This window comes from Pristiophorus japonicus, chromosome 5, assembly GCF_044704955.1.
Source record: "Pristiophorus japonicus isolate sPriJap1 chromosome 5, sPriJap1.hap1, whole genome shotgun sequence".
Lineage (NCBI taxonomy): Eukaryota > Metazoa > Chordata > Chondrichthyes > Pristiophoridae > Pristiophorus > Pristiophorus japonicus.
In genome coordinates, this window is record NC_091981.1 from 239495853 (window position 1) to 240649285 (window position 1153433).

Sequence of the window (1153433 nt, forward strand, 5' to 3'; positions counted from 1 at the left end):
ATTATTTTCATAGTTAACAGATTAAATACAAGAGATTAGATCGATAGATCCACCATACTATTGCAGCACTTCCCCGCTTTTTTTCTCCTGAAAATGTGTAAAATACACACATAATGGAAACAATTACCATGATCTCACATTATTGTTGCCATCGGAACAGGAGTAGGCCATTCAGCCCCTTAAGCCTGTTCCATCGGTCAATTAGATCAGGGATGATTTATTTATTTAATTTACCTGCCTTTGCTCCATATCCCTTACTTACCAGGAATCTATCAATCTCAGTATTGAACATTTCAATCCACGGTCTTTTGGGAGGTAAGTTTCAGATTTCCATTAACCTTTGTATGAAAAAGTGCTTCCTGATTTCACATTCAAATGGCCTAGCTGTAATTTTCAGATAAAGCCCCCTAGTTCTGGATTCCCACCAGAGGAAATAGCTTCTGGTATATATCCTAAATCTCTTTATTATTTTAAACACCTCAGTTAGATCACCCAGCAACCTTCTAAACTCAAGGGTATACAAACCAAGTTTATGCAACACTGTCCTTATAATTTAACCCTTTAAGCCCAAGTAACATTCTGATGAATCCATGCTGTACCATTCCAAGGTCAATATATCTTTCCTAAGGTTCAGTGCCCAAAACTGAATACAGCACTCCAGATGGGGTCTGATTAAGTCTCCCCATAACTGAAACATAACTTTCTCCCCTTTGTATCCCAGCCCCCTTGAGATGAAGGCTAAGATTCCATTATCCCTTTTAATTATTTTGTATCTGTGCATTAGCTTATAGTGAATTGTGTACATGGACACCTAAATCACTTTACTTCTCCACAATTCCTAGGGCGAGAACTTCATTATAGCCCAGGAATGGGCGGTATCACGAGAAAAGTTTGAGAATTAGTGCCAGGTGCTAATGCTTTAGACTGCATGCAAAATTAATTCTCACTGCTCAAAGAAATGATTGGAGTGCTGAATCAAGTCTTAAAGGCCTAGCTCATTGGCGTTACACTTAAAGGATGGACCAATATCGGGTGCAGTCTAATCACAACTCATCATTGGCACAGGCTTTTCCCAGTACTTAAAGAGGAGGTTCATTAATACTACAATATCTCATTCTCAGCATTGCTGCAAGGGGAGCGCGAGCGCGAGCGCGAGCGCGAGCGCGAGCACCTGTACCAGACTTCATACACTGCCCAAAGCACCACACCCCCAGAGCTCACACCAACAATCTCGACCTACCAACACTTACACCCACATCTCACACCTTGCACACAATGACAGCTATTCAACTATGGAAGGAACAAAGGTCATTAGTTATTCGAATGAATGTGATGTTTATGCTTAAATGTATTAATGGAGTTTTCAATATTTTGTGGTCTCTCTCATTTTACCTTTGCTCCCAGGAAGATGCTGTGATATGGCATGACACAGGGATGGTATGATGGGCATGTGGTGAGCAAAATGGATCTGGGGTTTAAACCATCCTGGTGTGAGGCTGGAGGTCTGTTTGGAGGAGGTGGCAGAGTTCTGTGACCACCACCTTGGTGATGCGGAGTCATGTAATACACTGCTCCTCGCTTAATTGAAGATAGGAGAGGTGTTGTCAGAATACCCTCGGAGAGTAAGGCCTCATGGTGAGAGCCCTGATGTCCCTCCTCATCCCTCTGTGCACATGTTCCCATATTTCTCGCTGCCTACGCTCCCTTCACCATAGATGCTGGAGGGAAAGGTGGCATGTTAATACCGCCCCCATTAATGTTGCCAAGTGTAGCAGTTTCAATCTTGTAGTATAAATGTAGCTACTTTGTAGTTGACAAAAGACTGCTGATATAAAGGAATCTTAAAATGTCTCACAGGAACTGCTCTAGTGGATGAAACTGACAACAAACTATTGAAACTAACCTGCCCTGACAGCTGGGAGTGATTAATACTGATGCCTTGAAACAACGTCACTGAAATCAGCTTCCTGGAGCTGCACTCGAGCTCTCCCTATCGCTGTCTGGTCGAGGCGCTAAGGTAAGTGGCGACAATGAATTTTTCAGATTGGGCGGCCAGTGAGTGTTGCATGCTCACTGATTCCACGATCTGCCTGGCAGTGAAGTCCCCGGTGGTACTGTGTACCGGCGGTGCAAAGAGGGGGGGGCGGTGGTGGTGTTGCTGGACTTGGCTCACCCCCTCTACTGCATCAGCGACCCATTATTGCCATCTTCTGGCACTAATGGGAGGCGTTAAGGTACTGAATTTTTTTCCCCCATATCTCTCACCATTAAGAAAATATTTTGTTTTGTCTTTATTGGATCCAAAGTTGGTGACCTCACACTTCCCCACATTGATCTCCATCTGCCTACTCACTTAGTCTATGTACGTATGTATGTATGTATGTATCCCTAGTGACCACTGGTCACATCCCACTAATTCCCTTTATCCCTACTCTGTCTCTTACCTACCAACCCATGTCACAAGGTTACCTCCCATTCCATGCACTTTGATTTTTGCTAATAATCTCATGTGGCTCCTTATCAAATGTCTTTTTGTAAGTCCATATAGAAACATAGAAAATAGGTGCAGGAGTAGGCCATTCAGCCCTTCTAGCCTGCACCGCCATTCAATGAGTTCATGGCTGAACATTCAACTTCAGTACCCCATTCCTGCTTTCTCGCCATACCCCTTGATCCCCCTAGTAGTAAGGACTACATCTAACTCCTTTTTGAATATATTTAGTGAATTGGCCTCAACAACTTTCTGTGGTAGAAAATTCCACAGGTTCACCACTCTCTGGGTGAAGAAGTTCCTCCGCATCTCGGTCCTAAATGGCTTACCCCTTATCCTTAGACTGTGACCTCTGGTTCTGGACTTCCCCAACATTGGGAACATTCTTCCTGCATCTAACCTGTCTAACCCCGTCAGAATTTTAAATGTTTCTATGAGGTCCCCTCTCATTCTTCTGAACTCCAGTGAATACAAGCCCAGTTGATCCAGTCTTTCTTGATAGGTCAGTCCCGCCATCCCGGGAATCAGTCTGGTGAACCTTCGCTGCACTCCCTCAATAGCAAGAATGTCCTTCCTCAGGTTAGGAGACCAAAACTGTACACAATACTCCAGGTGTGGCCTCACCAATGCCCTGTACAACTGTAGCAACACCTCCCTGCCCCTGTACTCAAATCCCCTTGCTATGAAGGCCAACATGCCATTTGCTTTCTTAACCGCCTGCTGCACCTGCATGCCAACCTTCAATGACTGATGTACCATGACACCCTGGTCTCGTTGCACCTCCCCTTTTCCTAATCTGTCATCATTCAGATAATAGTCTGTCTCTCTGTTTTTACCACCAAAGTGGATAACCTCACATTTATCCACATTATACTTCATCTGCCATGCATTTGCCCACTCACCTAACCTATCCAAGTCGCTCTGCAGCCTCACAGCATCCTCCTCGCAGCTCACACTGCCACCCAACTTAGTGTCATCCGCAAATTTGGAGATACTACATTTAATCCCCTCATCTAAATCATTAATGTACAGTGTAAACAGCTGGGGCCCCAGCACAGAACCTTGCGGTACCCCACTAGTCACTGCCTGCCATTCTGAAAAGTACCCATTTACTCCTACTCTTTGCTTCCTGTCTGACAACCAGTTCTCAATCCATGTCAGTACACTACCCCCAATCCCATGTGCTCTAACTTTGCACATCAATCTCTTGTGTGGGACCTTGTCGAACGCCTTCTGAAAGTCCAAATATACCAGATCAACTGGTTCTCCCTTGTCCACTCTACTGGAAACATCCTCAAAAAATTCCAGAAGATTTGTCAAGCATGATTTCCCTTTCACAAATCCATGCTGACTTGGACCTATCATGTCACCTCTTTCCAAATGCACTTCTATGACATCATTAATAATTGATTCCATCATTTTACCCACAACCGATGTCAGGCTGACCGGTCTATAATTCCCTGTTTTCTCTCTCCCTCCTTTTTTAAAAAGTGGGGTTACATTGGCTACCCTCCACTCCATAGGAACTGATCCAGAGTCAATGGAATGTTGGAAAATGACTGTCAACGCATCCACTATTTCCAAGGCCACCTCCTTAAGTACTCTGGGATGCAGTCCATCAGGCCCTGGGGATTTATCGGCCTTCAATCCCATCAATTTCCCCAACACAATTTCCCGGCTAATGAGGATTTCCCTCAGTTCCTCCTCCTTACTAGACCCCCCGACCCCTTTTATAACCGGAAGGTTGTTCGTGTCCTCCTTCGTGAATACCGAACCAAAGTACTTGTTCAATTGGTCCGCCATTTCTTTGTTCCCCGTTATGACTTCCCCTGATTCTGACTGCAGGGGACCTACGTTTGTCTTTACTAACCTTTTTCTCTTTACATATCTATAGAAACTTTTGCAATCCGTCTTAATGTTCCCTGCAAGCTTCTTCTCATACTCCATTTTCCCTGCCCTAATAAACCCTTTGTCCTCCTCTGCTGAGTTCTAAATTTCTCCCAGTCCCCAGGTTCGCTGCTATTTCTGGCCAATTTGTATGCCACTTCCTTGGCTTTAATACTATCCCTGATTTCCCTTGATAGCCACGGTTGAGCCACCTTCCCTTTTTTATTTTTATGCCAGACAGGAATGTACAATTGTTGTAGTTCATCCATGCGGTCTCTAAATGTCTGCCATTGCCCATCCACAGTCAACCCCTTAAGTATCATTCACCAATTCATCCCAGCCAATTCACGCCTCATACCTTCAAAGTTAGCCTTCTTTAAGTTCTGGACCATGGTCTCTGAATTAATTGTTTCATTCTCCATCCCAATGCAGAATTCCACCATATTATGGTCACTCTTCCCCAAGGGGCCTCGCACAACGAGATTGCTAATTAATCCTCTCTCATTACATAACACCCAGTCTAAGATGGCCTCCCCCCTAGTTGGTTCCTCGACATATTGGTCTAAAAAACCATCCCTTATGCACTCCAGGAAATCCTCCTCCACCGTATTGCTTCCAGTTTGGTTAGCCCAATCTATGTGCATATTAAAGTCACCCAATATAACTGCTGCACCTTTATTGCACGCACCCCTAATTTCATGTTTGATGCCCTCCCCAACATCACTACTACTGTTTGGAGGTCTGTACACAACTCCCACTAACGTTTTTTGCCCTTTGGTGTTCTGCAGCTCTACCCATATAGATTCCACATCATCCAAGCTAATGTCCTTCCTAACTATTGCCTTAATCTCCTCCTTAACCAGCAATATATAGACAACATTCTTCGATATTTCTATATCCACCTCAAAAAATTGAACTAGATTAGTCCGACATTATCTACCCTTCACAAATCTATGCCAGCTCGCTCTGATCTGTTCATACATGTCCAAATTCGTAGTCATTCTTTCTCTGATGATAGATTCCAGTAATTTCTCTCCGACTGGTGTTATACTGGCAGGCCAGTCGGTACCACATTTCTCATTCCACCTCTTCTTAAATAATGGAGTGACATTTGCAATTTCCCAAACTAAAGGCACAATTCCTGAGCCTAGCGATCTTTGGAAAATAATGAGTAATGCATATAGAATTTCACGTATTTCTTTTAATACTCTGGGGTGGAAATCATCTGTTCCTGGAGATTCGTATCTTAATCCATTATTTTCTCCATGACTATTTGTAATTAATATAAATCCACTAAGTTCCTCCTATTCACTTATTTATAGGCTCCCTTGTACCTCTAGTATTTTGTCTTCTTCCACTGTGAAATTGAATACAAAGTACTCATTTAACAAGTCTGCCATTTCATTATTCTGAATTATGGTCTTGCCTACATCTGTACTTAGTGTGCCTGCATTCCCATTTACCACTTCGTTTCTCAATATATTTATAACAACTTGAGCTGTTAGCTTTGATTTCTTTTCAAGATTTTTTTCCAATATTCTCTATTTGCAGTTCTTTTTCTTAGTATTCCTTTTGCTCTTTTTTATCAGTGTAACTATTTGTACTGCACTTTTTTTGACAGACATATCTCTGTCCAGCTCCGCCCCCCCCCCCCTCCCGGCCCCGAATCATTCCCTCCATGTGGTGCCGACAGGCAGGACCTGAGGCCCGAGACTCCGCTGAAGCTCCGACTCTCTTCGCCTGCTCAGGCCCCGGCCCCTACTCTCTTCACCCGCTCAGGCCCTGGCAGCCGGGGTGCCATGTTAGTTTGTGGCTTTGTATGAGTGAGCTGGAGGAACATTCTTTCGCACTGATGTAAGTTGCTGCTCTGTAATTGTGTACCTGAGGCACCACAGCTAATCAGACAAAAAGTTTGGGGCTGAAAGGGGGGTGGAAGGGGGAGACTGGGAGAGGGGGAGGGAGGGAGGGAGAGACTGGGGGAGGGAGGGGGGGAGAGAGGGACTGGGGAAAGGAGGGAGACTGGGGGGGAGAGGGACTAGGGAGGGATAGAGGGAGAGACTGGGCAAGAAGGACTGGGGGAGAGAGGGAGAGGGAGAGACTGGAGGTGGGGGAGAGGTACTGGGGGAAGGAGATATTTGGGGGGGATGGAGGGAGAGACTGGGGGAGAGAGGGAGAGACTGGGGGAGAGGGACTGAGGGAGAGACTGGGTGAGAGGGACTGGGGGACTGGGGGAGTGAGAGGGACTGGGGGAGTGAGAGGGACTGGGGGAAGGGACTGGGCGAGGGAGGGGGAGACTGGGTGAGGGAAGGGGAGACTGGGGAGAGGGACTGGAGGAGGGAGAGAGAGGGAGTGACTGGGGGAGGGTGGGAGAGAGGGAGATTGGGGTTGAGGGACTGGAGGAGGGAGAGGGACTGGGGGAGAGAGAGGGTGAGGGAGAGACTGGGGGAGAGAAGGAGAGACTGGGGTAGAGGGACTGGGGAAAGGAGAGAAAGAGAGGGAGGGACTGGGGAGGGAGAGACTGGGGGAGAGGGACTGGGAACTGGGGGGGGAGAGGAAATGGGGGAGGGAGGGAGGGGGGGGACTGGAGGAGGGAGAGAGAGGGAGTGACTGGGGGAGGGTGGGAGAGAGGGAGATTGGGGTTGAGGGACTGGAGGAGGGAGAGGGACTGGGGGAGAGAGAGGGTGAGGGAGAGACTGGGGGAGAGAAGGAGAGACTGGGGTAGAGGGACTGGGGAAAGGAGAGAGAGAGGGAGGGACTGGGGAGGGAGAGACTGGGGGAGAGGGACTGGGAATTGGGGGGGGGAGAGGAAATGGGGGAGGGAGAGAGGGAGGGGGGGACTGGGAGAGGAAGAGACTGGGAGTGGAAGAGACGGAGAGGGAGGGAGTGAAAGGGAAAGACTGGGAGAGAGGGACTGAGGGAGGGACTGGGGGAGGGAAGGAGAGAGAAAGACTGGGGGAGAGGGAGAGAGACTGGGGGAGGTAGGAAGAGAGGCGGAGAGGTGGAGAGGGGGGAGGGAGAGGGAGGGAGAGACTGAGGGGACAGAAATGGGTGGGGGGGGGGAGAGATACAGGTGGGTGGTGGGGAGGATTGGAGGGGAGAGAGGGAACTTGGGGAAGATGGATCATGTTCTTCCAACCCCCTACAAGGGATATCATTGGAGTGGATGATATCCAGAAGTCATGACACTGTTTCACTTCATAGCCAATAAATTTGCTAACAATTCGTACACAATGCCCCATCTATGGTGGGGAGTGGAAGGAGGGGACTGAAAGGATGCACTTGCACTGGGGTAAGGTACTTTGACTAGGGGAGTGATGCACTTACACTGGGGTAAGTCAGTTTGGCTGGGGAAGGGATGCATTTGTGCTGGGATAAGGCACTTCGACTGGGGGAGTGATGCACTTATACTGGGGTAAGGCAGGTCGGCTGGGACTGATATGCATGTGCTGGGGTAAGGCACTTCGACTGGGGGAGGGATGCACTTACACTGGGGTAAGGCATTTCGGCTGGGGGAGAAATGTGCTTGGACTGGGGTAAGGCATTTTGGCTGGGCCTTGTTGTCTTCTGGGAAGCTCTGTTCTCTGTCGCTTCAAGAAGTCAAAGTGGATCGAGTTACAATTTGCAAAGTCAGTGAGACCTTGGGATGGGCAGTTCCAGTTACACATTCCAGTGAAACTTCAGGGTGTGGCTTATCCTCCAAAGGGACCAATCATAGATAAAGGGTGGAGTGCGGTGTCCATTTTTGCAGTACAAATAAGTGCATCCATTTTTTATAGCTCTCCCATTCCAATGGATAGCCATTAATTATCAGGATGAGGTAGCCATGACCTACGTTACAAAAGAGACAAGGGGGATATGGTGGTGGTGAAGAAAGAGGACTGGAAAAATACCTAAAACCTATACCATGTAATGCTCAATTACTGAAGACTAGTTAATCAGCTATTACATGCACTAGATTTATTTTTGCACTTGTAAATTCTTTATTGGTAATATTATCTGTCAATTTTTATTAAGCAATGCACATACCAACAATGACAGAGCCTGCTGTTTCCAAACTAGAGCAGAAAATAAAATATATAACACTAATCAACTATAGGCTACACAGTATTTTGTTCAAATGATAAAATGATTGCATCAAACGTATTTTGTTTAGCTTTCTGGTTAATTGTTTTTTTTCTTATTAAGGTGAAGAATGACAGTCTAGGGGTATGGGACCATTTCCTACACTTTTTTCACACAGTATCATTCTGGTTATCCTTGGCTCTGTTTCAAGTTTCTTAATTGCTCCATTTGAAAATATATTTTTACAAAAATATATAAGTCTTTCTATGAAGTAGTGGAGTACCAAGGGTCTAGTGAGAATGAGGAAATGAAAGAAATTAGTATTAGTAAAAATTAGTACTGGAGAAATTAATGGGACTGAAGGCCGATAAATCACCTGGACTTGATGGCCTACATCCTAGGGTTTGAAAGAGGTGGCTATAGAGATAGTGGTTGCATTGGTTGTCATCTTCCAAAATTCCATAGATTCTAGAATAGTTCCTGCCGATTTGGAAGGTAGCTAATGTAACCCCGCTATTGAAGAAAGGAGGGAGAGAGAAAACGGGGAACTACAGGCCAGTTAGCCTGATATCAGTAGTAGGGAAAATGCTAGAATCTATTATTAAGGATGTGGTAACAGGGCACTTCGAAAATAATATGATTGGGCAGAGACAACATGGATTTATGAAAGGGAAATCATGTTTGAAAAATCTGTTAGAGTTTTTTGAGGTTGTAACAAGTAGAATAGATAAGTAGATGTGGTGTATTTGGATTTTCAGAAGGCATTCGATAAGGTGACACACAAGAGATCATTGAATAAAATTAGGGCTCATGGAATTGGGGTTGATATACTAGCATGGGTTGAGGATTGGTTAACGGACAGAAAACAGAGAGTAGGAATAAATGGCTCATTTTCCAGTTGGCGGGCTATAACTATTGGGGTGCCACAAGGATCGGTATTTGGGCCCTGGTTATTCACAATCTATATCAATGATTTAGATGAGAGACCAAATATAATATGTCCAAATTTGCTGCTGATATAAAGCTAGGTGGGAATGTAAGTTGTGAGGAGGATGCAAAGAGACTTCAAGGGGATATAGACTGGCTAATTGAATGGGCAAGAATATGGCAAATGGAATATAATGTGAAAAAATGTGAGATTATCCACTTTGGTAGGAAAAATAGAGAAGCAAAGTATTTTTTAAATGATGAGAGATTGAGAAATGTTACTATTCAGAGGGACCACAAATCACTGAAAGTTGACACGCAAGTACAGCAAGCAATTAAGAAAGAACATAGTATGTTGGCCTTTATTACAAGAGGATTTGAGCACAAGAGTAAATATGTCTTACTGCAATTATATAGGGCCCTGATGAGATTACACCTGCAGTATTGTATGCTGTTTTGGTCTCCTTACCTAAGAATGTATATACTTGCCATAGAGGGAGTGCAACAAATGTTCACCAGATTGATTCCTGGGATAGGGAGATTGTCCTATGAGGAGAGATTGAGTAGACTAGGCCTATATTCTCTAGAGTTTAGAAGAATGAGAGGTGATCTCATTGAAACATACAAAATTCTTACAGGGCTTGACAGGATAGATGCAGAGAGGTTGTGTCCTCTGGCTGGGGAGTCTGGAACCGGGGGTCACAGTCTCAAAATAAGGGGTTGGCTATTTAGGACTGAGATGAGGAGAAACTTCTTCACTCAGAGGTTTGTGAATCTTTGGAATTCTCTACCCCAGAGAGCTGTAGAGGCTCAGTGAGTATATTCACGACTGAGATCGATAGATTTTTGGATATTAAGGGAATCAAGGGATATGGGGATAGTGCAGGAAATTGGAGTTGACGTAGATCAGCCATGATCTTTTTGAATGTCTGAGCCGGCTCGAGCAGGATCGAGGGGCCAAATGACCTACTCCTGCTCCAAATTCTTATGTTCATATGTTCTTAAATGGCTACTTCAATCAAGGGGGAAGCCAAAGGAGGTATATTTATTCATTTTTTAAAGTTTTGAATCATTTATTTATTTTGATACTTTCTTTTCTTTTAAAAAGAGGCCCAAGATGTTAAGAAGCAGCTCCAATATTCGGTAGCATGAGCTGGTATGGTATAGCTTGGTGCCACGATACACACAGGGAGTATATGTAATTAACTTTTAATTTACTTTTAAACTTTTAATCAACTTGAGAAACTTTTTAAATAATTTGGGAAAATTTTTAAACTTTTAAACAACTTGGAGAATTTTTCTTTTGAAACCGCCGGAGAAACTTTTAAAAAACTTTGGAAAACTTTGGAAGAAACTTTTAAAACATTCCTCGGAACTCCAGCAGACAAATGACCTTCCAAAGCCTGCCCCCAACCAAGCCTCAGGCCACCTACCATCAAGGGCGCTAATCAGCGCCGAGCTTGCGGCCAACATCTCGCTGTAGGCAACTAGTCTCATATAACAGTGCCAGGTCTCCAGTCATCTAGGACCCCCTTGCCACTGGACCAAGACCTAGCTCTGTCAAGCCTGTGTGGTTGCCATGTGCAGCAGCCATTCCACGTTAAAAGAGCTCACGCACAGGCATCTTCCACTTCATTAACATGAAGTTCAGAACCTGGAACATCAGGTCCCTCATGGACAACTCCAACAGCGACAGGCCAGAACGCCACACCACCATAGTCGCCCGGGAACTTGGACGCTTTGACATCGATATTGCCGCCCTAAGCGAGACCCGGCGGGCAGGGGAAGGCCAGCTGAAGGAACAAGGTGGAGATTACACCTTTTTCTGGAACAGAAAACCAGAGGAAGAACGCTACCTTCAGAGTCGACTTCGCCATCAAAAATGAGTTGGTCAACCGCCTCAAAGACTCCCCCTGCAGGGTTAACGAACGCCTCATGACTATCCGACTCACCCTATCCCGGAACCAATGCGCCACAGTCATCAGTGCGTACGCCCCAACACTCGATGCAATGGATGAGACCAAAGAGGGTTTTATTCCAACCTTGAAACATCCCTGTCCCGCGTCCCCGCAGGCGACAAATTGATCCTCCTAGGTGACTTCAACGCCAGGGTCGGCAAAGACACAGCTCTCTGGGGAGGCGTGATTGGCAGAGAGGGGGTAGGGAAACCCAACTCCAGCGGTACCCTACTCCTGACAAAATGTCTAGAACATGAACTCCTCATCACCCTGTTCCGCCAGAGGGACAAATACAAGGCATCGTGGCAACACTGACACCTGCTCAACTATGTCATCATCGGAGCTAGGGATCGCAAGGATGTGCGCACCACCCGTGCCATGGCAGGAGCTGACGACTGCTGGAGGGACCACCGCCTAATCCGATCCATCGTCGACATTAACATAGGTCCAAAGCAGAGGGGACAGCAGAAGCAATGCCACAAAAAAGTCAATGCCGGGGCACTTAAAGACCCAGCTAAGAGAACCCTATACAGCCAGCACCTCACAGTTAACCTGGCATGCCTTGATGACCCTGAGATGCTGAAAGCCCACAGCGCTTGGTCTGCATTCCAGGCCTCCATAACCAGTGACTATGAAGAGACACTTGGTCACTCAATCAGAAAACACCAGGGGCTAGAACCTCCACTTTTTTTGCCTGCTTAACGCCCACTTAACGCCCATTTTACCGCTGAAATGAAGTATAATGCCCATATATTGCACATTTTGGCACAAAATGGAAACTGCCGGGCATTTTTCGGAAACTTATCGCTGAGCATTACTTTCCCCTTGTGCTTAACACCGAGAAAAACTATTACCGCCCGCCCACTTTTTGGGGGCGGAATCAGCAGAATGGGTGAATTCAATGCCCGTAATATCGCCCAGCATTACTTTCCACACGGAATTAACGCTGAGATTCAATATTAATGCATGCCAATTGTTTTTTGTCGTAAAGAGCATATTTATATAGAAAATAGGTGCAGGAGTAGGCCATTTGACCCTTCGAGCCTGCACCACCATTCAATAAGATCATGGCTGATTATTCCCTCAGTACCCCTTTCCTGCTTTCTCTCCATACCCCTTGATCCCCTTAGCCGTAAGGGCCATATATAACTCCCTCTTGAATATATCCAATGAACTGGCATCAACAACTCTCTGCAGTAGGGAATTCCACAGGTTAACAACTCTCTGAGTGAAGAAGTTTCTCCTCATCTCAGTCCTAAATGGCCTACCACTTATCCTAAGACTGTGTCCCCTGGTTCTGGACTTCCCCAACATCGGGAACAATCTACCCTTATCTAACCTGTCCCGTCCCGTCAGAATCTTGTATGTTTCTATGAGATCTCCTCTCATCCTTCTAAACTCCAATGTATAAAGGCCCAGTTGATCCAGTCTCTCCTCATATGTCAGTCCAGCCATCCCGGGAATCAGTCAGGTGAACCTTCGCTGCACTCCCTCAATAGCAAGAATGTCCTTCCTCAGATTAGGAGACCAAAACTGAACACAATATTCCAGGTGAGACCTCACCAAGGCCCTGTACAACTGCAGGGAGACCTCACTGCTACTATACTCAAATCCCCTAGCAATGAAGGTCAACATACCATTTGTCTTCTTCACCACCTGCTGTACCTGTGTGCCAACTTTCAATGACTGATGAACCATGACACCCAGGTCTCGTTGCACCTCCCCTTTTCCCAATCTGCCACCATTCAGATAATATTCTGTCTTCGCGTTTTTGCCCCAAAATTGAATAACCTCACATTTATCCTGCATCTGCCATGTATTTGCCCACTCACCTAACCTGTCTAAGTCACCCTGCAGTCTTTTAGCGTCCCCCTCACAGCTCATACCGCCACCCAGTTTAGTGTCATCTGCAAACTTGGAGATATTACACTCAATTCCTTCATCCAAATCATTGATGTATCTTTTAAAGAGCTGGGGTCCCAGCACTGAGCCCTGTGGCACTCCACTAGTTACTGCCTGCCATTCTGAAAAGGCCCCGTTTATTCCGACTCTCTGCTTCCTGTCAGCCAACCAGTTCTCTATCCACATCAGTATATTACCCCCAATACCATGTGTTTTGATTTTGCACACCAATCTCTTGTGTGGGACCTTGTCAAAAGTCTTTTGAAAGTCTAAATGCACCACATCCACTGGTTCTCCCTTGTCCACTCCACTAGTTACATCCTCAAAAAATTCCAGAAGATTTGTCAAGCATGATTTCCCCTTCATAAATCCATGCTGACTTGGACTGATCCTGTCACTGCTTTCCAAATACGCTGCTATTTCATCCTTAATAATTGATACCAACATTTTTCCCACCACTGATGTCAGGCTAACCGGTCTATAATTACCCGCTTTCTCTCTCCCTCCCTTTTTAAAAAGTGGCGTTATATTAGCTACCCTCCAGTCCATAGGAACTCATCCCAAGTCGATAGACTGTTGGAAAATGATCACCAATGCATCCACTATTTCTAGGGCCACTTCCTTAAGTACTCTGGGGTGCAGACTATCAGGCCTTCAACCCCATCAATTCCCCTAACACAATTTCCAGCCTAATAAGGATATCCTTCAGTTCCTCCTTCTCACGAGACCCTCGGTCCCCTAATACTTCCGGAGTGTTATTTGTGTCTTCCTTCGTGAAGACAGAACCAAAGTATTTGTTCAATTGGTCTGCCATTTCTTTGTTCCCCATTATAAATTCACCTGAATCCGACTGCAAGGGACCTACATTTGTCTTCACTAATCTTTTTCTCTTCACATATCTGTAGAACCTTTTACAGTCAGTTTTTAAGTTCCCGGCAAGCTTCTTCTCGTACTCTATTTTCCTCCTCTTAATTAAACCCTTTGTCCTTCTCTGCTGAATTCTAAATTTCTCCCAGTCCTCAGGTTACTGCTTTTTTGGCCAATTCATATGCCTCTTCCTTGGATTCAACACTATCCTTAATTTCCCTTGTTAGCCACGGTTGAGCCACCTTCCCCGTTTTATTTTTATTCCAGACAGAGGTGTACAATTGCGGAAGTTCATCCATGTGATCTTTAAATGTTTGCCATTGCCTATCCACGGTCAACCCTTTAAGTATCATTTGCCAATCTACTCTAGCCAATTCACGCCTCAAACCATCAAAGTTACCTTTCCTTAAGTTCAGGACCCTCGTTTCTGAATTAACTGTGTCACTCTCCATCCTAATAAAGAATTCTACCATATTATGGTCACTCTTCCCCAAGGGGCCTCTCACAACAGGATTGCTAATTAGTCCTTTCTCATTATACATCATCCAGTCTAGGATGGCCAGCTCCCTGGTTGGTTCCTCGACATATTGGTCTAGAAAACCATCCCGAATACAGTCGAGGAAATCCTCCTCCACCGCATTGCTACCAGTTTGGTTAGCCCAATCATTATGCAGATTAAAGTCACCCATGATAACTGCTGTACCTTTATTGCATGCATCCCTAATTTCTTGTTTGATGCTGTCCCCAACCTCACTACTACTATTTGGTGGTCTGTGCACAACTCCCACTCGCGTTTTCTGCCCCTTGTTATTCCGCAGCTCCACCCATACCGATTCCACATCATCCTAGCTAATGTCCTGTCTTATTATTGCATTAATTTCCTCTTCAACCAGCAATGCCACCCCGCCTCCTTTTCTTTTCTCTCTATCCTTCCTAAATGTTGAATACCCAAACTAGTAGCCATGGAGATCATCAATTTCACCATCTCGCACATATTTCGCCCACAATATCGCTCGCTCAAAAAACTGCCCACAAAAAGTGGAACGAACCGGAACGAATCACAGCATTATGGACGCCGTGTTGTTGATCACATGTTGCGTCCTTTAAAAGGCTGTTGCGCTTCAACCTCGACGGAGTTCGGATGTACTCTGCAGGTCATTGGAGTTGATGTGAACATCTCTAAAAACATCTTGACCACACTATGACCGATTGGAATTGAAGCGGTGTGTTCATCGGGACATTCCTTGTTTGTGAGCAATTGGTGGAAAACAGTGAGTTACTGCAATGGGACCTGTCCTTTCTCACCCTCTTTTGGTGAGCAAATACATGCAGCAGACTCGACATTGCCGAAGGAACGCTCCACTGCATTATGTGCCCAATGTACAAAGTGACAGACAGATGAGGAGGACCAGACATTACACCCCCTGCAAGTACAAGGAGACGCATTCTTACCTTGACTTGCCCGACACCACCTGCCTTCTGAGACTGCACTTCCACAAAGAGGTTATCACTGAGGTATGCCAGCTGATAAGGATAGATCCGCAGCCTGCCAGCACCATCAGTACTGCACTGTCCGTCGAGATCTAGATCACCACGGCACTGTCGTTCTATGCCTTCTTTTCAGGCCACAGCTGGTGACAATTGCGGACTTTCTCAGCATGCCACACATTGCTGCATTAGACAGGTCACTGAAGCCATGTACGCATACAGGAGGGACTTTATCAGCTTCCTTATGATCAGGGAAGCACAGAGTGAGAGGGCTCTAGGATTCTCCAGAATTGCAAATATCCGCAAGGTGCAGGAATCAATAGACTGTACGCACATCGGGATGAGGGCACCTTTTCAGGATGTTGAGGTTTTCAGGAACTGTAAGGGATTCCACTCCCTGAATGTTCAGCTGGCTGTCGACCACCAGCAAATTATATTGGCAGTGAATGCTCAATTTCCAGGCAGCATCAATGATGCTCACATCCTGTGTGAGAGCACTGTATCTGACATGTTTAACAATGAGCCACAAGGTCAATGCTGGACGCTTGGGAACAAAGGATATGGCCTCACCACCTGGCTGATGACCCCGCTGCGTGACACCCACACCACGGCCGAGAGGCGATACAATGAGAGCCACAGAACAACTCGCAATATCATGGAGAAAACTATTGGAGTGCTGAAGCAGCGATTTAGATGCCTGGACCACTCAGGAGGCGAGCTCCAATACCATCCTGAACAGGTAGCTCAATTCATCGTGGTGTGCTCCATGCTACCAGCTCCAGGGCCTCCTCCATCCCTTCTATGTTATATCTTATTTGTTGGACAAAAACTCGGTGCCAACTATGTTCTTGGTGCTTAGTAAGCTTTTTGCTGCTGGTCCGTCGTTCCTCCCACAACAGCCAAACAAGCACACACCACAGCCACACACGCTTTCAGTGCTTCTGAGCTCCGTTTCTCTCTGTCTTCTCTTCTGTGCATGTCATGATGACCTTTGTTGTGTATTGTGCTGGTACATTAAATGTATGATAAGTACAATGGTGCACCACAGAGGGCGCTGTGGTGGAAGACCTGAAAGTACCTGCACGAGGCAGTATAAAAGGCTGCCCACCACACCTGTGGAGCACTCTGGAGCTGTTCAATAAAGGACTAAGGTCACAGCAGTTAGACTTACACCAGACCGTGTGGAGTCAGTGATTTATGTGCTACATACACCACATTGGTGACGAGGAAGCGGACGAACTCCACGCAACCATGGCTACTCTGGGCTCGCGAAAGGATCTTACAGTGGGCAATGATTGGGAGGCCTTTATGGAGAGGCTCGAGTACTACTTCACAGCAAATGTCCTGACAGAGGACATGAACGCACTGAGAGAGAAGCATAAGGCGATATTGCTTTCCAGTTGTGGCGATGAGGTTTACTGTCTCATCAGGGATTTGCTGGCACCCGGGAGCACCAGGGACAAGTCATACGAGGAGCTGGTCGCACTCATTCGTGACCAGTTGAAACCGAAGGAGAGCATCCTCACGGCCAGATACAAATTTTACCATCACTGCAGACCCGAGGGCCAGGATGTCACCAAATATGCTGCGGACCTCAGGAGACTCGCAGCGCGTGTGATTTTGGGGCACACCTTGACGAGGCGCTGCGGGACGTTTTCGTCATGGGGATTGGCCATGAGGGCCTCCTTCACAAGCTGCTAGCCACGGAACCCACAGTCACCCTGACAAAGGCCATCACCATCAGCTGGGCATATATGACCTCGACGTGCAGCACCAAGCAAATAATCCACACAGTCTCGAACCCGGCAGGCACTGTCCACAGGATAGCGCCCACCACGGACAAAACTGCAGAACTTGGCTCTGCCCGGGGCAGAGAGCATGGACCTCGGGGTCCTGGAACTCAGAGTCCGCCGAGGGGGGCCAATCAAGCAGCACCATGCTGGCGCTGCGGAGGAAGCTATGGGGCTCACCGGTGCAGGTTTGCGGAGTACACATGCAATACCTGCCACGTTAATGGCCACGTTCAGCGTATGTGTAAAAGAAATCGGACTCACCATGTGGCTGAGAAGATGGGGGATGATCCACTGTTCAGTGAGGAGCAGGCAGAAGAAGATGAGGTGCTTGGACTGTATACGTGCACCGACGATTCGCCCCCAGTGATAATGGAAGTAAAAATTGACGGGGTCCCAGTGAGTATGGCAGTGGATACGGGATCGGGTCCGTCATTGAGTCAGAGAACTTTTGATAAACTGTGGGGCACGACTCAAGCTGGTCCCGGTCATGGCAAAGCTGTGTACTTATACCAAGGAACTGATACCTGTTCTCGGCAGAGTGGATGTGCAGGTATCCGACGGGGGCGAGACGAATGGTTTACCTTTATGGGTCATTGCAGGCGATGGGCCGACACTCCTCGGCAGAAGATGGATGGGAAAGGTCCGTGGGAGCTGGGAAGACTTCTTCACTCCCCCACAGACTGCTGCTCCCCGGGTTTCCAAAGAGCAGCAGCAACCGAGCTGGAGCTGCAGCAGCAGCCCAGAACTCCTGGCCCCAGGCAATCCTGCAGCCTCAGCCTCCATTCAAGGCTACAGGTGCGGGCCCATTGCTGGGGTGCGGGCTGGCGGGGCGCTGCGGGTGAGAAGCGGGAGGCCCATCGATGGTCGGCAGACCCACGCAGCGGAACAGTCGGGCGGCGGCAGCGGCCGCGATGGTGGCAGCCACGGAGGCAGCAGGAGAGGCGGCCACGGCGGCCGCAGGAGGGGCGGCCACAGAGGGCGCGGCAGCAAGCAAACTGGCGCTGCCGCTGATGTTTTTTGTTCCTCTTTCTGTTAATGAAACGCCGCGCCGAGTTTGAGAGCACCAGCATCGAGAGGCGGAACGACGTGCAGAGAAGGCTGAGAATGAGGCAGTATTTCCAGCAGCACCAGAGGAAGATGATCTTGGACAAATGGAGAGTACTTTGTACTATAGTTGGCTGTACAACATGTGACCTGGGATTAATTGATTCTGGCATCGGGTGCCTGAAACATTTCCTGAAAACACTGCAAAATTCCCTTTCCCTCCTTCCTTGTTTCTTCTTCTTCTTTCTCGGCCAGCAGAACACCTAAGATGCTGGCGCCCAACGGAAGCCTCGTGGGAGCCACAAGATGGCATCTTAAAAGGGAAATACTCCCGGGAGTCTTAAAAAGGCCTCACACCACTGCGGTCCCCACATAAAGACTTTTGGACTTTTGTAGGGCTCGAGCGAGTCTCAGTGTGCTATGTGAATGTAGCATGATGGATTCATGACAAGAAATAATATTTTAATGCTGGGTGGTCACTGTGTTTAAAATAATGGACATGTATTACGAATTTCGACAAGAGTTAATATTTCAATGCTGAATAGTCACTGTGTTTAAATTCAGGGACGTGGATCCGTGACCAACAATACCAATGGGCTAATGCGTTTTTCGATTTAGGGGATTCAAGCAATGGCTTTTTGAACTGGGGGGGAACAGTGATGTTGTGCATTGTGCTGGTACATTAAATGTATGATAAGTACAATGGTGCACCACAGAGGGTGCTGTGGTGGGAGACCGGAAAGTACCTGCACGAAGCAGTATAAAAGGCTGCCCACCACACCTGTGGAGCACTCTGGAGCTGTTCAATAAAGGACTAAGGTCACAGCAGTTAGATCAACACCAGACCGTGTGGAGTCAGTGATTTGTGTGCTACATACACCACAACCTTTGACCTCCTGAATCGCGGGAATCGAGTGTTGCCATGTTGTTGCTAAGGATGGCCACACTTTACGGCAGAAGGTCAGAAAAATTTAACGTCACCGCTCATTTGATAGCACTCACGGTAACGCCCATTTTCAAAAATGTTAACTAGGTGTTTTGAGAATGGGCGAAAAGCCGGCGATCTGAAAATCCTTTTTTAATGTTCACGCCGGAAATAATGCCCATTTTTGGGTGATAAGCTCAAAGGTGGAGGTTCTAGCCCCAGGACTAGTTTGATGAAAATGATCAGGAGATCCAAGAGCTAATAGATCGCAAGCGCAAAGCATTTCTGAGCCTCAAGCAAAAACCCAACTTGGGCGCAGCAAAGCAACATTACAGATGGCTCAAGGCTGAGGTCCAACAAAAACCCGGGACCTAAAGAACAGGTGGTGGATGGAGAAAGCACAGGAGATACAACAACTGACCGACAGCCAGGATGTGCGAGGATTCTTCATCGCAGTCAAGGCCACCTACGGTCCAAACTCCCAAGGCCCCACCCCACTGCTGGCCAAGAATGGGGAAACACTCATCAAGCACACTGAGGCAGTCAGGGTCCGCTGGAAGGAGAATTTTGAAGATCTTCTCAATCGAGTGTTCTCGACTCCATCCCGCAGCATGCGACCCGCCACCACCTCAGTGAAACCCCAATGCTGCACGAGGTAGGAAAAGCCATAAAATAGCTCAAGAACAACAAGGCTATGGGAGCGGATGGAATTCCTGCTGAGGTACTTAAATATGGCGGAGAGGAGCTGTTGGCGCGAGTACATGACCTCATCTCTCTCATCTGGAGGGAGGAGAGCATGCTGGGAGATCTCAGAGATGCAGTGATCGTGACCATGTTTAAAAAAGGGGACAAGTCCGACTGCGGCAACTACAGGGGAATTCTCCCTGCGATCAACCACTGGGAAAGTTGTCGCTAGAGTTCTCCTCCCTGTGGCCGAGGAGCTCCTCCCGGAGTCACAGTGTGGATTTCGTTCCCTACGAGACACAACGGACATGATCTTTGCAGCGCGACAGCTGCAGGAAAAATGCAGGGAGCAGCGCTAGCCCTTATACGTGGCCTTCTTCGACCTTACAAAAGCCTTTGACACTGTCAACCGTGAGGTCTATGGAGCGTCCTTCTCCATTTTGAATGCCCCCAAAAGTTTGTCAAAATCCTTCACCTGATCCATGACGACATGCAGGCCGTGATCCTTACAAATGGATCCATTACAGACCCGGATCGGGGTCAAACAGGGCTGCATCATCGCTCCAATCCTCTTCTCAATCCTCCTTGCTACCATGCTCCTCCTCACAGTCAACAAGCTCCCCGCTGGAGTGGAACTAAACTACAGAACGAGTGGGAAGCTGTTTAACCTTGCCGTCTCCAGGCCAGGTCCAAGATTACCCCAACCTCTGTCGTTGAACTACAGTATGCAGACGACGCCTGCGTCTGCGCACTTTCTGAGGCTGAACTCCAGGATATAGTCGACATACTTACTGAGGCATACAAAAGCATGGGCCTTATGCTAAACATCCGTAAGACAAAGGTCCTCCACCACTATATCCTCGCCGCACAGCACTGCCCCCAGTCATCAAGATCTACGGCGCAGCCCTCGACAACATGGACCATTTCCCATATCTCGGGAGCCTCTTGTCAACAAAAGCAGACATTGATGCAGAGATTCAACACCGACTCCAATGCGCCAATGCAACCTTTGGCCGCCTGAGGAAAAGAGTGTTCGAAGACCAGGCCCTCAAATCTACCACCAAGCTCACCAGTCTACAGGGCTATAGTAAACCCACCCTCCTGTGTGGCTCAGAGGCGTGAACAATGTACAGGAGACACCTCACGTCACTGGAGAAATACCACCAACGATGTCTCCGCAAGATCCTGCAAATCCCCTGGGAGGACAAGCGCACCAACATCAGTGTCCTCGTCCAGGCTAACATCCCCAGCATTGAAGCGCTGACCACACTCAATCAGCTTCGCTGGGCAACCCACATAGTTCGCATGCCAGACACGAGACTCCCAAAGCAAGTGCTCTATGTGGAGCTCCTTCACGGCAAACGAGTCAAAGGTGGGCAGCAGAAACGTTACAAGGACACCCTCAAAGCCTCCCTGATAAAGTGCGACATCACCACTGACACCTGGGAGTCCCTGGCAAAGACCGCCCTAAGTGGAGAAAGTGCATCCGGGAGGGCGTTGAGCACTTCAAGTCTCAATGCCGAGAGCTTGCAGAGGTCAAGCGCAGGCAGCGGAAGGAGCATGCGGCAAACCAGTCCCGCCCACCCCTTCCCTCAACGATTATCTGTCCCACCTGTGACAGAGACTGTGGCTTTCATATTGGACTCTTCAGCCACCAAAGCACTCACTTCAGGAATGGAAGCAAGTCTTCCTTGATTTCGAGGGACTGCCTATGATGATGATGATGTGCCATCATGAGGAGCCACTAAAGAAAGGAAAATAATGTGCCAGATTTTGCTGTCAAAAATGATGGTGAGGCAAATAGCACTTGCCTTTATTTATGCACAAATGGTACAGCAACTTCAGGCGAGGGGCAGATGTATGATTACATGCAGAGATACAAAAGTTGCTGTCCAAGTTGCGTCGCTCCGCCGTTAGCTTTGCAAAAACGGCTGTCTGCTTCATCATTGAAATGAATTGAATGATCTGAAGTTGTATTTGGGCAGCAGATATGAACTAAACTCGCCATAGACAGTTACGTCAAGTCATTTCAACTCAATGTATCCTTTTAACAAGGTGATAAGTATTAATTACTGCCAATCAATCTCGCTGTTACTGAACATTAACTACTACAAGTATGGAGTCTCATTCCTTCAGGTATGAATTGTTGTTGCAGATTTTAAAAATGTTAAAAATAAATTTTTCCTTTCTGTCTCTTTTTTTCTATTTCTTAATTCAATTCCCTTTCTGTACCTGATTTTACATTGAATTCACCCACTCTAATGTAAACTTCCTGCTCAATCCATGCGCTGTTTAATTCATAATCCTTCAATCTAATTGGTTAACATAAGAACATAAGAAATAGGAGTAGGCCATTTGGCCCCTCGAACCTGCTCTGCCATTTAAGAAGATCATGGCTGATCTGATCTTGGGCTCAGCTCCATTTCCCTGCCCGCTTCACATAACCCTTCACACCCTTATCGTTCAAAAATCTGTCTATCTCCACCTTAATATATTCAATGACCCAGCCACTCTGGGGCAGAGAATTTCACAGATTTACGGCCATCTGAGAGAAGAAATTACTCCTCATCTCAGCTCTAAAAGGGCAACCCCTTAATCTTAAACTATGTCCCCTAGTTCTAGATTCCCCCAGGAGTGGAAACATCCTCTCTGCATCGACCTTGTCGAACCCTCTCAGTATCTTATATGTTTCAATAAGATCACCTCTCATTCTTCTAAACTCCAATGAGTATAGGCCCAACCTGCTCAACCTTTCTTCATAAGTCAACCCGTTCATCTCAGGAATCAACCTAGTGAACCTTCTCTGAACTGCCTCCAATGCAAGTGTATCCCTCCTTAAATAAGGAGACCAATACTGTACGCAGTACTCTAGATGTGGTCTCATCAACACCCTGTACAGTTGTAGCAGGACTTTCCTGCTTTTATGCTCCACTCCCCTTTGCAATAAAGGCCAACATTCCATTTTCTTTCTTGATTATTTGCTGTACCTGTATACTAACTTCTTGTGTTTCATGCACAAGGACCCCCAGGTCCCTCTGTACTGTAGCATTTTGTAAACTCTGTCCATTTAGAAACATAGAAATCTACAGCGCAGAAGGAGGCCACCTCGGCCCATCGTGTCCGCACCAGCCGACAAAGAGCCACATGGCCCTTAGTCAGCAGCCCTAAACGTTACATATAAACCTATGAACAATGATGGAAAGGCAAAGAACACAAAGCCCAACCAGTCCGCCTCACACAACTGCGACACTGCAAACTAAATCATTCTACACTCCACCCCAACCGGAGCCATATGATCTCCTGAGAGAGGCAAGAATCAGATAAAAACCCAGGCCAATTTAGGGAGAAGAAATTTGGGAAATTTCCTCTCCGACCCATCCAGGTGATAGAAACTATTCCAGGAGATCACCCTGGCTGTATTCTGTTCACTGCAGTACTTACCATTATATCTGCACCATCCAACAAAAGGTCATCCAGTCTAATCCCAATTACCAGCTCTAGGTCCGTAACCCTGCAGGTTACTGCACTTTAAATGCACATGTAACCATCTCTTAAAAGTGATGAGGGTTTCTGCATCCACCACTCTTCCAGGCAGCGAGTTCCCAGATCTGCACAACCCTCTGCGTAAAGAAGTCCCCTCTCAAATCCTCTCTAAACCTTCCACCAACCACCTTAAAACCAAGCCCCTTCATAATAGATCCCTCCACCAATGGAAATAGACCCTTATTATCCACTATGTCCAAGCCCCTCAATATTCTGTACACCTCGATGAGGTCTGCTCTCAACCTCCTCTGTTCCAATGAGAACAAAACCAGCCTATCCAATCTGTCCTCATAACTAAGATTCTCCATTCCAGGCATCATCCTAGTAAATCTCCTTTGCACCCTCTCTAGTGCAATCACGTCCTTCCAATAATACGGCGACCAGAACTGCATGCAGTACTCCAGCTGTGGCCTAACCAAAGCATTTTACAAGTTAAGCATAACCTCTCTGCTCTTATATTCTATGCCTCGGCCAATAAAGGCAAGCATTCCGTATGCATTCTGAACCACCTTATCCACCTGGCCTGTTACTTTCAGGGATCTGTGGACATGCCCAGGAGTAAATAATAATTTGTTTTTTTATTTTTCCAGCCAAAGTGTATAATCTCACACTTTCCCACATTATACTCCATCTGCCAAACGTTTTCCCACTCACTTAGCCTGTCAATATCCCTTTGCAGATTCTTTGTATCCTCCTCACAACTTGCTCTCCCACCCATCTTTTTAATCATCAGAAAAGTTGGCTACATTACAATCGGCCTCTTCATCCAAGTCATTAATATAGATTGGAAATAGTTGAGGCCCCAGCACCGATCCCTGTGGCACCTCACTAGTTACTGTTTCCCAATCGGAAAATGACCCATTTATCCCGACTCTCTGTTTTCTGTTAGTTAGCAAATCCTCTATCCATGTGAATATATTATCCCCAACCCCGTAAGCTCTTTATCTTGTGCAGTAACCTTTTATGTGGCACTTTATTGAAAGCTTTCTGGAAATCCAAATACACCACCTCAACTGGTTCCCCCTTATCCACCCTGCTCGTTACATCCTCAAAGAACTCTAGCAAATTTGTCAAACATGATTTCCCTTTCATAAAACCATGCTGACTCTGCTTGACTGTTTTATGCTTTTCCAAATGTCCTGCTACGACTTCCTTAATGATGGACTCCAGCATTTTCCCAATGACAGATATTAGGCTAACTGGTCTATAATTTCTAGCTTTCTGTTTCCCTCCTTTGTTAAATAGAGCCATTACATTTGCAGATTTCCAATCCGCTGGGATCTCCCCAGAATTCAGAGAATTTTGGTAGATTGCAACCAATGCATGCACTATCTCTGCAGCCAATTTTTTTAAGATCCTAGGATGCAGGTCGTAAGGTCCAAGGGACTTGTCCACTTTTAGTCCCGTTATTTTACTGAGTACTTTTAAGGAGATACACAGTTGCTTGCCCTGTTCACTCAGTTCCCAGATGCCCTATTTCCCTCGCTATGACATTATCAGCTCACACTTTCAGTAACTTGGCACGCAAAATGTTTAAATTTAAATCTAGAAGGGCAAGTAGAACTAATGGCAGACACCATTAGATTCCCGACTACAGCAAAATCTGGGCCAGTCAGACTGAGGTTTCTCTAGTACAGTCCACAGACTTCCAAGCTGCTGGTTTTGCCAGAGGCCTGGGAGATGTCATGGGAAATCCCTTGCCTAGGGAATGCCAGTAGCAAGGGATGCTTTAAGACACAGGCATTCAGTATCTGAACACATGATGTAAGCAGAACCTACCAGCACCGAAACATTGAGTTATGTCAGGAGCAATGTTCTAGCTGCTGCATACATGTGTCCTGGTTGCTCAATTGTAAACTATTTTTCACAAAGGAAACACCTGTTGTAAGCTGTTGAAACTGTTGATTTCTGGATTCTTTTATCTCAATCTGGTTCAGCAAAATTACTGAAACGAATACCGTTTGTGCTTTAAACAAAGCAAGCTTTTATTTAAAAAGCAAATCCCGATCGGGGACTTTATCAGACAGAAGGAATGCAAGTCTGTTCGAATGCACTCACTTCCTACGGACAAAGTGACGTTACATTGTAAAGGGATGATGGTTATACATTTTCGGCAAAAGATAACAAGATAGGGCCAGAGTGACATCCCAGCTCAGCCCATCTCTTTTGATTCCTCCTTCCCTTTGTCCACTCATAAGCCGACCCAAGCATGGTCCAACTTTAAACAAAGACCTTCTGTCAATGTTTCAGGCTAATAACATGATTTAATAAGACCTTGAGGTTTTTCTGCAAGCTGTGGGTTTTGTTTCAATATGTGTTAGTGTTGTAACATTTCGCAGTCTCGAGTCTGAGATGTCATGGCTATTCCTCCATGAATTCTTTGTTAGCTTATACTGTCCCTATACAATTCCCACGTTCTCAACTTCAATGTCTCTATACATTTTTAAACATTCACAAAACCAGCAGCTTGGAAGTCTGTGGACTGTACCAGAGAAATTTCCCCTCAAATTCCCTCTAAACCTTCTACCAATTATTTTAAATTTATGTCCCCTGTGGTCAACAACAGGACATAAATTTAAAGTATTTGGTAAGAAGGTTTAGAGGGGATTTGAAGGGAAATTTTTTCATGCGGAGGGTTATGGGGGTCTGGAACTCATTGCCTGAAAGGACGGTAGAAGCGGAAACCCTCACCACATTTAAAAAGTACCTGGATGGGCACTTGAAGTGCCGTAACCTGCAGGGTTATGGACCTAGAGCTGGAAAGTGGGATTAGGCTGGATAGCCTCTTGTTGGCCGGCACGGACATGATGGGCTGAAATGGCCTCCTTCCATGCTGTAAATTTCTATGTTTCTACAATTCTATGATAAGTGGAGTTCGCAAACAATTTGCAGTTAGACAGCATGAATGTAAATGGTGGCAGTGCCCAGTTATAAAATTCAATGTTCTGCTGGAACTAGTCTGCTTTTTTTATTCTTTCACAGGTTGTGGGCATCAAGGCATTTATTTCCCATCCATAATTGCCTTTGAGAAAGTGGTGGCGAGCCGCCTTCTTGAACCATTGCAGTCCATGTGGTGAAGGTACTCTCACAGGGAGTTAGGGAGGGAGTTCCAGGATTTTGACCTCGCGACGATGAAGGAATGACAAAATATTTCCAAGTCAGGATGGTGTGTAACTTGGAGGGGAACTTGGAAGTGGTGGTGTTCTCACTTGCCTGCTGCGCTTGTCCTTCTGGATGATAGAGGTTGTGGGTTTGAGAGATGCTGCTGAAGAAGCCTTGGTAAGTTGCTGCAGTGCATCTTGTAGATGTTACACACTGTAGTCACATTGTGCCAGTGGTGGAGGGAGTGAATGTTTAAAGTGATGTATAGGGTTGCTTTGTTCTGGATGTTGTTGAGCTTCTTGAGTGTTGAGCTTCTTGAGGGCTGTTATTACGAAGTATTACAATGTATTTACAGCACAGAAACAGGCCATTTGGCCAATAGATCCATGCCCGTTGGAGCTGCAATCATCCAGACAATTGGAGAGTGTTCTATCACACTTCTGACTTCTGCCTTGCAGGTGGTGGAAATACTTTGGGGAGTCAGTAGCTGAGTCACTCACCTCAGAACACACAGCCTTTGGCCTGCTCTTGAATCCACAGTAATTATGTAGGCTTGCATTTATATTATGCCTAGCAAGACCTCAGGACATTCCAAAGCGCCTTATAGCCAATGAAGTACTTTGGAAGTGTGGTCACTGTTGTAATGTAAGAATATTGCATGTTGTTATGTGGCTGGTCCAGTTAAGATTCTGGTCAATGGTGACCCCCAGGGTATTGATGCTGGTAAATTTGACGATGGTAATGCCAGTGTATGTAGAGGGTATCATGCTTATCATGAAGGGAAAGGAGGTGGGATAGCTCTGTTAATAAAGGATGATATCAGGGCAGTTGTGAAAGACGATATTGGCTCTAATGAACAAAATGTTGAATCATTGTGGATGGAGATTAGAGATAGTAAGGGGGAAAAGTCACTGGTGGGCGTAGTTTATAGGCCCCCAAATAATAACTTCATGGTGGGGCGGGCAATAATCAAGGGAATAATGGAGGCATGTGAAAAAGGAATGGCAGTAATCATGCGGGATTTTAACCTACATATCGATTGGTCAAATCAAATCGCACGGGGTAGCCTGGAAGAGGAATTCATAGAATGCATACGGGATTGTTTCTTAGAACAGTATGTTACAGAACCTACAAGGGAGCAAGCTATCTTCGATCTGGTCCTGTGTAATGAGACAGGAATAATAAACCATCTCCTAGTAAAAGATCCTCTCGGAATGAGTGATCACAGTATGGTTGAATTTGTAATACAGATTGAGGGTGAGGAAGTAGTGTCTCAAACGAGCGTACTATGCTTAAACGAAGGGGACTACAGTGGGATGAGGGCAGAGTTGGCTAAAGTAGACTGGAAACAGACTAAACAGTGGCACAATTGAGGAACAGTGGAGGACTTTTAAGGAGCTCTTTCATAGTGCTCAACAAAAATATATTCCAGTGAAAAAGAAGGGCGGTAAGAGAAGGGATAACCAGCCGTGGATAACCAAGGAAATAAAGGAGAGTATCAAATTAAAAACCAATGCAGATTGGGAAAATTTTAAACGACAGCAAAGAATGACTAAAAGCAATAAAGAAAGGAAAGATAGATTACGAAAGTAAACTTGCGCAAAACATAAAAACAGATAGTAAAAGCTATTACCGATATATGAAACGGAAAAGACTGACTAAAGTAAATGTTGGTCCCTTAGAAGATGAGAAGGGGGATTTAATAATGGGAAATGTGGAAATGGCTGAGATCTGAAACAATTATTTTGCTTCGGGCTTCACAGTGGAAGACACAAAAACCATGCCAAAAATTGCTGGTCACGGGAATGTGGGAAGGGAGGACCTTGAGATAATCACTATCACTAGGGGGGTAGTGCTGGACAGGCTAATGGGACTCAAGATAGACAAGTCCCCTAGTCCTGATGAAATGCATCCCAGGGTATTAATCTACCAAACTTCTCTAGACTCTGGGGAGGTACCAGCGGATTGGAAAGCAGCTAATGTAACGCCTCTGTTTAAAAAAGGGGGCAGACAAAAGGCAGGTAACTATAGGCCGGTTAGTTTAACATCTGTAGTGGGGAAAATGCTTGAAGCTATCATTAAGGAAGAAATAGCAGGACATCTAGATAGGAATAGTGCAATCAAGCAGACGCAACATGGATTCATGAAGGGGAAATCATGTTTAACAAATTTACTGGAATTCTTTGAGGATATAACGAGCATGGTGGATAGAGGTATACCGATGGATGTGGTATATTTAGATTTCCAAAAGGCATTCAATAAGGTGCCACACAAAAGGTTACTGCAGAAGATAAAGGTACGCAGAGTCAGAGGAAATGTGCTAGCATGGATAGAGAATTGGCTAGCTAACAGAAAGCAGAGAGTCGGGATAAATGGGTCCTTTTCGGGTTGGAAATCGGTGGTTAGTGGTGTGCCACAGGGATCGGTGCTGGGACCACAACTGTTTACAATATACATAGATGACCTGGAAGAGGGGACAGAGTGTAGTGTAACAAAATTTGCAGATGACACAAAGATTAGTGGGAAAGCGGGTTGTGTAGAGGACACAGAGAGGCTGCAAAGAGATTTAGATAGGTTAATTGAATGGGCGAAAGTTTGGCAGATGGAATACAATGTCGGAAAATATGAGGTCATCCACCTTGGAAAAAAAAACAGTAAAAGGGAATATTATTTGAACGGGGAGAAATTACAACATGCTACGGTGAAGAGGGACCTGGGGGTCCTTGTGCATGAATCCCAAAAAGTTAGTTTGCAGGTGCAGCAGGTAATCAGGAAGGCGAATGGAATGTTGGCCTTCATTGTGAGAGGGATGGAGTACAAAAGCAGGGAGGTCCTGCTGCAACTGTATAGGGTATTGGTGAGGCTACACCTGGAGTACTGCATGCAGTTTTGGTCACCTTTCTTAAGGAAGGATAGACTGGCTTTGGAGGGGGTACAGAGACGATTCACTAAGCTGATTCCGGAGATGAGGAGGTTACCTTATGATGATAGATTGAGTAGACTGGGTCTTTACTCGTTGGAGTTCAGAAGGATGAGGTGTGATCTTATAGAAACATTTAAAATAATGAAAGGGATAGACAAGATAGAGGCAGAGAGATTGTTTCCACTGGTCGGGGAGACTAGAACGAGGGGGCACAGTCTCAAAATACGGCGGAGCCAATTTAAAACCGAGTTGAGAAGGAATTTCTTCTCCCAGAGGGTTGTGAATCTGTGGAATTCTCTGCCCAAGGAAGCAGTTGAGGCTAGCTCATTGGATGTATTCAAATCACAGATAGATAGATTTTTAACCAATAAGGGTATTAAGGGTTATGGGGAGCGGGCTGGTAAGTGGAGCTGAGTCCACGGCCAGATCAGTCATGATCTTGTTGATTGGCGGAGCAGGCTCGAGGGGCTAGATGGCCTACTCCTGTTCCTAATTCTTGTTATGTTATGTTACCGGATGATGGGATGGGACATCTTGCATTTATCTTAATCTAGCTTTATAATAAGAGCTATTTCAAGGCTGAGTCAAATGCGGGATCAGTTTCTTTATACGATGTACCAAAAATGTTCTTTTCACCTCCAGCGACTGAAGAGCATCACATAACCTGCCACTTCGCAACACAAGATTTCAATCTTCACCGCCAGCCGTTCCCAGACGCTTTGAATGAGCATCCCAATTCGCCTCAAAACGTAGGAATTCTGTGCCCTGAACTGACGTTTACTGAGGAAATGAATGTCACTTATGGTACTTAACATACATTAGAGTGTTTAAAAAAAAACTTTTGCTATCCGCCTGGCTGCGCAAATTTCAGAAAATAAAAGCAGTGTTGTTTTGCAGCCTACATCCCCCAGCCTCTTTGGGATCAGATATGCATAACAGATGAATTCACCACTGTGGACATAAATTCCCAAATGGTTTTAATAAATAACTGTTGCTCAGTGTAATATTAAATCACATACGTGAACAAACTATAATGCTTTAATAATTAGCATGCTTTTCGTGACCATTTTGCAATGGCACTTTTTTCAAATGCACTACATAAATGTAATTAATCGAACTCAGTGTACCAAACGTGCATAGGAAAGTATATAATTTAGCTGAAACATGCCATCAGTTTAAAAGAAATGTCATTACGACTGATTTCCTATCACGGGGGAAGCAAAGTTAAATTTTTTAGGCAACCTGATGAATTTGAGTGTTCGCTTACGGTCGATATTTTCCATCTCTCTGAGCAGATTTGCTTCTGATTAGACAAGAAATGAGCAGCGCCAGACCTGTCACCTTTTTGTTGCAATGTTTGCACTTAGAGAAGATTTGCGATAAGGAGCTTTCCAGGTCACAAGTGAAGGCTCCGGATCGCGCTCGAAGCGCTGTTCTTTCAGCACCGAGCCAGGCAGCCAATGCAACAGCTCTGATAAGTTGCCGTTGGTCAGCGTTTCTTGGTGACAACCGACACAACTTGGTGCTTCAATTATTCCGGCTAATAACGCGCTGGTTGCATGTGTCAAACACTGCGAGGAACTGGTCTGGCTGCATTTTGGGGTTGTTTTTATAAAGAGTGAAAGAAGACGCTGGCATGGAAGGTTAGATCAAGCGCACGGAAGTGTGTGACTGGAAGGGCTAACCCAGGGCACGGGGAACGCTGCAGGGCACGCCTGCCCGCCACTGCCTCGACCTGTTACCGCAGCGTACATGAAGGCGGCAGACGCGCCCGCTCACATTGTCGGTGTGTGAGGGAGGGAGAGGGAGGGGGCGGAGTCAGCCGGCAGCCGCGAGCCAGCCCCGCCGCCCGGATGATTGACGGGCCGCCGCTGATTAACGGGCGCGTGCACCAATCGCAGGCCGGAAAGTGCCGAGCACGCCGCTCGCGACGTCGCTGGCAGCCAATCAGAGCGGCGGTGTGTGTGTGTGTGTGTGTGTGGGGCGGGGGGTGTTGGCGGAGCAGCGAGTTAGACTGTGGTTGTCTGTGCTCGGTCGTGGCGCCTGGCGGAGAGAGAGAGAGAGAGCGATTGAGAGGGAGAGGGAGAGGGTGGGTGGAGTTGTATTGTTGCGAAAAACAGAAAGTGTAGAATGAATGCCGCGTCCTGGCGTTAACCCCCCCCCTCTCTTCCTCACAGCCAGTGGCGAGCAGCACTTATTCCGAGCTGGCATTGCCTGCCCTGCTGCAAAGTCTTCTACAATTGATACTCCGGGAGACGATGGGGGGGAAAAGGAAAGAAAAAGTCACCAGCACGGAAACCACTTCTGCCCTGAGTCATTTCTTGCCGCGGAGATCTTTAGAAGCTAAAGACGAACATTAAAAAGCCGGCAAGGCAAGCGGTTGGGATGGAGACGTAAGCGGCTAACTATAGCATCAGTGAGAGATACAGGGTGACCTGACTGATCAGGTCCGCCGTGTGCGTATTTATAGACTTGAGCCAGTGTTGACATATCAGCGCGGGAGGATGCATTTATTTTGAACTATTTTGGGGAATCTATAGACAGATATATATGCCTTTTAATACCCGCTTTCAGATTCGTTTTGCCGCCATAAACTGACAACGGGAAAACGACTTGGCAGCCGAGATGGCTGGTTTCTTGCTTTCTTTGGTCCTACAGATCCAGATAGGATTCATCATTGGATCCAGCCACGGTTTGGACGGACGTTCCGCGCAACAGAGGGAGAAAGTGGGCAAATATGAGACGCAACCTATTTACAACAGACACACCAACACCCACGGATCCCCGAACCCATCAAATGCGATCAGATCTTCCGAGAGCGGCGGCAGCAGCACACATCAACAACATGACAGTCTGCCCACTCCTGTCTGGGCTTTCCTTCATACTGGGGATCCTTCCAAGCTTGGCTTTGCTAACTGTACAAAGAGGTACCAATTGTCAAATTTAAACGAGGTCTCTCACGCACTGGACATACACCCATCACTCCACAGTGCCATGGACACCGTTGTCCATGCCACCAATTTCTTAAATATGATTTTGCAAACCAACGGGGTGCGGGAGATGACCATTAAGGAGGATATTGAGTGGTATCATGCTCTGGTGAGAAGTATTCTGGAGGGCGACCCCAAAGTCCATCGAGCAGTAGTGACTTTCGATGTCCAGCCGTTCACCTCCCCTCCTCAGGTGTTTCTGCAGGCCACGAGGATAGACAACCAGATCTTCCTCCAAGATCTGTCCCACACCGCTCGTCACCTGGCCAACCTCACTGCCGAGACCGAGTGGTTCAACCGACTCAAGCAGCAGCGTTCGTCCACTTCCTACCTTCACAGGAGGTTGCTGAGGGATGATCTGAGATCGATGCATCCCTCCATGCGGAAGAAAGGCATGAGGTACCTGGTTGATAAAACTCACATCAAGTGGTCGGCGCCCTACTTGGAATGTGAACATGGGAAGTACAGCCCTCTGTGGCTACTGACTCTCTCCACCTCGTTTTATGGATTGAAGCCGGATTTCCAGCCCGAGTTTAGGTGAGCTATCACAACACAATCCACAGTCATTTCTCACAGAGGTTTGGCCATCTTTTCGGCATCAGCTGGTAACATCCCCAAACTTCTAAATCATGTAAACATTTAGCAAATATAACACGAATTCTCACCATATCAGATACCGCTGATCTAAGAATTTAACCAGAGATTTGATCTGATTGCTTTATTTTTCCGGTGGCGGGGCTCTTGTTAGTCAGAGATAGCAATTTCGGGAAAGTGAAAAAAGTTCGGGAAAGTGTTCCCTAAGTGAACTCCCCTTTTATACGTGAAATATAAGAGTGCAAATAAAAAGGAGATTTTTATACCGGAACAGATAGTATAGTAAGGTCTGATAGTAGAACGGCACCATCTCACACACTTGGACGCGTTTGCCTCAGCGATAATCTTGCTAAATAACAGAAGACAGATGCGTTCGTATGGGAGGGTCCGCAGGAAACGTCTTGGGGGTCATGACCGCTCCTTCACCTAATTTTTTTTTTAAAAACCTCTTTAAATTCACCTCAGCCGACTGTCTACCCAATTCAAGACGTGTCTGCGGGAACTGTAAAAGCTTGTATTTCACAGCAGAATGTCTCGGTTTATTCCATCTTAATTATATGCCAAATGTTGAACTTGCACGCTTTGGTCGATTGTTTACTATTTCTGCATTTTACAGATATGAATGGGCTCCATGAGGTGACGTAAACGCGGTTGAATCCATTAGCTGCCGATTTCCATTCTAGATGTGATCAGTATCAGTGGAACAATCTCATGTCCTTAGACACAGCCCAGACACAACCGGAGCCAGTGTAAAGGGGGTAATGCCCGATTAAATAAATGCGCCTTTGGTTTATTTCCAGGGTGCCGGCGGCTTCTTTTCTCGACAAAGTCGGCGTGTTTCCCCACACCGCCGGCTGACGTCAGTGTGATTGAGCCGTGTTCTCCCTGTAATGTGTTCTGATCCAACAGTCACAACACACTGATTCATCTTCACGTTGGCGCGTTTACCCGATTGCACAGCACACACAGCGCAGATAATACTCGCAGCTTCGGGATCGCTAAAGAAAAGGAGGAATTATTCAAAATGTGTTTTTTGAACGAAGAAATTTTTCGGCTCATTCTAGTTTGAAATCTGCAATTGATGCGGCTCCACTCGCCATTTCAGCTCCCGAAATGTTTAAACGGTTGTATCATGTGCATTGTAACAATCTCTCGATTGATTAGTAGAACGAGAGGTGAGGCTGGCTGGGTTCATCCTGAAACTGACGTGAAATTCCCCCAAATATATGCTTGGATAAAGCTCAAATGGAACCAGGAGCGTGTTTGTGAATGTTCTTGTGTCGCTTGTGTGATCCACAGATCGTGAGCATTTTTTGTTGCTAATTTGACGGGTGCTGCATTTTACACTTTAAAATATTCTTCAAGTGTAATTATCACCCGTGTTGCAATAAGATTTGAAGTTACCTCCCCAGTAGAATATGCGCCCAAAGTCTCATTGTAATATATGACCAGGGATTGGGCTGTTGGAAATGAGACAAGTGAAAGGTTAATGAAAACAGACTGTGGTAATTAGGGGCCCGCTGTGTATCGTGATGATGGTCATAACCTTGTAATTGACATCCTACCCCGTTTGCATAGTCCCTGGGAGTAAAATTGCAGTTACCTTCTTGGTTTTCGAATTGCTGATAATGCGTGCAAGTGACATTTTCAACAGATTAATTCTGAAATTATAACCTATTTGGAGTTTCAGAACCTTAATTATATTCAGTGACCCAGTTTCCTCAACAATCTGGGAAATTCTCTGTCCCACAGAGTTGTGCAGGCTGGGTCATTGAATATATTTAAGGCTGAGAGAGACAGACTTTTGAGCGATAAGGGAATAAAGGGTTATGGGGAGCGGACAGGGAATGGAGCTGAGTCCATGATCAGATCAGCCATGATCTTATTAAATGGCGGAGCAGGCTCAAGGGGCCAAATGGCCTACTCCTGTTCCTATTTCTTATGTTCTTATGTTCAGTATTGTATTGCGACTGCTTTTAACACAAGTTTAACATACTCTATTATTCCCTTCCAAAAAAAATCACATACTCCACGTACTCCACTGGATATGTCCTAACAAGAAAATAATGGGCAGTACAGTCTGGGCCTGAATAGTTCAGCTGCTGTGACTCTTTGCATAATCAAACTTACTTTTGAGGGGTAAATTTAATTTCACCCCAGGCAGTGGATGATTTATCTCCACAATGAGTTTCAAGAAAGTGATTTCATAGACATATAATAAGTGAGAAGTGCTTGACAAAAATCCCTAGTATCATAAACATTTTATTACTGATATTTCTTCACTACCTTCCTCCCTCTGCCTCTGCACAGAATCACTTCTCACCCTCGGTAATTACAACCTCCATCTCAATTCATCATGCTCTCAGTTCACTAGCCTCCTCTCCTCCCTTAATCTCTCCCTCCATGTAAATTCCCCAACCCTTATTCATGGCCACTCCCTCGATTTTGCCATCTCTATTCCCACCAAACTGCTGACCACCCAACTTCCTTTGCTGGCTCCCATATTAGCTCATATTATTAATGGTTCTCTCTCCTCAATTACTGTCTCTCTCTACCTTAAATCTTCCGTCATCACCCTTCTCAAAAAAACAACTCCCGACCTCTCTGTCCTTGAAAATTACCGCCCCATTTCCAATCTCTCTTTCCTCTCCAAAGTCCTTGAACGTATTGTCGCCTCCAAAATCTGTCCGCATCTTTCCCACAATTGCATGTTTCAATACCTCCAATCTGGTTTCCGCGCCTGGCACAGTACTGAAACGGCTCTCATCAAAGTCACAAATGACTTTGTGACTGTGACGAAGGCAGACTATCCCTCCTTGTCCTTCTTGACTTGTCTGCAGCCTTTGACACGGTTGATGACTCTATCCTTCTCCAACACCTCTCCACCATCGTCCCACTGGGTGAGACTGCACTCGCTTGGTTCCATTCTTATCTATCTAATCGTAGCCAGAGAATCAATCACCTGCAACGTCTTCTCTTCCAGCCTCTACTTCATTACCTTTGGTATCCCCCAAAGATCTATCCTTCGCCCCCTCCTATTTCTCATCTACATGTTGCCCCTTGGCGACATCATCTGAAAATACTGCGTCAGTTTCCACATGTACGCTGATGATACCCAGCTCTACCTCACCACCACCTCTCTTGACCCGTCCACGGTCTCCAAATTATCAGACTGCTTGTCTGATATCTAGTTCTGGATGAGCAGAAATGTTCTCCAATTGAATATTGGGAAGACCGAAGCCGTTATTTTCAGTCCCCGCCACGAACTCCATTCCCTAGCCACTGACTCCATCCCTCTCCCCAATTTCTATCTGAAGCTGAACCAGACTGTTCGCAACCTTGGTGTCATATTTGACCCTGAAATGAGCTTTCGTTCACACATCCACAGCATAACTAAGACCGCCTATTTCCAACTCCATAACATCACCCATCTCCACTTTTGCTTCAGCCCATCTGCTGCTGACGCCCTCATCCACGCTTGTTTTCAATTCCCTCCATGGCCTCGCCCCTACCTATGTCTGCAATCTCCTCCAGCCCCACAGCTCCCTAAGATATCTGCGCTCCTCTAATTCTGCCCTCTTGAGCAACCCTGATTATAATCGCTCAACCATTGATGGCCGTGCCTTCTGTTGCCTCGGCCCTAAGCTCTGGAATTCCCTGTCTAACCCTTTCCACCTCTCTACCTTGCCTTCCTCCTTCAGGATGCTCCTTAAAACTTACCTGTTTGACCAAGCTTTTGATCACCTGCCCTAATTTCTCCTTATGCGGCTCGGTGTCAAATTTTTAATCTCATAATATTCCTGTGAAGCACCTTGGGACATTTCACTATATTAAAGGCGCTATATAAATACAAGTTGTTGTTGTTGTAGTTGTTGAATATTATATAAATCCTGGCTTTTTCCATCGTATGTTCCTCGATAACAGCACTGGGATTTTTTGGGTGTCCTGTTTGTGTCTGTTGTAGATTAGTTGATAGAGATTGGTTGCTATGAGTAGCGAACAACTCCATCGCCATTATATCATGTGACATTCAGCATGGTAGTAGGTGAACTAGATGGACTTTGGTCTTTTTCATTTATCAATTCAACAACAACAATTTGCATTTATTTAGCACCTTTAACATAATAAAATGTTTCAAGTTGCTTCACAAGAATGATTATCAAACAAAATTTGACACTGAGCCGCACAAGAGATATCAGGATAGGTGGGTTTTAAGAAGCATCTTAACGGAAAAACATAGAAACATAGAAAATAGGTGCAGGAGTAGGCCATTCGGCCCTTCGAGCCTGCACCACCATTCAATAAGATCATGGCTGATCATTCACCTCAGTAACCCTTTCCTGCTTTCTCTCCATATCCCTTGATCCCTTTAGCCGAAAGGACCATATCTAACTCCCTCTTGAATATATCTAACGAACTGGCATCAACAACTCTCTGCAGTAGAGAATTCCACAGGTTCACAATTCTCTGAATGAAGAAGTTTCTCCTCATCACGATTCTAAATGGCTTACCCCTTATCCTTAGACTGTGACCCCTGGTTCTGGACTTCCCCAAAATCGGGAACATTCTTCCTGCATCAGCCCCGTCAGAATTTTATATGTTTCTATGAGATCCCCTCTCATTCTTCTAAACTCCAATGAATACAGGCCCAGTCGATCCAGTCTCTCCTCATATGTCAGTCCTGCCATCCCTGGAATTAGTCTGGTGAACCTTTGCTGCACTCACTCAATAGCAAGAAGGTCCTTCCTCAGATTAGTAGATCAAAACTGAACACAATATTCCAGGTGAGGCCTCACCAAGGCCCTGTACAACTGCAGTAAGACCTCCCTGCTCCTATACTCAAATTCCTTACCTATGAAGGCCAACATGCCATTTGCCTTCTTCAACGCCTGCTGTACCTGCATGCCAACTTTCAATGACTGATGTACCATGACACCCAGGTCTCATTGCACCTCCCCGTTTCCTAATCTGCCATTCAGATAATATTCTGCCTTCGTGTTTTTGCCACCAAAGTGAATAACCTCATATTTATCCACATTATACTGCATCTGCCATGCATTTGCCCACTCAACTGTCCAAGTCACCCTGCAGCCTCTTAGCATCCTCCTCACAGCTCACACTGCCACCCAGCTGAGTGTAATCTGCAAACTTGGAGATATAACACTCAATTCCTTCATCTAAATCATTGATGTATATTGCAAATAGCTGGGGTCCTAGCACTGAGCCCTGCAGCACCCCACTAGTCACTGCCTGCCTTTCTGAAAAGGATCCCGACTCTCTGCTACCTGTCTGCCAACGAGTTCTCTATCCACGTCAATACATTACCCCCAATACCATGTGTTTAATTTTACACACCAATCTCTAGTGTGGGACCTTGTCAAAAGCTTTTTGAAAGTCCAAATACACCACATCCACTGGTTCTCCCTTGTCCACTCTACTAGAAGAGAGAGGTTGAGAGGCAGAGATGTTTACGTAAGAACATAAGGAGTAAGAAATAGGAGCGGGAGAAGGAGTAGGCCTTCCTGCCCCTCGAGCCTGCTGATCATCGACCTCAACTCCACTTTCCTGCCCGATCTCCATATCCCTTGATTCCCCTAGAGTCAAATAATCTATCTATCTCCGCCTTGAATATACTCAGAGACTCAGCTTCCACAGCCCTCTGGGGCAGAGAATTCCAAAGATTCACAACCCTCTGAGTGAAGAAATTCCTCCTCATCTCTGCCTTAAATGGCCTACCTCTTAGACACTCCAGCCAGGAGAAACAACCTCTCAGCATCTACCCTGTCAATCCCCTTCAGTATCTTGTATGTTTCAATGAGATCACCTCTCATTCTTCTAAACTCCAGATCGTATAATACACAATCTCTCATCATAAGACAGCCCTCTCATCCCAGGAATCAATCTAGTGAACCTTTGTTGACTGCCTCCAAGGCAAGCATATCTTTCCTTAGCTAAAAAGAGTGGGAGAGCTATAGTGGTAGGAGATTCTATTGTAAGGGGAATAGATAGACGTTTCTGCGTCCACAATCGAGACTCCAGGATAAGATAAGAACATAAGAACATAAGAATTAGGAACAGGAGTAGGCCATCTAGCCCCTCGAGCCTGCTCCGCCATGCAACAAGATCATGGCTGATCTGGCCGTGGACTCAGCTCCACTTACCCGCCCGCTCCCCATAGCCCTTAATTCCCTTATTGGTTAAAAATCTATCTATCTGTGACTTGAATACATTCAATGAGCTAGCCTCAACTGCTTCCTTGGGCAGAGAATTCCACAGATTCACAACCCTCTGGGAGAAGAAATTCCTTCTCAACTCGGTTTCAAATTGACTCCCCCATATTTTGAGGCTGTGCCTCCTAGTTCTAGTCTCCCCGACCAGTGGAAACAACCTCTCTGCCTTTATCTTGTCTATCCCTTTCACTATTTTAAGTGTTTCTATACGATCACTCCTCATCCTTCTGAACTCCAACGAGTAAAGACCCAGTCTACTCAATCTATCATCATAAGGTAACCCCCTCATCTACGGGATGGTATGTTGCCTCCCTGGTGCAAGGGTCAAGGATGTCTCAGAGCAGGTGCAGATCATTTTGAAAAGGGAGGGTGAACAGCCAGTTGTCGTGGTGCATATAGGTACAATGATAAAGGTAAAAAACGGGATGAGGTCTTACAAGCTGAATTGAGGAAGCTTGGAGTTAAATTTAAAAAGTAGGTCCTCAAAGGTAGTAATCTCAGGATTGCTACGAGTGCCACGTGCTCGTCAGAGTAGGAATCGCAGGATAGCTCAGATAAATACGTGGCTTGAGGAGTGGTGCAGAAGAGAGGGATTCAAATTCCTGGGACATTGGAACCAGTTCTGGGGGAGGTGGGACCAGTACAAACCAGATGGTCTGCACCTGGGCAGGACCAGAACCAATGTCCTAAGGGGAGTGTTTGCTAGTGCTGTTGGGGAGGGCTTAAACTAATATGGCAGGGGGATGGGAACCTATGTAGGGAGACAGAGGGAAGTAAAATAGGGGCAGAAGCAAAACATAGAAAGGAGAAAAGTAAAATTGGAGGGCAGAGAAACCCAAGGCAAAAATCAAAAAGGGCCACATTACAGCAAAATTCTAAAGGGGCAAAGTGTGTTAAAAGGACAAGCCTGAAGTCTCTGTGCCTCAATGCGAGGAGTATTCATAATAAAGTGGATGAAATAACTGCACAGGTAGCATTTAATGAATATGATATAATTGGCATCACGGAGACATGGCTTCAGGGTGACCAAAGCTGGGAACTCAACATCCAGGGGTATTCAACATTCAGGAAGGATAGACACAAAGGAAAAGGAGATGGGATAGCGTTGCTGGTTAAAGAGGAAATTAACGCAATAGTAAGGAAGGACATTAGCTTGGATGATGTGGAATCTGTATAGGTAGAGCTGCGGAATACCAAAGGGCAGAAAACGCTAGTGGGAGTTGTGTACAGACCACCAAACAGTAGTAGTGAGATTTGGGACAGCATCAAATAAGAAATTAGGGATGCGTGCAATAAAGGTGCAGCAGTTATCATGGGCGACTTTAATCTACATATAGATTGGGCTAACCAAACTGGTAGCAATACGATGGAGGAGGATTTCCTGGAGTGTATTAGGGATGTTTTTCTAGACCAATATGTCGAGGAACCAACTAGAGAACTGGCCATCCTAGACTGGGTGATGTGTAATGAGAAAGGACTAATTAGCAATCTTGTTGTGCGAGGCCGCTTGGGGAAGAGTGACCATAATATGGTAGAATTCCTTATCAAGATGGAGAGTGACACAGTTAATTCAGAGACTAGGGTTCTGAACTTAAGGAAAGGTAACTTCGATGGTATGAGACGTGAATTGGACTAGAATAGACTGGCAAATGATACTTAGAGGGTTGACGGTGGATAGGCAATGGCAAACATTTAAAGATCACATGGATGAACTTCAACAATTGTACATCCCTGTCTGGAGTAAAAATAAAACGGGGAGGGTGGCTCAACCGTGGCTAACGAGGGAAATTAAGGATAGTGTTAAATCCAAGGAAGAGGCATATAAATTGGCCAGAAAAAGCAGCAAACCTGAGGACTGGGAGAAATTTAGAATTCAGCAGAGGAAGACAAAGGGTTTAATTAGGAGGGGGGAAATAGAGTATTAGAGGACGCTTGCCGGGAATATAAAAACTGACTGCAAAAGCTTCTATAGATATGTGAAGAAAAAAAAATTAGTGAAGACAAACATAGGTCCCTTGCAGTCAGATTCAGGTGAATTTATAACGGGGAACAAAGAAATGGCAGACCAGTTCAACAAATACTTTGGTTCTGTCTTCACAAAGGAAGACACAAATAACCTTCCGGTAGTACGAGGGGACCGAGGGTCTCGTGAGAAGGAGGAACTGAAGGATATCCTTATTAGGCAGGAAATTGTGTTAGGGAAATTGATGCGATTGAATCCCCGGGGCCTGATAGTCTGTATCCCAGAGTACTTAAGGAAGTGGCCCTAGAAATAGTGGATGCATTGGTGATCATTTTCCAACAATCTATCGACTCTGGATCAGTTCCTATAGACTGGAGGGTAGCTAATGTAACACCACTTTTTAAAAAGGGAGGGAGAGAGAAAACAGGTAATTATAGACAGGTTAGCCTGACATCAGTCGTGGGGAAAATGTTGGAATCAAATATTAAAGATGAAATAACAGCGCATTTGGAAAGCAGTGACAGGATCGGTCCAAGTCAACATAGATTTATGAAAGGGAAATCATGCTTGACAAATCTTCTGGAATTTGTTGAGGATGTAACTAGTAGAGTGGACAAGGGAGAACCAGTGGATGTGGTGTATTTGGATTTTCAAAAGGCTTTTGACAAGGTCCCACACAAGAGATTGGTGTGCAAAATTAAAGCACAAGGTATTGGAGGTAATGTACTGACGTGGATAGAGAACTAGTTGGCAGACAGGAAGCAGAGAGTCGGGATAAATGAGTCCTTTTAAGAATGGCAGGCAGTGATGAGTGCGGTGCCGCAGGGCTCAGTGCTGGGACCCCAGCTATTTACAATATACATTAATGATTTAGATGAAGGAATTGAGTGTAATATCTCCAAGTTTGCAGATGACACTAAACTGGGTGGCGGTGTGAGCTGTGAGGAGGACGCTAAGAGGCTGCAGGGTGACTTGGACAGGTTAGGTGAGTGGGCAAATGCATGGCAGATGCAGTATAATGTGGATAAATGTGAGGTTATCCACTTTGGAGGCAAAAACACGATGGCAGAATATTATCTGAATGGCGGCAGCTTAGGAAAAGGTGAGATGATGTCATGGTACATCAGTCATTGAAAGTTGGCATGCAGGTACAGCAGGCGGTGAATAAGGCAAATGGTATGTTGGCCTGCATAGCTAGGGGTTTTGAGTATAGGAGCAGGGAGGTCTTACTGCAGTTGTACAGGGCCTTGGTGAGGCCTCACCTGGAATATTGTGTTCAGTTTTGGTCTCCTAATCTGAGGAAGGATGTTCTTGCTATTGAGGGAGTGCATCAAAGGTTCACCAGACTGATTCCTGGAATGGCTGGACTGACATATGAGGAGAGACTGGATCGACTGGGCCTTTATTCACTGGAGTTTAGAAGGATGAGAGGGGATCTCATAGAAACATATTACATTCTGACGGGACTGGACAGGTTAGATACAGGAAGAATGTTCCCGATGTTGGGGAAGTCCAAAACCAGTAGACACAGTCTAAGCATAAGGGGTAAACCATTTAGGACTGAGATGAGGAGAAACTTCTTCACTCAGAGAGAGTTGTTTACCTGTGGAATTCCCTACTGCAGAGAGTTGTTGATGCCAGTTCATTGGATATATTTAAGAGGGAGTTAGCTGTGGCTCTTACGGCTAAAGGAATCAAGGAGTATGGAGAGAAAGCAGGAAAGGGGTACTGAGGTGAATGATCAGCCATGATCTTATTGAATGGTGGTGTAGGCTTGAAAGACCGAATGGCCTGCTCCTGCACCTATTTTCTATGTTTCTATGTTTCTATGAGACCAATACTGCGCACAGTACTCCAGGTGTGGTTTCACCAAGGCCCTGTACAATTGTAGCAAGAATTCCTTACTCTTGTACTCCAACCCCCATGCAATGAAGGACAGCATGCTATTTGCCTTCCTTATTGCTTGCTGTACCTGCATGCTGGCTTTCTGTGTTTCTTCAGGTCAGCCATGATCGTATTGAATGGCGGAGCAGACTTGAGGGTCCAAATGGCCCACTCCTGCTCTTATTTCTTATGTTCTTATGGCATGAGGACACCCAAATCTCTCTGAATACCAACATTTAAAAGTTTCTCACCAGTTAAAAAATATTCTGTTTCTCTATTCTTCCTACTAAAGTGACCTCACATTTCCCTACATGAAACTCCATCTGCCACCTTACTGCCCACTCACTTGGTCTATCTATGTCGCCTCACAGCTTACTGTCCCACCTAGCTTTGTATCAGCAGCAAACTTGAATACGTTACATTCAGTCCCTTCATCTAGGTCATTAATATAGATTGTAAATAGCTGAGGCCCCAGCACTGATCCTTGCGGAACCCCACTAGTTACAACCTGCCAACCCGATAAAGACCATTTATCCCTACTCTCTGTTTTCTCTCTGTTAACCAATCCTCTATCCATGTTAATACATGATCTCCAATCCCATGAGCCCTTATCTTGTGTAATAACCTTTTATGTGGCACCTTATCGAATGCATTTTAGAAATCCAAATATACTACATGCACTGATTCCCCTTGATCTACCATGCTAGTTACATCATCTCCCTTTCATAAAACTATGTTGACTCTGTCTAATCATGTTATGATTTTCTAAGTGCCCTGATATCACTTCCTTGTCAATGCATTCCAGTATAGTCCCGACAATTGATGTCAGGCTAACTGGTCTGTGGTTCGCTGTTTTCTTTCTCCCTCCTTTCTTGAATAGCAGGGTTACATTTGCTATCTTCCAATCTATTGGTACCGTTCTAGAATCTAGGAAATTTTGGAAGATCAAAACCAATGCATCCACTATCTCTGCAGCCATCTCTTTTAGAACCCCAGGATGTAGGCCATCATGTCCAGGGGATTTGTTGGCTTTTAGTCCCATTAGTTTCTCTACTTATATTAATTACATTAAGTTCCTCACCTTCATTAGACTCTTGGTTCCCCACCATTTTAGGTATGCTTTTTGTGTCTTCTACTGTGAAGACAGTTACAAAATATTTGTTTAACCTTTCTGCATTTCCTTTTTCCCAAAATAATTTCTCCTGTCTCAGCATCTAAGGACCAATGTTTATTTCTGCTACTCTCTTCCTTTTTACATACTTGTAGAAGCTCTTACAATCTGGTTTTATATTTCTTGCTAGTTTTCTCTCATTCTATTTTTTCCCATTTTATCAATTTTTTGGGTCATCCTTCGCTGGTTTCTGAAACTCTCCCGATCCTCAGGCTTACTACTATTCTTCGCAACATTACAAACTCCTTTCAATCTAATGCTATCCTTAACTTCTTTAGTTAGCCACGGATGGATCACTTTTCCTGTGGCGTTTTTGTTTCTCAATGGAATGTATTTTTGTTGAGAATTATGAAATATTTATTTAAATGCTATCCACTGCTTATCTTTATCGTGGCCGCCCCAACCTGTGTGAGAACACCATCGCAGGTCAGGGCTATAAATAGAGCTGGAGCACCAGGCCTTGGAACATCATGGCAGAGGTGCGGCGAATGAGGGTACCGGGCCCAGAAGAGCCGAGGGCCCAGGGGCAGCACGGAGCTGCCCAAGCTGCGATATGTGTGCGTACTAGGTCCGTGCAACAGAGCAGGTCTGCAGTCATCCTGGTTAATCCTTGCCACTGAATAAAGCCCGTATGGTGGCTGATGTGCAACGATCACCACACGTTAAAAAAAAATTCACGCACAGGCATCTTCCACCCTCTCAATTGGAGTTCAGGACTAGAACATCGGGTCCTTCATTGAAACATCTGTGAACTCTCGTGGAAGCAAGTCATCCTCGTTTGAGGGACCGCCTATGATGATGATTGCCATATCTTTTAATCTATTTTTCCAATCTACCTTAGCCAACTCGCCCTTCGTAACTATGTCATTGGTTTTATTTAAGTTTAAGACTAATTTCGGACTTAGGCAAGTCACTCTCAAACGTAATGTTAAATTCCTTCATATTATGATCACTCTGCCCAGAGGATCCCTTACTATGAGATTGCTCATTAACCCTTTCTCATTACACAAAAGAAGATCTAAAATAGCCTGTTCCCTGGTTGGTTCCATGGCGTATTATTCCAGGAAACTGTCCCGAATGCATTCCATGAACTCATCCTCCAGGCTACCTTTGCCAATTCATTTGTTGAGTCTATATGAAGATTAAAGTCCCCTACGATTATTGTATTACCTTTGTTACAAGCTCCTACTATTTCTTGATTAATATTCTGTCCAACAGTATAGCTACTGTTAGGGGGTCTATTTACTACTCCCACCAATGTTTTCTGTGCCTTATTCCTTATCTCCATCCACCATCCATACTGATTCTACTTCCTGATCTTCCGAGCCAGGATCCTTGATCTCTACTGTCCTTTATTATCAGGGCTACCCTCCACCCCCCGCCCCCCCCCACCGCCCCCATTTTCCATTCTGCCTGTCCTTTCGAAACATCAAGTAACCTGGAACATTCAGTTCCCAACCTTGGTCACTTTACAACCACGTCTCTGTAATGGCTATTAGATCAAAACCATGTATCTCTATTTGTGCTACTCGTTCGTCTTTTCTTGTTACGAATGTTTCGTGCATTCAGATAAAAAGCCTTTAATTTAATTTTTTTACCATTATTCCCTGACTGTACTGCTGCACTGCTACCGTTAAACTCTCTGTCCCTTCCTGTCAAATTCTGCTTATTTTTATCCAAATTGCTACACTGCTCTGTTGCATTGACCTTCCTTTTTAGATTTCTAAATTTCCCTTCACTGATCCCTCCGCCCACCCCATCTTTTAGCTTAAAGACCTATCTACAGCCCTAGTTATTCGACTTGCCAGGATGCTGGTCCCAGCCCGGTTTAAGTGGAGTCCACCCTAACGGAACAGCTCCCTCTTTCCCCAGGGAGGGAATTCCAAAACTTAGGGCCTAGGCAGCTGAAATCATGGCTGCCAATGGTGGAATGACTAAAATAAGGGATGCGCAATTCCTATGTTCCTAACAGGGCTGAATAGAGGATACTACAGCAGGGTGGATGGGAGGTAACTGTTGACCAGGAATATACCAGACAGGTTTGAACTACTTCGTAAATTTACTTTGTAAATTGCGGTAGCAGTGCTGTAACTTTTTGTTAGTAGCCTAATGCAAAGAATGATTTTCTGGGTATAATTTGCTGCTTGTTATTACACTAGCAGGATATTACACTAGCAGGATCTCTCATGGTGTTTTACAATTACAGTTGTGATATTTAGTTCCCTGTTTCTTCAAGACCACTGGTCTGACAGGAAATCCTGGTATTGTAGTTACTTATGCACTGCTGAGGCCAATCAGAGGATAGTTGGAACTGATTGTAGATTTTAGATTACAAGTCTATGACTGGTTTTCTTTTCCCAAAAAAGTGTTTTGCATCTGCAAACAAGTGTGACATCTGGTGCATGAATGATGTGCACTAGATGAGTGATATACATTTTATAATATATTAAATCCTATACATGTTCCATTGAAAACTTCCATGTAAATCAGTTCTATAAATCGAATTATAAAAGTATCGATATTTTTTACAAATACCTATGAACCCTGTAAGTGGCAGTGATAGGACTTTTAGTGTCTTATAAAACTGCTTTCTATGTAATATCCACTGATTTAGTGAGTGTTTGCAGGGCACTCATTATTTTTACTTCACAAATCATTCAAAATGCTTTCTGAAAAAAATCATCTGCCATTTTTTCCCCCTGTAACTGAAGTTTATATTGCACAAAATTATAAAAACATATATATATATATACATATTTCACAATATCATTAAATTTATCGATTGAATCATCTTTTATATCTTTTAAAGCCTTTATTAAAGCTTAAATTTGGAGGCTTCAGCCATCTCCTAAAAGCCTGGTCTTGGACTTGATATTTTTGCCCAGAGTTGTGAAGTGAGCATGTGCAGTGCACCTTATTTCCAAAAATGCATCAATACCATTGAGTCAACTTATTGATGGAATATTTTCCTTCATATTCTAGCAATATGTGCTCAGTTGTTTTTCAGAATAATTTGAAGCAAAGATAGAAGACCAATTTCAAAAGCCTTATTTAGGTAAACTCATTGAGTGTTTTTAAAAAAAAACAGGGAGTCTGTGTTTATGTAATATAAAAAGAAAAATGATAGTTGATTGCATACCAGTAGCACCTTTTGTTTTGTGTTCTATACATTTCAGAAAACATTAAGCTGAGAGAGAAAGAATCTTTGCTCGTTAATGCTAGCTCAATGTAAAATTTGAAAACACCAAATGAATTTTGAAGGTAACTAATTATCTCGCTTGTGTTTTGTTGACAGGAAAGGTAATCTCTAATTGTTTATGGCTGTGAGATAGTGATTCTCGTTGCTAATCCATAAGAGGGATAAAGAAAGAGTCAGACAGAGTGGCAGACTGACAAGAGTGTCTTTCCTTATTCTAATTTGCTTTACTTATAAAGGAACAATTATACTTGTACTAATGCTCATTTTCACATTTCTCGAGCAGTTCACAAGCAGGTTAATCACCAGTAGCTCTGAAAAAGCTGCATGCTCAGCTATGCAATGAGGAAATCTGAATATACATGCAGTGTCCATTTGCAACATCTGGAAACCAGTAGGTCGCTGTCTGAGATCTCACCCACCTTTCTTGATCACATACATAACAAACAAGATGCTGGTTTTGTGACCAGAAATCAATTAAGTTTAGGTCTAGGTTGTCTTGACCTGGATTATTGAATATATCAGCGTTGGCTCAGAAACACAAAGGGCATGGAAGGATATGGGGAAGACATAACCATGACTTGAGGATGGCTACCAAGGTAATGTGGACATTATGAAAACTGTGAATACAGTATAATCATCACAAGCTATTCTTAGCCCTGTACTGCCACATATATACTTGTATAAAGATGTTACAGTGAAGGTGACTTAAAAAAAAAAGGGTCTCAGAAGTAGTATGCCAGGGGTGCAAATGCAACATTCCATGAGTCTTGGTAACTGAATCCTACCAATAATATCTAAAGGTGGTCAACTACAGGGTCTGCAGTCTTACCGGGGGACGTGACAACCTAATCAAGGCCAAGACAACATATGAGCAAAGGATCTGAAGATAGTGGAAAGCACTCCTTTTGAGTTAGGAGGGAGTTGGCATGTTCTAACTTTATGCTACCTTCTCCTGAGAGGTGCAACAGTTAACATTGAATAGCCCAATGGTGTCACACTGAGAACATCAGTTTTCTGCATCATTACTTTCAAAGCAAAACGGTGAATGTCAGTATACTAATAGACTCATAATGTACCTTCTGCTCTTTACAGATGGTGTGCAGGAAACAGTGGGTACAGGGCAGCAAAGTACACCAGTGTTACCACTTGCACTTGCACTTGCACTGATTGGTAGCCCATACACTAGAATTTCAGCTTACAACAGATCTGGAGGGGCAGGAGAAGTATGGGATATTGTACCCCTAGCAAAAAGAAGTGCTTTAAGGGAATGCAGATCGTAGATTGGGGTACAGCACTGTGGTAGCCATTCACTTACCTGCCTACCCTTTGAGTGAGCATGTGGAATTGGTAAATTTACTTCAATATGCTCAGTAGGTTTTGGTACCGATTTATCAACATTAATTCCTCCGTGTCCTGAATCACATAGGTTAATTTCATTCCTGACAATAGCCATGAGCTGAGGTATGATAAAAATCATCCCTACAAGCAAAATAGACACAATTATACTCTTGTCTGAATGAAATTAGCAAGGGAAATTGAAAAGCAATGGAGGAGATAGAAACTGAGACTGACCCACATTAGCTGCTTACTGAAAACTATCCCCTGTGAATTGGTGACAGTAGTGTGATTAGTATACTCTACATACATAGGAATTTGATAAAATCCCTGAGACACATCCAGGAAAATTCCCTACACCACATGGAGCAGTAACTGCGACAATGCGCAGACATCAGGCACTTGTATTTAGGTGGCTGCATTTTGTGGTCTCCCTTTGAAAACTGAGAGAATTCCAGCATGAATCTCTGTTCTCTTGAATTTTTTCTATAGAACTTATATTTGCATTGTACTTGTCACTGCCCTGACCCACAGATATGACACAAACAGGTGGGACAGCCTGGGTTAAGGATACATTGCCTTTACCAGCATTCTAGAGAAAGGTAACATTTCTCCAGATTATAAGTATGCTGCTGCTGGAAATGTTATTTGATGCAGTTTTCTTTATTTTAACATGCAGATTTTGTCTCAAGTTCATATTAGTAATACTAACTCATGTCCTTCTCTCTGGTTATGTACATGATCCTCTAATTCTGCCCTGTTGAGCATCCCTGATTATAATCACTCAACCATTGGTGGCTGTGCCTTCTGTTGCCTAGGCCCCAAGCTCTGGAACTGCCTGCCTAAACCTCTCTGCCTCTCTACCTCTCTTTCCTCCTTCAAGGCGCTCCTCAAAACCTACCTCTTTGATCATGGTTTTGGTGACCTGCGTTAATTTCTACTTATGCGATTCGGTGTCAAATTTTTTATCTCCTAACACTTCTGTGAAGCACCTTGGGATGTTTCACTACGTTAAAGGTGCTATATAAATTCAAGTTGTTGTTGTTTGATTATACTATTGTTATACATTGTATGATATGTTTCATTACACTACCCATCCCTTCAAAATGAATGCTTCTTCACATCTAATGCAGCTATAGTTAACCAAATTTCTAGAGTTATGAACAATTCTGAACACTCAAACTAATTTATATAGAAGTATAAATTACAAAACCAATATAACAAAAATGCTTACATCTGACAATTCTAGAGGCCTCTTATAACTTTTTTGTTTCTAAACTGAGAGCGGTGACTGTGGAGATGAACAAGAACATACGCAGAGACAGATAATGCAAGGCACTGATAAAGTGGCAAGTAGTTGGTTTATTAGGATGCATATTTTCTATACTTATAATTCCCTACTCTTAAATGCACTGGTAGTGTGTTTCTGGCAATTGAGAATTGATCTGGTAATTATTTGATTTCTCTAGCTCAGTTGCCAGTTTAAGGGCCGAGAGCCTGGTCATAAGTGATTTTGTTATTTTCTTCTGCATCTCAAACTTTAGATCCATAACTCAAATAAATTATGTGTCTCAGGGTACATTTCTATATCATTTTGTAGGTTGTTTGTATGGGTGTCTGAACTTGCAACATTTATACTAACCCTTCCTTTTAAACAAGAGAATGTGTTCAAATGTACTTACTTATTGTTAACTATTGGCGTGATCTCCTCTCAGCAGCTCGCTCTCTGTTCTTTTTGACCACTCCAGAAAGCTGCCGGTGTACTTTCCTGCAGTGTTTACATATCTAGAAATACAGTAGTACAGGGCTAATTGTTCCCTACTGATGTATCTCTTGGGAATATTACCTTCTTGGAACTTGTGATGAAAGGATGAATCATGCCGAGACCTGAACAGCCGAACACCTGATCTGTATACTGTTAGGATGCATATTTTCTATACATATAATTCCCAACTCTCAAATGCACTCAAATGTAATATGGTTTCCATTATTCAGTCAGAGCACTCCATTAATTTATCAGACTGTGACTAATTGGATGTTGTGATTTGCCAAGATATGCACAAATGTCCTGGAACATATGGAACCTCAACTTTGCTGCTTATTCAGAATGCAGTACCCCAGGGGCTTGTATGATAATACATGCATTCACTACCAGTATCTTTGCTGCCGCCCTAGCTTTCTATGCTTACTCAGCATGCAAAATAGTATGGCATCATCAAGGTGTATTTGTTATAACATGTACTCAGGGGACCATTTGTTAACTGCGACTAGATTTTGGTCTGAATGCCTGAGATGTTGCAATTCTGTACTGGTTCCTTGTAGGGTATGAAAACCTTATTCTGACAACACTACATTCTATCAATTAACAGAGCAATACTGACTCTTCGGTGTCTGAGGTTGTTTTCCTACTGTCAAGTAGTGTTCCACTTTTTCATTACATATAAGGAATAGCTGGGATGTCTATGATGTGTGGACTACTGAGTGGCTTATTGCCTATTCTGTCACTTTATTTACTGTATTGTAACTCAGTATCCAGTCCCAGACTTCCAACATGGATTGCGTACCATCAACAACACAGACTGCATTCGGTTTTGGTTTCCATATTTACGAAAGGATATACTTACTTTGGAGGCAGTTCAGAGAAGGTTCAGTAGGCTGATTCTGGAGATGAGGGGGTTGACTTATGAGGAAAGGTTGAGTAGGTTGGGCCTCTACTCATTGTAATTCAGAAGAATGAGAGGTGATCTTATTGAAACGTATAAGATTATGAAGGGGTTTGACAAAGTGGATGCAGAGAGGATGTTTCCACTGATAGGGGAGACTAGAACGAAGGGGCATAATCTTAGAATAAGGGGCTGGCCATTTAAAACTGAGATGAGGAGGAATTTCTTCTCTCAGAGGGTTGTAAATCTGTGGAATTTGCTGCCTCAGAAAGCTGTGGAAGCTGGGTCATTGAATAAATTTAAGACAGAGATAGGCAGTTTCTTAACCGATAAGAGAATAAGGGGTTATGGGGAGCGGGTAGAGAAGTGGACCTGAGTCCAAGATCGGATCGGCCATGGTTGTTTTGGATGGCGGAGCAGGCTCAAGGGGCCGTATGGCCTACTCCTGCTCTTATTTCTTATATTCTTATGTTCTAACATGAGAATTAGACAAATTCTGCACTGGAAACCTACTGCAGATGTGGACATATGTACATATGTGGGTGGGGAGGGGGGGTGGGTGGGGCGGGGTGGTAAAAAAATAAGCCTGGTGTTTGCTCACTTCTGTGGTTCTGCTGTAGCAAGGATAAGCTTATAGCTTGAATTTTTGTCAGCATCATATTCTCTGAAGAAGGTTGCTGAGGCAGTAGAAGGCCAATAATATCATGTTTGCTTCCTGGCAATGTATCACATGATCGAAACTGTATAAGTTATTGAATTCTCTCATTTATTCTTATATATTAATCATCATCATCATCATAGGCAATCTCTTGGAGTCGAGGATGACTTGCTTCCACATTAAAAATGAGTTCTCAGATGTCCAGAACTACAGTCTCTGTCGCAGGTTGGACACACGGTGGTTGAAAGGACGTTGGTTGAAGTGCCGGTTTGTTGAAGTGCTTTGTTGTTGGGCGCTTCTCCCGTCATTTGTGCTTGGTCTCCACTTGCGCCCGGCGAAGAGACTCGAAGTGTTCAGCGCCTTGCCGGATTATTCTCTTCCACTTTGAGCGATCTTGTGCCAGGGATTCCCAGGTGTCGGTGGGGATGTTTAACTTCTTCAAGAAGGCCTTGAGAGTGTCCTTGAAGCGATTCCTCTGTCCACCTGGGGCTAGTTTGCCGTGTCGGAGCTCCGAGTAGAACGCTTGCTTTGGGAGTCTCGTATCCGGCATATGGACGATGTGGCCCGTCCATCGGAGCTGATCGAGCGTCGTCAATGCTGAGGATGTTGGCCTGGGCGAAAACACTGATGTTGGTGAGCCTATCCTGCCAATGGATTTGTATGATCTTCTGGAGGCAGTGTTGGTGGTATTTCTCCAGTGCTTTGATGTGCCTGCTGTATATAGTTCATGTCTCAGAAGCATATATGAGGGCAGGAATAAGTACTGCTCTGTGGACCATGAGCTTTGTGCCGGTTTTAAGGTTCTGGTCTTCAAACACTCTCTTCCTTGGGCGACCAAAGGCTGCGCTGGCACACTGAAGGCAGTGTTGGACCTTGTCATCGATGTCTGCCCTTGTTGACAGTAGGCATATAATTTCATATATATTTATATATTCATATCGAACAAGTGTCAGTGAAACAGTAGGACCCCTGAAGAATCCGAAGAGTGAAATATCAAGTGGTCAAGACATCCTAAATGACTTCTTTGTGCCATTATCAACTAGTCACTGATGTACAAACAGAGTACACAATGTGTTAGTGAACCATGTGGCTCACACTTCCCCCACCCCTCCACACATTTTAACTTTTAGTAAAGGATCCCATATCGTATTACTTTAGGCTGCCTGTTTCACAAACCCAAGATGATACCAAGAGATTTTATTTTATTAGGGCTGTTCCCCTATCTCTTAGTATGTGCTGGCAAATGGTTTCTCACAAAACTGCATTGGGGTCACTTTCTTCTCTTCCCTTCCCCAACCCCTGCAACTTCCAATAGTTAGATTTGCTTTAGACACTTGGGGCTAGAAATTCAGCAGCATTTCAGCCCGGTTTGTCGGCGGTATTCGTTTTCGGCAGAAAACCACCCGGCAGGAATTTCTTCCAAGAGTTCTGCCGGCGGTCTCGGAATTCTTCTGGGGAGCAGGCCGCTGGCGTGCACCGCCGAAAAAAATGCTACCGCCCAAGTTTGGTCACAGCGGTGACCCGTAGGTGAGTAGAAAAAAAACGCCCATGAGAAACCAGCCGCAGCTGGGCGGTAGGTACGAAGCCCTGCAAAAAAAGGTAAGTTACAGTTTAAAAAAAAATTATTTTACGCCGATTAAGTGGAAAAGGGCCCTGGGAATATTTTCTGGTTTAAAAAATTTTTTTTTGAAAAATATAGTTCTTGTGTTTTCGCCTCTCCCTAGGCCCAACCCACAGCCTCGGACTAAATTTTGAGTAAGTACCGCCCAATTTGCCCAGGATCGCGTTTACCGCCGAGAATCCGCATGGAAGACTCATTTTTCCCGCTGGGCAGAATTTTTTCCTTTTTTTTCACCAATTTTTTGCCGGCGTTAATTTAATAATCTTAACGTATTTTGGGGCGGCAATCCGGTGGTGGCAGATTTTGTGGAATCTTTAGCCCTTAGTTGCCATTACTGGTTGTTTATAATGTGTTTGTGTTAATATTCTGTGCACTATTTAAAAACAAAAGCATTAACCAGCACATTAAATGTAGCACATGGGGGGAATTTTTCTCCCTTACCAGTAAGTTGATACAAACTGATTTGCTTACAGGGTCTGCTGTGGCTCAGTCTTCTTCTTTCATTTGGCAGTAGCAAAGCAATTCAAATGTCAATATCCAAGTTGGATATCCAGGCCAATGCTTCTGGTGTAACAGTGTGGATATCTTGTAGGCTGCCTGCAAATTTCCTCTGAGGGCAGTGCTCAATGATGTGCTCCAGGGTCTGATTAAGAGCTTGACAGTCGCATGATGGGGATGATTTAATTTTCCACCTATGGAAAAGGTGGCAGCATCTACCATGACCAGTTCTGAGGTGGTTGATGATTGTCCACTGCTTGCGACAAAGATTTGATCCTTCAGGTACTGTGGAGTCCTCTATAAGAAATCGATTCCGTATGTCGCAGTTCTTCCAAGCATTTCGCCATCGGTCATCAAGGCTGAGAAGAGATCGCTGAAGGGCTTCGGCGACAGTCCAAAATGGGCTTCTAGATTTGAGATGGGTTGGTAGTAGGTTGTTCAAATCGGCCTGGATAGGCATGCCTTTGCTGGTGTAATGGTTGTATTTTCTGGAGACTGCATATTTGCGGCGTATGTATGGTGGTGCGATGTTTTTAAGTACAAGCAGCTAAGATGTTGGTGTTGATAAAAGCCTATGGGTGATAATTTACATATTAGAATTCAGCTGGACATCAACGGATTTGACATGCGGACTTGATAGCCATGCCAGAGAGCAGTATTCTGCTGTAGAGTACACCAGGGCGAGTGCTGCAGTACAGAGGGTTTGAGCGTCTGCTCCCCATGTGGATTAGACAAGTTTCTGGATCAAGTTGACCCTACTCTTTAGTTTCTTCCTAAGGTTCTGGAGATGTTCTCTATATGACAGGGTGCGATCAAGCAGGACTCCTAAATAGAAGGGTTTTTTGGCCTGGTTTACATAAGCACCGCAAAAGGAGACTTTCAAAGCTTGGTTTGCTTGATGAATGTCAAGGTAACGGTGTTTGCCGGTTTGGCTGGAGTCACCATCGGCAGAAGTGGGCTTCCATCCTCTGTAAATCACTGGTCAGGGTCTCTTCAGTGATGGACAGATTCATGGCCCAGTTGGTAGCACTCTCACCTCTGAGTCAGAAGGTTGTGGGTTCAAGTCCCACTCCAGGGGCTTGAACACAAAAATCTAGGCTAACACTCCCATGGGGGAGTGCTGCACGAGTGCTGCACTGTCGGAGGTGCCGTCTTTCGGATGTGTCCTTAAACTGAGGCCCCATCTACGCTCTCAGGTGGACGTGAAAAATCCCATAGCACTATTTTGAAGAAGAGCAGGGGAGTTATCCCCGTTGTCCTGGCCAATATTTCTCCCTCAATCAATATCACTAAAAACAGATTATCTGTTCAGTATCACATTGCTGTTTGTGGGAGCTTGCTGTGTGCAAACTAGCTGCTGCATTTTCTACATTACAACAGTGATTACACTCCAAAAAGTATTTAATTGGATATAAAGCACTTTGAGACATCTGGTGGTCATGAAAGTATCTATTTCAATGCAAGTCTTTTTCTTTTTCAGGCCCATCACTGCAAACATCGTAATTAATTGTACATGGTGATAGTGAAATTCTTTTACGACAGGTTAAGGTGCTGTCATGTATGTATGCTTGGGTTTACTAGCCACCAGGTGGCGCCACTGTCGGAGGTCATTGGGCTGTGCGCACGTGTGTGCGGCCCAGGTATAAAAGGCCAGCCATCTTGTAATGTGATCACTTCGGGCCCTAATAAAGTAGAGCCAGGTTTGTACCTGTTCGGAGTTTATAGTATTCAGTCTTTTGAGTTATTGCATACACAACATTTGCCGATGAGGTAACAAGAACGTTTGCATGCAAAAATGAGTGCAATTGGAATTCTGGAGTGATTCGTGGAGGGAGAAGATTGGGAAGACTTTGTAGCCCGCTTGAACCAGTACTTTGTGGCCAACAAAATGGAGAAAGAAGCAGACACAGTTCGGCGCCTGGCGGTCCTCCTCACGGTTTGCGGTCTGAAAATCTATGGACTCATAAAGAATCTCCTCTCGCCCTTAAGTCCAATGGACAGGACTATGAAACATTGTGTGCTCTGATACGTGACCATCTCAAACCAGATGAAGGCATTATCATCTCAAGATATCGATTCTATAAGCACATTCGTATGTATCGGAATTCGTTGCTGACCTAAGACATCTAGCTGGACCGTGTAAGTTCGAAACTGCGTTGGTAGACATGCTGCGAGACTTCTTTGAAATCGGCATCAACCACGAGGTGATCCTGCGTAAGCTACTGGTGACGGAGACGCTGGATTTGAGCAAGGCCATCACGATTGTCCAATCGTGCATGATGACAGACAAAAGCTTAAAGCAGATATCATTGAAAAATCGGAACTCTGCAAGTACTGTAAACAAGTTAGTATCGTCGTTTGGCAGAGCTGCATATGGCAGGGCCTATCCGACTGCATACGCAAAACCTGTGGCTGCTCAAAGTCCGCCAATGGGAATGAATCCAATATCACCATGTTGGCGTTGTGGGGGAAATCATCGGCATCATCTGTGTCGGTTTAAACAATATATTTGGAAAGGCTGTTCGAGAGTGGGGCATCTCCAGCGCATGTGTCCGCAACTGAGCAAGCGTGCTGCGACACACCACGTGGAGGATGATGACCAGTCTAGTGCTGATCCGGACATGCAATCTGAGATACCAGAGGAGGAAGTGTATGGACTGTATTCGTTGCTAACAAAGAGCCAACCGATAATGATTAATGTAAAACTTAATGGTGTGCCTGTATCGATGGAATTGGATACTGGTGCGAGTCAATCAATAATGAGCCAGAGGACATTCAACAGGCTGTGGGATACTAAGGCAGTGAGGCCTAAACTGAGTCCAGTCAATGCCAAGTTGCGTACATACACTAAAGAACTCATAACGGTGATTGGCAGTGCAGTAATAAAGGTGTCGTATGATGGTGGGGTTCACGATTTACCATTATGGATTGTTCCGGGCAATGGTCCAATGCTGTTCGGCAGGAACTGATTAGAAAAAATCAAATGTAACTGGAAGTAGATCAAAGCGCTGTCGTCGGAGGAGGATACTCCATGTGCTCAAGTGCTGAGCAAGTTCCCCTCGCTGTTTGAACCAGGCATCGGCAATTTCACGGGAGCCAAGGTGCAGATCCACATGGACTTGGATGCAAGACCTGTCCATCAGAAAGCTCAGGCAGTTCCGTATATGATGAGGGAGAAGGTCAAAATCGAACTGAACAGACTCCAGCGTGAAGGGATCATACCACCGGTCGAATTTAACGAATGGGCCAGCCCCATTGTTCCCGTGTTGAAAAGTGATGGCAATGTCAGGATTTGTGAAGACTACAAGGTTACGATCAACCGAGTTTCGAAACAGGATCACTACCCATTACCGAAGGCCGATGACCTGTTTGCAACGCTAGCCGGGGGGAAGTCATTCACAAAACTGGATCTGACGTCGGCCTACATGACACAGGAGCTGGTCGACACGTCGAAGAAACTTACGTGCATCAACACTGATAAAGAACTTGTTTATCTACAGCAGGTGCCCTTTTGGAATTCGCTCGGCTGCAGCCATATTTCAGAGGAACATGGAGAGTCTACTGAAATCTGTCCCCAGAACAGTCGTGTTCCAAGATGACATACTGGTCACAGGTCATGACTCCACCGAACATCTGAACAACCTGGAAGAGGTTCTACATCGTCTAGACAAAGTGGGACTCAGACGGAAACGCTCGAAGTGCATCTTCATGGCAACGGAAGTTGAATTCCTGGAGAAGAAAATTGCTGCTGACAGTATCAGGCCTACGGACTCGAAAACCAAGTCCATCAAAAATGCACCCAAGCCTCAGAATGTGACGAAGCTGCGTTCATTCCTTGGTCTACTCAACTATTTCAGTGATTTCTTACCTAGATTGAGCACCTTATTAGAGCCACTGCACATGCTGCCAAGAAAAGGCGACAACTGGGTTTGGGGTGCGTCTCAAGATAGAGCTTTTGAGAAAGCTACTAATCTGCTTTGCTCTAACAAGCTGCTGGTACATTATGATCCATGTAAGCTTCTAGTATTGGCCTGTGATGCTTTGTCATATGGAGTTGGTTGCATGCTCCAACAAGCTAATGAGTCGGGCAAATTACAGTCTGTTGCATATGCTTCAAAAAGTTTGTCAAAGACGGAAAGACCCTACAGCATGGTAGATAAAGAAGCACTAGCCTGTGTGTATGGGGTTAAAAAGATGCATCAGTACCGGTTTGGTCTTCGGTTTGAACTGGAAACAGATCACATGCCACTCATGTCACTGTCTTCGGAAAACAAAGATATCAATACCAATGCTTCGTCCCGCATCCAGAGGTGATGCTGACATTATCTGCCTATGATTATGTCATTCACCATAGAGCTGGCACTGAGAATTGAGTCGATGCATTGAGCCGTCTGCTGTTGCCCACACCGGAGGTAGAAACGCCACAACCGGCAGACTTACTGTTAATCATGGATGCTTTTGAAAGTGAAAGAACTCCTGTCATGGCCCAACAAGTTAAGACCTGGATCAGCCAGGACCTGATATTATTGGTTGTGAAATGCTGTATCCTAGTGGCGATTGGTCTGCCATGCCCAAGCAAATCTGTGAGGAGACCAAACCTTACATCCGTCGCAAAGACGAGCTATCCATTCAATCAGATTGTATACTGTGGGGTAATCGTGTTGATATGCCCAAGAATATGCCCAGATTGAAGTGTGGGACGGTTGATGAACAGTTGTGTACATTTAAAGAGATATTTCACAACTCTCAAGAAAAATATATTCCAGTAAGGAGGAAAGGGTGCAAGAGAAAAGAAAGCCATCCGTGGCGAACTAAAGAAATAAAGGACGGTATCTGATTAAAAACATAGGCATACAAAGTGGCCAAAACAAGTGTGAAGACAGAAGATTGGGAAGCTTTTAAAAGCCAGCAAAGAATAACTAAAAAAATGATTAAGAAAGGGAAGATAGACTATGAAAGTAAACTAGCACAAAATATAAAAACAGATAGTAAGAGTTTCTATAGGTATATAAAAAGAAAAAGAGTGGCTAAAGTAAATGTTGATCCCTTCGAGGATGAGACCGGGGAATTAGTAATGGGGAACATGGAGATGGCAGAAACTCTAAACAAGTATTTTGTATCAATCTTTATGGCAGAGGACATTAACAATATTCCAACAGTGGGTAGTCAAGGGGCTATAGGACGGGGAGGAACTTAACACAATTACAATCACTAAGGAGGCAGTGCTCAGTAAGATAATGGGACTTAAGGCAGATAAATCCCCTGGATTTGATGGCTTGCATCCTAGGGTCTTAAGAGAAGTAGCGGCAAGGACTGTGGATGCATTGGTTGTAATTTACTAAAATTCCCTGGATTCTGGGGAGGTCCCAGCAGATTGGAAAACTGCAAATGTAATGCCCCTATTCAAAAAAGGAGGCAGACAAAAAGCAAGAAACTATAGACCAGTTGGCCTAACGTCTGTGGTTGGGAAAATGTTGGAGTCCATTATTAAAGAAGCAATAACAAGACATTTGGAAAATAAAAATTTGGTCAGGCAAAGTCAGCATGGATTTATGAAGGAGAAGTCATGTTTGACAAATTTGCTGGAATTCTTTGAGGATGTAACGAACAGGGTGGATAAAGGGGAACCTGTGGATGTGGTGTATTTGAACTTCCAGAGGCATTTGACAAAGTGCCACACAAAAGATTACTGCACAAGATAAATGGTCACGGGGTTGGGAGTAATATATTAGCATGGATAGAAGATTGTTTTCTGTTTGTCAGCCAGAGAGTCGGGATAGAAACATAGAAAATAGGTGCAGGAGTAGGCCATTCGTCCCTTCGAGCCTGCACCACCATTCAATAAGATCATGGCTGATCATTCCCTCAGTACCCCTTTCCTGCTTTCTCTCCATACCCCTTGATCCCCTTAGCCATAAGGGCCATATCTAACTCCCTCTTGAATATATCCAATGAACTGGCATCAACAACTCTCTGCGGCAGGGAATTCCACAGGTTAACAACTCTCTGAGTGAAGAAGTTTCTCCTCATCTCAGTCCTACATGGCCTACCCCTTATCCTAAGACTGTGTCCCCTGGTTCTGGACTTCCCCAACATCGGGAACATTCTACCTGCATCTTACCTGTCCTGTCCCGTCAGAATCTTATATGTTTCTATGAGATCCCCTCTCATCCTTCTAAGCTCCAATGTATAAAGGCCCAGTTGATCCAGTCTCTCCTCATATGTCAGTCCAGCCATCCCGGGAATCAGTCTGATGAACTCCCTCAATAGCAAGAACGTCCTTCCTCAGATTAGGAGACCAAAACTAACACAATATTCCAGGTGAGGCCTCACCAAGGCCCTGTACAACTGCAGTAAGACCTCCCTGCTCCTATACTCAAATCCCCTAGCTATGAAGGCCAACATAGCATTTGCCTTCTTCACCGCCTGTTGTACCTGTATGCCAACTTTCAATGACTGATGAACAATGATACCCAGGTCTCGTTGCACCTCCCCTTTTCCTAATCTGCCACCATTCACATAATATTCTGTCTTCGCGTTTTTGCCCCCAAAGTGGATAACCTCTCATTTATCCACATTATACTGCATCTGCCATGCATTTGCCCACTCACCTAACCTGTCCAAGTCACCCTACAGCCTCTTAGCATCCCCCTCATTGCTCACACCGCCACCCAGTTTAGTGTCATCTGCAAACTTGGATAAATGGTTCATTCTCTGGTTGGCAACCAGTAACTAGTGGGGTGCCGCAGGGATCAGTGCTGGGACCCCAACTATTTACAATCTATATTTATGACTTGGAAGAGGGGACTGAGTGTAATGTAGTCAAGTTTGCTGATGATATAAAGATGGGAGGAAGGTCAATGTGTGAGGAGGAGATAAAGAGGCTGCAGGAGGACATAGACAGGATAAATGAGTGGGCAAGAATTTGGCAGATGGAGTATAATGTTGGAAAGTGTGAGGTCATGCACTTTGGCAGAAAAAAATCAAAGAGCAAGTTATTATTTAAATGGAGAAAGATTGCAAAGTGCTGCAGTACAGCGGGACCTGGGGGTACTTGTGCATGAAACACTAAAGGATAGTATGCAGGTACAGCAAGTGATCAGGAAGGCCAATGGAATCTTGGCCTTTATTGCAAAGGGGATGGAGTATAAAAGCGGGGAAGTCTTGTTACAGCTATACAAGGTATTGGTGAGGCCACACCTGGAACACTGCATGCAGTTTGGTTTCCATATTTACGAAAGGCTATACTTGCTGTGGAGACAGTTCAGAGAAGGTTCACTAGGTTGAACCCGGGGATGATGGGGTTGACTTATGAGGAAAGGTTGAGTAAGTTGGGCCTCTATTCATTGGAATTCAGAAGAATGAGAGGTGATCTTATCAAAATGTATAAGATTATGAAGGGGCTTGACAAGGTGGATGCAGAGAGAATATTTCCACTGGTGGGAGAAACTAGAACTAGAGGGCATGATCTTAGAATAAGGGGCCGCCCATTTAGAACTGTGTTGAGAAATTTCTTCTCTCAGAGGGTTGTGAATCCGTGGAATTTGCTGCCTCAGAAATAGACAGTTTCTTAAACGATAAGGGAATAAGGGGTTATGGGGAGCGGGCAGGGAAGTGGAGCTCATTCCATGATCAGATCAGCCATGATCTTATTGAATGGCGGAGTAGGCTCGAGGGGCCTTATGGCCTACTCCTGCTCCTATTTCTTATATTCTTATGTTCTTAAAGGCAGAGAGAAATTTATGCATGATCTACATAGCACGCATCCCGGTATTGTCATGATGAAAGCCATTGCCAGGTCTCATGTATGGTGGCCTGGAATTGACTCTGATCTGAAATCATGTGTGCATCAGTGCAACACTTGCATGCAGCTTAGTAAAGCACCAGCGGAATCGCCGCTGAGTCTGTGGCTGTGGCCATCTAAACCATGGTCCAGGATCCACATTGACTTTGCAGGTCCCTTCCTGGGAAAGATGTTCTTAGTTGTTGTGAATGCTTATTCCAAGTGGATAGAGTGTACAATCATGTCATGCAGCACATCCACAGCTACCATTGAGAGCCTTCGTGTCATGTATGCTATGCATGGTCTGCCTGACATCATTGTAAGCGACAATGGATCTTGCTTCACGAGTATGGAGTTTCAAGAGATCATAAAACTCAATGGTATCATACATGTGAGGTCAGCACCATTCAAACGTGCATCCAATGAACAAGCAGAGCATGCGGAGCAAACCATCAAGCAGAGTAACGTGTAACTCAAGGTTCACTGCAAACTCGCTTGTCAGGCATATTGCTTAGTTACAGGACAAGACCCCATACGCTTACCGGGGTCTCCCCTGTTGAACTATTGATAAAGAGAGGTCTCAAGACCAGGCTCTCTCTTGTCCACCCCGACTTGAATAATCGTGTCAAATACAGACATCAAAGTTAGCAAGGGTATCATAATCGCACTACTGTGTCACGCGATATTTCTATCAATGATCCTGTGTATGTACTGAATTATGGTCAAGGTCCCAAATGGATCGCTGGTACTGTTAAGGCCAAGAAGGGTAACAGAGTGTTTATCATTAAGCTCAAGAATGGGCAGACATGCAGAAAACACATCAGTCAGATAAAGCTGCGGCATATAGATGAACCGGAATAGTCTGAGGACGACACAATCAGTGACCAACCAATCTACCCTCAGTTATCAGAGAACTCCGCTGTCATCAATGAATCTGGACTTTCAATCACTGACATGGTCAATGAATCTGGACTTTCGATCCCTGACGTGGTCATTGCCACTCCCATCAGATCGGCTACCCAGCCCCCAGACTCAGAACGCTCCCCCAAGGCTGGAGTTGAACTAAGACGTTCAACTCGGGAGCTGAAAGCCCTGGACCGTTTCAATTTGCAAAAAAGACCGTTACTAATATCTTAAAGAGGGATATTGTCATGTATGTATGCTTGGGTTTACAAGCCATCAGGTGGCGCCAGTGTTGGAGGTCATTGGGCTGTGCGCGCATGTGTGTGGCCCAGGTAGAAAAGGCCAACCATCTTGTAATGTGATCACTTTGGGCCCTAATAACATAGAGCCAGGTTTGTACCTGTTCAGAGTTTACAGTATTCAGTCTTTTGAGTTATTGCATACATAACAGGTGCGATATAACTTGCACCTTCCGTAATCTTGAGCTCATCCAAAAACTCTACTGTCTGTATCCTAACTCACACCAAGTCTTGTTCACCCATCACCCCTATGCTTGCAGATCTACTTGGGCTCCCGGTCTGGCAATGCCTCAATTTTAAAATTCTCATCCTTGTTTTGAAAACGCTCCATGGCATTGCCCCTCCCTATCTCTGTAATCTCCTCCAGCCTACAACCCTGGAGATATCTCCGCTCCTCCAATTCGGGACTCTTGTGCATCCCTGATTTAAATTGCTCCACCATTGGTGGCCATATCTTCAGCTGCTTAGGCCCCAAGCTCTGGAATTCCCTCCCTAAATCTCTCCACCTCTCTCACTAGTAAGACGCTCCTTAAAACTGACTACGTTAAAGGTGCTATATAAATGCAAGTTGTTGTTATTAGTGCATACAACAACAACAACTTAGTGCCTTTAACGTAGCAAAACTTCCCAAAGCACTTCACAGGAGTATCATGAGACAAAAAATTTGACACCAAGCCGCATAAGAAATTAGGGCATGTGATAGGGGATTCAATTGTAAGGGGAATAGATAGACATTTCTGCGGCCGCAACCGAGACTCCAGGATGGTATGTTGCCTCCCTGGTGCAAGGCTCAAGGATGTCTCAGAGTGGGTGCAGGGCATTCTGAAAAGGGAGGGTGAACAGCCAGTTGTTGTGTGCCAGCGATATAGGTAAAATAAGGAATGAGGTCCTGCAAGATGAATTTAGGGAACTAGGAGCTAAATTAAAAAGTAGGACCTCAAAAGTAGTAATCTCAGGATTGCTACTAGTGCACGTGCTCGTCAGAGTAGGAATTGCAGGATAGCTCAGATGAATACGTGGCTTCAGGAGTGGTGCAGCAGGGAGGGATTCAAATTCCTGGGACATTGGAACCGGTTCTGGGGGAGGTGGGACCAGTACAAACCGGACGGTCTGCACCTGGGCAGGACCAGAACCAATGTCCTAGGGGAAGTGTTTGCTAATGCTGTTGGAGAGGAGTTAAACTAATATGGCAGGGGGATGGGAACCTATGTAGGGAGACAGAGTGAAGTAGAATGGGGGGCAGAAGCAAAAGATAGAAAGAAGAAAAGTAAAAGTGGAGGGCAGAGAAACCGAAGGCAAAAAGCAAAAAGGGCCAAATTACAGCAAAATTCTAAAGGGGCAAAGTGTGTTAGAAAGACAAGCCTTAAGGCTCTGTGCCTCAATGTGAGGAGTATTCGGAATAAGCTTGATGAATTAACTGCACAGATAGCAGTGAATGGGTATGATGTAATTGGCATCACGGAGACATGGCTCCAGGGTGACCAAGGCTGTGAACTCAACATCCAGGGGTATTCAATATTTCGGAAGGATAGACAGAAAGGAAAAGGAGGTGGGGTGGCATTGCTGGTTAAGGAGGAAATTAATGCAATAGTAAGAAAGGACATTAGCTTGGATGATGTGGAATCGGTATGGGTGGAGCTGCGGAATACCAAAGGGCACAAAACGATAGTGGGAGTTGTGAACAGACCACCAAACAGTAGTAGTAAGGTTGGGGACAGCATCAAACAAGAAATTAGGAATGCATGCAATAAAGATACATTATCATGGGCGACTTTAATCTACATATAGATTGGGCTAACCAAACTGGTAGCAATGCGGTGGAGGAGGATTTCTTGGAGTGTATTAGGGATGGATTCTAGACCAATATGTCAAGGAACCAACCAGGGAGTTGGCCATCCTAGACTGGGTGATGTGTAATGAGAAAGGACTAATTAGCAATCTTGTTGTGTGAGACCCCTTGGGGAAGAGTGACCATGATATGGTCGAATTCTTTATTAGGATGAGTGACACAGTTAATTCAGAAACTAGGGTCCTGAACTTAAGGAAAGGTAACTTCGATGGTTTGAGGCATGAATTGGCTAGAATAGACTGGCAAATAATACTGAAAGGGTTGACGGTGGATAGGCAATGGCAAACATTTAAAGATCACTTGGATGAACTCGAGCAATTGTACATCCTTGTCTGGAGCAAAAATAAAGTGGGGAAGGTGGCTCAACCGTGGCTAACAAGGGAAATTAAGGATAGTGTTAAATCCAAGGAAGAGGCATATAAATTGGCCAGAAAAGCAGCAGACCTGAGGACTGGGAGAAATTTAGAATTCAGCAGAGAAGGACAAAGGGTTTAATTAAGAGGGGGAAAATAGAGTACGAGAAGAAGCTTGCCGGGAACATAAAAACTGACTGCAAAAACTTCTATAGATATGTGAAGAGAAAAAGATTAGTGAAGACAAGCGTAGGTCCCTTGCAGTTGGACTCAGGTGAATTTATAATGGGGAACAAAGAAATGGCAGACCAATTGAACAAATATTTTGGTTCTGTCTTCACGAAGGAAGACACAAATAACCTTCCGGAAGTACTAGGGGACCAAGGGTCTTGTGAGAATGAGGAACTGAAGGTTATCCTTATCAGGCGTGAAATTGTGTTAGGGAAATTGATGGGATTGAAGGCTGATAAATCCCCAGGGCCTGATAGTCTGCATCCCAGAGTACTTAAGGAAGTGGCCCTAGAAATAGTGGATGCATTGGTGATCATTTTCCAACAGTCTATCGACTCTGGATCAGTTCCTATGGACTGGAGGGTAGCTAATGTAACACCACTTTTTGAAAAGGGAGGGAGAGAGAAAGCGGGTAATTATAGACCGGTTAACCTGACATCAGTGGTGGGGAAAATGTTGGAATCAATCATTAAGGATGAAATAGCAGCGCATTTGGAAAACAGTGACAGGATCGGTCCAAGTCAGCATGGATTTATGAAGGGGAAATCATGCTTGACAAATCTTCTGGAATTTTTTGAGGATGTAACTAGTAGAGTGGACAAGGGAGAACCAGTGGATGTGGTGTATTTGGACTTTCAAAAGGCTTTTGACAATGTCCCACACAAGAGATTGGTGTGCAAAATCAAAGCACATGGTATTGGGGGTAATATACTGACGTGGATAGAGAACTGGTTGGCAGACAGGAAGCAGAGAGTCGAGATAAACGGGTCCTTTTCAGAATGGCAGGCAGTGACTAGTGGAGTGCCGCAGGGCTCAGTGCTGGGACCCCAGCTCTTTACAATATACATCAATGATTTGGATGAAGGAATTGAGTGTAATATCTCCAAGTTTGCAGATGACACTAAACTGGGTGGCGGTGTGAGCTGTGAGGGGGACGCTAAGAGACTGCAGGGTGACTTAGGTTAGGTGAGTGGGCAAATGCATGGCAGATGTAGTATAATGTGGATAAATGTGAGGTTGTCCACTTTGGGGGCAAAAACGCAAAGACAAAATATTATCTGAATGGTGGCAGATAAGGAAAAGGGGAGGTGCAATGAGACCTGGGTATCATTGTTCATCAGTCATTGAAAGTTGGCATACAGGTACAGCAGGCGGTAAAGAAGGCAAATGGTATTTTGGCCTTCATAGGTAAGGGATTTGAGTATAGGAGCAGGGAGGTCTTACTGCAGTTGTACAGGGCCTTGGTGAGGCCTCACCTGGAATATTGTGTTCAGTTTTGGTCTTCTTATCTGAGGAAGGACATTCTTGCTATTGAGGGAGTGCAACGAAGGTTCACCAGACTGATTCCCGGGATGGCTGGACTGACATATGAAGAGAGACTGGATCAACTGGGCCTTTATACATTGGAGTTTAGAAGAATGAGAGGGGATCTCATAGAAACATAAAAGATTCTGACGGAACAAGACAGGTTAGATGCAGGTAGATTGTTCCCGATGTTGGGCAAGTCCAGAGCCAGGGGACACAGTCTTAGGATAAGGGGTAGGCCATTTAGGACTGAGATGAGGAGAAACCTCTTCACTCAGAGAGTTGTTAACCTGTGGAATTTCCTACCGCAGAGAGTTGTTGAGGCCAGTTCATTGGATATATTCAAGAGGGAGTTAGATGTGGCCCTTACGGCTAATGGGATCAAGAGGTATGGAGAGAAAGCAGGAAAGGGCTACTGAGGAAATGAACAGCCATGATCTTATTGAATGGTGATGCAGGCTCGAAGGGCTGAATGTCCTACTCCTACACCTATTTTCTAGGTGACCAAAAGCTTGGTCAAAGAGGTAGGTTTTTAGGAGCATCTTAAAGGAGGAAGAGAGGCAAAGAGGTTTATGCAGGGAATTCCAGAACTTGGGGCCGAAGCAACAGAAGGCATAGCCACCAATGGTTGAGCGATTATAATCAGGGATGCTCAACAAGGCAGAATTAGAGGAGTTATCTCGGGGTGTTGTGGGGCTGAAGGAGATTACAGAGATAGGGAGGAGCGAGGCCACGGAGAGATTTGAAAATATGGATGAGAATTTTGAAATCAAGGGGTTGCTTAACCGGCAGCCAATGTAGATCAGTGAGCACAGGGGTGATGATGAGCGAAACTTGGTGTGAGTTAAGACACGGGCAGAAGTATTTTGGATCATCTCAAGTTTATGTAGTGTAGAATGTGGGAGGCCAGCCACAAGTGTGTTGGAATAGTCAAGTCTAGAGACAACAAAGGTATAAGATGAGGTTTCAGCAGTGGATAATCTGAGGTAAGGACGGAAATGGGCGATGTTAAGAGATGGAAATAGGCAGTCTTAGTAACGCCGCGGAGATGTGGTCGAAAGCCCATTTCAGAGTCAAATATGATGCCAAGGTTGCGAACAGTCTGGTTCAGCCTCAGGCAGAGGTTCAGGAGAGGGATGGAGTCAGTGGCTAGTGAACATGGTTGTAGCGAGGATTGAAAACAATGGCTTTGGTCTTCCCAATATTTAATTGGAGAAAATTGCTGCTCATGCAGTACAGTATGTCGGACGAGCAGTCTGGCAATTTATCGACCATGGAGGGATTGAGAGAAGTGGTAATGAGGTAGAGCTGGGTGTCATCGGTGTACATATTGAAACTGACGCTGTGTTTTTAGATGATGTTGCCGAGGGGCAACATGTAGATGACTGCTTGTCCGACATACAGTACTGGAATAGGAGGGGGCCAAGGATACATCCTTGGGAGACACCAGAGGTAATGATGTGGGTGTGAGAAGAAAAGCCGTTGCAGCTGATTCTTTGGCTACAATTAGATAGATAAGAATGGAACCAGGTGAGTCCCACTCAGCTGAACAATGGTGGAAAGGCATTGGAGAAGGATGGAGTGGTCAACTGTGTCAAAGGTTGCAGAAATGTTGAGAAGGATGGAGGTATAGTTTGGCTTTGTCACAAAGTATGTCATTTGTGACTTTGATGAGAGCCATTTCGGTACTGTGACAGGAGCTGAAATCCGATTGGAGGGATTCAAATATGGAGTTACAGGATATCCTTGGTTACAATTGTCTCCAACTACACTCTGCCACTGAAGACAGACAAAAAAGCACAAGTGTTGGGGACACCCTTCATGTTTTCTATTAGAAATAAAGTTGAGAGCCATAGGTTAGAGACTCTTAATTTGCTAATCTGTCTGTGGGCCATAACTGTCTCACCCAGTTACCCTGGTGAAGTTGAATTTCTTCAGAAGATAGTCAAGCAATCAAACTGGTATATTTTCACCTTGCAATTTTCTAAAGATGCATTCCACCAATACATCATATTGATGTCTGGACTTTTAAGTTGTTCAATCAATGTACTGCACCAATAGGATTGTTGCAAATTTATGTTTCTTCTAAGCAGCTTTTTGTGTATCATGTGAAGTCTTCAGGCCTTTCTTGTTGACAGTACAGGTTAAAACACTCCCATTTTTTTAACCTCCTTTGTAATCTTTTCATGAACTCCATGCATAAGATATATCTGCTTAGCTAAATATGCCTAATGACTGCCTATCCACTTCTGCTGTTAGTGTGCAATCACATGATTATATTTCATCTTTTACTTTTTTTGTCTTCATAATCCTTGTGTATACTTAAGATAAAGACAATGCCACGATCATCTATGCAGACAGACTTTGTTGCCACATCTCTGCTAGAAATGGAATGCACTGTTGGATGCTTGATATATTTGTATTTTTTAATAATGATACAGAAGATGTCAGACCTCCGTCATTTGCTTTTAATAGCTTAAATGGCAGCTTCTATTCAGTGTCCAGGTCTCCCACACTAGCAGCACAAAGTATCAAATTGATAGTTAGCTTTGGTCTGACTTGTCAACACTTTGATTACTAATTTTCTCCTTCATGTCTCACAAGGCAATATAACATCAGACTTCATTCCAACAATCTCTCTAAACAGTCAGTTAACACAATGACTGATGGATGTTTCAATAACAGTCAATTCATTGGCTCCATGGGTCACTGCTTCATCACTCACATATTTTCCCCATTAGCCACAGTTCTTGATGTTTTTTATCACTATGGCTGCATTCATTTCCTTAACAGCATCTGATTGAATGGTTCTTCTTATCCATTGCATCTTCTACAAATCTTGTGTAACTACCTCATCAGAAACATCTCTAACTGGATAATCTCGATGGACTGGATGATGGAAAGGCTTTACAAATTCTTTGGGTGGTTCTGCCTATTTTCAAGTCTCGCATTAAAACTCAACTGGTTGCCAGTTACATTTTGTAGATGGATCAGGTTTGTCATCCAAGAGCTTAATAAGCCTGGAACACTTCAAGTATTTGATGCACTAAGCTGCCGTGCCAATTGTATAGGCAACGCAATTTTTAACTCTATCCATTAGTTAGGATCTGCTGTAATTTCAGATCCAATAAGATAGATTGCCTCTTATTTCTTGCCAGCAGTTTAAGAACTTGGCTTCAGGAATGTGCAAGTGAACACTATCGAAATAGGCTTCAGTGTTTTACTGTCATTCATGTGACCAGATGTACAAACCCTTTGGCCTCATTATTTTCCTGCAGAGATCATTCCTTTCACTTGTTTTCCTCCCTAATTCCTAGAACATCAAACAAGAAATGATAATTTGACTCCTCAAGCCTCCTCCACTGATATTTGTCAATAGAGCTTTTTGTACTTCACCAGTACTGAGGCTCCACACTTTTGTGAGATTGTTAATCTTGAATGTTTTGCAAATAATTATCACTACCCTTTTGGTGACCACGATGCTGATAAATTGATCTTGCACATTATTTTAGTGTTCACTGTTGTTTGTTCATGTTCACCGGTGGAGGTTTGGGAGGAGGTTGTCGCCAGTAAGAGAAGATATTATGGGCTATATTTTCTTCCAATGCTAATTTTATTGAAAAAAATAACAAGAATTAGGAGCAGGAATAGGCCATTCGACCCCTCGAGCCTGCTCCGTCATTCAATGAGATCATGGCTGCTCTTCTACCTCAACTCCACTTCCCTGTACTATCCCCATATCCCTTGATTCCCTTAATATCCAAAACTCTATCGATCTCTGTCTTGAATATACTCAAAGACTGAGCCTTCACAGCCCTTTGGGGCAGAGAATTCTAGAGATTCACCACACTCTGGGTGAAGAGGTTTCTCCTCATCTCAGTCCTAAATGGCTGACCCCTTATTCTGAAACTGTGACCCCTGGTTCTAGACTCCTCAGCCGGACAAAACATCCTCCCTGCATCTACCCTGTCAAGCCCTGTAAGAATTTTATATGTTTCAATGAGATCACCTCTCTTTCTTCTAAACTTTAGAGAATATAGATCTAGTCTACGTAATCTCTCCTCATCGGTGTAAGGGGTGGTCCTGGGGGTCAGGTTCACCTCTGACCTTCTTGAGCGGTTCGAATCGCTCCCACTCCCTTGGGTTCCAGACTCTGGATTTATTTAGGGGATGTGATAAAGTGCAAAGACCACTGGTTTGGTGCAAAAGAACTTTGATTTTATTAAGGATAAGAAAATACAATGTCACACTTATAATTACACTAATAAAGAACAGTACATCACACATTCAAAGGGATTGCAATGAAAATTACACCTCCCAAATACCTAATACTGGCTAGATTAGATTCCAGGGCAGACAGGGACTATGCTTACCAATCCTTTCTGGTCAGTTAGCAGTAGTTCGCGGTTTCAGGGTTTGTTGGATTCTGTAGGTTCTACTTGCCATACCTCGAACGTCGGAGAGGACTTCTTACTGCGCAATCTTCAGTTGGGTTGAGTCCGCTGATGTGGTGAGGCGTGTTTTTGATTTGTGGTGTAAGTACCCATTTTCTTTTGTTAGAAATAGGTTTCAAAGTCCTTTTAGGTAACGTTTTCACCTGTTGGTAGTCAGGCCTACATTGTAGAGTGGAAACTTTCGATTCTTTGGTTTCTTCCTTGTGAAGTTTTGTTTCAAGGTTGGTCGATCGCGGTGGTTTTAGTGGTACCACGTTGGCTGTGGTCGGTTGCTGCCGCGATGGTGATGTTCTTCCTTCCTTTTCGATTTCAGGACGTCGAGGCTGGAGAAGTTACTTTACAACTGTTGCGTTGGTTTCTCTCCCTTCTTGATGGCAGAGGCGTAGTATGGCACTAGCACTAGCACAAGCAGTGTCTCTCGAGGCAGTAGCATGAGCAGCAAAGCATAGCATAGCATAGCATGCTCTTTTTTTTAAAGCAGGGCTCAGTTATACATTTTGAGCTGTCCTAATCTTTGCGCCAAATCAGCCCAGAATTTTTTGTTTAATTTTGGCGGGCCCGAGAATTCTTTGTCATATTTTGGCAGGCTCATTAAATGTTAATATGTCTCGGGTGGGCTGATCTTCTAAATCTGTTTCTTGATGGAAATATTAGTTTGGTAATCGCAATGTTCTTTTGTGCTTGGTTTTTGCAGGCTAGAGTGGACCTTTTGTTTTTATGCATAGGCTGAAAATGACTTTCCAGGTTCAGGTTGATGGCTGGCCATCACTGAGTTAATTGTTGCAATGTTAATGTCTCTTGTGGAGAAGGGTTTTCGAGTATCCATTTTCCAGACAATTTACTTTAGTCTCAATGCCCCAGGCAGTTTCAATAATCAAACTGGCTTCTTTGAGAGATAGTTCCTTAGCCCTGCCCATACAGGTTCAATCTGCTTTGAAAAGTCCCAAATTGGATTAAAGTTCATAGTTTCTTTCATGTGCACTTTAGGATTTCAAACTTTCTGGTAGATAGTTCTAAATTAAATTTTATTTCCAATGAGTCCAAACACTCGTGGGGTTTCCCACAAATTTTGCGCTTCTACATAGGACAATCTCCGCCCCCCCCCCCCCCCCCCGGCCATCTCAGGAATCAGTCTGGTGAACCTTCGTTGCACTCCCCCAATGGCAAGTATATCCTTCCTCAGGTAAGGAGACCAAAACTGCACACAATAATCCTGATGGGGTCTCACCAGGGCCCTATATAATTTCAGTAAGACGTCTTTACGTCTTACATGAAAGGGAAATCATGTTTGACAAATTTGCTGGAGTTCTTTGAGGATGTAATGAGCAGGGTGGATAAAGAGTAACCAGTAGATGTCATGTATTTATATTTCCAGAAGGCGTTCGATAAGGCGCCACATAAAAGGTTACTGCACAAGATAAGAGCTTGCGGGGTTGGGGGTAATATATTAGCATGGATAGAGGATTGGTCAGCTAACAGAAAACAGAGAGACCGGATGAATGGGTCATTTTCAGGTTGGCAAACTAACTTGTGGGGTGCCACAGGAATCGGTGCTGGGGCCTCAACTATTTACAATCTATATTAATGTATTAATGACTTGGATGAAGGGGCCGAGTGTAATGTAGCCAAATTTGCTGATGATACAAAGATGGGTGGAAAGCAGGTTGTGAGGAGGATGCAAAGAATCGGCAAAGGGATATAGATAAGCTAAGTGAGTGGGTAAAAATTTGGCAGATGGAGTATAATGTGGGAAAATGTGAGGTTATCCACTTTGGCAGGAAAAATAAAAAAGCTGATTAAAATTTAATTGGGGGGAGATTACAAAATGCTGCGGTACAGAGGGATCTGAGGGTCCTTGTACATGAAACACAAAAAGTTAGTATGCAGGTACAGCAAGTAATTAAGAAGGCAAATGGAATTTTGGCCTTTATGGAAGGGGGCTGGAGTATAAAAGTAAGGAAGATCTGCTACAACAGTATAGATCATCGATGAAACCACACCTGCAGTACTGTGTACAGTTTTGGTCTCCTTATTTCAGGAGGGATATACTTGCATTGGAGGCAGTTCAGAGAAGGTTCATGAGGTTGATTCCTGAGATGAAGGGGTTGTATTCTGAAGAAAGGTTGAGCAGTTTGGGCCTATACTCATTGGAGTTTAGAAGAATGAGGGGTGATTGCAAAAGTTTCTATAGATATGTAAAGAGAAAAAGGTTAGTAAAGACAAACGTAGGTCCCCTGCAGTCAGAATCAGGGGAAGTCATAACGGGGAACAAAGAAATGGCAGACCAATTGAACAAGTAGTTTGGTTCGGTATTCACTAAGGAGGACACAAACAACCTTCCGGATATAAAAGGGGTCAGAGGGTCTAGTAAGGAAGAGGAACTGAGGGAAATCTTTATTAGTCAGGAAATTGTGTTGGGGAAATTGATGGGATTGAAGGCCAATAAATCCCCAGGGCCTGATGGACTGCATCCCAGAGTACTTAAGGAGGTGGCCTTGGAAATAGCGGATGCATTGACAGTCATTTTCGAAAATTCCATTGACTCTGGATCAGTTCCTATCGAGTGGAGGGTAGCCATTGTAACCCCACTTTTTAAAAAAGGAGGGAGAGAGAAAACAGGGAATTATAGACCGGTCAGCCTGACCTCAGTAGTGGGTAAAATGATGGAATCAATTATTAAGGATGTCATAGCAGCACATTTGGAAAGAGGTGACATGATAGGTCCAAGTCAGCATGGATTTGTGAAAGGGAAATCATGCTTGACAAATCTTCTGGAATTTTTTGAGGATGTTTCCAGTAGGGTGGACAAGGGAGAACCAGTTGATGTGGTGTATTTGGACTTTCAGAAGACTTTCGACAAGGTCCCACACAAGAGATTAATGTGCAAAGTTAAAGCACATGGGATTGGGGGTAGTGTGCTGACGTGGATTGAGAACTGGTTGTCAGACAGGAAGCAAAGAGCAGGAGTAAATGGGTACTTTTCAGAATGGCAGGTAGTGACTAGTGGGGTACCGCAAGGTTCTGTGCTGGGGCCCCAGCTGTTTACATTGTACATTAATGATTTAGACGAGGGGATTAAATGTAGTATCTCCAAATTTGCGGATGACACTAAGTTGGGTGGCAGTGTGAGCTGCGAGGAGGATGCTATGAGGCTGCAGACTGACTTGGATAGGTTAGGTGAGTGGGCAAATGCATGGCAGATGAAGTATAATGTGGATAAATGTGAGGTTATCCACTTTGGTGGTAAAAACAGAGAGACAGACTATTATCTGAATGGTGACAGATTAGGAAAAGGGGAGGTGCAACGAGACCTGGGTGTCATGGTACATCAGTCATTGAAAGTTGGCATGCAGGTACAGCAGGCGGTTAAGAAAGCAAATGGCATGTTGGCCTTAATAGCGAGGGGATTTGAGTATAGGGGCAGGGAGGTGTTGCTACAGTTGTACAGGGCCTTGGTGAGGCCACACCTGGAGTATTGTGTACAGTCCTAACTTGAGGAAGGACATTCTTGCTATTGAGGGAGTGCAGCGAAGATTCACCAGACTGATTCCCGGGATGGTGGGACTGACCTTTCAAGAAAGACTGGATCAACTGGGCTTGTATTCACTGGAGTTCAGAAGAATGAGAGGGGTCCTCATAGAAACGTTTAAAATTCTGACAGGTCTTGACAGGTTAGATGCAGGAAGAATGTTCCCAATGTTGGGGAAGTCGAGACCATGGGTCACAGTCTAAGGATAAGGAGTAAGCCATTTAGGACCAAGATGAGGAGAAACTTCTTCACCCAGAGAGTGGTGAACCTGTCGAATTCTCTACCACAGAAAGTAGTTGAGGCCAATTCACTAAATATATTCAAAAGGGAGTTAGATGAAGTCCTTACTACTAGGGGGTTCAAGGGGTATGGCGAGAAAGCAGGAAGGGGGTACTGAAGTTGCATGTTCAGCTATGAACTCATTGAATGGCAGTGCAGGTTAGAAGGGCTGAATGGCCTACTCCTGCACCTATTTTCTATGTTTCTATGTTTCTATCTTATTGAAACGTATAAGGTTCTGAGGGGGCTTGACAGGGTAGATGCAGAGAGGATGTTTCCCCTCATTGGGAAATCTAGAACTAGGTGGCATAGTTTAAGAATAAAATTTTGCCCATTTAAAATAGAAATGAGGAAGAATTTCTTAGAGGGTCATGAATCTTTGGAATTCTCTACCCCAGAGAGCTGTGGAGGCTGGGTCATTGAATATATTTAAGGTGGAGCTCGACAGACTTTTGAACGATAAAGGAGTCGAGGGTTATGGGGAGCGGACAGGGAAGTGTAATTGAGGCCAAACTTAGATCAGCTATGATCTTATTGAATGTCGGAGCAGGCTCGAGGGGTAAAATGGCCTACTCTGGCTCCTGTTTCTTATGTTGTTATATTTACTCTTTGTTGTGTATCCGTAAAGCATGCACTCCCATGTTCCGCCACCAGGGAGCGCACCCCTGAAGTCCCAAGGGATTCCAGCATCCCTTGGGAGCACTGTATATAAGCCGGCCCCTAAGGCCTGTTACTCACTCTGGAGTGTCTCAATAAAGACTGAGGTCACTGTTACTTTAACCTCCCTGTGTGCAGTCTCATCTGTGTTCGCAACACAACAACTGGCAATGAGTACACGAATCCGACGCAAAGATGCAGCAAACTGTGGGCATCCTGGCGAAGTTCTCGGAGGGTGAGGACTGGGAAGCCTATGTTGAACGGTTAGACCAGTACTTTGTAGCGAACGAACTGGACGGAGAAAGAAGCGCTGCAAAAAGGAGAGCGGTCCTCCTCACGGTCTGCGGGGCACCGACCTACAGCCTCATGAAGAATCTTCTGGCTCCAGTGAAACCCACAGATAAGTCGTATGAGGAGCTGTGTACACTGGTTCGGGAGCATATTTACCCAAGGGAGAGCATGCTGATGGCAAGGTATCGGTTCTATACGTACCAGCCATCTGAAGGTCAGGAAGTGGAGAGCTACATCGCCGAGCTAAGGCGACTTGCAGGACAATGTGAGTTTGATGGCTACCTGGAGCAAATGCTCAGAGACTTTTTTGTATTGGGCATTGGCCACGAGACCATCCTATGAAAACTTTTGACTGGAGAGACACCGACCCTAAGTAAGGCTATTGCGATAGCACAAGCTTTTATGTCCACCAGTGATAACACCAAACAAATCTCTCAACACACAAGTGCGAGCAATGTTCATAAATTAACTGGAACTGTGTTTGTGAGCAGAAATGTGCAGAGCAGAACCCACGAGTCTGCAACTGCCAGCAGGCCTCAGGTGACCCAGATGACGGATTCCTGGGATGGCGAGACTGACATATCAAGAAAGACTGGATCAACTGGGCTTGTATTCACTGGAGTTCAGAAGAATGAGAGGGGATCTCATAGAAACGTTTAAAATTCTGACGGGTTTAGACAGGTTAGATGCAGGAAGACCGTTCCCAATGTTGGGGAAGTCCAGAACCAGAGGTCACAGTCGAAGGATAAGGGGTAAGCCATTTAGGACCGAGATGAGGAGGACCTTCTTCACCCAGAGAGTGGTGAACCTGTGGAATTCTCTACCACAGAAAGTTGTTGAGGCCAATTCACTAAATATATTCAAAAAGGAGTTAGATGTAGTCCTTACTACTAGGGGGATCAAGGGGTATGGCGAGAAAGCAGGAATGCGGTACTGAAGTTGCATGTTCAGCCATGAACTCATTCAATGGTGGTGCAGGCTCGAAGGGCCAAATGTCCTACTCCTGCACCTACTTTCTATGTTTCTATGTTTCTATGACTCAGAGTCCCCAACAAAGGATGAATGCAAGGCAATTCACACCTTGTTGGCATTGTGGAGACTTCCATTCAGCCTATTCATGCTGCTTCAAAGGGTATGTTTGCAAGAGCTGTGGAACAATGGGGCACCTCCAACGAGCTTGCAGACGAGCTGCACGCTCTGCAAAACCTGCTAACCACCACGGAGCAGAGGAAGATTGGTCCATGGTGGATCAAAGCAATTTCAAGCCTCAGAGAGAGGAGGCAGATGCTTAAGTACATGGGGTGCACACATTTTCGACGCAATGTTCACCTATAATGCTAAACGTAAAATTGAAGGGCTTACCCTTAGCCATGGAACTGGACACTGGCGCTAGCCAATCCATCATGTTTGAGAGACTGTGGTGCAACAAGGCACTCAGACCAGCACTGAGCCCCATCCACACGAAACTGAGAACATACACCAAAGAGCTTATCACTGTCCTGGGCAGCGCCATGGTCAAGGTCACCTACGAGGGCACGGTGCAGGAACTGCCACTCTGGATTGTCCCGGGCGATGGCCCCACACTGCTTGGAAGGAGCTGGCTGGGCAAAATCCGCTGGAACTGGGATTACATCCGAGCGCTATCACATGTCGATGAGGCCTCATGTACCCAGGTTCTTAACAAATTTCCTTCCCTTTTTGAGCCAGGCATTGGAAACTTCCAGGGCGAAGGTGCGGATCCATTTTGTCCCAGAGGCATGACCCATTCACCACAAGGCGCGAGCGGTACCTCATATGATGAGGGAGAGAGTCGAAATTGAGCTGGACAGGCTGCAGCCCGAGGGCATCATCTCCCCAGTGGAATTCAGCGAGTGGGCCAGCCCGATTGTTCCAGTACTCAAAAGTGATGGCACGGTCAGGATTTGCGGCGATTATAAAGTAACTATTAATCGTTTCTCGCTACAGGACCAATACACGCTACCTAAGGCGGACGACCTAATTGCGACACTGGCAGGAGGCAAGAAGTTCACCAAGCTCAACCTGACTTCGGCCTACATGACGCAGGAGCTGGAGGAGTCTTCGAAGGACCTCACCTGCATCATCACGCTGAAGGGACTGTTCATCTACAACAGATGCCCGTTTGGAATTTGGTCAGCTACAACGGTCTTCCAGAGAAACATGGAGAGCCTACTCAAGTCGGTACCATGCACGGTAGTTTTTCAGGATGACATATTGGTCACAGGTCGGGACACCGTCGAGCACCTACAAAACCTGGAGGAGGTCCTCCAGTGACTGGATCGCGTAGGGCTGCGGCTGAAGAGGACGAAATGCGTCTTCATGGCAACAGAAGTGGAGTTTTTGGGGAGAAAGGTCGCGGCGGACGGCATTCGGCCCACAGACGCCATGACAGAGGCTATCAGGAACGCGCCCAGGCCACAGAACGTCACGGAGCTGCGGTCGTTCCTGGGACTCCTCAACTATTTTGGCAACTTCCTACCGGGGTTAAGCACCCTCTTAGAGCCCCTACATATGTTATTGCGTAAAGGTGAGAACTGGGTATGGGGATAAAAACCAAGTAATTGCTTTTGAGAAAGCCAGAAACATTTTATGCTCCAACAAGCTTCTTGTATTGTATAACCCATGTAAAAGACTTGTGCTAGCATGTGATGTGTCGTCGTATGGAGTCGGGTGTGTATTACAACAAGCTAACATTGCGGGGAAGTTGCAACCTGTCTCCTATGCCTCCAGGATCTTGTCTAAGGCCGAGAGGGCCTACAGCATGATTGAGAAAGAGGCATTAGCGTGTGTGTTCATAGCAAAGAAAATGCATCAGTGCCTGTTTGGCCTCAAATTTGAGCTGGAAACCGATCACAAGCCCCTCATATCCCTGTTCACTGAAAACAAGGGGATAAATACTAATGTCTCAGCCCGCATACAAAGGTGGGCACTCGCACTATCAGTGTATAATTATACCATCCGCCACAGGACAGGCACTGAGAACTGTGCGGATGCGCTCAGTCGGCTACCATTGCCCACCACGGGGGTGGAAATGGCGCAGCCTGCAAACTTGTTGATGGTGGCGCAGCCCGCAGACTTGTTGATGGTCATGGAAGCGTTTGAAAATGTCACGGCCCACCAGATTAGGACTTGGACCTAATCCTCTGCTGTCCCTAGTAAAGAACTGTGTACTGCATGCTAGCTGGGCCAGCATCCCCGTTGAAATGCAAGAACTAATCAAGCAGTTCCAGCGGCGAAAGGACGAGCTGTCCATTCAGGCAGACTGCCTGTTGTGGGGTAACCGCATAGTGCTACCCAAAAAGGGCAGGGAGACGTTCATCTCGGATCTCCACAGCACACACCCGAGTATAGTAATGATGAAAGCGTTAGCCAGATCCCACGTGTGGTGACCCGGTATCGACTCTGACTTCGAGTCCTGTGTATGGCAATGCAGCATATGTGCTCAGTTGAGCAACGTGCCCAGAGAGGCACCACTAAGTTTGTGGTCCTGGCCCTCCAGACCATGGTCAAGGATCCATGTCGACTATGCGGGCCCATTTCTCGGTAAAATGTTCCTGGTGGTGGTGGATGCTTTTTCAAAATGGATTGAATGTGAAATAATGTCAGGAAACACCACCACCGCCACCATTGAGGGCTATGTTTGCCACCCACGGCCTGCCTGACATACTGGTCAGTGACAACGGACCATGTTTCACCAGTGCCGAATTTAAAGAATTCATGACCCGCAATGGGATCAAACATGTCACCTCGGCCCCGTTTAAACCAGCATCCAATGAGCAGGCAGAGCGGGCAGTACAAACCATCAAACAGAGCCTTAAACGAATCACAGAAGGCTCACTCCAAACCCGCCTGTCCCGAGTACTGCTCAGCTACCGCACGAGACCCCACTCGCTCACAGGGGTGTCCCCGGCTGAGCTACTCATGAAAAGGACACTTAAAAGCAGACTCTCGCTGGTTCACCCCAACCTGCATGATCAGGTAGAGAGCAGGCAACAGCAACAAAATGTAAACGATAGTCGCGCCACTGTGTCATGGTAAATTGATCTGAATGACCGTGTATGTGCTAAACTATGGACATGGTCCCAAGTGGATCGCGGGCACGGTGATAGCTAAAGAAGGGAGTAGGGTGTTTACAGTCAAATTAGACAATGGACAAATTTGCAGAAAGCACCTGGACCAAACGAGACTGCGGTTCACAGACTGCCCTGAACAACCCACAGCAGACACCACCTTTTTCGAGCTCACAACACACACCCAAAGGATCAGTGACACCACCCTGGATCAGGAAATCAAAGCCATCACGCCCAACAGTCCAGCAAGGTCAGGCTCACCCAGCAGCCCTGCAGGGCCAACAACATGCCAGCCCAGCGAGGGCACAGCTAACACACCAGAACAGACATTTATACCGAGGCGGTCCACCAGGGAAAGAAAGGCTCCCGACCGTCTCACCTTGTAAATAGTTTTCACTTTGACTTTGGGGAGGAGTGATGTGTATCTGTAAAGCATGCACTCCCATGTTCCGCCACCAGGGAGCGCATCCCCTGAAGTCCGCAGGGATCCCAGCATCCCTTGGGAGCACTGTATATAAGCCGGCCCCTAAGGCCTGTTCCTCACTCTGGACTGAGGTCACTGTTACTTGTGTGCAGTCTCATCTGTGTTAGGAACACAACACTCTTATGCTCAAATCCTCTTGTAATATAGCCCAACATACCACTTGCTTTCTTAATTACTTGCTGTACCTGCATGTTAACTTTCAGTGACTCGAGTACAAGGACACTCAAGGTCCCTCTGAACACCAACATTTCCCAATCTCTCACCATTTAAAAAATACTCTGCTTTTCTATTTTTCCTACCAAAGTGGATAACTTCACATTTCTCCACACATTGGGCTCAAGTTTCCACATGATTTGCGCCTGATTTTTAGGAGCAACTGGTGGAGAACGGACTATCTTAGAAATCGCAATTCTCCACATTTTTTTTCCTGCAGTTCTAGTCAGGTAGAACAGTTCTAGTTTAGAACAGAATTTTGATTTGAAAGTTTCCACAGTGAAAACGTACTCCAAACTAAAGTAGAATGGAGCCAGTGAAGATTTTTGTAGAACTGAAAAAACCTGTTCTACACATTAAAAAATCAGGCGCAGGTTACAAATTAGGCGTCCAGAACGAGGTGGGGGGGGGGGGTAGGGGGGGGAAGGGAACTCATTAAATTCTACAATAAATCCTTATTTATACTTCTACAAATATTATACAAATAAATCCAACCTGAATAAACATTTATAAGCCAAGAAAAGATTAAATAAACCATCTTCCTACCTGTGTGAAAGTGCTTCAGGCAGGGAGAATTCTGCAGCCGTTCGTGCCGCTGAGCGAGAGAGGGGAGGGAGTGGGAGAGAGAGAGAGAGAGGGAGGGAGAGAGAGAGAGGGGGAGGGAGAGAGGGGGGAGGTCAGGTCGGATCAGATCCAGTCCGGGAGCGGGAGTCGGGTCCAGTGGGGGGGGGGGGGGGCGGGGCGGGAGCGCGGGTCGGGTTGGGTCAGTCGGGGGGGGGGGGGGGCGGGGCGGGAGCGCGGGTCGGGTTGGGTCAGTCGGGGGGGGGGGGCGGGGGGGGGGCGGGGCGGGAGCGCGGGTCGGGCCGGGTCTCGGGGCGGGGCGGGGCGGGGGAGCGGGTGTCGGGTCTGGTCGGCAGGAGCGGGTGTCCGGTCTGGTCCGGAGGCAGGGGGGGGAGCGGGTGTCGGGTCTGGTCGGGGGCGGGGGGGGGGGAGCAGGAGCTGGCCATGGGAGGAGCCTTATTCACGCAGCCCCAGTGAGGCCATTGGGCCAGGGCTAGGGGCTGCATGCTTCGGGCCCCTCCCACACAGTTCGGCGCCTGGAGCTACTGCACTTGCATGCCCACTGTAGCGCGCATGTGCAGAGGTCCCGGCACTGTTTTCAGCGCCGGGACCTGGCTCCGCCCCCCCCACAGCTCGTACTGGCTGCGCCGAGGGCCAGAGGACCTGCAAGTAGGTGGAGAATACCGAGGATTTTTTTAGGCGCCGTTTTAGGCGCGAAAGCGGGGCGCCCGTTTTTTTCTTGTGGAAACTTGGGCCCTATATTCCATCTGCTATGCTCTTGCCCACTCACTTAGCCTGTCTATATCCACTTGAAGTCTCTTTGCATCCTCCTCACAACTTACATTCCCACCTAGCTTTGCATCATCTACAAACCTGGATATATTACATTTGGTCCGCTCATCTAAATCATTGATATATATTGTGAATAGCTGAGGCCCCAGCACCGATCCTTGCGGTACCGCACTAGTTACAGTCTGCCAACCCGACAATGACCTGTTTATTCCTACTCTCTGTTTTCTGTCCGTTAACTAATCCTCAATCCATGCTAGTATATCACCCCCAATCCCGTGAGATCTATTTTTGTTCAATAACCTCTTGTGTGGCACCTTATTGAATGCCTTCTGAAAATCCAAAATTCACCACATCCACTAGTCCCCCCATTATCTATTCTACTAGTTACAACCTCAAAAAACTCAACAGATTTGTCAAACATGATTTCCCTTTCATAAATCCATGTTGACTCTGCCCAATCCTATTATTATTTTCTAAAGCCCTGTTACCACGTTGTTAATGGGGACCATTTTCCATACCTCGGGAGCTTACTATCAGCAAGGGCAGACATCGATGACGAGGTCCTATACCGCGCCTCCAGTGTGCCAGCACAGCCTTTGGTCGCCTGAGGAAGAGTGTTGGAAGACCAGGACCTCAAATCTGGCACTAAGCTTATGGTCTACAGGCCAGTAGTGATACCTGCCCTCCTATATGAATCAGAGATGTGGACCATATACAGTAGACACGTCGAAGCGCTGGAGAAGTAACACCAGCACTGCCTCTGCAAGATACTGCATAGCCACTGAGAGGATAAACGCACCAACGTCAGTGTTCTCGCTCAGGCCAACATCCCCAGCATCGAAGCACTGACCACACTCGACTAGCTCCAATGGGCGGTCCACATTGTCCGCATGCCCAACACTAGACTCCCAAAAGAAGCACTCTACTCAGAGCTCCGACACGGCACGCGAGCCCCAGGTGGGCAGAGAAAACATTTCAAGGACACCCTCAAAGCCTTCTTGATAAAGTGCAACATCCCCACCGGCACCTGGGAATCCCTGGCCCAATACTGCTCTACGTGGTGGAAGAGCATCTGGGAGGGCGTTGAGCACAGAGAGTCTCATCGCCGAGAGCATGCAGAAATCAAGCGCAGACAATGGAAGGAACATGTGGCAAACCAGACTCCCCAACCACCCTTTCCTTCAACCGCTGTCTGTCCCACCTGTGACAGCTACCTTCCAATCTGCAGGAACCATTCTAGAATCTATGGAATTTTGGAAGATGACAACCAATATAGCCATCTCTTTCAAAAACCAAGGATGTAGGCGATCAGCTCCAGGGGATTTATCAGCTTTCAGACCCATTAATTTCTCCAGTACTATTTTTTTTTATTAATTTCTTTCCGTTGCTCATTCTTGCTAGACCCGTGGTACTCCACTATTTCCGGGAAGTTTTTTGTGTCTTCTTCCATGAAGACAGACATAAAGTATGTGTTTCATTTCTCTGCCATTTCCTTATTCCCCTTTATAATTTCTCTTGTTTCAGCCTGTAGAGGACCCACAGCTTTTACAGTTTGTTTTTATGTCTCTCATTAGTTTACTCTCATTCAATTTTCCCTTTATTTATCAATTTCTTGGTCCTCCTTTGCTGAATTCTAAAATCCTCCCAATCCTCAGGCTTACTGCTCTTTTTGGCAACATTATAAGCCTGTTCCTTTAATCGAATACTATCTTTAACTTCTTTTGTTAACCACGATTTGACCACTTTTCCTGTGGGGTTTTTGTGCCTTAAAGGAATGTATGTTTGTTGTAAATTCTGTATTATTTAAATGCTAGCCATTGCTTGTCTACCGTCATACCTTTTAATGTAGTTTCCCAATCTACCTTAGCCAACTTGCCTCTCATACCTACCATTCCTTTGTTTAGATTTAAGACCCTAGTTTCGGATTTAACTAAATCCCTTTCAAACCTAATGTTGAATTCTATCATATCATGGTCACTCTTCCCTTTACTACAAGGTTATTAATTAACCTTTCTCATTGCACAATATAGATCTAAAATAGCCTGTTCTCCAGTTGGGTTCCTCAACATACTGATCTAGAAAACCATCTTGTATACAATCCAAGAATTTGTCCTCCACACTATTACTGTAAATTTGGTTTGCCCAATCTATAAGTATATTAAAGTCCCCGATGATTATTGTATTACCTTTGTTACATGCACCTCTAATTTCCTGATTTACACTGTGCCCTACTACAGTTTGGGGGCCTATAAACAACTCGCACCAATGCTTTCTGCCTCTTGCTGTTTCTCAGGTCCACCTAAACTGATTCTACTCCTTGATTTGCCGAGCTAAGATCCTTTTTCTCTACTGTCTTTATCCCATCCTCTATTATCAGGGCTACCCCTCCTCCATTTCCATTTTGCTTATCTCTTCAAAAGTTAATTATCCTGGAATATTTAAAATAGAGAACATTAAAATTAGCATAATACATGAGGGGAACCAGTGCAGAAAAAGTAATTATGATTGAAAAACAGTTCTTCTTTATCATCAGCTTTCAAATATGAGAAATGATTGATATTGCTAGAAAGAAATGAGGTATGTGATTTGGAAACTAAAAAGATAAAATATAATGCACAGTAGAATGAATAAAACAACTTCCAATGAAATACAATCTTCAAGCTTTAAATATGACAATATAAATGAGGAACCTTGTCATATTTGACACAGAATAGTACTTACAATTGTATTTTTAACAGGACGTAAACAGCTACATTTTTGTGCCTAGAATAGAAAAGGAGATTTAAAATGCTTACTTAAGATATAAGGGGCTTTTGTTCCAGGGGAACAGTTGCATTAGATAATGATAATGAGACACCATCATATTATCACTGGGGGAGAAATTCAACTCACAGCTGCCCATTTTTCCGGTGTAAAATTGGCATTAAATCTCTGAATTTCTGCCACACCCGAACTACGCCTGAATTGCATCTAATGCAATACTGACTTGGGCAACTTTTAGTCATCCAGGGCACCAGCTTGAAAACAGTGGGGACCTAATAAAGATGCATAATTAAGGACCCCTCTAAATTAATCTTTGGGGATGCTGCATTCGCTCATTCTAAAACCCGCCTACAAATCTTTGGCGGCAACAGTCAGGAAGGAGGCTACACCAGTTATTTAAAAAGATCCTCAGTTGCATTCTGTTAAGTCTTTAATTAAACGGCTTGTGCCAAGATTTTTAGACCTATTTCTGGCTGTGTTGGCTGCTCTAGCTGAGTTCAAAAATTGTAGAGAGTTATTGTTGGAGTTGCAGAACAATCTCTGCCCAGTGGCTGGTTCACTCTGCCAAGTTGGCAAAGTTGCAAAGGTAGCAATGTTGGCAAAGTTACTCTGCCAGCATGCTTGCTCTGCCATTGGGGCTGGAGGATGAGGAGGAGGGAAAGCAGCAAGTCAGAGTGTAGGGGAAGAGTGCAGCAGACCTTACACTAAGTGAGTGTACAAGACCAGAACATCTTAATTCCATTTAAGTGAGGAGCAGTTTGTCCTGTGGCTCCGCTTCACCAGAGAGGTTGTGACAGCTATGTCAGCTTCTGCTGCACAACTGCAGCCCAGCACCAAGTCACACACTTCATTGCCTGTGGCTTTAAAAATTACTGTGGTCCTGAATTTCCACAGCTCAGGGTCATTCTAGGCTGCAACAGGGGATATTGCTGCATGAAGCAGGTGATGGATGTGCCCTTCCCCATGGACACAGCGCAGCAGGAAGGCAGATATCTGGCTTTCTCTAGGATAACAGGCTTGCCCAGGTGCTGGACATAATTAACTGCACCCACGCTACATAGCCAAGTACGCTACTGCACCCACGCTACATAGTCAAGAACCCGGAGTACACATGGGACTGGAAATTCATCAACTACCACTGCCACTGATTTGCCGCCAAAAAGAACGCTATGACTCCGCTATGATTTGAGGTGGAAGATTCATGAAAAAATGGGAAAAAATCTGCCTGGCAGGAAAAATCAGCATTGCACGAGGATTTGCAGCGGAAACCGCGATCCTCGTCAACTTTAGCCCGAGTCCGATAACCGCTGTGAGTTGGGCCTCGGAAGGGGGGAAAACACAAAAAATATTTTTCCAAAAAAAATCACAAAGAATTCACAAGACCCCTTTCTAGCGAATCGCTGCAAAAGAATTTAAAAATAAAAACTTTAACTTACCTTTTTGCAGCGATTCGTACCTACCGCCATTCCAAGGGCTGCTCCGACAGGTTTTTTCTCTGCGTTTTTTTTCCCATCTACGGATCACCGCTGTGATCAAACTCGGGTGGAAGCGCTTTTTCCAGTCTTGCATGCCGGCAGTCCGCTCTGCAGTGGTATTTCAAAACCGCCAGTGGAAGACTTCAATGAATTTCCCGTTGCACTGTTTTCCGCCCAAAACGACAAAATACTGCCGAAAAACATGGCGGAAGGTTGATGGATTTCCAGCCCAAGGAATCATACAGCACAGAAGTGCCTGTGCCAGCTCTTTGAAAGAGCTATCCAATTAGTCCCATTACCCTGCTCGTTCCCCGTAGCCCTGCCAAATTTTCCCCTTCAGGTAATAGTCAAATTCCCTTTTGAAAGTTATTATTGAATTCGCCTCCACCACCCTTTCAGGCAGTGCATTCCAGATCATAACAACTTGCTCCTCATCTCGCCTCTAGTTCTTTTGCCAATTACTTTAAATTTGAGTCCTCTGGTTACCGAGCATTCTGCCACTGGAAACATTTTATTTATATATTTTCTCTCCTCATTCTTTCTACCAAAATGCAACACTTCACAGTTCTGTGTTAAATTGCATCTGCCATGTTTCTGCCCTGTTCACCAGTCTGTCTATGTCCTCCTGAAGTCTGTTACTTTTCTCCTCACTGTTTCCTACATTTCTGAATTTCGTGTCATCTGTAAACTTGGAAGTTATACTCTGTATACCCAGGTCTAGGTCATTAATATATTTCAAAAAAGGCAGTGGTTGTAATACTGACATTTGGGGAACACCACTGTATATTTCCCTCTAGTCTGAGAAACAACCATTCTCCACTACTTTCTTCTTTCTGTCTCTTGGCCAATTTTGTAACCATGCTGATACGGTCCCTTTCACGCCATGAGCTTTAATTTTGTTAACAAATCTATTATTTGGTACTTTATCAAACGTCTTTTGAAACATGATATACACAACACAAACCGCACTATCTTCATCCACCCTCTTCCAACAGGAAAGGCTTCCACTCACTCAATGTTCAGCTGCCATGCTTTCCTGGCCGTTGTCATGATGCCTTTATATTGTGGCAGTCCTCACCTCCGGAGGAACTTCTTCACCCAGAGAGTGGTGAACCTGTGGAATTCTCTACCACAGAAAGTTGTTGAGGCCAATTCACTAAATATATTCAAAAAGGAGTTAGATGAGGTCCTTACTACTAGGGGGATCAAGGGATATGGCGAGAAAGCAGGAATGGGGTACTGAAGTTGAATGTTCAGCCATGAACTCATTGAATGGCGGTGCAGGCTAGAAGGGCCGAATGGCCTACTCCTGCACCTATTTTCTATGTTTCTATGTTTCTATGTTTCCCCTACCCTTTCACTCTAACCGTCGGGTGTTAGGGCATTTGCTTGTGGACAAAGGGTATCCCCGAGCACAGACACACAGGAGGACTACAATCAAAGCTATGATTGAGAAAACCATCGGCATCCGGAAACAGAGTTCCATTTCATGGATAGTTCATGAGGGGTCCTACAATATGACCATGAAAAAGTCTCCAAATTCATTGACATTTGTTGCATGCTCCATAACTTTGCCCTGAAATAGGGGCAACCCTTAAAGCCACCTAGGGAGGAAGAAGTGGAGGCGTAGGAGCAGGAAGAACAGTAGGATGCCAAGGAAGAACAAGGACAATCAACCCTACCAGCTGGCAGAGCTGTAGACCAGCTGATAATTGGTGAATGTTTTGATTGAATCATCCTCTAACCCCCCCGCATCAACAGTTCATCCTACCATCAGATCTAGTCCTCTCACCTTCCAGATGAATGGCCTCAACTTCAACACCAGAATGGATATTTCTATCATCTCACTAGGCATGGTCAAATAAACACCAATCACGGATTTATTTTTAACCAGTCACATCATAGAACTGTAAGGTTTGATCAGATCATATCTATGATATGACTCAGTTAATCATTGTAAAGCATCAGACAGAAAGCCAGTACAAGCGATGCGGATTCAACAGCACCTTGATGGTATAACTTGTCCATGATGCAAGAAGGGTGTCAAATATGTTGAATGCAAAGATTTTTATTATAGACAGGCAGTGAGTTGGGAGGCTCAAAAGTGAGAGGCATTGCCTATCGGGTAACAATGTTTTCCTTGCATCTTTCTAGGAGCATAAGAGAGGTGGTAGCAGAGCTTGCTCAGATGTGTGAGCAGTATTAAAGGCTTGGACATAAAGTAGTTGAGGGGAAAGTCATTTCTAAATGTCGAAGAACTGGCTAAGGATCATTCCAAAATTCATTTTAATTTGGGCGTCAGAGGTGAAGGAGTTGTATATCAACAGATGAAGATTACTTTGCTACTTAGTGTCAGCTGTGGCTCAGTGGGTAGCACTCTTGCTTCCAAATCAGAAGGTTGTGGGTTCAAGTCCCACTCCAGGGACTTGAACATGAAAAATCTATGCTGACACTCCAGTGCAGTGCTGAGGGAGCGCTGCACTGTCAGATGGTGCTGTCTTTCGGATACAACATTAAACCGAGGCCCTGTCTGCTCTCTCAAGTGAATGTAAATGATCCCAAGGCACTATTTTGAAGAAGAACAGGGGAGTTATCCCTGGTGCCCTGGCCAATATTTATCCCTCAATCAACACAACAAAAACAGATTATCTGGTCATTATCACGTTGCTGTTTGTGGGAGCTTGCTTGTGTGCATAATTGGCTGCCATGTTTCCTACATTACAACAGTGACTACACTCCAAAAGTATTAACTGACTTAATTGGCTGTAAAGTGCTTTGAGGCATCCGGTGGTCATGAAAGGCGCTATATAAATCCAAGTCTTTCTTTTAGACTCTACTTCATTATTTTTCTCACAACAGTTATACTAATGAAGAAATTGACGGGGTGTTTCATTTGAAGTCAGAGGTGAGAGGTCAAAACATTTGATAGATGGAGATTCACTTATGGTAAAGCCCTCAAAAGGTAAAAGGTGGTAACTGCTGACTAGGTTTGAGTGAGATTAAAAAACGTTGATGAATTGCAAGAAACATGCCTCATTGAAGGACCTGGAGCTGAAGATATAGTGATTCAGACATTGTGCTGTGAGAATACTGGAGGTTGTGAGCACTGTAATGTGTGAACTGAAGGAAGCTGATGAATGTTGTGCAGAATCATGTCCAAAAGGGTAAATAGGATTGGATAATGAGTCCTTATGCTAACGAGGTCATTTATATGAAGAAGAACCAGCATGGGCAAGACAACAAAACCTTGGATAACCCTTAAGTTAATTGAAAATGAGTCAGAGGATGAGCCATCAATTTCAACATGAATGGAATAATTTGAGAGGAAATTAGATAGCTATGAATACAACTTTGGTGAAAGATCATATGACAGTAACCTGTTTAGAAATGCATGGTGCCAGGTGCAGTCAAGGACTATGGAGGTACAAGGTAATGACAAATGATTCATAAAGTGTTCAGGAGCAGAGTGTAATGTCAGCAGCAAGGTTTCCAGTGGAACGACCCTGCTGAAAACTTTGGAGATGATGGATAATTAGAAAATTAACAGCAACTTGCATTATTTTATAAAGGGTAAATGTAAGAGCAAAAGGGAGGTAGTTGGAATGGTAATAGAATAACAGGTAGTTTTTCGAGCTGGCACGATCAGCTCCACCTATACAGAACATGTAAGTTGAGGTCTGAAAATCAGGTGGGAAGCCCTTTCACATTCCCACTCAATAAACGCAATGCATAGCTTTCGACCAAACTTATTGGCTGGCTTAACGTGCTTATCTACAAAATGTACTGGAGTTTAATTTAAAAAGGAGAAGCAGCATTAATGTCATGATAAAGAGTGCTAACCCAATTGAACTCTTCTCCATGCAGCAAGTAAGACCGAGTGTGCCTCTTTAAGGCCATAAGGTGTCATGACCTTGCCAATTAATTGCTCATTGTTCTTGCGAAGATCTCAGGTCATTTAGAGGTCATTTTTTTATATGCTTTCTTTTCACAAGTGTGACTCCTGAAGTTAATTAAATATTTCATCTGTTGGTGTGGAAGTTTCTTTGGACATTTGAAATGAGTGGCATTCGTTCTCCTTTTTTACAGTATACAAAATAGGTGACCCACATGTGACACCTGACGTGTGACAGGGGCATCTCAAAAGCCTTTTACGTTTCTCTATCACATTATGAAACATAGAAACAGAGAAACATAGAAAATAGGTGCAGGAGTAGGCCATTCGGCCCTTCGAGCCTGCACCGCCATTCAATGAGTTCATGGCTGAACATGCAACTTCAGTACCCCATTCCTGCTTTCTCGCCATACCCCTTGATCCCCCTAGTAGTAAGGACTACATCTAACTCCTTTTTGAATATATTTAGTGAATTGACCTCAACAACTTTCTGTGGTAGAGAATTCGACAGGTTCCCCACTCTCTGGGTGAAGAAGTTTCTCCTCATCTCGGTCCTAAATGGCTTACCCCTTATCCTTAGACTGTGACCCCTGGTTCTGGACTTCCCCAACATTGGGAACATTCTTCCTGCATCTAACCTGTCTAAACCCGTCAGAATTTTAAACGTTTCTATGCGATCCCCTCTCATTCTTCTGAACTCCAGTGAATACAAGCCCAGTTGATCCAGTCTTTCTTGATATGTCAGTCCTGCCATCCCGGGAATCAGTCTGGTGAACCTTCGCTGCACTCCCTTAATAGCAAGAATGTCCTTCCTCAAGTTAGGAGACCAAAACTGTACACAATACTCCAGGTGTGGCCTCACCAAGGCCCTGTACAACTGTAGTAACACCTCCCTGCCCCTGTACTCAAATCCCCTCGCTATGAAGGCCAACATACCATTTGCTTTCTTAACCGCCTGCTGTACCTGCATGCCAACCTTCAATGACTGATGTATCATAACACCCAGATCTCATTGCACTTCCCCTTTTCCTAATCTGTCACCATTCAGATAATAGTCTGTCTCTCTGTTTTTACCACCAAAGTGGATAACCTCACATTTATCCAAATTATACTTCATCTGCCATGCATTTGCCCACTCACCTAACCTATCCAAGTCACTCTGCAGCCTCATAGCATCCTCCTCGCAGCTCACACTGCCACCCAACTTAGTGTCATCCGCAAATTTGGAGATACTACATTTAATCCCCTCATCTAAATCATTAATGTATAATGTAAACAGCTGGGGCCCCAGCACAGAACCTTGCGGTACCCCACTAGTCACTGCCTGCCATTCTGAAAAGTACCCATTTACTCCTACTCGTTGCTTCCTGTCTGCCAACCAGTTCTCAATCCACGTCAGCACACTACCCCCAATCCCATGTGCTTTAACTTTGCACATTAATCTCTTGTGTGGGACTTTGTCGAAAGCCTTCTGAAAGTCCAAATATACCACATCAACTGGTTCTCCCTTGTCCACTCTACTGAAATGTTATGCCTGCATGCACCTCCTGTCCATTGCACTTCTGGCATCACAATATTTAATGCAAACATCTGCAACACACTTAAAAAAAAAAATTTAAAGAAAGAAAGGCACTTGTTTGGAATGCACAGAAAAACAGTCCAGGAGCAGAAAATACTGGAGCCACAATGTCTGCAGGCTCTGAACTGACTTTCCCACAAACAAAGCAAGGATTCTGATTTCAATAGCAGCTTCCATTTATACAGCGCCTTCAACATAGTAAAACATCCCAAGGTGCTTGCTTTTCCAATCTGAATAGCAATTAACCTTTGGCTGACTCGCCCTGTATTTACTTAACATTAGTTAGATGTTGTAGCCTTAAAGGGCACATATTTAAATGTGTTGCCCTTTAAGGCTACAGAGAGTTGTTAACCTGTGGAACTCTCTGCCGCAGAGAGTTGTTGATGCCAGTTCATTGTTTATATTTAAGAGGGAGTTAGATATGGCCCTTACGGCTAAGGGGATCAAGGGGTATGGAGAAAAAGCAGGAAAGGGGTACTGAAGGAATGATTAGCCATGATCATTGAATGGCGGTGCAGGCTTGAAGGGCCGAATGGCCTAACCCTGCACCTATTTTCTATGTTTCTATGTTTCATGGCACTTCTCTAGTTCCTGTCTGTCGTACATCACAACTGTACATGAAGTTTTTGTGTTACATTTAAAAATTTATATATATGAAACAAAAGCAACCATTTGGATTATACCTCTCCAGAAATAGAAAAAAGAACTGGTCAGAATATCTGCTGCAAATTTAATTGAACTTGCCAGCAGTGGTGGTGGGACTTCTGCTCATCTGAGTGACCCACTGCTGGTCTTGCCAAGATTTCTAGAGTCAACATCATTTACATCTTTTGTCAGTAGTATTCTTACCTGCCCTTGGGAACTCACCACTGAGAGGGTATAAAATGGCTACTGCTGGGAGAATCAGATGCCTGCAATAGCTTAAAGCAATAAGCAACCTTGAAGGGGAAAAAAATTCTTCCTATAATAAAGTGCGTAAAAACCAGCAATGGAGACCGAGCAATCCATCTTTGTTGCATCGATTCCTGATTCTGCTATGGTGCCTTAACATTGTCTGACATTGCACCTCTCCTAGCATCGTCTGTTCTGGTGTTCCTAGCGTCCACTGTTGCTAAGGTGATAGTGAGGAAATGTGATATATGATGTCTCTCCATCATAAATGCTCACCTAATTTAGGAGGGTCTTTCTAGCATCTCGTGGGAGCAATGCTGAAAAACCAGAATAGGATCAAAAATGGGCGATCCAGTATAAGGGGCTCCTGCCACATTTTTCATTTTACTACCATTGATAAACTTGTGGAAAAGCGGAGAAAATGTTTACTTGTTGAAAAGCATGGACATTTTGTGCATAAAATGTCTGCTGTTTAGTTGTATTAATTGAGTAGTTGCCTTTATTCAACAGTTCCAGAGCATAAAGCAGAACATAAGACCATAAGAACATAAGAATCAGGAACAGGAGTTGGCCATCTAGCCCCTCGAGCCTGCTCCGCCATTCAACAAGATCATGCCTGATCTGGCCGTGGACTCAGCTCCACTAACCCGCCCGCTCCCCATAACCCTTAATTCCCTTATTGGTTAAAAATCTATCTATCTGTGATTTGAATACATTCAATGAGCTAGCCTCAACTGCTTCCTTGGGCAGAGAATTCCACAGATTCACAACCCTCTGGGAGAAGAAATTCCTTCTCAACTCGGTTTTAAATTGGCTCCCCCGTATTTTGAGGCTGTGCCCCCTCGTTCTAGTCTCCCCGACCAGTGGAAACAACCTCTCTGCCTCTATCTTGTCTATCCCTTTCATTATTTTAAATGTTTCTATAAGATCACCCCTCATCCTTCTGAACTCCAACGAGTAAAGACCCAGTCTACTCAATCTATCATCATAAGGTAACCCCCTCATCTCTGGAATCAGCCGTGTGAATCGTCTCTGTACCCCCTCCAAAGCTAGTATATCCTTCCTTAAGTAAAGTGACCAAAACTGCATGCAGTACTCCAGGTGCGGCCTCACCAATACCCTGTACAGTTGCAGCAGGACCTTCCTGCTTTTGTACTCCATCCCTCTCGCAATGAAGGCCAACATTCCATTCGCCTTCCTGATTACCTGCTGCACCTGCAAACTAACTTTTTGGGATTCATGCACAAGGAAGAGGTGGGCACCGGAGGGACTGGAGTGCATCATCACGCCCGGCAACCAAATTTTAATTTGATTTTACGTTTTTTAAGTTTAATTTGTTTTAATTGCCGGTGCTTTTAGTGTCCCCCTTCTATTTTATAGGGGGCACTGGGGAAAATTGTGAATTTAGTGCCCAAAAAAAAAAACCAAAAAAGAAAAACACAAAAAAAAACAAAAAAAAGGGGGGGAAAAAAAGGGCCTTGTAAATGTCTGGAGTGTCACCCAGGTCGGGTGGCACCGTTTAATGTTTTTATGTTTTGCAGGTAAACTTAAAAGAGTTTCATGCACAAGGAAGAGGTGGGCACCGGAGGGACTGGAGTGCATCATCACGCCCGGCAACCAAATTTTAATTTGATTTTACGTTTTAAAGTTTAATTTGTTTTAATTGCCGGCGCTTTTAGTGTCCCCCTCCCCTTTTATAGGGGGCACTTGGAAAAATGTGATTTTAGCGCCCAAAAAAAAACCCCCAAAAAAGGAAAAAAAAAAACCCACAAAAAAAGGAAAAAAAAAAGGGGCCTTGAAAATGTCTGCTGTGTCATCCAGGGCGGGTGGCACGGTTTAATGTTTATGTTTTTTTTTCAGGTAAACTCAAAAGAATTTCATGTACAAGGACCCCCAGGTCCCTCTGCACCGCAGCATGTTGTAATTTCTCCCCATTCAAATAATATTCCCTTTTACTGTTTTCTTTTTCCAAGGTGGATGACCTCACACTTTCCGACATTGTATTCTATCTGCCAAACCTTAGCCCATTCGCTTAACCTCTCTAAATCTCTTTGCAGCCTCTCTGTGTCCTCTACACAACCCGCTTTCCCACTAATCTTTGTGTCATCTGCAAATTTTGTTACACTACACTCTGTCCGCTCTTCCAGGTCATCGATGTATATTGTAAACAATTGTGGTCCCAGCACCGATCCCTGTGGCACACCACGAACCACCGATTTCCAACCCGAAAAGGACCCATTTATCCCAACTCTCTGCTTTCTGTTAGCCAGCCAATTCTCTATCTATGCTAATACATTTCCTCTGACTCCGCATACCTTTATCTTCTGCAGTAACTTTTTGTGTGGCACCTTATCGAATGCTTTTTGAAAATCTAAATACACCACATCCATCGGTACACCTCTATCCACCATGCTCGTTATATCCTCAAAGAATTCTAGTAAATTAGTTAAACATGATTTCCCCTTCATGAATCCATGTTGCGTCTGCTTGATTGCACTATTCCTATCTAGATGTCTCGCTATTTCTTCCTTAATGATAGCTTCAAGCGTTTTCCCCACTACACATGTTAAACTAACCGGCCTATAATTGCCTGCCTTTTGTCTGCCCCCATTTTTTAAACAGAGGCGTTACATTAGCTGCTTTCCAATCCTCTGGTACCTCCCCAGAGTCCAGAGAATTTTGGTAGATTATAACGAATGCATCTGCTATAACTACTGCCATCTCTTTTAATACCCTGGGATGCATTTCATCAGGACCAGGGGACTTGTCTATCTTGAGTCCCATTAGCATGTCCAGCAGTACCCCCCTAGTGATAGTGATTGTCTCAAGGTCTTCCCTTCCCACATTCCTGTGACCAGCAATTTTTGGCATGGTTTTTGTGTCTTCCACTGTGAAGCCCGAAGCAAAATAATTGTTTCAGATCTCAGCCATTTCCACATTTCCCATTATTAAATCCCCGTTCTCATCTTCTAAGGGACCAACATTTACTTTAGTCACTCTTTTCCCTTTTATATATCTGTAAAAGCTTTTACTATCTGTTTTTATGTTTTGCGCAAGTTTACTTTCGTAATCTATCTTTCCTTTCTTTATTGCTTTCTTAGTCATTCTTTGCTGTCGTTTAAAATGTTCCCAATCTTCTAGTTTCCCACTAACCTTGGCCACCTTATACGCATTGGTTTTTAATTTGATACTCTCCTTTATTTCCTTGGTTATCCACGGCTGGTTATCCCTTCTCTTACCGCCCTTCTTTTTCACTGGAATATATTTTTGTTTGAGCACTATGAAAGAGCTCCTTAAAAGTCCTCCACTGTTCCTCAATTGTGCCATCGTTTAGTCTGTGTTTCCAGTCTACTTTAGCCAACTCTGCCCTCATCCCACTATCGTCCCCTTTGTTTAAGCATAGTATGCTCGTTTGAGACACTACTTCTTCACCCTCAATCTGTATTACAAATTCAACCCTACTGTGATCACTCATTCCAAGAGGATCTTTTACTAGGAGATCGTTTATTATTCCTGCCTCATTACACAGGACCAGATCTAAGATAGCTTGCTCCCTTGTAGGTTCTGTAACATACTGTTCTAAGAAACAATCCCGTATGCATTCTATGAATTCCTTCTCAAGGCTACCCCGTGCGATTTGATTTGACCAATCGATATGTAGGTTTAAATCCCCCATGATTACTGCTGTTCCTTTTTCACATGCCTCCATTATTCCCTTGATTATTGCCCGCCCCACCGTGAAGTTATTATTTGGGGGCCTATAAACTACGCCCACCAATGACTTTTCCCCCTTACTATCTCTAATCTCCACCCACAATGATTCAACATTTTGTTCATTAGAGCCAATATCGTCTCTCACAACTGCCCTGATATCTTCCTTTATTAACAGAGCTACCCCACCTCCTTTCCCTTCTTGTCTATCTTTCCGAATTGTCAGATACCCCTGTATGTTTAATTCGCAGTCTTTGCCACCCTGCAACCATGTTTCTGTAATGACCACCAAATCATACCCATTTGTAATGATTTGTGCCGTCAACTCATTTACTTTATTTCGAATGCTGCATGCGTTTAGGTAGAGTGTTTTAATACTAGTTTTTAAACCATGATTTTTAGTTTTGACCCCTCCTGCAGCCCTTTTATATTCATACATATTGTCCCTTCCTATCACCTTGTGGTTTACACTTACCCCACTGCCACTCTGCTCTGTTACCTCCTGCCTTTTGCATTCTTTCTTGGGATCCTGTTCATCTGAGCTCTCATTCATTCTAACTACCTCAGAGTCCTCTCCTGTGTTCCGAATACTCCTTGCATTGAGGCACCGAGCTTTCATGCTTACCTTTTTATTACACTTTGTCCCTTTAGAATTTTGCTGTACAGTGGCCCTTTTTGTTTTTTGCCTTGAGTTTCTCTGCCCTCCACTTTTACTCATCTCCTTTCTGTCTTTTGCTTTTGTCTCCTTTTTGTTTCCCTCTGTCTCCCTGTGTTAGTTCCCATCCCCCTGCCATATTAGTTTAACTCCTCCCCAACAGCACTAGCAAACACTCCCCCTAGGACATTGGTTCCGGTCCTGCCCAGGTGCAGACCGTCCGGTTTGTACTGGACCCACCTCCCCCAGAACCGGTTCCAATGCCCCAGGAATTTGAACCCCTCCCTGCTGCACCACTGCTCAAGCCACGTATTCATCTGAGCTATCCTGCGATACAGAGTTTTACTGGTATCTCCGATTATTGTATTTAGAATTATGGAACAATTCATTGGAATGAATGTCTTTGGTTCCTGATTACTTCCTTATGTTGGCTTGGTAGTATTCTCATCTTTAAGTTAGAAAGTTGTGGTTTAAACCCAACTCCAGTTCTTGAGCACATAATACAGTAAGTCACAGCTAAAAGAACAGGATAAGACCATCAAGTCTGTCCCTTCGCAACATGGTGCAATCTATATTAACCTCTCTGCAGTCACGTAATCTCCTGACAGATCAAAAAAAGAGAGAAAAAAAATATTCGGGCAATTTCGGAAAAAACTCTGGGAAATTCCTTTCCGCTTCCCAAAGACAATCAAACTAGCATCAGGAAACTGCAGCAACTGACATGCCTTTCATATCTTGAAATGTCTTCCACGCGTAAGTATTCATTCAACTCTTGTTGAAGGCTTGCAGTGAATCCACACTCACTGCACATACTGACAACTTATTCCACAGGTCGATGACTCTGCAAAAAAAAGTGCTTCCTGGCAACTACCTAACTACACTTATGTAGCTTGCACTGACACCCCCAGTTCGCTCTTGTCTTATCAGCTCAATAACATGTCCAATTGGATAGAAGAGAATCCATTCATTATAATAAAGACCTCAATCAAAAATGCTTCAAGTCTATGCTTTTCCAGTTCCTTATGCCTATTCCTGATCATTAAGAGCCTTTAAACAATGGGAACGGTATTCTGGATATCACTGAATCCAAGTACAATGTACTTCTATTTTAATATTTAATTACACTTTAACACTCTATTCATTTTTGGAACAGTGTTGTGACATTGATCACAGGTCTTCAATGTTTCATGAACTGCAATACCCAGGTCCTTCTGCTATTCAGCAGTCTTCAGCTAGCAACACTACTAAATCTATATGCTTGGAATTACCTGGCCTAAATGCATCATGGTGCATTTTGCATTGAAAAATGTCTGCCACTCAGGGGTCCATTCCCCAATGCATCTACATATTGAATGACATAGAATGTACAGCACAGAAACAGGCCATTCAATCCAACTGGTCTGTTGGTGTTTATGCTCTACATGAGCCTCGTCCACCCCTCTTCATCTAACTCTATCAACATAACCTTCTATTTCTTACTGCCTCATGTGTTTATCTAGTTTCTCCTTAAATGCATCTAAGCTATTTGCTTCAACTACTCCTTGTGGTAGCGAGTTCCATATTCCTGCCACTTCTGCATTCCTTGTTGGATTTATTAGTGACTATCTTATATTTATGGCTCCTAGTTTTGTCTCCACCACAAGCGGAAATATCCTCCACAATCTCAAAGATCTCCATCAGGCCACCCCTCAGCCCATCCCCTTCCAGAGAAAAGAGCCCAGCCTGTACAGCCTTTCCGAGAAACATAGAAACATAGAAAATAGGTGCAGGAGTAGGCCATTTGGCCCTTCGAGCCTGCACCACCATTCAATAAGATCATGGCTGATCATTCACCTCAGAATCCCTTTCCTGCTTTCTCTCCATACCCCTCGATCCCTTTAGCTGTAAGGGCCATATCTAACTCCCTCTTGAATATATCCAATCAACTGGCATCAACAACTCTCTGCGGTAGGGAATTCCACAGGTTAACAACCAAAGTTGATAACCTCACATTTATCCACATTATACTGCATCTGCCATGCCTTTGCCCACTCACCTAACCTGTCCAAGTCACCCTGCAGACTCTTAGCATTCTCCTCACAGCTCACACCGCCACCCAGTTTAATGTCATCTGCAAACTTGGAGATATTACACTCAATTCCCTCATCCAAATCATTAATGTATATTGTAAATAGCTGGGGTCCCAGCACTGAGCCCCACGGCACCCCACTAGTCACTGCCTGCCATTCTGAAAAGGACCCGTTTATCCCGATTCTCTGCTTCCTGTCTGCCAACCAGTTCTCTATCCACGTCAGTACACTACCCCCAATACCATGTGCTTTGATTTTGCACACCAATCTCTTGTATGGGACCTTGTCAAAAGCCTTTTGAAAGTCCAAATACACCACATCCACTGGTTCTCCCTTGTCCACTCTACTAGTTACATCCACAAAACATTCTGGAAGATTTGTCAAGCAAGATTTCCCTTTCATAAATCCATGTTGACTTGGACCAATCCAGTCACTGCTTTTCAAATGTGCTGCTATTTGATCTTTAATAATTGATTCCAACATTTTCCCCACTACTGATGTCAGGCTAACCGGTCTATAATTACCCATTTTCTCTCTCCCTCCTTTCTTAAAAAGTGGTGTTACATTAGCTACCCTCCAGTCCATAGGAACTGATCCAGAGTCGATAGACTGTTGGAAAATGATCACCAATGCATCCACTATTTCTAGGGCTACTTCCTTAAGTACTCTGGGATGCGGACTATCAGGCCCCGGGGATTTATCGGCCTTCAATCCCATCAATTTCCCTAACACAATTTCCCGCCTAATAAGGATATCCTTCAGTTCCTCCTTCTCACGGGACCCTCGATCCCCTAGAATTTCCCGAAGGTTATTTGTGTCTTCCTTCCTGATGGGCATAGCCTCTCAGTTCTGGTATCATCCCTGTGAATATTTTTTGCACCCTCTCCAGTGTTTCTATATCCTTTTTATAATCAGGAGACTAGAACTGTGCATGCTATGAGAGTAATTTTAACCCCAAAAATGGGTGGGTTTAGGTTGCTTGGGAAGTTAACGTTTTTAAAATTTGAAACCCAAACCCAGCGAGCCTCAAACCCGCCCACTTCTGGTTTTAGTGGAAACGGGGCGGGGAGATGACCAACCTGCTCTCGGGGGGCGGATCCCTCATTTAAATATTTTAATGAGTTTCCAGGGTCTCGGGAAATCCAGCAGCTGAAGGGAGGCAAGGTCAGCTGGATGGAACAAGTAAATGCCTTTCTAGCACTGCTTGTGGGCTGGGAGGAGCAGGAATGATTCCCCCTGGCCATCTAAGCTACTCTGTTAACTTCCATGGTGATCGGAATTCTCCATCCTGGCAAATGGACACCCCCCGAGCTTTCCGACCCCTCATCTACCTCTCCGTCCCCTTCGATGTCTCAGACTGCACCAACCCAAGATCTCACTGGGTCCCGCCAACAATGACCCACGATCTCTCAGCCTCTCACTCTGCTGGCTGCGACTGGGAAACCGAGTTCAAAAATAGTAATCAGGTCCTGCCATTAAATTCGGCAGGACCTGAGGAAAACCAGTACTTCCAGGATTCCTGACTGCAAAACTGCCCCCTGCTCCATCCCTGCCTCCCAGTAAATATCAGGGCACAAGTGTGGTCCCACCAAGGCTTGATACAAGTCCAACATACTATAATGTATTTGCTTCATGGGTTCTTTGCTTAAGAGTTCATAGCAACACATTGCTTTAAGAACCAATTGCTTTATTAGCAAAGGTTTAACAATCACACTACACATTACCAGTTCATCCACCAGGCTCACAACCACCTGCCTCATCGTGGATCCCCTGAGCCCAACTGGTGGGGGTTTATTGAGTCTTGTGAATATCACGTGACTGGCTAAGCCACTCCCAACTCAACAGCTCTACAACTATTTTAAACAGAACTTAAAGCCGGGGACACTAGAACCGCCACATTAACAAATAAAACTTTACAGTGAACTTAAACCAATCAAATTAAAATTAGGTTGCCGGGGGTGATGATGCACTCCAGTCCCTCCGGTGCCCACCTCTCACGGAAGGCCGTGAGCGTACCGGTGGACACCGCGTGCTCCATCTCTAGGGACACCCTGGCGCTAACATAGCCGCGGCAGTAAGAGAGGCAGGCAGACGGGCTGAACAACCCCCTCGACCGCCCGCTGCCTGGACCGGTTGATGGCTCCCTTGGTCAGGGCCATGAGCAGTCCTATGAGGAGGCCTTCTGACCTGCCCGCACCGCTCTGAACAGAGTGCCCAAAGATCAGGAGCGTGGGACTGAAGTGCAGCCAAACATCGAGGAGCAGCCCCTTCAAATAGTGGAAGAGGGGCTGCAACCTTCAACAGCTCTACAACTACTTTGTTGTATATGTAAAACAATAAATCATTAAATCAAGTGCCCCCTGATTAAAGTGGGGGGGGGGCGCTAAAAGCGACAAACTTAAACAAATTAAACTTTAGATATTATGTGGTTCAAATTAAAATTTCGTTGCCGGGTGTGATGATGCACTCCAGTCCCTCCAGCACCCACTTCTCGCGGAAGGCCGCAAGTGTACCAATGGACACCGCGTGCTCCATCTCCAGGTACACGCTGGCTCGGATGTAACCGCGGAAGAGAGGCAGGCAGTTGGGCTGAACGACCCCCTCGACTGCCCGCTGCATGGACCGGTTGATGGCCCCCTTGGCCATACCCAGGAGCAGTCCTACGAGGAGGCATTCTGACCTGCCCGCTTCCCTCCGCACAGGATGCCCAAAGATCAGGAGTGTGGGACTGAAGTGCAACCAGAATTTGAGGAGCAGCTCCTTCAAATAGTTGAAGAGAGGCTGCAACCTTCAACAGTTCGACAACTATTTTGTGTAGAAACAATCAAGTGCCCCCTGATTAAAGGGGGGGGGGTCACACTCCAAGAACTTTTCAAGTGCCCTCTTTTTTTTGAGGGTACCAAAAAACACATTATACAAGTGCCCCCTGGCTAAAAGGCCGGGGGGGGGGGAACTAAAACACAAAGTTAAACAAATTAAACTTTAGACATGGCTCAAATTAAAATTTGGTTGCCGGGGGTGATGATGCACTCCAGTCCCTCCAGCGCCCACCTCTCGCGGAAGGCTGCGAGCGTACCGGTGGACACCACGTGCTCCATCTCCAGGGACACCCTGGCATGGATGTAACCGCGGAAGAGAGGCAGGCAGTCGGGCTGAATGACTGACAATTCAACAAACCTGTGAGCATACTCACAGGTGCATACATGACACATACCTTCCCTGCTTTTCAATTCCATCGCTCGAGAAATGAACCCCAGTGCTTCGTTTGCTTTTTTTATAGCCTTATTACTCTGCTCCACTACTTTTAGTGATTTGTGCTTCGCCTACAGACTATTTATTTCAGTTAATATTCTAGTGTCAGCTGTGGCTCAGTGGGTAGCACACTCCCCTCTGAGGTGCAGAAGGTTGTGGGTTCAAGTCCCACTCTAAGGACGTGAGCATATAAAAATCTAGGCTGACACTTCCAGTGTAGTGATGAAGGAATGTTGCACTGTCGGAGATGCTGTCTTTTGGATGAGATGTTAAACCAAGGTCTGCTCTCAAGTGGATGTAAAAGATCCCATGGCACTATTTTGAAGAAGAATAGGGGAGTTATCCCTGTGTTCTGTCTAATATTTATCCCTCAATCAACATAACAAAAACAGATTATCTGGTCATTATTACATTGCTGTTTTTGGGAGCTTGCTGTGTGCCGCGTTTCCCACATTATACCGGGGACTACACTCTAAAAGTACTTTATTGGTGGTAAAATGCTTTGAGACATCCAGTGGTCATGAAAGGCGCCGTGGAAATGCAAGTCTTTCTTTCTAAGTCCTGCACATATTTTCATGTCATTAGCTAAACTGTAGACTGGTTCTCCGATCCTGATCATTGATAATGATTCCGAACAGCAACAGACCTAACACTGATCCCAGTGGGACTCCACAAGTGACCGGACCTCAAGCAACATTATCATTACCACAACTAGCTATCCATTGTCTACCCTAGTGTAACCAATTCGTTAACCAAACAAACGTCTGCCTTCCAATTCCACACAATGCAACCGTAGCATTGTTTGTGCAGAATTTTATCGAAAACTTTTTCAAAATTATGATACACAATCTTAGAATCATAGAATCATTGAAATTTACAGCATAGAAGGAGGCCATTCACCCCATCGTGTCCGTGCCAGACGAAAAGTAGAAAAAGTACAATATCCCACTATCATCCACTAACTAAACTTCAAAACATTCGATCAATTTGATGAGACAAAACTTCCTTTTGCAGAATCCATGCTGGGAATCCCGAATAACCTCTTCTCTTTCTAGATATTCATAAAATACTTACCTACTTATAACTTGCGCCACTAGCCTCATTCACTGCTCAATTCACTACATCCCCATCACCCACCTACCAACATTATCAATCGGTACTCCACCCTACAATTAGAAACATAGAAACATAGAAAATAGGTGCAGGAGTAGGCCATTCGGCCCTTCGAGCCTGCACCGCCATTCAATGAGTTCATGGCTGAACATGCAACTTCAGTACCCCATTCCTGCTTTCTCGCCAAAACCCTTGATCCCCCTAGTAGTAAGGACTACATCTAACTCCTTTTTGGATACATTTAGTGAATTGGCCTCAACAACTTTCTGTGGTAGAGAATTCCACAGGTTCACCACTCTCTGGGTGAAGAAGTTTCTCCTCATCTCGGTCCTAAATGGCTTACCCCTTATCCTTAGACTGTGACCCCTGGTTCTGGACTTCCCCAACATTGGGAACATTCTTCCTGCATCTAACCTGTCTAAACCCGTCAGAATTTTAAACGTTTCTATGAGATCCCCTCTCATTCTTCTGAACTCCAGTGAATACAAGCCCAGTTGATCCAGTCTTTCTTGATATGTCAGTCCCGCCATCCCGGGAATCAGTCGGGTGAACCTTCGCCGCACTCCCTCAATAGCAAGAATGTCCTTCCTCAAGTTAGGAGACCAAAACTGTGCACAATACTCCAGGTGTGGCCTCACCAAGGCATTGTACAACTGTAGCAACACCTCCCTGCCCCTGTACTCAAATCCCCTCGTTATGAAGGCTAACATGCCATTTGCCTTCCCAACCGCCTGCTGTACCTGCATGCCAACCTTCAATGACTGATGTACCATGACACCCAGGTCTCGTTGCACCTCCCCTTTTCCTAATCTGTCACCATTCAGATAATAGTCTGTCTCTCTGTTTTTACCACAAAAGTGGATAACCTCACATTTATCCACATTATACTTCATCTGCCATGCATTTGCCCACTCACCTAACCTATCCAACCTATTAATATGCATAATCTCACCCTCACATACTTAGCACTGTTGCAAGCCTAGCACTCACAACTTACCGCTCACACATACTAGCAGCTATTCAACTATAGCAGCCACATCAGCCAAACATGTTGCATGAGACTCACTGACACACTTCCCTCCCTCTTGCAGAGAAGGTGGCGCCCAACAGGAGGCAGCAGCAAAGAACTGAAGGCCGACAAGCATGTCTGCATGCTTTAACCCCCATGGAGGAGACAGTGCTGGCCATCTTAGGAAGGGGCATCACTGAGGCTGTGGCTACTGGCAGGACTGAAGCCATCGATGATGAGAGTATCTGCATACCTAATCCTCCTTCTCTCATCCCTCAATCTAACCCGACTTAGAAGCTGCAGATGGTGTCAACACACATTTCTTACTTTCTCCTCTCCCCTAACCACAGCCCACCCTTTGTCCCTTTTTCATTTCAGATGCCCAAGTGCTACAGTGGCAGCTCAGACTGCTGCCATCATGGCTCTCAACACAACTGTTCAAAGGGATTTCCAAGGCGTCACAGCAGTCCATCAATCTGTTCTCCAACAGATCAGTAGGATTGCTGAGGTGCTTTCCTCTCTCAGGCTGACATAATTCCTGCTCCCACCCCTGGCACACCATCAGTGCCCTTGCTACTGTCTGTCAGCCACCAGCCCAGACTGCTGCAGCCCAGGCCAGAATGTTGCAGTCTGAAGCCGGACCTTCTAAGCTCAGAGCTACTTGATGTCGTCTTATAAGGCCATCTGCAGTCTCCTCAATTGGAGGTCAGCAGCCTTCCACCACCCATGCTGCAAACACTGGAGAAGCACCTTGTAGGAGTACTAGGAAAGGTAAAGGCATATGGAAGGCAGGCACTAAGGCAGGGGTGGGCAATTATTTCGGCTGGAGGGCCACTTAACAAGTTTTGGTGAGCTGTTGAGGGCCACACACCAATGTTCCCCCTAAGGCGCGTGGCTGCACGATTGCGCAACAATTACGTGGCTCGACGTAGGCCGCTCCCCAGCCACTGGAAGAGATACTGCGCATGTGCAGCTGCATAGTACCTGGCCGCGTAGCAAATTTAAAGGGACCGCACGCGAAAAAAAATTAGAAGGAACATTGTACAAATATAAATTCAGATGCGATCTATACAACATATATTGGATACTGCTTAGAAATGAATGAAAGATAAAAGTTGAAAATGTGGTGGTGTCTTCTTGTCTTTTTAAATCACTGCTGTGAAATAGAACTCTACCCTCTTTAGAGCCTGTGTCAGCATCAACTCCCCACCTCAGTCATCCTTATGCCATCTGCAAAGATTACTAATGCCGTCCCAGATGAGAACTCCCCTGCTGTTGTACTCTGGATACCGGGAGAGGGAAGATGCAGCGCCGGTCACTTTCTTCGGTAAAAGAGTTTTGGAGATGAGCAGCCATGAGGCCACTCTAACACGGATAGGGCATATTCGAGTATGCAGTGGATCCTGGGTATTGCCATTCGCCATTGGGGTCCAGTATCATGGAATAAATCCCGTTAAGATCAGGCCAGGCACAATCACTTTTGCGAATTATTAATTTGAATCAAGTACTACTATGATTTTTCCTTGGCTGCAGTTCGGGTCTATCTTTGACTCATGAGAAGTGAAAGTGGATAGACGAATATGCAGCGCGAGCTCCGGCTCACGTTCCTATCCAGTGGGCCTGGCGGGCCGGATATGGCCCGTGGGCCGTAGTTTGCCCACCACTGCACTAAGGGAATGCACAAGGGTGATTAGTTTATTTCTGTATGATTATGTCATGATAGAATTTATAAATTTGAATTGGACTTACATTTTCTGGTGGTTTTTATTTTTGTGTTGTCGGTAAGAGGATGATGTGATGGTCAGTGATAGAGAAAAGGTAAGGAGTCTGGGACTGCTGGTTAATAGGGAGATGTGATTGAGGGTACTGGTATCGCTCATTCATTATTTTATCATGTAGAGTCCGGGTGGAAAGGGGCTGTCTACGTTGTCGCCTCCCTTCCTCTTCTCATTCCTCTACTTCCTGTTGCAATTCCTCCTCCTCCTCATCCTCCTCGTGCTCCTGCTCCCACGCCTGAAAACTGATGGCAAGGGCTGTTCCCTCGTGATGGCAAGGTTGTGCATCAAGCAGCATACTAATCCTGATACCCGCTCAGTTGAGTACTGCAGGGCACCTCCAGAATGGTTGAGGAAGCAAAAGCATTGCTTGAGAATGCCGATGGTCTGCTCTATAATGTTCCTTGAGGACACATGGATCTCATTGTAAGCCTGATGTGCATGTGTGCATGAGTTCTGGACCGACATGAGCCATATCAGTGGATAACCCTTGTTGCCCAGTAGCTACCCTTGCCGTGCCGGGACAAATACAGGTGACACAGAGGATTGCCACAGAGTGAAAGAACTGTGACTACTGCCAGGATAATGGGCATTCACCTGCATGATGCCCTGCCTGTGGTCACATACCAGCTGCACATTGAGTGAGTGGAATCCCTTTCGATTCATGAAAATGATCATGTTAACATGGGGTGCATGCAAGGCAATGTGCGTGCAGTCAATGGCATTCTGCACCCCAGCACACAGAACAGCGTCGGCAGACCCGACCTGGGTCGAAGCAGCGGAGCAGGAGCGGAGATAAAGGAGGAGTGCCCCAGCACACAGAGCGACATCAGCGGAGCAGGAGGCAGCGACCACAGGAAGCAGCATGAGCCAGCTCGAGAGTGCGATGAAGGCAAAGCGGGCGACAATCTGGACATCACAGCATCCCAGGTAGCGGATTGGTTGGCAACTCTTGATGCAAGGTGGAGCCCAACGGTGGGGTCGGGGCCTAGAAGAGGTCGGGGGACAGCGGGAGATCGGAGGACAGCGGGAGGCCAAAGGTCGAGGACAGCGGGAGGTCGGAGGACAGCGGGAGCCCAGAGGTCGGGGGACAGCGGGAGTTCGGAGGACAGCGGGAGGTCGGAGGTCAGCGGGAACCCAGAGGTCGGGGGACAGTGGGAGGTCGGAGGACAGCGGGAGGTCGGAGGACAGCAGAAGGTTGGAGGACAATGGGAGATCGGAGTTCAGAGGACAGTGAGAGATCGGAGGACAGCAACAGGGTCATTGCCCAGGAGCAGCGCAGTGCAGACCAACAGCGGGGTCGTGGCCCAGGAGCAGTGCAGCACGGGCCAACAGCGAGTTCATGAGACCGCCATTGCGTCCTGCGAAACCCAGGGATAGAGGTCCTGTGGGAAGAAGGACAGTAGGAGTATGTGTGTGTGCATGAACTAGGCCTATACAGCAGAGCCTGGTCTCCAGTTGTCTTGGATCCCCTGTAAGGGGGTTGTCTCTCTGAGAGGGTCAGGTTCCCTTCTGGCCAACTTGAGCGGTTCGAATCGCTCCCACTCCCTTGGGTTCTAGACTCTGGATTTATTTGGGGGGGGGGGGGTGGTGACAAAAGTGCAAAGGGACACTGGTTTGATGCAAAAGAACTTTGATTTTATTACAGTCAAAAAATAATTACTCTGATAAGAAAGTACAATGTCAAAACTTATTCAAACTTATTAAAGAACAATACCTTACACACTCAGAGTGGGGTTACAATAACTTATAATGACTCTAATGGAGAACAACACATCACATTCAAAGGGGGTTGCAGTAAAGTTACACCTCCCACCTCCCAAAAACTAATTCTAACTAGGTTAGACTCCAGGGCGGGCAGGGACTATGCTTACTAATCCTTTCTGGTCAGTTAACGGTAGTTCACGATTTTGGGGTTCGTTGAAATCTGTAGGTTCTACTTCCCGTACCCTGAACGTCGGAGAAGACTTCTAGCTGCGCAATCTTCAGTTGGGTTGAGTCCGCCGATGCGGTAAGGCGCGTTTTGGATCTGTGGGCTCAGTACCCGTTTTCTTTGGCTAGAAATAGATTTCTATAGTCTTTTAGGTAATGTTTTATCCGTTGGTAGATCAGGATTAGATTGTAGCGTGGAAACTTTTCGATTCTTCGTTTTTTTTCCCGTTGGAGTTTTGTTTCGAGTTTGGTCGATCGCGATGGTTTTTCGTTGATACCACGTTGGCTGTGGTTGGTTGCTGCCGCGATGGTGATGTTCTTCCTTCCTTCAGGACTTCAGGACTTCGAGGCTGGAGAAGTTAGTTTACAACTGTCGCGTTGGTTTCTCTCCTTGTCTTGATGACACAAGTGTAGTATGGTACTAGGCGTAGTGTGGCATAGTATGTCATACTCTCTGTTGGAACAGGAGGCCAGTTATACGATTTCAGTGGTTCTAATCTCAGCGCCAAATCAGTTCAAAATCCTTTGTTTAAATTTGGCGGGCTTGACTCTTTGTAATATTTTGGCGGGCTCGTTAAAAGTTAATAAGTTTTGTGTGGGTCGATGTTCGAAAACTGTTTCCTGATGGAAATATTAGCTTGGTAATCGCAATGTCCTTTTGTACTTAGTTTTTCGCATACAGGCTGGATTCGGCCTCTTTGTGATGTATATGCTGAAATGGTTGTCCAGATTCAGGTTGATGGTTCGCTACCTCTGGGTCATTTTGTAATGTTAATGTCTCTTGTGGAGAAGGGTTCTCGAATACCCATTTCTCCAGACAGGTTACTTTAGTCCTCACAACCAGGTAGTCTCACTAATCAGGCTGTCTCCTGTCAGTTCTTTTAGGCCCGCCCACAGCCTTGAATTTGTCTTCTAAAAGTTCAAAATTCTATTAAAGTTCGTAGTTTCTTGCATAAGCACCTTAGGATTTCGAATTTTCGGTAGATAGTCCCAAATTAAATTTCCTTTCGAATGAGCCCAAACACTGGGGGGATCTTGTGAATTTTGTACCCTTCACCCCTTGCCACCGGACCAAGATCTTGCTCTGTCAAGCCCGTGTGATAGCTGGTGTGAAACGGCACCCCACGTTAAAAGAATTCACGCACAGGCATCTTCCACACTTTAAGATGAAATTTGGGACCTGGAACATCGGGACCTTCATGGACAACCCTAACAGGAACAGACCGGAATGCCGCACGGCTATCCTTGCCCGGGAACTCGGGGGCTTCGACATTGACATCGCCCCCTAAGCGAGACCCTGTGGGCAGGGGAAGGCCAGCTCAAAGAACAAGGTGGTGGCTACACCTTCTTCTGGAAAGAAAACCAGAAGCAGAACGCGGTCCCCAGGGGATTGACTTCGGCATAAAAAATGAATTAGTGGGCCATTTCAGAGACTATCCCTGTTGGATAAACAAATGCATCATGTCTCTTCCGTTCACCCTAGCCTGGAACCAGTGCGCTACGGTCTTCAGTGCATACACCCCAACACTGGAAGCTACAGACGAGACCAAAGAGGAATTCTACTCCAGCCTCGAGCAATCCCCGTCCCGAGTCCCAACGAGCGACAAGCTGATCCACCTTGGCGACTTCAACGCCAGAGTCGGAAAGGACACTGACCTCTAGGGAGGTGTAATTGGCAGGGAAGGGGTAGGGAACGCCAACTCCAACAGTACCCTCCTTCTGACGAAATGCTTAGAACACGGCCTTGTCATAACCAATACTCTATTCTGTCAGAAGGATAAATATAAAGCTTCATGGCAACACCCTTGCTCCAAGCACTGGCATCTGCTGGACTACGTCATCGTCCGAGCGATGGACCGCAAAGACATATGCATCACCCGCGTCATGACAGGAGCTGATGACTGCTGGACGGACCACCGACTAATTCGCTCTGTCATCACCATCAACACTGCCCCAAAACAGCGATGGCAACAGAAACAATGTCGCAGAAAAATCAACGCCAATGCACTCAAAGATCCTGCTAAGAAAGCCCTGTTCAGCCAGCGCCTTGCTACCAACCTGACAACTCCCAGTGACCAGAGACGCAGAGTGTCCACAGTGCCTGGTCAACTCTCAAGGCTTCCATAATCAGCACCTGTGAAGAGACGCTTGGTCACTCGACCAGGAAACACCAAGACTGGTTCGACGAGAACGACCAGGAGATCCAGGAGCTAATATGCTGCAAGCACAAGGCATTCTTGGACTGGAAGCAGCAACACACCTTGAGGGCAAGAAAGAAGCTCTACAGACGTTTGAAGGCCAAGAACGGAGCAGGCAGGGAAGTGGAGCTGAGTCCATGATCAGATCAGTCATGATCTTATTGAATGGCGGAGCGGGCTCGAGGGGCCAAATGGCCTACGCATGCTCCTATTTCTTATGTTCTTATGTTCTTAGGTGCTCAGGAAGGACAGAGAGGCAGTCAGTGCCCGCTGGGAGGAGCACTTCGAGGATCTCTTCAACAGAGACTCTGTCTTTGACGTGAGTGTCATCGACTCCATCCCACAGCATGCCACCCGCCACCATCTCAGCACAGCCCCAGCCTGGCACGAGGTTGGAAAGGCCATCCGACAACTAATAACAACAAGGCATCAGGAATCTCTGCCGAAGCACGAAAACATGGCGGAGAAGCACTACTGGTGTGGATCCATGACCTCATCTCTCTTATCTGGAAGGAGGAGATCATGCCAGGAGATCTCAGAGAAGCTGTAATCATGACCATTTTCAAGAAAGGTGACAAATCCGACTGCGGTAACTACAGAGGAATCTCCCTGCTGTCAATCACTGGGAAAGTCATCGCAAGAATATAGAAACATAGAAGAAACATAGAAAATAGGTGCAGGAGTAGGCCATTCGGCCCTTCTAGCCTGCACCGCCATTCAATGAGTTCATGGCTGAACATGCAACTTCACTACCCCATTTCTCCTTTCTCGCCATATCCCTTGATCCCCCTAGTAGTCAGGACTTCATCTAACTCCTTTTTGAATATATTTAGTGAATTGGCCTCAACAACTTTCTGTGGTAGAGAATTCGACAGGTTCACCACTCTCTGGGTGAAGAAGTTTCTCCTCATCTCGGTCCTAAATGGCTTACCCCTTATCCTTAGACTGTGTCCCCTGGTTCTGGACTTCCCCAACATTGGGAACATTCTTCCTGCATCTAACCTGTCTAAACCCATCAGAATTTTAAACGTTTCTATGAGGTCCCCTCTCATTCTTCTGAACTCCAATGAATACAAGCCCAGTTGATCCAGTCTTTCTTGATATGTCAGTCCCGCCATCCCGGGAATCAGTCTGGTGAACCTTCGCTGCACTCCCTCAATAGCAAGAATGTCCTTCCTCAAGTTAGGAGACCAAAACTGTACACAATACTCCAGGTGTGGCCTCACCAAGGCCCTGTACAACTGTAGCAACACCTCCCTGCCCCTGTACTCAAATCCCCTTGCTATGAAGGCCAACATGCCATTTGATTTCTTAACCGCCTGCTGTACCTGCATGCCAACCTTCAATAACTGATGTACCATGACACCCGGGTCCCCTTTTCCTAATCTGTCACCATTCAGATAATAGCCTGTCTCTCTTTTTACCACCAAAGTGGATAACCTCACATTTATCCACATTATACTTCATCTGCCATGCATTTGCCCACTCACCTAACCTATCCAAGTCGCTCTGCAGCCTCATAGCATCCTCCTCGCAGCTCACACTGCCACCCAACTTAGTGTCATCCGCAAATTTGGAGATACTATATTTAATCCCATCGTCTAAATCATTAATGTACAGTGTAAACAGCTGGGGCCCCAGCACAGAACCTTGCGGTACCCCACTAGTCACTGCCTGCCATTCTGAAAAGTACCCATTTACTCCTACTCTTTGCTTCCTGTCTGACAACCAGTTCTCAATCCATGTCAGCACACTACCCCCAATCCCATGTGCTTTAACTTTGCACATTAATCTCTTGTGTGGGAGCTTGTCGAAAGCCTTCTGAAAGTCCAAATATACCACATCAACTGGTTCTCCCTTGTCCACTCGACTGGAAACATCCTCAAAAAATTCCAGAAGATTTGTCAAGCATGATTTCCCTTTCACAAATCCATGCTGACTTGGACCTATCATGTCACCTCTTTCCTGATTCGCCCTCTTTCTGTGGCTGAAGAGCTCCTCCCAGAGACGCATTGCGGATTCTGTCACGAAGGGGCACAATGGACATCATCTTCACCGTGCGGCAGATATTAGAGAAATGCAGGGAGCAGCACCAACCGTTGTACATGGCCTTCTTTGGCCTCACAAAAGCCTTCAACACTGTGAGAGATTATGGAGCATCCTCCTCAGATTCGGCTGCCCTCAAAAGTTTGTCACCATTCTCCGCCTACTCCATGATGACATGCAAGCCGTGATCCTGACCAACGGATCCACCACAGACCCAGCACACGACCGGACCGGGGTCAAGCAAGGCTGTGTCATCGCACCAACGCTCTTCTCGATCTTCCTTGCTGCAATGTTCCATCTCACCCTCAGCAAGTCCCCTGCTGGAGTGGAGCTAAATTGCGGGACAAACGGAAATCTGTTTAACCTCCGCCACCTCCTGGCCAGATCCAAGGTATTCCCATCCTCCATCATCGAACTACAGTATGCAGACGATGCTTGCGTCTGCGCACACTCGGAGGCTGAACTCCAAGCCATCGTTAACATCTTCACCTAGGCGTATGAGAGCATGGACCTTACACTAAACATCCGTAAGACAAAGGTCCTCTACCAACCTGCCCCCACCACACAGCACTGCCCCCTGATTATCAAAATCCACGATGAGGCCTTGGACTACGTGGACCATTTTCCATACCTCGGGAACGTACTGTCAACAAGGGTAGACATCGACGACGAGGTCCAACACCGCCTTCAGTGTGCCAGTGCAGCCTTCGGTCACCAGAGGAAGAGAGTGTTTGAAGACCAGGTCCTCAAATCCGGCACCAAGCTCATGGTTTACAGAGCAGCGTGATTCCCGCCCTCCTATATGGCTCAGAGACATGCACTATGTACAGCAGGCATCTCAAAACACTGGAGAAGTACCACCAACGCTGCCTCTGCAAAATCCTGCCAATCCATTGGCAGGATAGACGCACCAACATCACTGTCTTCACTCAGGTCAATATCCCCAGCATCGAAGCACTAACCACGCTCGATCAGCTCCGCTGGACGGGTCATATCGTCTGTATGCCTGACACGAGACGGCCAAAACAAGCGCTCTACTCGGAGCTCCGACACAGCAAGTGAGCCCCAGGTGGACAGAGGAAATGCTTCAAGGACACCCTCAAAGCCTCCTTGAAAAAATTTAACATTCCCACCGAAATCTTGGAAGCCCTGGCCCAAGACAGTCCAAATTGGAGGAAAAGCATCCGGGAAGGCGCTGACCACCTCGAGTCTCTTTGCCGAGAGCACGCAGAAGCCAAGCGTCGACAGCGGAAGGAGCGCATTGCAACCCAGGCACCCCACTCACCTGTTCCTTCAACCACCATTTGCCCCACCTGTAAAAGGTTCTGTAGGTCCTGCATTGGCCTCTTCAGTCACCTGAGAACTCATTTCTAGTGCGGAAGCAAATCATCCTCGACTCTGAGGGACTGCCTATGATGATGATGCACCCTGGGGAAGCCATGGAAACTTTTGTACTCATTTCGCCTGCTCGTCTCTCTGGCAGGAGGGAATGAGATGAAACTGTCTCTCTTTGTACAGAGAGCCTCAGTGACCTCCTTTATGTAGCAGTGCATTGCAAACTATGAGATGTTGCTAATATCTAGCATCAGCCTGGAAGGAGCCCGATGCAAAAGCTCAGAGCCACAGTCATCTTGCCCTGCTTTAAGGTTGCAGTTATGGCTGCAGCAGTTGGCAGATTTCGGTCACAATCTCTCTAGTGAAGTGAAGGTGTCTTACGCATTGGTCCTCGCTGAAGGTGAGGTAAGAGAATTGCTCCCTAAAGACCATCGACAGATATGGCCTCCTGCTGAGAGCCCTTCTCCCCTTTCTCTTCCCTCTTCTAGCAGCTTGTCCTGCTCTGCATGGCCTCCCTTCATTCTCCTAGTCATGCTCAATGACAAGAAGAAAGCCTACCAGGCCACCCATGTCTCAAAGAAACTTGTTTCAGCACAAGTTTTTAAATGACCAGCATCAGCCAGACCACTCCCCGTAGACTAATGAAACTTTAGACAGCGATAAGAAACCTCCAAAAACACGCACTATTGCACCAGCAGCTGGATAAAATAACCTAGCAACTAATCTGTAAGTAGTTCATGATCGCTTTAAATAGCGCTGGAGAGGATCCTTCGTACTGTTTAATGTCGTGTTCTGCTGTGAGAGGTTAAGAGAGGGCATAGGCTGTAGCATGAAGCTGCAAAATGGCAGCGCTGGCGTCAAATTAGCGTTGCACATTGATTGATGCTGCTCTACATGGTCGTTAGGTGTACACGCGCAAACCCCTTTACCAAGATGGCATTCAGCGCCTTTCCTGTTGGACATCTTGGCATTAGGAAGCTGTGTAGTGACTAAATGAAAGGTGCTGGAGGGCCCAATTTCTCCTCCGTTAAACCAAGGTTCCTTCTGGATGTTGCATATTTCAAATCACTATTTGAAGAAGAGCAAGGAGTTCTCCCAGTATGCAGCCAGCTTTCTTCACTCAAACAACACCACCCAAAAATATAACTAGCAATTTATCTCCTTTTTGTGTAAAATGACTCTGTGTTTGCCTACATAACACATTGTCCCGAATTTTGCAGTAAGCTGTGAATGAACGGTGCTTGCTGTTCATTACTCTTGCTGCTGCCCATAGACTTTTCGTGGACATTTGCGCAGCAACTTATGGTAATTCGAGATCCAGTTCAGCGTGGCACCCTCTACAGGGGATCTGGGACCTGTGTGAACAGGGAAAACAACTGTGTGTCTCTTCAACCATTCAAATTGATGAATTCTCAATGAGGCATACAGAGTCTAACCTAGGAAGTGTAAGTTAGAATATTTAATTTAATGTAAAATCATGTACGGGAAATGTTAAATAGAGAGAAAGAAAGATGAGATTAAGAGAGAGATAAGAGACAGAAAGAAATTGAAAAAAAAAGTATTTTTAAAATCTCCAACAATAATTCAAATCTGAAGGAATGAAACTCCACACTTGCAAAAATAAATTTTCAGTGGCAGAGAGGTTATTTGGTCATACTTAAGACTTATCCCGCTGTTTAACATGACCTTACACTTAACTGGAACAGCCCTAACTTTCTTGTGGTTATCTAGTGGGTAAGTATCACAACTTCACACCCTTCCTGTTTTTTAAGCCGGGTTTCTAGTTGAGGTACTGGTGTAGCAGAGCTTGAGGAGAAGCAGGGCAAATCGGACAGATATTTCCTGATTTCTGCATTTAACTGCACATGTGCGGACGCCGTAAGTTGCTGTCCGATTTACACCTTTATAATGGTGCGCACTGATATCGCAAAACTGGGCCAATGTATTTCAAAGTAGCAAAGAAAGCATGGGCCTTACACTAAACATCCGTAAGACGAAGGTCCTCCACCAGCCTGTCTTCGCTGCACAGCACTGCCCCCCAGTCATCAAGATCCACGGCGCGGCCCTGGACAATGTGGACCATTTCCCATACCTCGGGGGCCTCTTATCAACAAGAGCAGACATTGACGACGAGATTCAACACCGCCTCCAGTGCGCCAGTGCAGCCTTTGGCCACCTGAGGAAAAGAATGTTTGAAGACCAGGCCCTCAAATCTGCCACCAAGCTCATGGTCTCCAGGGCTGTAGTAATACCCACCCTTTTGTATGGCTCAGAGACATGGACCATGTACAGTAGACACTTCAAGTTGCTGGAGAAATACCCCAACGATGTCTCCGCAAGATCCTACAATTCCCCTAGGAGGTTAGACGCACCAACATTAGGTCCTCGACTAGGCCAACATCCCCAGCATTGAAGCACTGACCACACTTGACCAGCTCCGCTGGACAGGCCACATTGTCCGCACACCAGACACAAGACTCCCAAAGCAAGTGCTCTACTTGGAACTCCTTCATGGCAAACGAGCCAAAGGTGAACAGAGGAAACCTTACAAGGACACCTTCAAAGCCTCCCTGATAAAATGCAACATCCCCACTGACACCTGGGAGACCCTGGCCAAAGACCGCCCTAAGTGGAGGAAGTTCATCCGGGAGGGCGCTGAGCACCTCATCGCCGAGAGCATGCAGAAACCAAGCCCAGGCAGTGGAAAGAGCATGCGGCAAACCAGCCCCACCCATCCTTTCCCTCAATGACTATCTGTCCCACCTGTGACAGGGACTGTGGTTCTCATATTGGACTATTCACCCACCTAAAGACTCATTTTTAGAGTGGAAGCAAGTCTCCCTCGATTCCGAGGGACTGCCTATGATGATGATGAAGCATGGAAAAGATTTTGAGACATTTCTGAAAGATCTGATATGGACAACTTGGTCTTTAAAACCTCACCATTAATTATTTAAGGTTGAAATTATGCTAATCAATAATAGCAGATTGTCATAGCATCATATATGGAATATAGAATTGGTTTTAGGATTTAAACTTGTTTGTTGTGTGACTATAAAAATCTTTGTTGTACAGATTGACTTCAGTGCTCAACTTAGCTTCTAATAATAAAAACTAAAGTAATGAAGAGTACTCTGTCAACTTCATATATTTAAATTCTTGCTATTTTAAAAAATAATCAGGTTAACACTTTCATAAAAATAGCAGGTGAAGGGATTTCACGCAAATGTAGCAAGTGTTTGCACATTGGTATCCCATGGCTTAATTTCAGGGCCTTATTGTAATGCTGCCAATTGGATTATGGATTAATTGAAATTCTGATTAAAATTCATGTGTAAAAGCAGGAACCTAAGTTGTTGCTATAAGTCAGCAGCATTTTGGATTAAATGGAATACATGCGAGTGAATTAATGTGCAATCAATTGCTTTAAATGCATGTTCCTGTTACCAACACCCCTATTTGTGAACAGCTGCATACTATTATTACTTTCTATTTATCAGCCAAAAATGTGACAATAAACACAAACAACAGGGCTCCATAAAGTCACTTCCTCTCAAAGAATGTTCAAAGAAATCCAAAAGTCTTCTACCGGCATGTAAATAGTAAGTGGGTAGTAAGAGGTGGGATGGGGCTATCAGGGACAAAGAAGGGGATATATCTTAGAGGTGCAGGGCAAGGCTATAATACTTAATGAGTACTTCGTATCGGTGTTTACTAAAGAAGAGGATGCTGACAAAATATCGGTTGAAGTAGAGATAGTCGAGGTAATGGATGGTGTGAAAATTGAAAGGCAGCATGTACTGAAAAGGTTGGCTATGCTTAGAGTGGATAAGTCGCCTGGTCCGGATGGCTTGCATCCCACATTGCTAAGGGAAGTGGGGGTGGAGATAGTGGAAGGGCTTGCCATAACCTTCCCTACATATGGGGGAGGTGCCAGAGGATTGTAAAGTGGCAAATGTGACACCCATGTCCAAGGATGTAAGGACATTCCTTTCCACCGGTACGCTCGCGGCCTTCCGTGAGAGGTGGGCACCGGAGGGACTGGAGTGCATTATTACCCCCGGCAACCAAATTTTAATTTGATTTTATATGTTTTAAAGTCTAATTTATTTTAAATGCTGGTTTTAGTGTCCCCCTCCCCTTTTATAGGGGGCACTTGAAAAAATTATGATTATAGTGCCCAAAAAAAAACAAATAAAACTACAAAAAAAATACAAAAAAGGGCCTTGAAAAATGTTTGGAGTGTCCCCCAGATCGGGGGGCACTTGATTTAATGTTTACTTTTTGTCCCCAAAAAGAGTTGTAAGGACATTCCTAGTAACTACAGGCCGGTCAATTTAAAATCAGTGGTGGGTAGGGTTTTAGAAACCATAATCAGGGAAAACTTAACAGGCACTTAGAGAGGTTTAAGTTAATTAAGGCGAGCCAGCACGGATTTGTAAAAGGCAGATTGTGTTTGACTAATCTAATTGAATTTTTTGGTGAAGTCATCGAGAGGGTTGATGAAGGGAATGCAGTGGATGTTTTCGATGTGGATTTTAGGAAGGCATTTGACAAACTGCAGCATAAAGACTGGTTAACAAAATTCAAGCTAATGGAATAGGAGGGTCAGTGTTGGCTTGGCTAAGAAATTGGCTTAAGGATAGAAAACAGTGAGTCGTGGTGAATGGTTGTTTTTCAGACTGGAGGAAGGTGGATAGTGGTGTTCCCCAGGGGTCAGTGTTGGGTCCACTGCTTTTTTGACATATATAAATAACTTGGATATTGAAATACAGAGTAACATTTCAAAATTTGCTGATGATACTAAACTTGGAGTTGTAGCAAACAATGAGGATGATACCAATCGACTGCAGCAGGACATAGATAGGCTGGCAGAATGGGCAGACAAGTGGCAGATGGAATTTAATACAGAGAAGTGTGAGATGATGCATTTTGACAGAAGGGATAGGGAGAGGCAATATAGACTTGATGGCATAGTTCTAAAGAGTGTGCAGGGACAGAGGGACCTGGGGGTTCATGTACATAGATCTTTGAAGGTGGCAGGACATATTGAGAGAGTAGTTAGCAATGCATATGGGATCCTGGGCTTCATAAATAGAGGTATTGAGTACAAAAGCAGGGAAGTTGTGCTGAACCTTTATAAAACTCTGGCTAGGCCACAACTGGAGTATTGCATCCATAAGAAAGAACATAGGTTCTGGTCACCACACTTCAGGAAGGATGTGAAGGTCTTTGTGAGGATGCAGAGGAAATTTACCAGAATGTTTCTAGGGATGAGGCATTTTAGTTACAAAGTTAGGTTGGAGAAGCTGGGGTTGTTCTCCTTGGAGTAAAGGAGGTTGAGGGGATATTTGATGGAGGTGTACAAGATTATGACAGGTTTAGATAAGGTAGACAAAGAAAAGCTGTTCTCATTAGCTTATAGTACAAGGACTAGGAGACACAGATTTAAGGTTTTGGGCAAGAGATACAAGAGGATGTGAGGAAGAACCTTTTTACGCAGCAAGTGGTAATGACCTGGAACTCGCTGCCAATGAGGGTGGTGGAAGCGGAGACGATCAATGATTTCAGAAGAATATTGGACACATACTTGAGGGATATAAACTTGCAGGACTACGGGGATAGAGCAGGGGAATAGGACTGACTGGATTTCTCTACTGAGAGCTGGCATGGACATGATGGCCTGAATGGCCTCCTTCTGTGTTGTAATGACTCTATATAGAGAGGATTCATGATCAGCTGTGGGATACAATTTATATCCCAGAGGAGGCCTGGTTTGAAAGCTCATGCTGAACTTCCACATGAATTATGATTATTCACAAGAAACAATGTGGCCATACTACATGGTTGCTCATCATTTTTTTTTATTCGTTCATGGGATGTGGGCGTCGCTTGCAAGGCCAGCACTTATTGCCCATCCCTAATTGCCCTTAAGAAAATGGTGGTGAGCTGCCGCCTTGAACCGCTGCAGTCCATATGGTGAAGCTACTGCCAAAGTGCTGTTAGGGAGGGAGTGCCAGGATTTTGACCCAGCGACGATGAAAGAACGGTGATATACTTCCAAGTCAGGATGGTGTGTGACTTGGAGGGGAACTTGCAGGTGTTCTGTTAATACCAAATGTTATGCAAGTAAAATTAAAATGATAAGCGATCATCTTAAATAGGAACTGCACTACTTTGAAGATTGTTATATCACTGCTTAAATCCTTCATCCATCATGTTGTTTCTTCAGTTGTGACCTCGGCCCTGAATTTCTATGGCCCTTCCGGCTTACTCCAGCTGTGTCTTTGAAACAAAGTGGAATTAAGAGATGAGTAAAAATGGAAAGCACTACATTAATATTTAATGCAATTTGACATGAACATAAGATGTATTTTTTATGACTTCCAGACTAATATAGAACTATTATAAAATGGCAAAGATTTAGATATGCAAATCGACTCCTAAGCAAAGGAAAAGAGGGATTTCGAATTTTATACAGCAGGATGGGTACACAAGTATGGCACGTATTTTTTTTTTAATCACAGTACTTTCATCTAATTTTGAGCTACACCACATCACACAGCTCCACCACACTGCTATCACAGTCCTCCAGAATCTAGCTTCAGGTTAAAAATAAAGAGACAAATCAATTGAGGTTATACATGTCAATACAGAAGGTTACTAACATGGAAACAGTTTATTGTGAATGTTAAAAAAGAAACCTCCAAAATAATGAAATAAAAAAAAACTGGCCACGATTTTACCAACCTCGGCAGGTCTGTGGCGGGTGATGTCGGTAGTGGGTCCCAACTCCGCTGCTGGCTCCATCCTGGTCTCTGAAATGAATTTCCTCTGATTGGGCTTGTTAAGCCGCCCAGCACGTGTCCGGGGCGGATCTGGTGACGCCATTTGATGACACGTCATCAGCTAGTTTCCTTAAAGGGACCGTGCCCAGCTTTATTTTGACATTTGTGCTGTCAGTGTTCTACAGCATTGAGGTGCTGCAAACACTGAAAAGCACAACTCAGAGGTGCAGGGCTGCAACCAGGCTTTCCCATGACTTCCTCCATATGCTTACGGAGGGAATCACAGCACTTGGGGAGATCCTCTTCCCTTCCCATGGGTGGAAGAGACCTCCCCAGGAGATCAACACAGTCTGGTTGCACATTGCACAAGAGGGCACAAGCAGGGACATGGTCAGGAGGACCAGGGTGCAGTGCCGCAAACATTTCAATGATCTCAGTAGATCATGAAACGTTAGTACAAAGCCACACTCAACCTCATCCTGCTGTGCCACTCATCACATCCCCATCACTCGGCCTTCCCTACCCTACTCCTGCACATCTTTACTCACACCAACATACCTGGCACCTCCACCCATCCCTCTCTATCTACATTATCACATCCCCATCTCACTAGCCACCCCTCAAACTCACCCTCATCCTTGTGCAATCAAACCAACTAATAACACACAAGGATAGACACTTGGGTATTTTATGCAATGTTCATGTAGAGTTTCTGTTAATGTGGTGTCGAACATTGAAACCTTAATTTTAAACACTTTGCGTTCTTCAGCAGATTTGTGTGTACCTTTGGAAGTGGCTTAGTGAGTTGTAGTGAATGTTGAGACATAACAGTATGGTGGCGAGTGTGAAAGGAATGTCTTGGGCTTTGTTTGGATGCTTTATGGTGTTGTGGTAGGGTGGTGCCAACCTGGTGCATCATGTGACAGCCAGGGTGTACGGCGCCAAGTGAAGTACATCTGGCCATAGTGAGACCATCCCTGTGCTCAGGTGCTGACGCCATCTATTCTGTGCAGCATCAGGTGATGGCAGAGAAGGTTAGTGGTGTTGGTGCTGCTGGTGTGCCTGGTGCTGCTAGTGTTATGGCTGATCATGGTGGGATTCTGAGGACCAAGGTGAGACAGTGTAAAGACACATGCTGATGGAATAGATGGCAGGTGAAGCAGAGGTGACAGAAATGATCTGTCAATGGTGAGAAAGGTAATGAGGTCAGACTAGATGGAGACTTGTGTAAAGACTTGCAGCATGGTTAATCTGTTGTGGAAATATAGCGAGGAAGAGTTTGTAGCCGAGGGAAGATATATCTAAGGTGGGAGCTTTTACTGTACATTTGAAGCTGTCAACTCAACAGCTGATTGGCCAATGAACTCCTGCCTCAGCTTGACCGATGTGGTGTACGACCAGTATGGAACCCGTCGGCAAGCAGTCAAATGCAGAAGGTGAGCTAAAATTCATTCTTAAGTGGCTCTAATCAAGCCACTAATTACTTGAATTGGGTCCCCCGCTGTGAACCCACTGCTGTGTGTCAGGTCTGCTCAGTGCTGACAGACTTGACGCCAGGGAAAGGTGCATCGCGGCGGGTTCACAGCCGGGGGGGAAAAAAAACATTTTCGCACCCGACCCGCCAACAATCGCAGCCGCTGACGCCCCGGAAAATCCAGTCTAGTATGTTTGTTGTATCGCTACCTTCAAATCCATGAAAATAGTGATAAATTTTCTGGCCGGTTGGTTATTTCTTGCCATGATGGTAAATCCAGCAATGATCACTGTTGCCAGATCTCTGACCAGTTAGCACATCGGTGGTGTTTTAGTATGGCCTAAAGCGATCTTGCATGAAACTGTCAGTTTCAATTGAAAATGCTAATCCCAGTTAATTGCTTATGGCGTGATTTCTCATTCACTTGGGACGGGATTACGCTGCACACTCTGCTCATTATCCGAAGTAGGTAAAAACAAAAATTGCATATGCTGAGGAAACTTTTGTTTAAAATGAGAAAGGCCTTTTTTAAAATTAGATTTGTTTTTCAGTGGATATTTAGAGATGGTATTCTTTTTTGTTTCATGTTCAGATTTTTAATTTGCTTTTTTCCCCTCAATTTCTTTGTTTTTTTTTTCGACATCAGAATGTGTTAACGAATTTCTATGAATTGGGTTGAGATAACTGGAAAAGAAGAGACCAAGGAATTTTAGCAATGAGTACTGAGATATAAGTTAAGTGTAGCATGCTTGGCAGGTGCCTTTGGACCTATGATTCCCAAAGCTTTCCAGCACTAGAGTTTTCTTCTACCAGGTCTATTGTCGACTAATTGATAGAGATTGGTTGCTCTAATTAGTCAACAACTCCATTATTGTTGTATCATGTGACTACCAGGATGGTAGAAGGCGAACTAGATGGACCTTGGCCTTCCTTCGTCTAGCTATTCCTATGTTCCTAGGAGGGCAAGAGAGCAAGTGAGGTGGCCAGAGTTAGAATAATATCTCGCCTCAGCGTTCTCATTTCCAGAGTGAATAATCCCAGGCTCTTCAACTTCTCATACTTCAGATGCCATCAGCAAACTCTCTGTTTGGTTGCCCTTTTCTGCACTGTCTCCAATTGCTGGTGACCAAAACTGTATGCAGTACTCCAGATGTTTCTGTGGCGTCATTCCGCTTCAGGGAGAAGCGCGAGCTGCGATGGCAGCGAAGATCCAGGTCGGTGATTGGAGTGTGGGCAGACACTGCAGGAGCGGCGAGATTGGGGTGAAGGAGCGGCGAGAGACTGTAGAGGGACGCGATCGGAGCCCAGGGGAGGCGTGAGTTCGGGGCCAGGGGCCCGGGGCAGCACGGGCCAGTCCACTCTGCAATATGTGTGCGCACTAGATCCGTGCAGAAGAGCAGGTCTCCAGTCATCTTGGATAACCCTTGCCACTGGAACAAGACCTAGCTCTGTCAAGCCCATGTGGTGCTGTGCAACGGTCACCACATGTTAAAAAAATCCACACACGGGCATCTTCCACCCTTCAACATTTAGTTCAGGACCTGGAATATTAGGTCCTTCATTGAAACACCTGTGAACTCATCCTTTTTTGGCATGGAAGCAAGTCATCCTCGTTTCGAGGGACTGCCTATGATGATGAGGGTTGCTGTGTGTCTTGTACAGATTCATTATTACCTACTGGGATTTGTGCTCTACCTCTCTCCTTCTGGCTATACATTTCTGAACCAATTAGACACTGTTGTTGGTTTCAGTCAGCTATGCATCAATGCCCCCAGATCTCCTCCTCTCTCCTTGTTTTGTAGCCTAGAGCCATTGAGTTTATTTTCCCTTATAAACCAACTAGATAACTGGCTCAAGGCAATTTTTCATGCGTTAATAGGTTTGGCTGTTAGTGGAGCTATAAATCATATTTTGCTGCTCTGTCCCCCTGCAGTGCTCTTTATTAATACTGTTGCATTAGCTTTTTGTCTTTTTTAATAAAAGTGGTTATGGATGTTCCTTTGACCTTTCTGGAATGACCATTCTTGATGTCATGTGACTGAGAGAAAGGTGGTGTACCATTATGGTGAAGGCACTTGGAACGTCATTGTACGATATGATGAGAAGGCAGAATATTCCAGGAACTGGTTGGCCTGTGCTCGCAATAATTCAGCAATTGGTTTCTAAACAGGGATATCATGCAACTCAGCTTACATTTTTGAAGAAAAATCTTGATTGGAGGCAAAATACTCTGGAAAGCCAGGGTGAGGTTCTGATTGAATAGTCATTGATATTTTCTGTCATAATTTGTAGTTGTTCCAAGATTGTTATCTGCCAGATAATGAGCAAAGCACTAGCCTAGATCTCACACTCAAGGTGGTAAGTTTCTGAGGAGTCACTTCACCATCTTTCTGACAGAAGTGACACAGAATGTACAATTGTCCACCTGTATATGGGCAGATGTATTGCTATAAAAATGACGGAAATACATCAACCGACATATCTTCCATCATTTGAACCATAGCAACGCTGAGCACAAGGGATATCTGCCAACCCCTGATGGTTACTGTCGCTACGGGCAGTGAGGGGATCCTTTTAAAATTTTAATGGCCAATAAAAGGCTCTGCAGTTTGTCAAAAAGTGATTGATTGCACAGCCTTTGGTAGCATTGAAAACATTTTTTCTTGGCCACTTTACAAGGCAGCAGAGAGGCCATCCAGGCCTGCTGCACTCAATCATTGCTTCCCCCTCCTCCACCTGCTGTTGAATTCCCCAGCAAAAGCTGGGCAATCCATCAAAAAAATATGAATGACCCCGAGACTTAAAGTGGCCGGGACAGTCGGTGTATCTTTGCAACGGGTGGAAGCCCCACCAATGGGGCACTCGGACTCCGCAAAAGAAGATCCCGTTACAGTCATCACATATTAATTGCTTTGGTTGCTTCTAAGCTATTCATTATCCGTAATTTGATTTCTATGAATGAAAGCTGTTAAATTGGGGGTCAAATGGCTATTGTCAATTATCTGAAGGCTGCAATCGAATTTATTTTTGTGAATAGCTGGAATGAGAAATTGTAAGGAATTCACAACCTGCTGCCTGCTAGTGATGTGGTGTAGCTTATAATTAGGTGAATTACCTGCCTTCGAAACATACAAGCCTAGATTTTCAACTTGGATGAAATCCCACGCAGATGTAGAGTGAAGTAGGCAGACTCCACCATACTTGCAGGGCTCAGCCCCATTAATAAATTGGCACAAACTTGGAGCATCTGGAATGCCTCTGATTTAGAATTGGCCTTTATGGGGGTCAGAAAGGGTGGTGACCAGCATTCTGTTGCAGGATTTAAAGGTCTGCAGCACCTTTAAATTGCAGCCACTCCCAGAGCTGATTTAGTAGCAGAGCAGAAAGTTCTCTACCCAAACAATGGGCTGGATTTTGCCGCCGCTCAGAGGTGGGTCCGCTGTCAAAATCTAAAAGATTGACGGTGGGGCGGTATCATGCTCTGAACCCATGTCAGTGTAAGTCCCGGGTCTGCCTGCGCTTTACAGACCCAGCACTAAGTGGTGGATGAGCCAATTGAGATAGTTAAGAGGGTCTTTAAAGGTAGTTGAACATCTCTTTTTATCATCTAAAAACTCATCCAAAAAATGACACCTACAACAATGCAGCACTTTTTCAGTATTGAGTCAGATTAGCATACAGAGTAACATGAAATTGTCATGATCTAAGTTGCAGTCGAACCCAATATTCCATCTGTTGTGTATCTGTAAAGAATGCACTCCCATGTTCCACCACCAGGGAGTGCATCCCCTGAAGTCCCAAGGGATCCCAGCATCCCTTGGGAGCACTGTATATAATCCGGCCTCCCACGCTGTACCAACACTCTGGAGTATCTTAATAAATACTGAGGTCACTGTTACTTTAACCTCCCTGCATGCAGTCTCATCTGTGTTAGGAACACAATAACTGATGATGAGTATACGAATCCAACGCAAAGATGCAGCAAACTGTGGGCATCCTGGAGAAGTTCTCGGAGGGTGAGGACTGGGAAGCCTATGTCGAACGGCTAGACCAGTACTTTGTAGCCAACGAGCTGGACGGAGAAGGAAGTGCTGCAAAAAGGAGAGCGATCCTCCTCACAGTCTGCGGGGTACCGACCTACAGCCTCATGAAGAATCTTCTGGCTCTGGTAAAACCCACAGATAAGTCGTATGAGGAGCTGTGTACACTGGTTCGGGAGCATCTTAACCCGGGGGAGAGCGGCTGATAGCGAGGTATCAGTTCTACGCGATCAAAAGGTCAGGAAGTGGCGAGTTACGCCGCCAAGCTAAGGCGACTTGCAGGACAATGTGTGTTTGATGGCTACCTGAAGCAAATGCTCAGACTTTTTTATACTGGGCATCGGCCACGAGACCATCCTACGAAAACTTTTGACTGTAAAGACACCGACCCTCAGTAAGGCCATTGCGATAGCACAGGCGTTTATGTCCACGAGTGATAACAACAAACAAATCTCTCAGCACATAACTGCTAGCAATGATCATAAATTAACTGGAACTGTGTTTGCGAGCAGAAATGTACAGGGCAGAAACCACGAGTCTGCAACTGCCAGCAGATCTCGGGTGACCCAGATGACTGAGAGTCCACAACAAAGGATGAATGCAAGGCAATTCACACCTTGGCATTGTGGAGGCTTCCATTCAGCCTATTCATGCTGCTTCAAAGGGTATTTTTGCAAGAGCTGTGGAACAATGGGGCACCTACAACGATGAGCTGCAAGCTCTGCAAAACCTGCTACCCACCAGGTGGCAGAGGAAGATCAGTCCATGGTGGATCAAAGCAATTTCAAGCCTCAGAGAGGAGGCAGATGCTGAAGTACACTGGGTGCACACATTTTCGATGAAATGTCCACCTATAATACTAAATGTAAAATTGAATGGCTTACCCGTAGCCATGGAACTGGAGACTGGCGCTAGCCAATCCATCATGAGTAAAAAAGATATTTGAGAGTCTGTGGTGCAACAAGGCACTCAGACCAGCCCTGAGCCCCATGCACACGAAACTAAGAATGTACACCAATGAGCTCATCACTGTCCTGGGCAACGCCATGGTCAAGGTCACCTATGAGGGCACGGTGCATGAACTGCCACTCTGGATTGTCCCGGGCGATGGCCCCACACTGCTTGGAAGGAGCTGGCTGGGCAAAATCTGCTGGAACTTGGATGACATCCGAGCGCTATCACATGTCGATGAGGCCTCATGTACCCAGGTTCTGAACAAATTTCCTTCCCTTTTTGAGCTAGGCATTGGAAACTTTTCCGGGGCGAAGGTGCGGATCCACTTGGCCCAGAGGCACGACCCATTCACCACAAGGCGTGAGCGGTACCTCACATGATGAGGGAGAGAGTGGAAATCGAGCTGGACAGGCTGCAACGCGAAAGCATCATCTCCCTAGTGGTATTCAACAAGTGGGCCAGCCCGATTGTTCCAGGACTCAAAAGTGATGGCACGGTCAGGATTTGCAGCGATTATAAAGTAACTATTAATCGTTTCTCGCTACAGGACCAATACCCGCTACCTAAGGCAGACGACCTATTTGTGACGTTGGCAGGAGGCAAGACGTTCTCCAAGCTCGACCTGACTTCGGCCTATATGACGTAGGAGCTGGAGGAGTCTTCGACGGACCTCACCTGCATCAACACGCACAAGGGACTGTTCATCTACAACAGATGCCTGTTTGGAATTTGGTCGGCTGCAGCGATCTTCCAGAGAAACATGGAGAGCCTACTCAAGTCTGTACCACGCACGGTGGTTTTTCAGGACAACATATTGGTCACGGGTCGGGACACCGTCGAGCACCTATGAAACCTGGAGGAGGTCCTCCAGCGACTGGATCGTGTAGGGCTGCAGCTGACGAGGTTGAAATGCGTCTTCTTGGCAACAGAATTGAAGTTTTTGGGGAGAAAGATCGCGGCGGACGGCATTCGGCCCACAAACGCCAAGACAGAGGCTATCAGGAACACACCCAGGCCACAGAACGTCACGGAGCTGTGGTCGTTCCTGGGACTCCTTAACTATTTTGGTAACTTCCTACTGGGGTTAAGCACCCTATTAAAGCCCCAACATGTGTTATTGCGTAAAGGTGAGAATTGGGTATGGGGAAAAAAAACAAGTAATTGCTTTTGAGAAAGCCAGAAACATTTTATGCTCCAACAAGCTGCTTTTATTGTATGACCCGTGTAAAAGACTTGTGGTAACATGTGATGCGTCGTCGTACGGATTCGGGTGTGTATTACAACAAGCTAATATTGCGGGGAAGTTGCAACCTGTCGCCTATGCCTCCAGGAGCTTGTCTAAGGCCGAGAGGGCTTACAGCATGATTGAGAAAGAGGCATTAGCGTGTGTGTTCGGGGTAAAGAAAATGCATCAGTGCCTGTTTGGCCTCAAATTTGAGCTGGAAACCGATCACCAGCCCCTCAGATCCCTGTTCGCTGAAAACAAGGGGATAAATACTAATGCCTCAGCCCGCATTCAAAGGTTGGCACTCGCGCTATCATCGTATAACTGTACCATCCGCCACAGGTCAGGCACCGAGAACTGTGCGGCTGCTCTCAGTCGACTACCATTGCCCACCACAGGGGTGGAAATGGCACAGCCTGCAAACTTGTTGATGGTGGCACAGCCTGCAGACTTGGTTGATGGTCTTGGAAACATTTGAAAATGATAAATCACCTGTCATGGCCCACCAGATTCGGACTTGGACCAGCCAAGATCTTCTGCTGTCCCGAGTTTAAAAAAAAAACTGTGTACTGCATGGGAGCTAGGCCAGCATCCCCGTTGAAATGCAAGAGCTAATCAAGCCATTGATGAGCTGTCCATTCAGGCAGACTGCCTGCCTGTTGTGGGGTAACCACGTAGTGCTACCCAAAAAGGGCAGGGAGACTTTCATCTCGGATCTCCACAGCACACACCCGGGTATAGTAATGATGAAAGCGATAGCCAGATCCCATGTGTGGTAGCCCGGTATCGACTCTGACTTCGAGTCCTGTGTACGGCAATGCAGCGTGTGTGCTCAGTTGAGCAACGCGCCCAGAGAGGCAGTAGTAAGATTGTGGTCCTGGCCCTCCAGACCATGGTCGAGGATCCATGTCGACTATGCGGGAAAGCTTCTTGGTAAAATATTCCTGATGGCGGTGGATGCTTTTTCAAAATGGATTGAATGTGAAATAATGTCGGGAAGCACCGCCACCGCCACCATTGAAAGCCTGAGGGCCATGTTTGCCACCCATGGCCTGCCTGACATACTGGTCAGTGACAACGGGCCATGTTTCACCAGTGCCGAATTTAAAGAATTCATGACCTACAATGGGATCAAACATGTCACCTCGGCCCCGTTTAAACCAGCCTCCAATGGGCAGGCAGAGCGGGCAGTACAAACAATCAAACAGAGCCTTAAACGAGTCACAGACGCTCACTCCAAACCCATCTGTTCCGAGTACTGCTCAGCTACCGCACGAGACCCCGCTTGCTCACAGGGGTGTCCCCGGCTGAGCTACTCATGAAAAGGACAGTTAAAACCAGATTCTCGCTGGTTCACCCCAACCTGAATGATCAGGTAGAGAGCAGGTGGCAGCAACAAAATGTAAATGATGGTCGCGTCACGAGAAATTGATCTGAATGACCGTGTATGTGCTAATCTATGGACATGGTCCCAAGTGGATCGAGGGCACGGTGATAGCTAAAGAAGGGAGTAGGGTGGTTGTAGTCAAACTAGACAATGGACAAATTTTGCCGAAAGCACCTAGACCAAACGAGCCTGCGGTTCACAGACTGCCCTGAACAACCCACAGCAGACACCACCTTTTTCGAGCCCACAACACACACCCAAAGGATCAACGACACCACCTTAACCAGGAAATCAAACCCATCACGCCCAACAGCCCAGCAAGGCCAGGCTCACCCAGCAGCCCTGCTGGGCCAACAACATGCCAGCCCAGCGAGGGCACAGCCAACACACCAGAACAGACATTTGTACCGAGGCGGTCCACCAGGGAAAGAAAGGCTCCTGACTGCCTCACCTTGTAAATAGTGTTCACTTTGACTTTTGGGGGGGGGGAGTGATGTTGTGTATCTGCAAAGCATGCACTCCTATGTTCCACCACCAGGGAGTGCATCCCCCGAAGTCCCAAGGGATCCCAGCATCCCTTGGGAGCACGGTATATAATCCGGCCTCCCACGCTGTACCAACACTCTGGAGTATCTTAATAAAGACTGAGGTCACTGTTACTTTAACCTCCCTGTGTGCAGTCTCATCTCTCATCTGTGTTAGGAACACAATACCATTAGTTGTATTACAGAAGAAAAAACCCCTGGAGCACAATGTTTGCTTTGGATTTAGAATAGGATTTAGCGGTGGATTTAGAAATTTCTGAAGGGGAAAACGAGCTCTGCTGATATAAAATTTACTTCTTGTGGGAGGACGAGGGTCACTCTTCTGGAAATTTTAACTTTTGACACTTCTTGGGTATTTCAAAAAGAATACATTTCGATTCAGCACTAAGGAGAGAGGGTCCCAGAGGAAGCTCAGCGACACCAAAGAGAAGGAGGTTCTGAGGTATTAGTAACACCAGGGAGAGGGAGACCAACATAATGCTTCATAACAGTAAGGGAAGGGAGATCCAGAGAGAACTCAGCGATGCAAAGAAGGGTCACGAGAAGCTGCCCGGTTTGCTCATGGTCTCTGGAGTCTGAGCTGTGCACACTCGTGTCTATGGATTCTGTGTCACTTAAGTAGATGCTGCTCCAGTGACAGTCGATACACAGCTTGTGTGAAAACATTTCCAAATTTGTGGCATGACTGTACTTCACAAAAGAGGCTTTTCACCCTTGCTCTGGGTGCTCTCAATAGTTTGGTTGTATGTATTTTCACAAGGAGTTTAGAAGGGTTGGTTTACACCTACAGGGTCAAAATGAAGGAAAGCAAAGGTTTCCAATTCTCAGTGACTTTATATCAGAACAGGCTACAAAAGCACGCAATAGCCAGTGGGTGTCAGTGACTAGTTTATCCTTACAATAAAATGTGGCAATATCCATCACAAAGCAGGAAATAATACTCAGCTGGACGGTACTCAACCAGACTGCAGTAAACAGAGTATCAGAAGGTATTTGAAAGAGTTTTCAATATCACTTAGAGTGCAGCCTCACCTCACACTCAATGCTAGTACAGACCTTTTGCTACATGGGAGTGGTGAATTAAAATAAATGATATGCTAATTGGTACCTGTGCAAGGTAGTAACTTATTGAGGAGTTTATGGTGACAAAGTACAAGAGTGAATCTCAAGCGGGTTACTGAAATCATTGAACTGGTTATTTTATAATCAAGCAGCACTTATGTGGTAGTCATTTTACATTTGTAACTATCACCGTTGTACAAAAATACAGTTGAGTTTCCTTCTGCTACAGCAATATCTCACCACATGAATTCAAACATTGTTCTCACACACACAAAAAAAAATGTTTCTTCAATGTATAGAGCAGAGGTCATTTTTGTCCGCACTGCTTGGGAGGTAAACCTGCTGGGCAAATTGCTCGCCTTTTATAGAAACGGCCCGATTTTCATTTCCAAGTACCTCGTCAGCTCCAAAAAATAATTGCTCCACTCTACCACGTGGGGTCTTCATTGATTATGTCAGGGTGGACTTTTACTTGTGCCTCTCAGTCTTTGCCGGTTCTTTTTGAAATATTATAGCTTTAACTTGTTCATCAAGTAGTCCCGCCACCTCAAAGATATTTCTAAGAATCATTATTGGAAATGTTTAGCTGTTATACTGGAGCCGAGACAATCTATTCAGATTGCTACCTCTTAATACATGGCCTGGTAATATGAGTTGTCATTTTCAAATGGAGCAGTTTCTCCTGTTGTTTTATTACCAGGGCCAGATTGATAGAACAACAAAAGATTGGAGCCATGGCTGGACTTGTTCCCCATTCATTCATGGTTCTACATTGAATGTCTACAGCCCATGGTCTACAGATTTCATTTGAATGTAAAATACTGTCGTTTCCGGATCTCGGGACTGATTAACTCATTATCTAATGTAATTTATGGTTTCTCTTCTGAGCACGCACTGAAACTTCACACATGTATAGCAGAGGAAATTCTCAACGTGTTATATGGGAATTTAAGGGCATTATGAAATGGCTTAGAATCGGTGCACTTTTTGAGGTCTGGTGCACCCATTGCGAACAGAGGACAAAGAAAGCAAATTGTTCTAAACATGAATGGTTGACAACTATGAGCGCGTGTCAGCTCCAGCACCCCAAGCATGGCAACGTAGTGCTGGAATTAGCTTAATGACCGTATCGGATCATACAAGGCAAGAGAGCCAGACACACCTTCCATGAATGTACAGTACAATAATCTCTCTCATACTGTGTTAGTGTTCGTATTGCTGGGCATCAATGCCCAGGAGGCAAGACAGGATCTTTCATACTCCAAGCCTTGAAGTAAGTGTTTCTTCACTCTCAAATTTGATACAATCACCATACTGAAAACATCCCATGGAATGCAATTGCTTCATGCATGGACCTGTCATCATCCCTATTAGTATATTGACACCTGGGCTTTACTTCATGCCACAGTACATAATAGTAATTCTTACTTTTTGGATTCTTTTTCAAGGACAAAACATTTCTGAACATGTGCAAGAGAACTGTGGCAGGCAGTGCCCTCCCCCCCAAGCTTCTGACCTCTCATTCCTACAAGTAAGAATCATTTCAACTGCTGGGAAAGGAGGCAGTACAGCAGATGGAGAAGTGAGAAGTCAGGTTCCAGCTGTGGGTTCATGATAGTCTGCTGCTTTCTTTCCCATCCTCCGGTACTCCACATCACCGGTCGGGAAACAATATCATGAAACCTTTATGTCACTCCTTCAATTGAAAGTGATATATGAACTCTGTTCTTCAGCAACCTCGCTTCCTCTTTCCCTTCTCTAGTTACGCCCAAAGAAAATGAACCAGATCCGATTAACTTCAACTGTGACACCTTCTCAGAGCTCAGGCCTTCAGTCACTATCTCCCTTGCAAACACAAGCCCAGAGGCATCCACTTTGGAAAATTAGAGTGAGTCTGAGAAGAGTACACTAAGTGACACACAGAGCATGAGTGAGCAGCAGTTGCTGGTGGCACATGAGGAAGAAGACTTTGCTGACTGAAGGGAGATAAAGGAAAGGTGGATAAAGCGATATGGGCACTGGATGGACATATGGGATTAGAACTCCTGCTCACAGAGGATAAAGATGAACATGGATTGGTTGGGCCAAACAGCCTGACTTTGTGTTGTAATTTTTATGTAATTTTATGGAGAGTCAAAATGTTTCACCTCTTGTTTGAAAAGCTTGGGGATCTAAATCTCTCTGCTATTCCTTTTAAAAGAAGGATGCTTGCAGAGCATCACACATTGTGCAGGTAGTAGAGACATGGCAGACAATGTCTGCAGATGGCCTTTTGAGTGGAGAGGCTCACTACCTGCATATATCATCATAGGCAGCCCCTCGAAATGAGGATGATTGCTTCCATGCTGAAAAGGGATGCGTTCACAGGTGTTTCAATGATATTCCAGGTCCCGAACTACATCTTGAAGGGTGGAAGATGCCTGTGCGTAGATTTTTTTTAACGTGTGGTGACCGTTGCACACCAGCCACCACACGGGCTTGACCGAGCTGGGTCTTGGTCCAGTGGCAAGGCTTAACCAAAACGACTGGAGACCAGCTCTGCTGCATGGACCTAGTGCGCGCACATATCGCAGTGTGGGCTGGCCTGTGCTGCCCCTGAGCCCTCTCCTCTCCTGGGCCCCGAACTCTCGCCTCTCCTGGGCCCCGAACTCTCGCCTCTCCTGGGCCCCGAACTCTCGCCTCTCTATGAACTCTTGCCGCTCCTGCATATATGGTATCATGCTGGATGGCAGCAGAGGTCCACTTGCTAGAAGTCCTCAGGGAAATCTATGCTCCTTCCATGGATGCTTAGACTGCTGTAATAGAGCTCTCCAGTGTCAAATTTGAGAGGGCTTCCCTTCTGATGTCGAGGTTTTTCAATCGGATAGAGAGAACTACGAGGGCAGGTTTCACTTGATCCCATTGGTACCATTAGGTCTTCTTGTTTGCAGATCATGGAGAAAGCAGAGGTAGTGCCCAGGGGCATGGCAGGAATGGGCAAGAATGATAGTGCCATTTCTCAAGAAGAGAGCAATGTGGATTCCATCATCAGCTCTTTCCAGTGCCTTTTTATGAGCTTAAAGGAGACTGGGCCAACCTGTCCATTTAGCAGCACAAAAGATGCAGCTTGCAGGATTTAGCTGCTATGAGACAAGAATCACCTCAGTCCCAGGAGGCTGTAATAGCAGCAGAGCACCTAGCCACCTGATGCATTCCCTCCACTGATGCATCACCAACCAGAAGCATCAGCTAGATTTAAGTGCACATACTTCATATAGGGAAACGCCTTTGATTAGATGCACTAGGTGTACACCCAATATAGTTTCTAATTAAAATTATGGTTGCACTAAAGTTGTGTGTGCAGACATTGTTCATGGCAAGATTTGGAAGGTGCTTTCATATGGGCTGTGTAAATCTATAGTTCGGTATATTTTATTCATTCACGGGATGTGGGTGTCGCTGGCAAGGCCTGCATTTGTTGCCCATCCCTAATTGCCCTTGATAAGGTGGTGATGGATCTTTTTGAACCGCTGCAGTTTGTGAGGTGAAGGTACTCCCACAGTGTTGTTAGGGTAGGGAGTTCCAGGATTTTGACCCAACGAAAATGAAGGAACGGCGATATACTTCCAGCAAGGTACTGTGTGACTTGGAGGGGAACTTGGAGGTATTGATGTTCCCATGTGCCTGCTGCGCTTGTCTTTCTTGGTGGTAGAGGTCATGGGTTTGCAAGGCGTTGCCGAAGAAGATGTAGTAGTTCAAATTATAGCTACAAACTATATATTTCTTTAACACATAATATGCAATTAAAGATATTAACTATATATTTCTTTATTTCTTTGCCATGTAAAATTTTAAAGCTGAATTTTCAATCATTTTACCATTTTTCTCTTTGCTTCTTTCAAGCATGAGCAAAGACAGAGATGCACTCCATCCTACCAGCACACTTACTTACTTCCAGTTTTCATCATTTTTAGTAACCTTTGATAACAAATAAACTGCATGAACATGCTTTTTCAAGACAGACACTGTCTCCTCGTGACACAACTGATTAGGTCATTCATGCACAATGATAAGCAAGATATCAAAGATATCCTTTTGAAAGATAATATTTTCCTATTATATCTCTTTTTTTTAATCTCTTTACACTATTTACGAATTAACTCCTTTGTAACCAGATTCTATGTCTATTCCTCAATCTCCTACATCCTGGAATTCTGCAGTTGGATACTACTGTACAAACGTGTAATGCTTTCATCTGAAATTTCTCTTTCCATTATTTCAGCCCCCAGTATTCCTATATAAGGCTCATTTTAAAATCTGCCTAGCATCCACATTTCTTGTCAAATCTCAGACGTTCTTTTGCATGAGCAATGCTATATTAACGTAAGTTGCTTGTTGTTGATTACCAACCCCACCTTCCCGTATCCACCTTTTCTTAAACTGTTCATTCTCCAGAAAAGTATCTGGCGCTTGAAGCAGTTTTTACGATCTGCTTCATTGGCCTTCTCAGTAAGTTACTCCACAACTCCATTACTCCTTGAGTAATAAAGTTCCACCTGACTTCCCTTCTTGTCTTAACTTTTCAACTTTTACCTTGCATCCTCTGGTATTTGAACCCTTCATTATTGTAAACAATTTGTCTGGATATATTTTTCCAATTCTCTTTGTAATTTTAAATGCCACAATTGAATTGCGTCCGTATTTTTTCTTCCAAAAATTACAAGCACAGCTTTCTTAATATTTCTGCACACTATGAATTCCTGATATCTAGAATTATTTTTGTTGCTTACCTATGTATCCTCTCAAAGATAATAACGTGCTTTCTATGATTAGGTGACCAGAACTGTACATAGATTTCCATTGTGATCTGGCCCAATGCCTTATAAAGCAATTTTTTTATTGCAGGTAATGGATTAATAGATGTGCCCACTCTAGCTCCTAGATCACTTTCCTCATTCGCATAATGTATGAGTGTTCCTTAGAATAGGGAAGGCTAGGAGGACATTTCACGGAGGTGTTTAAAATCATGAAGGGTTTAGTTAGCGTAAATAAAGAGACAATTCCCAATGGCTGAAGGTTCAATAACAATAGGGCACAGATTTGCAAAAAAAACAGAGGCGACATGAGGAAAAAATTTTTAACACAACGAATGGTTAGGATTTGTAATGCACTGGTGGATACTGATTCAATAGTAGCCTTCAAAAGGGAATTGGATAAATACTTGAAGGAGAAAAAATTGCTCGGGATATGGGGAAGAGGTATGGGACTAACTGGATTCATCTTCGAAAGAGACGGTGCAGCCTTGATGGGCCGAATGGCCTCCTTCTGTGCTGTGATATTCAATGAATCTATGATACACTTTGGGCCATCCCGTGCTGTCAGTAGAGAGTGCTGGTGAGAGAATCAGAGATAGAAGCTCTATTACTATCCTGAGAGTAAGACTCCCTGCTGGGAGTGCAGAATCATGTTAGCAGCTGTGCTTTCAGCTGCCTAAGCTCCAAGCTCCGGAATTCCCTCCCTAAACTTCTCTACCTCTCTCATTTCCTTTGAGACATTTATTAAAACTCACTTCTTTGATCAAGCTTTTGGTCACCTATCTTAATATCTCTTTATGTGGCTCGGTGTCAAGTTGTATTGGATAACGCTCCTGTGAAGCACCTTAGGACATTTTACTACATTAAAGGCACTTTATAATTCCAAGTTGTTGTTGTTTACCCTCATTCTTTCTTTTTGTTTTTTGTTCGTATATTGATTATTTTAACTTATCCGTATTAAATTGCATTTGCTACTAATTGCTCAATCCCCTAAACAATCTCATTCCTTTTGAATCTGCTTATGCTATTTCTCATTTTGTTCTTTTGCCTCCTATTGCGTTATTATCTGCAACCTTGAAGATTTTGTTTACCCTCGTCAAGCTTTTGTTCAGCTTTTATCAAGCGCTTGTCTGTTGCCTCACATCGTTCAAACGTGACACGCTTCAGAGCGCCACATATTCACACAGAGCAAAAATTTGTGATTGACAAAAATGGGGTCTTATCTGTTAAGTCGCCAATCAAATATCCAATTAACTACATGTGAATAAATGAAAAGCATTTTGATTCAGTCAGTGAATACCAAGGGAGGAATTAGGACACAGTCGAAAACTGAACAATCAATTGTTTTTGGTTTTAGTTTTGAAAGTTACCAATCCCTAACTGACCAGTGGCAGGAACTGACTAATCAAATTGCTTCAAAGCATTTGTCACATTGGTTTGAGCTAGCATCTTACAAACAGACAAAAGGGAAGGTTGAAAAGGGAATTGTTGCAATGTTTTGTACCACCTTCCCCTGTTTTACACCACACCAGATTTTCTTTTCCATTGACTTTAATGGAAAAGGATTTGTTTGCTGTATAAAACAGGCTGTCAATTTGCTACGAACCAGTTTTGTGACCAATTTTACTCCCTTTATCTCTCTAGCCAATGGGTCGTGAGAGCAATTGTAGGAAGCCCTAACTGAGTTGCTAACTTGCCACAGAGTTTCCTGGTCTGTATGGCTCAAGACCACACCATGCAGTGCATTTACCCATTTGTTTTTTATTTTATTTTCCAACTCTTTCCATGTGTCCTCCTTCCACTGGGAAGAAACATGGATAGGACACAAAATCTTCTTCATCTTAGGTGGCTAATAGCTCTTGTTTAACCAACCAAAGGTATCCATGTTGCTTTACAATACAAACAATCTTGGCTTTACTCCAAGCTTAAATGCTCCACTGTCTTCAAGATGTTCGACCGAGTAGAAGCAATCCCACAGTACTGAATACATATGCTATGCAATTGATTTAAATAGAAATCCACATCAAACTTCAAATCCATGACAACAAGATATGTACCTTAACCATTAGCCATGTGTATCAGTGCACCATTTCAGGAATTTTGATTTTTAGTCTGACCTGCAAGGTTTGGGTACTGTTGTAACTTAATGTAATCTTATAGCACAGTTGGCTAATGGAGTAGCACTTCAAGAACCTACTTGTGGTTATATTTACAATTGGGCTCCAGCATCCTTGGAGGCTCCCCCCAGCATATCTGGGACACAAAGAATCACGGAGGAAGCTATGACATTAAGTCCCAGTCTAATTTTCACACCAGTCCTGATGCAGGCAACTAAAGCAACAGAGCAAATTCACACTCCTTCCACTGCAGATGGTTACTATGGCAATACTCCCTTTTTAACTTCTGTCAGCAGCTTCAATGTGCAATCATATAACCACCTTATCGCAGCATGTAGCAACAGCTTTTTGGCTGCCAAAGCATTTAGTGATGGTTGCTGCTTTTTCTAAAATTATATATTTTTTTCTCTTGTGTTCTACTATTGGCTAATTTACTTTGGTACATTTTTTCTCGAGTGAGGCAGAGTCTAAACGGTCACAGGAGTTGCTCTTTCAGATGGATGAAATAGAAAATAGTAGTTTGCTCTCCCCCCCCCCCGCAGCCCTCCTAATTGAATAAACACTGAAGCAATTAATTGACATTCTAGTAAACAATCTGAAAACTGGGATTGCTACTTGGATTAGTTGATAACAATGACATATTAGTCTTACATTTAACGAGCAGCAATTCATTTGAATTTATAGCCAGTTAACTGTTGCTTTGACTATACAATTGCAGACAACGGTATGAATCTGCACTTCTCTTGGGTTTCATCAGTGCTTACTTTATTTTATTGGGGATAGTTGAGAGTGATGCTTACATTATAGACTTACATAAGCATGGATTGGTCATCATTAGTTAGTAAAACAGTTCGGATTGAAATCTGGAAGCACTTTTTCATGAAAAGAGTAGTGAAAACCTGGAAATCTCTTCCCAAAAGACTATGGATACTGAGTCAGTTGAAAATTAAAAAACTTGAGATTGATAGAATTTTGTTAGGTAAGGGCATCAAGGGATATTATGAAAAGGTTGGTAAATGGAGTTAAGGTACAGATCAGCCATGATCTAACTGAATGACAGAACAAGCGTGATAGGCTGAATGGCCGACTCCTGATCCTACTCAGCAAGTCTTACTCACTTTGAAAAACCGATCCATAGAAGTTTACAGTGCAGAGGAGACCATTCAGCCCATCATGTCTGTGCTATATCTATGATGGAGCAGTCAAAAACTAATCCCACTACATTGCTCGCTTCCCATAGCCCTGTATCTTCCCCTGCTTCAAATATTTATCCCATTTTCCCTTATAAAATGCAATGGTCTCGACTTAACCATTCCCCATGGAAAAGCATTCTATCAAGCCTCTCCAACAAGCCACTGCATGATGAAATTTCTCCTAATCTCTCTCTTCACTTTCTTGGGACAATTTTAAATTGATGACTCCTTGGGGGTAATTTTACCTGTGGATGATTGAGTAAGATGGGCGCTATTGAATATGCCAACAATTAGACACCAAGCCCAGCTGAATTCAATACCAAGAAACATCTGGCATTGTATAATCGGGGGCTAATTCAATATCAACTTTTTTACACTATTTTCCAAAGTTTAAAATTAACTTCCTTATCACTGACTCCCCAAATACGCCTTCCCTTTTCAATCTATCAAAACCTTCATAATTTTAAAGACCTCTAATAAATCTCCTCATAGTTTTCTCTGTTCCAATGGAAGCTCCCAATATCAGAGTTAGTGATCTGACTCATTCATTCTTGATCATAAATCCCAATTCTAATATTTTCCTGATGTGGTTCTCACGCTCCGTGTCATTTACTTGCTCATCTTCAACATAAAAATGGACCCACAGTAAATAACGTTGACCCTTAAATTATGCTGTGGGATACTATTTTAGCATATCTATGTGAATATCCCATTGCATAATTTCAGGACCATAACATTTATAGGTTGTTAATGATTGTATTTCAGGTAAAACTGGAGAAATCCTGAGCCATTGGCACCGATATGAACTCCGAGGCACGTTCACCGTGGGGGGTGGAGGAGAGGGGTTCTGATATCACTTGGGATACCTGGAATGAATTTCAGCGCATGTGTCTGTGGCATTTTAATGTCGCCACCTCATTTATAATTTTACTTGTGGGTTTGGCATCATCAATTCTCTGCATAAATCCATTCCCAGTGGTAGGTAAGAAAGCACTGAGTATTTATTGCAGTATTCACCTGACTTTTAATTAGCCCCATAAACTGCTGTTTTGTTCTCATCTTGGTTTCAGAGATTGAGTTTTAGGAAGCTTGGGAAACCTGCGGATGCACTGTTAAATTCAAACGTTTCAATGAGATCACCTCATTCTTTTAAAGTCTGGGGAATATAGGCTTAGTCTACTCAATCTCTCCTCATAGGGCAATCCCCCCATCCCAGGAATCAGCCTAGTGAACCTTCGTTGCACTCCCTCTAAGGCAACTGTATATTTCCTTCAGTAATGTTTTTTGGATACTAACTGTGTGCAGTTCTGATCACCACATTACAGGAAAGATGTGATTGCATTTGAAAAGGTGCAGAGAAGATTTACAAGAATGTTGCCCGGACTGGAGAATTTTTGTTAAGAGGAAAGATTGGAGATGCTGGGTCTGTTTTCTTTGGAACAGAGGAGGCTGAGGGAGACCTGATTGAGGTGTATAAAATTATGAGGGGCCTGGATAGAGTGGATAGGAAGGACCTGTTTCCCTTGGCAGAGGGGCAACAACCAGGGGCATAGATTTTAAGTAATTAGGGGGAGGTTTAGAGAAGATATATGGGGAAATTTCTTCACCCAGAGGGTGGTGGGTGTCTGGAACTCATTGCCTGAAAGGGTGGTGGAGGCAGAAACCCTCACTACATTTAAAAAATACTTGGATGTGCACTTAGAGGTCAAGTTTTGGCCGCCCGCTAGAACGGCGCACATCGGAGAGGCCCGCCTAATTTATGGAACAAAAATTGCGCCGAATACTTACCTCGCGATTCTCCGAAAGCTGTAGGCCCATTTCCACCTCGGCGCTGTGCAGCAGGAGCTGCTAGGGGCGGAGCTACAGCCCTGCGCCAAAAACAGTGCCGGCAGCTGCGCGCGTGTGCAGTAGCTCCCGGCGTCCTGTCTCCGGGGCGACGACCGAAGGTATATCGCCCCTATCCCAGGCCAAGTGGCCTGTGCATCTTACCTTGGTGACAGGGCCTGCCCGCCGGGCCTCTCGCTGGGGGTGGCATCACCCGAAGTCCTCCTGGGAGCCCGGCGTAGGCGTCGGTGGTGGGGCCCGCCTGCCCCGCATCACGCTGAGGCGGGCCCTGCCCGAAGAGTCGGCGACGGCGGCAGCCCAGCATTGGCTGCTTGCGGGCCTCGGCCGGGCCCGGCTTTGTCGTCGGTGGTGGGGCCCGCCTGCCCTGCATCTCGCTGAGGCTGGCCCTGCCCGAAGAAACATTGGCGGCCCGGCATCGGCTGCTTGCGGGCCCCACCCGAAGTCCTTGGCGAGGCCTGGCTTTGTCGTCGTCGGCGGGGCCCGCCTGCTCCGCATCTCGCTGAGGCGGGCCCCGCCTGAAGGGCCGGCGGCGGCAGCCCGGCATTGTCGCCTTCTTCTCTTTTTTCCCCCCCCCCCCACCCCCATCTTTTTCTCTTCCCCCCCCCTTCTCCCCGGTGCTGCAGTAGGTGAGTAGAAATAATGTTTTATTTATTGAGTGATTTTTAATTTTTTAATATTTTTGGATTGATTAATTGGTTTATTTATTGCTTTATTTATCATTTATTATTGATGATGGCTCTTTATTTGTAAAAGTGAAGTGTTTAATGTTTGTAAACCCCCCCTCACCCCTCGCCCCCCCTCCCCATCATTCGTTCCCTACGCCTAATTTCTAAGTGTAGGCAAAGTTTGTCTGAGCGTACAAAAATCTACACTTACTCCATTCTAAGTTAGTTTGGAGTAAGTTTTCGCTGCCTAAACTTGCAAAACAGGCGTAAGTGGCCGGACACGCCCCCTTTTGAAAAAAAAAAAATCTGTTCTAAAATTAAACTGTTTTAACTGACTTCTAGAACTGGAGCAAATTAAAGGCCGAGAATTTCAATTTCTAAGATACTCCATTCTAAACTAGTTGCTCCATAAAATTAGGAGCAACTCAGGCCGAAACTTGACCCCAAAGTGCCAAAACCAACAGGGCTACGGATCAAGAGCTGGAACGTGGGATTAGGCTGGATAGCTCTTGGTCGGCTGGCGCGGACACGATGGGCTGAAATGGTCTCCTTCCATGCTGTAAATTTCTATAATTCTATGATTCAATGAAAGTGCGGAAAGGTGGAGTTGAGGTTGACGATCAACCATCATCATCATCATCATAGGCAGTCCCTCGAAATCGAGGAAGACTTGCTTCCACTCTAAAGATGAGTTCTTGGGTAACTGAAAAGTTCAATACGGGAATTATAGTCTCTGTCACAGGTGGGACAGACAGTTGTTGGAGGGAAGGGTGGTTGGGACTGGTTTTCCGCACGCTCCTTCCGCTGCCTGCGCTGGCTTCTGCATGCACTCGACGATGAGACTCGAGGTGCTCAGCGACCTCCCGGATGCACTTTCTCCACTTAGAGTGGTCTTCGGCCAGGGACTCCCAGGTGTCGGTGGGGATATTGCATTTTATCAAGGAGGCTTTGAGGGTGTCCTTGAAACGTTTCCTCTGCCCATCTTGGGCTCGCTTGCCGTGTAGGAGTTCCGAGTAGAGCGCTTGCTTTGGGAGTCTTGTGTCAGGCATTGCGAACATTGTGGCCCGCCCAGCAGAGCTGGTCGAGTGTGGTCAGTGCTTCGATGCTGGGGATGTTGGCCTGGTCAAGGATGCTAATAACGTTGGTGCATCTGTCCTCCCAGGGGATTTGCAGGACCTTGCGGAAAATCGTGGTATTTCTCCAGCGATTTGATCTTGCTGAATGGCGGAACAGGCTTGAAGGGCTGAATGGCTGACTCCTGATCCTATCTCTCATGTTCTTATTTTCGTATGTGGGGAGGAGCCATCACAAACAATTTGCTGTTGCCGGCACACGTACATTTTCCAGCAGGTGCCCTTATTTAGTGATTTTTTTTCTATTATTTTTCTTCCCTCCCTGATCTGAGGGTGTGGAGCTTAATTTTAAGCTCTCAAAACTGGAAGTTCAACTTTCTGTACCATATTTAGGCTGGGATTGCTCCTAACTCGGTGGTGTGAGAAGTCGGTGGCGGGTCCCAACTTTGCTGCTGGCTCCAGTCCACTGTCCAAAATTATTTTACGTTTATTCGGCTTGTTATGCCCGCCCAGCGCATTTCCTGGGCCAATTGAAGGAAGTGGGCCTGATAATGTTATTTGATGGTGTGTCATCAGCCAGTTTCCTTAAAGGGTCGATGCGTAAATTTAGTTTAACAGTTGCGCTGTCAGTGTTCTAAGGCATTGAGGTACAGCAAACACTGACAAGCACTGCACAGTCAGGCTCTCCCATGACTCCCTCCATAAGCATTGCAAGCAGGGAGGTTCTCTTACCTTCCCATGGGTGGAAGAGACCTCCCCTGGAGTCCAATACAGCCTGGTTGCACATTGCACAGGAGGGTACAAGCAGGGATGTTATACCTTGCACCTCCACCCTTCCCTCTCTATCTACATTATCATTTCCCCATCTCCGTAGCCACCCCTCACACTCACCGTCATCCTAGTCCAATCATACCAACTAACAACATACAAGGGAAGGCACTTGGGTGTTTATGCAATATTCATGTCAAGTTTCTGTTAATGTGGTGTGAAACATTGATATCTTAATTTTCAACACTTTGCATTCTTGGACCGATCTGTGTGCACCTTTGGAAGCGGTGTAGTGAGTTGTAATGAATGTTGAAACATAACAGTGTGGTAGTGAGTGTGAAAGGAATATTTTGGTCATTGTTTGGATGCTTTATGGTGTTGTGGTGGGGTGGTGCCAACCTGGCGCATCATGTGGCAGCCAGGCTGTACAGCGCCAAGTGAAGTACATCTGGTCATGGTGAGGCCATTCCTGGCATCCCGGGCAGCAATGCGGTCAGGTGCTGATGTCCTGTGCAGCATCAGGTGATTGCGGAGAAGGTTGGTGTTGTTGTTGGTACTGCTGGTGTGCCTGGTGCTGCTGCTGTTGGGGCTCACCGTGATGGGATTCTGTTAACTAAGGTGGATAGTTTGGAGGGCAACGATGCTGATGTAATAGATGACAGAAGCGATCTGTTAATGGTGAGAGAGGTTGTTCCAATGAGGTAACACCAGATAGAGAATTTACGCCAAACACTTGCAACCTGTATAAAGTGCAATCTGACTTCCAAATGCAATAAGCTACAGCTTCTGAATTTGGAAAGTGAACACCTGTGAGATGGGAGCTTTTATAGCACATTTGTAGCTGTCAAGTACTGAGATGAATGCATGGTCACACAACTCCCGACCTCCTTACTTGATGTGATCCCCGAGCTACGTGGACCCTGTGGCCAACTTCATAAAATGTTAAGGTGAGCTCAAAATACTTTTTAAGTGGCTCTTAACAAGATCATAATGATCTGAATTACCTCCCCCATCGCTACGTGGTAGGTCTGTTCTGCGCTGACAGATCCGACATCTGGAAAAGGCATGTGACGGAGGGTTGACAGCGTGGTCCCAACCTGCTGTGAAAAAAAAAATTCCCACCCGACCCACCACCAAATGTGCCCATTGACCCCCCCCCCTGCCCCCCCCCCCCGCAAAAACTTCCCCCCCTTACAAACTGAGCTATCTGGGCACAGACTGATTATATTTATTTCTCTTTTTCTTTTGTTCTCTTCACAATCCCAACCATTCTGGAATTCGCAAGTAAGTTCTCTAGTAAGCCAGATTCTGCCTATCCTGCTTACTGTCAGTAACATACTCCCCTTCCTGTACTTGTATCTCTCTACAAGGCCAGAATGCTCCATGTGTTCTGGAGTAAACTATTGAGATATTCCTCCCGTTTCCTTATGTGTTGGTGTCCTCAGCTCAACAACTCTGCAATTCCAAATCCTATGGTATACATTATACAATGCCAATCAATCTCTCCGGTCCTGAAAGGGAACAGTTTGAACCGTTGAGTCTCATTCCTGCATATAGTAAATTGTTCTTAGAGATTTACAAAATTTAAAACCTTTTTTTTAACATTTCCTTTCTATCTCTTAATCCAATCTTTCTTTCCCTCTATTTATTTATTTCTCTTTCTGTACCTGATTGACTCTAATTCACCCTCCTTCTCCATCATTCCTCTGTTTCTTTCTCAATCTTTAAATCCCATTCGTTTGGGAGATAGACTGTTGATCCCATCATTAACTGAGGTCCCAGATGCCCAATATCCTTGGCATGCATTATCAGCTTGCATCTCTAGCAAGTTATGGCGCAAAACAATTTTGATTTGAAGTGCGGTAAAAGTCTAATTAACAGTACACACCGTGAGTTGCCCCGCTCCAGCAAGGTTGGGCCCATTGTTATCTAATGGGGAAAAAAAGGCATAGATAAATTACAGTATTTCACAGCACAGCCAAAAAAAAACATGTTTGCTTTGTGACACTGATTATTTTTTTCTCGAGAGGATTGAATGACACTGTGTTTACCTCTGAACGTATAAACTTGTTTGACAGAAATATGGAGTTATTATTCTGAAGTGGCTTAGGACAGCCTCAGTGGTGATTCACTGAATGCTAGATTAAGTGACTGCTTTGAAGGCAAGTTAGTCAGGAGAGTGACAGCTGAAATTACAGAAGTTTGCAATGCGCGATGTTTCTTATCATGCAAAGTTTAAAAAAAATTCCTCAATTTTTTTTTTTCTGAACAAATGTGGTTTAAATTAAGTTTATGAACTCACATATACACTGGTTTACTTTGGGTACTGGTGATTTGAGAGCATTTTGAATGCCAGGTCAATGTTTGAGAAGCATTGTGCACTTTATCATCCACCTCATATAGCAAGTACTCTGTGTTAACACCAACACGCCTGATATAAACAGTGGGGATTTGCCACCTGTAAAATGGCTCAATGCAATACCTACGATAAAGACATACAAAATATTTATTCCCGCTCTTGCATGCAGTACTTAAAATATTATAGGATTGGAAGTAATTAGAGTATCTTTCATTTGTAACTGTTCCTGACTGACTGTTTGGGATACTGTAGAAATGGTTTCAAATAAACAGATGTAACTAATTCATAAAAAGCTGAATTATTCTTTACTAAAGCTGTAACTGAGTTGTATCTACTACAAAATGATAATGCTGAAGTAATCAGAAGTGACCGAAACATTGCAATAGACAAGGTACATGCATAGAAAGCCAAAGCTGTGATAGAGAACTGGCGATGAGAAGATCTGATTGGACGAGTGTTGTTGGGTCGATAGAATGAGTTGGCAGAGGGTGCTGTGTGATAATGACCTTTTGTGACCTCTAGTGCTAGTTTAGTTATGATGGCTGGCTGAGGGGCATTTAGTACATATTATGTGCTCGTCCCAATAAATGTTTGCGTGCGATGAACAAAGAAATGGATGGTTACTCAAAAAATCTCCCATAAGGAGTCACTTCCAGTTTTTGGTAAGGTTTCTTTTTGAAGATATATTAGATTAGACTGTATGCTGTGCTGCAGTGGGGTCAGACTTAAAATATCTGCTGCTGTAACTAGTTCATAGTAACTAGTAACTAGGCGGCGGCAGTTGGTGAGGCGCGAGTCTGGGGTCGGAGGCCTATAAAAGGCCCAGCGGCAGCGAGAGGCGGCGGCAGTTGGTGAGGCGCGAGTCCGGGGTTGGAGGCCTATAAAAGGCCCAGCGGCAGCGAGAGGCGTACTTGTGCAGCTACAGGGAGAAGGCAAAAAAGAAGTAGAAAGAAACAGAAAGGTGACGTCACAGCCAAGGGGGTAAGTGATTGGCTGGTGATTGGTGAGTAGTTTTTCTTTTTTCTCTTCTACAACAGTGAGTAAACTTTAACATTGTTGTTGCCTATCTAAGGGTTAAGTCATGACAGGACAGCTCGGTCGATGTTATGCTCCTCCTGTACCATGTGGGAACTCAAGGACACTTCCGGTGTTCCTGACGACTACGTGTGCGGGAAGTGTATCCGCCTCCAGCTCCTGACGGACCGCGTTGCGGAGTTGGAGCTGAGGGTGAATTCACTCTGGAGCATCCACGATGCTGAGAATGACATGAGTTAGCACGTGTAGCGAGTTGGTCTTACCGCAGGTGAAGGGTCCACAGCCAGATAGCGAATGGAAGACCAGCAGGAAGAACAGTGCAAGAAAGGTAGTGCAAGGGTCCCCTGTGGTCATTCCCCTGCAAAACAGATACACTACTTTGAGTACTGTTGAGGGGGATGACTCATCAGGGAAGGGCAGCAGCAGCCAAGTTCATGGCACCGTGGCTGGCTCTGCTGCACAGGAAGGCAGAAAAAAAGAGTGGGAGAGCGATAGTGATAGGGGATTCAATTGTAAGGGGAATAGATAGGCGTTTCTGCGGCCGCAACTGAGACTCCAGGATGGTATGTTGCCTCCCTAGTGCAAGGGTCAAGGATGTCTCTGAGCGGGTGCAGGACATTCTAAAAAAGGAGGGAGAACAGCCAGTTGTCGTGGTGCACATTGGTACCAACGACATAGGTAAAAAAAGGGATGAGGTCCTACGAAACGAATTTAAGGAGCTAGGAGCTAAATTTAAAAAGTAGGACCTCAAAAGTAGTAATCTCGGGATTGCTATCAGTGCCATGTGCTAGTCAGAGTAGGAATCGCAGGATAGCGCAGATGAATACATGGCTTGAGCAGTGGTGCAGCAGGGAGGGATTCAAATTCCTGGGGCATTGGAACCGGTTCTGGGGAAGGTGGGACCATTACAAAGCGGACGGTCTGCACCTGGGCAGGACCGGAACCAATGTCCTTGGGGGAGTGTTTGCTAGTGCTGTTGGGGAGGAGTTAAACTAATATGGCAGGGGGATGGGAATCAATGCAGGGAGACAGAGGGAAACAAAAAGGAGACAAAAGCAAAAGACAGAAAGGAGATGAGGAAAAGTGGAGGGCAGAGAAATCCAAGACAAAAAAACAAAAAGGGCCACTGTACAGCAAAATTCTAAAAGGAAAAAGGGTGTTAAAAAAAATAAGCCTGAAGGCTTTGTGTCTTAATGCAAGGAGTATCCATAATAAGGTGGATGAATTAACTGTGCAAATAGATGTTAACAAATATGATGTGATTGGGATTACGGAGACATGGCTCCAGGATGCTCAGGGCTGGGAACTCAACATCCAGGGGTATTCAACATTCAGGAAGGATAGAATAAAAGGAAAAGGAGGTGAGGTAGCATTGCTGGTTAAAGAAGAGATTAATGCAATAGTTAGAATTGACATTAGCTTCGATGATGTGGAATCTACATGGGTAGAACTACAGAACACCAAAGGGCAAAAAACGTTAGTGGGAGTTATGTACAGACCTCCAAACAGTAGTAGTAATGTTGGGGAGGGCATCAAACAGGAAATTAGGGGTGCATGCTATAAGGGTGCAGCATTATAATGGGTGACTTTAATATGGACATAGATTGGGCTAACCAAACTGGAAGCAATACGGTGGAGGAGGATTTCCTGGAGTGCATAAGGTATGGTTTTCTAGACCAATATGTCGAGGAACCAACTAGGGGGGAGGCCATCTTAGACTGGGTGTTGTGTAATGAGAGAGGATTAATTAGCAATACCGTTGTGCGAGGCCCTTGGGGAAGAGTGACCATAATATGGTGGAATTCTGCATTAGGATGGAGAATGAAACAGTTAATTCAGCGACCATGGTCCAGAACTTAAAGAAGGGTAACTTTGAAGGTATGAGGCGTGATTTAGCTAGGATTGATTGGCGAATGATACTTAAGGGGTTGACTGTGGATGGGCAATGGCAGACATTTAGAGACCGCATGGATGAACTACAACAATTGTACATTCCTGTCTGTCGTAAAAATAAAAAAGGGAAGGTGGATCAACTGTGGCTATCAAGGGAAATCAGGGATAGTATTAAAGCCAAGGAAGTGGCATACAAATTGGCCAGAAATAGCAGTAAACCCGGAGACTGGGAGAAATTTAGAACTCAGCAGAGGAGGACAAAGGGTTTGATTAGGGCAGGGGAAATGGAGTACGAGAAGAAGCTTGCAGGGAACATTAAGACGGATTGCAAAAGTTTCCATAGATATGTAAAGAGAAAAAGGTTAGTAAAGACAAACGTAGGTCCCCTGCAGTCAGAATCAGGGGAAGTCATAACGGGGAACAAAGAAATGGCGGACTAATTGAACAAGTACTTTGGTTCGGTATTCACTAAGGAGGACACTAACAACCTTCTGGATATAAGAGGGGTCAGAGGGTCTAGTAAGGAGGAGGAACTGAGGGAAATCCTTATTAGTCGAGAAATTGTGTTGGGGAAATTAATGGGATTGAAGGCCGATAAATCCCCAGGGCCTGATGGACTGCATCCCATGGCCTTGGAAATAGCGGATGCATTGACAGTCATTTTCCAACATTCCATTGACTGGATCAGTTCCTATCAAGTGGAGGGTAGCCAATGTAACCCCACTTTTTTAAAAAGGAGGGAGAGAGAAAACACGGAATTATAGACCGGTAAGCCTGACATCGGTAGTGGGTAAGATGATTGAATCAATTATTAAGGATGTCATAGCAGCGCATTTGGAAAGAGGTGACATGATAGGTCCAAGTCAACATGGATTTGTGAAAGGGAAATCATGCTTGACAAATCTTCTCGAATTTTTTGAGGATGTTTCCAGTAGAGTGGACAAGGGAGAACCAGTTGATGTGGTATATTTGGACTTTCAGAAGGCTTTTGACAAGGTCCCACACAAAAGATTAATGTGCAAAGTTAAAGCACATGGGATTGGGGGTAGTGTGCTGACATGGATTGAGAACTGGTTGTCAGACAGGAAGCAAAGAGTAGGAGTAAATGGGTACTTTTCAGAATGGCAGGCGGTGACTAGTGGGGTACCGCAAGGTTCTGTGCTGGGGCCCCAGCTGTTTACACTGTACATTAATGATTTAGACGAGGGGATTAAATGTAGTATCTCCAAATTTGCGGATGACACTAAGTTGGGTGGCAGTGTGAGCTGCGAGGAGGATGCTATGAGGCTGCAGAGTGACTTGGATAGGTTAGTTGAGTGGGCAAATGCATGGCAGATGAAGTATAATGTGGATAAATATGAGGTTATCCACTTTGGTGGTAAAAACAGAGAGACAGACTATTATCTGAATGGTGACAGATTAGGAAAAGGGGAGGTGCAACGAGACCTGGGTGTCATGGTACATCAGTCATTGAAGGTTGGCATGCAGGTACAGCAGGCGATTAAGAAAGCAAATGGCATGTTGGCCTTCATAGCGAGGGGATTTGAGTACAGGGGCAGGGAGGTGTTGCTACAGTTGTACAGGGCATTGGTGAGGCCACACCTGGAGTATTGTGTACAGTTTTGGTCTCCTAACCTGAGGGAGTGCAGCGAAGGTTCATCAGACTGATTCCCGGGATGGCGGGACTGACATATCAAGAAAGACTGGATCAACTGGGCTTGTATTCACTGGAGTTCAGAAGAATGAGAGGGGACCTCATAGAAACGTTTAAAATTCTGATGGGTTTAGACAGGTTAGATGCAGGAAGAATGTTCCCAATGTTGGGGAAGTTCAGAACCAGGGGTCACAGTCTAAGGATAAGGGGTAAGCCACTTAGGACCGAGATGAGGAGGAACTTCTTCACCCAGAGAGTGGTGAACCTGTCGAATTCTCTACCACAGAAAGTTGTTGAGGCCAATTCACTAAACATATTCAAAAAAGAGTTAGATGTAGTCCTTACTACTAAGGGGATCAAGAGGTATGATGAGAAAGCAGGAATGGGGTACTGAAGTTGCATGTTCAGCCATGAACTCATTGAATGGCGGTGCAGGCTAGAAGGGCCGAATGGCTTACTCCTGCACCTATTTTCTTTGTTTCTATGTTTCTATATTTTGTGGAACTGCAGTGGGCGTAACTAAAGTACAAATGACTTTGACATAATCTTCAGCATAGAGAAGAGTAGGAAATGCTACTAGAAAGATGGCATAAAAGTCTTTGTGAACAAGAATTGTCTGTACTTATGACCTCTTGGCATCGACACAAAAAATAAAAACAAAAGAGTAAAATAGGCAGCAGTGAGTTGCAAGACTACAATTCAGACTAATAGCTCTGTTATTGTGATACATCACAAGAGCAAAGTAAGAACAGTTTATCATCCTTATCAGAATTTGGAGATTACATTAGTCTTAATTCTATGACTTCCAGTTGTTAATGTGCATTAAATGTAATAGATTTTGAAAAGTTTGTTTTATATTTTCAAAATCAATACACGTGCATGGTTATATGTTAGAGCTTACAGCAGATGGGTGAAAGAGCTCATCGCGACATTGAACGTGAAGCTATATGTTACAGCATGACAGGTACAGTATTAAATAAACTATTCAGTCTGCATTCTAGAAGATAACGGATGGCTCGGGGTCGATTCCAAGGATTCAGGTGAAAACATCAGCCATGGCTACCATCTGAACACCATGATCGGATTACTGCAGTAAATCTCCTGTGATCTATATATTATTGTTCTTATTATAAACACAGTTGTAAATTCTTTTTTTTTATCAGTACGGTGCTGTGCTTCCACTTGGAGATGCTGTGCAAGGCAGGACTGGACGGTGGATCAATTTTATGACACAGGACCTGAAGGTTTATTGGATTTGTGACTTGCGACCAAATCACTAAGTTATTTTTCTGGTCAATTACTGGATGATTGTCTCCATTTATCATCAAGATATCATATAAATAATGGCCATTAATTATTAAGGATTTAATGTGTAAGAAACACTACTAATCTCAGTTTGTATCAGTTAGAATTTATTGGACTTACATATTTAAGAGATGAACATTATAATTAACCATCACTGACAGATTACTGATTCATTACTTGTTTTGAAACCCCAGTTTGTACCTCTGATATTGGTGCATAGACTGCTGAGTTTATGTATGCAGCGGTAAGTTATCTGATATACTATTTATCCCACATGAGAGAGGGGTATCTGCAATCTGCATAACTCTCACACGCCTACAGTGTTCGGGAATTATTTGATGCCTCTTACTCACGATTTTGTATTCACTGGCTTCCTCTTGAGTATTATCTGTTTATCTCTTAATGAAGCAGACCAAATATGTTACAAGTACCGGATCTGCCTTTTCAGATGCTAGTTCTGAGGGCACTGAATTGGATTCAAATCACAGTTGCAATGAATGACCAACAAAATGTGTTTGCATAAAATTAATTGTAGAGGACACAGTGCAAAGGGGCAAATAATCTCTTTGTGAGTGGAAAACCCTCATGGTCCATTTCTAGTAAAATTACAAATGTGTTCGGAAAATTTTACTCATAACTGGAATAAATTTGGTATTTTATTGTATAATTCTTTCCAACAGTATACACCAGAACTGAAAACTTGATCTAAAAATTAGCATTGTATCCTGCATCAGCTACCTCTCCTAGGCGGAGAGAGTGTGAAGGTGACATGCCCCTCCTGATATGCGCAGGAGGTGCCTGCAGTTTCTACCCTCCTTCTCTATAGGTAAATGGTTGGTTGCCATTCAGATGTTAATTGCAGCCGACTGGCGTAAATGGCGGTAGCAGTCTGAAAATGCCATCGGGTAAATTATCACCTAATTTATGCTGGTGTCATAGTGCCACTAACTTGGTAGGGGCATTTGGATGAGCAGCCAGAGCACCACTCTCTTTCAGGCAGGAGATCACTTTTAACATGAAAATCGGGGTCCTATAAGAACATAAGAAATAGGAGCAGAAGTAGGCCATACGGCCCCGCGAACCTGCTCCACCATTTAATACGATCATGGTTGATCCAATCATGGATGCAGATCCACTTCCTTGCCCGCTCTCCATAACCCCTTATTCCCTTATTGTTTAAGAAACTCTCCACAGCTCTCTGAGGCAGTAAATTCCACAGATTTGCAACCCTCTGAGAGAAAACATTTCTCCTCATCTCAGTTTTAAATGGGCGGCCCCTTATTCTAAGATTATGCCCTCTAGTTCTAGTCTCCCCTATCCGTGGAAACATCCTCTCTGCATCCACCCAGTCACGCTCCCTCATACTCTTATACGTTTCGATAAGGTCACCTCTCATTCTTCTGAATTCCAATGAGTAGAGGCCCAACCTACTCAACCTTTCCTCATAACTCAACCCCCTCATCTCTGGAATCAACCTTGTGAACCTTCTCTGAACTGCTTCCAAAGCAAGTATATCCTTTCATAAATATGGAAATGAAAACTGCACGCAGTATTCCAAGTGTGGCCTCACCAATACCCTGTATAACTGTAGCAAGACTTCTCTGCTTTTATCCTCCATCCCCTTTGCAATAAAGGCCAAGATTCCATTGGGCCTTCCTGATCACTTGCTGGACCTGCATACTAACCTTTTGTGTTTCGTGCACAAGTACGCCCAGGTCTGCTCTACTGCAGCACTTTGCAATCTTTCGCCATTTAAATAATAACTTGCTCTTTAATTTTTTCTGCCTAAGTGCATGACCTCACACTTTCCAACATTATACTCCATCTGCCAAATTTTTGCCCACTCACTTAGCCTGTCTATGTCCTTTTGTATAGAACCTCCAATTGTAATTTTGATGCAGAAATAACTGGACCATGTGCCACGTACTATAGCGATGTTGAGCAGCCTAAGCAGTGGTCCTTAAAGGGACTGCTCGAGGCCACTCATAAAATGACCCCAAACCATATTCGTCTTTTATTTTTGTGGCCCCACTGTGTGGGGAATTTGCAAGCATGAGTATTTCTTGTTACAGCACACTATACTGCGGCATAGTTGTTATATATACACAGGAAGATCTTGAAGAACTATATTAATGGCTTCAGTTACATAGGCCCCGAAATTCATCGAAATTCCGCCCGCTGCCACCGAAGTTCTGCCGGAAATGGCCGTTTTCTGGGCGATTCCTCTGGAACCGCCCATGTCCCGTCGAGGATCCGCCCGGCGGAAGATTGGTGGGGAAGGGTTCCGCCCACGTCGCAGTGTCCTGCCCGCCCATGTCGGAAGTCAGATAATCCCCAATTTGATTACTTTTGCTGCACCCCCGCCGACCTGCCACCCGCCAGAAGGACCGCTCTGGAAAAGCAGGTCTGAGCTGGGCAGCAGTGGACCAGCAATCGCACATTGGGTGGGAGGCAGCTTAATTAGCGGCTTAAATCAGGAGGGAGGCAGCAATATTTCGGCATCAATCGGGAGGGAGGGAGGGAGGCAGCAGTGTGAGCGGGCAGCAATTGCACATCGGCTGGGAGGAAGGAAGGAAGAGATGGAGTGCAATGGGGCAGCTCTGGCACATTGGCTGGGTGGGGGTGCTGGTGGCCATCACATCACGGCAGCCAGTTGGATTCTGCACCATATCAGTGGGACTGCTGGAAAGAAGTTAGGTCAATGTTGCATTACTTTCTTGCTGATGGTGATGTTTAATTTGGATGTGATAAAACTGACTGAAATGTCTCTAAGCTAATGGAGGCTTTTTTGTTGCACCTTGTTGAAAGTCCTTTATTGAGAAGGCCACTGGCAAAGGGAAAATTATGAGTGACTGACAAGTGTTCAGCATCTCACATGTTGTACTTTCAAAGTGATTCATTAATTGCCACGCACAATGTACTGCAATGTAACTGATGACCATGTCATCTCAGGGGTGGCACTTCTCCATCTTTGGCCTCGCAAAAAGAGGGTTGAAGTGCAAGCCTTAAAGTCTGCCCTGCAACTTGGTAAACTAGAGTAACTGAATGGTAGCCTTCCTGCATTCATTGTCGTCTTGCGATGGCCTAATGACAGGACCCATTATACACTGCAGTCAGATGTTGATGGGAAGATATTCCTAATGAAGCAGATGACCTGAGGGACAGATGTGTGGTTGGCACAATGCACCATACATGTGATGTTAAAATGACATGCGCACAAACAGAGGGTCAACAATGTGAGTGTATTTACAAGTGCACAATGACAAATGTTACATAACATTCTGACATACACAGACATTTACACAAGGAAGCAACACCCACCCCTCTACCCGGTACCACCATCTCTCTTCCCCCCCCCCCCTTGCAGCGATGCCCGAGTTCCTCTTCCTCCCCATGCCTACATGATGGAGTGGCCCTCCACTGCCCCTCACTGCCTCTGGTTGAGGAGGTTGTGCAGGAGGACAGGGCGTCTCAGTGACAACGTAGGGCGTGGGACCGAAGGTGCCGAGGTCTCCTGCTCCTTCACATCTGTCTTCCTTGAGGGTGTGGGATCGGGGGCTTGCAACACGCGTGCAGAAGCCATCTCCTGCCTTATGGCCTCGACGCTTTCTGTTGTGTGCTCCAACACTGTGAGGAGGCGCTCCATCCTTTCATCGTGCTGCTGACTGATTGTGGCGATGCTGGCAACTATCCCAGCCATAGTCTGCTGCATCTCGCGACCTACCTCCACGCTGGTGATTGAGAGTTGGACCATCTAGCTCAATAGAGCGAGCCATCCCGCATCTGCAGGTGGTTGCTCGCTGCTGCTGGGAGGTGGGGCCCTGCTTCCCTTCGAGCCACGGCCTCTGCGCTTGCTTGAGCTTGCTTCAGTTGAGTCTGTTGGAAACCCCAGGAAATCAGAGCCCAACGCCGAGGTTCTGCGGACATTTGACTGACTTGGCAGGAGGCTGATGTCAGCTGCTTCTGGATGCTCCAGGTGAAGGGGCACAAATATGGGCCCTTCTCCCTTCTCTCTCTCCGGGTCTTCCTGGTCCTGGGTGGCGGAGGTGGGAGTAGTGGACATGGGTGATGTGGGCTGGGGGTGCAGGAAGGATCCGGTGTCCTCTGGTGTGGAGAACGTCTGGGTGGGAGATGCTGGGTTTAGATGGCTTCTGTGAAGGCCAGAGGTCAATGGTCTCTCCAGATCCGTGGTGTCTGAGTCAGCATCTGCAAGTAGAGGACAACATTTCAGTCTGTAGGTGAGGGGGTTGTTGGAGGGGGGTGGGTGCTGGTGGTGGTGCAAGTGAGATGTGAGCCGTTCCATCTCACATTATGCCAGCATGGAGTCCCATCTCTACATGTCCACACCAATAATGGGCGACAAAGTCTGCGAGTGCGTTAACATTGCCTGTACTGTCATGCCATGACCGTTGCCAACACCAGAGCTGAGTGTAGCCTTACCCTGCGGTAGCACCGGATCTGCAGAAATGTTTGTGCTTGGAATGTGACGATGTCCCACCAAGGCCAACACACGCTCCTGCAGCCTGGGCAATTCCACCACATCTTGTGGGCCCCCTCCGGTCACACTCAGGCTTGCCTGTTTGGCTGCTTGTTTTCTCTGCACAAAGAAACATTGCACCCTTTACCCCCCTTTGCTCCTGCCCCCACACACACTCCCACACACACAAATCATGCGCACACAACCTTTTTGGCCTTGGACAGGAGGGGCTGAATAAATTTGTGCTCACTTTTTGGCTGCCATCACCAAAACGTTCCACCGTTTGCGGTATTGGTCCCTATCCCGCGCCACGTTGCCCATTGCACTGACCTCTGACCTATGTCCATCCAAAGACATCGGTATTGGCTGATGGAGGCTTGCCACGCCCATCCCGGGTGAGTTCACCGTACCTGCGCTCCACCTCTGTCACTAGCCCCTCCAACTCCTGTTCATTGAACCATGGAGCTGTGGGCCTGGTTCTGGCAGTCTTCATTGATGCTTTCTGGCCACTCATCCTCTATGATGAGAGGAATGGCTGCTGAGCAGTCTGGTTATAAATTTGTCACACTGCCCCTCTCCAATGCCATCTCTGCTCTCTAACCTCCAACTCTCTCCTCTCTCTCTCTCCTCTCTCTCTCCTGTCCTCTCTCCTTCCTCTCCCCTTCCTCTCTCTCTCCTCTCTCCTCTGTATTCTCCTCTCTCCTTCCCCTCTCTCTCCTCTCTCCTTTATATTCTCGCTCCTCTGTCTCTCCGCTCTCCTCTCCTCTATTCCTCTCCTCTCCTCTCCTCTCCTCTCCTCTCCTCTCCTCTCCTCTCCTCTCCTCTCCTCTCCTCTCCTCTCCTCTCCTCTCCTTTCTTCCCGCCAAGAAATGGGTGGCCATGAATTTCAGGCCCTATAGTTCTTTGGTTTAAGGTATCGGATTAATAAATCCTTTGCAGGAGGTGAAAATTACCCACTGGAGAATGGTTCAAACCTTGTAAATGAATTACTCTTTCTGGGCTCTGATTACAGTCATCTTGATTGGTCAGTTATGTGCTAACCAGTAACTCTCCCCATCTACTTGTGATGACTAATAGTTTTAATTTTTCTTCCAGGGGTGTGGTTAGAGTTGACATAAATCTGCAGAATGTGGACATTGACCAGTGTTCAACTGAAGGATGGTTTGGAGGAACACACAAATGCAGGCTCGACAGCACTAAGGTAAAGCCAAACACAGTCATTGACAGGCTGGTACAGGAATTATTTGTATATTTGTGGAGTTTTTTTCGATGTACAATAATGTACAATGATGACTGAAAAAAATCATTTACTTTATTGTTGCTCTTTTGGTAGAACTTTTATACATCAAATGTATAAATGTTGTTATTCTCTATAGAGCACTTAAAAACATGCATGAATGAGCAGTCTTCCCTTACAGGTCCAAGGAAATGATATCGATGATCTATAAAACACACATGATATCACATATAGGGTACAGTCTCCAGTCATGGCCATTTTGCTTATTATTAGGGCATGGAAAATATTGATGCCCCTCTTTACACTACAAGGTTGCCTCGAATGGCAAGAGCACAATTGGAGTTGACCCTGTATAATAAATAACATAGTGCCATTGCTGTTGAAGATTGTGCTGGGCATCAGATGGGAAGCGTAGGCAATGGCAAAGCGGATCAGCTTCTTCCAACGTGACGGAGCCTCAGATCTGCCATCTTGGAATTTAGAGAGATGAGATCCAGGCTGAGTTTTCTTTTTCATTGTTGTGAACTGCGAAGCAGTCAATGCGAACCTGAGGTGGCTGTAAACAATGTGAATTCTCACCTCCTTTACGTCTGCCTCAAGTATTCCCGAGAGTCGAACTGAAGCAGATTTACACAACATACCTTGGGATGTGTCTCAAAAAGAACAAAACAGTGAGGGGGAAGTGAGGAGTGACACAGATTCTGGATTCTCGCAAATCTTTTTTCCTTTCTCACTTCCAGTTTTAAAAAAAAAAACTCTTCCATACCTGCTTTTTGACTCTGGAAAAATTAGATCATTATTTCCCTCTTTTTAGAATCGAGGATTAATTGTCATTTTTCATTGATTTCGAAGGATGGAAATCAAAATAATGGGTTTGCACTATTTTTCTTCTGATAGACTGGTAAGGCATAAAGTTATCAGCAGGCAGGAAAGAAAACTCGCCAATTATGATGCAAATGTATTCCTGCTCATTTCATACTTAAAATTACCACTTAACAAGTGTACATGACAAATATTTGTTCATTCGGCTGTGGAATCTGCAAAGTACCACATTTAAAACTGAGGAAAGAACATTTTACTGGTCAGGAAATGACATATTAACAACACATTTGAAAACTGTGATGAACTATTGGGTTGGAGTGTTAGTCTGCCACAAACTTGCATCGGACACAAGAGCAAGGCAGCACGTCGCAGTTTTGGTTAACCATTGTGAAGACCTGGGAGGACATCCGGTATCATGACTTTGTAAGAATATCACTGTCTTACATAGAGATGAAGGACGTAAGATTAAATTTGAGTTGCTAAAGACACCAGACCGTGGGTGAAGCAGACTTGATAAGGTGATTAGCTCTTTCTTAATCTGGATTCTCTTATATTCTTATCAATAACAAAAAAGAAACATTCATACAGACAAAATTGTATTCTTTTTAGTATGGAGCTGAAGGATATCTCTGGGCCTGATGTTAAAGGTGGAGTTGTTTTGCACTTATATGTGAGAGAAAACCTCAGAGTGTTGAAAGTAGAAAAGTCCATTACTGTTTTCTAATGGTCTTGCTGATATTTACCCGTATCTATGCTTTCGTTAAGATTAATACACAGAAGAAAATATTCCCCGACATCATTTAACTTATTTTGAAACTAAAACTAGATATTGTAATTCAAAGCAATTACTATTGGAATTTTGCATTATTTTCAAATTCATTTGTTGCATTCTGAGGGGAAGGCATTTGTTTCAGTAACCCTCTGTGAATCTGATTCTTGTACAATAAATGCATCTAACAGAGAGCAGTGCTGCAGGTTGAATTATTCATGAGATTCTGTGGCTTCTTGAATAACAAAACACATGGCCCTTGGAATTTGGACAAACTGAGTAATTAGTTACGATCTGAGGTGTTTTCGTGTCCATCTCATGAGGCTAACCATTTCTGTAGCTATTCAATAGCTGTTACCAGTTGTCTGCCAATGGAACAAAATGAAAACTGTTTTTTTGGCAAAGACGAAGGAATAATCGAAAGCCTGCTGCTTTCTTAGACTGCTAGCAGGGAATTAAATCAGTGAGATTTTCCAAATGATCTTTAAAGCCAATGAACAGTGCTTAAGCTTATTATGCCACTATGTAGAAGTACAATTTTACATTTATTACATAATAGTCATAAAAGGAATTGGATGCTGATTTTTTGTTCTTGATAAGATTAATTTTGTAAATAAGACAATTGCGGGGTTATTCCGCTTGAATTGATGCAGCGATGCACGCTGTGATGAAATACAAGTTCATTCTGTTGAGTTCCTAATCTAAGTTGGACAAATGCGGGGAGGTTCCAAGCAGATGCAATCTGTGTGGGTTGAAAATGGATAAGTTAGGAGGAGAGAAAAAAAATCAGATGTATTTCTCGGCTGCTATAATGCAGTTTCTAGTGTTTGGCTAAGAACAGCTCTGGAGGGGAAGGGGCTTGAGGGTAGGTCACCCACTTGCTCTCTGGGCTGCACAAGGCATATAGTTGGGATGGCCAAGGAGGACTGAGGAAAAATAATAAAATGCTAATCTCCACATGGCTTCAGATTTATGATTGTATTATGGTTCTGAAGCTACCAGTATTGCTAAAATTTGAATGCACTATGTCGGATATTGACGGTTTATAATGCACTTAGTCATTAATGTCGCTCTGCAGTAAAGTTCATTGACTATGCGAGATACAACTTGTGGATGAGTACACTATTTTGAATGAGAAAGTTTGAATCAGTTGTGCTGTTTTTACAGGTAAGAAAATTCACTGTAAATAAGGCTGTAATGAATATCTTTCAGACAACTTTTCACGATTAACTCTTGATGCTACATAACATAATTATATTCAAAAAGAAGTTAGATGAAGTCCTTACTACTAGGGGGATCAACGGATATGGCGAGAAAGCAGGAATGGGGTACTGAAGTTGCATGTTCAGCCATAAACTCATTGAATGGTGGTGCAGGCTAGAAGGGCCGAATGGCCTACTCCTGCACCTATTTTTTATGTTTCTATGTTTCTAATATCCAATGTAACAACAACAACATGTGTGTACATATACATATATAATATATATATATATAGTGCCAGTGAAATGTCCAAAGGCGCATCACAGGAGTATTATGAGACAAAACAAAATTGACTCCGAGCCATATAAGGAAAAATTAGGGCAGGTGACCAAAAGCTTGGTCAAATTGGTAGGTTTTAAGAAGCGTCTTGAAGGAGGAAGGAGAGGTTTAGGCAGGGAATTCCAGAGCTTAGGGCATAGGCAACAGAAGGCACTGCTGCCGATGGTTGAGCGATTATAATCAGGGATGCTCAAGGGGGCAGAATTAGAGGAACGCAGAGATCTCGGGGGGGGTTTGTGGGGCTGAAGGAGATTACAGAGATAGGGAGGGGTGAGGCTGTGGAGGGATTTGAAAACAAGGGTGAGAATTTTGAAATTGAGGCATTGCTTAACCGGGAGCCAATGTAGGTTAGCGAGCACAGGGATGATGGGTAAGTGGGACACTGCGAATTAGGGCACGGGCAGCCGAGTTTTGTGTCACCTCTCGTTTATGTAGGGTAGAATGTGGGAAGCCATCCAGGAGTGCGTCGGAATAGTCAAATCTAGAGGCAACAAAGGCATGGACGAGGGCTTCAGCAATGGGTGAGCTGAGGCAATGGTGGAGACAGGCAATGTTACGGAAGTGGAAATAAGCGGTCTTAAACAACAAAGATATTTGAAAAATAAATTTAAAACATTTTAAGTAATGCCAGTCCAGCTGAACTGGCTTTGACAGATTATTCTGTTTACAGAATTATTCATTAATGATGCTTCTTATTATCCAGACTTAAGTAGCATCTTGAGTCCCAATTTCAGGGCAGGGATTGGGCAGGCAGGGGGCAAAGCAAGCAAGAAGCCCTCTTGACTTCAGCAGCGTGAGTCTGGCCCATTTTAACTCCTGAGCCCATTTTAATATGATTGATGAGCTGCCATCCTGATCGCATCAGGAAATAAGCAGTCCATGCATTATCTACGCGCAATGTTTGGCAGGCCTCCCGATGCCTGGTTAAAGCATAAATGACAGTTAACATTCACTGCTTTCACATTTCACTTTTACACTGCTGAAACGAGAGGAATCTCTGAAATGAGTCACAGGGCCCCAGGTTTTCAGATGCCACCCTGGAGGTCTCAGGACAAGGAGGGAGGTGTCTGCAGGAGCATCACTAGGGCCACTGACCGGCTGACAGAATCAGTGCCAGCATCATCCCCAGGACCTGTGGTCAGTGTAGGAAGAGGTTCAATGATCTTACAAAGGCAGCAAGGGTGAGTACAGCTCTTCATCTCTCCACCTCTCTCAACAACCCTCCTTTCAACCCCTCGCCGACAACTCTCAACAATTTCCTCACTTCCATCACATCCTTCAGGATACAATCACAATAGCACACTGCAACTTTATCACTTAAAGCACACTCACCTCTTCTTTTGCGCTCTCCACACCACAACACTAACCGCATTCTCTTATCATATCCTAGCATTTACACAACCACCAACTCCTCGCAGCACTCCTTCCTCACTTCACATTGCACACACTTGGTTTACATTCATCACCTCTCCATCCTCATTCTACCTTGCTTTGTCTCCAGCTCTCAGCGCATGGACCATTACACAAGCCCTGCACATCTCCACTTGCTTGCTTATCAGCCACTCATTAACTCGCACCCTGTCTTTCTGAAGGACAAAATAGCACATAATACGAGGGAACGGACCAAGATCCGGGGAGAACTACGCAACATCATAGCCCACACCCAAGCTGAATATGATATTCTGACGGTTAGTGGCACAGGCAAATTCATGATCATCAGGAAGGCCTATCAGAACAGGTTATTTGTATGTTACTTCTCACCTTTCATTTACCTCAGAAAAGCTTCACAACTTGAAGCTACATTCTCAAAACTGCTACCTGCTAATGTCCTTCCTCCAGTGTTATTCGAACACTGTCCCTTTTCTCTTTCCTCTAAGTCCTTCTCAGCACCTGGATGCTGCAGAAGGAGGCACCTTGGAGGAGGACAAACCTCCTGAGTGCACCGTCACATGCTCCATCCCTCCCAAGCACCAGCATAGACATTGGCACCTCACATGGGTCAGATAGCGACCCATGGTCATCTGTATGTGATGAAACACTCGTCATGAGCGAGCAGCTGCAGGCGCTGTGGCAGGGACAGCCCAGAAGTTGGCTTGCTGAGCAGGACAGAGATGAGGACTTTCAGCCATGAAAAGCAAACTGCTTGCTTCTCAGAAGCAGGTATACTAGATATTGGAAGGCCTGTGAAGCAGTTTCAGCACAATGGCTGAAAGTATGGAGGAGTTGCTTCCAGCCTGTGTGGTGTCATCCTGCACTCTGCAGTCTACTTTGGAGATTGTGGCCATCTCCATGGTGGTTGCAGTTGGGCTCTCTCAAAATGAGTCAATGTCACCATCCTTTGCAGCTTTGCTGGAAGATCAAACAGCTGCCATGCAGGCTCTGGGCTCTGCCTTCGAAGTGCACTCCTTGGATAGATTGGTGACACGAATAGACAGGGGCTTTGGAGGAGTCACTCAATATCTACAGTCTGCTCTCCTACCAATCAGTGCTTTTATTTCAGACGCGCTGGATATTAATGGCGTGTTAGCCTTTCCTATTAACGAATGCTGCTGGCTGTTCTGATGCCCTGAGGTCAGCGTGCGTGGTGTCATTGTCGCTCCGGACACAAGGGAAGCCAGCCACTGCTGCAAATCCCTGCGCTCTCTCATGTTGACTGCTGAGGTCAATTGGGAATGTGATGTACTGCTCAGCCCTGGCAAACAGGGTATTGGTGAGCTGCTTAATACAGGTGTGCACTGCAGACTGGGAGATGTGGCTGATGTAGCCTGGAAGGAGCCAGTGGTAAAGAAGTTACGGGCTGTGGCTATTTGACAGCCATGGCCAAAGTATGACCCCTGGTCCATCAGGTAGCAGGACTTGTTACAGGAGGCTGCAGAGCTCTGCAACTGTTCCTCTATCCAAATGAAACTGGCAATAATAACATCCATGATAAGCAGATAGAGCTAACTGCGGGTAGGTGAAGGAAAAAATCTCAGAAAGAAGCGATCTGCAAGCTGGAAACTTCCCTGGCAATGCAAAGATCACAATAGCTCACTGCTCCTGTGATCCAATTACTTGCAGGTGAGTGCCCCTTTAAATAATGCTTCAGTAGTTCTGAATATTTTATTGGCGGGTTGTTGCTGGGCAGGGCTTCTGTGACTTTGTGTTAAAATGGTGTCATTGGACCCTGATTTGCATGTATTCATGAGGCCTTGCCTAGCTCTGGCAGGCGTCTCGGCCGACTTAAGAAATGGTTGCTGGCAGGTTGGTGCAGTAAGTACTCCACTGTGCTTGTAATTGTCCACTTGCCTGGTTCCCGGACTTTCTTGATGCTCATTTCTATGGTAACCAATATAATTGGGTGTGCAAGGCCTCTCGTTTAGTGGGGGCTGCCTGAGTATGAGCCAGGTATCTTGCCCAAGTGCTTGTTTATGTTTGATCTTTGACAACGCAATACAGGCTGTGTAATGGTGGAATGTATTAGATGTGGAATGCACATTTTATCCTTTTATATCTATCTTCGTACAAAACTAGACACCTCATTACACATGGAAGGGGAAAGAGGTGAGGAGAGAAGAGGAACAGAACAAATCGGAAGTGTACAAGAGAAGTGCAAGTTGTTCTTGCAGAAGGGTAAAAATAAGTCGAATCTCGTCGTCAATGTCTGCTGTTGTTGATAAGAGGCTCCCGAGTTATGGGAAGTGGTCCACGTTGTCCATGGCCACGCCATGGATCTTGATGACTGGGGGACAGTGCAGTATGCTTGTACACTTCCGATTTGTTCTGTTCCTCTTCTCTCCTCACCTCTTTCCCCTTCCATGTGTAATGAGGTGTCTAGTTTTGTACGAAGATAGATGTAAAAGGATAAAATGTGCATTCCACATCTAATACATTCCACCATTACACAGTCTGTATTGCGTTGTCAAAGATCAAACATAAACAAGCACTTGGGCAAGATACCTGGCTCATACTCAGGCAGTGCTGTGAGGACAGGCTGGTGGAGGACCTTGAGCTTTGTCTTACGGAAGTTTAGCGTAAGGCACATGCTTTCGTACGCCTCAATAAATACGTCGACTGTGTCCTGGAGATCAGCCTCTGTATGTCCGCAGATGCAGGTATCGTCCGCGTAGCCTTTGGCCGCCTGAGGAAAAGAGTGTTTGAAGACCAGGCCCTCAAAACTGCCACCAAGCTCATGGTCTACAGGGCTGTAGTAATACCTGCCCTCCTGTATGGCTCAGAGGCATGGACCATGTACAGAAGACACCAAGTCGCTGGAGATATATCACCAACGATGTCTCCGCAAGATCCTACAAATCCCCTGGGAGGACAGGTGCACCAACATCAGTGTCCTCACCCAGGCTAACATCCCCAGTATTGAAGCACTGACCACACTCGATCAGCTTCGCTGGGCAGGCCACACAGTTCGCATGCCAGACACGAGACTCCCTAAGCAATTGCTCTATGCGGAGCTCCATCACGGCAAACGAGCCAAAGGTGGACAGCGGAAACGTTACAAGGACACCCTCAATGCCTCCCTGGTAAAGTGCGACATCACCACTGACACCTGGGAGACCCTGGCCAAAGATCGCCCTAAGTGGAGGAAGTGCATCCGGGAGGGCGCTGAGCACCTTGAGTCTCATCGCCGAGAGCATGCAGAAATCAAGTGCAGGCAGTGGAAAGAGCGTGCAGCAAACCTGTCCCACCCACCCTTTCCCTCAACAACTATCTGTCCCACCTGTGACAGAGACTGTGGCTCTCGTATTGGACTGTTCAGCCACCTAAGGACTCATTGTAAGAGTGAAAGCAAGTCTTCCTCGATTCCGAGGGACTGCCTATGATGATGATGATGAAAAATAGGTCACTCATCCACCTGCTCAGCTGCACAGGTGTGTTGTCAGGAGGACTATAGGAACTGGAGAGAAAATAGGGGGAATTGACACTATCATAACCATGACAAAAGGTAATTAATTCCAATAAATAGGAATAAGGTTTTATTCTGATGCCAGTGTTCCTTGTCCCATAGGATTTCAATGTGGTACACTCCACTTATATTTCCATTCCAGTCACTAATGGATTGTGTCAGCACTCATTTTAATGATGTAATAAAGTATTTGGTAAATGATGGCAAGCCCTCTTTACAGTTGCTCACTTAGAAGTAAGTTGAGCTCATGGGAATGTAAATTGTGAGGAAGATGCAAAGAGGCTTCAAGGGGATATAGACAGGATAAATGAGCGGGCAAGAACATGGCAAATGGAATATAATGTGGAGAAAGTTATCCACTTTTGTAGGAAAAATAGAAAAGCAGAATATTTTTTACAATGAGAGATTTTGAAATGTTGGTGCTCAGAGAGACCTGGGTGTCCTTGTACATAAATCACTGAAAGCTAATATGCAGGTACAGCAAGCAATTAAGAAAGCAAATGTTATGTTGGCCTTTATTACAAGAGGACTTGCGTATAGAAATCTTACTGCAATTATATAGGGTCCTGGTGAGACCGCACCTGGAGTATTGTGCATAGTTTTGATTTCCTTACCTAAGGAACGATATACTTGCCATGGAGGGAGTGCAACGAAGGTTCACCAGGCTGATTCCTGGGATGGGGGGATTGACCTATGAGGAGAGATTGAGTAGACGAGGCCTGTATTCTTTAGAGTTTAGAAGAATGAGAGGTGATTTCATTGTAACATACAAAATTCTTACAGGGCTTGACAGGGTAGATGCAGGGAGGATGTTTCCCCAGCTGGGGAGTCTAGTATTATGTATAGAAGAACTCCACGGGGCTGAGTGCTGTGAGCTAAACTTAGTGTGACCTTGGTCTTCTTTATTACAACTCCAGATTGCCTAAACAACATGGCAGCCAACCTTTTATACTGGCCATGCACGTTAGGACTCCAACAGTCACGCCCTCTGGTGGCAAGTATTACATAGTTACATACATAACATCACTCTTTCTCCCCCCCCCCCCCCCAAAGTCTTCGGTACAAGTTATTTACAAGTTGAGGCGATCCGGAGCCCTTCGCTCCCTGGTTGATCGTCGAAGTTCAAACCCTGGCGTGTGTGAGTTGGCTGGACCATTGCTGCACTGCATCGCGGCTGGTCTGACCGGACTGGCAGGAACGATGGGTTCATCCTCATAATTGACAGTGAGGTCGATTGCTGGTTGGGTGTGTGTTGGTGGATCATCGATAGTGATGTCCTCCTCTTCAAGTTGTTCCTGATTGGCAGTAAATCGCAATTTGGTCTGACCTAAATGCTTTCTTCACGTTTGGCCATTTAACAGTTTGATTATAAACACCCTATTCCCTTCCTTGGCCAAAACAGTGCGAGCAACCACTTGGGACCGTGACCGTAACTAAGAACAAACACAGGGTCGTTAACATCAATGTCACGTGAAACAGCCGCGTGATCGTGGTACATGTTCTGCCGGTGTCGCCGTTTCCACGTGATCATTGAGATCCGGGTGGACTAGGGAGAGCCTGGTTTTGAGGGCTCTCTTCATTAACAATTCTGCCAGGGGAACCCCGGTGAGCGAGTGGGGTCGCGTCCGGTAACTGAGCAGAATGCGAGACAAGCGGCTCTGCAAGGAGCCGTCCGTCATTCGTTTCAAGCTCGGCTTGATTGTTTGGACTGCCCGCTCCGCTTGACCATTAGACGCGGGCTTAACCGAAGCAGACCTGACATGCTTGATGCCATTGCGGGTCATAAACTCTTTGAATTCCGAGCTGGTGAAACACAGTCCATTGTCGCTGACAAGGACGTCGGGCAAGCCATGGGTGGCGAACATGGCCCGGAGGCTTTCAATGGTGGCTGTGGATGTGCTGGATGACATGATTACGCATTCAATCCATTTGGAGTAAGCATCCACTACTACTAAAAACATCTTTCCTAGAAAGGGGCCGGCAAAATCTACGTGGATCCCGGACCACGGTTTGGCCATGACCACAGACTCACTGGAGCCTCCCTTGGTGCATTGCTCAGTTGTGAGCAAGTGTTGCACTGATGCACGCATGACTCCAAGTCCGAGTCAATGCCGGGCCACCAAACGTGCGACTCGGCAATTGCCTTCATCCTGACAATGCCTGGGTGGGTACTGTGTAGGTCGTGTATAAACGTTTCCCTGCCTTTTTTTGGCAAAACCACGCGATTACCCCATAAGAGACAATCCGACTGGATGGACATTTCATCTTTACGTCAGTGAAAGGCTTATTTTCATCTTGTATTTCCCTGGGAACGGCTGACCAGTTCCCATTTAGAACGCAACTCTTTACTAATGATAGCACAGGATCCTGGCTGGTCCAGGTCCTGATCTGGCGAGCTGTGACGGGTAACTCCTCGCTCTCAAAAGCATCCATGACCAGTCGCAAGTCTGTGGGCTGCGCCATTTCAATCCCGGTGGTGGGTAATGGTAGCCGACTGAGAGCATTGGCACAGTTTTCAGTGCTTGGTCTGTGGTGGATAACGTTGGTGCCCATCTTTGGATGCGGGACGAAGCATTGGTGTTTATACCTTTGCTCTCTGAAAACAGCGAAATGAGTGGCTTGTGGCCAGTTTCAAACTCAAACCGAAGTCCAAATAGGTATTGGTGCATTTTCTTAACTCTATATACATATGCTAATGCCTCTTTCTTGACCATACTATCAACTCTCTCAGTCTTAGACAGACTTCTAGATGCATATGCAACCAGTTGGAGGTTACCCGATACATTGGCTTGCTGTAACACACAGCCGACTCCATACGATGAGGTGTCACAAGCTAGCACTAAACGATTACATGGGTCATAGTGTACAAGTAACTTATTTGAACATAGCAGATTCCTGGCTTTCTTGAAGGCTGTGTCTTGAGATTTGCCCCAAACCCAGTCGTCACCCTTATGTAACAATATGTGCAAAGGCTCTAACAACGTGCTCAACCCGGGTAGAAAGTTACCGAAATAGTTGAGGAGTCCCAGGAACGAACGCAGCTTCATCACATTCTGTGGTCTGGGTGCATTCTTGATGGCCTGATGCCATCTGCTGCAATCTTTCTCCCCAAAAATTTGACTTCTGGCACCAGGAAACCACACTTGGAGCATTTCGGCCTGAGTCCCAATCTGTCTAGGTGACTTAGAACCTCTTCCAGGTTGTGTAGGTATTCGATGGTTTCACGACCGGTGATCAGGATGTTATCTTGAAACACAAAGGTGTGCGGAACAGATTTCAGCAAACTGTCCATATTTCTCTGGAAAATGGCTGCAGCCGAGCCAATCCTGAAACGGCACCTGTGGTGTATAAACAGTCCTTTGTGTGTGTTGATGCACGCCAGTCTTTTTGAAGATTCAACCAGCTCCTGTGTCATGTAGGCGGAGGTTAGGTCCAACTTGGTGAACGACTTTCCCCCCCCAACCCCCGCTAACATTGCGAACAGATGATCTGCCTTGCTCAGCGGGTACTGGTCCTGTAATGAGACTCGGTTCATCGTTACCTTGTAGTCTCTGCAGATTCTGACCGTGCCATCGCTTTTCAACACCGGAACAATTGGGCTGGTCCACTCGTTGAACTCGACTGGCGATATGATTCCTTCGCGTTGGAGTCTGTCCAGTTCGATCACAATGTTCTCCCTCATCATGTACGGAACCGCCCGAGCCTTGTGATAGACGGGGTCTAGATGGATCTGTACCTTGGCATCTGTGAAGTTGCCGATACGTGGCTTGAATAGCGAGGAAAACTTGCTCAGCACTTGAGCAGACGAGGTGTGCTTTGATGTTGTTCCAATTCCCTCTAATCTTTTCTAGCCAGCTTCTGTCGAACAGCGTTGGGCCATTGCCTGGAACAATCCACAATGATAGGTCATGCACAGCTCCATCATACGATACCTTCCCTGCCGCACTTCCAATGACTGGTATAAGCTCTTTGGTGTAGGTACGCAGCTTTGCATTAATCGGGCTCAGTTTGGGCCTTTGTGCCTTATTGCCCCACAGTTTCTCGAAAGCCTCTGGCTCATTATTGACTGACCTTGTACCTGTGTCCAACTCCATGGATACTGGAACTCCATTTCTTTTGACTTTCAGCATTATAGGAGGGCTCTTGGTGGTGAAGGTATGTACCCCATACACTTCTTCCTTGGGTTGAGTTGCCTGTACTGTGTGATTCACGCCGGATCGATCATCCTCTGCCACGTGGTATGTCGCAGCACGTTTGCACATTCGTTGGAGGTGCCCCATTGTTGCGCAGCCTTTGCACACGTAGTGCTTGAATCAACATTGATGGGTCCGATGATTACCCCCGCAGTGCCAACACGGTGCTAATGGATTCACATTCACCCCTGATGGCGGACTGTGAGTCATCACAGGTCTTGCAGCCACAGATGTATAGGCCCTGCCATATGCAGTTCGGCCTGCTAGCGACGTCATTTTATGCACAATACTTGCCGGTGAGCTTCGATGTTGAGAAGATATCTGTTTGGTGTTATCGTCCGTGGCCATGCATGCCTGGGTGATCGCGATGGCCCTGCTCAGGTCTAGGGTTTCGGCAGCCAGCAGCTTTCAAAGAATGACCTCGTGGCTGATGCCCAGTACAAAAATGTCCCGCAGCATTTCCCCCAACGCAGCTCCAAAATCGCAAAGTCCCGCGTGACGTCTCAGGTTGGTGACATAATCCACCACGTCCTGGCCCCCGGAGCGATAGTGCGTGTAAAAATGATACCTGGCCATGAGGATACTCTCCTTCGGCTTGAGGTGGTCCCGAACCAGCGTGCACAACTCTGTATATTCCTTTTCTGTTGGTTTTGTCGGTGTGAGCAGATTCTTGATGAGGCCGTATATTTTAGGCCCACAAATGGTGAGGAGAACCGCCCTGCACTTGGCCGCGTTAGTGTCTCCGTCCAGCTCGTTGGCCACGAAGTACTGGTTGAGACGCTCGACGAAGGCTTCCCAATCATCACCCTCTACAAATCTCTCTAATATTCCAACAGCAGTCATGGTTGTGTGAAGGTCGCTAATTATTATGTATAGAAGAACTCCTCGAGGCTGAGTGCTGTGAGCTAAACTTAGTGTGACCTTAGTCTTCTTTATTACAACTCCAGAGTGCCTAAACAATATGACAGCCAACCTTTTATACTGGCCCTGCACGTGTGTGCAGGTGATCATTAGGACTCCAACAGTCGCGCCCTCTGGTGGCAAGTATTACATAGTTACATGCATAACATCTAGAACCAGGAGTCACAGTCTCAGAATAAGGGTCGGCCATTTAGAACTGAGATGAGAAGAAATTTCTTCACTTAGAGGGTGATGAATCTTCGGAATTCTCTACCCAAGGGTTGTGGATGCTCAGTCATTGAGTATATTCAAGACAGAGATCAATAGATTTTTGGATATTAAGGAAATCAAGGGATATGGGAATAGTGCAGGAAAGTGGAGTTGAGGTCGAAGATCAGCCATGATCTCATTGAATGGCGGGGTAGGCTCATGGGGCCAAATGGCCTGCTCCTGCTCCTAATTATTATTTTAAATCCTTTGGCTCTCTTGGTGATCCTTACACATAACATGAATCAGCGGTTTGGTCCAAGCATCTTGCAGAGATTTGTGTGAGAAAGGAGACATTGGCTAATGTCAATTAGTCCCTGTACATTTAAGGCAGTTTCCCAGGAATTTCCTCTGGGATTCGCCTGCTCCACCACCGCAACTTTGGGAGAAATCCCGTTTATGCACAGTATCAGTTTACGCCGAACGCTCAGCAAAGTTACCCTTGTGAAGCGGGAGAAGCCCCATGGGAAATTCCCGGCATTTATTCCTGCTCCTTTCTTTGTGTGTTGAGCAATTGGCAGTACCTTGCCTTTGAGCAATCTTCTGGGAAGTCACAATAGAGATTTTAAAAATAGATATGATTATATAAATATTCCATCAGCATGCCAGCCGTTTTAAAGGAGAATGTGAGACTGAAATACTGATATTTTTCATTTGGTGCAAAAGACGAGTTTGGCAGAGAGGACAGAAGTCAGATATGCCAGAGTTATACCTATTATAACTGTACTAAAATACACTCTAAATTCTGGTAGAATTGGCCACTGGCAGAAGATATGCCCTCTTCCCACCCGGTGCATGTCTGCAAATGACAGGATAACAAGGGCCAAAAGCGACAAATCCATCATTTGCAACAGGATTGCACCTGACTTAAAAACCTGTAAGAAAGGTTAGCTGCATGAATTATCAAACCAGAAAGTGCATAGGCTCATAAACTTGTTGCAACCAAGAAAAGATTCTGCAAGCGACCTCTCAGCAATTTCATGCTTCTCTATTGGGGTCATTAAACTTCTTCTTGCACTGCAAAGACACTCACTGTCACAGACACTTCCCTCCATAATGTGCGTGTCACATTCTTTGGGGCCGAAATTGCCCCATTTAGCGCCGCCACTAGATTTCGCCCAGACGCGGCAAGAAAATCGGCCAGCGCGGAATTGGGCAGTGGTTTTGTGGAGGCGCTATGAGGTGGCACCTTGCTCCTGGCGCAAGCTGCCCTCTCAGCGTGTGTGCCAATGATAATGTCATTGCTGTGTGCATTGCCCCCTTATCGCCTTGGAAGTGAAATTGCACCGCGCAACCGATTTTAGTGTCTGGTGATGACAATGACAGCTTGAGCTGTCGAGATGCAGTCAGGAAGGAACCAGATGCACCAGTGCAATTTAAAGGCGCCATCTTGCAACATTTTTTTTTGTTAGGCCATTACCTATTTCTGGTTTGCAACAGTCAGTCAGTGTGCCTGCTGGACAGAACTCAGTGATTTTTTTGCTCAGCCATTGTTCTGTCTCCTGTGCTGCTCATGGCACTGTCATAGAAACATAGAAACATAGAAAATAGATGCAGGAGCAAGCTATTCGGCACTTCGAGTCTGCACCACCATTCAATATGATCATGGCTGATCATGCAACTTCAGTACCCCAGCCCTGACTTCTCTCCATACCTTTGATCCCTTTAGCTGTAAGGGCCACATCTAACTCCCTCTTGAATATATCCAACGAACTGGACTCAACAACTTTCTGTGGTAGAGAATTCCACAGGTTCACCACTCACTGGGTGAAAATGTTTCTCCTCATCTTGGTCCTATATGGCTTATCCCTTATCCTTAGACTGTGATTCAACATTCTGGACTTCCCCAACATTGGGAACATTCTTCCTGCATCTAACCTGCCTAGTCCTGCCATAATTTTATATGTTTCTATGAGATCCCCTCTCATTCATGAAGGGGAAATTATGTTTAACTAATTTACTGGAATTCTTTGAGGATATAACGAGCATCGTGGATAGAGGTGTACCGATGGATGTGGTGTATTTAGATTTCCAAAAGGCATTCGACAAGGTGCCACACAAAAGGTTACTGCAGAAGATAAAGGTACGCGGAGTCAGAGGAAATGTATTAGCATGGATAGAGAATTGGCTGGTGAACAGAAAGCAGAGAGTCGGGATAAATGGGTCCTTTTCGGGTTGGAAATCGGTGGTTAGTGGTGTGCCACAGGGATCGGTGCTGAGACCACAACTGTTTACAATATACATAGATGACCTGGAAGAAGGGACAGAGTGTAGTGTAACAAAATTTGCAGATGACACAAAGATTAGTGGGAAAGCGGGTTGTGTAGAGGACACAGAAAGGCTGCAAAGAGATTTGGATAGGTTAAGCGAATGGGCTAAGGTTTGGCAGATGGAATACAATGACGGAAAGTGTGAGGTCATCCACCTTGGGGAAAAAAAACAGTAAAAGGGAATATTATTTGAATGGGGAGAAATTACAACATGCTGAGGTGCAGAGGGACCTGGGGGTCCTTGTGCATGAAACTCTTTTAGAGTCTACCTGCAAAACATAAAACATGTATCCGTGCCACCTGACCTGGATGACACACACAAGACATTTACAAGGCCCTTTTTTGTTTTTTTTGGGGTTTTTTTTTGTGGTTTTTTTTTTTTTGGGCACTAAAATCAAATTTTTCCTTTTTCCAGTGCCCCCTATAAAAGGAGAGGGGGACACTAAAAGCACCGGCAATTAAAACAAATTAAACTTTAAAACGTAAAATCAAATTAAAATTTGGTTGCCGGGCGTGATGATGCACTCCAGTCCCTCCGGTGCCCACCTCTCGCGGAAGGCCGCGAGCGTACCGGTGGACACCGCGTGCTCCATCTCCAAGGACACCCTGGACCGGATGTAAGAGCGGAAGAGAGGCAGGCAGTCAGGTTGAACGACCCCCTCGACCGCCCGCTGCCTGGACCGGCTGATGGCACCCTTGGCCGTGCCCAGGAGCAGTCCTACGAGGAGGCCCTCGGACCTACCCGCTCCCCTCCGCACAGGGTGCCCAAAGATCAGGAGAGTGGGACTGAAGTGCAGACAGAATTTCAGGAGCAGCCCCTTCAAATAATGGAACAGGGGCTGCAACCTTGTGCACTCAATAAAAACATGGAACACGGACTCCTCCAGACCGCAGAAATTGCAGGCGGCCTGGGAGTCCGTGAACCGGCTTAAAAATTTGTTGCACGGCACTGCTCCGTGCACCACCCTCCAGGCCAAGTCCCCGATGAATAGTGGGAGGACCCCTGCGTAGAGTGCCCTCCATCGGGGACCCCCGCCTCCTCCGGACGGCAAGATGGTACGCCATGGCGTGTCCGGACGGCCAGCGAGGATGGCAAAGTTGAGGGTGTGCAGGAGCAGCCCGTACAGGAAACCCCTCCGCGCGGAACTGAAAGGCACGGAGGGGATTTCCCCGAGGCGGCTCAAGTTGTGAGGCGCCGGCCCCCGAGGGAGGTTCCGGGGTTTGGCGCCGATGAGGAATTCCGTCCGGACGGGGGTCAGTTCGGACGGGACCTCCCCACGTGCTTGAGCCTCCTTGATGCACCTAACGGAGTCAGGGCCCAGAGCTGTTTTTAGCGACTCGATGGCATCGGCCGCGTGGCGGACGTTGGCAGAATTTAGGCGCCGCGCCAGCGTGTCTGGCGCCATCCAGCCCGCTCCTCTGCCATCGAGCAGGTCCCTGACCCTGGTCACCTCACCAGCCACAGCCCTCTCTTCCGACCGCCACATAAAACCTCGGCCGTGGAGGTACGGATTCCCGAGCAGCGGTTCCTGCAGGACGGCCGCCACTCCAGCCGGCGGAGAGCTGCGCTTGGTGGAGACTTTGTTCCAGACCCTGATGAGTTCCCTGTAAAAGACAGGCAGCTCCCGGAGGGCGGTCCTGGCACCCCCCAAGTTCACAAACAGGAGCTGCGTGTCATAATTGAGGTCGAGCTGCTGGCGGAAGAAATACCTCACCAGAGCACACCACCTAGGAGGGGGCTCGACGTAAAGGTATCTCTGCAGGGTCTGAAGACGGAAAGTCGCGAGCTGGGCGCTGACGCACACCAACGACTGACCGCCCTCCTCAAGCGGGAGACTCAGGACCGCGGCAGAGACCCAGTGCTTCCTGTTGTTCCAGAAGAAGTCCACCAGCTTCTTCTGTATCTTGGCGACAAACGCAGGGGGAGGGGTCAAAGTGACCAGCCGGTACCACAACATTGCGGCCACCAGCTGGTTTATGACAAGCGCTCGACCCCTGTAGGACAGCACTCGGAGCAGTCCTGTCCAGCGCCCCAGGCGAGCGGCGACCTTGGCCTCCAGCTCCTGCCAGTTCGCCGGCCAGGCTCCCTCGTCGGGGCTAAGGTAGACTCCCAGATAGAGGAGATGGGTCGTGCTCCAGGCAAAAGGCCTGAGCTCCTCCGGCAGGGAGTCCACCCGCCACTGACCCACCAGGAGTCCGGAACATTTCTCCCAGTTGATCCTGGCGGAGGACGCGGCCGAGTAAATCTCCTGGCACTCACGCATCCTCCGCAGGTCAGCGGGATCCTCTACCGCGAGGAGCACGTCATCGGCGTAAGCCGAGAGGACGACCTCCACGCCCGGCCCTTGCAGAGCCAGTCCCGTCAACCTCGTCCGCAAGAGGCGCAGGAAAGGCTCCACGCAAACAGCATATAACTGGCCGGACATGGGGCATCCCTGGCGCACCCCTCTCCTAAAGCGAAGGGGCGCCGTCAAGGACCCGTTAACCTTAATCAGACACTCCGCGGCGGCGTACAAAAGTCGGATCCGGGCGACGAAATGCGTCCCGAACCCGAAAGCGCGCAGAGTTCCAAGCAGATAGTCGTGATCCACCCTGTCGAACGCCTTCTCTTGGTCGAGGGATAGGAAGGCGACCGACAGACCAGCCTCCTGGGAACAATGGATGAGGTCCCGGACCAGATGGATGTTATCGTGGATTGTCCGGCCCGGGACCGTGTAGGACTGGTCGGGGTGGATCATGTGGTCCAGCACGGCATCAAGGCGAGCAGACATCGCCCTGGTGAAGATTTTGTAGTCCGTGCTGAGGAGGGAGACCGGGCGCCAGTTCTTAAGGAGGTGGAGATCGCCCTTCTTAGGCAGCAGGACGATGACTGCCCTACGCCAAGAGAGGGGCATCTCCCCGGTCGCCAGACTTTCCCCCAGGACCCGCGCGTAGTCGCTCCCCAGGACGTCCCAGAACGCCCTGTGGAACTCCACGGTCAGCCCGTCCAGCCCCGGGGATTTTCCCCTCGACAGCCGGGCGAGGGCACCGGTCAGCTCCGCCAGGCTTAGCGGAGCTTCCAGATTTTCGGCGCCCTCCGGGCTGACCTTCGGCAGGTCCTCCCACAAAACTCTACGCGCTTCCTCGCTGGACGGATCCGGAGAGAACAGAGCCCCGTAATATTCACGGACCCTGTTGTTGACGCCCTCCGGATCCGAGACGAGAGAGCCGTCGTCGGCCAGCAGCGTCAAGAGCTGCTTACGGACACTCTGCCTTTTTTCCAGCGAGTAGAAGAAGGGGGAGCCGCGGTCCAGATCCCGCAGGAACCGGATCCGCGACCTCACGAACGCGCCTCGGGACCCGACGAGCTGCAGGTCCTTCAGCGCGGCCTTCTTCGCTTCGTACACCGTCCGCAGGGCCGGGTCCTGGACGACTTGACCGAGACGGGCTTCCAGGTCGAGCACCTCTTTTTCTAGGCGCCCGACTCTGGCCGCCCGCCTCTTGGTCGACCCCCTCGCGTACTCTTGACAGAAGACGCGGACGTGAGCCTTGCCCACGTCCCACCATAGCCTCAAGGAGGGGAAGCCCCCCTGCTTCCTTCTCCAGTCGGACCAGAATCGACGGAACGAGTCCTGGAACCGCACGTCCTCCAGCAGCCGGTTGTTAAAGTGCCAGTACGCGGACCCCGTCCTCGCGCGGAGCGAAGCGAGCTCCGCCCACACCAGGTGGTGGTCCGAACACGGCACCGGCCGCATGGAGGCCGCCGGGACGCAGGAAACGTACGCCCGAGACACGTAAAGGCGGTCGACTCTAGACCATCCTACTCCAGGCCTCACCCAAGTAAAGGCGCTGGAGTCGGGGTGGAGATTTCGCCAGACGTCCACCAAGTCGAAGGACCCGACCAGGTCCCTCAACTTCTCCATCGCCGTCATGCACTGCGGGGCACCGGAGCGGTCCCTCGCCTCGAGGGTGCAGTTAAAATCCCCCCCGAGGACAATGCAGTCGCCGACGTCGACGGAGCCAAGAAGAGCGGACACCTCTTCAAAGAAGCGCGTTTGCTGCGGGCCGGGCTGAGGGGCGTACACGTTCACGAGATGGAGCGGCACGTCCCCCAGGCGAACCGTTACGTGCAGCAAGCGGCCTGGCACGGGCTCCTCGACCCCCAAGATCTCCGGCTGAAAATGCGGGCCCAGCAAGATGGCCACCCCACTAGAAATGGCGGTGAGGTGGCTCATGCGGACCTCTCCTTGCCATTCCAGGAGCCACGTGGCTTCGTCTCCCGGAACGGTGTGGGTTTCTTGCAGGAAGCACACCGCATATTTCCCCTCCCGCAGGAGCGAAAAATTGTCAAATCTACGGCGTGCCCCTCTGCCGCCGTTGATGTTGAGGCTGGCTATGGTTATCTTCATGGCAAAAGCATAGTGCAACCTCTACCTTAACCTATTGTGGGGGAGGGAGCGGAGTCTTTTGTTGAACTCCGCTCCCTCCGCAGCCCAGCGAGGAGTCCCTCGAGCTCTCGCAGCTCAAGGTGTTGCGCCTTTGTCAAAGGCCCGCCTGCGGCCAAGGTTTTGACGGCGGCGCGGACGGACGCCTTGATTAGCTCTGGCTCGGACCATTTTTCCAGGGCCAGTCGGGCTTGGTTGCAGCGACCCCGGCTCTGGGCCAAAAAGTCCCGGAGTTCCTTTGCAGGAATGAGGATGGTCTCGGCGGCGGCCGCGAGCAGATCCACCGCCTCGCTGGCGGTGGTCTCTAGTTCTTCTCCCGCGTCCCCCACCGAGTCCCCATCCTCCTCCGGGAGGTGGCCGCCAGCAGCCGGCCCATCGACCGCACAAGGTACGGCAAATGAACCGGCCGCTCCAACCGGCCCTGGCTCTGCCCCGATCCCACCCCCAGGATCGTCGGCAGAGGAGTCCCCACTGGGCTCTTTTAAAAATGGTGCTGGGTCGGGAAATGACAGCGGAAGGGGTTCCCCCTCCGCCCCAGGAACCGGGGAACAAGGAGAGACCCGGCCATATGAAATCCCCAGGCCCTCCAAGTGCACCAGCTCCAAAGTAAGAGGCGAGGGTGGGTGTTCCTCCCCCTCCCCGCTGCCACCCCCCGGCCCAGCATCTACAGTGTCATTAAAATCACTAAATTGTGTTTCTGCCGGGTCGAGCGACTCCCGGGGGAAGTTGGGTATTGGCTGGGCGGGCTCAGGTTCGGCCTTTTCGGCCTCGCCCGCCTCAGTCCCCGGGACGCCCGGCCCGGCGGCTACGCATTCCTCCGCGGTCCCCACGCCCCCCACGACAGGCAGATCTTCCATGCCCTCCCCAGGAGGCAGCGGCTGGGCAGCCTCGACTGCCTCACCCTCCCCGGGGAAAGACTCCTCGCGCCTGCAGCGCAATTTGGGGGCGCTGGTGGGGGACGCGGGACACGCGGCGGGCACCGACTCCTCCGCGGAGGGATGTTGTTCCCCCTCCGCCTCATTGGGGCGGTGCCTCTTTTTGTTCCTGGGGGCGCGCGGAGTCAGGGAGACCTCCATGTCTGCCGAGGCCTCCCGCTCCGCCCCCCCCTTTTCATTTTCTTGCCCGCGCCCGGGCCCCTCTGTGGTGTTGTTCAAGGGCTCGGGCACGGGCTCGGGGCACCCCGCGCTCGCCGGTGACGGGGTTGGGCTGAGCGCGGTGGTCAAATCATCTGGCGCACTGAGGGGACCCGCCTCTTGATGTTTTGCCTTCTTCCGCGCCTTCTTTCCGGTCGGACGCTCTCCCTCCCCCCTGCCGGAGGCCCTGAAAACAAAGGCCTCCGACGATGCCCGCGCACCTACGGCTCCCGGCACGCGGACGCAACTAGGGGGAGGGGTGGCGGCGGCGCCAGCCTTGGCCGCCTTCGGTGGTTTGGCGGCCTTGGAGGCGGGGCAGTTCTTACGAACGTGCCCCACCTCCCTGCAGGCATGGCACCGCACGCCGTCCGACGTCCAAAAGACGCGGTAGGCAGTCCCCTCGTGCACCACATTAAATGATCCCTCCGTCGTCTCCTCCCGCGCCAGCCGGACAAAGAGCTGGCGGCGGAAGGAGAACACGTGGCGCAGGCTGCTCTCCCTGAGGCCGAGCGGTATGGGGTTGATCCCCGACCTTACCTCCCCCAGTTGGTGTAGGTGAGGGAGGAGGAGCTCAGCGGGAACAAAGGGCGGGACGTTCGATATGATGACCCTCTGCGCGGTGGCCTCGAGAGGGTCCACCGGCAGGAACGTCCCGCCCACCGTGAGCCCCTTTTCAAGGTCCAGGGACACCGCCCGCTCCGACCCCAGGAAGAACACGGCCTTCCCAGACATCTTGGAGGCTGCGACAATGGCCGAGGGGCCGACTACCCCAGCCATCGCCCGCACGCACTCCTCGATGCTCATTGTGGGGTGAGTGTAGCTCTTGACCCCGTGTTTCCTGGTTATAAGTGTAAAAGGTGGCAGGGCAGCGGGTGGCGCAGGAGGTGCCGTGGATGTGGACACCGCCTGCGCATACGTCCTTGCTGGCCCTGCCACCGGCGTGGATGGGATCGCCATCACGGGGTCCCTTTAAGGGCTACACCCACCCCAAAGTCACAGGCCTTAATGGTCTTAATGGTCTTAATTAGGCCTCGTATATTAAACTGAGCAGAGGAGCCCTTAATGAGGCACCTCTCCCCTAGTTGGTAATTGGGGAGGGGCCTTGCTCCCTCTGCTCAGTTGTCTTAATTGGTTTTTTTTAAATTAATTTGGAAGAAAGAGGCCTCAGAGAGAGAGGGGAGAAACAGAGTAGCAGAGAAAGAGAGAGGGGGGTGGGAAGGGGGGGACGACTGCGAGGGCAGGTCTCCCCTCGCAGCTGTGGGTGGGTGCACTCCCCAGATGGCAAAACACACAAGCACAGTCTTTGGGTTGGTCTTCAGGTGGGGGGAGAAGACGTCTTCACCTGGGGTAGCTAGAGCCACCAGGCACACACTCCTAATGATGTTAATTGGTGATTTAAACAATCTTCAGGCTGGTAGCTCCAGCTATCCCAGGCTAGGCAAATGTGGGGGGGTGGGGGGGGTTCCAATTGTGGGGGGGGCCTAGTTGTAAGCACGGCCCCCACGCACACTACCACACACACACACACCCCCCGCGATGTTCCGGCCCTCAGTGGTCTTCTTTCCTCCCCCCAGCGATACAACAAAGTCTTTTTGGGAAATGCACCCACACCCACCTGTAGAATGTAGAGTCTCCCTCCTTCCACACTGGATGTTGTTGGTTTTTCCCCCTCTCTCCAACTCCTTGCAGAAATGGTAAAGTTGTTAAAGTTTTCTGTTCTCCTCCTCTCCCTCTGGATAAAAGTTGAAGGTGAAGCCCCTTCCTTCCTTCTCTTCCTGGGCTGGTCTCAGGGCTCTCCAGGCAGGAGCACAAGTTGCTAGCTCCTTCTCTCACTGCTCACAGCTCCAACTGAGCAGGACACGCCTCCACTGCTCTACGATTGGTTCCTTGTGCATGAAACTCTTTTGAGTTAACCTGCAAAACATAAAACATGTATCCGTGCCACCCGACCTGGATGACACACACAAGACATTTACAAGGCCCTTTTTTGTTTTTTTTGGTTTTTTTTGTGGGTTTTTTTTTGGGCACTAAAATCAAATTTTTCCTTTTTTCCAGTGCCCCCTATAAAAGGAGAGGGGGAAAAGCCTACTGCACCTGGTATTCCCAGGCAGTCTCCCATCCAAGTACTAACCAGGCCTGACTCTGCTTAGCTTCCGAGATCAGACGAGATCGGGCGTTTTCAGACAAGGATAGTTTGCAGGTGCAGCAGGTAATCAGGAAGGCGAATGGAATGTTGGCCTTCATTGCGAGAGGGATGGAGTACAAAAGCAGGGAGGTCCTGCTGCAACTGTATAAGGTATTGTTAAGGCCGCACCTGGAGTACAGCGTGCAGTTTTGGTCATCTTACTAAGGAAGGATATACTGGCTTTGGAGGGGGTACAGAGACGATTCACGTGGCTGATTCCAGAGATGAGGGGGTTACCTTATGATGATAGATTGAGTAGACTGGGTCTTTACTCGTTGGAGTTCAGAAGGATGAGGGGTGATCTTATAGAAACATTTAAAATAATGAAATGGATAGACAAGATAGAGGCAGAGAGATTGTTTCCACTGGTCGGGGAGACTAGAACTAGGGGGCACAGCCTCAAAATACGGGGGAGCCAATTTAAAACCGAGTTGAGAAGGAATTTTTTCTCCCAGAGGGTTGTGAATCTGTGGAATTCTCTGCCCAAGGAAGCAGCTGAGGCTAGCTCATTGAATGTATTCAAGTCACAGACAGATTTTTAACCAATAAGGGAATTAAGGGTTACGGGGAGCGGGCGGGTAAGTGGAGCTGAGTCCACGGCCAGATCAGCCATGATCTTATTGAATGGCGGAGCAGGCTCGAGGGGCTAGATGGCCTACTCCTGTTCCTAATTCTTATGTTCTTATGTTCTTATGTTCTTCTTCTTCTAAATTCCAGTGAATATAAGCCTAGTCGATCAAGTCTTTCTTCATATGTCAATCCTGCCATCCCGGGAATTAGTCTGGTGACCCTTCACTGCAATCCCTCAATGGCAAGCATGTCCTTCCTCAGATTAGGAGACTTAAACTGCACACAATACTCAAGGTGTGGTCTCACCAAGGCCCTGTACAACTGCAGTAAGACCTCCCTGCTCCTACATTCAAATCCTCTCGCTATGAAGGCCAGAATGCCATTTACTTTCTTTACTGCCTGCCGTACCTGCATGCCTACCTTCAGTGACTGATGTACCATGACACCCTGCTCTCATTGCACTTCCCCTTTTCCTAATCTGTCAACCATTCAGATAATAATCTGCCTTCCTGTTTTTGCCACCAAAGTGGATAACCTCACATTTATCTACATTATACTGCATCTGCCATGCATTTGCCCATTCACCTAACCTGTCCAAGTCACCCTGCAGCCGCTTGCATCCTCCTCACAGCTTACACCGCCACCCAGCTTAGTGTCATCTGCAAACTTGGAGATATTACATTCAATTCCTTCGTCTAAATTATTAATGCATATTGTAAATAGCTGGGGTCCCAGCACTGAACCCTGCGGTACCCCACTAGTCACTGCCTGCCATTCTGAAAAGGACCCGTTTATTCCCATTCTTTGCTTCCTGTCTGCCAGCCAGTTCTCTATCCACGTCAGTACACCACATTCACTGGTTCTCCCTTATCCACTCTACCAGTTACATCCTCAAAAAACCCTAGAAGTTTTGTCAAACATGATTTCCCTTTCATAAATCCATGCTGACTTGGACCGATCCTGTCACTGCTTTCCAAATGCGCTGCTATTACATCTTTAATAAATTATTCCAACATTTTCCCCCCCACCGATGTCAGGCTAACCGATCTATAATTCCCTGTTTTCTCTCTCCCTCCTTTTTTAAAAAGTGGAGTTACATTAGCTACCCTCCAATCCATAGGTACTGATGCAGAGTCCATGGAATTTTTGAAAATGACCACCAATGCATCTACTATTTCTAGGACCACTTCCTTAAGTACACACCTTGAGTATTGTGTGCAGTTTTCGACGTTGTACCATTTCTGTCACTTCATTGGGGCTGTGCTGGCACTCGGCCGCCTGCTCCGATTTCACCGTCAGAGAATGCTTCGCCGAAGACAATGGCGCTGCCAATTGCAGAGGGAAAAGCATCAAGAGAGGGAGCGAGAAAAGCTACGACTAAGAGAGATCCTAGCACAGGGAGAGGCCCATGGAGCAGGTCACAGGGAGAGACACAGAAAAAGGCACAGCGAGAGGGAAAGGGAGAGTCACAGAGAAGCACAGGGAGAAGCACATCAAGATGTTGCCAGAGGAAGGAGGCACCATTGGGGTGACAACAGAAGGCCTTGATCTCCCCGGTTATTCCGGCAGCAGTTCTCCTACATCAATTTCACTGAAGAGCAGTGTGTGCGAACGCTGCGTTTCAGGAAGGACGTGGTCACAGAACTCTGCCATCTGCTGCAACCAGGAACATCATTGAGCAGACCATCGGAGTGCTGAAGCAACAGTTCCGCTGCCTTGACCGCTCGGGAGGAGTCCTCCAGTACTTGCCTGAGCGGCTGTCCCTATTCGGCGTCATCTGCTACATAATGCATAACTTGGCCATCATGAAGGCACAGCCATTGCCACCAGGCATAGCCGCACCACCTCAGGAGGAGGACCAAGAAGAGGAGCAACAGCAGGAGGATGAGGAGGAGCTGCAGCAGCAACATCCATGACGGAAGAGGCAGCAAGTCCATCGCAATCCTGCAAGGGAGGTCTGTGGCCAGCTCATCAGAGCTCGTTTCCACTGATTTACATCCCACTTCCCGGTTCTTGTGGATGTCCCAATCACCACATCAATTTGCCCTTCCATACCAAATCCCCAGCACTGTAATGAGAGACAACAGCAAACATTAAACATTCCAATGACCATTTATGAAACAATAAAATGTATAACAGTGTATTTAGTCATCACCCTTGTGCATTTCCTTATAGCCCCTTTTTCATCCAGCTACTCTACTACTTCTCCGCAGTGTCTTCCTTGTGGCTGCAGCATATCTGGTGCAAGGCTGCTGTGTGTCAGGGCCAGAGACTACAGATGATCTTGTAGGACGCCCTCGACCAGTGCTCGGCCTGGAAGGCCCGGCTGCAGACTGCATCACCTCAGGGTTGGGTGGCGGCAGTCTGGTCTGGCTGGATGACAGGCAATGACAAGTGCAATGGCGGAATGGCAGTGGTGGGATCAGGAATGCTGTCATCCTGAGAGACGACAGCAGGGCCAGGCTCCACTGACGTGCAATGATGGGTTCCATGGTGTGCGCAGAGCTGTCTACAATATGGGAGCCGGACTCCACGCTCCTTACCACTTGCGACAGGCTCTTGGGCACCCTTGCCATTGCACCTATCATGTCGGCGTGCATAGCCATCACCCTTTGTGTGAACGCCTCTCCATCGACATCTTCATCTGAGTCCTGTCCAGCAGAACTCATGTGCAAACTCACCCTCTGGGGCAATGGCTCCCGAGCTTCCCTTTCCCCTTGTCCCTGCTGCAGCCTGCTAGGCCCCGGTGCACCACCCAGTGCATACGCATCTACTAAACTATCCTCTAATAACCGCGTAGTGCCAGTATCTGAGTTGGTGTCTGCAGGCGAGAGAAGCAGTGATGCAGTGCTTAGCTCCTCCTCCTCCTCCCCCCCCTGTTCTTCTCCCTCGTGACTGGGTTGGGGGGTCGGGGGGAGGGGGGTGGCACTCAGGCATGAGCTGCTCATCTGCTGGCTCATTATCTGAAAGCATAAATGGCACAAGAGTCGCGTTAAGGTGAGGGCAGAGGGGCAGGAATGGAGCAAGGAAGTCAGGCAGAATGAGGAGGTGGAAAGTGATAAGGACTTCTGGTTGAAGGGAGAAGTGAGATGAGAAGAGGGGATTAAGATACATTGCTGCCCACAGTGGGCTCAACGTCTCCAACAGTCATGGGGATCACCTCCTGCGGGCCAATGAGCCCCAGCACTCGCTCCTCTAGGTCGGAAAGCTGGCGCAGTTCAGCTTCCCTCCCCCCGCCCCTCCAGTCTGCTGTGTATCCTGTTGTGTGCCATCTTGGCCTGCAAAAGAAAGGAAACTTTGTGAATAAGAGTCCAGTTATGTATGTGGAAGATATGCCTGCCATGGTTAAATAGCTGTGAATTTAGGCAAGGCATGAAATGAGGCTGTGAGTGTGAGTAGATGGTTGCCTGCTGGGTTAAGTGCTGGTTTGCAGAGTGCACAGACAGAGGCTCAGAGGCTGGTATGTAAGAGTTGTGAAAACCATGTACTCACTTTGACCAGCCAAGTGAGGTAATTGAATTTATTGCGACACTGTGTGGGTGTTCTATCCACCTCATCATCATCATCATAGGCAGTCCCTCGGAATCGAGGAAGACTTGCTTCCACTCTTAGAATGAGTCCTTAGGTGGCTGAACAGTCCAATACGAGAGCCACAGTCCCTGCCACAGGTGGGACAGACGGTCGTTGTGGGTAAGGGAGGGAGGGACAGGTTTGCCGCACGTTCTTTCCGCTGCCTGCGCTTGTTTTCTGCATGCAATCTGTGATGAGACGCGAGGCACTCAGCGCCCTTCCGGATGCACTTCCTCCACTTAGGGCGGTCTTTGGCCAGGGACTCCCAGGTGTCAGTGGGGATATTGCACTTTATCAGGGAGGCTTTGAGGGTGTCCTTGTAACGTTTCCTCTGCCCACCATTGGCTCGTTTGCCATGAAGGCAACACCTCCTCCAGTGTGCCAGCGCAGCCTTTGACCACCTGAGGAAAAGAGTGTTCGAAGACCAGGCCCTCAAATCTACCACCAAGCTCATGGTCTACGGGGCTGTAGTAATACCCGCCCTCCTGTATAGCTCAGAGACATGGACCATACACAGTAGACACCTCAAGTCGCTGGAGAAATACCATCAATGATGTCTCCGCAAGATCCTACAAATCCCCTGGGAGGATAGACGCACCAACATTAGTGCCCTCGACCAGTCCAACATCCCCAGCATTGAAGCACTGACCACACTTGATCAGCTCCACTGGGCAGGCCACATTGTCCGCATGCTGGATACGAGACACCAAAAGCTATCCACCACTGTGCTGCCCGACATCTACACAGCCATCTCTGCCCACATGGCCCTAAAAGCCTGTGGAGTAGGCCATCTCACAAACGGAGGGAACAGTGCCTCCCTGCTTCCCTCGACTGCCCCCACCAATGTCTCTAACGCCAGGTTGCTAAACCGAGTGCTGCTTGCATAACGCCTTGCAAAAGCCATCGCACATCTTCCTTGTAGGTCAGTCAACTGAAAAAATGATGAGAATGACCAAGTGCTGCCTAAAAGACATCCCCTTTAAGAACTGGAATGAACAGCAGTCTCTATCAGTGAATGTAAATCAGGTGAAATTAGGTGCAGCCCCGGTAATAGCGCTCCTGCAGCGCCCCACTGAAGTCATTAGCACCTCAGATACCGCCTTGCTGCATTTGAGGGAAAAGTGTCCAATTTCCCACAATTTTGCAGGCCATCTCACAAAATGGCCATCTTGTAAAAGTTATCGTCCCAAATGAGGTGCTACTGAATTTTGGTCCCTTTGTCTCCAGTCCCCTGACCCCAAAGAAGCCAGCCCTTCTGTCCGTTAAGAGGAGATGCTGTCAGGTTGCCTGCTTCCTCCAGTACTCCTTTAAACAACAGAAGAAGATTTTATATCCTGCTGCTACACCATGTTTCAGTCTCCCTCCCAAGTATTTTATAGCTGCCTTCCCCTCATGCCCCACCTACTCTTCACCCTCACTTTCCCATGCCCAAGCCTCTCTTCCCTCACCAGCTAGTTTCTGCCCCGTGTTTCTGTCTAATTCTTACTAATTTGGGGCCTACATCCTTCCCCATCATTTTCTCCACCGTCCCCATCCCTGCATATCTTGGGTGTCGCTTTTACACAGTCGTCAAACCTCAGCCTACTTGAATTGGTGGAGTCCACAATTTATACCGCAGTCAGTGCCATTGGTCCTTCTAGCCTACCTGGCTTAGTATTATACCACCCACAAAGCAGGCAGAGGTCAGTACTGACAGAATTTCAGACCATACTTCTGAACTTTGATGGGGTGTAAAACGCAGTGGCGGATTGGCCCCCTGTTAGGCACCCATCCAATGTTTCATTCTATGGAATCAATGGAAGGGAAAATCAGATGGGGTGTTTAACAGGGCGGGGGCCAATCTACCACTTGCCGTTTTATGCTCCAACCAACATTCAAAGTTCCATCCCTTATGTCTCCCACATCCTCAGTTTTTCAAGTCATTATCAGACTTGGAAGTGATGCAGAGAAGGGCTGTGAGGCTTGCTAGTTGTCAGAGGACTGGCTTATAAGGAAAGGTTAGAAAAGCTCTTCAACCTCGAAAGAAGATGAGACAGGGACCTTATGATCTGGAATATTACGTGAAATAGAGCCGGTTAACCCAGAGCACTATTTTAAATTAAAACAAAACTACAGAACATGGATATAAACTACTAAAAAGCAACTTCAGGACTATGTCACAAAGTTCCTCTTAACACAATGGGTGATTAATACCCAAAAAGGTTCTGGAATGCAAAAAAAACTTAAATCATTCAAGGGCACATCCTTTTTGAAGGAAGAAGTCTAGAACTTGAACAGTACTCCAAGTCAGATCTGACTCATGATTCGTAAAGTCTTAACCTATCTCTGTCGACTTCTGTCAATCCCAGAATTTTATTAGATATTTTTAAATTACTAAACAACATTGTCTAGATGTGGACATTTATTACTCTTGGGTCCACTTGCCAGTTCCTCTTTGTTCATTCTATATGTATGCGGCACATTTCTTTGACAAATAAATGACTTTATTGTGATTAGACATGCTTTGGGTGGAAGGAATTTATTGTCCTACGTGTGATGCTCGGAGTTCAGTTTTTGTTATTTAGATAACATTGGCTACAATAAAGAGAAAGCTATTTTCACCTGTATGTGTTCTTAGTATTTATGGTAAATCCCATTTATTTTGGTAAAACTAACAAACAAGAGAAGGAACAAACGAACATGCATTTATATGGCTTCCTTCTATGCAATATGATTCTTACCCAATGGAGAGCTCCCAGAGGTGCTCGATCCGGGTAGATTTCGAACCTGGCATGTCCTTCTCAACGCAAGCCACATTATGCTCGGTCAACAACTGAGAGGGCACATTCCATTTCACCCAGTATGACCTATTTTGCCAACTTCCAATTTAAACGTATCGTGGAAAATCAGGGTGGTGGGGGGCGCGGGGCCAACATTTCTTCAACAGTTGGAGAAGTAAAAATAAGAGCAGGGAATGCAACCACTCTTTAAGAGATGCATTTCCACTGTAAATAAGCCTTGGAGGCCACACTGGAAATTATACGGCACACACGGGCGAGCTGCCCGATTCCTGACACGAGCACGTGAGCAGCCCGTTAGTTAAATGGACAAGAGGCTAGCAGTTAAAACTCCCCAGGGCACACACTGACAACATCATGGGGGCTTGCTACCTGCCTCAGCGGCTACCTAAAACAAGTGTTAGATCCCTTACATGTGTAAAACGGAGTTAGATGTGACCCTTACGGCTAAAGGGATCAAGGGGTATGGAGAGAAAGCAGGAATGGGGTACTAAAGTTGCATGATCAGCCATGATCATATTGAATGGTGGTGCAGGCTCAAAGGGCCGAATGACAGACCCCCGCACCTATTTTCTATGTTTCTAAATGTTAACGCCTGTTTTAGGGACCCTCTGACAAATTGGGCAACACTGTGCGGAGCAGGCATCGGGTATGCTTCATTGGAGATTCTTCAACGGCTGCAATTTCACTGCACCCACCCCCCGCCGCCCTCCCCCCAAAGTGTGCTCCCCTTTTTTTAATTGACCAGCAGGTATTTTGTAGATTAAATAGAGAATTGACTAAAAATCATGAAACACAATATTTCCAACCTAGTGCTAAGACCTTGACGGCAGTAATTTGACTGCAACAAATCACACCGTCGAAGTCATTATTAAACTACTGTTTTTCTATGAAACAAAACACTATTTTGATGTTGAGCCCTGGTGAACCACAATTAGAGGAGCCAATAATGCGTTGAAAAGCCTGAGCCCTGTAATATTACATGCTTAAGCCTACAGAGGAAATCCCGAGCCTGCAACCTTGGTACGCTCCCAGCGTGTCGTGTGCTCTGCACTGCCAGTTTTATCTAAATGTGCAAATGAGCTGACCTTGCATCATGGGTAGAGGTCAGCTTATAGCTCCCAATGCCACTGTGCCAGGATCACATTATTGGTGCATAGTGTGCTGAAGACCTTGTAGAATCAACTATTCCCGAGATAGATTTGTGCTGCACAGTCAAAAGCAGTCCCTTTTCAAGGACTTGCTAAATGTCACATGCAATGCTGTGTTTGCTTAAGATTTTACACTGCCTTTTTTTTCCACAATGTTATGTCAATCCTGGAAGATTTGTAGATAATGGAGGGAGGAGACACTCATTACATTCTCCAGAGTCTAGCTGTAGCTGAATAACAGATTTTAAAGGGTAATTGTGTGTCTTGCATTCAGTGACTGGTTACAGCAGCATCTTACTTAAGTGTAGTGAAGGGGATTACAGTCAGCGAACTGTTAAAAAGATTGTATACCTTTTGCTTGACCTGCACAGTCTTACTTGTAAATCTAACACAATTCTTAAATGCAGCTCCGTAACACATTTCAATCGATTATAAAGAACTTCAGGTGCTTTCTTGCTATTATTGTACCTTGTCATTGCCTCCTGATGTTTTTTTCCCCCTCACACCATTCATTGACTGAGAGCATGAGCAGCTGACTTGCTTGCAGTCCACTTCCGACTGCTGTTCTTGAAGCAGCTGTTCCAGGCAGGATATACTTGCAAAGAGGGAGTGCAACAAAGGTTCACCAGACTAATTCCAGAGATGGGGGGATTGTCCTATGAGGAGAGATTGAGTAGACTAGGCCTATATTCTCTAGCATTTAAAAGAATGTGAGGTGATCTCTTTGAAACATACAACATTCTCACAGGGAGGATGTTTCCCCAGGCTGAGGAGTCTAGAAATGGGTCACAGTCTCAGAATAAGGGGTCAGCCATTTAGGACTGAGATGAGGAAAAATATCTTCACTGAGGGTGGTCAATCTTTGGAATTCTCTACCCCAGAGGGCTGTGGAGGCTGAGTTGTTGAGTATATTTAAGACATAGATTGCTAGATTTTTTGGATATTGAGGGAATCGAGGGATACGGGGATAGTGCAGGAAAGTGGAGTTGAGGTAGAAAATCAGCCATGATCTTATTGAATGGCGGAGCAGGCTCAAGGGGCCGAATGGTCGGCTCCTGCTCATATTTCTTACGTTCTTTCTTAAAAACAGTCTCTTTAACCAAACTTTTGGTAACTCTTCCTAACCTCTTCTTCTTTTGGGTGCACTGGGAACTATGATTCCATTGTTCGGGCCCGGTGACTGCTAATGTGGGATGAGCCTGCCATCCTATTACCAGCTACATAAATGCTATCAAAGTGGGGCAAAGTGCGTTGAAAATGTAATTTATTAATTTTCTTTTTAAACTTTCCTTTTTTTCACATCCCACTGTAAAACACCTTGTGGATGTGTTTCTATGTTAAGGCTCTAGATAATTGCTAACTGTTATTGTTGTGTTATTTGTCCAATAACTTTGTAATTGGAATCATATTGCCTGAATTTCTATGGAATCACAGGAATTACTGCACTTAAGGAAGTCCTTGGGCTCATTACGCTTCTGCTGATGCTGTAGTGAATCTTTGGAATTCTCTATCCCAGAGGGCTGTGGAGGCTCAGTCGTTGAGTATATTCAAGACAAAGATCGATAGATTTTTGGATATTAAGTCATTGCAAGAATCCTCCTCAATCGCCTTCTCCCTATGGCTGAAGAGCTCCTCCCAGAGTTGCAATGTGGATTTCGCCCACTAAGGGGCACAATGGACATGATCTTCACCGCGCATCAAATTCAAGAGAAATGCAGGGAACAGCACCAACCTCTGTACATGGCCGCCTTTGACCTCACAAAGGTCTCCGACACTATCAACCGTGAGGGATTATACAGCATCCTCAAATTTGGTTGCCCTCAAAAGTTTGTCACCATCCTCTGCTTGCTTCACGATGGCATACAAGCCGTGATTCTGACCAATGGATCCACTACAGACCCAATTCACGTACAGACCGCGGTCAAGCAAGGCTGTGTCATTGCACCAACATTCTTCCCGATCTTCCTTGCTGCAATGCTCCATCTCACCCTCAGTAAGCTCCTCGCTGGAGTGGAGCTAATCTACAGAACAAACGGGAAACTTTTCATCCTCCGTTGCCTCCAGTCCAGTTCCAAGGTCATCCCATCCTCTGTCCTTGAATTACAGAATGCAGACGATGCTAGCGTCTGCGCAAACTCGGAGGCTGAGCTCCAAACCATCGTCAACATCTTCTCCGAAGCGTACGAGAGCATGGGCCTTACGCTAAACATCCGTAAGACAAAGGTCCTCTACCAACCTGCCCCGACCACACAGTACTGCCCCCCAATTATCAAAATCCATGATGAGGCCTTGGACAATGTCGACCATTTTCCATACCTCGGGAGCCTACTGTCAACAAGGGCAGACATCGACGACGAGGTCCAACACTGCCTTCAGTGTGCCAGCGCAGCCTTCGGTCGCCTGAGGAAGAGAGCCCAGGACCTCAAACCTGGCACCAAGCTTATGATCTACAGAGCAGTAGTGATACCCACCTACCTATATGCTTCAGAGACATGGACTATGTACAGAAGGCACCTCAAAGCACTGGAGAAGTACCACCAATGCTGCCTCCGTAAAATCCTGCAAATCCATTGGCAGGATAGGTGCATCATCGTCAGTGTTCTTGCTCAGGCTAATATCCCCAGCATCGAAGCATTGACCACGCTCGATCAGCTCCGATGGATGGACGACATCGTCCGCATGCCTGATACAAGACTCCCAAAACAAGTGCTCTACTCTGAGCTCTGGCACGTCAAGCGAGCCCCCGGTGGGCAGAGTAAATGCTTCAAGGACAACCTCAAAGCCTCCTTGAAAAAGTGCAACATCCCCACCAATACCTGGGAATCCCTGGCCCAAGACCGCTCAAAGTGGAGGAGAAGCATCCGGGAAGGCGCCGAACACCTCGAGTCTCTTTGTCAGGAGCAAGCGGAGACCAAGCACAAACAGTGGTAGGAACGCACGACAACTCAAGCACCCCATGCACCCATCCCTTCAACCGATGTCCCTTCAACCACCTATCTGCCCCACCTGTGACAGAGACTATAGGTCCCGCATCGGACTCATCAGTCACCTGAGAACTCATTTTTAGTTTGGAAGCAAGTCATCCTTGACTGCGAGAGACTGCCTAAGAAGGAGGGAGTCAACCGAAATGGGGTAGTGCAGGAAAGTGGAGCTGAGGTAGAAGATCAGCCGTGATCTTATTCTTATTGAATGGCAGAGCAGACTCAAGGGACTGAATGGCCTTCTCCTGCTCCTATTTTTTTATGTTCTTTGTTCTGAGAGCAGTACAGGTAGATGTTCTCTCAGATTTTCCTCTGGGTGTTTCTGACCTTTGGATCAGAACTACACATTTCAGAAAGAATGTGTTAACCAGTGAAGTACCAATTTGTAGTCCAGCTCGATTGTCTCTCCCATTGTGATTTTTCTACCTCAGAAAAAAAACACACCAACTGCACTACTGAATTATTTTTCCATTTCACACATCCCTGCAGCTTATCTGACTGAGAAAGTCAATGCAGTGTAAGCTTTCTAATATAATGCCCCACATTGTTGGTAGAGGGACGGGATTATGCTGAATCTGGACCTATTAGGGTAGATTTCCCAAGTCTTCACTTGTGGCGAGGTACCTCACCCACTGTCACTATGTCTGAAAATATTGCAGTTGAGCACTCGGAAAGTATATCCTGTGATATTTGATCAGGAATTGTTTGCTGGTGAAACAGGATGTCCTCAATTACAGTACGTCCTACCACTACCTTCATTATTGCAACAAGAAACACCAAGAATTAAAATCTTCTATTTCCAGGACATCATGTTGATTACTTTATTGAAATTAGATAATATGAACACATTACAGTTTGCAATTAATATGATATTGTCCGTTTTGAAATTCCCAGTCAATGCCATACATGCAGGCTCACAATATTTTATAGAGCAATATTAAGCTTTAATTAGGATATTGTTTACATTGTTGTTTAGATTTTACTTTCGCACATTATATGATTATTACAATTTTACAACTCCATATTTTCATTTTTTGTTTCCATTTGTATTTCTTGTGTTGACTCCTTGATAGGGTATGGTTCCCCTGATACCAATTACTATCTGGTGCTTTGAACAGCTGACCATTCACATGTGAGCCCTAACATTGAGCATCAACAGGCTGTTTTACCTTGGGGGGCATCACAACTCAGCCTGATTCTATCCTGGTGTCCAGACATGTGTACTACCAGCCGGGGTTGCTGAATAGCTGTCAGGAATGGGAGCCTGATGGTTTTGGCACTAACCTAGGTATGTTGAAGCCAATTTTTGCATATGTATGGCCACCTGGTTGAGAAGACTTTTAACTGTCATTGGGATAGAAATTACTATGCATTTTTCAGGTGTAAAATGGGTGCAACGCTGAGAAATTTAGCAGTGGGACTCCGTATGTTTGGGCCATTGCTAAATTCATCAGTCCTATTTCTTAGGTGTTCCGGGCAGCCGCCTAAAACAGGCGTTAGTCCTTTTGCAAATGTTAATGAGGAGCCTAATGTCTATTTTTTTTTTTCATTTGTTCACGGGATATGGGCGCCACTGGCAAGGCCAGCATTTATTGCCCATCTCCCGAATTGCTCTTGAGAAGGTACTTCCTTGAACAACTGCATTCCCACAGCGAAGGTACTCCCACAGTGCTGTTATACTTCTTTGTAGTGGTTTGGTACAACTGAGTGGCTTGCTAGGCTAGGGCACTTAAGAGTCAACCACATTGCTGTGGATCTGGAGTCACATATAGACCAGACCGGGTAAGGACGGTAGATTTCCTTCCCTAAAGGATATTAGTGAACAAGATGGGTTTTTACGACAATCCGGTAGTTTCATGGTCACCATTACTGATACTAGCCTCCGGATTATCAGTTCAGTAACATAAACACAATTTAAAGACCCCTCTGGGAAATTTCAGTGAGTGGCGCTGTACCCGAAGCATTGGTGCCAACAAAAGGTAAGATTTACATAAAATAATCTTTTTTTTTTAAATGAACATTCCTTTGGAGTCAGGAGAAGAAGGAAAACAACCGATTCCCCAGTCATTGCTCCAACCAGGGCTTCTCTTCGGGTTGTTGCCAGCAAGGCAAGCAGCCTGAGATTTGCCCTCTTCAAATGCACGAGGTGCCTGGGGAAGAGTGACAGGTTCCAGAAGCTCGTGCAAAAAATGTTAATGAGCCCTGAGGATCAATTTCAGAGCTACCTCCCAATTGGGGCGAGTGCTGTTGGAGACCCGCTGCCTGTGCACCCAAAAACGGGCCAGAACCAATTTCCCTCCAATTAGTTCAATTATACCAAACTATGCAACTTGGGATTTATGGTTTAGTCATGAAAAAATTGTTATAATATACCAGTAGATCATTAACAACGCAATCAGAAAATGAGTGCAAAACCCTAAGCACCACTTGACATTCAAACTCAAGTACCTTCAATATGCAATAAAACAAAAGATGCTGGAAAAAGTCAGCAGTCAGCATCAGCATCTGTGGAGAGAGAAACGAAGTTAACATTTCAGGTCAATGACCTTCGTTAGAAATGGAAAAAGTTAGAGATGTAACAAGTTTTAAGCAAGTGCAGAGGTCGGAAAAAGAGGGAGGGGAGGAAAGAACAAAAGAGAAGGTCTGTGATAGGGTGGAAAGCCAAAAGGGATCAAGGGGCAAGGCAAAAGGAGATGGTAATGGGACAAGTAAAGAAACAAAATGTGCATCCAGAGAAGGTGTAACTCGGACCAGCAAAATCATCAACAGCTCCTGTCCGAAAAAATGGAGGCAGAGGCTATGATCTGAAATTGTAGAACTCAGTGTTGAGTCCGGAAGGCTGTAAAGTGCCTAATCAAAAGATGTGCTGTTCCTCGAGCTTACGTTGAGCTTCATTGGAACATTGTAGGAGGCCAAGGGCAGAGAGGTCAGAGCGAGAGTGGAGCGGAGAATTAAAGTGACAGGCAACTGGAAGCTCGGGGTCACGTTTGTGGACTGAACGGAGGTGTTCCGTAAAGCATTGGGTCTCCCCAATGTAGAGGAGACCACATTATGAGCAGCAAATACAGAAAAATAAATTGAAAGTACAACAAGTAAATCGTTGTTTCACCTGAAGAAGCATTTGGTGCCATGGACGGTGAGAAGGGAGGAGGCAAAGGGCAGGTGTTGCATCTCTTGTGCATGCGACACAAAGTGCCCTGAGACAGGCAGTGGGTGCTGGAGGTGAATGAGCAAATATGCAGCTGTTGCTAGTTTGCGATTGGGCTCTTAGACTGGTGGCAATGGTGGGAGAATGAAAGCTGGTAGGATCAGTTCCGCCCCTTGTGGAAGTTGGTCATTTATGGAGCAGTATTGGAAGCGGATGTGACTTATCATTCACTGTTTCTCCTCAGCCAAAGAAATGTGGTAGCAGGAGGCAGTACTGACGGCCTAAATGGAAAAATGTACATAAATAAATAAATCCTATTGATTTTGTGTATAAATGCTATCTACATAAAACTTATACAGGAAAGCAATAGAACTGTCAGTACGGTATAGCACACAACACCTATAATGGACAATTTGGCCAGCTCCCAAGTACTGGATTATAGAGAGGCTCAGATGTACAAATGTATCTCATGTCTTCTATAGGTTATTCTCTTACACATACATTATATTAAAGTTATAATTTTCAAATATTTGATATGAAATATTGTTCTCTTTGACTAGCTGGAGAAATGCTTCGGTTCTTAAGGGGTTAAAGATTTTCTAAGCCATAACCTTCATTATCAGCTTGTTGATGCTGCTAAGGTTCTTCATTCACCATCGTATATTTTTGGCCATATTTGAAATGCCTTAATTCAGCAGTGATATGAAAGACAATGTCATGTCCGTAAATAAAATCCCTATAGTGCTATAATCTTGCGCTTATATGATAATGGCAAATGAAACCAGCTCAGAGAATTGACATGAAACACAACTGGCCTTTCATATATACTCGGATCCGAGAAAGACAAATCAGAATATTTTCTTAATGGTGAGAGACTGGGAGCTGTAGAGGAGCAAAGGGATTCGGGTGTCAAAGTACACAAATCACTAAAAGCTAGTAGACAGGTACAAAAAGCAATCAGAAAGTCTAATGGAACATTGCCCTTTATTTCAAGGGAGTTGGAATACAAAAGTGAAGTAGCTCTGATTCGATTGCACAGCCTTGGTCAGAACCCATCTGGAGTACTGCATTCAGTTTTGGGCACTGCACCTCAGGAAGGATATATTGGCCTTGGAGGGCATACAGTGCAGCTTCATCAGATTAAAAGGATTAGATTATGAGGACAGTAGGCATAAACTTGATTTGTATTCTCTTGAATTTGGAAGGTTGAGGGGTGATCTAATTGAGGTGTCCAAAATGATGAACGGATTCAACAGATTAGATACAGATAAACTATTTCCTCTGGTGGGAATCCAGAACACGGGGGTACAATCTGAAAATTAAAGTTAGGCCATTTAGGAATGAAATCAGGAAGCAGTTTTTCACTGTGGCTGTGGGTGCTGGATCTTAGATTGCTAGATTTTTGTTAGTTAAGGGTATTGAGGGATATAAGCAAAGGCGGATTGAGGTACAGATCAGCCATGATCTAACTGAATGATGGAGCAGGTTATCTTCCTATGTTCCTCCCTCTCTCTCGGTATATATTACATACATGTATATGTGTAGTCACAGAACACACTACCAGATCTCTTGGGGTGTTTCACACAGTGAGCAAGGGGATACAGTTGGAGTATCATCCTATGTAGTGTAGAATATATGTAAAGTAGTGACCTTTATTATTATAGATTCCTTTACTTATGCATTTATTGTTTTTACTTCACATCTTGTTAAAGCCCAAGTTACACAGCAGGATGCTTGGCCATATTTATCAGATTGGAGGAGGTATGTGGGATTTAGCAATTGTGAGGATGGGTGGATTGTAAGGTTTTGCAGCAGTTGCACTAATGGAAGATCATTGGCTCTGGTAGCTTTTATGGAATGATCCTAGGTGTAGCAGTACTATGAATGGCTTTCGATAAGGTGCCACGGGTTTGAGGGTAATGTAATGTAGAGCTCCCCCTACTGGACTGCTGCTCTGTCTAGTGGACTACTGTGGTCATGCAACTGCTGATGTATATAATAAAAGCATCATGTGACAAGGTTACATGACAAGTTCCTGTAGAGCCATCTTGTGCGCAGTGTGCTTAGTGATGTCGTAAAGAATATATCACATTGGCGACATAGGATCAGATAATCGGATTCCCTAGCTGAAATTTGTGTTGGTGGATGATTCCTACCAAACAAGAAGAGACTTTGAGAGGTTCTTTGTTTTGCAGCGCAGCTAAAAATCCAAGGTAAATTACAAGTACACTTGGCTGAACCATCAGAGTCCAGATCACTGTGCCTATGGGAATAATAAGGCGCTTGGGTGAGTTCCATCATGACAGAGACTTTTGGAGCATATGTGGAGCGGTTAGAAGTGTTGTTCACTGCAAATAGTATCGTCGAAGTCCCCGATGATGAAAACCATAACCGGGTGGAGTTAGAAAGAAAACAGGCTATTTTCATGACTGAAGCAGGCTCCGAGGTGTATGAAACCCTGAAAAATGTGCTAGATCCTGTTAAACCAAAGGACATGCCACTGACAGAGATTACAACACTACAGTCCTGAGCCCTTGGAAATTGCTGAAAGTTATTGTTTTGGAATACGAGATCAATTACATGACAAGAGTATCAGTGAGTACATTGTAGCTTTAATAAAGCTATCCATCCACGAACATTTTGGAAACTTTCAGGACCAAGCATTACATGACTGCTTTGTCTGTGGAATGAAAAATGAAGCAATCAGAAGAAAGTTGTTGACAATCCCTAACTTCACTTTTGATTTAGCTTGTCAGACAGCTATGTCGATGGATATGGCCGACCAATACTCCCAAGAATTTTTTGCCATTTACAGTCATCAGACAAACGAAGTGAATCACCTTCAGGTTAAAAGTAAAAGGCCAAGGCCTCAGCAACTGGCCAAGGTAACAATACATTGAAGTTGTGCTATCGGTGTCTGGGACAACACATTGCCTTTCTATAGGGACAGGTTTGAGCAGAGTGTTTCTACCACAAGAAAACTGGGCATCTTGCGAAGGTGTGCCGACTAAAGAATAAACCAATGTTCATTGCGAGAAGTAGAAATCACCAGAGACTACATAGCATTGAAGAGAAGCAACAGGATGAGGAGGTTCTGGAGATACACGTCATCAGGTGCACAAGGGTACCTAACAACGATTTGTGAAGTATCGTCATCCAAGTAGATGTTGCATGAACCAGCATACCCATGGAAATCGATACTGCTGCATCCGTGAACATAGTACCGGAATTGCTATATCTCAACAAGTTGAGTGATTTTCCATTGCAGAAGTCGAAGATAGAGCTGCGAGGTTAATCAGGAGAGTAAATTCCTGTTGTAGGACGTATCACCGTACCGGTGAAATACAAGGATCAGTTTCAGAGCTTACCTCTCTTAGTAGCGTCAGGGGACAAGCCTGCCTCAATAGGTAGAAATTGGTTGGGATCACTGAAGCTGGATTGGAATGAGATTTTTCATGTTGAAACAAGATTTGCATTGAAGGATGATGTCATCAAACAGTATCCGAAGGTGTTCCGTGAAACAGGCAGTCCGATCCAAGGCTTCAATGCGAGTGTCCGGGTACAGAAGGACGCTAGACCAGTTTACTGCAAGCCATGTCCTGTACCATACGCACTCAAGGAGAAAGTTGAGCAAGAATTCAAAAAACTAGAAACTGAGAACATTATCTCTAAGGTAGAAGAAGAGTTCTATTTTTCATATATTGATGAACTGCCAGTCACCGCTGAAGAGATTGGTAGAGCAACCAAATATGACCCAGTTATGTCAAAGGTGTATGATTACATAGCAAATGGCTGGCCAAACCAGTTATCAGAGAAATATATTCATCCATACTTCATTCATAGGAATGAATTGTCAGTGGATAAAGATTGTATCATGTGGGCTGCAAGAGTAGTTATTCCAAGTAAGTTCAGCTCCAAATTGTTCGGAGATCTTCATGACCAGCACCTGGGAATGTGCTTGACCAAAAGTTTTACATGCAGTTACTTATGGTGGCCAGGTTTAGATAAAGATATTGAGTACATTGTTAGTCAGTGTACAACATGTCAATCGGTAAGCAAGAAACCACCATCACAACCTTGGAAATGGCCTCCCAAAGTGTGACAAAGATCACGTAGATTTTGCTGAGCTGAAGGACAACAATTGTTCATTGTGATTGGCAGCCATTTAAAGTGGATAAAGGTGTTTCCGATGCGGAAAATAACGACGAGTAAAACACTAGACAATTTGCGAAGATTGTTTTCTTCATATGGCCTCCCAAAAGGAACTGATGGGCCGCAATTTTTTTCAGAAGAATTCGCACAGTTGTAAGGGGTGGTCCCAGAGGTCAGGTTCACCTCTGACCTACTTGAGCGGTTCGAATCGCTCCCACACCCTTGGGTTCTAGACTCTGGGTTTATTTGGGGGGTGTGATAAAGTGCAAAGGACAACTGGTTTGATGCAAAAGAACTTTGATTTTATTACAGACAAGAAAATACAATGCCAAACTTATAATCACTCCAATAAAGGACAATACATTACACATTCAAAGGGGGTTACAGTAAAATTACACCTCCCACCACCTAATTCTAGCTAGGTTAGACTCCAGGGCAGGCAGGGACTATGCTTACCAATCCTTTCTGGTCAGTTAGCGGTAGTTCGCAGTTTCGGGGTTCATTGAATTCTGTAGGTTCTGCTTGCTGTACTCTGAACATCGGAGAAGACTTCTTACTGTGCAATCTTCAGTTGGGTTGAGACCGCTGATGCGGTAAGGTGCGTTTTGGATCTATGGGGTAAGTGCCCGGTTTTCTTCGTTAGAAATAGATTCAAAGTCTCTTTAGGTAATGTTTTCACCTGTTGGTAGTCAGGCTTTAGATTGTTGAATGGAAACTTTCGATTCTTCGGTTTCTTCCTTGTGGAGTTGCATTTTGAAATTGGTCGATCACGGTGATTTTCGATGGTGCCAAGTTGGCTGTGGTCGGTTGCTGCCACGATGGTGATGTTCTTCCTTCCTTTTGGACGTCTGGAGAAGTTAGTTTTCAACTGTTGCTTTGGTTTCTCTCCCTTCTTGATGACAGAGGCGCAGTATGGCACACGCGTAGTATGGCAACTGGTGTAGTATGGCATACCCGCTGTTAAAACAGGAGGCCGGTTATATGGTTTGAGTTGTCCTAATCTTCACACCAAATCAGTCCAGAACTCTTTGTTTAAATTTGGCGGGCTTGACATTTCTTTGTAATATTTTGGCAGGCTCGTTAAAAGTTAACATGTCTTGAGTAGGTTGCTCTTCTAATCTGTTTCCTGATGGAAATATTAACTTGGTAATCGCAATGTCCTTTTGTGCTTGGTTTTTGCATACAGGCTGTAGTGGGCCCCTTTGTTCTTATTCATGTTGAAGATGGCTTTTCTCGGTTCAGCTCGATGGCTGGCCATCTGTGAGTTATTGTTGTAATGTTAATGTCTCTTGTGGAGAAGAGTTTTCGAGTATCCATTTCTCCAGAGAATTTACCTTAGTCCCAACACCCAGACAGCTCCAATAATCAAGTTGGCTTCTTTAACACGAGAACATAAGAACATAAGAATTAGGAACAGGAGTAGGCCACCAAGCCCCTCGAGCCTGCTCCACCATTCAACAAGATCATGGCTGATCTGGCCGTGGACTCAGCTCCACTTACCCGCCCGCTCCCCGTAACCCTTAATTCCCTTATTGGTTAAAAATCTATCTATCTGTGACTTGAATACATTCAATGAGCTAGCCTCAATTGCTTCCTTGGGCAGAGAATTCCACAGATTCACAACCCTCTGGGAGAAGAAATTCCTTCTCAACTCGGTTTTAAATTGGCTCCCTCGTATTTTGAGGCTGTGCCCCCTAGTTCTAGTCTCCCCGACCAATGGAAACAACCTCTCTGCCTCTATCTTGTCTATCCCTTTCATTATTTTAAATGTTTCTAGAAGATCACCCCTCATCCTTCTGAACTCCAACAAGTAAAGACCCAGTCTACTCAATCTATCATCATAAGGTAACCCCCTCATCTCCGGAATCAGTCTAGTGAATTGTCTCTGTACCCCCTCCAAAGCTAGTATATCCTTCCTTAAGTAAGGTGACCAAAACTGCACGCAGTACTCCAGGTGCGGCCTCACCAATACCCTATACAGTTGCAGCAGGACATCCCTGCTTTTGTACTCCATCCCTCTCGCAATGAAGGCCAACATTCTATTTGCCTTCCTGATTACCTGCTGCACCTGCAAACTAACTTTTTGGGATTCATGCACAAGGACCCCCAGGTCCCTCTGCACCGCAGCATGTTGTAATTTCTCCCCATTCAAATAATATTCCCTTTTACTGTGTTTTTTCCCGCCCTTTGTTCCCGCTGAGCTCCTCCTCCCTCACCTACACCAACTGGGGGAGGTAAGGTCGGGGATCAACCCCATACCGCTCGGCCTCAGGGAGAGCAGCCTGCGCCACGTGTTCTCCTTCCGCCGCCAGCTCTTTGTCCGGCTGGCGCGGGAGGAGACGACGGAGGGGAACTTTAATGTGGTGCACGAGGGGACTGCCTACCGCGTCTTTTGGATGTCGGACGGCGTGCGGTGCCATGCCTGCAGGGAGGTGGGGCACGTTCGCAAGAACTGCCCCGCCTCCAAGGCCGCCAAACCACCGAAGGCGGCCAAGGCTGGCGCCGCCGCCACCCCTCCCCCTAGTTGCGTCCGCATGCCGGGAGCCATGGGTGCGCGGGCATCGTCGGGGGCCTTTGTTTTCACGGCCTCCGGCGGGGGGGAGGGAGAGCGTCCGACCGAAAAGAAGGCGCGGAAGAAGGCAAAACATCAAGAGGCGGGTCCCCTCAGTGCGCCAGATAATTTGACCACCGCGCTCAGCCCAACCCCGTCACCGGCGAGCGCGGGGTGCCCCGAGCCCGTGCCCGAGCCCTTGAACAATACCGCAGAGGGGCTCGGGCGCGGGCAAGAAAAGGAAAAGGGGGGGGCGGAGCGGGAGGCCTCGGCAGACATGGAGGTCCCCCTGCCTCCGCGCACCCCCAGGAACAAAAGGAGGCGCCGCTCCGTTGAGGCGGAGGGGGAACAACATCCCTCCGCGGAGGAGTCGGTGCCCGCCGCGTGTCCCGCGTCCCCCACCAGCGCCCCCAAGCAGCGCCGTAGGCGGGAAGAGTTTGTCCCCGGGGAGGGTGAGACAGTTGAGGCTGCCCAGCCTCAGCCTCCCGGGGATGGCGTGGAAGATCTGCCTGTCGTGGGGGGCGTGGGGACCGCGGAGGAATGCGTAGCCGCCGGGCCGGTCGTCCCGGGGACTGAGGCGGGCGGGGCCGAAAAGGCCGAACCTGAGCCCGCCCAGCCAATACCCAACTTCCCCCGGGAGTCGCTCGACCCGGCAGAAATACAAACTATTAAGAAATTTAATGACACTGTAGATGCTGGGCCGGGGGGTGGCAGCGGGGAGGGGGAGGAACACCCACCCTCGCCCCTTACTTTGGAGCTGGTGCACTTGGGGAGCCTGGGGATTTCCTATGGCCGGGTCTCTCCTTGTTCCCCAGTTCCTGGGGCGGAGGGGGAACCCCTTCCGCTGTCATTTCCCGACCCAGCACCATTTTTAAAAGAGCCCAGTGGGGACTCCTCTGCCGACGATCCTGGGGGTGGGATCGGGGCAGAGCCAGGGCCGGTTGGAGCGGCCGGTTCATTTGCCGTACCTTGTGCGGTCGATGGGCCGGCTGCTGGCGGCCACCTCCCGGAGGAGGACGGGGACTCGGTGGGGGACGCGGGTGAAGACCTAGAGACCACCGCCAGCGAGGCGGTGGATCTGCTCGCAGCCGCCGCCGAGACCATCCTCATTCCTGCAAAGGAACTCCGGGACTTTTTGGCCCAGAGCCGGGGTCGCTGCGACCAAGCCCGACTGGCCCTGGAAAAATGGTCCGAGCCAGAGCTGATCAAGGGGTCCGTCCGCGCCGCCGTCAAAACCTTGGCCGCGGGCGGGCCCTTGACAAAGGCGCAACACCTTGAGCTGCGCGAGCTCGAGGGACTCCTCGCTGGGCTGCGGAGGGAGCGGAGTTCAACAAAAGACTCCGCTCCCTCCCCCACAATAGGTTAAGGTAGAGGTTGCACTATGCTTTTGCCATGAAGATAACCATAGCCAGCCTCAACATCAACGGCGGCAGAGGGGCACGCCGTAGATTTGACAATTTTTTGCTCCTGCGGGAGGGGAAATATGCGGTGTGCTTCCTGCAAGAAACCCACACCGTTCCGGGAGACGAAGCCACGTGGCTCCTGGAATGGCAAGGAGAGGTCCGCATGAGCCACCTCACCGCCATTTCTAGTGGGGTGGCCATCTTGCTGGGCCCGCATTTTCAGCCGGAGATCTTGGGGGTCAAGGAGCCCGTGCCAGGCCGCTTGCTGCACGTAACGGTTCGCCTGGGGGATGTGCCGCTCCATCTCGTGAACGTGTACGCCCCTCAGCCCGGCCCGCAGCAAACGCGCTTCTTTGAAGAGGTGTCCGCTCTTCTTGGCTCCGTCGACGTCGGCGACTGCATTGTCCTCGGGGGGGATTTTAACTGCACCCTCGAGGCGAGGGACCGCTCCGGTGCCTCGCAGTGCATGACGGCGATGGAGAAGTTGAGGGACCTGGTCGGGTCCTTCGACTTGGTGGACGTCTGGCGAAATCTCCACCCCGACTCCAGCGCCTTTACTTGGGTGAGGCCTGGAGTTGGATGGTCTAGAGTCGACCGCCTTTACGTGTCTCGGGCGTACGTTTCCTGCGTCCCGGCGGCCTCCATGCGGCCGGTGCCATGTTCGGACCACCACCTGGTGTGGGCGGAGCTCGCTTCGCTCCGCGCGAGGACGGGGTCCGCGTACTGGCACTTTAACAACCGGCTGCTGGAGGACGTGCGCTTCCAGAACTCGTTCCGTCGATTCTGGTCCGACTGGAGAAGGAAGCAGGGGGGCTTCCCCTCCTTGAGGCTATGGTGGGACGTGGGCAAGGCTCACGTCCGCGTCTTCTGTCAAGAGTACGCGAGGGGGTCGACCAAGAGGCGGGCGGCCAGAGTCGGGCGCCTAGAAAAAGAGGTGCTCGACCTGGAAGCCCGTCTCGGTCAAGTCGTCCAGGACCCGGCCCTGCGACGGTGTACGAAGCGAAGAAGGCCGCGCTGAAGGATCTGCAGCTCGTCGGGTCCCGAGGCGCGTTCGTGAGGTCGCAGATCCGGTTCCTGCGGGATCTGGACCGCGGCTCCCCCTTCTTCTACTCGCTGGAAAAAAGGCAGAGTGTCCGTAAGCAGCTCTTGACGCTGCTGGCCGACGACGGCTCTCTCGTCTCGGATCCGGAGGGCGTCAACAACAGGGCCCGTGAATATTACGGGGCTCTGTTCTCTCCGGATCCGTCCAGCGAGGAAGCGCGTAGAGTTTTGTGGGAGGACCTGCCGAAGGTCAGCCCGGAGGGCGCCGAAAATCTGGAAGCTCCGCTAAGCCTGGCGGAGCTGACCGGTGCCCTCGCCTGGCTCTCGAGGGGAAAATCCCCGGGGCTGGACGGGCTGACCGTGGAGTTCCACAGGGCGTTCTGGGACGTCCTGGGGGGCGACTACGCGCGGGTCCTGGGGGAAAGTCTGGCGACCGGGGAGATGCCCCTCTCTTGGCGCAGGGCAGTCATCGTCCTGCTGCCTAAGAAGGGCGATCTCCGCCTCCTTAAGAACTGGCACCCGGTCTCCCTCCTCAGCACGGACTACAAAATCTTCGCTAGGGCGATGTCTGCTCGCCTTGGTGCCGTGCTGGACCACATGATCCACCCCGACCAGTCATACACGGTCCCGGGCCGGACAATCCACGATAACATCCATCTGGTCCGGGACCTCATCCATTGTTCCCAGGAGGCTGGTCTGTCGGTCGCCTTCCTATCCCTCGACCAAGAGAAGGCGTTCGACAGGGTGGATCACGACTATCTGCTCGGAACTCTGCGCGCTTTCGGGTTCGGGACGCATTTCGTCGCCCGGATCCGACTTTTGTACGCCGCCGCGAAGTGTCTGATTAAGGTTAACGGGTCCTTGACGGCGCCCCTTCGCTTTAGGAGAGGGGTGCGCCAGGGATGCCCCATGTCCGGCCAGTTATACGCCGTTTGCGTGGAGCCTTTCCTGCGCCTCTTGCGGACGAGGTTGACGGGACTGGCTCTGCAAGGGCCGGGCGTGGAGGTCGTCCTCTCGGCTTACGCCGATGACGTGCTCCTCGCGATAGAGGATCCCGCTGACCTGCGGAGGATGCGTGAGTGCCAGGAGATTTACTCGGCCGCGTCCTCCGCCAGGATCAACTGGGAGAAATGTTCCGGACTCCTGGTGGGTCAGTGGCGGGTGGACTCCCTGCCGGAGGAGCTCAGGCCTTTTGCCTGGAGCACGACCCATCTCCTCTATCTGGGAGTCTACCTTAGCCCCGACGAGGGAGCCTGGCCGGCGAACTGGCAGGAGCTGGAGGCCAAGGTCGCCGCTCGCCTAGGGCGCTGGACAGGACTGCTCCGAGTGCTGTCCTACAGGGGTCGAGCGCTAGTCATAAACCAGCTGGTGGCCGCAATGCTGTGGTACCGGCTGGTCACTTTGACCCCTCCCCCTGCGTTTGTCGCCAAGATACAGAAGAAGCTGGTGGACTTTTTCTGGAACAACAGGAAGCACTGGGTCTCTGCCGCGGTCTTGAGTCTCCCGCTTGAGGAGGGCAGTCAGTCGTTGGTGTGCGTCAGCGCCCAGCTCGCGACTTTCCGTCTTCAGACCCTGCAGAGATACCTTTACGTCGAGCCCCCTCCTAGGTGGTGCGCTCTGGCGAGGTATTTCTTCCGCCAGCAGCTCGACCTCAATTATGACACGCAGCTCCTGTTTGTGAACTTGGGGGGTGCCAGGACCGCCCTCCGGGAGCTGCCTGTCTTTTACAGGGAACTCATCAGGGTCTGGAACAAAGTCTCCACCAAGCGCAGCTCTCCGCCGGCTGGAGTGGCGGCCCTCCTGCAGGAACCGCTGCTCGGGAATCCGTACCTCCACGGCCGAGGTTTTATGTGGCGGTCGGAAGAGAGGGCTGTGGCTGGTGAGGTGACCAGGGTCAGGGACCTGCTCGATGGCGGAGGAGCGGGCTGGATGGCGCCAGACACGCTGGCGCGGCGCCTAAATTCTGCCAACGTCCGCCACGCGGCCGATGCCATCGAGTCGCAAAAAACAGCTCTGGGCCCTGACTCCGTTAGGTGCATCGAGGAGGCTCAAGCACGTGGGGAGATCCCGTCCGAACTGACCCCCGTCCGGACGGAATTCCTCATCGGCGCCAAACCCCGGAACCTCCCTCGGGGGCCGGCGCCTCACAACTTGAGCCGCCTCGGGGAAATCCCCTCCATGCCTTTCAGTTCCGCGCGGAGGGGTTTCCTGTACGGGCTGCTCCTGCACACCCTCAACTTTGCCATCCTCGCCGGCCGTCCGGACACGCCATGGCGTACCATCTTGCCGTCCGGAGGAGGCGGGGGTCCCCGATGGAGGGCACTCTACGCAGGGGTCCTCCCACTATTCATCGGGGACTTGGCCTGGAGGGTGGTGCACGGAGCAGTGCCGTGCAACAAATTTTTAAGCCGGTTCACGGACTCCCAGGCCGCCTGCAATTTCTGCGGTCTGGAGGAGTCCGTGTTCCATGTTTTTATTGAGTGCACAAGGTTGCAGCCCCTGTTCCATTATTTGAAGGGGCTGCTCCTGAAATTCTGGCTGCACTTCAGTCCCACTCTCCTGATCTTTTGGCACCCTGTGCGGAGGGGAGCGGGTAGGTCCGAGGGCCTCCTCGTAGGACTGCTCCTGGGCACGGCCAAGGGTGCCATCAGCCGGTCCAGGCAGCGGGCGGTCGAGGGGGTCGTTCAACCTGACTGCCTGCCTCTCTTCCGCTCTTACATCCGGTCCAGGGTGTCCTTGGAGATGGAGCACGCGGTGTCCACCGGTACGCTCGCGGCCTTCCGCGAGAGGTGGGCACCGGAGGGACTGGAGTGCATCATCACGCCCGGCAACCAAATTTTAATTTGATTTTACGTTTTTAAGTTTAATTTGTTTTAATTGCCGGTGCTTTTAGTGTCCCCCTTCCCTTTTATAGGGGGCACTGGGGAAAATTGTGATTCTAGTGCCCAAAAAAAAACCAAAAAAAGAAAAACACAAAAAAAAAAGGGGGGGGTAAAAAAAAAGGGCCTTGTAAATGTCTGGAGTGTCACCCAGGTCGGGTGGCACCGTTTAATGTTTTATGTTTTCGCAGGTAAACTCAAAAGAGTTTCATGCACAAGGACCCCCAGGTCCCTCTGCACCGCAGCATGTTGTAATTTCTCCCCATTCAAATAATATTCCCTTTTACTGTGTTTTTTCCCAAGGTGGATGACCTTAGTTACTTAGGCCCACCCACAGACTTGAATTTGTCTTGTAAAAGTCCCAAGTTCGATTAAAGTTCTTAGTTTCTTCCATAAGCACTTTACGATTTCAAACTTTCCGGTAGATAGTCCCAAATTAAATTTCCTTTTCAATGAGCCCAAACACTGGGTGGGGACAGTGCGGGGGTGGGGGGTGGGGGGAGGCGGTGCGGGTGTGGGGGGGGCGGTGGTGGTTCTCGTGAATTTTGACCTTTCACAGTTCATGAGCAGAAACTGTGTGAAACATACCAAGGTTCCACCGTCCCATTCTGTTTCAAATGGTGCAGCAGAGCGCACAGTACAAATTATAAAACGTGCCCTCATCAAGCAAATGTTGGATCCAAGGAAACGGCAGTTGTCGTTGGATCACAAACTAGCAAATGTTCTAATTACTTATCGTAATGCTCCTCATACAACTACTGGTAGAACACCAGCAGAGTTGTTTCTCAAACGACAGCCATGAACCAGGTTCTTGTTGTTAAAGCCAAATTTGGCACAGTGAGTAGAAGAGACACAATTAAGACAGAAAGAAAATCATGATAGAGATAGAGTAAGAGAGAGAAGTGTGAAATTGAATCAGAAGGTGAGAGTGAAGAACCATCACCATAAATAGTTAAAGTGGTTACCAGGAAGAGTAGTGAAGATATATGGCCCTCACATATATTTGGTCAAGATGTTTGATCATGGAATGGTTAGGTTTGTTCACATTGATCAAATTTTATCTACAGATGTGGAAGGAGTTGAAAGTTAGAATGATTCAATTATTTCTGATGAGTCAGATAATCTTGTTACAAGTACAGTACTAGTAGCATATCCTACATCAAATGTACTCGAAACTGGTCCAAGAGAAAGTCAGAATTTAAGTCTGAGTCGAGTCAGGCAGACAAACAGTCTGAAGTTGCAGAGAGTCAACATTTAAATCAAGGGTTGCCCTTGGAGAAAAACTCTCAGCCTACAATGACTCTAAGTTCGACACCATGTTTGGAAGGTTCTGTTCGAGAGCAAAGGTATCCTCTTCGAAACAGAAAACCAGTGGTTAAATTTGTTTTGTAAATATGGCAAAATAAGTTCATAAGCCCGAAATTGGTGGACATACTGCTCGCAGACCGCCGACATATCGCCAAAAATCGCGAAATTGATAGAAAAATACCAACATACCGCCCATATACCGCCAGGGGAGAAATTTATCAGCGACGGTATGCATACCATCCGCCCATGCACACCGCCGACATACTGTTCAAAATTGCCAAATTGATGAATTACCACCGACACACCGCCGACCCTGCAGACTGCCCTGGAAAAGGTGGTTTTAAGTCGATCTTCAGTTGGCGGTATGCATCTTCACCTGTGAATTTTTTTTATTTGTCACCCCCCCCCCCAGTCTCTCCCACCCCCCAATCTCTCCCCAACCCCACAGCAATGTGTCCGCCCCCCCACAGCGATCTCCCGCCAAGAAGCAATCTCCCCCCCAAATAGCGATCTCCCCTCAAGAAGCAATCTCCCCCCCCAAATAGCGATCTCCCCCCAAGAAGCAATCTTTCCCCACAACTAGCGATCCTCCCGCTCCCCCCGCAACTAGCGATATCCTCCTCCCCCCGCAAGTAGCGATATCCCCCACAAATAGCAACCTTCCCACAAGAAGCAATCTTCCCCCCCAAGAAGCGACCCCCCCCCCACCCCACCCCACTTACCTGCACATCGCTCTCAGGCTGGCAGTCTCTGTTGATTCTGGTCTGTGTCTCTCGGGGGGTGGAGCTTTGCAGCAGCAAGCGTGTGCGCAGAACTCGGGACCCGAAGATTCCTGAGTGAAAAGGGCTCACCGCCGGCTGCACTCCGTTTCGCTCACTGCATTCCGCTCAGCATACCGCCAAGAAAAAACTGATGAAAATCGCGCACGCTCTGCCCCAGCGGCACCCGGCAGTATGAAATGACATACCACCGGTATACCACCGAGAAATGGGTGGACGACCAATTTCAGCCCCCATATCTTTTGTTGTGTATAATCATGCAAGTTATGTATAAAGATTATTTTGTTATGATTACTTTTTCATTAAAGAGGGAGGTGTAATCTCGAGCTCCACCTAGTGGACTACTGCTCCACCTAGTGGACTACTGCCGTAATGCAACTGCTGATGTACATAATAAAAGCATCATGTGACAAGGTCACATGACAAGTTTCTGTAGAGCCATCTTGTGTGTAGTGTGCTTAGTAATGTCGTAATATATTAGCATAGATAGAGGATTGATTAACGGACAGAAAACAGAGAGTAGGGGTAAACAGCTCATTTTCTGGTTACCCGGCTTTAACTAGTGGAGTTCCGCAAGGATCCAGTGCTGGAGCCTCAGCTATTTACAATATATGTATGTTAATGACTTAAATGAAGGAACCGAGTGCAATGTATCCAAATTTGCTGATAATACAAAGCTAGGTGAGAAAGTAAATTGAGAGGAGGACACAAAGAGCCTGCAAAGGGATATAGACAGGTTAAATGAGTGGGCAATAAGGTCTCAGATGGAGTATAATGTGGGGAAATGTGAGGTTATTCACTTTGGAAGGAGGAGTAGAAAAACAGAATTTGTTTATAATGTTGAGAATTTATACAATGTTGGAGTTTGGAGAGATTTGGGTGTCCTAGTACAGGAAACACATAAAGATAACATGCAGATATAGCAAGCAACTAGGAAGGCAAATGGCCTTTATTGCAAGGGGGTTGGAGTACAAGAGTAAGGAAGTCTTACTACAATTGTACAGGGCTTTGGTGAGACCACACCTGGAGTACTGTGCACAGTTTTGGTCTCCTTATCTGAGAAAGGACATACATGCCTCAGATGCAGTGCAACGAAGGCTCACTAGATTGATCCCTGGGATGAGAGGGCTGTTCTACGAGGAGAGATTGAGTAGATTGGGTCGATACCCTCTGAAGTTTAAAAGAATGATTTCATTGAAACTTATATGATTCTGAGGGGGATTGACAGAGTAGATGCTGAGAGATTGTTTTCCCCAGCTGGTGAGTCTAGAACTAGGGGGCATAGTCTCAGGATAAGTTGCTGGCTTTTTAAGACTGAGATGAGGAGGAATTTGGAATTTTCTACACCAAAGGGCTGTGGATGCTGAGTCGTGGAGTATATTCAAGGCTGAGATAGATAGATTTTTGGACTCTAGGGGAATCAAGAGATTTGGGGATCGGGCGGGAAACTGGAATTGAGGTCGACGATCAACCATAATCTCATTGAGTGGCGGAGCCGGTTCGAAGAGCCAAATGGTCTACTCCTGCTCCTAATTCTTTTGTTCTATAGAAACATAGAAAATAGGTGCAGGAGTAGGCCATTCGGCCCTTCTAGCCTGCACCGCCATTCAATGAGTTCATGGCTGAACATGCAACTTCAGTACCCCATTCCTGCTTTCTCACCATACCCCTTGATTCCCCTAGTAGTAAGGACTTCATCTATATGTTCTTATGGGGCTGAAATGTGGGATTTATGGCGAGATTGCTAAAGCTTCAAAATATATATGTATATATTTGTCAGTTTCCAGTGGCTTTGCACTTGGGGAGTTAAGACCAAGTGTTATTAAACTTATCTACAGAATTGTCTTACATGTCATTGTGTCAGCTGAAGAGAGTTAATAGGCTAATTCCCAGCATGCGACAATTTGGATGTGTGTACTGTGGAGTAATCTACCAGCATGAATCTCTTTGGTAATTGTTCATAGTAACCCAAAGCATGTCTTTCCTTGGGTAACAACAGTAATTATCCGTTGTTTGTATTTGCAAATAATTTTCAAGCACACCGACACATATAGGACGGTTTTTGAGGTAATTTTTGATCGGAAAACTATTTGCATATGCTTATTTCTTTTTGGAGGAAGAGGCTGAGAAAAATAGAAGCTAGCTGCGAGGGTGAGACGCTGAGGGACAACTAGGCTGTGCGAAAGGGAAAGAGAGAGGGACTGAGAAACAGAGACAAAGGAGTCGATTTTAAATGAAATTTGATGCAGCAGATTGCCTGCCCATTTTACACCAAGCCCAATTTTAATTTCCAATGACCCACTGCCACCCATTTCCTGCCTGACAAGAACAGTTAAAGAGAGAGAAAGAAATAGACAAGCAGTGAGAATCACGGAGACAGACAGGGAGTGGAATTGTTACATTTTGTAATGTATTTTAAATGGTTACAGCACCTGACTTTTTTTTTTGTTTACCTCAAGCAGTATCCTTATAAGAAAACGCTACGTTAGCAGAGAAACATTGCGACTAAACTACCCGTGAGTAATGTCATGGGAAATTTGCTAATTATATATAAAATTTATGATAGCATCCGTGATACTTCAGACTTCAAAATGTCAGGAATATAAAAGGGAAAAAATGATTAGTCATTCCATGCTCAGGTCAACTACAAGCTATTTACTGCTCATTTTGCAGATTAGCCTGGAATTGGACATTTTCCAATCTCTCTCAGTAATGGCAATTGTGCTCTAACTGACCTCAGGCTTGTGCTTACTTACAAAAAATATACTTTGTGGCCAAAACAAGACAGCACAGATTAAATGCAGTTTCTTCTCAACAGCAAATAATGTACATTGTGAGGTATAATTTTCCTACTTTTCTAAAAAGTATAACATCTGAATTATGGTAAACAGTATCATAGAAGAATTGCTCGCATCATAGAGAGCAGAATATAGAATACATTGAAAAAACTCTGAGGTAGGAGCTGAAATATTAGTGATACACTGCTTTACTTCAACAAATGGAGGGATTGAGAGGGACAGTGTAGTAGTGTCCCTTGTGTCTGGGGCCTGGGTTTGAATCTCCTCCAGCTGTAAGGATCCTATGTAAGATAGGACTGACTGTCTCAGTATAATTCCTAGTAGGTGTGTGACCATGTCACAAAGCTAGTCATAACTTGCACAAAATTGTAATCTTACTTAGAGAAGCTGTAGTGATAACTGGAGCTGGACATGGGAAATTTACACTGGCAGTAGAAGAGGCTAAGATCAAACCGCAATACACTGGTGTGGTAGAGCATAGCAAGGCTGTGTTTTGCACTGCAATTGGTAATTGGGTAATTGATACTGACACTGGGGGCCAAACTTCCACAGGATTCTGCATGTCCACCACCATACCTAGGATTTTCTGACTGCCTTTTAAGGGACAGGACCTCTGTCTACCTTTCCAAGGCAAATGATAGCCGAAGGTTGCGGGTGGGGAGAACCCAGGGTTGAGGATTCCCTAAGCTGGGAAAGTTTCCGCTCCTGGAGCTGGAAGGAGATCCAGCTGTTAGTGGCAGCCAGTAGGGTGAAGGAGAAGAAGCCAAATTGCCTTCACAAGGGTGTATGTGGGCCCCACTGGTGGAGTTCAGGCAAGTCTCATGGGGCCGATAGGACCATGGCTGGGGTCGGGGAAAGAGTTGGGGGTGGGGTGAACAGTAATTCCCCACCCAACTGGTGGGTGGGCACTGGTGTTTCTGGTCAATGGTTGCTAGATGTGCCCGAAGTGACGCTGGTGCCTGCCCGACTGTCCCATGCGAATGAGATGTCCTCCAAGAGATGCCTCAAGCTCCAATGGGGTCAGCAGTGGAGATCACCCTCGGGTGTAATCTAGAATTTCAAGGTCTAGATCCCCAAATGTGAATAAAATAAACTAATCCCAGGCACTGTTACCCCTCACTTTTATGAGCAAATAATTTACCATAAACAAATATATATATATACATACCTCGAAGGAATTTTGAAATGTATCAGTGTTGATGTTGAAGACAATTTAAATGTAACTGAGCTTACGTGACATTTTCTTCATTGAAGTAGAATGAAGAACAATATTGTCTAGAAAATCCTGGACAAAGGTTACAACGTTAACATTCTCTTGTGTTTTCAGACTTATAAGTATTTTACCTTATACATTAACATAAAATATAGATTCCCTTTACCCTTGAGATTCTTCCAACTGATGAACACTGGCTCAGATACAAAGCAATCAGTTCTTGTCTCAGCTGCTTTGTTAGCTTATTGGTTTAAGCAGCCAGTCTTAAAACCATGGTTACAGGTTTCTGGTGTCCCCTCTGAGCCAAGGTCAAAAAGGGAGAATAAAATCTAAATATGTGCACCACAAATGTTGAATGTGTATTTAGTAAAAGCGTAGACAGAGCCTTTTAATTCCAAAAGAACAATTCACTTGATTGAATTAATGGGGTAGAGGAAGAGAACTGCGCTGCATTCTAGGTATCATAAACCTCTTCTTTATAAATGACCGTACAATTTTAGTATACCCGGTGCACACAGTAAGTCTTCTCCCAAGGTTCATTAATGTGGAATAAATGGGTTGTTTCACACATACAGATTGGACATTCAAATAACCGTGTGAAATGTTTCATTTGCTTCATTTTCATGTTCAAACACATGCCTTGTATACTCCAGTACTTTGACATTAACAAAATAGAGGTTCCAGACAGGCTTAATAAGAATTGAGAACTTATAAAGCCTCTGGGACAGATAAATTATACGTTAGGGTATTTAGAGAGAAAAGAGAGGAGTGTAATACCATGCACACAAATTGCAGAGATGGGGTCATTTCCATAGTCAGGGCAGACAATCCATGCCTGTATGCGTGCATCAGAAGTGTCTGCCCCAACACCTAGCACTTGTGGGTTTCACCCCAAGTTGCACTCGTCACCATGCACAATCCACTTACCTTGTGTCCTCACTTATCATCAGAATTTTCCACCCGAGGACTCTCCTCTTTCTTTCAAAGCTTTACCATTTAGTATATATTTTCACTCCTTATTCTTCCTCCCAAAATGGACCACTTCACATTTCCCTATATTGAACTTCAACTGACATCTCTGTCTAATCTGTTAACCTGACTATGACCTCCTGAAGTCACTTACAACCTTCTCCTCAGTTAACCATGCTCAAGATGTTTGTGTTCTCTGCAAATTTTAATGCTGTTCGCCCCATATCCTAGTCCAAACCATTTATATATTGAGTAGTAAGAAAGAATTTAAATTTATATAGTGCATTTCGCAACCTCAGGACTTCCTAAAGTATTTTACAGCCAATTAAGTACTTTTGAATTGTTGTCACTGTTGTAATGTAGGGAAACGTGACAGCCACTTTGCACAAAGCTAGGTCCCATAAACTGAAATGAAATGAATCACCAGATAATCTGTTTTTTGTGATGATAGATGAGGGATAAACATTATCCATGACACTCTCCCGATTCTTCTTCAAATAGCACCACGGGATCTTGCACATCCACCTGAGAGGGCAGACAGGATCTCATTAAACAGCTCATACAAAAGACAGAAGGGGCGAAATAACCTTGTGCCCTGAATAGGGGCGGTAACCTTCTGGGGCTGGGACTTTTAGCACCCGGCATGGAAGTCCCACTCCCGCTGCGAAATTCCCTTACCGTCCCGAAATGAAGTGGAGCGCAATCTTCCGTGCTCCACTTCCTTTGGGGTGGTAACCGGGGCGCTACTGGGGCAGGGAGTCAATCGCTATGCAGATGCTTTGCGTAGCGCTGACGCTCTTCGACGCCCCTCCCCTTCACTTAAAGGGGAGGACCGAAGCACACTCTGAACGTCCTCTGATGGCCACCAGGGCAGCGTGCGACCGAGCTTGCAGACTGACACCCAAGATGGAGTGCAGCGTTGCACGACGGCGGCCCGGACCACGCTAGGGCCACCATCGTTGAGCTGACCCGAGAGTAGGCCGACAAAAAAACGATGCCGGTCTGCAGCGCTGGCACCCTCCCCTTTTAAGTACTGCCCCAAGAGCGAATGCTGGCCAGCTTTGCAACCCACGAAGCTGGCATTGACATCCATTCGCGCTAGTCTCGTGGCACGCGGGGCAATTTTCCCACGAGGTGGTAAGGGATCGGTGAGGAGTCGGTGCAGGTGGTACACACTGCAGCCATGATGTGCCAGTGTTGGAGAGAGTGAATGTTTAAGGCGCTGGATGGAGTGCCAATCAAGCGGGCTGCTTTGTCCTGGATGGTGTTGAGCTTCTTGAGTCTTGTTATTACAAAGCATTACAAAGTATTTACAGCACAGACACAAGCCATTCAGCCAATAGATCCATTCTCTACATAAGCTTCCTCCCACCATTATTCATCTAACCCCATCAACATATCTTTCTATTCCTTTCTACCTCCCGGACGGTCTGCACCTGGGCAGGACCGGAACCAATGTCCGAGGGGGAGTGTTTGCTAGTGCTGTTGGGGAGGGGTTAAAATAATATGGCAGGGGGATGGGAACCTATGCAGGGAGATAGAGGGAAGTAGAATGGGGGCAGAAGCAAAAGATAGCAAGAAGAAAAGTAAAAGTAGAAGGCAGAGAAACACAAGCCAAAATCAAAGAGGGCCACATTACAGCAAAGTTCTAAAGGGACAAAGTGTGTTAAAAAGACAAGCCTGAAGGCTCTGTGCCTCAATGCGAGGAGTATTCGTAATAAGGTGGATGAATTAACTGCACAGGTAGCAATTAATGATTATAATATAATTGGCATCACGGAGACATGGCTCCAGGGTGACCAAGGCTGGGAACTCAACATCCAGGGGTATTCAACATTCAGGAAGCATGGACAGAAAGGAAAAGGAGGCGGGGTAGCGTTGCGAGTTAAAGAGGAAATTAACGCAATAGTAAGGAAGGACATTAGCGTGGATGATGTAGAATCGGTATGGGTGGAGCTGCGGAATACCAAAGGGCAGAAAACGCTAGTGGGAGTTGTGTACAGACCACCAAACAGTAGTAGTGAGGTTGGGGACAGCATCAAACAAGAAATTAGGGATGCGTGCAATAAAGGTATAGCAGTTATCATGGGCGACTTTAATCTACATATAGATTGGGCTAACCAAACTGGTAGCAATACGGTGGAGGAGAATTGCCTGGAGTGTATTAGGAATGGTTTTCTAGACCAATATGTCGAGGAACCAACTAGAGGACTGGGCATTCTAGACTGGATGATGTGTAATGAGAAAGGACTAATTAGCAATCTTGTTGTGCAAGGCCCCTTGGGGAAGAGTGACTATAATATGGTAGAATTCTTTATTAAGATGGAGAGTGACACAGTTAATTCAGAGACTAGGGTCCTGAACTTAAGGAAAGGTAACTTCGACGGTATGAGGCGTGAATTATCTAGAATAGACTGGCGAATTATACTTAAAGATTTGATGGTGGATAGGCAATGGCAAACAGTTAAAGATCACATGAATGAACTTCAACAATTGTGCATCCCTGCCTGGAGTAAAAATAAAACAGGGAAGGTGGTTCAACCGTGGCTAACAAGGGAAATTGAGGATAGTGTTAAATCCAAGGAAGAGGCATATAAATTGTCCAGAAAAAGCAGCAAACCTGAGGACTGGGAGAAATTTAGAATTCAGCAGAGGAGGACAAAGAGTTTAATTAGGGGGGCGGGGGGGATAATAGAGTATGAGAGGAAGCTTGCTGGAAAAATAAAAACTGACTGCAAAAGGTTCTATAGATATGTGAAGAGAAAAAGATTAACGAAGACAAACGTAGGTTCCTTGCAATCAGATTCAGGTGAATTTTTTTTATAATGGGAAACAAAGAAATGGCAGACCAGTTGAACAAATACTTTGGTTCTGTCTTCACGAAGGAAGACACAAGTAACCTTCCGGAAATACTAGGGGACCGAGGGTCTTGTGAGAAGGAGGAACTGAAGGAAATCCTTATTAAGTGGGAAATTGTGTTAGGGAAATTGATGGGATTGAAGGCCGATAAATTCCCGGGTCCTGATAGTCTGCATCCCAGAGTACTGAAGGAAGTGGCCCTAGAAATAGTGGATACATTGGTGATTATTTTCCAACAGTTTATCGACTCTGGATCAGTTCCTATGGACTGAGGGTAGCTAATGTAACACCACTTTTTAAAAAAGGAGGGAGAGAGAAAACTGGTAATTATAGATTGGTTAGCCTGACATCAGTAGTGGGGAAAATGTTGGAATCAATTATTGAAGATGAAATAGCAGCGCATTTGGAAAGCAGTGACAGGATCGGTCCAAGTCAGCATGGACTTATGAAAGGGAAATCATGCTTGACAAATCTTCGGGAATTTTTTGAGGATGTAACTAGTAGAGTGGACAAGGGAGAACCAGTGGATGTGGTGTATTTGAACTTTCAAAAGGCTTTTGACAAGGTCCCACACAAGAGATTGGTGTGCTAAATTAAAGCACATGGTATTGGGGGTAATGTACTGACGTAGATAGAGAACTGGTTGGCAGACAGGAAACAGAGAGTCGGGATAAATGGGTCCTTTTCAGAATGGCAGGCAGTGACTAGTGGGGTTGTCACAGGGCTCAGTGCTCAGACCCCAGTTATTTATAATATACATTAATGATTTAGATGAAGGAATTGAGTGTAATATCAACAAGTTTGTGGATGACACTAAACTGGATGGCAATGTGAGCTGCGAGGAGGATGCTAAGAAGCTGCAGGGTGACTTGGACAGGTTAGGTGAGTGGGCAAATGCATGGCAGATGCAGTATAATGTGGATAAATGTGAGGTTATCCACTTTGGGGGCAAAAACATAAAGGCTGAATATTATCTGCATGGTGACAGATTAGGAAAAGGGGGAGGTGCAACGAGACCTGGGTGTCATGGTACATGAGTCATTGAAAGTTGGCATGCAGGTACAGCAGGCGGTGAAGAAGACAAATGGTATGTTGGCCTTCATAGCAAGGGGATTTGAGTATAGGAGCAGGGAGGTCTTACTGCAGTTGCACAGGGCCTTGGTGAGGCCTCACCTGGAATATTATGTTCAGTTTTGCTCTCCTAATCTGAGGAAGGACGTTCTTGCTATTGAGGGAGTGCAGCGAAGGTTCACCAGACTGATTCCCGGGATGGCAGGACTGACATATGAGGAGAAACTGGATCGACTGGGGTCTCTATTCACTGGAGTTTAGAAGGATGAGAGGGGATCTCATAGAAACATATAAAATTCTGACGAGACTGGACAGGTTAGATGCAGAAAGAATGTTCCCGATGTTTGGGAAGTCCAGAACCAGGGGACACAGTCTAAGGATAAGTGGTAAGCCATTTAGGTCTGAGATGAGGAGAAACTTCTTCACTCAGAGAGTTGTTAACCTGTGGAATTCCCTACCGCAGAGAGTTGTTGATGCCAGTTCATTGGATATATTCAAGAGGGAGTTAGATTTGGCCCTTATGGCTAAAGGCATCAAGGGGTTTGGAACGAAAGCAGGAAAGGGGTACTGAGGTGAATGATCAGCCATGATCTTATTGAATGGTGGTGTGGGCTCGAGGGGCCGAATGGCCTACTCCTGCACCTATTTTTTATGTTTCTATGTCTATGTTTCTATGTGCTTCTCCAGCTTGCCCCTAAGTGCATCTCTGCTATTTGCCTCAACTACTCCTTGTGGTAATGATTTCCACATTCTAGCCACTCTCTGGTAGTGAAGTTTCTCCTGAATTTCCTATTGGATTTACTAGTTGTTACCTGCTGGCCTTTCTTCATACTCTACAGGGGCGAGAAGGACACTCGCTGGAAGCCAGCATGGTCCTTCTTTAAGTGTGCAGATTGAGGTCTGATGACATCATCAGGGTCTGACTGTTATTCTAACCAGCTGGACAAATTTAGGATTGACCTGCGGAAATAATTCTTTAAATAGAACATAGTCAACAACGGGAATGGGTTGCTTGCAAGAATGGATGAGACCAGAATGATCGACTCTTGTAAGGAACTACCAGTTGTTGCAATGGGAATTGACATTCTGGAAGGCTAAGACCAATTGGGCTATTTAAACCCATTTGAAGATGTTGCAATTTTGTGATTGTGTTTTATTTCAATATTGATGCATTCTAAATTGTTCTAATGAATGATAGAATTGTTAAGCATTGTCTGTGCAGTCAGGATTTACAAGCATTAAAAAGCAATTTGCTGTGCTAATCAGATAGTATAAATCATCCAAAATCCTGACTTTAAAAAACAAGTTACAAATTGTAAAGTTTTTCAGTTCACCAGTTCATTCTGAGTTCTAGAAGTTGGTCAGATGGAAGTATCCACAGGGGAGATTGTCCGAGGTGTGTACTCAGGAGCACTGGTCCACCTCAGTGTAGTGAAGATTGGAAAATTAATTTAAATGAATGGAGGAACACTAACAGATTCCATTACAGGTCTGCACTCTGAACCACCTGATTTGCAGCACCCAGACAATACATGGCGCCAGGGCAGAGATTCAGGAACATCTCCCCTCATTACTTATATATATCACATTTCCATTCCAATTGGCAGAAGATGATCCTATTGAGTTCACCTCGCCGGTAATCAAGGCTTCTGTTTTTCAAATCATAGCATACATTTGTATAGAAATGATTGAAAAATGCAATTATCTCAATATTGACTTTGGTCATTATATTTATGATTAAAATTGTATTCAATAGTCTTTGCCAAATTATTTTGTGCTTTATATGTTCATTTACTTGCAAATAAACATATTGGTTACTTTAGTCAAAAAATAGATCTGGTTTGTGTGTAATATTAGCCTATTTGGAAAAATATATAGTGTAGCATCAGAGTAGGTACATAGAAATACATAGAAATTACAACAGACACAAGACCCTGTCCATGTTAGCATTTACCCTCCATGCAAGAAAAAGTTTTAATCATATTTACCCACCCTGTTCCATTGAATCCTTTTTCCTTCTGTTTTTGTATGACCAAGGGTCATTTTACTGCTTGGGGTCATGCACCTCTGCGGGGGCTTTGGGGGAAAAAAAGGATAAGATCCATTCCTGAATGTGCTGTGAAATTCGTGAAGGAGAGAACTGTCCTGTTAAAAAAAAATCTGAAATTGGAACGATGTGTTTCAAGGATTGCTGAGGAGAAAGCCAACAGTGAGAGGGATAAATACTGTTTGGGTAGGTGGCAGTTTCTCTAGATCTAGGTGCTTCCAGCTGGTTAACTGATGAACTGAGAATCCAAACCCTCCTCCCAGCGGTATAGATATGTGCAGTAATTGGGATAAATGGAAAGAAAAACATGTGAAGTCATCCGAGGATTTATTTGGAAAGGGGCCGCTGTAACTTTGGTTAATGCAGTTGCTGCTTTTTGTGATTAATGGGCCAAACCCTTGGATGTTGTGTTAAATTACTGAGTGTGACTCATCTGTTCATTGTTTGCTTCAGAGAGGTTTGAGTGGTAACAACAGAAAATTAAACTTCCCCGTAGAGAGAAAACATTGTGACAGGCCATTGTTGCTGCACCATAGCATCTGAGCAAATGACACTATATATATAATATATATATATATATAGAAAACATCCTTTGGAAGAATTATAATTACTACATGTGTAAAACAGAAGTGTCAAGCTCCACACAAGTACAACACATGGCAGTTAGCTCAATGGTAACAGTTGCCATATCACCATATATTCCCCAGTAGAAGAATGATTAGCAATTTACTCTGATGTGAGAAACTCTTGGGTTGATCACACGATCTGGCATCACTGCACACAGTTTAGGTTAGTTGGTAGTATATGTCAAGCTGTCCTTCAAAGGCAATGAAAGATCATATTAGGGTTTTTTTGTAAATGAGATTCAGAGGCATGACACAGTAAAGAGCCATACAATTTGCCTATAATTCTCGGCTCAGAAGATTTCAGTTTATATCCTTAACTATAAGTTTGCATTCTTGCACATTGGTTTTAGGAACAAAGGATTGCCGTACATAATAGGAGCTTGACTTTGCATTTTTAGGATGCATATGTTGACACCAAAATGGCTAAATAAGTTGCTAAGTCATTAATATTTATTGAATTTAATAGGAGTGGTTGAATTGCTTATGTTGTCCATAAAAGATAAGCGGCTGGACTTTTGGTTGGAGGCTTCTTCTAATAGCAGCAGGGTGGTACATTTTGCGCCAGGAAATGGTTTGCGTTGGCATCCACAAAATTCAGCAGCTGGACCCTGAGTGTGGAGTGGAGCACTAAGGGAAGCGTTTCACATCTCTCTTAGGCTACTCGGCTGGGTGAGCAACTGAAAATCCGCTGCGAAAGAGCTGGCTTCGGAGCACCCTAAGAGAGGCCTCCCTGCAATAACAAAAAAAATCAGGACACAAAACACAGAAAACATCCCCAATATATTACCAACCCGAAATAAAGATAAATCGCAAAAAGAAAACAAAAAAACCAATCACACTTACCTCATGCAGTCATTCCTTCCCTCACCGCCGCCGGAACAGCTCAGACCGCCCGCTTTCCCTGGCGATCTCACTAAGGGGCGCTACGGGTGATGCTCCAATCAAATTTCCCAACGCTCTCGAAACCAGGGGCGTTGTATGCCAGCGTGACACTCCATGGAGGTACTGCTTAGCACTGCTACAAAGCTGCCACCAAATGGGGCGCTGGTAGCTGGCTGCCCGGGTGCTAACAGAGGCAGAATCAAAATGAAAATCCAGCCCAAAGGATTTTATTTAAGCAGCAAAGTATATTGTCAAGTGGGCTAGTTTATATTGACGAGTATTAGTTAAATGCTGTTGATTTTATCTTGTGATGGTGGAAGAAGGTGACAGACAGTATCGTACTTAATTTAGATTGATTGCTGGTCAAATTAAAGAAAATGTTTCTGTGTATATTTCATTTCAAGTTTAGAAATTACTGTTGCGAATAACAGGTAAATGCTCAACACATTTGTATGACATTCCTCCGTCTGTTATTTTAATGCAGGCATTAGTCCATTTAAATTAAATTTATAACATCTCTTCAAAATTAGAGGACAAGAAAATGCCATATGAATATGCTCAGCATTGACCTGCCATTGTCGCCAGTAGTAACTCCCAGGCTGTGCTTGAGTGCAAGTGATATGTATCACACCATGAGGCTATTTACGAGGAATTATCATTGATCACAAAATGTTGCAGTGCTTCGCAGTGTGTGACTTCAAAAATTCTAATGAAAAAAATCTTCTACAGGGGCTCCCACGTATTCACATCCCTTACACATATTGCTCTGTGAAATTGTCTATTTTGAAACTGTATCACGTAGTTCACTCCAGATATTCTAGTCACACAGATAGGCAATGTGACAGCAGCAGAATTTAGAAACTTGCAAAGACCGTTTCCTACTGGGCTTTAATTAAGCGGTCTACTGCATCTTGCGCACAGGAGTGTTTGCAGCCATTTCATGCCTTAGCCTCATTAAGACCCAAATTTCATACAAAAGCAGCACCGTTTTGTGGGATGTATGCCGCCTTTGCTTTCCTTATATGTCCTTTTGGAATTGGATGAAAAGATGCTCCATGGACCAAAGAGCTCATAAAATGACACAAGTTGTGTATGCTTTTTTTCCCGGTGGTTAGGGTGGGGAAGATTTGCAGGCTACCCGTTGAGCAGAAACTGAGTGGTGGTACACGGAAAATGGTGGGGTATGACATACCGCCCTGATTCTCACCAATTGTGTGACTGATGCTACCTTCCCAAAGGCCTACTGCTTGCCGACCAGAGCACCTGCCTGACCATTTCAATGCGAAAATTGGAGTCCCATGATATACATAGTGTGGTGTATGTAGTAACCTTTAGTAATGACTCCACGAGGCAGGGTATGGTGCTTTGACTGTGCAGATCTGCAGTCTTTTATTAGCAGCTTCTGAGTGCTGACAACAAGCTGTGAGTTCCTTTTTATACTGGGTTACCTGCCGTGTGCAGGCAACACCTGGGTCTCCAGCAACAGCACCCTCTAGTGTACCGGTAAGGTGTGTATAGTACAAGGGTACATTCAATGTTGCATACAGTGTTACAGATATCACACAGCGAACAGGCATGCCTACACAACAATACTCCCCCCTGAGCATTTTTCATATCCTAGTTGTCATGACCAGGGGAGGTGATCAGTGGTGGGCTATGGGAGGTTGTGGTGAGGGTTGTGTGGTTGCCAGGTGTGACCCCTGTGCTTGAGGCTGGCCTCATACGTTTCCCCTCCCTCACACACAAACCAAGTGGGTGTCATTGTTGTGGGATCCCTCGGGGAGGTAGCCACTGCAGCAGTGGGTGGTGTGTATACACTGTGATGTGGGGTGATGAGCAGGGCCACAAGATTGGGTGGGCTCCTTGTCCACCAATTGGGATGAGGGTCAGGTCATCCCAGGGTTTGCCAGGGAAGCTGGAGGGTATTGGCCTTATACTTCTGGTGTTGGCCCTGGTGGCTAGGTGCTGTAGGGCTGGTCTGGTGCCAGTTGCCATTGGTGGTGGCTGGGCTGCCCATTGACCACTCTCTCTGTAGTGGGTCTGCTCCCACTGCATGTGTGTGTGTCCTGCAAGGGGCATCACATTCGTTCCAAAGGTCCAGGCTATATGGTCAGGTAGCCTGCTGGACCTGGGGGTCTCCTACAGGGGAATTCCATTGGCATTAGCATGGTCCCTGTAGGACCCAATGTCCTTTGGCAGTGTTCTACCGGTATACATGACACCTTGGCTCTGATCACACATAGTCGAGCCTGCATTATACATTCTAGCACTTGCATCACTTTTGGGTGTCCTTGTTTCAACAGACATGGTTACATTAGGCATTACAAAATCTCTATCATTATTGTCAAGCTTAATAAACTTGTTCTTAACCTTACTGACACCTGCATTCATCTCATTAATCACATTAGTTAAACCAGCATCACAATCCATGCTTACATTGCATACATTTTTATACTTGCACATTTTAATTGCATCTTTAGCTTTAAAGTCCATGTACTCAAATAGTTGGAACTTCCCCTTTAAATTTTTTTGGTTATCGGTCTCCTTCGGGAGCTTTCAAAACCGATTGGCCGCTCGATGTCACATGATGCTCCTCCATGTTGACTCGCATTTTGAATGCAGGTCTTCTGCTTGGTGTGTTGCAGCCATTCTGTGGTGCTCTTTTCTTCCACGTTCTTGTGGTGCTGCAGCCATTTTGTGGTCTTGTTGCAGGCAGGCTGTGGTGCTCTTTTCTTCCACATGCTTGTGATGCTGCAGTCATTCTGTGGTCTTGCTGCAGGCAGGCTGTGGTGCTCTTTTCTTCCACAGCACTACTTCGCCTGATGTGGACCCAGTTCATTCAATTCGTGTCCAGTAGCGTGGGACAGTCGCCGGCTACAATCCACAGGGGGAGTTTGTGCAACACGCCGCCCTGGGAGACCTGGACGTCTACACTGCCAACGATTTGGATTTTACCTTTGGTATAGGTGAGCAGCTTTGCCTGGATAGGAGACAGTTTTGGTCAAGTGGCAGGATTCCTCCAAATTTTTTCAAAGGTCTTTTGGCTCATCACAGACTGGCTCGTCCCTGTGTCGATCTCCATGGAGACTCTGACCCCGTCGATATCTACTTCCATCATCCACGGAGAACTTCCATTGGAGCAGGTAAAGATTCCATACTCTTCTCCCAGGGTTAGAGCAGCTTCATCTTCATCTGTGTCAGAGCCCCAGTAATTAGCCAACTCATCAGAGACACAGTGAGTACAGCCTTTTTTGCACATTCTCTGAAGGTGCCCTTTTTCTTTGCAGCCTTTACATGCATAGTCTTTGTAGCAGCACTGGTGGGCCCTGTGGTTTCCTCCACAGCGCCAGCACTGGGTCATCCGGTTTGCCCCATGTGGCGGACTCAGGATTGCGAGACTCGGGGCAGCATTTCTGCCTTTAGAAGTGTCCATGCGGTGCACTGCGCTCGCCAGTTTAGAGTCCTGGGTCAGTATTCGCCTGGAGTCGCTGGCCGAAACCATGTAGGCCTGGCTCACTTGAATTGCTTTCTGCAGGGTGACCGTGATGTCAGCCGAGAGCAATTTGTGTAGGAGGCCTTTGTGGCCGATTCCGATGACAAATATGTCCCTTAGTGCATCATTAAGGTGGTTGCCAAACTCACACGGTGCAGCCAGGCTTCTGAAGTGTAAGCATACTTGGCAATTTCTTGGCCCTCAGGTCGCCGGTAAGTGTAGAACCGGTGCCTGGCTGTGAGGATGCTTTCTTTCGGTTTTAGTTGTTCCTGTATGATTGTTACAAGTTGCTCATAGCTCTTGGTGGTTGTTTTCTCCGGGGCTAGTAAGTCCCTGACGAGACCGTAGATGGTGGGCCCACACCTGCTAAGCAGGATGGCCCTGTGTTTGTTCGGTTGTGTAGCTGGTGTGTCTCCGTCCAGGTCATTGGCTATAAAGAAGAGTTCCAATCTTTCTACAAAAGATTCCCAATCTTCCCCCTCTGTAAATTGCTGAAAGTGCTGAGGTTAGACATGTTGAGCGTGTAGTTTGTGATCCCGTATTCCCGTCGCCAATTGTGGTGTATATAGGCACCTTTAGTAATGACTCCACGAGGCAGGGTATGGTGCATTGATTGTACAGACCTGCAGTCTTTTATTAGCAGCTCCTGAGTGCTGACAACAAGCTGTGTGTTCCTTTTTATACTGGGTTACCTGCCGTGTGCAGGCAACCCCTGGGTCTCCAGCAACAGCACCCTCTAGTATACCAATAAGGTGTATACAGTACAAGGGTACATTCAATGTTGCAAGACACTGTTACAGACATCACACAGTGAACAGGCATGCCTACACAACACATAGGACCTGAATTGCTATTTTAGCACTCAACAGCACAGCCTATGCTCCATTTAGTTTCAGATGGTGGTGCAGCTGAAGAGGAGCCCACAAGGTAAGTGTTGCTTTATTTTTGTGGGACTGTGAAGAACAGGAGTGCTCATAAAAATGGGTGGTAGTGGATCGGCCGCCTGTTACACACCTCGTCCGATTTTTCTTTCGATTGGTTTCAAGGGAGAGGAAAATTTGGGCGGGTTGTGTAACGGTCAGCCGTACCGCTACCACCCATTTTGTGCCCCCGCCAACTTTGAATTTTGCATGCACCATCTCTGTTTGCTGACTTCACACGTTATTAAATCTGTCTGCATACTTAATTCCCATTGGTCTCAGTTAATGACTGATCCAAATTAAGCAGTGTAATTTAAATAGGAGAAATCAGCTTGCTTTCCAGAGACTTAAAAGACCTGAGGTGTGATTATTAACACCAGTCTAATTAATTTTAGCAGCATAACACTTATAGGAACAATGCCCGCGTTTCTCCTACCTCGGTGGGTCCGGTGCCTTTGGGTCATTGGCGGGTCGTGACCTTGCTGCTGGTTCTAACCCGCTGTGTAGAATGATTTTACGTTGGTTGGGCTTGTTAAGCCTGCCCAGCGTGTTTCCCGAGCCAATTGAAGGAAGCGGGTCTGATGACGTCACTTGATGAAGTATCATCTGCCGGTTTCCTTAAAGGGACCATGCTCAAATTAATTTTGACAGTTGTGCTGTCCGTATTCTACAATATTGAGGTGCTGCAAACACTGGCAAGCACTGCACAGTGGTGCACGGCTGCACTCAGGCTCTCCCATGACTCCCTCCTTATGCTTATGAAGGGAGTTACAGCACGCAGGGAACTGGGCGGAAGAGACCTCCCCAGGAGACTAACGCCTGGGTGCACATTGCACAGGAGGACACAAGCAGGGATGTTGTTCGGTGGATCTGGCTGCAGTGGCGCAAACTTTTCAATGATCTCAGTGGATCACAAAACATTACTGCAAAGCTACATCCAACCTCATCCTCCTGTGCCATTCATCACATCCACAACACTTTGCCTTCCCTACCCTACTCCTGCACATCCTTACACCAACTTACCTTAAACCTCCACCCATCCCTCTCTATCTACATTATCACTTCCCCATCTCATTAGCCATTCCTCATACTCATGCTCATTCGAGTCCAATCACACCAACTAACAACACAAAAGGGCACATGGATGTTTTAACCAATGTTCCGATGAACTTTCTGTCAATGTGCTGTCAAACTTTAAAATCTTTATTTTCAACATGTTACGTTCTTACAGATTTGTGTGCACCTTTGGAAGTGAGTTAGTGAGTTGCAGTGAATGGTGAACCATAACGGAACTCTCGCAATGGTGAGAAGTGTGAAATGAATTGCTTGGGCATTGTAGGGATGCTTTATGGTATTGGTGTGGGGTGGTGCCAACCTAGCACATCATGTGGCAACTAGGGTGTACAGCGTCAAGTGAAGTAAATCTGGCTATGGTGAGGCCATCCCTGGCCTCCCGGGCAGCAATGTGGTCGAGTGCTGATGCCCCGTATCCCGTGCAGCATCAGTTGATTGTGGAGAAGGTTGATGCTGCTGGTGTGCCTGGTGCTGCTGGTGTTGGGGCTGATCGTGGTGAGATTCTGAGGCCAATGTGAGATAGTTTCAAGGGCCCCGATGCTGATGTGTCAGATGGCAGGTGAACTTGAGATGACAGAAGTGATCTATCACTGGTGAGAGAGGTTGTTCCAATGAGGTTGTTCCAATGAAGTTACACTGGATACAGAGTTTGCTCCAAACACTTGCAACTTGCATAAAGCTCAGTCGGTCTTCCAAATGCAGTAAGCAGCAGTCTCTGAGCTTGGAAAGTGAACAGCTGGGAGATGGGAGCTTCTGTAGCACATTTGCAGCTGTTAAGTAAAGAGATGATTTAATTGTCACACAACTCCCGACCTCCTTACCTGCCATGATCCCCGAACTGCGTGGACACCATGGGAAACCTCAAAATGTAAAGGTGAGCTCAAAATATTTTCAAAGTGGCTGTTAACAAGGTCTTAATGACCTGAGTTGCCTTCCCTGCCGCTGCCCGTCAGGTCTGTTCAGCACTGACAGACCTGACATCTGTGAAAGGCGTGTGGTGGCGGGTTGACAGTGGGATCCCAACTTGTGCCCGCTGACCCCACGAAAACTTCCCCTCAATATGTTCTTAGTGCAAAAAAAAACAATGGCCTGCTCAGGTGCACATCTGGTTCCTTTGGAGCTTCAATTCTGATCCAAATGTCTAGTGAACAATTGAACATGAATAATGAATGGGTCATATAAGGCAAAGATCACATTATTGCAGCTGCAGATATAGTGATCCCCAGTTCTGTATTTCTGTAAGACAGAGAAACTATAACCTGTTTCAACATTCCCCGCTCTTTGAAAATGGAGAGAGTTCTCTCTCTCTTTCTCCTTTCCTCACACGCCATAAGTTTGAATGTACCTGCTCATGTCTGTGTGTGGAGAGAAAGAGGTAGGCTTGTCTTTGCTCATGAAATTCTAACTCCAGCTGCTGTGAAAATGTTTTCTTGACCAATTTGTGACCAGACAGCTGCTCACCGTTGCAGGTTATTTCGAACTCCCAGCTGGTTACCGTCGGGAAGCTGCGCGAGTCCGTTAGTTTCCTGCCCAACCATGGCAGCATGAAACCTTGGTGATTTTACCTGCTGAGCCTCTTTAGAATGTCACCGATCTACTTTCAGTCCATTAGAAATGAGTATGAAGTGGCTGTCAGCTTTGCGAAAACTGGGAGGCCCATGGCAACCCATCAGCGTACAGGTAGGTTTGAAAAGTGAAGAACTTGCCTTTCAGGTCCCTTCACGTCCCAGTCATTTTATGACTTGCTTCAGCCTGGCAGGAAAGTCTGAGTTAAAATGACATTGAAATCCAATTGATGATATCTGACCCCCTAGTAGCATATTTAAAGAAGGACCCCAGCCGACTTTAGGCGGGTGCCTTTGTTGCCTGCTGAGTACAGCTGGTTAAAATCGGACAGCAGGATCCAGTCAGTTTTCTGGTGAGTAACTAACCCAATGCACTTTAGCTGCTCACCTGTCTGGATTATGGGTAGAATTAAAAACCTCCCAAGAGAAGTTGGACTGATGGCAGTCTGTGCCAAACACTATCCTTGAAATTTCATTCACATTCTCCTGCTCACTCCTTGGAAATAATTTAGACTTTGGGTGATAGTGTGAAATGGGCACTATCGATTCACGTGGCCTTTATGCATCTGATTTTCATTTCTATTGAATTCAATGGTGAGGAGGCGAGAGTCCGTTGCAGCGTCCGAGGCCTATAAAAGGCCCAGTCGGTGAGTCGAGGAGGCAGTCGAAGAGGTGGGAGTCCGGAGCAGCGTCTGAGGCCTGTAACAGGCCCAGTCGGTGAGTCGAGGAGGCAGTCGAGGAGGCGGGAGTCCGGGGCAGTGTCCGAGGCCTATAAAAGGCCCAGTCGGTGAGTCGGAGAGGCAGTCGAGGAGGCGGGAGTCCGGGGCAGCGTCCGAGGCCAATAAAAGGCCCAGTCGGTGCAGCTGCAGTGGGGAGACAAAAAAGAAGTAGAAAGAAATTGAAAGGTGACGTCACAACCAAGGGGGTAAATGATTGGCTGGTGACTGGTAAGTAGTTTTTCTTTTTCTTTTCTATATCAGTATGTAACTTTTAGCATTGTTGTTGCCAAATTAAGTAATATAAGGGTTAAGTCATTGCAGGACAGCTCGGACACGTGTTATGCTCCTCCTATACTATGTGGGAAGTCAGGGACGCTTCCGGTATCCCTGATGACTACGTGTGCGGGAAGTGTATCCACCTCCAGCTCCTGACGGACCGCATTGCGGCACGGGAGCTGCGGGTGGATGAACTCTGGAGCATCCACGATGCTGAGAATCACGTGAATAGCACGTTTAGCGAGTTGGTCTTACTGCAGGAAAAGGGTACACAGCCAGATAGTAAATGGGTGACCAACAGGAAGAGCAGTGCAAGGAAGGTAGTGCAGGGGTCCCCTGCAGTCATCTCCCTGCAAAACAGATACACCGCTTTGAGTACTGTTGAGAGGGATGACTCATCAGGGGGGAGCAGCAGCAGCCAAATTCATGGCACCATGGGTGACTCTGCTGCACAGGAGGGCAGGAAAAAGAGTGGGAGAGCAATAGTGATAGGGGATTCAATTGTAAGGGGCCGCAACTGAGACTCCAGGATGGTATATTGCCTCCCTGGTGCAAGGGTCAAGGATGTCTCGGAGCGGGTGCAGGACATTCTGAAAAAGGAGTGTGAACAGCCAGTTGTCGTGGTAATATAAGTACTAATGATATAGGTAAAAAATGGGCTGAGGTCCTACGAGATGACTTTAGGGAGCTAGGAATTAAATTAAGAAGTAGGACCTCAAAGGTAGTAATCTCAGGATTGCTACCAGTGCCACGTGCTAGTCAGAGTAGGAATCACAGGATAGCTCGGATGAATACGTGGCTTGAGGAGTGGTGCAGAAGGGAGGGATTCAAATTCCTGGGACATTGGAACCGGTTCTGGGGGAGGTGGGACCAGTACAAACTGGACGGTCTACACCTGGGCAGGACCGGAACCAATGTCCAAGGAGGAGTGTTTGCTAGTGCTATTGGGGAGGAGTTAAACTAATATGGCAGGGGGATGAGAACCTATGCAGAGAGACAGAGGGAAATAAAATGGAGGCAGAAGCAAAAGATAGAAAGGAGAATAGTAAAAGTGGAGGGCAGAGAAACCCAAGGCAAAAAACAAAAAGGGCCACATTACAGCAAAATTCTAAAGGGGCAAAGTATGTTAAAAAGACAAGCCTGAAGGCTCTGTGCCTCAATGCGAGGAGTATTCGGAATAAGGTGGACGAATTAACTGCGCAGATGTCAGTTAACGGATATGATGTAATTGGCATCACGGAGACATAGCTCCAGGGTGACCAGGGCTGGGAACTCAACATCCAGGGGTATTCAACATTCAGGAAAAGGAGGCGGGGTGGCATTGCTTGTTAAAGAAGAAATTAATGCAATAGTAAGAAAGGACATTAGCTTGGATGATGTGGAATCGGTATGGATGGAGCTACAGAATTCCAAAGGGCAGGAAACGCTGGTGGGAATTGTGTACAGACCACCAAACAGTAGTGGTGAGGTTGGGGACAGCATCAAACAAGAAATAAGGGATGTGTGCAATAAAGGTACAGCAGTTATCAAGGGCGACTTTAATCTACATATTGATTGGGCTAACCAAACTGGTAGCAATGCGGTGGAGGAGGATTTCCTGGAGTGTATTAGGGATGGTTTTCTAGACTAAATATGTCGAAGAACCATCCAGAGGGCAGGTCATCCTGGGTGATGTGTAATGAGAAGGGACCAATTAGCAATCTTGTTGTGCGAAGCCCCTTGGGGAAGAGTGACCATAATATGGTAGAATTCTTTATTAAGATGGAGAGTGACACAGTTAATTCGGAAACTAGGGTCCTGAACTTAAGGAAAGGTAACTTCGACGGTATGAGACGTGAATTGGCTAGAATAGACTGGCAAAGGATACTTAAAGGGTTGACGGTGAATAAGCAATGGCAAACATTTAAAGATCACATGGATGAACTTCAGCAATTGTATATCCCTGTCTGGAGTAAAAATAAAACGGGGAAGGTGGCTCAACCGTGGCTAACAAGGGAAATTAAGGATAGTGTTAAAGCCAAGGGAGAGGCATATAAATTGGCTAGAAAAAGCATCAAATCTGAGGACTGGGAGAAATTTAGAATTCAACAGAGGAGGACTAAGGGTTTAATTAAGAGGGGGAAAATAGAGTACGAGAGGAAGCTTGCAGGGAACATAAAAACTGACTGCAAAAGCTTCTATAAATATGTGAAGAGAAAAAGATTAGTGAAGACAAACGTAGATCCCTTGCAGTCAGATTCAGGTAAATTTATAATGGGGAACAAAGAAATGGCAGACCAATTGAACCAATACTTCGGTTCTGTCTTCACGAAAGAAGACACAAATAACCTTCCGAATGTAGCTAATGTAATGCCACTTTTTAAAAAAGGAGGGAGAGTGAAAATGGGTAATTATCGACCAGTTAGCCTGACATCAGTAGTGGGGAAAATGTTGGAATCAATCATTAAGGATGAAATAGTAGCGCATTTGGAAAGCAGTGACGGGATCGGACCAAGTCAGCATGGATTTATGAAAGGGAAATCATGCTTGACGAATCTTCTGGAATTTTTTGAGGACGTATCTAGCAGAGTGGACAAGGGAGAACCAGTGGATGTGGTGTATTTGGACTTTCAAAAGGCTTTTGACAAGGTCCCGCACAAGAGATTGGTATGCAAAATCAAAGTGCATGGTATTGGGGGTAATGTACTGACGTGGATAGAGAACTAGTTGGCAGACAGGAAGCAGAGAGTCGGGATAAATGGGTCCTTTTCAGAATGGCAGGCAGTGACTAGTGGAGTGCCGCAGGGCTTAGTGTTGAGACCCCAGCTCTTTACAATATATATTAACGATTTAGAAGAAGGAATTGAGTGTAATATCTCCAAGTTTGCAGACACTAAACTGGGTGGCGGTGTGAGCTGTGAGGAGGATGCTAAGTGGCTGCAGGGTGACTTGGACAGGTTAGGTGAGTGGGCAAATGCATGGCAGATGCAGTATAATGTGGATAAATGTGAGGTTATCCATTTTGGGGGCAAAAACACGAAGGCAGAATATTATCTGAATGGTAGCAGATTAGGAAAAGGGGAGGTGCAACGAGACCTGGGTGTCATGGTTCATCAGTCACTGAAAGTGGGCATGCAGGTACAGCAGGCGGTGAAGAAGGGAATTGGTATGATGGCCTTCCTAGTTAGGGGGTTTGAATATAGGAGCAGGGAGGTCTTGCTGCAGTTGTACAGGGCCTTAGTGAGGCCTCACCTGGAATATTGTGTTCAGTTTTGGAGTCCTAATCTGAGGAAGGACATTCTTGCTATTGAGGGAGTGCAGCGAAGGTTCACCAGACTGTTTCCAGGGATGGCTGGACTGTCATATGAGGAGAGACTGGATCAACTGGGCCTTTATTCACTGGAGTTTAGAAGGATGAGATGGGATCTCACAGAACTGGACAGGTTAGATGCGGGAAGAATGTTCCCGATGTTGGGAAAGTCCAGAACCAGGAGACATAGCCTTAGGATAAGGAGTAGGCCATTTAGGACTGAGATGAGGAGAAACTTCTTCACAAAGAGAGTTGTTAACCTATGGAATTTTTAACAAATAAGGGAATTAAGAGTTACGGGGAGCTGCCGGGTAAGTGGAGCTGAGTCCACGGCCAGATCAGCCATGATCTTATTGAATGGCGGAGCAGGCTTGAGGGGCTAGATGGCCTACTCCTGTTCCTAATTCTTATGTTCTTATGTTATGGAATTCCTACCGCAGAGAGTTGTTAATGCCAGTTCATTGGATATATTCAAGAGGGAGTTAGATATGGCCCTTATGGCTGAGGGGATCAAGGGGTATGGAGAGAAAGAAGGAAATGGGTACTGAGGGAATGATCAGCCATGATCTTATTGAATGGCGGTGCAGGCTCGAAGGGTCGAATGGCCTACTCCTGCACCTATTTTCTATGTTTCTATGTGACCGCTATTCCACTTTAAAGTTCCTCTTATCAGGAGAAATTAAAACCAATGGTTAAGGCCATTATTTCAGATTGATAGGCCTTCCATCCCCATAACCCAAGAATTTGGCAGATGCAGTATAATGTGGGAAAATGTGAGGTCATTCACTTTGGCAGGAAAAATAGAAAAGCAAATTATAATTTTAAATGGAGAAAAATTGCAAAGTTCAGAGCGACCTAGGGATCCTTGTGCATGAAACACAAAGAGCTAGTATGCAGGTACAGCAAGTAATCAGGAAGGCAAATGGAATGTTGGCCTTTATTGCAAGGGGGATAGAGTATAAAAGCAGAGAAGTCCTACTCCAACTGTACACGGTATTGGTGAGGGCACACCTGGAGTACTGTGTACAGTTTTGGTCTCCATATTTAAGGAAGGATATACTTGCATTAGAGGCTGTCCAGAGAAGGTTCACTAGGTTGATTCCGGAGATGAGGGGATTGACTTATGAAGATAGGTTGAGTAGTTTGGGCCTATTCTCAATGGAGTTCAGAAGAATGAACTTATTGAAATATATATAAGATAATGAGGGGGCTCGACAAAGTGGATGCAGAGAGGATATTTCCACTCATAGGGAAAACTAAAACTAGGGGACATCGTCTCAGAATAAGGAGCTGCCCATTCAAAACTGAGATGAGGAAGAATTTCTTCTTTCAGAGGGTTGTAAATCTGTGGAGGCAGAGTCATTGAATATATTTAAGGCAGAGATAGACAGATTTTTGAGCGATAAGAGAGTAAAGGGTTATGGGGAGAGGGCAGGGAAGTGGAACTGAGTCCATGATCAGATCAGCCATGATCTTATTCAATGGCGGAGCAGGTTCGAGGGGCCGAATGGCCGGCTCCTGCTCCGATTTCTTATGTTTTTATGTTCTTATAACATTGTTCGCTTTTAATATATAAGTTATTTAACACTATTACAGAAATGATGATGGGTGGACTTGTGCAGCTCAGTATGGAATCTTGGGAGGGGAGTTTCCACCGGATTCTTCTGATCATCCTCCGTAACTTTGGTGGAAGAGCAGCGGGAATCCTGGAAAAATGCCACTTCATTGACTCTTCTGTCAAAGTTACAGGAGACAAAAAGAAGATCCTTTCTCAGCAATTCACTCTCTTGGCTTAAAGAGAAATTGTTCATGGATATGGGCAACACTGGCATAGCAGTATTCATTGCAGATCCCTGAGTGTATTAAGAATGAACCACATAGTGTAGGATTAGGTTCACGTGTGAGTCGGAGCAGGTAGGGGTGGCGTTTTCCCTTCTTTGAAGGATATTCGTGAACTAGTTGGATTTTTACAACAATTTGGCATCTTTAATGCTCAGTATTTGGTGCCAGTCTATAAGTTAACAAATTTATTGAATTCAATATTCTGAGTTAGTATTCCAATAATATAGCCATTAGACAATCAAACTTTATTCAGGATAGAATTTAAATTTGGTAATCAACAATGTAGATAATCTTGTGCCCTTCAAGACCTATTTCTAGTTGTGATTTAGAATGAATTCTAATTTACATGTTTAAATACAAGTACAGATGTTAAACAAAAGGGAACAGAAATAAAACAAAATTGTGCTTTAGTTATTTTTAATTGTTCTACATCTGCCATTAATGTATCATGATTAATTCATGAATTTAAAAATTGCAATCATATTCCCTGAATTTGTGGAGAATATACAGTACACCTTCTGCCACACTACTGTCTCCTGATGTCACAGGAGTTATATATGTATTTGTCAGAGGCACTGACAGCTGATCACAACAAACTGTCAAATCTGCTCACTTTGAAAATCGATAAAGAAAAAGAAGACTTGAAAAGTGTCCTACTCCAACGACTAGGAATTGCCTAAACTTAACGATATGAAAGGGAATCGAGCCAGATTAATTGGCTGGAAAAAAAATTAAGACTAAATAATAGGCCAAAAATAGAAGATATTTAAATACGAGATGGATGAGGTGGAGGTTAAATACATTGCAAGAAGGAGTAAAGGTGATGTGTCAAAAGTTGGAGTTTCATGGATAAATGAGATTAGAGCAAATATGAGATTTTTACATACCATTTGCTTTCTTAATTGCTTGCTGTACCTGCATGTTAACTTTCAGTGATTCAGGTACAAGAACACTCAGGTCCATCTGAACACCAACATTTCCCAATCTCTCACCATTTAAAAAAAATACTCTGCTTTTCTATTTTTCCTACCAAAGTGGATAACTTCACACTTCTTATTATATTCCATTTGCCATGTTCTTGCCCACTCACTTAGCCTGTCTATATCCCCTTGAAGCCTCTTTGCAGATGTTATGTATGTAAACATTGCAACTGTGTAAGACTTGCCACCAGAGGGCGCAACTGTTGGAGGCCCAAGGGTCACCTGCACACCTCGTGCAAGGGAGTATAAAAGATTGTCTGCCATGCTACTTAGGCACTCTGGAGTTGTATTAAAGAGACTAAGGTCACATCAGTTTTAGCTCACAGTACTCAGTCGTGTGGAGTTCTTCCATACTTAACAACATCCACCTCACAACTTACATTCCCACCTAGCTTTGTATCATCAGCAAACTTGGATATATTACATTTGGTCCCCTCATCCAAATCATTGATATAGATTGTGAATAGCTGAGGTCCAAGCACTGATCCTTGCAGTACCCCACTGGTTACAGCCTGCCAATCCGACAATGATCTGTTTATTCCTACTCTCTGTTTTCTGTCCATTAACCAATCCTCAATACATGCTAGTATATTACCCCAATCCCATGCAGCCTATTTTTGTTCAATAACCTCTTGTGTGGCACCTTCTGAATCCAAATACACCACATTCACTGGTTCCCCCTTATGTCTTAGGAAAGGTTGGTGCAAGGATTTGAAGCAGGAATTCCAATGCTTTGGTGGCTAAAAGTTTTTTTTCCCTAATGGTGGGTGAAGGGAAGGACAAGTGCAAGAAGCCAGAGTCAGAAAAACAGGGAGATTGGGGGGAGGAATGTAGAGCTGTGAGGTACACAACAATAGGGAGAGGTAATGCCATGAAAAGAGTTAAAGGCAAGGAACTATAAATACCTATTCCATCAGAGTGGAACCCATGCTCACTCTTGTACAAGACTGGGTCAATGATGTCTGCAAAGACGCATCAGTAGTGGCTGCCCAGCTAGAGTTGATTTGCCCTTCCAAGGTAAAACAGAAACCTCTAGAGGTCTAAATGAGCCAAATAAATATTTTTTGATATAACTCTTTGACTCCCATTGAAGCCAATCCAAATACAGAAGGTAACCAGTTGAGGATGGATTACCTTACTCTAGTAAAGGTTTGGGGCCTTCAGAAGGCCTCAGAGGGATTTGCTCAAGATTTCCACTGGCATGAATTCCACTGAGTCCCTTTAAGGGAGTAAAGGCAGGAATTTCCTAGGGAAGCCCAGGTGCTCCCACAACATGCCCCGTTGTCACATCTCCCTGACTGGAATTTCAAGGTGCAGTCAAAATGTGGCAGAATTCCGGCAGAGCCTGGATCAGGCCCATATTCTGTGCAACTCCCCCTCCCCCAAACTTAATTTCAGGACCTAGGACAATTATATTACTGAACCATTAAAGTTGCGGGGTGCCTAATGAGCCTAATGCACAACTTGGGCACTGGCTCTTAGCCACATTTGCGTTGTTTGAGTACCATGCACTAGGTACCATTGTGTGCACTCTGTGACTGATAATGATATGTCCTTACTATACAGTATAAATGACCACGAGGCCCATACTTGAGAGAAGGTCACTCTGTGACCAGTTACCTTTATTACCAAGACCCCAAGTGATGAAGGTGGGTGGAGCTTCCCCTTTTATACCTGAAAGTCCCTTGTGGTCAATGTTCTCAAGGTGTACAACTTAGGTCAGCTTATACATGGGTTACAATGATAGTTGAATACATGACATGACCTGCCCCCCAAAGTCTTATTGGGATCACAAGTTAAGTCTCTCCAGTGGTTTACGCTCCCTTGTAAAGCGCCTGAGTTGGGGCTCCGGTTGTTGGATGCTGGCCTGAGTGTCTGCTGTTTGCGGTGCCTCAGGCCTGTCCGGACTGCCCACAGTGACTGGGCTCTCCTCCACTTGGTTCCGGTGTTCGGTCACCTGTGGTGGAGTAAACTCTACGTCGTGTTCTTCCTCTGCTTCTTCTATGGGTTTGCTGAACCTCCTTTTAGTTTGATCCACGTGTTTGCGGCAGATATGTCCATTGGTAAGTTTAACTATCAAAACCCTATATCCCTCTTTGGCAATCACAGTGCCTGCAAGCCATTTGGGCCCTGCAGCGTAATTAAGGACAAAAACAGGGTCATTGACATCAATACATCGCGCCCTCGAATTCCTGTTGTGGTAGTCACATTGTGACTGATGCCTGCTCTCAACAATTTCTTTCATAGTAGAGTGTATAAGGGATAACCTGGTTTTGAGCGTCCTTTTCATTAGCAGCTCTGCGGGTGGAACCCCTGTGAGCGAGTGTGGTTTGGGATCTATTGGCCAACAGGAGGCGTGATAAGCGGCTTTGTAGAGAACCCCCTTGGATTCTGAGCATCCACTGTTTGATTATCTGCACTGCTCGTTCCGCCTGGCCATTTGAGGCCGGCTTGAACGGTGCCGTTCTGACATGGTTGATTCCATTGCCTGCCATGAAGTCCTGGAATTCAGTGCTTGTGAAGCACGGGCCATTGTCGCTGACCAAGACATCCGGTAGACCATGGGCGGCGAACATTGTCCCTAGACTTTCTACCGTAGCAGAGGATGTGCTTGAATTTAAAATGGCACACTCAATCCATTTGGAGTAGGTGTCTACTACAACCAAAAACATTTTTCCCCATGAAAGGACCTGCGTAGTCCGCATGGATGCATGACCATGGCTTGGCGGGCCAGGACCAGGGACTAAGGGGGGCTTCCCTGGGTGCGTTGCCCAGCTGAGAACACATGTTGCACCTGCGAACACAACGTTCCAGGTCTGCATCTATCCCTGGCCACCAAATATGTGACCTGGCAATTGCCTTCATCATGATAATGCCCGGATGCTCATTGTGAAGTTCTCTGATTAACACTTATCTGCCCATCTGGGGCATGACTACTCGGTTTCCCTACAGTAGGCAATCGGCCTGAATCGAGGGTTCATCCTTGCGCCTATGAAACGGTTTAAATTCCTCAGGGCATGCCCCGTATGTGGCTGCCCAGTCCCCATTCAGGACACATTTCTTAACTAAAGACAGTAGCGGGTCTTTATTTGTCCAGACTTTAATCTGACGGGCTGTCACGGGTGAGCCTTCGCTTTCGAAAGCTTCAACAGCCATGACCATCTCAGCATCATGCTCAGTTCCCTCAGTGGTGGCTAGTGGGAGCCTGCTGAGTGCATCGGCGCAGTTTTCAGTGCCCGGTCTGTGCCAAATTGTGTAGTCATAGATGGCTAATGTAAGTGCCCACCTCTGTATGTGGGCCGATGCATTCGCATTTATGGCCTTGTTGTCGGCCAAAAGGGACGTTAGAGGTTTGTGATCTGTCTCCAGCTCAAATTTCCTGCCAAACAGGTACTGGTGCATTTTTTTTACTGCATACACACATGCTAGCGCTTCCTTTTCTACCATCCCATATCCCCTTTCTGACTGGGACAGACTTCTGGAGGCATAAGCTACCGGCTGTAACTGATCATTGGCATTCACATGCTGCAACACACACCCGACCCCATAGGACAACGCATCGCACGTTAAAACAAGTTTCTTACACGGGTCATATAACGTTAACAGTTTGTTAGAGCACGCAATTTGTTATGCTCCATCAAAAGCCCTTTCCTGGCTGTCCCCCCAGACCCAATTGCGACCTTTGCGTAGGAGCACGTGTAGCAGCTCAAACAACATGCTCAATTTGGGAAGAAAGTTACCAAAATAGTTCAGGAGCCCCAGGAACGAACGCAGCTCCATCGTGTTACGGGGTCTGGGCGCTCTCTCGATCACTTCCGTTTTAGATGCAGTGGGTGTGATCCCGTCTGTTGCTACCCTCCTCCTCAGGAATTCTACCTCTGGAACTAAGAAGACGCATTTCATCTTTTTCAGTCGCAGCCCTACCCGGTCCAGTCTGCGTAGCACCTCTTCCAGGTTGTGGAGGTGTTCTTCAGTATCGTGACCCGTGATGAGGATGTTGTCTTGAAAAGCCGCCGTCCTTGGAATTGACTTGAGGGGGCTTTCCATATTTCGCTGAAATATCGCAGCGGTGGAACGAATCCCGAACGGACATCTGTTATACTCAAACAACCCCTTGTGTGTCGTGATGGTGGTCAGCTTCTTCGACTCACTCGCCAACTCCTGGATCATGTAAGCTGAGGTCAGGTCCAATTTTGAAAAAGGTTTGCCACCGGATAGCGTCGCAAAGAGGTCCTCCGCTCTCGGTAGCGGGTACTGGTCTTGGAGTCACGTCCGATTGATGGTGGCCTTGTAATCACCACATATCCTGACCGACCCATCCGCCTTGAGCACCTGCACGATCGGGCTCGCCCAGTCACTGAATTCGACTGGCGAGATGGTGCCTTCCCTTAGCAGGCAGTCCAATTCGCCTTCTATCTTTTCCCGCATCATATACGGCACCGCTCTGGCCTTGTGGTGTACTGGCCTGGCGTCCGGGTTTATGTGAATCACTACCTTGGTCTCCATGAAAGTGCCGATGCCGGGTTGAAATAATGAGTCAAATTTGTCCAGGACTTGTGACCATGATACTCGCTCCACAGAAGAAATTACATTGACATCGCCCCATTTCCAGTTCATGACAGCAAGCCAACTCCTCCCCAGTAGTGCGGAATCATCCCCCGGGACAATCCAGAGTGACAACCTGTTCTCCGAATCTTTGTGGGCCATGACTACCGTGGCGCTGCCTAGCACTGGAATGATCTCCTTTGTGTATGTCCATAGCTGTGCGACAATCGCCAATAATTTTGGCCTCCTGGCCTTGGACACCCACAACCTTTCGAACTGTTTGATACTCATCAGGGACTGGCTGGCCCCTGTGTCTAGCTCCATTAATACTGCGATGCCATTGAGGAACACTTTCATCATTATCGGTGGCGTCCTGGTATTTGAACTGTATATGTGCTCCACATGAACTCGCTGAACTTCAGCTTCCAGCGATTCCCCCCAGTATTCATTTGGCCTCGTAGGGCTTACATCAGGCCCCTCCTCCTCGTAAATCAACCTGGCTGCAGGCTTCCTGCACAAACGCGCCGTGACCGCTGACGTTGCAGTTTCTGCATGTATATTGCTGATACCTGCAAGCTCTGGCTGGGTGTTTGCCTCCACACCTCCAGCATGAGCTGGAGGTCCCATTGTTGGAAACAAAAGGTCCATTACCAGTCGATCGTCTCTGACTGTCTCTGTAACTGTCCTTAAGCGCACCATTAACAGGTGTTGATGGCCCCATTACTGGTCGCATTCTCCCTTGCGATGGCATGAATCGCCGCTCAGCTAGCCATTGTCTCTATTGAAATCCCCCTCTGGGTTTGACTACATGCTGGGGCATGTCCGATTGCCCTTGTCTGCCGAGAGAACTGTGTGCCGCATTAACAATGTTGACTCCCTGGTCGTTTGCTGCATTTGAGCCAAGATTTTTGTTATACATTATTCTGGTCTCTTCCTCCCCTGAGATAAATGTCTGGGCTATCAGAGCCGCCGCTTCCAAGGTCAAGTCTTTGGTCTCAATCAGTTTCCTGAAAACCCCAGCGCGTTCGATGCCCTCAATACAAAAGTCTCGCAGCATCTCCTCTCTGCATGCATCTGTAAACTTACATAGGCTCGCCAGTCGCTGGAGATCTGAAACGAAGTCTGTAACGCTTTGCCCTTCCCGCCGCCGGTGCGTATAAAGCCGATGTCTCGCCATGTGCATGCTGCTCGCCGGTTTAAGGTGTTCCCGATCAACTTGCTGAGCTCTTTGAATGTCTTGTCCGCCGGCTTCTCTGGCGCTAGAATGTCCTTCATCAGGGAGTACGTTGTGGATCCACAAACCGTCAGGAGATGAGCCCTGTGTTTGTCGGCCGATTCCTGTCCCAACCATTCCTTAGTGACAAAACTTTGCTGTAGTCTCTCAATAAAGTCATCCCAATCATCACCAACACAGTACCTCTCTTCTGCGCTGCTAGTGTCCATGCTCGCGTGGTTTAAATCCCAGTTTCTCGTCGCCAATGATATGTCCTTACTATACAGTATAAATGCACACGAGGCCCATACTTGAGAGAAGGTCACTCTGTGACCAGTTATCTTTATTACCAAGACCACAGGTGATGAAAGTGGGTGGAGCTTTCCCTTTTATACCTGAAAGTCCAGGTCAGGAGTGTCCCCCACAAGTTCGCCCCTTGTGGTCAATGTACTCAAGGTGTACAACTTAGGTCAGCTTATACATGGTTACAATGATGTGCAGCTTGTGCAGTACTGATTGCTTTTTTGCAGACAGGACCGATCAAAGCAGCGACCCTCTCTTCTAAGGGTGTCAGTGGGTGCAGATTTGCCGGGCCTCCTTCTGTTCGAGTTCTTTCCCTTTTATTATGTGCTGCTTTCCTCTGCAAAGATAAAAATGCAACTTTTTAGAGAGGGTGTTTTTCTGCTGGATGGGACATATACAGCTGGTCACATTTACAATTGCAATTGCAATTCCATGGAATAAATGAAAATATTACTCACACTAACTACTTGACCAAGGTCCTGCCATTTCTTTTTACACTGGCCTCCAGATCTCGTGGTGGTCACCACTGCGCAGTAATCTTCTGCAACTTGGTCCCAGCTTTTCTTCATTTCTTTGGATGGAACCTTTATGTGACCTCTGTTGGTGTCCAGCTCCTGCCATCTGTTCTCAACCACAGTAACTAGTGCCTCCACTTCTCCCTGTAAGAAATTCTTGGTCCTTGCACTGCGCTGTATCTTGTATTGCTCCAGCTATGATTTTCACACTGCTCCCATAGCACTCCTTCACACACACACACACACACACACACACACACACACAACTGGCTCTTTAAAAATGCCGATTGCCAAATCCGAGCTGTACTGAGCATGCGTATCCATTGGAACAACGACAAAAATTGAACTTTTTTTTGCGTGTGCATGCGCAGAAGGTGCAGCTTTGTTTTTCGGCACAGACAGCAGGCTCCACCGCCCCCCGAGGTGACTGGACACGCTGCGCGGCGCCAAATTCAAATTATACATCGGGGAAACTTTGGCAAAATATTTCTGGCGCATTTCTGCCCTAGAAAAACGGGCGTAACTCTGACAATACGCCAGAAAATGGGCTTGGGGAAAATTGAGCCCATTATCTTTACTTACTCGATAATGTAACGGGAAGATGGTAGGATTGGGATTCTGAAGGGGTGAGATTAAATCACCAATGCCAAAAGTTATTCTAGGTTTTGTGGCTGGCCATTTAAAGCCAGTTATTGTGAATGGGGAATTTAACAACCAGCTACAGCCAAAATCATGTGCCATGTGAAATTCGATATAATGTTTTAAGCTTCATTGGTTCACAGGCATTCGTAACTCCTCCGATAATGAAGCAGACCATGTCCGCATGCAGAAAGACCTGGACAGCATTCAGGCTTGTGCTGATAAAGGTCTAGTAACAAGTGCCAGGTAATGACCATCTCCAACAAGAGAGAGTCTAGCCACCTCCCCTTGTCATTCAAAGGGATTACAATCGCTGAAACTCACAACCATCAAAAACCATTGACCAGAAACTTAACTGGACCAGCCACATTAATACTGTGGCTACAAGAGAAGGTCAGAGACTGGGTATTCTATGGCAAGAGACTCACCTCCTGACTCTCCCCAAAGCCTTTCCATGATCTATAAGGCACAGGTCAGGAGTGTGATGGAATAGTCTCCACTTGCTTGGATGAGTACAGCTCAAATAACACTCCAGAAGGTCAACACCATCCAGGCCAAAACAGCCCACTTGATTGGCACCCCATCCACCACCTTAAACATTCACACCTTCCACCAATGGCGCACCGTGGCTGCAGTGTGTACCACCTGCTTGATGCACTGCAACAACTCGCCAAGGCTTCTTTGGCAGCACATCCCAAACCCACGACCTCTACCATCTACCATGGTTTTATGAAAGGGAAATCATGTTTGACAAATTTGCTGAAGTTCTTTGAGGATGTAACGAGCAGGGTGGATAAGGAGGAACCAGTGGATGTGGTGTATTTGGATTTCTAGAAGGCATTCGATAAGGTTCCACGTAAAAGGTTCCTGCGTGAGAACACCAGCGGCAGGTCGGAGCCATAAAAGGAGCGGCAAGCGGCCTCGAGCGCAGCGTGGAGGCATACTACTTCAGGGGGCAGCACGAGCTGGTGCAGGAGGGCGATGGCAGCGAAGAGTGACACCATCAAGGTCCAGGTCGGTGATTGGAGTGTGGGCAGGTGCAGCAGGAGCGGCGAGAGAATGTAGAGGGATGTGATCAGGACCTGGGAGAGGCGTGAGTTCGGGGCCAGAAGAGGCGAGGGCCCAGGGGCAGCACGGGCCAGCCCACACTGCGATATGTGTGCGCACTAGGCCCATGCAGCAGAGCAGGTCTCCAGTCGTCTTGGGTAATCCTTGCACTGGACCGAGACCTAGCTCTGTCAAGCCCGTGTGGTGGCTGGTATGCAACGGTCACCATAAGTTTTAAAAAAAAAGATGTAGTTCGGGTCCTTCATTGAAACACCTGTGAACTCATCCCTTTTTGGCATGGAAGCAAGTCATCCTCATTTCGAGGGACTGCCTATGATGATGCCATAAAAGGTTATTGCACAAGATAAAAGTTCACGGGGTTGGGGGTAATATATTAGCATGGATAGAGGATTTACTTATGAACAGAAAACAGAGAGTCGGGATAAATGGGATATTTTCAGGTTGGCAAACAGTGACTAGTGGGGTGCCGCAGGGATTGGTGCTGGGACCTCAACTATTTGCAATCTATATTAATGGCTTGGATGAAGGGACCGAGTGTAATGTAGCCAAGTTTACTGATGATACAAAGATGGGTGGGAAAGTAAATTGTGAGGAGGACACAAACAATCTGCAAAGGGATATAGACAGGCTAAGTGAGTGGCAAAAATTTGGCAGATGGAGTATAATGTGGGAAAATGTGAGGTTATCCACTTTGGCAGAAAAAATAGAAAAGCAAATTATAATTTAAATGGAGAAAAATTGCAAAGTCCTGCAGTACAGAGGGACCTGGGGATCCTTGTGCATGAAACACAAAAAGTTAGTGTTATGTTTAGAATAACTCCCCAAGACTGTATATCTTAAGCTCAAACTGTTGTGACCTTGGTCTCTTTATTGTAACTCCAGAGTGAAGAGGCAGCATGGTAGACTGCCTTTTATACCTGCTTCCCCAGAGTGTGCAGGTGACCCTTGGATCTCACAAAGGTGTGTCCCCTGGTGGCAAGTCTTAAACATTGGTAATGTTTACATACATAACATCATTCCCCCCAAAGTCTTAGATACAAGTTATTTGCAAGTTGAGGCGATCCGGGGCTCTGCGTTCCCGGGTTGATCACCTGAGTTGAAGTCTTGGCATGCGTGAGTCGGTCGGAACATTGCTGCGCAGCGGTGTGGCTGGTCTGATCGGACTGTCGGTGGGTTCATCGTCGTGGTTGACCATGAGGTCGATTGCTGGTTGGGTGTCTGTGGGTGGATCACTGTTCTTGGTTGTCAGTGAACCACAGTTTGGTCTGATCCAAGTGCTTTCTGCACGTTTATCCATTCAAAAGTTTGACAACAAACACTATTCCCTTCCTTGGCTAACACAGTGCCAGCAACCCATTTGGGACCATGACCATAATTAAGAACAAACACAGAGTCATTAACCTCAATGTCACACGATACAGACGCGCGATCATGGTACATGTTACGCCGGTGACACCGGGTTTCTACATGATCATTGAGATCCGGGTGGACTAAGGAGAGCCTGGTTTTGAGTGCTCTCTTCATTAGCAATTCTGCGGGGGGAGCCCCGGTAAGCGAGTGAAGTCGAGTGCGGTAACTGAGCAGAATCCGAGATAGCCGGGTCTGCAGCGAACCGTCCATCACGCATTTCAAGCTCTGCTTGATAGTTTGGACTGCCCGTTCCACTTGACTATTGGATGTGGGCTTAAACGACGCAGACCTGACATGCTTGATGCCATTGCAGGTCATGAACTCATTGAATTCCGAGCAGGTGAAAGATTGTCCATTGTCGCTAACAAGGATGTCGGGCAAACCATGGGTGGTGAACATGGCCCGGAGGCTTTCAATGAAGGCAGTGGATGTACATGGTGACATTATTATACATTCAATCTATTTAGAGTCAGCATCCACTGTACTAGGAACATCTTTCCTAGAAAGGGGCCAGCGAAATCTACGTGGATCCTTGACCACGGTTTGGAGGGCCATGACCACAGACTCAGTGGGACCTCCCTTGGTGCATTGCTCAACTGTGAGCAAGTGTTGCACTGGTGTACGCATGACTCGAATTCTGAGTCAATGTCGGGCCACCAAACGTGCGACCTGGCGATAGCCTTCATCATGACTATGTCTGGGTTGGTACTGTGAAGGTCACGTATAAACGTTTCCCTGCCTTTTTTTGGCAAAATTACACAATTCCCCCATAGGAGGCAATCCGACAATCCGAATGGATGGATATTTCGTCCTTGCTTCGGTGGAACGGCTTAATTTTGTCTTGCATTTCCCCTGGGGCCGCCGACCAGCTCCCATTGAGGACACAGCTTTTTACTAGTGATAGCACAGGGTCCTGGCTAGTCCAGGTCCTGATCTGGCGAGCCGTGACGGGTGACCCCTTGCTCTCAAAAGCATCCATTACCAGAAGCAAGTCTGCGGGTTGCGCCATTTCCACCCCGGTGGTGGGCAATAGTAGCCGACTGAGGGCATCCGCACAGTTCTCAGTGCCTGGTCTGTGGCGGATTACATGATCATACGCAGATAACGTTAGTGCCCATCTTTGGATGCGGGATGAAGCATTGGTGTTTATACCTTTGCTTTCTGAGAACAACGAAATGAGCGACTTGTGGTCGGTTTCGAGTTCGAACCGGAGCCCAAATAGGTATTGGTGCGTTTTCTTAACCCTGTATACGCATGCTAATGCTTCTTTTTCACCATATTGTAGGCTCTTTCAGCCTTAGATAAGCTTCTGGACACATATGCAACAGGTTGCAGTTTGCCTGACCCATTGATTTGCTGTAACGCACAACCGACTCCGTACAAAGCTGCATCACAAACTAGTACTAAACGTTTACACGGGTCATACAATACAAGTAACTTGTTAGAACATAGCAGGTTTCTGGCCTTGTTAAAGGTTGTCTCTTGAGCTTTACCCCAAACCCAGTCATCACCCTTGCATAGAAATAAATGCAATGGTTCCAGCAAAGTGCTCAACACCGGTCGAAAGTTGCCAAAATAGTTGAGGAACCCCAGGAACGAACGCAGCTCCATCACATTCTGTGGTCTAGGTATATTCTTGATGGCCTCCGTCTTTGAGTCCATGGGTCTGATGCCGTCCGCCGCAATCTTTCTCCCTAGAATTTCAACCACTGGCGCTAGGAAAACACACTTGGAGCATTTCAACCTGAGTCCCACTCTGTACAGTCGCTTGAGAACCTCTTCCAGATTGTGCAAGTGTTCGGTGGTGTTGCAACAAATGATCAAGATGTCGTCTTGGAACACCACGGTGCGCGGAACCGATTCCAGCAGACTCTCTATGTTCCTCTGGAAGATGGCCGCCGCTGAACGAATCCCAAAGGGGTATCTGTGGTATATGAAATTCCTCTGTGCGTGTTGATGCACATCAATTTTTCCGAAGGTTCAGCCAGCTCCTGTGTCATGTAAGCAGAGGTTAGATCTAGCTTGGTGAACGACTTCCCCTCTGCTAGTGTTGCAAACAGGTCATCCGCTTTGGGTAGTGGGTACTGGTCCTGTAATGAGACTTGCTTGATCATTACCTTGTAGTTCCCGCAGATTCTGACCATCCCATCGCTCTTCAATACTGGAACAATTGGACTGGCCCACTCGTTGAACTCGACTGGCGATATGATCCCCCCTCGTTGAAGTCTGTCCAGCTCGATCTCGACTTTCTCTCGCATTATGTATGGAACCACTCAGGCCTTGTGATGAACGGGTCGTGCATCAAGGTCGAGATGGATCTGCAACTTTGGCTTCTGTGAAGTTGCCGATGCCTGGCTCGAATAACGCTGGGAATTTGTTTAGCACTTGGGCGCACGAGGCATCATCCTCCGAAGTCAGTGCTTTGATGTTGTCCCAGTTCCATCGGATCTTTCCTAGCCAGCTTCTGCCAAACAACATTGGGCCATCGCTTGGTACAACCCATTGTGGTAAATCATGCACAGCTCCACCATATAATACCTTCACTGCTGCACTGCCAATGACTGGTATGAGTTCTTTGGTGTAAGTGTGCAGCTTGGTGTGGATCGGACTTTGTTTTGGCCTTTGTGCCTTGTTGCCCCACAGTTTCTCAAAAGCCTTCTGGCTCATAATTGACTGACTCGCCCCCGTGTCCAATTCCATGGAAACTGGAATGTCGTTTAATTTGACTTTTAACATTATCGGAGGGCTTTTGGTGGTGAAGGTGTGTACCCCATACACTTCCTCTTCAGCCTCGGGTTGAGTTGCCTCTCTTACTCGTTCAGCATGATCCACGCCGGATCTGTCATCTTCTGCCGACTCTGCCACTTGGTGAGTCGCAGCACGCCTGCACATTCGCTGGAGGTGCCCCATTGTGCCACAGCCCTTGCACACGTAGTGCTTGAATCGACATTGATGGGCTCGATGATTATCTCCGCAGCGCCAACATGGTGCTAATGTATTCACCTTCACGCCCCACGGCGAACTCGGAGTCATCCTAGGTCTGGCCTCTGCAGGCGTGTAGGCCCTGCCATGTACAGTTCTGCCTGCTGAAGGCGTTATTTTATACACAGTTCCGATTCTGCAATGATATCTGTTTAGTGTTATTGTTCGTGGACATAAAAGCTGGGCTATCATGATGGCCTTGCTCAGATCTAGGGATTCGGCAAACAGCAGGTTGCGAAGAATGACCTCGTGGCCAATGAAAAAGTTCCGCAACACTTCCCCCTAAAATCCAGCAAATACGCATAGTCCCTCAAGGCTTCTTAGGTCGGTGATATAACTCGCCACGTCCTGGCCCTCGGAGCGGTGGTGTGTATAAAAGCGATATCTGGCCATTAAGACGCTCTCCTTCGGCTTGAGGTGTTCCCGAACCAGCGTACACAACTCTGCATATGTCTTGTCCATTGGTTTCATCGGTGCTAGCAGATTTTTGATGAGGCCATATATCGTGGACCCGCAAACAGTGAGGAGAATCGCCCTGCGCATGATCGCGATTTCTTCCTTTTCCAGCTCGTTGGCCACAATGTACTGGTCAAGATGCTCAACGAAGGCTTCCCAATCATCACCCTCAACAAATCTCTCAAGAATGCCAACAGCAGCTGTAACTGTGTGAAAGTTTGTGATCTGTTACTCGTCGCCAATTGTTACGTTTAGAATAACTCCCCAAGACTGTATATCTTAAGCTCAAACTGTTGTGACTTTGGTCTCTTTACTGTAACTCCAGACTGAGGAGGCAGCATGTTAGACTGTCTTTTATACCTGCTTCCCCAGGGTGTGCAGGTGACCCTTGGGTCTCCTACAGGTGCGCCCCCTGCTGGCAAGTTTTACACATTGGTAATGTTTACATATCTAACAGTTAGTATGCAGGTACAGCAAGTAATCAGGAAGGCAAAGGAATGTTGGCCTTTATTGCAAGGGGGTCGGAGTATAAAACCAGAGAAGTCTGTTCTCTGTTACAACTGTACAGGGTATTGGTGAGGCCACATCTAGAATACGGCGTACAGTTTTGGTCTCCATATTTAAGGAAGGATATACTTGCATTGGAGGTTGTTCAGAGAAGGTTCACTAGGTTGATTCCGGAGATGAGGGGGTTGTCTTATGAAGATGGGTTGAGTAGGTTGGGCCGACACTCCTTGGAGTTCAGAAGGATGAAAGGTGATCTTATCGCAACATATAAGATAATGAGGGGGCTTGACAAGGTGGATGCAGAGAGGATATTTCCACTCATAGGTGAAACTAGAACTAGGGGGCATAGTTTCAGAATAAGGGGCTGCCCATTCAAAACTGAGATGAGGAAGAATTTCTTCTCTCATAGGTTTGTAAATCTGTGGAATTCTCTGCCCCAGAGAGCTGTGGAGGCTGGGTCATTAAATATATTTAAGGAGGAGATAGACAGATTTTTGAGCGATAAGGTAATAAAGGGTTATGGGGAGTGGGCAGGGAAGTGGAGCTGAGTCCATTACCATATTAAAATGGCGGAGCAGGCTCGAGGGACCAGATGGCCTACTCCTGCTCCTATTTCCTACGTTCTTATATAGAAGGACAAGGGGAGTAGGTGCATGGGAACACCATCACCTGCAAGATCCCCTCCAAGTTACACAGCATCCTGACTTGGAAATATATTGCCGTTCCTTCATCATCATTGGATCAAAATCCTGGAACTCCCTCCCTAACAGCACTGTGGGAGTACCTTCATCACATGGACTGCAATGGTTCAAGAAAGTAGCTCACCCCCACCATCTTTTCAAGGGCAATTAGGGATGGGCAATAAATACTGACCTTGCTAGTGACTCCCACATCCTAGGAACGAATAAAAAAAAATTGAAACATTGTTGTGCGATTGGTTCAATTTATTTACCTAGCAGTTCCTTTTTGCATTTGAGGTGTTCAATATTCCAATTCCAGGACGTCATGGTAACTCACGGGATATAAAAAAAGGATTGTTCGTTAAACCTGAGGCAGTTGGAAATTCTCAGGAGAGGAGGCAGTTTGAAATCTCCAAGAAGGAATCAGTCACTACCAGTCAGTTTAATGTTCTTTAAAGATATGAGAAACACTGCATGTATTTAAGTTATTTACACATTATGGGTTGAAGTTTCCCCAGGAGTTGCTCCTTTTGTTTTGGAGCAACTTGATTTTTCTGGACTATCTTTTTAGTTGCAATTCTGGCCATTTAATTTGCGCTAGTGTAAGTGAGTTAGGTTTTCTTTTAGTTCAGTTTTTTTTTCAAAAGTGGGTGTTCCCAGCCACTTACCACTGTTTTAGGCGTTTGGCCAGCAAATAGTTGCTCTAAACTAACTTAGACCAATGTAGGTTGCCACTTCTGTCCGCACAGAAAAACCTTACCTAGAGTTAAGGAATCGGCGCAAGTAACCACATTTAAAGCACCACCAAGCACCAAACAAAGCACAAAAAATAATAAGCAATTCATTAACAATTAAAATAGAAGCACCAAGACCAAAGTAATAAGCAATCAATAAAGGGGCAAAAAGGGGTTGCCGCGCACGGCATCGCCGGAGGCGCAGCACGGCATCACCAGAGGCGCAGCGGCCCTGGGTGTGACTGCATCCGTCCTTCTGCTAACTCCTGCGCAATTTCGTGGGAGCCAGTAGCGACTCCCCTCTTCCCAACCCCTGGATGAAAACACTTACGCGCCCTATTTAGGCAAAAGCAAATTGCCCAGGAATTATGGAGGTGCTGCCATGGCAGCGGCGCACCCCGTGGTTAGCGCCCGGGGCTGCCGCACAACCGGCGATGGCCCCTCACTGCCCCACACCGACCCCTCACTGCCCCACACCGACCCCTCACTGCCCCACACCGACCCTTCACTGCCCCACACCGACCCTTCACTGCCCCACACCGACCCCTCACTGCCCCACACCGACCCCTCACTGCCCCACACCGACCCTTCACTGCCCCACACCGACCCTTCACTGCCTCACACCGACCCCTCACTGCCCCACACCGACCCCTCACTGCCTCACACCGACCCCTCACTGCCCCACACCGACCCTTCACTGCCTCACACCGACCCCTCACTGCCCCACACCGACCCCTCACTGCCCCACACCAACCCCTCACTGCCCCACACCGACCCTTCACTGCCCCACACCGACCCTTCACTGCCCCACACCGACCCTTCACTGCCTCACACCGACCCCTCACTGCCCCACACCGACCCCTCACTGCCTCACACCGACCCCTCACTGCCCCACACCGACCCTTCACTGCCTCACACCGACCCCTCACTGCCCCACACCGACCCCTCACTGCCCCACACCGACCCTTCACTGCCCCACACCGACCCCTCACTGCCCCACACCGACCCCTCACTGCCCCACACCGACCCCTCACTGCCCCGGAGCCATCCCCTTAACGCCCTGTGCCGACCCCTTTAACGTCCCATGGGGGAAATTGCCCCTGTGGGCTGCAAGGCTGGCTCGAGCGGATGTTATCGCCAGTTTTACGGGTCATAAAGCTGCCGGACATCCGTTTTCGGGACATTTCTTAATGGGGAGGGTGCCAGCAGCCTGGGCCACCATCTTTTTTTGGTGGCCAGTGAGAAGGAAAGACTTTTAAGAGAAGGGAGAACCATCCATGGCTAACTAAGGAAGTAAAGGATGGTATCAAAACAATGGCATACAAAGTGACCAAGATTAGTGGGAGGCCAGAGGATTGGGAAACTTTTAAAAACCAGCAAAGGAAGACTAAAAAAATAATAAATAGAGAGAAGATGGATTATGAGAGTAAACTAGCAAGAAATATAAAAACGGATAGTAAGAGCTTAAACAGGTACATAAAAAGGAAGAGAGTAGCTAAAGTAAACGTTGGTCCCTCAGAGGTTGAGACTGGGGAAATAATAATGGGAAATGGCAGAGACTTTGAACAAATATTTTGCTTCGGGCTTCACAGTAGAAGACACTAAAAATATCCCAATAATAGATGTACAGAGGGGGGATCTTAAAACAATCACTATCACTAAAGAAAAAGTACTCAATAAAATAATGGGACTAAAGGTGGACAAGTCCCCTGGACCTGATGGCCTGCATCCAAGAGTCTTAAAAGAAATGACTACAGAGATAGTGGATGCATTGGTTGCAATCTACCAAAATTCCCTGGATTCTGGAGAGGCCCAGCGGATTGGAAAACCGCAAATGTAACATCCCTATTTAAAAAAGGAGGGAGACAGAAAGCAGGAAACTATAAACCAGTTAGCCTAATGTCTGTCATTGGGAAATTACTAGAGTCCATTCTTAAGGAAGCAGTAGCAGGACATTTGGAAAAGCATAATATAGTCGAGCAGAATCAGCATGGTTTTATGAAAAGGAAATCGTGTTTGACAAATTTGCAGGAATTCTTTGAGAATGTGATGAGCAGGGTGGATAAGGGGGAACCAGTGGATGTGGTGTATTTGGATTTCCAGAAGGCATTCGATAAGGTGCCACATAAAAGGTTATTGCACAAGATAAAAGCTCATGTGGTTGGAGGTAATATATTAGCATGGATAGAGGATTGGCTAACTAACAGAAAACCGAGAGTTGGGATAAATGGGCAATTTTCTGGTTGGCAAATGGTAACTAGTGGGGTGCACAGGGATTGATGCTGGGGCCTCAACTATTTACAATCTATATTAATGACTTGAATGAAAGGACCCAGTAGTGCTCCAGTAGCGTTCCAGTTACCGCCCACAAAGGAAATGGAGCGCGGGAGATTGTGCTCCACTTTCTTTGTGGGGCGGTAAAGGCAATTCCGTGGCAGGGCTGGGACTTCTGGGCTGGGCGCTAAAGGTCCCGGCCCCGGAAAGTTACTACCTCCAATCGGGGTGCAGGGCAATTTCGCCCCCAACGTTTCAAGTCAGTGACCTTTCATAAGGTAAGTAGTCGCTAAAAACAATGATCAGATAGCGGTTCATTCACTTGAACAGATTACCAAACGTTTGTGAAGGACTCAAGACATTTTAAAAGGTATGGAACTTGGGCCACATCCATGAGGTTGGTCTAAGATACAAGATCTAAACTATTCTAGGGTAAGATGGGTAGAAAAGTTCCCAAGGGATGGAAAATATCCAAAGGGGTAGAATTGGTATACATTGCGCAATTATTCAGGATTGAAGCAGGCGCAAAGCATACTCAGTAGTGGGACTTCACTCTAGGGTATGCTCCAACTCCCTCCTCCAGGGACGTACCTGAGGGCCACTGTTGGTGAGGCCGGTGATCTGAAATCTTGATTCAGACACCTGCTCATGTGGAAACAGGCCCAGACTAATTTCTACCCCAAAATGTAACAGGTCTGTTGGATCTTCTTCGCCTAAACCTGCCTTGTTGCTGTGCCAAGGGTTATGTTATGGATTTTTTTTTTACAAAGCAAGAAAGTTTATTTTAAACTAGATTTTGTGCTTATGAGACAAGTTGGCTACACAATTGTTCAAATTTATTTTTGGAATAAATGAATCATCCAGTCCAAGGGGAATGAAAATTGTTGTGCTGCAAAATGCTGTGTAAATAATAACAGATATAACCGACATAACAAGAGACAATATGGAGCTGATTCATAGCTGAGCCCACTGCTCGCTAAAATACTGAGTGGTTCTCGAGAACCTGACAGTCTGTGGTGTAAGCATGATGTATGTTGGTTAATAATATTAGCCTGTTTACTTTTTGATGAATTGGATGTCATTCAGTGCTTTAGCACAGTGCTCCCTGATGACATGCCCAGAATCTTCTCCGCACTGAGAAAGAGAAAATCAGAACAAATTAATCTGATTGCAACAAAATAATAATAGTCAATCCATTTCATTCTTTCCCATTTATTAACCTTCATAGGTCAGCAATCTGATCACTAGGGATACGTTTGTTGAGGGCATTTAGCACCAGAACCGCATTACTTTCATCTTCCTGTGAAAAACACCCCCACATGGCTATTTCCAATTAATTTTCTCTTGTCTCTGAGAGTGAGTGATTAAATCTCTTCACTGTACTGCTGTGTCAATTTTGGTGAGACTTATTGTTCGGTGAAGATTTTCCGTTTGTTTTAAAGATTTAGTGTAAATTTGAAGTCTGTCTTGTTCTGCCTTCAAAGAATACAGGAGATCTTTAAATGACCACAAACAGTAGTTGCAGTGTGCATTTGTTGATCATGACTTTACATTATGTTGGCTTTATGAAGGGGTTTGATAGGGTAAACATAGGGAGGGTGTCTCCATTTGTGTGGTGGTCACTAATAAATCCAATAAGGAATTCAGGAGAAACCTAATTACCCAGAGCATAGTTAGAATGTGGAACCCACTACCACATAGAGTAGTTGAGGTGAATAGTATAGATGCATTTAAGGGGAAGCTAGATAAGTAGATGAGGGAGAAAGGAATAGAAGGCTATGCTGATAGGGTGAGATGAAGTAGGGTGGGATGAGGCTCGTGTGGAGCATAATATCCAGCATAGACCAGTGGCCCGAATGGCCTTTATCTGTGCTGTAAATTCTGTGTAATTCAATGTAAAATGAAATTTTGGCCATTTGAGCAGCTGTTTTGAGTGGCTGATACAGCGATACTTTGATTAAAGACAAGCAAACACTGTGTGGTCTCCTTTCAAGCACAACTAAACAGACCGAAAGCTGGCCAAGAAATTTGATGACAATTAAACATCTGAGCCTGAAGTTCCTCTGCATTTGCATCCAGATACACCCATAATCTGGACGCAAACAAATTACATAGCTTAAAAGATCACAGAACTTTGGGCGTAAATGAGCTATGTGTCTAACTCCTGTATGCCTAAGTCTCTTCGATCTATTATGTCCATCTATCAAACCTTCTGTCTGACGGATCTCTGCCCACAAAACACTCAAATGTGAGCATACTCCAATTTTGCTTGTTTGGGATGGGGGTGTGGAGTCTCTCAATATTGCATGAATGATGGTTAAATGAGTTGAAAGAAGAAATATCCTGCTGTTGAGTCCTTCTTGGGTCTCGATTGTTTCTGCTGATTTGTGGCCATTTACGCCCATTTTAAGTATGGGCATAATCCAATGAGATCGGGAAGATGCTTGGGCGTGATTTGATGTCGTCAAAATTGGCGCAGCTTCGGGCACAATTTTGGGTGCAACTTCCGGGTTGTGCCCATGAAGGAAACTTTATGTCCAGTTTTGGTGGAGGATGGGATTGGTGAATTTAACCTTTGATCTTTTGCAAGTGCTTATCTGCTGACATTTTTAATGTTTGATGTTAATGTCAACTTAGTATTTGCGAAAAATCCAAGGTTAAGTTAACTAATCCTGCACTGCTAATGAGGAGCCGCACGCAAATGAAATGAGGGTCGGAGAATCAGTGTGACATTGCTGTAACCCTTTTATCGATTCATGAACCCTTTGAGTGCAGGCTTCTCACTGGGAGCTTGGAATCAGTGAATTTACCCTCAAATGGTTTAAGGAAGGTACTGGTCCCCATTTTAGATTGCCATCTCCAAGCAAACTTTTGAACATACCAGGAGGAGATTCTTTACTACAGATTGGGTTTACAATGTTGTTACATCAAGCTTACACAGAGTGTCTTAACTGGACTGTTTTATTTGGGAATTTGGAAAGAGTGGGAATTCAGAGAAGAGGGGGAAGGACCTAATTGGAAGGGGTATCAACGGCGGTAGAACCTTCGGCGATTTCCAAAAAAAACAAGGACAGCTGGTAGATGATTGGTGAGTAATAAGATTTTTTCCCTCTCTTTTCTCACTAACCTAGGACTGTGGTTTAAATAGATGCAGGAAACTATAAAATACTGTATTAAACTTATAGCTTAACTAGTTAAAACAATGAATATAATGGTAAATAATCATTGAATAAAGACTTTAACTAATTAAATAAATAAAATAAGGCTAGACTGAGATATGTTAGAGCAGTATGTGAGAGTTTGTGGGCAGCGAGACTGTCCTGAGCAAACATGTCTGCAGGAGATGTCTCCATCTTGAATCTCTCCGGCTCAGGGTCATTGAACTGGAGTGCGAGTTGGATACACTCTGACATGTAAGGAAGGGAGAGGAATTTCTGGACAGTGTTATCCAGAATACAATCACACCCCAGAGGAAAGCACAAGTTCAAGAAAGGGAAGGTATGACTGTTAGAGAGCCAGGTAGTGGGGATTTAGAACAGGTTGAGAAGGAGGTCCTGCGAACACTGGTCCTGTTCAACAGGTACGATGTACTCACGACCTGTGAGGACAAGGAGAAAGACTGCAAGAAGGACAGCCACAATGCAGACCAAGGGACCATGGCTCAGAAGGCTGTACAAGGTGGGGGGGGGAGGGGGGAGAGAGAGCAGAATAAAAATGTGGTAGTGATAAGGGACTCTATAATTAGGGTCAAGAACGAGAATCCCGAAGAGTGTGGTGCCAGGTTAAGGGATATCTCATGGCGGCTGGAGAGTAATTTGGAAAGGGAGGAGGTAAATCCAGTTGTCATTGTCCATGTTGGAACAAATGACATAGGTAGGTACAGGGAGGAGGTCCTGCTGGAGCAGTATCAGGAGTTAGGCTCTAAATTAAAAAGCAGGACTTCGAGGGTAATAATCTCTGGAGCCACATGAAAATTGATATAGAAGCAGAAGGATGAGGAGAATTAACACGTGGCTAAAGAGTTGGTGTGCGAAAGAGGGGTTCCTTTTCATAGGACACTGGCACCAGTTCTGGGACAAGAAGTATCTGTGCCAATGGGACGGGCTCCACCCGAACAGGGATAAGTATATTTTAAATAAAAAGAGGGGATATATTAAATAAATGAATCAAGCTCAAAGAGGATAAAACCCCTGAATGGATTGTATCCACACATATTAAAATAATCTAGGGAAGAGATAGCAGAGGTATTATTAAACATATTTAATAATTCGTTAGATAAAGGTGTAGTGCCAGAGGACTGGCGGATAGCTAACGTAATACCTATACTTAAAAGGGATAGAACATGTCCTGGGAATTACAGACCAGGCAGCTTAATATCAGTGGTAGGAAAAATAATGGAATCCTTACTAAAGGAGAAAATAAAAGAACATCTAGAAAACAATAATATAATAATGAATAATCAGCATGGATTTCAAAAGGGAAAGTCTTGCTTGACCAACCTCATTGCATTTTTTGAAGAGGTAACAGAGAAAATAGACAATGGTAATGCAGTATATGTAATTTATCTAAATTTTCAAAAGGCCTTCGATAAGGTACGCCATAATAGACTGATGAACAAGGTCAGAGAATAGCTAGCTGGCTTCAAGACAGAAAGCAGAGAGTAGGGGTAAAAGGTAACTATTCACAGTGGTAGAAGGTGGGTGGTGGTGTTCCACAAGGACCACTGTTGTTCACAATTTATATTAACAATTTAGACCTTGGAATCAAAAATACAATTTCTAAATTTGCAGATGACACCAAATAGTCAATACTGAGGAGGACTGCAACAAATTACAGGAGGACATTAATAAATTTGCAGAATGGGCATATAATTGGCAAATGAAGTTCAACACAGATAAATGTGAGGTATTACATTTTGGTAGGAAGAAGAGGGAGGTCACTTATTACTTGGAGGGTGCGAGTCTCGGTGAGGTAGAGCAACAAAGTGATCTCGGAGTACAAATACACAAATCACGAAAAGTTGCGACACAGGTTAGCAAGGCCATAAAAAAGCAAACTAAGCACTAGGGTTTATTTCTAGAGGTATAGAATTGAAAAGTAGGGAAGTTATGCTAAACCTGTATCGGACCTTGGTTAGACACACTTAGAGTACTGTGTACAGTTCTGGTCGCCATACTATAAAAAGTATATAGAGGTACTGTAGAGGTTGCAGTAAAGATTTACGAGGATGATACCAGAAATGTGAGGGTATATATATCAGGAAAGAATAAAAAGGCTGGGTCTCTTTTCTCTTGAAAGAAGAAGGCTGAGGGGTGACCTAATAGAGGTCTTTAAAATTCTGAAAGATTTTGATAGAGCGGATGCAGAGAGAATGTTTCCACTTGTGGGGAAGAGCATAACTAGGGGTCATCAATATAAGACAATCACCAAGAAATCCAATAGGCGATTCAGAAGAAAATTCTTTACCCAAAGAGTGGTAAGAATGTGGAATGGATGAAGCGAATAGTATAGATGAATTTAAGGGGCGGTTAGATAAGCATATGAGAGAGAAGGGAATAGAAGGTTATGCTGATAGATTTAGATGAGGAAAGATGGGAGGAGGCTCGAGTGGAGCATAAATTCAGTATCAAACATTAATATCTGTGATTCTTAGCACTGGGAGAAACAAAAACAAACATTCACTTTCTTCCTTTAAGGAAATTAGCTGTACGGCTATTTGATTAAAGAGCATATGCAACATCCTTAAAAGCATAATTGATCATTTATAATTCACCATTTTTATGACTGGAGAGGTTTGGTTGTTAAATGTTTGAATTCATAAGAACATAAGAACATAAGAATTAGGAACAGGAGTAGGCCATCTAGCCCCTCGAGCCTGCTCCGCCATTCAACAAGATCATGGCTGATCTGGCCGTGGACTCGGCTCCACTTACCCGCCCGCTCCCCATAACCCTTAATTCCCTTATTGGTTAAAAATCTATCCATCTGTGACTTGAATACATTCAATGAGCTAGCATCAACTGCTTCCTTGGGCAGAGAATTCCACAGATTCATAACCTGCTGGGAGAAGAAATTCCTTCTCAACTCAGTTTTAAATTAGCTCCCCTGTATTTTGAGGCTGTGCCCCCTAGTTCTAGTCTCCCCGACCTGTGGAAACAACCTCTCCGCCTCTATCTTGTCTATCCCTTTCATTATTTTAAATGTTTCTATAAGATCACCCCTCATCCTTCTGAACTCCAACGAGTAAAGACCCAGTCTACTCAATCTATCATCATAAGGTAACCCCCTCATCTCCGGAATCAGCCGAGTGAATCGTCTCTGTACCCCCTCCAAAGCTAGTATATCCTTCCTTAAGTAAGGTGACCAAAACTGCACGCAGTACTCCAGGTGCGGCCTCACCAATACCCTATACAGTTGCAGCAGGACCTCCCTGCTTTTGTACTCCATCCTTCTCGCAATAAAGGCCAACATTCCATTCGCCTTCCTGATTACCGGCTGTACCTGAAAACTAACTTTTTGGGATTCATGCACAAGGACCCCCAGGTCCCTCTGCATCGCAGCATGTTGTAATTTCTCCCCATTCAAATAATATTCCCTTTTACTGTTTTTTTTCCCAAGGTGGATGACCTCACACTTTCCGACATTGTATTCCATCTGCCAAACCTTAGCCCATTCGCATAACCTATCCAGATCTCTTTGCAGCCTCTCTGTGTCCTCTACACAATCCGCTTTCCCACTAATCTTTGTGTCATCTGCAAATTTTGTTACACTACACTCTATCCCCTCTTTCAGGTCATCTATGTATATTGTAAACAGTTGTGGTCCCAGCACCGATCCCTGTGGCACACCACTAACCACCGATTTCCAACCCGAAAAGGACCCATTTATCCCGACTCTCTGCTTTCTGTTAGCCAGCCAATTCTCTATCCATGCGAATACATTTCCACTGACTCCGCATACCTTTATCTTCTGCAGTAAAATTTTGTGTGACACCTTATCGAATGCCTTTTGAAAATCTAAATACACCACATCCATCGGTACACCTCTATCCACCATGCTCATTATATCCTCAAAGAATTCCAGTAAATTAGTTGAACATGATTTCCCCTTCATGAATCCATGCTGCGTCTGCTTGATTGCACTATTCCTATCTAGATGTCGCACTATTTCTTCCTTAATGATAGTTTCAAGCATTTTCCCCACTACAGATGTTAAACTAACCGGCCTATAGTTACCTGCCTTTTGCCTGCCCCCTTTTTTTAAACAGAGGCGTTACATTAGCTGCTTTCCAATCCGCTGGTACCTCCCCAGAGTCCAGAGATTTTTGGTAGATTATAACGAATGCATCTGCTATAACTTCTGCCATCTCTTTTAATACCCTGGGATGCATTTCATCAGGACCAGGGGACTTGTCTACCTTGAGTCCCATTAGCCTGTCCAGCACTACCCCCCTAGTGATAGTGATTGTCTAAAGGTCCTCCCTTCCCACATTCCTGTGACCAGCAATTTCTGGCATGGTTTCTGTGTCTTCCACTGTGAAGACCGAAGCAAAATAATTGTTTAAAGTCTCAGCCATTTCCACATTTCCCATTATTAAATCCCCCTTCTCATCTTCTAAGGGACCAACATTTACTTTAGTCACTCTTTTCCGTTTTATATATGTGTAAAAGCTTTTACTATCCGTTTTTATGTTTTGCGCAAGTTTACCTTCGTAATCTATCTTTCCTTTCTTTATTGCTTTCTTAGTCATTCTTTGCTGTCGTTTAAAATTTTCCCAATCTTCTATTTTCCCACTAACCTTGGCCACCTTATACGCATTGGTTTTTAATTTGATACTCTCCTTTATTTCCTTGGTTATCCATGGCTGGTTATCCCTTCTCTTTTTCACTGGAATATATTTTTGTTGAGCACTATGAAAGAGCTCCTTAAAAGTCCTCCACTGTTCCTCAATTGTGCCACCGTTTAGTCTGTGTTTCCAGTCTACTTTAGCCAACTCTGCCCTCATCCCACTGTAGTCCCCTTTGTTTAAGCATAATATGCTTGTTTGAGAACTACTTCCTCACCCTCAATCTGTATTACAAATTCAACCATACTGTGATCACCCATTCCGAGAGGATCTTTTACTAGGAGATCGTTTATTATTCCTGTCTCATTACACAGGACCAGATCTCAGATGGCTTGCTCCCTTGTAGGTTCTGTAACATACTGTTCTAAGAAACAATCCCATATGCATTCTATGAATTCCTCCTCCAGACTACCCCGTGCGATTTGATTTGACCAATCGATATGTAGGTTAAAATCTCCCATGATTACTGCCGTTCCTTTTTCACGTGCCTCCATTATTCCCTTGATTATTGCCCGCCCCACCGTGAAGTTATTATTTGGGGGCCTATAAACTACGCCCACCAGTGACTTTTTCCCCTTACTATCTCTAATCTCCACCCACAATGATTCAACATTTTGTTCATTAGAGCCAATATCATCTCTCACAACTGCCCTGATATTCACACCTGAATTCTCTAGCATGGACTGGTTGGGCCGAATGGCCTGTTTTATTGCCGTATATCCTATGTAATCCTACATAAGCCCACAGATGGAGATGTGGTCTTGGAAAAAAGCTGCATCCATGGACATCTGTGCAACACAGTTTTCTTTTTTTAGAGACACTAATGCATAAGTTACTGCTGAAGCTGCTGCATCAAGCCTGGATCTTTACTGAAGAGCAAGAACCGGATATTCCTTTGTCTTTGGAGAAGTTGCAATCAGTGTAGCTGGAGGCTCTCCTTCTGAACACTGGCCAACAGTTTGGCTGTCATGAGCAACAGCAATTTATAGGATAACATCTGAAGTCACGTATGTTAAGCGACCCTTTAACATTGAAATGGTTAGTGAATTCCTCTGCTCAAGCTCTCTGTAATAAAAGATAGCTGATCGAGAAACATAAACAATCTTTCAATCTATTCATGCTGCCAATTAGGGTTCCAAGATGGCAGCTTTCCAAGGTAACACTCACTGTTGCATCTCCATCGGTGATAGCATTTCATAGAATGGTTACAGCACAGAAGAAGGCCATTTGGCCAGTTGAGCCTGTGCTGGCTCTTTGCAAAAGCACGTCAGCTAGTCCCATACCTCCGCCCTTTCCCCAGAGCCCTGCAAATTTTATTTCCTTCAGCTACTGTCCAAGTAATCTAATTTGCTCACTTTTAAATGACTTTGCGTCCAGTGATGGGAAAGGAAGATTTTTAAGTGCTGTTGACAGAAATTACCAGGTCTCTCAGCCAACTTCAATCTGTCGAATGTGCTTTAAAGAAGTATCCTTTTTGAAAGCCACAAGAGGGCAAAAGCAGTAGGAAACATTGATTTCATAGTCCTACTGTCCTAGATGTGGGCTTGATAAAGCAAGAGATCACAAGGAGGGGAAGGGCATCGCAAAGCACCAGGTTGAAATAACTTATTCTCGTAAATTATTTAATGAGTTGAATGCTCGACGAGAATTCCAAAGATAATTTGGAGGGAAGGCAAGTGCCACAAAGCTGATACTTGACAGCTTAACAAAAGCAAAATCTGCAGATGTTGGAAATCTGAAATAAAAACAGAAAATGCTGGAAGTACTCTGCAGGTCAGGCAGCATCTGTGGAGAGGGAAACAGAGTGAATTTTTCAGGTCGATGACCTCTCGTCAGAACTGTGACAGCTTGAATTGTGACAGTCACTAACTCTTTTGGTAAATATGGTAAATCTGTGACATTTGCAGTCATTTCTCAACATATGCAGTTTATAGGTCGGTAAGTGTCAGGGATAATAGTGAAGTAGTAAAACAATTCATCATATGCGTTATAACAATGATCTGTTGGTAGCAATTAGAGAAAAAAAAATGCTATATGGATATAGGCTCTTTCCCATAGCAGTGGAAGTTGTAATTCATGGAGGAAAAAATACAGTTTACATGTGATAAAAGAAAAGGACGGGTTGCTGCCAATTTAAAAGTTCATAAGTGATGTCATTAGCTTTTGCTTTAAGCAAAACAAGATTAAGGCTAGACTAGCATTGATTGAACAAGCTGATTGAATGGGTAGGAATGAATTTTAAGTTGAAGAACCATAATTGGTTTCTTGTCAATGGTTGAAGTTGCCAAGCAGACTTTGTTATTATTTTACTAGTGTTGCTTTGTTTAGCATATTTAACCAATAATATGCTACAATCATAGGCAGTCCCTCGGATTCGAGGAAGACATGCTTCCACTCTTAGCCTGAGTTCTTAGGTGGCTGTACAGTCCAATACGAGAACCACAGTCTCTGTCACAGGTAGGACAGACAGTGGTTGAAGGGAAGGGTAGGCGGGGAGCCTGGTTTGTCGCACGCTCTTTCCGCTGCCTGCGCTTGATTTCTGCACGATGATACTCGAGGAGCTCAGCGCTCTCCCGGAGGCACTTCCTCCACTTAGGGTGGTCTTTGGCCAGGGACTCCCAGGTGTCAGTGGGGATGTTGCACTTTATCAAGGAGGATTTGAGGGTGTCCTTGTAACGTTTCCTCTGCCCACCCCGGCTTGTTTGTCATGGACGAGTTCTGAGTAGAGCGCTTGCTTTGGGAGTCTTGTGTCTGGCATGCGAACTATGTGGCCTGCCCAGCGGAGCTGATCAAGTGCGGTCAGTGCTTCAATGCTGGGGATGTTAGCCTGGAAGAGGACGCTGATGTTGCTGCGTCTGTCCTCCCAGGGGATTTGTAGGATCTTGCAGAGACATCGTTGGTGATATTTCTCCAGCGACGTGAGGTGTCTATTGTACATGGACCATGTCTCTGAGCGATACAGGAGGGCGGGTATTACTACGGCTCTGTAGACTATGAGCTTGGTGACAGTTTTGAGGGCCTGGTCTTCAAACACTCTTTTTCTCAGGCGGCCGAAGGCTGCACTGGCGCACTGGAGGCGGTGTTGGATCTCGTCGTCAATGCCTGCTCTTGTTGATCGGAGGCTCTCGAGATAAGGGAAGTGGTCCACGTTGTCCAGGGCCGCGCCGTGGATCTTGATGTCTGGGGGGCAGTGCTGTGTGGCGAGGACAGGCTGGTAGAGGACCTTTGTCTTAGTGATGTTTAGCGCAAGGCCCATGCTTTCATACGCCTTGGTAAATACGTTGACTATGTCCTGGAGTTCAGCCTCTGTGTGTGCTCAGATTCAGGCGTCATCTGCGTATTGTAGCTCGACGACAGAGGTTGGAGTGATCTTGGACCTGGCCTGGAGACGGCGAAGGTAGAACAGCTTCCCACTGGTTCTGTAGTTTAGTTCCACTCCAGCGGGGAGCTTGTCAACTGTGAGGTGGAACATGGCAGCGAGGAAGACTCCTCAATTGAGACTCTGCCTTTGACTCGAGTGCTCTCTACTCCATTCCGCAGCATGCTACCCGCCACCACCTCAGAGACCCCAACACTGCACGAGGTAGAAAAAGCCATAAGACAACAACAAGGTTATGGGAGCGGATGGAATCCCCGCTGAGGCACTGAAGTATGGCTGAGAGGCATTGCTGGCGTGAATACACGACCTCATCTCTCTTATCTGGAGGGAGGAGAGCATGCCGGGAGATCTTCGAGATGCAGTAATCCTGATCATCTTTAAAAAAGGGGACAAGTCTGACTGCGGCAACTACAGAGGAATCTCCCTGCTATCAGCCACTGGGAAATTCGTTGGTAGAGTCCTCCTCAACCGTCTTCTCCCCATGGCCGAGGAGCTCCTCCTGGAGTCACAGTGCAGATTTCGTCCCCTCCGGGACACAACGGACATGATTTTTGCAGCGTGACAGCTGCAGGAAAAATGCAGAGAACAGCGCCAGTCCTTATACATGGCCTTCTTTGACCTTACAAAGGCCTTTGACACTGTCAACCGCGAGGGTCTATGGACCGTCCTCCTCCGTTTCGGATGCCCCAAAAGTTCGTCACCATCCTCCGCCTACTCCACGACGATATGCAGGCCGTGATCCTTACCAACGGATCCATCACAGACCCAATCCACGTCCGAACCGGGGTCAAACAGGGCTGCATCATCGCCCCAACCCTCTTCTCATGCTACAATGGAATATGATTGAATGACACTTAAAAACAGGATATTAATTAATAATCATTCTTCATCCACTGTGGAATTGTTTTCTAAATCTTGCACTCACAGGTCAGAGATTTTCACTACAATGTTATAGTCTTATCTCCAATCCGCACTCCTTTCAAGCATGTCTTCTCCACTGGGAGTGCAGAAACGTAACATTGACACATATTTTTTCCTATCCACTAACCAAGCTTTCCATAGGTTTTGTGGACAGAATAATTGTTAATGGGCATCTTCATGCCCAACATCAGTACCATACTTCTATTGATCCAAGAATGGTCTGTGAAGTGCCTCTTCTGGGTATTTCTCTTTTCCTAACAAATATGCATGTTTACTGGAGAAATTTGCCTTCTAGGAGAAATCTGAAACCAATGCAAGTGTGGGATGTCTCCCAACTGAGATTCCTATGGTATAATGTTGCAGCGCACAGATTGTCAAAATTAATAATTACCGTTCTGATCCTGTGCAATCCATTCGTGGGTTTTATCCTCTCTAGGTTTGATTAGTTTATCAACTACATCCCCCTTTTCTGTCTTAAATGTCTTTATACCTTTTTTGATCTTTTCTTCCAATGTCATGTCCACCATGTTAGTCTCCATGGTAAAATTAATAACGGTAATCATTAATAAAGAGAAGAACTATAGTGAGCCATTGTTACATAGAGTATGAATATTGTCTTACTGATTTAAAGCATTGACTGAATTAGAGTAATAGTTTCGAAGTGCAGATATTAGATTTATATTTGTTAAATACAGATTCATCTGTCTTTGGGCAATTATATTACAAGGGAATACACATTAAATGATAGGACACTGAAATGTGTAGAGGAACAAAGGGACCTTGGATTGCAGGTCCACAGATCCCTGAAGGTAGCAGGCCAGGTAGATAAGGTGGTTAAGAAGGCATATGGAATACTCGCCTTTATTAGCCGAGGCATAGAATACAAGAGCAGGGACGTTATGCTTGAACTGTATAAAACACTAGTTGGGCCACAGCTAGAGTACTGCGTGCAGTTCTGGTCACCACATCACAGGAAAGATGTGATTGCACTAGAGAGGGTACAGCGGAGATTTACGAGGATGTTGCCTGGACTGGAGAATTTTAGCGATGAGGAAAGATTGGATAGACTGGGGTTGTTTCCTTTGGAACAGAGGAGGCTGAGGGGAGACCTTAATGAGGTGTATAAAATTATGAGGGACCTAGATAGAGTGGATAGGACGGACCTATTTCCCTTAGCAGAGGGGTCAACAACCAGGGGGCATAGATTTAAAGTAATTGGTAGAAGGTTTAGAGGGGATTTGAGACGAAATTTCTTCACCAAGAGGGTAGTGGGTGTATGGAACTCACTGCTTGAAAGGGTTGTGGAGGCCAAAACCTTCACCACATTTAAAAAGTACTTGGATATGCACTTGAAGTGCCATAACCTACAGGGCTACAGACCAAGAGCTGGAAAGTGGGATTAGACTGGATAGCTCATTGCTGGCCGGCATGGACACGATGGGCCGAAATGGGCCTCCTTCCGTGCTTTAACTTTCTATGATTCTACATGAATATTGCCTGTCTAAATTATATAAAATTTGTTTGGTTTACAACTGTATACTACTTGGCAATATTATTATCCTTCGGTGAGGATTTGTTTTTTTGAAAGCAACAATGGAGACTGTTTTAGTAGATACCTGAAGTAATTGTAGCATTCCAGTATAATTCCTAACTTTGGTAATTAGTTAAAGGTTCAACTGCATCATTACATAAAGGAAACACTCATTTTCACAAGAAATTAGTTTGTTTTGATATTTGCCCAGAATTTGCTGAAAGAAATAACGGTGTGTGAATGATGCGTGCCGTTATTAATGTTAGTCTCCCTGGTAAATACCGAGGAAAAGTAATTATTTAATATTTCTGCCATTACGCTGTCATTACATGTGAGTTTATTGTGTGCATCCCTGAGTGGCACTATCCTTATCCTGATTTGTCTTTTGTTATTTATCTGTCTGTAGAAAATATTACTATTTCTATTTATATTCCTTGATAACTTAATTTTGTAGTTTCTTTTTGCCTTCCTAATTGTTTTCTTGACTTCTTTCTTAATCTTTTCATAGAAACATAGAAAATAGGTGCAGGAGTAGGCCATTCGTCCCTTCGAGCCTGCACCGCCATTCAATAAGATCATGACTGATCATTCCTTCAGTACCCCTTTCCTGCTTTCTCTCTATACCCCTTGATCCCCTTAACCGTAAGGGCCATATTTAACTCCCTCTTGAATATATCCAATGAACTGGCATCAACAACTCTCTGCGGCAGGGAATTCCACAGGTCAACAACTCTGAGTGAAGAAGTTTCTCCTCATCTCAGTCCGAAATGGCCTACCCCTTATCCTAAGACTATGTCCCCTAGTTCTGGACTTCCCCAACATCGTGAACATTCTTCCCGCATCTAACCTGTCCAGCCCCGTCAGGATCTTATATGTTTCTATGGGATCCCCTTTCATCCTTCTAAACGCCAGTGAATAAAGGCCCAGTTGATCCAGTCTCTCCTCATATGACAGCCCAGCCATCCCTGGAATCAGTCTGGTGAACCTTCGCTGCACTCCCTCAATAGCAAGAACGTCCTTCCTCAGACTAGGAGACCAAAACTGAACACAATATTCCAGGTGAGGCCTCACCAAGGCCCTATACAACTGCAGTAAGACCTCCCTGCTCCTATATTCAAATCCCCTAGCTATGAAGGCCAACATACCATTTGCTTTCTTTACCGCCTGCTGTATCTACGTGCCCATTTTCAGTGACTGATGAACCATGACACCCAGGTCTCGTTGCACTTCCCCTTTTTCTAGTCTGCCGCCATTCAGATAATATTCTGCCTTCGTGTTTTTGCCCCCAAAATGGATAACCTCACATTTATCCACATTATACTGCATCTGCCATGTATTTGCCCATTCACCTAATCTGTCCAAGTCACCCTGCAGCCTCTTAGCGTCCTCCTCACAGCTCACACCGCCACCCAGTTTAGTGTCATCCGCAAACTTGGAGATATTACACTCTATTCCTTCATCCAAATCGTTAATGTATATTGTAAAGAGCTGGGGTCCCAGCACTGAGCCCTGTGGCACCCCACTGGTAAACATAGAAACATAGAAAATAGGTGCAGGAGCAGGCCATTCAGCCCCTCCAGCCTGCACCGCCATTCAACGAGTTCATGGCTGAACATGAAACTTCAGTACCCCATTCCTGCTTTCTCGCCATAACCCTTGATCCCCCGAGTAGTAAGGACTTCATCTAACTCCCTTTTGAATATATTTAGTGAATTGGCCTCAACTACTTTCTGTGGTAGAGAATTCCACAGGTTCACCACTCTCTGGGTGAAGAAGTTTCTCCTCATCTCGGTCCTAAATGGCTTACCCCTTATCCTCAGACTGTGACCCCTGGTTCTGGACTTCCCCAACATTGGGAACATTCTTCCTGCATCTAACCTGTCTAAACCCGTCAGAATTTTAAACGTTTCTATGAGGTCCCCTCTCATTCTTCTGAACTCCAGTGAATACAAGCCCAGTTGATCCAGTCTTTCTTGATAGGTCAGTCCCGCCATCCCGGGAATCAGTCTGGTGAATCTTCGCTGCACTCCCTCAATAGCAAGAATGTCCTTCCTCAAGTTAGGAGACCAAAACTGTACACAATACTCCAGGTGTGGCCTCACCAATGCCCTGTACAACTGTAGCAACACCTCCCTGCCCCTGTATTCAAATCCCCTCGCTATGAAGGCCAACATGCCATTTGCTTTCTTAACCGCCTGCTGTACCTGCATGCTAACCTTCAATGACTGATGTACCATGACACCCAGGTCTCGTTGCACCTTCCCTTTTCCTAATCTGTCACCATTCAGATAATAGTCTGTCTCTCTGTTTTTACCACCAAAGTGGATAACCTCACATTTATCCACATTATACTTCATCTGCCATGCATTTGCCCACTCACCTAACCTATCCAAGTCACTCTGCAGCCTAATAGCATCCTCCTCGCAGCTCACACTGCCACCCAACTTAGTGTCATCCGCAAATTTGGAGATACTGCATTTAATCCCCTCGTCTAAATCATTAATGTACAATGTAAACAGCTGGGGCCCCAGCACAGAACCTTGCGGCACCCCACTAGTCACTGCCTGCCATTCTGAAAAGTACCCGTTTACTCCTACTCTTTGCTTCCTGTCTGACAACCAGTTCTCAATCCACGTCAGCACACTACCCCCAATCCCATGTGTTTTAACTTTGCACATTAATCTCTTGTGTGGGACCTTGTCGAAAGCCTTCTGAAAGTCCAAATATACCACATCAACTGGTTCTCCTTTGTCCACTTTACTGGAAACATCCTCAAAAAATTCCAGAAGATTTGTCAAGCATGATTTCCCTTTCACAAATCCATGCTGACTTGGACCTATCATGTTACCATTTTCCAGATGCACTGCTATGACATCCTTAATAATTGATTCCATCATTTTACCCACTACTGAGGTCAGACTGACCGGTCTATAATTCCCTGTTTTCTCTCTCCCTCCTTTTTTAAAAAGTGGGGTTACATTGGCTACCCTCCACTCCATAGGAACTGATCCAGAGTCAATGGAATGTTGGAAAATGACTGTCAATGCATCCGCTATTTCCAAGGCCACCTCCTTAAGTACTCTGGGATGCAGTCCATCAGGCCCTGGGGATTTATCGGCCTTCAATCCCATCAATTTCCCCAACACAATTTCCCGACTAATAAAGATTTCCCTCAGTTCCCCCTCCTTACTAGACCCTCTGACCCCTTTTATATCCGGAAGGTTGTTTGTATCCTCCTTAGTGAATACCGAACCAAAGTACTTGTTCAATTGGTCTGCCATTTCTTTGTTCCCCGTTATGACTTCCCCTGATTCTGACTGCAGGGGACCTACGTTTGTCTTTACTAACCTTTTTCTCTTTACATACCGATAGAAACTTTTGCAATCCACCTTAATGTTCCCTGCAAGCTTCTTCTCGTACTCCATTTTCCCTGCCCTAATCAAACCCTTTGTCCTCCTCTGCTGAGTTCTAAATTTCTCCCAGTCCCCAGGTTCGCTGCTATTTCTGGCCAATTTGTATGCCACTTCCTTGGCTTTAATACTATCCCTGATTTCCCTAGATAGCCACGGTTGAGCCACCTTCCCTTTTTTATTTTTACGCCAGACAGGAATGTACAATTGTTGTAATTCATCCATGCGGTCTCTAAATGTCTGCCATTGCCCATCCACAGTCAACCCCCTAAGTATCATTCGCCAATCTATCCTAGCCAATTCACGCCTCATACCTTCAAAGTTACCCTTCTTTAAGTTCTGGACCATGGTCTCTGAATTTACTGTTTCATTCTCCATCCTAATGCAGAAATCCACCATATTATGGTCACTCTTCCCCAAGGGGCCTCGCACAATGAGATTGCTAATTAATCCTCTCTCATTACACAACACCCAGTTTAAGATGGCCTCCCCCCTAGTTGGTTCCTCAACATATTGGTCTAGAAAACCATCCCTTATGCACTCCAGGAAATCCTCCTCCACCGTATTGCTTCCAGTTTGGCTAGCCCAATCTATGTGCATATTAAAGTCACCCATTATAACTGCTACACCTTTATTGCATGCACCCCTAATTTCCTGTTTGATGCCCTCCCCAACATCCCTATTACTGTACTGCAAGGTTCTGTGCTGGGGCCCCAGCTGTTTACACTGTACATTAATGATTTAGATGAGGGGATTAAATGTAGTATCTCCAAATTTGCGGATGACACTAAGTTGGGTGGCAGTGTGAGCTGCGAGGAGGATGCTGTGAGGCTGCAGAGCGACTTGGATAGGTTAGGTGAGTGGGCAAATGCATGGCAGATGAAGTATAATGTGGATAAATGTGAGGTTATCCACTTTGGTGGTAAAAACAGAGAGACAGACTATTATCTGAATGGTGACAGATTAGGAAAAGGGGAGGTGCAAAGAGACCTGGGTGTCATGGTACATCAGTCATTGAAGGTTGGCATGCAGGTGCAGCAGGCGGTTAAGAAAGCAAATGGCATGTTGGCCTTCATAGCAAGGGGATTTGAGTACAGGGGCAGGGAGGTGTTGCTACAGTTGTACAGGGCATTGGTGAGGCCACACCTGGAGTATTGTGTACAGTTTTGGTCTCCTAACCTGAGGAAGGACATTCTTGCTATTGAGGGAGTGCAGCGAAGGTTCACCAGACTGATTCCCGGGATGGCGGGACTGACCTATCAAGAAAGACTGGATCAACTGGGCTTGTATTCACTGGAGTTCAGAAGAATGAGAGGGGACCTCATAGAAACATATAAAATTCTGACGGGGTTAGACAGGTTAGATGCAGGAAGAATGTTCCCAATGTTGGGGAAGTCCAGAACCAGGGGTCACAGTCTAAGGATAAGGGGTAAGCCATTTAGGACCGAGATGCGGAGGAACTTCTTCACCCAGAGAGTGGTGAACCTGTGGAATTCTCTACCACAGAAAGTTGTTGAGGCCAATTCACTAAATATATTCAAAAAGGAGTTAGATGAGGTCCTTACTGCTAGGGGGATCAAGGGGTATGGCGAGAAAGCAGGAATGGGGTACTGAAGTTGAATGTTCAGCCATGAACTCATTGAATGGCGGTGCAGGCTAGAAGGGCCGAATGGCCTACTCCTGCACCTATTTTCTATGTTTCTATGTTTCTATGTTTGGAGGTCTGTACACAACTCCTACTAACGTTTTTTGCCCTTTGGTGTTCTGCAGCTCTACCCATATAGATTCCACATCATCCAAGCTAATGTCTTTCCTAACTATTGCATTAATCTCCTCTTTAACCAACAATGCCACCCCACCTCCTTTTCCTTTTATTCTATCCTTCCTGAATGTTGAATACCCCTGAATGTTGAGTTCCCAGCCCTGATCATCCTGGAGCCACGTCTCCGTAATCCCAATCACATCATATTTATTAACATCTATTTGCACAATTAATTCATCCACTTTATTGCGGATACTCCTTGCATTAAGACACAAAGCCTTCAGGCTTGTTTTTTTAACACCCTTTGTCCTGCCTGCCATTCTGAAAAGGACCCGTTAATCCCGACTCTCTGCTTCCTGTCTGCCAACCAGATCTCTATCCATGTCAGTACATTACCCCCAATACCATGCGCTTTGATTTTGTACACCAATCTCTTGTGTGGGACATTGTCAAAAGCCTTTTGAAAGTCCAAATACACCACATCCACTGGTTCTCCCTTGTCCACTCTGCTAGTTACATCCTCAGAAAATTCCAGAAGATTCGTCAAGCATGATTTTCCTTTCATAAATCCATGCTGACTCGGTTCGATCCTGTCACTGCTTTCCAAATGGGCTGCTATTTCATCCTTAATGATTGATTCCAACATTTTCCCCAGTACTGATGTCAGGCTAACTGGTCTATAATTACCCGCTTTCTCTCTCTCTCCTTTTTTAAAAAAGTGGCGTTACATTAGCTACCCCCCAGTCCATAGGAACTGATCTAGAGTCGATAGATTGTTGGAAAATGATCATCAATGCATCCTCTATTTCTAGGGCCACTTCCTTAAGTACTCTAGGATGCAGACTATCAGGACCCAGGGATTTATCGGCCTTTGATCCCATCAGGTTCCCTAACACAATTTCCCGCCTAATAAGGATATCTTTCAGTTCCTCATTCTCACTAGGCCCACTGTCCCCTAGTACATTCGGAAGGTTATTTGTATCTTCCTTTGTGAAGACAGAACCGAAGTATTGGTTCAATTGGTCTGCCATTTCTTTGTTCCACATTATAAATTCACCTGAATCTGACTGCAAGGGACCTACGTTTGTCTTTACTAATCTTTTTCTCTTCACTTATTTATAGAAGCTTTTGTAGTCAGTTTTTATGTTCCCTGCAAGCTTCCTCTCGTACTCTATTTTCCCCCTCTTAATTAAACCCTTTGTCCTCCTCTGTTGAATTCTAAATTTCTCCCAGTCCTCAGGTTTTCATATTCTTTTTGTCATCCTCTCCTTTGTTATCAATGTAAGTGTATGCCTTTTTCTTCAAAAGTTTCACTTTTGCCCTGATTTCTTTATTGATCCAAGGTGGGTGTGTCCTTACTGGCTAGTTTGTTTTTGGTTTTCAGTGGGATATATTCCCCTGGTCTCTCTTGATTACTGTTTGAAAGTTTCCCACTGCTGTTCTATTTCTTTGTTTGTCAGTAAATGTATCCAGTTTATTTTTCCCAGTTCCATTCTAATCCCCTTAAAATAAGTTTTTTCAAATTACTTACTTTGGTCTTTGTCTTACTTATGTCCTTCTCAAACTTTATCTTAAACCTTATTATGTTGTGATTGTTGTTGTCTAGATGTTTCCATACACTTACTTCCCTTGGGGCCGAAATTGCCCCTTTCTGGAAGACCCATGGACTGGCTGTCGAGTCTCCACGGAGGGGCCACCATTTTAGATATTGCCCTTCCTTAGTTTTGGAGCGGTGTAGGGCACCACTCTGCCCATTTTCCCGCTGCTGACCGTTTTCCGAAATTACGCTGCAGGAAATTGCCCCTTTAGAAAATTGCCCCGCGGGAGTGGCGCTGCCGCAGGTCGGTGCCCCTGACAGCCTTTTCTGTCGGTGGGCTTTCTGTGGCTTGGCGGTGTGGTCACCATTAAGGGGGAGGTGGCACTGCCGGTGACTCCATGTTTTTTTTTTGTCAGCCGACTGCCAGGTCGGGCTGATAATTATGGCCGCGGGTTTGGCCGGGCCGCGAACAGGCAACCTGGTACCCCCTTTTGGTGCCAGGCTGCTTGCCAGGCTGCTGGCCCAGCTGAAACCCTCCCTGGTGGTCCAGTGTTTGCCACTAAAGTGGCTGCAGAGTTCGCAGCGGCCCTCCCCTTTAACTGAAGGGGAGGGACGTTGTGACGCACCAGTGCGATGATGTCATCAGTGCGGCACTGATGACGTGTAGCGTCGGCAGCTACGACCCGCCCACTTCAAAAAAAAAAACTCAAAGTGCTGAATTTTTGCGGATTGTCCGCTCCGGCTGGAACACATTGAAAACTGTAGGTGCGACTCGTTTCAAGCAGTGGGCAATTTCGGTCCCCTTATCTGTTACATGAAATTGCTGCGTTTGCAAATTAATTGCCCATTAAATTCGCCACAGAAAGTCAAATCTAGTCATTAATAGCACAAGTACCCTTTTTACAATGTAATAATTGTTAATGACTGCCAATTAACCTCTCAGACCCAGAAACTGAGCAATTCCAAGTGTGGCATCTCTTTCCTCAGGTAGTGAATTATTGTTGGAGATTTTAAAAATGTCAAAAATTTAAATTGAATTCTTTTCTTCTTTTTATTTTCAGTCTTTTTTTTCTCTCTCTCTTAATCCAATCTTTCTTTATTTCTCTTTCTGTACCTGATTTGACATTGAATTCACTCATTCTAATTTATCCTCCTTCTCGGTCCTTCCTCTGTTTTTTTTTCTCAATGATTACATGTCATTGGTTATGGAGATACACTGTTTGTTCCATTGTTCCATTGTGCCATTGTTCCATTGTGCCATTGTTCACCAAGGTCCTAGATGCCCTGTTGTCTTTGTAACACTTTGAGCTGAAGGGTGCAGGAAAAAATCTAATTGAACATGCCCTCCTCTAGCAAATGTTGGCCCATTGAATTTGGCATTAAGAATGAAACTTTATTCGTAATTAATTTCTATACAGAAGTTTATTTTAAGAAGGAAATATAATATTGTAATCCAACTGTGAATTTTTGAGAAACCACGTTCATTGGAGTTAATTTAGGACAATGAAATGTTCAAGGGAGAATGCTACTGATCATTTCTACCCAATATTAGTATAACACGATTTCCAAGCCTTTTGTCTGTCATTTATTTCTTAGAGGGGCAGCCTACATTAAGGTACCATTATAAAGGACCGAGGTTCATAGCTGAATCATGAAAATGTTTAAAAAGATGTTTTAAATATAAGTATATATAGGTGCAAATTACATTAATCGAAGCTAGGAGACTGCGAATGAAATGTAAGAAAAATACTTGATACCTGTAGATAACATAAATAAATAAATTCTTGCATTTGTACAGCACGTTTCACAACCTCAGGACATCCCAAAGTGCTTTAGAGCCAATGTAGCCAGATAAATGTTGTATGATATCTGTGTGAATTTTCTACTGAAAGAGAAGTTGTCTTTGTGAACAATGAAAGGAGTACGTGTTATTGTTGAAACTGTCTCGCCAGTATGCTGTGCTGTGAATTACCAATCCCATCAGTGCCCTTGTAGAGAGGGAAGGCTAGGCACTTCTCTACAGAAAGTTTTGGGAATCGCCCTGGGGCAGTCTAATCTCCTCCTGGTAACTAACTGTAAATCATGTTGGAGGCTACTGACCTGTTCTCTCAACTATGATGGCACATGACATGAGAGGTCCAAAGATGGAGAGGAGATGGAAATATATCTCTAAATTTTAAACAAAAAGGGGCCCAGATCATATATTTTGATTAACTGGAGTAAATCATTTGCATCTACATGCTTTTCTACCATCCACTGATAAGCCTCCTTCTGGGGTAATTAGATTACCCTTCACATGAACAATACTCACCACAGTTCTCATACTGCTCAATGATAGGCAATCAAAAAGGAGTTCCATGATTTTCAAGATCAGTGCATTAGGATGATTACAGGAATTTTAGCGAGTATTTTGCAGTCTGCTATAAAACATCGAGATTAGTGAATAATTTTAACATCTCAGAGATATTTCCCACTGTCTGTACGAGTTATAAATACTGTAAACATGGCACTCGTTGCTCCTTCCCCATTGTTGTGTATTATCATGGAGGAACCCACCAGAAAAGACACAGCTAGACGTAGACTAGTCTTGCAGAATTTAGCTGGAAAGTTATTGTTTGAAGAGATTTCCCTTTCGTGAACATGAAAACTGTGTTCTGCATTTAAAGCTTCGTAATTGGGCGATCCAGGGACTCACTCGTCTTTAGATATCTGATTTATCTGAATATCTGAGAATACTCATTCCATTTATTCTTCTGTGGATCCGAAGAACCAGTGAAAAAGGGATAAACCCTCGGCCTGATCTTACCATTTCCTCCCCCCTCCCCCCTACCAGCAGGAACGGTGCGAGTAGGTGGTTAACGATGTAGAGGTTCGCTCCACTTTGCTTACATGTTCTGACGCCCCCCCATCTTAACTGGCCTGAATTTAGGCATGCAAACGCCATCCGCGCCAAAGGATTGGGGGACTAATTTAAATGGCAAAGTTGCGTCCAGATGGCATCACAAGGACACGCCAGCGAAAGCTGGCAGTAGATAGCATCCTGGCCACAGGAATGCTTCTGCTGGCCCCACAAGGATGCCTTGGGCCACCTTTGACCCGAACTTACCCATCTCCTCCAATCGTGAAATCCCCTCTTACATAAGAACATAAGAAATAGGAGCAGGAGTAGGCCATTTGGCCCCTCGAGCCTGTGCCGCCATTCAATAAGATCATGGTTGAACTGATCCTGGCCTCAACTCCACTTCCCTGCCTGCTCACCATAACCCTTGACTCCCTTATCCTTCAAAAATCTGTCTATCTCTACCTTAAATATATTCAATGATCCAGCCTCCACAGCTCTCTGGGGTAGGGAATTCCAAAGATTCACGACCCTCGAAAAGAAGAAATTCCTCCTCATTTCCGTTTTAAATGGGCAGCCTCTTATTCTGAAACTATGCCCCCAGTTCTAGATTCCCCCCACGAGGCGAAACATCTTCTCTGCATCTACCCTGTCAAGCATCCTCAGAATATTATACGTTTCAATAAGATCACCTCTCAGTCTTCTAAACTTCAATGAGTACAGGCCCAACCTGCTCAATCTTTCTTCATAAGTCAACCCCTTCATCTCAGGAGTCAACTTCGTAAACCTTCTCTGAACTGCCTCCAATGCAAGTATATCCCTCCAAGGAGACCAAAACTGTATGCAGTACACCAGGTGTGGTCTCGCCAATGACCTGTACAGTTGTAGCAGGACTTCCCTACTTTTATAGTTCATCCCCCTTGCAATAAAGGCCAACATTCCATTTGCCTTCCTTTTTAATGGCCGATATTTCCAGCATAGGCAGTAAATAAGGGTTTTCAGATCGCCGGCCTCCCCCCCCATTCTCAAAGTACCTAGTCTCTTTGAAAATGGGTGTTACTGCGAGCAATATGAAATGGGCATTAATGTAAAAAAATTTTTACCTTCTGCCGTAAAGTGTCACCATCCTTAGCAACGGCATGGAAACGCTCGATTCCCGTGATTCAGGAGGTCAAGGGTCATCATGACTGTTATATATGTAAACTTGTATTTACTCTGTACAGCCACCCGAGGGCTCATCCCCTGGAGTCCCAAGGGATCCCATAATCCCTTGGGAGCACAGGTATTTAAGGGGCCTCATAGGTTGGAGACGCACTCTGGAGACCTGCAATAAAAGACTAAGGTCACACTTGACTTTGAGCTCACAGTGTTCAGTCTGACTCTTTCTCCATACATAACAACTTGTGACGAGATACAGATAGCTAACCCAAAGATGCAGAGAACAGTGGGCATCCTGGTGAAATTCTCAGAGGGAGATGATTGGGAAACTTTTGTGGAGCGACTTGGCCAACGAGCTAGATGGGGAAGAGAACGCTGCCAAACGAAGGGCAATCCTCTACACCATCTGTGGGACACCAACGTAAGGTCTCATGAAGTTGTACGATGGTTTGTGCACACTAGTCCGAGAGCATTTGAACCCGAAGGGAAGTGTTCTGATGGCGAGGTACCGGTTCTACACCTACAAAAGGTCTGAAGGCCAGGAAGTGGTGAGTTATGTCACTGAGCTAAGACGTCTTGCAGGACATTGCGAATTTGAAGGACATTTGGAGCATATGCTCAGAGACTTTTTCGTACTTGGCATTGGCCACAAAACCGTACTTCGCAAACTTTTGACAGTAGAGACCCCAACCTTGAGTAAGGCCATAGCGATAGCCCAGGTGTCCATTACCACCAGTGACAATACTAAGAAAATCTCTCAGCACAAAAGTGCTGCTACAAGTACTGTGAACAAAGTGATGTTGTTTTCGAATCACAATGTAGAGGGCAGGTCACACATGCCTGCAGCTGCACATCCGCAGATATCTGAGTCCACCATCAAGGGTGATGAATGCATGGCCATTAACACCTTGTTGGCGCTGCGGGTGTGATCATCATTTCCATTCATGCCGATTCAAATGGTATGTTTGCAAGGCTGTGGAACAATGGGACACCTCCAACGTATGTGCAGGCAAGCTGCTAATCCTGTTAAACCTGCAAACAACCATGTTGCAGAGGACAGATCCACGGAGGATCACGATGAACCAGAGCCTCACACCGAGGAGGCAGAGGTACCTGGGGTGCACACATTCACCACGAATTGTCCCCCGATAATGCTGAATGTTGAACTAAATGGACTCCTGGTGTCAATGGAACTGGACACGGGTGCGAGCCAGTCCACCATGGGCAAAAAGACTTTCGAAAGACTGTGGTGAAACACGGCCTCAAGGCCAGTCTTAACTCCAATTCGTACGAAACTAAGAACTTACACTAAAGAACTGATTCCTGTAATTGGCAGTGCTACCGTAAAGGTCTCTCACAATGGAGCGGTGCACAAGCTACCACTCTGGGTGGTAACGGGCGATGGTCCCACGCTGCTCAGCAGGAGCTGGCTGGGAAAGATAAGCTGGAACTGGGATGACGTCTGAGTGCTATCGCCCTCTGATGACACTTCATGTGCCCAGGTCTTAAACAAGTTCCCTTTGCTTTTCGAACCAGGCATTGGGAAATTCCAAGGAGCAAAAGTGAGGATCCACCTAATTCCGGGGGCGTGACCCATCCATCACAAGGCGAGAGCAGTACCGTACATGATGAGAGAAAGGGTAGTGATTGAGCTAGACCGGCTGCAATGAGAGGGCATCATTTCACCGATCGAGTTCAACGAGTGGGCCAGCTCAATCATTCCTGTCCTCAAGGGAGATGGCACCGTCAGAATCTATGGCGATTACAAAGTAACTATCAATCGTTTCTCCCTGCAGGACCAATACCCACTACCAAAGGCTGATGACCTCTTTGCAACGCTGGTGAGAGGAAAGACGTTCACGAAGCTGGATCTGACTTCAGCCTATATGACACAGGAACTGGAGGAATCATCGAAGGGCCTCACCTGCATCAACATGCACAAAGGTCTTTTTATTTATAATAGATGCCTGTTCGGAATTCGATCAGCAGCGGCGATATTCCAGAGAAACATGGAAAGCTTACTGAAGTTGGTCCCGCACATCGTGGTTTTCCAGGACGACATCTTGGTCACAGGTCGGAACATAGCCGAGCATCTGCAGAACCTGGAGGAGGTTCTTAGTTGACTCAACCACGTGGGGCTCAGGTTAAAATGCTCGACGTGCGTTTTCCTGGCGCCTGAAGTGGAGTTCTTGGGAAGGAGAATTGCAGCGGATGGCATCAGGCCCACCAACGCGAAGACGGAGGCAATCGAGAACTGATGATTTCAGATCAATGTTCAGTTTAAATGTTTTTTATTTAACAAAACCTTGTAGCGCATTGGCTCAGATAGCTGCACTGTTACCTTTCATGTTAAGGAATCACCAGAGTGCATCATTACACTTAACTTCAATCAACTTAAACTTTAACTGTCACCAAGGTGATGCTCACCATTGATCTATGACCTGCACACCCAACAGTGTGTCAGCCTTGTAAATTACACCAATGTTCTTTCAGTCAAAGCGATCATTGATGAGCTTCTGATGTAAGGCTCTTACAGCTATCATGCCCTTTCATGTAATCTACAGGGGGCAGGAGGCATGGCTTCAGCCTCAGCCTGATTGTCTGGGCTGATGTCATTCTCCCCTTCCTCTCTCTGGTGAGGTGGACTGTCAGACACATCAGGCAATTCTTGTCCTCTCCTGATAGCCAAGTTGTGCAGCATGGATCACACCACCACGAATTGACTACTTGCTCAGGGTGGTATTGGAGCTCGCCTCCTGAGTGGTCCAGGTATCTAAAGTGCTGCTTCAGCACTCCAATGGTTTTCTCCACAATATTGCGAGTTGCTCTGTGGCTCTCGTTGTATCGTCTCTCGGCTTCGGTGTGGGTGTCATGCAGGGGGGTCATCAGCCAGGTGGCGAGGCCATATCCTTTGTCACCAAGCATCCAGCATTGACCTTGTGGCTGATTGTTAAACAAGTCAGCTACAGTGCTCTCACGCAGGATGTGAGCAGCATAGATGCTGCCCGGAAATTGAGCATTCACTGCCAGTATAATTTGCTGGTGGTCGATAACCAGTTGGACATTCAGGGAGTGGAATCCCTTGCGGTTCCTGAAAACCTCAGAATCCTGAAAAGGTGCCCGCATCGCGATGTGCATACAGTCTATTGCTCCCTGCACCTTTTGGAAGTTTGCAATTCTGGAGAAACCTAGAGCCCTCTCACTCTGTGTCTCCATGGTCATAGGGAAGCTGATCAAATCCCTCCTGCATGCATACAGGGCTTCAGTGACCTGTCTAATGCAATGATGTGTGGCATGCTGAAAAAGTCCGCAAATGTCTCCAGCTGTGGCCTGAAAAGAACCTGAGGCATCGACCGACAGTGCCCCGGTGACTTTGACCTCGATGGACAGTGCAGTACTGATGGTGCTGTCAGGCTGCAGATCTCCCCTTATCAGCTGGCATACCTCAATGATAAACTCTTTGTGGAAGCGCAGTCTCCGAAGGCAAGTGGTGTCAGGCAAGTCAAGGTAAGAATGCTTCTCCTTGTACTTGCTGGGGGTGTAATGTCTGGTCCTCCTCATTAGTCTGGCACTTCGTACATTGGGCACATAATGCTGTGGAGCGTACCTTCGGCCATCTCAAGTCTGCTGCATGTAATTGGTTACCAAGAGAGGGTGAGAAAGACAGGCCCCATTGCAGTAACTCTCTGTTTTCCATCGATTGGTCATAAACAATGAATGTCCCAATGAAGACACCTATTCAATTCCAATCAGTCACAATATGGTCAAGATGTTTGTAGAGATGTTCACATCAACTCCAACGACCTGCAGAATACATCCGAACACCACCGAGGTTGAAGCACAGCAGCCATTTAAAGGATGCGACATGTGATCTAGAACATGGCTTCCATAACGCTGTGAGTAGTTCCGGTTAGTTCCACTTTCTCTGGGCGTTTTTTTGGGCGAGCGATATTGTGGGCGATATGTGTGTGAGGTGGTGAAATTGATGATGGGCGATTGCATGGCCGTTAGTTTCGGTAAATATGATCTATACAACAAAAAAAAGTGCGCGGGCGGTATTAATGAATCACGGCATTAAATCAGTGCGGAAATTAACGCTGGGCGATATTATGGCCATTGATTTTGCCCATTCTGATGATTCCGCCCCAAAAAAGTGGGCGGGTGGTAATATTTTTTCCCGGCATTACACACATGAGGAAAGTAACGCTCGGCGATAAGTTTCCAAAAAATACCCGTCAGTTTCCATTTTGTGCCAAAATGGACGATATCTGGGCGTTATATGTAATTTCAGTGGTAAAATGGCCGTCAAGTGGGCGTTAAGCATACAAAAAAAGTGGTAGTTCCAGCCCTTTGTGTTTCATGTACAAAGACCCCCACGTCCCTCTGTGCCACAGCATTTTGTAATCTCTCCCCATTTAAATAATAATTTGCTTTTTTATTTTTCTACCAAAGTGGATAACCTCACATTTTCCCACATTATACTCCATCTGCCACTTCTTCATTTACCTTTCCAGGGAATGTTTCTGTGGGCCTCTGCTGACGGCTTGACTCCCCGCGTAGTTCAAGTTCCACACGCTGTCGGTGATGTCATCCGCGCCGGCTTCAGGCGGGCATAAGTGTCGGGCCATTTTAATGAGGCCTGGTAATTAAAATCACATGGGCTCCCGCTCCAGGGACCAGATGATTTGCCCCCCCGCCACAGCCCTGATTCCCACCCGAGTTAAAATCGGGGCTTCGGTATTAATCTTACTACTTTTTCATTTAACAGACACCCTAAAGGAAAATATTACTTCCTCATGTGAGAACGACCTATTTTTTAATATCATTTTAACAAAGATATCATTTGTTATGTCCCCGGATTCATATAAATCGACCATCAGTCTGCCTTATTACTCACCAGTTCATCATTTGCTATTTTATAAACCTTCCAGCAGCCTAATAAACAAAGTTTATTTTTAAAAAAAGTTAGTTTGCAGGTGCAGCAGGTAATCAGGAAGGCGAATGGAATGTTGGCCTTCATTGCGAGAGGGATGGAGTACAAAAGCAGGGAGGTCCTGTTGCATCTGTATAGGGTATTGGTGAGGCCGCACCTGGAGTACTGCGTGCCGTTTTGGTCACCTTACTTAAGGAAGGATATACTAGCTTTGGAGGGGGTACTACAGAGACGATTCACTAGGCTGATTCCGGAGATGAGGGGTTTACCTTATGATGATAGATTGAGTAGACTGGGTCTTTACTCGTTGGAGTTCAGAAGGATGAGGGGTGATCTTCTAGAAACATTTCAAATAATGAAAGGGATAGACAAGATAGAGGCGGAGAGGTTGTTTCCATTGGTCGGGGAGACTAGAACTAGGGGGCACAGCCTCAAAATACAGGGGAGCCAATTTAAAACCGAGTTGAGAAGGAATTTCTTCTCCCAGAGGATTGTGAATCTGTGGAATTCTCTGCCCAAGGAAGCAGTTGAGGCTAGCTCATTGAATGTATTCAAATCACAGATAGCTAGATTTTTAACCAATAAGGGAATTAAGGGTTACAGGGAGCGGGCGGGTAAGTGGAGCTGAGTCCACGGCCAGATCAGCCATGATCTTGTTGAATGGCGGAGCAGGCTCGAGGGGCTAGATGGCCTACTCCTGTTCCTAATTCTTATGTTATGTTATGTTCTCAGCCACCTTTTCAGGTGAACAGTTTAATCACAATTAGGGGCACAAAAGGAACAACTTGTCTCCTTCTTAATAATCTACTGAAAAAGTAATCAAACCCCTCACTATTCCCCCCACCATATTAACGTAGTGAAAACAATAAGCACATTATCTGGTCATATGACCTTCATAAGCCTTGAAATTGCTGTTTTTCAAAAAACAGGACCAGCTAGTTTTTCTTTCTAATGAAAAGGGCCACATTACAGCATAATTCTAAAAGGACAAAGACATTTAAAAAAAAAACAAGCCTGAAGGCTCTGAGTCTCAATGCGAGGAGCATTCATAATAAGGTGGGTGAATTGACTGCGCAGATAGCTGTTAACGGATATGATGTAATTGGGATTACGGTGACATAGCTCCAGGGTAACCAAGGCTGGGAACTCAACATCCAGGGGTATTCAATATGCAGGAAGGACAGACAGGAAGGAAAAGGAGATGGGGTAGCGTTACTGGTTAAAGAGGAGATTAACGCAATAGTAAGGAAGAACATTAGCTTGGATGATGTGGAATCTGTATTGGTAGAGCTCCTGAATACCAAAGGGCAGAAAACGTTAGTGGGAGTTGTGTACAGCCCACCAAACCGTAGTAGAGAGGTTGGGGACGACATCAAACAGGAAATTAGGGACGCGTGCAATAAGGGTACATCAGTTATTATGGGTGACTTTAATCTACATATTGATTGGGCTAACCAAACTGGTAGCAATGCTGTGGAGGAGGATTTCCTGGAGTGTATAAGGGATGGTTTTCTCGACCAATATGTCGAGGAACCAACTAGAGAGCAGGCCATCCTAGACTGGGTCTTGTGTAACGAGAGAGGATTCATGAGCAATCTGGTCGTGCGGGGCCCTTTGGGGAAGAGTGATCATAATATGGTAGAATTCCTCATTAAGATAGAAAGTGACACAGTTAATTCAGAGACTAGGGTCCTGAACTTAAAGAAAGGAAACTTCGATGGTATGAGTCGTGAATTGGCTAGGATAGACTGGCAAATGATACTTAAAGGGTTGATGGTGGATAGGCAATGGTATATATTTAAATAGCACATGGATGAACTGCAACAATTTTACATATCTGTGTGGCGTAAGAATAAAAAAGGGAAGGTGGCTCAACCGTGGCTAACAAGGGAAATTAGAGAAAGTGTTAAATCCAAGGAAGAGGCATATAAATTGGCCAGAAAAAGCAGCAAACCTAAGGACTGGGAGAAATTTAGAATTCAGCAGAGGAGGACAAAGGGTTTAATTAGGAGGGGGGCAATAGAGTATGAGAGTATGAGAGGAACATAAAAACTGACTGCAAAAGCATCTATAGATATGTTAAGATAAAAAGATTAGTGAAGACTAATGTAGGTCCCTTGCAGTCAGAATCAGGTGAATTCATAATAGCGAACAAAGAAATGGCAGACCAATTGAACAAATACTTCAGTTCTGTCTTCACTAAAGACACGAATAACGTCCAGAAAATACTAAGGGATCGAGGGTCTAGCGAGAAGGGGGAACTGAGGGAAATCCTTATTAATCAGGAAAAGGTGTTAGGGAAATTGAGGAGACTGAAAGCCGATAAATCCCCAGGGCCAGATAGTCTGCATCCCAGAGTACTAAAGGAAGTAGTCCTAGAAATAGTGGATGCATTGGTAGTCATTTTCCAACATTCCATGGACACTGGTTCAGTTCCTATGGTTTGGAGTGTAGCTAATGTAACCCCACTTTTTAAAAAAGGAGATTGAGAGAAAGGGAATTATAGATTGGTTAGCCTGACATCGGTGGTGGGGAAAATGCTGGAATCAATTCTTAAAGATGTAATAGCAATGCATTTGGAAAGCAGTGACAGGATCGGTTCAAGTCAGCATGGATTTATGAAAGGGAAATCATGCTTGACAAATCTTCAAGAATATTTTGAGGATGTAACTAATAGAGTGGACAAGGGAGAACCAGTGGATGTGGTGTATTTGGACTTTCAAAAGGCTTTTGCAAGGTCCCACACAAGAGTTTAATGTGCAAAATTAAGGCACATGGTACTGGGGGTAATGTATTAAAGTGGATAGAGAACTGGTTGGCAGACAGGAAGCAAAGAGTGGGAATAAATGGGTCCTTTTCAGAATGGCAGGCAGTGACTAATGGGGTGCCGTAGGGTTCAGTGCTGGGACCCCAGCCATTTACAATATACATTATTGATTAAATGAAGGAGTTGAATGTAATATCTCCAAGTTTGCAGATGAAACTAAACTGGATGGCAGTGCGAGCTGCGAGGAGGATGCTAGGAGACTGCAGAGGGACTTGGACAGGTTAGGTGAATGGGCAAATATGTTCGATGTATAATGTGGATAAGTGTGAGGTTATGCACTTTGGTGGCAAAAACAGGAAGACAGATTATTATCTGAATGGTGACAGATTATTAAAAGGGGAGGTGCAACGAGACCTAGTGTCATGATGCATCAGTCATTGAAAGTAGGCATGTAGGTACAGCAGGCAGTAAAGAAAGCTAATGGCATGCTGGCCTTCATAGCGAGAGGATTTGAGTATAGGAGCAGGCAGGTCTTACTGCAGCTGTACAGGGCCTTGGTGAGACCACACCTTGTGTATTGTGTGCAGTGTTGGTCTCCAAAGCTGAGGAAGGACATTCTTGTTATTGAGGGAGTGCAGCGAAGGTTCACCAGACTGATTACCGGGATGGCAGGACTGACATATGAAGAAAGACTGGATAGACTAGGCTTATATTCAGTGGAATTTGGAAGAATGAGAGGAGATCTCATAGAAACATATAAAATTCTGATGGGTTTGGACACATTAGATGCAGGAAGAATGTTCCCAATGTTGGGGAAGTCCAGAACCAGGGGTCACAGTCTAAGGATAAGGGGTAAGCCATTTAGGACCGAGATGAGGAGAAACTTTTTCACTCAGAGAATTGTGAACCTGTGGAATTCTCTAGCACAGAAAGTTGTTGAGGCCAATTTGTTTGATATATTCAAAAGGGAGTTAGATGTGGCCCTTATGGCTCAAGGAATCAAGGGCTATGAAGAGAAAGCAGTACTGAAAGGGTACTGAAGCTGCATGATCAGCCAGGATCAGATTGAATGGTGGTGCAGGCTCGAAGGGCCGAATGGCTTACTCCAGCACTTTTCTATGTTTCTATGTTTCACTTCAGTCAAGATGAAATGTAATGTTTCTTCTTCATTCTGTGGGTGAGTGATTGCCCTTCCCAGGACGGAGTTGAGAAATCTCGTACATTTTGCTGCTCATTATCCAAGCTAGCATGCTTTTAGCTGATATCCTTGTTAGCACTGCATGAATATAATTTTAGATGTAATTTTAGGTACTGGGGTGTTTTTAAACAAAATATGGGAGTGGAAGCCAGATACATGTCGGCACTACACGGATTCTTGTGAGTTACCACGACAGCCCTTTCTGAATTGCTTCTAGAAATTGTCATAATGTGTGTAATATTTGAACTGCTGGCTAATTACAAGAGTTCGCTGCATTCGTGCACTGAGGTTGATTTGGAGAGACAGCCTTGAAATGCACAAGGCTATAATGAATCACTTATACTTCCACAGTCAGCTGTTGTTTGAGCATCGGGTGGCAAGCAGTAAGCAAGATCGTTCTTAATCTGTTATTTCATCACCTGCAATTTTACCTTTTTTATACCGTGCAGATGCTTCTGAAACTTTCATTTTCACAGAGCAATTGAAATATTTCCAGAGCCTTTGAACCAAAGAGTATATGCTACTTAACTCTCCTTTTTTGTTTTGATGTGTGCAAGCTTTGCAGTCTCATATTCAGCAATAATTGAAGCCGCAGTAGCCTGTGAGAGTTTGTTTTATGTCAGTATTACCGACAAAATTAAATAGCATAAAAATTGAAATTTAGACCAATTTATATCTTGAGGTTTTAAAACTGAATCATTGGAGAATGAGATCTTGAACAGGTGGGTTTTTATTTCTGTTCCATTCACTCTCGTCCAGTTGTGACGCCATTACAATGTAAGTCTGCGATTGGAAATTATAGCCATGCTTTTAGAAACATAGGACCCAAATATGGCCTTCCCGTTTTTTTCGGCGCACTCATGTGAGATGCACCGACATCCTACGATCCAAACGGTGCCAAAAAGATGTCCCAGGATTGTGGCCCCTCTGCCGACTCTCCCGGGGTGTGGCGAGTTCATTGGGGGGCGGAGCTCGGGTCCTGTGCCTAAAAGAGTGCCGGCAGCTGTCCGCATGCGCAGAAGAGCGTTTGCGCATGCGCAGTAGCTCCTCCCATGACTGTGATGATGCGTGCCTGCAGCGTGGGACCCAACGCATCCCGCCCTATCCCGGGCCGAGTGGCTTGCCGCATAGACGGCTGCTGCCTTCCCGTGCTGAGGGCTACAAGAAACAAGTTGGTGCGGGGAAACTTTTGATGGGGGGGGTAAGAGTTTTGATTGGGGATGGGAAGGAGGAGAGTTTTGTCCTGGAGGGGAGGAGAGCGGAGAGTTTTGATGGGTTGATGGGGCGGGGGGGGAAGGTGGAGAGTTCTGATGGGGGGGGGGGTGCGGGGGAGAGAGGAGAGTTTTGATGGGGGGAGAGAAGAAAGGAGAGTTTTGATGGGGGATGGGAGAGATTTGGTGGGCGGGGGGTGGGCGGGATAACTGTGTAGCCAGTAATTTTAATGAGCTTACTCAAGACTTTCCTTAACCCTGTTGATGAAAATACTTTCCTACGAGCAGGAGGTACTTCTATTTTTTATTTGTATATTGGAAAAAATTATGTAAATATGTTTTGTCTCTTTACTTCTATTATTTTTGTAATTTAAGCTTCCATGAATGCTTCAGTTGTATACTAAATTAACTTTGCGAAGTTTGTCAGTCCTGTATAGTTGTTTGATCCTATTCACATACTTTAGTCAAGTCATTAAGTACCTACCTGCGCTGATTTCTTAACTCTCCACAAGGGTTTTCTGTGTGGCCACAAGTGGCCACATACGCTGGCCTAAGTTAGTTTGGAGCAACTGTTAGCTGTCCAAACTGGCTTAAATGGCCAAAGGTGGCTGGTAACGCCCCCTTTTTAAAAAGAAACAAAACTAAAAAAAATCCTAACTAACTTACACTGGAGCAAATTAAATGTGCAGAATGGGGATTTTTAAGATACTCCAGAAAAACCAAGTTGCTCCAAAAAAAACGGAGCAACGCCTGGGCAAATTTGGGCCCTTAGGCAATGATCTTGCCTTTTTGATTTATTTTGTGATGCCTGCAGGTGAGACCAGATTAATAAGTGGTTTCCCTGTTGGAGGGAAAATAAACTTAAATATAATGCAATCTTTCAAAACCATTACTGCTTTTTCTATATATCTTAAATATCAGCTTTGCGCGCTCTGGGGGTGAAATTTAACTTTGGCGCAAGCATAAATCAAGTGGTAATGGATCGGCTGTCTGTTATACACCTCGCCTGATTTTCCATTCCATTGACTTCACCCTTTTTACCTCTTTAAAATAAATATTGTCTAATTCCCCCTGTGATTTTCTCACTTCCCTTAATCCAATTTATTGGAACGATATTCAACAGGTGGGCCACCCTAATATGACCCTGCCTTACTTAACAACTATGGACGAATACACTTCCAGCAGTTCGGGTAACTGTAAAGTGATCAGGAACAGATACCCATTGCTTTGCTTTTTATTGAAACATTGGCCCCGATCTTAACTCCCCTTTCCTGGCAAAAACTGGGTGGGGGAGTTGGGGTGGCAGTTAAAATGAGGGCAGTCACCTACCCCGTCTGATCTCACTGCTTTCCCACCGTGTCACGACGTTAACCCGTTATTTTGACCTGGCAAACTCACAGGAAGGTAGCAAGGTCCTCTTTAAATATGCAGATTGGTCACAGATTATGTCATCAGGACCGGATCTGCAATTTTAATTGGAGACCTGAATGTGGTGAACAGTGACGCTTTCTCCATCAGGCTAGACTTGCCAGGAGCCAGATCGTGGAGCAGAAGAGGCCCAGGCAGGGAAGTAATTACATTTAATTTTAGGTTTCCTGTGGGCCAGGAGGGGCAGGAGCACTCCCCCAGGCCTCACAAGGAAGTCTTAGGCCTCCTTTGCCCCGAACTTTGACCTCCGGGACTGTACATTCTTCTGACTGCTCTTGTTGCACGTTCGTTGGCGGTAGTGTGAGCTCCATCTCATGGTCTTCTTCAGGTTCCTGTGTCCATGCTGAATCTTTTTTTTAACTTGGTCCAGATGCTTACGGCATATCTGGCCATTGTTGAGTTTTACCACGTTGACCCTATTCCCCTCTTTGCCAATTACAGTATCCTCAAGCCATTTGGGCCCCATGGCGTGATTGAGGATGAATACAGGATCATTTATTTCTATACATCTCCGCCTTGAATTACGGTCATGGTACTCGTTTTGTGACTTGCGCTTGCCCTCAACTATGTCGGTCAGGACTGGGTGGATGAGGGACAACTGAGTTTTGAGTGTCCGTTTCATGAGTAGCTCTGCGGGCGGGACCCCCGTGAGCAAGTGCGGGCGGGATCTATAGGCCAGCAGGAGGCGCGATAGGCGGCATTGCAGGGAGGGTCCTGAGAATACCTTGCTTAATGATTTGGACTGCCCGTTCCGCCTGGCCATTGGAGGCTGGCTTGAACGGTGCAGTCCTGACGTGGTTGATGCCATTGCCCGACATAAACTCCCGGAATTTATAGCTCGTGAAACACGGGCCATTATCACTAACAAGGATGTCCGGCAAGCCATGGGTTGCAAAGATCACACGTAGGCTTTCCACGGTGGTGGATGACGTGCATGAATTCAGGATGATGTACTCGATCCATTTCGAGTACGCATCTACGACAATGAGGAACATCTTCTCCATCAACGGGCCCACGTAGTCAACGTGAATGCGTGACCATGGCTTGGTGGGTCAGGGCCACGGGCTGAGCGGGGCCTCCCTGGGGGCATTACCCAGCTGGGCACAGGTCGTGCACCTGCGAACCCAGTGTTCCAGGTCGGAATCAATTGTGTGACCGGGCAATGACCTTCATCATCACAATGCCTGGGTACTCGCTGTGGAGTTTCCTGATGAATGCCTCTCTGCCTTTCTGAGGCATGACTACCTGGCTGCCCCATAGTAGGCAGTCGGCTTGGATGGAGAGCTCATCCATCCGCCTGTGGAATGGTCTGACCTCATCAGGGCATGCTCCGTGTGCGGGCGACCAATCCCCAGTCAGGACACATTTCTTAATCAAGGATAGGAGGGGATATTGGTCTTGTAGGGACACCCGATTGATGGTGGCCTTGTAGTTGCCACAGATCCTGACAGAGCCATCTGCTTTTAGAACGGGAACGATGGGGCTCGCCCAGTCGCTGAATTCAACAGGAGGGATGATGCCCTCTCGCAACAGCCGGTCCAATTCGCTCTCGATTTTTTCCCACATTACATACGGCACCGCTCTGGCTTTGTGATGCACTGGCCTGGCGTCCGGGGTGAGGTGTATCACTACTTTAGTGCCTTTGAAAGTCCCGACGCCCGGTTGGAATAGTGACTCGAATTGATGTAGGACTTGTGAGCACGAACTTCGCTCCACTGAGGACATTACGTAAACATCCCCCCATTTCCAGTTCATCTCAGCAAACCAGCTCCTCCCCAACAGTGCGGGACCATTGCCCGGGACAATCCAGAGTGGCAGCCGGTTCACTAACCCATTGTGTGTGACAGCCATCATTGCACTGCCTAGCATCGGAATGATTTCTTTGGTGTAAGTCCGTAATTGTGTCTCAATACATTCTAATTTGGGCCTACTGGCTTTGAGTGCCCATAGCTTCTCAAATTGCTGAACGCCCATGAGTGACTGTCTGGCCCCAGTGTCCAGCTCCATGCGTACTGGGATACCGTTCAACAAAACCCTCATCATTGGTGGCGTTCTGGTGTATGAACTGTGAATATTCGCCACATGGACCCGCTGAACCTCGGCATCCATCGATTTGCCCCAAAAGTCATCCTATCTCACAGAACCCTCTTCTGGTCCATCTGCCTCATATATTAGTCTGGTTGCAGGTTTTCTGCACATTCGAGCTAAATGGCCACTGAGGTTGCAGTTTCTGCAGACAAACTGTTGGAACCTTCAAGATCTGGCTGAGTGCTTCCCCCCACACCTCCAGCATGAGTTAAACTTTCCATTGTTGGGGCCAAAGGGACTATGGCCAGGAATTCCGCGCTGACTGTCCCTTTGACTGCTCTTAAGTACCCTATTAGTGGGTGTCAATGGCCCCATCCCGGGCCGCATTGTCCACTGTGATGGCGTGAACGTCCGTTCAGCCTGCCATTGTCTCTGTTGAGGTCCTGCTCTGAGGTCTATTGTTGCCTGGTAAATGACTGCCCCTGCCTGCCTCCGGGGTTCTGAGTAACATTGATGATGTTGACTCCCAGATCCATCGCCGCGTCAGAGGCAGAATTGTGCGCGTAAATCATTTTCGTCTCTTCCTCCCCCGCCATGAAAGTTTGAGCAAACAATGCTGCCGCTTCCAAGGTCAAATACTTGGTCTCAATTAACTTGTGAAAAATTCCTGCATGACCGATACCCACGATAAAGAAGTCCCTTAGCATTTCCCCCCCGCAGGCGTCTGTGAACTTACAGAGGCTGGCCAAACGCCGGAGGTCCGCTACAAAATCCGGTATGCTCTCTCCTTCACGACGTCGGTGGGTGTAGAATCTGTGTCGAGCTATGTGTATGCTGCTCGCCGGTTTGAGGTGCTCCCCGATTAATCTGCTAAGCTCTTCAAAGGTTTTGTCCAACGGCTTTTCGGGTGCAAGTAAGTCCTTCATGAGCACGTAAGTCTTTGGCCCGCAGCTGGTCAGGAGATGAGCCCGTCGCTTGTTGGCCGCTGCATCCCCCAGCCATTCTTTCGTAACGAAGCTTTGCTGAAGCCTCTCGATAAAATCGTCCCAGTCTTCCCCAGCATAGTACCATTCCTCTGTGCTACTGGTGGCCATTCTCATGGGTCGTGAATTCCTGTTTCTTGTCGCCAATGTAAAGTCCTTACTCTACAGCATGAAACCACACGAGGCACATTCCAGGGACAAGGCCACTCTGTGACCTTAACTCTGTATTACAGGACTCCAGAAGTGATGACCCTGCATGGGACCTTCCTTTATATACCTGTGTGATCAGGTAAGGAGTGTCTCCCACAAGTTCACCCACTGTGGTCAAGATGTGCATCTGAGTTGAGTGTATACAGTAATACAGTGGTGTTACATTGTAGTTACAAACATGACACCCCCCCCCATCACCACGTCCAGAACCTCCACTTACCTAGGTCCCCAGCTGTGACCACCAAATTACTGCTCCCGTCTGCTGGTCGGCTAATGGATCTGACTGGGTCAGCAGGAAGATTTATGCCGGCCTCCACATCCCCGAACTTCCTGGGTTCACAGTCCGCTTGACGACTCGTGCGCACTGTATCCTTCCCCTCCCACCCCCCCATCCCCCCCTTAAAATCGTCGCCTTTGTATCGAGTGATGCACAGATCGTTCCCTATCTCTTCCTTCTGATCCTGAGGTTTTTATGTGATTGACAGCTGCCACGTAGAATTAAAATTGTTCCACCATAAAGAACACATTTATTTAGTTGTGAAGTCTTTGTAAATTATTGTCGACTGGCATGTAAAAAAATGCTACAGCCTGGACAATGTTCACCCCTCTTTGCCCATGCCATATGATAGATGAATCTTCTAAATCACCACAGAATCAACGCTATTGCAATCACTATCGCTACTCACTACTCACTACCACTCAATATTGTTCAAATACTCACTGACCTATTGAGGAGGAGGGGCATCTTTTAAAATATTTTTGATGGGCAGCATGATCTTTGTGACACCTGTTGTAGTGCTATGAAGAGGAGGGAACCTATTTGAAAGGAACAGACATACCTTGAGGGAAATGGACATTTTTTTAATATGGTGAGTGGTCGGTAATATGTCCTCACTATACAGTATAAATGCACACGAGGCCCATTCTTGAGAGAAGGTCACTCTGTGACCAGTTACCTTTATTACCAAGACCACAAGAGAGCGAGGGTGGGTGGAGCTTCCCCTTTTATACCTGAAAGTCCAGGTTAGGAATGTCTCCCACAAGTTCGCCCCCTGTGGTCAATGTACTCAAGATGTACAACTTAGATCAGCTTATACATGGGTTACAATGATAGTTGAATACATGGCATCACCTCCCCCCAAATGACTTATTGGGGTCACAGATTAAGTCTCTCTTGTGGTTTACGCTCCCTTGGAGAGCGCCTGAGTTGGAGCTCCAGTTGTTGGGCGCTGGCCAGAGTGTCTGCTGTTTGCGGTGCCTCAGGCCTATCCGGATTGCCCAAAGTGACTGGGCTCTCCTCCACTTAGTTCCGGTGTTTGGTCACCTATGGTGGAGTAAACTCTATGTCGTGTTCTTCCTCTGCTTCTTCTATGGGGTTGCTGAACCTCCTTTTAGTTTGATCCACGTCTTTGCGGCAGATTTGTCCATTGGTAAGTTTAACTACCAAAACCCTATTCCTCTCTTTGGCAATCACAGTGCCTGCAAGCCATTTGGGCCCTGCAGCGTAATTAAGGACAAAAACAGGGTCATTGACATCAATACATTGCGCCCTCACATTCCTGTCATGGTAGTCACATTGTGACTGACGCCTGCTCTCAACAATTTCTTTCAAAGTAGGTTGTATAAGAGATAACCTGGTTTTGAGCATCCTTTTCATTAGCAGCTCTGCGGGTGGAACCCCTGTGAGCGAGTGTGGTCGGGATCTATTGGCCAACAGGAGGCGTGATAAGCGGCTTTGTAGGGAACTCCCTTGGATTCTGAGCATCCCCTGTTTGATTATCTGCACTGCTCGTTCCGTCTGGCCGTTTGAGGCCGGCTTGAATGGTGCCGTTCTGACTTGGTTGATTCTATTGCCTGCCATGAAGTCCTGGAATTCAGTGCTTGTGAAGCACGGGCCATTGTCGCTGACCAAGACATCCGGTAGACCATGGGCGGCGAACATTGTCCATAGACTTTCTACCGTAGCAGAGGATGTGCTTGAATTTAAAATGGCACATTCAATCCATTTGGAGTAGGTGTCTACTACAACCAAAAGCATTTTTCCCATGAAAGGACCTGCGTAGTCCGCATGGATGCATGACCATGGCTTGGCGGGCCAGGACCAGGGACTAAGGGGGGCTTCCCTGGGTGCGTTGCCCAGCTGAGCACACGTGTTGCACCTGCGAACACAAAGTTTCAGGTCTGCATCTATCCCTGGCCATCAAATGTGTGACCGAGCAATTGCCTTGATCATGACAATGCCCGGGTGCTCATTGTGAAGTTCTCTGATAAACACCTCTCTGCCCTTCTGGGGCATGACTACTCGGTTTCCCCACAGTAGGCAATCAGCCTGAATGGAGAGTTCATCCTTGCGCCTATGAAACGGTTTAAACTCTTCAGGGCATGCACCGTACGTGGCTGACCAGTCCCCATTCAGGACACTTTTATGAACTAAAGACAGTAGCAGGTCTTTATTTGTCCAGACTTTAATCTGACGGGCTGTCACAGGTGAGCCTTCACTTTCGAAAGCTTCAGCAGCCATGACCATCTCAGCATCATGCTCAGTTGCCCCCTCAGTGGTGGCTAGTGGGAGCCTGCTGAGTGTATCGGCACAGTTTTCAGTGCTTGGTCTGTGCCGAATTGTGTAGTCATAGGCGGCTAACGTAAGTGCCCACCTCTGTATGCAGGCTGATGCATTCGCATTTATGGCCTTGTTGTCGGCCAAAAGGGACGTTAGGGGTTTGTGATCTGTCTCCAGCTCAAACTTCCTGCCAAACAGGTACTGTGCATTTTTTTTTACTGCATATACACATGCTAGCGCTTCCTTTTCTACCATCCCATAGCTCCTTTCTGCCCGGGATAGACTTCTGGAGGTATTAGCTCCCGGCTGTAACTGAGCCTTGGCATTAACATGCTGCAACACACACCCGACCCCATAGGACAACACATCGCACGTTAAAACTAGTTTCTTATACGGGTCATATAACGTTAACAGTTTGTTAGAGCACGCAATTTGTTATGCTCCATAAAAATCCTTTCCTGGCTGTCCCCCCCAGACCCAATCGTGACCTTTGCGTAGGAGCACGTGTAGCGGCTCTAACAACGTGCTCAATTTGGGAAGAAAGTTGCTAAAATAGTTCAGGCGTCCCAGGAACGAACGCAGCTCTGTCGTGTTACGGGGTCTGGGTGCTCTCTGGATCGCTTCCGTTTTCCACGCAGTAGGTCTGATCCCGTCTGCTGCTACCCTCCTCCCCAGGAATTCTACCTCTGGAGCTAGGAAGACACACTTTGCCTTTTTCAGTCGCTGCCCTACCCGGTTCAGTCTGTGTAGCACCTCCTCCAGGTTGTGGAGGTGTTCTTCAGTATCACGACCCATGATGAGGATGTCGTCTTGAAACATTGCCGTCCTTGGAATTGACTTGAGGAGGCTTTCCATATTTCGCTGAAAGATCGCGGCGGCCGAACGAATCCCGAACAGACATCTGTTATACTCAAGCAACCCCTTGTGTCGTGATGGTGGTCAGCTTCTTCAACTCACTCGCCAGCTCCGAGGTCATGTAAGCTGTGGTCAGGTCCAATTTTGAAAAAGGTTTGCCACCGGACAGCGTCGTAAATATGTCCTCCGCTCTCGGTAGCGGGTACTGGTCTTGGAGTCACGCCCGATTGATGGTGGCCTTGTAATCGCCACAAATCCTGACCGACCCATCCGCCTTGAGCACCGGCACGATCAGGCTCACCCAATCACTGAATTTGACTGGCGAGATGATGCCTTCCCTCAGCAGGCGGTCCAATTTGCATTCTATCTTTTCCCGCATCACGTACGGCACTGCTCTGGCCTTGTGGTGTACTGGCCTGGCATCCGGGTTTATGTGAATCACTACCTTGGTCCCCATGAAAATGCCGATCCCGGGTTGAAATAATGAGTCAAATTTGTCTAGGACCTGTGAGCATGACACTCGCTCCACAGAAGAAATTGCATTGACATCACCCCATTTCCAGTTCATGACAGCAAGCCAAATCCTCCCCAGTAGTGCAGGACCGTCCCCCGGGACAATCCAGAGTGGCAACCTGTTCTCCGAATCTTTGTGGGTCACGACTACCGTGGCGCTGCCCAGCACCGAAATGATGTCCTTTGTATATGTCCGTAGCAGTGCATCAATCGGCAATAATTTTGGCCTCCTGGCCTTGGACACCCACAACCTTTTTAACTGTTTGATACTCATCAGGGACTGGCTGGCCCCCGTGTCTAGCTCCATTAATACTGGCATGCCATTGAGGAGCACTTTCATCATTATCGGTGGCGACCTGGTATATGAACTGTATATGTGCTCCACATGAACTCACTGAACTTCAGCTTCCTGCGATTTCCCCCAGTATTCATTTGGCCTCGTAGAGCTTACATATGGCCCGTCCTCCTCGTAAATCAATCTGGCTGCAGGCTTCCTGCACGTACGCGCCAAGTGACTGCTGACGTTGCAGTTTCTGCAGGTATATTGCTGATATCTGCAAGCTCTGGCTGGGTGTTTGCCTCCACACCTCCAACATAGAAACTTATAAACATAGAAAATAGGTGCAGGAGTAGGCCATTCGGCCCTTCAAGCCTGCAACGCCATTCAATGAGTTCATGGCTGAACATGCAACTTCAGTACCCCATTCCTGCTTTCTCACCATACCCCTTGATCCCCCGAGTAGTAAGGACTTCATCTAACTCCTTTTTGAATATATTTAGTGAATTGGCCTCAACAACTTTCTGTGGTAGAGAATTCCACAGGTTCACCACTCTCTGGGTGAAGAAGTTTCTCCTCATCTCGGTCCTAAATGGCTTACCCCTTATCCTTAGACTGTGACCCCTGGTTATCGACTTCCCCAACATTGGGAACATTCTTCCTGCATCTAACCTGTCTAAACCCGTCAGAATTTTAAACGTTACGATGAGATCCCCTCTCATTCTTCTGAACTCCAGTGAATACAAGCCCAGTTGATCCAGTCTTTCTTGATATGTCAGTCCCGCCATCCCGGGAATCAGTCTGGTGAACCTTCGCTGCACTCCCTCAATAGCAAGAATGTCCTTCCTCAAGTTAGGAGACCAAAACTGTATACAATACTCCAGGTGTGGCCTCACTAAGGCCCTATACAACTGTAGCAACACCTCCCTGCCCCTGTACTTTAATCCCCTCGCTATGAAGGCCAACATGCCATTTGCTTTCTTAACTGCCTGCTGTACCTGCATGCCAACCTTCAATGACTGATGTACCATGACACCCAGGTCTCGTTGCACTTCCCCTTTTCCTAATCTGTCACCATTCAAATAATAGTCTGTCTCTCTGTTTTTACCACCAAAGTGGATAACCTCACATTTATCCACATTATACTTCATCTGCCATGCATTTGCCCACTCACCTAACCTATCCAAGTCACTCTGCAGCCTCATAGCATCCTCCTTGCAGCTCACACTGCCACCCAACTTAGTGTCATCCGCAAATTTAATCCCCTTGTCTAAATCATTAATGTACAATGTCAACAGCTGGGGCCCCAGCACAGAACCTTGCGGTACCCCACTAGTCACTGCCTGCCATTCTGAAAAGTCCCCATTTACTCCTACTCTTTGCTTCCTGTCTGACAACCAGTTCTCAATCCACGTCAGCACACTACCCCCAATCCCATGTGCTTTAACTTTGCACATTAATCTCTTGTGTGGGACCTTGTCGAAAGCCTTCCGAAAGTCCAAATACACCACATCAACTGGTTCTCCCTTGTCCACTCGACTGGAAACATCCTCAAAAAATTCCAGAAGATTTGTCAAGCATGAATTCCCTTTCACAAATCCATGCTGACTTGGACCTATCATGTCACCTCTTTCCAAATGCGCTGCTATGACATCCTTAATAATTGATTCCATCATTTTACCCACTACCGATGTCAGGCTGACCGGTCTATAATTCCCTGTTTTTTTTTCTCTCTTTTTTTTTTAAAAGTGGGGTTACATTGGCTACCCTCCACTCCATAGGAACTGATCCAGAGTCTATGGAATGTTGGAAAATGACTGTCAATGCATCCGCTATTTCCAAGGCCACCTCCTTAAGTACTCTGGGATGCAGTCCATCAGGCCCTGGGGTTTATCGGCCTTCAATCCCATCAATTTCCCCAACACAATTTCCCGACTAAAAAGGATTTCCCTCAGATCCTCCTTCTTACTAGACCCTCTGACCCCTTTTATATCTGGAAGGTTGTTTGTGTCCTCCTTCGTGAATACCGAACCAAAGTACTTGTTCAATTGGTCTGCCATTTCTATGTTCCTGGTTATGATTTCCCCTGATTCTTACTGCAGGGGACCTACATTTGTCTTTACTAACCTTTTTCTCTTTACATATCTATAGAAACTTTTACAGTCCGTCCTAATGTTCCCTGTAAGCTTCCTCTCGTACTCTATTGCCCTAATCGAACCCTTTGTCCTCCTCTGCTGAGTTCTAAATTTCTCCCAGTCCCCTGGTTCGCTGCTATTTCTGGCCAATTTGTATGCCACTTCCTTGGCTTTAATACTATCCCTGATTTCCCTTGATAGCTACATGAGCTAGAGGTCCCATTGTTGGAAACAAAAGGTCCATTGCTAGTCGATCGTCTCTGACTGTCTCTGTAACTGTCCTTAAGCGCATTAACAGGTGTTGATGGCCCCATTACTGGCCGCATTGTCCATTGCGATGACATGAATCGCTGTTCAGCTAGCCATTGCCTCTGTTGAATTCCTCCTTTGGGTTCGACTACATGATAGGGCATTGTCCGATTGCCCTTGTCTGCCTCGAGAACTGTGTGCCGCATTAACAATGTTGACTCCCTGGTCGTTTGCCACATTTGAGCCAAGATTTTTGCCATAAACCATTCTGGTCTCTTCCTCCCCTGAGATAATTGTCTGGGCTATCAGCGCCGCCGCTTCCAAGGTGAAGTCTTTGGTCTCAATCAGTTTCCTGAAAACCCCAGCGTGCTTGATGCCCTCAATAAAAAAGTCTCGCAGCATCTCCGCTCTGCATGCATCTGTAAACTTACATAGGCTCGCCAGTCGCCGGAGGTCTGCCACAAAGTCTGGAACGCTTTGCCCTTCTCACCGTCGGTGCGTGTAAAACCAGTGTCTCGCCATGTGCATGCTGCTCGCTGGTTTAAGGTGTTCCCCGATCAACTTACTGAGCTCTTCGAACGTCTTGTCCGCCAGCTTTTCTGGCACTAGAAGGTCCTTCATCAGGGAGTACATTCTACATCCACAAACCGTCAGGAGATGAGCCCTGTATTTGTCGGCCGAATCCTGTCCCAACCATTCCTTAGTGACAAAACTTTGCTGTAGTCTCTCAATAAAGTCGTCCCAATCATCACCAACACAGTACCTCTCTTCTGTGCTGCTAGTGGCCATGCTCGTGTGGTTTAAATCCCAGTTTCTCGTCGCGAATAATATGTCCTTACTATACAGTATAAATGCACATGAGGCCCATAATTGAGAGAAGGTCACTCTGTGACCAGTTATCTTTATTACCAAGACCAGAAGAGGGCGAGGTGGGTGGAGCTTCCTCTTTTATACCATAGAGTCCAGGTTAGGAGTGTCTCCCACAAGTTTGCCCCCTGTGGTCAATATTCTCAAGGTGTACAACTTAGGTCAGCTTATACATGGGTTACAATGATAGTTGAATACATGACAGTCGGAGCCTTTAAGGAGGTAGTTGTGGCCACTACTAAGTCATCTCCCTCCAATTACTAAACTAGCAGTCCTTCCGCTGCTGGCTTATAAATATATATATAATATATGGTCTATTCCTGCTCCTATTTCTTATGTTCTTATATTGCCAACCCTCTCTGGGAGGTCTTTGGGTAAGCAGTAACAGCAGCGGAAGACAGTTAAATTGGGTGAATTTCTGGGTCTTGCTTCCCCACTGTCACTTGATTGGTGTAGAGCAGGAAAGTCCAGCCCTAGGTTTCTGTGATGCCAAACTAGGGGAATCTATTTAGGCAGCAGCAATTCAGTCAATCACAGTGCTTGCAATGGTTATTGTGTAAAAGTTAATATGTATTGCGCCTAGGGTTGCCAACTCTGATTGGATGTATTCCTGAAGATTTCATCACATGACCTATCGCCTCCAACTGTCCCGCCCCCCACATTCCCGTCATGTCAATCCTCACAGGCACTGCCTTCCCATGCTATTTGGAAAGCAGAGAATTTCTCTTGCCCGATTGGATGATTTTTGACTGTTAATCAAACAGCCTTTTTTCCATTATCAATATTTTTATAACTAATAAAGAAAAATATTCAAAGAAAATGGAAAAAAAACATAATATTGTTTAATGTCCCCATTAGACTGCTCGCCGCAATGTCCTGGTCATTAATCTTAAATTCCTGGAGACTCCAAGACAATGCTGGAGGGTGGGCAACCCTAATTGTGCCCTTTTTTGGGTGTAAAATGGGCACAAAACATACCAATTCAGCAGTGGGGTGGCCTTCACCCAATCTGTGTAGGCATTGATCCTACTGTTAAAATCCTGGTGTTATTTTTTAGACGTCCTGGACAGATGCCTAAACCTGGTATTCGGCCTCTTAAATATACATATTAGGAGCCTAACGCCTGTGTAAGGACCCAATTCAGAAATTAATTAGCATTGAGCAGGGCTGGCATTGGACCCGCCATCCTCTGGAATTTTCAGTGGCCGCCAACCAAAGATAGGGAGTGACTTTTTAAAAAAAAAAACATTCCAATTGAGCCGGAGGAGCAGGAATGCTCAGGTGTGCTGTTGAACCAAGAGGCTCCAAAACAGGCCCAGACCAAAATCTGCCTCTATAGGCCTTTGAACAGTTGCAAAGATGACCTCTCGATGGCATTTTTGAAACTCGTGAAAGCACTCTAGTTATATGAACACTGACAGAAATAGTAACCGCTGCCATGTTCAAAAACTCAAATTTGACTCTGGAGTTTTTGTCTTGAGAGACACATGAAGAGTAAATTTTAAGAAAGCAACTGTGAGGTCAGGCACCTCACATGCTGGTAGTTTCTAGCAACCTCAATGAGGTGGATGGATACAAGAATTAGGGGAAGCAGATCCATCAAAATATTACACGAGTGAATCCGATACCGCAAAGGAGGCATTTGTAAGTCAGATTCACTCTGAATTGAACTAATGAGCTCTCTTTTATTTAATGTATTTTAATTCAGAGCAGCTGTCAACTCCCTATAAATTCAAATTAGCAGCCCACACATAGATTTTTACAGTTATTACTGGGGGTGGGGTTGCTAAGTTCATGCTGCCTCCTGGTTTTACAATAAAGCCAATTAGTCAGAGTAGCGTTGTGAGACCTACAGGTACAGTATTGCTAAATATATGCTTCCCCAGATTGGACTGATAAATATTCATACTAGCTCACTGGGTTGAGAGCTATTGATATACATTACTTCATCCTGCAACAAAATACTTTCTAATAATATTTCAGGAAAAAAATCCTGTGTGTCAATGGGCCAGATTTTGCTGTCAAAATAACGGTGAGGCTAATGGTTCTCGTTGTTATTTATGGGTAAATGGTACAGCAATTTCAGGTGAGGAGCGGATACGCGGTTAAATGCGAATATCCAAAAGTTGCTGTCTGAGTTGTAGTGCTCCGCCATTCGCTTCATGAAAATGGCATCTCACTGTCTGCCTCAATAATGACATGCATTGAATGACGTGACGTTGCTGCATTTGCGAAGTCGGTACAAACAAAACTCGCCACAAAAAATGATGTCTGGTCATCACAAGGGTAAGAATCCTTTTAATGATGCATTAATGACTGCCAATCAACCTCTCTGGCACGGAAAATGAACTATCACAAGTGTGGAGTATCATTCCTTCAGGTATTGATGCCAAATTAAAAAAAAATCTTACTTTTCCTTTCTGTCTCTCTATTTTCTCTCTCTTCTAATTCAGTTATTCTGTCCCTCTCTTTGGCCCCGATATTTACTGGGGTGGGATGTGTAAGCGGGGACCTAGGGGAAGGGGGGGAGGGGAGGAGTTCTGGTCTGTGGACTCCACCACGTGCGTGTTGTTTTTAAAACAGGATTACCGCCTGGAAGCCAGCCTGATTGACAGGCTTGGCTCCCTGACGAACATGGAATGCTGCAGCAGAGGCTGCAGCCCAGGACCAGATAGATTGCACGGGGGTGAATACAGAGTGGCTTGTAAGATCGAGCGGTGATTGTGGGGGTTCGGGGACAGATGGAGGGCAGAGATGGGGGTTTGGTGATCACTGGGATGGATCAGATCATAGGGGGGGTCGGTGATCATGGGGGATCAGTGATTTTGGGGTTCCGATCGTGGGGGGGATTGGGTCGGTGATATCATGGAGGGGTGGGTCTGATCACAGGTAGAGGGATATTCGAGCTTTGGGGTAGGCGTCCAATCGCGGGGATAGAAGCAGGTTAGCTGGCGGACTAGGAGGAAGCACTCCTGTGACTCAACTCTTCCATGTAGCAGTCCTCGCCTCCCTTTAGCTGCCACGTTTCTCAAGGCCCTAATTGCCCTTCTCCTGGTCCTTCTCAGTCCTTCTGCTGTTTATTTCCAAATCCTTAAATCTCATTGGTTAAGGAGATACCCTGTCAGTTGCCCTGTTCACCAAGGTCCTAGATGCCCTGTTTCCTTTGCTTCACCATTATCAACTTGCACTTTCAACAGCTTTGTGGCCAAAAATATTTTGAGCTGAAGGATGCTGAGGCAAGTCTAACTAAGGGCAGATGCCATTACATAGTCTTGTTCCAGCAAAATCTGGTTTAGTGTTTTGAATGGAAAAAAAAATCAGGCAAAATTAGCTTGAGAAAATCTGTATAGTTTTTGGTCATTAAGAAATCTACACGTTAACGATTCAAAAACTTTGAAGGCAATTTTAACATGGTGGAGCAGGTGGGTTTGAGCACAGGTAGGCCTTTAAAGCCGGTGAAATTGACAGCGCACCGGGAAGCTGGCTCCAACCCGCCGATTTCTGGGTTCCACTCCAGAGCAGTAGGCTGCGTGCATGCATTCCCCTCGGGAGAGGTGAGTTGCCAATTAACATATGTCATTCACTCAATTAGAGCGATATTAACACAGATTTTTCATTTTAACGTGCGATTCATGGGTTTCTCGGGCTTCCTGAAATTCGGCAGTGACAACAAGGTGAGAACACAGTGACAATTGAGGTGGTCAATCAATCTCAGGAAAATATGGCACTACATTCTATGGCATTACCATCGGTGAATCCCCCACCATCAACATCCTGGGGGTCACCAATGACCAGAAACTTAAGTGGGCCAGCCACATAAATACTGTGGCTACGAGAGCTGGTCAGAGGCTGGGTATTCTGCGGCAAGTAACTCACCTCCCGACTCTCCAAAGCCTTTCCACCATCTGCAGGGCACAAGTCAGGAGTGCGATGGAATACTCCCCACCTGCCTGGACGAGTGCATCTTCAACAACACTCAAGAAGCTCGACACCATCCAGGACACAGCAGCCCACTTGATCGGTGCCCCATCCACCCCCTTAAACATTCACTCCCTTTACCACCGGCACACTGTGGCTGCAGTGTGTACCATCTAGAAGACGCACTGCAGCAACGCGTCGAGGCTTCTTCGACACCACCTCCCAAACCCCTGAAGGACAGGGACAGCATGTGCATGGGAACACCACCACCTCCAAGTTCCCCTCCAAGTCATACACGATCCTGACTTGGAACTATGTCGCTGTTCCTTCATCGTCGCTGTGTCAAATTCCTGGAACTTCCAACCTTACAGCACTGTGGGAGTAACTTCACCACATGGACTGAAGTGGTTCAAGAAAGCAGCTCACCACCACCTTCGCAAGGGCAGTTAGGGATGAGCAATAAATACTGGCCTTGCCGGCAATGTCCACATCCTGTGAATGAATAATAAAAAAATACTCAGTACTCACAGCTGTTTTCTTACCTGCTAGTGAGAAAGGATGTTCACAGTACTATTGCTGAGAGTTGACTTTCTACACTTTGGAGGTTTTATCTATCAGACCAGGATGGATGCCGCTTATGCTGCCTTAGATTGGACCTCAGATGAGGACCAAGATAACCATCAACAGCAGCAGCACCAGCAATCTGCTGGTTCCAAACCTGCAGCTGCACAGCAGAGCGGGGAGCGTCCGAGAGCAGGAAGCGTCCGAGAACAGAGCATCAAAGGGTGGAGCGGCAGAGAGTGGGGAGTGGCAGAGGGGTGCAGCTCACAGGAGGCACTACCTGCAAAACAAGGTCTACAGGCAGATGCTCAGTATCCTTGACATGTCTGAACAACAGTGGCTCAGGTTGTCACATCAGGTGGTGGCAAACATCTGCAGCCTCTTAGAGGAAGGCTAGAAGAGGAGGAGGAAGATGAAGATGAGGAAGCTGATGATGGCAATGCACCCTGAGCTGCTCACATTACTGCTTGGGATGCCGGGGATGCCCTGATTAAAGCAAGGTTCACTTAGGTTGCACCAGTGGATCCATGTCAAAACTACATGCAATGGCCACTCTTTCCGCCTCCCTCCATAATTCCACAGACACAAAGCAGTCCTGCAAACAAACGACCACCTCTTGCACATTTTCCCATTGGTGCCCATCAATTCATGTCTTCTCATTCATCACAAACAAGTTAAAAAGCAACTTACCACCCACCACCCAAGAATGGACAAGATGGGAATGCGCTCCAAAAGATTAATATTTATGTGACCTGACTAAAGAACAGAAACTTAACTACTTAATATTTTCTTATACATGTTATGGATGTAAACCTGTAAATACCATCTCCAACCACTAGAGGGCTTATCCCCTGGAGTCCCAAGGGATCCCACAATCCCTTGGGAGCACCTGTATATAAGGAGGCCTCACAGGCTGGAGAGGCACTCTGAGATCTGTAATAAAGGACTACGGTCACACCTTACTTTGAGCTTGCAGTATCTAGTCTGACTCTTCATTCAAGACATAACAATATACCCATTTGCAACAACAAAGCCTTACTTTTCATTTTCCTACTACTCCTATGTGGTGCAACCTGTGGCTTGAGCAGAGTTAGAGACAGGCTACTCACTGCCCTTCTCTGATTGCTGAGATGCTTTTGGCCGACAAATGCTGAGTTTTGGAGCCCGTGAGGGCCCTGCCAAAGATGCTCCGCCAGAACTTATGCAGGGGCAGACTTGGCCATTGGGAGATGGGGCTGCATGAGGCACTGAGCTCTGTGTAGGAACACCAAGACATGTCTCCATAGCAATACTCAACCATTCTGTGAAATGACAATGACGATTTGACAAATCTTCACAATTGGATATCCTGTCAGTTCACACGTTGTCTCAACCTTCTGTCGGTCCATAGGCTGATCTGACCGCCAATTGGTTTGCCCCCCTCTCCCACCCAACCTATTGGCAGCCTGCACCCAACATCACCTCCTATCAGCCCACAACCCAATTGGATTCAGCTTCCTGTTAGCTCGCATTTGACCCGGACTTCTGTTCGCCCACATCCCAACACATGTCAGCTCCCACCAAGACCTGATTTCTTCTCAGCTTGTACCCTAACCTGACTCTCTCTTCTGTCAGCCTGCACCTCAGCCCAAACTACTGACAGTTCATGCCCCAATCTAACCTCCTGGCAAATTGCACCCTGATACTTCTCAGTCACATGAATATTTAACATCATCTGTCAGTTGTGATTATGCCATGTGGCACTAACATCTATTTCTTGTGTAAATGAATTTGAATATTTTGTTTGATTAATAGATGACCTTTAAGCTCACTGCTGCATTTAAGGCTGAGGCAGTACCAAGACTTGGGAGTCAAAATTCGGTTTCGCCCGATTTGGAGGCAGTAACCGAGGCGAGGCAGGACTTGCTACATCCAGCGCTGAAGTCCTGGCCCAGCTGCGAAATTGGGGGCAGTGGAACGCAATGTTGGGCGCAAATCTTTCGGTGCTGCGCGGGTTCCTCCCCTTCTATTAAAGGGGAGGGCACGCTGCGAATTCTGCAGTGGGGCGAGGAGCCACCACTACACCACCAGGGATACGGAATGCCATGGCTGCAGCCCAGCACAGAAGTGGAGTGCCGGACTACACCATCACAGCACAGACCCCGCAAAATATACAACAAAAGACTGGACCGGTAGGTCAGCCGTGCAAAAACAATGGCCTCGCGCACCTCCCCGTTACTTTTGACCGCATGATCGGAGTGCGGCCCGGTTCGCAACCTGCGAGACTGGTGCTGATATCGGCCACAGTGTCCTCACGGGGCGCTGCCTAATTACCGCTGCTGGGTGGAAACGGGTTGCTGTGCACGGTGATGACATCATCACCGGCGCAACGGCCCAGGACTCTACCGGCGGTAGTGAGCCGCTGCTGGTTTTGCCCCTCTGCTAAACCCGGGCAATTTTGCGGGAGTCGATAGTCCCCTCCGCCCCTCCCACTCCCCGGACGAGAAATCGTTTGCGCCCCGGGGGCACTAATGGGAGGCGCAAACGATGCGAATTTCTCCCCCTTAATCTGCCTTGTATTACTGCTCCAAAGAGTGCGATGGAAAGTGCAATCGATGTGCACCTACTTCGTGATAATGAGCCCCAATAAGAAGGTTGGGCATGGAAGGTATTTGTGCAGCAGAGCACTAATTGTCTTGGCTGGCACTGCGAGAGGAAGATCTGCCTCCATATTTGTTACCTCATTACCCTCAGGGTAGTGAGTAATCATAAGCTGGCTTTTTCTGACTGAGAGTGCTTTTTAGTAATAGCACTGACCTCACCCATCAGTGCTAGGAGCAGGAGGAAGGATGCCTTGGGAACATGCAGAAGGCACATTGGAACAGCTAATTGAGTTAAAATAGCCCTTAGAGGCTGTCCCAGAGTACACCAACTCTCAAATATCACATCCCCTCTCCCTCCGCCGGCCGGAATTTTCTGGGGTCCGTAATCAGAGGTGGGTCAGATGGGAAGGTAGAGTGATAGGGATGTGATGAGAGGCCCAGCATGATGAAGTTGAGTGTGGCTTTGCACTCACGTTTCCTGATCTAGTGAGATCATTGAAACGTTTGCGACCCTGCACCCAGGTCCTCTTCACCACATCCCTGGTAATGAGGTTTGCTCATTAACGAGGACGGTTTTATTTTCATGAATACTAAACCAACCTTAATCTAAAGTTTAAAACGCTGTTGTCTTTGTGGATATTTAAGACATTTCAGCTTTGAAGATTTTAATGGGAATTTTTTTTTAAATGAACTCCTACAGGACATGTAAAGATTACCAATAATTGCATTCATTTAGCAAATTTGTGCTTTCTTTATCCAGGCTAGTAACAAGTTCAGGAAATGGCTACAGTGCAGATTCAGATACCTCTGAATGTGTGCAACAGGACCTGGTGGGTTTCACACAACTAAGGTCTGGAAGTGTCCATCAATAGAGGGTTTGTGACTGTTATACTGGCTTCTAATCACACTGTTTGCTAAGGTTATAAGTAGAGCTGTTTGTAGTTGTCACTAATACCACATGAAGACTGAGATGCAGTGCTGTAATCCAGGCTTACTGAAGTAGTGGATATTGCATTAGTGAGCTTGTCCTACTGATGCTCCATGTAACTACAGCTCCACTCCTAGGGCCCAAGTTTCCACATGATTTGCGCCTGATTTTTAGGAGCAACTGGTGGAAAACGGACTATCTTAGAAATCGCAATTCTCCAGACTTCTTTTTCTGCAGTTCTAGTCAGGTAGAACAGTTCCACTTTGGAACAGAATTTTTTCTTCAAAAGGGGGCGTGTCCGGCCACTGACGCCTGATTTGAAAGTTTCCACAGTGAAAACGTACTCCAAACTAACTTAGAATGGAGCAAGTGAAGATTTTTGTAGAACTGAAAAAACCTGTTCTACACATTAAAAAATCAGGCGCAGGTTACAAATTAGGCGTCCAGAATGAGGTGGGGGGGAAGGGAAGTCATTAAATTCTACAATAAATCCTTATTTATACATACAAATATTATACAAATAAATCCAACCTAAATAAAAATTTATAAGCAAAGAAAAGATAAAATAAACCATCTTCCTACCTGTGTGAAAGTGCTTCAGCCAGGGAGAATGCTGCAGCAAGCCTCACAAAACGAGGCAGCCGTTCCAGACGGCGGGTGGGAGGGAGGGAACCGACCAGGCGGGGGGGAGGGAGGGAACCGACCAACCGACCGAACGTGGGGGGCGGGGGGAGGAAGCCGTTCCAGACGGCGGGAGGGAGGGAGGGAACCGACTGACCGAATGCAGGGGGGGTGGGGGAAGGAAGCCGTTCCAGACGGCGGGCGGGAGGGAGGGAGGGGACTGACTGAACACAGGGAAGCCGTTCTAGATGGCGTGGAGGGACCCAACCGACCGAATGCAGGGAGGGGGAGCCGTTCCAGACGGCGAGCGGGCGGGAGGGACCCAACCGACCGAACGCAGCGGGGGGGGGGGGGGGGGGAGGAAGCCGTTCCAGACGGTGGGAGGGAGGGAAGGAGACACAAGGCTGCAGGAAGCCTCAGAAATTGAGGAGCCATTTCCCGACGGCAAAAGGGGGAGGTCGTCGGGAAACGGCTGCCTCAACTTTCTGAGGCTTCCTGCAGCCTTCTCAGTGCTGATGGCAATGTGCTTTTATTAAAAAATGTTCAAAAACTAAACAGCTACAAAGAACTACAAAAATGGCCGAGTGCCAATGTTTCCTTCACACTGCGCATGCGCGAACGCTCCAACGCGCACGCGCAGCGTTGCCGGCAGGAAAAAAACTAATTTAAATAGTACCCGCCCCCTCCCACTTTCAAAATCGGCGCGAGTGTAGGCTCCGCCCCCCTGGGCGCCGCGCCAAACAGACAAGGAGCTGCAGGGCTCTCCAGAATCGCGAGTTTTTTTTCCGGCGCCGTTTTAGGCGCGAAAAACGGGCGCCCAGCTCGGAGGGGCGCCCGTTTTTTTATCGTGTGGAAACTTGGGCCCAGAATGTTTACTTCTGTTTTTACTTCCACTGCATGTGTCTCTGAAGAAAGCAAGAGTTTTACTTTCTCTTCAAAAAAGAATTAAACTGAATGACCGCAATGCATCATAATGGCAATGGCCCACGGTATGAGGATGGGAAGAAGAGTACGTTATGGGGGGGGGATTGAAAGATCTAACGGGGGAGATTCAGTTGCTAGATTAACCTCATTTGCATTCAAAATTTGCGCAGAGGTCAAAAACGGCCCCTGAGCTGGGTTTAGTTCACTGTGCACCAACTCTGCGTGAGTTATTTGGCCAGAATATAATGGCCTAGAATTTGCTGCCAAAATAACGGCGAGTCTAATGCTGCTCGCCCTCATTAATGTGTAAATCATCCAGTAACTTGTGGTGAGGAAGAGATACCCCGTGAGTTGTGACTTGCCACAAGTTGCTGGACCATTTGCGCCACTCCGCCATTAGCTTCGCGAAAACAGCATCTCGCCCTTAACCTCCCCCATGAGTTTCATGAAGGTGCTGCATTTGCACATTAATTGCCCAGAAAGTTAGGGCTGGTAATTAATAGCGTAAATACCTTTGTAATGAGATTTATGTTGCTGCAATGCCGCTCAACCTCTCCAACACAGAAAGGGAACAATTTAAACTGTGGAGCCTCATTCCTACTGACCTCCCGCTCACTGAGCTCCCAGATTCCTGCGGGCGGGAGTCGACGGGACTCGGCGGCAGAACAGGGGGTGGACTGCTTGCTGCAGGCTGGTCTGTCCCCGATGGTAAGTTTGAAGAACCTGAAAAAAAGATAAGTGAACATTTAAAAAAAAAAAATTCAACAGCGACTTACCTGAAGGTCTTCGGATAGTTTTAAAACATTTTTTACAGTTGATTTTTTTTTTCAGGTCTTCGACCCTCTGTGGAGCCAACTTCATCCTCGCCGATGAATATCCTGCCCAGAGTACCGTCCGGTACCTCGGCGGCCATCGGCAGCACTTTGGGCAGTACTTGGGTGGGGAGAGGCCTTGCTGAAAATCGGCCCCCATGGTCTATTACACTGCTCGATTGCACGGGATCATGGTAGATTTTACTTTTGTGATTATGCAAATTGATTTTATTGGAAAGTATCTTGAACTGTAACCTAATCGGTGCAGTTTAGAGCACATATTGGATGCAATTTCCCGATTGCACCCAAAGTGGAAACTCTACCCCCTTATAGTTATGACCCCTAGTTTTGGACTCCCCACCAGTGGAAACATCTTCTCTACGTCCACCACATCAAAACCCTTCATAATTAACAAGACCTCTATTAGGTCACCGCTCAACCTTTGATAACCACTTTGGGCAGTTCCTCCCTGCATGTTGACTGGAGGTCAGTTATTCTATTAATTTGAAAAGGTCAGTGATTAAAATGAAACAAACTCCAGAGACCTTGAGCAACACTGGACTAGATTTAATGTGTTTCCATGCAGCACTGCACCTGCTCCATATAGGCAGCAATAATTTATAACTTAGAACAGAATAGCTTATGAAATCAGCAGCTGAAATGATGGATTGTATTATTACTCAGTTTGGATAACATGGCGAGCGACCTGTTTGTGTTTCTCACTTGCCTGTAGGGTGGGGGGAAGGAGAAATGGGGATTGTGTTGGTAGAATAAACAATTTCATTTTTTTCATTAATATCTAAGCAATCTTAGATTTTACGTATAAAACTTAGAGTATGCTAATGAAGCAGTGCATTAATTATTGCCAATATCACCTTAATTTGTATATGCATATTTTATTCATTTTGTTCCTCAGCATATCAAAGATTAAAAGTCTGATTTTTTTTTTGAAAGAACTTTTTAAGAGTATAAATAGTCCACTCATCTTATATTGGGGGATTGTGTACTATGTCTGGTTTTCAGTTATGAGTTTTCCATATCTTACCAAATTAATGCCATCTTTATCAACAACTTGCATAGGTGTAGCACCTTTAACGTAGGAAATATTATAGAAGGGGAGGAAAAATACAATGAAGTAGGTAAATGAGTAGACACTTAACAATGGTGGAAGGTAAGGTGACTGAAAACATGTTGAAAAAGATATATTTTGAGAAGGTTTCAAAAGGTGGAGAGAGAAGTAAAGATGTGGAGTGTTTCGGGAGTGAGTTCTAGACAGTAGACAAGTGAGCTGAGGGCTCTGCTAACAATCATGAGGCAAAGGAAGGGCGAGAAGCACCAAGGGCCAGAGTGAGAGGATTAAAGGGTACAGAAGGGTTGAAAGAAGTTGCAGAGATCGGCAATGGAGTAAGGCCATGGAGTGATTTAAGGACAGGGACGAGGAAATTCAATTCAAAGTGTTGAGGGAAAGGGAGCCATGTAGGTCAGGAAGGACAGGGTTGATGCATGAGGAGGGCAGTGTGGGATAGGATATGGGTGGCTGAGTTTTGGAGTTTGTGGAAGGAAGAGGATGGGAGACCAGGGATATATTAGAGAAATTAGCGAAGGAGTGGCGAGGTGCGGACGAAGGAGTGATGAGAGATCATGCAGCAACGTGATCGGGGCCCAGGAGAGACATGAGTTCGGGGCCCAGAAGAGACGAGGGCCCAGGGGCAGCACGGGCCAGCCCACAGTGCGATATTGTACGCACTAGGTCTGTGCAGCAGAGCTGGTCTCCAGTTGTCTTGGTTAATCCTTGCCACTGGACCAAAACCTAGCTCTGTCAAGCCCGTGTGGTAGTCTGTGTGCAATGGCCACCACACGTTAAAAGAATCCATGCACAGGCATCTTCCACCCTTCAGCATGTTGTTTGGAATCTGGAATATCAGGTCCTCATTGAAACACCGATAAATTCATCCCTTTTTGGCGTGGAAGCAAGTCATCCTCGATATGAGGGAGCACCTAAGAAGAAGATTAGAGAAATTGAATCTAGAAATGACAAAAGAGTTTTTAAAGTTTCAGTGGTGGCAGAGCTGAGGTAAAAGTGGAGGTGGGTGGTGCTGCAGAGATTTTAAATTTGGAAAGTTGTGACTAAAAGGGTGGGAGCTGATTGTTCCAGGAGGCTAAGGATTGAGGAAATACCAGGGACTAACTCTCCCATGTATTCAAAAGTAGGGTAACGAAAATGTGTATCTCTGCTGAGAAAATATGCGAGATATGAAAGATAGTGAGAGATTATGGGGTCAAAATTTGGTTGCTACCACCAGCTGATACTGTCTGACTGAGCCGGCGTGAATGGTTGGCCGACGGCGTTAGGCGTGGGTGCCGCCTTATGGGAAATTCGGTTGTCCTTTTTCAAGGGTGTAAAGAATTGCCACCCCACCGACTACCGCCATAGAAATCCTGACGTCAGGACGTGTGCAACGCATTCCTGGCGCCGGTCTCGCCAAATTCACTTTTGCCACCGCACTTAGCGGCTGGCGGCGATGACGCCTGAAAAAGTTGATATGCACAAACTGGGGAAACGAATCTGGGGAGTTATTTAAAGGGGAATTGCAGCCGGCCCAGAAAGCTCGCAGTTCGTGCTGCGTTGGATGCTCGGACAGTTCGAAGGTGCTGGCGTCCTGCGGCTACTGACTCCTGGGGAAAGGAGTCAGTAGCCGCAGGAATAGACAAAAAGGGAAAGGAGGTGGGGTAGCTCTGTTAATAAAGGATGATATCAGGACAATTGTGAGAGATGATATTGGCTCTAATGAACACAATGTTGAATCATTGTGAGTGGAGATTAGAGATAGTAAGGGGAAAAAGTCACTGGTGGGTGTAGTTTATAGGCCCCCAAATAATAACTTCACGGTGAGGCGGACAATAATCAAGGGAATAATGGAGACATGTGAAAAAGGAATGGCAGTAATCATGGAGGATTTTAACCTACATATCGATTGGTCAAATCAAATCGCACGAGGTAGCCTTGAGGAGGAATTCATAGAATGCATACGGGATTGTTTCTCAGAACAGTATGTTACAGAACCTACAAGGGAGCAAGCTATCTTAGATCTGGTCCTGTGTAATGAGATAGGAATAATAAACAATCCCCTAGTAAAAGATCCTCTCGGAATGAGTGATCACAGTATGGTTGAATTTGTAATACAGATTGAGGGTGAGGAAGTAGTATCTCAAACGAAGGGGATTACACTGGGATGAGGGCAGAGTTGCCTAAAGTAGACTGGGAACACAGACTAAACGGTGGCACAATTGAGGAATAGTGGAGGACTTTTAAGGAGCTCTTTCATAGTGCTCAACAAAAATATATTCCAGTGAAAAAGAAGGGCAGTAAGAGAAGGGATAACCAGCCATGGATAACCAAGGAAATAAAGGAGAGTATTAAATAAAAAACCAATGCGGCCAAGGTTAGTGGGGAACGAGAAGATTGGGAAAATTTTAAACGACAGCAAAGAATGGCTAAGAAAGCAATAAAGAAAGGAAAGATAGATTACGAAAGTAAACTTGCGCAAAACATAAAAACAAATAGTAAAAGGTTTTACCGATATATAAAACAGAAAAGAGTGACTAAATTAAATGTTGGTCCCTTAGAAGATGAGAAGAGGGATTTAATAATGGGAAATGTGGAAATGGCTGAGACCTTAAACAATTATTTTGCTTCGGTCTTCACAGTGGAAGACACAAAAACCATGCCAAAAATTGCTGGTCACGGGCATGTGGGAAGGGAGGACCTTGAGACAATCACTATCACTAGGGGGGTAGTGCTGGACAGGCTAATGGGACTCAAGGTAGACAAGTCCCCTGGTCCTGATGAAATGCATCCCAGAGTATTAAAAGAGATGGCGGAAGTTATACCAGATGCATTCATTATAATCTACCAAAATTCTCTGGACTCTGGGGAGGTACCAGCGGATTGGAAAGCAGCTAATGTAACGCCTCTGTTTAAAAAAGGGGGCAGACAAAAGGCAGGTAACTATAGGCCGGTTAGTTTAACATCTGTAGTGGGGAAAATGCTTGAAGCTATCATTAAGGAAGAAATAGCGGGACATCTAGATAGGAATAGTGCAATCAAGCAGACGCAACATGGATTCATGAAGGGGAAATCATGTTTAACTAATTTACTGGAATTCTTTGAGGATATAACGAGAATGGTGGATAGAGGTGTACTGATAGATGTGGTGTATTTAGATTGCCAAAAGGCATTCGACAAGGTGCCACACAAAAGGTTACTGCAGAAGATAAAAGTACGCGGAGTCAGAGGAAATGTATTAGCATGGATCAAGAATTGGCTGGCTAACAGAAAGCAGAGAGTCTGGATAAATGGGTTCTTTTCGGGTTGGAAATCGGTGGTTAGTGGTGTGCCACAGGGATCGGTGCTGGGACTGCAACTGTTTACAATATACATAGATGACCTGGAAGAGGGAACAGAATGTAGTGGAACAAAATTTGCAGATGACACAAAGATTAGTGGGAAAGCGGGTTGTGTAGAGGACACAGAGAGGCTGCAAAGAGATTTAGATAGGATAAGCGAATGGGCTAAGGTTGGGCAGATGGAATGTCGGAAAATGTGAGGTCATCCACCTTGGGGAAAAAAAAACAGTAAGGGAATATTATTTGAATGGGGAGAAATTACAACATGCTGCGGTGCAAAGGGACCTGGGGGTCCTTGTGCATAAATCCCAAAAAGTTAGTTTGCAGGTGCAGCAGGTAATCAGGAAGGCGAATGGAATGTTGGCCTTCATTGCAAGAGGGATGGAGTACAAAAGCAGGGAGGTCCTGCTGCAACTGTACAGGGTATTGGTGAGGCCGCACCTGGAGTACTGTGTGCAGTTTTGATCACCTTACTTAAGGAAGGATATACTAGCTTTGGAGGGGCTACAGAGACGATTCACTCGGCTGATTCCGGAGATGAGGGGGTTACCTTATGATGATAGATTGAGTAGACAGGGTCTTTGCTCGTTGGAGTTCGTTGGTGATCTTATAGAATTATTTAAAATAATGAAAGGGATAGACAAGATAGAGGCAGAGAGGTTGTTTCCACTGGTCGGGGAGACTAGAACTAGGGGGCACAGCCTTAAAACACGGGGGAGCCAATTTAAAACCGAGTTGAGAAGGAATTTCTTCTCCCAGAGGGTTGTGAATCTGTGGAATTCTCTGCCCAAGGAAGTAGTTGAGGCTAGCTCATTGAATGTATTCAAATCACAGATAGATACATTTTTAACCAAGAAGGGAATTAAGGGTTATGGGGAGCGGGCGGGTAAGTGGAGCTGAGTCCACGGCCAAATCAGCCACGATCTTGTTGAATGGCGGAGCAGGCTCGAGGGGCTAGATGGCCTATTCCTGTTCCTAATTCTTATGTTCTTATGTAAGCTTCAGTACTAGCATTTCGGAGACATTGGTGGGTTCAAGACCGGATAAATTTGGAACCAGCTTATCATTGTTATCTCTGCAAAGTTATGGGGGCAATGATCGCACACCATGTCGTCCTGCGGCAAAGACCTGAAAGGTGCCATCTGCAGAGACGGTTTATGGCAAATGTGGATCCTCATCAGAGGAGAGACCCCAGACGGCAGGGCAGGAGGCCGTACCGTCGCAGGGTTTGCCGTGCTGTTTATTCTTATCTTGAGATGTTCGCGGAGCTGTGCTTAAGAAGTCTTTGGTACCACAAGGATATGGTGACGGAGCTGTGCCACATCCTGCAGACATACCTGGCAGCTGACATTGGCACCAGGACCTTGCTGTCAGTGGCAGTGTAGGTGACGTAGCCCTCAATTTCTATGCTACTGTCTCCTTCCAGTCTCCTATAGGTGATATATGCAACATCTCACAGTTTGCAGTACATTGCTGCATTAACCAGGTGATTGACTCTCTACACCAAACGAATTGATTACATCAAATTCAGCATGTCCAAGGAAGACCTGGATGAGCACTCCCGTGGCTTTTCAGGATAGCGGGCTTCCCCAGCATTCAGGGAGCCATTGATTGCACGCATGTGGCATTGAGGTCCCCTGCCGAAGATGGAGAGCTGTTTCGGAATCGCAAAGGATACCACTCCCTCAACGTTCAGCTGGCCTGCAATCACAGGCAGATGATCCTCGCTGTCGATGCCTGCTATCCTGGCAGCTGCCACGATGCTTTCATCCTGCTGGAGACCACTGTGCCACGACTCTTCCAGCCACCGCATGAAGGCCGTGACTGGCTCCTCGACGACAAAGGATATGGTATTGCCACCTGGCTCATGACACTCCTCCGCAATCCCACCAGCCCTGCCGAGCAGCGCTATAACAGCAGCCATATCACAACCCGGGCCATTATAGAGCAAACTATCCTCCCATCGACACCTAGGAATCCCTGGCCCAAGACTGCACAAAGTGGAGGAAAAGCATCAAGAACAAGCTGAAGCCAAGCTTAAACAGCGGAAGGAGCGCACGGCAACTCAGCACCCTCCTTCAACCACCGTCTGCCCCACGGGATAGAGAGCTGAGGCCCTGCATTGGACTCATCAGTCACCTGAGAACTCATTTTTGGTGTGGAAGCAAGTCATCCTCGACTCCGAGGACTGCCTAAGAAGAAGAGAAGAGCAAACGATCGGTGTCATGAAGCATAGAAACTAGTTGCAGGAGTAGGCCATTCGGCCCTTCGAGCCTGCACCGTCATTCAGTAAGATCATGGCTGATTATTCACCTTATCACCCCTTTCCTGCTTTCTCTCCATACACCTTGATCTCTTTAGCCATAAGGGCCATATCTAACTCCCTCTTGAATATATCCAATGAACTGGCATCAACAACTCTCGGCGGTAGAGAATTCCACAGGTTAACAACTCTCTGAGTGAAGAAATTTCTCCTCATCTCGGTCCTAAATGGCTTACCCCTTATCCTTAGATTGCGTCCTCTGGTTCTGGACTTACCCAACATCGGGAAAATTCTTCCTGCATCTAACCTGTCCAGTCCCGTCAGAATTTTATATGTTTCTATGCGATCTCCTCTCATCCTTCTAAACTCCAGTGAATACAGGCCCAGTCGATCCAGTCTCTCCTCATATGTCAGTCCTCCCATCCCAGGAATCAGTCTGGTGAACCTTCGCTGCACTCCCTCAATAGCAAGAACGTCCTTCCTCAGATTAGGAGACCAAAACTGAACACAATATTCCAGGTGAGGCCTCAACAAGACCCTGTACAACTGCTGTAAGACCTCCCTGCTCCTGTACTCAAATCCCCTAGCTATGAAGGCCAACATGCCATTTGCCGCCTTCACTGCCTGCTGTACCTGCATGCCAACTTTCAATGACTGATGTACCATGACACCCAGGTCTCGTTGCACCTCCCCTTTTCCTAATCTGCCGCCATTCAGATAATATTCTGCCTTCGTGTTTTTGCCACCAAAGTGGATAACCTCACATTTATCCACATTATACTGCATCTGCCATGCATTTGCCCACTCACGTAACCTGCCCAAGTCACCCTGCAACCTCTTAGCATCCTCCTCACAGCTCACACTGCCACCCAGCTTAGTTTCATCTGCAAACTTGGAGATATTACACTCAATTCCTTCATCTAAATCATTGATGTATATTGTAAATAGCTGGGGTCCCAGCACTGGGCCCTGCGGCACCCCACTAGTCACTGCCTGCCATTCTGAAAAGGACCGCTTTATCCAGACTTTCTGCTTCCTGTCTGCCAACTAGTTCTCTATCCATGACAATACATTACCCCCAATACCATGTGCTTTAATTTTGCACACCAATCTCTTGTGTGGGACCTTGTCAAAAGCCTTTTGAAAGTCCAAATACACCACATCCCCTGGTTCTCCCTTGTCCACTCTACTGGTAACATCCTCAAAATATTCTCGAAGATTTGTCAAGCATGATTTCCCTTTCATAAATCCATGTTGACTTGGACCGATCCTGTCACTGCTTTCCAAATGCGCTGCTATTTCATCTTTAATAATTGATTCCAACATTTTCCCCACTACTGATGTCAGGCTAACCGGTCTATAATTCCCCGATTTTTCTCTCCTGCCTTTCTTAAAATGTGGTGTTACATTAGCTACCCTCCAGTCCATAGGAACTGATCGAGAGTCGATAGACTGCTGGAAAATGATCACCAATGCATCCACTATTTCTAGGGCCACTTCCTTAAGTATTCTTGGATGCAGACTATCAGGCCTGGGGATTTAATCCCATCATATTCCCTAACACAATTTCCTGACTAATAAGGATTTCCTTTAGTTCCTCCTTCTCACTAGATCCTCGGTCCCGAAGCATTTTCACTGTCTTGACCGCTCTGGAGGGGCATTTCAGTGCTCACCTGATAGAGGGGCCGAAATTGCCCCTTTCTATAAGGCCCGTGGGCACCTGAAACCGCCATTTTTGATTTTGGCCTCCTTTCCTTTTGGAGCGGTGTTGGTGACCGCACCGCCCATTTTCCCGCCACGCCATGCATATTCAGACCCTTTACCGACTGGCGGCAATACCTTTCTGAAATTGCCCCTTTCGGAAATTGCCTCGCAGGAGCGGTGTCACCGCCATTCGGTGCCCCCGACAGCTTTTTCTGTCGGTACCCTCTCTGTGGCTGGGCGGCGTGGCTGCCCTTAAAGGGGAAGTGGCTCTGCCGGCGACTCCATGTTATTTTCTTTTGTCGGCCAATTGCCAGGTCGGGCCAACAGTTATGCCCCCGGGTTTGGCCAGGTCACCAACAGGCAGCCTGGTACCCCCTCTTGAGCGGCAAGCTGCTGCCCCAGCCGAAACACTCCTTGGTGGCCCAGTGTCTGCCACTAAAGTGGCTGCAGAGTTCGCAGCGGCCCTCGCCTTTATCTGAAGGGGAGAGATGTTGTGACGCGTCAGCGCGATGACTGATGACTTGGAACATCGGCCATTCCTCCACCCTGCTAGTGGCGGCTACTCCCCACTCTGCCTCACTTCTGCCCCTCTCCCCACACCAACACCGCTCCAACCGGAAACATCAACCAAACAGCGAATTTCTCCGAATTGTCTGCTCCATGCATTGGGGCAGATGGAACACTTAAAAAGCAGTAGGTGCAACCCGTTTTGGGCAGAGGGTCACCGATATTGACCGCCTGCCTAGTTCTCGCTCCACTGCAGCCAATTTCCCTATCTTGTCACCTCTGTAGCACAATTGGAGGAGAATGTAGCAAAGAAGGAGACACTACGGGGACTGTGGCAGTGGGAAGCAGGAAGAATAATTGAAATAAAGGAAAGGTACACTCTCTGGCCACCTCTCTCTCTCCGAACTCCTCGGATGGACAACCTTCCTGCTGACAGGCTCACTCGGAGGCAGTTTAAATGTTTCGACGAACATTTTGGAGGCTTCTGCTTCCTTTTAAATGCTTTCTTTTTGTCCATTTCATTGCTCCACCTCAGCAGTGACAGCTTCACTCTGGAGAGCAGAGATATCACCGGGTGCCCATTCTGCATCTGTAATTGCATGAACCTGGGCCAGGATTATGGCTGTGTCAGACTGTGAGCAAAAGTTCTGCCCTGACTCCCTTCCAGTGATGGTCCCGTCCCTAAGGCAATCCACTCTGTACATTCTCCTGCTTTCAGTGTTAATGTCAGTGGATGCGCCTTCATTGATTTTCTCAGCAAAGGGACAGATGTTAATTATTTTAAATCTGCAGTAGTAAACCATTTATTGTTGGAGCTAAGTATATTTAAAATGCTTGATGCACAAAGCATCATGGATTTGCTATGTTTGTACACAACATACAAGTTGAAATTAGAAAAAGCATAAAATTGCATACATCTACTTTCTTGGTCAGTACAGACAGACTTACACCATAATTACAATGTGTTTGGAAGGTTGGACCAGACTGGGAGTCAGCTGAACTATGAACTTCAAACCATTTACCCAGATTTTGCTGGAGCGAAGCATTTTGCAGCATGCCCCATTCGTTAGATTTTTTTCCCTCGCCCTGCAGCTTAAATATTTTTTGCCCTGAAAGTTGCTGGAAGTGCGAGCTGATACTTGAGGGCAACAGAGCATCTGGGACCTAAGTGATCGATGGAACCAACAGTCCATTTCCTTAACCTGTGAGATTTAATGGTAAAGAAAGAAACAAGAACAATGAAGAAGCAAATATGGCGAATTAGAGTCAAATTAGGCACAAACAGAGAGAAATAAAGACAGGGAAAGAAAGATTGGATTAAGAGAGAGAGAGAGAAAAAAAGAGACAGAAAGGAAAAGTAAGAGAAAACATTTTTTTTCAATTTTAAAAACCTCAAGAACAATTTACTACCTGTAGGAATGCGATTCCACAGTTTCAGTTGTTCGATTTTGGGACTGGAGAGGTTGACTGGCATTGCCGGGACATAAGTCTCATCGTAGAAACTGTCCTTACTCTGTTAAGTATCAGCGCTACCTTACTGTGGTGAGTGTAATTTGTATTTACTGTGCAAACGCAGCAATTTCTTGAAAACGATGGTGAGGTTGACGGCGAGCTGTCATTTTTGCGAGGCAAATGACGGAGCAGCACAATTAATCCAGCAATATGTGGCGATTTGCAATTCATGGGGTATCTCTTCCTCGCTACAAATTGATGGACAATTTAAGACTAATCATGTCGCACGCAGTAAGCTCACCATTATTTTCCCAGCAAGTTCTGGGCCATTAAAACTAGCTCAGTGTTGTTGAAGGTCTCTGGAGTTGTTTCATTCCAACCACTGACCTTTTCAAATTAATAGAGTAACTGACCTCCAGTCAACATACAGGGAGGAACTGCTCAAAGTGGGCATAATTAGCATGTTGATTTTATAATGTATTGCCAGATAGAATGGTCCACTGCTGAGAATATTGCAATTTGTGTCCATGGTTTGGAGGTTAAACATAATTAGACTTAAATGTCGGTTTAAAATAGAAAACTTATTAAAATGCTAAAAAATCAACACTTCAGATGAAAACCCCCAATGCAATGATATTGCCAGCACATATTTTAACGTTGTTAACATTGTATTAGCCACCTGGTAATGAGATTTTTTTTGCATAACTTATGCAGCATTACCATTTCATTTAGTCACATAATGAATTTATAAATGATGTACTTTGATATTATTAGTATGAATACAATACACTTCTCCTCAGTATGTAAATGGCTCCCTGGTTTTTATATCTGCAGGATGTACACTGGAGCTGCCCTTTCAGAAACTGGTTTTGTCAGGTTTTTGCCTCTCCCAGGAGTTCACATGGCTCCGGTTGGGGTGGAGTGTCGAAGGTTTCAATATAAGGGGTGTCGCAGTTGTGTGAGGCGGACTGGTTGGGCTGGTGCTCTTTGCCTTTCTGTCATTGTTCATTATTCGTAGGTTTATATGTAACCTTCAGGGCCTGCTGAGCAAGGGCCGTGCGGCTCTTTGTCGGCCGGCGCAGACACGATGGGCCGAAATGGCCTCCTTCTGCGCTGCAAATTTCTATGTTTCTATGTTTCTAACTCTTGTGTGTCTCCTTATGACAGTCTGAAAAGTGACATTTCAGTCATTTGGCGGAGGAACATAAAAAGAGGAGAGAAAGTATTTTAGAAAAATAACTACGGAATGTGATAGACTTCCCTCTTGATGGCCCAATTGCTGGAGAAGCCAATGGGAAGTCCAAAGGAAGTTCAACATTTAAATGTATAAGGATCTCCCTTTTGGGGGCTCTTGGCTGCAGTGATTGTATTGCTAAGCTTATGTAGAAGTTAAATAGTTGGACAGATCACCTGAGCTAATATTTGCTGAATAACTTCCTTCCTGTTTGAAGGCTTGTCTCCACGTGAAAGTAAAGAGAGTTGGCCCAGATGCTCAAATACAGTGATGGTGTCAACCAGCCCTGCAGATGGCTGGTTTATAGATGTGCCAATTCAAAGTGTATAAAATGTATCTTGAGGTTTACAAGTTAGAGCTCACCAGGAAGTTTTGCACCAATAGAACAATGTTAATAGCAGGAGCGCAGTATTTCCGGCACAGACACGATGGGCCAAATAACCTCTTTTTGTGCTGCACATTCCTATGATTTCCACCAAGCTAAAATTCTCTTACTTAAAGGAGGTGAAGTCCATGGCTCCGCCAATCTCGAGCACATAAATCTAGGCTGACGCTCCAGTGCAGTGCTGAGGGAATGCAGCACTGTCAGAGGTGCTGTCTTTTGGATGAGACATTAAACCGAGACCTATCAGGTGGATGTAAAAAGATCCCATGGCACTATTTTGAAGAAGAGCAGGGGAGTTATCCCTGGTGTCCGGGCCAATATTTATCCCTGAATCAACATAACAAAAACAGATTACCTGGTCATTATCACATTGCTGTTTGTGGGAGCTTGCTGTGCACAAATTGGCTGCCGCATTTCCCACATTACAACAGTGACTACACTTCAAAAATACTTCATTGGCTGTAAAGCGCTTTGAGACGTCCGGTGGTCATGATAGGCGCTATATAAATGCAAGTCTTTTAAGAGGGGCAGTTGAAGATATAGAAGGTAAACAGTTCATTCTGTTGGCCTCCAACAAGAGGCTATCCCCTCATACAGGGGGAGTAAACGGGGGAGTGCGGCACTCAAAGGTTGCTGGCCTACACTTGACCACTGCTCTCCTTGAGCCACAATAGCTACATGAAGTTGTCTATTGAATCATTGGAAATTCTACCTTCATGAGTGATGACTTGGTCAACCTTTTCACTAGCATGAATCTGACCTCACTTACTCCCAACCCCTGCTTCAAACTGTGCCACCGAATGTTTTGGTGTCATCTGAAACCCATCAGACATAACATGCACCATTTAATATCACTTCTCTCACCCAAAGTCAATATTCTTATATTGCATTTATACGGTAGTATGAGAGAAACCTTTGAACTCTGTGATTGCAGGGCTCTCAATGAGCTCTAAGGCTAGGCAGGCGGCAGTCAGATTGTGCGAGAATTAACATTTATTGCGCATCAAGGAAAATGTAGTGATTATTGATGTCCTTGAAAATGGGCCTAACGTAGTAATGGTACTAAATTGTTGGTTTCCCCTTTGGTGTGTATAAAAACACCTTTGATGATTGTGTTGTGTTTCTTGCTGCCGACTGCCTTGTTTATACTGTAGCACAGATTCAGCAAAGCTTTGGAAAACGAGTATGTGCAGAGTTTGCCCCTCGACATGCTGTCAGGGGAAGTTTCATACGAGTTGACAATAATGAAAGTATGCATTACTGTCCCCTGAAGGGTGAGGCAGATTGGGCAGCAGTGGGGCAGAAGATTCATTTGCCTCCTGGTCCTACAAAAATCTCTAACTAAAATTGTACTTATCTTTTTATGAGTAGCTGGCAGAGCTACCATTAAGAAATGGGAACAGGATAGTTCCCATGATATTTGGGGCACTACTTTCGCATTCCTGTCAGACAGAGGCCCTTAAAATTGAGGCCTAGGTTTTAAGTCTTGGGGCAGGAATTTCGGTTTTGATGGTTTCGTGGCGGTAATGGCTGGGGGGCGGTAAAGTTTGTGCCCAGGAACAGTTTGCATTTCAGTCATCAAAATGGGGCAGCTGGGCCCTGAGTGTGGGACGCAGCGCTAAGGGAGGCATTGTACACCTCTCTTAGGGCATTAGTGCTGTGTTCATACACTATTTGTTGGTTACACGAACCCTCACTAGACAGGCATTAGGTCCCTGTGGGGCTATTCACGCCTGATGTAAACATGCTGGTTTTGGACAGCATTTTGAAAGTTGCTATAAAGGACACAGTTAGTTACACTACTCCTGTTTCAGTTAGCCTGTTTATTTATGTACACAACATAATTTGGCGATGAGGATAAATCAAATTAAACTCCCTATCCCCTGCCTTTCCTTTCCACACCCGGGGACCCTCCAATCCCGTGGCCGAGATGGATAAAAAGCTTTTCTACGTACATCACAACGAGTGGGTTAGACGGTGACAACGTAACACCAACTCGCCGCTGTGCAATACTTATCCACTGCCTCGGCACCGAAGGCCAATGCATCTTTGGCCAAATCAAAGACACGGAATCCTACGACAAAGTGGTCAGCGCCCTAGAAAAAAATTTTGGGCTAAAGAAAAGTATCATGGTGGAGAGATATAAATTTCATCAAAGGGGGCAAGGGAACGGTGAACCAATCAAACAGTACATTATTTCATCAACTGAACTAGCCGCTACGTGTAACTTTGGAGCACTCACAGAGGAAATGATCAGGGATCAAATTATTGAGAAAACAATGAGGATGACAAATTGATATTGGACAAAGCAGCGAATTTGGCCATTCAAATCGAATCAGCGCTTTCCAATTCAAAAGCGATCAGATCCCCTGCTCCCGCTGTGCAGCAGACTTCAGCTACAGCCCATGTGCAAGGCATCGTCCAAAGCGGAAATCACAGCAGAGAATCAGGGCTAGTAATAAGTCACCCACTACAGATCGTGGGCCTAACTTCCACTGCTTTAACTGTGGGGACAAATCACATTCAACAAAGAGACCTAACTGCCCTGCACGTGGGAAGAAATGCTGTGCATGTGGTAAAATGAACCATTTTGCTAGTGTCTGTCGCTCATCGCAGCAGATTCGACAGGGGGACAACCCCGATAGTGATGAACCCAGTCTGGTTTACACCATTAGTGACATTTTGCACATTGGTTTGGGCAAATTCAAGGACTGTGATGTAAACATTAACAGCACGCCCATTTGCCTCCTCATTGACCTCGGACCCAAAATCTCCATATTGAGCGAGGCTGTGTACAATACCCACTTCACGCACTCTCAACTGCAGCCCGCAACTTCCACTCTACATGTGTACTCCGATTCCAAAATTGACGTACTTGGAGTCATATCTGTCCCGCTATACTACAAGGACATAACATTGGAGAATTTTTCCTTTCACATCGCGAAAGGACGAAGCCTCATGGGTGTTGACCTTTTTGACAAGCTTGGGTTCAAAGTTTACAACCCAACTGGCACACGGTGGACTTTGACAAGCAGTATTCCTCAATCTTCACAGGGTTTGGAGTGACAACAAAATTCTGCCATCGTCCCCGCATTGACCCTTCAATCAAATCGGTTATGCAGCGACTTCACCATCTCCCATTTGCAGTTCGCGACTAAGTATCCCAGAATTAATGCGACTCGACTCTCGGAATCATTGAGAGCATTGACCTCACCCTGGATCTCAAACTTAGTCATTGCTTGGCATAAAAATGGGGAGATCCACCTATGCATTGACCTGAAAGAAGCCAACAAAGCCATCATCCCTGACAAGTACCCTCTTCCTACCATCGCGAATTGTCTTCAGAATTCCACAGCTCAATAGTTTTTACGAAACTCGACATGCGCCGCAGTTACCTGCAAATACCGCTAGCAGAGGACAGCAAGCTGCTCACGGCATTCACGAAGCATGTTGGTCTGTATCGATGCATGCCCTGTGGACTATCTTCTGCACCAAGTGCATTTCAGAAGATTGTCACTACTATGCTAGCAGGCATAGAGGGAGCCCTCAATCTGCTTGACAATATCGTCGTCCATGGACAGACAATGGAAGAACATGACCAGCGACTTCATACAGTTATGGCTAGACTTGCTACACATAACATTACACTTAATGCCGATAAGTGTACATTTTCTGCTGGAGAAATAAACTTGCTGGGTTACAGAGTCGCAGTACAAGATTGACGACATTAACGTGATCCAGCGAATGCAGGAGGTTACCAACGTCAAAGAACTTTCATCATTCCTCGGCATTTGCAACTTCTATCTGAAGTTCGTCCCGCACGACTCGCACGTTGCCGAACCACTTCACAAGTTGCTGCACAAGGACATCCCTTGGGAATTGACAGATTTCCAGGCTCGGGCATTAACCACGCTTAAGGAGAAAATTACATCCCCTCCTATCCTCGCGCACTTTGATCTGAATGTCACTACGTATGTCATCACAGATACATCAGGCACCGCCATGGCTGCTATGATCTCGCAATGGATTAGCCTGGAATGCCCAGTAGCCTTCGCCTCTCGCAGGCTTTCGTCTGCAGAATGTAAATACTCTACAGGGGAATACGGAGCACTCGCTTGCATCTACATATGTGAACGCTGGCACATCTACCTCTATGGCAGGAAATTTACCCTCCGTACGGATCACCAAACGCTAACTACGTTACTCACTACAACTGGACCTGGGCACAGAACATTACAAATCAGCTGATGGTCAGATCGTCTTCATCAGTATAACTTTGATGTATATCGCTGGCAGTCGCAACCATGTAGCTGACATGCTCAGCTGCTTGACATCTGCTTCAGACTCTGGTGCTGACTTGTTCACAGATTACGATACATATGTCACGTCGATCATCACTCAGTTCATCAGAAACCTTGTCTCCTGCGATGAACTCAAAACCGAATCACAGAGTGATGCTATGATCCAGTATGTGTGCCACTTCCTCCAGACTGAGTGGCCTAAGCAAATTCTGGAAGAGCTGAAAACCTTCCACAGACTTTGTGATGAATTTTCCATTTGGAACAATGGCTGCCTAGCTCGTGGTGATAGAGCAGTAATTCCCAAGTTGCTTCAACAGTGTGTTCTCTCATTGACACGCGATGAACACCCTGCCATTGTCCGCATGAAGCAGAGATGTTGCGATTCAATATGGTGGCCTGCGATTGACACTCGCATCAAGGAGTTTGTCTCACTGTGAAGCATGCAGTCTGAGCGAAAAAGCCACAAACATCCGACCAGCGCCAATGAAGCCCATTCCATGGTCACAAAAACCATGGCAACAACTTCAGTTGGATATCTTCGGTCCAGTTGAAGCAGCTCCACAGCACCAGCACTTCCTTGTTGTAGTACATGACCTGCATTCCAAATGGCCAGAAATCGCTACAAGTTCAGTAACCTCATCAACGATCGTCACTATTCTGCAGCATATGTTCACTAAGTGGGGCCTCCCAGAGGTCATAATCACTGACAATGGACCACAGTTTGTGTCCGACCAGCTCGCTGATTTCCTCACTCGTCATGCTAATGAGTATCACCTTACTGCTCAGTACAATCCTCAAAGCAACGGAGGTGTTGAGCGATTTAATCGCTTCATCGAGTGTTTGAAAGCCAACCTCGCAGCAGACCAAACATTCGATGAAGTGGTTCAAACCATTCTGCGCACATATCGTTCGACAAAGCACTCGCTAATGGGGAAGACACCCACTGAGCTCATGATTAGGTGGAATCTTCGCTGGCAATTGGACATTCTCAAACATCCAACCAAACCTAGCGCATCCCAGATTTCGGATCGCCAACGATAAGTGAAGTTGTACACTGACACAAAACAATGCGCTCAAAAGCCCCAACTGAAGAACAGAGATTGGGTCAGAGTTAAGCACCCAAACGGGAGTCATAAGCTCACATCTTCACTTTCACCTCCAAAACAGATCGGGTGAAAGTTCAGCCCTCATATCTACGAGCTCAATGATGGAACTCGATGGAACGCTCACACACTGATCCCAACTCACAGGCCAACAGACCAGCAGGATGGAACAGAGGCACCATTCTGTTTCTCAACCAAAAACCTCGATCAAACACCGCAAGCTCCACGTATCAGAACATGGCCTGGCTGTCTCAAAGACTTGGACTATTCATAGAGTGTGTTTTTCATAAGGGGGTAAATAGGAGGACCCTGCGGGGCTATTCACGCCTGCTGTAAACATGCTGGTTTTGGATGCCATTTTGAGAGTTGCATTAAACCTTCCCAATACATAGCCCGTGCCACCACAACATAAATCGCAAAAAAAATTAAATGAAAAAACAATCGTACTTATCTTTCATACCTCTCTGTAGTCAGTATAGGTTAGCCTGCCCATATTTACAGGCGGTCGCTGCAGGGTGCGCTGCGGGGCATACAGGTCAGGCGGGAGTCAAAAATCATGCCGGTATCACAAACAGGGGCCTTGCACACCAGCACAGCTCTTCTGGGAGGTGTTGCTCCGCACCGCCGCAAAACCGGCCCCGAAAACCCCGCGGGCCGCTGGAGGCTGACCACCCGCCCAGAAGACCTCACCGCCACCATTGCCGCTGCTCTGGGGTGCAAACGGAGCGCAAAAGATCGGAAAATCTGCCTCTGTGTTTCTCCCCTAGTTGCGCTCCATCGTAAAGTTGTACGCAAAGTTTCGCTTTGTGGAAAGAGAACTCAATGTGGGTGGTGGGGCACTTCTTTCACCCCATGTCAGTGCATGTATCCCGTGATCATGAAATCTGCAGGTGCACTGTCCCTTTACATCAACAGTTCTTGAAGACTCGCCGTATCCCTCGTGGTCGCCAAGCAAATTCAAAGAGTGGTTTTGAGTTGGTGCTTCACTGCTTCCAGAAGTTGTTTTATGCATAAATAAGTTTTCCAAGTGGTGACATTCAAGCAGCAGGAGAGGTAAGGAGGTGAGTGAAGGCTCTATCAGTAATACAGCATATGCAGTGGGAAAAGTACTTTGCCTTACCTTGGCCACCCTTCTGAGATCATTAAACACCTTCCTGAACGTGGGGCAATTCTTGGGATGGTGGAGGTTGCACTGACAACTTCAGCAATCTCCCTCCAGAATGCCTGAAACACCATTTTTTTAATTCATTCACAGGATGTGGGCGTTACAGGCAAGGCCAAGATTTATTGCCCATCCCTAACTGCCCTTGAGAGGATGGTGGTGAGCCATGTTTTTGACCCGCTGCAGTCCGTGTGGTGAAGGTACTCCCGTGGTGCTGTTAGGGAGGGAGTTCCAGGATTTTGACCTGGGGCGATGAAGGAACGACAATATATTTCCAGGTCAGGATGCTGTGTGCCTTGGAGGGGAACGTGGTGGTGGTGGTGTTCCCATGCGTCTGCTGCCCTTGTACTTCTAGGTGGTAGAGATAAGGGGGAGGTGCTGTCGAAGAAGCCTTGGGGAGTTGCTACAGTGTATCTTGTAGATGGTACACACTGCAGCCACAGTGCACCAATGGTGGATGGAGTGAATGTTTAAGGTGGTGGATGGGCTGCCAATCAAGTGGGCTGCTTTGTCCTGGATTGTGTAGAGTTTCTTGAATATTGTTGGAGTTGTACTCATCCAGGCAAGTGGAGAGTATTCCATCACACTCCTGACTTGTGCCTTGTAGATGATAGAAAGGCTTTGGGGAGTCGGGAGATGAGACACTCACCACAGAATATCCAGCCTCTGACCTGCTCTTGTTACCACAGTATTTATGTGGCTGATCCAGTTAAGTTTCTGGTCAATGGTGACCCCCCCAGGATGTTGATGGAATAGGATTCGGCGATGTTTATGCTGTTGAATGTCAAGGGGCGGTGGTCTCGCTTGTTGGAGATAGTCATTGCCTGGCACTTGTGTAGCGCGAATGTTACTTGTCACTTAACAGCCCAAGCTTGGATGTTGCTCCAAGTCTTGCTGCCTGCGGGCACGGATTGCTTTATTATCTGAAGATTTGCGAATGGAACTGAACATTGCAATCTTCAACGAATATCCCACTTCTGACCTTATGATGGTGGGAAGGACATTGATGAAGCAGCTGAAGATGGTTGGGCCTAGGACCTGAGGAACTCCTGCAGCAATGTCCTGGAGCTGAGATGATTGACCTCTAACAATCACATTCATCTTCCTTTGTGCTAGGTATGACTCCAGCCAGTGGAGAGTCTTCCACATGATTCCCATTGACTTCAATTTTACTAGGGCTCCTTGATGGCACACTCGGTCAAATGCTGCCTTGATGTCAAGGGCAATCACTCTTACCTCACCTCTGGAATTCAGTCCATTTGTCCATGTTTGGGCCAAGGCTGTAATGAGATCTGGAGCCGAGTGGTCTTGGCAGAACCCAAACTGAACAGCGGTGAGCAGATTATTGGTAAGTGCTGCTTGATAGCACTGTCGCGCTACCTTCCATCACTTTGCTGATGATTGAGAGTAGACTGATGGAGCCGTTATTGCCTGGATTGGATTTGTCCTGCTTTTTGTGGTCAGGACATACCTGGGCAGTGTTCCACATTGTCGGTTAGATGCCAGTGTTGTAGCTGCACTGGAACAGCTTGGTTAGAGCCACAGCGAGTTCTGGAGCACACGTGTTCAGCGCTGCAGCTGGGATTTTTTCATGGCCCATAGGTTTTGTTGTATCCAGTGCACTCAACTGTTTCATGATATCACATGGTATGAATCGAATTGGTTTTCGACTGGATTCTGTGATGGTGGGGATCTCAGGAAGAGGCCGATATGGATCATTCATTCGGCATTTCTGGCTGAAGATGGTTGCAAATGTTTCATTGGTGTCTTTTGCACTCACATGCTGGGCTCCACCATCATTGAGGATGATGATATTCATGGACCGACATCATCCCATTAGTTGTTTAATTGTTCACCATCATTCACAACTGGATGTGGCAGGACTAAAGAACTTTGATTTGATATGTTGGTTGTGGGATATCTTAGCTCTGTTTATAGCATGCTGCTTCCGCTGTTTAGCATGCATATAGTTGTAGCTTGTCACCTCATTTTCAGATACACCTGGTGCTGCTCCTGGCATGCTCCTCTACATTCCTAATTGAACCAGAATTGGTCCGCTGGCGTGATGGTAATGGTAGAGTGAGGAATATGCCGGGCCGTGAGGTTACAGATTGTGGTGGAATACAATTCTGCTGATGCTGAAGGCCCACAGTGTCTCATGAATGCCCAGTTTTGAGCTTCTAAATCTGTTCTGAAATTATCCCATTTAGCATGGTGGTAGTGCCACACAACACAATGGAGGGTGTCCTCAGTGTGAAGACAGGACTTTGTCTCCTGAACGACTGTGCGATGGTCACTTCTACCAATATTGTCATGGACAGATGCAACTGTGACAGGTAGATTGATGAGGTTAAGGTCAAGTTGGTTGTTTTTCCCTCGTGTTGGTTCTCTCACCACCTGCCACAGGCCCACTCTGGCAGCTATATCCTTCAGGACTTGGCCAGCTCGGTCAGTATTGGCGCTACCGAGCCACTCTTAGTGATAGACATTGAAGTCCCCCATCCAGAGTACATTCTGTGCCCATGCTACCCTTAGTGCTTCTTCCAAGTGGTGTTCAACATGGAGGAGTATTGATTCATCAACTGAGGGAGGGCAATAGGTGGTAATCAGCAAGAGATTTCCTTGCCCATGTTTGACCTGAAGCCTCGAGACTTCATGGGGTCCAGATTCAATGTTGAGGACTCCCAGGGCCACTCCCTCCCTCACATATATCACTGACCTGCCACCTCAGGTGGGTCTGTCCTGCTGGTGGGATGGATCATCATCATCATCATAGGCAGTTCCTCAAACGAGGATGATTTTCTTCCACTTGAGTTCACAGATGTTCCAGTCCTGAAGGACCCGATGGTCCAGTCCTGAACTCCAATTGAGGGGGTGGAAGATGCCTGTGCGTGGATTTTTTTAACGTGTGGTGAATGTTGCACACCAACCACCACACGGGCTTGACAGAGCTATGTCTTTATCCAGTGGCAAGGGACATACCCAGGGCTGAAGAAGGAGGAGACTTGGATGTTGGCTGAAAGGTTTGATTCTGTGAGTATGGCTATGTCAGGCTGTTGCTTGACTAGTCTGTGGGGCAGCTCTCCCAATATTGGCACAAGTCCCCAGATGTTAGTGAGGAGGGCTGGGTGTGTCTTTGTCGTGTCCACAGCCAGTGCCGAGGTCGATGCCGGGTGGTCCGTCCAATTTTATTATTCTTGTTTTTCGTAGCGGTTTGATACAACTGAGTGGCTTGCTAGGGCATTTCAGAGGGCAGCTAAAGTAAGAGGTAAAAACGTTATTTAATGCTTACCATATGGCAATTCAGTTATATCATTGTTTTTTACTGTTCAGTTTAACATGAACTGATAAGTACCTCATGATTATTTAAAGTGCAAGGAAAGATTGCTAATATTTATAGCATTTTTTAACATATTAATACAGGGATGCTATTTACGTTGGGATTTAATAGCATGCTGGGTGACTGTGAGCAGAATGTAAATTGTGTCTTTCTTCATACGCTATGATTTGAGGTCTGAATAACTTTGTGGCTCTTTGAGATTTGATGCACGTTAATTTACATAGCAAAATAAATTGACTTGGAAGCACATTTATTCGATCATATCCATGCTTTGTTAGATAATGTTACAGTTGATTTTATCCCGCTGTTCAAATGGTATTCGACACACGGGTGGATATTTGTCACAATTTCCTATAAAACTACCGACTCATGACCTTGGTGAAAGTGTACAATGACCAGTCAGCTCCGAACAATAAACAGCTGAAGTGCAACTGATAAATACCATGGGCTGTGTCCTTTTGAATCTTTTAGAAAGAAACCCAAATTCATCAATTAAGATCAATAAAAAATATTATCACTGGCCCAGTTAATGTTTTTACTTTGCGTGCTGAGCAGCCTCACCATCAGTGCTTGATATCAGTCTTTAATTGGTGTTTTGTTCACATTTCACTGAACACTGAAAGAAGGTTTCAGATCAACTTCCTTGGGCATTTTATCGCATTTCCCCAATTAGTTTCCCACTGTTTCCAGTGAGCATCATAAATATCCTGGCATCGAGAGTGAGATTGTGTAGGTTGCAGATTTCTCAGTAGCTATGATCGACCGATGGTGGGAGGTTATACACGGTGGAATTTGTTTCCACAAGTATATTTCTCCCCCCTCACTCATAACATAAGAACATAAGAATTAGGAACAGGAGTAGGCCATCTAGCCCCTCGAGCCTGCTCCGCCATTCAACAAGATCATGGCTGATCCGGCCATGGACTCAGCTCCACTCACCCGCCCGCTCCCCGTAACCCTTAATTACCTTATTGGTTAAAAATCTATCTATCTGTGATTTGAATACATTCAATGAGCTAGCCTCAACTGCTTCCTTGGGCAGAGAATTCCACAGATTCACAATCCTCTGGGAGAAGAAATTCCTTCTCAACTCGGTTTTAAATTGGCTCCCCTGTATTTTGAGGCTGTGCCCCCCTAGTTCTAGTCTCCCAGACCAGTGGAAACAACCTCTCTGCCTCTATCTTGTCTATCCCTTTCATTATTTGAAATGTTTCTATAAGATCACCCCTCATCCTTCTGAACTCCAACGAGTAAAGACCCAGTTTACTCAATCTATCATCATAAGGTAACCCCCTCAGCTCCAGAATCAGCCTAGTGAATCATCTCTGTACCCCCTCCAAAGCTAGTATATCCTTCCTTAAGTAAGGTGACCAAAACTGCACGCAGTACTCCTGGTGCGGCCTCACTAATACCCTGTACAGTTGCAGCAGGACCTCCCTGCTTTTGTACTCCATCCCTCTCGCAATGAAGGCCAACATTCCATTCGCCTTCCTGATTACCTGCTGCACCTGCAAACTAACTTTTTGGGATTCATGCACAAGGACCCCCAGGTCCCTCTGCACCGCAGCATGTTGTAATTTCTCCCCATTCAAATAATATTCCCTTTTACTGTTTTTTTTTCCAAGGTGGATGACCTCACATTTTCCGACATTGTATTCCATCTGCCAAACCTTAGCCCATTCGCTTAACCTATCTAAATCCCTTTACAGCCCCTCTATGTCCTCTACACAACCCGCTTTCCCACTAATCTTTGTGTCATCTGCAAATTTTGTTACACTACACTCTGTCCCCTCTTCCAGGTCATCTAAGTATATTGTAAACAGTTGTGGTCCCAGCACCGATCCCTGTGGCACACCACTAACCACCGATTTCCAACCCGAAAAGGACCCATTTATCCCGACTCTCTGCTTTCTGTTAGCCAGCCAATTCTCTATCCATGCTAATACATTTCCTCTGACTCCGCGTACCTTTATCTTCTGTAGTAACCTTTTGTGTGGCACCTTATCGAATGCCTTTTGGAAATCTAAATACACCACATCCATCGGTACACCTCTATCCAGCATGCTCGTTATATCCTCAAAGAATTCCAGTAAATTAGTTAAACATGATTTCCCCTTCATGAATCCATGTTGCGTCTGCTTGATTGCACTATTCCTATCTAGATGTCCCGCTATTTCTTCCTTAATGATAGCTTCAAGCATTTTCCCCACTACAGATGTTAAACTAACCGGCCTATAGTTACCTGCCTTTTGTCTGCCCCCTTTTTTAAACAGAGGCGTTACATTAGCTGCTTTCCAATCCGCTGGTACCTCCCCAGAGTCCAGAGAATTTTGGTAGATTATAATGAATGCATCTGGTATAACTTCCGCCATCTCTTTTAATACTCTGGGATGCATTTCATCAGGACCAGGGGACTTGTCTACCTTGAGTCCCATTAGCCTGTCCAGCACTACCCCCCTAGTGATAGTGATTGTCTCAAGGTCCTCCCTTCCCACATGCCCGTGACCAGCAATTTTTGGCATGGTTTTTGTATCTTCCACTGTGAAGACCGAAGCAAAATAATTGTTTACGGTCTCAGCCATTTCCACATTACTGCATAATTTATCCATTGTAATATAACTGAGCACTGCTGAAACTTGCCCTTTGTTTTTTGCGTCTCTGTAAAGTACTCAGTGTTCCTTTACTTTTACCCAGCCTGTACCATTGTTGAAACCACCCCAGTGGTAACAGTATAAATGCAGCATGAAAATCTTACCACAGCAATGGCTTTATATCACTTTGTGTTTGCTTCTACTTCTCTCTCACCCTTTGGTCGGCACCTTCCCAGCCCTGAGTGTGGGTTTGGAGGCAGGCCCACTGTCAAAATGGCTTTGATTGACAGCGGGTCGGGATCCCGCTCCAAACCCGCCTCTGTGTCATTTTCTAACCTGCCAGATCTGCATTCGGATAGAAGACCCGACACCAAGCGGCGGGACAGGTAATTAACATCATTAAAAGGTACTTAAATGCGAGTTAAGAGGCTTAAAGCGGGCAGTTACATAGAAACACAGAAACATAGAAAATAGGAGCAGTAGTAGGCCATTCGGTCCTTCAAGTCTGCACTGCCATTCAGTATGATCATGGCTGATCCTCTATCTCAATACCACAGTCCCACTTTTTCCCCATACCCCGATACCTTTTGTTTCAGAAATCTATCTATCTCCCTCTTAAATATATTCAGTAACTTGGCATCCACAGCCTTCTGTGGTAGAGAATTCCACAGGTTCACCACCCTCTGAGTGAAAAAATTTCTCCTCTTCTCAGTCCTAAATTTCTTACCCCGTATCCTGAGACTTTGACCCCTTGTTCTAGACTTCCCAGCCAGGGGAAACATCCTCCCGCATCCAGTCTATCCAACCCAGTCAGAATTTTATATGTTTCAATGAGATCCCCTCTCATTCTTCTAAACTCGAGTGGATACAGGCCTAGTCGACACCATCTCTCCTCATACGACAGTCCTGCCATCCCAGAAATCAGTCTGGTGAACCTTCGCTGCACTCCCTCTATGGCTAGTATATCCTTTCTTAGGTAAAGAGACCAAAACTGCACACAATACTCCAGGTGCGGTCTCACCAAGGCCCTGTATAACTGTAGTAAGACATCCTTGCTCCTGTACTCAAATCCTCTTGCAATGAAGGCCAACATACCATTTGTCTTCCTAACTGCTTGCTGCACCTGCATGTTTGCTTTCAATGACTGGTGTACAAGGACACCCAGGTCTCTCTGTACATCGACACTTCCCAAGTCATTACCATTTAAATAATACTTTGTCCTTATGTTTTTGCTATCAAATTGGATAACTTCACATTTATCCACGTTATATTGCATCTGCCATGTATTTGCCCACTCACTCAACCTATCTAAATTGCCTTGCAGCGTCTTTGCATCCTCCTCACAACTTACAATCCCACCTAGTTTTGTGTCGTCAGCAAAGTTGGAAATATTACATTTGGTTCCCTCATTCAAATCATTTATATATATTGTAACTAGCTGGGGCCCAAGTACTGATCCCACTAGTCACTGCCCACCACCCCGAAAAAGACCCATTTATTCCTACTCTCTCTTTCCTGTCAATTAACCAATTTTCAATCCATGCCAATACATTCCCCCAATCCTATGTGCTTTCATTTTGCACACTAACTTCTTATGTGGGACTTTATCAAAAGCCTGCTGAAAATCCAAATACACTACATCCACTGGTTCTCCCTTATCAGTTACCTCCTCAAAAACCTCCAGTTACAATTTTACCAACCTTTTGATGGCTTTACCGGCCCTCGGGAAACACGGCAGGTAAGTGGAGTCGGGTTCTCCATGACTCCATTAATTTTAATAGGTGACAGCTGCAAAAATGGTATAAAAGATACCATTTCACAGCTGTTCACTTTCCAAGCTGCAGACTTCAGTATTAGAAAGAGTATTGTGAGCCTCATACAGGTTGGAATTGTTTGTTGTGAACTCTGTTCACTGTAAGCTTTTAAGAAACTTTCTGACCAGTGCCAGATTGGTTCTGCCAAATCAACTGGATCTGGCAGAAGAACAACCAATATGGGCACAATTTATGTTCTCTCATCTTGGTCCTCTGAGTCTGATGAGGAACAGCCGCAGGAGCTGCAGAACCAGCCACACCAGCAACAGCAACAACAGGAGCACCAACCTTCTCCAGGGTGAAGGGCATCATCGCAGGGATGCACCGTGCCGGATGCAATACCCCCAGCGCAGGGTCTAAAGGCAGAGGTTGAACTACCTCAACATGACAGAGCTGCAGTGCCGAAGGAGACTCAGGCTATCGTGCCAGGTGGTTACCAACCTTTGCGCATTGCTGGAGGAAGACCTGCAGCCCAGAGGAAGGGAAGGGGTGGATACCCATTGCCAGTGACAGTCAAAGTTACCCTCAACTTCTTCACCTCAGGCTCCTTCCAGGCATCTGCCACAGACATTAGTGGCATTTCCCAGTCTGCCACGCATTGATGCATCGCACAGGTCACCGATGCCCTGTTTAACAAGTCTGGCAACTACATCAAGTTTGCCACTGATCAAGCCAGTGTGACCGGCTTTGATGCTCTGGCTGGCTTCCCACAGATGCAGGGAGTGATTGACTGCAATCATGTGGCCATCAGGGCATACCATCACAATCCGCGAGCTTTTGTGAACTGCAAGGGTTTCCACTCGCTAAACATTCAGCTGGTGTGCAACCACCATAAAATCATTCTGCATGTGTGCACCAAGTTCCCTGGCAGCTGCCGTGATTCATACATCCTGTGTCACTCCACCATCCCTCAGCTGTTCGAAGCGCCAACCAGTCTTTCAGGTTAGCTGCTTTGGGACATGAGTTATCCCCTGCAGACATGGCTGATGACACCCTTGAGGAGGCCAGCGAGCGAGGCTGCAGGAAGGTATAATCAGAGCCTCAGCAGCACCAGAACTATCATCGAGCAAACTATAGGGGTTGCATGGACAAATCTGAAGGGGCCCTTCAGTATGCAGCAGCCAGGGTCTCTAGAATAGTCGTGGTCTGCTGCGCCCTGCACAGCATCACACAGCAGCGAGGACTAGCGCTCGATGAGGACGATGCCGTAGAGCACAGCCTCATCGGAGGAGGAGGAGCATCACCATGATGTTGAGAGCGATGATGATGAACAACTGGAGGATCTAGCACCTCCTAGAAGACCAGTAGGTGACAACATTGCTGCCCGTGACGTCAGGGCCCTCATAGAAACATAGAAAATAGGTGCAGGAGTAGGCCAATCGGCTCTTCAAGCCTGCACCACCATTCAATATGATCATGGCTGATCATGCAACTTCAGTACCCCATTGATATTTTCTCTCCATACCCTTTGATCCCTTTCGCCGTAAGGGCCATATCTAATTCCCTTTTAAATATATCTAACGAACTGGCCTCAACAACTTTCTGTGGAAGAGAATTCCACAGGTTCACAATTCTCTGAGTGAAGAAGTTTCTCCTCATCTCGGTCCTAAATGGCTTACCCCTTATCCTTAGACTGTGACCCCTGGTTCTGGCCTTCCTCAACAAAGGGAACATTCTTCCTGCATCTAACCTGTCCAATCCCATCAGAATTTTATATGTTTCCATACGATCCCCTCTCATTCTTCTAAATTACAGTGAATATAAGCCTAGTCAATCCAGTCTTTCTTCATATGTCAGTCCTGCCATCTTGGGAATCAGTCTGGTGAACCTTCGCTGCACTCCCTCAATAGCAAGAACATCCTTCCTCAGATTAGGAGACCAAAACTGTACACAGTATTCAAGGTGTGGCCTCACCAAGACCCTTTACTACTGCAGAAACACCGCCCTGCTCCCAAATCCTCTCGCTATGAAGGCCAACATGCCACTTGCCTTCTTCACTGCCTGCTGTCCCTGCATGCCAACTTTCAGTGACTAATGTACCAGCACACCTAGGTCTCGTTGCACCTCCTCTTTTCCTAATCTGTCACCATTCAGATAATATTCTGCCTCCCTTTTTTTGCCACCAAAGTGGATATCCTCACATTTATCTACATTATATTGCATCTGCCATGCATTTGCCCACTCACCTAACCTGTCCAAGTCACCCTGCAACCTCTTAGCATCCTCCTCACAGCTCACACTGCCACCCAGCTTAGTTTCATCTGCAAACTTGGAGATATTACATTCAATTCCTTCGTCCAAATCATTAATGTATATTGTAAATAGCTGGGGGCCCAGCACTGAACCTTGCGGTACCTCACTAGTCACTGCCTGCCATTCTGAAAAGGACCCGTTTATTCCTACTCTCTGCTTCCTGTCTGCCAACCAGTTCTCTATCCATGTCAATACATTACTCCCAATACCATGTGCTTTAATTTTGCACACTAATCTCTTGTGTGGGACCCTGTCAAAAGCCTTTTGAAAGTCCAAATACACCACATTACTGGTTCTCCCTTGTCCAATCTATTAGTTATATCCTCAAAAAATTCCAGAAAATTTGTCAAGCATGATTTCCCTTTCATATATCCATACTGACGTGGACCGATCCTGTCACTGCTTTCCAAATGCGCTGCTATTACATCTTTAATAATTGATTCCAACATTTTCCCCACTACCGATGTCAGGATATAATTACCCGCTTTCTCTCTCCCTCCTTTTTCAAAAGTGGTGTTACATTAGCAACCCTCCAGTCCATAGGAACTGATCCAGAGTCAACAGAATGTTTGAAAATGATCACCAATGCATCCACTATTTCTCGGGCCACTTCCTTAAGTACTCTGGGATGCAGACTATCAGGCCCTGGGGATTTATCGGCCTTCAATCCCATCAATTTCTCTAACACAATTTCCTGACTAATAAGGATTTCCTTCAGTTCCTCCTTCTCGTTAGACCCTCGGTCGCCTCGTATTTCGGAAGGTTATGTAGTGTATGTAGCCACCTTTAGTAATGACTCCACGAGGCAGGGTGTTCTACTTAAACTGTGTAAACTGTAATCCTTTATTTGCAGCGCCTGAGTGATGACAACAAGCTGTGTGTTCCTTTTTATACTGGGTTACCTGCAGGTAGCCCTTAGGTCTCCAGCAGCAGCACCCTCTGGTGTACAAGCAAGGTGTGTACAGTGTAAGGGTACATTCAGTGTTGCATAACAGTGTTACAGACATCACACAGTAACAGGCATGCATACACAACAGGTTATTTGTGTCTTCCTCAGTGAAGACACAACCAAAGTATTTGTTCAATTGGTCTGCCATTTCTTTGTTCCCCATTATGCATTCACCTGCTTCTGACTGCAAGGGACCTACATTTGTCTTCCTCAATCGTTTTATCTTCACATACCTATTGACGCTTTTGCAGTCAGTTTTTATGTTCCCTGCAGGCTTACTCTCGCACTCTATTTTCCCCTTCCTAATTAAACCCTTTGTCCTCCTCTGCTGAATTCTAAATTTCTCTCAGTTCTCAGGTTTGTTGCTTTTCTGGCCAATTTATATGCCTCTTTCTTGGATTTAACACTATTCTTAATTTCCCTTGTTAGCCACAGTTGAGCCGCCTTCCTCATTTTATTTTTACGCCAGACAGGGATGTACAATTGTTGAAGTTCATCCATGTGATCTTTAAATGTCTGCCATTGCCTATCCTCCGTCAACCCTTTTAGTATCATTTGCCAGTCTATCCAAGCCAGTTCACGTCTCATACCATCGAAGTTACTTTTCTTTAAGTTCAGGACCTGAGTCTCTGAATTAACTGTGTCACTTTCTATCTTAATGAAGAATTCTACCATATTATGGTCACTCTTCCCCAAGGGGCCTCGCACAACAAGATTGCCAATTAATCCTCTCTCATTACACAAGACCCAGTCTAGGATGGCCTACTCTCTAGTTGGTTCCTCGACATATTGGTCTAGAAAATCATCCCTTATACACTCCAGGAAATCCTCCTCCACCATATTGCTACCAGTTTGGTTAGCCCAATCTATATGTAGATTAAAGTCGCCCATGATAACTGCTGTACCTTTATTGGACGCATCCCTAATTTCCTGTTTGATGTCATCCCCAACCTCACTACCACTATTTGGTGGTCTGTACACAACTCCCACCTGCGTTTTCAGCCCTTTGGTGTTACGCAGCTCTACCCATATAGATTCCACGTCATCCAAGCTAATGTCCTTCCTTACTATTGTGTTAATTTCCTCTTTAATCAGCAAAACCACCCCACCTCCTTTTCCTTTCTGTCTATCCTTCCTGAATGTTGAATACCCCTGGATGTTGAATTCCCAGCCTTGGTCACCCTGGAGCCATGTCTCCGTAATCCCAATTGCATCATATCCGTTAACAGCTATCTGCGCAGTTAGTTCGTCCATCTTATTACGAATGCTTGTTTTTTTTAAACATTCTTTGTCCTTTAGAATTGTGATGTAATGTGGCCCTTTTTGATTTTTGCCTTGGATTTCTCTGCTCTCCACCTTTCCTTATCTCCTTTCTACCTTTTGCTTCTGCCCCCCATTTTATTTCCAACTGTCTCCCTGCATAGATCCCCCTGCCGTATTAGTTTAAACCCTCCCCAACAGCACTAGCAAACACTCCCCCCTGGACATTGGTTCTGGTCCTGCCCAGGTGCAGACCGTCCGGTTTGTACTGGTCCCACCTCCCCCAGAACGGGTTCCAATGTCCCAGAAATTTGAATCCCTCCCTCTTGCACCATTCCTCAAGCCATGTATTCATCTTAACTATCCTGCTATTTCTACTCTGACTAACACGTGGTACTGGTAGCAATCCTGAGATTACTACCTTTGAGGTCCTACTTTTTAATTTAACTCCTAGCTCCCTAAATTCAGCTTGTAGGGCATCATCCCGTTTTTTACCTATTATCGTTGGTGCCTATATGCACCACGACAACTGGCTGTTCAGTCTCCCCCTCAAAAATGCCCTGCAGCTGCTCCAAGACATCCTTGACCCTTGCACCTGGGAGGCAACATACCATCCTGAAATGTCGATTGCGGCTGCACAAACGCCTATCTATTCCCCTTACAATAAAATCCCCTACCACTGTAGCTCTCCCACTCTTTTTCCTGCCCTCCTGTGCAGCAGAGCCACCCATGGTGCCATGAACTTGGCTGTTGCTCCCTTCCCTTGATGAGTCATCTCCCCAAAACGGTGTATCTGTTTTGGAGGGAGATGGCCACAGGGGACCCCCTGCACTACCTTCCTTTCACTGCTCTGCCTGATGATCACCCATTCCCTATCTGCCTGAGTAAACTTTACCTGCGGTGTGACCAACTCACTAAACATGCTATCCACGACACCCTCAGCATCACGGATGCTCCAGAGTGAATCCATGCCAGGTTGAACTAACTTTGTGAAGGTGAAACATTTGGCTGTGACAGGCGGTCCGCTGTTGCCGTGGCTCCACAGCAACATCATAAAGCAAAGAAACGCTGAATAGTCCCTTGTTTGCATCCTGACCAGCATTGCTTAATGTCAAATCAGCCCTGACTGACAACTCTGCCACCTCCATTCCATCAAACAGCGTTGTCTGCTACTGCAAGTGTGGTAAATAAATTATTTAATAACATTGGTGCATAAAGTACAAACATCATGGTAGTCATGATAAAAGCACCCAAGTGAATACCCTTGTGACTACTTGTGTGGGATCTTCTACGATGGTGCCACCCCTGTGGCTTCAGCAGAGGTAGAGGCAGCCTCCTCACCTTCCTGCTGTATCTGCTGAGACGCCTTTGCCGATCGTCCTCTGGGTTTGGGAGCTTGTGATGGCCTCGCCAGAGTCTGCTCCTCCTGCAACTGTGCAGGGGTAGTCTCGGCCGTCACTGTCCAGGGAGGCATTTGGAGCTCTGACTGAGAGGTTGGCAATGGGGTGGAAGTTGGAGCACTTCGAGAGGAGCTCCCACTTCCATGTGCGCTCCCACCATCATCCCTTTCATAGGCCACCCGAACTTCCCTGCTAGCAAGAAGCTGGAGAGCACCTTGCTGCACTTCAGTGAGGCCATGAGGGCCCATGTCTATACTGACATCCATTCTAGAAAGGACGTCTATTGAGCCTCTGGTTTCTCTCCTCTATAGATGCCCATCTATCCTCCATAGAAGCCCATCTATTCAGAAGTGAAACCATGTTGTCACTATAATGGCGCTGTGATTCCTCCATGCCAGTGTCTGCACCATGGTGGTGCTCATGTTGGAGATGGACTCCTCCGCTCTCTTCACACTCGTAGTCACCTCAGTCGCAAAACCAGTCAGAGCCTCCTGCACGTTCTTGCAGCTCCAGGGTCGCCCTTTTCTTGGATGGCCCACGAGGCTCAGGGTCTGCAAGCAGTCGAGCAGAGCTTGGAGACTCCAGCACCCTCTGACGAGATTCCACTGCCATCCCTGTCACCACCATCTGTTGTGGCTCAATTGTGATCTGTGAGAAACCAAGTGACAACACTGCTCTATGTTGCAACGGGCCCACCGAAGTGTGCATATCTGCGCTGGGGCTGGGTTGCACTGTCTGAGGTGATGCTGCTCCCTCAGAGGCAGAAAGCTCCTCTGAGGAGTCTTCTTGCTGTTCATCCTGGTCAGTGGGGGCAGTGGCGGCTCCAGATGCACCTGTGGGAGTGCAAAGACATGAGTTACATAAATGAGATGTCAAGTGCAGGCACACACCATCATACACATTGTGACCCTCACAGACACACAGAATCCAAAGATGGCTGTTAACTTCAGTAACTAGTCAGGTGACCTGACCTCTTTTTATTATGGTAAACAGCAATGGCTGCATTACCAGAGTAGTCCACTAGGAGGAGCTATATATGACACTTCTCTCTCCTTAATGAAGAAGTAATTATAACAAACAATCATCATACAAAACACTTCATAGTTATACATAACAAAAGATCTGGACTTATTTTGTCATATTTACAAATCAAACTTAACTACAGGTTTTCTGTGCCAAAGAGGATAATTTTGCTCTTGAACAGAACCTTCCAAACATGGTGTTGAACTTGGACTCATTCTAGGCTGTTCCTGAGGAAAGTTTTCCTCCAAGGGATGCCCTTGATTTTCATTTGAATTCGCTATAACTTCAGACTGTTTGTCCGCCCAACTCGGACCTAAATTCTCACTTTCTCTTGGACTTGTTTCTAGTACATTTGATGTAGGATATGCTACAGGTACTATACTTGTAATAAGACTATCTGATGAGTCAGAAATAATTGAAACCTTCTAACTTTCAACTCCTTCCACATCTGTAGGTAAATTATGATCAATGTGAACAAACCTAACCTGTCCATGATCAAATATCTTGACTAAATATGTGCAAGGACCACATATTTCTTCCTAGTAACCAGTTTAACCATTTATGGTGAGGGTTCTTCAGTCTCACCCTCTGATTTAATTTCACACTTCTCTCTCTAACTCTACCACTATCGTAATTCTCTTTAGATACGTCATAGTGAACTAACATGGTGCTCTTTACCAATTGGCTTTTAAACTCCTTGAATGCTGCATCGCATTCTTCTGACCACTTCCAATGGAACTGTTTTTTCAACAATTCATTCAGTGGCTGTAACACTGTAGCCAAATTTGGTAGGAACTTCCCATGATAGTTCAAAAGACCCAAAAATGATTGAAGTTCAGTGATATTCTTGGGAATGGTTACATTTCTAATTGCATCCAGCTTTCCCTTGGTTGGCTGTAAATCATCTTTGTCTACGCTATGCCCTAAGTATTCTACTGAGTTTTGAAATAACTCACATTTGTGAAAGGTCACTCGTACTCCGCGCTTCTTTAGTCGTTTGAGCACTTCATTCACTATGTTATTATGGATTTGCCTGTTTGTTGCTAAAATGAGTATGTCATCTAAATAACATACAACCCCTTCAATACCTTGCAAAATCTGGTTTATCACCCCTTGGAATATGGCGGGGGCAGAAGACACTCCAGATGGTAGCCTATTAAATTGATATCGGGCTAGATGGGTATGGGTATTTATAGTCAAGCATGACTTGGACTCCTCATCTAGTTCAAGATGTAAGTAGGCATTTGTGAGATCTAACTTTGAGAAAATCTGACCACCTGTCAGTGTTGTGAACAAATCTTCGACATTTGGCACTGTATTGGGGAGATTACCCTCTAGAACCTGGTTTACGGTTACTTTATAATCACCACACAACCTTACCTTACCATCGGACTTAGGTACAACAACAATGGGTGAAGCACAATTACATAGATCTATCATGGAGATAATGTTCTCAGTCTCCAGTCTTTTGAGTTCTGGCTCAACTTTCTCTTTGAGTGCATATGATACGGGACGTGGCTTGCAGTAAACTGGTTTTCATCATTGGCAGTCTCTCGGAGTTGAGGATCACTTGCTTACACACTAGAAATTAGTTATCAGATGACTGAAGAGTTCAATGCGGGACCTACAGTCTCTGTCACAGGTGGGGCAGACGATGGTTGAAGGAACGGGTGAGTAGGGTGCCTGGGTTGCCACGCGCTCCTTCCGCTGTTGACGCTTGGCTTCAGCTTGCTCTCAGCGAAGAGACTCAAGGTATTCAGCGCCTTCCCAGATGCTTTTCCTCCACTTTGGGCAGTCTTGGGCCATGGAATCCCAGGTGTTGGTGGGGACATTACATTTATTCAAGGAGGCTTTGAGGGTGTCCTTGAAGCATTTCCTCTGCCCACCTGGGGCTCGCTTGCCGTGTCAGAGCTCCGAGTAGAGTGCTTGTTTTGGGAGTTTTGTGTTAGGCATGCAGATGATGTGGCCCATCTAGTGAGCTGATCAAGCGTGGTCAGTGCTTCGATGCTGGGGATATTGGCCTGAGCGAGGACACTGACGTTGGTGCACCTATCCTGCCAATGGATTTGCAGGATCTCGCGGCGGCAGTGTTGGTGGTACTTCTCCAGGGTTTTGAGGTGCCTGCTGTATATAGTCCATGTCTCTGAGCCATGTAGGAGTGTGGGTATCACCACTGTTCTGCAGATCATGAACTTGGTGCCGGTTTAAGGTCCTGGTCTTCAAATACTTTCTTCCTCAGGCGATCAAAGGCTGCACTGGCACACAGGAGGCGGTGTTGGATCTCGTCGTCGATGTCTGCCCTTGTTGACATTAGGCTCCTGAGGTATGGAAAATGGTCCACGTTGTCCAAGGCCTCGTCATGGATTTTGATAGCCGGGGGGCAGTGATGTGTAGTGGGGGCAGGTTGGTAGATGATCTTTGTCTTCTGGATGTTTAGTGTAAGGCCTGTGCTCTTGTATGTCTCAGTGAAGGTGATGATGACGGAGTTCGGCCTCCAAGTGTGCGCAGGCGCAGGCATCCTCTGCACGCTGTAGTTCGATGACGGAGGATGGGACGATCTGTGATCTGGTCTGGAGGCAGCGGAGGTTGAACAGATTTCCGTTTGTCCCGTAATTTAGCTCCACTCCAACGGCGAGCTAGCTGAGGGTGAGATGGAGCATTGCAGCAAGGAAGATCGAGAAGAGTGTGTGATGACACAGCCTTGCTTAACCCCGGTCTGATCATGGAATGGGTCTGTGGTGGATCCGTTGGTCAGGATCATGGCTTGCATGTCATCGTGGAGCAGATGGAGAATGGTGACAAACTTTTGAGGACAGCTGAATCTGAGGGAGACACTCTATAATCCTTCACGGTTGACAGTATCGAAGGCTTTTGTGAGGTTGAAGAAGGCCATGTACAAGGGTTGGTGCTGTTCCCTGCATTTCTCTTGTATCTGCCGCGCAGTGGAAGATCATGTCCATTGTGCCCCTTAGTGGGGAATAGGCCATTGGTCCCTCAAGCCTGCTCCGCCTTTCAATAAGATCATGACTGATCTGATCATGGACACAGCTCCACTTCCCTGCCCGCTCCCTTTAACCCTTTATTCCCTTATTGCTCAAAAATCTGTCTATCTCCACCTTAAATATATTCACTGTCTCAGCCTCCACAGCTCTCTGGGGCAGAGAATTCCATAGAATTACAACCCTCTGAGAGAAGAAGTTCCTCTTCATCTCAATTTTAAATGGGCGGTCCCTTATTCTGAGACTACGTCCCCTAGTTTTATTTTCCCGTTAGTGATGTCATCCAGTGGGCAATGACCCCCTGGCGTCACCGTCACGATATTTGCTCTCCACTGCGGCCTTCCCGGCAGGCTTTCTTGCAGCCTAAAAAAAGTGCTGAATACATAGTGAATCGCGGGTGGAATCACCAGAGAGCAAGGTAAGTTTTTTTTCTTTATTTATTTCTGCATCTTTTCATTAGTTGGAACAGTGGGGAAATATTAGGTTTTTTTTTCTTCCCATTTTTTCACCTTGCATGCCGGCAGCCTCCTGTTGCGAAATTCAGTAGGCCTCCTACTGCCGCCCCGTTGGCTCCAAGGATCAGTGTGCAATGCTATTTTTTAGCGCTGCTCTCTCGGCTTTGGAGGTAAAAATTGAATTTGTCAGTTTGAGCCTGCACCTAGCCCCTGTCAGTAAAATCAGCACTCAGGCGGTGATACCGCCTCAAAAATGGCGGTACTGAGTTTTGACCCCAAGGACTTGCATTTATATAGCGCCTTTCATAACCTCAGGATGTCCAAAATACTTTACAGCCAATGAAGTATTTTTGAAATGTAGTCACTGTTGTAATGTAGGAAACGCAGCAGCCAATTTGCACACAGCAAGCTACCACATCAGCAACGTGATAATGATCAGATAATCTGTTTTATTGATGTTGATTGAGGGATAAATATTGGCCAGAATACCAGGGATAACTCCCCTGCACTCTTAAAAATAGTGCCATGGAATCTTTTACGTTCATCTGAGAGATCAGGTGGGCCTCGGTTTAATGTGTTATCTGAAAGACGGCACCTCTGACCGTGCAGCATCCCTCAGTACTGCACTAGAGTGCCAGACTAAGTTTTTGTGTTTAAGTTTCTGGAGTGGGACTTGAACCTACTACCAACTGAGCCATGGCTGACAGAATTTTAGTAGGCCATCAAAAGCTAATATACTTTTCCACTGACAAAATTCAATTAAAATCAAAGCAGAGCTGATGAGCCAGAACAAAATAAACAGATGCTGAGTTTGATGCTGGCTGGGAAATAAAATGGTAGCTGCATTTGAAGCTCTGCTAATCAGCATTGCAACTAGTCGTGCTCCATGATACACATCGCACAGTGTGCCTGACAATTTGGAGAATGGGTGTCTCCATGTTTCACAGACTGTTTCAGTGGGTGGAATGATGTGTTTGCAATCTCTAAGCAAAGTAAAAATTATTTTATCATCAAAGCTACCTTTCATGTGTGCAACTATATTAAAACTATCTCTGTGTAATACAATTCCAAAATTATTCTCTGATTTTTTCATAACAATTTTATATGAATTTCTTTCATTTATTCCCCAATCATTTCTTCTGCTATATCTTTCCCTTCCCCCTTTACAGATTTATGACAATGATTTTTAAACCCCAAAGGTTTTTTCCCAATTCTAAGGTTTTAATTAATTTACACAACTAAACATTTTCTTTCTTAAATTTCATTATTCTATAAACTCTCTGTTGTAGCTTTGTTTTTCCTTGTCCTTTTTATTCCAATTCCCCCACTTCACATTTCTCCTTTAGTTCGTCTCATCGTCTCCAGCACTGAAACAACACTTTCACCTCCTCCAGGCTTGCCATTACCAACGTTTTCCTCACTGGCTTCCTATGCTCCATCTTACATCTCCCATGCTCCATCCTACATCTCCCATGCTCCATCGTACATCTCCCATGCTCCATCGTACATCTCCCATGCTCCATCCTGCATCTCCCATGCTCCATCCTGCATCTCCCATGCTCCATCCTGCATCTCCCATGCTCCATCCTACATCTCCTGTGGTCTACCCTTATCTTGGTCAAAAGTTTGCTGATGGTGTTGTGTCAGCATCGAATGATTGACTAACCTGACAGCTGCAAATTGTCTTTGAAAGCTCCCATTTCATAGGTCTTCATTTTCCAAGTTTAGAGGCTGTTGCTTACTGCATTTAGAAGATAGATTGACCTTTATGCAGCTAGCAAATGTTTGGAGCAAACTCTCTTTCCAGTGTCACCTCATTGGTCCAATCTCTCTCACCATGGACAGATAGCTTCTGTCATCTCAACCTCACCTGCCATCTATTCCATCAGCATTGGTGCTCTTGAAAATATCTAACCTGGTCCTCAGATTCCCAACACGATCAGCCCCAACACCAACATCACTGGGCACACCAGCATCCACAGCAGCATCCACACCTTCTCGGCAATCATCTGATGCTGCACAGGACACAGGGCATCAGCACCCGACCACATTGCTGCCCGGGTGCCAGCGCTGGCCTCACCATGGCCAAGTTCTTGCTATTGAGGGAGTGCAGCAAAGGTTCACCAGACTGATTCCCGGGATGCCTGGACTGACATATGAGGAGAGACTGGATCATCTGGGCCTTTATACATTGGAGTTTAGAAGGATGAGAGGGGATCTCATAGAAACATATAAGATTCTGACGGGACGGGACAGGTTAGATGCGGGTGGAATGTTCCCGATGTTGGGGAAGTCCAGAACCAGGGGACACAGTCTGAGGATAAGGGGTAGGCCATTTAGGACTGAGATGAGGAGAAACTTCTTCACGCAGAGAGTTGTTAACCTGTGGAATTCCCTGCCGCAGAGTGTTGTTGATGCCAGTTCATTGGATATATTCAAGAGGGAGTTAGATACGGCCCTTACGGCGAAGGGGATCAAGGGGTATGGAGAGAAAGCAGGAAAGGGGTACTGAGGGAATGATCAGCCATGATCTTATTGAATCGTGTGAATGATGGTGTCAGCTCAAAGGACCGAATGGCGTACTCCTGCACCTATTTTCCATGTTTCTATGAGTGGCACAGGAGGATGAGGTTGAGTGTGGCTTTGCAGTAATGTTTCCTGATCTTCTGAGATCATTGAAAGGTTTGCGCCACCGCATCCAGGTCCTCCTGACGCCATCCCTGCTTGTGCCCCCCTGATCAATATGCAACCAGCCTGTGTTGATCTCCTGGGGAGGTCTCTTCCACCCAAAGGAAGGGAAGAGAACCTCCCTGCGTGTTGTGACGCCCTCCATAAGAATTTGGAGGGAGTCATGGGAGAGCCTGCGTGCAGCCCTGCACCTTTGTGCAAAGCTTGTCAGTGTTTGCAGCAGCTCAGTGCTGCAGAACACTGACAGCACAACTGTCAAAATGAATGAGGACATGGTCCCTTTAAAGAAACTGGCTGATGACTTATTTTTAATTGGCTGGGAGCCTCGCAGGACAAAATCACTTGGAGGAGGCGTGATGAAGATGGGATTGGGGTTTGAGGTTGCCCCAGACTTGCCATAGCTGGCAAAATCATGGCCCTCCTGTGCTTAATAGTACATCCTTTGCATTAAGTCCCACTTCACTATCGTTGCTGTCCTCAGTCGCAGGATATATCTAGCATACCACTGGGGTCATTGCAACAATGGCGGAGTGCAGTAAATGTACTTGAATACTTTGTGGAGATGGTAAATAACTCTGGAGATGATGTTTTGTGTGCAATAGAACTTGATTCTTATAGTGATGGACCTCATTAATCTGGGTACGAGTAATGTAGAAATCCTTTGGTTATGGATAAGAGACTTGAGGGGAAGGATACTTACTATATAATTCTGCTGCAGACTACGAGATTATGAGTAAGAACTGGACCAAGAACTTGAAATCAAATAAGCGCATAAATGGACAAGGATAGACGCAGTTGTTTTGGATGGTTTCAATTTACCAGGGATAGATTGCAAAATCAATAAAGTGTGTAATAATAATGAAACCTTGATCCTGGACACTTGATAATTAGAAGTAACAATTGGTCAAGCAACCAATGTGAACAAGGACAGTATTGCACTTGATATTAAATAACAAACATCAGATGATAGAACAGGTCAGAGACACTTGGACAACAGTAACCATAAATATGGTGTAATTTAAAGTTAGGCTGATGATGGAAAAGAGATTGAGCACAGTAGAATTGTGCAACTTTACAAAAGCAGGTTGAGGTGTGAGCTCAAGAAACTGCACAAGAGCATGTTCAAGTGGAAAAGCATGGAAGAAAAGTGGATTGTGTATAAAAATAATATACAAACAGTACAGAACAGACACAGAACCACCAGGGTGAAAGGGCATAGAAACATAGAAACAAAGAAATTAGGCGCAGCAGTAGGCCATTCGGCCAAGTCCAAATACACCACATACACTGGTTCTCCCTTGTCCACTCTACTAGTTACATCTTCAAAAAATTCCAGAAGATTTGTCAAGCATGATTTCCCTTTCATAAATCCATGCTGAATTGGACCGATCCTGTCACTGCTTTCCAAATGCGCTGCTATTTCACCTTTAACAATTGATTTCAACATTTTCCCCACCACCCATGTCAGGCTAACTGGTCTATAATTCCCTGTTTTCTCTCTCCCTCCTTTTTTAAAAAGTGGGGTTGCATTAGCTACCCTCCAATCCAATTTCCCAAACGCAATTTCCTGACTAATAAGGATTCCCTTCAGTTCCTCCTTCTCGCTAGATCCTCGGACCACTAGTATTTCCGGAAGGTTATTTGTGTCTTCTTTCATGAAGACAGAACCAAAGTATTTGTTCAATTGGTCTGCCATTTCTTTGTTCCCCATTACAAATTCACCTGATTCTGACTGCAAGGGACCTACGTTTGTCTTCACTAATCTTTTACTGTTCACATATCTATAGAAGCTTTTGCAGTCAGTTTTTATGTTCCCGGCAAGCTTCCTCTCATACTCTATTTTCCCCCTCCTAATTAAACTGTTTGTCCTCCTCTGCTGAATTCTAAATTTCTCCCAGTCCTCAGGTTTGCTGCTTTTTTTGGCCAATTTATATGCCTCTTCCTTGGATTTAACACAATCACTAATTTCCCTTGTTAGCCACGATTGAGCCACCTTCCCCATTTTATTTTTACTCCAGACAAGGATGTACAATTGAAGTTCATCCATGAGATCTATAAATATCTGCCATTGCCTATCCACCGTCAACCCTTTAAGTATCATTTGCCAGTCTATCCTAGCCAATTCACGTCTCATACCATCAAAGTTACCTTTCCTTAAGTTCAGGATCCCAGTAAGTTCAGGACTCAATCTTAAAAAAGAATTCCACCATATTATGGTCACTCTTCCCCTAGGGATCTCACACAACAAGATTGCTAATTCGTCCTCTCTCATTTCACAACACCCAGTCTAGGATGGCCAGTTCTCTAGTTGGTTCCTCGACATATTGGTCTAGAAAACCATCCCTAATACATTCCACAAAATCCTCCTCCACCGTATTGCTACCAGTTTGGTTAGCCCAATCTCTATGTAGATTAAAGTCGCCCATGATAACTGCTGTACCTTTATTGCAGGCATCCCTAATTTCTTGTTTGATGCCATCCTCAACCTCACTACTACTGTTTGGTGGTCTGCACCCAACTCCCACTAGCGTTTTCTGCCTTATGGTGTTCTGCAGCTCTACCCATACAGATTCCACATCATCCAAGCTAATGTCCTTCCTCTTTAACCAGCAATGCTACGCTTTTCCTTTCTGTCTATCTTTCCTGAATGTTGAATATCCCTGGATGTTGAGTTCCCAGTCTTGGTCACCCTGGAGCCATGTCTCCGTAAACCTAATTATATCATATTCGTTAATAATTGCCTGCGCAGTTAATTCATCCATCTTATTATGAATATTCCTTGCATTGAGACACAGAACCGTCAAGATTGTCTTTTTAACACTCTTTTTAACACTCTTTGTCCCTTTACAATTATGCTGTAATGTGGCCCTTTTTGATTTTTGCCTTGGATTTTTCTGCCCTCCACTTTTACTTTTCTCCATTCTATCTTTTGCTTCTGCCCCCATTTTACTTCCCCCTGTCTCCCTGCATAGATTCCCATCCCCCTGCCATATTAGTTTAACCCGTCCCCAACAGCACTAGCAAATACTCTCCCTAGGACATCAGTCCTGCCCAGGTGCAGACCATCCGTTTTGTACTGGTCCCACCTCCCCCAGAACTGGTTCCAATGTCCCAGGAATTTGAATCCCTCCTTCTTGCACCATTCCTCAAGCCACGTATTCATCTTAACTACCCTGCTATTTCTACTCTAACTAGCACGTGGCACTGTTAGCAATCCTGAGATTACTACCTTTGAGGTCCTGCTTTTTAATTTAACTCCTAGCTCCCTAAATTCAGCTTGTAGGACCTCATCCCGCTTTTTGCCTATGTCGTTGGTACCTAAATGCACTACGACAACTGGCTGTTCACCCTCCTCCTCCTGAATGCCCTGCAGCCGTTCCGAGATATCCATGACCCTTGCACCAGAGAGGCAACATACCATCCTGGAGTCTCAATTGCGACCGCAGAAACGCCTATCTATTCCCCTTACAATAGAATCCCTGACCACTATAGCTCTCCCACTCTTTTTCCTGCCCTCCTGTGCAGCAGAGCCAGCCATGGTGCCATGAACTTGGCTGCTGCTGCCTTCCCTGGATGAGCCATCTCCCCCAACAGTATCCAAAATGGTATATCTGTTTTGGAGAGAGGTGACCGCTGGGGACCCCTGCACTAGCTTCCTTTCACTGCTCTGCCTGATGGTCACCCATTCCCTATCTGCCTTTGTAACCTTTACCTGTGGTGTGACTAACTCACTAAACGTGCTATTCACGACATCCTCAGCATCGCTGATGCTCCAGAGTGAATCCATGCGCAGCTCCAGTGCCGCAATGCGGTCTGTCAGGAGCTACAGCTGGATACAGAGGGAAAGATCAAAGTGAGAAACAATAAAAATAAACTGGGGAATTAAGAGGAAAAATGAGATTGTTGCTAAAGAATAAATTGCAGCTAGCTTAATGGAGTGAAACAAATATGTAAACAAGGTAAAGGAGGTTAACAAACTGGTCAGAAGAGCGTTAACAAAAAATTAGCTTAGATTATCGGTAAATCTTGCCGGTTATGCTCAGGGAAGCCCAATTTTGCGAAGGGGGCCTCAAACAAATACAAAGGGCCTCATCATCATCATAGGCAGTCGCTCAAAATCAAGGAAGAATTGCTTCCACTCCTAAAGTGAGTTCTTTGGTGGCTGAACAGTCCAACACGAGAGCCACGGACCCTTTCACAGGTGGGACAGATATTCGTCGGGGGAAGGCGGGGGGGGGGCACTGATTTACCACACTCTCCTTCCGCTGCCTGCGCTTGACTGCTTCACAGTCGCAGTGTTAGATTTGAGGAGCTCAACACCCTCCCAGATGTACTTTCTCCACCTAGGGCGGTCTTCGGCCAGGGTCTCCCATTGTGTCAGTGGTGATGTCACACTTCACCAGGAAGGCTTTCAGGGTGTGCTTGTAATGTTTCCACTGCACACCTTTGGCTCATTTGCCATGAAGGAGCTCTGCGTAGAGCAACTGCTTAGGGAATCTCGAGTCTGGCATGCGATTTAAGTGGCCTGCCCAGTGAAGCTGATTGAGAGTGGTTAGTGCTTCAATGCTGGGGATGTTAGCCTGGGCGAGGACACTGATGTTGGTGCATCTGTCCTCCCAGGGAATTTGCAGGATCTTGCGGAGACATCGTTGATGAAATATCTCCAGTGACTTGATGTGTCTTCTGTACATCGTCCATGCCTCTGATCCATACAGGAGGGCGGTTATTACTACAGCCCGGTAGACCATGAGCTTGGTGGTAGGTTTGAGGGCCTGGTCTTTGAACACTCTTCCTCAGGCGGCTGAAGTTGCACTGGCGCACTGGAGGCGATGTTGAATCTCCGCGTTTGTTGACAAGAAGCTCCCGAGGTATGGGAAGTGGTCCACGCTGTCGAGGGCTGCGCAATGAATCTTGATGACTGGGGGGCAATGCTGTGCGGCGAGGACAGGCTGGTGGGGAACCTTTGTCTTACGGATGTTAAGCGTGAGGCCCATGCTTTCATATGCCTCGGTGAATACATCGACTATATCCTGGAGTTCAGCCTCAAAATGAGCGCAGACTCAGGCGTCGTCCACGTACTGCAGCTCAACGACAGAGGTTGGGGTGATCTTGGACCTGGCCTGGAGGCGGCGAAGGTTAAGCAGCTTCGCACTGGTTCTGTAGTTTAGTTCCATTCCAGCGGGGAGCTTGTCGACAGTGAGGTGGAGCGTGGCAGCGAGGAAGATTGAGAAGAGAGTTGAAGCGATGACGCAACCCTGTTTGACCCCGGTCCGGACATGAATTGGGTCTGTAACGGATCTGCTAATAAGGATCACGGCTAGCATGTCGTCGTGCAGCAGGCGAAGGATGTTGACAAACTTTTGGGGGCATCCAAAATGGAGGAATACGCTCCATAAGCCCTCTTTGACAGTGTCAAAGGCCTTTAGAAACATAGAAACATAGAAAATAGGTGCAGGATTCGGTCATTCAGCCCTTCGAGCCTGCACCACCATTCAATAAGATCATGGCTGATCATTCCCTCAGTACCCCTTTCCTGCTTTCTCTCCATACCCCTTGATGCCCTTAGCCGTAATGGCCATATCTAACTCCCTCTTGAATATATCCAATGAACTGGCATCAACAACTCTCTGCGGCAGGGAATTACACAGGTTAACAACTCTGAGTGAAGAAGTTTCTCCTCGTCTCAGTCCTAAATGGCCTACCCCTTATCCTTAGACTGTGTCCCCTGGTTCTGGAATTCCCCAACATTGGGAACATTCTACCCGCATCTAACCTGTCCTGTCCCATCAGAATCTTATATGTTTCTATGAGATCCCCCCTCATCCTTCTAAACTCCAATTTATAAAGGCCCAGTTAATCCAGTCTCTCCTCATATGTCAGTCCAGCCATCCCGGGATTCAGTCTGGTGAACCTTCGCTGCACTCCCTCAATAGCAAGAACGTCCTTCCTCAGATTAGGAGACCAAAACTGAACACAATATTCCAGGTGAGGCCTCACCAAGGTCCTGTACAACTGCAGTAAGACCTCCCTGCTCCTAGACTCAAATCCCCTAGCTATGAAGGCCAAAATACCATTTGCCGCCTTCACCGCCTGCTGTACCTGTGTGCCAACTTTCAATGACTGATGAACCATGACACCCAGGTCTCGTTGCACCTCCCCTTTTCCGAATCTGCCGCCATTCAGCAGATAATATTCTGTCTTTGCGTTTTTGCCCCCAAAGTGGATAACCTCACATTTATCCACATTATACTGTATCTGCCATGCATTTGCCGACTCACCTAACCTGTCCAAGTCACCCTGCAGCCTCTTTGCGTCCCCCTCACAGCTCAATCACCACCCAGTTTAGTGTCATCTGCAAACTTGGAGATATTATACTCAATTCCTTCATCCAAATTATTGATGTATATTGTAAATAGCTGGGGTCCCAGCACTGAGCCCTGCGGCACCCCACTAGTCACTGCCTGCCATTCTGAAAAGGACCCGTTTATCCTGACTCTCTGCTTCCTGTCTGCCAACCAGTTCTCTATCCACGTCAGTATATTACCCCCAATACCATGTGCTTTGATTTTGCACACCAATCTCTTGTGTGGGACCTTGTCAAAAGCCTTTTGAAAGTCCAAATACACCACATCCACCAGTTCTCCCTTGTCCACTCTACTGGTTACATCCTCAAAAAATTCCAGAAGATTTGTCAAGCATGATTTCACCTTCATAAATCCATGCTGACTTGGACTGATCCTGTCACTGCTTTCCAAATGCGCTGCTACTTCATCCTTAATAATTGATTCCAACATTTTCCCCACTACTGATGTCGGGCTAACCGGTCTATAATTACCCGTTTTCTCTCTCCCTCCCTTTTTAAAAAGTGGTGTTACATTAGCTACCCTCCAGTCCATAGGAACTGACCCATAGTTGATAGACTGTTGGAAAATGATCACCAATGCGTCCACTATTTCGAGGGCCACTTCCTTAAGTACTCTGGGATGGAGGCTATCAGACCTCGGGGATTTATTGGCCTTCAATCCCATCAATTTCCATAACACAATTTCCCGCCTGATAAGGATATCCTTCAGTTCCTCTTCCTTCGTGAAGACAGAACCAAAGTATTTGTTCAATTGGTCTGCCATTTCTTTGTTCCCCATTATAAATTCACTTGAATCCGACTGCAAGGGACCTAAATTTGTCTTCATTAATCTTTTTCTCTTCACATATCTATAGAAGGTATTGCAGTCAGCTTTTGTGTTCCCGGCAAGCTTCTTCTCGTACTCTATTTTCCCCCTCTTAATTAAATCCTTTGTCCTCCTCTGCTGAATTCTAAATTACTCCCAGTCCTCAGGTTTGTTGCTTTTTCTGGCCAATTTATATGCCTCTTCCTTGGATTCAACACTATCCTTAATTTTCTTTGTTAGCCACGGTTGAGCCACCTTCCCCATTTTATTTTTAATCCAGACAGTGATGTACAATTGCTGAAGTTCATCCATGTGATCTTTAAATGTTTGCCATTGCCTATCCACCGTCAACCCTTTAAGTATCATTTGCCAGTCTATTCTAGCCAATTCATGCCTCAAACCATCAAAGTTACCTTTCCTTAATTTCAGGACCTTAGTTTTTGAATTAACTGTGTCACTCTCCATCTTAATAAAGAATTCTACCATGTTATGGTCACTCTTCCCCAAGGGGCCTCGCACAACAAGATTGCTAATTAGTCCTTTCTCATTACACATCACCCAGTCTAGGATGGCCAGCTCCCTAGTTGGTTCCTCAAGATATTGGTCGAGAAAACCATTCCTAATACACTCCAGGAAATCTTCCTCCACCGCATTGCTACCAGTTTGGTTCACCCAATCAATATGTCGATTAAAGTCACCCATGATAACTGCTGTACCTTTATTGCATGCATCCCTAATTTCTTGTTTGATGCTGTCCCCAACCTCACTACTACTGTTTGGTGGTCTGTACACAAATCCCACCAGCATTTTTTACCCTTTGATATTCCGTAGCTCCATCCATACCAATTCCACATCATCCAAGCTAATGTCCTTTCTTACTATTGCATTAATTTCCTCTTTAACTAGCAATGCCACCTCATCTCCTTTTCCTTTCTGTCGATCCTTTCTAATTGTTGAATACCCCAGGATGTTGAGTTCCAAGCCTTGGTCACCCTGGAGCCATGTCTCCGTGATGCCGTTTACATCATATCTGTTAACTGCTATCTGTGCAGTTAATTTGTCCACCTTATTCTGAATACTCCTCGCATTGAGGCATAGAGCATTCAGGCTTGTCTTTCTAACACACTTTGCCCCTTAAGAATTTTGTTGTAATGTGGCCCTCTTTGCTTTTTGCCTTGGGTTTCTCTGCCCTCCACTTTTACTTTTCTCCTTTCTATCTTTTGCTTCTGCCCCCATTCTACTTCGCTCTGTCTTCCTGCATAGGTTCCCTTTCCCCTGTCATATTAGTTTAACTCCTCCCCAATAGCACTAGCAAACACTCCCTCTGGGACATTAATTCCGGTCCTGCCCAGATGCTGGTCCCACCTCCCCCAGAACCGGTTCCAATGTCCCAGGAATTTGAATCCCTCCCCTCCGCACCATTCCTCAAGCCACGTATTCATCTGAGCTATCCTGCAATTCCTACTCTGACTAGCACGTGACACTGGTAGCAATCCTGAGATTACTACTTTTGAGATCCTACTTTTTAATTTAACTCCTAGCTTCCTAAATTCATCTTGTAGGAGCTCATCCCATTTTTTACCTATATCGTTGGTACCTATACGCACCTCGACAACTGGCTGTTCACCTTCCCTTTTCAGAATGCCCTGCACCCGCTCCAAGACATCCTTGAGCCTTGCACCAGGGAGGCAACATACCATCCTGGCGTTTCGGTTGCGGCTGCAGAAACGCCTATCTATTCCCCTTACAATTGAATCCCCTATCACTATAGCTCTCCCAATCTTTTTCCTGCCCTCCTGTGCAGCAGAGCCCCCCACGGTGCCATGAACTTGGCTGCTGCTGCCCTGCCCTGATGAGTTATCCCCCCCAACAGTACCCAAAGCGGTGTATCTGTTTTGCAGGGAGATGACCGCAGGGGACCCCTGAACTACCTTCCTCGCACTGCTCTTCCTGTTGGTCATCCATTCCCTATCTGGCTGTATACCCTTTACCTGTGGTAAGACCAACTCACTAAACCTTTTATTCACGTCATTCTCAGCATCATGCATGCTCCAGAGTTCATCCACCCACAGCTCCAGTGCCGCAATGCGGTCCGTCAGGAGCTGCAGCCAATGCACTTCCCGCACACGTAGTCGTCAGGGACACCGGAAGCATCCCTGACTACCCACATAGTACAGGAGGAGCATAACACGTGTCCGAGCTCGCCTGCCATGACTTAACCCTTAGATAAACTAAATTTGGCAACAACATTGTTAGTTACTGATAAAAGAAAAGGAAAAACTACTTACCAATCACCAGCCAATCACTTACCCCCTTGGCTGTGACGTCACCTTTTGATTTCTTTCTACTTCTTTTTGCCTTCTCACCCTGCTGCAGCTGCACCAGCTGGCCTCTCCGACCATGAACTGCTGCCGGGCCTTTTATAGGCCTCTCACATACTGCCTCACGAATGACTGCTGCTCCCCGCTGGCCTCTCCAACCATGATTTGTAAGATCGAAAAAGGCCATGTATAAGGGCTGGCGCTGCTCCCTACATTTTTCCTGCAGTTGTCGTGCTGCAAAGATCATGTCCGTTGTTCCCCGTAGGGGATGAAATCCACACTGTGACTCCAGGAGGAGCTCCTCGGCCACAGGGAGAAGACGGTTGAGGAGAACTCTAGCGACAACCTTCCCAGTGGTTGATAGCAGGAAGATTCCCCTGTAGTTGCCGCAGTCGGATTTGTTCCCCTTTTTAAAAATGGACACGATCACTGCATCTCTGAGATCTCCCGGCATGCTCTCCTTTCTCCAAATGAGAGAGATGAGGTTGTTTATCCACGCCAGCAGCGCCTCTCCGCAATACTTTAGTGCCTCAGCAGGGATTCCATCTGCTCCCATAGCCTTGTTGTTCTTGAGCTGTTTTATGGCTTTTCCTACCTCGTGCAGTGTTGGGGTTTCACTGAGGTGGTGGCAAGTTACATGCTGCGGGATGGAGTTGAGAACACTCGAGTCAAAGGCAGAGTCTCGATTGAGGAGATCTTCAAAGTACTCCTTCCAGCGGGCCCTGACAGCCTCGGTGTCCTTGATGAGTGTTTCCCCGTTCTTGGCCAGGTGTGGTGTGGGGCCTTGGGAGTTTGGACCGTAGGTGGCCTTGACTGCAATGAAGAATCCTCGCGTGTCGTGGCTGTCGGCTAGTTGTTGTATCACCTGCGCTTTTTCCATCCACCACCTGTTCTTTAGGTGCTGGGTTTTTTGTTGGACTTCAGCCTTGAGCAGCCTGTAATATTGCTTTGTAGCTCCAGAGTTGGGTTGTTGCTTGAAGCTCAGAAATGCTCTGCACTTACGATCTATTAGCTCTTGGATCTCCTGATCATTTACATCAAACCAGTCCTGGTGTTTTCTGGTTGAGTAACCAAGTGTCTCTTCACAGACACTGGTTATGGAGGCTTGGAGGGCAGACCAAACGCTGTGGGCATTGAGCATCTCGGAGTCATCAAGGTACGCCAGAATGGCTGTGAGGCGCTGGCTACATAGGGCTCTCTTAGTTGGGTCTTTAAGTGCCCCAGTATTAACTTTTTTTCAGCACTGCTTCTGCTGTCCTCTCTGCTTTGGGGCTATGTTAATATTGATGACCGATTGGATTCGGCGATGGTCCATCCAGCAGTAGTCAGCTCCTGCCATGTCGCGGGTGATGCGCAAATCCTTGCGTTCCTGTCTCGAACGATGACATAGTCCAACAGGTGCCAGTGTTTGGAGCGAGGGTGTTGCCACGATGCCTTGTATTTGTCCCTCTGGCGGAACAGGGTGTTAGTGATGAGGAGTTCATGTTCTAGACATTTTGTCAGGAGTAGGGTGCCGTTGGAGTTGGATTTCCCTACCCCCTCTCTGCCAATCATGCCTCTCCAGAGGGCTGTGTCGTTGCCGACCCTGGAATTAAAGTCACCTAGGAGGATCAATTTGTCGCCCGTGGGGACGCCTATACTGGGCCTAACATCTATTTCAGGCGCGGGCCCTGAACGCCTATACTGTACCAATATGGCAGTTGATTCGCTATTGGCATAGAATGTGCACCTGTATGTCACTCACCATATTGGACACTTTAAATCATATTTTATGAATGTAAAAAAAGGCACAGCGTCAATACAGTTCGAGGCCAGGGTACCTCCCCCGAAAAGGGTGACACTACTAAAATGTCAGGGAGGGGCTGGCTCACCCAAACTGATTTTTAACAAAAATAACTAAATAATAAAAATTAATCAATATGGCCACATTGGATAAAATCAAAATTCCACATAGTGGCCATCGGTCGCAGGAAACACTCAGAATATATTCGGGCCTTTTTACTGGCATTGCTGGTGACTGGAGCTGGAGGATACTACGCTGCACTGTGGCCTGTGGTGGACTGCTGAGCCCTCTCACGGGTCTCTCCCGACTGTCCCTTTTGCGACAATGGTGAGTCCATGTTTCATCTCCATGTGCGGTGCAAGAGGTGCATGGCAAATAGGTGGGCAGATTCCCCGCTGGGTTTTCTCCTGGGCCTGGCTAAGTGTGTCACCCTCAGGGCTGGAACGTGTAGGATTGCTGGGCAGGTTTCCTCGGGCTACTTGCCTGATTTTTTATTTCTATTTCACGCATAATGATTAGCAAACATAGAAAAAGAAAAGGATTTGGAGACAAATAGTGGCCATTCATGAAAGTATCCAAAAATAACTGCACAGAAATTCAAATATAGAACTGCTAAATTGCACTTCAGTTTTTCTGCTTTGCTTTTCATGAGACCGCCGAAATAAACGCTGGTGTAACATTGTGTCAACCGCTCCCTTAAGGCTAAGTATTTGCGGTATTGCTCCCAGTCTCAAATGAAACGATGGCACTGCAGACGAGGATAAATATAATCTAGTCAATGTGAGTGAAGTGGCTTTGTTCAATGTGGCTCACTTAGATGGGTGTCCTTGATTTGGCAATGTCATAAGATTCTCATTGAGAAAACCATTCGAAAGAGTGAAGGTGCAGTCCTAGAATGGGGAAATGTTGTAACAGGACAGCTTTGAAGGACTCCTAGGCTAAATGTTCTGGACTTTATTTAGAAAAATTAAAAATCCCACCTGTTAATTGTTTAAGTTAAATTTCAAAGGATTTAAATTTTGAGTAATATTGCAAAAATAAGAAGGAAAACATGGCCCCGATTTTAACTCGGAGCGAGAAATGAGTGGGCAAAGCTGAGGTGATGGCCAAACTCCCCCTGATGTCAGCAGTATGAGGCCCAGACGATTACATCTCCTGAGCCTCTTCTGCATGCCCTCTGATCAACTGCACGCCCAAAGGGGACAGGAAGCACAGCTGGACAGCAGGGTGGCAGCAGAGTTTTGGGCAGCAGGAGGCCACCAGCCAACATCGAAGGAATGGTCGCCAGCTCTCAGGTGAGTCGCAGGGAGTTTCAGCAGAGGCTCATATTCAAGAAGTGGAGGTGTGGGGAGCCTGGAGGAGGCCTAAGCTTTCCTCGTGGTGCTCCGAGGTGCATTCCTGCTCCTCCTGGCCCCATGAGGACTTTAAAAGCAAAATTTAAAAACTTCTCCTGTTCAGGCCAGGAGTTAAAATTGCAATCGGATCCCATCATAGGCAGACCCTCGAGATCAAGGAAGACTTGCTTCCACTTTACCTACAAATCCTCTGGGTGGACAGGCACCTATCAGCAGGAGAACATCAGCGTCCTCATTCAGGCTAACATCCCCAGCATTGAAGCACTGACCACACACGATCAGCTCCGCTGGGCAGGCCATATAGTCTGCATGCCAGACACGAGACTCCCATAGCAAGTGCTCTACTTGGAGCTCTCTCACGGCAAACAAGCCAAAGGTGGGCAGAGGAAATGTTACAGAGACACCCTCAAAGCCTCCCTGAAAAAGTGCAACATTCCCACTGACACCTGGGAGTCCCTGGCCAAAGACCGCCCTAAGTGGAGGAAGTGCATCCGGGGGGGCACTGAGCACTTCGAGCCTCATTGCTGAGAGCATGCAGAAATCAAACGCAGGCAGCGGAAAGAGCATGCAGCAAACCTGTCCCATCCACCCTTTCATAGAAACATAGGTGCAGGATTAGGCCATTCGATCCTTCGAGCCTGCACCGCCATTCAATCATGGCTGATCATGCAACTTTAGTACCCCATTTCTGCCTTCTCTCCATATCCTTGATCTCTTTAGCTGTAAGAGCCACATCTAACTCCCTTTTGAATATATCTAACGAACTGGCCTCAACAACTTTCTGTGCTAGACAATTCCACAGGTTCACAATTCTCTGAGTGAAGAAGTTTCTCCTCATCTCGGTCCTAAATGGCTTACCCCTTATCCTTAGACTGTGACCCCTGGTTCTGGACTTCCCCAAAATTGGGAACATTCTTCCTGCATCTAACCTGTCCATCAGAATTTTATATATTTCTATGCGATTCCCTCTCATTCTTCTAAATTACAGTGAATATAAACCTTGTCGATCCAGTCTTTCTTCATATGTCAGTCCTGCCAGCCCGGGAATCAGTCTGGTGAACCTTCACTGCACTCCCTCAATAGCAAGAATGTCCTTTCTCAGATTAGGAGACCAAAACTGTACACAATATTCAAGGTGTGACCTCACCAAGGCCTTGTACAACTGCAGCAAGACCTCCCTGCCCCTATACTCAAATCTTCTCGTTATGAAGGCCAACATACCATTTGCCTTCTTCACCGCCTGCTGTACCTGCATGCCAACTTTCCGTGACTGATGTACCATGACACCTAGGTCTTGTTGCACCTCCCCTTTTCCTAATCTGTCACCATTCAGATAATATTTTGTCTTTGTGTTTTTGCCCCCAAAGTGGATAACCTCACATTTATCCACATTATCCTGCAATTGCCATGCATTTCCCCACTCACCTAACCTGTCCAAGGAACCCTGCAGCCTGTTAGCATCCTCCTCACAGCTCACACTGCCACCCAGCTTAGTGTCATCTGCAAACTTGGAGATATTACATTCAATTCCTTCGTCCAAATCATTAATGTATATTGTAAATAGCTGGGGTCCCAGCACTGAACCCTGCGGTACCCCACTAGTCACTGCCTGCCATTCTGAAAAGGACCCGTTTATTCCTCCTCTTTGCTTCCTGTCAGCCAACAAGTTCTCTATCCACGTCAGTATATTACCCCAAATATCATGTGCTTTAATTTTACACACTAATCTCTTGTGTGGGACCTTGTCAAAAGCCTTTTGAAAGTCCAAATACACCACATCCACCTGTTCTCCCTTGTCCACTCTACTAATTACATCCTCAAAAAATTCTAGAAGATTTGTTAAGCATGATTTCCCTTTCATAAATTCACTCAACAACTATCTGTCCCACCTGTGACAGGGACTGTGGTTCTCGTTCAGCCACCTAAGGACTCATTTTAAGAGTGGAAGCAAGTCTTCCTTGATTCCGAGGGACTGCCTATGATGATGATGATGATGAGTAGGATGATGCTTTTGTGCACCTCAGTGAAGATGTTGGCGATGGCTTGGAGTTCGGCCTCTGAATGTGCACAAACATAAGCATCGTCCGCGTACTGTAGTTCGACGACAGAGGTTGGGGTGTTCTTAGATCTGTCCTGGAGACGACGAATGTTGAACAGGTTCCCATTGGTTCTATAGTTTAGTTCTACTCCAGCGTGAGATGAAGCATTCCAGCAAGGAAGATCGAGAAGACCATTGATGCGATGACACAACCCTGCTTGACCCCGGTCCAGATGTGGCTTTGGTCTGTGGTGGATCCATTGGTCAGGATCACGGCTTGCATGTCGTCGTGGAGCAGGCGGAGGATGGTGACAAACTTTTGGGGGCAACCGAAATGGAGGATGATGCTCCAAAGTTCCTCACGGTTGACAGTGTCAAAGACCTTGGTGAGGTCAAATAAGGCCATGTACAAGGGTTGGTGCTGTTCCCTGAATTTCTCTGGTAGCTGTCGCGTGGTGAAGATCATGTCCGTTGTACCCCTTAGTGGACAGAATCCACATTGTGAATCTGGGAGGAGCTATTCAGACACGGAGAAGACGGTTGAGGAGAATTCTTGCGATGACTTTCCCAGTGGCCGACAGCAGAGAGATTCCTCTGTAGTTGCCGCAGTCGGACTTCACCCCCTTTTTAAAGATGGTCACGATTACGGCATCTCTGAGATCTCCCGGCACGCACTTCTCCTTCCAGATAAGAGAGATGAGGTCATGCATTCGTGCCGACAGTGCTTCTCCGCCAAGCTTTCGTGCCTCAGCGGGGATTCCATCTGCTCCTGATGCCTTGGTGTTCTTGAGCTGATGGATGGGCTTTTAACCTTGTGCATATCAAATCTAAGATGGTGGATGGGATGGCAGCTCCCTAGGGAGCTCTCACTGAACAAATTTCCTCCTGGCCATCTGCTGCCATCCTTCACTCTTCTCTTCCCCCAATCTCCCCTCTCCATTGTTTGAGCCCCCCCTGGCCCTAATAGTGGGTGCATTTCCTACCCTGATCTGCATATTTATCGAAGGACCCCGCCGGCTTCAGGTATTTGTCCTTGGTGGCTGCTCAGACGAGCAGGTTAAAATTCAAAACCGTGGGATCGCTATTGGACAACGGAAGATAAGTCACCCGATCAATGTTCGCTGCCGCCCAATTTCCACCGGGTTTAAATAATCTCTCATATTTCTGCTACTATTTGGATTCAAGAATATTATTTCCAATAAATGCTAAAATATGATGGATCAGTTTAAATTTTTGGTTAAATTGTTTCACCTAATGGTTGTATAAGCTTGAAATGAAAACCATAATTAACACAAGAAATACAGGCAAAAAAGAAGGGAGCATTGTATTTTATAGATACACCTACATTTACCTATGTTGCTCCATCTATCATTCACCCATCTGTAATTATCTCACTCAGCCATGGGACTCAGTATTGTCAGACTGTCCCAGCACTGTGACTCTAACCAGGTATCCAAAGCCACCAGCTGTACCAACAGCCTGCTCACAGCCTGCCATCCCTCATCACCAGAGCTCACACCAGCGACCTACCTGGTGTCCTATGTGCCCGTTCAGAACCCATTTATTTTGCCTGGAACCCTTCTTTCATTCTGAAGTGTGTTATGACTGTTTTGCAAATGCAATATCTAAAAACAACAGAAAGGCAGGAAGTTCTCCAAATGATGGGGAACTTGCTCCACATTTGGATTGTTTGTATTCATAACATATTTGAATTTAGATTACATGAGGGGGTGGGGATGGGGGGGGTGGCGTGGCAGCATCCTAAATTTGGAGCCTGAGTTGATCTGAATTCTTATCCCTGCTCAGCATCTCACTTTAGTATGCTGTTGTCTGGCTGGCCATCAGTCTTACTTTGATTCTGAATGCTTTTGCTAATGAAAAAGAAAATTGCTCGTATCTGTTAAGGCCAGCAGCAACTTTTTTTTTCCTCCAGTAAAAACAATTACATTTGTGAGATAAAAATAAAGACAGTGTACTGGGATTCAGAGGCACTATGTTGCAATCTGCACTAGCAGAATTAACCTTGCGGCCAGACTTCTGACCAGCTCAACCAAGATTCACAAGCATTTTCTCGTTCAGTAATTAAAGTTGCAAACCTTCATAGATTAGCATCCAGATTATCATTACTGAGATTACCATTGCAGTGACTTGTAGACAAATGTCAAATCAAAAATGAAGTGGTCTCACGCTACCCCTGACGACTGCTTTATTTGTAACTTAACTCTCCTAATTTGCCATTTTGAATGGAGCACCATCGGTTGTGTCAATTTGATTGCCTTGGTTGCCTACTGCAGAAATAGTGATTTTAACATGTAGATTTGTTCAAGTAAGATAGAGCTGATAAAAGGGAAGAAGGGCAGCTTTCAATGAGCAGGTTAATCTGAATAGCAAGAAGAATTGATACACCCAGGAGAAGGGAAGAATGAAACAGTCTGGATGGAGCCAAGAAATGGGCAAAGAACTAAATTAACAATTGAAGATGGTCAAGATCCTCAGGGCAGATAAAGGACTTTTGTTTTATCCATTCCGGGATGTTGGCGTCATTGGCAAGGCCAGCATTTATTGCCCATCCCTAATTGCCCTTGAGAAGGTGTTAGTGAGCCGCCTTCTTGAACTGCTGCATTCCTTGTGGTGAAGGTACTTCCACGGTGCTGTTATCAAGGGAGTTCTAGGTTTTGCCCCAGCAACGATGAAGGAACGGTGATATAGTTCCAAGTCAGGATGGTGTGTAACTTGGAGGGGAACTTGCAGGTGATGGTTCTCCTATGCGCTTGCTGCCATTGTCCTTCTAGGTGATAGAGGTCATGGGTTTGGGAGGTACTGCCGAAGGAGCTGTGGCAAGTTGCTATAGATGGGACACACTGCAGCCGCAGTGTGCCAGTGGTGGAGAGAGTGAATGTTTAATGTGGTGATGAGGTGCCAATTAAGCTGGCTGCTTTGTTCTGAATGGTGTCGAGCTTCTTGAGTGTAGTTGGAGCTGCCCTCATCCAGGCAAGTGGATTTGCTAGCATTTTATATGATGAGATTTGAAGTTTAAAGTATTATTGCAAAGGGTGACTTCTACCATCCCAATATTGACCGGAAATGTCCACATGGATGCATGGAAACACTGGTAAACTGCTTTGTGACACAATAATATAGAAATCCTGCTTGTGAAAGTGTTTACACTGGCAGAAGAAGGGCGAGCAGGATGGAACATCACAAGTTCCCAAAAATGACTGCTCCCAACCATTTCATACTGTGTGCCAATTTACTGGGCTGGTTGGTTCACCAACATTGCTTGGTGTCTCACTGAATTTCCGGGAGCTTCATTAGGCAGCTAGATTTTATTCACATAAGGGATTAATAATGAGGCAGGTTTTCCTGTTTCCTTGCCCAATTCCCACCCATGACTGATCAATTAAAGTGGGTATTAAAGGCCAGCAAGGTAATATTGCCTTTTGACTATTGGCTCAACTGTCACATAACAAGGGAATATTGAACTAATTTACAAATACACACAATTTTGATTCATAAAAAGCAATAGCTCGGTAGGTGAATTTTGACATACTGAGTTCATTAGGGCTTTAATTCTTTGTTCAATGTAGAAAAGAAAATCAGATGCTGTAATAAAAACAGCAGAGGAAATTTGAACCTCTCTAGGGTGGTGCGAGATAAAAAAATTAAAAAATAGGAAACCGCCCACTTCCGATTTAACGGAGGGAGGGGATCAACACATACTCAGGAGGCAGGTCGGTCACGGAAATATTTTAGGGAAGCTGCATGCCTCCATTTTAATGCTGCAGGCCGGGTTTCTCAGGCCTGGGGAAACACAGCATATAAAAGGAGACGGGTAGGCCCGGATCCATCAGGTAAGTTCTTTTACAGCACTGCTTGTGGGCCAGGAGGAGCAAGAGTGCTTCCTCCCACCCAACAAGCAAACTTGTTTAGCCCTCGGGATCGTTCCCCCGCAAACCAAACCCCGAAGACACCGATCACTCCCGACCCCCCCCAATCTGAATCATGATCTCTCCCCGACACCCCCCCATCCAAACCCCATTCTCTCCCCGACCCCCCCCATCCGAATCCCGATCTCTCCCCGACCCCCCCATCCGAACCCCGTTCTCTCCCCGATTCCCCAATCCATTATCCGAACTCTCCCTGACCCCCCCCCATCCAAACCCCGTTCTCTCCCTGATTCCCCAATCCATACCCCGATCTCTCCCCAACCCCCTCCATCCGAACCCCATTCTCTCCCCGACCCCCCCCATCCGAACCCCATTCTCTCCCCGAACCCCCCCATCCAAACCCCGTTCTCTCCCTGATTCCCCAATCCATACCCCGATCTCTCCCCGACCCCCCCCCATCCAAACCCCGTTCTCTCCCCGACCCCTTCAATCCAAACCCCGATCTTTCCCCAATTCCCCAATCCATACCCCGATCTCTTCCCGACCCCCGATCCGAACCCCGGCTTTTACTCCTGCTTTTATGTGTCGTATGAATTTCACGGGCAGAAGTTGAGCAAATAGCCCAACTCTCCACCTGTGAATACCCATTTCTGTTAGAGGATTCTTGACAGATCGCAAGTTCCGGGTTTAAGTGCACGCGCAGTGCATGCCTAAATCCGGAACTTGCGGGACATCTACGGCTGGGAATTCAGCCCCAGTGTTGTTGCCATGAGTGCTCATATCCAGAGGAAGAGAGCTCACTGAAAATAATAACTTTCATTAGCAGCTCAGCAAGACACAGAGAGCTGAGGGAGCAGTCAGAGATCAGTTTTAGTCTCTCTCTCTCTCTCTCTCTCTCTCTTTGGAGAAGTATTTCTTGGGCAGTTTGAGCCTGGAACAGTCAAAGAAAGACAGAGAGATTTTGCTTGTTTGTCAGCCAGAGGGACATTGGGAGGCCCCAGTTGAGGTATGAACATGTATTGCCTGTAAGATAAAGGCCAATTAATTGAGGGTCTACTGTTGCACGTGAATTTAGCCCATAACAGAGGTGTGGGATCAAATATTTCATTATTTTTCATGATATGACTCGTGACAAGGATTTGATCTATCTCACGGAAAACTGTATTCTGTTCATTCATGTATTCCATGTAAAATAAATATGTTTGTTGGTTCATGATTGGACTCATCTTGCTAGAGTGGTTTTTTGAAAAGATAGGAGAACACGTGATGTATGCAATGCACAAAATGAAGGGGTCTCGTTGTATTGATCCCTGGGTCATGCTATCATTTAACCAGATATCGAGTAGTAAAGGCATTATCCTGATCATAGAGGATGGGAGGTCCACATACAGGCATGATTACTGTTGCTAAACTTGAGAGAATATCTACTATAGACCCATAAATCGGTAACATGGTTCTTTAAAATTATTGGTCTGTGTTCATAAGCTGCCATGGGCATTGTGCAGACAGGAGCTCACCCTGACTGGAAAATGTATGTTGCTGTCCAATCTTTGGCAGATTCTCCAAAACTTTCCAAAATGTATAACTAGAGAAATAAAAATGGAAATTATGAAGAAAAAAAAACCTAAATAAAACTGCAGGACACATTGAAGGAAAGAACATAGCAAGGAATATAACAAAATGGTAAAACAGGTTAAAAATATCAGGCTGCAAAATGTGCACTAGGGAACAATATAGCAAGCAGTCTATAGCAAAATAGTAAAACTTCTTCCAATATTATACTAGTAAAGGAATGATTAGGGAGTAGGTTATATCTTTAAACGATAAAATTGCTGGAATAATTGAAGGGAGAATAACTGAATTAATTAAAGGTTATTTTTTAGAAGTGTTCACGAGGGATGTAAATGCAAGTTTTCTATTCAGCTATTGTGGCTCAATGAATATCATAGAAATGTTTGAAATCTGGAAGGAGAAAAAACTTGGGTCGTGCCCAAATTTGGGCGTGTCTTGGTGCAGCGGCTACTGCACCCGCTCGAAAGAGGTCAGGGGTTGGACTGCGGGACTTGGTCCGCCAGCCTCACTTATTTATTACCACTCTGGAACCTCCTGGCTCCACGTACAGCTAGGTATAAAATGATGTACTTACCGTTTTGGTGACATCCTCCAGTATGCCTTTTAAGGTGGTTTACTGCTGAGTGCCTGAGGAAACGAACCGCAGCATGCGCCAGTCACTATCCAAATTGGAAAAAATGACATGAAACGGACATTAGGTCTGCGATTTCCATAAGTAAATGCCCAAACCCCTGTTTCCGGACAACTACAGGGCACCCTGACTGATATGGCGTGCGTACTTCTGGTGCTGACTGAGTGCGCACATGCTGCACGCCATTTTGGATCTGTATCCCGCCCAAAAAACGGGGTCAGTGCAATTGAATTTCTAGGCCTTGTTATGTGAAAATGACTGAACACTAGCAGATTCCCAGGGTTAGATGCTGTGTGTCCATGGGTGTTGAAAGAGATTAGAGAAGCAATTTGTGGGGCACTAGCCATCACAATAAATGATTTATTGGGCACTAAAGAGCTTCTGCAATAATGGAAGCAAGCACCTATGATGCCTAAATTTAAAAAGGGGACAGATTTGATGTCAGTAACACCAGGTACAATATTGAAAGCCATACCAAGGAGTAGGTTGAAGAAGTACTTGTATAGTAATAGCTTCATATTTAATAGTCAATATGAAGTCAGGAGAGGGAGTCCATTTCAACAATTTTTTGGGATTCCTTTGAGGTTTTATGAATAAATTGAAAAAGATGGAGATAAGAGCACTAAGAATGATCCTAAATGTACTGGCGCTGAGTTACGAGGAGAAATTAGAGAAGCTGTAGAAGGTTAAGTGACAACCTCACTGTGTTATATAATATATTAAAAGTTATCGATTAAATAAATGAAGAATAGCACTTTTAAGGTTTGGTAGGCCAGTAGAACAAGTGGCCATAAATTTAAATTAGTCAAATGTAAACAAAAAAATGATGTTAGAAAGGCTTTATAAATTATAAACAATTTTGGATGAACTTAGATAATGGAATCCTAGATTTTAGGAAAACTTAAGATGTAGATGGATGTAGGATTGGTTGAGGTGAAACGCAAGAGGGATGAGCTCAATTGGGCGAATAGCCTTTTCTCACCTTGATATTTTAATCTGTTCCTATATGCAGTATGGGTGTTACAGTGGAAAAGAGACTGTAACATGGCAGATTCATGGACTGTTTGTGAATTAGAGATGCCATAAATCTTCATCTAGGAAAGTTCACAGATGCCTAGTAAGTGGGAAATACCACGCATTATTCCTTTCATTTTTGATATTTATTACTGGAACCCCGAAGGGATGTTCACCATTTAATTCAGGTCCTGTTGTTCCACAGCTCAGTTTTTGTGTTAATTTAGAGTATGCTGTACATTATTTCATCGTGTAAGATCAAGGGTATTTGTTTGGGCTGGACTATGATTCTTGCTGACTTGCCAACTCCAGATACTAGGGATTATATCTGAAGTGTCGAACTGACAAAATCTAGTCCTAATTATCCACTTTGTCAGAAAAACCCTGCTGTTTATTTAGGTTTGCAAAATGCAACTTGGATGGCGTTCTGACATTTAAAGAAGAAAGAAAGAAGGATTTGCATTTGTATAGCGCCTTTTTATATACCACCGGATGTCTCAAAGTGTTTTACAGCCAATTTAGTACTTTTCGAGTGTAGTCACTGTTGTAATGTGGGAAACGCGGCAGCCAACTTGTGCACAGAAAGCTCCCACAAACAGCAATGTGATAATGACCAGATAATCTGTTTTTGTTATGTTGATCGAGGGATAAATATTGGCCAGGACATAGGGGATCACTCTCCTGCTGTTCTTAAAAATAGTGCCATGGGATGTTTTACGTCAACCTGAGAGATCAGATGGGGCTGCGGTTTAACATCTCATCTGAAAGACGGCACCTCCGACTGTTACGTATTTAACCCTTTGCAACCTGTATCACCCCACCACCAAAGGGCCTACCTGTTGGAGTCCCAAGGGATCCCAGCATCCCTTGGGAGCACTGTATTTAAGCAGGCCACCCACAAGGTACCTGCACTCTGGAGTCTTATTAAAGGAGCTAAGGTCACACTTACTCATTGTTCACAGTACTCAGTTTCATCCTTTACTGTGAGCATATCAATTGGCGATGAGGTAACGAGCAACCGCGCGAAAATGCAAAGAACAGTTGGTATCCTGGAGAAGTTCTCAGAAGGGGATGATTGAGAGGTCTTCATGGAGAGACTCGACCAATACTTCGTGGCCAACGAGCTGGAAGGGGACAAGAACGCTGCCAAATGAAGGGCGATCCTCCTTACTGTCTGTGGGGCAACAACCTATGGCCTCATGAAGAACCTTCTAGCTCCGGTAAATCCAACAACAAAATCCCATGAAGACTGTGTACGCTGGTCCGGGAGCACCTAAATCCTAAAGAAAGCGTTCTGATGGCGAGGTATCGGTTCTACATGTGTCAACGGTCGGAGGGCCAGGAAGTGGCGAGCTACGTCGCCGAACTAAGGCGTCTCGCAGGACATTGCGAATTTGATGGATTCCTAGGACAAATGCTGAGAGACTTTTTTGTGCTTGGCATTGGCCATGAGGTAATCCTTCGCAAACTGTTGGAACTCCGAATCTGAGCAAAGCCATAATGATAGCCCAGGCATTTATGACCACCAGTGACAACACCAACAAATTTCGCAGCATAAAGAGGTTTCGGACAGTACTGTGCACAAAGTAACGTCGTTTTCGAGCAGGAATATACATGGCAGAACGTACACGCCGGCTGCTGCACGATCTCAGATGACCCAGAGTCCGCCATCAATCGTTAATGCGAGGCAGTTAACAACCTGTTGGCGTTGTGGAGGTGATCATCGGGCCCATCAATGCCGTTTCAAGCACTATGCATGCAACGGCTGCAGAACAATGGGACCCCTCCAGCTAATGTGCAGGCGAGCTGCAAACCCTGCAAACCACCATGTTGCAGAGGAAGATCGATCCACGGTGGATCAGGCTGAATTGGAGACTCGAACCGAGGAGACAGAAGTGTACGGGGTACACACATTCACCATGAAATGTCCACCAATAATGTTGAAAGTTGAACAGTATCCATGGAACTGGACACGGGTGCGAGTCAGTCCAGAATGAGCAAAAAGGCCTTCGACAGACTGTGGTGCAACAAGGCACACAGGCCCAAGCTCAGCCCCATTCACACCAAGCTAAGAAGTTATACCAAGGAACTGATCCCTGTAATTGGCAGTGCAGAAGTCAAAGTCTCTATGACGGAGCAGTGCACGAATTCCCGCTGTGGATTGTGCCAGGGGATGGCCCCACACTGTTTGGCAGAAGCTGGCTGGGAAAAATCCACTGGAACTGGGATGACATCCGAGCGCTTTCGTCCATTGACGACGCCTCATGTGCCCAGGTTCCGAGCAGATTTCCATCGTTGTTCGAACCAGGCATTGGAAGCTTCTCGGGGGTGAAACTGCAGATCCATTTGGTTCCCGGTACGCGACCCATCCACCACAAGGCACGGGAAGTACCATATATGATGCATGAGAAAGTGGAAATTGAGCTGGACAGGCTACAGCGAGAAGGCATCATCGCGCCGGTGGAATTCAACGAGTGGGTCAGTCCGATTGTCCCGGTACTTAGAGGACAGCACGGTCAGAATTTGTGGGGACTATAAAGTAACGATTAACCGTTTTTCTCTTCAGGACCAGTATTCACTACCCAAGGCAGTCGACCTATTTGCGACCCTGGCTGGAGGGAAGACGTTCACCAAGTTGGACCTGACCTCGGCCTACATGACGTAGGAGCTGGAGGAGTCTTCGAAAGGCCTCACCTGCATCAACAAGCATAAAGGTCTGTTCATCTATAACAGATGCCCGTTCGGGATTCGGTCGGCTGCAGCAATCTTCCAACGGAACATGGAGAGCCTGCTAAAGTCGGTTCCTCGCAATGTGGTTTTCCAAGATGACATACTCGGGACACCATTGAGCACTTAAAGAATCTGGACGAGGTTCTTAGTCGGTTGGGTCGCATGGGACTCAGGTTGAAATGCTCCAAGTGTGTTTTCCTGGCGCCGGAGGTCGAGTTCTTGGGAAGAAGAATCGCAGCAGATGGCATCAGACCCACCGACGCCAAGATGGAGGCCATCAAGAACGCGCCGAGACCACAGAACGTGAAAGAGCTGCGGTCGTTCCTCGGACTCCTCAACTATTTTGGTCATTTCCTACCCGGGTTAAGCACCTTGCTAGAACCCCTACATGTGCTACTGCGCAAGGAAGACGACTGGCTATGGGGGAATTCACAAGAGGCTGCCTTTGAGAAAGCCAGAAATCTGTTGTGTTCAAACAAACTGCTTGTCCTGTTTAACCCTTGTAAGTGATTAGTGCTAGCTTGCGATGCGTCGTCATACGGGGTCGGGTATGTGTTACGACAGGCTAACGAATCGGGGATTTTGCAACCGGTCGCTTATGCGTCCAGGAGTCTGTCGAAGGCTGAAAGGGCCTACAGCATGTTTGAAAAAGAGGTTCTGGCGTGTGTTTACGGGGTGAAAAAAATACACCAGGACTTGTTTGGCCTCAAGTTTGAGCTTGAAACTGACCACAAGCTGCTCATATCGCTATTTTCTGAGAGCAAAGGGATTAACACCAATGCCTCTGCCCGCATCCAAAGATGGGTGCTCACGCTGTCGGCATATAACTATGTAATCCACCACAGACCGGGCACAGAGAACTGCGATGATGCTCTCAGCCAGCTACCATTGCCCACCACCGGGGTGGAAATGGCACAGCCTGCGGACTCATGGATGCATTCGAAAATGAAAAGTCACCCGTTACAGCTTGCCAGATCAGGACCTGGACCAGCCAGGATCCTTTACTGTCCTTGGTTAAAAAAAAAACCTGTTTCCTCCATGGGAGATGGTCCAGCGTCCCAGCGGAAATGCAGGAGGCGATTAAGCCGTTCCACAGACGCAAAGACGAAATGTCCTTGCAGGCGGACTGTCTTTTGTGGGGTAATCGCGTAGTCTTGCCCAAGAAAGGCAGAGAAACGTTCATACGCGACCTACACAGCACCCACCCAGGCATTGTAATGATGAAAGCCATAGCCAGATCCCAAGTGTGGTGGCCTGGCATCGACTCAGATTTAGATTCATGCGTGCACCAGTACAACACTTGCTCTCAGCTGAGCAATGCACCCAGAGAGGCACCGCTAAGTTTGTGGTCATGGCCCTCCAAACAGTGGTCAAGGATGCACGAGGACTATGCGGGCCCATTTTTAGGCCAAATGTTCTTGGTTGTCGTAGATGCTTATTCAAAATGGATTGAGTGTGTAGTAATGTCTGTAAGTGTGTCCACGGCCACCATTGAAAGCCTACGAGCCATGTTTTCCATGCATGGCCTGCCTGATGTCCTAGTCAGCGACAATGGGCCGCGTTTCACCAGCGCTGAATTCAAAGAATTCATGACCCGCAATGGGATCAAGCACGTCACATCTGCCCTGTTCAAGCCCGCATCCAATGGCCAGGCAGAACGGGCAGTTCAGACCATCAAGCCAAGCTTGAAACATGTATCGGAAGGCTTCCTGCAGACCCAGCTGTCCCATGTGCTGCTCAGCTACCGCACCAGACCCCAGTTACTCACCAGGGTTCCCCCAGCTGAGCTGCTCATGAAAAGGGCGCTCAAAACAAGGCTCTCTCTTGTCCATCCTGATCTCCATGATCATGTGGAGGGCAGGCGGCATCAACAAAGTATGTACCATGACCGCGCAAATTTGTCATGCGATATTGAGGTCAATGATCCTGTGTTTGTACTCAATTATGGACATGGTCCCAAATGGCTCACTGGCACGGTCATAGCCAAAGAGGGGAGTAGGGTGTTTCAGTGAAATTGGCCAATGGACTAACGTGCAGAAAACATTTGGACCAAATCAAATTGCGGTTCACCAACAGCTACGAACAGTCCGAAGAAGACACCACCAATTTTGACCCTCCAACACACACACAAGTGGCAAGCGACATCATGGTTGACCATGAAGCTGAACTCACCATCCCCAGCAGCCCGACAAGGCCAGCTGCCCAGCAGCTCAGTGAAGAACTAACCAACTCACCCACACCCGCTTTTGTACCGAGACGATCGACAAGGAAGCGAAAAGCCCCAGATCGTCTCACCCTGTAAATAAATGTACTATTGACTTCAAGGGGGAGTGATGTTATGTATTTAACCCTTTGCAACCTGTATCACCCCACATCAGAGGGCCTACCTGTTGGAGTCCCAAGGGATCCCAGCATCCTTTGGGAGTACTGTATATAAGCAGGCCTCCCACGTGGTACTTGCACTCTGGAGTATTATTAAAAGAGCTAAGGTCACACTTACTCATTGCTCACAGTACTCAGTTTTATTCTTTATTATGAGTGTATCACTGCCTAGATTTATGTGCTCAACCACAACCTTCTGACTGAGAGGCAAGTGTGCTACCCGCTGAGCCACTGTTGTCAGACTTGATTTCTTTTGGAAATGCTGGGCCTTATCTTTTTGGAATCTGCAATATTTACATCAGCATTATGTCCTGTGAATGTAGATCCATATAAACAAGACAATTTAATAGGAATTTTAATCTCTTTCTTGTCATGTTTGGCTTGTAGGGAATAGGGCAAATCCACCTATGCGCTCCTTCCCTTCTGTATCTTTGTCTCCCCTGTTTTGATTATCTGTCTCTGTCCTGTTCTGCTCCTCTCTCTCTCTTGCCCTTCTGGTTCTCTCGGTCTGCTTTGTTCCTCCCCTGTCTCTGTCCTGTGCTGTCAGCTCGTGGATCTCTGCTCACGGGTGGGTGGCGAGGGGCGGAGAGCAGTCAGGTTCATAGGCTAGCAGCAGGGTGGGGATAAATCTGCCAGGACAGTAGCCTGGCAGTGTGGAATGGCTGCGATCTGGCCAGATTTGGCAGCGGGGAGCACAAGGGAATCAGTATGGGGGAATAAGACTGAGGTCAGATGGATGATGCTGTGGTGCATAGCGCCACCGTGCCGCCTACCTTGGAGATCTAATTCGGGAGCTAAAAGGACTGAGTGCTAAGTATATAGGGTGAGTATATGTGTAGGGTGAGCGTATATGTCCGGTGAGTATATGTGTAGGGTGAGTATATGTGTAGAAAACCAGCGCACTAACTTTTTTGTGCAGCTCTTCTTACTTACCGTTCAGGTAAGACCTGCCTCCACGTGACGTTTCTTCTGCTGCTGGAGCGGAGGACCGCCCAGAGGGAGTGGGCGGGAGGACCTTTGTCGGCATTGCACGCCAGCGGACGCTCCCCAGTGGTCTTCTCTCCCCGCCGATGTGAGGGCCTGACCAAATTCATTCGGCGGGGAGAACGCCCAAAAAACATGGAGACCGCTGAGAAAACTCTACCAAATTCGGGCCCTTTGGCCTTTTTGATGGGTTGCTTATTTTTCTAGAAGTTACAAGGTAATAAAGGTTTTGTGTGCATTAAAGGCAAAGTATTTAATTGGAACTTCTAATCACCTCATATACTTTAGGCCAACATAAGTTATCAGTTGTCTATTAGATACAGTGCTTATTATGACTTTTAAAAAATTTCTATTTTATGACTCAACAATTACTTTATTTTACTTTACTGGTGTTACTTTATTTTATTGATGTAAGCTCCCCTTTTAGTGAAAGCAAAAATGACTCATGACTTAGCTGATTCTACGTCTACCATTATGTTTGTGTGTTACTAGTGATCATTCAGCCAGTGTGCCCTGAACTTGTATATTAAGCAAATAATTAACTTAAAAACATACCACAATGAATAAAAAAATGAATGGTAGATATGCTTTTGATCATTTTCAGTTATTTTGAATCTGGTCAAAAGTTTACTATCTTTATAAACAGTACAATGCTGAGTAGAAGTGGCAACATAACTAGAAAATAGTGAGATAGCAAGGAGGCTGGAGAAAGAGCCAGGAATTGGAGGAAGGCAGTGCCAGATTTTATCAGAAGAGGGAGGCTGACTGCAGTTGACTGTAGTGAGACAGATGGAAAGAATACAACTAAGGGATGGAAGGGAAACGTTACAATTATATAAACCAGATTTAGAATGTGTTTTATCTTGTAAAGATTGCTCCACATAATGTACAAAATTCCTATAAGAAGCCATAAAATTTCTGAACAGGAAATGGAGTACGAGAAGAAGCTTGCAGGGAACATTAAGGCGGATTGCAAAAGTTTCTATAGGTATGTAAAGAGAAAAAGGTTAGTAAAGACAAACGTAGGTCCCCTGCAGTCAGAATCAGGGGAAGTCATAACGGGGAACAAAGAAATGGCAGACCAATTGAACAAGTACTTTGGTTCAGTATTCACTAAGGAGGACACAAACAACCTTCCGGATATAAAAATGGTCAGAGGGTCTATTAAGGAGGAGGAACTGAGGGAAATCTTTATTAGTCGGGAAATTGTGTTGGGGAAATTGATGGGATTGAAGGCCGATAAATCCCCAGGGCCTGATGGACTGCATCCCAGAGTACTTAAGGAGGTGGCCTTGGAAATAGCGGATGCATTGACAGTCATTTTCCAACATTCCATTGACTCTGGATCAGTTCCTATCGAGTGGAGGGTAGCCAATGTAACCCCACTTTTTAAAAAAGGAGGGAGAGAGAAAGCAGGGAATTATAGACCGGTCAGCCTGACCTCAGTAGTGGGTAAAATGATGGAATCAATTATTAAGGATGTCATAGCAGCGCATTTGGAAAATGGTGACATGATAGGTCCAAGTCAGCATGGATTTGTGAAAGGGAGATCATGCTTGACAAATCTTCTGGAATTTTTTGAGGATGTTTCCAATAAAGTGGACAAAGGAGTACCAGTTGATGTGGTATATTTGGACTTTCAGAAGGCTTTCGACAAGGTCCCACACAGGAGATTAATGTGCAAAGTTAAAGCACATGGGATTGGGGGTAGTGTGCTGACGTGGATTGAGAACTGGTTGTCAGACAGGAAGCAAAGAGTAGGAGTAAATGGGTACTTTTCGGAATGGCAGGCAGTGACTAGTGGGGTACCGCAGGGTTCTGTGCTGGGGCCCCAGCTGTTTACATTGTACATTAATGATTTAGACGAGGGGATTAAATGTAGTATCTCCAAATTTGCGGATGACACTAAGTTGGGTGGCAGTGTGAGCTGCGAGGAGGATGCTATGAGGCTACAGAGTGACTTGGATAGGTTAGGTGAGTGGGCAAATGCGTGGCAGATGAAGTATAATGTGGATAAATGTGAGGTTATCCACTTTGGTGGTAAAAACAGAGAGACAGACTATTATCTGAATGGTGACAGATTAGGAAAAGGGAAGGTGCAACGAGACCTGGGTGTCATGGTACATCAGTCATTGAAGGTTGGCATGCAGGTACAGCAGGCGGTTAAGAAAGCAAATGGCATGTTGGCCTTCATAGCGAGGGGATTTGAGTACAGGGGCAGGGAGGTGTTGCTACAGTTGTACAGGGCCTTGGTGAGGCCACACCTGGAGTATTGTGTACAGTTTTGGTCTCCTAACTTGAGGAAGGACATACTTGCTATTGAGGGAGTGCAGCGAAGATTCACCAGACTGATTCCCGGGATGGTGGGACTGACCTATCAAGAAAGACTGGATCAACTGGGCTTGTATTCACTGGAGTTCAGAAGAGTGAGAGGGGACCTCATAGAAATGTTTAAAATTCTGACGGGTTTGGACAGGTTGGATGCAGGAAGAATGTTCCCAATGTTGGGGAAGTCCAGAACCAGGGGTCACAGTCTAAGGATAAGGGGTAAGCCATTTAGGACCGAGATAAGGAGAAACTTCTTCACCCAGAGAGTGGTGAACCTGTGGAATTCTCTACCACAGGAAGTAGTTGAGGCCAATTCACTAAATATATTCAAAAGGGAGTTAGATGAAGTCCTTACTACTCGGGGGATCAAGGGGTATGGCGTGAAAGCAGGAAGTGGGTACTGAAGTTTCATGTTCAGCCATGAGCTCGTTGAATGGCGGTGCAGGCTAGAAGGGCTGAATGGCCTGCTCCTGCACCTATTTTCTATTGCTCCCTCTGTTACAAAACTGGTGATCATTCAGCCAGTCTGCCCTGCCTTCTGGAACGTCCTCCTTCGATCCTTCACTCTTGTCACATCACTCTTGGCTTTCATGAATCTCCTCAAGACTTTACTCAAGAGTTTGTGTTCAGCTTTCTGTTCTTGTCTCCAGTTTGGCTTCCATTGTTTTTCCTATTGCTTTTAAAGTGTTTGGAGAAGTTTCCTGTATGTGAGGAGTGCTATAGAAATATAGGCTGTTGACTAGTTTAGTGTAATCTAATTGTTACTAAAATAAAACATGAGGCATGATAAAATGTTGATTAACCTTCAATCTTGCCAACCCCACATTTTCAATTGGAGCTAAAATTAATTTCTCATTTTTAATAAAGAGCTTTTTATTACCAGCTTGTTCTTAGAAATGGTAGCACACTTAAAATGTATTGTTTGGACAACAAGTTAGTTGATTAAATATGGAAACCTGGTTTAATGTTAATTTGCAAATATTGGCAGATAAGAATCTGTTATTTCACACCTTTAATGTGCCAACAATTTTGTTGTGGCGGTGATTAAGATACCTTGCTCACATGCTGGTGTACTTGCAATGCATTCACAAACCGTGTAACTATAAACATTGCTAATTCTATAGAACAGAAAAACAAAGTTCAATATCCATTTGTATATATTCTGATTTAAGCAAAGTATTTGCTGTGGTTCAGCATTTCATCTTGAACTGTTATGATATGTGGTCCAAAGCACTAGTGTGTAAGCCCCTGTACTCCACATTGGCCTGTACCATTTTAATTGGTCAACTTGAGGTGCTTTCTCACAAGGAGAGAAATTTGGAGGGAAACTGCCTAAACTGCTCTTGCATACCACCTACTGGCTGATTTCAGAGTGACATTGATGGGGTCTGGGAAGAGGCCTGCTCTCTCAGCCAAAGGGTGACCTTGGTGTGGGTAACCCAAGAAAGCAAAAGTAGGATAACACCTTAAAAATAATTTTAGAAATTAAATTCACAGTTCAGCTTTCAGGATAATGTACAATTTAAAATGAACTGTCATGAAGGGCAAGATTCAGGGCTGAGGCCTTGTCTACACTGGATCTGCCAAACCCCATCAAAGTTGAGACTGAGCTACTCTGCATTTTCTCATGAATCTTTAACACTAACCATATTTCAGTCATTCAGCACTTCAACTACAGCACACTTCTCATCCCACAGCCCATCAATTTATCACTTTCATCTTATTAAAAGTAGTGCTCCATTTTTACGGATTGCCTTCCATGCCTGATTTAGGCTTCTCTGATATAGAAACATAGAAACATAGAAAATAGTTGCAGGAGTAGGCCAATCGGACCTTTGAGCCTGCACCACCATTCAATAAGATCATGGCTGATCATTCCCTCAGTACCCCTTTCCTGCTTTCTCTCCATACCCCTTGATCCCTTTAGCCATAAGGGCCATATCTAACTCCCTCGTGAATATATCCAATGAACTGGCATCAACAACTCTCTGCGGCAGGGAATTTCACAGTTTAACAACTCTCTGAGTGAAGAAGTTTCTCCTCATCTCAGTCCTAAATGGCCTACCCCTTATCCTAAAACTGTGTCCCCTGGTTCTGGACTTTCCCAACATTGGGAACATTCTTCCTGCATCTAACCTGTCCAGTCCCATCAGAATCTTATACATTTCTGAGATCCCCTCAGCCTTCTAAACTCCAATGTATAAAGGCCCAGTTGATCCAGTCTCTCCTCATATGTCAGTCCAGCCATCCCTGGAATCAGTCTGGTGAACCTTCGCTGCACTCCCTCAATAGCAAGAATGTCCTTCCTCAGATTAGGAGACCAAAACTGAACACAATATTCCAGGTGAGGTCTCACCAAGGCCTGTACAACTGCAGTAAGACCTCCCTGCTCCATCTTCAATCTCAAATCCTCTAGCTATGAAGGCCAACATACCATTTGCCGCCTTCACCGCCTGCTGTACCTGCATGCCAACTTTCAATGACTGATGAACCATGACACCCAGGTCTCATTGCACCTCCCCTTTTCCTAATCTGCCGCCATTCAGATAATATTCTGCCTTCGTGTTTTTGCCCCCAAAGTGGATAACCTCACATTTATCCACATTAAACTGCATCTGCCATGCATTTGCCCACTCCCCTAACCTGTCCAAGTCACCCTGCAGCCTCTTAGCGTCCTCCTCACAGCTCACACCGCCACCCAGTTTAGTGTCATCTGAAAACTTGGAGATATTACACTCAATTCCTTCATCTAAATCATTTATGTATATTGTAAAAAGCTGGGGTCCCAGCACTGAGCCCTGCAGCACTCCACTAGACACTGCCTGCCATTCTGAAAAGGATCCGTTTATCCCGACTCTCTGCTTCCTATCTGCCAATCAGTTCTCTATCCACTGACATATCCCAATTGTCCTCTGTTGGATGTCCCAGGGTCTCCTTCCCAATCTATCTGACCTATCCCAATTGTTCTCCGTTGGATGTCCCAGGGGCTCCTTCCCAATCTATCTGACCTATCCCAATTGTCCTCCGTTGGATGTCCCAGGGTCTCCTTCCCAATCTAAATCCTGCACCAATGTTCAATGCATTCCCTATCTAATATTCTTTTTAATTTGAAGCTCAAAACTTTAATCTAGATGAGCACTGATGGCTTCCTTCTTTGAATATTCAAGATCTCCCAGATGATGGTTAAGTGCTTCCTGGACAACAGTTTAAGGTCTCCTGGATGATGCAAGGCTCTCCCTCAATTCCATCTCAATCATTAATCTACCCTTTGCATCTTTCTTGTGCAAATATTTGGCTTTGCTTTGATCACTTCAAAAGTTTGCTACTGGCAAGGTAATTGCCATAGATTTTGCTATCCTGTGTTTTAATTAAAAGATCACTCTTAACTATTTTTAATAAAAATTGTTGCCAGCTGCATAATATTTATGTACCAAGATATGGGTGATATTGGTACATAGAAACATAGAAAATAGGAGCAATAGTAGGCCATTCGGCCCTTCGAGTCTGCAGCGCCATTCAATATGATCATGGCTGATTCTCTATCTCAACACCATATTCCCACTTTTTCCCCATACCCCTTAATGTCTTTTATGTCTAGAAATCTATCTATCTCCCTCTTAAATATATTCAGTGACTTGGCCTCCACAGTCTTCTGTGGTAGAAAATTCCACAGGTTCACCATCCTCTGAGTGAAAATATTTCTCCTCATCTTGGTCCTAAATTTCCTACCCCGTATCCTGAGACTGTGACCCCTTGTTCTAGACTTTCCAGCCAGGGGAAACATCCTCCCCACATCCAGTCTATGCAACCCAGTCAGAATTTTATACGTTTCAATGAGATCCCCTCTCATTTTTCTAAACTCTAGTGAATACAGGCCTAGTCGACCCAATCTCTCCTCATGACAGTCCTACCATCGTAGGAATCAGTCTGGTGAACCTTCGCTGCACTCCCTTTATGGCAAGTATATCTTTTCTTAGCTAAGGAGACCAAAACTGCACACAATACTCCAGGTGCGGTCTCACCAAGGCCCTGTATAACTGTAGTAAGACATCCTTGCTCCTGTACTCAAATCCTCTTGCAATGAAGGCCAACATACCATTTGTCTTCCTAACTGCTTGCTGCACCTGCATGTTTGCTTTCAATGAACAAGGACACTCAGGTCTATACATCGCCACTTCCCAAGCCATCACCATTTAAATAATACTTTGTCTTGATGTTTTTCCAATCAAAGTGGAAAACTTCACATTTATCCACATAATACTGCATCTGCCATGTGTTTGCTCACTCACTCAACCTATCTAAATCCTCCTCACAACTCACAATCCCACCTAGTTTTGTGTCGTCAGCAAACTTGGAAATATTACATTTGGTTCCCTCATCCAAATCATTTATATATATATATTGTGAATAGCTGGGGCCCAAGCACTGATCCCTGTTGTACCCCACTAGTCACTGCCCGTCACCCCAAAAAAGACCCATTTATTTCTACTCTGTTTCCTCAGTTAACCAATTTTCAATCCATTCCAATAGATTACCCCCAGTCCCACGTGCTTTAATTTTGCACAATAACCTCTTATGTGGGACTGTATCAAAGGCCTTCTGAAAATCCAAATACACTACATCCACTGGTTCTCCCTTATCTATTCTATCAGTTACGGCCTCAAAAAACTCCAGTAGATTTGTCAAACTTGATTTTACTTTCATAAATCCATGTTGACTGTTTAATCCCGTTGATATTATCTAAGTGTGCCATTATCACATCCTTTATAATAGACTCTAGCATTTTCCCTACTACTGATGTCAGGCTAACCGGCCTGTAGTTCACCGTTTTCTCTCTCCTTCCTTTTTTAAATAGTGGGGTTACATTTGCCACCCTCCAATCTGCAGGAACTGTTTCATAATCTATAGAATTTTGGAAGATGACAACCAATGCATCTACTATTTTCATGGCTACCTCTTTTAGTACTCTGGGATGCAAATCATCAGGCCCTGGGGATTCAGTCCCATTAGTTTCTTCAGCACTATTTTCTTACTGATAATCATTTCCTTTAATTCCTCTCGCTCGCTAGACCATTGGTTCCCTACCATTTCTGGGACGTTATTTGTGTCCTCTTCCGTGAAGACAGAACCGAAGTATTTATTTAATTGTTCTGCCATTTCCTTGTTCCCCATTACAAGTTCTCCCGTTTCTGCCTGTAAAGGACCTACATTTGTCTTCACTAATCTTTTTCTTTTTACGTACTTGTAGAAACTTTTGTAGTCGTTTTTTATGTGCCTTGCAAGTTTACTCTCATGCTCTATGTTTCCCCTCTTAATCAGTCTCTTGGTCCTTTTTTGCTGAGTTCGAAACTGCTCCCAATCCTCAGGCTTGCTACTTTTTCTGGCAACTTTGTATAACTCCTCTTTGGATCTAATACTATCCTTAATTTATTTTGTTAGCCATGGTTGTGCCACTTTTCCTTTTGTGTTTTTATGCCAGAAAGGAATTTAAAACTGTTGCAATTCATGCATTCGTTCCTTAAATATTAGCCATTGCCTATTCACCATCATGTCTTTTAATGAATCTTCCCAATCTATCATAGCCAATTCTTTCCTCATGCCTTTGTTTAGATTTAGGACACTAGTTTCAGATTGGACTACTTCATTTTCCATCTTAATAAAGAATTCAATCATGTTATGGTCACTCTTCCCTAAAGGACCCCGTAAAACAAGACTGTTAATTAACCCATTCTCATTACACAATACCCAATCTAGGATAGCCTGTTCCCTAGTAGGCTCCTCAACATACTGGTCTAAAAAACCATCTCGTACACACTCCAGGAATTCATCTGCCACAGTACTATTACTAATTTGGTTTGGCCAGTCTATATGTAGATTAAAGTCATCTACGATTACTGTAGAACCCTTGCTACATGCATCTTTAATTTCCTGTTTGATGCCATCCCCTACACTACCACTACTGTTTGGAGGCCTATAGACAACTCCTAGCAATGTTTTCTGCCCCTTGGTGCTCCTTAGCTCCACCCAGACTGATGCCAATATCCTTTCTCACTATTGCTCTGATTTCATCCTTTACTAACAACACCACACCACCCCCTCTTCCTTTTTGGGCCTGTTCTTCCTAAAAAGCGAATATCCTTGGATACTCAGTTCCCAACCCTGGTCACCCTGCAACCATGTCTACGTAATTGCAACTACATCGTATCCGTTTACTTCTATTTGCGCTGTTAATTTGTCTACCTTATTACAGATGCTTCGTGCATTTAGATACAATGCTTTTAAATTTGTCTTTTTAACATTAATGGACATCTTAACATTATTTTGTACTATAGCCCTATTTGTCTTATTGCTATTTTTTCTTATCTGGAGCCTATTTGTTAGTGCACTCTTGTGTTTGTGTGCTCTGTCCCTTCCTGACATAATCTGGTTATCCTTACCACAATCACTTTCCTGCATTGCTTCCTTTTCTTTTCTCTTTAGTATTCTAGATTGCTCTCTACTGCGACCGTCCTCTCCCCCCTCCCCCCACCCCCTTATTTAGTTTAAAGCCCTGTCTACTCCCTAGTTATTCAGTTCGCTAGAACTCTGGTCCCTGCATTGTTCAGGTGTAGTCCGTCCCCACGGAACAGCTCTCACTTTCCCGAGTATTGGTGCCAGTGCCCCACAAATTGAAACCCACTTCTCCCACACCAACCTCTGAGCCACGCATTCATCTCCCTGAGAGAGCTTAGCGAGTGGAGAACTGTAAGTGAAAATATGCATCCTACTGCTCCATGGCAATAATACTTCAGTTTTCTATCACACCACATCATTATGAGACTCAAAAAAAAACTTCTAAGTGATAAAGTTTGGTTATGATCCCCAGAGAACAAATTATTAATTCAGGTACATTTGGAATTTTGGCTCAGTTCCAGACACACATCAAATGCTCACTGCCCAAGATTGACTCGTGATTAATTTAAGAATTATAATCCATGGATAATATGAAGGAACTCGCACTTATATGGCGTCTTTCATGACCTCAGGAAGTTCCAAAGCGCTTTACAGCCAATTAACTGCCTTTGAAGTGTTGTAATGTAAGACACGTGGTAGCCAATTTGTGCACTGCCATTTTTAGACAGTCCTCGAGACTCCTGGTTTGGGCTCGCTATTTTGTTTTATGTTCCCTGATAATTCCTCTTTGCCTTCCTAATTGTTTTATGATGTCTCTCCTAATCTTTTTGTAATCTCCCTTATCATGCACTCCTCTGCTGTCTGTGTACTTAATGCCTCTTTCTTTACTCTCAATCGTTCCCTTATGGCTTTATTCATCCCTGGAGTGTCATTAAAGTTTAGTTTGTTCTTTTCTTTTGTGGAATATATTGTTCCTGCACTCTGTTGAACACCGTTTTAAATGTTTCCCATTGCTGTTCCACGTCAATTTTTGCCAATATTGTGGCCCATTTTATTTTCCCAAGTTCTATTCTCAGCCCCTCAAATCAGCTTTTTTCCAATCTATTACCCTGGTTTTCGTCATACTTGTTGTGTATCTGTAAAGCATGCACTCCCATGTTCCGCCACCAGGGAGTGCATCCCCTGAAGTCCCAAGGGATCCCAGCATCCCTTGGGAGCACTGTATATAAGCTGGCCCCTCAGGCCTGTTCCTCACTCTGGAGTGTCTTAATAAAGACTGAAGCCACTGTTACTTTAATCTCCCTGTGTGTAGTCTCATCTGTGTTAGGGACACAATAACTGGCGACGAGTATATGAATCCAACACAAAAATGCAGCAAACTGTGGGCATCCTGGATAAGTTCTTGGAGGGTGAGGACTGGGAAGCCTATGTTGAATGGCTAGACCAGTACTTAGTAGCCAACGAGCTGGACGGAGAAGGAAGCGCTACAAAAGGGAGAGCGGTCCTCCTCACGGTCTGCGGGGCACTGACCTACAGCCTCATGAAGAATCTTCTGGCTCCGGTGAAACCCACAGATAAGTCGTATGAGGAGCTGTGTACACTGGTTTGGGAACATCTTAACCCGAGGGAGAGTGTGCTGATGGTAAGGTATCGGTTCTACACGTGTCAGCGATCTGAAGGTCAGGAAGTGGCGAGCTACGTCGCCGAGCTAATGCGACTTGCAGGACAATGTGAGTTTGATGGCTACCTGGAGCAAATGCTCAGAGACTTTTTTGTACTGGGCATTGGTCACGAGACCATCCTACGAAAACTTTTGACTGTAGAGACACCGACCCTCAGTAAGGCCATTGCGATAGCACAGGCGTTTATGTCCACCAGTGATAACACCAAACAAATCTCTCAGCACACAACTGTTAGCAATGATCATAAATTAACTGGAACTGTGTTTGCGAGCAGAAATGTACAGGGCAGAAACCACGAGTCTGCAACTGCCAGCAGACCTCAGGTGACTCAGAGTCCGCAACAAAGGATGAATGCAAGGTAATTTACACCTTGTTGGCGTTGTGGAGGCTTCCATTCAGCCTATTCATGCCGCTTCAAAGAGTATGTTTGCAAGAGCTGTTAAACAATGGGGCACCTCCGACGAGCTTGCAGATCAGCTGCAAGCTCTGCAAAACCTGCAAACCACCACGTGGCAGAGGAAGACTGGCCCATGGTGGATCAAAGCAATTTCGAGCCTCAGAGAGGAGGCAAATGCTGAAGTACATGGGGTACACACATTTTCGACGAAATGTCCACCTATAATGCTAAATGTAAAATTGAATGGCTTACCTGTAGCCATGGAACTGAACACTGGCGCTCGCCAATCCATCATGGGTAAAAAGATGTTTGCGAGATGGTGGTGCAACAAGGCACTCAGACCAGCCCTGAGCCCCATCCACAAGAAACTAAGAACGTACACCAAAGAGCTTATCACTGTCCTGGGCAGCGCCATGGTCAAGGTCACCTACGAGGGCACGGTGCACGAACTGCCACTCTGGATTGTCCCGGGCGATGGCCCCACACTGCTTGGAAGGAGCTGGCTGGGCAAAATCCGCTTGAACTGGGATGACATCCAAGCGCTATCACATGTCGATGAGGCCTCATGTACCCAGGTTCTTAACAAATTTCCTTCCCTTTTTGAGCCAGGCATTGGAAACTTTTCCGGGGCGAAGGTGCGGATCCACTTGGTCCCAGAGGCATGACCCATTCACCACAAGGCGTGAGCGGTACCTCACATGATGAGGGAGAGAGTGGAAATCGAGCTGGACAGGCTGCAACGCGAGGTCATCATCTCCCCAGTGGAATTCAGCGAGTCGGCCAGCCTGATTGTTCCAGTACTCAAAAGTGATGGCACGGTCAGGATTTGCAGCATTTATAAAGTAACTATTAATCGTTTTTCGCTACAGGACCAACACCCGCTACCTAAGGCAGACGACCTATTTGCGACGCTGGCAGGAGGCAAGACGTTCACCAAGCTCGACCTGACTTCGGCCTACATGACGCAGGAGCTGGAGAAGTCTTCGAAGGGCCTTACCTGCATCAACACACACAAGGGACTGTGCTCAACATATGCCCGTTTGGAATTCGGTCAGCTGCAGCGATCTTCCAGAGAGACATGGAGAGCCTACTCAAGTCGGTACCACGCACGGTGGTTTTTCAGGACGACATATTGGTTACAGGTTGGGACACCGTCGAGCACCTACAAAACCTGTAGGAGGTCCTCCAGCGACTGGATCGCGTAGGGCTGCAGCTGATGAGGTTGAAATACATCTTCATGGCAACAGAAGTGGAGTTTTTTGGGAGAAAGATTGCAGCGGATGGCATTCGGCCCACAGAATCCAAGACAGAGGCTATCAGGAACACGCCCAGGCCACAGAATGTCACGGAGCTGCAGTCGTTTCTGGGACTCCTCAGCTATTTTGGTAACTTCCTACCGGGGTTAAGCACCCTCTTAGAGCCCCAACATGTGTTATTGCGTAAAGGTGAGAACTGGGTATGGGGAAAAAACAAGTAATTGCTTTTGAGAAAGCCAGAAACATTTTATGCTCCAACAAGCTGCTTGTATTGTATAACCCGTGTAAAAGACTTCTGCTAGCATGTGATGCATTGTTGTACGGAGTCGGGTGTGTATTACAACAAGCTAACGTTGCGGGGAAGTTGCAACCTGTCGCCTATGCCTCCAGGAGCTTGTCGAAGGCCAAGAGGGCCTTCAGCATGATTGAGAAAGAGGCATTAGCGTGTGTGTTCGGGGTAAAGAAAATGCATCAGTACCTGTTTGGCCTCAAATTTGAGCTGGAAACCGATCACAAGCCCCCCCATATCCCTGATCGCTGAAAACAAGGTGATAAATACTAATGTCTCAGCCCGCATACAAAGGTGGGCACTCGTGCTATCAGCGTATAACTATACCATCCGCCACAGGCCAGGCACCGAGAACTGTGCAGATGCTCTCAGTCGGCTACCATTGCCCACCACGGGGGTGGAAATGGCGCAGCCTGCAAACTTGTTGATGGTGGTGCAGCCCGCAGACTTGTTGATGGTAATGAAAGCGTTTGAAAATGATAAATCACCTGTCACGGCCCACCAGATTAGGACTTGGACCAGCCAAGATCCTCTGCTGTCCCTAGTAAAAAAAACTGTGTACTGCATGGGAGCTGGGCCAGCATCCCCGTTGAAATGCAAGAGCTAATCAAGCTGTTCCAGCAGCGAAAGGACGAGCTGTCCATTCGGGCAGACTGCCTGTTGTGGGGTAACTGTGTAGTGCTACCCAAAAAGGTCAGATAGACGTTCATCTCGGATCTCCACAGCACACACCCGGGTATAGTAATGATGAAAGTGATAGCCAGATTCCACATGTGGTAGCCTGGTATCGACTCTGACTTAGAGTCCTGTGTACGGCAATGCACGTGTGTGCTCAGTTGAGCAACGCGCCCAGAGAGGCACCACTAAGTTTGTGGTTCTGGCCCTCCAGACCATGGTCAAGGATCCATGTCGACTATGCGGGCCTGTTTCTCGATAAAATTTTCCTGGTGGTGGTGGATGCTTTTTCAAAATGGACTGAATGTGAAATAATGTCAGGAAGCACAGCCACAGCCACCATTGAAAGCCTGAGGGCCATATTTGCCATCCACGACCTGCCTGACATACTGGTCAGTGACAATGGGCCATGTTTCACCAGTGCCGAATTTAAAGAATTCATGACCCGCAATGGGATCAAACATGTCACCTCGGCCCCGTTTAAACCAGCCTCCAATGGGCAGGCAGAGCAGGCAGTACAAACAATCAAACAGAGCCTTAAACGAGTCACAGAAGGCTCACTTCAAACCCGCCTGTCCCGAGTACTGCTCAGCTACCACACGAGACCTCACTCGCTCACAGGGGTGCCCCCGGCTGAGCTACTCATGAAAAGGACACTTAAAACCAGACTCTCACTGGCACGGTGATAGCTAAAGAAGGGAGTAGAGTGTTTGTAGTTAAACTACACAATGGACAAATTTGCAGAAAGCACCTGGACCAAACGAGGCTGTGGTTCACAGACTGCCCTGAACAACCCACAGCAGACACCACCTTTTTCGAGCCCACAACACACACCCAAACAATCAACGACACCACCCTGGACCAGGAAATCAAACCCATCACACCCAACAGCCCAGCAAGGCCAGGCTCACCCAGCAGCCTTGCAGGGCCAACAACACACCAGCCCAGAAAAGGCACAGCCAACATACCAGAACAGACATTTGTACCAAGGTGGTCCACCGGGGAAAGAAAAGCTCCCGACCGCCTCACCTTGTAAATAGTTTTCACTTTGACTTTGCGGGGGAGTGATGTTGTGTATCTGTAAAGCATGCACTCCCATGTTCCGCCACCAGGGAGTGCATCCCCTGAAGTCCCAAGGGATCCCAGCATCCCTTAGGAGCACTGTATATAAGCCTGCCTCTAAGGCCTGTTCCTCACTCTGGAGTATCTTAATAAAGACTGAAGTCACTGTTACTTTAACTTCCCTGTGTGCAGTCTCATCTGTGTTAGGAACACAATAATACTTATGTCCTTCTCAAATACCACCTTAAAGCGTATTATATTATGGTCATTATTGCCTAGATGTACCCCTAATTTTACTTCTCTTATTCGCTCTGGTTCATTCCGCATTCCAAGATCCAATAGTAAATCCTCCCTTGTTTGGCTTTTTACATATTGAGTTAGAAAGGAGTCCTGTACACATTGTAGGAACTCTATTCCCTTTACCAACCTCTTCTATCCAATTAATATCAGGGTAGTTGAAATCGCCCATAATTATTATTCTATGTTTTTTACTAATTTCCCTAATTTGTCTACATATTTCTTCCTCCACCTCTCTTCCACTATTAGGTGGTCTGTAGACTGCACCTATTAGTGTGATTGATCCTTTATTATCTTTATCACTATCCATATGGATTCTATTTTTAGTCTTGCTAATAGCTGCGTCACTTTTTTCTACTGCCATTATGTTATCCCTAATAAGTACAGCTACTCCACCTTTCCTTTTTCCCTCTCTAGCTTTTCTAATTATGTTATACCCTGCATGTTTAATTCCCAGATCTCACTCTGCACATATTAGCAGGCATGTTTTTTACATTACACAAGTGACTATACTTGAAAAATATTTCATTATCTGTAAAGCGCTTTGGTACGCCCAGAGCTCGTGAAAGGTGCTATATAAACTCAATTTTCTTATTCCCTGGGAGGGTGGAATAGTGTTGGAATGGTTGACTGTTGAAGACTGTGGATTAGGATAAAGGCTTCCTGACAGCTGGCAGCCAAACTGACACAGACTTTCATGATCCTTTTGTGGTGGTCACAGAGCAGCTGGACATTAATGGAGTGAAAGCCCTTCCTATTGACGAAAGCTGCTGGCTCATCTTCTGGTGTCATGATGCATACAGGAGAGCAATCTATAACCCCCAGGACACCAGGGAAGTGAACCACTGCTACAAACCCCATCATTGTTTTGACTGTTGGTGCCAATAGGAAAGGTGGTATATTGGTTTACTCTGACAGAAAGGGCATTGGTGACTTTCTTGATACACTGATGTGCTGCAGGTTGGGAGATGCGGGAGATGTCCCCGAAAGACACCGGAACGAGCCTTCGCTGCCGCTTACAAAGCTCAGCACTGGCCGAGATCAGCGACAGTCTGCTTTGAGAAGCGCAGCCTCCTCATGCAGTGCTCCTCAGAGATACCCCGAAAAATCGCTCTGGGCCCATACAGGTGAGGTGAGGCCTTCCCTGAGCAGCTCCCCTCACCTCTTGCCTTCTAACAGGCCCACCTGCTTCTCATCCTGTTTGTTGAGGTTACTGCTGCCGCCGTTTCTGTTGCTGCTCCTCATCTTCCATCCAAAACAACGAAGCCGGCTCCCAATCATCAGCTGTTTTTATTCAGAGTAAGGCAAATAAAAATCAGAAACAAGAAAGACCCAAGCTCAAAATTCCCTTGGAAATCCAAAAAGCACAATAGTACACAGATCACAATGGTCTAAATGCCTGGACCTGAGTGCCCATTAAGTAGAGCTTCCAGTGGCCTTCTGAAACCAAATTCACTAGGCTTTACTTAGCAGGTTCGACGCTGGCCTATTTGCTATTAAAAGCATGTTTGGGGTCCCAATGACATAATCGAACTCTGATTTGCATGTATCCTCGAGGTGTCCGCCTGCTTCCAGCAGACCCTCGGCCATCTAAACAAAAGTTAAAATGGCAGCGAGTGGGAATCGAGCACCCAACTTCCTTTTCTGGCTCCCATGTTAGCCGACATTGTTAACGGTTCTCTCTCCTCAGGTATTGTCCCCCTCTCCCTCAAATCTACCGTCATTATCCCTCTCCTCAAAAAACCTACGCTTGAACCTTCCATCCTTGCAAATTAGTGCCCCATCTCCAACCTCCCTTTCCTCTCCACAGTCCTTGAGCGTATTTTATTTAATTTGTTGGCATCGCTGGCAAAGCCAGCATTAATTGCCCATCCCTAATTGCCCTAGAGAAGGTGGCCTTCTTGAATCGCTGCAGTCCTTGTGAAGGTACTCCCACAGAGCTGTTGGGAAGAGTGATTTTACCCAGAGATGATGAAGCAACGGCAATATATTTCCAAGTCAGGATGGTGTGTAACTTGGAGGAGAACTTGGAGGTGGTGGTGTTCCCATGCACCTGCTGCCCTTGTCCTTCTAGAGGGTAGAGCTCGTGGGTTTGGGGAATGCTGCCGAAGAAATCTTGGCGAGTTGCTGCATTGCATCTTGTAGATGGTACACACTGCAGCCACAGTGCGCCGGTGTTGGAAAGAATGAATGTTTAAGGTCGTGGGTGGAGTGCCAATCAAAGGGGCTGCTTTGTCCTGGATGGTGTCGAGCTTCTTGAGTGTTGGTGGAGCTGCACTAATCCAGGCAAGTGGAGAGTATTCCATCACACTCCTGACTTATGCCTTGTAGATGGTGGAAAGGCTTTGTGGAGTCAGGAGGTGAGACACTCGCTGCAGAATACCGAACATCTGTCCCGCTCTTGTTGCCATAATATTTATGTGGCTGGTCCAGTTAAATTTCTGGTCATTGGTAACCCCCAGGATGTTGATGGTGGATGATTCAGCGATGGCAATGCCGTTGAATATCAAGGGGGGTTGGTTAGACTTTCGCTTGTTGAAGATGGTCATTGCCTGGCACTTAAGTGGCAAGTAACAGTCACGCCACACTTCAGCCCAAGCCTGAATGTCGTCCAGGTCTTGCTGCATGTGGGCCTGGTCTGCTTCATTTTCTGAGGAGTTGCAAATGGAACTGGACACTGTGCAGTCATCAGTGAACATCCCCACTTCTGACCTTATGCTGCAGGGAAGGTCATTGTTGAAGCAGCTGAAGATGATTGGGCCAGGACACTGCCCTGAGGAATTCCTGCAGTGATGTCCTAGGGCTATGATGATTGACCTCCAACCACCACAACCATCTTCCTTTGTGCTAGGTATGACTCTAGCCAGTGGAGTGTCTTCCCCGTGATTCCCATTGACTTCAATTTTACTAGGGCTCCTTGATGCCACACTCGATCAAATGCTGCCTTGATGGCAAGGGCAGTCACTCTCACCTCACTTCTGGAATTTAGCTCTTTTGTCCATGTTTGGACCAAGGATGTAATAAGGTCTGGAGCCGAGTGGCCCTGGGGGAACCCAAACTGAGCATTGGTGAGTACGTTATTGGTGAGTCTTCTTCTTAGGCGGTCCCTCGTATTGAGGATGACTTGCTTCCACACCAAAAAGGGATGAGTTCACAGGTGTTTCAATGAGGGACCTGATATTCCAGGTCCCGAACTACATGTTGAAGGGTGGAAAATGCCTATGCGTGGATTTTTTTAACGTGGTGGCCATTGCACACCAGTCACCACACGGGTTTGACAGCGCTAGGTCTTGGTTCAGTGGCAAGGGTTAACCAAGACGACTGGAGACCAGCTCTGCTGCACGGACCTAGTGCGCACACATATCGCAGTGTGGGCTGATCTGTGCTGCCCCAGGGCCCTTGCCTCTGCTGTGCCCCGAACTCACGCCTCTCCTGGGCCCCGATCAAGTCGTTCCACGATCATTCGCCGCTCCTGTGCCCCAAAGGCACTGTGTTGGCCCCGACCTGCATGAGAACACCAGCGGCAGGTCAGGGCCATAAAAGGTGAATGGCGAGCGGCGGCCTGGGAGCAGCGTGGCAGCCCCGACCTGCGTGAGAACGCCAGCGGCAGGTCGGGGCCATAAAAGGTGAATGGCGAGCGGCGGCTTGGGAGCAGCGTGGCGGCCCCGACCTGCGTGAGAACGCCAGCGGCAGGTTGGGGCCATAAAAGGCGAGTGGTGAGTGGCCGCTGGACTTCAGGGAGCAGCACGAGCTAGTGCAGGAGAGCGACGGCAGTGAAGCAGGCAACTGGATTAAATGTCACCATAATCCAGGTCGCTGATTGGAGCATGGCAGATGGTGAGTAAGTGCCGCTTGATAGCATTGTCAAGGACATCTTCCATCACTTTGCCGATGATTGAGAGTAGACTGATGGGACGATAATTTTTTCTGGACAGAAGACACCTGGGCAGTTTTTCACATTGTCGGGTAGATGCCAGTCATGTAGCTATACTGGAACAGCTTGGCTAGAGATGCGGCTAGTTCTGGAGCATTCGTCTTCAGCATGACAGCGGGAATATTGTCGGAGTCCATTGCCTTTGCTCTATCCAGTGCGCCCAGCCATTTCTTGATATCACGTGGAATGAATTGAATTGGCTGAAGACATTCTGTGATGATGGGGACCTCAGGAGGAGGCCGATATGGATCATTCACTTGTGTGCTGGACTCCCCCGTCATTGAGGATGGCGATGTTCATACAGCCTCCTCCTGTTAGTTGTTTAATTATCCACCACCATTCATGACTGGGTGTGGCAGGACTACAGAGCTTTAATCTGATCCATTGGTTGTGGGATCGCTTCCCTCAGTCGCCTCCCAAGTCCATGCCCATCTTTCCCGCAACTCCATGTTTGAATCCCTCCAATCAGGTTTCTGCCCTGCCACAGTATTGAAACAACTCTCATCAAAGTCACAAATAACATCCTTTGACGATTCCTCCTCGATCTTCTTGACTTGTCTGCAGCCTTTTGCCACAGTTGACCATTGTATCCTCCAACGTCTCTCCAGCATCGTCCAGCTGGGTGGTACTGCACTCGCCGGGTTCCCTTCTTATCGATCTAAGGTAGCTGGAGAATCACCTGCAATGGCTTCTCTTCGCATTTTCACATCGTGACCTCTGGTCCCCCAAGGATCTTTCCTTGGCCCCCTCCTATTTCTCATCTACATGTTGCTCCTTGGCGACATCATCTGAAATCACAGCGTCAGTTTCCACATGTATGCTGATGACACCCAGCTCTACCTCACTACCACTTATCCTGACCCCCTCCACGATCTCTAAACTGTCAGACTGCTTGTCCGACATCCAGTTTGGATGAGCAGAAATTTTCTCCAACTAAATATTGGGAAGACCAAAGCCATTTTTTTCAGTCCCTGCCATAAAATCCATTCTGTAGCCACCGACTCCATCCCTCTCCCCAACATCTGTCCGAGGCTAAACCACACTGTTCGCAACCTTGGTGTCATATTTATCCTGAAATGAGCTATCCAGCACTTATCTGCGGCATAACTAAGACCGCCTATTTCCACCTCTGTAACATCTCCTGTCTCCGCCTTTGCTTCACCTCATCCGCTGCTGAAATCCTCATCCATGCCTTTCTTACCTTTTAGACTTGACTATTCCAACTCACTCCTGGCTGGCCTCCCACTTTCTACCCTATATAAACTTGAGGTGATCCAAAACTCGGCTGCCCGTGTCCCAGCTTGCACCAAGTCCCGCTCACTCATCTCTCCCCCTGTGCTCGCTGACCTCCATTGGCTCCCGGTTAATCAACACCTCGATTTCAAAATTCTCATCCTTGTTTTCAAATCCCTCCATGGCCTCACTCCTCCCTATCTCTGTAATCTCCTTCAGCCCACAACCACACCCCCCACCCCCCCCCCCCCACACCCGAGATGTCTGCGCTCCTCTAATTCTGCCCTTTTGAGCACCCCTGATTATAATCACTCAACCATTGGTGGCCGTGCCTTCTGTTGCCTAGGCCCTAAGCTCTGGAATTCCCTGCCTAAACCCTTCTGCCTCTCTACCTCTCTTTCCTCCTTTAAGACGCTCCTTAAAATCTACCTCTTTGACCCCCTGCCCAAATTTTGCCTTATGTGGCTCGGTGTCAAATATTTTGTCATAATACTGCTGTGAAGTGTCTTGGGATGTTTTACTACGTTAAAGGCGCTATATAAATACAAGTTGTTGTTGTTGTGGTTGTTACAGAAAAATCCCAGGGAAAGTTACTGCTCTTTGTATTCAAGCTTCCTTACCACCTGCTCATCCAGCCATTTTTATCAGAGGCTTTTCTCGGGTACAAAGTTAAGCTGAAGGTGATTTCTTACTAACACAAACACATGCTTTGCTGAGGGTTTTGTTAATTAATACATTTAAAGTGATACAGTTCCACCAGCAAACTCGACCAGAAAATATTACAGCAGGAAATATCTGGGCTGAAACGACCCATTCTTACGTTTAATTAAAATTCACTTCACTGATTACCTAGTGGGGTTTTAACTCATCAATATTCAAACAGATTCTAGTTACTAAACTGTTAACTTGTAGATATTTTGGCTTATGGTGCTGTGGGTTTCTGTTTTCCCAAATTGACATTTGTCTTTACTTTGAAGGATAAAAATCAATATCAACTCCGCTCTTGCAAGGCTAATCTCTGTACCACACCGCCGAACTCCAGTGGAGCGAAATATGTGTGAATACTTGTGATACTGGCTGAATGTCATTATTGGAAAAACTATGTGAGAGAGACATGAACTCTGCATTCTCCCAATTCTGGTCTCTTTTCCACCCACCACTTCTTTCCTCGCACCCCCGCCCCCCCCAAGCCCCCACAGCCATGTCTTCAGCCGTCTATGCCCCATGCTCTGGAATTCCCTCCCTAAACCCCGCCACCTCTTTCTCTTCCTTTAAGACACTGCTTAAAACTTACCTCTTTGACCAAGCTTTTGTTTACCTGTTCTAATGTATCCTTGTTTGACTAGGTGTCACTCTTTGTCTGACTATGTTCCTGTGAAGAGCCTTGGCACTACATAAATGCAAGATGGTGTTGTTGAGAGCCAGAGACAGAAATCATGGCTATTCATCAGCCAAATTAGGAACATAGTGACGTGCTTCCCTACATGGATTAATTTAGGATTAATCTGCCTGCAGGAATTACACGTGGCAATTTGCAGAGCAAAAAGTCAAATAGTAAATAACATTTTAAAACCTTATACCTGCAAAACTTAGGCTAAATTTTAAGCAGACAATAGTTTTATTAAATAACTGAAACGAAATTGCCTTGAGATGGCTGGTAATATTCTGCCATTTGTCCCTTAACTGAAACAGCATGTAAAGATGCTGCATTTCTTGAGCCCTCAAGCCCATTTGTGAGGCAGACTGATTTGCCATTAACTCTAAATCCTAATCCCGCTGTGCCAGGCACAGCTGTAAATATGCTATTTCACTGGTGCCTGGGATGCCTGTGACATTGTGATAAACTCTTTCAGATAAAAGCCATCAGTCTGCCACAAACTCCTGCAACTTTACTGACAACCAGTCAAACAGAAAATGAATGTGCCACCATAAATGAATGACAACTGTTCCCGTTGATATGATGAAGAATTACAGGCCGTGCTGGATTTATGTGAGTTAGGCTGGCAGTGGTAGTAGTGGAGCTCTCAGGATGAGAAACGAGCCTCACAGTAGTGTGGGCAGTGACATTTCCTCGGCCATTTTTAGAACCACTCACTTACCTTCGAATTCATCCTTTAATTACTAAGATGAGGAAATATGGTACAAGGTACAATGTTGTTCCTTTTAAAGACTTGTACAAAAATGTATTATTGTATTTATATTTCTCCCTTCCCTTGCTTGTTTTGATAGGCCAAACTCCTTTTCTTTTATGATCTATCAAACCCACTATTAACATAGACCACTTGCAATCTAACCTATCTTGGACTTTACCTGACCTATTTAAACTCCTGAGGGAATGTTAAGAATAATCACTCCCTGATCCCTAGAAGTAATCAAGTAAGACTCTAGAATATTCATCCATCACCACAAACCTCATGCATATCATTGGTGAGGCTACATTTGGATTAAATTGTCTGCAGCTTTAGCACCTTGCCTTCAAAAGGACGTTGATGCATTGGATGAGCTTCAAAGATGAGCAACATAGAAGATTCTGGGATTCTAAATTAAGAACAGAAATTATTTTCATGAGAGAAAAGAAGTCTGGGAAGAGGCAAGATAAGAGGCTAGATTTTTGAGTGTCTAGCGCCTCAGTTAGTGGCCAGAAGCGGCGTTAATGTGGGAGTAATAGCTTACCGGCCAGGTGCACAGCTTTTAGCGTCCCGACGGAAAATTAAATTGAGGTTTACTGGGGGCACAAAACGCTAGCGCCTGGCTGCTGACTATCAGTCTGATCATGATGTCAGTCCTGGTGCAATGCCCACGCTTGCGTCCCGCTCGCTAAATTAGGTGCGGCCGCGTCATTTAGCAACTGCCACTAATCACGTCTGACAAGCAGTCCGTACAGCCTTCCGGAGTCGTTAACTGGCGGCTACTTAAAAGGATGAGGAATCGCTTCCCTCGGAGGTCACAGTCAGTGCAACGTTAACACACAGCACGGTGCATGAACCTCCGAGTTTGTAGCGGCAGACAGACATAACAGTTCAGTTTGAGAAAAAGTAATTTTGAGAACTTTAATGGGTGCGTTACAATGCCGCCAGCATCGCATTCTATATGCTCTAGTAAAGAGGCATCAAGAGAGAAGGGCTGTTGGCCATGTTGGTGGCCGAAGGAAGAAAGTCCCTAGACGTCGAGGTGGGAGTCCTTACCCCCCACGGATATACCGGCGACAACGCTCATACCTGGACCGTCCGAGGAGCAGTGTGTCAGAAGGCTGCACTTTCGAAAGGAAGTCGTTACAGAGATATTCCATCTCCTGCAGGAAGACCTGCAGCCTCACATTGGCACCAGGACTGCGCTGTCCATCACAGTGAAGGTCACGGTGACAGTCACCTTCTATGCCACCGGCTCCTTCCAGGCTGCATCAGGGGACATATGCAGCGTCTCACAATTAGCAGCACATCGTTGCATCTGCAACGTCACACAGGCTCTCTACACACTCAGAATGGACTTCATTACCCACCCAATGACCAGGGGGAAACAGGATAAGCGCGCATGTGGGTTTGCCAGGATAGCGGCCTTCCTGACGGTGCAAGGAGCAATTGACTGCACGCTCATGGCCTTCGAGCACCATTCCAGAATGCAGGGGTATTCAGAAACAGAAAGGGATACCACTCCCTAAATGTGCAGCTGGTGTGCGACCACACGCAGCGCATCCTCACAGTCAATCCTCGCTATCCTGGAAGCGCGCATGATGCCTTTATCCTACGGGAGAGCACTGTTCCTCGACTGTTTCAGCCACCATGTGAAGGCCGAGGCTGGCTGCTCGGGGACAAGGGATACAGTCTGGCCACCTGGCTAATGACCCCCCTCCGCAACCCCACCACAGAGCTGGAGGAACGCTACAATGAGAGCCATGCCGCCACCCGCAACATCATAGAGCAGACATCATCGGCAGTCCCTTGAAATCGAGGAAGACTTGCTTCCACTCTAAAAGTGAGTTCTCAGGTGACTGTATAATCCCATATGGGAATTACAGTCTCTGTCATAAGTGGGACAGACAATGGTTGAAGGAAAGGGAGGGTTGGGAGTCTGGTTTGCCGCACGCTCCTTCTGCTGCCTGCGCTAGTTTTCTGCATGCTCTCGGCGACAAGACTTGAGGTGCTCAGCGCCCTCCCGGATGCTCTTCCTCCACTTAGGGCAGTCTAAGGCCAGAGATTCCCAGGTGTCGGTGGAGATGTTGCACTTTATCAAGGAGGCTTTGAGGGTGTCCTTGAAGCAGGCAATAATGCTGCTGAAGCAACGATTCTATTGCCTGGACCGCTCTGGCGGCAGCCTTCAATACTCCCCTCAACAGGTTTCACTATTCATTGTGGTGTGCTGCATGCTATACAACTTGGCCATCATGTGGGCCCAGGCCCTGCCAGTGGGGATCAATGGCCCTGCTCAGGAGAAGGGGGAGGAGGGGGAGGAGGAGGAGGAGGAGGAAGAGGAACAGGAACAGGAGACTGGCGATGCCCCGAATGTCTAGCAAGACAAGGACCAGCAGCAGCCATAGAGGAGGCAGCGTGCCAATGTTGGCGGTGGCAGAGCTATTCGGCGGCAGCTCATTAGGGATCGGTTTGCTTAAATGGAGGGAGCTGAGGGATGCAGCTAATAATGACCGTGCATTGTGCCACAATAATACCACATCTCCATCAGTCCACAGTCATACACCAGACGCTGAAGGAGAGGGCCAAAATAACAATTTATTTTTCAGACATCCCGCAAATAAAACAAAATGGAGCGCCTGCCCTTTCAAAGAACATAAAAGATCATTATAGCGCATAACATATGTTCAGAGGTCCCATGGGGACACATTTCCTCAGTGTGTCTTGTGCTGGTATTTCCCACCCCTCTGCCTCGCCCCCCCCCCCCCTTCCACGCCTCCTGCTCCTCCTCAATGTGGCCTCAGTGTCTGCAGCAAGGCCACTTGAGGGCTTGTGTCCGAGGGAGTCAGGACAGATGGCCTCTGATGACACCCTGGACCAGCTGTGTGTATGGAGGGCCCGACTGCTCACTGCACCGCCTCAGGATGGGCGGCAACAGTGTGGGATGGCTGGGGTGCAGGCCATGTCGGGTACAAAGGTGGATTGGCAGTGGCGGGAGCCGGAATGCTGCTATCGTGAGGAAGGACAGCACTTTCCATTTCCAGCGGCACACTGCCACTCCTCCGGGGCAGCGCCAGAGCATCAGGAGCAATTGCTGACCTGCTGCGGCACTGTCTGTTCCCCATCCGACTGTGGGGATGACAGAGAGAACAGCGGCAAGCACTGCTTGCGTGGCATCACTCTGAGACAGTATCAGCTTAGTCAACCATGGCACGTGCTATCACCTTCCCGATTGGGGGCAGCCGGATGGGCCGACCATTCCAAAATTGTCCCTGGGCTGGAAGCGGCAGGAACAGGTTTCTGCCCCGCCCGTTTTCCCTCCGTATTGGGCATATGCTTACCCCTGACTGACCGGTGGCGACCCCCTTTCTGACCCCTACAGGAAATAGCTCTGTGGGAGTGGCGCCGCCCATTAGTGCCACTGACAGCTTTTTCTGTCGGGACGCTGTGTGTGTCTGGGCGGCGCGTCCGCCCTTAAAGGGGGTCGCCATATTATTTTATATTGTCTGCCGATTGCCAGGTCAAAGGGCAATTTCGGCCCCAGTAAGATCGAGGCTTATCTCAGTGCTGCCGATCAGTTGGCATCTGGAACTAATTATTGTTAGATTGGTTATTTGATCACTCCTTATTTTCTAAAAGGGTAACAGCCACTCTCTGCCCACTTACTTGGGCCAGAACAAAAAAACAAATGTTGCAAGGGCTTTATGCAGGATTAATTAATCTTTAATTATATTAGTTACCAATATAATTAGGAAAAGGATCCCATGGCATCCAGATGGTCCAAATAACTAATGGATAAATGACAGATGGAAAGATATAATAAAAGAGAATCCTTTGGTCATCTGGTTAATTTTTTAGGCTCCGGCAGTAATAAAAATGTTTTGGCATGGTTATGAGTCTCATGACCCTGTTTAAACCCAGGATATATAACATAATTGAAATTACTTAATTATTTCGATAATAAATGACAAAATATTTAGACGATAATTAAAACACCTTATTTCCATTTGCTTACGGAGTATAAATCCCACAGGTACGATAGACACTATTACACAGAGACAAGTTTGCCCCTTCATAGGCTGTATTTCTAATTTGATTTGGGAGTCACATGTCGGGCATGCAGACGATGTGGCCCGTCCAGCAGAGCTGATCGAGCGTGGTCAGTGCTTCGATGTTGGGGATATTGGCCTGAGTGAGGACACTGATGTTGGTGCGCCTATTCTGCCAATGGATTTGCAGGATCTTGCAGGGGCAACGTTGGTGATACTTCTCCAGTGTTTTGAGGTACATAGTCCATGTCTCTGAGCCATATAGGAGGGCGGGTATCACACTGCTCTGTAAACCATGAGCTTGGTGCCGATTTGAGGTCCTGGTCTTCAAACACTCTCTCCTCAGGCAACCCAGAGCTCTGACACGGCAAGTGAGCCCCAGGTGGGCAGAGGAAACGCTTTAAGGACACCCTCAAAGCCTCCTTGAAAAAGTGCAACATCCCCATCGACACCTGGGAATCCCTGGTCCAAGACTGCCCAAAGTGGAAGAAAAGCATCCGGGAAGGCGCTGAACACCTCGAGTCTTTTCGTCGAGAGCAAGCTGAAACCAAGCGTCAATAGCGGAAGGAGCACGCGGCAAACCAGGCCCCCCCACCCTCCTGTTCCTCCAACCACCGTCTGCCCCACCTGTGACAGAGACTGTAGGTCCTGCATTGGACTCTTCAGTCACCTGAGAACTCATTTTTAGTGTGGTAGCAAGTCATCCCTGACTCTGAGGGACTGCCTAAGAAGAAGATTTTGAATTTAAAATAAACTTTTTTCACCAGACTCAAAACAGTTTTTAGTCTTTACTGTCACATATTTTTTTCTAAATTGGTTCTTCCCGAACAAACAAAGGGGAACTAAATATTCCAGAAGACAATGACCCTGTTTTTTCTCTTGTGGCTGCAGGAAGAAATATGTATTGAATATGCATTTAAACCTGTTATATAGGCCCCAAGTTTCGACATGATTTGCTCCTGATTTTTAGGAGCAACTGGTGTAGAACGGAGTATCTTAGAAATCGGAATTCTTGCCATTTAGTTTGCTCCAGTTCTAGTCAGGTAGAACAGTTTCACTTTGGAACAGAATTTTTTTTTCAAAAGGGGGCGTGTCCGGCCACTTACGCCTGTTTTCAAAGTTTCGTCAGTGAAAACTTACTCCAAACTAACTTAGAATGGAGGAAGTGAAGATTTTTGTACGCTTGAAAAAACCTTGTCTACACTTTAGAAAATCAGGCGTAGGTTACAAATTAGGCGTAGGGAACGAGGTGGTGGGGGGAGGGGGGGAAGGGAAGTCTTTAAATTCTACAATCAATCCTTAGTTATACTTATACAAATATTATACAAATAAATCAAACCTGAATAAAAATGTATAAGCAAAGAAAATATTAAATAAACCATCTTCCTACCTGTGTGAAACAGCAGCAGCATTTGAGCTGCTGTGCTTTAGGCAGGCCTTTCATGTTGGAGACAGGCAGGGGTGTGGCGTCAGTGTCTCGATGGCAGCGGTTAGCGGGAAGCAGCCTTCGAGCTGAGCTGCGGTGCTTGAGGCAGGCCTTCATTCCCCGCGAAGATGCAGCACCCGAACGGACTTGAGGCCATTCAGCCATGGGATTGCAGCGGCGTCAGTGGCTGGCCAGGAGCCGAAGAAAGAACACAGAACACAAGCAGCTGATTAAGATTCTTTAGGCCGTTCGGCCACGCTTATGGGGCGGCGTCAGTGGGTCCAAGAAACAAATCTTCACTTTTTCTGCAGTGCTTTTAAAAATGGCCGAGTGCCAATGTTTGTTTGAGACTGTGCATGCGCGCACACGCAGGGTTGCCGGCACCACGAAGGCTAATTTAAATTGTACCCACCCCCTGCTACTTAGAAAATCAGCGCGAGCGTTAGGCTCCGCCCCCGCTGCGAAGAGCGCGCCGCGCCAAGCAGACATCGAGCTCCAAGGGGCTCGAGAATATCGGACTTTTTTTAAGCGCAGTTTTCGGCGCGAAAAACAGGCACCCAGCTTGGAGGTGCGCCGTTTTCGCCACGGGACGAAACTTGGGGCCATAATTCGGAGGAACTGCCACAAAGTGCACCTAAATTGGTGAGCAGTGATGTCCCATAATTGACAGCATGTGGGGTGAAATACCACTTAAGGTTTGCACATCATTTAGGACAATGCTCTTGTGTGGTACGGAGTGAATGCTGCATTAGAAGTGATGGTCTTTGGATGATATGTTAAACCATGACCCCTTCTGCTTGATCCCATGGCATTATTTCATGGCTTGATCCCCTTGCATCATTCAAAGAAAAACAGTGAGTTTTTCCCATGGCCTGGGCAACATTCTTCCTCCAACAAAAATAAATTAGGTGGCCATTCAGCTCAATGCTGCTTGCTAAGTGCAGTTTAGCTGTTGTGTTTGCCTGAATAACTTCAAAACAATTTATTGCAGATGAAGTACTTTGGAAAATTTCTAACAGCTATGATAAGGTACTTCATAGCAAGTGCTTTCTGTTTTTTTTAATAATTGTGAAACCCTTCACATTCATGTGTTTGTCCTGTCATTCTTTTCTGTGGGCATATACTCTTCAATCAATAGCCCTGCCTGTTTGGATCCATTTTTACATGTCAAAAATTAACCACATCTACTGACATGGTCTTACCAATATTTGACATTTTATTGGTTTGAAAAAAGGCTTTTTCACCTAAATTTTAACCAATCAAATAGCCAATTTTCTTCAAGCTGCTTACACGCCTAAAATAAACAGTGCAAGTAGAAATGTAAACAGCACATCAGGTAAATTAGGCTCTAAATTTAACACCATTGTGGCCGTTTTATTAGCCTAAAATGGGTGCAACGATAACTCATTTTGCAATGCAGAGACTTGGACCTAATCTGCACAAGAGCTTAGGGCACAGCTAAATTGGACGTGTTTCTTTTTAAGTAGCCCTGCCGACTGCCTATAATGGGCGCAGATCTTATTTTAATATTGAAATGAGGTTCCTGTACTATATCCAGATCCAGACTCCTAAATTTATGTGCCCTAGTCAGAGCTTACGATGGCAAGCTCTGACTAGTATTTCTGAGTCTTGAGCAGCCTAACCAGCGGTCCTTAAAAAAAATACTGGTGGCCGCTGAACAAAAGGCCCCGAGGCTTTCAAAATGTTGTTTTTTCTGGAAGAAGCAGGAGTTCTCTTCTTGGCTCCACAAAACAACTGTGAGTTACTAACGGCACACCCTCGTTTATCCCCCCCTCCCCCACCCCCGATTCGCCCTCCCCACCCCCACCAATTCCCCCCCACCATTCTGGCCCCCCCACCTCGAGGCCCAACTCTTAAGGCCCAGCAGGTGAGCTGCTTTAGGGCATTTGATTTGCACCTGCAGCTCACCTGCTTTATTCTGATGAGGCACGAGAACAAATTTACTTTGGTCCACAGGCCTCTTCATTCTGGCACGTCATCGCTGCATGCTGATGGAATCGTCAGATTTATAAAATGAGAAAAAAATTGAGAGAATGAAGATAAGATACGTTACTTGGAGAACAGTGTTAAATCATATAAATACAATGAGGAGAGAATGTAGAAGAAGGCGAATTGGAGGAGATCCGCAATAAATTGAAAGTTAAATAAAGTCAAAAGGACCATCATGATGTCTCATGTCTCAGCCCCATTTTCATACAATACAGGGTCAGGGAGGTATTACTACAGTTGTACAGGGCCTTGGTGAGGCCACACCTGGAGTATTGTGTACAGTTTTGGTCTCCTAACTTGAGGAAGGACATTCTTGCTCTTGAGGGAGTGCAGCGAAGGTTCACCAGACTGATTCCCGGGATGGTGGGACTGACATATCAAGAAAGACTGGATCAACTGGGCTTGTATTCACTGGAGTTCAGAAGAATGAGAGGGGACCTCATAGAAATGTTTAAAATTCTGACGGGTTTAGACAGGTTAAATGCAGGAAGAATGTTCCCAATGTTGGGGAAGTCCAGAACCAAGGGTCACAGTCTAAGGATAAGGGGTAAGCCATTTAGGACCGAGATGAGGATAAACTTCTTCACCCAGAGAATGGTGAACCTGTGGAATTCTCTACCACAGAAAGTTGTTGAGGCCAATTCACTAAATATATTCAAAAAGGAGTTAGATGAAGTCCTTACTACTAGGGGGATCAAGGGGTATGGCGAGAAAGCAGGAATGGGGTACTGAAGTTGCATGTTCAGCCATGAACTCATTGAATGGCGGTGCAGGCTCGAAGGGCCGAATGGCCTACTCCTGCACCTATTTTCTATGTTTCTATGTTTTTATATCATAGATGTAAAATTCTCACATTTTATATCAACAAACAACTAAGGATCATTTAGTTTCCTAATGTCTGCCCAAACCCACATTATTAAGCATTGCCACTGATTTGTTTTACTCTTTGAAGTATCATGTACCCTCTGTTCACCATGATGGAGGTGAGGTCCCTGATATCATAGAATCTTACAGTACAGAAGGAGGCCATTCAGCCCATCTTGTCTGTGCTGGCTCTTTGGTAGAGCTATCCAATTAATCCCACTCCCCTGCTCTTCTCCCATAGCCCTGTATTTTTCTTTCCGTACTGAATGTGACCTCCCTTGGACTGGAAGATTTAACTTATGACAGAGACAGGAGTCATAGAAGTGTAAGTGTCATGAAGAGACATCTTCCACAAAGTTTTTTTCCTTTGTGTCCACATGGAGTACCTTGGGAAGTTTTACTATTTAGAAATGCTGTATAAATGCAAGTTGTTACGATCCTGAAAAAACTTCTGCCAGATAATTATATCAAGGGATAATGGAAGTTCCACTGCCTATTGACATGATAATGTCAATCTTAACATTCTTAAGACGACATTTATCCCTCGGCACCAAACCAGATTCGCTGGTCGTTTATCTCGGTACTGTTTGTATTTGTCTACGTAACAACAGTGATTACATTTCAAAAATAATTCACTGGCTGTGAAAGACTTTGGGAAATTTTGAGGATGCAAAAGGTACTATATAAAGGCAAGTTCTTTCTTTTGTTACCATCTGATAGATTGAAAGAAATGGCTACAGCAATTGCACAAAGCATAATGTGAGCATACTTTATACCAGGTAGTGACAAGGGTAGAAGGAGGTACAATGCAAATTATTTTTTATGGAAGTATGCATCCAGTCAAGTTTAACCCTTTCAACAAGCCATTGCCTTTGCTGAAAAGTCCTACTGAAGTAACCATTAAATTCACTCCAGATGTAAACAATCCCTGGATGTGTGCAGGTAAGTTTGTTATATTAGGTAATTTGTGCAAATGCTGAGTTTTGTGCTGAAATGGCTGTGGACTGCTGTCAGCACCAGCATTGCACCAATCTTGTTTGAATTGTGCATAAGAAAGAAAGAAAGACTTGCATTTATATATCACCTGTCATGACTACCGGATGTCCCAAAGCGCTTTGCAGCCAATGAAGTGCTTTTGAAATGCAGTCACTGATGTAATGCATGATCAGGAACTGATGAGACCACATTTGAAGTATACTGTCCAGTTTTGATTGCCTTCTCTTCAAAAAGACATGGGGGCCGAAATTGATGGCCTTACCGCACACTGCCGCCAACATTCCTCTGGTCAACTGCCCAGTGCCACTTTCAGCATGGCCTGGAGCGGGTGGGAGGGGAGAGCCACTGGGAAGCACCCGCCAATGTCAGCAGGTGGCTGATGTGCGTAAGTACACTCCCGCCCACCGAGATGCCAGATTGGTGCGGGCGAGAGCCGGCGGCAGGACGGCGGTGGACCGCTGAGCACAGGCAGCTCTGTCCTCAATGATAAGTGTGAAGATGCTGTAAAAAAAGCTTAGTGAAGTTTATTTAAATTATTTCTTTCCAGGTACTGACCTGGATGGGGTCTCCTGAATGGAGAGAGACAGATTTTTGAGCGATAAGGGAGTAAAGGGTTATGGGGAGCGGGCGGGGAAGTGGAGCTGAGTCCATGATCAGATCAGCCATGATCTTATTGAATGGCAGACCAGGCTCGAGAGACCAAATGGCCGACTCCTGCTCCTATTTCTTGTTATGTTATGAAGGTCGTCAGATTTTTGTTTTTGTTTTTGATGCTTTTTATTTTTAGATCTTCGACCCTCCGTGAGCCTGACTCCATCCTCGGCGGCACTTGGGCGGCAAGCACCTTTACTGCAGAGAATGAGAGCTCCCTCCCAGATTGGCACAATATGTCGCAGATTTGCCGCCCACCGACCTTCAAGGGGACTGGATGATGAAAACCCCGCCCAAAGAACCGTCGGAGACCTCGTCGGCCATCGGCGGTCCTTTGGACCGCAATTAGGCTGGCGGAGGCCTTCATCTAATTCGGGCCCATGGAAGCATGGGAAAGAATAGAAAGAAAAATGACTAAGATTCAAAAATGTAAAACATTACAGGGACAATTTTATAAGGCTCTAACTGACAAAGTGGATCTTTGCTGTAAGCATAGGACATGAAATCAGGTATGTGTCTGATTCGTACCATGATGAATTTTGCGATCTGGGACTTTGATGGGTGTAAAGATGCTGCGCTTCAAACAAGTGCAGGCCCAATTTAAATGGAATAATTATGTTAAGTAGCTCCCTTGTCAGATTTCATGAGTATTTGGCAAGCTCCCGCTCCCAGCACACCACTTGCTCAACTGCTTGAAGTTTAAAGTGAAAAGAGAAAACGCAGCAACATTCATCTCTGTTGGGATGTGAATGTCTGCATTATTATGAAATTGACATTGCCAGGGCCAAATATCCTGCACTCTTTTCATTTACTCCTGCATTACAAGTTGTAGTTAACAGTTTTGAGGATAGGATTCCCTTTGGCTATTCCAATAGTGGTGCAGGAATTGTATGAGGGGAACAATATCACCTCAGATGATGTGTGCACACCATGAATAACCATGAATAATACGGGTACAGACCTTCAGTTGCCGAGACCCTAAGCTCTGAAATTCCCTCCTTAAATCTTTCTACCTCTCTACCTTTCTCTCATTTAAGACGTTCCTTTAAAGCTACCTCTTTGACCAAGCTTTTGGTCACCTGTCCTAATCAGAATCATAGAAGTTTACAGCATGGAAGGAGGCCATTTTGGCTCATAGAAACATAGAAATTAGGTGCAGGAGCAGGCCATTCAGCCCTTCGAGCCTGCACAGCCATTTAGTAAGATCATGGCTGATCATTCAACCTCAGTACCCCTTTCCTGCTTTCTCTCCATACCCCTTGACCCCTTTGGCCGTAAGGGCCATATCTAACTCCCTTTTGAATATATCTAATGAACTGGCCTCAACAACTTTCTGCGGTCGAGAATTCCACAGGTTAACAACTCTCTGAGTGAAGAAGTTTCTCCTCATCTCGGTCCTAAATGGCTTACCCCTTATTCTTAGACTGTGACCCCGGGTTCTGGAACTCCCCAGCAATGGGAACATTCTTCCTGCCTCTAACCTGTCCAATCCCATCAGAACTTTACATGTTTCTATGAGATCCCCTCTCATTCTTCTCAACTCCAGTGGATACAAGCCCAGTTGATCCAGTCTCATTGTGTCCATGCCGGCCAACATGAGGCTATTCAGCCTAATCTCACTTTCCAGCTCTCGGTCCGTAATCCTGCAGCTTACGGCACTTCAGGTGCACATCCAAGTACTTTTTAAATGTGGTGAGGGTTTCAACCTCTACCACCCTTTCAGGCAGTGAGTTGCAAACCTCCACAACCCTCTGTGTGAAGAAATTTCCCCTCAAATACCCTCTAAACCTTCTACCAATTATTTTAAATTTATGGCCCCTGGTTGTTGACCCCTCTGCTAAGGGAAATAGGCCCTTTCTATCCACTATATCTAGGTCCCTCATAATTTTATGCACCTCAATGAGGTCTCCCCTCAGCCTCCTCTGTTCCAATGGAAACAAATCTAGCCTATCTAATCTGTCCTCATAGCTTAGATTCTCCACTCCCAGCAACATCCTCGTAAACCTCCACTGTACCCTCTCCAGTGCACTCACGTCCTTCCTGTAACACGGTGACCAGAACTGCACACAGTACTCCAGCTGTGGCCTCACCAGTGTTTTATACAGTTCAAGCATAACCCCCCTGCTCTTGTATTCTATGCCTCCGCTAATAAAGGCAAACATTCCGTATGCCTTCTTAACCACTTTATCTACCTGGCCTACTGTTCAAGGCTCCTTTGTTCCTCTACACTTCTCAGTTCCTACTATTTCATGTGTATTCCTTTTCCTTGTTAGCCCTCCCCAAATGCATTACCTCACATCTCTCTGGATTAAATTCCATTTGCCACGCTTCTGCCCACCTGACCAGTAGATTGATATCTTCCTGCAGTCCGCAGGTTTCTTCTTCATTATCAACCACACCGCCGATTTTAGTATCATCTGCAAACTTCTTAATCATACCTCCTATATTCAAATCTAAATCATTGATATATACCACAAAAAGCAATGGACCTAGTACTGAGCCCTGCGGAACCCCACTGGAAACATCCTTCCAGTCGCAAAAACACCCATCAATCATTACCCTTTGCTTCCTGTCTCTGAGCCAATTTTGGATCCAACTTGCCACTTTGCCCTGGATCCCATGGGCTTTTACTTTTGTGACCAGTCTGCCATGTGGTACCTTATCAAAAGCTTTTCTAAAATCCATATACACTACATCATATGCTTTGCCTTCATCGACCCTCTAATATCTCCTTTTGTGGCTCGGTTGTTTTGGTTATTTGATAATGCTCCTGTGAAGTGCCTTGGAACGTTTTACATCATTAAAGGTGCAATATAAATACAAGTTGTTGTTGTTGAGACCTATTTTGGTTCCTTCAGTTCATTGCCAATACAGTCTTTGAGCTATGCCATCTGCTGCAGACTGACATAAAGACAGCCACGAGGATTAGAATGGTTATATCCTTGGTGGTGAAGGTCACAATGGCAATAAATTTCTATACTATGGGATCCTTCCAGGCCACTGCAGGGGACTGATAGCTAAACCAGTCGACAACAGTTTCATACCTTTACCACTGGAAAGGGGAAGGGACAGAACTTTAGCTGGTTTTCCCAAGGGTCCAGGGTGTTTTCGATGTATGGCTTAAATCCTAGGGTCTTAAAAGAAGTGGCTCAGAGATAGTGGATGCATTGGTTGTAATCCACCATAATTTCTTGGGTTCTGGGCCTGTCCCAGCAGATTAGAAAACCGCAAATATAACGCCCCTATTTAAAAAAGGAAGCAGACAAAAAGCAGGAAACTATAGACCAGTTAGCCGAACATCTGTCGTTGGGAAAATGCTGGAGTCTATTATTAAGGAAGCAGTAACAGGACATTTGGAAAAGCATGATTCAATTAAGCAGAGTCAGCATGGTTTTGTGAAAGTGAAATCATGTTTGACAAATTTGCTGGAGTTCTTTGAGGATGTAACGAGCAGGGCGGATAAGGGGGAACCAGTGGATGTGGTGTATTTGGATTTCCAGAAGGCATTTGACAAGGTGCCACATAAAAGGTTACTGTACAAGATAAAAGTTCACGGGGTTGGGAGTAATATATTAGCATGGATATAGGATTGGCTAACGAACAGAAAACAGAGAGTCGGGACAAATGGGTCATTTACAGTTGGCAAACAGTGACTAATGAGACTCAGTGCTGGGTCCTCAACTATTTACAATCTATATTAATGACTTGGATGAAACATAGAAACATAGAAATTAGGTGCAGGAGCAGGCCATTTGGCCCTTCGAGCCTGCACCGCCATTCAATAAGATCATGGCTGATCATTCAACCTCAGTACCCCTTTCCTGCTTTCTCTTCCTATCCTTGATCCCTCTGGCCGTAAGGGCTATATCTAACTCCTTATTGAATATATCTAACGAACTGACCTCAGCAACACTCTGCGGTAGAGAATTCCACAGGTTAACCACTCTCTGAGTGAAGAAGTTTCTCCTCATCTCGGTCCTAAATGGCTTACCTCTTATTCTTAGACTGTGACCCCTGGTTCTGGAACTCCCCAGCAACGGGAACAATATTCCTGCCTCTAACCTGTCCACTCCCGTCAGAATTTTATATGTTTCTATGAGATCCCCTCTCATTCTTCTAAACTCCAGTGGATATAAGCCCATTTGATCCAGTCTCTCCTCATATGTCAGTCCTGCCATCCCGGGAATCAATCTGGTGAACCTACGCTGTACTCCCTCAATAGCAAGGACGTCCTTCCTCAGATTAGGAGACCAAAACTGAACACAATATTCCAGGCCTGGCCTCACCAAGGCTCTGTACAACTGCAGTAAGACCCCGCTGCTCCTATACTCAAATCCTCTCGCTATGAAGGCCAACATGCCATTTGCCGCCTTCACCGCCTGCTGTACCTGCATGCCAAACTTCAATAACTGATGTACCATGACACCCAGGTCTCATTGCACCTCCCATTTTCCTAATCTGTCACCATTCAGATAATATTCTGTCTTCCTGTTTTTGCCACCAAAGTGGATAACCTCATATTTATCCACATTATACTGCATCTGCCACGTCCGAGTGACCGAGTGTAATGTAGCCAAGTTTGCTGATACAAAGATGGGTGGGAAAGCAAATTGTGAGGAAGGACTCAAAAAATCTGCGAAGTGAGTTGGCAAAAATTAGGCAGATGGAGTACAATGTGGGAAAAATTGAGTTTATCCACTTTGGCAAAAAAAAAATCGAAAAGCAAATTATAATGTAAATGGAGAAAAATTGCAAAGTGCTGCAGTACTGTGGGACCTGGGGGTCCTTGTGAATGGAGCACAAAAAGTTAGTATGCAGGTACAGCAAGTAATCAGGAGGCAAATGGAATGTTGGTCTTTATTGCAGGGGAGATAAGAGTATGAAATCAGAGAAGTCCTGCTACAACTGTACAGGGTATTGGTGAGACCACACCTGGAGTACTGCGTTTAGTTTTGGTCTCCTTATTTAAGGGAGGATATACTTGCACTGGAGGCTGTTCAGAGAAGGTTCACTAGGTTGATTCCGGAGATGAGGGGGTTGACTTATGAAGATAGGTTGAGTAGGTTGGGCCTATATACATTGGAGTTCCGAAGAATGAGGGGTGATCTTATCGAAACATATAAGATAATGAGGGGGCTCAACAAGGTGGATGCAGAGAGGATATTTCCACTCATAGGGGAAACTAAAACTAGGGGACATAGGGCTAGAACCTCCACTTTTTTTGCATGCTTAACGCTCACTTAATGCCCATTTTACCGCTGAAATGACGTATAACGTCCATATATCGCCCATTTTGGCACAAATTGGAAACTGATGGGCTTTTTTAGGAGACTTATTGCCGAGCGTTATTTTTCCAATGGGCTTAATGCCAAGAAAAAATATTACCGCTCACCCACTTTTTTGCGGCAGAATCAGCAGAATGGGCGAATTCAACACCCATAATATCGCCCAGTATTACTTTCTACATGGAATTAACACCGTGATTCAATATTAACGTCCGCCCACTGATTTTTGTCGTAAAGGGCATATTTACCCAAACTAGCAGCCGTGGAGATCGTCCATCTTCAATTTCACCACCTCGCACACATTTCGCCCACAATATCGCTCGTTCAAAAAAGCGGCCACAAAAAGTGGAACTAACCGGAACGAACGGCAGCAGTGTGGCTGGCATTTGTTAAATCCCACTCTTACGTGAGGAGCTGATATTGGAAAGATTTTCCAGAAAGAGCACTGATGTGAGTGACAACGCTGATACACTGCTGTGTGTGTGCAGCTCAGACATCAATGGTGCCCATCACCTTGGTGCCAGTTAAAGTTTACGTTGATTGATGTTAAGTTGTATTTAACCCTTTCATGGTAAGGAATCACCAGTGTGTAACGGTCCAACTATCTGAGACAATGCGCAACAAGGTCAGTAACAAAAGTTTAATAACAACATTGGTCTGAAATTATAAGTATCACAGTCAATAACACCCAATCCCCACCCACATTCCACTTTTTCCACCATTGACATAAATCACATGTTCAACATGTCCAGCAAAACAGAATACAAAGGCAAAGCAGGAGCATGGTCCCCAGCCCCCATACATTGCAACAAATTGCATACACCCAGATGGAGATATAACACAGCCATCACCTGTGCACATGCACCTCTCTTTCCTTCCCCCTCTCCTTCTACCCACCTCTACCCTTCCCCCTCCTCGCTCCACGGTGCCTGGCCGAGGAGCTCCTCAGGTGATGCCTCAGTGGGGGGGATGAAGGCAGATGTGTTGGTTGCGCGGATACGGGAGTGGGGAGTGCTGAGGGGGCAACTTTTCTGAAACAGAAGCAGGATCTTGGTCCTTGCTCTCATGTGTCATTCGCAGTGGTGGTGCAGAACCTAGGGGTGGAGTGCCGCGTTCGAGGACCACTGGGAAGCCTGTGGCAGCAGTGTTCCTGGCTATCACTTCCAGGGACTCTGCCATGCGTGAAATGTAGTCGGTTATGGTGGCCAGCTGTCGGGATATGCCCCCCAATGCTTCGATGAGCTGGTCACCAATTTCTATAGTCCTCCTGGACAACTGTACCTCTCTCCGCTGTCTTGTGGCGCTCGTGGAACAGACCTGCCGTGTCCACGAGGCCTCCGCGGGGTCGGGGTCGGCGTCGTCCTGGGGACAAATGGGGTTCCCTGTGGAGAGGTGCTTGGGGCCGGCACCTGCAGAGTGGAGGCGGGAATGACCGGAGGACCACTAAATGGCCTTGGGGTGGAATGGGTTCTGGACCGTGGTGATGCAGGTTCTTCAAAGTCCGCACTCTCATCCGTCGAGAACAGACCCAGCGGATTGATGGGTGACAATCGGAGCTCGTCAGTACTAGATGTAGTAGGATCGTCTGCCGACTTCTGCCCTGCGCCCCCACCCTCTGGCCTCTGTGGCCTTGCCTAGGCTGAGCTGCTGGCTGAGCTGCAAGACACAAATGAGGTTATTAGAAGAGAAGGGGATGTTAGGATGACAAGGTGAGTCCAGCGCTACACACAGCATATGCACGACAAAAGCACTACTGCTCTCAAAATCGCAGACATCACATTTCATGACCATCAACACATTGTGCATTGCAATGATTTTCATGAGGCCAGCATAATTTCTAGGACACTTTTAGAAATCATCTATCATATATGATTGTTCGGATATGAGTTGGTGTGGCATCTATTGACTTTACATCACGCAATAGTGTAAGCTTTACTCACGTGGCATCACTTCAGGGTCTGCAGATGTGTCCGTGGTTGTCCGGGTGTGCTTCCCCACGAGTGCGAGCACCCGCTCCTCCATCTCTGTGATGTCGCTGGGGACTGATGGCCCTCCATCCGTTCGCCTCTGCATGGACCTAATTGTTGATAGCTTCTTCTGTAAAAGATGACAGGACAACATGGCATGAGATCATTGCATGACATCATTTCTAGGTACTGTCACAGAGACTGATACAACACATAACCTGCAGATGTAATCATGATTATTATCATTCTTTATCTAAAGACGTACACTGTGACCACAGGCTTTGAGTAAAACATTCTCAGTAAAAGTGGAAGACCTCACATCTGCTGATAGTCACTCATGATTGTTACAAATCAAATTATATAAATACATAAGTACATGTAAATCAATGTAATACTTACTCTTGCGGATCCCATAAGGTCGTTCCATCGTTTGCGGCATTGGTTGCCCTCACGCACCTTGTTGGTCGCCGACGAGACAACCTCTATCTCGGTCCATATCCTCAGGTAGGCCTTTAGGGTGGGCCTTCCATGCCCTCCTTGTGTCAAATCACTCCAGCGTGGAGGAAGGCATTTGCCTCGTCCGAGAACCTCCTGGCTCTTTTGTAGCCTCCAATGTGCCCCTCTCCCACCTCACTGCTCTCTCCAGCTTCACTCTCCACAGTATTCTGTGATGCCTCCTCCTCTCCTTCCATTATAGGGCAAATTCGGTCAAATATGTGGCTGGTAACAGCTACTTTTTGTTTGCCTACTTGCTGTGAAACTCTAAAGTCTCCCTCCTTCCTTTCAAAGCAGCCACACCACAGCCAGCCACGCCGTCAGTCCTTCTGAGCTCCCTCTCCCTCTTTCACCTCTTCTGCGCATGTCATGGTGACCCTTGACCTCCAGAAACGCGGGAATTGAGCATTGCCATGCCGTTGCCAAGGCCGGCCACACTTTACGGCAGAAGGTCAAAAAAATTTAACACTATCACCCATTTGATATCGCTCGTGGTAACGGCCATTTTCAAAAATGTAAACTAGGTGTTTTGAGAATGGGCGAGAAGCCGGTGATCTGAAAACCCTTTTTTACCGCCCATGTTGGAAATAACGGCCATTGTTGGGTGATAAGCACAAAAGTGGAGGTTCTAGCCCCTTGACTCAGAATTTAAAACTGAGATGAGGAGGAATTTCTTCTCTCAGAGGGTTGTAAATCTATGGAATTCTCTGCCCCAGAGAGCTGTGGAGACTGGATCATAAGAACATAAGAACATAAGAATTAGGAACAGGAGTAGGCCATCTAGCCCCTCGAGCCTGCTCCACCATTCAACAAGATCATGGCTGATCTGGCCGTGGACTCAGCTCCACTTACCCGCCCGCTCCCCATAACCCTTAATTCCCTTATTGGTTAAAAATCAATCTATCTGTGATTTGAATACATTTAATGAGCTAGCCTCAATTGCTTCCTTGGGCAGAGAATTCCACAGATTCACAACCCTCTGGGAGAAGAAATTCCTTCTCAACTCGGTTTTAAATTGGCTCCCCCGTATTTTGAGGCTGTGCCCCCTAGTTCTAGTCTCCCCGACCAGTGGAAACAACCTCTCTGCCTCTATCCTGTCTATCCCTTTCATTATTTTAAATGTTTCTATAAGATCACCCCTCATCCTTCTGAACTCCAAGGAGTAAAGACCCAGTCTACTTAATCTATCATCATAAGGTAACCCCCTCATCTCCGGAATCAGCCTAGTGAATCGTCTCTGTACCCCCTCATTGAATATATTCAAGGCGGAGATAGACAACAGATTTTTGAGCGATAAGGAAATAAAGGGTTATGGGGAGCGGGCACGGGTGTGGAACTGAATCCATGATCAGATCAGCCATGATATTAAATGGCGGAGCAGGCTCGAGGGGCCAAATGGCCTACTCCTGCTCCTATTTCTTATGTTCTTATGGATGCTTTACGATCATGAGAGTACAACTTGTCAATTTCAATATATACTTGAACAGGAAATGACTGCACTTCATAAATATCCAGCTGTTATTTGACTCCGAAATACAATACTGCATGTTAATATCTTCTAACTAGGGAACTCCAATGACGCTTTTATTCCGCTGCTGTCGACAATGTCTACTTTATTTCTGGGTCCTGAGAGAATGAAACAGTGGCTGTTGGGAGTCCAGGTATCCCTTTGCATCTAATGGATTCACTCAGGGACCTTTACACAGCAGCTGAGTGCAAATATAATGAGGCCCCTGCCACCATCCGAGTACTATGGAGCACACGAAAGGGATGCTGAAAAAAAAGCAGTTCCTTTGTTTGAACCACTCAGGCGGGGTGTTGCTATACAGTTCAGCCAGGGTCTTCAAATAATCGCATTCTGCTGAATGTTGCACAATTGGGCCAACAAAATGGGTGATGGACATGTAGCAGGAAGAGCAGGAACTCCAAGGGAGGGTCAAGAACACGCCTCCTACCTCATTTACATGGCAGGATCTGTTGTAGACACAGGAGGGTGGTTCTTCACACTATGCGATAGTGTAAAATGGGTAATAGCGAATTGGCCGGCTGTGTTTAATCTCTCCTGATTTTTATTTCATTTGAAGTTAATGGAAATAAAAATCGGGAGAGATGAAAAGCCGTTTTACACAAAGTCAAAATCTACCTGAGGCACTCCATTCCCATCCCCTCCTGGGAGGCTGAGCATTCCACAGAGGCACAGAAGAGAAATATAAAGACCAATTTGTTTTCACTGAATGCAAGAAGATTGAAGGCAATATGATTTAAACCTTTAACATAAATTTAAGTCGATTTTTTTTTAACCTTCAATTGTGGTCACAAGGTTAGAGGATTAGAACCTAAAGGTTCAGAGGAATATTTTTTCTCAAAAAAGTGATTGATGTGTGGAATAGACTTCCATCAGAGTTAATCAATGCGAATTCATTGATCTCCTTTAAGAAAAAGTTGCCCAATAATCTGGCAAGAGATAGGATTGAAGGTTAGAAGGATAGAATTAGTTATAGGTGATTAAGAAAATTAAGTACTTTATGGAACGTTTCGCAGTGTACCAGTACATGGCATCGAATATTTTGAAGAAGTGTATTTGTTTGGCTTTTTGGGGGAAAATGTTCACCTGGTTTAAATCACCTTTCTTAAGCATTCTGGAATGAAGGAAGAGTACATGATATAATAGTATGGGTAATCATACATGGTACTTTGGAGTGGCAGGGATCGATCCAATAGCCATCCCATGGTTTCTTATATCTTGTTCCTAAATGTCTCAGTTTCAATCCCTGCTTTTTGCTGAGTGTGCAGATCTCTGCCAGAGCACCAGTAAGGATGATATAATTAGCCTCAGTGCCCAAGATTGAGAGGGTACGAAGGGGAACATGCTCGGTTTATATTTCTGATTGCTACCCGGTGATCCCTGCTTGAATGTGTATATTTGGGGACATCAGGGGAGGACAAGATTGGGTTAGACTATGATGCTTCAGATGCTTGAATAGGCAGCCAAACCCCACTGTCTGGATTTATTTATAAAGAATGGGCCATGTGGCATCGCCTTCAGGAGTGGGAGGGGATATTTTCAGAAAGAACAGAAATGTTGATAAACTTGTGATAGATGCATCACCATATCACCATGTATTGCCACTGTCTGTGGTTATATACAAATCACTATCAGGATAAGAACGTAAGAATATAAGGAATCGGAGCCAGAGTAGGCCACATGGTCCTTTTGAGCCTAGTCCACCATTCAATAATATCAGCTGAATTTCTACATCAAGTCCGCTTTCCCGTCCTATCCCCATATCCCTTGATTTCCTTTCTGCCCAAAGATCTATTGATTTCACTCTGAATATACTCATCGACTGAACAATCACAGCCCTCTGGGGTAGAGAATTCCAAAGATAATCATGCTTCTTTAAAATTAGACACAAATATCCCTTCAATACAAGGAAAAACTATGACTCATTTAGGTACAGACCCCACCACTTAAACCACCAACGTTTAAATCGGACAATTGTTTAAATCGGGCAAACATTCCTAACCATTTTCCTTTTCCATTATTGTCAATTACAAAGTAACCGCTTACAGCGTGTTAAGAGTGGCAGGTATTTACAGGCAGAAGCAGGTGTTTAGAAAGTAGTTTTCAGCTCGTTAAGGTGCAATTACCTTGTATACTTTCTCTCCACATATGGGGCCCAAGTTTCCACACGCGCCTAGAACGACGCAGTCCCGACCTGGACGCCCGTTTTTCGTGACACAAAGTGCGCCTAAAAAATCCTCTGTATTCTCCACCTCCCTGCAGGTCCTCTGGCCCTCAGCGCAGCGCAGCACGAGCTGTAGGGGGCGGAGCCAGCTCCCTGTGCTGAAAACAGTGCCGGGACCTCTGCACATGCGCGCTACAGTGGGCACGCAAGTGCAGTACCTCCAGGTGCCGAACTGAATGGGAGGGGCCCCATGCACGCAGCCCCTAGCCCTGGCCGAATGGCCTCACTGGGGCTGCGTGAATAAGGCTCCTCCCACGGCCAGCTCCTGCTTTTCTCCCCCCCCCCCCCCAACCAGACCCGACACCCGCTCCCCACTCCCCGCCCCCCCCGCCTCCGGACCAGACCCGACACCCGCTTCCCGTCCCCGCCCCCCCCCCTCCCGCCTCCGGACCAGACCTGACACCCGCTCCCCACCCACCCCCCCGCCTCCGGACCAGACCCGACACCCGCTCCCCGCCCCCCCGCCTCCGGACCAGACCCGACACCCACTTCCCCCGACCCGACCCGACCCGCGCTCCTGTTCCCGCTCCCCGCCCACCCCCCCCCCCCGACTGGACCCGACTGGACCCGCGCTCCTGTTCCCGCTCCCCGCCCCCCCGACTGGACCCGACCCGACCCAACCCGACCCGCGCTCCTGTTCCCGCTCCCCGCCCCTCCGACTCGCCCCGACCCGCACTCCCGCCCCCCGACCCGACTCCCGCTCCAGGACTGGATCCGACCTGACCTCCCCCCCCCTCCCTCTCTCTCCCTCCCTCCCTCTCTCTCCCTCCCCCCTCTCTCTCCCCCCCCCTCTCGTTCCCCGACCCGACCCAACCCAACGCCACCTACCTGTAAACCTGGTGCTGGGGACGGGCCCTGCCCGAAGTCTCAGGCCGGCCCGTTCAGCCTTCGGTCCCGAAAGGCCTGCTTGAAGCACTTTCACACAGGTAGGAAGATGGTTTATTTAATCTCTTCTTTACTTATAAATGTTTATTCAGGTTGGATTTATTTGTATAATATTTGTATAAATATAAATAAGGATTTATTATAGAATTTAATGACTTCCCTTCCACACCCCCCCCCCCCACCACCACCTCATTTTGGACTCCTAATTTGTAACCTGCGCCTGATTTTTTTACGTGTAGAACAGGTTTTTTTAGTTCTACAAAAATCTTCACTTGCTCCATTCTACTTTAGATTGGAGTACGTTTTCACTGTGGAAACTTTCAAATCAGGCGTCAGTGGCCGGACACGCCCCCTGTTGAAGAAAAAATTCTGTTCCAAAGTGGAACTGTTCTACGTGACTAGAACTGCAGAAAAAAAAATGTGGAGAATTGCGATTTCTAAGATAGTCCGTTCTCCACCAGTTGCTCCTAAAAATCAGGCGCAAATCATGTGGAAACTTGGGCCCATGCTGCCTGATCTGCTGAGATTTCCAGCATTTTCTGTTTTTATACCTTGTATACTTATTCATCCCTAACGGGTGTCTGGCTATAGTTTACTGACCTACTGTTGATCTATAATTCCATATTATGTAGATCACTGTCACATTTTTATCATAAACATGTATAATAAAGAAGGGGGTTTATTGAAGCAATCAAGCTTGCCTGCTACCTTGAATGAGATTAAATTCATATAAAGAGTAAATGGGTAGTGAGGAGGGATGGTGCTGATTAGGGACCAAAAAGGAGAGCTACGCGTGAAGGAAGAGGGTATGGCTGAGATACTAAATGAGTATTTTGCATCTGTCTTCACCAAAGAAGATGCTGCCATAGACATAGTGAAGGAGGAGGTAGTGGAGATACTGGATGGGATAAGAATTAATAAAGACGAGGTACATAAGAACATAAGAAATAGGAGCAGGAGAAGGCCATACGGCCCCTCGAACCTGCTTCGCCATTTAATACGATCATGGCTGATTCGATCATGGACTCAGGTCCACTTCCCTGTCCGCTCTCCATAACACCTTATTCCCTTATCCGGTCCTGGTGACTTATCTACTTTAGGTACGAGTAAGGCTGGCTGTACCTAAAGTAGATAAGTCACCAGGACTGGATGGGATGCATCCTCGGAAGCTGAGGGAAGTAAAGGAAGAAATCGCAGGAGATACTGGCCATAATATTACAATCCTCCTTAGAAATGGGGCTGGTGCCAGAGGACTGGAGAATTGCAAATTTTACATTCTTGTTCAAAAAAGGGTGTAAAGATAAACCCAGCAACTACAGGTCAGTCAGTTTAATATCGGTAGAAACTTAGAAACAGAGAAAATAGGTGCAGGAGTAGGCCATTCGGCCCTTCGAGCCTGCACTGCCATTCAATGAGTTCATAGCTGAACATGCAACTTCAGTACCCCATTCCTGCTTTCTCGCCATACCCCTTGATCCCCCTAGTAGTAAGGGCTACATCTAACTCCTTTTTGAATATATTTAGTGAATTGGCCTCAACAACTTTCTGTGGCAGAGAATTCCACAGGTTCACCATTCTCTGGGTGAAGAAGTTTCTCCTCATCTCGGTCCTAAATGGCTTACCCCTTATCCTTAGACTGTGACCCCTGGTTCTGGACTTCCCCAACATTGGGAACATTCTTCCTGCATCTAACCTGTCTAAACCCGTCAGAATTTTAAATATTTCTATGAGGTCCCCTCTCATTCTTCTGAACTCCAGTGAATACAAGCCCAGTTGATCCAGTCTTTCTTGATATGTCAGTCCCGCCATCCCGGGAATCAATCTGGTGAACCTTCGCTACACTCTCTCAATAGCAAGAATGTCCTTCCTCAAATTAGGAGACCAAAACTGTACACAATACTCCAGGTGTGGCCTCACCAAGGCCCTGTACAACTGTAGTAACACCTCCCTGCCCCTGTACTCAAATCCCCTCACTATGAAGGCCAACATGCCATTTGCTTTCTTAACCGCCTGCTGTACCTGCATGCCAACCTTCAATGACTGATGTACCATGACACCCAGGTCTCGTTGCACCTCCCCTTTTCCTAATCTGTCACCATTCAGATAATAGTCTGTCTCTCTGTTTTTACCACCAAAGTGGATAATCTCACATTTATCCACATTATACTTCATCTGCCATGCATTTGCCCACTTACCTAACCTATCCAAGTCACTCTGCAGCGTCATAGCATCCTGCTCGCAGCTCACACTGCCACCCAGCTTAGTGTCATCCGCAAATTTGGAGATACTACATTTAATCCCCTCGTCTAAATCATTAACGTACTATGTAAACAGCTGGGGCCCCAGCACAGAACCTTGCGGTACCCCACTAGTCACTGCCTGCCATTCTGAAAAGTACCCATTTACTCCTACTCTTTGCTTTCTGTCTGACAACCAGTTCTCAATCCATGTCAGCACACTACCCCCAATCTCATGTGCTTTAACTTTGCACATTAATCTCTTGTGTGGGACCTTGTCGAAAGCCTTCTGAAAATCCAAATACACCACATCAACTGGTTCTCCCTTGTCCACTCGACTGGAAACATCCTCAAAAAATTCCAGAAGATTTGTCAAGCATGATTTCCCTTTCACAAATCCATGCTGACTTGGACCTATCATGTCACCTCTTTCCAAACGCGCTGCTACGACATCCTTAATAATTGATTCCATCATTTTACCCACTACCGATGTCAGGCTGACTGGTCTATAATTCCCTGTTTTCTCTCTCGCTCCTTTTTTAAAAAGTGGGGTTACATTGGCTACCCTCCACTCCATAGGAACTGATCCAGAGTCTATGGAATGTTGGAAAATGACTGTCAATGCATCCGCTATTTCCAAGGCCATCTCCTTAAGTACTCTGGGATGCAGTCCATCAGGCCCTGGGGATTTATCGGCCTTCAATCCCATCAATTTCTCCAACACAATTTCCCAACTAATAATCAGTTCCTCCTTCTTACTCGACCCTCTGACCCCTTTTATATCCGGAAGGTTGTTTGTGTCCTCCTTAGTGAATACCAAACCAAAGTACTTTTTCATTTGGTCTGCCATTTCTTTGTTCCCTATTATGACTTCCCCTTTGTCTGACTGCAGGGGACCGACATTTGTCTTTGCTAACCTTTTTCTCTTTACATATCTATCGAAGGTTTTGCAGTCTTTATTAATGTTCCCTGCAAGCTTCCTCTTGTACTCTATTTTCCCTGCCCTAATCAAACTCTTTGTCCTCCTCTGCTGAGTTCTAAATTTCTCCCAGTCCCCGGGTTCGCTGCTATTTCTGGCCAATTTGTATGCCACTCCCTTGGCTTTAATACTATCCCTGATTTCCCTTGATAGCCACGGTTGAGCCACCTTTCCGTTTTTATTTTTACACCAGACAGAGATGTACAATTGTTGTAGTTCATCCATGTGCTCTCTAAATGTCTACCATTGCCCATTCACAGTCAACCCCTTAAGTATCATTCGCCAATCTATCCTAGCCAATTCACGTCTCATACCTTCAAAGTTACCCTTCTTTAAGTTCTGGATCATGGTCTCTGAATTAACTGTTACATTCTCCATCCTAATGTAGAATTCCACCATATTATGGTCACTCATCCCCAAGGGGCCTTGCACAACAAGATTGCTAATTAATCCTCTCTCATTATACAACATCCAGTCTAAGATGGCCTCCCTCCTAGTTGGTTCCTTGACATATTGGTCTAGAAAACCATCCCTTACGCACCCTAGGAAATCCTCCTCCACCGTATTGCTTCCAGTTTGGTGAGCCCAATCTATATTTATATTAAAAGCACCCATGATAACTGCTGCACTTTTATTGCATGCAATTTCCTGTTTGATGCCCTCCCCAACATCACTACTACTGTTTGGAGGTCGGTACACAACTCCCACTAAAGTTTTTTGCCCTTTGGTGTTCTGCAGCTCTACCCATATAGATTCCACATCATCCAAGCTAATGTCCTTCCTAACTATTGCATTAATCTCCTCTTTAACCAGCAATGCTACCCCACCTCCTTTTCCTTTTATTCTATCCTCCCTGAATGTTGAATACCCATGGATGTTGAGTTCCCAGCCCTGATCATCCTGGAGCCACGTCTCTGTAATCCCAATCACATCATATCTGTTAACATCTATTTGCACAGTTAATTCATCCACCTTATTATGGATACTCCTTGCATTAAGACACAAAGCCTTCAGGCTTGTTTTTTTAACACCCTTTGTCCTTATAGAATTATGATATAGTGTGGCCCTTTTTGTTTCTTGCCTTTGTTTACTTGGCCTTCCACTATTGCTTTTTACCTTTCTACCATCTGTTTCTGACTCCATATTACTTCGTCCTGCCTCGCTGCATAGGTTCCCATCCCCCTGCTATATTAGTTTAAACACTCCCGAACTGCATTAGCAAATGTTGCCCCCAGGACATCAATTCCAGTCCTGCCCAAGTGCAAACCATCCCTTTTGTGCAGGTCCCACTTTCCCCAGAACTGGTTCCAATGTCCCAGGAATTTGAATCCCTCCCTCTTGCACCACTGCTCAAGCCACGTATTTATTCTAACTAGCCTGCTCCCTCTATTCTGATTAGCATGTGGCACTGGTAGCAATCCAGAGATTACTACCTTTGAGGTCCTACTTTTTAATTTAACTCCTAGCTCCCTAAATTCAGCTTGTAGGACCTCTTCCCGCTTCTTACCTATATCATTGGTACCTACATGTACCACGACAACTGGCTGTTTACCCTCCCTCTCCAGAATGCTCTGCAGCTGCTCCGAGACATCCTTGACCCTTGCCCCAGGGAGGCAACATACCATCCTGGAGTCTCGGTTGCGGCCGAGAAACTCCTATCTATTCCCCTTACAATAGAGTCCCCTATCACTATAGCTCTCCCACTCTTTTTCCCTCCATTCTGTGCAGCAGAGCCACTCATGGTGCCATGAACCTGGCTGCTGGTGCCTTCCCCTAACAGTATCCAAAACGGTATATCTGTTTTGGAGGGAGATGACCGCAGGGGACTCCTGCACTACCTTCCTGCTCTTGCCTTGTCTCTTGGTCACCCATTCACTATCTGTCCTAACCCTTACCTGCGGCGTGACCAACTCACTAAATGTGCTATCCACAACATTCTCAGCATCGCACATGATCCAGAGTGAGTCCATCCGCAGCTCCAGTGCCTAATGCAGTCTGTCAGGAGCTGCAGCTGGACACACTTCCCACACACATAGTAGTCAGGGACACCGGAAGTGTCCCTGATTTCCCACATAGCACAGGAGGAGCATGACATGGGTCCGAGCTCTCCTGCCATGACTTAACCCTTAAATTAATTTACTTACTAAAATTTATTTAAACACCAAACAGCTACTTAGTAGTTCACTGCCAATTAAACCAATCTAAAAGTCAGTCTAAAAGAGAGTTATACTTACCAGTCGAACAGCCAACCACTTACCAGCTTGGATGTGATGTCACCTCTCGATTTCGCACCCTTCTATCTTTGTCTGCAGCTGGTTGGGCTGGTCTGTGGGCCTCCGTCTCCTAATGGGAAAGCTTTTCGAAACCATAATCAGGCAAGTGTGCATTAAATAAGGAAAGTCAGCATGGAATTGTTAAAGGCAAATCGTGTTTAACCAACTTGATCGAATTTTTTGATGAGGTAACAGAGAGGGTTGATGAGGGCAAAGTGATTGATGTGGTGTCCATGGATTTGCAAAAGGCACTTAATAAAATACCACATAATAGGCTTGCCTGCAAAATTCAAGCCCATGGAATAAAAGGGATTGTGGCAGCATGGATACGAAATTGGTTAAGTGACAGGAAACAGAGAGTAGTGGTGGCTGGTTGTTTTTCGGACTGGAGGAAGATATACAGTGGTGTTTCCCAGGGGTCGATACTAGAACCACTGCTTTTCTTGATATATATTAATGACTTGGATGTGGGTGTCCATGTCTCTGAGCCGTGTACAGTAGACACCCCAAGTCGCTGGAGAAATATCACCAACGATGCCTCCGCAAGATCCTACAATCCCCTGGGAGGACAGGCGCACCAACACTAGCGTCCTCGACCAGGCCAACATCTCCAGCATTGAAGCACTGACCACGCTTGATCAGCTCCGCTGGGCAGGCCTCATCGTTTCCATGCCAGACACAAGACTCCCAAAGCAAGCGCTCTACTCGGAACTCCTTCATGGCAAACGAGCCAAAGGTGGGCAGAGGAAACATTACAGGGACACCCTCAAATCCTCCTTGAAAAAGTGCAACATCACCACTGACTCCTGGGAGTCCCTGGCCAAAGACCGCCCTAAGTGGAGGAAGTGCATCCGGGAGGGCGTTGAACACCTCGAGTCTTATCGCCGAGAGTATGCAGAAATCAAGCGCAGGCAGTGGAAAGAGCGTGCGGCAAACCTGTCCCACCCACCCTTTCCCTCAACGACTATCTGTCCCACCTGTGACAGAGACTGTGGTTCTCGTTTTGGACTGTTCAGCCACCTAAGGACTCATTTTAAAAGTGAAAGTAAGTCTTCCTCGATTCCAAGGTTCTGCCTATGAAAGGAAGGGTTGTGGGTGTACAGGGCACAATTTCAAAATTTGCAGATGACACAAAACTTGGAAGTATAGTGAATAGTGAGATGGATAGTGATAGTGATAGACTTCAAGATGACATAGATAGACTGGTGGAATGAGCGGACACGTGGCAGATGAAATTTAACGCAGATACATTTTGGTAGAAAGAATAAGGAGCGGAAATATAAACTAAAGGGTACAATCCTAAAGGGGGTGCATAAATCGAGAGACCTAGGGGTATATGTGCTCAAATCGTTGAAGGTAGCAGGGCAGGTTGAGAAAGCAGTTAAAAAAGCTTACAAGATCCCGAATTTTATCAATAGAGCTATCGAGATCGAAATTCATCACCTCACCGCCCGTTCCCGCCGACTGCCACCGACATTCCTCTTGCAGATCCGCCCAGTGCCACTTTGGAGGTGGACTGGAATGGCCTGGAGGGGAGAGCCACTGGGAACCGCCTGCTGACGTCAGCGGATGGCCGAGTGGCGCAACTGACCTCCCGCCTGCCGAGTTCCCATATTGATGCGGGCAGGAGTCGGCGGGACTCAGCGGCAGAACGTGGGTGGACCGCTGCGAGGAGGCTGGTCCGTCCCCGACTGTAAGTATGAAGATCATTGGAAAAAGTTCAGTGAACGTTTTTTTATTGGTTTTTCCACAGTGACTTACCTTGATGGGGTCCCCTGAAGGTCTTCCAATAGTTTTTTTATTTTTTGTTATTGATTTTTTTTTTTCAGGTCTTCGACCCTCCATGGGCCCAACTCCATCCTCAGCGGCACTTGGGTGGTAAGCACCTCTGCCGCCGAGAATGAGACTTCCTGCCTGCTGCCGCCCAGATTAGCGGTGTATGCTGTCCAATTGTCGCCTGCCGACCTTCGAAGGGCCACCTTCATGAATATCCCAGCCAAAGTACCGTCCGGTACCTCGACAGCCATTGGTGGCACTTTGGGCGGCACTTGGGCGGGCAAGGGCCTTGATGAAAATTGGCCCCATAGAGTACAAAAGTGAGTAAATGATGATGAACTTGTATAAAACACTGGTTCAGTCTCAACTGGAGCATTGTATCCAGTTCTGGGCACTGCTCTTTAGGAAGGATGTGAAGGCCTTAGAGAGGGTGCAGAAAAGATTTACAAGAATGATTCCAGGGATGACGTGGATAGACTGGAGAAGCTGAGGTTGTTCTCCTTAGAACAGAGAAGGTTGAGAGGAGATTTGATACAGGTGTTCAAAATCATGAGGGGTTTGGACAGAGTCGATAGAGAGAAACTGTTCCCATTGGCAGAGGGGTTGAGAACCAGAGGACACAGATTTAAGGTGATTGGCAAAATAACCAAAGGCGACATAAGAAAAAAACTTTTTTACACAGCGAGTGGTTAGGGTCTGGAATGCACCGCCTGAAGGGTGGTGGAGGCAGACTCAATCACGGCTTTCAAAAGGGAGTTGGATAAGTATCCAAAGGAGAGAAATTCGCATGGCTACGGGGTAAGGGCGGGGGAGTGGGACTAGCTGAAGCGCTCTTGCAGAGAGCCGGCACGGGCTGAATAGCCGCCTTCTGTGCTGTAACCATTCTATGATTCTATGAAACGGCCCAAGAAAGAAGATGAAAGGATGTTAAATATTTCCCACACTGAAGTATAATAATGTCAAGCCCAGAGCAAAACATTGCCAGACATGGGGTGGAGCATTAGCAATACCAATGGAAGAAGGTTAAGATATCTGGGCCTCAGCATTACCAGCACTGTAAGGTAGATACTGCACTGCATACAACCAATGAAACGTGTATAGCGGGCAAATTACATTAGCACCAACGTGCCATGATATGCGGTGGCGATTGTATTTCCAGAATTATTTAGGCATTCCCTCGGCTTTTATTACCTTAAAGGGCCAACTTTGAACCCGGGGCAGGGAGCGGGGTTGTGGGAGCCGAAGCGGATGATGAACTGTCCAGCCCCCATGCCGACCGTAAAGCCTTGTTCAGTTTCGACGGCGGGTGGGAGTCAGAATTGGTGCGGTGTTAAGGCTGCCATGAGGAACCCATGGAAAAGGTCCCCAGCAAGTTTAGTAATGATGGTGGGGGGGGCGGGGGCGGTGGTGGTGACAGCAAGTCTGCTATCAGGGGAAAGGTAGAAGCCCGAGAAAAGGATGGCCCAAGGTATCATAATTTTACAAATTAAGAAACACCACTTACCTGGGCCTCCTATGGCCAGGATACCTGTTGCCATCAGTGTTTGCTGGTGGATTAGCGTCTGTTGGTCCTTCCTTGGGCCTGCGGTTAAAATGCCATGTGCATTGAGATGATACTATTGGAACACAGCACTGCCATTTAAATTAGGCCTCCATTCCGGTAAAATTTGTAGTGGGCTGGAGTATGTTGGAAATGCAATGCAAAAATCTCCCTTTTCCATCTTAACCCCCAGTCCACATTGTTCCCAGCCCGGCGGGGTGGATTAAAATTGGCCCATACGTGTTAGTATGAGGAGAAGTCCCATTTGGAGTGTACTTATGTCTGGACTTAATGTACTCGGGAGCGGGGGTGGAAGGAGTGAGTTATCACAATAAATGGATATAAGGGATTGTTCATTTATTTCTGAAAATGAAATGGAATAATATTTGTCTCTTTACTCAATCAGTCCAGTACTTAACCCTTCCCATCATGCAGCTGGGTATGTCGGTGTATCGAATTGATATTTACATAGTTGTACATTTGTATATTGAAGTGTGCTGTGAGTCATCAATTAGTCACCGAAGATGGTGTGACAGACTTGATGAGATATTTGATAAAGCTGATTCACAGTGTTGGTGGAATTGAATTTTAGAATATATGATTTTAGTTATTTTGTATCTCTTTAAGCAAGCTTAATTTGGAAACGAATTAAGGCAATGCCAAAAGCGTGACGTTGTCTAAAGATTGTGGGTGGGTTGGTACAGCATTTAGTGTTCATTTTTAAATTGTACTTTGCCCAAAATATTGATCAGACTGTTCTTGTTAAATACCTAATTAAGATTTTCGTTTTGTTCAAAGATCCCCACAGGTATAACGATGCAATTATTTAAATCTACGGGGGTGGCTATCCTTGGGATGTTGTGTGATTGTGTAAGATGATCAGGATGTAATTAAAGTAGCTTCATTTATAAAGTTTTGCTGGCATTGAGCATTATCTGGTCATAAGCATAAACTATCCAACTGCATTTATTATATGTCAAACATAGAGTAACTCCGAGGAATCATGAGCCAGGCAGATTCCAAGAGTCAGCCTGATACCTTCTGGTCTGGGTCGAAGACAAGTGGGGTTAAGGACTGGCACAGTGTGAAGTCTCCACCCCCCCTGAGATTTTCTGCGCACCTCAAATTCTGCCCTTTTGAGCATCCCTGATTACAACTGCTCAACCATTGGTGGCTGTGCCTTCAGCTGCCTGGGCCCTAAGCACTGGAACTTCCTCCCTAAACCTCCCCGCCTCTCTACCTCTCTTTCCTCCTTTAAGACTCTCCTTAAAACCTACCTCTTTGACCATTGGTCATCTGCCGTAATTTCTTCTTTTGTGGCTCGGTGTCAAATTTATTTGTTTTGTCTTATAACACTGCTGTGAAGCACCTTGGGACGGACGTCTTACTACATTAAAGGCACTGTATAAATAAAAGTTGTTGTTGTTGAAAGCAGCATGCCTGCTGCCAAGATACCAGGCACAGACCTGCATTACTCGCTGTGTGGCCACTGTCCAGCTGAACATTCAACGAGTGGAACCCCTTCCTGTTATAAAACATGTCTGGTTCATGAAGTGAAGAATGCAGAGCAATGTGCATGCAGTCAGTAAGACCTTAGACCTGGGGAAATTCAGCAATACGGGAAAATCTGAGGGTTCTCTCTTCCTAATTAGCAGCCTCTTTGGGGAAGGTGATGTCTTGCTTGCTCCTTGCAAAGAGGATGTCCATCACTTGCTTGATGGCCGTGTGAATAGCAACTGACTAATGTTGCTGATGTCATGACCTTACCTGCTAGGGCACGCAAATTTAGGCCACTTCCTGCTGACTTTCTGCCTGGAATGGGCAGCAACTCAGTTGGCGGCATTTAAATGAGGCCTGGGAGTTAAAATAAATCAGGCCTCTTTTTCTGCAGCGGGAGATTATTGACCACCCCATTAAAATCCTCAATTATAAGATGTTAACTGAAGTAGACGAGCAGAACGATCTTGATGTGCCAAGACGCAGCTCATTAAAAGGTAGCAGCAAATAGATAAAGCCACATAAAGGCAAACAGATTCCTTGGTTCTGTACCTATTAGCAACAGCAAGGAGGTAATGGTAAACCGCTACAGGGTCTTAGTTAGGCTGCATTTGGAGTATTATGCACATTTTTGGGCATTCCATTAATGGGGGGATATAAAAACAGTAAAAAATGTACAATGTAGGTTCACTAACATGTTACCAGGGATGAGGAATTACAATTATGAAGAGAAACTTGAGAATTTAGCGCTTTCTTCACTAGAGATGAGAAGGTTAAGGGATGAGATGAAAGAGGTCTTTAAGGTTATGAAGAATTATGATACTGTAAATCGTGATAGATTATTCCCATTGATTGGCAAGATGGTAACGAGTAATCACACAAATAACTAAAGGGAAAGTTACAAACATTTCTTTACATAGAGATGTTTTTTGAATTTGTAATATTCTGCCACCAGACATTGTCAAAGCAGTGTCCATAAATTGTTTTAACATAGAATTAGATAGTTATTTGAAAATGAGAACTATTAGCGGTTATGAAGAATGAGTAGGAGAGTGGGATTAGAATAGGTGGCTCATGCAGACTTGATGGGTTATGAGGATTGTTTCTGTGCTGTAGTATTCTATGATTCTCTGATCCTAAACAGTTGATGGCAGCAGTAATCGTCTCCATTGTGTGGATGGTATCTATCAAGCTTACTCTCAATCAGTAGTTCTACTTCTAGTAAATAAACAGAAATAACATCTGGAATCAGCAGTTAAACAGGCTACTACCACCATTTTTGTTTTCCTTTTGGTTAAGCTGCAGTTCTGCAATAACCTGGACTTTTTTCCCCTCCAGTCTCCTCTCCTGCCCTGACTTTGCTGGGATATAGTTCCATGTATACTTGTAGCCCATTGACCCCTGACCCATGTGAATATTCTTCATATGTAAAGCTAAGCAGCTTACTTGAAGATAAACTGCATGACAACCGAGCCCAATCCTGTCCTGATCAAGTGCCAATGTGCACACACTTTCAGGCATGGTTTGCCAGTTAGCAATCAGGAACAGCTACCTTTCCATCTCTCAACCTAAGAGTGCTGCAGCCAACTTTAGTGTAGATCAGCTAACTACACCCAGAGCAGAGATGTAGCGTCCTGCTCAATATGGCTTGGTACCACACCACAGGCTTCATTTACCCATTAGGGTGCATTTACCCATTAAGCAATTGCAGAACAACTGATTTTTTTAAGCAGCATATTTCCTATTATCCATGTGAACTATTTGACTCTGGGCTTCGAAGTCTCACATGAAGAATATTGAATGGTCTTTATCAAGTGAGTGATTCTATCCAATCAATCAATTAATTCAGCGCATGTCCAATGCGGAGACTTTACCACTAGCTGTACAACTCTTTGGGGGGGGGGGAACAAAATAAACATTAGATCAAGTGCCCCCAGATCTGGGGGACACTCCAGGCACTTTTAACTGCCCCTTTATTTTTTTAAATGTTTTTTTTTTGTGTTTTCTTTTATTTTTTTGGGGGGGGCATTAAAACCATATATTTTACAAGTGCCCTCTATAAAAGGGGAGGGGGGGACACTAAAACCGGCAATTAAAACAAATTAAACTTTAAAACATATAAAATCAAATTAAAAATTTGGTTGCCGGGGGTAACGATGCACTCCAGTCCCCCACTAGCTGCACATTCAAAGCAGGAGTCCAACAGATTTGTTCAATTAAGTTACAAGCTGTATCAAATATAATTCACATTTTGTATTTGTTAGATGTAGAGAGTACAGCTGGTAATTGTTGACTGAAGGAAATGGAGGGGAGCGGGGTTTGCTCGTGCTGTTGGGAAGGATTTAAACTAGCTTAGCAGGGGGATAGGAACCTGAGAATAGATTCAGTAGGGAGGGGAGTAAAGCTGGAATTAGAAAGCAAAAATGTAGAAAGTGAGTTTGAAGGACAGAGGAAACAAGCAGGAAAAAAGGGTAAAGAAACAAATTTAAAAGCTCTTTGTCTAACTGCATGTAACATTCATAACAAAATAGATGAATTGACGGCACAAATAGATACAAATGGGTATGAGCTGATAGCCATTGGTTGCAAGGTGACCAGGACTGGGAACTAAATATTCAGGGGTACTTGACAATTCAGAAGGACAGCCAGAAAGGAAAAGGAGGTGGGGTAGCACTGTTAATAAAGGATGGGATCAGTATGTTAGTGAGAAACGATATTGGCTCAGAAGATCAAGATGTTGAATCAATTTGGGTAGAGATAAGGGGTAAAAGTTGCTGGTGGACATAGTCTATAGGCCCCCTAACAGTAGCTACACAGTTGGACAGAGTATAAATCAAGAAATAATGGAGGCTGTTAATAATGGAACGGCAATAATCATGGGTGATTTTTGTCATGTATCTCACACTACTGTATATAACTGTATCTTACCATGCTATACATGACTGTAACTGGATATGACCTGTAACCACATACATACTTTACCACCAGGGGTGCACTTGCAGGAGACACTGCATACCTGTTCCACACAGGTATATAAAGGCAGGTCTCAGGCAAGTGTGGCACTCGAGAGCTGTGAAATAAAGGTGCAGGTACAGAGTGACCTTGACTTCAGCATGTGCCTTGTGTAAGTCTGTACTGCAGGATCAGGACTTTACAGTGGCGACGAGTTACAGGATTACATAATCCACAGAATGGCTACCAACGGCTCAGATGAAAAATACAATGCTGGAGACAATTGGGAGGACTTTATAGAAAGGCTCCAGAAAAGCTTTGTAACCAAAGACTGGTTGGGCGACGATAAGGCAGACAAGCGAAGAGCCCATCTCTTGACCAGCTGTGGCTCGAAAACATACGCCTTAATGAAGGACCTGCTGGCACCCGAGAAACCAGCAAGCAAGTCGTTTGAGGAGTTGAGCACACTGGTGAGAGACCACCTGAAGCCAGCGAGCAGCCTACTCATGGCCAGACACAGTTCCTACAACTACAGACGCTGTGTGGGCCAGAGCATATCCGACTTTGTTGCGGAACTTTGGAGGCTGGCTAGTTTATGTGAGTTCTCCGGTGAACTAAGGAGAGAAGTACTGAGAGACTTTTTTTATTGAAGGAATAGGCCATGCAGGCATATTCCGAAAGCTTATAGAGACCAAGAACTTGACCCTAGAGGCAGCAGCACTGGTCGCACAGACATTCTTGGCAGGAGAAGAAGAAACGAGGTTGATCTATACCGCGGGCACGACAACTAACAAAATATCGGAACAAGGGGTTCACAGCGTGAAACAAGCCGCTACTCTCACACACAGACAAAGGCAGGAGAGCAGGCCTTCAACAGCAGGCAGTGGTGCCAGAAGCCATCAAGGGCCACATGAATAGCTGTTCACACCTCATCAACCCACAATGCGAGCAATCAACTACAGACTGAGAGAAGTTGAAGAGAGATCAGCCAGACGCAGCTCATCCTTCGGAAATAATGGAAGCGGTCTGTGCTGGAGATGTGGGGGAAGGCACTCATCAAGGGGGTGTCGATTTCAGCATGCTGTTTGCAGAAACTGCAACTATACAGGGCATCTGGCTCGCATGTGCAGAAAAACAGCAGCTCGGCGGGTATATGAATCGGAAGGGTCGGAAAGCGGACCAGAAGATGGTGGGGACAGTGCCCGGGACGCCGAGGTACAGCGGGTCAACACGATCAATGTCCACTGTTCTTACAACAAGACACCGCCAATAATGATGAGGGTCCTACTCAACGGGATACCCGTCAACATGGAACTGGACACGGGAGCTAGTCAATCTCTCGAGTGTCCAACAATTTGAACAGCTGTGACCGCACAAAAGCAACAGACCAAAACTCACAAGGATCGACACCAAACTAAGGACCTGTACCAAAGAAATCGTCCCAGTCCTTGGCAGCGCCATGCTCTCAGTCACACACAAAGGGACGGTGAACCGACTTCCCCTGTGGATTGTCCCCGGAGATCTCCCAGTACTGCTGGGGAGAAGCTGGCTGGCAAAACTAAATTGGAAATGGGATGATGTTCACGCCATGTCGTCAGAGGAACGGACCTCCTGCTCAACAGTTCTGAGTCGTTTTGAACATTTCTTTCAGCCAGGTGTGGGCACCTTGAAAGGGGCTAAAGTTAAAATCTACATCACACAGGATGCCAGACCAGTCCAATACAAGGCTAGAGCTGTGCCTTATGTGATGAGGGAAAAGATTGAACACGAATTGGACCGGCTTCTGCGGGAAGGCATTATCTCACCCGTGGAATTTAGCGACTGGGCAAGTCCCATCGTCCCCGTCATGAAGCCTGATGGATCCGTACGAATCTGTGGGGATTACAAGTCTACCATAAACAGAGTCTCCCTACAGGACCAATACCTGCTGCCCAGAGTGGAGGACCTATTTGCCACATTGGCTGGAGGAAAACTTTTCTCAAAACTAGATCTCACATCTGCGTATATGACGCAAGAACTGACCGACGAGTCTAAGCTACTCACCACCATCAACACACATTGAGGCCTTTTCACTTACAATCAATGCCCATTCGGCATCAGGTCGGCAGCTGCTATATTCTAGCACAACATGGAGAGTCTGCTCAAGTCCATCCCGGGGACGGTTGTGTTTCAAGATGACATACTCATCACGGGCAGGGACACCGACTCCCATCTCCGCAATTTAGAGGAAGTACTATGTCGATTGAATCAGGTAGGCCTAAGAGTTAAGAAATCCAAGTGTCTGTTTCTCGCGCCCGAGGTTAAATTTTTGGGCAGAAGGATTGCCGCTGATGGAAACCGCCCAACAGAATCCAAAACCGAAGGAATTCGTCTGGCACCCAGGCCCCAGAATGTCTTGGAACTGCGCGCCTTTCTCGGGCTACTCAATTACTTTGGGAACTTTATGCAGAACTTGAGCACGCTGCTGGAGCCTCTCCATGTGCTACTCAGAAAGGGGTGCGATTGGTTTTGGGGGGACGCCCAAGAACGCGCCTTCAATAAGGCACACAACCTTCTATGTTCCAACAGTGTTTTAGCCTTTTTTGACCCAGGTAAAAAGTTAATCCTTATGTGTGATGCGTCAGCATACGGGTCGAGTGCGTTTTTCAGCATGTCAATGATGCGGGTAAATTACAACCCATTGCTTATGCCTCCAGGTCACTTTCGCGGGCGGAGCGCGGGTACGGTATGGTTGAGAAGGAGGCGCTCGCGTGCGTGTACGGTGTCAAAAAGATGCACCAATACCTTTTCGGGGCCAAGTTTGCGTTAGAAACAGACCACAAACCCCTCACGTCCCTGCTATCCAAGTGCAAGGCAATAAACGGCAACGCCTCAGCGCACATTCAGCAGTGGGCACTCATGCTGCCGTCTTACGACTACACAATAAGGCACAGACCAGGCACAGACAACTGTGCCGACGCGCTTAGCAGGCTACCTCTGGCGACTACGGAAGGGTCCGACGAACCAGGACTGTGAGATGGTCATGGCAATCAATGCCTTTGAATCCACAGGTTCGCCCATGACGGCTCGCCAAATCAGAGCCTGGACGACCAGCGACCCCACGTTATCCTTAGTCAAAAGATGGTTTTTAACTGGTGACTGGGCAGCGGCTCGCGATGCCTGCCCCGAGGAGATCAAACCTTTCCATAGGCGCATGCATGAACTATCACTACAGGCAGACTGCCTGATGTGGGGCAGCTGAGTAGTTATGCCCTTGCGAGGCAGAGAGAAGTTTGTCCGGGAGCTCCACCGTGAGCACCCGGGGATCGTCCTTATGAAGGCCATAGCCAGATCCCACTTCTGGTGGCTTGGCATTGACACGGACTTGGAGCACTGCATCCGGCGGTGCACCATTTGTGCCCAACTCAGTAATGCCCCCAGGGAGGCCCCCCTAAGCCCCTGGCCCTGGCCCACCCAACCGTGGTCGCGGGTGCATGTAGACTATGCGGGCCCATTCATGAGTAAAATGTTCCTCGTAGTCGTCGATGCATTTTCAAAGTGGATCGAGTGCACCATTTTAAACTCGAGCACCACCTCCACCACTGTGGAGGGCCTTAGAACCATGTTTGCAACGCACGGAATTCCTGACATATTGGTCAGTGTTAATGGTCCATGCTTCACCAGCGCAGAATTTCAAGATTTTATGGTTGACCACGGCATAAATCACGTTAAGACGACACCGTTCAAGCCGGCCTCCAATGGCCAGGTGGAGCGAGCAGTGCAAATCGTTAAACAAGGCATGCTAAAAATCCAAGGTCCCACGCTGCAGAGCCACCTGTCGCGACTGCTGCTGGCATACAGATCTTGTCCGCATTCGTTGACTGGGGTTCCCCCCGCACAACTATTGATGAAACGGACCTTAAAGACTAGGTAGGCACTCGTTAATCCTCCCAGACATGCATGAAATCATTGAGGCAAAGCGCCGGAAGCTAACTGAGTACCATGACCAAAATTTGAGGGGGAGGTGGAATGAGATAGGGGACAAAGTGTTTGTGCTAAACTATGGCAGGGGTCCCAAATGGCTTGCAGGGACAGTAACAGGCAAGGAAGGAAACAGGCTACTGGTTGTACAAATGGACAATGGACAATCCTGCCGGAGGCATGTAGACCAAGTAAAAAGTAGATTCATCAACAACACTGCAGAACCAGAGGCAGACGACAATGTGGAACTCACACCACACCTGGTGGACAGACAGAGGGAACAACCTGAGGAAAGAGCAATCTCAACAGACAGCCCAGGCGAGATACCAGCAATCATACTGAACGAAACAGACAGCCCAGGCGAGATACCAGCAATCACACCGAAAGAAAAACAGGCACCAAGGCAAACAACTGAACCACAACTAAGATGCTCCACATGAGAGCGTAGACCACCTGAGAGACTGAATCTATAACGACAATAATACCTTGGGGAGGGTGATGTCATGTATCTCACACTACTGTATATAACTGTATCTTACCATGCTATACATGACTGTAACTAGATATGACCTGTAACCACAAGCATACTTTACCACCAGGGGTGCACTTGCAGGAGACACTGCATACCTGTTCCACACAGGTATATAAAGGCAGGTCTCAGACAAGTGTGGCACTCGAGAGCTGCGAAATAAAGGTGCAGGTCCAGAATGACCTTGACTTCAGCATGTGCCTCGTGTAAGTCTGTACTGCAGGGTCAAGACTTTACAATTTTAACCTTCATATTGATTGGACAAAGCAAATTGGCCAGGGTAGCTTTGAGGAAGAGTTCATATAGTGTATCCGGGATAGTTTCCTTGAACAGTACGTTGCGGAACCAACCAGGGAGCAGGCTATCTTAGATCTAGTACTGTGTAATGAGACAGGATTAATAAATGAACTCATAGTAAAAGATCCTCTAGGAATGAGTGACCATAACATGGCTGAATTTCAAATTCAGTTGGAGGGTGAGAAAGTTGGTTCTCAAACCAGGATCCTAAGCTTAAATAAAGGAGACTACAATGGTATGAAGGCAGAGTTGGCTAAAGTGGACTGGGAAAATAGACTGAAGTATGGGACGGTTCATGAGGAGCGGCAGACATTTAAGGAGATATTTCATAACTCTTAACAAAAATATATCCCAATGAGAAGGAAAGACTGTAAGAGAAGGGATAACCATCCGTGTCTAACTAAGGATATAAGGGAGGGTATCAAATTGAAAATAAAGGCATACAATGTGGCCAAGACTAGTGGGAGGCCAGAGGATTGGGAAATTTTTAAAAGCCAGCAGAGAACGACTAAAAAAATGATGAAGAGAGGGAAGATAGATGATGAAAGTAAACTAGCACGAAATATACAAACCGATAGTAAGAGTTTCTACAGGTACATGAAAAGGAAAAAAGAGTGGCTAAAGTAAATGTTGGTCCCCTGGAGGATGAGACTGGGGAATTAATAATGGAGAACAGGGAAATGGCAGAGATGTTGAACAAATATTTTGTCTCGGTCTTCATGGTAGAAGAAACTAAAAACATCCCTATAGTTGATAATCAAGGGGCTACATGGAGGGAGGAACTATCACTAATGAAGTAGAACTCGGTAAAATAATGGGACTAAAGGTGGACAAATCCCCTGGACCTGATGGTTTACATCCTAGGGTCTTGAGAAGTGGCTGCAGAGATACTGGATGTATTGGTTGTAATCTACCAAAATTCCCTGGATTCTGGAACGGTCCCAGCAGATTGGAAAACCGCAAATGAAACGCCCCTAATTAAAAAAGGAGGCAGACAAAAAGCAGGAAACTATAGACCAGTTAGCCTAACATCTGTCATTGGGAAAATGTTGGAGTGTATTGTTAAGGAAGCAGTAGCAAGACATTTGGAAAAGCATGATTCAATCAAGCAGAGTCAGCATGGTTTTATGAAAGGGAAATCATGTTTGACAAATTTGCTGGAGCTCTTTGAGGATGTAACGAACAGTGTGGATAGGAGGAACCAGTGGATGTGATGTATTTGGATTTCCAGAAGGCATTCGATAAGGTGCCACATAAGAGGTTACTGCACAAGATAAAAGCTCACAGGGTTGGAGGTAATATATTAGCATGGATAGAGGATTGGCTAACTAACAGAAAACAGAGAGTCAGGATACATGGGTCATTTTCCGGTTGGCAAACAGTGACTAGTGGGCTGCCGCAGGGATCGGTGCTGGGTCCCCAACTATTTACAATTTATATTAATGACTTGGATGAAGGGACCGAGTGTAATGTAGCCAAATTTGCTGATGATACAAAGATGGGTGAGAAAGGAAATTGTGTGGAGGACACAAAAAATCTGCACAGGCTAAATGAATGGAAAAATGTGAGGTTATCCACTTTGGCAGAAAAAAAATAGAAAAAGGAAAAAATTGCAAAGTGCTGTACTACAGATGGACCTGGCAGTCCTTGTGCATGAAACACAAAATGTTAGTATGCAGGTACAGCACGTAATCAGGAAAGCAAATGGAATGTTGGCCTTTGTTACAAGGGGGAATAGAGTATAAAAGCAGAGAAGTCCTGCTACAACTGTACAGGGTATTGGTGAGGCCAAAACTGGAATACTGTGTACAGTTTTGTTCTCCATATTTAAGGAAGGATATATTTGCATTAGAGGCTGTTCAGAGAAGGTTCACCAGGTTGATTCCAGAGATGAGGGGGTTGACTTATGAAGATAGGTTGAGTAGGTTGGGCTCATGCTCATTGGAGTTCAGAAGAATGAGAGGTGATCTTATTGAAACTTATAAGATAATGAAGGGGTTCGACAGGGTGGATGCAGAGAGAATATTTCCACTCATGGGGGAAACTAAAACTAGGGGACATAGTCTTAGAATAAGGTTTGCCCATTTGAACTGAATGAGGAGAAATTTCTTCTCTGAGGGTTGTAAATCTATGGAATTCTCTGCCCCAGAGAGCTGTGGAGGCTGGGTCATTGAATATATTTAAGGCGGAGATAGTTATGTATGTTAACTGGGTTTTACCTGCCACCGGAGGGCGCAACTGTCGGAGTCCTAATGGTCACTGGCAGACACGTGCAAGCCGTGTATATAATGTTGGCAGCCATGTTGAATCCTCACTTAGGGAATGAATAAACTGGAGTAAGGTCATGCCTGAACTAGCTCACCGTACTTAGCCTCATGAAGTTATTCAATACTTAACAATTGGTGACGAGTTAAAAATACAAACTTTCACGCAACCATGTCTGTTGGAATTTTGGAGAGCTTTGTGGAAGGGGAAGACTGAGAGGATTTCACTGATCACCTCGATCAGTACTTCGTAGCCAACGGATTGGAAGGAACCGATAACGCATTAAGCGCAGCTCGGTTCTCGTTACCATTTGTGGGTTAAACATTTATGGCCTTATCAAGAATTTACTCTCACCGACTCGACCAATGGATAAGACTTACAAAGAATTATGTACCCTGACTTGGAACCACTTTAAACCGAGGAAAGCATCATCATGGCGCGGTATCGTTTCTATACGCACAGTCACTCCGAGGGCCAGGACGTGGCGGAATTTGTCACCAACCTGAGACGTCTTGCTGGGCCGTGCAACTTAGGAGCTGCATTGGAGGAAATGCTGCTGGACTTTTTCGTGCTTGGCATTGGCCACGGGGTCATCCTTCAAAAGCTGCTGGCTGCTGAATCTCTCGACCTGAGCAGGGCCATCACGATTGCCCAGGTATGCATGTCCACAGACGAAAACTCAAAACAGATATCTTCCCAGCATCAAAACACACCGGCAAGTACTGTGCATAAAATAATATCGTCGGCAGGCAGAGCTGCACATGGCAGGGCCTACTCATCCGTGTTCATACAACCTGTAACTGCTCAAAATCCGCCAGTGTGGGTGAATCAAATCTCGCCTTGTTGGCATTGCGGGGGCTATCATCGGGCCCATCAATGCTGATTCAAGCAATATGTGTGCAAAGTCTGTGCAACAATGGTACACCTTCAGTGAATCTGTCCGCAACCGAGCAAGCGTGCTGAGACACACCGCGTGGCTGAGGATAATCGATCCAGTGTGGATCAAGCTGCACAGGCAACTCAACCTGAGGTACAGGATGAAGAAGCATATGGGGTACATTCTTTTACCAAAAGTCCTCCGATAATGCTGGAAGTTAAATTAAATGGTGTTCCAATATCCATGGAATTGTACACGGGTGTGAATCAGTCAATAATGAGCCAGAGGGCTTTGAAAAAGCTGTGGGACACTAAGGCAAAAAGACCCAAACTGAGCCCAATCAATGCAAAGCTTCATACCTACACCAAAGAGCTCATACCAGTCGTTGGCAGCGCAGCAGTAAAGGTATCGTACGATGGAGCTGTGCATGATTTATCGTTGTGGATCGTTCCAGGCAATGACCCAACGCTGTTCGGCAGGAGTTGGCTTGAGAAAATTAAATGGAACTGGAATGATATAAAATCCTTCTAATCAGTGGATGATGCTTCGTGTGCTCAAGTGCTGAGCAAGTTTCCCTCGTTGTTCGAACCAGGCATCGGCAACTTCACGGGAGCCAAGGTGCAGATCCACCTAGGCCCGGATGCAAGACCTGTCCATCACAAGGCTCGGGCGGTTCCGTACATGATGAGGGAGAAGGCCAAGATCGAACTGGACAGACTTCAACGGGCAGGAACTATGTCACCAGCCAAGTTCAGCGAATGGGCTAGTCCAATTGTCCCGGTGTTGAAAAGTGATGACAGGATCTGCGGCGACTACAAGGTAATGATCAATCGAGTCTCAATACAGGATCAGTACCCATTACCCAAGGCTGACAACCTGTTTGCAACGCTAGCGGAGGGGAAGTCGTTCACCAAATTGGATCTGACCTCCGCTTATATGACACAGGAGCTGGTTGAATTGTCAAAAAAAAATGATGTGCATCAACAGGCACAAAGGACTGTTTATATGCCACAGATGCCCTTTTGGAATTCGCTTGGCGGCAGCCATATTTCAGAGAAACATGGAGAGTTTGCTGAAGTCCGTCCCGAAAACCGCCGTGTTCCAAGATGACATCCTGATCACCGGTCGCGACGCCACCGAACACCCGCACAACCTGAAAGAGGTTCTACGTCGTCTGGACAGAGTGGGACTCAGGCTAAAATGCTCCAAGTGCGTTTTTATGGCACCAGAAGTCGAATTTCTGGGGAGAAAGATTACAGCAGATGGCATCAGACCTACAGACTCAAAGACAGAGGCAATCAAGAATGCACGCAGACCCCAGAGTGTGACGGAGCTGCATTCGTTCATGGGTCTTCTCAACTATTTCGATAACTTTCTACCTAGTTTGAGTGCATTGTTAGAGCCCTTGCACATGTTGCTGAGAAAGGGTAACGACTGGGTTAGTGGTAAATCTCAAGACAGAGCCTTTGAGAGGGCCAGGAACCTGCTATATTCCAATAAATTACTGGTACGCTATGACCCATGTAAGCAGTTAGTGCTGGCCTGCGACACCTCATCAAATGGGGTCAGTTGTGTGCTCCAGCAAGCCAATGTATCAGGCAAACACCAACCAGTTGCATACATGTCCAGAAGTCTGTCTAAGGCTGAAAGAGACTATAGTATGGTAGAGAAAGAGGCCTTAGCATGCGTACATGGGGTTAGGAAAATGCACCAATACCTGTTTGGGCTTCGGTTTGAGCTTGAAACAGACCACAAGCCACTCATTTCATTATTTTCTGAGAGCAAAGGTATAAACATCAATGCCTCGTCCCACATCCAAAGATGGGCACTGACATTATCCACTTATGATTAAGTCATCCGCCATAGACCAGGCACTGAAAACTGTTAATGCGCTTAGCCGGCTACCATTGCCCACAACCAGGGTGGAAATGCTGCAGCCCACAGATTTGCTGCTGGTCATGGATGCCTTTGAGAGCAAGGGGTCACCCATCACGGCTCGCCAAATTAGGGCCTGGACCAGCCAGGATCCTGTACTGTCAAGTGTAAAAAGTTGTGTCCTAAATGGAAATTGGTCTGCCATTCCCAGGGAAATACAGGATGAAATTAAGCCTTACAGCCACTGCGAAGATGAATTGTCTAGTCAGTCTGATTGTCTGTTATGGGGTAATCGTATTATGCCAAAAAAAGGCAGGGAAACTTCTGTGCGAGATTTACAGAGTGCCCACCCAGACATTGTCATGATCAAAGCCATTGCCAGGTCCACGTTTGATGGCCTGGCATTGACTCAGACTTGGAATCATGCATGCATCAGTGCAACACTCCGCTGAGTCTGTGGTCATGGCCATCCAAACCGTGGTCAAGGATCCACATGGCCTTTGCCTGTCCCTTTCTCAGCAAAATGTTTTTAGTGGTAGTGGACGCTTACTCCAAATGGATTGAATGCGTAATTCTTATCTTACAGAAACATTTAATATAATGAAAGGGATAGACAAGATAGAGGCAGAGAAGTTGTTTCCACTGGTAGGGGAGACTAGAACTAGGGGGCACAGCCTCAAAATACGGGGGAGCCAATTTAAAACCGAATTGAGAAGGAATTTCTTCTCCCAGAGGATTGTGAATCTGTGGAATTCTCTGCCCAAGGAAGCAGTTGAGGCTAGCTCATTGAATGTATTCAAGTCACAGATAGATAGATTTTTAACCAATAAGGGAATTAAAGGTTACGGGAGCGGGCGGGTAAGTGGAGCTGAGTCCACGGCCAAATCAGCCATGATCTTGTTGAATGGCGGAGCAGGCTCGAGGGGCTAGATGGCCTACTCCTGTTCCTAATTCTTATGTTCTTATGTTCATATGTAATCATGTCATCCAGCACATCCGCAGCCACTATTGAAAGCCTCCGGGCCATGTTCGCCACTCATGGCATGCCCGAAGTCCTTGTCAGTGACAATGGACCGTGTTTCATCAGTTCGGAGTTCCATGAGTTTAGGACCCGTAATAGCATCAAGATTGTCAGGTCTGCCCCTTTCAAACCCGTGTCTAACGGTCAAGCGGAACGAGCTGTCCAAACCATTAAGCAGAGCCTAAAACGCTTGACTCACGGCTCCCTACAGACCCGCTTGTCCCGCATTCTGCTCGGTTACCGGACGAGACCCCACTCGCTCATCGAGGTCCCTCCTGCTGAGCTGTAACTGAAGAGAGGCCTCAAAACCAGGCTCTCTCTTGTACATCCGGATCTCAATGATCATGTCGAAACCAGAAGGCAACGGCAGCAATGGTACCACGATCGCACGGCTGTGTCACGTGACATTGCTGTTCATTACCCTGTGTTTGTCCTGAATTATGGTCATTGTCCAAAGTAGGTTGCTGGCACGTTTTTGGCCAAGGAGAGGAACAGGGTGTTTGTAGTCAAACTGTTAAATGGCCAAATGTGCAAGAGGCACTTCGACCAAACCAAACTGCGATTCACAGATAACCCAGAACAAATTGAAGATGACATCATCATCGACCAACCAACACACATCCAACCATCAAGTAATTCTTGTGTCATTCACGAAGACGAGCTTACCATCCCCGACAGTACTGTCAGACCGACTGCTCCGCAATGCAGCAATGGTCCTACTAACTCACCTAAGCTTGGGTTCGAACTGAGAAGATCAACCAGGGAGCAGAAGGCCCCGGACCGTCTCAACTTGTAAATACAAGCTGTACCAAGGACTTTGGGGGGAATGATGTTATGTATGTTAACTAGGTTTTACCTGCCACTGGAGGGCGCGACTGTCGGAGTCCTAATGGTCACTGGCAGACACGTGCAAGCCGTGTATATAATGTTGGCAGCCATGTTGAATCCTCACTTTGAGAATGAATAAACTGGAGTAAGGTCATGCCTGAACTAGCTCACCGTACTTAGCCTTATAGAGTTATTCGATACGTAACAGACAGATTTTTGAGCGTTAAGGGAATAAAGGGTTATGGGGAGCGGGCGGGGAAGTGGAGCTGAGTCCATGATCAGTTCAGCCATGATCTTATTGAATGACGGAGCAGGCTCGAGGGGCCAAATGGCCTACTCCTGCTCCAATTTCTTATGTTCTTATGAAATGTGACAATATAATACCTGTACTGTGTATAAATGCCACAAGAAATCATTTGCTTTAGTGAAAATGTACTCTGATCTGTTATTGATGAGTCACTGTTTGCCTGGGAGATTACTTGCTGAAATGTTTGTGGAAATACACATTCCCATCGCCTTAGGTCACTTTAATTTATTTTTTTAATTAATTTTTAATTCATTTTTTAATGTTTGCCATTTGTGCTGGCAACCTGTCCACCCTTTGTGAAAATAAAAACAGTTCTGTTACAGTTTGAACTTTTAGCTGTACTGAAGTATTTGTTTGGGTTCTTATTTAACACATAGAAGGAATAGTCAAAATTGAGTGCACTCAAACATGTTGCCATTTTCATTCGCCGCATTCTTGGGATTTAAATATAAAGGATTTAATCTTTGAGTTTGAAACAAAACAATACAAACAACAGACGTGCCAGGGAGATGGAACAAAGGATGATTTCATGCAGCACCGTCGTCTCCATCCCTTTCATCGATCTCTGTTCAAATGAGAACAAATATTGGTATAGACAATCCTTCTCCAGCAAAATTGACTTTCTGCTGAAAAGTACCACAGGATTCTTCCAATACCAGTACATTATCTAGAGAAACAATTCCAGGACATTGAGTGTTCTCCGTGTTATTCTTGTCAAAACACAACACATAAATATAAATTTTGAGGTCTATTTTGGTGTAAAATTGTTGTACAAAATTATGAATACATATGAGTATCAAATGGTAAGTATTGAAAATGCTCACGTGATAATTGGTAGAATTGTCACATTATGTGGTCCACTGCAGTGAAGGTTGGTAAATATTATGACATTCTTGTTACATTGTCTTCTATGGAAGATTATAGGGAGACATGTAAGGCAGCAATATTATAGTATATCCATAGTGCAGTAGCACTACGATTACTTTAAATCGGAGGCAAAGGTACAGCCAGATCTCTCAGAGAACTGAAGGGACAAACAGTCCTGCTAAAAATCTCAAAACTGTTGTGCCAAGTAACCTTCGGAAAATCTAAAATGTTTATCTTAAAGCGTGGAATAACATAATGTCCCCTCAGCATGCTTCCACAGTAATTACTAATTAATTGTTGTATAGTTAAGAAATTATATCCGCTTACTCTATTGAATTATTTCCACTTAAAAGAGCATAGAATATGCAACATGTAATACCCTCACTAGAACAGAACATAATTGGTGTAGCTAAAATGAACATTGACTGTGTATATCATTCCACAAATATTAATCAACTTCCTCTATTTTTTTGTCATCTGGGTCTTTAACAGTGACAGAAGCCCATTAGTCTCCACCACTTATAATTGGTGTCAACACGATTTGCCTGCTACACGCAGTAGACGTTGTAGCCAAGAAATTTATAGAGTACTTTGGTGCAAAAGAGTCCTTCCAAAGCCCTGGGGAAAGCATCCTGGCCGGGGCCGGAGTCCGGAGTCATCGAGTACCTGACCACCGAGATCCTGGAGCTGGCAGGCAACATTGTGTGGGACGACAAGAAGTCGTACATCATCTGCCGCAATGCCAAGGAGTTCAACAACCTGGCAAGAAGGGCTTGCAAGAGGTCTAAGGATCCTTGGGGGGGGACTGGCGGAGGCAAGGCTGTTGCATATTTGACTGAGTACCAGCAGCTCCAATGACAGTCACTTGATTTGTATTGCCCTTAAATAATGGACCAGATCTTGCTGGAGTGGGGCAACTTGCATTGTGCCCCATTAGTTAGACTTTTTCGCTCATCCTTCAGCTCGAAAATGTTTTTCCCTTCAGGTTGCTGGAAGTGATTGCTGATAATGAAGTGTCGAGGGTATTGGAGTATCTGGCACCTTAGTGAATGACAGGACCGATAGTCTATGGGGCCGAAATTGCCCCTTTCTATAAAGCCGTTGGCCGCCTGAAAGCGACGGCCATGGTGCGGAATGGCTGGCAAGTCTCTGTGGAGGGGCCACCATTTTTTAAATTGTCCTTCTCAGGTTTGGAACGGTGTAGGGGACCGCTCTGCCCGTTTTCCCACCACGGCGTCCACGCACCGACCCCTTATCGACTGGCGGGGACCCCTTCCCAAAAGTGCCCCATGAAAAATTGTCCCTTTCCCGGAATTGCCCCGTGGGAGTGGTGGCGCCGCCGGTTGGTGCCACTGACAGCTTTTTCTGTTGGTACACTCTCTGTGGCTTGGCGGTATGGCCGCCCTCAAAGGGGAGGTGGCACTACCGGCGCCGCCATGTTATTTTTTTTTTGTCGGCCGGGCTGCCAGGCTGACACCCCCTCTTGGGTGCCAGGCCGCTGGCCCGGCTGAAACCCTCCCTGGTGGCCCACTGTCTGCCACTGAACTGGTTGCAGGGTTTGTAGTGGCCCTCCCCTTTTACTGAATGGGAGAGACGTTGTGAAACGTCAGCGCAACGCAGCACGTCCGCATCACGCTGACATCATCAGCGACGACTTCATCAGCGCAGTGCTGATGACTGGTCGGGGCGGCAGACCTGCAGCTGACGGAACACCACTCCAAGTCAAAACAAAATACAAAGATGTGACTTTTTCTGGTATCTCTGCCCCAAGGACTGGGGTGGAGAAAAACTTTCAATAATGCTCGGTGCCGTTTGGGGCAGAGCTCAATTTCAGCCCCTATCTCTTTAAGCAATGAGATTTAAGGATTGAGAAGGAAACAGAGGAACAGTGGAGAAAGAGGGTGAATTAAAGTCAAATCAGGTACCGAAAGAGAAATGAAGATAAGACATGAAATATTGGATTGAGAGAGAAAAAGAGAGACATAAAGGAAAAAGAAGAAATAAATATCAAGATTAAAAATTTAACAATCTTAAAATCTCTACATGTAGGAATGAGATTGAATGGTTTAAATTGTTCCCTTTCTCGGCCAGGGAGGTTATTTGGCATTACATTAACAATTCTGATATCATTAAAAAGGTACTGACACTGTTAAATTGCAGACTTAACTCTGCGGTGAGTTTAATGGTCATTTAATGTACACATGCAGCAAGTTCATTTAAATAATGGGGAGAATTTGGGCGAGATGCCGTTTGTGCAAAGCAAATGGTGGAGCGACATAAATTCCAGCAATTTCTGGAGATTTGCTACTCACCCCCTGAACTATCACATAATCCCCTGAACTTGCTGGCCGATTTGTGCAATAATAATGGCATCCAGCAAGATTCAGGCCAATGTAATGGTGAAAAGATCACCAAGAACCATGAAAGGGCTTTATGGTAATCATATTTTAACAAGCTGCGAACAGCGGAGGCAAAAAATTATTCTGCTTGAACTGCCTGAATAGTTGTATAAGCATAAGTGGAAGCAGAAGGAGGTGTAGTGAAGTGTACTCAAGTATAAGGCTTGTGAAGCAGAGAAAGGTAGGATTTCTAGTACTGGGGCTAAAATCTGGTGTTGCAGGGCTGTGTCGAGAGTAAGAGAGATGTGAAGAGGAGTCTTACCTTGCCAACTTGGTACGATCATTAAAAAATGTTCCTGCACTGTGGCCAGGTCTTAGGAGCTATGCTGCTGGCATTGACCTCATAGCCATCTCTCTTAACTGCATCTGACTAAATTGCTGGGGCACCCATGACCCATATGAAGAAAGAAGGATCCTTCTTCCTGGTCCTCGCTTGTTCCACAAGGACTTCTATGGCAGTATCTGGAAATCTGATGCCCTGGGCTCTTGTCATTCTGCTTGCCAGTCATCATCACCATACACTCCACATCCCCTTTAAGAGTTGCAGGCTGGCTTTAAGAAGGGACAGGCCCACAGGCCTTCTCACCCTCCCATATGACAAGCTGTCTATAAGCAGTGCAATTAGTGCTCTCAGCTTGCCTCCAGTATTTAAATGAGACCCAATCTGAAAATCGACTGGGCCTCTTGCCAATGTTATCAGGTGGGTGGAATAGCCGCCCCACCCACCCACCACCCACCCGATCTGCACCACAAATGAAAATCAGCCCCTCAGACTTCATTTGTGCTCTGATGAAGTAGATCATGTACATTTCTGCAGTGCCCTACATACCATGCAAACATCTATTGATTAACAGCCGTATTTTAATTTAAGGTCTGTTGTAACATTGGCCAAAATTTACAAATGGATTATAGGCAATAAAAAGTGCAAGGAAGCATGTCCTCCTGCTAAATTCCAACACGAAAAGTGTCATTAACTTTCCAAGTCTGATAGCATCTCCAAGTAACGCAATTGTCAAAAACTCCAGAACTTATGGAAGACAATGAGATATATATCTGACATTGGACTAACCCTGTTATCCCTCCTATTGAGGAAACCTGTCACTGCTCAGGGATAAAACAGAAATGTGACAGCTTGGTTTTGCTTTCAGGATACCAAGTGGTAGTTACATATTTGCTGATAACTTATTTAAGATCCAATGCCAGAAGTTTAATCAAAGTGAATCAAGATCCAGTACACGAAAGGTCTACATTTTTTCAAAACACGATTATGAAAAAGCTATTAGTTTTGCTGCCTAACTGTGGACTTTCAAAGCCCTGTGCCAAGAAGCCTTTTGTCCCTCCAGCCACCTTGTTTTAACTATCCATATCCAAGCTAAAAGCAGAAAACATCATACCCGTTCACAAGGAGATGACAGAGTTAAATCCAGACAACTACAGACCCTATGCAGAGCATGTCAAACCTCATTAAGGTTGGTAAATGAGAAGTTATTGCAACTTGATGAAGGCAAACACCTACTATCAGGTTTCCAATTTAATGCCGAGCAAACCAATTAATCTGAGACACTGAATCTTTTGATCCAGAAATGGGACAATGCTTTAAATGATCAGCAGAATTCAGAGCTAAAACTTTTTATATGTGCAGGGCATACACTAGGGAAAGGCAACTCCACCTCATTGAGAAACTTGTCTCGTCTGGCATATCAAGTGAAGTGTTGTAATGAACATGCAGCTTCTGCAAAGAATGGAAAGATTGGTTGATATTCATCTTATTGCATCATCTCCGTGATATGTTCTTGTCCAACATCTTCATCAGTGACCTGATGGAGGACATTAACATTGGCATCTTTTAGCTGATAGTACTTCCCCTTATTGAGGTGGTTGATGCTTTATCTAATAGGCAGAAATAAACAGCTGGTGGACAAATGGTATGATTACTTTCTGCATTGAGGAGACCCAATCGAGAAGACTGTGCATGATATTGTCTATCTATTTCTACTGTACAGCTCTTTGGTCACAAGTATTCAGCACACAAGCTTGGAAAGCACATTCAAACAGTTTAGGGCAACTAAGTATTAAAAGCGACCAGAAATCTCATGAAAGCTCAAGTCATCAGTCAACAATATTAGTTTTACACAAGGCCTATGTATGCCAATGATAATAAATTGTAGTCCTCTTCTGAAGGTTGTCGAGAAAACCCACCTCTAGCTCTTATTCGGTTCAGTCCAAAACCATTTGTTTCCTATCACTGTGACCTGGGGTTGTGACCCTAAGAGAGATAGGAGAGTTCAATTCCATCAGTCGGGTAAAATTGGCACTCACTAATTCTGTATTTATGAGAAGCAAAGGGGAAGGCAATAGCTTGGAATTTGTGGTGGGTAATGACATTCACCGTTATGCCCCTCTGAAACTGACCACAGCTTCAGGATGTAGCGGATGCACGCAGTACTCCAGATGTGGCTAACCAGTGTTTTATACAGTTCAAGCATAACCTCTCTGCTTTTGTATTCTATGCCTCAGCTAATAAAGCGAACATTCCGCATGCCTTCTTAACCACCTTATCCACCTGGCCTGCTACTTTCAGAGATCTGCGGACATGCAACCCAAGGTTCCTTTGTTCCTCTACACTTCTCAGTATCTTACCATTTAATGTGTATTCCCTTTCCTTGTTAGCCCTTCCCAAATGCATAACCTCATACTTCTCTGGATTAAATTCCATTTGCCACTATTCTGCCCACCTGACCAGTTGATTGATATCTTCCTGCAGTCCGCAGCTTTCTTCTTCATTATCAACCACACAGCCGATTTTTGTATCATCTGCAAACTTCTTAATCATACTCCCTATATTCAAGTCTAGATCATTGACATATATCACAAAAAGCAAGGGACCTAGTTCTGAATCCTCCAGAACCCCACTGGAAACATCCTTCCAGTTGCAAAAACACCCATCAATGTCGGAGAGGCGGAACGGCAGCATGGTGAGGCCTACAAGAGGCCCATCAGGTGTCAGGAGCCAGCGGGACATTGGAGAGGCGGAGCAGCAGCGTGGTGAGGCCTACAAGAGGCTCATCAGGCGTCGGGAGCCAGCGGGATGTCGGAGAGGCAGACCGGCAGCATGGTGAGGCCTACAAGAGCCCGATCAGGCGTCGGGCGCCATCGGGACTTCGGAGAGGCGGAGCGGTAGTGTGGTGAGGCCGACAAGAGGCCAGCTCATGCAGCTGCAACAGGGAGGTTAAAAAGTCGAACGAAATCGAAAGGTGACGTCACAGCCAAGGGGGTAAGTGATTTGTGAGTAGTTTTTCTTTTTCTTTTCTTTATCAGTAAGTAACCTTTTAGCATTGTTGTTGCCAAATTAAGTTATTCTAAGGGTTAAGTCATGGCAGGAGAGCTCGGACACTTGTTATGCTCCTCCTGTAATATGTGGGAAGTCAGGAACGCTTCCAGTGTCCCTGATGACTACATGTGCGGGAAGTGCATCTGACTGCAGCACCTGACAGACCGCATTGCGGCACTGGAGCTGCGGGTGGATTAACTCTGGAGCAACCACGATGCTGAGAATGACATGAATAGCACGTTTAGTGAGTTGGCCACAACGCAGCTAAAAGGTACACTGCCAGGTAGGGGATGGGTGACCAACAGGAAGAGCAGTGGAAGGAAGGTAATGCAGGGATCCCCTGCAGTCATCCCCCTGCGAAACAGATACATCGCATTGGGTACTGATGAAGAGGATGACTCATCAGGGGAGAGCAGCAGCAGCCAAGTTCATGGCACTGTGGGTGGCTCTGCTGCACAGGAGGGCAGGAAAAAGAGTAGGAGAGCTATAGTGGCAGGGGATTCAATTGTAAGGGGAATAGATAGATGCTTCTGTGGCTGCAACCGAGACTCCAGGATGGTATGTTGCCTCCCTGGTGCAAGGTTCAAGGATGTCTCGGAGCGGGTGCAGGACATTTTGAAGAGGGAGGGTGAACAGCCAGTTGTCCTGGTGCATATAGGTACCAACGATATAGGTAAAAAATGGGATGATGTCCTACAAGGTGAATTTAGGGAGCTAGGAGCTAAATTAAAAAGTAGGACCTCAAAAGTAGTAATCTCAGGATTGCTACCAGTGCCACGTGCTAGTCAGAGTAGGAATCGCAGGATAGCTCAGATGACTACGTGGCTTGAGGAGTGGTGCAGAAGGGAGGGATTCAAATTCCTGGGGCATTGGAAACGGTTCTGGGGGAGGTGGGACCAGTACAAACCGGATGGTCTGCACCTGGGCAGGACCGGAATCAATGTTCTCGGGGGAGTGTTTGCTAGTGCTGTTGGGGAGGAGTTAAACTAATATGGCAAGGGGGTGGGAACCTATGCAGGGAGACGGAGGGAAGTAGAATGGGGACAGAAGCAAAAGATAGAAAGGAGAAAAGTAAAAGTGGACAGCAGAGAAACCCAAGACAAAAAGCAAAAAGGGCCACATTACAGCAAAATTCTAAAGGGGCAAAGTGTGTTAAAAAGACAAGCCTGAAGGCTCTAGGCCTCAATGCGAGGAGTATTCGGAATAAGGTGGACGAATTAACTGCGCAGATAGCAGTTAACGGGTATGATGTAATTGGCATCAGGGAGACATGGCTCCAGGGTGACCAAGGCTGGGAACTCAACATCCAGGGGCATTCAACATTTAGGAAGGATAGGCAGAAAGGAAAAGGAGGTGGGGTGGCGTTGCTGGTTAAAGAGGAAATTAACGCAATAGTAAGGAAGGACATTAGCTTGGATGATGTGGAATCGGTATGGGTGGAGCTACGGAATACCAAAGGGCAGAAAACGCGAGTGGGAGTTGTGTACAGACCACCAAACAGTAGTAGTGAGGTTGGGGACAGCATCAAACAAGAAATTAGGGATGCAGCAGTTATCACGGGTGACTTTAATCTACATATTGATTGGACTAACCAAACTGGTAGCAAGGCGGTGGAGGAGGATTTCCTAGAATGTGTTGGGGATGGTTGTCTAGACCAATATGTCGAGGAACCAACTAGAGGACTGGCCATCCTAGACTGAGTGATGTGTAATGAGAAAGGACTAATTAGCAATCTTGTTGTGCGAGGCCCCTGACAGAAGAGTGACCATAATATGGTAGAATTCTTTACGAAGATGGAGAGTGACACAGTTACTTCAGAGACTAGGGTCCTGAACTTAAGGAAAGGTAACTTCGATGGTATGAGACGTGAATTGGCTAGAATAGACTGGCGAGTGATACTTAAAAGGGTTGACAGTGGATAGGCAATGGCAAACTTTTAAAGATCACATGGATGAACTTCAACAATTGTACATCCCTGTCTGGAGTAAAAAATAAAACCGGGGAAGGTGGTTCAAACATGGCTAACAAAGGAAATTAAGGATAGTGTTAAATCCAAGAAAGAGGCATATAAATTGGCCAGAAAAACCTGAGGACTGGGAACATTTTGTTATACAGCAGAGGAGGACAAAGGGTTTAAGGAGGAGGGGCAAAATAGAGTATGAGAGGAAGCTTACTGGGAACATAAAAACTGATTACAAAAGCTTTGATAGATATGTGAAAAGAAAAAGATTAGTGAAAACAAATGTAGGTCCCTTGCAGTCAGATTCAGATGAATTTATAATGGGGAACAAAGAAATGGCGGACCAGTTAAACAAGTACTTTGGTTCTGTCTTCACGAAGGAAGACATAAATAACCTTCCGGAAATACTAGGGGACCGAGGGTCGAGTGAGAAGGAGGAACTGAAGGAAATCCTTATTAGGCAGGAAATGGTGTTCGGGAAATTGATGGGATTCAACGCCGATAAATTACCGGGGCCTGATAGTCTGCATCCCAGAGTACTTAAGGAAGTAGTCCTAGAAATAGTGGATGCATTGGTGATCATTTTCCAACAGTCTATCGACTCTGGATCGGTTCCTATGGACTGGAAAGTAGCTAAAGTCACACCACTTTTTAAGAAAGGAGGGAGAGAGAAAATGGGTAATTATAGACCGGTTAGCCTGACATCTGTAGTGGGGAAAATGCTGGAATCAATTATTAAAGATGAAATAGCAGCACATTTGGAAAGCGGTGACAGGATCGAATCAAGTCAGCATGGATTTATGAAAGGGAAATCATGCTTGATAAATCGTCTTGAATTTTTTGAGGATGTAACTGGTGGAGTGGACAAGGGAGAACCAGTGGATGTGGTGTATTTGGACTTTCAAAAGGCTTTTGACAAGGTCCCACACAAGAGATTGGTGTGCAAAATTAAAGCACATGGTTTTGGGGGTAATGTACTGACGTGGATAAAGAACTGGTTGGCAGACAGGAAGCAGAGTGTCGGGGTAAACGGGTCCTTTTCAGAATGGCAGGCAGTGACTAGTGGAGTGCCGCAGGGCTCAGTGCTGGGACCCCAGCTATTTACAATATACATTAACGATTTGGATGAAGGAATAGAGTGTAATATCTCCAAGTTTGCAGATGACACTAAACTGGGTGGCAGTGTGAGCTGTGAGGAGGACACTAAAAGGCTGCAGGGTGACTTGCACAGGTTAGGTGAGTGGGCAAATGCATGGCAGATGCAGTATAATGTGGATAAATGTGAGGTTATCCATTTTGGGGGAAAAAACACGAAGGCAGAATATTATCTGAACGGCGGCAGACTAGGAAAAGGGGAGGTGCAACGAGACCTGGGTGTCATGGTACATCAGTCATTGAAAGTTGGCATGCAGGTTCAGCAGGCAGTGAAGAAGCAAATGGTATGTTGGCCTTCATAGCTAGGGGATTTGAGTATAGGAGCAGGGAGGTCTTACTGCAGTTGTACAGGGCCTTGGTGAGGCCTCACCTGGAATATTGTGTTAGTTTTGGTCTCCTAATCTGAGGAACGACGTTCCTGTAATTGAGGGAGTGCAGCGAAGGTTCACCAGACTGATTCCCGGGATAGCAAGACTGATATATGAGGAGAGACTCGATCGACTGGGCTTGTATTCACTGGAGTTTCGAAGGATGAGAGGGAATCTCATAAAAACATATAAAATTCTGACGGGACTGGACAGGTTAGATGCAGAAAGAATGTTCCCGATGTTGGGGAAGTCCAGAACCAGGGGACATAGTCTAAGGATAGGGGGTAAGCCATTTATGAGTGAGATGAGGAGAAACTTCTTCACTCAGAGAGTTGTTAACCTGTGGAATTCCCTACCGCAGAGAGTTGTTGATGCCAGTTCATTGGATATATTCAAGGGGGAGTTAGATATGGCTCTTATGGCTAAAGGGATCAAAGGGTATGGAGAGAAAGCAGGAAAGGGGTACTGAGGTGAATGATCAGCCATGATCTTATTGAATGGTGGTGCAGGCTCGAAGGGCCAAAGGACCGAATTGCCTACCCCTGCATCTATTTTCTATGTTTCTATGTTTCTATTACCCTTTGCTTCCTGTCTCTGAGCCAGTTTTGGATCCAACTTGCCACTTTGCCCTGGATCCCATGGGCTTTTACTTTTGTGACCAGTCTGCCACGTGGGACCTTATCAAAAGCCTTGCTAGAATCCATATACACTCCCAACATCAAACGTACTACCCTTATCAACCCTCCTTTTTACCTCCTCAAAAAATTCAATCAAGTTCGTCAGACACGACTTTCCCTTAACAAATCCATGCCCTCTGTCCTTGATTAATCCGTGTCTTAAATATCCCATTAAATGTTAAGTCTTGTTGGAATTGGTGTAATTAGGGTTTTAACAGCATATTGACTGCTAAACAAGTGTTTTGGCCCTGAAAAACTAATTTTTATATTTGTGGATGTCAAATTTCTCCATTATGATAAAAATTAAAAAATTTTTTTAACTTGAATTTTTTTTAGAGCTTGTTCATGATATTTCAGCTTCTACCTTATCCCCATGTGTAAGTCCCAATCTTTATTTCGCTCCTTTTAACATTTTTAAAAAGTCCAGATAAAAGCTAATTTTCATTTCCTGGTTTGCTGATGCCGCGAATTCTCCAATGTGATTGGCTGCTTAGACAACTTGTTGATGTCTCTGCAGCTCTTTGCTGGCAATCGCCATAACAGAGATCTCCGTGGGCAGCTTTCATCGAGGTCAGCGGCGATCGCCTTTGCTTGGCCGCTGATCGCAATTTACCGGCCCATTCAATGCTGGGCTTCCATTTGCTATTATATATAGCAATATTTTCAGGCATTCAGTTAGGTTTCCAGATATTGCGAATGACAGCCATGGATTTAACATTGCTTCCTACGCTGTGAGCAGTAGCAGCACCAACAAATTACATTGGTGTCAAATGACATTGCCACCAGAAGAGTGGCTAACTAAAACCATCCTGCTCTCTTGGTACATATATCACCGCAGCTTTGTTACAATTTCCTGGACTAGAACCATTTCCGTAAAGGGTTTAGAAGCAAACAGGTTTATTTTTTGGACGTGACATGCGCAGTTTCAGTGGGTTTTTTCGTTTGTTTTCCTCGGACTTCCCAAAATGAGGAATCAAGAAGCGAATTTAGAGAATTCTGTTGGAAGCGTTAAATTTAAATAAAATTCGAACTTTGAGTTTATTTTTTAAAGTTGTTGTTTGTCCTTCGAGACAACGGTTCTTAAAATGGAAAAATCACCAGTAACATTAACCCAACCGAGGAACATTAAAGAAACTTTATTTATGATGTGCTTCTGCACTTCTCAGATTCTCCGTCGGTTGTGCTGAACGTTATTTTTAAAATTTGGGACCTGACCGTTATGCTTCTGCGCAGCTTCCGGAAGCTTCCGGTTCATTGGGAAGAATCACTCCGTTATTTTAAATGAAAAAAACTGCACGCTTGTAAGCATTTGTACTCAAATGTGTGGATGCAGTGTTCTTGTGCATATCTCAGTCTTGTTTTTAAATAAGTTTTCTCCCCCCCAAGAAAATCTAATAAAAATAGTGTTTCAAGCAGTGAGTTGTTTTTAAATTATTAAGCAATTCTTGCAATTAAAAATATTATTGCTTTTTTTTACATTATGGCCTAGATTTTTGCAGACTTTGTGACAGGGTTTTCGCCGCGATTTTACTCTCGCCGGCGAAAACCCGGTTGGCGGGATGCTCGGTGACCTCTTTGCGGTGGCGCTTCCATGTACCGCTGGGGAGAGGAGCGCCAACGTGCAACGCCGCGAATTGCGTTTGTGTCGCACTTTCGGCTCTCTCGGGACCCGTGTACCACGCCAGAGTACCGTCAGGGTCAAACCTGTCAGTGCAGCCCTGCCAGCAGCAGTAAGTATGAAGACCTGCAAAAAGGTAAGTTAAAGTTTTTATTTTTTAAATTATTTCTCAGCGATTTAGTAGGTAAGGGTTTTTTGAATGTTTAGCGAATATTTTTTGAATTTTTTTTTGCAATTTTTTGCTTTTGTTTTTTCCCCCCTCCCAAGGCCTCTCTCGCAGCGCTATCGGCCCGAGACTAAAGTTGCCCAAACTCACAGTTTGCGCTGCGAATCCTCGCGCAACGCCAACTTTACCAATGCACAGAAAGTTAGGCCTCAAAACGGTAGCGCAGCAAAAGCGATAATTTTGGCATAAAACTAACTTTTTCACTGAAAACTGAAAATCTTGCCCGATAATACTTAGCATAAATGTTATTTTATCATAGATTGTAGCTTGTAGAAGAATTACATTGATTTCTTACCCAATGCATTAGTTAATAATAAATAAAGATGTTTTGTTTGTGCTGCATAACTAGATTACAACTGCATAACTAAAATTACAACTGCACCAAGCTGATTCTTATACTTCTCAATTTGCATTGGTTAAATCAGTTTAGCCTTGCGTTGATGTCAGTTCTCAAAGAGACCTGTTTTTAGCAGGTCTTCCCTGCCAGCAATGTGGCTGAGTCCAGGCAGTTCACTTGGTTCAAACAAAAGCAAAATACTGCGGAAGCTGGATTTTGAAATAATAACACAAAATGCTGGAAATCTCAGCAGGTCATACAGTATCTGTGGAGGGAAACAGAGTTAACGTTTCGGGTCGATCGGCACCAGCTCCCATACCAGCACTGCCAACAGTTCCAGCAGCAGCACCGGCACCAAGACTGGCACCAGCACCAACACCAGCTCCCTCACCAGCATCGGCACCAGATCTTTCACCAGCATCAACACCAGCTCCCTCACCAGCATCGGCACCAGATCTTTCACCAGCACCAACACCAGCTCCCTCACCAGCATCGGCACCAGATCCTTCACCAGCATCAACACCAGCTCCCTCACCAGCATCGGCACCAGATCTTTCACCAGCACCAACACCAGCTCCCTCACCAGCATCGGCACCAGATCTTTCACCAGCACCAACACCAGCTCCCTCACCAGCACCAACACCAGCTCCCTCACCAGCATCGGCACCAGATCTTTCACCAGCACCAACACCAGCTCCCTCACCAGCATCGGCACCAGATCCTTCACCAGCATCAACACCAGCTCCCTCACCAGCATCGGCACCAGATCCTTCACCAGCATCAACACCAGCTCCCTCACCAGCATCGGCACCAGATCTTTCACCAGCACCAACACCAGCTCCCTCACCAGCATCGGCACCAGATCTTTCACCAGCATCAACACCAGCTCCCTCACCAGCATCGGCACCAGATCCTTCACCAGCATCAACACCAGCTCCCTCACTGGCATCAGCTCCCTCACCAGCACCACCAACTCCCTCATGATAACCGGCACCAGCTTGCTCACCGTCACCGACATCGGCAATAGCTCCTGCACCAGCATGCACCTTGCACAATGTTCAGGCAGCTTTAGTTTCTTGGATGAAATGGACATTTGGAATAAGCAATCTTGCCATTTACCCCAGAGTTTCCGATGAAATACACAAATCAATGTTTAATAAATAATTCTCTTCCGAACATCCCTTAAAAATCCCATTAGAAACATTGACATAGAAAATAGATGCAGGAGTAGGCCATTCGGCCCTTCGAGCCTGCACCGCCATTCAATGAGTTCATGGCTGAACATGCAACTTCAGTATCCCATTCCTGCTTTCTCGCCATACCCCTTGATCCCCCTAGTAGTAAGGACTACATCTAACTCTTTTTTGAATATATTTAGTGAATTGGCCTCAACAACTTTCTGTGGTAGAGAATTCCACAGGTTCACCACTCTCTGGGTGAAGAAGTTTCTCCTCATCTCGGTCCTAAATGGCTTACCCCTTATCCTTAGACTGTGACCCCTGGTTCTGGACTTCCCCAACATTGGGAACATTCTTCCTGCATCTAATCTGTCTAAACCCGTCAGAATTTTAAACGTTTCTATGAGATCCCCTCTCATTCTTCTGAACTCTAGTGAATACAAGCCCAGTTGATCCAGTCTTTCTTGATATGTCAGTCCCGCCATCCCGGGAATCAGTCTGGCAAACTTTCGCTGCACTTCCTCAATAGCAAGAATGTCCTTCCTCAAGTTAGGTGACTAAAACTGTACACAATACTCCAGGTGTGGCCTCACCAAAGCTCTGCACAATGTAGTAACACCTCCCTGCCCCTGTACTCAAATCCCCTCACTATGAAGGCCAACATGCCATTTGCTTTCTTAACTGCCTGCTGTACCTGCATGCCAACCTTCAATGACTGATGTACCATGACACCCAGGTCTCGTTGCACCTCCCCTTTTCCTAATCTGTCACCATTCAGATAATAGTCTGTCTCTCTGTTTTTACCACCAAAGTGGATAACCTCACATTTATCCACATTATACTTCATCAGCCATGCATTTGCCCACTCACCTAACCTATCCAAGTCACTCTGCAGCCTCATAGCATCCTCCTCGCAGCTCACACTGCCACCCAACTTAGTGTCATCTGCAAATTTGGAGATATTACATTTAATCCCCTCGTCTAAATCATTAATGTATAATATAAACAGCTGGGGCCCCAGCACAGAACCTTGCAGTACCCCACTAGTCACTGCCTGCCATTCTGAAAAGTCCCCATTTACTCCTACTCTTTGCTTCCTGTCTGCCAACCAGTTCTCAATCCACGTCAGCACACTACCCCCAATCCCATGTGCTTTAACTTTGCACATTAATCTCTTGGGTGGGACCTTGTCGAAAGCCTTCTGAAAGTCCAAATACACCACATCAACTGGTTCTCCCTTGTCCACTCGACTGGAAACATCCTTAAAAAATTCCAGAAGATTTGTCAAGCATGATTTCCCTATCATGTCACCTCTTTCCAAATGCGCTGCTATGACATCCTTAATAATTGATTCCATCATTTTACCCACTACTGATGTCAGGCTGACTGGTCTATAATTCCCTGTTTTCTCTCTCCCTCCTTTCTTAAAAAGTGGGGTTACATTGGCTACCCTCCACTCCATAGAAACTGATCCAGAGCCTATGGAATGTTGGAAAATGACTGTCAATGCATCCGCTATTTTCAAGGCCACCTCCTTAAGTATTCTGGGATGCAGTCCATCAGGCCCTGGGAATTTATCGGCCTTCAATCCCATCAATTTCCCCAACACAATTTCCCGACTACTAAGGATTTCCCTCAGTTCCTCCTTCTTACTAGACCCTCTGACCCCTTTTACATCCGGAAGGTTGTTTGAGCCAAAGAGCACAGAAAGGTCTGCTCCCTATATACGCTTAATCCATTCGAAGATGAAAACAACAATACTGCTTTAATATATGACCATATTGTAGATTCTGCTGATTTTTATTGAAGAATTTAAAAAAAGGAGGGAGAGAAAAAATGGGTAATTATATATAGCTTGACATCAATTAAATATATAGCTTGACATCAGTAGTGGGGAAAATGTTGGAATCGATCATGAAGGACGAAATAGCAGCGCATTTGGAAAGCGGTGACAGGATCGGATCAAGTCAGCATGGATTTATGAAAGGGAAATCATGCTTGACGAATCTTCTGGAATTTTTTGAGGATGTAACTAGCAGAGTGGACAAGGGAGAACCAGTGGATGTGGTGTATTTGGACTTTCAGAAGGCTTTTGACAAGGTCCCGCACAAGAGATTGTTGTGCAAAATCAAAGCACATGGTATTGGGGGTAATATACTGACATGGATAGGAAACTGGTTGGCAGATAGGAAGCAGAGAGTCGGGGTAAATGGGTCCTTTTCAGAATGGCAGGCAGTGACTAGTGGAGTGCTGCAGGGCTCAGTGCTGGGACCCCAGCTCTTTACAATATACATTAACGATTTGGATGAAAGAATAGAGTGTAATATCTCCAAGTTTGCAGATGACACTAAACTGGGTGGTGGTGTGAGCTGTGAGGAGGACGCTAAGAGGCTGCAGGGTGACTTGGACAGGTTAGGTGAGTGGGCAAATGCATGGCAGATGCAGTATAATGTGGATAAATGTGAGGTTATCCATTTTGGGGGCAAAAACACGAAGGTAGAATATTATCTGAATGGCGGCAGACTAGGAAAAGGGGAGGTGCAATGAGATCTGGGTGTCATGGTTCATCAGTCACTGAAAGTAGGCACGCAGGTATAGCAGGTGGTGAAGAAGGCAAATGGTATGTTGGTCTTCATAGCTAGGGGATTTGAATATAGGAGCAGGGAGGTCTTACTGTAGTTGAACAGGGCCTTAGTGAGGCCTCACCTGGAATATTGTTTTCAGTTTTGGTCTCCTAGTCTGAGGAAGGACGTTCTTGCTATTGAGGGAGTGCAGCGAAGGTTCACCAGACTGATTCCAGGGATGGCTGGGCTGTCATGTGAGGAGAGACTGGATCAACTGGGCCTTTATTCATTGGAGTTTAGAAGGATGAGAGGGGATCTCATAGAAACATATAAGATTCTGACGGGACTGGACAGGTTAGATGCGGGATGTTGGAGAAATCCAGAACCAGGAGACATAGTCTTAGGATAAGGGGTAGGCCATTTAGGACTGAGATGAGGAGAAACTTCTTCACTCAGAGAGTTGTTAACCTGTGGAATTCCCTGCTGCAGAGAGTTGTTGATGCCAGTTCACTGGATATATTCAAGAGGGAGTTAGATATGGCTCTTACGGTTAAGGGGATCAAGAGGTATGGAGAGAAAACAGGAAAGGGGTACTGAAGGAATGATCAGCCATGATTTTATTGAATGGCAGTGCAGGCTCGAAGGGCCGAATGGCCTACTCCTGCACCTATTTTTCTTTGTTTCTATGTTTCTATGTAATACAGCTCATGAAGTTGTTCATGAGGAAGTAAATACCCATTAGGGAACACATTTGTTCATGCCCATAGTCAGCCTATATTTATTCATATTCATAACTTCATTCATTCACTTCTACGTTGACAGGTTTAAAAAAAGTTGAACTTTATTATTGATTTTGACAGTGTTCTTGACTCCAGCCAAAATCTTTGATTTAAAAACAATGGCGTCTTTCAGCGCAGCTTTGTGAATGTGAGCTGGTTTTCTTAAGTGCCCAGAAGGTTTTTCGGGAGTGGCCAGATACGCCGATCTAGGAGGAAAAAATGTTGGCCAAACTGCGAACAATTGAAAAAAACGGCGCAGACATGACGTATAAAAAAAACTGGCCTAGAAAAATCATAATTAAGTCAGTTACGCTTGCGCAGATCGCAGGGGGAAACTTTGAAAAAAATAATACGCAGCAAAAAATGGCGTAAATGACCAGGGAAAATTGAGCCCCAAGAAAGTGCATGATGAATCCTTATCTGAGGTCCAAGGTGGAACAGCCTAAGTAACATCCATGCTGATCTGATACAAGAACATAAGAAATAGGAGCAGGAGTAGGCCATTTGGCCTCCTCGAGCCTGCTCCGCCATTAAATATGATCATGGCTGATCCGATCATGGACTCAGGTCCACTTCCCCGCCCGCTCCCCATAATTCTTTATTCCATTATCGGTTAGGAAACTGTCTATCTCTGTCTTTAATTTATTCACTGTTCCAGCTTCCACAGCTCTCTGAGGCAGCCAATTCCACAGATGTACAACCCTCTGAGAGAAGAAATTCCTCATCTGAGTTTTAAATGGGCGGCCCCTTATTCTAAGATTATGCCCCCTAGTTCTAGTCTCCCCTATCAGTGGAAACATCCTCTCTGCATCCACTTTGTCAAGCCCCCTCATAATCTTATACGTTTCGATAAGATCACCTCTCATTCTTCTGAATTCCAATGAATAGAGGTCCAACCTACTCAACCTTTCTTCATAAGTCAACACCCTCATCTCCGGAATCAACCTAGTGAACCTCTGAACTGCCTCAAAAGCAAGTATATCCTTTCTTAAATATGGAAACCAAAACTGTATGCAGTAGTCTAGGTGTGGCCTCACCAACACCCTGTATAACAGTAGAAAGACTTTCCTGCTTTATATGACAGATTTAAACAGAAGATCTGATGCACCACCCTCAAAAGTAATGAGAGTGTCCTCCAATGTTGTGAAAGTCACCTCCAAAGTTGTAGAAATTACCTGCAAAATACTGAAAGCAAACTCTCAGAACAAGTGCTGTGAGCAAAAGCCTTTCACTTGGGCAAGTATGCAGGTGTGAGGTCTCAGTAATTATGGTGTTTTTTGCCTCTCAATTGCCATTCTGCTCTCACTTTACTTTCACTGGCGAGGTCCAGGAAGCCCGTGGAACCCATGGACCCACAGTGAAAGCTGAAAACCCCTGATAAAAAACCTGTTAACTAACTATTAATTGCATTCAATTGGTAAGCCGCCTCTCCCTCGGATGTTTCTCGCACGCTGCCAAACGCGCTCGTGAATTTGTGAAGGTTGGCAGGTTGGAGCCGGCTTCCTACTCGCTGTCAATTTCAGCGCATTTAACTACCTACCCACTCCCAAATCCACACACGCTTGATGTTAAAACTCTCCTCTCCCCCGCTCCCTGCCATTTTCCTAATATCTCTCCAGCCTCTCTAGGTCTATGACCCACAGTCACAGTCAGGAAAACAGCTTCTCTAATCTGTTCTATCCTTTGGTTATTGTGGGCAGCCCTACTGCACTGTAAAGAGTACATCTCCACACCCTTATGGTAACCACTATGATTGAAGATCATGTCAATCTGAGCTTACTCTGTTAATTTCTTTTCACTCTCCCTCCAATTTGCCAAGAAATTGTGCAACTCAACAACTGTATTGGACCACTGAGTTCGATTTATATGGGTTAAGTGGCTGCTCAGCTTGCTGAGCACCAATCTTACAGCTGTTTTTTGATTGGCTACTCAGCTGCATTTTAATGCCGTCTAACACCCCTGAGTTGTGCGTTGCTGAAAGTGCCCTAAAAAGGAAGGCAAATAATTTAATTCCCATTTAATGCTCCGACTGTGCACTTTAAGGACTTTCACTTTGCTCTCACGAGTCTCTCGATAGCTGAAGGTTTTTCCCATTCGTCAGGTTTAAGGTGCTGACTGAATTACTAAACATCAAATATGGACATGTGACCATATATTTAGCCTAAATGTCTCACAAAGTGAAAGTGACACTAAACTACTGAGCGTTACATTAGAAAACATGGAATGAGAAAAGAACATTCCTCCATCAATCTTGTTCCTTCCACGAACTGCAAGCAATTTGCACCATCGCATACTCTACCAAACTTAATATTCTGAGAGAATGTTCTATGAAATTTCTTTCCATCTCCAAAAGACAATCAAGCGAAACTTCAATTACCTACATAACCTTACAACCTATATTATGCATTCCTGCCCAGTTGCTTTCAGCACATAGCATTTCCATCGTCTCAATGACATTAACGGGTCAGTTGTGATCGGCTGTGTACTTGGAGAGCAGTGGAGCCACAGGCTCATGGAGATCACACAATAGGGAACGCAGATCTCCCTATTCCATGGCTCAGTTGATAGCATTTCTGCCTCGGAGTCAGAAGGTTGTGAGTTCAAGTTCCACTCCAGAGACTTGAGCACAAAAATCTAGGCTGACACACCTGGTGTCCTGCCTAATATTTATCCCTCAATCAACATCACAAAAAAAAAAGCAGATTATAAGAACATAAGAAATAGGAGCAGGAGTAGGCCATTTGGCCCCCTCGAGCCTGCTCCACCATTCAATAAGATCATGGCTGATCTGATCATGGACTCAGCTCCACTTTCCTGCTCGTTCCCCAAAACCCTTTATTCCATTATCGCTCAAAAATCTATCTCCACCTTAAATATATTCAATGACCCAGCCTCCACAGCTCTCTGGGACAGAGAATTCCACAGATTTGCAACCCTCTGAGAGAAGAAATTCCTCCTCATCTCAGTTTTAAATGGGCAGCCCCTTATTCTGAGACAATGCCCTCTAGTTTTAGTTTCCCTTATGAGTGGAAATATCCTCTCTGCATCTACCTTGTCAAGCCCCCTCATTATCTTATATGTTTCGATAAGACCACCTCTCATTCTTCTGAACTCTAATGAGTATAGGCCCAACCTACTCAACCGCCTCATCTCCGGAATCAACCTAGTGAACCTTCTCTGAACAGCCTCCAATGCAAGTACATCCTTCCTTAAATATGCAGACCAAAGCTGTACAGTTGTAGCAGGACTTCTCTGCTTTTATACCCTATCCCCCTTGCAATAAAGGCCAACATTCCATTTGCCTTCCTGATTAATTGCTGTACCTGCAGACTCACTTTTTGTGTTTCATGCACAAGGACCCCCAGGTCCCTCTTGTACTGCAGCACTTTGCAATTTTTCTGCATTTAAATTATAATTTGCTTTTCTATTTTTTCTGCCAAAGTGGATAACCTCACATTTTCCCAAATTATACTCCATCTGCCAAATTTTTGCTCAGTCATTTAGCCTGTCTATATCCCTTTGCAGATTTTTTGTTTCCTCACAATTTGCTCTCCCACCCATTTTTGTATCATCAGCAAACTTGGCTACATTACACTCAGTCCCTTCATCCAAGTCATTCATATAGATTGTAAATAGTTGAGGCCACAACGCTGATCCCTGCGGCACCCCACTAGTTACTGTTTGCCAACCAGAATTTGACCCGCTTATCCCGACTTTGTTTTCTTTTAGTTAGCCAATCCTCCATCTGTTATGTATTTAACCCCTTGCAATCTTGTAACCTGCATCACACCTGTCCACCAGAGGGACTACCTGTTGGAGTCCCAAGCGATCCCAGCATCCCTTGGGAGTACAGTATATAAGCAGGTCACCCACGAGGTACCTGCACTCTGGAACTACAATAAAGGAGCTAAGGTCAGACTTTCTCATTACACACAGTACTCGGTCTGACCATTTATTATGAGTATAAAACTATACATGCTAATATATTACCCCCAGCCCCGTGAACTTTTATCTTGTGCAGTAACCTTTTATGTGGCACCTTATCGAATGTCTTTTGGAAATCCAAATACACCACATCCACTGGTTCCCCCTTATCCACCCTGCTCGTTACATCCTCAAAGAACTCCAGCAAATTTGTCAAAAACAATTTCCCTTTCTTAAAACCATGCTGACTCTGCTTGATTGAATTATGCTTTTCCAAATGTCCCGCTACTGATTCCTTCATAATGGACTCCAGCATTTTCCCAACGACAGATGTTAGGCTAACTGGTCTATAGTTTCCTGCTTTCTGTCTGCCTCCTTTTTTACATAGGGGCATTACATTTGCGGTTTTCCAATCAGCTGGGACCTCTCCAGAATCCAGGGAATTTTAGTAGATTACAACCAATGCATCCACTATGTCTGCAGCCACTTCTTTTAGTACCCTCGGATGCAAGCGGTCAGGTCCAGGGGACTTGTCCACCTTTAGCCCCATTATTTTACCGAGTACTACTTCTTTAGTGATAGTGATTGTATTAAGTTCCTCTCGACCTACAGCCCCTTGATTATCCACTGTTGGGATGGTTTTAGTGTCTTCTACTGTGAAGACCGATACAAGATATTTGTTCAAAGTCTCTGCCATTTCCCTGTTGCCCATTATTAATTCTCCAGTCTCATCCTCCAGGGGACCAACATTTACTTTAGCCACACTTTTCCTTTTTATGTACCTGTAGAAACTCTTACTATCTGTTTTTATATTTCGTGCTAGTTTACTTTCATAATCTACCTTCCCTCTCTATTATTTTTTAGTCGTTTTTTGTTGGCTTTTAAAAGTTTCCCAATCCTCTGGCCTCCCACTAATCTTGGCCATATTGTATGCCCATGTTTTCAATTTGATACCATCCCTTCGTTAGCCATGGATGGTTATCCCTTCTCTTACAATCTTTCCTTCTCATTGGGATATATTTTTGTTGAGAGTTATGAAATATCTCCTTAAATGCCTGCGACTGCTCATCAACCGTCCCACACTTCAATCTATTTTCCCAGTCCACTTTCGCCAACTCTGCCTTCATACCTTTGTAGTCTCCTTTATTTAAGCTTAGGCCACTAGTTTGTGATACAACTTTCTCACCCTCCAACTGAATTTGAAATTCAACCATGTTATGGTCACATTGTTGTTTTTGGGAGCTAATTGGCTGCTACAGTTCTACATTACAACAGTGACTGCACTTCAAAAGTACTTTGTTGACTATAAAGCGCTTTGGGACATCTTGTTATCGTGAAAGACTTTATCACTTGAGCTCTCGCCAGTTACTTTTAGCATATGCCTGCCTCAGGAGCTACAATTCTGCAGTCTGTTGTATTCTGTGTGCTAGAGTAGTTAATGCATTAACCATGCAAAAAATATTGAATGGAGTACCATGAACAACGTAGGCATTGGCCTGGGTTTCCTGTTTTCCATTTGTGTGCCCACCTGGAAGCTCAATGGACAATGGAGCTCTTAAAGTAGAGGAGTCTTTTAAAAAAAATGTTGTAATATTTACAGTTACTCTTTTGTACAGCATTGCTTTTATTAGATTGCTCTGTAATTTTGAAATTTTTATTAATATATTTTGAGGGAATTATTCTTTTACTGCCTTATGGTCAATTTGTTTTTAAAGTACCCCTGTACAATTCAGTAGCCCTGAAATTCCGTAGGCTACGATCCCAGCACCCCCTGGAGAATGCTAATAAGAACATAAGTAATAGGAACAGGAGTAGGCCATTTGGCCCCTCGAGCCTGCTCTGCCATTTAATAAGATCATGGTTGATCTGATCATGGACTCAGCTCCACTTCCCTGCCCGCTCCCCATAACCCTTTATTCCCTTATCATTCATAAATCTGTCTATCTCTGCCTTAAATATACTCAATGACCCAACCTCCACAGCTCTCTGGGGCAGAGAATTCCACAGATTTACAACCCTCTTAGAGAAGAACTTCCTCCTCATCTCAGTTTTAAATGGCGGCCCCTTATTCGGAGACAATGCCCCCTAGTTTTAGTTTCCCTTATGAGTGGAAATATCCTCTCTGCATCCACCTTGTCGAGCCCCCTCATAAACTTATATGTTTCGATAAGATCATCTCTCATTCTTCTGAACTCCAATGAGTATAGGCCCAACCTGCTCAACCTATCTTTATAAGTCAACCCCCTCATCTCCAGAATCAACCTAGTGAATCTTCTCTGAATGAGAAAGCTGGTGAGAACTCAAGTCGTCTGTATACAGGCAGTGGGTACCTGCGCCAGTAGGGCTGCATCATTGGTGCCTACCTGACCCCGCCGGCTTGAAAATGTAGCCTTGATGTCCAGGTCAAGGAGGTGTTGGGCATTTCCCCAGAAACATTCACTGTGGAACCCACTTGTAAAGGAATGATGCAATGACGTCTTACATAGAATATAGAACACAGAAACAGGTCATTCAGCCTAGCTAGTCTATGCTGGTATTTATTTAGACCTTGGAATCAAAAGCACAATTTCTAAATTTGCGGATGACACCAAATTGGGGGTGATAGTCAATACTGAGGAGGACTGCAATAAATTATAGGAAGACCTTAATAAACTTGCAGCATCTGCATATAATTGGCAAATGAAGTTCAACACAGATAAATGTGAGGTATTACATTTTGGTAGGAAGAATAGGGAGATCACTTATTACTTGGAGGGTGAGCGTCTAGGTGGGGTAGAGGAGCAAAGGGATCTCGGAGTACAAATACACAAATCGCTAAAAGTTGTGACACAGGTTAGCAAGGCCATTTAAAAAAGCAAATCGAGCACTAGGGTTTATTTCTGGAGATATAGGGCCCGAACTTGCTGGCCTTATTGCCCACTGCCGCTGGCTGCCGCTGAGTTTTTTGGGCGGTCTCCCCTCGGTGCCAGTTTCCACTAGGCCTCCCGCCAGCGGGAGGGGAGTACCGCTGCCAACCGCCCGCGAATGGCCGCTAGCGTGCAAGGCGTGTAAGTGACCTCCCAGCTGCCGAGCTGCCAGAATCCTCCGGGCGGGAGTCGGCGGCAGCAGAGGGAAGGACCGCTGTGTGGAGGCAGGTCTAACCCCAACAGTAAGTATGAAGACCTGCAAAAAAAGGTGAGTAAACTTCTTACATTTTTTTTTGGCAGCGATTCAGCTGGATGGGATCCCCTGAATGTTTTCCAGTGGGGTTTTTTTGTGCAAATGTTTATTTTTTTGTGTTCCCCCTTCCCTGGGCCCGACTCAATCTTCGGCGGCACTTTGGCGAGGATCGTATTTGCCGCCGAGATTGGGAGCTCCTGCCGGCTGCCGCCCAGATTCACGGCGTAAGTCATTTATTTTGCCGCTGGGCTGCCCCCTTTAATCAGGGGGCACTTGATTTAATTGTTTTGCCATCTTTGCATATCTTTTGGAAGAATCTCCCTGCCAAAGTACCGCCTTAGCATTGACCAAGTTCGGGCCCATAGAATTGAAAAGTATCGAACCTTGGTTAGACCACACATAGAATACTGCGTACAGTTCTGGTTGCCGTATTATAAAAAGGATATGGAGGCACTGAAGAGGGTGTAGAGAAGATTTACAAGGATGATACCAGAAATGCGAGGGTATACATATCAGGAAAGGATGAACAGGCTGGGTCTCTTTTCTCTTGTAAAAAGGAGGCTGAGGGGTGACTTAATAGAGGTCTTTAAAATTATGAAAAGGTGTGATAGAGTGGATACAGAGAGAATATTTCCATGTGTGGGGAAGAGCATAACTAGAGGCCATCAATATAAGACAGTCACCAAGAAACTTCTTTATCCAAAGAGTGGTGAGAATGTGGAACTCGCCACCACAAGGAGTGGTTGAAGCGAATAGTATAGATGCATTTAAGGGTGTAATGTATACACCTGTGAGTATGCTCACAGGTTTGTACAAAATAGTTGTAGACCTGTTGCACGCCTATCATTTCTGCAGTCTGGAGGAGTCCGTGTTCCACATTTACGATGTATGTTGTGAGGTTGCAGCCCCTCTTCCAATATTTGAAGGGCTGCTCCTCAAATTCTGGTTGTTCCACGCTCCTGATCTTTGGGAACCCTGTGCGGAGGGGAGCGGGCAGGTCGGAAGGCCTCCTCGTAGTACTGCTCCTAGGCATGGCCAAGGTGGCCATCAACCGGTCCAGGCAGTGGGCGGTCGAGGGGGTATTTCAGCCTGACTGCCTCTCTTCCATGGTTACATCCGGGCCAGGATGTTCCTGGAGATGGAGCACGCAGTGTCCACCAGTACGCTCGCGGCCTTCCACGAGAGATGGGTGCTGGAGGGACTGGAGTGCATCATCACCCCCGGCAACCAAATTTTAATTTGATCCATTAATGTCCAAAGTTTAATTTGTTTATTGTGCCGGTTTTAGTGCCCCCCCTTTAAACAGGGGGACTTGATTTACTGTTCAACTTTAAAATAGTTGTAGAGCTGTCTTAGCCAGTCACATGATGTTCACAAGACTCAATAAAACCCCAATCAGTTGAATCTAGGTTATCCATGATGAAGAATGCAGTTGTGAGCCTTGTGGATGAACTAGTAATGTGTAGTTTGATTGTTGAACATGTGTTAATAAAAGAAAGACTTCTTGTAATATGTTGCATGTTTCCTCAGTGTTAGCTATAAGGCCCTCCTGCCCCCCCATCCCCCCAGTCTTCTTCATTTTTATTTAGCCCTGTGCATTCTCTGACCGTAACGCGTGGATCTCCTTTGTTGTTTTAGGTGCCTTATCCCAGAAATCATTCTTCTGCTGTCTGATGCACTAATACCTTGACCATGCATATTTATTCTGTCATACTCCAGACATTTTTTGTGCATATTAATTAATAAAAGTCGAGTCCCGTTGTCCATAATGGGGAATTGTTATTTTGGTTGCTGGCAATCTGAGAAGGAAGTGATTTAAACCACCCCACTCCACCTTTTTCAATTACATCAATAAACACCACTATATCACATCTTTCAATTCACTTTGTTCTTCAGTATGTACATGGCCATTCTTCAGGTAGCTTACCAGCAGTCCTGATGGTTCAAAGACCATTTCCTTTGGTCCCAGACGTATTCATTTATTTATGGGTTTCTTAGTGGAATTACCCTAGGGGTATTGATACTTTGATGCTAACGAAATGAGTGGGAGTCTCGATTACATTTCTTCACCCCTCCCTTTTAGTGCTTATTTTTATAATTTAATTTTCACTGGGTGGTTTTACTGGTCCCGTCTCCTGATAAAATAATTTGTATTTAGCACGCATGCGGTTATTTTTGATATGCAGAATTATGTTGACCTCTTGCACAGAATGAGGGAGGAAAATATTTGTCGAAATATATAAAATGTAAAATATGAAATGTATTCTCTGTAAAGCAGTCCAGATCCCTCCGGAATGCTGGTAATTGCACAGTAAATAGTCACCAGGAGAGGTACTGTCCAATAGGCTGGAAACCTGTCTTTTTCTCATTTACGATTCTGGTCTGTTTATACCAATCTCGAGGGTCCTACATATTTCTTTGATGTGTTATAAAGGACATTTTAGAATAAGAGGAATTGAAGAGATAGTGATAACAAGAAGTGAGGTAAGGGGGAAAGAAATAGACAAGTTATATGCTTGGGGAAGAAGGAAAAGAGAAATATGGACTAATACATACAGAAATGGATATGAATCAGTAGACATCCAAATCGTTGGTTGTTTGTATGCCCACCCTGATCGCTGAACCTTAAAGACAGATTGGCTTTTCAGTACTTTGAGCTTGCCATTTTTTGATATGATACAATAATACCAAAAGTATTAGTTCAATTTCCCGTTGCATGAAGATATTTAATGAAACAGCAACTTCAGAGCCGCCGATGTTATCTGAAGAATAGAAGGGTAGATTTATTGGAAATACAGTATTATTCCCTCACTGAGTGGAGCCAGATTAAGAATTCTTAGAGCTCTGGGCACCAAGAACATTCAGGGCTTCTCTGTACTCACCCCCTACAGATAAGAACATAAGAAATAGGAGTTGGTGTAGGCCATTTGGCCCTTCGAGCCTGCTCCACCATTTAACAAGATCATGGCTGATCTTCTACCTCAGCTCCACCTTCCCACACAATGCTCATATCCCTTTGTTCCCAAAAATGTATCAATTCCTGTCTTGAATATACTGAACGACTGAGCATCCACAGCTCTCAGGGGTAGAGAATTCCAAAGATTCACAATCCTTTGAGTGAAGAAATTTCTCCTCATCAGTCCTAAATGGCCGACCCTTTATTTTGAGACTGTGACCCCGTGTTCTAGATTCTCCAGCCAAGAGAAACTTTCTCAGCATTAACCCTGTCAAGCCCCTTAAGAATTTGATATGTTTCAACTAGATCACCTCTCATTCTTCTAAACTCTAGGGAATATAGTCCTAGTCTACTCAATCTCTCTTCATAGGACAATGCCCTCATTCCAGGAACCAGTCCAGTGAACCTTTGTTGCACTCCCTCTAAGACAAGTATGTCTTTCCTTAGGTAAGGAGACCAGAACAGTAACAGTATACAGTACTCCAGGTATGACCTCACCAATGCCCCCCCTCTCCCCACGCCCCCCCCCCAGCCGATCTATTGACTTCAATGGAAAAGAAAATTGGGCAGGGTGCAAAAGAAGATGCCGATTTGTCATTGCCTGTTCTGCGTTACTGCTGGCATTGAAATTTAACCCTTTTTGATTTCTTAGCAGCTTTATCAACTTTTTGCATGACCAACTTTGGCTTCAGATAAGAGTGAATTTTAATCCTGAGCGGGTTTCGGCCGGGCTTGGGGGTGTGTGGGTTAAGGTGGGCCTAGTATGAAACAAAACCTTCTGTCAGAAAGTTCAAGCCTGGTGTATTTTAACCCTTGGGCCTCATTTAGATGCTGCCCGTCAGCTACCCACCTAAAATGGGCAGCTGGCTAATGGGTGGTCTAGAAAGTTTGGACAATTGGAAGCCTCCCATCAGCACTAAAGGAAGGCATGTCGACATGCAGGCAAGTCGCGGGGGTGGGGGGGTGTGTTTGGCAGGGTCTCACGGGTAGATGGGTTGAGCCAGGGGCAAGAGAGGCCCAGACTTTCCATGTGGGCGCTGAAGAAGCATGCCTGCTCCTTCTGGCCCCACGAAGGAGTTTATTTTTACAGTCACCTTGGAGGGCTTCTTCTGTTTACAGACCAAGTGGAGACATACTTCTGCTTAGCGAGAAAGCCATGGCAGCTTCCTCACTCAGGTCCCATTAAAATGCCATTGGGGTCCCATTGAGGTCACAGGACCCTGATAAACATTTATGCCAGACCCTGGCACCGTCAAAACCAGCAGCGGTAACATTGCAAATGGTCAGGCACGGGAAATGGAATCGCACCATTTTAACTGGGCGCTCCCTTCCCGGCTGGTGGGGAGAGTTTTCCTCTCATTAACTGTGCTCGGCTATTATCTGTAGCCACAACTGAACTTGCTCTGTGATGCAATAGTGCAAGGAAAGTTTCCTCTTGTTTCAGATTCTTCTTTGCAGCTTTTTCAGCTCTCTCAGACCCTCCATAAGCTTTATGAGCAACAAGGCTAATAGTAGTACTATATACAAAGTCAGACTGAGTTCCAACTGCCTAAGCCTCTGTTCCATTGCTGCAGTGATTTAGCAACTTTTAGAAACATAGAAACATAGAAGATAGGTGCAGGAGTAGGCCATTCGGCCCTTCTAGCCTGCACCGCCATTCAATGAGTTCATGGCTGAACATGCAACTTCAGTACCCCATTCCTGCTTTCTCACCATACCCCTTGATCCCCCTAGCAGTAAGGACTTCATCTAACTCCTTTTTGAATATATTTAGTGAATTGGCCTCAACAACTTTCTGTGGTAGAGAATTCCACAGGTTCACCACTCTCTGGGTGAAGAAATTCCTCCTCATCTCGGTCCTAAATGGCTTCCCCCTTATCCTTAGACTGTGTCCCCTGGTTCTGGACTTCCCCAACATTGGGAACATTCTTCCTGCATCTAACCTGTCTAACCCCGTCAGAATTTTAAACGTTTCTATGAGGTCCCCTCTCATTCTTCTGAACTCCAGTGAATACAAGCCCAGTTGATCCAGTCTTTCTTGATAGGTCAGTCCCGCCATCCCGGGAATCAGTCTGGTGAACCTTCGCTGCACTCCCTCAATAGCAAGAATGTCCTTCCTCAGGTTAGGAGACCAAAACTGTGCACAATACTCCAGGTGTGGCCTCACCAAGGCCCTGTACAATTGTAGCAACACCTCCCTGCCCTTGTACTCAAATCCCCTCGCTATGAAGGCCAACATGCCATTTGCTTTCTTAACCGCCTGCTGTACCTGCATGCCAACCTTCAATGACTGATGTACCATGACACCCAGGTCTCTTTGCACCTGCCCTTTTCCTAATCTGTCACCATTCAGATAATAGTCTGTCTTGTCTCTCTGTTTTTACCACCAAAGTGGATAACCTCACATTTATCCACATTATACTTCATCTGCCATGCATTTGCCCACTCACCTAACCTATCCAAGTCGCTCTGCAGCCTCATAGAATCCTCCTTGCAGCTCACACTGCCACCCAACTTAGTGTCATCCGCAAATTTGGAGATACTACATTTAATCCCCTTGTCTAAATCATTAATGTACAGTGTAAACAGCTGGGGCCCCAGCACAGAACCTTGCGGTACCCCACTAGTCACTGCCTGCCATTCTGAAAAGTCCCCATTTACTCCTACTCTTTGCTTCCTGTCTGACAACCAGTTCTCAATCCATGTCAGCACACTACCCCCAATCCCATGTGCTTTAACTTTGCACATTAATCTCTTGTGTGGGACCTTGTCGAAAGCCTTCTGAAAGTCCAAATATACCACATCAACTGGTTCTCCCTTGTCCACTCTACTGGAAACATCCTCAAAAAATTCCAGAAGATTTGTCAAGCATGATTTCCCTTTCACAAATCCATGCTGACTTGGACCTATCATATTACCTCTTTCCAAATGCACTGCGATGACATCCTTAATAATTGATTCCATCATTTTACCCACTACCGATGTCAGGCTGACCGGTCTGTAATTCCCTGTTTTCTCTCTCCCTCCTTTTTTAAAAAGTGGGGTTACATTGGCTACCCTCCACTCCATAGGAACTGATCCAGAGTCAATGGAATGTTGGAAAATGACTGTCAATGCATCCACTATTTCCAAGGCCACCTCCTTAAGTACTCTGGGATGCAGTCCATCAGGCCTGGGGATTTATCGGCCTTCAATCCCATCAATTTCCCCAACACAATTTCCCGACTAATAAGGATTTCCCTCAGTTCCTCCTCCTTACTAGACCCTCCGACCCCTTTTATATCCGGAAGGTTGTTTGTGTCCTCCTCAGTGAATACCGAACCAAAGTACTTGTTCAATTGGTCCGCCATTTCTTTGTTCCCCGTTATGACTTCCCCTGATTCTGACTGCAGGGTACCTACGTTTGTCTTTACTAACCTTTTTCTCTTTACATATCTATAGAAACTTTTGCAATCTGTCTTAATGTTCCCTGCAAGCTTCTTCTCGTACTCCATTTTCCCTGCCCTAATCAAACCCTTTGTCCTCCTCTGCTGAGTTCTAAATTTCTCCCAGTCCCCGGGTTCTCTGCTATTTCTGGCCAATTTGTATGCCACTTCCTTGGCTTTAATGCTATCCCTGATTTCCCTTGATAGCCACGGTTGAGCCACCTTCCCTTTTTTATTTTTACGACAGACAGGAATGTACAATTGTTGTAGTTCATCCATGCGGTCTCTAAATGTCTGCCATTGCCCATCCACAGTCAACCCCTTCAGTATCATTCGCCAATCTATCCTAGCCAATTCACGCCTCATACCTTCAAAGTTACCCTTCTTTAAGTTCTGGACCATGGTCTCTGAATTAACTGTTTCATTCTCCATCCTAATGCAGAATTCCAGCATATTATGGTCACTCTTCCCCAAGGGGCCTCGCACAACGAGATTGCTAATTAATCCTCTCTCATTACACAACACCCAGTCTAAGATGGCCTCCCCCCTAGTTGGTTCCTCGACATATTGGTCTAAAAAACCATCCCTTATGCACTCCAGGAAATCCTCCTCTACCGTATTGCTTCCAGTTTGGTTAACCCAATCTATGTGCATATTAAAGTCACCCATTATAACTGCTGCGCCTTTATTGCACGCACCCCTAATTTCATGTTTGATGCCCTCCCCAACATCACTACTACTGTTTGGAGGTCTGTACTAACGTTTTTTGTCCTTTGGTATTCTGCAGCTCTACCCATATAGATTCCACATCATCCAAGCTAATGTCCTTCCGAACTATTGCCTTAATTTGCTCCTTAACCAGCAATGCTACCCCACCTCCTTTTCCTTTTATTCTATCTTTCCTGAATGTTGAATACCCCTGGATGTTGAGTTCCCAGCCCTGATCATCCTGGAGCCACGTCTCCGTAATCCCAATCACATCATATTTGTTAACATCTATTTGCACAGTTAATTCATCCACTTTATTGCGGATACTCCTTGCATTAAGACACAAAGCCTTCAGGCTTGTTCTTTTAACACCCTTTGTCCTTTTAGAATTTTGCTGTACAGTGGCCCTTTTTGTTCTTTGCCTTGGGTTTCTCTGCCCTCCACTTTTCCTCATCTCCTTTCTGTTTTTTGCTTTTGCCTCCTTTTTGTTTCCCTCTGTCTCCCTGCATTGGTTCCCATCCCCCTGCCATATCAGTTTAAATCCTCCCCAACAGCACTAGCAAACACTCCCCCTAGGACATTGGTTCCGGTCCTGCCCAGGTGCAGACCGTCCGGTTTGTACTGGTCCCACCTCCCCCAGAACCGGTTCCAATGCCCCAGGAATTTGAATCCCTCCCTGTTGCACCACTGCTCAAGCCACGTATTCATCTGCGCTATCCTGCGATTCCTACTCTGACTATCACGTGGCACTGGTAGCAATCCCGAGATTACTACTTTTGAGGTCCTACTTTTTAATTTAGCTCCTAGCTCCTTAAATTCGTTTCGAAGGACCTCATCCCTCTTTTTACCTATGTCGTTGGTACCAATGTGCACCACGACAACTGGCTGTTCTCCCTCCCTTTTTAGAATGTCCTGCACCCGCTCCGAGACATCCTTGACCCTTGCACCAGGGAGGCAACATACCATCCTGGAGTCTCGGTTGCGGCCGCAGAAACGCCTATCTATTCCCCTCACCATTGAATCCCCAATCACTATTGCTCTCCCACTCTTTTTCCTGCCCTCCTGTGCAGCAGAGCCAGCCACGGTGCCATGAACTTGGCTGCTGCTGCCCTCCCCTGATGAGTCATCCCCCTCAACAGTACCCAAAGCAGTGTATCTGTTTTGCAGGGGGATGACCACAGGGGACTCCTGCACTACCTTCCTTGCACTGCTCTTCCTGTTGGTCTTCCATTCCCTATCTGGCTGTGGACCCTTTCCCTGTGGTACGACCAACTCGCTACACATGATACTCACGTCATTCTCAGCATCGTGGATGCTCCAGAGTGAATCCACCCTCAGCTCCAACTCCGCAACACGGTCTGTCAGGAGCTGGAGGCGGATACACTTCCCGCACACGTAATCGTCAGGGACACCGGAAGTGTCCCTGAGTTCCCACATGGTACAGGAGGAGCATAACACCCGACCGAGCTCTCCTGCCATGACTTAACCCTTATATACACTTAAATTGGCAACAACAGTGTTAAAAGTTACTCACTGATATAGTAGAGAAAAAAGAAAAACTACTCACCAATCACCAGCCAATCACTTACCCTCTTGGCTGTGACGTCACCTTTTGATTTCTTTCTACTTCTTTTTTGCCTTCTCCCTGTAGCTGCAAGGTACAAAAACCTAATGGATGTTGTCAGTGCCCTTCTGCTCCACGGGAGGTTTCTGTCCTCCCTGAGCTCGCCTTAGGAATGTGCGTTACAGTGTGGCAGGTGTATAGAGATTAGGGGGCGACATTGCTCCTTTTTATAGCCTTGTTAGCATCTGCTGGGGTGTGCGAACAGGGTGCAATCGTGTTTTTGCCCAGGGAAGGGGGACGCTACCGCCTCCCGGGAAATTTTCCCAGAGGTTTAGGGACACTGTCCCAGAAGCGCTGCGCCCTGCGATTAAAACCCTGGGCCGACACACAGCTGGTCATGATATTATTGCCGTGCGTGCCGATCCTTTCTGCCACGCCGGTCACGAGGCTTGCATGGGCTGATGTCAATGCCAGCTTCGCGGGTTGCTATCTTTATTTGTCGGCCGACCCTCGTGTCGACCAAGCGGGTCGTTTTGGGTGCCTGGCTGTTGGCCCTGTTGAGCACGTCTCTGGTGGCCCACTGGCGGCCACCAAAGGGCCTGCAGAGTGAGCAGCGGCCCTCCCCTTTAATGGAAGGGCAGGGGCATTGTAGCGCATCAGTGCTACGCGGGTGCTCTGCGTAGCGCTGGCCTGCTCTGCGCGGCACTGGACCACTCAAAGGAAGACACGCTCCACTTCCTTTGAGGGGGCATGGCCCAATATCGCATCGGGGTCAGCAATTCCCAGCCCCGGAAGGTCATCACCCCCAATCGGGGCGAGGGGCAATTTCTAGCCCTTGATGTGTTACTGGACTGATCATTACCAAAGATGAAAGTTCACCGCTTTGTTGTTCACATTTCAGTGGGAACCTTCAATTAATGCCAGCAATTTAGATTTATTATCTATATTAATTATTAATATAATCATGATATAACTGTTAGCTTATTTTTTCTGGCAATTTACATATCTAGTCTTAAGCTACTTCAAGTTACTGTCTTTTGTTTCTCCTTTCCAGTGTATTTCACCTAAAGGCCGGGGTTTCATGCTGGGAGCCTATGACTGCCCTTGTAAATCAGGATTCTATCGTCCCAGAAGTGTCTCACAGAAAAGCTTTGATGGTAAGTGCCTGCTGCCTGGGAAGAAATGGGCCTGATTAATAATGCAGCCCTTTTTTAAAAATCTGTTCAGGGGCATGCACTTAATTTCCAAGGACCTTTGGGGCTGGGTTTATGTAAACATTTAAAAGTGATATCCCTTGTACCATCTAATCTGTAATTCACCCAAAGGTCAGGTAAAAATGTCTTCAAGATGTTTGATTTATATAACTAACTGAAATAACTGTCCTACATCTAGTTAATGTGGATTTTGTTACTGTAAACAGTGCTGGGAGCGAATCATAACAAGGTTATGCATATATTTATAGGTAATAATATTCAATCCCTTATTGCAGTTAATAAAAATGTATTTTGAAATAAATTCTGAGCTGAAGGGTGCAGGAAAAAGTCTAACTCCCCTAGTACTCCGGGAGATGCCCCACTCCAGCAAGACCTGACCCAGAAAATTATTATAAACATTTTAAAGATGTATTGGATTCGAAACAACAGTATCACTGCATTCATAAGAGATAAAAATAGAAGTTATTTTGACACACTTCAGGATAATAAAGGCTTTTCAGCCAAGACAGTATGACAAGCTTATTAAAGAAACATTACTAAATGCTCACATTGTAGAATCATGTGTATAACAATTACGATCACATCTTTCATTTTTATGATTTTTAAAATTTTACTGCAGTGGTTCTCAACCTTTTTCTATGTCATCCTCCTTTTATGAAATCAAGAAATGTTGTGATTTCCTTGCCTAACTAACTAACTATTAGAAACATAGAAACAATGGGCCCAAGTTTCCGCCCTCTGTAAAAACAGCGCACTTCCATAAGGTGTGCTGAGGTTCTGGAATAAAAAGGGCGCCTCCTCCTCCTCCCCTCTCCTCCTCCCCTCTCCTCCTCCTCCCCTCTCCTCCTCCCCTCCCCTCATCCCCTCTCCCTCTCCCTCTCCTCCTCCTCCTCTCTCCCCCATCTCCTCCTTCTCTCCCTCTCATCCTCCTCCCCTCTCCTCCTCCTCCCCTCTCCTTCCCTCTCCTCCTCTCTCCCCGCCTCCTCTCTCCCCCGCCTCCTCTCTCCCCCGCCTCCTCTCTTCCCCCCTCCTCCTCCTCTCTCCCCCCCTCCTCCTCCTCTCTCCCCCTCCTCCTCCTCTCCCCCCCTCCTCCTTCTCCCCCTCCTCCTTCTCCCCCTCCCCCTCCTCCCCTCTCCCCTCCCTCTCTCCCCTCCTCCTCCCCTCCTCCTCCTCCCCCTCCTCCTCCTCCCCCTCCTCCTCCTCCTCCCCCTCCTCCTCCCTCCTCCCTCCTCCTCCTCCTCCTCCCCTCCTCCTCCTCTCCTCCCCTCCCCCCTCCTCCTCCTCCTCCTCCTCCCCTCTCCCCCTCTCCCCCTCCTCCCCTTCCTCCTCCCCTCCTCCTCCTCTCCTCCCCTCCCTCCTCCCCTCCTCCTCCTCCCCCCCTCTCCCCCTCTCCCCCTCCTCCCCCTCCTCCTCCTCCCCTCTCCCCCTCCTCCTCCTCCTCCCCTCCTCCTCCTCCTCCCCTCCCCCCTCCTCCTCCTCCTCCTCCTCCTCCCCTCTCCCCCTCTTCCCCCTCCTCCTCCCCTCTGCCCCCCTCCTCCTCCTCCTCCCCCCTCCTCCTCCTCCCCTCTCCCCCCTCCTCCTCCTCCTCCCCACTCCCCCCTCCTCCCCTCTCCCCCCTCCTCCTCCTCCTCCTCTCTCCCCCCTCCTGCTCCTCTTCTCCTCTTTTTCCCCCTCTCCTCCTCCTCCTCCTCCTCCTCTTTTGCCCCCTCTCCTCTCCCTCCCACCCCTCGCTGTCAGAAACACAGAGAGACACTGGGGAGGCCCTGTCCCAGCACACTGCTGGAGGGCTCCCGGTGCTGCAGCAGGTGAGCAGAAACTGAACTTTTTATTTCTTGATTTTTATTATTTTTTTTATTTTAAATTTTTTTATTTTTTTTGATTGATTTATTGGTTGATTTATTGATTTATTTATCATTTATTATTGATGATGGCTCTTTATTTGTAAAAGAGAAGTGTTTAATGTTTGTAAACTTCCCTCCTCCCCACCATCTCTCGTTCCCTACGCCTGATTTATAAGTGGAGGCAAGGTTTTTCTCAGCGTACAAAAATCTGCACTTACTCCATTCTAAGTTAGTTTGGAGTAAGTTTTCGCTGCCTAAACTTGCAAAACAGGCGTAAGTGGCTGGATACGCCCCCTATTGAAAAAAAAATCTGTTCTAAAATGAAACTATTCTAACTCAATAGATCTGGAGCAAACTAAATGCAGAGAATTGCAATTTCTAAGATGCTCCATTCTAAACTAGTTGCTCAAAAAAAAAGGATCGACTCAGGCCGAAACTTGAGCCCATAGAAAATAGGTGCAGGAGCAGGCCATTCGGCCCTTCGAGCCTGTACCGCCATTCAATATGATCATGGCAACCTCAGTACCCTACCCCTGCCTTCTCTCCATACTCACTGCTCCCTTTACCCGTAGGGGCCACATCTAACTCCCTTTTGAATATGTCCAATGAACTGGACTCAATGAACTGTGGCAGAGAATTCCACAGGTTCACAACTCTCTGGGTGAAAAAGTTTCTCCTCATCTCTGTTCAACATGGCTTACCCCTTAGACTGTGACTCCTAGTTCTGGACTTTCCCAACATCAGAAACATTCTTCCTGCATCTAATCTGTCCAATCCCGTCAGAATTTTATATGTTTCTATGAGATCCCCTCTCATTCTTCTAAATTCTAGTAAATATAAGCCTAGCCGATCCAGTCTTTCCTCATATGTCAGTCCTGCCATCCCAGGAATCAGTCTGGTGAACCTTCGCTGCACTCCCTCAATAGCAAGCACGTCCTTCCTCAGATTAGGAGACCAACACTGTACACAATACTCAAGGTGAGGTCTCACCAAGGCCCTGTACAACTGCAGTAGGACCTCCCTGCTCCTATACTCAAATCCCCTTGCGATGAAGGCCAGTATGCCATTTGCTTTCTTTACTGCCTGCTGTACCTGCATGCCTATTTTCAATGTCTGATGTATCAGGACATCCAGGTTTCATTGCACCTCCCCTTTTACTAATTGGTCACCATTCAGACAATAACAATCTACCTTCCTGTTTTAGCCACCAAAGCGGATAACCGCACATTCATCCATATTATACTGCATCTGCCATGCATTTGCCCATTCACCTAACCTGTCCAAGTCACCCTGCAGCCTCTTAGCATCCTCCTCGCAGCTCGCACTGCCACCCAGCTTAGTGTCATCTGCAAACTTGGAGATAATACATTCAATTCCTTTGTCTAAATCATTAATGTATATTGTAAATAGCTGGGGTCCCAGCACTGAACCCTGCGGCACCCCACTAGTCACTGCCTGCCATTCTGAAAAGGACCCATTTATTCCCACTCTTTGCTTCCTGACTGCCAACCAATTCTCTATCCACATCAATACATTACCCCCAATACCATGTGCCTTAATTTTGCACACTAATCTCTTGTGTGGGACCTTGTCAAAAGCCTTTTGAAAGTCCAAATACACCACATCCACTGGTTCTCCCTTATCCACTCTACTAGTTACATCCTCAAAAAACTCTAGATTTGTCAAGCAGAATTTCCCTTTCACAAATCCATGCTGACTTGGACCAATCCTGTCACTGCTTTCAAAATGTGCTGCTATTACATCTTTAATAATTGATTCTAGCATTTTCCCCACCACCGATGTCAGGCTAACCGGTCTGTAATTCCCTGTTTTCTCTCTCCCTCCTTTTTTAAAAAGTGGGGTTACATTAGCTACCCTCCAATCCATAGAAACTGAACCAGAGTCCATGGAATGTTGGAAAATGACGACCAATGCATCTACTATTGCTAAGGCCACTTTCTTAAATACCCTGGGATGCAGACTATATCAGGCCCTGGGCATTTATCGGCCTGCAGTCCCTTCAATTTCCCGAACACTATTCCCTGACTAATAAGGATTTCCCTCAGTTCCCCCTTCTCGCTAGACCCTCAGTCCCCTAGTATTTTTGGGAGGTTATTTGGGTCTTCTTTAGTGAAGACAGAACCAAAGTATTTGTTCAATTGGTCTGCCATTTCCTTGTTCCCCATTATGAATTCACCTGATTCTGACTACAAGGGACCTACATTAGTCTTCACTAATCTTTTACTCCTCACATAGCTACAGAAGCTTTTGCAGTCAGTTTTTAATGTTCCCTGCAAGCTTACTCTCATACTCTATTTTCCCCCTCCTAATTAAACCCTTTGTCCTCCTCTGCTGAATTCTAAATTTCTCCCAGTCCTCAGGTTTGCTGCTTTTTCTGGCCAATTTATATGCCTTTCCCTAATTTCCCTTGTTAGCCACGGTTGAGCCACCTTCCTTTTTTATTCTTACGCCACACAGGGATGTACAATTGTTGTAGTTCATCCATGTGATATTTAAATTTCTGCTATTGCCTATCCACCGTCAACCCTTTAAATATCATTCTCCAGTCTATCCTAGCCAATTCACATCTGATCCTGTCAAAGTTTCCTTTCTATACGTTCAGGACCCTCGTCTCTGAATTAACTGTGACACTCTCCATCTTAATGAAGAATTCTACCATATTATGGTCATTCTTCCCCACGGGGCCCCGCACGACCAGATTGGTAATTAATCCTTGCTCGTTACACAAGATCCAGTCTAGGATGGTTCTAGTTGGCTCCACGACCTATTGGTCTAGAAAACCATCCCTTATATACTCCAGGAAATCCTCCTCCACAGTATTGCTACTAGTTTGGTTAGCCCAACCAATATGTCGATTAAAGTCACCCATGATAACTGCTGTAACCGTATTGCACGTGTCCCTAATTTCCTGTTTGATGCCATCCCCAACCTCCCAACTATTGTTTGGTGGTTTGTACACAACTCTCACTAATGTTTTCTGCCCTTTGTTGTTTCGCAGCTCTACCCATATAGATTCCACATCATCCACGCTAATGTCCTTCCTTACTATTGCGTTAATTTCCTCTTTAACCAGTAACGCTACCCCACCTCCTTTTCCTTCCTGTCTGTCCTTCCTCAATATTGAATACCCCTGGATGTTGAGTTCCCATGAGTTCCCAGTCTTGGTTACCTTGGAAACATGACTCCGTAATCCCAATGACATCATATCCGTTAAGGTGGATATCTGTAATAAAGTGGATAGCTGTTATTACGAATGCTCCTCGCATTTAGACTCAGAGCTTTCAGGCTTGTTTTTTTTTTAAAAACAGTCTTTGTCCTTTTAGAATTATGTTATAATGTGGCCCTTTTTGATTTTTGCCCTTGATTTCTCTGCCCTCCACTCTTGCTTTTTTTCTTTCTACCTTTTGCTTCTGCCCCCATTCTACTTCTCTCTGCCTCCCTGCATAGAATTCCATCCCCCTGCCATTTTAGTTTATACCCTCCCCAACAGCACTAGCAAACACTCCCCCTCGGACATCGGTTCTGGACCTGCCCAGGTGCAGACCGTCCGGTTTGTACTGGTCCCACCTCCCCCAGAACTGGTTCCAATGTCCCAGGAATTTGAATCCCCCCCTCCCCGCGCCCCATTTCTCAAGCCACGTATTCATCTGAGCTATCCCGCACTTCCTACTCTGACTAGCACGTGGCACTGGGAGCAATCCTGAGATTACTACCTTTGAGGTCCTACTTTTTATTTAACTCCTTGCTCCCTAAGTTCAGCTTATAGGACCGCATACCGTTTTTTACCTATATCGTTAGTACCTATATGTACCACTACAGTTGGCTGTTCACCCTCCCCCTCCAGAATGCGATGTAGCTACTCCGAGACATCCTTGACCCTTGCACCAGGGAGGCAACATACCATCCTGGAGTCTCATTTGCGGCCGCAGAAATGCCTATCTATTCCCCTTACAATTGAATCCCTTACCACTATAGCTCTCCCACTCTTTTTCCTGCCGTCCTGTGCAGCAGAGCCACCCCTGGTGCCATGGACTTGGCAGCTGCTGGTGCTGCCCCTTGTTGTTATGTATGGAGAAAGAATCAGACTGAACACTGAGCTCAAAGTAAAGTGTGACCTTAGTCTTTTATTGCAGGTCTCCAGAGTGCCTCTCCAACCTGAGGCCTCCTTAAATACCAATGCTCCCAAGGGATTATGGGATCCCTTAGGACTCCAGGGATGAGCTCTCTGGTGGTTGTACAGAGTAAATACAAATATATATATATATATATATATATTTCCAATGGGAGTCGATCTGGGGCCCTTCTTGCCCTGGTTGATTGTCTCGGTGTGAAAGCTGGTATTGATGAATCATTTGTTGGGTCCTCGCTAGCTGGCCTTGCTGGGCTGCCTGGTTTGTTGGGTCCTGGTGGGTTGCTGTGGATGATGGGTTCTGTTTCGTGGTCAACCGTGATGCCAGTTGCCACTGGTGTGTGTGTTGGGAATCAAAAAAGGTAGGGTCCAAGGTGGGTTGCTCAGGATAGTCCGTAAATCTGAGTTTGATTTGGTCCAAGTGTTTCAGGTGAATGAGTCCATTTGAAAGTTTGATCCAAAACACCTTGCTCCCCTCTTTGGCCACGACTGTTCCGGGAAGCCACTTGAGACCTTGTAAATAATTCAATACAAATACAGGATCATTGATTTCAATCTCACGTGATACATTTGCACTATCATGGTATGCACTTTGTTGAAGCCGCCTAGTCTCTACCTGTTCATGTAGATCAGGGTGAACTAACGAGAGCCTTGTCTTAAGTGCTCTTTTCATGAGCAGTTCAGCAGGTGGGATCCCAGTGAGTGAGTGGGGTCTTGTGCAGTAGCTAAGCAGGACTCGGGATAGGCAAGTCTGGAGTGAGCCTTCAGTTACCCTCTTCAAGCCTCGCTTGATGGTTTGCACTGCTCTCTCTGCCTGACCATTGGACACTGGTTTGAACGGGGCAGATGTGACATGTTTGATCCCATTATGTGTCATGAATTCTTTGAACTCAGCATTGGTAAATCATGGCCCGTTGTCGCTCACCAGGACATTGGGTTAGCCGTGAGTGGCAAACATTGCCCGCAGGCTTTCAGTAGTGGCAGCAGACGTGCTAGCCGACATTCTCACATTGAACATTTTACCCAAGAACGAGCCTGCCTAGTTGACGTGTACCCTAGACCAGGGTTTGGCGGGCCAAGACCATAATCTTAGCGGCACATCCCTGGGTACATTGCTTAACTGCGAGCATGTATTACATCAGTGAATGCAGGACTCTAAATCCACATTGATACCAGGCCATCACAAGCGGGATCTGGCTATCGCTTTCATCATTACGATGCCCGGGTAGATACTGTGGAGGTCATTGATGAAGGTGTCTCTGCCCTTCTTGGGGACCATTACTCGATTGCGTCACAGAAGACAATCTGCTTGTATAGATATTTCATCTTTGTGCCGCTGGAACGGCTTAGTTTCCTCTTGCATTTCCACTGGGACACTGGACCAGCTTCCCATGAAGCACACAGCTTTTGACGAGAGATAATAAGGGGTCCTGGCTTGTCCGGGTTTTGATCTGCCAGGCAGTGACAGGTGATTGCTCACACTCAAATGCTTCCATAACCATGGCTGGATCTGCGGGCTGTGCCATTTCTACCCCCATGGTGGGCAATGGCAGCCTACTGAGAGCATCGGCGCAGTTTTCTATGCCTGGCCTGTGGCGGATGGCGTAGTTGTATGCGGACGTGAGCGCCCATCTCTGGATGCGGGCCGATGCATTGGTATTTATCTCTTTGCTCTCGGAAAACAGGGATATAAGTGGCTTATGGTCAGTTTCCAATTCAAATTTTAGCCCAAACAGGTATTGATACATTTTCTTTATCCCATAGACACACGCTAACACTTCTTTCTCAATCATGCTGTAGGCTCTCTCAGCCTTAGACTCCTGGATGCATAAGCAACCGCTTGCAGTTTATCGAAATCATTAGCTTGTTGCAATACACACCTGACGCCATAGGACGATGCATCACATGCTCGTACCAAACGCTTACATGGATCATACAACACAAGCAATTTGTTTGAGCAGAACAATTTTCTCGCTTTTGCCCCAATCCCATTCGACCCCTTTTCGTAATAAAACATGCAGTGGCTCTAATAGTGTGGTAAGACCCACTACCAAAGTAGTTCAGGAGTCCCAGAAATGACCGCAGCTCCGTCACATTCTGTGGCCTCGGTGCGCTCTCGATTGCCTCTGTCTTCGTGTTAATGGGCCTATTGCCGTCTGCCGCAATCCTCCTTCCGAAATACTCCAGTTCAGGCGCCAGGAAAACACACTGCGAGTGTTTTAACCTGAGCCCGACGCGGTTGAGTCGACTAAGAGCCTCCTCCAGGTGCTGCAGATGCTCGACTGTGTTCCGACCTGTGACCAAGATGTCGTCCTGGAAGACCACGGTGTGCAGGACCGACTTCAGTAAACTTTCCATGTTTCTCTGGAATATCGCCGCTGTTGATCGGACTCCAAACGGGCATCTGTTATAAACAAAAAGACCTTAGTGCGTGTTGATGCAGGTGAGGGCCTTCAATGATTCCCCTAGTTCCTGCGTCATGTAGGCTGAAGTCAGATCCAGCTTCGTGAACGTCTTTCCTCCCGCCAGCATTGCAAAGAGGTCGTCGGCCTTTGGTAGTGGGTATTGGTCCTGCAGGGAGAAACGATTGATAGTTACTTAGTAATCGCCATATATATTCTGACGGTGCCGTCTCCCTTGAGGACAGGAATGATCGGACTGGCACACTCGTTGAACTTGATCGGTGAAATGATGCCCTCTCTTTGCAGCCGGTCTAGCTCGATCTCTACCCTTTCTCTCATCATGTACGGTACTGTTCTCGCCTTGTGATGGATGGGTCATGCCCCGGAATTAGGTGGATCTGCACTTTTGCTTCTTGGGATTTCCCAATGCCTGGTTCGAACAGCGAAGGAAATTTGTTTAAGACCTGGGCACATGAAGTGTCGTCAGCGGGCGATAATGCTCGGATGTCGTCCCAATTCCAGCGTATCTTTCCCAGCCAGCTCCTGGCGAGAAGCGTGGGACAATCGCCCGGTACCACCAAGTGGTAGCTTGTACACTGCTCCATCGTAGGAGACCTTTACGATAGCACTGCCGATTACAGGAATCAGTTCTTTAGTATAAGTTCTTAGTTTTGTGCGAACTGGAGTTAAGAGTGGCCTTGAGACCTTGTTGCACCACAATCTTTTGAAAGTCTTTTTGCCCATGATGGACTGGCTCGCGCCCGTGTCCAGCTCCATTGACACGGAGTCTATTTAGTTCAACATTCAGCATTATCGGGGGACAATTCGTAGTGAATGTGTGCACCTCATGTACCTCTGCCTCCTTGGTCTGAGGCTCTGGTTCGTTGTGGTTCTCCATGGATCTGTCCTACTCTGCAACATGCTGGTTTGCAGGATTAACAGGATTTGCAGCTCACCTGCACACTCATTGGTGTCCCAATGTTCCACAGCCCTTGCAAATGTACTCTTTGAATCGGCAAGAATGGAAACAATGATCACCCCCGCAGCGCCCAACAAGGTGTTAATGGCCTTGCATTCATCACCCTTGATGGTGGACTTGGAGACTTCTGCGGATGTGTAGCTGCAGGTATGTGTGACCTGCCCTGTACGTTACGAATCAAAAACAACATCACTTTGTTCACAGTACTTGTAGCAGCACTGGTGTGCTGAGAGATTTACTTCATATTGTCACTGGTGGCAATGAACGCTTGGGCTATAACTATGGCCTTACTCAAGGTTGGGGTCTCTGCAGTCAAAAGTTTGCGAAGTATGGTTTCGTGGCCAATGCCAAGTACGAAAAAGTCTGAGCACATGCTCCAAATTCACAATTCCTGCAAGGCGTCTTAACTCGGTGACATAACGCGCCACTTTCTGGCCTTCAGACCTTTTGTAGGTGTAGAACTGGTACCTCACCATCAGAATGTTTTCCTTTGGGTTCAAATGCTCTCGGACCAGTGTGCACAAATTGTCGTACGATTTCTCCGTGGGTTTTGCTGGAGTGAGCAGGTTTTTCATGAGGCCATACGTTGGTGCCCCACAGATGGTGAGGAGGATCGCCCTTCGTTTGGCAGCGTTCGCTTCCCCATCTAGCTCGTTGGCTACAAAGTATTGGTCAAGTCACTCCACAAAAGTTTCCCAATCATCTCTCTCCGAGAATTTCTCCAGGATGCCAACTGTTCTCTGCATCTTTGGGTTCGCTATCTGTATCTCGTCACCAGTTATGTATGGAGGAAGAGTCAGACTGAACACTGAGCTCAAAGTAAAAAGTATGACCTTAATCTTTTATTGCAGGTCTCCAGAGTGCCTCTCCAACCTGTGAGGCCTCCTTAACTACCTGTGCTCCCAAGGGATTATAGGATCCCTTGAGACTCCAGGGGATGAGCCCTCTGGTGGATGTACAGAGTAAATACAAGTTCACATATATAACACCCCTGATGAGCCATCGCCCCCAACAGTACCCAAGGTGGTGTATCTGTTTTGGAGGGAAATGACCACAGGGGACCCCTGCACTATCTTCCTTCCACTGCTCTTCCTGATGGTTACCCATTCCCTATCTGGCAATGTAACCTTTACCTGTGGTGTGACCAACTCACTAAATATGCTACTCACGACATCCTCAGCATTGCAGATGCTCCACAGTGAATCCATCGCAGCTCCAGTGCTGCAATGCAGTCTGTCAGGAGCTGCAGTTGGGTACACTTCCTGCACATGTAGTTGTCAGGACACTGGAAGTGTCCCCGATTTCCCACATAGCACAGGAGGAGCATGATATGGGTCTGGGCTCTCCTGCCATGATTTAACCCTTAAATTAACCTAATTGGTAACAATACTAAAGGTTTCTTACTGATAAGAAAAGAAAAATATAAAGAAAAAAGAAAAACTTCTCACCAATTGACCAGCCAATCACTTACCCGCTTGGCTGTGACGTCATTCTTTCTTTCTACTTCTTTTTTGCCTTTTGGACCTGAACCTGCTCTGCCTCTGTTGAGCTATTAAACAGCCCTCCCCCTTCAGAGACATCCTTCTTATTTACTCTCCATGTTTATAGGGACATTACATAGGAACAGGAGTAGACCATTTAGCCCCTCGAGCCTGTTCCGCCATTCAGTGAGGTCATGGCTGACCTGTGACATTCTTCCTTTGTGTTCCCAGTTCACAGATTGTACTGTTCTTCACCCCAGAGACACTCTCCCTCCCTGAACTGCTCTTCACTGCCAGTTATGGTTCTTGCCTGACAATCATGGCTCACTGACTCTCTGCTGCATGACGTCAGGAGGAATTTCTGGTGTTGTCGATGTTATGTATGTATGTAAACCTCACCAATATGCAAGACTTGCCACCAGGGGGCATACCGGTGGGAGACCCAAGGGTCACCTGTGCACCCTGGGCAAGCAGATATAAAAGGTAATCTACCATGCTGCTTCCTCACTCTGGAGTCACATTAGCGACACCAAGGTCACAACAGTTTGAGCTTACAATACAGTCTTGGAGTTATTCCGAACATAACAATTGGCGACGAGTAACGGATCACGAACTTTCACGTGGTAATGTCTGCCGTTGGTATTCGAGAGATTTGTTGAGGGTGATGTTTGGGAAGCCTTCGTTAAGCGTCTCGACCAATACTTCGTGGCCAACGAACTGTACATGGCTGAGACGGTGATCAAGCGCAGGGCGATTCTCCTCACTGTATGTGGGTCTTCGATATAGAGCCTCCTCAAAAATCTGCTGGCACCGGACAAACCAATGAACAGGACACACAAAGCTGTGCACACTGGTTCGGGAACACCTCAAGCCAAAGGAGAGCATCCTAATGGCCAGGTATCGCTTTTACACGCACCATCGCTCCGAGGCCAGAACATGGCGAGCTTTGTCGCTGACCAAAGACGCCTTGCAGGACAGTGCTAATTTGCCGGATCCTTGGAAATGTTGCGGGACTTTTTCGTGCTTGGAATTGGCCACAAAGTCATTCTTCGCAAACTGCTGTCTGCTGAATCCCTAGATCTGAGCATGGCCATCACGATAGCCCAGGCTTTCATATCCACGAGCGACAACACGAAACGGATATCATCACAGAATCGAACCTCACCGGCAAGTACTGTGCATAAAATAATGCTTTCAGCAGGCAGGACTATACATGGCAGGGCCTATATGACCGCAGAGGCCAGACTTAGGGTGACTCAGAATCCACTGTGGGGCGTGACTGCGTATCCATTAAAACCATGTTGGTGCTGCAGGGCTAGTCATAGAGCCCATCAATGTCGATTCAAGCACGATGTGTGCAAGGGCTGTGGAACAATGGGGCACCTCCAGCGAATGTGCAAGTGACCTGTGACTCACTACATGGCAGAGTCAGGAGAGGACGACCGATTCAGCGAGGAGCATGCTGAACGAGCAGGAGAGGCAACTCAACCGAGGATGAAGAGGAAGTATATGGGATACACACCTTCACCACCGAAAGCCCTCCGATAATGTTAAAAGTTAAACTACAGTCTCCATCGAATTGGATATGGGGGCGTGTCAATCAATAATGGGCCAGAAGGCATTCGAGAGGCTCTGGAGCGACAGAGCACAATGACCCAAGCTGATCCCGATTCAGGCAAAGCTGCGCATCTACACTAAGGAACTGATACCAGTTATTGGTAGTGTGGACATAAGAGTATTCCATGAGGGAGTGGCGCCAATTTACTACTGTGGATTGTTTCAGGTGATGGGCCAACGCTGCTTGGTAGAAGGTGGCTGGGGAAGATTCGATGGAACTGGGAAGACCTCTGTGTATCTTCTCCGGCGAACGACGTCTCCCTTGCTCAAAGGCTGAGCAAGCCCCCACCTTCAGCTGAACCAGGCATCGAAGTGCAGATCCATTTGCAGATCCCTGAGACACAAGTCGCTCATCACGACCACGAGAAGGTAAAGATCAACTGAGCAGCGGTACACCCAAAGCCGACGACCTCTTCACGATGATGGAAGAGATTCCAGGTCGACCAAGCAGAGTGGGACTCCGGCTGAAATGATCTGAATGCATCTTCCCGACAGCAGAGGCAAAATACCTGGGGAGGAAGATCACGGCAGTCGGCATCACGGATACGGACGAGAGCGCGTCCAGACCACGGGACGAGAGCGCGTCCAGACCACGGGACGAGAGCGCGTCCAGACCACGGGACGAGAGCGCGTCCAGACCACGGGACGAGAGCGCGTCCAGACCACGGGACGAGAGCGCGTCCAGACCACGGGACGAGAGCACTTCCAGACCATGGGATGTCTCCACAATGAAACAGAGGCATCTGTTGCCCAGCAAGGAAGACGACTGGGCTTGGGGCAAAGGTAAAGGGACGGCCGCTGAGAAGGCCAGGAACCCACTCCGTTCCAATAAGTTGTTTGCACTGTGTAACATCTGTAGTGGGGAAAATGCTTGAAACTATCATTAAGGAAGAAATAGCGGGACATCTAGATAGGAATAGTGCAATCAAGCAGACGCAGCATGGATTCATGAAGGGGAAATCATGTTTAACTAATTTACTGGAATTCTTTGAGGATATAACGAGCATGGTGGATAGAGGTGTATCGATGGATGTGGTGTATTTAGATTTCCAAAAGGCATTCGATAAGGTGCCACACAAAAGGTTACTGCAGAAGATAGAGGTACGCGGAGTCAGAGGAAATGTATTAGCATGGATAGAGAATTGGCTGGCGAACAGAAAGCAGAGAGTCGGGATAAATGGGTCCTTTTCGGGTTGGAAATCGGTGGTTAGTGGTGTGCCACAGGGATCGGTGCTGGGACCACAACTATTTACAATATACATAGATGACCTGGAAGAGGGGACAGAGTGTAGTGTAACAAAATTTGCAGATGACACAAAGATTCGTGGGAAATCGGGTTGTGTAGAGGACACAGAGAGGCTGCAAAGAGATTTGGATAGGTTAAGCGAATGGGCTAAGGTTTGGCAGATGGAATACAATGTCGGAAAGTGTGAGGTCATCCACCTTGGGAAAAAAAAACAGTAAAAGGGAATATTATTTGAATGGGGAGAAATTACAACATGCTGAGGTGCAGAGGGACCTGGGGGTCCTTGTGCATGAAACTCTTTTGAGTTTACCTGCAAAACATAAAAACATTAAACGGTGCCACCCGACCTGGGTGACACTCCAGACATTTACAAGGCCCTTTTTTTCCCCCCCCCTTTTTTTTTTGTTTTTTTTTTTGTGTTTTTCTTTTTTTTTTTTTGGGCACTAAAATCACAATTTTCCCCAGTGCCCCCTATAAAAGGGAAGGGGGACACTAAAAGCACCGGCAATTAAAACAAATTAAACTTAAAAAACGTAAAATCAAATTAAAATTTGGTTGCCGGGCGTGATGATGCACTCCAGTCCCTCCGGTGCCCACCTCTCGCGGAAGGCCGCGAGCGTACCGGTGGACACCGCGTGCTCCATCTCCAAGGACACCCTGGACCGGATGTAAGAGCGGAAGAGAGGCAGGCAGTCAGGTTGAACGACCCCCTCGACCGCCCGCTGCCTGGACCGGCTGATGGCACCCTTGGCCGTGCCCAGGAGCAGTCCTACGAGGAGGCCTTCGGACCTACCCGCTCCCCTCCGCACAGGGTGCCCAAAGATCAGGAGAGTGGGACTGAAGTGCAGCCAGAATTTCAGGAGCAGCCTCTTCAAATAGTGGAACAGAGGCTGCAACCTTGTGCATCCAATAAAAACATGGAACACGGACTCTTCCAGACCGCAGAAATTGCAGGCGGCCTGGGAGTCCGTGAACCGGCTTAAAAATTTATTGCACGGCACTGCTCCGTGCACCACCCTCCAGGCCAAGTCCCCGATGAATAGTGGGAGGACCCCTGCGTAGAGTGCCCTCCATCGGGGACCCCCGCCTCCTCCGGACGGCAAGATGGTACGCCATGGCGTGTCCGGACGGCCGGCGAGGATGGCAAAGTTGAGGGTGTGCAGGAGCAGCCCGTACAGGAAACCCCTCCGCGCGGAACTGAAAGGCACGGAGGGGATTTCCCCGAGGCGGCTCAAGTTGTGAGGCGCCGGCCCCCGAGGGAGGTTCCGGGGTTTGGCGCCGATGAGGAATCCTGTCCGGACGGGGGTCAGTTCGGACGGGATCTCCCCACGTGCTTGAGCCTCCTCGATGCACCTAACGGAGTCAGGGCCCAGAGCTGTTTTTAGCGACTCGATGGCATCGGCCGCGTGGCGGACGTTGGCAGAATTTAGGCGCCGCGCCAGCGTGTCTGGCGCCATCCAGCCCGCTCCTCCGCCATCGAGCAGGTCCCTGACCCTGGTCACCTCACCAGCCACAGCCCTCTCTTCCGACCGCCACATAAAACCTCGGCCGTGGAGGTACGGATTCCCGAGCAGCGGTTCCTGCAGGACGGCCGCCACTCCAGCCGGCGGAGAGCTGCGCTTGGTGGAGACTTTGTTCCAGACCCTGATGAGTTCCCTGTAAAAGACAGGCAGCTCCCGGAGGGCGGTCCTGGCACCCCCCAAGTTCACAAACAGGAGCTGCGTGTCATAATTGAGGTCGCGCTGCTGGCGGAAGAAATACCTCGCCAGAGCACACCACCTAGGAGGGGGCTCGACGTAAAGGTATCTCTGCAGGGTCTGAAGACGGAAAGTCGCGAGCTGGGCGCTGACGCACACCAACGACTGACCGCCCTCCTCAAGCGGGGGACTCAAGACCGCAGCAGAGACCCAGTGCTTCCTGTTGTTCCAGAAGAAGTCCACCAGCTTCTTCTGTATCTTGGCGACAAACGCAGGGGGAGGGGTCAAAGTGACCAGCCGGTACCACAGCATTGCGGCCACCAGCTGGTTTATGACTAGCGCTCGACCCCTGTAGGACAGCACTCGGAGCAGTCCTGTCCAGCGCCCTAGGCGAGCGGCGACCTTGGCCTCCAGCTCCTGCCAGTTCGCCGGCCAGGCTCCCTCGTCGGGGCTAAGGTAGACTCCCAGATAGAGAAGATGGGTCGTGCTCCAGGCAAAAGGCCTGAGCTCCTCCGGCAGGGAGTCCACCCGCCACTGACCCACCAGGAGTCCGGAACATTTCTCCCAGTTGATCCTGGCGGAGGACGCGGCCGAGTAAATCTCCTGGCACTCACGCATCCTCCGCAGGTCAGCGGGATCCTCTATCGCGAGGAGCACGTCATCGGCGTAAGCCGAGAGGACGACCTCCACGCCCGGCCCTTGCAGAGCCAGTCCCGTCAACCTCGTCCGCAAGAGGCGCAGGAAAGGCTCCACGCAAACGGCGTATAACTGGCCGGACATGGGGCATCCCTGGCGCACCCCTCTCCTAAAGCGAAGGGGCGCCGTCAAGGACCCGTTAACCTTAATCAGACACTCCGCGGCGGCGTACAAAAGTCGGATCCGGGCGACGAAATGCGTCCCGAACCCGAAAGCGCGCAGAGTTCCGAGCAGGTAGTCGTGATCCACCCTGTCGAACGCCTTCTCTTGATCGAGGGATAGGAAGGCGACCGACAGACCAGCCTCCTGGGAACAATGGATGAGGTCCCGGACCAGATGGATGTTATCGTGGATTGTCCGGCCCGGGACCGTGTAGGACTGGTCGGGGTGGATCATGTGGTCCAGCACGGCACCAAGGCGAGCAGACATCGCCCTGGCGAAGATTTTGTAGTCCGTGCTGAGGAGGGAGACCGGGCGCCAGTTCTTAAGGAGGCGGAGATCGCCCTTCTTAGGCAGCAGGCGAGTAGAAGAAGGGGGAGCCGCGGTCCAGATCCCGCAGGAACCGGATCCGCGACCTCACGAACGCGCCTCGGGACCCGACGAGCTGCAGGTCCTTCAGCGCGGCCTTCTTCGCTTCGTACACCGTCCGCAGGGCCGGGTCCTGGACGACTTGACCGAGACGGGCTTCCAGGTCGAGCACCTCTTTTTCTAGGCGCCCGACTCTGGCCGCCCGCCTCTTGGTCGACCCCCTCGCATACTCTTGACAGAAGACGCGGACGTGAGCCTTGCCCACGTCCCACCATAGCCTCAAGGAGGGGAAGCCCCCCTGCTTCCTTCTCCAGTCGGACCAGAATCGACGGAACGAGTCCTGGAACCGCACGTCCTCCAGCAGCCGGTTGTTAAAGTGCCAGTACGCGGACCCCGTCCTCGCGCGGAGCGAAGCGAGCTCCGCCCACACCAGGTGGTGGTCCGAACACGGCACCGGCCGCATGGAGGCCGCCGGGACGCAGGAAACGTACGCCCGAGACACGTAAAGGCGGTCGACTCTAGACCATCCAACTCCAGGCCTCACCCAAGTAAAGGCGCTGGAGTCGGGGTGGAGATTTCGCCAGACGTCCACCAAGTCGAAGGACCCGACCAGGTCCCTCAACTTCTCCATCGCCGTCATGCACTGCGGGGCACCGGAGCGGTCCCTCGCCTCGAGGGTGCAGTTAAAATCCCCCCCGAGGACAATGCAGTCGCCGACGTCGACGGAGCCAAGAAGAGCGGACACCTCTTCAAAGAAGCGCGTTTGCTGCGGGCCGGGCTGAGGGGCGTACACGTTCACGAGATGGAGCGGCACGTCCCCCAGGCAAACCGTTATGTGCAGCAAGCGGCCTGGCACGGGCTCCTCGACCCCCAAGATCTCCGGCTGAAAATGCGGGCCCAGCAAGATGGCCACCCCACTAGAAATGGCGGTGAGGTGGCTCATGCGGACCTCTCCTTGCCATTCCAGGAGCCACGTGGCTTCGTCTCCCGGAACGGTGTGGGTTTCTTGCAGGAAGCACACTGCATATTTCCCCTCCCGCAGGAGTGAAAAATTGTCAAATCTACGGCGTGCCCCTCTGCCGCCGTTGATGTTGAGGCTGGCTATGGTTATCTTCATGGCAAAAGCATAGTGCAACCTCTACCTTAACCTATTGTGGGGGAGGGAGCGGAGTCTTTTGTTGAACTCCGCTCCCTCCGCAGCCCAGCGAGGAGTCCCTCGAGCTCGCGCAGCTCAAGGTGTTGCGCCTTTGTCAAGGGCCCGCCCGCGGCCAAGGTTTTGACGGCGGCGCGGACGGACGCCTTGATCAGCTCTGGCTCGGACCATTTTTCCAGGGCCAGTCGGGCTTGGTTGCAGCGACCCCGGCTCTGGGCCAAAAAGTCCCGGAGTTCCTTTGCAGGAATGAGGATGGTCTCGGCGGCGGCCGCGAGCAGATCCACCGCCTCGCTGGCGGTGGTCTCTAGTTCTTCTCCCGCGTCCCTCACCGAGTCCCCGTCCTCCTCCGGGAGGTGGCCGCCAGCAGCCGGCCCATCGACCGCACAAGGCACGGCAAATGAACCGGCCGCTCCAACCGGCCCTGGCTTTGCCCCGATCCCACCCCCAGGATCGTCGGCAGAGGAGTCCCCACTGGGCTCTTTAAAAAATGGTGCTGGGTCGGGAAGCGACAGCGGAAGGGGTTCCCCCTCCGCCCCAGGAACCGGGGAACAAGGAGAGACCCGGCCATAGGAAATCCCCAGGCTCCCCAAGTGCTCCAGCTCCAAAGTAAGGGGCGAGGGTGGGTGTTCCTCCCCCTCCCCGCTGCCACCCCCCGGCCCAGCATCTACAGTGTCATTAAATTTCTTAATAGTTTGTATTTCTGCCGGGTCGAGCGACTCCCGGGGGAAGTTGGATAATAGCTGGGCGGGCTCAGGTTCGGCCTTTTCTGCCCCGCCCGCCTCGGTCCCCGGGACGCTCGACCCGGCGGCTACGCATTCTTCCACTGGCCCCACGCCCCCCACGACAGGCAGATCTTCCACGCCCTCCCCAGGAGGCAGCGGCTGGGCAGCCTCGACTGCCTCACCCTCCCCAGGGAAAGACTCCTCGCGCCTGCAGCGCAATTTGGGGGCGCTGGTGGGGGACGCGGGACACGCGGCGGGCACCGCCTCCTCCGCGGAGGGATGTTGTTCCCCCTCCGCCTCATTGGGGCGGTGCCTCTTTTTGTTCCTGGGGGCGCGCGGAGTCAGGGAGACCCCCATGTCTGCCGAGGCCTCCCGCTCCGCCCCCCCCTTTTCCTTTTCTTGCCCGTGCCCGGGCCCCTCTGTGGTGTTGTTCAAGGGCTCGGGCACGGGCTCGGGGCACCCCGCGCTCGCCGGTGACGGGGTTGGGCTGAGCGCGGTGGTCAAATTATCTGGCGCACTGAGGGGACCTGCCTCTTGATGTTTTGCCTTCTTCCGCGCCTTCTTTCCGGTCGGACGCTCTCCCTCCCCCCCGCCGGAGGCCCTGAAAACAAAGGCCTCCGACGATGCCCGCGCACCTACGGCTCCCGGCACGCGGACGCAACTAGGGGGAGGGGTGGCGGCGGCGCCAGCCTTGGCCGCCTTCGGTGGTTTGGCGGCCTTGGAGGCGGGGCAGTTCTTGCGAATGTGCCCCACCTCTCTGCAGGCATGGCACCGCACGCCGTCCGACGTCCAGAAGACGCGGTAGGCAGTCCGCTCGTGCACCACATTAAAAGACCCCTCCGTCGTCTCCTCCCGCGCCAGCCGGACAAAGAGCTGGCGGCGGAAGGAGAACACGTGGCGCAGGCTGCTCTCCCTGAGGCCGAGCGGTATGGGGTTGATCCCCGACCTCACCTCCCCCAGTTGGTGTAGGTGAGGGAGGAGGAGCCCAGCGGGAACAAAGGGCGGGACGTTCGATATGATGACCTCTGCGCGGTGGCCTCGAGAGGGTCCACCGGCAGGAACGTCCCGCCCACCGTGAGCCCCTTTTCGAGGGCCAGGGACACCGCCCGCTCCGACCCCAGGAAGAAAACAGCCTTCCCAGACATCTTGGAGGCTGCGACAATGGCCGAGGGGCCGACTACCCCAGCCATCGCCCGCACGCACTCCTCAATGCTCATTGTGGGGTGAGTGTAGCTCTTGACCCCGTGTTTTTTTGTAATGAGTCTGAATGGTGGCAGGGCAGCGGGTGGCGCAGGAGGTGCCGTGGAAGCGGTTGCCACCTGCGCATACGTCTTCGCTGGCCCTGCCACCGGCGTGGATGGGGTCGCCATCACGGGGTCCCTTTAAGGGCTACACCCACCCCAAAGTCACAGGCCTTAATGGTCTTTAATGGCCTCGTATATTAACTGAGCAGAGGAGCCCTTAACGAGGCACCTCTCCCCTCGTTGGCAATTGGGGAGAGGCCTTGCTCCCTCTGCTCAGTTGTCTCAATTTTTTTTTTTAAATTAGGAAGAAAGGGCTCTCAGAGAGAGAGGGGAGAAACAGAGTAACAGAGAAAGAGAGAGGGGGGTGGGAAGGGGGGGGGGGAACTGCGAGGGCAGGTCTCCCCTCGCAGCTGTGGGTGGGTGCACTCCCCAGATGGCAAAACACACAAGCACAGTCTTTGGGTTGGTCTTCAGGTGGGGGGAGAAGATGTCTTCACCTGGGGTAGCTAGAGCCACCAGGCACACACTCCTAACGATGTTAATTGGTGATTTAAAGAAACTTCAGCCTGGTAGCTCCAGCTATCCCAGGCTAGGCAAATGTGGGGGGGGGTGGGGGGGGGTCCAATTGTGGGGGGGGGCCTAGTTGTAAGCAAGGCCCCCACGCACACTTCCACACACACACACACCCCCCGCGATGTTCCGGCCCTCAGTGGTCTTCTTTCCTCCCCCCACCGATACAACAAAGTCTTTTGGGAAATGCACCCACACCCACCTGTAGAAAGTGTAGAGTCTCCCTCCTTCCACACTGGATGTTGTTGGTTTTTCCCCCTCTCTCCAACTCCCTGCAGAAATGATAAAATTGTTGCAAAGTTTTCTGTTCTCCTCCTCTCCCTCTGGGTGAAAGTGGTGTTGAAGCCCCTTCCTTCCTTCTCTTCCTGGCTGGTCTCAGGGCTCTCCAGGCAGGAGCAAAAGTTGATAGCTCCTTCTCTCACTGCTCACAGCTCCAACTGAGCAGGACACGCCTCCACTGCTCCACGATTGGTTCCTTGTGCATGAAACTCTTTTGAGTTTACCTGCAAAACATAAAAACATTAAACGGTGCCACCCGACCTGGGTGACACTCCAGACATTTACAAGGCCCTTTTTTTTTTTTTTTTTGGCACTAAAATCACAATTTTCCCCAGTGACCCCTATAAAAGGGAAGGGGGACACTAAAAGCACCGGCAATTAAGACAAATTAAACTTAAAAAACGTAAAATCAAATTAAAATTTGGTTGCCGGGCGTGATGATGCACTCCAGTCCCTCCGGTGCCCACCTCTCGCGGAAGGCCGCGAGCGTACCGGTGGACACCGCGTGCTCCATCTCCAAGGACACCCTGGACCGGATGTAAGAGCGGAAGAGAGGCAGGCAGTCAGGTTGAACGACCTCCTCGACCGCCCGCTGCCTGGACCGGCTGATGGCACCCTTGGCCGTGCCCAGGAGCAGTCCTACGAGGAGGCCTTCGGACCTACCCGCTCCCCTCCGCACAGGGTGCCCAAAGATCAGGAGTGTGGGACTGAAGTGCAGCCAGAATTTCAGGAGCAGCCCCTTCAAATAATGGAACAGGGGCTGCAACCTTGTGCACTCAATAAAAACATTGAACACGGACTCCTCCAGACCGCAGAAATTGCAGGCGGCCTGGGAGTCCGTGAACCGGCTTAAAAATTTATTGCACGGCACTGCTCCGTGCACCACCCTCCAGGCCAAGTCCCCGATGAATAGTGGGAGGACCCCTGCGTAGAGTGCCCTCCATCGGGGACCCCCGCCTCCTCCGGACGGCAAGATGGTACGCCATGGCGTGTCCGGACGGCCGGCGAGGATGGCAAAGTTGAGGGTGTGCAGGAGCAGCCCGTACAGGAAACCCCTCCGCGCGGAACTGAAAGGCACGGAGGGGATTTCCCTGAGGCGGCTCAAGTTGTGAGGCGCCGGCCCCCGAGGGAGGTTCCGGGGTTTGGCGCCGATGAGGAATTCCGTCCGGACGGGGGTCAGTTCGGACGGGATCTCCCCACGTGCTTGAGCCTCCTCGATACACCTAACGGAGTCAGGGCCCAGAGCTGTTTTTAGCGACTCGATGGCATCGGCCGCGTGGCGGACGTTGGCAGAATTTAGGCGCCGCGCCAGCGTGTCTGGCGCCATCCAGCCCGCTCCTCCGCCATCGAGCAGGTCCCTGACCCTGGTCACCTCACCAGCCACAGCCCTCTCTTCCGACCGCCACATAAAACCTCGGCCGTGGAGGTACGGATTCCCGAGCAGCGGTTCCTGCAGGACGGCCTCCACTCCAGCCGGCGGAGAGCTGCGCTTGGTGGAGACTTTGTTCCAGACCCTGATGAGTTCCCTGTAAAAGACAGGCAGCTCCCGGAGGGCGGTCCTGGCACCCCCCAAGTTCACAAACAGGAGCTGCGTGTCATAATTGAGGTCGAGCTGCTGGCGGAAGAAATACCTCGCCAGAGCACACCACCTAGGAGGGGGCTCGACGTAAAGGTATCTCTGCAGGGTCTGAAGACGGAAAGTTGCGAGCTGGGCGCTGACGCACACCAACGACTGACCGCCCTCCTCAAGCGGGAGACTCAGGACCGCGGCAGAGACCCAGTGCTTCCTGTTGTTCCAGAAGAAGTCCACCAGCTTCTTCTGTATCTTGGCGACAAACGCAGGGGGAGGGGTCAAAGTGACCAGCCGGTACCACAACATTGCGGCCACCAGCTGGTTTATGACTAGCGCTCGACCCCTGTAGGACAGCACTCGGAGCAGTCCTGTCCAGCGCCCTAGGCGAGCGGCGACCTTGGCCTCCAGCTCCTGCCAGTTCGCCGGCCAGGCTCCCTCGTCGGGGCTAAGGTAGACTCCCAGATAGAGGAGATGGGTCGTGCTCCAGGCAAAAGGCCTGAGCTCCTCCGGCAGGGAGTCCACCCGCCACTGACCCACCAGGAGTCCGGAACATTTCTCCCAGTTGATCCTGGCGGAGGACGCGGCCGAGTAAATCTCCTGGCACTCACGCATCCTCCGCAGGTCAGCGGGATCCTCTACCGCGAGGAGCACGTCATCGGCGTAAGCCGAGAGGACGACCTCCACGCCCGGCCCTTGCAGAGCCAGTCCCGTCAACCTCGTCCGCAAGAGGCGCAGGAAAGGCTCCACGCAAACAGCATATAACTGGCCGGACATGGGGCATCCCTGGCGCACCCCTCTCCTAAAGCGAAGGGGCGCCGTCAAGGACCCGTTAACCTTAATCAGACACTCCGCGGCGGCGTACAAAAGTCGGATCCGGGCGACGAAATGCGTCCCGAACCCGAAAGCGCGCAGAGTTCCGAGCAGATAGTCATGATCCACCCTGTCGAACACCTTCTTTTGGTCGAGGGATAGGAAGGCGACCGACAGACCAGCCTCCTGGGAACAATGGATGAGGTCCCGGACCAGATGGATGTTATCGTGGATTGTCCGGCCCGGGACCTTGTAGGACTGGTCGGGGTGGATCATGTGGTCCAGCACGGCACCAAGGCGAGCAGACATCGCCCTGGCGAAGATTTTGTAGTCCGTGCTGAGGAGGGAGACCGGGCGCCAGTTCTTAAGGAGGCGGAGATCGCCCTTCTTAGGCAGCAGGACGATGACTGCCCTGCGCCAAGAGAGGGGCATCTCCCCGGTCGCCAGACTTTCCCCCAGGACCCGCGCGTAGTCGCTCCCCAGGATGTCCCAGAACGCCCTGTGGAACTCCACGGTCAGCCCGTCCAGCCCCGGGGATTTTCCCCTCGAGAGCCGGGCGAGGGCACCGGTCAGCTCCGCCAGGCTTAGCGGAGCTTCCAGATTTTCGGCGCCCTCCGGGCTGACCTTCGGCAGGTCCTCCCACAAAACTCTACGCGCTTCCTCGCTGGACGGATCCGGAGAGAACAGAGCCCCGTAATATTCACGGGCCCTGTTGTTGACGCCCTCCGGATCCGAGACGAGAGAGCCGTCGTCGGCCAGCAGCGTCAAGAGCTGCTTACGGACACTCTGCCTTTTTTCCAGCGAGTAGAAGAAGGGGGAGCCGCGGTCCAGATCCCGCAGGAACCGGATCCGCGACCTCACGAACGCGCCTCGGGACCCGACGAGCTGCAGGTCCTTCAGCGCGGCCTTCTTCGCTTCGTACACCGTCCGCAGGGCCGGGTCCTGGACGACTTGACCGAGACGGGCTTCCAGGTCGAGCACCTCTTTTTCTAGGCGCCCGACTCTGGCCGCCCGCCTCTTGGTCGACCCCCTCGCGTACTCTTGACAGAAGACGCGGACGTGAGCCTTGCCCACGTCCCACCATAGCCTCAAGGAGGGGAAGCCCCCCTGCTTCCTTCTCCAGTCGGACCAGAATCGACGGAACGAGTCCTGGAACCGCACGTCCTCCAGCAGCCGGTTGTTAAAGTGCCAGTACGCGGACCCCGTCCTCGCGCGGAGCGAAGCGAGCTCCGCCCACACCAGGTGGTGGTCCGAACACGGCACCGGCCGCATGGAGGCCGCCGGGACGCAGGAAACGTACGCCCGAGACACGTAAAGGCGGTCGACTCTAGACCATCCAACTCCAGGCCTCACCCAAGTAAAGGCGCTGGAGTCGGGGTGGAGATTTCGCCAGACGTCCACCAAGTCGAAGGACCCGACCAGGTCCCTCAACTTCTCCATCGCCGTCATGCACTGCGGGGCACCGGAGCGGTCCCTCGCCTCGAGGGTGCAGTTAAAATCCCCCCCGAGGACAATGCAGTCGCCGACGTCGACGGAGCCAAGAAGAGCGGACACCTCTTCAAAGAAGCGCGTTTGCTGCGGGCCGGGCTGAGGGGCGTACACGTTCACGAGATGGAGCGGCACGTCCCCCAGGCAAACCGTTATGTGCAGCAAGCGGCCTGGCACGGGCTCCTCGACCCCCAAGATCTCCGGCTGAAAATGCGGGCCCAGCAAGATGGCCACCCCACTAGAAATGGCGGTGAGGTGGCTCATGCGGACCTCTCCTTGCCATTCCAGGAGCCACGTGGCTTCGTCTCCCGGAACGGTGTGGGTTTCTTGCAGGAAGCACACCGCATATTTCCCCTCCCGCAGGAGCGAAAAATTGTCAAATCTACGGCGTGCCCCTCTGCCGCCGTTGATGTTGAGGCTGGCTATGGTTATCTTCATGGCAAAAGCATAGTGCAACCTCTACCTTAACCTATTGTGGGGGAGGGAGCGGAGTCTTTTGTTGAACTCCGCTCCCTCCGCAGCCCAGCGAGGAGTCCCTCGAGCTCGCGCAGCTCAAGGTGTTGCGCCTTTGTCAAGGGCCCGCCCGCGGCCAAGGTTTTGACGGCGGCGCGGACGGACGCCTTGATCAGCTCTGGCTCGGACCATTTTTCCAGGGCCAGTCGGGCTTGGTTGCAGCGACCCCGGCTCTGAGCCAAAAAGTCCCGGAGTTCCTTTGCAGGAATGAGGATGGTCTCGGCGGCGGCCGCGTGCAGATCCACCGCCTCGCTGGCGGTGGTCTCTAGTTCTTCTCCCGCGTCCCTCACCGAGTCCCCGTCCTCCTCCGGGAGGTGGCCGCCAGCAGCCGGCCCATCGACCGCACAAGGCACGGCAAATGAACCGGCCGCTCCAACCGGCCCTGGCTCTGCCCCGATCCCACCCCCAGGATCGTCGGCAGAGGAGTCCCCACTGGGCTCTTTTAAAAATGGTGCTGGGTCGGGAAGCGACAGCGGAAGGGGTTCCCCCTCCGCCCCAGGAACTGGGGAACAAGGAGAGACCCGGCCATAGGAAATCCCCAGGCTCCCCAAGTGCTCCAGCTCCAAAGTAAGGGGCGAGGGTGGGTGTTCCTCCCCCTCCCCGCTGCCACCCCCCGGCCCAGCATCTACAGTGTCATTAAATTTCTTAATAGTTTGTATTTCTGCCGGGTCGAGCGACTCCCGGGGGAAGTTGGATAATAGCTGGGCGGGCTCAGGTTCGGCCTTTTCTGCCCCGCCCGCCTCGGTCCCCGGGACGCTCGACCCGGCGGCTACGCATTCTTCCACTGGCCCCACGCCCCCCACGACAGGCAGATCTTCCACGCCCTCCCCAGGAGGCAGCGGCTGGGCAGCCTCGACTGCCTCACCCTCCCCAGGGAAAGACTCCTCGCGCCTGCAGCGCAATTTGGGGGCGCTGGTGGGGGACGCGGGACACGCGGCGGGCACCGCCTCCTCCGCGGAGGGATGTTGTTCCCCCTCCGCCTCATTGGGGCGGTGCCTCTTTTTGTTCCTGGGGGCGCACGGAGTCAGGGAGACCTCCATGTCTGCCGAGGCCTCCCGCTCCGCCCCCCCCTTTTCCTTTTCTTGCCCGCGCCCGGGCCCCTCTGTGGTGTTGTTCAAGGGCTCGGGCACGGGCTCGGGGCACCCCGCGCTCGCCGGTGACGGGGTTGGGCTGAGCGCGGTGGTCAAATTATCTGGCGCACTGAGGGGACCTGCCTCTTGATGTTTTGCCTTCTTCCGCGCCTTCTTTCCGGTCGGACGCTCTCCCTCCCCCCCGCCGGAGGCCCTGAAAACAAAGGCCTCCGACGATGCCCGCGCACCTACGGCTCCCGGCACGCGGACGCAACTAGGGGGAGGGGTGGCGGCGGCGCCAGCCTTGGCCGCCTTCGGTGGTTTGGCGGCCTTGGAGGCGGGGCAGTTCTTGCGAATGTGCCCCACCTCTCTGCAGGCATGGCACCGCACGCCGTCCGACGTCCAGAAGACGCGGTAGGCAGTCCCCTCGTGCACCACATTAAAAGACCCCTCCGTCGTCTCCTCCCGCGCCAGCCGGACAAAGAGCTGGCGGCGGAAGGAGAACACGTGGCGCAGGCTGCTCTCCCTGAGGCCGAGCGGTATGGGGTTGATCCCCGACCTCACCTCCCCCAGTTGGTGTAGGTGAGGGAGGAGGAGCCCAGCGGGAACAAAGGGCGGGACGTTCGATATGATGACCTCTGCGCGGTGGCCTCGAGAGGGTCCACCGGCAGGAACGTCCCTTTTCGAGGGCCAGGGACACCGCCCGCTCCGACCCCAGGAAGAAAACAGCCTTCCCAGACATCTTGGAGGCTGCGACAATGGCCGAGGGGCCGACTACCCCAGCCATCGCCCGCACGCACTCCTCAATGCTCATTGTGGGGTGAGTGTAGCTCTTGACCCCGTGTTTTTTTGTAATGAGTCTGAATGGTGGCAGGGCAGCGGGTGGCGCAGGAGGTGCCGTGGAAGCGGTTGCCACCTGCGCATACGTCTTCGCTGGCCCTGCCACCGGCGTGGATGGGGTCGCCATCACGGGGTCCCTTTAAGGGCTACACCCACCCCAAAGTCACAGGCCTTAATGGTCTTTAATGGCCTCGTATATTAACTGAGCAGAGGAGCCCTTAACGAGGCACCTCTCCCCTCGTTGGCAATTGGGGAGAGGCCTTGCTCCCTCTGCTCAGTTGTCTCAATTTTTTTTTTTTAAATTAGGAAGAAAGGGCTCTCAGAGAGAGAGGGGAGAAACAGAGTAACAGAGAAAGAGAGAGGGGGGTGGGAAGGGGGGGGGAACTGCGAGGGCAGGTCTCCCCTCGCAGCTGTGGGTGGGTGCACTCCCCAGATGGCAAAACACACAAGCACAGTCTTTGGGTTGGTCTTCAGGTGGGGGGAGAAGATGTCTTCACCTGGGGTAGCTAGAGCCACCAGGCACACACTCCTAACGATGTTAATTGGTGATTTAAAGAAACTTCAGCCTGGTAGCTCCAGCTATCCCAGGCTAGGCAAATGTGGGGGGGGGTGGGGTGGGTTCCAATTGTGGGGGGGGGCCTAGTTGTAAGCAAGGCCCCCACGCACACTTCCACACACACACACACCCCCCGCGATGTTCCGGCCCTCAGTGGTCTTCTTTCCTCCCCCCACCGATACAACAAAGTCTTTTGGGAAATGCACCCACACCCACCTGTAGAAATGTAGAGTCTCCCTCCTTCCACACTGGATGTTGTTGGTTTTTCCCCCTCTCTCCAACTCCCTGCAGAAATGATAAAATTGTTGCAAAGTTTTCTGTTCTCCTCCTCTCCCTCTGGGTGAAAGTGGTGTTGAAGCCCCTTCCTTCCTTCTCTTCCTGGCTGGTCTCAGAGCTCTCCAGGCAGGAGCAAAAGTTGATAGCTCCTTCTCTCACTGCTCACAGCTCCAACTGAGCAGGACACGCCTCCACTGCTCCACGATTGGTTCCTTGTGCATGAAACTCTTTTGAGTTTACCTGCAAAACATAAAAACATTAAACGGTGCCACCCGACCTGGGTGACACTCCAGACATTTACAAGGCCCTTTTTTTTTTTTTTTTTGGCACCAAAATCACAATTTTCCCCAGTGCCCCCGATAAAAGGGAAGGGGGACACTAAAAGCACCGGCAATTAAGACAAATTAAACTTAAAAAACGTAAAATCAAATTAAAATTTGGTTGCCGGGCGTGATGATGCACTCCAGTCCCTCCGGTGCCCACCTCTCGCGGAAGGCCGCGAGCGTACCGGTGGACACCGCGTGCTCCATCTCCTAGGACACCCTGGACCGGATGTAAGAGCGGAAGAGAGGCAGGCAGTCAGGTTGAATGACCCCCTCGACCGCCCGCTGCCTGGACCGGCTGATGGCACCCTTGGCCGTGCCCAGGAGCAGTCCTACGAGGAGGCCTTCGGACCTACCCGCTCCCCTCCGCACAGGGTGCCCAAAGATCAGGAGTGTGGGACTGAAGTGCAGCCAGAATTTCAGGAGCAGCCCCTTCAAATAATGGAACAGGGGCTGCAACCTTGTGCACTCAATAAAAACATGGAACACGGACTCCTCCAGACCGCAGAAATTGCAGGCGGCCTGGGAGTCCGTGAACCGGCTTAAAAATTTGTTGCACGGCACTGCTCCGTGCACCACCCTCCAGGCCAAGTCCCCGATGAATAGTGGGAGGACCCCTGCGTAGAGTGCCCTCCATCGGGGACCCCCGCCTCCTCCGGACGGCAAGATGGTACGCCATGGCGTGTCCGGACGGCCGGCGAGGATGGCAAAGTTGAGGGTGTGCAGGAGCAGCCCGTACAGGAAACCCCTCCGCGCGGAACTGAAAGGCACGGAGGGGATTTCCCTGAGGCGGCTCAAGTTGTGAGGCGCCGGCCTCCGAGGGAGGTTCCGGGGTTTGGCACCGATGAGGAATTCCGTCCGGACGGGGGTCAGTTCGGACGGGATCTCCCCACGTGCTTGAGCCTCCTCGATACACCTAACGGAGTCAGGGCCCAGAGCTGTTTTTAGCGACTCGATGGCATCGGCCGCATGGCGGACGTTGGCAGAATTTAGGCGCCGCGCCAGCGTGTCTGGCGCCATCCAGCCCGCTCCTCCGCCATCGAGCAGGTCCCTGACCCTGGTCACCTCACCAGCCACAGCCCTCTCTTCCGACCGCCACATAAAACCTCGGCCGTGGAGGTACGGATTCCCGAGCAGCGGTTCCTGCAGGACGGCCGCCGCTCCAGCCGGCGGAGAGCTGCGCTTGGTGGAGACTTTGTTCCAGACCCTGATGAGTTCCCTGTAAAAGACAGGCAGCTCCCGGAGGGCGGTCCTGGCACCCCCCAAGTTCACAAACAGGAGCTGCGTGTCATAATTGAGGTCGAGCTGCTGGCGGAAGAAATACCTCGCCAGAGCACACCACCTAGGAGGGGGCTCGACGTAAAGGTATCTCTGCAGGGTCTGAAGACGGAAAGTCGCGAGCTGGGCGCTGACGCACACCAACGACTGACCGCCCTCCTCAAGCGGGAGACTCAGGACCGCGGCAGAGACCCAGTGCTTCCTGTTGTTCCAGAAGAAGTCCACCAGCTTCTTCTGTATCTTGGCGACAAACGCAGGGGGAGGGGTCAAAGTGACCAGCCGGTACCACAACATTGCGGCCACCAGCTGGTTTATGACTAGCGCTCGACCCCTGTAGGACAGCACTCGGAGCAGTCCTGTCCAGCGCCCTAGGCGAGCGGCGACCTTGGCCTCCAGCTCCTGCCAGTTCGCCGGCCAGGCTCCCTCGTCGGGGCTAAGGTAGACTCCCAGATAGAGGAGATGGGTCGTGCTCCAGGCAAAAGGCCTGAGCTCCTCCGGCAGGGAGTCCACCCGCCACTGACCCACCAGGAGTCCGGAACATTTCTCCCAGTTGATCCTGGCGGAGGACGCGGCCGAGTAAATCTCCTGGCACTCACGCATCCTCCGCAGGTCAGCGGGATCCTCTACCGCGAGGAGCACGTCATCGGCGTAAACCGAGAGGACGACCTCCACGCCCGGCCCTTGCAGAGCCAGTCCCGTCAACCTCGTCCGCAAGAGGCGCAGGAAAGGCTCCACGCAAACAGCATATAACTGGCCGGACATGGGGCATCCCTGGCGCACCCCTCTCCTAAAGCGAAGGGGCGCCGTCAAGGACCCGTTAACCTTAATCAGACACTCCGCGGCGGCGTAGAAAAGTCGGATCCGGGCGACGAAATGCGTCCCGAACCCGAAAGCGCGCAGAGTTCCGAGCAGATAGTCATGATCCACCCTGTCGAACACCTTCTCTTGGTCGAGGGATAGGAAGGCGACCGACAGACCAGCCTCCTGGGAACAATGGATGAGGTCCCGGACCAGATGGATGTTATCGTGGATTGTCCGGCCCGGGACCGTGTAGGACTGGTCGGGGTGGGATCATGTGGTCCAGCACGGCACCAAGGCGAGCAGACATCGCCCTGGCGAAGATTTTGTAGTCCGTGCTGAGGAGGGAGACCGGGCGCCAGTTCTTAAGGAGGCGGAGATCGCCCTTCTTAGGCAGCAGGACGATGACTGCCCTGCGCCAAGAGAGGGGCATCTCCCCGGTCGCCAGACTTTCCCCCAGGACCCGCGCGTAGTCGCTCCCCAGGACGTCCCAGAACGCCCTGTGGAACTCCACGGTCAGCCCTTCCAGCCCCGGGGATTTTCCCCTCGAGAGCCGGGCGAGGGCACCGGTCAGCTCCGCCAGGCTTAGCGGAGCTTCCAGATTTTCGGCGCCCTCCGGGCTGACCTTCGGCAGGTCCTCCCACAAAACTCTACGCGCTTCCTCGCTGGACGGATCCGGAGAGAACAGAGCCCCGTAATATTCACGGGCCCTGTTGTTGACGCCCTCCGGATCCGAGACGAGAGAGCCGTCGTCGGCCAGCAGCGTCAAGAGCTGCTTACGGACACTCTGCCTTTTTTCCAGCGAGTAGAAGAAGGGGGAGCCGCGGTCCAGATCCCGCAGGAACCGGATCCGCGACCTCACGAACGCGCCTCGGGACCCGACGAGCTGCAGGTCCTTCAGCGCGGCCTTCTTCGCTTCGTACACCGTCCGCAGGGCCGGGTCCTGGACGACTTGACCGAGACGGGCTTCCAGGTCGAGCACCTCTTTTTCTAGGCGCCCGACTCTGGCCGCCCGCCTCTTGGTCGACCCCCTCGCGTACTCTTGACAGAAGACGCGGAAGTGAGCCTTGCCCACGTCCCACCATAGCCTCAAGGAGGGGAAGCCCCCCTGCTTCCTTCTCCAGTCGGACCAGAATCGACGGAACGAGTCCTGGAACCGCACGTCCTCCAGCAGCCGGTTGTTAAAGTGCCAGTACGCGGACCCCGTCCTCGCGCGGAGCGAAGCGAGCTCCGCCCACACCAGGTGGTGGTCCGAACACGGCACCGGCCGCATGGAGGCCGCCGGGACGCAGGAAACGTACGCCCGAGACACGTAAAGGCGGTCGACTCTAGACCATCCAACTCCAGGCCTCACCCAAGTAAAGGCGCTGGAGTCGGGGTGGAGATTTCGCCAGACGTCCACCAAGTCGAAGGACCCGACCAGGTCCCTCAACTTCTCCATCGCCGTCATGCACTGCGGGGCACCGGAGCGGTCCCTCGCCTCGAGGGTGCAGTTAAAATCCCCCCCGAGGACAATGCAGTCGCCGACGTCGACGGAGCCAAGAAGAGCGGACACCTCTTCAAAGAAGCGCGTTTGCTGCGGGCCGGGCTGAGGGGCGTACACGTTCACGCGATGGAGCGGCACGTCCCCCAGGCGAACCGTTACGTGCAGCAAGCGGCCTGGCACGGGCTCCTCGACCCCCAAGATCTCCGGCTGAAAATGCGGGCCCAGCAAGATGGCCACCCCACTAGAAATGGCGGTGAGGTGGCTCATGCGGACCTCTCCTTGCCATTCCAGGAGCCACGTGGCTTCGTCTCCCGGAACGGTGTGGGTTTCTTGCAGGAAGCACACCGCATATTTCCCCTCCCGCAGGAGCGAAAAATTGTCAAATCTACGGCGTGCCCCTCTGCCGCCGTTGATGTTGAGGCTGGCTATGGTTATCTTCATGGCAAAAGCATAGTGCAACCTCTACCTTAACCTATTGTGGGGGAGGGAGCGGAGTCTTTTGTTGAACTCCGCTCCCTCCGCAGCCCAGCGAGGAGTCCCTCGAGCTCGCGCAGCTCAAGGTGTTGCGCCTTTGTCAAGGGCCCGCCCGCGGCCAAGGTTTTGACGGCGGCGCGGACGGACGCCTTGATCAGCTCTGGCTCGGACCATTTTTCCAGGGCCAGTCGGGCTTGGTTGCAGCGACCCCGGCTCTGGGCCAAAAAGTCCCGGAGTTCCTTTGCAGGAATGAGGATGGTCTCGGCGGCGGCCGCGAGCAGATCCACCGCCTCGCTGGCGGTGGTCTCTAGTTCTTCTCCCGTGTCCCTCACCGAGTCCCCGTCCTCCTCCGGGAGGTGGCCGCCAGCAGCCGGCCCATCGACCGCACAAGGCACGGCAAATGAACCGGCCGCTCCAACCGGCCCTGGCTCTGCCCCGATCCCACCCCCAGGATCGTCGGCAGAGGAGTCCCAACTGGGCTCTTTAAAAAATGGTGCTGGGTCGGGAAATGACAGCGGAAGGGGTTCCCCCTCCGCCCCAGGAACTGGGGAACAAGGAGAGACCCGGCCATAGGAAATCCCCAGGCTCCCCAAGTGCACCAGCTCCAAAGTAAGGGGCGAGGGTGGGTGTTCCTCCCCCTCCCCGCTGCCACCCCCCGGCCCAGCATCTACAGTTTCATTAAAATCAGTAAATTGTGTTTCTGCCGGGTCGAGCGACTCCCGGGGGAAGTTGGGTATTGGCTGGGTGGGCTCAGGTTCGGCCTTTTCGGCCTCGCCCGCCTCAGTCCCCGGGACGCCCGGCCCGGCAGCAATGCATTCTTCCGCTGGCCCCACGCCCCCCACGACAGGCAGATCTTCCACTCCATCCCCAGGAGGCAGCGGCTGGGCAGCCTCGACTGCCTCACCCTCCCCGGGGACAGACTCTTCGCGCCTGCAGCGCAATTTGGGAGCGCTGGTGGGGGACGCGGGACACGCGGCGGGCACCGACTCCTCCGCGGAGGGATGTTGTTCCCCCTCCGCCTCATCAGAGCCGCGCCTCCTTTTGTTCCTGGGGGCGCGCGGAGGCAGGGAGACCCCCATGTCTGCCGAGGCCTCCCGCTCCGCCCCCCCCTTTTCCTTTCCTTTCCCGCGCCCGGGCCCCTCTGCGGTGTTATTCAAGGGCTCGGGCACGGGCTCGGGGCACCACGCGCTCGCCGGTGACTGGGTTGGGCTGAGCGCGGTGGTCAAACTTTCCGGCGCACTGAGGGGACCCGCCTCTAGATGTCTCGTCTTCTTCCGCGCCTTCCTTCCGTTCGGACGCTCTCCCTCCCCCCCGCCGGAGGCCCCGAAAACAAAGGCCTCCGACGATGCCCGCGCACCTATGGCTCCCGGCACGCGGACGCAACTAGGGGGAGGGGTGGCGGCGGCGCCAGCCTTGGCCGCCTTTGGTGGTTTGGCGGCCTTGGAGGCGGGGCAGTTCTTGCGAATGTGCCCCACCTCTCTGCAGGCATGGCACCGCATGCCGTCCGACGTCCAGAAGACGCGGTAGGCAGTCCCCTCGTGCACCACATTAAAAGACCCCTCCGTCGTCTCCTCCCGCGCCAGCCGGACAAAGAGCTGGCGGCGGAAGGTAACCCCCTCATCTCCGGAATCAGCCTAGTGAATCGTCTCTGTACCCCTTCCAAAGCTAGTATATCCTTCCTTAAGTAAGGTGACCAGAACTGCATGCCGTACTCCAGGTGCGGCCTCACCAATACCCTGTACAGTTGCAGCAGGACCTCCCTGCTTTTGTACTCCATCCCTCTCGCAATGAAGGCCAACATTCCATTCGCCTTCCTGATTACCTGCTGCATCTGCAAACTAACTTTTTGGGATTCATGCACAAAGAACCAATCGTGGAGCAGTGGAGGCGTGTCCTGCTCAGTTGGAGCTGTGAGCAGTGAGGAGAGCTGCTAGCAACTTGTGCTCCTGCCTGGAGAGCCCTGAGACCAGCCCAGGAAGAGAAGGAAGAAAGGGGCTTCACCTTCAACTTTTACCCAGAGGGAGAGGAGGAGAACAGAAAACTTTGAACAACTTTTAACATTCTGCAAAGAGTTGGAGAGAGGGGGAAAAGACCAAACAACATCCAGTGTGGAAGGAGGGAGACTCTACACTTTCTACAGTGAAGTTGTGGCATCAGATCGGATACCAAAGCTGGCAGTGAGAAACATATCTGAGAGCAGAGTGCCAGTGACCTCAAACGAACATCTGGGATCACTGGAATAATGGGGCTGGGATTTGTGAGCACTTGGGTAATTCTGGATTGGGAGATTGTAGTCTGAGGATTTGTGACGACTGAGAGGGAAACCCAGGAAAACAGAGAATGGTATTCAGAAGTAGTCATGGTCAGTCGGTACAGCCTATATCAGATATCGTGAGCTCAATACTGCAGAAAGCCTAGACGATTGTAGAAAGTGTAGGGGTGAAATTAAGACCTCAAATTAGGAAAGCAAAAAGAGGACATGAAAAAATACTTGCAAGTAGAATCAAAGAAAACCCAAAGATGTTTTACAATTACATAAAGAGCAAGAGGATAACGAAGGAAGAGTGGGGCCTGTTAGGGACCAAAATGGTGATCTATGTGTGGAGGCGAAGGATGTGGGTAAGATACTAAATGAATACTTTGCGGCTGTCTTCACAAAAGAGGGGGATGATGCAGACATTGAAGTTCAGGAGGAAGATAATGAAATATTGGATGGGATAAACATAGTAAGAGAAGAAGTTAAGGGGTTTAGCATCCTTGAAGGTAGATAAATCGCCAGGACCAGATGAAATATATCCGAGGCTACTAAAATAAGATAGGAAGGAAATTGCAGAAGCTCTGACCATCATTTTCCAATCCTCCTTGGATACAGGAGTTGTGCCAGAGGATTGGAGAACTGCTAACGTTGTACCATTGTTTAAAAAAGGGAGGAAGGGATAAACCGAGCAATTACAGGCCAGTTAATTTAACCTCGGTGATGGGCAAATTACTGGAATCAATTCTGAGGGACAGAATAAACTAATTTAGAAAGAACAGATCAATCAAGGTCAGTCAGCATGGATTTGTTAAGGGAAGGTCGTGTCTGATGAACTTGATTGAGTTCCTTGAGGAGGTAACAAGGAGGGTTGATGAGGGCAGTGCGCTTGATGTAGTTTACATGTATTTTAGCAAGGCTTTTGACAAGGTCCCACATGATAGGCTGATCAAAAAAGTAAGCACCCATGGGATTCAAGGGAGAGTTGTAAATTGGATCCAAAATTGGCTCAGTGCCAGGAAGCAAAAAGGTAATGGTTGAGGGGAACTTTTGTGACTGTGAGGCTGTTTCCAGTGGGGTTTCTCAGGACTAAGTACTCGGTCCCTTACTTTTGTATATGTTAATGATTTAGACTTAAATGTATGGGGGCATGATAAAGAAATTTGCAGATGATACAAAAATTGGCTATGTGGTTGATTGTAAGGAGGAAAGCTCCAGACTGCAGGAAGATATCGATGAACTGATCAGTTGGGCAGGAAAGTGGCAAATTAAATTCAATCCGGAAAAGTGTGAGGTAATGCATTTCGGGAGGAGCAACAAGGCAAAGGCATACACAATAAATGCAAGGATACAGAGAAGTGCGGAGGAACAGAGGGACCTTGGAGTATATGTTCTCAGATCCTTAAAGGTAGCAGGACAGGTCGATAAGATAGTTAAAAAGGCATACGGAATGCTTTCCTTTATTAGCCGAGGCATAGAATACAAGAGCAAGGAAGTTACGCTAGAACTGTAAATAATAGAGTTAGGCCACAGTTTGAGTACTATGTGCAGTTCTGGTCACCACGTTACAGGAAGGATGTGATTGCACTAGAAAGGGTGCAGCGGAGATTTACGAGGATGTTGCCTAGACTGGAAAACTTAAGCAGCGAGGAAAGATTGGATAGGCTGGGGTTGTTTTCCTTGGAACAGAGGAGGCTGAGGCGAGATTTAATTGAGGTGTATACAATTATGAGGGGTCTAGATAGAGTGGATAGGAAGGACCTATTTCCCTTAGCAGAGGGGTCAATAACCAGTGGGTATAGATTTAAAGTAGTTTGTAGAAGGATTAGAGGGGAGATGAGAAAAAATTTCTTCACCCAGAGGATGGTGGGAGTCTGGAACTCGCTGCCTGGAAGGCATCACATTTAAAAGGTACTTGGATATACACTTAAAAACCCGTAACCTACAGGGCTATGGACCTAGTGCTGGAAGGCTGGTTAACTTTTTCGACTGGCACAGACACGATGGGCTGAATGACCTTCTTATATGTTATAGTTTTCTATGATTCTATGATGCAGTGTTCTAGCTAGACTGCATCTTAAGTGTCCAATTCTGGTCATGAAAACACAAGGGAGATACTCAAGCATTGGAGGCAGTGTATAGAAGAGCTGCAAGGCCAGTGCCTAGTGTCAGAGCTCTATTTAAAATATGCAATTGTAAAAATATTTTATTTTGGTTCAAATCTTATCTTGGTCATTATAAATTTTAGTCACTGAGGGGAAAAAAGGGAAGATTAATTTTTTTTTCAGAAATCATTCTGAACGAATCGTCAACAAACCACGATGGTGAAAATTTGACATGCGGGTTTGCCCTTAAAATGTTTACATAGGATTTTTCCATTGTGATATACAGGTTTCCATTACAAAAACATGACATAGCAAGTTAGGTTAATGTTTACAGGAAGTGCATGCCATACACAAGAATATATTTTGTACAATTTGTTTTAACTCTGATCCAATAACTACCACTACAAATTTCAGGGGATCCTGAAGAGGTGCTTAGACTATACAGCAACCAGGTACCCTAAATATATAAGCTGCCTCCATGTTACTGTGCCAACCTACTGCACTTGTTCATGCAACTCCTTATTACTACACAATTAAATACTATTGATGCTGAAAATAGTTTGTACATTCTAATAAATATACAATAAATCTACCACACAAAATACTAATATACATTTTCATAAAACTATATTGAAAGAAAGAAAATTGTAACCTTCCCTCACAAAAATCTCTTTCCTTCAAAGCCCTCACATCTGATTTAATAACAACTGTCCAACCTTCTCCCATAATTCATGACAGCACGACAATCTGAGATCAGATAGGAAAAACAATATCTTTGAGTCATGGTGAATTTTGATTTCAAAAATAAATTTTTCCAAGAACCAATTACCAGTGAAATGACAAAACCTTGCCCAATGATTTGCAGTACTCGATTCTCCAGTGCAGACAATGGTTGGGTGTCGGCTTGTCCCCCGCCTGTGCTTTCCTGCCCCCTCCTTCAGCAGAGGAGGACTAAGGCTTTAATATTCAGGAGAGGAGGACAAAGAGTTTAATTAGGAGGGGGAAATAGAGTATGAGTGTAAGCTTGCAGGGAACATAAAAACTGACTGCAAAAGCTTCTATAGATACGTGAAGAGAAAGAGATTAGTGAAGACTAATGTAGGTCCCTTGCAGTCAGAATCAGGGAAATTCATAATGGGGAACAAGGAAATGGCAGACCAATTGTACAAATACTTTGATTCTGTTTTCACTAAGGAAGACACAAATAACCTCCGGAAAATACTAAGTGACCGAGGATCTAGCGAGAAAGGGGGACTGAGGGAAATCCTTAATTAGTCAGGAAATGACGCTCAGGAAATTGATGGGACTGAAGGCCAATAAATCCCCAGGGCCTGATTGGGATGCATCCCAGAATACTTAAGGAAGTGGCCCTAGAAATAGTAGATGCATTGGTGGTCATTTTCCAACATTCCATGGACTCTGGATCAGTTCCTATGGATTAGAGGGTAGCTAATGTAACCCCACTTTTTAAAAAAAGGAGGGAGAGTGAAAACAGGGAATTATAGACCAGTTAGCCTGACATCGGTGGTGGGGAAAATGCTGGAATCAATTATTGAAGATGTAATAGCAGGGGATTTGGAAAGCAGTGACAGGATTGGTCCAAGTTACATGGATTTACGAAAGGGAAATCCTGCTTGAAAAATCTTCTATAATTTTTTGAGGATTTAACTAGTAGTGTGGATAAGGGAGAACCAGTGGATGTGGTGTATTTGGACTTCCAAAAGGCTTTTGACAAGATCACACAAGAGATTAGTGTGCAAAATTAAGGCACATGGTATTGGGTGTAATGTATTTTCATGGATAGAGAACTAGTTGGCAGTCAGGAAGCTAAGAGTGGGAATAAATGGGTCCTTTTCAGAATGGCAGGCAGTGACTAGTGGGGTGCCGCAGGGTTCAGTGCTGGGACCCCAGCTATTTACAATATACATTAATGACTTAGACGAAGGAATTGAATGTAATATCTCCAAGTTTGCAGATGACACTAAGCTGGGTGGCAGTGCGAGCTGCGAGGAGGATGCTAGGAGGCTGCAGGGTGACTTGGACAGGTTAGGTGAGTGAGCAAATGCATGGCAGATGCAATATCATATGGATAAGTGTGAGGTTATCCACTTTGGTGGCAAAAACACGAAGGCAGATTATCTGAATGGTGACAGATTAGGAAAAGGGGAGGTGCAACGAGACCTGGGTGTCATGATACATCAGTCATTGAAGGTAGGCATGCAGGTACAGCAGGCAGTAAAGAAAGCAAGTGGCATGCTGGCCTTCATAGCAAGAGGATTTGAGTAAAGGAGCAGGGAGGTCTTACTGCAGTTGTACATGGCCTTGGTGAGACCACACCTTGAGTATGGTGTGCAGTTTTGGTCTCCTAATCTGAGAAAGGACATTCTTGCTGTTGAGGGAGTGCAGCGAAGGTTCACCAGACTGATTCCCAGGATAGCAGGACTGACATAAGAAGAAAGACTGGATCAACTAGGCTTATATTCACTGGAATTTGATGAATGAGAGGGGATCTCATAGAAACATATAAAAGTCTGACAGGATTGGACAGGTTAGATGCAGGAAGAATGTTCCCAATGTTGGGGAAGTTCAGAACCAGGGGTCACCGTCTAAGGATAAGGGGTAAGCCATTTAGGACCGAGATGAGGAGAAACTTCTTCACTCAGAATTATGAACGTGTGGAATTCCCTACCGCAGAAAGTTGTTGAGGCTAGTTCGTTAGATGTATTCAAAAAAGGGAGTTAGATGTGGCCCTTACGGCTAAAGGGATCAAGGGGCATGGAGAGAAAGCAGGAATGAGGTATTGAAGTTGCATGATCAGCCATGATCATATTGGATGGCAGTGCAGGCTCGAAGGGTTGAATGGCCTACTCTTGCACCTACTTTCTATGTTTCTATGTTTCTATGAGCCACCTTGGCCTGCAAGAGAAAGGACAGGGTGTGTGTGAGTGTGAACAATGTGTTTGGGTGATGTGCCTGCTATAGTTGAATAGCTGTCACTGTCAAGGTGTGAGTGTTGGTATGTAGAGGTTGTTAGTGGGGGAGTGCTGGGCATCTGGTGCTTTGGGCAGTGTGTGAAGATTGTGGTACAGATGATGGTATATAGCATTTGTTGAAGCATTCAATCACCCTGACCATCCGAGTGAGGTCGTTCAATTTCTTCCTGCACTGTGTGTGGGTCCTGGGGACCACAGTGCTGCCCGAGACATGCTGAGTTACCGCCCTCCACATGGTGTGGCAGACTTGTGGTGAAGGCCTTCTTCGACTTACCAGATAGAGCACCCTCCATCTCTCCACAGCAAAAACCAATGCCTCCAATGCTTCAACAGAGAAACTACGAGCTCTCTCTCCCTGGGGTGTGGATCTTTCATGAGCACATCTGATTCTGTCCTCCGGCTCCTTCTTCTTGTTGTTCAGCTTCTTCTTACTGAGGCCATTGCACAGCCAGCAATGCTGAGAATGAGGTGCTGTATGATCAATGACCCTCCCCTTTAAGAAGTGAGAAAAGCCTGTGGCAATGATGAATTGCGATTAGACTGCATCTGGTGTTGGTCCACCCTTTGAGTGTAACGCCAATGAGCTTGGGCTTTAAGACTTGATTTAAGGACTCCAATCATTTCTTTGAGCAATGAGCATGAAGTTTGTGTGCAGTCTAAAGTATTTGCGCCTGGTGCTAATTCTCCAACGTTTCTATTGACACCACCCATTCCTTGGCTATAACGAATTTCTAGCCAAATTGTTTCTATATGTGCTGCCATGGCTGTCCATTCAAGGTTATTTTATACAATTGATTCCTTGCACCTACATCCAAACAATGATTCATTTTGTCTGGGTTCCGAGGTGACATTTGAAGTGTCAATCGTAAAAGGCAATCACACATGAATAAAAACTCCAGCGGATACATGTCACAACACCCAAATTTAGACTCCACTAGCAGCCACTCTGCAAAATTGGTTGAAGAATTTATTAACTTTGTTGCACAATATTAACTCCAAAGGTACTCATACTTGATGAAGACAGACAGGAAGCAAAGAAAAATACTCATTGCAGGTTTAGCACAGAGTTATTGTGTTAATAAACTGTACAAGTTAAAAGAGACGTACAACGCATTACAGAACACAAGAGAATAAATATCAGTAATTGAAGATCGAGTTGTTCTTCAATGGGAAGGAATTGAGTTACTTGAAATGTTAGAAAATCACAAACTTTCAGCAGTGCATGTGGTGTGGTCATCTCAGGGACTCCCCAAAGCCTTTCCATGATCTACAGGGCACAGGTCAGGTAGTCTCCACTTGCCTGGATGAGTGCAGCTCATATAACACTCTAGAAGCTCAATACCATCCAGGCCGAAACAGCCCGCTTGATTGGCACCCCATTCACCACCTTAAACATTCACACCTTCCACCAATGGCGCACCGTGGCTGCAGTGTGTACCATCTGCTTGATTTGATGCACTGCAACAACTCGCCAAGGCTTCTTTGGCAGCACATCCCAAACCCACGACCTCTACCACCTACCATGGTTTTAGGAAAGGGAAATCATGTTTGACAAATTTGCTGGAGTTCTTTGAGGATGTAATGAGCAGGGTGGATAAGGGGGAACCAGTGGATGTGGTGTATTTGGATTTCCAGAAGGCATTTGATAAGGTTCCGTGTAAAAGGTTCCTGCGTGAGAATACCAGCGGCAGGTTGGAGCCATAAAAGGAGCAGTGAGCAGCCTCGGGAGCAGCGAGGAGGCGTACTACTTCAGGGGGCAGCACGAGCTGGTGTAGGAGGGCAATGGCAGCGAAGAGTGACACCATTAATGTCCAGGTCGGTGATTGGAGCGTGGGCAGGTACAGCAGGAGCGGCGAAGGAGGGCGAGAGAATGTGGAACGATGTGAGCGGGACCCGGGAGAGGCGTGAGTTCGAGGCCAGCAGAGGCGAGGGCCCAGGGCAGCACGGGCCAGCCCACACTGCTATATGTGTGTGCACTAGGCCCATGCAGCAGAACAGGTCTCCAGTCATCTTGGGTAATCCTTGCCACTGGACCAAGACCTAGCTCTGTCAAGCCCGTGTGATGGCTAGTGTGCAACGGCCACCGCACGTTAAAACAAATCCATGCACAGGCATCTTCCACTCTTCAAGATGTAGTTCGGGATCTGAAATATTAGGTCCTTCATTGAAACACCTGTGAACTCATCCCTTTTTGGCGTGGAAGCAAGTCATCCTCGTTTCGAGGGACTGCCTATCATGATGTGAAACAAGATTGTACTTGCTTGAGAAAATATGATCTCTGGCATCAATAAAATGCATCGCTTGCTAGGCAATGCAAGTTGGAAACAAAGAAATTCCACTTCTGATGTCTGAACTTCCAGGAAGGAGCCACTACCATCACTACCTTCTCAGAGCAACTAGGCATAGACAGTAAATATGTGAAATAAAAAGGACAAACTAAAAATGCAGGTATTCTGAAATAAAAACAGGAAATGCTGGGAATATACTGCAGGATAGTCAGCATTTGTGAAGCAAGCAAATATTCTGGTGTGTACCTATTTTGACAAAGGGTACACACCACCAACATCACAAACCTGCCTTTTCTCTTTACAGATGTTGACTATACTGCCGCATATTTTTGAGTAAAAATTAAGCCTTGTCAGTGTTGCTCACATCCCAAGAACGAATAAAAAAGTTTTCTTTTTGTTTGGGCCCCTCGCTGACTACCTACTTGTGATCATAGATAATTACTGAAGATTTCCAAAAATCTAAATTGAAATCTACTCAAGCCATAATATCATACCTGGATAAAATCTTTGTAGTTCATGGAATTCTAGCTATTGTCAAGACAGATACTGATCCATTATTTAAGCGTTCAGAATTCCAACAATTCTCCCAATATCTTGGATTTGTCATAAGAGAATGACATTATATTGTCCAAAAGCCAATGAAGAAGCATTAAGATTCATAACTACATTGAAAAAGACAGTTTTCAGTCCCCAAGTTGAATAAAAATTATGAAAACAAGAATTGTGGAAATGCATGAGAAACTATCATTCCACTACACATACAAGAACAGCTGAGGTCTTAGCCAATCAGCAAATGAGGATCACTCGACCACTAAACAAAGCAGAAGAAAGACAGACAATCAAAAGCCCAGGTTAAGTTTTGGAAGAAAGGGGGATGTGGTGTTTATGTAATATAGTATGCAATATCGTATGGAATTACATCCATGTCCAACAGAGGGAGCCAATTCCCGGAGTTAACACCCTGATTCATTTGCTAAACTCTTAGCTGAAATGGATGTAAAGGGTCACATGTCTATTCAACATGGCTGCTGAATGGACATACACATTTTGGGGATGAAACTGGTCTTAGGTGATAGTGATGGGTGATACTGGATTGGCGGCCCTTTTTACATTGCCTCATGGAAAAGGAAATCGGACCGGGTGTAAAATGGGCTGCTGATTCGCTGTTATCCATTTTGTGCTGTTGCCGATACCAATGTCACCCTCGTTAATCCTGCAGAGGAAATGTTTCTTTCTTCAATATTATTTGAACACTGTTCCCAAAAATAACAGCTGTATTAAAAATATAAATGGTAAAATTGATTTCTGAAATGTAAATATCAGAACTGTATACTAGAAATAAGATCTGCTAAATGCTAGAAATGCATAGCATTTGGAAAAGAAGTATGAACATGTCTGGTTCATTGGTCACAATGAGCAGGGTTAGGCTGGAGAAGCACTTTAACTGACTGCATAAAATAAAGGGAAGAGGAGTGAATAGGTGGAAGCTCGGAGCACAAATATGCTGCTTACTTTCATACAGAGGCAGCGGATGTGTTTAATAGCCTATTAATGGATTTTAAGATGTTGAAAAGCCTTTATTTTCTGGATATCTTCTGTTCTTTTGTGAGACACCAGCCAGCGTCTGGGCTTCCCAGTAGTCCATAATTTATTACCTCACATATAGCCATTTGGAGTGTTGCCTTCGTTTTGTGTTGCAAATTAATCGCATCAGCCGGAGTGGATTGAACTGTGAGACATTCTCTTATCAGTTCTGTCCTGTCCTACTCTCATCTGGACTCGCACCTGACCCGGTACATTCTCCTTGAGCTTTTATTTTAAAACCAGCTTGGAGACAGAATGATGGTTTTTCAGCTTAGTTATCCAGAAATTCAACGAAAAGGAAGCGATCAACAGTGCATCAAAAAAATGTGGTGATGTGCTATGTCTGCCTTATTAATATTGCAAAGGAGGCATCAGACATGGGTGGGTTTATCAGAAAAGCTTGAGGTGATGCGAAGCCCTTGAGAAATGATGTAAACAAAGCTCCGAAAGGGTAAAGGGAAAGATTACAGCATTCTAACTGTCAGTGTCTAGTGGGAGAGAGACTACTGGGTGAAAGCCTGAATTGAACGTAGGTATTCCTATCTTCAAAAATAAAGTAAACTATTTTGCTGCCAGTGTAATGAATTTTCAGTTTGTTCTATTGAAGATGTACCTTATTTGTTTATTCTACTCCCTCTCCCCAAAGTCTTCTCAGTTATTTCCATGATTCTGAAATATATTTTTCCTCCCTTTATTTCTCACAGTGGATTTGTAGTTCTTGATGAAGCTTTAATTTATGTAACAGTGCGCTAGGGAGGCTTTTCCTTTGCACTCCTGTGGGCAGAACCTTGAACAGGTGGCCATTTATCATGGTCTACACCAAACTAATTGACAGACATAGTATGAGCTTATTATCAAAGGACCAAATAAACATCCTCCAACAGTTCCAGCACTCCTGACACCAAAAAAAATCATTCCAAACAATACCCTTTGTCTCAGAATGTTTATTTAATTGCGTAAACTATTATATGTTGATAAAAAATAAATTATTTTTACTTGTGACTTTACTTCACCATTGCACCTCAAGTTTGCTATTGTAAATTCCTGCTCGACTCTGGGTAATTGTAATTCAGTGGGAGAGGAGTGTAAACCGGCCACAGCCGAAGGAGGCGTTTGGCAACGAGAGAAAGAAAGAATCCTTAAGGGGCCTCACCCAAATCTCCATACAGAGAGCCAGATCCTTCAGGTTGCGGGAGACGGAGAAATAGGTGACCAACTCTCAGGAAGTGGCTAGTATCTGAGGACTCTTCCAGAACACAATGTAACATCCAATATATAGTTTCTCTAAGAGCAGCGGAACCATGTGAAATGTTACCCTACGCCATGTTGGTATTACCATTCGAGCTCATCCTTGACCCTCTGTCCTTTCTCTGCCTTTGCAGGATCTTTTCAGGCTTCCAGAGCCAGCCCATCCTGGGACTCACCTGGCAACTGGCCCTGGAGAAGTTACAGCACACCTAACTGCCGTTCACAGCATTGACCCTACCCACTCACCAGCTCAGATACACCCACCTGGAAGGTTTAGATAGACAGCAGGAGGGCAGTGTGGCTTGGTGAGTCACAGAGCAGGTGGAGGATGAGGGAAGAAACCATTCACCATAAGTTCAGGCCACCTTCCTCTCCAACTGTTGAGGTCAGATCTCTATGGCCCAGTTTTTAAAAGAAAGCACAGTTTTTAAGCACAACAAGTTGTTAAGGTCGTCAATGGATCTTCCTAGAAGCTTCCAAGAAATGGCAGCTGGGGTGAAGCAGTCCAGCAGTCAAATGGGTCAGGTGCTGAGGGGTAGCTCATAGAACCCGCAGGCATCCTTGGATAGAAAGGCAATTCCAGGCCATCAGCAGCACAGCCCCTGCTAGAGAGGCTGCAGTGACAGCTCAAACAGCGGCAACGCAGGCCTTGGGCTGCACTGTCACCGCATCACTGGACAAGGTTACTGATAAGCTTGTCCAAATAAGGCGTCAGATGGGGGACAGGCTTCCATGCTGTTCATCAGATTTGTTCGCTCATGAATCAGAGGGCACGGTGGCATGGAGGCTCTGTGCAGAGTCGGGGCAGATGTGGCCATGGAAGGCGAGAATCTCTCTCAGGATAAGTGTGGAACACTTCCACACTACTCCTTCCCCCACTACCACAACTGTCCAACAGGCAGAAGACAGGCTGGGCCAGGCTGTGCCCAGATCTTCAGTAAGTTCACAGGTATTAGTAGGACTATTTTGGTGTCTTAGTTCAAGGAGAGCGAGGACCATCTCATTCCCAGAACTACGTTTCCAAGACAATCACACAAATTTTCAAGTAAAAAAGGCCAAAAATCAAGACTGCTTTTGACAACTCCAGCCTGTCCCTTTAAGACAGATAGCACCTAAATGATAACTCTGTGTCATGTGTCTCACACTACTGTACATAAATGTATCTTACCATGCTATACATGACTGTAACTAGAGATGACCTGTAACCACAAGCTTACCTTACCACCAGTGCTGCACTTGCAGGAGACACTGGATACCTGTCCCAGACAGGTATATAAGGACAGGTCTCAGGCAAGTGTGGCATTCGAGAGCTGTGTAATAAAGGTGCAGGTCCTGAGTGACCTTGACTTCAGTATGTGCCTCGTGTGAATCTGTACTGCAGGGACAGGACTTTACACCCTGGAAACTATGGCAAGAGTTTTGTTTGGAAACAATTTACCCCTAAGTTTTATCTTGTGGTAGAGCAGGAGTTTGGAGAGTACAGGTGTCTCCTTTTCATTGATACACCCTCAACAGGCAAAGGCAGATGTAGTCACCTGAAAAGACTTCCAGGAAATGTAACTGCAGGGCAAAGACAAGGGTAGACCTGTGCTGAGTAAACATTCTAGAGACATTTCTAGCATACAATGGCTAACTTTATGTGTAAATGTATTTTAGAATTGTGTACTTTTTAGTACATTTATTATGTTATATAAATGTAATATTAGACATAGATACTGGCAATATGGCTGCTCAAAGGATTTGAAGAACATTGCTTGAACAGTTTGGTTCATGAACGAAAACTTTGAATGATTTGATTCATGAGCTTTCGGGTAGTTGTTGATAGTTTTTTTTATCTCACTAGTGAATGAAACTGGTTTGTCATTGGCTTACATTTAATCAATAGTGTTGACACATTTTGGGATATTTTGACTTTTAATGTTGGCTTCGTAAAAGCACTATATATTCAGATGAATTTAAAAAAGATTGCAACAATAGGTATTTAGATGCTAATGAGTAGTTTTTATGTCATTCCACTATAGGCTATATATAAACAATTTGTCAGTATTTTCTTGGCAATCTAAAAGTATCTTACACCCATTGTATAGGAAAGTGATTTGTTTTTGGCTGTCAATAAAGAGATATGAGAGAGGTTGGGAAAACAAACTGACAGAGGCTATGTTTGAAACAGGATGCTGTGCATGCAATTAGGTTTTCAAAGAGGAAGTTTGAGAGCTTTTGCTGAGAACGAAGTTAGAAATGCTGAAAAAACAGTTAGAAGTCATCTTGTTAGAAGTCAAGTAAGATGACCTACTACTGTGGGGAAACATGCCCTGTTCTGTGTTTTGAATCATTATGTAAAGATAGGACGTACTGTTTGAACGAAGAGAGTCTGATCATAACTGCCATTTTGTGTATTCACCTTACTGTGAAATAAACTAGCTTATTGATTCATATCAGTTAGCTTCTCAATTCATACTATCTCATCAAGTGTTTGCTAAACCTCCCTTTGGAAGTGTTGAAGAAGTGCACTTGCAAAAGACAAATATACAATTCAGTTCAGTTATCATGCAAGTAGATATAAGACAGTGGGAGTCAAAATCCCATAAAATGAAGACACTCAGATTTCTTATGGGAGTGACTAATGCTGAGAAGATATCTATAGTAGACCCAAATTTGTAACAAAACTTTATGAGCTCGTCAGCATGGCTTGGTTATCTGATAGAGGTTATTTGAGCCTATTCTGATTTCATATCCTAAGGGCACCTTAAGAGTTGTGATGTTACAGATGCATGCTAGACTTTTATTGATATATATATATATATATATATATACAGTATACATAAAGGGGCCTGTCATGTATTCAATTGTCATTGTAACCCATGTATAAGCTGACCTAAGTTGTATACCTTGAGAACACTGACCACAGGGGGCAAACTTGTGGGAGACACTCCTAACCTGGACTTTCCGGTATAAAAGGAGAAGCTCCACCCACCGTCTGTCTCTTGAGGTCTTGGTAATAAAGGTAACAGGTCACAGAGTGATCTCCTCTCAAGTATGGGCCTCGTGTGCATTTATACTGTACAGTAAGGACATACTATTGGCGACGAGAAACTGGGATTTAAGCCACGCAAGCATGGCCACTAGCAGCACAGAAGAGAGGTACTGTGTTGGTGGTGATTGGGCCGACTTTATTGAGAGACTACAGCAAAGTTTTGTCACTAAGGAATGGTTGGGACAGGATTCAGCTGACAAACGCAGGGCTCATCTCCTGACGGTTTGTGGATCCAGAACGTACTCCCTGATGAAGGACCTTCTAGCGCCAGAGAAGCCGGCGGACAAGACGTTCGAAGAGCTCAGTAAGTTGCTCGGGGAACACCTTAAACCGGCGAGCAGCATGCACATGGCGAGACACCGGTTTTACACGCACCGGCGGCGAGAAGGGAAAAGCGTTCCAGACTTCAGGACAGAACTCCGGCGACTGGCAAACCTATGTAAGTTCCCAGATGCATGCAGAGCGGAGATGCTGCAAGACTTTTTTATTGAGGGCATAGGGCACGCTGGGCTTTTCAGGAAACTGATTGAGACCAAAGACTTGACCTTGGAAGCGGTGGCTATGATAGCCCAGACAATTATCTCAGGGGAGGAAGAGACAAGAATGATTTATGGCAACAATCTTGGCTCAAATGTGGCAAACAACCAGGGAGTCAACATTGTTAACACGGCACACAGTTCTCTAGGCAGACAAGGGCAATCGGACATGCTCCAGCATGTAGTCGAACCCAAAGGGGGAAATCAACAGAGACAATGGCTAGCTGAACTGCGATTCATGCCATCGCAATGGACAATGCGGCCAGTAATGGGGCCATCAACACCTGTTAATGGTGCGCTTAAAGACAGTTACAGAGACAATCTGAGACGATCGACTAGTAATGGACCTTTTGTTTCTGACAATGGGGCCTCTAGCTCATGTTGGAGGTGTGGAGGCAAACGCCCAGCCAGAGCTTGGCACATATGTGCAGGAAGCCTGCAGCCAGGTTGATGTATGAGGAGAACAGGCCCGATGTAAGCACTACGAGGCCAAATGAATACTGGGGGAAATCGCTGGAAGCTGAAGTTCAGCGAGTTCATGTGGAGCACATATACAGTTCATATATCAGGACGCCATCAATAATGATGAAAGTGCTCCTCAATGGCATCCCAGTACTAATGGAGCTGGACACGGGGGCCAGCCAGTCCCTGATGAGTATCAAACAGTTCGAAAGGTTGTGGGTGTCCAAGACCAGTACCCGCTACCGAGAGCGGAGGACCTCTTTGCGACGTTATCCGGTGGCAAACTTTTTTCAAAATTGGACCTGACCTCAGCTTACATGACCCAGGAGCTGGCAAGTGAGTCGAAGAAGCTGACCACCATCACAATACACAAGATGTCCGTTCAGGATTCGTTCGGCCGCCGCGATCTTTCAGTGAATTATGGAAAGCCTCCTCAAGTCGATTCCAAGGACGGTGGTTTTTCAAGATGACATCCTCATCACGGGTCGCGATACTGAAGAACACCTCCACAACCTGGAGGAGGTGCTACGCAGACTGGACTGGGTAGAGCTGCGACTGAAAAAGGCGAAGTGCATCTTCTTAGCTCCAGAGGTAGAATTCCTGGGGATGAGGGTAGCAACAGACGGGATCAGACCTATTGCGTCCACAACGGGAGGATCCAGAGACCACCCAGACCCCGTAACATGACGGAGCTGCGTTCGTTCCTGGGGCTCCTGAACTATTTTGGCAACTTTCTTCCCAAATTGAGCACGCTGTTAGAGCCGCTATACGTGCTCCTACACAAAGGTCGTGATTGGGTCTGGGGGAACAGCCAGGAAAGGATTTTGATAGAGCACGCAATTTGTTATGCTCCAACAAACTGTTAACGTTATATGACCCGTGTAAGAAACTTGTTTTAACGTGCGATGCGTTGTCCTATGGGGTCGGATGTGTGTTGCAGCATGTGAATGCCAATGGTCAGTTACAGCCGGTAGCTTATGCCTCCAGAAGTCTGTCCCGGGTAGAAACGGGCTACGGAATGGTAGAAAAGGAAGCGCTAGCATGTGTATATGCAGTAAAAAAAAAATGCACCAGTACCTGTTTGGCAGGAAATTTGAGCTAGAGACAGATCACAAACCCCTAACGTCCCTTTTGGCCGACAACAAGGCCATAAATGCGAATGCATCGGCCTGCATACAGAGGTGGGCACTTACGTTAGCCGCCTATGACTACACAATTCGGCACAGACCGGGCACCGAAAACTGCGCCGATGCACTCAGCAGGCTATCACTAGCCACCACTGAGGGGACAGCTGAGCATGATGCTGAGATGGTCGTGGCTGTTGAAGCTTTCGAAAGCGAAGGCTCACCTGTGACAGCCCATCAGATTAAAGTCTGGACAAATAAAAACCCGCTACTGTCTTTAGTTAAGAAATGTGTCATGAATGGGGACTGGGCAGCCACGTACGGGGCATGCCCTGAGGAGTTTAAACCATTTCATAGGCGCAAGGATGAACTCTTGATTCAGCCGATTGCCTACTGTTGGGAAACCGAGTAGTCATGCCTCAGAAGGGCAGAGAGGTGTTTATCAGAGAACTTCACAATGAGCACCCGGGCATTGTCATGATGCAGGCAATTGCCAGGTCACACGTTTGGTGGCCAGGGATAGATGCAGACTTGGAACTTTGTGTTCGCAGGTGCAACACGTGTGCTCAGCAGGGCAACACACCCAGGAAAGCCCTCCTTAGCCCCTGGTCCTGGCCCGCCAAGCCGTGGTCATGCATCCATGTGAGCTATGCAGGTCCTTTCATGGGAAAAATGTTTTTGGGTGGAGTAGACGCCTACTCCAAATGGATTGAGTGTGCCATTTTAAATTCAAGCACATCCTCTGCCACGGTAGAAAGTCTACGGGCAATGTTCGCCGCCCACGGTCTACCGGACGTCTTGGTCAGCGACAATGGCCCGTGCTTCACAAGCATTGAATTCCAGGACTTCATGGCAGGCAATGGAATCAACCATGTAGAACGACACCGTTCAAGCCGGCCTCAAACGGCCAGGTGGAACGAGCAGTGCAGATAATCAAACGGGGGATGCTCAGAATCCAAGGAGGTTCCTTACAAAGCCGCATATCACGCCTCCTGTTGGCCAATAGATCCCGACCACACTCGCTCACGGGTTCCACCCGCAGAGCTGCTAATGAAAAGGATGCTCAAAACCAGGTTATCCCTTATACACCCTACTATGAAAGAAATTGTTGAGAGCAGGCGTCAGTCACAATGTGACTACCATGACAGAAATGAGAGGGTGCCATGTATTGATGTCAATGACCCTGTTTTTGTCCTTGTTTACGCTGCAGGGCCCAAATGGCTTGCAGGCACTGTGATTGCCAAAGAGGGGAATAGGGTTTTGGTCGTTAAATGTACCAATGGACAAATCTGCCGCAAACACGTGGATCAAACTAAAAGGAGGTTCAGCAACCCCATCGAAGAAGCAGAGGAAGAACACGATGTAGAGTTTACTCCACCACAGGTGACTGAACACCAGAACCAAGTGGAGGAGAGCCCAGTCACTGTGGGCAGTCCGGACAGGCCTGAGGCACCGCAAACAGCAGACACTCAGGCCAGCGCCCAACAACCGGAGCCCCAACTCAGGCACTCTACAAGGGAGCGTAAACCACCAGAGAGACTTAACTTGTGATCCCAATAAGACTTTGGGGGGGAGGTGATGTCATGTATTCAACTGTCATTGTAACCCATGTATAAACTGACCTAAGTTGTAAACCTTAAGAACACTGAACTTGTGGGAGACACTCCTAACCTGGACTTTCAGGTATAAAAGGGGAAGCTCCACCCACCGTCTGTCTCTTGAGGTCTTGGTAATAAAGGTAACAGGTCACAGAGTGATCTTCTCTAAAGTATGGGCCTCGTGTGCATTTATACTGTATAGTAAGGACATATTAGGACCTTTAAAATCCATGGGGCTCTGATCTTTGGTAATTTCACCAGCATCATGCCTGCAGGGTACATTCTCTACTGACTCCAGTGTAATTTCCAGAGTCAAGGGTAGGATGCCTCTTCTGGGGCATATGCGCCACAAGGGTTTATATGTTGTGTGCCTGTTATGCCGGAAATCCGGTGACTGCTGCTATGTCTGGGGTGTAGTCACTCCCCAAGAGAATGTAGATGTGCTCCCAGTCAGCCCCAGACACAGCTACTGAAGGCCTGAGTCTTGGCCAATGCCTTCAGTGAAAGTCTTCCTTCTGATCTTAGTGATGGAGGGGTTCTGCCCCTTTAAGGTCCCTCACCACCACTTCTGGTGTTGCAGTGGTGCCATCACTGCAGCACTGCCAGTAGGAATTCTGCTGGGCACCAACCATGCATATGGGAGGAGCCCTGACCCTGGAAAATGGGTACAACAGGTGAGGTGGAAGTGCTCCCCATTGAACCTCTGCTATTAAGAGGAAAGTCCTCCCTAAACCTTAGGCCTTTAGTGCTCATATCTCATTCTACCATTGAAAGCATTGATTTAGATTAAATATATCTGGCAGCTGAAAAGAAAATTGCAATGTCAACTTAAAAATTTGGATTTTATTCTGTGATTATCATCCACAGTGTCGGTCCAGCTTTGTTAAATATTTCTTTAATTTAATGATTAACGTTAATTTTGAAATCTTTTTCCACCCCATTCCACCATGTTCTACAGAAATGCTTTGATATTTAACCATTCTTAGAAAATCTATTGGTTCAACGATGATGTCATCTGGTTATCGAATTTTGCAGGCAGACTGGCAGCATCGGAATCAGCCTGTGCTGTAAATGCCAAAGTACTGGTCACTGAGGATGTAGTTGTATTGTAGCTGACAGAGAGTCTGCTCCACTGTAATCTTTTCCGAACTCTGTCCATCAGCCTAATGCAGTTTGGATACTTGATGGGCCATGATGCACACCCAGGGTGACATACTATTTTCATCACACATTTGTGGACACCATCATATGTGGTGCGTTGGCATATGCCAAAAAATAAATTGCAAGTTATCTCAATTTGACAATGTCTGGTTATTGTCACAAGCATTGCGTTGATTGACTGGATTGGGAATCAGCTTGTTTACACAAGCTCACTAGAAACCGATGCATCAGAACCTCAGTGTGACAGAATCATTGGCCCTTTCACCCATTTACATGTGCTAAAGAACTTCTTAAAACTGACATAGGAGCATTTGGTAAAAAGATAATGTGTAAAATTCAGTATGGGTTTGGGAGAATTCTGTGTTTGACATTGATGAACTGACAGCAGTTCTGCATGTCAGAGTTTGCATCGTGTCACATCATGTAAGACTAATTGACATTTTTTCTTGACATCGTCTTTGCAAAGGTATCAGCGTGTGAATGAATGAGACAATTACCTAGACATGGCTCTGAGCTTTTAATACTTGCTAACAATCTGAAACCCTGCACAAAGACTGTCAACGTCAGATGCATAGTTATCTTGTTATCTCTTGGTATCCTGTAACTCTTTACTGAGTAGGTCTCCAGTCGTCTTGGTTAATCCTTGGACCAAGACCTAGCTCTGTCAAGCCCGTGTGGTGGCTGGTGTGCAATGGCCACCCCACGTTAAAAAAAATCCATGCACAGACATCTTCCACCCTTCAACATGTAGTTCGGGACCTGGAATATTAGGTCCTTCATTAGGTTCACACCTATGAACTCATCCCTTTTTGGCGTGGAAGCAAGTCATCCTCGGTACGAGGGACCGCCTATGATGAAATGACTGAGTTGGACCCTTGTCCTTGACTGCGTACCTCTCTTGTGCATAATTAGGCAGTCAATTAGCAATAAACAAGGCTCAAAAAAAAGAATCAACAGGAAAGCCTGAGGCTACTTGCACAGTGCTGTCTGATGGTGTTATGTAAGTTCCCTTATGATAGTGTAGATTCTTTTTTAATTCGAACTCTTCTGTAACCTCTTAAAGGTTCTGTTCTGTATTATAATGATTAGTCTCTGTATTGTATCAAACAAGTATTGACCACATCATAGATTGCAAATTTTAAGTCACCATCTCAGAGTAACCAGGGAGCAAACCGTCCAGCTTCAAACAAGTAATTTTTGGGGGGTCTCTTCCCATTTGACAAATAGCATTTGTTTCTATATTATTTTCTTCTCTTATTGTGACTGCTAGAATCATGCAGCACGCCTTGGTCTAGAAATTCAATTGCAATGCACCTGTTTTTACAGGCACCTAAGGGTCCAATGTGACGGGCAGCATACACATGCTTATTCCGTGCCGGAAGTGCTTCTCGGTAGGACCAGAACACACGCAGAAGGCATTACACCCATCTAACCATTCAGGACAATACTAGAATTGTTCTGAATAAATTTAAATCATCTATAGATTGAATTATCGTTGAAATTGGATATACAGCTAATCCATAATTTAGAACTGTCTGATAAGAACATTGTCTTCTCATAAAAGCCTAAAAGTTGACATTGTGATATTTTTCAGGAACGATTAAAGAACATGCTATTGCCCAGGGCCAGCATGGAAGTGTGTATGAGTGCCTTCCATGCAGGAATGGATGCAGCTCATGTCAAGATGACAGTCCCTGCCATGCAGAGGAGGACAAGCACCTGCGTGTTGCCATCATCGCATTCCAAGCTTTCTGCATGCTCTTGGATTTCATTGCTATGCTGGTGGTCTACCACTTCCGCAGGTATAAGGTAAATATTAAGATTCCTTAATAATGTATTGACGCTATAGCGAGGACGTTTGCACAGGTCTTGTGGCTCAAATTGCAAACAGAGGTGTGAGAATCAGAGGGTAAAAAAACTTATAGGGAGAATTTAATCAGAAATAAAATTTTCATGAATACACTCAATTTCAGACACCATCCCCAATCCACCCTCAGACTATGGGCTGGAAAGTAGGTTGATGGTTTTTTGAGGCATTAATGTCGTGCGGTGGATAAATTTAGCACCGGGAAATGGTTTGCGTCGGCAGCCAATAAATTCAACAGTAGTGCACTGAGAGTGGAGTGGAGCGCGAAGGGAAGCATTCCACACTTATCTTAAGCCGCTAGGCTGGGTGAGCAACTGAATATCTGGAGCTAAAGAGCCGGCTTCATAGCAACCTAAGAGAGGCCACCCTGGAAAAAAAATACAGGAACAAAAAACATTCCCTATATATTACTCACCCCAACTAAAGTTAAATCGCAAACAGGAAAACAAAACAATCACACTGACCTCACGCAGTCATTCTTTCCCTCTCCACTGCCGGGACAGCTCTGCACGCAGCTTTCTCTGGCGGTGTCACTACGGGGCGCTATGGGCAAAACAAATTTTGAAAGCGGGTCGATACCGGAGGCATTGTACACCGACCGGTGCGACGCTCCCGGGCGGTACTCCTCTGCACCGCCGGTACTGGCACACTGAAATTGCCGAGCGGTGCGAATGCCGGTGTTCGTGGCTGCCAACCCTTTAGCTCCCCTGTTTCAAATTTCGTGCGGGGCAGTATCCCAGTGAATTTCTAGCCCAAGTGTTTTAGCAATGGGACAGCTTCATAGTGTGGTGTCAATGGACTGTGCCACCGACTAGTAGAATTGGGATTCCTTTCGAGGTGAGTCCCCATGGCATCATGGTAGAGTGGAGGAGGCAGGTTGAGACAAGGCACTTCCTCACAGGATGAAACAAGGAAGGGAAGTTAAGGAACAGCTTTGGTCAAAAAAGCTTCCCTGGAAGAAGCTGGGCAGAGTGAGAGTTAAAATGGAGCGGACAATTTCCCGCTCATTCCTGTCCCTCGGCGATTTCAACCTCATACATTTATGTAAATTGGGGTCCTGTGACATACATTGGACCCTTGTTACATTTTAACCTCTAACTCATTGGGATGTCCACCATGGCCACCCTACTCAGTGAGACCAGGTTTGCACGAAGTAGAGGCCCCATAAGGTAAGTGTTAAACTTTCCTTTACAAGACCAGGAGGAGCCCCACAAGGAAAGTTTGGGTCTTTGCTGCCCCAAGCTCTCCCTTCCGTCCCACATGCTAGACTCCATTCTATGGCTGGTCATTTTTGTGTGCTAAATGTAAAATCTAGCCTTCAGGTCAGCTTTAAGAGATGTTGGCACTGGATACCCTGTCGGTGACCTTGCACACTTCCAGAGCATCATGCGCTACCTGCTGGGAGCACCTTTAAACTCGGCCAAAGAGGTGTCATGAGGTCAGCTGATGTTCGTGCTGTCAGACCACATTATCGACCCCGAGGAGTCAGTACCATGTGTAACAATTAATAATGTTGGAAATGGTACAACAAAGCAAGGTGGTTGGTGAGGTGGTGTTGAAGGGGCAAGTTAAAACTGGCATAAGCTCGCTGAACAGAAAAGAACAGAATGAAGCAACATTTGCAATGTGACAATTTTAGATAACTGCTTTGACAAGGATAGTTGCAATGTAATGTAGTTTGTACTTCCATGAAGATGATAGAAAGCTATCTTCATGGCCCAAAGCAACAACCCTGCTCCTACAGATTTTATTTCACCATTCCTTTCTTTTGTGATGAGAATGTTACGTTTGGTCAGGCCTTTTACAAATTGCCTTCAAATCCATTTAACAGTGCTTTCTTACATAATGTTTAATTTCTAATGCATTTCTCATTGCCTTTTTTAACTATGAGCACATTGTGATGGTTTTTTTTTTTACTTCTTCTAAGTCTGCCTCTAGGTAATGGCTTATTAGTTTGAAACCCTCTCTGGCAAGACGCCATAAAAAGATGCATTAAAATAAGCCTTGCGGCTCCAAATGTCGTTTAAGTTCACTAAAGGATCTGAACAATAGAACCATGAATAATGCCGCAATTGGTCACAAAAAGTTACAATTCTACTTGTAAATGAGTGTCATTGCCTTACAACAACAACAAAATGACCAAAAGCTTAGTCAAAGAGGTAGGTTTTAAGAAGCATCTTAAAGGTTGAGAGAGAGGTGGAGAGTTTTAGGGAGAGAGTTCTAGAGTTTAGGGCCTCGGCAGCTGAAAGCACAACCGCCAATGGTGGAGCGATTAAAATAGGGGACACGCAAGAGGCCAGAATTGGAGGAGCTCAGAGATCTAAGAGGGTTGTAGGGCTGAAGGAGGTAATCGAGATATCTGGAGGGCGAGGGCATTGAGGTCTTACAAGGAAAAGAAGTCTCAGGCTTACATGTGCTTATGTAAGTAAATAAAAGCTGTTATGTCTATAATGCACTTATGAATGACTCTACGAGGCAATGTGTTGTACTCAAACTGTAGTGACCTTGGTCCTTTATTCGTAACTCCAGAGTGAGGCACAAGCATGGTGGGCAACCTTTTATACTGGGCCCTGCAAACCTATGCAGGTGACCCTCAGGTCTCCCACCGCAGTGCCCTCTGGTGGACAGCCTCTGCCACTAGGGCAGGAAACCCCGGTCTCCAGCAGTTGTACCATCTAGTGATGTCAGCATAGTATATACACAGTGTTAACCTTGTTGACAGTACAAGTCTCCATCTTATGCAACTATACAGTGACTACACAGAGAGTATATCGATAGTCTGCATATATAACATCACTCTCCCCCAATTCCTTTGTGCCGATTACCTTTGCACTATGTGCTCTGGCTTAATTCTCCCTAGACTTAAGTACCAATAGCCCTTGAACCTTGGCTGTGCTTTGGCTTGGCTCTCTCCCTGTTATCCCCCAATTCCTTTTGCCACAACGTTGGGTAGTGGTTACCAGTTTGGATGGTTCGATGATGCAGTGGGGGTTCCAGTGGGTTCTCGGTGTGATCCATGTGTGTGTCCATGGCTACGTACATCCATTCGCCGCCCCCCCCTCCACTGCAGTGAGATCATGCAGCAGTCCCATTACATTAACATATAGGATCAGACACAGTACAAGTACAAAGAAAGGAAGTTACAGTTTGTATCATGACAACTTGTTTCAGTGACGTACATTCGTTACGTTTTGCGGTCGTGCCCCAGGATTGGATAGATTGCATTCATGGTTCAGTCATGGTAAGTACTGAGGTAGCAGTACAGGTATGCGAGGACGCTGGTTCCAGAGCAACCGGGTGGGGTCCTAGTCGTCTGATAGCGGCGCTACGCCCCCTGCTAGCGGGGTGGGCTTGGTTCGCTCATCTTGCCAGGACTCAGGGCCTTTGCCGTTGCCTAGTGGTGGGCAGAGCCACAGATGTGTGTGGCTTCCCTGTCCTCCTTTGAGGGCTGAAGAATCTTCTGCCTGCTCTCTAACGGTGTTGGGAACCTGGCTGTTCCAGGTCCTGTTTGGGGAACTCGTTGGTTCTGACCTTTCACTCCCAGACATGGCCGAGGTAGTGACTGGGTCTGGGGGCTGTACCGTCTCCACCCGGATGGTGGGCAACGGCGGCCAACTGTGCGTATTGGTGGCATTTTCATTTTCAGGTCCGTGGTGAATTGTGCCATCGGGTGCCTGCAGTGTGGGATAGACCTGGGGCAGGGTATCAGGATCAGTGCCTTCACCTTCCTGAGGTCGCTGGCCTATAACTTATGGGGACACCTGGGGCAGGGCATCAGGATCAGCGCCTTTACTTTCCCGAATTCGCTCACTTGCTACTTTTGGGGACACTCTATTCCCAACATCTCGCAACAACATTTTGTTCTTTACATTTGGAATAGTACTGACATGTTGCAACAGCATTTTGTTCATAATCTTAATCGGTTCGTTACATTGATTGCCATGCATACAATGTCTCTTTAAGTTCAGTTGGTTGCAGGTATCCTTTAAGAGAATCCTGCTGGCTTTACCCCAATCAAATCCTTTGTTGGACACCACGTGTTGGGTCCTCAGCGTTGCACCTTGTGATATGGCCACTGCCATCTTTTTTTTAGCCACGCTGCACCTTGCTGCAGCAGGGACGCCATCTTGTCTCTGTCCTCGAGGTCGACTGCCTTGATCCTATCTTCCGCGATTCTGTCACAAAAGCTGGAAGAGTGCCTGTGAATTCGATCTTCCTCCCCAGGAGTCATACCACTGGAGCCGGGAAGGTACTTATAGGTCGTTCCGGTCAGATCATTGCCATGCAGTCGTGATGGATGGTCTGTGCCTCAGGTGCTGCGCTGGTCTGATCTCTGGTGCCTGGCCCAAGCGAAGGTGAGGTTTTGCTCTGCCTCTGAGCATGGGGGACATCGATTGCTGGAGTGACGAGGTCTTCCCATTTCCACTGGATCTTCCCCATCCACTTTCTTCCGAATAGCGTTGGACCATCACCTGCAACAATCCACAAAGGTAACTTGTGCACCACGCCATTATAGATTACACTTACATCCGCACCATCAAGGACTGGGATCAGTTCCTTGGTGTAGGTGCGCAACTTTTCCTGTACTGGAACCAGCTCGGGTCATTTTTGGTTCCATAGCCTCTCAAAGGTATCCTGGCTCATCACTGACTGGCTCGCTCCCGTGTCCACTTCCATGAAGACTGGAACGCTGTTTATCTCTGTCCTCCAGTGAAGATGGAAGTTATCGGTGGTGCAGGTATACACGCCATACATCACTTCTTGGGGCTGAGCTGCCTCTCTGGCCAAATCATCATACTCCCCACTGGATTCAAAGTCATCTACCGACTCCTCTGCTCGATGGTGAGTCGTATTTCTTTTACACATACGCTGGAGGTGGCCCTTTGTGTTACAGGCTTTGCATACGTACTCAGCAAACCGACACTGGTGAGCCCTATGGTTTCCTCCACAACACCAGCATGGTGCTACTCGATGAGCACCCCTCGGCAGACTCTGAGTTCTGGAACCCTGAGGTCTGTGCTCTCTGCCCTGAGCAGAGCCATATTCTACAGTCTTGCCTGTGAAAGGCACCATTCTGTGTACAGTACTTGCCGCGTTTGAGTCCACAGGCTGAATAATTTGCTTGTTGCTGCAGGTCGAAGTCATGAACGCCTGACAGATGTTGATGGCCTTCTACAGGTTGACTGTGGTGTCGGCAGGTAATAGCTTGTGAAGGACGCCCTCATGGCTAATTCCCATAATGAAGATGTCTCGCAATGCTTCATTGAGGTGCGTGCCGAAATCACATGGTGCCACAGATCTCCTGAGGTCGGCAGCATATTTTTTATCTCCTGACCCTCAGGTCTGCGGTGAGTGTAAAATCTGTGCCTGGCCGTGAGGATGCTCTGTTTTGGCTTTAGTTAGTCGCAAATTATTTCAGTCAGCTCATCGTCTGTCTTATCCTTGGCCTCCGTGGGTGTCAGTGAGTCCCTGACGAGGTGGTAGACCTCGGGCCCACAACTGGTCAGCAGTACAGCCTTGCGCTTCTCCGCCAATGTATCCATCTCCCCTGCCAGGTCGTTTGCCATGAAATATTGCTCTAGCCTTTCCGTGAAGGCGTCCCAATCATCACCCTCTGCAAAGTCTTTTAGTTTGCCAAAGGTAGCCATAATCGCATGAAAGTCCGATTTCTCGTTGCCAGTTGTTATGTCTGTAATGCACTTATGAATGACTTCACGAGGCAATGTGTTGTACTCAAACTATAGTGACCTTGGTCCTTTATTCATAACTCTAGAGTGAGGCATAAGTATGGTGGGCAGCCTTTTATACTGGGCCCTGCACACCTATGCAGGTGACCCTCAGGTCTCCCACCGCAGTGCCCTCCGATGGACAGCCTATGCCACAGGGGCAGGAAACCCCAGTCTCCACCAGTTGTACCTTCCAGTGATGCCAGCATAGCATATACACAGTGTAAACCTTATTGATAGTACATCAGGCAACAAGTCTCCATCTTATGCAACTATACAGTGACTACACAGAGAGTATATCTATAGTCTGCAAGTATCACAAAAGCCATAGAACTCTGGGAATCACACAGTACTCAGAGCAATTGCTTAAAGACATAGGGGTGAAATTGCCTCTTTTTATAGCCCCGTTAGCACCTCTGGTGCGTGCTAACGGGGCGCAAGACACTTTTCACCCAGAGGAGGGGGACGCTACTGCTTCCGAGGAAATTGCCCGGGATCATGCAGAGGTGCTACCATGTCATTGTCGTGTGCGGCGACCCTTCAACGCCCCACGCCGACCCCTTAAGATTGCTCCGTGGGTCACGAAGGTGACAGTCATATGCTTTCGGGTCGCTCCTTAAAGTGGAGGGTGCCAGTACCCCGGGCCTCTGCCTTTTTATTTCGGCCGACTCTCGGGTCGGCTCAACGATGGCAGCCTTAGCGTGGTCTGGGCCGGCATCGAACAGCACGGCACTCTGTCTTGGGTGTCGGGCTGTTGCCCCGGTCGCAAGCTGCTCTGGTGGCCTAGTGGAGGCTCTCAGAAGCCTTGCAGAGTGCGCAGCAGCCTTCCCCTTTAATCAAATGGGAGGGGCATTGAAACGTGTTAGCGCTACACGCAGCATCCGTGCAGCGTTTCCTTCAGCACCTCGGTTACTGCCCCCAAAGGAAGTGGAGCGCGCGAGATAGCGCTCCGCTTCCTTTGAAGGGCGGTAAGGGCAATTCCTCGGCGAGGGTGGGACTTCTGCACCGGGCGCTAAAAGTCTCGGCCCCAGAAGGTTACTGCCCCCACTCGGGGCACAGGGCAATTTCGCCCCCATAAACTATTTAAATGCAGGTACATATCTAGATAGCATTCGGGGTGATGTAATCTGTTTTACTGGGATACAACTCAGAAAGCATCTGTAAAGTAGGAAGGTCCTGCTGAGACATGTCCATGGGCACCAGAGATGTTTTTTACATGCCAAGGAGGAAGAATATTAAGAAAAACCTCATATATTGTTGTGTTAGTGATATGCAAAGTGGCACAAACATGTTTTTCTCAAAAGCAAAATACTGCGGATGCTGGAAATCTGAAATAAAAACAGAAAATGTTAGCAATACTCAGCAGGTCCGGCAGCATCTGTGAAGAGAGAAACAGAGTTAATGTTTCAGGTCCATGACCTTTCGTCAGACATGAGAAAGGTTAGAGATGTAACAGGTTTTAAGCAAGTACAGAGGAAGGGAATTGGGGGAGGGGAGGTCTGTGATAGGATGGAAGGCAAAAGAGATTAAATTATAAAATTATGAGGGAACTAGATAGAGTGGATAGGAAGGACATATTTCCCTTAGCAGAGGGGTCAGCAACCAGAGGGCATAGATTTAAAGTAATTAGTAGGAGGTTTAGAGGAGCTATGAGGGGAAATTTCTTCACCCAGAGGGTGGTGAGGGTCTGGAACTCACTGCCTGAAAGTGTGGTAGAGGAAAAAACCCTCACCACATTTTAAAAGTGTTTGGATGTGCACTTGAAGTGCTGTAACCTACAGGGCCATGGACCAAGAGCTGGAAAGTGGGATTCGGCTGGATAGTTCTTTGTCGGCCGGCGCGGACACGATGGGCCAAAATGGCCTCCTTCTGCACTGTAAATTTCTATGATTCTTCTATGATTCTTTGAAATGACAAAAGGGTTGATGCTGTAAGGCAAAAGGAGATGGTAATGGGACAAGTAAAGAATAAAAAGATAGGTCTCGAGAAGGTGTAAATGGGAATATCAGAATAATTACCAACAACTACAGTCCGAAAATAATGGGGGCAGAGGTTATGTTCTGAAATTGTTGAACTTGATGTTGAGTCCGGAAAGCTGTAAAGTGGCTAATGGAAAGATGAGGTGCTGTTCCTTGAGCTCAAGTTGAGCTTTATTTGAATAGTGTAGGAGTCCGAGGACAGAGAGGTCAGTGGGAATGGGCCGGAGTACTAAGCATCGACCTGAAACATTAAATCTGTTTCTCTCTCCACAGATGCTGCCTATTTCAGAGTTTCAGTATCCACAGTATTTTGTTTTCAATATGTTTTTCTCAATCATTGTCTGATGCGCTGATAAACGGATGAGAAAAGACACACATTCACAGAGGTAGCACACATTCATTTAGTCATTCATTGTAACTAGGTTTGCTTTGGATGTCACAAAACCTCTCCAACATAGCCAGACCATTCAACTCCAGCTCACCTACCTTTATCTATCTGTGCTGTTCATGTAATTACAGTATAGGCATAACCTTGTTTTTTGTTAAGCTGATGTGCCCCACCTTTTCTTCTCAGATTTCATGATGGTGGCAACTATGAATGCAATGAAAACTGAAGGTTCTGTACATTCCAGGTTTTTAGTAGGTCCTGGTCTATTCTTCCACTGCCACTTGTGTCTCTGCCTCGCATTGTCTTGCTCATGATATAGTGGTGCACAAAACTGACTGTTCAGTGACAAGATGCAGCCCTGACAAACGCCTGCCTTCACTTTACTCCTTTCTTGCATTTTTCCTTCAATATTCACCAGACGTTTTGTCCCGGTGAACAAAGAGGCCTTGGAGTGCTTGTCCACAGATCCCTGAAAGTAGCAGGCCAGGTGGATAAGGTGGTTAAGAAGGCATACAAAATGCTTGCCTTTATTGGCCAAGGCATCGAATATAAGAGCAGGGAGGTTATGCTTAAATTGTATAATACTTTGGTTAGGCCACAGCTGGAGTATTGCATGCAGTTCTGGTCGCCATATTATAGGAAGGACGTGATTGCTGTAGAGAGGGTGCAGAGGAGATTTACTAGGATGCTGCCTGGAATGGAGAATCTTAGTTATGAGGACAGATTGGATAGGCTGGGTTTGTTCTCATTGGAACAGAGAAGGTTGAGAGGAGACCTCATTGAGGTGTACAAAATATTGAGGGGCCTGGACATAGTGGATAGTAAGGGCCTATTTCCATTGGTGGCGGGGTCTATTACGAGGGGGCATAGTTTTAAGGTGTGTGATGGAAGGTTTAGAAGTGATTTGAGGTGGGGGGGGGCTTTAGGCAGAGGGTTGTGGGGATCTGGAACTCGCTGCCTGGAAGAGTGGTGGATGCAGAAACCCTCATCACTTTTAAGAAATGGTTGGATGGGCACTTAAAGTGCAGTAACCTGCAGGGTTACGGACCTAGAGCTGGTAATTGGGATTAGACTGGATGACCTTTTGTTGTCCGGTGCAGTATTAATGGTAAATACTGCAGGGAATAGAATACGGCCAAGATGATCTCCTGGACTAGTTTTGATCACCTGGATGGGTCGGAGAGGAATTTTCCCAGATTTTTTTCCCCTAAATTGGCCTGGGTTTGTATCTGGTTTTTGCCTCTCCCAGGAGGTCACATGGCTCCGGTTGGGGTGGAGTGTAGAATGTTTCAGTATAAGGGGTGTCGCAGTTGTGTGAGGCGGACGGGTTCAGCTGGGTGCTCTTTACCTTTCCGTCATTGTTCATTGTTCATAGGTTTATATGTAACCTTCACGGCTGCTGACCGAGGGCCATGCGGCTCTTTGTCGGCCGGCATGGACACGATGGGCCGAAATGGCCTCCTTCTGCACTGTAAATTTCTATGTTTCTATGCTTCTAATCTCTTCTGGTAATTTTCCCAGCTGCTCTGTGGAGTTCCAGCAACTCACAGACATTGTCTCACCAAATTGAAACGTATGCGTTCATAGAATCCTAGAATGATACAGCACAGAAGGAGGTCATTTGGCTCATCGAGCATGTGCTGGTACTTTGATATGGCTATCTAACTAGCCTCATTCCCTTGCTCTTTCTCCATAGCCCTGCATTTTTTTCCCTACAAGTATTTATCCAATTTCCTTTTGAAAGTTACTATTGAATCTGTTCCCAGCACCCTTTCAGGCACTGCATTCTAGATCACAACTACTCAGTATGTAAAAACATGCTTCCTCATCCCGCCTCCGGCTCTTTAGCCAAATGCCTTGGGGCTGAAATTGCCTCTTCCCTTAAAGCCTGTTACCGCTGGAAATCAGCGGCCAAGCTGCAGAGTCCAACGGCCACCGATTTTTGTGTAATGGCTGCCATTTTGGAAATTCTGCTCCTGCGGTATCCTGGCGGTGACCCGCTCTCCCCCCCCCCCCCCACCGCTCCGCTACTGCTGATCTGTCCTAAGTGCATCATAAGAGCGCGCAATGCCACTCTTCCGCCCCCCCGCCGCCCACCCATGACGAAATTCCGCCGAAAAAAATCTTGCTCCGCCACGCGGTGTCAAAAGCTGCTTTTTTCTGCCAGTGCAGTGAGGCTGTAGTCCTTGTAAAATGGCGGTGTGGCTCCCATTAAAGGAGAGGATGCACTGCCGTTGCTGCCATGTTTTTTTTTCGTCGACCGACTGCCACATCGGGCTGACAGTTATGCCCCCGGGTTCGGCCCGGCCACCAATAGGTAGCCTGGCACCCCCTCTTGGGTGCCAGGCCACTGGCTCAGCCGAAACCCTCCCTGGTGGCCCAGTGGACCGAACTTAAACAATCGTGCCAGCTCTCCCCTTTAAGCGAAGCATTACCAGCGCTACACTGATGACTGACAGTGGTGACCACTCCGCCTGCCCCAACTTCCGCCCCTCTAGTGTGCCCACCGCCGCACTTCCGCCCCATTATGACTGACTCCCAGTCCGCCAAAAAAAGCCAACAAGCAGAATTTCGTTCAAGAGGCCACCGCATCCCTCGGGCCGGTAAAAACATGAGAAACAAGGTAGGTGCACCCTGTTTCCAGCGATGGAAATTTCGGCCCTCTTAAATCTGTGTCCTCTGGTTACCAACCCTTTTGCCACTGGCAACAGTATCTCTTTATTTACTCTATCAAAACCGTTCGTGATTTTGAACACCTCTATCAAATCTCTTAACTCTCTCTGCTCTAAAGAGAACAAGCCCCAGCTTCTCCAGTACCTTCACATAACTGAAGTCCCTCATCCTCATTCTAGTAAATCCCCTCTGCACCCTCTCTAACACCTTGACATCCTTCCTAAAGTACCGTGCCCAGAATTGAACACAATACTCCAGCTGAGGCTTAACCAATGTTTTATAAATGTTTAGCACAACAAAGGTTATGAACTCACCCATAGATCCGTCCACACTCACAACATTTTTCAGTCATCTATGTTGGATCTATTGATGAAAAGAAACAGTATGTATATATATTGTGCCTTATCACATCCTCAGAGTATCTCAAAGCACTTCATATCTAATGAATGACTTTTGAAGTGAATGCAGTGTTATTGAAGCAATGGCAGCAGTTAATTTGCATACAGCAAAATCAGCAACTGCATGATTGACGAAACAATTTGTTTTTGATGGTGTTCACTGAAGGGTGAATATTGGCCAAGATTCTGGGGTAACACCCTATCTTTCTTTGAAAACTGCCATATGATCTGTATCATCCATCTAAACAGTTCCCATCCCAAATGTGGCATCCCTGACAGCACAGCACTCCCTCAGTGGACTGGAGTGTCAGTCCAGATTTGGTGCTCAAGTCCTGGAGTGGGTTTTAACCAGTCTGAGCTTAAGGCAAGAGTGTTACTAACTAAACCAAGCTAATACTTTTAAGTACATCTCTGTCCTCTTTTGAAGCCACATTGGTTCTCCCACAATCCTCATTTCCGCTTTCCTTGCATCATTTTCAGGAGCACTCTTGTAAACACCTTTCCAGACACACCAAGCAAACTGGCACCTTTGGAATTCTTACATCGTTCCTGTCCCCTTTCTAGTGGAATTGCGTAAATGTTATGGGGGATGGGGCCTCACCTTTTTAAACACTTCCCTTTTTGGTGAATTTTTGTGCTCATCATGGCGAGAGATTTTACGATGCTGTAAAATGGATGAATTCCCATTTTGTGCAACCACTGTCAACATCAATATCTATCTAATTGTGGCCAGAAAATCTCCTGCAATGGCTTCTCTTCCCGCTCCCACATCGTTACCTCTGGTATCCCCCAAGGATATATCCTTGAACCCCTCCTATTTCTCATCTGCACGTTGCCCCTTGGCGATATCATCTGAAAACACGGAGTCAGTTTCCACAGGCCCAAATTTTCCCCAACCCCTTTTTCCGGCGCACTTTCCCGAGACGCGGCGACTTTGTGCACTCAAAATGGCGGCAAAAATCTTACTAACGATTCTGGCCGCTCTGTTGCGTAGCCCGGGTCCTGGCACGGCGTTTCTCGTGGAGTATGGGGCGGAGCTACAGCCCTGCGGCGAAAACAGTGCCGGCAGCTGCGCGCATACGCAGTGGAGTCTGCGCGCATGTGCAGTAGCTCCTTGCCCTCCCAGGGCGTCCTGCAGGCTGTGAGCCGGACGTAATGCTCGCCGCCCCTATCCCTGGCCGAGTGGCCTGCCGCATAGGCCAGCCGCTGCCTTTCCGCGCTGAGGGCTACAAGAAACAGGTTAGTGCGGGGAGACTTTTGATCGGGGTGGATAGGACGTGGGGTGGGGGGGGGGAAAGAGTTTTGATGGGGGAGGGGGAGAGGGGGTAAGAGTTTTGATCGGAGAGGGGGAGGGGGGAAGAAGGAGAGTTTCTTTAAATGATTTAGAAAAAGTTTCTGTCAATGGCACAATGCAACTGGCTGTTAAGAAGTGAGAATGACCAAAGAAAACTTTCCTTAGGTTTTGTCTCTCAGTACCAGCAAGTATCTGGCCGTGGCTTTTGTTTTGGCAGTAATCATGACTTGGGTCAATTTTTTTTAAATCCCACCAATTCTTAGTGAACAACCGCATGGATGCCCATAGATACACTGTTGGGAACATTCCATCAGCACCCACGGGTGCTTTATTGGCGAGTAACTACATGGGCACCCTCAGGTACCTTGCACAAGTGACCATCATTCATAGCCCTGCTAGCAAAATATTTGATTCATGAATTGTTTTATGAAACCCTTTGTCTTCTGATATAAATTATATTAAAAAGTACATATTTTATGAAGCTTTATAGAGTGGAACATGCAAATTATGCAAAGGTTACAGTATAAGATCTGTATTAGGTGTTGTGAAGGTGTTTAGTGCTTTGCAAGATCCTCTGTGCTTCCCTCCACCCCCCCACCCCCCGCCATCTCTGGCTACCTGCACTGATTTCTTAACTCTCCGCCAGGGTTTTCTGTGCAGCCACAAGTGGCCACATACGCTGGCCTAAGTTAGTTTGGAGCAACTATTAGCTGTCCAAACTGGCTTAAATGGCAAAAACGGCTGGTAATGCCCCCCTTTGAAAAAAAAACTAAACTAAAAAAACTCCTAACTAACTCACTCACATTGGCGCAAATTAAATGTGCAGAATGGGGATTTTTAAGATAGTCCAGAAAAATAAAGTTGCTCCAAAAAAAACGGAATAACTCCTGGACAAATTTGGGCCCCACATGATACGCTGACAACACCCAGCTCTACCTCTTCACCATTTCTCTTAGCCCCTGTTTGGTATCTAAATTGTCAGATTGCTTGTCCGACATCCGGTACTGAATGAGCAGAAATTTTCTCCAATAAAATATTGGGAAGGCTGAAGCAAATATCTTTGGTCCACGCCACAAACTGCGTTCCCTAACCACTGACTCCATTCCCTCTCCCTAGCATCAATCTGATGGTGAACAAGACTGTTCGCAACCTAGGTGACATATTTGACCCTGAAATGAGTTTCCAGCCACATATCCGCGGCATAACCAAAACCGCCTTTTTCCACCTCCGTAACATTGCCCGCCTCCACCCCTGCCTCAGCTCTTCAGCTGTTGAAACCCTCATTCATGCCTTAGTTACCTCCAGACTTGACTACTCCAACTCACTCCAGGCTAGCTTCCCACATTCTACACTACATAAATTTGAGGTCATCCAAAACTCAGCAGCCCGTGTCCTAACTCGCACCAAGTCACGATCACCCATCACCCCTGTGCTTTCTGACCTACATTGGTTCCCGGTTAAACAACGCCTCTATTTCAAAATTCTCATCCTTGTTTACAAATCACTCCATGGTCTAGCCCCTTCCTATCTCTGTAATCTTTTTCAGCCTTACAATCCTACAAGATGTCTGCATTCCTCAAATTCTGCCCTCTTGAACATCCCTCATTATAACTGCTTAACCATCGGTGGCCATGCCTTCAGCTGTTTGGTTCCTAAGCTCTGGAAGTCCCTCCCTAAACCTCTCCACCTCTCTACCTCTCTTTCCTCCTTTAAGACGCTCCTTTTAACCTACCTCTTTAACCAAGCTTTTGGGCATCTGCCTTAATTTCTTCTTTTGTGGCTTGGTTTCAAATGTATTCGTTTTGTCTTGTAACACTGCTGTTGAAGTGCCTTGGGATGTTTTACTACGATAAAAGCCCTATATAAATAAAAGTTAATATTATTATTATCAAGCAGTGCAGATCAGATTTAGAAAAACACTCTCTATTCTGCTCTAAGAACATGCCTTTCTTTTATTTGTTCCTGGGATGTGGGCATTGCTAGCATGGGTAGCATTTAGTGCCCATTCCTAATTGCCCTTGAGAAGATGGTGGTGAGCCACCTTCTTGAACCACTGCAATCCTTGTGGTGAAGGTACTCCCAAAGCGCTGTTAGGGTGAGAGTTCCAGGATTTTGACCTAGCGATGATGAAGGAACTGTGATATATTTCCAAGTCAGGATGGTGTGTAACTTGGAACGGAACTTGCAGATGATGGTGTTCCCAGCCGCCTGCTGCCCTTGTTCTTCTAGGTGGTCGCGGGTTTGGGAGATACTGTTGAAGAAGCCTTGACAAGTTGCTGAAGTGCATCTTGTAGATGGTACACACTGCAGCCACGGTGCACCAGTGGTGGAGGGAGTGAGTGTTTAAGGTAGTGAATGGAGTGCCGATCAAGCGGGCTGCTTTGTCCTGGATGGTGTCGAGCTTCTTGAGTTATGTTGGAGCTGCACTCATCCAGGCAAGTGGAGAGTATTTCACCACACTCCTGACTTGTTCCTTGCAGATGATGGAAAGGTTTTGGGGAGTCAGGAGGTGAGACACTCACTGCAGAATACCCAGCCTCTGACTTGTTCCTGTAGCGACAGTATTTATGTGGCTGGCCCAGATATGTTTCTGGTCAATGGTGACCTTAGCCCTATCCTTAGAAAAGCAACCTCCCCCTTTCTCCTCTGGGAGAAGAAAATCCTAATGTTGGTTGTTGTGAAGAATTTTATAATGCCTTGCTGCTTCTGTGTTGATAAAGTGCATTGATTAATACATTTCTAATTATCTCATAAATCCAGTTAGCTTTAAAATGTGATCCATAGAGACTTTCTAGATTTGTTTTAAAATCTGCTGACCATAATTGGAAAAATTGGCCTTTTTGCTACTAAATAAAAATGAATTGAATAGATGTTACAACAGATACATTGACAAGTTCATGAATTAAACTGATTTGAATAAGAAATATGATTGTTTGGTTTAAGTTGCACCAGTCAAATACATATTAATATTTTAATATTGTAAAAATTGTGCATTTCAGCTTGCCTTTAATAGCAAATGCAATAGTATAAGATAGGCATGATGGCTGAAGCATATTCACATCACGTGCATAGTCACTTGAGTCTCACATGGGAGCTATACACTGTCCATGAAATATGTGCTGTACAGCTGTTGGACTTAGCTGATGTGCCAGACAATTTTATTTTCTCCAGCGCAATTTGTCTTGTTCCCAAATATTTTCTCTTCCGTTATTGTGGCTGGACAGCTCACGCATTTATACCAAGCATGAATAGTCACAAGCAAGCTTATTGGCAGTCAGTACCATGGGAGTGATTGCCCAGAGTTTACCCAGTGTGTGATACAGCTGCTAGTGAAAGAGTCACAGCTATTGAGCAGAAGGTTAAAAATGGAACTCACAATTCTGGAAGCGATGGATAGATTTTGATCTGGAAGTGTGTAGGGTTAGAACAGTAAACACAGCACGCATGCTTATTAAGATAGGTCTATTGGCAAAAATGATAATAGAAAAGAGTTTGGTTGTGATTATTGATCATTTACTGAACATATTCAATCTATCTGAAACAATTATTAACAAAGGTAATCAATCATACTGGGAGGCATCTTGAGGACTTTTAATTTATTCCAGATCAGGTCAATCATATGCTGGATACAACTCATGGTGGATGTCATAAAATATATTCTGACCTTATATAGGCCATTGGTCAGGCCACATTTGGAATACTTGGGGGCGGTAACCTTCCGAAGCCAGGACGTCCTGCGCCCAGCCCGGAGGTCCTACCCCCGATGTGGAATTGGGCCGTATGCCCCTCAAAGGAAGCAGAGTGCTGTCTCTGGTGCTGCAGACCTATTGCTGGCTGCCACTGGGCCACCAGGGACGCAATCGATCGGGCCAGTAGCCCGGCACCCAAAACGAAGAGCCGGGCTGCACGATAGCGGCCCGGTCAATGCGAGGCGGCCATTGTTGGGCCGACACAAGAGTGGACCGACAAATAAAGATGGCCGCCTTGGGCGCTAAAGGCCTCCCCTTTAAGGAGCGTCCCGACGGCAGTGAATCCACCAGATTCGCGACCCGTGAAGCTGGCGTTGACATCCGCCCACAACAGCCTAGCAGCCTGCGGTGCAATTTCCTCCGCCGGGCATTAAGGGGTCGACGCACACGGCGATGATGTAATCACCGGTTGCGTGCTGGCCCAGGGCGCTAATCACGGGGTGTGGCGCTGCTGGGACAACACCCCTGCAAATCTCCGGGGCAATTTCCTGGGAGGCGGTAGCGCCCCCCCGCTCCCCGGGCAAAAGCACCCCCCAGAGGCACTGATGGGGCTTTAAAAAGGGGCAATTTCATCCCCTTGGGCTTCGAAATTTGTTTGCACAGGGCCTGATTTTCGGCTGAAAGGTCTAAAATGGTGTGCACATGCTCAGTCTATGCCAGAAGTTCAGCACCTTACCGTCATCCAGGGGACCCACCTGAACTAGTGTTAGGCCTATTGTCCAATGCAAATTGGGGGACTAATGCTATTTAGTGCCCTTTCCAAAAATTGGTTTGTGACTGACCACAGTATGTGACTGTAGATGTGTGCGGAGAAATACAGGACACTTCTTAAATTAAGAAGCCTCAAGCAAAGCTTTGAGATTAGGTGGGGTTTTTTTTCCGTACATAGTCTTGGAATCGACTTCCAGATAAAGCCATTAATGAATTGATTTGATAATTATTTAGTTACGAATGTATTTGAAGGTTGTAACAACAATTAATACAATAAAAGTGTGTGGAATATGATGGTCTTGAGCTTTTGTGAACTTAGAAAATGACATGCCAAAAAGGAGAAATTTCCCAGGATGGAAGGGTAGATTTTCCTCTCTTGGAATTAAGTGAGATGACACAACTCTCCATGCTTTTCTTACCACAGGCTCTCCTGTTTCCTTTAAATAGCTATAGTAGGCCTGCATCCACTACAGGCACAGGGTCAGTATTGCTTCCTGGGCAAATCTCCGGAAATCCTGGAGGATGTAAAAGGGTTGGAGACCTAACGTACCATGACTCAGTCTATTTTTCTTCTACCTTCCAACTGTGAAACATCGATTTCCCAGGCACAGGGCTGAGGAAAATCTACCTTATATAATGTAGGATGTAAAATTATGCTGGCATTTTGATTTATTTCTCTTTGAGTGACAAGATAAAAGTGAACCTTCCACAAGAGAATAAATAGGTTGGGTAGAATGTATGAGAGAGTGATTGTATATGGTCTGTGGTGGGAACCCACCTTCATCTCACAACCTCATCTGGCTCTGCACCTACCTCACTCCTATTGCCACTGAAACCCTTATCCATGTTGTTGTTGTTACCTCCAGATTAAATCGTCTGGAATTTCTGCAGGAGTTCTCTGACGGGAGAACATTAGAACATAAGAAATAGGAGCAGGAGTAGGCCATTTGGCCCCTTGAACCTGCTGCACCAGGGCTCAACTCCACTTCCCTGCCCGCTCCCCATAACTCTTCACTCCCTTACCGCTCAAAAATCTGTCTATCGCCGCCTTAAATATATTCAATGACCCAACCTCCATAGCTCTCTGGGGTAGAGAATTCCACAGATTTACTACCCTCAGAGAGAAGAAATTCCTCCTCATCTCAGTTCTAAATGGGCGACCCCTTATTCTGAAACTATGCCCCCGAGTTCTAGATTCCTAAGGGCTAAAATTGGTGAAGACCCCCGCCCACCTAAGTGCCGTCCAAAGGACCGCCGATGGCCGCCGAGGTACCTGAAGGTACTTTGGGCGGGGTTTTCATCAAGAAGGTCCTTGAAAGGGTGGCGGATGGCAAAAGAGGGACTTACGTCGCCAATCTGAACGGCAGCCGGTGGGAGCTCCCAACCTCGGCGGCAAAGGCGCTTGCCGCCCAAGTGCTGCCGAGGATGGAATCATGCCCACGAAGGGTTGAAGACCTGAAAAGAAAAATCATCAAAAAAAAACATTGGAACACCTTCAGGGGACCCCATCCAGGTAAGTCGCTGTAAAGAAACAATTAAAAAAATGTTTACGAACCTTTTTGACCAGCTCTTCATACTCACCGTCGGGGATAGAACAGCCTCCAGCCAGCGGTCCTTCCCCGTTTTGACGCCGACTCCCGCCCGCATCAATATGGCATCTCGGCAGGCGGGGGGTCAGTTGTGCCACTTGGCTGTCCGCTGACGTCAACAGGCGGTTCGCGGCGGTTCTCCCCTCCTGCCCACTCCATACCAAATGGAAAGTGGCACTGGGCGCAACTTCAAGAGGAATGTCGGCGGCAGTCAGCGGCAGTAAGACCATCAATTTCAGACCCCTAGAATTCTCCAGGAGACTGAAAGAACGCCGAGAAAATGATTACGCCACTTCTCTATGGTTTGTGCTGATCTTCTGCTGATGTTATAGCAGGAGATCAGGAAAACACGGTGGAAATTCAGGGACATTTACTCTGATGCTCTCCTCACTAGCCTCTCAAGTTCTGTTCTTCACAAATTTCAATTGGTCCCGAACTCCAACACTATCCATGCCTATCCAGCATGAAGTATTGGGCACTTCTTCAGTCCTATGTTCCAACACACTGCTGGCCTCCTTTGCATTCCTCCCTCCCTTTGGTGGCAGAGCCTTCAGCCATTTCAGCCCTACACCCTCAAACTCTTTCCTGACCTTCCTCCATCTTGCTACCTTCCTCCCATCATTCAAAAGCTCCCTCAAATCTACTTTTTTGAACTTGTCTTTGGTCACTAGTCCTCACCCTTTTCCCAAACCGTTCGGAATCTATGAAGTGCTTTGGGTTGTTTTATTAATGAATAAGTGTAAGTTGTTGTTGAATGGCTTTGTCGCATTCTGTGTTTCTGAATTCTTAGGAGCAAAGCCACAGAATGGAAAAATCTTAATTAGTGAAATTTGCTGCATTTTCATTATCTTCAAGCTGTTAATGCCACCTTCAGGGTAGGCAGTAACGGTGAGAAGTCAGCAGCTTTCACTGCTTATAATTACAGAGGCGTTTGTTTCTAGGTTATCTGCAGGATCCTGGGCTGTCTGTTTTGATTTTGGTGGCTGTGATTTCTTCACTAATTTTTCTTCATATAATTGTTATTCCCGGTGGAATGCCTTTGCCATTGACTTTTATATTTATCAAGTTGAGAAGCATCAGTACTGTGAAGGGAACATCATAAAATTAATGTTTCATTTTTACACCAAGTCGTATTGTCTTCACGCTGAGAAGGGTATTCCTTTCGGCCTCAATATAACCATTTTACTAGAGCTCTGTGTTGGTAGGCTGCACAATTTTAGTTGGTTTAGTTCCAGCAGTATACTTCAGGGCCCTTAGGCCATAGTTTTTGCTAACCTGTACCTAAGATTTTTGAACGTGGGGAAGTGGGTTGTGTTCTAAAGGGAGAGAGTGTGCATTCCATTTTGGGAAAATTGCAATTCTATTTCTGCCAGTCGATCTCCAAATACCTTGCACATGGATAGTCAAGATCAAATTGAATGTCAATATAGGTCAAGCAGGGTTACAGGGTAGGGGATAATGGAACCAATGTGGGGGAGGGAGAAGGGGGAGGTGAAGGTAGGAAGGCAAATAGGAATGAAAGTGTAGAGTGGGGAAGGGTGAGAAGAGAGGAGATGGCGAGACCAAAAAGAGTGAGGGAGAAGGAGGAGGATGTAGGAGAAGAGAGATGAAAGAGATACAATGGGGCTACAACAGTGGAGGGGATTGCAGATTGTCAGGTGCTATTATGACTTGTCAATTATATTAAACTACAGGATCTGACCTCTAAAACTAACACCTCTCTCAAAACATTACCGCACCCAAAGTGATGATAAATTGAAAAATTATTTTCAAAACAATTACATAAAGAATAGAGGCATTATGATAATACAGAGGATTGGGGTCAGAAGTGGTGGCGATCGGGGGGGTGGTTAAATGTGGGGTCGGGAGGAGTGGTCCAACTCCTCCTGGCTCCACATTCAGGTAAGTTACTTACATTCTTTGTTGCAGGCGATCCCTCGGGTTGGTTTTTCCCTGAGTGCAGCCCACGATGGCGCTGTCTGCCTTCCTACATTACAGCAGTGACCTCACTTCAAAAGTACTTAATTGGCTATAATGCACTTTGAGAAAGTGGCTGTGAAAGGCGCTATATAAATTCAAGTCTTTATTTTTCTTTCTCAGGACAAAACGATCTTGGATCCTTACTTGCAGATCCTAAAATCTGCTTCAGGCATGGGGCAAAGGACTCCTCTTGTTTGTCCTTATCCAATATGGCGAGTGGTGCACTCGCTGACCATTATTGTTAGTTGGCAGACAGTAACTAGTGGGGTCCCACAAGATTCAGTGCTTCGGCATCAGCTATTCACAAACTATATCAATAATTTGGATCAGGGGAGCAAATGTAATATATCCAAGTTTGCAGATGATACAAAGCTAGGTGGGAATATAAGTTGTGAGGAGGATGCAAAGAGACGTCAAGGGGATATAGACAGGCTAAGTGAGTGGGCAAGAGCATAGCAAATGGAATATAATGTAGAAAAATGTGAAGTTATCTACTTTGGTAGGAAAAATAGAGTATCTTTTAAATGGTGAGAGATTGGGAAATGTTGGTGTTCAGAGGAACCTCGGTCTCATTGAACACGAAGCACTGAAAGTTAACATGCAGGTACAGCAAGCAATTAAGAAAGCAAATGGTATGTTGGCCATTATTACAAGAGGATTTGAGCATAAGAGTAAAGGGGGCCAAAATTGCCCCTCCCGATAAAGCCTCTGGTCGCCTGAAAGTGACGGCTACGGAACGGCGTGGAATGGCCGCCGACTCTTCGTGGAGGGGCCGCCATTTTGAAAATTGCCCCTCCTCAAGTTTGGAGTGGTGTCCGGGGCTGTCCCGCTCGTTTTCTAGCCGTGGCATGCACATGCCAACCCCTTACCATCTGACAGGGCCCCCCTCGGGAAATTGCTCCTTTCCAAAATTGCCCCACGGGAGCGGCCCTGCTGCAGGCCGGTGCCCCCGATAACGTTTGCTGTGGTACACACTCTGTAGCATGGCGGTCTGGCCACCCTTAAAGGGGAGGGCGCACTGCTGCAACTGCCATGTTAATTATTTTGTTAGCCCACGGCCAGTTCGGCCCAACAATTATTTGAATTTGGGTTCAACCGGGCCTCTTGGGTGCCAGTCCAGTGGCCCGGCCGAAACCCTCCCTGGTGGCCCAGTGGACCTAACTTAAAAGTATGCAGAGTTCACAGCGGCTCGCCCCTTTAACTGTAGGTCTTCATATCTACCGCTTTTTCTGGGGCTTCAACGCAGGCTTTTCTTAGGTGTTTTTTTTTCACCATGAGTACGCTGAAATGGCCAATTTTAAGCATTTTTTTTGGCATTGCACGTGGTCGATCCGTTTTTCGGTGATATTTCAAAACCGCCATTCGTTAACTTTGGCCAATTTAGGAGACTACCTTTTGCCGGCAAAAAAGGCGAAATATCGCCGAAAAAACGTGCACAAAGGTGGCCAATTTCTCCCCCACTGTGCCTATTGTGCATAATTGACAGCTAGACGGGTTGAAACTTTACATTTTATACTTTAAGAAGGAATATATGGTGTGAGTTCGGCGCTTTCCTCGGGCCCCGATTGTTTATACTGGATCCTGGTTGGTTATGCCTATTTTTACGTTTGTTAATGAGATTTGCAGGAAATTTGGGTGTAAATAGACATCGGCAAAATGGTCACAGGAATGGATGTAATTTCAGGTGAAAATTCACGATTCATAGAATCATAGAAATTTACAGCATGGAAGGAGGCCATTTCGGCCCATCGTGTCCACGCCGGCCGACCAAGAGCTATCCACCCTAGTCCCACTTTCCAGCTCTTGGTTCGTAGCCCCGTAGTTTACGGCACTTTAAGTGCACATCTAAGTATTTTTTAAATGTGGTGAGGCTTTCTGTCTCTACCACTCATTCAGGCAGTGAGTTCCAGACCCCCACTACCCTCTGGGTGAAGAACTTTCCCCTCATGTCTCCTCTAAACTTCCCCCCAATTAGTTTAAATCTATGCCCCCTGGTTGTTGACCCCACTGCAAAGGGAAACAGGTCCTTCCTATCCACTCAATCCAGGCCCCTCATAATTTTATACACCTCAATCAGGTCTCCCCTCTGCCTCCTCTGTTCCAAAGAAAACAGACCCAGCATCTCCAATCTTTCCTCATAGTTACAATTCTCCAGTCCAGACAACATTCTCTGCACCCTTTCCAGTTCAGTCACATCTTTCCTGTAATGTGGTGGCCAGAACTGCACGCAGTACTCCAGCTGCGGCCTAACCAGTGTTTTATACAGTTCAAGCATAACGTCCTTGCTCTTGTATTCCATGCCTTGACTGATAAAGGCAAGTATTCTATATGCCTTCTTAACCACCTTATCTACCTGTCCTGCTACCTTCAAGGATCTGTGGATCTGCACTCCAAGGTCCCTTTGTTCCTGTACACTTTTCAGTGTTGTACAATTTAATGTGTATTCTCTTCCTTTGTTCGACCTCCCCAAATGCATTACCTCACACTTATCCAGATTGAATTCCATTTGCCATTGTTCTGCCCACCTGACCAGTACATTGATATCTTCCTGCAGTCCACAGCTTTCTTCTTCATTATCAACCACACAACCTATTTTAGTGTAATCTGCAATTTTCTTAATCATACACCCAACATTCAAGTCCAAGTCATTGATATATACCACAAAAAGCAAGGGACCCAGCACTGAGCCCTGCAGAACCCCACTTGATACAGCCTTCCAGTCACAAAAACACCCATCAACCATTACCCTTTGCTTCCTGCCTCTGAGCCAATTTTGGATCCAACTTGCCACTTTGCCCTGGATCCCATGGGCTATTACTTTCGTGACCAGTCTGCCATGTGGGACTTTATCAAAAGCTTTGCTAAAATCCATATACATTACATCATACGCACTGCCCTCATCGACCCTCCTGGTTACCTCCTCGAAAAATTCAATCAAGTTAGTCAGACACGACCATCCCAAAACAAATCCATGCTGACTGTCCTTGATTAAAATCCCTGTCTTTTCAAATGAATATTTATCCTGTCCCTCAGGATTTTTTCTGATAATTTTCCCACTACTGAGGTTAGGCTGACTGGCCTGTAATTTCTCGGTCTATCCCTTTCTCCCTTTTTAAACAGAGGTACAATGGTAGCAGTCCTCCAGTTCTCTGGCACCACACCTGTAGCCAGAGAGGACTGGAAAATGATGGTCAGAGCCTCTGCTATTTCCTCTCGCGCTTCTCTTATCAGCCTGGGATACGGGCCTGGGGATTTATTCATTCAAAGCTGCTAAGCCCCTTAATACTTCATCTCTCACTATGTTTATCTCGTCTAATATTTCACAATCCTCCTCCCTCATTACAAAGTCTGCATCGCCCCCCTCTTTTGTCAAAACAGACGCAAAGTATTCATTAAGAATCATAGCCATATAGAAACATAGAATATAGGTGCAGGAGTAGGCCATTTGGCCCTTCGAGCCTGCACCACCATTCAATAAGATCATGGCTGATCATTCCTTCAGTACCCCTTTCCTGCTTTCTCTCCAAACCCCTTGATCCCCTTAACCGTAAGGGCCATATCTAACTCCCTCTTGAATATATCCAATGAACTGGCATCAACAACTCTCTGCAGCAGGAATTCCACAGGTCAACAACTCTCTGAGTGAAGAAGTTTCTCCTCATCTCAGTCCTAAATGGCCTACCCCTTATCCTAAGACTATGTCCCCCGTGGTTCTGGACTTCTCCAACATCTTCCACCTCCACACACACATTTCCTTTATGGTCTTTAATAAGCCCCACTCTTTCTCGAGTTATCCTTTTGATCTTAATGTATTTATAAAATATCTTTGGATTTTCCCTTATTTTACTTGCCAACATTCTTTCGTGCTCTCTTTGCTTTCCTGATATCTTTTTTAATTGCACCCCTGCACTTTTTATACACCTCTAGAGTTTCTGCAGTATTGAGTTCTCAATATCTGTCATAAGCTTCCCTTTTTTTCTTTATCTTACCCTGTATGTTCCTTGACATCCAGGGAGCGCTATATTTGTTAGCCCCACCCTTTTTCTTTCAGGGAACATACTTGCTCTGTACCCTCAGGATCTCCTTGTTGAATGCCTCCCATTGCTGACACTGATTTACCATCAAGTAGTTGTTTCCAGTCCACTTTGGTCAAATCCCATCTCAGCTCAGCAAAATTGGCTTTCACCCATTTGAGAACTTTTTTTCCTGATCCACTTTTGTCCTTTTCCATAACTATCCTAAATCTTACTGAATTATAATCACTAGCACCAAAATGCTCTCCCACTGATACCCCTTCCACCTGCTCCTCTTCATTCCCCAAAGCCAAGTCCAGAACCGCCCCTTCTTTATTGGGCTTGTTACATACTGGCTAAAGAAGTTCTCCTGAATGTATTTTAGGATTCCCGCACCCTCTGTACCATTCACACTACTTTTTTTTCCCAGTTAACATTAGGGTAGTTGAAATTCCCCTCTATTACAGCTCTATAGTTTTTGCATTCACAAAATTTGCCCAAATATTTGTTCTTCTATCTCCCTCTGACTGGGGATCTATCATACACTCGCAGTGGTGTGATTACCACTTTTTTGTTCTTCAATTGAAGCCCAGGTCCACAGGTGGGATTCCGTTCCGCCCTTTGCCTGACTTGTATGTCCGGTCTCACCAGGCATAGCCAGCCAATCAAATGCCAGGTCCCTCGAAGGGCTGGACTGCTCCTGCTTGTAAAGAAAGGAGTTGTGCAGAGGGATGGCCCCTTATCCGGGCAAATCCTGTGCAAGGCCGGGACACGGTTGTGCTGGATTTCCGGCAGGCATGTGCCGCGAGGGCCCCGGATTTTCATCCCTTTTATATCTGAAATAAAAATCTTTTGTCTGTCGCACTCCCTATCTACAAAACATGACTTCTTGTTATATGAAAATAAATGACTCATTTTCTGTAAATTATGCCCCCACAAGAAATTCCACCCCATCATGACTACCAAACTAGCTTTTTAATCCTTCACTGTCGTTAATTAATAAAGTTGGCACGGCATGTGAATAGCGGATGAATTATGATCACCTGCAGCATCATTTCAGGCATGTAACATTGTTACCATTTTTGGATGGTAATTCAATTATTTGTGAAGAAATTAGTTTTATTGAAAGGAAAAATGTTTTTCGCAATATGTAGTGTTGCAGATTAAACTTTAATGTCTGTAATTGTTTAATTTTCATGGAGAATTATAAAAACTGAGAAAACATTGCTGCAAAACCCTTTAAATTACACCAGTTTGCTCACATAGGCCTAGAGATACGGGCCCCTTTTTTTGGGGTACGCAGGGATTGGGGAGGGAGCAAGAATCAATTCCCCTCCCTGAATGGTGAGGTCCAAGGCGCCCCCAATATTGGGTCTCAGGTCTCATTTCCATCAAGCAAGTGAGCTCTGGACAGCAATAGAGCGACTGCAAGGTTCTACCGCGTCCCCACAACAACCCCCTCTCCCACCACCGTGTAAGCTTTTCAGTGCCCCAGCACCTCTGCAGTTAAATAAACAAAAGAAAAACATGAAACCTTCCATCTTCAGGGGACCATGCTTTGCTCCCAGCATTGGTCACAGGTGGGATCCCGTTCCGCCCTTTGGCTGGCTGATATGCTCGGTCTCACCAGGCATAACCAGCCAATCAAATGCCAGGTCCCTCAAAGGGCTGGACCGCTCCTGCTTGTAAAGGGGTTGTGCAGAGGGATGGCCCCTTATCCGGCCAACTCCCGTGCAAGGCCGGGACACGGGGTTGTGCCAGATTTATGGCAGGAGTGAGCCGCGAGGGCCACGGATTTTCATCCCTTTTATATCTGAAATAAAAAACTTTTGTCTGTGGCACTTCCTAGCTACAGAACATGACTTCTTGTTATATGAAAATAAATGACTTATTTTCTGTAAATGCAGTATGAATGTCTGACTATTAAGCTGTTTGGAGAATTTGTTTCTATAGAAAATGCTTCCTGAAATGAAAACATTTTCAGACATGCCAAATACTCTTTATAAAAGACTCCCTTTATTATTTCAATGCATCCACATAGATAGTGATGGGCACAGAGACACAACCCACGTACAACTGTATGGGCACCATGATTTGTGGAGCTACATAAACATTTCAAATCTATTACCCATTAACAATCCTCACACTTTAAAGATTTATAACTTGAGAAACATGTCTGATGCATTAAAGTAGGGTTGAAGGCATCAACTTGCATTGGTTTAATTCTAATCTTAGTAACTCAAGCCCAACGAAGCTGGAATGGAACTTCAAACCCTCTTGCGTTAATGCATTCTAAATGGGCCACTGAAACAAAAGTCACTACAACTGTCCTGCTGTTCTGCTGACTTTCCACCTGGGAGTTAAAATCCCTCCTCTAAGTGTGTTTTTGAAAGAGCCTAGAGGATGCAACGTATGATGCAAATTGACTTTCTTATAACATAGTGAAATCTCACCACACGCAAGCTTTCAGGATTGAGCTTCCCTCTGCTCTGGCCCTTTCTTGTTGCACTCGTTTTACACTCCAAGGGATTATTTTTCTGGACCACCGCCCAAGGCCAATTTAACCCCGCATACATTAACTCCCTGTCTCAACATCGCCCTGAATACAACAACAACTTGCATTTATATTGCACCTTTAACATTTCATTTCGTTGAAGACATTGCAACTGTGTTGTGATTTTAAGTGCAATGCCATGTTCTTTTTCATTCACTGCATCTTGGAACTTTAGATGCATATTTAAAAAGAAAAGTGAATTAATCCAATTTCTTTCAAGAAGCATGCCATAAAGATTAAGGTTTAGAAATTGCGTAGCCCTCCACTTGGTTTTCAGGGAGCACAAAAGTATCACCAGGTGTAAAAAGATTTGCTGCTGTCGGGAACTTCCGCTTTAGCACTCCAAGAGGAAAGTGGAGCGCTAAATCGAGCGTTACCACTTCCCTTAGAGCGCTAAAGTGAGTGAGAGGGAAGGTAGTGGCAGAGCGCTGAACAATGCTCAGTGCAGTGCTGCCATCTTTACAGGCTCCTTCCCTCGCTTAAAGGGAAGGGCGAATGTTGGGTTGAATGTGTTGTGTATCTGTAAAGCATGCACTCCCATGTTCCACCACCAGGGAGTGCATCCCCTGAAGTCCCATGGGATCCCAGCATCCCTTGGGAGCACTGTGTATAAGCAGCCCCCGAAGGCCTGTTCCTCACTTTGGAGTGACTTAATAAAGACTGAGGTCACTGTTACTTTAACCTCCCTGTGTGCAGTCTCATCTGTGTTAGGAACACAATAACTGGCGACGAGTATACGAATCCAACGCAAAGATGCAGCAAACTGTGGTCATCCTGGAGAAGTTCTCAGAGGGTGAGGACTGGGAAGTCTATGTCGAACGGCTAGACCAGTACTTTGTAGCCAACGAGCTGGACGGAGAAGGAAGCGCTGCAAAAAGGAGAGCGGTCCTCCTCACGGTCTGCGGGGCACCGACCTACAGCCTCATGAAGAATCTTCTGACTCTGGTGAAAACCACAGATAAGTCATATGAGGAGCTGTGTACACTGGTTCGGGAGCATCTTAACCCGAGGGAGAGCATGCTGATGGCGAGGTATCGGTTCTACACGTGTCAGTGATCTGAAGGTCAGGAAGTGGCAAGCTACGTCGCCGAGCTAAGGCGACTTGCAGGACAAAGTGAGTTTGATGGCTACCTGGAGCAAATGCTCAGAGACTTTTTTGTACTGGGCATTGGCCACTAGACCATCCTATGACAACTTTTGACTGCAGAGACACCGACCCTCAGTAAGGCCATTCTGATAGCACAGGCGTTTATGTCCACCAGTGATAGCACCAAACAAATCTCTCAGCACACAAGTGCTAGCAATGTTCATAAATTAACTGGAACTGTGTTTTGCCAGCAGAAATGTACAGGGCAGAAACCATGAGTCTGCAACTGCCAGCAGGCCTCAGGTGACCCAAATGACTCAGAGTCCGCAACAAAGGATGAATGCAAGGCAATTCACACCTTGTTGGTGTTGTGGAGGCTTCCATTCAGCCCATTCATGCCGCTTCAAAGGTATGTTTGCAAGAGCTGTGGAACAATGGGGCACCTCTAACAAGCTTGCAGATGAGCTGCTAACTCTGCAAAACCTGCTAACCACCAGGTGGCAGAGGAAGATCGGTCCATGGAGGATCAAAGCAATTTCGAACCTCAGAGAGAGGAGGCAGATGCTGAAGTACACGGGGTGCACACATTTTTGATGAAATGTCCACCTATAATGCTAATGTAAAATTGAATGGCTTACCCATAGCCATGGAACTGGACACTGGCGCTTGCCAATCCATCATGAGTAAAAAGATGTTTGAGAGACTGTGGTGCAACAAGGCACTCAGACCAGCCCTGAGCCCCATCCACACGAAACTGAGAACGTACACCAAAGAGCTTATCACTGTCCTCGGTAGCGCCATGGTCAAGGTCACCTACGAGGGCACGGTGCATGAACTGCCACTCTGGATTGTCCCGGGCAATGGCCCCACACTGCTTGGAAGAAGCTGGCTGGGCAAAATCTTCTGGAATTGGGATGACATCCGAGCGCTTCACATGTCGATGAGGCCTCATGTACCCAGGTTCTTAACAAATTTCCTTCCCTTTTTGAGCCAGGCATTGGAAACTTTTCCAGGGCGAAGGTGCAGATCCACTTGGTCCCAGAGGCACGACCCATTCACCACAAGGCGCAAGCGGTACCTCACATGATGAGGGAGAGAGTGAAAATCGAGCTGGACAGGCTGCAATGCGAGGGCATCATCTCCCCAGTGGAATTCAGCGAGTGGGCCAGCCCAGTTGTTCCAGTACTCAAAAGTGATGGCACCGTCAGGATTTGCGGTGATTATAAAGTAACTATTAATCGTTTCTCGCTACAGGACCAATACCCGCTACCTAAGGCAGGCGACCTATTTGCGATGCTGGCAGGAGGTAAGACGTTCACCAAGCTCGACCTGACTTCGGCCTCTATGACGCAGGAGCTGGCGAAGTCTTCGAAGGGCCTCACCTGCATAAACACGCACAAGGGACTGTTCATCTACAACAGTTGCCCGTTTGGAATTTGGTCGGCTGCAGCGATCTTCCAGAGAAACATGGAGAGCCTACTCAAGTCGGTATCATGCATGATGGTTTTTAAGGACGACATATTGGTCACGGGTCGGGACACCGTCGAGCACCTACAAAACCTGGAGAAGGTCCTCCAGTGACTGAATCGGGTAGGGCTGCGGCTGAAGAGGTCGAAATGCGTCTTCATGGCAACAGAAGTGGAATTTTTGGCGAGCGCCATTCGGCCCACAGCCACCAAGATAGAGGCTATCAGGAACGCAGCCAGGCCACAGAACGTCACGGAGCTGCGATCGTTCCTGGGACTCCTCAACTATTTTGATAACTTCCTACCGGGGTTAAGCACCCTCTTTGAGCCCCTACATGTGTTATTGCGTAAAGGTGAGAAATGAGTATGGGGAAAAAACCAAGTAATTACTTTTGAGAAAGCCAGAAACATTTTATGCTCCAACAAGCTACTTGTACTGTATTACCCGTGTAAAAGACTTGTGCTAACATGTGATGCGTCGTCGTACGGAGTCTGGTGTGTATTACAACAAGCTAACATTGCGGGGAAGTTGCAACCTGTCGCCTATGCTTCCAGGAGCTTGTCTAAGGCCGAGAGGGCCTACAGCATGATTGAGAAAGAGGCATTAGCATGTGTGTTCAGGGTAAAGAAAATGCATCAGTGCCTGTTTGGCCTCAAATTTGTGTTGGAAACCGATCACAAGCCTCTCACATCCCTGTTCGCTGAAAACAAGGGGATAAATACTAATGCCTCAGCCCGCATACAAAGGTGGGCACTCACGCTATCAGCATATAACTATACCATCCGCCACAGGCCAGGCACCGAGAACTGTGCAGATGCTCTCAGTCGGCTACCATTTCCCACCACGGGGGTGGAAATGGCGCAGCCTGCAAACTTGTTGATGGTGGCGCAGCCCGCAGACTTGTTGATGGTCATGGAAGTGTTTGAAAATGATAAATCACCTGTCACGGCCCACCAGATTAGGACTTGGACCAGCCAAGATCCTCTGCTGTCCCTAGTAAAAAACTGTGTACTGCATGGGAGCTGGGCCAGCATCCCCGTTGAAATGCAAGAGCTAATCAAGCCGTTCCAGCGGCGAAAGGACAAGCTGTCCATTCAGGCAGACTGCCTGTTGTGGAGTAACCGCGTAGTGCTACCCAAAAAGGGCAGGGAGACGTTCATCTCGGATCTCCACAGCACACACCCGAGTATAGTAATGATGAAAGCGTTAGCCAGATCCCACGTGTGGTGGCCCGGTATCGACTCTGATTTAGAGTCCTGTGTACGGCACTGCAGCGTGTATGCTCAGTTGAGCAACGCGCCAAGAGAGGCACTACTAAGTTTGTGGTCCTGGCCCTCCAGACATGGTCAAGTATGAATGTCGACTATGCGGCCCGTTTCTCGGTAAAATGTTCCTGGTGGTGGTGGATGCTTTTTCAAAATGGATTGAATGTGAAATAATGTCGGGAAGCACCGCCACCGCCACCATTGAAAGTCTGAGGGCCATGTTTGCCACCCATGGCCTGCCTGACATACTGGTCAGTGACAACGGGCCATGCTTCACCAGTGCCGAATTTAAAGAATTCATGACCCACAAAGGGATCAAACATGTCACCTCGGCCCCATTTAAACCAGCCTCCAATGGGCAGGCAGAGTGGGCAGTACAAACAATCAAACAGAGCCTTAAACGAGTCACAGAAGGCTCACTTCAAACCCGCCTGTCCCGAGTACTGCTCAGCTACCGCACGAGACCCCACTCACTCACAGGGTGCCCCCGGCTTAGCTACTCATGAAAAGGACACTTAAGACCAGACTCTCGCTGGTTCACTCCAACCTGCATGATCAGGTAGAGAGCAGGCGGCAGCAACAAAATGTAAACGATGGTCGCACCACTGTGTTACGGGAAATTGATCTGAATGACCCTGTGTATGTGCTAAACTATGGACATGATCCCAAGTGGATCGCGGGCACGGTGATAGCTAAAGAAGGGAGTAGGATGTTTGTAGTAAAACTAGTCAATGGACAAATTTGCAGAAAGCACCTGGACCAAACGAGGCTGCGGTTCAGAGACTGCCCTGAACAACCCACAGCAGACACCACCTTTTACGAGCCCACAACACACACCCAAAGGATCAACGACACCACCCCGCACCAGGAAATTGAATGCATCACGCCCAACAGCCCAGCAAGGCCAGGCTTACCCAGCAGCCCTGCAGGGCCAACAACACGCCAGCCCAGCGAGGGTACAGCCAACACACCAGAACAGACATTTGTACCGAAGCGGTCCACCAGGGAAAGAAATGCTCCCGACCACCTCAGCTTGTAAATAGTTTTCACTTTGACTTTGGCGGGTGAATGATATTGTGTATCTGTAAAGCATGCACTCCCATGTTCCGCCACCAGGGATGCATCCCCTGAAGTCACAAGGGATCCCAGCATCCCTTTGGAGCACAGTATATAAGCCGGCCCCTAAGGCCTGTTCCTCACTCTGGAGTGTCTTAATAAAGACTGAAGTCACTGTTACTTTAACTTCTTTGTGTTCAGCCTCATCTCTGTTCGGAACACAATAGAATGAGTCTTCATGCTGTCTCTGTTGGGTCACAGTACCTGTGCGACGTGCATAGCAGCCCCAAACACTCTAAGAGAGTGCAGGGCTGAGCAATCGTGGAGCAAAATAAATCAGGAGGCATTAGAATGGGGAGATAAATAAATTTTGCACTATCTGACCACCACTGCCTTTAAATGTCATTCCCCAAGCGGCCAGCCGAGTTGACAATGCTTCCTGTAGCTGCCATTGTTGATGCTGCAGGGGGCGGGAGCGAATATTACATCTGGGGCGAAAATGGGGCTCTGTGCACTGAATGATGTCATGATCTGCAGGGCGCAAGAGAGCGCCGCAGTAAGTGTTAGCGCTAGCGCAGAACCGCTTGGGACGTTTGTGAGTGTTGGTGATTTTGCACGCCCGGTCGGTAACCCCTTAGCACCCTGTTACCGCCCCTCCGCAGGCGCTAACGGGAGGCGCAAACCAGGCCAATTTCTCCCCCTAAATGTTTAAAAAGAACAAATGCAGTAATCCATCGAAGTACAAGGAAATTGAAAATCTAATAAAAAAAGAAAAATGTAGACTGTTGGGAAATTCAATTGAGGCTTATTTTCTCTTTAAAACGTCAAGTTTGATACGATATTTGTCCTGTCAGTCTATCATTTTCTTGTTTAAACAATTTTCTTTCCTACTATGGCTCTTAATGTGAAGTAAACACATTATTCAACATGGTCAAGTTGAACTTTCTTTACAGGAACATTAGACTGTTTTAAATAAGTTGTTATTTGGCATTAGGTGCCATTTTTTATTAACTTGTTCACAAAGGTTCTTTAACTTCTATATGAAATTCTTCTTTTCATTCTTTCAGAGTATCAGAGCATCAGGACTGGTGTTGCTGGAGACAATTCTTTTTGGAGCTCTGCTTCTGTATTTTCCAGTAAGTGTTCAATGATTTATGTTCAAGTCCATGATTCAGTGTAAGTACTTTAAGAAAGGTTTTGATCTATGGGTAGATATACACCCAAATATAACTCTAATGAAATAGTCTGCCTGGAGCCATTTTCACTGTCAGCACTTATCTAATATATGGCAAGCTGCCTAAGTGTTGAGGTGATGCAAAAAATAAATGGGCAATCACATTTACATTTATATCTGTGCTGTTTTAACCATATACATTTACAAAGCTGTAGTGCTTTCTACTAGTAGGGTAGGTACCACAAACCTATTATACGATAAAGGGCTACTGTGTTCTTCAGACGGCTAATGCAAATGACTTGACATACCAAAACCTTCATGCAGTTGTACTCAATTGATTTTTGCTCTGCTTGGTTGTATTGCATTCTAGTGTGTTTACCAACCTGTTAAATTGTTATAACTCTGACATTTACATCAGGATTTGTGTGTGATACTACTTCGACACAGTGTACAACAACATTTTGCAACACAGAAAAATTTATACATAACTTTTCAAAATATATTTTTACTTCATGCTTTTGTATTTTCAAGGTTAGCCATCCTTTTCTTTTATTTAAGTGTTTTGAAATTCTTGTTGGGATTTGTTAATATTTGCTCCTTGTAATATGTTCTATGACAAGCTGGTATTGTTGTGTATAGAAGAACTCCACAAGGTTGAGTACTGTGAGCTAAACTTAGTGTGACCTTAGTCTTCTTTATTACAACTCCAGAGTGCCGAAACAACATGGCAGCCAACCTTTTATATTGGTCCTGCATGTGTGTGCAGGTGACCATTAGGACTCCAACAGTCGCGTCCTCTGATGGCAAATATTACATAGTTACATACATAACATCACTTCCCCACCCCCCCCCCAAAGCCTTCGGTACAAATTATTTACAAGTTGAGGTGATCCCGAGCCCTTCGGTCCCTGGTTGATCATCTAAGTTCAAACCCTGGCATGTGAGAGTTAGCCGGACCATTGCTGCATTTCACCGTGGCTGGTCTGACCGGACTGTCAGGAACGGTGGGTTCATCCTCATGATTGACAGCGAGGTCAATTGCTGGTTGGGTGTATGTTGGTGGATCGTCAATGGTGATGTCCTCTTCAAGTCGTTTCTCGTTGTCAGTATATTGCAATTTGGTCTGATAATGCTTTCTGCACGTTTGGCCGTTTAACAGTTTGATTATAAACACCCTATTCCCTTCCTTGATCAAAACAGTGCCAGCAACCACTTGAGACCATGGCCGTAATTCAGGACAAACATAGGGTCATTAACATCAATGTCATGTGAAACAGCCTTGTGATCGTGGTACATGTTCTGCCGGTGTCACGGATTTCCACGTGATCATTAAGATCCAGATGGACTAGGGAGAGCCTGGTTTTGAGGGCTCTCTTCATTAACAATTCTGCCGGGGGAACCCCGGTGAGTGAGTGGGGTCACGTCCGGTAACTGAGCAGAATGCGAGACAAGCGGGTCTGCAGGGAGCTGTCCATCACGCGTTTCATACTCTGCTTGATTGTTTGGACTGCCCACACCGCTTGACCGTTAGACGCGGGCTTAAATGGAGCAGACCTGACATGCTCGATGCCATTGCGGGTCATAAACTCGTTGAATTCCGAGCTGGTGAAACACGGTCCGTTGTCGCTGACAAGGATGTCGGGCAAGCCATGGGTGGCGATAATGGTACGGAGGCTTTCAATGGTGGCTGTGGACGTGCTGGATGACATGATTACGCATTCAATCCATTTGGAGTAAGTGTCCACAACTACTAAAAACATCTTTCCTAGCAAGGGGCCGGCAAAATCTACGTGGAACCCGGACACGGTTTGGAGGGCCATGACCACAGTGGAGCCTCCCTTGGTGCATTGCTCAGTTGTGAGCAAGTGTTGTACTGATGCAAGCATGACTCCAAGTCCAAGTCAATGCCAGGCCACCAAACATGCGACTTGGTAATTGCCTTCATCATGACAATGCCTGGGTGGGTAATGTGTAGGTCGCGTATAAACGTTTCCATGCCTTTTTTTGTCAAAACCACGCGATTACCCCATTAGAGACAATCCGACTGGATGGACAGTTCATCTTTGCATCGGTGAAACGGGTTAATTTCATCTTGCATTTCCCCGGGAACGGCCGACCATTCCCATTTAGGACGCAACTCTTTACTAATGATAGCACAGGATCCTGATCGGGCGAGCTGTGAAGGGTGACCCATCACTCTCAAAAGCATCCATGACCAGTAGCAAGTCTGCGGGCTGCGCCATTTCAACCCCAGTGGTGGGTAATGGTAGCCGGCTGAGAGCATCGGCACAGTTTTCAGTGCCTGGTCTGTGGCGGATAACATAAGTCATAAGCGGATAATGTTAGTGCCCAAAAAGTTAGTTTGCAGGTGCAGCAGGTAATCAGGAAGGTGAATGGAATGTTGGCCTTCATTGCGAGAGGGATGGAGTACAAAAGCAGGGAGGTCCTACTGCAACTGTACAGGGTATTGATGAGGCCGCACCTGGAGTACTGCGTGCAGTTTTGGTCACCTTACTTAAGGAAGGATATACTAGCTTTGGAGCGGGTACAGAGACGATTCACTTGGCTGATTCCGGAGATGATAGATTGAGTAGACTGGGTCTTTACTCATTGGAGTTCAGAAGGGTGAGGGGTGATCTTATAGAAACATTTAAAATAATGAAAGGGATAGACAAGATAGAGGCAGAGAGGTTGTTTCCACTGGTCGGGGAGACTAGAACTAGGGGGCACAGCCTCAAAATACGGGGAAGCCAATTTAAAACTGAGTTGAGAAGGAATTTCTTCTCCCAGAGGGTTGTGAATCTGTGGAATTCTCTGCCCAAGGAAGCAGTTGAGGATAGCTCATTGAATGTATTCAAATCACAGATAGATAGATTTTTAACCAATAAGGGAATTAAGGGTTATGGGGAGCAGGCGGGTAAGTGGAGCTGAGTCCACGGCCAGATCAGCCATGATCTTGTTGAGTGGCGGAGCAGGCTCGAAGGGCTAGATGGTCTACTCCTGTTCCTAATTCTTATGTTCTTATGTTCATCTTTGGATGCGGGATGAAGCATTAGTATTTATACCTTTGCTCTCTGAAAACAGCGAAATGAGCGGCTCGTGGTCAGTTTCAAGCTCAAACCGAAGTCCAAATAGGTATTGGTGCATTTTCTTAACCCCATATACAAATACTAATGCCTCTTTCTCGACCATACTATAGGCTCTCTCAGCCTTAGACAGACTTTTAGACGTGTGTGCAACTGGTTGGAGGTTGCCCGATACATTGGCTTGCTGTAACACATAGCTGATCCCGTACGGTGAGGCGTCACAAGCTAGCATTAACCGTTTACATGGGTCATAGTGTACAAGTAACTTATTTGAACATAGCAGGTTCCTGGCCTCCTCAAAGGCTGTGTCTTGAGATTTGCCCCAAACCCTTATGTAGCAACATGTGCAAAGGCTCTAACAACGTGCTCAACCCGGGTGGAAAGTTACTGAAATAGTTGAGGAGTCCCAGGAATGAACGCAGCTCTGCCACATTCTGTGGTCTGGGTGCATTCTTGATGGCCTCTGTCTTTGAGTCCGTGGGCCTGATGCCATCTTCTGCAATCTTTCTCCCCAAAAATTCGACTTCTGGCGCCAGGAAAACACACTTGGAACGTTTCAGCCTGAGTCCCACTCTGTTTAGGCGACTTAGAACCTCTTCCAGGTTGTGTAGGTTTTCGATGGTGTCACGACCAGTGATCAGGATGTCATCTTGAAACACAATGGTGCGCGGAGCAGATTTCAGCAAGCTCTCCATGCTTCTCTGGAAAATGGCTGTAGCTGAGCGAATCCCAAAAGGGCACCTGTGGTATATAAACAACCCTTTGTGTGTGTTGATGCGCATCAGTCTTTTCAAAGATTCAGCCAGCTCCTGTATCATGTCGGTGGAGGTTAGGTCCAACCTGGTGAACGACTTCCCCCCCCCACCCCCCCCCCCAACGTTGCGAACAGGTCATCCGTCTTGGGCAGTGGGTATTGGTCCTGTAGTGAGACTCGGTTCATCGTTACCTTGTAGTCTCCGCAGATTCTGACCGTACCATTGCTTTTCAACACCGAAACAATTGGACTGGCCCACTCGTTGAACTCGATGGGCGATATGATTCCTTCGCGTTGGAGGCTGTCCAGTTCGATCTCGACTTTCTTATCATCATGTACGCCTAAGCCTTGTGATGGATGAACCGTGCATCGGGGCCTAGATGGATCTGTACCTTGGCGCCTGTGAATTTACCGATGCCTGGTTCGAATAACGAGGGAAACTTGCTCAGCACTTGAGCTCATGAGGCGTTATCCACTGAAGATAGTGCTTTGATGTCATTCCAATTCCACTAATCTTTTCCAGCCAGCTTCTGCAGAACAGCGTTGGACCATTGCCTGGAACAATCCACAATGATAGGTCATGCACAGCTCCATCACACGATACCTTCACTGCCGCACTTCTAATGACTGGTATCAGCTCTTTGGTGTAGGTACACAGCTTTGCATTAATCGGGCTCAGTTTGGGCCTTTGTGCTTTATTGCCCCACAGTTTCTCGAAAGCCTTCTGGCTCATTATTGACTGACTCGCACCCGTGTCCAACTCCATGGATACTGGAACTCCATTTAATTTGACTTTCAGCATTATAGGAGGGCTCTTGGTGATGAAGGTATGTACCCCATACATTTCTTTCTCGGGTTGAGTTGCCTGTGCTGCGTGATCCGCGCCAGATCGATCATCCTCTGCCACGTGGTATGTCGCAGCACGTTTGCACATTCGCTGGATATGCCCCCATCGTTGTGCAGCCTTTGCACACGTAGTGCTTGAATTGATGGGCCCGATGATTGCCTCCGCAGTGCCAACACGGTGCTAATGGATTCACATTCCCCCCAATGGCGGACTCTGAGTCATCACAGGTCTTGCAGCCGCAGACGTATAGGCCTTGCCATATGCAGTTCGGCCTGCTAGCGACATCATTTTGTGCACAGTACTTGCCGGTGAGCTTCGATGTTGAGAAGATATCTGTTTGGTGTTATCGTCCGTGGCCATGCATGCCTGAGCGATCGCGATGGCCCTGCTCAGGTCTAGGGTTTCGGCAGCCAGCAGCTTTCGAAGAATAACCTCGTGGCTGATGCCCAGCACAAAAATGTCCTGCTGCATTTGCCCCAATGCCATTCCAAAATCGCAAGGTCCCGCGAGGCATCTCAGATCGGTGACATAATCTGCCACGTCCTGGCCCTCGGAGCGATGGTGCGTGTAAAAACGATATCTGGCCATGAGGATACTCTCCTTCAGCTTGAGTTGGTCCCGAACCAGTGTGCACAATTCTGTATATTCCTTCTCCGTTGGTTTTGTCGGTGTGAGCAGATTCTTGATGAGGCCATATATTTTAGGCCCACAGACGGTGAGGAGAACCGCCCTGCGCTTGGCCGTGTTAGTAACTCCTTCCAGCTCGTTGGCCACGAAATACTGGTCGAGACGCTCGACGAAGGTTTCCCAATCATCACCCTCTACGAATCTCTCTAATATTCCAGCGGCAGCCATGGTTACGTGAAGGTTCGTATTCTGTTACTCATCGCCAGTTGTTGTGTATAGAGCTCCACGAGGCTGAGTACTGTGAGCTAAACTTCGTGTGATCTTAATCTGCTTGATTACAACTCCAGAGTGCCCAAACAACATGGCAGCCAACCTTTTATACTGGCCCTGCACGTGTGTGCAGGTGACCATTAGGATTCCAACACTCACGCCCTCTGGTAGCAAGTATTACATAGTTACATGCATAACAGATACGTTTTCCTCATTTTGCACATTATAGGTTTGGAAAGGGGTTTGAGCTTAAAATTGTATCTTTTTGCTGTTTGCTTTTTCAGCTGTGTTTTTCACTTTTGAATTTGTTACTATGCTGTATTTGCTAAGTGTCCCGGCTAATTATGACTTATCTCCAATAGGCACTTTTTTGCACTTCTGAATCAGCTAAATTGTTTTCTCAAACGCCATTATCAGTGGCTTTTCATGAGTCCAGCTGTGCTGGGAGGAAAACTTTTGAGACAGTGCAAAGCATCAGCACACACTTCACTGACCAGGACCTTAATATCCTGATAGCAGGCTTGCAGGAATTCCAGGCTGCCTTGTTGAGGCCAGTTCGTTAGATATATTCAAAAGGGAGTTAGATATGGCCCTTACTGCCAAAGGGATCAAGGGGTATGGAGAGAAAGCAGGAAAGGAGTACTGAGGTTGAATGATTAGCCATGATCATATTGAATGGCGGTGCAGGCTCGAAGGGCCGAATGGCCTGCTCCTGCACCGAATTACTATGGTTCTATGTTTCTATGTTTGGGACATGGGCACATTCCAATCAATTAAATGAGGGCCACAGCGAGTTTGGCAGAAGATCACCAGGAGGGTGAACTCTGATTCCACCACATGCGGACCTGGGAGGAGGACCAGGAAAAGTTCAATGACCAAAGTAAGTAAGAAAATTCTCCCTGCCTAAAAGGATTTTCTTGGCAGCGGAATTTACAATTGTGAATGAATGAGATTTATGAATGAAAAGTAGAACCTGAATATCCTGGAAATACCTTTGGGGTGGGGGTGGATGGGGAACGGAGCAAAATTTCTGCTCACCCATTGTGGATGAACTTGACCCATTTGGAAATCCCAGGGTCAGGCTACTTAATATATCTGGGCGCATGTCTGTGCCATTTCTGGCACAACTGGTAGTCCTGCTTAAGGACCACCGGCGGGGTTGGGGTAGAGGGGAGCTGCAGAGTTTTTTGCTGCACCACATTGCTACTGCATCACTGAGCTGTGTGGTTGGGGAGCATTGATTGAAAAGATGCCAATAAATGCCGTCTGCTAGTATTAGAATTGTGATTAATTGCTCTCCCAAGATTAGCCTTGGAATTCCAGAACTCCCTCCCTTGTAGCCACAAAACTTGCAATGCTGGATGCCAGAAAGTCATGGGTGTCTCTGAGCCCCAGCATTGCGAGCCAGGTGGCCATATTATTGACCTACTCCAAAAATGGGCATAATTTCTAGCAAGCTCAGAAGAGAGGCAGAGCCATGCCAGATCAGAGCCCCTCCCCAATTCTAGCCCCCTCCATCCAATGACATTGTGCTGCTATACCGCCCTCCCCAATCCCAGGAAGTTCAGGGCCATGGTTTCGACTGAAATTAAGTGATAGTAAGTGCAATTTAGGAGCAAACTTAACTACATTTATAAGATTAGAATGTGCAGTAGACTGCAGATATCGAAGATGGAAATGTTTCTTGCTTTTCAAAACTGTGCTGTTACAATGGAAGAAATGAATGAATAGTCATAGATACAAATAGTTGATTTGATGAAAATGCAATGGTGGGAATTCTCTTAGTGAGCATGGGCAGTGGGCACTCCACCCACTGGCAGTGCATATCAGAAAGTTGCTGGCAATGCAACTGTGGTTTTTCGGTTATGTGCTTTCAGGGGACAAGGTTCCTGGAATATTACCTCCTACGGATCCAAATTTCCCCAACCCCTTTTTCTGGCACACTTACCCGAGGTGCGCCGACTTTCTGCTCCTGAAACAGTGCCAAAAATGTAGCTCCTTATTCTCCCCACTCCATGGACCGGCCTAGGGCTTGGCGTGGCGTGGCAATCACACTGGGGGGCGGAGCTACAGCCCTGTGCCGAAAACAGTGCCGGCAGCTGTGCGCATGCGCAGTGGAATCTGTGCGCATGCGCAGTAGCTCCTAGCCTCCCGATGCTCGTCACCCCTATCCTTGGCCGAGTGGCCTGCTGCACAGGCCGGCCACTTCCTTCCCTGCCTCAACCACGCTCCACGATCGGACACCCAGAGGCATCCAATCTCCCCCTGACCTCCAACCACGAGACCTCTGATTCCACCCACGAGACCTCTGTTACCCCCTCCCCGAGGCCTCCGATCCTCTGCTCTGGCCGACAATTGCCTTCCCGGCCTACCCCCTCCAGTCCCGATGCTCCTCTGGCTTCTGAGTCCCAGCCCCTGCCCCTCCCCACTGATGCTCCTTCAGCCCCCGACGCTTCTCCAGCTTCTGAATCCTGACCTCCTGCTGGAAAAGTGTTCACATTTGGGGATGTTGGATGAGGAAAAAATTGTCTGTGAAACCTTCCTCATCGGCGGTCCGCTGTGTTCCCTGAGGCAGGAGTCCTATTTTTTATTTGTTATTTACTGATTGATTTTGGTGCTTTAGGTGCAGGGTTCCTTCTATTTTTTTATTTGTTATTTATTGATTGTTTTTTACTTTGGTCTTGGTGCATTAAGTGCAGGGTTCCTTCTATTTTATTTGTTAATTAATTGCTTATTACTTTTTGTGCTTTTTTTGGTGCTTGGGGGTGCTTTAAATGTAGTTACTTGTGCCGATTCCTTAACTCGAGGTAAGGTTTTTCTGTGCAGACAAAAGTGGACACATACGCTGCCCTAAGTTAGTTTAGTACAACTTTTTTCTGGCCAAATTGGCCCAAGTGGCTGGGAATGCCCCCTTTTGAAAAAAAAAACTGACCAAACAAAAAACCTAACTAACTCACTTACGCTGACGCAAATTAAATGGCCATATTTGCAACAAAAAAGATACACCAGAAAAATCAAGTTACACCAAAAAAACCGGTGCAACTCATGGGGAAATTTGGGCCTGTACATGTCTAATTAATCTTGCAATTTTTTTCTTTTCTAGTTCTGCCTTGGGGCAAAACTGGAATGGAATGAAATAGCCAAGAATGAATGGATGGTAGAGCTTAGCAGGAGAAATGTTGTCGTACATTAGCATAGAGGACATTGAAGGTGCGAGGCTGAAGGAGATGGTATCTTGATTAACCCTTTGATATGCACTATATTGAATCCATGTTATCCTAAGCAGCATAAAGTAAATCTTGTGACTCTGCTCTTGGTGTGTAACCTCACTCAGTGGGAGCACAGATTGGACAATGAGGTGTGAAGGCCATCAATCCCATGATTTTGCAGTCATAAATCAGGCATACTAACCTCTGTTTGATTCTCCGATTTACATTCCCGTCAAGCGACATTGAGAGTGCAGTCTCGCAAAACTCACACTGATGTGTTACATCAATATATGTACGCAAACTGATTGTGCACAACTCTTTCACAGGCCATGTACTGAAAAAGCAACCCGTAAATTGGTAGGTACACTTAGATACCGATAAGATCCTATTTGTTCTTTTCACAGAGCAAGGCCAGCAGCCTGCCGAAGGATACTAAACACCATCATTCATCAAGCTTCCTGAGTAATTACCAGCACAGCCACTAAGCAGCAACCCAGCAAGAGTCACCTTCTGGACATTATTCAGTCATGTGAAAGAAGAAGCACATCTGACAATGTTACATCATGTGCAGAGGTTCCCATGGGCTGCCTGTCCCTTATAATGCCAGGAGAGTACATTTAAGTGCACCTATTTCCCACTTACATGTACCTGCTAAAGCATGTGAAACGTGTAGAGTATTCACATAACTTCATGCCCATGTCAATTCAAAGGACGGAGCAACAGTTGTGTGCACTGTAATCTACCATAGAGCCAACAACTATACCAGTGACAGATGCACTGGTGAGCTCTATTATTTAGGTCTTAGGCACAGAGGAGCATCTTTTATGAATGCTCTCACCCCTTTGGAATCCAAGATCTAGACAGCAGAGTCAAGGCCAGTTTTGACTGTCTTGTAGAAACCTTGAGTACAATCATTAGGGAATTTCAGAGATCTCACAAAAGCCTGGAATTTTGCCCACAACAAGTTCTGCCTTTTCAGAAATGGCTCCAGCTGAGGCAGGCGTAGAAAATCACAGGAGCTGTCTAGTGATAGTTGCATGCTGGCAACTTGCAGCACACAACGATCTCGTGGCAGTGCACTAGAAAGTATTAAGGCCTTTACAACAAGTCTCACTGCACCATGGTACAGCTGGTCGTATCAAATAAGTAGCTAGTCTTTGTAAACGCAGGTAGCTGAACAAATAGAATCATAGAATATTACAGCACAAAAACAGACCATTTGGTTCATTAAGTCTGCGCTGATGTGCTTCTCCGCATAAACCACCGAGTGTAGTGTCTTTAATATTCCTCTTTTTCAAGCAACTGTTTAATTCCCTTTCTAAAAGAATTTATGGATTGTGTTTTAACAAGGTTGTGGCAGAAAATTCTACATTCTAGAAACATAGAAACTATGGCCCCAAGTTTCCACATGATTTGCTCCTGATTTTTAGGAGCAACTGGTGTAGAACGGAGTATCTTAGAAATCGGAATTCTCCACATTTAGTTTTCTGCAGTTCTAGTCAGGTAGAACAGTTTGACTTTGGAACTGAATTTCTTTTTCAAAAGGGGTCGTGTCCGGCCACTGATGCCTGATTTGAAAGTTTCCACAGTGAAAACGTACTCCAAACTAACTTAGAATGGAGCAAGTGAAGATTTTTGTAGAACTGAAAAAACCTGTTCTACACATTAAAAAATCAGGCGCAGGTTACAAATTAGGCGTCGGGAACGAGGTGGGGGGGGAAGGGGGGGGGAAGGGAAGTCATTAAATTCTACAATAAATCCTTAGTTCTACTTATACAAATATCATACAAATAAATCCAACCTGAATAAAAATTTATAAGCAAAGAAAAGATGAAAGAAACCATCTTCCTACCTGTGTGAAAGTGCTTCAGGCAGGCCTTTCAGTCAGCGGTGTGGTGTCGGTCCCGACGACGGGAGGGGCAGGCAGGCAGCAAGCAGCCTTCCATTTGAGCTGCAGGCATTTCAGTCAGCTCAGCGGTGTGGCTTCGGTCCCGACGACGGGAGGGGCAGGCAGGCAGCAATGTTTACTTCACCCTGCGCGTGCGCGAACGCTCCAACACGCACGTGCAGGGTTGCCGGCACGAAAACAACTAATCTAAATGGTACCTGCCCCCTCCCACTTACAAAATCGGCGTGAGTGGTAGGCTCCGCCCCATGTGCGTCGCGCCAAGCAGACATCGAGCTGCAAGGTGCTCGAGAATAGCGCGTTTTTTTTCAGGCGCCATTTTCGGCGCGATAAACGGGCGCCCAGCTCGGAGGGGCGCCCGTTTTGCCGCGTGTGGAAACTTGGGGCCTATGGCCCCAAGTTTCCACATGATTTGTGCCTGATTTTTAGGAGCAACTGGTGGAGAATGGAGTATCTTAGAAATCGGAATTCTCCACATTTAAGTTTCCTGCAGTTCTAGTCAGGTAGAACGGTTTCACTTTTGAACAGAATTTTTTTTTCAAAAGGGGTCGTGTCCGGCCACTGACGGCTGATTTGAAGTTTCCACATTGAAAACGTACTCCAAACTAACTTAGAATGGAGCAAGTGAAGATTTTTGTAGGTTTGAAAAAACGTTGTCTACACATTAAAAAATCAGGCGCAGGTTACAAATTAGGCGTCGGGAACGAGGTTGGGGGGGGGGGGAAGTCATTACATTCTACAATAAATCCTCAGTTATACTTATACAAATATTATACAAATAAATCCAACCTGAATAAACATTTATAAGCAAAGAAAAGATTAAATAAACCATGTTCCTACCTGTGTGAAAGTGCTTCGGGCAGGCCTTTCAGGCAGCCGTTTGCTGTCGGGCCCGACCAACGGCGGGGGGGAGAAAGCTGCAGGAAGCCTCAGTACTTGAGGCAGCCGTTTGCCGTCGGGACGGCAGGAGGAGGGAGGGAGAAAGCTGCAAGAAGCCTCAGTACTTGAGGCAGCCGTTTGCGGTCGGGACGGCAGGAGGAGGGAGGGAGAAAGCTGCAAGAAGCCTCAGTACTTGAGGCAGCCGTTTGCTGTCGGGACGGCAGGAGGAGGGAGGGAGAAAGCTGCAGGAAGCCTCAGTACTTGAGGCAGCCGTTTGCCGTCGGGACGGCAGGAGGAGGGAGGGAGAAAGCTGCAAGAAGCCTCAGTACTTGAGGCAGCCGTTTGCTGTCGGGACGGCAGGAGGAGGGAGGGAGAAAGCTGCAGGAAGCTTCAGTACTTGAGGCAGCCGTTTGCCGTCGGGCCCGACAGACGGCAGGGGGAGAAAGCTGCAAGAAGCCTCAGTGCTGATCACAGAAGGGCAATGTGGTTTTAACCTGTCTAAACCCGTCAGAATTTTAAACGTTTCTATGAGATCCCCTCTCATTCTTCTGAACTCCAGTGAATACAAGCCCAGTCGATCCAATCTTTCTTGATATGTCAGTCCCGCCATCCCGGGAATCAGTCTGGTGAACCTTCGCTGCACTCCCACAATAACAAGAATGTCCTTCCTCAAGTTAGGAGACCAAAACTGTACACAATACTCCAAGTGTGGCCTCACCAAGGCCCTGTATAACTGTAGTAACACCTCCCTGCCCCTGTACTCAAATCCCCTCGCTATGAAGGCCAACATGCCATTTGCTTTCTTAACCGCCTGCTGTACCTGCATGCCAACCTTCAATGACTGATGTACCATGACACCCAGGTCTCGTTGCACCTTCCCTTTTCCTAATCTGTCACCATTCAGATAATAGTCTGTCTCTCCCTTTTTACCACCAAAGCGGATAACCTCACATTTATCCACATTATACTTCATCTGCCATACATTTGCCCACTCACCTAACCTATCCAAGTCACTCTGCAGCCTCATAGCATCCTCCTCGCAGCACACACTGCCACCCAACTTAGTGTCATCCGCAAATTTGGAGATACTACATTTAATCCCCTCGTCTAAATCATTAATGTACAATGTAAACAGCTGGGACCCCAACACAGAACCTTGCAGTACCCCACTAGTCACTGCCTGCCATTCTGAAAAGTACCCATTTACTCCTACTCTTTGCTTCCTGTCTGACAATCAGTTCTCAATCCACGTCAGCACACTACCCTCAATCCCATGTGCTTTAACTTTGCACATTAATCACTTGTGTGGGACCTTGTCGAAAGCTTTCTGAAAGTCCAAATACACCACATCAACTGGTTCTCCCTTGTCCACTCTACTAGAAGCATCCTCAGAAAATTACAGAAGATTTATCAAGCATGATTTCCCTTTCACAAATCCATGCTGACTTGGACCTATCATGTCACCTCTTTCCAAATGCGCTGCTATGACATCCTTAATAATTGATTCCATCATTTTACCCACTACCGATGTCAGGCTGACCGGTCTATAATTCCCTGTTTTCTCTCTCCCTCCTTTTTCAAAAGTGGGGTTATATTGGCTACCCTCCATTCCATAGGAACTGATCCAGAGTCGATGGAATGTTGGAAAATGACTGTCAATGCATCCGCTATTTCCAAGGCCACCTCCTTAAGTACTCTGGGATGCAATCCATCAGACCCTGGGGATTTATCGGCCTTCAATCCTATCAATTTCCCCAACACAATTTCTCGACTAATAAGGATTTCCCTCAGTTCCTCCTTCTTACTCGACACTCTGACTCCTTTTATATCCGGAAGGTTGTTTGTGTCCTCCTTAGTGAATACCGAACCAAAGTACTTGTTCAATTGGTCTGCCATTTCTTTGTTCCCCGTTATGACTTCCCCTGATTCTGACTGCAGGGGACCTACATTTGTCTTTACTAACCTTTTTCTCTTTACATATCTTATAGAAGCTTTTGCAGTCCGTCTTAATGTTCCCTGCAAGCTTCCTCTCGTACTCTATTTTCCCTGCCCTAATCAAACCCTTTGTCCTCCTCTGCTGAGTTCTAAATTTCTCCCAGTCCCCGCGTTCGCTGCTATTTCTGGCCAATTTGTATGCCACTTCCTTTAATACTATCCCTGATTTCCCTTGATAGTCACGGTTGAGCCACCTTCCCTTTTTTATTTTTACGCCAGACAGGGATGTACAATTGTTGTAGTTCATCCATGCGGTCTCTTAATGTCTGTCTTTTCCCATCCACAGTCAACCCTTAAGTATCATTCGCCAATCTATCGTAGCCAATTCATGCCTCATACCTTCAAAGTTACCCTTCTTTAAATTCTGGACCATGGTCTCTGAATTAACTGTTTCATTCTCCATCCTAATGTAGAGTTGCACCATATTATGGTCACTCTTCCCCAAGCGGCCTCGCACATCGAGATCGCTAATTAATCCTCTCTCATTACACAACACCCAGTCTAAGATGGCCTCCCCGCTAGTTGTTCCTCGACATATTGGTCTAGAAAACCATCCCTTATGCACTCCAGGAAATCCTCCTCCACCGTATTGCTTCCAGTTTGGTTAGCGCAATCTAAATACATATTAAAGTCACCCATGATAACTGCTGCACCTTTATTGCATGCACCCCTAATTTCCTGTTTGATGCCCTCCCCAACATCATTACTACTGTTTGGAGGTCTGTAAACAACTCCCACTAACGTTTTTTGCCCTTTGGTGTTCTGCAGCTCTACCCATATAGATTCCACATCATCCAAGCTAATGTCCTTCCTAACTATTGCATTAATCTCCTCTTTAACCAGCAATGCTACCCCACCTCCTTTTCGTTTTATTCTATCCTTCCTGAATGTTGAATACCCATGGATGTTGAGTTCCCATCCCTGATCATCCTGGAGCCACGTCTTTGTAATCCCAATCACATCATATCTATTAACATCTATTTGCACAGTTAATTCATCCACCTTATTACGGATACTCCTTGCATTAAGACACAAAGTCTTCAGGCTTGTTTTTTTAACACCCGTTGTCCTTTTAGAATTGTGATGTTGTGTGGCCCTTTTTCTTTCTTGCCTTTGTTTACTCGGCCTTCCATTATTGCTTTTTTACCTTTCTACCATCTGTTTCTGACTCCATATTACTTCGCCCTGTCTTGCTGCATAGATTCCCATCCCCCTGCCATATTAGTTTAAACATTCCCGAACTGCATTAGCAAATGTTATCCCCAGGACATCCGTTCCAGTCCTGCCCAAGTGCAAACCGTCCCTTTTGAACAGGTCCCACTTCCCCCAGAACTGGTTCTAATGTCCCAGGAATTTGAATCCCTCCCTCTTGCACCACTGCTCAAGCCATGCATTTATTCTAACTATCCTGCTCCCTCTACTCTGATTAGCACGTGGCACTGGTAGCAATCCAGAGATTACTACCTTTGAGGTCCTACTTTTTAATTTAACTCCTAGCTCCCTAAATTCAGTTTGTCGGACCTCTTCCCGCTTCTTACCTATATCGTTGGTACCTACATGTACCACGACAACTGGCTGTTCACCCTCCCTCTCCAGAATGCTCTGCAGCCACTCACAGACATCCTTGACCCTTGCACCAGGGAGGCAACATATCATCCTGGAGTCTCGGTTGCGGCCAAAGAAACTCCTATCTATTCCCCTTACAATAGAGTCCCCTATCACTATAGCTCTCCCTCTCTTCTTCCCTCCCTTCTGTGCAGCAGAGCCACCTATGGTGCCATGAACCTGGCTGCTGGTGCCTTCCCCTGGTCAGTCATCTCCCCCAACAGTATCCAAATCGGTATATTTGGAGGGAGATGACCGCAGGGGACTCCTGCACTACCTTCCTGGTCTTGCCTTGTCTCTTGGTCACCCATTCACTATCTGTCCTAACCTTTACCTGCGGTGTGACCATACTCATTAAATGTGCTATCCACAACATTCTCAGCATCGCGCATGCTCCAGAGTGAGTCCATCCGCAGCTCCAGTGCCATCAAGCGGTCTGTCAGGAGCTGCAGCTGGACACACTTCCCGCACACATAGTAGTCAGATTTCGCACATAGCACAGGAAGAGCATGACATGGGTCCTAGCTCTCCTGTCATGACTTAACCCTTAAATTAATTTACTTAATAAAATTTACTTAAACACCAAACAGCTACTTAGTAGTTCGCTGCCAATTAAACCAATCTAAAAGTCAGTCTAAAAGAGAGTTATACTTACCAGTCGAACAGCCAACCTCTTACCAGCTTGGCTATGATGTCACCTCTCGATTTCGCACCCCTCTTCTTTGTCTGCAGCTGGTTGGGCTGGTCTCTGGGCCTCCGTTCCTACTCTCGCACTCCTTATCAGCTGCTCTAGTGTCAGTACTGGTATGAAAAACAAGACAAAACAGCACCTGCCACCCCCACTTGCCTGAACTCACCCACTTACCAAATTCACGAATGCCACTCTATGCTGCTGCAATCACATCTTTCCTGTAAAGTGGTGACCAGAACTGCACACAATACTCCAGCTGTGGCCTAACCAGTATTTTATACAGTTCAAGCTTAACCTCCCTGCTCTTGTATTCCATGTCTCGATTAATAAAGGCAAGTATTCCATATGCCTTCTTAACCACCTTATCTACCTGGCCTATTACCTGCACTCCAAGGTCTCGTTGTTCCTCTACACTTTTCAGTGTCATACCATTTAATGTGTATTCCCTTCCCTTGTTAGACCTCCCCAATGCATTAACTCACACTTATCCGGATTGAATTCCACTTGCCACTGTTTTGCCCACCTGTACATTGATATCTTCCTGCAGTCCGCAGCTTTCTCCATCATTATCGACCACAAAGCCTATTTTAGTGTCATCTGCAAACTTCTTTGCGATGGCATAAATGAGATCAAATTGCATCATTGTGGTATGTTTCTGTGGCGACATTGGGATGAAAATGGTGCATGGATGTTCAGAACACTCGGAAGCATGGAGGAGGAAGCCCATTTCACCCGCACACCATGATCTCTCCCCACCTCAAAAAATGTGACCTTAGACAGGGTCTCTCAGAAATGTCTTGAATGCAGTAACTCTTAATTAACAAAATATTGTGCATTAGTAATCCATGATCTCAAGTATAAACAAGTGAAACTCTCGAATATGTGGTAGAGTTTTGTCTTCACCATCTGGGTGGGAATCTGGCTCAGGGTAGATCGCCCATTCGCCCTGTACAGAAGTAATTCCAGATTACCTCCCAGGCAGTGATGATAATCTACCCCGATATATTCATACCCTCATCTCAACGATAAACACTGGCCTGCTGCCCTCTACAAATAACAACTTCCCCCTCAGACCCAACAAAACACAATCGATTGTTCTGCCTCCCAAATATAAACAAACGCTTTCCAAACACAGCGGGGGGGTATTTTGACTTTGTGTGATAGTGTAACATGGGCAGTCTCGGATCAACAACCCATTTCTCATCTCTCGATTTTGAGGTCAATGGAAATTTTAAAAATCGGTGCAGTTATAAAACAGGCTGCCGATTTGCTAACGCACATTTTGCACTATCTCACAAAATCCAAATGACCCCCATTTTCTTTTCAGGAAAACAGGCCATTTAACCATTTCCAGTGTGCAATTTTACACCTTAAGTTTATTCAATTCACGACCTGCATAGCATGCTGAGTAGCTAATTTAAGGTTTAGGGTGGATTGTTTTATAATGAGGAGACATGCATTATCTCCTCTTTGAAACCCTGACACCTACAGGATCAATGATCCGCTCAGTTTCTTTACAGGTTGCTGTTTTTCACATTATATCGGTTTCTCTTCACCACGTTATGTTTTCTCTTTCATTATTTTTTTCACTCAGAATATGCAGATTTCCACATTAGAACTGGATCGTATGCCTTGCTATTATAACATAATGAATAGATATCATACTCCACTGAGTGATAACATACCACTTTAGTGAAAATTCATAATCGACTATTTACAAATGGTAGCATGCATAATGCTCATAATCAATTCAGATAATCATTTGAGTCTGTTACTGCAGACAAGCAAAATGAACAAATAAAGCGAACTGGATTCTATATACGTCAGTACAAAAGCAGAATACTGTGGATGCTGGAAATCCGAAATAAAAACAGAAAATACTGGAACCATTCAGCAGGTTAGGCAGCATCTGTGGAAAGAGAAACAGAGTTAACATTTCAGGTCGATGACCCTTCGTCAGAACTTTGTTCCTCTCACCACTGATGCTGCCTGACCTGATTATTTCCAGCATTTTCTGTTTTTATTCTGTTTATGTTGTTGGTTTTAAGTTTTTTTTTATCATGCATGGGATATGGGCATTGCTGGTAAGGCCAGCATTTATTGCCCCTCCCGAATTGCCCTTGAGAAGGTGATGGTGAGCTGCCTTCTTGAACCGCTCCAGTCCGAGAGGTGAAGGTTTTCCTAGTGGTTTGATACAACTCAACATAATGCAGAAGAACATAAGAAATAGGAGCAGGAGTAGGCCATTTGGCCCCTCGAACCTGCTTCCCCCATTCAATATCATGGCTGATCTGATCCTGGCCTCAACTCCACCTCCCCGTCCGCTCCCCATAACTCTTGACTCCCTTATCGTTCAAAAATCTGTCTATCTCCACCTTAAATATATTCAATGACCCAGCCTCCAAACCTCTCTGGGGTAAAGAATGCTAAAGATTTACGACAAATTCCTCCTCATTTCCGTTTTAACTGGGCGACCCCTTATTCTGAAACAACGCCCCCAAGTTCCAGTTTCCCCTCGGGAAACATCCTCCCTGCATCTACACTGTCAAGCTCCCTCAGAATCTTATACGTTTCAATGAGATCACCTCTCATTCTTCTAAACTCCAATGAGTATAGGCCCAACCTGCTCAACCTTTCTTCATATGACAACCCCTTCATCTCAGGAATGAACCACGTCAACCTTCTCTGAACTGCCTCCAATGCAAGTATATCCTTCCTTAAAGAAGGAGACCTAAACAAAAGAACATAAGAAATAAGAGCAGGAGTAGGCCTTTTGGCTCCTCGAGCCTGCTCCGCCATTCAATATGATCATGGCTGATCTGATCATGGACTCAGTTCCACTTACTTGCTCGCTTCCCATAACCATTTAATCCCTTATCGTTCAAAAATCTGTCTATATCCGCCTTGTTCAATGACCCAGCCTCCACAGCTCTCTGGGGTAGAGAATTCGATAGATTTACAACCTTCTGAGAGAAGAAATTTCTCCTCATCTCAGTTTTAAATGGACGGCCGTTTATTCTAAGACTATGGGCTAGATTTTCCATTTTTTGCATGCTTAACATAGAAACATAGAAACATAGAAAATAGGTGCAGGAGCAGGCCATTCAGCCCTTCTAGCCTGCACCGCCATTCAATGAGTTCATGGCTGAACATGAAACTTCAGTACCCCCTTCCTGCTTTCTCGCCATAACCCTTGATCCCCCGAATAGTAAGGACTTCATCTAACTCCCTTTTGAATATATTTAGTGAATTGGCCTCAACTACTTTCTGTGGTAGAGAATTCCACAGGTTCACCACTCTCTGGGTGAAGAAGTTTCTCCTCATCTCGGTCCTAAATGGCTTACCCCTTATCCTCAGACTGTGACCCCTGGTTCTGGACTTCCCCAACATTGGGAACATTCTTCCTGCATCTAACCTGTCTAAACCCGTCAGAATTTTAAACGTTTCTATGAGGTCCCCTCTCATTCTTCTGAACTCCAGTGAATACAAGCCCAGTTGATCCAGTCTTTCTTGATAGGTCAGTCCCGCCATCCCGGGAATCAGTCTGGTGAATCTTCGCTGCACTCCCTCAATAGCAAGAATGTCCTTCCTCAAGTTAGGAGACCAAAACTGTACACAATACATGGCAGTCTTTCTTGATAGGTCAGTCCCGCCATCCCGGGAATCAGTCTGGTGAATCTTCGCTGCACTCCCTCAATAGCAAGAATGTCCTTCCTCAAGTTAGGAGACCAAAACTGTACACAATACTCCAGGTGTGGCCTCACCAAGGCCCTGTACAACTGTAGCAACACCTCCCTGCCCCTGTATTCAAATCCCCTCGCTATGAAGGCCAACATGCCATTTGCTTTCTTAACCGCCTGCTGTACCTGCATGCTAACCTTAACGCCCACTTAACGCCCACTTTACCACTGAAATTACGTATAACGCCCATATATTGCCCATTTAGCCACAAAATGGAAACTGATGGGCATTTTTTGGACACTTATCGCGATGTTACTTTCCCCATGTGCTTAACACTAGGAAAAAATAATACCGCCCACCCACTTTTTTTGAGCAGAATCATCAGAATGGGCGAAATCAATGCCCATAATATCGGCAAGCGTTACTTTCCACATGGAAATAACGCCGAGATTCAATAATACTGCCCGCCTATTTTTTTTGTCGTATAGAGCATATTTACCGAAACTAGCGGCCATGAGATCGCTCAGCGTCACTTTCACCACCTCGCACACATATTGCCCACAATATCGCTCGCCCAAAAAAACGCCCAGAGAAAGTGGAACCAACCGGAACTAATCACAGCGTTATGGACTCCATGTTCGACATCACATGTCGCGTCCTTTAAAAGGCTGCTGTGCTTCAGCCTTGGGGGAGTTCGGATATACTCTGGAGGTCGGTGGAGTTGATGTGAACATCTGTACAAACATCTTGACCATACTGTGAACGATTGAAATTGAATAGGTGCTTTCGTCGGGCCATTAATTGTTTGTGACCAATCGGTGGAAAACAGAGAGCTATTGCAATGGGGCCTGTCCTTTCTCACCCTCTCTTCATGACCAATTACATGCAGTAGACTCGAGATCACCGAAGGTACGCTCCACAGCATTACGTGCCCAATGTAAGACATGCCAGACTGATGAGGAGGTCCACACGCTACACCCCTCGCAAGTACAAGGAGAAGCAGTCTTACCTCGACATGCCCAACACCACCTGTCTTCGGAGACTGCGCTTCCACAAAGAGGTTATCACTGAGGTATGCCAGCTCATAAGGGGAGATCTGCAGCCTGCCAGCACTATCAGTACTGCAATGTCCGTCAAGGTCAAAGTCACCGTGGCACTATGCGCGGGTTCTTTTCAGGACACAGCTGATGACATTTGCAGACTTTCTCAGTATGCCACACATTGCTGTATTAGACAGGTCACTGAAGCCCTGTACACATGCAGGAGGGACTTGATCAGCTTCCCTATGACCAGGGAGGCACAGAGTGAGAGGGCTCTAGGATTCTCCAGAATTGCAAACTTCCCCAAGGTGCAGGGAGCAATAGACTGAACGCACATCGCGATGCGGGCACCTTTTCAGGATGCAGCGATTTTCAGGAACTGCAAGGGATTCCACTCCCTGAATGTCCAACTGGTTGTCGACCACCAGCAAATTATAATAGCAGTGAATGCTCAATTTCCGGGCAGCATGCATGATGCTCACATCCTCACAGGATTAATTAGCAATCTCGTTGTGCGAGATCTCTTGGGGAAGAGTGACCATAATATGGTGGAATTCTACATTAGGATGGAGAATGAAACAGTTAATTCAGAGACCGTGGTCCAGAACTTAAAGAAGGGTAACTTTGAAGGTATGAGGCGTGAATTGGCTAGGATAGATTGGTGAATGATACTTAAGGGGTTGACTATGGATGAGCAAAGGCAGACATTTAGAGACCGCATGGATGAACTACAACAATTGTACATCCCTGTCTGGCGTAGAAATAAAAAAGGGAAGGTGGCTCAACCGTGGCTATCAAGGGAAATCAGGGATAGTATTAAAGCCAAGGAAGTGGCATACAAATTGGCCAGAAATAGCAGCGAACCCGGGGACTGCAGAGAAATTTAGAACTCAGCAGAGGGGGACAAAGGGTTTGATTAGGGCAGGGAAAATGGAGTACGAGAGGAAGCTTGCAGGGAACATTAAGACGGACTGCAAAAGCTTCTATAGATATGTAAAGAGAAAAAGGTTAGTAAAGACAAATGTAGGTCCCCTGCAGTCAGAATCAGGGGAAGTCATAACGGGGAACAAAGAAATGGCAGACCAATTGAACAAGTACTTTGGTTCGGTATTCACTAAGGAGGACACAAGCAACCTTCCGGATATAAAAGGGTCAGAGGGTCTAGTAAGAAGGAGGAACTGAGGGAAATCCTTATTAGTCGGGAAATTATGTTGGGGAAATTGATGGGATTGAAGGCCGATAAATCCCCAGGGCCTGATGGACTGCATCCCAGAGTACTTAAGGAGGTGGCCTTGGAAATAGCGGATGCATTGACAGTCATTTTCCAACATTCCATAGACTCTGGATCAGTTCCTATGGAGTGGAGGGTAGCCAATGTAACCCCACTTTTTAAAAAGGAGGGAGAGAGAAAACAGGGAATTATAGACCAGTCAGCCTGACATCGGTAGTGGGTAAAATGATGGAATCAATTATTAAGGATGTTATAGCAGCGCATTTGGAAAGAGGTGACATGATAGGTCCAAGTCAGCATGGATTTTTGAAAGAGAAATCATACTTGACAAATCTTCTGGAATTTTTTTGAGTATGTTTCCAGTAGAGAGGACAAGGGAGAACCAGTTGATGTGGTGTACTTGGACTTGCAGAAGGCTTTCGACAAGGTCCCACACAAGAGATTAATGTGCAAAGTTTAAGCACATGGGACTGGGGGTAGTGTGCTGATGTGGATTGAGAACTGGTTGACAGACAGGAAGCAAAGAGTAGGAGTAAATGGGTATTTTTCAGAATGGCAGGCAGTGACTAGTGGGGTACCACAATTTTCTGTGCTCCCCAGCTATTTGCATTGTACATTAATGATTTCGACGAGGGGATCAAATGTAGTATCTCCAAATTTGCGGATGACACTAAGTTGGGTGGCAGTGTGAGCTGCGAGGAGGATGCTATGAGGCTGCAGAGTGACTTGGATAGGTTAGGTGAGTGGGCAAATGCATGGCAGATGAAGTATAATGTGGATAAATGTGAGGTTATCCACTTTGGTGGTAAAAACAGAGAGACAGACTATTATCTGAATGGTGACAGATTAGGAAAAGGGAAGGTGCAACGAGACCTGGGTGTCATGGTACATCAGTCATTGAAGGTTGGCATGCAGGTACAGCGGGCGGTTAAGAAAGCAAATGGCATGTTGGCCTTCATAGCGAGGGGATTAGCCATGATCTTTTTGAATGGCGGTGCAGGCTCGAGGGGCTAGATGGCCTACTCCTGTTCCTAATTCTTATGTTCTTATGTTCTTATGATTTGAGTACAGGGGCAGGGAGGTGTTACGACAGTTGTACAGGGCCTTGGCGAGGCCACACCTGGAGTATTGTGTACAGTTTTGGTCTCCTAACTTGAGGAAGGACATTCTTGCTATTGAGGGAGTGCAGCAAAGGTTCACCAGACTGATTCCCGGGATGGCGGGACTGACATATCAAGAAAGACTGGATCAACTGGGCTTGTATTCACAGGAGTTCAGAAGAATGAGAGAGGATCTCATAGAAACGTTTAAAATTCTGACGGGTTTGGACAGGTTAGATGCAGGAAGAATGTTCCCGATGTTGGGGAAGTCCAGAACCAGGGGTCACAGTCTAAGGGTAAGGGGTAAGCCATTTAGGACCGAGATGAGGAGAAACTTCTTCACCCAGAGAGTGGTGAACCTGTGGAATTCTATACCACAGGAAGTTGTTGAGGCCAATTCACTAAATATATTCAAAAAGGAGTTAGATGTAGTCCTTACTACTAGGGGGATCAAGGGGTATGGCGAGAAAGCAGGAATGGGGTACTGAAGTTGCATGTTCAGCCATGAACTCATCGAATGGCGGTGCAGGCTCAAAGGGCCGAATGGCCTACTCCTGCACCTATTTTCTATGTTTCTATCCTGCGTGAGAGCACTGTATCTGACTTGTTTAACAATCAGCCACAAGGTCAATGCTGGATGCTTGGTGACAAAGGATATGGCCTCGCCACCTGGCTGATGACCCCCCTGTGTGACACCCACACCGAAGCCTAGAGGCGATGCCACGAGAGCCACAGAGCAACTCGCAATATCGTGGAGAAAATGATTGGAGTGCTTAAGCAGCGCTTTAGATGCCTGGACCACTCAGGAGGCGACCTCCAATACCACCCTGAGCAGGTAGCTCAATTCGTGGTGGTGTGCTCCATGCTGCACAACTTGGCTATTTGGAGGGAACAAGAATTGCCTGATGCGTCTGACAGTCCACCTCACCAGAGAGAGGAAGAGGAGGACGAGGAGGCAGATGCTGACATCAATGATGGGCATCACCTTGGTGACAGTAAAAGTTTAAGTTGATTGAAGTTAAGTGTCATTATACCGTTTGATGTTAAGGAATCACCAGCGTGTAACGGTGCAGCTATCTGAACCAATGCGCAACAAAGTTTTGTGAAATAAAAAACATTTAAACTGAACATTTGTCTGAAATCATCAGTATTTCTGTAAAATCCAAACCTTCCACCCCCCGCACCCCCACCGCTTCTCCTCCCCACCTAAACCCCTTCTCCTTCCCCTCCTGACTCCAAACCACCTGGACGAGGAGCTCCTGAGGCAATGCCTCATTGGGGGGCGGGGGGATGACGGCCGAACCGTTGCTTGGACGGATACGGGAGAGGACGGTCCCGAGGTGGGAACGTTCCCTGAGTCAGAAGCAAGGTGTTGCTGCTGACTCTCATGTATGGTTGGCAATGGGGGTGAAGCACTGAGGGGTGCAGTGCCGCGCTCCGGGACAACTGGGAGCACTCTGCCACCAGTGTTCCTTGCGACCAGCTCCAGGGCCTCCTCCATCCCTTCCATGTTATACCTTATTTGTTGGACAAAAACTCAGTGCAAACTATGTTTTTGGTGCTTAGTAGACTTTTTGCTGCTGGTGTATCTCCCTCGTTCCTCCCACAACAGCCAGACAAGCACACACCATAGCCACACACGCTTTCAGCTCCCTCTCAGCTCCCTCTCTCTGTGTCTCCTCTTCTGCGCATGTCATGATGACCCTTGACCTCCTGAATCGCGGGAATCGAGCATTGCCATGCCATTGCTAAGGCCGGCGATACTTTATAACAGAAGGTAAGAGAGATTTAACGCGACTGCCCATTTCATAGCCCTCGCAGTAACGGCAAATTTCAAAAATGGTGACTAGGTGCTTTGAGAATGAGTGAGAAGCCGGCGATCTGAAAACCCATTTTTAGCGCCACGCCGGAAATAACACCCATTTTTGGGCGATACACACAAAAGTGGAAAATCTAGTCCAGAGTCCCCTAGTTTTAATTTCTCCTTTGAGTGGAAATATCCTCTCTGCATCCACCTTGTCGAGCCCCCTCATTATCTTAAAGGTTTAAGGAGTAGTCCATTTGGCCCTTCGAGCCTGCACCGCCATTCAATAAGATCATGGCTGATCATTCCCTAAGTACCCCTTTCCTGCTTTCTCTCCATACCCCTTGATTCCTTTAGCCATAAGGGCCATATCTAACTCCCTCTTGAATATATCCAATGAACTGGCATCAACAACTCCCTGCAGCAGGGAATTCCACAGGTTAACAACTCTCTGAGTGAAGAGGTTTCTCCTCATCTCAGTCCTAAATGGCCTACCTCTTATCCTAAGACTATGTCCCCTGGTTCTGGACTTCCCCAACATCGGGAACATTCTTCCCGCATCTAACCTGTCCAGTCCCGTCAGAATCTTATACGTTTCCAGGAGATCCCCTCTCATCCTTCGAAACTCCAGTGAATAAAGGCCCAGTTGATCCAGTCTCTCCTCATATGACAGTCAAGCCATCCCTGGAATCAGTCTGGTGAACCTTCGCTGCACTCCCTCAATTACAGGAATGTCATTCCTCAGATTAGGAGACCAAAACTAACACAATATTCCAGGTGAGGCCTCACCAAGGCCCTGTACAACTGCAGTAAGACCTCCCTGCTCCTATACTCAAATCCCCTAGCTATGAAGGCCAACATACCATTTGCCTTCTTCACTGCCTGCTGAACCTGCATGCCAACTTTCAATGACTGATGTACCATGACACCCAGGTCTCGTTGCACCTCCCCTTTTCCTAGTCTGCCGCCATTCTGATAATATTCTGCCTTCGTCTTTTTGCCCCCAAAATAGATAACCTCACATTTATCCACATTATACTGCATCTGCCATGCATTTGCCCACTCACCTAATCTGTCCAAGTCACCCTGCAGCCTCTTAGCGTCCTCCTCACAGCTGACACCGCCACCCAGTTTAGTGTCGTCTGCAAACTTGGAGATATTACACTCAATTCCTTCATCTAAATTGTTAATATATATTGTAAATAGCTGGGGGCCGAGCACTGAGCCCTGCGGCACCTCACTAGTCACTGCCTGCCATTCTGAACAGGACCCGTTTATCCCAACTCTCTGCTTCCTGTCTGCCAACCAGTTCTCTATCCACGTCAGCACATTACTCCCAATACCATGCGCTTTGATCTTGCACACCAATCTCTTGTGCGGGACCTTGTCAAAAGTCATTTGAAAGTCCAAATACACCACATCCACTGGTTCTCCCTTGTCCACTCTACTAGTTACATCCTCAAAAAATGCCAGAAGATTCATCAAGCATGATTTCCCTTTCATAAATCCATGCTGACTTGGACCGATCCTGTCACTGCTTTCCAAATGCGCTGCTATTTCATCCTTAATGATTGATTCCAACATTTTCCCCACTATTGATGTCAGGCTAACCAGTCTATAATTACCCGTTTTCTCTCTCCCTCCTTTTTTAATAAGTGGTGTTACATTAGCTATCCTCCAGTCCATAGGAACTGATCCCGAGTCGATAGACTGTTGGAAACTGATCACCAATGCATCCACTATTTCGAGGACACTTCCTTAAGTACTCTGGGATGCAGACTATCAGGCCCTGGGGATTTATCAGCCTTCAATCCCATCAATTTCCCTAACACCATTTCCCGCCTAATAAGGATATCCTTCAGTTCCTCCTTCTCACTAGACCCATTTTCCCCTAGTACATTCGGAAGGTAATTTGTGTCTTCCTTCGTGAAGACAGAACCCAAGTATTTGTTCAATTGGTCTGCCATTTCTTTGTTCCCCATTATAAATTAACCTGAATCCGACTGCAAAGGACCTCCGTTTGTCTTCACTAATCTTTTTCTCTTCACATATTTATAGAAACTTTTGCAGTCAATTGTTATGTTCCCTGCAAGCTTCCTCTCGTACACTATTTTCCCCCCTTAATTAAATCCTTAGTCCTCCTCTGTTGAATTCTAAATTCCTCCCAGTCTGCAGGTTTGTTGCTTTTTCTAGCCAATTTATATGCCTCTTCCTTGGTTTTAACACTATCCTTAATTTTCCTGGTTAGCCACGGTTGAGCCACCTTCCCCATTTTATTTTTACTCCAGACAGGGATGTACAATTGCTGAAGTCCATCCATCTGATCTTTAAAAGTTTGCCATTGCTTATCCACCATCAACCGTTTAAGTATCCTTTGCCAGTCTATTCGAGCCAATTCACCCCTCATAGCGTTGAAGTTACCTTTCCTTCACGCAGCATTCGAAATAAAGTAAATGAGTTGACGGCACAAATCATTGCAAATGGGTATGATTTGGTGGCCATTACAGAAACTTGTTTGCAGGGTGGCCAAGACTGGGAATTAAACAGACAGGGGTATCTGACAATTCGGAAAGATAGACAAGGGATAGGAGGTGGGGTAGCTCTGTTAATAAAGGATGATCTCAGGGCAGTTGTGAGAGACGATATTGGCTCTAATGAACAAAATGCTGAATCATTGTGGGTGGAGATTAGAGATAGTAAGGGGGAAAAGTCATTGGTGGGCGTAGTTTATAGGCCTCCAAATAATAACTTCACGGTGGGGCGGACAATAATCAAGGGAATAATGGAGGCATGTGAAAAAGGAACGGCAGTAATCATGGGGGATTTTAACCTACATATCGATTGGTCAAATCAAATCGCACGGGGTAGCCTTGAGGAGGAATTCATAGAATGCATACGGGATTGTTTCTTAGAACAGTATGTTACAGAACCTACAAGGGAGCAAGCTATCTTATATCTGGTCCAGTGTAATGAGACAGGAATAATAATCGATCTCCTGGTAAAAGACCCTCTCGGAATGAGTGATCACAGTATGGTTGAATTTGTAATACAGATTGAGGGTGAGGAAGTAGTGTCTCAAACGAGCGTACTATGCTTAAACAAAGGGGACTACAGTTGGATGAGGACAGAGTTGGCTAAAGTAGACTAGAAATACAGGCTAAACGGTGGCACAACTGAGGAACAGTGGAGGACTTTTAAGGAGCTCTTTCATAGTGCTCAACGAAAATATATTCCAGTGAAAAAGAAGGGCGGTAAGAGAAGGGATAACCAGCCGTGGATAACCAAGGAAATAAAGGAGAGTATCAAATTAAAAACCAATCCGTATAAGGTGGCCAAGGTTAGTGAGAAACTAGAAGATTGGGAAAATTTTAAACGACAGCAAAAAATGACTAAGAAAGCAATAAAGAAAGGAAAGATAGATTACGAAAGTAAACTTGCGCAAAACATAAAAACAGATAGTAAAAGCTTTTACAGATTTATAAAAAGGAAAAGAGTGACTAAAGTAAATGTTGGTTCCTTAGAAGATGAGAAGGCGGATTTAATAATGGGAAATGTGGAAATGGCTGAGACCTGAAACAATTAATTTGCTTCGGTCTTCACAGTGGAAGACACAAAAACCATGCCAAAAATTGCTGGTCACGGGAATGTTGGAAGGGAGGACCTTGAGATAATCACTATCACTAGGCGGGTAGTGCTGGACAGACTAATGGGACTCAAAGTAGACAAGTCCCCTGGTCCTGATGAAATGCATCCCAGGGTATTAAAAGAGATGGCGGAAGTTATAGCAGATGCATTCGTTATAATCTACCAAAATTCTCTGGAATCTGGGGATTGGAAAGCAGCTAATGTAACGCCTCTGTTTAAAAAAGGGGACAGACAAAAGGCAGGTAACTATAGGCCGGTTAGTTTAACATCTGTAGTGGGGAAAACGCTTGAAGCTATCATTAAGGAAGAAATAGCGGGACATCTGGATAGGAATAGTGCAATCAAGCAGACGCAACATGGATTCATGAAGAGGAAATCATGTTTAACTAATTTACTGGAATTCTTTGAGGATATAACGAGCATGGTGGATAGATGTGTACCAATGGATGTGGTGTATTTAGATTTCCAAAAGGCATTCGATAAGGTGTCACACAAAAAGTTACTGCAGAAGATAAAGGTACGCGGAGTCAGAGGAAATGTATTAGCATGGATAGAGAATTGGCTGGCTTACACAAAGCAGAGAGTCAGGATAAATGGGTCCTTTTCGGGTTGGAAATTGGTGGTTAGTGGTGTGCCACAGGGATCGCTGCTGGGACCACAACTGTTTACAATATACATAGATGACCTGGAAGAGGGGACAGAGTGCAGTGTAACAACATTTGCAGATGACACAAAGATTAGTGGGAAAGCGGGTTGTGGAGAGGACACAGAGAGGCTGCAAAGAAATTTAGATAGGTTAAGCGAATGGACTAAGGTTTGGCAGATGGAATACAATGTCGGAAAATGTGAGGTCATCCACCTTGGGGAAAAAAAACAGTAAAAGGGAATATTATTTGATCGGGGAGAAATTACAACATGCTGCGGTGCAGAGGGACCTGGGGGTTCTTGTGCATGAATCCCAAAAGGTTAGTTTGCAGGTGCAGCAGGTAATCAGGAAGGCGAATGGAATGTTGGCCTTCATTGCGAGAGGGATGGAGTACAAAAGCAGGGAGGTCCTGCTGCAACTGTACAGGGTATTGGTGAGGCCGCACCTGGAGTACTGTGTGCAGTTTTGGTCACCTTACTTAAGGAAGGATATACTAGCTTTGGAGGGGGTACAGAGACGATTCACTAGGCTGATACCGGAGATGAGGGGGTTACCTTATGATGATAGATTGAGTAGACTGGGTCTTTACTCGTTGGAGTTCAGAAGGATGAGGGGTGATCTTATCGAAACATTTAAGATAATGAAAGGGATAGACAAGATAGAGGCAGAGAGGTTGTTTCCACTGGTCGGGAGACTAGAACTAGGGGGCACAGCCTCAAAATATGGGGGAGCCAATTTAAAACTGAGTTGAGAAGGAATTTCTTCTCTGAGGGTTGTGAATCTGTGGAATTCTCTGCCCAAGAAAACAGTTGAGGTTAGCTCATTGAATGTATTCAAATCACAGATAGATAGATTTTTAACCAATGACGGAATTAAGGGTTACGGGGAGCGGGCGGGTAAGTGGAGCTGAGTCCACGGCCAGATCAGCCATGATCTTGTTGAATGGCGGAGCAGGCTCGAGGGGCTAGATGGCCTACTCCTGTTCCAAATTTTTATGTTCTTATGTTAAGTTCAGGACCCTAGTTTCTGAATTAACTGTGTCACTCCCCATCTTAATAACGAATTCTACCATATTATGGTCACTCTTCCCCAAGGGGCCTCGCACAACAAGATTGCTAATTAGTCCCTTCTCATTACACATCACCCAGTCTAGGATGGCCAGTTCTCTAGTTGGTTCCTCGACATATTGGTCTCGAAAACCATCCCTAATACACTCCAGGAAATCCTCCTCCACCGCATTGCTACCAGTTTGGTTAGCCCAATCAGTATATAGATTACAGTTGCCCATGATAACTGCTGTACCTTTATTGCACACATCCCTTATTTCTTGTTTAATGCTGTCCCCAACCTCAATAATACTGTTTGGTGGTCTGTACACAAGCCCCACTAGCGTTTTTTGCCCTTTGGTATTCCGCAGCTCCACCCATACCGATTCCACTTCATCCAGGCTAATGTCCCTCCTTACTCGTGCATTAATTTCCTCTTTAACCAGCAACGCCACCCCACCTCCTTTTCCTCTCTGCCTATCCTTCCTAAATGTTGAATGCCCCTGGATGTTGAGTTCCCAGCCTTGTTCACCCTGGAGCCATGTCTCCCTGATGCCAATTACATCATATCCGTAACTGCTGTCTGCGCAGTTAATTCGTCCACCTTATTTCGAATACTCCTCGAATTGAGGCACAGAGCCTTCAGGCTTGTCTTTTTAACACACTTTGCCCCTTTAGAATTTTGCTGCAATGTAGCCCTTTTTGTTTTTTGCCTTGAGTTTCTCTGCCCTCCGCTTTTACTATTCTCCTTTCTATTTTTTGCTTCTGCCTCCATTTTATTTCCCTCTGTCTCGCTGCATAGGTTCCCATCCCCCTGCCATGTTAGTTTAACTCCTCCCCAACAGCACGAGCAAACACTCCCCCTAAGACATTGGTTCTGGTCCTGCCCAGGTGCAGACCGTCCGGTTTGTACAGGTCCCACCTCCCCCAGAACCGGTTCCAGTGTCCCAGGAATTTAAATCCCTCCCTTTTGCACCACTCCTCAAGCCACGTATTCATCTGAGCTATCCTGCGATTCCTACTCTGACTAGCACATGACACTGGTAGCAATCTTGAGATTACTACTTTTGAGGTCCTACTTTCTAATTTAGTTTCTAGCTCCCTAAATTAATCTTGTAGGACCTCATCCCGTTTATTACCTATATCGTTGGTACCTATATGCACCACAACAACTGGCTGTTCACCCTCCCTTTTCAGAATGTCCTGCTCCGAGACATCCTTGACCCTTGCACCAGGGAGGCAACATACCATCCTGGAGTCTCGGTTGCGGCCGCAGAAACGCCTATCTATTCCCCTTACAATTGAATCCCCTATCACTATAGCTCTCCCACTCTTTTTCCTGCCCTCCTGTGCAGCAAAGCCACCCATGGTGCCATGAACTTGGCAGCTGCTGCTGCTCCCCCCTTGATGAGTCAACCCCCTCAACAGTACTCAAAGCGATGTATTTGTTTTGCAGTGGTTGACCGCAGGGGACCCCTGCACTACCTTCCTTGCACTGCTCTTCCTGTTGGTCACCCATTTACTATCTGGATGTGTACCCTTTACCTGCGGTAAGACCAACTCGCTAAACGTGCTATTCACGTCATTCTCAGCATCGTGGATGCTCCAGAGTGCATCCACCCGCAACTCCAGTGCCGCAATGCGGTCCGTCAGGAGCTGGAGGCGGATGCACTTTCCGCACATGTAGTCGTCAGGGACACCGGAAGCGTCCCTGACTTCCCACATAGTACAAGAGGAGCATAACACGTGTCCGAGCTGTCCTGCCATGACTTAACCCTTAGATACACTTAATTTGGCAACAACGATGCTGAAGGTTACTAACTGATAAAGGAAAAAAAAGCTGCTTACCAATCACCAGCCAATCACTTACCCCATTGGCTGTGAGGACACCTTTTGATTTCTTTCTTCTTTTTTGCCTTCTCTCCCCGCTGCACCGGATGGCCTTTATAGGCCGCTCCGACGTCCCCGAACTCCCGCCTCTCCGACTGCCGCCGGCTCCCCTCTGCCGCTGTGCCTTTATAGGCCTCACCAATGCCCCGAACTCACGCCTCTCCGACTGCCACCGCCTCTCGTCTGCCTCTCATTCTTCTGAACTCCAATGAGTACAGGCCCAACCTACTCAACTTATCTTCATAGGTCAACCCCCTCATCTCCGGAATCAACCTAGTGAACCTTCTCTGAACTGCTTCTAATGCAAGTATATCTTTTCTTAAATACGGAGACCAAAACTGTACACAGTACTCCAGGTGTGGCCTCACTAATACCCTGTACAGTTGTAGCAGGACTTCTCTGCTTTTATACTCCATCCCCCTTGTAATAAAGGCCAACATTCCATTTGCCTTCCTGATTACTTGCTTTACCTGTGTACTCACTTTTTGTGTTTCATGCACAAGGACCCCCAGGTCCCTCTGTACTGCAGCACTTTTGCAATTTTTCTCCATTTAAATTATGATTTGCTTTTCTATTTTTTCTGCCAAAGTGGATAACCTCACATTTTCCCACATTATACTCCATCTGCCAAATTTTTGCCCACTCACTTAGCCTGTCTATATCTCTTTGCAGATTTGTTGTGTCCTCCTCACAATTTGCTTTCCCACCCATCTTTGTATCATCAGCAAACATGGTCTACATGACACTCAGTCCCTTCATCCAAGTCATTAATATAGATTGTAAATAGTTGAGGACCCAGCACCAATCCCTGCGGCACCTCACTAGTCACTGTTTGCCAACCAGAAAATGACCCAGTTATCCCGACTCTGTTTTCTATTAGTTAGCCAATCCTCTGTCCATGCTAATATATTACACCCAACCCCGTGAACTTTTATCTTGTGCAGTAACCTTTTATGTGGCAACTTATTGAATGCCTTCTGGAAATCCAAATACACCACATCCACTGGCTCCCCCTTATTCACCCTGCTTGTTACATCCTCAAAGAACTCCAGAAAATTTGTCAAGCATGATTTCCCTTTCATAAAACCATGCTGACTCTGCTTGATTGAATCATGCTTTTCCAAATGTCGCGCTACTGATTCTTTAATAATGGACTCCAACATTTTCCCAACGACAGATGTTGGGCTAATTGGTCTATAGTTTCTTGCTTTTTGTCTGCCTCCTTTTTTAAATAGTGGCATTACATTTGTGGTTTTCCAATCTGCTGGGACTGCCCTAGAATCCAACGAATTTTGGTAGATTACAACCAATGCATCCACTATCTCTGCAGCCACTTCTCTTAAGACCCTAGGATGTAAGGCATCAGGTCCAGGGGACTTGTCCGTCTTTAGTCCCATTATTTTAGCTAGTACTACTTCATTAGTGGTAGTGATTGTATTAAGTTCCTCCCTCCCTTTAGCCCCTTGATTATCCACTATTGGGATGTTTTTAGTGTCTTCTACCATGAAGACCGATACAAAATATTTGTTCAGCGTCTCTGCCATTTCCCTGTTCTCCATTATTAATTCCCCAGTCTCATCCACCAGGGGACCAACATTTACTTTAGCCACTCTTTTCCGTTTTATGTACCTGTAGAAACTTTACTATCTGTTTTTGTATTTTGTGCTCGTTTACTTTCATCATCTATCTTCCCTTTCTTAATCATTTTTTTAGTCGTTCTCTGCTGGCTTTTAAAAATTTCCCAATCGTCTGGCCTCCTACTCGTCTTGGCCACATTATATGCACTTGTTTTCAATTTGATACCCTCCCTTTACGCAGTACTCCATGTGTGATCTTACATACGCCCTGTACTGGGAGTGGCTTGCTTGGCCATTTCAGAGGGCAGTTAAGAATCAACCAGATTACTACATACTTAATTTCCCAAAATGAATGTTGACTTCTTTGGCTGTACTGAGCAGCTGAAATCAGTTCTGACAGGCTTTAAGTAACAAGTAGATCTCCTGTGGCGATGCTCATGGGTAGTCTGGGAACTTAATGTCTGTCCCAGTCCCTCTGCAGCCTCACAGCAACAATGGTTATATAGCACCTTTACTCAACCATGAGGGACACGAGGTCAAACGGTTACATCTTCGGTACTTGTTGAAATTCTAGGGGCCAAGAGAGACGTTTTTATGACACTATATCCATGGGACAGGGTTGACAATTTGGGTGAAATGTGCACCTAAGAGGGTTCCTCCCCTTTTCAGTCCAGTTGGAAATGTAGACAATTTCAGCAGTGATCCTGCCCGTAAATGGGCTGATGTATTAAAATCCAGTGTAAATGAGGAAAGTAATGCCTCAGCGATTTTAAAGTCTCTCATACTTCCTTGTTGTGTTTGTTCCAACACCACCTCCGATTGTATTGTGAAACTGGGCTTTCAATTTTTGAGTGGGCAAATTACAACCCATTCCCAAAAGTACAAAATTCCTGACGTGGCCGAGAAGGACTAAACCTCGCTAAATCCAGGTTCCACTCCCCACTCAGCCCCTCACTCCCCACTGCCACTGCACTGCAGATGTACCTTCCCGGCCAACAGGTGAGCAGAATGAGAAGGCAAGTAACATGCAATTTAACAACAACAACTTGCATTTATATAGCTCCTTTAAAGTAGTAAAACGCCCCAAGGCACTTCACAGGAGCATTATCAAACAAATTTGACAGCGAGCCACGTAAGGAGATATTGGGCTCAAGTTTCGGCTCGAGTTGCTCCTATTTTTTTAGAGCAACTAGTTTAGAATGGAGTAGCTTAGAAATTGCAATTCTCGGAATTTAATTTGCTCCAATTCTGGTGAGTTAAAATAGTTTCATTTTAAAACAGTTTTTTTTTTCAAAAGGGGGGGTTACCAGCCACTTACATCTGTTTTGTAAGTTTAGGCAGCGAAACCTTACTCCAAATTAGCTTAGAATGGAGTAAGTGTAGATTTTTGTACACTCAGAAAACCTTGCCTACACTTAGAAAATCAGGTGCAGGGAACGACAGATGGGGGTGTGGGGGAAGGGAAGTTTACAAGCATTAAACACTTCACTTTTACAAATAAAGAGCCATCATCAATAATAAATGATAAATAAATCAATAAATCAACCAATAAATCAATCAAAAAAAAATTTAAAAATTAAAAATGAAAAAAATAGTAAAAAATCAAACAAAAAAAATTTAAAAATTAAAAAATAATAAAAAATCAATCTATAAATAAAAAATTAAGTTTCTTGTCACCTACTGCAGCACCAGGAGCACTTGAACAGCTTGCTGGGGTGGCCCCCCCCCCCCAGGAGATGCCGGCCGGGTGGGCCCCGCTGCCGACGAGGAGTTCGGGCGGGGCCTGCCTCCAGGAGATGCCGGGCGGGCCGCCGTGGAAGAGGTAAGTACTGTCGGGCCACTCGGCCTGGGATAGGGGCGAAGTCCCTTCGGTCAGGGATAGTGTCGTCGCCTGGAGACAGGACACGCTGGGAGGGCCAGGAGCTACTGCGCACGCGCGCAGCTGCTGGCACTGTTTTTGGTGCAGGGCTATAGCTCCGCCCCCAGCAGCTCCTGCTGCGCCGTGCTGAGGTGGAAATAGCCCTACAGATATCGAAGAATCACGAGGTAAGTATTTGGTGCTTTTTCAGTTCTACAAATTAGGCGGGCCTCTCCGATGTGCGCCGTTCTAGAGGGATCCGAAACTTGAGCCCATTAGGACAGTTGGTCAAAAGATTGGTCAAAGAGGTAGGTTTTAAATAGCATCTTAAAGGAGGAGAGAGGTTTAGTAAGGCGAAGAGGTGCAAAGCGGGAATTCCAGAGCTAAGGGCCGAGGCAGCTGAAAGCGGAGGACGTTGGAGCGGTGAAAATCGGAGATGTGCACGAGGCCAGAATTTGAGGAGCGTAGAGATAGAAACATAGAAATTTACAGCACGGAAGGAGTCCATTTCAGCCCATCGTGTCTGCATCAGCCGACAAAGAGCCGCACGGCCCTCGGTCAGCAGCCCTGAAGGTTACAAACCTATGAACAATGAACAATGGCGGAAAGATAAAAGCACCCAGCCCAACCAGTCCGCCTCACACAACTGCGATACCCCTTACACAAAAACATTCGACATTCCACCCCAACCCGAGCAATGTGATCTCCTGGGAGAGGCAAAAACCAGATAAAAACCTAGGCCAATTGGGGGAAAAAAAACTAGGAAAATTCCTCTCTAACCCATCTAAGTGATCAAAACTAGTCCAGGAGATCACCCTGGCCGTATTCGATTCCCTGCAGTATTTACCATACTGCACCAGCCAACAAAAGGTTATCCAATCTAGTCCCAATTACCAGCTCTAGGGGCATAACCCTGCACACTTTAAGTGCCCATCCAAGCATCTTTTAAATGTTGTGAGGGTTTCTGCATCCACCACCCTTCCATATCAAAGAGTTTCCGAGGTTTAAGCTCTCATCCGAGACCTCCAAGAGTGCAGCACTCCCCTGGAGTGTCAGCTTAGAATTTTGTGCTCTGTTATGTCTCTAGAGTGGGACTTGAACCCACAACCTTCTGACTCGGAGGCAAGGTGCTACCAACTGAGTCAATTTGACACATGAATGGTTGAAACGGAGACCAGTGATCTTTTAAGGGAAAATTAGATGAATATTTGAAGAAATAGAGCTATGGGGAGAGCAGGGCAGTGGGATTTGTTTTGCATTTCTCTGGCAAAGAGCCAGCACATATTTGATGGATTGAATGGCCTCCGCTCTACTGTAACCTCTGTCATTTTAGTCCTTCTTCAGAAACTCTCTTTTCAAGCCCTTTTCTCTCTCTAGTCTGAGCCGTTGCCCTCTTTTGTCTTCTTCAGCTGCATATTTTATGGAGGTTCTTCCACTCACGTGATTTCCTGCTCATTTCATGTCTGGAACCCCAGTTTCTGGAGCTTGATCCAGCTGTACTTTTATCGATGACATTACTGTGCTCTGCTTGGCATCCGTCACATCTATACCTATGACTAAAACCCAACAGGCCTAGGGGCCAAAATTCCCCTGTTTTACGCCTCCCAATAGACCCCCGCCCCCCCACCCAGTGGGGCGCAAAACTTTTTTCACCCGGGGTGGGGTAGGGGGGGGGAGCGGGGTGGAGTGGGTGGGCTACTGGCTCCCATGAATTTATGTGGGACTTAGTGGAAGAACGGAAACAGTAGCACCCCCGCCCCTGCCGTTAGCACCCTAGACCATTGCGCCTGCAGCGATGACATCATCGCAGTTCACAGCAATCCCTTATCGTCCCGCAGCGGGTCCTTTCTGCCCTGCGGTGGAAACTGACTTGCGCCCCGTGAGGCCAGAAGGGGAGTGGCATTGAAACGCATCAGCACTACGCGGAGAGACCGCGTAGCACCCCCAAAACAGCCTCAAAGGGAAGCGGAGCGTGTGACATAGCACTCCACTTCCTGTGAGGGGTGTTAACCCGAATTTCGCGGCCGGGGCAGGACAACCAGGCTGGGCACAGGATGTCCCGCCTTACCTTGGTTACCACCCCCAAAAGGGGTGTAACTGAATTTCAACCCCCTGGTGTACATCTCAGTTACACATCTAAAAGAATCTCTGCGTAAAAGATCTCTTTTCGCAATAATTTTAGTTTAATGTTATATTAGCAGGTGTGTCATCTTTCTGGCAAATAGGCCTCTTCCGTGCAGTTGAGAATCCTAGAGGATTAACATGGGCTTTAATTATTAACATAACCCCCTGAGCCAGCGAGAATGATGAGTGTCAGGGGTTAAAATTAGGCCAAGTGGACTTGCCGGCCTGAGGTTGCTCCATCCCTGCCAGCGCCATTTCATCTTCGCTGAATTTCAAGATGGCTGAGGCTCCTGCTACAGGCAGGCGGTGGCCTACTTTAAATTCACAAGTCACGTCCTGATGACATCATTGATGTTGCAAAGCTATTTTAATGTGGAGTCAGTTGAAGGCCGACAGCTGCACCATGGCCAGAGATGCCAACTGGCCAGGAGAGGCCAAGATATGTTTAGTAAAATAACTTTTGTGAGAACTACTTGTAGCCCAGGAGGAGCAGGAGTGACTGCCCCCCTCCCCCCCCCCCCGCCTTCCACCAGGCCCCACACGGAGTCCTTGGGCCTTCCCTTGCCTCTCCTTCTGCATGCTGGTTTCGGCTGCCAAACCCTTTGCCCAGGGCTGAGTTTATGCCGAGGACAGTTTCTTTGAGTTCCCAGTGTGCTTACCCACCTGAGCCAATTTCCTGCTGCTGACATCGGCCCAGACAGTTTTGGGCGGGAGTCAATTCTGTAATATTTAAATGAGGTCCAGGCTTCACGCTGAGCTCCAGGTGAGGGTTTCCCTCTCCCCCACACCCCCACCCATTCTGCACTTACCTCCAGGCCGTGGAGTTTTGGTAGCACATTTTAGGATACTGGGGCAGAAATTGGTTTGTGGCGTTCTGCACCAGCACTGGCAGGCCCGAGGTCCAATCGACATTGGCCTCAGTTTAATAAGACCAGCAAGACACAGTTGCCTAACATTCCTCCAGAAGCAGTTTGCCAGTGATGCTCGGATGAATGACCTTTAGGTAGATTCTGGGAGGGGAAGCGATCGAGAAAGACACTCCTGCTTCTTCTGGCTCCACATTTTTGTTAAACTTACCATTTTGGTGGCGGCCTCCAGTAGTCCCTTTAAGAACTGCTGGTTAGGCCGGCTGTAGGCCTTGTCATTCTGGGCAGAGCAGCAACGATGCCTGCTCTGATCAGGAAAACCGATATCCTGAAGCGGTCCAAAAACTGCCATTAGGCCTCTTATTAGCATATTCAATGAGCCTAACACCTGTTTTAAGCTGATGCAGAGCCATCTCTAGAACATGCAAACCAAGATGGCGTTGGTCATGTTTCGGATACTGTTTCGGGTGGGGAACCCTCCAAATTAGACCTTTACTGTGGTGGAAATGGTTGCAACGAGGCTCGATTTCATCCCACTGAGTCATGACTTTAAAGAGAGTACAAGAAATGTTGCAGGGATATTGTAACATCTTGTGGGTTGTTATCCTTCATAGTCTAATGTTATTGTTCCTTGTTTGATTAGATCCCATGCTGAGATAATACCAGCATTGCAGCAGAAATCAACATAGAAATGTTATCAGCTTGCTATGGAGGTCGTGTGGAGATCTTAGTCTTAGCAATGAGCTGAGCATTCGCAACAGCTATAGTCAGGCAATAAAAAGCAGATTAGAACTTTGAATCCTCACAGGATCTATTATTATGTTTCATTGATAGCTGGGATTAAAAGTTGAAGGCCATACTGGAATCCTTACTATATCTTACTGCCAATGTATTGATTAGTATCACTCTCTGAAATGATCAATCAGTTAACAGAGACATTCACCAATCTATGTGGAGCACCACTAATAAAGGCTGTGCATTAAGTTCACACTGGGCTCAAAGGTTACAAAATTGCTTCCTTTCAGACTTGCAGGTGAATAGATGTTTTAGATACGCTTTAAAATTAAGTTCACAGACCAAAGGGATTGACGTTTGTTGCTATTAATGATGGCCAACAAATCAGCATCTCATTAAACTACTAGGCTAGCACCAAATTAATTGTTATTTTGCCTGGAGATTCTTACATTAGTTTATTTTAAGTTGGGAATTCCAGAGTGCACAGAGCAACTCTTAAACTATGCCTCGACACTGCAAACTGTTTATGAGTGCTCCTCAAACCAACCTTAAAGAAATGCAGAATGACAGAAAAAAAAAGTCTGATTGAAAAAAGAAGGCTTGCATTTAAAGAAGGCTTGCATTTACATAGAGCCTTTCACGGCCACCGGATGACCCAAAGCACTTTACAGGCAATGAAGTAATTTTTGAAGTGTAGTCACTGTTGTAAGGTAGGAAATGCGGCAGCCAAATTGCGCCCAGCAAGCTCCCACAAACAACAATGTGTTAATGACCAGATAATCTGTTTTAGTGATGCTGATTGAGGAATAAATATTGGCTAGGACACCGGGAAAGTTCCCCTGCTCTCCTTCAAAATAGTATCATAGGATCTTTTACGTCCACCTGAGAGAGCAGACGGGGCCTCGGTTTAACACTGCCCCCACCCCCACCCTCCCTCCCGGTTAGTACAACCTGTCGGGGAAGAAGCAGAGGCCCTAAAAGGTAACTTTTAAATTTATCTTTGAGGAGCAGGAGTATACCTCTTGACCCCACAAGGAAAGTCTGAGCCTCTGCTGCCACCGATTCTACCCACGAGACCCTGTCGAGATCCCCGCCTGCAACTTACCCAGACTCCGACTGCCCAACATCACCTGCCAGCAGCCGGCCAACTATCTCTTTACACCCATTGTGTGTGGGCAGTGGGCTGGCGGGATGTAAGTGAGGGCCGGTCCTTATTATCGGCTGGGTCTCCAATGGTGACTCCCTGGAGCATCCCATCTGGGAGTTAAATTCCTCCATTTGGAGGCAACCTTATCCAAATCCTCGATATATGGGCAAACCTGTAGAATCCATAATACAAGATAAAATTAGGGAGGATTTATAAATGCATGGGTCAACCAAGTATAGCCAGTACAGATTTGTTAAAAGCAAGTCTTGTTTGACAAATTTAATAGAGTTGGATAGCTAAAGGAAATGGCTAAATGTGGCTAATAGAATCATACAGCACTGGAGGAGGCCATCATCTTCATCATCATCATCATAGGCAGTCCCTCGGAATCGAGGAAGACTTGCTCCTACTCCTGAAGTGAGTTCTTTGGTGGCAGAACTGTCCAATACGAGAGCCACAGACTCTGTCACAAGTGGGACAGATAGTCGTTGGGGGAAGGGGAGGGTAGGACAGGTTTGCCGCACGCTCTTTCCGCTGCCTGCGCTTGATTTCTGCACGCTCTCGGCGTTGAGACTCGAAGTGCTCAATGCCCTCCTGGATGCACTTTCTCCACTTCTGGTGGTCTTTGACCAGGGACTCCCAGATGTCATTGGGGATGTCGCACTTTACCAGGGAGGCTTTGAGGGTGTCCTTGTAACGTTTCCGCTGCCCACCTTTGGCTCGTTTGCCGTGAAGGAGCTCCGCATAGAACACTTGCTTTGGGAGTCTCGTGTCTGGCATGCAAGGGAGGCCATTTGGCCCATTGTGCTTGTGCTGGCTCTTTGAAAGAGCTATCCAATTAGTCCCACTCCCCTGGTATTTCCCCGTAACTCTGTTAATGTTTCTCCCTTCAAGTATTCATCCATTTCCCTTTTGAAAGTTACTATTGAATGTCCTTTCAACAGTAGCGAATTTTCAGGTGTTTGAGCAGGTGGGGTACATTTTATTTTTCACTCCACGGGCGGTAATCTGACAAGCGGATCGCCCATCCCAGCCGGCAGGTGAAGTGGGAGAACCCCCGTGGAACTTCACCTCACAAATTAAAGATGTGTTTCAGCATTTAGACACCAGAATCATAGAACGTTACAGCACTGAATCGAGTCTGTGCCGCTGTTTTTCCCTACCTGACCCATCCAATCACATTCTAATCTCCCACTCATCCCCTATAACCTTTAGCATTCCTCTTTTTCAAGAAATTAATTTATTTTTACTCTTATTGGTCCCAATTTTGGCCATGACTTGCATCAATTTTTTTGGAGTAAGTTGTTTTTTCTGGTTTAAGTTAAAAAATGCCATTTCCCCCAAAACATTCACTCCAGAGTAAGTCAGTCAGGTACGATTTTTTTTAGTTCAGTTTTTTTTTCAAAAGGGGGCGTTCCCAGACACTTACACCAGTTTTGGCCATTTATGCCACTTTGGCCGGCTAAAACATTCTCCAAATCGACTTAGGTCAGCGTATGTGGCCAGCTCTGAAAAACATTGTGGGCAGTTAAGAAATCGGCGCAGGTTAGTACATTTAAAGCACCAAGGCTTACAAAGCACTAAACAAACCATAAAAAGTAATAAGCAATCAATCAATAACAAATAAAAAATAGAATTCCTACCTTTATGCCAAAATCAAGTTTTTTTTTAAGTTCCCCCCCCGCCCCGCCCACCCCCATCAAAACACTCTTTCTCCCCCCCACCCTGCCCAAAACACTCTTTCTCTCCTCCCCCCCACCAAAAAAAACTCTCCTCCCCCCCCACCCAATCAAAACTCTCAAGCACAACCATCAATAAATAAAACTGAAGTCCTACCTCGGCCCTGGAACTCAGCGGGCCGGCCGGTGCAGGAGGCCACTCGGCCGGGGATAGGGGCTGCGAGCATCGGGTCCTGCTCACAGCCCGCAGGACGCACTGGGAGGGCAGGAGCATGCGCGCAGACTTCACTGCGCATGCGCGCAGCTGCCGGCACTGCTTTCTGCGCTGGGCTGTTGCTCCGCCCCCCCACTGCACAATGCACTCTACGCTGGGACTCCGGGGACTCGGAAAAGCGGCCAGGATGGGGCGACTTTTTTCCGGCGCCGTTTCCAGCGCGCTATGTAAGGTAAGTGCGCCAAAAAAAGGAGTTGGGCAAAATTGAGCCCATTGACTCTGCTTTAACAGCATTTTGTGAGCAGCATTACTTTTAAAATAAAATTGGGCAGCCTTAACTGCCTGGAGCTGCACGTAGTCTATTTCTTTAAAAAGAAAACCCCCTCCCAATAGCATATCAACGGGGGCAGTATTTTAGATTCAAAAGCAAAATACTGTGGATGCTGCAAATCTGAAATTAAAACAGAAAGTGTTGGAAATAAACAGGTCAGGCAACATTAGTATTTTAGAATCTGTTTATATTTTGCTGCTGCATTAACGTAAACTGGTGTTCACTTTAAAAAAAATGTTTATTGGAGGCTGATTTTAAGCAGATAGTTTGTGATCAGTCCCGAAGATAGACTGGACACACATGGCTTAAGATTCCTCGGAGCAGTATCTTCAGTGCTTTCACATCCAATTCCTTTGTGTGCTGTTTTAATAACATTGTTAACCCAGTGAAAATAAACAAGTTAGTAACCTCATTAAAAGATTACACACAGGAATTTGATACAGATGTATCAAGCAGTACACTGTTAAAAAGGGCAGAGAATTTGTATTCCATGGACTCCATACAAGGCTCATGGGGATGCCCTTAAAAATGTGATCATTTTTAATTTGTCAATTTTAGTGGAAGAAAATGGGATTATAAGATAAGTTAACGTTCACATAACGTCCTTCCACAGTTTCTTTGTTTAGCTATGAATTAATAACAACAAAGTAATTACACACACAGAAATCACTCTTTTAATGAAAAATATTTCAGAATCATAGAAATTTACAGCTCGGAAGGTTTTGCTCCATAATAAATGCCGATAATGATATTCTTAGTCCTCACACATTACAAAGCTGTGTGTTACCAGTGGTGATTGAAAAGAGTCATATATAGGGCTCGAAATTTGCCAGCCTAACGCACGTTTTAATGCAATTTTTTCACGTTAAAAGTGTTTTTTAATCATTAAAAAAATGTAACGACATTTTGCTAATTTCGCCAGTGCTTTAACGCCGTCGATAAAAAATAACAACTGCCTTTTTTCAAAACCGTTTTTGTGATATCACTAGGTATCATTTGTGAATTTGGCCAATAATGACATTTTTAAAGACAGTGCTAAATACCGCACATAAAAAAGCTTGCCTTACCTGGTCGAGTCAGATCAAAATCGTCAATAACGGCGCCATCTTGGAAAACGGAGCTACTGTTCAGTGAATGAAAGCCTTTGGAGGGAAGGCTGCATTTTACAGATTGAGCTTTTTGTGAGTTTATACTTCATTTTTAAGGACATTGAATGAGACACTGCATAAGTTTGATTTGAAATTTATTAAACATTTGTACACTTGTACTTACAAGCAACTTTCTTAACTTTAATAAAACATGTTTGTATTACATTAAACTTTTAAATTAACATTACTTAAATAACAATAAAGCAAGCGACCAACAATAACAACAAAAGAAGAACAGCAAAAGAACAACAACAACAACCACAGCAGCAAACAAACTTCAGCTATAGGGACCTCTCCCGCCGCCCCCACCCCAACTCCCACCCCCAGCTAATTTAACCTCCCCCCACTCACCCCTTCTTGCCCTTGGCATTAGTCTTGCCCATTACTGCAGGCTTACTTCGATGGTATGAGACGTGAATTGGCTAGGATAGTCTGGCAAATGATACTTAAAGGGTTGACGGTGGATAGACAATGGCAGACATTTAAAGATCACATGGATGAACTTCAACAATTGTACATCCCTGTCTGGCTTAAAAATAAACCGAGGAAGGTGGCTCAATCATAGCTAACAAGGGAAATTAGGGATAGTGTTAAATCCAAGGAAGAGGCATATAAATTGGCCAGAAAAAGCAGCAAACCTGAGGACTTGGAGAAATTTAGAATTCAGCAGAGGAGGACAAAGGGTTTAATTAGGAGGGGGAAAATAGAGTATGAGAGTAAGCTTGCAGGGAACATAAAACTGACTGCAAAAGCTTCTATAGATATGTGAAGAGAAAAAGATTAGTGAAGACAAATGTAGGGCCTTTGCAGTCAGAATCAGGTGAATGTATAATGGGGAACAAAGAAATGGCAGACCAATTGAACAAATACTTTGGTTTTGTCTTCACGAAGGAAGACACAAATAACCTTCCAGAAATACTAGGGGACCGAGGGTCTAGCGAGAAGGAGGAACTGAAGGAAATCCTTATTAGTCAGGAAATTGTGTTAGGGAAATTGATGGGATTGAAGGCCGATAAATCCCCAGAGCCTGATAGACTGCATCCCAGAGTACTTAAGGAAGTGGCCCTAGAAATAGTGGATGCATTGATGGTCATTTTCCAACATTCTATAGAATCTGGATCAGTTCCTATGGACTGGAGAGTAGCTAATGTAACACCACTTTTTAAAAAAGGAGGGAGAGAGAAAACGGAATTATAGACCGGTTAGCCTGACATCGGTAGTGGGGAAAATGTTGGAATCAATTATTAAAGAAGTAATAGCAGCGCATTTGGAAAGCAGTGACAGGATCGGTCCAAGTCAGCATGGATTTATGAAGGGGAAATCATGCTTGACAAACCTTCTAGAGATTTTTGAAGATTTAATTAGTAGAGTGGACATGGGAGAATCAATGGATGTGGTGTATTTGGACTTTGACAAGGCTTTTGACAAGGTCCCACACAAGAGATTAGTGTGCAAAATTAAAGCACATGGTATTGGGGCTAATGTATTGACATGGATAGAGAACTGGTTGGCAGACAGGAAGCAAAGAGTAGGACTAAACGGGTCCTTTTCAGAATAGCAGGCAGTGACTAGTGGGGTACCGCAAGGTTCAATGCAGGGACTCCAGATATTTACAATATACATTAATGATTTAGGCGAAGGAATTGAATATAATATCTCCAAGTTTGCAGATGACACTAAGCTGGGTGGCAGTGTAAGCTGTGAGGAGGATGCTAAGAGGCTGCAGGGTGTCTTGGACAGGTTAGGTGAGTCGGGAAAACGCATGGCAGATGCAGTATAATGTAGATAAATGTGAGGTTATCCATTTTGGTGGCAAAAACTGGAAGGCAGAATATTATCTGACTAGTGACAGATTAGGGAAAGGGGAGGTGCAATGAGACCTGGATGTCATGGTACATCAGTCATTGAAAGTTGGCATGCAGGTACAGCAGGTGGTGAAGAAGGCAAATGGCATGTTGGCCTTCATAGCGAGAGGATTTGCGTATAGGAGCAGGGAGGTCTTACTGCAATTGTACAGGGTCTTGGTGAGGCCACACCTTGAATATTATGTATAGTTTTGGTCTCCCAATCTGAGGAAGGACATTCTTGCTATTGAGGGAGTGCAGCGAAGGTTTACCAGACTGATTCCCGGGCTGGCAGGACTGACATATGAAGAAAGACTGGATCGACTCGGCTTATATTCACTGGAATTGAGAAGAATGAGAGAGGATTTCATAGAAACATATAAAATTCTGACAGGATTGATGCAGGAAGAACGTTCCCGATGTTGGGGAAGTCCAGAACCAGGGGTCATAGTCTAAGGATAAGGGGTAAGCCATTTAGGACCGAGATGAGGAGAAACTTCTTCATTCAGAGAATTGTGAACCTGTGGAATTCTCTACCACAGAAAGTTGTTGAGGCCAGTTCATTAGATGTAGCCCTTACGTCTAAAGGGATCAAGGGGTATGGAGAGAAACATAGCAAATAGGTGCAGGAGTAGGCCATTCGGCCCTTTGAGCCTGCACCGCCATTCAATAAGATCATGCCTGATCATTCACCTCAGTACCCCTTGCCTGCTTTCTCTCCATACCCCTTGATCCCTTTAGCCGTAAGGGCCATATTTAACTCCCTCTTGAATATATCCAATGAACTGGCATCAACAACTCTCTGCGGCAGAGAATTCCACAGGTTAACAACTCTCTGAGTGAAGAAGTTTCTCCTCATCTCAGTCTTAAATGGCCTACCTCTTATCCTAAGACTGTGTCCCCTGGTTCTGGACTTCCCCAACATCGGGAACATTCTTCCCGCATCTAACCTATCCAGTCCCGTCAGAATTTTATACGTTTCTGTGAGATCCCCTCTCATTCTTCTAAACTCCAGTGTATAAAGGCCCAATTGATCCAGTCTCTCCTCATATGTCAGTCCAGCCATCGCTGGAATCAGTCTGGTGAACCTTCGCTGCACTCCCTCAATAGCAAGAACGTCCTTCCTCAGATTAGGAGACCAAAACTGAACACAATATTCCAGGTGGGGCCTCACCAAGACCCTGTACAATTGCAGTAAGACCTCCCTGCTCCTGTACTCAAATCCCCTCGTTATGAAGGCCAACATGCCATTTGCCTTCTTCACCGCCTGCTGTACCTGCATGCCAACTTTCAATGACTGATGAACCATGGCACCCAGGTCTCGCTGCACCTCCCCTGTTCCTAATCTGCCGCCATTCAGATAATATTCTGCCTTTGTGTTTTTACCCCCAAAGTGGATAACCTCACATTTATCCACATTATACTGCATCTGCCATGCATTTTCCCACTCACCTAACCTGCCCAAGTCATCCTGCAGCCTCTTAGCATCCTCCTCACAGCTCACACCGTCACCCAGTTTAGTGTCATCTGCAAACTTGAAGATATTACATTCAATTCATTCATCCAAATCATTAATGTATATTGTAAATAGCTGGAGTCCCAGCACTGAGCCCTGCGGCACTCCACTAGTCACTGCCTTCCATTCTGAAAAGGACCCGTTTATCCCGACTCTCAGCTTCCTGTCTGCCAAGCAGTTCTCTATCCACGTCAGTACATTACCCCCAATACCATGTGCTTTGATTTTGCACACCAATCTCTTATGTGGGACCTTGTCAAAGGCCTTTTGAAAGTCCAAATACACCACATCCACTGGTTCTCTCTTGTCCACTCTACTAGTTACATCCTCAAAAAATTCCAGAAGATTTGTCAAGCATGCTTTCCTTTTCATAAATCCATGCTGACTTGGACCGATCCTGTCACTGCTTTCCAAATGTACTGCTATTTCATCCTTAATAATTGATTCCAACATTTTCCCCACTTCACTTCACTTCACTTCACTTTACTTCAGAAAGCAGGAAAGGAGTACTAAAGTTGCATGATCAGCCATGATCATTTTGAATGGCAGTGCAGTCTCGAAGGGCCGAATAGCCTACTCCTGCACCTATTTTCTATGTTTCTATTGAACCTGCTTCCACCACCCCTTCAGGTAATGCATTCCAGATCATAACAACTCACTGAATAAAAAAATGTCTCCTCATTTACCCCTAGCTTTCTTGCCAATTATTTTAAATCTATGCCCTCTGGTTACTGACTCTCCTGCCAGTGGAGAGAGGCTCCCCCTATCTATATCAAAACCCCTCACAATTTTGAACACCTCTATTAAATCTTCTCTTAACGTTTGTCCTAAGGAGAACAATACCAGCTTCTCTAGTCTCTCCACATGACTGTAGTCCCTCCATAACTGAAGTCCCTCATCCCTGGTACCATTCTGGTGAATTTTCTCTGCAACTTCTCAAAGGTCTTGACATCCTTCCAGAGTGTGGTGCCCAGAATTAGACACAATACTCGAGCTGAGATCTAACCAGTGCTTTATAAAGGTTTACTTCCTTGCTTTTGTTCTTTAGGCCTAAATTTATAAAGCCAGTTAAAAGAATAATTTCAGGCCCAATATCATGGTTTTGGCTGATAAAGTTAAGATTGACTCTACATGGTAAAAATAAACTTGATTTTTAGTGTATTATTTGCCATTATAGCAACATAAATGTGGCACTAAATAATCAATGACAGCAGCTTGAGAGTTGTGTGAGGCTATGTGGAAGGAGCTAAGATTTTATGCCAGTGCAAGAGGTATAGTTTGTGGCTCAGATTTTGCGGTCAGTGGCGAAGTGACGGTGCTCATCACTGACCTCGAAGAAAGTTGCCCACAAAGATCTAGCAATATCTGCGATGTCAATTTCTCCTTCTCCGACGTTAATTTGAATCTGATGCCAAGTCTAGGGGATCTCTGGTGTCCAGCAACAGTAATGTCATCAAGCAGGCTAAGCAGCCAATCACATTGAAGAATTCTCACAAATAGCAAACCGAGAAGTAAAATGCACTGATAAATCTTAGAGAGTGAAATAAAGATTGAGACATACACTTGGGATTACGTTTGAAGCTGAAATATCAAAAACAAACTTTAAAAACATTAATTTTTACTATATTCAAAGATATCAAAATTTGCCATTCCACAAATCTAAAATTAGTTTTTCAGGGCCAAGAGAGGTTGTTCAGCAGTAATTATGACGTAGTGTGCCATTAAAATCTTAGTTATACATCATCGAACAAGGCTTAAGTTTTTATGGGCTTTTTAAGAGTGATATTACAGCATAAAGGGGGAAGTGCTCATCAGTTCAGTGACTTTTCAAAGATTGCCATTTGTGGGGTCTTCAACAGCACATCCTGTGAAGGAGTAGGGAAACACTGACAGCAAATTCGGGATTTCTGCATTTGACTGCGCATGTGCAAACGCCTACAGATGCTGTCAGTTTCGCCGCCATTACAACCATAAGTTTAAACTCATCGCCTCAAAATATGACCATGCAGCATCTGTTTCACGGGGTGCTAAATGGCCTCCTAACCCTCCAATATGGCAGGCAAGAAACACACACCCATTTTGAGCCAAAAGTGCACCACCCACCATATTTGTGTAGACAAATTCCAGCACCCAGGGCTGTAACATACATTAGGACTTTTGCATATTAAAATAAAGGGCCTGTTTGAAGCCCCGTCTACAATAATCAGTTGCCATGAATGCAACTGGCGCTGGAAAACCAGGCGGTTCAAGAAAACCAGATCTGCACGCAGTCTAATGGACGGCCCTTAAAGGGACTACTGCAACCGCAAGCAACAAGGTAAGTGTTTAAAATATACTCGGTGGAGCCGAGAGGAGCAGGAGCGCTCCACCTGGCCCTACATTCAAACCACATAGGCTGCCCCTTCCACACCACAGCCTCGACTCCCCCTCCCCAGTTGCCACTACGAAATCCAACCTCCAGCCTGGCCGCTGACCACCCCGATCCCAGCCTCTACCCTCCCCACCCTTCCCGGTAGCCTTTAGCGTTTTCAATTCCTCTTTGCTGGTGAGCTGCCTGAGAATATTTATTACAGGGCAGATCGGGGCAGGTGTGGGTGGAATGTGGCAGGATTGGTAGTGAGGTGCAAGAAGAGCAATTATGCTCAATCGCCTGTCAAAACCACCTCAATAAACATTCAACTTCAGTTTTTCAAGGGCAGTTTCAACAGTCCTTTAAGGGCTGCTGGTTGTGGCTACTTCCTGCTCGTGGCAGTGAGCAGGTCCTGCAGTGCGCAAGCGCCATGCGTTCCGATTTGAAAATGCCACTCGGGTCCAAACTAATCGAAGGACGCTGATTTGCATGGTCTAATGAGGCTGCTGTCCATTTCCGGTGGGAGCGCTAGTCTAGGCCTGCTTCAAAATGGCGGCAGACGGCCTTGACCGGGTAGTCAGTGATAAATTGTTTTTCTTTTCCGATTTTGGTCTCACTACAAGTCCAATTCCCGCTGCAAAACTTGAATTAGAGAGACCAAAATCGCTCCTAGTGTATCTGCTCGACAGTCTTAACATTTGCAAACGTAAATGGAATGTAACTTTGATAATTACTTACAGATAATGGCCCCAAGTTTCCACACGCGGCAAAACGGGCGCCCCTCCGAGCTGGGCGCCCGTTTTTCGCGTCGAAAACGGCGCTTGAAAAAAACCGGGCTATTCTCGAGCGCTTTGCAGCTCGATGTCTGCTTGGTGCAGCGCACAGAGGGCGGAGCCTACCACTCGCGTCGATTTTGTAAGTAGGAGGGGGCGGGTACAATTTAAATAAGTTTTTTTTCGTGCCGGCAACCCTGCGCGTGCGTGTTGGAGCGTTCGTGCACGCGCAGTCTGAAGTAAACATTGGCACTCGGCCATTTTAAAAAGTGCTGCAGAAAAAGTGAAAATTTGTTTATTGAACCCTTGCAAAGGCTTGCATTTTAATTTTCTTGATATTTCTGTGTGTGAGGGTGAGGGAGTGCATTCTGTAATTAAAGATAGACTGTGATAAACGGGACACATGCACTTGTTTGAGACTATTCAAATTCTTTGTAGCTGTTCAATTTTTAACATTTTTTAATAAAACCACATTGCCCTTCCGTGATCAGCACTGAGGCTTCTTGCAGTTTTCTCCCCCTGCCGTCCGTCAGTCCCGACGGCAAACGGCTGCCTCAAGTACTGAGGCTTCTTGCAGCTTTCTCCCTCCCTCCCTCCCCCCCCCCCCCCTGCCGTCCGTCAGTCCCGACGGCAATCCGCTGCCTGAAAGGCCTGCCTGAAGCACTTTCACACAGGTAGGAACATGGTTTATTTAATCTTTTCTTTGCTTATAAATTTTTATTCAGGTTGGATTTATTTGTATAATATTTGTCTAAGTATAACTAAGGATTTATTGTAGAATTTAATGACTTCCCTTCCCCCCCTCCCCCCCCCCACCTCGTTCCCGATGCCTAATTTGTAACCTGTGCCTGATTTTTTAATGTGTAGACAAGATTTTTTCAAGCCTACAAAAATCTAAGTTAGTTTGGAGTACGTTTTCACTGTGGAAACTTCAAATCAGACAGTGGCCGGACACGCCCCCTTTTGAAAAAAAAATTCTGTTCAAAAGTGAAACTGTTCTACCTGACTAGAGCTGCAGAAAACTTAAATGTGGAGAATTCCGATTTCTAAGATACTCCGTTCTCCACCAGTTGCTCCTAAAAATCAGGAGCAAATCATGTGGAAACTTGGGGCCAAAGTCTTAAAAAGTTAATTAGCACAGGATAATAAAATTCTGCCGCATGGAGTATTCAGTAGTTTTATTTGTGTCCTATTATAATTACACAGTTCAAGTGTTGAATCTAATGAGAATTTGCACCTCATTAAAATATCACCTCACTAAATATTTTCATTGCCTTCATACATTTTAATATTATTTGTAGAATGCCTGCTGTGTATAACGTTAGTCTCCATGTTATTTTTAGATTGACAGCTTTGATTTTGCTGTCTGTATTTTTTTCTAACTATTATTTCTTTCATTCTTTTGATGAAAATGTCAACGAAATCTTTATTGGTTTTAATAGTGCAGTGAGATGTGATTAGAGAGCTGATCATATGACATTAATCTGTTAAACTCATTATATGCTGCACAGCAATGCACTTTGATTTTGTAAACATTGGCATAACTTTGTGAGATTTATTTTAAATACATTATTCTGTGACATTGTTTGTTGCATTAATAGGGACTACTTATCCGGTAAGTATTCTTACACAAATCTGCATGATTTTTAAGCTGGACTTTGACAAGGTAGTTGGGGGTGGGATGGGGGGAGGGCGGGGGAGGATTTATGCACAGTGTAAGCCAACAGTTGCTGTTTGACTACCTCATACAAATTTCCAGGTGTGACTGACGTTACCGATAAAGCTAGTTTTGTGCCAAATAGAGCAGAGTGCGATGATGCAACTGGGATAGATTTTCTGTGGCGCCACTGGGCAGAGAATGGGTGGTAGTGCCCTTTAAAATGGCGGTGAAAACTTATCTTCACAGTCGTACTCGCGATCAGCACAAGGCCAACTTCGGGAAGGAAATCTACTGTCCTTACTCAGTCTGGCCTACATGTGACTCCAGACCCACAGCAATGTGTTTGACTCTTAACTGCCTTCTGAAATGGCCTAGCAAGCCACTCAGTTGTCACAAAGACGACTCACCGCCACCTTCTCAAGGGCAATAAATGCTGGCCTTGCGAGCGACACCCACATTCCATGAACAAGTTTTAAAAAAGTAGAATTAGTATTACGCAGTCCCTCGTATCGAGGATGACCCGATTCCACACCAAAAAGGGATGAGTTCACAGGTGTTTCAATGAGGGACCTGACATTCTAGGTCCCGAACTACGTACTGAAGGGTGGAAGATATCTGTGCATGAATTCTTTTAGTCTCCAGTCGTCTTTAAAAAAAAAGGCCTACCACTGGACGGCAGTAGGCACATCAGGGTCCTTTGATGTACTGAGGACCCGATTGCCATTTTAGGGCAGTACTGTGCATGCTCAATATCAACCGGCAGTCAAGCCGAGGAAGAGACTGGCAGGTACCTTTTAATTTAATTTTGTCGGGCCAGGAGGAGCAGTGGTGGTCCTCAGGGCTCCACAGAAATAACCTGGACCGCTGCCGCATCGGGTTCTCTCCCCCCCACTCCTTTCTTTCAACCCATGGGGGGTCGGGCAACTTTGGCATTACAGACCAGCATCCGAAATGATAAGCTCTAATGTTAGTAGTGTCATTGTGTTGTTAGAAATGTTTAAAATTCTGCACCAAGGGGATTGAGGGAGTAACGGAACTGAGGGACGATCCTGGAGGAGGGAACATAATTTGGGGTGGATCCCACATCCAACAGTTTTCCGCTTCACATATTTCCCCACTAAATTACACAGCTGGGGACAGTGTTAGACCCACCTTCGGCCCACCCCGTTAAGTTCACGAACAATTCTGCAAATGTGTCTGTGAGAGTTACCCGCTACCCCCAGAATCTCCCTCAGCTCACCCCTGACAGATCCACTGGAACCTACCGCCTGCTGAAATCAGGCATCGGTCCTGTTTTTGCTCTGGGAAAGGCCCCAGCTCAGGAGGAGCTGACAGTAAATTCCTGAGGGATCAATTAACTGCTGAACTCACAGCCTGTTGCTCGGAAGAAATTACAATCTTTCAAAGCTTCCTCTTCGGTGACCACTTTCAGAGCGGCAAGGCACAGCTCCAGCTTCTGCCCCTTGAGCAGGGTGGGCGTCTTTGTCGTGTTGCTGCAGGTGCGGAGTGCCTGCCTTGGATATTTAAATGACCCCAACCTCGGAGTCACTGGCTGTTCACAGCGATGGGCTCGAAGTCTCATCCCTCCACACTTCCGCCCCCAACCCCCTGCAGTAGGGTCTGTCAAGACTGTGATGAAAATACAAGTGTAACATTCAGTAAAAAGCAGGGAAGCTACATTAAAGTGTTTGAGTGTTCTATGTGGTACTCATAAAAGAATATACTGGTTTCACATTGTTTCTTGCCTCTGGCTTGTTCCACCGCATTCCTTACATCTTACTTCTTCCACTTTTATTTTCTCTCACATGGATCAAATCGACTTTATTTCAGTTACCTACCTACTCGCCACTGTTCTTTTTCTTTGTAACTAGCTATTTCTGTTCTCGTTATCATATACAGATTTTTTTTTTTAAATGTGCAAATGGACTCAGTACCCAAACAAAATTACTTTTGAAAAATATTGACCAACACAGAAAACAACTTGAGTGCCACATTGCAAATGACTATGCTGCAGTCGCTAGAGCTCCTGCTGCATTTCAGGCAGCAAAGTGATGTCGTAGCAAACTGCTTGGAGCAGGCTGGAGATGCACCTGTTGCAAGTCTCCCTGATAAACTGATGATGCACCTTTTAGTGTGTTGTCCTATGAAATACTAACAAAAAGAAATAAATCTTGCATTTATATAGCACCTTGCATGAATACTGGACATCCCAAAGCTATTTACAGCCAATGAAATACTTTTTGACGTGTTGAGACTTTTATAATGTAGGAAATGTACACAGCAAGATCCCACAAACAGCAATTTGATAATGACCAGTTAATCTATTATAGTGATGTCGGTTGAGGGATAAATATTGGCCAGGGATAATTCCCTGGTGATTGGGTGACCGTTTTGTGGAGCACCTCCGTTCAGTCCGTAAGTGTGACCCTGAGCTTCCGGTCGCCTGTCACTTTAATTCCCCGCTCTACTCCCACTCCGACATCTCCATCCTCGGCCTCCTACACTGTTCCAATGAAGCTCAACGCAAGCTCAAGGAATAGCACCTCATCTTTCGTTTAGGCACTTTACAGCCTTTTGGACTCAACATTGAGTTTAACAAGTTCAGACCATAACCTCTGCCCATTTTTGGCTCCCTTCCCCACCCCCTCGATCTTACATTTTTTTTCTCTTTGTCTTCAATGGCAGCTGGTCATTAATCTGCCATTCACACCCTATCTAGACTAATCTTTTTCTAACTTTTGCCATTACCATTTCAAATTGGTCCCTTTTGTCTCTCTAATCTCTCCTGCCTTCCACCCTATCACAGACCTTTTGTTCTTTCTTCCCCTCCCCCTTTCAGTGCTCTTTAAGAATGTGTTCTTTTCGAACATTCGCCAGTTCCGATGAAGGGTCATCGACCCAAAACGTTAACTCTGTTTTTCTCTCCACAGATGCTGCCTGACCTACTGAGATTTCCAGCATTTTTTATTATTATCTCCATATAACACCTCATCCTACCAGCACCCCGCACCCCCCCCTCCCGCCCCACTTCCCCCCATTCCCACCGTGTCAGAAAATTAAATTCCTCCCATTAGGACAGAGAGGCGGAGAGGTTTAGGCAGGAAATTCCAGAGCTTAAGGCCTTGACAGCTGAAGACATGGCTGCCAATGGTGGAGCGATGAAAATTGCAAATGTGCAAGAGGCTCTGCAAGAGTGCAGGGATCTCGGAGGATTGTAGGGCTGGAGGTGGTGACAGAGATTGGGGAGGGGAAGAGGTCCTGGAGGGATTTGAAAACAAGGATGCGAATTTTAAAAATGAGGCATTGCCGGACCCGGAGACAATCAATGTTCCCTCATATTTTTTTTTCGGTGCATGGGCCCTTTAACTGGCTGCGTGGCCCATTCAAATTTCCGCACATGCGCGGTTTTGCCCACATAAATCCTGGCTGCGCAGCTTAACGGAAGCATTGGAGCCAATGTCGGTCAGCGAGCACATGAGTGATGAGTGACCATGACATAGTGCAAGTTAGGATACGGGCAGCAGAGTTTTGGATGAAAAGGCAAAACAGCAATGTTAAGGCCCCATAATATTTAACTAATTTATTTACAGTTATTAAATGTGGAGGGTATATTATGTTATTATGGATAAATTTGGTCTAATTATGCACTTAATTTGCTTATATAATTATCTTAATGGCTAAACAGACATTCTCCTATAACTAAAAAACATAGGTCCTATTTTATGAAATTGGAGGATTTAATTATGATGCTATTAGCACTAACATAGTAATTATGTATGCTGCTTAAATGTTATTTGCATATGTATATGCCGACTGTAATTCAAGTTAATTATATGTCAGACTTTGTCTTATAATAGAAAACACAAAACTCACAGAGTATATTCAGAATTAAGAGGAGAAATATTAATTTCTAACTATCAATCTGGTCTTTCATTTTATTATAATTATTCCTGTGTTCCTCTCTCTGCCATCTGGTGTTTTCTAACTCTCTCTGCCTCTCTGGCTCTCTCATATGTTTTTCATTATGGCAGGTGTCCTCTTTGAGAGTAATTATAACCCTCAAAAATGGGTGGGTTTGGATTGGGAAGGATGTGAAAAATGTAAAAAAAAACTCAAGCCCAACCCCAACCCCAACCCACTTCCAACTCGCCCACTTCCAGTTTTAAAGGAGACAGGGTGGGGCGGGGGTGGGGGGACGGGGGGGGAGGGGGCGGGGGTGGGGGGATGGGGTGGGGGGATGAGGTGGGGGGATGGGGGGAGGTGGGGGGATGGGGCGGGGGTGGGGGGATGGGGTGGGAGGTGGGGGGATGGGGATGGGGTGGGAGGTGGAGGGGTGGGGGATGGGGGGGAGGTGGGGGGATGGGGTGGGGGGATGGGGTGGGAGGTGGGGGGTTGGGGAATGGGGGGGAGGTGGAGGGGTGGAGGGATGGGGGGGGTGGGGGGATGGGGGGGTGGGGCGGGGGTGGGGGGATGGGGCAGGAGGTGGGGGGGATAGGGCGGGGGTGGGGGGAGGTGGGGGGAGCGGGCAATCAACACTCTCTCAGGAGGTGGGTTGGTCATTTAAATATTATAATCAGGCCGCATGCTTCATATTTGATCTGTCTTGCAGGTTTAACCCTGGCCGGCTGGGTTTTCTTGGCCTCGGGAGCCCAAGGTAGGCAGGACTGCTGCTGCTTTGGTAAGTGTTTTTCCAGCACTGATTGTGGGCCAGGAGGAGCAGAAGTGCTTCCCCTGGCCCCCAAGCTAACCTGCTTCCCCCCTAACATCACTGACCTCCACCCTAGGATCGGACCCCCACCCCCGCCCCCGCCCCCGCCCCCGCCCCCGCCACAAGAACTACCTGCTGGAAAAACAAGATACATGCTGTGGAGCCAAAACTCTGCAGCGTGCAGGGAGACCCAGACGTCTGGATTTTTCAACCACACTCCTGCCGGAAATCCCACACAGTCAAGATTGGGGCTAAATTTATCCCTGACTTTTTTCATTCTTCCTCCTTTCCTCTTTCTATCTCTCCAAATCTCTTCAAATGGCTCCTATTCATGTCCCTTCGCTCATTTCTATCTGATACCATTCTGAAACCCAAGATGGTGGTTCGCCCGTACCTAGGCAGACGTGAGAACCAGGATCAAATGGGGACATACACAGATGAGAGAACAACTCGGAGGCTGGGGCTGGTTGGGATTTGGGGTGCTGGGGGCTGGGATTGGGAGGAAACAAAGAGAAATGTACAGGTTAGGCAAGAGTAGAACTTTGTTGCAAATCATCAGCAAAGCGAGGAGTGTGACTGACGCTGACAATCTTAATTCAGTGTAGCAAAATGACTCATGTTAATCCTTAGGAACATAATTGATTGTTGCTAGTCTTCATCAGCAGGTGTTGAATAATTAACTGACTCATTGTCCTCATGCCAATCCTCAACAGAAGGAGTCACATGATTGAGTGGCTGCTGTGGCGAGATTCATAACTGACTGATGACAGGTTGTATTAGGTGCAAGGGTTAAACTTTATTTTATTTCAGCTTTTAGCCTCATAGAACTGAGAAATGACTCAGATTTAAGTAAATAATTTGAACACTAGACCATATGAAATCCTGCATTGTTAAATTGAAGTTTAGAAAAAGGTGCTTTCCACTGATTAAATTCTGGCTGGCTTGTACGTGTTCTGAACACAGAGAGTAAAGAATACAAATAGGAAGGGGAGGGCTGGAATTCCAATATCCTATGGAGCGTGAAATGGGGCCTCAATTCACCTTTAATTACTTTATAGATCAATCCCTGGACCAATCCTTAAACAAATAGTACTTTTATAGTGATTGTCTTTCATGGTGAAATGTCTTTTGTACTGAAGCATAGTGAATTCCAAATTGTAAAATAAGATTAAGGCAATATCAGCCAGTGACTGTTGGCAACTAAATGATGTTAAATGTGCTTTGAAAATATAACACATATGGCTGGAAAATAGCAGCCGGAGGAAAAAAGCAAGACGCAGAATAGATTGTAGTACCAGAAATGGCTCCAGTTCCCAATGGTTAGCATGGTTTCCTCCTGATAAGAAAGAGACATATTTGATGAAGTAATGAAAACATGACTGTAAATGGTAGTCCATTGTCCTAGGTGAACCCAACCCTGCAGAGCTAGTGTTTTTCGTGGCGATAATTTGAGCTTCCTCAACTTGAAGAGAAGTCTGGTTGTCTGTTTGCAGGCCCATTCCCAAGGGAGAGAGTGTCTATAGCAATCTGAGAATAGAGTCATCCCATACCATGGCTTCGACTCCACTGTGTTTGTCACATTAAAATGAACTGATTGACAAATATGAATAGAAAAGGAAAACAAATAGACAAACATGGAGAGACCTTTAGCTGCAGAGTGTACAAAACAAGTGTAAACAAAAATCAAGGAAAAAAAGAGGTTCTGGCCCAGGTAAATCACAAGCAGGACTTCAATGTAGCTGGCCTTGCATAATGTACAAGAGCATCATGTCAAAAATGATTGAGTTCAGGACTAATTTTAGGAAACATTCACAGAAAGTGTGGCTAATGGACTTCTGGGTAGGGTAGTGGAGATAAGGGGCTGAATCTTGACAGGGGCGGGCTGCGGAAGCATTGGAGACGGGTGGGGCGGGGGGGGGAGTTTCTGTCGGGAAACCCGGAGGCTCGGGTTTCCCTGCATGCTGTGGAGTTTAGAATCCACAGTGCGCGTACTTTTGCTTTGACAAGTTCCCCATCCAGAAGTCAGCCTGATTGACAGGCTTGGCTTACAGTCGGGCGGGCAGCACTCCGGAGCAGGCTGCAGCTGCAGGTAAGCGGTTTGCTGTTGCTAGCGGGAGCTTGGGAGGGTCCGATCCCCGACCTTGGGGAGGGAAGTCTGATGGTGGGGGGATTTTAGAGGGTCGGGGGAAGCACTTACCTTCTTCCCGAAGCTGTTCTTGCCTCCCTTCAGCTGCCAGGTTTCCCAAGGCCTGGGAAACCTGGCTAGCCAGAGTTAAACCTGCAAAGCAAGTTAAATCAGAAGCTACTAGCTTCATTAAAATAGATAATTGGCCAACTCACCTGCTGGGAGCAGGTTGGCTGCCTGTCCTTTATCCCACTCTCATTAAACCCGGAAGTGGACGGGTTGGGGCCGTGGTCGAGATTATAAAAGTTTTAACATCTCACACAACCCCAACCCATCTGTTTTTGAGGGTTAACATTCAGCCCAATAACTCTGGAATCATTTGATGTTGTGTTGCGCGGATAATATGGAAGGGTATGTTATGGGGAGTTCATGTTCCATTAAACAAATTAATGGAACATTAAACACATACCCCAATTTTGAGCTTTTTTGTCCAAACTGTAATCTTCCTTCCTGTCATTATTCGAGTGAATCAATACCGTGCTCTTCCCAAAACTCTTTTATCCTTCCTATAATGAAGTTCCCACAACCATACTCAATACTCTGACTTTGGCCTAACATTACTTCCTTGCTTTTAAATCAGTGTCCCTTTGTGCAAAACCCAGAATCCCATTTGCCTCTTTTGTGGTCTTTTTGGGAATGGATGATTTTACTTTTAAATGTATAACTTATTCTACAAGATTATAGGATTTAAAGGCATTTATTGGTTTTCATAGGAATTTAGCATACAATTGTAGGGGGGGGTTGCCTCTATGAAGGGGTCAGGTTCCCTTCTGATCAACTTGAGCGGTTCGAATCGTTCCCCCTCCCTTAGGTTCTGTACTCTGGATTTATTTGGGGGGTGTGACAAAAGTGCAAAGGACACTGGTTTGATGCAAAGAACTTTGTTTTTATTACAGTTAAGGTAATACAGGCTTGTTACTCTAGTAAGAAAATACAACGCCAAACTTACAATCACTCTAATAAATGACAGTATAAGGAAAGGTACAAGGTCAAAGTTATAATCACTCTATAAAGTACCATACACTACACATTCAAAGGGGGTTGCAGTAAAATTCTAGCTAGGTTAGACTCCAGGGCAGGCAGGGACTTATGCTTACCAATCCTTTTGATAGTTAATGGTCGATGGTGATGTTCTTCCTTCCATCAGGATTTCAAGACTTTGAGGCTGAAGAAGTTAGTTTACAACTATCGCGTTGGTTTCTCTTCTTGTCTTGATGAGGTAGTGGCAGCCTTGTAGCTACCTAGCAACCACCTCTCTCTCTAACCGCTGTTGAAAACAATGGCCAGTTATACAATTTCAGTGATCTAATCTTGCCATCAAATCTGTTCAGAATCCTTTGTATAATTTTGGCGGGCTTGGTTCTTCTTTGTAATATTTTGTCGGGCTTGTTAAAAGTTGATATGTCTTGGGTGGGTTGATGTTCGAAAACTGTTTCCTGATGGAAACATTAGTTTGGAAATTGCAATGTCCTTTTGTGCTTAGTCTTTTGCATACAGGCTGGATTGGGCCTCTTTGTGATGTATTTGCTGAAATGGTTGTCCAGACCCATGTTGATGGGGAGCTACCTCTGGGTGATTTTGTGGTGTTAATGTCCCTTGTGGAGAAGGATTTTCAAATACTCATTCTTCCAGACAGGTTAACTCAGTTCTCACACCCAGGTAGCTTTACTTAATTAGACTGTCTCTTGCTAGCTCCGTAGGTCCGTCCACAGCCTTGAGTTTGTCTTTTAAAATCCAAAATTCTATTAAAGTTCGTAGTTTCTTCCATAAGCACTTTAGAGTTCCAAACTTTTCGGTAGATAGTCCCAAATTAAATTTCCTTTCGAATGAGCCCAAACATAGGAGGGGTTTCTTGTGAATTTTGCATTGCTTCATTCCCCCCCTGTTGACACTCCACACTCTTGAGTGTCAATCAATGTAAGCAAAATTCCTACTCCCGAGAGTCAACCGTCCCTGTATTTATACTAGCTAAACATTACCCTGCATCTCCCGTTGAAATGCAATGCAATATACAGGCGAATACAGTCATTACAATTTGGTTATAGCATAGAGGGGGTATGATGTCCCTCTTTTACTCGGTTTTCACAGTAAAATGACGGTATACAGTCATACACAACTGTAAGTAAATAAAATAAAAACACATCGTAACACATTCTCAAATAACATAAAGGTCCATAGTCAAACACGTTTTAAGTTCAGTAAAATAAAGGCACATAGTCAAAACATTTAAGTAACATTCTCACAATACTCGAGATTTTGCGGTTTACAGCAGGTAAAATCAAACACAAATTAAATATGCCTTTGGTGTCACCCCTCCCTGCGCGATTCCCAAGTTCGGCCAAGGAGCGTATAGCACCCGTTGGTGCCTGACCTGACGGCCTCTACGTTTCACTCGGCAAGTGAGACACCATAAGTAAAGTATAATCGCGAGTTGACAGAAAACTAAAGTGTGGGAAGCGATTCGGATCCAGACTGGGATCTCTATATTTCTGAACAGGTCCCACCAAGGCAGAATGGTGATCTCAAGAATCTTTTTCCCAATCTCAATGGTTTTCTGTTCTATAGCATAGAAGTGTTTTTGTGAGGTAATTGCAGCTTTTAGCAGAGCGGTAAGATGTTCGGGTAGAGGGGGAATTGCATAGCCAAAATGTACAACATAATCCTGCAGGTTTGTAATGTTTTCCTTCACAGTGAGGCAGACAGTGGAGGGTTCAGGAATGGGGACAATCTGTTCCTGGGCCACTTGAACTGATGCCTCAGGTTTGAAGCAAAAACTGCTGTCACTTACCGGACACCAGAAGTGTCCATGCTGGTAGTGGGGCGCCCTGGTGTTGACACAATATGTCCCAGCCCCTATGTATGTTACCTGTGGAGGGACATGGTCTTGTGCCATTACTTCCATGGTACAGTTAATAGGCTGTGCCCCAGCAGCTTTAAGCCCACACTGTGACTTTGAATGGGCATTAAGTACTGGGGACACAGCATTACGTGTGTACCCCGGCTCCGGCACCCGGAGAGGTCAGTACCCGTCACAGCGTGCTCCCACTTTATGACATAGGGTGGGACCGCTGCGAAACGAATGTGTGCACCTCCCTGAATAACTCCAATGTTCTCCACCCGGTATACCGGTGCGGGTTGGGCTGTACCACCCATGACCGGCATCCTTAGTACGATTCCCATAATGGTGTGGTTAGATTTCCCACAGTCTACTGGGACAGGGTAGGCTTCAGAGACTAGGCGGAGCTGGCACAGGCTTAGTGAATTACTGTACGGGTGGAGGGCTGCGAGGTGCTTGTTCCTGATCCAAGAGGGGACTACACCTTGTCTTCAATCCTCCAGGTTGTTGCGACCCTCGCCCAACAACCATGGCTCACACAGTACGCACACCTCGTTCTGTGCAGCCTGGTCAGAAGCGTTTCTATCCTCCCGTATAAGTGCATTCACTGTCTGTGCATGTTTTTCCAGCTCAGTCACTATTTCTTTTAAATGGGCAGTCATAGCCTGGTCCTTGTGTAGTTCTGATCCTACTACTGTGTTTTCCTGTTACAGGATTTTTCTCAATTGGGTCTTTAAACTATTTATCTGTGCTTGCAGTTCTATGTTATCTAGGCTATTTATTACAGAGGATGCTGTAATGTAGGTTGTGAAAACGTCGTTTATGATTCCCCTTCTAGGTCTCTGTGAACCCATGGTGTCCCTAGTGTTGAGGGTGTATAGATCTGCTTTGTCTACATTTCCAAAGGTAACTCATAGAATTTCTTGAACATGTCTCTAAGTAGGGCCTGGTATAGCAGCTCTGTTTCCTTCGGGCACCATGCAGGTAGGTGTACCTCGGTAAGGTTTAATATTACTGAAGCTACTGCATAATGTACCCCCTGATATAACACCTTTTCGGTCGGTACCAATACTAATCCGTTCCCAGGTCCCTTGGTGGTGGTAGGACACCTTTCTATTACTGTGCGTATTGGCGGGGTTGTGGGTAGGGGTTTCTTAATGTGTGCTCTTAGTTCGATGGCGTTAATTGGGAGTGTGGAGTGTGGGACCGCGCACCCGTGTAGGCTAGAATCCCACCCCCTCCCTTCCCCTTCATCTTGCCATTGCCTGGCGAAGACGATCGATATGCCTGCGGGACAAATACTCTCTGATTCCCCACATGCAAACATAAATTCCTTGTTCAGATTTCCACCATTTGTCCCAACTCCTCCCCATGTCCCCGTGATGGTGCGGTACGTATCATTACCGAGTTTTTCCCAGTCCGATTCCTGGTCACATGCGTCCTTGCTGAGGTTTCTTAGCCACCACCATCTTCCCAGAGGAATGTTCCCTTTGCAAGTCAAACACAGACACTTTCCCTATGTAACACTGACTCGGGCAGCGATGATCCGTATACGGGGGCATGGAAGTGAGGCCTCCCCATAGGTAAAGCCTTCCTGGCTGGAGTAGCGGGTAGAGTTAGATCCCAGCCACCCTGGCCATCTTCCCTCGTGGGCATAAACGGCGAGTTCTTCCACGTCTCGGGGGCCACCCCCGGCGGTTACGATCGGTACCCTCCCTCCTGAACACCCGTAAATGAGGGATTCTTCCACGTCTCCTCGGTCGTTGCTGCTCATCCTTATCAGGGCAAGCAGGAACAGGATCCTTCTCATGCTGCTCTCTTTCCTGTAGGGGCACATAAAACAGATTGTCTAGCCCTGAAAAAACTCTCTGGCTTGACAAAGATGACCGAGTTCCAAGTTGGGCTCATAGTCTTTAATTGACTGGCTGTCTTATTCAGTTCCTTGTGGACTGATTTCTGCTTTTACTTTTATCTCACAGCCATTTTGCTTGTTATCTTACCGGTGCTTCCTTAATAGCTATACCGATAGATTCTTCTTACTCACGGGTGTTACCTGGCCTGTGCCTCTTTTAACAACTGCACAGGTAGATTCTTTTCCTTGCCCAGTTAACTAATGCATATACCATTATACACAATCTTACACTACTTTAACTTATTCACTAAACATACTTAAATTCATATCGCTATATATGTACATCTGCCACCCGTCTCCGGGTGGCCAGGTTAATTCTTGCCTTCTCTCTTTCTTCTTTTCCCGCTGGGTGTCCAGCGAGGTAGGTGATAGGGTTAGACGGTGCAGACTGACCTAAGTACCCTGACCGGACGTGGGTTTGAGTCCCACACTATCGGGGGAACATCCCCTCAGGTGCTACAGCACACCGCTCCTTTGTGGGTGGCTGCCTGGTTCGTTTCTTCCCCTGGGGGTTCTGCCTGGTCGAGGGCGACGGGCTGGGGACTCCCACTTGGTGGCTGGTCCACCGCTATCTCTTCCGGGGGTCCTTTGTTTCCCGAGGCTACCGGCTGGGCGCCCATGACTGCGGGCTGGTCTCTGACATTAGGTGCCCTTTTGCGGCTGGTCCCTCTCCCGGGGCTGAACCATTTAAATTGGAGCGCTGGTGACCACGGTGTCTTTGGCCGTGCTGTGCGGGGAGTCCTTCTTAAGGCTCCGGCTGCTGGGGGTGCGTCCGAGTCCCAAATGATTGGGGGGACAGCTCCTCCAGTAACAGTCCACCGCCCCTCTAGGTACAATCTGTGGGTCTGCCACGTCCCCTGTGGGATTTCCAGTCGGGGGCTGTTGGCTGGGGGTCCCTGAATTTCGTACAGTTTTTGGCTGTCCCTTGCGTTTAACTGCTGCCCCTGGGTGGAAAAGTTTGCACTGATTTATGTGGAACCACTTTGTTCGGCGGGACAGTTTTATGGCATAGTCCATGGGGCTTGCCTTGTCGACAATGTGGTACGGTCCCATGTACAGTGCCTCAAAGACCCCTACTCTAGCGTAGTTCCTCACCATAACCTGGTCCCCTATCTCCCACTCATGGTGTTTGTGGGGCTCTAGCAGCAGTCGGTTGCTCCGATGCTGTTTTCCCATGTTGTTAGCAGCCTGCCAGTGAACCTGTTTAAGGTCTTCAAACAGATTCCTGACAAAGCTGTCCCGGTTCACTTCCCTAAGCTGACCTTCCATGAGTACCGGGGCTAGCACATGGGTGGGGGTTCTCATGGCTCTGCCGGTCATGAGCTCGTACGGGGAGTACCCCGTGCTCTTTGACTGGCTGGCCCGGATCCCCATGAGGACCAGTGTAGGACCTCTACACATCCTTTGGGTGAGTCCCCTGTCTCTTTGCGCAGCCTTTCTTTGATGGTACGGTTTAAACACTCCACAGACCCGGATGACTGCGGGTTGTGGGCGACATGCCATTTTCCTCTGATGCCGTGTACCTTAAGGGTTTCATGCATCACCTGCCCGGTGAAATGACTCCCTTGGTCGGACTCCACGTATTGTGGTATCCCCATTGGGAGAGCACCTCTCTGACCAGGATCCTGGCTGTTCCCAGGGCTGTTCGGCATGGGAAGGCTTCCACCCATTTGGTGAATACATCCACCAATACTAGGCAGTATTATAGCCTCCCTGGGCAATGGGTAGGGGCCCGATGTAATCTATTTGGATCGCCTGCCAGGGTCCCTCTACCCTCCTGATATGTCCCATAGACACCTTCCTTTTCTGGGGGTCGGGGTTGTTGGCCGAGCACACCAGACAGCTAGCACAGAACTCGCGGACGTCTTCCTTGAGTCCTGGCCACCACCCTGCCTGTTCCACTCATTGTCAAGTGATCTCAGGTCCGGGCTGCCCTGCTCCTGGACCCTCATGGGCCAGCTGGAGGAATTCTCTCCGGTGTTGTTGCGGTACTACCCATTGCTCCCCCCGAACAACATGCCTTCTTTAATGGCAATTGCTGCTGTGCCATACAGGCCATCTACCCTTTCCCCTTTTGCTACCGTGTTCAGGACAGTTTTGAGGACGGGGTCTTGGGTCTGAACCGTTTTTAGGTCCGGGGGCAAAGTTATCCCTGCCTTCCATGCCGTCCTTATCCTGCCCCTGACTGCTGCTATGGGTCCTGGGTTGTACGGATCCCAGAGCTTGCCCGTGCAGGCCCCTTGCTTGTGCAAATAGATGTTAACAAATATGATGTGATTGGCATTACGGAGACGTGGCTCCAGGATGATCAGGGCTGGGAACTCAACATCCAGGGGTATTCAACATTCAGGAAGGATAGAATAAAAGGAAAAGGAGGTGGGGTAGCATTGCTGGTTAAAGAGGAGATTAATGCAATAGTTAGGAAAGACATTAGCTTGGATGATGTGGAATCTATATGGGTAGAGCTGCAGAACACCAAAGGGCAAAAAACGTTAGTGGGAGTTGTGTACAGACCTCCAAACAGTAGTAGTGATGTTGGGGAGGGCATCAAACAGGAAATTAGGGGTGCATGCAATAAAGGTGCAGCAGTTATAATGGGTGACTTTAATATGCACATAGATTGGGCGAGCCAAACTGGAAGCAATACGGTGGAGGAGGATTTCCTGGAGTGCATAAGGGATGGTTTTCTAGACCAATATGTCAAGGAACCAAATAGGGGGGAGGCCATCTTAGACTGGGTGTTGTGTTGTGTAATGAGAGAGGATTAATTAGCAATCTCATTGTGCGAGGCCCCTTGGGGAAGAGTGACCATAATATGGTGGAATTCTGCATTAAGATGGAGAATGAAACAGTTAATTCAGAGACCATGGTCCAGAACATAAAGAAGGGTAACTTTGAAGGTATGAGGCGTGAATTGGCTCGGATAGATTGGTGAATGATACTTAAGGGGTTGACTGTGGATGGGCAATGGCAGACATTTAGAGACCGCATGGATGAACTACAACAATTGTACATTCCTGTCTGGCGTAAAAATAAAAAAGGGAAGGTGGCTCAACCGTGGCTATCAAGGGAAATCAGGGATAGTATTAAAGCCAAGGGAGTGGCATACAAATTGGCCAGAAATAGCAGCGAACCCGGGGACTGGGAGAAATTTAGAACTCAGCAGAGGAGGACAAAGGGTTTGATTAGGGCAGGGAAAATGGAGTACGAGAAGAAGCTTGCAGGGAACATTAAGGCGGATTGCAAAAGTTTCTGTCGATATGTAAAGAGAAAAAGGTTAGTAAAGACAAACGTAGGTCCCCTGCAGTCAGAATCAGGGGAAGTCATAACGGGGAACAAAGAAATGGCAGACCAATTGAACAAGTACTTTGGTTCGGTATTCACTAAGGAGGACACAAACAACCTTCCGGATATAAAAGGGGTCAGAGGGTCTAGTAAGGAGGAGGAACTGAGGGAAATCTTTATTAGTCGGGAAATTGTGTTGGGGAAATTGATGGGATTGAAGGCCGATAAATCCCCAGGGCCTGATGGACTGCATCCCAGAGTACTTAAGGAGGTGGCCTTGGAAATAGCGGATGCATTGACAGTCATTTTCCAACATTCCATTGACTCTGGATCAGTTCCTATGGAGTGGAGGGTAGCCAATGTAACCCCACTTTTAAAAAAAGGAGGGAGAGAGAAAACAGGGAATTATAGACCGGTCAGCCTGACCTCAGTAGTGGGTAAAATGATGGAATCAATTATTAAGGATGTCATAGCAGCGCATTTGGAAAGAGGTGACATGATAGGTCCAAGTCAGCATGGATTTGTGAAAGGGAAATCATGCTTGACAAATCTTCTGGAATATTTTGAGGATGTTTCCAGTAAAGTGGACAAGGGAGAACCAGTTGATGTGGTATATTTGGACTTTCAGAAGGCTTTCGACAAGGTCCCACACAAGAGATTAATGTGCAAAGTTAAAGCACATGGGATTGGGGGTAGTGTGCTGACATGGATTGAGAACTGGTTGTCAGACAGGAAGCAAAGAGTAGGAGTAAATGGGTACTTTTCAGAATGGCAGGCAGTGACTAGTGGGGTACCGCAAGGTTCTGTGCTGGGGCCCCAGCTGTTTACATTGTACATTAATGATTTAGACGAGGGGATTAAATGTAGTATCTCCAAATTTGCGGATGACACTAAGTTGGGTGGCAGTGTGAGCTGCGAGGAGGATGCTATGAGGCTGCAGAGTGACTTGGATAGGTTAGGTGAGTGGGCAAATGCATGGCAGATGAAGTATAATGTGGATAAATGTGAGGTTATCCACTTTGGTGGTAAAAACAGAGAGACAGACTATTATCTGAATGGTGACAGATTAGGAAAAGGGTAGGTGCAACGAGATCTGGGTGTCATGGTACATCAGTCATTGAAGGTTGGCATGCAGGTACAGCAGGCGGTTAAGAAAGCAAATGGCATGTTGGCCTTCATAGCGAGGGGATTTGAGTACAGGGGCAGGGAGGTGTTGCTACAGTTGTACAGGGCCTTGGTGAGACCACACCTGGAGTAATGTGTACAGTTTTGGTCTCCTCACTTGAGGAAGGACATTCTTGCTATTGAGGGAGTGCAGCGAAGATTCACCAGACTGATTCCCGGGATGGTGGGACTGACTTATCAAGAAAGACTGGATCAACTGGGCTTGTATTCAATGGAGTTCAGAAGAATGAGAGGGGACCTCATAGAAACGTTTAAAATTCTGACGGGTTTAGACAGGTTAGATGCAGGAAGAATGTTCCCAATGTTGGGGAAGTCCAGAACCAGGGTCGCAGTCTAAGGATAAGGGGTAAGCCATTTAGGACCGAGATGAGGAGAAACCTCTTCACCCAGAGAGTGGTGAACCTGTGGAATTCTCTACCACAGAAAGTTGTTGAGGCCAATTCACTAAATATATTCAAAAGGGAGTTGGATGAAGTCCTTACTACTAGGGGGATCAAGGGGTATGGTTGGAAAGCAGGAAGTGGGTACTGAAGTTGCATGTTCAGCCATGAACTCATTGAATGGCGGTGCAGGCTAGAAGGGCTGAATGGCCTACTCCTGCACCTATTTTCTATGTTTCTATCTATGTTTATATGTAACATGTCAGCCTGCTGGTTTCCCTCGCTACGGGTTTCTGTGGTGGAATGTGCCTTCACCTTATGTATGTAGATATTCCCTTCCTCCCCTACGGCTTTCATGATCTTTTCCAGTGGCGGCTTAATCGCCAGGGGTCTCCCGTCTGCGGATGTGTATCCGCGGCGGGACCAGATAGCCAGGTACTCCGTACACGAATTGCATGTGAACATACTGTCTGAGCAAATCGTGTATGGGGTCGGGAATTCTTCGGGGTATGTGCTACATACACCACCGCAGACAGTTCAGCGTGCTGGGCACTCATAGCACTGGGGAGTTTAATCGCCAGGGCAATGCCTGCCTCAGCGTCATAAACTCCGCAGCATGTGAGTCGTTCACCTGAAGATACCGTGCTTGAACCGTCCACATAGATCTCTCGGCCTGTGGGGTGTAACCCAGCCCGAAAGCCTGTGTTAATTTCCCATACCCCTTCTATGGAACACCAGTGGGCTGTCCCTGGATAAATCATGTTGGCTGCGAGTCTTGGCTCGCAGAGACCCTTTACCCTTAGGTCCATTTGGAAGAGGAGCAGGGTTCAGCAAGCAACGCGGGCACTGCTCACTGTCCCATCCTTAATTCTCCCGTCCAGGAGCATTTGGGTGGGCGTATGGTGGTGATTTTTTCACAGCCCAGTGAGTGCCTAGGAGGTACCGCTCACAGTTGGAGTATCCCTTTTCCACATCCATGAGTATCTTGGAGGAGTAGACCACTGTTCTCAGCCGGCCGTGCCGTTCTTGGAGCAGTACTGCACTCAGGCTGTCCCCACTGGCTGCTACCTCCAGGAAAAACTCTTAACCCCATCTATGGCCCCTAGAGCTGACGCGGTCTGCAGGTCTTTCTTGAGTTGGATAAATGCTGCCTCGCCACCTTTGTCCCATTCCCACTCCACTCCCTTGTGTAGGAGTCGGAGCAGAGGGGCTGCTGTGGCTGCATAATCCTCAATGAAATCTCTGCAGTACCCGGTTAGCCCTAGAAAAGATCTTACTCCTGTCACTGTGTTCGGGGCAGGTAATTTCTGCACTGCTTCCCTTCTAGCTTTGTTAATGGCTCTCTCCCCAGCGCACACAGCCAGTCCCAGGAATTTTACTTCCTTCAGGCCGATCTGTGCCTTCTTGGGGTTTACTTTAAATCCCTCTTCTTTCAGCAGTTCCAGCAGCTCAGCCAGCATTGGGCCATGCTCCTCCCCCTCATCGGTGAACAGGAGCAGGTCATCTACATACTGTACTAATTGCTGGGGTCTGCTGAAACTCTTTAAACAGTTGGCCATACACTGATGGAAAATACTGGGGCTGTTGTGGAAACACTGAGGGAGACAGTTCCAAGTGTATTGCTGTCCCTTAAAGGTAAAAGCAAACTTGTACTGATCTTCCCTTCTTAAAGGTATGGACCAGAACCCGTTGGAAATATCCAGCACCGTGAAGGTGGTCGCGGAGGCTGGGATATTTCCAATGAGGTTGGCGACAGCAGCAACAGTGGGTGCACAGGCGGAGATGTTACGGTTGAGTACTCAATAGTCCACCGTGGCTCTGCAGGAGTTGTCCGGTTTCTTAACTGGCCACAATGGAGAGTTCACATGGGTAGCTATTGGTCTCAATACCCACTGTTTAACCAGCGAACCCAAGGTTGTTTCCATGTCTGCCTTCGCCTCCCTGGGGAAGTTGTACTGTTTCTGTGGTCAGGCCAAGGGGTCCCCATCTATGCTAACCTTGACCCCATTTATTCTCCCACAGTCGTGTTTGTGAGTGGCAAAAGCTGCAAGGTTTTTCCTCACATACTCTTGATATTCTATCGGGGTATTACTGACCAGTGATTCAAGGTCGTAACCCTCCTTTGGCTTCATGATGCACACCGTCCCTTTTCCCTGTTTTCCCGGGATAACCATCACCTCACTCTCCTGTCCTGTACAGACTGACCCCCAAAGACAGTGGTTTCTTAAATCCACTAGGATCCCATGGCCTAGGATGAAGTCAGCCCCCAGGATCCCTCTCCCTTCCTGCTCCCACTTCATCAGGACACAAGTCCACTTAATGTGGAGTGTCGCTAAATGAATGGAGAGTGGAACAGAGAATGAGCCAGTTTGTTCAGTGCCTGTGAAACCCACCAAGCTGTAGGAGACCCCGTTAGTCAGAGGTGAGGAGGCGGGGTTAGCTGCATAGACAAGAGTGCTTGAGGCACCAATGTCCAGCAGGTAAGTCCCTTTCACCTTTGCCACCTCCATCTGTACGGTCGGTCTCCCCCACGCATCATACTCGAGGCCACACAGGTGGACGGGCTGTGCCTGTCCTGGTCACGGTTTTGGTTGGGAGGGGGCAGATGGGATTTCGGTACCGGTGGCGGTGGCTCCCTTCCCAGGGCCATCTAACATGTCTCGGAGCGCAGTTAAAAAGGTATCAAATGAGTGGGTGGGGAGGGACTTGCTTATCTGTCTCGGTCTTTTGGGCAGGGGCTGGAGAATTCTTTCCTGCGCTATTCTTCCAAGGATTTTTACAATCCCTTCTCCAGTGCCGACTCTTTCCGCACCCAAAGCAGGTACGTTTTGTATCAGAGGAGTTGCTCCCCTCGTGGTGCCATTCCCTCTTGTCTTGGTTAGGTTGGATTTCGTGAACCCTTCCCTTTTGTGGGTGCTCTTCTGTCCCTCTGCCGTTTCTGTAAGCTAGGGTCAGCTGCCTCAGCACTCCCTGTTCTGTGGCTTGGGGATCTCTGGGGTCGAACCAGGCCTCAGCCTTGGTTCTTATTCTGGGTACACTGTTAGCTACTAGGCTTCGGAGCCAGTGGCTAATTCGTCTGCGTTTAAGTGATCTCTGTCAATGTCCCCACTACACTGGCCACAGTCGGTCTGCGAAAGCCTGTGGAGTTTCTCCTGTAAGTTGCACCATTTTCTCTACTCTAGAGAATGGACTCCCGTCATTGCAGCCCATAGCTTCTAAAATGTCTTTCTGGATGGCAGCAAGTGTGTTCTGTCCTCTTTTGCTCTCAGTAGAGAGGGATTGGTACAGTTTGTTGTCTAGAGATAGGAGAAGCATCTTTGCCATTTCTGCATCATCACATCCATTAATATCCTCTGCCTGTTCCACTTCCACAAAGTGAACTGAGGGGTCTCCCTTTGGAGTCAGCTTTCCCAGGTGGCTTATCATAGCCCTAAGCTGGTGGGGAGTGTGGGGGACCACAAACTGACTTTCCAGGGGCCCTTAACCCCCGTTAAGGGTGGGCGGGCCAAACTTCTGTTGCCGGACCGGGCACATTGGCCCTAGTTCTGGCTCTCCCTGTTCTGGCTCGCCTCCCTCTCCTCCCTGTGGCCAAGCCGAGCTAAAACTCAGTGCTACAGTTGGTGGTGGTTCACTATCCCTGTCCGCCCCGCAACTGATTTGCCCCTCCTGCTGCTGAACCGGTGTAGTCACCGGTGCCACAGGTCGTGGCCAGATAGTTTCTTCCTTCTCTTCCAGGTTTACCTGGGGTGTACGTGGGCTTATTAGGCATACCATGCCTTTTGCCTTGGACAGAGCAAGGTTTAAACTTTTAATTTGTTGCTGGCAGGGACCGTGGTCTCCCGATTCAAACCCATTAGTGCGAGCTACTTTATACACTGCTTGCACATCTTTTAATCTTTCCTGGAGCTCTTTTACTTGTAGGGTGAGGCAAGTGCTTTCCTCCCTCAGTGATCTTGCATTACTTTTTGCCTCGGTAACCTGACATTGAAAATAGTCCTGACTGTTTTTAAACCTTTCCATTATTTGGGTACTTTCCTGTTTTAGCTTACGGAGTTCTCCCGGGTAATCTTTCTTCTGATATAACCCTTTCCTGGTAGTCCTCTGCGTATACCCATAACTCTGCCTGTAATGTTTCATTCATTCTGTCTAGGAGTTGGACCTGTCGCTGTAGACAGACCAACCAAACTGCTTTCTCTACTGCTTCCTTGTGATCTTTATTTGCTGTCCACTGGGCTGCAACGTCAGCTGGATGCTCAGCGTGCAATAGACCAAGCACCCATTCTTATTTACCTTCACTTTCATATACACATAGGAGTAAATCCTCTCTTCCATTTTGGTTCTTTGCCCCAAACCAGCACTCTCCACATCACACCCCTTGTACCAGAGTCCTGCCGTGGTCGCCATTTTGTAGGGGGGATGTCTCTCTGAGGGGGTCAGGTTCCCTTCTGACCAACTTGAGCGGTTCGAATCGCTCCCACTCCCTTGGGTTCTGTACTCTGGATTTATTTGGGGGGTGTGACAAAAGTGCAAAGGACACTGGTTTGATGCAAAGAACTTTGTTTTTATTACAGTTAAGGTATTACAGGCTTATTACTCCAGTAAGAAAATACACGGCCAAACTTACAATCACTCTAATAAAGAACAATACCAGGAAAGATACAAGATCAAACTTATAATCACTCTAATAAAGTACCATACACTACACATTCAAAGGGGGTTGTAGTAAAATTATACCTCCCACCTCCCAATACCTAATTCTAGCTAGGTTAGACTCCAGGGCAGGCAGGGACTTATGCTTACCAATCCTTTTGATAGTTAATGGTAGATGGTGATGTTCTTCCTTCCTTCAGGATTTCAAGACTTCGAGGCTGAAGAAGTTAGTTTACAACTATTGCGTTGGTTTCTCTTCTTGTCTTGATGAGGTAGTGGCAGCCTTGTAGCTACCTAGCAACCACCTCTCTCTCTAACCTCTGTTGAAAACAGTGGCCAGTTATACGATTTCAGTGTTCTAATCATGCCACCAAATCTGTTCAAAATCCTTTGTATAATTTTGGCGGGCTTGGTTCTTCTTTGTAATATTTTGTCGGGCTTGTTAAAAGTTGATATGTTTTGGGTGGGTTGATGTTCGAAAACTGTTTCCTGATGGAAACATTAGTTTGGTAATTGCAATGTCCTTTTGTGCTTAGTCTTTCACATACAGGCTGGATTGGGCTTCTTTGTGATGTATATGCTGAAATGGTTGTCCAGACCTATGTTGATGGGGAGCTACCTCTGGGTGATTTTGTGATGTTAATGTCTCTTGTGGAGAAGGATTTTCATATACTCATTCTTCCAGACAGATTAGCTCAGTTCTCGCACCCAGGTAGCTTTACTTAATTAGACTGTCTCTTGCTAGCTCCATAGGTCCGCCCACAGCCTTGAGTTTGTCTTTTAAAATCCAAAATTCTATTAACGTTCATAGTTTCTTCCATAAACACTTTAGAGTTCCAAACCTTTTGGTAGATAGCCCCAAATTAAATTTCCTTTCGAATGAGCCCAAACACGGGAGGTTTCTTGTGAAATTTGCATTCCCTTCACAATGATAACCATTCTTACCAACAATTACACAGATACAATGATAAACGATACTAATAATAATGGCACATATACCCAAGACACGTACGGGACAGGGTATTGGAGAATTCATCGTGTCACAGGTTTTGAGCTCGAGGCGATTGGCTAGCCAAGCCTTTCAAATTCTGAAATATCTACACTAACACCCCTCTTTATGGACGTCTTTAATTCTAGCTATTTGAGAAACCGTACGTCTCAAAGTATAACCTCATCCAATTAGTTGGAATTCTGTTTCAACCAGAATAACTCCCCATAACTTCGCTCACTCCCTAACTTTTCAGATCTATGGCAGATGGCTTTCAAGGCTAGAGCTAACAGAGACAGTTTTTGGCCTCTGCTAAAACACTGTCTGACTAGATTCCCTTTTACTAACTGAACATTGCTAACAGAAACTCATTTAATAGCTAGAGTTAATATAAAGAATGTATTTACATGTACACCACTAGTTGTTCCTCCGCTCTGTTAAAAATTGTACTAGTAGGGTGTAATTTCTTCTGCAGTTTATTTCTCCAAAATGTACTACTTTTCATTTTTTAGCATTCAACTGAATTTGTCATCTATCTGCCCACTCCACTAACCTACTTATATTCTCCTGCATTCTTCCTCACAGTTCACTATGTCCCCTATTTTAGTGTCATCAGCAAACTTTGATACTGTCCCTCTTGCGCCTATGTCCATGTAAATGGTTTCAAAAGATGTCCCAGGACAGATCCCAAGGGCACATCAGTATCCATATTCCCATCAATCCAAAGATATCCATTTACCTTTACCATGTTCTTTCTGTCACCTAGATGTCCCTTTGTTCATCCACCTACATTCTCTTTGATATCGTAAAAGACTTGCATTTATATAGTGCCTTTCACTATCTCAGGTGCTTCAAGAAGAAGCATGCTCTTTTTCAAAATAGTGCCTGGGGATCTTTTACAGCCACCTGAGAGAGCAGACGGGGCCTTGGTTTAGTGTCTCACTTCCAAGAGTCCAGCACTCCCTCAGTAGTGCATTAGAGTGTCATCTTAAATTGTTGTGCTCAAGTTTCTGGATTGGGACTTGAACCCACAACCTTCTGACTCAAAGGCGAGAGTGCTACCCACTTGAATCATGCCTGACAATTACAGCATGCCATAATAGTTGTAAAAAGTCTCATATGTTGCAACATATCAACTGCTTTCTAAAAATCTGAGAATCTACCACATTCCCTTTATCAGTACACTCTGTAATTATCTCAAAAATGTTAATGACTGAGGAAAGACTATAGACTTTTTTGTTTTATTAATTTCTGTCAGTAATCCAAATAAATCTCTAAGCAGCTGTTGACATTTGCTTATGGCAGCTTTAAGCAATCTAAAAAATGTTTTCTCATTCCCTTCATTTGTAGGTCTGTATCTGTGATGTATTTCTGCAAAAGAAAACTTCATGTAAAGTCCCTGGGGACTTGCTAAGCATTTCAAAGGTGGCATCCTTAATTTACATCAACTTTAATTTAGGGAAAAAAATACTAATTTGAATTTAGCTTTTTAAAATGAATTATTAAGAAAAATTAATCTTGCAGAAAGATGCACATGTTTAACCTGGGAGGGAATAGCAGAACATGTGTGAGATTTGCTCTCTGCTGAGAGCATTGCTGGACCAGCCATTTCAGCTAAAAATGGCTTTGAACCTAAACCAAGCTCCCTTGCTTATTGGAAACACATGACTATTTTTTGCTGAAGCTGATTAACTGATAAAAATATTTTGTGAAAATAGTTTTGCAGCAACGTGGAAAGTGAAAGCAATGTGTGTGCCTCGTTTAAAGTTGCATACACCACCCCTTTCCATTTTCTATATTTTCTTGAAATTTAGAACACCAAAATACATAGCTTCAGATAAAAGAATTATATTGTGTGATATTAAAATAGGTTTGATGAAGAATTGAAAACCTTCACCTTTTGCTTCTGCTCTGTTCAAACTGCAGCCTGTCAATCATGATCTTACTACATTGCACACCGAAGGATCAGAAACATGATCCATTTGAAAAAGACTATGAGGCGGGAATAGAAAAATTTATTTTTATAATACCATTTTTGTAATTGGTTTTCAGTTTCCTTTTCCTACTGTTCTTAGCAATGACACATCTCTGCAGTCATAAGAAAGTACAAAGTAAGAAAAGGTCATCTGCTCCATCCAGAGCCAATGCTTGATTGTCCGATGCACTATGTCCCCCTCCCCATCATATACCATCACTTCTGTTTAGAATTTTATGGTATATATCTCCATTTAAGGTTCACTGAGAGAAAAGTTTCCCTTGTTCACTATAGTAAAATCATAAATGTCTCCTTTCTAAATGCATTCATAATTTTGCTACAAATATTACACAGAGGATACCTTCGCCTTGGGTAAATGACATTGATTGCTCTGAAATTCAAAGTGGGCATTTATGCTGATGTTGTACCTCTGAGCCTGGGACTTCCGCCCACCAATTCTTTCCAGTGCTGACCCCATCTTGGTTATGACAAGACCAAGACAAGACTCTGAATAACCCCACCCAGAGTCACAATACAGATTCCGCCCACTTAGAGGCACAACGGCAATGATTTTCACTGTGCGACAAATCCAAGAAAATGTAGGGAGCAGCACCAACCTCTGTACATGGCCTTCTTTGATCTCACAAAGGCCTTCGACTCTGTCAACTGAGAGGAATTATGCAGTGTCCTCCTCAAATTCGGCTGTCCTCAAAAATTTGTTACCATGCTCCACCTGCTTCACGATGACATGAAAGCCGTGATCCTGACTAATGGATCCATCACAGACACAATACAAGTGCAAACCGGGGTCAAGCAAGGCTGTGTCATTGATATGATCCTTCCATGTCATCATCATCATAGGCAGTCCCTCAGAATCGAGGAAGACTTGCTTCCACTCTTAAAATGAGTCCTTAGGTGGCTGTACAGTCCAATACGAGAACCACAGTCCCTGTCACAGGTGGGACAGATAGTCGTTGAGAGAAAGGGGTGGGTGGGACTGGTTTGCCATACATTCTTTCTGCTAACTGCGCTTGATTTCTGCGTGTTCTCAGCGACGAGACTCGAGGTGCTCAGCGCCCTCCCGGATGCACTTCCTCCACTTAGGGCAGTCTTTGGCCAGGAACTCCCAGGTGTCAGTGGGGATGTTGCACTTTATCAGGGAGGCTTTGAGGGTGTCCTTGTAACGTTTTCTCTGCCCACCTTTGGCTCGATTGCCGTGAAGGAGTTCCGAGTAGAGCGCTTGCTTTGGGAGTCTCATGTCTGACATGCAAGCAACGTGGCCTGCCCAGCGGAGCTGATCAAGTGTGGTCAGTGCTTCAATGCTGGAGATGTTGGCCTGGTCAAGGACGCTAACGTTAGTGCATCTGTCCTCCCAGGGGATTTGTAGGATCTTGCGGAGACATCGTTGATGGTATTTCTCCAGCGACTTGAGGTATCTACTGTACATGGTCCATGTCTCTGAGCCATATAGGAGGACGGGTATTACTACAGCCCTGTAGACCATGAGCTTGGTGGCAGATTTGAGATCCAGGTCTTCAAATACTCTTTTCCTCAGGCGGCCGAAGGCTGCACTGGCGCACTGGAGGCGGTGTTGAATCTCGTATTCAATGTCTGCTCTTGTTGATAAGAGGCTCCCAAGGTATGGGAAATGGTCCACGTTGTCCAGGGCCGCGCTGTGGATCTTGATGACTGGGGGGCAGTGCTGTGCGGCGTGTGTACTCACTGATGTTGCTGGGAGCCTATTGCCATATATCCATAAAGGTTCTTCAAAGGTAATTGGAACCATATCCCAGAATAAATTGTACAAATAAATGTAATCTTATATAAACAAATGACCAAAAATTTGTTTGCCCCTGAAAACGGGTGCAGGGATCATGATGCATGATCACCCACCTGTTCAAAGGAATGCAGGTAGCATGCTGATTGGCATAATGATATCGTTCAGCCCAGTGCTGAAGGTGCTGCTGAGTGGCTGAATGCTCAGCAGGGGGCCTATATTCGTGTGAGGCTAGCACCAATTAAAGCTCACCTGTACTTCTTTCAACCCAGTCGCTGGCCGCGGCAAGGCTCTTTCAACTGGCTGTGGAAGGGAGTGAGAGGAGGATAAAACACCGATGATGTCAGCACAGGGAGAGAGCATGCAATGCAGCAGTCTGGGCCTGGAGGCCGCCTTATTGGAGGTCAACACGAGGAGCGAGGTCGTGTTTCCACAGAGGGCAGTAGGCAAATGCATAAAATCCAATGGGAGCAGATAGCTGCTGTCGTGAATGCCAGCAGTGTAGCCCCGAGGACCTGGATGCAGTGCACAAAGATGTTTAAAGACCTCACATGAGTGGTCATGGTCAGTAAATTCATCCTCAAATTCTATATCCCAACATCTGCACCACTCGCCTCACACACTGCTCAATGCACCACACCCCCATCACTCGCCTACCAACAATCTCTACCAAGCATGACTCATACCTCACATGCACAACTTTACCTCACCCTCACACATTTACCACTGCTGCATGCCTCAGCACTGTTGACAACACCTTCCATCACGTTGCTGATGATTGAGAGTAGACTGATGGGGCAGTTATTGGCCGGATTGGATTTGTCCTGCTTTTTGTGGACAGAACATACCTGGGCAGTTTTCCACATTGTCAGATAGATGCCAGTGTTGTAGCTGTACTGGAACAGTTTGGCTAGAGGAGCGGTTAGTTCTGGAGCACAAATCTTCAGCACAACAGCCGGGATGGTGTCGGGGCCCATAGACTTTGTTGTATTCAGTGCGCTCAGCCATTTCTTGATATCACGTAGAGTGAACCAAATTGGCTGAAGACTGGCTTCTGTAATGGTGGGTCCTCAGGAGGAGGCCGCTATGGATCATCCTCTCGGCACTTCTGGCTGAAGATGGTTGTAAACTCTACAGCCTTGCCTTTTGCACTCACGTGCTGGGCTCCGCCATCTGTGAGGATGGGGATATTCATCGAACCTCCTCCTCCTGTTAGTTGTTTAATTATCCACAACCATTCACGACTGGATGTGGCAGGACTACAGAGCTTTAATCTGAGCTGTTGGTTGTGGGATCGCTTTGCCCTGTCTATAGTATGCTGCTCCATTTTTCAGCATGCATGTAATCCTGTGTTGCGGTGGTCACTGCTACCAATGCTATTATGGTCAGATGTATCTGCGACAGGTATATTGATGAGGATGAGGTCAAGTAGGTTTTTCCCTCGTGTTGGTTCTTTTACCACCTGCCACAGGCCCAGTCTGGCAGCTATGTCCTTCAGGACTCGACCAGCTTGGTCAGTTGTTATTTTCAGTGCTTCTTTCAAGTGGTTTTCAACATGGAGGAATACTGATTCATCAGCTGAGGGAGGGTGGTAGGTGGTAATCAGCAGGCGGTTTCCATGTCCATGCTTGACCTGAAGCCATGAAACTTCATGGGGTCCGGAGTCAATGATGAGGACTCCCAAGGCCACTCCCTCCCAACTGTATACCACTGTGCTGCCACCCCTGGTGGGTCTGTCATGCTGGTGGGACAGGATATACCCAGGAATGGTGATGGAGGAATCTGTGACATTGGCTGAAAGGTATGATTCTGTGAGTATGACTATGTCAGGCTGTTGCTTCACTAGTCTGTGGGGCAGCTCTTCCAATTTTGACAACAAGCAGGATCAGGATCAGGCCCAAAAAAGGCCCAGGTCAGGGGAGAGGAGGAAGTCGAGGGCAGAGGGGGCTCAGGTATGTTCATTAAAAATATTTTTTAAGGTTTCCTTGTGGACCAGTAGGAATAGGAATGCTCCTCTTGGCCTCACAAGGAAAGCTTTGGCCTCCCTGCTGTGCGCCTCCCCTCTTCCCCTGACCATGACAGTCAGCACCCTCTCCCCTCCTCACCTGTATTGACGGGCACTGTTTCCTTAGTTCCGTGTGATTTCCTGCTCCTGCCCACCAGCATCCCAAATCCCATGGACTCTGGATCAGTTCCTATGGATTGGAGGATAGCTAATGTAACCCCACTTTTTAAAAAAGGAGGGAGAGAGAAAACAGGGAATTATAGACCAGTTAGCCTGACATCGGTAGTGGGGAAAATGCTGGAATCAATTATTAAAGATGTAATAGCAGCGCATTTGGAAAGCAGTGACAGGATCGGTCCAAGTCAGCATGGATTTATGAAATGGAAATCATGCTTGACAAATCTTCTAGAATTTTTTGAGGATGTAACATCATCATAGGCAGTCCCTCGGAATCGAGGAAGACTTGTTTCCACTCCCAAAGTGAGTTCTCTGGTGGCTGAACAGTCCGATACGAGAGCCACAGACCCTGTCACAGGTGGGACAGACATTAGTCGAGGGAAGGGGTCGGTGGGGCTGGTTTGCCGCACACTCCTTCCGCTGCCTGCGCCTGACCTCTTCACACTCTTTGCGTTGAGACTTGAAGAACTCAGCGCCCTCCCGGATGCACTTTCTCCACCTCGAGCGTTCTTCGGCCAGGGTCTCCCAGGTATCAGTGGTGATGTCGCACTTTACCAGGGAGGCTTTGAGGGTGTCCTTGTAACGCTTCCGCTGTCCACCTTTGGCTCGTTTACCATGAAGGAGCTCCGCATAAAGCATTTGCTTAGAGAGTTTCGTATCTGGCATGCGAAGCTGGTCGAGTGTGGTCAGTGCTTCAATAGTGGGAATGTTAGCCTGGACGAGGACACTGGTGTTGGTGCGCCTGTCCTCCCAGGGGATTTGTAGGATCTCGCAGAGACATCATTGGTGATATATCTCCAGCGACTTGAGGTGCCTTCTATACATCGTCCATGCCTCAGATCCATACAGGAGGGCGGGTATTACTGCAGCCCTGTAGACCATGAGCTTGGTGGTAGATTTGAGGGCATGGTCTTCAAACATTTTTCCTCAGGCAGCCGAAGGTTGCACTGGCACACTGGAGGCGTTGTTGAATCTCTGCATCAATGTCTGCCTTTGTTGATAAGAAGCTCCCGAGATATGGGAAATGGTCCACATTGTCGAGGGCCGCGCCCTGAATCTTGATGATTGAAGGGCAGTGCTGTGCGGCGAGGACAGGCTGATGGAGGATCTTTTTCTTACGGATGTTAAGCATAAAACCCATGCTTTCATACGCCTCAGTGAATACATTGACTATATCCTAGAGTTCAGACTCAGAATGTGCGCAGACGCAGGCATCGTCCGCGTACTGCAGCTCAACGACAGAGGTTGGGGTGATCTTGGACTTGGCCTGGAGGCAGCGTAGGTTAAACAGCTTCTCACTGGTTCTGTAGTTTAGTTCCACTCCAGCGGGAGGATGTAACTGGTAGAGTGGATAAGGGAGAACCAGTGGATGTGGTGTATTTGGACTTTCAAAAGGCTTTTGACAAGGTCCCACACAAGAGATTAGTGTGCAAAATTAAGGCACATGGAATTGGGGGTAATGTATTGATGTGGATAGCGAACTCATTGGCAGGCAGGAAGCAAAAAGTGGGAATAAACGGGTCCTTTTCAGAATGGCAGGCAGTGACTAGTGGGTACTGCAAGGTTCAGTGCTAGGACCCCAGTTATTTACAAGATATATTAATGATTTAGACAAAGGAATTGAATGTAATATCTCCAAGTTTGCAGATGACACTAAGCTGGGTGGCAGTGTGAGCTGCGAGGAGGATGCTAAGAGACTGCAGGGTGACTTGGACAGGTTAGGAGAGTGGGCAAATGCGTGGCAGATGCAGTATAATGCGGATAAGTGTGAGGTTATCCACTTTGGTGGCAAAAATAAGAAGACAGATTATTATCTGAATGGTGACAGATTAGTAAAAGGGTCGGTGCAATTAGACCTGGGTGTCATGGTACATCAGTCATTGAAAGTAGGCATGCAGGTACAGTAGGCAGTTAAGAAAGCAAATGGTATGCTGGCCTTCATAGCGAGAGGATTTGAGTTTAGGAGCAGGGAGATCCTGCTGCAGTTGCACAGGGCCTTGGTGAGACCACACCTTGAGTATTGTGTGCAGTTTTGGTCTCCTAATCTGAGGAAGGACATTCGTGCTATTGAGGGAGTGCAGCGAAGTTTTACCAGATTGATTCCCGGGATAGCAGGACTGACATATGAAGAAAGATTGGATCGACTAGGCTTATATTCACTGGAATTTAGAAGAATGAGAGGGGATCTCATCGAAATATATAACATTCTGACGGGATTGGACAGGTTAGATGCAGGAAGAATGTTCCCAATGTTGGGGAAGTCCAGAACCAGGAGTCACAGTCTAAGGATCAGAAGTAAGCAATATAGGACCGAGATGAGGAGAAACGTCTTCACTCAGAGAATTGTGAACCTGTGGAATTCTCTACCACAGAAAGTTGTTGAGTCCAGTTCGTTGGATATATTCAAAAGGGAGTTAGATGTGGCCTTTATGGCTAAAGGGATCAGGAAGTATGGAGAGAAGGCAGGGGTGGGGTACTGAAGTTGCATGATCAGACATGATCATATTGAATGGTGGTGCAGGCTCGAAGGGCCTATGTTACTATGTATTCCGGTGCCTTTGGGCGGGATTCATGTCACAACAGTGAAACCATGCCCGGGAGTAAAAATTGCCCTGGCCTAGCTCTGGCGCCCCCGTGGGCAATCCCCTCCTGCTCCAACACCCACATGATGCTCCAGGTTAATATTGGGGCTTTGCGAGTAGCTTTATGGCCGTGCATTGCATTATTACTTGGATGTTTCACTTGTATCTGGATGACCAGAATTGAACACAGTATTCAAGGTGAAGCTTGACTAGATCATCATTTATCTTCAGCATTACAATCTCACGCTTGTCCTCTCGTGAAATGACAATGACTCTCAGCATTCATTTGCTCTGTTAATTAGTACTCTGCAATGACAGTTTTGAGTCTACTATCACTCTCAATTTTTAAAAGATTAATTCTCAGAATATGGGCATCATTGGCAAGGTTTGCATTTATTGCCCATCCCTAGTTGCCCTCAAGAAGGTCGTGGTGAGCCTTCTTCTTGAGCCACTGCAGTCCGTGTGCTGAAGATGCTCCCACCATGCTGTTATGTAAGGAGTTGCAGGATCTTGTCCTGGGGTGATGGTGTTCCCAAGCACCTGCTGCCCTTGTCCTTCTGGATGGTAGAGGTCATGGATTTGGAAGGTGCTACAGAAGAAGCTTTGTAGTACACACTGCAGCCACGATACGCTGGTGGCGGAGAGAGTAAATGTTTAAGTTGGTGGATTCATTGACTACAGGCATTGAATATGTCGCCTGTAGTGTATGGAGAAAGAGTCAGACTGAACACTGTGAGCTCAAAGTAAAGTGTAACCGTAGTCTTTTATTGCAGGTCTCCAGAGTGCCTCTCCAACCTGTGAAGCCTCCTTAAATACCTGTGCTCCGAAGGGATGATGGGATCCCTTGGGACTCCAGGGAATGAGCCCTCTGGTGGCTGTACAAAGTAAATACAAGTTTACATATATAACATCACCCATTGGTTTTTCTTTCAGTGTACCACACTCTTCATTTACCTGTTTTGAATTTCACCTACATTAATTCTCCCCACCTGTAACATTTATTTTTGGTCTTTCTACAGCTCCTTTTCTGTTTCACCATACTCAAGTTCCCTCCCCCTTCAAATTTGGTGTGGTCTGAAAATGTGACCTGCTTGCTTAGTGTTCCTGAATGCAAGCCATTGAGATCGATTATAAACAATATAAGCCTCTTGTGAAACTATGTTGGCTGGCACTTATTTAGTTTGTTTTCAAATCGATAATTCTCCTTAATGACCAATTCCCATTATTTTGCCAGTTATTGATGTAAGACTCCTCGGATTGTAGTAAATTCATACGTTTATGCATAACAAATCCATCTATCATTTTGCTACAAATAGCGAAACAGGAAAACCCTCCCCTCCATTCTGGTAATATCACATAGACCAATTGTTCTTCTGAATTGTTGTATTTTGAGTAACATTCTCTGAGCAATTTGGGATGGTTGAGTTTATTTTATTTCTGTGAGAGCTGCCACCAAACAAGAACAGCAAAGAAAGAGTTTACTGAAAGGTGGGCGATCCTGAAAGGCTGGTACCATCAATCAAATAATCGAATATCTAGGGTCAGGTCCTCAATTTAGACAGTCTGGGAACTCTTTAGTGATGATAATTCCTATTGCAGAGATGTTTGATGAAAATCGAAAGTTGCGAATGAGGTTCGGCCTGGCGAGTTTCCGCCAATTGCTCCCATTTGGGGGTGTTCATCACATTGCACCCAGTTTCTCAGCGCACAGGTACTTGTGCTCACATGAATCCAGCATTATTTGCCTGTACCCCCAACGACCAGCACTCAGATGAAGCCTGACCCTGCTGTGTTTCTCCTGCTGCTGAATTCAACTAAAATAGTTGTAATGACTTGAAATTACTTTAAATTCAGTTTAAATTAGTCGAAATTCGGAACATTACAGGACACACCAGTGTGGCTTCAATTGACTGCTGGTCACAGAACTTATGTATCAAGCGCAGATCAAAGCAGTCATTGAAGCCAATTAAAAAGTCAGACCAAAAGCAATAAGCTAGTCAGTTGAAGAATGGCTCATTTCCTGGCAATTCCACTCTTTATGATGATGGCAAATGCCCTGTTACGATCAATTCGGCTGCTTGATAGCGCTGATTCATGGCAGATTTTACATTTGGGCTTATGCGAATGAGTTTGCGTGAAAACATGAGCGTAACATCACCTCAGCAAAATGCGGTGTAGTATCCAGCGCGTTCTGGACACATTTTGCCCATTGTACCCGTAGCAGAAGCTTCATGCCAGAATTTGCAACTGGCCTATGAGGAACAGCCCACCAGGACAACAGAGTCGAGAAGAAGGTGAAAAAGGTAAGTCCTTTTCTCTTCTACGTGTTCCTCCAAGTCCCACAAGAAAAGCTTAGAGGGGGGGGGGGGGAGAAATTGTCCTTCAGAAAAAGGCCCGTTACCACCTCTAAGAGGCGATAATGGGGTGGTTAGGCCTTTCCGACTGGGGGCAGGTGCCGACCCCTTATCGCCCGTCGGCAGCCCCTTATCCACCACGCGAGGGAAACTGCCCCGCAGGAGTGCGGCCACCACCAGTTGGTCCCCCTGGCAGCTTCGCGAGGCGGGAAGTTGCTAGTGGCTGGGAGTGCGGCCACCCTTAAAGGGGAGGGCGCATCGCCACGGCCGCCATTTTGTTTTAATTGTCGGCCGATTCCTGAGTCAGCCTGACAATGGCAGCCACTGGTTCGGCCAGGCCGCCAACAGGCAGCCTGGTACCCCCTCTTCAGTGCCAGGCCATTAGCCTGGATGAACCACTCCCTGGCGGCCCAGTGGATTCCATGGATGCCTCGCTAGGCCTCGCAACATCCCTGCCCTTTAAGTGAAGGGGAGGGACGTTGCAATGCGACAGTACGAAATGGCACATCCACATCGCGCTGACGTCATCAATGCCACGCTGACATGGTCAGCACGGCGGTGATGGACAACGCCCCACTCCGAACCTGATCCTGCCCCGATACCACCTCAAACAGCGCCACAAAGCCCTGAGAGGCAGTGTAAGAGGTAAAGAGCCGAATTTTCCGGCTCTTCCCTCTGACTCCTGCCGGGCGGTAAATTTCCAGCCCTTCCTTATTTCTCGCTGAGGGCAATTTCGGCCCATAGATCTCCACATCCAGACTCCCCCTGCTTCCTAAACATGACAACCCTTCAAAATCCCCTCGAGTCAACGGATGGCCTCCAGGCCACGCAATTTTCTGCCGCTTCCTGCCCAGAATGAGCGGGAAGACGACCGACAGCATGCTAATGAGACCTGGCAGTTAAAATAGTCCAGGCCTAATTTCTGCAGCAGAGGGTAAGTTTCCAACTCAGCTCAACAATCACCCGCCCAAAACCCGTCTGGAATTAAAATCAGAGCCTGAGTGACTTTTGCAATAAATAGCCTCCGTTTAGTCTGCTTATTCATTAATTGTTGGTCAGATCTACTAGATTGATTCTCTCTCTGAAAGCTATAAATGCTATTAATTTTGTTGTATTGTCTTATGCTAAAAATGCAGGAAGTTAGAAGGGATGTACGGCAGATTACTTAATACCCGTGACTTTTGGTTTATTGAAATCAGGTCTATTTTCGAAGAGTCTGTTTTTTTTTACTAATTATGCCGTGGGTAACTCAACAAAATCATTCCTTGCTACATTTGTTTGACTCTTGTCTAATGGAGAGAATAAAATAAGAGTGTTGACAGAGGTAGCAAAGCAAGGAATGCAGAAACATAGTGCAGATTATCAATTAAAACTAGCCAGATCCACAGTCGAAAGTCAAACATAGAAACATAGAAAATAGGTGCAGGAGTAGGCCATTCGGTCCTTCGAGCCTGCACCGTCATTCAATGAGATCATGGCTGAACATGCAACTTCAGTACCCCATTCCTGCTTTGTCACCATACCCCTTGATCTCCCTAGTAGTAAGGACGACATCTAACTCCTTTTTGTATTTATTTAGTGAATTGGCCTCAACAACTTCCTGTGGTAGAGAATTCCACAAGTTCACCACTCTCTGGGTGAAGATGTTTCTCCTCATCTCTGTCCTAAATGGCTTACTCCTTATCCTTAGACTGTGACCCCTGGTTCTGGACTTCCCCAACATTGGAAACATTCTTCCTGCATCTAACCTGTCTAAACCCGTCAGAATTTTAAATGTTTCTATGAGATCCCCTCTCATTCTTCTGAATTCCAGTGAATACAAGCCCAGTTGATCCAGTCTTTCTTGATATGTCAGTCCCGCCATCCCGGGAATCAGTCTGGTGAACCTTTGCTGCACTCCCTCAATAGCAAGAATGTCCTTCCTCAAGTTAAGAGACCAAAACTGTACACAATACTCCAGGTGTGGCCTCACCAAGGCCCTGTACAACTGTAGTAACACCTCCCTGCCCCTGTACTCAAATCCCCTCGCTATGAAGGCCAACATGCCATTTGCTTCCTTAATCGCCTGCTGTACCTGCATGCCAACCTTCAATGACTGATGTACCATGACACCCAGGTCTCGTTGCACCTCCCTTTTTCCTAATCTGTCACCATTCAGATAATAGTCTGTCTCTCTGTTTTTACCATCAAAGTGGATAACCTCACATTTATCCACATTATACTTCATCTGCCATGCATTTGCCCAGTCACCTAACCTAACCAAGTCACTCTGCAGCCTCATAGCATCCTCCTCGCAGCTCACATTGCCACCCAACTTAGTGTCATCCGCAAATTTGGAGGTACTACATTCAATCCCCTCGTCAATTCATTAATGTACAATGTAAACAGCTGGGGCCCCAGCACAGAACCTTGCGGTACCCCACTAGTCACTGCCTGCCATTCTGAAAAATACCCATTTACTCCTACTCTTTGCTTCCTGTCTGCCAACCAGATCTCAATCCACGTCAGCACACTACCCCCAATCCCATGTGCTTTAACTTTGCACATTAATCGCTTATGTGGGACCTTGTCGAAAGCCTTCTGAAAGTCCACATCAACTGGTTCTCCCTTGTCCACTCTACTGGAAACATCATCAAAAAATTCCAGAAGATTTCTCAAGCATGATTTCCCTTTCACAAATCCATGCTGACTTGGACCTATCATGTCACCTCTTTCCAAATGCGCTACTATGACATCCTTAATAATTGATTCCATCATTTTACCTACTACCGATGTCAGGCTGACCGGTCTATAATTCCCTGTTTTCTCTCTCCCTCCTTCCTCCTTTTTTAAAAAGTGGGGTTACATTGGCTACCCACCACTCCATAGGAACTGATCCAGAGTCTATGGAATGTTGGAAAATGACTGTCAATGTATCCGCTATTTCCAAGGCCACCTCCTTAAGTGCTCTGGAATGCAGTTCATCAGGCCCTGGGGATTTATCTGCCTTCAATCCCATCAATTTCACCAACACAATTTCCCGACTAATAAGGATTTCCCTCAGTTCCTCCTTCTTACTAGACCCTCTGACCCCTTTTATATCCGGAAGGTTGTTTGTGTCCTCCTTAGTGAATACTGAACCAAAGTACTCGTTCAATTGGTCTGCCATTTCTTTGTTCCCCGTTATGACTTCCCCTGATTCTGACTACAAGGGACCTACATTTGTCTTTACTAACCTTTTTCTCTTTACTTATCTATAGAAGCTTTTGCAGTCCGTCTTAATGTTCCCTGCAAGCTTCCTCTCGTACTCTATTTTCCCTGCCCTAATCAAACCCTTTGTCCTCTCTGCTGAGTTCTAAATTTCTCCCAGTCCCACTGCTATTTCTGGCCAATTTGTATGCCACTTTCTTGGCTTTAATACTATCCCTGATTTCCCTTGATAGCCACGGTTGAGCCACCTTCCCTTTTTTATTTTTACGCCAGTCAGGGATGTACAATTGTTGTAGTTCATCCATGCGGTCTCTAAATGTCTGCCTTTGCCCATCCACAGTCAATCCCTTAAGTATCATTCGCCAATCTATCCTAGCCAATTCACGCCTCATACCTTCAAAGTTACTCTTCTTTAAGTTCTGGACCATGGTCTCTGAATTAACTGTTACATTCTCCATCCAAATGTAGAATTCCACCATATTATGGTCACTCTTCCCCAAGGGACCTCGCACAACGAGATTGCTAATTAATCCTCTCTCATTACACAACACCCAGTCTAAGATGGCCTCCCCGCTGGTTGGTTTCTCGACATATTGGTCTAGAAAACCATTCCTTATGCACTCCAGGAAATCCTCCTCCACCGTATTGCTTCCAGTTTGGTTAGTCCAATCTATATGCATATTAAAGTCACCCATGATAACTGCTGCACCTTTATTGCATGCACCCCTAATTTCCTGTTTGATGCCCTCCCCAACATCACTACTACTGTTTGGAGGTCTAAACACAACTCCCACTAATGGTTTTTGCCCTTTGGTGTTCTGCAGCTCTACCCATATAGATTCCACATCATCCAAGCTAATGTCCTTCCTAACTATTGCATTAATCTCCTCTTTAACCAGCAATGCTACCCCACCTCCTTTTTCTTTTATTCTATCCTTCCTGAATGTTGAATACCCATGGATGTTGAGTTCCCAGCCCTGATCATCCTGGAGCCACGTCTCTGTAATCCCGATCACATCATATCTTTTAACATCTGTTTGCACAGTTAATTCATCCACCTTATTACGGATACTCCTTGCATTAAGACACAAAGCCTTCAGGCTTGTTTTTTTAATACCCTTTGTCCTTTTAGAATTATGATGTAGTTTGGCCCTTTTTGTTTCTTGCCTTTGTTTACTCGGCCTTCCACTATTGCTTTTTACCTTTCGACCATCTGTTTCTGACTCCATATTACTTCACCCTGTCTCGCTGCATAGGTTCCCATTCCCCTGCCATATTAGTTTAAACACTCCCGAACTGCATTAGCAAATGTTACCCCTAGGACATCAGGTTCAAGTGCAGACCATCCCTTTTGTACAGGTCCCACTGCCCCCAGAACTGGTTCCAATGTCCCAGGAATTTGAATCCCTCCCTCTTGCACCACTGCTCAAGCCACGTATTTATTCTAACTATCCTGCTCCCTCTACTCTGATTAGCACGTGTCACTGGTAGCAATCCAGAGATTACTACCTTTGCGGTCCTACTTTTTAATTTAACTCCTAGCTCCCTAAATTCAGCTTGTAGGACCTCTTCCCGCTTCTTACCTATATTGTTGGTACCTACATGTACCACGATAACTGGCTGTTCACCCTCTCTCTCCAGAATGCTCTGCAACCGCTCCGAGACATCCTTGACCCTTGCAACAGGGAGGCAACATACCATCCTGGAGTCTCGGTTGCGGCCGCAGAAACTCCTATCTATTCCCCTTACAATAGAGTCCCCTGTCACTATAGCTCTCCCACTCTTTTTCCCGCCCTTCTGTGCAGCAGAGCCACCCATGGTGCCATGAACCTGGCTGCTGGTGCCTTTCCCTGGTAAGTCATCTCCCCCAACAGTATCCAAAACGGTTTATCTATTTTGGAAGGAGATGACCGCAGGGGACTCCTGCACTACCTTCCTGCTCTTGCCTTGTCTCTTGATTGCCTATTCACTATCTGTCCTAACCCTTACCTGCGGTGTGACCAACTCACTAAATGTGCTATCCATAACATTCTCAGCATCGTGCATGCTCCAGAATGAGTCCATCCGCAGCTCCAGTGCCATCATGCGGTCTGTCAGGAGCTGTAGCTGGACACACTTCCCGCACACATAGTAGTCACACAAAGAGGGAGCAATTGGGCTCCTTTGCGCCTCCTATTAGCACCTCTGGGGACGATAACGAGGCGCAAATGGGTTTGCGAGATCAGCGAGTCCGCTAAATGTGGCGGGAGTTTTGCGGCGGCGGCATGGCGTTGTGCCCCGATCTCCGTCGCCCGGGGATTGTGACGCCATCACCTTGCACATCACCCCAGTAGCACCCCGGGTGAAACCATCGATAGCTGCAGGAGGCGTCCATTGGGAGGCCCGGTGCTTCAGGGGCGATGCTTAAAGGCGAGGGGGCCGAGGTAAGTTTTAAAAAAAAACATTCAAATCTCTCTTTCCAATTTTTTCCCTTGTTTCCTGCCCGCGATCGATCAGCCCGGCACTCTTCTGCAGTGCATCGGGCTGATCAGGCCGGATCGTGATTGCCGTGAAGAAGAAGGTAAGTCTTCTTTTGCAGAGCCTGTAGCGATGGCCCTTCCCTTCAAGGGAGGGAAGGAGCCTTCCAATGCGGCAGCGATACACAACTCATTGTGCAGCGCTGCACATGTACTGTCCAGCCTGCTGCCGCTTGCTTCCTGGAGCGCAAACGCCAAATTTTTTTCAAGCTTTAAATGTTAACGCCCCAAATGCGGCGCTCCCTAATATCTCCTCCAAAGTACCTAATGTCATCTCCTTCCCCCCAGTGACATCCGCACACCTATCTCACAATGACTTTTAGCAAGGAGGCTGTGACAGAGCTGCATCACCTTCTCCAAGAAGGCCTGCAGCCAACTTTACTCAATAGCACTGGCACAGCCATTAAGCTGATCGCAACTTTCAATTTCTCGGCCTTCAGCTGCTTCTGGATCAGCATGGGGGGCATTCACAAAATGTTCATAGATGTATCAAACAGGTAACTGATGTTTTATTCAGCAGGCCAAGTATTATCATCAGCTTTCCCATTGCCCATTGGATCATGACAATGCTGACTGATGATCTGTATGTGACCATTTATAACCCCCCCACCTCCCAGATATAATGGTCAACATGAACAGAACGAGACTCTACTCTATCATGGTGCAGTTGGTCAGTGATCACCAACACTGTATCATGCAGGTCAATGCTTGCTTGCTGAGCTTGCATTTGCACACACTCAGAGGCCAAACTCCAAGCCACCATCAACACCTTCACCGAGGTATACGAAAGCATGGGCCTTACACTAAAAATCCATAAGACAAAGGTCCTCCAGCAACCTGACCCTGCCACACAGCACTGCCCTCCGGTCATCAAAATCCACGGTATGGCCTTGGACAACATGGACCATTTTCCATATCTCGGGAGTCTACTATCAGGAAAGGCAGACATCAATGACGAGGTCCAACACCGTCTCCAGTGTGCCAGCGCAGCCTTCGGTCACCTGAGGAAGAGAGTGTTTGAAGACCAGGACCTCACATCTGGCACCAAACTTTTGGACTACAGGGCAGTAGTGATATCCTCCCTCCAAATGGCTCAGAGACATAAACTATATACAGCAGACATCTCAAAGCACTGGAGAAGTACATCCAGCATTGCCTTTGCAAGATCCTGCAAATCCACTGGGAGGATAGATGCACCAACATCAGTGTCCTCGCTCAGGCCAACATCCCCAGCATTGAAGCACTGACCACGTTCGTGCGGCAAACCAGACTCCTCACCCACCCTTTCCCCAACCACTGTCTGACCCCCCCTGTGACAGAGACTGTAATTCCCGTATTGGATTGTAGTCATTTGAGAACTCACATTTAGAGTGGAAGCAAGTCTTCCTTGATTTCGAGGGACTGCCTCTGATGATGATGCTGAGCACTAGCTTTTGTAATCTTAAATCGTTCTGTTAAATTGCCTCCCACTCAACTCTGACTGCAGATTACTTTCACAGAATGATTGTAAAATAATCTGCAAACCCAGTTGTTCCCAAATACTCAATGTATGATTATGCTTCATAATGTCAATCACTTAAGTGCAATGTGCATTTTTAAAATCTTTTTAACATGGAATTGATTTTGAGAATAAGTCAGAATTCCAGTTGTTGTAGCTCTGCCACTCTTGAATCCAGATGGCTCCTCAGTTAGTCCTAACATTCCTTTCTTTATTCAATTCTAGTAACAATTTTGAAAAGCATCTTGCACACATGGGCCCGGATTTTGCAGTAAGAATAACGATGAGGCTAACAGCGCTCACCGTTATTAAGGAGTAAATTGGACAGCAACTTCCAATGACCGCACATGCGCAGTAAAAGGTGGAAACCGAGAAGTTGCTGTCTGATTTGCCCTGCTCCTCCACAACTGAAGACTGGTCCATTCAAGTGTAAGTGAATTTTTAATGGTAAATCTTAATTACTACCAAGCAACCTCACTGGCACTGAAAATTAACTTCTACCAGTGTGGAATCTCATTCCTTCAGATTTTAATTATTACATAAATTACATAACATTGACAGCACAGAAACAGGCTGTTCAGCCCAACAGGTCTGTGTTGGAGTTTATGCTCCACACGGCCTCCTCACACCATAGGGCATCTCACACTATTATTATATCTTTGTATTCCTTTCTCCGTCATGTGTTTATCTAGCTTTCCCTTAACGCAGACTTGAACGGTTTAGCCATTCACCACCAGATCTGGCTGGACCACATAAACCACTCTCGGATCCTGCTCTCATGCCAAAATTGCTCTATTCCAGAATCATTCTGGAATGTAAAGATAAACCCCAGCTTCTATTCTCCACCGCTAACTGTCTTTTTAAACCCCTCTCCCCAGTCTCCACCCTCACCTCCAACAATGTGTGAGGAGCTCATGGACTTCTTTGTCTCTAAGATTGAGACCATTCGTTTGGCTGCCTCTGCCTCTTCCTTTCCTTCCCCTAGCTCACCGGGCCAAACTTCCCCTAAGGAGCCCCTCTGCCTTAGCCCTGACCTCACATCCTTCTCCAGTTTCTCTCCGATCTCCCTGCATAAGCTTTCTGAGCTCACCCAGTCCGTGAGCCCGACTTCTTGCTCCCTTGACCCTATTCCCACCAAACTGCTGACCACCCAATTCCCTTTCCAGGCTTCCATGTTAGCTGACATTGTTAACGGTTTGCTCTCCTCAGGTACTGTCCCCCTCTCTCTAAAATCTGCCATCATCACCCCTTTCCTCAAACAACCAACCCTCGACCCCTCCGTCCTTGCAAACTACCGCCCCATCTCCAACCTCCCTTTCCTTTCCAAAGTCCTTGAATGTGTTGTCGCCTCCCAAATCCGTGCCCATCTTTCCCGCAATTCCATGTTTGAATTCCTCCATGCCTGCCACAGTACCGAAATGGCTCTCATCAAAGTCACAAATGACATCCTTTATGACTGTGACAAAGGTAAAGTATCCCTCCTCATCCTTCTGGACCTGTCTGCAGCCTTTGACACGGTTGACCACTCCATCCTCCTCCAACGCCTCTCCACCATCATCCAGCTGGGTGGGACTGCACTCGCCTGGTTTCATTCTTATCTATCTAATCGTAGTCAGAGAATCACCTGCAACAGCTTCATTCCTGCTCCTGCATCGTTACCTCTAGTGTCCCCCAAGGATCTATCCTTGGCCCCCTCCTATTTTTCATCTACATAAGAACATAAGTAATGACCCTTGGTGACATCATCCGGAAACACGGCATCAGTTTCCACATGTACGCTGATGATACCCAGCTCTACCTCACTAACACTTCTCTCGACTCCTCCACAGTCTCTTCTGATCCGACCACGATCTCTTTCCCCCCGACCACCATCTCCCACCCCGACCCGACCCCCCCCCCCCGGCACCCCCGACCCGACCATGGTCAACATCCCCAACCACGATCTTCCTCCCCCTTCTACCACCACCCCCACCAACCGACTACGATCTCTTCCCCCCCCGACTACGATCTCCCCCCCGGAACCGACCACGATCTCTCCCCCCGATAGGCAGGCAATCTACCAATCAAGCTGGCTGTCGGGCAAGAAACCTGCAGATAAAATTTAAAAGCGTCTTTTGCAATTATTACCCGCAGGACGTCTGGGAAACCCTTACCTCCGGGTTTCCCCCGGAGAGGACTCCTCTCCCCCGCTCCTTCCTGGCCTCCCTGTAAATATCGGGCCATTGATTCCTGCTGCCAACACATTGATTCCTGCAAAGCTATCTCGACCTTACAAAATGACTTAAAGAGGATTGGTGGTATGAAATGTTGTTTTTGTTTATTGTTGTAGGTATGAAGCAAATCCGGTATTATCAATACTTTATTGTAAACAATACATATAAGCACAAACTTCTGAATTAAGTGCTTAACAGCACTAAGAAAACTTTCATTGCAGGAGGCCTGCGCACAGATATGTCAGATGTACTGTCTTAAGAAGTAGCAAAACTTCAGTGTGAAAATTGCATTTTAATGGCTTATCCCTGTTATTCCTCCATTTGCTGAGTGAGATACTGGCCCTGTAATTTGCCGAAAACGTGGCACATCTACAGTGTACACCATTATTCTATCGCAGTTGCGCCAGGAAATTAGGGTGAGAGTGACGCCATTATTTACGCCACTCCATAATTTCCTGGTATTTTTGTACTGCTCTGCCATTACCCGTTGCCGAAAACAGTTAGAGGGTAATTATCATATCTCCCCCTCCTCCCACATTAGAATTAATGGCGATTGCGAATTTGCTGCATTCAATGCAATCTTAATGTCGCTGTCACTGAAACTGAAAAATAATGGTGCTGGATGCCTGGCATCAGCGTGATTCATGCGTTTGTTCAAGATGGTTTCAGCAGGAGTGTCCTTTCTGCTTCTGATGCCTCATTAGCCATACTAAGTGCACACAAGATCAATCTGAAGACAATCCCCAGACCCAGACCCATTATCATAAGTGGAATCGCAGTTACCACTTGTGTCTGCAGGAGCATAGAGTTTAAATTAGAAACCAATAAGTCATCGATCAAAGCACTCTCATTTAGATACATCATTTGGCATCGTAAGCATACCCATTGTAAGAACCATTAGGGTAATGCAATATTTCCTGTTACTTCATTTCTGTAGAGTTCAGCGCTTCAGTATTATCAATGTAACAAAGAAATCGCACAGCTAGATTATCTCCTACTGATGCGCTAAATTCTAATTATTCCCATTTTGATATCCTGTTGCTGATTCACAGTAAGAGTGGATATGAATTGGACCACAGCATATAGTTATATTCCTAATCTTTGCAACACAGGCAAGTAAGCAGACAATAGTCTGGTTCACATTGTGTAGAATAGCATGCAGTGTCTGCCTCAGGAAGCTAATTGTATAATAATGAATGGAGCAGAATAATGGTGAGTGCTTAACCTTCTCCATTCCATTTATGAAGTGAAGTAGTGAAATCTGCTTAGAACACTTTAGGTGGCTCTTAATACAGATTCAAACCTGACTGACAAATCAATTTATTAAGAATCACATTCAGGCAAATATTACAGAATACCACTGGTGGGCATGTTCTGAACCATAATATATTGGTATATTAATACATCAGGGCTTATGGAAACTCAAATGGCAATCAGAATTATTTGCAAACTACATGGTGGGATCAATACATTGGCCATTGAATGCGCTCTTCTGGCTGCTATGCTTGCTGCAGCATATTCTAGTCAGTTTGCCATCAAATTTTGAGGTCGGTTCACCACTGGAGGATTGGGGAGCGCAGTCGTCTAATTTAAGGCGTTCATCACCACTGCAGGGAATTCTGGGCCAATGAACGAGTAATACCCAGACAACATCCTAAGAATGGCCTTTGGGACGTCACCACATCTGATACTGTTACCACTGTATTTGGTCTGTTTTATAACTCTCCCCCTCCCATTCTCACTTGAGATTTTCAGGGGTTTTTTCAGACATCAATGGAACACAATTTGTCACAATTATAGCGCTCAATGGGGGAAAAGAAGTTTCAAAGGCAATTGGTTTCAAATCAAGTGATTGTAGGCGTGACCAAGCTATGTAGGAGCTAACTTATCTAATGGTAGCCCGTGGTGATTTTTCAGCAATAAAGTTTGATCTGTGATGTTGTGTCAAGTTTTCCAGTTGGATGGCCTCAATGTCCAGATTCACATAAAAAGAGTCGTCATTTGGTAGAGGCCCCAAAGGGCACCAGATGGTTAATGAACCACACGGCAACACAATTCAGGAGAGGACATGGAGAACCTTTTTCAATATTCTCCAAATAAACTGCTAAAGGAGCTTAATAGATTTTGAAGTATGAGCTGAAGCTTGAAATTGAACAGTTGTTAACCATTCACTGCATGTTTTACTTTATATACCAGTGGATCTCCAGTCACATTGCTTACAGTAAGTTGGAGAATGCACTGTTTAATAATGGCAAGAGTGTTATACCATTCAGTGCACAATTTATTATTCTGCAGCGAAAGTGCATCTGTGTTTACATGAATCTGGCCCTTTAAGAGCTCTAATTAATTGCTGTTGGACACATCCCAGGATCAAGCAGAGGCTAATCACTTTCTGCCTTTTTTTAAATACTTTTTGCTACTTCTTCATTATTAAGTTCCCTAAACATCCATTTGGGGTGTGTTGCTGTTTTTTGAAGATGAAAGTTGAGCCAATCAGGTGAAACGCTAGCGGTTTGCATTATTAAATGTGACATTTTAAAATGTATTGGATATGCTAGATACAAACTTACCACCAACTCTGCCTCCGCAAAATCCTGCAAATTCATTAGCAGAATAGGCGCACCAATGTCAGTGTTCTCTCTCAGACCACCGTCTGCCCCACCTGTGACAGAGACTGTAGATCCCACATTGGTCTCATCAGTCACCTTAGTTTAGTGTGGAAGCAAGTCATCCTCGACTCTGGGGGACTGCCTAAGAAGAAGAAGATGCATCCATCTACAATAAATAAAAAATCTTGCATACAATAAGCATCTTATAACACTTTTAATTTTCTTTATGCTTTTTCTGTTGTGCAAATTCCTCATGCTTGTACATCACACTTATCTGTCACACTTACATATACCTGCGTATACTTGTCATTGAGTTTTTCTAGTTCAATCCACAAAGTGGCATTATGCCATTGTTCGCTTGAGTATCAACTGCCTGAGGCCTGATATCCCCATCTGCCACTTTTCCCTCATCCATGCTTCAACTTACCCTAATACTGGTTGACTATTTTCCCCTCTCCTTCGGTATCTCACCATTCGCAACCATCCATGCCATTCACTTTTGCCAGAAATAATAGAAAAGCAAATTATAATTTAAATGGAGAAAAAAATGCAAAGTGCTGCAGTACAGAGAGACCTGGGGGTCCTTGTGCATGAAACACAAAAAGTGAGTATGTAGGTACAGCAAGTAATCAGGAAGGCAAATGGAATGTTGGCCTTTATTGCAAGGGGTATAGAGTATAAAAGCAGAGAAGTCCTGCTCCAACTGTACAGGGTATTGGTGAGGCCACAACTGGAGTACTTTGTACAGTTTTGGTCTCCATATTTAAGGAAGGATATACTTGCATTGGAGGCTGTTCAGAGAAGGTTCACTAGGTTGATTCCAGAGATGAGGGGGTTGGCTTATGAGGTGAGGTTGAGTTGGTTGGGCCTATACACATTGGAGTTCAGAAGAATGAGAGGTGATCTTATTGAAACTTATAAGATAATGAGGGGGCTCGACAAGGTGGATGCAGAGAAGATATTTCCACTCATAGGGGAAACTAAAACTATGGGAAATAGTCTCAGAATAAGGGGCCACCCATTTAAAACTGAGATGAGGAGAAATTTCTTCTCTCAGAGGGTTGTAAATCTATGGAATTCTCTGTGGAGGCTGGGTCATTGAATAAATTTAAGGTGGAGATAGACAGATTTTTGAGCGATAAGGGAGTAAAGGGTTATGAGGAGCGGGCAGGGAAGTGGAGCTGAGTCCATGATCAGATCAGCCATGATCTTATTAAATGGCGGAGCAGACTCGAGGGGCCAAATGGCCTACTCCTGCTCCTATTTCTTATGTTCTTATTTTGTTCTGCTCCCAACTAATGAGTTGCTGTTAGCAAAGTGCCAGGGCCATGTTCTGTGCTTGACTTTGACTCTGGTAAGTCTCTGCACTCTGATTTGCCAATCTCTATCCTCCTCATCCTCCAGCCCCAATGGCAGACCGAACAGCGCACTCATGTCGCCAAATAAGTTTGTGCATAAGCCCCTCCCCAAAAAAATAACTCCACAATTTTTGAACTCGGCTCGAGCAGCCAATACAGCCAGTAATAGCCACAAGCAGTCTAACCAGAGACTTAGCTGAATGTAGCTGAGGATCCCTTTGAAGAATACAGGCGCAGCCTCCTTCCCGACTGTTACCGCTGAGCATTTGTAGGTGGGTTTAACAATGAACCAATGAATGAACACGTTCTCAATGTTCAATTTGGAGTCAAAGTTCAATTCAAGAGTCCTTAACTAGGTGCCTATATTTGCATATATTTATTAGGCCCATGGTGCTTTCAGGCGCCTGGTGCACTTCTGGCACAGTTTCGGCACGGCAGATCATGACGCAAAATTTGGACATCTGACGCCAATTTTATGCAACATGTCTTGAGCTGTATTTTTTCCCCACTTTTCTGTTCTAGCGAACGGAGCCCAATTTCTCTGGTTTCTCCTAATTAACATCTCTCATTCTCGTGAATCCCTTTTCCTTCATGTCTTTCTGAAAGTAGTGTGCCCAAAGTATTCTCACTGCAGCCTAACCATTAGATTTTCCTTTATCATTTTACTTTTGTAATCTATGGCCCAGTCTATATTGATGAACTTGTCCTCCCACTTTTAAAGATTTGTGGGTATGAAATCCCTGTGGATGGAGAACAAGTATGCTGTCTGGCAGTGGACTGAAGCTTGGGAAATATGCTGTTCCACCAGGGAGAGTGGACATATATTCCACCTGTCACTCCTTGACTTCATAGAAACATAGAAAATAGGTGCAGGAGTAGGCCATTCGGCCCTTCGAGCCAGCACCACCATCAATAAGATCATGGCTGATCATTCCTTCAGTATCCCTTTCCTGCTTTCTCTCCATACCCCTTGATCCCCTTAACCGTAAGAGCCATATCTAACTCCCTCTTGAATATATCCAGTGAACTGGCATCAACAACTCTTTGCGGCAGGGAATTCCACATGTTAACAACTCTCTGAGTGAAGAAGTTTCTCCTCATCTCATTCCCAAATGGCCTACCCCTTATCCTAAGACTATGTTTCCTGGTTCTGGACTTCCCCAACATCGGGAACATTCTGCCCGCATCTAACCTGTCCAGTTCCGTCAGAATCTTATATGTTTCTATGAGATCCCCTCTCATCCTTCTAAACTCCAGTGAATGAAGACCCAGTTGATCCAGTCTCTCCTCATATGACAGCCCAGCCATCCCTGGAATCAGTCTGGTGAACCTTCGCTGCACTCTCTCAATAGCAAGAACGTCCTTCCTCAGACTAGACCAAAACTGAACACAATATTCCAGGTGAGAACCTCACTGAGGCCCTGTACTACTGCATTAAGACCTCCCTGCTTCTATATTCAAATCCCCTAGCTATGAAGGCCAACATACCATTTGCCTTCTTTACCGCCTGCTGTACCTGCGTGCCCACTTTCAGTGACTGATGGACCATGACACCCAGGTCTCTCTGCACCTCCCCTTTTCCTAGTCTGCCACCATTCAGATAATATTCTGCCTTCGTGGTTTTTGCCCCCAAAATGGATAACCTCACATTTATCCACATTATACTTCATCTGCCATGCATTTGCCCACTCACCTAACCTGTCCAAGTCACCCTGCAGCCTCATAGCATCCTCCTCACAGCTCACACTGCCACCCAGTTTAGTGTCATCTGCAAAATTGGAGATATTACACTCTATTCCTTCATCCAAATCGTTAATGTATATTGTAAAGAGCTGGGGTCCCAGCACTGAGCCCTGCAGCACTCCACTAGTCACTGCCTGCCATTCTGAAAAGGACCCATTTACCCCGACTCTCTGCTTCCTGTCTGCCAACCAGTTCTCTATCCACATCAGTATATGGGCCAATACCATGTGCTTTGATTTTGCACACCAATCTCTTGTGTGGGACCTTGTCAAAAGCCTTTTGAAAGTCCAAATACACCACCACCACTGGTTCTCCCTTGTCCATTCTGCTAGTTACATCCTCAAAGAATTCCAGAAGATTCGTCAGGCATGATTTCCCTTTCATAAATCCATGCTGACTTGGTCCGATCCTGTCACTGCTTTCCAAACTTCAAGGGAGTGTGTCTGAGGGCATTCCTGTGTTAGGTTAAGAATTCCTCCATTTACTACCTCAGTAAATCCATTGGAGCTTAACAACTGAGAGCTGGTCAGCGTTCCATGCAGGGCCTAGTCAAAGCCTCAGGACTGTACTGAGCAGAAGCGATTGATCCCAAATGGGATCAATTTCTGTTTTTGGAGTGGTAGTATGCTCCATTAGAAGCATTTTTTGTAATTCAAATTTTTCTTACTCATCTTACTTGCACTTCCTGAGCCTCAAGCCAACTCTCAGAGTAGCATAGTGCCGCTTTCATTTTCCTGGCCATTGTTGGGTGGTCTCCTCTGATGTATCCATGCATGTATGGGCATGCTACCCTGGATATTTAAATAACCCCCCAGCCTGCGATTTGGAATGAAGTTTGCATCAGGATCCAAAGGCAGGCAGAAGTTGTGTAGGACATAGGAACATAGGAACAGAAGTAGGCCACTCAGCCCTTCAAGCTTGTTGCACCGTTCGGTTAGATCATGGCTGTAATGTATTTGCTTCATGGGTTCTTGCTTACAAATTCATAGCAACACAACATTGCTATTAAGATTATCATCATAGGCGGTCCCTCGAGAGAGGATGACTTGCTTCCACATGAGTTCACAGATGTTTCAATGAAGGACCCGATGTTCCAGTCCTGAACTCCAATTGAAGAGGTGGAAGAAGCCTGTGCGTGGATTTTTTTAATGTGTGGTGACCGTTGCACATCAGCCACCATACGGGCTTGACAGAGCTAGACCTTTATCCAGTGGCAAGGGTTAACCAGGACGACTGGAGACCTGCTCTGCTGCATGGACCTAATGTGCACACATATCGCAGTGTGGGCAGGCCTGTGCTGCCTCTGGGCCCTCGCCTCTTCTGGGCCCCGTACCCTCATTTGCCCTACCTCTGCCACGATCTCTCGCCGCTCTTCCGCCACAAACATTCGTCACACCTCCACCACGATCCCTCAGCGCTCCTCCGCCACAAGACACTCGCCGCACCACCGCCACGATCTCCCGTTGCACCTCCACGGCAAACACTCGCCGGACCTCTGCCACAATCACCCACCGAATCTCAGCCACGATCCCTCGATCACTCGCCGCATCTCTGCCATGACCTTCCTGCTCCTCTGCTGTACCAGGGCCCCGCCGATGCTCCAAACAGCGACCTGGGTCCTGATGACATCACCCAGTCGCCCACCTCGAAGTCGTCGCACACTTGGAGCAGCTTGAGCTGGAAGTTTTAGTGGTATGCTCTTTTATCCTCTCGACCTGAAGAGGTGCTCTCACGTAGGTCGGGTGGCCCACGATGTTCCAGGGCCCGCCACTCCAGCTCTTTTTGTATCCCTGACTATCGTGGGCCACCCCGACCTGCGCGAAAACAATTCCGCAGGTCGGGGCTACAAAAAAAAGATCAAAACGAATATTGTTCTGGTGGTAGCAGTCTTCTATCTTATCTGAAATCAACCTCAGTTTTCTTCAGCTTGCCAGTGAGCCCTGAAGTGAAACATTTGATATAGTTTCTGGCTATTCTCATTGAAGCCAATATTTAAAGGCAAGTCATTTTGTGTTAGCCTGAATGGAATTATCTGTAGCAAAGTAATGCTGATAACTATCAATTTAATTTAAAATAGCACCAAATATTTCTGTCTTTAAAATGTTTATAACCAGGCTTCCAGCTTGTACTACACCAAACCTTCTTTTCGATGAAGCCATTTTATATGCAGTACATAGTGGCCCAGATTGTGTGGTCAGCGGTGAATAAATGGCGCTCACCATTCATTACACTTGCACTCAAAGATTCTATGGGCTTTCACACTGGAATTTGCAGTTAATTAGAAATCCAAAACAGTGTGGCGCCCTCTACAGGGGATCTGGGACCTGTGTGAACAGGGCAAGTAACTGTGTATCTCCTTAACTAATCATGTTGAACAATCCTTAGACACGCAGGCCTAGAAATTCAGAGATTTACCGCCAGCCGTTAAGGCCCAATTCAAGAAAAAATTGACGGCCACCGGATTTCTACCCGCTGCCGACAGGACCCACTGAGGCCGACATTTTTGGCTGGGCGGCAGTGCTGCTGATGTCGGCACTCACTATCATTATAGAGATTACGCAGATCATGACATCACACTCACTTGACGTCCAATCTGCCATTTAAGAGTGCGCTGTTCCACTTACCAGCCTATGTTAATAGCGACCAGCTGAGCAAGTGTTGACAAGCAAGAAGCATGATGGCAGCAGACTGAGCTTGGGCGGCAGCAACCTAAGATTGCACAAGAGTAGACTGAGCTTGGGTGGTATCAAGCTGAGACTTCATGAGAGCATTCTGAGCTTCCGATGCAGCACTAAGATTTTGGATCGCTTCTGTCTGTGCTGCAATGGCATCACATGCAGCATCATGTCTGGGGTCGACACGGTCTCGGGAGTTTTCTATCATTTCCAGCCTGGAAATCATGGACTCCAAGCTCTCCGCAAAGCCCCGTGCAATATTGGAAGCAGACTCCTCCATGCTCCTTGACATTGCCAAGAGGCTCTCTGGCAGGCTTGCCATTGCACCTGGCAATTTGGTGTGCATGCCCGTCATCCTTCTTCTGAAGGTCGCCCTATTGAGGTCCCTATCTGAGGCCTGTGCTGCAGACTTGTGTCGAACCCACCCTCCGAGGTGCTGGCCCTCAAGGTACTTTTTCCCCCTGGCCTTGCTGCAGCCCACTCATACCCAGTGCCTCACCTTGTGCAGATCCCACTTCTTCACTAGCCGCTAAAGTACGCGCGGTGAAAATTTCTGAGCTGATGTCTGTGAGTGACCGATGCGGTGACGCTGTGTCTTCTACTCCTTCCCCCTGTCTCGGGGATAGGCTGGCCTGGTGCTTGGTCTTGATTATCGGAAAACAGACAGGCACAATAGTCGGGTTATGGTGAGGGGAGGGTGGGTGGAAGCAAGATACGTATGCATACAGCATCAGCAGCTTGAAAGTGAGGTGTAAAAAGGAGGCCGGTTGCTATGGCCTCCATTATCTGCTGTCCAATAATCTCCAGCACTTTCTCCTCCAGCTGGCTGAGGTCCTGGATGGCAGCTTGCCTCCCACCCCGCCTGTCTGTCACTTCTCTCTCCAATTATGCGCCACCTTGGCCTGCAAGAGAAAGAGAAATGTGTGAGTGAGCGTGGTGCGATGTGTTTGGATGATGGACCTGCCATAGTCTGTGTGCAAGGTGCAAAATGTGGGTGTGAGTGTTGCAGCATTGGTAAGGTTGTGATGGTGAAGTGAAGATATGATCGTGAGGTCTGAGTAGTGATAGGCAGAGATTGTATTACGAACTAATTGGTTTATTAACAAAGGTGTAACAATCACGCTACACATTATCAGTTCATCCACTAGGCTCATCGTGGATGGCCTAGACCCAACTGATTGGGGGTTTATTGAGTCTTGTGAACATCATATGACTGGCTAAGCCACTCACAATGCAACAGCTCCACAAACCTGTGAGCATCCTCACCATTGCACGTATTACAATGGCTAATCTGTATCTTAGCGCCATCTACCCGTCTTGGTTGCCTATCAAAAATCTATCACTCTCAGTTGCACTCTACCACAATTCCACTGGCGGTCCCAGGATTTTGGCATTTGTGTATCCTCGGACTTTCTCTGCTCATGTATGCTGATGACACTCAGCTCTATCTCACCACCACTTCTCTTGACACCTTCACTGTCTCTGGTTTGTCATAGTCTTGTCCAACATCCAGTATTGCATGAGCAGAAATGTCTTAAATATTGGAAAGACCAAAGCCATTGGGGCTGCAATTCCCCTATTGTTCACCTTCCGTTGGCGCCTCTGGGGAGCGCGAATGGTGGGCGCTACCGGCTCTCGCGAAATTGTGCGGGAGTTAGCAGAGGCGCGAATCCATTGGCATCGCACCCCGCTGGTAGCAATCCCTTTTCACACCGCAGGTCGCAAACTGGGCTGCACATCCATCGCAGGGCGAAAGTTAAAGGGGAGGTGCACTGCGCAGGGCGCTGCCATTTTTTCCCGACTCTCCGGTCGGGCCGTTATACAGCGATATCGCGGGATCTGGGCCACGATCATGCTGGGCTGTGGCCACAGCACCCCTCATCCCTGGTGGCCCAGTGGAGGCCATCAAAGGGCCTAAAGAGCTCGCAGCATCCCTCCCCTTTAACAGAAGGGGAGGGGCATTAAAATGGGTCAGTGCTACATTGAGAGGCTGCCTGGCGTGCCACGATGTGCCCGGGTAGTGCCCTGATCCCCATCGCCACCCTCTCCCCCCCCCCCCCCCCCCAAAGGAAGTGGAATATCCAGCCCCGGAGCGGTTACCGGCCCCAACTGGGGCAATAGCCAATTTCACCCCCATTGTCTTCGGTCCCCACCACAAACTCTGTTCCCTGGATACTGTTTCCTTTCCTCTTCCTGGCAACTGTCTGATACTGAACCAGACTGTTCACAACCTTGCTGTCGTCTTTGACCCCGAGGTGAGCTTCCGACCACTTATTCACTCCACGACCAAGATTGCCTTTTCCACCTCTGTAACATCGTCCCACTGTGATCCTGCCTCAGCTCATCTGCTGCTGAAACCCTCATCCATGCTTGACTGTTCCAATGTTCTCCTGGCCAGTCTTCCACCTTCCACCCTACGTAAACTTGTGCTCATGCAAAACTCTGCTGCCTGTACCTGTTCACCCATCACCCCTGTGCTCACTGACCTCTATATTAAAATTCTCACCCTTGATTTCAAATCCCTCCATGGCCTTGCCCATTCCTAACTCTACAACCTACTTCAGCCCTACGAACTTTCGAGATCTCTGCGCTCCTCCAATTCTGGCATCTTGCGCATGCCCAATTTTAATCACTGCAGCATTGGTGGCCAAGGCCCCAAGCTCTGGAACTCCCTCCCTAAGCCTCTCTGCCTCTCTACTTCTCTTTCCTCCTTTAAGATGCTCCTTAAAACCTACCTCATTGTTATCTGTCCTAATATTTCCTTATGTGGCTTGGTGTCAAATTTTGATTCATAACGCTCCTGTGAAGCGCCTTGGAATGTTTTGCTATGTTAAAGGTGCTATATAAATAAAAGTTGTTGTTGCTCCTCTTCTAAATTCTTTTAAAGTTTTAGCATTTATTATATCTCATTATTCTGACCTATGACTTTTGGTGATTCAACCTCTCTGAGAAAAGAAGAACAGTTTTAAGGAATGGTGATAGTTAAAAGATCCTGGCTTTATGGCTGATTTGAACTGAATGGAAAAAATCCCTAATCCCAAAGTTCCTGTTCAACTTTAAGTACTGAACAGCCAGTGAATTCCATGTATATATACAAAGGAATTTAGAACTATAGAGAACTGAAGCATTGGAGTTTAGTCTTGAGCCACCACTAGAAATGGAAACGTTCCTTATTTACAAATGATAGTTAATGCTGTCCTTGCTGGTTAATCATTACAGAACTACACTGGCATTGTGAGTCTGCACTCTTTGGGCCCAAATTTCACCAAACCCTTTTTCCGATGCAGTCTCACGAGATGCGCCGACTTTGTGCGCTCAAAACGGCGCCAAAAAACTTACTAATGATTCTGGCCGCTCTGCTGTGTGTCCCGGCTCCTGGTGCAGCATTTCTCATGGAGTGGGGAGTGGAACTACAGCCCTGCGCCGAAAACAGTGCCGGCAGCTGCACACATGTGCAGTGGAGAGAAGCTCCTCGCCCTCCCAGCGCATCCTCCAGGCTGTGAGACGGACCTGATGCTCGCCGCCCCTATCCCTGGCCGAAGGGACGACCCGATGTTCACCGCTCCTATCCCTGGCCGAAGGCACGGCCCGATAATCTTCAACAGCACCTCCCGATAAAACATGGGCCAGCATGCAGCATTGTGGAGAGAACGTTGCTTTTTGTGTGGGCACATGTCAAATCGTTATGACCCAACACTGATTATGTTTTTCCTGGAGAGAAGTCCAGTCCCTCGGAGAAGTCCAGTCCCTCGGAGAGAAGTCCAGTCCCTCGGAGAAGTCCAGTCCCTCGGAGAGAAGTCCAGTCCCTCGGAGAGAAGTCCAGTCCCTCGGAGAGAAGTCCAGTCCCTCGGAGAGAAGTCCAGTCCCTCGGAGAAGTGTCCAGTCCCTCGGAGAAGTGTCCAGTCCCTCGGAGAAGTCCAGTCCCTCGGAGAGAAGTCCAGTCCCTCGGAGAAGTCCAGTCCCTCGGAGAGAAGTCCAGTCCCTCAGAGAAGTCAAGTCCCTTGGAGAGAAGTCCAGTCCCTTGGAGAGAAGTCGAGTCCCTCAGAGAAGTCAAGTCCTTTGGAGAGAAGTCCAGTCCCTCGGAGAGAAGCCAAGTCCCTTGGGGTGCCAAGTTAGGAAGGTAGGACTTAAGTTTTATTTTTTATTTTTTATTTTGTATTTATTATTGATGGTTTTTATGCTTCTTTAATGTTGTTGTGAAGGTGTTTAGTGCTTTGCAAGATCCTCTGTGCTTCCCTTCCCCCACCGCCCCCCCCCCCCATCTCTGGCTACCTGCGCTGATTTCTTAATTCTCCGCAAGGGTTTTCTGTGCGGCAAAAGTGGCCACATACGCTGGTCTAAGTTAGTTTGGAGCAACTATTAGCTGTCCAAACTGGCTTAAATGGCCAAGGCTGGCAACATCTCCTTTTAAAAAAAAAACTACACTAAAAAAAATCCTAACTAACTCACTTACACTGGCGCAAATTAAATGTGCAGAATGGGGATTTTTAAGATACTCCAGAAAAATCAAGTTGCTCCAAAAAAAACGGAGCAACTCCTGGGCAAATTTGGGCCCTTTGACCTTTCATTCCTGCTGACTCCAACAAAGGCGTTCACATTTAGAGTCCATTATCGCACGTGAAATGGAGAACATTGATTACAAATAATTTTATCAGTGTGTAATCAATGGAAGTCGGAATACTGAGATTGATTTTTCTAGTATAAAACATTTTTGCATCAATGAGGTAATCTTGCTAATACTTCCTTCATTGATCACCCTTAAACTTGATGCACACTATTGCTGAGGAAATGGCTTAAAATGGAGTGTTATCGTCATGCATTGGATCTCTTTTACAGAGCACAGTTGATTTAGAAGCATTGATGTATTTATTGTTATTAATCGAGGAATGCAAGACGGGCACCTAGTGTAACATATTGATCTGGATAACAGATGCTGATAAATGTTTGCATAAAATTGCAGTTAGGTCTATGCAAAACTTTAGGGGCTATAGTTTTGCTGTGGAAATAACGTTGGTGCTAACAATGCTCACCGTTATTTACGTGGAAATCGGACAGCAACTTCTGACGACCAACATGCGCAGTTAAACGCAGAAATCTATTGGTTGCTGCCTGAAATGCCCTGCTCCGCCAAAAGCTTCCCGAAAACGGCATCTTGCTGTCTGGCTCCCCATTCAAATACATATAATGGCATGAAGTTCTTGTATTCACCTGAAATAGTTAGGGCTTGTCCATTCCACCCTTTTAACGGCGTAGTAAATGTTAATTACCTGTACTGTCAAACAGTCTCTCTGTGACTGAAAATTAACTTTTATCAGTGTGGAGTCTCATTCCTTCAGATTTTAATTATTGTTGCAAATTTTAAAAAAATTGCAGTAAAACTTTTTTAAAACTTTTTGTTCTGTCTCTTTTATCTCTCTAACTTGATCCAGTCTTTCTTTCCCTCTCTTTATTTTGCTTCGTGTAACTTGATTGACATTGAATTAGATGTTCGAACTGACACTTCCTAGTTCAACCTGATTGGTTAAGGAGATATGCAGTTGCTTGCACTGTTCACACAGGTCTCAGACGCTCTGTAGAGGGTGCTGCACTTTTTGGCTTTCTAATTTACAGTAAGTTCCAGTGCAAAACCCCATAGAAAGTCTATAGGCAAGTGCAAGTGTAATGAATGGCTGGGGCTGTTTGTTCGCCACTGAGAGCAAAATCCGGCCCAATGTACATGATGACCTAATTGTATTGCATCTGGCATGTATTGCAATCTGCAATTAAATGTAACAAGCCTTGAAAAAAAATCATACATTTTGGAATATTTTGAGTGAAATTCAAGTTTGGTCTAATACAAGTTTGGACTTTTTTTTAGTGATATAATAAATTAGGATGGGGATGTTAGAATTCACTGGGTTACAAAAAAAAATGCTATGACTGAACCTTTGATCTGTAGAAATGATGGTAATGTCATAAGATTTTACATTGAGTTACTGACAAGATATTGTGCAGGGGGATCACTTGTTCATTGTGAGTGTCTTTGTACAAGCAATCATCCAAGCAGCTTAAAAGTTATTTGCCTGCGTTAAGGACACATGTCCAGATGGTATGGAGCATCAGTTGGTGAAGCCGGGAGCAGTTCCTCCTCCTCAGTGAAGCCCGGACCTGGACTATGGGGGGAATTTTTACTTGCCGACGCACTGGGAAGGGGTGGGTCTGATAGCACATGGGAAACCCGGAAGTAAGTGCAGCGTGTCTATCAGTGGCTTTTTAACCCAGCCACTGCATTTGTATCTGACTTCCGGGTTTCCCGACCGATCAGGTTGAGCAGGCGTGACAACGACTCACATGAGTTGACTGCTTTTTAAAAGGATTCTGCAAAGGTGACATTTGATGAATTCTGTAGTTGGGAGAACAACACAAAGAACTGTCAGAATGGAGTCCCAATCTTCCAAGTCTGCACCTCGCTTCAGTGATGCCTCCCTGCACGTGATGCGGGGGCTGTAAGGGGCCCGCGGGGAGATACTTGGGGTGAAATCCGGTATCTGGGTAGTAACAGCCGCGAAGTCCCACGCCACGACCTATATTGGGCCTACCGCCCCAGGGAGGAAGTGGCGTGCAAAATTCTGTTCCACCTTCTCTCGGGGGTGGGAGCAGGGCGCAAAGGCATGCACAGTTTGCGGTGGGATACATAGCGCTGATACATCGACAGGGCCATCCCCTTCCATTAAAGGGGAGGGTCAAGCTGCCGACTCTACGGATGGGAAATGGGACCATCGCTGGAACACCAGGGAGCGGGGTGCGGTGGCAGCAACCCGGCACACAAGCGGAGTGCCAGGCTCCAAGATCGTGGCACGGACCCCACGATGGACAATCAAGAAGGCCGCCGCCGGTAAGTCAGCCATTTTATTTTCCTGTTGTACCTCACCTTTAATTTTTGCCCTGCGAGCGCCCGGGGCAGCTTCACGGGGCGCAACAGAATTTTCACTCCGGGGAATAAACGGGTCGCTGCGCACAGTGATGACGTCATCTTCGTTGGTGCAGTGGTGCGGGCGCTACTGGTTACCGCTGCCGCTAGTGGGCAGGAGGGTTCAGGTGAGCAAAAATGTAAAAAGTCAAAGGATAAGGAAAAGGTAATAGAGCAGAGTAGCACTGGGGGAAATGAAAACCAGACGACCAGGAAGAAACAGAATGTATAAACATAAAAGTGACTCAGAAATTGGGGTCAAAGCAGGAAAAAATGGTAATAAAACAAATTTAAAAGCTCTTTATCTGAATGCATGCAGTATTTGTAACAAAACAGATGAGTTGACGGCACAAATAGATACAAATGGGTATGATCGGATAGCCATTATAGAGACGTGGTTGCAAGGTGACCAAGGCTGGGAACTAAATGTTCAGGGGTATTTGACAATTCAGAAGGACAGACAGAAAGGAAAAGGAGGTGGGGTAGCTCTGTTAATAAAGGATGAGATCAGTGCATTAGTGAGAAATGATATTGGCTCAGAATATCAAGATGTTGAATCAGTTTGGATGGAGATAAGCAATAATAAAGGGGAAAAGTCACTGGTGGGCATAGTCTATAGGCCCCTTAACAATAGCTACACTGTTGGACAGAGTATAAATCAAGAAATAATAGAGGCTTGTAAATAAGGAACGGCAATAATCATGGGTGATTTTAACCTTCATATTGATTGGACAAAGCATATTGGCCAGGGTAGCCTTGAGGAAGAGCTCATAGAGTGTATCCGGAATAGTTTATTTGAACAATACATTGCGCAAGCAACCAGGGAGCAGGCCATCTTAGATCTGGTACTGTGTAATGAGACAGGATTAATAAACAAACTGCTAGTTAAAGGATCCTCTAGGAATGAGTGACAATAACATGGTTGAATTTCAAATTCAGTTGGAGGGTGAGAAAGTTGGATCTCAAACCAAATAAAGGAGACTACAAAGGTATAAAGTCAGAGTTGGCTAAAATGGACTGGGAAAATAGATTAAGGTGTGGGATGGTTGATGAGCAGTGGCAGATATTTAAGAAGATATTTCATAATATAGAAAACATAGAAAATAGGTGCAGGAGTAGGCCATTCGACCCTTTGAGCCTGCACCGCCATTCAATGAGTTCATGGCTGAACATAGAAACATAAAAACATAGAAAATAGGTGCAGGAGTAGGCCATTCAGCCCTTCTAGCCTGCACCACCATTCAATGAGTTCATGGCTGAACATGCAACTTCAGTACCCCATTCCTGCTTTCTTGCCATACCCCTTGATCCCCCTAGTAGTAAGGACTTCATCTAACTCCTTCTTGAATATATTTAGTGAATTGGCCTCAACAACTTTCTGTGGTAGAGAATTCCACAGGTTCACCACTCTCTGGGTGAAGAAGTTTCTCCTCATCTCGGTCCTAAATGGCTTACCCCTTATCCTTAGACTGTGACCCCTGGTTCTGGACTTCCCCAACATTGGGAACATTCTTCCTGCATCTTCCCTGTCTAAACCCATCAGAATTTTAAACATTTCTATGAGGTCCCCTCTCATTCGTCTGAACTCCAGTGAATACAAGCCCAGTTGATCCAGTCTTTCTTGATATGTCAGTCCCGCCATCCTGGAAATCAGTCTGGTGAACCTTCGCTGCACTCCCTCAATAGCAAAATGTCCTTCCTCAAGTGAGGAGACCAAAACTGTAACTCTCAACAAAAATATATCCCAATGAGAAGGAAAGACTGTAAGAGACGGGATAACCATATGTGGCTAACTAAGGAAATAAGTTATGGTATCAAATTGAAAACAAGGGAATACAATGTGGCCAAGACGATTGGGAGGCCAGAGGATTGGGAAACTTTTAAAAGCAAACAAAGAACGACTAAAAAATAATAGAGGGAAGATAGATTATAAAAGTAAACTAGCACGAAATATAAAAACAGATAGTAAGAGTTTCTACAGGTACATAAAAAGGAAAAGAGTGACTAAAGTAAATGTTGGTCCCCGAGACGATGGGACTGGGATTAATAATGGGGAGCAGGGAAATAGCAGAGACCTTGAACAAATATTTTGTATCAGTCTTCACATTAGAAGACACTAAAAACACCCCAATAGTGGATAATCGAGGGGCTATAGGGAGGGAGGAACTTAATACAATCACTATCACTAAAGAAGTAGTACTCAGTAAAATAATGGGACTAAAGGTGGACAAGTCCCCTGGACCTGATGGCTTGCATCCTAGGTTCTTAAAAGAGGTGGCTGCAGAGATAGTGGTTGCATTGGTTGTAATCTATCAAAATTCCCTGGATTCTGGAAAACTGAAAATGTAACGCCTCTATTTAAAAAAGGAGGCAGACAGAAAGCAGGAAACTATAGACCAGTTAGCCTAACATCTGTCATTGGGAAAATACTGGAGTCCATTGTTAAGGAAGCAGTAGCAGGACATTTGGAAAAGCATAATTCAATCAAGCAGAATCAGCATGGTTTTATCAAAGGGAAATCGTGTTTGACAAATTTGCTGGAGTTCTTTGAGGATGTAACGAGCAGCGTGGATAAGGGGGAACCAGTGGATGTGGTGTATTTGGATTTCCAGAAGGCATTTTATAAGGTGCCACATAAAAGGTTACTATGCAAGATAAAAGTTCACGGGGTTGGGGGTAATATATTACCATGGATTGAGGATTGGCTAACTAACAGAAAACACAGAGTCAGGATAAACGGGTCATATTCCGGTTGGCGAACAGTAACCAGTGGGGTGCCGCAGGGATTGGTGCTGGGGCCTCGACTATTTACAATCTATATTACTGACTTGGATGAAGGGACTGAGTATAATGTAGCCAGGTTTGCTGATGGTACAAAAATGGTTGGGAAAGCAAATTGTGAGCAGGACACAAAAAAATCTGCAAAGGGATATAGACAGGTAAGTGAGTCGGCAAAAAATTGGCAGATGGAGTACAATGTGGGAAAATGTGAGGTTGACTATTTTTTCAGAAAAATAGAAAAACAAATTATAATTTAAATGGAGAATAATTACAAAGTGCTGCAGTACAGAGGGACCTGGGGATCCTTGTGCATGAAACACAAAAAGTTAGTATGCAGGTATAGCAAGTAATCAGGAAGGCAAATGGAATGTTGGCCTTTATTGCAAGGGGGATAGAATATAAAAGCAGAGAAGTCCTGCTACAACTGTACAGGGTATTGGTAAGACCACACCTGGAGTACTGTGTACAGTTTTGGTCTCTGAATTTAAGGAAGGATATACTTGCATTGGAGGCTGTTCAGAGAAGGTTCACCAGTTTGATTCCAGAGATGAAGAGGTTGACTTATGAAGATAGGTTGAGTAGGTTGGGCCTATACTCATTGGATTCAGAAGAATGAAAGGTAATCTTATCGAAACTTATAAGATAATGAGGGGGCTCGACAAGTGTCGATGCAGAGAGGATGTTTCCCCTCATGGGGGAAATCTAGAACTAGGGGGCATAGTCTCAGAATAAGGGACCGCCCATTTAAAACTGAGATGAGGAGGAATTTCTTCTCTGAGGGTTGTAAATCTGTGGAATTCTCTGCCTCAGAGAGCTGTGGAGGCTGAGTCACTGAATATATTTAAGGCAGAGATAGACAGATTTTTGAACAATAAGGGAATAAAGGGTTATAGGGGGCAGGCAGGGAAGTGGAGCTGAGTCCATGATCAGATCAGCCAGAATTTTATTAAATGGCAGAACAGGCTCACGGGGCAAAATGGCCTACTCCTGCTCCTATTTCTTATGTTCTTCTTATGTTCTTAAACTCCCATAGAATTTTGCAGGAGTCGGTAGCGGTGCCGTGCCCAGACGAAAAGTAATCTGTCCCTCGAGGTGCAAATGACCTAAATTTTTCGCCCAATTTTCCCTACTGACAGGAGGAAGAAGCCTGCCAGTGAAAATAAGAAGGGTTGAGTTAAGCAGCAGAAGTGTGGTGCCACGTTTCTGGATTTAGTGTGGAAAGTGGTTTAATGACCTAAGCAGGGCAGGAAAGTTGAGTACAGTGGCACATTCACCTACATCCTGCTGTGCATATCACGCCAACCCCCTTACGCTGTCGTCTCAAGCCTACTCCAGCACATCACTCCTCACAACAACTTACCTTGCAGGTACACCCATCCCTCTGTGCCTCTGCATTTTCTCACATTCCCATCTCTCCATCCACCACTGGCATTCTCACACCTCTCCCTGATAGTCACCATTAACAAATGCTCTCCATCCATCTGTTCAACACGTGCCATTACACTCACTCTTCTTTCCCTCCTTGCATGAAAAGAGAGCTCAGGACACAAGGGAGAGGCTGAAAAACGGAGGTGGTCATCCATCAATCTCACAACTGACAGCTGCAGAGGAGGCGACACCGGACATCAGCAGTCTCGGTGTGCATGGCAGTCGGAGATAGGGAGATGAGTGCCTCCAAGCTACCTGTTGACAGAATTAAATATCAGACAGCCACATTACTTGCAACATTCGCTTATGTTGACTTGATGTCAGCAGCGAGTGAAATATGATCATGCGCATATTAATCACTTAAAATATTCTTACCTTGACAGTTTTAATTCATGTCTTTAATCTTCCACGGGGCTATCAAGCGTCCCACAGGAGGAGGTGCAGGAGGATGACGATGATACCTCAGAGGAGGCCACTCACTCTGAGGGTGCCCCATCATGGGACTCATGCAGACCATGCACCAGCTCTGATACTCACACTTCGTGGGACTGGTAAGGAAGTTAGTTGGGTTTTCACCAATTGACTCACACATCACAAGTGAGCAAGTAGATAGTGGGGATAGCGACAGGAGTAGAGAGTACATCTCTACTCAGTAGAGTACATCTGAGCTCTGCTCAGCTGGACGCAGATGTTGAACCTCGGGGGCCATCGACGTAGAGGATATTTCTGGAGCAGCAGCATGTGCGATGTACTGGCAGGCTTTCCAGCCACACTGTGTATGCTTGCAGAGAGATTGGAATAGTCCATCTCAAGCATGCGTGGCATGATGTTTGCAGGCATTTGCGACGATGTCTTTGAATATGGAAAGAGTGGCCACCTGCATGGAGCATCAAACGCGGCAATCAAACAAGTGCATGCAGACCTTCGCCAATGGCTTACATACTATGAATGCCACCTTAAATAGGATTGATGAAACCCTAGCCTTGGCCGTTCATCTGATCTGCAGCAAAGTGCTCTCCAGCTCATTGCTACTAGGGAAATGTGGATGGGCCATAAGAGGGATCATTGTGAAAGGGGACATGGAAGTAGAGACATGGCTCAATCCGCTTCCACTTATCACCTGTTGCCCGCTCCCATGCTCAGTAAGTACCCTATATGCTGCCTTCTGTCCCTGCATAAGTGCAGATGGAACAGTCTTTGGTGAGGTCCTCATGGGCTCCAAAACCCAGAGGATGTCGGCCAAGAGCATTTGAGCAGTCAGAGCGGCGATGTGAGCAGCTTGCCTCAAGCTCTGCATATCACACCATATAGAAGTGCTAGGAAGAGGAAGGGTAAAGATTTGTAGTTGTTCAAGGGTACGCACATGGGTGTGTTACACAGTGTTAGGTTGTTAAGCTTCTATTTTATTTTAGAACCACACAAATATTTTTTGCCACCACTTTTCCGTGTTGCCCATTTTTGGTTGCTGACTGGCAAGTGGCCTTTTCACTTGTGATGAGTTGTAACACAAGACTTAACGTCGAGCACTGGGGGGCTGTGAAAGGAATGCTTGGTTGTTTGCAGGACTGCTTTCTGTTGGGGGAAGTGGGGTGGGTAGGAGGTGAGTATTGCATGTGGCTGCCACATGGGTGCACTGGTGGAACCTAACTGAACCTTGCGATGAGAGCGACCCGGGCAGCAATGTGCGCGGTTGCGGGTGCATTGGCCGCATCACGTTCCTCCTCCTCTCAAGAGGCTCTGTGCTCTGCGCCTCGTACCTCCTGAAGGTCCAAACCTCGCTGCTGTGCAATGTTGTGCAGAGCGCAGCACACCACGACCATTCTGGAGACCCTGGCTGGTGCAAATTGAAAGGATCTTCCACACCTCTTGAGGAACCTGAAGCGTATCTTCAGCATGCCGGTTGCTTGCTCAATGACACATCTCGTTGTCATATAGCTTTCATTGTATCACTCCGGGGGCCTCATTGGTTGGGTTCCTTACGGGTGTCATCATCCAGGTTTTAAATGGGTATCCCTTGTCTCTAAGCAGCCAGTCGGTAAGTCTGCTTCGAGGTGTGAAGAGATCAGGCAGGGTGAACATGTGCAGGATGAAAGCACCATGCAGCTGCATGGGAATCTTGTGGTCACCTGCATAAACATTTGTTTGTGGTTGCGCACCAACTGCACATTGATGGAGTGGAAGCCCTTGCAGTTGATAAATACTCCTGGATGATCTGGGGGTGCCGTCGTTGCCACATGCATGCAGTCGTTGATGCCCTGATATGTGGGAAGCCAGCCAGAGCCACAAACCCGAGCGCTTGCTCGCTCTGACTGGCATCATAGGTGGCAATGTGTGCATAATTGCCTGCCCTGGCAAACATGGTATTAATCATTTGTCTTATGCATTTGTGGGCTGTTGACTGCGAGATCCTACAAATGTCTCCGACGGAGCCCTGGAAGCATCCAGAGGCAAAAAGGCTTAGTGCAGTGGTGACTTTGACAGCCAATGGTAAAGCGTGGCCACTCTGTCTACTTGTCAGTAGACCTTAAGACCCTGAGCCTCCTGAGACACTGGTGTTCTGACAAGTCCAGGAAGCTGTCAGCCGTGGCTCAGTGGGTAGCACTCTCGCCTCTGAGTCAGAAGGTTGTGGGTTCAAGTCCCACGCTAGGGATTTAAGCATATAAATCTTGGCTGACACTCCAGTGCAGTGCTGAGGGAATGCTGCATTGTTGGTGGTGGCATCTTTTGGATGAGATGTTAAACCGAGGCCCCGTCTGCACTCTCAACTGGATGTAAAAGATCCCATGGAACTATTTCGAAGAACAGCAGGGGAATTATCCCCAGTATCCTGGCCAATATTTCTCCCTCTATCAACATGAAAAAAAAGATTATGTGGTCATTATCACATTGCTGTTTATGGGAACTTGCTTGTACACAAATTGCCTGCCGTATTTCCTACATTACAACAGTGACTACACTCCAAAAGTACTTCATTGGCTGCATTTGAGACATCTGGTTGTCGTGAAAGGTGCTGTATAAATTCAAGTCTTTCTTTCTTTCTACCCTGTGTTGCGGGTATAGTCTTTTGCACGCTGCACCTCTCTGCTCCTCCTCTCTCCTGTGGAGCGACAGGTCTGTGAGGAGCAGGCTGGTGCTGCTCCTGCTACTGGTGCTGTTGATGCTGCTGGTCATCTTGGTCCTCATCTGAGGTCCAAAGTAAAAGAACATAAGCTGTACCCCTGCTGTTCTGATAGATTAGAACTGCAAAGTGGAGATCAATTGTACAAACCTCCAAAGTAGTGAAAATAACCTGTAAAGTCATGAAAGTAACCTCCAGATAGTGAAAGTCACCTCTCAACACAAGTACTGTGAGCAAAAGCCTTTCACATAATTAGGCAAGAAAGCTGTGAGGTTTCAGTACTTATTGGCATATTTCCCTGTCATTTTTTCAGCCCCCTCAATTGCCGCTGTGCTCTCACCTTGCTTTCACTGGCAAGTTCCAGGAAGCCCGGGAAACCTGGGCACCCCCAGTTAAATCCCAAAACTCATGTTACTATCGCTCTAATTGAGCGATTAACATATTGAAATTGACAATCCGCCTCTCCCGATGCGTTGTAAATTTCCGTGCTTTTAACACCCCTCCCACTCCTGATCCCACTTGCTCCTACAGATAAAAATTCTCCCCTAGGTGTTCACCCTTGGTGAAACCTGAAATTGTTCCGTTAAATTGGGAGCTGTCTGTTTATCTGCAAAGAAATACAGATATGTTTTCCTGCGTTAACTGTAGAGTCAATGATGGAGCCTGGAAGACATCATTGTAGAGGTCGTCAATGCGTGGGATTTGCCAGCGTCTGGTTTAAAGGGGCAACTGTTTCGATGTTGGATATTTATGAGGACCAGAAACAATAGGCCTGAAATAATAATAGAATCTAATTAGTTTTAAATAGAAGCAGCAGGAAAGGTGGTAGTCTGTTCTGATTTTCTATAAGGCCACCCAGTCTTCTCCGAAGAGTAAATGATGCCTAAATTTGACTCACCAAACTGTCTGATATCAGCCAGTTTGGATTATATTAACATTTACACTACCAACCTTTCATCTGGATCTGCCCAAGCTATGGACTGAATTAATCCTTTCTTGCCAAATATCCAAGAGCTCAGAGCACAAAGTCATGAACTAACAATTTATTTATGACCTTAAAATCATAGATGAAACTTGACGTTGGCAGAGCACAACACGGGTGGTAGTGGATCAGCTGTCCATTATATGCCCGCCGATCCACTACTGCCCATTTTGTACCCTCGTTGAAGCTGAATGTCATCCCCAAAGTTAGCCACACTTAAACTTAAATGAGTGTGTAAATAATATGGGTTAATTAGCAAAATAAATAAGAAGTTACAAGGGCAGTTCAGCTACGTCACAGTGATTCAGCCTTAATCGCTTGTTAATTATAAATTTAGAGTTGAAATCAGCATCTGAGATTGATATAAATTGGCAAGATTAATTTAGGATTAGACTCCTTAGATAGCTGACAAGTTAATAGCATTACATAGCCAATTTATTGAATAGATTACTGTCTATATGCTTGTAGTTAGCAATGTTTCCATAATTTATACAACCTTGTCTTTATGAGCTGATGTGGATGAATTGATCATCTCAACCTTCCTGTAGGAGGATGCTGTTAGCCTTCTGAGATGTCAGAGTGATGAACCTCTGTCTGAATAGGGGCAATCCATTCATTCTGGATACCTCACTCCTTGGTAAATTCACCTCCACTCTAGTAGCTGTATCTAGACTAGCTGACTCACATCTCACCTCCCTTTGATTTCAGGGAAACGTACATCTAAATATCTCTGCTTGTATCTGGCTGGTATAACCATACAATCTTAACTTCTGTAACGTTCCGCTCTCCCTGTTAGAGGTGTACTTTCTGATTTGACAGAGATACCCTCCTACATATACCAGACAAAGAACTTCTACGCCTTCTACTGCAAACACTACTACAAAAACTAAAAGTAATAACTAAGGAGTGGAGCATGAGGAGCTTATTGTCAAAAGCACCATCTTATATAATCTTTTATTTCCAAAGAAACTTCCTCATTTCTGTTGACCAATCTGAGTGATACATGTTAGAAGAGTTCAGCCCTTTGGATGTCAATCACCTCACACACCCATATTGGTGTCCCTGATGACTCCGAAACCAAAGAAGTAGTGACACCTAGACATGCCTGGTTACTTGTTTACTCTCCAGCTTCTCAGGTCTTTGCTCACAAAGGGTCTTACCCAGGTCCAGATAAGGCAGGACACCTTTATCCCTTTTAATGAGCCATCCCCGGATCTGTGGTCTTGATTGTTTATCTTCTATCTGTGGCGAGGGATGCTTTGTTTGTATAAGCTTTTGTAGTTTAATTAGCATTAGCCCTTTTCCTTCACAACGTTCAGTCTGACTATTGTCTCCATTTTGAGGACCCATTTAAGGCAATTCTTAGTACATTTCTCCTACAAGTTTGCTGAGGTATTGTGGAGCAAGGTTGTGGGGGGATTTGAAGAGGAAAAGAATGTCAATTCAACGTGCCAGGGAATAGTGAAGGAGGGAGAAGAAACATGAGAAAGAACATCTGTTGCTTGGACTTTGGGATCACATGTCTTTTAGCACACTGAGAGAGCTATATTAGAATGTTATACAGGAAATGCTGGAAATCTCAGCAGGTCAGGCAGCACCTGTGGAGAGGAAGCAGAGTTAATGTTTTGGGTCGATAATCCTTGGTCAGAAAGGTCATCGACCCGAAACGTTAACTCTACTTCCTCTCCACAGATGCTGCCTGACCTGCTGAGATTTCCAGCATTTTCTGTTTTTATTCCAGATTCCATCATCTGCAGTATTTTGCTTTTGTATTAGAATGTTATACACCTCATTCCTTCTATGACACATTGTAGTCACAAATTGTGTTTCCTGTGGTTCAGATAGTTCAAGTTCTTGCATGCTTCAGCAAAAATGTAAATATTTCCTCAAATAAGTCAAAATAGAGTTTTTTCATATGACCTCAGTATTAGTTGGGGCATAGTATTTTTGCACGATATGTCACTTCTTGTGGTGAATTGGTTCCAGAAAGCCTATGATGTCAACTGAAAGATGTCCTTATTGCCTTATTAGGGCATGACCACTGACATTTGTAACCAACGGGTTCTATCTTGTCCAATATTGTAACTTTGCACTTGAGCTATGATCTGATTAGTGGAAAGATGAACTGTTCTGATTAAACCTGATCTGCTGTGTTCATTGACAAACATTTTCATGCTATGCTTTCAACTTCACTACAAATGTTTCTTTCTGCCATGCAGTTTTCAGAATTATTTATTGTTGAATTTATTGCAATTGCTGTTAAAGAGCTAAAGTTAAATTAGCAACATTTCATCACCTCAAATATCCTGAGCTTTCAAACTCTGTAAACACTGCATTCATAACACTTAGAACATGAAAGGCAGATCTACTCTGCTGCCATTTACAGAATAGCTGTTGGACTACTGATTTACAAATATCATTTATTAAAAATCCTTTTGCAGCACAGCTGATAGAGCATGAAATATATTTATAAGGCTATTACATATTTTCTTTTAATTTTATAAGTTCAGATTTATTAACAATGTAGAATATGTGTTTATTTTATATGTACCTACATCTTGCTAAGAGAACATCAATACAATTTTTCAGATTATGGAGAAAAGGAGAGTTGTGTTCAACAAAATTCAAAGGGGCCTCCTTTAAACAAGTGGACATAGAAACTATGGTGTACAATAAGTTAGTACAGGGTACACTACCCTTCCACCTCTGGGTTTGAATCCTAGCTCAAAGGATGAAAGCCTCCTCTCTGCTGGTTGCGATACATCTAAAGCACCCTGAACTATCTAAAGCTCCCAGTTCATAGTGGAAGTGAGTCCATATCACCCAACTGATACTAAATGAACATTCTCATCCTGAGGTTTGGATGGTATTTAAAGAGACTTTTTTTATTGAGATTAAGAGGGATTAGAATGATGGAAGATTTACTTTCCATTTTTGCCTGTCTGACCCGAGACTGCTTTATGCTGACACCGCGTACACCAAGTGTTAAATTCACCAGAACTGATACCATCATTTTGATGAGCCCAAACGTTTACCTTTGTTTTCTTCCTGCAGGTTGTTATACTATACTTTGAGCCAAGTATATTCCGATGTATTATTCTTCGGTGGGTTCGTCTTCTAGGCTTTGCAATTGTTTATGGAACCGTAACTCTCAAGTTGTACAGGTACTGTCTCCCTGTTATCTCACATGCTTCTTCACAGCCACCCATTATGTACGTGCCTATTGATCTGCAAATGATTGCCTGAGTATACAGGTTAAGAGCTTGCACTGTGTTCAACAGTTTTGTGTATCCTTGTTAAATATTAATATATTATTTGTTAGCTGGCAAGTTGAAAAACTTCTGTGCATTATAAAATGTATTTTTCCATTGACACACACCCCGTGCAAAACCTCACCCACCAGGAGCACATTTGGGGAAAGTTCCCACAGGCAACTCATGATTTTTCCACCCATTGACTTTGATGAATGTAAATTATAAGCTGGGTGCAGGCTAGTTCATAGTATGTGCTTCTGGCAGGTGAGGCTTTGCACCAGGACTTTGCAAGTGTAACATTTACCCTTTTCAATCCAAAGTTCTGTTTAAGTTGTGCCGATGGTAGCATTTTGTAATAAGTCTATTTAAAAGTCAGTTCTTCATACAGCGACGGAAATATTGCAGGACATTAGTTACGAACATTCATGTCGTCAACTGTCAGTGTACAGGAAATAAGACTAGGATGAAAAAGTTAGAAATAAAAGCAGAAAATGCTGTAAATACTCAGCAGGTCAGGCAGCATCTGTGGAGTGAGAAACAGAATGTTTCAGGTCGATGACTTTTCGAAAGAGTTAGAAGTTCATGGGGTAGCAATAGGGGTTCTAGACTCTTTCTAGAAACCTATACCACCGTGAGCACAGCCTGGAATTGATTCCAATTTTTGCCAATAGGGAGTTTATTTAAGTTATAAAAATAGTGAATTAAATGTGGGTAATTTTGACTTTGGCCGATAGAATAAAACAGGTGATATCGGAACACATGCCCATGATATATCTCTCTCAGTTATCATTTTCATTGTCTTCACTGACCATCTGGCCCACGTTCTCAGCCAGCTCTTGTATTTTCTGACCAATTTGTTTCTCTGCTGTAAAGAGTGTTGACTTTCAGTCTCAGATCTTATGACTGCCCCCCTTCTGATTGTACTGTACATTTCAAAACTGTATTTTGTGTTAAAAATGTAGTTACACAATTTAGTACCCATACTTCAAAGAAACATTTTTACAACATAAAATGTACTGTATTGCAAATTTAGTTGCATTGCTGTTATAAGAAATACAACAGAGTACAATCAGAACTGGATGCCAAAAGCAATGTGTGCAATCTCTACATTGTTTCTCCTGCGCCCCCACCTCGACCTGCGAGAGAATAGGTCCCCATCAGCAGGTCGGGGATAAAAGAGCTGGCCTCTTCAGGGAACAGCGTGAGCCATTCCAGGTGGGCGATGGATTTAAGGAGGACGACTGGATTGACGACACCAAAATCCAGGTCATCGATTGGAGCATGGATGGGACCATCGGCGGGGTTGGGACCCAGGTACGGCGAGGAGCGGTGAAAGCTCGGGGCAGAGAAGCGGCGAAAGATTGGGGCCCAGGAGCAGCTTGATCGGCAGAGGCAAGAGTTGGGGGCCCAGGAGAGGTGAGACTTCGGGGCCCAGGGGAGGCGAGGTCGGAGTCGACGAGTGATGGGGTCATGGCCCAAGAGCGGCGAGGTCAGAGTCGAGGAGCGGTGAGGTCATAAGAACATAAGAACATAAGAATTAGGAACAGGAGTAGGCCATCTAGCCCCTCGAGCCTGCTCCGCCATTCAACAAGATCATGGCTGATCTGGCCGTGGACTCAGCTCCAATTACCCGCCCTCTCCCCGTAACCCTTAATTCCCTTATTGGTTAAAAATCTATCTATCTGTGACTTGAATACATTCAATGAGCTAGCCTCAACTGCTTCCTTGGGCAGAGAATTCCACAAATTCACAATCCTCTGGGAGAAGAAATTCCTTCTCAACTCGGTTTTAAATTGGCTCCCCTGTATTTTGAGGCTGTGCCCCCTAGTTCTAGCCTCCCCTACCAGTGGAAACAACCTCTCTGCCTCTATCTTGTCTATCCCTTTCATGATTTTAAATGTTTCTATAAGGTCGGTATCATAGTTTCTCTTGCGCCTAATATAAGGATGGTTGCACAAGCAGGTCCATGCTCCTATGAACGATAAGGAACTGAAGGAAATCCTTATTAGACGAGAAATTGTGTTAGGGAAATTGATGGGATTGATTGCCAATAAATCCCCGGGGCCTGATAGTCTGCATCCCAGAGTACTTAAGGAAGTGGCCCTAGAAATAGTGGATGCATTTTCCAACAGTCTATCAACTCTGGATCAGTTCCTATGGATTCAAAGGTAGCTAATGTAACACCACTTTTTAAAAAAGGAGGGAGAGAGAAAACGGATATTTATAGACCGGTTAGCCAGACATCAGTAGTGGGGAAAATGTTGGAATCAATTATTAAAGATGAAATAGCAGCGCATTTGGAAAGCAGTGACAGGATCGGTCCAAGTCAGCATGGATTTATGAAAGGGAAATCATGCTTGACAAATCTTCTGGAATTTTTTGAGGATGTAACTAGTAGAGTTGACAAGGGAGAACCAGTGGATGTGGTGTATTTGGACTTTCAAAAGGCTTTTGACAAGGTCCCACACAAGAGATTGGTGTGCAAAATCAAAGCACATGGTATTGGAGGTAATGTACTGATGTGGATAGAGTACTGGTTGGCAGACAGGAAGCAGAGAGTCGGGATAAACGGGTCCTTTTCAGAATGGCAGGCAGTGACTAGTGGAGTGCCGCAGGGCTCAGTGCTGGGACCGCAGCTATTTACAATATACGTTAATGATTTAGATCAGGGAATTGAGTGTAATATCTCCAAGTTTGCAATGACACTAAGCTGGGTGGCAGTGTGAGCTGTGAGGAGGATGCTAAGAGGCTGCAGGGTGACTTGGACAGGTCAGATGAGTGGGCAAATGCATGGCAGATGCAGTATAATGTGGATAAATGTGAGGTTATCCAATTTGGTGGCAAAAACAGAAAGGCAGACTATTATCTGAATGGTAACAGATTAGTAAAAGGGGAGGTGCAATGAGACCTGGGTGTCATGGTACATCAGTCATTGAAAGTTGGCATGCAGGTACAGCAAGCGGTGAAGAAGGCAAATGGAATGTTGGCCTTCATAGCTAGGGGTTTTGAGTGTAGGAGCAGGGAGGTCTTACTGCAGTTGTACAGGGCCTTGGTGAAGCTTCACCTGGAATATTGTGTTCAGTTTTGGTCTCCTAATCTGAGGAACGACGTTCTTGCTATTGAGGGAGTGCAGCGAAGGTTCACCAGACTGATTCCCAGGATGGCAGGACTGACATATGAGGAGAGACTGGATCGACTGGGCCTGTATTCACTAGAGTTGAGAAGGATGAGAAGGAATTTCATAGAAACATATAAAATTATGACGGAACTGGACAGGTTAGATGCAGGAAAAATGTTCCGATGTTGGGGAAGTCCAGACCCAGGGGGCATAGTCTGAGGATAAGGGGTAAGCCATTTAGGACTGAAATGAGGAGAAACTTCTTCACTCAGAGAGTTGTTAACCTGTGGAATTCTCTACCACAGAGAGTTGTTGATGCCAGATCATTGGATATATTCAAGAGGGAGTTAGATATGGCCTTTATGGCTAAAGGGATCAAGGGTATGGAGAGAAAGCAGGAAGGGGATACTGAGGTGAACGATCAGCCATGATCTTATTGATTGGTGGTGCAGGCTCGAAGGGCCAAATGGCCTACTCCTGCACCTATTTTCTATGTTTCTATGGGCTCAAGTTTCGGACCCCTGCTGGAACGGCGCACATCGGAGAGGCCCGTCTAATTTGTAGAACAAAAATAGCACCGAATGCTTGCCTCACGATTCTCCGATATCTGTAGGCCCATTTCCAGCTCGGTGCGGCGCAGCAGGAGCTGCTGGGGGCGGAGCCACAGCCCTGCACCAAAAACAGTGCTGGCAGCTGCGCGCGCCCCTGGCCCTCCCAGTCCGTCCTGTCTCCAGGCAATGACCCTATCCCAGGCCCAAGGGGCATCGCCCCTATCCCGGGCCGAGTGGCCTGACACATCTTACCTCGTTGGCGGGGCCCGCCCGCCCGGCATCTCGCTGAGGGCGGGCCCCACCCAAAGTCCTTCCTGGGAGCCCGGCATCGGCGGGGCCCGTTCAGCCTCCTCCCCCCGTTCAGCTCCCCCCACGTTCAGCTCCCCTCCCTCCCCCCCCCCCCTGTTCAGCCCCCCTCCCTCCCTCCCTCCCCTCTCTCCCCCTCCTCTCCCCTCTTCCCCCCTCCTCTCCCCTCTCCCCTCCTCCTCCTCCCTCCCCTCTCCTTTCCCCCCTCCTCTCTGCGCCTCCCCTCCCTCCCCTCTCCTTCCTCCCTCCCTCTCCCCCCTCCTCTCCCCTCCACCTTCCTCTCTCCCCCCACCCTCCCCCTCCCCCCTCACTCCCCCCCACCCCCCCTCTCTCCCCCCACCACCCCCCCCACCCCTCACTGTCAGAAACAGAGAGAGACACTGACAGACACTGACAGAGAGCGAGACACTGACAGAGACAGAGAGAGAGACACTGGGCAGGGGGAGGCCCGTCCCAGAATGCTGTTGGAGGGCTCTCAGTGCTACAGTCGGTGAGTAGAAACTTACTTTTTTATTTATTGATTGATTTTTTATTACTTTTTTTATTTTTAATTTTTTAATTCTTTTTGATTGATTTATTGGTTGATTTATTGATTTATTTATAATTTATTATTGATGATGGCTCTTTATTTGTAAAAGTTAAGTGTTTAATGTTTGTAAACCCCCCTTCCCACCCCAACCCCATCTCTCGTTCCCTACGCCTGATTTATAAGTGTAGGCAAGGTTTTTCTGAGCGTACAAAAATCTACACTTACTCCATTCTAATTTAGTTTGAAGTAAGTTTTTGCTGCCTAAACTTGCAAAACAGGCGTAAGTGGCTGGACACGCCCCCTTTTGAAAAAAAATCTGTTCTAAAATGGAACTATTCTAACTCACTCGAACTGGAGCAAACTAAATGCCGAGAATTGCAATTTCTAAGATGCTCCATTCTAAACTAGTTGCTCCAAAAAAGTAGGAGCAACTCAGGCCGAAACATGTTTCTATAACGTGTTCTTAAAAGCAAAATAATCTGAGAGATGGTGTGCCCATTGTAAACAGTAATCCACTTATGATATTGATAACTTCTTTGGAAAAATGCCTCGTTACTCTCCTGGGCTTTTCAGCTGACAAATCTGCAACATTTTGACAGACCGTAGGCCTCAGGCTACACATTTCTAATGGGTAAAATTAAATATAAACAAGAGCAAGCCCAGCAGATTTTAAACGATTATAATATCTCACATGATCTCATATTTTCTCTTTCAGTTTACTAAAGGGTTGAAGTTGATCTCGGATGGTAATGCAAACTGGGTGATAGCGAATCAGCAGCCCATCTTAGATTTGGAAAATAAAATCGGATGTGGCATAAAACAGGCTGCTGATTCACTATCGCCCGTGTTACACTGCTGCCGGAGACCAATTTCACCAGCTAAAGGTCAGGATGCTTTGAATAGTTTTCTGCAGTAATTTAAATAACTTCCATCCTTGACAAAACATTTTTATTGTGTGAGAAAGACAAGCTCATGAAGTCCTCTATTTGTCTCCATCCTATCAGGAATACAGCAAAAGTCATCTTGGAAAAGCAGGTCACTCACATACTCACATCAGATAGCTTTTGGCTATGGAACTGTCAATCAAAAATAGACTTCCAAAGATACTAGGGTGATGCCTTCAGAGCCTGTTTTCAGTCCTTCAATCATTTCTAGGACCAGCAAAGAAGTATGGCTGATAACCAGGGCCAACTGTTGACAGCCCTCAAGTTGGTGAACATTTGGAAGCTTGGTACAATAGTACATACAATATATTGTAAAATAGAGAAGATTGGAGCCTCAGTAATCCATATCAACTACTTATAACACCTGGCTTAAATTTGAGTATTCTCTTACTTGCTGAACAATACACGAGTAAAACCACCCTTTTCCCAAACTTGAGCCTCCCAAATCTATAGATTTCTTACTTGCCAATTCAAGCCAATGAGGAAGAAAGGAAATCCAACGCACTTTATTTTACACAGCAATGAGCTAAACCATTGTTTCAACTTTCTAGTCTGCAGTGTTTTGTTTTTACTGTAACAAGTTTTTAATATTGTTACAATGCTTGCAATCCATGAAATTCCCAAAAGAGCTATTAAAACACAGGTGGACAATGTTCTGGTCCATAACCCTATATATATATTAGTTCATGGGGTATTACGGACTAAAAAAATGGGTGGAGACCCATAATGCTGGCTTTCTTCTTTTTTTGGCACACAACATATGTAAAGTCCTTACTCAATGGCACAAAACCCACATGAGGCACATTCTATGGACAAGGTCACTCTATGACCTGACCCTTTATTCACAGGACCAAGAAGTAATGACCCTGCTTGGGATCTCCCTTTATATACCTGGATGACCAGGTAAGGAGTGTCTCCCATAAGTTCAGCCCCCTGTGTGCATTGCTTAAGTATATGCAGTATTGCAGTCTTATTACATAGAGGTTACATACATGACATCACCTCCCCCCAAAGTCTTATTGGGATCATAGGTTAAGTCTTTCAGGTGGTCTACACTCCCTCGTGGAGCACCGCAGTTGGGGCTCTGGTTGTTGAGCCTTGGTGTGAGTGTCTGTCACCTGTGGTGATTCCGGCCTGTCTGGGCTGACTGCCGGGACTGTGCATGCTGCCGAATGTTTTTGTTGCTCGTTCACTGGCGGTGGTGTGAGCACCATCTCATGATCTTCTTCGGGTTCCTCAGTGTCTATGCTGAGCCATTTTTTTACTTGGTCCAGATGCTTACGGCATATCTGCCCATTGTTAAGTTCAACCACGATGACCCTGTTCCCCTCTTTGTCTATTACGGGACCCTCAAGCCATTTGGGCCCCACGGCGTGATTGAGGACAAATACGGGGTAATTTATTTCTATACATCTCCCCCTTGAGTTTCGGTCATGGTACTCGTTCTGGGACTGGCGCTTGCCCTCAACTATGTCGGTCAGGACTGGGTGAATGAGGGACAACCAAGTTTTGAGTGTTCGTTTCATAAGTAGCTCAGCGGGTGGAACCCCCATGAGCGAGTGCAGTCAGGACCTATAGACCAGCAGGAGGCGCGATAGGTGGCATTGAAGGGAGGGTCCTTGAATCCTGAACATGCTTAGTTTAATGATTTGGACTGCACGTTCCGCCTGGCCATTGGAGGCCGGCTTGAATGGTGCTGTCCTGACATGGTTGATGCCATTGCCCGACATGAACTCCCGGAATTCGTAGCTCATGAAACATGGGCCATTATCGCTAACAAGGATGTCCGGCAAGCTGTGGGTTGCAAAGACCACACGTAGACTCTCCACAGCGATGGAGAGTCTACGTGCGGTCTTTGCAACCCACAGCGTGCACGAATTCAAAATGATGCACTCGATCCATTTCGAGTACTCATCTACCACAATGAGAAACATTTTTCCCATGAATGGGCCCGCTTAGTCTACATGAATACGCGACCATGGCCTGGTGGGCCAGGGCCACGGGCTGAGCGGGGCCTCCCTGGGGGCATTACCCAGCTGGGCATACGTCGTGCACCTGCGAACAGTGTTCCAGGTCTGAATCAATTCCCGGCCACCAAACATGTGACCGGGCAACGGCCTTCATCAAAATGATGCCAAGATGCTCACTGTGGAGTTCCCTGATGAATGCCTCCCTGTCCCTTTGGGACATGACTACCTGGCTGCCACATAGTAGGCAGTCAGCTTGGATGGAGAGCTCATCCATCCGCCTGTGAAACGGTCTGACCTCCTCAGGGCATGCTCCGTGTGCGGGCGCCAATACCCAGTCAGGACACATTTCTTAATTTCTTAGGAGGGGGTCTCTGTCTATCCAGATTTTGATCTGGCGGGCTGTGATGGTGGAGCCTGCGCTGTCAAAGGCATCAATGGCCATGACCATCTCAGCGCTTTGTTCCGCTGCCCCCTCGGTGGTGGCCAGTGGAAGCCTGCTGAGCGCGTCACCGCAATTTTCGGTGCCAGGCCAGTGCCGGATGGAGTAGTCATAAACAGCCAGCGTGAGAGCCCATCGCTGTATGCGGGCTGACACGTTGGCGTTGACAGCCTTGCTGTCTGACAACAGAGATGTTAACAGCTTGTGGTCCGTTTCTAATTCGAACCGCCTGCCAAAAAGGTACTGGTGCATTTTATTTACACCATAGACACACGCGAGTGCCTCATTCTCAACCATCCCATATCCCCGTTCTGCTTGAGAGGGCAACCTGGGAGCATAAGCCACAGGTTATAGTTGGCCCTTAGCATTACTCTGCTGCAACACGCACCCGACCCCATAGGACGATGCATCACATGTCAGAACCAATTTCTTACAGGGGTCGTACAGGGTCAATAACTTATTTAAACAAAGTAGGTTCCGCGCCCAATTGAAAACCCATTCTTGACAGTCCCCCCAAAACCAATCACAACCCTTACGCAGGAGCACGTGAAGCGGCTCCAACAATGTGCTTAAGTTCGGCAGAAAGTTCCCGAAATAGTTCAAGAGTCCCAGAAATGAACGCAACTCCGATGTGTTGCAGGGCCTGGGCGCTCGTCGAATCGCCTCTGTTTTGGATTCAGTGGACCGAATCCCATCTGTAGCAACCCTCCTGCCCAGGAACTCAACCTCAGCAGCCAAAAACACACATTTAGACTTCTTGAGTCGCAGGCCTACCCAGTCCAGTCGGCGTAGCACCTCCTCCAGGTTGTGGAGATGTTCCTCGGTGTCACGACCCATGATGAGGATGTCATCCTGAAATACGATTGTTCCAGGAATGGATTTAAGCAGGCTTTCCATGTTTCTTTGAAAAATTGCTGCCGCTGATCGAATGCCAAATGGGCACCTGTTGTAAACAAACAGTCCCTTGTGCGTGGTGATGGTGGTCAGTAGTTTAGATTCGTCGGCCAGTTCTTGGGTCATGTAGGCTGAAGTGAGATCCAACTTGGTAAACAGCTTGCCGCCTGCCAGCATGGCGAAAAGATCCTCCGCTCTCGGGAGTGGGTATTGGTCTTGTAGAGACACCCGATTGATAGTGGCCTTGTAGTCGCCACAGATCCTGACAGAACCATCTGCTTTTAGGACGGGAATGATGGGGCTTGCCCAGTCCCTGAATTCAACGGGCGAGATGATGCCCTTTCTCAGCAAACAGTTCAATTCGCTCTCGATTTTCTCCCGCATCACATACGGCACCGCTCTGGCTTTGTGGTGCACTGGTCTGGCGTCCGGGGTGATGCGTATCACTACTTTGGTACTTTTGAACGTCCCGACGCCAGGTTGGAATAGTGACTCAAATTGTTGTAGGACTTGTGAGCACGAGCTTCACTCCACAGATGACATGTCGTGCACATCCCCCCATTTCCAGTTCATCTCAGCTAACCAGCTCCTCCCCAACAGTGCGGGAATTGCCCGGGACAATCCAAAGCGGCAGCCGATTCACTGATCCATTGTGTGTGACCGCCAACATTGCACTGCCTAGTATTGGAATGATTTATTTGGTATACGTCCGTAGTTGTGTCTCAATTCATACTGGTTTGGGTCTACTGGCTTTGTGTGGTCATAGCTTTTCGAATTGTTGAACACTCATGAGTGACTGGCTGGCCCCTGTGTCTAGCTCCATGCGTACAGGTATGCCGTTTAATAAAACCTTTATCATCATTGGTGGCGTTTTGATATATGAGCTGTGAATGTTTGCCACATGAACTTCAGCGTCCATTGATTTGCCCCAAGAGTCATCCTGCATCACAGACCCCTCTTCTGGTCCATCCGCCTCATAAATTAGCCTGGTTACAGGCTTCCTGCACATTCGAGCTAAATGGCCACTGAGGTTGCAGTTTCTGCAGACAAATTGTTGAAACCTGCAAGTCCTGGCAGAGTGTTTGCCCCCACATCTCCAGCATGAGCTGAGATTCCCATTGTTGTGAACAAAGGAGATATGATCCAGCATTCCTCGCTGATTGTCCCTTTGACTGCCCTTGAGTACCCTGTTAATGAGTGTCAATGGCCCCATCCCGGACCGCATTGTCCACTGTGATAGTGTAAATGTCCGTTCAGCCTGCCATTGTTTCTGTTGAAAACCTGCTTTGGGGTCTATTGCTGCCTGGGGTGTGTCGAACTGCCCTTGCCTGCCTGCGGGGCTCCGAGTCGCGTTTATGATATTGACTCCCTGATCCCCCGCCGCATTGGAGGCAGAATTGCGCGTGCATATTATTCTGGTTTCCTCCTCCCCGTCATGAAAGAATGAGCCATCAATGCCGCCGCTTCCAAAGTCAAGTTCTTGGTCTCAATTAACTTTTGGAAAATCCCCGCATGACCGATGCCCTCAATAAAGAAATCCCTTAACATCACCCCCCTGCAGGCATCAGTGAACTTACAGAGGCTGGCCAAACAGCGGAGGTCCGCAACGAAGTCCGGTATGCTCTGTCCTTCACGACGTCGGTGGGTATAGAATCTGTGTCGGGCCATGTGTATGCTGCTCGCCAGTTTGAGGTGCTCACTGATTAGTTTGCTGAGCTCTTCAAAGGTTTTGTCCGTCGGCTTTTCGGGTGCTAGTCGGTCCTTCATGAGCGCGTAAGTCTTAGGTCTGCAGCTGGTCAGCAGATGTGCCCTTCGCTTGTCGGCCGCTGCATCTGCTAGCCATTCTTTCGTGACAAAGCTTTGCTGGAGCCTCTCAATGAAATCATCCCAGTCCTCACCAACACAGTACCGTTCCTTTGTGCTACCGGTGGCCATTCTCGTGGGTCGTTGATTCCCGTTTCTCTTCGCCAATGTAAAGTCCTTACTCAATGGCACAAAACCCACATGAGGCACATTCTATGGACAATGTCACTCTATGACCTGAACCTTTATTCACAGGACCAAGAAGTAATGACCCTGCGTGGGACCTCCCTTTATATACCTGGATGACCAGGTAAGGAGTGTCTCCCACAAGTTCAGCCCCCTGTGGTCAAGGTGTGCATTGCTTAAGTATATACAGTATTGCAGTGGTGTTACATAGAGGTTACATACATGACAACATACATTTCCAATGGACCATATTTTGGGATTTTATGACCATTTTTCCACAAAACGGATCTGAGTTAAAAAGTAATATAGGAACTGGATTACTTGTAGGATTTTAAAGCAAAGTGTATTCACACACATGTTTTAAAATAAAACCAGTACTGGAACGATACGCTAATGAGCTATACTTCAATGTTGTTACCCCATAGACTGTAAATAATAAGCAATTCATTAGCTGTCTTGGAAATCAATAAACCCTTTACACCCTCTGTAACAGGCAGCTTCTGGTCACTTCTGGCAGAGATTAAAGGATGGTGAAAAAAAACAGAGTCAGAGTCACAGGTAGCCAGTCAGGTCCAGCATAGACTGTGAAGTCAATCAGGTTTTTAAACCAAGGTAAAGCTTTGACCAGGCTCAGAAGGAAAATGCCGGACGGTAGTTAGGAGTTACTTGGTTTAAGTCAATCTAAATTATTCAGTGATGTGTGGATAGCGTGTTTTGTATTATTACACAAATGACAAGTTATACTGTTGGAACTAAGTGAATCCAGTCATAACGGTTGCTTTGTATGTTCATTCGCAGTTAAAATAAAGCAGCTTAACAATTCATGTCTGGCCCTGTTGTTATACCAAGTGTTCCATTGGTCTGCTTTCAAAGATATTGAAGAGGCATGCATGTAAAAGACATAGATATCCAGCTCTGATTACAAGGGAATATGCTCCTGTACTGTTAGATATTGGGCAGAAAGGGCACAACCCAAAACATACGATGCTCTGTCTGCTCACGGGAGTGACTAGCACCCCTGTACCTAAGAGACTATCTAAAACAAGAGCCTAAACTAAATGCAAGTCTTTATTTGTTATTATATTTGCCTGATTTAAAACAAGAAGCCGAATACACGGCAATTCTGTTGCTGCACAATGGGGCAAGGAAGCTGCAGATTAAAACAGGAAAAACAATCTCCAGTGCAGTGGAGCCATTTTATAGTAAAATTGGATTTGACACCACAAAATGTCCCTGTGTGAGGAAATTTACCGTATCAGGCGCTGTCTGTTTGAACAGTACTAACTGACAGTCTTATGTGGTGAGCAGCAAGTTCAAGATTAATTATAGTAAAGCGCTTGACTTCGAATTGGAGTGATCCTTCTGACTTTGTGAAGATTTAAAATGCAGCACCACTTCGCCATTTCCTCAGGTTTCAGATTTTTTTTAGAAGTTACACAATTGTTTTTGTTCCTTCTTTCCAACCTTTAAGTTTCCTGGTCAAGGGAACAGGCTAGAGCCCCTGATTCTGGGCCTCCATCAACGCTGCTCTATGTCTAGCCCCTAAGAGGCCTGGGATGGGAGTTCCTCTGACTTTCCCTGCCCCTTTATGAGGTGGCTTTAAGCTTCCACTGTGTGTCGCAGCACAGTAATAGGGTTCAGATCGGGAATTCACCGAGCAGGAAATGTTTCAGTCGCAAAATTGACATCTCACTGCCATACCATCACAAAAATCCTGTAATCCTGTGAATGTTTCCAAAACTCTGGTTGAAAATCCTACATTCCCTGCTTTTTCAGATTGTGAATTTGGCTGCATCTTTCACAGATATAATTGAAAATCTTACATTGTTTCCTATAGCTGAACTGGAATGAACATTTAAAACAAAAATAATTGCAAGAGTTAGTCAGTTTTCGGACAGATATTAAGTTCCTTATGAATTGTGACAACTGTTCTGTTTGTGTGAAAGATGCACTACACTCACTGCCCATTATGGACTAAACAGCAAAAAATCTAATCAGAATTGCACTCTAAAAATAATGGGCGCTATATAATTGGAGTATTCGTCCATTTATTTATATGTAAATGATTTGTTAAAGTGGAATTTTTCCCACTATTTTCACCACATTTCATTATATCTGAGTTCACTGCTCATGGACTTTGCTACTGTCGTGAACTAACGTTAATCAGAATGTGTGTTGATTTTATCCTTCTCACGTTGCAGAGTTTTGAAGGTTTTCCTCTCTCGAACTGCACAACGAGTCCCTTACATGACCAGCTGGAGAGTGGTGAGGATGTTGGGGATCATTCTGCTGATAGTGTGCTGGTTCCTAATCTCGTGGACATCTGCAGTGTGTGAGAATTTGGACAGGAATGTTTCACTGATTGTCCAGGGACAGACTGCAGATGGCCTGAAGTTTAATATGTGTCTGCTGGACCGCTGGGACTACATGATGGGCATTGGTAGGTCTGAATTTGGCTACATGGTACCCATAAAAGCATGTTGTTGTGCTAGAACCATTAATTCTCTGGTTTGCTCACATATAATGTGTATATACATACCGCACACACTATTCATCCAACTATGATATTAATTTTATGTAAACATGTTTGTGTAGTGGAAATTATTCCAACATTCAAAGGATGACAATAATAAGAAAGCCAGTGTCATTATTTAATTAAAAAATTGCAAGCAACAACAAAAAAGATTGTTTTTAACAGTGATCTAAAGGCCATAAATATCTATCGTAAATATAATGGAGACATTTTGACTGGAGTTGTATGACATTTGATCACATTAGTCTTCATTGTGTTTAAATGATAGTTCTCTTATCACACAAATTTCCATTATTATAGTAATGATTCCATCTGTGACCTGATACCTGCTCTAAATGATCTAGAAAATTGAATTGATTTTACTCCTGCAGCTGGACAACAAAGTAGGGGTTTTATTTGATTTCTGATGGCCAAAGCCTTGACTTCAGTGAATGGGCCGAATAACGGAATTCTAAGCATCCGATTGCAGGTCACCTGCCGTTCACAGATTTCAGAATGCTCATCCCCGCTGAACATTTTTCCAGCTTCACATTTGTAAGGGGTGAATTTCCACTGGGATTCTCCCATCGTCTACTGGAACCTCAGCGGGAGAGACACGGAAACCCCACGAAAAATGCATAAACTGCAGAACTTATTGCGGATGATCAGGATAACCCTCAAGGAAATCCACCCCCCTTAGTCCTGGGATTCTGAGAACTGTGCCTGCAAAGTTTGACACAAATGTCAAGCTAATATAATGCTCACTTGTGACAAGCAGAAATCACTGGACTTCACTTGTGAGTATTAATTGTAACACAGTGAACAACGGGTTCATTGCAGGTTAGTACTGTGCCATGCAGCTCACAGGACTAATTAGTTTAACGTAAGGCACAATATAAGGGCCTGCCCAAAGCTAGAAAGGCTTAACCCAAGAAGTATGTCAAGAGTGTACTATTTATATCCGTAATTATAATAAATGTCAGAACACAAGAATGTAATCATCTTTTCGCCAAGTTATATTAAAAGTCATTCATAAAAAATGATTTGCCTTGGACTGGATTTGATGTGATCCCTTTTATCAGACAGGAGGCAAGTGGAGTGATTGTGTGGTATAATGAGGTTCCTGCCTGACTCCGGCAGGAGCCTTGGCCACCAATCTGAAGGCCCCAATAAGAACGGTAGTGGGCTGAATGATGGCAGGAACAGGACTGTAAGTTCTGTACTCGATTTTGAGTGTGCTGCCGCCCCATTCATACCTGAAAATGTTGACAGAAATTGAGGCCTGTGTTTCTAAATGCCAAATCCAGTAAGTGTCAGAGGAAACAATGAACTGACTGCAATCATTTCACTGCAAGAAGTCACTCCTGTTCCTAGTAGCTGACTGCATTGTGGCAGATGCTTAGAATTGATTGTGATGGCTCTCATTTGGATAGAGCATGGTGTGTCGCATTAAATAAAATAGACTTATCTTTTTACCACATAATAGGCTTGTTAGCAAAATTAAAGTCTATACGATTAAAGGGACAAGGGTAGCATAAAATTGGCTAAGGGGCAGAAAGCAGAGAGTAGTGGTGAACAGTTATTTTTCAGACTGGAGGGAAGTATACAGTGGTGTTCCTCAGAGATCGGTATGAGGACCTCTGCCCTTTTGATATATATTATTGACCCGGACTTGGGTATACAGGGCGTAGTTCCAAAGTTTGCAATGATACAAAACTTGGAAATATCGTAAATGAGGAGGATAGTAACAGACTTCAGGAGGTAATAGATAGACTGAGAGATAGAAATGGGCAGACACATAGCAGATGAAATTTAATGCAAAGAATTGTGAAGTGATACATTTTTGTGGGAAGAATGAGGAGAGGAAATTTCAGAAGGAATGCAGGAACAGAGAGACTTGCGGGTATACGTACACAAACCTTTGAAGGTGACAGGACAAGTTGAGAAGGCTGTTAAAAAGCATGTGGGATCCTTGGCTTTATTAATAGAGGAATAGAGTACAAAAACAAGGAAGTTACGCTAAACCTTGTAAAACACTGGTTAGGCCTCAGCTGGAATATTGGCTGGAATTTTAATCTGGAGGCTGGCCGTGAGCGGGGTGGGGGCGAGGTTTAGAAAGAAGCCGGGAAAGCCGGGAGAACGAGTTTGCAGGCCAAATTTAACAGCAGGGCCTGATTTGCATTCAAAGCTCTGTTTCCCACCCGCAGCCAGACAGATGGAGAGGCTGGCTGGCTGGAGCTGGGTTGGCCTACAGCACCAGGCCGCAGTGAGGAGGCAGGGAGGGATCGGGTGAGGGAACAGTGGATGGTCAGGAGCGAAGGAGGATCGGGCGGGGGTGGGGTGAGGGAGAGAGGATCAGGGGAAGGGATGGGGAGAGAGAATTGGGGCCGACGAGAGGAGGACCGGGTGGGGGGCCGTGGGGGTGAGAGAGGACCATGGGGTGGGGGGCGGGGTGGCGGCTGATTTAAACTGATTGATAAAAGAATCAGGGCAACATGAGGAAACATTTTTTTTACAATGCGAGCCGTTATGATCTGGAATGCACTGACTGAAAGGGTGATAGAAGCAGATTCAGTAGTAACTTTCAGAAGAGAATTGGCTAAATACTTGAAGGGAAAAAATTCAGAGGGCTTTGAAGAAAGAGCAGGGTAGTGGGATTAATTGTATAGCTCTAACAAAGAGTTGGCACAGGCACCATGGGACAAATAGACTCCTTCTGTGCTGTATCATTCTATGATTCTATGGTCTGAGTAAAGTCCTCAGTAGCACAAGGAAAGATCTTTGCCAGACTTAGCAGTATGTAGTAACTTAAAGAATATAAGAGCCAAAGAAAATACAGAAAAGGAAAAGATAAGTTGGCCCAGAAGGCTAATCCTTTCACAGGCCATGCACAAGTTATCCAAATGTGGTCTCACTCAACCTCCTGAGGAGGCAGCCAATCACAGGTAAACCTTCAGGGAAATAAATCTGTGAATTTTCCACTTGACTACTATAATGTATGTACCTGTGAGCATGCTCACAGGCTTGTGGAGCTGTTGCACTGTGAGAGGCTTAGCCAGTCACATGATGTTCACAAGACTCAGTAAAACCCCAGTTAATTCAGTTCAGGTTCTCCACGATGAAGTATGTGTTTGTGAGCCTCAAGGATGAACTGTTAGTGTTCAGTTTGATTGTTAAACCTTGTCGAATAAATCAGCTAGTTCTTTACAGCAAATGTGTATTTATGAATTCTTAAGTAAAGGACCCATGAAGCAAATGCACCACAACTACAAAAGGTAATCATGCAAAACTCTAAGTCAACCTAACAATCCCCACGAATCACGCAGAGCAGCAGCATTGCACAAATGGTTCATCAATGATTTCAGCTGCACATGGACCATGATATTCAGCAGAGAATGTAATTATTGTGTTCCTAACACAGATGAGACTGCACACAGGGAGGTTAAAGTAACAGTGACCTCAGTCTTTAATAAGACACTCCAGAATGAGGAACAGGTCTTAGGGGCCGGCTTATATACAGTGTACAGTGCTCTCAAGGGATGCTGGGATCCCTTGGGACTTCAGGGGATGCGCTCCCTGGTGGCGGAACATGGGAGTGCATGCTTTACAGATACACAACATCACTCCCCCTCAAAGTCAAAGTGAAAACTATTTACAAGGTGAGGCAGTCGGGAGCCTTTCTTTTCCTGGTGGACCGCCTCAGTACAAATGTCTGTTCTGGTGTGTTTGCTGTGCCCTCGCTGGGCTGGCATGTTGTTGGCCCCGCAGGGCTGCTGGGTGAACCTGGCCTTGCTGGGCTGTTGGGCGTGATGGGTTCAATTTCCTGGTCCGGGGTGGTGTCGTTGATCCTTTGGGTGTCTGTTGTGGGCTCGTAAAAGGTGGTGTCTGCTGTGGGTTGTTCAGGGCAGTCAGTGAATCACAGTCTCGTTTGGTCCAGGTGCTTTCTGCAAATTTATCCATTGTCTAGTTTGACTACAAACACCCTACTCCCTTCTTTAGCTATCACCGTGCCCGCGATCCACTTGGGACCATGTCCATAGTTTAGCACACACAGGTTCATTCAGATCAATTTCCCGTGACACAGTGGCGCGACCATCGTTTACATTTTGTTGCTAACACCTGCTCTCTACCTGATCATGCAGGTTGGGGTGAACCAGCGAGAGTCTGGTTTTAAGTGTTCTTTTCATGAGTAGCTCAGCCGGGGACACCCCTGTGAGCGAGTGGGGTCTCGTGCGGCAGCTGAGCAGTACTTGGAACGGGCGGGTTTGAAGTGAGCCTTCTGTGACTCGTTTAAGGCTCTGTTTGATCATTTGTACTGCCCACTCTGCCTGCCCATTGGAGACTGGTTTAAACGGGGCCGAGGTGACATGTTTGATCCCATTGCGGGTCATGAATTCTTTAAATTCGGCACTGGTGAAACATGGCCCGTTGTCACTGACCAGTATATCAGGCAGGCCGTGGATGGCGAACATGGCCCTCAGGCTTTCAATGGTGGCGGTGGCGGTGCTTCCCAACATTATTTCACATTCAATCCATTTTGAAAAAGCATCCACCACCACCAGGAACATTTTACCGAGAAATGGGCCCGCATAGTCGACATGGATCGTCGACCATGGTCTGGAGGGCCAGGACCACAAACTTAGTGGTGCCTCTCTGGGCACGTTGCTCAACTGAGCACACACGCTGCATTGCTGTACACAGGACTCGAAGTCAGAGTTGATACCAGGCCACCACACGTGGGATCTGGCTATCGCTTTCATCATTACTATACCCGGGTATGTGCTGTGGAGATCCGAGATGAACGTCTGCCTGCCCTTTTTGGGTAGTACTACGCGGTTACCCCACAACAGGCAGTCTGCCTGAATGCACAGCTCGTCCTTTCACCGCTGGAACGGCTTGATGAGCTCTTGCATTTCAACGGGGATGCTGGCCCAGCTCCCATGCAGTCCACAGTTTTTTTACTAGGGACAGCAGAGGATCTTGGCTGGTCCAATCCTAATCTGGCAGGCCGTGACAGGTGATTTATCATTTTCAAACGCTTCCATGACCATCAACAAGTCTGCGGGCTGCGCCACCATCAACAAGTTTGCAGGCTGCGCCATTTCCACCCCCTTGGTGGGCAATGGTAGCCGACTGAGAGCATCCGCACAGTTCTCGGTTCCTGGCCTGTGGCGGATGGTATAGTTATACACTGATAGTGCGAGTGCCCACCTTTGTATGCGGGCTGAGGCATTCGTATTTATCCCCTTGTTTTCAGCGAACAGGGATATGAGGGGCTTATGATCGGTTTCCAGCTCAAATTTGAGGCCAAACAGGTACTGATGCATTTTCTTTACCCCGAACACACACGCTAATGCCTCTTTCTCAATCATGCTGGAGGCCCTCTCGGCCTTAGACAAGCTCCCGGAGGCATATGCGACAGGTTGCAACTTCCCCGCAACATTAGCTTGTTGTAATACACAGCCGACTCCATACGACGACGCATCACATGCTAGCACAAGTCTTTTACATAGGTTATACAATACAAGAAGCTTGTTGGAGCATAAAATGTTTCTGGCTTCCTCAAAGCAATTACTTGTTTTTTTCCCCATACCCAGTTCTCACCTTTACACAATAACACATGTAGGGGCTCTAAAAGGGTGCTTAACCCCGGTAGGAAGTTACCAAAATAGTTGAGGAGTCCCAGGAACGACAGCAGCCCCGTGTCGTTCTGTGGACTGGGCTCGTTCCTGATAGCCTCTGTCTTGGCGTCTGTGGGCCGAATGCCGTCCGCCGCGATCTTTCTCCCCAAAAACTCCACTTCTGTTGCCATGAAGACAAATTTCGACCTCTTCAGCCACAGCCCAAACGATCCAGTCGCTGGAGGACCTCCTCCAGGTTTCATAGGTGCTCGACGGTGTCCCGACCCGTGACCAATATGTCGTCCTGAAAAACCACCGTGCGTGGTACCGACTTGAGTAAGCTCTCCATGTTTCTGTGGAAGATTGCTGCAGCCAACCGAATTCCAAACGGGCATCTGTTGTCGATGAAAATTCCGTTATGTGTGTCGATGCAGGTGAGGCCCTTCGAAGACTCCTCCAGCTCCTGCGTCATGTAGGACAAAGTCAGGTCGAGCTTGGTGAATGTCTTGCCTCCTGCCAGCGTCGTAAATGGGTCGTCTGCCTTAGGTAGCGGATATTGGTCCTGTAGCGAGAAACGGTTAATAGTTGCTTTATAACCGCCGCAAATCCTGACCGTGCCATCACTTTTGAATACTGGAACAATTGGGCTGGCCCACTCGCTGAATTCCACTGGGGAGATGGTGCCCTCACGTTGCAGTCTGTCCAGCTCGATTTCCACTCTGTCCCTCATCATGTGAGGTCCTGCTTGTGCCTTGTGGTGACTGGATCGTGCCTCTGGGACCAAGTGGATCCGCACCTTCGCCCTGGAAAAGTTTCCAATGCCTGGCTCAAAAAGGGAAGGAAATTTTTTCAGAACCTGGGTACATGAGGCCTCATCGACATGTGATAGCACTCAGATGTCATCCCAGTTTCAGCGGATTTTGCCCAGCCAGCTCCTTCCAAGCAGTGTGGGGCCATCGCCCGGGACAATCCAGAGTGGCAGTTCATGCACCGTGCCCTCATAGGTGACCTTGACCATAGCGCTGCCCAGGACAGTGATGAGCTCTTTGGTGTACGTTCTCAGTTTCGTGTGGATGGGGCTCAGGGCTGGTCTGAGTGCCTTGTTGCAGCACAATCTCTCAAAGATCTTTTTACTCACGATGGATTGGCTAGCGCCAGTGTCCAGTTCCATGGCTACGGGTAAGCCATTCGATTTTACATTTAGCATTATAGGTGGACATTTCGTCGAAAATGTGTGCACCCCGTGTACTTCAGCATCTGCCTCCGCTCTCTGAGACTCGAAATTGCTTTGCTCCACCATGGACCGATCTTCCTCTGCCACGTGGTAGTTAGCAGGTTTTGCAGAGCTTGCAGCTCGTCTGCAAGCTCGTTGGAGGTGCCCCATTGTTCCACAGCTCTTGCAAACATATCATTTGAAGCGGCATGAATAGGCTGAATGGAAGCCTCCACAACACCAACAAGGTGTGAATTGCCTTGCATTCATCCTTTGTTGCGGACTCTGCGTCATCTGGGTCACCTGAGGCCTACTGGCAGTTGCAGACTCATGGTTTCTGCCCTGTACATTTCTGCTCGCAAGCACAGTTCCAGTTAATTTATGATCATTGCTAGCAGTTGTGTGCTGAGAGATTTGTTTGGTGTTATCACTGGTGGACATAAACACCTGTGCTATCGCAATGGCCTTACTGAGGGTCGGTGTCTCTACAGTCAAAAGTTTTCATAGGATGGTCTCGTTGCAAATGCCCAGTCCAAAAAAGTCTCTGAGCATCTGCTCCAGGTAGCCATCAAACTCACATTGTCCTGCAAGTCGCCTTAGCTCGGTGATGTAGCTTGCCACTTCCTGACCTTCAGATCGCTGGAACGTGTAGAATCGATACCTCGCCATCAGCATGCTCTCCCTCGGGTTAAGATGCTCCCGAACCAGTGTACACAGCTCCTCATATGACTTATCTGTGGGTTTCACCAGAGCCAAAAGATTCTTCATGAGGCTGCAGGTCGGTGCCCCATAGACCATGAGGAGGACCGCTCTCCTTTTTGCAGCGCTTCCTTCTCCGTCCAGCTCGTTGGCCACAAAGTACTGGTCTAGCCATTCGACATCGGCTTCCCAGTTCTCACCCTCTGAGAACTTCTCCAGGATGCCCACAGTTTACTGCATCTTTGCGTTGGATTCATCGCCAGTTATTGTGTCCCTAACACAGATGAGACTGCACACAGGAAAGTTAAAGTAACAGTGACCTCAGTCTTTAGTAAGACACTCCAGAGTGAGGAACAGGCCTTAAGGGCCGGCTTATATACAGTGCTCCCAAGGGATGCTTGGATCCCTTGGGACTTCAGGGGATGCGCTCCCTGGTGGCGGAACATGGGAGTGCATGCTTTACAGATACACAACAGTAATTATCTCTGTTCAACCTTTGCCTTCGAACTTTCAGTTGTGTTCTTAACGAGATATTTATCGAGCATTTTTTCCAAAAGAGTTAATCGACATAGCGTGAACAATGTAATCTTTTGAACTGTTTTCTTGGGGAGTCTATTTCCTGCTCTGTGGGGAAAATATTATTGCCACTCTTCTTGTTCATTTGGTATTCATGGCTTCCAGTTCTAGTCACAATCTATGTAAAAAATAACCTAATTGCACCCATGTTATTCATTTCCTGATCATTTTAAAGATAATGGCCATGAGTTTCCTTGGAGCTGCTCAAGCTCCATTGCCGTAACTTTAATGGAAGTGTGGCAGAAACCTGATTTATGGTGTAAGCGGGGTTCCCGCCACACTTCCATTGTTATAATTACAGTGATGGAGCAGGAGCAGCCTCCGAGAAAATTCACAGCCAGTGTTCCCTCTCAATCTCCTTTTCCCCATTGAATACAAGTTTGGTTGTGTGAGTTTGTTTTTATAATTCAAAATCCTACAACCTGAATTCATCCTGAGTCCATTTGTCTGAACTCTCTTCAATGTATGAATATTGTTTGGAAAGCCCACTGCCCTAAATCAATTATTCACTTGAAGTAGCTTGTTTCAACTTAAAATTAAAAGACCGACAGATGACCTGCTTCATATTGATTGGATACTTTCAGTAATTGGTCAATAATTGTATCCAAATTCTCCTTTTCCTTTGCTAAGAAACAATTCATCACATGCCAATGTTTCTTTTACTGATGCCCCACAGCATTAATTAATTCCTATGAAATCCAATTGCTATTCCTTGGATCATCTTCTGGGTTCTTTGGTATACTAGGGTCTAGATCTTATTCTTGGCCAATTTGTAAGTGCTAGATGGGACCGCGTCCAAAGGTGGAGGACACAAGGATGGTGACACATTGTTCCTCGGGACCACTGCAACAGCCCCGAGAGCAGGCTACGCGAGCCAACCGGCTTTCCACTGCCAGCACCGGGCACTGAACCGCCAACAGACTGCAGGGACAGCGCCCAGCAGCTCTGGAACTAGCTTGTCCTCACGCACTGGTCACCGCAACGACAAGGCATCTAACGCTCTTGTCGCATCACGGAATCACACACAAAAAAAATGCAAAACCCACTTACCTGAACTGCCTCATCTGCATAATCGCGCTGAGCTCCTGCACCAGTCACGCCTCCACAGACAGCTCGCCCGGCTGAAGGGATAGGAGATGTAACGAGAGTGATGGAGCAGGAGGAAGCATAAGTGATTAGGAGACATGATGGGAATGGAACCATCAACGGCTAGATTTTCCCTGGAATCTCACCCCAAACGCAACCTGCAGACATCAATGAGTCCTTTACCTGCCACACCATGTCCTACATCGCACCACTTCCAACCGGAGAGAAAAGAACGATAGGGAAAGAAGAGGACAGAAAGAGAGAGAAGAAAGAGGGTTAAGGGGATAGAAGCTGCAAACATAGAAACATAGAAAATAGGTGCAGGAGTAGGCCATTCGGCCCTTCGAGCCTGCACCGCCATTCAATGAGTTCATTGCTGAACATGCAACTTCAGTACCCCATTCCTGCTTTTTCACCATACCCCTTGATTCCCCTAGTAGTAAGGACTTCATCTAACTCCTTTTTGAATATATTTAGTGAATCGGCCTCAACAACTTTCTGTGGTAGAGAATTCCACAGGTTCACCACTCTCTGGGTGAAGAAATTCCTCCTCATCTCAGTCCTAAATGGCTTCCCTCTTATCCTTAGACTGTGTCCCCTGGTTCTGGACTTCCCCAACATTGGGAACATTCTTCCTGCATCGAACCTGTCTAACCCCGTCAGAATTTAAAACGTTTCTATGAGGTCCCCTCTCATTCTTCTGAACTCCAGTGAATACAAGCCCAGTTGATCCAGTCTTTCTTGATAGGTCAGTCCCGCCATCCCGGGAATCAGTCTGGTGAACCTTCGCTGCACTCCCTCAATAGCAAGAATGTCCTTCCTCAGGTTAGGAGACCAAAACTGTACACAACACTCCAGGTGTGGCCTCACCAAGGCCCTGTACAATTGTAGCAACACCTCCCTGCCCCTGTACTCAAATCCCCTCACTATGAAGGCCAACATGCCATTTGCTTTCTTAACCGCCTGCTGTACCTGCATGCCAACCTTCAATGACTGATGTACCATGACACCCAGGTCTCTTTGCACCTCCCCTTTTCCTAATCTGTCACCATTCAGATAATAGTCTGTCTCTGTTTTTACCACCAAAGTGGATAACCTCACATTTATCCTTCATCTGCCATGCATTTGCCCACTCACCTAACCTATCCAAGTCGCTCTGCAGCCTCATAGCATCCTCCTCGCAGCTCACACTGCCACCCACCTTAGTGTCATCCGCAAATTTGGAGATACTACATTTAATCCCCTCGTCTAAATCATTAATGTACAGTGTAAACAGCTGGGGCCCCAGCACAGAACCTTGCGGTACCCCACTAGTCACTGCCTGCCATTCTGAAAAGTACCCATTTACTCCTACTCTTTGCTTCCTGTCTGACAACCAGTTCTCAATCCATGTCAGCACACTACCCCCAATCCCATGTGCTTTAACTTTGCACATTAATCTCTTGTGTGGGACCTTGTTGAAAGCCTTCTGAAAGTCCAAATATACCACATCAACTGGTTCTCCCTTGTCCACTCTACTGGAAACATCCTCAAAAAATTCCAGAAGATTTGTCAAGCATGATTTCCCTTTCACAAATCCATGCTGACTTGGACCTATCATATTACCTCTTTCCAAATGCACTGCTATGATATCCTTAATAATTGATTCCATCATTTTACCCACTACCGATGTCAGGCTGACCGGTCTATAATTCCCTGTTTTCTCTCTCCCTCCTTTTTTAAAAAGTGGGGTTACATTGGCTACCCTCCACTCCATAGGAACTGATCCAGAGTCAATGGAATGTTGGAAAATGACTGTCAATGCATCCACTATTTCCAAGGCCACCTCCTTAAGTACTCTGGGATGCAGTCCATCAGGCCCTGGGGATTTATCGGCCTTCAATCCCATCAATTTCCCCAACACAATTTCCCGACTAATAAGGATTTCCCTCAGTTCCTCCTCCTTACTAGACCCTCCGACCCCTTTTATATCCGGAAGGTTGTTTGTGTCCTCCTCAGTGAATACCGAACCAAAGTACTTGTTCAATTGGTCCGCCATTTCTTTGTTCCCCGTTATGACTTCCCCTGATTCTGACTGCAGAGGACCTACGTTTGTCTTTACTAACCTTTTTCTCTTTACATATCTATAGAAACTTTTGCAATCCGTCTTAATGTTCCCTGCAAGCTTCTTCTCGTACTCCATTTCCCCTGCCCTAATCAAACCCTTTGTCCTCCTCTGCTGAGTTCTAAATTTCTCCCAGTCCCCGGGTTCGCTGCTATTTCTGGCCAATTTGTATGCCACTTCCTTGGCTTTAATGCTATCCCTGATTTCTCTTGATAGCCACGGTTGAGCCACCTTCCCTTTTTTATTTTTACGCCAGACAGGAATGTACAATTGTTGTAGTTCATCCATGCGGTCTCTAAATGTCTGCCATTGCCCATCCACAGTCAACCCCTTCAGTATCATTCGCCAATCTATCCTAGCCAATTCACGCCTCATACCTTCAAAGTTACCCATCTTTAAGTTCTGGACCATGGTCTCTGAATTAACTGTTTCATTCTCCATCCTAATGCAGAATTCCACCATATTATGGTCACTCTTCCCCAAGGGGCCTCGCACAACGAGATTGCTAATTAATCCTCTCTCATTACACAACACCCAGTCTAAGATGGCCTCCCCCCTAGTTGGTTCCTCAACATATTGGTCTAAAAAACCATCCCTTATGCACTCCAGGAAATCCTCCTCCACCGTATTGCTTCCAGTTTGGTTAACCCAATCTATGTGCATATTAAAGTCACCCATTATAACTGCTGCACCTTTATTGCACGCATCCCTAATTTCCTGTTTGATGCCCTCCCCAACATCACTACTACTGTTTGGAGGTCTGTACACAACTCCCACTAACGTTTTTTGCCCTTTGGTATTCTGCAGCTCTACCCAGATAGATTCCACATCATCCAAGCTAATGTCCTTCCGAACTATTGCCTTAATTTGCTCCTCAACCAGCAATGCTACCCCACCTCCTTTTCCTTTTATTCTATCTTTCCTGAATGTTGAATACCCCTGGATGTTGAGTTCCCAGCCCTGATCATCCTGGAGCCACGTCTCCGTAATCCCAATCACATCATATTTGTTAACATCTATTTGCACAGTTAATTCATCCACCTTATTGCGGATACTCCTTGCATTAAGACACAAAGCCTTCAGGCTTGTTTTTTTAACACCCTTTGTCCTTTTAGAATTTTGCTGTACAGTGGCCCTTTTTGTTCTTTGCCTTGGGTTTCTCTGCCCTCCACATTTCCTCAAAGAAGAGAAAGAAAAAAACAAAAGCAGAAGAAAAGAAACAGGAAAACAACAACATTAGAGACATGAAAGAAAATGAGTATATGAGGTAGAAGATCAGCCATAATCTTATTGAATGGCTGAACAGGTTCGAAGGGCCGAATGGCCTATTCCTGCTCCTATTTCTTATATTTGTACTCTTTGACTTACCATGTGCGATGCCACCTCTCCAGTACAGTCTTTTGCCTACCGGCTGTTTTTTTTAGATTTATTTTCGTTTTACATTTTAGGTAAGAGTAAAATTTATGTTGGCTGTAATAGCATTTATAGATTTCCCCATTAGTATCCTGGAAATGTTAATATTATCATGATCTCATAATCTGGATTTTCAGCATAGTATTTTGCCTACTGGATTTCTTGGACACTTTTGTTAATTGTTAAGTTTGTGGTGGGTATAAATATTTATATATGCATGCTTGAAAGGTTGAAGGAAAACATATTATTCATGGGATATGGATAACCCTGATTAAGGCCCATCCTAATTCCCCGAGTAGATGATGGGCTTTACCTTGAACTGTTGCAGTAGATGTGGTGATAATGCTCCCAGGATGGCGTTAAGTAGGACATTTCTGCATTTTGACTCAGTGATGATGAAGAGACGATGACATTTATCCAAGTTAGGGTGCTTTGTGAATTGGATGTGCTGGTGTCTCCATGATCTTATTGCTCTGCCCTCTTCGTTGTAGAGGTTGCAGGGCTGGGAGGTGCTGTCGCTGAGTTGCTGCAGTGCAGGCTATAGATAGTACATACTGTAGCCACAGTACAGTGGTGGTGAAGGGGATGGACATTCCGTCCAGTGGCAGGGACGCTGATTCAGTGGATTGCTTTGTCTTGGATGATATTAAGCCTCTTGAGTGTTGTTGCACTGAACCCCTCCAGGCAAGTGGTGAGTATGCCAGCACATTCCGGACTTAAAACTTGTAGATGCAGTGACTTTGAGAAGTTAGGAGGGGAGCTATTCACTGCAGAGTACCCAGCCTCTGTCCTGCTCGCATAGCCACAGTGTTGATATGGCCGCTCCAGTTAAGCTTCGGTCAATGGTGACCTCCCCAAATGTTTATGGTAGGGCACCCAAGTGATGTGATGCTGTTGAAAATCAGTATGGGTGGGGGAGTGGTTCAGCTGTTTCTTGTTTCTGAGTGGTCATTACCTATATGGGACGAATATTACATGCCACTTCTCAGTCTGAGGCTGGACATTTTCCAAATCCTGTTGTAGGCCAATATGGGCTGCTTCATTTGAATGGCTGAATGCTGTGCAATTGGCAGCCAATAGCTCCACTTCTGACCTTATGATGAAGGGAAAGCAATTGATGAAGCAGCTGAAAATATTAGGGCCATTGACACTATCCCGAGGAACTCATCAGAACTCTGCAGTGATGACCTGGGATTGCAATGTTTGGTTTCCGACAATCACGGCCATCAAAAAATATTTCTGATGATTTCCGATGAGGAATGAAGACAATAGCTGTTGAGCTGTTGTGATTGCATGTGGTGTTTTTGATAAGGGCCAAATTGCCTCTTTTTATAGCCATGTTCGTACCTCCCGGGGGCGCACAGAAGAGGCGGGGGGGGGGGCGCTGCGTTAATGACAATTCCGCAGCGGGGGAGGGACATCCCCCTCCGGCACTAAAAGTCCTGGCCCGGGCAGGTTAGCGCCCCCAATCGGAGTGCAGGGCAATTTCGCCCCTATGTTTCATAGTACAGGTATAATTCTCTATTGTTATAAAACAGCATACTGTCCAATTGACAGTGATAAATGCCACAGCAGATCTGCTATTGTGAAATCAGAATTGTATTTTACATCTATGAATTAGTACTTCAAAGCATTTCCTTGTTTAATTAATATGCTTTCATTTGTCAAAGTTTTTCAACATATTCAAATTCAGACGCCAGCATGACTTAAACAGTGCCAGAAGTGTCATTTTTTAAGCAATGACCATTACATGACACAACCAAGGCCCCTTGCACCCTTGGCAGCATGACCCGAATGCTCATTTAAACAGCATCTACTTGATCTGAACAATTGCTGACATTATACACAAAGACATTGTGGGTTAACTGTTTTGCTCTCAGCTATTTCCATATAAATATTTCAACAGTGTGATCTCTGTATAAAACAAATATTGATGTACTTGTGTGTGTGATTTTTTTTACAGAACGAGTGATCTCTTGATGCTGTTTTGTTTCCAGCTGCCTCATTGTCCTGGAACAAACACATTACCACAGTGCTCACTGATCTTTTCTGATCAGTACGTACTCCAGACAAAACACATTGGGTTGCAGGGGAAGAGGGAGAAACATCAAAGGAGTGCAAAACCAAATATCAAATTTAGATTTGCAATTCTAATTTTTAAATCAACATATCACAAATGTGGATTCCTCAGAAGTACAAACGATGTTGACGGGCCTTACTTCTTACTGTTTAGACCTGCAACTCTTTTGGGGGACAAAATAGAGAGTTAGATCGAGTGCCCCCCAATCTGGGGGACACTCCAGACACTTTTCAAATGTCCTTTTTTTTTTTGTTTTGTTTGTGGATTTTTTTGGGGCTTTAAAATCATAAATTTTACAACAGCCCCCTATAAAAGGGGAGGGGTGTTTTGACCTGCAGCAGGCAGAGATAATGTCAATGGATCCAATTTAACCTGTGTTAATCAGAATCAATTGAAATTGTCCTACTAAGGGTGTACTTGGCATTGGAGGGAAGCTTGGATGCTCCTCCTCGCTGCCCTGCGTATTACCTTGTTACATATTTGCATAAAAGCCACTAAGTCTGTGCCTTTGTGACATCAACTATGTCGATATTTTAAACATTATGTGATTGGGAAGCTTTTCTTTAGCAGGAACAAAACCCTATCCATTTTATCCTGCCAATTTTCTCCACTTCTCTAATGAAACCATTGGCTGCTCATTTAGGATACAGTTCCATTGGTGCCAATCACCCTCTGGTACCTTATCCATGTGGCTAGTATCTGCTGCCCATTCACTCGCAGCGGACTGTGAGGTTGAACCTGACTTAACATTGATGCACTCTCACCTCTAGCAGGGATCGCGAGATGCTGACCTGGTTTTCTTCCCTGTAACAAAGAGAGCTGATGCCAATTGAATCATTCCTAATGCTGCCCTGGCTGAAACCAGTTAACTTAGCACAGGCCAGAGATCGAAATTGCAACCTTTATGGTTTGTACGATTCAGCTACATCCCGTCTTAAGCAGTTGAGACACTAGGGGAGCATAGTATATATTTTAAAGCTTTTCCTTACGTACACTTAGTGTTTCTATGATTCACACAGCCTGACCAATTAAGGACATCTATTCTGCAGATGTGACTGGTGATCTAAGATAAGGCTTTTATTTTTTGCCTGACACTTTCAACTTAGTCATGCCCATAATCAATACTACGTTCTTCAATGTAACTTAGATTTTACACAATAACAAAATCAAACAACAAAAAGACTATTCAAAAAAGTCACCGAATGCAAGCACTATATGAAAGTGTACTGCATGACTAATGAGAGCAAATGTAAGTGGCTCATTCGACTGTGCATTATCTTTAGATGTCCCTAGGCTTCATTGTTCATGTAAAAGCTGTTAGAGTTAAGACTGATACATGCTATATTTATATCACAACGGCATCTCTAAGCTAACACTAATACAGAACAGAATGGACTTTTGTGGTCTACATTTTGTATTTTGCACCTTAAATAAATCATTGCAAACTCCCGCCCGATACTTGGCTAGATTTACTACTTGGCCAGTGGGCAGAAATGGAAATCATGGAGATCATGACGTCAGTGAGTGTGCAATGCTCACTTGGCATCCGATCTCCCAACTTCGTTTTAGCCATTGAACTTATTGGCTGGAGAAAGCAACGACAGGTTGAGGTGGCATGCAGCAGCAGGAAGCCGGCTGCAGCGACGATATTTAAAGGGATCATTACCAATCACTCGCACCTGACAGGGTTTTGAAGTTTGAGTGGCTGTGTGCTAATTCCTCCTACTACAAGAATTTATTTCAAGGTTATTTAGTTTCAGGGAGTGTTCTCATTATTTTTGAAATGCTTCAAATTACAACACTTATTAAAAGTCATGGGGGCTGTATTTGCAGTCGACCTCACCCTTCAGTATCTACGGTGGAGGAAGCAGAGGCAGCGAGAAAGATGAGAACATGTGCGCAGAGGGAGGAGGAGGGCCATCAAGGCTCTCAACAGGAGGCGTTACCCTCCTAGGGTCTTCTGACATCACCTCCTACCATCAATTAAGTGAGGAGCAGTGCATTAGGAGGGTTCACTTCACCAATGAGTTGGCCATAGAACTCTGCCATCTCCTGCAACCAGATCTCCAGCCTCAGGCCACAGCTCTCCTGATGGCAGTCAAGATCACTATGGTCCTCAATTTCTTTGCTTGGATCCTTCCAGTCTACAGCAGGAGACATAACTAACATCTCACAGTTTGCCATCCATTGCTGCATCTGGGAGGCTACTGAGGCTCTGAGGCTTTCTACTCCAGGAGAGGGACTACATGGCTCCTGATCACCAGAGAGAAGCAGAATGAGCATGCATGTGGCTTTGCCAGGATAGTGGGCTTCCCCATGGTGCAGGGCGCCATCTACTGCACCCATGTGGCTTTGCGGGCACCGCATAACAATCCTAGGATCTTTCGGAACCGCAAAGGCTACCACTCACTTAATGTGCAGTTGGTGTGTGACCACACACAGTGAATCCTCATTGTCAACGCCCATTATCCTGGCAGCAGCCACGGTGCCTTCATTCTGCACAAGACTGGTGTGCCAGGACTCTTCCAGGAACCAGATCAAGCTCGAGGGTGGCTGCTTGGAGACGGGGGCTATCTGCTCTCCACCTGGCTCATGACTCTCCTCTGCAACCCCAACACTTGTGCTCAGAACTCATTTAATGAGAGCCATTCTTCCACCAGGAACATCATCGAGCAGATCATTCAGCCTACTGAACCAATGGTTCCGCTGCCTTGCCCGCTCGGGAGGAGCCCTCCAGTGCAGGTGTCTCATTTCCTGGTGGTCTGCTGCATGCTCCACAACTTGGCCATCATGAGGGCGCAGCCCTTGCCACCAGGGATTGCGAAACCACCTCAGGAGGATGACGAGGGAGAGGAGGAAGAGGAACGGGAGGGAGGGATGAGGCAGCCAGATAATCGTCCTTCCAGACGGGCTGTCCATGACTGGCTCATCAGATGCTGATTTGCAGGAATGAAACCCCAGATCCTCGTAGCAACCCCATAAACCATCCCTATCTCATGCCATATCACAGCGTCTTTCTGGGCGCAAAGCTGAAATGAGAGACACCACAAACACAATTAATAAATTTATCTATAAACTTATCACACAGATTATATGAATACTATTAACTAATCATCCTTGTGAATCCCTTAATGCCTTTTACTACTCTAGTGCTCCTACGCTGTGCACCCCCAGAGGCTGCAGCATGGCTGGTGGAAGGCTGATGAGTTTCTGTGTGGGACACTTCAGATGTCCTTGAAGGATGACCTCAACCAGCTGGGGACATAGAAGTCCCGGCTGTAGACTGCACCATCTCAACATGTGCGGCAGCAATCGAGGCTGGCTGGCTGTCGGGCAGCTGCAAGGGAAATGGTAGTCTGGCAGTGGTGGGAGTACGAATACCATCATCCTGAGAGAGGACAGCAGGTTCCTTCTCCACAGACCCACTGCCACTCACCTGGGGAGGCTCCTCAGCATTCCTAGCAATTTATTGGTGCACAGATTGTTGAGCTGCTGCGAAACCATGAAAGCACTGGTTGACGGTGGTAGACCCAGCCACAATGGCAGCAGTCAGAGCTTGGGTGGCAACACGCTGAGACCTCATGAGAGCAGTCCGAGCTTTCGCTGCAGCACTAAGATGTTAGGTCACTTCTGTCTGTGCTGCAATGGAAGCTGCGACATCGCTCATCAGCATGCCATCACGTCTGGGTCGGCATGGTCTCTCTGGAAATTACCATCATTTCCAGACTGGAAATTATGGGCTCCATGCTCTCTGAGAGCCCCGTGTAATGTTGGAGGCGGATTCCTCTACGCTCTCTGGCAGCCTTGCCAATGCACCTATTAGTTCCATGTGCATCACCCTTCATCTGAAGATCTCTCCATCGAAGTCCTCATCTGAGTCCTGTGCAGCAGAACTTGCATCCGAATTCGCCCGCCGGGGAGCTGGCCCCGAGCTACCCTTTCCCCTGGCCTTGCTGCAGCCCACTCGTGCCCGGTGCCTCACCCTGTGCAGATCCTGCTACTACACTGGCCTCTAAAGAACACGTCGTGCCAGTTTCTGAGCTGGTGCCTGCGAGTGACAGATGCAGTGACGCGGTGTCTTCCTCTTATTCTCTCCCTCGTCTCATCGGTATCCTCGGTTGCTGATTGTCTGGGAAAGAGGGAAAAAAACAGGAAAAAAAGAAAGAAAATAGGGGCAGGGGTTATGCTCTGAAATTGTTGAACTCGATGTTGAGTCCAGATGGCTGTAAAGTGCCAAAACGAAAGATGAGGTGCTGTTCCTCGAGTTTCAACAGTATTTATTGGAGGCAACAAAGGAAACCTGTTCCAACAGTGCCAACTTATCCTTGAAGGGGAGGTAAACAGGGTCAAGGTGGGTCCAAGGTGACATGCCTCCGAATAGAAGTATGTAATCATGTCAGCTCTCTGTGATAGTCTCAGTAATCCAGTATATGAGCCAGGCAGGTCTGCATTGCTTGTGAGTACTGTTGCTGATTTGACTAACCAGACAGGTTCACAAATGGAACCTATCACTATGTGCTGGGAGTATTCCCACTGAGCTCTCGGAACGCTGGAAGGCAATGCTCTAACGGGTATGGTCGTCCGATCTGCACAAGCAAGCTTACCAGTACTCGGTACCAACAAGCTACACAGTTTTAGCTGGTTATAATCCTGCACACACTGGGACAAGTCCCCATGACTTGGTTCTGCTAACCTGTACCTAAGACCTTAGATTAGGGGATAAGTAGTGTGCCAATTGGAAGAGGTTGTGCACTCTGTACGGGCCAAACAGAAATCTTACCAGTCTGGATTTCTCAGTAGTCGATTTGAAGATTTTTAAACATATTAATGCATTTCTATGGATGTCAGCTATCTGGCTGGCCAACAAAAAAAATGACCTCTTTAACTTAATTTAAATGGAGGGAAAATCCAATGGGTTTCTTCCCAAATGTGTGATCCAATATTGTGCCCAATTTTCCAAAATTCTCTGCACCCAGTTGATCCTGTGCACCTGGGTGTAGACCCAGGACAATCTCCCTTTTTATGTTTCTGAAGTACTTTTCGCAAATAAATTTCACCCGCTTATATAATTCCATATCTTAGTTGACAGGGCTGCTCCGTTCCTTGTGCATGAAACACAAAAAGTTAGTATGCAGGTACAGCAAGTAATCAGGAACGCAAATGGAATGTTGGCCTTTATTGCAAGAGAGATAGAGTATAAAAGCAGAAAAGTCCTGCTACAACTGTACAGGTTACTGGTGAGGCCACACCTGCGTACAGTTTTGGTCTCCGTATTTAAGGAAGGATATACTTGCATTGGAGGCTGTTCAGAGAAGGTTCACTAGGTTGATTCTGGAGATGAGGGGGTTGACTTATGAGGATAGGTTGAGTAGGTTGGGCCTATACACATTGGAGTTCAGAAGAATGAGGTGATTTTATTGAAACATAAGATAATGAGGGGGCTCGACAAGGTGGATGCAGAGAGGATATTTCCACTCATAGGGGAAACTAAAACTTGGGGATATAGAATAAGGGGCCGTCCATTTAAAACTGAGATGAGGAGAAATTTCTTCTCTCAGAGGATCGTAAATCTGTGGAATTCTCTGCCCCAGAGAGCTGTGGAGGCTGAGTCATTGAATAAATTTAAGGCGGAGATAGACAGATTTTTGAGCGATAAGGGAGTAAAGGGCTATGGGGAGCGAGCAGGGAAGTGGAGCTGAGTCCAGGATCAGATCAGCCATGATCTTATTGAATGGCAGAGCAGGCTCGAGGGGCCAAATGGTCTACTCCTGCTCCTATTTCTTATGTTCTTATGAACTCTCACCAATGACTATCTCAGCCTTGGTCTCTCTGTGCCCACTGTATCTCCTTGACTGGCTGACAAGTGGTGCACAAGCAGTACGACTGATCCACTGTTCATCACCGGGCAGTAACACCCCCCTTCCCTGCTCCCTCACAGGCAGTACTCTGTGTACTTCCAAACAATGCTCTCCACAACTCATTTATCTCACTTCATGGCTCTCTGACAGGTTGTGCACTGATAGTGAAATGAGATAACATTGTTAGTGTTTTACCCTCCTGAAAGGGAGACTGATCTCTCACAGGTCGCAATGGACTGCTTAAACACTCGCTCAACAGTGATAGGGTAACAGACAGCCCTGGGCATGCAGTCTCACGGCAATTAGGTTTGGCTGAAGCCACTCTTATCATCTCTGTGACTGGACCGCGTGATGTTATTGTTCTTTTCAAATAAATATCAAGTAAAATTAGTTCAAAATGTATCTCCATCTCAACCTAGACTGGACTTTTATAATATTAAGGTTTATTAAAACCTTCAGCTCAAATTCTGAAGACCTCTTTTTGCTGTTTTTCACTTCAGATTGCTACTTCTTCATTCCGTAAACATTTTTAGCGCTGCTGCGAATTGAAAGCATATTCTAAAAAATAAATGTACTCCTTAAAGCTCCTCAACATAGAATTTTAGATGCTTTTAATTTTAGATGCATCGTCGCTCTACTTCAGTTGGGCTGATTAAAATGAAATAATGTTAGAAGGACCTTCCACTGAAACACTGAAAATAAAATCTCAGGACACTGAAAGGATGATGCTTTAAAAAATATTCAGAGCCACGAGTAGCCAGAAGGCAGCCTCTGTCTTAATGGGCAACTGTGCAAGTTTTCAAGACTGAACTTCAATTCATTTTGACAGGTAGTGCTTGGTTTAGAGATGAACTAGCAAAGAGAATAAAAGGACAATTTTGTCAGATAAAGCTACTATAGGTTATAATGTGAAGGAAAGTATATACCAGAGAGAAATAAATTGCCTCACGGGCAGTTATATTTCTATTTATATACTTAATTAGAGACTGCTCCTGACACGCAGGCCCATCGACTGGAACACAGTGTTTGCTGGATGTTCTATGGATTAGTTGGATATTCTGTGCTTTTTCCTTTTGCTTTTTTTTCAGATTCTGAAAATAGAGATAACAGCTAAGACTGGCCTTCTAATATAATAGAGGGAAATTGTTTTTGTGCCATGCTTAGGACTGCAGTCAATCTCCCTGTCAGTCTGTTCACTGAGGGCATTGCCATGGAATCATAGAATAGTGCAGCACAGAAAGAGGCCATTCGGCCCATCAAGTCTGCGCTGGCTCTTTCAAAGAGCAATCCAGTTTGTCCCAACTACCCGGCTCTTTCCCCATATCCCTGCAATTTTTTTTCTACACGAACCTGAGATTGAAGAATCTTCAGAATCCCGAGGATAGGCTTCAAGAATTTAGTTGGAAGAATGTCCCTGATATTAACCTGGAGACGGGAACGCAGCCTGTGAGGGTGTTAATGGGAGACAAACGCACAGCATCGCGAGATGTGCAAGGTTGGATGGTTTTAATGGTCAGTCATCATTTAAATAAATCTTCTAGGTTCCTCAGTGGAATGCCATGCCTGCAGGTGTGATGCTCACCCACGTAATGCAATTTCCCATCCAGTATTTAAAGGGTCAGTCCATGCCTGCAAGGCAGCCTGAGCGAGGATTTCACGATAGGAAATGGGATGGAGCCTGAGGCCAGGAATTCCTAAACCTTCCTTGTAGGAGCTGGCCTCCTGCTGGGCCCAAAAGGAAAGTTTGTTAAAAAAAAAAGTTAGAAAATTTACCTCTTGGCCTCGTCCAGCTGTGACTCCTCTTCCCGCCAGCTTCACCGAGTGGGAAAACCGAGCTTTCCTCGCCCGGGCCTATTTAAAATACCAGTCAAGGCCCAATGACATCATCGCAACTTGATCTGCCTATTTAAAGAAGGACCCCGCCGGTTTTAAGTGGGCATCCTTGTGCCTGCTCAGAAGGGCAGGTTAAAATGGAAGACTGCAGGAAGGGAGCAGAACACCAGGAGGTAGGCTTTCTGGCCGATTTTAACCCCTTCTGCTAGGTGGGCAAGGTTAAAATTGCCCTTTTTACTTTCTCTATAGATCGGCCACCTCCCTTCTTCGCATATCCCCCAGCTAGCAGAACGGTAGAGCAGCGCTGTTGATTGCTCCACATTCGCACTAGCTTTGCTGCTGAGTGCTTTGGTTAATGAATAAAATAACATCTGCCCAGAGGCATAAACAGGAGAATTTAGCAAAACAGTCATCAACACCAATGAGCCAGTTGATTGTTAAAATTGAATATATGCTTGTGTGCTATTTTCAGCAGATACTTCCTGTTATGTATGTAAACTTGTGAATACCATGTCTAACCACCAGAGGGCTTATCCCCTGGAGTCCCAAGAGATCCCACAATCCCTTGGGAGCACCTGTAAAAAAGGAGGACTCACAGACTGTAGAGGCACTCTGAAATCTGTAATAAAGGACTACGGTCACACCTTACTTTGAGCTTGCAGTATCTAGTCTGACTCTTTATTCAAGACATAACAACTGGTGACGAGATACAGATGACAAACCCCACCGCAACAATGCAGAGAACTGTGGGCATCCTGGAGAAATTTTGGGAGGGAGATGATTGGGAAACTTCGAGGAGCGACTCGACCAATACTCTGTGGCCAACGAGCTGGAAGGAGAAGCGAATGCTGCCAAGCGAAGAGCAATCCTCCTCACTGTTTGCGGAGCATCAACATATGGCCTCATGAAAAATCTGCTCGCTCCAGCGAAACCCAGCGACAAGTCATACGATGAGTTGTGCACACTGGTCCGGGAGCATCGAAACCCGAAAGAAAGCGTTCTGATGGCGAGGTATCGGTTCTACACGTACAAGAGGTCTGAAGGCCAGGAAGTGGCGAGCTACGTCGACGAGCTAAGGCGCCTTGCAGGATATTGCGAATTTGAAGGACACTTGGAGCACATGCTCAGGGACTTCTTTGTACTTGACATTGGCCATGAAGTAATACTTCACAAACTTTTGACTGTAGCGACCCCAATCTTGTTTTTTGAGGATGCAACTAGTAGAGTGGATAAGGGAGAACCAGTAGATGTGGTGTATTTAGACTTTCAAAAGGCTTTTGACAAAGTCCCACACAAGAGATTAGTGTGGAAATTAAGGCACATGGCATTGGAGGTAATGTATTGATGTGGATAGAGAACTGGTTGGCAGACAGGAAGCGAAGAGTGGGAATAAACGGGTCTTTTTCAGAATGGCAGGCAGTGACTAGTGGGGTGCCGCAGGGTTCAGTGCTGGGAACCCAGCTATTTACAATATATATTAATGATTTAGATGAAGGAATTGAATGTAATATCTCCAAGTTGGCAGATGACACTAAGCTGGGTGGCAGTGCGAGCTGTGAGGAGGATGCTAAGAGGCTGCAGGGGGACTTGGACAGGTTAGGTGAATGGGCAAATACATGGCAGATACAGTATAATGTGGATAAATGTGAGGTTATCCACTTTGGTGGCAAAAACAGGAAGGTAGACTATTATCTGAATGGTAACAGATTATTAAAAGGGGAGGTGCAACGTGACCTGGGTGTCATGGTACATCAGTCATTGAAGGTAGGCATGCAGGTACAGCAGGTAGCAAAGAAAGCAAATGGCATGTTGGCCTTTCTAGCAAGGGGATGTGAGTATAGGAGCAGGGAGGTCTTGCTGCAGTTATACAGGGCCTTGGTGAGACCACACCTTGAGTATTGTGTGCAGTTTTGGTCTCCTAATCTGAGGAAGGACATGCTTGCTATTGAGGAAGTGCAGCGAATGTTCACCAGATTGATTCCCGGGATGGCAGGACTGACATATGAGGAAAGACTGTATCGGCTAGGCTTATACTCACTGGAATTTAGAAGAATGAGAGGGTATCTCACAGAAACATATAGAATTCCTATGGGACTGGACAGGTTAGATGCAGGAAGACTGTTCCCAATGTTGGGAAAGTCCAGAACCAGGGGACACAGTCTAAGAATAAGGGGTAAGCTATATAGGACCGAGATAGACTGGAAGGTAGCTAATGTAATACCACTTTTTAAGAAAAGAGGGAGAGAGAAAATGGGTAATTATAGGCCAGTTAGCCTGACATCATTAGTGGGGAAAATGTTGGAATCAATTATTAAAGATGAAATAGCAACACATTTGGAAAGCAGTGACAGGATCGGTCCAAGTCAGCATGGATTTATGAAAGGGAAATCCTTCTAGAATTTTTTGAGGATGTAACTAGTAGAGTGGACAAGGGAGAACCAGTGGATGTGGTGTATTTGGACTTTCAAAAGGCTTTTGACAAGGTCCCACACAAGGGATTGGTGTGCAAAATTAAAGCACATGGTATTGGGGGTAATGTACTGACGTGGATAGAGAACTGGTTGGCAGACAGTAAGCAGAGAGTCCGGATCAACGAGTCCTTTTCAGAATGGCAGGCAGTGACTAGTGGGGTGCCGCAGGGCTCAGTGCTGGGACCCCAGCTATTTACAATATATATTAATGATTTGGATGAGGGAATTGAGTGTAATATCTCCAAGTTTGCAGATGACACTAAGCTGGGTGGCGGTGTGAGCTGTGAGGAGGACACTAAAAGGCTACAGGGTGACTTGGACAGGTTAGGTGATTGAGCAAACACATGGCAGATGCAGTATAATGTGGATAAATGTGAGGTTATCCACTTTGGTGGCAAAAACATGAAGGCAGAATATTATTTGAATGGCGGCAGATTAGGAAAAGGGGAGGTGCAACGAGACCTGGGTGTCATGGTACATCAGTCATTGAAAGTTGGCATGTAGGTACAGCAGGCAGTGAAGAAGGCAAATGGTATGTTGGCCTTCATAGCTAGGGGATTTGAGTATAGGAGCAGGGAGGTCTTACTGCAGTTGTACAAGGTTTTAGTGAGGCCTCACCTGGAATATTGTGTTTAGTTTTGGTCTCCTAATCTGAGGAAGGACATTCTTGCTATTGAGGGAGTACAGCGAAGGTTCACCAGACTAATTCCCGGGATGGCAGGACTGACATATGAGGAGATACTGGATCGACTGGGCCTGTATTCACTGGAGTTTAGAAGGATGAGAGGGGATCGCATAGAAACAAATAAGATTCTGACGGGACTGGACAGGTTAGATGCAGGAAGAATGTTCCCGATGTTGGGGAAGTCCAGGACCAGGGGACATAGTCTAAGGATAAGTGGTAAGCCATTTGGGACTGAGATGAGGAGAAACTTCTTCACTCAGAGAGTTGTTAACCTTTGGAATTCCCTACCGCAGAGAGTTGTTGATGCCAGTTCTTTGGATATATTCAAGAGGGAATTAGATATGGCCCTTACGGCTAAAGGGATCAAGGAGTATGGAGAGAAAGCAGGAAAGGGGTACTGAGGTGAATGATCAGCCATGATCATATTGAATGGCGGTGCAGGCTCGAAGGGGCGAATGGCCTGCTCTTGCATCTATTTTCTATGTTTCTATGTTTCTAAAACCATAGCGATAGCCCAGGCGTTTATCGCCACCAGTGACAATACCAAACACATTTCTCAGCACATTAGTACTGCTGCAAGTACTGTGAACAAAGTAACGTTGTTTTCGAATCGGAATGTACAGGGCAGGACTTACACGCCTGCAGCTGCACGTCCGCAGATGACTCAGAGTCCACCATCAAGTGTGGTGAATACAAGGCCATTAACACCTTGTTGGCGCTGCAGGGGTGATCATCGTTTCCATTCATGCGCTTCAAGGGATATGTTTGCAAGGGCTGTGGAACAGTGGGACGGCTCCAACGCATGTGCAGGTGAGCTGCAAACCCTACTAATCCTGCAAACCACCATGTTGCAGAGGAGGACAGATCCACGGTGGATCACAACGAACCAGAGCCTCAGACCGAGGAGGCAGAGGTATATAGGGTGCACACATTTACCACCAAGTGTCCCCCGATAATGCTGAAGGTTGAATTAAATGGACTCCCAGTGTCCATGGAGCTGGACACGGGCGCAAGCCAGTCCATTATGAGCAAAAAAACTTTTGATAAATTGTGGTGCAGCAAGACCAGTCCTGACCCCCATTCGTACTAAACTGAGAATGTACAGAAAGGAACTGATTTCTCGTAACTGGCAGTGCTACCGTAAAGGTCTCCTACGATGGAGCGGTGCACGAGTTACCACTCTGGGTGGTACCAGGCGATGTCCCCACGCTGTTCGACAGGAGCTGACTGGGAAAGATACGCTGGAACTGGGACGACGTCCAAGTGCTTTCGTCCGTCGACAACACCTCATGTGCCCAGGTCCTAAGCAAGTTTCCCTCTCTGTTTGAACCAGGCATCGGGAAGTTCCAAGGAGCAAAAGTGTAGATCCATCTGATTCCGGGGGCGCGACCCATCCATCACAAGGCGAAAGTGGTACCTTACATGATGAGAGAGAGGGTGGAGAAAGAGCTGGACAGGCTGCAACGAGAGGGCATCATTTCGCCGATCGAATTCAATGAGTGGGCCAGTCCAATCGTTCCAGTCCTCAAGGGAGACAGCACCATCAGAATCTGTGGTGATTACATAGTAACTATCAATCATTTCTTCCTGCAGGATCAATACCTGCAACCAAAGACAGTTGACCTATTTGCGACGCTGTCGGCAGGGAAAATGTTCACGAAGCTGGACTTGACCTCGGCCTATATGACGCAGGAGCTGGAGAAATCATCGAAAGACCTCACCTGCATCAACACACATAAAGGTCTCTTCATTTACAACAGGTGCCCGTTTGGGATTCGATCGGCCACGGCGATATTCCAGAGGAACATGGAAAGCTAGCTGAAGTCGGTCCAGCGCATCGTGTTCTTCCAGGACATCTTGGTCACAGGTCGGGACACCGTCGAGCACTTGCAGAACCTGGAGGTGGGTCTTAGTCAGCTTAATCGTGTAGGGCTCAGGTTAAAATGCTCGAAGTGTGTTTTCCTGACGCCTGAAGTGAAGTTCCTGGGGAGAAGAATCACGGCTGACAACATCAGGCCCACTGATTCGAAGACGGAGGCAATCAACAACGCACCGAGACTACAGAACGTGATGGAGCTGCGGTCGTTTCTAGGACTCCTGAACTATTTTGGTAACTACTTACCGGGTCTTAGCACATTGTTAGAACCCCTGCATGCTTTTCTGCATAAAGGAGATGAATGGGTATGGGGCAAAAGCCAAGAAAATGCCTTTGAGAAAGCTAGGAAGCTGTTATGTTCAAATAAATTGCTTGTGTTGTACGATCCACGTAAGTGTTTGGTACCAGCATGTGATGCGTCGTCATACGGGGTCAGGTGTGTATTGCAACAAGCTAATGAATTTGGGAAATTGCAACCGGTTGCTTATGCATCCAGAAGTCTGTCTAAGGCTGAGAGGGCCTACAGAATGATTGAAAAAGAAGCGTTAGCGTGTTTTTACGGGGTAAAGAAAATGCATCAATATCTGTTCGGCTCACATTTTTATTGGAAACCGACCATAAGCCGCTTATATCCCTCTTTTCTGAAAGTAAGGGGATAAATACGAATGCATCGTCCCGCATCCAGAGATGGGCGTTCACATTGTCCGCACACAACTACGCCATCCGCCACAGGTCAGGCACAGAAAACTGTGCCGATGCTCTCAGTAGGCTGCCATTGCCCATCACATGGGTGGAGATGGCACAGCCCGCAGATTTAGTTATGGTCATGGAAGCATTCGAGAGTGAACAATTACCTGTTACCGCCTGACAGATTAGAACCTGGATGAGCCAGGGCCCTCTACTATCCTTAGTAAAAAACTGTGTGCTCCACGGGAGTTGGTCTAGTGTCCCATTAGAGATGCAGGAAGAAATAAAGCCTTACCAGCGGCGCAAAGATGAAATGTCTAAACAGGCAGACTGCCTCCTATGGGGTAATCAGGTAGTGGTGCCAAAAAAGGGCAGGGACACCTTCATTAGTGATCTCCACAGCACCCACCCAGGCATCGTAATTATGAAAGCAATAGCCCGATCCCACGTGTGGTGGCCTGGTATCAATGCAGACTTAGAGTCCTACATGCACAAATGTAATACTTGTTCCCAGTTAAGCAACGCATCCAGGGAGGTGCCACTAAGTTTATGGTCCTGCCTTCCAAACCGTGGTCTAGGGTCCATGTTGGCTATGCAGGCCCATTCTTGGGAAAAATATTCTTAGTGGTTGTAGATGCGTACTCCAAATGGATTGAAAGTGTGATAATGTCGGCAAGCACGTCCGCTGCCACCATTGAAAGCCTACGGGCCATGTTTGCCATGCACGGCCTGCCTGATGTCCTTGTAAGTGACAATGGGTCGTGCTTTACCAGTGCTGAATTCAAGGAGTTCATGACCCGCAATGGGATCAAATATGTCACGTCTGCCCCATTTCAACCAGCGTCCAACGGTCAGGCAGAACGAGCAGTTCAAACAATCAAGCAGAACTTGAAAAGGGTAACTGAAGGCTCACTGCAGACCCGCTTATCCCGACTCCTGCTTAGTTACCGCACAAGACCCCACTCGCTCACTGGGGTTCCTCCCGCTGAACTGCTCATGAAAAGGGCACTTAAGACAAGGCTCTCGTTACTCCACCCGATCTATCCGAACAGGTAGAGAGCAGCCGGTTTCAACAGAATACATTTCATAATCGCGCAAATGTGTCACGCGAAATTGAAATAAAGGGATCCTGTATTTGTGTTGAACTATGGACAAGGTCCCAAGTGGCTTGCTAGCACTGTTTTGGCCAAAGAGGGGAGTAGGATGTTTGTGGCCAAACTCTCAAATGGACTCACCTGCAGGAAACACTTGGACCAAACCAAACTCAGATTTACGGACTATCCAGAACAACCCACAATAGACTCTACCTTTTTCGAGCCTTCAACACACAAACGAGAGGCAACTGAACCAGCGATTGACCACGAAACAGAATCCATCACCCGCAGCAGTCCAACAAAACTTACTACCCCCAGCAGTACAGCAAGGCCAGCTGCGCAGCAGCCCAGCGAAGGCCCAACAAACAACTCACCAAAGCCAGCATTTGCACTGAGACGATCAACCAGGGAAAGGAAGGTCCCAGATCGACTCATATTGTAAATAGTTACACCATTGACTTTGGGGGGAGTGTTGTTATGTATGTAAACCTCTAAATACCATGTCTAACCACCAGAGGGCTTATCCCCTGGAGTCCCATGGGATCCCACAATCCCTTGGGAGCACCTGTATATAAGGAGGCCTCACAGGCTGCAGAGGTACTCTGAGATCTGTAATAAAGGACTACGGCCACACCTTACTTTGAGTTTGCGGTAGCTAGTCTGACTCTTTATTCAAGACATAACACTTCCCTCTCTTTCCCCCAACACATACACCCCTGTTTCCAAAAGTCATATCAGCTTACTTCTGCTTTGCTTAATAGTTGGCATTGTACAGTTAAAAACCTGTCACACTGTGTACTGTTTTCTGAAGTTCAGATTTTCTCCTGTTTTAATCTTTATTGTGGCCTTTGTACCGTTTGGAATTTGATGAGGCAGAGTTAACTGCACAATTACTCTCACTGTTACTGGATTGGTATTTTTGCATTGTAATAGCGGAGAAGGTTCTTGATAATTGCATGAAGTCCCTTTACTATTGTGTGTCCCTTTCTTTAGTCTAAACTCTTTATTTGTGAGTGTAAGGATAATCTGACTAATGCTGTGAACAGGAGCTTGAGTGGACTGCGCAGGGAAAAATCAGGAAAAAATTTGCCAAATCGACCGAATCCAGTTCTTTTGTATCTATCTTTCCATTCATCCCATTCCATGACGGATGTTTTGGAAATAGGAAATACCAGGGTAAAACTAATCTGACAATTCATGGATACTCTGCCAGCTCTGTGATTAGTTCAGACAGAATATCTGAACCATTGCCATTCTGTAATAGAACACTGAAGGATTCAGAAGGAATCAGGTACCTGGAACCCTGGACATTTTTGTGACTTGATTTGCTTGAAAGATTGAAATTCTGAGTTTTACTCTCTTTTGAAACAAGTATAAAAAAATAAATAATAATCTAAAAAGGATGATAACTAATTAATAAATAATAATCTATCTAGCGTCTACAAACTGTGTAAATGATACACTTGGTTTTATGCTGAGTATGCTGTAAGTACAAATATGGGCATTGTTGTGCTTCAACTGGCCTGAATGCAAAATCTTTCATTTTATCCTGGTGTGGACACATTCCAAAGCAGCACTAAAGCCGAGTGTAGATTAAAGGACCAAATTGCCGTTCTGCGCTCTCAGCAGCAAGGCTTCATGCTGGGAGCACGGTTTTATAAAATTGGCCCTCAAAAGTCAACTCCGCCAGTATCACTGCTGAATCAGATTTGGTTTAACTGGAGCGAGATTGGTCTTTGGCGGTAATGCTAAACGGGCGATAATGAATCGGCACTTCATTTTACACCCTGTCTAATTTTCTTTCCCCTTGGCTTAAATGGAAAATTGGGCAAGGTGTAGAACAGGGGCGATTTTTTTTATCATCCATTTTGCATTAAGAACATAAGAAATAGGAGCAGAAGTAGACCATTTGATCCCTCGAGCCTGCTCCACCAATAAGATCATGGCTGATCTGATCTTGGCCTCAAATCCACTTCCTTGTCTGCTCCCCATAGGCTTTGCTGCCGAAGACTGATTTTACTCCCATTGTTTGATCAATAATGAATTTTAAAGTTAGTCTTTGTTCACCATGTTGACATATTCGAAAGTATAGAAGGTTATCATTATTAAAATAAATGTACATGTCACCCTAATTAACTGTAAACCACACATGTAAACCTGAGCAACTATGATTTAACCCAGCCCATCATTACCCCTGCACACTCCAAAGACCAATTTCAATTAAAATATCCTGTACCTCAAATATGCTAGTATTTCTCAATGCTAACCTTTTTACTTTGATTGAAATCCTATTTTTGCATGAACTACAGGAACTAAAGATGCTGTCTGCTAGATTATGCTATGAGGTTCACGATCAGAGTGGAAATCCAAATCCCATTTTGGAGCCATATATTTCTACAAAGCTCATAATGGATCAGTGCCCTATATACCACATGGCTTCCCTGTCATGGAGATGAGCTAATTCCAGGTCTCTGCCAGTGTCGATCCACAACTTACTATGAAAAGGTGTATAAGGGAATCTTAGAGTGACACTGCCTCCAAATGGTCTCTTTCGTCCTGCATTGAAACAGCTAACTCCACTCGGAGCCTTCCCATGCCTGCGAATCTGCGATCAGGAAATCGCTGTGTGGAAATCAAGGGGGCGAATTTGCCTCTAACATGTGTTGGACATCCAAAACACTGTGTCCTTGTTTCATCCTCTGTTCACAACATTCTCAGAAAGATGACAATTATTCCATGGATTGACAATTCAAATTTACGTGAACATTTTGCCTTCAATTTTATTTTTCTCCAAGTGACTATGAACTTCGTTAAACGCTGCCTCCTATTTCGCTGCCTCTAGCATTTCTACACAATTAATCCTGCATAGAACATATGACAGAGATATTGTCCTTTTTAGTTTAAAGGAGACAGAAGCCTAGATTTTCCGATTGGGGTGTTATTTTACTGCGGCTATTAACCCCTTTAAAATATATGGGTTAAAGCCAGTGTTACGATAAGTAGGTAAATCTAGGCTAGATAGCCTAGGCAGTGTATATTTTGTTCAAAAAAGTCAGCCATTTTCTATTTAAAATTAATGTTTCAAAACATTTTTATAAAAGCAGCCAATTCATTACCCATGTGCCCAGAAGTGGCTTCGCTGATTGCAATGGGAATGGCCATGAAGCCAATCAAGAGCTGCCTGATTCTGGGAAAACACTTGACTAGCTGGACACGCTGCATAGTTAACTGGAATATTATGCAGCTGCAATTTACAGAGTGTTCTATTAAAAAAAAGATCAATTTTAATGGCCTAGAGAAACAAAGTGCAGACTGTGTGCTGCTGCCATATGGCAGAATATGGCTTGTTATGTTATTATGAACTGTAATATTAGGGAAGGTGCCATTGCTTCATCTTTTGCAGAGTATGCATAAGAAAGTCCAGAGTGAGGAAAGGGCATGTGTCCAAACAAACCCGCTCCACCCAGATTCCTTGTATGATTGATTATTCAATCACGGACTTCCGTGCTTATCTGCTGGCCTCCTACTTTATGGAAAATTGAGCTCTTTCTCCAACTCTTCTGAAAATAATTAGGCAGAGTGGTCAATATTTGTATAATTCCCTTTCTCCATAGATATCAATCTAGCTCCCCTTTGAAGATGTCTGTTGACCCCAAATCAAATAGTTTCTCTGGGTGTCTGTTCCATATCTCCACAATGCTTGCTCGTGATTAAACATTTAATGCTTCTGAACTCTTGCGCTACGCTGGGAAGGATTACATCATGGGGCTCTACATGTTATACTATGAAATAATTTGCTCAAAACAAAATCATAGATAACTCATTTCCATGAAAAGTTAGAAAGCATAACTCAAGAGCAGAGTTCACCCATGTGATGTCATCCTCCCCCGAATGCTCTGTAGGCGGCAGTTCAAAGCTGGATTTCCAAAACTGCAGAGCAGCTTCTGGTTAAGGGGCATGTGGAAAAGAATTTCGGTTTTGCAGAAGCTAACTGAAATTTCCCAATTTCTTTTGTCGAACTATGATAAGTTGACCTTTCTAAAGAAAGTTCAGATGGTGCATGAAGCTCAAAGTCACTCCATTCCTTCTCTGCTTTTTCTTCTGCAGCTGAATCTCTCTTCCTCCTCTGGGGGGTATATCTCTGCTATGCAGTACGGACAGTACCATCAGCATTTCATGAACCACGCTACATGGCTGTAGCTGTCCATAATGAACTCATTATATCTGCTGTATTCCATACCATCAGGTAAGAAGTCTGCTGGCTCTTAAACCTAATTACTAAAAGCTAGAGGCGAGGGGGGGGCAAGGGCTTTTTTTTTCTCTGCTCTTCAAAATAACTGGAGCAAGAGGATTCTTTAAAAAATAATTCACGTGTTCATTCATTCATGCTGCACAGATGCTTTAACTGTAGCGCATATTTTTCTCCAGTCCCTTTTTATTAGGCTAACCTTTCTTATGCAAGATAGCACTGATGAAAATACTGCCGTGCAGTCAACTGACAAACAGTGATCTCTTGACATTTACAGTAACGTATCTTGAGCGCTGCCACTGGAGATCAAGAGTACAAGACGTGCTATGGTGTGACTTTACAGCTCACAAAGTGGTGACCCCAATATTGGGCACTGAGCACAGCCAAAGCTCTCTCTTGTAACAGATGGCCTGTGCCTTATGACAGTCTACCTACTGAGATTGAAACTGACAGCTCTCCAACCATTCTTTTTTTTAAACAGCGTGCAAACATGCTTACTACTAACAATTGATGTATCTGCAGTTTGCTGTGTACGTGTTGCAAGCAGTTGGCCATGCGTACCCACAGTTCTACTCTCCCATTTAACTTGTGATCATATCGCTTTTTAATTGTTATTTATGAATGTTTGTATTGCACTGGTTGCTATGTATAGCAACATCATGAAATGGATTTAAAAAACAATGTGTCTGCAATGTATAGCAACCAGAACAATTCTTTCCCAATATCACTATTTTTCACACCGATTCACCATGGCAGTTTTCTTGTCTTGCTAATCAGCAGGAAGGGTTTAATGTACACTGTGTGATATTGGGGAGGAACACATACATTTGTATGAAATTCCTTTTATCTGCTAATTTAGTGAAGTCGTTAACCGGCTTACTTTCAAAGCGTTAAACCCATCATCAAAATAGCCGACTGAAGAATTTCATGTTGACGCCTTCATTATTAATGCAGCACTGTGTGATTTTAGTCTCCATGTTTTTCAGTTCCCTCTAAACTGTCCAACTTAATTGAGAGCTGCACAAAAATAACAGCAGCACTCACTGTAAAATGTGCAAAATTTATTGTGGCAAGCCTCTGGTGGAAGCCGTGATAATAGATTTTATTTAGCTGAAGTAGTTAATGCCAAATGCAACTTTTGTTTCCATGGGCTTTTCAGGATCACATTCAGGGGAGAAATTAAATTTCTTATTTGGGAATGGAGCCAAGTGTCTCTGTAAGCTTGTTAGAGGCAAAAAAAAATGAGTCATCACACAGTCAAGTATCATCATCATAGGCGGTCCCTTGAACGAGGATGACTTGCTTCAACACCAAAAAGGATGAGTTCATAGATGTTTCAATGGAGGACCCAATATTCCAGTCCTGAACTCCAGGGGTGGAAGATGCCTGTGCGTGGATTTTTTTAACGTGTGGTGACCGTTGTACATCAGCCACCACACGGGCTTGACAGAGCTAGGCCTTTATCTAGTGACAAGGGTAAACCAGGACGACTGGAGACCTGCTCTGCTGCACAGACCTCGTGCGCACACATATCGCAGTGTGGGCTGGCCCGTGCTGCCCCTGGGCCCTCGGCTCGTCTGGGCCCCGCACCCTCATTTGCCGCACCTCCGCTATGATCACTTGTTGCTCCTCCGCCACTAACATTCGCCGCACCTTCGCCACGATCTCTCACCGTTCCGCCGCCATGATCTCTCGCCGCTCCTCCGCCACTATCACTTGCCGCTCCTCCGCCACAAAACATTCGCCGCATTTCTGCCACGATCTCTCACCGCACCTCCGCCACAATTTCTCACTGCTCATCTCTTGTCGCATCTCAGCCACGATCTCTCATCGCTCCTCTGCCTCAATCATTTGCCGCACCTCCGCCACGATCTCTTGCCGCTCATCCGCCCCGACCTTCCTGCTCCTCTGCTGTGCCTGGGCCCCGCCGATGTTCCTGCCCACGCTCTAACCGGCGACCTGGGCCTTGAGGTTCTGTGCACTGCACCACCATGACTGATCATCATCATCATCATCATAGGCAGTCCCTCGGAATCGAGGAAGATTTGCTTCCACTCTTAGAATGAGTCCTTAGGTGGCTGAACAGTCCAATACTAGAGCCACAGTCCCTGCCACAGGTGACTGATATGGCACTACTTTCATTCTCGTTTTATTCTAAAATTATTCCTTCTAAATGTTACTCAGCATAAGTCGCATCCTACTGCAGTGAAACCCTGTCATTTGCAATGATTAATTTTCTGTGCTGCAAACTTAAATAATAATAACTGGAATCCACCGTGTGACCGATTCCTTGTATAAACTAGAACCAGCCACATGTGTAATTGTTGGTTGCTCAGTCCCTGTTTCCAAGTTTTCCGATTCTATAATTACTATTACAAGCTTTTGTAATCCAAGTCTAGCCGTGTGGCACTGTTGCTGCTGTAATACAGTATGATATCACAGCATAGCACATGTGCATGACCTATGATGCCATCTTCCATTGCATGCATGTGAGCTGCTTATATAAGCCATGATAATCTGTGCATGCTTCTGCACTGCAGATAGCCCACTGATGCAAAAAAAGCTTTTAGCTATGCTGACAGCTTGCAGAATTGGAAATGTATCTACTTTTCAATGTGGACAAAAAGATATAGACATTGATTCTTTCCATTTTGTTCAGATATGGTCAATCTATATTCATTGGTTGTTTGAATTTCCCATTGAGGATTTTGTTAGTCTAGTTTTATAGTTAAATAAAATAACATTGCCTCATCTGAAATGCAATTACTTTTACAGATGCTTGTTGGGCTAATGTACAAAATCTAAATGGTTCTTCCCCACGGAATTCTACCAGTGAAGAGCTGGAGCAGTGAATCTAATTTTCTTCACCATTTTTGTTTGACTCTGGCGCATAAGGTTCCATAAATAATTAAAGCTGAACCTGAATGCAAGGTTAAAGCGTCAGAATTGTGGAACATAACACAAAATGGCAACAGCAACTTGCGTTTAAATCAGGCCTTTAATGTAGGAAAACACCCCGAGGCGCTTTGCAGGAGCCTAATCAGACAAAAATTGACACCGAGCCAAAGAAGGAGATATTATCACTAAAAGCGTGGTAAAAGTGGTAGGTTTTAAGGAGGACCTGAAAGGAGCAGAGAGAGGTGGAGAGATGTCTTTGCAAAATTTGGCAGGGCCCACCCCACACAATGTGCAAATGTGCACTGTGAACCTGAACATCCCAATTTTAAAGATATGTAATGTGCTGACCTGCACCTTAGGTTTCCTTTCCCTTCATTTCTGCCTGTGCCGTACCTCCCACAGCCTTCTCTTTGTCCTTCGTTCTACAATCTTCATTCTTTAAAAAGCTTGGGGCTGGATTTTCGGACTTCTGACGCCCATCCTAGCTCCTCGGAGTGGCGGCAATGGCGGTGGTAAGCACTTCCGGACAGGCGGCCAGCTTCCAGCACCCTGCCGGGACATTTGGTGCCGGTTTCAACGGAGCAGTACCGCCCGGAAGAGGCGAGCCGGTGTGCAGCGTCCCTGGTTGCAACACCAGCTCGATTTTTGGCTACCGCCCGATCTGTAGCACTCTATAGAGTGCCGTGCTGCGATAACCTGTAAAAGCTGGCGGTCCGAGATGTAGCAGCCACAGTGAGGTAAGTAATGTCGACCTCAGGTAAGTGTGATTGGGCTAGATTTTGGGCAATATTTCCGGCGTGGGCGGTAAGAATGGGTTTTCAGATCGCCGGCTTCTCACCTATTCCCAAAGCATCTAGTCTCCATTTTTAAAATTGGCGTTATTGCGAGCAATATGAAATGGGCGTTAGCATTAAATCTCGCGGACCTAAGGTCTTTAAGAGAAGTAGCAGTAGGGATTGTGGATGCATTGGTTTTAATTTACCAGAACTCCCTGGTTTCTAGGAAGGTCCCAGCAGATTGGAAAACTGTAAATGTAATGGTCCTATTCAAAAAAGGAGGCAGACAAAAAGCAGGAAACTATAGACCAGTTAGCCTAACATCTGTGGTTGGGAAAATGTTGGAGTCCATTATTAAAGAAGCAGGACATTTGGAAAAGCAAATTTTGGTCAGGCAAAGTCAGCATGGATTTATAAAGGGGATGTCATGTTTGCCACATTTGCTGGAATTCTTTGAGGATGTATCGAACAGGGTGGATAAAGGTGAACCAGTGGGTGAAGTGTATTTGGACTTCCAGAAGGCATTTGATAAGGTGCAACACAAAAGGTTACTGCACAAGATAAAAGTTCACGGGGTTGGGGGTAATATATTAGCATGGATAGAAGATTGGCTGACAAACAGAAAACAGAGAGTCCGGATAAATGGTTCTTTCTCTGGTTGGCAATCAGTAATCAGTGGGATGCCGCAGGGATCAGTGCTGGGACCCGAACTATTTACAATCTATATTAACGATTTGGAAGAAGGGACTGAGTGTAACATAGCCAAGTTTGCTGATGATACAAAGATGGGAAGAAGGGTAATATGTGAGGAGGACATAAAGAGGCTGTAGGAGGACATAGATAGGCTAAGTGAGTGGGCAAGAATTTGGCAGATAGAGTACAATGTTGGAAAATGTGAGGTCATGCACTTTGGCAGAAAAAAATCAAAGAGCAAGTTATTATTTAAATGGAGAAAGATTGCAAATACTGCAGTACAGCGGGACCTGGGGGGGACTTGTGCATGAAACACAAAAGGATAGTATGCAGGTACAGCAAGTGATCAGGAAGGCCAATGGAATCTTGGCCTTTATTGCAAAGGGGATGAAGTATAAAAGCAGGGAAGTCTTGTTACAGCTGTACAGGATATTGGTGAGGCCACACCTGGAATACTGCGTGCAGTTTTGGTTTCCATATTTACAAAAGGATATACTTGCTGTGGAGGCAGTTCAGAGAAGGTTCACTAGGTTGATCCCAGGGATGAGGGGGTTGACATATGAGGAAAGGTTGAGTAGGTTGGGTCTCTACTCATTGGAATTCAGAAGAATGAGAGGTGATCTTATCGAAACGTATAAGATTATGAGGGGGCTTGACAAGGTGGATGCAGAGAGGTTGTTTCCACTGGTGGGGGAGACTAGAACTAGAGGGCATGATTTTAAGGATAAGGGGCCGCCCATTTAGAACTGAGATGAGGAGAAATTTCTTCTCAGAGGGTTGTGAATCAGTGGAATTCGCTGCCTCTGAGAACTATGGAAGCTGGGACATTAAATAAATTTAAGACAGAAATAGACAGTTTCTTAAACGATAAGGGGAGAAGAGGTTATGGGGAGCGGGCAGGGAAGTGGAGCTGAGTCTATGATCAGATCAGCCATGATATTATTGAATTGCGGAGCAGGCTCGAGAGGCCTTATGGCCTATTCCTGCCCCTATTTCTTATGTTCTTCTGCCGTAAAGTGTCACCATCCTTAGCAACCGCATGGCAATGCTCAATTCCCTTGATTCAGGAGGTCAAGTGTCATCATGACATGCACAGAAGAGGAGTCAGAGAGAGAGGGAGCTGAGAGGGACTGAAAGCATGTATGACTGTGGTATGTACTTGTTTGGCTGTTGTGGGAGGCATGAGTGGGATTCACCAGCATCAAAAAGTCTACTAAGCAACCAGAACATAGTTGGCACCGAGTTTTTGTCCAACAAAGAATATATAACATGGAAGGGATGGTGGAGGCCCTGGAGCTGGTAGCCAGGAACACTGGTGGCAGAAGGCTCCCAGTGGTCCTGGAGCGCTGCACTGCACGCCAAGGTGCCGCACCCCCATTGCCAACCACACGAGAGCCAGGAGCAACATCTTGCTTTTGGCTCAGAGCACGTTCCCACCTCGGGACCGTCCTCTCCCGTATCCATCCAAGCAGCGGTTCGGCTGTCATCCCCCCTCCACCAATGAAGCATCATCTGAGGAGCTCCTCGGCTAGGCGGCTTGGAGTCAGGAGGGGAAGGGGAAGGGGTAGAGGTGGGGGAGGAGAAGCGGTGGGGGGGAGGGGGGGTTGGGAAGGGTTGTTTTTTAAAAAATATTGATGATTTCAGACAACTGTTCAGTTTAAATGTTTTTTATTTAACAAAATCTTGTTGCGCATTGGTTCAGATAGTTGCAACGTTACACGCTGGTGATTCCTTATCAAAGGGTATAATTACACTTAAATTCAATCAACTTTAACTGTCACCAAGGTGATACCCACCATTGATGTATGACCTGCACATCCAGCAGTGTGTCAGCCTTGTAAATAACACCAATGTTCTTTCAGGCAAAGCGCTCATTGATGAGCTCCCGACGTAAGGCTCTTGCAGCTATCATGCCACCACGGACCCTTTCATGCGGTCTACAGGGGGACAGGGGCATGGCTTCAGCATCAGCCTGATTGTGTGGGCCGATATCAGCGTCCGCCTCCTCGTCCTCCTCTTCCTCTCTCTGGTGAGGTGGACTGTCAGACTCATCAGACAATTCTTGTCCCCTCCTGATAGCCAAGTTGTGCAGCATAGAGCACACCACCACAAATTGAGCTACCTGCTCAGGGTGGTTTTGGAGCTCGCCTCCTGAGTGGTCCAGGCATCTAAAGCGCTGCATAAGCACTCCAATGATTTTTTCCACGATATTGCGAGTGGCTCTGTGGCTCTCGTTGTATCGCCTCAAGGCTTCAGTGTGGGTGTCACACAGTGGGGTCATCAGCCAGGTGGCGAGAACATATCCTTTGTCATCAAGCATCCAGCATTGACCTTGTGGTTGATTGTTAAACAAGTCAGATACAGTGCTCACACGCAGGATGTGAGCATCATGGATGCTGCCCGGAAATTCAGCACTCACTGCCATAATAATTTGCTGGTGGCTGACAATGAGTTGCACATTCAGGGAGTGGAATCCCTTGCGGTTCCTGAAAACCTCTGCAACCTGAAAAGGTGCCCGCATCGCAATGTGCGTACAGTCTATTGCTCCCTGGACCTTGGAGAAGTTTGCAATTCTGGAGAATCCTAGAGCCTCCCTGGTCATAGGGAAGCTAATCAAGTCCCTCCTGCGTGCGTACAGGGCTTCAGTAAACTGCCTAATGCAGCATTTTGTGGCATGCTGGGACAATCCGCAAATGTCACCAGCTGTGGCCTGAAAAGAACCCAACGCGTAGAACGACTGATAGTGCAGTACTAATGGTGACTGGCAGGCTGCAGATCTCCCCTTATGAGCTGGCATACCTCAGTGATAACCTCTTTGTGGAAACGCAATCTCCAAAGGCAGATGGTGTTGGGCATGTCGAGGTAAGACTGCTTGTCGCTGTACTTGCAGGGGGTGTAACGTCTGGTCCTCCTCATCAGTCTGGCACATCTTACATTGGGCACATAATGCTGTGGAGCTTACCTTCGCCCATCTCGAATCTGTAGCATGTAATTGGTCATCAAGAGAGGGTGAGAAAGGATAGGCCCCATTGTAATAGCTCTCTGTGACCAATCGGTGGAAAGCAACAATGAATATCCCGACGAAGACACCTATTAAATTCCAATCGGTCATAGCATAGTCAAGATATTTGTACAGAGGTTCACATCAACTCCAACGACCTTCAGAGTACATCCGAACTCCCCCGAGATTGAAGCACAGCAGCCTTTTAAAGGATGCGACATGTGATGTAGAACATGGCTTCGATAACGCTGTGATTAGTTCCGGCTAGTTCCACTTTTTCTGGGCGCTTTTTTGGACGAGCGATATTATGGTCGATATGTGTGCGAGGTGGTGAAAGTGATGCTGGGCGATCTCATGGCGGCTAGTTTTGGCAAATATGATCTTTACGATAAAAAAAAGTGGGCGGGTGGTATTATTGAATCTCGCTGTTAATTCCACGCAGAAAGTAACGGTGGGCGATATTATGTGTGTTGATTTCACCCATTCTGATGATTAACATAGAAACATAGAAAATAGGTGCAGGAGTAGGCCATTCGGCCCTTCTAGCCTGCACCGCCATTCAATGAGTTCATGGCTGAACATGCAACTTCAGTACCCCATTCCTGCTTTCTCGCCATACCCCTTGATCCCCCTAGTAGTAAGGACTTCATCTAACTCCTTTTTGAATGTATTTAGTGAATTGGCCTCAACAACTTTCTGTGGTAGAGAATTCCACAGGTTCACCACTCTCTGGGTGAAGAAGTTTCTCCTCATCTCGGTCCTAAATGGCTTACCCCTTATCCTTAGACTGTGTCCCCTGGTTCTGGACTTCCCCAACATTGGGAACATTCTTCCTGCATCTAACCTGTCTAAACCCATCAGAATTTTAAACGTTTCTATGAGGTCCCCTCTCATTCTTCTGAACTCCAGTGAATACAAGCCCAGTTGATCCAGTCTTTCTAGATAGGTCAGTCCCGCCATCCCGGGAATCAGTCTGGTGAACCTTCGCTGCACTCCCTCAATAGCAAGAATGTCCTTCCTCAGGTTAGGAGACCAAAACTGTACACAATACTCCAGGTGTGGCCTCACCAAGGCCCTGTACAACTGTAGCAACACCTCCCTGCCCCTGTACTCAAATCCCTTCGCTATGAAGGCCAACATGCCATTTGCTTTCTTAACTGCCTGCTGTACCTGCATGCCAACCTTCAATGACTGATGTACCATGACACCCAGGTCTCGTTGCACCTTCCCTTTTCCCAATCTGTCACCATTCAGATGATAGTCTGTCTCTCTGTTTTTACCACCAAAGTGGATAACCTCACATTTATCCATATTATACTTCAACTGCCATGCATTTGCCCACTCACCTAACCTATCCAAGTCGCTCTGCAGCCTCATAGCATCCTCCTCGCAGCTCACACTGCCACCCAACTTAGTGTCATCCACAAATTTGGAGATACTACTTTAATCCCCTCGTCTAAATCATTAATGTACAGTGTAAACAGCTGGGGCCCCAGCACAGAACCTTGCGGTACCTAGTCACTGCCTGCCATTCTGAAAAGTCCCCATTTACTCCTACTCTTTGCTTCCTGTCTGACAACCAGTTCTGAATCCATGTCGGCACACTACCCCCAATCCCATGTGCTTTAACTTTGCACATTAATCTCTTGTGTGGGACCTTGTCGAAAGCCTTCTGAAAGTCCAAATATACCACATCAACTGGTTCTCCCTTGTCCACTCTACTGGAAACATCATCAAAAAATTCCAGAAGATTTGTCAAGCATGATTTCCCTTTCACAAATCCATGCTGACTTGGACCTATCATGTCACCTCTTTCCAAATGCACTGCTATGACATCCTTAATAATTGATTCCGCCCAAAAAAAGTGGGCGGGCGGTATTATTTTTTCCCCGGCGTTAAGTACATGGGAAAAATAATGCTTCGCAATAAGTTTCTGAAAAATGCCCGTCAGTTTCCATTTTGTGGCTAAATGGGCGATATGGGGCGTTATACGTCATTTCAGTGGCAAAATGCACATTAAGTGGGCGCTAAGCATGCAAAAAAAGTGGAAAATCTAGCCCATTGTGTTTTATTTTATTTTTTTTGCGATTTATGTTGTGGTGGGTGGCATGAGTTATTTATTGGGAATGTATTTGGTGTTTTTTTTCAGGGTTTTCCCCCCCAGGCCTCCCTTAGAACACTCCAAGGCCAGCTGTTTAGGTCGGGATTTTCACTTGCTCAGCCACCCTAGCACCATGAAAAAGGTGTGTAATGTCTCCCTTCGCACTCAGAGCCCAGCTGATGCATTTTGCTGACTGAGACACAATCTGTTCCCGGGCACAAACTTTACCGCCCCGGCGCCATTACAATCCCGAGATGAGCAGAACCGAAAATCGAGCCCCCGGTGTCACCAAATCACCACTTTCACATCTACCCCCTCTTTTCAGCGTTGGTGATATTCTGCACTGAGGGCCTTGGCCTTCACCTTGGCTTTTCAATTTGAATAATCCGCATTCCTTAAGTTACATTGAGCCCAAGATTGGACACCAAATTGTGGCATTAATTAATGAAAATATATTTTTAATATAAGTTGAAGCTAATAAACAGTAAAATCAAGTAAAATGGAATGACTTTTGCTGGAAAGTGAAAAGCGGAGTATTATACCGAACACCATTTTTATGTTCCTTGCAATATATTGGACCTGAATTTATAGTCAGCAGCTTCCTGGGGGGAAATACCTCCGATTCGCAAATAAAATCTGCACTTACCTTCTGACTTGGGATCCACAGAGACTCGTGCTCCTGGACCTCTATGTGTAGACATAGTAAAGGATCACGTATACCAGGGCGCAGGCAGTTCACAAGTGCCCCTGGGATCATGTGGGCTGGCTCAACCAATGAAAGAAGGGGATTCACATTCATGCTCATGGGGATTCCAAAAGCATGAATGGGGAATCACATAAAAAACACATTTACATACCAAATACATTTTTTAAATTACATACTTAAAATTCATTAAAATACCATTTAATTAAATATTTAAAACAAAAATTTAATTTTTGGAAAAATAAATGTAAATATTTTAAAGGGGCTAAAAATAACCTTAACTTATTTTGCAGGTGTTTTAATGTTTAAATAATTTAAAAAAATATATATTTTATATTAATTTAAACACTTATGCTGATAAAAGCAAGCCTTATCAAGATTCTTGTCCGATCGCAAGTTCCGGGTTTTCGCGCATGGATAACCTAGAACTTGCAGATACACACCACGTATGCACCAGTAGGTACCCGAGCATACAGTCCATTAACTGTCTAATTTTGGATTTCAATAATTTATGTCTGCTGGTTCTCAAAAAATGACCCCCCCTGTTGATCCTCCTGACCCTCTCTTTTAAGGGGGAACTGTTGGCTCAGCTCCGTGGATGGGCTGTTGGATTTTGCGCCTATTTCCAATCAGCGAACTGTTTATCACAGGCAAGCTCATCGCCTCTAATCTATTTCACCCGCTCTAATACTTCCCCACAGCAATTAGTTTGCAACATCCACTGCCCAACCAATGAATGAGGCCTCATGAGAATTACCCGCTATTTGATCTCCAGCTCCCAACTATTTAAAGGTGCAGCACGGGGAAAGATTTTCTCTGTGCTTTGCATAACAAAATCGAAAATCCATTCATGAAGTTTTTCGGTTTTGCTACACACAACATTCCCCTCCACCTGCCCCCACAAAATGACCTGGAGCCAAGTGCCAATCTTATCATGGTCGTTCGGAAAAAAAGTTTGAAACCCGTTAGAGACTTCTCTTGCCGCAATACAAAAGCAAAATACTGTGGATGTTGGAAATCAGAAATAAAAGCAGAAAATGCTGGAAATACTCAGCAGGTCAGGCAGCATCTGCGGAGAGAGAAACAGAGTAATGTTTCAGGTCAATGACCTTTCATCAGAACTGGAGACTTAGAATCATCATAGAATCATAGAAGTTTACAGCACGGAAGGAAGCCATTTTGGCCCCTCATGTCCATGCCAGCCAACAAGAGGCTATCCAGCCTAAACCCACTTTCCAGCTGTAGGTCTGTAACTCTGTAGGTTACGGCACTTCAGGTGCACATTCAAGTACTTTTTAAATGTGGTGAGGGTTTCTGCCTCTACCATCCTTTCAGGCAGTGAGTTCCAGACCTCCACAACCCTCTGCGTGAAGAAATTTCCCCTCAAATCCCTTCTAAACCTTCTACCAATTACTTTAAATTTAAGTCCCCTGGTTGTTGATCCCTCTGCTAAGGGAACTAGGCCCTTTCTATCCACCATATCTAGGCCCCTCATAATTTTATACACCTCAATGAGGTCTCCCCTCAACCTCCTCTGTTCCAATAAAAAAAATTCCAGCCTATCTAATCTGTCCTCATAGCTTAGATTCTCCACTCCCAGCAACATCCTTGTAAAACTCAACCTACAACCTTCTGACTCAGAGGCAACAGTATAGAGAGAAAGCAGGAAAGGGGTACCGAGGGAATGATCAGCCATGATCTTATTGAATGGCGGTGCAGGCTCGAAGGGCCGAATGGCCTACTCCTGCACCTATTTTCTATGTTTCTATGTTTCTATTCCTCACTACTCTGCACAAAACCTAGGCTAATACTTCAGTGCAGCTTTGGAGATACCACCTTTCAGATGAGACATTGCTGCTCACTGCAGTGGATATAAAAGATCCTGTGGTACTCACTAGAAGGGCAAGGATTTCTCACAGTTTGCTGGCCAACATTTGACCCTCAACCAAAAACATTTTGGATGTAATCTTAACCTAACCCTGTACCTTATCCGCCTCCCCGTAAATATAGAGGCCAGTGTCTCTAATTCACATGCGAGTGCATGCAGAGTCCACAATTCCCAAGGCAGAAAACCCAAAGGCCTGACTATATCAAACTATCATTCTACATTGCTCCTTGGAAGCACCCCAGTCACAGTATGTCGTAACTCAGTGGTACTGCAGGCAAACCAGATTGATCAAGAGTTGGCATAGCCTGATGGGGTGGCTCGTGCCAAGATGAAATCAACCATGTCCGTAGGCCTAGAACACCTACTTGTAATTTCACCAACGCTACAATTTTGCACACCCAACACTAGCGTGCTCCCTGCACATATGTCTGAATCTGCACCTGGCGCTGTAGAAAATTATGATAATGAGCTGACCACCAAAAATTGCATGCAATTAACACACTTCACTTTGGGACAGCTTTTCACCCATTTCCAACCATTTGTGAATAAATTACAGCCTTAAGTGTTATTTCTGAAATGTACCATTAATGCTCAACTAAATCAACTTTGGTATATTTGCAATGCAGAGGAGCACTTCATGTACTCTGCCACGGAAATCTCTTCAAATGAGCGCAGTTAATTAGCAACCAGTACCGTTCAATCTAAACAGGGGTTACACTGGTTTTATTAAATTTATCATCGTCACAGTATTAGTCGCCAATTAACCTTGCTAGCAGGGAAATGGAAATATTTGTGACAGTGGGCTTATTCAGTAGGCTCTGCCCAAGACAGGTCATCAAGAGAATTTGAATGGAAACTGCCTACTGTGTGATACTGCTATGGGCAGCTGTCACAATAGATACAGTGGTAAGCAAATCTGCATGTTGAAGTCGCTTTGCACAGGCAGAGGTTCACAGATTTGAGTAAATGTTAGATATGACCTGTTCACTTGCTACTTCTCGACATTTTACGGTTGGAATTTACAATTATCGCTGTGGCTAGCACAAAGTGTAACTTTCCATCATGTAAAACAACATGCCATTGTATTTATTTTGGACGCTGCTTCACTTATGTGTCTGTACTGTTCTCAGTGTGATTGAATATAACATTGGCACAGTTTGAATTCTAAATCTCAAGTGTTTAACCACAGAAGTAGAACCATATAGGTTTACAGCACAGAAGGAGGCCATCCACCCCATTGTGTTTGCGCTGATTCTACGCGACAGTAAAGCAAAACTAACCTCACTGCCCAGCTTTCTCCCCATAGCTACACAACTCGACATCTGAAGGAGGCCTGGAGCTGAGTGTTGGTCTTGTTATGACACACAAAGATGATATCTTTTTTTTAAATTGAAAACCTGTTGGAATGCCTCTCCTTTCCTGACCTAGTCAATATTGGCCGAATATTTTATTCCTGTGCTTCTTTCGACCGAACAAAAGTCTCCATCCCACTATTCAATCCTACTTTCAAAGGCCTCACACCTGTAAGTGTGACCTCAGAGGAACCTCACCCCAAAAAGTGTCAGGCCTTAGGTTGTCACATGTCTGTCGGTCATAAACGCCTGATTGTCGCATTGAAGCCCGTGTCATTCATCACCAATCGCTTCATCCAGGCAGTCATTCCAGAAGCTCGAACATCAAAGGGTTCCTACAAAGTAAACCTGCAATCTATTATTTGGAAAGGTTTCAGCTTGCTTGAGACAAACTTTTGTTGTTTAATAAATCTGAAATGACATTTACTTAATTTGAAAGACAACTAGACCAATAAATGAAAATATCTAATTGAGCCATTCCACTAAATTTAAGATGTCTCCAGAATTTCCAGTTAAATGAACTGAATAAAAGGAATCAGGAAGAAACTCATCAGGAACATTAACCACGGAGTCTATTAAGAACAAGAACATAAAGGCATGCTAAATCGGAAAGGACCGCAGCCCATCCGCCAATCCCATTAAAATCCATACTTCAGAATTAATTCACCACAAATATGAGCAGGAATTTATACAACAGTCTTGGTTTACTTTGTTATATATTTTACCAAACTATTGGCATTGGCTTATAGTGGTGCTAAAGTTGATTAAAGGGGGTATTTTAACATCTTGGTGGGAAGTCGGCTGGACGTGTAGGCCGCCAGCCCGGGAGTTTCCATGGGAGCGCGGCCAATATTAACGGCTGACACTTATTTACATCCTACCGGCTAGCTGCCTGCCCAGAAGGGACATAAAGGCGGGAGTTTTCCCGTTGCCGTGCGTGCGTGTTTGGAAGCGGGTCAGCTGTAAAAATAGCAGAAATAGGCAGCGCATTGGGACCCCACCATCATCCTGGCTCCTTGCAACTTTAACTCGGGCACCACGGACCCAATCGGCAGAGGCGGGTGACCTAATTCAACTCACTAACTGCTTGTTATCAGACCGTTAAGAGGGTTTTTAACAACAGCTTTTGAATTTAACTGCATGAGCAGGGGAAGCCGCAGCTCGGGAACCTGACCTGTGAAGGGCAGGTGGAAGCTCAGCAGCCATTGTGCATTAATTGACAGCTGGGAATACCACTTTAATTCATACACCTTACACCTCATTAGTTGCCGAAGGGAAAGGCTGCTGCTGACTCATTTTGTACACAGATTTATGTGTCTGGAGTTTTCAGGTTATTTCTGCGACATTGGAAGCCACTCTCAGCACGTTGCTAGTCAGTATTAGAACACTGAGGGATTGGCCCTCGGATCGCTATTTGACCTGTCATCTACGACACCAGCATGGGTGCCGCTTCTACTGTCTCACCTCGGTCCTCAGAATCAGACCAAGATGAGCAGCAGCCGCACCAGCAGTAGCAGCAACCACAATACCAGCGTTCTCCTCAATGACCTGATGCTCCACAAGAGAGCGGGGATCAGTGCAGGGCTGCACCACGCTGGAGGCGATATTCCCAAAACAGGGTTTACAGGCAGAGGATGAGCTTCCTCAACTTAACTGAGCAGCATTGCTAGAGGAGAATCAGGCTATCACGCCAGGTCATCGCAGACATTTGCAGCTTACTGGAACCAGACCTCCGGATCAGAGGACTGGGTGGACTCGCCTTATCAGTGGCTGTCAAGGTCACCAACGCCCTCAATTTCTTCACCTCAGTCTCCTCCCAGGAATCTGCAGCAGGCATAGAAACATAGAAAATAGGTGCAGGAGTAGGCCATTCGGCCCTTCGAGCCTGCACCGCCATTCAATAAGATCATGGCTGAACATTCCCTCAGTACCCCTTTCCTGCTTTCTCTCCATACCCCTTGATCTCTTTAGCCGTAAGGGCCATATCTAACTCCCTCTTGAATATATTCAATGAACTGGCATCAACAACTCTCTGCGGCAGGGAATTCCACAGGTTAACAACTCTCTGAGTGAAGAAGTTTCTCCTCATCTCAGTCCTAAATGGCCTACCCCTTATCCTAAGACTATGTCCACTGGTTCCAGACATCCCCAACATCGGGAACATTCTTCCCGCATCTAACCTGTCCAGTCCCGTCAGAATCTTATACGTTTCTATGAGATCCCCTCTCATCCTTCTAAACTCCAGTGAATAAAGGCCCAGTTGATCCAGTCTCTCCTCATATGTCAGTCCAGCCATCCCTGGAATCAGTCTGGTGAACGTTCGCTGAACTCCCTCAATAGCAAGAACGTCCTTCCTCAGATTAGGAGACCAAAACTAAACACAATACTCCAGGTGAGGCCTTACCAAGGCCCTGTACAACTGCAGTAAGACCTCCCTGCTCCTATACTCAAATCCCCGAGCTATGAAGGCCAACATACCATTTGCCTTCTTCACTGCCTGCTGTACCTGCATGCCAACTTTCAATGACTGATGAACCATGACACCCAGGTCTAGTTGCACCTCCCCTTTTCCTAAACTGCCGCCATTCTGATAATATTCTGCCTCGTGTTTTTGCCCCGAAAATGGATAACCTCACATTTATTCACATTATACTGCATCTGCCATGCATTTGCCCACTCACCTAACCTGTCCAAGTCACCCTGCAGACTCTTAGCGTCCTCCTCACAGCTCACACCACCACCCAGTTTAATGTCATCTGTAAACTTGGAGATATTACACTCAATTCCTTCATCTAAATCATTAATTTATATTGTAAAGAGCTGGGGTCCCAGCACTGAGCCTTGTGGCACTCCACTAGTCACTGCCTGCCATTCTGAAAAGGACCCGTTTATCCCGACTCTCTGCTTCCTGTCTGCCAACCAATTCTCTATCCACGTCAGTACGTTACCCCCAATACCATGTGCTTTGATTTTGCACACCAATCTCTTGTGTGGGACCTTGTCAAAAGCTTTTTGAAAGTCCAAATACACCACATCCACTGGTTCTCCCATGTCCACTCTGCTAGTTACATCCTCAAAAAATTCCAGAAGATTCGTCAAGTATGATTTCCCTTTCATAAATCCATGCTGACTTGAACCGATCCTGTCACTGCTTTTCAAATGTGCTGCTATTTCGTCCTTAATGATTGATTCAAACATTTTCCCCACTACTGATGTCAGGCTAACTGGTCTATAATTACCCGTTTTCTCTCTCCCTCATTTTTAAAAAAGTGGTGTTACATTAGTACCCTCCAGTCCATAGGAACTGATCCCGAGTCGATAGACTGTTGGAAAATGATCACCAATGCATCCACTATTACTAGGGCCACTTCCTTAAGTACTCTGGGATGCAGACTATCAGGCCCTGGGGATTTATCGGCATTCAATCCCATCAATTTCCCTATCACAATTTCCCGCTTAATAAGGATATCCTTCAGTTCCTCCTTCTCACTAGACCCACTGTCCCCTAGTACATCCGGAAGGTTATTTGTGTCTTCCTTTGTAAAGACAGAACCGAAGTATTTGTTCAATTGGTCTGCCATTTCTTTGTTCCCCATTATAAATTCACCTGAATCCGACTGCAAGAGACCTACGTTTGTCTTCACTAATCTTTTTCTCTTCACATATTGATAGAAGCTTTTGCAGTCAGTTTTTATGTTCCCTGCAAGCTTCCTCTCGTACTCTATTTTCCCTCTCTTAATTAAACCCTTCATCCTCCTTTGTTGATTCTAAATTTCTCCCAGTCCTCAGGGTTGCTGCTTTTTCTGGCCAATTTATATGTCTCTTCCTTGGTTTTAACACTATCCTTAATTTCCCTTGTTAGCCACGCTTGAGCTACCTTCCCCGTTTTATTTTTACTCCAGACAGGAATGTACAATTGCTGAAGTTCATCCATGTGATCTTTAAATATTTGCCATTGCCTATCCACCATCAACCCTTTGAGTATCCTTTGCCAGTCTCGTCTAGCCAATTCACGCCTCATACCATCAAAGTTACCTTTCCTTAAGTTCAGGACCCTAGTCTCTGAATTAATTGTGTCACTCTCCATCTTAATAAAGAATTCTACCATATTATGGTCACTCTTCCACAAGGGGCCTCGCACAACAAGATTGCTAATTAGTCCCTTCTCATTACACATCACCCAGTCTAGGATGGCCAGCTCTCCAGTTGGTTCCTCGACATATTGGTCTAGAAAACCATCCCTAATGCACTCCAGGAAATCCTCCTCCACCGCATTGCTACCAATTTGGTTAGCCCAATCAATATGTAGATTAAAATCGCCCATGAAAACTGCTGTACCTTTATTGCACACACCCCTTATTTCTTGTTTGATGCTGTCCCCAACCTCACTACTGCTGTTTAGTGGTCTGTACACAACTCCCACTAACGTTTTCTGCCCTTTGGTATTCCACAGCTCCACCCATACCGATTCCACATCATCCAGGGTAATGTCTCTCCTTACTATTGCATTAATTTCCTCTTTAACCAGCAACGCCACCCCGCCTCATTTTCCTCTCTGTCTATCCTTCCTAAATGTTGAATACCCCTGGATGTTGAGTTCCCAGCCTTGGTCACCCTGGAGCCATGTCTCCGTGATGACAATTACATCATATCCGTTAACTGCTATCTGCGCAGTTAATTCGTCCACCTTATTCCGAATACTCCTCACATTGAGGCACAGAGCCTTCAGGCTTGTCTTTTTAACACACTTTGCCCCTTTACAATTTTGCTATAATCTGGCCCTTTTTGTTTTTTGCCTTGAGTTTCTCTGCCCTCCACTTTTACTATTCTCCTTTCTATCTTTTGCTTCTGCCTTCATTTTATTTCCCTCTGTCTCCCTGCATAAGTTCCCATTCCTCTGCCATGTTAGTTTAACTCCTCCCCAACAGCACTAGCAAACACTCCCCCTAGGACATTGGTTCTGGTCCTGCCCAGGTGCAGACCATCCGGTTTGTACTGGTCCCACCTCCCCCAGAACCGGTTCCAATGTCCCAGGAATTTGAATCCCTCCCTTCTGCACCACTCCTCAAGCCATAATCATCTGAGCTATCCTGCGATTCCTACTCTGACTAGCACGTGGCACTGGTAACAATCCTGAGATTATTACTTTTGAGGTCCTACTTTTTAATTTAGATCCTAGCTCCCTAAATTCGTCTCGTAGGATCTCATCCCGTTTTTTACCTACCGGTATATGGTTGGTACCTATAAGCACCATGTCAACTGGCTGTTCATCCTCCCTTTTCAGAATGTCCTGCACCTGCTCCGAGACATCCTTGACCCTTGCACCAGGGAGGCAACATACCATCCTGGAGTCTCGGTTGCGGCCGCAGAAACGACTATCTATTTCCCTTACAATCGAATCCCCTGTCACTATAGCTCTTCCACTCTTTTTCCTGCCCTCCTGTGCAGCAGAGCCACCCATGGTGCCATGAACTTGACTGCTGCTGCTCTCCCCTGATGAGTCATCCCCCTCAACAGTACCCAAAGCGCTGTATCTGTTTTGCAGGGGGATGACAGCAGGGGACCCCTGCACTACCTTCCTTGCACTGCTCTTCCTGTTGGTCACCCATTCCCTATCTGGCTGTGTACCCTTTACCTGCGGTAAGACCAACTCGTTAAACGTGCTACTCACGTCATTCTCAGCATCGTGGATGCTCCATAGTGAATCCACCCGCAGCTCCAGTGCCGCAATGCGGTCAGTCAGGAGCTGCAGACAGATACACTTCCCGCACATGTAGTCATCAGGGACACCGGAAGCGTCCCTGACTTCCCACATATTACAGGAGGAGCATAATATGTGTCCGAGCTCTCCTGCCATGTCTTAACCCTTAGATTAACTTAGTTTGGCAACAACAATGCTAAAGGTTACTTACTGATAAAGAAAAGAAGAAAGAAAAGCTACTCACCAATCACCGGCCAATTACTTACCCCCTTGGCTGTGACGTTATCTTTCAATTTCTTTCTACTTTTTTGCCTCCCTGCTGCAGCTGCACCGGCTGGCCTCTCCGACGCCTCCTCGATCTCCCGCTGGCGCCTCCCGACTGATGGGCCTTTTGCAGGCCTCCCGACTCTGCTGCTCTACCTCTCCAATGCCTCCTCGACCTCCTGCTGGCGCCTCCCGACTGATGGGCCTTTTTTAAGCCTCCTGACTGCTAAGCCGCCTCTCCGACGCCTCTTCAACCTCCCACTGGCGCCTCCTGACTGATGGGCCTTTTGTAAGCCTCTTGACTGCTAAGCCGCCTCTCCAACGCCTCCTCAACCTCTGCGTGGCATCTGCGGCATCTCACAGTCAGTCCCCAGCAGATGCATCACACAGGTCACCGATGCCACGTTTAACAAGGAAGCCCATTATGTAAACTTTGGCATTAATGAAGCCAGTATTACTGAATGGGCGCTCAGCTTTGCCAGTCTGGCTGGCTTCCTACAGGGTCAGGGCATCATCGACTGCACACATGGTAATCAGGGCAACCCCACATCACCCAGGAATGTTTGCAGGGGCTTCCAATCTCTCAATGTGCAGCTCATCTGCAACCCTAGAAAGATGATCCTCTATGTGTGCGTGAGATTCCCTGGTAGCTGTCGTGACTCTTTCATACTGCGCCAGTCCGTCCTCCCTCAGCTCCTCAGTCCTCCAAACACACTTACCGGCTGGCAGCTTGGAGACAAGGGCTATCCACTGAAGATGTGGCTCATGACACCCTTGAGGAGACCAAGTACTGAGGCCCAGCAGAGATATAATGAAAGCTACATGTCTACCAGATGTCTCATAGAGCAAATAATAGGCATGCTGAAGATGTGCTTCAGATGCCTTGACAGATCTGGAGGAGCCCTTCAGTACACATCAGCCAGGGTCTCCAAAATCATCATCTTTTGCTGCGTGCTGCACAACATAGCGCAGCAGCAAGGATCGGAGCTGCAGGAGGAGCAAGACGCACAGCACACAGCCTCTTCAGAGGAGGAGGACATCAGCTGGATGAGGAGGAGCAGGAACCTGATGTGGAAATGGCACCAGCAGTGGCTCACATTGTTGCCCGGGATGACTTCGTCATGGCCAGATTTACTTAACTTGCACCAATCCACCCATATGGTTGTCACATGCTGTGCTAAATCGACCACCCCGCGCACCCCCGCCACGCACTCCCAACAACACCATAAAGAATCCCTACAATGACCAACCCATTCCTTTCACCCAAAGCCCCATTGGTCAAGGTTATGTAATTTCCCACCATTCACTCCAAGTCACAAAGCCACTTCCAAGGTAGCAGGCAGAAATGGGCAAGACTGAAAAGTAGTGAAAATAAAGAACTTTATATATGTCATAACAATAACAGGACCTTAACAATAACATTGCTTTACACAACCATGTGTATACCCTGGTGCATCTAGGATTGTGTCACCTTTTGTTTCCAAGTGCTTCGAGATGCAACCCCTGTGGCTTCAGCAGAGATAGAGGCAGGCTGCTCACTTCCCTGCTGCGACTGCTCAAACACTTTTGGCGGACGTCCTCTTGGTTTTGGAGCCTGTGAGGGCTTCGCCAAAATCTGCTCCTCCTGCGACTGTGCAGGGGCAGATTCAGCCATTGGGATCCGAGGAAGCATGTGGGGCTCTGACTGAGGGGGAGGCAAAGGGGGAGAAGTGGGAGCACTTTGAGAGAAGCCCCAACTTCCATGTCCCCTCTCACCATCATTCCTCTCATGGGCCACCCGCACTTCCCTGCTAGCAAGGAGCTGGAGAGCACCTTGCTGCACAGCAGTGGAACCATAAGGACCCAAATCTACATTTAGATCCCCCATAGAGAGGGGGTCAATGAACCTTTGCCTTCTGTTCTCCATAGCTAGCATGTGCTCATGTGAGTGACATATTAGCTGTTCCAAGCAAATGGCCATCCCTTCCATGGAAGAGCACATCATCGCCATCACCTGTGACATGGTGGTACTCATATTGGAGATGGACTCCTCCATTCTCTGCACATTTTCAAACATCGTGGTCGCAAAACCTGTCAGAGCCTCCTGCAATTGTTGCTGCCCCTCCAGGGTCATCCTCTTTCTCAATGGCCCCTGAGGCTCAGCATCTGAGCAGAACTTGCAGCGTCCTGCACCCTCCGGTGAGGAGTCTCCATTCCTGTCCCTGTCAACACCATCTGCTCTTGCTCACTTGTGAAGTGTGGGACATCAGGTGACAACACTACTCTATCTCACATAGGACTCACCGAGGTTTGAGTATCTGCACTGATGCTGGGTGCACTTGGGTCTGCTGACTGTGCACCTTCAGAGGCTGGAGGTTCCCATGAGGAGTAATCTTCCTCCTTTGGCTGGACAGTGGCGGGGTCTCTTTATGGACCTGTGGGAGAGTAAGGAGATGATTTAGCAATGTTATATTAAGAATGGGTAACGATACCATTATGCACATGATGAACATTCAGTGGCTGCTGACATCAGTCACCATATGAGTGACTGCTGTGTGCCATGTGGCTGTATGAGATGTAATTCTGTCACCAGGTTGCTGAGAGGTCCCACTCTCTCCGTCTCCCATTGGCAAATTGCGACACCTCCATGGCCACCTCCTCCACTGCAGTCAAATTACTGAAGACTGGAAGGCCACCTCTGGTTCTCTACCTCTCTCTGTTAATGTGGGCTCTTTTCTCCTGCAAGGAGCGAAATAAAGAAGTTTGAGTAAGAGTGATGGAATGAGTGTAAGGAATATATGGGTTACATTTGTAGAGGGTGATTCTGAGGGAGTGTGGTGCCAATTCCAAATGGCCTCCTTCTATGGTGTTACTTGCTATGATTGGCTTTAGAATGAGGGTAAGTGTGAGGGGTGGTTAGTCAGATGGGGCTGTAAGTATGTACATTGAGAGATAGAGAGAGGGATGGGTGGATCTGGAAGCTATGTTGATGTGAGGAATGATGTGAAGGAGTAGGCTTGGGAAGGCAGAGTGATGAGGATGTAGTGACATGAATATCCGGATGAAGGTGGGGGTAGCTTGGCACTCACCTTTCCTTTCCTCATCAGATCATTGAATCTCTTCCTGCACTGGATCCAGGTCCAGATCCAGATTCAAATAGCCGCTCAATTTGAACATCCTAGTTACCAGGGATCAGAGTTCATTATGGGGTTCCTACTCTGCTCCTTGATTTAGATGAGGAAGGATAATACATGAGGTGCATTGACTCCTGAGGCATTATGTCCTCCCCATCACTGCCCAAGAGCTACACATATTGACTGTGATACTCCTACCTGGGCATGTCAAAGGAAAGCCGGCAGTGCTAGCGCTTTGTCCCACAGCTCTCAGGGATCCACTGCAGATGCCGCAAAGTTGCCAATCACTTTGTGGTGCAGAGTAATTGTGAAACTCCTTCCTGCATTGCTAGTGAGGTAAAATGCACAATGCCCGATTACTCTTGCAGGGTGATTCGCGCTGCCTCAAAAGATCTATCGAGGCTCACTGATCAGCTCCCTTCTAAAGGTAGGCATAGCACAGAGCTCGTACAGTGAAGAACAACTTCAGGATAAAAACCTTGGCAACTTTTTGCTCTTCCCATCACTGTCATTTCTACTTGTTCCTGCTGACTTCTGATCCATGCTCACCCTCCTCAAGCTCATTCTAAATACACAGGGTGCTTGAATCTGATGCTGTGAAACACTCGATTCTTGGCTACCAGCAACTGATCTGTCTCAACAGAGGAAGATCATTTAGAAAGAGGCATCACTGTAGTTCAGGATGGAATGTCTTGTAACAGAGGCGAGATGAGAGTATATTGTGTACTATGCTACTGTATTGTGTCCTCTATGTTACTGAGTGAGAGTGGGCAAAGAAACAAAGCAAAGGCGGATACTTGTCGGGTGAGGCAGCACCTTCCAAACTCTCCATCCTTTCTTGGACTCTGTAGAAGCACCATCTTCCTGTGACTGCTGCAGCTCACCAAAATTGCTGAGAGCCGTCTTCTCTGCTCCATCAAATGAGCAGATCCCCACATGTGGTAAGGTGGTTATGAGCTGCTTCCTCCTGGAAGCACACACAAGCCACCCAAATATAGGACCTAGTGGCAGCATTAGGTCTGAGCACACATTTCCACACTTATGTGGCATGGTACCAGCTCCTTATGTGCCCTGTGACTTTTCTGCAGTCGAAAAAGAAAGGCCACTCTTGATGCTCCGCATGTCACCTTCCTGAGAGTGCTGCAGCTCACCATTTTGGGTTGTGTCATGTGTACTATGTTTCAACGTATGAATACGTTGGCAACCCTCCTGATTCAAGAAAACATCTTCCTCATTTGTTACCTACAAACCTAGAAAACTCCATTAACTGTCTCAGCAACATGCACCTCTACTGACCGCACAATCTTCCTCCAACGTTTCTCCATGGTAATCCAGCTGGGTGGGACTGCACTCTCCTGGTTCCATTCTTATCTATCCACTCATAGCCAGAGAATCACCTGCAATGGCTTCTTTTCCCACTCCCACAATGTTACCTGTGGTGCTCCCCCAAGGATCGATCCTTGGCACCCTTCTATTTCTCAGCTACTTGCTGCCCCTCAGTGACATCATCCCAAAATGCAGCATCAGTTTCCATGTATGCGCTGACTACACCCAGCTCTACCTCACCATCACCTCTCTCGACCCTTACACTGTCTCTAAATTACCAGACTGCTTGTCCGACATCCAGTACTGGATGAGCAGAAATTTTCTCCAATTAAATATTCGGAAGACTGAAGCAATTATTTTTGATCCCCGTCATAAACTCCGGTCCCTAGCCACTGACTCCATCTCTCTCCCCAACTTCTGTCCTAGGCTGGACCAGACTTTAGGATGAGGATGAGTAAACTTGGTGTTGTATTTGACCCCGAGATGAGCGACTGATCACATATCTGCGCCATTACTACGTTTATTTCCACCTCTGAAACATCGCCCGCCTGCCTCAGTTCATCTTTGCTGAAACCCTCATCCATGCCTTTGTTACCTCTAGACTTGACTATTTCAATGCTATCCTGTCCGGCCTCCGATTTTCCACCCTCCATAAACGTAAGCTCATCCAAAACTCAGCAGCCCATGTCCTAACTTGCAACAAGTCCCGTTCACCCATCACCCCTGTGCATGCTGACGGACATTGGCACCCGGTTGAGCAACGCCTCGATTTTAAAATTCTCCTCCTTGTTTTCAAATCTCTCCATGGCCTGGCCCCTCCCTATCTGTGTAACCTTCCTCATTCCTACAACTTTCTGGGATATCTGCACTCCTCCAATTCTGACCTCTTGAACACATAAAAGGTTACTGCACAAGATAAAAGTTCATGGGGTTGGGGGTAATATATTAGCATGGATAGAGGATTGGCTAACTAACAGAAAACAGAGAGTTGGGATAAATGGTCCATTCTCTGGTTGGCAACAGTAACTAGTGGAGTGCCGCAGGGATCAGTGCTGGGACCCCAACTATTTACAATCTATATTGGAAGAAGGGACTGACAATACAAAGGTGGGAGGAAAAGCAATGTGTGAGGAGGACACAAAAAATCTGCAAAAGGACATAGACAGGCTAAGTGAGTGGGCAAAAATTTGGCAGATGGAGTATAATGGTGGAAAATGTGAGGTCATGCCTTTGGCAGAAAAACATCAAAGAGCAAGTTATTATTTAAATGGAGAAAGATTTCAAAGTGTTGCAGTACAGCTGGACCTGGGGGTACTTGTGCATGAAACACAAAAGGATAGTATGCAGGTACAGCAAGTGATCAGGAAGGCCAATGGAATCTTGGCCTTTATTGCAAAGGGGATGCAGTATAAAATCAGGGAAGTCTTGCGACAGCTATACAAGGTATTGGTGAAACATAGAAACATAGAAACATAGAAAATAGGTGCAGGAGTAGGCCATTCGGCCCTTCTAGCCTGCACCGCCATTCAATGAGTTCATGGCTGAACATGCAACTTCAGTACCCCATTCCTGCTTTCTCGCCATACCCCTTGATCCCCCTAGTAGTAAGGACTACATCTAACTCCTTTTTGAATATATTTAGTGAATTGGCCTCAACAACTTTCTGTGGTAGAGAATTCCACAGGTTCACCACTCTCTGGGTGAAGAAGTTTCTCCTCATCTCGGTGTGAGGCCACACCTGGAATACTGCGTGCAGTTTTGGTTTCCATTTTTACGAAAGGATATATTTGCTTTGGAGGCAGCTCAGAGAAGGTTCACTAGGTTGATTCCAGATATGAGGGGGTTGACTTATGAGGAAAGGTTGAGTAGGTTGGGCCTTTATTCATTGGAATTCAGAAGAATGAGAGGTGATCTTATCGAAACATATAAGATTATGACAAGGTGGATACAGAGAGGATGGGGGAGACTAGAACTAGAGGGCCTGATCATAGAATAAGGGGCCGCCCATTTAAAACTGAGATGAGGAGAAATTTCTTCTCTCAGAGGGTTGTAAATCTGTGGAATTTGCTGCCTCAAAGAGCAGTGGAAGCCGGGATGTTGAATAAATTTAAGACAGAAATAGACAGTTTCTTAAACGATAAGGGGTTATGGGGAGCGGGCGGGGAAGTGGAGCTGAATCCATGATCAGATCAGCCATGACCTTATTGAATGGCGGAGCAGGCTCGAGGGGCCGCATGGCCTACTCCTGTTCCTATTTCTTATTATGTTCTTATTATGTTCTTATTATCCTCGATTTTAATCACTGCCGTGCCTTCAGCTGCGAAGGCCCTAAGCTCTGGAATTCTCTCCCAAAACTCTCTGCCTCTATACCTCTCTTTCCACCTTGAAGACATCCTTAAAACCTACCTCCATCTGCCCTAAAATCTCCTTACGTGCTTGGCATCGAATTTTGTTTGATAACGTTCCTGTGAAGTGTCTTGGGATGTTTTATTACATTAAAGGCACTGTTTAAATACATGTTGTTGTTGTTGTTGCTTTGAGAGGAGGAAGTGTTTCCACCCCAAACAGCGCCTACCCTCCTTTGCTGTACCTCCTGCATCGACCTCTCTTTCACAACTGCTGTTTCACCAGAAACTCTGCCCCCCAACCAAGCACCCTTGGAGCCTGTGACAAAATGCAGGTGGTCGTAGCTTTGCAAAATTCGACACAGCCAGCCCTCCGTGTCGCCAGCATTGGGAATACCTGCAGCACAGGCAGGTGCAGACCTGCTGATTTCAGTTTACTATTTTAGGGCTTGTGTACTGTGGGAGCCATTTTATGGTTATGAGCTGCAGAGAAATAGGTTGCCTAACCAGTTGAAAAAAAATCTCCTTATTGTGATATTTTTATCAATGAGTTTTGATTGGAAAATATGATAGAATTTCAATCATGGCAAGTGTAGGCCTTCATTATTATACTAGATTTAGAGGCAGCCATATACTTTGTTTTCAACCACTGGTGGTAGAACCAGCAACCAAAAAGAAAAATAGGGCGGCAGTGCAGTATCGCCACTTACAAATCCTTGAAAACCTCTTCCCAAACCCTACTGGGCGTTCTCTGCTGCTGCCACTTGAAACAAACAAGCAAAGCACACTTCAGGAAGGTTATTACAGCCTTCATGAACTCAGGCTACTACAGACATTAACATTGCTTCTGGTTACAGCCTTCTGCTACTTCCAGATTTATTTCACTTTTCTTTTGGCAGACCTGTGTGTTGCACTGTGAGACTGATGGAAATGTACCTCAGCAAGGAAAGATGGTGAAGAAAAAAGTTGGGGCAGAAAGACAGTAGGAACAAGTAGATAAATTAAAACTGGATGGTTAAAATGATAATTATAGAAACCTTCATGTAGGTTTTTCACTATTATTTTTGAAACACTGCTGTAATGTCACCTCATAATCTCATAATGCATCATTTCCTGCTGCTAACCCGATAATGTCATTATTACTGCTACTTATCATGTATCATGAATTTAGAACAGGATTTTTTTACTTTGGCTACAGACCAAATTCTAGATAATTTAACCACAATTTTTTCCCTTCATGTTCAGGTCACCTGCCGACTTTCTTGCACTGTTCAAATCGACCTGCCGATGGCAGTAATGTTGATTTGTACAGCTCTGACTGGAAAGCAAGCTGATTGAAACACTTGACTTTATGTCCCTGTTTCCACCATATAACCCAAGAAATCAGAGGTTATAAATATACTACATTGGTCTTAAGAGTACAGTTTCCTGATAGTTGTACAATACAGCCTCAAAAGTTAATACCCCACATTACATAATGTGTCATAATTAATGATTCATGGGGTTCTGTAACTCCAAATCAGCTTTCAATATTTGATGTAAGTTAAGTCATAACAGTTCTGTCGTAACAGGTAAATTAAGAAACACATGGGATTATCATTTCTATTAAATATTTATTTATTAATAGTGTCAGCTGTGGCTCAGTGGGTAGCACTCTTGCCTCCGAGTCAGAGGATTGTGGGTTCAAGTCCCACTTCAGGGATTTGAGCACAAAAAAAATCTAGGATGACACTCCAGTGCAGTGCTGAAGGAGTGATGCACAGTTGGAGGTGCTGTCTTTCAGATGAGACGTTAAACCAAGGCCCTGTCGGCTCTCTCAAGTGGACGTAAAACATCCCATGGTGCTATTTCGAAGAAGAGCAGGGAAATTCTCCCTGGTGTCCTGGCCAATATTTATCCCTCAATCAAAAAAACAGATTATCTGGTCATTATCACGTTGCTGTTTGTGGGAGCTTGCTTGTATGAAGTTGGCTGCCCCGTTTCCTACATTGCAACAGTAACTACACTCCAAAAGTACTTCATTGACTGTAAAGCGCTTTGAGATGTCCGGTGGTTGTGAAAGGCGCGATATAAATCCAAGTCTTTCTTTTTCTGCTTTAATCACAAGCCTTATTTGTAATTATGTATTGTTGTTATCTGTTCAATGTATGCTTGCAGGGTTGGTATCTTTCTTCTGCTCATTAACTGCAGACAATCAAAATAATATCATTTGCTACGTCCCATATCCCTTCTATTCAGCTGTGTTAACACCATCTGCCACCCTCCTTGAACAGAGCTGCAGTGGAACGAGCGCTAAATGGTGTCTTTAGCAATGGCTGCTTTCAATTGAGAGTGATAAGACACTTTCAGGAACACATCAAGAAAGGAAATGAAACAGAATGATCTGTCAAATGCTTAAGTGGAAAACAGGAGATGATTAAATGGCAGGGGTAACATAAGCATCAAACAATAAGAGGCATAATGAGAAAAGTCAAAGAAATAAAAGACATATACATTTCTTTGGAGCAGAGATAGGTGAGGGGAGTCCTTATTAAGGTGTATAAAATGATGAGGTGTCGAGATAGAGTGGATAGGAAGGACCTATTTCCCTTAGCAGAGAGGTCAATACCAGGGGGCATAGGTTTAAAGTAATGGGTTGGAGGATTAGAGGGTGGTGGGGGTCTGGAACTCACTGCCTGAAAGGGTGGTAGAGGCAGAAACCCTCAACGCATTTAAAAAGTACTTGGATATGCACTTGAAGTGCCGTAACCTACAGGGCTATGGGCCAAGAGCTGGAAAGTGTGATTAGGCTGGATAGCACTTTTTTGATTGGAGCAGATACGGTGGGCAAATAGTTTCCTTCTGCGCCATAAATTTCTATGATTCTATATATGTGACACAGACGGAGTCTCGATAGCTAAAAGAATGTGGGATAGCTGGTGGAAAGGGTAGCATGAAAAGCAGGCCATAGAAATATAGAAAATAGGTGCAGGAGTAGGCCATTCAGCCCTTCGAGCCTGCACCACCATTCAATAAGATCATGGCTGATCATTCACCTCAGTACCCCTTTCCTGCTTTCTCTCCATACCCCTTGATCCATTTAGCCGTAAGGGCCATATCTAACTCTCTCTTGAATATATCCAACGAACTAGCATCAACAACTCTCTGCGGTAGGGAATTCCACAGGTTAACAACTCTCTGAGTGAAGAAGTTTCTCCTCATCTCAGTTCTAAATGGCTTACCCCTTATCCTTAGACTGCGTCCCCTGGTTCTGGACTTCCCCAACATCGGGAACATTCTTCCTGCATCTAACCTGTCCAGTCCCGTTAGAATTTTATATGTTTCTATGAGATCCCCTCTCATCCTTCTAAACTCCAGTGAATAAAGGCCCAGTTAATCCAGTCTCTCCTCATATGTCAGTCCAGCCACCCCTGGAATCAGTCTGGTGAACGTTCGCTGCACTCCCTCAATAGCAAGAACGTCCTTCCTCAGATTAGGAGACCAAAACTGAACACAATATTCCAGGTGAGGCCTCACTAAGGCCCTGTACAACTGCAGTAAGACCTCCCTGCTCCTGTACTCAAAACCCCTAGCTATGAAGGCCAACATACCATTTGCTTTCTTCACCGCCTGCTGTACCTGCATGCTAACTTTCAATGACTTATGTACCATGACACCCAGGTCTCGTTGCACCTCCCCTTTTCCTAATCTGCCGCCATTCAGGCCAGCGTGATATCGGGTGGCTGAGAGGCATACCAGGGTGATAAATAGTACCAGGATTAGCTGCAATGATAAGGTGCCGCCAAGCACATCTGCAAGCACTTGCCTGACAATGACTCCGGAACTGTTTTAACGATCTGGATCAGCACAGAGGCAGATGCAGAACCATCTGCTGTAAGGACACCTACCCTACCATAAGGCTGGCACAGCCAGTGACAGTAATGACCAGCTGTGATCTGAAACATGATTCTATCTCCTTGCGGACATGCTGCAATGCTGAGCTATGCAGTTGGTACTATGGAGTGGCACACCAACCATCTCATGCAGTGCCACTTCACCCTCAGCAGCTATCAAACAGGAGGCGAAGTTTTGGGCAGCTCGGTCATTTTCCTGCAGACTTAGGCCTGCACTTTGGGTTTCCTTTCATTTCAGTTGTGCCTCCTCACTTCTTAGTCCCTTATCCCTTCAGCCACGCTAAAGGTTGCTAATCGGTTGCGATGTCATTTGACACCGTGAAAACACCTTCAGAAATGTCTATCACCATTGCCCCCAATCCTTTGAATTTCACTTCAATGTAACTTTCCATTCCCAACATAAGCTTTTATTTTCCAATAGACATTACTGGTGGTAACCGGATCGGAAATCTAGGCTCAAGCCTGCTCCTGAAGCTATGCTAATGAAACAATATTGCAAAATTGGATGAATGCAGCACACTTCGATTTAAGTTTGTCATTTGAGTCTAAACAATGGCAAAGGTGACGATTCTAAGCTAAGAACATGGGGCTCTAAATATAGAATACAGATTTGATGTAAATAACAGACTCAACAGCTCGATGTGTCACTGATAATACAGACAGCAGGCTCATTGGGGTGACTCAGCACCGGCTGGAAAATGAGCGAATGTGATTGGCCATGGTGACCATGTGACCATGGTGCACTATCCATCCTTATCCTCCACAACTACTCTGGAATCGTAGAGACTGTTGACCACACTATCCTGATCCAACTCCTCTCCTCTGTTGTCCAGCTCCATGAAAGTGCTATTTACTTTCCAGATCAGCCATGATCTTATTAAATGGTGGAGCAGGCTCAAGGGGCCAAATGGCCTACTCCTGCTCCTATTTCTTATGTTCTTCCACTCTTACCGATCCAATCATAGAGAAGGTATCTTTGGCAATGCCTTCTCTTCCTGCCCCCACACCTTTACCTCTGCAGTCCCCTAAGGATCTGTCCTTTGCTTCTTCTCTTCCTCATCTACATGCTGTCCCTTTACAACACCATCCAAAGACATTGGGGGTGCAAAATTGCCGTGCGCCCCGATTGGGGGCGGTAACCAGCTGGTGCCGAGACTTTCTGTGCCCGCTGCTGAATTGGGCTTACCGCCCCTCAAAGGAAGTTAAGGGCAATCTCCCACGCTCCACTTCCTTCAGGGGCAGTTCCTGGGGCACTACGGGGGCGGGAAGTAAAGCGTTATGCACATGCTCCACGTAGCGCTGACGCGCTTCATGCCCCTTCCCTCTACTTAGTGGGGAGGGCTGCTGCACACTTTGCAAGGCCTCTGATGGCCACCACTACGCCACCAGGGCAGCGTGGGACTGGGCCTACAACCCGGCACCCAAAACGGAGTGCCAGGCTGCGCGATAGTGGCCTGGACCACGCTAGGGCCGCCATACTGGTGCCGACCCAAGAGTTGGCAAACCAGTAAAGATGGCAGCGTAGGACTCTGGCGCTCTCCCCTTTAAGTACTGCCTTGAGAGCGGATGTCGGCCAGCTTCACGACCCGCGGAGCTGGCGTTGACATCCAATCGCCAGCCTCATGGCCCGTGGGGCAATTTCCCCCACGGAGCGATAAGGGGTTGACATGGGGCGGTCAGGGGTCGTCGCACACAGTGTTGACATCATCGCCAGTTGCACAGCAGCCCGGGGTGCTACCCGCGGGGCACGGTATTACCATGACAGCGCCTCCGCAAACTCCCGGGCAATTTCCGGGGAGCCGGTAGTGGAAAGGGACTACCACAGCGAAATTCACCGAGGAAAAGGTAGGACTTTTCCCAGCTGTGCCCCCGCGAGGTTTTCGATGCGGTGCTCGAAAGCGACACCGCTGGGGCCCTTTGGTAGGTAAAAAGTTTTATTGCTTATTATTGTTTTTATTTCATTTTTTAGCATGCATCTGCAGTATTTAGCTCTTGATATAGTTTTATTAATTATTAGTGTTTTTATATTCAGTTTCCATGGTCCGCAATTTTATCGCTTGATATAGTTTTATTAATTGTTTTGGCTCCATTAAACCTGCTGAGTGCTGCTCAGAGGTTTGCACATGCCCCTGTACTTTTGTACAACTTTCAGGTCTGACTCTTTAGTGGAGTCCTGTGGGTTGCAGAGACCTGCTTGGCAGGGTTCACCCTGAGGATGGGAGGAGTGTTGGGAGGGCAACACCTGGTACACCTGGTTAGAAGCAGGGCGGCACGCAGGAGAAGGCATCGCCGTCAGCACCGTGCAGACTGGCAGCGGGCAAGGGAAGCAGCAGCCATGATTCGTTCATTCTGTGCTAGACCAGTGTACCCGCCGTCTTCACTGGCCCGAATCAGGATTGCGGTTGGCTGCTTGGGGACAAGGGATATCCCTGTACACTTGGCTGCTCACTCCTTTCAGAACCCCAGGACAGCACCAGAGCATCCATAGAATGACACTCATTGTGCCACCAGGTGCATCATCGAGCAGTGCATAGACATCCTTAAGCAGAGATTCCGGTGCCTGGGCTGCTCTGGTGGCATCTTGCAGTACTCTTCTCAATGGGTCTCCATAATTCGTCGTGGTCTGCTGCATGCTGCATAACTTGGCCATCATGAGGAGACAGCCGCTGGAGCATCATCAGCTGACCCCATATAAGGCGGGATAGCGCACTGCGGTGACAGTCACAGAGGACACCATTTATTGGTTAGGGCGATTTCAGTGCTATAACAGATGCGAAAACATAATTGCAGGAAAGATGGGTAAATACTTGCCAGGCAACTGGACTGTAAGAATACAGAAAAAAGATGATGTAAAATAAAATGATGAATGCAACAAAGCTTCACTGTCTGTTGATATCCCTACAGAAGTCTGCTTGTTCAATAGCCTGTTTGCAGTGTTAGTAACATTTACAAAAGAATATAAGAAATAGGAACAGAGTAGGCCATACGGTCCCTCAAGCCTGCTCCGCCATTCAATAAGATCATGGCTGATCTGATCATGGACTCAGCTCCACTTCCCCGCCCACTCCCCATAACCCCTTATCCCCTTATCGTTTAAGAAACTGTCTATTTCTGTCTTAAATTTATTCAATGTCCCAGCTTCCACAGCTCTCTGAGGCAGCGAATTCCACAGATTTACAACCCTCTGAGAGAAGAAATTTCACTTCATCTCAGTTTTAAATGGACGGCCCCTTATTCTAAGATCATGCCCCCTAGTTCTAGTCTCCCCCATCAGTGGAAACATCCTCTCTGCATCCACCCTGTCAAGCCCCCTCATAATCTTACACGTTTCGATAAGATCACCTCTCATTCTTCTGAATTCCAATGAATAGAGGCCCAACCTCTGTGCCCAAGATGTTGGTCACAAAATTCGGATCCATAGGACGCGTTTTTTTGGCGCTACGAATGTGGTTTTGGATCCAAAATTGCGGCCGTGGCACACACACATACTTCTGGTGTGAGTCGCGCCGGACGCCATATTAATGAGAGCATTAGCGCGCGCACTGTCAGCATTTGCCGGATGTATGCAGAGAAGGCAGATCTTGACGTTAATCAGTGTGTAACACTGATTTGACACCAGTACTGCCATTTTAGAGCTTAACGCTCCAGATAATGCCCTCTCTTAAGCTCGCACAGCTGAACACGCGTTCAGCAGCAGGAAGGACTCCCGCCAGCGCTATTTAAAGGGATCATCAACTACTTTCAGCTTAGTTGCTGATTGATTTCTTCTGGCTGTTGCTGTGATTGTACGTGTTTCTTGCTTTCTACAATTCTTTAAAGTTGCTAAAGTCTACAGGGAGTGGTGTGGGAAGTGCTGAACGACGTCTTCATCTGAGTTTGTCTTCTGCACAGACAAGGCCTGGGTGCAGTTGCAGGCATTCCCCTTGACAGCATTACTAGGAGAATAGGCAGAGGTGACAACGAGCAGGTCAAGCTGCTGGAAGAGAGAGGAGGAGGAGGGGGAGAAGGTTTCTCAGCACGAGGCCTAATCCGCTCAGGGCGTTCAGGGAGCAATCTACCTGAACCTCAGCGAGGAACAATGTGTCAGACAACTGTGCTTCACTAAGGAGGTCCTCACTGAAATCTGCCACCTGCTGCAGCCACAGCTGCAACCTCAGTGCAGGGCGAGGCTGGCATTGCCAGTGACTCTGACTGTGACCGTGACATGACCATTAATTTTTGTAGGTCGAGCTTCTTCCAGGCAGGAGCTGGAGATATTTGCAACATCTCACAGTTTGCCACCCACTGTTGCGTAAGGGAGGTCACTGAGGCTCTGTATTCAAAGAGAGCTGAGTACATTTCATTCTCTCTTGCCAGACAGCAGCAGGCAGATCGAGCACATGGCTTTGTGAGGATTGCAGGTTTTCCCATGGTGCAGGTTGCCGTTGACTGCACGCATGTGATTTGCAGGCACCGCATGTCAACTCTGAGATGTACCGCAATCGAAAAGGTTTCCAGTCCCTCCATGTCCACCTGATGTGTGACCATACCCAGCGAATCATGCCGGTGAATGCCCAGTATTCTGGCAGCAGTCGTGATGCCTTCATTCTGCGGCAGTCTGCTGTGCCATCTGCATTTGAGCCATCACTACGAACCAACCAGAGAGTAGCTACTGGCCGACAATGGCTATCTGTTGACAACATGGCTCATGACTCCAGTGCGCAACTCACCTGCACGTGGGCAGCATGCATACAACGAAAGCCATGCAGCCATGCGTTGGCCTGTTGAAATAATGCTTCTACTGCCTGGGCCGCTCTGGAGGAGCCCTGCAGTACTCGGCAGAGTGGGTGTCAAGACTCGTGCTGGTCTGCTGTATGCTGTACAACCTTGCCATCAAAAGGGCACAGCCCTTGCCATCAGCTATACAGCGACCAGCTGAAGAGCAGGTGGAGAAGAAGGAGGAAGAGGCTGGGAGGAGGCAACCTAGACAGCCCCTTTCTGGCCGGGCTGTCCATCCGACTGCAATATCAGTAAACGCAAGCCCAATTCCCCACTCTACCTTCCCTCTATCACTGACCATCAGAGTGTCTGCTTGGTCACATACAAAAATAAAAGCCAACACAAAATAAATATTCCAAACTAAATTTATCAATCAAAGCATTTCATATTGCATACAAATGTCAACTAATCATCCTTGTGCATTCCCTTATTAAATGACATTCCTTGCGGCTTTGCCTGTCCTAGTGCTCCGACACAGTGCTACCCCAGTGGCTGCAGCATGGCTGGTAGAAAGCTGCTGAATTTCAGTGGGGGAGACTGCAGATGGCCTTGGTGGACCACCTTGAGCAGCTCTGGGCCTAGAAGGCTGGGCTTCGGATTGCTTCGGTCTTGGCTGACTGACTGATAGGCAACAGCAAGGCACTGGCAGAACCACAGTGGTGGGAGGACAAATGTTGTCATCCTGAGAGAAGCAGGTTTATGCTCCACGGAGACACTTCCACTCGCCCGGGGCGGTGCTTCAACAATCTTAGTAATCTGTTGGAGGACAGATTGCTTGACTACTGTGACACCCCTTTGAACACTGGTATCCACAACCATCATGGCAGCAAGCTGAGCTTGCATGAGAACAGCTTGCTTGGCAGCACCCAGATGTTGGGTCAGCTTCTGTTGCAATGGAAGCTGAGACATCAGCCATCAGACACTGCATTATGGTTGGATCCATAAGTGCTAATGGAGTTGGCCACCACTTCCATGCTGGAACAGATAGGCTCCAAGCTTTGCGCAAAGCCTGTTCCAAATTAGTGCCAGACTCCTCCATGCTCCATGACATTGCACGCAGGCTTTCTGGCAGGCCTGCCAATGCACCAAGCATTTCATTATGCATACCCATCAACCTTTTTCTGCAGGCTGCCCTGTCAAATTGCTCATCTGAGTCCTCTGCAGCAGAACATGTGTGTGACCTCACTCTCCAGCGAGCTGGCATTTGTGCAACCCTTGCCCCCTGTCCTGGCTGCAGGCCACTTGTGCCTGGTGGCTCACCATGTGCAGATCCCGCCTCTTTGCTATCCTCTAAATTACATGCAGTATCAGTATCTGAGCTGGTGGCTGCGAGTGTGAAATCGAGTGACGGCATTTATTCATCATCAGTGTCTTCCTGCTCTGTCATCTGTTGCTCTTCCACCTCTGCCTGGCCCGGTTGCAGCTCTTGGGTATCTGAAAGGAGAAAAGCACAAGGTAGGATTGTGGTGAGCAGAGTGGGTAAGGAAGAGGTGCATGTTTGCAGCATCTGCAGCTTGTAAATCAGAAGAGATTGTAGGATGAGAGGGAAGTGGGATGTGAGAAAGAGGATTAGCTATGAAGAGACAATCATCTTCTATTGTTTCAGTCCTGCCGTTGGCCACAGCCTCAGCAATGGCTGGTCCAATGGTGGTGAGCACAGCCTCCGCCATGGGGTTAAGGTCATTCAGCTGCACCCGTCCCCCGCTGGTTAGCTCTTGCTGCCTCTGGTTGTGCATCATCTTGTCCTGCAAGAGAGGAATGTGTGTTAATAAGTGTGGTGCAATCTATTGGGTGATGTGGTTGTCATGGCTGAATAGCTAGCAGCGTGTGCAAGCTGTGAGATGTAGATGTGATGCTTGCAGCACTGCTGTGTGAGGGTGAGGTGAAGTTATGAATGTTAGGTATAAGTCCTAATTGATGGAAATTGTTGGTAGGTGAGTGATGGGGGTTTGGTGCCTTGAGCAGTGTGTGAGGCAAGTGGTGCAGTTGGTGGGATATGGCATTTGAAGATGCATTCACTGACCTTGACCACTCGTGTGAGGTCATTGAACCTTTTGCAGCACTGGATCCAGGGCCTCAGGGCTTGACACCTGACATTGACTGCCACGGCTATTTGCTCCCATTGCTTTCTGAGAGTTTGTCTGGAGGGCCTCCTGCCCCCTTATGGATAGAGCACATCTCTCCTCTCCACCTCCTCCACCAAGGCCTTGAGTGCAGCATCAGAAGACCTTGGATCCATTCTCTGCCAGGTTGTGCTATTATTAACTCTTTCCTGGGTCAGAATCTCTTCAACCATGTCTCCCAGCACCTCCTCCAGCCGCAATGCACTTCCCCTCAAGAGGTGCAGGATGGCTTTAGGTAATGCAAGCTAGCTTTAACTGGTGCTAACCTGTTACAATTTGGGGCTTGCTGTTGATGTGTGCAACCAATGAACAGCGCGGTTACCGCTAGCTGCACACTACGATAATGCATGCCCGACACGAGACTCCCAAAGCAAGTGCTCTACTCGGAACTCCTACACGGCAAGTGAGCCCCAGGTGGGCAGAGGAAACGTTTCAAGTACACTCTCAAAGCCTCCTTGATAAAGTGCAAAATTCCCACCGGTACCTGGTAATTCCTGGCCCAAGATCGCCTTAAATGGAGGAAGAGCATCCGAGAGGGCGTTGAGCACCTCGAGTCTCGTCGCCGAGAGCATGCAGAAATCAAGCGCAGGCAGCGGAAGGAGCGTGCAGCAAACCAGACTCCGCACTCACCCTTTCCTTCAGCCACTGTCTGTCCCACCTGTGACAGAGACTGTAATTCCCGTATTGGACTGTACAGTCACCTGAGAACTCACTTTCAGAGTGGAAGCAAGTCTTCCTCGATTTCAAGGGACTGCCTATGATGATGCTGACTACAATGAGCAGGCAGCACGAAGTTGTCACGCTATCTGCATCGGACTCAACGAGTGCAGGTTAATCGCACATCACAATCCCCCGCCTGTTTTCGGAGTTAGCAAACTTTGCAGCCAATGTCTAATAGTTTAGCTATATGCTCAATTATCATCTTGATATAAACCAAAGCAGTGCACTTGTTTGTTGCTATACATAAAATCAAATAATAATTCTGGAACTCCTTTAGATTAGAATAATAGTTTTTAATCTGAAAGACTTTTAACTTTAAAATCGTGTTTCTCTTTGCAGGTTTACACTGGCGTCAAACCTCCACAGTGATTGGATGCTCATGCTGTTCTTTGTTCACACCCATCTCACCGTGACTGTCACTCTGGGCTTGCTTCTGATCCCGAAGGTACTGTCAGTGCTCCCTATTCTCTGCCTCTGAATACTGTTCAGTTATAACATTTATTGTAATGTGGCTTAGCACTACATCATGTCGTTATATTATTTGCTTGATAAATCACATCTTTATAATCAAATCAGAGTTGGACTATCTGATGTTTTCAGGTTGCTGGACCCAGGCCTAATGTCGCCGATCCTATAGGTACACCAATCCAAAATGTAAACTCGCATCAGATATATGTTCGTCCGAATTGTCCCATTAAAACTTTTCATATTGTCCTTGATGGCTTTATTACAATTAGGACAAAGAAAGAATGCAAAACGGTACTTTGAATGTCATATTCCCTGAGATTGGAAAAAATGGTTCACTAAACTAACCAGAATTTTCCAGGCAAGTTACTATGGGGTTATTTACATTCATTTGTTTGTGAAATAATTTATAATGAGATAGAATGCGCATTTTCAATAGGCATTTGCTAACAGACCCTACATTGTTCTGCTGAGATGTGGATAGACTGGATTACTGAAGGTCAGGCCTATTAATCTTCCACTTCAACTTCAGTTTTACATTGGTTGTTTTGATAGTTTTGTGCCACTGTAAAACCCAATTTAGTGCTTGTAATGGAATTATTTTTTTAATGCAAATACAAAATGAATTTAACTTTATTAACTTCACCTTTGCTGGTGCAAATATCTTCCAGGATAAAAGAAGGCGACAACACAAAATATTAATTTCACAAGCAAATTGGTTCATTCCAATTGCAGTATTAATGATTTATAACTGGATATATCACCTTTTACACAGTTTTCTGGGGCTTCCACGGCTCTGCTGCCAATTGCAGTAAATGATCGGGAGAACCTTGCAGAAATTCGCCCCTATGAGTTTTGGGTTGCATCTATGTCAGATGGCGTATTAGATCCCATTGGCATACAACACAATGGGTTTACCCATTCCAGGCAGATGGCTAGGAATGACAGAAGGGATGTACATAAAGCGTCTGCGAGGAGCCATGCCATTTCCTTGAGGAAAGTGTCCAGACAAGATCTAACATTTGGACAGCATTGCCAGCATCCATCTATTTAATGCTCCTGTGAAGCGCCTTTGGACGTTTTACTACGTTAAAGGCACTATATAATTACAAGTTGTTGTTGGTTGTTGTTCACCACAGCACACTATTTTAAAGCTTCCAACTGGTGCCAGGAAAGCACTGAGGATGTCTGCAGTGTCAGCCAGTTTGTTGTCCACAAATGTATCAGCGCATTATTCAGAAGGGCCAATGACCATCAAATTGACTAAGAGCAGGAATGTGATAGAGCACCACCATTATTTGGAAAGCAAAGAGTGAAAAGATGGCTCCTGAGAGACAAAGGCATCTCTCTGAAGCAACAGCTCATGACACTCTTGCACCAATCACAGACAGAAGCAACATACTCATATTACAACCAGAATGATTATCAAGCTCATCTTTGGGATGTTACAGTAGCACTTCTGTCATTCCTAGCTATCTGCCTGGAATGGGTAGACCCATTGTCTCAAAACAGCGACACATAAGTACTTAAATCAGGTGCACTGCATTTATTTCATCCCTTGTGTGATTTATAATTGTTTTTAGCTATCCCCTTGCTTGTTCTTTTTTCAAGCATGTGACACCTAACCTACTACTTCTAAGTGATTCCCTTGTGGAAAGAGCAAGTGTGTTGATTGGCTACAGGGTTTCACTGACAGGCTGCTAAGTCAACCTCTGCTATTATTGGCACTTGGATGCTTGATGGGTTAGATGTAGCATTAGCTTGAAAGCTAGCTGCCCGATTTCCAACTCCTCCAAGCATGCCACTGGTGTAGGCATTCCATGAACAAGTCTGCTGAACTGCCTAAGAGTAGAACTTGGGCAGCTGTGAAGTATGTGAATCCCTTTGGTGGGCCTCTTTTAAATGGAGTCTGTATTAACGGGGCAAAGACCACTGACCCCATTTTGAGGCTTTTATAACTCTGTTAACTGTTGGAGAAATTTTCTCCAATTAAATATTGGGAAGACAGAAGCCATTATTTTCAGACCCGCTGCAAACTCCATTCCCTAGCCACTGACTCCATCCATCTCCCTAACATCTGTCTGAGGCTGAACCACATTGTTCGCAACCTTGGTGTCATATTTGACCCTGAAATGAGCTCCGATCACATATCTGCGGCATAACTAAGACCATCTATTTTCACCTCTGTAACATCTCCCGTCCCCGCCCTTGCCTCAGCTCATCAGTTGCTGAATCCCTATCCATGCCTTCATTATCTCTAGACTTGACTATTCCACCGCACTCCTGGCTGGCCTCCCACATTCTACCCTATGTAAACTTGAGGTCATCCAAAACTCGGCTGCCCGTATCCTAACTCGTACCAAGTCCCGTTCACCCATTCCCCCTGTGCTCACTGACCAACATTTGCTCCCAGTTAAGCAACGTCTCGATTTCAAAATTCTCATCCTGGTTTTCAAATCCCTCCATGGCCTCGCTCCTCCCTATCTCTGTAATTTATTCTGGCCCCACAACACCCCGAGATATCTGTGCTCCTCTAATTCTTCCCTCTTGAGCATCCCTGATTATAATCGCTCAACCATTGTTGGCCATGCCTTCTGTGCCTAGGCTCCAAGCTCTGGAATTGCCTGCCTAAACCTCTCTGCCTCTCTATCCTCCTTTAAGACGCTCCTTAAAACCTCCCTCTTTGGCCAAGCTTTTGGTCACATGCCCTAATTTCTCCTTTTGTGACTCGGTGTCACATTTTTTGTCTTAAAATACTCCTGCAAAGCGCCTTGGGCTGTTATTATGTTAAAGTAGCTGTATAAATACAAATTGTTGTTGTAAACATCAGGCAAAGAGAGTTTAAAATCAAGCCCACAATGTATTATAAAATAATCAGGCAATAAACATTTTGAAAGCAAGCTTTTACTTGTTTCACTACTCAAGGCAGCATCTTTTCGATTTGAACCATTGTCTTCTATAGCAGCAATGTGAGTGTTCATGAGAGATGCTCCCACTGTGCCTAAGGTCTACACCACTGAGGGCTCCACTGCAGATTCCACAGGCGTTGCCACTTGTTCTATGGCAATGCATACAACCCATGACTGCACAGATCCAGACAATGACTCCTCGCCAGACCTTTTAGAGTATTTTACACAGAACAAGTGAATCATGTGCTAATTCCACTCAAATATCAAGATGCTTTTTTAAATAACCTATATTACTTGGTCCAGGCTGTGTTATTCTACTCCTGTACCTATGTAATAACTTAGTAAGATAACATACATTATGTGAACATTATGGTACTAGCCCTAAGCTTAAGGGAAGTCTTCAGCTGCACTTCACTACACGACACCCTAGCACTCTGGAGGAAAAGCATGTCTTAAGTAAGCCTATATAGAAAGCTTTCCTCATTTTCTTATTCCTTTGTTTCCTGATATGCAGATTCTTTCCAGTTGATTCAATTCATTAGAAAACATCAGCTTCATAAAAGATTTGAAAGTTAACTAGTGCTGCTCAGCATTCTGACCTTTGGGAAAATTATAGCAAATCACTGGAGGAGACAGATTTCCGAGGTGTTTTAAATAGTCATGAAATGAATTTGAAATGAGTGATCAGTGTAGCTCCACATCTACATATTGAACTCAGGGGGTCAATGAGCAGAAACACAGGATCGTGTAGGGGAATGCTCGATTCTCCTGCAGTCTTCATTTTAAGACAATCTGTGCAAGGGCTGTTTGAAAGAGATGGCAGATAACTTCCTGGAGTTCAAGGTTCTGGCTCATGATATCATTGAGATAACCATGAACAGCAGCTGAGCAAAGATATAAAAAGGCACATGCAGCCATCAGGATAACTATCAAAAGTAATATAAATCTCTTGAAGCAGTCTGGGGATTTTGAGAATTCATACCTGTTAGAGTCTCTAAAATCATCATAATCTATGGATAGGGAGTTGGTTACAGGACTGACAAGAGAGCAGTGATATTTGGATATTTTTCAGACTGCAAGGATGTTAGCTGTGGTATCTCCCACCTGGATTGGGTTTGGGGGGAACAATATTAAATGTTGCAAATGACACAAGAATAGGGAGAATGATTAACTGTGAAGAGTACTATAAACAACCTCAAGTGGATTTAGCATTGTTAGTGTTAAGTATCGAATAACTCCACGAGGCTAAGTACGGTGAGCTAGTTCAGGCATGACCTTACTCCAGTTTATTTACTCTCAAAGTGAGGATTCAACATGGCTGCCAACATTATATACACGGCTTGCACGTGTCTGCCAGTGACCATTAGGACTCCGACAGTCACGCCCTCCGTTGGCAGGTAAAACCCAGTTAACATACATAACATCATTCCCCCCAAAGTCCTTTGTACAGGTTGTATTTACAAGGTGAGATGGTCCGGGGCCTTCCGCTCCCTGGTTGATCTTCTCAGTTCGAACCCTAGCTTGGGTGAGTTAGTAGGACCATTGCTGCATTGCGGAGCAGTCGGTCTGACAGGACTGTCGGGGATGGTCGGTTCGTCTTTGTGAATGACACAAGGGTCAACTGATGGTTGGATATGTGTTGTTTGGTCGATGATTATGTCATCTTCAATTTGTTCTGGGTTGTCTATGAATCACAGTTTGGTTTGGTCGAAGTGCCTCTTGAACGTTTGGCCATTTAACAGTTTGACTACGAACACCCTGTTCCCCTCCTTGGCCAAAACCATGCCAGCAACCCACTTTTGATCATGACCATAATTCAGGACAAACATAGGGTCATGAACAGCAATGTCACGTGATACGGCCGTGCGATCGTGGTACCATTGCTGCCGTTGCCTTCTGGTTTCGACATGATCATTGAGATCCGGGTGTACAAGGGAGAGCCTGGTTTTGAGGCCTCTCTTCATTAACAGCTCGGCAGGAGGGACCCCAGTGAGCGAGTGGGGTCTCGTCCGGTAACCAAGCAGAATGCAGGACAAGCGGGTCTGTAGGGAGCCGTAAGTCACGCGTTTTAGGCTCTGCATAATAGTTTGGACAGCCCGCTCTGCTTGACTATTAGACGCGGGTTTGAAAGCGGCAGACCCTTTCTTGATGCCATAAAGTCGTGGAACTCCGAACTGGTGAAACATGGTCCGTTGTCGCTGACAAGGACGTCGGGCAGGCCATGGGTGGGGAACATAGCCCGGAGGCTTTCAATAATGGCTGTGGACGTTTTGGATGACATGATTACGCATTCAATCCATTTGGAGTAAGCGTCCACTATTACTAAAAACAGTTTGCCGAGAAAGGGGCCAGCAAAGTCTATGTGGATCCTTGACCACGTTTTGGATGGCCATGACCACAGACTCAGCGGAGCCTCCACAGGTGCGTTACTCAGTTGCATGCAAGTGTTGCACTGATGCACGCATGACTCCAAGTCCGAGTTAATGCCGGGCCACCAAACGTAAGACCTGACAATGGCCTTCATCATGAAATGCCTGGGTGGGTATTGTGTAAATCTCGCACAAAAGTTTCCCTGCCTTTTTTTGGCATGACTACAATATTACCCCATAACAGACAATCAGAATGAATAGACAGTTCATCTTTGCGGTGGCTATAAGGCTTAATTTCATCTTGCATTTCCCTTGGAATGGCAGACCAATTTCCAGTTAGGACACACCTTTTTACGCTTGACAGTACAGGATCCTGGCTGGTCCAGATCCTAATTTGGTGAGCCGTGACGGGTGACCCCTCGCTCTCGAAGGCATCCATGACCAGCAGCAAGTCTGCGGGCTGCAGCATTTCCACCCTGGTTGTGGGTAATGGTAGCCGGCTAAGCGCATCAGCTCAGTTTTCAATGCCTGATCTGTGGCGGATGACATAATCATAAGCGGATAATATCAGTGCCCATCTTTGGATGCGGGATGAGGCATTGGTTTTTATACCTTTGCTCTCAGAAAACAATGAAATGAGCAGCTTATGGTCTGTTTCAAGCTCAAACCGAAGCCCAAACAGGTACTGGTGCATTTTCCTAACCCATATACGCATGCTAAAGCATCTTTCTCTACCATACTGTGGCTCTTTCAGCCTTAGACAGACTTCTGGATGCGTATGCAACTGGTTGGAATTTGCCTGATACATTGGCTTGCTGGAGCACACAACCGACCCCATATGATGAGGTATTGCAGGCCAGTACTAACCGCTTACATGGGTCATAGTGTACCAGTAATTTATTGGAACATAGCAGGTTCCTGGCCTTGTCAAAGACTCTGTCTTGAGATTTGCCCCAAACCCAGTCATTACCCTTTCTCAACAACATGTGCAAGGGTTCTAGCAATGTGCTCAAACTAGGTAGAAAGTTACCAAAATAGTTGAGAAGACCCAGGAACGAACGCAGCTCCGTCACACTCTGGGGTCTGGGTGCAATCTTGATGGCCTCTGTCTTCGAGTCCGTAGACCTGATGCCGTCTGCTGCAATCTTTCTCCCCAGGAATTCGACTTCTGGTGCCATGAAAACACACTTGGAGCTTTTTAGCCTGAATCCTACTTTGTCCAGAGTAGAACCTCTTCCAGGTTGTGCAGGTGTTCAGTGGCGACGGTTTTTGGGATGGACTTCAGCAAACTCTCCATGTTTCTCTGAAACATAGCTGCTGCCGAGCGAGTTCCGAAAGGGTATCTGTGGTATATAAACAGTTCTTTGTGCGCGTTGATGCACGTCAGTTTTTTCGACGATTCGACCAGCTCCTGAGTCATGTAAGCAGAGGACAGGTCCAATTTGGTGAACGACTTCCCCTCCACCAGCGTTGCAAACAGGTCGTCAGCCTTGGGTAACGGGTACTGATCCTGTATTGAGACTCGGTTGATTGTTACCTTGTAGTCGCCACAGATCCTGACTGTCACTTTTCAACACCGGGACAATTGGACTGGCCTATTCACTGAACTCGACTAGTGATATGATTCCTTCCCGTTGAAATTTGTCCAGATCTCGACCTTCTCTCTCATCATGTACAGAACCGCCTGAGCCTTGTAATGGATGGGTCTTGCATCCGGGCCTAAGTGGGTCTACACCTTGGCTCCCGTGAAGTTGCCGATGCCTTGTTCGAACAACAAGGGAAACTTGCTCAGTGCTTCAGCACATGAAGCGTCATCCACTGATGATAAGGCTTTAATATCGTTCCAGTTCCATTTAATTTTCTCAAACCAACTCCTGCCGAACAGCGTTGGGCCATTGGCTGGAACAATCCGCAACGATAAATCATGCACAGCTCTATCTTTTACTGCGGCGCTGCCAATGACTGGTATGAGCTCTTTGGTGTAGGTACGCAGCTTCGCATTGATTGGGCTCAGTTTGGGTCTTTTTGCCTTAGTGTCCCACAGCTTTTCCAAAGCCCTCGGCTCATTATTGACTGACTCGCACCCGTGTCCAATTCCATGAATACTGGAACCCCATTTAATTTAACTTCCAGCATTATCAGAGGACTTTTGGTAAAAGAATGTACCCCATACACTTCTTCGTCCTGTACCTCAGGTTGAGTTGCCTGTGCCGCTTGATGCACGCTGGATCGATCATCCTCAGCCACGCGGTGTGTCTCAGCACGCCTGCTCGGTTGTGGACACATTTGCTGAAGGTGCCTCATTGTTGCACAGTCTTTGCACACATATTGCTTGAATTGGCATTGATGGCTCCGATGTTAGCCACCGCAACGCCAACAAGGCGAAATTTGATTCACCCTCCCGAAGGCGGACTATAAGCAGTTATAGGTCGTATGAATGCGGACGAGTAGGCCCTGCCATGTGCAGCTCTGCCTGCCGATGATATTATTTTAAGCACAGTACTTGCCAGTGAGTTTCGATGCTGGAAAGATATCTGTTTCGAGTTTTCGTCCGTGGACATGCATGCCTGGGCGATCGTGATGACTCTGCTCAGGTCTAGAAATTCAGCAGCTAGCAGCTTTCGAAGGATGAACTTGTGGCCAAAGCCAAGCACAAAAAAGTCCTGCAGCATTTCCTCTAACACAGCTCTGAAGTTCAACGGCCCAGCAAGACGTCTCAGGTCGGCGACAAATTCTGCCATGTCCTGGCCCTCGGAGTGATTGTGCATATAGAAACGATACCGCGCCATGATGATGTTTCGGTTTAAAGTGGGTCCAAACCAGTGTACACAATTCATCGTAAGTCTTATCCGTTAGTCGAGTCGGTGAGAGTAAATTCTTGATAAGGCCATAAATTTTTAACCCACAAATGGTGAGGAGAACCGCCCTGCGCTTAATTGCGTTATCGGTTCCTTCGAGGCGATCAGTGAAATCCTCTCAGTCTTCCCCTTCCACGAATCTCTTCAAAATTCCAACAGACATGGTTGTGTGAAAGTTTGTATTTTTAACTCGTTGCCAATTGTTAAGTATCAAATAACTCCACGAGGCTAAGTATGGTGAGCTAGTTCAGGCATGACCTTACTCCAGTTTATTCATTCTCAAAGTGAGGATTCAACATGGCTGCCAACATTATATACACGGCTTGCACATGTCTGCCAGTGACCATTAGGACTCCGACAGTCGCACCCTGCGGTGGCAGGTAAAACCCAGTCAACATACATAACAGTGAGTAGATGGAGAAAATAGATGGATGAAATGGTTCAGATTTGCAAATGCTAAACCTATTCAAACCATTGGTTCAGCTGTAATTATTATGTAGAATATTTTGTCCACTTTTGGATGCCCTACATTATGAAGGATATCAACGCATTGGAGACAGTGCAGAAGAGATTCACTAAGATGATACCAAGTTTTAATTGTGAAGAGAGCCGAGAGAAACGGGGGCTTTTGTTCATTAGAACAAAGAAAGTTAAGAAGAGATCTGATTGAGGTATTCAAAATTATGAGAGATTTTAATAAAATAAACTGGGAAAAGTGTTTCCACTAGTCAGTAAGTCAGTAACTAGAGGGCATAAATTTAAGATCATAATCAAAAGAATGAAGGGAGAGGCTAGGAAAATTGCTCACGTGCCATTTTTCCATATCTTTTAAAAGTTTACTTTTCAGATATGGATCTACTTCCCTTTTAAATGCTGTTACGGATTCCAGTAGAGCATTCCACTTTCTAACAGACCTCCGTGCAAAACAGATTGGGTAAAACTTGCAACTTTGGCAGGGGTGTAAAAGTGATGGCCGCTTGTTATCACCGTAACCGATTTTTCTCTCCATTGGAGTCAGGACTGTTAAGAAATGGAATCTTTAACAACTTCTAAAAGGGAAGTTAATAAATATCTGAAAAGAAAAATATAAAAGGATACGGGGAAAGGGCAAGGGCATGAGACAAAGTGGATAGTTATTTCAGAGAACAGGAAAAGAATGGCCTCACTCAAGCTGTAACGTTAGTATGAATCTACGATCTATTTTAGGTAGAGGAAAAGGAAAGTCATCCTCAGGCAGAAACAGATCACGATAAAAACAGAAAATGCTGGAAATCTCAGCAGGTCAGGCAACATCTGTGAAGAGGAAGCATAGTTAACGTTTCGGGTTGATGACTCTTCATCAGTACTGGAGAGTGTTCGGAAAGAACAGATTCTTAACAAGCTTTTGAATTTGGGCCATCATCCCCTTTGTCTCTCTAATCGCTCCTGTCTTCTAATCCATCACAGACCTTCCCTTTTGTTCGTTCTTCCCCTCCCCCTTTCAGTGCTCGTTAAAATCTGTTCTTTCCGAAAACTCTCCAGTTCTGACAAAGAGTCATCGACCCGAAACGTTAACTCTGCTTCCTCTCCACAGATGTTGCCTGACCTGCTGAGATTTCTAGCATTTTCTGTCTTTATTCCAGATTCCAGCAGCCACAGTATTTCGCTTTTGTAACAGATCAAGATACAGGAGTAGATTTTAATCTGGAGCCCAGGAGGCGGAATCCAAACAAAGAGGCCTGAGGATCATTAGAAATTGATCGATTTAACATCTCAGTTGAGAGACATCACCTCCAATAATGTAGCACGCCTTCAGTACATCCTTCAGAACATCCCCAGCATCAAAGCACTGACCACGCTCGACCAGCTCCATTGGGAGGGCCACATCGTCCACATGTCCAACATGAGACTCCCTAAGCAAGCGCTCTACTTGGAATTCCTACACGGCAAGCGAGTCCCAGGTGGGCAGAGGAAACATTTCAAGGATACCCTCAAAGCCTTCTTGATAAAGTGCAACATTCCCACCAGCACCTGGGCATCACTGGCCCAAGACCGCCCAGAATGGAGGAAAAGCATCCGGGAGGACGCTGAGCACCTCGAGTCTTGTCGCTGAGAGCATGTAGAAATCCAACGCAGACAGTGGAAGGAGCGTGCAGCAAACCAGGCTCCCCACCCACCCTTTCCTTCAATCACTGTCTGCCCCACCTGGAACAGAGACTGTAATTCCCGCATTGGACTATTCAGCCACCTGAGAACTCAGGTTTAGAGTGGAACGTAAGAACATAAGAAATAGGAGCAGGAGTAGGCCATACAGCCCTTCGAGCCTGCTCCGCCATTTAATACGATCATGGCTGATCTGATCATGGACTCAGGACCACTTCCCTGCCCGCTCCCCATAAACCCTTATTCCCTTATCAGTTAAGAAACTGTCTATCTCTGTCTTAAATTTATTCAATGATCCAGCTTCCACAGCTCTCTGAGGCAGCGAATTCCACAGATTTACAACTCTCTGAGAGAAGAAATTCCTCCTTATGTTAATTTTAAATGGGCGGCCCCTTATTCTAAGATTATGCCCCCTAGTTCTAGTCTTCCCTATCAGCGGAAACATCCTCTCTGCATCCACTTTGTCAAGCCCCCTCATAATCTTATACATTTTGATAAGATCACCTCTCATTCTTCTGAATTCCAATGAGTAGAGGCCCAACCTACTCAACCTTTCCTCATAAGTCAACCCCCTCATCTCTGGAATCAACCTAATGAACCTTCTCTGTACTGCCTCCAAAGCAAGTATATTCTTTCGTAAATATGGAAACCAAAACTGTAGGTAGTATTCTAGATGTGGCCTCACCAATACCTTGTATAACTGTAGCAAGACTTCCCTGCTTTTATACTCCATCCACTTTGCAATAAAAGCCAAGATTCCATTGGTCTTCCTGATCACTTGCTGTACCTGCATAGTAACCTTTTGTGTTTCATGTACAAGGACCCCCAGGTCCCGATGTACTGCGGCACTTTGCAATTTTTCTCCATTTAAATAATAACTTGCACTTCGATTTTTTCTGCCAAAGTGCATAACCTCACACTTTCCCACATTATACTCCATCTGCCAAATTTTTGCCCACTCACTTAGCCTGTCTATGTCCTTTTGCAAGTTTTTTGTGTCCTCCTCACACATTGCTTTTCCCCCCATCTTTGTATCGTCAGCAAACTTGGCTACGTTACACTCGGTCCCTTCATTTAAGTCGTTAATATAGATTGCAAATAGTTGGGATCCCAGCACTGATCCCTGCGGCAACCCACTATTTACTGATTGCCAACCAGAGAATGAATCATTTATCCCGACTCTCTGTTTTCTGTTAGTTAGCCAATCCTCTATCCATGCTAATATATTACCCCTAACCCCATGAGCTTTTATCTTGTGCAGTAACCTTTTATGTGGCACCTTGTCAAATGCCTTCTGGAAGTCCAAATACACTACATCCACTGGTTCCCCTTTATCCACCCTGTTTGTTACATCCTCAAAGAATTCCAGCAAATTTGTCAAACATGACTTCCCCTTCCTCGATTTCGAGGAACTGCCTATGATGATATGATGATGATGACTCCTTCAGTACTGTACTGATAGTCTAGATTATATGCTCAGGTCTCTGTAGTGAGACTTGCACCCACAACCTTCTGACTCATAGGCAAGAGTGCTAACAACTGAGCCATGGCTGACACTAAAGATTTAACATGAGCTCCCAGATTCACTTTGGCCCACTTCTTCTTTGTTCTTGAGCTCCAGGATGTCCAGCATGACCTATTTGAAGCCACTGAAAAGTCTGAAATTAGGAAACTCACTTCTCATTCGGGTTTGCTCCCTTCCATGATGCCACATTCTGTGCTGCAAGCTAACGATTAGTGTTGAGATGTTGAACATGCTTTACTTTACTCAGAGAGTGATGAGAATGTGGAACTCGTTACCACATGGAGTGGTTGAGATGAATAGCATAGATGCTTTTAAGGAGAAGCTAGATAAGTGCATGAGGGAGAAAGGAATAGAAGGATATGTCGATAGGGTAAGATGAAGTAAGATGGGAGGAGTCTCGTGTGGGCATAAACACCACCATAGACTTGTTGGGCCAAATGGCCTGTTTCTGTGCTGTAACATTCTATATAATTCTATGGAAGTTTGAAGATTACAAACAATGAGACTCAAAAGGGGGAGAAATTTGGTTGTGCCTCTGTTGTGGCGTTAATTGAGGCAGAGTGGTACTTATAGTGCCTTGAAAAGGTTTGCGCCGCTCGCCCAGAAATTCGTCAGAATCGGTTGAAGAGGGCGCTAAATCAGCCATTGCACATCAGGGCTGGGGGGACGCTAACAAAAATGCCGCGCTAAATTTAACCGAGGGCGCATGTGCCGAATTCCGATTCAGATCCCGGGAAAAACGGAGTCTTAAAGATGCAGCTAGTAATGCACTCGTTAAAAGTTTTCAAAATCACTTTTTCTCGAGCTGAACTCTTATTTCTGTCTGCCACTGCAAATGCGGAGGCTCACTGTTGTGTATGGAAAAAGAGTCAGACTGAACACTGTGAGCTCAAAGTAAAGTGTGACCTTAGTCTTTTATTGTAAGTCTTCAGAGTGCCTCTCCAATCTGTGAAGCCTTCTTAAATAACTGTGCTCCCAAGGGATTATGGGATCCCTTGTGACTTCGGGGAATGAGCCCTCTGGTGGCTGTACAGAGTAAATACAAGTCCACATATATAACACTCACCACTGTATGTAAACGTTGCACTGACTGTGACCTCCGAGGGAAACGCTTCCTTATCCCTTTAAGCAGCCACCAGTTAACGACTCTGCAAGCCTGTACCGACTGTTTTTCTTGACGGCCACTAAATGAGGGCCCGCATCTAATTTACCAACCAGGGCGCAAGTGTGGGCGTTGCACCAAGAATACGTCATGATCGAAGTGATTGTCAGCAGCCAGGCGCTACTGGTTTGCGCCCCTGGTGAGCATTTCATGAATTTTCATTTGGGGCTCTAAAAGCTGCGCTCCCAGTCGGTAACCATTTACGCTCCCATTAACTCTGGCCGCTTACTGAGTCGGTAGATAACTGAAAATCCAGCCCAAAGTGTCCATTCTGCATAGTAGTTTGCATGTGAGTAAATGAAGATGCATCACTCAGCTAGCCACCTCACACCAAGCAAAGCCAATGTTGTTCCTGTAGGGAGGGTGCCTAGAAGTCCGATCCAGGATGATCCTCCTTTGCTGCACTTCTTGAAGCAGCACTTGCAAAGGTGCATCAAGAAACTGAGCTTTCACTTCAACTTACCCCTGCCTTTTCCAGGTTTCTGCGTAGACAGATTGAAGCCCCTTTAAACAGCAACTACTGCTGCAGATATTCCCACATACTGCAGGCAGCCAACTCCCGACAACAGCTCCAATCAGGATTGTGTATAATTAATGAGGTCAATCTCAGAGTCCAGCAAGGTCAGCCCAGAACACCGTCAGCAGCACAGGGCTTGTGAAAAGTCCAGAGCCACCACTACAGTGCCGGGATGAGAAAATCTACCTTCGTGTTATTTTTTTTTGTTGCTGTATTTTAATATCATGTATTTTAATGAAGTGCACTTTTCTGTATTTGTACCGTTGACTTTGTAATTGACTTGTAGCATAATGAGGCAAACTCCTGGAGCTTGACTTTCAGACATGTATGAAATTATGCATGAGGTGCACCTACCATCTGCCGTATTTTCAGGCCTGAATCTCACAATGATTTATCAGATCATAGGGGCACAATCAGCACACGATTTTCAGATGTGCTTTTGTGAATAGGCAATCTTGATTTTTCAAATTAAAATATGAAAAGACTTACCTGTGTTTGCAACCCATTAAGCATGGCAGTTTTGCATTATCTGAGTCTAACCTGTGCAAAACCTCTCTTAATGTCAGGATGAAAAACTCATTTTAATTCTGTACGCATTGGGGCAGGGCTCATCTGTTGATAATAATATCATTTATTTTTTAAATTGGAAATAATTAAATGGGAAGGGGGCAGTCCTTAATATTTGAGACAACCAACAACTTGTATTTATATAGCGCCTTTAACGTAGTGAAACATCCCACAGGAGTATTATGAGATTAAAAAGTTTGACACTGAGCCACACAAGCAGAAATTAGGGCAGGTGACCAAAAGCTTGGTCAAAGAGGTAGGTTTTAAGGAGTGTCTTGAAGGAGGAAAGACAGGTAGAGAGGCGGAGAGGTTTAGGCAGAGAATTCCAGAGCTTAGGGCCTAGGTAACAGAAGGCACGGCCACCAATGGTTGAGCGATTATAATCAAGGATGCTCAAGAGGGCAAAATTTGAGGAGAGCAGACATCTCGGGGCGGGGGTGGGGGGGCGGGTTGTGGGGCTGGAGGAGATTACAGAGATAGGAAGGGGTGAGGCCACGGTTGGATTTGAAAACAAGGATGAGAATTTTGAAATCGAGACGTTGCTTATCCGGGAGATATGCAGGTCAATGCAAGTCCCACTCCAGAGACTTGAGCACATAAATCTAGGCTGACACTCCAGTGCAATGCTGAGGGAGTGATGCACTGTCAGAGGTGCCATCTTTCAGATGAGACATTAAACCGAGGCCCCGTCTGCTCTCTGAGGTGGACGTAAAAGATCCCATGGCACTATTTCGAAGAAGAGGGGGGGAGTTATCCCTGGTGTCCTGGCCAATCAACATAACAAAAACAGATTATCTGGTCATTATCACATTGCTGTTTGTGGGACCTTGCTGTGCACAAATTAGCTGCCGCGTTTCCCACATTACAATAGTGACTACACTCCAAAAATACCTAATTGGCTGTAAAGCACTTTCAGTTGTCCGGTGGTCATGAAAGGCACTATACAAATGCAAGTCCTTCTTTTCTTCTTCTTAATCACACTATGGAGTGCGGGGCACAATTGTAATAAAACGGCAAGGGCTTTAGTTAAAGCACAAGGAAGACATGTTTTTTCACTTGATTTGCAGGACAGGCTCTCCTGTCACCCATTCAAGCATGTATAATGCTGCATGTCGTCATAACATTACATTTTCTTAGTTTAGCTCATTGGAAGTCATGTTTGCAGAAGGAAATGGGGGTGATTTTAACCCTGCTCACTCAGCAGAAGCCTTGCGTGTGGGCAGTTAAAATTGCCCTGGCTTTAATCTGTCCAAAAGTTGCCATAATCATAACATCTGCAACTTTAACCTGCTTTCCTGAGCAGACAATAAGGACATGCACCCAGAGCCAAAAGGGTCCTTATTTACATATGCGGGATGTGGCCCAACAGCATCACTGAGACCCGACTGTAATTTTAACTCAGGCCTGAGCGGGGAATCCACCTAGAGTTAATCAATTAATACTTAACCTTCATACACAGTGCTTCATATTATTTTATAGACATAGTACCCATAATGCACTGTGGTATTAATACTTCTTCTCATGTATTAGATATTCATTTAATATCTGAGACTGATACAGAGTTACACAAGGAAAAAACAGAATAGAAGAGGTATGAGAGGCTTGTTCAAAACGTTCTATACCTTTTAACTGGCTATCTCAAAGGAGAAGACTTCAGAATTGTGGGATTATAGCTTCTTCAATCTTCACCCAGGAAACAGGAAGAACTTATAAGGACATATTTCTTTGTATTGATTATAAATATCATATTTTAAATTTTCCCATCTCTCTCTGTGGCATGACTGTTGACAACTGAGGCCACAATTTTCTGTACCTGAGCGGGTCGAGTGCGGGCGGTCGCCGTGGAGGGTCGCGACCCCGTTCTTCATTTCATCCTGAGATCGAATTTCCATCAATGGGGCCTATTAAGGCAGCCCTGCATGTTACTCGGCCCTATTAAATGGAGCGGGTCTGATGACATGATGGACGATGTGTTTTCAGCCAGGATATTTAAAGGAGACACGGCCACATTACATTTGAAGATTCTTCTAGGATAGTGCAGGAACTGCATTGGAGTGTTGGAAAGTCCAGCAAACATGACTGCACCCTGGTTCTCAGATGACTCCCTCTATATGCTTGTGGAGGACGTGAGAGCACACAGGGAGGCCCTCTTCCTTTCCGATGAGTGGAAGAGTCCTCCCCAGCAGACCAAGGAGCCTGGCTCCAAATAGCAGAAGAAGTCAACAGCAGGAATGTTGTCAGGAGGACCTGAGTGCAGTGTCGGATATGTTTCAATGAACTCATTAGATCAGGAAAGGTGATGAAAAGCCGCGCTTCACACTGCTGTGCGTCTCATCACATCCCCATCACTCTGCCGTCCCAACCCTACTCCTACGTAAGAACATAAGAACATAAGAATTAGGAACAGGAATAGGCCATCTAGCCCCTCGAGCCTGCTCCGCTATTCAATAAGATCATGGCTGATCTGGCCGTGGACTCAGCTCCACTTACCCGCCCTCTCCCCGTAACCTTTAATTCCCTTATTGGTTAAAAATCTATCGATCTGTGACTTGAATACATTCAATGAGCTAGCCTCAACTGCTTCCTTGGGCAGAGAATTCCACAGATTCACAACCCTCTGGGAGAAGAAATTCCTTCTCAACTCGGTTTTAAATTGGCTCCCCCGTATTTTGAGGTTGTGCCCCCTAGTTCTAGTCTCCCCTACCAGTGGAAGCAACCTCTCTGCCTCTATCTTGTCTATCCCTTTCATGATTTTAAATGTTTCTATAAGATCACCCCTCATCCTTCTGAACTCCAACGAGTAAAGACCCAGTCTACTCAATCTATCATCATAAGGTAACCCCCTCATCTCCGGAATCAGCCTAGTGAATCGTCTCTGTACCCCCTCCAAAGCCAGTATATCCTTCCTTAAGTAAGGTGACCAAAACTGCATGCAGTACTCCAGGTGCGGCCTTACCAATACCCTATACAGTTGCAGCAGGACCTCCCTGCTTTTGTACTCCATCCCTCTCGCAATGAAGGCCAACATTCCATTTGCCTTCCTGATTACCTGCTGCACCTGCAAACTAACTTTTTGGGATTCATGCACAAGGACCCCCAGGTCCCTCTGCACCTCAGCATGTTGTAATTTCTCCCCATTCAAATAATATTCCCTTTTACTGTTTTTTTTTTCCCAAGGTGGATGACCTCACACTTTCCGACATTGTATTCCATCCGCCAAACCTTAGCCCATTCGCTTAACCTATCCAAATCTCTTTGCAGCCTCTCTGTGTCCTCTACACAACCCGCTTTACCACTAATCTTTGTGTCATCTGCAAATTTTGTTACACTACACTCTGTCCCCTCTTCTAGGTCATCTATATATATTGTAAACAGTTGTGGTCCCAGCACCGATCCCTGTGGCACACCACTAACCACCGATTTCCAACCCGAAAAGGACCCATTTATCCTGACTCTCTGCTTTCTGTTCGCCAGCCAATTCTCTATCCATGCTAATACATTTCCTTTGACTCCGCGTACCTCTATCTTCTGCAGTAACCTTTTGTGTGGCACCTTATCGAATGTCTTTTGGAAATCTAAATACACCACATCCATCGATACACCTCTATCCACCATGCTCGTTATATCCTCAAAGAATTCCAGTAAATTAGTTAAACATGATTTCCCCTTCATGAATCCATGCTGCGTCTGCTTGATTGCACTATTCCTATCTAGATGTCCCGCTATTTCTTCCTTAATGATAGTTTCAAGCATTTTCCCCACTACAGATGTTAAACTAACCGGCCTATAGTTACCTGCCTTTTGTCTGCCCCCTTTTTTAAACAGAGGCGTTACATTAGCTGCTTTCCAATCTGCTGGTACCTCCCCAGAGTCCAGAGAATTTTGGTAGATTATAACGAATGCATCTGCTATAACTTCCGCCATCTCTTTTAATACCCTGGGATGCATTTCATCAGGACCAGGGGGCTTGTCTACCTTGAGTCCCATTAACCTGTCTAGCACTATCCCCCTAGTGATAGTGATTGTCTCAAGGTCCTCCCTTCCCACATTCCTGTGACCTGCAATTTTTGACATGGTTTTTGTGTCTTCCACTGTGAAGACCGAAGCAAAATAATTGTTTACGGTCTCAGCCATTTCCACATTTCCCATTATTAAATCCCCCTTCTCATCTTCTAAGGGACCAACATTTACTTTAGTCACTCTTTTCCGTTTTATATATCTGTAAAAGCTTTTACTATCTGTTTTTATGTTTTGCGGAAGTTTACCTTCGTAATCTATCTTTCCTTTCTTTATTGCTTTTTTAGTCATTCTTTGCTGTTGTTTAAAATTTTCCCAATCCTCTAGTTTCCCACTAACCTTGGCCACCTTATACGCATTGGTCTTTGATTTGATACTCTCCTTTATTTCCTTGGTTATCCATGGCTGGTTATCCCTTCTCTTACCGCCCTTCTTTTTCACTGGAACTCCTGCACATCATTACTCACACCAGCGTACATTGCACATCCACCCATCCTTCTCTCTCTATCTGCATTATCACATCCCCAATTGTCTAACCACCCCTCACACTCACCCTCATCATAATGCAATCCTACCAACTAACAACACACAAGGAGCCCAGATGGCTCCTCAGATCCAGATGGCTGAATCTACCCCTGCACAGTCGCAGGAGGAGCAGACTTTGAGGGGGCCCTCACTGGCTCCAAACCCCAGAGGACATTGGCCAAAAATGTCTAAGCAGTTGCAGCAGGTAAGTGAGCAACCTATCTCTATCTCTGCTGAAGCCACAGGGATTGCAGCTCACTGAAGCACGCAGAAGAGAAAGATGAAACACAAGTACATGCACAAGGGTAGCCACTTGAAGTTTTAATAAATGTTTGTGTAAAGTTTCCATTACTGTGTCGCAGATAAAAATATCTATTTTCACCACTTTCAGGTCATGGCAAAATTTGTGTGCAACTTTGGAAGTGGCTTAGTGAGTTGGAGTGAATGATGAGACATAATGTTACCTCCAGCAATGGTGGACAGTTTGAAAGGAATGGCTTGGTCAATGTAGGGATGCTTTATGGTGTTGCTGTGGGGTGCTGGGAATCTGGCACAGCATGTGGCAGTCATATGGGTGTAATGCCTGAAGTTAAGTAATTCTGGCCATGATGAGGCCATCCCTAGCCTCCCGGCCAGCAAAGTGCTCAGGTACTGGTGGGATCTGGACTGCAGGTTCCTCCTGTTCCTCCACATCCTCAGCTTCCAGTTGATGGTCCGCCTGCTCCTCCTCCTCCTCCTCTAGAGAGGCTGTGTACTCAGAGCCTTTTTCCTCATGCAGCGCGAATCCTTCCTGCGGCACTATGTTCTGCAGGGTGCAGCAGACCACGACGATTCTGGAGACCCTGGCTGGTGCGTACTGAAGGGCTCCTCCAAATCTGTCAAGGCATCTGAAGCACACTTTCAGCATGCCTTTCGTCTGCTTATGAATGTCTGGTGTAACTGTGACTTTCATTATGTATCTTCTCGGCCTCAGTACTTGGCCTTCTCGTTTGTCATGAGCCACATTTTCAGTAGATAGCCCTTGTCTCCAAGCAGCCAGCCGGAAAGTCTTTTGGAGGAGAGCTGAGGGAGGGTGGACTGGTGCAGGATGAAAGAGTCATGGTAGCTGCCAGGGAACTTGGCGTACACATGCATGATGATCTTCCTGTGGTTGCAAGCTTCACATTGAGAGAGTGAAAGCCTTTGTGGTTCACAAAGCCTCCTGGGTGATGATGGAGTGCCCTGATGGCCACATGTGTGCAGTCGATGACGCCCTGCACCCATGGGAAGTCAGTCAGAGCAGCAAAGGCCCCCCGCTCAGTAACCCTGGCTTCATTAGTGACAAAGTTGATATAATTGGCTGACCAGTCAAACATGGCATCGGTGACCGGTGTGATGCATCTGTGAGGGGCCAACTGCGAGATGCGCAAATGTCTGCTGCAGATCCCTGGAAGGAGCCTGAGGCGAAGAAGTTGATGGCGCTGGTGACTTTGACAGCGTAAGGCGTGGCCACCTGCTCCTCTGGGCTGCAGGTCTTGCTACAGCAATCTGGAGCCTGAGCCTCCTTTGGCACTGCTGCTCAGTGGGGTTCATCGTGGTCCAATCCTGAGGACCAAGGTGAGACAGTATAAACAGCACCCATGCTTATGTAATAGATGGCAGGTCAAGTAGAGATGACAAAAGGAAGCTGTCAATGGTGTGATAGGTGACAATGGTGTGATAGGTGACAATGGATCCCATCTTTGCTGAAAACACTTGCAATCTCTAGAAAGCTGAATCTGTGCTGACAATGCAGTAAGCAACAGCATCTGCCTGAGGAAAATGACCAGGGGCTAGAACCTCAACTTTTGTATTTGGGCGATATTTCCGGCGTGGGTGGTAAAAAAGGGTTTTCAGATCGCTGGCTTCTCGCCCATTCTCAAAGTACCTAGTCTCCATTTTTGAGAATGGGCGTTACCGCGAGCAATTTGAAATGGGCGTTAGCGTTAAATTTTTTGACCTTCTGCCGTAAAGTGTCGCCATCCTTAGCAACGGCATGGCAACACTCGATTCCCGCGATTCAGGAGGTCAAGGTCATCATGACATGCGCAGAAGAGGAGACAGAGAGAGAGAGAGCTCAGAGGCACTGAAAGCCTGTGTGGCTGTGGTGTGTGCTTGTTTGGCTGTTGTGGGAGGCACGAGGAAGATTCACCAGTAGCATAAAGCCTACTAAGCACCAAGAACATAGTTGGCACCGAGTTTTTGTCCAACAAATAAGATATAACATGGAAGGGATGGAGGAGGCCCTGGAGCTGGTAGCTAGGAACACTGGTGGCAGAGGGTTCCCAGTGATCCCGGAATGTGGCACTGCACCCCAAGGTGCCATACCCCCATTTCCAATGACACATGAGAGCCAGGAGCAACACCTTGCTTCTGGCTCAGAGCTCATTCCCATCTTGGGACCGTCCTCTCCTGTATCCGTCCAAGCAGCGTTTTGGCCGATATCCCCCCCCCTCCCCAATGAAGCATTGCCTGAGGAGCTCCTCAGCCAGGCAACTTGGAGTCAGGAGGAGAAGGGGAAGGGGTAGAGGTGGGGAGGAGAAGCGGGGTGGGTGGGGGGAAGGATTGTACAGAAATACTGATGATTTCAGACTAATGTTCGGTTTAAATGTTTTTTATTTAACAAAACCTTGTAGCTCATTGGCTCAGATAGCTGCACCGTTACACGCTGGTGATTCCTTAACATCAAAGGGTATAATGACACTTAACTACAATCAACGAAAACTTTAACTTTCACCAAGGTGACGTCCACCATTGATGTATCACCTGTACACCCAGCTGTGTGTCAGCATTGTAAATAACACCAATGTTCTTTCAGGCAAAATGATCATTGGTGAGCTCCTGATGTAAGCCTCTTGCAGCTATCGGCCTCTTGCAGCTATCATGTCACCACGGGCCCTTTCATGCGGACTACAGGGGGGTGGGGGCATGGCTTCAGCATCAGCCTGATTGTGTGGGCTGATGTCAGCGTCCGCCTCCTCGTCCTCCTCTTCCTCTCTCTGGTGAGATGGACTGTCAGACTCATCAGGCAATTCTCGTCCCCTCCTGATAGCCAAGTTGTGCAACATGGAGCACACCACCACGAATTGAGCTACCTGCTCAAGGTGGCATTGGAGCTCGCCTCCTGAGTGATCTAGGTATCTAAAGTGCTGTTTCAGCATTCAAATGATTTTCTCCACAATATTGCGAGTTGCTCTGTGGCTCTCGTTGTATCGCCTCTCGGCTTCGGTGTGTATGTCACGCAGGGGGTCATCAGCCAGGTGGCGAGGCCATATCCTTTGTCACCAAGCATCCAGCATTGACCTTGTGGCTGATTGTTAAATAAGTCAGATACAGTGCTCTCAAACAGGATGTGAGCACCGTGGATGCTGCCCGGAAATTGAGCATTCACTGCCAGTATAATTTGCTGGTAGTCAACGACCAGCTGGACATTCAGGGAGTGGAATTTCTTGCGGTTCTTGAAAACCTCTGCAGCCTGAAAAGGTGCCCGCATCGCGATGTGCGTACAGTCTATTGCTCCCTGCACCTTGGGGAAGTTTGCAATTCTGGAGAATCCTAGAGCCCTCTCACTCTGTGCCTCCCTGGTCATAGGGAAGCTGATCAAGTCCATCCTGCGTGCGTACAGGCCTTCAGTGACCTGTCTAATACAGCGATGTGTGGCATGCTGAGAAAGTCCGCAAATGTCTCCAGCTGTGGCCTGAAAAGAACCCGAGGCGTAGAACGACAGTGCCGCGGTGACTTTGACCTCGATGAAAAGTGCAGTACTGATGGTGCTGGCAGCCTGTAGATCTGCCCTCATCAGCTGGCATACCCCAGTGATAACCTCTTTGTGGAAGCACAGTCTCCGAAGGCAGGTGGTGTCGGGCAAGTCGAGGTAAGAATGCTTCTCCTTGTACTTGCGGGAGGTGTTTCATCTGGTCCTCCTCATCTGTCTGTCACGTCTTACATTGGGCTCATAATGCAGTGGAGCGTACTTTCATCAATCTCGAGTCTGCTGCATGTGATTGGTCACCAGGACAGGGTGAGAAAGGACAGGCCCATTGCAGTAGCTCTCTGTTTTCCACCGATTGGTCACAAACAAGGAATGTCCAGATGAAGACACCTATTCAATTCCAATCAGTCACAGTATGGTCAAGATGTTTGTAGAAATGTTCACATCAACTCCAACGACCTGCAGAGTACATCTGAACTCCGCCGAGGTTGAAGCACAGCAGCCTTTTAAAGGACACAATATGTGATCTAGAACATTGTGTCCGTAATGCTGTGATTAGTTCTGGTTAGTTCTACTTTTTCTGGGTGTTTTTGTTGGGCGAGCGATATTGTGGGCTATATGTTTGCGAGGTGGTGAAATTGATGGTGGGCAATCTCATGGCCGCTAGTTTTGGTAAATATGCTCTTTATGACAAAAAAAGGTGGGCGGGCGGTATTATTGAATCTCGGCGTTAAATCAGTGCGGAAATTAACGCTGGCCGATATTATGGCCGTTGATTTCGCCCATTCTGCTGATTCCGCCCAAAAAACGTGGGGCGGGCAGTAATATTTTTCCCCGGCATTAAGCACGTGGGGAAAGTAAAGCTCGGCAATAAGTTTTCTAAAAATGTCTGTCAGTTTCCATTTTGTGCCAAAATAGGCGATATATGGGCGTTATATGTCATTTCAGCAGTAAAATGGGCATTAAGTTGCTGTTAAGCAGGCAAAAAAAGTGAAGGTTCTAGCCCCAGTTGTCAGGTGGGAGTTTTATTGTACTTTTCATGCTGTGCACTAATGAGTTGGATCAATGGTCACTCAACTTCCGCCTCAGGTTGACAGACGTGGTTCCTAAGCTGCGTGATTCCCCTGGTCATCCACAGAAATTTGAAAGGTAGGGTTAAAAGGAGGTTTAAGGGTCTGATAAGTACCTCATATTCATCTAAATTACCTCAGCCGCCTGACGCTTGGGTCGCTGCTGCGTTGGCAAATGTCCCCAAGGGGAAGGTGCGTGGTGGCGGGATGATGGCGGGTTACCGACCTGCTCCGAGTTATTTCAAATCTCCCTCCCGATCCACGGAGGCCAGAAAATTCCAGCTGAAGTTCTAGATCATTACACTTGTACCAAAATACTTTATTGCCATCATCTAGTGCAGTGTTCATGAGGGAAGATGACATTTCTAGACAGACAGAGGTCAGGGCTTGCAAGTGAGCGCCAAGTGAGTAACTGTGACTACAGCAGGGAAAATTGAGCCCTGCGGTTCAGTATTTGTCCCGTCATGCCCAGTCCACACAAAGAACATGTTTCATTTCACATCAATTTGTTTAACAAGTGAATTCATCTTAAAGCTGACCTTATCTAATTGCCAGAGATCGTCTAACACCTGCTGATAAAAATGTATCCATTCAATAGATAATTAATATTTGTCATAGATTGTAACTACATGCTGGGCCATTGACCTTTAGGAGAGTGGTGTGCATGTGCCCATCCAACCACACTCTGGCCTGCTGTTATGTTTTTAACCAATCAATACCCATTTTTTTTAAAAGTTGCTCCCTTCCCACCTGAAAAGTGGACAGGTTGAGCCAGGAGGAAGGAGCTGCATAACTACAAAACCAACTCAAAGAGCAGGACTTCTCCTGCTGGGTATTCTGAGGGTTACAAGCTAAGCAATTTGTCACTCTATACTCTGCTCTAGAACGATTTTGAAGCAGTTTATGGGTCAGTTGGAGCTATCAGCTTGGTTATATAGACCACAACAATAAATATTGAAAAAGGATAAATTCAAACTTAAAACAGCCTCAGTATAAGCAGTGTGGGAGAATAGATAGTGTATAATTACAAACTTGAATAGCAGATACCCTTTGGGACTTGAAGTATACAATGCATTGGAACAAAGAATACATCAGAATTTGAATGTCTTTATCAGTTGTATTTAATTTATTTCTGGAGAACCAAAACCAAATATAAATACATTAAAATGATCATTTAAAAATTATGCCACTCTAGATGTCACGTGCAGTGTACATTAGAATATAGGAACAGGAATAGGCCATTCAGCCCCTCGAGCCTATTCCACCATTCTAAGAGATCATGGCTGATCTGCAACCTAACTCCATATACCCACCTTTGGCCCATATTCCTTAATACCTTTGGTGAACAAAAAACTAGCAATCTCAGATTGTGTAGACGTAATGGCCGTGAATTTCCTTGTGGCAGGGACCTGGATAATCTGTCCATGAGAGCTGCCGGTCACTGGCAGCACCTGCTTCCTTCGCCCTGAAAGAACCCAGCGTAAAGATATGAGGTGTCCCGACCACCAGAAGAACACATGGGGATGGCCCCTCAGGAGGGGGTGGGATCAGGCCAGAGAAGGGGATTTTTTTTCCTGTTCCTGGATCAGACACTACATGGAATCTCCAGAGAGGACAGTCTGGGAATTCCCCCTGATGGTGGTCAGGATTCCCTGCAGCATGCGTGAGGTGGGCACCAGAGATGCACCCAGCCCTGTGCCAATTAGGTACCTTCCTGAAAAATCTGGTGGGCTCAGCATGGAAGGGCACTGGTGGGCATGATTCCGAAGTAATTTCCCAGATCGTGGCCATAAAATCTTCAGAGCTTCTGTTTATTTTTTAAGTATTGCTGAAAGTTCACCAAACTCCTTGGCCAAAAGAATTCCATCATACGTATTAGTCATCCACCAATTTAACTGTATAGGTAGCTAGCATTACGTTCGAGGAGCATGGCAGGAGTGTTTCCCCGGGGCTTCTCCGTCACGGAGTTATGCTAAACTTACATAAAACACTAGTTAACCCCAACTGGAATCTTGGGTCCAATTCTGGGCACCACACATTAGGAAGAACGAGAAGGCTTTGGAGAGGGCACAAAAGAGATTTACTGGAATGAGGGATTACAGTTATGTGGCTATACTGGCAAAGCCAGGGTTGTTCTCCTAGAGCAGAGAAGGCGAAGAGGAGATTTGATAGTGATGTTTAAAATCATGAAGTGTTTAGCTAGAGTAAAGAGGAAGAAACTGTTTCCAATGGCTGAGGGGTCATTAATCAGAAGGCATAGATTTAAAGTGACTGGCAAAAGAACAAGAGGCGACAAGAGGAAAACTTTTTTATGCAACAAATGGTTACGATTTGGAGTGCACTGCCTGATAAAGCAGTGGGTACAGATTCAATAGTAGCCATCAAAAGGGAATTGGATAAAGACTTGAAAGAGAAAATATTGTCGTGATACGGAGAAAGAGCAGGGGAGTGGGACTAAATGGATTGCTCTTCAAAAGAGCCAGCACAAACTTGATGGGCCGAGTGGCCTCCTGTGCTGTACTATTCTATGATTCCAGCTTTAGTGGGATGGACTACCCTATCCCCAACCTTGCACAGCCTCCCTAACATGTTTTCCCATCCTTTCCTTGGTTCCTCATTCCCTACTCTTCCCCTCTCCTCATGATCTATGCCTTGTGCTTTTCCCTTTCTTCAGCTGCTGTTCTCCCTCCCTCCCTCCCATTCCCTTCTTTTCCATCACTCCACTGGCTCCTCTCCATCTCCTTGTCCCCTTGCTATACCCCACCCTAATGTCACTTATGTCTTTCCCAATAATTTACCTCAGGAATAAAAAGAGAAAATGCCGGAAATCTCAGCAAGTCAGGCAGCATCTGTGGAGAGAAAAACAGAGTTAACCTTTCAGGTCGATGACCCTTCATGAGAATTCATGAATGTTTGAAAAAAACAGATTCTTAAGGAGCACTGAAAATGGGGTGGGGGGGGGAAGAACAAAGGGGAAGGTCTGTGATAGGATGGAAGACAGGAGAGATTAGAGAGACAAAAGGGATGATGGGCCAAATTGAAATGGTAATGCCAGAAATTAGAAAAACATTAGTCTAGATAGGGTGTGAATGGCAAAATAATTACCAGCTGCCATTGTAGACAAAGAGGGGGTAAAAAGCATAAGATTGGGGAGGTGGGGGAGAGGGAGCCAAAAATGGGGTTATCTGAAATTGTTGAACTCGATGTTGAGTCCAGAAGGCTGTAAAGTGCCTAAACGAAAGATGAGGTGCTGTTCCTCGAGCTTGCATTGAGCTTCATTGGAACAGTGTAGGAGGCCGAGGACGGAGATGTCGGAGTGGGAGTGGAGCGGGGAATTAAAGTGACAGGCGACCGGAAGCTCAGGGTCACGCTTACGGACTGAACGGAGGTGCTCCTGAGGAGTGAGTGAGGTGGATGAGTTCAATTTAAAATTTTTACCTATATTTATTTGGCCCAGCGAATCAAATTCTACGAAAACCAAAGTAAAACTTTACCTGCCACCTAGAGAAACAGATCAGGGAGGTGCTACTTGAAGTAGTAGCAGCACTACCTAGCATTGACAGGACTGAAAGGTATGTATGATGCGTTTTGCAGAACATCTCCGTTCATTTCTGACGAAGGGTCATTGACCTGAAACAACCTAAAAGAGTGTCACAGCACCGATGACACCTGTCTGTAGCGAGAGCTACGGCCGAGTTGAAAGCTGGCGAAGAGAAAATGGTGTGAACTCGTCTCACCTGATTTTATTCCCTTCAATGTACCATTCCCATCGAGCAGTGGGGGGTTAAAATTCCTCCCCAAACTTCTTAGAGGTAGCTTTGGTCATGGAGGAAATATGGCAATCAAAGAGGACAGTGAGACCACGAATGTCGATGCAGCAGGATGGAGCTATCAAAACTTGATTACTTTTGATTGATATTACAAGTGACAGGAAATAAATGTTGGAGTATATTCAGTGATACTTTTCCACTGTCCTTGCTGGGGATGGGACAGACTGCCAACTGTGCGTAAAATCATAAGGGTGACAGTCCAATAATGATCTGTTTCCATACTCGATGGCATTCTACAAGGGTGTCTGAGTCTAATGTTTGTAGCCTAAAGGTGAATATGTATTTATGTTTTATGCTTTGTTAATCTCAAAATCATGAGGGGTCTAGACAGAATAGATAGAGAGAAACTGTTCCCATTGGTGGAAGGGTCAAGAACCAGAGGTCACAGATGTAAGGTGATTGGCAGAAGATCAAAGGCGACATAAGGAAAAACTGTTTTACGCAGCGAGTAGTTAGAATCTGGAATGCACTGCCTGAAAGGGTGGTGGAGGCAGATTCAATCATGGCTTTCAAAAGGGAATTATGTAAGTAGCTGAAGGAAAAAACATTTCATGGGTTCGGGGAAAGGGCAGGGAATTGGGATTAGCTGAAGTGCTCTTGCAGAGAGCTGGCATGGGCTCGATGGGCCGAATGCCTCCTACTGTGCTGTAACCATTCTATGATTCTATCTAAGGATACATCCTTGCTCCCTGAAGATTTATGCATGCTTTGTAATTATCAGAGTCAAGCTATAGATTCAATAGTTTCAGGAACTATGTGAGCTGTAATGATTCAAATGTAATCATGTTAGTTGGTTAGCTTGGTGATGTCCAAATGTGATCCTTTTGTTTCTCTTTTCTTCTAGTTTCTTCAAGCAGGTATCAACCCCAGAGATGACATAGCAACAGAGGCCTATGAAGATGAACTAGACATGGGCAGATCAGGGTCATACTTGAACAGCAGCATCACCTCAGCCTGGAGTGAGCACAGCCTAGATCCTGATGACATTAGGGTAAAAATTATTAACTTTTCTTGTTGTCAAGTTCTGCAGATAATTGAGTTTCTTAATTTAGGGTGAAAGGTAGATTTTTGTTTCCCTGTAAACACCAAACCATACATTTTTGTTTTTGTTGTGGATGAAATCGGCTGGTTCGGTAATATCAATGACTGTGGTGTTAGGTCACCTGATACTTTTATTGATAACTACACCAAAGTGAGCAAAGGTTGTGTTAGTTTCCATGTTCAGAAACTTCCTCATTGCAGACTGAGGAGCTTGAACCATCTGTGATGAAATCTATCTACCCACGTAGATAGATAGAGGCCACGAAATTCAATACCGCCGGTAGTTTTGGGCGGGTCTTTTCTCGCTTCCGCTCACTTCCGTCATGGCCCATACTGTTCGCCACGTTGGTGAAGGCGTAAGCACGAGCGCAGCGTGCGTGCACCGGCAGTATGCAGAGTGGGCAGATCGTGACGCTGATTTGACACACGACCTGCCATCTTCAATGTCGCCACTCCATTCACTGCCCTCTTCTAAACACGCACAGCTGAACGTGCGCCCGGCTGCACGAGGGATCTCCCCCCCCTCCCCGCCCCCCACCAGTGCTACTTAAAGGGATACATCCAACTTGCGTGGAATTTCCTTATTGCTTTTGTATTGGCTCTTGCAGAGTTTGAAAGTGTACTGCGTTGCTGTAAGAGATTACAAAAGTGGTTAAAGTTTGCAGGGAGTGCCGCTGGACATTGGGAAGGCATTGGCTGCTACTGAAAGGCCTCCGAGTACACCACTTGCTCCCAGTCATGGGGACTCTACTTGCAGTCCCCCTTGGGCTGCAGCATGACAGGGAGATGGAGCAGAGGCAGCAAAGAAGACAAGCTACTCGCAGAGGGAGGAAGGGGAGGGTGACTCACAGCTGGAGACCATACCCACCTAGGGTCTTCAGGGAGCACTTCTCCTACCTGCAGCTAAACCAGGAGTAATGTGTTCAGCGGCTCCGCTTCACCAAGGAGGTGGGCACAGAACTCTGCCGCCTCTAAGAACCAGACCTGCAGCCTCAGAGCAGGGTGACGACGCTGCTGATAGTGGCCCTCAAGGTGACCGTGGCCCTGAATGTTTTTGCCAGTGGGTCCTTCCAGGCTGGAGCAGGCGGCATAGCAAACATCTCATTGTTCGCCATCCATTGCTGCATCCGGGATGTCACAGTGTCTTCTCTCTGGGCAGGTGGCTTTTCCAGGATATCGGGCTACCCATGGTGCATCCTGCCACCGACTGCACACATGTGGCTTGGCAGATCCCGCATCGCGATTATGTGATGTTCTATAACCGCAAAGGCTTAATGTGCAGTTTGTGTGCGACCACGCCCAGCACAACATGCCGGTGAAAGCTTGCCATCCTGGCAACAGTCGTGATGTGTTCATCCTGCGCCAGCCTGTTGTGCCAGGAATCTTCTAGCCAGCATATCGAATCTAAGGGTGGCTGCTCAGCGACAAGGGCTACTATCATCATTATAGGCAGCCCCTCGGAATCGAGGAAGACTTGCTTCCACTCTTAACATGAGTTCTTAGGTGGCTGTACAGTCCAATATGAGAACCACAGTCCCTGTCACAGGTGGGACAGACAGTCGCTAAGGGAAGGGGTGCGTGGGGCTGGTTTGCCGCATGCTCTTTCCGCTGCCTGCGCTTGTTTTCTGCATGCTCTTGGCGACAAGACTCAAGGAGCTCTTAGGGCGGTCTTTGGCCACGGACTCCCAGGTGTCAGCGGGGGACGTTGCACTTCATCAGGGAGGCTTTGAAGGTGTCCTTGTAACGTTTCCGCTGTCCACCTTTGGCTTGCTTGCCGTGAAGGAGTTCCGAGTAGAGCGCTTGCTTTGGGAGGCTCGTGTCTGGCATGCAAACTATGAGGCCTGCCCAGCAGAGCTGATCAAATGTGGCCAGTGCTTCAACGCTGGGGATGCTGGCCTGGTCGAGGACGCTAATGTTGGTGCGTCTGTCCTCCCAGGATTTGTAGGATCTTGCGGAGACTTCGCTGGTGGCACTTCTCCAGCGACTTGAGATGTCTGCTGTACATGGTCCATGTTTCTGAGCCATACAGGAGGGCGGGTATTACTACGGCCATATAGACCATGAGCTTGGTGACAGTTTTGAGGGCCTGGTCGTCAAACACTCTTTTCCTTAGGTGGCTGAAGGCTGCATTGGCGCACTGGAGACGTTGTTGGATCTCGTCGTCAATGCCTGCTCTTGTTCATAGGAGGCTCCCGAGATAAGGGAGGTGGTCCACGTTGTCCAAGGCCATGCCGTGGATCTTGATGCCTGGTTGATGACTCCCCTTTGCAACCCCACCATTCATGGTCAGCACATATAATGAGAGCCATGCTGCCACAAGGAACATCATCGAGCAGACGATCGCCATGCTGAAGCATTGGCTCCACTGCCTTGACCACTTGGGAGCAGCTCTCCAGTACACACCGGAGCAGGTGTCCCAATTCACGGTGGTCTGCTGCATCCTCCACAACTTGGCCATCGTGAGAGTGCCACCCTTGCCACCACAGGTTCCAAGACCACTTCAGTAGGAGGAGGAGGAGGAGGAAGGGAGGAGGCAGCTGCACATCCACATTCTAGTCGGGTTTTCCGTGAGTGCCCCATCAAATACCGGTTCTCCTGAATGAAACCCCAGATCTCCGTTGCTCAACCCTTCCCCACATTACCATCCCTCTGTCACCGAACATCACAGTGTCCTCTTGGCCACAATGCTGAAATGAATGCCACCACAAAACAAATGTTCCAAACCACATTTATAAATCATTCACTCCAATATTACATGACAAAATTAGCTAATCACCCTTGTACATTCCTTTAGTGCTCGTCTTCCGTGAGCCTTTACTTGTCCTAGTGCTCCTCCACAGTGCCACCCCAAGGCTGCAGCATGGCTGGTGGAAGGCTGCTGACTTTCAGTTGGGTAGACTACAGATGGCCTTGCAGGACGACGTTAAGCAGCTCTGGGCCTAGTTTGCAGCAGAGCTAATTGTGTAAGAGTGAGGTGAAGTTCCGAATGTTAGGTATAAGTCGTGATTGATAGAGATTGCTGGTAGCTGAGAAATGGGGGGGTTGTGCATTGAGCAGTTTGTGAGGCGAGAGGTGCAATTGGTGGGAGACAGCTTTTGAAGATGCATTCACTGACCTTGACCGCCCATGTGAGGTCATTGAACTTCTTTCGGCACTGGATCCTGATCCTCTGGGGCAAGACTGCTGGCAGTGGCTGCTTCGACTGTCTGCTCCTCCTGCCTTCTGATTGTGAGTCTGGAGGACCTCCTGGCCCTCTGCGGGTAGCAGACCTCTGTTCTATCCCCTGCTCTAAGGCCTCTAGTGCTGCGGCAGAGCTTCGTGCTCTTTCTCTGCCCTACTGAGCCATTACTGAGTCACAGTTGCCTTGACAAGCACTTCAAGTAGCTGCTGACCTTTAAGAGGTGCAGACTGCCTTTAAAAGTGGAGGCTAGCTTTAAACAGAGCTAGCCTTGCACGAACATGGGCCCCCTGCAGAGCGCTCAGCACTGGGCTGCACGCATCAATCATGGCAATTAGCAGGCAGCATGAAGGTCATGCCTGATGCGTGATCGGCCCACACCCATTATCGGACCTAATCGAATTTTTAGCCCAGGATCTTCCTGTCTAAGCAGCAGGGTCCCAGCTTCGTGCTACAATTATCTATCGCGCTTAATTTTCCATTTTTAAACTCCCAACTTGAACAAGTTGTTGAACAATTATTGTAAAAGGACAGTATCACTTTTGCTAATCTACATTTATATTGAATTGATATAAAGCTAACACCATACCAAATATGTCAGATGTTTCTAATGAATTCCAATGTTTCAAAAATGTTACTCGAAAGATACTTATACTACAATGCCTCATAGTAAAAGTGCTCTTAAGAGACCACTGATGAAAATATGACTCAATTTTCCAAGAAACTGTCTGAAACTTTATAAAAAGGCTGAAGTAAAGGAAACAAACATCAGCCTAAGTCAACATTGCAATAGTTTATAAGTATAATTTACATAGACCAACAAAATTGATCTGATTTTAAATTTTGCGATCATCATTGATTTCAATGGTGAACTGCCATTTTATTTTTCTGAAAGCGGATCTACAATTTTGTGGAGATCCATATACTGCATGATAGCTGGTGTCTGTTGCATACTGTACTCAGGCATACGTTGTTACTGTTTTCTGTTTGCAGGATGAGCTGAAGAAGCTGTATGCACAGCTGGAGATCTACAAAAGGAAAAAGATGACGGCTAATAACCCACATTTGCAAAAAAAGAGAAGCTCTAAGAAAGGATTGGGACGATCAATTATGAGGCGCATCACTGAGCTCCCAGAAACAGTGAGTAGGCAGTGCAGCAAAGAGGACAAGGAGCATACAGACCCTTCTATAACCAGGAACAGCATCAGTGTTGGTCGGAGGAATCCGTTTGATCCGACTATCTCCAATGTGAAAACAAAAGAAGACGGCATGAAAAATAAAGCATTATTACTGCAAAAATCTCTCAGTAGCTATGACCATGTGAGAGATCAAGGTGAAGATTCCAATATCTCTGCGGCAGACAAGGTGGAAGTTTCCAGTACAGAAACTGGACTGTTAGATTCACTAATGGGGAAACAGTTAGTCAAAAAGACCAATGAGATGGCAACCGACGCTTCTACAGAATCTGTTCCTCTAGTGTGCAAGTCTGCTAGTGCACATAATTTTAGTGTGGACAAAAAGCCCTTGCATCCAAGAACATCCATGTTGCAGAAATCCCTCAGTGTCATTGCCAGTGCAAAGGACAAAACATTGGTAATGACAGGCAAAGCGCAAAGCATGGAGGAACACACAAAACATTATAAAGGACAGCAGAAAAGTAAAGATACTAACAAAAGTCATTCCTCAGCAGATAACAATGAAATGGAAGCACCTCAACCAAAAAACTCTTTGAGCCACTCTTCGATTTCTGAGGAGGCAAAAAGAGCTCCAAAAGCCGGAATAATGAAGCAACATACTAGTAGTCAGTCTACAGTTAGTCCAGATACAGCAAACTCTGTACTGAGTGATCAGTTTGACAGAGCTGAAGTCTGTCCATGGGAGCTACAAGACCAGCCACCTACTCCTTCAGAATCAAGAGTTCAAAAACATGTTTCTATTGCACTGGTGGAATCACAAAATATTAATCATTCCCATTCAAATATGAAGGCTCAGAACACCAACAAACAAAAGTCTGTGGAGAATGCTACTAAACAAAAACAGATGGCACAAGGCGATGTTGAGAAATATGACGTGTGTCCCTGGGACTTTGAGGAGCCACAATCAAACCTCCCAGAATTTAGGAAGACGATGACTTATCAGCCTGAAAGTATTTCCATTGAAAAAGATATGGATTCAAATAATGTAGCCAAGGTTATTGAGATTGGCCCTTGGGACTTCAAAGAAATGCCAAGCAAGGCATCAGAGAAAAGCCAGATTGAGAAAGGGGAAGGGAAGAAGGAAGTAGCTTTGGGAGATGGAAATGACAAAGGGACCATGCCAGAGCCCTTACAATCAAGCAGTAGCCTACAGCAAGCTTCTACTAATAGAGCAAATGTTTGTCCTTGGGAGTTTGAACCATCAGAGTCCTCACAATCAGAAAAGAGTGCAGCTTCAGCTGCCTCAGCCTCTTTATTAAGCAGCATCCCCCAGAAAAAGTCGATGGTGAAAGGGTTCGGGATATCTGTGAAATCCTTGGTATCTGCAGGAAAAGGCATGGAGACAGAGAAAGCAAAAGAAAGAAAAGAAGATAAAGTAAAAGTGAAGGGCAAGTACAAGGAAAAAGACATGAAAGATAAAGTGCCAGATGCACCAGTGGACAAATCGACAGTGGCTGAAAGATGTCCCAGGGAAATCAAAATAACCCCTGGTTCTGCAACTGGAAAGAGCAAACACATAACCGATAATGAAGCAGGAAAGGAAAAAGGCAAACGTGCCATGGTATGTCGCTGGGACGCCGAGGAAAGCAGTCCCACTCTACAAGTAGCAGAAAGAAGCACAGTTGCAACCAAGGACAATAAAAATTCACATGGCATAGATGTAGACACATCAAAAATGGCCTCAATTTGTCCTTGGGATTTTGACGATCAAACATCAGGAAAAGAGGTGTGACAATAAATCTCATCAACTAGCTCCTGAACAGTGAAAGTTTTCATATCATGAAACTAAGAATTCCATATCAATAACCTGTACTTTATTAAAAGAACACATAGAAACAGTGAAAGCAGGATTCAAGTTAAAATCCAATTTGTATGACAGTCTTCAACTCCTCAGTTTTCTTTCATCTGCAAACATTCTAACAAGAACATATTCTGTCAGATGTACATGCATTCCGGAATGCTCTAGTATTTAGAAAACACTATGTGACAGAACCACTCTAATTTATGCAATGGTCATATACTGTTACACCAACCTGAAGCACCTATTCTAACTAATGGGAGCCACTTTCTTTCTGTTTATTAACCAACAACATGACAACAGTGAGCTTAGACTTGGCCCACAAGCCATAAACTTTTTGAAATACTATTGTATTCAGTGTGATTTATATTGTGGATCTTTTGTTTTAACTGGTGTTTACAGATTCGTATGTACTCCCTGAGAATTATAGTTTGGTATTAATAGCTCTTCAAGATTTTTTGATATGAAGCAGTAGGTTCCTGTGGTTTTTTTCCTCAAAGATTATTCCTAGTGCACATAGCCACTGTTACTGGTGGAACCCGTGGTCCTATCTAGCTTAGTGAAATATAACCAACTTCAGCTTACTTTGTATTAGTTGATTCTTTCCCACTCCCTAACCCCTGAATATGACAATCCTCAGTTTGCACTTTTTAAATCAATTTATTTGTGCAAATTTATTTAAAGATGTTATGGCTTTAAACAAGTACTCATTATCTGTTGAATCATAAACTTCAACCATCTTTAGATTTGCAGTATTTAGCACCTAAAAGGATCAAATCTGTAACCTCATATATTTGCTTCTGTGTTTCTGCATGCAAAATGACTGGTAGGACTGACATCTTGCTAAACATCTGACCTTTAGCATTTGGACTGTACTGAGTTGTATAGTGAGTGAGGCTGTAACCTGTACACTGTATTCTGTGCTTGTTATATCTACTGACAAGCTCTGGCATCCACCAGGAAATATTTGATAGATCTCTTTTATGGTTGTGGCAGCATGTAAATAAGTTACCTTATCTGCAATAAAATTACATTTATATTAACACATTTTACATGTATTTGTTCATGATTTCTGGAGAGAAAACTATGAACTGCATAATGAGATGGGGCAACAGTGCAGTGATGAGGATTAAAATATCACAATTGAAATACAGTGATGAAAACAGATAAAATGGTTCTTCATCTGTGTTTACGCATAGGATTAAATAAATCTTGTGATTGCAAATTCATAATAAAAGAACAGACACAGGGGAAAGGACCTGCAACGTGACAATTGCTGCAATGACTCATTTTAAATTAAAAGAAATAAATCATTATGTTGGGACCAATGTCTCACTAATTTTTGAGGGGTCACACGGTCCATATAAGGGGCTGCGCGACCCATTCAATATTCTGCGCATGTGCGTTTTTTTCCATTTAAAAGCTGGTGAGACATTGTACGGGAGCTCCAGAGTGCGCGGCCTGCTACTTAAAAGGAAGATTAGTTGAGATATCTTTGGGAGTTTCTCAGCTGACTTTGATTTCCCCCTTAGCTACAGGTAGAATAATTGTCATTGCCTGTCACTACATAGGAGCAGGATTAGGCCATTCAGCCCCTCAAGCCTGTTAAACCATTCAATTAGATCATGGTTGATCTGTACCTCAATGCCATTTACTCGCTTTTGCTTTATATTCCTTGATACCCTTATCTATATCAGTCTTGAAAATTTCAATTGACCCAACATCCACAGCCTATCTGGAGAGCAAGTCCCAGATTTCCACAACCCATTGTGTAAAAAAGTGCTTCCTGATTTCACTCTTAAATGGCCTAGCACTACTTTTACCACCATGAACATACTCAATATACTGTTCTGTACTAGGGTCCCGAAATTCATCAGCACGTAAGGTCCGCCCATTTCTCAGCAGTATTCCGACAGTGCATGGTTTAAAGCCGAGACCGAAGAGCACTAGTTGGTGATATTTTTTTCGGTGGTATGCGAGCGGTGTGCAGTGGGCGGTATGCAGCATTATAGTCAATCAGGATCGACTTTCTTGTCGATGGACGGTGTGGCACTGCACTGCGCATGCGGGAATTTTTTTTTGCTTTTCTTTCCACAGATGCTTTTTCCCCACGATTCCGGGGGTCAGGGGTCACCTGCCCATTCGAAAAGAGTTGAAGTTGAGGGAGAGAGCGTGAGAAGGAGCTGAAAGGTATTTGAGGGTTAGTTGTATTCATCAGAGATCCCAGAGTCAAATAATATTAAGAACAAATAATAGTTATACAATATCAATACATATTTTATAAATAAAAAAATCATGTAATAAATATAATAAATATAAATATAATGGAAATGCTGAAAAAGTCATCGAAGCGACTTGGGCAGGGAGGGAGGGAGTGTGGGCCTCAGTACCCCCAGGGCCGGGAGCGAGGGAGTGTGGGCCTCAGCACCCCCAGGACAGGGAGCGAGGGAGTGTGCGCTGCAGTACCCCCAGGGCAGGGAGCGAGGGAGTGTGGGCCTCAGTAGGACGGGAGGTTGAGGACGCCCGCCTTCGACGAGACGGAGCTACCTGCCCTGTTGGAGAATATTACGGAGAGGTACTCCGACTTAACCAAGGGTAGTCTTGGAAAGCTCCCACCAAAAGAGTACAACAGAATATGGGATGAAATCGGGGAGGCTGTCTCCTCCACAAGTACCATGGTATGCACTGGGGAAAGGTGTCGTAAGAGGTGGAACGACCTGGTGAGGGTCGCAAGAGTAAGTAATGATTTTATTTATGCACTCTCCATGTGCCATGCACCATGTAAATGTAGGTTCAGTGTCACATGGATGATGTTATTTATCCCAAGGTTACGGCGATGTATTTGTGCCTTCAGGCAATGACAAGAGGATCAACCCACTGTTTTGATGTGAGTGTGTGTGTGAATCTGTGTGTCTGCGATGTTAAATAGATTGAAGATTTTTACTTTCATTTACTTCACTTTCTGAAGAAGACATCTGCAATAGCAACGGATCAGCGGCATACGGGGGGAGGACCCCAACATAAGAACCATAGACCGGTCGCTGGTCGGGGATAGCAACTGTGCCACCACCGGCATTGGAGCTGACCCACCCACACAGGATGGTCAGTTCAATACAATCCCCAGTCTGTGTTGCAGTCCTGTAATGTCATGTAATGTAACTGTATTTGTAATGTTGGCTTCATGTAATGTAATGTAAGTTTATTGCACTATAATGTTGGGCTCATGTGATGTACTGCAATTTTGGGGGCATGTAACAATGCATATGTATATGTATTGTCTGTCTGCGATATGTAATGCAGCAGTGGTGGACACTTAAGTAAGACTGAGCTACTTGACTGTACTCATGTACTCATGTAACCCTGACCCCTCCCTTGGTGCCAAGCACTTTTAAATGTTGTTTTGTACTTCCAGACTCGGAGAATTCAGACCAGACCTCTGCAGAGAGACCAGACGACAGACCCGCTGCTTCCACCTCTGGCGTCACCTAGCCCTCTCCCGACTTCACCCCTGCCAGAGATGATGAAAAGGAAGAAGAAGAGCACCTGATCCTGGAGCCAGTGGAGGTGGAAGTGGGAGTGGAGACAGAGGAGGATATAACCGTCCCATGAGAGTCAGCTGGAACATCCTCCACCACCGACTCTATACTCATGGGATTCCCTCATGACTCCTCTGATTTTACAGGACCAAGCAGTGTGCAGCAACGCACCACCAGTGTTGCAGTGTCTTTGCCTCAGCGATGGAGGTTGGTGTAGAAAAGATCCGTTGCCTCAAGACAGATAGGCGCATACCAGGACATGGTGCGTCTGTCACAGGCTAGTGTCGGCATAGGTCGAGAGCTGCTCAAGGCCATGGCTATGGTAGCTGGAAACATGGTGCTATCAGAACGGCAGTCGGAGGATATGTCGCATCTGATCACTGCGATGGAGTGAACCGTCAACTCCGTCGATGACGCGGAATCCCCCCCGTGCCATAGTAGTCGAGTCGACAGCACCTGAGGGTGAGGAGCTGACATCATCTTCCAGCCCTGAAGCTGTGCCTTACGAATCACGAGCTTCTCCTGAGGCCCCATTTATTGCACCTGCAATGTCTCACCCCCCAACGACAGCAACAGCACTCAGGTTGCACTGCTGCATGCCGGCTTGGTATCTCCACAGGGAGGTCTGGGCTCAGGGGCAGTGGGAAAAGGAAGGGTGGGAGTAATAAAGTGGGGGTGAGTCCGAAGGGTGGGGGAGTATGCGTACGAGGTCGCGGATAGTAAAGGGTGCTTTGTTGTGGTCAAGTGTTCAATGTTATTTTTAAATAGTTGAAGTTTGATTTTTTAAAGTTTATTTTAAGTTGTTAAAGTTTTAAAGTTGTTAAAGTTGTTACAGTTGTTCAAAGTTATAGTTATAAGTTTTACAAAGTTTTACAATTGTTGTACATTTTTTACATTTTTACATAAACGTTTCAATTGAATTTAAGCACTCTCTTGTACAGTGTCAAACTTTTGGGGTAACAGTCATCAGGGTCACAAAACGCAGCTCTCCACATTCAAGCAAAGTGTTCATTTATGAGCTGCTGACGTAATAATTTTGCAGTGGCATGCGCTCCGTTTGCCCTCCGCCGAGGTGTCAGAGGGGTTGGTGCCATGGGTTCATCTGGAACCTCATTTTCCTTCCCCCTCATTTTCCTCTTCCTCCTCCGTCTCCTGCACTCTCTCCTCAGGTGGTCCCGCAGTCCCCTGTGGCAATTTCTGTCCCCGCATAATTGCTAAATTATGCAACATGCAGCACACCACTGTGAACTGAGCAAGCTGCTCAGGGTCATACTGCAGCCTGCCTTCCGAGTGGTCCAAGCATCAGAAGCACTGCTTCAGCACTCCAATTGTCTTTTCGATAATATTACATGTGGCTATATGGCTCTTATTCTTGCGTGGCTTGGCTTCTGTCTGACGATTCTGCAGGGGGGTCAAGAGCCAGATGGCAAGGCTGTACCCTTTGTCCCCCAGCATCCAACATTTATCTTGTGGCTCAGACTTAAACAGGTCAGACACAGTGCTCTCACGCAAGATGTGCGCATCATGGTTGCTCCCTAGAAAGTAGGCATTCACTGCCATTATGCGCTGTGTATGGTTGCATATGAGCTGCACATTGAGGGAGTAAAATCCCTTACGGTTTCGGAACACCTCTGCCTCCTGTAATGGTGCTCGCAGGGCAATATGGGCACAGTCAACAGCACCCAGCACCTTGGGGAAGCCGGCAATGCGTGAAAATCCCAAAGCCCTCTCACTCTGTGCCTCCCTGGTCATTGGGAAGTTTATAAATTCCATCCGGCGTGCATACAATGCTTCGGTTCCCTGTCGAATGCAGCAATGAGTAGCGTCCTGAGAAATACAGCATATGTTCCCAGCTGATGCTTGAAATGAGCCGCATGCATAAAAGGAAACTGCCGCAGTCACTTTCATCGTGACAGAGAGTGCAGTAATGTTGGTGGTACTGGGCTGCAGGTCTGCCTTAATGAGCTGGCAAATCTCATTGATCACCTCTTTTTGAAAGCACAGCCTTGGAACGCACTGTCGATCGGTCAGGTCCACGTATGAGCGCTTCTCCCTGAAAATCCTTTGTGGGTAAAGCCTCCTCCTTCTCATCGGTCTGAGACCTCCTCCATTACCCTGATAATTCTGCTCAATAAATCTTCTCCCATCTGGATCCTGCATTAGACAGGTAGTCAGCAATACAGGCTGAGATAGTTCAGGCCTCAGTCTTTTTAAATCTCCAGGATCATCTCAAAGATCCTGAGATAAACAAATGGTTTTTCAATTAAAAAAATATTAACTCAAATGCCATCTATCTTAATAATGTATTCAGTACCAATAAAAATTCCTTTCCCACTGTAAATCGCATTGTAATGTCACTGTTCACCTCTGAATACTGAGATGCTGCTTTTGCTGACTGTTCCCGATTTCAAAATGGCGGCACGGAGCACTACCGCCCATTCCCGCCCACTTAAGATCAAGTAAAACCACCTTCTCCAGGACGATATGCAGCTCCGGTGGTATGTCGGCGGTAATCATGACCAATGGATCCACCACAGACCCATTCCACATTCGGACCGGGGTCAAGCATCACTGTGTCATCGCACCAACGCTCTTCTCGATCTTCCTTACTGCAATGCTCCATCTCACCCTCAGGAGGCTCTCCACTGGAGTGGAGCTAAATTACAGGACAAACGGGAATCTGTTCAATCTCCACCGCCTCTCGGCCAACTCCAAGGTTGTCCCATCCTCCGTCATCGAACTACAGTAGGCAGATGACGCCTGCATCTGCGCACACTCGGAGGCTGAACTCCAAGCCATCATCAACACCTTTACCGAGGCATACGAGAGCATGGGCCTTACACTAAACATCCGCAAGACAAAGGTCCTCTACCAACCTGCCCCCACCAAATAGCAATGCCCCCCCCGACCGGTTATCAAAATCCACGACGAGGCCTTGGAAAACGTGGACCATTTTCCATACCTCGGGAGCCTACTGTCAACAAGGGCAGACATCGATGACGAGGTCCAGCACCGCCTTCAGTGTGCCAGTGCAGCCTTCGGGCACCTGAGAAAGAAAGTGTTTGAAGACCAGGACCTCAAACCTGGCACCAAGCTCATGGTCTACCCTCCTATGTGGCTCAGAGACATGGACTATGTACAGCAGGCACCTCAAAACACTGGAGTAGTACCACCAGCGCTGCCTCCGCAGGTGGATGTAAAAGATCTCGAAGCATTATTTCGAAGAAGAGCGGGGGAGTTATCCCTGGTGTCCTGACCAATATTTATCCCTCAATCAACATCACTAAAACAGTTTGGAGCCGAAATTGCCCCTTTCCTTAAGGCCTGTTACCACCGCAAATTGGCGGCCACGCTGCAGAGTGGAATGGCCACCGACTTTTGGTGGAATGGCCACTGGTAGCCCAATTGCCCGCCCGAGTTTTCCCAGTGGTGTCCCGATCCCCCCTTACCGCTCCGTTGCTGCCGATCCTTCTTAAGCGCGTGATCACCATGCGCACCGGCGATCTAATCTCCGCCGGTGACATTCCCCTCGGTGCCAAAACAAGCTTTTTCCCCGTGGTCTGCTGAGACTGTGGCCTTCTGCAGTGGCAGTGCAGCTTCCCTTAAAGGGCAGGATGCACTGCCGCTGCCACCATATTATTTTTTGTCGGCCGACTACCACGTTGGCCCGACAATTATGCCCTCGGATTGGCTGGTCCGCCAACAGACAGCCTGGCACCCCCCGCGTGGGTGCCAGCCCACTGGCCCAGTCGAAACCCACCTTGGAGGCCCAGTGGGCCGAAGTTTAGAAAGCGTGAAGGCGCTCCCCTTTAAGTGAAGGGGAGAGCTGTGGTGACGCAGTGCTGTGATTACGTCATCGCGCCACCCTCAACTTCCGCCCCTCAGTTACTGTCGCCGATGGGTCTTTCCCCTCAGGTGTAGTCACCGTCCCCATTAAGAGCAACTTCCAGATCAAAACAAAAGAAAACAAAGAGACGAATGTCACCAATGGGCGACCTCAACCACAGCTGCAGTAAAAAAAACACCGAAATGGAGTGGGAGGCAATTTCTACCCCTTTATCTGGTCATTATCACATTACTGTTTGTGGGAGCTTGCTGTGTGCAAATTGGCTGCCGCATTTCCTACATTACAACAGCAACTACACTCCAAAAAGTACTTAATTGTCTGTAAAGCACTTTGAGACGTTCGGTGGTCGTGAAAGGCGCTATATAAATGCAAGTCTTCCTTTCTTTTGATCTGGATTGCACTGCCTGAAAGGGTGGTGGAAGCAGATTCAATAAATGATTTTAAAAGAGAATTAGATAAATAGTTAAAGTGGCAAAAATTGCAGGGTTATGGGGAAAGAGCAGGAGAGTGGGACTAATTGGATGGTTCTTTGAAAGAGCCAGTACAGGCACCATGGGTTGAATACCTCCTTCTGTGCTGTATCATTCCATGATTCAATGATAGAAACATAGAAACATAGAAATTTACAGCCCAGAAAGAGGCCATTTTGGCCCATCCTGTCTGCGCCGGCCGACAAAGGGCCACACGGCACTCGGTCAGCAGCCCTGAAGGTTACATATAAACTTATGAACAATGAACAATGGCGGACAGGTAAAGTGCATCCGGCCCAACCAGTCCGCCCCACACAACTGCGATACCCCATGTATCACAACATTTCACACTCCATCCTACCCGGAGCCATGTGATCTCCTAGGAGAGGCAAAAAAACAGGTAAAACCCAAGCCAATTGGGGAAAAAAATCTGGGACAATTCCTCTCCGACCCATCCAGGCGATCGAAACTAGTCCAAGAGACCACTCTGGCCGTATTAGATTCCCTGAAGTACTTACCATCGTATTTGCACCAGTCAACAAGAGATTATCCAGTCTAATCCCACTTACCAGCTCTAGGTCTATAACTCTGCAGGTTGCGGCACTTCAAGTGCCCATCCAAACACCTTTTAACTGTGGTAAGAGTTTTTGCCTCTACCACCTTTTCAGGCAGTGCGTTCCAGATCCCCACAACCCTCTGCGTGAAGAAGCTTCCCCTCAAATCCCCTCTAAACATTCCACCAACCACCTTAAACCTATGCCCCCTTGTAATTGACCCCTCCACCAAGGGAAATAGGCCCTTGCTATCCACTATATCCAGGCCCCTCAAAATTTTATACACCTCAATGAGGTCTCCCCGCAGCCTCCTCCGTTTGAAGGAGAATAAACCCAGGCTAGCCAATCTGTCCTCATAGCAAAGATTCTCCATTCCAAGCAGCATCCTCGTAAATCTCCTTTATACCCTCTCCAGTGCAATCACGTCCTTCCTATATTATAGCGACCACAACTGCAAGCAGTATTCCAGCTGTGGCCTAACCAGTGTATTATACAATTTAAGCATAACCTCCTGCTCTTGTATTCTATGCCTTGGCCAATAAAGGCAAACATTCCGTTGCCTTCTTATCCACCCGGCATGCTACTTTCAGGGATCTGTGGACAAGCCCTCCAAGGTCTCTTTGTTCATCTACACTTGTAAGTGGCCGACCGTTTAATGTGTATACCCTTTCCTTATTAACCCTTCCCAAGTGCATTACCTCACACGTCTCCAAATTAAATTTCATTTGCCACTGTTTTGCCCAACTGACCAGTAGATTGATATCCTCCTGCAGTCCATGACTTTCCTCTTCATTATCAACCGCACAGCCAATTTTAGTATCATCTGCAAACTTCTTAATCATACTCCCTATATTCAAATCTAGATCATTGAAGTATACCACAAAAAACAAGAGACCCAATACTGAGCCCTGCGGAACCCCACTGGAAACATGTCACAAAAATATCCATCAACCATTACCCTATGCCTCCTATAAGCCAATTTTGAATCCAACTTGCCACTTTGCCCTGGATCCCATGGGCTTTTACCTTTGTGACCACTCTGACATGTGGGACCTTATCAAAAGCTTTGCTAAAGTCCATATACACTACATTGTACGCATTACCCTCATCGATTCACCTGGTTACCTCCTCAAAAAATTCAATCAGGTTAGTCAAACACGCTGTTTCCTTAACAAAGGGCATGATAGTCTGCATCCCAGAGTACTTAAAGAAGTGGCCCTAGAAATAGTGGATGCATTGGTGGTCATTTTCCAACATTCTATAGACGCTGGATCAGATCCGATGGATCGGAGGGTAGCTAATGTAACCCCACTTTTTAAAAAAGGAGGCAGAGAGAAAACAGGTAATTACAGACCGGTTAGCCTGACATCAGTGGTGGGGAAAATGTTGGAATCAATTATTAAAGATGAAATAGCAGAACATTTGGAAAGCAGTGACAGGATCGGTCCAAGTCAGTATGGATTTCTGAAAGGGAAATCATGCTTGACAAATCTTCGAGAATTTTTTGAGGATGTAACGAGTAGCATGGATAAGGGAGAACCAGTGGATATGGTGTATTTGGACTTCCAAAAGACTTTTGACAAGATCCCACACAAGAGATTAGTGTGCAACATTAAAGCACATGGTATTGGGGGTAATGTATTGACGTGGATGGAGAACTGATTGGCAGACAGGAAGCAAAGAGTAGGAATAAATGGGTCCTTTTCAGAATGGCAGGCAGTGATTAGTGGGGTACAGCAAGGTTCAGTGCTGAGACCCCAGCTATTTACAGTATACAGTAATGATTTAGACAAAGGAATTGAATGTAATATCTCCAAGTTTGCAGATGACATTAAGCTGGGTGGCAGTGTGAGCTGTGAGGAGGATGCTAAGAGGATGCAGGGTGACTTGGACAGGTTAGGTGAGTGGGCAAATGCACATGGCAGATGCAGTATAATATAGATAAATGTGAGGTTATCCACTTTGGTGGCAAAAACAGGAAGGCAGAATGTTATCTGAATGGTGACAGATTAGTAAAAGGGGAGGTGCAATGAGACCTGGGTGTCATGGTACATCAGTCATTGAAAGTTAGCATGCAGGTACAGCAGGTGGTGAAGAAGGCAAATGGCATGCTGGCCTTCATATTTAGATGATTTGAGTATAGGAGCAGGGAGGTCTTACTGCAGTTGTACAGGTCTTGGTGAGGCCTCACCTTGAATATTGTGTACAGTTTTGGTCTTCTAACCTGAGGAAGAACATGCTTGCTATTGAGTGAGTGCAGCGAAGGTTCACCAGATTGATTCCCAGGATGGCAGGACTGACATATGAAGAAAGACTGGATCGACTTGGCTTATATTCAATGGAATTTAGAAGAATGAGAGGGTATCTCATTGAAACATAGAAAATTCTGACGGGATTGGACAGATTAGATGCAGGAAGAATGTTCCCGATGTTGGGGAAGTCCAGAACCAGGGGCCACAGTCTAAGGATAAGGGGTAAGCCATTTAGGACCTAGACGAGGAGAAACTTCTTCACTCAGAGAATTATGAACCTGTGGAATTCTCTACCACAGAAAGTTGTTGAGACCAATTCGTTAGATATATTCAAAAGGGAGTTAGATGTGGCCCTTATGGCTAAAGGGGTCAAGGGGTATGGAGAGAAAGCAGGAATGGGGTACTGAAGTTGCATGATCAGCCATGATCATTGTCATGTATGTAACCATCATGCAACGGTAATCGTCATGTAACTGTAACCTTCATGCAACTCCTCTACACTGTACTTACACCCTAGAAATGCACACCCTGACCACAGGGGGTGAACTTGTGGGAGACACTCCTCACCTGGATTTCCAGGTATAAAAGGGGAGGTCTCACCCATGGTCAGGTCTCCTTGGTCCTGGTAATAAAGATTAAGGTCACGTAGTGACTGTGTCTGCTGTACATGCCTCATATGAGTTTGTAGTACGGTGCAGGGACATCACATTTGGCAACGAGAAACGGGAATCACTGAACCACGAGGATGGCCACTGGTAGCGCAGAGGAACGTTACTGTGTGGGTGAGGACTGGGATGACTTTGTGGAAAGACTCCAGCAGAGCTTTGTCACGAAGGACTGGCTGGGAGCGACAGCGGCTGACAAGCGGAGGGCGCATCTACTGACCAGCTGCGGACCACAGACGTATGCGCTAATGAAAGACCTGCTCGCACCCCAAAAGCCAGCGGACAAGTCCTTTGAAGAGCTCAGCCAGCTGATCAGTGAGCATCTCAAGCCGGCGAGTAGTGTACACACAGCCCGGCACCGGTTCTACACACACCGGCGTCGGGAGGGACAATACATCTCGGACTTCATTGCGGACCTGCGGCGCTTGGCCAGTCTCTGTAAGTTCACAGACGCCTGCAGTGGGGAGATGTTAAGGGACTTTTTTATTGTGGGCATTAATCATGCCGGGATTTTCAGGAAGCTCATAGAAGCCAAGGACCTGACTTTAGAAGGGGCGGCGTTGATAGCTCAGACCTTCATGGCAGGGGAAGAGGAAACCAAGCTAATTTACGTGCGCAGCCCTGGTCCCAACGTGGCGATGGACCAGGGAGTTAACATTGTGAACGCGGCTAGGGACCCCGCAGGCAGGCAAGGGCATTTTGAAACCGCCCAAGCAGCAACAGACTCTAGGGTGGGCCCGCAACAGGGACAATGGAAAGGGGATCGGCAATTCACGCCATCACGAGGAACAATGCGTCCCGCGATGGGACCATTAACACCCACCATCAGAGTGCTTAGAAACAACCAAATGGGCAATCAGAGAGGAAAGCCTGGTAACAGTCCCTTTGTTAACAACAATCTCAGCTCATGCTGGAGATGCGGGGGTAGACGTACTGTGAAAAGCTGCAGGTTCCAGCAATATAACTGTAGGATTTGTAATGTCAGTGGACACTTGGCCAGGATGTACAAAAAGGCAGTAGCGAGGCCAATCTGCGAGACAGACGAACCAGACGAGGGGTCTGCAATGCAGGGTGATGCCTGGGGAAAAGCCATGGATGCTGAAGTTCAGCAGGTTCACGTGGCTGACGGCCACAGCTCATACACTAAAACGCCACCCATGATGATGAAAGTTTTATTGAATGGCATGGAGCTGGATACGGGAGCTAGCCAGTCACTTATGAGCACCCAACAATTTGAGAGACTATGGCCACACAGAGCTAGCAGGCCCAAACTGGAACACATTGACACACAACTACGGATGTACACCAAAGAGATGATTCCAGTGCTAGGCAGTGCAAACTTGGTGGTAACACATAATGGATCACAGAACCGGCTGCCACTCTGGATCATCCCGGGAAATGGCCCCGCGCTCTTGGGGAGGAGTTGGCTAGCTGAGATGAATTGGAAATGGGGGGATGTGCACGCCATTTCATCTGTGGAGCAAAGTTCATGCTCACAGGTCCTGCAAAAATTTGGGTCACTGTTTCAACCCATTGTCGGAACGTTCAAGGGCACTAAAATAGTGATACGCATCACTCTGGATGCCAGACCAGTGCACCACAAAGCCAGAGAGTGGTGCCGTATGTGATGTGTGAGAAAATTGAAAATGAATTGGACAGGCTGCTCAGAGAGGGCATAATTTTGGCCTTTGAATTCAGCGACTGGGCAAGTCCCATCGTTCGTGTCCTTAAAGCAGATGGCTCTGTCAGGATTTGTGGCGACTACAAAGCCACCATCAACCGAGTGTCGCTGCAAGATCAATACCCGCTCCCGAGAGCGGAGGACCTTTTTGCCGTGCTGGCAAGTGGCAAGCTGATCACGAAGCTGGACCTCACTTCGGCCTACATGACTCAGGAACTGGCTGAAGAATCCAAGCTTCTGACCACCATCACGACGCACAAGGGATTATTTATCTACAACAGGTGTCCGTTTGGCATTCGTGCGGCGGCAGCCATCTTTCAGCGGAACATGGAAAGCTTGCTCAAATCCATTCCTGGAACAATTGTATTCCTTATAACGGATCAAGACACCGAGGAACACCTCCAAAACCTGGAGGAGGTGCTACGCCGACTGGACCGGGTAGACTTGTGGCTGAAAAAGGCCAAGTGTGTGTTTTTGGCCCCAGAGGTCGAGTTCTTGGGCAGGAGGGTTGCCGCAGACGGGATCCAGCCCACCGAATCAAAAATGAAGGCGATCTGCCGTGCTCCCAGGCCCGGCAACACAAGCCGTTAACATCCCTGTTGTCCAACAGCAAGGCTGTCAATGCCAATGCGTCAGCTCACATACAACGATGGGCTCTCACACTGGCTGCGTATGACTACACCATATGGCCACCGGCCAGGCACCTAAAATTGCGCTGAAGCACTCAGCAGGCTCCCACTGGCCACCACCAAGGGGGCAGCAGAGCAAAGCGCTGAGATGGTCATGGCCGTTCAGGCTTTCGACACCGCAGGCTCCCCCATCACAGCCCACCAGATCAAACTCTGGACCAACAGAGACCCCCCTCCTATTCATGATAAAAAATATGTCCTGACTGGGGATTGAGCGCCTGCACACAGGGCGTGCCCCGAGGAGGTCAGACCATTTCAGAGACGGATGGATGAGCTCTCCATCCAAGCCGACTGCCTACTATGGGGCAGCCGGATAGTCATGCCCAGAAAGGTAGGGAAGCGTTCATCAGGGAACTCCACAGCAAGCACCCTGGCATTGTGTTAATGAAGGCCATTGCCCGGTCACATGTATGGTGGCCGTGAATTGACTCAGACCTGGAACACTGGGTTCGCAGGTGCACGACGTGTGCCAAGCTGGGCAATGCCCCCAGGGAGGCCCCACTCAGCCCATGGCCCTGGCCCACCAAGCCATGGTCACGTATTTACATAGACTATGTGGGCCCGTTCTTGGGGAAAATGTTCCTGATCATTGTCGATGCATACTCGAAATGGATCGAGTTCATCATATTAAACTCGTGCACGACATCCATCACCGTGGAGAGTCTGCGTACAGTTTTTGCGACCCACGGCTTGCCGGACATCCTGGTCAGCAACAATGGCCCATGTTTCACCAGCCATGAATTCCAGGAGTTTATGTCAGGCAATGGTATCAAACATGTCCGGACAGCGCCGTTCAAGCCGGCTTCCAATGGCCAGGCGGAACGTGCGGTCCAAGTCATAAAACAGGGCATGCTACGCATCCAAGGACCCTCCCTTCAGTACCGCCAATCACGCCTCCTGCTGGCCTACAGGTCCTGCCCGCACTCGCTCACGGGAGTCCCGCCAGCGGAACTCCTCATGCAACGCACGCTTAAAACGCGGCTGTCCCTCATTCACCCAGCCCTGGCAGACATTGTTGAGGGCAAGCGCCAGTCCCAAACCGAGTTCCATGATCGAAACTCAAGGGGGAGGTGTATAGAAATGGGTGACCCGGTATTTGTTCTTAACCATGCTTTGGGACCCAAGTGGCTTGAGGGCACAGTAATTGGCAAAGAAGGGAATAGGGTCATAGTGGTCAGACTAAACAATGGGAAGATATGCCGCAAACACTTGGACCAAGGAAAGAAAAGGTTCAGCATAGACACGGAGGAACCTGAAGAAGAGCATGAGAAGTCACCCACACCACTGCCAGTGGACGAGCAACGAGGACAATCCACAGCATGCACAGTCCCTGCGGCCAGCCCAGACAGGCCGGAATCACCTCAGGTGACAGAGACGCGTGCCAAGGCTCAGCCACCAGAGCCACAACTGTGGCACTCCACGAGAGAGCGTCGACCACCCGATAGACTTAACCTCTGAAACAAAAAGATGTAAGGGGGGAGGTGATGTCATGTATGTAACCATCATGCAACGGTAATCTTCATGTAACTGTAATCTTCATGCAACTCCTGTACACTGTACTTATACCCTAGAAATGCACACCCTGACCATAGGGGGTGAACTTGTGGGAGACACTCCTCACCTGGGTTTCCAGGTATAAAAGGGGAGGTCCCACCCAGGGTCAGCACTCCTTGGTCCTGGTAATAAAGGTTAAGGTCACGTAGTGACTGTGTCTGCTGTACATGCCTCGTGTGGGTTTGTAGTACAGTGCAGGGACACCACAATCATATTGAATGGTGGTGCAGGCTCGAAGGGCTGAATGACCTACTCCTGCACTTATTTTCTATGTTTCTATGTTTCTAAATCCATGCTGACTGTCCCTGATTAATCCTTGCCTTTCTAAATGTAGATTTATCCTGTCCTTCAGGATTTTTTTCAATAATTTTCCCACCACTGAGGTTAGGCTGATAGACCTGTAATTATTCAGCCTAACCCTTTCTCCCTTCTTAAACAAGGGTACAACATTACCACTCCTCCAGTCCTCCGGCACCATACCTGAATCCAAAGAGGACTGGAAAATGATGGTCAAGGCCTCTGCTGGTTCCTCATTTGCTTCGCTCAACAGCCTGGGATGCATTTTGTCCGGGCCTGGGGACGTATCCACTTTCAAAGCTGCTAAACCCCTTAATACCTCCTCTCTCATTATGTTTATTCCATCCAGAATATCACACTCCTCCTCGATAGCAGTATCTGCATTGCCTCTTTCCTTTGTGAAAACAGATGCAAAGTATTAAGAACCATACCCACATCTTCTGCCTCCGCACACAGATTTCCATCATGGTCTCTAATAGGCCCTACCCTTTCTTTAGTTATCCTCTTGCTCTTAATATATTTATAGAACGTCTTTGGGTTTTCCTTAATTTTATTTGCCAATAATTTTTCATGCTCTCTCTGAGCATTCCTAATATCCTTTTGAATTTCACCTCTTAACTTTCTATATTCCTCCAAATATTCTACAGTATTTAGCCATCAGTATATGACATAAGCTTTCCTTTTTTTCTTTATCCTCCCCTACAAGTCCCTAGACATCCAGGGGGCACTAGAATTGTTATTCCCATCCTATTTCTTTAAGGACAATGTTTGGCTGAGCCCTCCGGATCACCTCCTTGAATGCCTTCCACTGTTCTGACACTGATTTACACACAAGTAGCTGTTTCCAATCCACTATGACCAAATCACTTCTCAATTTAGTAAAGTTAACTTTTCCCCAATTTGGGACTTTTATTCCTGGTTTATCCTGGTCCTTATCCATAACTACCTTGAATCTGACTGAATTATGGTCATTGGCACCCAAGTGCTCTCCCACTGATACCCTTTCCACCTGTCCAGCTTCATTCCCCAAAACTAAATACTGAACTGTCCCCTCTCATGTTGAGCTTGTTACATACTGACTAAAAACGTTCTCTTGAATGCATTTTAGGAATTCTGCACCCTCTATACCCTTCGAACTATATTTATCCTAATCAGTTTTAGGATAGTTGAAATCCCCTACTATTACTACCCTATGGTTTTTGGACTTCACAGAAATTTGCCAGATATTTGCTCCTCTATCTCCCTCCCACTGTTTGGGGGTCTATAATACATGCCCAGCAGTGTGATCACCCCTTTTTTATTTTTCAGTTCGACCCATATGGTCTCATTTGATGATCCCTCTAACATATCATCCCTCCTCACTGCTGTAATAGTTTCTTTAATCAGTACCGCGCCCCCACCCCCGCCCCCCGCCCCCCGCCATTTAATCGCCTTCTCTGTCCTGTCTAAAAATCCTGTAACCAGGAATATTGGGCCCAAGTTTCGGCCTCAGTTGCTCCTGATTTTTTGGAGCAACTGGTGTAGAACGGAGTATCTTAGAAATTCAAATTCTCGGCATTTAGTTTGCTCCAGTTCTAGTCAGTTAGAACAGTTTCACTTTGGAACAGAATGTTTTTTTCAAAAGGGGGCGTGTCCGGCCACTAACACCTGTTTTCAAAGTTTAGGCAGTGAAAACTTACTCCAAACTAACTTAGAATGGAGTAAGTGAAGATTTTTGTACGCTCGAAAAAACCTTGTCTACACTTTAGAAAATCAGGCGTAGGTTACAAATCAGGTATAGGGAATGGGGGGGGTGGGGGGGGTTTAAACAGAAGTTTACAAACATTAAACACTTCAGTTTTACAAATAAAGAGCCATCATCAATAATAAATGATAAAAATATCAATAAATCAATCAAAAAAAATTAATAAGAATTTTTTTTTTTTTAAATCAATAAAACAAAACATTTTCTACTTACCGACTGCAACACCAGGAGCCCTCCAACAGCGTGCTGGGATAACCCCCAGTGTATCTCTGTCAGTGTCTCTATCTCTCTGTCTGTCTGTGTGTGTCTCTCACTCTCTGTCAGTGTCTGTGTTTCTGACAGCGAGGGGAGGGGGAGGAGTGGGGTAGAGGGAGAGAGGGGGGGCAGGGGGAGATGGGGGAGGGATGGGGGAGAAGGGGGAGATGAGGGAGGGATGGGGAGAAGGAGAAGGGGGGAGGAGAAGGGGGAGGAGAAGGGGAAGGGGGGAAAGAGGGGAAGGGGAAAGGGGGGGAGAGGGGAAGGGGAAAGGGGGGAGAGGAGATGGGGAAGGGGGAAGAGATGAAGGGGAAAGGAGGGGGGGAAGGAAAAGGGGGGGGGAAAGGCTGAATGGGCCGGGCCCGGCCGGGCCCAAGACTTCGGGCAGGGCCCGTCCCCAGCACTAGATTTACAGGTAGGTGGCATTGGGTCGGGTCGGGTCCGGGGGGGTGGTGGGGCGGTCGGGAGCATGGGTCGGGGGGGTGCGGGCGAGGGAGGGAGCGCAGGTCGGTTCGTGTCGGGGGTGGGGGGGAGGGAGGTCAGGTTGGGTCCGGTCTGGTCTGGGAGGGGGGGGGGCGGTCGGGAGCGCGGGTCGGGTAGGGGGGGTGGTGGGAGGGAGGTCGGTTCGGTTTGGGTCGGGGGGGAGGGAGAGGGAGAGGGAGGTCAGGTCGGGTGGGGGTGGGGGGGGGGAGCGCCGGTCCGGTCCGGTCCGGGGCGGGGAAGCGGGAGTTGGGTCGGGTCGGGAGGAAGCAGGAGCTGGGCGTGGGAGGAGCCTTATGCACGCAGCCCCAGTGAGGCCATTCAGCCAGGGCTAGGGGCTGCGTGCTTCGGGCCCCTCCCACACAGTTTTGGGCGCCTGGAGCTACTGCACATTTTCAGCGCAGGGACCTAGCTCCGCCCCCTACAGCTCGTGCTGCACCGCGCCGAGGGCCAGAGGACCAGCAGGGAGCCGGAGAATCTGGAAGTTTGTTTTAGGCGCACTTTGTGGCGCGAAAAACGGGCGTCCAGGTACGGCGCGGCCCGAAACTTGGGCCCATTGAGCTGCCAAACCTGCCCTTTTTTCAGCCATGCCTCTGTAATTGCTATTAAGTCATACTCCCAAATGTCTACCTGTGCTCTCAGCTCATCCGCCCTATTCACTATACTCCTTGCATTGAAGTATGCACCATTTAACACAGGAAGACCTCCATGATTACTACTTACTAACCCTTATTTCCTCTGTCTTTCAGACTCACTTTCTAGATTCTTGCTTTCCAATTTCAGCTTTACTTCCTTCCCTATTGAATTTGTTCTCAGGTTCCCAGGTGCCAAGCTAGTTTAAACTCCCCGAACAGCACTAGCAAAACTCCCCGCCAGGATATTGGTCCCGGTGCTGTTGAGGTGCAACCCGTCCAGTTTGTACAGGTTCCATCTCCTCCAGAGGCAGTCCCAATGCCTCAGGAATTTAAAACCCTCCGTCCTTCACCAACTCTCTAGTGTAAGGGGTGGTTTGCAGGGGGTCAGCTTTCCCTTCTGACTTTATATGAGCGGTTCCGAATCGCTCCCACACCCTTGGTTCTAGACACTGGAATTATGAAGAGACTGTGACAGACTTGGACAGACAATCGGTTTCAAGGTCGGAAGCAGGTATGGCTTTATTGTGTTTAAAAAGAAGTAAAAGGCACACCTTTAATAACACACACAGACCAATACACACTGAAGGGTACAACACATTGAATAAAGTGTCAAATTACAGCCTGTGGGGAAAAGAATACAGCTTAAACTCTAAATGGGGTAAAGAGGAGAATGCAGATACATTTACACAAGTTATCCCAGCCTCCCCCCTCCCAATTCCCCTAACTAACTAAGTTATAGCTCTGAGGGTTCAGGGGCTATGCTCACCAATCCCTTTAGACAGTTGCCGGTGAATCGCGGTTTCGGGGTTCGCTGCACTTGACTTTCTAGGCGAGCCGTACCCCGGACGGAGGAGAGGACTTCAGACTGCGTAGTCTTCGGTTGGGGTGCGTCCGTTGATGCAGTAATTTGCGTTGTGATGTTTGGGGTAAGTACCCACTTTCTTTGGTTAGGAATAGTTTTAGTTAGTCCCTTTTGGTAATTTCTCACCCGTTGGTCGTTCAGAAGTAGATTGTAGAGTGGAAATAAAGGTCGATTCTTCAATATTTGCTGAGTTGGTTTCGGTTGGTCGTTTCGTTGGTTGTGGTAACCCGGGTTTGTCAATTTGGTTGCTGACAACCTTCCATTTCGTGGGCCTCGTGCTCAGTTGGTCCTGATCAGTTCTGGTAGTTTCCTTCACTATTCCATTTCTTCACTGTAGAGCAAGTAGGCTGCTTGTCTGTGTCTGTGTTCCAGTCTCTGTGCTCTGCTAGTTTTGAGTTCTGCTAGCCTTTCCTTGTAAAACTGGGGGATAGATATATCCCAAAAAAAGGCTCCATTATCTCCCATCAAATCTCTTGGGCTCTGTTTAAACTGTCTGTCCATTGATTTTCAAATGTCTCCTTTGTCAGCAGTAACTCGATTAGGGTGTGAGAATGTGCTATCACTGGTTTTGCAATGTTTTAAGATTGTCCAATTTTTCTGACCATAATTTCCATTGTGCTTGATTGGGTAATTCGATTATCTCTTAGGGGGTGAATAGTTCTCCCAGACAGTCTGGGATCCTTAATACACGAATTTGGCCCCACCTCCTGTATTTTGTAACTCCTTTTCGCAGCCAAAATGTTGTAGAATCTTAAAATTGATATGCTCCTTCCCATAGATGTTTAGGGGATCTCAAGCTTCTGTAATTTAGGTCCATTTTGAATTCCCTTTCCTATGAGTCCAAACACTGGGGTGGGGGGGGGGGTCTCCATGAATGCATCCCCTTTTATCCCCCGGAGGCTTCATCTGCCCCTTTAAACTCATTTTAAAAGCCCAGAAAGGGATTCCTCTCCTCTGTAGGGGAAAGGTACCTGGAATCTTTGCGAGATATTGGTAAATTCTACACCAGCCACGCATTCATTCTCTCTATCCTTCTATTCTTGTACTCATTAGCACGTGGCACCGGTAGTAACCCGAAGATTACTACTGTTGAGGTTCTACCTTTTAATTTTTCTCCTAGCTCCCTAAATTCTGCCTGCAAGACCTCATCCCTCTTTCTACCTATGTCATTCGTCCCGATATGGACCATGACCTCTGGCTGTTCACCCTCTCCCCCCAGAATTCCCTGCGTTCGCTCTGTGACATCCTTGACCCTGGCACCAGGGAGGCACCATACCATCCTGGAGTCACGTCTACGGCTGCAGAAGCGCCTCTCTATTCCCCTAGCTATTGAATCCCCTACCACTAAAGCTCTTTTATCCTTTGTCCCTCCCCCCTGTGCAGTTGAGCCACCCGTGGTGCCTTGGACTTGGCTCTGGCTGCACTCCCCAGAGGCACCATCGCCCTTACCAGTGCGCAGAAGAAAATATCGGTTGGAAAGTGAGATGGACTCGGCGGGGACTCCTGCACTACCTGCCTAACGTTCTTCCTCCATCTGGTGTTCACCCACTGCCCCTCTGCCTGCATGCTTTTAAGCTGTGAGGTAACCACCTCCTGAAACATAGCTCTCAACTTCGCAGATGCACTGTAGTGACTCCAGCTGCTGCTCAAGCTCTGAAACGTGGAGCTTGAGTCGTTGAAACAGGAGACACCTCTTGCACACATGGTTGTCTCGGCTGTGCGAATCGCCCAGGACTTCCCACATGCCGCAGGATGCACTCCACAGGACTGAGCTGTCCTGCTATCCCTCTAATTAGACTTATCTGTTATAAAAGAGAAAAAGAGAGCTACTTATCAATCAACCAGCCAATCACTTACCTGGCGGGCAGAGGCTGGAAACGCAGTTTGGAGCCGAACCAGAAATCAGCAAGGCTCAGGGGAGTAACGCATTTGGCAGCAGGAGGCCCGGAGGTTGACGAGAAGTGGGAGGCCCAGAGGTCTTTCCTTTTAAAAGCTAGTTTTCATTTTGCTTCAATCACTGTTTCTGGTAACCCATTCCACGTCCTGACAACCCTTTCAGTAAAATCATTTCTCCTAACTTCTCCCTGTATACTTTTGGTGATGATCTTAAATTTCTGCCTCCTATTTCCTGACTCACTATCCATTGGAAACAGCTTTTTCACTATTTACCTTATCAAAACCCCCTCATTATTTTGAACACCTTCCTTAATTCCTAAAGCATTTTACATTAAGAAAGAAAAATGGTGGCTGTTCAGGAGGAATGGGAAAGGGAAAATAGAGAAAGTTAAGGGGAGTTGAAGAGTTTTGAGAACGTTTTGAAAGAAGGGATGGATGTGACAAGGCAGAGGGGATTAGGCGGGAATTCCAGAGGGCAGCATTTAGGGGTTGAAAGAACAGACACCAGTGGGAAACAAGAAGTAATGCAGTATCAGAGGGGAGCAGGGTGCAAGTGGAATGTTATGCTTCAAAATAAATTCCCACGGTAGGGTGGAATGAGGCCATGGAGGAATTTGAAGATAGGCAAGAATCTTGGGGTCCACTGACTGGCACAGGAAGCCAGTGAAGCTTGACCAGGATGGTAGTAGTGGGTCAGAAATGTAACTGGACCAGCCACATAAATACTGTGGCAACAAGAGCGGGTCAGGAGCTGGGTATTCTGCGGTGGGTGTCTCACCTCCTGACTCCCCAAAGCCTTTCCACTGCTGCAAGGCACAAGTCAGGAATGTGGTGGAATACTCTCCACTTGCCTGCATGAGTGCAGCTCCAACAACATTCAAGAAGCTCGACACCATCCAGGACAAAGCAGCCCACTTGATTGACACCACATCCACCACCTTTAACATTCACTCCCTCCATCACTGACATACCGTGGCTGCAGTGTGTCATTATATCATCATAGCAGTCCCTCGAGTCGAGGATGACTTGCTTCCATGCCAAAAAGTTCACAGATGTTTCAATGAAGGACCTAATATTCCAGGTCCCGAACTAAATATTGAAGGGTGGAAGATGCCTGTGCATGGATATTTTTAATGTGTGGTGGCTGTTGCACACCAGCCACCACACGGGCTTGACAGAGCTAGGTCTTGGTCCAGTGGCAAGGGTTATCCAAGACGACTGGAGACCAGTTCTGCTGCACGGACCTAGTGCGCACACATATCGCAGTGTGGGCTGGCCCATGCTGCCCCTGGACCCTCACCTCTTCTGGGCCCCAAACTCACGCCTCTCCTTGGCCCCAATCACGTCCCTCTACAATCTCTCGCCTGTATGTACCATCTACATGATGCACTACCGGAACTCGCCAAAGTTTCTTTGGCAGCATCTCCCAAATCTGCGACTTCTACCACCTAGAAAGAGCAGCAAGCGCATGGGAACACCACCACCTCCACATTCCCCTCCAAGTCACATACCATCCTGACTTGGAAGTATATCGCCGTTCCTTCATCGTCGCTGGGTCAAAATCCTGGAACTCCTTCCCTAACAGCACTGTGGAAGAACTCTCAGCACAAGGATTGCAGCGGTTCAAGAAGGCAGCTCATCACCACATTAGGGATGGGCAATAAATGCTGGCCTTGCCAGTGATGCCCACATCCCAGGAAGTAATTAAAAAAAGTTAACCTTTCAGGTCGATGACCTTTCGTCAGAATTGACGAAAGTTCATCAACCTGAAATGTTAACTCTGTTTCTCTCTCCACAGAGGCTGCCTGAGCTGCTGAGTATTTAAAGCATTTTCTGGTTTTATTTCAGATTTCCAGCATCTGCAGTATTTTGCTTTTGTATTTGTGGTCGAGGTGGAAGTGCAGATCTTTGTGCAAGTGAGGATGTGGGCTATAGCATTCTGAATGAATTGTTAAGAAGGCCACAGAATCTTTGAATTTCCATGATACAGCATCATTCCAATTACCTACTGGAGGCATAAGTCGTGGAACCACTTCACAATCTATAAATAGATCATTGAGGTTAACAATCGCTTATCATACCATTATCAGCTGATAAAAGAGAGTGAGCCTGGATTTGTGAAAGGACGGTCATGTCTGACGAATCTAGTTGAATTTATTGAGGTGGTCACTGACATGGATGATAGGGGAGGATCGATAGAGGATCGATGTTGGCTTCCAGAAGGCATTTGACAAGGTTCCGCACAAGAGATTATTAGCAAAAATAAGAGAGCATGGAAATGAATGTAACCATGTGACATGGTCAATATTTAATTGGGTTGTAGGAGTCAGAGATTAGGAATAAAGGGTTGGTTCTCTGATTGGCGAGATGTGACAAGTGGCATTCCCCAGGGATTTGTACTGGACTTCAGCTTTTCACCATATATATTAATGACTTGGATGAAGGAATAGAGAGTTGCATATCCAAGTTTGCAGATGACACTAAGTTAGGAGGTTCAGTAAGCTGTGTGGATTAGAGCAGGAAATTACAAAGGGACCTAAACAGAGTAAATGAGTGGCAAAACTCTGGCAGATTAAATTCTTATGGGGAAGTGTGAGCTCATCAACTTTGGATCTGAGAAAGACAACTTGGAATATACTTTCTTGGTGGTGAGAGACTCGGAGCTGTGGAGGAGCAAAGGGATATATGTGCACATGTGCATGAATCACTAAGCTCGTGCACAGGTTCAAAAAGTAATCAGAAAGGCTAATAGAACATTGACCTTTATCTCAAGGGGTTTGCAATTCAAAAGTGAGGAAGTTATACTTCAATTGTATATAGTCTTGGTCGGACCCCATCTGGAGTATTGCAATCAGTTTTGGGCACCGAAACTCAGGAAAGATGTTTATCAGGAAACATGCAGATTTATCCTGTCATGTATCTTACATTATTATATACAACTGTATCCGAACATGCTATACATGACTGTAATAAGATATGACCTGTAACCACCAGCATACCTTACCACCAGGGGTGCACTTGCAAGAGACAGGTACATAAGGACAGGTCTCAGGCAAGTGCAGCATTCCAAAGCTGTGAAATAAAGGTGCACGTCCAGAGTGACCTTGACTTCACTATATGCCTTGTGTGAATCTGTACTGAGGGGACAGGACTTTACAGTGGCGACGAGGATGGGATTACATAATCCACAGAATGGTGAACAACGGATTAGATGAAAAGTACAATGTGGGAGACAATTGGGAGGACTTTATAGAAAGGCTCCAGCAAAGCTTTGTAACCAAAGACTGGTTAGGCGACGATAAGGCAGACAAGAGAAGAGCCCATCTCTTGACCAGCTGTGACTCGAAAACATACGCTTTAATGAAGGATCTGTTGGCACCCGAGAAACAGGCACTTGGATTTCTTGACTCGTAGGCCTACCCGACCCAACCGCTTTAGTAATTCCTCCAAATTACGGAAATGGGAGTCAGTGTCCCTGCCCGTGATAAGTATCAAGTCCATCCCAGGGACGGTTGTATTTCAAGACGACATACTTATCACGGGCAGGGACATCGACTCCCATCTCCGTAATTTGGAGGAAGTACTAAAGTGGTTGGATCGGGTAGGCCTACGAGTCAAGAAATCCAAGTGCCTGTTTCTCGCACCCGAGGTTGACTTTTTGGGCAGAAGGATTGCCGCTGATGGAATCCGCCCAACAGAGTCCAAAACCAAAGCATTTCGCCTGGCACCCAGGCCCCGGAATGTCTCAGAACTGCGCGCCTTTCTCGGGCTACTCAATTACTTTGGGAACTTTATGCAGAACTTAAGCACGCTGCTGGAGCCTCTCCACATGCTACTCAGGAAGGGGTGCGATTGGTTTTGGGGGGATGGCCAGGAACGCGCCTTCAATAAGGCACGCAAACTTCTGTGTTCCAACAGTGTTTGGACTTTCTTTGACCCAGGTAAAAAGCTAGTTCTCACATGAGATGCGTCAGCGTATGGGGTCGCTTGCGTTTTGCAACATGTCAATAGTGCGGGCAAATTACAACCCATAGCTTATGCCTCCAGGTCACTTTCGCGGGCAGAGCGCGGGTACGGAATGGTAGAGAAGGAGGCGCTCGTGTGCATGTACGGTGTCAAAAAGATGCACCAATACCTTTTCGGGGCCAAGTTCACGTTAGAAACCGACCACAAGCCCCTCACATCCCTCCTATCCGAGCGCAAGGCAATAAATGCCAACGCCTCGGCGCAAATTAAACGGTGGGCACTCATGCTGGCGACCTACGACTATACCATAAGGCACAGACCAGGCACAGACAACTGTGCTGATGCGCTCAGCAGGCTACCCCTGGCGACCACGGAAGGGTCTGATGAAAAGGACTGTGAGATAGTCATGGCAATCAATGTCTTTGAATCCATAGGTTCGCCCATGACGGCTCGCCAAATCAGAGCCTGGACGGCCAGCGACCCCACGTTATCCTTAGTAAAAAGATGTGTCCTAACCGATGACTGGGCAGAGGCTCGCGATGCCTGCCCCGAGGAATTAAAACCCTTTCACAGGCGCATGCATGAGCTATCACTACAAGCAGACTGCCTGATGTAGGGCAGCCCAGTAGTCATACCTCTGCGAGGCATATGTCCTGGAGCTCCACCGCGAGCACCCGGGGATCATTCTCATGAAGGCCATAGCCAGATCCCACTTCTGGTGGCCTGGTATTGACGCGGATTTGGAGCTCTGCATCCGAAGGTGCACCATTTGTGCCCAACTCAGCAATGCCCCCAGGGAGGCTCCACTGAGCCCCTGGCCCTGGCCTACCAAACCGTGGTCGCGGGTGCACGTAGACTATGCGGGCCCATTCATGGGCAAAATGTTCCTCGTAATTGTAGATGCATTTTCAAAGTGGATCGAATGCACCATTTTAAACTTGAGCACAACCTCCACCACTGTGGAGAGCCTCGCAACCATGTTTGCAACGCACGGAATCCCTGACATATTGGTCAGTGACAATGGTCCGTGCTTCACCAGCACAGAATTCCAAGACTTTATAATTGACCACGGCATTAAATCACATCAAGACGGCACCGTTCAAGCCGGCCTCCCACGGCCAGGCGGAGAGAGCAGTGCAAATCATTAAACAAGGCATGCTTAAAATCCAAGGTCCCATGCTGCAGGGTCGCCTGTCGCGACTGCTGCTGGCATACAGATCTCGTCCGCACTCACTGACTGGGATCCTCCCCGCGCAACTGTTGATGAAAAGGACTTTAAAAACAAGGCTCTCATTAATCCTCCCAGACATGCACGAAATCGTTGAGGCAAAGCGCCGTAAGCTGACTGAGTACCATGACAGAAATTCGAGGGGGAGATGGAATGAGATAGGGGACAAAGTGTTTGTACTAAACTATGGCAGGGGTCCCAAATGGCTTGCAGGACAGTAACAGGCAAGGAAGGAAACAGGCTACTGGTAGTACAAATGGACAATGGCAAAACCTGCCGGAGGCATGTAGACCAAGTCAAAAGCAGATTTACCAACAACACTGCGGAACCAGAGGCAGACTACAATGTGGAACTCGCACCATACCTGGTGGACAGACAGAGGGAACAACCTGAGGAAAGGGCAATCCCAACAGACAGCCCAGGCGAGTCAACAACAATCACACCAATCGAAACAGACAGCCCAGGCGAGATACCAGCAACCACACCCAAAGAAAAACAGACACCAAGGCAAACAACTGAACCACAACTCAGACGCTCCACGCGAGAGCGTAGACCACCTGAGAGACTGAACCTATAAAGACAATAAAACCTTGGGGGAGGGTGATGTCATGTATCTTACATTATTATATATAACTGAACCCTAACATGCAATACATGACTGTAATAAGATATGACCTGTAACCACCAGCATACCTTACCACCAGGGGTGCACTTGCAAGAGACAGGTATATAAGGACAGGTCTCAGGCAAGTGCAGCATTCCAGAGCTGTGAAATAAAGGTGCAGGTCCAGAGTGACCTTGATTTCACTATATGCCTCGTGTGAATCTGTACTGAGGGGACAGGACTTTACATATCCTAATCCCCACTCCACCCAACTGATCAGAATAGTGGATTCTATGAAAGTGAATCGAACCATAAATGGCAGATCATATAATATAGGGCTAACATCAGGAGGAGAGGTACAGGCATCTTCATAAAGTAACTTTGTCCCCAGAATAACAAAGTGTCATCACTCTGATATGTCAGAATTGTACATAAGTACTTAAGAAATAGGAGCTGGAGTAGGCCATTTGCCCCCTCAAGCCTGCACCGCCATTCAAAAAGATCATGGCTGATCTGATCATGGACTCAGCTCCACTTCCCAGGCCCGCTCCCCATAACCCTTTACTCCCTTATCGCTCAAACATTTGTCTATCTCCACCTTAAATATATTCAATGACCCAGCCTCCACAGCTCTCTGGGGCAGAGAATTCCACAGATTTACATCCCTCTGAGAAAATAAATTCCTCCTCATCTCAGTTTTAAATGGACGGCCCCTTATTCTAAGACTATGTCCCCTAGTTTTAGTTTCCTCTTTGAGTGGAAACATCCTCTCTGCATCCACCTTGTCGAGCCCCTTCATTATCTTATAAGCTTCAATAAGATCACCTCTCATTCTTCTGAACTCCAATATGTATAGGCCCAACCTATTCAACCTATCCTCATAAGTCAACCCCCGCATCTCTGGAATCAACCTAGTGAACCTTCTCTGAACAGCCCCCAATACAAGTATATCCTTCCTTAAATACGGAGACCAAAACTGTACGCAGATACTCCAGGTGTGGCCTCACCAATACCCTGTACAGTTGTAGCAGGACTTTTACATAAGAACATAAGAATTATGTACAAGAAATTGTATCCAAATTTGTCTGCATCACCTCTGACAGTCTCATAGAAGCAGGAGCAGGCCATTCGGCCCTTCGAGCCTGCACCACCATTCAATGTGATCATGGCTGATCATGCAACTTCAGTACCCCACTCCCGCCTTCTCTCCATACCCCCTGATCCCCTTAGCCGTAAGGGCCACTTTAAGGTATATTCTCAGGTATCCTGTGGCATCAGTCAGCCAGTTTGAGAAATACCCTTGTCCATTATTCTGATGGAGGTACTAATATATTTTAAATGCTTTGTTAAAATTGCAGACAAAGAAACTTTGTATAAAGCCATTCAGTGTTTTTAAACTCATGTTACAATGTGATTTCATTCAAGTGGCATCTTGCCCTGTCACAGGAAAACTATGCCCAAAAGTCATGATGCACAGGAGAAGGGCAACTTACAATGTGTGCCAAATGAGCTTTATATTTAATTGGCCACTATCTACAAGAGGCTGAATCTGCCTTTGCCAACTTGAAAATCATTACCACAAAATAGTGCAATAAAAATATATTTTGTCCAGGACATGTAATTTATTGTATATCAGACATGAGATGAATTACTTCACAGATATTTTATGAAAAAGTAGTTTAATATTTCTTACCCTAAAACAGGATGTGCTGAACAAAATAGTGTGCGTCATTCTGTCAATTATTTCTATAGTGATAGAGCATTAGATAATCAGTTACAGTTCACCAGATGGATACATTTCATTTTATGCTGGAATGTAAATCAAGAGATATTTTCCGTGCCCTCAGTGGAGTATTATGTTAGTGCGATGACATATTCTGTCATGATTACAGCCAGGGCTGTTTGGAAAGGCACCAAGCTGAGATGAAGGACCTCCCTAAGGAAAGGTTGGAGACAGAAGGAAAGGTTGGAGACAGACAAGCAAGTCAACCAGTTATGCATATCCCCAGCCTATCATATCCGAATGACAAAGCCAGCAGCCTGAAAGTAGGTTATCCTTTGACTCTCAACATAGGGATTGGTACATGAGTCAGAGCTCTCCTCCACCTCACCCTAAATATTAAACATGGTGGGAGAGAATGAAAAGGTTTCAAAAAATAAAGCATACAAGGAAAAAGTAGCAAGTCAGGCAGAACCGTTTTCCACACAAAGTGCAATAGAGTTGTGAAGCAAGTTATTAGAGGAGGCTTTTGAAGTGAACAGTATAAATGGAATCAAAACGCAACTAGATAACTTTCTGGAGATGGAAAGAATTGAGGCATTGAGAGATAAGAGAGCTAATTGTCCTCAGTCCTGCTCCCAATAACACCTGAGAAATAGATGATAGGCAAATCACAAATGGGCATTAATCCCCTTGCTCCAATTCTGCTCCAGACTTGCATCCAAACGTCTTCTTTGGCTTTTCCGATGTTTGCATCTGACTGTGCACAAAGAGAGTACGGCAATTTAAATTACATGCAAATGAATGTCAGAGGGCATTGCACACAGATTTCCTCTAATAGTGCTAGGTAAAGATCAGGGACGTGGGTGGCCCCTCAAAACAGGCACAATCGCATTTGCTGATTGTCATACGACACGTCTCATTGTCAGTTCTATTGCAGTCAGTGGAACCCAATATCAGACGGAGCGTATGCAATACTATCTGTTTTGCATTCCTGCCCTTGTCTAATTTCACTTCCTGTATGTCTGAAGGGACAGACTGATGCTATAGGTAGGTCTTGTTTATACCTTTTTGAATAAAAACAGTTTTGGTGCGTCAATGCTTGTTGCAGAACGCTGTTAATCCTTTACACTCAGTGATAGATTAGTTGGAGGCAGACAAGTGGAAACAACCACAAACCCCCTTGACAGGTGCTAAAGTCCTTTTCCCATATCCCACTTGAGCCACAAACAACGATTTTCCTACCAGAGTGTAAGAATTCCATCCCCTAGTACCCCCACCGCCCCCCAACTTCCAGTCCAATAAAAAAAGAGATGTAACAGTCAAACTGGCACTCTCCTATTCCAAGCCGAACATTCTTCATACCCATTCCAATAGAGTGCCTCCACCCACACCCTCTCCATGATAAGGAGGGCCTCCTAGAAAACCGTGCATTGTTTTGGTCCCCTTGCGCAGGACACTTCTGGTCCCAGAGAACACCAGGAGAGGAAGATCAGCCCTATGGTGTGAAGACAGGTAGGTAGGATTGCCATAAAGTTTAAAGAAATGGACTTGTTTGTCCGAATGGTCTTTCCTCTCTTTAAAAATGTTTATGTTTCTGTGGTGGGAAATGCCATTTTTTTAATTAACATTTCTATGGAAAATCTCAGCCAACTGCTCGCTATCAGGTGTGTGTATGAATTTGCAGTTTGCAAGGATTTTTTTCCTGTGGTGTGTTCTTCATCTGTCCTGAGGACTGAGAGCTTGTGCCTGCTAACACATGCGTGTACATGGAGGTATGCATTTTTGACTGGTCCTCAATGATCTTGTGGATGAGTCGGGTAAACCCAGCAATCATAAGAACATGAGAACATAAGAATTAGGAACAGGAGTCGGCCATCTAGCCCCTCGAGCCTGCTCCGCCATTCAACAAGATCATGGCTGATCTGGCCGTGGACTCAGCTCCACTTACCCACCTGCTCCCCATAACCCTTAATTCCCTTTTTGGTTAAAAATCTATCTATCTGTGATTTGAATACATTCAATGAGCTAGCCTCAACTGCTTCCTTGGGCAGAGAATTCCACAGATTCACAACCCTCTGGGAGAAGAAATTCCTTCTCAACTCGGTTTTAAATTGGCTCCCCCGTATTTTGAGGCTGTGCCCCCTAGTTCTAGTCTCCCCGACCAGTGGAAACAACCTCACTGCCTCTATCTTGTCTATCCCTTTCATTATTTTAAATGTTTCTATAAGATCACCCCTCATCCTTCTGAACTCCAACGAGTAAAGACCCAATCTACTCAATCTATCATCATAAGGTAACCCCCTCATCTCCAGAATCAGCCTAGTGAATCGTCTCTGTACCCCCTCCAAAGCTTGTATATCCTTCCTTAAGTAAGGTGACCAAAACTGCACGCAGTACTCCAGGTGCGGCCTCACCAATACCCTGTACAGTTGCAGCTGTCCAGCTGCCTGCTTTTGTACTCCATCCCAAAGATATTGTTTGTGGATATGTAAAGGTAAGGGCTGAATGCAGAATGATTGTATGCATTTAATTCTACTTCTGACATGAGAATAACTGGAGCAGATCAACTGGGGAGAGAGAAAATAAAAATATATTTTTGGGAATCTGGAAGATTTTCCATTCCATCAAATGCTCCCTTCTAATTTAAGATATTGCGAATGTATAATAAATTTTGAATTTGACACCTTTAATCTTGTAGGGCTAACATATATTGGAATACCAGTGGACAGGTCACTAAAACCATCATCGCTCAGGTGATCACAAAAGCCAACAAAACAAAACAAAATGAATAACATATGAATAGAAAGAGGTTATTTTAAAATCATACATGACCTGGATAAGAGCACACTGGAGTATTATTTTTAATCTCTCCAGTTTTTGTCCCTTACTCAAACAGGTATATTATATTATTGAAGAGGTGGGCTGCACGATTCATACCACAACTTAGTTGACTCACCATTAAGCAGTGATGGTGTACACTGGGATTTCTTTCTCTTGAAAAGAGAAGACTAAATGAAAACTTGGTGGCAATGTTAAGCTTACAAAGGAGTTTAATAAGTTGCAAATAGATATTTTCTGCATATACTGAATTCCACAACCAGGGGTATAGATTCAAGGCAAGTAAATAAGAAGAGTCAGGAAATTCAGACAAGGAGAGGAAAAAGTTTCTTTACCGAAAGACTGATCAACATTCAATGCAAACTGCAGTGTGGGTAATTGGACAGGGAACATTAAAGGATTTCAAAATGGAATTAGACAACATATGGCTGATTTCCCAAATTAAGTGTAGTGAATTGAAAATCATGGGGATGGGGTTCGAGATTTGCTGATTTGTGCTGCCAGCAGGTGAGACTTCGTGCTGGGAGCATGCTTTTGATAAATTGTCCCTTGTATCTAAGTTGTCAACAGGATGCATGGCTATTTAATCTGCAAGTAATGTCTTACAGGAAAGAGAGAGGATAATTGGATGTGCAGACTAGATGAGCTGATGGTGTGCTTCTAACAGATATTCTGCACACTGTTAATATATTCAGCTGCTTTGTGGCGGGCAGAAGCTGGGCAAAAACAATGGCCCCGATTTTAACCCAACTTATCTGGCAGGTGCATAATTTAAATTGTAAAAATTGATTTACTGTCCCATTCCTGCCGGAAACTCTCTGTCCGCCATTTTACTCTGCAGATGATGAACGTCACAAATGCACCTGCTGGAAAGAGCTGGGCGCCTCATGAATAAATTCAAATAAGGTCCAAATTATTCAAATAATTAAGCCAAATAAATCATATGAGCACTGACGCAATTTTAACAGGGCGGGTCAGAGGTCCCAACCAGTGACCAACCCGCTGAGTAAAACTTAGTGACAAAGGCTTCACAAACTGACTAACATGACTGGAAGCTGCATTTAAAGGCACATTTACCTAGATTCATAGAATCATAGAAATTTACAGCATGTAAGGAGGCCATTTTGGCTCATCATGTCCGCGCCGACTGACAAAGAGCTATCCAGTCTAATCCCACTTCCCAGCTCTTGGTTCGTAGCCTTGTAGGTTACAGCACTTCAAGTATACATCCAAGCACTTTTTAAGTATGGTAAGGGTTTCTGTCTCTACCACGTTTTTAGGCAGTGAGTTCCCGGCCCCCACTACCTTCTGTGTGAAGAACTTTCCCATCAAATCTCCTCTAAACCTTCTACCAATTACTTTAAGTCTATGCTCCCTGGTTGTTGACCCCTCTGCCAAGGGAAGTACGTCCTTCCTTTCCACTATGACCAGGCCCCTCATGGTGTTATACACCTCAATGAGGTCTCCCCTCAACCTCCTCTGTTCAAAAGGAAACAATCCCAGCCTATCCAATCTTTCCTCATTGCAAAAATTCTCCAGTCCAGGCAACATCCTCATAAATCTCCTCTATAGCCTCTTCGGTACAATCACATCTTTCCTGTAATGTGGTGACCAGAACCGCACACAGTACTCCAGCTGTGGCCTAACTAGTGTTTTATAAAGCTCAAGCATAACCTCCCTGCTCTTGTATTCTATGCCTCAGCTAATAAAGGCAAAATATTCCATATGCCTTCTTAACCACCCTTTCTACCTGGCTTGTTACGTTCAGAGATCTGTGGACCTGCACTCCAAGGTCCCTTTGTTCCTCTACACTTCTCAATGTCCTACTATTTAATGTGTATTTCCTTGCCTTGTTAGCCCTCCCTAAATGCATTACCTCACACGTCTCTAGCTTGAATTCTATTTGCCAGTGTTCTGCTCATCTGACCAGTTCTTTGATATCTTCCTGCAGTCTGCAGCTTTCTTCTTCATTATCAACCACACAGCCGATTTTAGTATCATCTGCAGACTTAATCACACCATCTACATTCAAGTCTAAATCTTTGATATTTACCAGAACAAGCAAGGGACCTAGTACTGAGCCCTGCAAAACCCCACTGGAACAGCCTTCCAGTCACAAAAACACACATCAACTATTACCCTTTGTTTCCTGCCTCTGAGCTAATTTTGGATTAACTTGCCACATTGTATTGGATCCCAAGGCTTTTATATATGTGACCAGTCTGCCATGTGGGACCTTATCAAAAGCCTTGCTAAAATCCATATACACTACATCAAACGCACTACCCTCATTGACCCTCCTTGTTATCTCCTCAAAAAATTCAACTAAGTTAGTCAGACACGATTTTTCCTTAACAAATCCATGCTGACTGTCCTTGATTAATCCGTGTCTTTCCAAATGTAGATTTATCCTGTCCCTCAGAATTTTTTCCAATAATTTTCCCACCACCAAGGTTATAAGTTGACTGGCTTATAATTACTCGGTCTATCCCTTTCTCCCTTTTTTAATATGGTACAATTTTAGCAGTCCTCCAGTCCTCTGTCACCACACCTGTAGCCAGAGAGGATTGGAAAATGATGGTCAGAGCCTCTGCTATTTTATCTTTTGCTTCTCTTAACAGCCTGGAATACATTTCATCAGGGCCTGGGGATTTATCCACTTTCAAAGCTGCTAAACCCCTTAATACTTCCTCTCTCACTATGTTTATTTCATCTAATATTTCACTCTCCTCCATGATTGCAATGTTTGCATCGCCCCTCTCTTTTATGAAAATAGATGCAAAGTCTTCATTAAGAACCATACCCAAATCTTCCACCTCCACACACAGATTACCTTTATGGGCTCTAATAGGCCCTACTCTTTCTCTAGTTATCCTCTTGTTCTTAATGTATTTATAAAACATCTTTGGGTTTTTCTTGATTTTACTGGTTAATATTTTTTCATGCTCTCTCTTTGCTTTCCTAATGTCCTTTTTAATTTCACCTCTGCACTTTCTATACTCCTCTAGAGTTTCTGCAGCATTGAGACCTCTGTATCTGTCATAAGCTTTCCTTTTTTTCCTTTATTTTACCCTGTATGCCCCTTGACATCCAGGAGGCTCTAGATTTGTTAGCCGCACCCTTTTTCTTTAAGGGAACATACTTGCTTTGTACCCTCAGGATCTCCTCCTTTTATGCCTCCCACTGCTCTGACACTGATTTACCTTCTCGTAGCTGTTTCCACTTCGGTTAAATCCCATCTCAGTTTAGCAGAATTGGCTTATCCCCAATTAAGAACTTTTATTCCTCGTCTATCTTCATCCTTTTCCATAACTACCCTAAATCTAACTGAATTATAATCACTGGCATCAAAATGGTCTCCCACTGATACCCCTTCCATGTGCCCAGTTTCATTCCCCAAAACCAAGTCCAGAACCACCTCCTCCCTTGTTGGGCTTGTTACATACTGGCTAAAGAAGTTTTCCTGAATGCATTTTAGGAATTCCGCACCCTCTATACCATTCACACTAATTTTATCCCAGTTAATATTAGGTTAGTTGAAATCCACTAGTTTTACTGCCCTATAGTCTTTGCACTTCCCACAAATTTGCCTACATATTTGCTTTTATATTTCTCTCTGACTGTTTGGGGGTCTATAGTACACGCCCCTTTTTTGTTCTTCAATTCAACCGATATGGCCTCATTTGATAATCCTTCTAACATATCGTCCCTCCTCAGACTTTAATTGTCTCTTTAATCAATACTGTGACCACCCCCCCCACTATCCCGTCTGAAGACCCTGCAACCAGGAATATTGAGGTGCCATACCTGCTCTTCTTTCAGCCATGTCTCAGTAATAGCCATAATATCATACTCCCAAGTGTCTATCTGTGCTCTCAGCTCATCTGCCTTATTCCCTAGACTCCTTGCATTGAAATATATACCATTTAGTATTGCCAAACTCCCTTGTTGTCTATTTCTAGCCCTTGTTTCCTCTGTCTTCCAAATTCACTGTCTACTTTTTTGCTTTCCAATTTCAGCTTTGCTTCTCTCCCTTTTGAATCTATTCTCAGGTTCCCAGCCCCCTGCCAAGCTAGCTTAAACCCTCCCCAACAGCACTAGCAAAATCCCCCCCCGTGAGGATATTGGTCCTGGCTCTGTTGAGGCGCAACCCTTCTGACTTGTACAAGTCCCACCTCCTCCAGAAACGGTCCCAATGCCTCAGGAATCTAAAGCTCTCCCACATGCACCAACTCTCCAGCCATGCATTCATCTGCTCTATCCTTCTATTTCTGTACTCACTAGCACGTGCCACCAGGAGTAATCCGGAGATTACTACCTTTGAGGTCCTGCGAATCGGATGGGTCGGAAAGCAGACCAGAAGATGGTGGGGACAGTACCCGGGACACCGGTGTACAGCGGGTCAACACGATCAATGGCCGCTGCTCCTACAACAGGACGCCTCCTATAATGATGAGGGTCCAACTCAACGGGATATCTGTCAACATGGAGTTGGATACGGGAACGAATCAATCTCTCATGGGTGCTCAACAATTTGAACAACTGTGGCTGCATAAAAGAGACAGACCAAAACTCACAAGGGTCGACACCACACTAAGGACCTATACCAAAGAAATCGTACCAGTCCTCGGCAGCGCCATGCTCTCTGTCACACACAAAGGGACAGTGAACCAACTTCCCCTGTGGATTGTCCCTGGAGACCCCCCAGCACTGCTGGGGAGAAGCTGGCTGGCAAAACTAAACTGGAAATGGGATGATGTCCATGCCATGTCATTAGAGGAACGGACCTCCTGCTCAACAGTTATAAAGCGATTTGAACATCACTTTCAGCCAGATATGGGCACTTTCAAAGGGGCCAAAGTCAAAATCTACATCACACAGGATGCTAGACCGGTCCATCACAAGGCCAGAGCTGTACCCTATGTGATGAGGGAAAAGATTGAACACAAACTAGACAGGCTTCTGCGGGAAGGCATTATATCGCCTGTGGAATTTAGCGACTGGGCAAGTCCCATCGTCCCAGTCATGAAGCCTGATGGATCCATACGAATCTGTGGGGACTACAAATCTACCATAAACAGAGTCTCCCTACAGGACCAGTACCCGCTGCTCAGAGCGGAGGACTTATTTGCCACATTGGCTGGAGGTAAACTTTTCTCAAAATTAGACCTCACATCTTCATATATGACGCAAGAATTGACCGAGTAATCCAAGCTACTCACCACCATCAACACACATCGAGGCCTTTTCATGTACAATCGATGCCCATTCGGCATCAGGTCGGCAGCTGCCATATTCCAGTGAAACATGGAGAGTCTGCTCAAGTCCATCCCGGGGACGGTTGTCTTTCAAGACGCCATACTTATCATGGGCAGGGACACCGACTCCCATTTCCGTAATTTGGAGGAAGTACTAAAGCGGTTGGATCGGGTAGGCCTACGAGTCAAGAAATCCAAGTGCCTGTTTCTCGCTCCAGAGGTTGAAATTTTGGGCAGAAGGATTGCCGCTGATGGAATCCGCCCAACAGAGTCCAAAACAGAAGCAATTCGCCTGGCACCCAGGCCCCGGAATGTCTCAGAACTGCGCGCCTTTCTCGGGCTCCTCAATTACTTTGGGAACTTTATGCAGAACTTAAGTACGCTGCTGGAGCCTCTCCACGTGCTACTCAGGAAGGGGTGCGATTGGTTTTGGGGGACGCACAGGAACGCGCCTTCAATAAGGCATGCAACCTTCTGTGTTCCAACAGTGTTTTGACTTTCTTTGACCCAGGTAAAAAGCTAGTTCTCACATGCGATGCGTCAGCAAATGGGGCCGGGTGCGTTTTGCAACATGTCAATAGTGCGGGCAAATTACAATCCATAGCTTATGCCTCCAGGTCACTTTCGCGGGCGGAGCGCGGGTACGGAATGGTAGAGAAGGAGGCGCTCGCGTGCATGTACGGTGTCAAAAAGATGCACCAATACCTTTTCGGGGCCAAGTTCGCGTTAGAAACCGACCACAAGTCCCTCATGTCCCTCCTATCCGAAAGCAAGGCAATAAACGCCAACGCCTCGGTGCGAATTCAATGGTGGGCACTCATGCTGGCGCCCTACGACTACACAATAAGGCACAGACCAGGCACAGACAACTGTGCCAACGCGCTCAGCAGGCTACCCCTGGCGACCACGGATGGGTCTGATGAACAGGATTGTGAGATAGTCATGGCAATCAATGCCTTTGAGTCCACAGGTTCGCCCATGAAGGCTTGCTAAATCAGAGCCTGGACGGCCAGCGACCCCACGTTATCCTTAGTAAAAAGATGTGTCCTAACCGGTGACTGGGCAGAGGCTCGCGATGCCTGCCCCAAGGAATTAAAACCCTTTCACAGGCGCATGCATGAGCTATCACTACAAGCAGACTGCCTGATGTGGGGCAGCCGAGTAGTCATGCCTCTGCGAGGCAGAGAGGCATTTGTCCGGGAGCTCCACCGCGAGCACCCGGGGATCGTTCTCATGAAGGCCACAGCCAGATCCCACGTCTGGTGGCCTGGTATTGATGCGGACCTGGAGCTTTGCGTCCGAAGGTGCACCATTTGTGCCCAACTCAGCAATGCCCCAGGGAGGCTCCACTGAGCCCCTGGCCCTGGCCTACCAAACCGTGGTCGCGGGTGCACGTAGACTATGCGGGCCCATTCATGGGCAAAATGTTCCTCATAGTTGTAGATGCATTTTCAAAGTGGATCGAATGCACCATTTTAAACTCGAGCACAACCTCCACCACTGTGGAGGGCCTCGCAACCATGTTTGCAACGCACGGAATCCCTGACCCATTGGTCAGTGACAATGGTCCATGCTTCACCAGCACAGAATTCCAAGACTTTATAATTGACCACGGCATTAAATCACGTCAAGACGGCACCGTTCAAGCCGGCCTCCCACGGCCAGGCAGAAAGAGCAGTGCAAATCATTAAACAAGGCATGCTTAAAATCCAAGGTCCCACGCTGCAGGGTCGCCTGTCGTGACTGCTGCTGGCATACAGATCTCGTCCGCACTCACTGACTGGGATCCTCCCCGCGCAACTGTTGATGAAAAGGACTTTAAAAACAAGGCTCTCATTAATCCTCCCAGACATGCACGAAATCATTGAGGCAAAGCGCCGTAAGCTGACTGAGTACCATGACAGAAATTCGAGGGGGAGATGGAATGAGATAGGGGACAAAATGTTTGTACTAAACTATGGCAGGGGTCCCAAATGGCTTGCAGGACAGTAACGGGCAAGGAAGGAAACAGGCTACTGGTCGTACAAATGGACAATGGCAAAACCTGCCGGAGGCATGTAGACCAAGTCAAAAGCAGATTTACCAACAACACTGCGGAACCAGAGGCAGACTACAATGTGGAACTCGCACCACACCTGGTGGACAGACAGAGGGAACAACCTGAGAAAAGGGCAATCCCAACAGACAGCCCAGGCGAGTCAACAATAATCACACAAATCGAAACTGACAGCCCAGGTGAGATACCAGCAACCACACCCAAAGAAAAACAGACACCAAGGCAAACAACTGAACCACAACTCAGATGCTCCACGCGAGAGAGTAGACCACCTGAGAGACTGAACCTATAAAGACAATAAGACCTTGGGGGAGGGTGATGTCATGTATGTTACATTATTATATATAACTGTATCCTAACATGCTATACATGACTGTAATAAGATATGATTAAAATTCTGATAGGTTTAGACAGGTTAGATGCAGGAAGAATGTTCCCAATGTTGGGGAAGTCCAGAACCAGGGATCACAGTCTAAGAATAAGGGGTAAGCCATTTAGGACCGAGATGAGGCGAAACTTCTTCACCCAGAGAGTGGTGAACCTGTGGAATTCTCTACCACAGAAAGTTGTTGAGGCCAATTCACTAAATATATTCAAAAAGGAGTTAGATGAAGTCCTTACTACTAGGGGGGGATCAAGGGGTATGGCGAGAAAGCAGGAATGGGGTACTGAAGTTGCATGTTCAGCCATGAACTCATTGAATGGCGGTGCAGGCTAGAAGGGCCGAATGGTCTACTCCTGCACCTATTTTCTTTGTTTCTATGTTTGTATGACCTGTAACCACCAGCATACCTTACCACCAGGGGTGCACTTGCAAGAGTCAGGTATATAAGGACAGGTCTCAGGCAAGTTATCTGAATGGTGACAGATTAGGAAAAGGGAAGGTGCAACGAGACCTGGGTGTCATGGTACATCAGTCATTGAAGGTTGGCATGCAGGTACAGCAGGCGGTTAAGAAAGCAAATGGCATGTTGGCCTTCATAGCGAGGGGATTTGAATACAGGGGCAGGGAGGTGTTGCTACAGTTGTACAGGGCCTTGGTGAGGCCACACCTGGAGTATTGTGTACAGTTTTGGTCTCCTAACTTGAGGAAGGACATTCTTGCTATTGAGGGAGTGCAGCGAAGGTTCACCAGACTGATTCCCGGGATGGCGGGACTGACCTATCAAGAAAGATTGGATCAATTGGGCTTGTATTCACTGGAGTTCAGAAGAATGAGAGGGGACCTCATAGAAACGTTTAAAATTCTGACGGGTTTAGACAGGTTAGATGCAGAAAGAATGTTCCCAATGTTGGGGAAGTCCAGAACCAGGGGTCACAGTCTGAGGATAAGGGGTAAGCCATTTAGGACCGAGATGAGGAGAAACTTCTTCACCCAGAGAGTGGTGAACCTGTGGAATTCTCTACCACAGAAAGTAGTTGAGGCCAATTCACTAAATATATTCAAAAGGGAGTTAGATGAAGTCCTTACTACTCGGGGGATCAAGGGTTATGGCGAGAAAGCAGGAAGGGGGTACTGAAGTTTCATGTTCAGCCATGAACTCATTGAATGGCGGTGCAGGCTAGAAGGGCTGAATGGCCTGCTCCTGCACCTATTTTCTATGTTTTTTTTTCTATGTTTAAGTGCAGCATTCCAAAGCTGTGAAATAAAGGTGCAGGTCCAGAGTGACCTTGACTTCACGACATGCCTCGTGTGAATCTGTACTGAGGGGACAGGACTTTACACTGACAACCTCAGCAATCTCTGTCTATACCCGGTGGGCTTGGTTTTCAGGATTCTCCTGGTACTGGTTGGGAATAGAACCTCTCTTGCTGCATCACCTAAACAGCAAAATCTTCTAGATAGGAATACAAGCTTCTTAAGAAGTACATAATCACTGTCAATAGATCTCTGACTGGCCTGTCAGAAATTGCATTCGGGAAGTGGGTGGTTTGCCTGGCAAGTCAGAAAATTGGGTGGGAAACCTGCTGGTGAAATTATAATGAGGCCCTGGAGTTAAAATACCCAGGCCTATTTTTAGCTGCAGTAGGTAAGTTTTGACCTGACACCAAAATGTATCCAGCAAAACCAGCAGGAGTTAAAATTGGAGCTGAAGTTTTTGGCTATTCAAGTTTCCCAGCCTATGTTAAACTAACAATAACAAAAAAATCAATGCAGTCTTGAAATTCAACTAGTTTAGACAATTACTGGAGTTCAGAGCCAACCTGATCATAAGGAGACATAATTGTTCACCTAACTAAGCCTTTCACCAAATGTAAAAGTTAGAAATAGTTCTCACAGAGGATAACCAGGGCAAGTAATGGCATAGAAGGAGGTGTATCAGAATAGGTTAATATTCAAGTACAAGGATGTATAGTCCAAGGATGAATTCCTTTGACCCTTCAGAATAACAGTGTGTGAGCAGGCAGATCAGCATATTACCTCTGAGTTGCTTGCTCCAGACAGAAACACTTGGTTAAAGCTCACAGGTCTACCTATGGCTTTAGACTTACCGGGGATTCTGTTTAATAAGTTCTTAAATCAAATGTGTGACCTGAAATACCAGTGGTTATTCCAAGCCAAAGTAATATGGGTAGTGCCTTAGATTAAATTACATCATGACCATCACTGACACTTGTAATTGGAAAAAGTGTACACTTATTATTGCACAATAGAAAAATGTCTTAGAAATAGAATATGCTAGCTTTGGAACCATGGGAATAGTTAATTAAACTTGTAATTTATCTGACAGTAACAAGAAACATGAGTCCTGAAATTTATAGAATCATAGAATCACAGAATGATACAGCACAGAAGGAAGCCATTCGGCCCATTGTGCCTGTGCCAGCTCTTTGATAGAGCTATCCAATTAGTCCCATTCCCCTGCTTTTTCCACATAGCCCTGCAAGTTTCCCCCCTTCAAGTATTTATCTAACTCCCTTTTGAAAGTTATTATTGAATCTTCTTCCACCTCCCTTTCAAGCAGTGCATTCCAAATCATACGACTCCAAGAGGGTTGCTATGATCTTCTACCATGCCTTTGGCGAGAGATTAGCGAACCCCCTTGAGAAAAAGCATAAATGTCTGTTTTCAACCCTTTACGTCATTTCTCCAAGGTGTCTGCAGATCTCCCGCTAAATCTATGGTAAGAGAGTTACATAGTGTGATATATTCTTGCGACATCACGAAAGCACACACATACAAATTGGCTCCATCATATCATGTGACTTGTCACATGACCCTTTTATTATTATACATCAAGAGTGGCATTACCACGGTAGTCCACTAGGTGGAGCAGTGGTCCACTAGGTGCAGCTCGATATTACACTTCTCCCTCCTTTAAGAAAAACAATCTTAACAAAATAATCAGCATACATAACTTGCATGGTTATACAAAACAAAAGATATGGACTTATTTTGCCATATTTACAAATCAAACTTAACCACTTCTTTTCTGTTTCGAAGAGGATACCTTCGCTCTCGAACATGGTGTTGAACTTACACTCATTCTAGGCTGAGCTTGCGGAGAAATTTTCTCCAAGGGTAACCCTTGAACTACATTTTGATTCTCTACAACTTCAGACTGTTTGTGTGCCTGATTTGGACTTAGACTTAAATTCTGACTTTCTCTTGGACTTATTTCCAGAAAATCTGATGTAGGATTTGTTACTGGTGCTCTACTTGTAACAAGACTACCTGACTCATCAGAAATAATCGAATCATTCCAACTTTCAACTCCTTCCACATATGTAGGTAAAATATGATCAATGTGAACAAACCTAATCTTTCCATGATCAAACATCTTGACCAAATATGTGCGAGGACCACATATCTTCACTATTCTTTCTGGTAACCACTTTAATCATTTATGGTGATGATTCTTCACTTTAACCTTCTGATTCAATTTCAAACTTCTATCTCTTACTCTGCCGCTAACATGATTCTCTTCTAGTCTTAATTGTTTCTCTTCTACTGACTGTGCCAGGTTTGGCTTTAGCAACGAGAAACCGGTTCGTGGCTATCATTTGAGAAACAATTCTGCTGGTGTTCCACCAGTAGATATATGAGGAGTGTTATGATAAGTAATTAGAAAATGTGCTAGTTTGTGATCCAACGACATCTGCCGTTTCTTTGGATTTGAATCTAACATTTGCTTAATGAGGGCATGTTTTATCATTTGTACTGTGTGCTCTGCTGCACCATTTGAAGCAGGGTGGTACGGTGGAACCTTGCTATGTTTCACACCATTTCTGCTCATGAACTGTGCAAATTCTTCTGAACAAAATAGCGTCGCATTATCAGACACAATTTCTTCTGGGAGGCCATATGAAGAAAACAATCTTTGCAAATTGTCTAGTGTTTTACTTGTTATTTTCCACATTGGAAACACTTTGACCCACTTGGAATGGCTATCAATCACAATGAACAATTGTTGTCCTTCCAGCTCAGCAAAATCTACATTTAACCTTTGCCACACCCTGGGAGGCCATTTCTATGGTACTGATGGTGGTTTCTTGCTTACTTATTGATATGTTGTACACTGACTAATGATGTACTCTATATCTTTATCTAAACCTGGCCACCATAAGTAACTGCGTGCAAAACTCGAGGTCAAGCACATTCCCAAATGCTGGTCATAAAGATTTACTAATAATTTGGACCTGAGCTTATTTGGGATAACCATTCTTGCACTTCACATGATAAAATCTTTATCCACTGATAATGCATTCCTATGAATGAAGTATGGATGAATATCTTTTTCTGATAGCTGGATTGGCCAGCTATTTGCTATGTACATACACCTTTGACAAAACTGGGTCACCTTTGGTTACTCTACCAATCTCTTCAGCTGTGACTTGCTTTTCATCAATGTATGAAAAATAGAACACTTCTTCCCTATTGGGTGCAACTTGTGATGGGGATGGCAACCTGGACATAGCATCAGCATTACTGTGATTAGCTGATCGTCTGTACTGAATGTCATACGTTTATGCTGACAAAATCAAAGCCCATCTCTGCATTCGGGCTGCAGCTAAGGTTGGAACTGGGGACTTTGGATGGAGATTTGCTGTCAGGGGCTTATGCTCAGTAACAATGGTAAAATTATGACCATACAAGTATTTGCGAAACTTCTTGACCCCAAAAATTTATGTTAAAGCCTCTCTTTCGATCTGCGCATAATTACACTCACTGGCACTGAGAGTGCGTGAAGCAAAAGCAATTGGTCTCTCCTCCCTACTATGTAGTACATGAGAGATCACTGCCCCAACTCCATATGGAAAGCATCACATGCTTGATCTCCTTAGATACATCAGAGAGAACTAACACGGTACTCTCTACCAACTGGCTTTTACACTCCTTGAATGCTGTGTCACATTCTTCTGACCACTTCCAATGGACTTGTTTTTTCAACAGCTTATTCAATGGATGTAACACTGTAGCCAAATTTGGGAGGTACTTGCCATAATAGTTTAAAAGACCCAAAAATGATCGACGTTCAGTGACATTCTTGGCAGTGGGTGCATTTCTGATTGCATTCAGCTTTCCCTGGTTGGATGTAAACCATCTTTGTCCACTCTGTGTCCTAAGTACTCCACTGAGTTTTGAAATAACTCGCACTTGTGAGCAGACACTCGTACTCTGTGCTTCTCTAGCCGTTTGAGCGCTTCATTCAATACGTTATTATGGATTTCCCTGTTTGGTGCTGAAATGAGTATGTCATCTAAATAACATACTACCCATTCAAGGCCTTGCAAAATCTGGTTCATCACCCCCTGGAATATGGCGGGGGTGGAAGATGCTCCAAATGGTAGCCTATTAAATTGATATAGGCCTAGATGAGTATTTATAGTCAAGCATGACTTGGACTCCTCATCCAGCTCAAGTTGTAAGTCAGCATTTGTCAGATCTAATTTCGAGAAGATCTGCCCACCTGGCAGCGTTGTGAACAAATCTTCTACATTTGGCAATATATTGGGGAGATTACCTTCTAGTACTTAGTTTACGGTTACTTTATAATCACCACACAACCTTACCTTACCATCTGACTTAGGTACAACAACAATGGGTGTAGCCCAATTAATTAGATCTACCTTAGAGATAATGTGCTCAGTCTCTAGTCTTTCGAGTTCTTGCTCAACTTTCTCCTTGAGTGCGTAAGGTACGGGATGTGGCTTGCAGTAAACTGGTCTAGTGTCCTTCTGTACCCCGACACTCACCTTGAAACCTTGGATCAGACTGCCTGTTTCGCAGAATACTGCTTGATAACATCATAATTCGATGCAAATCTCATTTCAACACGAAAAATCTCATTCCAATCCAGCTTTCGTGATCCCAACCAGTTTCTACCTATCAAGGCAGGCTTGTCTCCTGACACTACTAAGAGAGGCAAGCTCTGAAACTATCCTTGTATTTCACTGGTATGGTATGCTCACTGATGCACAGTGTCGATTTCCATGGGTATCCTGGTTCCTGCAATGTCTACTTGAATGATGATACTTCGCGAATCGCTGTTAGATACCCTCGTGTATCTACAGAATCTCCTCGTCCTGTTGCTTCTCTTCAATGCTGTGCACTGTCTGGCGATTTCTACTTCTTGCAATGAACATCGGTTTATTCTTCAGTCGGCATGCCTTTGTAAGATGCCCAGTTTTCTTGCAGAAGAAACACTCTGAATTCACATATGGACAACTTTGAGCAATGTGTTGTTCCTGATACCGATAACACAACATCAATGTGCTGCTACCTCGGCCAGTTGCTGAGGCATTGGGGCCCAACTGCCTTTTCTAACCTGCAGGTGATTCACCTCAGTAGTCTGATGACTGGAAATGGCGCGAAATTCTCGGGAGTATTGGTCGGCCATATCCATTGACATAGCTGTCTGACAAGCTTAATAAAAAGTCAAATTAGGGGTTGTCAACAACTGATCGCTTCATTTTTCATCCCACAAACAAAGCGGTCACGCAGTGCTCAGTCTTGAAAGTTTCCAAAATTACAGTGAATGGATAACTTTTTTAAAGCTACAATATATTCACTGATACCTTCGTCAATTGATTGATCTCGTATTCCAAAACGATAACTTTTGGCAATTTCCAGCGGCTCAGAACTGTAGTGCTGTTCTAACTTGGTTAGAATCTCCGTCAGTGATGTGTCCTTTGGCTTGTTGGAACATACACACTTTTCAAGGTTTCATACATCTCAGTCAGGAAAATAGCCCGTTTTCTTTCTGACACTACCCGGTTACGGTTTTCATCATCGTGGACTTTGACGATTCTATTCGCGGTGAAAAACATTTCTAGCCACTCCACATACGCTTCGAAAGTCTCTCAGTCACGATGGAACTCACCCAAGTGCCCTATCATTTCCATAGGCATGGCCATCTGGACTCTGGCAGTTCAGAATCCAGATGGCCATGTGTGCTTGTAGTTTACTGTGGATTTTTTGCTGTTCTGCAAAACAAAGAATCTCTCAAAGTATCTCTGATGGCTAGCTGAAAATATCCACCAACAAAAATGTCAGCTAGGGAATCCGATTATCCTATCCTCATTCTCCAAATGTGATATATTCTTCCGACATCACTAAAGCACACACAGAAGGTGGCTCCATTACATCATGTGACCTTTTAGAAACATAGACATAGAAACATAGAAAATCGGTGCAGGAGTAGGTCATTCAGCTCTTCTAGCCTGCACCACCATTCAATGAGTTCATAGCTGAACATGCAACTTCAGTACCCCATTCCTGCTTTCTCACCATACCCCTTGATCCCCCTAGTAGTCAGGACTACATCTAACTCCTTTTTGAATATATTTAGTGAATTGACCTCAACAACTTTCTGTGGTAGAGAATTCCACAGGTTCACTACTCTCTGGGTGAAGAAGTTTCTCCTCATCTCGGTCCTAAATGGCTTACCCCTTATCCTTAGATTGTAACCCCTGATTCTGGACTTCCCCAACATTGGGAACATTCTTCCTGCATCTAACCTGTCTAAACCCGTCAGAATTTTAAACGTTTCTATGAGATCCCCTCTCATTCTTCTGAACTCCAGTAAATACAAGCCCAGTTGATCCAGTCTTTCTTGATATGTCAGTCCCGCCATCCCGGGTATCAGTTTGGTGAACCTTCGCTGCACTCCCTCAATAGCAAGAATGTCCTTCCTCAAGTTAGGAGACAAAAACTGTACACAATACTCCAGGTGTGGCCTCACCAAGGCCCTGTACAACTGTAGTAACACCTCCCTGCCCCTGTACTCAAATCCCCTCGCTATGAAGGCCAACATGCCATTTGCTTTCTTAACCGCCTGCTGTACCTGCAAACCAACCTTCAATGACTGATGTACCACTGATGACATCCAGGTCTCATTGCACCTCCCCTTTTCCTAATCTGTCACCATTCAGATAATAGTCTGTCTCTCTGTTTTTACCACCAAAGTGGATAACCTCACATTTATCCACATTATACTTCATCTGCCATGCATTTGTCCACTCACCTAACCTATCCAAGTCACTCTGCAGCCTCATAGCATCCTCCTCGCAGCTCACACTGCCACCCAACTTAGTGTCATCCGCAAATTTGGAGATGCTACATTTAATCCCCTCGTCTAAATCATTAATGTACAATATAAACAGCTGGGGCCCCAGCACAGAACCTTGCGGTACCCCACTAGTCACATTCTGAAAAATACCTATTTACTCCTACTCTTTGCTTCCTGTCTGCCAACCAGTTCTCAATCCACGTCAGCACAATACCCCCAATCCCATGTGCTTTAACTTTGCAAATTAATCTCTTGTGTGGGACCTTGTCGAAAGCCTTCTGAAAGTCCAAATACACCACATCAACTGGTTCTCCCTTGTCCACTCTACTGGAAACATCCTCAAAAAATTCCAGAAGATTTGTCAAGGATGATTTCTCTTTCACAAATCCATGCTGACTTGGACCTATCATGTCACCTCTTTCCAAATGCGCTGCTATGACATCCTTAATAATTGATTCCATCATTTTACCCACTACCGATGTCAGGCTGACCAGTCTATAATTCCCTGTTTTCTCACTCCCACCTTTTTTAAAAAGCGGGGTTACATTGGCTACCCTCCACTCCATAGGAACTGATCCAGAGTCTATGGAATGTTGGAAAATGACTCTCAATGCATCTGCTATTTCCAAGGCCACCTCCATAATTACTCTGGGATGCAGTCCATCAGACCCTGGGGATTTATCGGCCTTCAATCCCATCAATTTCCCCAACACAATTTCCCGACTAATAAGGATTTCCCTCAGTTCCTCCTTCTTACTCGACCCTCTGACCCCTTTTATATCCGGAAGGTTGTTTATGTCCTCCTTAGTGAATACCAAACCAAAGTACTTGTTCAATTGGTCTGCCATTTCTTTGTTCCCCATTATGACTTTCCCTGATTTTTATTATTATATATCAGGAGTTGCATTACCACAGTAGTCGACTAGGTGAAGCAGTGGTCCACTAGGTGGAGCTCAATATTACACATAGGATTACATAGGATATACAGCACAGAAACAGGCCATTCAGCCCATCCAGTCCATGCCGGGAATTTATGCTCCACTCGAGCCTCCTCCCACCAGACTTTCAGCTTGTTGAAACTTCCTCCAGCAATGAGTCAGTTAGATTTAGGGTAGTTATGGAAAAGGACAATGATAGACCAGTAATAAAAGTTCTCAATTGGGAAAAGCCAATTTTACGAAGTTGAGATGTGATCGAGCCAAAGTGGACTGGAAAGAGCTACTTGAAGGTAAATCAGTGTCAGAGTAGTGGGAGACTTTCAAGGAGGAGATCTAGAGGGGTCAGAGCAAGTATGTTCCCTTCAAGAAAAAGAGCTGGACTAACAAATCTAGAGGCCTCCCGAATGTCAAGGGGCCTATAGGGTAGGACAAAGAAGAAAAGGGAAGCTTATGACAGATACCGAGGTCTCAATACTGCAGAAACTCTAGAGGGGTATAGAAAGGGAAGGGGTGAAGTTAAAAAGTTAATTAGGAAAGCAAAGAGCGAGCATGAAAACATTTTGGCAAGTAAAATCAAGGAAAACCCAAAGATGTTTAATAAATACATTCAGAGCAACAGGATAACTAAAGAAAGAATAAGGCTTATTAGAGACTGTAAAGGTAATCTGTGTGTGGAAGCGGAAGATGTGGGTATGGTTCTTAATGAATATTTTGTAATGAAAAAAAGAGGGGCAATGCAGACATTGCAATCAAGGAGGAGGAGTGTGAAAAATTGGATGAAATAAACATAGTGAGAGTGGAAGTATTAAGGAGTTTAGCAGCTTTGAAAGTGGATAAATTCCCAGGCCCAGATGAAATGTATCCAAGGCTGTTAAGAAAAGCAAAAGAGGAAATAGCAGAGGCTCTGACCATCAGAGAGAGAGACCTGGGATAGAGGTTACAGGTGTGGTGCCGGAGGACTTTGTTTAAAAAGGGAGCAAAGGATAGACTGAGTAATTACAGGCCAGACAGCCTAATCTCAGTGGTGGGAAAATTATTGGAAAAAATTCAGAGGGACTGGATAAATCTTCATTTAGAAAGACATGGATTAATCAAGGGAAGGTCATGTCTGGATTAACTTGATTGAATTTTTTGAAGAAGTCACAAAGAGGGTCAATTGGGGCATTTGATGCAATGGAAATGGATTTTAGCAAGACTTTTGATAAGGTCCCACATGGCAGACTGGTCATGAAAGTAAAAGCCCATGGGAACCAAGGCAAAGTGGCAAGTTGGATCCAAAATTGGCTCAGAGGCAGGAAGCAAAGGGTAATGGTTGATGGATATTTTTGTGACTGGAAGGCTGTTTCGAGTGGGGTCCCACAGGGCTCAGTCTTAGGTCCCTTGCTTTTTGTGGTATATATTATTGATTTAGACCTAAATGAGGGGGGTATGATTAAGAAGTTTGCAGATGATACAAAAATAGGCTGTGTGGTTGAGAATGAAGAAGAAAGCTGCGGATTGCAGGAAGATATCAATTAACTGGTCAGGTGGGCAGAACAATGGCAAATGGAATTCAATCTAGAGAAGTGTGAGGTAATGCATTTGGGGAGGGCTAACAAGGCAAGGGAATACTATTTAAATGGTAGGACACTGAGAAGTGTAGAGGAACAAAGCGACCTTGGAGTGCATGTCCACAGATCCCTGAAGGTAGCAGGCTAGGTAGATAGGGTGGTTAAGAAGGCATACAGAATACTTGCTGAGATATAGAATACAAGAGCAGGGAAGTTATGCTTGAACTGTATAAAACATTAGTTAGGCCACAGCTAGAGTACTGTGTGCAGTTCTGGTCACCACATTGCAGGAAAGATTTGATTGCACTCGAGAGGGTACAGAGGAGATTTACGAGGATGTTGCCTGGACTGGAGAATTTTAGCTATGAGGAAAGATTGGATAGGCTGGGTTTGTTTTCCTTGGAACAGAGGAGGCTGAGGGGAGACCTCATTGAGGTGTATAAAATTATGAGGGGCCTAGATAGAGTGGATAGGAAGGACTTATTTCGCTTAGCAGAGGGGTCAACAACCAGGGGGCATATATTTAAAGTAATTGGGGAGAGACTTAGAGGGATTTGGGGTCTGGAACTCACTGCCTGAAAGGGTGGTAGGGGCAGAAACCCTCACCACATTTAAAAAATGCTTAGATGCGCGCTTGAAGTGCCATAACCTGCAAGGCTACAGACCAAGAGCTGGAAAGTGGAATTAGGGTGGATAGCTCTTTGTCGGTCGGCGCGGACACGATGAGCCGAATGGCCTCCTTCCATTCCCTAAATGTCTATGAGTCTATGAGAAATTGGTAATGGATATAATAAATACAACAAAATATTATTGTTAGGTTTTCCCTCTGAGAAAGCTATCTCCTGTGTTTTCAACTGACTGATGGATGATAGAAAAGAACTTGCATTTATATAGCACCTTTCATGACATCAGCATGTCCCAAAGTGCTTTGCAGTCAATAAAGAATGAATATATTACCACAAATGGGCACCAATATTTTGTTTAAACCAATGTGCTCTATCTCGTGCTTTCAAATATGCTGATCTGAAAATAGACTTAACAAAAACAAAAAATAAGAACAAATTATGCAGCAGTTCCCTACTGCTGGCATGTTTTATCCAACAAAGCCCATAACAGTCTACTTTAAGCCTCAGAAAGCCACTTAATGTGCAAGAATGAAAAGCTGTCAGGGTAAATGTCTTGTCAGATGTTGTATGCAAAATCAGGAAATGAGGACTGACAATTTGTAAACCTTTTCCCCTTGAGTTACACAGCAGTGGCTCTTTGTCTCATCACTGATTATGACAAGCACATTGTTCTTCTTTTAGTAAATAGCTTCTGTAAAGCAATCAATCTGTATTCAAGTTTTTAACCTCTGTCAAATCCAAAATTGGAAACAAAATGGCTATTGAGCAAAAAAGAGTGACAAAACAGATATAGGAAACTACAGACCCATTAGTCTTACTTCAATACAGTGTAAAATAATGCAACTGATTACTCGGAAGATTACTTGTATGAGAATGATCTGGTAAACATCTGCCAATATTGCCTGACTAACCAGCTTGATTTTTTAGTGGAAGTGTTACATAAGAACCTTAGGAACAGGCGCAGTTTATTCAACTCCTCGAGCCTTTTCCCCTATTTAATTAGATCATGGCACATCAACACTATTTATATGCCTTGATACACTTACCTAATAAAAATCTCAGCCATGAAAATCTCAATTGACTCAGCTTCCACAACATTCCACATTCCCACTACCCTTTGTGTGAAAAAGTACTTCCTGATATCACTTCTGAATGGCGTTGGTCTAATTTCAAAATTGTGCCCCCTTGTTCTGCATTCCCAGGAAATGGATTCTCTGTATCTGCTCTATCAAATCTATTTATCATTTTAAACACCTCCATTAGATCACTCCTCAAGGTGAATACAACTCAAGTTTATGTAATCTAGTATGCCCTTTTAAATTAATCCTTTTTGTCGCAGTATCACTGTGAATCTGCATTGTATCCCCTTCACAGACAATATATCCTACCTAAGGTGCAGTGCCCAGAACTGAACACAGTACTCCAGATGGGGGCTCTGACCAAGGCTCTGTACAACTAGAGCATAACTTCCTCTGCTTTGTATATCAACCCTTCTGAGATAATGGCCAACATTCCATTGGCCTTTTTGATACTTTTTGTACCTGTCTACCAACTTTTACTGATGTGTGTACATTGTCACCCAAATCCCAAGGGTTCTCCGCAATTTCTAATCTCTCACCTTTAAGAAAATATTCCCATCTGTCTTTCTTGGATCCAAAGTGTTCTTAAATGGGCTGTGCAGAGCCCTATGCCATGTTGTATCCAATCTTCCAAAAACCATTTGACAAAATTCCTCATGAACAGCTGAAAGAGAGGGACTCAGGGTAAAACTTGGGAATGGATATAAAATTGGCCGAATGGTAGCAATCAGTGGATATTTTTTAGACAAGCCAGGTTGGGAAAAGTACAGCATGAGGTACCACACAAATCAATGGGAATGAAATTCAACTTCGTCGGTAGTGCAAAACTTGTGACAACAAATCAGCAGCCCATTTTTAATCCCGGCCATTTCCTTCTCTATCTTCTACCTCTCATGGTTTGTGGTCTGTAGCAGGAAGTGACTTTAGTCAGATGGTAAGATTGGGAAATCACACCAGCATCTTATTCACAAGGCTGCTATCTGTTTCAGACAGGAGTTCTGGCTGCCAGGAACACTCCCAGATGACATGTAGAACTGGTGCAAACTAGGAAGGCAGAACTCGCAGACTATTTCCGCCTACTATTGCCCCATTTTCATGTACAAACGAGGTGTAAGGAGACAACAATCGCCCCCACTGACTCCTGGGGAGGCAACAAACAGAAAAGAACACAAGACTAATTCAGAAAAACTCCATCGAATTCCTTCGCATCTCACTGAGCAAATCAAGCAAGCTCCAGGAGACTGCAATTGCTCAATACTCCTCATAATCTCAACTAACTAGTAGCAATTTATATTAAATTAGCAACAAGCATACAAATAAGAAAGTCTATCATGTTGCTGAAATGTGATGGGAAATTGACTACCCTATAGGACATCCAAAAACATAATGATCAATAATGTCATCCTTTAATTAATTATCTTGATAAGTAAAAGAGGCACAAGATTATAATGGGGAATGCAAAGAATTGTTTATTTGAGCCTAACCATGAGATAAAAAATAAAACACAAAGAGTTGGATTTTTGGTGATGGTGATTTTGGGGCATCAATCACGGCCAGACAGTACTTATAGCACCTGGAAAAACTTTGCGCCTCTGTCCGGAAAATTCACCCAAAACGGGGTTCAATGATCGGGGGCACTAAATCAGGTGTTATACACCTGTGCTTGGCTGCCTCAACCGAAAACTGCGGTGCAAAAAAACCTCTAAACTTTGCGCATGCGCAGATGTGCTCAACACTTGCTGAGCCCAAGCGAAAGATTAGGGTACGCCAATTTCGTTGCCGCATGCGCAGATGCACCGGCCCACTTCATACAGAGTGGGAGACGTGGTGCAACAGGAGGGACACCAGAGAGAACGCCACTTCTCTGCAATGGCCGCTGAGGCCCTAGTTCAGGCCATTGAGAGGTGGTGGGCAGCACTTCATCTCGTAGGAGGAAGGAGGTACGTGCCAAGGGAGATAGCCCCAGAGGTGTCAGCGGCAGATATGGTGGCTACAACTGCCACCCAATGCTGCAAGATGTTCAACAACCTCACGAGGATCGTTAGGGTGAGTACCCTTTACATTAATGCACCTCTGCCATGGTTGCAAGATCACTGTCTCACATAATGTACAGTCTTTGATGGAGCTGCCCCTTCTCTATGTGTTCCAGGCCATGGTGTGGGTTGGTGAAGCCACCTGAAAGCTGGAGGCTCAGTTCACCAGCCATGCCTTGTGCATTCAGGCGATGTGGATCCTCTTGTCTCCTAATCATTGTCACCCCTCCTCGCACTACCCTTTGACTTGTGTGATGCGTTGGCCAAACGTCACCCTGAGCCGCAATCCTAGCTGGCACTCACCTCCTCCCAGCCTTCTCACATGCTCAGTGCACAGCCAGGCAGATTATAATGCACATTTTTACACTTCCAGACAGTAGCAGCTATCTACTATGGAAGGCACATGTGGCAAAAGAGGAACTGCACACTTACTCAACCCTTTTTCTTGCTCTTATTGTAGGCCAAGTTAGTGCATAATCGCTGGGAGCAGCAGCGGACCAGAGGCAGCGAGCCTGATGTGCAGGACCTCACGAAGGTGGAGCAGCAAGTGTCGGCCCTCATGGGCACCCTAGTTCACATGGTGCCCGGCGGCAAGGCCGAGCCCCTTACGGTTGTTGACAGTATGTGAATGGCTTTTGTGATTGATGTGAGTTCCTTGACCCTTAATATCAAGTGGCCTAGCCCCTTAACATATAGATGTCCAAGGCCACCTCCCTCTTATCAGCCTGCCCCCTCCCCTGCTGCTAACCACACGTTTATTATTTTATGCTTACAGATGACTGGCCAGAAGCGCAGCAGCCTTCCCATGAGCCGTTGACATCTGGGGAGAGGAGAGATGATGAGGGAGGAGATGACAGTGTGCTCCCTTAGCAGGAGACCCCATCAGTCCCACTGAATGGGGACACAATATCAGGCTTTGATGACTCTGAGGCTCCTGGCCCCAGTGGCCTACAGCAACGCCGATTGGGAGAGGAAGCTCAGAGGCCAGCTCCCCAGAGGATGAGTCGGTCCAGTAGTCATGCTCAGAGACAGGCAGACTTGGACCTGGGCGTGGTGTTTACATCCAAGGAGAACACGCAAATGCACCGCAACCTCATGGATGCATTAGGTAGGGTCCCGCAGAGCATCGACACACTTGCTGCGAATGTGGCGGGGACAGCCTCACACATTGCCCATGCCTCTCAGGAGTCCAGTGAGCCCATCCTTAGCCACTCAGAGGCATATGGGCTCCAGCAGCAATAGTGGAGTCCCAGAGGGGATGGCGAGTGCCATGCGTTACTTGGCAGCAGCTATCGCATTGCAGGTCCATGCCATGGAACAACTAAGTGATGCCATTGGATCACTGACAGCTGCCGTACTCTCTGTGTTCTCCACAGTTCGACGGGGAAGTGATTATGCAGAAGTAGGCCAACAAGTTGCCCTCACACATCGTGCTCTGGATGCTGAAGCTCAGCCCCGTGTGAGTGGCAGTGGTCCCCTGGAAATGGAAGGTGCTGTTCTTCCTCAAGATGTCAGCATTCCGGCTCCCACTACTGCCACTTCGACCTTGCACCTAACACGGTCCACACCCGAGTCATCACAGACTGCTGCTGCCGATGCTAAGGCGGAGGTGTCTGCAGCCGGGCCTTCCACGCCCAGAGCTAGTCCAGGGCGTCATCATAGTCTGTACTGTCTGGCCCACACACACAGCAGCCCTCAAACAGCCTTGCTGAAGGCACTGAGGCCTCATTGAGGAGGAGCAGTAGGCATGGGAGAGGGGTAAAGGTTAGGGGGGTAAAGGTAAAGGCCAAGTCTGATTAATCACACTGGTCACTGATGTTTGACAAGTCAGCCAATTATATCAACTTTGTCACTGATGAAGCCAGTGATACTGAGTGGGTGTTTAGCTTTGCCACTCTGGCTGGCTTCTCATGGGTTTAGGGCGTCATCGACTGCACACATGTGGCCATCAGGGCACCCCATCATAGCCCAGAAGTCTTTGTCAACCACAAGGGCTTTCACTCCCTCAATGTGCAGCTCGTCTGCAACCACAGGAAGATCATCATGTATGTGTGCGCCAAGTTCCCTGGCAGCTGCCATGACTCTTTCATCTGTTGCCCATCCACCCTCCCTCAGCTCTCCTCCAAACAGACTTTCTGGCTGGCTGCTTAGAGACAGGGGCTATCCACTGAAGATGGTGCTCATGTTACCCTTGAGGAGGCCGAGGAGATATATAATGAAAGCCGCATTTCCACCAAATGTGTCATAGAATATTCAATCGGCGTGCTGAAATTGCACTTCAGATGCCTTGACAGATCTGGAGGATCTGTTGGCACCAGCTAGGGTCTCCAGAAACATCGTGGTCTGCTGCGCCCCACACAACATAGTGCAGCAGTGAGGATTAGTGCTGCATGAGGAGCAAGGCTCTGAGCTCACAGCCTCTTCAGAGAAGGAGGAGCAGGAGGAGGAGGAGCATCAGCTAGAAGACAAGGAGGAGGGGGAGCTAGAGGAACCAGTGAGCCAGATTCCACTAGCACCCGAGCACATTGCTACCTCGGAGGCCAGAGGTGGCCTCATCATCGCCAAATTTACTTAACTTTACACAGTACACCCATATGGCTGCCACATGCTGTGCCAGATTGGCACCACCCTACAGCAACACCAGAAAGCATCCCTCCATTGACCAAGCAATTCATCTCACATTGACCACCAATGCTGGAGGTAATATTATATCGCACCGTTCACTGCAACTCACTTAGCCACTTCCAAAGGTGCACACGAATTTGTGTACATTGTCACCCAAATCTGTGCAGTCATCTGTGGATCTGTTTGCACCAGTCCAATTGTGCAGTGTGCTGCCTGCACACTCCTAGATGAACCTTCAAATGCAATGTGGCCATGGCTCCTTTAAATATCCCGACTGAAAACGCGTCATGGATGACATCGTCAGACCCGCACCATTTAATAGGGGCGAGTACCGCACAGGACGGGCTTAATAGGGCCCATTAGAGCAAAGTCGATTTCTGGAGCAGGAGGGACCACCCACACCCGATCTGTCCAGGTGGAGAAAATTCCGGCCAATGTGTTGATAAATCATCTATCGGCTTCCATCTGTGATACAAATTGGTGTTTTATGGCAATAAAAAATTGGGTCAATATTCCATCCTATATTCACAGGTACAAAATATTTCCTGTACCATGTTTAAAACCACCAATGTAAGCATTAGTTAGAGTTTAGACTAACTGAATGTAAATATGGAGCAATAAGGCAGGTTTGCATAGGATAAATAAGATGAGAGAGATGAATGCGTGGCTCAAAGATTGGTGTGGGAGAAATGGGTTTTGATTCATGGGGCACTGGCACCAGTATTGGGATAAGAGGGAGCTGTTCTGTCGGAATGGGCTTCACTTGAACAAGGCTGGGACCAGTGTTCTGGCAAATCGAATGTCGAGGGCTGTAGAGAGGGCTTTAAACTAAATAGTAGTGGAGGGGGGGGGGCAGGGGGGTGGGGGGGAACTGGTGAGCAGAAATTTAAAAATTCAAAGAGAAAGGAGAAGGCAATAGTACAGGGTAGCGATAGGGTTAATGACAGGAAGGGACAGAGCGTATATACATGAGTGCATCAGAAAGTGGAGTCAGGGTAGGGAAAAATGATAAAAAGACAAAATTAATAGCTCTTTATCTGAATGCACGCAACATTTGCAACAAGATAGATGTGCTGACGGCACAAATAGAAATAAATGGGTACGATCTGATAGCCATTATAGAGACATGGTTGCAAGGTGACCAAGGCTGGGAACTAAATATTATAGGGTATTTGTCATTTTGGAAGGATAGGTAGAAAGTAAAAGGAGGTGGGGTAGCTCTGTTAATAAAGGATGAGATCAGTGCAGTAGTGAGAAATGATAGTGGCTCAGAAGATCAGGATGTCGAATCAGCTTGGGTGGAGATAAGAAATAATAAAGGAAAGAAGTCACCGGTGGGAGTAATCTATAGGCCCCCTATCAGTAGCCACACTGTAGGACAGAGAATAAATCAAGAAATAATTGAGGCTTGTAAGAAAGGTACAGCAATAATCATGGGCGATTTTAATCTTCACATTGATTAGACAAACCAAATTGGCAAAGGTAGCCTTGAGGAAAAGTTCATAGAGTGTATTCAGGATGGTTTCTTAGAACAATACATTGTGGAACCAACCAGTGAGCAGATTATTTTAGATCTGGTAATGTGTAATGAGTCAGGATTAATTAATGATCTCATAGTAAAGGATCCTCTTGGAAAGAGTGATCATAGCATGGTAGAATTTCAAATTCAGACTGAAGGTGAGAAAGCTAGGTCTCAAACTAGTGTCCTGAACTTAAAGAAAGGCAATTACAAAGGTATGAAGACAGAGTTGGCTAAAGTGGACTGGGAAAATAGATTAAAGGATAAGATGGTAGATAAGCAGTGGCTAACATTTAAGGGGATATTTCATTACTCTCAGCAAAGATATATTCCAGTGAGAAAGAAAGACTCTAAGAGAAGGATGAACCATCCGTGGCTAACTAAGGGATGGTATCAAATTGAAAACAAAGGCATACACTGTTGCGAAGAATAGTGGCAGGCCAGAGGATTGGGTAATTTTTAGAAACCAGCAAAGGATGACTAAAAAAATGATAGAGAGAGAAGATAATTTATGAGAGTAAATTAGCAAGAAATATAAAAACAGAGAGTAAGAGCTTCTACAGGTATACAAAAAGGAAGAGAGTAGCTAAAGTAATGTTGGTCCTTTAGAGGATGAGACTGGGGAAGTAATACTGGGAAACAGGGAAATGGCAGAGACTTTGAACAAATATTTAGTATCGGTCTTCACAGTAGAAGACACTGAAAGCATCCCAATAATTGATAATCAAGGGGCTATTGGGAGGGGGGAACTTAAAACTATCACTGTCACTCAAGAAAAAGTACTAGGAAAACTAATGGGACTAAAGATGGATAAGTCTCCTGGACCTGATAGCCTGCATCCTAGGATCTTAAAAGAAGTGACTGCAGAGATAGTGGATGCATTGATTGTATTCTACCAACATTTTCTGGATTCTGGAGACATCCCAGCGGATTGGAAAACTGCAAATGTAACACCCCTATTTAAGAAAGGAGGAAGACAGAAAGCAGGAAACTATAGACCAGTTAGCCTGACATCTGTCATTGGGAAAATGCTGGAGTCCATTATTAAGGAAGTAGTAGCAAGACATTTAGAAAATTGTAATGCAGTCAAGCCGAGATAGCATGTTTTTATGAAAGGAAAATCGTGTTTGACAAATTTGCTGGAGTTCTTTGAGGATGTAACAAGCAGAATGGTTAAAGGGGAACCAGTAGATGTCGTGTATTTGGAATTCCAGAATGCATTCGATAAGCTGCCACATAAAAGGTTACTGCACAAGATATTAGCATGGATAGAGGATTGTCGAACTAACAGAAAACAGAGAGTGGGGATAAATGGGTCATTTTCAGGTTGGCACAGGGATGGGGCCTCAAATATTTACAATCTACATTAATGACTTGGATGAAGGGACCAAGTGTAATGTAACCAATTTTGCTGATAATACAAAGATAGGTGGGAAATAGGCAGGCTAAGTGAGTAGCAAAAATTTGGCAGATGGAGTATAATGTGGGAAAATGTGAGGTTATCCACTTAGGTAGGAAAAATAAGAAAGCAAAGTATTATTTAAATGGGGAGAGATCACAAAATGCTGCGATAGAGTGGGATCTGGGTGTCCTTGTACATGAAACACAAAAAGTTAGCATGCAAATACAGTAAGTAATTAAGAAGGCAAATGGAATGTTGGCTTTTATTGCAAGGGGGATAAGTATAAAAGTAGGGAAATGCTACTACAACTGTACAGGGCATTGGTGAGACCACACCTGGAGTACTGCATACAGTTTTGGTTTCCTTGCAAGGGATATACTTCCATTGGAGGCAGTTCAGAGAAGGTTCACTAGGTTGATTCCTGAGATGAAGGGGTTGTCTTATGAAGAAAGGTTGAGCAGGTTGGGCCTATACTCTTTGGAGTTTACATGAATGAGAGGTGATCTTATTGAAACCTATAAGATTCTGAGGGCGCTTGACAATATAGATGCAGAGAGGATATTTCCCCTTGTGGGGAAATCTAGAATTAGGGGGCATAGTTTCAGGATAAGGGGTCGCCCATTTAAAACGGACATGAGGAGGAATTTCTTCTCCCAGAGGGTCGTGAATCTTTGAAATTCTTTACCCCAGAGAGCTGTGGAGGCTGGGTCATTGAATATATTTAAGGTGGAGATAGACACATTTTTGAACGATAAGGGAGTCAAGGGTTATGGGGAACGGGTGGGGAAGTGGAGTTGAGCCAAGATCAGATCAGCCATGATCTTATTGAATGGCGGAGCAGGCTTGAGAGACCGTACGGCCTACTCCTGCTCCTATTTCTTATGTTCTTATGTTGATGAATTAGCACTATTGGTGTAAAGCAGGAGTGCTGGCCAAGATATTAGACACACAGGTTGCTGAGCCCCACAGGAATTTCCATCCATTAAATCTTATGCTGAGGAGTGTAATTTTCCAACATGTCTGTAAGCTTCTGATAGTCTTTAATGTGATACTGGAGACAAAATAGTTACAAAATTCTATTTCCTGGCACAATCAGCTCTCACCTATTTTAGTGCACAACTTAATAAAGTGATACAATGGGGCTGAATTTGCAGCCCGTACGGGTGTGTACGAGGTGTGCACGCACCCGTAGGGCCCTTGCAAGTTACATGCTTAAGCATGCGCTGCGCATGCGCTGAAACCCAGAACTTGCGATCTGTCAAGAAGTCTCTTGACAGATCGTACGAATCCGAAAGAAGGGGGCCTCCGTGGGTGGAGATTTGGGCTATTTGCACAACTTCTGCCTCGCGAATGCCCATTAAATTCTTACACCTGGTAAAAGCATTAAAAACCAATAAGGTACGTTTATTTTTAGTCCTGTTAAAACATAAAAATATTTTTTTTTAAATTAAATTTTTGTTTAAAATATTTAATTAAATAGAACTTTAATTAATTTTAATTATGTAATTTTTTAAAAAATTATTTTATGTGTTCGTGTATTTTTTAAGTGATTCCCATTCATCCTTTATGGGAGTTCCAAACAAACGGAATCCCCAAAAGTATGAATGGGGATTTCCTTCTTTTATTGGTTGGGTAAGCCCACGTGATCCCAGGGACGCTTGCGAACCACATGTGGCTTTGGGATACTTGGGCCTCTACCCACGGGTACCCGCCAGGTAAATTCAAAAATTCTTTGCACACCGGAAGCTGCCGACCGCAAATTTTCCCTCAATGTGTATTAAAAAACAAATGTTCATATTTTTCACAGATTGCCTGTCCTATTGCCTATATATAATCTTACACTGAGTTTTACTCATAATTATCCTTCTTTCATTCATAAATGTCACACTAGTAACTCAGGGGTGGGAGTAGGCTCATGTGGAACATGAATAAGTTGGGTTGAATGGCCTGTTTCTTAGTTGTATATTCTATGTAATTCTATGTTATCCCCAAATTTGTTATAATGTTAATATTCTTATTGTAGATAAATGCTTCCAATGTGAGGTACTTAAGCTCCATTTTTAAAATACGTTGCCCTCTTTTCTTAGTTCCTAAAGTTATGCACATTTATACTGGTCTTTTTGGCTTTTTCCTTTCATATAAAATAAATTAAGTTTACAATCTGCAACATTCCATTATGTTGCATTTGATTGAGTCAGTTTGTTTTTGCAACACAATATCTGTATTTCTTAACAGAAAATAATATCTATCTTCTGTGCGGGAGTACGTGAAGATGCAGAGCTCTGTGGTGAGATCACCTTCCCAGAGTTTCTCCCACATTGTCAAACTGTTATTTGAGCAGTCCTGGCTCATATATACCAAATCTAACTGTGCACTGATTATTAGATCCCAAGTGTGCACCCACTTCCATGTTACTGATCAGTTCTGGTGGTTAGCTGAACATTGAATCAAATACTCCATGTGGGAAAATGTAAGGTTGCTAATTTAATTTCTTTTGATTAAAGTACATTTAAAATCTGCTTTTGCTGTCACGAAAAGAAATTAAGTTTACAATCTGCAACATTCCATTATGCTGCATTGATTTAGTCAGTTTGTTTTTTGCAACTCAATGGGCTCAATTTTCCCCAAGCCCATTTTCTGGCATATCGCCAGAGTTACGGCAGCTTTTCTAGGCCAGAAATGCACCAGAAATATTTTGCCAAAGTTTCCCTGATGTACAATTCAAATTTGGCACTGCGCAGCGTATCCAGTCGCCTCGGGGGGTGGAGCCTGCTGTCTGCACCAAAAAACAATGCTGCGTCTTCTGCGCATGTGCAGGAAAAAAAGTTACGTTTTTGACGTCGTTCCAATGGACGCGCATGTTCAGAACAGCTCGGATTTGGCAATTGGCCATTTTTAAAGAGCCAGTTGTGTGTGTTACAAGTGATGCGTGAGAGCATTGGAAAAATCACAACTGCAGCTGTAACGCAGTGCAAGGACCAAGAATTTCTTACTGGACGAAGTGGAGGCACTAGTTATTGTGATTGAAAAGAGGTGGCAGGAGCTGGACACCAGCAGAGGTCACATAAAAGTTCCATCAAAAGAAATGAAGAAACACTGGAACCAAGTTGTGGGAATGTGGGAAGGGAGGACCTTGAGACAATCACTATCATTTGGGGGGTAGTGCTGGACAGGCTAATGGGACTCAAGGTAGACAAGTCCCCTGGTCCTGATGAAATGCATCCCAGGGTATTAAAAGTGATGGTGGAAGTTATAGCAGATGCATTCGTTATAATCTACCAAAATTCTCTGGACTCTGGGGAGGTACCAGCGGATTGGAAAGCAGCTAATGTAACGCCTCTGTTTAAAAAAGGGGGCAGACAAAAGGCAGGTAACTGTAGGCCGGTTAGTTTAACATCTGTAGTGGGGAAAATGCTTGAAACTATCATTAAGGAAGAAATAGCGGGACATCTAGATAGGAATAGTGCAATCAAGCAGACGCAGCATGGATTCATGAAGGGGAAATCATGTTTAACTAATTTACTGGAATTCTTTGAGGATATAACGAGCATGGTGGATAGAGGTGTACCGATGGATGTGGTGTATTTAGATTTCCAAAAGGCATTCGATAAGGTGCCACACAAAAGGTTACTGCAGAAGATAGAGGTACGCGGAGTCAGAGGAAATGTATTAGCATGGATAGAGAATTGGCTGGCGATCAGAAAGGAGAGAGTCGGAATAAATGGGTCCTTTTCGGGTTGGAAATCGATGGTTAGTGGTGTGCCACAGGGATCGGTGCGGTGTTGGGGGTCCTTATGCATGATGGGGGTCTTTGTGCATGAATCCCAAAAAGTTAGTTTGCAGGTGCAGCAGGTAATCAGGAAGGCGAATGGAATGTTGGCCTTCATTGCAAGAGGGATGGAGTACAAAAGCAGGGAGGTCCTGCTGCAACTGTACAGGGTATTGGTAAGGTCGCACCTGAAGTACTGCGTGCAGTTTTGGTCACCTTACTTAAGGAAGGATATACTAGCTTTGGAGGGGGTACAGAGACGATTCACTAGGCTGATTCCGGAGATGAGGGGGTTACCTTATGATGATAGATTGAGTAGACTGGGTCTTTACTCGTTGGAGTTCAGAAGGATGAGGGGTGATCTTATAGAAACATTTAAAATCATGAAAGGGATAGACAAGATAGAGGCAGAGAGGTTGTTTCCACTGGAGGCTAGAACTAGGGGGCACAGCCTCAAAATACGGGGGAGCCAATTTAAATCCGAGTTGAGAAGGAATTTCTTCTCCCAGAGGGTTGTGAATCTGTGGAATTCCCTGCCCAAGGAAGCAGTTGAGGCTAGCTCATTGAATGTATTCAAGTCACAGATAGATAGATTTTTAACCAATAAGGGAATTAAGGGTTACGGGGTGAGGGCGGGTAAGTGGAGCTGAGTCCACGGCCAGATCAGCCATGATCTTATTGAATGGCGGAGCAGGCTCGAGGGGCTAGATGGCCTACTCCTGTTCCAAATTCTTATGTTCTTATGTTCTATGACCACAACTGTTTACAATATACATAGATGACCTGGAAGAGGGGACAGAGTGTAGTGTAATAAAATTTACAGATGACAAAAGATTAGTGGGAAAGCGGGTTGTGTAGAGGACACAGAGAGGCTGCAAAGAGATTTAGATAGGTTAAGCAAATGGGCTAAGGTTTGGCAGATGGAATACAATGTCGGAAAGTGTGAGGTCATCCACCTTGGGGAAAAAAAACAGTAAAATGGAATATTATTTGAATGGGGAGAAATTACAACATGCTGAGGTGCAGAGGGACTTGGGGGTCCTTGTGCATGAATCCCAAAAGGTTAGTTTGCAGGTGCAGCAGATAATCAGGAAGGCGAATGGAATGTTGGCCTTCATTGCGAGAGGGATGGAGTACAAAAGCAGGGAGGTCCTGCTGCAACAGTATAGGGTATTGGTAAGGCCGCACCTGGAGTACTGCGTGCAGTTTTGGTCACCTTACTTAAGGAAGGATATACTGGCTTTGGAGGGGGTACAGAGACGATTCATTTGGCTGATTCCGGAGATGAGGGTTTACCTTATGATGATAGATTGAGTAGACTGGGTCTTTACTCGTTGGAGTTCAGAAGGATGAGGGGTGATCTTATAGAAACATTTAAAATCATGAAAGGGATAGACAAGATAGAGGCAGAGAGGTTGTTTCCACTGGTAGGGGAGGCTAGAACTAGGGGGCACAGCCTCAAAATACGGGGGAGCCAATTTAAATCTGAGTTGAGAAGGAATTTCTTCTCCCAGAGGGTTGTGAATCTGTGGAATTCTCTGCCCAAGGAAGCAGTTGAGGCTAGCTCATTGAATGTATTCAAGTCACAGATAGATAGATTTTTAACCAATAAGGGAATTAAGGGTTACGGGGAGCGGTCGGGTAAGTGGAGCTGAGTCCACGGCCAGATCAGCCATGATCTTATTGAATGGCGGAGCAGGCTCGAGGGGCTAGATGGCCTACTCCTGTTCCTAATTCTTATGTTCTTATGTTCTAAGATTACTGCGCAGTGGTGAACACCATGAGATCTGGAGGCCAGTGTAAAAAGAAATGGCAGGACCTTGGTCAAGTAGTTAGTGTAAGTAATATTTTCATTTATTCAATGCATTTGTAAATGTGACCAGCTGTATATGCTCCACCCAGCAGAAAGACACTCTCTCTAAAAAGTTGCATTTTCATCTTTTCAGAGGAAAGTGGCACACAACAAAAGGGAAAGAACTCCAACAGGAGGAGGCCCGACCAATCTATACCCAATGACATCCTTGGAAGAGAGAGTCGCTGCTTTCATGGGTCCTGCCTGGAAAAAAGCAATCAGTACTGCACAAACTGGGCCCACACTCAATAGAGTGGGTAAGTCCTGCAAATTCATCGTGGCCCTTCAAATCATCCTGCTGCCTGGCCTGCGACGTGTGAGCCTACTCATGCCACCCATCCTGCCGCCTCCTCTGCTGCTAATCATTTGACTGTTCTGTTATATTTTGCGGAACTTGAGGCCAACCTTGACAATGCAGAAGAAGATTCAGATGCAGACGAGCTAGAAGAGGAGAACATCTTCCAATCCATCTATGGGGGTCAGGGGGAGTGGATGGAGCTGGATGTAGCTCCCACTGTTGTACTGACTTTGGAGGAGGTGCCGCTCATGGAGGTGACAGCCCCTTCCATGACTAATGGTTTGAGTGTTGGTGGGACATTCCATGGTTTCCCACCTTCCGAGATTGCAGGTCCCAGTGGTGTGGTGCAGCGAGGCACACTCAGGGCCCCATCGTCCCAGGCTGTGGGTTCCAGTGGTGTGGTGCGTGCCACACCCATGGGGAGGAGGGGAAGGAGAACTTGACCACGCTCTGCTGAGATGCAGGATCTAACAGATGTGATTCAGATGATGTCATTGAGTGCAGAGAGCATTGACCTTACCCGATCACTCCTGAACACCATCAATGGGGTGAGTGATGAGGTAGTGGGACTGTCGGGAGAAGTAACAACACTCTCACGACAAATGGGAACGATATACGGGACCATCAGTGAGGGAATAGAGGCCATGAGGGAGGGAATGTCAGAGGTAGTGCAAACCACGTCACTGACCATGAGGGAGGGAATGTTGCTGATAGTTCAGACAGTTTTGCTCAACATGAGGGAGGGAATGTTGCAAGTCATTCAGACACTGTCAGGACGCATGAGGGACGGCATGTTGGAGTTAGCTGCTGCAATAAGGGAACATGCCCAGACCCTGCGCCCATTGACAGCATCAACTGCCACTCCCACTCCAATCCACACACCAGCCTCTGAAGATCCCAAAACTGGACCCTCCAACTTGCCGCCTGATGCCCCCCACCCTCAAGAGGTGCGCAGTACCCGAGATGTTAGAAAGAATGTGCTTGGTATCAAGCCCAGAAACACTGTGCCACTGCCTGTGGGCAGGGGTGGTGGAGTGTCCAAGAGCAAGCACAGCAGGCGGTTTTAGACTAAGGGGAATGAGAGATGGGTGCAGCCTTTCTTTGCTGCAGTTGTTGTTGTTATTGTTACTGTTGTAACTGTTCTCAAATTAAAAGTTATTTGTACGTTATGTAAATTTACAAGTTTTTAAGTGATCTTAAAGATTCATCTTAAAGTAAAGTTTGATACGTGAATAATTTTATTAAAGCTAAGTTATTGTAAACTTTTGAATAAAATATATTTTACATCAAAACTGAACCATGTTCCATTTACACAATACAACAGTACAGAGCAGCTCCAAACAGTAAACATGTTCATTTGGAATAGTTGTTGTTGAGCCCTCAGGATCTCCTCTGCCTCCCCACCCCCACTCCCCCCTGCCCCCCCCCCCCCCGCCCTTGAGTCTTGTGACTTCTCTCTCTCCCTCCCCCTCCCTGGGCTCCAAGCCTTCCGATTGGCATCTCTCTCTCTTTCTCTCTCTCTCTCTCTCTCTACTCTCCTCCCCCCCCCGCCCATCCCCAGCCTTTACCAATTGTTTGTGACTTCTCTCTCTCTTTCCCCCTCTCCCCGGGCTCCAAGTCTTCCGATTGGCATCTCGCTCTCTCGCTCCTCCTCCTCTCCCCCCCACCACCCCCCCAGCCCCACAGCTTGTTTAGTAGCTGAACCCCGAGCGCGAGGCCGATTCTGCCGGCCAAACCTACGACCCTCCAGGCCTTCTTCAAGACGTTCGCTGGTGTCGTGTGAGTAAGTAAAAAAATGAGAAAACTTGTGAAATCCAATAAACTTACACTTCTACGTTGACAGGTTAACAAAAAAGTTGAAGTTTATTATTGATTTTGACAGTGTTCTTGACTCCCTCCAAAATCTTTGATTTAAAAACAATGGCATCTTTCAGTGCAGATTTGTAAATGTGAGCTGGTTTTCTTAACTCACCAGAAGGTTTTTCGGGAGTAGCCAGATACGCCGATCTAAGAGAAAAAAATGTTGGCCAAACTGTGAACGATTGAAAAAACTGGCGCAGACATGAGGGGACTATAACGTCCAAAAAAAACTGGCCTAGCAAAAGCGGAACTAAGTCAGTTATGCCGGCGCAGATCACAGGTGGAAAGTTTGATAAAAAATAAATACGCCTGAAAAAACGGCGGGCGCCAAAAAAACGGCACAAGTGACCGGGGAAAATTGAGCCCAATATCTGTATTTCTTAATAGAAAATAGCATCTTAATAGAAAATAACATCTATCTTCTGTGCAGGAGTATGTGAAGATACAGAGCTCTGTGGTGAGATCACCCTCCCAGAGTTTCTTCCACATTGTCAAACTGAGCAGTCCTGGCTCATCGGTGGCAGTTCAAAATTATGAATAGTTTTGATCGAATGTTTCCACTGGTGGAGGGTTGGTAACCAGAGGACACAGATTTAAGGTAATTGGCAAAATTACCTTATTGGATGACACTAAGTTGGGTGGCAGTGTGAGCTACGAGGAGGATGCTATGAGGCTGCAGAGTGACTTCGATAGGTTAGGTGAGTGGGCCAATGCATGGCAGATGAAGTATAATGTGGATAAATGTGAGGTTATCCACTTTGGTGGTAAAAACAGAGAGACAGACTATTATCTGAATGGTGACAGATTAGGAAAAGGGGAGGTGCAACGAGACCTGGGTGTCATCAGTGGTACATCAGTCATTGAAGGTTGGTTTGCAGGTACAGCAGGCGGTTAAGAAAGCAAATGGCATGTTGGCCTTCATAGCGAGGGGATTTGAGTACAGGGGCAGGGAGGTGTTACTACAGTTGTGCAGAGCCTTGGTGAGGCCACACCTGGAGTACTGTGTACAGTTTTGGTCTCCTAACTTGAGGAAGGACATTCTTGCTATTGAGGGAGTGCAGCGAAGGTTCACCAGACTGGTTCCCGGGATGACGGGACTGACATATCAAGAAAGACTGGTTCAACTGAGCTTGTATTCACTGGAGTTCAGAAGAATGAGAGGGGATCTCATAGAAATGTTTAAAATTCTGACGGGTTTAGACAGGTTAGATGCAGAAATAATATTCCCAATGTTGGGGAAATCCAGAACCAAGGGTCACAGTCTAAGGATAAGGGGTAAGCCATTTAGGACCGAGGTGAGGAGAAACTTCTTCACCCAGAGAGTGGTGAACCTGTGGAATTTCTCCCACAAAAAGTTGTTGAGGCCAATTCACTAAATATATTCAAAAAGGAGTTAGATGTAGTCTTTACTACTAGGGGGATCAAGGGGTATGGCGAGAAAACAGGAATGGGGTACTGAAGTTGCATGTTCAGCCATGAACTCATTGAATGGCCGAATGGCCTACTCCTGTACCTATTTTCTATGTCTATGTTTCTAAAAGTACCAGAGGGTCAATGAGGAGCATTTTTTAATACTGTGAGTTGTTATGATCTGGAATGCGCTGTCTGAAAGGGTGGTGGAAACAGATACATTAATAGCTTTCGAAGGGGACTTGGATATATACTTAAAAAGGAAAGATTTGCAGGGTTATGGGGAAAGAGCAGGGGAATGGGACTAATTGGATAGCTCATTGGCACAGGCACGATGGGCTGAATGGCTTCCTTCTGTGCTGTAAGATATGAAAAGCAGAGGTCAGTAACTTTCAACTGCCATGATAAAGAATATAGAATTATTCTCTGATTTATTCTTAAACAAGCAATTTGATAGCAAAATAATTTTTAATTGAACATGAGCTCAAAAAAGTTTCAACCTTTTTTATCATATTTTGCTCTGGATGTTAATGAAAAAGTCAAAGTGATTAAACTGATGAGCAATAGCAGCTGGTGTTCAGTCAACACATCCCAAGATCCCACGATACTTTAAGCTCACATTTCACAATTTAATTTTCAACAATGCCAGAGAGCAGACCAGGTATTGAATGTAACGACAGCTGATGACTTTCTCCATGTCCAGGCGGGCAAAGCAGGGTACCTCACATCAGCTGCTGATTAAAATAAAAGTGCTGGAGAGCAGAAACACCGCTGAGAGAGTCTTCATGGTTGAGATGTTTGAAATAGATGTTTGTGAAGTTATATTAGACGCTCTTTAGCTGTAATCCCAGACACAATTGTTTTTTCTTTCCAATCTTATGAATAAGGATGGACAGGAAAAGACCCTCTGGTCCATCCAGCCTGTGCTATACAAATTATCAGGTGCAACCACAGCTTGTGTATCGCCATGTGTAAACTCTCTACCCCACCTGGAACCATGTGATCTCCTGGAAGAGGCAATAAAACAAATAAAAACCAGGCCAATTTGGGGAAAACAATCTGTGAAATTCCTCTTTGACTACCCTAGGCAATGAAAATGAGTTCAGGAGATCACTGTGGCCCTGATAATTCCATGCAGTACCTTGCTTTTGGATGAGGTGATCGCCGCCCCAGCCAGAAACAGGTGAGCTCTCGCTGGAAGGCATTCAGCAAATCGACGTCCATTGCACTAACCAGCAGTCTGTTCCAGAGGTTTACTGTTTTCTGGGAAAAGAACCACCTTCTGACATCTAACCTAGATCTGGACTTGTACAACTTAAAATTGTCACCCCTGGTCCTCCCTAACCTATTGAAGGGGGAATTAAAGATTAAACACGCTTTATGCTAGCAAGGCAGAAACCAGAATTTGCTTATGTGGCAAATTATCAGGTGCAACCACAGGACTTGTTTTTTAAAACAATGGTCCTAAGTTTATGATGTAGATTCCTGTTATTCAGAACGAAGGTCCCAAGTCTAGGGGTAAGTTCCTGTTATTGGCAGGATGCAGGATGCATCTATTCATACCCAAGGAAGATACTGGAACAATCAGCAAGGTAAAATTAACGAGCTGTAATTAGGCGAAGATTGTCACGCGGTAGAGAGAATGACCAATGATAATGTAAACGATGACTTTGCAAAGAATTCTGTATAAAGAAGCAGCTCCGAATGTGGCGCATCAATAAGTAATGGACAAAATACAGTGTGGAAATGAGGCTGCGGACAATGCCGCTCGAGAAGCGGCCACATCCGCAGACATAAAGATAGAGTCAGTCTATAGCTTTACCACAGAGGAGGACATAAACATAGTTAAACTGCATGCAGATATGAACAAGGAAGAAAGAGCAGAATGGGAGCGAAAGGGAGGATCACCTGGTATAGACTCCGTGTGGAGAAAGGACGGAAAGGTGTTGGCCCCCTCGTGCATTCGGCAAATGATCATGGAGTTACACCACGGCATTAACCATGCCGGGCATTACGCCATGACATCTAATATCTCACGGGATTGGTGATGGCTGGGAATTAGGTGCGACATTGCTAAACATTATCAGCACTGTGTTACGTGCGCCCAACATAATGGTGCACCAACCCCGCCCACGGGGATCATGGGAAAACATACAGATTGATTTTACTGGGCCCCTAATAAACTCCAGGGGAACGAAGTACTGCTTGATGATTATTGACCAGTTTACAAGATGGGTGGAAGCATTCGCCGCCCGCAATTGCACCGCAACCACAATAGCCCATTTACCAGCGGAAGAGGTCATTCCTAGATGGGGGATTCCCATTCAGATAGATTCGGACCAAGGGACTCATTTCACAGGAAAGGTAATGAAGAAAACTTGTAAAATACTGAACATTAAGCAGAAATTCCACATCTCCTACCATCCCCAGAGTTCGGGAATGGAGAAAGAATGAATAGAACCCTCAAAACCTCCCTGAGTAAAGCAATCCAGGGAACCGGACAGGCATGGCCGGATCTCCTGCCCACCATATTGATGAGACTGCGTGCTACACCGAACCACACAACAGGACTCACCCCTTATGAACTAATGATTGGATGAGCAATGAAACTCCCTGAGGGAATAGTTACAGGAGGAGTAGAGCTAGGACCTTTATGCGATAGAATTAGGAAGTATGTGATGGAACTGAGTAGGCAGTTGAAAGGAAGTGCAGGATAAGCAGGAAGAGCAAGACGAGGATGAAGGATCAAAACCCCCGGTGGTAGTACCCAAGGTGGGGGCAAGGGTAATGGTTAGGGTATTACCAGAAAAACCTGGATTTACCCCTCGACGGCGGGGACCCTTTGAGGTACTGATTAGCGGAGACACGTGTGCATGTGTAAATATGAAAGGTGAGGGCCGATGGAAACATTGGTCCCAGCTGAAAGAATATAAGGAGTGGAGGGATGCATCGATAGATGGACTTTTCGGGGGACAAGGATTAATATTTGCAATACTAGGGGTACTTGCCATAATAAAATGGATCTGGGAAAGGTCACATGCCCAGAGAAACGGTGCAAACAATCCGGTAGAAGTAGAAATGGTGAGAATCTAACTAAAAACCTGGAATATCCAGGATGTGTTTTATCAACAGAATATATATAAACGTGATCACCACCGCCCTTATGATTCTACCAGAACAAGGAAGAAACTAGTAGCCCATCACCCGCCCCAGAGGGAAGTACAAGTTGTGACAATCATACAGAAGGGAGAACGATGTTCCTGTGTAAGAGGAGCACTCCAAGGTGCCCTCACATAACAAAGGGGGCCAAAGGGGGGTTAGTAATGAAATACACAAAGGAAAAATATACTTTGGAGTACACCAGAAGATAATCACGATATTTTTAAACCTGACCGATCTAACAATCCCCAGTTTCTGCGGGACAAAAACCATAAGCCTATATAAGAATCTGACACTATGAGCTTTAGAGGGACCCGAGTCTAAGACCCTGAGGTTTATCACATTAAAAGGGAAGGTTAGACAAAACAGGGGGATATTAGAAATGATGGGCATGGGATATGCAGCGGGCGTAGCAACGGTAAACAATATAGATCTTCAGACTATAGATGAACGGGTTGCCACACTCACCCAAATCCTAAAATTTTTGCTGGAAAGGGGAAATGATAATGAGAAAATGTCAGCCCAATTGGGAGTTGGGGCTGAATGAGAATTGTTACATGTGGCCCACACACTAAGGGATCATGACAAGACAATTAACTTAATAAACGCGAACCAAAAGTACAATAGCGAAAGCGGACGAAATGCCACGGTATGTGCCGGGTATGGAGCATGGATAATAAGTCCAGTAGAACATAACTTAGAACAGCTACAAAATGGGGAGGTCCCAGATTGGATAACCAATTATGGATTCAGGGAATGGACCTTGAGAAAAAGGGCAACAGATGCCTGTGAAATTAGGCGAAACAGCCATGCATGGGTTCCTAAAACTAAATGTGTAACTGGTCATCAGAATATAATCGGATTTGTACTGTCAATACCACAATATGATGTGACCAAGGGAAACCTCCTGTATAAAGTTGACAATATAGGAGAAATAAGAAACCAAACACGGGTCAGATACCACAAACTGCACCAATACGTTATTCAGAAGGGAGATGATACCAAGGGTGTATGCATTAAAGATTGTTAGAAGAATAACCAGGCTGCTTTGTGCCGAGAACATCCCAAATTTGGTCAAGGTGACTGTGGATACGGCCGCACAGAAGGCTGCGCCCTGAGCATAACCCCGCTGATGCTGGATTCCGAGACAACACCAGCCCCATGAAATAATGGGCAATGATGTGTCAGCACCACAGCCACTAACATGACTGTGGGAGGAGTAACGCACTGCCCCATCACTACCACCAACTTTTGCTTCACGACCAGAGAAGAGGTTAATATTCAGGGACATATTATATACCCAAAATTAAAAGAAGAAACTGTCAATGGAACGGTGGTAGACACTATAAAGGCGGGGTACGAGGGCTTCGAAGAGCCTCAGGGAAAACCCATTCCCAAACTAAGTGAGGAACAGACAGCGTTGGAGAAGAGTGTCCGTGAGCAACAACAAAAATACATCATCCTGATGAAAAAGATTGTTAAGCTGCAAAAGGACTCAAAGAAAGTGCTGGCCAATCAACCGTGGTATATACGGCTATGGAATTTTGGACTTAATGTTCATGCACACCCTTGGATAAGAATTATATCACATGTATTAGTGATAGTGCAGATGTTGATTGTACTTATGTTACTGTTTGAATGGTGCTTTAGATGTGGGAGGAAAAGGATGAAAGTGCTGATAAAAACCACTCAGAAATACGAAAGGAAGCCTTTGCTGAAATAGGTAACAGCGGAGACGAACCAAACCAACACGAATACCTGAAATGAGTCATGAGTATCCCAATCCTATCGCCTGATCAACAAAATCAGGGCGGGAGACACACGAGTCTAGTAAGGTAAAAAGATTGGTCACGGTGGATTAATAGAATAACCATATGACCAAAGGGGGGATTGGAGGGGGAATTAAAGAGTTAAACGCAGAAACCAGAGAGAAAACCAAAGAGAGAAACCAGAATTTGCTTATGTGGCAAATTATCAGGTGCAATGACAGGACTTGTTTTTCAGAACAATGGTCCTAAGTTTATGATGTAGGTTCCTGTTATTCAGAATGAAGGTCCTAAGTCTAGGTGTAAGTTCCTGTTATTGGCAGGATGCAGGATGCATCTGCTTATACCCAAGGAAGATACTGGAACAATCAGCAAGTTAAAATTAACGAGCTGTAATTAGGCGAAGATTGTCACGCGGTAGAGAGAATGACCAATGATAATGTAAATGATGACTTTGCAAAGAATTCTATATAAAGAAGCAGCTCTGAATGTGTTTGGAGAGAACAGTTGGGGAAAGCACCGAATTGCGGGAATTAATGTACTGGCCTTCCTCTGCACCCTTTCCAAAGCCTCAATATTACCCACCATTTGAGGAGGCCGAAACTGGACACTGTATTCTAACTGAATACTGTGGGTTTCTCCTCTTTGTTGTCCTGTCCTGAAGGTGACATGCATTTCTGATGGTATCATTGGCCCTCTGATACTCCATTCATTTTTTAAGCTTCAGGATTGTCAACTGTGGCTCAATTGGTAGCACTCTCCCCTCTGAGTCAGAAATCCGTGGGTTCAAGTCCCACTTCAGAGACTTGATGCTAATTCTTTGTAAAACACTGCATATATCTCATCTATTTGTCCAATTCTGGGCACTACTCTTTAGGAAGGATGCTAAGGCCTTGGAGAGGGTGCAAAGGGGGTTTACGAGAATGGTACCAGGGTTGAGGGACTTCAGTTATGTGGATAGACTAGAGAAGCTGGGGTTGTTCTCCTTGGAGCAGAGAAGGTTAAGAGGGGATTTGATAGATGTGTTTAAAATCAAGAATGGTTTTGATAGAGTAAACAACGAGAAACTGTTTCTAGTGGCAGAAAGGTCAGTAACCAGAGGATGCAGATTTACGGTGATTGGCAAGAGAACCAGAGATAACATGAGGAAACATTTTTTTACGCAGTATGTTGTTATGATTTAGGGTGGTGGAAGCAGTTTAAATAATAACTTTCAAAAGGAATTGGATATATACTTGAAGGGGAAAAATGAACTGGGCTGTGGGGAAAGAGCAGGAGAGTGGATCTCTCTGGATATTGCAGAAACTCTCGAGGAGTATAGAAAGTCCAGGGGTGAGAGCAAAAGGATATTAGGAAAGCAAAGAGAGAGCATGAAAAATTCTTGGCAAGTAAAATCAAGGAAAACCTGAAGATGTTTTATAAATATATTAAGAGCAAGAAGATAGCAAAAGAAAGGGTAGGGCCTATTAGAGACCATGAAGGTAATCTATGTGTGGAGGTGGAAGATGTGGGTATGGATCTTAATGAATACTTTGCATCTGTTTTCACAAAAGAGAGGGATGTTGCAGCTACTGCAATCGAGGAGGAGTGTGAAATATTACATGAAATAAACGTACTGCAAGAGGAGGTATTAAGGAGTTTAGCAACTTTGGAAAGTGGATAAGTCTCCAGGCCTGGATGAAATGTATCCCAGGCTGTTAAGCGAAGCAAAAGAGGAAATAGTAGAGGCTATGACCATCGTTTTCCAATTCTCCCTGGCTTCAGGTGTGATGCCAGAGGACTGGAGGACTGCTAATGTGGTACCTTTGTTTAAGAAGGGAGAAAGGAATAGACCGAGTAATTACAGGCCAGTCAGCCTAACCTCAGTTGTGGGAAAATGATTGGAAAAAAAAACTGAAGGACAGGATAAATCTGCATTTAGAAAGACACGGGTTAATCAGGGACAATCAGCACGGATTTGTTAAGGGAAGAGCATGTTTGATTAACTTAATTGAATTTTTCGAGGAGGTAACCAGGAGAATCGATGAGGGCAGTACGTATGATGTAGTGTATATGGATTTTAACAAAGCTTTCGATAAGGTCCAACATGGCAGACTGCTCAAGGAAGTAAAAGCCCATGGGATCCAGGGCAAAGTGACAAGTTGTATCCAAAATTGGCTCAAAGGCAGGAAGCAAAGGGTAATGGTTGATGGGTGTTTTTGTGACTGGAAGGATGTTTTCAGTGGGGTTCCGCAGGGCTCAGTGCTAGATCCCTTGCTTTTTGTGGTATACATCAATGATCTAGACTTGAATATAGGGGGTATGATTAAAAAGTTTGCAGAAGATACAAAAATAGGCTGTGTGGTTGAAAATGAAGAAGAAAGCTGCGGATTGCAGGAAGATATCAATCAACTGGTCCGGTGGGCAGAACAGTAGCAAATGAAATTTAATCCAGAGAAGTGTGAGGTAATGCATTCGGGGAGGGCTAACCAGGAAAGGGAAAACCAATTAAATGGTAGGACACTGAGAAGTGTAGAGGAACAAAGCGACCTTGGAGTGCATGTCCACAGATCCCTGAAGGTAACAGTCCAGGTAGATAAGGTGGTTAAGAAGGCATACGGAATGCTTGCCTTTATAAGCCGAGGCATAGAATATAAGAGCAGATGGGTTATGCTTGAACTGTATAAAACACTGGTTAGGCCACAGCTGGAATACTGCCTGCAGTTCTGGTCACCGCATTATAGAAAGGATGTGATTGCACTGGAGAGGGTACAGAGGAGATTTACTAGGATGTTGCAGGGAGTGGAGAATCTTATTGAATAGGTTGGGTTTGTTTTCCTTGGAACAGAGGAGGCTGAGGGAAGACCTCATTAAGGTGTATAAAGTTATGAGGGACCTAGATATAGTGGATAGCAAAGGCCTATTTCCCTTAACAGAGGGGTCAACAACCAGGGGGCATAAATTTTAAGTAATTGGTAGAAGGTTTAGAGGGGATTTGAGGGGAAATTTCTTCATGCAGAGGGTTGTAGGGGTCTGGAACTCACTGCCTAAAAGGGTGGTAGAGGCAGAAACCTTCGCCACATTTAAAAAGTACTTGGATGTGCACTTGAAGTGTCGTAACCTGCAGGGTTACGGGCCTAGAGCTGAAAAGTGGGATTAGGTTGGAAAGCCTCGTTAGCCGGCACGGACACGATGCTGGCTAACACGTCGCCTCCCTCCGTGCTGTAAACTTCTATGATTCTATACTTCTATGAATTGCATAGCTCTACCAAAGTATGTGCACAGGCATGATGGGCAGAATAGCCTCCTTCTGTGTTGTATCATATGATTCCTTCTTCGATGGCCTTCTTCGACCTCACAAAAGCTTTTGACACTGTCAACAATGATGGATTATGGAGCGTCCTCCTCAGATTTGGCTGCCCTCAGATGTTTGGCACCATTTTCCGCCTGCTCCACGATGACATACAAGTCGTGATCCTGACCAACGGATCCACCACAGACCCATTACACGTTCAGACCGGGGTCAAGCAGGGCTGCATCATAGCACCAATGCTCTTCTTGATCTTCCTTACTGCAATGCTCTATCTCACCCTTGGCAAGCTCCCCGCCGGTCTGGGGCTAAATTACAAGACAAACGGAATCTGTTCAACCTCCGCCGCCTCCAGGCCAGAATCAAGGTCGTCCCATCCTCCGTCATCGAACTACAGTAGGCAGACGACGCCTGCGTCTGCGCACACTCGGAGGCTGAACTCCAAGCCATCATTAACACCTTCACCGAGGCATACGAGAGCATGGGCCTTACACTAAACATCCGTAAGACAAAGATCCTCTACCAACCTGCCCCCGCCATACAGCACTGCCCCCCAGTTATCAAAATCCACGACGAGGACTTGGACAACGTGGACCATTTTCCATAACTCGGAAGCCTCCTGTCAACAAGGGCAGGCTTCGACGACGAGGTCCAACACTGCCTTCAGAGTGCCAGTGCAACCTTTGGTCGCCTGCGGAAGCAAGTGTTTGAAGACCAGGACCTCAAACCCGGCACTAAGCTCATGGTCTGCAGGGCAGTAGTGATACCCGCCCTCCTATATGGCTCAGAGACATGGACGATGTACAGCAGGCACCTCAAAACACTGGAGAAGTACCACCAATGCTGCCTCCGCAAGATCCTGCAAATCCATTGGCAAGATAGCTGCACCAACGCCAGTGTTCTCGCTCAGGCCAATATCCCCAGCATCGAAGCACTGACCACGCTTGATCAGCTCCGCTGGACGGGCCACATCGTTGCATGCCTGACATGAGACTCACAAAACAAGCACTCTACTTGGAGCTCCAACACAGCAAGTGAGCCCCAGGTGGGCAGAGGAAACGCTTCAAGGACGCCCTCAAAGCCTGCTTGAAAAATGTAACGTCCCCACCAACACCTGGGAATCTCTGGCCCAAGACCGCCCAACTTGGAGGAAAACCATCCTGGAAGGCGCTGAACACCTCGAGTCTCTTTGCCAAGACCAAGCTGAAGCCAAGTATCGACAGCGGAAGGAGCACGCGGCAACCCAAGCACCCCATTCACCTGTTCCTTCAACCACCGTTTGCCCCACCTGTGACTCTTCAGTCACCTGAGAACTCATTTCTAGTGCGGCTCCGTGGGACTGCCTATGATGATGATCGTATGATTCTATATGATTCTATGAGACTTGAGCACATAATCCAGGTTAACACTCCAGTGCAGTACTGAGGGAGTGCTGCACTGTCAGATGTGCTGTCTTTCAGATGAGACATTAAACTGAGGCCCCGTCTGTCCTCTCAGGTGGACTTAAAAGATCCCACGGCATTATTTCAAAAAAGAGCAGGGGAATTTCCCCTGGTGTGCAGGCCAATTTTTATCCCCCAACCCATATTGGACTGTTTCCTCCTTCCACACTGTAAATATCTATGTTTCTATATGTTTCTATATGACTTCCAAAATATTTTCTCCTTGCCAATTGCATATCCTAATCATTCTACTACAAAAGTATGGGGTGGAGATTTGGTCACGCCTCATTTGGGGTGGTACTCCAGGTGGAGCGGTAATTTCATTGCCTTGAAAACGTTTGCGCCCTCCGCCTAAAAATTCGTCACATTCGGGCGAAGAGCTGTCAGGGGCACTAAATCAACCATTGCACACCAGAGCTGGGGGGGGGGGGCCATAACAAAAGTTTGGTTGATAAATTTGGCCAACCCATCGGTAGCGCATGCGCCAAACTCCCAGTGAGACCCCGGGAACAGCCAACTCTTAAAGGCGCGGCAACTCAACTATAAGCATGCGCAGTTCAAGACTCTCACTCACCTGAGTCCGGGAGGATGGATACAGACGCAGCGAAGCAACGAGCGCAACGCTGCTCGGCCGCGGTCCTTGAGGCGCTCCTGGAGGCCATGGAATGGCAACAAGATGCCCTGCTGCCTAGAGGGGCACTGAGGACCTATTGAGGAGGAGTCTTCTGGAGGTGGTGGTGGGAGGTGGCCCAGCACAGCACGTCTCTGCCCGCGACACGGTGTCCAAGGCGGCCACTCGATGTGGCAAAAAATTCAATGATTTTAATCGGGTCATCAGGGATAATTTTCTGTTATCCTTGCAATGCCTTCATGTGAGCCTCATTGCTTCAGACTGCCCACATCTTCTCTATATGTGCTAGGCCATGATCCTCGCTGCTGTACACACCCTCAAAGCCACCTGTATTCTCTGCAGACATGCCCCGCCCATCCAAGCGTCTCTCACCTTCTAGCTCCTTGCTCAGCCTGAGGATACCACCAAGACCTTTTAACTCTCCATATGTGGTCACAGGCTTTCAGCATCATACTTACTCGTACCTCCTTGTGCCTAAACCCCACCTTTTACACAAGCACTGTGAGTTACCACACAGGCTGAGATGCAGACATTCACACCTCGTGACATCAGTGGCGAGTCACTTACCACAGACAGATGTTGCACAGCAGTAGATACTGACCCACTGACAACTTCTTGTTTTGCTCATTGCAGGCCAAGCTCGCCCACAACAGGTGAGAGCAGCAGCGGACGGGAAGAGGGGAGCCAGACCTGCAAGACCTCAGCAACATCAAGGAGCAAGTGTCGACCAGCAGTCGGACAGGCAGAGCCCCCACAGGACACTGACGGATTGTCACCCCTCACTCTTCATCCCACATGCCTTACAACATGTAGCTGCAAAGTAACGATGCTGCCTCCTTCTTGTCTTCCTGCCCCCTCCCCTACTGCTACCCACACTTGTGTTGCTTTGTGCTGACAGATGATGAACCAAATGTGCCGCAGCCATCCCGTCACACGAAGGGGAGGATGAGGAGGATGTCGGGACATCTCTGGACACCGACCGGGACCCAACACCAGTGCCCAGCTCGGGAGAGGGCACCAGCAACTTCCGGGGCTTCCCAGATCCTGACGCTCCTGGAACCAGTGGCCTGCAGCAATGCACCGCGTGAGGGGAAACTCAGGGGCGAGCTCTCCGGAGGGTAAGTCAGCCCAGTAGTCCTGCTAAGAGTCAGGCAGATGAGGACCTGGATTGGGAGGCTCTGTCTAGGGAGTCATCGCAGTTGCACTGTGAGCTGATGGGTGCATTGGGAACTGTGCTACAGAGCGTGGCTGTGCTTGGTGTGAGCATGGCGGAGGCCACCTCCAGCATGGTCCGCGCCTCTCAGCAGTCCACTGAGACCATCCTTTCCTGTCTAGACCAGCAAACGGCCTCAGCGAGTGACAGTGGGGTCCCAGAGGTGATAGCGTGTGCCATCGTTGACATGGCAGCAGCCATGACATCACAGGCCTAAGCCACGCAAGGTCTTCGTGATGTCATGCACACTCTGGTTGCTTGCATGCACTTTCAGACTGCAGCGGTTGAAGCTCAGACTGCAGCATTTCAGGCGCTCCCTGCATTCATTTGGTCTCAGAGTGCTGCCATGCAAGCAGTGTCTGCCGCTGTCCTCTCTGCCATCCCCACAGTCGGATGGGGAACAGACGATGCCACAGCAGGTCACCAATCTGTGGGGTACACATTGCTCCTGATGCTCTGGTGCTGCCCTGGAGGAGTGGCAGTGTGCCACTGGAAATGGAAAGTGCTGTCTTTCCTCACAATGACAGCATTCCGGCTCCTATCACTGCCAATCCACCTTTGCACCCGACACGGCCTGTATCCCAGCCATCCCACACTGCGCCGCCCATCCTGAGGCGCTGCAGTCAGCAGTCGGGCCCTCCATGCCCACAGCTGATTGAGGGAGTCCTCCTAGGCCATCTGACATACATTCCTCAGACACACAGCAGCCCTCAAGCAGCCTTGCTACAGACACTGAGGACCCATTGAGGAGGAGCAGTAGGTGAGGAAGGGGGATGGCAAATGTCAACGGACAACACACTAATTGAAGGTGCCCCATGGGTCCAATAGAAATAAAGGTGCATAAATCACTCATGTTATATGATGTAAAGGGCAGGTGCTCCATTTTGTTTATTTTCAGGGATGTGGGGTTTTCTGGATCTTTTGAGGGATGTGTTTGGAATAAAATGTAATGTTGAATGTTTCCTGTCGCCTCTGGTGTATGACTGTTGACTTGTAATGGAGAGGTGGTATTATGGTGCCACAATTATTATTAACTGCATCCGTCAGCTCACTCCATTTAAGCGAAATGTTCCCTTATGAGCCGCCGCCGAATAGCCTTACTGCCGACAACATTAGCATGCTGCCTCCTCCGTGGCTGCTGCTGGTCATAGCCATCTTGCTGGACATTCTGGATGTCAGCAGGCTCCTGTTCCTCCTTCTTCAAGTCCTCGCCTCCTCCTCGACCTCTTGAGATGGGCCTGTGATCCCCACTGGCAAGTCCTGGGCCCTCATGATGGCCAAGTTGTGCAGCATGCAGCATACCACAATGAATAGCGAGACCTGTTGAGGGGAGTATTGAAGGCTGCCCCCAGAGTAGTCCAGGCATTGGAATCGCTGCTTCAGCAGCCTTACAGTCTGCTCTATGATGTCGCTGGTGGTGGCATGGCTCTCATTATAGCGTTCCTCTGGCTCTGTGGTGGGGCTGCGGAGGGGGGTCATTAGCCAGGTGACCAGGCCATATCCCTTGTCCCCAAGCAGCCAGCCTCAGACTTGCCTTGGTGGCTGAAACAGTCGAGGCACAGTGCTCTCCTGGAGGATAAAGGCGTAATATGCGCTTCCAGGATAGTGAGCATTGACTGAGAGGATGCGCTGCTTGTCGTCGCACACCGGTTGCACAATTAGGGAGTGGTATCCCTTTCTGGAATACTGCTCGAAGGCCACGTGCATGCAGTCAATTGCTCCTTGCACCCTTGGGAAGCCGGCTATCCTGGCAAACCCACATGCGCGCTCATCCTGTTCCTCCCTGGTCATCGGGAAAATAATGAAGTCCATTCGATGACTGTAGAGAGCCTGTGTGACACCGCGGATGCAGCGATGTGCTGCGAATTATGAGACACTGCATATGTCCCCTGATGCAGCCTGAAAGGAGCTGGAAGCATAGAAGGCAAGTGCCACCGTGACCTTCACTGCGACGGGCAGCGCAGTCCTGGTGCCGATGTGAGGCTGCAGCTCTTCCTGCAAGAGATGGCATATCTCTGTAATGACCTCCTTTCGGAAGTGCAGCCTTCTGACTCATTGCTTCTCAGAGAAGTCCAGGTATGAATGTTGTCGCCGGGAAAGCCTCGGGGGTTAAGATCTCCTGCCTCGACATCTAGGTGCTTTCCTCCTTCGGCCGACAAGCCCAACAGCCCTTCTCTCTTCACAACGCTTTGCTAGAGCATGTAGAATGCGACGCTGGTGAACAAGTAATGCCCCCCATTAAAGTTTCAGAAATAAGTTTCTTTCAAGCTGAACTGCTATATCTGTCTGCTGCTGCAAACGCGGAGGCTCACCACCATGCTGTGTGTAAATGTTGTACTGACTGTGACCTCCAAGGGAAGCGCTTTCTTATCCCTTTAAGTAGCCACCAGTTAACGACTCTGCAAGCCTGTGCTGACTGTTTTTCCAGACGTTGCTCTTGGTGGCCACTAAATGAGGCCTAATTTTCTGACTGGGGCACAAGTGTGGGCATTGCACCAGGACTGACGTCAGGATTACACCGCCAGGCGCTACTGCTTTGTGCCCCCGGTACGCCTCTAATGAATTTTTAGCTGCGCTCCCGGTTGGTAACCTCTTACGCTCCTATTAACGGCCCCTGTGGCCGCTAATTGAGGCATTAGGCAATCGAAGATCCAGCCCAATATTGGGACAAGAATGAAAGATGTTAGAGGAAACTTACTGAATTCAATTTAAATGTCAAAAATGACACCAAAGGGAAGAGGGATAGAGTCAGTCGCAGAAATTTTCTTCAATTAAATATTGGGAAGACGGAAGCCATTGTTTTCGGTCCCCGCCACAAACTACATTCCCTTGCCACTGACTACATCCCTCTCCCCAACTTCTCTCTGAAGCTGAATCACTGTTTGCAACTTTAGTGTCATAGTTGACCCTGAAATGAGCTTCCGACCACATAGCCGCAACATAACTAAGACCGCCTATTTCCACCTCCGTAACAACGCCCATTTCCGCCCTTGCCGCAGCTCATCCACTGCTGAAATCTTCATCCATACCTTTGTTACCTCTAGACTTGACTATTCCAAAGCACTCCTGTCTGGCCTCTCACATTCTATACTACGTAAACTTGAGATGGTCCAAAACTCGGCTGCCCGTGTCCTAACTTGCACCATCCCGCTCGCCCATCACCCCTGTGCTCACTGACCTACATTGTCTCCCAGTTAAGCAACGCCTCGATTTAAAAATTCTGATCCTTGTTTTCAACTCTCTACATGGCCTCGTCCCTCCCTATCTCTGTAATCTCCTTCAGCCCCACAACCCCTCCCCGAGGTATCTGCATTTCTCTAATGCTGCCCTCTAGAGCATCCCTGATTATAATCACTCAACCTTTGGTGGCCGTGCCTTCTGTTGCCGAGGCCCCAAACTCTGGAATTCCCTGCCTAAAGCTCACTGCCTCGCTACCTCTTTTCTCCTTTAAGACGCTCCTTAAAACCTACCTCTTTGACCAAGCTTTTGGTCACCTGCCCTAATTTTTCCTTATGTGGCTTGGTCACAAATTTTTTGTGTCATAATATACCTATGAAACGCCTTGGGATGTTTCACTACTTTAAAGGCGCTATATAAATATAAGTTAGCATTGTTGTTATTGTTGTTGTTAGTGTGTATGTCCTCTCCTTACTTATCCTCCCAAAATGTTTCACCTTGCATTTCACTGCATTAAGTTTCTACCTGCTCTGTTTATTAAATTGTCTATGTCTTCTTGAAATTGATTAATACATTTCATTCTTAAGCACATTCATCTGCAAATGTTGATATTGTGTTCCTATATCCAAATCCACATCATTTATATATATTGAGAAGAGAGTGGTTCCAATACCACTCTCTGAATTCTGTCCTTTAACCAACGACCAAGCCAAACAAAGTAGGTCCCTGGCTCAATTCCTGATCTGTGCTGAGTTAGGAAATATCAGAAGGTCCACTACATTTAATTCATTGTCTTCAGGCCAACCCTGGTAATAAATTGATCAGCATTATGTTCCTGTTCGAAGGGCCGAATGACCTACTCCTGCACCTATTTTCTATGTTTCTATAAGGTTGACCCATGATTAATGTTCCCTGGAAGCGGCACAGTATTTTGAATGGCCTGCGCAGTTCCTAAAGGGGCCGCGAGGCGCCAAACAAAGTTGCTGGGAACATTGCCCATTTTTACTTCCCACTAATCCCAAAGAGCATACATGTGGATATTCGGTAAGAGCAGAATTGGGCTCATCTACCTTGGTCGTTCTCGTTGAATGAGTAGTTCACTAATACTCAGTTTGTGGGCTCACTAACTAAGAATGGTATCTTGGATGAGGCACTGCCAGTTTCTTTGGCACATGAGTGCAACATGATAAGCTTGCTTAAGGAAAGAGAAAAATCAAAAAATAAATCATCAAACTGTATGTAGTGGGACATTTGGATAAATCACCACATTGCTCTGGGTGGGGTGGAGTGTAAAATGTTGTGATACATGGGGTATCGCAGTTGTGTGGGGCGGACTGGTTGGGCCGGATGCTCTTTACCTGTCCGTCATTGTCATTGTTATTGTTCATAAGTTTGTATGTAACCTTCAGGGCGACTGACTGAGGGCAGTGTGGCTCTTTGTTGGCCGGCACGGACACGATGGGCCAAAATTATCTCATTCTGCGCTGTAAATCTCTATGTTTCTATGTTTCTATGTACTGTGCATGGTCCAGCCTGAACTCTGTTTCAGTGGTGGAATGTCCACCTCCACACACTATTCCATGTGTCTACAAGTTGCAGCGATCCCAGATATATTTATTAAGAACAGTTAAACCAAGCTCACAGCCTGCTATGTTTTATGGATGAAGATAGCGGCAACATTGGCGGGCAATGATCTGCATGGGGATAGTCAGTAACTTCGCTGGCAGCATATCTCATACGGGAATCTGGCATTTTCTTCAGTAATTAGTTAGACAACTATCAGGAGGGCTGCTTTAGAAGACAGCTAATTTGACATCATCACGGTGTGGGGTAAATTACTTTCCCACACATAGACACTTTCATTAATAAGGTTGTTAATCACATGTGTCCAGTAGCAGAAGAAGCAAGTGAAATATGACGGACTAATTTAGATCTAGGAACAATTTTCTCAGAACAGTTAAATCATACTTTTTCAGATTGGCATTTTGGTAACTGCTTACATCTTGTGTAGAATCAAGATGGTCTCATGAAAAAGAATCTCCAGTATGCAACACTTCAGTGTAGGATGCCGTAATTTTACTGGCCTCCGCTATGCCGCAGCGTCAGACAGGTGCAAATTACCAGAAGTGTTTTAAAAAGGAGGCAGACAAAACGTAAGAAACTATAGACCAGTTAGCCAAACATCTGACGTTGGGAAAATGCTGGAGTCCATTATTAAGGAAGCAGTAGTGGGACATTTGGAAAAGCAGAATTCAATCAAGCAGTCAGCATGGTTTTATGAAAGGGAAATCATGTTTGACAATTTTGCTGGAGTTCTTTGAGGATGTAATGAGTAGGGTGGATAGGGGGAATCAGTGAATGTGGTGTATTTGGAATTCCAGAAGGCATTTGATAAGGTGCCACATAAAAGGTTACTGCACAAGATAAAAGTTCACGGGGTTGGGGATAATATATTAGCATGGATAGAGGATTGGCTAACTAACAGAAAACAGAGAGTTGGGATAAATGGATCATTTTCCAGTTGGTAAACAGTAACTAGTGGAGTGCCACAAGGATCAATGCTGGGTCCTCAACTATTTATAATCTATCTTAATGATTTGGAGGAAGGGACCGAGTGTAATGTAACCAAGTTTGCTGATGATACAAAGATGGGTGAGAAAGCAAATTGTGAGGAGGACACAAAAAATTTGCAAAGGGATATAGTCAGGCTAAGTGAGTGGGCAAAAATTTGGCAGATGGAGTATAATGTGGGAAAATGTGAGGTCATGCACTTCGGCACAAAAAATCAAAAGCAAATTATATGGCGAGAAATTGCGAAGTGCTGCAGTACAGAGGGAGCTGGGGGTCCTTAGGCATGAAACACAAAAAGTTAGTATGCAGGTACAGCAAGTAATCAGGAAGGCAAATGAAATGTTGGCCTTTATTGCAAGGAGGATGGAGTATAAAAGCAGGGAAGTCTGGCTACAGTTATACAGGGTATTGGTGAAGCCACATCTGGAATACTGCGTAAAGTTTTGGTTTCCATATTTACGAAAGGATATACTTCCTTTGGAGGGAAGGTTCACGAGGTTGATTCCGAAGATGAGGGGGTTGACTTATGAGGAAAGGTTCAGTAGGTTGGGCCTATACACATTGGAATTCAGAAGAATAAGAGGTGATCTTATCGAAACGTATAAGATTATGAGGGGGCTTGACAAGGTGGATGCAGAGAAGATGTTTCCACTGATAGGGGAGATTAGAACTAGGGGGTATAATCTTAGAGTAAGGGGCCGCCCATTTAAAACTGAGATGAAGAGGAATTTGTTCTCTCAGAAGGTTGTAAATCTGTGGAATTCGCTGCCTCAGAGAGCTGTGGAAGCTGGAACATTGAATAAATTTAAGACATAGATAGACAGTTTCTTAACCAATAAATGAATAAGGGGTATGGGAGCAGGCAGGGAAGTGGACCTGAATCCATGATCGGATCGGCCATGATTGCATTAAATGGCGGAGCAGGCTCGAGAAGCCGTATGGCCTACTCCCGCTCCTATTTCTTATGTTCTTATGTTTGCTGTCACCCCACTTAAACCATCTGATCTGAGGAGGGTCCGGACACAAGTCCCTCCGCCAGCTTCTCGGACAACCCTGCATCTAGGCATCAAATAGACATAACTACCGGAAATTGAGGTGGGAAGCCACTGTTCCCCTCCCACCGCATCAGTGCAGGAATGATGGGCCTGTGCTGATTGTAGACACAACTCTGTCCCTTGGGAGAAGCTTCAGGAAATCCCAGGGCAACAGAAAGGAGGCAGAGAGACAGGGGCCAAAATTCATCAACTCTCCACCCGCTGCTGCCGACTGCCATCCACTGCCATTCACATTCCTCGTGCAGATCCGCCCAGTGCCACTTTGGAGGTGGCCTGGAGCGGGCTGGAGTGGGCAGGAGGGGAGAGATGCCGGGAACCGCCTGCTGATGTCAGCGGAAGGCCGAGTGGCGCAACTGACCTCCCGCTCGCCGAGCTCCCATATCGATGCGGGCAGGAGTCGGCGGGACTCAGCGGCAGAACAGGGGTGGACCGCTATGAGGAGGCTGGTCTGTCCCCAATGATAAGTATGAATAACCTGAAAAACAGCAAAGTGAATATTTAAAAAAAAAATTCCAGTGACTTACCTGGATGGGGGTCCCCTGAAGGTCTTCCGATAGTTTTTTTGTTTTTTACTGTTAATTTTTTTTTCAGGTCTTCGACCCTCCATGGGCCTGACTCCATCCTCGATGGCACTTGAGCAGCAAGCGCCGTGAATGAGACCACCCGCCCACTGCCGCCCAGATTGGCGGCGTACATCGTCCATTTGCTACCTGCCTACCTTTGAGGGACCTCAGCGATGAATATCCTGCCCAAAGTACCGTCCGGTACCTCGGCGACCATTGGTGGCACTTTGGGCGACACTTGGACGGGCCTTGCTGAAAATTGGCCTCACAGTGTTGTAGGCTGCTATGCCCTTTTTCTTGTCCTTGATGTTCAGGGAGTAGGCATTCACCAGAAACAAAGGTCAGAAAAATTGGCCACATTATTTATAATAATAACAATTTGATCACATCAGTTAGTTAGATGCAGTGCCATTGCAATTTTGAGAAGAATTGGGGGAATAGCTTCATTAATTAGAGATAACATAATGGCAGTGGAAAAAGGACATATTAACATTAAGCTAGAAACAGGATCCATATGGATCGAGATAAAGGATTAGAAGGGGTCGATCATGCTAACAGGGGTATTCTACACATCACCTAATAGTGGAAGGGTAGTGGAGGAAGAGATGCAGGCAAATCCATGAAATGAGTAAAAAGCGTAAAACAGTAATCATGGAAGATTTCAACTACCGCCAAATACACTGGCAAATAGAGGTAGAGGGCAGAACAAAGGAAATTGAGCTTGTGCAGAAAATGAAAGAAATGAAAAATGAAAGACTTGCATTTATAAAGCGCCTTTCATGACCACCACATGCCCCAAAACACTTTACAGCCAATGAAGTGATTTTGAAGTGTAGTCACTGTTGTAATGTTCTTACCCAATACGTAAGAAGCCCAACAAGAGAGGAATCACTGCTGGATCTGGTAATGGAAAATAAACCAGAACAGATAAGAGAAATAAGCATAGGGGAACATCTATGCAATAGTAATCACAACATAATAAGGTTTAGAAAGGCTAAAGTAAGACAAAGACTAAAGTAATATATTGGAAAAAATATAATTTTGAGGGGCTGAAATGGAACAACGGAAGGTAAACTGGAATAAAAATTGACAGACAAAGATAGAACTGCAACAACAACTTGCATTTATATAGTGCCTTTAATGCAGTGAAATGTCCCAAGGTGCTTCACAGGAGCGTTATCAAACAAATTTCGACACCAAACCAGATATGGAGATATTAGTGTCATGTATCCTACATGGCTACTGTTGGTACTATCACAAGGTGTACCACCAGGGGGCACAGCAGTGGGAGACTTGTAGGTTACCTGTACAGGTGTGCCTGGCCTAGTATAAAAGGCAGGTCACCAGGTGTGATCCTCAATCTGGAGTTAACTAATAAAGGACTAAGGTCACTACAGTTCAAGTGCAACACATTGCCTCGTGGAGTCATTACTAGAGTATATAAGGACACAACAATTGGCGACGAGATTACGAACTTTCACGTGAAAATGGCTACCCTAGGTATGTTGCAGCAGTTCACCAATGGTGATGATTGGAACGCCTTTGTGGAGAGGCTTGAACATTTCTTCACAGCAAACGACCTGGCAGGAGATGACCTGGCCACACTGGCTGATAAGCGCCGAGCTATCTTGCTAACCAGTTGTGGGGCTACTGTCTATGGCCTCGTCAGGAACTTGCTGGCACCAGCGAAGACAACGACCAAGACATACAAGGAGCTCTTAATCCTGATCCATGAGCAACTCAAACCAAAGGAGAGCATCCTCACAGCCAGACATCGGTTCTACAGCCACCGACGGCCAAAAAGCCAGGAAATCGCGAAATATGCTGCAGACCTCAGGAGGCTGGCGGCACCGTGCGAGTTCAACGAAGTGTTGCGGAACATTTTTGTTATTGGAATTGGCCATGAGGGCCTTCTTCATAAGCTACTGGTGGCAGATACCACAGTCACACTGCAGAAGGCCATCTCTGTGAGCCAGTCATTCATGACCTCGACCTGCGGTTCTAGGCAGATGACTCACCCTCAGGACTCAAACCCGGCAGGTACTGTGCACAGAGTAGCGCCATTTAGGGGCTGGACTGTAGAACGTGAATCTTCTCAGGGGAGAGAGAACAGGCCCCCGAGTCCCTTAACTCAGAGTCCGCCGAGGAGGGCTAATCGAGTAGCACCATGCTGGCATTGCGGAGGAAATCACAGGGCTCACCAGTGCCGCTTTAAAGACTATGTATGCAAAGACTGCAGCACAAAGGGCCACCTCCAGCAAATGCGTAAGAGAAGTATGACTCACTGTGTCGATGAAGAGTCTGCAGATGGCCAGGAATCCAGCGTGGATTATGAATTGATAGGCAGAGAGGCAGCCCAGCCCCACGGGGAGGTACATAGCATGTTTATCTGCACCACCGAGTGTTCTCCACTGAAGATGGAAGTCGAGATAGAGGGAGTTCCAGTCTTCATGAGCCAGTCAGTGATGAATCAAGAAGCCTTTGGGAGGCTATGGGATAATCAAGCTGAACGACTCAAATTGGTCCCGGTTCAGGCAAAGCTGCACATCTACACCGATGAAATTATCCAAGTCGTTGGTAGCGCGAATGTAAAGGTACTCCATGATGGCACGGTGCACAAGTTACCTCTGTGGATTGTTGCAGGTGATGGACCAACGCTGCTCAGCAGAAGGTGGATGGAGAATATCCATTGGAAGTGGGAGGACTTCACCCCTCCAGCGATCGTCCTCTGCGCTCAGAGGCAAAGCAAGCCCTCACCTGAGGGTGGACCCGGCACTGGAGAGCAGACCAGCATGGCACCCGAGGCACAGACCACTCAGCACGATCCAGCTGAGACGACCTGAACGTACCTTCCAGGCTCCAGCGGCAGGACTCCGGAGGAAGAAAATCAGTTCCAGAGGCGACTTCCCAGCTTTGGAGGCAGAACCCGGGGAGAAGAGGATCACCGCAGTTGACATCGTGAATGGTGAAAAAATGGCAACCAAACCACGAGGTGAGGCGCTGAAGACAAAGATGGCCGTGGCCAGACGACGAGGGTCAGCGCTGATGGAGCAACACGTGGCACCAAACGGAGAAGTGGATTGGGGTAAAGAAAGCAAGGCTCTCTTAAAGGAGGCCTGCAACCAACCACAATTAAAGGGACAGTTCCACACACTTAAGCAATGTAATAGTAATTGTAAGTCAGAGACAAAAGGTGTAATTGATCAGGTAAAATGTGTAACTGATAATCTGAATTGTGTGCATGCAACCAACGAGGAAAAGTTGCGCGATTATGTAAAATGTGTAATTGATGATCTGAATTGTGCATATCCAACCAGCAAGAAAAAGTCACACGATCGCGATCAGACCCAGTGTGTCCATCGTAAGTAATGAAAAGTTGTGCGATGCAGGATTTCAACTGCACGCAGCCAACGCAGCGGGCAGACACTTATCGGGAGCACACAGATCCAGCGAGCTACCCAATGCTGTAGCCTATGTCCCGGGGACCAGAGTCATGCACCATGGAGTGTGGCCACAAGCAGCCAACACACACGAGCTGCAGAGCAAGCAACCTCAGCAGGGCAATGGCACCGGTATCGATACCGTGCCCCTGATCGGCTCCACCTCTCAGGCACCCGGTGGCACTAATTGCCACGAGCCTGAAGGAGCAGACTGTACTAAGGTGCAGCTCCCAAACCCCATCGCCACAAAGACCATACCCATAATCGAAGGGTCACCTGCCACAGTTCCCCCAAAGGGGACCGGGACCAGCCAGGATCCCAAACCAAACAATACCCAGGCCAGCGAGTCAGCAGTTCCCTGTGCACTGCTAGACGACAGCTCCTCAGGAAGCAGCAGCGACCCAGGGCACAAAGAAAGGACAGGGAAGTCACAGGCATCTGTGAACTGGCCCGAAGCTAGGGACCACGGCAACAGCCCCAAGAGCAGGCAACTTGAGCCAACCGGGCTCCCACTGCCAGCACCGGGCACTGAGCCACCACAGGGACACCATCCAACAGCTCTGGAACTAGTTTGTCCTCACGCACCGGTCACTGCATCGATAAGGCATCTCACCAGTCCAACGTACTTGTTTCACAATGGAACCACAACTGTAATGCAAACCTATTTCCCTGAATTTGAATGTACATGAATTCTAAGAGCCTCCGCCATAATCGATGTGGGGGGGGAGAATGGAGTGGTCAGGGACACACACAAACAGCAACCACCAGCACTCTACTGCACCAACCACTCACCCAAGATTGAAACGACCTGCCAAGGGTCAACCAGACAGAGCCCACATAGAGCTAAGCCCAGAGCACAGTCAATGCAGAGGCAATTTGCACTAAAGGCTCAGGGGAGAGTGATGTCATGTATCCTACATGGCTACTGTTGGTACTATCACAAGGTGTTCCACCAGAGGGCACAGCAGTGGGAGACTTGTAGGTTACCTGTACAGGTGTGCCTGGCCGAGTATAAAAGGCAGGCCACCAGGTGTGATCCTCACTCTGGAGTTAACTATTAAAGGATTAAGGTCACTACAGTTCAAGTACAACATATTGCCTCGTTGAGTCATTACTAGAGCATCTAAGGACACAACAATTAGGACAGATGACCAAAAGCTTCGTCAAAGAGGTAGGTTTTGAGGAGTATCCTAAAGGAGGAAAGAGAGGTGGAGAGGTTTAGGGACAGAAAAAAACTCTTTTGGAGTTCACCTGCAAAAACATAAAACATTAAATGGTGCCACCCGACCTGGGTGACACTCCAGACATTTACAAGGCCCTTTTTTTTTTTTCCCCCCTTTTTTTTTTTGTGTTTTTCTATTTTTTGGGTTTTTTTTGGGCACTAAAATCACAATTTTCCCCAGTGCCCCCTATAAAAGGGAAGGGGGACACTAAAAGCACCGGCAATTAAAACAAATTAAACTTTAAAACGTAAAATCAAATTAAAATTTGGTTGCCGGGCGTGATGATGCACTCCAGTCCCTCCGGTGCCCACCTCTCGCGGAAGGCCGCGAGCGTACCGGTGGACACCGCGTGCTCCATCTCCAAGGCCACCCTGGACCGGATGTAAGAGCGGAAGAGAGGCAGGCAGTCAGGTTGAACGACCCCCTCGACCGCCCGCTGCCTGGACCGGCTGATGGCACCCTTGGCCGTGACCAGGAGCAGTCCTACGAGGAGGCCCTCGGACCTACCCGCTCCCCTCCGCACAGGGTGCCCAAAGATCAGGAGAGTGGGACTGAAGTGCAGCCAGAATTTCAGGAGCAGCCCCTTCAAATAGTGGAACAGGGGCTGCAACCTTGTGCACTCCATAAAAACATGGAACACGGACTCCTCCAGACCGCAGAAATTGCAGGCGGCCTGGGAGTCCGTGAACCGGCTTAAAAATTTGTTGCACGGCACTGCTCCGTGCACCACCCTCCAGGCCAAGTCCCCGATGAATAGTGGGAGGACCCCTGCGTAGAGTGCCCTCCATCGGGGACCCCCGCCTCCTCCGGACGGCAAGATGGTACGCCATGGCGTGTCCGGACGGCCGGCGAGGATGGCAAAGTTGAGGGTGTGCAGGAGCAGCCCGTACAGGAAACCCCTCCGCGCGGAACTGAAAGGCACGGAGGGGATTTCCCCGAGGCGGCTCAAGTTGTGAGGCGCCGGCCCCCGAGGGAGGTTCCGGGGTTTGGCGCCGATGAGGAATTCCGTCCGGACGGGGGTCAGTTCGGACGGGATCTCCCCACGTGCTTGAGCCTCCTCGATGCACCTAACGGAGTCAGGGCCCAGAGCTGTTTTTAGCGACTCGATGGCATCGGCCGCGTGGCGGACGTTGGCAGAATTTAGGCGCCGCGCCAGCGTGTCTGGCGCCATCCAGCCCGCTCCTCCGCCATCGAGCAGGTCCCTGACCCTGGTCACCTCACCAGCCACAGCCCTCTCTTCCGACCGCCACATAAAACCTCGGCCGTGGAGGTACGGATTCCCGAGCAGCGGTTCCTGCAGGACGGCCGCCACTCCAGCCGGCGGAGAGCTGCGCTTGGTGGAGACTTTGTTCCAGACCCTGATGAGTTCCCTGTAAAAGACAGGCAGCTCCCGGAGGGCGGTCCTGGCACCCCCCAAGTTCACAAACAGGAGCTGCGTGTCATAATTGAGGTCGCGCTGCTGGCGGAAGAAATACCTCGCCAGAGCGCACCACCTAGGAGGGGGCTCGACGTAAAGGTATCTCTGCAGGGTCTGAAGACGGAAAGTCGCGAGCTGGGCGCTGACGCACACCAACGACTGACCGCCCTCCTCAAGCGGGAGACTCAAGACCGCAGCAGAGACCCAGTGCTTCCTGTTGTTCCAGAAGAAGTCCGCCAGCTTCTTCTGTATCTTGGCGACAAATGCAGGGGGAGGGGTCAAAGTGACCAGCCGGTACCACAGCATTGCGGCCACCAGCTGGTTTATGACTAGCGCTCGACCCCTGTAGGACAGCACTCGGAGCAGTCCTGTCCAGCGCCCTAGGCGAGCGGCGACCTTGGCCTCCAGCTCCTGCCAGTTCGACGGCCAGGCTCCCTCATCGGGGCTAAGGAAGACTCCCAGATAGAGGAGATGGGTCGTGCTCCAGGCAAAAGGCCTGAGCTCCCCCGGCAGGGAGTCCACCCGCCACTGACCCACCAGGAGTCCGGAACATTTCTCCCAGTTGATCCTGGCGGAGGACGCGGCCGAGTAAATCTCCTGGCACTCACGCATCCTCCGCAGGTCAGCGGGATCCTCTACCACGAGGAGCACGTCATCGGCGTAAGCCGAGAGGACGACCTCCACGCCCGGCCCTTGCAGAGCCAGTCCCGTCAACCTCGTCCGCAAGAGGCGCAGGAAAGGCTCCACGCAAACGGCGTATAACTGGCCGGACATGGGGCATCCCTGGCGCACCCCTCTCCTAAAGTGAAGGGGCGCCGTCAAGGACCCGTTAACCTTAATCAGACACTCCGCGGCGGCGTACAAAAGTCGGATCCGGGCGACGAAATGCGTCCCGAACCCGAAAGCGCGCAGAGTTCCGAGCAGATAGTCGTGATCCACCCTGTCGAACGCCTTCTCTTGGTCGAGGGATAGGAAGGCGACCGACAGACCAGCCTCCTGGGAACAATGGATGAGGTCCCGGACCAGATGGATGTTATCGTGTTTAGGGACAGAATTCCAGAGTTTGGAGGCACAGCTGCCAATGATGAAGCGATTATATTTGGGGCTGCGAAAGATGCCAGAATTAGAGGAGCACAGATATCTCGGGGGGTTGTGGGGTTGGAGAAGGTTGCAGAGATAGGGAGGGGCAAAGCCATGGAAGGATTTGAAAACAAGGATGAAAATTTTAATCTCAAGGCATTGCTTAACCGGGAGCCAATGTTGGTTAGCAAGCACAGGGGTGATGGGTGAGCGAGACATGATGCGAGTTAGGATATGGGCAGCAGAGTTCTGGATGAGCTTAAGTTTATGTAGGGTGGAAGATGGGAGGCCAGTCAAGAGTGCATTGGAATAATTAAATCTAGAGGTAACAAACACATGGATGAAGGTTTCAGCAGCAGATGAGCTGAGGCAGGGGCGGAGTGGGCCTACTCCTGCACCTATTTTCTATGTTTCTATGTTTCTATGTTACGGAGGTGGAAGTAGGCAGTCTTAGTGATGGTGCGGATATGTGGTCAGAAGCTCATCTTGGGGTCAAGTATGACACCAAGGTTACGATCGGTCTGGTTCAGCCTGAGACAGTGGCCAGGGAGAGGGATGGAGTCGATGGCTAGGGAACGGAGTTTGTGGTGGGGACCGAAGACAATATTTAGTTGGAGGTAACTTCTGCTCATCCAGTACTGGATGTCAGACAAGCAGTCTGTCAATTTAAAGACAGAGGTTGATGTGGTGGTGGTGAGGAAGAGCTGGGAGATGTCAACGTACACGTGGAACCAGACGTTGTGTTTTCAGATGATGCCAGAGCAATAGCCCAGAAGATGACTATGACAGTGAGAAATACAGTTAGTATAAAAATGATTCACAAAGATGATTAAAAAAATAAATGATTTTCAGGTCTGCTGTGCACTAACTGATTTCCTCCTGAGGTAGTGAAGCATTATGAATGGTCTCAATAGCCTCCCAGTGAGGGAATGTAAAATCAACCCGGATTGCCAGTTGTCATGGCTATCCAGTGAGCCCCTGTGTGTGGATGTTGAGTGATGTAGGATTAGGCTTGTCTGTGATATCCTTCGTGATCGACTAGCTGACCAACACTCAGCAGACGGTATCACATGTGGAATGGATAATTGGGCAAGACACCAGAAATCCGCCAGCAGCCATGGACTGTACTTCTGGATGGGTCACAGGAGAGGAGCAAGGAAGATTGGGGAGTAAGTCATAAAATTGGCCACACACACACCACTGAATAATATCCATTGAATATAAAGCTAGATGTGGCTATTTGTAGACCAGCGGTGCACCTCAGCAGAAGACATTTGTAATTCAGTACTTGAGGTCTGCAGTGGCATGTTGAACTGCATCATGCAGAATGCTTTCACATAAGTGAACAGCTATATGAACACAAAATATAATGATACTATGTCAAAGAGAAAGCCTTTGGTCATTTCAAAAATTCCATGAATGCCGTATGAAATGGAAAATGTTCAAGTTTGTGGCATGATATAAATAATCTTTTGGAGGTGAGGAAACAGCCATTTGCAGATCTTATCCTGTGAAAAATGTTGTGATATTTTATTTGGACCAGATTCATAGGATTACTTCAAATACTGTGCAATTTAGATGTTATATAAATACAACTTGTATTAAAAAGCATCTTTAACATAGTTAAACATCTCACGGTGCTTCACAGAAGTATTATGAGATAAAAAATTTGACACCGAGCCACATAAGTAGAAAGTAGCGCACGTGACCAAAAGCTTGGTAAAAGAGATGGGTTTTAAGGAGCGTCTTGAAGAAGGAAAGAGAGGTAGAGAGGCTGAGAGGTTTAGGCAGGGAGTTCCACAGCTTGGGGTCTAGGCAACAGAAGGCATGGCCACCAATGGTTGAGTGATTATAATCAGGGATGTTCAAGACAGCAGAATTAGAAGAGCGCAGACATCTTGGGGGGTTGTGGGGCTGGAGCAGATTATAGAGATAGGGAGGGGGCGAGGCCATGGAGGGATTTGAAAATAAGGATGAGAATTTTGAAATCGAGGCATTGCTTAACCGGAAGCCAATGTAGGTCAGTGAGCACAGGGGTGATGGGTGAATGGGACTTGGTGCGAATTATGACACGGGCAGCTGAGATTTGTGTCACCTCTAGTTTACGTAGGTTGGAATGTGGGAGGCCAGTCAGAAATGCATTGGAATAAATCCTATAAGGTTTTAAAAGAAGTTTTGAATATCCATGAGTACTCATACTGTTGTAAAATTGGGAGGTATTTAATTTTTGAAATAAACAAAGATTAATAACCTTACATAACTAATCTACTTCTTTTGTACATGAGATGCATCCTAAGTGAGTCTTGATAGCATTGCAGCTACTCGGGGCTAAAATCTACAGCCTGTGTAAGTGTTGCCTCAGGCTGTTGATATTCATGCAGTCCAATCTGGGTCATCCACCCGAAACGTGAATTCTATTGTTCTCTCCACAGATGCTGCCTGAACCGTTGAGAATTCCAGCATTCTCTGTTTTTATTTCACGATTCCAGCATCCACAGTATTTTACTTTTGTATGCAGTCCAATCTGTTTGATCCAGAACTACTGTCAGTGAACAGTCTTTCCTGGCCGATAGATTACTGGTAAGATTTTGCACAGTGTTTACTAAAGATAAATTCGGCACGTTAGCGCACAGTATTTCAGCCGTGGAGGGATTTGAAAAGGATGCGGTTTTGTGCCGAAAATGGTATTGGCGGCACGCGCGTGCATTTCTGGCGCATGCCGCCCGGTTGCCATCTTGGTAAGGGCGTAAGCATCAGCGCTGGGAGCATACACCAGAAGTTTGTAGAGTAGGCAGATCATGATGTCAATCAGTGTGCAATGCTGATTTAGTGCCAGCACTACCTCCACACTGGAGCTAATGCCCTGTGTTAACCTCACACAGCTGAGCATCGTTCAGCAGCACCAGTGATATTGGGCCCAAGTTTCGGGTGGAGTTGCTCCTAGTTTTTCAGAGCAACTAGTTTAGTTTGGAGTATGTTGGAAAATGCAATTCTCGGATATTAGTTTGTTCCAGTTCTAGTGAGTTAGTTTAGGTTGGCTTTAGGTAAGGTATTTTTTTTTCAAAAGGGGGTGTGTCCAGCCACTCAGGCATGTTTTGCAAGTTTCAGCAGTAAAAACTTACTACAAACTAACTTAGAATGGAGTAAGTGTCCACTTTTGTAAGTTCTGAAAAACCTTACCTAGAGTTAAGTTTCGTGCAGGCACAGCCAGAGATGGCTGCACCTGGGCAGGACCGGAACCAATGTCCTCGGGGGAGTGTTTGCTAGTGCTGTTGGGGAGGAGTTAAACTAATATGGCAGAGGGATGGGAACCAATGCAGGGAGACAGAGGGAAACAAAAAGGAGACAAAAGCAAAAGACAGAAAGGAGATGAGTAAAAGTGGAGGGCAGAGAAACCCAAGGCAAAAAACAAAAAGGGCCACTGTACAGCAAAATTCGAAAGGATCAAAGTGTAATAAAAAGGCAAGCATGAAAGCTCGGTGCCTCAATGTAAGGAGTATTCGGAACACAGGAGAGGGCTCTGAGCTTGTTAGAATGGGTGAACAGGATCCCAAGAAAGAATGCAAAAGGCAGGAGGCAACAGAGCAGAGTAGCACTGGGGTAAGTGTAAACCACAAGGTGATAGGAAGGGACAATATGTATGAATATAAAGGGGCTGCAGGAGGGGTCAAAACAAAAAATCATGGTTTAAAAACTAGTATTAAAACACTCTACCTAAACGCATGCAGCATTCGAAATAAAGTAAATGAGTTGACGGCATAAATCATTACAAATGTATATGATTTGGTGGCCATTACAGAAACGTGGTTGCATGGTGGCCAAGACTGGGAATTAAACATACAGGGGTATCTGACAATTCGGAAAGATAGACAAGAAGGGAAAGGAGGTGAGGTAGCTCTGTTAATAAAGGAAGATATCAGGGCACTTGTGAGAGACGATATTGGCTCTAATGAACAAAATGTTGAATCATTGTGGGTGGAGATTAGAGATAGTAAGGGGAAAAAGTCACTGGTGGGTGTAGTTTATAGGCCCCCTAATAATAACTTCACGATGGGGCGGGCAATAATCAAGGGAATAATGGAGACATGTGAAAAAGGAACGGCAGTAATCATGGGGGATTTTAACCTACATATCGATTGGTCAAATCAAATCGCACAAGGTAGCCTTGAGGAGGAATTCATAGAATGCATACGGGATTGTTTCTTAGAACAGTATGTTACAGAACCTACAAGGGAGCAAGCTATCTTAGATCTGGTCCTGTGTAATGAGACAGGAATAATAAACGATCTCCTAGTAAAAGATCCTCTCGGAATGAGTGATCACAGTATGGTTGAATTTGTAATACAGATTGAGGGTGAGGAAGTAGTGTCTCAAACGAGCATACTATGCTTAAACAAAGGGGACTACAGTGGGATGAGGGCAGAGTTGGCTAAAGTAGACTGGAAACACAGACTAAATGGTGGCACAATTGAGGAACAGTGGAGGACTTTTAAGAAGCTCTTTCATAGTGCTCAACAAAAATATATTCCAGTGAAAAAGAAGGGCGGTAAGAGAAGGGATAACCAGCCGTGGATAACCAAGGAAATAAAAGAGAGTATCAAATTAAAAATCAATGCGTATAAGGTGGCCAAGGTTAGTGGGAAACTAGAAGATTGGGAAAATTTTAAACGACAGCAAAGAATGACTAAGAAAGCAATAAAGAAAAGAAAGATAGATTACGAAAGTAAACTTGCGCAAAACATAAAAACAGATAGTAAAAACTTTTACCGCTATATAAAACGGAAGAGAGTGACTAAAGTAAATGTTGGTCCCTTAGAAGATGAGAAGGGGGATTTAATAATGGGAAATGTGGAAATGGCTGAGATCTTAAACAATTATTTTGCTTCGGTCTTCACAGTGGAAGACACAAAAACCATGCCAAAAATTGCTGGTCACATGAATGTGGGAAGGGAGGACCTTGAGACAATCACTGTCACTAGGGGGGGGTAGTGCTGGACAGGCTAATGGGACTCAAGGTAGACAAGTCCCCTGGCCCTGATGAAATGCATCCCAGAGTATTAAAAGAGATGGCGGAAGTTATAGCAGATGCATTCATTATAATCTACCAAAATTCTCTGGACTCGGGAGGTACCAGCAGATTGGAAAGCAGCTAATGCAATGCCTCTGTTTAAAAAGGAGGGCAGACAAAAGGCAGGTAACTATAGGCCGGTTAGTTTAACATCTGTCATGGGGAAAATGCTTGAAACTATCATTAAAGAAGAAATAGCGGGACATCTAGATAGGAATAGTGCAATCAAGCAGACGCAACATGGATTTATGAAGGGGAAATCATGTTTAACTAATTTACTGGAATTCTTTGAGGATATAACGAGCTTGGTGGATAGAGGTGTACCGATGGATGTGGTGTATTTAGATTTCCAAAAGGCATTCGATAAGGTGCCACACAAAAGGTTACTGCAGAAGATAAAGGTACGCGGAGTCAGAGGAAATGTATTAGCATGGATAGAGAATTGGCTGGCTAACAGAAAGCAGAGAGTCGGGATAAATGGGTCCTTTTCGGGTTGGAAATCGGTGGTTAGTGGTGTGCCACAGGGATCGGTGCTGGGACCACAACTGTTTACAATATACATAGATGACCTGGAAGAGGGGACAGAGTGTAGTGTAACAAAATTTGCAGATGACACAAAGATTAGTGGTAAAGCGGGTTGTGTAGAGGATACAGAGAGGCTGCAAAGAGATTTACATAGGTTAAGCGAATGGGCTAAGGTTTGGCAGATGGAATACAATGTCAGAAAATGTGAGGTCATCCACCTTGGAAAAAAAAACAGTAAAAGGGAATATTATTTGAATGGGGAGAAATTACAACATGGTGCGGTGCAGAGGGACCTGGGGGTCCTTGTGCATGAATCCCAAAAAGTTAGTATGCAGGTGCAGCAGGTAATCAGGAAGGCGAATGGAACGTTGGCCTTCATTGCGAGAGGGATGGAGTACAAAAGCAGGGAGGTCCTGCTGCAACTGTATAGGGTATTGGTGAGACCGCACCTGGAGTACTGCATGCAGTTTTGGTCACCTTACTTAAGGAAGGATATACTAGCTTTGGAGGGGGTACAGAGACTATTCACTAGGCTGATTCCGGAGATGAGGGGGTTACCTTATGATGATAGATTGAGTAGACTGGGTCTTTACTCGTTGGAGTTCAGAAGGATGAGGGGTGATCTTATAGAAACATTTAAAATCATGAAAGGGATAGGCAAGATAGAGGCAGAGAGGTTGTTTCCACTGGTCTAGGAGACTAAAACTAGGGGGGCACAGCCTCAAAATACAGGGGAGCCAATTTAAAACCGAGTTGAGAAGGAATTTCTTCTCCCAGAGGGTTGTGAATCTGTGGAATTCTCTGCCCAAGGAAGCAGTTGAGGCTAGCTCATTGAATGTATTCAAATCACAGAGAGATAGATTTTTAACCAATAAGGGAATTAAGGGTTATGGGGAGCGGGCGGGTAAGTGGAGCTGAGTCCACGGCCAGATCAGCCATGATCTTGTTGAATGGCGGAGCAGGCGCGAGGGGCTAGATGGCCTACTCCTGTTCCTAATTCTTATGTTCTTATGTTCTTATGTTCTTATGTTCTTATGTTCTTATGAAGCATTAAACACAAAGGACACATCAACATCACAATAAGGGGGGGAGGGAAGCAAGAGGATTTTCCATAAACATCTTCACAACAACATTAAAGAAGCAAAGTACATTTAAAGCACTAAGCACTAAGCAAAGCACAAAAAGTAGTAAGCAATTAATTAATTAAAAATAGAAGGAACCCTGCACCTAAAGCATCAAGACCAAAGTAATAAGCAATCAATCAATAAAAAATAGAAGTCCTACCTTTTATGTGAAGGGAAGGTGTCTCTGTAAGTGTCTCTCTCTGTAGTGTCACACTCTCTCTCTCTCTCTCTGTATCTGACAGTGGCGGGGGGCGGGGGGGGTGATATTTGTGGGGGGGGGGCGGGGTGGTGGTGTATGTGTGGGAGTGTGTGTGTGTGTGGGGAGGGTGTGTGTATGTGTGTGGGGGGGTGTATGTATGTGTCGGGGGTATGGGTATGTGTATGTGTGTGTGGGGGGTGTGTGTGTGTGTGTGTGTGGGGGGGTGTGTGTGTGTGGGGGGTATGTGTGTGTGTGGGGTGTGTGTGTGTGTGGGGGGGGTGTGTGTGTGTGTGTGTGGGGGGGGGTGTCTGTGTGTGGGGGGGGTGTGTGTATGTGTATGTGTGAGGGGGGGTGTATGTGTGAGGGGAGTATGTATGGGCGTGTGTGTGGGGGGTTGGAAGGGTGTGTGTGTGTGGGGGGGGTGGGAGGGGGTGTGTGTGGGGGGGGTGGGAGGGGGTGTGTGTGTGGGAGGGGGTGTGTGTGTGGAGGGGGTGCGTGTGTGGGGGGGATGTGAGGGTGTGTGTGTGTGGGAGGGGGGGGTGGGAGGGGGTGTGTGTGTGTGGGGGGGGTGGGAGGGGGTGTGTGTGTGTGTAGGAGGTGGTGTGGGAGGGGGGTGGGGGTGGGTGTGGGAGGGGCTGTATGTTTGGGAGGGGTGTATGTGTGGGTGGGGGTATGTGTGGGGGGGTATGTGAGGAGGGGGGAGTGTGAGGAGGGGGGGTGTGTAGGGGGGAGTGTGAGGAGAGGGGGCTGTGTGTGGAGGGGGTGTGTGTGTGTGGAGGGGGGTGTGTGTGGAGTGGGGGGGAGTGTGAGGAGAGGGGGGTGTGTGTGTGTGTGGAGGGGGGGTGTGTGTGGAGGGGGGGTGTGTGTGTGGAGCGGGGGGTGTGTGGAGGTTGCGGGGTGTATGTGGATGGGGGGGGGTGTGTGTGTGGAGGGGGGAGTGCTGGAGGGGAGGGGAGGCTGGAAGGAGGCACCCCTGCTCTCTCCTCCGGCCCTTCGATCATTTCGAGTGCCCCCCAACCCACGCTCCTCCATCCCTTGCCACGCTCCCCACTCCATCTCTGTTGCCACGCTCCCACTCCATCCTGGTACCCACGCTCTCCTTCACCGCCCCCCCCACTCTCCCCGGTACCCATGCTCCTCCTCCCCCCGGTACCCACGCTTCCTGCTCCGCCCGGTACCCACGCTCCCCCGAGTCATTGCGCAGGCGCACATGCTCCAACGTGCCTGTGCAACGCTGCCGGCACTGACAAGAAGGCTGATCCCTAGCCCCGCCCCCCTGCAGGCTGCAATCGGCTTGCTCCGCCCCAGGGAGACTACGCTGCGGCACGCCACGGTCCAGGAGGACCGGAGAATTGCTGCAGAATATTCCGGCGCACCTTCGAGCCCAGGCAGGTCACGTAAGTCTCGGAGGTGCGCCGTTTTCACCAGCTGCCGAAACTTGGGCCCATTGAAAGGGATCAGCACCACTCTAATGTTCGTTGCTGATTAATTTCTGCTGGCACTGTGTAAGTTTGTGGAAGTATTTGCACCTTTCTCGAGTTGTTTAAAGTTGAGGTGACAGAGAGTGGTGCTGTAAGTGGAGAAGGTCTTGCTTCTGACTTCAAGGGTTCTGCTCAGACCACATGCTCCCAGACATGGGGGCTCTAGTTGTCATCCCCCTTGGCCTGCAGCATGACAGGGAGATGGAGCAGAGGCAGTGAAAGAGAGGACAAGCTGCTCACAGAGCAAAGAGGAGGAGGGGAAAGGGCTCTCAGCAGGAGGCGTTGCCCAACTAGGGTTGTCTGAGGGCAAATCTTTTACCTTAGCCTAAGCCAGGAGCAGGGTGTGTGGCGTCTGCACTTTACAAAGGTGCTGCTCACAGAACTCTGGCACTTCTTGTATCCAGAGCTACAGCCTCACACCAGGGCAAGTTCAGTGCTGCCAGTGGCTGTGAAGGTGACCGTGGCCCTGAATGTTTTTGCATCCGGATTCATCCAGGCTGGAGCAGGCAACCTCTGTCACCTCTCTCGGTTCACTGTCCATTGCTGCATAAGAGAGGAGACAGACACTCTTATTGCCAGGCAAGGGGACTTCATTGTCTTCTCTCTGACCAGAGAGAAAGAGGCCAGGTGTGCACGTGGCTTTGTCAGGATTGCGGGCTTCCTCTTTGTGCAGAGTGCCATTGACTGCACCTCGTGGTTTTGTCAGCATCACAAATGCTGAGATGTACCAGAACCACAAAGGTTACCACTCGCTGAATGTGCAGTTGGTGTGTGACCATGATCTGCATATCATGATGGTGACTGAAAGCCCGGTATCCTGGCAGCAGTCATGATGCTTTTATTCTGCGCCAGCCTGCTGCTCCCTCAGTCTTTGGGCCACCGTGACAAACCAGAGGGTGGCTACTGGGCAACAAGGGCTATCCGCTGACCACCTTGCTCATGACTCCGCTGCGCCATCCATGTGCACGTGGACAGTGTACGTACAACAAGAGCCATGCTGTCACACGGAATCTGATAGAGCAGACCATTGGCGTCCTTAAGCAATGCTTCCATTGCCTGGACCACTCTGGAGGAGCCCCACTATACTCACCAGAAAATGTCTTAAGATTCGTCGTAGTTTTCTGCAGGCTACACAACCTCGCCACAGCTTTTGCCACTAGACGTATGGCGACCAGCTGAGGAAAAGGAGGGGGAAGCAGAAGGGAGGAGGTAACCCAGACAGCCCCTTTCTGACCGGGCTGTCTGTGATAGGCTCAGCCAACTGTGGTGGCAGCGAATGCAGCCTAAATTCCCCATTCAACAATAGTCCCACTCCTTACCTTCCCTCTGTTTCTGACCGTCACAGCGTCCTCTTGGCCACAATGCTAAAATAAATGCCACCACTAAAACATATTCCAATCCAATTCAACCCATCCAATATTACAAAGCAAAGTGAACGAATCACCCTTGTGCAATCCCTTAGTGCCTGTCTTCCGTGTGCCTTTGCTTGCCCAGTGCTCCTCCACAGTGCTACCCCATGGCTGCAGCATGGCTGGTGGAAGGCTGCTGACCTTCAGTTGGGTAGACTGCAGATGGCCTTGCAGGATGAACTCAAGCAGCTCTGGGCCTAGAAAGGCTGGTTGTGGACTGCACCACCTCGGCCTGGGTGGCAGCAGTCTGGACTGGATGGGAGACAGGCAACATCTCGGGCACTGGCAGAGTGGCAGTGGTGGGAGGACGAATGCTGTCATCCTGAGAGAGGACAGCAAACTCGTGCTCCATGGAGCCACTGTACTCCCCCAGGGTGGTGCCTCAGCATTCCTAGCTATCTTTTGGAGGACAGACTGCTGGCCTGCTGTGACACCCTACAAGCCTCTTTCACACTGGTAAATGCAGCCAAGATTGCAGCAGTCTGAGCCGGCATGAGAGCAGTCTGAAATTGCATGACAGAAGTCTGAGCTTCCACTGCAGCACTCAGATGTGGGGTGGCTTCTGCTTGTGCTGCTATGGAGGCTGAGACATCAGCCACCAGACTCTGCATCATGGTTAGGTCCACAAGTGCGTTAATGGAGTTGCCCATCACTTCCGTGCTGGAAATGATGGGCTCCAAGCTCTGCGCAAAACCCTGTTCCAAAGTTGGTGCTGGACTCCTCCATGCTCCTTGACAGTGACAACAGGCTCTTTGGCAGGCCTGCCAATGCACCCAGCATTTCATTGTGCATAGCCATTAGCGTTCGTCTGTAGGCCGCCCCATCAAAGTCTTTATCTGAGTCCTCTGCAGCAGAACTTGAGTGCAACCTTGTCCTCTGCGCTACCTTTTCCCTCTGGCCCAGCTGCAGCCCATTCATACCCGATGACTCACCACATGCAGATCCGCCTCTAAGCTACTCTCTAAAGTCTGCGCAGTGCCAGCATCTGACTCGGCAAGTTGGATTTCTTGGGTATCTGAAATGAGAAAGGCACAAGGGTAGGGTTGTGGTGAGACGAGGGGGGGAAGCAAGAGGCGCATGTTTACAGCATGTGTAGCTTGTAAATAAGAGAGTGTGGGATGAGGATAATTGGGATGTGAAAAGGAAGATTTGGTAGGAGGATACCATCACCTTGTATTGTTTCAGCCCCATCACTGGCCAGCAATTACCCTGCCAAAAATGGCCAGCACCTCCTCTATGGGGGTGCGATTATGCAGGCAAGCCTGTGTCCCTTTGGGTAGTCCCTGCTGCTCTGATTCTGAGCCACCTTGTTCTGCAAGAGAAAAGGAAGTGTGTCAGTGAGAGTGGTGCAATGTATATGGATGATATGCCTGTCTTGGTTGAATAGCTGACAGTGTGTGAGATGTGGGTGTAATTCTTGCGGCAGTGCTAAGTTTCTAAGGGTGAGGTGAAGTTATGCATGTGAGATATGAGTCATGTTTGGTAGAAATTGTTAGTAGGTGAGTGATGAAGGTGTGGTGCATTGAGCAGTGTGTGAGGAGAGTGGTACAGATGGTGGGATATGAAATTTGAAGATGAATTCATTGACCTTGACCACTCATGTGAGGTCATTAAACTTCTTCCTGCACTATAGTCATGTCCCGGGGGCTATACTGCTTGCATTAACAGCTATTGCTATCTTCTCTCATTGCTGTTGTCAATTTTTCCTAGAGGGCCTCCTGGCCCCCCTGTAGAAACAGGACCTCAGTCCAGTTATCCACCTCCTGCACCAAGGCCTCCAGTGCTGCATCCGAGCAACTTTGTGCATGTTCTCTCCTCTGTTGTGCCATCATTAGTTGTTATTCCTGCATACCCAGACAGTTCAATAAGTTGCTGCAGGCAGAATGCACCTCCCCTTTAAGAGGTGCAGACTGCCTTTAAGCAGTGCAGATTATATTTAATTGGTGCTAATCTCGTATAAACTTAGGCCCTCTGCTGAGAATTCAGTTACTCAACAGCATATTCAGCACTGGGCTGAACACGACAATCATGGAAATGAGCAGGCAGCACAAAGTTTGCGGGCTGCCTGCATTCTTCTGAATGGGAGTGAGTTGATCGTGCATCGTTGTCCCATGCCCGTTTTTGGGGGCAAACCAATTTCTAGGCCATTCACAATATTATGTCAATAAGCTAAAAAATGTAACCGTGTTCAATGCATAGAAGTGTTCCTTTAATCTGCAAGAAGATAACACTACCTATTACTCACATAATTCCTTTTATGCCAGACTGACCCTAGGCTTGTTCCCAGACAGCACTCATTAAATTGTATTATAATTAACTAATTTAGTCACTGTGTGCTCTCATTAGAAAGGACAGAAGGGATGCTTCTACAGTCAGGTTTCATTAATAACATATATACAAGCTGTATGCTTTGACCCTCTAATACATTTAAAAGAAGCTATCCTTCCATGGTTGTGAGGCTAATTTTAGATGTACTCTTTAGCCTTGCATAAAATTGTCTCTGAAATCACACCGCATCCATGGGTATCTTATACAAAACAGCTTTATTGTTGTTACAGACATCAGGGACGAGAAGTTCATTTGCACTTGCCTGTCGGCGGGAGCTGGGTGTAGAGAACAATCCCTGGGCCTGAATAGGTAGGCCCGAGGGCATTCATTTAAATGTGACAGGTGAGCAGTGGACAACTGCTGGGCCTCCCCAGGAAGTTCGCCGATGAAGAGGCTTCCAACTTTGGGCCTCTGTGTCACTGGCAGCAGCCCTCAGGCAAGCGCTTAAAGACAAAGTAAAGGCGATCAAGAGGAGGGTAACTGGGAAAGAGAAGGTGATTAGGTGAGGGGTGACCAGGAGAAGGAGGTGGGGGTAACTGGGGGAGAGTTGATCGGGCGACCAGGACAGAGGTCAATCTGGATACTGGGCCGGGAGTCGAGTCAGTGATTGCAATGGGGGTGGTGAGGCGGTAATGGCGGGGACGGGGGGGGGGGCGGGGGCGGGGGCGGGGGCGGGGGTGGGTGGCAGTGGCCCATTGTTTTAATGTGCCCCTCGACTCCACATTCAGGTAAGTATTTTTTTATAAACTTACCTTTCAGAAGGCGGCCTGCAATGGTTAGGCAGCATTAAGATATGTTTTCCTGAATGCAGCCAGCCAGTTAGAAGCACAGGCCTGGTCACCTATACCAATACCTCGATCGGGCCAACATCCCCAGCATCGAAGCACTGATCACACTCGACCAGCTCTGCTGGGCGGGCCACATTGTTCACATGCCTGACACAAAACTCCCAAAACAAGCGTTCTATTCGGAACTCCTACACGGCAAGCGAGCCCCAGGTGGGCAGAGGAAACATTTCAAGGACGCCCTCAAAGCCTCCTTGATAATATGGAACATCCCCACCGACACCTGGGAATCCTTGGCCAAAGACCGCCCTAAGTGGAGGAAGAGCATCCGGGAAGGTGCTGAGCACCTTGAGTCTCATCGCCGAGAGCATGCAGAAAGCAAGCGCAGGCAGCGGAAAGAGCGTGCGGCAAACCTGTCCCACCCACCCTTTCCTTCAATGACGTCTGTCCCACCTCTGACAGAGACTGTAATTCCAGGATTGGACTGTTTAGTCACTTAAGAACTCATTTTGAGAGTGGAAGCAAGTCTTCCTCGATTTCGAGGGACCGCCTATGATGATACCAAAATGGTTTCCTCTGTCTTGTAATGAGCGAATGCTTCCTGCCTGCCGTATTGGAGCTTAGGTGCAATGTTCCCCCTAATTTGGGTGCGCGGTCCCTTTAACGGACTGCATGGCCCATTCAAAATTTGTGCATGTGTGAAATGTCCCAATGAAAAGCTGGTGCTTGGTCTGCATGGGATCCCCAGACAGCTGCATGCCCATGTGGCCAAGCAGCTTAATGGGAACATTGCTTAGGTGCCCATTTAGCGCCCATAAAACGGCATGGCACCATCAAATTTCTAGACCACCATTTTTATGCTAGATTGAAGAAGTGGCACCATTCCAACTACTATTAATTTCTTTTAAGAAACTAGGGGGGCGAAATTCGGCAGCGTCCCGTTTGGAGGCGGTAACCTTCGTGAGGCGAGACTTCTTGCGCCCGACGCAGAAGCCCCACCCTGCGACCTAAATTGGGGTCACCGCCCCTGACAGGAAGTGGAGCGCAATGTCAGGCACTCCACTTCCTGTTGGGGCCGGCTCCGGGGCGATAACCGGGTGAAAGTCGGAGCGCTACCCGTCCTCTTCACATAGCGCTGATACGTTCCAAATGCCCACCCCTTCCGTTAAAGGGGAGGGCACGCTGTGAGCTCTGCAGGGTTTTCAGGGACCTACTCTGGGCCACCGGGGATGCGGGGAGCCATGGCCGCAACCCGACACCGAAACGGAGTGCCGGGCTGCACGGTCACGGCACGGACCCGGTGAGAATTGACACGGAGGCCGGACCAGTAAGTCCAACACAAAATGGTGTCGCACACCTCCCCTTTAAATTTCACTCCGTGAGCGGAATGCGGCCCGGTTCGCGACCCTCTGCAGGATGAAAAGGGGTCGCCACACACAGTGAAGACGTCATCGCAGGAGGTGCAGTGACCCGGGCGCTACCAACGGGGGCGCAGCCCTACTGGTTTTGTGCCTCCACTAACTCCCATGCGAGTTCGTGGGAGCCGGCAACAACTCCCCCCACACCCCACCCCCCCAACCCCAACCCAGGCAAAACCACTTTTGCTCCCCCATTATCGCCCCCCAGAGGTGCTAATGGGAGGTGCACAGCAGGGCAAATTTGCCCCCTTAAGAATGTGGAAATAAAATTAAGCGATTTAACCCATCAATTTTGCTACAACATTTTACCACCCAATCCCAAAGTGTTTGCTTAGTCGAGAATTGTTCCAATTCTTTTTGAATGCTCCAAAGGAGTTTATATTTACTGCCGATCCATTTCTTATTTTGGCAATTCAGAGTTTGAAGAAGTTATTGTTTATGGTAAATTGAGGTCTTGGTTTCTTCAGCTTGTAATCTGGTGCTCTGGTCCTTGTATTTTGCTAAAATATGATTCACATCAATCTTTTTTATTCCCTATTGATCTAAATAGTGATAGAGCAGGAAGTGCATGATAAATGACTGCTGTCTTTGTATTAGGAACTTGCTTTCCCGAAAAGAAGTTAAACGCAGATGATGGTCACACACAACATGGCAGGATAAAACTAATTGGATGAAACAAATTGGCTTGTTTCCAGGACATCTATTGCAGTCTGAACCAAGGTAGGTGCAGACAGGCAAGACGTCGGCTGGAGACCAAAAGTTACAACCTACAAAGCAGTGAGAAGCCACAGGCAGCTTGGTGAAAATGCTTACCATGTGGTGCAGGCTAGGAGATTGGCTGCTCGGTCTAGAGATCAAAGTTTGGGGTCACAGGTCATGGACACAAGCAGGTCCCAGAAGTCAGATGCAGATCCTTTGATGTAGGGCTACTACACCAGGTGGGCCCAGAGCAGGCCCCAGATAGTCCAACTGGTAAAGCTAATAAAATGGCTATTTGCAATGTTTCTCCAGGGTGTCCACTGATCAAAGTAATGGCTGAAGATCAGGAGGAGCTTCGCCCTCCTTTGTGCTGAACTACACTTACTGGGAACTGGAATATTGCAGTCTGTTCCTGCATCGTTTTAAACATGGGGCCGAAATTGCCCCTCCCAATAAGGCCTCTGGCCGGCGGAAAGTGGCGGTCACAGGGCGGTGCGGAATGACCGCTGACTCTCCATGGAGGGGCCGCCATTTTAGAAATTGCTCTACCTCAGGAGCGGAGTGAGGGTACGCGGCAATCCCTGTCCGACTGGCGGGGACCCCTTTGCGAAATTGCCCCTTACCTGAAATTGCCCGTTGGGAGCTGCCCTGCCACTGGCCGGTGTCCCTAACAGCTTCTGTTGTCGGTGCACTCTGTGTGAAATGAAGGCATGGCCCCCCATAAAGAGGAGGGCGCACTGCTGTGGCCGCCATGTTATTTGTTTTTTGTCGGCTGGCTGCCAGGTCGGCCTGAGAATTATGCCCCCGGGTTTGGCCGGGCCGCCAACAGGCAGCCTGGCACCCCCTCTTGGGTGCTAGGCCACTGGCCTGGCCGAAACCCTTCCTGGTGGCCTAGTGGACCTAACTAAAATATCTGCAGAGTTCGCAGCGGCTCTCCCCTTTAACTGAAGGGGAAAGACTTTGTGACGCATCAGCGACGCGCTGGTGACTGATCGGGGCGGCAGTTCCGCTGTGAGGTTACGTCCGCCCCGCACTCGACCGGAACACCGCACCACGGAAAAAATGTCTCCGATATCTTTAAAAACCGGTAGGTGTGCCCCGTTTCAGGCGGAGGGCAATTTCTACCCCAAGGGGTTGCTCCTCGACCTGGTACTAGGAGATCGTTTATTATTCCTGACTCATTACACAGGACCAGATCTAAGATGGCTTGCTCCCTTGTAGGTTCTGTAACATACTGTTCTAAGAAACAATCCCGCATGCATTCTATGAATTCCTCCTCCAGGCCACCCTGTGCGATTTGATTTGACCAATCGATATGTAGGTTAAAATCCCGCATGATTACTGCCGTACCTTTTTCACATGCCTCTATTATTCCCTTGATTATTGTCCACCCCACCGTGAAGTTATTATTTGGAGGCCTATAAACTACGCCCACCAGTGACTTTTTCCCCTTACTGTCTCTAATCTCCACCCACAATGATTCAACATTTTGTTCATTAGAGCCAATATCATCTCTCACAACTGCCCTGATATCTTCCTTTATTAATAGAGCTACCCCACCTCCTTTCCCTTCTTGTCTATCCTTCCGAATTGTCAGATACCCCTGTATGTTTAATTCCCAGTCTTGGCCACCCTGCAACCACGTTTCTGTAATGGTCACTAAATCATAACTATTTGTAATGATTTGTGCCGTTAACTCATTTACTTTATTTCGAATGCTGCGTGCGTTTAGGTAGAGTGTTTTAATACTAGTTTTTAAACCATGATTTTTAGTTTTGACCCTTCCTGCAGCCCCCTTATATTCATACATATTGTCCCTTCCTATCACCTTGTGGTTTACCCTTACCCCAGTGCTACTCTGCTCTGTTGCCTCCGGCCTTTTGCAATCTTTCTTGGGATCCTGTTCATCTGAGCTCTCAACCACTCTAACTAGCTCAGAGCCCTCTCCTGGGTTCCGAATACTCCTCGCATTGAGGCACAGAGCTTTCAGGCTTGCCTTTTTATTACACTTTGACCCTTTTGAATTTTGCTGCACAGTGGCCTTTTTGTTTTTTGCCTTGGGTTTCTCTGCCCTCCACTTTTCCTCATCTCCTTTCTGTCTTTTGCTTCTGTCTCCATTTTGTTTCCCTCTGTCTCCCTGCATTGATTCCCATCCTCCTGCCATATTAGTTTAACTCCTCCCCAACAGCACTAGCAAACACTTCCCCTAGGACATTGGTTCCGGTCCTGCCCAGGTGCAGACCGTCCGGTTTGTACTGGTCCCACCTCCCCCAGAACTGGTTCCAATGCCCCAGAAATTTGAATCCCTCCCTGCTGCACCACTGCTCAAGCCACGTATTCATCTGAGCTATCCTGCGATTCCTACTGACCAGCACGTGGCACTGTTAGCAATCCCGAGATTATTACTTTTGAGGTCCTACTTTTTAATTTAGCTCCTAGCTCCTTAAATTCGTCTCGTAGGACCTTATCCTGTTTTTTACCTATATCGTTGGTACCTATATGCACCACGACAACTGGCTGTTCACCTCCCTTTTCAGAATGTCCTGCACCCGCTCTCAGACATCCTTGACCCTTGCACCAGGGAGGCAACATACCATCCTGGAGTCTCGGTTGCGGCTGCAGAAACACCTATCTATTCCCCTTACAATCGAATCCCCTATCACTATTGCTCTCCCACTCTTTTTCCTGCCTTCCTGTGCAGCAGAGCCATCCATGGTGCCATGAACTTGGCTGCTGCTGCTCCCCCCTGATGAGTCATCCCCCTCAACAGTACTCAAAGCGGTGTATCTGTTTTGCAGGGGGATGACCGCAGAGGACCCCTGCACTACCTTCCTCGCACTGCTCTTCCTGTTGGTCTTCCATTCCCTATCTGGCTGTGTTCCCTTTACCTGCGGTAAGACCAACTCACTAAGCGTGCTACTCACGTCATTTTCAGCATCGTGGATGCTCCAGAGTGAATCCACCCTCAGCTCCAGTGCCGCAATGCGGTCCGTCAGGAGCTGGAGGCGGACACACTTCCCGCACACGTAGTCATCAGGGACACCGGAAGTGTCCCTGAGTTCCCACATGGTACAGGAGGTGCTGTCCTGCCATGACTTAACCCCTAGATTAACTTAATTTGGCAACAACAATGCTAAATGTTACTTACTGAAATAGAAACGAAAAAGAAAAACTACTCACCAATCACCAGCCAATCACTTACCCCCTTGGCTGTGACGTCACCTTTCGATTTCTTTTACTTTTTTGTCTTCTGTCCCCGCTGCAGCTGCACCGGTACGCCTCTCGCCGACCCCGGACTCGCGCTGCTCCGAGCTCCCACCTCCTCGACCGACTGCCCAACTCCCGCTGGCCTTTATAGCTTGCACTTGTAATCATAATTGTGTTTGTACCACTAAGGTCTGCTGTACATTTCTCAAAACGAACTGCCATTTTTGTCAACTACCTGTGTCCAGTTGGTAAGCCACCCCAGATCCCTCTGAATGTTATTATTAAAATTGGCACACTGCACCTATAGCCTCTCATTTTTAAATGAGTTCTCAGCTGTTGTGATTCATAGAATAGCATTTTACTTCAGTCAATGGGGTGGATTTTAACTTTTGGGCAGTTGACTGGCAGAGCGTGTCAGCCTATTCCGGGGGTGACGATGCCACAGCCATTTCGAGGCCTCAGCCTCATTTTAATGGAAATGGGGAACCGTGGGTGCAAAATGGGTGTCCCAATGGAACTTGCTGGGGTCAGGCCAGCCCACGTATAGGTGGTGTGAATGCAGAGCATTCCTGTTCCTCCTGGCCTCACAAAATAATTTGAAATTTACCTTTCTAGGGCATCTTCAGATCTATCAGTAGTAAAACTGCTCGGTGAGTGCATAACGCACACTCCGACCAGCTCGATCATAAAATGGCAGTCTGGGTACTACGTGCAAAACAGGACTCCACTCAACTGGCATATTACAAGAGGCCAAATGCCTGAACAGAGAGGCACTTCAGCCACCCAGTGCTGGCCTCTCTGAAAGTGGCAGTGGTCTGATCATCGGAGTTAATGAGGTGGCAAGTCTACTGACTCCATTTTGACACCTTTACCACCCCATTAATGGTGATTTTGGCAAGTTAAAATTGACCTCAGTGAGCGTTGTTACACAGTCAATTCAGAAAATAACAAGACAAGCAACCATTTTATTAATATTTGAAGTGCGTATCAGAGAGCAACAGAGCCCTCTGTTAGAATGTGTTGGTTGTTGCAGCTTTGATTGGTAGAAAATGTATTTGGCAAATGGCCTTCTATTATCGGACTCTGATCTGCAGTTAAAATATTGAGATATTCAATTAGTAGATTGCATTTTCTTTTTCAGTGTATCAGTACATTGTTCCAATGGTTAACAACTGAACACAATGTAGAATATTAGTTGAATGCATTATCCATTAATTACCCTCCAAGTAACAGTACAAAATTAACTGCATAAATCACCGATTTCTTTACTCATTAAAGTTCAAACTTCTTTAAGGCAAAGGCAATCACATAGGTGATTAATAACTCAGCGTGGAGCTAACTAGTTAGTTGAGAAGGCACAGTTATACATGAATGATGCTGTTGTCCCACAGGTCTTTTTTTGAGACAAGTACCTACTTCAAATGATGTCCTTCTGCTGACTTCATATCACTCAATCAGGTAAATGCAGCTTGTTACATTAGATATTTCTTCAATAATGAAAACAGAAAATGCTGCAAATCTCAACAGGTCAGGCAACAGTTGTGCAGAGAAACAGAGTTCATGTTTCAGGTCTCCACAGATGCTGTCTAACCTGCTGCGATTTCCAGCACTTTCTGTTTTTATTTCAGATTCTAGCATCCACAGTATTTTACTTTTGTATTAGATATTTCATCTTGGGTTTAGCATCCCCAATGACTCTCTTATTCAAGTCCATGCTTACTATGACCTGAGGTATGTGCCTATTGGCCCAATATCGAGGTAATTGTAGCAACCCAGGGGTCAAATAGTGAACCCTTGTTACTATTCATGAGTTCAAGGGATATTCCACATGCCACAACATGACTGCCTCCCTTTCAGAAGGGTGGAAGAATATGCATTGTCAGATTGTGGGCTAGGCTCTAAGTTACTAATCATAATTATTGAATAGTAAATAGCGAAATGAATATTGTTAAATATGACCAGCGGGTTTACAATAATTCATCTTATAATATCTTTGGAATATCAAAACAACAAAGGCACTTCTCGTACATTAGAACTCAACATAAAACTGACTCTTGCAACACAGTCCCTTACATTTGATGTTAATGTTCGCTGTTGTAAAATCTCTGATCTGCCCTATAGCTGTCAGCTCCGGCATGGTCACTGAGTGGGAGCAAATCAGCCTCAGATATATTAATATTCTTACTTAATTCCCCAACTCCATTGAAAACTGCTATGTAAACGTTTCTTCTGAGAATTGCAATGTTAAAATGTCCACTCTGCTACCTATAGCACTTCCCCGTAATATCACTAGATGGCACTCTAATGGGACTTCCAATGTTAAATGGAGTGCCAGTTTGTCTCCAATCCCTGCAACACAATTCTCTCAAAATGTCTTCTAGAAAATGTTCATGAGTTTTTTCTCAGTAATTGAAATTTCCACTATCCAAAATATGGTTTTAAACAAAATAAAACCATTTTAAAGCTACATATTTCACAATAATATGATTTTATTTATCCAGTGAAATGCCTTTGTGTGTGTTTTAATGCCTTAATTAAAGTGGATCTTGAAGATCTCAGTCTCTCTCAACAGAAAAGGCTTGACAATTTTCCTGTGACTCTGCTGACTGAATGCAGATTGTGCAGTCTGAGCATATGCAGTGCATCCAAAATTCCCAACATTTTTTCAAACCATCCAAAGTCAGTTAAACGAATTCAATATTTTTAAAAAGAACGTAAGAAATAAGAGCATTAGCAGGCCACCTGGCCCCTCGAACCTGCTCCATCATTTAATAAGATCATGGCTGATCTGATCATGGACTCAGCTCCACTTCCCTGCCCGCTCCCCATAACCCTTTATTCCCTTATTACCCAAAAATCTGTCGATCTCTGCCTTAAATATATTCAATGACCCAGCCTCCACAGCTCTTTGGGGCAGAGAAATCCATAGATTTATAACCATCTGAGAGAAGAAATTCCTCCTCATCTCAGTTTTAAATGGATGGCCCCTTATTCCGAAACTATTCCTCCACCAGCCTGTTCTCACCGCACAGCACTGCCCCCCAGTCATCAAGATCCACACGCAGCTTTGGACACCGTGGACTACTTTCCATATCTCAGGAGCCACCTATCAACAAGAGCAGGCATCGACAACGAGATCCAACACCGCCTCCAGTGCACCAGTGCAGCCTTCGGCCGCCTGAGGAAAAGAGTTTTTGAAGACCAGGCCCTCAAAACTGCCACCAACTGCCTCATGGTCTACAGGGCTGTAATAATACCTGCCCTTCTGTATGGCTCAGAGACATGAACCATGTACAGTAGACACTTCAAGTCGCTGGAGAAATATCACCAACGATGTCTCCGCAAGATCCTACAAATCCCCTGGAAAGACAGGCGCACCAACATCAGCGTCCTCATTCAAGCTAACATCCCCAGCATTGAAGCACTGATCACACTCCATCAGCTCCGCTGGGCAGGCCACATAGTTGGCATGCCAGACACGGGACTCCCAAAGCAAGTGCTCTACTCGGAGCTCCTTCATGGCAAACGAGCCAAAAGTGGGCAGCGGAAACGCTACAAGGACATCCTCAAAGCCTCCCTGATAAAGTGCGACATCCCCACTGACACCTGGGAGTCCCTGGCCCAAGACTGCCCTAAGTGGAGGAAGTGCATCTGAGAGGGCGCTGAGCACCTCGAGTCTCAACACCGAGAGCATGCAGAAATCAAGCGCAGACAGTGGATAGAGCGTGCGGCAAACTAGTCCCACCCTCCCCTTCCTTCAATGACTATCTATCCCACCTGTGACAGAATCTGTGGTTCTCGTATTGTACTGTTCAGCCACCAAAGAACTCACTTCAGGAGTGGAAGCAAGTCTTCCTCAATTCCGAGGGACTGCCTATGATGATGATGATGATGACTATCACACCTTTTGTCATTTAATCACTCCTGCTTTCCACCCTATCACAGACGTTCCCTATTGTGCCTTCCTCCCCTCCCCCTTTCCCTGCCCCTGCACTTGCTTAAAATCTGTTATATCTCAAACTCTTTCCAGTTCTGACAAAAGGTCATGGACCTGAAATGTAATTCTGTTTCTTTCTCCACAGATGCTGCCTGACATGCTGAGCATTTCCAGCATTTTCTGTGGAACATAGAGTCATAGAAATTTATAGCGCAGAATGAGGCCATTCGGCCAATCGTGTCCGTGCCGGCCGACAACGAGCTATCCAGCCTAATCCCACTTTCCAGCACTTGGTCCATAGCCTTATAGGTTACGGCACTTCAAGTGCACATCCAAGTACTTTTTCAATGCTATGAGGGTTTCTGCCTCTACTACCCTTTCAGGCAGAGAGTTCCAGACCCCCACCACCCTCTGGGTGAAAAAAATGCTCGTCAAATCCCCTCTAAACCTCCTTACTTTAAATCTATTCCCCCTGATTATTGAACCCTCCAATAAGGGGAATATGTCCCTCCTATGTACTCTATCTAGGCCCCTTATCTAGGCCCCTTATAATTCTATACGCCTCAATTAAGTCTCCCCTCGGCCTCCTCTGTTCCAAAGAAAACAACCCCAGCCTATCCAATCTTTCCTCATAGCTAAAATTCTCCAGACTAGGCAACACCCACATAAATCTCCTCTATACCCTCTCTAGTGCAATCACATTGTTCCTGTAATGTGGTGACCAGAACTGCAGGCAGTACACTAGCTGTGACCCACCATAAGAACCTATTAGCAGCAGGAGTAGGCCATTTGGCCCCTCAAGCCTGCTCTGCCATTCAATAAGATCATGGTTAATCTTCTACCTCAACTCCACTTACCTACATTATCCCAAAATCCCTTGATTCCATTAATATCCAAAAATCTATCGCCCTCTCAAAGACTGAGCCTCCATAGCCCTCTGGGGTAGAGAATTCCAAAGATTTACCACTCTCTCAGTGAAGAAGTTTCTCCTCATTTCAGTCCTAAATGGCCTTATTCTGAGACTGTGACCCCTGGTTCTAGACTCCTCAGCCAGAAGAAACACCCTCCCTGCATCTATCCTGTCAAGCCCCGTAAGAATTTTGTATGTTTCAATGAGATTACCTCTCATTCTTCTAAACTCTAAAGAATATAGGTCCAGTCTACTCAATCTCTCCTCAAAGGAAAATTCCAGGAGTTATACAGTTCAAGCATAACTACCCTGCTCTTATATTCTATGCCTCAGCTCATCATAGGCAGTCCCTCGGAATCGAGGAAGAATTGCTTCCACTTTTAAAATGAGTTCTTAGATGGCTGAACAGTCCAATACGAGAACCACAGTCCTTGTCACAGGTGGGACAAATAGTCGTTGAGGGTAAGGGAGGGTGGGACTGGTTTGCCGCACGCTCTTTCCGCTGCCTGTGCTTGATTTCTGCATGCTCTCAGCGATGAGACTCGAGGTGCTCAGCACCCTCCCGGATGCACTTCCTCCACTTAGGGCGTTCTTTGGCCAGGGACCCCAAGTGTCGGTGGGGATGTTGCACTTTATCAGGGAGGCTTTGAGGGTGTCCTTGTAAAGTTTCCTCTGCCCACCTTTGGCTCGTTTGCCGTGAAGGAGTTCCGAGTAGAGCTCTTGATTTGGGAGTCTTGTGTCTGGCATGCGGACAATGTAGCTCGCCCAGCGGAGCTGATCAAGTGTGATCAGTGCTTCATGCTAGGGATGTTGGCCTGATCGAGGACGCTAATGTTGGTGCATCTGTCCTCCCAGGGGATTTGTCGGATCTTGCGGAGACATCGTTGGTGGTATTTCTTCAGCGACTTGAGGTGTCTACTGTACATGGTCCATGTCTCTGAGCCATACAGGAGGGCAGGTATTACTACAGCCCTGTAGACCATGAGCTTGGTGGCAGATTTGAGAGCCTGGTCTTCAAACACTCTTTTCCTCAGGCGGCTGAAGGTTGCACTGGCGCATTGGAGGCGGTGTTGGATATCGTCGTCGATGTCTGCTCTTGTAGATAAGAGGCTCCCGAGGTATGGGAAATGGTCTTCATTGTCCAGGGCCGCGCCATGGATCTTGATGACTGGGGAGCAGTGCTGTGCGGCGAGGACAGGCTGGTGGAGGACTTTTGTCTTACGAATGTTTAGTGTAAAGCCCATGCTTTCGTACGCCTCAGTAAATACGTCGACTATGTCCTGGAATGCAGCCTCTGTATGTGCACAGACGCAGGCGTCGTCCGCGTACTGTAGCTTGACAACAGAGGTTGGGGTGGTTTTGGACCTGGCCTGGAGACGGCAAAGGTTGAACAGGTTCCCACTGGTTCTGTAGTTTAGTTCCACTCCAGCGGGGAGCTTGTTGACTGTGAGGTGGAGCATGGCAGCAGCCCTGTTTGACCTCAGTCCGGAAGTGGATTGGGTCTGTGATTGATCCGTTGGTAAGGATCACGGCCTGCATGTCGTCGTGGAGCAGGTGGAGGATGGTGACGAACTTTTGGGGGCATCCGAAATGGAGGAGGACGCTCCATAGACCCTCGCGGTTGACAGCGTCAAAGGCCTTTGTAAGGTCGAAGAAGGCCATGTATGAGTGCTGTGCTGTTCCCTGCATTTTTCCTGTAGCTGTTCTGCTGCTAAAATCATGTCCATTGTTATCCGTCGGGGACGAAATCTGCACTGCGACTCCGGGAGGAGCTGCTCAGTCACAGGGAGAAGACGGTTGAGGAGGACTCTAGCGATGATTTTTCCAGTGGATGATAACAGAGAGATTCCTCTGTAGTTGCCGCAGTCAGACTTGTCCCTTTTTTAAAGATGGTCATGATCACTGCATCTCTGAGATCTCCCGGCATGCTCTCCTCCCTCCAGATGAGTGAGATGAGGTCATGTACTCGCGCCAACTGTGCCTCTCCATCATACTTCAGTGCCTCAGCTAATAAAGACAAGTATCCCCTATGCCTTCTTAACCACCTTATCTACCTGTCCTGCTACCTTCAGAGATCTGTGGACATGCACTCCAAGATCCTTCTGTTCCTCCACACATCTCAGTGTCCTACCATTTATTGTGAATTCCCTTGCCTTGTTAGCCCTCCCCAAATGCATTACCTCTATCTTCTCCAGATTGAATTCCATTTGCCATTGTTCTGCCCACCTGACCAGTTAATTGATATCTTCCTGCTGTCTACAGCTTTCTTCTTCATTATCAACCACACAGCCAATTTTAGTATCATCTGCAAACTTATTAATCATACCCCTAATATTCAAATCTAAATTATTGATATCTGCCACTGGAACAGCCTTCCAGACATCCATCAACCATTACCCTTTGCATTCTGCCACTGATCCAATTTTGGATCCAACTTACCACTTTGCCTTGGATTCCATGGGCTTTTACTTTCATGACCAGTCTGCCATATGGGACCTTATCAAAAGCTTTGCTAAAATCCATGTAAATTATGTCAAACGCAGTACCTTCATCGACCCTCCGTATTACCTCCCCAAAAAATTCAATCAAGTCAGTCAGGCACGACCTTCCCTGAACAAATCCATGCTGACTGTCCTTGATGAACCGTGCCTTTCCAAATGAAGATTTAACCTGTCCCTCAGAATTTTTTCCAATAATTTCCACACTACTGAAGTTAGGCTGAATGGCCAGTAATTGCTCAGTCTATTCCTTTCTCCCTTATTAATCAATGGTACAACGATAGCAGTCCTCCACAATACCTGTAGCCAGAGAGGTTTGGAAAATGATGGTCAGAGATTCTGCTATTTCCTCTCTCGCTTCTCTTAACAGCCTGGGATACATTTTATCCGGGACTGGGGATTTATCCACTTTCAAAGCTGCTAAGCCCCTTAATATTTCCTCGCTCGTTATTTTTATTTCATTTAATATTTCACACTCCTCCTCCCTGATTGCAATTCCTGCATTGTCCCTCTCTTTTCTGAAAGCAGACGCAAAATATTCATGAAGAACCATACCCACGACTTCCGTCTCCACACACAGGTTACCTTTATGGTCCCTAATAGGCCCTACTGTTGGGCTAACTGTTTTGAGGGTCTGTAATACACCCGGCAGTGTGGTTTCCCCTTTTTTGTTCTTCAGTTCAAACCCATATAGCCTCATTTGATGATCCTTCCAACATATCATTCCTCCTCACAACTGTAATTGTTTCTTTAATCAATATTGTGACGACGCTCCCCCCACCCCCCTCCTTTTTTATCCCTCCTCTATCCTGTCTGAAAATCCTGTACCCTGGAATGTTGAGCTGCCATCCCTGCCCTTTTTTCACCCATGTATCAGTAATAGTTATGGGGCTGGGTTTTCGGTCTTCTGCCGCCCCTGTTAGTGCCCCAGTGGGGCAGCAATGGTGGTGGGAATGGTTTCCAGGCGGGCCCCGCCTGGGAGCACCGAGCCTGTGTGGAATGCCACCGATTTCGACTGTGCTTCGATTTTGAATTTGACGCTGAGCCTCTAGCGCCCCATAGTGTGTCCAAGTGGGACTGCTTGGAAAACCAGGCGGTCAGAGCTGTCCAGGCAGAAGTGAGTGAAATAAGTAATGAATGTGGTAAGTGTAATTGTTTTTGTTATGTTTCAAATAAAGCAATGTGATTGAGTACTGTAGACTTGAGTAAGTGTGACCTTAGTCTCTTTATTCTTACTCCAGAGTGCTGGCACAGCATGGGAGGCCTGCTTATATACAGTGCTCCCAAGGGATTCTGGGATCCCTTGGGACTCCAGCAGATGGTGGTAGAATGCTGGTTACAAGGTGTTGCATACATAACATCACTCCCCCCGCCAAAGTCAATAGTACACTTATTTACAGGGTGAGACGATCTGGGGCTTTCCACTCCCTAATCGATCGTCTCGGTACAAACACAGGTGCTGATGAGTTGGTTGGTCCTTCGCTGGGCTGCTGCACAGCTGGCCTTGCTGGGCTGCTGGGGATGATGAGTTCAGCTTTGGTTGCCACATGTGTGTGTGGCGGAAGGTCGAAGTTGGTGGTGCCCTCTTCAGGTTGCTCGTGGCTGTCTGCGGATCGCAGTTTGGTTTGGTCCAAATGCTTTCTGCAAGTTAGTCCATTTGCAAGTTTGACCTCAAACACCCTACTCCATTCTTTGGCTATGACAGTGCCAGCAAGCTATTTGGGACCATGTCCATAGTTGAGCACAAATACAGGGTCATTGACTTCAATATCACATGACAAATTTGCGCGATCATGGTACACGCTTTGTTGATGCCGCCTACCCTCGACATGATCATGGAGATCAGGGTGGACTAGAGAGAACCTTGTTTTGAGTGTCCTTTTCAGAGCAGTTCGGCTAGGGGGAACCCTGGTGAGCGAGTGGGATCTTGTGCGGTAGCTGAACAGGACTTGGGACAGGCGGGTCTGCAGGGAGCCTTCCGACACGCGTTCAAGCTTTGCTTGATGGTTTGGACTGCCCGTTCTGCCTGGCCATTAGATGCGGGCTTGAACGGGGCAGATATGACGTGTTTGATCCCATTGTGGGTCATGAATTCCTTGAATTCAGCGCTGGTGAAGCATGGCCCATTGTCGCTGACAAGGACATCAGGCAGGCCGTATGTGGCAAACAGGGCTCGTCGGCTTTCGATGGTGGCAGTGGACGTTCCTTCAGACATTACACACTCAATCCATTTTGAATAAGCATCCACAACAACCAAAAATATTCTGCCTAGAAACGGGCCTGCGAAGTCAACGTGGATCCTAGACCACGGTTTGGAGAGCCATGACCACAAACTTAGTGGTGCCTCTCTGGGTGCATTGCTCAGTTGAGAGCAAGTGTTGCATTGGCGCACGCAAGGCTCCAAATCTGAGTCGATGCCGGGCCACCACACATGAGATCTGGCTATAGCTTTCATCAATACTATGCCTGGGTGGGTACTGTGTAGGTTGTGTATAAATGTTTCCCTGCCTTTCTTAGGCAAAACCACACGATTACCCCACAAAAGACAGTCCGCCTGTATGGACATTTCCTCTTTGCGCTGCTGGAACAGCTTGATCTCTTCATGCATTTCTGCTGGGACGCTGGACCAGCTCCCATGGAGGACACAGTTTATTTCAAGGGACAGTAAAGGATCTTGGCTGGTCCAGGTCCTGATCTGGCGGGCCGTAGCGGGTGACTTTTCGTTTTCAAATGCATCCATCACCAAGAGCAAGTCTGCAGGCTGTGCAATTTCCAGCCCGGTGGTGGGCAATGGTAGCCGACTGAGAGCATCAGCGCAGTTCTCTGTGCGTGGCCTGTGGCGAATTAAATAGTTACATGCAGACAGCATGAGCGCCCATCTTTGGATGTGAGCAGAGGCATTGGTATTAATACCTTTGCTCTCTGAGAGTCGCGGTCAGTTTCTAACTCGAACTTAAGCCCAAACAAATACTGGTGTATTTTCTTTCACCCCTTTTTCAATCATGCTGTCGGCCCTTTCGGCCTTGGACAAACTCCTGGATGCATAAGCGACCAGTTGCAATGTGCCCGATTCGTTTGCTTGTTGTAACACACACCCGACCCGGTACGAAGACGCATCGTAAGCTAGCATTAAACATTTACATGAGTCATACAGAACAAGCAGTTTGTTGGAATGTAACAGACTTCTGGCTTTCACAAAAGCAGCCTCTTGTGATTTCCCCAGTTATCTCCCTTGCATAGCAACACATGTAGAGATTTTAGCAAGGTTCTTAACCAGGGTAGGAAATTACCAAAATATTTGAGGAATCGCAGGAACGACCGCAGCTCCGTCACATTCTGTGGTCTCGGCGCGTTCTTGATGGCCTCCGTCTTGGCGTCGGTGGGTCTGATGCCGTCTGCCGCGATTCTTCTCCCTAAGAACCTCAACCTCTGGCGCCAGGAAAACAAACTTCGAGCGTTTCAACCTGAGTCCCACACGATCTAGCCGACGTAGAACCTCTTCCAGGTTCTGCAAGCGTTCGATGGTGTCCCGACCTGTGACCAGAATGTCGCCCCCGAGAAACTTCCGATGCTTGGCTCAAACAATGACGGGAACTTGCTCAAAACCAGGGCACATGAGGCGTCATCGATGGACGAAAGCGCTCAGATGTCATCCCAGCTCCAGTAGATTTTTCCCAGCCAGCTTCTGCCGAACAGTGTGGGGCCATCTCCTGGTACAATCCATAGTGGTAGTTCGTGCACCGCTCCATCATAGGAGACTTTTACTGCTACACTGCCATTTACAGGGATCAGCTCTTTAGTGTAAGTTCTCAGCTTGGTATGAATAGGGCTCAGCTTGGGCCTTTGTGCCTTGTGGCACCACAGCCTCTTGAAGCCCGTGTCCAATTCCATGGATATTGGAATTCCATTCAGTTCAACCTTTAACATGATCGGTGGACATTTCGTGGTGAAGGTGTGCACCCCGTACACTTCTGGCTTCTTGGTTCGAGTCTCTAGTTCAGTTTGATCCGCCATGGATCGGTCTTCCTCTGCAACGTGGTGGTTTGCTGGGTTTGCAGCTCATCTGCACATTCGCTGGAGGTGTCCCATTGTTCCACAGCCTTTGCACGCATACTGTTTGAAGCGGCATTGATGGGCTCGATGATCACCTCCGCAGCCAACAAGGTGTTAATTGCCTCGCATTCACACTTGATGGCGGACTCTGAGTCATCTGAGGTCGTGCAGCTGCAGCCGTGTACGTTCTGCCATATGCATTCCTGCCTGAAAGCGACGTTACTTTGTGTATAGTACTTGCCGATGCATCTTTATGCTGCAAAATTTGTTTGGCATTATCGCTGGTGAACATAAATGCCTGGGCTATCGTTATGGATTTGCTCAGGTTCAGAGTTTCAACAGTCAGTAGTTTGCGAAGGATAACCTCATGGCCAATGCGAAGCACAAAAAAGTCTCTTAGCATTCGCTCCAGGAATCCACCGAATTCGCAATGTCCTGCAAGGTGCCTTAGTTCGGCGACGTAGCTCGCCACTTCCTGGCCTTCAGACCGTTGACATGTATAAAATCGATACCTTGCCATCAAAATGCTCTCCTTCGGATTTAGGTACTCCCGGACCAGCGTACACAGTTCTTCATACAATTTAGTTGTTGGTTTCACCGGAGCTAGAAGATTCTTCATGAGGCCATAGGTTGTTGTCCCACAGACAGTGAGGAGGATCACCCTTCATTTGGCAGCGTTCTCGTTCCCTTCCAGCTCGTTGGCCACGAAATATTGGTCAAGTCACTCCACGAAGGCTTCCCAATTGTCACCTCCTGAGAATTTCTCCAGGATACCAATAGTTCTCTGCATTTTCGCGTGATGGTTCGTTATCTATTACTCATCACCAGTTGTTATGTCTCAAATAAAGCAATATGACTGAGTACTGTAGCCTTGAGTAAGTATGATTTTAGTCTCTTTATTCTGACTCCAGAGTGCTGGCACAGCATGGGAGGCCTGCTTATTTACAGTGCTCTCAAGGGAAGCTGGAATCCCTTGGGACTCCAACAGATGTGCCCTCTGGTGGCGATAGAATGCTGGTTACAAGGTGTTGCATACATAACAGTTTTGTTTATTTTTATTTTTACACTTTATCCTAATATGGGGTGTTCAAGGTATTGGTAATGTTTTTTGTGTGTTTTGTGCCAAATTTTTTTCTCTTCAAGCAAGCCTCTCTTAGAGCGCTCCAAGACTGGCTCTATAGCTCGGGATTTTCAGTTGGTCAGCCGGCCTAGCACCCTAAAAGAGGTGTGGAATGCCTCCCTTAGCACTCCTCTCCACACTCAGGGCTCAGATGAATTTTGTGGCTGAGGACGCAATCCATTTCCTGGCGCAAACTTTACTGCCCCGCTGCCCAGAAATGACCAAAACCGAAAATCCAGCCATACCTGCCCTTCTTTCAGCCATGTCTCAGTAATAGCTATAATATCATACTGCCACGTGTCTATCTGTGCCCTCAGCTCATCTGCCTTATTCCCTAGACTCCTTGCATTGAAATATATAATATTTAGCACAGCCAAACTCCCTTATTGTCTATTTTCTACCCTTTGTTTCCTCTGCCTTCCAAACTCGTTTACTAATTTTCTGCTTTCCATTTCCAGCTTTTCTTCTCTCCCTTTTGAATCTACTCTCAGGTTCCCATCCCCCTGCCAAGCTAGTTTAAACCATCCCCAACAGCAGTTGCAACTCCCACAGGAGGGTATTGGTCCCGGCTCTGTTGAGGTGCAAACCGGCCGGCTTGTACAGGTTCCACCTCCACCAGAAATGGTCCCAATGCCCCAGAAATCTAAAGCCCTCCCTCCTGCACCATCTTTCCAGCCACGTATTCATCTGCTCTATCCTCCCATTTCTGTACTCACCAGCACGTGGCACTGGGAGTAATCCAGAGATTACTACCTTTTGGGTCCTGTTTTTTTAATGTCTTTCCTCACTCCCTAAAATCTGCCTGCAGGACCTAATCCCTCTTTCTATCTATGTCATTGGTGCCAGTATGAACCACGACCTCTGGCTGTTCACCTGCCCCCTCAGAATGTCTTTCAGCCGCTTGGTGATATCCTTGACCTTGACACCAAGGAGGCAACATGCCATGCTGGAGTCATGTTTGCGGCCACAGAAATGCCTGTCTGTTCCCCTATTAAATTCCCTCCCACTATTGCTCTTCCGCCCTTCTTCCTCCCCCCTCCCCCCCACCTTTGCGGCTGAGCCACCCATGTTGCCATGGACTTGGCTCTGGCTGCATTCCCCTCATCCTCACCAGTATTCAGAACTGAAAACTAGTTAGCGAGCAAGCTGTATGGAGGGGAATCCTGCACTATCTGCCTGATCCTCCTTTTCTGTCTGGTGGTCATCCATTCCCTCTCTGCCTGCACACTCTTAAGCTGCGAGATGGCTACCTCCTGAAATGTGCTGTCCACGAAGCTCTCAGCCTCGTGGATGTACTGCAGTGACGCCAGCAGCTGCTCAAGCTGCTCTATCTGGCGACACTTCCCGCACAAGTGGTCGTCCAGGCCTTGAGAAGCATCCAGGATTCCCACGTGGCACAGGATGTGTATCCCACGGGACTGAGCTACCCTGCTATGCCTCTATTTATTAGATTAGTAACTGAAGTTTTCAGTGCACCCTTCTGCCCAAACTTAGAAAGAAGTAAAGATAACAGTGTCCTCTGACGTCCCTCCTTGATTTTTTTTGCTTTGTTTTCTTGCTCTCTTTCCCCATTCTCGGGCCTTCGCTGCTCTCGCTGCTCTCGCTGCCAGATTCTGTTGCTCAAACAATCAGTTACCAGTTTTCCTGCGATGTCACTCCGGGATTTTTGTTTCGAATTGTTCTCTCCTCTCTGTTCCCGACCAGGTTCACTGCTCTGCGGAACATGCAAATCTTTGTTCCTTTGGACCTCCTTGGGGCCGGAGATTGGCTATTGTCCTCTCAAAAGTGGATTACAGCCAGACAATTCCAAACTGCATACACAAAATCGCAGTTTCTCCAACCATCTCATGCATGAATGCTTACTGGAAGTCTGAAATGAGATAATGAGATCTTATTCTCTGAGATCATTACAGATAACAGTTTCAATGCCTGGCTCATTAACTCCTGCGTGAACTCATTACCATACCAATCGCCTTTTTGTGTCGGTGGCATCAGCCTGCTTCCTTCTGTCAAGGTGATGGAAAGAATGCTGGGCCTTTGCACATAAGCCCTTAAAAGTTGCTGAACCTGAGTTCATATCAGAAACATATTGTAGCTCGAGTTGAAAATTCCTACTTGGTCAAATATCCAACAATTCTACACATGACACTATCCTTTTTCTTATTCCTTAGTCTTCTTTTTCAACAATATACATTTATATAACACTTTCAACGTAGACAAAACCATCCCAAGACACTTCACACAAGCATAATCAGACAAAAATAAAGCCAAGGAAGGAAATATTAAGATAGGTGACTTAAAACCTGGTCGAAAAGAATTGTATTTTTAGGAGGGCCTTAAAGAAGGACAGAAAGGTGGAGAGACAGAAAGGTTTAGGGAGGAATTTCGAGAGGATAGAGTCTAGACACTGCTGGAGGGAAAGAGCCGAGTTGTGGGCATCTCTCCCTGTCTTCTGGCCTCACGCCTGTTCTTGGAGGGTCCACAACTCACGGAGTGCCTTTCTTTGGAGCACTTCTGCTCCTTTTCATTCAGCCTCCTGCTCTTCGGGTGCTACGTTGGGTATCCCACTGCAGCACCATTGAGTTTCGCTCCCTCGATGTGATGGGCACTCTCTGTGTGGTGGGGCCTGCCACTGCATCTGAAATGAGCTGCCACCCAGGAATGTAGTTTGGTGGCACAGCAGGGTCAGGGTGGTGGGCACAACTCCCACTCAGACCCAACTTGGGTGTTGAACCTGCCCGAGAAAAAACTCCAGCCCATTAGGATGTTCATCCTGGTAGAAGTTTTACCACATAACATTCAGTCAATAATACACCTCCTTCTATTTTATCCTGTATCTGTATCTCAAACTTTCTGGGATCTGACATTAGTGTTTTGACTCCGAAGCCGAAAATAGGCAAAATTGAAAGGGACTGTAACAGAGAAGCATTACGGTACATCACAAAGTAATGTCTGATGTGACTTGACGGGTATGAATAAATCATAACGGTAATTTCAAATGAAACTACCTCAGTCTGTCATGGCTATACAAGGCAAATAAATTGCATTATTTTGTTCTGTGTGTGATTGTATTACAATTCAGTGAATCATTAAATAAAAGGGAATAGTCCTTTATGAGAATAAATTGAAATGCAATTTCTTTAGTCTTGTGTAGAATTCCATATCAATTCATAACTAATTCTAAATACTTTTGCCAAGGATAAGAATTGAATGTGAAAGTTACAGGGTTATTTTCTTGTATGTTTTCTGTGCTTCAAAACAGAATCAGATCTACCCAATAGATTTTTCTTACCTGAATCCATTTGATTATCAGAATCTATAATAAATACCAGTGCAGAACATTCCAGAGAGAATCTTTAATACAGTAGATCATTCCAAGAACAGTCTTTCTACAGTGCATAGTAGTCACAAAATGCAATAAAATGCAATATTGAAATGATGGTTGAAATATGGACACCTTCTTGTCAATGGGTTAAATTCATCCATTGAAAAGATGCCCAAAGTTGACGGTTGTGGTATTATTTTAGACTCAATGGGAGTGGGAAATTTTCCCAACTGTAGTTTGAATACACACCTAACACCATGAGGATGAATTTCCTCGCTGTTTTCAGGTTTTCAGCACATTAGCGATGCATAAATAGTGCAGGAAATGTTCTTGGAAATCGCATTCGCCCATTAGAGGTCTTTAAAACGCTTCCCCCAAGTTCTCTCGTCATTTATGAGGCTTCTCGCAATCCACCCACCAAATAACTACTGGCCTGATTTGGATGCTCCAGTGTCGACCAAATAGTCCCCTCTCTCTCCCTCTACAACGATGTCTATACATGGTCTTCCCCAATCATCGTACCTGAGTGGACACAGATACTCAGACTGGGTGGGGGGCCTCCTCAGGCCTAAGTCTCCTTATGGTCCTCCTCACGGCCTGCGTGTATTGTTCCTTGAGATGCCTCATCCGCTTTCATTCTCGTATCCACATATGTAAGCAACTCCTCGTAGGTAGGGATGGTAGGCTGAGATCCTTCGGTGGAACCTGAGTCTTCCCTTTCTTAGGCTCCTTACAGTCTTTAATAAGGTGCCCTCGCTCCCAACAGTTAAAACAAGCCCGTCCTTCTACCTCTTTCTCGTATTGTGACCCTTCCTGCTACCACTTCTTTGGGGCACCCCCTTTCATCTCATACACCTTGCCCTTAGGCTTATCCATTACCCCCATGCTCTTTTTGTTCACCTGATGCACCTCAAAACACAGGGTCATTTTCCTCAAAATCCTGGCCTCTGAGTTACCTTCACCTTCATCTCCGGATCAAAGTCTGACATAGATACTTGTAAATATGGCAGACTACTAGCTATCAGGCCACGCAGCCAATGGTTACGTGCCTGCCATTCAGATCCGCTCACCTTACTACCCCACCAATGGCGTCCTTGTAAGTTGGCCACAGCTGGTCAGCAAAGCAACTGGGGGCTCGTTGGGGCCCTGTTCTACCTCTGCCATGCCCTTAAACAGGTTACACTTTCTGGCCCTCATTACTTGAGTAACTCGTGCCTTCAAATCATCATAGTCATCCCTTACCCTTTTACTTTCTGGGGGAAGGCCCGCAAAAATACTAGGACTTTGGGTGTAGAGCAAGAAACATTTTTTTTCTTCATCATCCAGGTTACTCAAAACAGCAGTTCTACCTCTAGGCAATGTCCTTGAGGGCCTCCTCCCACCTCCAGTTTCTTTACGTTAGTAGCCATCTTTCTTAAATCTTCCATACTATACGGAATCATAAATTCCCTATATAATGGTCCCAGAGCTCCTGTATCTGCCTCCTGGGCTGGTGATACTTGCTGTCTCTGACTCATCGGAGCCATCAGTGGTGGTCTGGCTCCCTCTAGTGGTCCGTTCTGTTCTATTTCTACTTCGCCTTCATAAGCTCCACAACTTTCTTCATCTTCTCCTGTTCCCTCGTCTGACAGAGGGGTCATTGCACATACAATGCCCCTTTGAATTTGTAGCTTATCCTCCAACTCTTTAACCTTTCTTCCACACTCGTTACGGTCCCTTGTTATGTTTCGCTGCTCTGGATGACCCTGTATGTAGCTTTCAAATCTTCACTCGATCTTTCTGCCCGTTCAGCGTGACATTCCTGAGCCGCCTCCTTCTCTGCCCACACGTCGCACATTTTCACTATTAATACAATGAATCTCGAGTTATTGTTCTTTGCTACACCATCTTTCCTTTTCCTTTTCCAATCTGTCCTCGAGTTTTTTTTAGCCCTTTCCCTAGCTTCCTCCAACTCCTTAAGGAGTCGGTTTACTACGCTTATTTCTCACTAATCTCCGTTTGTGACTTATCTTTTACACCTTCACAGATCTTAACCTTCCTTCAATATACCAGCAACCAAACAGCTTTCTTGGGCCCAGGCCATAAATCAGCTTCGAACACCGGGTCTTCGCTTTCCACAATGACCCTCTCCCACCCCTCCCTGAGGGGCAATTTTTCAGTCACATACCTTGTAACTGACTCATCCATTGCCGACATTGTCTGTCTATCACAAGTCCCACGTTCGGGCACCAATTGTAAGACCTATATTAATAAAACAGCCTGTAAGATTTATGTCTTTTCGCTACACTTTACAGAGTTCAGACGTGAGACAAAACAACATAGATTCAGGATGTTTCTTTTCTCACCCCTTTCCAGAGGTTATCTTCACTTTACTTAGAATAATAAAAAAGAAATACAAGCAATCACGATAGCATCAAATGCACAATAATTTCTAATTATTAACCCGCACTGACCTATCCCATTAAAGTACTTCTTAACAGTTAAGAATTGCCTATTCCCTACATGATTACAAAGAAAAGACATTCACATAAGAGTTAACCCCAGCCGTGGTCAGAGATCAGAAATTAACCCCGTGATTCTCTTGGCAACTGACCAGGTCACCGCTCACTCGACTGCAGCCCCAGTGTTTAGAGCCATTTTTATACGCTTTTCCTTGGATGTTTGCCCACCGTGTACGTAATTGTCTAGGTTTAACACAAAGGAATAGTCTTTACCATGAATAAGTCTTGCATTTCTTATCTCCCTGTTGCAGCTTTCTTCGCAGTTCACAGACAATTCAAGTAGCCACTGAGAAATGTATTTTCGCAGCAGTGAGATGTTAAAAATTCATTGGGAAGTTTTTTGAATTCGCAGACTTTTGGGTTACTTAAAAGTAGTCAACCTCAAGTTAGCCACCTGGAAGCAGTTTCAAGCACAGTTATTAGCAGAAAATGAGATGATAAGTGCTGCAAACCCTTTTCCTAATCCACTGTTCCTATGTAGCGTTTCCCCAGTGGCTGCAACATGGCTGGTGGAAGGTTGCTGAGTGTTGGTGCCAGATACTAAGATGGGCTTGCAGCATGCCCTCAACCAGCTCTGGGCCTGGCAGGCTCGGCTGTAGACTGCACCACCTCAGGCTGGGCGGCGGCAGTCTGGTCTGGCTGGGTGACATGCAGCGACAAGTACAATGGCAGAGTGGCAGTGGTGGGATCAGGAATGCTGTCATCCTGAGAGTGGACAGCAGGTTGCTCCCCACTGACCCACTGCCACTCCCCCAGGGAAGCACCTCAGTATCCCTATCAATCTGCTGCAGGACAGGTTAGTGGCCTGTTGCGATACCGTGGGATCCTGGTGGATTATTGTGCACCCAGCAAGGATGGCAGCAATCTGAGCTAACGTGGCATTCAGGCGAGACGGCATGAGAGCATTCTGAGATTCGATGCCAGCAACCATTGTCTGCATTACAGCACTAATATGTTGCGTTGCTTCCACCTGTGCTGCAATGGAAGCTGCCACATCGCCCATGACATGTGTCATGAGGTCTGAATCCGCACGGTCTCTCTGGAAGTCCACCATCGCCTGTAGACTGGAAATGATGGTGGATTTCCAGAGAGACCGTGTGCTCCATAGAGCGTGCAGAGCTCTGTGCAAAGTTGGAGACAGACTCTTCCATGCTCCTTATCTAGGACAAAAGGCTCTCGGGCACCCTTGCCATTGCACCTATTATCTCAGAGTGCTTGGATCCTGTTCCTCTTCTCCTTCATCACTATCATGGGGGGTGGGGGGGCTCAGGGACAGGCTGGTCAACTGCTTGTTGATTATCTGAAAGCATAAATGGCACACGACTTGCGTTAGGGTGAGGGGCAGGATTGGAGCACGGAAGGAAGACAGTATCAGGAGCTGGAAAGTGATAAAAGCTTGTGGTGTGATGGGGAAGTGGGATGGGAAAAGGAGAGGGGATGAAGATACTGCTGTTGCCCCCAGTGGGGTCGACATCACTGACGGCCACGGTGCCCACCACCTGCTGCCCAATGAGTCGCAGCACTCGTTCCTCAAGGTCTGAGAGCTGCTGGAGACGCGCATCAACCCCGCCTGTTCTCTGCTGCTCCTTCCTATTGTGAGCCATCGTGGCCTGCAAAAGAAACAAATATGTGTGAGTCAGAGTCTAGCTATGAGTTTGGGAGATTTGCCTGCTGTCATTGACTAGCTGTGATTGTAGGCAAAGCGTGAGATGTGAATGTGAGTTTGAGTCAGGACAGATATTTGGTGGGTGAAGTGCTTTGTGCAATGTGCACAGACTGAGGCTCAGATGCTGGTTTGTCAGACCTGTTGAAGCATGTACTCACTTTGACCATCCAACTGTGGTTGTTGAATTTCTTCTGGCAGTGTGTCAGGCTCCTGATGACCACACTACTGGCTGTGACCTCCTGGGGCACTCCCCTTCAAATTGCGCTGAAGACTTGGGGTAATGGCCTCCTTCCAGTGGCCGGGAACAGCACTGCCCTCCTTTGCTCCACTCCAGCCACCAATGCCATGTCTGTGAAATGATGATCTCTCTCTCTGGGAGTGGGACCATCTATTACGATCAAGGGATTCAGTTGCTCGTAGGTCGCCTTCAGAGCTGGCAATGGTGATAATACACAATGACACAACCTCCCCTTTAAGAGCTGGAAGGAGCCAGTGTGAAGGATCATTGCTGAATGCATTGCACCTGAAATTTATTATCGCACTGCTGATAGTGCCCCTGTAGCACCCTACTGAGGTCATTAGCGCATGATTTAGTGCTCGACTTCCTTCCTGGGGCTCTAACACCCAATTTCATAGAAGTTCAAAATCATTAGTGACTGCCGCTAAATTTTCAAAATTTCAAATGACAACACCCCAAACAGGGTGCTACCGAACTCCTCCCCCAATGTACTGCGATGAGAAGAACATCAAAGGTTGTTTACAATTAAGCCATGGCTCGGAGAAAAGGAATTTTGAGGTGATAGGAAGTAACAGTCTGGTGTGAAAACAGATTTGGTAATCTGTTTGAACAACTGGGTTGTCATAAAACATTAGACAGGGTTGCATCCAGCAGGAAGAGAAAGAAAGACCGTTGCTGCCTTCGACACCCTATGGCATAAACAACCTTGGAGGAGTCATCTTCACGGATCCTCATTAAATACATGCACATGAGTGATGTGCACTACTTGAGGGGGTCGAAACTCGGTAATACTGGTTTTGAGGCGGTGACACTGATATTCACCGCCTCAAATTGCCAAATTCAGTATTTTTCCCCAAAGATGAGAGTGCAGTGCTAAAAGAGGCATTGCACACTCTTCCTCGGGTGCCAACGGAGCGGTAGCTCAGGAGGCCCACCCAATGTCCCGGTGGTAGGCTGCTGGCAACCTAGCGAATAAAAATGGAAAAAAAAATGCTCGCGAAAATTTAATTGACCGACACCCACACTTCCCCACTGTTTCCTTAAATAAATATTTTCTAAAAAGGATTAAACTTAACAACTTACCTTACTCTCTGGACGATATCGCCCTGGGATCCCCGATGTACCGACAACTTTCCCAGTCTGTACAACTTTCCCAGTCGGCACAAACACCTGCCGGTAAAACCGCCAATCCAACCTAATGTCGCAGTCGCGATACCAAGGGGGCGTTGCCTGCTCAATGATGTCACCACGCGAGTGGCAGTAGAGCGCGCAGCGGTAACTCTTGGCTCCGCCCCCACCGCCCAACTAAATTTTTCGGGAGGCGAGGAACCCGCTCCAGTGTGTCGGTAAGTTGTTAGCCGCCTATTAGCCACCCCTCTCTGGTGTTACAAACCGAATTTTGACCCCTATATGTTTAGTTATGGTGTTTAAAAATAATGTTTAGTCAATAATAAATGAAGTGAATCATCAAACATTACTGTCTCTAGTTATACAGGTACCAATCTGTTTAATGAGCAAAGAACTTATCCAACACCATGGCCAGACTTTCCCTCAGTTTATTGCTGGGAAAATAGTACATCCTTGCTCACTTACTCCACATTCTTTTGGTTCCCATAAGCTGTTTAAATCACTCAATGCCACATCTTCACTATTTAGTTTCTCCTGGTGAAAGTATCTGAGCTGGTACGTGGAAGTGAGAATGCAGGTGATGCAGGCTGAGATCGAGTGGATAGTGACAGAGAAATATAGGGCAGGATCTTGCTCCTGGAACTCCCGTGTAGCTTTGACTTCAACATTCTTGTCCTCCACATCATTATCATGGTCCATATGAAGAATTTTCTTCCCTTCTCTGCCAGGATGTGTGTTGGATCTGCAGCAAAGGAGGACATAAGGTAAAAAATGGGTGTAGTCACTGTTGTAATGTAGAGAAACAAAATCACACATAAGCTAACCACTACAGCTACCATAGCAGTCTGGCCTCCGCGTCAGAAGGTTGTGGGTTCAAGTCCCACTCCAGGCACTTGAGCATGAAAAATTTAGGCTGACACTCCAGTGCAGTGCTGAGGGAGTGCTGCACTGTCGGAGGTGCTGTCTTTTGGATGAGACATTAAACCGAGGCCGTGTCTATTTTCTCAGGTGGATGGAAAAGATCCCATGGCACTATTTCAAACAAGAGCAGGGGAGTTATCCCTAGTGTCCTGGCCAATATTTATCCCTCAATCAACATCACTAAAACAGGTTATCTGGTCATTATCACAATGTTGTTTGTGGGATCTTGCTGTGCACAGATTGGCTGCTGCGTTTCCCACATTATGACAGTGATTACACTTCAAAAAGTACTTCATTTGTTGTAAAGCACTTTGGGACCTCTGTTGGTCATGAAAGGCGCTATATAAATGCAATTCTTTCATTTTTATTACAGCTACTTGACAGCAACTGTGCCAAATATCCTCCTACTTCCCGCCCGGTGCAACCTTCAGCCATCCTTGTTTTTTTTAAAGGCTGCATTCCTAACTTTCAAGCCCCGCCCTGTGTTACTAATGGATACCCAGTGAGCTGATCCCTCAGCACCGGACAGGCAGGTGCAATTCCTCACCCAGGAGCACAACACAAACGCAAGTGGCCCATTGGAATTTCACGGCCATTAGTTTTTAAAGTTAGGTTTCTAGTGATAGGTATGTCCTGTTCAACCTTTGCCATCTCCAGGCCAGGTCCAAGACCACCTCAACCTCTGTTGTCGAGCTACAGTACGCGGACGACGCCTGCGTCTGCGCACATGAAGAGGCTGAACTCCAGGACATAGTTGACGTTTTTACTGAGGCATACGAAAGCATGAGCCTTACGCTAAACATCCGAACGACAAAGGTCTTCCACCAGCCTGTCCTCGCCGCACAGCACTGCCCCCCAGTCATCAAGATCTACGCGTGGCCCTGGACAACGTGAGCCATTTCCCATACCTCGGGAGCCTCTTATCAACAAGAGCAGACATTGACGACGAGATTCAACACCGCCTCCAGTACGCCAATGCAGTCTTCGGCTGCCTGAGGAAAAGAGTGTTTGAAGACCAGGCCCTCAAAACTGCCACCAAGCTCATGGTCTACAGGGCTGTAGTAATACCCGCCCTCCTGTATGGCTCAGAGACATGGACCATGTACAGTAGACACCTCAAGTCGCTGGAGAAATACCACCAATGATGTCTCCAAAAGATCCTACAAATCCCCTGGGAGGACAGACGCACCAACATTAGCATCCTCGATCGAGCCAACATCCCCAGCATTGAAGCACTGATCACACTTGATCAGCTCCGCTGGGCAGGCCACATTGCCTGCATGCCAGACACGAGACTCCCAAAGCTAGTGCTCTACTCGGAAATCCTTCACGGCAAACGAGCCAAAAGTGGGCAGAGGAAATGTTACAAGGACACCTTCAAAGCCTCCCTGATAAAGTGCAACATTCCCAATGACACCTGGGAGTCTCTGGCCAAAGACCGCCCTAAGTGGAGGAAGTGCATCCAGGAGGGCGCTGAGCACCTCGAGTCTCGTCGCCCAGAGCATGCAGAAATCAAGCGCAGGCAGCGGAAAGAACGTGCGGCAAACCAGTCCCACCCACCCCTTTCCCTCAACGACTGTGACAGGGACTGTGGTTCTCATATTGGACTGTTCAGCCACCTAAGGACTCATTTTAAGAGTGGAAGCAAGTCTTCCTTGATTCCGAGGGACTGCCTATGATGATGTCCTCTGATACAATGATGTAAATCACTTCACTTTAGCTTATAAATGGTAAATTAACATGTGACATTTAGTATAGTAAAAAAGCATCAACACCACCCAGAAGGGATTAGCGGCAGTGCCATCGAGTGAGACTCGTATAATGTATAGAATCAATCTGCATCAAAATCAAAATGTTTGTTAAGGTAGGAGTTAATGGAAATCACACAAGATTATTTTGGTGTCTCACACCTTCACATGGAAGTAAAATTCAGGTTTGGATGCTGATAAGAATATCTGCAGAATGTCACTCTCCCAGTGATAGCTTAATAAGTGATATTCTCTTGTCCTACAGTCAAGATGTACAATGTATTGTCATGGTCTTATGTGAGAAATATTTTCAATAAATGATTACTGTCTGTGCAAAACACAATTATATCACACCGATAGCTTTTCAGACAAACTATATAGACGGAGTGGAAGGATTTACCTGTAGTAAGAACAACAATTTTTGTATTCGTTCATGGGATGTGGGCGTTGCTGACAAGGCCAGCATTTATTGCCCATCCCTTATTAACTTTGAGAAGGTGGTGGTGAGCCGCCTTCTTGAACTGCTGCAGTCTGTGAGATGAAGATACTCCGCAGTATTGTTAGGGCGGAGGTTCCAGGATTTGGACAAAGCTTACGATGAAGGAACGGCGATATATTTACAAGTCAGGATGGTGCGTGACTTGGAGGTGATGGTGTTCCCATGCACCTGCTGCCCTTGTCATTCTAGGTGGTAGAGGTCACGGGTTTGGGAGGTGCTGTTAAAGACAGTTGCTGTGCATCTTGTAGACGGTAAACACTGCAGCCACAGTGTGCCAGTGGTGGAGGAAGTGAATGTTTAAGGTGGTGGATGGGGTGCCAATCAAGTGGGCTGCTTTGTCCTGGATGGTGTCGAACTTCTTGAGTGTTGTTGGAGCTGCACTCATCCTGGCAAGTGGAGAATATCCCATCATATTCCTGACTTGTGCCTTTTAGATGGTGGAAAGACTTTGGGGTCGGGAGGTGAGACACCCACTGCAGAATACCCAGCCTCTGACCGGCTCTTGTTACCACAGTATTTATATGGTTGGTCCAGTTAAGATTCTGGTCAATGGTGACCCCCAGGATGTTGATAGCGGGGTATACGGTGATGGTAATGCCATTGAATGTCAAGGGGCGGTGGTTAAACTCTCGCTTGTTGGAGATAATCATGACCTGGAACTTGTGTGCCATGAATGTTGCTTGCCTCTTATTAGTCCAAGCATGAATGTCGTCCAGGTCTTGCTGCATGCGGGCATAGACTGCTTCATTATCTGAGGAGTTGCGAATGGAACTGAACACTGTGCAATCATCAGCGAACATCCTCACGTCTGACCTTATGATGGAGGAAACGTCATTGATGAAGCAGCTAAAGATGGTTGGGCCTAACACACTGCCTTGAGGAACTCCTGCAGCGATGTCCTGGGGCTGAGATATTGGCCTCCAACAACCACAACCATCTTTTGTGTTAGGTATGACTCTAGTCAGTGGAGAGTTTTCCCCCTGATTCCCATTGACTTAAATTTTACTAGGGCTCCTTGATGCCACACTTAGCGAAATGCTGCCTTGATGTCAAGGGCAGTCAGTCTCAACTCACTTTGGAATTCAGCTCTTTTGTCTCAGTTTGGGCCAAGATTGTAATGAGGTCTGGAGCTGAATGGTCCTGGTGGAAACTAAACTGAGCATCGGTGAGCAGGTTATTGGTGAGTAAGTGCTGCTTAATAGCACTGTTGACAAAACCTTCCATCACTTTGCTGATGATTGAGAGCAGACTGATGGGCTGGTAATTGGCTGGATTGGATTTGTCCTGCTTTTTGTTGACAGGACATACCTGGGCAGTTTCCCACATTGTCAGATAGATGCCAGTGTTGTAGCTGTACTGGAACAGCTTGGAACAGTGCATTTACACAGAAACTTTAACGTAATAAAATGTCCCAAAGTGCTTTACTCTGGAGAGCACGGACTAAGCGGCAGAAGCTTTAGCAGAGTTGACAGAAGGCAAGTACCAGAAAGTTAGGTTTTGAGGAGGTTTTTAAAGGTGGGAAGGAAATTATAAGGTGTGAGAGATTGAGGATGGGGGTTCGAGAGGGTAGGGCCTCTTGGATATCTGTAAAGCATGCACTCCCCTGTTCCGCCACCAGGGAGCTCATCCCCTGAAGTCGCAAGGGATCCCAGCATCCCTTGGGAGCACTGTATATAAACCGGCCCCTAAGGCCTGTTACTCACTCTGGTGTGTCTTAATAAATACTGAGGTCACTGTTACTTTAACCTCCCTGTGTGCAGTCTCAACTTTGTCAGGAACACAATAACTGGCGACGAGTATACAAATCCAACGCAAAGATGCAGCAAACTGTGGGCAACCTGGAGAAGTTCCCGGAAGGTGAGGACTGGGAAGCCTATGTCGAACGGCTAGACCAGTACTTTGTAGCCAACGAGCTGGACGGAGAAGGAAGCGCTGCAAAAAGGAGAGTGGTCCTCCTCACGGTCTGTGGGGCACCAACCTACAGCCTCACGAAGAATCTTCTGGCTCCGGTGAAACCCACAGATAAGTCGTATGAGGAGCTGTGTACACTGGTTTGGGAGCATCTTAACCCGAGGGAGAGCGTGCTGATGGCGAGGTATCGGTTCTACACGTGCCAGCGATCTGAAGGTCAGGAAATGGCGAGCTACATCGCCGAGCTAAGGCGACTTGCAGGACAATGTGAGTTTGATGGCTACCTGGAACAAATGCTCAGAGACTTTTTTGTACTGGGCATTGGCCACGAGACCATCCTATGAAAACTTTTGACTGTAGAGACACTGAACCTCAGTAAGGCCACTGCGATAGCACAGGCGTTTATGTCCACCAGTGATAACACCAAACAAATCTCTCAGAACACAAGTGCTAGCAATGTTCATAAATTAACTGGAACTGTGTTTGTGAGCAGAAATGTACAGGGCAGAAACCCACGAGTCTGCGATGGCCAGCAGGCCTCAGGTGACCCAGATGACTCCAGAGTCCGCAACAAAGGATGAATGCAAGGCAATTCACACCTTGTTGGCGTTGTGGAAGCTTCCATTCAACCTATTCATGCCGCTTCAAAGGGTATGTTTGCAAGAGCTGGGGAACAATGGGGCACCTCCAACGAGCTTGCAGACAAGCTGCAAGCTCTGCAAAACCTACTAACCACCATGTGGCTGAGGAAGATCGGTCCATGGTGGACCAAAGCAATTTCGAGCCTCAGAGAGCGAAAGTACATGGGGTGCACACATTTTCAACGAAATGTCCATCTATAATGCTAAATGTAAAATTAAATGGCTTACCCGTAGCCATGGAACTGGGCACTGGCGCTAGCCAATCCATCATGAGTAAAAAGATGTTTGAGAGCCTGTGGTGCAACAAGGCACTCAGACCAGCCCTGAGCCCCATTCACATGAAACTGAGAACGTACACCAAAGAGCTTATCATTGTTCTGGGCAGTGCCATGGTCAAGGTCACCTACGAGGGCATGGTGCACGAACTGCCACTCTGGATTGTCCTGGGCGATGGCCCCACACTGCTTGGAAGGAGCTGGCTGGGCAAAATCCGTTGGAACTGAGATGACATCCGAGTGCTATCACATGTCGATGAGGCCTCATGTACCCAGGTTCTTAACAAATTTCCTTCCCTTTTTGAGCCAGACATTGGAAACTTTTCTGGGGTGAAGGTACGGGTCCATTTGGTCCCAGAGGCAAGACCCATTCACCACAAGGCGCGAGCGGTACCTCACATGATGAGGGAGAGAGTGGAAATCAAGCTGGACAGGCTGCAATGTGAGGGCATCATCTCCCCAGTGGAATTCAGCGAGTGGGCCAGCCCGATTGTTCCAGTACTCAAAAGTAATGGCATAGTCAGGATTTGCGGCGATTATAAAGTAACTATTAATCGTTTCTCGCTACAGGACCAATACCCGCTACCTAAGGCAGACGACCTATTTGCGACGCTGGCAGGAGGCAAGACGTTCACCAAGCTCGACCTGACTTCAGCGTATATGACGCAGGAGCCGGAGGAGTCTTCAAAGGCCCTCAAATGCATCAACACGCACAGATGCCCGTGTGGAATTTGGTTGGCTGCAGCGATCTTCCAGAGAAACATGGCGAGCCTACTCAAGTCGGTACTACGCACGGTGGTTTTTCAGGACGACATATTGGTCACGGGTCGGGACATCGTCGAGCACCTACAAAACCTGGAGGAGGTCCTCCAGCGACTGGATCACGTAGGGCTGCGGCTGAAGAGGCCGATGATAAGTCCTTACTATACACTATAAATGCACACGAGGCCCATACTTGAGAGAAGGTCACTCTGTGACCAGTTACCTTTAATATAAAGATCTCAAGAGACAGATGGTGGGTGGAACTTCTGCTTTTATACCGAAAAGTGCAGGTTAGGAGTGTCTCCCACAAGTTCGCCCCCTGTGTTCAGTGTTCTCAAGGTGTACAACTTAGGTCAGCTTATACATGGGTTACAATGACAGTTGAATACATGACATCACCTCCCCACCAAAGTCTTATTGGGATCACAGGTTAAGTCTCTCTGGTGGTTTACGCTCCCTTGTAGAGAGCCTGAGTTGGGGCTCCGGTTCTTGGGCGCTGGCCTGAGTGTCTGCTGTTTGCGGTGCCTCAGGCCTGTCCGGACTGCCCACAGTGACTGGGCTCTCCTCCACTTGGTTCCAGTGTTCGGTCACCTGTGGTGGAGTAAACTCTATGTCGTGTTCTTCCTCTGCTTCTTCTATGGGGTTGCTGAACCTCCTTTTAGTTTGATCCACGTGTTTGTGGCAGATTTGTCCATTGGTAAGTTTAACTACCAAAACCCTATTCCCCTCTTTGACAATCACAGTGCCTGCGAGCCATTTGGGCCTGCAGCATAATTAAGGACAAAAACAGGGTCATTAACATCAATACATCGCGCCCTCGCATTCCTGTCATGGTAGTCACATTGTGACTGACGCCTGCTCTCAACAATTTCTTTCATAGCAGGGTGTATAAGAGATAACTTGGTTTTGAGCATCCTTTTCATTAGCAGCTCTGCAGGTGGAACACCTGTGAGCGAGTGTGGTCGACATCTATTGACCAACCGTAGGCGTGATAAGCGGCTTTGTAGGAAACCCCCTTGGATTCTGAGCATCCCCTGTTTGATTATCTGCACTGCTTGTTCCACTTGGCCCTTTGAGGCCGGCTTGAACGGTGCCGTTCTGACATGGTTGATTCCATTGCCTGCCAAGAAGTCCTGGAATTCAGTGCTTGTGAAGCACGGGCCATTGTCGCTGACCAAGACGTCCGGTAGACCATGGGCGGCAAACATTGCCCGTAGGCTTTCTACTGTGGCAGAGGATGTGCTTGAATTTAAAATGGCACACTCAATCCATTTGAAGTAGGCATTTACTACAACCAAAAACATTTTTCCCATGAAAGGACCTGCGTAGTCCACATGGATGCGTGACCATGGCTTGGCGGGCCAGGACCAGGGACTAAGTGGGGCTTCACTGGGTGCGTTGCCCAGCTGAGCACACGTGTTGCAAATGCGAACACAAAATTCCAGGTCTGCATCTATCCCTGGCCACCAAACGTGTGACCTGGCAATTGCCTTCATCATGACAATGCCCGGGTGCTCATTGTGAACTTCTCTGATAAACACCTCTCCGCCCTTCTGGGGCATGACTACTTGGTTTCCCCAGAGTAGGCAATCGGCCTGAATCGAGAGTTCATCCTTGCGCCTATGAAACGATTTAAACTCCTCGGGGCATGCCCCGTACGTGGCTGCCCAGTCCCCATTCAGGACACATTTCTTAACTAAAGACAGTAGCGGGTCTTTATTTGTCCAGACTTTAATCTGACGGGCTGTCACAGGTGAGCCTTCGCTTTCGAAAGCTTCAACAGCCATGACCATCTCAGCATCATGCTCAGCTGCCCCCTCAGAGGTGGCTAGTGGGAGACTGCTGAGTGCATCGGCACAGTTTTCAGTGCCCGGTCTGTGCCGAATTGTGTAGTCACAGGCGGCTAACGTAAATGCCCACCTCTGTATGCGGGCCGATGCATTCGCATTTATGGCCTTGTTTTCGGCCAAAAGGGACATTAGGGATTTGTGATCTGTCTCCAGCTCAAATTTCCTGCCAAACAGGTACTGGTGCATTTTTTTTACTGCATATACACATGCTAGCGCTTCCTTTTCTACCATCCCGTAGCCCCTTTCTGCCTGGGACAGACTTCTAGAGGCTTAAGCTACCGGCTGTAACTGACCATTGGCATTCACATACTGCAACACAGACCCGACCCCATAGGACAACGCATCACACGTTAAAACTTGTCTCTTACACGGGTCATATAACGTTAACAGTTTGTTGGAGCATAACAAATTGCGTGCTCTATTAAAAGCCCTTTCCTGGCTGTCCCCCTAGACCTAATCACGACCTTTGCGTAGGAGCACGTGTAGCGGCTCTAACAGCGTACTCAATTTGGGAAGAAAGTTAACAAAATAGTTCAGGAGCCCCAGAAAGGAACGCAGCTCCATCGTATTACGGGGTCTGGGTGCTCTCTGGATCGCTTCCTTTTTAATCCCGTCTGCTGTTACCCTCCTCCCCAGGAATTCTACCTCTGGAGCTAAGAAGACGCACTTCGCCTTTTTCAGTCGCAGGCCTACCCGGTCCAGTCTGCGTAGCACCTCCTCCAGGTTGTGGAGGTGTTCTTCAGTATCGCGACCCATGATGAGGATGTCGTCTTAAAAAACCACCGTCCTTAGAATCGACTTGAGGAGGCTTTCCATATTTCGCTGGAAGACGGCGGCCGAACGAATCCCGAATGGACATCTGTTATTCTCAAACAACCCCTTGTGTGTCGTGATGGTGGTCAGCTTCTTCGACTCACTCGCCAGCTCCTGGGTCATGTAAGCTGAGGTCAGGTCCAATTTTGAAAAGGGTTTGCCACCGGATAGCGTTGCAAAGAGGTCCTCCGCTCTCGGTAGCGGGTACTGGTCTTGGAGTGACACGCGATTGATGGTGGCCTTGTAATCGGCACATATCCTGACCGACCCATCTGCCTTGAGCACCGGCATGATCGGGCTCGCCCAGTCACTGAATTCAACTGGCGAGATGATGCCTTCCCTCAGCAGGCGGTCCAATTCGTCTTCTATCTTTTCCCGCATCACGTAAAGCACCGCTCTGGCCTTGTGGTGTACTGGCCTGGCGTCTGGGTTTATGTGAATCACTACCTTGGTCCCCATGAAAGTGCCGATGCCGGATTGAAATAATGAGTCAAATTTGTCCAGGACCTGTGAGCATGATCCTCGCTCCACAGAAGAAATTGCATTGATATCGCCCCATTTCCAGTTCATGACAGCAAGCCAACTCCTTCCCAGTAGTGCGGGACCATCCCGTGGGACAATCCAGAGTGGCAACCTGTTCCTTGAATCTTTGTGGGTCACGACTACCGTGGCGCTGCCTAGCACCGTAATTATCTCCTTTGTATATGTCCGTAGCAGTGCGTCAATCGGCAATAATTTTGGCCTCCTGGCCTTGGACACCTACAACCTTTTGAACTGTTTGATACTCATCAGGGACTGGCTGGCCTCCGTGTCCAGCTCCATTAATACTGGGATGCCACTGAGGAGCACTTTCATCATTATCCGTGGTGTCCTGGTATTTGAACTGTATATGTGCTCCACATGAACTCGCTGAACTTCAGCTTCCAGCGATTTCCCCCAGTATTCATTTGGCCTCGTGGGGCTTACATCGGGCCCGTCCTCCTCGTACATCAACCTGGCTGCAGGCTTCCTGCACATACGCGCCAAGTGACCGCTGACGTTGCAGTTTTTGCAGGTATATTGCTGATACCTGCAAGCTCTGGCTGGGTGTTTGCCTCCACACCTCCAGCAAGAGTTGGAAACAAAAGGTCCACTAGCAGTCGATCATCTCTGACTGTCTCTGTAACTGTCCTTAAACGCACCATTGACAGATGTTGATGGCCCCATTACTGGCCGCATTGTCCCTTGCGATGGCATGAATCGCCGTTCAGCTAGCCATTGTCTCTGTTGAATTCCCCCTTTGGGTTCGACTGCATGCTGGGGCATGTCCGATTGCCCTTGTCTGCCGAGAGAACTGTGTGCCACGTTAACAATGTTGACTCCCTGGTTGTTTGCCGCATTTGAGCCAAGATTTTTGCCACAAATCATTCTGGTCTCTTCCTCCCCTGAGATAATTGTCTGGTCTATCAGAGCCACTGCTTCCAAGGTCAAGTCTTTGGTTTCAATCAGTTTCCTGAAAACCCTAGGATGCCCGATGCACTCAATAAAAAAGTCTCACAGCATCTCCGCTCTGCATGCATCTGGGAACTTACATAGGCTCGCCCATCGCTGGAGATCTGCCACAAAGTCCGGAATGCTTTGCCCTTCTCGCTGCCGGTGCGTGTAAAACCGGTGTCTCGCCATGTGCATGCTGATCGCTGGTTTAAGGTGCTCCCCGATCAACTTGATGAGCTCTTCGAACGTCTTGTCCGCCGGCTTCTCTGGCGCTAGAAGGTCCTTCATCAGGGAGTAGGTTCTGGATCCACAAACCGTCAGGAGATGAGCCCTGCGTTTGTCGGCCGAATCCTGTCCCAACCATTCCTTAGTGACAAAACTTTGTTGTAGTCTCTCAATAAAGTCGTCCCAATCATCACCAACACAGTACCTCTCTTCTGTGCTGCTAGTGGCCATGCTTTCGTGGTTTAAATCCCAGTTTCTTGTCGCCATTGATATGTCCTTACTATACAGTATAAATGCACATGAGGCCCATACTTGAGAGAAGATCACTCTGACCAGTTACTTTTATTACCAAGACCTCAAGAGACAGACGGTGGGTGGAGCTTCCCCTTTTATACCGGAAAGTCCAGGTTAGGAGTGTCTCCCACAAGTTCGCCCCCTGTGGTCAGTGTTCCCAAGGTGTACAACATAGGTCAGCTTATACATGGGTTACAATGACAGTTGAATACATGACAGTCGAAATGCGTTTTCATGGCAACAGAAGCGGAGTTTTTGGGGAGAAAGATCATGGCGGACGGCATTCGGCCCACAGACGCCAAATCAGAGGCTATCAGGAACGCGCCCAGGCCACAGAACGTCACGGAGCTGCGGTCGTTCCTGGGACTCCTCAACTATTTTGGTAACTTCCTACCGGGGTTAAGCACCCTCTTAAAGCCCCTACATGTGTTATTGCGTAAAGGTGAGAACTGGGTATGGGGAAAAAAACAAGTAATTGCTTTCGAGAAAGCCAGAAACATTTTATGCTCCAATAAGCTGTTTGTATTGTATAACCCGTGTAAAAGACTCATGCTAGCATGTGATGCATCGTTGTATGGAGTCGGGTGTGTATTACAACAAGCTAACGTTGCGGGGAAGTTGCAACCTGTCGCCTATGCTTCCAGGAGCTTGTCTAAGGCTGAGAGGGCCGACAGCGTGATTGAGAAAGAGGCATTGGCATGTGTGTTCGGGGTAAAGAAAATGCATCAGTACCTGTTTGGCCTCAAATTTGAGCTGGAAACCGATCACAAGCCCCTCATATCCCTGTTCGCTGAAGACAAGGAGATAAATACTAATGTCTCAGCCCGCATATAAAGGTGGGCACTAGCGCTATCAGCGTATAACTATATCATCCGCCACAGGCCAGGCACCGAGAACTGTGCGGATGCTCTCAGTCGGCTGTCATTGCCCACCATGGAGGTGGAAATGGCGCAGCCTGCAAATTTGTTGATGGTGGCGCAGCCCGCAGACTTGTTGATGGTCATGGAAGCGTTTGAAAATGATAAATTACCTGCCACGGCCCGCCAGATTAGGACTTGGACCAGCCAAGATCCTCTGCTGTCCCTAGTAAAAAAGTGTGTACTGCATGGGAGCTGGGCCAGCATCCCCGTTGAAATGCAAGAGCTAATCAAGCCGTTCCAGCGGCGAAAGGACGAGTTGTCCATTCAGGCAGACTGCCTGTTGTGGGGTAACCGCGTAGTGCTACCCAAGAAGGGCAGGGAGACGTTCAACTCAGATCTCCACAGCACACACCGGGTAGAGTAATGATGAAAACGATGGCCAGATCCCACGTGTGGTGGCCCGGTATCGACTCTGACTTAGAGTCCTGTATACGGCAATGCAGTGTGTGTGCTCAGTTGACCAACGCACCAAGAGAGGCACCACTAAGTTTGTGGTCCTGGCCCTCCAGACCATGGTCGAGGATCCATGTCGACTATTTCTCGGTAAAATGTTCCTGGAGGTGGTGGATGTTTTTTCAAAAGGACTGAATGTGAAATAATGTCGGGAAGCACTGCCACCACCACCATTGAAAGCCTGAAGGCCATGTTTGCCACCCATGGCCTGCTTGACATACTGGTCAGTGACAACGGGCCATGTTTCACCAGTGCCGAATTTAAAGAATTCATGAGCCGCAATGGGATCAAACATGTCACCTCGTCCCATTTAAACCAGCATCCAACGGGCAGGCAGAGCGGGCAGTACAAACAATCAAACAGAGCCTCAAACGAGTCACAGAAGGCTCACTCCAAACCTTCCAAGTACTGCTCAGCTGCCGCACAAGACCCCACTCGCTCAAGGGGTGCCCCGGCTGAGCTACTCATGGAAAGGACACTTAAAACCAGACTCTCGCTGGTTCACCCCAACCTGCATGATCAGGTAGAGAGCAGGTGGCAACAACAAAATGTAAACGATGGTCGCGCCTCTGTGTCACGGGAAATTGATCTGAATGACCCTGTGTATGTGCTAAACTATGGACACGGTCCCAAGTGGATCGCGGGCACGGTGATAGCTAAAGAAGGGAGTAGGGTGTTTGTAGTCAAACTAGACAATGAACAAATTTGCAGAAAGCACCTGGACCAAACGAGACTGCGGTTCACAGACTGCCCTGAACAACCCACAGCAGACACCAACTTTTTCGAGCCCACAACACACACCCAAAGGATCAACGACACCACGCCTGACCAGGAAATTGAACACATCACGCCCAACAGCCCAACAGCCCAGCAAGGCCAGGCTCACCTGGCAGCCCTGCAGGGCCAACAACACGCCAGCCCAGCGAGGGCACAGCCAACACACCAGAACAGACATTTGTACCGAGGCAGTCCACCAGGGAAAGAAAGGCTCCCGACCGCCTCACCTTGTAAATAGTTTTCACTTTGACTTTTGGGGGGGGAGTGATGTTGTGTATCTGTAAAGCATGCACTCCCATGTTCTGCTACCAGGGAGCGCATCCCCTGAAGTCCCAAGGGATCCCAGCATCCCTTGGGAGCACTGTATATAATCCGGCCCCTAAGGCCTGTTCCTCACTCTGGAGTGTCTTAATAAAGACTGAGGCCACTGTTACTTTAACCTCCCTGTGTGCAATCTCATCTGTGTTAGGAACACAATAGGCCGCAAACTACTTAAAGTTCTCTTGCCAACTGAGGAAAGTCAGGAGGGAGAATGCCCAGAAACACAGAGTTGGAGGACTTCTGGGAATGGGCTGGAATCTCGAGCTTGGGGAAATTGCAGAGGCTGTGGACAGATTTGTAAACAAGGAGAAGAATTCTGAACGTAGCCAGTGAAAGTCAGCAAGAACTGAGTTATGGGTGAGCGAGATCTAAATCGACGTCAGGATGTAGGTGGTGGAGTTTTGAGCCAGTTAGAGTTTGCAGAGGAAGGAATTCAGGAAGCCAACAAGAACGGTGTTCGATAAGGCAAGTCTTGAGGTAAGAAAAGCGTGAATAAGGGTTTCAGTGGCAGAGGGGGTGATAGGGTGAAAGCCAGTTATACAGAAGGATGTGTTGTCTCAGTGATTGAAAGGATTTAGGTTTTGACTATATTATTAAGTTTGACCATATCCTGGTATTCCTCCATTATGTACATTGAAGTGGGTCAACAACAATGGTTCCTGCACTAAATGTGATGCCTAAAAAGTGGGGGCAAAATTGCCCCGCGCCCCGATGACATCATCGCCGGTTGTGCAGTGGCCCGGGTCGCCAAGGCAGTGCCTCCGAAACCTCCCGAGCAATTTCCCGGGAGGCGGTCGCACCCCTCTCCCCAGGCAAAAACTGCATTGCGCCCCCTAGCGCCCTCTAGAGCTGCTAATGGGGCTATAATAAGAGGCAATTTCACCCCCAATGTTTTCATCAAGAATGACTATTAAATACATTACATTACTGATAAAAAAAAATAAACTATGATTGCAATAGAAAATTAAAAATTAAAATGCTTTTCTTAATTGTTTGTTTATAAAATATATTAATGATGGCTTACAGGACTACAATTGCATGTCACCTAATCATTGTTGCAAACAGGACCATCTACTGACATGTAGTTTAACTTGCTTCTGAATTATTTCGGGAACCAGTCAGGCTGGTAGAATATTTTTCTTACATGTGGTTACTAGTGGGGTACCGCAAGGTTCTGTGCTGGGGCCCCAGCTGTTTACACTGTACATTAATGATTTAGACGAGGGGATTAAATGTAGTATCTCCAAATTTGCGGATGACACTAAGTTGGGTGGCAGTGTGAGCTGCGAGGAGGATGCTATGAGGCTGCAGAGTGACTTGGATAGGTTAGGTGAGTGGGCAAATGCATGGCAGATGAAGTATAATGTGGATAAATGTGAGGTTATCCACTTTGGTGGTAAAAACAGAGAGACAGACTATTATCTGAATGGTGACAGATTAGGAAAAAGGGAGGTGCAAAGAGACCTGGGTGTCATGGTACATCAGTCATTGAAGGTTGGCATGCAGGTACAGCAGGCGGTTAAGAAAGCAAATGGCATGTTGGCCTTCATAGCGAGGGGATTTGAGTACAGGGGCAGGGAGGTGTTGCTACAATTGTACAGGGCCTTGGTGAGGCCACACCTGGAGTATTGTGTACAGTTTTGGTCTCCTAACCTGAGGAAGGACATTCTTGCTATTGAGGGAGTGCAGCGAAAGTTCACCAGACTGATTCCCGGGATGGCGGGACTGACCTATCAAGAAAGACTGGATCAACTGGGCTTGTATTCACTGGAGTTCAGAAGAATGAGAGGGGACCTCATAGAAACGTTTAAAATTCTGACGGGGTTAGACAGGTTAGATGCAGGAAGAATGTTCCCAATGTTGGGGAAGTCCAGAACCAGGGGACACAGTCTAAGGATAAGGGGGAAGCCATTTAGGACTGAGATGAGGAGGAATTTCTTCACCCAGAGAGTGGTAACCTGTGGAATTCTCTACCACAGAAAGTTGTTGAGGCCAATTCACTAAATATATTCAAAAAGGAGTTAGATGAAGTCCTTACTACTAGGGGAATCAAGGGGTATGGTGAGAAAGCAGGAATGGGGTACTGAAGTTGCATGTTCAGCCATGATCTCATTGAATGGTGGTGCAGGCTCGAAGGGCAGAATGGCCTACTCCTGCACCTATTTTCTATGTTTCTATGTTTCTATGTTAAACAGATGCACGTGCTGCTGTCTGGAGACTGAGGGCAACCACTGAAGCCAGGACCTAAAATAACGAACAGGACCTCAAGGATTATAATCTCTGGATTATTTACCAAGCCACGTGCAAATTGCCATTGGTATAAGCAGATTAGGGAGGAGAACATGTGGCTGAAGGAGTGGTGTGGGAAAAAGGGGTTCTATTTCATAGGACACTGGCATCAGTATTGGGACAGAAAGGAACTGTACCATTGGGACGGGCTCCACCTGAACCGGTCTGGGACCAGCGTCCTAGTGGAAAGGATAAATAGGGCAGTCATGAGCCCTTAAATACTACAGTACGCAGACGACGCCTGCGTCTGCGCACACTCGGAGGCCGAACTTCAAGCCATCATCAACACCTTCACCGTGGTGTATGAGAGCATGGGCCTTACACTAAACATCCATAAGACAAAGGTCCTCTGCCAACCTGCCCCCACCACACAGCACTGCCCCGATTATCAAAATCCACAACAAGGCCTTGGGCAACGTGGACCACTTTCCATACCTTGGGATCCTTCTGTCAACAAGGGCAGACATCGACAACGAGGTCCAACACCGCCTTCAGTGTGCCAGTGCAGCCTTTGGTCACCTGAGGAAGTGAGTGTTTGAAGACCAGGACCTCAAACCCGGCACCAAGTTCATGGTCTACAGAGCAGTGGTGATACCTGCCCTCCTATATGGCTCAGAGATATGGACTATGTACAGTAGCCATCTCAAAACACTGGAGAAGTACCACCAATGTTGTCTCCGCAAGATCCTGCAAATCCATTGGCAGGATAGGTGCACCAACATCAGTGTCCTCGCTCAGGCCAATATCCCCAGCATCAAAGCACTGACTACGCTTGATCAGCTCCGCTGGATGGGTCACATCGCTTACATGCCTGACATGAGACTCCCAAAACAAGCGCTCTACTCGGAGCTCCAAAACAGCAGGCAAGCCCCAGGTGGGCAGAGGAAACGCTTCAAGGACACCTTCAAAGCCTCCTTGAAAAAATGTAACATCCCCATCGACACCTGGGAATCCCTGGCCCAAGACCATCCAAAATGGAGGAAAAGCAGACGGGAAGGCGCTGAACACCTCGAGTCTCATCGCCGAGAGTAAGCTGAAGCCAAGCGTAGACAGCAGAAGGAGCGCGCGGCAACCCAGGCCCCCCACCCACCCGTTCTTCAACCACCGTCTGCCCCGCCTGTGGCAGAGACTGTGGGCCCCGCATTGGACTCTTCAGTCACCTGAGAACTCACTTCTAGTGTGCAAGCAAGTCATCCTCGACTCCGAGGGACTGCCTATGATGACAATGATGATGAAACGAGTAAATGGGGGTCGGGCTTAGGTGGAAAAGATAGTATAAATAATAGTTATAAAACAAACAAAAGGGAAGAGAGTAGAGTAACAGTCAGAAATTGTGCTTTGAGCACTACAGGTAAAGGAAAAGCTAAAAAAATGTAAAATGATTAAAGCAGGAGAGAGCAATAAGGAATGTGTGAGTAAAACATTAGAGCAAATGGACAGGTCAGGGTGTATGGCCCAAATAAACGTTCTTTACACAACTGCATGGAGTATAAGAAATAAATTAAATGAATTGCAGCGTAAATTTAACTTGGATGGTATAATACGGTAGTCATTACTGAAATATGACTATAAGACTGTCAGGACTGGGAACCAGGTTATAAGGCCTATAGGAAAGATAGGAAAAATGGTAGAGCAGGAGGAATAGCCTTAGTGATTAATGATGACATCACTTCAACGTTAAGAGAATATATAACAAGAGGTAAACAGGCAGTGGAAACTTTACTGGGTATAATTAAGCAATAGAAAAGGATTTAAGACTGTAGTGGGAGTTGTGTATAGGCTCCCTGTTAGCAGCTGTGAAGTGGTAGAATGTATAATTGCAGAGATCACACAAACATGTAGTAAAGGCAGTGTGGCTTTAATGGGGGAATTTAAATGTCATATAGATTGCTATTAGCAGACTAGCTCATGTCAGAAAGGTAGTGCATTTCTTGAGTGTGTTCAGGATAGTTTTCTGCAACAATTTGCCCAAGAACCAAAAAGAGAACCGACCATATTAGATTTAGTAATGAGTAATGAGCCAGATTTAGTTAGCAGCCTAACGGTGCATAAAAATAGTGATCACAATAAGATCGCGTTCAATGTAGTGTTTGAAAGGGAGAAACGTGAAACAGCTACTAAGATTCTAGATTTGGGTAAGGCTGATTTTAATGCAATGAGACAGAGACTGTCCACAGTAAACTGGGTAAATCTGTTAATGGGTAAAATGACAGATGATCAATGGGAAGTGTTCAAAAAAGAATTTAAGGTGATACAGAACCAGTTTATACCCCTAAGGGCAAAAGCTCTCCTTGTCAAAAAACTGTCATGGACGAGTAAAGAGGGAAGGGACAGCATAAAACTAAAAGAAAAAGCAAAAACTACCACAGATCCTGGCAACTGGGAGAGATGCAAAGGTGAGAAAACAGAGAGTAAGAGCTACAAAAAGGGAGTATGAAAGGAAACTTGCAAATAATATCAAAATCAACACAAAAAGAGGGTAGTCAGGAGCAACGTGGGCCCTTGATAACATAACAGTTACAGTAATTGTCAATGAAAATAAGCATATGGCAGCTATGTTGAATAATTACTTTGTGTCAGTATTTACAGTAGAAGAAGAGGATAGCATGTCAGACATCCCAAGGAAACTAAAATTGAATCAGGGACAGGGACTCAATAAAATTACTGTAAGTAAAATAACTAATGAAGAAAATAATGGCACTAAAGAGTGACACATCCCCAGGACCAGATGGCTTCCATTCCAGAGATTTAAAGGAAGTAGGTGAGCACATTGCAGATGCCCTAACTGTAATCTTCCAAAGTTCTCGCGATTCAGGAACCGGTCCTTGATAGTGGAAAATTGTGCATGTCACGCCGCTATTTAAGAAAGGGAGAAGGAACAGAGGCAGCAAAGGGAGAAAGAGGAGGGGGGCTCTCAGCAGGAGGCCTTTCCCACCTAGGGTCTCAGGGAGCACTTCTCCTACCTGCACCTAAGCCAGGAGCAGTGTGTTCGGAGGCTCTGTTTCACCAAGGAGGTGGTCACGGAACTCTGCCAGCTCGGCGCCAGACCTGCAGCCTGAGAGCAGGATGATGACAGTGCTGCCAGTGGGCCCTCAAAATGACCGTGGCCTTGATTGTTTTCACTAGTGAATCGTTCCACACTGGAACGGGCGACATAGCAACTATCTCGCAGTTTGCCGTCCATTGCTGCATCCGGGAGTTCACAGAGGCTCTAGAGGGCTGGATTTTCACTAGGTTTGCGACTGGGTTGTCGCGGCGATTTGACCCTCCATGGTGAAAACCCGGTCAGCGGGATCCTCAGGTACCTCTTTGCGGCGGCGCTTTCAAGTACCGCGAGGGAGAGGTGCACTGAGGTGCAATGCCACAGATTGTGTTACCGTTGTACTTTCAGCACTCTCCCGACCCATACGCTGCGCCCAGAATACCGACAGGTGTGCAGCCTTGCCAGCAGCGGTAAGTATGAAAACCTGCAAAAAAGCTAAGCTAGGGCCCAAAATTGATCACCTTACTGCCCAGTGCCGCCGATTGCTGCCCATTGCCATCGACATTCCTTGTGAAGACCCAGTCAGTGCAACATTCGATGTGGGCTGGGCAGGCAGGCCCTAAGAGCCGCTGGGAACTGCACGCTGACGTCAGCGGATGGCCAAGTGGCATAAGTGGACTCCTGCCCACCGAGATGACAGATTCATGCGGGTGGGAGTCGGGGAGAGTCGGAGCCAGAACGGGGGTGGACCATTGGCTGGAAGTTGGTCTGTCCCCGATGGTAGGTACGAAGATCCTGAAAAAAGGTTAGTAAACTTTAAAAAAAAATGTTCACTGCGACTTACCTCAATGGTGTCCCCTGAAGGTCTTCCAATGGATTTTTTTTTCTGATGATTTTGGTTTTCAGGTCTTTGACCCTCCAGGGGCCCGACTCCATCCTCGGTAGCACTTGGGCGGCAAGCGCCTTTGCCGCCTAGAATGAGAGCTCCTGCCGGCTGCCACTCAAAATGGCGGCGTACATCATTGATTTGCCACCCGCCGACCTTTGTGGGACCTGGCTGATAAAACCCCGCCCAAAGACCCGTCAGGGACCTTGGCGGCCATTGGCGGTCCTTTGGGTGGCACTTGGGCGGGCGGGGCCTTCATCAAATTCGGGCCCCAAGAGTTATTATTTTTTTAATTTTTTTCAGCAATTCCATACATAATGGTCGTGTAAATGTTTATTGAGTGTTTTTGGAAAGTTTTTGGAAATTATTTGTTTCTGTTTTTCACCCACTTCCAAAGCCTCTCTCGCAGCGCTCCTGGCCCCGGATTAAAGTTGCTGAAACTCGCGGTTTGCACCATGAATCATCATGTAACGGCTACTTTACTGATGTGCCCCTGGTGCAGATGTAAAGACTGAAATTTCGGCCTAAAAATGGTAGTGCAACAAAATCGGTAAGTTTGGCATACAACTACCATTTTCACTGAAAACCAAAAATCCCGCCCTATGTATGCTAGGATCAACTGAGCCTTTATACATTGGAGTTTAGAAGGATGAGAGGGGATCTCATAGAAACTTATAAGATTCTGACGGGACTGGACAGGTTAGATGCGGGAAGAATGTTCCCGATATTGGGGAAGTCCAGAACCAGGGGACACAGTGTTAGGATAAGGGGTAGGCCATTTAGGACTGAGATAAGGAGAAACTTCTTCACTCAGAGAGTTGTAAACCTGTGGAATTCCCTGCCGCAGAGAGTTGTTGATGCCAGTTCATTGGATATATTCAAGAGGGAGTTAGATATGGCCCTTATGGCGAAAGGGATCAAGGGGTATGGAGAGAAAGCAGGAAAGTGATACTGAAGGAATGATCAGCCATGATCTTATTGAATGGTGGTGCAGGCTCGAAGGGCCGAATGGCCTACTCCTGCACCTATTTTCTATGTTTACCGGTATATGTTTCTATTTAACGAGAATAAGAGGTGATTTTATTGTCTTTTATCTGAACAGAGAGAAGCAGGAGGAGCGCACACGTGGCTTTGCCAGGATATCGGGCTTCCCCATGGTGCAGGGTGCCATCAACAGCACACGCATCACTTTGCAGGCGCCGCATCTTAATGGTGAGATGTTCCGCAACCTCAAAGGATACCACTCACTTAATGTGCAGTAAGTGTGCGACCACGGCCAGCATACCACGATGGTGAATGCCCGTTATTCTGGCAGCAGTCATAATGCGTTCATCCTGCGCCAGTCCGCTGTGCCATCAATCTTCGAGCCACCACGTTGATCTCGAGGGTGGCTGCTCGGTGACAAGGGTTATCCGCTCTGCACTTGGCTGATGACGTCCGAGGTTGAGTAGGTTGGGCCTCTACTCATTGGAATTCAGAAGAATAAGAGGTGATTTTATCAAAACGTATAAGATTATGAGGGGGCTTGACAAGGTGGATGCAGAGACGATGTTTCCACTGATAGGGGCGACTAGAACTAGGGGGCATAATCTTAGAATAAGGGGCCGCCCATTTAAAACAGAGATGTGAAATTTCTTCTCTCAGAGGGTTGTAAATCTGTGGAATTCGCTGCCTCAGAGAGCTGTGGAAGCTGGGACATTGAGTAAATTTAAGACAGAAATAGACAGTTTCTTAAACGATAAGGAGATAAGGGGTTATGGGGAGCGGGCAGGGAAGTGGAGTTGAGTCCATGATCAGATCAACCATGATCTTATTGAATGATGGAGCAAGCTCGAGGGGCCGTATGGCCTACTCCTGTTCCTATTTCTTATGTTCTTATGTTCTTATGTGTTACATAGAAACATACAAACATAGAAAATAGGTGCAGGAGTAGGCCATTCGGCCCTTCGAGCCTGCACCACCATTCAATAAGATCATGGCTGATCATTCCTTCAGTATCACTTTCCTGCTTTCTCTCCATACCCCTTGATCCCTTTCGCCGTAAGGGCCATATCTAACTCCCTTTTGAATATATCCAATGAACTGGCATCAACAACTCTCTGCGGCAGGGAATTCCATAGATTAACAACTCTCTGAGTGAAGAAGTTTCTCCTTATCTCAGTCCTAAATGGCCTACCCCTTATCCTAACACTGTGTCCCCTGGTTCTGGACTTCCCCAAAATCGGGAACATTCTTCCCGCATCTAACCTGTCCAGTCCCGTCAGAATCTTATAAGTTTCTATGAGATCCCCTCTCATCCTTCTAAACTCCAATGAATAAAGGCTCAGTTGATCCAGTCCCTCCTCATATGTCAGTCCAGCCATCCCTGGAATCAGTCTGGTGAATCTTCGCTGCACTCCCTCAATAGCAAGAACGTCCTTCCTCAGATTAGGAGACCAAAACTGAACACAATATTCCAGGTGGGGCCTCACCAAGGCCCTGTACAACTGATTAAGACTTCCCTGCTCCTATACTCAAATCCCCTTGCTATGAAGACCAACATACCATTTGCCTTCTTCACCACCTGCTGTACCTGCATGCCAACCTTCAATGACTGATGAACCATGACACCCAGGTCTCGCTGCACCTCCCCTTTTTCTAATCTGCCACCATTCAGATAATATTCTCTCCACTTCCGCCCCACCCATATAATGAGAGCTATGGTGCCAATGGGAACATCATAAAGCAGACCATCAGGATGCTGAAGCAACAATTTCGCTGCCTTGACCACTCAGGAGGGGCCCACCAGCACACGCTGGAGTGGGTCTCCCAATTCATGGTGTCTGCTGCATCCTTCACAAATTGGCCATCATGAGGGTGCAGCCTTTGATGCCACAAAACAACCATTCCAGAACAAATTGATCCAACAACACATCTTATACTCCATATAATTCTCAACTAATAACCCTTGTGCATTCCCTTAGTGCCTGTCTTGCGGGTGCCTAGTGCTCCTATGCAGTGCTACCCCAGTGACTGTAGCATGGCTGGTGACTTGCAGTGGGGCAGACTGCAGATGGCCTTGCAGGATAACCTCGAGCATGTCTGGGCCGAGAAGGCCTGGGTGTGGACTGCATCACCTCGGCATGGGCGGCAGCAGTCTGGGCTGGCTGATTGACAGGCAACAGCAAGGGTGCTTGTGGAGTGGCAGTGGTGGGAGGACGAATGCTGTAATCTTGAGAGAGGACAGCTTGTTATTGCTTCATGGAGCCAATGCCATTCCCCTGGTGGTGCCACAGCAATTCTAGTAATCTGTTGGAGGATGCTGTGACACCCTGGTATCCTTTCAACTCCTTTCAATACTGGTAAATGCAGCCACGATGGCAGCAGTCTGAGCTTCCAGTGCCGCACTCAGACATTGCGTAACTTTCACTTGCGCTGCAATGGAAGCTGAGACACGGCCATCAGACCCTGCATCATGGTTGGGTCCACAAGTGCTCTAATGGAGTTGGTCATCAGTTCCATCCTGGGCTCCAAGCTCTGCACAAAGCCCTGTGCAAATTGGTGCCGGACTCCTCCATTCTCCTTGACAGTGATAATAGGCTCTCTGGCAGGCCTGCCAATGCACCAAGCATTTCTGTGTGCATACACAGCAGCCTTCTTCTATCGGCCGCCCCATCGAGGTCCTCATCTGAGTCTTCTGTAGCAGAGGTCATGTGCAACCTCGCCCTCCGGGGAGCTACCAACTGCGCTAACCTTTCTCCCTGTCCTGGCTGCAGGCCAATAGTGCCCGGTGACTCACCACATGAAGATCCCGCCTCTATACTACTCTCTAAAAGTACGCACAGTGCCAGTGTCTGAGCCGGTGGCCGCGAGTGTCAGATCGAGTGATGGTGTCGCTTCTCCATCACTGCCCTCTTGCTCTTCCTGCACTAGCTGGCGAGGTTGGAGTTTTTGAGTGTCTGAAAGGAGAAAGCTACAAGGGTCGGGTTGTGATGAGGGGAAGGGATGAAAGCAATATGTGAATGCTTACACCATCAGCTGCTTGTAAGTGAGAAGAGATTGTGGGATGAGGGGGAAATGGGATGCGAGAAGGAGGATTAGATATGAGCATACTGTCATCAGCATTGCTTTCAACCTCGCTACTCGCCACAGTCTCCATGGCGGCCTTCCAATAATGGCGAGCACCGTCTCCTCCACTGGGGTAAGGATATGCAGGCATACCTGTCTTTCGCCGGTTAGCTGCTGCCGCCTAGCCAAGCAAGTGTATCAGTGAGTGTGATGCAATATATTTGGGTGATGTACCTGTCATGGTTGAATAGTTGGCTGTGTAAGCGATGTGGGTGTGAGTCTTGCAGCAATGGTAAGTGTGTGAGGGTGAGGTGAAGCTATGAATGTGAGGTATGAGTCATGATTGATAGAGATTGTTGGTAGGTGAGGGATGGGGGGGGGGCGGGAGGAGGCGGTGGTGCATTGAGCAGTGTGTGAGGCTAGTTGTGCAGTTGGTGGGAGATGGCATTTGAAGATGCATTCACTGACCTTAACCACTCGTGTGAGGTCAGTGAACTCCTTTTGGCACTGGATCCAGGTTCTTGGGGTAACACTGCTGGCATTGACTGCATTGGCTATCTGCTTCCACTACCTTCGCAGCGTGTGTCTGGAGGGCCTCCTGCGCCCCTGTGGATAGATGACCTGCCTCCTCCTTTCTATCTCCTGCACTAAAGCCTCTACTGATGCATCTGAGCATCTTAGAGCCATTATTCAGTCTTCTTCTTCCTCACACTTGCCTCCACAATCAGCTCCAGCAACTGCTGCGGACAAAGTGCTACTCCCCTTCAAGAGATGCAGGCTGCCTTTAAGAAGCAGAGGGTAACTTTATTTGGAGATAGCATCACATGAACTTGGGCCTGCTACTGATTGTTCAGCCACTCAGCAGTGCATTAAGCACTGGGCTGTGCTGCAATCATTATAATTAGCAGGTTGTATGCTGCCTGGATTCCTTTCAATGGGTGATTCCCACCCCTGTTTTCGGGTCAAATGTGATTTTTAGCCCATAGAACTTTACAGCAAAGAAAGATGCCACTCAGCTCATCCTGCCTGTTCTTTCTTTCTGAAAAAGCTATCCGCTTCTACCATATCCTTTCCCCAAATGCATTAATATTTTTATTTTTCAAATATTTATTCACTTCCCTTTTACGAGTTATTGTGGATTCTGCTCCCATCACATTTTCTGGCAGGGTATTTCATGTACAAGCAACACTGCATAAAAAGATTCTTCCAACCTCTACCTTTGTTCTTTTGGTAATTATCTTAAATTTATGCCCTCTAGTTTCCGACTGACTGATCAGTGGATTCTGGGGCGGTCCCAGCAGATTGGAAAACCGAAAATGTAACACCCCTATTTTAAAAAGGAGGCAGACAAAAAGCAGGAAACTATAGATCAGTTAGCCTAACATCTGTTGTTCGGAAAATTCATTATTAAGGAAGCAGTAGCAGGACATTTCGAAAAGCATGATTTAATCAAGCAGAGTCCACATGGTTTTATGAAAGGGAAATCATGTTTGACAAATTTGCTGGAGTTCTTTGAGGATGAAATGAGCAGGGTGGATAAGGGGGAACCAGTGCATGTGGTGTATTTGGATTTCCAGAGGCATTCGATAAGGTGCCACATAAGAGGTCACTGCACAAGATAAAAGCTCACAGGGTTGAGGTAATATATTAGCATGGATAGAGGATTGGCTAACTAACAGAAAACAGAGAGTCGGGATAAATGGGTCATTTTCGGGTAGTGGGGTGCTGCAGGGATCGGTGCTGGGTCCTCAACTATTTACAATCTATATTAATGTCTTGGATGAAGGAACTGAGTGTAATATAGCCAAGTTTGCTGATGATACAAAAATGAGTGGGAAAGCAAATTGTGAGGAGGACACAAAAAATCTGCAAAGGGATATAGACAGGCTAAGTGAGCAAAAATTTGGCAGATGGAGTATAATGTGGGAAAACGTGAGGTTATCCAGTTTGGCAGAAATAATAGAAAAGCAAACTATAATTTAAATGGAGAAAAATTGCAAAGTGCTGCAATACTGTGGGACCTGCGATTCCTTGCGCATGGAATATAACAAGTTAGTATGCATGTACAGCAAGTAATCGGGAAGGCAAATGGAATGTTGGCCTTTATTGCAGAGAAGTCCAGCTACAACTATACAGGGTATTGGTGAGGCCACACCAAGAGTACTGCATACAGTTTTGGTCTCCGTATTTAAGGAAGGATATACTTGCATTAGAGGTTGTTCAGAGAAGGTTCACTAGGTTGATTCCGGAGATGAGGGGGTTGACTTATGAGGATAGGTTGAGTAGGTTGGGCCTATACACATTGGAGTTCAGAAGAATGAGAGATGATCGTATTGAAACTTATAAGATAATGAGGGGGCTCGACAAGATGGATGCAGAGAGGATATTTCCACTCATCGTAGAACCTCCACTTTTGAGCTTATCGCCCAAAAATGGGCATTATTTCCGGCGTGGGCATGTAAAAAAGGATTTTCAGATCACTGGCTTCTCGCCCATTCTCAAAACACTTAGTTTACATTTTTGAAAATGGGCGTTACCATGAGCGATATCAAATGGGCGGCAGCGTTAAATTTGTTTGACCTTCTGCCGTAAAGTGTGGTTGTCCTTAGTAACGGAATGGCAACACTCAATTCCCGCGATTCTGGAGGTCAAGGGTCACCATGACATGCGCGGAAGAGGAGACAGAGAGAGAGGGAGCTCAGAAGGACTGAAGGCATGACTGGGTGTGGTATGGCTGCTTTGGGAGGAAGGAAGGAGACTTTAGAGCTTCACAGCAAGTAGGCAAACAAAAAGTAGCTGTTAACAGCCACATATTTGACCAAATTTGCCCTATAATGGAGGGAGAGGAGGAGGCATCTCAGCCGCTGTGGAGACTGACCCTGGAGAGAGCAGTGAGGTGGGAGAGGGGCACATTGGAGGCCGCAAAAGAGCCAGGAGGTTCTCGGACGAGGCAAATTCCACCCTCCTGCAGGAAGTCGAGTTACGCTGGGGTGATCTGACACAGGGAGAGCGTGGGAAGCCCACCCCAAAGGCCTACCAGACGATATGGACTGAGATAGCAGGGGTGGTCTCGTTAGCGACCAACGAGGTGTATGAGGGCAACCAATGCCGCAAACGATGGAACAGTCTTGGTGGGATCAACAAGAGCAAGTATGACATTGATTTACATGTACTTATGTATTTATATAATTTGATTTGTAACAGTCATGAGTGACTATCAGCAGATGTGAGGTCTTTCACTTTTACCGGGAATGGTTTACTCAAAGCCTGCGGTCACGGTGTATGTCTTTCGATAAAGAATGATAATAATCATAATAATCATGATTACATCTGTCAGTTATGTGTTGTATCCGTCTCTGTGATAGTACCCAGCAATGATATCACGCAGTGAATCTCATGCCATGTCATTCTGTTACCTTTTACAGAAGAAGCTATCAACGATGAGGTCCGTGCAGAGGCGAACGGATGGGGGGCCACCAGTCCCCAGTGACATTACAGAGATGGAGGAGCGAGTGCTCCCACTCGTGGGGAAGCACACCCGGACAGCCACGGACGCATCTGCAGACCCTGAAGTGATGCCATGTGAGTAAAGCTTACACTATTGCGTGATGTAAAGTCAATAGATGCCACACCAACTCACATCCAAACAATCATATATGATAGATGATTTCTAAAAGTGTCATAGAAATAATGCTGGCCTAATGAAAATCATTGCAATGCACAATGTGTTGATGGTAATGAAATGTGATGTCTGCGATGATTTTGAGAGTGGTGGTGCTTTTCTCGTGCATATGCTGTGTGTAGCGCCGGACTCACCTTGTCACCCTAGCACCCCCTTCTCCTCTAACAACTTCATTTATGTCTAGCAGCTCAGCCAGCAGCGCTGCCCCAGGCAAGGCTACAGAGGCCAGAAGGTGGGGGCATGGGGCAGGAGTTGACGGACGATCCTACTACAGGAGCTCTGATTGTCACCCGTCAATCCGCTGGGTCTGTTCTCGACGGACTTTGAAGAACCTGCATCACCACGCTCCAGAAGCCATTCCACCCAAGGCCATCTAGTGGTCCTCCGGTCATTCCCGCCTCCACTCTGGAGGTGCTAGCCCCAAGCATCTCTCCACAGGGCACCCCATTTGTCCTCAGGACGGCACCGACCCCGCGGAGGTCTCGTGGACGCGGCAAGTCTATTCCACGAGCGCGACATGACAATGGTGAGATGGTATAGTTGTCCAGGAGGAGTGTAGACTTTGGTGACCAGCTCATCGAAGCTTTGTGGGGCATATCCCGACACCTGGCCACTATGACAGAGTACATTCCGCGCATGGCGGAGTCCCTGGATGCGATAGCCAGGAACACTGCTGCCACAGCCCTCCCAGTGGTCCCAGAGCACAGCACTCCACCCTTAGGTTCCTCACCACCACTGCGAACGGCAGATGAAAGCAAGGACCAAGATCCTGCTTCTGCATTAGAGAATGTTGCCCCCTCGGCACCCTCCGCTCCCGTACCCATGCAACCACCGCATCTGCCTTCATCCCCTCCAATGAGAAGTTCCTCGGCCAGGCACCGTGGAGTGAGGAGGGGAAGGGGTAGAAGTGGGGAGAAGAAGGAGAGGGGGGAGGGAAAGTGAGGTGCATGTGCGCAGGTGATGGCTGTGTTATATCTCCATCTGGGTGTATACAATTTGTTGCAATGTCATCATCATCATAGGCAGTCCCTTGGAATTGAGAAGACTTGCTTCCACTCCTGAAGTGAGTTCTTTGGTGGCTGAACAGTCCAATATGAGAGCCATAGATGCTGTCACAGGTGGCACAGATAGTCGTTGAGGGAAGGGGTGGGTGGGACTGGTTTGCTGCACACTCTTTCCGTTGCCGTTGGCTTGATTTCTGCATGCTCTTGGTGTTGAGATTCGAGGTGCTCAGCACCCTTCCGGATGCACTTCCTTCACTTCGGGTGGTCTTGGGCTAGGGATTCCCAGGTGGCAGTGGGGATGTCGTACTTTATCAGGGAGACTTTCAGGGTGTCCTTGTAGCGTTTCCTCTGCCATGAAGGAGTTCTGAGTAGACCGCTTGCTTTGGGAGTCTCGTGTCTGGCATGCGGACTTTGTGGCCTGCCCAGCGGAGCTGGTCAAGTGTGGTCAGTGCTTCAATGCTGGGGATGTTAGCCTGGATGAGGACGCTGATGCTGGTGCGTCTGTCCTCTCAGGGGATTTGTAGGATCTTGCGGAGACATTGTTGGTGATATTTTTCCAGCAGCTTAAGGTGTCTACTGTACATGGTCCATGTCTCTGAGCCATACAGGAGGGAAGGTATTACTACAGCCCTGTAGGCCATGAGCTTGGTGGTAGTTTTGAGGGTCTGGTCTTCAAACATTCTTTTCCTCAGGCGGCAGAAGGCTACACTGGCACATTGGAGGCAGTGTTGGATCTTGTTGCGATGCCTGCTCTTGTTGATAGGAGGCTCCCGAGATATGGGAAGTGGTCCACAGTGTCCAGGGCCATGCTGTGGATCTTGACGACTGGGAGGCAGTGCTGTGTGGTAAGGACAAGCTGGAGGACCTTTGTCTTATGGATTTTTAGCATAAGGCCCATGCTTTCGTACGCCTCAGTAAATACGTTGACTATGTCCTGGAGGCACTGCTGACGCGAATACACGACCTCATCGCTCTTATCTGGAGGGAGGAGAGCATGCCGGGGATCTCAGAGATGCAGTAATCGTGTTGCAATGTATGGGGGCTGGGGACCATGCTCCTGCTTTGCCTTTGTATTCTGTGTTGCTGGACATGTTGAACATGTGATTGATGTCAATGGTGGAAAAAGCGGGGTGTGGGCGGGGGTTGGGTCTTAATGGCAGTGACACTTATGATTTCAGACCAATGTCAGTATTAAACTTTTGTTATTGAACATAACCTTGTTGCGCATTGTCTCAGATAGCTGGACCGTTACACACTGGTGATTCCTTACCGTGAAAGGGTTAAATACAACTTAACATCAATCAACATAAACTTTAACTGCGCCAAGGTTATGGGCACCATTGATGTCTGAGCTGCACACACACAGCAATGTGTCAGCATTGTCACTCACATCAGCGCTCTTTCAGTCAAATCTTTCCGATATCAGCTCATCACGTAAGATTTAACAAATGCTGGCATTCGTTCCAGTTAGTTCCACTTTTTGTGGGTGGTTTTTTGAGCGAGCGATATTGTGGCCGATATGTGTGCGAGATGGTGGAATTGAAGATGGGCGATCTCCATGGCTGCTAGTGGGGTAAATATGCTCTTTGCGACAAAGAACAGTCGCTGGATATTAATATTGAATCTCGGCGTTAATTCCGTTTGGAAAGTAACGCTGGGCGATATTATCGGCATTGAATTCGCCCATTCTGCTGATTCCATCCAAAAAAAGTGGACGGGCAGTGATATTTCTTCTCGCCGTTAAGCCCATTGGGAAAATAACGCTCGGCGATAAATCTCCTAAAAAAGCCCGTCAGTTTCCATTTTGTGCCAGAATGGGCGCTATCTGAGCGATACGCTTCATTTCAACGGTAAAGTGGGCGTTAAGCAGGCAAAAATAGTGAAGGTTATTTCCGGTGGTAAAAAAGGGTTTTCAGATCGCTGGCTTCTCGCCCATTCTCAAAACACCTAGTTTACATTTTTGCAAATGGGCGTTACCGCGAGCGATATCAAATGGGCGGTAGCGTTAAATTTTGCTGACTTTCTGCCATAAAATGTCACCGATCTTAGAAACGGCATGGCAGCACTCGATTCCCGCGAGTCAGGAGGTCAAGGGTCATTATGACAAGCGCAGAGAGGAGACAGAGAGAGAGGGAGCTCAGAGGCACTGAAAGCATGTCTGGCTGTTGTGGGAGGCATGACGAAAATTCACCAGCAGCATAAAGCCCCCTAAGCACCAAGAACATAGTTGGAACCGAGTTTTTGTCCAACAAATAACATATAAAATGAAAGGGATGGAGGAGACCCTGGGGCTGGTAGCCTTGCAGCTCATTGGCTCAGATAGCTGCACTATTTCATGCTGGTGATTCCTTAACATCAAAGGGTATAATCACACTTAACTTCAATCAACGTAAGCTTTCACTGTCACCAAGGTGATGCACACCATGGATGTATCACCTGCACACCCAACAGTGTGTCAGCCTGGGAAATAACACCAACGTTCTTTCAGGCAAAGCGATCATTGATGAGCTCCTGACGTAAGGCTCTTGCAGCTACCATGCCACCATGTGCCCTTTCATGTGGTCTACAGGGGGGCGGGGGCATGGCTTTAGCATCAGCCTGATAGTCTGAGCCGATGTCAGTGTCCGCCTCCTCATCCTCCTCTTCCTCTCTCTGGTGAGGAGAACTGTCAGACTCATCAGGCAACTCTTGTCCCTTCCTGATAGCCAAGTTGTGTAGCATGGAGCACACCACCATGAATTGAGCTACCTGCTCAGGGTGGCATTGGAGCTCACCTCCTGAGTGGTCCAGGCATCTGAAGTGCTGCTTCAGCACTCCAATGGTTTTCTCCACGATATTGCGAGTTGCTCTGTAGCTGTCGTTGTATCGCCTCTCGGCATCGGTGTGGGTGTCATGCAGTGGGGTCATCAGCCAGGTGGCGAGGCCATATCCTTTGTCACCATGTATCCAACATTGACCTTGTGGCACATTGTTAAACAAGTCAGATACAGTGCTCTCATGAAGGATGTGCGCATCATGGATGCTGCCCGGAAATTGAGCATTCACTGCCAATATAATTTGCTGGTGGTCGACAACCAGCTGGACATTCAGGGAGTGGAATCCCTTGCGGTTCCTGAAAACCTCAGCATCCTGAAAAGGTGCTCGCATCGCGATGTGAGTACAGTCTATTGCTTCCTGCACCTTGGGGAAGTTTGCAATTCTGGAGAAACCTAGAGCCCTCTCACTCTGCCTCCCTGGTCATAGGAAAACTGATCAAGTTCCTCCTGCGTGTGTACAGGCCTTCAGTGACCTGTCTAATGCAGCGATGTGTGGCATGCTGAGAAAGCCCGCAAATGTCGCCAGTGTGGCCTGAAAAGAACCCGAGGCATCGAAAGACAGTGCCACGGTGACTTTGACCTCGATTGACAGTGCAGTTCTGATGGTGCTGGCAGGCTGCAGGTCTGCCCTGATCAGCTGGCATACCTCAGTGAGAACCTCTTTGTGGAAACGCAGTCTCCGAAGGCAGGTGGTATCAGGCAAGTCGAGGGAAGAATGCTTCTCCTTGTACTTGCGGTAGGTGTAACGTCTGATCCTCCTCATCAGTCTGTCACTTAGTTCATTGGGCACATAATGCAGTGCAGCGTTCCTTCAGCGATGTTTACTTTGCTGAATGTATTTGGTCACCAGAGAGGGTGAGAAAGGACAGGCCCCATTGCAGTAGCTCTCTGTTTGCCACCAATTGCACACAAACAAGGAATGTCCCGACGAGCACACATCTTCAATTCCGATGTGGTCAAGATGTTTTTAGAAATGTTCACATCAACTCCAACGACCTGCAGAGTACATCCGAACTCCGCCAAGGTTGAAGCACAGCAGCCTTTTAAAGGATGTGACATGTGATTTACAACATGGCATCCAGAACGCTGTGATTCGTCCCGCTTAGTTCCACTTTTTATGGGCGGTTTTTTGAGCGAGCGATATTGTGGGCAATATGTGTGCGAGGTGGTGAAATTGATGGTGGGCGATCTCCATGGCCGCTCGTTTGGGTAAAAATGCTCTTTATGACAAAAAAGTCGCTGGGCGGTATTATTGAATCTCGGCATTATTTCTGTGTGGAAAGTAACGCTGGGCGATATTATCAGCATTGACTTCGCCCATCCTGCTGATTCCACCTAAAAAAAGTGGGTGTGCATTCATATTTTTTCTCGCTGTTAAGTCCATTAGGAAAGTAACGCTCGTCGATATGTCTCCTAAAAAAACATGTCAATTTCCATTTTGTGCCAGATTGGGCGATATCTTTTCATTATATGTCATTTCAGCAGTAAAATGGGCATTAAGTAGGCGTAAAGCAGTTTAAAAAAATGGAGGTTCCAGCTCATAATCTTAGAATAAAGAGCCGCCCATTTAAAACTGAGATGAGGAGAAATTTCTTCTCTCAGAGGGTTGTAAATCTATTGCATTCTCTGCCTAGAGAGCTGTGAAGGCTGGGTCATTGAATATATTTAAGGTGGAGATAGACAGATTTTTGAGCGATAAGGGGATAAAGAGTTATGAGGAATTACATAAGAACATAAGAACATAAGAATTAGGAACAGGAGTAGGCCATCTAGCCCCTCGAGCCTGCTCCGCCATTCAACAAGATCATGGCTGATCTGGCCGTGGACTCAGCTCCACTTACCCGCCCGCTCCCCGTAACCCTTAATTCCCTTATTGGTTAAAAATCTGTCTATCTGTGATTTGCATACATTCAATGAGCTAGCCTCAACTGCTTCCTGGGAGAAGAAATTCCTTCTCAACTCGGTTTTAAATTGGCTCCCCCGTATTTTGAGGCTGTGCCCCCTAGTTCTAGTCTCCCCGACCAGTGGAAACAACCTCTCTGCCTCTATCTTGAATCAATGAATGTCCCAATGAAGACACCTATTCAATTCCAATTGGTCACAGTATGGTCAAGATGTTTGTACAGATATTCACAATAACTCCACAACCTCCAGAGTACATCCGAACTCCCCCGAGATTGAAGCAGCCTTTTAAAGGATGCGACATGTGATGTGGAACATGGCGTCAATAACACTGTGATTAGTTCCGGTTAGTTCCACTTTTTTGGGGCGAGCGATATTGTGGGCGATATGTGTGCGAGGTGGTGAAAGTGACGCTGGGCGATCTCATGGCCGCTAGTTTCAGCAAATGTGATCTTTACGACAAAAAAAAGTGGGCGGGCGATCTTATTGAATCTCGCCATTAATTCCGTGTGGAAAGTAACGCTGGGCGATATTATAGGCGTCGATTTCGCCCATTCTAATGATTCCGCCCCAAAAAAGTGGGTGGGCGGTATTATTTTTTCCCGGCATTACGCACATGGGGAAAGTAACGCTCAGCGATAAGTTTCCGAAAAATGCCTGTCAGTTTCCATTTTGTGGCTAAATGGGCGATATATGGGCGTTATACCTCATTTCAGCAGTAAAATGGACGTTAAGTGGGCGTTAAGCATGCAAAAAATGAAGAAACTCAAGCTCTATATTCTATACATACTATCAATAAATCTTGGTAGATCAAAAGTACTTCTTAGGCAGTCCCTCGGAGTTGAAGATGACTTACTTCCACACTAATATGAGTTCTCAGGTGACTGATGAGTCCAATGCTGGACCTACAGTCTCTGTCACAGGTGGGGCAGATAGCGGTTGAGCGGACGGGTGGTTGGTTGGGGTGCTTGGGTTGTCTTGCGTTCCTTGCACTGTTTGCACTTGGCTTCCGCTTGCTCCCGGCAAAGAGACTCGAAGTATTCGTCGCCTTCTGGATGCTTCTCCTCCACTTTGGGCGGTCTTGGGCCAGGGATTCCCAGGTGTTGGTGGGGATGTTGCACTTTTTCAAGGAGGCTTTGAAGGTATCCTTGAAGTGTTTCTTCTGCCCACCTGGGACTCGCTTGCCGTATCGGAGCTCTGAGTATAGCGCTTGTTTTGGGAGTTTAGTATCGGTCATGTGGACGATGTGGCCATCTATCGGAGCTGATCGAGCGTGGCCAATGCTTCGATGCTGGGGATATTGGCCTGAGCGAGAACACTGATGATGGTGCGCCTATTCTGCCAATGGATTTGCAGGATTGTACGGAGGCAGCATTGGTAGTACTTCTCCAGTGCTTTGAGGTGCCTGCTGTACATAGTCCATGTCTTTGAAGAATATAGGGAGGTGGATATCACTACGGCTCTGTAGACCATGAGCTTGGTGCCAGATTTGACCCCCTGGTCTTCACTCTCTTCCTCAGGCGACAAAAAGCTGCACTGGCACACTGAAAGCGGTGCTGGACTTTGTCATCGACGTCTGCCCTTGTTGACAGTAGGCTCCCGAGGTATGGAAATTGGTCCACGTTGTCCAAGGCCTCGTCATGGATTTTGATAATCAGGGGACAGTGCTGTATGGTGGGGCAGGTTGGTAGAGGACCTTTGTCTAACGGATGTTTAGTGTAAGGCCCATACTCTCGTACGCTTCCGTGAAGATGTTGACAATGGTTTGGAGTTCGACCTCGGAGTGTGCGCAAACGCAAGTATCACCTGCATATTGTAATTCAATGAGAGAGTATGGGACGATCTTGGATCTGGACTGGAGGTGACGGAGGTTGAACAATTTCCCGTTTGTTCTGTAGATTAGATCCATTCCAGCGGGGGGCTTATTGAGGGCAAGATGGAGCATTGCAGCAAGGAAGATCGAGAGGAGTGTTGGTGTGATGACACAGCCTTGCTTGACCCCGGTCTATACATGAATTAGGTCTGTGGTGGATCCATTGATCAGGATTATGGCTTACATGTCATTGTGGAGCAGGTGGGGGATGGTGACAAACCTTTGAGGGCAGCCGAATTTGAGAAAGATGCTGCGTAATCCCTCACGGATGAGTGTCAAAGCCCTTTGTGAGGTCAAAGAAAGCCATGTACAGAGGTTGATGCTGCTCCCTGCATTTTTCTTTCAAATTTGACGCACGGTGAAGATCATGTCCATTGTGCCCCTTAGTGGGCAGAATCCACATTGCGACTCTGGGCGGTGCTCTTCAGCCACTGGGAGAAGGTGATTGAGGAGGATTCTTGCGATGACCTTTCCTGTGGCAGACAGCAGGGAACCTCCTCTGTATTTACCGCAATCGAACTTGTCACCTTTCTTGAAGATGGTCACAATTACGACGTCTCTGAGATCCCCTGGCAGGCGCTCCTCCTTCCAACTAAGAGAAATGAGTTAATGGATTCGTGCCAATATTGCTTCTCCACCATGCTTTACTGCCTCGGCGGGGATTCCATCTGCTCCTGAGGCCTTGTTGTTCTTCAGTTGTCGGATAGCCTTTTCAACCTCTTGCCGGGCAGGGCTTGTGCTGAGGTGATGGCGGGTAGCATGCTGCGGGATGGAGTCGAGGACACTCACATCAAAGACAGAGTCTCGGTTAAGGAGATCTTTGAAGTGCTCCTTCCAGTGAGCAATGACTTCCACTCTGTCCTTGACGAGTACCTCTCCATTCTTGGCCAGCAGTGGGGTATGACCTAGGGTGCTTGGGTCGCAGGTGGTCTTGACTGCGCTAAAGAATCCATGCACATCGTGGTTGTCGGCTAGCTGCTGGATCTCCTGTAGTACATACAAATACTAACAGAATGACACTGTAAACTAAACAACCAGCCACTCAAAGTCCTGAAATTGCTTTATTGCCGCAATAAAACTGAAACAAAGTTATCAAGTTAACACCTTCAGATATGGCTGAATGACTCTTACACATCCTCCCATTTGAACTTTTTACCCAACATGTGTTACCTCACAGACTATGCAGAGAGTGAGGTATTTGGGTATTTTGCTCCCACATCCCCTTCTTTTTTGTCCATTTTAGTTGTTGAATAAGCAGTCTACTCTTTTATCTAGATTCCTGTGCCTAACAGGAGAATAATCATAAGAACATAAGAAAATAAGAATTAGGAACAGGAGTAGGCCATACAGCCCTTCGAGCCTGCTCCACCATTCAATACGATCATGGCTGATCTGATCATGGACTCAGCTCCATTTCCCCGCCCGTTCCCCATAACCCCTTATTCTCTTATCGTTTAAGAAACTGTCTATTTCTGTCTTAAATTTATTCAATGTCCCAGCTTCCACAGCTCTCTGAGGCAGCGAATTCCACAGCTTTACAACCCTCTGAGAGAAGAAATTTCTCCTCATCTCTGTTTTAAATGGCGGCCCCTTATTCTAAGATCTTGCCCTCTAGTTCTAGTCTCCCCTATCAGTGGAAACATCCTCTCTGCATCCACCTTGTCAAGCCTCCTCATAATCTTATACGTTTTGATAAGATCACCTCTCATTCTTCTGAATTCCAATGAGTAGAGGCCCAACCTACTCAACCTTTCCTCATAAGTCAACCCCCTCATCCCTGGAATCAACCTAGTGAACCTTCTCTGAACTGCCTCCAAAGCAAGTATATCCTTTCGTAAATATGGAAACCAAAACTGCACGCAGAATTCCAGGTGTGGCCTCACCAATACCTTATATAACTGTAGCAAGACTTCCCTGCTTTTATACTCCATTCCCTTTGCAATAAAGGCAAAAATACCGTTGGCCTTCCTGATCACTTGCTATACCTGCATACAATCCTTTTGTGTTGTAGGAATCTTCCTGCCAATATTAGTAGGGATCACACATTCTTGGGGACAGGCACATTTGACCATGTACCACAAGCAGCTATGCAGAAATATCTGTGTCAAAGTGCACATTTTTTCCCTCAATAATCAAATAGTAAGGTGACTTACTGGACTACAGAGTGTGCTAGAGTCACCTCTAGATGGCACTAAGTAACAACAGATTAAAACAAATAATTTGGTAAGTAACTCAACATGGAGCAGTTCTGCTTTGCATTAATCAAAAAGGTGTCAGTCTCCTCGTTGGAAATGTTTATGTGTGCCGAGGATAACTGCTTAAGTGTTTCACATTCATTGAAGTGTGCTCTCTAGATCATGAATATTTAATGTAATTACCAATGATATTTGATGGGTTGCAATGTTTAAATTGCAGCAGAATAAGCAACCAGTTTACAGAATTCATTATTAGGCATCTGCACTCAAGTGTGGAAAGGAATTAATTGAATGTGTCTAAAGGTGAACGCTTGTAAATTAGTTATAACGTTATCGAAATGCATCATGTATAACTTACAGGACTCCGGTTTCAGTGCCCATTTGCAGGAGCTAGTGGACTCGTGCTGGTGATGGGGCACATAGGCTCAGAACTGAGAGCTAGCACAAAATATCAAATATTCTGAACGATTGCTTCCTCTTAATATTCAACAGGGAAGACATAAGCAACATGCACTTCCTAACCAGAGATAATCAAAGCAGGCATTAACATAAAGTCCTAAACAGGTTAAAAGGGCTGAAAACAAATAAGTTCTCAGCGATATATGTTAGAAACATAGAAACATACATAGAAACATAGAAAATAGGTGCAGGAGTAGGCCATTCGGCCCTTCTAGCCTGCACCTCCATTCAATGAGTTCATGGCTGAACATGCAACTTCAGTACCCCATTCCTGCTTTCTTGCCATACCCCTTAATCCCCCTAGTAGTAAGGACTTCATCTAACTCCTTTTTGAATATATTTAGTGAATTGGCCTCAACAACTTTCTGTGGTAGAGAATTGCACAGGTTCACCACTCTCTGGGTGAAGAAATTTCTCCTCATCTCAGTCCTAAATGGCTTACCCCTTATCCTTAGACTGTGACCCCTGGTTCTGGACTTCCCCAACATTGGGAACATTCTTCCTGCATCTAACCTGTCTGAACCCATCAGAATTTTAAACATTTCTATGAGGTCCCCTCTCATTCTTCTGAACTCCAGTGAATACAAGCCCAGTTGATCCAGTCTTTCTTGATCGGTCAGTCCCGCCATCCCGGGAATCAGTCTGGTGAACCTTCGCTGCACTCCCTCAATAGCTAGAATGTCCTTCCTCAAGTTAGGAGACAAAAACTGTACACAATACTCCAGGTGTGGCCTCACCAAGGCCCTGTACAACTGTAGCAACACCTCCCTGCCCCTGTACTCAAATCCCCTCGCTATGAAGGCCAACATGCCATTAGCTTTCTTAACCGCCTGCTGTACCTGCATGCCAACCTTCAATGATTGATGTACCATGACACCCAGGTCTCGTTGCACCTCCCCTTTTCCTAATCTGTCACCATTCAGATAATAGTCTGTCTCTCTGTTTTTGCCACCAAAGTGGATAACCTCACATTTATCCACATTATACTTCATCTGCCATGCATTTGCCCACTCACCTAACCTATCCAAGTCACTCTGCAGCCTCATAGCATCCTCCTCGCAGCTCACACTGCCACCCAACTTAGTGTCATCCGCAAATTTGGAGATACAACATTTAATCCCCTCGTCTAAATCATTAATGTACAGTGTAAACAGCTGGGGCCCCAGCACAGAACCTTGCGGTACCCCACTAGTCACTGCCTGCCATTCTGAAAAATACCCATTTACTCCTACTCTTTGCTTCCTGTCTGACAACCAGTTCTCAATCCATGTCAGCACACTACCCCCAGAGTCTATGGAATGTTGGAAAATGACTGTCAATGCATCCGCTATTTCCAAGGCCACCTCCTTAAGTACTCTGGGATGCAGTCAATCAGGCCCTGGGGATTTATCAGCCTTCAATCCTATCAATTTCCCCAACACAATTTCTCGACTAATAAGGATTTCCCTCAGTTCCTCCTCCTTACTAGACCCTCTGACCCCTTTTATATCCGGAAGGTTGTTTGTGTCCTCCTTAGTGAATACCGAACCAAAGTACTTGTTCAATCGGTCTGCCATTTCTTTGTTCCCTGTTATGACTTCCCCTGATTCTGACTGCAGGGGACCTACGTTTGTCTTTACTAACCTTTTTCTCTTTACATATCTATAGAAACTTTTGCAATCCGTCTTAATGTTCCCTGCAAGCTTCTTCTCGTACTCCATTTTCCCTGCCCTAATCAAACCCTTTGTCCTCCTCTGCTGAGTTCTAAATTTCTCCCAGTCCCCGGGTTCGCTGCTATTTCTGGCCAATTTGTATGCCACTTCCTTGGCTTTAATACTATCCCTGATTTCCCTTGATAGCCACGGTTGAGCCACCTTCCCTTTTTTATTTTTACGCCAGACAGGAATGTACAATTGTTGTAGTTCATCCATGCGGTCTCTAAATGTCTGCCATTGCCCATCCACAGTCAACCCCTTAAGTATCATTCGCCAATCTATCCGAGCCAATTCACGTCTCATACCTTCAAAGTTACCCTTCTTTAAGTTCTGGACCATGGTCTCTGAATTAACTGTTTCATTCTCCATCCTAATGCAGAATTCCACCATATTATGGTCACTCTTCCCCAAGGGGCCTCGCACAACGAGATTGCTAATTAATCTTCTCTCATTACACAACACCCAGTCTAAGATGGCCTCACCCCTAGTTGGTTCCTCGACATATTGGTCTAGAAAACCATCCCTTATGCAGTCCAGGAAATCCTCCTCCACCGTATTGCTTCCAATTTGGTTAGCCCAATCTATGTGCATATTAAAGTCACCCATTATAACTGCTGCACCTTTATTACATGCACCCCTAATTTCCTGTTTGATGCCCTCCCCAACATCATTACTACTGTTTGGAGGTCTGTACACAACTCCCACTAACGTTTTTTGCCCTTTGGTGTTCTGCAGTTCTACCCATATAGATTCCACATCATCCAAGCTAATGTCCTTCCTAACTATTGCATTAATCTCCTCTTTAACCAGCAATGCTACCCCACCTCCTTTTCCTTTTATTCTATCCTTCCTAAATGTTGAATACCCCTGGATGTTGAGTTCCCAGCCCTGATCATCCTGGAGCCACGTCTCTGTAATCCCAATCACATCATATTTGTTAACATCTATTTGCACAGTTAATTCATCCACCTTATTACGGATACTCCTTACATTAAGACACAAAGCCTTCAGGCTTGTTTTTTTAACACCCTTTGTCCTTTTAGAATTTTGCTGTACAGTGGCCCTTTTTGTTCTTTGCCTTGGGTTTCTCTGCCCTCCACTTTTCCTCATCTCCTTTCTGTCTTTTGCTTTTGTCTCCTTTTTGTTTCCCTCTGTCTCCCTGCATTGGTTCCCATCCCCCTGCCATATTAGTTTAACTCCTCCCCAACAGCACTAGCAAACACTCCCCCTAGGACATTGGTTCCGGTCCTGCCCAGGTGCAGACCGTCCGGTTTGTACTGGTCCCACCTCCCCCAGAACCGGTTCCAATGCCCCAGGAATTTGAATCCCTCCCTGCTGCACCACTGCTCAAGCCACGTATTCACCTGCGCTATCCTGCGATTCCTACTCTGACTAGCACGTGGCACTGGTAGCAATCCCGAGATTTATTCTGGAGAGCTCAGACGTACTAGGGCGGAGATTAGACAATCATTATGGGAAGCACAGGACTCTGGGGAGGTACCTGTAGATTGGAAAGGGTCTAATTTGGTGCACATATTTAAGAAGGGAGACAAAACAGACACAGCCAGTGACAGCCCATTAGTTTTACTTCAATTTCAGGTACAATAATGGAATTGATTATCAAGAGTAAACTTGAGGATTATCTGTACAATTATAGCCTAGTAAGTAGCAGTTATCCTGGCTTCAGAAGAGAAAGATCCTACCTGACCAACCTCCTCAACTTCTTTGAGGAAGTGACAGCCCAAGTGGACTGTGGAATGGGGTGGTGTACCTAGACATTCAAAAGACATTTGACAAAATTTCACATGAAAAGCTGTTTCTTAAGCTCAAAGGTATGGTGATCCAGGGTAAATCTTGGGAATGGTTACGAAATTGGATAGAGAACAAGAGGTACATGTTCGAGGAGTTATGTTGGGTGGGCAGGCAATGCTGAGTGTGGTGCCCCTGGCTCGGTGTGGGGTAAGGTACCACTATTGTTTCTAATTTATATCAATGACATGGATCTACAAACTCAATGAAGATTTGTCACATTTGTAGACAGTAAAAAACTAATGGAACCAGCACAGAAATGATTGAATGAGTTGCACAAAATGTGTATTTATAGAAATAGCAGATGAAATTTAATACAGACAAGTGTAAAAGTATCGAACCTGGGAAGGAAAAACGGGTGGCGCATGTACTGCATGAACGGTTTTTAAATAGTTACGGCTGAAGTTGAAAGAAACATAGAAACATAGAAAATAGGTGCAGGAGCAGGCCCTTCGGCCCTTCGAGCCTGCACCACCATTCAATATGATCATGGCTGATCATGCAACCTCAGTACCCCACCCCTGCCTTCTCTCCATACCCCCTGATCCCTTTAGCCGTAAGGGCCACATCTAACTCCCTTTTGAATATGTCCAATAAACTGTACTCAACAACTTTCTGTGGCAGAGAATTCCACAGGTTCACAACTCTCTGGGTGAAAAAGTTTCTCCTCATTTCAGTCCTATATGGCTTACCCATTATCCTTAGACTATGTCCCCTGATTCTGGACTTCCCCAACATCGGGAACATTCTACGTGCATCTAACCTGTCCAGTCCGTCAGAATTTTATAAGTTTCTGTGAGATCCCCTCTCATTCTTCTAAATTCCTTCTAGCCAATCCAGTCTTTCCTCATATGTCAGTCCTGCCATCCCAGGAATCAGTCTGGTGAACCTTCGCTGCACTCCCTCAGTAGCAAGCATGTCCTTCCTCAGATTAGGAGACCAAAATTGCACACAATACTCAAGGTGTGGTCTCACCAAGGCCCTGTACAACTGCAGTAAGACCTCCCTGCTCCTGTACTCAAATCTTCTTGCTATGAAGGCCAGCATGCCATTTGCTTTCTTTACTGCCTGCTGTACCTGCATGCCTAACTTCAATGACTGATGTGCCATGATACCCAAGTCTCTTTGCACCTCCCCTTCTACTAATCTGTCACCATTCAGATAATAATCTGCCTTCCTGTTTTTGCCACCAAAGTGGATAACCTCACATTTATCCACATTATACAGCATCTGCCATGCATTTGCCCATTCAACTAATAAGTCCAATTCCCTCTGCAGTCTCTTAGCATCTCCTCGCAGCTTGCACTGCCACCCAGCTTAGTGTCATCTGCAAACTTGGAAATATTACACTCAATTCCTTCATCTAAATCATTAATATATATTGTAAATAACTGGGGTCCCAGCACTGAACCCTGCGGCACCCCACTAGTCACTGCCTGCCATTCTGAAAAGGACCGATTTATTCCCACTCTTTGCTTCCTGTCTGCCAACCAATTCTCTATTCACGTCAATACATTACCCCCAATACCATGTGTTTTAATTTTGCACACTAATCTCTTGTGTGGGGCCTTGTCAAAAGCCTTTTGAAAGTCCAAACACACCACATCCACTGGTTCTCCCTTATCCACTCTACTCGTTACATCCTCAAAAAATTCTAGAAGATTTGTCAAGCATGATTTCTCCTTCATAAATCCATGCTGACTTGGACCGATCCTGTCACTGCTTTTCAGATGCGCTGCTATTACATCTTTAATAATTGATTTCAGCATTTTCCCCACCACCGATGTTAGGCTAACCAGTCTATAATTCCCTGTTTTATCTCTCCCTCCTTTTTTAAAAAGTGGGGTTACATTAGCTACCCTCCAATCCATAGGAGCTGATTCAGAGTCTATGGAATGTTGGAAAATGACCACCAATGCATCTACTATTTCCAGGGCCATTTCCTTAAGTGCTCTGGATGCAGACTATCAGGCCCTGGAGATTTACCGGCCTTCAGTCCCTTCAATTTCCCTAACACCATTTCCTGACTCATAAGGATTTCCCTCAGTTCCCCCTTCTCGCTAGACCCTCGGTCCCCTAGTATTTTTGGGAGGTTATTTGTGTCTTCCTTAGTGAAGACAGAACCAAAGTATTTGTTCAATTTGTCTGCCATTTCCTTGTTTCCCATTATGAATTCACCTGATTCTGACTGCAAGGGACCTGCATTAGTCTTCACTAATCTTTTTCTTTTCACATATCTATAGAAGCTTTAGCAGTCAGCTTTTATGTTCCCTGCAAGCTTACTCTCATACTCTATTTTCCCCCTCCTAATTAAACCCTTAGTCCTCCTCTGCTGAATTCTAAATTTCTCGCAGTCCTCAGGTTTGCTGCTTTTTCTGGCCAATTTATATGCCTCTTCCTTGGATTTAACACTTTCCCTAATTTCCCTTGTTAGCCACGGTTGAGCCACCTTCCCTTTTTTATTTTTACGCAAGACAGGGATGTACAATTGTTGTAGTTCATCCATGTGATCTTTAAATGTCTGCCATTGCGTATCCACCGTCAACCCTTTAAGTATCATTCTCCAGTCTATCCTAGCCAATTCACGTCTCATACCATCGAAGTTTCCTTTCTTTTTCAGGACCCTAGTCTCTGAATGAATTGTGTCATTCTCCATCTTAATGAAGAATTATGGTCATTCTTCCCCAAGGGAAGAGACCCGGGAGATTTTGGGGCTAATTTTCACAGCCTCTACTTGCCGGGAATGTGATGCTATGTGATTCTATTCCCTTCAAAGGGTGGAGTGGATTTGCATCCTTATTAAATTGAGATGCATACTTTGAAAAAATGAGTGGTTTTAACTTACAGGATAGAGGAATGAATAGTAACAGTGTAACACTGTGAAATATCTAAAAATAATGAAAATGACAATCGCTTTTCTCTCCAAGTCTCGACCTTAAACTGGAATCTGCTTATTGTAAATGCTTTCTGCTGCCCAGGCACTTTGTGTCACCCAGAGTGTTAACCCTTTACCTGCTGTTTCTACTAGTACAATATATAAGTTTTTTAAAAAAGTCAACACGGGTAAAAATTCATTTTTGCCGCACCAGATGATACTTTATTCAAATAAATGCAGACAGATTTGTGCCAGTGAAGTGTTTTTTAAAAGTCAGGGATGTGATGTAGTGGCACCCATCACTTCAAGGTTTGTAAAATCCAACAGAACGGGGTTGAAATTACCTGAAAGCAGCGGCCACGGGGCGGCGTGGAATGGCCGCCCACTCTCTGTGGAGGGGCCGGCATTTTTTATATTGCCCTTCATTTGGGTGGGGTGGGACTGCTCTGCCTGTTTTCCTGCCACGGCATGTACCGACTGGCGGCGAGCCCTTCCTGAAATTGCCCCGCGGAAAATATCCCTTATGCGGAATTGCCCCGCGGGAGCGGCGCCTCTGCCAGCTGATACCCTCTTGGGTGCCAGGCTACTGGCCCGGCCGAAACTCTCCCTGGTGGCCCAGAGCACCTAACTTAAAAATATGCAGAGCTTGCAGCGGCCCTCCCCTTTAACTGAAGGGGAGAGACGTTGTGATACATCAGTGATTGGGGCAGCCGAACCGTTGCAAGGGCACATCCGCTCCTCAACCGCGACCCACGCAGAGGATTAAAAACTTCAAAAAACGGAAGGTGCACCATGTTTTGGGCGGAGGTGAATTTCTACCCTGGGATCCCAGATTCATTTTCGTAAAAGAATGAGAACACTACCATCATCACACAGCAGGTGTCTCCCGAGCCCTTTCATAGACTGGTAGTAAGGAATGAGTGGGAGCTTACATGAGCCTATTTGTTGAAATTCGGTCTACTAAGATCCAAACTATTGCTAATGGTTAAGCTATCATTTAGATTGGATGGGCACATCTTACAACTACGACAAAAACTTCCAGACTAGACTACCTGGAATCACTCTGTCAACCAGATGACCAGCTAAGTTTTCTTTTAACTACTAACTAAAATTAAAGCTCACCTTTATTGCTGCATATTAAGCCATTCACACAATAGCATGTTACATATTTATGATTTTGCTCCTAAATTATTTACTGTAGTACAATGGAACCTCATTTATCTGCCACGGTGAAAGGAATCCTTGGCAACTTAGGTGCAGGTTAGAAGGAACCAAAGCTTCATCACCCCAAATGTCCACAGGATTACTGCTGCAGTTTAACCCCGGTGAATCATAGGAATTGGTGATTAATCGACAGTTGCTAAAATCTGGTCTTGCACCTATGGTAAGGCAATACGAGAACAGTGCAAATAAATAAAAGAAACACAATGCAGTTTTACTAATCAAGAAAATAAAATAAAATGTAAATCAGAGAAGGGTGTAGGTTCTAGAAGGAACAGTGGGAGTCGGCAGCAGTGGTTTATTGAAAAAATAAACCAGAAAATGACATCTGGCTGTAGCACAATCATTATTCTAAAAAGAATCTTCATCCTAGTTGCTTATTTGATTTTATCCCAAAATTGCCCCACAATTATCAAACATCAGTACCCCACAATTATTAAATATCATCATCATAGGCGATCCCTCGAACGAGGATAACTTGCTTCCACACCAAAAGGAATGAGTTCACAGATGTTTCAATGGAGGACCCAATATTCCAGTCCTGAACTCCAGGGGTGGAAGATGCCTGTGCGTGGATTTTTTTAACGTGTGGTGATCGTTGCACACCAGCCATCACACGGGGCTTGACAGAGCTAGGCCTTTATCCAGTGGCAAGGGTTAACCAGGACAACTGGAGACCTGCTGTGCTGCACGGACCTAGAGTGCATACATATCGCAGTGTGGGCTGGCCCGTGCTGCCCCTGGGCCCTCGGTTCTTCTGGACCCCGTACCCTCATTCGCCGCACCTCCGCTACGATCTCTCGCTGCTCCTCTGCCACAAACATTCACCGCACCTCCGCCACGATCTCTCACCACTCCTCTGCCACAAGTTATATGCTATATATCAGTATTTCATTAACATACATACTCTCTGTTCACTTATGTAATTTTTATTTACACCAAATTATGTACTGGCATAAAGAAAACACTTTTGAAAAAGGTAGATAACAAGGTTGACTTTAACACCCAGCATGTTTCGGGCTGGCAGGGGTCGGGCAAGTACAAAAACACACTATCAAGCCCAGATTTTAGACCTGGGGTATTTTGACTGCTGGGCCTCATCTGCATGCAATGCCTGGAACAGGGAGAAAGTGGCAGCTGCCCGGTAGGCAGTCGTGGAAGTTCGAGGGGCAGGAGGCTGCTGGTCAACACCAAAGGAAGGTTCATCAGCAAGCAGGGTAAGTAATGGGGAAGGGGTTTCACGGGAGGGGAGGGGGAAGAGGTCCCAGGCCAGAGGAGGCCCACTTACATTGGACAGTTTCGCCATCCTCCAGATAGTTGCTGACTTGCCTTCACCTGGCAGGAAAGTCGCAGTAACTTCCTCAACAGGCCCGATTTAAAATCCAATCAGCGTCCGAGTGAGATGATGCCACCCTGATTTGTATTAATTTATGAGGCTCTGGCCTGCTTCCAGCAGGCGCCTCAGCCACCAAACTGTAGTGAGCTGTTAAAATAGTGGCCAAGTGGGATTGCAGGCTGAACAAAGCAGCTGAACGGCTTATTTTAAAGGCCTTCCCTCCCTGATCCCGCCGGACATTGTGGTTAAAATCCCCCCTGATGCCTTGTTTCTGATTAGTTCTGTAAATTAGTGAATAATAAGCTCTTGTGTAGGTGTTACATCAGGAGATGTGGTCTGCCTGACAAGGCTGACTTTTATATGGTTACTGAATAGAGAGGCGAGACAGAGTGGGATATAAAATAAAAACTGGAACTATACACCCATACATTTTTGTTTTTGTTTCAGATTTTTAATATTTAGATTTCTTTCAATCTTCTTTCAATTGTAAGTTGGAAAAACTAAAGAAGGTTGAGTTTATAAGAGAGAGCTCTGGTATGAGACAGAGAAGGAATTCTAATAACAGATGCTGGCAGCATGCAACACAGGTTAAAAAGGACAGTCAGGAAAGCGATAAATTGATATAGGGCCGAGGAACTGGCCAAGACACTTTTTCAAGTTTGGTAGGTGGCAGAAGCAGAGATTGTAATCAGTAAATGCTATCAGCATTAGATAAACACAAACCAATATACTATATATATATATCTGATAAACACTACCCAAAGACAGATTACCTGTGTATCAAATGAGACCTTCTGAGATGATGAGATTTTCAAATCAAACGCAACTCAATTGAATCCATAAATATGTGCAATTGGCTCCTTTAAACATAGCACAACACAGATGAAACCTGATGTGTTTTTTTGCACTGATGAATTGAATTTTCATTTAATTTTTAAAAAAAGACTTAGTTGGTAGTTATCAGCATAGACATCCAACTCCTGGTCCCAAAGCAATCCCCTTGGCAATCTAGTGTGGTGGTGGCACCCTTGCGATAAATCTCTCTTTTCACAGTCTAGAGAGAATGGAAGTTAACAATGTGTCCTGGTTGTTTAGTGGAAAGGATGATAAAGAGCCATATTGCCTCTGATAGCTATTTAAAAAAATTATTCATTCACAGGATATGGGCATCACTGGCAAAGCCATCCCAGCTTTTATTACCCATCCCTAAATGCCCTTGAGAAGGTGGTAGTGAGTCACCATTTCAGAGGGCAGTTAAGAGTCAACCAACATTGCATTGGTCTGGAGTCACATAGAGGTCAGATCAGGTAATGACAGCAGATTTCCTTCCTTGAAGGACATTAGTGAACCACTTGGGTTTTTACAGCAATCTGGTAGTTTTATGGTTACAATTACTGACACTCGCGTTTTATTCCAGATTTATTTAATTAACTGAATTTAAATTCCCTCAGCTGCTGTGGTGGGATTTGAACTCATGTCTCCAGATTACTAGTCCACTATGCTACCATACCTCCTATTTGAAAAAGGGGGCTAAATTTGGTGGCATTGATATAGTGATGTGTGTACTTGATCAGTGTAAAGGCAGATAAATAGAGAACTATTATTACAGCACTCTTTGGCTTAAGTGAAAATTAATTTCAAACCTTACCAAAGCATTTTACACGCACAAAGAAGAATGGGGAACATTATGACTCGCTTAATATTTGAACTTCAATTGGCGGTTTGGAATTTCAGCCCAGCGAAATTAAAAGCTAAATCTGAAGTCGGGTCCAGCCTAAAAACTAGGAACTGTGTTTTGGCGCAGTATGATGAAGTGCGAGAGCTGTTAGCTGAATGGGGAATGGATATAAATGCAAAATAATAGTAAACAGATTCACATGAGAACAGTAAAAACTACAGGTATTGTTTACACTTTCTACCTACAGGTATTGTTTACGCTTTCTACTTTTTTCACAAAGATAATCAAACAAAGAAAAATATGCTCCTTTATGTCTGTCAGAAAGGTAGAACAGAATGGAGGAATAGAGAGAGATTCTTTGCCAAAAGCAACATTAGAGTTGGAACAGAAGTGAGCCAGAGAGGTCATATTTTCCTTTAAGAGACATTGTAAAGTTGGTTAATTATGCTGTTGATTGATCAGGACGTCAGATATAATGGGGGAGAATCTATAGAATGGCTGACATAATTGAACAAAGGTTTAATATCATAACGGATCGAAGGGGAAGTGTGAGGTATGAAATGCCAGAATAACACCAGTTCCTTCAGTGGCATAGACGGAAGAATGACAGAGTGAAGGCAGCAGTGGGGCCAGATAAAAACTACAAAGAAGGCTTTAAGACCATTCACTTGGTTAACTAGTTTACAGCATCTGGTTTCTTACAAGAGGCAGATCTGAAAGTGTCACAGTTTGGAGTTTTTTGCACTAGATATTATCCTGGATTCAGCGACAACAGCCACTCCTTTCAGCGGACAGTGTGTCCCTTATGAGCTAGAACGTATCTGGGTTTCTGTCCAATATCAAGATAAGTGGATTGTCAGACAGAACTATTTCTCTGTATACCAGCTACTGAAATTTATCATGTGGTATTATATGAATTCTCCCCACTTTCTGGGCAGCAGATAAGATAAACAATATACAGAGTCAAGACACAGTGGTTTGTGTAGTGTATGTAGGCACCTTTAGTAGACAGGGTATGATACTTAAACTGTGTAGACCTGTAGTCCTTTATTTTCAGCTCCTGAGTGAGGATCACAAGCAGTGAGATCCTTTTTATACTGGGTTATCTGCAGTGTGCAGGTAACCCTTAGGTCTCCAGCAGCAGCACCCTCTGGTGTACAGGTAAGGTGTGTACAGTGTAAGGGTACATTCAGTGTTGCATAACAGTGTTACAGACATCACACAGTAAATAGGCATGCATACACAACAGTTTGTGTAAGTATGGCTGAGTGGGAATCTCGCTTCTAAAATACCTCCGCTTTTGGCCCCACTGGACTATCTGGCTCTTTTTAGTAATTCTGGTGGGCACCCACACTTGTATGGTCACATTTCGGCACCCGCTGAAGTAAAAGCAGCCCTTCAAAGCAGCACTGCTGAGCGCCCAATGGGCTGGCTTGAAAAGCTGCCGATTAGTGCTATTCTTCTTATAATGCCACATGAACTATTGATGGCCTCAATGGTATCCCTCAAAGTTGATTTTTCATACAGGTCATCATAGGCAGTCCCTCAGAATCGAGGAAGACTTGCTTCCACTTTAAAAATGAATCCTTAGGTGGCTGTCCATCCAATCCGAGAACCACAGTCCTTGTCGTTGAGGGAAAGGGTGGCTGGGACTGGTTTGCCGCACGTTCTTACCACTGCCTATGCTTGATTTCTGCATGCTCTCGGTGCTGTAAAAATCATGTTCAGCTTGCCCTGTAGAGGATGAAATTCGCACTGTGACTCCAGGAGGAGCTCCTCGGCCACAGGGAGAAAACGGTTGAGGAGGACTCTAGCACCGACTTTCCCAGTGGCTGACAGCAGGGAGATTCCGCTGTAGTTGCCGCAATCGGACTTGTCCCCTTTTTCAAAGATGGTTACAATCACTGCATCTCTGAGATCTCCCGGCATGCTCTTCTCCCTCCAGATGAGAGCGATGAGGTTGTGTATTCGCGCCAACAGCGCCTCTCCGCCATACTTCAGTGCCTCAGCGGGGATTCCATCCGCTCCTGTAGCTTTGTTGTTCTTAAGTTGTCTTATGGCTTTTACTACCTCAGTGCTGGGGTTTTACTGAGGTGGTGGCGGGTAGCATGCTGCGGGATGGAGTCGCGAACACACGAGTCAAAGTCAGAGTCTCGATTGAGGAGATCTTCGAAGTGCTCCTTCCAGCAGGCCCTGACTGCCTCGGTGTCCTTGATGAGTATTTCCCCGTTCTTGGCCAGCAGTAGGGTGCGGTCTTGGGTGTTTGGACTGTAGTTGGCCTTGACTGTGATGAAGAATCCTCGCACATCATGACCCAATTAGTCACAACCTGTGGTGTAGCTATAATATGAATTGTCTCCTTACTGACGAGGCAGCTTGCCAAAGCAATACCAATAGGCTTAGGGCCTAATGATCAACACTGCAGTGTTGTGTTTAACACCACACTTTCCAATAGCCTTTCAACACTTTGAGCAGTGCATTACATAAATAAAAAAGAGGGGGAGGAAGGCATAATAATAAAAAGGGTATGACAACTACCCCTGAAGAAGGAAATTAAGTGGCATCTGAGAAGTGGTGGAGGTACGATCCAAGGAGATCTAAACCTTGGTCTGTATTACTCAGTTCCATAGGTAATGCAACTACCAACAAAAGATTAATGGGAAATTTAATTTTAGCATTTCTCTAAAAAAATAGATTAATTTCTAAGGACGAAATATTGTGGGCCCGAAATTCATCAAGCAGTAAGGTAGGTTGTAATTTACCAAAATTCCCTAGATTCTGCAGAGGTCCCAGCAAATTGGAAAACTGCAAATGTAATGCTCCTATTTAAAAAAGGAGGCAGACAAAAAACAGGAAACTATAGACCAGTTAGTCTAACATCTGTGGTTGGGAAAATGTTGGAGTCCATTATTAAAGAAGCAGTAGCAGGACATTTCGATAAGCAAAATTCAGTCAGGCAGAGTCGGCATAGATTTATGAAGGGGAAGTCATGTTTGACAAATTTGCTGGAGTTCTTTGAGGGTGTAACGAACAGGGTTGTGGTGTATTTGGACTTCCAGAAGGCATTTGACAAGGTGCCACATAAAAGGTTACTGCACAAAATAAAAGTTCACGGGGTTGGGGGTAATATATTAGCATGGATAGAGGATTGGCTAACTAACAGAAAACAGAGAATCGGGATAAATGGTTCATTCTCTGGTTGGCAACCAGTAACTAGTGGGATGCCGCAGGGATCAGTGCTGGGACCCCAACTATTTACAATTTATATTAACGACTTGGAAGAAGGGACTGAGTGTCACGTAACCAAGTTTGCTGATGATACAAAGATGGGAGGAAAAGCAATGCGTGAGGAGGTCACACAAAATCTGCAAAAGGACATAGATAGGCTAAGTCAGTGGGCAAAAATTTGGCAGATGGAGTATAATGTTGGAAAGTGTGAGGTCATGCACTTTTGCAGAAAAAAATCAGAGCAAGTTATTATTTAAATGGAGAAAGATTGCAAAGTGCCGCAGTTCAGAAGGACCTAGGGGTACTTGTGCATGAAACACAAAAGGATAGCATGCAGGTACAGCAAGTGATCAGGAAGGCCAATGGTATCTTGGCATTTATTGCAAAGGGGATGGAGTATAAAAGCAGGGAAGTTTTGCTACAGCTATACATGGTATTGGTGAGGCCACACCTGGAATACTACGTGCAGTTTTGGTTTCCATATTGAAGAAAGGATATACTTGTTTTGGAGGCAGTTCAAAGAAGGTTCACTAGGTTGATTCCGGGGATGAGGGGATTGACTTATGAGGAAAGGTTGAGTCGGTTGGGCCTCTACTCATTGGAGTTCAGAAGAATGAGAGGTGATCTTATCGAAACAGATAAGATTATGAGGGGCTTGACAAGATGGATGCAGAGAGGATGTTTCCACTGATGGGGGAGACTAGAACTAGAGGGCATAATCTTAGAATAAGGGGCCGACCATTTAAAACAGAGATGAGGAGAAATTTCTTCTCTCAGAGGGTTGTAAATCTGTGGAATTTGCTGCGTCAGAGAGCTGTGGAAGCTGGGACATTGAATAAATTTAAGACAGAAATAGACAGTTTCTTGAGTGATAAGGTGATAAGGGGTTTATGGGGAGCGGGCGGGGAAGTGGAGTTGAGTCCATGATCAGATCAGCCATGATCTTATGGAATGGCGAAGCAGGCTCGAGGGCCGCATGACCTACCCCTGTTCCTATTTCTTATGTTCTTATGTTCTTATGTCCACCCATTTCTCAGCTGTATTCCGGCGGTGCGTGATTTAAAACCACCGGAATAGCACTGAGACCGAAGTCCGCTAGTTTCATCAAAATGTTTTCGGCGGTATGCGAGCGCTGTGCAACGGTGGTATGCAGCATTATAGTTGATCAAGATCAACTTTCTTCTTGATGGATGGCGCAGCATTGCACTGCGCATGCGCAAATTTATTTTTTGCCGTTTTTTACAAATGCTTTTTCACCGTGATTTTGGAGGTCAGGGGTCACCTGCGCATGCGCAGAGAGTTGGAGTCAAGGGAGAGAGCGTGAGACGGAGCAACAAATTATTCGAGGGTTGGTTGTTGTCCAGAGTCAAATAATATTAATAACAAATAATAATTATACAATTTCATCAATAATAATACATATTTTATAAATAAAAATCATAAAAGAAATATAATAAATATAAATATAATGGAAATGCTGAAAAAGAAGTCGAAGCATAGGAACATCGAGAAGAACAGGAGGTTGAGGGCGCCTGCCTTCAACGAGATGGAGCTGCCTGCCCTGCTGGAGAATATCAGGGAGAGATACTCCGACTTAACCAAGGGTGGTCACGGAAAGTCCCCCCACAAAGGAATACAACAGAATATGGGATGAAATTGGGGAGACTGTCTCCTCCACAAGTACAATGGTCCGCACCGGGGAAAGGTGTTGTAAGAGGTGGAATGACTTGATGAGGGTCACAAGAGTAAGTGCTGATTTTATTTATGCCATATACTATGTAAATGTAGGTTCAGTGTCACATGGATGATGTTATTTATCCCAAGGTTACGGTGATGTAAGTGTGCTTTCAGGCAATGACAAGAGAATCAACCTAGTGTTTTGATGTGTGTGTGTGTGTGTGTGTGTGTGTGTGAACCTATGTATGTGCGATGTTAAATGGATTGAAGATTTTTACTTTCATTTACTTTACTTTCTGTAGAAGACGACATCTGCAATAGCAACGGATCAGCAGTGCACACAGTGGGAGGACCCCCAAAGCAAGAACTCTTAACGGAAATTGAGATCCGTGCTCTGTCACTGGTCGGGGATAACAACTGTGCCACCACCGGCGTTGGAGCTGACCCACCCACACAGGATGGTCAGTTCAATACAATCCTGTAATGTCATGTAATGTAACTGTAACTGTAATGTTGGCCTCATGTAATGTAATGTAAAAGTTTATTGCACTGTAATGTTGGGCTCATGTGATGTACTGCAATGTTACGGGCCTGTAACACAATGCATATGTATTGGCTGTCTGCGATATGTAATGCAGCAGTGGTGGACATTTAAGTTAGACTGCGCTACTTGACTGTACTCATGTACTCATGTAACCCTGACCCCTCCCTTGGTGCCAAGCACTTTTAAATGTTGTTTTGTACTTCCAGACTCGGAGAATTCAGACCAGACCTTTGCAGAGAGACCAGACGACAGACCTGCTGCTTCCACCTCTGGCATCACCCAGCCCTCTCCCGACTTCACCCCTGCCAGAGATGATGAAGAGGAAGAGGAAGAACACCTGATCCTGGAGCCAGTGGAGGTGGAGGTGGGAGTGGAGACAGAGGAGGATATAACAGTTCCATGTGGGCCAGCTGGAACATCCTCCACCACCGACTCTATATTCATGCGATTCCCCCATGCTTCCTCTGATTCTTCGGGACCAAGCGGTGCACAGCAAGGCACCCCCAGTGACGGAGGTTGGTGCAGCAACGGAGCTTGCTGCAGCAAAGGTCCATTGCTGCAAGACAGATAGGCAGGTACCAAGACATGGTGCATCTGTCACAGGTCAGCATCGGCATAGGTCGAGAGCTGCTCAAGGCCATGGCTATGATAGCTGGAAACATTGCGGCGCTATCAGAACGGCAGTCGGAGGATGTGTCGCGTCTGATCACTGCGATAGAGCGAACCGCCGACTCCATCGATGCCATGAGGCAATCGACGGGATTGTGATATGGTGCGGAATCTCGCCGTGCCATAGTAGTCGGATCGACAGCACCCGAGGGTGGGGAGCTGCCAGCAGATTCCAGCCCTGAAGCTGTGCCTTCTGAATCATGATCATCTCCTGAGGCCCCATTTATTGCGCTTGCAATGTCTGACCCCCAACGACAGCAACAGCGCTCGGGTTGCATTGCTGCACGCCGGCTTGGTACCACCACGGGGAGGTCTGGGCTCAGGGGCAGTGCATAAGGGAAGGGCAGGAGTAAAAAAGGGGGGAAGAGTCCAAAGGGTGGGGGAATATGCGGTTGAGGTCGAGGTCGAGGACAGTAAATGGTAGTTTGTTGCATACTCACTTGTTCATTGTTAATTTTAAATAGTTGAAGTTTGATTTTTATAAGTTTATTTAAAGTTGTTACAGTTTTTCAAAGTTATAAGTTTTACAAAGTTTTACAATTGTTGTATATTTTTTTAATTTTTACATAAATGTTTCAATTGAATTTAAGCATTTTTGAACAGTGTCAAAATTTGGCGGTAACAATCATCAGGGTCATACACACTATGTAGGAAAAGATGAAACACAGCTCTCCACATTCAAGCAAAGCATTCATTTATGAGCTGCTGATGTAACAATTTTGCAGTGGCATACGCTCTGCGTGCCTTCTGCTGTGGTGTTGGGGGGTGGTGCCATGGGTTCATCGCAAAGCTCCTCCTCATCCTCCTCCTCCTCATTTTCCTCTTCCTCTTCCGTCTCCTGCACTATCTCCTCAGGTAGTCCTGCAGTCCCCTGTGGTAATGCCTGTTCCCGTCTGATTGCTAAATTATGCAACATGCAGCACACCACTGTGAACTGAGTTACCCGCTCAGGATGGTATTGCAGCCTGCCTCCCAAGTGGTCCAAGCATCGGAAACACTGCTTCAGCACTCCAATTGTCTTTTCAATAATATTATGTGTGGCTATATGGCTCTTATTATATAATTGCTCGGCTTCTGTCTGAGGGTTTTTCAGGTGGGGGGGGGGTCAAGAGCCAGGTGGCGAGGCCGTACCCTTTGTCCCCCATCATCCAGCATTTATCTTGTGGCTCAGATTTCAACAGCTCAGACACAGTGCTCTCACGCAAGATGTGCGCATCATGGATGCTCCCTGGAAAGTAGGCTTTCACTGCCATTATGCACTGCATATGGTCGCAGACGAGCTGCACATTGAGGGAGTGGAATCCCTTACGGTTTCAGTACATCTCCGCCTCCTGTAATGGTGCTCGCAGGGCAATATGGGTACAGTCAACAGCACCCAGCACATTGGGGAAGCTGGCAATGTGTGCAAAACCCAAAGCCCTCTCACTCTGTGCCTCCCTGGTCAATGCAAAGTTTATAAATTCCATCCGGCATGCATACAGTGCTTCAGTTCCCTGTCGAATGCAGTGATGAGTAGCGTGCTGAGAAATACAGCATATGTCCCCAGCTGATGCCTGAAATGAGCCGTGTGCATAAAAGGCAAGTGCTGCAGTCACCTTCATCGTGACAGAGAGTGCAGTAATGTTGGTGGTGCTGGGCTGCAGGTCTGCCTTAATGAGCTGGCAAATCTCATTGATCACCTCTTTTTGGAAACGCAGCCTTCGAACACACTGTCGATTGGTCAGGTTCAAGTATGAGCGCTTCTCCCTGAAAATCTTTTGCGGGGAAGGCCTCCTCCTTCTCATCATTCTGTGACCTTCTCCATTACCCTGATAATTCTGCTCAATAAACCTTCTTCCATCTGGATCCTGCAATAGACAAGTAGTCAGCAATACAGGCTGAGATAGTACAGGCCCCATTCTTTTTAAATGTCCAGAATCTCCTCAAAGATCCTGAGATAAATTCAAATGATTTTTCAATGAAAAGAATATTAACTTAAATGGTTTCTACCTTAATAATATACTCAGTAACAATAAAAATACCTTTCCCACTGTAAATCGCACTGTAATGTCACTGTTCACCTCTGAATACTAAGATGCTGCTTTTGCTGACTGTTCCCAATTTCAAAATGGTGGCATCGAACACTACCGCCCACTTAAAAGCGAGTAAAACCACCTTCTGCAGGACGGTATGCAGCTCCGGTGGTATGTCGGGCGGGTATGTCATCAAACTGGCACTTTTTGGGTGGTATGTGGGTGGTTCTGCACGGCGGACGGTGTGCATACCGTTCGGCGGTATGTCAATGATGAATGATGGGCAGTATGTCAGCCTGTTTTTTGACGAAACTTGTATTTTTTCGGCGCTAAGCGTGTGGTAGTGGGCGGTATGTCGATTAATTTCGGGCCCTGTGCCTTTCATGATGTCAGGCTTTGCCAAAGCACTCTCCAGCCAATGGAGTACCTTTTGTAAATGTAGCTGTTAGATCAACTTAGTAGATTAATCTAAATTATATAGATTCAAATGCCAGAGATAAATCAAATTACTGCTTTCATTAACATCGACAGAAAGTACAAGCAAGCCTATATACTTACAAATAGGATATCTATTAGGGTCTGCAAACTACTAACCAATCCAGGTGAGTTCTCAGCACGGAATACCGAATAATCATGGAAAGTGATCTTATTTAAACATCTTAAAGACAATTTGTGAGCATCGTCAGATGACTTGGTCTGAACCTATCAATTCTGAGATTATTGTCATGTGATCCATATGTGACAAATGTGACTACACCATTAGATGGCAATGTTGCGCCATACATACTCCATTCTCACTGACATGAAAAGGCATTTCATTTATTATCAGTAGAAGATAATAAAATGTTGCATATTTATAAACATCTCAGCATACCAGAATAATAACAACTGCAACCTAAACATGTTGTCCACAAACAAGGAGCAATTTCTTCTCTCAGAGGGTCGTGAATCTTTAGAATTCTCCACCCCAGAGAGCTGTGGAGGCGGAGTCTTGAATATATTAAAAGTGGAGATGGACAGATTTTTGAATGATAAGGGAATCAAGACAGAGTGCCAGGCTGCACAATGGCGACCCGGACTATGCTAGGGCTGCCATCATTGAACCGACCCAAGAGTTGGCCGACAAACAAAGATGGCTACCCGGGGCGCTGTGCCCTCCCCTATAAAGGTGCCCGCGAGCGGATGTTCGCCAACTTCACGACCTGTGAAGCTGCTGTTGATATCCATCTGCACCAACCTCAAGGCCCGCGGGGCAATTTCCCCCGCGGGGCAGTAAGGGGTTGGCACAGCACGGTGAGTGGTTGCCACGCAAGCCGATAGCGTCATCGCCAGTTGTGCGGCAGCCCAGGGCGCGGCGATGCCAAGGCAGTGCCTCCAAAACCTCCAAGGCAATTTCCTGGGAGGCTGTAGCACCCCCCGACCCCTGGGCAAAAACTGCCTTGTGGAGGCGCTAATGGGGCTATAAAAAGGGCAATTTTGCCCCCCTTCTGAATACTTAGCTTTGGTTCACGGAATACTAACAATCTGTTGTTGGCTTCTATAACACTGAATAGATTCTCATATTGCAAAGATATTAATACTGACTTATGGGTTGTTAAGCAATTTTCCCTATTATATTGGGCTGGCTCTTGCTAGGGTGGGGAATCTCACGGCACGCTCCATTAGTTAGACTTTTATCTGCACCCTTGAGCTTGAAAATGTTTTTGCCATAACTTGCTGGAAGTGCGAGCTGATAACGGCAGGGGGCATGTGGGACCTCAGTGAACGATGGGACCAAGTGTATCTCCTTAACCAATGAGATTTAAATATTAACGGAGAAGAGGGAATTCGAGTCAAATCACATACAGTAAGAGAAATAAAGAGAGGGAAAAATAGATTGGATTGAGAGAGAAAAAAGGACAGAAAGTTAAAGTAAGTAAAAAATGAAATTTACAATTTGACATTTTTAAAATCTCTAACAATTTACTACATGCAGGAATAAGTTTGAAGAGTTTAAATTGTTCCCTCCTGGGCTGGAGATGTTGATTGGCATTGCATTAATAATTCTTCTACTTCTCAAGCAGCCCCCGGAGTAGAGGATGACTTGCTTCCACACTAAAATGAGTTCTAAAGTGACTGATGAGACCAATGTGGTATCTACAGTCTCTGGGCCCAACATAGGCCATGACTTGCATCAATTTTTTTTGGAGTAAGTTGTTTTTTCTGGCGCAAGTTAGAAAATGCCATTTTCCCCAAAAAATTTGCTCCAGAGTAAGTCCGTTAGGTCTGATTTTTTTTTAGTTCAGTTTTTTTTTCAAAAGTGGGTGTTCCCAGACACTTACGACAGTTTTGTCAATTTATGCCACTTTGGCCAGCAAAAAGGTACTCCAAATGCCCTTAGGTCAGCGTATGTGGCCAGCTCTGAAAAACCTTGCGGGCAGTTAAGAAAAAGGAGCGCACATTCAGTCGACATTAGGGCAGGGATAGAGGAGGGAAGGGAACTGGAGAGGACCTCAACAACCAAGCAGCAAACATTAAGGAAGAGTTCACACCATTAAAATACAATAAAAAAAGTAAATCCTACCTTATCTTTAAAGTCTGCCCGGGAAAGGCAGCGGGCCGGCCTGTGCGTGAGGCCATTCGGCCTGGAATAGGGGAGGGAAGACGCATCGGAGAAGTGCAAGCTTGTGGACCGGAGAGGTTGCAGCTACTGGGTCTGCGCATTTCATCGGGGGGGGGGGCGGGGGGGTGAGCTCGCCGAGCGACCGGAGAAGCTGCTGGTTCTGCGCGTGCGATGCTCTTTAAAAATGGCAGCGTGCCAAGCTTTCTCTCTATTGCGCATGCGCGCACGTAGGGGGCGGCACCACTGCGCATGTGCGTAGGTACCGGCACTGTTTTTGGCGCGGGTGTTTGGCTCCGCCCCCCACTTCACCATCGACACCACGCCAGGACTCCGGCGAGGATGGGGCGAGTCTTTCTCGGTGCCGTTTCCAGTGCGCAAAATCGGCGCGCTTGAGGTCAGTGCGCCGAAAAAACAGCTTGGCCAATGTTGGGCCCTCTGTCACAGGTGGGGCAGATGGTGGTTGGAGGGATGGGTGGATGGAGTACTTGATTTGTCGTACGCTCCTCCCGCTGTTTATACTTGGCTTCTGCGTGCTCCCAGTGATGAGACTCGAAGTGTTCGGCACCTTCTCGGATGGTTTTTCTTCACTTTGAGTGGTCTTGGGCCAGGGAATCCCAAGAGTCAGTGGGGATGTTACATTTTTTCAAGGAGGCTTTGAGGTCGAACTCCAAACCATTGTTGATTAACAATTAGCACGTATTAATAAGGTACTTACACTGTTAAGTTCCAGCCTTAACCTTTTGTAGTGAGTTTAATGGCCAATTAATGTGCAAATCCAGCAAGTTCTTAAAAATAATGGCGAGGCTAAGGGCAAGATGCTGTTTATGTGAAGTAACCAGCGGAGCGGCATAAATTGATCAGCGAGTTCTGGATTCGCAACTCGCAGTGTATCTTTTAATCCCCTGAACTTGCTGGCTGATTTGCACATTGATAACGGTGTGCATCGTTAACATGAAATTATTGTTCCAGCAAGATATGGCCCAATTGTACACTATCCTCCAATCGTCTCTGTTGTAATGTAGGGAAACACTGCTGCCAATTTGTGCACAGCAAGACCCCACAAACAGCAATTAAATAAATGAATCGATAATCTGTTTATTTTCACTGGTAAAATCCCCTGCTCTTCTTTGAATAGTGCCACGAGTTCTTATAGATACAAAGATATTCTTCAGCACCATCAAGTCAGTCTATGGACCATTAAAACCCAGCACCACTCCACTCCTTTCAGCAGATGGCAGCATTTTGATCATAGACAGGACTGGCATAAATGAGAGATGGAGAGAACATTTCAGCAATTTTCTTAATAGACCTTCAACAGTGAATGAAGAAGCACTTGACTCCATACCCCAGCAACCTATCAAAGAAGATCTTGATCTTCCTCCCAGCATGGACGAAGTAAAGAAAGCCATCAATCAGATGAGTACAGGAAAGGCTCCAGGAAAGGATGGAATCCCTGCCGAAATCTACAAGGCAGTAGGCCCAGCAACTCTAGAGGCCTTTCATAACATAATAACCAGCATCTGGGAAGAGGAAGACATGCTACAGGACTTTCGTGACGCTATGATAGTTTCCTTCTACAAGAACAAGGGCAACAAAGCAGACTGTGGCAATTACAGAGGAATATCGCTTCTGTCCATTGCTGGGAAGATCATCGCCCGCATTGTGCTGAACCAACTCATAGCAAATCTTCCAGAAACACAATGTGGCTTTCGACCTGGTCGGAGCACAGCGGACATGATCTTTGCACTCAGACAAGTGCAGGAGAAGTGCATTGAGCAGAACATGGACCTGTACGCTGTATTTATTGACCTCACTAAGGCCTTTGATACTGTCAACAGAGCAGCGCTATGGTTAATCTTGACGAAACTTGGGTGTCCAAGGAAGTTTGTCCACATCAAGAGAGCTGTTTCATGACAACATGACAGGTGAAGTGCTCTCAGATGGCACAACCACGGCCCCATTTGCCATCTCAAATGGAGTGAAACAAGGTTGTGTACTCGCTCCAGTTCTGTTCAACCTATTTTTTACCTGCGTCTTGAACTAAGCCATAAAAGACTTGGAGTTTGGGGTTTACCTGAAATATCGATTAGATGGTTCACTGTTCGACCTCCGCCGCCTTGCTGCAAAGACCAAAGTACGGAAACGACTCATCCTAGAGGCACACTTTGCTGACGACTGCGCCCTCATGGCACACAAGGAGAGTGACCTACAATTCATACTCAGCAAATTTGCTGAGGCAACAGAATTGTTTGGCTTAACCATCAGCCTTAGTAAAACTGAGGTTCTCTATCAGCCTGCCCCTGGCACCACAGCACCTGCTCCCACAGTCTCCATCGGCAGTATACAACTAAAGACAGTGGACAGCTTCAAGTATCTTGGCAGCACCATATCAAGTGATGGGTCTTTGGACAAGGAAATTGATGCAAGGATCTACAAAGCCAGCCAGGCACTTGGTCATTTGCACACTAAGGTGTTGAGTCACCACCACATCCGACTGTCAACTAAATCGTCGGTGTATAGAGCAGTTGTTCTCTCATCTCTCCTTTATGGATGTGAGACCTGGACACCCTACAGGCGACACACCAAAAAGCTGGAAGCTTTCCACATGCGCAGTCTCAGATCTCTACTCCACATACGCTGGCAAGACCGGGTGTCAAACCTTGAGGTTCTGGAGAGAGTACAATCAACTAGCATTTAGGTGATGATCATGCGAGCCCAGTTCCGGTGGGCTGGACATGTCATCCGCATGGATGAGTCAAGGATCCCTTGTCAGCTTCTTCACGGCGAGCTCTGTGGAGGCCGAAGACACCAGGGACGCCCCCGCAAGCGCTATAAAGATTGCATTAAGGCTAACCTCCAGTACTGTGGCATCCGACCAAAGGACCTCGAGAATACAGCAGCTAATAAAATCCAGTGGCGAACCCTCACGAGGACTGCTTGCCAGACCTTCGAAGAAAGCCGAAGTCAATGCCTGCGGGACACGAGAGATAGACGACATCAGGTGGCAGTACTGTTAGCATCAGGCACACTAAACTTCCCTTGTCCGGTGTGCAAGAGACTATGTGCATCCAGAATTGGCCTGTACAGCCACTTGAAGACACATGCCATTGATGATTAGCACAACAACATCTTTGTTGGATACGACAGACTACCAAGAGAGACCTGAGAGGGCTGGTAAGGCCTTGGTTTAGTGTCTCACGCAGAACATGGCGTCTCCAACATCATTCATCTGAGTCAACCAGTAGAAACCACTGCTGCGTAAACAGGATGGATCTTCCATTCTGCTTGTAAACCTGAGAAATATTTACTGTTTCAAATATTGACAATGGGGAATGTGATAATATTACAATACCAAGAGGGATATTGCTTCACATAAATGACATCTTGCCCTTAGCAAAAATCTAAATAAATTGATGTATATAAATTAAATTCTTTAATAGTGGTGAAATGAAGTTATGATGGATACTCATTAAATATAGATTTCCACATGTATATTGATATTGAGCAGTGCCATCATCACCATCTATCATCATAGGCAGTCCCTCAAAATCGAGGAAGACTTGCTTCCACTCTAAAAATGAGTTCTTAGGTGACTGAACAGTCCAATACTGGAATTACAGTCTCTGTCACAGGTGGGACAGGCAGTCGTTGAAGAAAAGGGTGGGTGGGGAGTCTGGTTTGTCGCACGCTCCTTCCGCTACCTGCGTTTGTTTTCTGCATGCTTTCGGCAAAAAGACTTGAGGTACTCAGCGCCTTCCCGGATGCTCTTCCTCCACTTAGGGCGGTATTTGGCCAGGGATTCCCAGGTGTCGGTGGGGATGTTGCGCTTTATCAAGGAGGCTTTGAGGGTGTCCTTGAAACATTTCCTCTGCCCACCTGGGGCTCACTTGCCGTACAGGAGTTCCGAGTAGAGTGCTTGCTTTGGGAATCTTGTGTTGGGCATGTGAACGTGTGGCCTGCCCAATGGAGCTGGTCGAGTGTGTTCAGTGCTCCGATGCTGGGGATGTTGGCCTGATCGAGAACACTGACGTTGGTGCGTCTATCCTCCCAGGGGATTTGCAGGATCTTGCGGAGACAGCGTTGGTGGTATTACTCCAGCGATTTGAGGTGTATATTGTATATCTTCCACGCCTCTGAGCCATATAGGAGAGCGGGTATCACTACAGCCCTGTAGACCATAAGCTTGGTGCCAGATTTGAGATCCTGGTCTTTGAACACTCTCTTCCTCAGGTGACCAAAGGCTGCGTTGGCACACTGGAGGCAGTGTTGGAATTCGTCATCGATGTCTTCCCTGCTGATTAGTAGGCTCCCGAGGTATGGAAAATGTTCCACGTTGTCCAAGGCTGCACATGGATTTTGATGACCGGGGGGGGGCAGTGCTGTGTGGCAAGATGGTGGATGGGATAGCAGCACCCTAGGGAGCTCTCCCCGAACAAACCTTCCTCTGGCCATCTGCTGCCATCCTTCATCTCTCTCTCTCTCCTTCAATTCCCCCCCCCACCCCTCCTCCACTGTTTAAGCCCCCCCTGGCCCTAACAGTGGGTGCTCTTTGACCCCCAATGTTTTTTCTTACCCCTAAAACCCATGCTGCAAGGGCCCACTGCCCACCCCCAATTCCCTAATCAAGACTTACCTTCCAGATCGAGCTCCCTGCTGCCAAATCCCCCCAGCTGGACCCTTGTTTCTTGCTCCCCATTGGCCAACTCAGCTGCTCCAACCGATCCCCGGTGATCTCAATGGCAGTGAGCCTCCGAGCAGCTCCAACCACAGGTCTGGGCCCTACCTTTACTCCTTGCCCTCAAGTAAGCAGTGTAGTCTAAATGGCAAGTGATAGTTTCAGTAAACATTCTTTTTTTCAGCAGGGGAATGAATGATGAAGCTCATACACAATAATAATGGTATAAAATATAGAACATGTCTGAGTTTAAATACTTTGACATTGTGCATCCCTCTGTGGTTCCATTTATAAAACCTCGGTCACAAGTCTATTCCATCTTCATTGACCTCATTTACATGAAGTCATGGTGTGCTGATGAAGCTGCTGTTGATTAGCTTTGGTATTTTAATGACTAGACTAGGTGATGCCAGATTATAGAAACCATTTATACTCATTAAATGTAATTCATTTAATTTAAAAACAGGAGGTATGGTGGTGTAGTGGTTATGTTACTGGACCAGTTATCCGGGGGCCTGGGCTAATTAATAATCCAGAGAACGTAGATTAAACAGCCTTGTTTGGATTGGACTCTCAGTGGGCATGTAAGTGAAGGGAACTCCCAGGATCAGAGCTTCTCCAGATCTGACCTGGTGGTACAACAGCGGCCAGTACAGCCAGTGAAAGTAGGTATACCTACCACTGCTGGGCTGCAATGGAGCCTTCCTGTGCATCCAGACCTTGGCCTGGAGCCCCAAAGAGTTTGGTGATTTTTTGATCCCCTGATTTTTTGGTCCCTTCCTGCAACTGGCGCGCTGCAAAGATCATGTTTGTTGTGCCCCGCAGGGGACGGAATCCGCATTGTGATTCCGGGAGGAGCTCCTCGGCCACAGGGAGAAGACGATTGAGGAGAACCCGAGCGATAACTTTCCTAGTGGCTGAAAGTAGGGCGATTCCCCTCTAGTTGCCGCAGTTGTACTTGTCCCCCTTTTTAAAAATGGTCAACATCACTGCATCTCTGAGATCTCCCGGAATACTCTCCTTCCTCCAGATGAGAGAGATGAGGTCATGACCTCATCTCTCTCATCTGGAGGGAGGAGAGTATTCCGGGAGCGCCTCTCCACCAGCGCCTCTCCACCATATTTCAGCAGGGATTCCATCCGCACCCATAGCCTTGTTATTCTTAAGCTGTTTTATGGCTTTGCCTACCTCGTGCAACGTTGGAGTTTCACTGAGGTGGTGGCGGGTCGCATGCTGCGGGATGGAATCGAGAACACTCGAGTCAAAGGCAGAGTCTCGATTGAGGAGATCTTCAAAGTGCTCCTTCCATCGGGCCCTGACAGCCTTTGTGTCCTTGATGAGTGTTTCCCCGTTCTTGGCCAGGAGTGGGGTGGCGCTTTGGGAGTTTAGACCGTAGGTGGCCTTGACTGCAGCGAAGAATCCTCGCATATCGTGGCTGTCGACCAGTTGTTGCATCTCCTGTGCTTTCTCCATCCACCACCTGTTCTTTAGGTCCCAAGTTTTTTGTTGGACCTGAGCCTTGAGCCGTCTGTAATGTTGTTTTGCAGCTCCCGAGTTGGGCTGTTGCTTGAGGCTCAGGAATGCTTTGCGCTTGCAATCTATTAGTTCTTCGATCTCCTGATCATTTCCATCAAACCAGTCCTGGTGTTTTCTGGTTGAGTGACCAAGTGTCTCTTCACAGGCACTGGTTATAGAGGCCTGGAGGGCAGACCAAGCGCTCTTCGATCTTACAAAGGCCTTTGACACTGTCAACCGTGAGGGTCTATGGAGCGTCCTCCTCTGTTTCGGATGCCCCCAAAAGTTTGTCAACATCCTTCGCCTGTTTCACGATGACATGCAGGCCATGATCCTTACCAAAGGATCTATTACAGACCCAATCCATGTCCGGACTGGGGTCAAACAGGGCTGCGTTATCGCTCCAACCCTCTTCTCAATCTTCCTCGCCGCCATGCTCCACCTCACAATCAACAAGCTCCCCGCTGGAGTGGAACTAAACTACAGAACCAGTGGGAAGCTGTTTAACATACGCCGCCTCCAGGCCAGGTCCAAGATCACCCCAGCCTCTGTCGTTGAGCTGCTGTATGTGGACGACGCATGCGTCTGTACACATTCAGAGGCTGAACTCCAGGATATAGTCAATGTATTCACTGAGGCATATGAAAGCATGGACCTTACGCTTAACATCCGTAAGACATAAGTCCTCCACCAGCCTGTCCTCGCCGCACAGCACTGTCCTCCAATCATCAAGATCCACGGTGCGGGCCTGGACACCGTGGACCATTTCCAATATCTCGGGAGCCTCTTATCAACAAAGGCAGACATTGGTGTGGAGATTCAGCATCGCCTCCAGTGTGCCAGCACAGCCTTCGGCCATCTGAGGAAAAGAGTGTTTGAAGACCAGGCCCTCAAATCTATCACCAAACTCACAGTCTACAGGGCTGTAGTAATACCCGCCCTCCTGTATGGATCTGAGGCATGGACAATGTATAGCAGGCACCTCAAGTCACTGGAGATATATCACCAACGATGCCTCCACAAGATCCTGCAAATTCCCTGGGAGAACAGGCGCACCAACATCAGTGTCCTTGACCAGGCTAACATCCCCAGTATTGAAGCATTGACCACACTCGATCAGCTTCACTGGGCAGGCCACATAATTCGCATGCCAGATACGAGACTCCGTAAGCAAATGCTTTATGCAGAGCTCCTTCATGGTAAACGAGCCAAAGGTGGGCAGCGAAAACGTTACAAGGACACCCTAAAAGCCTCGCTGGTAAAGTGCGACTTCACCACTGATACCTGGGAGACCCTGGCCGCAGACCACCCGAGGTGGAGAAAGTCCATCCGGGAGGGCGTTGAGCTCTTCGAGTCTTGGCGCAAAGAGCATGGAGAGGCCAAGCGCAGGCAGCGGAACGAGCGCACGGCAAACAACCCCACCGACCCCTTCCCTTGACTAATGTCTGTCCCACCTGTAACAGGGTCTGTGGCTCTCGTATTGGACTGTTCAGCCATCAAATAACTCACTTTGGGAGTGGAAGCAAGTCCTTCTCGATTCCGAGGGACTGCCTATGATGATGATGATGATAGACAGGGGGCGCGAATGGAGCTCCGAGGGGAGGCCTGACAACTGGCCAGAGTGGGCAGCCTCTGTTACGTATGTTTAATGTATGTTCTGTAACACTAGACCACAGAATGTACCTTCACACTGTATACACCATACCTGTACCACCAATAACAATGTCGAGTCGGCTGGTTGTGGTTGAAGCCAATGTATCATGAATGCTAATGACAAAATGAGAAATGATGTCGGGTTCTACATGTATGCCGACAATGCCAAAGGCAACCTCCCATGGTAAACACCCAGGTCCAACGGGCTACCTGATCATGTAGCCAGCGCCTCCGGGACCAATCTGATGCCCCAGGGAGGGTACACACACAGAGTGGGAGCATACCCACTGCAGGGCCAGCGATCAATGTTCACACAGCCATCACCACTGGCAACCTGCCCCAGATCGGCCCTACACCCCTGGCCACCAGGGCCGGCACCGGGCCAGTAGCCTCCAGCTTTCCCGGCGGGACCTGGGATGACCAGACTTCCACCACCAATGAAGGGCAGCAGGGTGACCTTGCAGCCCTCAATAGAGGACAAGGAGGCCACACCACCCTGTGGCTCCGCCCACCACTAAACGTCCTCACCCACCCAGACAATATAATGTGTGTACCTTACCTATAACATGTACTTGCTCCACTACAGCTGAACTCAAAAACAGTGACATAACCAACCTGATCCCTTACTCACTCTACACGTATGTCAATGCAGGTGTTGAGCCACACACATGGCTATGTATGGGGGGGGGGGGGGGAAATGGATGTATGTAGCCATGAACATATGGATCACACCCAGAACCCACACGACCCTCACTACAACCTCCAACCGTCCACTGCTGACCACTTCCCAATGTCATGGCAATAAAGACTTGGGGGTCCACAGGAAGAGAGCCATTCCCAAGCAAAGACAAAGTGCAACGGCTTTGAGCACTCGTGTCGAGGGCCAGAAAGCACAATGCAAAAAGCCTGTGGCACAAGACTTGGGGGGTGGGGGGGTAGTGTTGTTATGTATGTTTAATGTATGTACTGTAACACTAGACCACTGAATGTATCTTCACACTGTATACACCATACCTGTACCACCAGAGGGTGCTACTGGTGGAGACCGAAGGTTCACCTGCACACTGCAGGTAACCAAGTATAAAAGGGAGCTCACCTTATTGTGTCCTCACTCAAGGAGCTGCAATAAACGGACTAAGGTCACTACAGTTCAAGTACAATACCTTTACCTCGTGGAATCGTTATTAGAGTGCTTGCATATACTACAGCCTCCACCTCATTTTGTTGGTTGCCCAGACTGGTGGGCAATTGAGAGGCACCCCAGAGATGCAAGTGCCTGCCAAGATGTTTTTAATAAATGTGGCCAGTGGGGTCAATGGTTCCTGGCAGGACAATTATAGAACCCAAGTTAGGATCAAAGGCCTGTTCATTTTTGGCCCATTGGTTATTAATGTGTACCGTGATAGAGAGGAAGAACTGAAAAACATGATCCATCATAGAAAAATATGCCTTATTTTTGTCAAACCCATCACTAAACTGATGTACAGATTTTATTTGTGGCAATCATTAGTCATTAGAATATTTCAGCTTCATAACTAGAGGGCTAGAATATAAATGGGAAGAAGTTTTATTACAGCTATACAAAGCCCTGGTTGGACCACACCTGGAGTCCTGTGTGTCGTTCTGGGCATTGCACCTCAGAAGGATACATTGAAGGAGAGCAGTGCAGATTCACCAGAATGTTACCAGGGTCTCAAAAGTTAGATTATGATTAGAGATTACATAGACTAGGCTTGTATTCCCTGGAATATAGAAGGTTAAGGGTGATTTGATTGAGGTTTTTAGGATTTTGAAAGGAATTGATAGGTTAGCTGGAGAGAAACCTTTTCCTCTGATGGGGCCCTTAGCACAATGGACATAACCTTAAAATCAGAGCCAGGCTATTCAGGAGCGAAGTTAGGAAACACTTCTTCCTGCAAAAGATGGTAGAAGTGTGGAACTCGCTCCCACAAAAAGCAGTAGATGCTATCTCCATTAATAATTTTAAATCTGAGATCGATAAATTTTGCTAGACAAGGATATAAAATGATTTGGAGGCAAGGCAGGTTGATGGAGTTAAGATACAGATCTGCCATGATCTCATTGAATGGTGGATCAGGCTCAAGGGACTGAATGGCCTCCTCCTGTTCCTATGTTCAAATTCCATTAAAAATTTTTTACTCAAAGGTATGTTAATAAAAGAAAGTAAACCTTTTGATGAGACAAATCATCAATGATCTGCAAATGGTCAGGAGTTATTTGTTTTCATATTTAGGCTGCAATTTTGCCTACCTCAGCTTGTTAATTCCGCTCAGCGAGATTCCCGGCCAATTAACAGGAAGTGAGTCTGATGACATAACTTGATGACGCGTCATCAGCTGGTTTCTTTAAAGGGACCATGCAAGAAATAATTTTGACAGTTGTGCTGTCAGTGCTCCACAGCATTGAGGTGCTGCAAACACTGACAAGCTCTGCATGTGCTTATGGAGGGAGTCACGGCACTCAGGAAGGTTCTCTTCTATTCCAATGGGTGGAATAGACCTCCCCAGGAGATCAACACAGCCTGGTTGCAGAGGGCACAAGCAGGGATATCATCAGGAAGACCAGGCTGCAGTGGCGTAAACCTTTCAATGACTTAATAAATCACAAAATCTTACTGCAAAGCCACACTCAACCTCATCCTGCTGTGCCTCTCATCACATCTCCATCACTCTGCCTTCCCTACCTTACTCCTGCACATCCTTACTCACACCAACTTGCCTTTCATCTCCACCCATCCCTCTCTCTTTATCTACATTATCACATCCCATCTCACTAGCCACCCCTCACACTCACCCTCATCCTAGTGCAAACATTGCAACTAACAACACACAAGGGTAGGCACTTGGGTGTTTTCGACAATGTCCATGTAAAGTTTCTGTTAATGTGTTGTCAAACATTTACATCTTTATTTTCAACACTTTGCATTCTTGGACAGATAGGTGTGCACCTTTGGAAGTGGCTTAGTGAGTTGCAGTGAATGGTGAGACATAACAGTACCCCCAGCAATGGTGATGAGTGTGAAAGGAAAGGCTTGGGCATTGCAGGGATGCTTTATGGTGCCAACCTGGTGCTTCATGTGACAGCCAGGGTGTATAGTGTCAAGTGAAGTAATTCTGGCCGTGGTGAGGCCATCCGTGGCGTCCCGAGCAGCAATGTTGATGCACTGTGTTCTGTGCAGCATCAGGTGATTGTGGAGAAGGTTGGTGTTGTTATTGGTGCTGCTGGTGTGCCTGGTGCTGCTGGTGTTGGGGTTCATCATGGTCAGATTCTGAGGGCCAAGATGGCAGAGTGTAAATGATTCCCATGCTGATGGAGTACACAGCATTTGAAGTTGAGATGTCAGAAGCACTCTGTCAAAGGTGAGAGAGGTTGCTGCATTGAGGTGACCCTGGCTGGAGAGTTTGCTGCACAGACTTGCAGCCTGCATAAAGCTCAATCTGTCTTCCAAGTGGAAAAGCCAAAGAGTCTCTGGGTTTGGAAAGTGTGCAAGTGTAAATTGTGAGGTTTTATACAGGTTTTAACGCTGTCACCAATCATCTGCTTTAATGGTCACTCAACCTCGGCCTCAGATGAACAGGCGGGGTCCAGCAGCAGCATGAAAGCTGTGGGCGAACTGTTCAGGTTAAAAGGTAAGTAAAATATCACTGTTATGGGGTTCTAAACAAGCCAATAATTGGCTCAATTGCCTCCCCAGCCACTGCTGGTCGGGTCTGCTCAACGCAGGCAGACCCGATACTTGGGAAAGGCGTGTGGCAGTGGGTTGACAGCAGGGTCCCAACCCGCTATCAATCTTTGTCCATTTCCCTGCTGACCTGCCCCCAGTCCCGGCCACTGAGCGCCGGCGAAATCGCGGCCTTATTGACTAGATTCAAAGAAAATTACCACTATTAACTTTTTGGTAACATCATCATCATAGGCAGTCCCACGAAATCGAGGAAGACTTGCTTCCACTCTAAAAGTGAGTTCTCAGGTGCCTGTACAGTCTAATGCAGGAATTACAGTCTCTGTCACAGGTGGGGCAGACAGTGGTTGAAGGAAAGGGTGGGTGGGGAGACTGGTTTGCCGCATGCTCCTTCCGCTGCCTGCGCTTGCTTTCTGCATGCTCTCGGCATCGAGACTCGAGGTGCTCAGCGCCCTCCTGGATGCTCTTCCTTCATTTAGGGCAGTCATAGAACCATAGGAACATAGAAAATAGGTGCAGGGGGGGCCATTCGGCTCTTCGAGCCTGCACCACCATTCAATAAGATCATGGCTAATCATTCCCTCAGTACCCCTTTCCTGCTTTCTCTCCATACCCCTTGATCCCCTTAGCCGTAAGGGCCATATCTAACTCCCTCTTGAATATATCCAATGAACTGGCATCAACAACTCTCTGCGACAGGGAATTCCACAGGTTTACAACTCTCAGAGTGAAGAAGTTTCTCCTTGTCTCAGTCCTAAATGGCCTACCCCTTATCCCTGTCTTGGGCCAGGGATTCCCAGGTGTCGGTGGGAATGTTGCACTTAATCAAGGAGGCTTTGAAGGTGTCCTTGAAACTTTCCCTCTGCCTACCTGTGGCTCGCTTGCCGCGTAGGAGTTCCGGGTAGAGCGCTTGCTTTGGAAGTCTCATGTTGGGCATGCAGACAATGTGGCCCACCCAATGGAGCTGGTCGAGCGTGGACAGCGCTTCAATGCTGGGGATGTTGGTCTGAGCGAGAACCCTGACATTGGTGCGTCTATCCTCCCAGTGGATTTGCAGGATCTTGCGGAGGCAGCGTTAGTGGTATTTCTCCAGCGCTTTGAGCTGTCTGCTGTATATGCTGTATATCACGTCTCTGACCATATAGGAGGGATTTTGGTAACAGCCAATTGTCAGCTCCACTGATGGCTCAATTGGTAAATATCCAGATCGAGACACACAGAGCAGTCTATACTGAATGAGCTGATCTCACCTAGGGTGGCGACAGGGATGTTACAATTAACCTGAATGCTCGTGGGCTAGAACAGGGGAGAAGAAATCAGCCAACTTTTCCAATCATAATTGTTATGATATCCAGTGACCGCCAAATAGAAAGTGTTAATATGTTCATGTCAGGTGAGGATTGAACCAGGCTCAGCTCGGATGTCTGCCACAGAATGTACAATTATAAGAGAAAAATATTATCAACAGAAATATGCTGTTGACACTCTGTGATTACACATGAAGAACAGTCACGTGGGCAAGATATTGGAGGGCAGTCATTTAAACCAAACCTCAGCATAGAGGATGTAGCTGCACCCCCACACTGGCCATGCAATTTTGACCCAAGCACAGACGTCAATGTTGTATACATTGCATTATTGCTGCTTCCGATCCTCTGGACAAAATGGCAACTAATGAATAATGCTCCAAATTCCCCCTCCTTGCTATCAAGAAGACTACAATAAAGTATACCTTCCGATGCTGCAGCCTAAACATTATTTAGTGCATCACAAGAAGAGGGTGGGGGGTGATACGTCCTTACTATACAGTATAAATGCACACAAGGCCCATGCTTGAGAGAAGGTCAGTCTGTGACCTGTCCTTTATTCCTTAGCACTCAAGTGATGGAAGTGGGTTGAGCTTCCCCTTTTATATCTGAAGGTCCAGGTTAGGAGTGTCTCCCACAAGTTCACCACCTAGTGGTCATTGTTCTCACAGTGTACAACTTAGGTCAGATTATACATGGGTTACAATGCTGGTTGAATACATTACATCACCTCCCCTCGCAAAGTCTTATTGGGATCACAGGTTGAGTCTCTCTGGTGGTTTACACTCTCTTGTAGAGCGCCTGAGTTGGGGCTCTGGTTGTTGGGTGCTGGCCTGAGTGTCTGCTGTTTGCGGTGCCTCAGACCTATCTGGACTGCCCACAGTGACTGGGCTCTCCTCCCTTTGGTTCCTGTGTTCGGTCACCTGTGGAGGAGTGAACTCTATACCGTGTTCTTCCTCTGCTTCTTCTATGAGGTTGCTGAACCTCCTTTTTGTTTGATCCACATGTTTGCGGCAGATTTGTCCATTGGTAAGTTTAACTACCAGAATCCTATTTCCCTCTTTGGCAATCACAGTACCTGCGAGCCATTTGGGCCCTGCAGCGTAGTTGAGGACAAAAACAGGGTCATTTACATCAATACATTGCGCCCTCGCATTCCTGTCATGGTCGTCATATTGTGACTGGCGCCTGCTCTCGACAATTTCTTTCATGATGGGGTATATAAGGGATAACCGGGTTTTGAGCGTCCTTTTCATTAGCAGCTCTGCGGATGGAACCCCTGTGAGCAAGTGTGGTCGGGATCTGTAGGCCAACAGGAGGCGTGATAAGCGGGTTTGTAGGGAACCCCCTTGGATTCTGAGCATCCCCTGTTTGATTATCTGCACTGCTCGTTCTGCCTGGCCGTTTGAGGCCGGCTTAAATGGTGCCGTTCTGACATGGTTAATTCTATTGCCTGCCATGAAGTCCTGGAATTCAGTGCTTGTGAAGCACGGGCCATTGTCGCTGACCAAGATGTCCCGTAGACCGTGGGTGGCGAACATTGCCCGTAGACTTTCTACCGTGGCAGAGGATGTGCTTGAATTTAAAATGTCACACTCGATCCATTTGGAGTAGGTGTCTATGACAACCAAAAACATTTTTCCCATGAAAGGACCTTCGTAGTCCACATGGATGCGTGACCATGGCTTGGCGGACCAGGACCTGGGGCTAAGGGGGGCTTCCCTGGGTGCGTTGCCGAGCTGAGCACCTGCGAACATAAAGTTCCAGGTCTGCATCTATCCCTGGCCACCAAACGTGTGATCTGGCAATTGCCTTCATCATGACAATGCCCGGGTGCTCATTGTGGAGTTCTCTGATGAACACCTCTCTGCCCATCTGGGGCATGACTACACGGTTTCCCCACAGTAGGCAATCAGCCTGAATCGAGAGTTCATCCCTGCGCCTGTGAAATGGTTTACATTCCTCAGGGCATGCCCTGTACGTGGCTGCCCAGTCCCCATTCAGGACACATTTCTTGACTTGAGACAATAGCGGGTCTCTATTTGTCCAGACTTTAATCTGACGGGCTGTCACGGGTGAACCTTCGCTTTCGAAAGCTTCAACAGCCATGACCATCTCAGCAGCATGCTCGGTAGCCCTCTCAGTGGTGGCTAGTGGGAGCCTGCTGAGTGCATCGGCGCAGTTTTCGATGCCCGGTCTGTGCCGAATTGTGTAGTCATAGGCGGCTGACGTGAGTGCCCAGCTCTGTATGCGGGCCGATGCATTTGCATTTATGGCCTTGTTGTCGGTCAAAAGGGACGTTAGGGGTTTGTGATCTGTCTCCAGCTCAAATTTCCTGCCAAACAGGTACTGGTGCATTTTCTTTACCGCATATACACATGCGAGCGCCTCCTTTTCTACCATCCCGTAGCCCCTTTCTGCCTGGGACAGACTTCTGCAGGCATAAGCTGCCGGCTGTAGAAACATAGAAACATAGAAAATAGGTGCAGGAGTAGGCCATTTGGCCCTTCGAGCCTGCACCGCCATTCAATGAGTTCATGGCTGAACATGCAACTTCAATACCCCATTCCTGCTTTTTTGCCATACCCCTTGATCCCCCGAGTAGTAAGGACTACATCTAACTCCTTTTTGAATGTATTTAGTGAATTGGCCTCAACAACTTTCTGTGGTAAAGAATTCCACAGGTTCACCACTCTCTGGGTGAAGAAGTTTCTCCTCATCTCGGTCCTAAATGGCTTACCCCTTATCCTTAGACTGTGACCCCTGGTTCTGGACTTCCCCAACATTGGGAACATTCTTCCTGCATCTAACCTGTCTAAACCTGTCAGAATTTTAAACGTTTCTATGAGATCCCTTCTCATTCTCCTGAACTCCAGTGCATACAAGCCCAGTTGATCCAGTCCTTCTTGATATGTCAGTCCCACCATCCCGGGAATCAGTCTGGTGAACCTTCGCTGCACTCCCTCAATAGCAAGAATGTCCTTCTTCAAGTTAAGAGACCAAAACTGTACACAATACTCCAGGTGTGGCCTCACCAAGACCCTGTACAACTGTAGTAACACCTCCCTGCCCCTGTACTCAAATCCTCTCGCTATGAAGGCCAACATGCCATTTGCTTTCTTAACCGCCTGCTGTACCTGCATGCCAACCTTCAATGACTGATGTACCGTGACACCCAGGTCTCGTTGCATCTCCCCGTTTCCTAATCGGTCACCATTCAGATATTAGTCTGTCTCTCAGTTTTTACCACCAAAGTGGATAACGCACTATCAGGTCCTGCACTCATCTACCAAAACTGTTCACTATTCCAGGATCATTCTGGAATGCAAAGATAACCCTTGACTTTGCTTCTCCATTACAAGCCATCTTCCTAAACCATCTCCACGCTTACCTTCAACAAAAGTGCGAGGAGCTCATGGACTTCTTTGTCATTAAGATTGTGTCCATTCATTCAACTGCCTCAGCGAGTTCCCTTCCTTCCCCCAACAAACCAAACCTCTCACCACGCTCCCTGCTGCCCTAGCCATGAACTCACATCTTTCTCCAGTTGCTCTCCCATCTCCCTTCATGCCTTCTCCAAGCTCATCTTGTCCATGAGATCCTTCGACCCTCTTCCACCAAGCTGCTGACTATCCAACTTCCCTCCCTGGCCCCCATGCTAGCTGATGTTGTTAACAGATCTCTCTCAAGTATTGTTACACTCCCCTTCAAATCTGCCATCTCCTCAAAAAACCCACCCTTGACACTTCTGTCCTTGCAAACTACCGCCCCATCTCCAACCATCCATTTTTCTCCAAAGTCCTTGAACATGTTGTCACCTCTCAAATCCATGCCCATCTGTCCAGCAATTCCATGTTTGAAACCCTCCAATCAGGTTTCCGCCCCTGCCACAGTATTAAAATGGCCCTAAACAGTCGCAAATTCTATCCTACGTGACTCTGACCATGGTAAACTATATCTCCTCATCCTTCGTGGCCTGTCTGCAGCCTTTGACCTGGTTGACCCCACTATCCTCCTCCAACCCCTCTCCTCTGCCATCCAGCTGGGTGGGAATGGCCTCGCCCGGTTCCATTCTTATCTGTTCAGTCATAGCCAGAGAATCACCAGCAATAGCTTCGCTTCCTACTCCATTACCTCTGCAGACCCTTGGCATTGACATGCTGCATCACACACCTGACACCATAGGACGACGCATCTTACGTTAACACAAATTTCTTACATGGGTAATATAGCGTTAACAGATTGTTGGAACATAACAAATTGCGTGCTCTATTAAAAGCCCTTTCCTGGCTGTCCCCCCAGACCCATTCATGACCTTTGCGTAGGAGCACGTGTGGCAGATTTGGAGCGTGCTCAATTTGGGAAGAAACATAGAAACATAGAAACATAGAAAATAGGTGCAGGAGTAGGCCATTTGGCACTTCTAGCCTGCACCGCCATTCAATGAGTTCATGGCTGAACATTCAACTTCAGTACCCCATTCCTGCTTTCTCGCCATACCCCTTGATCCCCCTAGTAGTAAGGACCTCATCTAACTCCTTTTTGAATATATTTAGTGAATTGGCCTCAACAACTTTCTGTGGTAGAGAATTCCACAGGTTCACCACTCTCTGGGTGAAGAAGTTCCTCCGCATCTCGGTCCTAAATGGCTCACCCCTTATCCTTAGACTGTGACCTCTGGTTCTGGACTTCCCCACCATTGGGAACATTCTTCCTGCATCTAACTTGTCTAACCCCGTCAGAATTTTAAATGTTTCTATGAGGTCCCCTCTCATTCTTCTGAACTCCAGTGAATACAAGCCCAGTTGATCCAGTCTTTCTTGATAGGTCAGTCCCGCCATCCCGGGAATCAGTCTGGTGAACCTTCGCTGCACTCCCTCAATAGCAAGAATGTCCTTCCTCAGGTTAGGAGACCAAAACTGTACACAATACTCCAGGTGTGGCCTCACCAATGCCCTGTACAACTGTAGCAACACCTCCCTGCCCCTGTACTCAAATCCCCTTGCTATGAAGGCCAACATGCCATTTGCTTTCTTAACCGCCTGCTGCACCTGCATGCCAACCTTCAATGACTGATGTACCATGACACCCAGGTCTCTTTGCACCTCCTCTTTTCCTAATCTGTCACCATTCAGATAATAGTCTGTCTCTCTGTTTTTACCACCAAAGTGGATAACCTCACATTTATCCACATTATACTTCATCTGCCATGCATTTGCCCACTCACCTAACCTATCCAAGTCGCTCTGCAGCCTCACAGCATCCTCCTCGCAGCTCACACTGCCACCCAACTTAGTGTCATCCGCAAATTTGGAGATACTACATTTAATCCCCTCATCTAAATCATTAATGTACAGTGTAAACAGCTGGGGCCCCAGCACAGAACCTTGCGGTACTCCACTAGTCACTGCCTGCCATTCTGAAAAGTACCCATTTACTCCTACTCTTTGCTTCCTGTCTGACAACCAGTCCTCAATCCATGTCAGTACACTACCCCCAATCCCATGTGCTCTAACTTTGCACATCAATCTCTTGTGTGGGACCTTGTCGAACGCCTTCTGAAAGTCCAAATATACCACATCAACTGGTTCTCCCTTATCCACTCTACTGGAAACATCCTCTAAAAATTCCAGAAGATTTGTCAAGCATGATTTCCCTTTCACAAATCCATGCTGACTTGGACCTATCATGTCACCTCTTTCCAAATGCACTGCTATGACATCCTTAATGATTGATTCCATCATTTTACCCACTACCGATGTCAGGCTGACCGGTCTATAATTCCCTGTTTTCTCTCTCCCTCCTTTTTTAAAAGTGGGGTTACATTGGCTACCCTCCACTCCATAGGAACTGATCCAGAGTCAATGGAATGTTGGAAAATGACTGTCAACGCATCCACTATTTCCAAGGCCACCTCCTTAAGTACTCTGGGATGCAGTCCATCAGGCCCTGGGGATTTATCGGCCTTCAATCCCATCAATTTCCCCAACACAATTTCCCGGCTAATAAGGATTTCCCTCAGTTCCTCCTCCTTACTAGACCCCCCGACCCCTTTTATAACCGGAAGGTTGTTCGTGTCCTCCTTCGTGAATACCGAACCAAAGTACTTGTTCAATTGGTCCGCCATTTCTTTGTTCCCCGTTATGACTTCCCCTGATTCTGACTGCAGGGGACCTACGTTTATCTTTACTAACCTTTTTCTCTTTACATATCTATAGAAACTTTTGCAATCCGTCTTAATGTTCCCTGCAAGCTTCTTCTCATACTCCATTTTCCCTGCCCTAATCAAACCCTTTGTCCTCCTCTGCTGAGTTCTAAATTTCTCCCAGTCCCCAGGTTCGCTGCTATTTCTGGCCAATTTGTATGCCACTTCCTTGGCTTTAATACTGTCCCTGATTTCCCTTGATAGCCACGGTTAGACATAGAAACATAGAAAATAGGTGCAGGAGTAGGCCATTCAGCCCTTCTAGCCTGCACCGCCATTCAATGAGTTCATGGCTGAACATGAAACTTCAGTACCCCCTTCCTGCTTTCTCGCCATAACCCTTGATCCCCCGAGTAGTAAGGACTTCATCTAACTCCCTTTTGAATATATTTAGTGAATTGGCCTCAACTACTTTCTGTGGTAGAGAATTCCACAGGTTCACCACTCTCTGGGTGAAGAAGTTTCTCCTCATCTCGGTCCTAAATGGCTTACCCCTTATCCTTCGACTCTGACCCCTGGTTCTGGACTTCCCCAACATTGGGAACATTCTTCCTGCATCGAACCTGTCTAAACCCGTCAGAATTTTAAACATTTCCATGAGATCCCCTCTCATTCTTCTGAACTACAGTGAATACAAGCCCAGTTGATCCAATCTTTCTTGATATGTCAGTCCCGCCATCCCGGGAATCAGTCTGGTGAACCTTCGCTGCACTCCCTCAATAGCAAGAATGTCCTTCCTCAAGTTAGGAGACCAAAACTGTACACAATACTCCAGGTGTGGCCTCACCAAGGCCCTGTACAACTGTAGCAACACCTCTCTGCCCCTGTACTCAAATCCCTTCGCTATGAAGGCCAACATGCCATTTGCTTTCTTAACCGCCTGCTGTACCTGCATGCCAACCTTCAATGACTGATGTACCATGACACCCAGGTCTCGTTGCACCTCCCCTTTTCCTAATCTGTCACCATTCAGATAATAGTCTGTCTCTCTGTTTTTACCACCAAAGTGGATAACCTCACATTTATCCACATTATACTTCATCTGCCATGCATTTGCCCACTCACCTAACCTATCCAAGTCACTCTGTAGCCTCATAGCATCCTCCTCGCAGCTCACACTGCCACCCAACTTAGTATCATCCGCAAATTTGGAGATACTGCATTTAATCCCCTCGTCTAAATCATTAATGTACAATGTAAACAGCTGGGGCCCCAGCACAGAACCTTGCGGTACCCCACTAGTCACTGCCTGCCATTCTGAAAAGTACCCATTTACTCCTACTCTTTGCTTCCTGTCTGACAACCAGTCCTCAATCCATGTCAGTACACTACCCCCAATCCCATGTGCTCTAACTTTGCACATCAATCTCTTGTGTGGGACCTTGTCGAACGCCTTCTGAAAGTCCAAATATACCACATCAACTGGTTCTCCCTTATCCACTCTACTGGAAACATCCTCAAAAAATTCCAGAAGATTTGTCAAGCATGATTTCCCTTTCACAAATCCATGCTGACTTGGACCTATCATGTCACCTCTTTCCAAATGCACTGCTATGACATCCTTAATGATTGATTCCATCATTTTACCCACTACCGATGTCAGGCTGACCGGTCTATAATTCCCTGTTTTCTCTCTCCCTCCTTTTTTAAAAGTGGGGTTACATTGGCTACCCTCCACTCCATAGGAACTGATCCAGAGTCAATGGAATGTTGGAAAATGACTGTCAACGCATCCACTATTTCCAAGGCCACCTCCTTAAGTACTCTGGGATGCAGTCCATCAGGCCCTGGGGATTTATCGGCCTTCAATCCCATCAATTTCCCCAACACAATTTCCCGGCTAATAAGGATTTCCCTCAGTTCCTCCTCCTTACTAGACCCCCCGACCCCTTTTATAACCGGAAGGTTGTTCGTGTCCTCCTTCGTGAATACCGAACCAAAGTACTTGTTCAATTGGTCCGCCATTTCTTTGTTCCCCGTTATGACTTCCCCTGATTCTGACTGCAGGGGACCTACGTTTATCTTTACTAACCTTTTTCTCTTTACATATCTATAGAAACTTTTGCAATCCGTCTTAATGTTCCCTGCAAGCTTCTTCTCATACTCCATTTTCCCTGCCCTAATCAAACCCTTTGTCCTCCTCTGCTGAGTTCTAAATTTCTCCCAGTCCCCAGGTTCGCTGCTATTTCTGGCCAATTTGTATGCCACTTCCTTGGCTTTAATACTGTCCCTGATTTCGCTTGATAGCCACGGTTAGACATAGAAACATAGAAAATAGGTGCAGGAGTAGGCCATTCAGCCCTTCTAGCCTGCACCGCCATTCAATGAGTTCATGGCTGAACATGAAACTTCAGTACCCCCTTCCTGCTTTCTCGCCATAACCCTTGATCCCCCGAGTAGTAAGGACTTCATCTAACTCCCTTTTGAATATATTTAGTGAATTGGCCTCAACTACTTTCTGTGGTAGAGAATTCCACAGGTTCACCACTCTCTGGGTGAAGAAGTTTCTCCTCATCTCGGTCCTAAATGGCTTACCCCTTATCCTTCGACTCTGACCCCTGGTTCTGGACTTCCCCAACATTGGGAACATTCTTCCTGCATCGAACCTGTCTAAACCCGTCAGAATTTTAAACATTTCCATGAGATCCCCTCTCATTCTTCTGAACTACAGTGAATACAAGCCCAGTTGATCCAATCTTTCTTGATATGTCAGTCCCGCCATCCCGGGAATCAGTCTGGTGAACCTTCGCTGCACTCCCTCAATAGCAAGAATGTCCTTCCTCAAGTTAGGAGACCAAAACTGTACACAATACTCCAGGTGTGGCCTCACCAAGGCCCTGTACAACTGTAGCAACACCTCTCTGCCCCTGTACTCAAATCCCTTCGCTATGAAGGCCAACATGCCATTTGCTTTCTTAACCGCCTGCTGTACCTGCATGCCAACCTTCAATGACTGATGTACCATGACACCCAGGTCTCGTTGCACCTCCCCTTTTCCTAATCTGTCACCATTCAGATAATAGTCTGTCTCTCTGTTTTTACCACCAAAGTGGATAACCTCACATTTATCCACATTATACTTCATCTGCCATGCATTTGCCCACTCACCTAACCTATCCAAGTCACTCTGTAGCCTCATAGCATCCTCCTCGCAGCTCACACTGCCACCCAACTTAGTATCATCCGCAAATTTGGAGATACTGCATTTAATCCCCTCGTCTAAATCATTAATGTACAATGTAAACAGCTGGGGCCCCAGCACAGAACCTTGCGGCACTCCACTAGTCACTGCCTGCCATTCTGAAAAGTACCCGTTTACTCCTACTCTTTGCTTCCTGTCTGACAACCAGTTCTCAATCCACGTCAGCACACTACCCCCAATCCCATGTGCTTTAACTTTGCACATTAATCTCTTGTGTGGGACCTTGTCGAAAGCCTTCTGAAAGTCCAAATATACCACATCAACTGGTTCTCCTTTGTCCACTTTACTGGAAACATCCTCAAAAAATTCCAGAAGATTTGTCAAGCATGATTTCCCTTTCACAAATCCATGCTGACTTGGACCTATCATGTCACCATTTTCCAGATGCACTGCTATGACATCCTTAATAATTGATTCCATCATTTTACCCACTACTGAGGTCAGGCTGACCGGTCTATAATTCCCTGTTTTCTCTCTCCCTCCTTTTTTAAAAAGTGGGGTTACATTGGCTACCCTCCACTCCATAGGAACTGATCCAGAGTCAATGGAATGTTGGAAAATGACTGTCAATGCATCCGCTATTTCCAAGGCCACCTCCTTAAGTACTCTAGGATGCAGTCCATCAGGCCCTGGGGATTTATCGGCCTTCAATCCCATCAATTTCCCCAACACAATTTCCCGACTAATAAAGATTTCCCTCAGTTCCCCCTCCTTACTAGACCCTCTGACCCCTTTTATATCCGGAAGGTTGTTTGTATCCTCCTTAGTGAATACCGAACCAAAGTACTTGTTCAATTGGTCTGCCATTTCTTTGTTCCCCGTTATGACTTCCCCTGATTCTGACTGCAGGTTGAGCCACCTTCCCTTTTTTATTTCTATGCCAGACAGGAATGTACAATTGTTGTAGTTCATCCATGCGGTCTCTAAATGTCTGCCATTGCCCATCCACAGTTAACCCCTTAAGTATCATTCGCCAATCCATCCCAGCCAATTCACGCCTCATACCTTCAAAGTTAGCCTTCTTTAAGTTCTGGACCATGGTCTCTGAATTAACTGTTTCATTCTCCATCCCAATGCAGAATTCCACCATATTATGGTCACTCTTCCCCAAGGGGCCTCGCACAACGAGATTGCTAATTAATCCTCTCTCATTACATAACACCCAGTCTAAGATGGCCTCCCCCCTAATTGGTTCCTCGACATATTGGTCTAAAAAACCATCCCTTATGCACTCCAGAAAATCCTCCTCCACCGTATTGCTTCCAGTTTGGTTAGCCCAATCTATGTGCATATTAAAGTCACCCATTATAACTGCTGCACCTTTATTGCACGCACCCCTAATTTCCTGTTTGATGCCCTCCCCAACATCACTACTACTGTTTGGAGGTCTGTACACAACTCCCACTAACGTTTTTTGCCCTTTGGTGTTCTGCAGCCCTACCCATATAGATTCCACATCATCCAAGCTAATGTCCTTCCTAACTATTGCCTTAATCTCCTCCTTAACCAGCAATGCTACCCCACTTCCTTTTCCTTTTATTCTATCCTTCCTGAATGTTGAATACCCCTGGATGTTGAGTTCCCAGCCCTGCTCATCCTGGAGCCACGTCTCCGTAATCCCAATCACATCATATTTGTTAACATCTATTTGCACAGTTAATTCATCCACCTTATTGCGGATACTCCTTGCATTAAGACACAAAGCCTTTAGGCTTGTTTTTTTAACACCCTCCGTCCTTTTAGAATTTTGCTGTACAATGGCCCTTTTTGTTCTTTGCCTTGGGTTTCTCTGCCCTCCACTTTTCCTCATCTCCTTTCTGTCTTTTGTTTTTGCCTCCTTTTTGTTTCCCTCTATCTCCCTGCATTGGTTCCCATCCCCCTGCCATATTAGTTTAACTCCTCCCCAACAGCACTAGCAAACACTCCCCCGAGGACATTGGTTCCGATTCTGCCCAGGTGCAGACCGTCCGGATTGTACTGGTCCCACCTCCCCCAGAACCGGTTCCAATGCCCCAGGAATTTGAATCCCTCCCTGCTGCACCATTGCTCAAGCCACGTATTCATCTGAGCTATCCTGCGATTCCTACTCTGACTAGCACGTGGCACTGGTAGCAATCCCGAGATTACTACTTTTGAGGTCCTACTTTTTAATTTAGCTCCTAGCTCCTTAAATTCATTTCGTAGGAACTCATCCCTTTTTTTACCTATGTCATTGGTACCAACGTGCACCACGACAACTGGCTGTTCTCCCTCCCTTTTTAGAATGTCCTGCACCCGCTCCGAGACATCCTTGACCCTTGCACCAGGGAGGCAACATACCATCCTGGAGTCTCGGTTGCGGCCGCAGAAACGCCTATCTATTCCCCTTACAATTGAATCCCCTATCACTATCGCTCGCCCACTCTTTTTCCTGCCCTCCTGTGCAACAGAGCCAGCCATGGTGCCATGAACTTGGCTGCTGCTGCCCACTCCTGATGAGTCATCCCCCTCAACAGCACTCAAAGCAGTGTATCTGTTTTGCAGTGGGATGACCACAGGGGACCCCTGCACTACCTTCCTTGCACTACTCTTCCTGCTGGTCTTCCATTCCCTCGCTGGCTGTGGACCCTTCTCCTGCGGTAAGACCAACTCGCTACACGTGATACTCACGTCATTCTCAGCATCGTGGATGCTCCAGAGTGAATCCACCTTCAGCTCCAACTCCGCAACGCGGACCGTCAGTAGCCGGAGGTGGATTCACTCTGGACATACTTCCCGCACATGTAGTCGTCAGGGACACTGGTGTTGTCCCCGTGTTCCCACATGGTACAGGAGGAGCATATCACATGACCGAGCTGTCCTGCCATGACTTAACCCTTAGATACACTTAAATTGCCGACAACGATGTTAAAAGTTACTGACTAATAAAGAAAAAGAAAAACTACTCACCAATCAGCAGCCAATCACTTACCACGTTGGCTGTGACGTCACCTTTTGATTTCTTTCTACTTCTTTTTTGACTTCTCTCAGCTGGAGCTGCACCGGTACGCCTCTCTCGACTTCCGCCTCTCTCGACGCTCCCCGGACTGCTGAGTCTTTTATAGGCCGCTGCCTCTCTCGACTCCCGCCTCTCTCGACGCTCCCCGGACTGCTGAGTCTTTTATAGACCGCTGCCTCTCTCGACTCCCGCCTCTCTCGACGCTCCCCGGACTGCTGAGCCTTTTATAGGCCGCTGCCTCTCTCGACTCCCGCCTCTCTCGACGCTCCCCGGACTGCTGAGTCTTTTATAGGCCGCTGCCTCTCTCGACTCCCGCCTCTCTCGACTCCCCGGACTGCTGAGTCTTTTATAGGCCGCTGCCTCTCTCGACTCCCGCCTCTCTCGACGCTCCCCGGACTGCTGAGTCTTTTATAGGCTGCTGCCTCTCTCGACTCCCGCCTCTCTCGACTCCCCGGACTGCTGAGTCTTTTATAGGCCGCTGCCTCTCTCGACTCCCGCCTCTCTCGACGCTCCCCGGACTGCTGAGTCTTTTATAGGCCGCTGCCTCTCTCGACTCCCGCCTCTCTCGACGCTCCCCGGACTGCTGAGTCTTTTATAGGCCGCTGCCTCTCTCGACTCCCGCCTCTCTCGACGCTCCCCGGACTGCTGAGCCTTTTATAGGCCGCTGCCTCTCTCGACTCCCGCCTCTCTCGACGCTCCCCGGACTGCTGAGTCTTTTATAGGCTGCTGCCTCTCTCGACTCCCGCCTCTCTCGACGCTCCCCGGACTGCTGAGCCTTTTATAGGCCGCTGCCTCTCTCGACTCCCGCGTCTCTCGACGCTCCCCGGACTGCTGAGCCTTTTATAGGCCGCTGCCTCTCTCGACCCCCGCCTCTCTCGACGCTCCCCGGACTGCTGAGCCTTTTATAGGCCGCTGCCTCTCTCGACGCTCCCCGGACTGCTGAGCCTTTTATAGGCCGCTGCCTCTCTCGACTCCCGCCGGACTGCTGAGCCTTTTATAGGCCGCTGCCTCTCTCGACGCTCCCCGGACTGCTGAGCCTTTTATAGGCCGCTGCCTCTCTCAACGCTCCCCGGACTGCTGAGCCTTTTATAGGCCGCTGCCTCTCTCGACTCCCGCCGGACTGCTGAGCCTTTTATAGGCCGCTGCCTCTCTCGACTCCCGCCTCTCTCGACGCTCCCCGGATTGCTGAGTTACCAAAATAGTTCAGGAGCCCCAGGAACGAACGCAACTCCATCGTGTTACAGGGTCTGGGTGCTCTCTGGATCGCTTCCGTCTTGGACGCAGTAGGGCTGATCCCGTCTGCTGCTACTCTCATCCCCAGGAATTCTACCTCTGGAGCTAGGAAGACGCACTTCGCCTTTTTCAGTCGCAGCCCTACCCGGTCCAGTCTGCGTAGCACCTCCTCCAGATTGTGGAGGTGTTCTTCAGTATTGTAACCCATGATGAGGATGTCATCCTGAAAAACCATCGTCCCTGGAATCGACTTGAGGAGGCTTTCCACATTTCGTTGGAAGATCGCGGCGGCCGAGCGAATCCCGAACGGACATCTCTTGTACTCAAACAACCCCTTGTGTGTCGTGATGGTGGTCAGCTTCTTCGACTCACTCGCCAGCTCCTGGGTCATGTAAGCTGAGGTCAGGTCCAATTTTGAAAAAAGTTTGCCACCGGATAGCGTCGCAAAGAGGTCCTCTGCTCTCGTTAGCGGGTACTGGTCTTAAACATAGAAACATAGAAACATAGAAAATTGGTGCAGGAGTAGGCCATTCGGACCTTCGAGCCTGCACCGCCATTCAATGAGTCCATGGCTGAACATGCAATCTCAGTACCCCATTCCTTTTTTCTCGCCATATCCCTTGATCCCCCCCTAGTAGTAAGGACTACATCTAACTCCTTTTTGAATATATTTAGTGAATTGGCCTCAACAACTTTCTGTGGTAGAGAATTCCACAGGTTCACCACTCTCTGGGTGAAGAAGTTTCTCCTCATCTCGGTCCTAAATGGCTTACCCCTTATCCTTCGACTCTGACCCCTGGTTCTGGACTTCCCCAACATTGGGAACATTCTTCCTGCATCGAACCTGTCTAAACCCGTCAGAATTTTAAACATTTCCATGAGATCCCCTCTCATTCTTCTGAACTACAGTGAATACAAGCCCAGTTGATCCAATCTTTCTTGATATGTCAGTCCCGCCATCCCGGGAATCAGTCTGGTGAACCTTCGCTGCACTCCCTCAATAGCAAGAATGTCCTTCCTCAAGTTAGGAGACCAAAACTGTACACAATACTCCAGGTGTGGCCTCACCAAGGCCCTGTACAACTGTAGCAACACCTCTCTGCCCCTGTACTCAAATCCCTTCGCTATGAAGGCCAACATGCCATTTGCTTTCTTAACCGCCTGCTGTACCTGCATGCCAACCTTCAATGACTGATGTACCATGACACCCAGGTCTCGTTGCACCTCCCCTTTTCCTAATCTGTCACCATTCAGATAATAGTCTGTCTCTCTGTTTTTACCACCAAAGTGGATAACCTCACATTTATCCACATTATACTTCATCTGCCATGCATTTGCCCACTCACCTAACCTATCCAAGTCACTCTGTAGCCTCATAGCATCCTCCTCGCAGCTCACACTGCCACCCAACTTAGTATCATCCGCAAATTTGGAGATACTGCATTTAATCCCCTCGTCTAAATCATTAATGTACAATGTAAACAGCTGGGGCCCCAGCACAGAACCTTGCGGCACTCCACTAGTCACTGCCTGCCATTCTGAAAAGTACCCGTTTACTCCTACTCTTTGCTTCCTGTCTGACAACCAGTTCTCAATCCACGTCAGCACACTACCCCCAATCCCATGTGCTTTAACTTTGCACATTAATCTCTTGTGTGGGACCTTGTCGAAAGCCTTCTGAAAGTCCAAATATACCACATCAACTGGTTCTCCTTTGTCCACTTTACTGGAAACATCCTCAAAAAATTCCAGAAGATTTGTCAAGCATGATTTCCCTTTCACAAATCCATGCTGACTTGGACCTATCATGTCACCATTTTCCAGATGCACTGCTATGACATCCTTAATAATTGATTCCATCATTTTACCCACTACTGAGGTCAGGCTGACCGGTCTATAATTCCCTGTTTTCTCTCTCCCTCCTTTTTTAAAAAGTGGGGTTACATTGGCTACCCTCCACTCCATAGGAACTGATCCAGAGTCAATGGAATGTTGGAAAATGACTGTCAATGCATCCGCTATTTCCAAGGCCACCTCCTTAAGTACTCTAGGATGCAGTCCATCAGGCCCTGGGGATTTATCGGCCTTCAATCCCATCAATTTCCCCAACACAATTTCCCGACTAATAAAGATTTCCCTCAGTTCCCCCTCCTTACTAGACCCTCTGACCCCTTTTATATCCGGAAGGTTGTTTGTATCCTCCTTAGTGAATACCGAACCAAAGTACTTGTTCAATTGGTCTGCCATTTCTTTGTTCCCCGTTATGACTTCCCCTGATTCTGACTGCAGGGGATCTACGTTTGTCTTCCTTACCTTTGTCTCTTTACATATCTATAGAAACATTTGCAGTCCATCTTAATGTTCCCTGCAAGCTTCCTCTCGTACTCCATTTTCCCTGCCCTAATCAAACCCTTTGTCCTCCTCTGCTGAGTTCTAAATTTCTCCCAGTCCCTGGGTTCGCTGCTATTTCTGGCCAATTTGTATGCCACTTTCTTGGCTTTAATACTATCCCTGATTTCCCTTGATAGCCACAGTTGAGCCACCTTCCCTTTTTTATTTTTACGCCAGACAGGAATGTACAATTGTTGTAGTTCATCCATGCGGTCTCTAAATGTCTGCCATTGCCCATCCACTGTCAACCCCTTAAGTAGCATTCGCCAATCTTTCCTAGTCAATTCATGCCTCATACCTTCAAAGTTACCCTTCTTTAAGTTCTGGACCATGAACTCTGAATTAACTGTTTCATTCTCCATCCTAATGTAGAATTCCACCATATTATGGTCACTCTTCCCAAGGGGCCTCGCACAACAAGAATTCTAATTAATCCTCTCTCATTACACAACAACCAGTCTAAGATGGCCTCCCACCTAGTTAGTTCCTCGACATATTGGTCTAGAAAACCATCCCTTATGCACTCCAGGAAATCCTCCTCCACCGTATTGCTTCCAGTTTGATTAGCCCAATCTATATGCATATTAAAGTCACCCATGATAACTGCTGCACCTTTATTGCATGCACCCCTAATTTCCTGTTTGATGCCCTCCCCAACAGCACTGCTACTGTTTGGAGGTCTGTGCACAACTCCCACCAACGTTTTTTGTCCTTTGGTGTTCTGCAGCTCTACCCATATAGATTCCACATCATCCAAGCTAATGTCCTTCCTATCTACTGCATTAATCTCCTCTTTAACCAGCAAAGCTACCCCACATCCTTTTCCTTTTATTTTGTCCTTCCTGAATGTTGAATACCCATGGATGTTGAGTTCCCAGCCCTGATCATCCTGGAGCCACGTCTCAGTAATCCCAATCACATCATATCCGTTAACATCTAATTGCACAGTTAATTCATCCACCTTATTACAGATACTCCTTGCATTAAGACACAAAGCCTTCAGGCTTGTTTTTTTAACACCCTTTGTCCTTTTAGAATTATGATGTAGTGTGGCCCTTTTTGTTTCTTGCCTTTGTTTACTCGGCCTTCCACTATTGCTTTTTACCTTTCTACCATCTGTTTCTGACTCCATATTACTTCGCCCTATCTCGCTGCATCGGTTCCCATCCCCCTGCCATATTAGTTTAAACACTCCCGAACTGCATTCGCAAATGTTACCCCTCGGACATCAGTTCCAGTCCTGCCCAAGTGCAGACCGTCCCTTTTGTACAGGTCCCACTTCCCCCAGAACTGGTTCCAATGTCCCAGGAATTTGAATCCCTCCCTCTTGCACCACTGCTCAAGCCACATATTTATTCTAACTATCCTGCTCCCTCTACTCTGATTAGCATGTGGCACTGGTAGCAATCCAGAGATTACTACCTTGGAGTAACACCTGATTGAGGGTGGCCTTGTAATCACCACATATCCTGACCGACCCATCTGCCTTGAGTACTGGCACAATCGGGCTCGCCCAGTCACTGAATTCGACTGGCAAAATGATGCCTTCCCTCAGCAGGCAGTCCAATTCGCCTTCTATCTTTTCCCGCATCACTGGCTCATGTCATGTCATATATTCAACCAGCATTGTAACCCATGTATAATCTGACCTAATTTGTACAATGTGAGAATAATGACCACTAGGTGGTGAACTTGTGGTGCACTGGCCTGGCATCCGGGTTTATGTGAATCACTACCTTGGCCCCCATGAAAGTGCCAATGCCGGGTTGAAATAATGAGTCAAATTTGTCCAGGATATGTGAGCATGATACTCGCTCCACAGAGGAAATTGCATTGACATCGCCCCATTTCCAGTTCATGACAGCAAGCCAACTCCTTCCCAGTAGTGCGGGACCGTCCCCGGGGACAACCCAGAGTGGCAACCTGTTCTCCGAATCTTTGTGGGTCATGACTACCGTGGTGCTGCCTAGCACTGGAATGATCTCCTTTGTGTATGTGCGTAGCTGTGCGTCAATTGGCGATAATTTTGGCCTCCTGGCCTTGGACGCCCACAACTTTTCGAACTGTTTGATACCCATCAGGGACTGGCTGGCCCCCGTGTCTAGCTCCATTGATACTGGGATGCCATTGAGGAGCACTTTCATCATTATCAGTAGCGTCCTGGTGTATGAACTGTATACGTGCTCCACATGAACTCGCTGAACTTCAGCTTCCAGCGATTTCCCCCAGCGTTCATTTCTGCAATTTCTGCAGGTATTTTGCTCATCTCTGCAAACTCCGGCTGAGTGTGTGCCTCCACGCCTCCAACATGAGCTGCTGTTGGAAACAAAAGGTCCCTTGTCAGTCGATCATCCCTGACTGCCCCTGTGATTGTCCTTGAGTGCACCATTAACAGGTGTTGATGGCCCCATTACTGGCCGCATTGTCCCTTGCAATGGCGTGAATCGCCATTCAGCTTGCCATTGTCTCTGTCGAATTCCCCCTCTGGGTTCAACTACATTTTGGGGCATGCCCGATTGCCCTTGTCTGCCTGGAGAACTGTGTGCTGCTTTAACAATGTTGAATCTCTGTTCCAACCATTCCTTAACACAGTACCTCTCGTCTGTTCTGCTAGTGGCCATGCTCGCGTGGTTTAAATCCCATCCTCGTCGCCATTGATACGTCCTTACTATACAGTATAAATGCACACGAGACCCATGCTTGAGAGAAGGTCAGTCTGTGACCTGTCCTTTATTCCTTAGCACTCAAGTGATGGAAGTGGGTGGAGCTTCCTCTTTTATATCTGAAGGTCCAGGTTAGGAGTGTCTCCCACAAGTTCACCACTTAGTGGTCATTGTTCTCACAGTGTACAACTTAGGTCAGATTATACATGGGTTACAATTCTGGTTGAATACATGACAGGTGGGAGTGGAGAAGCACTGCGGTGTGAGATAGATCAAAACAGTGATCTCCAGAATTTATAGCCAAACACGTAAACAGGCATTATGAGAGTAGCAAAGAGAAAGAAAGAAAGACTTGTATTTATATAGCGTCTTTCATAACCAATGGACGCCTCAAAGCGCTTTATAACCAATGAAGTGCTTTGGAGTGTAGCTTCTGTTGTAATGTGAGAAACAGTTAAGCTCTGTAATATGGTATGGTTACATATAAGTCAATATATGATTGCTTAGTATTCTTGCTTTGGTGACACTGTAAATCTTTTCCTGGACTCCCTTCAGTAATATTAAACGCAGATGCTCTATATAAATAATTGCGGTTCAGCTTAGCTCTAGCTTTCATCACTGTCAGTACCATTTTGTTTATAATGGATGCTATTGTTAGTCTCTGCTTTGTTCTCTGATGCCATGCAGTTGTCAAGACAGTGTCTTTGTAGCCCTGTTGAACACAACTCTAATCCCTTCAATCATTTACCTCTTAGCTAATCCGATAAAATTTCAGTTAACATGGAATTTAATGGCTTTATGCGACTGATTAGTGATCACTATAAATTTGGTTTTCTCACATTAGCAGCAATCCTTCTGTGCTGATTTGCAACTTAACCAAATTATTCTGGCCTAATGTGAAACCCTATACAACTATGGTTGTCTTCAAATCTCAAAGTAGAAATGAACAGTAGCTCCTGTTTAAGATTCCCATTGCACAACAAACCCTTATCTTTTAATTAGTTTGGCTCATTTCCAAGTTCAGGCACTAAGAATAGCTAACTGTCTCTCTTTTATTGGTGCATGTTACATTGAATATAACTGAACAGCTTTTCACATCTGTTCAGCTATTTACCACAAAGAAAACGCTAATTTTTTTCTAACCGATGTACTGCGATTGTTTTCTTTGTGATATATTTATCTCAAATACATAAGGGTAGACATTCTGATTATTAAAGTTGCCTTGCCTTGTGAATGCACATACTGCCTTCCGGTATGTACTATTTTTACAACAACAACTTGCATTTATATAGCATCTTTAAGATAGTAAAATGTCCCAAGGCACTTCACAGGAGCGTTATCAAACAAAATTTGACATGGAGCCACATAAGCAGATATTAGGACAAGTGGCCAAAAGCTTGGCCAAAGAGGTAGATTTTTGCCTTTAGGGAGTGAGGTTTGCATGGGCTGGTGACACCGACAGGTTCTCGGCTCAACAATTGCGGCCGCTGGTTTGGCTAGGCCACCAACAGTCAGGCCAGCATCCCCTCTTGGGTGGCGGGCCACTGTCTCGGCTGATATTCACTCTGGTGGCCTAGTGGGCGGCACTGAAGGTGCTGCTCGGATTGCAGCGGCCCTCCCATTTAAGAGAAGGGGAGGGACATTGCAATGCAGCAGCATGAGACGGCATGGCAGCAATAACGCGCTGACATCATCAGCGCCACGTTGATGCGACTACCTCGATGCTGAGTGTTGCATGCCACGAGTGCATGCAAGCACCCTGGGAGCACCGCGAGAACACATAGTTACCGCCCCCACCATTTTCTTCAAAAGAGGACAAATCTGCACCGGTTCCGGTGTTTCTTGCATCAGCGCAAAACGGATTACTAATCCGAATTGTGCAAATCCAGTGCTGGGCAATTTCAGCCCTTAGCTCTAGAAATAAACCCTGGTGTGTATATCGATTTTCAAAAGGTGTTTGACAAAGTACCACATAGTAGACTTGTTTGCAAAATTTAAGCCATGGGAATAAAGAGACAGTGGCAGTGTGGATACAACATTGGCTAAGGGGCAGAAAGCAAAAAGTAGTGGTGAACAGTTGTTTTTCAGTCTGGAATAAAATATACAGTGGTGTCCCCCAGGGGTCAGTATTACAACCACTGCTTTTTTTGATATATATTAATTACCTGGAGTTGGGTATACAGGGCATGATTCCAAAGTTTGTAGATGACATGAAGTAAACAATGAGAAGGATAGTTACAGACTTAGGAGGACATAGACTGGTGAAATGGGAAGACACTTGATAGATGAAATTTAATACAGAAAGTTGTGAAGTGATACATTTTGGTAGGAAGAATGCGAAGAGGCAATATAAACTAAATTATACAATTAAAGGGGTTGCAGGAACAGAGAGGCCGGGGGATGTGGCTACACACATATTTGAAGGTAGCAGGACAAGTTGAAAAGGTTGCTAAAAAAACATATGCAATCATTGACTTTATTAATAGAGTCATATATGGGCTGGATTTTCAGGTCGTTTGTGACCGGGTTTTGACCCTTCGTGGCAAAAAATGGGGCGGTGAACCCTTTTGCGTCCGGGTGCGGTCCTCGGGTCAGGTTTTGTGGCAGCGCTTCGAAGCACCGCCAGGGAGAGCTGCGTCGGGTGTGCAATGGCTCTCCTTGAGAGATCGGCACAAGTTTCAACAAACTCCCGACCTGCACACCACGAAAAGCGCCAGGGAAAACAGAGCAGTGCAGCCCTGCCGACTGTGGTGAGTTGGATAAACTGAAAAAAAGGTAAGTTCCAGTTTTTATTCTTTTATATTTTTGGAGCGATTTGTGTTGAAAGGGTGTTGGCAATGTTTTTTGAATGTTTTTGTGAATTTTTGGGGGCTTTTTTTCCCCTCCCAAGGCCTCTCTCGGAGCACTCCTGGCTTTGCACCAAAGTTGGCGAGGTTCCCGTTTTTGCGCTGCAAAAGTCGTACAATGCCTCCCTTTGCGCTGTGCCCCCGACGCAAGGGCCAAATGACAAAAGTTACTCCACAAAGCACAAACGTTAATCGGGCGGTAAATTTCCTGCCCCGCCTCCGTTTTCGCCCCGAAAACGGCAAAACTGAAAATCCAGCCCATTAAGTACAAAAGCAAGGAAGTTATTCTAAGCCTTTATAAAACACTGGTTAGGCCTCAGCTGGAGTATTGTGTTCAATTCTGGCCACCGCACTTTAGGAAAGATGTCAAGGCCTTAGTGAGGGTGCAGAGGAGATTTACTAGAAAGGTACCAGGGATGAGGGAGTTCAATTATGTGGAGAGACTTAAGAAGCTGGGTTTGTTCTCCTTAGATTAGAGACAGTTAAGAGGAGATTTGATAGAGACTTTCAAAATCATGAACGGTTATGATAGAGTAAATAAGAACATAAGAATTAGGAGCAGGAGTAGGCCTTTCAGCCCCTCGAGCCTGCTCCACTATTCAATGAGATTATGGGTGATTTTCTACCTCAACACTTTCCTGCGCTATCCCAATGTCCCTTGATTTCCTTGATTCCCTTAATATCTAAATATCTTTCGATCTCTGCGTTGAATACACTCAAAGACTGAGCCTTCACAGCCCTTTGGGGCAGAGAATTCTAGAGATTCACCACACTCTGGGTGAAGAAGTTTCTCCTCATCTCAGTCCGAAATGACCAACCCCTTATTCTGAGACTGTGACCCTGGTTCTCGACTCCTCAACCAGAGGAAACATCCTCTCTGCATTTACCCTGTTAAGCCCTGTGAGAAATTTGTACATTTCAATGAGATCACCTCTCATTCTTATAAACTCTGGAGAATATAGGCCTAGTCTACTCAATCTCTCCTCATAGGACAATCCCCCATCTCAGGAATCAGTCTGGTGAACCTTTGTTGCACTCCCACAATGGCAAGCATATCCTTCTTTAGGTAAAACTGTCCACAGTACTCCAGGTGTGGTTTCACCAGGGCTCTATATAATTGCAGTAAGACATCTTTACTCTTGCACTCAAATCCTCTTGTAATAAAGGCCAACATACTATTTGCTTTATTAATTGCTTGCTGTACCTGCATGTTAACTTTCAGTGATTTGTGTACAAGAACACCCAGGTCCCTCTGAACACGAACATTTCCCATCTCTCACCATCTAAAAAATACTCTGTTTTTCTATTTTTCCTACCAAAGTGGATAACTTCACATTTCGCTACATTATATTCCATTTGCCATGTTCATGCCCACTCACTTAACCTGTCTATATCCCTTTCAAGCCTCTTTGCAACCTCCTCACAACTTACATTCCCACCTAGCTTTGTAATTATTACCAAACTTGGATATATTACATAGAAACATAGAAACATAGAAAATAGGTGCAGGAGTAGGCCATTCGGCCCTTCAGGCCTGCACCACCATTCAATAAGATCATAGCTGATCATTCACCTCAGCACCGCTTTCCTGCTTTCTCTCCATACCCCTTGATCCATTTAGCCGTAAGGGCCATATCTAACTCTCGCTTGAATATATCCAATGAACTGGCATCAACAACTCTCTGCGGTAGGGAATTCCACAGGTTAACAACTCTCTGAGCGAAGAAGTTTCTCCTCGTCTCAGTCCTAAATGGCTTACCCCTTATCCTTAGACTGTGTCCCCTGGTTCTGGACTTCCCCAACATTGGGAACATTTTTCCTGCATCTAACCTGTCCAGTCCCGTCAGAATTTTATATGTTTCTGTTGTGTATGCATGCCTCTTTACTGTGTGATGTCTGTAACACTGTTATGCCACATTGAATGTACCCTTATACTGCACACACCTTACCGGTACACCAGAGGATGCTTCTGCTGGAGACCTAGGGGTTGCCTGCACACGGCAGGTAACCCAGTATAAAAGGGAACTCACAGCTTGTTGTTGGCACTCAGGAGCTGCAAATAAAGGACTACAGGTCTACACAGTTTAAGTATCATACCCTGCCTCGTGGAGTCATTACTAAAGGTGCCTACATACACCACAACTGGCGACGGGAATACGAGGTCACGAACTACACGCTCAACATGTCTAACCTCAGCAACTTTCACACAATTTACAGAGGGGGAAGATTGGGACACTTCTTTATAGCCAACAACCTGGATGGGGACACACCGTCTACACTACCGAACAAACGCAGGGCCGTCCTGCTTAGCAGTTGTGGGCCCACCATTTACGGTCTCGTCAGGGACTTACTAGCCCCGGAGAAGACAACCACCAAGAGCTATGAGCAACTTGTAACAATCATACAGGAACAACTAAAACCGAAAGAAAGCATCCTCACAGCCAGGCACCGGTTCTACACTTACCGGCGACCTGAGAGCCTACAAATTGGCAAGTATGCTGCACACTTCAGAAGACTAGCTGCACCGTGCGATTTTGACGACCACCTTAATGAAGCACTAAAGGACATATTTGTCATCGGAATTGGCCACGAAGGTCTCCTACACAAATTGCTCTTGGCTGACATCACGGTCACCTGCAGAAAGCAATTCAAGTGAACCAGGCCTACATGGTTTCGGCCAGCGACTCCAGGCGAATACTGACCCAGGACTCTAAATCGGCGAACGCAGTGCACTGCATGGATACTTCTAAAGGCAGAAATGCTGCCCCGAATCCCACAACCCTGAGTCCGCCACATGGGGCAAACCGGATGGCCCCGTGCTGGCGCTGTGGAGGAAACCACAGGGCTCACCAGTGCCACTCCAAAGACTATGCTTGCAAAGGCTGCAAAGAGAAAGGGCACCTTCAGAGAATGTGCAGAAAAGGCTGTACTCACCACGTCTCTGATGAGTTGGCTGATCACCGGGGCTCCGACATAGATGAAGATGAAACTGCTCACACCCTGGAAGAAGAGTATGGAAGCTTTACCTGCTCCACCGGAAGTTCTCCGTGGATGATGGAAGTGGACATCGATGGTGTCCCAGTCTCCATGGAGATCGACACAGGGGCGAGCCAGTCTGTGATGAGCCAAATGACTTTGAAAAAATTTGGATGAATCCTGCCACTCGATCCAAACTGTCTCCTGTCCAGGCAAAGCTGCTCACCTATACCAAAGGAAAAATCCAAATTGTTGGCAGTGTAGACGTCCAGGTCTCCCAGGGCGGCGTGTTGAACAAACACCCCCTGTGGATTGTAGCCGGCGACGGTCCCACACTGCTGGGCAGGAATTGGATGAATCGGGTCCACATCAGGTGAAGTGGCCCTGTGGAAGAAAAGACTCCCACAGCCCTCCTGCAGGAAAGCCAGGAAATGGCTGCAGCACCAGCAGCACAAGGAGAAACACGTAATCAAAATGGCCGCCGCCATGCCACCAGTGAGCATGGAGGAGCATCACATGACAACGAGCGGCCAATCGGATTTGAAGGCTCTCTTAAAGGAGACCGGTAACCAAAGAAATTTAAAGGGGAGGTTTCAACTATTTGAGTACATGGACTTTAAAGCTAAAGATGCAATTAAAGGGTGCAAGTATGAAAATGTATGCAATGTAACAATGAATTGTGATGCTGGTTTAACTAATGTGACTAGTGATATGAATGCAGGTGTCAGTAAGGTTAAGAACAAGTTTATTATGCTTAATAGTAATGATAGAGATTGTGAAATGCCTAATGTAACCATGTCTGTTGAAACCAGGACACCCAAAAGTGATGCAAGTGCTAGAATGTATAATGCAGGCTCGACTATGTGTGATCAGAGCCAAGGTGTCATGTATACCAGTAGCACACTGCCAAAGGACATTGGGTCCTACAGGGACCATGCTGATGCCAATGGAATCCCCCTGTGGGAGACCCCAGGTCCAGCAGGCTACCTGACCATGTAGCCTGGACCTTTGGAACGAATGTGATGCCCCTTGCAGGACACACACACAGGCAGTGGGAGCAGACCCACTACAGGGACAGTGGTCAATGGGCAGCCCAGCCCCCACCAATGGCAACCTGCACCAAACCAGCCCTACAGGCCTGGGCCACCAGGGCCAACACCAGGAGCATGAGGCCAATACCCTCCAGCTTCCCTGGCAAACCCTGGGATGACCTGACCCTCATTAAATTGGTGGACAAGGAGCCCACCCAGCCTTGTGGCACTGCCCACCACCCCACAACTACCCACATCCCACATCACAGTGTATACACACCACCCACTGCTGCCGTGGCTACCTCCCCGAGGGATCCCTCAACAGTGACACCCACTTGGTTTGTGTGTGAGGGAGGGGAAACATATGAGGCCAGCCTCAAGCACAGGGTCACACCTGGCAACCACACAACCCTCACCACAACCTCCCATAGCCCACCACTGATCACCTCCCCTGGTCATGACAATAAGGATATGAAAAATGCTCAGTGGGGAGTATTGTTGTGTAGGCATGCCTGTTTACTGTGTGATGTCTGTAACACTGTTATGCCACATTGAATGTACCCTTATACTGCACACACCTTACCGGTACACCAGAGGGTGCTGCTGCTGGAGACCTAGGGGTGGCCTGCACACGGCAGGTAACCCAGTATAAAAGGGAACTCACAGCTTGTTGTTGGCACTCAGGAGCTGCAAATAAAGGACTACAGGTCTACACAGTTTAAGTATCATACCCTGCCTCGTGGAGTCATTACTAAAGGTGCCTACATACACCACAGTTTCTATGAGATCCCCTCTCATCCTTCTAAACTCCAGTGAATAAAGGCCCAGTGTCTCGTTACATTTGGTCCCCTCATCCAAATCATTGATATAGATTGTGAATAGCTGAGGTCCAAGCACTGATCCTTGCGGCACCCAACTAGTTACAGCCAACCTGAAAATAACCTGTTTATTCTTACTGTCCAATATTCAATCCTCAATCCATGCTAATATATTACCCCGAATCGCATGAGCCCGAATTTTGTTCAATAACGTCCTGTGTAGCACCTTATCGAAAACCTTCTGAAAATACAAATACACCACATCCACTGGTTCCCACCCCCCCCCCCCTTATCTATTCTACTAGTTAGAACCTCAAAAAACACTTACAGATTTGTCAAACATAAATATGGAGAAACTGTTTCTAATGACAGAAGGATCGACAACCAGAGGACTCAGATATAAGGTGATTGGTAAGAGAACCAGAAGCGGCAGGAGGAAACATTTTTTACACAGCAACTTGTTGTGATCTGCGATACACGACCTGAAAGGGTGATGGAAGCAGATTCAATAGTAACTTTCAAAAAGGAATTGTATAAATACTTGAAGGGAACAAATTTACAGGGCTAGGGGGAAAGAACAGGGATGTGGGGCTAATTGGATAAGAGCTGGCACAGGCACGATGGGCCAAATTGCCTCGTTCTGCGCTGTATCATTCTATGATTCTATAAGCCCATAATCCATTTGTGTGGGAACTTTACCAATTAATTTCTATCCTATAGTTATGTAACATAAACATGATATAATGTAATATCTTCCTGCTTCTATTCTAGATGCATTAAGCATTTTTGAATTTGTAGTAATGATGTTAACTAATTAAAAATATGGACAGTGTAAAATGTAAAATAGAAACATAGAAACATAGAAAATAGGTGCAGGAGCAGGCCATTCAGCCCTTCTAGCCTGCACCGCCATTCAACGAGTTCATGGCTGAACATGAAACTTCAGTACCCACTTCCTGCTTTCACGCCATACCCCTTGATCCCCCGAGTACTAAGGACTTCATCTAACTCCCTTTTGAATATATTTAGTGAATTGGCCTCAACTACTTCCTGTGGTAGAGAATTCCACAGGTTCACCACTCTCTGGGTGAAGAAGTTTCTCCTTATCTCGGTCCTAAATGGCTTACCCCTTATCCTTAGACTGTGACCCCTGGTTCTGGACTTCCCCAACATTGGGAACATTCTTCCTGCATCCAACCTGTCCAAACCCGTCAGAATTTTAAACGTTTCTATGAGGTCCCCTCTCACTCTTCTGAACTCCAGTGAATACAAGCCCAGTTGATTCAGTCTTTCTTGATAGGTCAGTCCCACCATCCCGGGAATCAGTCTGGTGAATCTTCGCTGCACTCCCTCAACAGCAAGTATGTCCTTCCTCAAGTTAGGAGACCAAAACTGTACACAATACTCCAGGTGTGGCCTCACCAAGGCCCTGTACAACTGTAGCAACACCTCCCTGCCCCTGTACTCAAATCCCCTCGCTATGAAGGCCAACATGCCATTTGCTTTCTTAACCGCCTGCTGTACCTGCATGCCAACCTTCAATGACTGATGTACCATGACACCCAGGTCTCGTTGCACCTTCCCTTTTCCTAATCTGTCACCATTCAGATAATAGTCTGTCTCTCTGTTTTTACCACCAAAGTGGATAACCTCACATTTATCCACATTATACTTCATCTGCCACGCATTTGCCCACTCACCTAACCTATCCAAGTCACTCTGTAGCCTCATAGCATCCTCCTCGCAGCTCACACTGCCACCCAACTTAGTGTCATCCGCAAATTTGGAGATACTACATTTAATCCCTTCGTCTAAATCATTAATGTATAATGTAAACAGCTGGGGCCCCAGCACAGAACCCTGCGGTACCCCACTAGTCACTGCCTGCCATTCCGAAAAGTACCCATTTACTCCTACTCTTTGCTTCCTGTCTGACAACCAGTTCTCAATCCACGTCAGCACACTACCCCCAATCCCATGTGCTTTAACTTTGCACATTAATCTCCTGTGTGGGACCTTGTCGAAAGCCTTCTGAAAGTCCAAATATACCACATCAACTGGTACTCCTTTGTCCACTTTATTGGAAACATCCTCAAAAAATTCCAGAAGATTTGTCAAGCATGATCTCCCTTTTACAAATCCATGCTGACTTGGACCTATCATGTCACCATTTTCCAAATGCGCTGCTATGACATCCTTAATAATTGATTCCATCATTTTACCCACTACTGAGGTCAGGCTGACCGGTCTATAATTCCCTGCTTTCTCTCTCCCTCCTTTTTTAAAAAGTGGGGTTACATTGGCTACCCTCCACTCCATAGGAACTGATCCAGAGTCAATGGAATGTTGGAAAATGACTGTCAATGCATCCGCTATTTCCAAGGCCACCTCCTTAAGTACTCTGGGATGCAGTCCATCAGGCCCTGGGGATTTATCGGCCTTCAATCCCATCAATTTCCCCAACACAATTTCCCGACTAATAAAGATTTCCCTCAGTTCCTCCTCTTTAATAGACCCTCTGACCACTTTTATATCCGGAAGGTTGTTTGTGTCCTCCTTAGTGAATACTGAACCAAAGTACTTGTTCAATTGGTCTGCCATTTCTTTGTACCCCGTTATGACTTCCCCTGATTCTGACTGCAGGGGACCTACGTTTGTTTTTACTAACCTCTTTCTCTTTACATACCTATAGAAACTTTTGCAATCCGCCTTAATGTTCCCTGCAAGCTTCTTCTCGTACTCCATTTTCCCTGCCCTAATCAAACCCTTTGTCCTCCTCTGCTGAGTTCTAAATTTCTCCCAGTCCTCAGGTTCGCTGCTATTTCTGGCCAATTTGTATGCCACTTCCTTGGCTTTAATACTATCCCTGATTTCCCTAGATAGCCACGGTTGAGCCACCTTCCCTTTTTTATTTTTACGCCAGACAGGAATGTACAATTGTTGTAATTCATCCATGCGTTCTCTAAATGTCTGCCATTGCCCATCCACAGTCAACCCCTTAAGTATCATTAGCCAATCTATCTTAGCCAATTCATGCCTCATACCTTCAAAGTTACCCTTCTTTAAGTTCTGGACCATGGTCTCTGAATTAACTGTTTCATTCTCCATCCTAATGCAGAATTCCACCATATTATGGTCACTCTTCCCCAAGGGGCCTCGCACAATGAGATTGCTAATTAATCCTCTCTCATTACACAACACCCAGTCTAAGATGGCCTCCCCCCTAGTTGGTTCCTCGACATATTGGTCTAGAAAACCATCCCTTATGCATTCCAGGAAATCCTCCTCCACCGTATTGCTTCCAGTTTGGCTAGCCCAATCTATGTGCATATTAAAGTCACCCATTATAACTGCTGCACCTTTATTGCATGCACTCCTAATTTCCTGTTTGATGCCCTCCCCAACATCACTACTACTGTTTGGAGGTCTGTACACAACTCCCACTAACGATTTTTGCCCTTTAGTGTTCTGCAGCTCCACCCATATAGATTCCACATCATCCAAGCTAATGTCTTTCCTAACTATTGCATTAATCTCCTCTTTAACCAGTAATGCTACCCCACCTCCTTTTCCTTTTATTCTATCCTTCCTGAATGTTGAATACCCCTGGATGTTGAGTTCCCAGCCCTGATCATCCTGGAGCCACGTCTCCGTAATCCCAATCACATCATATTTGTTAACATCTATTTGCACAATTAATTCATCCACCTTATTGCGGATACTCCTTGCATTAAGACACAAAGCCTTCAGGCTTGTTTTTTTAACACCCTTTGTCCTTTTAGAATTTTGCTGTACAGTGGCCCTTTTTGTTCTTTGCCTTGGGTTTCTCTGCCCTCCACTTTTCCTCATCTCCTTTCTGTCTTTTGCTTTTGCTTCCTTTTTGTCTCCCTCTGTCTCCCTGTATAGGTTCCCATCCCCCTGCAATATTAGTTTAACTCCTCCCCAACAGCACTAGCAAACACTCCCCCTAGGACATTGGTTCCGGACCTGCCCAGGTGCAGACCGTCCGGTTTGTACTGGTCCCACCTCCCCCAGAACCGGTTCCAATGCCCCAAGAATTTGAATCCCTCCCTGCTGCACCACTGCTCAAGCCATGTATTCATCTGCGCTATCCTGCGATTCCTACTCTGACTAGCACGTGGCACTGGTAGCAATCCCGAGATTACTACTTTTGAGGTCCTACTTTTTAATTTAGCTCCTAGCTCCTTAAATTCTTTTCGTAGGACCTCATCCCTTTTTTTACCTATGTCGTTGGTACCAATGTGCACCACGACAACTGGCTGTTCTCCCTCCCATTTCAGAATGTCCTGCACCCGCTCCGAGACATCCTTGACCCTTGCACCAGGGAGGCAACATACCATCCTGGAGTCTCGGTTGCGTCCGCAGAAACGCCTATCTATTCCCCTCACCATCGAATCCCCTATCACTATCGCGCTCCCACTCTTTTTCCTGCCCTCCTTTGCAGCAGAGCCACCTACGGTGCCATGAACTTGGCTGCTGCTGCCCTCCCCTGATGAGTCATCCTCCCCAACAGTACTCAAAGCAGTGTATCTGTTTTGCAGGGGGATGACCACAGGGGACTCCTGCACTATCTTTCTTGCACTGCTCTTCCTGTTGGTCTTCCATTCCATATCTGGCTGTGGACCCTTCTCCTGCGGTAAGACCAACTCACTACACGTGATACTCACGTCATTCTCAGCATCGTGGATGCTCCAGAGTGAATCCACCTTCAGCTCCAATTCTGCAACGCGGACCGTCAAGAGCTCGAGGCGGATACACTTCCCACACACGTAGTCGTCAGGGACACCGGAAGTGTCCCCGAGTTCCCACATGGTACAGGAGGAGCATATCACATGACTGAGCTCTCCTGCCATGTCTTAACCTTAGATACCCTTAAATTGGTAATAACAATGTTATAGTTCACTTACTGATATAAAAAATAAAAGAAAAGCTACTCACCCAACACCAGCCAATCACTTACCCCATTGGCTGTGACGTCACTTTTTGATTACTTTCTACTTCTATTTTGCTTTCTCTCCCGCTGTAGCTGCACCGGTATGCTTTTGACAGGTCGCTCCCCTCTCACCAACTGCCGCTGGCTCGATCTCCCGCTGGGCTTTTGACAGGTCGCTCCCCTCTCACCAACTGCCGCTGGCTCTCGATCTCCCGCTGGGCTTTTGACAGGTCGCTCCCCTCTCACCAACTGCCGCTGGCTCTCGATCTCCCGCTGGGCTTTTGACAGGTCGCTCCCCTCTCACCAACTGCCGCTGGCTCGATCTCCCGCTGGGCTTTTGACAGGTCGCTCCCCTCTCACCAACTGCCACTGGCTCGATCTCCCGCTGGGCTTTTGACAGGTCGCTCCCCTCTCACCAACTGCCGCTGGCTCGATCTCCCGCTGGGCTTTTGACAGGTCGCTCCCCTCTCACCAACTGCCGCTGGCTCTCGATCTCCCGCTGGGCTTTTGACAGGTCGCTCCCCTCTCACCAACTGCCGCTGGCTCTCGATCTCCCGCTGGGCTTTTGACAGGTCGCTCCCCTCTCACCAACTGCCGCTGGCTCTCGATCTCCCGCTGGGCTTTTGACAGGTCGCTCCCCTCTCACCAACTGCCGCTGGCTCGATCTCCCGCTGGGCTTTTGACAGGTCGCTCCCCTCTCACCAACTCATCAGGTTAGTGCATATACTTGTTACTGTCTATTTAACTTGTACACATGACACTTTCCTATCTGAGTTTTACTTACAGCCTAAAAAGTAATGCTTTGTCCTATGCTTTTAGCAAAGAGTTTGCAAATTCCAGTTTACAGTGAGTTGACAAAGTGTGGTATTGTATGCTGTTACTGTGAGTGTGTGGAATATGTGCATTAACCAATTAGAGCAGCAAACTCTAATTGGTATCAGTGTTGGACCAGTGGTAGGACTCTTGCCTCCAAATCAGAAGATCATGGGTTCAAACCCCATTTCAGAGATGTGAGCATATAATCCAGGCTGACACTTCAGCACAGTACGATGCGAGTGCTGCACTGTCAGAGATGCCGGGGGTGAAATTCCATACTGCTGAAAAACGGACGTGGGCACCGCAATACGCGATATGCTCGTGCCCGTTCAAGGAGAGCAGGCAGTCCGTCAACTTCATTCTGCCTGCTAATTATAATGAGTGCAGTTTTGGTCACCTTACTTAAGGAAGGATATACTAGCTTTGGAGCGGGTACAGAGACGATTCACTAGGCTGATTCCGGAGATGAGGGGGTTAACTTATGATGATAGATTGAGTAGACTGGGTCTTTACTCGTCAGAAGGATGAGGGGTGATCTTATAGAAACATTTAAAATAATGAAAGGGATAGACAAGAAAGAGGCAGAGAGGTTGTTTCCACTGGTCGGGGAGACTAGAACTAGGGGGCACAGCCTCAAAATACAGGGGAGCCAATTTAAAACCGAGTTGAGAAGGAATTTCTTCTCCCAGAGGGTTGTGAATCTGTGGCATTCTCTGCCCAAGGAAGCAGTTGAGGCTAGCTCATTGAATGTATTCAAATCACAGATAGATAGATTTTTAACCAATAAGGGAATTAAGGGTTATGGGGAGCGGGCGGGTAAGTGGAGCTGAGTCCATGGCCAGATCAGCCATGATCTTGTTGAATGGCGGAGCAGGCTCGAGGGGCTAGATGGCCTACTCCTGTTCCTAATTCTTATGTTCTTATGTTCTTATGTGATCATCTGTCAGGTGGGAGTTTTTATATTACATTTCATGCTATCAACTAATCAGCTGGAGCAATGGCCACTCAACTCCCACCTCAGGTTGACAGATTGGAGATAACTGGAGATTGAGCAGCGTGCTTCCATGGCCATCCAGTTAAATTTAAACGGTAAGGTTAAAACCATTCTTAAGGGTCTGACAACTAGTTACTAATGATTTAGATTGGGTCACCCACCTCTGCTGGTCGGATCAGGTCCACACTGGTGGACCCAACATTGGGGAAAGGCGCGTGGGAGTGGGATGACAGCGGGTTCCCGATCCGCTCCCAAAATTAACAACTTTCCCACCCAAACCACCTCTGATCACGCCCGCTACCATCCCAGAAAATATCGTCCATTGTCTGCAACCGCAATTCTCAACGATGTAAGCTTCCTATCTCCAATCAGGTCATTAGCTCCACATGAAAGGAAGTTAAAATTATGGGTTGAGCTCTACCCAGTGGGTCAGAAAATAAAGGCAGTGAGTAGCTGAGCCATCTATACCAGGAAGGTCCCTGGCATGTGCTGAGTTAGTTGATCTCTTAGTCATTTGGCCTCAGCACCCTTGAGTTAAGGAACAAAAAGTCAACCAGGGTCCTACTCCAGATTACTATCCTTGCAATTTGAATGAGGACAGGATCCGGCTTGATAACGATGTTCTAATTGGTCTAACGAGCTGCTGACATTTACTATCGATGTTCACTTGGGTGAGGTATTACAGGGGAACCAGCCTCCATGGAACGATATCCCCAAAAAGGGATGAAGAACATCAGGAGAGGAGATGGAAGGAAATTGATGAATGAAATGGAGAAATGAAGAATGGCAAGCTGGTCCGCCCAATGGCTCAGTAAATGAAGGCAGTAATCATTCACACTTCAACACTGGCCTGTTCGAGAGGGGCATTGATAGGGTTTTGAAGACTAAATGCAAGGATCTGCTCAAGCCGGGACTGCTGCGAACTATCTATCAGCATGCGATGTGACACTAACATAATTATCCTGTAGTAGCAATACAGAATTTCCACACCATGCTGGAATGGATGGAATGAGGATGAAACATAACTTCCAGCGTTGTACAACAAGGTTTTGTGTCAGAATATGGGAAAGTATGGAATTTTTTGAAAAGCCAGTTGACGTATGAAGTCTATTTCCTCAACAGTCCAGGTTCCACATTGAATTCTGCATAATCCATTCAATTTCCTGAGGGAGGCAATCAACTCCCTGCCTCCTGAAATAATTCCAATATTAATCCAACCTTAAACCTAATCATTTGGGTTTCCCAAATGACTCATCTATGATTTCAGCAGCCCATGAATGATCAAGTTCCATAAAGCATTTGATCACCTGCGACCACCCATAATCATATACGCCAGCGTTTTGGGGGGCCCAGTCAGCATGTGAGTATTTGCTGGAACAAATAAGTAAAAACCGGGCTCCCCTCTGCACATACTCCTTCTCCTAACTGAGTCTGGTGCAAGTGAAACATAGAAACATAGAAAATAGGTGCAGGAGTAGGCCATTCGGCCCTTCGAGCCTGCGCCGCCATTCAATAAGATCATGGCTGATCATTCCCTCAGTACCCCTTTCCTGCTTTCTCTCCATACCCCTTGATCCCCTTAGCCGCAAGGGCCATATCTAACTCCTTCTCTTCACTTACAAAGGTGCAAACAAATCTGTCCAAGACCGGAAAGTGTTGAAAATAAAGATTTTTATGTTTGATAGTACATTAATGGAAACTTTATATAAATATTGGATAAAACACCCAAGTGGCTGCCCTTGTGAATCTACTTGTGTGTCATCTTTCTCTTTCATGCGCTTCTACGAGGTGCTACCCCTGTGCCTTCAGCAGAGGTAGAGGCAGCCTGCTCACTTCCCTGCTGCCAAGGAGCTGGAAAGCACCTTACTACACATGAGTGGGGCATGAGGACCCACTTCTATGCTTCCTAGAGAGGAGGTCTATGAGCCTCTGCCATCTATCCTCCATAGATAGCCATCTATTCTCCACAGAGACCATGGGCTGGATTTTTGGTTGATTTGCGCCCCATTTAGCGCCTCGGCGGGACACAAAAATGATTTTTTGGGGTGAGAAACGAGGCACACAAGATTTTCGCCCGGGCGGAACATTCACCAATGGTTTTGCGGCGGTGCTAAAACATACCGCCCCACCACTGTTTTGACTGTTTGTGTGTGGTAAATCATCATGCATTGCTGCGCAAGCACCCCGGGTGGAACGTTCGAGCATTTCGCCCAATTTAGCGTCCGCCCAAGAACCCGCCCAGAAAAAAGAGATGGACCCAAGGCGCTCCAGGCACTAACAGCGAAGAAAAAAGTCGCAGTTGTGAGTGATTAAAAGGATTGGGAGTCGAACGCTGCGTTACTGCATACTTTTGATTGTGAAATTTATGTGAGTTTCTAGTTTGTTTTATAAAGGACATTTAAGGACATTTTAAAAGATGGGAGCCATGCTAGGTCAGGAGCCGTTCATCCTGGCTGCTATGTTCATACGGCTTCAAGCTGGAAGAAGGCTTATTGTTAATCATTTGCAATGTAATCGAAGAGGTCGCAGACGCATGGAGAGAAGGACTTATCCCCCAAAGAGCTTACAGGAAACATTGCTTATACATCCAGCTCTCTGAGGCACAGTGTGTTAAAAGGCTGCACTTCTGAAAAGAGGTGGTTACAGAGATATGCCAGCTCCTACAGGCAGACCTACAGCCTACCAGTGGCAACAGGACTGCACTGCCCGTCGAGGTGAAAGTGACTGTGGCACTTGCCTTCTATGCTTCTGGCTCCTTTCAGGCATCAGTGGGGGACATATGCTGCATCTCACAGCATGCTACACATTGCTGCATTTGCCAGATCACTACTGCACTGTACGCAGGATCGACTTCATAAATTTTCCAATGACCAAAATGAGAGGGTTATAAGTTTTGGACAATTTGCCGAATTCCCCAAGGTTCAGGGTGCCCTTAACTGTACGCACATCGCCCTGCGAGCATCTTTACAGCATGCAGAAGTTTTCCAAAACCGAAAGGGATTCCACTCCTGAACGTACATATCATCTGCGACCATATCAGCGCATCATGGAAGTAAATGCTCAATATCTAAGGAGCATCCATGATGCTTTCATCTTGTGTGAGAGCACTGTCTCAGGCCTGTTCCAGCTTCAACCACAAGGCCAGAGCTGGATGCTCGGAGTTAAAGATTACGGCCTCGCCACCTGGCTCATGAACCCCCTCCGGAACCCTCAGGCAGAAGCCGAGCATTGATATAATGAGAGCCATATAGCCACATGCAACTTCGTCAAACAAACAATTGGAGTGCTCAAGCAGCACTTCTGATGCCTGGACCACTCTGGAGGCTGTCTGCAATACTCCCCTCAGCAGGTCTCTGAATTCATTGTGGTGTGCTGCATGCTACACAACTTAGCCGTCATGAAGGGACAGGAATTGCCAATGGGGATTGCAGGACCAGCTAAGGAGAAAGGAGGGGAGGAGGAGGAGGAAGATGAGAAAGAGGATCCTGGAGAGGAACCCAGGCCACCACCACCACCACAACCACAGGGAAGGCATCATGGAGATTTCACCACTTCAAAAGCCTTACATCGGCAGCTCATAATTGAACGCTTTGCTTGAAGAGTGAACAGCACGTTTGAGCGTTGCCTGCCCACTCTATCCCACCATGTTGACTATTCCCCCTCTTATTCTGCAAATGAGATACTACAATGGTTAAGGTGAACAAAAACGTTTATTAAACATTGTAAACTTTGTCAATTTTGTAACCTTAATTGTGAAACTTTAATCAAATAAATAGCTGCATCCAGCAGTGTGATCATTCAATGACATTATCAGGACATCTGTAACATAAAACATAGGATGCATCCAGCATCAACAACATAATGCAGCAACAGGATATCCTGCCCCACTATTTTCTCCCAACAGCTATCCCCCCCGCCTTCCCCTTACTACCCTCCCTTGCCTGCTGCTCCTACTCAAAGTGGCACCAAGGTGGTGTGCAGTAAGGCTGCCAGAGCGCTGCTGTGTTGCGGGGGGAGACAATGGAAATGCTGTCTGGGGACGCACCGAACCAGCTCGTGGCGTGGAAGTCCCGGCTTCTGACTGGTAGCCTCTTCTTCGGTGTCACCAGGCACAGGTGGTTTGGGTGACAAGCATCACTGAAGCTTGGTTGCCAGCTGAGTGCGGGGAGATGGAATGCTGTCATACATAGGAATGACATCAGCTCCAATATCCCTGGAGCCCCTCAGTCACCGACGGGGCTGGCCCCTAGCAACCGGAGCACGATGTAAACACTTTGCTGGCCTTGTGACAGTGAGAAATGCAGAGAGTATGGCGGCAGGCATGGACTGCATCACCTACCCAAGCTGAAACAGAGCTTGTGCTTGTGAGGCGCCATATTCTGCAAGGGCTCACGCCACACTCTCCAGGACTCCAGTGTCACTGCTGGAGGCCCCAGCCTCATGTGGGCAATAATGGCCTCACTGGTATCACGCTCACACTGACAATCTGCGATCCTAACTCTGTAATGGTCGCTTTCAGACTGTGGATGCTCATGGGAATCCTACCCAAGACATCAAGGAGCTGACGGCTGATCTGGATGCTCTCCTGGACATTCCCACCATGTCCATTTCCACGCCTGCTTGTCTGTCAGCAGACCGACTTTGCCGACTCATCCTCCAGAGAGATGACATGCGGGAATCAATCCCAGCACTGCATTGGTGCACGCCACTGGTCCCTGGAGCCTCGGATTCCTCAAACCCCCGAGAACGTCACATTGTCCTCAGAGGAGCTGAGTGCAGGTGGTGGGGCAGGGGTCGATTGATGCTGCACCAGAGTCAGTTCATTGGTATCCTCCTCTTCCTCCTCCAGGCGATGGCCTGACGTGGAGTGGTCCCTTGAGGGATGCGACGCCTGGACTGGTCATCTGGAAGTGGAAAGCATCATCATCATAGGCTGTCCCTCGGAAAGCAACAGACGAGTGGTAAGCAGCAGGGGAGGGGGCAGGGTGACATGAGGAAGGTCGCATAGCATCGGCTTATTTGAAGGACCACCGGTACTCCATTGTATCTAGTCCAGAAACATTGCATGACATTGCCCCAACCTATTCCAGGGAGTGTGCAGGACATTGCCCCAACCCTAGTCCGGAGGCAGTGCAGGACATTGCCCCAACCTATCCCAGGGAGTTTACAGGACTTACACTCAGTATCTGAGCGGGGGTCAGCGCCCACAGTGGCAGCTGCCCGACCTGTGACGCTGATGAGACCTGCCACTCTGTCCTCAATGTCATTGAGTAGCAGGGTCTGAGGCGGACCGCCGCCTGTCTGCATATGCTCACAGCAATTATGAGACTTCTTCACCTTCAAAGATAAAAATGGGAATGGTTACAAGAGCGTCCATCAGCTCTTGTGGCACAGATAGCCACTTATACCATATTGTTGAGCTGCAGTACACGGACGACGCCTGCATCTGCGCACATTCTGAGGCTGAACTTCAGGATATAGTCGATGCATTCACTGAGGCATATGAAAGCATGGGCCTTATGCTTAACATCCATAAGACAAAGGTCCTTCACCAGCCTGTCACCGCCGCACAGCACTGCCCTCCAATCATCAAGATTCACGGCACGGCCTTCGACAACATGGACCATTTTCCATATCTCGGGAGCTTCTTATCAACAAAGGCAGACATTAATGCGGAGATTCAATATCGCCTTCAGTGCGCCAGTGCAGCCTTTGGCCGTCTGAGGAAAAGAATGTTTGAAGACCAGGCCCTCAAATCTACCACCAAGCTCATGGTCTAAAGGATTGTAGTAATACCCTCCCTCCTGTATGGATCTGAGGCATGGACGATGTATAGAAGGCACCTCAAGTCGCTGGAGATATATCACCAACGATGTCTCCGCAAGATCCTGCAAATCCCCTGGGAGGACAGGCGCACCAACATCAGTGTCCTCGCCCAGGCTAACATCCCCAGTATTGAAGCACTGACCACAGTCGATCAGCTTCGCTGGGCAGGCCGCATAGTTCACATGCCAGATATGAGACTCTTTAAGCAAATGATTTCTGCGGAGTTCCTTCATGGTAAACGAGCCAAAGGTGGGCAGCGGAAATGTTAGAAGGACACCCTCAAAGCCTCCCTGGTAAAGTGCAACATCACCACTGACACCTGGGAGACACTGGCTGAAGACTGCCCGAGGTGGAGAAAGTGCATCCAGGCGGGCGTTGAGCTCTTTGAGTCTCAACGCAAAGAGCGTGAAGAGACCAAGCGCAGGCAGCGGAAGGTGCGCACGGCAAACCAGCCCCACCCACCTCTTCCTTCGACGAATGCCTGTCCCACCTGTAACAGGGTCTGTGGCTCTCGTACCGGACTGTTCAGCCATCAAAGAACTCACTTTGAGAGTAGAAGCAAGTCCTCCTCAATTCCGAGAGACTGCCTATGATTATGATGATGATGATGACGATGACGATCATACTGTCTGAATGTAATCGAGTCATCTGTTTAATGGCCTTGGAAGTTGCATGTGGCTCATCTGAAGGACATCGAAGTGGGGAGCCATCTTATGAGGTCTCAGAAGGCAATCTTAATAATGTGTAAAGATCATTCATGGCAAATAGGGTGCCGAACTAAGCCTACCTATGTGTCATGCATTTTAGTAGGCAACCCACAAAATGCTGAGAGGCATCAACAGCATGAGAACAAATAGTGTGTCAGATTTATAATTGAAGTAAAATGAAGGAGTGCATGAATTAAAATTGTACTCCCTCTGACGACCCTTGTCAGATCATTCAACTTCTTTCGGCACTGTGTGTCAGTCCTGATCTGAGTGTCTGAGGCAGACACCTCCTCAGTGATTTCCCTCCAAATCCTTTTAAATATCGATGGCAATGGTCTAGATCCCCCCCGAAGATGCAACTCCTGCCATCTTCTTTCCACAGCCCCCACTCGAGCTTCATTAGCTTTGTGGCTGAATTGTGTAAGGTTGCAAAATTAGTGGAAACCCCCCCCCGCAATTGGAAAGGAAATTCGATTTGGGACTATCAAGCAGGAAGTTTGGGATCCTAAAATGCGTGTGGAAGAAACTACAAGTTTTAACCAAGTTTGGGATTTTAAAAGGCATATTGGGTCCGTGAGGAAAAGGACTGCAAAACTGAGGGACAACTAGCCTCTATAGAAGCCAGTCTTTGGGTATTGAAGCCGTCTGGGGTATTGAAGCTAAACAAATTGTCTGGAGAATTGTATAAACTTGAAAACCCTTCTCCCCAGGAGACATTAACATAGCAACAATCGACCCAGAGATAGCCAGCTATAGCTCTAAGCAGGAAGCCCATCCAGCACATACATAATGTTAATGGCCCATCCAGCCCGCATGGAAAACTCAGGCCTAAGCAGACATTGCAAATATCAAAACTAATTTTCCCAATCGAGAAACGAATGCGACAGATCGACACATCCGGAACGAGTTACCATTTACCAGCCCGCCAAAGTATGACAAAGAAATATTGAGTCCGCCAAAATTAAAACAAAGAATCGGGGCTGATTTAGCGCAGAAGTTAGAATGATTCCCAAAGTATAACTGAGGTCCTGTTTTACGGGTTAGGGAGAAGCAGCCTTAAGAGCCTTCCAGAGAGCTTGCTACACAGCCTTCTGTGCAGCTCTTCTGAACATCAACATCTTCAGCCTCGCCGACACTCCTGGGCTACACTGCTCTGCTTCCGAAGAAGGAAGAACATCATCAAGGCAGAGAAAAGCAGTTCCCAGTAACTTCGGACATCGTCATCGCGGCATCAACTGACCACAGCCAACGTGGTAACATCGAAACCACCGCGATCGATAAATTTGAAGAACAAAATTCCTCAAGAAGAAACTGAAGATTCAAAAGTTTCCACTCTACAATCTAGCTACCAACAGGTGAAACATTACCTAACAGAACTTTAAAACCTACTGCTGACGGAAGAAAGTGGGTACTTACCCCATACATCCAATACGCGCCCTACTGCGGACACCACCCAACTAAAGGCTACGCAGTAAGAAGTCTTCCACGACGTTCGGGGTACAGCAAGCAGAACCTACAGAGTCCAATGAACCCCGAAACCGCGAACCACCGCTAACTGACAATAAGAGGATTGGTGAGCATTATCCCTGCTTGCCCTAGAGTTCAACCTAGTCAGAGTTAGGCATTGGGAGGTGGGAGGTGTATTATTTTCTGTAACCCCTTTTGAACGTGTGATGAAGTGTTTTTTTATTCAACTGATTGTAAGTTTTGACATTATACTTTCTTGTCCTTAATAAAATCAAAGTTCTTTGCACCAAAATCAGTTGTCTCTTGCACTTTGTCACATCCCCAAATAAATCCAAAGTCTAGAAACCAGGGAGTGGGAGCGATTCGAACTGCTCAGAAGGTCAGAAGTGAACCTGACCCCGAGACCACCCCCTACAATTGCCTGGCATGCTGTCTGGAATCGTCATCCTCCATCATCAAAATCCAAATGTGAAATGGCTAGTTCAGCCCTGTTTGTACTGCGCATGCACACGACCGCATCCTGCATTAGCATTTGCGACTGCAGACCAAACCAAAGGTGCGGGAAGGGAAAAAAAAAATCGCGCACGCGCAGAACTTTCAGCTTCGGCGCACAGAGTCTGTGGTGCAACACTGGATTTAATGCTAACGCTCCTCCTGAACTTTCATTCGTGAAAGTTGCTCTCTCTGGCGCCAACGTTAACCCGGCACTAAATTTTTAAATCCACTGCGAATTGCGCCCGGAAATGGGTGAAAACGCAAAAAGTGGAAAATCCAGCCCCATGTTTTCCTGTGAGTGGTGCATTAGCTGCTCCATGTAGGTGGACATCCTATCCATGTAATAGCCAACAATCGCCATCGTCTGCGACACGGCGGTACTCATGTTGGGGATGGACTCCTCCGTTCTCTGAACATTTGCAGACAGTGCACTCGCAAAACCTGTTAGGGCCCCCCGCACTTCTTCCTGCACCTTCCGGATTGCCCTCTTTCTGGATGGTCCTCGAGGCATGGCATCTGCATGTAGCTGAGCAGAGTTGGGAGCATCCTGCGCCCTCTGGCAAGGACTCTCCACTGCTGCCCCTGTCTCCACCATCTGCTCTTTCTCACTTGTGAGTTGTGAGACACCAGGTGACAATACTACTTTATCTCACATAGAACCCACCCAGGTGTGCATATCTGCGCTGGTGCTCGGTGCACTCGGTTAGATATGTCATATGAAGAATGGGTGATGGAGTTCTCTCCCTCGCCCTCTTATTTTGGGCTCACTTTTCCTGCAAGGAGGGAAAGAAGAGAAGGTTGAGTGAGAGTAATGGAATGAGTATAAGGAATGGATGGGTTAGATCTTTAGAAGGTGACTATGATGGATTGGGGTGGCAAAGCCAAGTGGCCACCTTGTGTGTTGTTAGTTGGTATGATTGCACTCGGATGAGGGTGACTGTGAGGGGTGGCTAGAGAGATTGGGATGTGATAATGTAGATAGAGAGAGAAGGATGGGTGGACATGCAAGGTACGTTGGTGTAAGGGTGTGCAGGGGTAGGGTTGGGAAGACAGAGTGATGGGGCTGCGATGAGAGGCATAGCAGGATGAAGTTGTGGTTTTGCACTTACATTTCCTGATCTAATGAGATCATTGAAACATTTTCGGCACTGTACCCAGGTCCTCCTGACAACATCCCTGCTGGTGAACTCCTCTGCAATCTCCATATGGAGGAAGTGATGGGAGAACCTGGGTACAGCCCTCTGCCTCTGTGCAGTCATTGTCAGTGATTGCAGCATTCCATTTTGACAGCAGTATGTTACTGTGTCAGCTGTGGCTCAGTGGGTAGCACTCTTGCCAATGAGTCAGAAAGTTGTGGGTTCAAGTCCTACTCTGGGGACTTGAGCTCAAAATAGAATCTAGGCTGACGCTTCCAGTGCATTGCTGAAGGAGTGCTCCACTGTCGGAGGTGCTGTCTTTTGGATGAGATGTTAAACTGAGGTCCTGTCTGCTCTTGCACGTGGATGTAAAAGATCCTATGACACTATTTCGAAGAAGTGCAGGGGAGTTATCCCCGGTGTCCTGGCCAATATTTATCCCTCAATCAACATAGCAAAAACAGATAATCTGGTCATTATCATATTGCTGTTTGTGGGAGCTTGTTGTGCGCAAATTGGCTGCTGCATTTCCCACATTACAACAATGACTCCACTGCAAAAAGTACTTAATTGGCTGTAAAACGCTTTGAGACGTCCAGTGGTCATGAAAGGTGCTATATAAATCCAAGTCTTTTTTCTTTTTTACATTGATATTCAAATCCAATGTGACCATGGCCCCTTTAAAGATCCCAGCTGAAAATGCATCATTGATGACATCATCAGACCTACACCATTTAACTGGGTCGGGTAGGGCGCAGGGCGAGCTTATTAGGCCTCATCAAGAGTTCAGCAGCAGATGGAGCCAGCAGCAGGGTCACAACCTGCCATTGCCACTGCCTGCATCAAACCTGCCCAGGTAGGCAAAATTCCAGCTAATGCTCCTGTTAAGGCGTGCGGTCGTGCAGACTCACTGCAGTCTGGAAGCTCCGCACAGGCCACTCATTAGCTTTTCAATGCTGGAAACCGCATGCACGCTAATTTGAATGGGCCATGCAGCCTGTTAAAGGGACCATGTGCCCCCCACCCCCCCCCAAAAAAAAATTAGAGGAAACATTGGTTGCAGACCCATATTCCTGTTTAGTATATCAAAATGCTATATTACTGCATCAAACTGTGCCTCAAATTTAAAGATTAAAATTACATACTACTATTTAAGTGCTAAAGAAAACATGTTATTGGTGGGCTCTTCAGTTACTTAAATGTTAAAGGATTTCTGTGAAGTGTAGAGGCGACTGTGTGTAATGTTAAATAATAACTGCTTAACTCATTTGTATGTCACTATTTAACCATTTATTTAAAGATATTAAAATTGTGGACAAAGTAATGCCATATGAATACATTAAGTATTCACACTAAAATAGCGCACATTCATTTCTAGGATTCAGTAGCAAAAACACAAGGATGTCTGTTATATTGTTCTGCTGTTGGTGCTACTCAGTAAGGCCAGGTTTTTCACCATGCACCTGATAACATTGTATTTCACTTGAAATTTAAAGCATGTTTCTTACCATGTGTTACCTTGGAAACCCTGTTACATTCTGAACTGAACGAGCTCCCTGGTCTCTGCACATATTGGGACCCGCTACCCTATAATCAACCTTACATGAAACTGTTCAACTGCAGTGACTGAATAAAGATTAGATCAGCTTTGATTTGTGCATCAGCATGAATTATATGATCTAAGTATATTTACTCAGAATATTAATTGCTAATCAAACAGATATTAACAGCTAGTTTAATTTATTTAACCGAGGCAAGTGATTAAACCGTCCATTAATTTTCGAAAGCCAACACATACAGTTTTCAGATTGCTTTAACTCTTCGGCTTGTACAGATGCAGCGTCGAAAATCCGAATGTTCCGGAATCCAGACTCCAGGACGATCCGTGGCAGAGTCGTCCAGAATCTGCAAAATGTTCCGGAATCCAGACACCCTGCCAAACCGTTACTGCCGCCAGCCAAGCCCAAGGAAAAGCCTAAAAAATGAAATCCAACTATTGTACAGTGACAAAATTTGCAAGAATAAAAACGCCAATCCCACCTGCTCCAGGCCACATCTTCACAGTCACCACACCACTGCTCCTTGGGTCCGCACCAACTCTGCGCAGCACACAAGTCCCCGGCCAGAACAAACCAAGCTCTCGCACAAGTCCCTTTGGCCAGAACCAACATGATGAAAATACAGTACAGGGTAGAAACCTCTTTTAACACAAGGAATGTTCCTAAGAACTTTTCAAGTATAGGTGTACAGGGCATCAAATTACCTTCTAAAATATACAGGTCCAAAAACAAGAGAGGGAGACTTACGAAGTTGTGAAGAAGCGAGGACTACAAGGCCTGCGGATTGAAGAACTACAAATGATGTTGAAAAACCAGAAATATCGGAACCTGGCCCAGGCATTTCCGGACTCGGGATGCGCTTCTGGCGCTCTGAAATCCGGAAATACCCGAACCTGGGCTTGGGCGTTTCCGGACTTCGGACATCAGAAACATGTTCGAAAGTCCGGATAAACATGAAGTCTGGATTTTAGGCGCTGCACCTGTAGTAGTTTACTTAATATTATACATCTTCCATGCTGCTTCCCTGTATAATGTTACGTTAAGTCTCTACTAGACTGTATCTGGTAAAGCACTCTGTGCCTGAGAGTGCTTATATTAATATTTCGGGGGAACAATTGACAATGCATTTATGGAAATTTCATCAAGGATATAAGGAGACCTCCACTGTGTCTTGGAAGTGTGTTAATATTATTCCTACACTCTTAAATGTAGAGCTTTGAAGTGTAAAACACAAACTTATTTAAACAACACACTAAATGCCAATCCTTTTATTCTCAAACACAATCCTATACCAAACATCCAGAACTACAGGCTTTGCTCCAGAATAATTCACAAAGCACTTGAACATATATTATATAACAGACCAGGTTAAATTACGGTTAACTAAAACAACCGCTTGTTCATTCATGGCCTTCAGCGTCTTTCCATTGAGCGTGTGCTTGCATTCCTTTCTTTTTTCTCCAAAATATATTACTTCACACTTAAGAACATAAGAAATAGGAGCAGTAGAAGGCCATATGGCCCCTTGAGCCTGCCCCCCCATTTAATACGATCATGGCTGATCCGATCATGTACGCAGGTCCACTTCCCTACCCGCTCTCCATAACCCCTTATTGTTTAAGAAACTGTCTATTTCTGTCTTAAATTTATTCAATGTCCCAGCTTCCACAGCTCTCTGAGGTAGCGAATTCCACAGATCCACAACCCTCAGAAGAAATTTCTCCTCATCTCAGTTCTACATGAGTGGCTCCTTATTCTAAGATTATACCCTCTAGTTCTAGTCTCCCTTATCAGTGGAAACATCTTCTCTGCATCCACCTTGTCAAGCCCCCTCATAATCTTATACGTTTCGACAAGATCACCTCTCAATCTTCTGAATTCCAATGAGTAGAGGCCCAACCTACTCAACCTTTCCTCATAAGTCAATCCCATCATCTCTGGAATCAACCTTGTGAACCTTCGCTGAACTGCCTCCAAAGCAAGTATATCCTTTCGTAAATATGGAAACCAAAACTGCACGCAGTATTCCAGGTGTGGCCTCACCAATACTTTATATAGCTGCAGCAAGACTTCCCTGCTTTTATACTCCATCCCCTTTGCAATAAAGGCCAAGATTCCATTGGCCTTCCTGATCATATGCTATACCTGCATACTATCCTTTTGTGTTTCATGCACAAGTATCCCCAGGTCCTGCTGTACTGCAGCACTTTGCAATCTTTCTCCATTTAAATAATAACTTGCTCTTTGATTTTTTTTTTCTGCCAAAGTGCATGACCTCACACTTTCCAACATTATACTCCATCTGCCAAATTTTTGCCCACTCACTTAGCCTGTCTATGTCCTTTTGCAGATTTTGTGTGTCCTCCTCACACATTGCTTTTCCTCCCATCTTTGTATCGTCGGCAAACGTGGTTATGTAACACTCAGTCCCTTCCTCCAAGTCGTTAATATCGTTTGTAAATAGTTGGGTTCTCAGCACTGATCCCTGCGGCACCCCACTAGTTACTGATTGCTAACCCGAGAATGAACCGTTTATCCCTACTCTCTGTTTTCTGTTCGTTAGCCAATCCTCTATCCATGCTAATATATTACCCCCAACCCCATGAACTTTTATCTTGTGCAGTAACCTTTTATGTGGCACCTTGTCAAATGCATTCTGGAAGTCCAAATACACCGCATCCACTGGTTCCCCTTTATCCACCCTGTTCGTTACATCCTCAAAGATTTCTAGAAAATTTGTCAAACATGAATTCCCTTCATAAATCCATGCTGACTCTGCCTGACCAAATTTTGCTTTTCCAAATATCCTGTTACTGCTTCTTTAATAATGGACTCCAACATCTTCCCAATGACAGACGTTAGGCTAACTGGTCTATAGTTTCCTGCTTTTTGTCTGCCTCCTTTTTTAAATAACAACTTAACAACATTAAATTCAACCTGCCATCTGCCCAGTCCATTAGCTTGCATATGTCTTTCTAAAGTCTTTTACAGCCCTCTATGTTGTTTGTCAAAAGCTTTCACAGGCAAATTTTGACATTGTGTTCCTATAACCAAATCCACATGATTTATATAGACAGAGAACAAAAATGGACCTCACACTGATCGCTTGGATATCCAACTTCCAACTTTTCTCCAATCCCGAACTCAAGTTTCATGTCTATCAACCAATGTTGATCATGAAGCTATATTTCCTCTTGCACCATTTTTCTAACAGACACATTGGGGGAAATTTAACATAGGTGAGGAGGTGGGAGTGGGTGCGGGTGGGGGTTAAATGGGGAAAAATTGGTAGTGTGCCGAGAAGCCGGCTCCGACCCGCCGACTTCCGGCTTTTACTCAGGCGGGACAAGGGGCGGGAAACTAACCTGTGGGTTGGCACTTTAAATATGATAATGAGGCTGCAAATCTAGGATTTAACCTGTGGCCAGCTGGAGTTCTCGGGCCTCGGGAATCCCAATAGCTGCAGCGAGGTGAGGAGAGGCCAGCCTCGGGGAGCAACTCTTGTGGGCCAGGAGGAGCAGGAGTGCTTCCGCACAGTCCCCCAAACTCCCCCTACCATCAGTCCCTTCTAAACAACCATCACCGCCCCCCCCCCACCCACCCTGGAATGGAACCCCCTTGGGATTGGATCCCCTCTCCCCAAGGGTCAGAAATCAAACCCCTCGGGGTCAGGGATCAGACTTAGCAGGTCCAGCGGCCTCCTGTAGAGTGTTACCCACCTGCTTGGAAGCTAAGCCTGTCAATCAGAGTGACTTCCGGGCGGGGAACCTGTCGATGATGTCAGACCCACACTGTGGAGTTAAACCTCCACAGCATGCAGGAAACCAAGACTTCTGGGTTTTCCCTGCATTATCGGAACCATCCCAGCTTGGCGGGAAGTAAAAATTCCCCTCCATTGTGAGACACCTTACTCATCCCGTCTGAAATTATATTTAGTGCATTCCGTTTATCAATCCAATCCATCACCTCATCAAAAAATTGTATTAAATTTGTAATAGATGACTAGCTTTGAACAAATCCATGCTGGCTGTCCTTAGTTAGTTAACCCACACAATTCTAAATGCTCATTGATTTTATCTTGAATTATGAATTCCATGAGTTTGCTCACAGCAGGTGAAATAAGTAATCTACAGTTACCCAGCTTAAACTTCCTTCTCTTCTTGAACAACAGTGTTATTTTTTTTATTGCTGGAATCTGTGGTGTGAGCAACATACTTGTGATTTTGTAAATCTAATCTTTGGCCCCAAATTTCCTCGCATTGTCTGCTGCTGCAGCATCGTAACTTTGCCGGAGGTCCGGTGGGAACCCCGTTTATGAGGTTTCTGCCATACTTCAGGTGAAGTTGTGGTGGTGCTATGGCAGAAAGTGCGAGGAATTTCAGGGCCTTTGGATTGATTGCTTCCTGAACTGGCTTCTGAGAGAGTGTAGCTTGAAGCAAGCGATAAAACTAATCCCACCAGCTTGTGTCAACCGCAACACAAAGAAATATAGCCAAAGGTCAGGGCATCAGTTTCCAAATGCTTCATTATGCGCGGTGAACTGTAAGAATACAAAACAAGGAACACAACACTAGATTTCTCGCAGTACACCATATGAACGATACAAGCATCCAAGAACAATCCGATGAAGCGGCAATAAAGAGAAAAGTACTTACTTAACTGAGGTTCTGGAAGGGTCACATTAACAGGGGTCTGGTCCCTAAACTAACAATAAAGTGAACCTCGAGAATTGTGCATTTTCCTCAGGAGCAAAATGTTGCCTCTCCCATGTGTCTTCCACTGTCTCCCAAATCTGAAGGGCACCACCCTGTGGTGATAAACGGCAAACCAAAGTATAGTGTCTCAGAGACCATCACACTCCCCGTCTAAAAATGACAAGCATTGAATTTTTACTAATCGGCCAAACTATTATAGTTAGAGTTCAGCTTGTTGGCTGGTACTGATCGTGTAACGAGGTCCACATGATTCTCATCTGTGGGGACGTGATGCCATTGGCTGGGGTTAGATATGCTATATATCTTATAAACTCTATTTGCCACATACGCGTGGAATCATTTTGATTTGTTTGAGATGCAGCCTAGGACCACCTTGCTGTCTGTATACTAGGTGATGCTGTCTATAGGGGTTCGACTTCTGATTTCCAGTTGGACTGTCTGCGCCTATACTGTTTCTAGTACTGTGCCGCACAGTTCCAAGCGAGGTATTGAGACGGCATGCGAGGGTGTTAATCTTGCCTTGGTATTCTTCCATTGGTTGTTTCCCCTAACATGTCACAAGTTCTCACCTAGTTATCTCTAGAAGGAAGGACACACGTGGCCGGTTCTCATTGGTGAACCGTAGATAAGCAACTGCCTCTGGCGAGATTGCTAGCATCTGAGAAAATGTGGATCTCTCTTCGTTTAATGGGGCAGAAGTGTGGTGGCAAGTAACACCTTTGAATATGGATGTTCTCAAGATGATATAGTGAGTTGCACCAACGTATCCATCTCGGGAGATATTCCTCTGGGAGTGGCCTCTTCCAAAGATCTTTGGGTATTTTCAGCTCTTTCTACGGCTATCATAAGTTCTTGCAAGATGAACTTTCTTTCGATAGTGATTGGTGCAGCTAGGCCTATTGGGTCCGTTGTGGAGTATTACAAAGATACTCAACACAGGTCTGTTTTGGAGAAGAGAATCATTTATTATAAAGCACTCGATCGAGGGAGAGACAGCTTCTACATGAGTTCAGTAACTCGGTGACCCAACCAGCCATTCTCTCCAAGCTGCTTCGGGACTGCTATTTTTATACATTCAAAATGCATACAAAATCATGAAGCATACGCGCGGAAGTTTTCCATTGGTTGTTTCCCCTAACAAGTCACAAGTCCTCGCCTAGTTACAACAATTTAATTGATACATACAATTTCATTATGTCACTTCCGTGTGCCTCTTATCTGATTAGTTACGTGCTACATCATTATTTTTCTACAGTTAAGTAATTATAAAGAACTTGTTCCCAGACATGTGTGTCCTTGATTACATTTGTTATTATTGACAAACAAACTGGAGTGTTTCAATGCTCCTTTGTATTATTATCTCGTGTTCTTCTAAGATAAAGTTTCCCTATGCTAGACAATTCGTCTAGTTTTTCTACGCTATCTGTCAATGCTAGGACATCTGCCAAATACTCTCTTTTTGAGAGTTATATTTTCTGGTCCCACACCTCTCTAAGTGTAGGCACAAACTTTTAGAAATACTAATGATTTTTAACCCCTTCAAGTCAAAGATAGAGCTTGCTACTGACAGGACTCCCACTGTGAGAATGGTTTCTCTTGTAGACTGACTTGGAAAGTGAAAGTGTCCCGCTCGAGAGACCAGTACACACCAAGGGACCTTTGGGTAGGTAGCTTGTCCCGGCTGAGATCTAGACACTTCAGATCTTTGGATTGTTCTTCCTGGTGGAGAGCGTTCATGACCTCCTTGCTGTTTGATACAATCTTGTGGAAACAAAAATCTGTCTATCTCCGCCTTTAATATTTTCAATGACCCAGCCTCCACAGCTCTCTGGGGCAGAGAATTCCACAGATTTACAACCCTCTGAGAGAAGAAATTCCTCCTCATCTCAGTTTTCAAAGGGCGGCCCCTTATTCTGAGACTATACCCTTTAGTTTTAGTTTCCCCTATGAGTGGAAATATCCTCTCTGCATCCAACTTGTCAGTCCTCTCATTATCTTATGTTTCGATAAGAGTACCTCTCATTCTTCTGAACTCCAATGAATATATTCCCAACCTATTCAATCTATCTTCATAAGTCAACCCCCTCATCTCGTAAATCAACCTAGTGAACCTTCTCTGAACAGTCTCAAATGCAAGTATATCCTTCCTTAAATACGGAGACCAAAACTTCACACAGTACTCCAGGTGTGGCCTCACCAATACCCTGTACAGCAGGACTTCTCTGCTTTTATGCTCTATTCTCCTTGCAATAAATCCAACATTTCATTTGCCTTCCTGATTACTTGCTGTACCTGAATACTAACTTTTTGTATTTCATGCACAAGGACCCCAGGTCCCTCGGTACTTTGTAATTTTTTTCCACTTAAATTATAACTTGCTTTTCTATTTCTTTCTACCAAAGTAGATAACCTCACATTTTCCTACATTTTACGCCATCTGCCAAATTTTTTTTCATTCACTTCGTCTGTCTATATCCCCTTGCAGATTTTTTGTGTCCTCCACACAATTTGCTCTCCCACCCATCTTTGTATCATCAGCAAACTTGGCTACATTACACTCGGTCCCTTCATCCAAGTCCTTAATATAGATTGTAAATAGTTGAGGCCCCAGCACCGATTCCTGCGGCTCCCCACTAGTTACTGTTTGCCAACCGGAAAATGGTCCGTTTATCCCGACTCTCTGTTTTCTGTTAGTTAGCCAATCCTCTATCTGTGCTAATATATTACCCACAACCCCTTGAACTTTTATCTTGTGCAGTAACTTTTTATGTGGCACCTTATTGAGTGCCTTCTGGAAATCCAAATACACAACATCCACTGGTTTCCCCCTTATCCACCCTGCTCGTTACATCCTCAAGGAACTCCAGCAAATTTGTCAAACATTATTTCGGTGAAGTGTTGGTCTTGGATGGACATGGCCTTCAGGTTATCTACGAGAGTTTCTCTGTATAACTCATTCAATGTTTCATCTCGGCAAGGCGTAGAGAGAACTTCTTTCACGTAAATGTGATTCTTGCAGACCTCTGCATTGTCTGATTGTGGTTGAAGGATGGTACGGTTGATGGAGGCATGGACTTTCCCTTTTACACCCCTCATGCAAACCTGTCCGGAGACTGTCCAGCCGAGGCCGGTATGTTGTGTCCTCTCTGCCCATTGTGAGACTACCTGATCTTTAAGGGTTCGGGGGCAATTTCTTCCAATGAGGAGGATGATGTTTGCATCTTCTCTCAGCTCGGGTATCCTTTTCGCCACTGACCTAAGGTGGGGGAACTTCTCACAGAAATCGGAACATGGGATCTCGCTTCTAATTCCAGGGTTGTGGGCATTCTCGATGATGGTGGGCAGCTGTTCTATTTTTCCATCTGCTGCTTCTACAATCAGACCACTTGCTCATCTCCCTTCTGCCGTGATTCTGTCTCCATCACAGGTGGAAAGCTCATATGGGAAAGCTGGTCCTGGGAGGTCTAGAGCATTGAAGATTTCAGGGGCTCCCAACAGGCATTAGACTGGCAGTCCAGCACTGCATAGCCAAGGATAAGTTTTGAGGGACGATCTCAGTGGTAGATTTTGCATAGAATGATCTTAAAGTAAGATCATGCAGAGGGGCAATCCAAGTATCTGGCGCATTTTGTTTTGGCCTCTATGGTCTTGTGGTCATCTACTGGCTTCTCTTTCTGGGTCTCCCTGCCATTCTGTCTCGGTGGTCACGTGCATGAAGTTGGCATGCTCTGTGCTTTTGTATTTCTTACATTGCACCTTGGTCTCGCAATCTTTTATTCTGTGATTGTTGCCACACTTGAAACATAGGCCTTTGGCTTTGCAAAATTCTCTTCTCTCTTGAATGGGCTTTCTGCTGAAGGCGATGCATTCCGACAGATTGGCCTTGCCTGTCATGGTAGTGGCATTTCTCTGCGGCTTGCAGTGTGGGCGCTGACTTCGTGGGTGTAGATGTGCCAAGACATGAAGAGAAGAGCTGTGACTTTTGTTTATTCTTGTCCTCTCCAAGGTTGGATGATAGACCTGGCTTGATGGGTAAAATTTGGTCATTGCGCAGTCGGGCTTCATTTTTCAGAAATTTGGCCAGCACAGCGAAAGGAGGGTAGCTGCCATCAGCCATCTTATACTCTGATGCACGCTTCCTCCATGCATTGTGTATGTAGGTGCGAAGTTTGTCGAGAATTGGTTGAAGATGGTGGGAGTAATTAAGCACCTTCAAATCAGGCAAGTCGTCCATCTGTGCCACAACGTCCATGCACAAATCGGCAAGTTCAAGAAGTTTGCGGCTTTTGTCTGCTTTGAACTTAGGAAAGCTGTAAAGATTTTGAATGACGGATGATGTGATATTTGTCTTGTTACCGAATCTCTCCAAGTTCCTTCCATGCTTCTTGGTAGGCCGTTTCAGGGTCAGAAACGGGGTCGGAACCTGTCCAAGAGTACCTTGACCTCCTCCTTGGTAAATTTGGTAAGCAAAGTAAGCTTCTATGTGGCTGGGGTGCAGGCCTGGTCTACCATGGTTTCTAATGAGCAGCATCATGGTTGGAACATGATAGGGTCCCCATCATCGACATCGGGCTCGTGTGCAGGCTGGCGTTGATGAGCAAGTGTGTCGGAAATTTCTCTCGTCAGATTGAGGAATGGATCCTCTTTGTTGGTTAACATCTCGGGAGGAGTCTGAGTCATTCGGAGTTGCATTGATGTGTGCTGGGCGAGCTGTTTTTTCCATTGCGGCTGGCTGAAAGATCGAGGCTGATGCCTGAAGCTGATTTACTGGGGCAGACCATACCGACATGTCAACGAGGTCCTGGAACTGTGAGGCATGGTCATTTGAGGTCTGTTCTGGTGAGGTTTGGGGCACAGCTGTCTGTTCATCTTGCTCGGCTTGCAGTATCGCATCTAACCTTGCTTTCTCTATGGCGGCAGTTTGTCTAGCACGAAGTATCCGGAGGTCTGCCTTGGCCGTAGCTCATTTTGCTTCCGCCTTTGCCTGTTCAACATCTAACTCAGCTATTCGTTTCACTATAGCATCCTCATAGGCTGTGTTCTCGGCTGCAGCAACAGCATTGGCCAGAGCTTTGGCCCGGGCACTGAGAACTGAAGACGGTGATCCCGAGCTCCTTGCCGAGTGTCCCGACCGTCTGCTGACATTTGAGCGTGATTCTAGGGCCAAGGTCTGGACTCGTTCCATCACGTGACTGATGGCACTGTTGGCGAGGTTACAGTTTTCGAGAAAGGTTGAGTTCGTTTGTAGGGCATCTTCCTTGAATGTTTCCATTTTGCCTTGGGTGTAGAGGTCCTTGAGCACAGACCATAGCTCGGTGTATGTCCACAGTGCAGATCAGGCATCAGTCAAGTCCATTTGAAGGGTGGTTTCATCATCCAGGGCACCTTGTAGGTTTTAGAGAATTCATTTGGTTTTCCCCCAGTGTTGATTTGGTTTTCTTTTACCTGCTTCTACATCATTATTGGGAACTTACAAAGTGAGATGCCTCTCTCTCTGTGGTGGACTCGGAGGGGCTGTAGAACTGGGTGCAAAGTGGTTTCACTTTAACACTGATGCTTAACTTGAGGGTGTGGAGCTTTCATATGATTTCCACCCAGATAATGGGGTGTAATGAAATGAAATGTTGCAAAATATAATTTAATTTTAAGCATTAGTAACTTATGCCCATAAACACTTTACACCAGAGTTTCAGTGATCTTTTACACCATTTCAAAAAAACCTTCACCACAAGCAGTTTACGCTCATAAAACTGCCTATGCCCTTAGGTCGGCATGGCGAGTTTCCACTGATTTTGCCCGTTTGTGGGTGGTTTTCACATTGCGCCCAACATCTTAGGCGCACAGGCACCTGTGTTCATGTGACTACATCGTTATTACTTTAAATTCAATTTAAATTATTCACTATTCACTCAATTGATCTGGTCAATTGATCTGCCCTTGGTACATATGACCCATGACCAGCAGGCAAATAAAGCCACACAGGTGTGTCCTGCTCTACTGCAGTAAAGTACTTAATTGAAGACAGCAGTCAATTGAAGCCAATTAAAAAGAGCAAGAGCATTAAATCAGTCAGTTGAAGAATGGCTCATTTACTGACAATCCGACTCCTCTTTGTGATGCTGGAGAATGCCCTATTCGAGTCATGAATTGATTACGCTGGTTGATTGCGCTGCTTCATGGGAGATTTTACGTTCGAGCTGCTGCTAATAAGTTTGCACGAAAACTTCAGTATAACTTCACCTCGGCAAAACCGACGCAGTGTCCAGCACATTCCTAGTGGAAGCTCCATGCCATGTGGTATAAAATAGATGTTAACATCTGACCTACCCTACGTAAACTAGCGGTGATCCAAAACTCGCTGCCCGTGTCCTAATTCGCATCAAGTCCTGCTCACCTATCACTCCTGTGCTTACTGACCTACATTGGCTTTCAGTTAAGCAACGCATCGATTTCAAAATTTTCATCCTTATTTTCAAATCCCTCCCACAGCCTCGCCCCTCCCTACCTCTGTAATCTCCTCCAGCCCCACAACCCCCCTGAGATGTCTGCGCTCCTCTAATTCTGCCCTCCTGAGCATCCCTGATTATAATCGCTCAACCATTGGTGACTCCACCTCACAATCAACAAACTCCCCGCCGGAGTGGAACTAAACAGCAGAACCAGTAGGAAGCTGTTTAACCTATGCCACCTCCAGGCCAGGTCCAAGATCACCCCAACCTCTGTCATTGAGCTGCAGTATGTGGACGACACCTGCGTCTGCGCACATTCACAGGCTGAACTCCAGGATATAGTCAATGTATTCAGTGAGGCATATGAAAGCATAGGCCTTACGCTTAACATCCATAAGGCAAAGGTCCTCCACCAGCCTGTCACCGCCGCACAGTACTGCCCTCCAATCATCAAGATTCACGGCACGGCCCTCAACAACGTGGACCATTTCCCATATCTCGGGAGCCTCTTATCAACAAAGGCAGACATTGATGTGAAGATTCAACATCACCTCCAGTGTGCCAGTGCAGCTTTTGGCTGCCTGAGGAAAAGAGTGTTTGAAGACCAGGCCCTCAAATCTACCTCCAAACTCATGGTCATACCCACCCTCCTGTATGGAGCTGAGGCATGGACGATGTATAGAAGGCACCTCAAGTCGCTGGAGATATATCACCAACGATGCCTCCGCAAGATCCTGCAAATCCCTTGGGAGGACAAGCAGACCAACATCAGTGTCCTCGACCAGGCTAACCTCCCCGAGTGTGGTCAGTGCTTCAACACTGATCAGCTTCGCTGGGCAGGCCACATAGTTCACATGCCAGATACGAGACCCCCTAAGCAAATGCTTTATGCGGAGCGCCTTCATGGTAAACGAGCCAAAGGAGGACAGCGGAAACGTTATAAGGACACCCTCAAAGCCTCCCTGGTAAAGTGCGACATCACCACTGACACCTGGGAGACCCTGGCCGAAGACCGCCCGAGGTGGAGAAAGTGCATCCGGGAGGGCATTGAGCTCTTCGAGTCTCAACGCAAAGAGTGTGAAGAGGCCAAGTGCAGGCAGCGGAAGGAGCGCTGTGAGGGGTTCTCGGGGAGTGTTGTGCCTTGGGTGTCTCTCTTTGGGCTTCTGCCCTCACAGCTTATGTCTGGCCTGTGAGGTACCCTGAGTGCTGCAAGAGCACCCCTGGAGAGACTGTGTCCACAGCTTATGAAGTGGGTTTTGAGACTCTTGCATCCCCACAGCTCATGCCTAGCCTGTGAGGCACCTGTGAGTGTCAAACACTCCTAACCCCTTCTTCCCTAGCCTGTGACACACAGTTGAGCGTTTTCGAGGCGCTCCTAGCTTCCCTTACACTGTTCTGACATAAGACTCACGATCAGGAGATGTAATACAATAGAACTGAGACAAGGTGATTCCAAGAGGAACTTCGGCTTCCAATTTATTTGACAAGGTGTATCTCAACAAATAGCAATACACCAACAAAACAATCCCCCTAAATCCCACTAAACGGACACAACGAAAATCTTTACACAAGTTTAGCAGTACAATGCCCAACCTCCCACCTTCCCTGGCCTAACTGAGTTGGGAATTCTGGGGACCAGAGGTTATACTCACTATAAGCCTTCTGCAGTCTGGTGGTTTGTTTCTTCTATCTTCGGTGTCTTCGGACATTGGTTGTCCTTCAGCGTCGAGAGGCTTGCTGGTTGTTGGATCACGAGGGCAGGGAACCCACACACACTGGGTCAGAAACCCCTTTTTATAGCCAGATTATCCAGTCCGCCTCTCGTGCTGAAATCGATCCTTCCCATTGGTGGGCTTTGTGATTTTGAAAAATGCAGCAGTTTTAGGTTATTGCGGGTTTTTTCCACTGATGTTAACCTACTCAAGGTTTTAGGTGTTGATTGCGTTGGCCTCCTGTAGCCATTGTGTTGGCCCTTGGTTTGTTTTGGGTTCCCTAGTTTCTGAAGATCTGCATAATTTCCCTCCATAGTGTAAACATGGGGAAGACAATAGCCCAATAATGGCGATGAGTCAGTCCCATAGTTTTTGAGCAAGTGCTCTCCCATTGGCTTGAAAGCCCCATGCTTCGGGCTGACTCTGTCCCACCATTGGCCCTCTGGTGTCCTCCCCCGTCCAATCACTGCTCTGCCAAGGTCAAACCGTCTCAGTTTCAATTCACATTGCAGCACAGACAGATCCCACAGCCCTTTTCCTTCTGGGTAAAATGAGGGTTTTTTCGTCCTCCCCTACATAATCCCCCATCTGACACAGTCAGATACCACTCGAGTGTGTCAAAGTTCAGGGTGGTGAGAAAACCCTCGGTCTCCCAAATTGCCCAACTTTCCCCAGTTTAACTCTAAACTGATCCCGTTGATATATATCGTAATTCCTTTTAACGCGGTACAAAACACAGAATCCAACAGATTACAATATACGACAGCAATATACATATATGTACTTAAGGTTACAACATTAATTGTACATTGAATCTCACTTCAGTCTTAACCGTAAAACAAAGAAACCTGCCCTGCAAACTCCCCAGGAGCCATGTATGAAAACGCAGTCATCCTTGGGAATAACAAAACCGGCTAAGTGTCGCGGTCAAGCTTTGTTTACACGCCTTGAGTGTTTAGCAATGGCTCTCCTGTCTGTGTAGTAGCCTGAGGAACTGCTTTCTTTTTCTTTTTCTCCTGAGCTTACAGCTTGTAACTAGCAGGTATGCTACAATCAGGAGTTGGCCGATTACTAAGGCATGCGATCCCACCTGGATCCACGCAGGTATGTCTGCCCGTATCCCCAAATCCCACCATGCTGGGGGTTTAATCTGGGCAATCTCCCCTGCTAGAATTTCAGTTTTCTGCTCCATGGTGTAAAAATGTTTTTGAGACAAATCCACTGCCTGGAAGAGGGCTGTAAGTTTCTCAGGTAGTGGGGCAATGGGATAGCCAAAATGGGCGACATATTGTTGTAGGTGGCTGAGGTTGTTTTGTACCGTGAGGTGAATCGTGGAAGGTTCAGGGATGGGTGTGATTCTGGTGTGTGCCACTTGAACCTCTGCCCTGGGTTTAAAGCAAAAGCTGCTGTACGGTATCGGACACCACCTTCCCGGTCCGTGTTCATACCGTTGGGCACTTGTGGTGACACAATATGTCCCACCGCCTACATATGCTACCTGTGGAGGCATGTGGTTAGGGGCCGTTACCTCCACTGTGCAATTGATGGGCTCTGCCCCAGCAGTGCTGAACCCGCATTATGGCCTTGCAAAAGCGTTCAAGCGCTGGGGGCACAGGATTACCTGTAATCCCCTGATCCGACAACCCGAGAGGTCTGTACCTGTCACAGTGTGCTCCCACATTGTGACATAAGGTGGGACCTCTTGGAATCGAACATGCACCCTTCCACGAATGACTCCCACGTTCTCCACTCGGTACAGGGGTGCTGGTCGTGGGGACGCCCCCATCACGGGCATCCTGACCACCACACCCATGATGGTATGGTTTGACTTTTCACAGTCCACCAGTACCGGGTAGGCTTCCGACGCTACACGAAGTTGACAAGGACTCAAAACATTATCATAAGGGTGCAGTGCTGCTAAGTGCTGGTTGCTGATCCAGGAGGGGATCTGTCCCTGTCTCAGATCCTCGAGGTTACTCCGTCCCTCTCCCAGCAACCAGGCCCCATAGAGCACGCACACCTCATTTTGGGCGGCATGATCGGAGACATTTCTATCCTCCCGAATCAAGGCGTTTACAGCCCTGGCCTCTGCCGCCAATTGAGAGATAATCTCCTTTAAGTGAACTGTCATTGCCACCTCTTCGTGGAGCGCGGATCCCACTACGGTATTCTCGTCCCCCAAGATTTTACGTAGCTGATTCTTTAACCCATTTATCTGGAGGGCCAGCTGCACGTTATTCAAACTGTTTATGGCGGACGCCCCGGTGTTAAATCCCGTGAAAATGTAATTTAAAGTGCCACGCCTCTGCCTGCCCGGTTCGGCCCTATTCCACTGTTTATACAAGTCTGTCACTTTGACATCCCCGAAGTCCAGTTCATAGAACTTCTGGAACATCTCCCGCAGCAGAGCCTGGTATAACAGCTCTGTTTCCCAGGGACACCACGTAGGTAGGCGGACTTCTGTCAGATTTAGCACCACTGATGCCACCGCGTAGTGTACCCGCAGATAGAGTAGTTTCTCGGTAGGGACCAACACTAAACCATTCCCTGGCCCCCTGGTTGTTGTCGGGCACCCGTGTGGGATGGTGGGCTTGGCCGTGGGTGGGGGTTTTCTTTCCCGAACTACAAGTTCGGTGGCGTTTACTGGTACCCGGGGATTGGGGGTCACACACGCCTCCCCACTGCGATCCCATACCACCCCATCCCCGACATCCTGCCACCACCTATAGAAAGCAATGGAGACCCCCTCTGAACACACGCGAGTGGATCCCCACATACACAAATAAATCCCTTGGTCGTACGCCCACCATTTCTCCCAGCACATCTTGACCCCGCTAGATGACCCCATGATGGTTCGGTAGGTATCATTATCCAGACGTTCCCAGTCTGAGTGTCAGTCTCCCACGTCCCTCTTGAGCTTTCTGAGCCACCACCACTGTCCCAGAGGTATGTCCCCTTGGCAAGTTAGGCACACCTTTCTGCCTTCTGTCACTCTCACTCTGGAAGTGGCCACAGTGATCTCCGGGCAGGAGATGGACGCCTCTCCGTAGGTAAAGTCCTTATGGTTGGAGTGCTTGGTGGAGTTCAATCCCAACCACCCAGGCCATCTCCCCTCGTGGGAGTAGGTGACCCGGCCATCCACAGCCGGAGTCCCTTCTCCTGTGGTCGCTGTCGGCGCTCTGCCCCCGGAGCATCCGAAAACCAGGGAGTCCTCGGTGTCCCCTCGGTGCCCGATGCAAATCCTTAGCAATACCAGCATCACTAACGTCCAGTAGGGAGGTGTTGACATCTGAAAGGCAAGAAGAACATGGCCTTGCCTTGCGAGACCTCTCCAGGCTCGGCCCGCGTAACATGTTCCGAACACAAAAATGCTGTACCCAACGGTCACTGCCTTACCTAAACACATATGCACACAACACAAAGTAACAAAACAGGAAGGGAAAATATATACAACGCCACCCATCAACAGGTGGCCAGGCTACATCCTGTCACTGTACTGGCGTCGTCGACCACTCGGCTGACCGTACCCTGGGGACCAGGATACCCTCTGCTGAGGGGCTCGTATAGTCCCCCTTAATGGGTCTGGTGCTGCCCTCCAAGGCCCTCCCGAGCCCTGGATAATTGGTGGGAGACCCTTGCTAGCGCAATAGAGCACCCTCCCTGTTGCCTTTCGTCTTCTCGGTCTGGGGCGGGGAGCTAAGTAAACAGGGGACCACAGCGCCCTGTTCTGTGGCACTCTGTTACTCCTTCTTACAGTTGGTGCAGAGTCCCACGTTATGGACTGCAATGCTATCTCCTCCACCTCTTGGGCTAGCCCCAGCTGATCCACCATAGGAGGTTCAGCTTCCCCTTGGACCTTGCTAATGGTAGAGCCTTTCTCCCTATTTCTGTTAGTGGGCTAGGAACCTCTACCCAGTGGTGGGATAGCCTTACTGGAGCAGTGAACCATCCCCGGCTGTAGAGCTTCGGGGCCCGCTGCCTCCTCCGGAGCCTCCAAATCCACCGGGGCCTGTTCTTCCCAGTGCCTGATTCCCTTCCCTTGCTCGAACCCTCTATTTTTTACCTCTTTTGGGGTCAAACAATTTACACTGATTAATGTGATACCACTTCACCCGGTGAGGCAATTGAACCGCATAGACCATCGGGCTAGCCTTGTCGACTATGCTGTATGGTCCCATATACAGTGGTTCAAATACCCCGACCCGGGCGAAGCTTCTCACCATCACCTGGTCGCCCACCTCCCAATCATGGTGACTGCGGGGTTCCAGCAGCAACCGATTGGCACGGTGCTGTTTACCCATGTTGTTGGCCACCTGCCAGTGAATCTGTTGAAGCTGTTCAAACAGATTCCTGACTAAGCGGTTCTGGTTCACCTCTCGAAGCTGCCCTTTGGTGAGAACCGGCGCCAACACATGCACTGGGGTTCTCATGATCCGGCCAGTCATCAGCTCAAGGGGTGAGTACCCTGTGCTCTTTGACTGACTGGCCCGGATTCCCATGAGGACCAACGGTAAGACCTCCACCCACTTGTTCAGTGAGTCTCCCGTCTCCTTATGCAGTCTTTCCTTTAGGGTCCGGTTCAGGCGTTCTACGGGGCCTGAGACTGAGGGTTGTAGGTGACATGCCATTTGGCTCTTATCCCCAGCACCTTTTAGGGTGGCCTGCATAAGCTGGCCGGTGAAGTGGCTTCCCCGGTCGGACACCACGATTTGAGGTAGACCCCACCGAGGGAACACCTCCCTCACCAGGATTTTTGCAGTCCTCACCGCGGTAGCTGTTCGGCAAGGGAAGGCTTCCACCCACTTAGAAAACACATCCACCAGGACGAGGCAGTATTTATAACCTCCCTGGGCGGCTGGTAGGGGTCCGATGTAGTCGATCTGGATTGACTGCCATGGTCCCTCTACCCACCTGATGTGTCCCATAGACACTTTCCTTTTCTGAGGGTCTGGATTGTTTGCAGCGCAAACCAGATAGCCCGCACAGAAGCCGCGGATGTCTTCCCGGAGGCTTGGCCACCACCCTGCCTTTTCTACCCGTTGCCAGGTAGATTCCGGCCCGGGTGTCCCACACCTGGACCTTCATGGGCCAGCTGAAGGAATTCCCTCCAGTGTTGTGGCGGCACTACCCATTTGTCCCCTTTAAACAACATGCCTTCCCGCACAGCAATATCTGCAGCACTGTATGGGCCCTCTGCCTTTTCCCCCTTTTTGATAGCAGCCACGACAGCCTTCAGGACCGATCCTGCATCTGGACTACTTTAAGGTTCGGGGCCGCAGCCGCCCCTATGCTCCCTTGTGTCCCTAGCTTGCTTCTTGCTGCTGCTATCCTACCTGCCTTGTATGGGTCCCATGGGCGACCTGTACAAGCACCTTCCCTTGCCAGTAGGTCTGCCTGCTGGTTACCTTCCCCCCGTGGCTCAGTTTTGGAGTGGGCCTTTAACTTATGGATATATACATCCCCGGTTTCTCCCACTGCAGCCACGATCTTTTCTAGCAGGGGTTTGGTCACAGGGGGCTTCCCATCCGCAGAGGTGTACCCCCGGCATGACCAAATCGCCAGATACTCTGTACACGAATTGCAAGTGAACATGCTGTCCGAGCAAATCGTGTATGGGGTAGGGAATTCCCCGGAGTGTGTAACCACATACATCACCGCCGAGAGTTCCGCCTGCTGGGCGCTCAGGGTGCATGGGAGTTTAAGAGCCAAGGCAATCCCTGCCTTGGGATCCCAAACTCCGCAGCCCGTGAATCTTGTACCCGCGGACACTGAACTGGAGCCATCAACGTAGATCTCGCGGCCTGTGGGGTGTATCCCTGCCCGAAATCCAAAGTTGATGTCCCATACCCCCTCCAGAGAGCATCTATGTGGCTACCCTGGATAGATTAAATTTGCTGCGAGCCTGGGCTCACAGAGGCCCTTGACCTTTAAAGTCATTTGGGAGAGGAGGAGGGTCCAGCGAGTGATTCTAGCACTGCTCACTGTCTCGTCCTTAATCCTCCTGTCCAACAGCATCTGCGTCGGGGTATGATGGGTGAGGAGTGTAATGGGGGATACTCCGGTAAAGATCTGAACTCTCTTTACTGCCCAGTGGGTGGCCAGCAAGTGCCTCTCACAATTGGAGTATCCCTTTTCTACCTCCGTGAGGACCCTGGAGGAGTACACCATTGGTCTCAGCTGACCGTTTCGCCCCTGGAACAACACTGCACTTAAGCTGTCGCCACTGGCTGCCACCTCCAGGAAGATTCCTCCCCCCGCCCCCCATCAATTGCCCCTAGGGCTGGTGCTGCCTGCAGGTCTCTCTTAAGATGGACAAATGCTGCCTCACAGCCCTCGTCCCATTCCCACTCGACCCCCTTATGGAGGAGTCTGAGCAGAGGGGCGGCAGTGGCTGCATAGTCCTCGATGAAGTCCCTACAGTAGCCAGTGATTCCCAGGAAAGACCTTACCCCCGACACATCCCTAGGGACAGGGAGTTCCTGCACTGCCTTTCTTCTAGCCTCATCAATGGCCCTTTCTCCTGCCCTTATCGTCAGGCCCAGGAATTTTACTTCTCCTAGACCTATCTGGGCTTTCTTGGGGTTAACTTTAAAACCCCCTTCCTTCAGTAAGACCAGCAGTTTGGCCAGCAGTGGACCGTGTTCCTCACTGCTGTCTGTGAACAACAATAGGTCGTCCACATACCGGACCAGCTGGTGTGGTTGGCTGAAGCCTTTTAAGCAATTCGCCATGCATTGGTGAAAGATGTTGAGACTATTATGAAAGCCCTGTGGGAGGCAGCTCCATGTATACTGCTGTTCCCGGAAGGTGAAGGCAAACTTGTACTGGTCTTCCCTCCGTACAGGGATAGACCAGAACCTGTTGGATATGTCCAACAATGTGAACGTGGTTGCGGATGCAGGGATTTCCCCTATCAGATCCGCAACCGCCGCTACTGTGGGGGCATAAGCTGTGATGTTTTTATTGAGCACCCTATAATCCACCGTAGCCCTCCAAGAATTGTCCGGTTTCCTAACCGGCCAAAGCGGGGAGTTGACATGGGTGGCTATGGGTCTCAAAACACCCTGCTCGACAAGCGAGCTTAAAGCTGTCTCCAAGTCTGCTTCTGCCTCTCGGGGAAAGCCATACTGCTTTTGCGGGCGGGACATGGGATCCCCATCTATTCTAACCTCCATTCCTGTGACTCTCCTACAATCGTGTTTATGGGTGGCAAATGCTGCAAGATTTGCTTGCACATGGGCCCGGTACTCGGCTGGGGTGTTACCGACCAGAACCTCCAGGTCGTAACCCCCTTTTGGCTTCATTGTACACAGAGTCCCTTTTCCCTGTTTCTTATCAGTAACCATGACTTCTCCCTCTTCTCCCGTGCCCACTGTGCCCCATAGACAGTGATTCCTCAAGTCTACTCTGATCTGGCGAGCGATGATGAAATCAGCCCCCGAGATCCCTTTTCCCACCTGCTCCCAGTTCATCAGGACGCACTTCCATTGTGTTTGGAGTGCTCCTAAACGAACTACGAGCGGGACTGAGAAAAATCCAGCCTTCTCATTTCCTGTGAACCCAACTAGTTGATACGGCACCCCGTTTGATAGAGGTGAGGTTGCGGGGTCCTCCGAATGGATATCGTGCTGGAAGCACCAGTGTCCAAAAGGTAAGTACCCAATACACCCTCAACCTCCATCTTGACCCAGAGTCGTCCCCAGGGGTCTTATTCTAGTGGGCACAGGTTTGCAGGCTGGGTCTGGGCTAGTCACGGCCTCTGTACTGGCAGGGTTGCTGGTGCTTCCCTGCCTGTTGCCATGGCTACCTTCCCAGTCCCCTCCAGCGCTGTCCTCACTGCAGCTACTATCTCGTCGAGGGATGGTGAGGAGCTCCCTCCACTTCTCCCACTCTGGGCGGCTCCTGAAGGACTTCTCCCCCCCCCATATCTCTTTACTGGGCTCCTGCAATCCCTTTTAAAATGCCCAGCTTTCCCGCACCCGTAGCACACACCCTCCTTATCAGACGAGCGGCCACCCTCCTGGTGCCATTCCCTTTTGGGAGTCGAGTTAGGTTTTACTTCATTTACCCGACCTTTGGAGGTTTTTTCCTCCTCCCCTGTTCCATTCTGTTGGACCAGTGCCAGTTGCCTGACCACTGCTTCCTTGGTGAGGTTGGGGTCCCGGGAATCGAACCACAGTTCTGCCCTGGCCTTGAGCCAGGGCAAGCAGTTTGCCACCAGCATCCTCAGCCAGCGGCCAGTCTGTACCGCGTAAAGATTCGCCCGGTCGAGGAGCTCCCCACAGGCTGCGTGGTATACCACCCACAGCCTGTCCGCAAACGCCTGCGGGGTTTCCCCTGCGAGCTGCCTTGTCCTTTCGACCCGTTCGAAAGGACTGCGTCATCGAAGCCCATAGCCTCACGGACGGTCCTCTGGACCTCAGTAAATGTGCGCTGCCCCCTCCGGCATTTTGCCGGTAGGGCTTGGTACAATTTGCTGTCCAGAGAGAAGAGCAGCAGTTTGGCTGTCTCTTCCTCGTTGCACCCATTAATTTCCCCTGCCTGCATCACCTCCATGAAGTGGATAGACGGGTCCCTGCTGCGAGTGAGTTTGGCCAAATGGGCCACCATGGCCCTGAGTGATTGAACTCCATGGGGAATAATAAAGTCGCTCTCCAGCGCTCCCTGACCTTGGCCACCTCCCTGTGGAGGACCATACTTGCGCTGCCTGACTGGGCACATCCGCCCTGGTTCAGGATCTTTCTGCGCTGGTCCCTCTACCTCCGCCTGTCCCACCATACCCGGTGCAGCAGACAGTGCCTGGTCGCCTGATCCAGCCCTTAACTGACCCTCGGCGAGAGCCTCACATCCCTGCTGCCGAGCAGGAAACATTGGTCCTGCCCCAAGCCCTGGGTATGCTACTACCTGCGCGCCCCGCTCCTCCTGGTATCCCACCGGACAAACCACTGGTGCCTCAGGAGGTGGTCGGGCGTCTCTTGCCGTTGGATTCTCCTTTGTCCCCTGTGGACCCTCCAGGTCCTATCAGGGCGACCATCCTCTTTGCCTGGGATAGAGCGTGGGTGAGAGTTTTAATCCCCTCCTGGCAGGGACCGTGACCTGCAAACTCACTGCTACTGGCCACTTTATAGGCTGCCTGTATGTCTTTTAATTTATTCTCTAGTTCCCAAATTTTCTGGGTGTCCCGAAAGTTCTGTTCCCGCAGGGACCCCTCACTACCCTTGGCCTCAGTGACCTGACACTGAGGATAGTCCCGGCTATTTCGGAAGGTCTCCTCCAACTGCCTCTTCCCTTGCTGCTCCTCAGCTAATTCGGCCAGCAGGTTGTCCCCAACTGCAGCCTGGATAGCAGAGAGCTCCTCTGATTTCTGAAGACTCTGTTCCAAGTCTTTCACCCGCTGGTTGAGCTTTTGGACTTGGCGGGTGAAGCAGATAAGCCAGATGGCCTTTTCCACCCTGCGGTTGTGGCCCTTCCCTGCTGTCCACTGAGCAGCAGCATCCACTGGGCGCTCTGCCCATGTGAGGGCTTGCACCCAAGGTTTGGTGAGGTTCACCTTGCCAAAAATGTATGAGGAAATTCTCTCCTCCATTTTAGTTTCCTCTCTCATCACCTCATCTGTTATATTAACATCTCCTGTTTGCTTATGTCCTGCCGTGGTCACCATGTTCTGTAAGGGGTTCTCGGGGAGTGTTGTTGTGCCTTGGGTGTCACTCTCTGGGCTTCTGCCCTCACAGCTTCTGGCCTGTGAGGTACCCTGAGTGCTGCAAGAGCACCCCTGGAGAGACTGTGTCCACAGCTTATGAAGGGGATTTGGAGACTCTTGCGTCCCCACAGCTCATGCCTAGCCTGTGAGGCACCTGTGAGTGTCAAACACTCCTAACCCCTTCTTCCCTAGCCTGTGACACACATTTGAGCATTTTTGAGGCGCTCCTAGCTTCCCTTACATTGTTCTGACATAGACTCATGATCAGGAGATATAATACAATAGAACTGAGACAAGGTGATTCCAAGAGGAACTTAGACTTCCAATTTATTTGACAAGGTGTATCTCAACAAACAGCAATACACCAACAAAACAATCCCCCTAAATCCCACTAAACGGACACAATGAAAATCTTTACACAAGTTTAGCAGTACAATGCCCAACCTCCCACCTTTCCTGGCCTAACTGAGTTGGGAGTTCTGGGGACCAGAGGTTATACTCACTATTGTGCCTTCTGCAGTCTGGTGGTTTGTTTCTTCTATCTTCGGTGTCTTCGGACACTGGTTGTCCTTCAGTGTCGAGAGGCTTGCTGGTTGTTGGATCACGAGAGTGGAGAAGCACACACACTGGGTCAGAAACCCCTCTTTATAGCCAGATTATCTAGTCCGCCTCTCGTGCTGAAATCGATCCTTCCCATTGGTGGGCTTTGTGATTTTGAAAAATGCAGCAGTTTTAGATTATTGCGGGTTTTTTCCACTGATGTTAACAGTAGGTGTTGATTGCGTTGGCCTCCTGTAGACATTGTGTAGGCCCTTGGGTTGTTTTGGGTTCCCTAGGTTTCTGAAGGTCTGCATAATTTCCCTCCATAGTATAAACATGGGGAAGACAATAGCCCGATAATGGCGATGAGTCAGTCCCACAGTTTTCGAACAAGTGTTCTCCCATTGGCTTGAAAGCCCCATGCTTCGGGCTGACTCTGTCCCACCATTGGCCCTCCGGTGTCCTCCCCCGTCCAATCATTGCTCTTCCAAGGTCAAATCGTCTCTGTTTCAATTCACATTGCAGCACAGACAGATCCCACAGCTCTTTTCCTTCTGGGTAAAATGAGGGGGTTTTCATCCTCCCCGACAGCGCGCAGCAAAGCAGCCCCACCGATCCCTTCCCTCGACGAATTTCTGTCCCACCTGTAACAGGGTCTGTGGCTCTCGTATCGGACTGTTCAGCCATCAAAGAATTCACTTTGGGAGTGGAAACAAATCTTCCTTGATTCCAAGGGACTGCCTATGATGATGATGTATCTTCTGTTGCCTAGGCCCCAAGTTCTGGAACTCCCTGCCTCGACCTTTCCACCTCTCCACCTCTCTTTCCTCCTTCAAGACGTTCCTTAAAATATATCTCTTTGACCAAGCTTTTGTTCATCTGCGCTAACTTCTACTTATGTGGCTCGGTGTAAAATTTATTTTCTCATCATTCTCCTGTGAAGCGCCTTGGGACGTTTTACTACGTTAAAGGTGCTATATAAATGCAAGTTGTTGTTGTCTTGTTTCAAGCAGTGTTCCTAAATTTCAAAGTTAAACAATGGATGTCGCCACTTTTTTTTTAAAAAGCCAAGAATTGGCTAGAATTATTATTACCAACCTCACCACTTTTTAAGAAGTTATAAATGGCATAACACTTGGTTGGTACAACCCTGTCTACCAGAGGCTCTCACCACAGTTCCATGCTTGGCAATGTCCTGAATCACTGGTACATGGGATTAATCATCCTGGGATTATAACCCAGTCAAGGAAAGAACTCCAGTCCCAGGACCCTTCACTGCACCATCTCCTCAATTAATCAAGGCACCTATTGATGCAGCTAGAAAACGTAAAGTGACATCTTAGCTGCTGGACTCAGGTGATTTCATTACAACACTACAGCAGTGGCTACATTTCAAAAGTATGTCATTGGCTGTAATGCATTTTGAGGTCGTGAAAAGCGCTTTTGTAAATGAAAGTCATTTCTTTCTATCATGCTCACTTCGACACCATGATACAATAGACGGCAGGGCCCAAGGCACTGAAAATATGAAAATATATTGGATGCTATGAAGATTGCTGAAAAACCTAATGCAAAGAGTGACAGCCATTACATGCTCATGTTATCATGTTCAGCTGCTGTCTCTGTGATAGCAAATATATCAATTAGTGAGGAGAACATGCTGAGAACTCGAGGAAGGAGAAGGGATTCATCACCCTCCAATTCCTCGTTATAAACATGCTGAAGGATCATTTTTAAAACATTTTAAATCAATTTTGCAGTTAGTGCACTGCATTTTAACAAAATAAGTTGGATAATGTACAGTATAATAAACAATTGCATCAAGATTAATGGTTGTAACTCCTGAGTGATTCTCTGAAAATGAAGCTCAAGTGGTTTAAGAACATCAACAAAACCAAAATTGAATTACTCAACTGAATTACCACCTAAAGCTATACATATTAGTCATATCATTTAATATAGAATTTATTTGAAATAATAATGTTTATTTTCTTCCTGTAGCTGGCTGACTGACTGGGATAGAGTGTAATAAAGACAGATGTGCACGGCATCCCATAAGATCACAACAGGTTTCTTTTGGCAGTTGGTCACTGGGAAATATACCACGTACCATAAAATGATTCAAGTAAATACGATTTAAAAAAAAATGTTTTAATAAGTAGTTAGCAAATGTAAGTGTAATAGCTGTTTAGAATCTATTACCAAGCTTTTATTTTTTAATCGAGACATTTTAAATGGAAATACTTAATGTTGCAATAACAGTTAATGCAATTCGGTGTAACATATATACATACACATTACCAGTACACGAAAAAATCATTTAACTTGCAGCACTGAGTGTAGGGGGCGGGAGGAAATCACCATAAACTGGTCACAGCAACCCAGAAAGAAAATTATAATTACAGACATCATTACATCCCATCCTCTGCTGAAATGAGCCCCCTTGATTGCTGCTGTCATTTTTGTATCATCAAGGATGAGCCATTTGCTGTGAGACTGTTCCTGCCGCCGGCCGCCAGTCACTCAGTCAGTCCTCGCAGCAACTCAGTGGTGAGGAACGAGGCTGGAAACTCAGTATTAGCATATTTGCCTCTCAGAATCAGACTCCATGCAGAATCCAGTGCGATTCATTCATTTGTTATGCCCATCTCTTCCCATGCCAATGAGTTTAATCTTGGGCACTTCCTTTATACTGCAGGAATGTTACGTTCGAGTCGTTTTTCTTTGTCATTGGAGGTTGGTGGGAGCGATGTTCCGCAGAGGAGCGCTGCTTGATTCAGTGGCCGAGTGACTCACCCTAATAACTGAGGCTCTGCTGAATGCTTCATTAGAGTGACGAGGACAGGCAGGCTTAAGACTCCAGCGCGGCAAGTGGGTTGCGTATTATAATTTGCCTTGAATCCAAAGAGACAATTAGACAGGTTTAAATTATATTTCGTGCGTGTGCTGAAAGCTGTGATTAAACGTGGGCTGGTTATGATTAATCTCCTAGCAAGCTCTTTTGCTTTGTGTTTTGCTTTGCTTCGCATCAGGTTTAGCGGCAGCTGTCTGCACCGCTTGAAAGGTTACACGTCTTCAAACTCGAGCAGAGTGCAGTGCTTTGAAAAATATCTCTTGGCGATTATGATGTCTTATTTGAATGCAGAGTTCCACTTATTTTGCTTTCCACATAACAGCGAAGCTCAGATGGATGTCCTGCGGTTATGTATGGAAAATATTCCTAAATTAATTCAAACGTTGAATCACAAGCAGTCAAGTTGACCGGAGATTCCAGTGTGTTGCTTATTTTGTTTTCTGAAATATGTTTTAATTGTTTTATGCTCTTCTACCCCTCCTCCCCTTAATTTATCTGGAAAAATGTTCAGTCATCAAAGTGAATGCTAGGGAATTGAAAAGCTAGGGACTGAAAACAAGGAGAGGCCCCTTCCAACATTTCAAACAGCCTGGAATTGCTGTTGTTACCACCCCTCTCCAGGTAGTCCATGGGGTCAGTGGACTTGGCAGTCTTCAAGCACAAGGCAGGGAAATAGGCTGGGTTCACAGGTCCTTCCTCCCCACCAACATTTACACACAGCAGTGTGGTCAACAGGGTGGTTGGCTGATTTCCTGCTAGAGCAGGGTAAGGAAGATTCCCAGCAGCGCTGGCAGGATCGGGGTTTTAGGAGTAGGCCTTCCCCCGCTATTCTGCTCCATTCCATCACTAATTGAAGCTTAAATGTTGAAGCCCGATTCCTGGCTCGAGCTCTCTGTGAGCATTCTTGGTCCACTGGGAGAGTGGAATTCATTACTAAACTATATTGAGTGGAGAAGCTGTGTTTTTAGCATGGTTTGAGTACACTATCCATTTCAATGATCTCGTCACTCCGTATCATTCCCTGAAGCACCTCGCATTGTAGGAGTAAAAACAAAAGAAAGCAGGGTACAAATTCAGTGGTACCATTGTGCCAGTTGAAGTGCGGTGGGGCAGAACTGCCACCCACCTGCTGGTAACCCCATTCCCAGCAACAGGATCATTTAATAATAGGGCGGGCAAGGGGAGGAGGAGCAGCGTGGTGGCTTACCATGGCAGGGTGCAGCATGGGAGGTCCGGGAGGGCGATGGCTGTGAAGAGGGCAACTGGATTGGAAGTCACCATAATCCAGGTCGCTGATTGGAATGAGGTCTGGGCGAAGGAGCAGTGTAAGATTGCAGAGCAATGTGATTGGGGCCCAGGAGAGGTGTGAGTTCGGGGCCCAGGAGAGGTGTGAGTTCGGGGCCCAGAAGAGGCGAGGGCCCAGGGGCAGCACGGGCCAGCCCACACTGCGATATGTGTGCCACTAGGTCTGTGCAGCAGAGTTGGTCTCCAGTTGTCTTGGTTAATCCTTGCCACTGGACCAAGACCTAGCTCTGTTAAGCCCGTGTGGTGGCTGGTGTGCAACGGCCACCACACGTAAAAAAAATCCATGCACAGGCATCTTCCACCCTTCAACATGTAGCTCAGGATCTGGAATATTAGGTCCTTCATTGAAACACCTGTGAACTCATCCCTTTTTGGCCTGGAAGCAAGTCATCCTCGATATGAGGGACCGCCTAAGAGAGAGAAAGAGAGGAAGGGGGCAATTGCTGAGTGAAGCAGTGTAACCTTTGTAAGCATCAGCTCCCCAAGGATTGATGGGCATTATCTGGACATTGCGTTTTTAATATTTCTCACTGCAGAAAGAGTTGGCAGTCTATTGTGGAAGGGGCCCAGGTATTTTTCCATGCTGTGCACAAAATCCACATGTGATGGGCAGGGGTGGTCTGGGACAAGTTACAATGGCCAGGAGAAGGCAACTAATTACAGGTAATGGGCAAATATGGAGGGTCCATTGTTAAGCAATGTGAACTCGTCAGAAATAGATCAGATGTAAACTGGTAAGTGATCAAGCCATTACCTGGATGAGATAACCCCGAGAGGCAGGAAACCAGAACAATAGAAAGCCGTTAAGCCCCAGACTGGTTGGAAACAAAAACACATCACCAGCCATCACTGGAATACACATGGACCACTCAGACAGAAGCCTCGAAACAAGGAAAAATGTTGTTTGGCCAGAAGAAGCAAACAGACTTTGGATATAAAAAGTGGCCACGTGGCCATCGTTCTCTCTCTCTCTCTCTCTCATTTGCTCTCGCTTGCTTCACCTCTACAAGGACCGAGCACGCGGTCTGGGATGGAGAGAAGAAATCACCAACAAGCAACCAGAGCTTCGCTATTCAACTGTGAGGCTAATCTTGAGACTGGGACTTGGATACTATAGACATTACGGAACCAGAAGAGACACATTTTCATCAGGAGAAACAGCGAGTAAGCCAACGAATCGGTGAGCATCATCCCTGCCCACACATCTTTAAGATCACAGCCACTGTGTGAGGAGGTATTGTGTGTTCTCACAACCAAGCCTTAGAAGGGTTTTAGTGGGGAGGTTTTGCTGCGAGGACCATAGGAGTACACCCAGCCAGTCGGTATAGATTTGGGGGCACACTGTGGATCCGAACAGAGGATTTAGATGTTGGGTACTTCACGATGGAGACAATTTAGACACGCCAGGGTATTGGACCGTACTACATCGTCACTGTATTTACTTGTAGTTTTGCTGTGTTGGGGTAGCTTTAGTAAAGCATTGATGGTTGAGACTGAGGTATTTGTCCGTGACTCATTCATCTGTTCAGTACAGTACTCACTCCCAGGTCTAGAACTAGTGTAATGGGGGGGTTCATCGAAAACACCTAGGGGAAACCACTTACACCTTAGAGTGCCATCCTGAGGTGGTGTCCCATGCTACATCGTGGACCAACTGCTGAATTTTTTTTTCCTTGCCTCCCGTTGAAGTGAACCAGAAACTGACGGAAATATCAGCAGACATAGGTTATACTGGGCATGTCAGTGGTGCCTGTGATGGAATTCCCAGGGTAGCCCAAGAACACCCCCAGTAACACCCTGAAGCTGTCAGTTCAATATAACTGGGGTGGGCAGAAGCAGCACCCCTGTCAACCCGAGTACAATTTGTTTGGTAGCGTAAAGGGTTCCAACTCCTCTTGCATCATTGGAATTATCCTCAAATTGTGCAAAAAAATCATATAATTTCTAGGCTGCAGTCCTTTCAGATGGCAGATTACAAGTTGAGTAAGTGATTTGTTCATTCTTAAATCCATTCAGAAATGAGCATATTCATTGCTTCCAGGTCTTTTAATGGAAAGTCAGTGTTCAGGCACCAAAATGTACAAGGGAAAATTTGCAGGGCTAAGGGGAAAGATCAGAGGAGCGGGACTAATTGGATAGCTCTTTCAAAGAGCTGGCACAGGCTGAATGGCCTCCTTCTGTGCCGTAAGATTCTATTATTCTATGCAATAGATGTGGAAATTTGGGATTTATCACAGGATACTAAATCACTTGCCCTAATCACACCTACATAATGGTGGGAGTAGTAATGTCTGCTCATGTATGTATCTGAGCATCAAATTAACGATTAATTATAGAATAGTTTGAAAGATGTACAAAATAACATTTTTCAAGGAAAGAGAAACTTATACATTTATTGCTTAATGGGCGATAAGTGAACAGTAGAAATGTCTACTGGAATAAAATTGAAAGCAATTTCCTGGCCTAACCTTTTGTCATGTGATTTTGAAAATGAATTAAAAATGAAGCTGGTTTATTGAAGTGCAGAAACATGGCAAATACTTCTGCCTGCAATACCAGGTGTGAATTGGAAATGAAAGTGAAGATAAAATTGATGTGTTTATATTGTGGATCTGAAAAAGTCACACAAGACATAATGGGTGGGGTAGCACTAATTTAAAACTGTTTCTACTATGCTGAGGTAATCTCTCTTACAATAAGCATTGTACAATCTAAACTCTACCAAGTGGTTTACATAAAAATAAGTTGCTTGCAAAATGCACAATAAGGTAAATAAACCCTTTAGTATATGCTAACATTGTTGATGCCACAGCTTTTTAATCTAAATCGATTTCACATTTAAAGAAAGGGCATTAACGGATAGAATCATTGGGCACAATTTTCCCCAATGCCGTTTTTTGGTGTATTTGAAGAGTTACGCCCGTTTCTTTTGGCCCTGACTAATCCAAAAAATAACTTGCATGTTTCCCCCTCCTAATTTTTACAATTGGCGCCACGCAGCCTGTCCTTTAGTTTTGGGGGGTGGAGCCTAATGTGTGCGTTGAAAAAATAATGCCCCCCTTCTGCGCATGCACAAGAAAAAAAAAAGACGTTTTTTTACATGACTGCGACGGACGCGCATGCCCAGTACACCTCCCGGTCTGCATTCGGCCATTTTTAAAGAGGCAGTTGTGTGTGAGAACTTTGAGTGCTGTGGGAGAACTTTAATTCTCAGTGGAAAAAATCAGAACTGCAATAGACAATGAGGCTCAAGGACTAAGAATTTCTCACAGGATGAAGTGGAGGCACTAGTTACTGTAATTGAAGCCAGATGGCACGAGCTGGACACCAGCAGAGGTAACATAAAAGTTTCATCAAAAGAAAAGAAGAAACGCTGGAACCAACTTGCAGAAGATTACTATGCAATAGTGACCACCCCAAGGTCTAGAGACCAGTGCAAAAAGAAGTGGCAGGACCTTGGACAAGTAGTTAGTGTAAGTAATATTTTCATTTATTCACTGGAATCGCAATTGTAATTGTGACCATCTGTATGTCCCACCCAGCAGAAAGACACCGTCTCTAAAAAGTTATAAAAAGTTATATTTTCATCTTTGCAGAGGAAAGTGGCACATAACAAAAGAGAAAGACCCCGAACAGGGGGAGGCCCGACAAATCTGCACCCACTGACACACTTGGAAGACAGGATCGCTGCTTTGATGGGTCCTGCCTGGAGAAAAGCAACCACCACTGCACAAGCTGGGTCCACACTCAAGGGAGAGGGTAGGTCCTGCAAATTCCACATTCTGGCTTTGCTAAAAGTCAAGTACTGCACGGGCTAGCCATGCTTCGGTTCATGGGGATGTCTCCGTCAGCTACGCTTCGGTTGATGCAATGTGCTATCATTCATCGTGGCGCTTCAAATGAGCCTGCTGCCTGTGCTGTGTGAGCCTACTCATGCCATCCTGCCCCCTTCTCTCCTGCTAACCATTTGTCTCTTGTGTTATATTTTGCCGAACTTGAGGCCAACCCTGACGATATAGAAGAAAATTCAAATGCGGACGAGCCTGAAGAGGAGAACATCTTCCAATCTCACCTTCCAGACCAAGAGCATGGGAGTGAGGGGGAGGAGCAGGGAGTGGGGGAGGATGAAGCCTCCACTGTTGTATTCGCTCTGGAGGAGGTGCAGGTGCCACCCATTGAGGTGCCAGCCCCTTCCCTGAGTGGTACAAGTGTAGGAACATTCCATGGTTTCATACAGTCCGTGGCTGGGGATGACAGTGGGATGCAGCGAGCCACACCCAGGGCCCCACCGTCCGAGGCTGCGGGTTCCAGTGGAATGCAACGAGGCACACCCAGGGCCCCACCGTCCGAGGCTGCAGGTCCCAGTGGAATGCAGTAAGCCACACCCAGGGTGAGGAGGGAAAGGAGAGCTCAATAGCGTTCTCCTGAGGTGCAGGATCTAACAGATGTGGTTCAGATGATGGTAATGTGTGTGGAGAGCATTGACCTTGTGCGATCACTCCTGGACGCCATCAGTGGGGTGGGTGATGAGGTATTGGGACTATCGGGAGAAGTAACAACATTCTCACGAGAAATGGGAAAACTGTCCGGGCACATGAGGGAGGGAATGTCACAGGCAGCTGATACACTGTCGGTGAACGTGCGGGAGGGAATGTCGCAGGTAGCGTTCACGGACGAGCTGTTGGCGTAAAGCTCGAGCAATCGTGCTCCGGGTTCAGATAGTTGCATGGCTTCCTCTTCCTTCTCATACTCCTTGTCATCTGCAAGTGCAAGTTCTTCTTCATCATCAGCCACTCTCACCTCAGGTGGGTCTTCTACTACCAGTTGCTGCTGCCTAAGTTATGCAGCATGCAGCACACAACAATGAACTGACCGACAATCTCAGAGGAGTATTGCAAGTAGCCTCCGGAATGGTCCAGGCATCGGAAACACTGTTTCAATATGCCAATGGTCCTCTCTATTATGTTGCATGTCGCAATATGCGACATGTTGTATTCCCAGTCAGCTTCCGTCCGGGTTATGCATAGGGGCGTCATGAGCCAGGTGGTGAGGCCGTACCCTTTGTCTCCCAGCAGCCAGCTCTGCTCTTCTGGCTGCTGCTGAAACATGGCAGATATAGTGCTCTTGCGTAGGATGAATGCATCATGGGTGCTCCCAGGTTATCTTGCATGAACTGCCATGATGTGATGCATGATGTCGCACATGAGCTGCACATTAATGGAGTGGAAGCCTTTTCTGTTCCTGTACATCTCGGAATCCTCCACAGATGCTCGCAAAGCGATGTGGGTACAATCAATGCAGCCCTGTACCTTTTGGGAAGCCAGCAATCCTGGAGAAGCCCACAGGCCTGTCACATATTACCTGGGCGGTCATGGGGAACTTTATATAGTCATTCCTCCGGGCATATAGTGCAGCAGTTACCTGCCGAATGCAGATATGTGTTGCATGTTGAGAAATGCTGCACATATCCCCAGTTCTGGCCTGGAATGATCCAGATGAATAAGTTGAAAATGCAGCTGTAACCTTTACTTCAATTGACAAAGCAATCCTCCTGACACTTCTAGGTCTGCTTTTATTGACTCACAGATCTCGATTGCAAATTCTTTGCGGACATGCAGCCTTCTCACACAGTCTGCATCACTTGGGTGCAGTTATGAACGCCTGTCTCGATATAATCAATGTGGGTAAGGTCTCGTGCCCATCATCTTACATGCTCCGAGGTTTCTCATACGATGATGTCTAATCCGTCATGTATTCAACATGTTGCCAAAGAGGGGAATAGGGTTTTGGTAGTTAAACTTACCAATGGACAAATCTGTCGCAAACACGTGGATCAAACTAAAAGGAGGTTCAGCAACCCCATAGAAGAAGCAGAGGAAGAACATGATAGAGTTTACTCCACCACAGGTGACCGAACACCGGAACCAAGTGGAGGAGAGCCCAGTCACTGTGGGCAGTCCGGACAGGCCTGAGGCACTGCAAACAGCAGACACTCAGGCCAGCGCCCAACAACCAGAGCCCCAACTCAGGCGCTCTACAAGGGAGCGTAAACCACCAGAGAGACTTAACCTGCGATCCCAATAAGACTTTCGGGGGTGGGGGGGAGGTGATGTCATGTATTCAACTATCATTGTAACCCATGTATAAACTGACCTAAGTTGTACACCTTGAGAACATTGACCAAGACTTCAAATGATGAAGGTGGGTGGAGCTTCCCCTTTTATACCTGAAAGTCCAGGTTAGGAGAACATTGACCACAATATGTAGGCCTTACTACTAGGGGGATCAAGGGGTATGGCGAGAAAGCAGGAATGGGGTACTGAAGCTGCATGTTCAGCCATGAACTCATTGAATGGCGGTGCAGGCTCGAAGGGCCGAATGGCCTACTCTTGCACCTATTTTTTATGTTTCTATGTTTTCTATGAACTTGTGGGAGACACTCCTAACCTGGACTTTCAGATACAAAAGGGGAAGCTCCACCCACTTTCATCACTTGAAGTCTTGGTAATGAAGGTAACTGGTCACAGAGTGACCTTCTCTCAAGTATCGGCCTCATGTGCATTTATACTGTATGGTAGAGACATATCATTGGTGATGAGAAACTGGGATTTAAACCACGCGAGCATGGCCACTAGCAGCACAGAAGAGAGGTACTGTGTTGGTGATGATTAGGACAACTTTATTGAGAGACTACAGCAAAGTTTTGTCACTAAGGAATGGTTGGGACAGGATTCAGCCGACAAACGCAGGGCTCATCTCCTGACGGTTTGTGGATCCAGAATGTACTCCCTGATGAAGGACCTTCTAGTGCCAGAGAAGCCAGCGGACAAGACGTTTGAAGAGCCCAGTAAGTTGATCGGGAAACACCTTAAACCCGCGAGCAGCATGCACATGGCGAGACACCGGTTTTACACGCACCGACGGCGAGAAGGGCAAAGCATTCCAGACTTCGTGGCAGACCTCTGGTGACTGGCGAGCCTATGTAAGTTCCTAGATTCCTGCAGAGCGGAGATGCTGCGAGACTTTTTTTATTGAGTGCATCGGAAACGCTGGAGTTTTCAGGAAACTGATTGAGACCAAAGACTTGACCTTGGAAGTGGCGGCTCTGATAGCCCAGACATTTATCTCAGGGGAGGAAGAGACCAGGATGATGTATGACAAAAAACTTGGCTCAAAATGCGGCAAACGACCAGGGAGTCAACATTGTTAACTGGGCACACAGTTCTCTCGGCAGACAAGGGCAATCGGACATGCCCCAGCATGTAGTCAAACCCAAAGGGGGAATTCAACAGAGACAATGGCTAGCTGAACGGCGATTCATGCCATCACAATGGACAATGGGGCCATCAACATCTGTTAATGATGCGCTTAAGGACAGTTACAGAGACAGTCAGAGACGATCGACTGGTAATGGACCTTTTGTTTTCAACAACGACTCATGCTGGAGGTGTGGAGGCAAACACCCAGCCAGAGCTTGCAGGTATCCGTAATATACCTGCAGAATCTGCAATGTCAGTGGTCACTTGACACGTATGTGCAGGAAGCCTGCAGCCAGGTTGACGTAAGAGGAGGACGGGCCCAATATAAGCCCTACGAGGCCAAATGAATACTGGGAGAAATCACTGGAAGCTGAAGTTCAGCGAGTTCATGTGGAGCACATATACAATTGATACACCAGGACGCCACCGAAAATGATGCAAGTGCTCCTCATTGGCATCCCAGTATTAATGGATCTAGACACGGGGGTCAGCCAGTCCCTGATGATTATCAAACAGTTCGAAAGGTTGTGGGTGTCCAAGGCCAAAATTATTGCCGATTGACGCACAGCTACAGACATATCCGGTGCTAGGCAGTGCCATGGTAGTCGTGACCCACAAAGATTCAGAGAACAGGTTGTCATTCTGGATTGTCCCGGGGGACGGTCCAGCACGACTGGGGAGGAGTTGGCTTGCTGTAATGAACTGGAAATGGGGCTGTGCCAATGCAATTTCTTCTGTGGAACGCGTATCATGCTCACAGGTCCTGGACAAATTTGACTCATTATTTCAACCCGGAATCGGCACTTTCATGGGGGCCAAGGTAGTGATTCACATAAACCAGGATGCTAGGCCAGTACACCACAAGGCCAGAGCGGTGCCGTACGTGATGCGGGAAAAGATAGAATGCGAATTGGACCGCCTGCTGAGGGAAGGCATCATCTCGCCAGTCGAATTCAGTGACTGGGCGAGCCTGATCGTACCGGTGCTCAAGGCGGATGGGTTGGTCATATGTGGCGATTACAATGCCACCATCAATTGGGTGTCACTCCAAGACCAGTACCCGCTACTGAGAGCGGAGGACCTCTTTGCGATGCTATCCGGTGGCAAACTTTTTTCAAAATTGGACCTGACCTCAGCTTACATGACCCAGGAGCTGGCGAGTGAGTCAAAGAAGCTGACCACCATCATGACACACAAGGGGTTGTTTGAGTATAACAGATGTCCGTTCAGGATTCGTTCGGCCGCCGCGATCTTTCAGCGAAATATGGAAAGCCTCCTCAAGTCGATTCCAAGGACGGTGGTTTTTTAAGACGACATCCTCATCACGGGTCGTGATACTGAAGAACACCTCCACAACCTGGAGGAGGTGCTACACAGACTGGACCGGATAGGGCTGCGACTGAAAAAGGCGAAGTGCGTCTTCTTGGCTCCAGAGGTAGAATTCCTGGGGAGGAGGGTAGCAGCAGATGGGATCAGACCTACTACGTCCAAAACGGAAGCACTCCAGAGAGCACCCTGAGCCTGTAACATGACGGAGCTGCGTTTGTTCCTGGGGCTCCTGAGCTATTTTGTTAACATTCTTCCCAAATTGAGCATGCTGTTAGAGCCGCTGCATGTGCTCCTACGCAAAGGTCGTGATTGGGTCTGGGTGGACAGCCAGGAAAGGGCTTTGGGTAGAGCACACAATTTGTTATGCTCCAACAAACTGTTAACGTTATGTGACCAGTGTAAGAAACTTGTTTTAACGTGCAATGTGTCGTCCTCTGGGGTCGGGTGTGTGTTGCAGCATGTGAATGCCAATGGTCAGTTACAGCCGGTAGCTTATGCCTCCAGAAGTCTGTCCCAGGCAGAAAGGGACTATGGGATGGTAGAAAAGGAAGCGCTAGCATGTGTATATGCAGTAAAAAAAAATACACCAGTAGCTGTTTGGCAGGAAATTTGAGCTGGAGATAGATCACAAACCCCTAACGTCCCTTTTGGCCGACAACAAGGCCATAAATGCGAATGCATTTGCCCGCATACAGAGGTGTGCACTTGCGTTAGCCGCCTATGACTACGCAATTCAGCACAGACCGGGCACTGAAAACTGCACTGATGCACTCAGCAGGCTCCTACTAGCCACCACTGAGGGGGCAATTGAGCATGATAGCTCCTTGTCGGTTGGCGCAGACACGATGGGCCGAAATGGACTCCTTCCGTGGTGTAAATTTCTATGATTCTATGGGCTCAATTATCCCCAGTTATCTGTGCCGTCTTTTTGGTGTGCACCGCCTTTTTTGGCGCAAGATAAAATATCCAAATTTCCCAAAAGTTTCTGTGCCAGCGTAACTCAGTTATGTACGATTTTTTAGGTTAGTATTGTTTTGCGTCATAGGGGCATAAATTGATTTCTGTGCCAGTTTTTCACATTTAAGCAAGTTTGGCCAATTTACATTTTTCCTAGAACGGTGTATGTGAGCACTCCTGAAAAACCTTCTGGGCACTTAACAAAAACCAGAGCACATTAAAAAATCGGCGCAGAAAGACGCCATTGTTTTTCTGCGAATTTTTGGAAGGTGTCAAGAAGACGATGAATATGCATCATGAAGCTTAATTTTTTCAAGGTTAAAAGGGAAAAATTTAATTCTCATGCAATTCTTTGATTTTCGATTTTTTTTCAGGAAGTACCGTGTCATCAATTAACGTCTCCTCACCAGAGCTCAGAACTCGAGGGTCGGAGCGTCGGCCGGCAGAATCGCTCCCTCGCCCGGACACACGGGATCGGGGCTCGGCTTCAAAAGAAACCTGGGGTGGGGTGGGGCGGGGGGAGGTGTCAAAGCCGAATTGAAGGGATTAGAACCCTTAGACATACAGCAGCTTCAAAAGAAGCCCAGTGGGGAGCCGGCGGTGGGGCTGCATGCCGAGCCCCTGTGTCCGGGCGAGGGAGCAATTCAGCCGGCTGACTGTCGAGTCCGGTGAGGAGACGTTCAGTCGGTGGTGGGGTGGTACTTTGGAAAAAAATCAAAAGTTAAAGAATCGCATCAGACTTGGTTGCCCCAAATGCCTTCATTGAATGTCGAGCTTCCCGTTCTAAGCAAGCCTGTTGCGCATGTGCGGGATCACAGGTTAAGTCTCTCTGGTGGTTTACGCTCCCTTGTAGAGCGCCTGAGTTGGGGCTCCGGTTGTTGGGCACTGGCCTGAGTGTTTGCTGTTTGCGGTGCCTCAGGCCTGTCCGGACTGCCCACAGTGACTGGGCTCTCCTCCACTTGGTTCCGGTGTTCGGTCACCTGTGGAGGAGTAAACTCTGTCATGTTCTTCCTCTGCTTCTTCTATGGGGTTGCTGAACCTCCTTTTAGTTTGATCCACGTGTTTGCGACAGATTTGTCCATTGGTAAGTTTAACTACCAAAACCCTATTCCCCTCTTTGACAATCATAGTGCCTGCAAGCCATTTGGGCCCTGCAGTGTAATTAAGGACAAAATAAGGGTCATTGTCGTCAATACATCGCGCCCTCGCATTCCTGTCATGGTCGTCACATTGTGACTGACGCCTGCTCTCAACAATTTCTTTCATAGTGGGGTGTATAAGGGGTAACCTGGTTTTGAGCGTCCTTTTCATTAGCAGCTCTGCAGGTGGAACCCCTGTGAGCGAGTGTGGTCGGGATCTATTGGCCAACAGGAGACGTGATAAGTGGCTTTGTAGGGAACCCCCTTGGATTCTGAGCATCCCCTGTTTGTCTGCGCTGCTCGTTCCACCTGGCCATTTGAGGCCGGCTTGAACAGTGCCGTTCTGACATGGTTGATTCCATTGCCTGCCATGAAGTCCTGGAATTCAGTGCTTGTCATGGTCGTCACATTGTGACTGACGCCTGCTCTCAACAATTTCTTTCATAGTGGGGTGTATAAGGGATAACCAGGTTTTGAGCGTCCTTTTCATTAGCAGCTCTGCGGGTCATTGTCGCTGACCAAGACATCTGGTAGACCATGGGCAGCGAACATTGCCCGTAGACTTTCTCCCGTGGCAGAGGATGTGCTTGAATTTAAAATGGCACACTCAATCCATTTGGATTAGGCATCTACTGCAGCCAAAAGCATTTTTCCCATGAAAGGACCTGCGTAGTCCACATGTGCTACCTGACCCGCTGAGATTTCCAGCATATCCAGCATTCCAAATTCGAGCATCCGCAGTATTTTGCTTTTGTATTGTGTGAGGAATTTAACTTGTTGGCCAAAGCTCCCACAGCTGGACTAGAATCAGGTCAGCCATTTTGTCATTAAAGCACAGTGCCACATGCGTTTTGACTGAGCAATTAAAGATATATGCAAACCTGGCAAGTGTTCAATTTCCATCACAAGGAACAAAAAGAATAGCTTGTGCTTTTTTGTGGGACTCAGTACAGTACAATAACTTGACCATTTCCTGAAAAGGTGTGGGTATAGTAAAAGTTTAGTGAAAATGTATTAAATCAGCAACTCCAGGGCAATTAGAGTTGTGCAGACAGAGTAATGACTGAAACTACTTTCTTGTATTACTATGTATTGATTTGTCTTGTTACTAAAAAGCTACAGCAGAGTTAATGTTGCTCCAAATAAAGGATTTTGAGGCTTTCCAACAAGTTTACATCGGAATGCTTATAGAACGCGATGTAAATACAAGTTGTCGATGTTATGTGACTGGATAGATGAGATAATCTGTTGGATCTAATACTGAAATAGTCTACCTAATCATATTTTTCGATCTTTTAGAATTTTGTTTGATATAATGTTTACATTAGGATTATCACTACTTTTTAACTGTCAGCTGTGGCTCAGTGGGTAGCACACTTGCTGTTTGTGCAAGTCCACTGCAGGGACTTGAACACATAAATATAGGTTGACACTCCAGTATAGTGCTGAGGAAGAGCTACACTGTTGGAGTTGCCGTCTTTTGGATGAGAAGTTAAACCGAGGCCCTGTCTGCTCTCTTCGGTAAAACATCCCGTAGCACTATTTCGAAGATCAGGGGAGTTCACCCCAGTGTCCTGGCCAATATTTATCCCTCAATCAACATCACTAAAACAGATTATCTGGTCATTATCACATTGTTGTTTGTGGGAGTTTGCTGTGCGCAAATTGGCTGCACTCCAAAAGTACTTAATTGGCTGTAAACGCTTTGAGACGTCTGGTGATCATGAAAGGTGCGATTCTAAATACAAGTCTTTCTTTTTCTTTCTTGAACCTATCTCAAACTTCAAATATTCTTATTCCTAACATATTTCAGGAATTAGAAAATTAGTACCAAATGAAATCAGAGAAATAGCAGAATAGTTAACCCATCCTGATTTGCGTTAGCAATCTTTCACCAAACTACCATTTGGCCTATATTTCAGATACTGAAGGAGTACGCTTATTAAATATGCATCTAGATAGAAGTACATTCTATAAACTAGTTCTAATTATAAAATCATCACTAGATAGAGAATCTAATTTTGTAGTTGCTATTTGAAATTTAATAGGTATTCTTTTGAAAGATGTCCAGAGGTAAAATTATATTGAGAAAAAAATAACTCAATTCAACCACGAGATATAATTTGCACTTTCTCCATAGCTCTGCATTTACTCTTTCTGCCATTTAACCAGCGCTTTGTCTATCGATTTATTTAATACTAATCAGTCAAGTAGATTGGTCCCATTGCCACTTAATATATATATTTTAAAGAGCACTGGATATCAATAATCATTTAGCAACTGATGGATCTTTAATCTCAGATGTAAATGATATTCATTATATTTCAGTTCTTAATTAGAAATTGATTTTTAGATGAGTTGGACTCAGTTAGCAACACTGACAGTCAGTTTATAATTATTATACCACGTAACGCTTTCCTGAACCTCACAAAGGCGATAATAATTATATCTTTTAAAACATCAATACAAGTTTGAAAATAAGTTAGGCTTCGTGAAGCAGAGAAATAAGTGGATTAAATGAAAATGGAGACATGTTTTGATGAATTATTTTAAATAAGTCCGAACATTTTTTTAAATGACATGTGAGAATTGATGTTAGAAGTGCTTCATCAGAGCTGCAAATTGTAACATACAAACAAAAAATATTGCGATTTAAATGTTTTATTTATTTATTCATTCATGTGGGCAGCGCTGGCGAGCCCAGCATTTACTGCCCATCCCTAGTTGCCCTTGAGAAAGTGATGGTGAGCTGCCTTCTTCAACTACTGAAGTCTGTGAGGCGAAGGTTCTCCCACTATGCTGTTAGGGAGGGACTTCTAGGATTTTGACCCAGCGACGATGAAGGAACAGCGATATATGTCCAAGTCAGGATTATGTGTGACTTGGAGGGGAATGTGGAGGTGGTGGTGTTCCCTTGCGCCTGCTTCCCATGACCTTCTAAGCAGTAGAGGCAGTGTTGGACCTCGTCGTTGATGTCTGCCCTTGCTGATAGTAGGCTCCTGAGGTATGAAAAATGGTCCACATTGTCTAAGGCCACGCTGTGGATTTTGATGACCGGGGTGCTGTGAGGCAGTGTCAGGTTGGTGGAGGACCTTTGTCTTACGGATGTTTAGTGTAAGGCCCATGCTTCCGTATGCTTCGGTGAAGATGTTGACGATGGCTTGGAGTTCAGCCTCTGAATGTGTGCAGACACAAGCATCTTCCGCATACTGTAGTTGGATGACAGAGGATAGGACGACCTTGGATCTGATCCATTGGTTGTAGAATCGCTTAACTCTGTAGATAGCATGCTGCTTCTGCTGTTTAGCCATTATACCCGAAGACAATGTTTCAATGGTCTAAATCATGCGATAAGTGTTGACTATCTGTGTAAATCCTTGGATCATATACCACAATATGTTTACACCATGCATTCCTTTGAAGATAATCTGTAGTTCCGCTAAAAGTTACATCTAGTTGGCTAACCTGTCTTTCTCTTTCAAATGCTGATTGACCTGTTGTGCATTTCCAGAATTTTCTGGGTTTTATTAATTTCATTTTTAGCACTTCTTATTTTTCTTTTTGCATCTCATTGACATGCAGTAATCTTGTCCTTTGAAGGAATGCTCATTTATTAATTAAAGACACTTAAAATGCACAGAGCTTAACTTTGTTTGGTCATATTGGGTTCAATCACAGACGCAAACGAGGTAAGTTACCAAGACAGACAGGACATTGTGTCAGCCACTCACTCAAAGAAGTTTAGCAGGATCTGACAATATTATTGATATCTTTTTAGGGACCACAGTAGTAAAGATTGTGAAGATGAAGCAAAGGCATATTGAAATAACTTGAATTCTAGGGACTGGATTTTCGGTTGTCCAATGCCTCAGTTAGCGGCCAGAGTGGATGTTAATGAGCATAAGAGGTTATCGACTGGGCGCGCAGCCTTTAGTGCCCCAACGGGAAATTCATTAGTGTTTCACCAGGGGCGCAAACCATTAGCACCTGTCTGCTGATGATCAGTGCGAGCATGACATATTCCTGGTGCAACGCCCACGTTTGTGCCCCGGTCGGTAAATTAGATGCGGCCACATCATTTAGCGATCGTCAGGAATAACGTCAGGAAAAACAGTTGGTACAGACTTGCAGAGTCGTTAACTGGTGGTTACTTAAAGGGATGAGAAAGCGCTTTCCTCAGAGATCACAGTTGGTGCAACATTTATACACAGCACGGTGGTGAGCATCCGAGTTTGCAGAGGTAGACAGACAGACCAGTTGAGATTGAGAGAAAGTAATTTGTAAAACTTTTATGGGTTCTTAATATTCTGCCAGCGTCACATTCTACATGCTCTAGCAATGGCGTCATGGAGAGAGAAAGGCTGTTGGCCACGTCGGCGGCCGAAGGAGGAGAGCTCCTAGATGTCGGGGCAGGAGGACTTGTCTTCCACGGTTTTACCAACGGCAACGCTTGTACCTGGACCTCTCCGAGGAGCAGTGTGTCAGAAGGATGTGTTTCCAAAAGGAGGTAGTTACAGAGATATGCCATCTCCTGCAGGAAGACCTGCAGCCTCACATCGGCACCAGGACTGCGCTGCCCGTCACAGTGAAGGTCATGGTGGTACTCACCTTTGATGCCCCCGGCTCCTTCCAGGCTGCATCAGGAGACATAGAAACATAGAAACATAGAAATTTACAGTGCAGAATGAGGCCATTTCGGCCCATCGTGTCCATGCCGGCCGACAAAGAGCCTCATGGCCCTTGGTCAGCAGCCCTGAAGGTTACATATAAACCTATGAACAATGTCGCAAAGGCAAAGAGCACCCAGTCCAACCAGTCTGCCTCACATAACTACGACACCCCTTATACTAAAACATTCTACACTCCACCCCAACCAGAGCCATGTGATCTCCTGGGAGAGGCAAAAACCAGATAAAAACCCAGGCCAATTTAGGGAGAAAAAAATCTGGGAAAATTCCTCTCCGACCCATCCAGGTGATCGAAACTAGTCCAGGAGTGGACTAGTGCAGTGTTTCTCAATTAGCAGCACATCGCTGCATCTGCGACGTCACACAGGCTCTCTGCACATGTCGAATGGACTTCACTACCTTCCCAATGAGCAGGGAAAAACAGGATGAGTGCGCATGTGGGTTTGCCAGGATAGCAGCCTTCCCGAGGATGCAAGGAGCAATTGACTGCATGCACGTGGCCTTCAAGCACCATTCCAGAATACAGAGGTATTCAGAAACAAAAAGGGATACCACTCCCTAAATGTGCAGCTGGTGTGCGACCACACGCAGCGCATCCTCTGTCAATGCTCGCTAACTGGAAGCGCACATGATAAGTTTATCCTGCAGGAGAGCACTGTGCCTCCACTATTTCAGCCCCAACAGCAAGGCAGAGGCGAGCTGCTCGGGGACAAGAGATACAGCCTAGCCACCTGGCTAATTACCGCCTCCAGAACCCCATCACAGAGCCAGAGGAAAGCTATAATGAGAGCCATGCCGCCACCAGCAACATCATAGAGCAGGCAATAATGCTGCTGAAGCAATGATTCCAATGCCTGGACCGCTCTGGAGGCAGCCTTCAATACTCCCCTCAACAGGTCTCACTATTCATTGTGGTATGCTGCACAACTTGGCCATCATGAGGGTCCAGGCCTTGCCAGTGAGGATTGCAGGCCCACCTCAGGAGGAGGGGGAGGAGGAGGACCAGGAGCCTGGCGATGCCCCGAATGAACAGCAACACGACGAGGACCAGCAGCATTGACGGAGGAGGCAGCGTGCCAATGTTGGCGGTGGCAGGGCTATTCGGCGGCAACTCATAAGGGAACATTTCGCTTAAGTGGAGTGAGCTGAGGGATGCAGCTAATAATGAGCGCGGATTGTGACACGATAATACCACCTCTACATTTTAATTCATAATCATACACCAGTGCCAAAAGGAAATGTTCAACCTCTTATTTTATTGGAAACATATCCCTCAAACATCCCCCAAAACCCCACCCCTTCAAAGAAAACACAATGGTGCACTTATCCCTTCAAATAATACAACAGATGAATAACATGTAGACCTTTTCTACATAGGACCCATGGCCACAGCTGTCATCAGTGCGTCTGACGTAGGTATTTCCCACCCCCCCCCTCCCCCTCACCTACTGCTCCTCCTCAATGGGTCCTCAGTGCCTGCGGCAAGGCTGCTTGAGGGTTGCTGTGTGTCTGCGGGAGGCAGGACAGATGGCCTAGCATAACGCACTGGACCAGCTCTGGGCCTGGAAGGCCCGGCCTGCTGATAGCACTGCCTGAGAATGGGCGGCAGCAGTCCTGGATGGCTGCGGTGCAGATCATAACGGGTGCAAAGACGGAATGGCAGTGTTGGATGACTGAAAGTAGTCCTCCTAAGAGAGGGCATCACGTTGCATCTCGACTAATGGCCTGCCACTCCTCCAGGGCAGAGCCTCAGTATCTGGAGCAATCTGGTGGAGCGCAAATTGCTGGCCTACATCGGCACCATTAGCTCACAGTTGGACTGTTGGGGCCCCAGACACGATGGCAGCAGTCACTGCTTGCATGGCATCAATTCGACCTTGCATCAGAGCAGACATCGCATTGATGCCAACATGCAATGACAACATGGCAGAATGCAGGTGTTGCATGGTCTCGGCCTGCCGCTCAAGGGCTACAGCCATGTCAGCCATGGCCCGTGCCATCATGTCTTGGATGCTATGGTCACCTGTGGTCTCCATTATCCAAGGATGATCTCGATGGGCTCCTGAAACACACATGTCAAGGCTGAGGTGGCCTCCGCCACATTCAACACAAGTGCATCCACGCTCTGTGATCCTCGTCACTGCACCCATGAGCTCGCAGTACATCTGCATTGACTCCCTGGACATAGGCTCCAAGTCCAGGTCCTCATCTCCCTGTCTGTGAGCAGGACTCATGGGCCGATTTACCCTCCGGAGAACTGGCCCCCGAGCTTCCTCTCATGCTGGGCATTGCTGCAGGCCACTGGGGCCAGGAGCCTCCGGTTCAGCCAACCCCGGGAAGATGGCCTCTTCGACCAAGGTGCTCTCCCCACTCGATCCAAATGTGGACATCTCACCTTGTCCTGGCACACTGCTCTCCACCTCTTCCTCCTCATCTTCCCCGTCATCTGAAGATGTAGGCTGACAGGCAGGCTGGCGCTCTTTTGGCTCATCATTTGTAAGCACAAAACAACAGAAACGTGGTTATCAGCTGGGGAGGGGGCAGGAAGGCAAGAAGGAGGGGGGCATTGTTATTTTGTTTGCAACATCTTGCAAAGCATGTGACCTCAAGGCTAAGGGGACTCGCAGAAAACGCCCATCTCATTCACATACCGTCACTGTCGAGCGGGGGCTCTACCTCCTCGTCTTCCAGCGTCATGATTGCAGCGCCCTTGAGAGCGGACACTCGCTGCTCCTCATTGGTCAGGTCTGTAATGTCTGTTAGCTTGTAATGTTTGTAGCTCCACACTGTGGATGTGGACGTATTGTGTACTGCAAGTGCAGGGTTAATAATAAACAGAACCAGGCAGATTCCCGGAGGCTTCCGAGAGAGCTGTCTGCCATGTTAGAAGCTGTGTGTGCTTGTGCTCTGAATATATCACATTTGGCGGTGAGATGGGATTTTTCAGATGATTTAAAGCTTAAATTTTGTTGGTGAAGGATTCAGCCAGCCGACAGAGACTTTGGATGTTTCTGTCTTTGGGGAAAAAAAAAGCTACAAAATCTGAGGTAAAATACAGCACATGGTGTGAACAGCTAGAGATTAAAATGGCAGCACCCACAGATGTAATGGGACATTTGGGGGAATATAGACATGACCGGGAACGTTTTAAAGCATATGTGTATCGGCTAGAAATGTATTTCATTGCAAATAACATAATCGAAGTTCCAAACAATGCAGTCCAGATCCGGGCTGTGTTGGATCGTAAGAGATCGATCTTCTTATTGGAGGCAGGTCCGGCATTATATGACACACTTGTAAATCTGCTTGTGCCTGACGAGCCAAAGGACACAACGCTTAGAGATTTTAATGAAGCTGGAGCAGCACTATAACCCCAAACTGTTAGAAATTGCTGAAAGCTATCGTTTCGGGATTCGAAAGGCTGATGAAGTATCAGTGATTACATCGTAGCATTAAAAAAGCTATAGATGCACTGTAATTTTGGAAACTTTCAAAACCGAGCATTATGGGATCGTTTTGTTTGTGGGGTGAAAAATGATGCGATCAGAAGGAAATTATTGATGACGGATGATTGACTTTTGAGACAGCGAGGTCAATGGGCAAGGCCGAACAATATTCCCGAGAATTAAATAATGATTACAGTTGTCAGTCAACCGAGGTAAAGCACCTGCAGGTTCAAAGTAAAAGACGGTGGGGGCCCAAAGTCTCAGAAACTAGAAATTCTAACAGAGCGTCGAAGTCGTGCTATAGGTGCCTGGGACAACACATTGCTTAAAGTTGTCCATACGTGAAGGCAGAGTGTTTCTTCTGCAGGAAGACTGGGCATCCTGCGAAGGCATGCCGACTGAAGGGTAAATCAGCGTTCAAAGCTATGAGTAGAAATCCCAAGAGACTACATAGCATGGAAGAACAACAGGACGAGGAGATGTTAGAATTACACGTCATCAGGAGCACGAGGTTAACGGACAGCGATTCGAAAAGCATCAAAATCCACATAGATGTTGCAGAATTCAAGATACCAATGGAAATTGACACGGGTGCATCCGTGAGTGTAATACCGGAGTCACTATACCGCGACAAATTGCGTGATTTCCAACTGGAGAAATCCAAGATAGAGCTGCGAGGCTACTCGGGAGAGAAAATTCCTGTGGTAAGTCGTATCACCGTACCGGTGCAATATAAAGATCAATTTCAGAACTTGCCTCTAATAGTAATGAAAGGAGACAAGTCTGCCTTACAAGGAAGAAATTGGTTGAGCTCATTGAAGCTGGATTGGAGTAAGATTTTCTGTGTGGAAACGAGATTTTCATCAACAGATGAGGTTATCAAGAAGTTCTGCGAAACGGGCAGTCCGATCCAAGGCTTCAAGGCGAGGGTCAGGGTATAGAAGGACGCTAGATCGGTTTACTACAAGCCATGTTCCGTACCATATGCACTCCTGGAGAAAGTTGAGCAAGAACTCAAAAGACTAGAGACTGAGAACATTATTTGTAAGATAGATCGATGTAATTGGGCTACACCCATTGTTGTTGTACCCAAGTCTAATGGGAAGGTAAGATTGTGTGGTGATTATAAAGTAAGCGTAAACCAGGTTCTAGAGGGTATGACCCCAATACATTGCCGAATTTAGAAGATTTGTTCACAACACTGACAAGTGGTCAGATCTTCTCAAAACTGGATCTTACGAATGCCTACTTACAGCTTGAAATCGATGAGTCCAAGTCATGTTTGACTATAAATACTCATCTTGGCCTATATTAATTTAATAGGCTACCGTTTGGAGTGTCTTCCACCCCTGCCATATTGCAAGGGGTGATGAACCAGATTTTGCAAGGTATTGAAGGGGTAGTATGTTATTTGGATGACATACTAATTTCAGCACCAAATAGGCAAATTCATAATAACATATTGAATAAAGTCCTCAAATGGCTAGAGAAGCACAGAGTACGAGTGTCTGCTCATAGGTGTGAGTTATTTAAAAACTCAGTGGAGTACTTGAGGTACAGAGTAGACAAAGATGGTTTACATCCAACCATGGAAAAATTGGATGCAATTAGAAATGCACCCACTCCCAGGAATGTCACTGAACTTTGTTCATTCTTGGGTCTTTTGAACTATTATGGGAAGTTCCTACCAAATTTGGCTACAGTATTACATCCACTGAATGAACTTTTGAAAAAACAGGTCCATTGGAAGTGGTCAAAAGAATGTGATACAGCATTCAAGGAGTGTAAAAGAAAATTGATAGAGAGCACCATGTTAGTTCACTATGACATATCTAAGGAGATTAAGCTAGCATGTGATGCCTTTCCGTATGGAGTTGGGGCAGTAATCTCTCATGTATTAAGTAGTGGGGAGGAGAGACCAATTGCTTTTGCTTCACGCACTCTCAGTGCCAGTGAGAGTAATTATGCGCAAATTGAAAGGGAAGCTTTGGCATTAATTTTTGGGGTCAAGAAGTTTCACAAATACCTGTTTGTTCGTAAGTTTACCATAGTTATGGACCATAAACCCCTAACAGCAATCCTCCATCCAAAGCCCCCAGTTCAAAAATTAGCTGCAGCCCGAATGCAGAGATGAGCTTTGATTTTGTCAGCATGTACATATGATATTGAATACAGATGACCAGCTGATCACAGTAATGCTGATGCAAATTTGGCACAGTCCGTAGAAGAGAGACAATTAAGACAGAAAGAGAATCATGATAGAGGTAGAGTAAAAGAGAGAAGTGTAAAATTAAACCAGAAGGAGAGAGTGAAGAACCATCACCATAAATGGTTAAAGTGGTTACCAGGAAGAGTGGTGAAGATATGTGGTCCTCGCACATATTTGGTAAAGATGTTTGATCATGGACAGGTTAGGTTTGTTCATATTGATCATATTTTACTTACTGACATGGAAGGAGTTGAAGTTGGGAATGATTCAATTATTTCTGACTCATCAGATAGTTTTGATATACCAGTAGCAAATCCTAAATCTAATGTACTGGAAACAAATCCAGGAGAGAATCAGAATGAAAGTCTGAGTCCAAGTTAGGAAAACAAAGAGCCTGAAGTTAGAGTGAGTTGAAATGAAAATTAAGGAAATTCTGTGGAGGAAAACATTCCTCAGGATGAGCCTCGAATGTGTGTGAAATCGACACCATGTTTGGAAGGTTCTGTTCGCGAGTGAAGGTATCCTCTTTGATCAGAAAACAAGTGGTAAAGTTACATTTGTAAATAGGAAAAATAAAGTTTATATCCTGTGTTATGTATAAACATGAAAGTTATGTATGATGTTTGTTATGATGGCTTCTTCATTAAGGAGAGAGAAGTCTAATGCCTGTAAGCTTGTAATGTTTGTAGCTCCACACTGTGGATGTGGACGTATTGTGTACTGCAAGTGCAGGGTTAATAATAAACCGAACCAGGCAGATTTCCAGAGGCTTCTGAGAGAGCTGCCTGCCATGTTAGGAGCTGTGTGTGCTTGTGCTCTGTGAAGCTATCACAAGGTCCTGGAGATAGGACTGGCCCTCAATGATGCAGCTCGAACATATTGTGCACGAGTTTGACCTGCAATGCCAAAAGCAAAATGTTGTTAATGGCTGTGTAGGTGCTGATGTGCCACATGTGCCTGCAGTAGGGTACTCGTGAGTAATATGAGGAAATATGCATATATGCATTTCATCCTGCATGGCATCGCACAGTGGCTGTGTGAACAGTGGGTCTGGGGCACAAGCAACTACTAGTAAGTATGAGGCTTAGGCCTGTGACCGCATACGAAGAGTTGAAAGGTGCTGGTCAGTGGGCTCAGGCTGAGTAAGGAGCTAGAAGTTGAGAGACACTTGGATGGGAAGGGCATGTCTCGTGAGGCAATGGAGAGGTCTCAGGCTGGCTTCAGCAATGAGACCTCGCCATGGCCAAGTAGATATAGACAAGGGGTAGGCAGTGCGATGTCTTTACATGATGTGAATTTTTTGAGAAGATAAGATGGAGGGTTGATGAGGGTAGTGTGTTTGACGTAGTCTATATGGATTTTAGCATGGCTTTTGATAAGATCCAACATGGGACATGATCGGAGCCCAGGAGAGGGCACGAATTCGGCGCCCAGAAGAGGCGCGAGCCCAGGGGCAGCATGGGCCAGCCCACACTACGATATGTGTGCGCACTAGGTCCGTGCAGCAGAGCTGGTCTCCAGTCGTCTTGGTTAATCCTTGCTACTGGACCAAGACCTAGCTCTGTCAAGCCCGAGTGGTGGCTGGTGTGCAATGGCCACCACACGTTAAAAAAAATCCACACAGGCATCTTCCACCCCTTCAAGACCTGGAATTTTAGGTCCTTCATTGAAACAACTGTGAACTTCTTGATGTGGAAGCAACTCATCCTCAATTCAAGGGACTGACGATGATGACATGGCAGACTGGTCACAAAATTAAAAGCCCATGGAATCCAAGGCAAAGTGGCAAGTTGGATCCAAAATTGGCTCAGAGACAGGAAACAAAGAGTAATGGTTGATGGGTGTTTTTGTGACTGGAAGACTGTTTCCAGTGGGGTTCCGTGAGGCTCAGTGGTATATATCAATGATTTAGATTTGAATGTAGGGGTATGATTAAAAAGTTTGTAGATGATACTAAAATTGGCTGTGTGATTGATAAAGAAGAAGAAAGCTGTAGACTGCAGGAAGATAAAAAGCAGGAAACTATAGACCAGTTAGCCTAATATCTGTGGTTGGGAAAATGTTGGAGTCCATTATTAAAGAAGCAGTAGCAGGATATTTGGAAAAGCAAAATTCGGTCAGGCAGAGTCAGCTTGGATTTATGAAGAGGAAGTCATGTTTGACAAATTTGCTGGAGTTTTTGAGGATGTAACGAAAAGCATGGATAAAGGGGAACCAGTGGATGTGGTGTATATTTAGACTTCCAGAAGGCATTTGACAAGGTGAAACATAAAAGGTTACTGCACAAGATAAAAGTTCATGGGGTTGGGAGTAATATATTAGCATGGATAGAGGATTGGCTAACTAACAGAGAACAGAGAGTTGGGATAAATGGTTCATTCTCTGCTTGGCAACCAATAACTAGTGGGGTGCCGCAGGGATCAATGCTGGGACCCCAACTATTTACAAACTATATTAGCGACTTGGAAGAAGGGACTGAGTGTAACGTAGCCAAGTTTGCTGATGATACAAAGATGGGAGAAAAAGCAATGTGTGAGGAGGACACACACAATCTGCAAAAGGACATAGACAGGCTAAGTGAGTGGGCAAAAATTTGGCAGATGGAGTATAATGTTGGAAAGTATGAGATCATGCACTTTGGCAGAAAAAAATCAAAGAGCAAGTAATTATTTAAATGGAGAAAGATTGCAAAGTGCCGCAGTACAGCGGGACATGGGGGTACTTGTGCATGAAGCACAAAAGGATAGTATGCAGGTACAGCAAGTGATCAGGAAGGCCAATAGTATTTTGGCCTTTATTGCAAAGGGGATGCAGTATAAAAACAGGGAAGTCTTACTACAGCTATACAAGGTATTGATGAGGCCATACCTGGAATAGTGCGTGCAGTTTTGATTTCCATATTTACGAAAGGATATATTTGTTTTGGAGGCAATTCAGAGAAGTTTCACTAGGTTGATTCCGGGAATGAGGGCTTTGACTTATGAGGAAAGATTGAGTAGGTTGGGCCTCTACTCATTGGAATTCAGAAGAATGAGAGGTGATCTTATCGAAATGTATAAGATTATGAGGGGGCTTGACAAGGTGGATGCAGGGAGGATGTTTCAACTGATGGAGGAGACTAGAAATAGAGGGCACGATCTTAGAATAAGGGTCCGCCCATTTAAAATTGAGATGAGGAGAAATGTCTTCTCAGAGGATTGTAAATCTGTGGAATTCGCTGCCTCAGAGAGCTGTGGAAACTGGCACATTGAATAAATTTAAGACCGAAATAGACAGTTTCTTGAACGATAAGGGGATAAGGGGTTACGGGGAGCGGGCGGGGAAGTGGAGCTAAGTCCATGATCAGATCAACCATGATCGTATTGAATTGCGGAGCAGGTTCGAGAGGCCGTATGGCCTACTGCTGTTTCTATTTCTTATATTCTTATGTTCTTACTTCATGCTAGGGGCCTGTTCAGACAGGCCAGGGTTATGTGTTGTATTGTATTTGTTTGTTTTACACCACTAGGGTGTGTTGTACTGGGTGCAGGTGTGTGCTTTAACTTGAATAAAAGCATTGTGATGGTTGAGACCGAAAGATCTGGCTATAACTATGTATTTCTGTTCACCACTATAATTCCGGTGTCTTGAACTATTGTGAGGGAGGATGATTCTAAACCACCAAGGGCAAAACCACCTACAATGTATTCAAAGGGCTGGAAAAGTGTTTTGCAGCTATAACTGGTGCAAAGAAACATTTTGTGAAATACAGTTTGCCCATCTACTTGCAATCAGGCACTGGTAAAGCAACTTAGCTTGACTAATTTCTTCAGGTCCATAAAGTTCTCCTGAATTTGGTGCCAGTGTCTGTGTGGAGCGCACTGCATCGACACATTGCATCACCTCCCGCCAAGCAATATTGACCACTGTCCAGGTGGGTGTACTGGAGTGTTAAACGGGGCAACAATATCTTATCCTCCTCTTCTTGGAACAGAAGTTCTATTGTAGTATCAGAAAACCTCAGCATCTGCCTTGCCAGTATTTCATTATAGGTTTGTCGACTGCAAACGAGCAATGGAATCTTCTTCCTAAGATTTGGTTGGAATAATTGGCTTGCTTTTGAAACAGCAGCACCTTTTATATGGCTCCAAGCGCACCAGATATCCCAACCCCAAATCTGCAAGTTTCCAGTGACTGGTGAATTATACGCCAGGAGCTGCTCAGAATATATAATTTGTTGGGGTCAAATGTTAATCATTTGGGCATGCGCAGAATCTGTACCAGAATGTTCTGACACCATCTGTGATCATTACAGAAAACCTGTTCCATTATTCCTCCTTTCAGCAGTAAGATGCCAAAATATTGCTGGCAGTGCAACATTAAAATATCTGAAATAGAGGTTTACCTCTGGTCATGCAAACTATCTGCTTAACATTGATGCCCACTCACAAAGAAATGGCAGATGTTTAAATAAACTCTCCACATTAATCTTCATTAACTAAAATTGCTGACAAACTCTACATCCAGTCATTTTGGTTTTGCAATCTATAACATTTAGAAGTCCGTAAACATAGAAACATAGAAATATAAAAAATAGGTGCAGGAGTAGGCCATTCAGCCCTTCGAGCCTGCACCACCATTCAATATGATCATGGCTGATCATGCAAATTCAGTACCCCATTCCGGCTGTCTCTCCATACCCCTTGATCCCTTTAGATGTAACTCCCTTTTGAATATATCTAATGAACTGGCCTCAACAAATTTCTGTGGTAGAGAATTCCACAGGTTCACAATTATCTGAGTGAAGAAGTTTCACCTCATCTCGGTCCTAAATGGCCTACCCCTTATCCTTCGACTGTGACCCCTGGTTCTGGACTTCCCCAACATCGGGAACATTCTTCCTGCATCTAAACTGTCCAATCCCGTCATGATTTTATATGTTTCTATGAGGTCCCCTCTCATCTAAATTCCAGTGAATATAAGTCTAATCGACCCAGTCTTTCTTATGTCAGTCCTGTCATCCTGGGAATCAGTCTGGTGAACCTTCGCTGCACTCCCTCAATAGCAAGAATGTCCTTCCTCAGATTAGGAGACCAAAACTGTACACAATATTCAAGCTGTGGCCTCACCAATGCCCTGTACAAATGCAGTAAGACCTCCCTGCTCCTATACTCTCTTCCTCTCGCTATGAAGGCCAACATGCCATTTGCCGCCTTCACCGCCTGCTGTACCTGCATGCCAACTTTCAATAACTGATGTACCATGACACCCAGGTCTCGTTGCACCTCCCCTTTTCCTAATCTGTCACTATTCAGATAATATTCTGCCTTCCTGTTTTTGCCGCCAAAGTGGATAACCTCACATTTATCTACATTATACTGCATCTGCCGTGTGCATTTGCCCACTCACCTAACCTGTCCAAGTCACCCTGTAGCCTCTTAGCATCCACCTCACAGCTCACACTGCCACCCAGCTTAGTGTCATCTTCAAACTTGGAGATATTACATTCAATTCCTTTGTCTAAATCATTAATATATATTGTAAATAGCTGGGGTCCTAGCACTGAACCTTATAGTACCCCACTAGTCACTGCCTGCCATTCTGAAAAGGACCTGTTATTCCTACTCTTTGCTTCCTGTCTGCCAACTAGTTCTTTATCCACGTCAATACATAACCCCCAATACCATGTGCTTTAATTTTGCACACTAATCTCTTGTGTGGGACCTTGTCAAAAGCCTTTTGAAAGTCCAAATACACCACATCCACTGGGTCTCCCTTGTCCACTCCAGTAGTTACATCCTCAAAAAATTCTAGATTTGTCAAGCATGATTTCCCTTTCATAAATCCATGCTGACTTGGACCAATCCTGTCACTGCTTTCCAAATGCGCTGCTATTACATCTTTCATAATTGATTCCAACCTTTACCCCACTACCAATGTCAGGCTAACCGGTCTATAATTCCTTGTTTTCTCTCTCCCTCCTTTTTTAAAAAAAGTGGGGTTACATTCGCTACCCTCCAATCCATAGGAACTGATCCAGAGTCTATAGAATGTTGGAAAATGACCACCAATGCATCCACTATTTCTAGGGCCACTTCCTTAAGTACTCTAGGATGCAGACTATCAGGCCCTGGGGATTTATCGGCCTTCAATCCCATCAATTTTCCCAATACAATTTCCTGACTAATAAGGATTTTCTTCAGTTCCTCCTTCTCGCTAGACCATCGGTCCCCTAGTATTTCCAGAATGTTAATTGTGTCTTCCTTAGTGAAGACAGAACCAAAGTATTTGTTCAATTGGTCTGCCATTTCTTTATTCCCCATTATAAATTCACCTGATTCTGAATGCAAGGGACCTACATTTGTCTTCACTAATCTTTTTCTCTTCACATATCTATAGAAGCTTTTGCAGTCAGTTTTTATGTTCCCTGCAAGCTTACTCTCATACTCTATTTTCCCCCTCCTAATTAAACCCTTTGTCCTCCTCTGCTGAATTCTAAATTTCTCCCAGTCCTCAGGTCTGCTGCTTTTTCTGGCCAATTTATATGACTCTTCCTTGTATTTAACACTGTCCCTAATTTCCCTTGTTAGCCACGGTTGATCCACCTTCCCCGTTTTATTTTTATGCCAGACAGGGATGTACAATTGTTGAAGTTCATCCATGTGATCTTTAAATGTCTGCCATTCCCTATCCACCGTCAACCCTTTAAGTATCATTTGCCAGTCTATCCTAGCCAATTCACATCTCATACCATCAAAGTTACCTTTCTTTAAGTTCAGGACCCTAGTCTCTGAATTAACTGTGTCACTCTCCATCTTAATGAAGAATTCTACCATATTATGGTCACACTTCCCCAAGGGGCCTCGAACAACAAAATTGCTAATTAATCCTCTCTCATTACACAACACCCAATCTATGATGGCCAACTCTCTAGTTGGTTCCTCGACATATTGGTCTAGAAAACCATCCCTTATACACTCCAGGAAATCCTCCTCCACCGTCTTGCTACCAATTTGGTTAGCCAAAGCTATATGTAGATTAAAGTCACCCATGATAACTGCTGTACCTTTATTGCACACATCCCTAATTTCTTGTTTGATGCCATCACCAACCTCATTACTACTGTTTGTTGGTCTGTACACAACTCCCACTAGCGTTTTCTGCCCTTTGGTGTTTCGCAGCTCTACCCATACAGATTCCCTATCATCCAAGCTAATGTTCTTCCTTACTATTGCGTTAACCTCCTCTTTAACCAGCAACGCTACCCCACCTCCTTTTCCTTTCTGTCTATCCTTCTTGAATATTGAATACCCCTGGATGTTGAGTTTCTAGCCTTAGTTATCCTGTCGCCGTAATCCCAATTACATCATATCCATTGACCGCTATCTGCGCAGTTAATTCTTCCACCTTATTATGAATGCTCTTTGCTTTGAGACACAGATCCTTCAGGCTTGTTTTTTTAACATTCTTTATCCTTTTAGAATTATGTTGTAATGTGGCCCTTTTTGATTTTTGCCTTTGATTTCTCTGCCCTCCACTTTTACTTATCTCCTTTCTACCTTTTGCTTCTGCCCCCATTTTACTTCCATCTGTCTCCCTGCATAGATTCCCATTCCCCTGCCATATTAGTTTAAACCTTCCCCAACAGCACTAGCAAACACTCCCCCTAGGACATCGGTTCCAGTCCTGCCCAGGTGCAGACCGTCCAGTTTGTACTAGTGCCACCTCCCCCAGGACCGGTTCCAATGTCTCAGGAATTTGAATCCCTCCCTCTTGCACCATTCCTCATCTTAACTATCCTGCTATTTCTACTCTTACTAGCATGTGGCACTGGTAGCAATCCTGAGATTACTACCTTTTTGAGGTCCTACTTTTTAATTTAACTCCAAGCTCCCTAAATTCAGCCTGTAGGACCTCATCCCATTTTTTTTACCTATATCGTTGGTACCTATATGCACCATGACAACTGGCTGTTCACCCTCCCCCTCCAGAATGCCCTACAGCTGCTCCGAGACATCTTTGACCCTTGCACCAGGGAGGCAACATGCCATCCTGCAGTCTCAACTGCGGCCGCAGAAATGCTTATCTATTCCCCTTACAATAGAATCCCCTACCACTATAGCTCTCCCACTCTTTTTCCTGCCCTCCTGTGCAGCAGAGCCACCCACGGTGCCATGAACTTGGCTGCTGCTGCCTTCCCCTGATGAGCCATCTCCCCCATCAGTATCCCAAGCGGTATATCTGTTTTGGAGGGAGATGACCGCAAGGGACTCCTGCACTACCTTCCTACTCCTGCTCTGCCTGATGGTCACCTATCCCCTATCTCCCTTCGTAACCTTTACCTGTGGTGTGACTAACTCACTAAATGTGCTATTCATGACATCCTCAGCATTGTGGATGCTCCAGAGTGAATCCATGCGCAGCTCCAGTGCTACAATGCGGTCTGACAGGAGCTGCAAATGGATACACTTTCTGCACACATAGTAGTCAGGGACACTTTATTTCCCACATAGCACAGGAGGAGCATGACATTGGTCTGGGCTCTCCTGCCATGACTTAATCCTTAAATTTACTTAATTTGGCAAAAATGCCAAAGGTTTCTTACTGATAAGAAAAAGAAAAAAGATAAAGAAAAAAGAAAAACTACTCACCAATCAGTTCTTTCTTACTTACTTACATCAATGCCGAATGTTTCTGACTGAAAGAAAAGAAAAAGATAAAATACTCACCAATCACTTACCTGCTTGGCTGTGATGTCACACTTCGATTTCTTTTTACTTCTTTGTTTACTTTCTGCCCCTGCTGCAGCTGGCCCTCCCGAACTGCCACTGCTCCGAGCTGCTGCCGCCGCCCTTTATCCTCCTGTACCACTCCGCTCTCACGATGCTGGCCTCCCAAATTGCCGCTGTTCCAAGCTGTTGCCACCGCCCTTTATCCTCCCGCGTCGCTCCGCTCTTGCGTTACTGGCCTCCCGAACATGTCCGAGAAGCATGTGTTATGAAGAAATAAAGAACTGAAAGCCAAGATTTTAACTCTGGATCCAAAGCGAGCAGACGGGAATCTCCATGACATCAGCGGCGTGAGACCGGCTGATTTTAATGTTCCGGCCTGATTTCCATTTCACTGATAGGCTGCCCATCATTAGAGAATGACGCTGGTTGGTTAGAGAATGATACTGGATGGTTGGTTAGAGAATGACATTGGTTGGTTAGAGAATGGTGCTGGAGGTCTTAGATCAGTAAAGTATTAAATTACTCAGCAGGTTGCCTATATCAAACTATTTAACATATTTGTATCTTGGTTCTAATCTTAACCAGGCATACACACATGCAGGTTGCTGTGTTCAGGGCTCACATGCACCAGCTCTATTGCTACACTTCGAGGAAGAGCTTTATTTTATAATAAACCTAAAGTTTAATGTTGTCTTGATCTTAAAGGAATCCTTGATGGTACCATTTTTACCGACTTATTCTAGGAAATTCATTGAAATCTTAAAGTTCAGTCAAGTAGTATAATAAGTGTTTTGACAGCGAGGTGTTATCTGATTTGCCTCTGACCGATATTTTTGTGATATTAATATTTATTGAGCTCCTATGCGAAGCATGAATTGGAACCAGTAATGAAATATGACTAGGGATCACACGCAGTTTGGGAGACAACCCTATGTATACAAGTTCTTTCTTTACGCCGATTTCCATATTTATACTATTTCAGTACAAACTTATCATTCAAATTAAACCTGACCTGAGCAATGTTCCCTCTAATTTTTGGGGGGCCACACAGACCCTTTAACGGACTACGCGGCTCATTTACAATTCTGCGCATGTGCGGCTTTTCCATTCAAAAGCCGGTAAGTCTGCTGCGCGGAACCTTCAGAGTGCTGTGAAAAACAAACTTGGATTCATATAGCGTATTTCATGACCTCAGGGTCGCAAAGCATTTACATCCAATGAAGTACTTTTGAATTGTAGTCACTGTTGTAATGCAGGAATCAAGGCAGCCAATTTATGCACAGCAAGCTCGCAGAAACAATAATGTGATAATGACCAGATCTGTTTTTAGTGATGTTGGTTGAGGGATTAATATTGGCCAGGACATTGAGAACACCCCCCTTGCTTGCCCTCAAATAGTGTCGCGGGATCTTTTATGCCCACGTGAGAGGGAAGACGCAGCCTTGGTTTAATGCTTCATCTGAAAGACGGCACCTCCAATTGCCTGGATTATGTGCTCTGTCTCTGGAGTGGGACTTCAGAGGTAAGAGAGCTCTATCACTGAGCCATGGCTAACACCCTAATAAGAGAGTGGTGAAAATGGTCTGAAGAGGTGACATAGGCAGTCCCTGCAACGTCCACCATGCCAAGGGCCTCACAAGGATGGCCAAGGTAAGTCAAGGAAAGCTCTGATGGCAATAGACATGGCTTACCACTCATACAGCTTCATTCCCTTCCTTACCTATCATACTCTTTCTCTCTCAGTACCTGGGTATCAAGGAAACCTAGTCCTGCGGAATCCGCCCCATTCTGCTTGAGGCAGAAGCTACACCCTGCCCAATCCGCCACAGTTGCAAGCCAATTTTACGGATCAGTCTATATTGCATCATTTAGGTGGGTGTCCATCCCGGGAACAGGCAGAGAATGGCTCCAGCAGGCTTTGGGCGCCTGTCACAGTGCAGAGTACCAACAGCCTCGAGGCCGGGCATTGATGAAATATTTTTTTTAAGTAATGCCTTAGCCTATGACTGCTCTTTCATTTTTAATTTCGCCCACTGTTGTAGCAACCTTAGATGGAAAGAACAATGCGGCACTCTTAGCCTCCAACATATGTACTCGCAGAGCTCATCAGCCTTCGGTAATGGGTATTGATCCTGTTTCAAAACTCGATTGATTGTAACCTTGTAGTCGCCACAAATCCTGACAGTGCCATCACTCTTCAACACAGGAAGAATTTGACTGGTGATATGACCCCTTCACACTGGAGTCTGTCCAGTTCGATTTTGACCTTCTCCCTCATCATGTACGGAACCGCCCAAGCTTTATGATGGATGGGTCTTGCATCCGAGTCCACGTGGATCTGCACCTTGGTTCCTGTGAAATTGCCGATGCCTGCTTCAAACAGCGAGGGGAACTTGCTCAACACTTGAGCACATGGAGTATCATTCTCTGACGACAACGCTTTGATATCGTTCCAATTCCATTTGATTTTTTTCTAGCCAATTCCTGCCGAACATCATTGGACCATTGCCTGGAATAATCCATAACGGTAAATCGTGAACCGCACCATCATACGACACCTTGACCCTTGACTACTGCACTGCCAATTACAGTTATGAGTTCTTTAGTATATGTACGCAACTTGGCATTGACTGGACTCAGCTTAGGCCTCACAGCCTTAGTTATCCCACAGCTTGTCAAATGTCCTCTGGCTCATTATTGATTGACTCGCACCGTGTCTAATTCTATCGGTACTGCCACAGCATTAAGTTTCACATTAATCATTATCGGTTGGCTCTTTGTTCGGAATGAATACATTCCATACACTTCCTCCTCTGGTATCTCAGATTGCATATCCGGGTCCGCGCTATAATGATCATCATCCTCCACGTGGTGTGTCGCAGCATGCTTGCTCAGTTGCGGACGCCTGCACTGGAGATGCCCCAGTCTCAAACAGCCTTTACAAATGTACTGTTTAAACTGACACTGATGAGGCCGATGATTGCCCCCACAACGCCAACACAGTGAAATCGGATTCATTCCCATTGGCGGACTTTGAGCAGCCACAGGTTTCGCATACGCAGTCGAGTAGGCCCTGCCAGATGCAGCTCTGCCAAAGGATGATACAATCTTGTCTACAGTATTTGGCAAGTTCCGATTTTCTGATGATATCTGCTTTGTGTTTGTCTGTCATCATGCATGCTTGGGCAATCTGGCGTCTTGCTCAAGTCCAGTGTTTCCGCCGCCAGTAGCTTATGCAGGATCACCTCGTGGTTGATGCCAATTACAAAGAAGCCCCGCAGCATGTCTCCCAACGCGTTTTCGAACTTACACGGTCCAGCTAGATGTCTTAGGTTGGCATCCTGGCCCTCAGAACGAACGTGCTTGTAGAATCGATATCGTGAGATGATGATGCCGCCTTCTGGTTTGAGATGGTCATGCACCAGAGCACACAATTCCTCATAGTCCTTGTCCGTTGTTCTTGCAGGCGAGAGAAGATTCTTTGAGTCCATAGATTTTCGGACCGCAAACCGTGAGGAAGACCGCCTTGCACCTAACTGCACCAGTGGGTTTCTCCAGTTTGTTTGCCACGAAGTACTGGTCTAGGCGAGCTACAAAATCTGTCCAGTCCTCTCCCTCCTCTAGTCTCTCCAGAATTCCAATTGTGCTCATTTTTGCATGCGAAGGTTCTTAAGTTGCCTCGTCACCAAATGTTATGTATGTAATAACTCGATAGACTGAATACTGTAAACTAACACAGGTACAAAACTGGCTCTGCTTTATTAGAGCCCAAAGTGATTACATGATGATGGTTTGACTTTTATACCTGGGCTGCACACACGTGCATACAACCCAATGACCTACGATAGTCGTGCCACCTGGTGGCTAGTAACCCTAAGCATACACACATGACAGAAACCAACTGAAACATGGAGCTCAATTTTCCCAGGTCATTTGTGCCATTTTTTTCTGGCTATTTAATTCAAAGTTTCCCCATAGAATCTGCACTGGCATAACTGCATTAGTTACGATTTTTCTAAGTTATAGTTTATTTGACGTTCCCTCATGTCTGCGCCAGTTTTCAGCATTCTTTGAAGTTTGTCCCATTTTTATATTTTATTCAAAAGTTTAACAAACAGTTCTTTGCATTTAACTTAACTTTAATAAAATTATTCTTGTATCAAACTTTAAAGTCTTCAGTTATGATCACTAACAAACTTTAAGATCACTTACAACTCTAAGATCACTTAAAAACATTAAGATATTACTAACTTTTAAACTTGTAAATTTACATAACTTACAAAAGTCTTTTAATTTGTGAACAACAGTAACAGTAATAATAACAACAGCAGCAACATTAGCAAAGAAAGTCTGCCCCCATCTCTCCTCCACCTTATTCTAAGACTGCCCGCCGTGCTTGTTCTTGGTGACTCCACCACCCCTGCCCGCAGGCACGGCGCAGTGTTTCTGGGGTTGGTACCAAGCTTATTCTTTCTAAGATCTTGGGTAGTGTGTACCTGCTGGGGGGGGGGGGGGGACGGAAGGCGGCAATGCGGAGGACCCGGCTTGGGGCTCTTCAGAGGCTGATGTGGGGATTGGAGTGGGAGTGACAGTTGATTCTGTCACTGGGTGCGGGATCTGGGTGTGTTCCCTTATTGCAGCAGCTAACTCCAAAATTCCCTCCCTCATGTGCCCTGACAGTGTCTCAACGACCTGCAACATTCCCTCCCTCATGTTGAGCAAAACTGTCTGAACTATCTGTGACATTCCCTCCCTCATGTTCAGTGAAAGTGTTTGGACCATCTCTGACATTCCCTCGCTGATGTTCCCTGACAGCGCATCACCTACCTGTGACATTCCCTCCCTCATGGTCATTGACATCGTTCCCATTTCTCGTGAGATTGCTGTTACTTCTCCCGACAGTCCTGCTACCTCATCACCCACCCCACTGATGCTGTCCATGAGTGATCGCATAAGGTCAATGCTCTCTCCACTCATTGCCATCATCTTAACCACATCAGTTAGCTCCTGCACCTCAGGAGAGCACGGTCGAGCTCTCCTTCCCCTCCTCCCCACGTGTGTGGCTCGCACCCCATTACTGGGACCCGCAGCCTCGGAAAGTGGGGTCTTAGGTGTGCCTCACTGCCCCACAGCACTAGAACCCGCATCCTCGGAAGGTGGGGCCCTGGGTGTGCCTCACTGCAGCACACCACTAGAACCCGCAGCCTCAGAAGGTGGGGCCCTGGGTGTATCTCGCTGCACCCCACCACTGGGACCTACAGCCTCGGATATTAGGAAACCATGGGAATGTCCCACCAAAAACTCAAACCACTAGTCACGGAAGGTGCTGGCACCTCAATGGGCGGCACCTGCACCTCCACCAAAGTCAGTAAAACAGTGGGGGCTTCATCCATCTCCATCCCCTCCCCCTCCTCCACCACCTCACCCCCATGCTCTTGGTCTGGAGGGTGGGATTGGAAGATGTTCTCCTGTTCAGGCTCCTTCTCATCTGAATCTTCTTCTGCATCATCAGAATTGGCCTCAAGTTCTGTAAAATATAATAAAACACAGACAAATGGTTAGAAGCAGAGGAGGGGGCAGGGTGGGTGGTATGAGTAGGCTCACACAGCGCCGGCAGCAGGCTGATTTGAAGGACTATGATGAATGATCGCACATTGCATCAACCGAAGCGTAGCTGATGGAGACATTCCCAGGAACTGAAGCATGGCTAGCCCGCACAGTACTTAACATTTAACAAAGCCAGACTGTGGAATTTGCAGGGCTTATCCTCTCCCTCGAGTGTGGGCCCAGCTTGTGCAGTGGTGGTTGCTTTTCTCCAGGCAGGACCCATCAAAGCAGTGACCCTCTCTTCCAAGGGTGTCAGTGACTGCAGATTTGCCAGGCATCCTCCTGTTCGAGTTATTTCCCTTTTGTTATGTGCCACCTTCCTCTGCAAAGATGAAAATGCAACCTTTTAGAGAGGGTGCCTTTCTGCTGGGTGGGACATATACAGCTGGTCTCATTTACAATTGCAATTCTATTAAATAAATGAAAATATTACTTGCACTAACTACTTGACCAAGGTCCTGCCACTTCTTTTTACACTGGCCTCCAGATCTCGTAGTGGTCACCATTGCACAGTAATCTTCGGCAACTTGGTTCCAGCGTTTCTTCATTTCATTTGGTGGAACTTTTATGTGACCTCTGCTGATGTCCAGCTCCTGCCATCTGTTCTCAACCACAGTAACTAGTGCCTCCACTTCATTCTGTAAGAAATTATTGGTCCTTGCACTGTGTTGCATCTTGCATTGCTGCAGATCTGATTTTTCCAATGCTCTCACACAGCACTCCTTCTCACATACACACACAACTGGCTCTTTAAAAAATGGTCGACTGCCAACCTGGAGCTGTACTGCGCAAGTGCATCCATTGAAATAACATCAAAAATGTCACTTTTTTTTGTCGCGCATGTGCAGAAGGTGCAGCATCGTTTTTTCGGCGCAGACAGCAGGCTCCACCTCCCGAGGTGTGGCACCCAATTTGAATTATACATCAGGGAAACTTTGGCAAAATATTTCTGGCCTAAAAAATCGGGCGTAACTCTGGCAAAGTGCCAGGAAACGTGCTTGGGCAAAATTGAGGCAATAGACTGTTAGTTTTAACCTTTTGGAAAACAGAAGTAATTTAGAATATTGTTTGGAAGTTTCCCCTGTGGAAATGTTTTTAAAATGAACTTGTGTTTCTACAGTACTGCTTCACCCAACTTGGGGATGCAACTCATGAAAATAATTACTGTTCCAAACAAAGGTTTCCAAGCATAGGACTTTTGTTTGACATTTATACACATACATATATAACATCAATGTGATTTTGTTAATAATGTGGTATGAAATTGTAAAATGAAATCTAGCAATATTCTGTGCAGTAAATGGCATATTGCATTCTTTTAGGCATTTTTAACAACACATTTCTAATATTGATTTCAAAACTTCTGGAAGCTAATTCACACACGGGCTTTTATTAAAGTTATCATAGCATTGCAGTAAAGAACGAAAGAAAGACTTGCATTTATATAGTGCCTTTCACAACCACTTGACATCTCAAAGCGCTTTACAGCCAATGAAGTACTTCTGAAGTGTGGTCACTGTTGTAATGTAGGAAATGCGACAGCCAACCTGTGCACAGCAGCTCTTACAAAGAGCAATGTGATAATGACCAGATAATCTATTCTTATGATGTTGATTGATGGATAACTATTGGCCAGGACACCGGGGATAAACCCCTGCTCTTCTTCGAAATAGTGTCATGGGATCCTTTACGTCAACTTAAACCGAGGCCCCGTCTGCTCTCAACATCTCATCCGAAAGACGGCACCTCCAACAGTTCAGCACTACACTGGAATGCCGGTTTGTTTTTTTGTGCTCAAGTCCATGGAGTGGGACTTAAATCCACGACCTTCTAAATCCGAGGCGAGAGTGCTACCCACTGAGCCATGGCTGACAAACTAAAGGACCAGGAAAGAGCTGAAGTAACAATCAGGCATTTTTATATTCATGGGATCCCTGCACAACATAGACCAATTTTATTGTGCAAGTAGGGCTAAGATACCCAGGGTTCAAAGCTCCTAGGCCTAAAAGGGGAGACGGCACAGAGATAATGGGAGCGATTTTAATTCTGAGCAGGATCAGTACCTTGGGAGGAGGCTCGAAGGCGGCGGCAATATTTGACATGTTTCCCACAGAAGAATGATGTCAAGGCCAGTGGGAGGAAGCGACATCACAGAATGATCCCCAGCATAAGGTGGTTCCTAAACAGATGCTGGTGTAGGGAGGGCAGGGTAGGCCCAAGAATTCTTTGGGACCCGGATGAACGCTCCTGCTCCTTCTGCACCCCAAAGATTCCTCCTGGAGATTAAAAAAATAAAACTTATTGTGACTGCTTCGGGACACTCTGCTGCCTCCCACCAGGTTTCTCAGTGAGTTTGACACTGAGCAGGCTTCCCTGAGTTGGAGTTAAAATAGCATTACAGCGCCGATAAGAACATACAAATTAGGAGTAGGAGGAGGCCATTCGGCCCCTCAAGCCTGCTCCGCCATTCAATAAGATCATGAATGATTTTCTACCTCAACTCCACTCTCCTGCACTATCCCTATAACATCATCAGGCAGTGCCTGTCATATCTCAACTGAGAACCTGACTGCCTGCAGTGGGAGTCCTTGTGATTTGAATGTCAGCAAAAAGAACATTGCTCCGGGAGGGAATGGAACGGCCTCGGGCCGATAAGCCAACTCGCCTGATTTTAACTCTTCCCACTCACTGTTCTCACCCGATCGGAGGAGGGGCTTTAAAATTCCTCCAATGGAATTAGACAGGCGGGCCAGAATTTGGAGTCGGCCCTGGTTCTTTTGGGTCACCATCACTTTTTATCTATGCAGCTAAATTACATTAAAGTTACAGTTTGATTCACAATGTGTCTCTCCGAAAAGCCCTGTAAAGCCCTTATTTAATAAAGTCTCAGGTTGGGCAAGTGCTGTACAAAGGCTGTGACCTCGGGAGCAGTGTGGTAACACCAGTCTGTTGCCATATGTTCACAGGATTGGTTTTGATTTACAAGGATGGTACCAGAACTGAAAGGCTATAACCAGCAGGAAAGAGTGAACATGATGGGGCTTTTTTCTCTTGAAAAGAGAAGGCTGATAGGTGACCTGATAGGGTAAACATACAGAAGATGTTTCCACTTGTAGGGGGTTCAAATACAAGGGACTATGAATATAAGATAGTCACTAATAAATCCAACAGGGAATTCAGGAGAACTGTCTTTACCCAAACAATGGTAAGAATGTGGAACACACTACCACAAGGAGCAGTTCAGGCAAATAGCATAGATGCATTTAAGGGGAAACTAGATAAGCACATGAGTGAGAAAAGAATAGAAGGTTATGTTGATAGGGTTAGATAAAAAGGGGTGGGGAGAGACTCGAGTAACTCGATGTAACTCGATGGTACAGTGGCATGTGCCAAGTGACCAGATGTTGCATTACTGTTGTCACTTTTCTCCATTCAGACTTTTCAATAAGAGCAAAGAGACCCACAGCAACACCATCAGTAAAATGTTGAAACAGCATTAAACACTTTCCAGTCACCCTCATCCATACCACCTTCTGCCATCAACAACCCCCCTCCTCAAAAACACTCACCTCTGACCCCTTTGTCCTTGCAAACTACCACCCCTATGCAACTTTGTTTTCCTCTCAAGTCCTTCAATGTGTTGTCGCCTCCCAAATCCATGCCCATCTTTCCTGCATCTCCATGTTTGAATCCTTCCAATTAGGTTTCTGCCCCTGCTACAGCTCTGAAACGATCCTTATCAACATCACAAATGACATCCTATGTGACTGTGTCTGTGGTAAACTACCCTTCTCGACTTGTTACAGCCTTTGACATGATTGACCATGTCATCCTCAACCAACACCTCTCCTCCGTTGCCCTGCTTGGTGAGACTGCCCTCACCTGCTTCCCTTCCTATCTATCCAGTCGTAGCCAAGAATCTTTCCACACTGTTACGTCTGGAGTCCCCGGAGGATCTATCCTTGGCCCCCTCCTAGTTCTAATCTACATACTGCTCCTCAGCGTCATCAGACAAAAACACGACATCAGGTTCCACATGTACGCTGATGACACCCAATTCTACCTCACCACTGTTAAGTATGGAAGAACTCCACAAGACTGAGTACTGAGTTAAAACTGATGTGACCTTAGTCTCTTTAATACAACTCCAGAGTGCCTAAGCGGCATGGCTTTTATACTCCCTTGCACGAAGTGTGCAGGTGATCCTTGGGCCTCCAACAGTTGCGCCCTCTTGTGGCAAGTCTTACACAGTTACAATGTGTACATACATAACAACCACCACTTCTCTCAATCGTTTCACTGCCTCTGATTTGCCATGCTGCTTGTCCGGTATCCAGTATTGGATGAGCAGAAATATCCTCCAATTAAATATTGGGAAGATTGAAGCCATTGTCTTTGGTCCCCGCCACAAACTCGGTTCCCTCGACACCATCTCCATCCTTCTCCCTGGCTACTGTCTGAGGCTGAACCAGACTGTTTGCAATCTTGCCATCCTCTTTGACCCTATATCCTCTCCATCACCAAGACTGCCTATTTCCACCTAATCACATCGTTCATCTCCACCCCGTCTCAGCTCATCTGCTGCTGAAATCCTCATCCATGTCTTTGTTACTTTGACTCAACTATATTTTATCATTTAGTTGCTGCATTAAATTTAGCTCATACCTTTAAAGAGGCTAACATCTCTCAATAGAAAAGCCAGCGGTTCTGCAGAATAGTGTTGATCTGTCATGTGGCTGCCGTTAATCAGTTTGGGGCTGGAAATTGCCCTCCACCCCATTTGGGGTGGATAATTCGAATTAAATAGAGAATTACCACGAGAATGGATTGAAATTCGGCCCTTTTGTTGTAAAAAAATGAACGAGGCAGTGTTGGGAACAGGAGAATGACGGAAGAGAGTTGGGAGCGGGGCGGAAGGCGGACAGTGTCATTTAGCGCTGCGTTGAGCACATCAGTATGACATCAGCACTGACACGTCACGCTGATGCGTAACAATATTCCTCTCCTTCATTTAAAGGGGAGGGACACAGTGAGGCCTCCATGGCGCTGACTGGGCCATCAGGGAAAGGTTCGGCCTGACCCGTGGCCCGGCAACCAAGAGGGGGTGCTGGGCTGCCTATTGGCAGCCCAGCTGAACCCACTGCCACCATTGTCGGCCGACTCCAGAGTCTGTCGACAATTAAAATAAAATGGCAGCCATGGCGGTGCGCCCTCCCCTTTAAGGGTGGCCGCACTCTCTGCTACTGGCAGTTTCCCGCCTTGCGAAGCTGTCAGTGGCACCGACCAGCGACAGCCACGCTCCCATGGGGCAATTTCCCCTGTGGGGCGGCAAAGGGGTCGGCGTGCAGCCGACAAGGGGTCAAAGCGCTGAGCAGTGCAGAAAGTCGGGCACGGCGGGCCTCCGGTTGGTAAGGCCTTACAGTCCTATTACCGCCTCTTAAATTCTCAGAAGGACTAATAGTATCCCACAGATAAAACGGGTGCTAAGGGAAAATTTGCAGGGAAAATGTACATAGCAGTATACAGATGTTAAGGGAGTGGCTTTATTTAAAGCTTTCCCAGTTTCCAGTAGAGGCGGTAATGGAACGGTAACGGGCCTTAAAAAAGGGGACAATTTCGGCCCCAAGTTGCTGTCTTTTCTACTAAATCTATGCCGCTATTACTAGGTTAGTGTGTTGGTATTGGAGACTCACTGCTTTACAGAGTGGCTGCACTTGATAGTACATCATGTGTGCCACCTAACAACATGCCCGCTCTTGGTAATCCTCCTTTGTCGCCAAAATCCCGGAAGCTGGAAAAGCATTTTGAATCAAATCTGTGGGATACAAATGGATTACACCAAGAATGCATTCCTAAAACAATATGGGGCATATCCCCTTAAAACGGTCACTCTAGCCAAATAGTCCTTCTGAGAATTTGAGTACATTTGTGCTTTTGCCCTACAGCAACTTATTTTGGGTACGTGGGCTGTGTGCCATGTTCCTGACTTTGTTGCCCCGTCACTCAGTTGTCACTGCTGCAGAGCTTTATGTTGGCACAAATTTCCAGGTTCTTGCCTTCTAGTAACACTGGCTTTTCCCGCAGAGTGTCTGTGCGTTTATTGCATTCATTCACTGATGTCTACTTGAATTAAATGCATTTCTGGAGTCTGCTCAGACGACAAAACCATCCTATTTTATTACACCGAACCATGACAACTTGCATTTATTTAGTGCCTTTAACATAGAAATGTTTCCTACATTACAGCAGTGACTACACTTCAAAAAGTACTTAATTGGGTGTAAAGCACTTTGGGACATCCAGTGGTCATGAAAAGTGCTATATAAATACAAGTCTTTCTTTCTTTCTATTGAAAAACGTCCCACGGTGCTTCATCAAGGTGTACGCAAATAAAATATTCAATGTTTGCTTTTGATGGTGAGGTATGCTTTCATACAGGTGGTTCTGTATTTATGTGTTGCACTGTTAGCTGCTTTGAGTGTAATATTTGTCTGTGATCTTGCTGGAGGAAGATCAAAATTGGCAGTCAGAACTGGCTGTTCATTCAGTTTGTTAATGTCAGAATTGCTCACCCAGCCTTATATTGATCTGGTTGCATAAGTGTTGGGTTTTCCTTCTTAAACAAAAGGAAGTGTGCATGATTCATTTCCTGAAGAGCACAGAACAATAAAGGTTCTGCCAGCTGAGTTTTTCTGTCTTAGATTTTATTAAAGTCTTTGGTGAAATTGCCCCTTATTCTAGCCCAGTTAGTGCCTTCAGGGGATGCTAACCACGGGGCGCCCCGTAATTAGTGCCCCAGGCCAGCACGCAACCGGCAATGATGTCATCGCCATGTGTGCCGACCCCTCACCACCTTGCCCAACCCTTTGATGCACCATGGTGGAAATTGCCCCGCCGGACTCGAGGCTGGCAGGGGTGGATTTCAACGCCAGCTTTGCAGGCCATGAAGCTGGCGGACATCTACGGCCATGGCCCCCCCTAAAGGGGAGGCCATTTGCATCCCAGGCCGCCATCTTTATTTGTCGGCCGACCGCCATCTTGGACAGGTGTGCTCATCTCAAATATTTTAATGATCAATATTGTGACGTCGATCGATGTGCAACGCCAAATTGGCGCATGCTAAGTGACTTTGGGTGTCCTCTCTAAAGCCCGTGCACGCAGCCACTACCAGCGTGTATCTGTCCCGGGACAAAGCAAAGATCTAGTGATCTCTCGCTCTTCACTAACTATGCAGAATATGTGCAGCCTCACCGAAACCAGGCTCTGTGACAGGTTTGCATTCTTAACTTATCACTGTCTCAAATAAATTTCACACTGTTTGCTCTAGATGGTGTAATCAGGAATTTGATGACACATGCAGCATGAGTTTTCATAACTGCAAGTAGGCAGGTTGAACCTCTCTTATCGGGAACCCTCGGGGCCTGGCCTGTTCTGGATGAGGGATTTTTCCAGACGAGGGGTGGTCATGTTAAATTGGATGGTACAGGTACTGAGCAAGGGGATACCGGGGCTAGCTGGCTAGGGACTGGGAGTGCAGCAGAGAGATCATGGGGGGGGGCGGGGGGGCGGGGGTGGATCGCGGGGTCAGGCCAGCGATTGCAGGAGTCGGCAGCGAGGAAGGACTTCAATTTGTTCATGCCGGAGTTCTGCACATGCGCCAGCTGGTGGCCGGGAATGGTTCTGGATGAGGGGTGGTTCTGGATAAAGGAATTCTGGATAAGGGAGGTTCAACCTGTACTTGGAACCTCAAACTGCTATGACTCCATCCAAATTGCAGTCATTTAATTAGTTGATGAGGACTATCTTTGATAATTGTACTTAACAAATTAGCCAGCTAAATAGTTGAGAGTGTCAGTAGTTGATTTAAACATAGATTTCAGCTAAACTGCAAGTTGCATTGTTTAAAATCTGACCGCTTAGTGTATTTTTAGGCTTTGATTTATCTTGCATACCTATGTGTGTTTTCAATTCTCTGTCAACCTTTAAAACACATACTTTGATTCTGTCTTCATTAAGGAAGACATGAATAACCTCCCGAAAATACTAGGGGGCCAAGGGTCTAGCGAGAAGGAGGAAATGAGGAAACTGAGGGAAATCCTTATAAGTCAGAAAATGGTGTTAGGGAAATTGATGGGATTGAAGGCCGATAAATCCCCAGGGCCTGATTGTCTGCATCCCAGAGTACTTAAGGAAGTGGCCCTAGAAGTAGTAGATGCATTGGTCGTCTTTTTCCAACATTCCATGGACTCTGGATCAGTTCCTATGCATTGGAGGGTAGCTAATATAAACCCTACTTTTTAAAAAAGGAGGGAGAGAGAAAACAGATAATTATAGACCAGTTAGCCTGACATCAGTAGTGGGGAAAATGCTGGAATCAATTATTAAAGATGTAATAGCAGCGCATTTAGAAAGCAGTGACAGGATTGGTCCAATGTCAGCATGGATTTATGAAAGGGAAATCATGCTTGACAAATCTTCTAGAATTTTTTGAGGATGTAACTAGTAGAGTGAATAAGGGAGAACCAGTGGATGTGGTGTATTTGGATTTTCAAAAGGTTTTTGACAAGGTTCCACACAAGCGATTAGTGTGCAAAATTAAAGCACATGGTATTGGGGGTAATATATTGATGTGGATAGAGAACTGGTTGCCAGACAGGAAGCAAAGAGTTGAAGGTAGACAGGTAGTGTCTAGTGGGGTACCACAAGGTTCAGTGCTGGGACCCCAGCTATTTAAAATATATATTGATGATTTAGGCAAAGGAATTGAATGTAATATCTCCAAGTTTGCAGATGACACTAAGCTGGGTGTCAGTGTGCTCTGTGAGGAGGATGCTAAGAGGCTGCAGGATGACTTGGACAGGTTAGGTGAGTGGGCAAATGCATGGCAGATGCAGTATAATGTGGCTAAATGTGAGGTTATCCACTTTGGTGGCAAAAACAGGAAGGCAGATTATTATCTGAATGGTGACAGATTAGGAAAAGGGGAGGTGCAACGAGACCTGGGTATCATGTTACATCAGTCATTGAAGGTAGGCATGCAAGTACAGCAGGCAGTTAAGAAAGCAAATGGCATGTTGGCCTTCATAGCGAGAGGATTGGAGTATCGGAACAGGGAGCCCTTACTGCAGTTATACAGGGCCTTGGTGAGACCAGTATTGTGTGCAGTTTTGGTCTCCTAATCTGAGGAAGGACATTCTTGCTATTGAGGGAGTGCAGCGAATGTTCACCAGGCTGATTCCTGGGATGGCAGGACTGACATATGAAGAAAGACTGGATCGACTTGGCTTATATTCACTGGAATTTAGAAGAATGAGAGGGGATCTCATAGAAGCATATAAAATTCTGACGGGATTGCATAGGTTAGATGCAGGAAGAATGTTCCTGATTTTGGGGAAGTCCAGAACCAGGGGACACAGTCTAAGGAGAAGTGGTAAGCCATCTAGGACCGAGATGAGGAGAAACTTTTTCACCCATAGAATTTTGAATCTCTGGAATTCTCTACCACAGAAAGTTGTTGATGCCAGTTCGTTGGATATATTCAAAAGGGAGTTAGATGTGGCCCTTACGGCTAAAGGGATCAGGGGGTTTGGAGAGAAGGCAGGAGTGGGCTACTGAAGTTGCATGATCAGCCATGATCATATTGAATGGTGGTGCAGGCTCAAAGGGCCGAATGGCCTACTCCTGCACCTATTTTCTATGTTTCTATGTGTTATGCTCATAACAAAGTGATACAACTGAGTACTGTATGCAATGAGTAAGTGTGATCTTAGCTCCTTTAATTAAACTCCAGACTGTTGGTACAACATGCTTATATAGAGTGCTCCCAAGGGATGCTGGGATCCCTTGGGACTCCAACAGGTAGGCCATCTGGTGGTGGTATGATACAGGTTGCCAAGGATTACATACATAACATCACTCCCTCCAAAAGTCAATAGTATATTTATTTACAGGGTGAGATGATCTAGGGCTTTTCACTCCCTTGTCGATCGTCTCAGTACAAATGCAGGTGTTCGCGAGTTGGTTGGTTTTTTTGCTGGGCAGCCGGTCTTGTCGGGCTGCTGGGGATGGTGAGTTCGGCTTCTTGGTCAACCGTGATGTCGGTTGCCACTTGTGTGTGTGTGTGTTGGAGGGTCAAAGTTGGTGGTGTCCTCTTCGGGTTGCTCATGGCTGTTTGTGAATCGAAATTTTGTTTGGTCCAAATGCTTTCCACACGTTAGTCCATTCGCCAGTTTGACCTGAAACACCCTACTCCCTTCTTTGGCTATGACCATGCCAGCAAGCCATTTGGGACCATATCCATAGTTGAGTACAAACACAGGATCATTGACCTCAATATCACGTGACAAATTTGTGCGGTCATGGTACATACTTTGTTGATGCCACCTGCCCTCCACGTGATCATAGAGATCAAGGTGGATGAGAGAGCCTTGTTTTGAGTGCCCTTTTCATGAGCAGCTCGGCTGGGGGAATCTCGCTGAGTGAATGGGGACTGGTGCAGTAATTGAGCAGGACTCGGGACAGGCGGGTCTGCAGGGAGCCTTCCGGCACACGTTTCAAGCTTTGTTCGATGGTTTGGACTTCCTGTTCTGCCTGGCCATTGGATGCGAGCTTGAACGGGGTAGATGTGACGTGCTTGATCCCATTGCGGGCAATGAATTCCTTGAATTCAGCACTGGTGAAGCACGGCCCATTGTCGCTGACAAGGACATCAGACAGGCCGTGTGTGGCAAACATGGCTCGTCGGCTTTCGATGGTGGCAGTGGACGTGCTTACAGACATTATTACACATTCAATCCATTTTGAATAAGCATCCACAACAACCAAGAATATTTTGCCTAGGAATGGGCCAGCAAAGTCAATGTGGATCCTAGACCACGGTTTGGAGGGACATGACCACAAACTTAGCAGTGCCTCTCTGGGTGCATTGCTCAGTTGATAGCAAGTGTTGCATTAGCGTATGCATAACTCTAAGTTTGAGTCAATGCCTGGTCACCACACATGGGATCTGGCTATAGCTTTCATCATTACTATGCCTGGGTGGGTACTGTGTAGGTCGCGTAGGAATATTTCCCTGCCTTTCTTAGGCAAAACCACACGATTAGCCCACAAAAGACAGTCCGCCTGTATGGACATTTCGTCTTTGCACCGCTAGAACGGCTTGATCTCTTCATGCATCTCCACTGGGATGCTGGACCAGCTCCCATGGACAGTAAAGGATCCGGCTAGTTCAGGTCCTGATCTGGTGGGCCTTAACGGGTGACTTTTCATTTTCGAATGCATCCATCACCAAGTGCAAGTCTGCAGGCTGTGCCATTTCCACCCCGGTGGTGGGCAATGGTAGCTGACTGAGAGCATCAGCACAGTTCTCTGTGCCTGGTCTGTGGCGGATTACATAGTTGTATGCAGACAGCATGAGCGCCCATCTTTGGATACGGGCAGAGGCATTGGTGTTAATCCCTTTGCTCTCTGAGAATAGCGATACGAGCGGCTTATGGTCAGTTTCTAGCTCAAACTTGAGACCCAACAGAAACTGGTGCATTTTTTTCACCCTGTAAATGCACACCAGAGCTTCTTTTTCAATCATGCTTACGCCCTTTCGGCCTTGGACAGACTTCTGGACGCATAAGCGACCGGTTTCAAAATCCCCGATTCGTTAGCCTGTTGTAACACACACCCGACCCCATATGATGACGCATCGCAAGCTAGCACTAATCATTTACAAGGGTTATATAGGACAAGCAGTTTGTTTGAACACAACAGATTTCTGGCTTTCTCAAAGGCAGCCTTTTATGAATTCCCCCATACCCAGTTGTTTCCCTTGCGCAGTAGCACATGTAGGGGTTCTAGCAAGGTGCTTAACCCGGGTAGGAAATTACCAAAATAGTTGAGGAGTCCCAGGAACGACCGCAGCTCTGTCACATTCTGTGGTCTCAGCGCGTTCTTGATGGCCTCCGTCTTGGCATCAGTGGGTCTGATGCCGTCTGCTGCGATTTTTCTTCCCAAGAACTCGACCTCCGGCGCCAGGAAAACACTCTTCGAGCGTTTCAACCTGAGTCCCACATGATCTAGCTGACTTAGAACCTCTTCCAGGTTCTGCAAGTGTTTGATGGTGTCCTGACCTGTGACCAGTATGTCATCCTGGAAGACCACGGTGCGCAGAACCGACTTTAGCAGGCTCTCTATGTTCCATTGGAAAATTGCTGCAGCCGAACAAATCCCAAACGGGCATCTGTTTTAGATGAACAGACCTTTGTCCGTGTTGATGCAGGTGAGGACTTTTGAAGATTCCTCCAGCTCCTTTGTCATGTAGGCTGAGGTCAGATACTACTTGGTGAACATCTTTCCTTCAGCCAGGGTTGCAAATAGGTCGTCTGCCTTGGGTAGTGGGTACTCGTCCTGCAGCGAAAAACAGTTAATCGTTACTTTATAGTCCCTACAAATTCTGACCGTGCCGTCGCCTTTGAGAACCGGAACAATTGGACTGGCCCACTCGTTGAACTCCACCCGTGCGATGATGCCTTCTCGCTGCAGCCTGTCTAGCTCAATTTCCACTTTCTCTCGCATCATATATGGCACCGCCCGTGCTTTGTGGTGGATGGGCCATGTGCCGGGAACCAAGTAGATCTGCACTTTCACCCCGAGAAACTTCCAATGCCTGGCTCAAACAACGACAGGAACCTGCTCAGCCACTGGGCATGTGAGGTGTCGTCATTGGACGAAAGCGCTCGGATGTCATCTCAGTTCCAGTGGATTTTTCCCAGCCAGCTTCTGCCGAACAGTGTGGGGCCATCTCCTGGCACAATCCATAGTGGGAGTTTGTGCACTGTTCCATCATAGGAGACTTTTACTTCTGTGCTGCCAATAACAGGGATCAGCTCTTTGGTGTAAGTTCTTAGCTTGGTGTGAATGGGACTAAGCTTGGGTCTGTGTGCCTTGTTGCATCACAGCCAGTCGAAGGCCTTCTTGCTCATGATAGACTGACTCGCACCTGTGTCCAGTTCAATGGATACTGGAATTACATTCAGTTCAACTTTTACCATGATCAGTGGACATTTTGTGATGAAGGTGAGTACCTCATACACTTCTGCCTCCTCGGTTCGAGTCCCTAGTTCAGCCTGATCCACCGTGGATCGATCTTCCTCTGCAATGTGGTGGTTTGCAGCTCATTTGCACATTCGCTGGAGGTGTCCCATTGTTCCACAGCCTTTGCATGCATAGTGCTGGAAGCGGCATTGATGGGCTCGATGATCATCGCCACAATGCCAACAAGGTGTTAACTGCCTCGCATTAACGTTTGATGGTGGACTCTGGGTCATCTGAGGTCGTGTAGCTGTAGGTGTGTACATTCTGCCATATGCATTCCTGCCTTAAAACGACATTACTTTGTGTACAGTACTAGCAGAAACCTCTTTCTGCTGCAAAATTTGTTTGGTGTTATCGCTGGTGGACATAAATGCCTGGGCCATCGTTATGGCTTTGCTCAGATTCGGTGTTTCAACAGTCAACAGTTTGCGAAGGATAACCTCATGGTCAATGCCAAGCACAAAAAAGTCTCTTAGCATTTGCCCCAGAAATCCATTGAATTTGCAATGTCCTGCAAAGGCGCCTTAGTTCGGCTATGTAGCTCGCCACTTCCTAGCCTTCAAACCGTTGACACGTGTAGAACCGATACCTTGCCATCAAAACGCTTTCCTTCGGATTGAGGTGCTCCCGGACCAGCGTACACAGTTCTTGATAGGATTTGGTTGTTGATTTCACTGGAGCTAGAAGATTCTTTAAGGCCATAGGTTGTTGCCCCACAGACGGTAAGGAGGATCGCCCTTCGTTTGGCAGTGTTCTCATCCCCTTCCAGCTCATTGACCATGAAATATTGGTCGAGTCTCTCCACGAAGGCCTCCCAATCATTCCCTTCTGAGAATTTCTCTAGGATACCAACAGTTCTTTGCATTTTCACATTATCATCGCCAATTGTTATGCTCATAACAAAGTGATACTCATTGCATACAGTACTCCGTTGTAAGTGTGACCTTAGCTCCTTTAATGAAACTCCAGAGTGTTGGTACAGCATGGGAGACCTGCTTATTATACAGTGCTCCCAAGGGATGCTGGGATCCCTTGGGACTCCAACAGGTAGGCCCTCTGTATGATACAAGTTGCCAAGGGTTACATACATAACACTATGTTTTTATGTTTCATACTCTGCAGTCTTGTGTTGCAGTTGATGATGCCCTGCACCTGCAGGAAGCCTGTAATCCTGGCCAAGCCCACTGCCCTGTTTTTCTGCTTCATGACATCCGTGGGAAAGAAGATGAAGCCGTTGGCTAATGTACTCCATCTGCCACCTAATTAACTGATGTTGCTAACGTCATTTACTGCAGCTTGGAACAAACCCGAGGCATAAAAACTCAGGGTCACATCTACTTGCAGAACCACGGGCAAGGGAAACCTAATGCTGGGCCGGAGTTGGTTCTGCAGAAGGTTACAGAGCTCTGTTGTGGCCTCCCTGGAAAAGCGAAGCCTCCTCTCCCACTGCTCCTCACTGGAGGTTTGATGTTCGAGGCCCATACACGTTAGTGGGGTAAGACCACCTGATGCTTCTCCTCATACTAGCTTTTTGTTATCTTGTTTGCATTTTTTGATGAGGTAACAGAGAGGTTTGATGAGGGCAATTTGGTTGAAGTGGTTTGGTTGAAAAGGCTTTTGATAAAGTGCCATATGATAGGCTTGCCAGCAAAGTTGAAGCCCATGGAATAAAAGGGACCTTTTCAGAATGGCAGGCAGTGACTAGTGGGGTGCCGCAGGGCTCGGTGCTGGGACCCCAGCTCTTTACAATATATATTAATGATTTAGATGATGGAATTGAGTGTAATATCTCCAAGTTTGCAGTTGACACTAAACCGGGTGGCGGTGTGAGCTGTGAGGAGGACGCTAAGAGGCTGCAGGGTGACTTGAACAGGTTAGGCGCATGGGCAAATACATGGCAGATGCAGTATAATGTGGATAAATGTGAGGTTATCCACTTTGGGGGCAAAAACACGAAGGCAGAATATTATCTGAATGGTGGCAGATTAGGAAAAGGGGAGGTGCAACGAGACCTGGGTGTCATGGTTCATCAGTCATTGAAAGTTGGCATGCAGGTACAGCAGGCAGTGAAGAAGGCAAATGGTATGTTGGCCTTCATAGCTAGGGGATTTGAGTATAGGAGCAGGGAAGTCTTACTGCAGTTGTACAGGGCCTTGGTGAGGCCTCACCTGAAATATTGTGTTCAGTTTTGGTCTCCTAATCTGAGGTAGGACGTTCTTGCTATTGAGGGAGTGCAGCGAAGGTTCACCAGACTGATTCCCGGGATGGCTGGATTGACATACGAAGAGAGACTGGATCAACTGGGCCTGTATTCACTGGAGTTTAGAAGGATGAGAGGGGATCTCATAGAAACGTACAAGATTCTGACGGGACTGGACAGGTTAGATACGGGAAGAATGTTCCCGATGTTGCGGAAGTCCAGAACCAGGGGACATAGACTTAGGATAAGGGGTAGGCCATTTAGGACCGAGATGAGGAGAAACTTCTTCACTCAGAGTTGTTAACCTGTGGAATTCCCTGCCACAGAGAGTTGTTGATGCCAGTTCATTGGATATATTCAAGAGGGAGTTAGATATGGCTCTTATGGCTAAAGGGATCAAGGGGTATGGAGAGAAAGCAGGAAAGGGGTACTGAAGGAATGATCAGCCATAATCTTCTTGAATGGTGGTGCAGGCTCGAAGGGCCGAATGGCCTACTCCAGCACATATTTTCTACGTATCTATGTTTCTATGACAGTGGCAGCATGGATCCGAAATTGGCTAAGTGATAGGAACAGAGAATAGTGGTGAAAGGTTGTTTTTCAGACTGGAGGAAGGTACACAATGGTGTTCCCCAGGGGTCGGTACTAAAACCACTGCTTTTCTTGATATATATTAATGACTTAAACTTGCATGTACAGGGCATATTTTCAAAATTTGCTGATGACACAAAATTTGGAAGGATCGTGAACAGTGAGGAGGATAGTGATTGACTTCAAGAGGACATAGACAGGTTGGTGGAATGGGCGGATACGTGGCAGATGAAATTTAAATGATACATTTTGGTAGGAAGAATGAAGAGAGGCAATATAAGTGAAAGGATACAATTCTAAAGGGGGTGCAGGAACAGAGAGACCAAGAGGTATATATGCACAAATTGTTGAAGGGGGCAAGACAGGTTGAGAAAGCAGTTAAAATAGCATACGGGATCCTGGGCTTCATAAATAGAGGCATAGAGTAAAACGCAAGGAAGTCAATAAAACACTGGTCCAGCCTCAACTGGAGTATTGTGTCCAATTCTGGGCACCAAACTTTAGGAAGGATGTGATGGCCTTAAAGAGGGTGCAGAAAAGATTTACGAGAATGATTCCAGAGATGAGAGACTTCAGTTATGTGGATAGACTGGAGAAGCTGATGTTGGTCTCCTTAAAGCAGAGAAGGTTGAGAGGAGATTTGATAGAAGTGTTCAAAATCATGAGGCGTCTGGACAGATCAGATAGAGAGAAACTGTTCCCATTGGTGGAAGGGTCAAGAACCAGAGGACACAGATTTAAAGTGATTGGCAGAAGAACCAAAGGCGACATGAGAAAAAACTTTTTTAGGCAGTGAGTGGCTATGATCTGGAATGCACTGCCTGAAAGGGTAGTGGAGGTAGATTCAATCACAATCACTAAGGAGGTGGTACTCAGTAAAAAAATTGGGACTAAAGACAGATAAATCCCTTGGACTGATGGCTTGCATCTTCGGATCTTAAGAGAAGTGGCGGCAGAGATTGTGAATGCATTGGTTGTAATTTACCAAAATTCCCTGGATTCTGGGGAGGTCCCATCAGATTGGAAAACTGCAAATGTAATGCCCCTATTTAAAAAAGGAGGCAGACAAAAAACAGGAAACTATGGACCAGTTAGCCTAACATCTGTGGTTGGGAAAATGTTGGAGTCCATTATTAAAGACTCAGTAGCAGGAAATTAGGATAAGCAAAATTCGGTTAGGCAGAGTCAGCATAGATTTATGAAGAGGAGGTCATGTTTGACAAATTTGCTGGAGTTCTTTGAAGATGTAATGAACAGGGTGGATAAAGGGGAACCAGTGGATGTGGCGCATTTGGACTTCCAGAAGGCATTTGATAAGGTGCCACATAAAAGGTTACTGCACAAGATAAAAGTTCACAGGATTGGGGGTAATATATTAGCATGGATAGAGAATTGGCTAACTAACAGAGAACAGAGAGTTGGGATAAATGGTTCATTCTCTGGTTGGCAACCAGTAACTAATGGGGTGCCGCAGGGATCAGTGCTGGGATCCCAACTATTTACAATCTACATTAACGACTTGGAAGAAGGGACTGAGTGTAACGTAGCCAGGTTTGCTGATGACACAAAGATGGGAGGAAAAGCAATGTGTGAGGAGGACACAAAAAATCTGCAAAAAGACATAGACAGGCAAAGTGAGTGGGCAAAAATTTGGCAGATGGAGTATAATGTTGGAAAGTGCAGAAAAAAAAATCAAAGAGAAAGTTATTATTTAAATGGAGAAAGATTGCAAAGTGCCGCAGTACAGTGGGACCTGGGGGTACTTGTGCATGAAACACACAATGATAGTATGCAGGCACAGCAAGTGATCAGGAAGGCCAATGGTATCTTGGCCTTTAATGCAAAGGGGATGGAGTATAAAAGCAGGGAAGTCTTGCTACAGCTATACAAGGTATTGGTGAGGCCATCCTGGAAAACTGCGTGCAGTTTTGGTTTCCATATCTACGAAAGGATATAATTGCTTTGGAGGCAGTTCAGAGAAGGTTCACTAGGTCGATCCGGGGATAAGGGGGTTGACTTATGAGGAAAGGTTGAGTAAGTTGGGCCTCTACTCAGCGGAATTCAGAAGAATGAGACATGATCTTATCACAACGTCTAAGATTATGAGGGGGCTTGACAAGGTGGATGCAAAGAGGATGTTTCCACTGATGGGAGAGACTTGAACTCGACGGCATGATCTTAGAATAAGGGGCTGCACATTTAAAACAGAGATGAGGAGGAATTTCTTCTCTGAGGGTTGTAAATCTGTGGAATTTGCTGCCTCAGAGAGCTGTGGATGCTGGGACATTGAATAAATTTAAGACAGAAATAGACAGTTTCTTAACTGATAAGGGATAAGGGGTTATGGGGAGCGGGTGGGGAAGTGAAGCTGAGTCAATGATCAGATCAGCCATGATCTTATTGAACGGCGGAGCAGGCTCGAGGGGCCGCATGGCCTACTCCTGCTCCTATTTCTTATGTTCTTAGGCTTACCATATGGATATATAACATATGATATAACTATTACCACAATTAGTGAAAACTTATTATGCAGCCAGAACGCCTCTGTGATTATTATTCTATACACTCGCATATAACGTGCGGATATGAGGGTACCCTACATTGCAGTATAATTTAATTGTATTTTTTTCACTGCCTTCAATGGTAGAAGTAACCCTACCTTGAAACAGCAGGAGATTCAAATTTTCCCAGAGTGGTAAATTTATATTAACACACTACAGAGAGTAGATAAAGAGACCAACCAGCATTGCGGAAAATGTAGCGGGGGATTTGAATTGCAGTAAAGGTTCAGGGGCAGGTTGAGTGTGTGGCTACCTGCATTTGTTCCAAGTTATGGTTGAGCTATGTTGTAAGAGCATAGTTGTTCCAGGCTCGTTCGAATCTCTTCCACTTTTCTGCAGAATACGCGTTGCAGATGTCGAGAGCCGGAGGTGGTGGCAGAGCATACATTTTGGCGCATATCTTAGGTTCCACCCACAGAGCTTAAGGATGATGTGCACTGTTAAAACGGGGAAACTTTCAACTTTTTTTTGGGTGTTGTTGGACCCCCAAAAATTGGACATATCTCTTCAAATATGCCAAAAAACGACACTGGGGAAAATTGAGCCCATGGACTGATTACACCATATTTACAAATCAAATTTAACCACTGGTTTTCTGTTTCGAAGAGGTTACCTTCCCTCTCGAACAGAACCTTCCAAACAAGGTGTCGAATTTAGATTCCTTCTAGGCTGATCCTGAGGAAAACTTTCCTCCAAGGGATAACCTTTATCTACATTTGAACTCTCTTCAACTTCAGAGTGTTTGTCTGCCTGACTCGGACTCGGACTTAAATTCTGACTTTCTCTTGGACTTGTTCCTGGTATATTAAACATAGATGATTCTGAGGGGGCTTGACAGGTTAGATGCAGAGAGGATGTTTCCCCTCATGGGGGAATCTAGAATTAGGGGGCATGGTTTCAGAATAGGGGGTCGCCCATTTAAAACCAAAATAAGGAGGAATTTCTTCTGAGGGTTGTAAATCTTTGGTATTCTCTACCCCAGAGAGCTGTGGAGGCTGGGTCTTTGAATATATTTAAGGTGGAGATAGACAGATTTTTGAATGATAAGGGAGTCAAGAGTTGTGGAGAGCAGATGGGGAAGTGAAGTTGAGACCAGGATCAGATCAGCCATGATCTTATTGAATAGCGGAGCAGGCTCGAGGGGCCAAATGACCTATTCCTGCTCCTATTTCTTATGTTATTATGTTCTTATTTGATGTAAGATATACTACTGGTACTGTAATGGTAATAAGACTATCTGATGAGTCAGAAATTGTCGAATCATTCCAACGTTCAACTCCTTCCATATCTGTAGGTAAAATATGATCAATGTGAACAAACCTAACCTGTCCATGATTAAACATCTTGACCAAATATGTGCGAGGACCAGATATCTTCACCACTCTTCCTGGTAACCACTTTAACCATTTATAGGGTGATGGTTCTTCACTCTCTCTCCTTCTGATTTAATTTCACACATCTCTCTCTTATTCTACCTCTATCATGATTCTCAAAGCATCATAGTCAATTAACATGGTGCTCTCTACCAACTGGCTTTTACACTCCTTGAATGCTGCGTTGCATTGTTCTGACCACTTCCAATGGACCTGTTTTTTCAACAGCTCATTTAGTGGATATAACACTGTAGCCAAATTAGGTAGGAGCTTCCCATAATAGTTCAAAAGACCTAAAAATGATTGAAGTTCAGTGACATTCTTGAGAGAGGGTGCATTTCTAATTACATCCAACTTTCCTTGGTTGGATGTAAACCATCTTTGTCTACTCTGTGCCCTAAGCACTCCACTGAGTTTTGAAATAACTCACACGTGAGCAGTCACTCGTACTCTGTGCTTCTTGAGTCGTTTGAACACTTCATTCAATATGTTATTATTGATTTGCCTGATTGGTGCTGAAATTTAGTATGTCATCAAAATAACATACTACTCCTTCAATGCCTTGCAAAATCTGGTTCATCACCCCTTGAAATATGGTGGGGGCGAAGACACTCCAAATGGTAGCCTATGAAATTGATAAAGGCCTAGCTGAGTATTTATAGTCAAACATGATTTGGACTCCTCATCTAGTTCAAGTTGTAAGTAGGCATTTGTGAGATCTAACTTTGAGAAGATCTGACCACCTGTCAGCGTTGTGAACAAATCTTCTACATTTGGCAATGTATTGGGTAGATTCCCCTCTAGAACCTGGTTTATGGTTACCTTGTAATCACCACACAACTTTACTTTACCATCTGACATGGTACAACAACGAGTGTAGCCCTATTACATAGATCTATCTTAGAGATAATGTTCTCAGTCTCTAGTCTTTTGAGTTCTTGCTTAACTTTCTCCTTGAATGCATATGGTATGGGACGTGGCTTGGAGTAAACTGGTCTAACGTCCTTCTGTACCCTGACACTTGCCTTGAAGCTGATTTAATTTCACACTTCTCTCTCTTACTCTACCTCTATCATGATTCTCTTTAGATACATCATAGTGAACTAACATGGTGCTCTCGGTTACTTCTTGATAACATCATCCTCTGATACAAATCTTGTTTCAACGCAAAAAATCTCTTTCCAATCCAGCTTCTGTGATCCCAACAATTTCTCCCTAGTAAGGCAGGCTTTTCTCCTGCCACTACTAATAGAGGCAAGCTCTGAAATTGATCTTTGTATTTCACCGGCACGGTGATATGACGTGCCATAGGAATTTGCTCTCTTGAATAGCCTTGCAGCTCTACCTTGGATTTCGCCAATGGGAAATCACATAATTCGTCAAGATATAGCGATTCTGGTACTACGCTCATGGATGCACCTGTGTCGATTTCCATGGGTATCTTGGTTCCTGCAACGTCTACTTGGATGATGATACTTTTCAAATCGCTGTTCGATACCCTCGTACTCCTGCTGATGTGTATCTCTTCATCCTTTTGCTTTTCTTCCATGCTATGTACTCTCTGGGGATTTCTACTTATAGCCTTGAAAGTTGGTTTACTCTTCAGTCGGCATGCCTTCGCAAGATGCCCAGTTTTCCTGCTGAAGAAACACTCTGCCTTCACATATGGACGGCTTTGAGCAAGGTGTTGTCCCAGACACTGATAGCACGACTTCAATGCTCTGTTACCATTGCCAGTTGCTGAGGCCTTGGGACCCAACTGCCTTTTACTTTTAACCTGCAGGCGATTCACCTCAGTTGTTAGATGACTGGAAATAGTACGAAATTCTCAGGAATATTGGTCGGCCATATCCATTGACATAGCTGTCTAACAAGCTAAATCAAAAGTCAAATTAGGAGATGTCAACACCTTTCTTCTCACTTCATTCTTCATCCATAAACAAAGCGGTCATGCAATGCTCGGTCCTGAAAGTTTCCGAAATGACAACTAATGGATAGCTTTTTTAATGCTACAATGTACTCACTGATACCCTCATCAGGTAATTGATTTTGTATTCTGAAACGTTAACTTTCAGCTATTTCCAGGGGCTCAGGATTGTAATGATGTTCTAACTTGCTTAGAATCTCTAAGTGATGTGTCTTTTGGCTTGATGGGAACAGCAAATTTTTCAGGGTTTCATACATCTCAGGGCCTGCTTCAGTCAGGAAAATAGCATGTTTTCTATCCAATACCACCTGGTTATGGTTTTCATCATCGGGGTCTTCAATACTATTTGTGGTGAAAAACATCTCTAACCATTCCACGTATGCTCCGAATGTGTCTCAGTCACTTTTAAACTCACCCAAGCGCACTATTATTCCCATAGGCATGGCCATCTAGACTCTTCAGTTCAGCCAAGTGTGCCAATTTACCTTGGATTTTTAGCTGTTCAGCAAACAAAGGACCTCTCTAGTCTCTCTGTTGTTTGGCTGGAATCATTCAACAACAAACCTTTCAGCTAGGGAATCTGATTATCCTATCCTTCATTGCCAATGTGATATACTCTATATGAGATCACAACACACTCAGACTTTACAAGATGGCTCCATTCCTTTTTATTCTTCTTGAAAACAGCAATGGCTGCATTACCACAGTAGTCCACTAGGTGGAGCAGTGGTCCACTAAGTGGAACTATATATTAAAATCGTGAACATGCCTTAGTTGTCAAATAACTTTTAAAGTCATGCAGGTCACCGAATGTGAAAGTTGTTTCAAACAATCACTACCACCGCTGCCACCATGTGTCAATACTTCTTTAGAGAGCAGTCGAAGCCATGCATTATTAGAAAAAGTATCAGCGTTCTATTAAGTATATCAACCAGTTAAAACATACAAGAGTTGCAGGAGCCAGAGCTGAGCTCCACGAGACTGCAGCCCAAGCTACGCACAGGAGAGAGTCACGTGACCACGACATAGACGTCATGCACGTACAGCAAACGAGCGCCCCACATCAGTTGGCAAAGACAGCACTCAACATGCATCTAGAGCACAATGAGGAACTGAACATTCAACAAGTTCCAGCCACAATCAGCAGGTACAATGCACAAAGGCTGAAGGTCAATTTTTCTCATTCGACTGTCCTGGCACAGGCTCTGAGCTCTCATTGGCAAATTAATCACCCTTGTCCCATAACTGTCCATCCATTTATTTTAATATTAATGGATGGATAATCATGGCATTAGGAGCAGAATTTTCTAATGAGCTCGTGGCATGTGCTAGGACTGCCGAAATAAAAAAAAACTCCAATAGTTCCCAAGTATCCTTCTTACACATTTCCTTTCATTCTCAAGCAAGCATAACTAAATAAGAGAATAAAAGTCTACCTGAAGGAGTACTTTATATACAAAGTGCTCCCTCAGCTGCAATCCTCAAGTTTTATACTCATTTTATACTGTATACAAGTTTTATACTGTATAAGACAAACATCTAATCAAGGCTCAAGCAGTGGCATTAAAATTCCCATCTTGTACAATTGTATCGACAGTCGATAGTTATATGGTAATAAGCCAATACATAAAGATGTTCTCTGAGACAGACAGCAGACCCAATACAAAAACAACTTGCATTTATATAGCCCCTTTAAAATAGTAAAATGTCTCAAGGCACTTCACAGGAGCATTATCAAACAAAATTTGATACACAAGAAATAAGAGCAGGGGTAGGCCATATGGCTCCTCGAGCCTGTTCCGCCATTCAGTAAGATAATAATTGATCTTCAACCTCAACTCCCACCTGATCCCATATCCCTTGATTCCTCTGGATTCATAACATCTATTGCCACTTTGAATATACTCAATGACTGAGCATCCACAGCCCTTTGTGGCAGAGAATTTCTAAGATTCAGAACCCACTGAGTGAAAAAATTCTTCCTAATAACAGTTTTAAATGGCCTATCCCTTATCTTGAGACTGTGCCCCCTAGTTCTAGACACTCCAGCCAGGGAAAACAACCTCTCAGCATTTACCCGGTCAATCCCCCTCAGAATTATCTGTTTCAATGAGATCACCTCTCATTCTTCTAAACTCCGGAGAGTATAGGCCCAATCCATTCAATCTCTCCTCATAGAACAACCCTCTCATCCCAGGGATCAATCTAGTGAATCCAGGTTGCACTGCCTCCAAGGCAAGCATTTCCTTCCTTAAATAAGGAGACCAAAACTGTGCACGGGATTCCCGGTGTGGTCTCACCAAAGTCCTATACAATTGTAGCAAGACTTCTTTGCTCTTGTACTCCAACCTCTTCGCAATAAAGGCCAACATGCCATTTGCCTTCCCAATTGCTTGCTGTACTTGCATGCTAACTTTGTGTTTCCTGTATGAGGACACCCAAATTTCTCTGAACACCAACATTTATTAGTTTCTCGCTATTTAAAAAATATTATTTTTTCTATTCTTCTTACCAAGTGAATAACCTCACATTTCCCCACATTATACTCCATCTGCCACCTAATTGCCCACTCACTTAACCTCTCCATAACCCTTTGCTGACACTTTGGGGGCAAAATTCAGGACTGCCCCATTTGGGGCCATACCTTATCACTTTTAGGAAATTTAGCGTCCAGTGAGGTGCCTTGCCAAATTGTGTGAAATTTGGCGTTTTCGCCCCAGCAGTGAAAGGGGGGGGGGCAGTAAATGAGGTGCTAATGGCCTCAGCTGGGCACTGCAGGGGCGCTATTCACAGAGTTAGGCACTCTACGCAGGGGTCCTCCCACTATTCATCGGGGACTTGGCCTGGAGGGTGGTGCACGGAGCAGTGCCGTGCAACAAATTTTTAAGCCGGTTCACGGACTCCCAGGCCGCCTGCAATTTCTGCGGTCTGGAGGAGTCCGTGTTCCATGTTTTTATGGAGTGCACAAGGTTGCAGCCCCTGTTCCACTATTTGAAGGGGCTGCTCCTGAAATTCTGGCTGCACTTCAGTCCCACTCTCCTGATCTTTGGGCACCCTGTGCGGAGGGGAGCGGGTAGGTCCGAAGGCCTCCTCGTAGGACTGCTCCTGGGCACGGCCAAGGGTGCCATCAGCCGGTCCAGGCAGCGGGCGGTCGAGGGGGTCGTTCAACCTGACTGCCTGCCTCTCTTCCGCTCTTACATCCGGTCCAGGGTGTCCTTGGAGATGGAGCACGCGGTGTCCACCGGTACGCTCGCGGCCTTCCGCGAGAGGTGGGCACCGGAGGGACTGGAGTGCATCATCACGCCCGGCAACCAAATTTTAATTTGATTTTACGTTTTAAAGTTTAATTTGTTTTAATTGCCGGTGTTTTTAGTGTCCCCCTCTCCTTTTATAGGGGGCACTGGAAAAATTTGATTTTAGCGCCCCAAAAAAAAACCAAAAACCAAAAAAAAAAAAAGGGGCCTTGAAAATGTCTGCTGTGTCACCCAGGTCGGGTGGCACAGTTTAATGTTGTTTATGTTTTGCAGGTAGACTCCTAAAAGAGTTTCACAGAGTTATCCAATTTCACCTGAGTTCCATTCAGCAATCAGCCTTCAATCCTTGACCCCAGCCAATCTAGCTCTTAAAGGGGAAGTCATGTGAACCTGCTGCTGCTCATTTTCAGCATTGCTGCACTTGAGTCAGTGATCTGTGCATCTCAGGAACTCGGACCTTTTCCGCATGGCAAATTCCCCTTCAAGGGAGAGGGCCACACATTTTAATGATGTGGTGCTGGATACATTGGTGGGGGCAGTGGAGAGAAGGAGGGTGTCAGTGTTCCCTCCATCGGGAAGGAGGCCACCTCTACAGGTTTTCAGGGCCATGTGGCGAGAGGTGGCCCAGGAGGTGTCGGCCAACTCAGTGGTGGACAGAACTCTCACACAGTGCAAAAATAAATTCAATGACCTCAGTCGGATGGTGAAGGTGAGTACATGCTTCCACACCTCCTACATACCAGCCTCTGAACCTCTGTCTGCGCACTGTGCAAACCACCACTTCCCCACCACTCAACCACCAAGCATCTGCAGCTACTCACATTCATATCCTCATCACAGGCCTTGCCTACATTCATAGCTATTCAACCATGGAAGGCACGTATTCCACATACATTGCTGGACTCTTTTACTCACATGAGTTTCTTTCTTTTGCAGGCCAAGATGGCACATAATCGAAGGGAGCAGCTGTGGCCTGGAGGAGGGGAACCTGTACTGCGACCACTGAGTGATCTTGAGGAGCGGGTGCTGCGGCTCATTGGCTCGCAGGTGGTGGGCCGGTGGAGACATCGAACTCACTGGAGGCCTCTATCTAAAGATAAAGAGGACAATGATATCTTTATCCTCTCTCCTTTTCCCAGCCCGCTTCCCCCCACCCCCACACCAGAAGACTTTTTCACTTTCCAGATGCTAATACTGTCCGCATTCCTTGCTCCATTCCTGTCTCACTGACCTCCCCTTAATACCTTTTGTGCCATTTATGCTTTCAGATAACCAGCCAACAGCTGTGGAGCCTGCACCTGAGCCTGCCCCCCCCCCCCCCCCACCCCCCACCAAGAGAGTCTGGAGGGAAAGGAAGAGCAGGAGGAGGAGGAGCCGAACATTGCATCATTGCATCTCTCACCCCCAGGCACCAGCTCGGATATTGGCACTACGCTTTCGTTAGAGATTAGGTTAGTAGAGGGCTCTGCACTGGGTGATGCACCAGGGCCTATTGGGCTATGGCACGATCAAGGAGAAAGTTAACCTCGGGAGCCATTTCCCCGGAAGTCAAGTTCACGTGCGAGTTCTGCTCCACAGGACTCAGATGAGCACCTCCCTGGGGAGGCATTCACACAAAGGGTGATGGCCATGCACTCTGACATCATAGGTGCAATGGCAAAGGTGCCCTAGAGCCTCTCAGCAGTGATACGGAGCGTGGAGGAGTCTGCCTCCAGCAATGCACAGAACTCTGCACACATCATGGAGCCCATTATTACCAGTCTACAGGCGATGGTGGACTCCCATAGAGACTGTGTGGATCCAGACCTCATGATGGATGTTATGGGCGATGTGGCAACTTCCATTGCAGCACAGGTGGAAGCAACCCAACATCTTAGTGCTGTAATGCAGACAATGGTTGGTGGTATGGAAGCTCAGACTGTTCTCATGCAGTCTCAGCTTGATGCCACGCATGGTCTGACTGCTGTCATGAAATCAATGACTGCTGGCATCGAGTCTCAGTCTGCTCTCACTCAGTCTCAGCTGGATGCTACGTGTAATCTGACTGCTGCCATTACCGCTGGTCCACCACAGTCCACCAGGATCTCACGATGTCGCAGCAGCCTATCAATCTGTACTGCAGATTGATGGGGATGCTCAGGTGCTGCCTTGGGGGAGTGGCACTGGGTCAGTGGAGCAGTTATCTCCTATCCTCTCTCATGATGACAGCTTTCCTGATCCCAACACTGCCACACCGCATTGCACTTGTCGCTGCCTGTCACCCAGCCAGACCAGACTGCCGCCACCCAGCCTCAGGTGGTGTAGTCTGCAGCCAGGCCTTCCAGGCCCAGAGCTGCTCGAGGGCGTCCTGCAAGACCTTTTGTTGTTTCTGGCTCTGACACACAGCAGCCTTCCACCAGTCATGCTGCAGCCACAGGGTAGACACTTTGTAGAAGCACTAGAATATTTAAAGCAAAGAGAGGATAAAAGGAAATGCACAAAGATGATTCTTAAATATATTATGATACAGTTTATTGTTATATAAATTTTGATTGGAATGTTTCATCTTTCCTGTTGTCTCTCATTTCAGTTTGGGGGCTTTGGTATGTAAGGACAAATTGATATGGTGATGGGGATGTCCAGAGGAACTGGGAAGTGGGATGGAATTCACTGGAACTGAAGTCTGATGAGACAGTCATGGACTGCCTTGACTCGCTGCTCCTGCTCCTCATCGTCATCCTCCTCTTGCTCCTCCTTGAACTCCTCCTCCTCCTCAGGTGGTGCAGCTATGCCTGGTGGCAATGGCTGTGCCCTCATGATGGTCAGGTTGTGCAGCATCCAGCAGATGACGATGAATAGGGACACCCGCTCAGACGAGTACTAGAGGACTCCTCGTGAGCGGCCAAGGCACTCCAATGGTCTGCTCAATGATGTTCCTGGTCGTGGCATGGATCTAATTGCATAAATGCTGGGTGAGAGTATTGGGGATGCGGCAGGGTGGGGGTGGGGGGGGGGAGGGCGGGGGCGGGCGGTCCTAGCCAGGTGGAGAGCAGATAGCCCTTGTCTCCCAGCAGCCAACCGCGAGGTTGATGGAAGAGATCTGGCACACAAGTCTGGCAAAGGCTGAAGTCATCGTGGCTGGTGCCAGGATAGCGGGCATTAACGATGAGGATTCTGCATATGTGGTCGCACACCGACTGTATATTCAGTGAATGGTAGCCTTTGTGGTTATGGAAGATCTCAGGATTGTGATGCGGTGCCCACAAAGCGACATGGATACAGTCAATGGCACCCTGCCCACTATCCTGACCAAGTCACATGCACACTGATGCTGTTTCTCTCTGGTCATGGGTGTAAAGTCCTTTCCCCTCAGTACAGATTCACTCAAGGCATGTAGTGAAGTCAAGGTTACTCTGACCTGCGCCTTTATTTCACAGCTCTGGAATGCTGCACTTGCCTGAGACCTGTCCTTATATACCTGTCTCTTGCAAGTGCACCCCTGGTGGTAAGGTATGCTGGTGGTTACAGGTCATATCTTATTACAGTCATGTATAGCATGTTAGGATACAGTTATATATAATAATGTAAGATACATGACATCACCCTCCCCCAAGGTCTTATTGTCTTTATAGGTTCAGTCTCTCAGGTGGTCTACGCTCTTGCGTGGAGTGTCTGAGTTATGGTTCAGTTGTTTGCCTTGGTGTCTGTTTTTCTTTGGATGTGGTTGCTGGTATCTCGCCTGGGCTGTCTGTTTCGATTGGTGTGATTATTGTTGACTCGCCTGGGCTGTCTGTTGGGATTGCCCTTTCCTCAGGTTGTTCCCTCTGTCTGTCCACCAGGTATGGTGCGAGTTCCACATTGTAGTCTGCCTCTGGTTCCGCAGTGTTGTTGGTAAATCTGCTTTTGACTTGGTCTACATGCCTCCGGCAGGTTTTGCCATTGTCCATTTGTACTACCAGTAGCCTGTTTCCTTCCTTGCCCGTTACTGTCCCTGCAAGCCATTTGGGACCCCTGCCATAGTTTAGTACAAACACTTTGTCCCCTATCTCATTCCATCTCCCCCTCGAATTTCTGTCATGGTACTCAGTCAGCTTATGGCGCTTTGCCTCAACGATTTCGTGCATGTCTGGGAGGATTAATGAGAGCCTTGTTTTTAAAGTCCTTTTCATCAACAGTTGCGCTGGGGGAACCTAGTCAGTGAGTGCAGACGAGATTTGTATGCCAGCAGCAGTCACGACAGGCGACCCTGCAGCATGGGACCTTGAATTTTAAGCATGCCTTGTTTAATGATTTGCACTGCTCTCGCCACCTGGCCTTTGGAGGCCGGCTTGAACGGTGCCGTCTTGACGTGATTTATGCCGTGGTCAATTATAAAGTCTTGGAATTCTGTGCTGGTGAAGCACGGACCATTGTCACTGACCAATATGTCAGGGATTCCAGAAATTGCAAACATGGTTGCGAGGCTCTCCACAGTGGTGGAGGTTGTGCTCGAGTTTAAAATGGTGCATTCGATCCACTTTGAAAATGCATCTACAACTACGAGGAACATTTTGCCCGTGAATGGGCCTGCATAGTCTACGTGCACCCGCGACCACGGTTTGGTAAGCCAGGTCCAGGGGCTCAGTGGAACCTCCCTGGGGCATTGCTGAGTTGGGCACAAATGGTGCACCTTCGGACGCAGAGCTCCAAGTCCGCGTCAATACCAGGCCACCAGACGTGGAATCTGGCTATGGCCTTCATGAGAACGATCCCCGGGTGCTCGCGGTGGAGCTCCCGGACAAATGCCTCTCTGCCTCGCAGAGGCATGACTACTTGGCTGCCCCACATCAGGCAGTCTGCTTGTAGTGATAGCTCAAGCATACGCCTGTGAAAGGGTTTTAATTCCTCGGGGCAGGCATCGCGAGCCTCTGCCCAGTCACCGGTTAGGACACATCTTTTTATTAAGGATAACGTAGGGTCGCTGGCCGTCCATGCTCTGATTTGACGAGCCTTCATGGGTGAATCTGTGGACTCAAAGGCATTGATTGCCATGACTATCTCACAGTCCTGTTCGTCAGACCCTTCCGTGGTCGCCAGGGGTAGCCTGCTGAGCGCGTCGGCACAGTTGTCTGTGCCTGGTCTGTGGTATTGTTGTAGGACGGCAGCATGAGTGCCCACCGTTGAATTCACGCCGAGGCGTTGGCATTTATTGCCTTGCTCTTGGATAGGAGGGACGGGAGAGGCTTGTGGTCGGTTTCTAACACGAACTTGGCCCCGAAAAGGTATTGGTGCATCTTTTTGACACCATACACGCACGCTAGCATCTCCTTCTCTACCATTCCGTACCTGCGCTCCGGCCGCGAAAGTGACCTGGAGGTATAAGCTATGGGTTGTAATTTGCCCGCACTATTGACATGTTGCAAAACGCACCCGACCCCATACGCTGACGCATCGCATGTGAGAACTAGCTTTTTACCTGAGTCAAAGCAAGTCAAAACACTGTTGGAACACAGAAGGTTGCGTGCCTTATTGAAGGCGCGTTCCTGGGCGTCCCCCCAAAACCAATCGCACCCCTTCCTGAGTAGCATGTGGAGAGGCTCCAGCAGCGTGCTTAAGTTCTGCATAAAGTTCCCAAAGTAATTGTGTAGCCCGAGAAAGGCGTGCAGTTCTGAGACATTCCGGCGCCTGGGTGCCAGTCGAATTGCTTCTGTTTTGGACTCTGTTGGGTGGATTCCATCAGCGGCAATCCTTCTGCCCAAAAATTCAACCTCG

General features: G+C 46.5%; 1 protein-coding gene and 1 pseudogene across 1 annotated transcript; one reads left to right on the forward strand and one right to left on the reverse strand.

The window, feature by feature from the left end:
• The first annotated feature begins 32221 nt into the window (after window positions 1-32221).
• On the forward strand, window positions 32222-809306 carry gpr158a (G protein-coupled receptor 158a). The gene is made up of 11 exons (XM_070880082.1): window positions 32222-33123; window positions 157916-158021; window positions 481329-481431; window positions 535560-535774; window positions 568829-568897; window positions 689822-689931; window positions 702963-703201; window positions 736677-736815; window positions 774813-774918; window positions 803004-803150; window positions 807372-809306. The coding sequence occupies exons 1-11, from the start codon at window positions 32222-32224 to the stop codon at window positions 809304-809306; spliced, it is 4071 nt and encodes a 1356-aa protein (XP_070736183.1).
• Window positions 181357-181476, reverse strand: LOC139264815 (5S ribosomal RNA; annotated as a pseudogene).
• Window positions 809307-1153433: the final 344127 nt, after the last annotated feature.

Coding starts and splice junctions, on each gene's coding strand:
- gpr158a (XM_070880082.1), top strand. CDS start 32,222: ATGGCTGGTTTCTTGCTTTCTTTGGTCCTACAGATCCAGATAGGATTC. Junction 158,022..481,328: donor GCAGGCTCGACAGCACTAAG/GTAAAGCCAAAC, acceptor TCTCCTTTCCAG/TGTATTTCACCTAAAGGCCG. Junction 736,816..774,812: donor GCTGTATTCCATACCATCAG/GTAAGAAGTCTG, acceptor TTCTCTTTGCAG/GTTTACACTGGCGTCAAACC.